General features: G+C 45.6%; 1 protein-coding gene across 1 annotated transcript; it reads right to left on the bottom strand.

The window, feature by feature from the left end:
- Window positions 1–464,757: 464,757 nt before the first annotated feature.
- Window positions 464,758–953,967, bottom strand: SORCS3 (sortilin related VPS10 domain containing receptor 3; the record flags this gene model as incomplete). The annotated part of the gene is made up of 28 exons (XM_084635451.1): window positions 464,758–467,013; window positions 467,276–467,384; window positions 468,053–468,213; window positions 474,988–475,093; window positions 478,770–478,869; window positions 480,490–480,621; window positions 484,617–484,729; window positions 488,738–488,861; window positions 494,020–494,153; window positions 501,726–501,912; window positions 509,727–509,898; window positions 511,638–511,751; window positions 516,864–516,997; window positions 519,275–519,392; window positions 543,896–544,003; window positions 550,789–550,880; window positions 550,992–551,068; window positions 555,804–555,906; window positions 556,667–556,813; window positions 559,988–560,167; window positions 564,334–564,423; window positions 579,918–580,036; window positions 595,898–595,962; window positions 627,711–627,784; window positions 660,384–660,542; window positions 705,564–705,663; window positions 793,928–793,995; window positions 953,146–953,967. The coding sequence occupies 27 exons, from the start codon at window positions 953,965–953,967 to the stop codon at window positions 467,320–467,322; spliced, it is 3,864 nt and encodes a 1,287-aa protein (XP_084491577.1). The 3' UTR covers window positions 464,758–467,013; window positions 467,276–467,319.
- Between the last annotated feature and the right edge of the window lie 171,028 nt (window positions 953,968–1,124,995).

Consider the following 1,124,995-nt stretch of genomic DNA (forward strand, 5'->3'; position numbering starts at 1 on the left):
TACACGTTTTCCCCTTCTGGGGCACCAAAGTCCTTCCCCTGCAATCTGTGTCAGTCCTCCCACTCACCACCTCATAGTGCCACTCCCCCTGTGGCTGGCAGAGGAACTCAGACCCACCCTCTACTCTGGGCTCTGGCTCAAGGACCCTCTAGCCAGCAGTCAAGCTCTGTTCCCTTCTAGGCCTTACTGCCTTTCCCTGAGCCCCGTCCTACCTTCCTGGCTTCCCCACCTCTGTAGGTTTGCCAGCCCAAATACACCTCCCTTCTCCCAGGGAGCAACTGCAGACTTCTCCCAGCAGTCCCTTTCTGCTGCCAATTTCCTGCCCTTATAGTCCCAGGCAAGCCAGTTCCTCCTCAGCTGGTCTTCCTCATTCAATTGGGGGATTGCTTAGCCACTTGAGTCCCCATAGCTGTGGCCTTTTGGGTTAATTAGCCCCCTTCTCAGTCTACCTTAACCATTTCAGGGAAACCGTGGGGGTGAATACACCATCAGTCACCTAATCCAGTCCTCTGCACTAAGGCAGGACTAAGTATCATGCCTGACAGGTGTTTGTCTAACCTGCCCTTAAAAACCTCCAGTGACAGAGATTCCACAACCTCCCTCGGTCTTTTGTTCCAGGGCTTAATGACCCTGACAGCTAGGACATTTTTCCTAACCTAAATCTTCCTTGCTGCAATATAAGCCCATTACTTCTTGTTCTCTTCTCAGTGGCTAAGGAGAAAAATGTATCACCCTCCTCTTTATAACAATCTCTTACACATTTGAAAACTGTGATCCTGCCCCCCTTGGTTGTCTCTTCTCCAGCCTAAACCAGCTCATTTTTTTTTCAGTCTTTCCTCATAGGTCATATTTTCTCGACCTGTAATCATTTTTTGTTGCTCTCCTCTGGACTTTCTCTAATTTGTCCACATCTTTCCCAAAGTATGGTGCCCAAAACTGGACACAGGAGTGCAGATGTAGCCGTATCAGTGCTGAACAGAGCAGAAGAATTATTTCTTGTGTCTTGCTTATAACATGCCTGCTAATACACCCAGGAATTATGTTTGTTGCTTTTTTATTTTTGAAAGAGTATTACACTGTTGACTCATATTTTGCTCTGTATTTGCTCTGTATTTGGAATAGCCTCTCGTTCTGCAGCAAGGATTCGAAACGTGTTCTTCTTTGACCCACCTTAACGTCAACAGGCCCAGCGTAAATATGCCATAAGGCAAACAAACTCTACATTAGTGCATGTGTGGTAGCTGAGATCTTTACGTGTATGAAAGTCAGAAAAATGCAGTTTATCTCCTCAGCAACCAACCCAGTCATTTAAGCATATTCTGCACTGAAACGGGAACTGCATAATCAGTGATACATTAAACCTCTCCAAGCATGAGGTAGTGAACACTTTATGTAAATTCCTGAACACTCTCAGCTCCCATTGACTTCAGTATCCAATAGTCCGTGCTACATGAAGAGTACTTGGAAGGATTTTTGGTTAAGGCCCTGGGCTGGAATTCTGAAAATATACATTCAATACCTGCTTTTTCCATGATGACCTTGGGCAAGTCACTTAGGCTATATCTACACTATTGTGGTAAATTGACCAAAGTTACACAACTCCAGCTACGTGAATATTTTATTTTTTTGCGTTTAACTCCTCTAAAGTCCAATATCTTGCTCCATTTCTCTTGCAGCCTATTGGCAAGGTGCTAACCTCCCTGACGTGAACCACATCTCTCCAGGACTCAGCTGGACTGATCTGGACCATTTTATTCCTTCAGAGTTCTTTCTCCTCATTAGATTCTCATTTCCAGTTGTTAAAAAGTCTGTTTGCAGAATATGTCCTTAGAGTGATCAATTTTAATCCACTCAGATTTATCTTTCCTTATATAAGCAAGTCCTTTTATCCAGGGTGGAAATCATAGTTTAATCATAGTTTTGTTCCCTTACTATAGTGTTAAAAAAAATCCTTTTATCTACGGAGCGTGAAACATCACGCTGTCTAACTCATGCGAAAAAAAAAGACTGCTGAATAACTAGCAAAAGAACCATTGTATTAAAGGCTTTTACAACCTACTCTTTCCAGTCATCCTTTATTTCAGTGCCATCTCCTGAAGCAAGATGTGTGTGATTATTAAAAGTGGGCTAGTACTGGAAGAAAGACTACTTGCCTCTTACTAGGTAGATCAGTCATCTCTATGGGGAAATCACATAATAAAGTTCAGTCACCCAATTCTCTTCTCCAGCCAATCCACATCCCATTTGCTGTGAAAGAAGAGGGACAGACCGGCATTTGACTAAGGTATTCCAAACTACCAAGGACATAAACACTGGTTAATCCTTCCTTATTATCCTGTTCTATCACTCAAGAACAAGAGGCCATGTTTTCCAATGAGAGCAATTAATCTATTACAAACGGAAAGTGATACTTCTTTAAGTAGTGTTTAGTTAACTTATGGAATTTACTGCTGTAGAAGGCCATAGAGTCAAATACTAGTTAGATTTATAAAAGAACCGGGTAATTTCCTGAAAACCCATAATGTCTGTAGCTATGTGCACTAAGATCAAACCAATCCATGCCTATGCTTCAGGGTGTTACTTCAATTTTGGTGGCCAGGAAGGAAATTACCCTGCAACTGGCTAAATGTAAAATGGGGATTTTTTGCTTTCCACTGAAGCATCAGATACTGGATCAGGGAATCAGGATAGATCCATTGGGCCACACTGGATAATTCTTGTGGCTGATCAGAAAAGCAAATCCAATGTGTCTTGTTTATTGAAAATTCCCTTTGGAAGAGATATGGGAAAATCTGTTAACCATTAAAGGGAAGAATTCTAAACTTGGATGGATGCTTCACATCTGATAATGGATGACATGAAATAGCCGTGCCCAGAGAAAACTGAGGTTATGAGAAATGTATATGTGTGAGACAAAGTGTGTTATACATGGAGCTCACACTGATGTCACTAGAAGCAGGATTTGCCCCCATAGCTATAAAGCCCTGAGCCTTCTATAGGTATTTCAAACCTGCGGCTTAGACCCCATAGGAGACGGACTTTGAATAAGTCCAAAATTAAAGAGCAGTCAGGATGACTCTTTGGGGAATGTGGATGCTTATCTGCCAGGTGCTGCTAAGCTCATCAGCTCATCTCACATCAACAGCCATCATTTGGCAATTAATTTTGATCAACAGGAATGCAATCTACCTTCAAACCAGAAATCTATAGGTAACAAGCAATGTAGCCATACAACTCAGACAGAAAAACATAGGAGCGAGAGAAATACCAGCAGATATAGATAGATCAGAGTCCATACATAATCCACTGTTCAAAGTATGTGTATATCTCCTCTGCGCCTGATCCACACAGGCTATAAATCTGTTTCCAGCTAGTGGACTTAGTCCTTGAGGGGCTCATAGTCTCAAGTTCAGTCCCTGGTACTGTGTAGGAGGATGGCCCTTTCACATTTATACCTGAAATTACCTTAAAGTAGGAAAATTACCAAGGGAGTGGGAGGTGACATAAGAAGGAGTAGGAGGGAAGATTGATTTCACAGCCCTTTTAAGTTTTCTCTCCCTTGCTCTTTTTCACCTCCATGAGATCTGTGCTTCAGTAAAAGTCCTAATGATCACAGGTGGCAGTCAATACAATGCAAGAAAAGAAGGCAGCTACCTAGCCATTTGACTGTATCTGAACTGGCTTGGGCTATCTCTCATAACGAATACCCTTTTAACGATGCCATGTGATCAATGATCTTAGCAAATGTGAGAAAAACAGGAATTCTGCAGAGGCATCAATAGCTTAAGTTCTGAGAAGGATCGCATTCTCCCCTGCATTAAGATTGATGGTGCGATTAGCATAATTAAGTCTGTGGACCCTGGAGCTCTGCTCTGCAAAGCAGCAATTACTAATGGTTTTGTTTGTTTGTTTGGTTGGTTGGTTGGTGCCTGCTTATGCTTTTTATGGGGTATCTTCTTTTATGTTGGTTGGTTTAGATAAAGCATTCCCTTTCTTTGTCTCAGGACATTACACAGGATCACAGTAACTGGAGATGGAAGAGACGTATTGGCTCACCCAGTCCCAGAGCTCAGCCAGTGTAGGATTGTTCATGAACAATCCAGTGCCTTGTCCAGGCGAGTTTTCAGTACAATCCCCGGAGCCTTATCCAGGCTAGTTTTAATTGACCCAGTATGACGGGACTTCTACTATTTCCCTTGGGAAACTATTGCACAGTTTTGTGGCTCTACCCAAACATAACTTGCACCCTTGTTCCTCCTCCTCTTATATCCACATTCCCATCTCCTTTAGAAAGACAACAAATACAACAGCTGTCTCAAGAACGGCCGGCAGCCTGCAACAAAAATGGGGGGAATGGTTCTATTGTTTCCCACTTACTTACACCTTTCCAATTGTGGCACCTTGTGCTGGGGTCCATCATGGTGCTGACATATTGACAATGCACCCACCCAAGGTCCCTGTATGGACCCTCTGACCATAATAGCCGAGTGCCTCACAACACCCCTGCTAGGTGTAGGGAACCATTTTACACATGCGGAGCTGGAGGACAGAGAGCCACAAGGTATTTAAGCCTTGCTGCGCTTAGCATGGCAATGCCTAACCGACTTCGGAGCCTACACCACATTTTAAAATGCACTTAGGATCCACAATCTCAGTGACAATCAATGGAATTTAGGCGCTGAAGTGCCTAAATCACTTGTGAAAATGAAATATAGGCTCCTAAATCAGTTGGATGCGGCAAACCTGAGTGCAGCAGTGCTTAAATACTTTTGAAATCTGGAACCAACTGGCTTACCCAAGGTTGCCCGGGAAGCCTGGGATGGAGGAAGAAATTGAACATGGATCTCCTGTTAACACCCTAACTCACTGGACCATCTATCCACTCTTTCTGGATGCTTAGCTCTTGCTTCTGCCTTTTGCCCATCCCGCTCACTCTTCTCACCTCAACACTCCCTTTCTCCATTTAGATCTTCACGCCTGTATTCGTATTGGCCCCTCTATCTAGAACAAACTTCCTCTCCTTGTGCACAGATCATTCTAATTTGACATCTTCTAAACCCTCCTTCAGTCACACTCACTCAGCTGACTCAGACTCTTCTCTACTGCTAGCTATGCCATCCTTTGCCCTTTGTTCACAATATTCTTTAATGCTAAATAGATTCATAGATTCCAAGGCTGGAAGAGACCATTGTGATCATCTGGTATGACCTCCTGCATAACACAGGCCAGAGAACTTCCCCCAAAATAATTCCTTGAGTAGATCTTTTAGAAAAACCTCCAATCCTGATTTTAAAATGGCCAGTGATGGAGAATCCACCACAACACCTGGTAAATTGTCCCTATGGTTAATTACTCTCACCATTAACAATTTATGCCTTATTTTCAGTCTGAAATTGTCTAGCTTCAACCTCCAGCCCTTGGATCCTCTTATACCTTTCTCTAGATTGAAGAGCCCACTTTTAAATATTTGTCCCCTATGTGGATAATTATAGACTGTGATCAAGTCCGCCCTTCACCTTCTTATTGTTAAGCTAAATAGATTGAGCTGCATGAGTCTATCACTATATTTACTTTGCATCATTCTTTATTTGATGCAACCCTCCTCCCTCCCTTTGCCTATTGTCATCAGTCCCTGTGCTTGTCTCATTTAGATCCTAAATGCGTCAGGGAAGAGAAGCGGGGGCAGATTCTTAGTGACTGTAACCCAGCATAGCTCCACAGAAATCCCTGGAGCTTTACCTATTTACAGCTGGCATCATGTCTTTCAGAATGCTGTGATTCTGTCTTTCTAGATATTAATATGGCTCCCATAGCCCGAGTGTGTGAGTGCTGGTGTAACCCACACACCTCCTGGGTGTGGTGCTCTGTCACCCCAGTGGCACCAAGACCCCTTAGAGATTAATGAGTGTGCTACCGCCTTAGCTAAGGGCCACATGGCTTTTAGCTCATGCAGTAGAGGCTCGTGCATTAAGGTCCCAGGTTCGATCCTGCCGACGACCGGGGTCTGCTGGCGTTACGCTGGCAAATGTGTGGTGCTGTATCATTCCTACTGCTAAGATTGAGCCTTTAGCCTCTGCCCTTAGGAAGGGGTGAGATGTAGCTATGCTGCCCCAGGAAGGAACTGTGGCTTAATTCCTTCTGCCTGTGCTGCAAGAAAGGAAATGTTATTGCAGCCCCTGGAAGAATGCATCTTACCCTTTGCACGCAGCCAGCTAAACCAGCGAGAGTCTCGGCCCCCTCTTTTCTCCTTCCTCACCCATTTGAGCTCATGGTCAGTATCCAGAGTGAAGAGTTATGGGGGGGTCTTACTCAGGGGAGCAGGGTCACGATGGCGTCTTATTGCCAGTCGCCCCTGCTTTGGCCAAGTGAGAAAAGGACACACTCCAGCCCTAAGAAATAACAGCAGTTAATAAAGATTTTGGAGCCTTCCCATTACAAGTATTGCTCTCCCTCTGGGCAAAGGGAATTGCATCCAGCTTATAAATATCATCCCCATCTGTCAAAGGCAGGAACAGGGTCTGGACATTCTCATTTGAACCGCATGCAGCGAACCTTCTGCCAAAACGTTAACCTCCGTGTCTCAATATTAACTGCTTACAGGGGTGCTGGAACAATTTGTATAGTGTAATGGTGCTGAGAGCCATTGAACCAAACTGTAAACTTTGTATATAATGGAAACCCCTTCAAGCCAGGAGGTGCGGTACCAGCCCTAGTTCCTCCACCTATGACTACTTAGACACATTGGCTGTGAGATTGGCACTGAGCAAGGCTAACCTGGGGTTAATAGCTCTTTTATGAGTCAGTGTTACGAGTCCGACCTCGGCCCTTTCATTAGCTATTTTTGTCATACAATGTATTTGACTAAGCTCATTCTTAGAGCTAAGAACCAAGGACCAGAACTGTAATGAAGGGGGGAAGCCAAGTTACTTCTGTGACTTAAAAGACCTGATAGAGGATAGGATTTAATCAAGCCCAAATTGCCTTGGATTTGAGATTATAAATCTGTAAAGTGAAGCGAAATGGTTTATCCAGGTATTATTAAGGGAAGAGAGACTGGAGGCTGATTGCAGGGAATGACAGTGCTGAAGGTCTATATTGCTTGCATCCTAACTTATATTGATGGCTTCACTGCGGGGCATTATGGGTTACTGTGATCTGGATTCTTGGCTGGGCAACAATAAAACCACATAAGGGTCAGAGAAGGGGCAAGAGAGTGAAAAATGGATCAGAGAGTGGGCAGAATGAGAAAATATAGAGACGGGGGGCGGGGAGAGGAGAGAAGAAAGGGTAAGAGAGGAAATACAACATATATACAATGGGCCTGCCTCTCTTCTGAGAGGTCTTCTTTATGCTGCTCAGAAGTGTTGTAAAAGGTCCAGATTGTGGCTGCAAATTGCCAGCAGAGAATTCCTCCCGACAGCTAGGAGGAGCTGGATTTTTTGTTTCACCGGAGAATCTGCAGTTTCAGGGTTTTTTTAAATTCTTAACGATAATGAAAACAAAAAATGTGGAGATTCCAATAAATGAATGAAATTCCAATTAATTTTTTGTTCTGGGTCAATCCAAATGTTTTGTTCCAATTTTGACTATTTAAGAAAACTGTGTATTGCATCATGTAATATATCTTTTTAAAAAAAATCGAAACACGGGCATTTTGAAATGGAAAATTGAATCATTCTCTTTTGAGCTCTGGCTTCCCCTGCACTTACCCCCAGTGTAGGAAAGTTCCCTGCTGGTGCATCTGTGCCAGATGTGGGTCTTCCTCCCCGCCCCGGGAGGTGTTGGGCCTGGCCCAGTTCCACACTGCTTCAGGACCCTGTCCCAAAGCCATAAGCTAGAGCTGCACACCTAGTTCTGTAGCTGTCAGAATCATGGAACTGTGACTAATTCCCTGATGCCACCCACCTTTCTGCACTGAGCTCAGTGGATGAGAGAAACTAAGCCAATATCTATATCTAGAAACCGGCACCCATTGGTGCCTGGCAAACTTTTTGTGGTGGGCAGCAGGGCCCATCTATACCTTAACCTTTTATGAAATCACCCTTATGGCAGACAGCACGGCCCAGATTCTTTGCTAGCATAACTCCAGGGGAATGAATGGAGCTACGTTAGTTTATACCAGCTGAGGGTCTGGCTCAATGCGTTCTTGGGCTAGAACTGTCACCTGGTATCTCTCATCATACACCCAGGGTTTAGGTTCTTTAGGGTGCAGACACTGGTTTTTTTCATTATATGTGTGAACGGCATGTAGCACATGGAGTCCCAGTCTTGGCTGGGGCCTCTTGGAGCTGCTGTAATACAAATATTCAATAATTCTAGCACTAATAGGAGCAGTTTTCTGAACTCAAAATTGTGATGTTTCCAAAGCCTCCAGCTCCATGATGTTTATCCATCCCTAGTTTCAGCAGATACACGTTTGTGTGGAAAAATAAATATGAACTCCCTTCCCCCATCTCGTGACCCTTGGCCCATTTCTAGAACAACTCCAGAACAGGAACTATTCCGTGATTAGGAACCTCCAGGTTATTATGTTGAAGCAGAAGTGCTGAAATACCATGAGCGAAGCTGTTTGTGTGTTTCTGGCTACATGTTAACAACAACTGCAGGACATCTCAGCCAGTTTGGGGGATTCTCAGTCAAACTGCCGACTCGAGAGATCTGGATAGTTTGGATATGTATCCCGCCTAAAGGCAAATTCTGAGCCTTTTGACATTCAGCCCTAGCCATTATCCTCTTTAAAGAAAACAGCCACAAAAAGTTATTGTAACTAGAACCCTGGATGTACTCTGTTTTATATCATTGTAACATACACACACAGAGTTCTGAGTCCCCCAGACTTCCACTTGACTCCCAGATACTAAAGTGATGAGCATTGTAACAATGGCTATAAACTAATTAATTGATTAACATTTGGTGAGGGTTGCTGAGCCACTGGCTGGACAGATTTGGAGATAACATCTCTGGTTCTCTTGTGGTTGAAAGCACGGACATTTCAATCCATTGCACTAGGAGGTATAGTTCTGCATCACAAAGATGATTGCTCTGCTCTGCACTGAGTTTACTCTCAATGCAGCTGAGGAGAAGGAAGGGAAAGGTGGGCTCTAGGAGCTACCTTTCCACTCCCCGGACTGCTCCTGGAATGGCAGGCAGCTGTAATGTCCTCTGCTGTACCTAACCTCCAGGGGTCTACAGCACTCTGTGCATTCTGCTTGTCCCCACCTTTAACCCAACACCCGTTCAGAGCATCTTCCCCCCATGGCAGGGAGAAATCCTCAGCTGCAAGGCCTCAGCAGCCAGAGGTAGAGGCCCAGCATTGAGTAGATAGAGCACTGGACTACAACACAAGACCTGGACTCCATTTCCAGGCCAGCCATAGCTGTGTGACCTTGGACAAGCCTCTTCACCTGCCCTGGGACTCAATTCCAAATCTGTACAATGGTCATAATGCTTCCCTTCCTCTCACTGGGCTAGACATTCATGACTTCATAGATTTTAAGGCCAAAAGGGACCATTAGATCATCTAGTCTGATCTCCTGGGTAACCCAGGCCATAGAATTTCACCCAGTTACCTCTGCATGGAGTCCAGCATGATGACTGGGAGGTACGACACGACAGTGAGCAGGACCTAGACATCTGTACAGCACCTTTCACTGCAGGGCGTCAACGTGCTTTGCAAATTTGGTGCAATATACTGACATCCCTATCACAGGAAAGAAAGGGTTAAAGGCACTGTTAGTCACCGTTACTTCAGCTGGGCAGTAACTGGGTAGTTACTTGTCAGCCAGAGAGGGCGGTGCTAAAAGGTTCAGGGGATAACTCAGACACCTGGGCCTTATAAATAGGTTGAGAGCGTTCATTCGGGGAGGAGAAGCCTTAAGGAGCAGACTGGCTTCTGGGAAGGGCTGAAATGCCAGAGACACAAAGGGTCCAGAGGATAGGGTGATTCTTTGGGACTTTGGACTATACCTGGATATCTGGTTATTCTGGAAGAGTTTTGGTCTGGCCACTTCTCAGGTGGAGGGCTGAGTGGTGCACAAAGACAGATGGCTGCCAGGGAGCAGGGGAGATGAAAAACACTGCAGCATTGTACCCTGACACAAGGAGATGCCCTGGTGGTGAATGCGCATCATTACAGAGTATGAAGTTTTTAGTGTCCCTATTGTAAAGTGCAGGAAACTAGGACACTTGAGAGGTTAAGTGACTTGCTCGAGTTCATGCAAGGAAATATCCATGCCAGATCTGGAGGTTAGGACCCAGCTGGAAAAGAAGCGCAAACAAACACACAGCATTTTTGTAATGAGTACTAAATAACTTCCTCACCTTCCTCACATTTTTTTCTTTCTGTATTCCTTCCTATATACCCTTTCACTTTAATGTTAATTTAATCAATGCTGCTACACAGCAATACAAGCATCAGTGAAGCCCAACTAATCCTTCGCCCATCTGTTTGCACTGCATAAATCCTGTGCTCTAACCAGAGAGAGAGACACCATACTCCAGGATAAGTGTCATGCAGTCAGCAGCAGTGTTACAGATGTAAAGTACCATGCATGATCGCCAGTCGAAGAGAGATTCACCTGGAAGGGGATGGGGTTAGGGCAGGGGTCAGGGCTAGGGACTGCTCTAATGCCAGGAATGGAATTAGAAGGCAATGGTGGGAGAAAAGCATCCCCATGTTCTCCCAATCCCAGTACAGCGACTCATTTTGCATGGTAAATGAACAACACAGCTGCTGCAGCAGATCTATAATGGATATGGACTCAGGCCCAGGACAGGGCTCAGGGGCAAACAATAGAGGGATCTATGATCTAAAGGGGACTACTAACCCCTTTATCTGCAGCCGTAAGGGAGATGGGGCACCTGCCAGCATTGAGAGCCTTCCTTAATTCACCAATCTATAGCACCTTCCATTCCTGCATGCAGGCTTTTACCTTCTTAGGTGCTCTCATCCGTTCTCATGCTGTGCCCAGGAGCAGGGATGGCTGGGTAGCACTGCAAGCCTGTCACTTCACACACAGAGTTTCAAAGTAGGGTAGGGGAGATGTTCAGATGTTACAAACCCCCAAGCACCTGAAACTCACCTACCTTGGGACTTGCATCCAGAGTTCAGGATGGTCCCGATCAGAGACTTCCTCTTGACACGTTGGCGAGACACAGGGTATACGTACACTGCAGTTGAACACCCAGGGCTGGCCTGTGTCCTCTGACCCAGGCTCACAGGGCTCAAGCTGTGGGGCTGTAAAATTGCATTGTAGACGCTCGGGCTCAGGTTGGAGCCTGAGCTCTGGGACCCCACGAGGAGGGAGGATCCCAGAGCCCAGGCTCCAGCCCTACCCCAAACATCTACAAAAAGTGACATCCCACCCCATACCAGGTCGCCCTTACTTCTGCCCTGCTGCTGGCGGGAGGGCTACCTTCAGAGCTGGGCGGTTGGAGAGCGGTGGCTACTTGCCCAACTCTGAAGGTAGAATCACCAGAAGCAGCAGTGTAGAAGTAAGGGTAGCACATTATGAGGGCGGCATCCCTTTTTGGGGGGTGGGGGTAATCACAACCTGAAATATTTTCAAGGGAGGGCCCAGCAAAAAAAAGTTCGAGAACCCCAGTCTCTATACTGTAAACATACCCACAGAGTCATGCCTTAACTTTCAGATCAAGATTTCAACTGTCTTAAACTTTGGGGAGGTGTTATGCTTATAAGAAGCACACAGGATCTTTTATATGGGAAAAGGCAATACACTGCATTTATTGAAGATACAACAATTAGCATATGCATTCAATCACACCACACACACACACAGTCCCACCAGTTGATGTTATAGTTACCAGTCCAGAGTCTGGATCAACCTAGTGACCAGCTAGGTTGATCACTGATAGGGAGGAGCCGGGTTCCATTGGTCACGACACGATGCGCCGGGGAAGTCTTGGCAGGACAAACCCAAAGTTTCATGACAAGGCACCCTGGTTATATAGTAATTTTCCGTCATTGGGACCAATGAGTTTTGCAATGTCATGCTGTAATCAATTGTTATGTGATGGTTTTCTTAAATTGTCCTTCTCATTCTTTATCACAGCTATCTCGTCACGATTGATAGGTGCCTCCTGGTGCCCTTGTGTCTGGTTCTGGTTCCTCTGTAGACCATGTGGCTCAGTGATGGCCTTCACACTTATCTCTTAACACACACATTCCTCATTCACACACAAAACAAAATCAATGTACACAGAACATTTTGAACAGGAACATCAAATTGCAGTGCAAAAGAAAACCAATCATGGCATTCTTTTACTTATTTTAAAATGCTAAACCTACAACACACTGGTGACCCTCTAAGGTCTGTCACTGCCTTTGAAATCAGCACAGACACAGATTCTGGCTGACGCATCTTTACCAAATGGCCCATTAGGCTATTCCTTTCTGCCATTCAGAAAGGGTGGCTGACAGAATATGATCAAATCATACACCAATACATTTAATACATGCTACATTATTATCTCATTCTTTATCCTTCATTCTAAATCAGACAAATAAATCTGATAAAATCCTACTGCTACGGGTGGATCTGTGGCCCTGATTCCAACCTCCATTTTATATTTGTAGCTGATGGGCTTGGTAGCGTAGCCTAGTAGATCGAAAGCTAGACTGGGACCCAGGAGAGCTGGGCTTCATTCTTAGCTCTGCCCCTGGCCTGCTGGGTGACCTTGGCCAAGGTCACTTCACTGCTCTGTGCCTTGGTTTCCCCATCTGTAAAAATGGGGAGAATGATACTGACCTTCTTTGTACAGTGTTTTGGTGAAAAGTGCTGTTTAAGAGTCCGGGATTGTTATTATTATTACACTCACTGTGCCCTAGTGTCGATAATTACACATGGTACTGGCTGATGGAAGAATCAGACCCCCTGTATCATCAGCTCTTAGTCACAGCCAGTTGTGGTCCAATGAACTGGACCCATCTCGCATGCTTGCTGGTCTTGCGTTAAGGTGCTCTGTGCTAGACCTGGCTCTTACGTTCTGTGGACAGTGAAATCGACACACCTGGGAAGATAAACTCCTTTACTGTCAGCATTGTCAAACGGGAGGTGTGAAAAGACCTTGCTCAAGCAAAGATTTCAATCTGAATGAAAACAGAAAGGTGGCTGATAAGCCACTGTGCCATATGATTTCTTAATCTGATGCCCTCCAGCCAGCACATCAGCTGTGTTTTAAGACAGAGCCTTTCTGAACACAGGACAATTTCTTGTAACAAATATGTGTTGCCAACATAAATTCATCTACAGAACTTGGCATGCTAAGATAAGGCTGATATTCCTAGCCACTGAGCAGCCATGAGAGGAAAAAATGACGATGCTGTTTTTCAGGCATGCTGGCAGAGATGAGACGAGCTGGTGACCCAGACACTGGCTTCCTGGCTGCTGGAGCTGAATTACCACCAGATGTGTCACTGCGGGAACAACTGGACCAGATTCTGCTCTTGCCTACAGCCCTGTGAATTGGTGCAGTTACTTTAGGTTTACAGCAATGTACGTGAGAGCAGAAGCTGTTGCATTGTGTACAATGTATCCTGCAGGAGTTGTGAACTCCTCTGTTTTCTCTACTGTATATAGTGGGTGAATTTAGACTGGGATTCTCAAAAAGCCTAGGGAATTTAGGTACCCAAATCCAAATGGATTTCAATGGGCACTTAGACTCCTGCCACAGAGAGATGGATTTTAAAGCCAGAAGGGACCCTGGTGAACATCTAGTCTGACCTTCTGCATAACAGAGATCTCAGAATTTCACCCGGTGATTCCTGCATGGAGCCCATATCTTGTAATTGAGCTAGAGCTTTTAGAAAGACATCCAATCTTCATTTAAAGGCTCCAAATGGTGGAAAATCCACACTATACCTTTGTAATTGCCCCAACGGTTAATCACCCTCACAATCAGTGCCTTATCTCTACTCTGAATTAGTCTAGCTTCAGCTTCCAGCCATTAGAGCTCATTATGCCTTTGTCTGATAGACTGAAGAGCCCTCTGCTCTCCAGTCATTCAGAATGTAAACTAGGGAATATAAACTAGGGAGAAAACCACAGCCAGAGTCAGCAAGGCCTTTTCCTTAACAGGGACAGCATGTTAATAGAAATTCTGAGTTACCATACACAGCAGGAAACACATACACACCATACACAGCAGGAAACAGGAAACCTTTGCCCAGCCCTATGATGCTATGTATAGAACCCAGCTTTTCCAAAGGCTTTCACGCCATAAATATGCCTTTCGCCTGCTGAGCGCCTTGAAGAGGAGGAGTACGTTGAGCTGAGGATAACCCCTCAGTCACTTGGGACCAGGTGCTACTGTTTCCCCATTTGACGCTGCCAGTGCATTCCTGCCATTCACCACCCCTGCTTTTCTAACCCAGAGCTGCCCTCCCCGCCCCACTGTTCTGCCATCACTCCGCAGCTGTGAGCTTGCATCTCTTTCCTGTGTCCCTGCCGTTCCACCACACCTGTACCAATGTCTGTAAAGTGCTTAGAGATCTCAGGAGCACAAAGTATTATCATTAAAATCCATCACTCTGTGGAAGGAGTAAAGGGACGGGCCTTACACACTGCATGCTGGAACCACTCATTTTGCTCTTTGTGCATGCATAATAGGCTGGTTCTGGGTAAGCAATGTTCCCCCAGAAAGATAAGAGACTTGTTAAAAACATTAAAGGAGATCTCCACTAGTTCAAGTGGAAGAGGCCTATCTGGAGCTGAATGAGTAGGGTTCTGGCCCAAGACCACAGCAGACTGTATAGTTTCTCTGTCATCTGGTGTACATGGAGGAGGCTGTTCTTCGCTCTTAGATGAGCTTTGTGACTGGAAGGTGACACAGTTCTCCAGGGTAAATGTGAAGACAAACTGAGAAAATCAATACTTCAATAAGGTAAATGTTTCCTTCTGAGTCACCAGCTGAAGGTCATGTAGTCTTTCCCCAGCTCCTGCCAGCAAAGGATAATACCATAGATAGTTAAATAGTTGTTCACTAATTCTGAATTAAAGTATACAGGGAAAGGTCTGACGAATTAAAGCTCTGACAAAGAGTTGCTGTGCTCCAGATGTTTGGGGCAGTTTCTTATGCCACAGGATGGTCTCTTGCACTCCATGCATCTGAAGAAGTGGGTTTTTTATCCATGAAAGCTTCTGCCCAAATAAATCTGTTCATCTTTAAGGTGCCACCAGACTTCTTGTTGTTTTTGTGGCTACAGACTAACATGGCTACCCCTCTGATACTTGATCTCTTACACAGGTTTCTCTTATATTTTAAAAACCTGGGTTCAGATATCTCTCTCATTGTTTCACCAGCCTTGTGACCGTGAGCAGAAGTAGGACTCTGGTCAGCTGCTAGGAGGAGCACAGCTCGTAACTTAATTAACATCCAAGGCCTCAATGCTGCAAGGACTTGCAGATGTGCTTAACTCTGAATACCCCCAAATTTCCATTGAAATCAATAGGACTACTCTACTTGTGTGCTCAAAGTTAAGCACATTTGTAAGTCTCTGCAGGATTGGACCAGAGAAGGCAAATTTTGAGTTGCTATATGACATGCTCTATTATTCTTTAGGTGTAATACTGCTCTAAATGTCTCCGCCTTTATCATGTATTGGAATTAGGGGGCGGGCCTTTCCCAAAACCCTCAATCTAAACACCTTTCAAAATCAGTGAAAATTCAAATACAGTTGTGAATTTCACAGCTGGCCATTACCATGTAAAGTAGACACCAAAACCGAGACCCAAATGTACCTTTCAAACCACCCACCTCCCCAGCCCACTAAATGTAACGTTTAGATCTAAGTCTGAACTTCATGGCCACCGCTTAAATAATTCAAAAGAGCATTGAATTGCCATGTCATAATCCACGTTGATGGAGTATCATGATGGCAGTTTCCACTTTTTTTGTAACAATTAAAGGTAGGATTAGCACTAAAAATGTTTTTAGTGATTTACTCTTCTTTGTTAATTAAATGTCACAACTGGAAAATCTCTCATACCATGGTGAGGTTTCCCTTTAAATCAGGCTGGTTCCATCACCCCTGGCATTGACTGAGATGGTGAGGTCATTCCACATGGTGATTTGCGGCTGGAGAAACCATTTTCAGCAGCACACCTCCATTTTTCTTGGAGCATTTCTCCATTATATTTAGCAGCACGGCCGAGGCAAAGCACCATTTAACTTGTCACATTGCTCACCTCCTTGGTAAGGGGACATCAATAATGAACCTGCACCGGAATTAGTTAGCTCTAAACTCAGTGAGCTCTCTATTAACTAATGCAGCATTATGACAAAAAGTCATCCAGCAACATCATGCAATTCACCATGCTTTTGTGTCAGGTCATTTTTGTGGGAGTTCGTGCACAGTTAGGAAATACATTACAGCATCACTTATTAGGGAATGAGGAAACTCTGGGGCATTGCTTAATATGAGAGCGATAGTGTTGTATTTATTATTATTAATACAATGGTAAAGGTGGCATGTGGCTTTACAGACAAATGAAATACACTGTCCCTTCCCTGAAAGGCTTACAATCTAGAAATAATATAGGGAAACATGGCAACAGCTCTAGAGGAAACTTATGCCCTTAGACTCAAAAAACTACCACTTGAGCTAAAGAACCAGGTGCATTAGCAGACTCAAATGACTACACAGGGTCTAAAAGACACACTGTGTTGGCATAGGCTACACATGAACAACCCTGACCCTTCCTCTGTGTTCTCACTTGCTGAGCTTTGCATCACCTCCCTGGTGGCCCTACACTGCAACCCTCATCTGCTCTTTGTGAGCTTACACAATTGCCCCATCCCTCTTTCTGCACAATCCTCTATGCATAGCACCACCTCCCAGAGATCATCAGCAGAGCCCCTCTCCTGTCTACATTCAAGTCCCTCAAACCCACTTCTGCCATCGAGCTTGACCAGTCTGGAGCAGGCCAGGAACCAAAACCACACAGGCTGGTTCAGATTTGAAGGTTCAGTTCAAAGCACTCTGGAGGCCCTTTAGCGGTACTAGTCAAGTCAGGGATGTGCTGGCCCCATGTGGGTTTGGAATGCTGAAGTCATCCTGGCCTCTCAGGGAAAATTTAGAATCATGCTCAGTTAGGGGGAATAAATACAGGTCATTCACCAGATGGATAAAAAGGACAGTGGGGGATCTGCATTATGGAACAGGATGGCTGGGAAGATGGAGAGGGTGAGGGAAATCAGCATGGGTTGGGTATCTGTGCTCGGGGAATGAAGCTTTATTGACTCTGGCTTGTGCTTGTATCATGGCAAGTGACCAGCCAAGATGGTCCCTTCCCTCTGGTTGTTCTCCTTCTCTCATCTTTCTCCATGGTATTGTAGTTAGTAATGTATCAGAGCAGATACTTTCACTCTGGGGGAGGGGGTAGGGGGCGGGGAGGGTGCGTGTAACTTTGATACAGCAACTATTGAAACCAGGGCATTTCCAATGTGGTGAAATGACTGCAGAAAAAAAGCCACTGCAGGAGAGCTCCAGCTTCAGTGGCATGGCTTCCTGAGGAAACAGTATGCACAATCCACATGCACGGGGAGCATCTCCTTTGCTGGCAGGCCCGGCCCTGCTTAATTTACACAGCTACAAAGATCTAATGAGACGTTTTGGAAAGTCATTAATACTATGGGGCTTTCACATTGTCATAAGGCATTGGATTTGCTAACATGTGATGAGAGTGTGGATTAGCGGATGGTGCATCCCATTAACCATCTCACCGGAATAAGTGAGCCATATCTGGCTGACTGCCAGGGGCCTCTTCTCCCAGCCTGGGCTCTGCCACCCTAATTAATTGCTTTAGACAGGCTCCGAAGCCACAAGGAAGTTTTAACTTCTCTCAGAAGCAACTTAGAGTTTGAATGGCCATGAGAAGTTCAAGTAATGATTCCAAACCAACAAGCAGTAGATAGACCTTTCTCTTTCCCCTTTAGGGTCCTCCCCTTCCAGGCCTATTCTTGCCCCGCTCTTCTCCTGAAGTGACCCTGTCTGAAAAGTCCTCCCATGCCACCCTGCCTCCCCTTCTGCCAAGCAGGCAGAGAGCCCCTTGATTCCTACCCTATTCTCATTGCCTGCCTGCCACACCTGGTTCCATACCTGCCCTTCTTCCACATCCCCCTGTCTGCCATCTTGATGAAGGGATTAGGAGCTAGCCGTGGGAGGTGGGGAAAGATAAATCACTTAGATAGCATAGTCAGGGGTTGAAGGATAGAGCAGAGACAAGTTAGGATTAGCCCCTTTTAAGAGCATCTCCACGCTGCAGTCATGGGGTGTGACTGCAGCTCAGGCAGACATACCCCAACTAGCTTTAATCTAGCTTGCTCGGGTCCCGGAGGAGTGAAGCTGTAGCAGTATGCATGGTATTGTAATTACCCCTCCTCGTAATTACCAGGGTTATAGGTGGGCTTGTACAGCCCGTGCTGCCACAGCTTGACTCCTCTTGTACCTGAGCTAGTTCCTTCATGTACGTGTACCGGAGCTGCAATCACATCCCATGACTGTGGTGTCGACATGCCTTAAGACTCCCAACTTACTCCCACCACTTGAAAGCCAGAAACCTTGCCTTCTGCTCAGAACGATGCATCTATATGTCAGAGACAGACACTCGGGGGATAATTTGACTCTGAACAAAATACCATGATGCAGTCTTCCCTTGTAGAAGTGCAAAGTATTACCGTCTAGCACAGTGCACTGGTGGCTTACCTGCTTCCACTGGGCCTTACGGAGAATAAGGCAACGTTCAACAGTACTGCCTAGGACAGGTGTCCATTCTGACTGCTGCATTAGGGTTTCTAAAGTAAACAGGCTCCTTTGGGACAGGCTTCGTCACAATCACTGGGCTTATAAATGATAACTGACATGTCTCTGTAATACATCACAAATTACTGATTCCTATAGAAACATGTATGCAAACACACACAGCATGTATGCTATAAACATACTAAAGCTGGTTGAAATTTTCCACTGAAGTGTTTTTTGATGAAAAATGGCTCCCCCCCAAAAAAAAAACCAAATAATTTGCTATTTTATTTCTGCATTTTCGACAAAAAATGTTCAGATTGTTATTTGAAAATATTGCCCCCAGTTTTGTCAACTGAAAACAATGTTTTGGTTTTCAGAACAATATTTCTAATGCTGAAACCCCCCCGTCCCCCTGCAAAAAAAAAACGCATCAGTTTTTGGGATGCAGGGGATCTGCCATAAACAAAAATTTAAGAAAATTTTGACAAAAATGCAAATGTTTGTTTTCATTGCATTTTTTTGTGGGTAAAAAATAATCCTACTGACCCGCTCCAAAACACAATACACCTTAATTAATGTTTTCACCACACATATGAGCCGTTGCTGGGACAAAAGGCAGCCACAAATTAATATCATTTAATCTTCATGCCACAACAAAAAGTGAAGACTACTCAACACAAATTCTCCCCCTTAACCATTGAAAATCCAGGGAACTGTAGGAGTTACAGTGTGTCTACATTCCTGCATGGACACTTGATTGGACTCACTTCCCATATCTTTTTTAAAAGTTCCATTTGATCTTTAATGAGCCAAATCTGAAGGATGACCCTTCCAGCAGCCTGCAACTTTGCACCTGGGACATCGGTTCCACAATGGAAGACCACTTACCTTTTGACTCACCAGGATCACTTTGTTTGGTATGCAGGTGTCCCGTTGAGGGCTTCCATCCAGTCTGAGGTGGCCTGATGCTGCTTAACGTGAATGAGGATGGAAAGCAATCAGAGCTCAAGGTGATATATCTACAAGTGAAATTCACCTTCCTAGAGGAAGTGTTGGATGTTCCACTATGTCTTCAAACTTCTTGCCTTCCTTCAAACACCAGGGGCGCAGATATTTCTAGTTACACTCTAAACTCCTTGCTGTGCTGCCTGCTGATTTACAAAGACAAAGCTTGATGTTAGGATTTAAGGAGACATTTGACATAAAGTTTCTAACTTAATTAAGCCATTAAGATTTTTTTAGGGGGTTTTAAGTACAGGCAATTTGAATGTATAATTCAGCTTGCACACTAGCTCGCCTTGTGCTTCGCTCATTCTGTTGTGAAACAGATTGTGAGGGGGGGGAAGACAGCTGCGACGGCACCCTGTAGCGTCTGACTGAGCCTGTTCCTCATTTACATTGTGGCCTTCGAGATGAATTAATGAGGCTTTCCCAGCTTGAAGCTGGCATTAAACTCACAGCCCCATGCTGGGCAGGTGCACCTCCTTTGTCCAAGGACTGGCCCTAGAGGTCATGATCTATCCATAGGCTTGCTCAGGATTGCCCTGATTACAGAGGGATTGGACAATATTGCCTGCAATTAACTGATCCACTGGGACGCGCTATGATGTTTGGGCTGTTTTTTAATTTTTTAACTGAAGTTCTCTTTGTTTAGGAAAAACCAGATCAGCAGAACCTACAGAATGCTTGACTCATCATTACTTTAAGTAAAGGTCAGATGGGAGATTGAATGACTAGGGGATCAAGAACTGAATATGAAGCTTGCATTTTACCATGTCATCAATCTGAAACCAGCCCAGGCTTGCAATGCTCAAAAGTAGGTTTTCCGACGGCTATTTGGTGGCTTTCAATTAACTATGCAAGTGGTCTCAGTGCAGTTGCAGATCCCATAACAACCAGTGAATGCTGACATTCTGCTGAGACTAAGGAGTGGAAGCATATGGGGAAAATTTCCTTTTCACTGCTAGAACCATCTCCTGAAATTAAGAGAGGAGGCAAATGGGTAGTTGGAATTAGACCAAAAATGTACACAGATGTTTTTCCCTTTAAAAAACAAAGGAAACAAAAAAATGTTTTTTGATTAAATGGAATTTTTTGCTGAAATCTCTTGCACTGTTCATTGTCAGAGACAGGCCATTGGGGTTTGGGTCGGGGCCTGTGTTCCTACATAAAACAATCTCCATGTTCAGCTTGCAGAAGAAAAAAAAAAGGAAAACAAAAATTTCAGGTGCTGAAAACGGGTTTTGCTTTGTTTGACAAAAATCACACACATTTAAAATAATACAGGGTGACAATGAATTCTGTTTTGTTTTTGTTGAAAAGGGAAAAAATATATTTGCCCAGTCACTCGTGGGGTGTTGTGATGCCTGAGAAGTTTGTCCATCTGGTGCCTACATTGTGGATAAAGGTGTTTGGTTGTCAGGGCTGTAATGTCGGCACATTTCATCAACACTAAACAACGAAATGCTTTCACTCCTGCTTCAGTGCATCATCAGATGCATTTAAGTAGGTCTAAAAATGATAGTGTCCTTTAAAAGACTAACAGACATTTCTTCAAATCTTTTAAAAACAAGAAGAGATTTGCCAATTCTGTTCTGCTTCCCATCAGTCAAACCCTGACCTGCCTCATCTCTGTCTTCTGTGCCGGCCTCACAAAGTACAGAAATAAGGGCAAATATTCACTCCAAAGTTCGTCTTGCTCACCAAAAGAAGTTGGTCCATTAAAAGATATACCTCACCCACCTTGTCTCTCTAATACACACACATTATTGGGCTCCATGCAGGAGTAAACTGGATGAAATTCTCTGCCCTGTGTTGTACAGGAGGTCAGACTAGATTATCATAATGGTCTTTTCTGGCCTTAAACTCTAAAGCTCTGAGCCAGCATGTCACACAAGGGATGGGCAAACCAGCCTAGATAGAGCAAGCTTCCTAGCTGCTTTCTGCTCCAAACTTCACCATGATCCTTCAGCCAAAGTCAGCATTCCAGTTCTGTGCGGCCAAAAAAGTTTATTTTATTTCATTCTTTCTATTTTTTATTTTTATTTATTATTGGTATTTATTTTATTTTAATTTTATTTTTCTAATGTATTTAATTTATGTATTATTTTTATTTATTTTATTTGTTTCATTTGTTTCATGGCCAGTAACAAAATTAGTTCCTTTTTAAAAGGACACCCTCTACCAATTTTTTGTTCTAAGGTAATTGCTGAACTCATCAGGGGCTTCAACCCTTGGGAAGCGCCCAGGCTGGTGTGCTCAGTGATGGATAGCAACAGCAACTGGTTGTTCTGAGGCATCTGGCCAAATGGTTTCCATTCACAAGCTTAGAGATACTCAACTCTAATTATTTTGCCACACACATCTCTCAGAAATAGCTGTGTGGGTGAGGCATGCGGTGTGTGTGTGTGGGGGGGGGGGGAATATTGAAGGAGAAGAGGTTATAAAGTCAAGCATATTAGATTTCCACTGTTTTCCTTTGAAGAAATCTATGAATGCCAGCAGTTGGACTGGAGCTCAGGGAGCCAGACTGAAGTGGCCTCCTAGGGCATTCTGGTGGCTGGGGAGGTCATTAAGCTTTTAAAGCTTGATGTCCGTTGCCTTGAAGATGTAATGCTAACAGACTCTGGTTGTCGGTGAGCAGCATTGAACCTGCAACTTCTGGAGCTAAGTGCATGAGCCTCTACTGCATGAGCTAAAAGCCATCCGGCTCTTAGCCAAGGCTGCTGCAGACTCATCAATTGCTAGCTGAATTAGATGCCACTAGAAGGGGACATTGCACCACACTGCACAGGCCTGGGTTACAAAAGCAGAATTCAAATGACCAAGCTGCTTGAGATGAAAAGAACATCAGCCTCTTCATTTCCTCCAGTCAGCGCTGTCCAGAAGCTTTGAATATGCTGGATGTAACCAGGTCTCAGCATGAGGGAAGAATTCTGCAGCTCTCAATATAATAAGCTGGCGGGTTCACTATATCTAGGAGAATAGGATCCCAAGGGCAGGGGAAGTTCTTCTGGTTAAAGTATTTGCCATTCCAACCCTGAGCATAACCCTCCAAAACCTCTTCAACCAAAAGGAAAGTGATGTGATCAATGCAATTATTAGTATAAATATATTGCACTTCTGCAGTACAGTTAGTGAGGCAGGATGGGCTTGGCATTAATAACCTAGATCAGGCCTCAGGTGATCTGGGAGTCAATTCCTGGCTCTGCCATGAATGCCATATGTGACCTTGGGCAAGTTACTTCATTTCACCATGCCTGAATACCCATCTGTAAAATGCATAGAATACTTTCTTTCTCATACCCTTTATCTTGTGTATTTAGAATGTAAACTCTCCGAGGAAAGGATTGTCAATGTCTATGTGTCTATACACTGCCTAGGGCCACAGAGTCCTGATCATGGTGGGGTACCTCCAGATGCTGCACTTCTCCTAATGCCAGCTAGTGAATAGACTGTGCTCCTCAGATGAGGACCTTGTGTCAGGAGACGGGCTGTAGGCAGTCACACCTAGTGGTCAGAGCAAGTGTCAGGCCTTGTGGTGGAGTCCGAATGCCAGAGCCCAAGGTCAAGGCAGAGTCAGAACCAGGGATCAGAGCTAAAGGTCCGAACTGAAGACAGCGTCAGAACCAGGAGCCAAGGCTGAGTGGCAGAACCCTCGTCAGAGTCCGAATGCTCCAGCCAAGGGTCAAGACAGAGTCAGAGCAGGAATCAGGGCCAGAGATCAGAACCAGATTACCTGGAGTCAGAGAAGGCAGCAGCAATGCTGGTTCCAAAGCAGGAGCGAGGCTGGCATGGGACTGGAACAAGAGAATCCCTGAATGAGTGCATTGAACAACCACTGATCCACTGCAGCTGCTGCGCTTAAGAGTGAGCTACCTAATTGCTGTAGCCAATCAGGTGGCTCTGCTGTGGCCCAGCTGCACTCATTGGCTGCCTGACGAGTGGGAAGCTGCAGCTGCAGGCCCTCAGTCCTGACACCTTGCCATCTTCACAACCAGACTAGACCCATGAAAGATCTCCTATCTGGGCGTGTGTGAGAGCACCACGCAAAAGCTATAACTTATTCAGCACACACCTGCCTGCTTTTTAAACAAGAGTGAATGTGTATCACGTGTCACTGCTCCAGGCACGCCACTAAATCCCTCTTCACTTCCAGAGGAAATCCAACATCCTGATACTAATCTTCAAGGTCCTAAACAGGTTAGGACCAGACTGTTTTAGAAGATGTATTGCCAGCCATGACTCATCCCCTCTACTCTTCATGAGGGGAGACCATGGTGCATCACAGGAGATGTAGTCTAACTTGGGAGACTAACCAATGAAGGAGCATGGAAGCATAAGGCATGCAAATTGCAACTTCCCAGAGGCGCCGCAATATTTCAGTCTAGTTTTGGGCTGAAATATTTAAGGTTTTCATTTTTTTACCGAAAAGTCAAAACTTTCTATGGGGGAAAAAAAATCCAATTTTCTGATCAGCTCTGTTTTTTAGGCTGGGATTTCCAAAGGCAATGGAGGGAGATGATGAGAAATTCAATAAGATTTGGGGAAATAAAAGCTGTAGGCTCTTTGAAAATCCCACCCAAAATGTCTAAAATTCCCTGATCCTCCTTGTCTGCTTTGTCTTTCTCAACTGCTGCTCCTCCCTCGGGTAGTTAAACCAATTTTAACTCATCTCACTGCTGGGACACTGCATCCAGAGTACAAAACACTCACAGCAAACTGCTCATGCTCAAGTCATAAAACACAAATGCACTAGCAAAAGAAAGAAAGAAATGAATTGTCTACATTTGAAATAAGAAATCTGAGAAAAATGCAATCTGCCCAAGGCTATTTTGAAATCAAGGAAACATATTCGCTGGTTGAAATTGCGAAACATAGCAAGAATTTTTTTTAAGTACAAAAATATTGGTTTTTGACCAGCTCTAGTTAAATTTATTTGCTAAATAACTAGGCTCTATTTAGAAGTCTAGAGGCCAAATTGCATCAGCCACGATTTGAACTTGTATTTCCATTATAGTCCAGCTATTATAAACGTAGAGTGAAATCCTGGCTTTATTAAAATATACAGAAGTTTTGCCATCGGCTTCCATAGGGCCATGATTTCACCCCTGTTGCTTAGTTATGCATAGAAACAGCAACTGTGTGTTAATATAATATTTGTTTTCTTTAACAAGAAAATAAAAAAAAATTCTTTCATGAAGCCGGAGCATGAAATGCCACTTGTTAAATATAACAAATTAGACATAGAAGACCATCCATCATTGTGAAGGCTGCCAGTGGCTTGCTGGGCATAAAGAAACTCTACACTTTTTGGCTTTGTTTGTCTCCATACTTATTGAATTTTATTTTCTTAATAATCAAGTTACAGCTGCTGCAAACAAAGCTCCCCAGTGGCCACTCTGAAGCTATATTGCCACTCAACGACATATTGTACATAAATACTCATCTTCTGAATGATCTTTTATGGAAATGGGAATCTTACTCTGAGCACGAGCCAGGGAGCATGTGGACTCTTGGGAGTTTTTTAAACCAAAGTGTTGCAGGTTAATGATCCAGGGATTTCTGAGGTGGACAGTGCTGCTTTCTTTGAAGTCCCGGGTACGCGGGGATTGCACGCTTCCCCCTGGAGTCATATACCACGACTAGATTGGCCAATGGTCTGATCTAGATATGTGATTACACCTGTCATATGTCAGAATGTGGCCTCCTTAGAAAAGGAGTGAATTCTGGAAGACACTTCACATGGGGTAATATTAACTTTCCAGGGTAAACTGAAATCCTTTAATCATGATTTGAGGACTTCGGTAACTCAGGCAGACGTTAGGGGGTCTATACAGGAGTGGGTAGGGGAGGTTCTGTTGCCTGCAATGTGCAGGAGGTCAGACTAGGTGATCATGGTGATCCTTTCTATCCTTAAAGTCTAAGAGACATTTTACAAAATCAGGGATGGTTTAAAGCCATCAAAAGCAATTCTGGCACATTGCAAAGGAATGTAGTAGATAGCATGTGAGAGGTTCCTCCCAACTTACAGACAGGATTCGGATACTCTTACTCGAGTTGAATAGTATCTTTCTGCACAAGCAGCTCACCAAAGTCAGCGGGCTACTTGGAAAATAAGGTGCAATTCCATCGGAATAAGGAGTTCAGAATCTGGCCCTAAGTGGTCTCATGCTTCATTTCCTTTCTGGTTGATTTTAAATGATCCAACAACAAAGGACAGATGTATTTATTGGAAAGTATAACATGGGGTTTGAACCTTAACCCGATCAAGAAGCATTTAGTTGCTCCAAAATGAATCCTCGGTATGGAGCATGACTCTGGTTGCTGATTGTCCAAAGCCACATTCATAGATTCATAGATATTTAGGTCAGAAGGGACCATTATGATCATCTAGTCTGACCTCCTGAACAATGCAGTCCACCGAATTTCACCCACCACTCCTGGGAAAAACCTCTCACCTATGTCTCACCTAACTTGCTGCTTGGGGGTATTTTGTTGATGGCACATTCATGCACCAACACTTGCTACTGCACACCTGGGACCTCACCACTTACCTAAACATACAAAGTCTCACTGTCATTGTGCCAGGCTCTGATCTCTGGTGCCCTCCCAGCTGTAAATGCAGAATATCACTAGTGTCTTTAACAGAGTTTCCTTGGATTTAAGCCCATGAGACTGAGATCAAAAATTGTCCTGTAACCCTTTATAGGTGTGGGAAAGAGAAAACTCTCTCCATGCTCCCCTTTTTCCTCTGAGCCCTCGACTTCCTCTTTGCCCCCTCCTCTCCTCTCCTCTTTTACTCTTATTCAGTAAGCCTTAAACAGCTCTTAACATACGCCAGATTAAGTCAATGGAAGGACTCCCACTAAGTGTCCTGGGCTTTGGATCAGATCCATAGGGTTGGATCCTGCAAAGTACTGATCGCCCTCAGCTCTCACTGCCTTTGATAGGAATTGCAGATGCTCAGCAGCACCTTGCCGTGTCAGACTCTCATTTGAATCAGAAGGAGCCAAGCTCCTGGAAAGCAGGCTATAGAAAGCAACGGGAGCTAGAGAAAATAAGAGGTGGGTCAGGAGACCTGAGTGCTTGCTACTGAAGACAGAAGCGGCTCAATGCTAGATCATCCTAGTGAATATATCTCTCCAGGCTGTAATGCCTCCAAGGTCTTCAGCAGTTCAGGTATCAGTCATGTAGATTATACCTCCCCAGGACAAGTACGACACTGTGACTTGTACACTTGATGATGCAAATTGTATTATGGGTTCTTTGCCCAGACTGGCTTATTCTTAGCTAGTTTCATTCCGTTTCCTTCATCCCTGGTTCCCATTTGTTTGTAAGTTTCCCCTCCATCTCCACTCTTCATCCTTATCTCAACACTAAAAGAGGAAGGCTGGCCTGGAATTCAGGGCTTTAGTTTAGCACTTGGGAGACCTGCTCCACCCCAGACTTCCTCTCTTATGAAGGGGACTGCAGATAGACTGCCATAGGAGTTGGCTGTACCAACTCTAGTCTCAGTGGAGAACCTCTGAGATGCAGTAAACCGCCAGCAGGGACCATGCATTTTGGAAAGGAGCTTTGTAAAGTTTAAGTAGGGTGCGATAGAGAAATCTGACACAGTTCCAGTTATTTTGGCAGAGGTTCTATGTTGAGCTTCTCAAAAAATGATCCCCATAATAAGGAACTGATTTATGTGGTGCCAGTCTATTGTAAATTAAAGCAAACTCACGAGGAAGCGGTTGCGCTTTGGATAGCTAAGAGAGTTTGCTAAGCCCATAAAACATGTAAATCTTTGCTTAAGTCTTGCGTATGTCCATTAATTAAACATTTTTATTGTGTGGCTGATAAAAATCTTCCATTAAGTTAACATAGCAATAAATAATGAATGGAGCATCCAGTTTCAGTGTGACATCAACAAATCTTCTAGTCAACTCTTACAGAAATACAGTGTATTGTTTTACTGCCTCTCATTAGAGCTACTTGCCAGAAACGGTGCTTTTGCACTGCAGTTTCAGCTTCAACATACTGAAAACAGGCAGGAAGTAATGATTCCAGCAGGTTATGGTAAAGTCAGCTATTGCCTTGGTTTGAGTCTTAGCAGACAGACCCCCAGCTGGGGTAAATCAGTATCACTCCATTGCTTTGTGGTCATGAAAGTGAGGCATTAAAAGCATTTGCTAGAGCACGATCTGAGAGGAAGGTCTTGGGAAAACCTTTCTTTCACACTTATAGCAACACCTGTCAGTCTCCAAACTTCAGCAAACACATATTGCATTTAAAAAAAAACAAACAAGCAACAGAAGCAGGAAGCTTGCCAAACAGGCAGTGGAGCCACTGGCCGATCAAGGCTAAGGGAGCACTCAAGGAAGACAAGGCCATTGCAGAGAAGCTAAATTAATTTTTTGCATTTGTCTCTACTAAAGAAGATGCGGGGGAGATCCTCACACCCCAGCCATACTTGTGAAGTGATATTTTGAGGAACTGTCCCAGGTGAGGTGGCTGTCAAGGAGGTTTTGAAACAAATTGATAAATGAAACAGTAAGAAGTCATCCAAGAGTTATGAAGGAACTCAAATATTCAACTGCAGAATAACTAACTGGTACATAACCTATCCCCTAAATCAGCCTCTGCACCAGAAGACTGGAGGGTAGCTAATGCAACTAAGGTTTTTTTTAAAAAGGCTCCAGAGTCAATCCTGGCAATTACATGCTAGTAAACCTATCCTCAATACTAGGAAAAATGGTTGAAACTATATTGAAGAACAGAATTATCAGACGCATAGATGAACACAATATGTTGGGGAAGAGTCAACACGGCTTTTGTAAAGGAAAATCATGCCTCACCAATCTACTAGAATTCTTTGAGGGTGTCAACAGGCGTGTAGACAAGGGTGATCCAGCTGATGTAGTGTATTTGGAATTTCGGAAGGCCTTTGACAAGATCCCTCACCAAAGGCTCTTAAGCGAAGTAAGCTTAAATAAGAAGGAAGGTCCTCTCCTGGATCTGTAACTGGTTAAAAGATAGGGAAAAAGGGATAGGAATAAATGGTCAGTTTTCACAATGGAGACAACTAAATAGTGGGATTCCCCCAGTAATCTGTACTGGGTCCTGTGCTGTTCAACATATTCATAAATGATCTGGAAAAGGATGTGAACAGAAAGGCAGCAAAATTTGCTGACAATATAAAATTTATCAAAATAGTTAAGTCCAAAGGTGACTGCGAAGAGTTACAAAGTGATCTCACTAAACTGAGTTATTGGGAAAGAAGATGACAGATGAAATTCAATGTTAATAAGTGCAAAGTAATGAACATTGGAAAAAATCATCTCAATTATACATGGGAAATGATGGGATCTAAATTAGCTGCTGCCACTCAAGAAAGAGATCTTGGAGTCCTTGTGGATTGTTCTCTGGAAAAACAAATTAAAAGCCATTAGGAAAAGGATAGATCATAAGACAGAAAATATCATAATGCCACTGTATAAATCCATGGTACGCCCACACTTTGGATACTGTGTGCAGTTCTGGTCAACCCATCTCAAAAAATCTATGTTAGAATTGGAAAAGGTACAGAGAGGGGCCAAAACAATTATTAGGAGTCTGGAGCAGCTTCCAGATGAAGAGAGATTAAAAAGACTAGGACAGTTCAGCTTGGAAAAGCAATAACTAAAGAGAGAGATGATAGAGTCCTGAGCAGCGTGGAGAAAGCGAGTAGGGGAGTGTTATTTACCCCTTTGCATTACACAAGAACGAGAGGGCACCCGATAAAAGTAATAGGCAGCAGATTTCAAACAAACAAAAGGAAGCACTTCTTTATACAATGCACAATCAACCTGTGGAATTCATTTCCATGGGATGTTGTGAAGGCCAAAAATATAACTGGGTTAGAAAAGAATTAGATAAATTCATGGAGAATAGGTTCATCAATGACTATTAGCCAAAATGGTCAGGGACACAACCCCCATGATGCTGGTGTCCCTAAACCTCCACCTGCCAAAAACTGGGACAGGATGATGGGACGGATTACTCAAAATTGCCCTGTTCTGATCATTCCTTCTGAAACATCTGGCACTAGCCACTGCTGGAAGACAGGATACTGGGCTAGATGGACCATTGGTCTGATCCAGTATGGCCGTTCTTATGTGTACGTTTTTATTGGGGAAAATATTTAGCGGTCACAGAATACTTTTGGATATCTGGATACTGTGATGAGTTGTTTATCCCACACAAGTAACCAAAGGGTTAACAGGAGTCAGAAAGTTCAATTGCCTTGTCTGATTGGACCTGGAGGATGTGCCACATCGAATTGATGATGGAACCCAGCTGGGAAAGGGCTGGGTGGTGTTGCAAACAGAGGAAGTTTGGAGCAGAAGCCATCTGCAGGGAGAAGCTCTGTAGCCACTCTTCTAATAGCTGGAGTAAAGGAGCCTGTAGGGAACAGGAAAGCTCTTGCACTGTGAGGAGAAAGCCCAGGAGAAGGGTTTGGTCAGAAGTATTCCAGGGAGGTGGCTGCAAAGAATTGAGTGGAGTGAACCTTGACTGCCTGAGCTAGGGTCCCTGGACTGGAACGCAGTGTAGAGGGTAGGCCTGGGTTCTCCTACCAGCCACTGGAAAGGTGAAGCCCTTTAGAAGGTGACGTGGACCACTAGACACCCTGAGAAAAGGTATGTGAATCTCTGGGCCAAGAACTGAGAGCAGCAGGCTGGCCAGATGCATCAGACATTCGTGGCTGTTGTGTTTTTGGTTACTTCCCCCTGGACTTTCTGTTACCCTGGAAGGGGTGAAGACTAAAACACAGCCTGGCTGGAGGGCTGAGTCATAGGGGAAATGACAAAAGGCAAAACTACCATGGCACTGGAGCAACCATGAGCAGAGGGCACTACACTGGAAAGAACTGCGATGCCCACTCGTAAGGGGGCACTCTAGGCATTCTTCTATAGATGCTATGGTGATAGACACTGTGGAAGTATCTTAGACATACAAATAGACACAACTGTCATAACAAGGGCCTGATCTTGTTCCCATAGAAGCTAATGCCTAACCCCACCATTCCTTTCAGTAGTTACAGGATCAATCTTGAAATGAGCAATGTATATTCGGTGGTGGAGATCCTTATGTATTGTTGGTTCAGTGACTTGCAGATAGAACTGGTTGCAAGAGGAGGTGGTGGTTTTTTTTTTTAATTGTAACAAAATTTCCTTTTTATTTTGCACTGAAATTTTGTTTTTACTGAAATCTTCAACTTGCTTTATTCATAAACTTGCAAAATGCAGCTGTTCTTTTAGCTCTAGGTGAAAATTAACAAAGTTCTTATAGCATTTTGAGTCCCTCCATTCTTCCTGATTCACCTTTGATGTGTTCTGCCATATCTAAAGAATATTTCTCCCTTTAGGGATAGTAGTGATGCTTAATATTATGCAACATTAAACTCATATTGTTTTCCAAACATACCATCTGCAGAATAATAATTTCCTATATGTGAAGCATGGAAGCCGATGCAGTGAGTTAAACAAATTGCTGAGGAAGTAGAATTGAACTGATCTCTTTATGTCTATTTGCTTCTTTCTATTATGGCCCCCCATGACTATTAAAATGTTTACTATATATGAACTGTAGCTGTTCCTCCTTTGACCTTGTTCAAAGTCAAGTGTCTGCAGCTGGACCAGGATGTGTGTGATAAGCTTTGTGATCACAACACAATTGATCTTGCCTCAACCAATATTGTTCTTGTGTAGCTCAAACTCGAATAAAAAAAATCTAAATATTGTAGTACTTCAAGGGCTATGTCTCATTTCTTTTAGAATGTATTAAAAGTAGGGTAGTTGACAGACCAAACTATGAGATCAGGGCCTAGAATGAGGTGAGTTTTCATAGTTTTTACATCTAATATGCAACAATGGCAGGCACCTTAGAAATACTGGACTCCACTAAATTCAGTAGAGTTACCCAGATTTACACCAGATGAAGATCTGATGCTGTAGCTGCATAGAATGGATAAAGTGAACCAGAATCCACATAGTCAAGGCTTATCCTCCGCTCATATGCAGTGTAAGCTGGGTTTGCAATACCTCGGGCCTGATTCTCCTTTCACTTCCCCTGGTGTGAATCAGAAGTCACTCCACTGCAGCTGTCCCAGTGTACCGCCATTGTAAGGTGGAAGAGAATCAGGCTCATTAATAACTTTTAACACTTGTAACAGAACAGAAATAAGTGGAGTTCAGAAAAGACTGACAAACTTTTGTGCCCTGCGTTTGCTGTTGTTCTTAATTCCAGGACAATTTGTCTCTGTCCCTCTACAGGAGTCAGCCGCAAATGTCACTGCTTCAGCAGAACAGCAGGCACTCTGCACGATCCCAATTATCACATCCCAGCTTTGGCTTCTTGGTCCTTGATGCAACTCAATACCAGACTGGTTGGCTTGCAAACAGAGCCCTGGAGACCTTCATGACACCTTGTCAGTAAACCACCTTCTCACTTAAAACTCTTGTGCACCTTGCATTTTTATTGGCTGTTTGCTAATTGCTTCCTTTCCACGTAGCTTCTGACCATAAAATATTGACCCTCAAGTTGTTTTTCCAGTGTGTGTGAAATGACTGATAATGACCTGTTATTGTAAGTTGCACCCAGTGAGCAGCAGGTGTTTTTTGTTCCTGGTGGTGGGTTTTTTTGTTTTTGTTTCTTTGTTTTTTGGGTAGTCTAAAGGTTTAAATTGGTTTTGTCATCTTTAGCCTTGAATGCTGTGTATATTTCCAGGCCTCATGGTTTGCCTTCATATGGACCAAATCTTGCACATATTCTTATGTGAGGAGTCCCAAATGACTTCAGTGGTGTCGGGTTACAAATAAAGTCAGCAGGATTTTGCTCAACAGTGGACCACATCCCCTGCTGGTGTAAATTGGTGTTGTTCTGTGGACTTCACAGAGCTTTAGGAATATCTGTCCCATACTCTTGACAATTTCTGTTTCTTAGGGAAAACTTGAATGTTTTCTCCTTGATCATAAGTGAGATCCAGATTCCCCTCTCACTTCACACGAGTTTTCCACTTTGTAACTCTATTTACTTCAATTCAATTACTCCTGATTTGCAGGGGTATCAGAGGAGAATCGGCAATGAGTAGTTTTCCCTTGAAATAAGAGAACGAACCAAACCAAACTCCAGGGGGGGAAAAACACTCTGACATTGGGAAACCCTTGGATCCAGAGCTGGATTCAAGCTTTGTAGGTTAGGTTTATCCTCCACTAAAATAGCCTGTTGAAGTCTTTTAATTCTTTAGATGAGGCCAATCATGCATAGTTACCAAAAAATCTAGAGAATGAAACATTTAAATCTGGATTTAAACAATCCCAGATATTAAGTGTGGTTTGGGTCTTTTGTGGGTTAAGTGTGGGTTTTTTGGGGGTTAAGTGTGGGGTTTTTTGTTTCAGACCATTCTACAAGCAACACAATACTGTGGCTTTCCTACACAAGCTGTGATGGAGCCTACGGAAGCCACCTCAGTTGTCAAATATACTCCAAGCTGGATGGATACTCCAAAATAATTTCAGTGAATACTTGTGCACATTTAAAAACAACTTTCCATTTCCCCTGTTCATCCCCCTTCTGTGGGGACTTTTTGGGGCGTGTCACTCACATGAATGTTTAGGGTAAGTAGATTTTCAATTTGCTCATTTGAGTAAATGCCCCAGACATGGTATGTTTTTGATACTGGCTGGAACTGCATGATAAGAGTTCCCTTGCCTGAGCCCTCACTCCAGGTGAGGAGGTTTGGGATGTGTGGTTCAGAAATGAAAATCTTTACCATTTTCTAAGATTTCCTACTCAAGGTATCTTTCCCCAATTTTGTACAAGATTCTTGGGGTCAAATCTTCCTACCCTTACGGAGTAGTCCCTTAGTAGTCCCAATAGGCCAGATGTGAAATTTTACTCATCTTGGTGAGCACTTACTCATGAGGCAGTGCCATTGATTTCAGTATGGGAATGATGTTCACTAATGTAAGGATTATTGAGTCCGGCCCATGGATTCAGTGGGGCCGTTTGCAAAGCAAGATACTCTATTGCATGAGCAAGGGTTGCAGAATGTATCCCCAAATGAAGGCAATCCATACCCTGAAAAATGTACAATCAAGTCCCTGATTGTGGGGTCCTTATTCACACTGGCGAGCACCAACTTATGCATGAAGTGCCATTGAAATCAGTGGGACTGGAGTGCACAATCTGTCCCCTTAAGGAATACAAACTGCCAAGACAGGATGCACTGGAAAGCACAGAGGAAGGAGTAACTTGAGTCGTTTCTTGTAGGCAGATATTTTTTGGCTTGTTTTAGTGATATTTGGTTTGGATCAATTAATAACCATATGCACAAACATACTATACCACTGTATTTGTATTCCCTCCACGCCCCCAAAGACGGGCACTACATAACATTCAAAAATACCCAAGATAAAATACAAAACTGTGACTCCACTACCCAGCTCACAGACCCAATAAGGCACACATGAGAATGTATCATCATTTCTTATAGCCAGCATCTGTTTGTTCATGTTTCCCTCTGGATCACACGACACCACTGCTCTTGGGCCTGTCTTCAAATGGATCAGAACCCTTCTTCAGGATTGGCAGCCAAAACAGGTTTGTTCAGCAAAAGGGATTCTTCTCTCTGCTCCAAGAGTTGCAAGGACAAGAACCCATGAGAAGATAGTGATGTCTGACCAGTTCTACAAGTGCTCCACTCAGCTCTTTCTTTAGGCAGCATAAAAGGGTCACTTAGTTATTCTGTCCATTTAAATAAACAAAATGAAACACCTGCATGGCTGCTGTAAGAAAGCTATTTCCTCGGCATTCTCCATTAGCTGGGCAGCTTCTTTAGGATCCTGATCAGCGGCATGGGAGGTACTGAGACTGTAGTTAGCTGGATAGAAGGGGAGAAAAATTGTCCATGTCAAATGTAAGTCTTTCCCAATGTGCCTACTTAGCAGGACTTATATCCTTTAAGATTTATCCACAAGCCCCATCAAAGGAGACACCAGCTTAATAGTTTAAAAGGCCTCATTAGTACCAGCTGTTTACTAGCTGGTTGTGCTTGGCTGACATCCCAGCCCTTCCCCCTTCGCACACAAAAACTGGGATAAAAGATCTGGGTTGATGAAGAATAGCCCTAAACCAGAGACAGACTGTAACTGTTTGGGGAGCATCAATCAAGCACTGACTTAAAAACTATATACAACTAATAGGTAAGCAGTTTTACCCACCCCCTCCCAACAAAAAATAGCAGAAAGAATACAAGGAAGAGACTCCGGGGCAGATATCAGAGCTTCGCTGCCTGAGCTCCCCTCCTTTTGCTACTTTCCTTTCTACATTAACCTTCATGGGCTGCGGTGTTCAGCAGGGAGTATTTAATTGAATGACCTTCCACTGAACTATAGAACAATTTATTAATGAAAGTTGTTTTCCCAAAGACATGCCATATGTAGGAAGACACTACAGTAGTTTAAAGGCAGGAGACACAACCAAGTTGGGATGTGGGTTTTCTTTTTTTCCTTTTTAACTTTCTCTGCTGACATGAAATTAATTTATTATTTAAACAAGGCTTTTTAAAAAATGCCCCCTTTCATCCTCACTAACTGTAATCTTTCCCAGGGATCTGAATGCCTTGTCAATTGCCATTTAGCTCTCTGTAATGACTCCCTGTTTAACAGCAAGGCCCCCTCCTTTGCCAGCAACTTGGTGAACAAAGTACTGTTTCAGAGTAGCAGCCGTGTTAGTCTGTATCCGCAAAAAGAAAAGGCACCTTAGAGACTAATAAATTTATTTGAGCATAAGTTTTCGTGAGCTACAGCTCACTTCATCGGACGCATGCAGTTGAAAATACAGGGAGGAGATTTTATATTCACAGAGAACATGAAACAATGGGTGTTGCCATACACACTGTAAGGAGAGTGATCAGGTAAGGTGAGCTATTACCAGCAGGAGAGAGAAAAAAAAAAAAAACTTTTGTAGTGATAATCAAGGTGGGCCATTTCCAGCAGTTGACAAGAACTTCTGAGGAACAGTGGTGGGAGGAGGAATAAACATGGGGAAATATTTTGTGTAATGACACATCCACTCCCAATCTTTATTCAAGCCTAAGTTAATGGTGTCCAGTTTGCAAATTAATTCCAATTCAGCAGTCTCTCATTGGAGTCTGTTTCTGAAGTTTTTTTTCTTGAAGAATTGCCACTTTCAGGTCTGTAATCGAGTGACCAGAGAGATTGAAGTGTTCTCCGACTGGTTTTTGAATGTTATAATTCTTGACATCTGATTTGTATCCATTTATTCTTTTACGTAGAGACTGTCTGGTTTGGCCAATGTACAGAGGGGCATTGCAGAGGGGCATTGCTGGCACATGATGGCATATAACACATTGGTAGATGTTGAACAAGGTGAACAAGGCTCTGGTGCCCCAAATTCAAACTAAATTTTTCAGGTTGGATTTAAGTAGCTAGATCTCCACCTGTCCTCACCATTTTGCCTCTGGGGCTGATGTGTAACACACAGAGGTTCAATTCTGGACCTGATTCAGATCCCAGTCACTAGGAGAGAAGCGGCAACCAGCCCTTCCTCCTGCCCAACAAGTTCCCCCAAATTCCCCTCTCACTTCCCCAGTGGACAGGCACTAAGGGAAGGTCTACACTTAAAGATGCCGTGCACCACTGTAGTGCTTCAGTGAAGACACTACTATGCTGACGGGAGAGCTTCTCCTGTCAACGTAGTTAATCCACCTCCATGAGAGGCAGTAGCTACATTGACAGGAGAAGCTCCCCCATGGACCTAGCGCTGTCTAAACCGGGGGTTAGGTCGGTATAACTGCATCGCGCACAGGTGTGGATTTTTCACACCCCTGAGAGACGTAGTTATACTGATGTACGTTTGTAGTGTAAACCTAAAAAATCCCCCCAGATCCCTCAGCACCTCTGTTGTTACCCAGAAGAGGACTTCCTTACGGCAACAAGGTGAAGTGTATATATCTGTGACTACTTCGGGAGTCTTGGGCCATGCCTACACTGGAGAGCTTGCAGCGTCACAGCCGCACCGCTGTAAGATCGCTCGTGTAGCCGCTCTATGCCGATGGGAGAGAGCTCTCCCATCGACATAATAAAACCACCTCCATGAGTGGCGGTAGCTCTCCTACCACCATAGCGCTGCCCACACTGGCTCTTGTGTCAGCACACCTTATGTTGCTCAGAGATGTGTGTGTGTGGGGGGTTTACACCCCTGAGTGACATAAGTTATATCAGCAAAAGAGGCAGCATACACATGGCCTGGTGTACAATGTGCCAAAGGGCTAGCACTGAGGCTGAACAAGTTCTCTGGGGCAGCCTGTTGTGCTGGCCTACTTGGGAAAAGTGTTAGACACCTCACTGAAAGACCATAATGGAGAGCAATCAAGACCTTCGTCTGAGGGACTCTGAATGATTGTTAACTACTGGTCCCATCTCCATGGAACAATGGACTCTCTATACACGGGCCTCAGGCCTGCAAGGGAGGGAGAGGCAAGCAGGACCATTTGGGATGGGAAATGACAATGCGGATTTGGCGTTTGAGTACATGGCACAGAGACAGGGGGCGAATTTAGGAGGGGGACCCTGCTTTGTCTGTGCTGAGTTGGCTAACCATTGTAAGAAGCACTTGCAGGAGGGATTCTACCCAGTCTGAAATCCTGACGAAGTTCAGACTGGAGGAAAGGGATGAGCTCAGATGAGGGGAGAGGGTGCCTCAGGTCTTCTGTTATTTTCAATGATCTGTAACTCTCAAGTGCTTGAATGCAAAGCCAGTGCTGTTAAGAATATCCTCTCCTGAGCCTCTGTTCCTTGCTTTCTTGTGTCTCTGAAAGGGTTAAACAAGAAGCCCAGAGTGACCACGGCAGGGATGGAGCTCTGACTGAGTGCGTTTAGAAGGAGGGGTCTCAGACGCTGTTTTCAGGGTCTACGGCAGGTGGATAGCAGCATCCCATGTCCCAAGGAAGGGTGTCAGGCAAGAGGTCTGCACCCAGACATGTACCTAAGGGTACGTCTACTCTGTGATAAAAAATCCATGTCTCTGCGCTTGATCAGTTGACTCAGGCTCATGGGGCTTGGGCTGTGGGGCTATAAAATTGCAGTGTAGATGTGTGGGATCCGGCTGGAGCTCCGGCTCTGGGACCCTTCCTTATCACAGGGTCTCACAGTCATGGCTCCAGCCTGAGCCCAACCATCTACTCTGAAATTCATAGAATCATAGAATCATAGAATATCAGGGTTGGAAGGGACCTCAGGAGGTCATCTAGTCCAACCCCCTGCTCAAAAGCAGGACCCATACCCAATTAAATCATCCCAGCCAGGGCTTTGTCAAGCCTGACCTTAAAAATGTCTAAGGAAGGAGATTCCACCACCTCCCTAGGCAACGCATTCCAGTGTTTCACCACCCTCCTAGTGAAAAAGTTTTTCCTAATATCCAACCTGAACCTCCCCCACTGCAACTTGAGACCATTACTCCTTGTCCTGTCCTCTTCCACCACTGAGAATAGTCTAGAACCATCCTCTCTGGAACCACCTCTCAGGTAGTTGAAAGCAGCTATCAAATCCCCCCTCATTCTTCTCTTCTGCAGACTAAACAATCCCAGTTCCCTCAGCCTCTCCTCATAAGTCATGTGTTCCAGACCCCTAATCATTCTTGTTGCCCTTCGCTGGACTCTCTCCAATTTATCCACATCCTTCTTGTAGTGTGGGGCCCAAAACTGGACACAGTACTCCAGATGAGGCCTCACCAATGTCGTATAGAGGGGGACGATCACGTCCCTCGATCTGCTCGCTATGCCCCTACTTATACATCCCAAAATGCCATTGGCCTTCTTGGCAACAAGGGCACACTGCTGGCTTATATCCAGCTTCTCGTCCACTGTCACCCCTAGGTCCTTTTCCACAGAACTGCTGCCTAGCCATTCGGTCCCTAGTCTGTAGCTGTGCATTGGGTTCTTCCGTCCTAAGTGCAGGACCCTGCACTTATCCTTACTGAACCTCATCAGATTTCTTTTGGCCCAATCCTCCAATTTGTCTAGGTCCCTCTGTATCCTATCCCTGCCCTCCAGTGTATCTACCACTCCTCCCAGTTTAGTATCATCCGCAAATTTGCTGAGAGTGCAATCCACACCATCCTCCAGATCATTTATGAAGATATTGAACAAAACCGGCCCCAGGACCGACCCCTGGGACACTCCACTTGACACCGGCTGCCAACTAGACATGGAGCCATTGATCACTACCCGTTGAGCCCGACAATCTAGCCAACTTTCTACCCACCTTATGGTGCATTCATCCAGCCCATACTTCCTTAACTTGCTGACAAGAATACTGTGGGAGACCGTGTCAAAAGCTTTGCTAAAGTCAAGATACAATACATCCACTGCTTTCCCTTCATCCACAGAACCAGTAATCTCATCATAAAAGGCGATTAGATTAGTCAGGCATGACCTTCCCTTGGTGAATCCATGCTGGCTGTTCCTGATCACTTTCCTCTCATGCAAGTGCTTCAGGATTGATTCTTTGAGGACCTGCTCCATGATTTTTCCAGGGACTGAGGTGAGGCTGACTGGCCTGTAGTTCCCAGGATCTTCCTTCTTCCCTTTTTTAAAGATTGGCACTACATTAGCCTTTTTCCAGTCATCCGGGACTTCCCCGGTTCGCCACGAGTTTTCAAAGATAATGGCCAATGGCTCTGCAATCACAGCCGCCAGTTCCTTTAGCACTCTCGGATGCAACTCATCTGGCCCCATGGACTTGTGCACGTCCAGTTTTTCTAAATTGTATAGCCCCTGCAGCCTGAGCCCTAGTCAGCTGACCCAGGCCAGCCACAGGCCTGTTACTGCAGTGTACGCATACCCACAGAGACCCAGAGCTGCAAACTTTAGACTAGATCAGTGGTGTCCAATACGTTCACCACGAGCCACATGTGCCTAATAGGCTATTGAATTGTGGCTAACGCATGTGGCTTTTTTATAATGTGGCTTAATGTGGCTTTTTTATAATGTGGTTAATAAGAAAAATTCAAAACCACAAGTGTGGCTAGCAGTGTGGCTAGCATCGAATTTCTATTGGACAGCTCTGGACTAGACACTGCCCAAGCTCAGTTGGCTATGTGAGACTCTGCGATTGAGTCTGCTCACATCACACAGGTGACCATACAGAGGGATACCAGCCCAGTTTCCAAGGCTACCACAAAGTGCATTCCTAGCATTCCCCAACCCACCCTGGTTCCCCCTTAGCACTAAGTCCCTAACCCTACAGTATCATCCCCTGGCTCCTCCAACCTCTTTCGACTCCCCATGCTTGTCCAGTCTCTCCAGCTACCCCATGAACCTTGGAGTCCCCTTTTCCCCTAATCACCCCTGACCTGAGCTACATATTTGCACTGCTATCAGCTTTCCCAGTCCTCTTCCTCCCGCTAGCACTGAGGTCCTCACCCCTTAGATCTGTGACATATTCCGCTGGATTAAAGGCTTCATATGACCACAAGGCACCATTATTATTAGGTAACTCCTATTTGTTGAGCCCCATTATGTACAAAGAAGCATGTGGTGCCATCCCTAATGCATGACTTGGCTGCACCCCCAAACTTTCTGGCGCGCCCAAGTTCAGCCCTGGAAAAGTTCCTTAATGGCCTTAAGTGGTGGAGAAACATTCTTTTGTTTACATTTTGTTGTTTCTGTCACCTCCTCCTGCTCCAACAATGCTAAGCAGTTCAGCGTCTTGCCAAGAAATGGAATGGCAATGCTCCTATATTGAATATGCAGAAAATGCCCCGTTCTTACAAATCTCAATGGGAAATAAGATTTATCATGAGCCTTTTTAAGCCCAGTCAGTTTCATCAGCGACGGTCTTTATACAATATTTGTTTCACTGATGCTGTAGAATATGGATTTTCTGAACACTGATGATGCTGGAACTAGGACCCAGGTCAGAGTCCTATCTCACTTTCTGGAGTGCAGTTGATTGTGAAGGTAGAAAATCAATATACAATAAAGGTGGTCCATGTTGAAACTAAATTGGAATGATTGATTTTTTTTTTCCTCAGGATCACTTAGATTCCTCTCCAAAATCTCTGTCTGGTTATAGAGCAATGTTTACTCTTCATTTAAGGTTTTACAGTGTAGTAAAAAGAGATAAAAATCCAAATTTTATCTGAGGGGAAAAAAACAAAATGCATCAAAACACTGCATTTTAGATGCACTTTAAGGGATCATTGCAGATACAATGTAATAAACTAAGGGTATTATTCTCTGCCCTTGTAACAACTAGAAGTCAATGTAAATCTCTAAAGACACTGGGCCAGATCCTCAGCTGGTGTAAATCAGCACAAATCCAGTCTGGCCCACGGAGGCTAAGCAACACAGCAGACTAGTGCAGCAACCTTTGACTTCAGGAAACCTGGGTGAAAATCCTTCCTTGAGTCTGTCAGACTGACCGTCTGGGAGAGTGAGATATTCTCTATACACAGGACAAGTAGAGCACAGGAAGCCACAATGCTGGGGATAAACAGCCTTTGCCACCCTGCCCTACTCATGTGCCTCAACATTCTGGTGGGGGGCCCCTCTTTTGGGGTAGGAGTGTAGTTAAATTTCCCATGATCCATGAGGGCTAGGTTATGAGCTGGACTATTTTCCCTCAATTACAGCGCACATCATCTGCCTGTGTCACAGAATCATAGAATCATAGAATATCAGGGTTGGAAGGGACCTCAGGAGGTCGTCTAGTCCAACCCCCTGCTCAAAGCAGGACCAATCCCCAAGTAAATCATCATTTCCAAGTGTGAATTTAATTTGACTTGTAGTTATAGTATACTTGTTTACCTCAGAAAATTAATCCACTTTGCTGCCTTTTCCTTATCTAGTTTCATACTTGTTTTTCAAGGTACAAAGACATCTGTACAATAACATTCTAAGTGTTAGTGGACCAAAGCGTACAAATAGCATTAGACTGCAGTGACATGAACTGTTCTGTGCTAAAGGTACCCAACAATTCATATCTCACACTCTTAAGAAGAATATACATCTCGTTTCTGACGGTAGCTACATGTGGATGGAACAGGAGTTACCGATAGTTTACCTATTAGTATATATCCACAGTAAAGCACAACATAAGTGCAAGGCATCCTGGGCATATGGTTCATAGTTATACAACTTAACATGCATACAAAGTCTTCAAAAAATATGATAGTGCCTTATGCCTTGATTGCCATAATCTTTGTCCTCTCTGGCCTCCCAGATTTGCCCTTCTTTATTCTATCCAAATCCATGCTCATGAAATCCTTTCTTTCACTAATTAAAACGAATCAGCCACTCTCAAATTAAGATTCCACAGACAACCTTAACTCTGGTCTCATTCAACACCCATCCTCTATCTAGTAAGTAACAATCCCATGGTACCAAAAATAACCCAACTTTCCATGCCTCATTCATTTTTTTCCATATAGGCCCTAAATCATCAACACAATACTGGAAATCAAACAGTCAATATTTTCTTATGACAAGGTTCTAATCATGTGGTTTTAATTTAACTAAAATCTATATGCAATCTTAATATTTTAAGTAACTTACGCTTTCCACCTACAAGTAAAAAAAAGTTACCAAGCCAAAGTCTGTAGTGGGTAAACCCTGTGTCACGCCATTGCAAAAGGTCCCGAGGCAGCCCGCTGATAATCAGAGGCGGTTGAAATTTTACCAACAAAAAGTCTTCTAATCCAAAGACTGCCTTTTAAAAAAACCCAATTTTCAGAAAAGCTTGTTTTTCAAAATGTTTTTGTTTTCAGTGAAGCACACTTCTCTTTCCATTTCTCTCTTTCCCCCCTCCCCTTTCCCTTCCTTTTTCAGTGGTAAAATGTGGAGAGAAGAAGAAATAATTATGGCAGAGAAGTGGCAGCGGGAGTGAAAACTAACTCCCTGCTCAAAAAAAAAATGCCCAAACTAATTCTTGGGGGAGGGGGGATTTGGTATAAAAAAAAGTTGTGGGGGTGGCGGGGGGCAGGAATTAATGAACAAAAGTTTGACCATTTTCAAAACCTGCAGAATGGAAATTATGTTGAAAATGTCAACATTTTTCATGAAAAAGCTTTGATTTTTCCGCCCAGCCATCTCTATAGGTAGCAGCTGTCTTTGAAAACAAAAATGATGGATGGATACATGGATGTTTACCTCTTTTAGTAACTCCGCAAAGAAGTCAGTAGCGTTGCACTGTGGTAACACAGCACAGCTTTCCAGACCACTGCCTCTTTGGCATATGGGAAGATTGAAAATAGAGGTTAGATTATTTTTTTTAAACTCTTTGTGTGTGTATTTCTCTAAAGAAAAAGATGGTCTCACAGTCGGTACGATCACAGCATGACCTGCAAATAGGAAAAAAATGGAACAGGAGATGTTAACCCATTGAGCCAGATCCTTACCTGGTGTAACTCAGCATAGCTCTATTGAAATGCAAGTGAAGTCAACAGAGCTATGCAGATTTACACCAGTGAAGGATCTGGCTGTTGAAATGTAAAATGTTTGGAAATTTTCCATTTTATAGATTGGATGAAGTAAAAGGGCCTTCAAAAGTGCTCAGATGTAGTGTTTTGTTAGAATAACTTCTTGTTTAATGCCCTATAAATCATTTCAAGACAAACTTGACTGAGAATAATAACGTTATTTACTAAACAAAGTCCACCATGGCATCTCTCTTGCTGTGCTCTGTATTCCAAGAGATGTTTCAGGTCAGTGGGGCCCAGTGGTTAGGGTACTAACAGGGGACTCAGAAGACCTGGATTCTATTCCCAGCTGTACATCTAACCTGCCATGTTATACCAGGCAAGTTACTCATTGTCTGTTTTCCTTTTTTCTGTCTTGTACATTAAGATTTGTCAGCTCTTTGGTACAAAATCTGTCTCTTACTATGTTTATACGACGTCTAGCAGAGTAGGGTCCTGATCTTGTTTTGTGATTCTAGCTGTAATTGTAAAATAAATAATATTTGATTCTGACTTCAGTTTGCCTAGAATATCAAGCATCTTTAGACACTGTTGTTTTATATTTGAGCAGTAGGAGGTAGTGTTCTCCAGTGATACTAACCTGGAACTGGGCATTGGTACCCATAGGTTCTCTCTTGGTCTGCCAGTGGCTCAGTGTATGACCCTGTACCAAGTCAGTAATCTCCCTCTGTTTCAGTGTATCCATCTTTGGAATGGGTATTTTAATACCTAACTACATCCTAAGGGTGTTATGATGCTGTGCTAATTAATGGTTGTAAAGTGCTTTCAGATTCCCAGAAGAAAGGAGCTTGATGACTTCCCAGCAGAATGCTAACAACCTACCACTGTGACAAAGCTCCCATGGTGTATGGCTTGGCAGAGAATGTATGATGATTATTTTAAGATAATTAGCTGATCAGATATCTAGCGCAGTTGGTAATTCTTATTTAACATGACCAATTTGCAAACATACACACTTCAGTGCGTGCACAGCTCTAATTGAAACATGTCTAGAAGGAAGACTTCTGAAGCAGGAACACGGTAGTGGTGCTGAGATCGCTATGAAACAAACGCTAATTGATTAGAAATTAAATGATCCTGGGAAATAGAAAATTATCATTTGTTCGGTCCCAGAATGGCCTGACCATGAACCAAGAGAGGCGGGTAAAAACATATGTTCCCAAGAACTATGATCTGGATGTACGAATATGCAGAAAAGCAATAAATAAACAGTCCCATTAATTCTAGAGAATGCCGTCACTCCTTCATGCCTGGTGATCCAGCTATATAGAGCATAGCGTAAGACGCAGTTCAGACAAAATTGGAAGTAACTTCTGCATTAGGGCTTTTTTGAGGCTGTTTTTCTCCCATGAGTAATTATTTCAAATACATCTTTTTCCATTAAAGAGACATTGCCAAGCAGTTAAATAATGTAGTTCTAGTTCTCTTAAACCAAAAACTGGGATTGGGATGTTAAAAAGCCAAATGGGACTAGGAAGACATGATTCAGAAAAATCAGGACCCTACACTTTCAAAAGTCCTGATGGGCTTTGTATGCTCAACCTCCTGCACCGTACAGGCACATGAGTCTCAGAAGGTGTTGTACACCCTCTCTCTGAAAACCAGGCCTCTTTAAGGAGTCTTGAGCTAGGCACCCCAAACTCACTAGTAGCTTTTTTAAAAATTAGGTCAGGGTTTTTTTTATAATTATTGGTATAGTTTAAAACATCCCCATGGAGTTACAGAAAGCAAGGCTCAAAAGGAATCAAGCTAGTACATGAGAATGAGAAAATGAAAGTGACTAGAAATCAAAAGTGAAGCTGATCAATCTGATTTCATTGTGTAAACTGAGTGAAAGGCAAAAATGGTAAACATTAAATTAGATTCTCAAAATTCTTCCAATAACCTAAGGGATAGTTTTGGTAACAGAAAAGAGAAATATTAGTCTATATAAATAAATCACTTTCGTATGGAGAGAATCCCTAATTAAAATAATAGTAAAAATCCCATGGCATTAATGTTGGTGGATGATCCTGGTAGGGGGTCAACGGGGAAACATGTGGTTGCTAACTCAGCTGGACCAGTTTCAAGCAGCCCAACTGGACCAGTGTCCGCTTTCCTTGGGCTGCTTACTACCAGCTCCTGCAGATGTTGTTCTGTCGCAGCTGGGCTCTGGCTCGCAGGCTCGCGGTCAGGTGGCCCTTCCTCCAGCCTCTCCTTGGAGTCTTCTGTTTCCTCAGGCAGTAGATTTTTGATCTTGTCTCTGTGGTGGGTTTCTGGACCTCCATGAGGGCTCAGCTCTCTGGGAGAGACATCTGCCTCCTTCCCCAGTCCACCCACAATGGATTAGCTGGGCCTTACTCTTAAACTTCCTGCCCACCCCTGCGCTTCATGTGAGGTGGGCAGGGTGGGGGTTAGCTGTGTCTCCCAAGGGAAGTTAACCCCCTCTCCACTGGAGGGAGGCCACTTTGCTTTACTACAATGTGACAAATCAAAGGGTAGGAGACTAATTTTTAGTTCCTAGCCCAATATTACCAAACCCAAATGTTCAAAAACCATGAGTCAGACCTGAAAAACTCAAGAGATTTTTCTGGGTAAAAATATAATACATGTGGGGTTCTTTTTATTAGTCTTTGAGTCTTTGGCCCTCATGTTTTCTCTGCAGTCATGAGGCTGGAAATGTCTTTTTGTTTAAATTAAAATTGTGATTCTCATGTAATTACATCATTCCAACAGCAGGGGTTTTAAGAAAACACCAAATATTGAAAGTCACAAGAGTTAGCAACTCTGCTTGCTCCAGCCACATGATATGAATTAGGGTTAAAATACCCCCATCACACTGGAGTTCAGACCATTGTCAGCCCTTCTATTCACCTTTCGGGCAAGGATAACAAACACCTTATCTATCTATCTTAGGTACTTATATGGCCCCGATCACCACAGTATTTGAAGCACCTCATAATAAATAATGTATTTATCCTCCCAACATCCCTGTGAGGAAAGAAAGTGCATTATCCTCATTTTACAGATGGGGAACCAGGGAAGAGGGGGCAATTGTACTGGAGCCCCAAGCTCAGAAGCCCCCCCCCAATGTCTGTGTAAATACAATGAAATGAGCAGGGATGGGGCCCCAGCAAGCATGATGTACTTGACCCTCAAATGTCTCAAGAGGAACACAAAGGTTAAGAGACTCATGCAAGATGTCACATGCAGTCTGTGGTGGAGCAGGGAATTGATGTTGGGTTTCTCAAGTCCTCAGCTAATACACAAACCGCTGGGCCATTCTTCTACTTACAGTCAGTTATGAACTAAACCACATTGTGTTTTTTGCAGTAGGTAAGTCTTGTCTTGTGGCTCAGCTAGAGATTATGGCATATGACCAGGAATTGGAGATTTGGGTTCTGTTTCCAGCTCTACCTCTGATTTCCCTGGAGTCTGTGACAATGTCAGAATGGCTGGGGTCAATGAGATTCCCATCTACTGAGCTAATGCTATGCTTTTAAAAATAGACAGCATATTCGATGATTACCATTTTGACAGTGTCCGTACAAGTACCTTCACAGCGGCGACATACCAGGCTCTTCAATCTTGCAAACAAATGCATAACAAGAACCAATGGCTAGAAATTAAAGCCAGACCAATTCAAATGAGACATGAGGCACAAAGTTCTACCAGTGAGGGTGATTAATCATTGGAACAGGAAGTGGTGGATTCTCCATCTCATGAAGTCTTCATATCAAGGCTAGGTGCCGTTTTGGTTGATATATTTTAGCCAAACTCAAGTTTTGGGGTAAATGGGTGAAATACTCTGGCCTGCATTACACAGGCAGTCAGACTAGATGATCTCATGGTTCCTTTTGGCCTTAGTGCCTCTATGAGATTCATAGATTCTTTATGTGGTAGAGAAAAAATAAATAATTTCTAGACAGTAAATATCCTTGTGGGCTGTGAATCAAAATAACACCTTCCTTTGTTTTCACAAGGGTCCTTCTCATGCAAAACCTTAATCGCGTGAACCCTTTCACTTACCTCAATGCGAGCACTCATGTGAGGAAAACCTGTTTGTATGAATTATGAGGATTAATTATTTAGGACTCTTTCCCCTTTTCGGTGGACAAAGATTATCCCCTTTAAAATGAAAGACGAGTGTTACGTGCTGATTACAAGCCCACATGGCTGCCATGTGTGTGTACTTTGCTGTCCTTAAAAAGAGTTCTGCTTTTGCCATTGAAGGCCCATCTTTATATTCAAGGCATGGACTCAGAAAAGAAACATCATTGCCTGTGATGAAGGACTTCCAAGAACACCAATTCTGTTTTGATTGGTAGAATCTGAGCTGCAATTATTGATCCTACCAAGCCTCAGAGCTCCATCAAGTACAATATGACTAGGATAAATGGAGCCAGAAGTAAGAAATCTTAGCTCTAAAACAATGGTAAGCTCTGTACTGATCAAATGGTCATTTAGCAGAGATTTGCTTGTATCCCCTGTAATGAGTCTGTCTTTAAGGTTCCCTTTCATTGATCTAGGCTATGCCTTTCCTTATCAGAAACACAGCAAGAGGGAGGGCTCACACATATAGCACAATTTATCTAAGGAGGTATTTTTTTTAATACAGGGAAGCAGAACAATCTGATTGATAGCCAGATAGGGCTTCTAATCTTTCTTTTATGTGACCTTGGACAAGTCACTTCACTGCTTGACTAAGAGATGACTAATGGGGGTGGGGATATGATAGAGGTCTATAAAATCAGGAGTGGTGTGGAGAAAGTAAATTAAGGAAGTTACTTCTTCTCATAACACAACAACTAGGGGTCACCAAATGAAATTAATAGGCAGCAGGTTTAAAACAAACAAAAGGAAGTCTTTTTTCATAACGCCAAGTCAATCTGTGGAACTCCTTGCCAGAGGATGTTGTGAAGGCCAAGACTATAACAGGGTTCAAAAAAGAACTAGATAAATTCATGGAGGATAGCTATGGCTATTAGCCAAATGGACAGGGATGGTGTCCCTAGCCTCTGTTTGCCAGAAGCTGGAAATGGGTGAAGGGATGGATCACTTGATGAATACCTGTTCTGTTCATTGCCTCTGGGGCACGAGGCATTGGCCACTGTTGGAAGACAGGATACTGGGCTAGATGGACTTTTGGTCTGACCCAGTATGGCTGTTCTTATGTTCTCTCTCTACCTCTTTCCCCTTCACGCACTGAGTCTGTGCTGTCTATTTAGGCCTGGTCTACGCTCAGAAATTAGGTCAGTATAATCACGTTGCTCAGAGGTGTGAAAAATCCACCACACCTGAATGATGCCGTGAAACCAGCCTAACCGCCAGTGTAGACAGCGGTAGGTCAATGGGAGAATTCCGCTATTGATGTAGCAACTGCTCCTCAAGGAGGTGGATGACCTACGTCGACAGGAGAAATCTTCCTGTTGGCGTAGGTAATGTCGTCACTCAAGACAAGCCCTTACAGCTCTTAGCACAAAAACTCAATCTCAGCTGAGGCTTTTTTTGGTGCTACTACAATACAAATAACAAATATTTCACCCATTTTCATACTATTGTATAGTCACTTGCACCGGTGCAACGTGAGTATAAAGCAGGTGCAAAAGCATAAGCGTTTTGATATAGTGGCATTACCGCCCGCTTTGCACTGGTGTAAATAACACAGGTTATAGAGCAGCAGTGAAACAGTGGCAGAGAAGTTGTCATTTGCCCAAACTCATACAGAAAGGGATGGTAGAACAAGAAATAGAATCCATGTGTTTTGACTAGCGGGGGAGGGGTGTAAATTCTGTGAAATTCTTCAGCTAATAGTTGATTTGATGAAAAATGCAGTTTGCAGCCTGAAGCTATTTGTGAATTTGACAAACATAGTTTTGTCCATTCACAAAACAGAGGAGGAGATGCTGGTGGTTCTTTTTGTCTTCCTACATTTAACCTTTAGCCCAGTGGTTTGGCTATTCAGCTAGGCTATGAAGACCCAGGTTCAAATCACCGTCCTCGAACAGACCCAGAAGGACTTTTTTAATTCACCGAAAATTCAGATTTAGTTCAATCCAAACTATTTCCCCCCACCCCCAAGTTATAGGAACTGCCACTGAACCAAAAAATCAATTATTCATCCAGCTGTAGTCTTGACTTCCATTCTGTTACTTTCTTACCACTAGAATCGACACCCATGTGCCATCTCTAATGGCAGAGTCCTCCAGGTATAGGACATTTTGGAATCTGACCATATGTGCAATCATAACAAGTGATTTAAGGCAGTTGGGAGCCAAACTGGACATGAAAAATGGCGCCTCCAAAGTTTAGAGGCTGCATGTGGAAAGGTGGTCCTTAACCTAGGCTAAACAATTATTTTCAAGATCATTTGACCTTTTTAGGTGCCATTATCCCTCACTGTTCATGGCTTTCATCCTCCTCTGTCCTTTGCTAAACAGCGAAGTGACATCTTATGAATGTTCCAGCAGACCATGAAATATTAACTAACAGGAAAAGACACATGCCTGTAAAAGATGATATGGGAATTCAGCAGCTCCTGGAGAAGAACTAAGCATCGTTTGTCATCTTTTAAAGGCTGCTGAAAATCTCAGGCAGCCACCTGTTATTTTTGGAATTATCAGTGTACATTAGCAGGGCCAATTTTCAGTCTTTTAAAGTCATTTCACAGCTCTGACTTGTAGTGAATATTAATGCACTGACAGTAACTCATGAACATCAATGAGCTCTGAGCGTGGCAATGAAGGGTCAAAATTTGGAGTCCCTTTGAATTGTACCTGTTCCTGGGCTGGCTTTAGAGCATCCAGTGCACCATGAGAGAAAGGATTAATGGAATGAAGGGTGGAAGATGGTTTTTCAATGCGGATTTTCTACCTGAGATGGAAGAATTTGTTCCATCTAACTTTGCACCCATTGGAACATCATGAGCCAGATTGTGTCGCATCTTACAGCTAGCATAGTAGGGGCAGCCTAGGTTGGGGAGAGCAAAGGATGGTTTCTGCCACCATTATGCCCTCCAAATTATGGGTCTTGCCGAGACCTTGTTTACTGTCCAAGTAGAATCTAGAGCAGCCCCACAGGCTCCTTTCCTCTAATCAGCCTTGCCCAATGATCTGGCCCAATGTAGGTAGGCAGAATGCAGAGGGGGAAGCCATGTGATCAACAGGACTTGTCTGGGAAGTATGCGCATGTGCATGGGGGAGACTCGGAGTGAGATTCCTGCATCTTTGCAGCCATGCTCACAAATTGCCCCAAGTGGCTGGGACAACAATGCAGATGTACTTCCTGGAATTTGGCCACCAGCTCATGCATCATATCCCTTCTCTGCTGAAACATGCCCTGTGATCTTGATTAGCCACGCAGGGACAAGACAGCTTCTGCTTCATGCCTCATCCACACAACTGCACCCCAGCAGCCCAGTGCCCCTCAAGACATTATTTGATTCAGTACCAAAAAAAGGGAAAAGTGATATCCCGAGAGCTACCACCACTATTTTCTAAAGTCCCTGGATGTACCCGGTAGAGCTTCTCTCTCAGCACTCAGCTGCCCTGGCCCTATTGGGCTTGTTTCACTATCAGAGGGGTGTCTAGTGACAGGAAAATTAAGTTTGCAGGCTTGACAAGCTGATGGACAAACACCTTGGTGCAAGCACCCCAGCAATGCAAAGTGATCCAATACATGTGGCACATGCTGTCACGACTGAACCAGGAACCCCTAGAACTAAAAGCATGAGCTGCCAATGCTCTATCACTGGACTCCTCCTCTCCAGATCAGCACAGAGGGGAACCCCCTAATGCCCACTTTCCAGTGGGTTACACACTTCCTCTGCTCAAGGGAAGCTCATCTCTAGCATCAGAGGCACACAGCAGTTTGAATTTCAACAGGGGATGGACCACGTGATGATTACCTTTTCTGTGGCAGTCATCTGATCATGGAGAAGCCTTAGGACCTTAATAAATTTTGGACAGCAGCCATATCTGGCCAGCACCCTTCACAGAGCTTCGTGACAAAAGACTTTGTCAAATCGATGAAAGCTATGTACAAGTCCTGATTTTGCTCCCAAGACTTTTCCTGGATTTGGCGGGCAATGAAGATCATGTTGGTTGTTCCGTGGGATGGTCTAAAACTGCACTGAGATTCCGGCATGGTTCTCTGTACACGTTTTTCTGTAATAGCCTTGAGACGGAACCTTTCATCATCAAAACTGAGGTTAAGCAAGGATGCTTTACTGCCCCAACCCTGTTTTCCATCTATTTATCAGTCATTTTGGTCCTTGTTAAAGATCATTTCCCCAGTGGAGTTGACATTCAATATAGAATGGATGAGTGGCTCTTTAATCTTCAACCGTGTCCGCTCAAAGTCAAAAGTCTTCAGGGTGTCCATTACTGATCTTCAGTATGCTGATGATTGTGTCATCCTCGCACACACTGAGAGTGACCTTCAGTCCAAACTGGATTTTCTTGCACAAGCTTACCGAAGCCTAGGACTTTCACTCAATATTGAGAAGACAAAAGTGCTCCAGCAATGTGCTTCCACAAGCCACCACAAATCACCATCAAGTGTCAGTCTTTGGAGATAGTTGAACACTTTTCCTACCTCAGTAGCCAACTTTCTCAAAATGCAAAAATCGACAATGAGATCCAGCAGAGGATTCAGTGTGCAAGTGCTTCCTTTGGGAAATTGCTCTGACACAGTTTCAAGGACTGTGACCTATGGCAGAACACCAAGATCCAGGTCTATAAGACAATTGTTGTTCCTACACTCCTCAATGGATGTGAAAGCTGGGTGACCTATCAACAGCACCGCAAGAGTTTGGAGAGGTATCACCAATGTTGCCTCCGGAAGATCCTTCGCATCAAGTGGCAAGATCACCGCACTAACGCCAGCATCCTCACTGAAGCCAATAACACCAGCATTGAAGCAATGATGCTCATGCACCAACTTCGCTGGGCTGCACATTGTGCATGGATGCCAGAGTTGTGCTATCACAAAACAAGTCCTCTACTCTCAGCTCACCCATGATCAGAGATCCCATGGTGGTCAGAGGAAACGCTACAAAGACAAACTGAAAGCGTATTTTAAGACAACTGATGTGGACATCGCAAGCTGGGAGGAGCAAGCCGTCAACCGCCCCGAATTGCGCCATATCCTCCATCAGGCAGTGGCCCACTTTGAGGAGAAGCGCCTTGCCCTCAAAGCTGAAAAGAGAGAGAGAAGGAAGGAAAAAGAAATAACTTTCTCCCAGCAGGCAGCTGGCCTGCCAAAAAATGTCTGTACCTACTGCAGGTGGATTTGTGGTTCCAGGATCCGACTCATGAGTCATCTCAGGACCCATATGTAAATCTGTGGTAGAGATCATCCTCGAATCGAGGGATCGCCAATCATCAATCACCTGTTCTGTTCATTCCCACTGAAGCACCTGGCACCAGCCACTGTCAGAAGACAGGATACTGAGCTAGATGGACCTTTGGTCTGACCCAGCATGGCTGTTCTTATGTTCCAGACAAGCTCCTGCTTGATGGATGTCTTTTTACCTGCCACACCAGGTATGGAACCAGAGAAGTTAGCAGCTAAAAGGACAAGGTGCTGCAGTTTGAGTTAAAGAGACAAACCTTTATAGGGGAGGTCTGTAACAACTTGTATCAGCTGTGGATTAGCACAGCAGGGGCCATGTCACACACTCCCAGTGGTAGCGTTCAACTCTTCAGGCCTCCTTCTGTCTCTGTGGCATTGGGTTCCTTTAGAATGCGTCCCCATCAAACCACCTGGCATTCTCCAAGGTATGCCCTAACTTCTTATCATTCATAATGTGGATTTATCTCCCGTCTCTTGTTTAATTTAACCTCTTGAAATAAACATAAATTAAAACAATGATGTGCCAGGAAGAGGACATTATTAAGAGATACCATACGTAACTGACTCAGCAGGCTCTTTCCAGTGCTTAGAAAAAAGGCTTGGGGCACCAAAAACCCTCCAGGATAATTATCTCAAGATAATCCTTAGTGCTCAGATGGATTATTACAATTGACAGGAGATGTTAAAATAAATAGACTTCTGAAAACTAAGTAGCCACTTTTCCTGTGCCGCTCTCAACACCTGTGAGGCTTGTACAGGTTTCTTCACTTACACTGGTGAAAAAACGAGGGATGGTAGGTGAGAGGAGACTCAAGCCTGGCGGCTTTTAAAGATCCTGGGACCAGATCCATAAATCGTGCAAACAGGTGTAATTTCACCTATTTTTAAACACAGACTAAGGGGGGCAGATTCTGCTCTGATTTAGCCTGCTTTAAATCAGGAGTAACTCCGCTGAAAGGACTCCTGATTTACAGGGGGTGGCTCCGCTGATTTCAATGGAGCTATGCTGATTTGCACTTGTGGATGATTAAATGCCTAGACAAATCCTGCACTCATTTTCACAGTGGTAACTCTTTAAATCAGCAGGTAAATCAGGAATAAGTTCAGTGGAATTACTCCTGATTTACACCAGTGTAAATGAAAGCAGAATACAGCCCCTTTAGTCTGTTTTAAAAATAAGCAAAACAGCTGTAGTCCCCAAGCTGCATATCAAATCCCCTTCTTTCATTTTTAATCTCTCCTTTTAAAAAAAGAGTAAGAACATTGACAAGTAGTCAAATGTTCAAACACTGCTAGGGGAGAAAGGATCCTTCACTCATGGTGAGCTAACCCTGATAAGCCCTTTTTAATTAGCCTGAGTGCGAACATTGTATAAAGCACGGAGGGGTGCATGTCTCCACGCTGCACATGTGGGGAGGAAATGTAGGAAAGGCAACAGAAAGCAGGACCCCAAACACAGCTTCTTTCTACGGCAGAAGGCAGTATATGATTATGAATTGGCTACATCCACAATAAGTAAAACATAGGCTATGTTCCCCAGCACTTTATGACAATGTCTAAGCGGTAATAAACCGATACGGCAGGCATTTCCTGGCAGGCAATGACAGGGGCATTAGCAGTGATGGCCCTTCCATCAAAGCATTGCCTGACTCAGCAAAAGGAGAAAATAAAATCAGCGTATAACAAATGTACCTTCTTCTTCATTTGAGGTGCCATTCACAGCTGTTAAGTTAACAGAACAGCTCTTCCACAGGAGGGGCTGATGCAGAGAAAGCAGTTCGGGGCACCAAGCTTGTATTTTCCATTGAAGGGTTGCCTTAGTGTTTGGACTACAACAGCACTCACAGTGTGTGTGCAGTTCCCATACTAAGGGAAGGGGAGCCATAGATGTAGCTGGATAGACAGAGAGCCAGCAACTCCTCATGTCTTATCCCTACATTGGGTCACTTCACACATCTGTGGCTCAGTCTAGTTGCTTAATCTCTCTCTGATTCAGTTCCCCTATCACATACAGAGTTTAATTATACCAGTATTGCCACCCCAAAGTGTTCAAAAATAATTAATTATGCCCCCATTCAAATCATAAGATTAGCTTAAAAAACATGCAATTTAAAAAAGAATAATGTATTTGGGGTTTTCATTTTCCTTCTGATTTTTAACCTTTAAGGTTGGCATTTTCAAGCTTTCCTCCACAACCACAAGGACTAAAAGTGTATTTTTAAATGAAAACTGAGATTCTTAGAAAAAATAACATGACTCCAGAAGCTGAAACTTCAGAAAAACTACCAAATATCATGACACTCTTGATAAAATTGTGAGAGGTGGCAACACTGCAAGACCTCTTACACCTCACAGGGGTGGTGTTGTGATAACTGGGCTGACAAATGTACCCTAATTGTCAGCTCAGAGTCCGTAAGATATCAGAACAAATGTTGATGGGAAAAGGTACACAAATAAGACAAACTGAATTAGCCTAAACAAAAAGGTTTACTACTATACCTCCAGGATTGTGTTAATCTCATGCTTGGTAAATGAGAAAATGTGGGTCCAGAAATCCAATATTGGTGTGTTGGAAATAAGGCCCAATGGGTGGACAAAATAATGAGGGGATAGGCTATTTCACCCACCCTTCCATTTGTGGCTCCTTAAAGAGACTTTTGCGGGGAAAGAATGGAAGAACAGACAGAGGCTACTGGAACAAGCTTCATCATCATGGCTGCCACCCTGACTGTCTCCTGGGACCCTGGACCTTCTTTGGTCGAATCCTGAGAGATGCCTTGACCAGCTTGGGCCGGAGAGAGGGATCCAGATGACATTGCCCGGCTCTAGCTGAATCCCGAATAGCACCTGGGATGAAATGGGATTGGACTTTTGCAGCAGCAGCAGCAGCTCCAACCCATCTCAGATATGTCTTCTCTTTCCCTTGAAAGGACACTTACTGCCATCTTTGCTGCCATCTAAGACTGTCAAACAAGGGAGGGTTTCCCTTCTAAATCTCTCTCCATCTAAAGAGAACAAGGGATGTTGTTAAAATGAACACCTTATTTAATACTTTAATTGTTTTCCCTTCTTTTCTGTATCTTTAACAAAAGGTTTAAAAGAGTTTTTAATGGTGTGTTTACCAGGGTACTAAGCAGATTGAGGTTTTGATATACCAAACCCCGAACCTTGTTTAACACTGTTTAATTTTGGACATATTCTGGATTCTGATAACACCTTTGGCCCATATTTGCCGTCTAAATTAATACAAGAGTGGGCATAGGAACTAACAGGAGAAACAGCAGGATTCTTTGCTGGTGTAAATCTGCATAGCTCCATTGACTTTACTGGAGCTCCGCTGATTAACACAGCAGCTAAGGATGTGGCCAAGTTGTGTAATGGTCATAGGCATTGATGATAGGGGATCATGCTGTTTAGAAAGCTTTATCGTTTTTTAACATTAAATCCTTTCTACAGGGGTGAGGACATCAGTTGAATTGGTCCAGTCCATTATCTATCACTGAAGGTGGGACTTAGCATCACATCTTTTGGTTACTAATTAATGGTCTTGGTAGTGTCTTTCATCTCTAAAGAAATCAGTGTGTTTAAGTTCTTCTTATTATTTTATACACAGGTTGTGCCTTCCGGGGGAGGAGGGCAAAGCATTTCACAGCATTTATTTTCTGAGCCTCACTCACAAGCCTGGGAGGATGTTACAGCACATGTTATTAGAGCTGGAATGATACTTCCCAGGAAAGAATAATCTGAGCATTCACCCACATTTTAAAATGGAGGTTCTTTGGGGTGGGCTCATGACCCTTTCATATTTATTCCGTCACATGGTTGAGCTTTGCTCATGCATAGCCATTTTTAAAATGATGTACTTGAGTATTTGTTCCAGAAAGGGTCTATTTTATAGTATTCAGACCAGAGGGATGTTTTTTTTGGAATACTGCATCCAATTCTCATGACCCATGTTCCTGACAGAGGAATTTAAATTGGGACAGGTGCAAAGAAGTGCTGCTAGGGGGCTCAGGGGAACAGAGAGCCTGTCTTCTATGAGGAGATAAAAGAATGTGGGTTGTTTAGCCTAGCAAAATGGTGATCTGATTGCTTTCTGTAAGGACATGGGGTGTGTGTGTGGGGGGGGGGTAAACTCCAGGGAGAAGAGCTAACAAAGCAAAAGGACAGTGTTGGAACAAGGACAAATGGGTGTCAACTGGCCATGAATAAACTCTGGCTGACAATTAGAAGAAAAGCTTCTAATCATTACAGGAAAGAGGTTCTCGAACAACCTCCAGTCGGAGCAGTGCGGGCAAACAATCTAACAAGTTTCAACGTGGAGCTTGGTAAATTTCTGAATGGGATTATATGACGGGTTGCCTGGGTTAGCAGGGGACTGGATTTGATGACCTAGGAGGACCCTTTGTGATGCCTACACTGTGTCCTATCCTTATGCTTTACCATGTCCCAAATTTTATATGGGATGGGAGAAAAGCTTGACACAGCCTAGCAAAGGAATTCTCCAACCCCTTTCTAGAGCCCTGACACACAGGCTGGTAAGCAAGCCAGACAAATAGCTGATTGCACCCTTCACAGACAGGATCAGATGCTTTAACTTTGTGTCAATGACACCAGTGATTACAGACCAGTAAATGCACATGGCACATTTTATATGGGATGGGACACTGATGTCGCAGGAGCATGGGGTTTCCCAAACCTCTCACCAGAAGCCAGGCAAAAAGACATTTACATGAACAAGACAAGGATTGGACTGTACCCTTCTCAGCTAGGACAAAGCACACACATGTGGTTATTTTGTGTGTAGATGTGTCAAGAGAAAAATTTAAACCCTGTACTCAGTCTATGAATCCTACAGGAGCCTAAATTCTTTAGTTGTGATGTCTTTTGCATGGGCCTATATGGCCCTGTAGTGAGGCGGTGTGGCTCCCTGCCACCCCAGAGAGGGACGAGCCCTTCCAGATGCCAGAGTGGGCAGAGCGAGGGAACTCTGAGCCCACCCCTCAGAGGGTCAAGCGGGTCCCCAGAAGTACAAAGGCTCAACCTCCAAACTCACTGGAGAGAGAGCCGCCGGGGAGGCCAGACGCCTCCGTCCTAGCCCGCAACTGAGAAGCCCCTGTGGCCCTAGTTGCACCCAAGGACTGGCCTGACCTGCCCCACGCCAGCTACCCGGAGGAGTTGCCGGGCCTGTCCCGCGCCAGCTACCCGGAGGAACCCGTGGTGCTGGACCCCCCAGAGGACACCACCGGGACCCAGGTACTACCCGAGGGAGAGTTAGGAAGTAGCTCGGGGGCAGCCGACCCTAGTCTGGCTGTAACACGGCCAGTGCCTATGTCAGTGTGTTGCGATCTTCTGCCACTGCTAGGGCCCCGGGCTGGGATGCAGTGGAGTGGGTGGGCCTGCGTCCCCCCTGCCACCCGACTCGTGGGTGGCCATCTCCCCCTCTCCTAGGGCCTTTGGGGGCCTGGGTTTAGGGCTACATTCGCACTGCTGCTACTCACCCCTGCCTGAGGGGCCTGAGGGCTGACCCATTGTTGCCCCGCCCTGACCCAGGGCCTGGGCTTGTTTCTATTGCACTACTACTGCTCAGCCCCTGCCTGAGGGCCTGAGCGCCTGATTCACTGTTGCCCCGCCCCGCCCTGGGGCCCGGGCTTACGGTGCTTATTTCAGTTACCGCAAGGGCTGCCGAGGGAGACTCCCGCGGCCGAACTAATTCCCCAAACCTCAACTGTGTGTAGGGAGTCGGTGTGGCTCCCCGCCGCCCCGGAGAGGGTCGAGCCGCGGCTCGCCCCTTTACAGGCCCAAAAAGGAAAAGCTTTAAAACCTGCTAAAATTCCCTAATCCTTTGTATCCTTTACCTCCCACCGAATGCTTCCTCTCTCTGAGAAAGTCAAATCCACAGTTGTTTGTTCCAGCCTTCCTCCAGTTTATAAATATTAAACCAACCCAGCTCAAATTGTGGCTATGGAGGATCTGGTGCTGTAAACTGTTCACAATGGATCCACACAGCAGAAAACCTGTAACAAAATTCAGGGAATAAATTGTGATCTACACACAAAGAAGAGGCTAATTTTATTGGGCCAAATTATTTGCTGGTGCAAATGGATACACTGACACATTTACACTAGGGGAAAATGTGGCCTATTTCGTGAATTATTCACTCATCTTCGATGATTAAAATATAGTTTGATGACCTGATAAACAGAGAAGTTAAGGACTATAACTGGGACTAGAATCCAACGGTCCTTAGCTTCATGTTGCAACCAGTGGACAACACTTTTCTTCTCACACCTGCAACTGTTAGTTGGAGGAGCTGGTGCTTTTTAACAAAAATCCAAGTTGGTCCATACTTTGAAAATTCAGAAAGAATTACGGATCTGATTCTGAATTAAACTAAGGCTCCTTTACACTTTGGCAGTGTAATGAAATGAATACATGCACTTGATACCCATTACGTATGAGGGAGTAGTTGAAAAAAGAATCAAACCATGTATATCAGGCTGTTAAATGGAATATTTAACAGATATAGTAATGCCCCATGTTTTGAAACTTGACAGTGCTTGAGAAGAAAGAGTTGAAAGAAGATCATTTAATGCTTTTTTATACCTTCACAGCAACTGAGATGTATTTTCTTCCCCCTTCTGGGTCATAACCTATTCTATTATCTTCATGCAGTTACACTTTAAGTTAATGACCTAGTTAATTAACATTGAATCGAAGCTGAAATTCTATAGAAGTACGTTTGACAACTACATGAATAACAGAGTGGTTCATCAGAATTAGTGTTATGACAGTACATACCAAGAAAAAGAACCATGATTAGGTGATTATTCTACATTGTCCCCCATTCTGCATTCAGCTCTTCTAGACAGGAGTATTTCGTGAGGAATAGGTATGTCGTTGCTTCATGACTTAAGATCTCACTGCCTTAGATTCTTTGAATCCCAGAAAACAATAAGGAAATGCTACAAGATAGGACTTAGTTTTCACTCAGACATTTTATCACCACAGAATCAGATGCGAGAGGGTGGTAAAAGATGTCTGGGTACATATATCCCTCATTTCCTTGTCTAACATATTTGTGAAAAGAGCTGAGCGAACAACAGATTTTTCAGTCACCAGCAATTAAAAAAAAAATTATTTGAGTCAAACCAAAAATCAAATTTTTGAACATGGCAGTGACTTAAATAATAATTTTAGTAATAATTTCAGGTGGAAAAAAACATGATTTGCCACAAAATTGTTTAATTTTTTAATGTTTTTTTAAAAAATAAAATGAAAGGAAATTCCCAAATGCATGATTTCAAATAAAAACTTCAAAATCTTTCACTTCCAAAATATCAAAATGAAATATGTCAATTTTCTTCAGAGTGAAACAATGTGGTGAAATCTACATGAATTCACAAAACATTTCAGTGTCGTTGGGTTTGCATTTTTCACCCCCAAAAAAGTTTGGGTCCAAAAGGGTCACCCAGCTCTGTCTGTGAATATTTTGTTATTAATTATTTGTACTATGACAGTGCCTATGGGCTCAAACATGGAGCAAGACCCCAATGTCCTTTGCACTGTACAAACTTATAGTAAGAGAGAGTTTCTGCCTGGAATAGCTCACAGTCTAAATAGACAAAGGGTGGGAGGGAAAACAAAGGCACAAAGACATCAAGTGCGTTGCCCGCAATCACTCAACAGGTAATTCTAGGAATAGAACTTATGTCTTCTGCCTCTTGAGCCAATATTTCATCCGGTGCAGTTTGCTGCCTACTTGTGAGTCCCAATTTTGCCTTGTAGGGACCACCTTGCAGAATGAAAGGAGGACTCCCTGAGTTCTCTGAGTCTGCTAGGAAAAGGAGGCACGTAAAAATGACTGTGTTTTGTGATGTGAATACTGGATACTAGACTAAGGACCTGCGTTTTCTTTGCCAGCATGGTGAAATTTTATCATTTTAGGTGGATTTTTGAGGCAAGGAGGACCGACCCAAGCTTCAAAGTGCCCTAAAGAGATCAGACTGTGGGATCTGACAGACTGAGTGAGATGCAGTTCAGCAGGTCCATAAAATATAAGGACATCCATTAGAATAACCTTCCCCTCAACACATATCAGTGCAACACCACCAGCAAGATGTCTGGAGACATCTTCATCAAAGCAAACTCATGAATTTGTAAATCCTTCTTTCTCCAGGGCAGCTTTGTGAACTTTCTACTCGCACAAAACCAAACACCCTTGCCCTGCCCCTCCTCCGGGGCCCTGCCCCCTGCTCATTCCATCCTCCCTTCCTCTGTCACTTGCTGTCCCCACCCTCACTCACTCGCTTATTTTCACCTGTCTGGCTCAGGGGGTTGGGGAAGTGTGAGAGCTCTGGCTGGGGTGCAGGCTCTGGGGTGGGGCCAGGGATGAGGGGTTTGGGGTGCAGGAGGGGGCTCCAGGCTGGGGCCGAGGGGTTCAGAGCATGGGAGGGGGCTCCAGGCTGAGGCAGGGAGTTGGGGTATGGGAGGGATACGGGCTCTGGGCTGGGGGTGCGGGTTCTGGGATGGGGCCAGAAATGACGGGTCCAGGGTGTGGGGGGGCTCCAGGCTGGGGGAGGGGGTTGGGGTGCAGGGAGTGAGGGCTCTGGCTGGGGGTTGCAGGCTCTGGTGCGGGGCTGTGGATGAGGGATGAGGGATTTGGGGTGCAGGAGGGTGCTCCGGCCTCGGACCAAAGTGTTTGGTGGGCGGGAGGCAGTCAGGGGTGATGGTCTCTGGGCAGTGCTTACCTCAAGCAGCTCCCAGAAGCAGTGGCATGTCCCCCCTTCAGCTACTACACCAAGTCATGTCCAGGTGGCGCTGCGCACTGCCCTGACTGCAGGCCCTGCCCCCGCAGCTCTTATTGGCTGCAGTTCCTGGCCAATGGGAGCTGCAGGGCTGGCACTTGGGGTGGGGGCAGCATGCGGATCCCCAGGTTGCCCCTAAGCGTAGGAGCTAGAGGGGGGACATGCCGCTGCTTCCGGGAGCCACATGGAGCCACAGCAGACAGGAAGCCTGCCTTAGCCCTGCTGTGCCACCGACCAAACTTTTAATGGCATGGTCAGCAATGCTGACTGGAATCACCAGGGTCCTTTTTTGACTGGGTGGTCTGGTCAAAAACCAGATACCTGGCAACCCTATCCCCAGAGCCGCTCACTTGCTGTCCCCCACTTCTCTAGCCTTTATTTAAAGTGTAAGGGCCAGATGGGGCAAGACTACTTATCACAGGGTATACTCACCACTGGGCACCTTCTGTTGGCCCCCTTTGAGGATTAGCTCCACTCAGGTCTGTTGCCCCCCACCCGCAATGGTTGCTCACACTGAACACCCCCCTCCCAGAACTCACCGTGACTCAGCCCTCTGGTCAGCTCACTATGTTGTCTTCCCCTTCTGGGGTATGAAATTCCCACTTGATTGATTTTCCTCATGCTTTTCCAGTCCAAGGCCATGTCCCATGCCATTTTCCCGGAAGCTGGTAGGGAACCTGGGCCCACCCACTACCCCAGGTTCCAGTCCAGGTACCCTATATCCAGCAACTATGATTTGCTTGCTCCCAGATCCTGTGGCTATTTCATTTGACTCCTTACCTTCCTGCTTTATCCCCTGTTCCCCCCCACCTCCTCCCGGCCCTTCTGGATTTTCCTGTCCAGACTCCATCCTCCTAGGGAGTAATTGCAGATGACTTAATTCATAGCCCCAAACACACCTTACTTCTCCCAGGGAGAGACTGCAGATTACTTCTCCTGCAGCCCTCTTTTCTCCTTTTTCTGGCAAAGCAGACTTGATAATAGTCTATCACTGCCACCAGCTATAATTCCTCAATACTTAGTGGTTTATATCCTCACACTCTTCCCTGTGACTTTCAGGTAATGTAACAGCACTATTTAAATAACATTCCATTTCCCTGATGTTTTTACTAGCTAATAATGCAATTTCTTTTTTAGCTTAAGTTGTTTGAATGCCTCAAAAAGCTTTTCTCTTTCTTCATCAAAGCCCTTACATGCCCATAAAAGGTGATGAATTGTTTCTTCCACCTCACAGAGTGCACAAAGTTCATCTTTATGTCTATTTATTCAAAAAAGATATTTGGATATCCAAACAAAAGATATCCAAACAAAACTGCTTCCGTAGTCCTATCCAGGCCTTGAAGTATGTTGTAATCCTCAACTCTAGGGCCCAATTCAGAAAAATCTTCCTCTTTTTTCATTAATCCAAATTTGATGCCCTTCCTCTTTTAAATTCAACCTTTTTCTGTTCTCAGCTTGCTGGCTTTGTACAAGCTCAGCCTATCCCTGCCCAGCTGGGCTTCATCATTACTTCAAGCCCTGGATCTCCCCAAGGTGAAGCCTATTGGGGTAATTGACCAAATTAACCTGCACTTTATCACACTTCATCATATGTAAATCATTGTAGCTCTGGTGGCTTCACTGGAACTATGTAAATTTACCATCACTGAGAACCTGGTCCTTTCAGCACTATACACATAATACATATAATAAAATAATTATAATAAAATAATTGATAGTTAGTGTGATGTTCCCCTCTGGTGTTATATGGACCGGTGATCTGCTAGGTCACTCCAATCCTTGACTCTGGGAGCCAGCCTTACCTTGCTCTGCTGTGAGAACCCCCACTCCTGGGCTGTTCACGCACAGCCTCTGGCAAGTAAGCTGCTCCTTGGACTGTGCAACCAAACAACACTAGCGAATATCTCCGGTCCCAGACACAACCCTAGGAACCTCCGTCTTGCAGTGTCCAGTTGTATCCCAAGCAGGATCTCTGACATGCTTTAAACCAGACGCACTGCTTCAGGTAGAATAAAACAAATTTATTAACTATAAAAGATAGATTTTGAGTGATTATAAGTCAAAGCACAACAAGTCAAATGAAACAAAAGCAAAACACATTCTAAGCTTATCTTAACACTTTCAATGCTCTTACAAACTTAGATGCTTCTAACCACAGGCTGGCTGGTTGCCCTTCAGCCAGGCTCTCCCCTTTGATCAGTGCTTCAGTCGCTTGGTGGTGATGTCTGTAGATGGAGGTGGAAGAGAGAGGAAGAGCATGGCAAACGTCTCTCCCTTTTACCATGTCCTTTCTTCTCTCTTGGTTTTGTCCCCCACCCTTCAGAGTCAAGTGAGCATTACCTCATTACAGTCCCAAACTGACCAAAGAAAGGGGGGCGACTCACTCGAGAGTCCAACAGGTCCTTTGTTGTTGCCTAGGCCAGTGTCCTTTGTTCCTGTGAGGCTGGGCTGGGTTTGTCCTATACATGCCCTGATGAGGTGTGAACTGCCCCAATGCTTCTGGAGAGTTTTTGCCTGGGCTTGCTTTAAGCCATGAGGACACATTTTCAGCCTCATAACTATATACAAGAAGTTACAACCTATAACATTACTATAAGATTACTATAACAACGATTACTATAACATTACCATAACAACAATGCTCAGTACATTACGAGCCTTCCAAAGACACCCAACATAACAAACTTTGCATTAGGTACCACACAAACATATTATAAGGATGAATATGGAGATGTAGGGTGTTCTCCTGAGCTACAGAATATCACAGTTAACACTTACAGGGTGCTTTAAATGTTCAATGTGCATACAAGTATTAATAATTAAGGTACAATTATACACCAAGAGGAAATTAACCAACTAAATATTAGTCCTTAGTGTAAAAACATTGCGAAAAGGCCAGTGTATTTCATCTGTATAACCAAAAAACAAAAAGGCTCTGGTGATCAATACAGCATAGATTTAGCATCACTGGATAAACCAGGTGTCAGGAATCAGGGCCTGTAAGAGAGCTAGTCTCCAGCAAGCCTCCCCTGTATAGCTAGCCTGCAGCCTGATTGGCCATGCCACCGAATTGAATGGAGGGATGAGTTTGACATACCGTGGTACAATCCAGTGCGGGCACTGTGTCACCCCTGCCCTGCAACCTTAGGTGCTTAACAATGCCTTTCTGGTAGGAGTTCCTACATGTGCTCCTCACAAACAGCCTTTCTGAATGCAACCCACACTCTGAGTGTCAGTGTGTAACTGCAATCTGCCAGCCACACTTGGGTTACATGCTGGCTTTTACCAGCCTGGGTTACTTCTGCAGAATGACCCCAGCACACTCCCAGTTCCAGATTTCCACCCTAAAATGTATGTCTTGTACTGCCCAGCCCTCCACACAATGGTTCAAATGTATTAAGTCCTTTAAGGGAATAACATACATGAGCTTGTTATCTCAAATAGTTACCCAGACAGTTTAACTTAAACACACTGGATTAATTAAAACATTAAAACAAGTTTATTAACTACAAAGAGATAGATGTCAAGTGAATCAGAGCCGGGCGCTAGGCATAAGCAGACTAAGCAATTGCTTAGAGCCAGGAGAAGCTCAAGGGGGCCCCCTATTCACTTTTTTAGAATGCCTGGGGCGGGAGCAAAAATATTGCTGCTTAGGGCTCCCACAGGGCTAGTACCAGCAATGAAGTGAGTACAAAGTAATGAGGCATTAAAGTCAGAAACGGTTAAAAGAAAAATAAAGATAAGACACTTTCTAGTGCCTGACTTAAATTAGATTAGATTCAAGCAAAATTTCTCACCACATGTTTCTAGCAGCATTACTGACCAAACTGTTCAGATCAGGCCCCCTCCTCCAGACTCTAACAACTGTTACCTTTGTGTTAGCTGGTGCAGAGAATGAGGTGGGCAGGGAGAAAGAGAGAGGGGTCACTTGAGCTGTTTGCCCCTCCTTTTTATAGTTTCAGTCCCCTTCTTGAGAAGCATTTCCAGCTGAGAACCAGCAAACAGGCAGTCTGCTGAAGGAAGGGTGTTCCCTGCTGCATTTTTTCACCTGTGTGAGCTTTCTTTGTTTTCTCCCTTCCTCTTTTCTGCTTGATGACTTTGTTTACTGCTTAAATGCAAATTAAGACAAGCATACACTCCACTGTTCCAGACCGGTCAGGTTGGTGCTACATGAGTCTGAATCTGAACCTGTATTTTTAACATCATACAGGGGAAATGTAAAACTTTATACATTAAAGTTTCTATGCATGTTTTACCATGATATGATTGATCAGTAAGTTATGAGTTTTCAAATGACACCTCACAAGACATACTTTGTGCAAAGATTATTACAATAGTGTCTAGGGTGTGAGTGTGGGTGTGTTCCGTCACAGCCGCAGGCTGGTTCTTAAGTCAGCAGCAGCAGTTCAGTGACTGCCAAATGCTCATGTCAACCTTTGTGACTGTTCCTGTGTTACCTTGTTCCTGCTGCTCCTGACTTGCACCCAACCTTGCCTTGGTCCTGCCCCTGCCTTGAACCCCTCCTTGCTCCAGTTCCTGACCTCTGGTGTGTCCCTTGGCTCCAGCTACTGACTCTGGCTCTGAGCCTAGTCCCTGATTCCAATGCCTGGTTTCTGATGCCTGCTCTGACCACTAGGACAGACTGCCCTCATCCTGGTTGCCTGACACCAGGGACTTAATAATTCTTCACTAAATAAGATGGACTACACTGAACATTGTACTCAGTTCTGCAAAACAAGGAAGAGCAACGAGAATGGTACAAAGCTTAGAGGAGAAGACACATGAGGAGAGACTGAGGGAGCTAAACCTATATGGTGTGGAGGACTTGAGGAGACATGATCACAGTCTATATATACCTTCATGGCAACAGCATAAATGAAGCAAATGAATTGTTCACAGCTTCAGAAGATGGTGGGAAAAAGAAGCAATGGCCTGGAGCTGAGTAAGGAAAAGTTTAGGCTAGACTATAGGAAAAATTATTTGCACTCAGATATGAGAGGAGAGCGATGAAGGCACGTTCATCGCAGGGATATTAAGGAACTGGATATACACCATGAGCCAGCTTCTCAACAGTAGTAGATTCATGTCATTTCATTGACTTGAATGGAGCTATTCTGACTTACACCACTGGAAGATCTGACGTACAACCTCCACGAAAGTCTATGGAGCTACACTGGTCTACATCAGCTGAGAATCTGGGCCAGTAAGTAAGTCAATGGAGCTTCCCTGACTCACACCAGCTGAGGATTTATCCCGGTAGCTCTACTGAAATCCATGGAACAACCCTGATTTACATCAGCTGAGAATCTGCCCCACCACTGGTGGGTGGTGTAGGATGCAATTATTAAGCCATGAACTTTCCTGTGGTAGCCTGAGGCTGACCTTTTACCATCTTTGCAGAGCAATGTCTCCATTTGTTGTTTTTCCACCAGCAGAAATGGTTGAGGGGAACAGCTTGTCTGGGCTGCCCAATGCTACATTTGTCAATATCCTTCTGGGCTTAATCTGGGAAGCTGGAAGTGTACAGCAAAATACACCCAGGTTTTTGTATTTATGAAAATAAATGCATAGACCATGACACTTTCCCCCATTATCTACTGGAGTGGCATGCAGATGAAAAAAGCTAATGTGTGAACTTACCAGTAATGGCCCTAAAGCCAAACATAACTCTCTAAATACATAACATGGATTAACTCTCTCTTGCCATTGTCCAGTTCAAAATCAAAATAATGTCCTGTCCCTTTGAGGACTTGTCTCTGGCAGTGACTGTTGTTGACTAGTTACAACAAGGAACTAAATTTAGGCTATTTTTAATAAGCAATTGAGTTATACAATGTGGTCCAATGGGTAGTTGATTTAGTTGGGGATTGGTCCTGCTTTGAGCAGGGGGTTGGACAAGATGACCTCCTGAGGTCCCTTCCAACCCTGATATTCTATGATTCTATGTAGGACATTGGACTGGGAGCCAAAAGACCTGTTTTGTCATCCCCACTCTGCCACTCACTCCCTGCGTGACAGTGGCAATTCATTTAACCGGTCCATGCCTCCATTTACCTGTCTATACAATGGGGATTGAAATACTTCTGTATCTCAGAGGGGGAGGAAGAGCTTTGATAAATCATTAACATTCATAAAAAATACTGTAAAATCCTCAAAAAAGAATACTGTCCATTGCAAAACACATTCCTGTGGGTGTCAAATTAATATGCCACAGTAAATGACTATGCTGTACATTTTTGGCATATGTCGTCTGTAAAATGATGTGCAGAGACGAAATATTTTGTGAGGAATCTCTCTTTAGTAACGTCTATTAATTTTTTAAAAATGCTTTTGGGATGGCATACGGAGAAAGCAGCCAATTTGCAGCTCTCCGTTCTAACAATATAATTTCTTTGTCTTTGTTTCTTGCTGGATTGCCAAAGAGAATGGGATCTCGTACTGTGATTTAACCTACAAAAATATGACACTCACCAGGATAGAGAATGGCAAAGTTGTTCCAAGAAATGCAAGATGTATATACACGCCTGTAGAAATACATGTCAAAAATCATCTTCAAATTGCCGGCAGGGCTACCAATATCAAAGTGACCTTTATATCTTAGTAATATGCTAAACCTCATAAATTGTCTGGTTGCCTTAAGAAAGAAAAGAAAAAGGAAAAAAAGGAACATGAGGGAGACTCCTTGTGCTGATTTAAAAAAAAATATTTCAAAAATGGTTAAGAGCCCTATGCTCAGCTGATGTAAATTGGCAGAGCTCCATTGCCTTCAACGGACATTGCCTTCAGTGGAGCTAGCCTAGTTTCCATCAGGTAAATGGTACAATGGACTTTGGCAGCATGTCTCTATCTTTGCACCCTTGCCTTCAGTCATTTCGAGTTTTATCCTGGGAGTAGGCACTCGGCACCCTCACCCTTGAGCTTAGCACCCTGCAGGACTGAGCCCCTAAACACTGAACTGAAATGACAGTGTTAATGTAGGGGGAAAACCCATATAAAAAAGCACATCCAACATTTTCTGCCACTAGCCATGGGTTCAGAATGTTTTTTTGGGGCATATGGAGTTTCCATTGCCTTCAGCCTCACTGCTACAGGGCATGGCAACCCGTGTTTGATAGAAGCCACATCCATGAATGTAAACCAGGCCAAGAGGAGATGAATCCATGTGCTGCGGACAACAGACACCATTACTTTGTACAACAACACCGGGGAGGTCACCCTTGTCCTTTTGCTTTCACATGAATGAAAGGAGAATACTCCTAGTTAAAAGTAGCAGCAGGTCTCTTGTTAACTTCGTTGTCCACCCATCGGGGTGTCAATGTCATACGTATATATGCACCTGGTACAGGGGTGTGGATCAAAGTCTGCTCAGCAAGTGACATTTCAAGTTTCATTAGTGATTGTGGACCTGAGTCAATTGACTTCAACTTGACTTAACAAGACTTTGGGTCACACCCTAGAGAAGCAAAGAAAACATCACTAAAATGGCTTCTATATTTCCAGATTAACGGGTCTGCTACAGCCTTAGCTAAGAGCCATGTGGCTTGTAGCTAATGCAGTAGAGGCTCATGCATTTAGCTCCTCCCAGATTCAATCCCACCCGCCGATACCCAGGGTCTGTCGGCGTTACATATAGAGGTGCACACCCTTTTTTTAGTACAGTGCAGTGCAGCCATGTAATGTTTCATATCACAGTCAGCCTAACTATGAAAGAAATTAGTGTCTAGGAAGACTGTCTAATGCGAGAAAAGTTAATTCTCCAGAGGTAGAAATCAGATAAAGAAATGTAAATTGCTGGTTGGTACGGTATATACAGACTTGCCCTTTAAAAATCTTTCCTGTAAAAAGGGACTATCTTTATTTACAGGAATTCAGTGTTGTTAAATGCAAGACAAAAAGAATTTTGCAAGGTTAAGTCTGTTAGCCTAAGTGACTGTGTCTGTCTTGAAAAGATGTTTCTGCCATGTAAAGAAGTCCTGTAACACACTATTTTGGCTTGAACTGCATAGGAGATTGACCACACGTGATGGAACAGGTGCATCACTTTCCTGAATTTCTCTGATTCCAGGTAGAGCGAATTACAATAGTCCAGTCTGGTGGTGATAGCCAGATGGCCCGCCATAGCCAGGTCACTGTTAGAGGGGAATGGGTGCACCACCATTGACTCCTACTGGATGGAGTCAGAACTGTCATTGGCCCGTTTCTGCTCACAGTTGGGGTGAATCTCCTTCAGTTCAACTGACAGGAGGCCTGTGATTTGGGAGCAGACAGGTCTAAATTCTAACCCCGCTGCTGACACAAAGTTCCGAGTTCCCTTGATGAGTAGTCCTATGTGACTATGGATATGTTAAACCTAATTTTTCTGTTCCCTAGTTCACACATCCATAATGTAGGGATGACGCTTTCCACATAGGGTGTTCGGAGACTTGGTGTTTGTAAGGTTCCACCTGACCTTTGGTGCTATTGAGTTGTTGTTGTTTTAAAAAGTGCTTCTGCAAGTGTAAAAGGGCACTGTCATTCAAATCTCTGAGAAACCTGCCCCTCTGTGTATACTAATATCACGCAACAACCTTCCCAGTGGGTATGCTTCCAGTGTTGTCAGAGTAAGTGTCACTCCAAGAGATCATTGCTTGCTCCTTCTTTTCTAAGGCTTCTCCGGCCTGTCTGAAAATATCTCCAAACTCTCACTCTGAAATCTGGGTCTAGTGAAAGATTTGCTTGTCTCAGCAACAACCAATGTCATTGTGACTCGAACAGCCGCCCCAAGACAATATTATACTGAAATGCCTTTTCCTGCCATGCATCTTGTGAATGAAGCATTTTACTTCTAGATCACTGAGGGGTTTGTAATCTTGCGAAGACAGGGAAGAAGCCCCTGCTGGCTTCAGGAGATGAAACCCTGGATCTGAAGTTATGCACATCATGGTCTTTGGGTTCTTGTATTATTTCCCATGGCTGTTTGGATTGTTAAACTCTGTAAGGGCCTGGATTAGTCTTCCTTGTCAGTCCAGGATCTGGATTGGTGACTAATATGGAAAAGCCAGGACAAGAAGGGGTTGTGTCCTTTGTGAACAAGAGATAAGAGAGGTTGTTATCAACGAAATAGCCAATGGCAGGACCCAGTGCCTCTTAGGGCTGGTGAATAAAGCTGTGTGGGAACTAAATTTTTGGTTTGGAGGGAATTTCTCAGTTCTGAAGTTTTTTCCATTCCGGCACGGAACAAAAACAAAGTTGTGACATTTCTTGCAAAATGAACTTCTGAAAAATGCCAAGCCACTTTGGGTTGATCCATATGTTTCATTCTAATTTTCTTTTAAATTTAAAATGTTATAATATAATAAACAAATTGAATGAAACATTGTGATGGGGTGCCTGCCCCACACTGGGCTCTAAGGGGTTAATAGAGCCCTAGGGAGGCTGTGCAGAAGGCAGCCAGTCAGAGAAGGACTCAGGGGAGCAGCCAATCAGGGCCTGGCAGACCCCTATAAGAAGAGCTGCAGGGCAGAGCAGGTTCATACCCTGAAGCTTGAGGAGGGAGGAGGACTGGCTGCCTTGCAGGCTGAAGGCAGATAGGACCCTGGACAGAGCAGTGCTGCAGGCAGAGACCTAGGGAGCTAAAGGCAGCTCCTGGAGGGCTGCAGGGATTGGCAGGCTGTGGCCCTGCAGCAAGGGCAAAGAGGGTGCCGGGGCCATGAGGAAGTGTTCCAGGGAAATGTACTGAGGAGTCGGAGTGGGGCGCGGCAAGCAGCTGCCTTCTACAGAGTCCCTGGGCTGGGACCCAGAGTAGTGGGCAGGCCTGGAGTCCCATCCTCCACGTGGAAGTGTCTAGACAGTAGACTGCAGTGGCCACTGAGAGAAGTGGCTGGACAGGGATTGCAGAGACGTCCCCTGGAAGGGGGGAGCACCAAGTGTGGCACAGCCGAAGGGATAGGTCACTGAAGAGGACACTGCAGTCCTTGGAGGGGCCTGGGTCCAGGAGCAGAAGAGGTGATGGGCGGAGCACCACCAGAGCAAGGCGCACTGGCTGCCTGAGCTAATTCCCGTATCGACCACGAGAAGGTGCCAGAGTGGTGAGTGAACCCATTTCCACCTTACCAAAGTGCTTTCTTCCCATTTTCGTTTCAAAACAAATTTTTGACACAGGGGACACCTTTTCACAAAGTGTTTTGCTTTCATCAAATTGGCATTTTCCGATGGAAAAATTCTGATCAGCTGTTCTAGTAAGGAAGGATCAAATATGAAAATATGGCCAGCAGTACTAATCCTGCATTATTTGTGGCTCTTCAAGCTGGGGGGCAGGAGGTGACAATGGAAAAGGCACTCTCTCCCCTGTGTAATATGCAGTGTTCTAGTGGCCAGATCATCCAGTAGCTGCAATAGCAGGCAAGAGACTTATGTCTGTAAACGCTACCGCAGATTGAATCAGAGATGGGAATGACCTATAGGGACAACTTGTCCTCCACCCCCACCACTGAAGGACTGTCCCATCCAATGCTTTTTCAGTGACTCGAATGATGGGGCTTCTACCACTTCCTCTGGGAAACTAATAGACCTTTCTGAGCCATTTAATTGAATCATGGAAATTAGTTCATCTAGTCTGTTCCCCTCTCTGGCACAGCATTACCTCCCACAGCAGCTTTCTTAGTGCTCTGTCTCCTCTTGTTTTGTATGTCTCAACCAAAGGTCAACCAACACTTCCCTTTGGAAACTAGGCCATAGGCTAAGAAGTTATGAGTCAAATAGAAGCATGAAGTGGTCAAAATCTTGGCCACACTAAGGACTGAACCAGGGACTTCTAAAGCTGAAATTATGAGCTGCTACATTTTGAGTTTAAAGAGCCAGGCTTTGTCGTGGGTGGCTGCAACAGCCCCACATCCTCTGTGAGCTGGGCACTGTGTGGGGACACGTAATACATACAGGCCAGTGGATTACAATTACCTTGAGCTATCACTCCAAGCTGCAGGATGGAATATTCATTGTTTTGAATCATAGATCTTTATTGCTGACCTAAAGCTTGCTTAGCCTCACACTAACTCAATAAATAACCCATGTCACCACAGTGTCTTAACTCGGGTCTGCTGCTCATTCATGAAGCAGAGTCAAGGCTGGCTCATCCCTTCTTTGAGCATAAGAAAAACTGTTGCCTATTAGATAGAATTAGATAGAAAACTCTGAGAATTCAACTGTGATGCTGGCAGACCAGATGCTAGCTCATACCAAGGTCCCCATATCCTCAACTGAACACTGACAAACACATGACAGAAGACAATCTGGCTCACCTGTGTGTTAGCAGGTATTCGAATGATGAGAATGTGTTTAGACTTTGTTGAATGTCTGTGAGTTGCTACATGCACTGATCTCACTTAGATATCTGTAATCCACATTGTAAGGTCATATTTGAATGTTGGTATTGTAAGCCTCTGTAACTGTGTGTAACCAGAGAGGAGAGAGACATGAACTAGTGTGAAATGCCAATCTCTAACTGAAGGAGTCATGTCCTGTCCAGCAGCAAAGGTCTATCAATATCAGATGGACTATTGTGGAACATTAAAGAGAACAAAAGGCCTTGTTGTTCTACTCTTCCCCCTCATGAAGACAAGTCATGTGTAGCTCCCCCTCCCCTGTTCACTGGCCCCAGTATGAGGCTGTTTCAGAGAGGGGAAGCCTGCCTTGAGACTTTTTACACAACTTTGAGAAACTGGGCGTGAGGCTCCTTTGTGTGCTCTGCGTTGTATGTCAGTGTCTGTTCACCTCAGACCAGATCCTCTCAGACAAACCACCAGGAACAAGGCTTTATTCTGTAAAGAACATAGAACAGGATTACAGTCCAGCAGCTTCCTCTCTGCTTGCCTGCTACAAAAGTATAGGATTGGCTACAAGCCAGTTGTCTTTGGTGTGAGATCTAAAGTGCAATTGACCTGGGGTAAGTGACTGGTTTGTGGGGATTGGGATTAACCTGAATATTGCTGTGATTCTTGGTGTAAGGGACCATCTATCACAAAGATAGGCTCGCCAAGGTGGCAAGACAGATTGGAGTACCCCAAGGGATGTCTGTGAGTCCATGTTAAGGCTGTCCTAGTGCCTCAGGAGTTTTAATTGGTTGGTGAAATCTAAGTATAGAACTCACAACCCATTTTAGGTTTGTGCTCTGTTTCCTAATAGTCTGCCCTGAGGCTAGTACTCACGCTCTTGAGTCGCTGTAGACAGCTTGACATCAACTTTGCACTGTCAATAGTCAGCAGTGACTAGTAGGCCTGTTTCTACATGCCTGGAGACAAGAAACTGAGAAAGATACATTACAAATGCTATAGAAATATGCACCTTCTGGGATAGATATTTCAGTCTAAAAGGCACATCAAATGATTAATTGCAAATCTCAAGCCTCTATGATGAACTTTGCTTAGAATATGGGTGTTATGAACAGAAGAATCCAACTGACAAAGGTGTTAGCTGAGCCATTAGCCATGATAATTGCTTGATTTCATTAGCCAACAGTACAAACAACCAGCAGTAATGTTTGTTTGAAATAAGAACAGGTCTTTAAGAAGTTCTGTTATCTTGAAGGCTGCTGCTTGGCTAATTAAGACCTTTTGACTTCAGCCTGGATGCAAGATGTGTGAGTAACCACTATAATTACACACACAAGTGCTTTGTTCTGTGTCATGTAACCTCGCCTGTTCTCCCCAGCTGGTCATACGCTATCTTATTATGTTTTAGCTAGGGGACATGAGTCTGGGGCTGTGTTTTTGGATGTGAAGAGCACAGTTGGTGCGGTCTACTCCTATAAGCTCTGCACTAAATGATAGTGTCCCAGATGTGTGTGTTCCTGCAATTTAGTGGCCTGAATCTTTTAATTATGGCTTTGGAAATAGACAACTGGAGGGTAAATGAGGCTGAAATTGGTGTGGCCGTAGGGGTCAGTTCTTGGAATGTTTCTTTGTTTGTTCACTTCTGTGTTCTGGGAGCAGTTTTGCAATCAGAGAGCTCTGTCTGTATGGAACACGTCTCTCCTTTGTTCACACAGGTCCCTGCCATGAGGAAGATAAAGTAGCCATAATAATTAGTGGCTTGGTTTTTAAAAGAATTTAAGAAACAAAATAAACAAGCTTAACCCTCAACTCTCTCATGAGACTCTGGTGTCCTGAGGGCCGGATTTACACCTTACAGGGCCCTATGCAGAGCACATTCAGCAACCCTCGGCCTACAGCTGACCTTTATGTTTTCTGTAAAAAAAAATAATAATAATGAAAAGAAATATAAACATACCCTTCCCGGGAAGGCATGAGACCCTCCACCACTCACGGTGCTCCCAGTCCGAGCCAGGACACAGCCCACCTGCCCCAGGTGGGGTGCAAGATGGGGGACTGTACCTCTTCCCATGGCAAGCGGTCCCTGGGTATCTTCCATTCCTTCCACAGCCCTTCCGACTCTGCCCATGCATGTGAATGGGGTGTCAGCCACGTCCCTCCCACTCCCTCCCCAGCATGGGGTGGAGGCAGCAGGGCGGCCAAGATTGGGAAGGGGCTGGGATACTCCCAGCTCCTTCAGCAACCACCCCACCAGGCCGTGGCTCACAGCGCCCCCAGGTGGCCTGACTCAGACGCTCCCCCTGCTCCAGCCACACATGCTGGGCAGCCAACCCACGCCAGGAGCCTGGCTGACCGTAGGGGAGCTGTATGTATTAACTTTTTAACTTTGAACCCACTTTTCACTTTTAGGCAACCCTAGAACACCAGCACCCCTAGGCATGAGCCTACTTGCCTAATTAGAAATCCGGCCCTGGCTGTCTTTAAAGGAGCATTGACCAGTAGTGAGAGCAGAGCAGTGGGACAGGGTTGTGATCCTGATCATGGTTCTGACACTGATTCATTGCGATGGAGCCTCAGCTAGTGTAAACCACCAATGCTTCATTAAGGTCCCTGGAGTGATGACAGTATACACCGGCTGAGCAGACACTGCCCTGGGTCAGCTGCTCGGTGCCCCCCTATAAAACTAGTCTAGTGATACTGATCTGCCTCCTGGGGAGGAATTGTGAGGGTTTAATGTATGTTTGCAAAGCAAAGGTGTAGGTTGGTTTCACTCGTGTCTCACAGAACGGTGCTACCTTGACAGCCCAAGAGAATGTGGTAGAACCCATGGGAGGTGGGCGCCTCCTTTAGCGCCTAAGGAATTGCCCTTCATGTCCTTTGATAGTCACAGAACTAGTGCAGTGTAGGTAAACGTCGGGTGAGCATACCCCACATTGCTCCACCCAACTGCCTCACCAGCATGGTCAAGATTGCCAGCAGGGGAGCTAACTTTGGTGGTGATGAATTCGCAACCTGGATAACTCACATCCACTGGGAACTTAGTTGAGTCCACAAATTCGTTTCATATGAGTCCACGAAAGGACCATCGAAAAGCAATGATTCTTTGCGACTCTTCACCTTCTCTGGGTATGTGAAGTTGCTGGCTTAGGCTTGGCCTTCTCCCTCCTCCGGGTCCCAACTAGTCCATCCCCTGTAACTACATTTCAGAAAATGATCTGGGCATATTTTATGAAAATCGTATCTAGCAACTGAAACCACCATCACATTCAGCATTGACGTGCTTTACTGTGTACTTACCTTGTACAGCGCTGTAACTGGGTTGTCCTGTTACGTGCATTGTGTGATGGTTTCAGGTTCTCCTTGGGAAAAGACTTCATAATTAATAAGCTGTCAAGCTTAACTGGGACATCATGTACATGTATCATTAAAAAATAACAAAGAACTCTTCCTCATGACTTCACTGTACCATGTTATATGAAAGAGGAAGTAATCCAGTGAATTTAGGAGTTGGCTGTATTAGCCTGGCATTTGGAGTTCAAGGCCTGGCTCTCATGAGAATCACAGTAAAACACAGAGCATTGATGCCTCGTGTGTCAGAAGGGCTTATGAGCCCCCAGGAGCGGTGGAACCAGGTGGGGGTGGAGAAGGCCAACAGCACCCTGCCAATGGCAATATCAAGGGGGTGGAACTATGTTTCCAACCCCACAACATCTGGTGAAGGTGAGAGCGGGACCTGGAGAAGAAGCTGGAGCAGCTGCCATAGGATGCAAAATCAGGTCAGCCGCCGGGGAGCAGTTAGGACTGCCCGGCCCAGCCTGATCCCACCTTCCAGTCACTGAGGATTCTGGGAGGGGCAGAAGCACGTGCACCAGCTGGCAGGGTGGGGCGGGGGGACAGAACAGGACACAGGCACTTGAAGCTTAGCACACGGAAGCCATCTGCCAAGGGAAGGGGGAGAGGCTCACAGGTCACCAGCTGCCAAGGAATTGCCATAGGAATGACAGGAGGAACAACTAGGATTTCCCTCCCCAGGCAGGAACTGGTTCCCCCCCCCGAGTCTCAATAGCCCCCCTCCCTCCCCGTCCTATCCCTCCACCCCACATTCACAGGGAGCTTCCGCCCCACCCCACAAGCACAAATGAGCCTGGGGCCACGTTGTGCTTAGTGATATACAAGCACATGGGAAAAGAACGTCCCCGCTCCAAAAAGCGTATAAACACTAGGGCCCGGAAGGAGGAGCCAGTGGTTAAAGGAGCTGACTGAGGTTTCAGAAGATCTGGTTTCAATGCCCAGATTTCATCTCTCTGTGCCTTAGTGAGCCCTCTTTCAAATTCAAGGTGTGGATTAAAGCCAGAAGGGACCATTACATCACCAGGTCTGCTCTCCTGTATGCCGCAGGCCATAGAATAACCCTCAGTTACTCATGCACTGAGCCCAGTGATTTGTGTTTGTTTAATGATACATCTGCCTAGCATCTATTTAGACTATAAGCTTTTGAGGGATCAGATCTGTTGCTTGTTATGTGTTTGTACAGGGCCTAGCACAGTGGGGTCCTGGTCTCAGTTGTGGCCTTTAGCAGCGAGTGTAATAGTACACAATAGTGACAGAGTGTGAGCCCCTCACTCACACTGAGCACCCGTTACTCACGCCCACGGAGTCCCACTGTCTTCATTGATTTACAAGCTGTCCCTCACTATTTTAAGAACCGTCAGACCAGCAGCCCACGTGCATTTCTGCCTGCAGCCGTATTTCCTCGGGCTGTGATCTTCTCTTGTCAAGCTTTCTTACAACTACAATACCCACCTGCAGAAGTAAAGAAACAGATTGATAGAGCCAGAAGAGTTCCCAGAAGTTACCTACTACAGGACAGGCCTAACAAAGAAAATAACAGAACGCCACTAGCTGTCACCTTCAGCCCCCAACTAAAACCCCTCCAACGCATTATTAAGGATCTACAACCAATCCTAAAGGATGACCCAACACTCTCACAAATCTTGGGAGACAGGCCAGTCCTTGCCTACAGACAGCCCCGCAACCTGAAGCAAATACTCACCAACAACCACATACCACACAACAGAACCACTAACCCAGGAACTTATCCTTGCAACAAAGCCCGTTGCCAATTGTGCCCACATATCTATTCAGGGGACACCATCACAGGGCCTAATAACATCAGCCACACTATCAGAGGCTCGTTCACCTGCACATCCACCAATGTGATATATGCCATCATGTGCCAGCAATGCCCCTTTGCCATGTACATTGGTCAAACTGGACAGTCTCTACGTAAAAGAATAAATGGACACAAATCAGATGTCAAGAATTATAACATTCATAAACCAGTCGGAGAACACTTCAATCTCTCTGGTCACGCAATCACAGACATGAAGGTCGCTATCTTAAAACAAAAAAACTTCAAATCCAGACTCCAGCGAGAAACTGCTGAATTGGAATTCATTTGCAAATTGGATACTATTAATTTAGGCTTAAATAGAGACTTGGGGTGGCTAAGTCATTATGCAAGGTAGCCTGTTTCCTCTTGTTTTTTCCTACCCCCCCCCCAGATGTTCTGGTTTAACTTGGATTTAAACTTGAAGAGTGGTCAGTTTGGATGAGCTATTACCAGCAGGAGAGTGAGTTTATGTGTGTATGGGGGTGGGGGGGATGTGAGAACCTGGATTTGTGCAGGAAATAGCCCAACTTGATTGTCATGCACATTGTGTAAAGAGTTGTCACTTTGGATGGGCTATCACCAGCAGGAGAGTGAATTTGTGTGGGGGGGTGGAGGGTGAGAAAACCTGGATTTGTGCTGGAAATGGCCCACCTGATGATCACTTTAGATAAGCTATTACCAGCAGGACAGTGGGGTGGGAGGAGGTATTGGTTCATATTCTCTGTGTGTATATATAACGTCTGCTGCAGTTTCCACGATATGCATCTGATGAAGTGAGCTGTAGCTCACGAAAGCTCATGCTCTAATAAATTGGTTAGTCTCTAAGGTGCCACAAGTACTCCTTTTCTTTTTGCGAATACAGACTAACACGGCTGTTACTCTGAAACCTCTCAGATTTCAGACACCGAGAAAGGTCAGGACTGGGAGAAGAGAACTCCCCGGGAACCCCAGGGTGCTGCCGGAATTGATATGAACTATTCACTCTTGTGAAGCAGGGTGGCAGTGATGCCTCGGCCTGCTGCTCAGGGGCACTCTGCTGGTGGATGGGCTGTCCCTCTGCCGATGGGGAAAAGCACAGGCCTAACTGGTCAAATCCAGTCAAATCCCAGTCTTGTGGTATTTCATTCCCCTGCTGGACATGGTACTCTTCTTCCCTTCTTCTCCTAACCCGTTCTCCAGGTGTGACTTTGGCCCATCTGGAAGAACTCAACCCAGGAGCGCCGGATCTAAAAGCATGAGCCTCGATGGCCAGGGCCGCCTCTAGACACCAGCAAAACAAGCAGGTGCTTGGGGTGGCACATTTCCAGGGCGGTGCTCTGGCGCCGGCCATGCCACCCCTCGAAATGTGCCCCAGCTCGCCTCCGCCTGCTCCCCTGAGCGCGCCGTCCCGCTCCACTTCTCCCCCCTCCCTCCCAGGCACGAAACGCTGATTCGGATGAGAGTTTGGCGGTTGCCTTCAGCGGGGCCAGGCTTTCACCCCATGCAGAAGCAGGCTCGTATCACGGACTAGGCCCTCGGAGGGAGACAAAAAGTGTTAGTGTTCCAGCGTGAGCTATGCAGAGTTTGCTGGCCAGTGTCCAGCAGGTGCTATATTCCATCCCAGAACTAGGTTCCTTTCCCTGGTGGATCAAGTGATCTCTACACAGAGCTCTATATAGAGCTAGGCTGTGACCCTTGGTGCCCTCAGGGGTGCTGAATGGCAGCACCATATTGCAGACAGAGTCCCCAGGAGGAATTCTGCTCAGGCTTCTCCCACAGGTAAGCCACCACCCCACCCCATCCCTTTCAGGTATCTAGCATCCATACAGGTGCTGTGAGGGGACAGGGAGTGAGTTCCCCTACCACACTGAGCATGTCTATACTGCACACTAAGCCCAGGTGTGTGGGACCTGGACTTGTGGGCTTGGTGTTCCCATGCCTGACCTAGAGAGGAAATACAATTGCTGGACCCGGGTCTCACAGCCATGCTAATGTGTCCAGACTGCACCGTGCTGACTTTCTGACTCAGGTCTGTGGCTTGTTCTGTGTCCACACTGCAAAATGACAGGGCTTGGACCTAAGTCTCAATGAGACTTGGGCTCTGACCCATCCGACTTAGCAGGGTCCTGGGTCCTGAGTGCTTGCTGACCCAAGTCAGCCTGATTTGTGTGTGGATGGAAAACAGGGCTTAGGCTCAAACCTGAGTTAGAGCCTAGGCTTACTGTGCGATGTAGACATACCCATTTTGGCTGCTCGCTGTGCAAGGGGCGGGGTTGGAGGGGCCCTTCTTACCTCCCTCTCTTCCTCCCTTTGTGTATTTGCCCAGGGATTGGTCACTGTCAGGGGCAGAGCGCATCATCAGTGCAAAAGCCACTGCTTCAGTCCAGTCAGTCCCTTAGTTACAACCTTGTCAGGTTAGTTCTGAATGCCCAATGAGGCTGCCCTAACAGCAATGGGATGAGGATTTCAAATTCAATGGGCCAAGTGGCAGAAAACCTTGGCTGTCACTGTTGTAAAATTAGAACTTGGGTAAACTGAGTCACCAGTCAAACCCAGTCTTGGGAAACAGCTAAGGATACAAGGCAGAAGATGATGGGTTAAAGCAGAAAAGGGGCAGAGGTCAGCTAGATGATCATAACAGTCCCTCCGGGCCTTAAAATCTGCAAAACTATGAACTTGAGGAGTGGGGCGGGACATACTGAGCCTCATTTTGAGCCCAAAGGTTTGAAAATTGAACTCAAATGTTTCTGGGTTTGCAGCCTGTTTAGGGGTTAATGACACATGACCAGGGCATGGGCTGTCATGACTAGTGGTCAGAACAGGAGTCACGCCTAGTGGTTAGAGCAGGAAATGGTGCCCAGGGTCAGAGCCAGAGCCAAGGGTCAGAAGAAGGTTACCTACAGTGGGGCAGGACTGGGGCTAAGGCAAGCATGAGAGCTATTGCAGATTTGAGTAGGGTGACCAGATGTCCTGATTTTATAGGGATAGCCCCAATTTTGGGGTCTTTTTCTTGTAGAGGCTCCTATCACCCCCACAACCCCGTCCCGATTTCTCACATTTGCTGTCTGGTCACCCAAGTTTTGAGCAGCCACTGAACTGCCGCTACTGCTGGATTTAAGAGCTGGCCTGCTGAGTCTTCCAGCCAATCACATGCCTACTGCTCATTAGATAGCCCAGAGATTGGCTCTGCTGCAGGCTCTGATTCCTGACAGTCAGTGCACTATGGAAAGATACCCAGATAAAACACCAATGGGACTGTGCTAAGAACCAGACTAGAATAGAGGGAGGATGTTCTTTGTACAGCACCTAACACAATGGTGTCATGCTCCATGACAAAAGGTGCTACAGTAATATGAATAATTAGTAATAGTAATTAATAATGTGATTTATCCTATTCCCCTGGTGCAAGAGAGAGGAGAATCAGGCCCAAGAATGCAAATTACAATGAATTTTTGAGCCTGGCTTAGGAGGATTTGCTAAAGCTCCCAGTCTTTGAGGTTCACTTTTCCTTTCCTTTTCAGATCAATTTGAAATTGAGCAGAGCTAGCACAGAAGTTTTAACGTGGGAATGACTCGCTGGGACAGCGGCATCCCGGTGGGGATGGGAGCTGCTGCATTTCTAAATATACTAAAACCCTCCATTAGTAACAGTGAAAGGCCTGAGTGCAATGTGCAAATGCCTAGGACAGTGGGAGCAAAACCAAAAGATCTCAATGTGCAGGGCTTACATTACCTTCAAGCGGTAGAAAAAAAGGGATTTTAATCAGCAAAATATTTCTGTTGTTGCAAAAGAGCCACATAACCATCCCAACTTAGTAAACATAAGGCCTCTTTTATCTCAAGGGCTGGTCTCTGTCAAATAAATGGGTCTGGAAAATTGTCAGGCCTGATCCTCCTCCTGGGGGATTTTGCCATTGATTGCAATGGGAAAAGGCTCAAGTCGTTTATTATTGCTCCTTTAATGCCTGTTTTGCTTCAGACCTCACTAAAAAGGTTAATAGTGACCAGATACTGAACACAATTAAGAACAAGGGCCGGAGCGTGCACAGGACCTGTGGCTGGAGAAGCAGACTCTCCCCAGCGATGGAGGACCTGGTTCTCCCCGGTACAGCTTCAGGGTAGTGGAGTTCACTCTCTCCCAGACAGCCGGAGGAGCTGGATCTCCTCCGTGTGGTCCCATGGCTGGAGGAACTGTCATTTCCCGCCCTGGCTCTCCTCGGCCCAGCCCCAGAGGAGTTCTGTGCCCCCACTGATGGAGGGGGCATGCCCCTGCTTTCCCCCCCCCGCCCCGTGCATGTCCCTGAACAAGGGGAAAGAACACACAAGCCAAAATAAGGTCTAACTCAGGGAAACATACGGCATTTACTGTCTTTATTACTGGGGATGTTGAGCAAGGCAAGAAGAACCAACTTAATTTTAAGATCCCAGGGTGAGTTTCCAGGGCTAGGGGAAGAATAACATCATGTTTCCCTGTAAAATAAGCAAATTTGACCTGGAAACTACTGAGAGACAATCAACATGGAACTTGTAATAGCCTCATTTAAGTGTCATGTTTCAGAGCTTAATATATTGAAAAGGAGAGAGATGCAGGACATGACTGGACCAGGTTCTAAACTGGCATCAGTCAGGGTAGCGCTACTGAATTACACCGGTGGAGAACCTGGCTTCAGTTGTGCATCATGCTTTCACCAGATTGAATCAAGGTTTTCACCCTTACCCCTTAAATCCCCTTCCCCCCAACTCTTTGTAGATGGAATTGATTTCCCCGCTTCATCATGCAGAATATACCATGGTATTAAACCAAACACCCAGTGCATCTGTGATTGGCTAAGCCGCTCCTGCTTTCTCTACCTCTCCGATGTGGCAGTTTCATACAGAGCCAATTCTAGGTTTTCATTTTCTATCTGAAAAAGCTCAATTCACTTAAAATTGAAATAAATAAAACCTCACATAGTGTAAATTGCATTCAAAGAGTCCCCAGTGCCTGGACGGTGGCCAATATTGAGAGATTATTTTATCAACCTTGAAAGGAATATTCATCACCATTTTGGCAGCTTTGTCACTCAAATGGCAGAAGAATGCAGCTTGCCTTCAGTAAGAGGCAATGAAGTGATATCAAATCCTCCGCATGGGGGGGAAAACATACATGCGGCACTTTCTCCCTTAACCTCTTAAATATAAACAATTGAACAGTTCTGACCTGAAAATGTCATGGCCAAGTTGTTATTTTGTGCCCTATAAACATGTGGGTGGTGACTGCATTTTTCCTTCAGGCAGGAGAGGGAAAATATCAGGTCAGAACTGTTAACAAAGTTGGGGACTAGCTGAATTTCTCACTTTAAACTCCCAGACTGCCAGCTCACATCTAGGAAGTTTTGCCCACGTTCCATTCCATTCTCCTGCATCAGCAACTTAGACTCCAACGGCTTTGGGTGTTAGGAGAATGAGACCTCTAAAGGCACATCTACCCTGCAATAAAAACACACACCAAAACGTGGCTCCAAGTCTCAGAGCCAGGTTCGACTGACTCAGGCTTGCAGAGCTCAGGCTGCAGGGCTAAAAACTGCAATTTGGGCAGGCTCTGAGACCCCCAACCCCAGGCACGGTTTCAGAGCCCAGGCTCCCGCCCGAGCCCGTATGTTTACACTGCAATTATTAGCCCCGCAGCCCAAGCTCCCTGAGTCCCCTGCGTCAACCATGACCATCATGCAAGTCTTTATTGCAGTGTAGACATATCCAAAGAGGGACAAGGGTCGAATCTGACATCAAGGAGCATTGACTAAAGTGAGGGAGAATAAGTAGTCTCTTCAAAGGCCTGGCTACTGATGTTTTCATGATGTGCTATGTTCCTGCCTCCCATTAGAAGACCACAGGCATGGGGCATGTTTGCTGGCCAGGAAATCTCTCTGCGTTGGACTTAACAGCATGAGCATTTTGTTCTGAGTTCCAAAACAGTGCTGCCCTTTCAAATTCCTCCTGTGCTGCAGAGTCTCAGACACAGCAAATTCCACAGTGTAACAGGGTGTCTTGCCTCTTTAAGGGTTAGAGGCCTAGGGCCAGCCAACCCTAGTTACTCAGGTGGCATACCTGAGCAGGGATCAGCTGACTCCCCTAGAAAGAGGAGCAGGAAGCTGCAGAAAGAGGATCTCCAGGGAGACCAGAATGGGGGATAGAGCAGGACAGAGAGTCTGCTGGGAGTTTGGAGGCTTCAGGAAAGGCCCGGGAGAGGCCTGGTAAGGAGGTGACCGGATGGACTTGAGAACTCTAGTTTGAATCTTTGTTAATTTACCAACTCAGAACTGGAAAGGGGCTGCGAATAGGCAAAAGGGTTTGTGAGTTATTGAAGAGGCCCCTTGAAGGGGCAAACTGAGGCAGGAGCTGCTTGAAGGGCCACCTGGAGGCCACAAGGGTGTGTTCCAGAGGAGGTCACACTATGACACACTCAAGAATGTGGAGCTTCTATGTGGAAAAGAAAGATACCTGATGTACAGGAAGAATTTGAAAGGGCCTGGTCTGTATCTGTGCCTCAACGTGATACACTGGGTATCTACCCACATCAGATATGGAGATGCACTCCAGGACTCCTAGGATAAGTTAATCCCCTAGCTCCAGAAATATGGGTGGGGAAAGTTTGTAAGCATGAATTAGCAAGTGTTGGGGGATGACAGAGTTAACATGAACCATACCAGCTTTCTGTCTGAGGAAGTATGTAGTACCCTACCAGCAGAGATTCAGAAAGGGCCCATCCAAACTCAGAGCCCCTTACTTATCATGGAGGCTTGACTGATGAACATACCACCTCCTGTTAAATCACCACATCCATGAATGTCATTACCAAAAGCAGCCACTCCATTTTGAACTATGCATGTGTTTGGATGAGTGGAACCCACAAATCTATGAAAGGCCCAACCCCTCCAGTGTGGGAGAGGTCAAAAAGCCCAGAATTTAACACATTACAGAGGACAAAAAAATGAAAAATCAGGGAGTAGGATGCAGGTCACTGGTGGATGGCTCTTGAGACTGAATTTCTCTATGCACAGAACAAGCATGTTTCCTCCATCAAAGAGGCACCTCCATCTGAGTATGCAGATTACTGCTAGGGATGAGAAGATAGCTCAGTCTTCCTTACCCCTTCAGGTCATGGCATCTCTGATGTAACCAACCCACAGCAATTTCTCTCATGAATTTTGCCATTTTTCTGTGATTTCAAATTGCCCATGAAGAGATCCGGAAATTCTCAAATTTGTTTCTCGTTCAAAAATTATTTGAGACTGGTTTTCTGCTAAAAAATACTTGTACCTTGAGATCTTGTAAATTGTGACTATTACAATCAACTGGGTAATCTGCATTGCGCTTGTTAGTTACATAAACCACATGGTATTCTTTCTGTTCCCTGATTAGACAATGTATGTAGCTACCTAAGCAATACATAACAAACCCCAAACTATATCTATTCAGCTGTCAAATTCACAATACACATCCTTTTCACATCTGGAATTTACTAGAACTGATAAGAAATGTGACTTTTTGCTTGCAAAGAGTTCATCAAAATTTTTCCATCAGAATTTTGACAAAAATAGTTTTAAAAAATTGAATGTTGACCGGCTCGAAAGTTTTCTCACAAACGTGCACACACACACACACGTCATGTGCCCCGAACCTTTTAAAAGCACGCGCCAGCCAGTGCAAACACACAGATATTACAGAAAAAGATGCCATCTTTTAGATTTATTAGTAAGGCCCTAGCTCCTCTCTATTGCTCATCCATCTTTGCTGGAAGAGATGCTTTCTGCATCTCTGATTGTTTTTCACGACAACAGAGAGTCAAAGTGACAAAATTGTTCCTGAACTGACTCCCGTACACACACAATGATCTTTCCAGAGGATGACATTCAACAACATAGATTACTTCAGCACAATGAAGAGATGGGGCCAGATTGTCCGCTGATGTAAAATAGCATAGTTTGACTGACGGCGATGGAGCTATACCAGTTTAAACCAGCCACGAATCTGGCCTATGGAAATTAGAGTTGGAGAGCATACCAACAATTTTCCATCTTGGTCATTACTGAGGATGGAGCTGGGGACATCCTGACCTAAAAGAGCAGCGTGAGAGAAAAGAAAATCACCTGCAGCTGGGGCATGTAACAGTCTCCTATCCTTTGTTGGTGGGGCACAGAAGAGGATGCAAAACTCACAGAGATCAATGAGTTCCATACAAACCGCATGTGTGTGTGCTTCCTGGAGTGACTGGAAGCTTATTCACGTGAGTGCTTGGGCAAAGTGAGTTGTAAGTTTTCTTGCTCAAGTATTTGACTTGGGAAGGATAGGACTGGTTTGTTTTTGTATGGGATAATATAGCAGAGGGACAAGATTTCTCTGGCCCAAAGGGATTAAAACATGACAGAAAGGATCTGACTGCACTGGAGTTGTTCACACACAAAGCTCCAATCTGTGTCAATAATGGTGATGACTGAAAACTACAGACTAATGGTTGCTGTGCGTTTGGAATATATTTATATTTATGCTTGACCCAACCCAAGCTCACGGCTCCCAAAGATCCATGCTTAGAACCATGGTACAGTGAGAACGAAGTGAGCCAGACAAATGACCTTACCACTTCCCCATGGGCATGTGCCATATTGAAAGTTTTGCAATTAGTGAACCTTGGGCAAACATGCCATAGTCCTGGCTTCACCAGAAAGGAGTTTGCTGCATCCTGCCAACTTTTAATTTTGTTCCCAAAGCTGGGGCCATCGTTGCTGGTTGCAGATGAGCCCCAGAAGACAAATAGTATTCTGGGTGTCCATGTGCAAATGACTCTCCTTTAACAGAGCAGAGAAAAGCTGGTAAAACAAACAAACAAAAAAAGACTTTAAAATAAACGATGAAAAGTAACTGCTATAAAATTTTAAGGTAGGATCTAAGCCTAAGGCAGATGAGTGTTTAGACTAATAATAGAGGTCTGTTTGTGAACAGACAAGCTCACTGTGGGAATTTCTTTTAACCTGATATTGATCGCTGTGACAAAGTTCTTCCTCTACCTTGGTGGGTCTTGTGCTTATTGGCAGATTTGCTCGCCTCAGAGATTCACAGCAGCCCTCAGTTTGGCCGTTTTCGTGAACCCACAGTCCAGGTCAACTTCTCCTGTGTCTGACCAGGAGTTGGGAGGTTTGGGGGGAACCCGGGCCCATCCTTTACTCCAGGTTCCAGCCCAGGGCCCTGTGGAATGCAGCTGTCTAGGGTGCCTGCTGGAACAGCTGTGTGACAGCTACAACTCCCTGGGCTACTTCCCCATGGCCTCCTCCAAACACCTTTTTTATCCTCACAATAGGAACTTCCTCCTGGTGTCTGATAATGCTTGTACTCCTCAGTCCTCCCACAGTACGCATTCTTACTCTCAGCTCCTAGCGCCTCTTGCTCCCAGCTCCTTACACACGCACCACAAACTGAAGTGAACTCCTTTTTAAACACAGGTGCCTGATTAGCCTGCCTTAATTGATTCTAGCAGCTTCTTGATTGGCTGCAGGTGTTCTAATCAGCCTGTCTATCTTAATTGTTTCCAGAAGGTTCCTGATAGTTCTGGAACCTTCCCTGTTACCTTACCCAGGGAAAGGGGACCTACTTAACCTGGGGCTAATATATCTGCCTTCTATCTCTCTCCTGTAGCCATCTGGCCTGACCCTGTCACATAGCATTATTGATGGGGTTTTTTTAAAGGCATAGGTATGGAATGATTGAGAAACAGAGACACATCTCCCAGAGCTAGCACTTCAAAGCTACTTTCTTGTAAACTTTGCTGAGTAATCTTCAAGATCAGGAGCCATTTTGGATTCTAGAAATTATTAGTTAGATGCAGAAGACCAAATCATCTCTCTCAGCAAGCCATTGGTGATGTGGGACACTGGCTGGGTCAGAAGGTCATTAGACAACATCATTAGGCTTAACCCATTTCAGTCAAATCACATTGCCAATTTAGTCAGCTGGCAGTGCATCTGCAAAGTAGTTCCAGCTGACTAGATCAGGCTACAAAATGCCTTGCAGCATTCTCGTGGTCTTGCAGTCTCAGAGACATTGTGAGTAAATAGATGAAATAAAGCATCTTAAACGTGTTCACTAAAAGATGGCCCATGAAGTAAGGTAAATGGTAAAAACTCCCAGCAGCCATATCAGATGCTTACCAAAAAGGAGAATGGAGGAGAAGAAATTGCAATAATAACTCGAGATATGTGGAGACAGGAGATCCATTTCACAAAGGATTTTGAGATTTCAAAACTTGGCTTCGTTCCAAATATAAAAAAGGAAAATTTAGAAATTCTCTACGAAGGAAACTCAGGGAAAAAAATGTTTGCAGTAATCTAAAATATTTTGCTTTGACATAATCAAAATGTTTCATTACTATTTAGAGGCAGATCAAATCACTTCTTGCAGCAATTTCCTTTCAAATTCAATTTTTGGTATTATATAAAATACAAAAAAATTCAAAACCAAAATGTATTTCTAAATGAAACATTGAAATGTTTTGTTCTGAAAATGTTGAAACAGGATGCTTCAACATTGTCAGATTCCTCCTCCCCCACTCCAGTTTTTCTCTGAAATGAAATTCCAGTGAAATCAACCCAATTTTGTTAAGTGTTCAGTTTCAATGGAACAGCACATTCCGATAGATCTGTCAAAGTTTCTCTGACCAGCTCTGCTAGCCACGCAGCAGTCAGTGGCTGGGATATGTATTGACAGCCATTGTGAATGTTGCTTTTTAAAGAAGATGAAAACTATATTTAGCCATTAATAGAAAGCACCAAATGCAGCTGTACTATAAATAGATGTATTCCTTTTTGTTGCATGTCACAAATATCTGTTACACACAGGTGCTGTCCAATACTAACAAGGCATATGCATAAATTCAGATAAACATTAAGGTGAAAACCAAAAATACGTGGGCCTAATGAAACCTCACGTCTAAAACCCTTTGAATTGTGAGTGGCGGGTTCTAGCACCCGTGATCCAAAAACCACACTATGCTTGTGGTTCAGATTGGGAGACCTGTTCTGCATTTCAGGTTTAAAAAGAGTCAAAATCTAACTAGAATCTCTTTTGCAATTTCAAACTGAAATGGAAAAAATTGTATGAGATGGTTTATATCACATCATGGGTATGCGTGTGGCTTTTTGAACCAAAGGGTTTGTGCCTCAAAGAGTTTACAGTCTAAGGTCCTTTATCCTACACCTATTTGAGAGGTAAGATGGTTTAGTTGGAATCTAGGGTTCAGGTCTCTGCTCTCCTACAGACTGTCAGCAGACTGGGTGATAGGCAGTAAGGCCCAGTGGTTGGAGTGGGAGTAGGCGTAGTGGTTGGACTCTGAGCGCCAGATCCAGGGGTTGAGGAAGAGTCGGACTCAGGAGTCCAAGCTGAGGGTCGGAACTGGATTACAGGGAGTCAGGGAAGGCAGGAGCAAGACTGGAACATGATGGGAACAAGGCCTGCTGCAGGGCAGGATCTGGGCTGGAGCAGTAGAGGAGCAAATTAGGAGCAAAGGTTGGAGAGATGAGCACAGGGAGGCAAAGAGTGCGTGGGCATGGGCACTGAGCAGCCAGCGAGCTGCTGCCGCTGCTAGGTTTAAGAACCGGCCTGCTGGCGTCCTCGGCCAATGAAGCAGGGTGGTCCAGCAGGCAGCCTAACTGGCTTGTTAAGGCACCAGAAGCACTGTGCAGGTGCAGCTGAGGGCCTTACTCCAGACACGGACTCCTGTGATCTTGGGCAAGACACTTCATTTCTCTGAGCCTCAACTCCCTGGTTGGAAAATAGAGATAACAGCACTGCCCTGCCTCACAGGGATAGTGTGAAAATAGATGCATTAGAGAGTGCAAAGTGCTCAGATACTATGGTGACGGAGATCGGATAAATACCTGAAATAAATTGAATTGTCTCCAGTAGTGCAGGTCCTTGCCCCTGTGCAGGGGGAGCCGCTCTGATCGCAGGGTCAGGAACTCAGTTAAGGCAAGAACAACAAACAAAAGGACACCATGACATATCCAGAGGTTAAATAGAAAGCAGTTGTTAAAAAAAGGGGTCATGTTTATGTGGTGCCCCAGGAGATGTAGCCCAGAAGAGGGGAGACAAAGGTAGCTTTACACGACCTTTACGCTGTCTGGGTTTTGGACAGCTGTGGACCAAAATGGCCCTCTGGTCTAAGTCAGAGCAGCGTCGGCTTTAACTCACAGCATCCCACACTACACTGCCTATGGGCTGCAGTGCAGCCCAGAATTCTCATAGTGCTGTGTGCTACTGGCCTGTGCGGGGTCACTTCCTACACTGGGCTTGTGAAGAAAGATGGCCCAAAGCTGTGTCTGCACTGAGGGAGTTGTCCCTCAGTCAGCTGCATCTCAGACCCCTGTATGCCACCAGAGAAGCAAGTAGGGGCCAGAGCAGGCTAAAGCATCTGTCGAAATAGAACCCCTTTGGAAAGTCATTCCCATACCCTGGAGGTTATGTGGATTTGCTTCTATTTATTAGCCTATAGCTATCAGCTTCCTTCAAAATCTCTTCAGATTTTAGAGCTGTTGAATCCAAATCTGCAACCATCCTAGGAACACGAGCCCACATCCCAGACTAAACCTAATCCGGATGCTCCATCTCTGGTTATCATATATTTTTCAGATCCATAGAGCAAAGTTAAAGTCCTCTGTTACTTCAGGTGGTTAATGTAATGTGTTACAACCCTGGCTGAGATCCCCCAGATGGGTACTCACCCAGCTGCTGAAATAAACTCAAACCTTGGTCCCATATGCTCATAGGCTAGCTCAGTTAGGACAGAGTCCAGGCACTGTTTCTGGACCTCTGGGCACAGTTGACACTTAGGGTGCAGACCCTCTATCTTGCATACCTTTCTGAGAGATTAGACTTCACAGTCCAACTGCCTACATCCTGAAATCAGTGCTGGCCCTCCCAAGCCTTCGGAGATGATGACAATTAAAGGGGAAGGCACACTCTAACTTTGTAAAGGAATTTCCAAACCAACTCATAAGCAAAGTACAAGATATATATGGATCTATGGGAAATAATAAAGACCTGCACACAAAATGGTCCCTCTTGTGTCCTAATCGCTCTGAGAGTCCTTTGAGTGTTAGTCCTATCAGGTTCACAGGACTCTCCTTCTTCTTCTGCCCCATTTTGTATTCTTGTTTTTTCTCATCTATATGGCCAATGAGAGAGCCATAATGAGTCAGACCAATGGTCCATCTAGCCAGTATCCTGTCTTCCAACCATGTTCAATGCTAGATGCTTGAAAGGAAATGAACAGAACAGGGAAATTGTCTAGTAATCCATCCCCTGTCATCCAGTCCCAGCATCTGGCATTCAGAGGCTTAGGGACACCCAGAGCATGAGGTTCCATCTCTGATCACCTTGGCTAATAGCCATCGATGGACCTGTCATCCAGGAACTTATTTAATTCTTTATTGAATGCACTTAAAGTTTTGGACTTCACAACATTGCCTAGAAACGAGTTCCACAGGTTCACTGTACTTTATTAATGTTCTGAATGTTCCATTTTCCTCTGTCAGGTGATGTCTCTGAGTAGCTTCAAGACCTTTGTCAGGTGATTCATTGCTTGATTACAGCCCATCTGCAATCCAGAATGGGAAAACTGGTCCCCATCCACCCCCCACCTCCCCACCCCCTGCTGCAACCAGCTCATTATTCTAGGATTTTTCCATTTCAGTGGAAGATCACCCAAATTAATGACTCTTGATTACTCTCCATTGTTCTTCTAGGGCAGGGTTATTCAATTGTTGATAGAAAAGGAGGACTTGTGGCACCTTAGAGACTAACACATTTAGTTGAGCATAAGCTTTCGTGAGCTACAGCTCACTTCATCGGATGCATTCAGATGAAGTGAGCTGTAGCTCCCGAAAGCTTATGCTCAAATAAATGCGTTAGTCTCTAAGGTGCCACAAGTACTCCTTTTCTTTTTGTGAATACAGACTAACATGGCTGCTACTCTGAAACCTGTCAATTGTTGATGTAACTTAATGACTGTTCCATTCACAGACAGATACCCAGCTGCCACTCCTCTTAAGAGGACCCAGGGAAAATGCATCAATCAAGGTATAAACATACAGAGAGTTCATAAAATCAAACTGGAAATCATAAATTCTCATAGACAGGTCCCCAAACTGCACAGCTGACTCTATAGGCTGCAGTAGCATTGGGATTTAACACATCCCTGGTCTAGTCTTGCTGTTCTTACATTTGAATCTGCTTTGTTTGCGTCTCTCAGTCCTTAGAGGTGAAATATTTTTTTTCTTCTCCATCTCTGTGTGGGAGAGAGAGGTCAAATACAAACTCAGCTTTCAGCGGTACTTGCATTGTGACGTATTTATTTTTTTTATGCCTGATACTTATACTTTAAAAACTCCATTGAGATTCCAGTGTCCCATCCATATTACAGACATTTACGTGGCTTTGCTTCTGTTTTCTTTTGGCTAATTAAGGCTCACCAATTTATCCTGGAAATTCTGTACATATGCCTGTGTCAAGAGATAATGGAACAGATGGAAACTGAACCTTCCATCTAATTTCACTCCAGATTTCAAGTAGCGACAAAAGATGGCTCCTACATATGTGTAATGCTCCCATAAGACTTTGGGATTTGGAAAGATCTAAGTATGCAGATATTGGCAATGCGCTTTTGTTAGACTTTTAAGATAACCATTCACCTTTTTTTTTCCCATTTAACTCTGATTTTCCCAGTTCTTTGACCATTATGGTATTATTTTGCCAGCCATTGTAACAAGAATTATAATCCAAAGGAATCATTTGAATGAGAGGTTTAATTAGGGTTACTATACGTCCAGGTTTTCCTGGACATCGTCTCTTTTTTGAGGTCTGTTCTCTGGCCGGGCAGATTTTTCAAATAACAGGAAATGTCCAGGATTTTTGCAGAGCCTACATTGCAGCTCAGAAAAAGCCCTGATTGGTCCGCTTCCCGATTAGTCCCTCCCTTGCATCCACAGGTGATTGGTCCATTCCCCTGCAGCCAAAGCTGCTGGATCCCTCTCACCCAGGCCCCAGCTCCCAACCCTGGGGAAGGGGTCCCACAGGGAGGCACTGACTAGTGGCTGTTGCTGCATCCTGGACTTCCGCCAGCCACCCCGCCGTCATGACAAGGAATAACACTGCTCCACCCCTCCAGTGAGTACCCCCACCGCAGGTACTCCCTCCAGTACCCTCAACTGCACACACTCCCCTCCAGTTCCCCGCCCCCCTCTGGCAGTGTCCTCTTTTGGGGAACCTGAAATATGATAACCCTGGTGTAATTAACCTGTGGCAGTCACTACTGCAGAATAGTATTAAGGCAAATGTGTTGGTGAGGCTAAAAAAAGAAAAGAAAAGATGAGGCTTATATATACAAACTAGACTAGCCTGTACAATTATGCTAGCCCAGGAGAGCAATGGACTAATATGTATCAGAGAGGAAAGCTGGTCCAGTGATTAGGGTACTGGTCAGAGCTGTCGGGAGAACAGACCGTGGTTTCAGAACTGGACTAACAGGGGGACTTCAGTTCTGGACCAGAGATGCATTTGCAGATGTGAGGGGCTCCAAGCTTGGAATAGATGGAAGTGCATTAACAGGTCTGCAGAGGGAGCCAGGACTAGAATAGCACTGGGAGCTAAGGGTAGGAATGAGGCATATTAGCAGGGCTGCAGAAGGGACCAGGTCTGGGATAGTAGTTAGTGTTGTAATTTGGGATTAAAGTCAGCGCTGTCTGGGGGGCCCAGGTCTAGGACCAGAATGGAAAATGTGGATCAGGGTTGGGGTTGCAATGCACAGCTGCAGTGAGATCCAGAACACGGGCAGTTGCAGCTGTTACAGGGCAGGCATGAGCAAGCAGTTAGCCCCTCTTTTCCAGGAGAACTAACACTCACTCTCCAGTGCTTAGAGATGTGGAGAACATCCGATTGTTTTTAGCTTGGGCAAGCGGTTTGATACTGGGTGACAGAGCTCTCTGCTGCTTCTACTCTCAGGCAGTATTTTAGAAATGAGCATTCCCAGGAGTGAATTGCTCAAAGCCCAAGAAGTATAATATTGATCTCTTCTCCTCATTTCTAGTTCCCAAGTTACTCTCAGGTCAAGCGAGTGATGAGGTTGGGTGTTTTATAATGGTCAGAAATTAAACAGACCTGACTCAGTTCCAGGTTTCCCTCCAGATCATTGACGTTATCTGTGCTGTCTCCCAGCATTATCCTCTGCGCTGAACTTCCTGAGGGACCGTGTGAAACAATCTGAACACAACCCAGACACCTTGAGCAGCTCCACACACACACAGCCTGCAGGAGAGCAACCCGAAAGGCAGCTGACAGGGCACGGCTGGCTGAGATTATGCAAGCTCTCCCCAGATCCCAAAAGTAATAGGGCAAAACTGAAGGAAAGGCAGAGTGTCACTTCGTGGGTGGGCTTGATAACATCTTATGGATCAAAAAATGCAATCTGCATTAAACACCTGCAATCTACCTCTGCTCCGGCCTTTTCCTCTCCCCTCTCCCTCAGCCCCGACAGTTCTGAGTGAAAATCCCATTATTTTAAGACAAGAAGGAAACCCAGTCCACATACCAATGACCTGCTTATTTCACCATGCTTTTCTAAGCCCGGCTTCAGCCGAATGTTCAGGTTTCCCCATTACAAAGGTGAAGGGGATGAGCTTTTTCTGCTCTAGTCAGACTCTCAATTGCTGTGATACCTGTGTCCTGTCCAGCCATGGCAACTGGCCCTCTATCTCCCAAAAGGACATGTGGTGCATTATAGCTATCTAAAATACTTACCACAGTATCTGAGCTCCTCACAATATTTCATGCATTTATCCTCACAAGATCCCTGTGAGGTATGGCAGTGCTATAGCCCCCATTTTACAGATGGGGAACGGAGTGCCTAACTGATTTGCCAAGGTCACCCAAGACGTCTGCAGCAAAGCAGTGACTTGAACTCAGGTCTCCGGCTAGCGCTCTAACCACTAGGCCATCCATTCTCTCTAATAGCGTTACACCTCTGCAAGAGGCACTGCAGCCATGTGAAAGCCAGTGCTGTTCTCTTTGCTGTGTTGCCAGATTAATTCATGCTGGTCTCAGCCCAGCTGCCTGCAGCGGAACACGTCTACCTTCTGGGTTGGTACTGGAGTGGTAACTACATTCGTGTGGTGACCACTAGCGCAAATTTCCTCCGTGAAGGCCTGGCCTGAGTTTCTTGACCAGCACCTGTTGGTCTCTGTGGCCTAGATTCTGTTCTCAGTTACACTTGTGTACATCCATTATTATAAATGCTGTTTATTTCTATTATGCTCACAGGTGGAGGTCCCAAGCAAGGCCAGGTGCTCGGGGCTGTACAGACACCAAAGGAGAGACAGTCCCTGCCAAGGAGTTGACAATCCAAGCAGCTTAGAGTGGGAGATGAAAAAGATTCAGGAAACAAAGCACACAGAAATGAAATGATTTGCCCGGCTTCACACAGGGAGCCCGTGACATACCCAGTCATTGAACCCAGCTCACTGGAGTCTTAGCCTAGTGACTTAGCTTCAAGTCTGTCCTTTCCAGAGATGAATACTATTCAAATCAAGTCAATGGAGTTACTCTCTGCATGTACTGGTGTGTACACACTGGCTGGGACTGTGTCTATAGCCTGATGTTGGCGGCAGTATCTTGGCTGTGGTGTAGTGGGGTAGGAAGGGCCAGTTGTACTGCCTGTCTTTATAACGGCAAGAATGACTGTTTTGGGACTGGATCCAGAACCCACCGAAGCCAATGGACATACTCACCTTGACCTGAATGGATTTTGGATCAGGCTCTTAGCAGATACAGAATACCGTCTGCTTGCAAGAAATAAAACATTCATCTCATCCCATTACAGGTAAGCAGCCTTCTCTCTCCCCTCCCACAGTGACGAACGCTTGATTGGTAGAGCCAAACCTGAATACTTTGTGTCTCACCCTGTCACACACCTTGTTTTCATCTCTCAGTAATACCTCAGTAGTTCCACTTGCTCTCCTCGCTAGCATTCGCTTTGGGGGGAAGATCGATATCTACATTTAAATGCCCAGACCCTTAGCATGGACACACACATCTCGTATCATAAATCTCACTTGTGCTAAACAAAATCCTTCTGGGTTTTTCTCGCCACTACTTCTTAGAGGTTTGAGAGTTTCTTGTGGAATTAGTCTTAATGCATTTCTGGAGAAGTGTTACAAATAATTACATTTGACATTTGTCGGCAGAAAGCACAGAACAGGGAGAGTTGAAGTCACTGAATGCAGAGAATATTAGGTGGGTTGTCATTCCCCACCCCTCCCCAGCTCTAAGTACAAACCAAGGTGGGATTTTCCCAAACCCTCTCTCTCTCTCTCTCTCTCTGTTCCTTGTGTCTCATTAAGTGCTGCTGCTCGTCATGTGGATTTGCCACATCTCATCTCAGCAGGTACATTTCACTTATTGAAACATTATTTGAGAACAACTTTATTAAAGATGCAAGAAGCCAATACAATATGACGTGGTGTATAGAGGCTTGTATCCCAGACAGATTTACAGAATTAAATAATACTAGACAGCAGGCAGGGGATGGTGTGAATTACAGAAAGGAGCAGTGTAAAAATCATTCCTTAGTGAATAAATTAAAGCATTCAGTCATAGGGCTAGAAATGCAGGGAGACAGGAGCTGAAAGGCAACAAGCAAAGCAGGAAAGCTGTGTTGGAAAAGAAGTGCAGAGTGGATGGGGCAGAGAGATCCAGGAAAGCTACTTTCAATTGGCAGGATTTGCAGAGAAGAAGGCTCTGATGAATGGAACCCATCACTATGTATGGTCAAATAATTGGTCCCACTTGTGGAGGGGCAAAGTGACTGTAGGTGCAGGGCTTCCCTTGGTAAATGAAGAAGCCATGATGTGGGGTGAAATCTGACAGCTGCTTTATTTTGCTATTATAATTCTTCTAATGAATTATCACCCAGATCCTCAGTGGGTGTAAATTAGTGGAGCTACGTCATACACCAGCTGAGGATCTAGCCCTGACACACTTTTGAGACCTTAATCCAACCAAGCCCTCTAAGCGAGGATATCAACTGGCCATTAATAAATTTAGGCTGGCAATTAGAAGAAGGTTTCTAACCATCAGAGGAGAGAAGTTCTGGATCAGCCTCCCAACAGGTGAAGTGGGGGCAAAATCTTAACTGGTTTTAAGATATAGCTTGATGTTTATGAATGCGATTTTATGACAGGAGGACTGGATTTGATGACTTTCCCAGTCCTATGTTCCCGGGCAGAGTTTGTTGAATAATGAGAAAAATATCCACAAATAATGTAGTTGATGATTAGTGGGGGGAAAATCCTGGATTATATATTTGGTGAAGAATGTAATTCGACTGTCTCCAGAGGTGACTGAATACTGGACAAATTTGTATGCAAAATTGAAAATTGTTTGAAGATTGTTGAGAATAAGTTTGTGCAAAGCACTAGTAACTGGAGCCAGTTGCAATTCTGGATTGCATTTCCCTGGGAAATGTCTATCTTCAAGTAATTTTTTCAAGATTTGGGAAAAAAATATGGAAAATTTTAGGTGGTCAGCAACCAAAAACTGAACTGTCCTGGCTTTTAGCCTTTTTATTTTTTCAATTAAAAAGTTGCAGTTGATTTTCAATGAGAACCCAAACACTCTGAAGAAAAATTTCAATGAAAACAAAATTTGAACAATATTTACATGGGAACAAAAATCATTTCCTAATCAGCTCTATGAATCATGACTATTATTCTAACTAGGGCTGTCGATTAGTCTCAGTTAACTCATGTGATTAACTCAAAAAAATAATTACAATTTAAAAAATTAATCGCGATTAATTGCACTGTTAAACAATAGAATGCCAATTGAAATGTATTAAATATTTTTGAATGTCTTTCTACATTTTCAAATATATTGATTTCTATTACAACACAGAATACAAAGTGTACAGTGCTCACTTTATATTATTATTTTTTATTACAAATATTTGCACTGTAAAAATGATAAACAAAAGAAATAGTATTTTTAATTCACCTCATATAAGTGCTTTATTGTGAAAGTGTAACTTAGAAATGTAGAATTTTTTTGTTACATAACTGCACTCAAAACCCAAACAGTGTAAAACTTTAGAGCCTACAAGTCCACTCAGTCCTACTTCTTGTTCAGCCAATCGCTACGACAATTTTGTTTACATTTACAGGAGATACTGGTACCTGCTTCTTATTTACCAGATCACCAGAAAGTGAGAACAGGCATTCACATGGCACTTTTGTAGCTGGCATTGCAAGGTATTTACATGCCAGATATGCTAAACATTTGTATGCCCCTTCATCCTTCGGCCACCATTCCAGAGGACATGCTTCCATGCTGATGATGCTTGTTAAAAAAAATTAGTGCATTAATTATATTTGTGATTGAACCCCAAGGGGGAGAACTGTATGTCTCCTGTTCTGATTTACCCACATTCTGCCATATGTTTCATGTTATAGCAGTACTCGGACGATGACTCAGCACATGTTCTTCATTTTAAGAACACTTTCACAGCAGATTTGACAAAACGCAAAGAAGGTACCAATCTGAGATTTCTAAAAATAGCTACAGCACTCAACCCAAGATTTAAGAATCTGAAGTGCCTTCCAAAATCTGATCGGGACAGGGTGTGGAGCATCCTTTCAGAAGTCTTAAAAGAGCAACACTCCGCTGCTGAAACTATAGAACCCGAACTATGAAAGAAAAAAAAATCAATCTTCTGTTGGTGGCATCTGACTCATATGACAAAAATGAACATACGTCAGTCCACTCTGCTTTGGATCATTATTGCGCAAACGCTGTCATCAACATGGATGCACGTCCTCTGGAATGGTGGTTGATGCATAAAGGGACACATGAATCTTTAGCACATCTAGCATGTAAATATCTTGTGACCCCAGCTACAACAGTGCCATGCGAATGCCTGTTCTCACTTTCAGGTGACATTTTGTAAACAAGAAGCAGGCAACATTATCTCCTGAAAATTATAACCAAACTTGTTTGTTAGAGCAGTTGGCTGAAGTAGGACTGAGTGGATTTGTAGGCTCTAAAGCTTTACATAGTTTTATTTTTGAATGCAGTTATCTTTTGTACATAATTCTATATTTGTAAGTTTAACTTTCATGATAAAGAGATTGCACTAAACTATTTGTATTAGATACATTGAAAAATACTATTTCTTTTGTTTTTTACTGTGAAAATATTTGTAATCAAAAATAAATATAAAGTGAGCAGTGTACACTTTGTATTCTGTGTTGTGATTGAAATCAATAGATTTGAAAATGTAGAAAACATCCAAAAATATTTCAATAAATAGTATTCTATTATTGTTTAAGAGTGCAATTAATCAAGATTAATTTTTTTAATCACTTGACAGCTCTAATTCTAACAATTCCACTTCTAACTTTTCCATTTCCAGCTGTAGAGGATTTTTAACTGGTTCCTCATAACATGTGGAGCCAGGGCGGGTATCCGAAAATACATTGTAATCATCCTTCTCAGCATAGGCTTTTCCTCTATTTTGAATACTTTTAGGGTTACAGGTGTAAGATTCCCACCCCATTCCATAGGTCTGGGGCATGTGCATAGAGCTGTATGTTCAAAATGCTTTACAGCTATTGATCCATCAATGCTATTAGTAAGTTAGTAACCATCATGCCTCTGGTGTTTAGGGCAGCGACAAGGCTCTTCCACTTCTTCTGTTTCTGGCAAGTCTTTCAATGGTTCCCCAGCTGTGCCCCAGGTTATTCAGCTCAGCTTCCACAGCTCTTCATCATGTTGTTTTCAGGTGGCCACATTTTCACTTGCCTTCAGGTGTCCATCTTATTGCTATTCTGGTAATGGAATCAATTTCCATCCAAAGCATATGGCCAATCCATCTCCAAGGCCACCTGGCAGTGCTGGTGCTCAAATTGGCTGCACTGTGTCAATAGATCTTGGTTTGAGATTGCTCTGGGCCAAAAGATAGGGAGGATTTTTCTGAGGCAGGTTGTATGGAATGAAGACAGTTTGTACCCATCATACTTTGTTACTCCCCAGGATTCTGCACTATAAAGTAGTGTTGAAAGTACACAGCTCTGATAAATCTTCAGTTTGGTGTTGCATTTTGATGATTTCCAGACTGTATTTAAGCTCCTGCAGCTGTTCCTGGCTTTATTGATTCTGTTCTGGATATCCTGGCTTGTTCCACCGTCCTGGCTGATGCTATGAGATACCACAAATTACTCCTCCTTGCACCAGTGGGGCCCGTTGCCTTTCTGCTGGGATTCACCCCAGAGGATGGAGGGTGATGTTTCACCACCACTCCTCTGGGGAGGTGGGCTATGTCACAAGGAAGCAACTTACAAATCGATCAGGGGCTGCGATGGATTCCATCTGGCAAAAGCTGTTGAAGGTGACGTGCCCTCCCACCATGCCCCTCCCAGACTAGCACCAGACATTTCTTGGACATGTGCTGACTAATTGCAGAGCCACTTCCTCGCTGGGGCATAAAGGCACTTGCGGCCACAATCTGCTAATGCGACCTCCCCGTCCCCTAGCGGATTCATCCCACAGGGAATCCTCTGTGCAGGGCCTGAGTGAACATTCCCCAAGCTGCTGGGGGAAACTGTTCTAACCTAGGTGGCCCAGCACACTTGCAGTTTGACTTTGATTTACAGCCTCATTGCCTGTGCAGCGCAGGCTCCTTCTTATCGCTCTTGCTTTTGTTTTCCATCAGTGATGCCCTCTCTGTGCATCTGAATCAAAGAGGAGAGGTCAATGGTCTTTGCCTGGGAAGAGATGGGGAAATAAAGCTTGAGCATTCTCACAGAAAAGAACAACCCTGCTTTAAAGTGGCAGATCGCTGGTGGCACTTCTCTGTCACTCCAGTGTCTCCATCAGTCAGGTAGGCCATTGATGACTGGTTGTTGTTTTTTTATTCGTTTCCTCACTTCATTGCCAAACCTCTCATTCATAGCAAGTCTTTGTGTGTGTGTGTGTGTGAGTGTGGTGTACTGAGGACTGGAATTGCAAGCTATCACTTTAAAAGTGTGGGGGAGGTGGGGAGGTCTGGGTCCCACTTACAGGCTAGGGGGCTCTGAAGGAAACCATGTGGTCTGGGTTGTCTGAGTCAGTCAGCAGATGATCAGTCTGAAAAAAGCCAGGTTAAAGCAAGGTGGGGTGTCTTTTTTCAGAGCAGCCTGTTTTGTCTTGCTCTGTTTTGGGGGATTCTTTGATGTTCTAGATTCTAAGAAATAAGTAGTGTCACATTGCAACCTTCCTGCAAGAGTATGCATGTTTTTATCTAATTTCTGTTTGTATGGTGTGAAACATAACAGGGGGCAGACCAAACCTCACAAACTGCTCTGGAAGTACAAATGGCCTAACCTTAAATAAAGGGCATGACAGAGAAGGTGTTTAAAAAACAAGAAAGATAAATTTAATTGTTCCATTTCCAAGGGAATTACACTTGGGATGGCTGATCGGTTTCAGATAAAATATGAACTGAAGCCAAATTTTAATCCACAGCAACCAAACTGAATCAAACATGATGAATACACAACACCATTTTCAGGCCTCGGCATTCTGATTTGTGCTCAGGTCTACAAGTAATGGTACCAAAACACTATGAAAGAAAGATTTGTTTATGCAGCTTTTCCTATTAAACTGGGATAAGAAAGCACCAGAAATCTGTTTTCTGTCAAATCTGAATCAAATCTGTGAAGATTCCCAAACTGTTTTGGAGACCAAAGGTGGATTCCTTCAATACTGGGCAAGCTTTAAGGAAGTATCTGAACTTTGGGGACCACCAAAGAGTCACCAGTTTGGAGAGTCACCAATCACTTACATTAAAAACAAGAGTCAATACAATCTTGTGTAGATACACACATGTATTTAGATATAAGCTCTTAGGGGCCGTGATCATGCCTTTCTTTATACATACACAGTGTTTGCGGGTGCATTAGATATGGGCACAAGCTCAAGATGACCTGGGCATAAGTAGAGGAGGTGGTCAGCTAGCTTTCCACAGCTCAGGAGACACTATAATAGCTTTGGGAACATGGAGGTCACTGACTGAAGAGTTTCTGCCCACTTGTTTGTCTCTTCACACTGCAAATAACTGACCTAAAAAAGGGACACCCTACTGGAGTGGGAAACGATGCAGATAAAGGACGGGGTGGAACGCTGAGCTGGGTGGGAGAGAGTGCTGTTGGTTCTATCTATTCTCCTGGAGCATAGTTCCTTGGATCTGTCCTGGTTCAAAACAATGTCAAATCCAGACGACACAATACTCTGTCTGCACCTCAAACTGCAATTTATATTACAGTCTTCATTGAAACCCGGAACTGAATAACCACAAATGCTTGGAAAGTTCAGCTCCAGGCCATGACCTTTGTGACTCGGGTCCATCTCTACTTTAACAGCCCTTAGGAGATTCTTCTTTTGCCAGGGAGGTATGGATTGATTACACGTCCCTCCTGTCATGTCTGGATTAGGCTACTTCAGCCGAGACTTGCAGTTCTGAAAGCTGTTTATAGACAGGTGCTTGGCAAAGAGCAGCCCATTAGTTATAGTTCAGTATATTTGAAGGCCAGTTGAACAGGGTAACATCCCAGAGCTTCAACTGAGGATTCATGCATAGCAGACTGTTATGAACTAGAGAGAGTTCTCCTTACGTCCACAAGGTGGCACTGTGCCTGCCATTACTCTACCAAGAGCTCTGTTTATGTTTTGTTTTCAGACCTGTACTGGAGAATATTATTTCCTTAGTTGCAATGGTTTTCACAGACACATTCGTTTTGCACGTCACATAAACGACTCTGAGGAATTGCCCCCAAACAGATGCAGAGAGCTGACAAAGCCCCTAGGAAAATCTTCTCTCCCTAGGCCGAGTTACGGGAGCTGGGCTTCTTCAAAAATTAAGAACAACTTACCCCCCTGCATGAGTTGGTGCTGTAGCCCAAGCCACATTTGAGATTCTGTCTGGGGAAGATGGCGTATTAGAAGCTGTCCTCGATTTTATTATTAGATTGCCTCTTGTTACATAATAGCAAAACAGTGGGCCAGATTCTGATTTCAGTGACACCAGTGTAAATTGCAAGAGCTTTGCTAAAACCAATGGAATCGCTCCCGATTTGCACCGCTGTAGCTAAGTCTATTAGTATGATTTGTACTGTGTAGTGTCTAGGGGCCCCAATCAGGGATCGAGTCCTCACTGTGCCAGGTGCTGCACACGCATACTTCAAAGACCGTGCCTGCCCAAAAGAGCTCCCAATCTAATGGCCAGATCCTCAGCTGCTGTAAACAGAGCTCCACTGAAATCAGTGGAGCTATGCACACCAGCTGAAGATGTGGCCTGAAGTATCTATGTGGTTAGAGTAGGCGGGGCTAATAGTCAGGATCCCAGGTCCTGTGGCCCTGCCATTGGCTAGCTTTGTGATCTTATGCAAACCACGAAATCCCAGCTTACACAGCTGTGAATTATACTGTGACTTCGCAGGTACCGCCCCTCCTGGGCAAGACAAGACACTGCCTTCTCTGATCACTTGACTGGGGGCCTTCACACTGCTGTTCTGCGCTGGGGTTTTGTTTCCCTCTTTTGACAGTGGGAATGTGTGCGAGCGATGGATGTTCAATACTTAAAAAGGAAAAGGTGCAGTATTGCACATGTGACAGCATGTGGCTCAGACCGCTGTTATCTGCTCCCAGGACCCGGAACACCTCCCCCACAGCCCACCATCCACTTGCTAATGTATCCAGTGCTGCAGGATGAACACTGGTACTTTCCTACAGGAAGCAGATCTGGTTTGCACAATGAGCTGCTGCTCCTACCTGAATTTAAAGTCTTTTTTCTGTTTCCTTTACTATTTCACTACCAGCTTGGACCCAGAAGGAAGGGAAGGTCCGGGTCCCTGATCACTCCCTCTGGCCTTACAGACACTCTGTTGCCTACTCCAAACACACACACACACACACACACCCCTCTAGCTGCTCCATGCCACCAAAAAAAAAAAAGAATAATTTTATATTTTGACTCATAAGGAGAGAAATATATTTAGCCTGGCCACATGAAGGCTAACAGGATGTGTAAACGACTGCAAGTATTTGCAGGAGTTGTGGTTGTTCATCAGGCAATGTGATGTGGAGGAATGAGTCAGGATTCTGGGTTTTATTCCTGACTTTACTGACTCACTATGTTCTTGGGCAGCTCACTTCACTTCTGTCTTGGTTTTCCCGTCTGTAAACTGGAAAGGCCCTTATTTGTGTAGTTGGGATTGGTTAGTTACCGTCTGTATGGCACTTTGAACATACCAGGACATTTGGCTCAGCCGGCATATCTTTTCTTTGTGTCCTCCACATTTTGAATGTCTCCTTATCTGCCACTATGTACTATGAGGTCACAGCTTTTATTGAACCAACTTCTGTTGGTGAAGGAGGCAAGCTTCTTCCCAGATCTGAAGAAGAGCTCCATGTAACTCGACCGCTTGATTCTCTCACTAACAGAAGCTGGTCCAATAGAAGATATTACCTCACCCGCCTTGTCTCTAATATCCTGGGACCAACACAGCTACAACACTGCATATTATCTACTATGCTTGTATAAATTGCACAGCTATTAAATCAAGCACTGGGTGGCTTTTCTTGACTCTTACATAAACTGATAGACCACGCTAGGGAAAGGGGTGCAGGGTAGGTGTTTGTTTTTAGTGAATTAAGGTCAGTGATGTCTCTGCTTGTGACTGGAGTGCAGAGATTTATTGCTAGTCAGTTTTTCAACTTTTGTTAGTAGAACCAGGCACAGGAGAACTTCAGAGGCTTTAGCTGATACAAAGACCTGCTGCTTTTACTTATGAATCTCCAGTGAGAGCTATTGCCTGCAGCCAGGCAAAAGATGCACATGCATTTCAGTACTAGAGCGGGTCAAAAATGGTGTGACTTTTGTTTCTCTAGAAATTGGTCAAGAAGCAGTAACAATTCTCCTGATCGATCTAGCTATCTATCATTTTCCTATATATATATAGTGGAGGAAAAAGTCTTCACATTTTTGAAAATTAACAACAGTGGTTGTAAGTCAGTGTGTGGGAGCAGAGAGACCGCTGTCCGGCACAGCGGGGGTTAAAGAAAACCTTTGGGTTCAGCTAGGCCCCACCCCCTACTATACCTGCAGCCAATGCCAGGCCTGGAGGGGAAGAAAAGAAAGGAGCCAGGCTCAGTTAGGGGCTGACTGGCAGAGAGGTAGGAGCTCTCTGCCTGCCTGCCTGAAGGGATGGATCAGTGACCTGCCAGCCAGTGCAGCCACTTGAGGCAAGTAAGGGCTCCCCTGCCAAGGGGAGGCTGCAAATAAACCCCAGCATTCACTGGACTAGCAGGGCCATGCCCCCAAACTGAGGAGACTTGTAGGAAGTAGCCTAGGGAAGTGGGTCTTGAGTCTCTCGTGGGAGGGAGACCCCATCTTCTGTGTTTAGGGGTTGATCTACACAAGGCCCTGGGCTGGGACCTGGTAGAGAGGGAGGGTCTGGGTCCCCCTACAATCCCTTCTGGCATTACAGATTAAAAAACCCAGTGATCTAGCTGCTAAACTGCTCACAGAAGACCCTATCACAGTCAGCATGTGAGAAGCTCCCTGTAGCATTGGCTGACTCTGGAGTCTGATATAATGCAAAGCACTTTGGAAACAGTTAAAACTCTCTTTTGATCACTCTGGAAATGCCTGTTTTCATAAGTTACTTCTGTTCATTTTTGCTGGGATTTTAAAAGTAGCCTATGGAAATCAGGCAACCAAATCCCTTGAATTCCAGTGTAAACTGGGAACCTAACATCTTTAGGTTCCATTGAAAATCCAGCATTAAAATGACTGTTCAAGAGATAGTGTGATAGGTCCGACTAACTGGGACAACGGGCTTGTCTTCATGGGAAAATTAATTTGGTAATAAGGTAAGGTGAGAATTTAAAGTGGAATAGTTACTCCTGAATAACTTCTTGTATGGATGCTTTTATTCCAGAATCAGTGTCCACCCAGGGAGTTAATCCGGGATAGTTATTCTGGAATAACTCTCCGTGTAGACAAGCCCTATGAGAGATCCTGCCCTCCGCTTTTCTTGTCCTCACAGGAAATTAAGCTCATTAAATAGAGATTGGTTTCTCACTGCAGTTCAGTTACTCAGAAACTTCTGCCAACAATTCCCTGGCTGCATGTTCTCTGCCTGCCCTCTGAAGGCTGAACATGGTGGAGTTTTGGAAAAAGCTGCCTTCGTAAAGGCCTTGGGGATTTTTAGACCTTGTAGCCTAGGAACATCTAAAACATGAGAGTGGAAAAGACCCATAGATCCTTCTAGAATTGGATGTACGCAGAAGAAAGTGTATAACCTCGAAACCTGACTTCAGTGTGAAATAGTCTCTCTCCTTCTCCACGCATGCAGTGAGAAACAGCTGTGGCTCCTGGACATATTGACAATACAATGGCATGAGTGTGGGTGCCAACCCAGCCAACACCTGGGATGTTAGCAAACCTGCTGATCGCACTCTGTGCCAGCTACCTTCACTTTAACACATCCAGATGGCTTGGCACATCTGTGCATAATAGTGTCATTACAGAGGAATGGCCTGATTCGGTTGCTCAGGAAAGTGCCAGTGGGCTAATTCCACATAGCTAGGACCCCTCCGGGTGTACTCAAATGCCTGGATGCCATCATAAAGGAGCCTAAGTATTGGTGTACAATAAAACACATTCATGATCCTTTTCCCCTCTCCCTCTCTGCTCGCGCTATGTTTACTCGCAGGACATTTCCTTTTCTTTACGGCCATTTCCAGACTCTCCTCTATTTATTATTCGTTTCAGGCACACTAGCTTAATGAAGATAAACGATTCTGTAGCCCCCCAGAATACAAAGCTGCCTGGCAGCCTGCAGGAAATGGTTTGGTGGGTCTGCGTCCGGTTCCAAGTGGACAGATGTTCACATTGCAAGGGCCGCCACCAGAATTGTCACTCATTGTCACCCTTGTTGACAGCCTCAGCAAACAGGCCAAGGACTGAGTGGACTGAGTGGATCGTGGAAGATGAACGTACTCTTAGAGGTGGTCTTTCGAAGGGGATGCAGACATATGCTGGCAGGGAGTAGGATGAGGGAGGCTTGCAGAACAGCTGCATGTATTGTTCAGTGGATAAACAGAGGACCTTTCTTCAGTGTTATCAATATGACATTTCTCAGGAGCACCAGATCTGCTGTGCAGGGTCCGTCACCGGCTGCTCTTTCAAGAGCATGCTGCTTACTATTACTTGCATGGCTGAAAGGTGCCATGGGTAAAACTCTCCTCCCTTTCAGACTTGACTAGCCTGAGCTCCTGTGGTTTGTAGGGAAAATAGTCTCACGATTCTGGACTGACCATCGTGTGACCTCTCCCAGGTGTTGGAGGCGGCAGTCTGAATTGTCCCAGTACAGAAAAGGTTGAAAAGAAATGCACAGCTCAGAGGAAAGGTGACAAAGGTGTGGGATTATCGGGAGGGAACATTATACCTGTCTATGAATACATAGAAAAATATTGTCAAGTCAGGGGAAGAATAATTTCAGGTGGACAAAAGTGAGCTAGGGAGCCGTGGGTCATGTCTACAAAAGGGAAAATGTATGTTAAAGACTGGGAACCATTTCACAGAATGAGGTCAATGAGCCAGTGGAGGAATTCACTGAGTCAGCCTCTCTAGTGGTGTTAAAACATGTATTGGTTTAATCCATCCTGCACTAATGCAAATGGATGGGCTGGATAACTCAGGTGTATTTTATTGCATTCTATGCAGGGATGAGTGAGTCTCTGGACTTATGCTGGAGGAAGGGATATCGAAAAGATAGTTTAAATCCACAAATTCCCTCGCCCCTCACCTTCTTGTCTAATCTCTGTCTTCCCGAATGTCTCCCCATCCCTCATTGCCATTTCTCCTCCACCAGTCTAAATTCTCTTGCCCAGCCAATCTCAATCTCCCTTCCCCTACAGTTCCCAGTCCCATTCTCTACCTCACAGGCTCCTTTGCCCAAGCCATTCCCACTCCACCACCCCAGTCTGGTTCAGGTCTTATACCATCTGCATTCATGTTGGGCAGCTTTTCCCCCCATGCTGCCTGGACACCAGTTGGGGGATCACTGGCGGCAAAGAGAAGACAGTTTCCCTACTTTCAGTTCCAGTGCCCGGACCTGGACCTGGCATGGACCATGGCAGCTGGGAGGAGCAATTGCCAGGAAAATATTGCTCAGCCCCTGTATCTCTGGGCTGGAGCATGCTCAGTGCAGATCGAGATTTTAGCTGCCATACTAACAAGTCTCTACTGAGCATGTGCAAACTAAGATTTTTCAAAAGTTTACCAGTGGGCCAAATTTGAGCATTTTTCCACAAGAACTTCAAAAGTACATTCCTGACATGAGGGTGACCCACTACCAAATTTCAGACCATTGCTTCAAACTATGAGGGTGCTAGAGGTTCTCAATTAAACAGTTGTAAGATTTTGTTAACGTGGCCCGAACAATGTTGTTTTCAGGAACAACGACACCATTTTTGCTGAAACTTTCCAAAAAGGCTCAGCATGAGGGAGACACACAGAATGGAAAGATCGAGCCAGAATGGGCAAAGTTCTAAGCAACTGAAAGCAGTTATAAGACGACGTGTCAGGCAACCTTAGCTATATACAGAGCTATCAGCTCACCCTATAATATATGCTATATTAATTTTTTACTTTATACTTTTTCTCTCTCCTCTTCTCCACTTCCTTTCCCCCCAACAGTCTCTCTCCATTTTGTTTCAGTCCACCTGTTCCATTTTTGCCCTCTTTTTTTTAATTGGATTTTTTTTTGCTTTGCGTGTCCTTCTTTCTCCTTATCTTTCTCCTAAATCAAAGGTGTTCCCCCGCCCCTTATTATTGAAGTGCAAATCAAGTTTTCCACCCCATGCAGATTGAGTGGATTAAAAAAAAAAGAAAATAAAAAAAGAATTTGTCCATCCCCATTCTATAGTCCACATACCAAAGGAGCTTGGGATCCTCACTGGGAATAACTGGTCTTTAGGGTCAAAGGCACAAATGAATGCAAGCCAGTATACTTCAATGCAGAATCTTGCCTGTATTATTCCCCTCTTTTTACCACACACCTACCACCTACTGAAACGAATGAGTCCAGAAGTGAGTGTTTGTTCAAGGTAAGTAGCTAGTGCAGGGAAGTCATCATAATTATCAATATGTCTGTTGGAAAATAAAGGACTATTCCATACTGGGCTAACTCCCTAGCTTATAAAGATGGCACTTACTATGGCATTGAAGAGAAATGCAGTATGACAAGTGCTTTGTAATGATTTACAGGCTTTTCCTTAATTGAAAAATCAGTTGTTTGTTCTGGCTAATTGAGTTCCCTTCCAGTAATTATCCTTTGGAGTTCTTCATGCCACTGTGTTGCACACTTGACTCTTTTCACAGCTACACTGGCTCTATGACTTCCCTGGACCCTGCAGTCTTGATCAGCTGAAATAGAATCACCTTCCAAATTGCCCTGGAAGAGATGGTGGGTTTTTGCAGCCCGCATTCCACAATCACCAGGTGTCGGGCCCCGGTGAGGTCCTGGGAGTCATCACACTCCACTGTCTGTGAGCTGCCGGGACTGGGGTCCATGAAGCCAACTGGGGCACAAAGCTATGCTCAGATTTGGAGAGCTCCAAGGCTCCTGATTGGGCCGCAGCCCCTATTTAAGCCAGAGGAGGAAACAGGAAGTTGTCTGAACAACTGCGCTTCATCCCACCATGGACTGCTTATCTGGTGTTTATCTGTTCCTGCCTTCTCATCCTGACTCTTGGTAACTGAGTCTTGAACCCTGCCCTCCAGTTTGCCTCTCAATTCTGGCATTCTAGCCCAGCCTGATGCCTGATAATTGGCTCCCAGCCCCATGCCTGACACTAACCCCAAGACTGAGCTGCCCATGCCCCAGCCCTGATACCAACCTTGCAAAGTGCTGAGATTTCTTCTCTACCCAACACCCCTGTTGTGGGGGTACCTCGCAGTAGGAACCCATGCAGGTCTCCATGCTTTTCAGCAAAATCCATCAATGCCTCAGGTTCTTTCAAACCTTGCTGTCCTATTGTTACCTAGGGCTACACAAAACAGGAGAGTGCAATTCTATTTTGCATAGCCTGACACCCTCCTCTCTTTGTAGTACCTTCAAAAGGCCCACTTCTGACATAATACCCACAAGAAATTGACCAATGCTTAATGATGGGACCAAGGGGCAGTTGGGGAAAGTGAATATTTATTTTTTGGATTATAAAACTAAAATTTTTAAGAAAAGTATGAATATAAAAATGCATGTATTTGATTGAAAGAACTATGGTGACTAGGGCGGGAGATTGGATATGAAGACAGATTCAATACCTGTTGCAACTATGTTCCGTGTACTTCCCCATAGCTTGTTACATTTTCAATAGGCTTCTCTTAACCTCTCCATTTTCATCTTGTTCACTGCATCTGCTGGAGTCTTCTGAGGATTAGCCCTTGCCCCACCTCTGCAACCATGGCGGGGGGATCCAGAGTACAATGGAGCCAATTTCAAGGCTACAAGACCCTGGGATCTTCCCCAGGGGGCCTGTGGAACACAGCTTCTTGGGAACTCCCTGAGTCTGAGCAATGCATGGGGGTTTCAGACTTGGACTGAGATGCTTCTGGCTCCTGATTGCTGTCAGTCTGATAACCCAATAGGATGTATAGCAGGAGCATCCATACCAAGAAAACAGGTCCTGACTGTTGAGGGCTTGTGAAAGCACAAGAGAAACCAACACAATGTAAGACAAGGCAGTGTGGGTACAGAGCAGTGTATAGCCATTGGAGCATGGAAGCTTCATGGTGCTTTATTTCGTGCTGAAAAGGAATATTAAATCTGAAAGGAGAGACATAAAAATTGACTCTGCACCAGGTTCCCTTCCAGTAAGTTTAATTCCTTAATTATTTTGGGGGGTTATTCCTTGGAGCTGCCAAGCCGTGACTCATTTCCACTGAAAAAATCACTGAGCTGCCTAAGCAGTCATCATCAATAACCTTCAGCCATCCATTCCTTCCAGCTGAAATTGCGTCCTCTGCAAAGAACTCCATTGCTGTCATAATGGTGACCAGGAAACTCACCCCTGCCATGCCAAGAAAGAGAGACCTTTCCTTTACCCCAGGCCATGAGCTCAGGAGCCTGGATGGGTGACGTCTAGGGATATGTCTGCACCCCATCTGGGAACAAGCTGCCCAGTCTGGGTTGACAGACTCACGCGAGCTGGGCTCAAGTTAGCACTGTGGACATTGCAGCTTGGGCAGCCGTCAGAACGCTCAAGCCCACCTAACTCTCTGGGTCTGAGCTCGGGTGGCGAACCCACGCCTCCACAGAGCCACAATGTCTATGCTGCTACTTTTAGCATGCTCGCTCAAGCCCCACTAGTGCTCGTCTGTTAACCCGGGCTGGGAGGTTCACTCCGAGCCACAGTGTGGACAAAACCTACATAGGAGACCTGCTATGGTGCTTGGGACCACTGCTTCAGAACATACCATCTTTGTGGTAAGACCCAAAACTGGGGACTCTTCAAGTCATAGTCATTTGCGATCTCAGGGTAGTTTTTGCAATAGTAGGAGGTGCTGGCCCTGCTGTCCTGGCCAAATTCCATTCTCCAGTTTCAACTGGACACAGAATCATCCACTTAGCCGAGCCTGTTGTAATATCTGCAGCTAAACAGCTGTCATGTCCCACTCCAAGGGTGATTCCATTTCATTTCAGTGGTGGGTGAAATCATTCCTGTATAAACAGAGGGTTTTTAAAGTACTTTGGGCTAATTCAAGATAAAAGGATGCTTTAGAAATGCAGGATGATTTATTATTAGTCTCTCCATATAGCTTGAGGAAGTACAGAGAGAGACTCTGAGCAATGGCTGATTCAAGAACACTCTTAAGAATTTTAGAGCAATTTGGCCCTGTTCATTAAAGCTATTACATTATAAATTACCACTGAGATACAGTATATAGAATTCTAATGACCTCTGGTAAGGCTGGCACATTTATTTTCAGAGAATAGTTAAGAACATTTGCTTAGTCCTTATTAGCAGCAGCAAGTAAGAATTAACTGTTATGAAAACCCGGTTTGCTCTGTGTGTTTGCTGGGGGGAGACAAATGTGGGGACACAGGCCTTAAATGACGTATAAATATTAGCCAGGAAAACTTCTTGCTGCAACAAATTTCACAGGAAATGCTTCAGTGAATCTGTGCCATGTGTGGACAAATAGTGTTACGGAAGCCCTGGATTCTCAATTCTTACAGCTGCAGTCCTAAGGTCAAGTCTGCATATCGCATCCTAGCTGCAATAGCCACTAAATTGCTCTCACTCTCACAGTTATCAAGGTGTCCTGGCCAAATTCCAGTGCCTTTGCTAAATTCTCACCACTGTTTAAACTGGGCGATGGTGTCTGCTTTATCGCCATCCAGTCCTGCATCAATCAGGGCAACAAAAATGATTAGGGGTCTAGAACACATGACTTATGAGGAGAGGCTGAGGGAGCTGGGATTGTTTAGCCTGCAGAAGAGAAGAAGGAGGGGGGATTTGATAGCTGCTTTCAACTAGCTGAAAGGGGGTTCCAAAGAGGATGGCTCTAGACTGTTCTCAATGGTAGCAGATGACAGAACGAGGAGTAATGGTCTCAAGTTGCAGTGGGGGAGGTTTAGATTGGATATTAGGAAAAACTTTTTCACTAAGAGGGTGGTGAAACACTGGAATGCGTTACCTAGGGAGGTGGTAGAATCTCCTTCCTTAGAGGTTTTTAAGGTCAGGCTTGACAAAGCCCTGGCTGGGATGATTTAACTGGGAATTGGTCCTGCTTCGAGCAGGGGGTTGGACTAGATGACCTTCAGGGGTCCCTTCCAACCCTGATATTCTATGATTCTATGATTCCTCTTGAACACTGCTGCGCACTGTTATATGGCAACTATGTTCCAACTCAGAAGTGGCTGCCACTCTTTGTACATGTGGGGTGTGATCCTTCAGGTATGTTAGTACAGGCATGGTGGGATCTGGGTGGCTTCAGATGAGCTCACAAGAACCAGACAGGTGAATGTAGGAATGATTTTATTAAATAAGTGAAGCTGTCCTGTGACTGTCTTCAACTGTGTGATACGCAGAACATGAAGTGTATGGAGTGGTCCTTCTAGGTGGCTTCTTAAAGATATCCCACACTCTGCTCTGGAGTGGAGCCTCTTTAACCTGCATTGGGGCATATATTTGAAGGCTTAGAAAATAACCTCTCTTCTGCATACTTGAAAAGGGGGTGAGGAGAAGGGGTCTTCTTCCAAAATGTCAGACTGGTCATCAGAAAAACATTCCTATCGACTGGGCTGGGGAATACGCTCCCAAGGGATGCAGTGAAAAAGCTTCAATACGTTCCCCTTGAAGTAGGCTGGCCAGCAATGGTTGTGTGGCTAAAGCATTGGCTTAGAACTCAGGAAATCTGAGGTCAAGTCCCACCCTTGCTACCGATTTACTCTGGGCAAGGGTTTGATTCTCTCCCCTACACCCTAGTAGTCTATAAGCGGGGAGTTGATAACATTTCTCTACCTCACAGGAGTGGTCTGAGGAAAAGTGGGCTCATGTCTGTGAGGTGCTTGGATCCAGCTGTCATGGGGGGTTAGGTAAGTAGATGCTAAAGCACAGAATGAAGAGTAGTTGGGGAATGTTCAAAATGCCAATGGGGAAAAAACAGAAACATTTTTGGGCAGGGAATATGTCAGGACCATCTCCCAGAACAACCCGTTTTATTTTGACTTGTTGGTCACCTTTGTTTCTTATATGGGGAGGCAGGTTTCTGTTCCACTGGGTGTGTCCATACTTTCCCATCAGCAGGGCCTGAGGTGAATTAGAACATCCTAAGCCAGTAAAATCTGCCGCTAGAACTGTGCACTGGCCAGTGTGGAGGGATTAAAACCCCAATATTCTTTACCAATTCTGCAAAAAGTTTTTTTGTTCTGCTTTTAAAGTGCTTGCTTGGTTGCCCCTCCGCCCCCCATTTCTCTCAATGATCATTATAAGACTAATTTAGCTGCACTTAGATTTCATCAAGAAAAGTGCTTCCAAAAAAATCACACCATAACTGCTCATTTAGGCTTCTTTCTATTGCAGAAATAAGCGCTTTGCAGTCTCTGTAGCCTGTGCTTTACTGGAGTCCCTCTGCTTTTTTCTGCGGAGCAACAAAGTTTTTGTGATAACAAAAAGCAGCATAAAGCAGAGATGCAGTGGAGTGGGATGAGAAGCATTAGCAGACCTGCTGCTCAGGTATTCTGACCCTGTGAGAGTGAGCACAGCAGCAAGAGCTGTTAATGAGGCATTCCCTTCCCTTGGCAGGTGGCTTTCCCCTAGAGATTATCCGTACCTGCATTTGATCAGACTCTTGTTCATGGCTTTATACAGAGGCCTGATCGGTGATTACAGTGAGAGCCCTGCTTCCCTGGGTTTCTCCTTTCCGTTGCCCTTACCCACTTCTTTGCAGTGGAAATGTCTGTCTGTTTCAAGATACCACAGGCTGGTCTTGAAAGGAGAATTAGAAATACAGAGTACTGGAGCGTTCTGGCTAGGTTAGAAATTTCTAACCAGGTGATCCTCAAAGATCAAGAGCTCAGGTCCTCAGAGATGTAAAATGGAAAAGTATAAGAAGGCAGGCCAAGAAAGAATTTGAGAAGCAATTGCTAATGATGCAAAATTTTAACAGTATTTTTTTAAAAGTTTATCAGAAGCAGGAAGCCTGCCTAGCAGGTAGTGGGACCACTGGACAACAAAGGTGTTAAAGGAGCATGCCAGGAAGGCAAGGCTGTTGCAGAGAAGCTAAATGAATTCTTTGCATTGGTCTTCACTGCAGAGGATATAGGGGCAATATCCACATCAGAGACAGTCTTTTGGGGGCGACAAATCTGAAGTACTGTACCAAACTGATGTGTCAATGGAGAAAAGGTTTTAGAGTAAATCTAAACAGTAATAAGTCACCAAGACCAGCTGGTATTTACCCAAGAATTCTAAAGGAACTCAAATATGAATTTGCAGAACAACTAACTCTGGTCTGTAACCTATCTCTGAAATCAGCCTCTGTACCAAAAGCCTGGAAAATAGCTAATTTTTAAAAAAGGGCTCCAGAGGAGATCCTGGCAGTTACAGTCCAGTGAGCCAAAGGATCTTAAGCAAAGTAAGCAGTCATGGGGCTCTAACAGGGAAGGTCTCTCATGGATCAGTAACTGGTTGAAAGATAGGAATCAAAGAGCAGGAATAAGTGATCAGTTCTCACAAAAGAGAGGTGAGCACTGGGATCCCACAAGGATCTGTACTTGGAGATGTGCTGCTCAACGTATTCATTAATAATCTGGAAAAGAGGGTGAACAGTGAAGTGGAAAAGTTTGTAAGAAATAAAAAAAAAAATTCAAGATAATTAACTCCAAAGTTGACTATGAGGAGTTGCAGAGAGATCTCACAAAACTGGGTAACAAAATGGCAGATGAAATGCAACATGGATAAATTAAAAGTAATGCACATTTGGGGGGGGGGGAATCCCAATTTTACATATAAAATAATGGGTTCTAAATTAGCTGTTACCACCCAAGAAAGAGATTTGGAGTCACCATAGATAGTTCTCTGATAACTTCAATGGTCAAAAAGGCTAAAAGTATGTTAGGGACTTTTAGGAAAAGGAAAGAAAATAAAACAGAAAATATCATAATGCCACTATATAAATCCATGGTGTGCCCACACCTGGAATATGGTGTTCAGTTATGGTTGCCCAATCTCAAAAATGATCTAGTGGAACTGGAAAAGGACCAGAGAAGGGCAGCAAAGATGATCGAGGGTCTGGAACAGGTTCCATAGGAGGAAAAGCTAAAAAGATTAAGGCTGTTCCGTTTGGAAAAGAGACAATTAAGGGGCAATATGATTGAGGTCTATAAAACCACGAATGGTGTGGAAAAAGTGAATAGAGAGGTGTTGTTTAGCCTTTCACACAACACAACAACCAGGAGTCACTCAATGACATTAATAGGCAGCAGGTTTAATACAAACAAGAGAAAGTGCTTTTTACACAGTGCACAATTAACCCGTGGAACTCATTGCCATAGGATGTTGTGATGGCCAATAGTACAAGTGGGTTCAAAAAAGAACTAGATAAGTTCATGGTCCAGTAGTGTTATTAGCCAAGATGGCAAGGACACAACCCCATTCTCACGGTGACCTTAAGCCTCTGACTGCCAGAAGTCAGGTAGGGAAGACGGATAGGTTATTCCACAATTGCCCTATTCAGTACATTCCTCCTAAAGCTCTGGTATGGGTCACTGTCAGAGACAGGATACTGGGCTAAATGGATGATGGTTTGACCCAGTATGACAGCTGTGATGTCCTTATGTTTAGGCATCTAATTAATTCCTACTGAAGTCAATGGAAGTTAGACCCCTGCCCTGTTGGCACAAAGAGATACAGTTTGCACCTTTCTTGCCCACAATGCCAGCTGTGCCTCAAGCAGTCTTCACTCCCACAGAGGGAAAGCAGCTTTTCCAGCAGGGGAAAGGAGATTTCATTTCCACTGGCAGTGTCCACAGCTGTCCCAACGGCAGAGGCTGGTCTGAACTGGAACACCTGGGCCAGCACAGCCTGCTTTGGCAGGTCTCCTGTAGATGCTGTTAGACTTTCTTCCATGCTGGGAGCTCTCTGCCCCATTTTATATGGAAAGAAACCAGGTGTGCACATGTAGTGAAGAAATCTCTGAGCTGACCTCTAGCTAATTGGGAAACTCTAGGGGAGGAGGGCCTGATCCACAGCCTAGCCATAATCAAGGAAAGAGGGGCCTAGGATGCATCCACAAGGACTAACGCCCAGTGGGGGTGAAGGGAAGGGGCATAGCAGGGGATACAGCTTGAGACAGAAGAAAAGAAAAGAACAAAACACTCTTGCCTGAAATGACTTCAGTTTGAGAAGCAAAAAACCCATCAAAGCAGCTCGCAAGAAAACAACTCATTCCCACCCACTAGGACTCTGCCGGCAGATTGGAGCAATCGCTAGGAAAGTTGGCCGTCTCTCTAGCAAACCATTATCAGCCCATGCAATAATGTATAAATCTTAACTGAGAAGCTGAGTGACTGCCAAAAAAACAGCTGCAGGGGGGAGCGGGGAGGCATAAGATGCTCAGAACTCCTGAATCATTTCCATGGACATGGAGAATGCAGTGGCTTTGTCCTTGGCCTTTCCTGCTTGCCAGCTTCTCCTCTAGCACATGATCTCTTTTCTCCTTCCCCATGGGCCCCATATGTTCTTTCCTAGTAGCCCAGCCCTTAGTCCTGGCCCCTGATCTTTACCAGTCTCCTTCTCTTCCCCACTTAGCCTTTCTTCTCTTCCCCAGACTAGTCCCCCTCATGCCTCCTCCAGTGAGGACTGATCCACAGTTTTCTGTCACAGCTGTTTTTCTGTGGGAAATTTGATTTGTTTGTTTGTTTGTTTGTTTTTCAATCATGCTTTCAATGGAAAATTTCAGTTTTTCATCAAAAAACCCAAACTCCTTTGGCTGAAGACGGAAACATTTAAATTCTGACAGGTTGTCACAGTGCCTCGTGGAACTTCTAGTTCAGTTGTTTATTTGTCACGTCCCAGTTCTCCTCTGTGTGCTGGGCTCCCCAGCTAGACTGCTTCTCCCATGAGGCACTGCCTATCCTCACCAAGAGGGAGGACCGCAGTTGAAGTTCACTTTTTTTTTAACCGTGCTGCCACTGAAGGCCTCTCATCTGATTGAAGTTAAGCAAGTGCCTGCAGGCTCTCCTGAATCAAGGCCTTCATTGAACTCAGTGGCAGCTAGGTGCTTGTATACCTTTGAGGACCTGGGCCTAAGTAACTTGCCAAGGTCACCTGGGAGTCTGCAATAGAATGGGCTATTGCAAAAAAACCCAGGACTTTCCCTTTGAAGACAGGTCATCTAGCAACCCGAGAGGGCGCCCGCTGCCACTGCTGTGGTTGCTTGCGGTGCACAAAGGAACATTCCCTACCTCAGCCATTATTATTAAAATAATTACTTTCTATTGTCAAATAACAAGCCTACTGGAAGGTGTTCATTCTGATTACAGTGGGACATAGCTGATCTATTGTGACAGCATCTAAAACTAAACGACCAATTAACCTTGAGGCGCAGCAGGATGTCTGTAGCTCTGTATTTATTTTTGCTGCACAGAACCTCCTCTTTCCCATCCCTCCCACATCCTCATATGCAGCAATGTCTGAAACCTTGCAAATGCACCACATCACAGTTCATGAAACACCCGATTCCAACCTCAGCTCTTCCAAGGGAAATCCAGAGTAACCCTACAGAAGTCAGCAGAGTCATTTCAGGGTCAGAGTGACCACATATCCCTAAAACTGGAACTGTCTGTTTGATGGTGTCCAGATTGGTTTTTATCAAAACTCATGTTTTATCTTGGTTTTGTGAATCCTGTAGACGCTAGGAGTCAAACAGAGAGCATGTGTCCTGGAGTCAGCCCTCCACTTGCATGTCGAATCAAATCCAGATAGTGGGAGAGACCCATGTTGATACTAGGCAGTGGTGAACTTCTAGCATCTCAGCTGCAATGCCACCATATACAGGTGGATATAGACCTGGGCTTCCACCGTAAGACACCCTTCCCTGCAGCCTCTGCCTCCCAGCCTTTGTCTACTGAAACAACAGAACTCTAGCGGAACCTTGTCTGAGGTTCTGGGAAATTTGACGTTCGTGGCAGGCCAATTTCAAACCCATTCAAACACTGGGGGTTCCAAAATCAACTTGGAAGTGAACATTACTGGGGGGGCTAAGGAGGTGGGGAGTTAAAATACAATAGAGGGAACTGCTCCAGGGCAAGCATGACAGAATGCCCCAGCTTCTAATGGCTGCCTCAGGATATTAAACCACTGAAATCAGATGGGTAGGGGGAGAAACACAAATAGAGCAAATCCCTCTTCCAGAGAAAAGAGACAGCTATCCTAAATGGTCACAACACTGAGAGGGGGAAAAGGGGCCAGATCCCAGCCCTGGCTCAGTCCATTTGGCAATATGTGGGGCAATCCTGAAGTCTCCATGGAGTAGGCAAATTCTCCTTTAACTTGGTAGAAGTCTTGCCTAGAGACCAGAGGGCAGGTACTCCCCCTCCTACTCATGCTCGGTCATCTACCATACTCTGAGTGAATGCTATTGACATCAGTGGATGTCCTTGTGCAAAAAGAGTGGCCCATCCTGCCCCAAAGTGAGGGGTCTGCCGTGGGTCTCCTCTGATGACCAGACAGTTCACTTCCACGGTACAGCATGGTCTTTCCATTCCAAAGGAGAGCAACGGTTGAGAATGTTTGGTATTTGAGTGACAGTTGGCATTCCCATGCTGTTTGAAAAGAAGCGGGCTAAGGTCTCTGGGAAGGGCCTCAAAATGCAGCCCAGTGTGCTGAGTTACCGCAGTCACACTGCATTGTATAGACATAGATGCTCTTTGCAGTCATTGCTTCTGTAAGATACAGGTTCTATATAGAACCTGCTATGGTTTGCAGTGAGGTGAAGATAATGGGCCTCTATAGTGAATCTTCCCATTTCCAGTTAATTCCAAACACAGGGTGCCATTGTGCAGATCTGCGAACCTTTCCTACTCTTTATGATCTCAGTGAAGCATTTTCTATCAATTTCCAGGTAAACGATCTCCACCTTTCAGAGTAGCAGCTGTGTTAGTCTGTATTGAAGTCTATTTTTATACATACACAAAAGGAAGATGCAAGGTGCAAAAAATCCAATCCAGATCCAAAATGTAGAGTTGTTCAAACCAAGGGGGAGTTTGCTTTAGCACCGTCTGGAATAACAATTGCTATGCCCTGATGCAAGCCCCCCCCATAGGGTTTGGATCAGCCCCCCTGTTGCACAAGACTGTGCTTGCGGCTTCATGTGTTACTGCAAAGTCTGATGCATACTGTGCAGAATCCAAGAAGGCATCAAAGTAAGTAAAACTGAAATGAAGGATTGTCCTTATTTATGAAGTCTGCATTCCAGCAAAACAGTGAATAAGGAGCTTCTGCATTGGAAGTCAGTAGGGCTACATGCTGAGCTGAAGTAGGATCTGTTTTTCCCTCACTCTTAGTACTGCTAACATTCTCTTTCAATCACCCAGCTGCGACCCCATAATTGTTTATTGGCTCCCATTCTTGATTCATCCAGGGTGTACCTGCTCTATCATTATCTTTGCTTGTTATATCTTTAGCTTGAGAATTGTTTAAATCGCTGCGCAGGGAAGAAGTGGGAAAGTTAAGGGGAGATGCTGCTGCAAAGGAAGGCTTTGCTGAATATTGCTCTTCCTAACAAAGCAAGGTTCAATGTTCCAAGGTCATACTTAGTAATTATGATGCATGGTAAGTACAGTTAATTAAAGTGTATCTTTTCAATGCCAATCTGAGTTTTTTCTCCCCAAATCAGCCCATTAGCTGTCATGATACTGGGCACTCACGGACTGTTTCAGACCAATAACATATGTCTTGCTTGCAAACTCTTCACTTTGACTATTTATGGTGTGTCATTGGTCCCAGGGTACTGCGTCCACTCCCTGAAAAGAGGATGATGAACAGGAATTAATGAATAGTTGATGCAAACATGGTGCAAGTTCATGAAACTTGTGATTCAGGAACATCAGAACATTTACAAGAGTGCCCAGTAGCTGGTCATTTGAATAGTGTCAGATGCCCAGAATGATCCCATGAGTAGAACTGAATTACAGGTCATCTGTTCATTCACAAATATATTACTGAGTCAGTTTGTTTACTCTTCAGACAGCTTTATTAAGTCTTGCCAGGACTAGGACTCTTTGGACTTGTATTTCCTAATGGCTGCAGCTCCCATAAAGGTTAATCCCTAGCACTTTTATGTTCAAAGCACATCTGAACCCTGTGCAGACATTGATGAACCCTCACAACCCCCCTGCAAAGTAGATCAATGTGTATGATCCGCATTTACAAATTGAGACAGAAAGACACAGTGACTCACCCAAGCCCATGCAGTGAGTTGCAGAACTGGGAACAGAATTCCATGATACTGGCCAGGTATCAGATTCAGAAGATAAGAATTGCCATACTGGATCAGACCAGTGTGCCTATAACTTTGGAACTCAATCCAGATTCTAGCTTGCATCTGAATATTGTGGCTTGGCCCCTGCTCAATAAGGGTGGAACAGAAACATCCATATTCAAAAAAAATTACCTTTGGGCTCAGAAATTGTAACATAACCCCACTGGTGAGTGAGTGTGTATGTGTTCCTCTGTGCCCAACCCTTAGAGAATATGGGTCTATTACAGTTTTGAGATTGAGCCGGCTTCTTTAGCTCAAGCTATAGGGAATCATGCCTAAGGGTGGTTGGTTCAATAATCAGTGTTGGCGTCCATGGCAGTAAATCACAAAGCAAATCATCCTGGGAAGGGAAGAAAGTTTTAAGCTAAAATAAGGGTTTTGAATGCAAGCTCTATCTCAGTGGAGCGGCTACTACTGTCACCCTATAGAATTAATCCAGATCCATACTTCACATACACTGGCTATGTCAATCGTTGCAAGAGATCTATCAGATCTATGGTAAAGGTCTGATTTATTTTCCCCTAAGGCAGATATAACACCCGCCCCCCTGGGCAGAACCAACATTAATATCCTCCAGCTCATCAGATGATGAATTCAGAGACCGTGGGAGACCCCGCTGATGCTTTCAGTTCCGAGCCAGCTGCAAATGCACAAAAAAATAAGATGGGCTTTAAACTTTGCTTTATTCCTTCCCCACCAGGGTCAGACTCTGATTCATCCCCAGCCACTCCCAGCATCTTCTAAAATATGCAGTAGCTAAAACTGGGGGAGAGGGCGAGAGACTTAGTTGCAATGGTACTAACTACTACCAGAACCTTCACATACATCAGAGGTGTTGCCTCTTTAAGACAAAAATGATGCATGTAACTGGTCTTCCGCCCACCACTCTGTGCAAGGTTGCTTAGCAACCGCAAGACACGGAAGAGGGCAGGATGCAAGAGTCAAACGCAGAAAGACGAGAGGAGTCATTAGCTCCAGAGACACTGAGCACAGTGGGTCTGATTCTGATCTCAACCCCGCTGGTACAAATCCAGAGCCACTCAGGGGACTTCATTGTGGATTTATCCAGCCAGCACAAGATCCGTGCACCAGTGGAGTCCCTCGTAAGCCCTGAAAACAGGGACAAAGTGATGCGTAAGGGCCTGGTGTGTATACGGTGAATTACATGCTAAATGAGAGCAGAATTTGGCCCGCTCTCTGGGCCCTTTTCACCTTTTGACTTTGTTGATCTCTCTAGAAAAGACATTTGGGTCTTCAAGGCATTTTGCATCCCAATTCACCTCTCACTGAGGGTACGTCTACACTGCAATAAAACATCTGCAGCTGGCCAGGGTTGGTGACTTGGGCATGCAGGGCTCAGGCTGAGGGGCTATAAAATTGCTATATGTGGAAAGACAGCCCCCCAACCTGAAGCAAATACTCACCAGCAACCACATACCACACAACAGAACCACTAACCCAGGAACTTATCCTTGCAACAAAGCCCGTTGCCAACTGTGTCCACATATCTATTCAGAGGACACCATCACAGGGCCTAATCACATCAGCCACACTATCAGAGGCTCGTTCACCTGCACATCTACCAATGTGATATATGCCATCATGTGCCAGCAATGCCCTCTGCCATGTACATTGGCCGAAGCAGACAGTCTCTACGTAAAAGAATAAATGGACACAAATCAGATGTCAAAAATTATAACATTCAAAAACCAGTTGGAGAACACTTCAATCTCTTTGGTCACTCGATTACAGACCTAAAAGTGACAATTCTTCAACAAAAAAACTTCAAAAACAGACTCCAAGGAGAGACTGCTGAATTGGAATTAATTTGCAAACTGGATACAATTAATTTAGGCTTGAATAGAGACTGAGAGTGGATGGGTCATTACACAAAGTAAAACTATTTCCCCATGTTCATTCCCGCCCTCCACTGTTCCTCAGACGTGCTGGAAATGGCCCACCTTGATTATCACTGCAAAAGTTTCCTCCCACTCCACCCCCGCTCTCCTGCTGGTAATAGCTCACCTTAAGTGATCACTCTCTCGTTACAGTGTCTATGGTAACACCCACTGTTTCATGTTCTCTATGTATATAAATCTCCCCACTGTATTTTCCACTGAATGCATCCGATGAAGTGAGCTGTAGCTCACGAAAGCTTATGCTCAAATAATTTTTTTAGTCTCTCAGGTGCCATAAGTCCTCCTGTTCTTTTTAGTAAAGCTAATGTGATTCTTTCCACAGTCTGCAGTTGGCTCTGGATCACAACCCCAACTGTTTGTGTTCTTCTCCAGAACAAACCTGAACATCTAAGAGGAGTTCACCCCCACTAGCTCTAACTGTGGTTAACAGACCCTTTCTACCTCTGCATTATAATCACGGCAGTTGGACGTGTGCTTCAGAAGCGAGGAGACCCGATTTCTCCAGAAATCCTTGCTGATTTCATTTCCTGCCTCACTTCACTCTATTCCCATCAAAAGAGGAAAGGATAGTTTCAAAAGGTTGGCCTTCGTGAAACCACCAGTGACTTATTCCTTATTATTGGGGACCTCTCTTTCCATTGCTAGTGAGATGCACTGCCAGCAAATAGGAGCTGGGCGTACGACCTCTGGGTGGGGATTGGCTGCTTCAGAATCCTTTCCCTCGGCATAGAAATGAGGAAGGAGTTGATGTCACCCCTTATTTACTGGGGCGACACCGATCGGTCCAAAAGAAATGAAATGTACATTTTCATTCCAACAGTTTCATTAGCTGATCTGATTGTGTCCCAGGTGTATCGCTTGCATCAATCTATGACTGGATGTCTTCGTGATGCAGGCCTGGAACTCAGGAGATCTGGATTCAGTTCCTGGCTCTGCTGAAGGCTTCCTGGGTGACCTTGGCTAAGTCACTTCATATCTATCTGTGCCTCAGTTCCCCATCTGTAAAATGGGGATAATAATATTTCCTTTCTCCCACCTTGTCTCTGTCCTTTCTATTTACACTGCAAGCTCTATAGCTGGAACTATCTCTTCCTACATGTTTGTATAGCTCCTAGCAAAACAGGGCACCAACCTCATCTGAGTCCTCTAGGCACAACTGTAATATTAATGACAATAATCATAATGGGAATATTGTGATAACCAAATTTGCCTACACGGGGCCAGCACTGGAGGGAAACAAAGAATCCCAGAGGTGATTGTCCCTTATTGCACTGAGTTTACCACAAGCCCCCGATCTCTGTGTGTGTTTCCTCCAGCACGTGGTGCCTGTGCCATAGCAAAAGAAGGAGCTCTAATATTCCCTCAGGAGGCATTGGTGTCTGCACACTAGCGCCGTCCCTCGCAGCATGGTCACCTCTGTGCTTTTGCAGTGCAGAAGCAGAAGACCACTGTGTTCTCCCATATCACAAGTGCATGACATTCTAGCTGTCTTTCCTCAGGGTCAGCCCTCTTAGCCTCCGGCAGAGGGGCCATGATTTCATCCTTTTATAGAAATCTGGCTTCAGGCAGAGGAGAACGTCAGTGTATCATTGTATAGGGTGGCAGTTGTACCTCTCTCAAGCACCTTGTAAATATAACTCAACTCAGTGAATCCTTGATACCATTCCTTACCTAAGGGAGACAAAGGAAACCCCATGAATGTCGGTCTCTTTGTCCCAGGGTCTAGAAGCAAGACACAGACAGCTTCTGGAAAGCTCAACTTATTGGTTACATTGTAGGAGCTGGCATGCTGAGGGTTCTTCATGATTCTAACAGGGTTCAAAAGAGAGCTGGATAAGTTCATGGAGGACAGGTCCATCAATGGCTATTAACCAGGATGGGTGGGGACGGTTTCCCTAGCCTCTGTTTGCCAGAAGCTGGCAGTGAGTGACAGGGAATGGATCACTTGATGATTATCTGTTCTGTTCATTCCCTCTGGGGCACCTGGCACTGGCTACTGTTGGAAGACGGGATACTGGGCTAGATGGACCTTTGGTCTGACCCAGTATGGCCATTCTTACGTTCTTAGATGTAGATTGAAGAGCTCTCCTTGCACTTCAATGAACACAATGCAAGGTGACAGCAGCACATTATACATGGACATTGTCCCCTATTGCCTTGTATCTTGAGGTCCCTACACACACAAACTCTCCACAATCAGCAAGCTATATTTGATGAGGGCAAATCCCTTTTCCCCAAGCAGGTAGCTGTTTGTGACAGTGACACAGAGAACTCTCTCTCTTATTGAGGCACAGGTATTCTCCCTGCTTCGCACTAGGTTAGATTCTGATCTTGCTTTCACTGGTGTAAATCCACACTAAATCCACAGTGCTTGAGATCAGAATCTGGCCTTCTGACCAGTGTTCCAGCCTGGTGCTAAGCCCCTGTCTTAACAGAAGTTCCACCTTACAGAAGGAACTGACAATCTGGGCCCCGGTTGTCTTTAAAGACTGCATGCTACATTTGGAAGAGTTTGCCCCAGCGTGCGGACACCCTTCCAGTTTGGGTTATATTTTACCTACTCCAGAAGGTCCCTTCCTGCGTCTGTTGGCTACAAGGTCCTTCTTCACTTACTGCTGTGCAGCATTGCCACACAGTCAAAGAGCTGGTGCCTTTCACCCCCAGAGGAAGCTGACTTCAGCGGTAGTCAGAGCGATTATTATCTAGAGGGCCATATTGCAGCTGGCCTCTGTGTGGGTACAAAAGGAGGGAAGAGGGCACATACAGCTGCAAATGGAGCCACTGCATCACAGCTCTCCTGAGTTCCCTGCTAGCATCCTCTGCATCACTCAGTAAGAGAGAGAGCGGAGACTCAGGGATGTCTCCTGTTCCCCAGGCCCCTTCTCTGCACTAGCTTAAAGGGTAGCCTAAAGAGCACACTCCACATGCATGCTACCGCAGAGCTCCAGCTAGTACCATTCCTGCCTGAGGCAGAGTGCTCCCCAAAGCTCTCCCTGGGGCGATACGGCTCCCCACCCCCCCCGAATCGGCCCTGTGCTTTAATGGTACAATCTAGCCCTTGTGAAAGCTTTCAGGGTGCTCCGGGGCCCTTCTGGTGCTCGTGCAGTGTATAAATCTGCCGTCGTCATTGCTGAGCCCTGGCATATTTTTCCCCCCATCATAAAATCAGATGCTATTTGGCTGGGTGGAATCTATCTACCTGATTTTCAGGTAGTGCCAGGCATGAAGGATGAGGCCCGTCACAGTGGTGCTAAAAGAACAATACATCACCTGTCCTAACTGATATCAACCAGATTAGAAATGGAGCTACCCCGCTCTTCAGCACATCTCTGTCGGGCTGCTGACAGCACTGTATTGTACGGGTGACATAACATCCCCCACAGCAACACGCTGATGCCCTTGACCTCTCTGAATCATCAATCAACCAGGCACCCTTTCTATACCAATGGGAGGGAGCTGATCCTTCTGAGATTTTCCTTTGAATGACTTTTGTGCAGTGGAGGGCAACGGAGTTGAAAGACAGCTGCTGCCAGCTCAGCGTCAAATACCAAAGAGCAAGTATTGCAAAAGCATCAACCAGCCTCTACATACAGTTAATAGTGATTTTTTTGAAAGGCAGCGACCATTCAGAGTGAACAGAAATAGCAATAAAGAGGTTAATGGTAGACAGTTGAGTCAAAACAATAACAGATAAAACATTAGAACGTAAGACTACAATCAACAGGCTGTGTGACTGCTGCCCTCTACAGGACTGAATCAGAACTGCTCAACCATGTGTCGTAAGCCCCAACTGAGCTTGGGCATGTCAATTCTCTCCCTGTGCCTCAGTTTCTCCATCTGTAAAATGGGGATAGTGATCCTGCCCCCTTTTGTAAAATGTTTAGCGATTTGTGGATGAAACGTGCTATAAAAGAGATAGGTAGTATTAGGGATTATTCGACTACTAATAGCTATTCTACGTTAGCCTGACTAAGAGCCTGCACTTCAGGAACAGGTGCCTCTTGGTTCTAGGCTTCATTGTAGTTGTAGAAATTTTGATTACCCCTGGTGTACAGCCCAGTAGATTTCCTAGAGAGCAGTTTGTTTGAGATAATGATTCTTATGCTGTAGGACATCTTTCATTCAATGATCTCAAAGTGCTGTATCATTAATGAATTAAGCCACACAATACACTTGTGTGATAGGTGTTATCCCCCTTTTACAGAAGGGAAAATTTGAAGCACAGAGAGGTGATGTGACTTGCCTAAGATTGTCTAACCCAGCTGTCCCTTCTTCTCCCCTGCATCACGTCACCCACAATCTATGGAGCAGAGGTTGAAAAGTGTCTGTGACTTTGGGTGTCCTCTTTTTACTCCTCAAAGGAGCCTGATCTTCAGAAATTACTGAAAATCAGGCTCCTTTACTGGGTCTCAGGTTGGGCCCCAAAAGCTAAGGTACCCCAAATTACTAGACACTTTTGAAAATATTGGCCCTAGATATTTGCTACTGCAGAGCTGAGGAATGTTCCATTCTCTCTAGTCCATCCTGTGCTTGACAGAGGCCCATTCTGGAGCCTTCAGTGCCATGGGCAATATTCCCCTCAATGAATTATGCAATGTCAGGCTTTGGGGGGGAGGGATAGCTCAGTGGTTTGAACAATGGCCTGCTAAACCCAGGGTTGTGAGTTCAATCCTTGAGGGGGCCATTTCGGGATCTGGGGCAAAAATTGGGGATTGGTCCTGCTTTGAGCAGGGGGTTGGACTAGATGATCTCCTGAGGTCCCTTCCAACTCTGTTATTCTATGAAAATATCTCCTGACCCAATCTGGTGATCAAGTCAGGTCCTGATGTATGAGGATTGACACGTGTTGTCATCTGCATCCTCATTAGTGTCACTGAGGTCATTACTCTTGTCTTAAATTCAGTGCCCTCCTGAGCCTTTTCCTCCAACAATATCCTGCAGCAGTGAGTTTCTTTCTGAAACCAAGCATGAATCTCCCAAATGTCCCTACAGCCATTAGCCCAGGGCACTTCTTGTTATCCCCCATCAACTGCTCCACCATGGTCTTTTGCAGTCCCCATCCGGTCTCCCTGTGTTTTACCTTTCAACAGTTCTAGACACACACAACACCCTAGTGAACTAGGTGTTAGATGTTACTTACCGTAGCAAGTTGCTGTGCGGATTTTAAACCGTGATAGACAGATAACTGCTTTCAATATGGTCCCAGAAGACTCCAGAGTAAATGAAACAGGGATTTCAGACATTTTCCCCCATTCCCACTCGCTGTTTGCAGCCTGTCAACAGACTCCATGTAGTTATTCTTAAATATTAAAGCCGGGAATGTGTCAGCTGGCACTGGCAGCTTGCCAACCTCAGTGTGACTTGGGGTATTTTAAATCAGCAAAGATCTGGGTGAGGTTCTTGCTGCTTTCCGTTGCCAGGCAGAAAACAATGACAGCCTCACGTTTTAACCTGATGCAGATGTTGGTCTTTTGGTGTTAACATCATTTGGTGATATATACCCGGCTGGGGAGAATATTATTAGTCCACAGCTGGACTGGAATATCCTTCCAGATGTCTCAGTGCGAACGCTAGCCCCCACAGCTCCACTCGAAGCTGAAAGGTGTGTGAGCAGTAAAATACCTGAAGCTGCATGCACTGCAAACAAATCTGCTCCTCTCAGGTAATCCGACCGGCAGCAAATTATGTACAAGGCAGTCAAGTGCTCAGTGCATGAATGTAATGCTCATCAAATCTTTCCCCGGAAGGTATAGAGATTTCCATTTATTTCAGCAGCTGGTTTTGATAGAGAGAGAGATCTAGCAAGCCATGGAACTGATCGGGCCCCCTTTTACAGTTGCATCTGAGCACTTCACAGTCTTTCATAAATGTATGCTCACCACAAATCCTGCAGGGTAGGTCCATGCTATTATCCCCATTTCACAGATAGGGAACAAAGGCAAAAAGAGACTACACTGTAAATAATGCTCACCCTCTAATCTGAACAGCATCATTACTAGTGTTATCATTAATTATTACAATCACGCAGTGCAGCTAGAATAAGCATTTCATCATTTACCCATATGCACTACCCCTGCCTCAGTCGTCTTCTGTATTCAATAACTAACAGCAAATAACTATACAAATCGCCTTTTGGCTATCAAAAAAAATACTAATAATCCTGCTATGGTCTACACAGAAAAAGAGAAATCTAAAGAGTCTGCAGATTCATTGTTAAATGAATCCAGGCGTAATCCTTACATGGAGACAGCGGCATAGTTACTTGGGGCTATTTGCAGGGTGTTGTGTTTGTGGTTATTTGCATTTGAATTTGTTTGTGGGCTTTTCGCTGAATGCCTCTGGGAGTTGAAGTGATATATTGTATATTTAAAAGAAATGCAATCAAAACAATTTAATACCTTTTCCCTGCATCTGTGTTTGTTATTTGGCACTCGTAGGAGGGAGTACATTGGAAAAAATATAGATTTTTTTTTTAAATGGCAAAATTGGGACTTGCTGAGCTGGAGGCAAGAACATTGTCCTTCATGGTGAGAATTGTTCTCTCTGAGACAGGATTCACTAAGTTTAATATGGGTTGGGGATTGACTCCTGAAAGTGCGATGATGCTTTATCCCCTTGCAACATCCCCTCACATGCTGTTGCCCCATGAAAATTGCTTCTGCCGTATCTAGGGTTTCCAGGCATCAGGTTTTTGACCGGAATGCCTTGTCAAAAAGGCACTGCTGAGCGGGCCGTTAAAAATCTGGTCAGTGGTGCAGTGGGGCTAAGGCAGGCTCCCTGCCTTCCCTGGCTCCACGTGACACCCAGAAGCGGCCGGCATGTCTCTGGAGCCCCTAGGCGCAGGGGCATCAGGGAAGCTCCGTGTGCTGCCCCTCCCACCCCCAATGCCGGCTCTGCAGCTCCCATTGGCCAGGAACCACAGCCAATGGGAGCTGCAGGGACGGCGCCTGTGGACACGGGCAGCACGCATCATACAGAGCCACATGGCCGCACTTCCACCTAGGGGGCCAGATATGCCATCCACTTCCGGGAGCAGCGCAGAGCCAGGGCAGTCCGGGAGCCTCCCTTAGCCCCACTGTGCTGCCAACTGTGAGCCGCCTCAGGTAAGCGCCGCCTGGCCGGAGCCCGTACCTTGAACCCCTTGCCCTAGGTCGGAACCCATCCCGCACCCTCACTCCCTCCCAGAACCCGTACCCCCAGCCAGATCTTGCACCCCCTGCCTCCTGCACTCCAACCTCCTACCCCAGCCCGGAGCCCCCTCCCACACCCCCAACCCAACCCAGTGAAAGTGAGTGAGGGTGGGGAAGAGCGAGCAACAGAGGGAGGAGGGCTGGAGTGAGTTGGGGCAGGGGTGGAGCTTGGGGGCAGGGGGTGGGCAAGGGTGTTCAGTTTTGTGCAATCAGAAAGTTGGCAACCCTAGCCGTATAGCACAGGAGACTTTCATGGGGTGCAATTGTTGCAGCCACCATCTTGTCCAATACGTCTGGCATTGAACCAGGGACCTCCAGAGCTAAAAGGAGGGGCTGCTAAAGCACTGTAGACGGGGCTGTACCAGATTCATATTCTCTGTGGATTGGGCACTGTCATGGACCTGTAACACACACTCACCCGTGGGTTACACAGTAACCTGACACATCACGAAAATACCACAAGAAGTCCAGGTCCTGTATTATTTCTGTGCTCCCAGCAAAGGCAGTGAAAACAAATCACAATGGTCTTCGGCTTTTGGCTAGGAGTTTAAATGGCACCATTTTTTAATGCCGGTTCCCCAATATAATAACTTGCGGCTTTAGTCATGTTACTCTGGAACCTGAATGCACAACTCTGCATGCGCTACCTTCTTTCCGCTGGAAGTAGGAGAAGCTCCGCTTGTTGAAGTATTTCAGGGAATGGCTCTGCAAAGCAGCAGCCCATTCAGCCCAGCAGAGGGCAGTGTTGTGCAAACATGAACCAGCCTATCACACCACAGATTCCTCACGGGCCCTCTCGATGTACCAGTGCAAACACCCCGCGCACTAGCAGGCTATCATTATGAGCCTGGGAGACAGGAAGGATAGTGGTGCAGATATAGAAAGGAGGGTCGATCATTAGGGTGACCAGACGTCCCGATTTTATAGGGACAGTCCCGATATTTGGGGCTTTTTCTTATAAAGGCGCCTATTCCTCCCCGCCCCCATCCCAATTTTTCACACCTGCTGTCTGGTCAGCCTAGCAATCATTGCAGCTTCTGAATGGGCCATTACTTTTGAATACCCGGGTATATTTTATAGGATACTTACCTGCTTCCTTGAGGGCCTTTCATTTCTGGAGAGCATCAATAGTAGCAGAATAGTCTATATGCGTTTTCTTATAGTTCTCCTAAAGTGGAAGAAAAAGGAAATGCAGAGTTTCCCTTTCTGATTGGCTAACCTGAGTAAACTAAACAGTTGTGTAAAATTATGCTTCTGACCAAAAGTCGATGACCATACAGCTAGACTTCACTTCGTATGCTGGGATCATTGAAATAATAACAGATCTAGATTTCTTGTGGTAATTCCATCATATACCATGTTACTGCACCCTATGAAAAGAACAATTTCAGATGCAATACAAATAATGGGAATAATCACTCTAGAGTGCATAGGCATTATAAACATTAAATTCATGTGTACAGCTGTCTCACTTCCCTAAACCAGGGGTGGCCAAACCATGACTCATAAGCCACATGTGGCTCTTTTACAGTTAAAGTGTGGCTCTTGGAGCCCCCCCATGCCTCCCCCCATTCTCCACCTACCAGACTATCTGGGGGAGCTTGTGGCTTCTGCCCTGCAGCGGGTGTGGGGCTAGGAGCTTCTGCCCAGAAGGCAGGGGTATTGGAACAGTTTTTATAGTGGGGTGCTGAGAGCCATTGAACCAAACTGTAAACCCTGTATATAATGGAAACCACTTCAAGCCAGGGGGTGCGGCAGCACCCTCAGTTCCTCCACCTATGCCAGCAGGGAGGGGGGTCTTGGGGCTTCAGCCCTGCAGGAGGCACCTGCTAGGGCTCGGGGCTTCAGCAGGAGTGGGGCTGAAGCCCTGAGCCGCGGTAGTTTTGCCCCATTAGGCTGAAGCCCTGAGACCCCTCTAGTCACACAGAGCAGAAGTCCCTACCGCACCACCCCATCACAGGGCTGAAACCCTGAGCCCCGGCAGGCACACCCCGGCTCTCGAACGTCTGAAGATTGTCGTGTGAGGCTCGGAGGGTCAGTGAGTTTGGCCACCCCTGCCCTAAACCACTGATTTTTGCTGAGCTCTCTAATTCCAGTCCTCGTAACAGCCTCAGATCTGAGCATCCTGCCTCATATTTCAGTCAGTGTCGGGGAGTAGTGAAATGTTGCCTCTCATAAACTAGCTTGAAGCTGACCAGTGAGAAATGAAATGAAAACGGTGGTTTAGCTGCATCACTTTCAGCCTGTAACATTGACTGATCTAACTGTGCTCAGAATCTATCACTCAGATCAATCTGTTGCCGGGGTGACCTTTTTATCAGCATAGTTTTAAGCCTCTCCAGTTCTCAAATTTAATGGGATTGTTTTAGCTTATCTGAAATTCAGCTCACAGAAATACTGCTGTTAGTCCACAGGACAAAAGGATTGTAGGTCTATATAAGTGAATGATCAGGAGGCTAAAGGAATGTAAATTTCTATAAAGGCATGTAAAGGCATATAAGAAACAATTTGCATAAAGGCATGTTACCCTCGGGTTCCACATTGGTAACAGGTGTTGATCCTGCTTGGAGAGGGTTAAATGGGGTCTGCTAATTCATGGAGGCAGGTGGTTTGTTACATCACCTGACGATAAAGGAGGTGGGAGTGGTTATCTAGAGATGATCTAGACTGTGGTCTGACTAGCATTGAAGGAGGAACCCTAGGACTAGCTAAGCAGAGTAAGAAGACATGCACTGAATTTAATTAATTTCTTTGTTAATAAAGCCAGCTTGCAGGAGGAAGATGAGTTTTGGAATCTAGAAGGAGAAAGTAGTTAAGGACATTGAGGTCAATGGTAAATGGGACAAAATACAACGTGGTTTTACAAAAGGTAGATCGTGCCAAACTAACCTGATCTCCTTCTTTGAGAAAGTAACAGATTTTTTTAGACAAAGGAAATGCAGTGGATCTAATTTACCTAGATTTCAGTAAGGTGTTTGATATGGTGCCACATGGGGAATTATTAGTTAAATTGGAAAAGATGGGGATCAATATGAAAATTGAAAGGTGGATAAGGAATTGGTTAAAGGGGAGACTACAGCGGGTCCTACTGAAAGGTGAACTGTCAGGCTGGAGGGAGGTTACCAGTGGAGTTCCTCAGGGATCAGTTATGGGACCAACTTTGTTTAATCTTTTTATTACTGACCTCGGCACAAAAAGTGGGAGTGTACTAATAAAGTTTGCAGATGACACAAAGCTGGGAAGTATTGCCAATTCAGAGAAGGACTGGGATATCATACAGGAAGATCTGGATGACCTTGTAAACTGGAGTAATAGTAATAGGATGAAATTTAATAGTGAGAAGTGTAAGGTCATGCATTTAGGGATTAGTAACAAGAACTTTAGTTATAAGCTGGGGACACATCATTTGGAAGTAACGAAGGAGGAGAAGGACCTTGGAATATTGGTTGACCACAGGATAACTATGAGCCGCCAATGTGATATGGTCATGAAAAAGCTAATGTGGAATGCATCATGCGAAGGAGGTGTTAGTACCATTGTACAAGGCACTGGTGAGACCTCACCTGGAATACTGTGTGCCGTTCTGGTCTCCCATGTTTAAGAAGGATGCATTCAAACTGGAACAGGTACAGAGAAGGGCTACTAGGAAGATCCGAGGAATGGAAAACCTGTCTTCTGAAAGGAGACTCAAGGAGCTTGGCTTGTTTAGCCTAACCAAAAGAAGGCTGAGGGGAGATATGGTTGCTCTCCATAAATATATCAGAGGGATAAATACCATGGAGGGAGAGGAATTATTTAAGCTCAGTACCAATATGGACACAAGAACAAATGGATATAAACTTGCCATCAGGAAGTTTAGACTTGAAATTCGACGAAGGTTTTTAACCATCAGAGGAGTGAAGTTCTGGAACAGCCTTCCAAGGGAGGCAGTGGGGGCAAAAGACCTATCTGGCTTCAAGATTAAGCTCAATAACTTTATGGAGGAGACGGTATGATGAGATAACATGATTTTGGCAATTAATTGATCTTTGACTATTCGTGGTAAATAGGCCCAATGGCCTGTGATGGGATGTTATATGGGGTGGGATCTGAGTTACTACAGAGCATTCTTTCCTGTGTATCTGGCTGGTGAGTCTTGCCCACATGCTCATGATCACTATATTTGGAGTCGGGAAGGAATTTTTGTCCAGGGCAGATTGGAAGAGGCCCTGGGGGTTTTTCGCCTTCCTCTGCAGCGTGGGGCTCGGGTCACTTGCTGGAAGATTCTCTGCACCTTGAAGTCTTTAAACCATGATTTGAAGTCTTCAATAGCTCAAACATAGGTGAGAGATTTATTGCAGGAGTGAGCGGGTGAAATTCTGTGGCCTGAGTTGTGCACGAGGTCAGACTAGATGATCATAATGGTCCCTTCTGACCTTAAAATCTATCAGTCTATGAGACTCTTATTTGTTGTAGAGGCAAGGGGGGAAAGGCACCCGCTGAGATGGTTCATTGGATTACCCAGCTGCTTTGCCTGCAGTGGGTTGACAAATGTAAGTTTCTTTTGTGTTGGCAGCTGATTTGGCACTAGGATGGCCCTGTTCCAGCATAATTCAGATAGTTCCGCCAAGTGATGTACAGTAAAAGAATGTTACATTTTTATCACCAGGGAAAAAATGCATGAAAGTTGGTAAAGTAATTAAAGTAGAATCTTGCAACAATGGAAAAGAGAAGAAAGAAACCAGAGATCAAATATGAGATCCCAGGCCTGAGATGCCATTGTATGTCCTCTTCTGAGCATATAAAAACCCTTCTCACCAGGCACGTTAATAAGACAATAATATATGCAAGATAATAAGAGAATAATAAGAAGTGATTCAAAACTGGGATGTCAGATCTGAATTTTTTTCTCATTTAAGGAAGGCAGCGTTAGATTTGAATCTCTGGACCTAACCTGACTGGATCAGAACCTGAGCAGAGCCTCTCTACATCCTGTATAAGAACAGCTTCATTATTCAGCCTTTTATTGCCAATATACTTTAAGGTAAAAATCAGATTTGAAACAAAAGTACAACTCACACAAAAAGATCCAAGGCTGCAACAAAGACCTGATCCAAAATCCCCTGCAGGCAATACAAAGTATTCCATTGTCTTTGATGGGCTATGGATCGGGTTTCTAAACAGCCAGTCTTGTCACTCTGGTTTGAAGGTGTAACCCACACTTGAACAGCAGGACACTAGGGCCCCCTCTAGTGGCTGGGTCACACATTGATGTTGACAAGTGTGCTACAGCCTTGCCACTAACAGATCTGGCTCTTCTACCCCATTCAGTAGGGGATTTGCTTTTAGATCCGGTGGTTCAGCATTCAACTCCCCACTGCCAACAACCCATCCAGAGGTGGTGCGTTATAAAAAGTTGTCATTCCTTGGGTTGCTTATCTGATGCAAACTGTCACCTCACTGTGCCTAAGTGGGTCACAGATATGTATCCCAAATTCAGGACAGCCTGTATAAAACAGGGCAGACACATCCCAAACGGGTGGCTATTTTATCATTAGAGTTTACCAAGCCAGTAACAAAGGTGAGCTTCTATATCACCACACTAGTCAACAAGAAGCTAAAAACACCATCCTGTTAGGCATTCCAGCCCTTGGCTTATCACCCAAACAACTGGAATTTATTATGAGAGGTTACTGAAAGCCTGATCCATCAGATATAAGGTTCTTCCAATCCCAAGGGATCAGCCACCTCACCTGGTCAATATATAACTTAGATCTTACTCAAAAAATCATTATGGTAGCCAATACTTTAGTAACTAAAAACTAAAGGTTTATTAATATAAAAATAAAGAAAAGAAGAGAGTTATAAAATGATTAAAAAATCATATACAGTACAATTGATTTTCAGAGATTGCAGGTGAGGATCATAGCAGTGATGTAAATCAGCTAGCTTGTGAAAAGTTGCTCTCTGGGCTCCCAAACTGATGGGGAGTCATTCAGTCCCTTTGTTCAAAGCTTCCTTGTTAGACATCCAGTCCAGAGAAATGAAGAGAAATAAATGATGTCTCAGTCTCCCTTTTATACCTTCAGCCCAGGTGTATGGGAAGTTACTGGCAAAAGATGAAGTGTTAGGTCACATGTCCTTGTCACATGTCCTTACACACCATGAGGCCATTGCCTCAGTGTTTTCTGAAAGGTCTCCAAGAAAGGCTCATTGGGTGTGTTTAGTCTCTTCAATGGCCATTGTGAGAGTTGAGTGTCCTTAATGGGCCATCCATACATAGTTGGCTAGCCCTGACGTAAATCTGTCTGGGGAGCGTCACCCAGAAACACAACACGTGTTTGAGATGCAAATACATAGCCAACATTCATTACTTCAGATACAAAGACGATACATGCATATAGACAGGATTATCATACTTAGCAAACCATAATTTTTCTATTGATATCTTCTATGGCATACTTTGTATCAGACTTAATGCAGTTTTGCAACAGTGCTAACACTAGTGATATGAATGGTCACCTTTCTTTTATACAGCATCACACAAACCAAGGTTCTTCTCCCTCTGGGTACCAGTAAGCCAATCCCTGCTTTTGGCTGTTAGCTCCTGACAGCGTTGTTGGTCAGAGGTCCTACCTCGTCATACCTGTTCTTTCCTAGTCCTTGGGCTTGGGAAGCAGGGAAAAGTAACACTGTGTCTGCATATGCTAAAGCAGGGCCTTGTCCCTGTCACCCAATAGTAAAACTTGAATTCTTTGCAGAGTACGTTAATACAATAGGATGAACTTTGACCTTTGGTATCATTTCCTCGTGCATAATGAGAAGATGTAAGTGAGAAGGGGAATGTAAATAGGCCAGTCAGTGGGGTGGAGAGGTGACAGGGAGTGGACAAGCTTCTGATGGAGTCTCCATAATATTTTGCTTAGACAGATGACTTATTCTCCAGCTACCTACAAAAAGACCCATGGGGTAGAGAATCAGGGATGGAATAGATATGTAATTCTTCCATTAAGACAGGTGAGGAGAGCTTTGTTTCTCAAACCTTCTTACTCAGCTGTTACTTTGGATGTCTACAGCACCTTCCCTCCCATGTGTTCTATTCACTTTGCAAACACTGCCGAATTAGCCTGAGTATTATTATAGAGACAAGGTAATATCTCTCATGGGACCAACTTCTATAGGAGTATTATTATAGACATTTTTCGGAGAGTAAGCTGAGGCACAGTGAAGTATCTCCAAGCTGTTTTTCATACTGCCTCTTTGCCTGGAATTCCCTACTCTGGTTCTCTAATGTACTGCCCTCCCAAAAATTTACCTCATCTGTGTCTCTCATCTAAAAAAAGTTGCTATACAAGTTGGCAGCTAGGTTTGAACCTACCACCTTTAAGTACTACAGGGCAGACTGCAACCACTTGAGCTAAAGGGCTACCTGCTTTCAAGTTACCAAGGACAGCAGCTGTCTACCTGGAGTGACACTATGAGATGTAACTGCAAGACTGGATGGAACTGCGAAGCCTTCACTGGTTATGATACACGTTGGAGTCAATGATATGGTATCACATGAAACTACACAAGTTATTGGAGACTTCAGGAACCTTGGAAGAGAGCTGAAGAAGAAGAAAGTCCGGGTAATCTTCTTTGAGATCCTTCCAGTTCCCTTGGGACACTGGGCAACACCTCAGTGGGAAGGGGGGGTGGGTTGTAAAAATGGGACATCTCATAGGTTGGAGAGGGAGTAATTTTCTGCGTTGGAGACAACACATCATCTCAAGAGGGAGGAGGGGATGAATACATCCCATTTATACACAGAGCTCTGCATCATCTCAGGAGGTGGGTGATGGATATCTGTAACATGCTGCATTTGGGAAATGGTCCACAACTGAAAGTACATAAGATGTAATACTGGGGGACTGTATTAAGGCTGGTGGTACATATTTGAGTGGGGGAATATCGGGAAGGATCTGAGGATTTTCAGTCCTTGGCCTCTTCGTTAACTCATTTCCCTTCTTCTCGTATCTCTTTTTCTTTTGCCTTCTGCTTCACCGGTTTGACAGGGAAGAAGTGAGTTCCAGAACTCACAGGATTACACAAAATGGGCCTGCCACTTACAAACCAAGCCACCAGAGTCACCTCCCACCTTTCTCAGACCCTTTGCTAACCCTTTGATACCAGCAAGTCAACTGGACCAAAGGCCACAGCCACATTAAAGAAGACTTGATCCTTCCCAGTATGGGACCCAGATTAATTTCACTGTGGTCCTTCCAAGCCTCTGGTTTAACCTTTAAATGCTATATTCTTCAACACTTCTAACACTGCGCTAGCCAAGCAGAATGGAAGCCCACTCTTTCCTAGTTGTACCTGAGATGATTTCCATCCCCACACCCTACTCTGAAGAGGTTAGAGTGACTGTCAGTTAGGACCCCTTTTCCATGCTGTCTGCAAGGACATTGTATAGCTCCTGCATCTGCTAACTCCTCCTTTTTGAAGATTCTCTTGCTCAGTTACTCACTATATACCATACAGAGAAGTAGAAGGTTTTTAGATGATCTCTTCAGCTGGCACAGGACCTGGGGACCTTGTCATAATGCTTTGAATTTCTGTAGCACCTTTCAATCTAACATCATCATCACCCCCATGCAGTAGGATAGTATAACTACCCCCTCTCAGCATTAAGAAAATGGAGTTATGGAGCAAGAATTCTGAGTGGCTTGCCCACTTCAGTACCAGCTGGGATGAGAATGTAGGTATCCTGGCTCCCATTCTTCCCCTTTAAGCACTAGAAAACACAATTTTGTGGCATCTTCCCACAGTGGTCACCTATATTTTTAATTAACATTCTTCTTAAAATAAATAAAGTGGCAGACAGTCATATTCATTTTTTTTGTGGAATTGATTAATGATACTCTGTCAGATAAACTGATAACAAATCAAAAGTGTATTAATACTTCCTACCCATGTTCCATTCACAGATTCAAGAAATGAAATAAATGCACACATGATCACCTTTTCTTTGCTTTTCATCAAGTTGCCCTGAATCTCAAGTTCTTACCACAAAATCCATAAAAGGGCAAAAAGTGCAAAGGGAATCTGCATGTTGATGCGTGAATTATTAGCCACACCAGCCAATACCCGCAGACAGAGACAAATGACAAAACAGATAGTTACTTCAGGAGATATATCCCAGGAAAAGCCACTTTCAATACAATATATTACACCATATAAGAAGTGACATGAATATCAAACAAACTACATGTTCAGTGGAAAGTAAGATGGTCAACCAGAGGCAGTCTGGTTTAGACCACTGGGTATCAAGAGTTCTATCCGCAACTCTGCTACTGACTTTCTATGTGGCTGTGGGCAAGTCACTTTATCTCTTTTTCATCTCCCATCCATTGCTTGCTTTATCTATATAGATTATAAACTGTTTGGTGCAGTGTCTGTCTCTCACTATGTGTTTGTACAGCACCTAGCACAATGGAGCCGTGACCTCAGTTGAGATCTTCAGGCACTAATGTAATACAAAATAATAATAATGTCATTTACATGATGAAACAATGCCCAGAGATAAATGGTTCTGCAAGAGAATTCCTTCTGAATAGGTCCAAACACCGTTGCTCAGGCAAAGTGACCACCATAAGTTTTGCCTGGGAAGTAAGAAAGGACTCCAGGATTTTGCCCAATGCCTATTATCATGTGATCTTCCACAGAAAACATGGCCATTCACGGAACAGCTGTTCAGCATGTGACGTCTTCTGTGTAATGCAAAGCCCTGTACATTTTCCATGATTCCCTAGAAGCTATTTCTGGTGAGCAAACTGCTATTTCAGGCTTTCAAAGCATCTCTTTTTAGTTCCTTGACAAAGAATTTATAGCCAGCTTTGATCATTCAAGCCTGAAGTGCTTTATATTTTGGCAAAACTTCACATCCTGCCGTATATGAGCTGTGTAAATAAAAGCACTGATTATACAGTAGGATGCTGTAATGAATGTTCTGATTTATACAGCAGGACAATGGAGTGAATGTTTCTGATTCCCCTGTTATTATTTTACATATCCAATTAATTGTTTTTATTTTAGCACAATGGGCTTTGACATTTTCTTCCCAAAGTAAGTGTGCTCACAAATTTGGTACCTCTCCAATCTACCTATTGGATTTTGTAGTCTACTGTTTTCATGCTGTGAAGCAATTAATTTTGTGAGTCTGTAATTAATGTTGTTGTTTTTCCAGTTTAATCTTTTATGTTCCACTCATTCCATTTTTCAGCACAATTGAAACTGAAACTCTGAGCACTCATTGCTATTAAAGATCACAAGACCATCTTTCTTCACTAAAGATAGCAACCAAACCTTCATCCTTCTTAAATCACACAGATAATGGCGATGGTACAGATGAAAATGTAAATACAATGATAATACTGCTGACTTGTTTCGTTCTCTTGAGATTGACTTTTTCATGTTTCTCTTCATTTGCTTCCTCTTTTGATTTTTGAAATATTCCTCCTCTGTTCCGTTATGGGTATCTGATTCCACAGGCCTGGCACATCTTATCTTTTCCCTTCTTTTCTCCAAATCCAACTCCCTGGTAGGGTGATATAAAATATCAGTTTGCAGGAGTCTTAATAAAATGAGAGAAAGGACTCCCTGATGCAGTTTACTTACATTCTTATTTTCATGTTTGCACAAAATGGAACAGAAATAAAACACATTGCATTTGGCTCCTGCTTCTTCTTACTATAGACAAAGGAATGGAGAACGAAAGTCTTCATTGCTGTCTATCTTTCAGACACATGCAATAAACCTTTCTATATGCAGAGACCCCACAGGTTGGGTTCCCCTTTCTGCTCTTTCTCTGCCAGTCAATGGGAATTACAGGACATGAAGATACTGGAAGTTGTGGGAAGCAATTCATGAGTTTTCCCAACTAGAGTTAGGTGACCTTTTTGCAAACTAAACATTTTTAGGTCAACCAAACCGTTTTGCAAATTCATGTCAAATTCACCAAATAGTCTCAACCAACCCCCTTCCCCCCCAAAAAAACAAAAAAAAACCCCAAAACCATTCCCCAAATGTTTTGATTTTTTTTCAATTCAAGTGACTTTTCTTTTTGAATTTTTCTTAAATTTGTCGTTGGGTGTTTTTTTAAGTAAAAATGTCCCTAAAAAATGAAAGGAAACATTTTGTTTCTGGTTGCGCTCAATGTTTTGTTTGACCCAAATCAATTTTTTTCCAATTTATTTCACTGAAATTTTTTGTTTTGCGTCGACCAGAAACTATTTTTTCCCAATTTTTATCGGCTATTGGCACAGAGCTCTCATCCCAGGTCACCGAAAGCACCCGTGATGGTGTCTGCACCTCTCCGAACTCAAATGCTGGCAAATTTGTGTTCATCAAGCATTTTACAATCTAGAGGAGGAAAACATTTATTATGTTATGATAATGTTTTGTGGTGCAACACAGACCAGTGATGGGTTGTGTCATCACCTGTCCCATAACCCTGGGTAGCTCACGGCCCAAAAACCAACAGCCAACAGACCAGCATGCCATTCCCTGAATATTTGTGTGCTGTGCAGCCGGCACTCTCACCCCAGCAGTCTGCTTACAACACAATAGCCCCATCCTGGTCTCCAGAAGCCTTGCTTACTACTTGCAGGGTGACTCCAACACAGCCCCAGTCTCGAATTTTCCCCAATCCATCTGCCCTAAATTGTCCAGCCTGCTGCTGGAACACTCAGAGAAGTAATAAGGTTCATTGCTCCTTTAAAGAGACAAAAACCTATTACAGCTTATTACTGGATCTGGAGCTAACAATCACTTCAGTTCAAACACAGCACTGGGTTGGTTTCGATTAAAAGTAAGACAAGTGTATCTCATCAAAAGGAGAGAGATTTTAAGTGTGTTCTGTTACAAAGTATAAAGACAAAAATGGTTACAAGAAAATAAAAGTAAAAATATGCTCTCTAATGGCTAAGATTGAATTTAACAGATACAGTCTTTGTCCAAGGTAGGTTTCTTTCCAATCATTCTTTTCTCCAGCCATGGATGACTTTCTCTCTGTCAGGACCTTCCACAGAAGTACAGAGTGCTGGTTTGCTTGTCTTCCTAGGTGAAAGATGCTAAATGACTCCCCACCACTTATATTTCTGAGAGTTCAGCCACCCAGTTCAAGAGACAAGATGACCCCACACTGTCCCTCCCTTCCCGTGGACTTCCCGTCTCCCTGTTGATCCATATATAAATGGGTCTGCCATTGTTTTGATTCTCGGTGCTACCTTCCTTCCTATCTGGGAGAAAACCTGTTTCTCCCTTTGTTTGGTCAGAGACTTTGAAGCATAATATCAATAGGTATCAATAATTTCTCATATAGCGTTAATACATACATTTCACAACTATATTAATCACCAGTGTGTCACAGGCTTTCATACAAGACATTACTCAATACGTTTTGCATACAGTATTACTGTATAATAAATCAGTTGATTGAATTGCTTATTCTTTGGGGTTCAGGCCCCCTGTCTTTATAAACCAGTAAACCCTTGAAAAGTATTTGTAGATAAAGTTATTTTTCTCCTGCTGGGAAGAGACGCCATGCGGTCTGGTGAAGTCTTCATGCTGGTTCCTCCTGCAGTGGTGATAGATTAATTGTTACCTCTTCCCCTTGTTAGCTTGATGGCTTGGTTTACCTTTTATGTAAATGGACTTTCATTGTCTTTGCCTGACAACCAGGCTGGTCAGACATGCAAATATACCCATTGCTTTGCCTAGGGCAGACTGCGCTTATGCATTGCTTCCCAAACCCATTTTAAGAACATAATTCTAGCACATATCCATTGATTACTTCAATATCGAGGTTTCTCCTTCCCATTGAATATCTGCGTTTTGCACAATGAACTGTGACCATTTTCTCCAAGTTGAATTTTGGCCCACATTTTTAACCTCTCTCTGTCCCTTTGTATTATTTCTCTCTATTATTTTTCATACACTCTGATATGGTACAGGCACATTGTGTTAGGACAAGATGAAATACATCTCATTACGGTGGAACACAAATATCTCTATGGGCTGCTGATCAGCTCCCTATTCAGGGACCCCGTCCCTGCCATACAGAGGGTAGTGTTTGCTTATGTTCTCTGATTAGAGCTCAAATGCAGATTTCCTTAGAACCAGCCGATGATGCGGTGTCAACATCACACAAGGCCTGAGGAGATAAAAAGGGCCAATTAACCTTACAGGCTATACCTGGAAGACAGCCAGGGATGGATCAAGCCTAAGTGAAGATGAAGCCCAGCTGGGCAGGACAGTCTGGGCTTATATAAAGCCAAGAAGTTGAGTGCAAGAGGGGGATGAGCTGAGGCTTAGCTGAGGTTTGAGTCGGGCTGAGGTTTGAGTCCGGCTGAGTACTGGTATCTGGCTGAAGAGGGTGGGACTGGGCTGCGACAAGCCCCGGCACCCAGCTGAAAGGAGGCTAAACATTGAAACTGGCAATGGAGGCAGAGACAGATGAAAAGAGAAAGTTGCCTTGGGCTATGAAGGAGAAGCACCAGGAGATGACCAATGGTCTCACTTCAGGAAAAAGTAAAGAACAGACTATCTGTATCAGGGTTTGCGGAAGGAAAAATTAAAAACAAAACCAGGGTAAATTCAACATTTCATAATTGTCCAATCAGTGACAGAAGAGGTAAAACTAGGAGATGTTAACCCCCTGAACTGGTGACATACAAAGAAGTAAAACAATCCAGGGGGAGAACTACTGAGAGCATGTACACATAAGGAGCGAGCTGAAAATCTTCTTAAAACTGTAGCCATAGGGAAAATGAAAGTTACTTGTCCACTGCCTAAATGCCTGACAGAAGCAAGAGGGACTGCCAGTGGGTCTGGGCATATCAGCTGTTGCAGACCTTGGTTCTAGGCCCCACGTCCTTACATGCAAACAGTTATAACTGAACACCCCAGAAGTAAGAGGGATTCGGTATCGGGTGCTGCTAGGATTGTCTGAGGGTCATCTCAAAAAGAGGATAGGTGAAGATAAAGTATTTTTTGTTAAACGGCTACTTAGTAGGAGAGAGGGGAAAATCCAGCTATCTATAACACCTTAAAAGTGGGACATTACCAGATAGGCTTCAAATAGGGTATCAAGCTTTCAGGCTTAAACCATATATTCCCTCTCTTTGAGAAGCTATAATTGTCAAAGGTTTGGACATGCAGCAGCCATTTGTAAGGAGGTGCAGTGAATGTGGAGGAAATCACTCAGATGAGATCTATGTAGAAGGAACAGAACCTAAATGCAGCATATAAATGCAGCAGCAGAATGAGCTAGTGAAATACAAAAATTAAAATAATTCTAAAAGGATTTTATGCGGAGGCTACCAAAAAGTACCAGCTGCAAAAAATAGAAAAACAAATACTCCAGTCAGAGAAAAGATATACACGGGTAGCAGAACACATCTCTGGTCACGGAGGAGAATATGAAAGGAATGAGAGATGATATATTGCTTGTAGGTATGGAGAAGTTTATAGTGTTCATTATAGAAGTTAAGTGTCATTTGCCGACAGGAGAAAAAATGAAAAGATTAAAACCATAGCAAAAGCAGCAGAAAAAAAATCTAAAGATAAACTATCTCTTAGTAGACCAGAATCACACAATTTTAAATGAAGGGAATAATATAGCTTAAATAACATGGTCTTAATGATCCTTAGCTGGAATGCAGATCGCTTAATAATGGATAGACAGGAATTTAAGAAAGCCATCTTTGAAATGGGAAAAAAGTCTGATGTAATATGTTTGCAAGAAACATGGCTAATAAGTAAAACTTGTGTTCAATGTACCGGGATATGATATACTCACGATGGATTGAAGGGCTAGCAGAGGGGGAGTCGTCTATAGTTATAAAAGAGGGGCTTAGTTACGTTGAAATGTAGGGGCAGAAACTAAGTTTTGAATATTATGCTATTGAGATTCCCATGTAGAACAACACCACTTACATATGGATTTATAATCTTTATAACGCAGGTACAAATTAATTATTTTAGAATTAGAAAAAAAACTAGTTAATGTCAAACCCATTCATAATTTGTGAGGAATTTCATAGTCATAATGAGCTATCAGGAAGTAAGAAAAGAGACCTACAGGGTAAACACTTAGAACAATTTATTGATATGCATAACCTGGTAATACTGAATGCATAAGCACTTACTAAATTTAATTCAGTAGATGGATCCTTTTCTGTTTCAGATTTGGTAACTGCAACAAATAATATCACTAGTAAACGCAGCTGGGAAAGTCATAAAGAAGGCAGAATGAGAAGTGATCGCTTCCCTATGGTCAGGGCCAGCTCTAGGTTTTTTGCCACCCCAAGCAAAAGAAAAAAGAAGAAGAAAGAGCCGTGGAAGCAAAAAAAAGAAAAAAGGGGGGGGGGGAGCGGAGTGTCGCCCCCATTGAAAAGTGCCGCCCACAAGCATGTGTTTGGTTTGCTGGTGCCTAGAGCCGGCCCTGCCTATGGTTATTGCGTACCAAGGCTGAGGAAATGTCAAAAACACAAAACAGAGTTCCTAGCTGGAATTTTTGAAAAGCTGACTGGGGCCTTTTCAAGACTAAATGTGGTGAATATTGATGCAGTAACTGTACAAGTGACAACCAAGAAGAATTCTATAACAATGTAATAAAAGGAATTATAGCAACAGCTGATCTGGCCGTCTACAAAACATCAAATTGCTCCCAACCGAGAAATCTGGTTCCTTGGTGGAATGAGGATAGCACTCAAGGAAAGAAATAGAGCATGCAAGTAAGCAGAAGCACACAATAAATAGTAAATTTTTAATGAATTATAAAAGATGTAAGGTGGTATCACAAAGGATTATCAAAAGGACAAAGAAAGTTGGAGGAATTTCTGTGGGAAATTGAACTGACTGAAAGCTTTCAGAAATATATAAGGATAAGTAAAAGTAAATGTGTACCTGGTGTGACAAGGCTCTGTCCTTGCCTCTGTGGGTCCTGCATTTCCTGGCAGATTTCGCTAGCTTCAGAGGCTCATTGTGACCCTCCACGTAACCCTTCTTTCTCTAGAGACAAGGGTCACAGTCTACTGAGCCATTTTCATCATAAGCCAGCAAAGGAGGTGAGGAGAACTTATCCTTCCTTGCACAGACTCTGTTGTCTCCCAGTCTCAGTGATTAATCAGGAGGCAAAGGTCGGGGGGGAGCCCAGGCCCACCCTCTACTCCGGTCTCCAGCCCAGGGACCCTAATAGTATCAGCTATGGTAGCTGACCTTTTAGAAACATGACATGTACAATTCCCTGGGCTACTTCCCCCACAGCAGCTCTCACTTCCTCAAGCTCCACTTCACCCTTACCTCAGGGCCTCCTTCCTTGTGCCTGATATGGTGTGTACTACTCAGCCTCTCCAACAGCACAACTTCCTCCCACAGCTCCTGACATGCACCCCCGCCTGACTAACTGGGAGGCTTTTAATTCGTTTCAGCCAGCCCCTGATTGGCTTCAGGTGTCCCAATCCACCTAGCATTCTCCCTGCCTTCTAGAAAGTTCTTAATTGGCCCCAGGTATCTTAATTGACCTGGAGCAGCTTCCATTTCACTTAACCTGGTACCAGGGATTTGTTTATATCTAATATATAGATATATATAGCTAATATATCTATCTCCCACTACTTTTCTATAGCCATCTGGCCTTGCCCCGTCACACTGGTCTTACTGTAAACAATGACATTGAGGGCTCCAACTTAGGAATGGCAGACATTTTAGGAAAAGAGTTCCAAAAAGTCAGCAGTCATAGGAATCAAAGCAATGAGTTTCATGAAAAAGGGGAGTAATTGAGGAAAACTGTGAACTATTAAGTGGCAGGAGAGAATATACACATGATGTGTTAAAAAAATTTAGTAGGCAAGAGCTAATTGCAGCCGCTAGAAAAAGTAAAAATACAGCTCCAGGTAGAGATGACATAAGTAACGAAATGCCCCAACATTAATCAGAAGAGCGTTTAAAGGTTCTATTTGGTTATATAATAATAGATGGTCGGGAGGTGCGGGGCGGGGGGAGGGAAGGGGGGAGAGGACTGCTGCCAGTAAAATGGAAACAAGCACTGGTGTTACTATTTAGGAAACCAGGCAAGCTACATACAAGACCTGATGCTAATAGGTCTATTGCCCTCCTATCGTGTGTGGGGAAAATCACGAAATAAATGATAAATGTCAGACAGGTAGAATACTGGGAGAAAAATGATATTCAAACTGAGGTACAAAGTGGTTTCAGAAAAGGAAGATGCACAGTTGACCATATAATGAGACTAGAAACAGAGGTACAGAAAAGCATAAAAACTAAGAACGTCATGATAAGTCTTTCTGGACATGGAAAAAGTACAGTAACTCCTCACTTAACGTCCTCTCGCTTAATGTTGTTTCAATGTTATGTCCCTTCTCCAAGACAGAACATGCTCATTTAAAATTGTGCAATGTTCCCCTGTAACGTCATTTGGCCACCTGCTTTGTCCACGGCTGGCCGCTGATTGCCAGAGGCAGGGGAGGGAGGGGGGGAGGCTGGGTGCTGCATCTTCGCTCCTCTCCCCTGCCTCCTGAAAGCCGCAAGACAGCTGATTGCTGTGGGCAGGAGGCAGGGGGAGCAGGGGGAAGGCGTTGATCTGCAGGGTTCGCCGGCGGGCAGGAGGCGCTGAGGGTATGTGTGTGTAGGAGAGCTGATAGGGGGACTGCCAGCCTGTTTAATAGCTGTATTAAATTGCTTGTTTAAAATGCATATAATGCCTTTTTTGTCTCGCAAAAAAAAATTCCCTGGACATGTGCAGACAGGAATAAGTATTTCCCTATTTTAAACGACTTTGCTATATGGACCAAGCATAAAGGACTTTAAGTAGCCATGGAAAAGACTAATGAGGCACTCTAGAGAATTTCCAAGTGGGCAAATTATTGGAGGTTTAAATTCTGACTTGCAAAAACTCAGGGAATGCTTTTAACGCGAAAGAAAATTAGGGGATTTATTTTGTTAGGGTGGAAAAATCAGATAGTTCAAAAGTTTATGTTCCTAGGAGTAGTGTTGGATAATAAATTAATTTGGGATGGTCCTATAGATCAGTGGTTCTCAAAGCCGGTCCGCTGCTTATTCAGGGAAAGCCCCTGGCGAGCCGGACTGGTTTGTTTACCTGCCGCATCCGCGGGTTCGGCCAATCACGGCTCCCACTGGCCACAGTTTGCCGTTCCAGGCCAACGGGGGCTGCGGGAAGGGCGGCCAGTACGTCCCTTGGCCTGCGCCGCTTCCCGCTAGCGGACCGGCTTTGACAATCACTGCTATAGATAATACCATACAAAAGTGTAAAGAGAGGATGAACATGACAGAGTAGCTGGAAACAAAAGGGGTACAGATGAGACTGTATTGAAGATGGACAGAGCATTGATAAGACCAGTTTTAGACCATGGATGCCAAGCTTTTGGTTCAGCCTCAAAAACAGCTCTTAGAAATTTGGAACTGTTCCAGGCCCAGGCTCAGTGATTGGAATGTAGCACAATGAGGATTGGTCCATCAATGACTATTAACCAGGTTGGGCAGATAGTAGCCTCTGTTTGCCAAAAGCTGGGAATAGGCAACAGGGGATGGATCACTTGACAATTACCGGTTCTGTTCATTCCCTCTGGGGCACCTGGCATTGGCCACTGTTAGAAGACAGGATACTGGGCTAGATGGACCATTGGTCTGACCCAGTATGGCCGTTCTTATGTTCTTATGATAACAGGATCATAGAATATCAGGGTTGGAAGGGACCTCAGGAGGTCATCTAGTCCAACCCGCTGCTCAAAGCAGGACCAATCCCCAATTTTTGCCCCAGATCTCTAAATGGCCCCCTCAAGGATTGAACTCATAACCCTGGGTTTAGCAGGCCAATGCTCAAACCACTGAGCTATCCCTCCCCCTACAATAACAGTCTGTGTGCTACAAATAGTCCCTGAAGAAGCACCTATAAATCTAACAATGAAACTATTAGATCTAACATTTTGGGAAAAGGTAAAAGGGAATCATGAAAACAGACATACACAACAGATTTATGAGGCTTGCTGGAAACTTAGTAGACAAAAATATATGGATTGCCACAGACTTCCTCATAGTATTAGGGCCAAATATGGGTAAAGGAGATATGAAAAAACAAAAATTGAGAGAAATAAAAAAATTTAGTCACAGGAAATTATAGCTGGACAGGAATTCCTCCATTTGTGGATCTGGAATTGTATGAAAAAAAAAAAACAAGGGAAGAAAAACTATACATTGTGACCAGTGAAATTTCTGAATGTATGAATGAACAATGAGGCCAGCTTTGCCGAGGCTATACACATGGATCAAAAGACAACAGCATGAATAGAGTGGGAAAGTCTTCTGCATTCTAGTCTTGGGATCCAGAAATCTAAAAAGCTGTCAAATTATTTGACTATTCTGACAGCTGAACTAATGGGGATAATCTTGGCGCTAACTTAAGTAAGAGACATGCAACTGACTACAGCTATAATTTTATCTGTTTCCTTGTCAGGCATTATGACAAGCAGGACAGGGACTTTGGAAAGAGAAATGACATAATAAGTAAAATAATGTCCCTAGCTAGAGAAATAATGCAAGCATGTATCTGTGTAACAATATCATGGATTCATAGAATCATAGAATCATAGAATATCAGGGTTGGAAGGGACCCCAGAAGGTCATCTAGTCCAACCCCCTGCTCGAAGCAGGACCAATTCCCAGTTAAATCATCCCAGCCAGGGCTTTGTCAAGCCTGACCTTAAAAACCTCTAAGGAAGGAGATTCTACCACCTCCCTAGGTAACGCATTCCAGTGTTTCACCACCCTCTTAGTGAAAAAGTTTTTCCTAATATCCAATCTAAACCTCCCCCACTGCAACTTGAGACCATTACTCCTCGTTCTGTCATCTGCTACCATTGAGAACAGTCTAGAGCCATCCTCTTTGGAACCCCCTTTCAGGTAGTTGAAAGCAGCTATCAAATCCCCCCTCATTCTTCTCTTCTGCAGGCTAAACAATCCCAGCTCCCTCAGCCTCTCCTCATAAGTCATGTGTTCTAGACCCCTAATCATTTCTGTTGCCCTTCGCTGGACTCTCTCCAATTTATCAACATCCTTCTTGTAGTGTGGGGCCCAAAACTGGACACAGTACTCCAGATGAGGCCTCACCAATGTCAAATAGAGGGGAACGATCACATCCCTCGATCTGCTCGCTATGCCCCTACTTATACATCCCAAAATGCCATTGGCCTTCTTGGCAACAAGGGCACACTGCTGACTCATATCCAGCTTCTCGTCCACTGTCACCCCTAGGTCCTTTTCCACAGAACTGCTGCCTAGCCATTCGGTCCCTAGTCTATAGCGGTGCATTGGATTCTTCCATCCTAAGTGCAGGACCCTGCACTTATCCTTATTGAACCTCATCAGATTTCTTTTGGCCCAATCCTCCAATTTGTCTAGGTCCTTCTGTATCCTATCCCTCCCCTCCAGCGTATCTACCACTCCTCCCAGTTTAGTATCATCCGCAAATTTGCTGAGAGTGCAATCCACACCATCCTCCAGATCATTTATGAAGATATTGAACAAAACCGGCCCCAGGACCGACCCTTGGGGCACTCCACTTGATACCGGCTGCCAACTAGACATGGAGCCATTGATCACTACCCGTTGAGCCCGACAATCTAGCCAGCTTTCTACCCACCTTATAGTGCATTCATCCAGCCCATACTTCCTTAACTTGCTGACAAGAATACTGTGGGAGACCGTGTCAAAAGCTTTGCTAAAGTCAAGAAACAATACATCCACTGCTTTCCCTTCATCCACAGAACCAGTAATCTCATCATAAAAGGCGATTAGATTAGTCAGGCATGACCTTCCCTTGGTGAATCCATGCTGGCTGTTCCTGATCACTTTCCTCTCATGCAAGTGCTTCAGGATTGATTCTTTGAGGACCTGCTCCATGATTTTTCCAGGGACTGAGGTGAGGCTGACTGGCCTGTAGTTCCCAGGATCCTCCTTCTTCCCTTTTTTAAAGATTGGCACTACATTAGCCTTTTTCCAGTCATCCAGGACTTCCCCGGTTCGCCACGAGTTTTCAAACATAATGGACAATGGCTCTGCAATCACAGCCGCCAATTCCTTCAGCACTCTCAGATGCAACTCGTCCGGCCCCATGGACTTGTGCACGTCCAGCTTTTCTAAATAGTCCCTAACCACCTCTATCTCCACAGAGGGCTGGCCATCTCTTCCCCATTTTGTGATGCCCAGCGCAGCAGTCTGGGAGCTGACCTTGTTAGTGAAAACAGAGGCAAAAAAAGCATTGAGTACATTAGCTTTTTCCACATCCTCTGTCACTAGGTTGCCTCCCTCATTCAGTAAGGGGCCCACACTTTCCTTGGCTTTCTTCTTGTTGCCAACATACCTGAAGAAACCCTTCTTGTTACTCTTGACATCTCTGGCTAGCTGCAGCTCCAGGTGCGATTTGGCCCTCCTGATATCATTCCTACATGCCCGAGCAATATTTTTATACTCTTCCCTGGTCATATGTCCAACCTTCCACTTCTTGTAAGCTTCTTTTTTATGTTTAAGATCCGCTAGGATTTCACCATTAAGCTAAGCTGGTCGCCTGCCATATTTACTATTCTTTCGACTCATTGGGATGGTTTGTCCCTGTAACCTCAACAGGGATTCCTGGAAATACAGCCAGCTCTCCTGGACTCCTTTCCCCTTCAAGTTAGTCCCCCAGGGGATCCTGGCCATCCGTTCCCTGAGGGAGTCGAAGTCTGCTTTCCTGAAGTCCAGGGTCCGTATCCTGCTGCTTACCTTTCTTCCCTGCGTCAGGATCCTGAACTCAACCAACTCATGGTCACTGCCTCCCAGATTCCCATCCACTTTTGCTTCCCCCACTAATTCTACCCGGTTTGTGAGCAGCAGGTCAAGAAAAGCGCCCCCCCTAGTTGGCTCCTCTAGCACTTGCGCCAGTAAATTGTCCCCTACGCTTTCCAAAAACTTCCTGGATTGTCTATGCACCGCTGTATTGCTCTCCCAGCAGATATCAGGAAAATTAAAGTCACCCATGAGAATCAGGGCATGCGATCTAGTAGCTTCCGTGAGCTGCCGGAAGAAAGCCTCATCTACCTCATCCCCCTGGTCCGGTGGTCTATAGCAGACTCCTACCACTACATCACTCTTGTTGCACACACTTCTAAACTTAATCCAGAGACACTCAGGTTTTTCTACAGTTTCGTACCGGAGCTCTGAGCAGTCATACTGCTCCCTTACATACAGTGCTACTCCCCCACCTTTTCTGCCCTGCCTGTCCTTCCTGAACAGTTTATAACCATCCATGACAGTACTCCAGTCATGCGAGTTATCCCACCAAGTCTCTGTTATTCCGATCACGTCATAGTTCCTTGACATCACCAGGACCTCCAGTTCTCCCTGCTTGTTTCCAAGGCTTTGTGCATTTGTATATAAGCACTTGAGATAACCTGTTGATCGCCCCTCATTCCCAGTATGAGGCAGGAGCCCTCCCCTCACAGACATTCCTGCCTGTGTTTCCTCCCGGTATCCCGCTTTCCCACTTACCTCAGGGCTTTGGTCTCCTTCCCCCGGTGAACCTAGTTTAAAGCCCTCCTCACTAGGTTAGCCAGCCTGCTGGCAAAGATGCTCTTCCCTCTCTTCGTAAGATGGAGCCCGTCTCTGCCCAGCACTCCTCCTTCATGGAACACCATCCCATGGTCAAAGAATCCAAAGCCTTCTCTCCAACACCACCTGCGTAGCCATTCGTTGACTTCCACGATTCGACGGTCCCTACCCCGGCCTTTTCCTTCCACGGGGAGGATGGACGAGAACACCACTTGCGCCTCAAACTCCTTTGTCCTTCTTCCCAGAGCCACATAGTCCGCAGTGATCCACTCAGGGTCATTCTTGGCAGTATCATTGGTGCCCACGTGGAGAAGCAGGAAGGGGTAGCGATCCGAGGGCTTGATGAGTCTCGGCAGTCTCTCCATCACATCGCGAATCTTAGCCCCTGGCAAGCAGCAGACTTCTCGGTTTTCCTGGTCAGGGCGGCAGATAGATGACTCAGTCCCCCGGAGGAGAGAGTCCCCGACCACCACCACCCGCCTTCTCCTCTTGGGAGTGGTGGTCGTGGAACCCCCAACCTCAGGACATCGCATCTCATGCCTTCCAACCAGCGGAGTCTCCTTCTGCTTTCCCGCCCCAGACATATCATCTGGTCCACTCTCCGCAACGGTACCTGTGGAGAGAACATGAAAGCGGTTAGTTACCTGTGTCCGTGTTACTGGAACCCAGACATTCCGCTTACCTCTTCTGGAGGTCACGTGTTGCCAAGCTTCTTCACTGGCCTCTTGGCTCCTCTGTGCAACCTGCTCTATATCTTTAGAGCTTTGTGCCCCTAGAAGCCTATCCTGAGTTTTGTCCAGAAAATCCTCAGTTTCTCGTATGCAACGCAGGGTCGTTATCTGTTGCTCCAGACCTTCAATCTTCTCTTCCAATATGGAGACCAGCTTGCACTTTGTACAGACAAAGTCGCTTCTGTCCTGTGGAAGAAAGACAAACATGGCACATCCAATGCAGGTCACAACAGCTGAACCCCCCCCTTCCATATCACCTTCCTACTATGAGCTTCCTCAGAGCAGTTTGCAAGACGTAAGCCTCACTGGGCTCACTCCAGGCGAACTCCCAGGCAAACTCCTGCTGTGAGCTGCTCTGCTGTCCCCCGCTGCTCAGCTGGTTCGCGAAGCTCTGGCTATTTTTAAACAGCCAGGCTTCCCTGACGCAAACAAACAGACACCCTAATGCCCGCCCCCTGCAGGCTAGCAGCCAATCAGACACTCACTCAGGCTCTCACACTGCCCTCCCAGCAAACACACGCTCGGATACTTCCTCAGCAAGCAAACAAACACACACTCGGATACTTACCAGTCCCAGGCAAACTCCTGCTGTGAGCTGCTCTGCTGTCCCCCGCTGCTCAGCTAGTTCGCCGCCGCTCAGCTGGTTCGCGAAGCTCTGGGACTCCTGTGCATATCGGAATATCTGGAAATGAAATGGCTAACAAAGCAGCAAAACAAGCTCTTAAAAAAATGAGGAGGTGGATATTAAGATACATTTATGTTGACAAGAATTTAAAAGTGTGGTCACAAAGGAGTGTGCCCAGGAATGGCAAAAACTGTGGACTAAGGAAACAAAAGGACAGACGTATTATGGGGTATGCTCAAAAATTGAAGATACTACCATATTCCGCAGTCATGACAAAGTTAACGAGTCATTTTTAGCATCTTAGCAGGTCATTGTGCCTTAAATGATAAGCTAAACCTCTTTAAAAGACATAAAAATGGACTGTGTAATGTGTGCAAAACAAAACAAAACAAAAACTGTGATCAAGTTTTATGACATTGTGGGTAATTTTCTGTGGGGAAAAAAGAAAAGGAGTACATGTGGCACCTTAGAGACTGACCAATTTATTTGAGCATGAGCTTTCGTGAGCTACAGCTCACTTCATCGGATGCAGCTGTAGCTCACGAAAGCTTATGCTCTAATAAATTGGTTAGTCTCTAAGGTGCCACAAGTCCTCCTTTTCTTTTTGCGAATACAGACGAACACGGCTGCTACTCTGAAACCTGTGGGGGAAAAGTTTCTTTATGAAAAACGGAGAGAGCTTGGAATCAAAGTTTCTTTCCCTAAGAGGACTAGTGAGAATGCCAGAAAAATGGAATAATGCAAGAAAAGGTCTTGTTTTCTTAAGGATATTCAACTGAGTGAAAGGATATGCTAAAAATGAATGAAGAAACTGGCAGTCATAGTCTCATATGATTAGACTGCTGCACCAAAAAAAACAAAGACAAAGAGGGTTGCAGGAAGGAGGTCACTGTCTGGACAGATTGGGAGATGGCTGGGGACAGGAGCAGTTCTAGGGGCAGAGTAAACCCTGGGATCCTGCTCTGGACAACAGAGTCTGGCAAGACGCCAAGTGGAAGGAGTTGCCACTCGGAGTGGAACAAGCTTGGCCTGGTAAACCCAGACGTGGGCCAGGAACTAGAGAAGTGAGGTAGGAAGGAGACCAGGAAAAACAGCAAGAGGATCTGAGATTAAGCAGACCAGAGTTGCTGGGCATACAGTCCCTGGGCTGAAAATTAGAGTAGTGGGCAGGCCCATGTTTCCCTGCCAGCCACTGTGAAAGCACTGGACCTGGACTTGGCCCGGAAGACTGCCTGACACGGCATGCAGACAGCTTGTCCAGTGGGACTTTGACACCCCCGAATGGGAGGACAAACTAGTGACCTGGCCAGACAGCTGAGTCATGTAGAGAGAGCACCCAAAGTCCCACAGAGAGAGAGAGAGAGAGAGAGAGAGAGAGGCCACAGTATGAGCAACCGGTGGAAAGGGGCACCTGATAAGGTGAGAACTAATCCCCAGACTCAGCCAGAAAGAGGTCCCCCAAGGGTGAGTGTACCCCATTATACACCCACCCCTATTAAAAACAAGGGAGAAGAATATCCAATGTGAGGGTATCAAGTAGTCATATCCACGAAGACCAGTAGTTCTCAACCCGTGGCCCATGGGCCGCTTGCAGTCCAATCAGCACCCAGCTGCAGTTCATGTGACATCCTCAGGACCATACCAGTAGTATATATATTGTGTGGATGCGGCCCCACATAACACAGAGAGAACCACCAACAAGGACACTGCATCAAGATTGGTGGTCATTAGTCAGGGTTATCACCCAAGCAGTGAGGGACCACATGTTGATTCTGATGTTCCTAAAGAAACAAATATATTTGAAGCTTTTTTTGTTTGTTTTTTTAGCAATTTGTAAGCAGCAGAAACCAGAACTATAAAGAGGACAGTTGTCCTGCCAGACTCCTGCAGGAAAAAGTGAGTTAGAGAAATGCTAAGCAGAGAAATCATTAACTAATTAGAGAGCAGGAAGCTACTTAAATGACCACAGTGACAACTTGTTTGCTATCTCCGAGAAAAAAGAAAAGGAGTACTTGTGGCACCTTAGAGACTAACCAATTTATTTGAGCATAAGCTTTCGTGAGCTACAGCTCACTTCATCGGATGCATACTGTGGAAACTGCAGAAAACATTATATACACAGAGACCATGAAACAATACCTCCTCCCACCCCACTCTCTTGCTGGTAATAGCTTATCTAAAGTGATCACTCTCCTTACAATGTGTATGATAATCAAGTTGGGCCATTTCCAGCACAAATCCAGGTTTTCTCACCCTCCGCCCCCCCTCCCCCCCACAAACTCACTCTCCTGCTGGTAATATCCCATCCAAAGTGACCACTCTCTTTACAATGTGTATGATAATCAAGGTGGGCCATTTCCAGCACAAATCCAGGTTTTCTCACCTCCCCCCCTTTTTTCCAAAAACCACACACACAAACTCACTCTCCTGCTGGTAATAACTTATCCAAAGTGACCACTCTCCTTACAATGTGTATGAAAATCAAGGTGGGCCATTTCCAGCACAAATCCAGGTTTTCTCACCCCCCTCCCCCATACACACACAAACACACTCTCCTGCTGGTAATAGTTCATCCAAAGTGACCACTCTCCCTACAATGTGCATGATAATCAAGGTGGGCCATTTCCAGCACAAATCCAGGTTTTCTCACCCACCCACCCCAAACTCACTCTCCTGCTGGTAATAGCTCATCCAAACTCACCACTCTCCTTACAATGTGTATGATAATCAAGGTGGGCCATTTCCAGCATAAATCCAAGTTTAACCGAACGTCTGGGGGTGGGGAAGGGTGTAGGAAAAAACAAGGGGAAATAGGCTACCTTGCATAATGACTTAGCCACTCCCAGTCTCTATTTAAGCCTAAATTAATAGTATCCAATTTGCAAATGAATTCCAATTCAGCAGTTTCTCGCTGGAGTCTGGATTTGAAGTTTTTTTGTTTTAGGATAGCGACCTTCATGTCTGTAATTGCGTGACCAGAGAGATTGAAGTGTTCTCCGACTTCTGGGTGACGGCTAGTAGCGTTCTGTTATTTTCTTTGTTAGGCCTGTCCTGTAGTAGGTGACTTCTGGGAACTCTTCTGGCTCAATCAATCTGTTTCTTCACTTCCGCAGGTGGGTATTGTAGAGCCAGAAGAGTTCCCAGAAGTCACCTACTACAGGACAGGCCTAACAAAGAAAATAACAAAACGCCACTAGCCGTCACCTTCAGCCCCCAACTAAAACCCCTCCAACGCATTATTAAGGATCTACAACCTATCCTGAAGTATGACCCAATACTCTCACAAATCTTGGGAGACAGGCCAGTCCTTGCCTACAGACAGCCCCCCAACCTGAAGCAAATACTCACCAGCAACCACATACCACACAACAAAACCACTAACCCAGGAACCTATCCTTGCAACAAAGCCTGTTGCCAACTGTGCCCACATATCTATTCAGGGGACACCATCACAGGGCCTAATAACATCAGCCACACCATCAGAGGCTCGTTCACCTGCACATCTACCAATGTGATATATGCCGTCATGTGCCAGCAATGCCCTCTGCCATGTACATTGGTCAAACTGGACAGTCTCTACGTAAAAGAATAAATGGACACAAATCAGATGTCAAGAATTATAGCATTCATAAACCAGTTGGAGAACACTTCAATCTCTCTGGTCACGCAATTACAGACATGAAGGTCGCTATCTTAAAACAAAAAAACTTCAAATCCAGACTCCAGCGAGAAACTGCTGAATTGGAATTCATTTGCAAATTGGATACTATTAATTTAGGCTTAAATAGAGACTGGGAGTGGTTAAGTCATTATGCAAGGTAGCCTATTTCCCCTTGTTTTTTCCTACACCCCCCCCACCCCCAGACGTTCTGGTTAAACTTGGATTTATGCTGGAAATGGCCCACCTTGATTATCATACACATTGTAAGGAGAGTGGTGAGTTTGGATGAGCTATTACCAGCAGGAGAGTGAGCTTGTGTGTGTGTGGGGGGGGGGGGGGTGAGAAAACCTGGATTTGTGCTGGAAATGGCCCAACTTGATTATCATACACATTGTAAGGAGAGTGATCACTTTAGATATGCTATTACCAGCAGGAGAGTGGGGTGGGAGGAGGTATTGTTTCATGGTCTCTGTGTATATAATGTCTTCTGCAGTTTCCACAGTATGCGTCCGATGAAGTGAGCTGTAGCTCATGAAAGCTTATGCTCAAATAAATTGGTTAGTCTCTAAGGTGCCACAAGTACTCCTTTTCTTTTTGCAAATACAGACTAACACGGCTGTTACTCTGAAACCTATCTCCGAGAAGTAGCTGTTCTCTGAAGGGAGGCAGGCAGATGTGTGCAGACATTCTAGGACAACTTACAGAGAAAGAACGCCGGAGAGGGAAAGGGGAAACAAGGCCACCATCGGTGGAAGAGGCCCATACCACAGTCACTCCAACAACAGAACCATGTGGTTTCTTCCCCATTGCTCCTTTCCCTGTTGTGTAGAGAACAAATACAATTATTGGAAAGTAGGATGAGTTAAGAACCAATTTTCATAATTTCCCTCTGGCGGGCATGGAGTCTCAGTGGACCAAATTTGTGTAGGAGGTGTGTAAATTGTGTCTGAAAGCAGGACTTGAGTCTGAGGGAGTTGACTTTTATGCAACAGATACTTTGAAGGGCACCAATAAAAGGTACAATGATAACTTGAACTTTCTCTAGAGTCAAGACTAACCTCTGAATTTGGCCCAGTCCCAAGCTTCCCTGCTGCATTTCTATAAACACCAAGTGCAGAACCCTCCGTGTTGGGAGATAAAGAAACACACAGGCTGGTATCATGGTTCTGATCTTGTGTTCATTGAAGTCAATGGGAGTATCTCCGCTAACTTCATTGGGTATTGGACCTGGACTCACCTGTGTAGCAATGATAACCCAAAGCCATGTTTTTGCAAGCTCCCTCCAAGAAGTGTCATACAGCAACTGTTACCCCAGAAAATTCTATACACAGCACTCCATAGCTTCCCAGGAGAGGCAAGAGGGTGATATGTATGCTTACACTGGTGGCTGGCATAGAGCGTTCGATTGAATTGTCCTTGCTATGTGCAGCTCCAACAATAACATTAACTATGTGACATTAACTGTGTGGCACAGAAAATTACAGCATTGTTTTACTGTTGTAGCTGCTTGTTTTCTTACCCCCCATCCCCTATGCATCAGAATTCTAGGGCATCATTGTCCAAGAGCGATTCCTAGACCTCTGCTTTCCTTACGACTCTTGGATTTTATTCTCAACCGTGCCATGGACTCAATTTGATACAGGGCAACTGCCCTCTCTGTGCCTCTGTTTCTCCTATTTTAAAGCTATTAGCTAACTATGGGTGTGTCTCCAGGGTGGGGTAATATACTCTACCAGGGTGTGATTTCTGATGCGCACTAATTCGTCCCTGTAGACCAGGGGTTGGCAACCTATGGCATGTGTGCCAAAGACAGCCTGCGAGCCGATTTTTAATGGCACGCTGCTGCCTGCCAGGTCTCAGCTGCCAGCCCCGCTCAGCCCGCTGCCGAACCAAGGCTGGGACCCTGGCAGGCAGCAGCGTGCTATTAAAACTCCTGCCTGCCCCGGCCCGGCCCAGCCCGGCCTGGCCTGGCCCGACCCGGCCTGGCCCGCTCTTCTCCGCCCCCTCCCAGGCAGGATGAAGAAGCTTGGTCCTTCCAGCTGCTGCTGCAGGGCAGGCGAGGTCCCCCTCCCCAGCTTCTTCCCCCAGTGTGCTGCATTCTGGCACCTCCTCTCCCTGCCGCTGATCAGCTGATGGCCCTTGTGAGGGAGGGGGAGAGGCGGAGCCACAGAGCGCTCGCTGCTCCGGGGAGGAGGCGGAGAAGAGGTGGGGATGGGGTCTTGGGGAAGGGGGGTGGAATCAGGGCATATCCCCTCCAGCCCCCTGCTGTGAGCCGCTCTGAGCAGGGGCATGGGAGCACACCCATGACCCCAGCCCACACCCCCAGCCCCCTGCCCTGACCCCTGCAACCTCCCCCCACACACCCAGCCCTCTGCCCTGATCCCTGCACCCTCCTCGCACACACCCAGCCCTCTGCCCTGACGCCTGCTCCCCTCTCACACACACCCAGCCCTCTGCCCTGACCCCTGCACCCCTCACGACCCCAGCCCTGACTCCTGCATCCCCACACATACCCAGCCCCCTCACACCCCATGTCCTGACTCTTGCACCCCCCACATTCCCACCCCCACCCTAAGCACCAAACACCCTCTCACATTCCCACCTGCACCCCTCGCACCAAATGGGAACTGCCCGGGTAAGCACTCCACACCCAAAGCTCCTGCCCCAACTCTGACCTCCCTCCCTTATTCTAGCTCCTGGCCAGACCCTGCACCTCAACCCCCAGCATGCTCCTTCACCCCCAGCCCTGTGCTCAGCACACTCCCACTCTCAGCTGAGTGCAGAGAGAGAGGAAGAGAATGGCCAGAACCAGGGAGAAGGTAGGTACCCGTTCTATGTGAGCAGGGCTGGGATCCCAGACCGGCAGCAGGCTGAGCGGGTCCGGCAGCCGGGACCCTGGCTGGCAGGACCCGGTGGACTGAACCCCAGACCAGCAGTGGGATGAGTGGCAGCGGGCTGAGCCACTCAGCCCACTGCCGATCTGGGGTCCCGGCCGCCAGCCCCGCTCAGCCCACTGCTGGTCTGGGGTCCTGGCCGCATCCCCCACTCAGCTTGCTGCCGGCCTAGGTGAACAGAACCCCAGGCTGGCAACGGGCTGAGCGGGCCGGCGGCGTAAGATCAGCATTTTAATTTAATTTTAAATGAAGCTTCTTAAACATTTTGAAAACCTTGTTTACTTTACATACGACAATAGTTTAGTTATATAATATATAGACTTATAGAGAGAGACCTTCTAAAAAACGTTAACATGTATGACCGGCACGTGAAACCTTAAATTAAAGTGAATCAATGAAGACTCGGCACATCACTTCTGAAAGGGTGCTGACCCGTGCGAAAGACTCTCCTGGTGCACACTAAAGGTTCCTCATTGCACTTTAATATCGTGCACCAGCCGGATCTACACAGACCAATGAATGAGCAGCAGGCTTAGAGCACTTTAAAATCATGCCCCTGTAGATTGCATTACTTCACCATGTAGACAAGATCTATGTTCTTATCACTCAATTAGCTTGTTTGGAATAAAAAAAGAAGCAATTGTTCTGCTTAACCAGGAGCTGGGGATTGGTTCACATCCACCTCCCAGTCTGCAATCCGACTATAATTCTATTTCGCATGTCCTTAGAACTTCCCATCCAAGGATCCGACAGAGCCCTACACACGGTGATGAATTTAACACCACAACACCTGTGTAAGATGGGGACCTGTTACTATGGCATTGCACAGATGGGAAAAGTGAGCAGTCAAGAGGTTTCGTGCCTCGTCCAAAGTTCACGTAGCAAGGCTGCTGCTGAGCCAGGAACAGGACCCCAGGTTCCCTGTCTTGTGCCTGAACCATAAGATCATCCATCTGTGATGTCAAACACGTGTAAATAATTAACAGCTGTGAGTAAGGTGAAAAAGGCACATTTAGTACAGTGCGTATAAATGATCTAGCAGCAGTCCATGGCAGCGCTTTACAAGTTGCATGCACGACATTCAACTTTCACATATAACATGCTTTCGAATGAAATATGAACCAGTTAGTACACAGTAATTTCTATTAATCTGATTCCCTCAGTAGGTTTTTTTTTTCTCCAATGGTTAAATATTTGTGCCTTATTTCTAAAGCCATTGGTTCTTGTTATGCCCTTCTCCACTACTCAGCCCTTTTCTCAGGAGGTGCTGGGTAGCGGTCTTTCCTCTTCCCTGGCCTGCCCACAAGTGAGCTGCTCTGTTTCCTTTTACCTCATTCTCCAAGATGTGCATCTCTCGCAGGTGTGGTGTGGCGGGGCTGGCTTAGCTCAGATCAGATTGTTGCCGGCACCCAGTGCCGAGAGGCTGAACAACAGCTTGAGTTGGTTCGTTACCCGGTGTGCTACACCCAATAATCACAACAGGGTGGAGAAGCAGAAAAGTTTATTTGCAGCTGCAAAAAGGTACAGGGAGAATAAAATCTCAAATCCTGCACACAGAGCAGGAAGTTACACAGGCTTTTATACATCCTTTTTCCCAGCATACTTATCCAATAGCAAGCTGCCCCAAGTATCCATATAGCCAGCCAATCCAGTTCCCAGCTAGTTCCCTGATTCTCTGTATCATTGTTAAACTATACATAAAGCTGCTTTATTCAGCATTGTTCTTCCATATCTCCCCTGTTTGGCCTTGCTTAGTTTCAGGAAGTCTGACTCTGCAACATACTGTTGCAGATTCTCAGCATAACTGCTGTGTGTGCCTCCAGGCGAGGGGGCCAAGGACACTTGGGCCTAGTATTCAGAGCTGCTGCGAGTGCCTCCAAGCAAGAGGAGGGGCCAAGGACACCTGGGCCTAGTGCGAGGGGGCTTCATCGACACTCGTGGTCTTCCATCCCCTCGAGTTACCTAGTGGCCATGCCCCAATGTCCCCAACAAGATACTTAACTCCTTGTTGCAAAGTGTGGAGTTTGTATACCCCACACAGGCTCATGTTCTCAAGTGATCCAAATGTCTCTGTACAAGTGACCTGTCCTCCTCATTATTTACCACTCTGCCAATCTATGTCATCTGCACACTTTGTAAGTAGGTGATTTTGTATTTTCTTCCAGATCATTGATTAAAAATGCTCAATGTCTGGAATAGTACCAAGCCATGGAGGACCCATTAGAAACTAGAGCTGAGCAGGAAACAGCTTCCCATCCCGTGAAAATTTTCAAGATATATTTTAAAAAATCCCCTCCCAAATCAGGATTAAAAAGTCAAAATCTCAAATTTTCATGAACCAATTTATCTGAAAGGATTTTTTGGATCAGGTAAATCAAAAATTTTGTTTTGATGATTTCTATACATTTCATTTCAATTTTGACTTTTCACATTTTTAAAACTTTTTTTTAGTATAAATTAGCTGAAATGCCAAAATGAAAAGTAATTTTGAACCAAAACATCAAATGTTTTGTTTCAAAAATATTAAACCCCACATCAGCTTTTTCATTGTTTTCCCAGATTTGCGGCCTTACAGCCTATAATTATCTGGGTCTCCTGCTTGCCCTTTTTGAATAATGGCACAACATTATCACTCTTCCAGTGTCCTAGAATTTCTCTGGTATGCCAAGATTTATTAAAAATTAATGTCCGAAGGTTTGACATCTTCTCAGCCAACTCTTTTAGGATTTTCAGGTACAAATCATCCATGCCAGCTGATTTTAAAAATATTTATCCTGCACGGATTCTGATTAATATCTTCCTTAGTTACTCATGAACTGGAAAGTATCTCATTATTATCATATGATATAGGTACATCATACTACATCTTACCAAATATAAAAGAGAAATATTTATTCCACACCTCTATCTTTTCTCCATCATTGTTAACAATTTTACCAGATCCATCTAGAAATGGTCCTGTAACATTGTTAGTATTATTTAGTTCCTAAGATAGTTGGAAAAAAAACCCCTCTTTCTTACTGTCCTTAGCCCTGCCAGCCATAGATTATTTCCTGATTTATTTATTTTTGCTTCCTTTATCAATTTTCTACACTTCACAGCTTCTAATTTATATTCATTGCTACCATCTTCCCCTTATTATATATAGTTTGGGATTTTGAATTATTTTTAACTGCTACTGTCATTTCCCCCATTTAAAGCAGAATGGGCTTTTACCCAAAGTTGTCCTCCTCCTTGATTGTAGAATCATGGCTTTTTGGCCATCTAATACCTAATGAATCACTAACTCTGTTTTCTGGAGCTTTTCATGGTTGTGTCCTATACAAGCACTGACCAAGCCAACTCTGCTTAACTTGTGACAGTTGACAAAAATAGAGTGGGGGGTGGGGAAAGAGAATTTTGGCTAGTAATCATAGGACTGGAAGGGACCTCGAGAGATCATCTAATCCACTGCCCTGCACTCATGGCAGGACTAATTATCATCTAGACCAGTGGTTCTCAACCCACGGCCCACGTGTGGTCCAATTAGCATGCAGCTGCGGCCCAGCTCAGCTGTGTGCTAAAGGCAGCCTGAGTGCCCAGGTTCCTGGCTGCCCAGGGGAAGGCATCCAGGCTGCCCTGCTGCCTACTGCAGCGGGGTTGGGCTCCCAGCTGGCCCTGTGGGATCAGGGGTCCGGGACAGCTGTGCGGTGGGGGACTGGGGCATGGGCAGCTGGCCCATCCCGCATGGCGGGGGCCACGAGCTCTTGGGGCCTGGGCAGCTGTGTGGCAGGGGTCCTGGGGTCCAGGGCAGCCACCCACCCCCATGGGGTCAGTCTGGGGTGGGCAGCCAACTAGCCCTGCATGGCGGGGGTCTGGGTTCCAGGGTCGGGATCCGGGCTGCCACTGCCATGTCACCTGGGCCCTACAGCCCAAGTCAATGTGTAATAAATTGAGAACCACTGATCTCGACAATCCCTGACAGGTGTTTGTCTAACCTGCTTTTAAATCTCCACTGACAGAGATTCCACAACCTCCCTAGGCAATTTATTCCAGTGCTTAACCCCCCTGACAGGAAGCTTTTCCTAATGTCCAACCTAAACCGCCCTTGCTGCAATTTAAGCCCATTGCTTCTTGCCCTATCCTCAGAGGTTAAGGAGAAAAAAAAGTCTCTCTCCTCCTTCTCCTTCTTGTAACAACCTTTTATGTACTTGAAAACTGTTATCGTGTCCCCTCTCAGTCTTCTCTTCTCCAGACTAAACAAACCCAATTTTTTCAGTCTTCCCTCATAGGTCATGGTTTCTAGACCTTTAATCATTTTTGTTGCTCTTCTCTGGACTTTCTCCAATTTGTCCATATCTTTCCTGAAATGTGGCGCCCAGAACTGGACACAAAACTCCAGTTGAGGCCTAATCAGCGCAGAGTAGAGCAGAAAAATTACTTCTCGTGTCTTGTTAACAACTCTCCCGCTAATACATCCCAGAAGGATGTTTTCTTTTTTTGCAACAGTGTTACTCTCTTGACTCATATTCAGCTTGTGATCCACTATGACCCCCAGATCCTTTTCTGCAGCACTCATTACTACACCCCATCACACCAGCTTTCAGAAAGGTTTTAACCCTCGGAACAATACTGGTTTCCAGACTCAAAATGAAGTGGACAAACTAGAGAAATGGTCTGAAGTGAATAGGATGAAATTCAATAAGGACAAAAGGAAACTACTCCACTTAGGAAGGAACAATCAGTTGCACACGTACAAAATAGTGGAGGAGTTTCCTTTTGTCCTTATTGAATTTCATCCTATTCACTTCAGACCATTTCTCTAGCTTGTCCACTTCATTTTGAGTCTGGAAACCAGTATGGTTCCGAGGGTTAAAACCTTTCTGAAAGCTGGTGTGATGGGGTGTAGAAGCACCAACCTGGCAGTGACGGGACTAAGGAGAGCCGGGGAGCCCAGTTAGATCATTCTGTGGCACCTGAGGGGGAGACAGGTCGTTAAGAATTAGACCAAAAACCAGACCGGGTGGTTCCTATAATGGTAGCAGGGTTGGTGCTGTGAAAAGAGGCCACTATCACAGGGCCAGGCAGCTGTCTGGGGCCGGAGGAAACGAAGGCAGAGTCCCTGCAATGCCGCACCTGGTCAGTGCGTTCACTCCAGAACAGCTGACGTATCTCTTTCACCTCTGCACCATGCCAAGCTGGAAAAAAAATCATCCATCTCCTTTTTTTTTTTTTTCAATTCCCTCTTTAGTTCAACCAATTATAAATTTACAAGGGGAAATGCCAACACATTAGCAGTGATGACTGTATGTCACTAATTGGATACCTAACTTTCAGAACAGCAGCTCCGTTTCTAAATCAAACTGATAATTAAGGCTGTTAGCCACTCATCTGTGTGATAGCTGGGAGGAGGAAGGGGTTTATGAGTTTATGCAGCAGTATCTTGGCAAATCCATCCCAGAGACATCTTTCTCACGGACAGGTCAATAAAGCACATGTGTAACTAATTATGGGCTCTTGATGAGCTTTCCACTCGGTACTTCGCACAGTCCTGACATGGCGTACACCAGCCAGGCTTTCAGTAGTCTCTGTTACATCCAGAAAGAGGCTGCTGAGATATCAGGAATATAGTCGCCAAAAACAAGGGGCCACATTCAACCAGGTGGTAATTCTATTGACTTCAATGGAGTTACGCACAGGGTGCTGGCTTCCTCCATGCCCAGGGGGTGCTCAACCCCTGCTTCACCCGAGGCCCCACCCCCACTCCACCCCTTCCCTCAAAGCCTCACCTCTGCCCCACGCCCACCCTGCTCCGCCCCTGGACCGCCTCTTCCCACCCACTTTCGCCCCCCCCCAGCACACCCCGTCCCCGCTCCTTCCCATCCCCCCAGCACCTCTTGCATGCTGCAGAACAGCTGATCGCAGCCGGCAGGAGGCCCTGGGAGGGCGGGGGAAGAGTTGAGGTCAGCGGGGCCGCCGGTGGGTGGGAGGCACTGGTGGGGAGGGGGAGGAGCTGGCTGCTGCTGGGTGCTAAGCACCCACTAATTTTTTTCCATGGGTGCTTCAGCAATGGCACCCATGGAGTCGGCCCCTTTGGCATTATGCCAGAGATGGAATTCTCTCAAGATGAAGAGGAATTACATAGCTAGCGTGGACTGGTCGTGAAGCACCAGCCCTGTGTCTTTAGGTTGCTTGTTTAAATCCAACTAGGATTAATAATGAAACAAAGTCTTTATCAGGAAATAAGTTTTGATAATTTTCCTCCAAATTCGGTTCACGGTGTGCCAGTGTCCACATCCTTGGCATCGGTCTCAGCAGCACTGCGTTAAAGAGATGACTCCGAATACCCCACATATTTCTTGAGTATCCCTTGTGCGATTATTCATTGCAGGGAGGAATTTGCTCTCTGTTAGGATATCACTGTAGCATAAGGTTTTCAATCGATTGCATTCCACACTGAACACTTAAATTCACTGCTAAGCAGAAGACCAGTCAGAAGGTTACGGTTGAATTGTGAACATGAGCCAAAAATTGATGTCCCTATACTGAGACTGTCAATTCTATTGATGCCTGTTAACGCCATATAAATCTTAGTTAATGGGTTTTCTAATTCTTATTCCTTCCCCTCATGCTCCACTGTAAACTCAACCCACCATTAGCACTTTCCTCCATCAAGAGTAAAAAAGCCAATGGAGACATGTGAAGGGAACGGAGGGAAGCAAACCTGTAGTACAAGCAGCCCTATGATTCACATTATATAGCTTCACCAATTGGGTCCATGATGGGTTTGGATGGATAGTTTTTCATTAAGAATCAATAAACAGGTTCCCAAGTCAACACAAAGCACTGCTAGCAAAATTCCCACGTTCCCATTCATCATTGTTACAGCAGGACAAGAAACTCTATTTGTTTCCTCGGAGGCTGACAAATGTAATTTATGGGCTTTAAAGACCTAATCATCTTTTTGTCATACACAATTAAATACAAGTATTTGTTCTGAGGGGCGTGGGAGGAAGCATGAGTTTGGGTTTTTTGGTGCCGCCTACTTTGATGCAGTGTGTGCTTGTGAAAGTGGCTTCCATTTATTTTGGAGATTCTACTTGGCCGTGCAAGTGCACCAGTTCCCCAACACAGAAAACCCGGGGCCTTTGACTATTTCAATGTCTGATTTGAAATCTATCATTCTAGGGGTAGGGAGGGAGATAATCTGATTGGAAACTAACTCTCGATCTTTGAAGTTGCCTTCAATTGACCTTAACAGTGCCAATTAAAATTAACTGAATCGATAATCCTAACCTGCATGTTTTTTTCCATTCTGTAAATTCCTCGTGTTATTTAATTGGGAAGCACTTTACCTTGATTTCTTTTTGATACCAGATCAGCTCTATTGAACAAAGCTGAAGTAACAAATGAGTGTGCTAATTTAAGGTGGCAGGACACTGGAGATTTCATTAGAGGCCAACAGATAGACTCAAGCAAAATCAAACACTCTTCTCCCCCACCTCATCTCCTTTTCTTATCTGTAGAAAATGAGTCTGGTTAAATCCCTCTTTAGTTTTGTGGAATTTAAAAGCAGGTGGCAATGGTACAACATGTCAGATGCAATAATAAAGAGGTGATATATATTTATAGAAACTATAATATTAGAATAGGGGAAAGGAGCATTAGCAGGAAGGATCACTGAATGATTACATTATACTCAGCCAAAAACTACCCCAGAGCTCTCCAGTAAGGAAATTGAACTCTTAGCCTAAGAATATTTTTGCTCTTTTACAAATCTTCGGATAGTTCTGGGAGGGTTTGGTTTAGGCTCATCCCTACCTAGTTTTTCTTTTTAAGGGAAATTTTTGAGAGATCAGTCCCTATTGCCATGCAGGCTTTTCTGTTTTATTTAAATGTTAAAAAGAGAATTTTAAAACAAAAATGTTTAAAATGTTAAAAATTAACAAATGTTAAAATGTTAAAAAGAGACGTTTAAAACAAATAAAAGGAAAAAGAAAAGGAGTACTTGTGACACCTTAGAGACTAACCAATTTATCTGAGCATAAGCTTTCGTGAGCTACAGCTCACTTCATCGGATGCAGTAGCTCACGAAAGCTTATGCTCAAATAAATTGGTTAGTCTCTAAGGTGCCACAAGTACTCCTTTTCTTTTTGCGAATACATACTAACACGGCTGTTACTCTGAAATAAAAGGAAGTTCTTCTTCACTTAGCGCACAGTCAACCTGTGGAACTCCTTGCCTGAGGAGGTTGTGAAGGCTAGGACTATAACAGGGTTTAAAAGAGAACTAAATAAATTCATGGAGGTTAAGTCCATTAATGGCTATTAGCCAGGATGGGTAAGGAATGGTGTCCCTAGCCTCTGTTTGTCAGAGAGTGGAGATGGATGGCAGGAGAGAGATCACTTGATCATTACCTGTTAGGTTCACTCCCTCTGGGGCACCTGGCATTGGCCACTGTCGGTAGACAGGATACTGGGCTGGATGGACCTTTGGTCTGACCCAGTATGGCCATTCTTATGTTATGTTCTTATGTTACGTTCTTATGTTTAAGTCAAGGCGAGCTATTAATTCTTCAAGTCCCTGGAAAATAAGATATTTATGTTACGAAAGGGCTGGCTCAAGATCAGAGAAGGTTTGGAATGCAGAATTAAGGCCGAAATTGGGCTTTAAACGGATCCAGTTGCAATCACTCACTTGGCTTTCTTCAGAGTGGGTGATGTTAGAGCACAGAAGATGCCATCTAAGTCCAGTATGGTGAATGTGACAGAATAAACAATCACATGGCAGGAGGAAAAAAATCCAAGCAGCTGACTTCAATTAACCTATCCTCTCAGAGGCTGCTGGGTAGGAGAGGTCTGGCATATAAATACAAGCCACATCCCACTACTTCCAGAGAGAAGAGGAGAAGTGGTAACACCCAAGAAGATTGGAAGGCTGAAGGAAGGCTGAGGTAAAAAAAACAGCTCCAGAAAGGGGCATGAGATGAGGCAATTACCTTGTCAGGGATGGTGGGAAGGGAAAATATGGAATTTGGAGAAAGTTGGACACCAACTGCGGCTGCCTCCCTAGGAAAGTTGGGACTTGTCTGGGAGGTAAGAAGACTTATGGGGAAATGGGCCTGAAGAGTTTGGGTGCAGATGATGATAAACCGTATGGATACACCCCTTTTATAAGTATTCTTACATTCTCTCTGGAGTCCTTTCTTCTCCCCTTTCTGCAGTAGTTAGGTCATCCTGGCCCACCAGGCAATGGGTTGGTGACATTTGGGACTTACCCACAGGGCCAATTCACCTTTGTGATCATATGCTGGACTCCCTGCAGCTGGTCAGAATCCATCATTCACAGTGAATTAAGGAAAGAGCCTGCAGATAATCTGCTTCAGACTGTATCTTTAAAAGCTAAAGAGGGTCAAACTGGGTCGGTACATGGAAAGGAAAATCCAGTTACTGCTGGGAGTAGTGTTGTTCTTACAATATGTAGCCCTTTCCCCTTTAGTTCTGTATTTAACCACTGCTGGAGGTTTTCTTTCAGATGAGATGTAAAACGGAAGGCCAGAAAACTTTAAAGTCAACGGTGTTGCATCAGTGTAAGTCGGAAGAATATCAGGCCAATTCTTTTTTTCCAAGGGGATGTAGCAGACGTTGCCCCAGTGAGTGTAAACGTTGTTGTCTTCAAGATACATACATCATTCTTCCAGAGCAATATGAGGCACTCAAGGATAAAACGGGTTGAACAGGTTCTATCACTTTTCCTTTTTTTTAATAGAAAATGGCTGTTTGTCTAAAGGGAAAGTTCTGAATCACTGAAAATCTAAAAACCCAAACACTTTTTCCAGTTTCAAAAATTGAAAACTGAAAAAAAAATTCTGGTTTGGGTTGCCAATTATATATACATATATATAAAATGAAAACTTTCAATGACAAAATATTCCTTTTCATTTAATTATTTTTTCTGGGGAAAAAGAAACAAGCAGCTCTACTCATGGAATTTGCTTTGAAGAGTTAGTTAATACGTTAGCCAGAATAGAAGTCTGCTCAAGGATGTCACTGAATATTGTAAAAAGAAAAGGAGGACTTTTGGCACCTTAGAGACTAACACATTTATTTGAGTATAAGCTTTCGTAAGCTACAGCTCACTTCATCGGATGCATGCCGTGGAAAATATAGTGAGGAGATTTATATACACAGAGAACATGAAACAATGGGTGTTCCATACAAGCAGGAAGGAGAGTGATCAGGTAAGGTGAGCTACTACCAGCAGGAGAGCAGGGGTGGGGGAGGACCTTTTGTAGTGATAATCAAGGTGGGCCATTTCCAGCAGTTGACAAGAACGTCTGAGGAACAGCGGGGGTGGCGGGGGGGGGGGGGAGAATAAATCTTATGCTAAATTAATTTGTTAGTCTCTAAGGTGCCACAAGTCCTCCTTTTCTTTTTGCGGATACAGACTAACACGGCTGCTACTCTGAAACTGAATATTGGGGAAGTTCCGTGACCTCTGAATATTACTTTTGCTGCTTATACAGTAAAACCTCAGAGTCCCGAACACCTCGGGGCTGGAGGTTGTTCGTAACTCTGAACAAAACGCTATGGTGGTTCTTTCAAAAGTTTACAACTGAACATTGATTTAATACAGCTTTGAAACTTTACTATGCAGAAGAAAAATGCTTCTTTTAACCATCTTCATTTAAATGAAACAAGTCCAGAAAAAGTTTCTTTACTTTGTGAAATCTTTTTTTTTAAACTTTCCCTTTATTTTTTACTAGTTTGTGTATAACACAGTACTGTACTGTATTTGCTTTCTTGCTTTCTTTTTTATTTTGTCTCTGCTACTGCCTGATTGCATACTTCCTTTAGGGAGCCAGGCTCCCCTCCAAACCAGAGGGTAAAGAGCCACCCTCTGGCCCTGAGTGGGCGGGACCAGGCCAAGCTTCTGCCAATCCCCGGAAGGGGAAGGGTGGGACAGGAAGTACAAAGGGCGGGGCCCTCTGCCCAGTGAGGAGAGCACCAGGGAGGGAGACAGACACAGGCTGCTGGCTGCTCCCTCGCGATCCTGCTGCTGACCCAGGCGAAGCCCTGGGCAAGGAGGAGCCTGACCCGGGGGAAGGCCTGTGGCAACCAGGGCTGCCGGCCGCTGAATACCCAGAGGACCTGGAGGGGCCTGACTGGAGCCCGGGCCAGCATGAGTCCAATACCGAGGGGGGGTGGCCCGTAGCGGAATACCCGGAGGATCCGGAGCTGCCCTCAGCGGAATACCCGGAGGAGATGGAGGATCCGGAGCTGCCCACAGCGGAATACCCGGAGGAGATGGAGGGACCGGAGCTGCCCGCAGCGGAATACCCGGAGGAGATGGAGGGACCGGAGCTGCCCGCAGCGGAATACCCGGAGGAGATGGAGGATCCAGAGCTGCCCGCAGCGGAATACCCGGAGGAGATGGAGGATCCGGAGCTGCCCGCAGCGGAATACCCGGAGGAGATGGAGGGACCGGAGCTGCCCGCAGCGGAATACCCGGAGGAGATGGAGGATCCGGAGCTGCCCGCAGCGGAATACCCGGAGGAGATGGAGGGACCAGAGCGGCCCGCCTGAGAGAGACTGGGTAGGAAGTAACCCAGGGGCCCAACTACACCGTGGGGTGGGTGTGTTTGGTCAGTGGGCGCGGACGGCCCCGCTGACCCAGCAGCGGGACCTTCGCCTCCCACCACTGTCAGGGCCCTGGGCTGGAACGCAGGGGAGTTGGGTGGGCCTGCGTTCCCCTACACCGGCGCTCCCCTGCCCGAGGGGTGCGCTGCGTGCCTCTGTCCGGCACCCCTTCCCGCTAATTCCCCAACGCCCGGGAGGTGGGGCTGAGGCCTGCCATGGAGACCATTGCTCTCCATCGCCCCTAGGGGCTCGGAGGACCGACCGATGCCTGTCACACTTCCAATTCCAAGGTGTGTGGTTGTGACCGGTCAGTTTGTAACTCTGGTGTTCGTAACAGTGAGATTCTATGGTGCTGTGATTTGTTAGTTTTCCTTCTTTTTTGCATCCATTCTAGTTAATGGGGACTATAGCAAAATTTATTGAAAATGTTCATCATTATTGTTACTTTTCCTTTATAAATATATCTCCTCTCTCTACTAACTAAAATGTGTAAAATTACTCTCTGAGCTGAGAGAAAAACCTCCCACAGACCAGCTCAGTACCATGGAAAATACCAGAAAATAGCCTACAATTACAGGCAAATCAAATACATAAGTGATCATGAAGAATTAACCCCATTCCCACATCTACCTCTGAATGGCCTTAATTGCGGACAGTATAAGATCATAAAATGAAGCATCCCTAACAGTCCTGATTCAATAAAGCCTAACCATAAGCACATGGTTAAGTCCCTTCAGAGAATCTTAAGAAACCAGTAGCTTCTTTTTCACCTCTAAAAAGTTACAAGAAATATGGCCACTGTATTCATGAATATATAGTCCCTTTATTAATTCATAGGATTGTTTTGAATGCTGAATAGTAAAATGTGTTTCTACAATGATTTCAGGTAAAAACATGTTCACTTTATTTAACTGATCTGCTTTTTGGTGCATATGCAATGGAGCTGGTTGAATTCTTCATTGTGAGTAAGAGTTATTGTGATTTTAGCTCTTTTTTCTGCTTGTGGAGTGTTCAAAACCCAATCCAGCTTTCTGAGAATATATTGATTATTCCCCATTACTTGCCAAAGAGTTTGGATGAACAGGTTTCAGCCTCTAGGTTCTGAACTGTACACTCCAGCCATTTGATGTTCAATATTGATTGCCCGTGATGGGTTACCTGAATCTTAAACTTTCTGTTCCATGACTGGATAACTTTCAGAGTGAACAAACACTTTCTCAAATGATTTGTGACTTTGATTGAATACTGGTGTGTAAGCAGTTGCATACTGGTGTGTGAGCAGTTGCATAACCCCTGGGAAACAAAAAGCCTTAACATTTTTATTTTTGAAAATTTTCATACGTGAGGGTTTTGTTTAATATTCAGTGAGGTCTAGTATTCAGATTCTCATCTACCTATTTCAGTGGAAAAAAAGCCATATATATTACTTCTGATAGACCTGCTATGGGAGAGTGAGTTGAATTCTATTTTGGCTCACACATTGTTGGATGAATTGTTAACTAAGCACCCACTGCTGGATCTCACATGACCCTCTCTTGAAGAAAACAGTTTCACAAGTGGAATTCGCAAAAAGAAAAGGAGTACTTGTGGCACCTTAGAGACTAACCAATTTATTTGAGCATAAGCTTTCGTGAGCTACAGCTCACTTCATCGGATGAAGCTTACGAAAGCTTATGCTCAGATAAATTGGTTAGTCTCTAAGGTGCCACAAGTCGTCCTGTTCTTTTTGCGGATACAGACTAACACGGCTGCTACTCTGAAACAAGTGGAATTGATAGCAAAATCTGAAGATGGAAGGTTGCACAGCTGTAATTTAGTGGAATTCCCCTGGGCAATCTCTTTCTTCCCAATGGTGTGAAGCATAAGACCCCAGTTCAGCTTTCCAATCCTTGGTGCAGTTTTCAGGGTTAGTAGTTTGGAAAAAAAAAAACCCTTTGTTGTAAATGGAGCAAGTTTGATTTGGAAGCTATTGAGAGTCCATAGATATAGAATCCCATCGTGGTATTTTTTCAGATTAGAACCACACTTAAATGAACTCAGTGCTAGGCAAACCAATCCACTGCTCATTAGAATTCTACTGCTGGATTTTCCTCCCAGAAAAGACGGAGCTGTTTGCCCCTCTATCTGAAAAATAGCTGCAGCTTTCCTCAGGCCCCTTCACAACCCCATTGCCCTCCCCGGGTTCCCTTAGCGTGATAATGCCCAGCCACCTGTTAGCATGAAATTTAACGTCGGGTGGCAAACTTTTATTTCTTTAATTCAGTTTTGAAAGCTCCAAACTTTCCAAATCTGGTGGCAGATGCAGATTATCAAGTGTATGTCTATTTGGCCTGCTGTTCCCCAGTGAGCGGCCTGTATAACACGCTGATTATACATATGCAGCTAATTTGGTCCACAGTTAGGATAAGGTCATTGGTTTCACCACCAACCATAGTTAAAGAGCAGCCTCGGAATTAATATAGTAGGAGGAATTTCCCCACAGTTACACACATTGTTCCTGCCAGCCAACCTGCTGAGGCAGACTGAATATTTCTTCAGCAGTAGACTGCCTTCTAAAATGAAGGAAGCTGCATGGGGAAAAGAATAACACCCTTACGGACAGGAAAGGATGGTTGTTACTGAATGTAAAACCTGCGTCACTGCTTTGTTTGCTTTCCATGAAGTGCAGAAGGCCTCTGGCTCTGTTTTAATGGTCCTTCTGCTGGAAGGAAAACAGCAAACTTTCTGCACATTGAGTAAGTCAGCTCATAGTTTATCAAGGCTCCTGGTCTCTGTGCTAAGTTTACTTAGAGGGAATGATGGGTGAGGTCCTTGTATCAGGAGCCAACTATTGGAACCTCTTTCTAGCCTTTTTGTAGCCGTCTTCTGTAAACTATGTGTGCATTAGTAAGGCAAGCAGCTTAGTAATTAAGGCATTAAAATATAAGGACAGCAGTAGCAATCACACCAGCCAGGACAAAATGTCCAGACTTGTCGGGCCTTTGTAGTAGGGGGACAATAAGCTGACCATCAGTCAGGGGTGAGAAGCCAAGAGGGACCACCAGATCATCTAGTTTGACCTCCTGTGTATCAGAGGCCACCAATACCCCCTCAGCACCCACATACTAAACCCAACAACAGACATTAGACCAAACTATCACAGCCCACAGGAGACTAGAGTGTTACGTACCACAGGCAGAGACTAGGACAGCCCGAGGAGCACCAGTGGCCAAGGCCCCGCAATAGCAGGGAAATGATTAAATGAGATATAGGCAGATAATTCTGGCAAATGACCATCACCCACACACTGCAGAGGAAGGTGGACACCCCTCAAAGTCGCTGCCAATCTGACCAGACTGCACCACTACCCTGTTGCACGGCCTTGAGCAAAGTTACTTCTTAGTTCTGCAAAAAGAAAAGGAGGACTTGTGGCACCTTGGAGACTAACCAATTTATTTGAGCATGAGCTTTCGTGAGCTACAGCTCACTTCATTGGAAGCTTATGCTCAAATAAATTGGTTAGTCTCTAAGGTGCCACAAGTCCTCCTTCTCTTTTTGCGAATAGAGACTAACACGGCTGCTACTCTGAAACCTTTCTTTGTTCTGGAATATGGCGATTAACTGGCCCATCTCACAGAGTGGTTCTGAGAATTAATTAAGCAATGCTTGTAAAGTGCTTGGAGATCCTTGGGTGGAAGAAACTGTAGAAATGCAAAGATTATAATATACATTTCTTTGTTTTAGGGGACTCCAATAATCCACTCTATATTGGGTCTCCACTAACCTGCCTCACTATTTTAGCCAATGGCGTCACACTGCTTAGTCTGGGGATATTATGAAGCTGACTCAGGTAGATGTCTCTAGTAGTCATGTTTCAGAGTAGCAGCCGTGTTAGTCTGTATTCGCAAAAAGAAAAGGAGGACTTGTGGCACCTTAGAGACTAACCAATTGATTTGAGCATAAGCTTTCATGAGCTACAGCTCACTTCGTCGGATGCATAAAAGTGGAAAATGCAGTGAGGATGTTTTTATACACAGAGACCATAAAAAAATGGGTGTTTATCACTTCAAAAGGTTTTCTTTCCCCCCACCCCACTCTCCTGCTGGTAATAGCTTATCTAAAGTGATCACTCTCCTTACAATGTGTATGTGTACAATGATCACTTTAGATAAGTTATTACCAGCAGGAGAGTGGGGTGGGGGGAAAGAAAACCTTTTGAAGTGATAAACACCCATTTTTTTTTATGGTCTGTGTGTATAAAAACATCCTCACTGCATTTTCCACTTTTATGCATCCGACGAAGTGAGCTGTAGCTCACGAAAGCTCATGCTCAAATCAATTGGTTAGTCTCTAAGGTGCCACAAGTCCTCCTTCTCTAGTAGTCAAGGAAAGAGACCCACAGTTTGCGCTGTGTGTTACCCTTTGAATTCTGACCAGTTTGGTATATTTGTGTCTTTTTCCATTTCTATAGCAGCAGTAATAATTTGTGCTGCAGTTGGGCGGTGAAGTGAGGTGAGCACTGGAACAAATGTGATTGATGGCACCACCTTTGTTTCTAACTATACTTCAAGCTGATGCGACACTCTGATGTTGTGTGTATAAAATTAACCCACTTTGCCACTGCCTCTCTTCAGACACTTTCAGCCCCTGGCCCCCTTCACTGCTTTCCATCCCCTTTTGCCCTCCTGCTACAACAAAGCCTGAATGCTTTGGATATATCCTTTAAACATGTGCATTGTGGATGATCAGAACAAACTCCTGCACAGGACTGTAAACCAAATGGGGAGATAAATCAAAGGCCAGTAAGGAATTCTCAAGAAGCTCAGGGCTGTGCAGAGACTGGAGAGCTGAGGTCAGAGGCTGAAAGTTCTGTTCCAGCATCTTTACATTAAGGGAGAAATTTTCTTTACGGCGCTGGCTCCAAGGCTCGTTAGTGAAGATGTAGCTCTGGTGAACTGCCTTTGCCCTTCTATTCATCTCAGATAATTAAACAATCCAAGCAGTTTTGTGTGACACTGCATTCCCTCCCCTCCCCCTCCTCCCATGGTATGTAGTATCTGCAAACCTGAGCAGTTTATTGTCAGGTAGGTGGAAATGCCTACTGGCTGGAGGGGATTGAAGCTGATGGGAAGGGATCACTCTCCAGGGCATGGATTTCCTCATCTTCTGTGATTGCATGGCAGCCACCCCAATGGTTCCTGATCCCACCTGGAGCCTGTGGTTAGTGGTAGCTCATTGGGCAGCCAGTATGTATTTAAAAGGATGCTTTTAAATCACTGCCTGGGCTATTTTATGATCAATAGAGATTTCATTGCTTCTTCACTGAGGTCCTGGTTTGGCGCCCAACTCAGAAAAACATGATAGGGAAGTTCTTAAGCATATGCTTACAGTATGCACTGAAATGCTTTGCCGAATAGGGCCCTCCACAGTGTATTTAAGCATCTGCCTTATTGTTAGCATGTGAGTGGTCCCACTGGAGTCAATGGGACTCCCACTGGCCTCCAGGGACTCCCACTGGAGTTTCATGTGCTTCAAGTCAGGCTCGTGTTTAAGTACATTGCTGAATCAGGGCCCTTAGGTGGAAACCCATTTAAATAAAAAAGTAAAGTAAAGGCTAGTAGTTAGAACAGGGGCCAGAGAGCCAGGACTCCTGGTTTCAAGTTCCCAGCTCTGTTGCTGACTCACTTTGGAAAGTCACCTTAACCTTTCTGTGCTTCACTTTATCCATCTGTACCAGATTTTACGTTTCTTGGAGCAGGGATCCCTGTATTTATCTGTAAAGTGCTGTTTACACCCAGGGGGCTCTAGAGATAATGATCAATAGTAATAAAATAGGCACAATCATAATTACAGTACTTAGTGATTGTGAGGTTTAATTAATTAACATTTTAAAGACTTCTAAAGTTTTAGCTGATACCACTATAAAAACCTCAACAAAGGAGTAGAAACTAGGAAGAGAAAATCACCACTTCAAAAAATTCTCATCTTTTCTCCCATTCAACTTGTTCTCTCTCTAAATCTGTTGAGTGACTGTTTCCTTTTATTAAAGAAGCAAAAGAACTTACTTCCAAAATGTAGGTTTTGTGTTGTAAAAATTCAGCTGGGGGGAGAGAAGAGGATCGAAATGTTTCCAAAACTCCCTCCCTACCTCAGTCACTTAAAACAGTTTGCTGACTGGCTCTTTTTTTCTGGTGAGTTAGTCCACAGTTTTACATCCCACCCAAAGTCTTTTCCTCAAGGGCAAATACTGATAGCAATAGATAAATATACGTAGTAGTGCATGAGAAGCAAAATCTGCGACTGATTAAAGAGACAGGCACTGTCATCAAATCACTAGCAGTGGTGAAAAGCAAACACAATTCCTAGCACTCTTTCAGGTTTTCACAGGCTAGGGCAGTGGTTCTCAAACTTTGTTAGGGCGACCCCTTTCACACAGCAAGCCTCTGAGTGCGACCCCTCCTAATAAATTAAAAAACACATTTTTTATATTTTAACACTATTTTAAAATGATATTTGCATGTTTGTTAATATCACTTATCACAGCAGACTTACTAGTGCAGACTTCACAGCAGACTTACTAGCTTGCTGGGAGGTATGTACTCGTGACCCCCATGTAATAACCTTGACCTCCTGCGGGGCCGTGACCCCAGTTTGAGAATCCTTGGTCTAAGGCCCCAGTCCTGGAAGACACATACATGTGAGAACAGTCTCTCTGACTTCATAGATTTTTAAGGCCAGAAGAGACTGCTATTGTCATCTGCTCTGAGCTCTTGTGCAACACAGGCCAAAGAATTTCATCCAGTGACTTCAGCAGTTTAATTAGGCTACTTATTGGCTCAATCCTGCAAAAGAGCATAAGCTTTACTTTAAACATTAGCCAAGTTGACTCCTGCATAAAATTAAGCACAGACTTGTTGCATTGGCACCTAAGGTGGCCTTGGTAACATAGGGCCCAGTCCTGCATGATAGTAAGCAGCATGCCTAGCTTTATATATGCAGGATTGGGCCCATAGGCAAGGAATTTGAATACACAGACACATGCAGACAAGTATATACACATACTTATTTATATACCTGATCAGAACCTTTTTAACTCAATGCATTTTGTGGAGAAATGCCATTGTGTCAAAACTGAGATGTTTCATGGAGACATATCAATGTCAATGACATTTCCAGTGGAAAGGTTTCTGTATTCCAGGGTAGATCTGGTCAGTTCCAAGGAGGCAGAAGAAAAGGAGGAACTGAATCCTGACCTTTTTGATCTGAAAACGGATGATTTGACACAATTCTATTTCGTGAAAACATGTGAAAGGTGGAATTACCATTCCGACGCAGAACACAAGCAAACATTGAAACATCAAAAGTCTTTGCAAAATGGAATTGTCGGTCTCCGAATCATTGTTCTGACTTTTCTGGTTTGTATCCTTTTTTAAATAGGTCACTGTTTTCACTTTGAATTCTCTGGTACTGTATTCCATATAATGATTGTCATTTTCTTTGGAGCATGTTTACAACAACAAATAAGTCAGAAAGGAAAAATGTTTGTTTTGCTTTAATCCTTCAGTCTAACAGACAAAGTCTCCACTTGGAGGAGTGTCAAACTGCTCTCATCCCCAAAACAAACAGTTTAATTTGCAAATCTTTCATTTTTATTTCAGTGTTTGTTTACTTTGGGTAGGTTAAAAATTCTCAGTACCTATCATATTTAGCATGAAAACACTTTGGCAGGGGAACTTGGAAGCACTTTTGTTGAATCACATTCTTAAACAGTTTTTCTCTGAGATAGAAGGATGATGAACAAAGCCCTCTGTCACTGCTCCATTAGATTTTGTTCATCTCTGGAATGTCTGTGGTGTTTCAAAGGAAGGGAAAGGAAAGCAGTGACTCAAACCGTCTACTGCTACCTTAGGCTCACCTCTGCACTCACATATATGCATTCAGCCCCCATTGGGGTCATTGGAGATTGCAGCCATCTGCCCTACACGGGAGCAGATTTATAAATCACTAGGAATTGTAGGTCTATTCTGAGCAAGGACATGAAACAATGGATGAAGCATGAATTCACCGTAGCCGTGTGAATGTGTAGAGGAGATAGTTAATAGCAAAGAGCTAGTAGAATAGTATGCAATGTGTGATCGCTTGCAGCAGGGGCCTAGCATGTAGTGCAGCATATAAATAGCTCGTGATATAGATGGGGATTGACTACAAAAACAAGTGACCCAATCATAAAGCATGTGACACAATGTATTAGCCAACAGTATTGAGCATAAGTGTGTATATAAGTTGATCCGTGATTGTGCACATTGGATGATTGGTATATCCTGTTCCCAACCTCTACCCTTGAGCTTGATCAACTGAAGTGTACTTTCGTTGTATACCAATAAAGAAACCTCACTGACAAGTTCTGAGTTGAGCGGAGTTTTTGGGAACCAAGTGGATAAGCTCTCAGAAGCCACTCCAACATACTCCTGAGCAGATAAGGTCTCAAAGGCTACCCCAACACGAAGTTATTGTAGTGTCAATGGTCAGCTCCTGGTAGGCACTACCAAGAGAGCACATCAACCACTACTACTCCTGCTCTGCTGCCAGATCTCAACACTGTCTTCCCTTTCATCAGGCAGTAATTTAGAATGACCAAGGAATAGGAGCAGTCTTCCTGGTTCTTAACAAAATGTCTTGGAAGAGACATAAGACCAGATCCTCAGCTGGTATCTGTCGGTTGTAGCTGTCCGAAAAGTTTTCAGCAGAACAGCTTCCTATTGAAAAATGCGGTTTTGTCAACATTGAAACATTTCGTGGGAATATGTTGACTTCGTTTTAATTTTTGACGAGAAACAATCTGAACAAATTGTTTTTACTTTCTCGGTTTATTTCCATAATGTCAATGTTCACTTTCCTAAGGTAATTTTCAATTCATATTGATTTATGTGATGTTATAATATTGATTCAAATGTAATATGTATAGATATACTTAATATTATATACACAGTAAAAGTGTATTTTGTACTGATGTTATCAACACATTTTGATGGATCCAAATCAGAATTTTTGTTCCAGGGGAAATTTTGAAATTTCAGCTATTCCCTTAGGGTTGTTGTTTTTTTCATATCAGAATTTCCCCTGGAATGGAAGTTCTATTTTCTGACCAGCTCTACCGCTGGTCATGTTGTGTTGAGTTAGAGGAGCTATGCAGTCTTATACTAGCTGAGGATCTGGCCCCTTTGGTTTTGTACAAACAGATCTACCGAAGTAGCCCTCCATATATTAATACCAGAGAACTTCCTACTCATCAATGCATTTAACCATGCAACACTCCTGTGAGAGAGGGAAGGATTATCCCCATTTTACAGGTGGGGAACTGAGGAACAGGATAAATAAAATAACTTGCCCCAGATCATCCAGGAAGTGTATGGAAGAGGCAGGCTTTGAACCCATATTTCTGAAGTCCCAGTCGGGTGAAGTAACTATGAGACCATGCTTGCATCACGTAACACAGGTATCCATAGGTGCTGAGTCCACAGGTTATTCCTCATAAGAGCTATTTTCTAATGGTTGCTTAATGGTATGCCCCACCAGCTCTCTTCCCCCACCCCCTCGCTGCGGTTTCCTTTGGCTACAGCTCTGTCTCCCATCACATCTTCAAACGCCATAGGCCCTTTTTAGTCCAGAAACTGAAAGGAACTCAAGAGGCAAGGTCTCAGACAGAAACCACTTTTCCAAGGGTTTGCATCCTCCTCTTGTAGATTTCAGTTGCTCCCCAGAGAGTGAATTTCTGGTCAGGAGCCTGTAGCTTCTTGATATTCTGCTTAACTTGGAAACCAAAAGACCCTTGTCATTCCCCTGAGACTCCGAAATCATTCTTCTCCTCAGTGGCTCATACTGCACTTCAGTAGCGTACGTGGCTCCACACTCAAGCACTTTGACTGGAATAGGTAGTTCGCTCCTGTAACTGTGCAAGAAAAATAGACACTCAGGAGAAGAGAGAGGCAATTCTCACAAGAACTGGGAGCTAGCTCAACTCCCTGCAGCACAGGGACCTGGGAGGGGCTGTGTTGACGGGCTCCAGTCTGAGCCAGGAAGCCATGTTGGTGTCATGGATGGGGCCGCAGTGGTGCTGGCTAGGCCAAGCCAAGCCCCCTCTGCCAATGACACTTTCTGAGGTGCGCTTGACTGCATGAGCCAAGATCTAATGTGATTCGTACTATTGTTACCACACTAGGGAAGGTGGGCATGATTTCACATCAGTTGGAGACTTTTTGACGTTCCCAGGAGATCAAGCTGGGACAAGGGACCTTGCCCCAGAAATTGGCACAATCCTCCAAAATTCAGGTTGGTTTACACCCCGGCAGGGCTACACACTGTTATATGGGATACCACAAATAAGCTCCTCAACATACACCATGTAGCCTGTGGGTCATAGGCTGTCTGGTATGGAGTGTAAATTCGCCACACTGGGCCAGGCCAGAAAGGGGTTAATGGTTCCGGCCTGCAGTCAGCTCTGCCCCCAGAAACGCCATGTCTGGCAGAAGGGACGATCAGCAGTGGAACAGGAGGAAGCAGATTGTAAAGGAGAGTTAGCTTGGTTGGGAGCAGGATTTCAGAGGCAGGGACACTGTGGCCTGCCCAGACTAGGAGCCGGGTTCTCTGAGGGCAGAGAAGCTCAGGGTGCAGACTCATCCTTCGCTCATCTATGGGGGGAATGACCCGGTCTCCCTCAGCTAAGGTGAGCCAGGCTGTGTTTGAGTTTTTGGTTTTCAGGAGGAACATCCGACCCCCTGCCCTCCCACACAAGGCTCACTCCACACCCGATACAGGCTCCCTTGAAACTCTGATCACTGCCCAAGCACTCCAGGGCGCTTGGCACACACCTAAGGCCCCCTGCTGTGGTCCTAGCCACAGCCCAGAGAGGCAGTTGGCAGGAACTACCAGCAGAAGACCAAGAAGGCTTCCAAAACTCCTGCTGTCATGTCACTAATGTTCATGGATTTTCCTGACTTTACTTACCCACACTAGAGCTGTCTGCTGAGCTCAGGGGGCCCTCCTGCCACCATTCCTCTTTGGGCTCCTCTCCTTTCCCAAGCAGCACTGGCCTTTCCTTGCACAAGGAGTGGTATGGGGCCACTTTCTTCCCCCTCAGGAGCAGCAGCAGGGCACCCTATGGGAGCAGAAATGACAGCCCAGAAGTCCCCTCTTCACTGACAAGGCGGGAACAGCAGCAGGGGACTCTGCCAATCCTTTCCCCAGTAGTTGGGGTTTATGTGTTTGTATGGATGGATGGCCCCAATGCACTCTTCTCTTGCTACCCACAGAGTCCACTGCTGGATTGGGTTTGGCAGGAACTCCCAGGGCAGAGGATCTTGGAGTCAACACCTCATTAAGATGGATGAGGCCATTCCTACTTTTAGAGCTATTGTCTCAGGCTCTCTGAGACTCAGGCAGTTGGCACTGAATTCGTTATACTCAGGTCACATTTTCAAACTCTTTGTCAGAGCCACAAAGGCTTTTTAAAATAATAATAATATCTAGCTCTTCTGTAGCACCTTCCCTCAGTAGCTTTAGAGAGGAGGGTGGTATCATTAGGCCCATTTTTCAGACGGAGAAACTGAGGCACAGAAGGGGGAAGTGACTTGTCCAATGTCAGGAATGGAATACAGGTCTGCTGAGTCCTAGTCCAGTGCAAGATACTGATGTAACCCTATCACTCCAGGAGCTGGGTCTCTAGGCACAGATGCCTCTGCCTTAATGTAACCCTGCTGACAAATCCCTCTTGCACCTCAACTCCACAGGGAGCTTCGTTAAGGGTCTGTCTACACAGCCCATGGCAGCCAGCTTCTGAGTCTGGGTTGGCAGATGCGGGCTTGAACTGCAACACTAAAAACAACTGCGTAGACATTGTGGCTCAGGCTCTGAAGCCTGGGATGGGGTTGGGGTTAAAAGTTCCACCTACCAAGCTATTTTTGGCGGTACTGTGGGCCCCGCAACCCCAAATCTGTTGACCTGGGCTCGGAGGCTCACTGCTGCAGGTTGCCACGGACTGTATAGATATTCCCTCCACCCCATTGACTTCAGTGGGACCTCAGCAAATACTTGGGTGGGTGCCGTTCGGCACTGGGGCCTGCAGCACTGGAAACACCCACAAAAAACACAAATACCGGGCCACGCCTCTCCTGGCAGTTATGCACAACAAACCCTACAGCATCAGCAGGTCCCTGGAGCCCTAGGAGAAGTAGCTTCACCTGTTCAGAGTGACCATACTGAAGCAATCTACAGCCTGCCTTCCACCATGCCTGGGTGACTGGGCTCATCTTCAGCTTGTGACAATCACACGGGTGCTGCGCTCCCTGCCAGCACCTGGCAGAGATAATACATCCTGGGTTCAAGATGTTTCTCTTCCCACAGGCACTTCCCACCCACTTGGTAATGAATGGCATTAATTTTGGCTTCAAGGGAGCAGCTTTTGCATATTGTATCTCTGTCAAGGTTCCTCCCCCACTCTGAACTCTAGGGTACAGATGTGGGGACCTGCATGAAAAACCTCCTAAGCTTATCTTTACCAGCTTAGGTCAAAACTTCCCCAAGGTACAAAATATTACCCCCGTTATCCTTGGAATGGCCGCTACCACCACCAAACTAATACTGGTTACTGGGGAAGAGCTGTTTGGACGCGTCCTTCCCCCCAAAATACTTCCCAAAACCTTGCACCCCACTTCCTGGACAAGGTTTGGTAAAAAGCCTCACCAATTTGCCTAGGTGACTACAGACCCAGACCCTTGGATCTTAAGAACAATGAACAATCCTCCCAACACTTGCACTCCCCCTTTCCTGGGAAATGTTGGATAAAAAGCCTCACCAATTTGCATAGGTGACCACAGACCCAAACCCTTGGATCTGAGAACAATGAAAAAGCATTCAGTGTTTTACAAGAAGACTTTTAATAAAAAATAGAAGTAAATAGAAATAAAGAAATTCCCCCTATAAAATCAGGATGGTATATATCTTACAGGGTAATTAGATTCAAAAACATAGAGAACCCCTCTAGGCAAAACCTTAAGTTACAAAAAAGATACACAGACAGAAATAGTTATTCTATTCAGCACAATTCTTTTCTCAGCCATTTAAAGAAATCATAATCTAACACATACCTAGCTAGATTACTTACTAAAAGTTCTAAGACTCCATTCCTAGTCTATCCCCGGCAAAGACCCAGCATACAGACAGACACAGACCCTTTGTTTCTCTCCCTCCTCCCAGCTTTTGAAAGTATCTTGTCTCCTCATTGGTCATTTTGGTCAGGTGCCAGCGAGGTTACCTTTAGCTTCTTAACCCTTTACAGGTGAGAGGAGCTTTCCCCTGGCCAGGAGGGATTTCAAAGGGGTTTACCCTTCCCTTTATATTTATGACAATCTCATAAGGCTTTAAATGAAGAATGAATGGGATAGGTGCTGTAGAGTGAGCATACGCAAGTAAATAAGGCAGATCTTATGCATGAAGGGAAAGCCCATACGGAACTGGGAATTTGCACTAATGCTGGTTAATCTCTGGGGGGGTTTATTCACTGCAAAAGAACGGGGGGGGGGCATTTGATCACGTGTCCCAGCTGGTGGTGTAAGCTTTGCTTTGTGTACATATGAGCCTACGCGCAGACCTGATTTTGAGCATCCCATTCATCCCATTGAAGTTAATGTGCACGGCAGGTGCTGGAAATCTTTGACCATCAAGCCTGCCCGTGCTTATACTTGCATATAACCGTGTTTGTGTTCACTCTGAAACATTTCATTCTAGTTGTGCTTTCAGGTACAAAATGTTTGCCGGAAATTATCTGTGCCCATGTAATTGTGGTGCAGAAAGGGAGACCAGGTTGCAGTTCCTAAAAGTGCTGGACCATTGAATAGGTGTATCTGTGCGTGTATATATACACACACACACACAGGGCTTTAAAACAACCCCAGCCTCTATCTGTGTGTTGAAAACACAGAAGAAAAGGCACACAAAGAGCTATTTAAAATAGAGATTTTTTTTTACAGCCTCTTCATGTCTCTTCCAAATAGCTGTTGAACATTACCCTGTCAACTCTTCAAGTATTTAACTACAAAATACACTTTGTAAATAATGTAGGCAGATTAACTAAATGGTACATAATTAGTGAAAATGTAGAGTCCCATCACAGAATTTGTTTTATCCATGATTACAGTGCTGAGAGACTTTCCAAACACACTTGCATATATTTGACAGTAAGCCACGGGAAAATTTCAGCAGCTGACAACTTCAATTCAGAATCTATAATAACCTAGATTAACATGTTATTAAAGACTTTGATTCAGGAAACACCTAATGTTTTCCTCCCTTTTCCTTCCATCAAAAGTTGTTGTTTTTTTAAAAAATTGCTTGAGCTTGAGCTTGCAAACTGATAGTTTTCAAAGTTGATTGTAGGTTCACAGCTCTGTAACAAGGTACATCTCTTCTGGCATGGACTCGAACAAGACAATTAAGAGGAGCAATGAAGCAATACAAGGAGTGAGGAGGGTGGGTTTTTTCCTTCTTTTTTTAATTGGCACTAGGGAAAGGCAAGGTCCCCTCTAGGCCGAAAAGAACGGAGCCTTTGGAGTAATTGCCCGAGTGTTTCTGTAAAAAGGCTTTGAAATACCAGTGAAGCAAAATCTTGATCTTGGCATAGAAAGTGACTGAACGGCAAAGTTGTGATTCCTCAGCAGAAGCCCATGAGGGTTTACATTGATTTTAAACTGGTTATTAAAAGGGACTGAAATAAATGGCCAAAGCGGAGCTAAGCTAGGGGTTTGATACTGCTCCTTGTTAAGGCTATGGGAAAATCCCCTTTCACTTCAATGAGAGCAGGATCTAGCTCTCTTAGGTACTTACATGGCCCCCCATTACTGTAGACTGTTTGTTGCTCCGACACCTTCATTTATTTCTCCTCCCATCACTGCTGCTATAGAGCCCTATTTTGCAGGCAGAACTGAGGCGCAGAGAGGCTAAGGGACTTGCCCAAGGTCACAGAAGAAGCCTTTTTCAGAGCAAGAAATTGAACCAGTTTCCAGAATCGCAGGTTCCTACCCTCATCTCTGGACCTCCTTTTTCCTTCAACTTTGTCCCATTTGGCTTAAATTCTGTGTTCCTGCAATGCTCCCACTGGCTTGAAGGGGACTCGGGCCTAGAGAAGAGCCAAGGGCTAGATCCACTCAGGGACCTGGGTGTTGCCGTGCCTCACATTAAGGTGCCCTGCGGCCTCGTGGGCTTCTCAGCCTCAAGGCAGGCACCCGGGCTCCTGGTGCAATGCAGAAGGAGAGTTAAATGCCGAAGAATGCGATTTACAGAAGCCAGCAAGCTGAGTGAGGAGCTGCCTAATCGAGCCAATAGGAAATGCAGAGGTTTAGACCCCACTCCTATCAGGGAGTTAAGCACCTTCCTCCACTCTGGGTTCACAGACATGAATCCTCCCCTGGAGTTATGCACCCAAGCGAGGTCAGCCCTTTCTTGCAAGAAACCCATGGTACAGCCACACTTCTGTATACTAGTGGTTAGCACACTCAGCTGGGCGATGAGAAAACCCAGCTTCAAATCCCCACTTGACCTGATCTGGAGCAGAGACTTGAATCCAGGTTTCCCTCTTTCTCCCAGCTGAGTGCACCAGGCTACAGGGTGCTTCTGGAGTGAGTCTTTCTCAGTCGCTCCTGCTGAAGCTGTTCCGCTTTGTATAAACAATCATATTCACTGGAGCAGGGCCTGGGACTCGGAGCTCCCCAGTGACTGCCCTAACCACTAGTCTATAGAGTCACTCTGTCTCTGTCCCAATGAATATTTAAGTATATTATACAAAATAGACTGGATCCAAATCCCATTGAAGTCAATGGGCTTTAAATGAGGCTTGCTGGGAGTAACTCTTCATCTTCTATTCACAGTTAAGCTTCATAGGCTTCTTACCATAATAAAAACCAACCAAACAAACCCTGGAACATGGCGGATTGACATGAGGGCACAAGCTAGACCATGTCTGTCACATAAATTAATTCAAGGCTAAGTGTTTATTAAAAGACATCAGGCTCTGAAAGATAAGTCGTTTGCATTTTGCTGAAAATGCTACCCCTACAGTTCCTGGGGCAGCCTCTCTGATGTACTGCAGGAGATTTATTTTATTTTATTTTATTTTTTGAGGCACGTTGAGGGAAGATTTAGCCTGAAATTGGAATTTCACCCTCTGCTTGAGAGCAATCCAGTTACAGCACGTAACAAAATTAATTGTGTGTTCACTATAGGGTCTGGTGTCTCTAAGGGTATGGCTACATGTTGAACTGAAGGTGTAAACCCCAGCTCAAGTAGACACACTCACATTGGCTCTGAGTCAGCTAGCATACTAAAAATAGCAGGGTAGATACAGCAACGGGAACAGCGGCAGCTACCCCGAATACGTACCCGGGGTTCTCAGGACCAATTTTCTGGTGGCCTCAGAGTGCGGCCATCAGCTCTTTCTGGTAGCCGTGCTCACGCTTTTCCCTAAAATACTTAATTAGCTTTAGGAAAAACAAATACATATGCACATAGACACGTCCAAATCATTATAATTTATTTATTGATAGCGAGTAAGTCTGTTGTGAAAAGTGATATTAACAAACACGCATGTATCACTTTTCACAGCAGACTTGCTCAGCCTTGCCAAACCTGGGGACAAATTAAACCCCGGAAGGGGGGTCGGGGGAGGCAGCGGGGGCCTGGAGCAATGGGGGTTGGTGGGAGAGGGGCCGGGGGAGGCAGCAGGGGCTGGAGTCTGAAGCCGCGTGACTGGAGTCTGGGGCTGGCCGCCCCACAGCCAGAGCCCAGAGCTGGAGCCTGAAGTCCCTCTGCCAGAACCTGCTGCTCCACCACTCCGGAGCTGAGGCCCAAAGCCTGAGCCTCACTGCCGCGGGAAGGTGTGTAATTCACTGGCTGCCTTCTCCTCCAGCACTGTACCCCAGGTGTCTCCAGAGTGGGGCAGATCCCAACCCCTGCTGGCGATCCCAGCAATCAACACCAAGGTGACGCATCCAGGAACAACAGAGAGAGGGAGGGGCCATTATTTTTCCTCCCATCCCCACCCCATCACAGCCCAGAAGGCTGTGGCTGCAAGAAAAGCCCCTGGTGGCTGCATTTGAGAAACTCTGACCTAGGATCTAGGATGGGATTGTACTCGGGGCAGCTAGCCCTTCCCTCTGCTGGCACTACCGAGGCTACACTGCTATTTTTAGCACACTAGCTCACTCACAGCTAGGGTAAGTATGTCTGCTTGAGTTGGAAATTACGCCTTCCAGCTCCAGGCTAGGCATATCCTATGTATTTATACAGCGCCTAGCACAGTGGATCCCAGATCTCAATTGGGGGGCCTTTAGGTGCTACCATAAAACAAATAAGAATAATACCACAACGGAACCCCGTCCTGCTGCTGTCAAACTCTTTAATTTAACTCCCCCATTGAATTCAGCAGGTGCCAGCTTCGTTTCTCCTTGACAAATATCCAGAAACTGATCATAGCGTCTGGTAATAAAAGCAACAATATCGAAGGCAATCACTCCCTTTATTTTAGCTGTGCCGTACATTTCACTTGCACTGACAACTCTAAATAACAAGTGATAATCTGAGCACTATATGTATTAAAATAGTTAGACCAGATCCACCCCTACACAATGTTTAAGAAAACATCTTTTGCCCTTTGAGCATGGGCCTATGATAATTTCCTTTTTCCTTTTTGTTAGTGGTGAGTGGGTAGGGGAACTGCAGGGAAATAACTTTTAAAGTGCACCGGACCTTTAAAGTCAAAACAACGTTCTGCCATCAAAAGAGAGCAGGTTGGCTCTGCTTTGAGAGAGTCCCAAATTTCAAGCATGAATAATTATCGGGGGATGGTGGGAGCTGAACATCACAGTTCTACTGTGCTGCATTTTTCATTCCAATTTCTCCTCTATTGTAAATCAGAAAGGGTGTGCAATACATCCGGTCCACACACTGACCTGTGTCTGGGTTGAGTCTTAATAGCTGTCCAAAAATAATAATGCATGAAGGTATTAATTTTCTGACAGTGACATACCTTGGGGCTTCCTCATCTGCTGCATTGTAATAATTTGCTCTTTCAGGTAGAAGTTTTAGCTCATTTTATCCCACAGGATTTTAAAGAAGGAATGAATTACATAAGTACTGGAAAGTAAGCACATGCATGCAGACCTTCTGCCTGTAGTGATATCCCTCAGGAACTGCAAATTTTCCACTGATGCCAATTAATCACTCAGGTTATTGGCCAAAAAAGAATGGTGGGGGTGAAGCAGGAGAGAGAGCTAATCACCCATCCCAGCTTGGTCTTGGTTTTATAATCTTTGTTTTATGTTCCATAAAACCCCCAAAGCCTAGCCTGGAAAATGTCCCATCTCACTTTTTTTTACACTTCATCCAACACTCAGGTGAATTCCTACAGACTAGGGACCGAGCGGCTAGGCAGCATTCTGCAGAAAAGGACCTAGGTGTTACAGTGGACAAGAAGCTGGATATGAGTCAACAGTGTTGTCTTGTTGTCAAGAAGGCTAACAGCATTTTGGGCTAAGTATAAGTAGGAGCATTGCCAGCAGATCGAGGGACATGATCAGTCTTGACAAAGCCCTGGCTGGGATGATTTAGTTGGGGATTGGTCCTGCTTTGAGAAGGGGGTTGGACTAGATGACCTCCTGAGGTCCCTTCCAACCCTGATATTCTATTATTCTATGATTCCCCTCTATTCGGCATTGGTGAGGCCTCATCTGGAGTACTGTGTCCAGTTTTGGGCCCCACACTACAAGAAGGATGTGGAAAAACTGGAAAGAGTCCAGCGGAGGGCAACAAAAATGATTATGGGGCTGGAGCACATGACTTATGAGGAGAGGCTGTGGGAACTGGGATTACTTAGTCTGCAGAAGAGAAGAATGAGGGGGGATTTGATAGCTGCTTTCAACTACCTGAAAGGGGGTTCCAAAGAGGATGGATCTAAACTGTTCTCAGTGGTAGCAGACAACAGAACAAGGAGTAATGGTCTCAAGTTGCTGTGAGGGAGGTTTAGGTTGGATATTAGGAAAAACTTTTTCACTAGGAGGGTGGTGAAGCACTGGAATGCATTACCTAGGGAGGTGGTGGAATCTCCTTCCTTAGAGGTTTTTAAGGTCAGGCTTGACAAAGCCCTGGCTGGGATGATTTAGTTGGGGTTGGTCCTGCTTCGAGCAGGGGGTTGGACTAGATGACCTCCTGAGGTCCCTTCCAACCCTGATATTCTATGAGTCTATGAACCCACTGGAGTTTGTTTCCATAGGAATATCGGGTTTCACCCTATTTGTTTCAGTGCTTTCATTAGGGTACATTTTCCTGAGCTATCGAGACTGCCAATTCCTCCTTCTTGCCTTCAAATCCCTGCACACCTCTGCCTTGGGTTTATGTCATAGAAATCATAGCAATGTAGGCTGGAAGGGACCTCAAGGGGTCTAGTCCATCCCCCTGCACTGATGCAGTATTAAGCTTTCTTAGACCATCCCTGTCAGATATTTGTCTAACCTTCTCTTAAAAACTGACAGTATCCTATAGTATCTCTGATCTCATTCCCTGTTGGGTCTCCTCACTTCCTCTTTGCTCCATCAATGAGACCAGTCTTACAACTCTGTTCATTTCCATCTCCTTCTCTAACACCTACCTCCATGCTCTCTGTCATGCATTCAAACCCCACAACACCAAACCCCATTTCTACCACCCCGACCAAAGGCTCCCTTCCTCCATGTGGTCTAGCAAACATTAACTCATGTCAGTCAAACAGCCCTTGCACCCTAGAATGTTATTAGTGGAGGGTTAGAGAAGGCATCAAACTAACAAAAGTTTCTAAGTTAAAATCTTCCTCTGGTTCTCCTTATCCCATGGGCCAACCCCTCGACCTGCATCAACCTATTCCTGGGAGTATGCTAATAGTGGAATTCCAGTCTGAAAGACCTCTCTCCATTACTGATAAGAGGAGCAGCAGTTACAAATTAAAGCTGTTTTGATGTTTATTACCACGCTATAAGATTTCTGTGTTGGTGTCAATAACAAAACTGTGGCTTAGAACAATATCAGATTAACAACAAATGACTTTTCTATGACAGTGGTCTTCAGTTCCCACAATCCTCTTTTGCAAAAAATGTAAAGTTAAATTGAGTATTTTTCTTTTCTGGGATCAGTGTTGACCAGTTAATAATCTTTTATCAGCCAGGGCAAAAACCTACTTCTATTAAAGTCTATCTATCTCTGCTGCTCATGGATCTCTCATTACTGTAGCATCTAAGAGCATCGCAATCTTTTATTTAGCAGTACAAAATCCCTCTGAACTCCCATTTTACAGATAGGGGACAGAGGCACAGAGACTGTGATTTGCAAGCGCTCACACAGGAAGTATGTAGTGGCATTGAATGTTAGTATCCCACTGCTCCGCTGGCATTCTCTCCATTGGATTAGCCTTCCCACATTTCCACAGCTATCTCCTGCACTAACTGGCTTGCTTGTCGGCAATCTCGGCAGAGGTTGCCAGGGACTGAAAAGGCATAGGGAGTAAACTCCTAAGGTAGACATGGTCCCTTTCTGTCTCTGTTGAGGCACTTGTGTTTGAATCTTGTGCTGCTGATGCCACTATGGAGACAATCATGGACATAAATATAAGAAGTCAATAGCTGGAACTGAGCCCTCTGGCAAGGGGTGTGAAGGGTTCTTTACCTTTGTCTGTGTGACAGAAACAGAAGTCCTAAAGAAAGGGGGTAGTGTAAACAGGACTATACATTCTGTAGCCCAAATTGCATAGTTAATCCTGATGTTTACTAAGTGGCTTGTTATCAAAAAGACCCCATGACTGGTCAAATGTGACTATTTGTAATTGGTCAAAGATTGGAATTTCTGTCTTGCGGGAAATTCTGGTATTTCAATATTTGTTTGCATTCCAAATCAGGGCAAAAAGCCTAAGTACCACAATTTCCCCCAGAAATGGAAAGATCTGACACTTCAAAATCAAATTTTTCAGAACACTTCAGCTTGGTGTGACACTGAACTGTGTCTGCCTGAGTCCTGGTGGTGTCTTATGGGAGTTGTAACTCAGATGTTTCATGCCCACATTGTCTTCTATGGAGTAGGTGCCCAGACTGGACTACCTTGCCCATGAAGTGCCATGGAGGTTCAATTATAGGAGAGACTGTGGTGCATCATGGAAGGTGTAGTCCAGCTAAAGGGCTCATACCATAGAGGAGAAGGTGGGCACAAGGCATCTGAACTACGGTTCCCATGAGGCACCATAGTAGCTCAGGCAAACACATATGCATGTCAAAGTGCTCTGATGTTTTATTTTGGTTCAACAAACCAAAATGTTTTGATTCGGATCATCTTAATCCCCAATTAAAATATTTTTGTTCTGATTTTCCCAGGGAAAGTTTGACTTAATGGAAACAGCAGCTTCTGTAGAAAATCCCCTGGTAACAGAAAATTCCCACCCAGTTCCAGTATTTATACACACACACACTTAGCCCTACAGGTCCCACTGCATTTCCTCATGAATTGCAGTCACTGAGGGGTCAATTTTGCCTCACAGGCATAGCCCTGAGTTGGATTCAGCAGATTCCTGGTTGACACGGGTGAAGTGAGACCAGAATTTGGCCTTAGAATGAAAAGGTTCCATATCTATTACCAATCCACTTCTGTTCTAACGTAACACTTGTCCCACTAACTTCCTTCAGCTGTTGACTTCAGATTTTCTGTGGTTCAAATGAAAAATCTTTAACCAGTGTAATTTATTTTAATTATTTAAAAGTCGTACTGTCACCTGTCCATCTGTGGTTGTCATGTTAATTGTTCTTACACTGCTCCACCCTTTAAAAGTTTGTTATATAAACCAATAAACAATAATACTGAAAACAATGGGAACTGGGAGAGGTGACTCTTTTTCTTTGAAAGCTTTGGGCACAGTGGGAAACAGAAAACAAGCAGACTGTGCAATAACTCACTGGTCATTCAGTCACTCATATACAGCACAGGACCAATTGGTTCTTAATGATGAGTGTTTTGCTGGCTGTTAGGGGGCTTATTCGTTCACCCACATACTTCCCTGGTCCTTCTCGCATGAACAGAGAGCAACAATACTCGAAGTCCAAAGGTGCAAACAATTCAATGTTTATTGGGGTGAACTTCCAGCAAGCATGATTCCAGTTTCCTTCCTTAGTGTCCCCCTTCCCAGCTCTGACACCACAGAGCCTTACACCTGTGTCCTGTTCCCATTCCTGCCCTTAGCCAAACATGATTCCAATTTCCCCACCCCCATTCCCTGTTCCCATTTCCCCCCCACCCACTTCCTGGTTGACTGCAGACTACATAGTAAAACTTGAGTTCTGCTTAGCTATACCTTAACCAATCATTTTACTGAAATTTAACTAACCAATCCTAACATATTGTCACATGATTATTTAACCAATTATATCCCACCACCTTAATTAGTTTACACCCAGCAAAATTAATTATTCAGCAGACAGAAACAATCACAGAACCAGACAGAGATTATGCAGATAAACAATAGAGAAATGGGGACTACAGTGATAGAACAACAAAGAAATGAGGATTTCACATCCCAGCTATTGATAAGTGAGTTCTTGCCAGACAGGATGCTATCAAACTAAGTTTCCTTTTACATCTTCTGGCTCTTCCCTTTCTCTGGAGGTGATCGGCATGATCAGGACAGGATTGTATTCCTAACAGCCCAATAGCACCTTCTTTCAGAGTGACTGGTGAGGACGTGACCATTCGCTTCCCAGCTTATGGCTGCCTCTGCTGCTTAATCAAAGGCCTTAGCCTAAGAACAAGGCCTCAGACTGTCACAGTAAGAGAAGAACCTTACACCGGCAGACAGTGAATTTGATTCTTTTATACCTCTAGAACTCACTAAGTGATAAGAATACACCTAAATTCTTAGAGTATAGGCCTTTACAGACAGGCCTGAATATCTATATCCTAGCACGGGCACAGAAGGGAAACAGCTGCCTATTGGGAAAGTCAAAAGGAGAGCAACAGCTCAGAGTGATTAAGTGCCATGGCTATTAAGCTGCAATGAAAGAGGGCAAACGCTGGTTTTTTTTCCTCTTGTGCACTTTATTTCAAAGCACCAGGAAGCATAATCTTTAGATTAATGTTCTCTTCCATAAAAACTAGTGTTTGGTTCTAATACGGTGCATTTCTGTTACTGCAGAAACCTTTTGAAATCGCTTTACCAAAACTGTAGCTTAAAACAAAAATAGTACATACAACAAAAGCCACTGAGTTACCCAGAGGCAAGCTGTCTGCAGCCAGACTGAGATCAAGCCAACGAGGGTAGCTTTAGCATGGGTTTATGGGCTCAGTTTACTCGCAGGAATCATGAAACTAGAGTGAGAGTGAGCCCACTAGATGCTGTAATCTGGCACACAGGGTTGTAGGGCCACACAGGTTTGGCCCTGTTGCCAGGGCTGCAGTGCCAGGGAGAGGCTGGTGTCCCCTCAGCCGTTTCATATAGTGCAGCCGTTGAATCAGTAGGGTGCACCTGCCTCTGTGAGATGCGCTGCACACATCCGATGAAGTGAGCTGTAGCTCATGAAAGCTTATGCTCAAATACACGTGTTAGTCTCTAGGGTGCCACAAGTCCTCCTGTCCTTTTTGCGGATACAGACTGACACGGCTGCTACTCTGACGCTAATCCTTTTGGTCATTAAATATCTCTGGAGTCTTTTCGTCAGAGAAGATGTGCTACCACCGGTGTCCCGGCCAAATTCTAACTTGTGCACTTCTATTGTGACAACCTGCAGTTTCCCTCTCCAGTTTGATACGTCTCCAGGAGACTTTTTCTGGACTTTCCTGGGGAATCCTATTCATTGTCGCTCCCAGCTTATGGACTCAGTTCTGCATGATGCTGAGCATCCTTTGCTCCCCACAGACATCACTGTGAGTTGAAGATGTTCACTGCGTTGCCTTTACTGTGGTGAATTCATTCCCACAGGTGGGTCTGGGCTGTGATCTTGCTGGCATCCTACCCCTTGAGTTGAGACTCTTGCTTCCCTGGTAGGTCAGTTGGCTGTAGACATGTGCTCTCTTGCAGTTTTGGCCGCAATCAGTAAAAAGGTCCCATCTCCTTATAACCATATTCTGGAGGACTCTAGGAACCTTCATATCCCCCGGACAATACCACAAAAGTAGATGGGGAGACAAGACATGGCTCTTCCCAAAAGGAGCAGGCAAAGAGATGGTCTCTCACTTCTAGCTCATTGCTGCCTCTGAGTTGATATCCACATGAGGACTGTACCCAGCTGAGTGAACAAAGGACAGAAAATAAGTGTTTGTTGGCTAAAGCTAACAGCAGAAATGGCAGAAATGATGAAAGCTCAGCTCCTGTAACATGGGAAAGGAGTCCTTCCGAGACCTGCCCTTCCATCCACCAACTAGAGCTGTCTGGGAATTTTCTGGCTAAACATTTATTCATCTGAATAAGCTGATTTCTCAAAACCAAAACTTTTGGTGGGAACATACGCGCGGGAAGGGGAGAGCAATCAAGAGTGAGTGCATACATTCCCTCTCAGATTAACCAACTGCCCAATGCTTAAGGTACTCCCTCAGGATTTGAGAAACCCAGGTTCAAGTCCCTCTTCTGGATCCTGAGGTAAGTTGATCTCTTGCCCTGCAACATTTCAAAAGATCTCGAGTTTGTCCCAAAGTGGAACAGGAATTTATTTATTTATTTATTTTGAAATCTCAGATTGTCACGAGACCAGGAAAACAGTTTCCTGTCCAGATCCACAACCAACAATCCGCCACCACCTTCCGGCCCCCTGAAGCCTCTACTTACCCCCCTCCCAGACCCCTTCCCCCTTATCACTCATGGTACCCTTGAAAAACCAGAAAAAAACTCAGAATCAAAAAGGGTTGTGGATACTGAAGCCCCCTCACTTTTGCCCTAAGAGTCTCTAGCACTTAATTTACCAATGGATAATAATCAATTCCCACCTCCAGCCCCTCCCCCTACAGTGGTCTCAAAGTCTGGTTCCTTGAAAGCTAATGGGCATTTTATTTATAGACATGCAATATTTCTGTACCAACAATTCAACTCCTTAGCAAGGTCTGTTGACTGTGGTTCTCGTTATCAGCGAATGATATTCTGATGGCTGCAACCATCTAACCCGCTGAACTTACACGGCAGGTGTTTATGACTCCAGCTGATAGTTCTACTTCTTCTTTTATTCCGCCAAATGAAAACGTCATAGTTTGTGATTCAGCTCCAACTTTTCCCAGGAGATAGTTTATTAAACTGTTTGCCACGCCAGACACTTCTGGGCTTGAAGCAGAGCTTGTGGGAAAAGACAATGGATGGATGGGGTCTGATTGCTGGAAATGCTGAATGGCTCAGTGAGGTTGATATTGGGGAATGGGACCTTTCATGCCTAATTCACTGGTTTGACTCTAGCTCAGATCTGTAGTGACAAACTATAAATGAATTTGAAGAGGTTTGGGTCAGTTTAGACAAGCAATCAGGATGATTGCTTTAGGCTGCAGATCTCTTCAGGAAAAGGGCTTTTTCATGAGATTTCAGTGTTCCCAAGTTATGCCTGTCTATTGTATTTATATGCCCCATTGTCTTAGAATCTGAACACCTCACAGACTTTGGTACGTTTAGAGTCACAACACTCCTGCAAGGTAGGGCAGTGTTATTAACCCCACGATACGGATGGGGAACTGAGGCACAGAGAGGCTAAGTGACTTGCTAGCGGTGACACAGGAAATCTGTAGCAGAGCAGAAAATTGTATCTGTCTCTCCTGGGCCCCGAAATCTCAAGGCAGCTTTTCTTTCTGTATTTCAGCCCCAAGGGTCTCATTGCTGGTTACCACCAGAAATGCATAAATGTTTAAAAAGTGAAGCAAACCCTTCTTTACCTTGAAAAAGATTCACTTTGGCATCAGGAGACAATTTAGGTGGTTTCTGATCATATCTCAATTGGTCACCCATGCCTACCGATATTCATCCACCACTACTTTCCTCACTCCCCTCCTCATCTATGGAACCCCCCCCCCCCACATCATCTACTTTAGCCTCATGATAAATCTACAAACCAGTCTGGGGATGAGTAACATTTTTTCATGACTGGGCAAGTCTATCGTTCTTTCTGGGCTTGGTAAAGGTTCAGGGTTTTTTGAAAAGCTTGTGTGTGTGTGTGAAAGAGAGAGACTTGGATTTAAATATAAACCTGTTGTTGTTTTGCATTCAGAAAGGTATCCGACAAGCAGTATAATTATTTGAACAAGCCACATCTCACTGAAGATTCCCTGTATTCTTTTCAGAGTAACAGCCGTGTTAGTCTGTATTCTCAAAAAGAAAAGGAGTACTTGTGGCACCTTAGAGACTAACCAATTTATTTGAGTATAAGCTTTCGTGAGTTACGGCTCTGTAGCTCATGAAAGCTTATGCTCAAATAAATTGGTTAGCCTCTATTCTTTGCCCATTCCAAGTGACAGAGCCCTCACGAAGAGGGATGTTCAAAGCCATCACCTCTAGAACCTTTGCCAGAGGCGCACACAGTCGTTTGAAAGAAGGTTTTTATTTTCCCGGTCAGCTTTAATGTTGGACACACCCACTGAAAGCTGAATCCTGAGTATAAGGTCACTGCTCGGGAGCTTTCTAGCGACAGAGCTTGAAAAGAAATCGTCCCTGAATTTCATTTTCAGCTTTTCCTGACAATGTAGTGATACGCTGTATTCACTAATTGCAGACCTCCTCTTATGCAGTAAGGGTCCTGGTCTCATTTGCACTGTTCCCCCGGTTTCATCTGTGCATTCTCCACTACAAACCTCCGAAGTTTAGTTTCTAGCTTAATTAGCACAACAGAGAGTCTCCTGGTTCACAATTTGGTAAAGTAGCATTTTGCCTGCTGAAAAATCACTCTTGGACCACTGGTAACTATGGACAGTCAATCAAAGGCATGTGAATCAGCTATAGATAGGTGTAACTTACCCACCTAAGCCAGATATACTTATTATTTATTTGTACTGCAGTAGCACCTGGGAGTAGGGTGACCAGATAGCAAGTGTGAAAAATCAGGGAGCGGGGGAATAATAAATGCCTATATAAGAAAAAAAACCCAAAATCGGGACTGTCCCTATAAAATCAGGACATCTGGTCACCCTACCTGGGAGCTCCAGTCTTAGAATCATAGAATCATAGAATATCAGGGTTGGAAGGGACCCCAGAAGGTCATCTAGTCCAACCCCCTGCTCAAAGCAGGACCAATTCCCAGTTAGATCAGGGCCCCCTTGTTCCAGGCGCTGTACAACCACACATCACAGAGACTGCCCCTGTCCCACAGAGTTTGCAAGCCAAGTATAAGGGCGTGTCTACACTGCAAATGCTACAGCAGCACAACGGTGCTACTGGGGCTGAGCCACTGTAGCGCTGCAGTGTAGACACTCCCTATGCCAAGGGAAGGGTTCTCCCTTTGGCATACGTAATCCACCTTCCCAAGAGGCATTAAAATTCTTCCACTGACCTAGCCGTGTCTACAACGGAGACTTATGTCAGTTTAACTACTCCACTCGGAGATGGATTTTTCACACCCCTAAGTAATGTACTTATGCTGACCTAATTTTCTAGTAAAAAGAAAAGGAGTACTTGTGGTACCTTAGAGACTAACCAATTTATTTGAGCATAAGCTTTCGTGGGTACTCCTTTTCTTTTTGCGAATACAGACTAACACGGCTGTTACTCTGAAACCTAATTTTCTAGTGTAGACCTAAATTGAGGCACAACAGAGGGATGCAAGAAGCAGACAGTACAATGCAAAGTAATAATGAAACAATTATAGCACTTGACTTGAATGTTCTACCTAAAGGTGGGGGGGGGGAGGTGGCGGCGTTGGCTGGCTTTTCAGACAAATTCCACCTTAATTAGATTCGACCTGTTTGAGGGTCGGCTCTAAAGCTCTTTAGAATTAACGGAAAGACCCCCATGGACTCCAATCAGCCTTAGATTAGGCCCTAAATTCCCTCTGCAGTCGCAAATGTAGGAGGTATTTCTTCACTTCCTGTCCAAAACTATTGTGTGTTGCATTTCTGGGGACTGTTGTATAGCTTTTGCATTCTGCTCCAAAGGTTGCTGCATTTCAGTGGTGATTAAAGCGAATCTTGCTTACAATTTGGGTTGACAAGTGTCATATCAATGTAAAATATTTGTTTTCTTTTTCTTTCATCCATTATTGCACCAAGCCGGGTCTGTGTGGTGAGATCCTCAGGTCCTGGAAAGAGCTGTGAAGCTCTATAGCTTTGAAACAACAACAACAATTACATGTGTACCGTTCTTTAAAATATATCTGTGAATAAAATAGAAATGCCCCAGTTCGTGATGCTTAGCGTACTAGTCCAGATCCTCAGAAGTATTTAGGCACCTGCTCTGATAGATTTCATGCATAAAAAATGCCAGCCAGTCATTCTACTGTTCCTTCCATCTCAGAATCGGAAACTCAGGGTACAACTTTCAAGAGTGTCTAAGCGGCTTAGGCACCTAAATCTTACTTTCAAAAGAAAAGTCATTTTCATTGATGGAACTTCTTTTTCTAAAGTCACAAAGGCTGGATAGGAATATTGGATAGGATATTAGATAGGAAAAGGGGAAGCAGATTTTTCAAATTATTACCAGTTAATAATTTTTAAAAAATCATAAAAAAGGACAGTTGTTTTAAGACAAAGTTGTACTTATGATTAAATTATTGATTGAATAATTCTTATAATGCCATGCTGTCTCCTTAAAACTCCTTGTCCTGAACAAAATAAATATTTTTTACAAATATTCAGTGTAAATCAGTACCGAATGGTAAACATTTTTAAAGGCCAGAAATGTACATGTTCCCACCAAAAGAATCTGAAATGAAAATGTGTCATTAAGGTGGATCATGCTTATATATAACCAATACTTGACTTGAGAATATATACTACAATGTACAATGTAAATTCTACATTTCTGTGCCATGTTGCATGTTGTCAATATTAGCTCTATTTTTAAATAAAATAATAATAATAATAGTATCTATGGCATAATTTCAATTTTGGGCTATGAGATTTTTCCTGACTATAGATATTGTTAAAATGCGACCTGCCCCTTTAAAAAAAAAAGGTGTTATCAATTACGCTTATGCAATTTGTCACTAAAAGAAAACCAGAAAAATGTCACTCTCTAATAAGTGTGCTGAAGATGCTTAAGCACAACCCTACAACAGCAAAACCCCAAAGGAAACTTCTTTCACTTGAGCACTTCCAAGACTCACAAGGAGGAAAATAGCTTGGCCAGGACCTTTGAAGACCAGCACCAGGAATAAAATTCCCATTTCCCTTTGATTTGATTTGCACAATCCTTGCCTTCAAAAGCTGGCTCTATTGCATTGTGACAGAGTGCTGGGCCTGCACCCTGGTCACTGTTTCACCAGTTATGCCGCCACAGAGGGCCTGTTTGAGGAGACGAGTTCCTGCTTACCAGAGGAGATTGGGGCAGCCAATAAGCTAATTAGTCCATTAGCAAGGAGCCTGGATGAAAAACAGGAAGGACAGAAGCAGGAGAGAGAAAAGCCTAACAGGGCCTGACAAAAGGAGGTTCTCCGAGAGGAAACATCTCTCCCCCTCCATGGAGAAAGGGTAATAAAGCTTGATAATAATGTGACTGCACTAGTATGTAAAAGCTAATGGAGCAAAACACCGTCAATAAACTACACACAGCTATCTACAGGGGGGAAGGTGTCTGAGTAGTCTGTGAGAAGCACAAAAGGGATGGGAGCGGTGGGACACCATCAGATGGACCATGAGGATTTTGAGTGGAATCCTAACCCCATTGAAGTTAACAGGAGTTAGGTGCATAACAGGCTTAGGTGCCTTTGGAAATCCCACTGGGCCCATATCAATGACCTTAGGTGCTTAAACAGCTCTGAAAATCTGGCCTTCAGTCCTTATTCAAGCAGCTAGGAAGTGGCCCAATCCATCTATGCTGGGAAGCAGTGACTCTGAAAAAAGACTTGAAAGATATGCTAGAAAATCAGCTGACAATGATCTCCCAGTGCAGCATGTGACGGGGGCAGGACCCACCCCTGCGGCATCTCCTGCTGGTTCCTGGGGATTAGCTTTGTGTCCAGCTCCGGAGCACCCTCTGCAGGCCCATGTCCCGCTTGCCGCTGGCCCCATGTCCCTCCTGGACCCCAGTGCCCCTTTTACCCAGGGTGCTGCCCCTGGCAGTACCCCCACAGTCTCTGGGTCTCCCCTCCCCAGGGACTCCCCACCCACTATCCCCACCTTGCCTCAGTATAGGGCGACTGCCAGTCACTATCTAGCCCCCATTCACTGGAACGGACTGCAGTATAATTGCCACTCATCACAGCCAAGAGGGGTTTGGACCTGCTGCCTTTGCCTACCCGTGGGCTGCCCCCCGCAACCGTAGTACCTATTTGCCTTACTCTAGGCCTGCAGCCTGGGGGGGTTTCCAGGCCAGAGCTCCCCAGTTCCTCTGGCCTTCTCCCAGCCTTGTTCCACCTCAGGTACTCGGGTACGTTCCCCAGCAGCCAGGCCCTTCTCCCTCTAAAGGCAGAGAGAGAGTATCCTTTTTGGTTTCTGGCCCACTGCCCTCCTATAAGGGCCAGGTGGGCCTTAGTTAAGATGGCCACAGCTGTGGTCAGCTACTCACTCAGCTTTCCCAGATGTTCTTAATCCCCTTATTTCCAGCCACAGCCCTCTCCAGGGCTGCTTTAACCCCTTTCTCCAGAAATGGGACAATCACCCCACTACACAGCACTGTGGCCAAAACAGCTAATACGATCCTTGCATGTATAAACAGGGGAATCTCAAGCAGAAGTAGAGAAGTTATATTACCTGTGCATCTGGCACTGGTGTGACTGCTACTAGCATAGTGTCCAGTTCTGGTACCCATAATTCAAGAAGGATGTTGATAAATTGGAGATAGTTCAGAGAAGAGCTACGGGAATGACTGAAGGATTGGAAAACATGCCTATGGTGACAGATTCAAAGAGCTCAATCTATTCAGTTTAACAAAGAGAAGGTTAAGGGGTGACTTGATCACAGTCTATAGGTATCTCCACGGGGAGCAAAAATTTGATAATTGGCTCTTGGGCTAGCTGACAATGTTATAATAAGATCCAATGGCTGAAGTTGAAGCTAGAAAAATTCTGACTGGAAATAAAATGTAAATTTTTGAGAGTGAGGGTAATTAGCTATTCGAACAATTTACCAATGGTTTTGATGAAGTCATCATCATCTGGCAATTTTTAAATCAAGTTTGGAGGTTTTTCTAAAGTATATGGATAATCTCTAATTCAAACAGCTGTTAATTCATGGAAGTCAAATATTCATAGATCCCAAGGCCAGAAGGGACCATTGTGATCATATAGTGTGACCTCCTGTATAACACAGGCTGTAGAATTTCCCCAAAACAATTCCTAGAGCAAATCTTTCAGAAGATCTGCTGGCCATTAATTTCTTCTTGTGTCCCTTGGCTTCCCTTATCAATTTTCTACTATTCCTAACTTCTACTTTTATATTCATTACTATCAACTTCCCCTTTCTTCCATTTGTTATATATTATTTTTTTATAACTGCCTTCATTTCTCCTCTAACCCAGGTCAGTTTTTTAACTAGCACAGCCTTCTTCCTCAATTGTGGCATTGTGGCTTTTTGAGCATCTATTAAGGTATTCTTAAATTATTCTGAATGATCATTCACACTGTTCTGATTACATTCTTCCTCCCAGCTGATTTGGTTCATAATTGTTTTTAGCTTTGTGAAGTTGGCCCTATTAAAGCACCAAGTGTACATATGTATATGTATCTATATATTCGTGGTCTGGACTTTATTGTGCTTTCACATTTATAATATGAAAGCAGAATAAAGTCATGATCATTTGTACCTAAGCTACCATTAATTTTGTAATTCTGTGATCAGTTCCTCTTTGTCTGTTAAATTAAGGTCTAATATAGAATTCCCCCATGTTAGCTGCAACTCTTTTTGAGTTAGGAAATTGTCATCTGTAATATTTAGAAAATCCAAGGATGTTTTAGTGCTGGCAGAATGACACCTCCAGTATATATCACTCAAATTGAAGTCCCCCATGATTACACAGTGTTGTTTTTTTCTACACATTATAGACAGATGCATAAGGAGCTTGCCATATAGTTCTGTAGTGTGATTTGGTGGTCTGTAGCAGACATCAACTAATACCCCATCTTGTGCTTTATCTATTAGGACATTGATCCATAAACATTCCACATAATTTCCTTCTGAGTTATCTGTGATTCATAAACAGGTAATTAAATTTTTTACATAGAGTGCCACCCCCCCGCCCCTTTTGACTACTCCATCCTTCCTAAGACCCATGTTATACAGGAGGTCAGACTAGATGATCCCAGTCGTCCCTTCTGGCCTTATAACTAGGGCCCTACCAAGTTCACAGCCATGAAAAATGTGTCATGGACCATGAAATCTGGTCTCCCCCCATTGAAATCTGGTCTTTTGTGTGCTTTTACCCTATACTATACCAATTTCACAGGGGAGACCAGTGTTTCTCAAATTGAGGGGCCTGACTCAAAAGGGAGTTGCAGGGGGGTCACAGGGTTATTTTAGAGGGGTCACACTTCCTTACTCCCACACTTACTTCTGCGCTATCTTCAGATCTGGGCAGCTGGAGAACAGCGGCTGATAGCCAGGCGCCCAGCTCTGAAGGCAGCGCCCCGCCAGCACCAATGGAGAAGTAAGTGTGGCAATACCATACCATACCATGCCACCCTTACTTCTGCACTGCTGCCTTCAGAGCTGGGCGGCCAGATAGTGGCGGCTGCTGACTGAAGGCCCAGTTCCGCAGGCAGCAGAACAGAAGTAAGAGTGGCAACACCATACCATGCCACCCTTACTTCTGCGCTGCTGCTGGCGACGGCTCTGCCTTCAGAGCTGGGCTCCCGGCCAGCAGCCGCCGCTCTCCAGCTGCCCAGCTCTGAAGGCAGCGCCGCCGTCAGCAGCAGAGCACAAGTAAGGGTAGCAGTACCGCAGCCCCGGTACAATAACCTTGCGACCCCCTCCCCGCCCCGTCGACAACTCCTTTATGGGTCAGGACCCCTACAATTACAACACTGTGCAATTTCAGATTTAAAAAGCTGCAATAATGAAATTTACGATTTTTAAAATCTTAGGACCATGAAATTGACCAAAATGGACTGTGAATTTGGTAGGGCCCTACTTGTAAATGATGACTGTGCTATCCTTGCTTAGACCAGTCCTCTGCAAGGACTGCAGGATTTGGCTCATATGTAACAAGCAGTTGATTGTGATCTATATCTCTGCAGAGCAGGATCCCAGAGACAGAAATGTGCTACCTGCAACTCCCTTGGCTGCCACCACGTCTTTATGCTATAGCATGATACCTGCATAATTCACATTGTCAAATGTATGCATGAAATGGGTATTAAAATATATCATCGCTCCAGTAGCTTTGTGCCTGTACTGCTGCCGACGGCATGCAGAGCAGGCGTTTCATTTGTTTTCGCTGAAGAATGATTTGGGGTTTTATATGTGAGCGTTACAAGAAAGTACCGGGTAGCTATGAGGTTAAAGCCCCAGTCCCGTAGCGATGATGGATTATACTGTGTGTGTCTGGGGATCATTTTTACAGGCTTATGAGTGTATTTTGACATTCATTGACCAGGGAAAGCACAGGAGGGAAACAGAGGCACTGAAAAGGTAGTGAGGATACGTGCTACATAAATGTGGATAGACAAAGATATAAGGTAGGAAGGCAAGGTTTTACCCCAGGCGCAATGTGCATCCACCAAAATCACGTCTACATTTTTTGTGCGTGTGCCTTCAGTTTACTGGCAGATACCGGAAGGATCGTGTAGATTGCTCAGTATCTGTATGTGGACACCAGTAAAGTACATTGCCATCTAAGTCCGGGGTTTTCAGTCAGGTGCGTGTGCTAGTGAGCATTCTGCCCTTCCCATGGAAGGAGAGTCCTAGCTAGGTCTGGACTAGATGAGAGAGGGTTCTGGTATGAAAGAAGTTGAGAAGCACTGATCTAAGTGATTGGGTTGGAACCCACAAAATGGGAGGCCGCTCTCTAACAATCCAGCCCATTATTAGAAAGTAGGGTGTAACAGACCTGTGGATTTGTTTAGCTAAAGGTTGAAGTTGGCTCCCTTTCCGCAACAGCATCTAGCCATCAAGTTTATGCCTCACTCTGTTACTTTTGCCAACTCTGCCTTCTCTCTTCACAGCACCAATAATGGCCACTGAAACCAAATCACTTTCTGAATCATGAACGTTGCACTGAATGACTGGTTTGGGGGAAACTTCTGTTTTTCCTGGATCGCCTGTCATGTGGATCATGCCCAATTGTGTTGTTCTGAGTTTGAGCTTGTTCCTGTGCTTAGCACCTGGTCCTCTGGCATTCAAGAAGTTTTGCCGTTGCGTTCAGTGGAAGCAAGTTCAGTCCGCATTGGGCCAGATTCCATTCTTGGTCCATCAAATTACTCTGGTGTAAGTGAGGTTAGAACCGGGAACTACATATCCATCTGAACTTTCCTGTCTGCCACAGCGAAGGACTCAGACTTTATTCCCTGAATACAGTGCATACGAGCCCGGATCCTGTGAAATGTAAGAGTAAAATATGAATACATCTTACTGTATCCTACTTGGTAGAAACGTACACCATCATTACACTCACCATAAGCACTATAGGACCTCTTTTGTAAGAAACACTCAGACATAACAGCCTGCCACAAAAGCATGTAATTGTGCTGGGCTTCTTAAGCAATGCAATCCTCTGAAATGATTAAGGGAGAACTTGTTTCATGTTATCTTTCTCCTTTTTGTGTGTTGGAGATTAGCAAACACCAATTCAAATGACGGTAGTATCTGAAATACAAATTACTGATAATTTCTTGATGAGGGTTTTTTTTTAAGCAAGTGCTAATGAAGCCAGCACTGAGTTCTTTATCACCAAGCTCCAGGTTGTATGTGTTTTTAATATGAGGAAAAATTAGAAGACACAAATTCATAAATACATGGATCTTCGGGACATGATTGCTCACTTAATAGAATATCAAATTATCTCCAAGAAAGGTTAGTTGGAGAATGAACATGCTCAGTTGTACTATTTTGGGTCTTTTCCCATAGTTGTAGAAGCATTAGTAGTAGACTAGCCAGGCTGATCAGCAGATTTGGATGGAGCATGGTCTTTAGGAAAAAGCAAGTAGCTAGGACTCCTGGGTTTTAATTCTAGCTCTGCTACTAATTCAGGGTTTGTCTACCTTGAAACATTACAGCACCCCAGCTGCACTGCTGCCAAGGGGAGGAATTCTCCCACTGGCCTCTCTCCAAGAAGCAGTAGCTAGGCCGATGGAAGAATTCTTCCATCGGCCTAGCCCTGTTTACACCAGGGGTTACGTCGGCTTAACTTTGCCACTTAGGGGTGTGTATGTTTCAGACCCCTGCGCAATGTAGCTGACTCGACCTAACTTTTTAGTCTAGACCAGGCATCCCTCAGTGAGCCTGAGTAAGTCACGTAATATTCTCGGACCTCATTTGCCACAGAAAGTGGCTACAATAATACCTACCTCACAGAGGAATTCTGAGTCTGAATTTTTATGAACAACTCTGAGCTCCCTGGATAAAATATTTTTCTGCCCCTCCGTCGAGCAGTAGCAGATGTTGAGGCTTTGCAAGTTGGCATGCTGTGGAAGAAGAAATATTAGTGATGCAGAGGAATGGGTATAGTCTCAATGCAACTTGATTTGTTTGTTTTTTGTTTGTTTTTTTACACTAAATACACCAGTCTTTGACTAGAGGTGAGCCTAAATGCCCAGTTCTCAGGAAGCAACTCTGCCTAAGGAATTGCCTCTCATTAGAGATTAAGGCAGATAGCAAACTCCCTAGCTATTTGCAACAGCTCCCCTAAAAAGAAATCAGCCTTGCAAAAACTCCTACAAAAACTTCTTCAAAGACTGAATAGTGTTGCACATCAAGAAAAGCAACTAGTAAGACTACATGAAACAATCACACTCAGTGGCTCCTGTTAGAACAATATTCAGTGAGTCCAAGCTATCAGATTGTTAATATTGGCCTCTGAACTTTGAAGCACCCAATCCTCTATGAATTAGATGCTCATTTCCAAACTTGCATGGACAGTATGGTGAGGATTCACCTGGAAACAATGGCAACTTCAACCAAGAAGGAATCAAGTGTTGTCCCATTGGGCAAAAAAATGTGTGGGAAATGTACTGCCTTATTTTGCTTAGAAAGGAGATACATGCTCAGGCATTTGGGCATTAAACCAAACTAACTGACGGGGAGCACTTCCCCTATAGCAGATTATTTCATAATTCTCCACTAAGAAAGCAGCTGGCACTGGCCATTTTCTGAGGCAGGATACTGGACTACATGGACCATTGATATGATTTGGTATCCATGCTCCTAAAGCCAAAGGACCTTTCTTTACACAATGGCCTACAAGGCAGAGCATGCATGGTTCCTTCTCAATTAGTATTTCTTGGCGTGTGTATGTGCTTATATGGATATCTAGGTAGGTGTGTATGTATATAAGGAACAAAGGGCCAAATAGCCTTCAGATATACTTGGCCCCAGGTCTCCAAAGATATTTAGGTTCCTAATTCCCATTGATTTCAATGGGAGTTAGGCACCTAAATAAGTCTGAGGGCCTGGGCCTTGATACATAGCAATTAGAAAAGCATTCAGACGCACAGAGCCCATAAAGACTGGGAGGGAAAACATGTTAGTGAAAATAGACACACAGCTAAAGCTCAAAGCTAAGTTGCAAAGTCTTTTAATAGCTGGGCTCTGATCAGGGGGTGGGGGAAGGCTTATTTCTGAAATGCTGCATTTCCTGTAAAGACCTGCAAAGCAACTTCAAATGGTTCAACCGCTGAGTCTGTACAGCTTGAGAGGAACTGCTGCTCTAGTCTCTGCCATTCTGCAGGGACCTGGAGTCTTTTAAGCATGCAAAAATTGCAAGAGAGAATACCAAACGCCCACATGTACACGCTCATCATTACTATGGGCTATGAATTCCCTCTGCATCTATCTCTAGGGTCTACATATGACATGGCAAATTCTCAGCTTGTATAATTTGGTGCAGCACTCAATGTGGCCCTAAGGATCAAATATTGCACTAACTTAGAGATGCAGGGCAAGGCTAAAGAGCTCCCCTAGGGATGAATTTGGCCCATGATGAGTTCTTTCTTCTTCACCAATTGAGGAGGATCAAACATGTCAGATATATTTCTATTCCTAGCAGTCACTGAGAAGAATGGTAAGTACAACCGTACACCCAGTCCTGTACAGCTCAAGCAGTTAATCGTACAAAGCAGATACAAAAAAGGGCCATAAACATACATGAATTGCCTGTATTTCTCGGAAGAAGCAGGGGGAGGAGAAAAAAACCCAGATAATCAAGGGAACATGTTTTCTGTGTCTCTGAGCTTGACAAATAAAGATGATTTGTGTAAGTGATTTCAGCAACTAGAAACCTTTCTCGTGTTTGCTTTGCATGTTTACATGCCGGAGCGATGTGGGACTACGTGTAAAGCAATACCCTTGCTTGGTTCTTTAAGAGGTGATTCAGAGGTTGATCTTGCTTAAGCATGGAAAAGCACCTGCCACATTATGCATCTGTGATTTCAACACTCAAATGCTATTGGTGTGCAAGATGATAAGAATTCATCTAGGAATGCAGGCTATGCCAAGCATCAGTCTGACATCCTGCTGCTGCAGACCAGCAGAAGGTAACTCCCCACATCCACACCCACACACAGCCCCCTGCTAAGTAACTGACCAATTGTCTCACATTGTACCTGAGGGACATCCTTCCTTCCTGACCCCTGCAGTTATCACCTCCTGCCCTGAAGCATGAGGGTTAATTATCCAAACTGAGTAGCAATGAAGACAGGACCTACACTATGAAAGACCTTATGCAAAGTCAAACATCCAGTTATCACCCCCACCCCACAGCTTCTTCTCTGCAGAACAGAGGTGTATGTTGGTGAACTGTTTAGAGCCTGCATACCTTTACAAACCTGGGTATAAATGACTTGACCATGGTCACACAGGAAATCAGAAGCAGATGTGGGGACGGAACCCAAGTTTCCTAATGCTTAAGCCTGCACCTTAGTCACAAGATCTTTCCTCCTTCCTATCTACAATTACAGCAGTCCAGATTTTCAGCAACAGCCTTCATTGTGAAGGGTGCGTAGTTGCTGTGTAGACATACCCTTAATACTTATATGAATTGTGGATAAAAAAATACTGGCACATAAAAGAGACCCAGGTTGCAGCCTAGTTGAAAATCTAGCTTTTTTACATATATACCTTTGTGTACAGAAATGTATTTGTCATCTCTCTCCACACTGATTTATGGCACTAAGAGATACACAGATGGCTTGCTATAACCTGGCTGCACCTCTTGGAGAGTGGAAATACATCCCAGGTGTCCTTTCTTGGAGGGCAATGGATTACCATGGTTTTTGCTTCAGCGCCTTCCAAATGTATAATTCTTCTGAGAATGGGTGATCCAGTTCAGATAAAATGAGAAGGATTCCAGACCTTTTTAAAGTTTAAGTGAACTGTCCAGTGGAAGTGGTTTTAAGTGAAAGACTGCAGTTCTTGGAGATCTCTGCAGTAGTTGTCTTGCTTCAGAAGAACACTGTCAAAGTTCATCATCCATCCAGCAAAGAGGGTTATAAAGCCCTGGTAGATCTGGCCCCAGAGATCCAGTGACTGATCTGTAATTATCTCTTAACTTCAGTTATTTTAATGCTACAAAAGATAAATGAATCAAGTTAATTAGAAACAATTTGGATCAACTTCACGTCTGGGATCCTTGGGAGAAGGGGGTGAAGGTACTGTAATTAGCTGTCTATCTCATCATAGCACCTACAGACCTCAGCCAAGATTGGAGTCCCATGGTTCACAACCAGAGAGTCCCTGCTTTGAAGATTTTACCCCTGAACAAAAAGTGACAATTAAATGGCGAGAGAAAGGAAGTGCTACTATCCCCATTTTACAGACAGGGAATTGAGGTGCAGAGAGGCTTGCTAAGGTCATAGAGGTAGAGCCAGCAATTTTACCCGCATCTCCTGAGTCCTGCACTATTGCCATAACCACAAGCTCATTCTTCCACTCCTCTCTAAGTTGTTTCCCAAGAAGGAAAAAAATAGATTTTTTTTAAGGCTTTAATCTTTCCTAATGAGCTCAATATCCTTCCTCTGTCACCCTTCCACCTAATCTTCTTTCCAGTTGAACTTTAGGAGTTGAACTGCCGGAGTTGAACTGCCCAGACTCATCTGGTAGTCAGAGGTGGAAGTAAGCCGGTCCGGTCTGGCGTACCGGCAAGAGCTGGTACACAGCCGACCGTACTGGCAGGGGGCAGCTTCCCTAGGGTGTCGATTTTAAAGGGCCCGGGGCTCCCAGCCGCAGCCGGAGCCCCAGGCCCTTTAAATCACCGCCAGAGCCCCGTTGCTGGAACCCCCGGGTAGCAGCAGCACTTGTGTAGTGGTGGTGGCTGGGAGCCCCGGGGCTCCGGTGGTGATTTAAAGGCCCCAATTCTTCAGGTTGAGGCCCTGCCCCTTTCTGGTTGAGGCCCCACCCCCCCTGCTCAGGACTCCGGGGTACCAGTAAGTCCTTTAAGTTACTTTCACCCTGCCGGTAGTACCATGAAAAGCACACTTTGTAGTCTGAACAATTGTTTTATTGTTCTACAGTGGATCGGATGGGATTGTGATACAAATGTATTGTTGTTTGTCAGTTGTCTGGCATCTGTTATCAACATCTGTCAACAGTGATGATAAAAGACACGCATGCTTGCCTGGAATGTGCCTTCACCCCTCCAAGAGTTGCCTTGCAATGACCAAGCAACGACTTCTATCACAGCTTCATAGCAATCCCCCTTCTCCATTAGACAACTTCTGTGTGGCATGTCTCCATTCCTCCTCCTGGCTACAAACAGAGACACATTTCTTTATAGGCTGGCCTTGGGCTTCAGACACCTTCGTGCTATAGAAATGATCACAGACTGATGGACCTTGTTGTCACATCCTGCTGTGCTTCACAAAACTACAGGTTTCAGAGTAACAGCCGTGTTAGTCTGTATTTGCAAAAAGAAAAGGAGGACTTGTGGCACCTTAGAGACTAACCAATTTATTTGAGCATAAGCTTTCGTGAGCTACAGCTCACTTCATCGGATGCATACTGTGGAAAATACAGACAATGTTTTTATACACACAAACCATGAAAAAATAGGTGATTATCACTACAAAAGGTTTTCTCTCCCCCCACCCCACTCTCCTGCTGGCAATAGCTTATGTAAAAGTGATCACTCTCCTTACAATAAGAAAAGGAGTACTTGTGGCACCTTAGAGACTAACCAATTTATCTGAGCATAAGCTCAAATAAGCATCCGATGAAGTGAGCTGTAGCTCACGAAAGCTTATGCTCAAATAAATTGGTTAGTCTCTAAGGTGCCACAAGTCCTCCTTTTCTTTTTGCGAATACAGACTAACACAGTTGTTACTCTGAAATCTGCCTCCTTACAATGTGTATGATAATCAAGATGGGCCATTTCCAGCACTAATCCAGGTTTTCTCCCCCCCCCCAAACACGCCCCCCCAACAAACCCACTCTCCTGTTGGTAATAGCTTACCTAAAGTGATCACTCTCCTTACAATGTGTATGATAATTAAGGTGGGCCATTTCCAGCACAAATCCAGGGTTTAACAAGAACGTCTGGCGGGGGGGGGGGGGGGGGTTGTAGGAAAAAACAAGGGGAAGTAGGTTACCTTGCATAATGACTTATCCACTCCCAGTCTCTATTCAAGCCTAAGTTAATTGTATCCAATTTGCAAATGAATTCCAATTCAGCAGTCTCTCGCCGGAGTCTGGATTTGAAGTTTTTCTGTTGTAATATCGCAACTTTCATGTCTGTAATTGCGTGACCAGAGAGATTGAAGTGTTCTCCAACTGGTTTATGAATGTTATAATTCTTGACGTCTGATTTGTGTCCATTTATTCTTTTACGTAGAGACTGTCCAGTTTGACCAATGTACATGGCAGAGGGGCATTGCTGGCACGTGGTGGCATATATCACATTGGTAGATGTGCAGGTGAACGAGCCTCTGATAGTGTGGCTGATGTTATTAGGCCCTGTGATGGTGTCCCCTGAATAGATATGTAGGCACAGTTGGCAACGGGCTTTGTTGCAAGGATAGGTTCCTGGGTTAGTGGTTCTGTTGTGTGGTATGTGGTTGCTGGTGAGTATTCGCTTCAGGTTGGGGGGCTGTCTGTAGGCAAGGATTGGCCTGTCTCCCAAGATTTGTGAGAGTGTTGGGTCATCCTTCAGGAAAGGTTGTAAATCCTTGATGATGCGTTGGAGGGGTTTTAGTTGGGGGCTGAAGGTGACGGCTAGTGGCGTTCTGTTATTTTCTTTGTTGGGTCTGTCCTATAGTAGGTGACTTCTGGGCCCTCTTCTGGCTCTATCAATCTGTTTCTTCACTTCTGCAGGTGGGTATTGTAATTGTAAGAATGCTTGATAGAGCTCTTGTAGGTGTTTGTCTCTGTCTGAGGGGTTGGAGCAAATGCGGTTGTATCGCAGAGCTTGGCTATAGACAATGGATCGTGTGGTCAGAGTGAAAGCTGGAGGCATGTAGGTAGGAATAGCGGTTAGTAGGTTTCCGGTATAGGGTGGTGTTTATGTGACCATCATATATTAGCACTGTAGTGTCCAGGAAGTGGATCTCTTGTGTGGACTGGACCAGGCTGAGGTTGATGGTGGGATGGAAATTGTTGAAATCATAGTGGAATTCCTCAAGGGCTTCTTTTCCATGGGTCCAGATGATGAAGATGTCATCAATATAGCGCAAGTAGAGTAGGGGTGTTGGGGAGGAGAGCTGAGGAAGCATTGTTCTAAGTCATCCATAAAAATGTTGGCATACTGTGGGACCATGCGGGTACCCATAGCAGTGCCGCTGATTTGAAGGTATACATTGTCCCCAAATGTAAAATAGTTATGGGTAAGGACAAAGTCACAAAGTTCAGCCACCAGGTTAGCCCTGACATTATCGTGGATAGTGTTCTTGACAGCTTGTAGTCCATCTTTGTGTGGAATGTTGGTGTAGAGGGCTTCTACATCCATAGTGGCCAGGATGGTGTTATCAGGAAGATCACCGATGGACTGTAGTTTCCTCAGGAAGTCAATGGTGTCTCGAAGGTAGCTGGGAGTGCTGGTAGCGTAGGGCCTGAGGAGGGAGTCTACATAGCTAGACAGTCCTGCTGTCAGGGTGCCAATGCCTGAGATGATGGGGCGCCCAGGATTTCCAGGTTTATGGATCTTGGGTAGTAGATAGAATATCCCTGGTCGGGGTTCCAGGGGTGTGTCTGTGCCGATTTGATCTTGTGCTTTTTCAGGGAGTTTCTTGAGCAAATGCTCTAGTTTCTTTTGGTAACTCTCAGTGGGATCAGAGGGTAATGGCTTGTAGAAAGTGATGTTGGAGAGCTGCCGAGCAGCCTCTTGTTCATATTCCAACCTATTCATGATGACAACAGTACCTCCTATGTCAGCCTTTTTGATTATGATGTCAGAGTTGTTTCTGAGGCTGTGGATGGCATTGCGTTCCGCACGGCTGAGGTTATGGGGCAAGTGATGCTGCTTTTCCACAATTTCAGCCCGTGCACGTCGGCGGAAGCACTCTGTGTAGAAGTCCAGTCTGCTGTCTCGACCTTCAGGAGGAGTCCACCTAGAATCCTTCTTTTTGTAGTGTTGGTAGGGAGGTCTCTGTGGATTAGTATGTTGTTCAGAGGTGTGTTGGAAATATTCCTTGAGTTGGAGACGTCAAAAATAGGATTCTAGGTCACCACAGAACTGTATCATATTCGTGTGGGTGGAGGGGCAGAAGGAGAGGCCCCGAGATAGGACAGCTGCTTCTGCTGGGCTATGAGTATAGTTGGATAGGTTAACAATATTGCTGGGTGGGTTGAGGGAACCATTGCTGTGGCCCCTTGTGGCGTGTAGTAGTTTAGAAAGTTTAGTGTCCTTTTTCTTTTGTAGAGAAGCAAAGTGTGTGTTGTAAATGGCTTGTCTAGTTTTAGTAAAGTCCAGCCACGAGGAAGTTTGTGTGGAAGGTTGGTTTTTTATGAGAGTATCCATTTTTGAGAGCTCATTCTTTATTTTTCCCTGTTTGCTGTAGAGGATGTTGATCAGGTGGTTCCGCAGTTTCTTTGAGAGCGTGTGGCACAAGCTGTCAGCATAGTCTGTGTGGTATGTAGATTGTAATGGATATTTTACCTTCAGTCCTTTTGGTACGATGTCCATCTGTTTGCATTTGGAAAGGAAAATGATGTCTGTCTGTATCTGTACAAGTTTTTTCATGTAGTTGATGGATTTGTGCTGGAAATGGCCCACCTTGATTATCATACACATTGTAAGGAGAGTGATCACTTTGCATAAGCTATTACCAGCAGGAGAGTGGGGGGGGGGGTGGAAAGAAAACCTTTTGTAGTGATAATCACCCATTTTTTCATGGTTTGTGTGTATAAAAACATTGTCTGTATTTTCCACAGTATGCATCCGATGAAGTGAGCTGTAGCTCACGAAAGCTTATGCTCAAATAAATTGGTTAGTCTCTAAGGTGCCACAAGTACTCCTTTTCTTTTTACAAAACTAAAGGATCTTGCTGAAAACAATCATGTTCATTATATAGTTCATTGCTAAGCCCCAGCCCCAGCCCCAGCCTGGGGTCATGCCAGCTTCTACCAGGACAAACCCAGAAAAGGGATCCTCAAGGAATAGCTCCTGAGGAATGGCAGATTTCAGAAGCAAAAAACAGCTGTCACTTCCCAAATGACAGGAACGCTCTAGGGGATCATCACAGCCCACAAAGTTGGCACTTACTAGCTGGGAAAGGGCATGGCCAGGAAAGCGTTGAGACAGTGCATCCATTCAGCAAAGGGCTTCCACCTACCACCCCTGGATGTAACTTATAGCCCAGCAACGATACCTCCAGGGGAATGAGAGATCAGACTTCCTGCCCTTTCAGGGGGCGATCTGCCCTGGGGTTCAGTGGCTTAGTGGAGACTTTTGAAGAAATAATGTGGCACAAGTAACCAGCTGTAGAAGTGCTGAGATGAAAAAGTGGTGTGTGTCTCTAAGTGCTTTGCCCTGGTTTAGATTTAGCTTAGGTGTAATGGCATGTATTATAAACACCATCCAGGGCTTTGGCAAGGAAAAGGTTAACCCTTTCTTCCAGATTGAAGGCTACCCCAGTGTGACCCAAATGTAGGAATGGTCAGGGCTCAGACAGTTTCCTCAGCACGTTAGAATTCCGGTATTTGGGCTATACAGTGTTATTGTAGCCATGTCGATCCAAGGATATTAGAGAGACAAGCTGGCTGAGATAATATCTTTGATTGGACCAAATTCTGTTGGTGAGAAAGAGAGAAGTTGGACAGAAGTTGTTCCAATATTAACTCAACCACCTTGTCTCTATTTAGGCTGACCGCTGGCATTACAAATTCAGGAAAGGAGAAAGGGAGGCATTGGTTTTGATTGATTCATCCCTGGGTTGAAAGAAGCCATGCTTTTTAATCAAGTTCATTTAGGGCCAAATTTTCAGAAGTGCTTAGCACGCAACAGCACTGAGAACCAAGGGAGCGTTTTTGAAAATCCAGTCCCAGGCTGGAAAAGGCCTCTTAAGCCCTAAAAGCTAAATCTCTGGTTGACCTCACCAGCCTCCCAATGAGGGGGAATCAGGAATCAGGAACATTGAGTCCGTACATGAATGCAGCTTACCTAACCTGTCCAGCTTGGATTTGAGACCACATTAAGGGTTAAAGTTTGGATTTGCTGCTGCTACAATCTCCCTAACTGGCCCCAGGAAGGGAGAGGAAAAACCTCTCAAAGTCTCTGGCATTTTGATTGGTGCAAATCTTGCATAATCAATCATTCTTGGGAGATTTCAGCTTTGTCGAAAACAGAAAATGACACGCTTCCAATTCTGGAGCCCATCACAACTGCTTGGCGTCTAATCTGACCCCCAAATTTGAAAGAGTTTGGGTCTGAAATGCTGGTGTTTGACCCATCACTAGCGGAAAGCCTGAGAAACAAATACATTGGCTATAGGATAAATTGCTAAACAAAGGAATCATAGAATCATAGAATATCAGGGTTGGAAGGGACCTCGGGAGGTCATCTAGTCCAACCCCCTGCTCAAAGCAGGACCAATCCCCAATTACATCATCCCAGCCAGGGCTTTGTCAAGCATGACCTTAAAAACTTCTAAGGAAGGAGATTCTCCCACCTCCCTAGGTAACGCATTCCAGTGTTTCACCACCCTCCTAGTGAAAAAGTTTTTCCTAATATCCAACCTAAACCTCCCCCACTGCAACTTGAGACCATTCCTCCTTGTCCTGTCCTCTTCTACCACTGAGAATAGTCTAGAACCATCCTCTCTGGAACCACCTCTCAGGTAGTTGAAGCAGCTATCAAATCACCCCTCATTCTTCTCTTCTGCAGACTAAACAATCCCAGTTCCCTCAGCCTCTCCTCATAACTCATGTGTTCCAGACCCCTAATCATTTTTGTTGCCCTTCGCTGGACTCTCTCCAATTTATCCACATCCTTCTTGTAGTGTGGGGCCCCAAACTGTACACAATACTCCAGATGAGGCCTCACCAATGTCGAATAGAGGGGGATGATCACGTCCCTCTATCTGCTCGCTATGCCCCTACTTATACATCCCAAAATGCCATTGGCCTTCTTGGCAACAAGGGCACACTGCTGACTCATATCCAGCTTCTCGTCCACTGTCACCCCTAGGTCCTTTTCCGCAGAAAAGGAGTCTTCAGATCAAGACTGGATGCCTTTCTTGAAGATATGCTTTAGTCAAAACCAAGTTGTTGGGCTCAGGCAGGGGTAGCTGGGTGAATTTTTATGGCCTGTGATATGCAGAAGGACAAACTAGATGATCTAATGGCCCCTTCTCACCTTAAGATCTATGATGACCAAAGGCTGCTAGTCCAAGAATAGTTCCACAGTAAATCATTAATTCCAATGCATGTTCTGTGGAGGTAAAGCTGAGTCTCCTCCTGTTTTCATTCCAAGCTTTGACTGGAGCTCAATTAGGAGAACAGAAATAGGAAACTCAATTTTGCAGGAAGATTTGTTTCTAATCAGGCTAGAGGATCCTGTAAGTGGAGAGGAAGGGGGCTGCTTTATCAGCTCAGCTGGGGGACTCTGGAGGCCTATCAAAGACTTTAATTTATTTGTATTTATTTTATATTTGTGCTCAGTGGGCTCAGCCTCTGGAGGGTAGCATCAAGTTTCCTGCATACTAAATCTCAGTCAAACGGATCCAGCCCACATTTGTCTCAGTTAGAAAACTTCTATGTGTACGCAATAAATGTGAAACCGCAAAAATGCATTAAATTAAAACATTATTAGTTAAAGCAGTTTGTGGGGACTGCTTATAAATAATCATCACGGCCTTACTCCAGGGAGGCCGCCATGAATATCTCAGGCAATTTGTTCCATGCAGCCCAGGGAACAGGCAAGCTTCATACACATACATTGTCTCATTTGTGTGTGTCTGTTCTAATAAGTGAAACTCCTGATTGTCTCGCAGTGCCAGAGCTGTGATTTGTTCCCTGTCTCATAGATCTCTCATTTCCCTAACTTTGGAGACATCTAAGCAGATCTACTAGGTCATCTTATCCTACACACCCATCCCTATCCCAGGCTTTGGGTAATTCAAGAAGCTGTGCAAGTATGAGACTTACTGCACAGGTTGGAGACTTAGGGCAGGTCTACACTACAGCCCGGATCGACACTCTGAGATCGGTCCACCGGCAGTCGATTTAGCGGGTCTAGTGAAGACCCGCCAATCGACAGCAGATCGCGTTCCAGTTGATCTCTGTACTCTTCTCCGATGAGAAGAGTAAGGTAAGTCGACAGGAGAGTTTCTCCCATCGACCTCCCCACGGTGTAGACCCCGTCATTCGCGTAGCTGGAGTTGTGTAGTGTAGGTCGACTTACCGCGGTAGTGTAGACATAGCCAAAGGAACCAAGCGATCTGGTCTCTGTGTTGGGTCTCTGGCCAGTAAAGGCTGGAAAAGAGGCAGGGGTGGGGGAGAGAAACCATCTTGAACTCAGACTGCATCTTGCTCGATTAAGTTTTAGACTTTTAGATGTTTGTTTTCACTCTTGTTTGCTTGTAACCATCTCTGCCTTTATCCTTTACTTGGCATCACTTAATCTGTGCTCTTGTTTTTACTTTTACTATAACCCAATTCAGAGCTGTGTTCGAAGGGAAGGGGGTATTTACCTTAGTATGATAAATAAGCTGTGATGTACTGACTCCAACACAGCGAGACCTTTAAGTCTTTTGTGGCTGCACAGTGACAGGGACTGTGCATTGCAGAGAAACATCTCTGAGGAGCACAGGGGCTGGAATTCATTGATGGTTACCTGCTCGGTGAGGTGTGCTGGGACAGTCCTAAGGAGTTTGCCAGTTAAGAAGACAGACTGGTGCGGCAGGGAGCTGACACATAGTCTAATCACCAGCAAAATCACTCTTGCTGAGGCAGAGTGGTGACACAGAGTCTTACCGCTCTGAGTATGCCCAGCAGTACGCTACAGTATTAGTCTGAGATTTGGAAACTGCAGTTCTATTGCCTTTTCTGCCACACATTTCCTGTGTGAACCTTAGATAATCACGTAGTTTCACTAGTCTAGATGTGCAAAGGTATTTAGGTTCCTAACATCCACTGAAATTATGGATCTATGAGTCAGATCCCCCTCTGTAAAATGTGGCCAGTTCCACTTTCCTCCCTAGTAGGGGTGTTATGAAGATAAATATGTTCATGATTGTGCAACATTCAGATACAATGGTGATAGGGCCCACATAAGTACCATAGACAGATTCCTCCTATATCTTTCACCTCCAGTGAGGATGGATATTGTCTGAACGGCAACAGAGCACACCGTAAAAGACCTGAAGGAGGATATTTATTACAAGAACATCCTTTCCTAACCTTCCAGTGTTTCGTTCCTTAACCTATCCCCAAGAGGATGGAAATTGTGTGTATGCCAATGAAGGAAGATAAGACTTAAATTATATATCTATGAAAATCAAGATACAACCTTAACTGTGGTGCTTCTGGCATTTCCCCACATTGTTTATTCGCAGATATGTGTTAATCCTGATCTTCTTTCACTTGAGATATTTCCCCTGCTGCCAGCTACTATTATGAATAGAACCGGTTGGTACTTTTCGTTAAAACATTATTTTTTTAATTAAAAATTTCACTGTTTTCTGAAATATTCAGTTTTTTCGACAAAATGAAAAAAAAATCATTTTTTGGTTGTTCAGGGTATTGCTTTCCGCTCTTCTTTTTTTCTTTTTTTCCCTTCTCCTTTTTAACTGGCAGAATGGAGGAAAGGGAGAAAAGGATGAAAACAGAAAGAAAGGGTGAAATGCTGCAAACCCGCACAACTGAAAAATGTTGCTTTTGAAAATTTGTGAAGCCCAAGATTCTTGATAAAACATTTTTGTGAACATTTTCAAATAAAGGACAAATCATTCCTTTGGCTACGTGTGGACTAAAATTATTTTATTTTCAGAAAATATTTCCCATTTTCCAACCAGCTGCAATATTAAAGTCCTTAGATTGTGAGTTCTCTAGAACACAGATTGTCAATGTCTCTAGATTTGCCCAGCACCTTCCACAATGGGACCCCAATATCTGTTAGGGGCCCCTGGGTGCTTCTGCAATTTGAATATTAATAATAATTCCTAACTCTTAGACAATGCTTTTCATCAATAGACCTCAAAGCACTTTTAGTCAGTTACCTGTGACTGATGTGGATCAGATCAGTGGTCCATCTACTCCCATGTCCTATATCCAACACTGGCCAGGACCGGCTGCTCCCAGAAATGATGTAAGAAACTCCATGCAGTAGGCAGTTATGGAATAACCTGCCTAGAAGGAACATTCTTTTTTAACCCTTGTGATTAGTTATAAAGATCATAAAGAGCACATAACAAAGAACAGTCCCAATGGCTCTAAGATGGTTGCATAATAAAAGGTCTCATTTACGCAGCTCTCAGTGATCCGTGTTTGAGTGGAAGTGTTCAGTTAAATATCAGGACATGCTGTAGAACTGACCATAACACATTGTACACTATCAGACAGCATGGTGGCTTCCCTTCCCATAAAGTCCTCACGAGCTTTGAGCAGGGGGTTGGACTGGATGACTTCCTGAGGTCCCTTCCAACCCTGATAGTCTAGGATTCTATGAGTAACTCTGAACAGCTATGGTGTGTTGAAAGCAGAGAGTCATTTTATAGTCATCCAAGGGTTTCTATCTATTATGTTATATTTGGGGTCTCATATTTCACCTATCACCTAGGTACTGAGCACTTAGAATTCTTTGATATCTAGGATTAATGGGACTGATAATCAGCAAAGGGAATATTTTAAGCTATCATGAGAATTTGTCGAACAGTGAGATTCATTAGACTGTGGAATAGTCTCCCAAAGAGTTAGAAGCCTCAATCAAATGCATCATTTAAAGGTAGGCTGGACAAATCATTGAACTGGGCAAAACCTCCATTTGTAAGAGAATAGACTACATGATCTCTAGGTCAGTACTATTATAGACATTTCAAACAGAGATGAGATGATCCCAGAAACTACATAGCAATCCTTGAGTGAGAGCTCTCGGGAGAAGGAGCTGACTGCTTCTTTCATTTGTAGAATGCCTCGCCCAATGTTGCCTACCCTTGATTCAGGTCTCTACGTGCTATAGCAATACAAATTACATATGATTTTTACATATGGTCTCTACTCTCATTCCCTGCTGGAATTGCTGGATCCCACTCTTTCCCATCCCAGGCCATGCGGAAGCTGCTGGGTGTAATACATCTTTAACCTTAGCAAATGATCGTGCATAGCAAGAATGCTGGGCTGGCACAAATGTCATAGTTAGGGTCCTACCAAATTCAGGGTCCATTTTGGTCAATTTCACGGTCACAGGATTTTTAAAATCGTAAATTTCATGATTTCAAATATTTAAATGTGGAATTTCAAAGTGTTATAACTTCAGGGGTCCTGACCCAAAAGGAGGTGGGGGGGGGTTGCAAGGTTATTGTAGGGGGGGTCACGGTATTGCCACCCTTATTTCTGTGCTCCTGCTGGGGGCGGTGCTGCCTTCAGAGCTGGGCATCCAGAAAGAGGCAGCTGCCGGCTGGGGGACCAGCTGTGAAGGCAGCAGCAGCTCAGAAGTAAGGATGGCCTGGTATTGCTACCCTTACTTCTGCACCGCTGCCTTCAGAGCTGGGCGCCCGGTCAGCAGCCGCCACTCTCCAGCCACCCAGCTCTGAAAGCAGTGCAGAAGTAAGGGTGGCAATACCACACTCCCCCTCCCCCTACAATAACCTTGCAACCCTCCCACAACCCTCTTTTGAGTTGGGACCCCCAGTTTGAGAAATGCAGGTCTCCCCTCATGAAGTTTGTATAGAACAAGGTAAAAATATACAAAAGACCAGATTTCATGGGGGAGACCAGATTTCACAGTCCGTGTCTCGTTTTTCACGGCCGTGAATTTGGTAGGGCTAGTTTTCACTGCTGACCTGTGATCTTTATGAACACAGTCTCAGCTCATTTGTAGCGATATGGGCTCTGGTGAAAACAAATAAACATTACAAAGAGGCTGATGAAGGTCACTAGCTCACTCCCACTGGCCCATCTTTGACCCACCTCCCACTTTGTAGGTCAAATGTCTGAAGGTAGCTCATGACGGTAGTGTTTGAAAGTTGTTGCAGTTGGACTATTAAGTAACTTGATTTCACTCTGAAGGGCCCAGGATCTTATAGGGAATCCCTCCAGATCAAGGCTAATATAAATTAAGGTCCCAGTACAAAGCCTATTGAAGTCAATGGAAGGAATCCCACAAACTTCAAAAGGCTTTGAGTCAGGTCCCAAGGGAGCAGTATTGGCGACCCTACTGATTCCCTAGATGAGCCATGTCCATTCCATGGTTCAGGAAATGGTTTTGTTCTCCAAGCCTATGAACCTAGTACTTTTCACCAGCACTGAATTCATCTTCTGGGAAGAAATGCACTTTTGGAAATGGATCAGAATGTTGGAACGCTACAGATTCCCACTGTAATTACTTCTGAAAGGTCATAAAAACCACAGCAGGGCAACATAACTCCAGAGTGACTCACCACTGGAGCAGAAAGAGGCGCAGGAAGATGTGAGTGTAACTCATTATTTTCAGTGAAAGAAGCATAAAATACAGTACATAATTTTGGAAAAAAAATCAGTTTCCTATTAGCAATAAATGACTTACTTCTTGTTCTTTCCAAGCTAGGTACTGTTTAGTTACCAAGGTGATAGATGCTTTAGAAATACCATAAATAGAGAGGCAATATCTAACCAGAGCATTAAGTGACCTTGGCTGTATCTTCACATCTGGGTCTTCAATATCGTAATTAGTTCTTTCTTATATATATATATATATATATATATATACACAGAGAGAGACAGGATTATGAGAAAGGAAAGTAAGGAATTCAGTACATAGCTTATCTGAAAACCAATCACATGTTTGTAATATCTGGGGATGCCAATCAGGGACTTATCTGTCCATCAAAGCATTTAACTTATCTGTTCTGGCAATTACACACGCCTCCTCCTCCCAGGAGGGAAGTTGGGAATCTGTATCCTGCCAATTAGGTGCTGCAGGGAATGGGCAAGTGGTGATGGCTATCAGTGATGGTCAAAGTAGCCACTAAACAGGCCACCGCTCTGCTTGTAGTAATAAAACTTTCCATTGATAAAGCAGTAACACAGTGTCACCCTTACACTCTGCGACACCTTGCTCTGCAACTAATCTTACTGAAATCCATAGGAGTCCTCGTAGAGTGGAAGGATCTCGCCCTCAACAAGGACAATTTCCAGACATGTCACTAAACCCCACAGTTCCCTAATTCAGTTGTAAAATGCAAACAGGACCCCTTTTACAGGTAGCCGAGGGATGTGCTATTTCCATGAATGCTACTTTTTCTACAAGGTGGCCTCATGCGATATTCTTCAATGGAAGTTTTTCATCAGCGGAATAGAGCTATAAACATGCATGTGCGTTACATATCTAAAAAAATTCTAATGATGGCTTTGAAAGGAAAGAGTAAGAACTTTGATTTGTTGCCAAACATGTCTGGCGTATTATGGATACTGGACGGTATTTCTTCATAGCAAATTGCATCATTTTATTGACTCTCAAGAAAAGAATTCAAATTTTAGGACCTCTCTTTGCTTCTTTCTATTCCTTTTCAGCCTCCTCTTTATCTGTGGCACTAAAATACATTCTCTTTCCAGAGCCATTATTCTGTTAATGCACTCCTATTCTGGTGCTACAGTGCTTGCCCTGCTTCTGACGCAATACCTTTCTTCAAGTCTCTTTCCCACATTTTGAAATTACAATACAAAAATGAAATAGAACAGATCTTGTATTTTTTTTTAAATATAAAGAGGTGAGACAAAAAGTGTATGCGGGTATTTCTGTTTGAAACAATTGATATCATTATACAAAAGGAAATGGAATGAGATGAGTTTTATCCAGTTCCTTAGGGAAATCATTCACTATGCACTCTTATCAAGTCTTATAATGGCCCGACTGTTCCTTGTTTGCATTGATGAAGCTGATAATAACAGAAATTTACAGTTATTTGCATTTTGTCCTCTAGAATTCACTGACACGTCTCTGAATATTTAAAGTATTAATTTAACATGTGTAGGGCTGTGAGTAGCACAAAATATTAAATAACAAGCGGTCAGGTAGAAACTAGCAAGACGGGGTTAGGTTTGGTGTGATGCTTAACCTCGCCTGACTTTATTATTTACTTGCGGCTAGAAGCCCCAGACGAAATCATGGCCTCATTGTGCTCAATGATGTACAAATGCATAGTAAGAGACAGTCTCTGCCCCCAAAGGATTTACAGTCTAAATAGATATGACAGAGGGTGGGAAGAAGATGAAGTGACTCTCAAGTTTATACAACGAGGAGTCCTTGTGGCACCTTAGAGACTAACAAATTTATTTGGGCATAAGCTTTTGTGGGCTAGAACCCACTTCATCAGATGCATGGAGTGGAAAATACAGTAGCAGGTATAAATAGGCAGCATATGAAAAGATGGGAGTTTGCCTTACCCAGTGGGAGGTCAGTCTAATGAGACAATTTAGTTAACAGTAGGCTACCAAGGGAGGAAAAATCACTTCTGTAGTGGTAATGACAGTGGCCCATTTCAAACAGTTGACAAGAAGGTGTGAGTAACAGTAAGGGGAAATTAGGTTTTGTAATGACCCAACCACTCCCAGTCTTTATTCAGGTCATTGGCAGAGCCCATATCTCCGGAGTCCCAGGACGTTGCTCAATCCATTGGACCACAGCATCTCCTCTCACAAGGCATCTTCTTGAGGCTTTGCCCTTGATGTGTCCATTAAATTGCCTTCATATCACTGTCACTTCCCTTCTCTTGCAGCATTCTTCTACTGCCTGGGAAGCATAACTTCTCTTCCGCTAAACTGGCTTTATTCTGTACGCTGCCCCATGAAAAACACTAGTAAAATGAAATGTGATCTCCTTCATTAGAGCCAGGCAGAGGAGCTCCAAATTGACCTTGAACTCTACCAAGCTGGGTTTCCAGTTACTCAAAGCCCACTTTTAAGTAGTAAGAGTGTCTTTAAGTTGCCTGTTTGGATGAACTGGAGTTATGTATGAGTCAGGAAGTTCCGACCCAGATCTAATTCCAAGCTTCCTAAAGTTATGTGGAGAGGGAACATGGGTCTGGTTAATTTGGAAAAATGTTTCAGGCCCATGCCTGAACCACACAGTTCAGATTTGCTATCTGACACTCCCTCGCAGCTCTGGCATCAAACTTTGGAAGAGCTTAAATTCAGATTTCAGTGCTGATCCAGGCCCATTTCTACTAACAACTGACCTGAACCTTTGCAAAATCCCTAAAAAAACCTGAAGTAAATATTTATCCTCTTATCTTTCCCCCCACTCTTCATATACCTCTGAATCAACTTGTTTGGAAATGGAGGTACCTAAATATTGCAGTAAAACCTGATTTCATGTTATAACTGTCCTGACCCAAAAGATTAAATACCAGAAATCTCTTGAAAGATCATATCCGCACCAGATTTCTAAGAGGTTTGAATAGTTCCAATAGGATCTGGAAAAGCATTCAAGCCTCTTAAGGCTCACCCATACTGAACCTTGGAGCCTGTAAAAGTATATGCATCTCTAGTACTTTGGAGCCCACGGATATGTCATACCAATGCATTGCTCTTTCCAAAGGAACAAATATATCCTCTTTGCTCAGGTCCATGTACTGTGATTGTTGAGTCTTTCTTACATGTCTACTTTTCCTTCACTTACAACAAACCTTCACGAACCTCTCAGCTACTGCTGCTGCATGCAGCCAAAAGATGCTAATCGCAACTCAACCTGTTTTCTGTCGCCAGCCCAATAAGGGCCCTGTATTGACTTAGATCTGTCTCTCACAGGAGCAATAGGCAGCTTAATGTCCCCAGTGTGCCCATAATCTGAATCAGGGCCTGTGAAGCAAAACTGAAAATGAGCTCCCCAGGCTTTAGCTCCAGGCTGTTATCCGTAACAGGAGTTCTTTTTTATGCTCTTACTATTTACTAACATATGCACCAGTTTTAAAAGCTGAGCTTCTGAGTTTGAACCTGCAAATTGCAAGCTTGCATAGTGTGTCCACAATTCTTTGCAGGTACAACCAATGTCACTTTGTTAGCTAGGGCGTGAACTCCATGGGTGCTCAGGGACTCAAACACCCATGGAGAAAAAATAAGGGGTGCTCAGCACCCACAGGACTGGCCGAGGCTGCTACTCTGGTGGCCCTGGGGCTAGCCACCAATCAGCTGTTCAGCGGCTGGCTCTAAGCTCCCAGCAGCTCTTCCGTGGCTGTCCCCATCAACTGCTGAGCAGGGCTGACCCACCACTCACTCCTCTCTGCCCCCTCCCACACTCACTGCCCTGAAGGCAGGAGGGGGCAGAAAGAAGTGAAGGAGGGAATGGGAGGTGCTCAAGGGAGGGGGTCTCAGGAGAGGGTGTCGAGCAGGGTGGGAAGAGGTGGAGTGGGGGTGAGGGTCCAGGGACGGAGCCTTGGGGGAGGGGGTGGAGCCGGTGTGTGGCACCCACCAGCAAAACGAAAAGTCAACGCCGATGGCTGAACATAAGCATTCATCAAGGACTTAGGTGCGCTAGAGGATGATGGTTCTAAACATATGAAATGACTTTGGATGGTATAATTTGTATGGCATAAATATAGCAGATGGGAATAGCAGCTGGTAGGGTGAGCAAGCTTCCCCAGACAGAGAGAAAGTTTGCCTGATTAGTTGCATGTGGTGTAAAAAACAATACATACAGTTTTATGGCCTTATCAAGGTGTTTTCCAATAACATTATACTAGTCACAGTTAATCCATCAGCCAGAGCTAATGAAATCAGTTAGAAGCCGGTGAAGACAAATATATCTTAAGCTCATAAACAAAGCAAAGACGTTGGGCCAAAATCTGCTTTCAGTTACAGCCATGTAAGTCTGGAGTAAATTCACGGCCATCCATGAAGTCACTCCCTTAAACTGCATATGCAATCAGGCCACTCCAAGCGCTTTGCCAGAGATTGATCTGGGCAGCGCTCAATTTGCACAGAGGTCATATCCCTTTGGGATTTGCCATGATGGTGATGATAATGATGAATGGAGTTACTCCCGATTTACACAGAGATAGCTGAGCCAACCGGGTGTGGCCTGGGCTCATTCACGCTCTGCATTATTATTTAGTAATATTACTCCTTGATTTATATAGGGCTCAGTTTTGCCATTGCCGGCCTCAGGAACAGCCCAGGAACCATACCGTGACCCAGACCATCGGTCTAGTGCCTGGTTTCATCTCTTTCTCCAGTGCTGGCAGAGGGGAAGTAATTGGCACTATGCCTATGCTTAGTCCAGATTGCTTCCCTCTCCCATGCCGGCTCAGCTGCATTAGCCAGCACATTGGGAATACAGAGCACAAAGAGAAGGCTCTGCCCACCTGTGTACAATGAAGATAAGCCACCCTACGCCCCCAATACAGATAGCCAGTGCAGGGGAGTAAGGGACACCTGATGCAGCTTTAATTCTCCATGTTGTCATGTGGAACAAGTTAGTAGCTCACCCTTATTTATTTAATGGCTGTTTGGTGACCCTTACATGAAAATAGTCATTTGTCTCAATCCAGTGGCTGGTGGGCAGGTGTCCACACAAACCACTATCACAGCTGGGAACGAACTAGAAACCTTAATAATCAATTGTCAGCAGAAAGGCCGACAACTGAAAGGACCACATTATTGTTAATTAATAATTGAATAATTTGCCATTCATCACTAACCAATTAATTGATAATACTTCATACATTTTAAAATTGAGACTATGTGTTTGTTGAGAAGGGTTTCCTAGATTAGTTTAATAACAACAACCTTGGATCAGTCAGCTTGATTGGATTTGTTGATTAATAGTTAGTAAAGACAGCGCATTGCAAAGAGAGGCATATAACTACACACAGAGCTACGGAAGACCTTTGCATGTAGTTGTCTCTGACAGACTGCATGAAAGCTGCACGTGGTCTCCTTCCCCTTCATATATGCTTAGGGTGACCAGATGTCTCAATTTTATAGGGACGGTCCCAATATTTGGGGCTTTATCTTCTATAGGTGCCTATTACCCCCACGCCCTCTCCCGATTTTTCACACTTGCTGTTTAGTCATCCTACAAATGCTTAGAGACATTATATCTTTGTTTCCCCCTTTTGTTACCAAGGCAACCCTTATGTACTTCCTCCTTTTTGGTCCATACTTCTTCTTGTCCTAGGTTATGTTCTAACCCCTCTGTTCCCTTACAACCTTCCAATTGTCTCAACACCTCGTGGTTAGTGATTATTCCTTTACCTGGGAGCTTTTAGCCATTCTGCGTTTTGCTCCAATTTTGGAGCGAGTACAGGAACCAAAGGTTACAGCTTTCAGTAAAATTCCACTCTTTAAAGTTAGCTTACCTGCAAAGCATCATGGGACTTTTGCTCCCAGGCAAACCTTAGACACTTTATTCGACCTGTTAAAAGTCAGCAATATAGACCAAAACACCTTTTCACTGCCAGAGACTGTCTCTCCAATGTAGGGCTCACATTTATGACTGGATGGTAATATGAGAAAAGCCTTTCAGCGTCATTTCTGTACATCAAGACAACACTCCAACAGCATTAAAGTCGTGAAAACACTCTAACATTTTCTGGGTAAAGGAAGAACTTTTTTTTTAAAAATGTGTTGTAGTCATAGTAAATGGCAAATTCACTCAGAACAGCAAAGAACCATTAAAAATCAATAGGCCAAATTCATGTCTGATGTAATTCTTGCAGTGAATGGACTTAAAATAAGATGAAGGAGGAGGATGCCTGTCTGTCTGTCTGTCTCATAAAGGGTTTCAGTGGAAAAAAATCACAGTTATGTATTCTGTTTGGATTTTGTACTTCTCTATGAGTCAAGGAAAATCTCTAAAGCCATGTGCTCTTTGCCTGAGATCTACTATAACAAAGGTAAGTATGGAACGAATGTTATGGCTCAGATATAAATAGTTGAAGGAACTTAGTGATAGAAACAAAGAACAGAGAGGGTGTTGCCAGCTCCAGACAGAGCCACTAATAAATTTTTCAGTGGTTGGAGTTATTCATATTTAAAGGAAAGAGATTTAACAGCAACCAGAAATAGCCACACAGCACATCTTTGATTTCACTCTAGGCAGAATGTTAATGGAAATGTACACTGACTGTAATTTTGCTGCAGAAGTACGACAGCGGGAGATGAGGGGTTATATCAGTGATCCACAACAGACCTTTAGGGGAACTCAAAAGTACTGTCATCCCTACTTGTTGACACACATTATGTTCTTTTGCATTCATTTTTTCTAACTTCTCCTTCATTTCCCACTCAGATCACTCTAGGAAATATTTATGGGAATGTATAAACATTCTAGTTATTAAGGACATCATTATGAACCTAATGAAACATTGAATGAAGTCCTGCTTTACAATATTGGTTAATGTACCCACATGGGCTTACTAGGGAAAGTCTGCAAAAGGAATCTCTATTCCTGGACAGGAGTACACCGTTTAGCCCGCAACTCTCCAGCAAATAAAATAAGATTGAGCTGGATAAGAATCAAACCCCAACATCTGAACACCCCCATACTTCCCATCCTAATCCAGATTAAATATCTCAGGCTCATTTTAAGAGTGGGTGGAACCAAAACCCCTGGTCCCAACACCCCAAAACTCTATGGTGTGGCCTTTCCCTTATAAAAAGTTAGTTACTTAATTATTTTTTCTTTATTGTCATGATGTATAATAGCAAGAAAGGCAATTAATTGCTGACTGGGTCAAGGGCTTTGCCTCAGGTCCTCCAGCCAATCAGGAAATGGCAGGGAATATCCTTCATATTGTACTGCTTAAATGAGTTTGAAGAGGCCCAACATGAATACCCATTACCTTTACTGGAGTGAAAGGTGCAGGGGAGGGGATCTTCACATGCATGGGCACATTTTGCTTTGAAACTGCCTCCGTCTGAGGGAAGAATCTGACCTACCAAATTCTCAGAGTCCTAGGGAACTCCGAAACACCATCCCCTCACTTAGCAGAATCTTTCTATACCGAAAGGTCATCACTTAATAAAGGGGGCCCCATTCTCACTCCCTTTTTAGAGGAGAGGATAGTTCTGTCTTCATGGCCTGTCAATAATATAGAGCCATTTGTGGATACCAACCCACCAAAAACTTCTCTGAAACCTTCAGACCATTGGGAAGCTGTGGTGCTTGACTGAGCAGTGAAACCTAAGCTCTACTCCTGATCAGTTCTGGAACCTTGGGCAAGTGACGTAATCTCTTAATCATCTGTAAAATGGGGATCAGAATGTCTGCTTAGTGTTTGTAAAGCTTTCTGAGATCCATGGAGGGCAAGTACAAGGATAAGCACCCTATGAATGCTGGGAATTTTCCGATTCTATCACAAATACTGAGACACCTGTGCTTACTATGGATCACCTCCTGAAACCACTGCTCACATTGGTGAGTTGTTACACCAAAGAGTAGCCCCGTCGATTTCATTTGGACTCCTCGTATTCCTATGTACTCCTCAATAGCATTGGTTGGAAAACATTTTTGGAGGGTTGTTTTGTTTTGTTTTCTCCCATAACAAATGTTGACTTTGGATCAAACAGCCAGAAACTGAAGAAAAAAAATCAGCTGAAAAAAAAAAAAACCATAATGTTCAGGTTTGGGGTTTCCAGTGAAGAAGCAAATATTTTGGTGGCAATTTTCCAAGCAATTTTTAATTTTGTCAAAAAGCCCAATTTTCCATTGAAAAGTTGAGAGGAATAATTGTTACCCAAAGTGAGTAAGTGGCTTGAAACCAGTCCCTAAAGTTGCACTCAGAGTTTCTCAACTTCTTACCTGTGATGGGCAGTCAAGAGACTGCAGTATCAAGGATTTAGGAACTCTGGATCATAGGCATTATAAAGGGAATGTTTGCCTGCTAGACTTTATGTGCTTTGTGGTTTTTTTCCCCTCCATTAGACCCAATATGCTCAATTGCCTTTAAAAAAAAAAAAACAACCCAAGTGGCTCTACCTCTTGATCATCTTCCATCAACACTTCAATTAAAAGACTTATAGACTTTAAGGTCAGAAGGGGCCATCCAGAGGTGAAAGTAAGCCGGTCCGGTCTGGTACGGCGTACCAGTAAGAAAGTGGCTGCCAGGACACAGCCAGCTGTACCGGCAGGGCGGCTGATGTGGGGGGGCAAAAGGGGCAGCTTCCCCGGGATCGGAAATTTAAAAGGGCCTGGGGCTCTGGCCACCGCAGCAATTTAAAGGGCCCGGGGCTCCCGGTGGCCGCTGCTGCTACCACGTCCTGGTAGCGGCCAGAGCCCCATGCCCTTTAAATTGCTGCCGGAGCCCCAGGCAGCGTGGGACGGGCAGTGCTGAAGGGATGGCTGGGGGAGTCCGGCCCCAGCTCTCCCCTTCCGCCCATGGCCCTACGTTTTCCAGGGACCCAGAGCCACCCCCATACCTGACCCAGGACCCCGACTGCCCTGCACACCAGTAAGTCTGTTAAATTACTTTCACCTCTGGGACCATCATGATCATCTAGTCCAGCGGTCTCAAAGTCCCGGCCCGCGGGCCAGCTGCAACCCAAGAACCTCCCCACTGCGGCCCGCGGAGGAGAGACGCATGCAGACATGCTGCTGGCTCTGTCTGCTGCAGGCACCGGCCCCCGCAGCGCCCATTGGCTGGGGGAGAGGGACAGAGATACCATCACTAGTCACCGGGCAGAGTCAGCCATGGAGACAGAGTCACTTTTTCCCACAATGAATATAAACAAGTCAAAATACCAACTCTCTGACACCCACCTCGCTGCAATCCTGAAGGTTTCAACCGCTCAGTCACTGAGGCCAAACATCAACAAACCGACAGAACTGAAGCGTTGCCAGGTGCCTGGCAAACACTCAAAACTCTCTGGCCGGTGAAGAATTTTCTAAAGTTGTGTGACAGTTTTATTATTTCTAAGAAATTCAAAATAAAAAATGCGATGTGAACATTTTCTTTTCTGAACACCAACTTCAGTGATGTTATTGGCCCACTGGCAGGGTTTGAGGACTGGCACTGGCCATAAGGTCAATTGAGTTTGAGACCGCTGATCTAATCTGACATCTTGCACATTGCAGGCCACAGACCCTCACCCACCCAGCCACCCCTGTAATAGACCCCAACCTCTGGCTGAGTTACTGACATCCTCAAATCATGATTTAAAGACTTCAAATTAAAGAAAATCCTCTATTTACACTGGTTTAAACCAGCAAGTGACCCATGCCCCACCCTGCAGAGGAAGGCAAAAATCTGCCAATCTAACCCGAGTGGGAGGGGTGATTCCTTCCCGACCCCAAATATGGCAATCACTTAGACCCTGGGCATCTGGTAAAGACATACCAGCCGGATGCCTGGGAAAAAATCTCTGTAGTAACTCAGAGCCCTGTTGGTAAAGGCTTAGAAATCAATTTAACCATTTTCAGGTGCTATAGAGTTAAAAAGATACATACTTCCAGTCATAATGAAGTCTCTGTCTGTAATCACCTGCCTTCCTTTGGGGGCTGGAGGCAATGTGCTATCATACAGTACTGAAAAGTAATTTTTTTTTATTTGTATTGATTCGTCTCTTCTAAATCTGGCTTCCATTGCATATGGGTTAGCATGTCTCAACAGCCTTTGTCTGGCTTGGATATAAAGGTCTGATTGCTGCTTCAGCATTCTTTGGGCCAGATAGTCAGCTGGCATAAATTGGCCTCGCTCCATTGACTGCAGTGAAGCTATGCTGATGTTCACAAGCTGAGGATCTAAGCTTCTAAGTTTTGGACGTGGACCCATTTTTTTAAAAAAAGAAAAGGAGCAGAAACCAAGACAGGAGAAAATCACCTTTCTGAAAACCCGTTTACAAGGACAAACAGAAGAACAGTGATTGACTTATTCCCACAGAATCACTGGCTGGGGTAGATAAGATGTATTGAATTTTTAATTGTGTTCCATCATGAATACAGGTGTTTTGCATCAGCCACAATGTAACAGTCATTTAACAATTCTCTGCTAGTTTCCCGACAAGAGGAACCTCAAATTTAATTAGAATTGTGAGATGTAGCCAAGAGCTTGAAAACTAAGGGCCATTCTGATGGAACTAAAAACACCAAGAAGTTGGACAGCAAGAGATAAGATTTGTTTTAAAGAGACACAGTGAATGCATTTCAACCTTCAGGTCCCACAGAGGCAAAGGTAATAGAACCTTTACACACAATCCCCAGGTTAGGTTGCACAGGGGCAATACAGTGTCAGCTGTCTTATTGCCGTTTTTCTTCAAATGATTGACACATCAGAGAACCAGCTCTATTTGGATAGGTGAGTAAAGTATCAGCGGGCTGGATCTCACCAGGCACAGATACTCAGTGCTCTTAACACATTCAAAACCTGAAAAGCCTTAAATAAAACACAGATGCCCACCTAGTAGTGTTTATACTGACGGATCATGCTGCACAGATGTGGAGGATGGTGAAGGGGAGCATGGAATGGGAAAGTGTAGTGAAAAAGCTAGCAAAATAGTCAAAAGTGCATAGCTCTTATGTGAGATAACAAACCACTTTCAAAAATGTAATTAATTTCTGACCACGGTAATAAATATTTGTAACAACTGCGATCACAATAGCAAAAAAGTCTTAGTCAGTGGTTAGTTTAAGTGCACTGGGAAGTATGTACGAAAAGAACACCTCTTTATGGTGCTTAAGTTGGGACTCGCTCATGGAGGCAATTTACACCACCAGTGCCTTTTGAAAATGTCGGTCAAAAGATGGGCAGTAGTGTAGAGGTGTTATCCTCACAGTTGAGTGATATTGCCGTCATAACTCAGTGGCGATGAAGAGAGAACTGCCCCTGCCTACGTACATGGGCTATAAATAAATGCCATCTACTTTAGTGTAAGTTAACACCTCTGATTTCTTTGATCCCTTTACCACTACAAAGCCCGCAGAAAGAACAGGAGGACTTGTGGCACCTTAGAGACTAACCAATTTATTTGAGCATAAGCTTCCGTGAGCTACAGCACACTTCATCGGATGCATAGAATGGAACATATAGTAATCAAGATGGCTCATTTCAGACAGTTGACAAGAGGCATGAGGATGCTTAACATGGGGAAATAGATTCAATTTGTGTAATGACCCAGCCAATCCCAGTCTCTATTCAAGCCTGAGTTAATGGGATCTAGTTTGCAAATCAATTCAAGTTCAGCAGTTTCTCACTGGAGTCTGTTTCTGATGTTTTTCTGTTGCATCTTGATTATCACTACAAAAGTGTTTTTCTCCTGCTGATAATAGCTCATCTTAATTAATTAGCTTCTTAGAGTTGGTCTGGCAACTTCCACCTTTTCATATTCTCTGCACGTCTCCTCTTACTATATGTTCCATTCTGTGCATCCGATGAAGTGAACTGTAGCTCACGAAAGCTTATGCTCAAATAAATGTGTTAGTCTCTAAGGTGCCACAAGTCCTCCTTTTCTTTTTGCGGATACAGACTAACACGGCTGCTACTCTAAAGCCCACAGAGTGCATGTAAGCTACCGTATGCTACATTTCTGAACTGACAGGGTCATTAATCTGAGTGGTATGCACCTTTTTTCCCTGATTATAACCCCAATAACCCCAGGATCATTAATGTATAACCTTAGGGTTTTAGAAACCTTTTTTCCCTTGTTTTTAATTCCTATCTAACACGCCCAACCACCATGCAGCTAACATTGTGAGCAGCTCTGTTAAAGTTTGGTTATGCAACAATGCCCGCCAGCCATCTGTACCACTGTCCAAGTTGACATGTCTTAATAGCCTTTTTGCCAGAAGCACTTCATACTGTAGGTGCTGCTTGAACTCTTCGAATGCCTCCTTCCTGCCTAGATGAGAATGCGAACTCCCTATTGTTTTAGGTAATAATGTTAGAGTGGCTTATTCCATAGCATCTGACAAATAAATAGGGGGTGCAGTTTGAGTGATGCATCCTTTTGCTTTTATACCTTCAGCAGATGCCTCAGGCCAAGTGACCATTCATCTGTAGCTCTTTTCATTGCACTGTTATTCCTAATGAATTCTTTTCTACTGGATGTGGATATAAATACATTACAGTAACACAGACCTCTGCAGCTTTTTGCTAGGCACCATTACTATTGAAGGTTCTCTCTTTCCCATGGCCAAAAAAACACATACAAAGTTACCCAGTCGGCTTTGTTTCAAAGAATGGTTGGTAGGAAAATAAAACCCCCAGAGTGAATACCACTTTTTATCATGGATTTTCATAAAGGCAGTACCCCTGAGGGCAGAAACGAGAGGGAGACTGAGAAAGTGGAAGAAATAATAACATTTGGGGAGTTGCAATTAAGATTCTTAGACAAAAGAAATGGCTTTTTATGCTGGTGGATGGCATGATAACTCTTGATAGCCAAGGTGGGCCAGAGCTGGAACCAACTCAGAGTTGTGTGTGTGTGCAAGTGTTGTTACTGGTAGTTAGGATAAGGAAGGGGGACAAATAATTGCACTTCAGTCCCCAGCTCCAAAACATCTCCTATGTTTTTTCCAAGTTGAATCCAAAACTGGAAAGGGACTTTTTTCTTGATCTGATTTGCCATGAGGCCCAAAATCGCTAAAGTCTCATGAGAACAGCTGATTTTGTAAGGCTTGAACTATTTAAAAATGCCTGTTGCGGCCCGTTTCTGACACAAACAACTGGTAAAGTTGAGGCACGGTTGAATCTGAAAACTGAACCCCAGCCTTGATCTAACTGAGATCCAGAAAACTGCCTTTTCAATCTATCTTCATTACAAATACATTGGGCCCAGGTCAGCCTCGGCTTAGAAACAGCTGTGTCCCTGGACAGTTGTAGAACATTGGATGGATGTCGGTGAGGTAAAGATATGATGGCACGTTTGAAATTTACTTGGAGAATATGTGGTCATCAACAAAACAGCGTTCACATTTCTCAATGAATAACAAAACCAAGCATTCAGTGTGCTCAACTGATGACTCAAATGGCTAAGAATACTGAAGGGCAGATTTGGAAGGATTTCTAGATATATTTTTGATGTAAAAAAGATGCCTAACAGGAATACGTTTTTTATACCCATATATTTAACCGATAACCTTTATTTGATCTGAATGATGAGTTTAGATGACCTTTAGAGTAAGAACATGCCAGCTGGGTTTTGAGGCAATCTCAGCCATATTCCTGAAAAGAACCAATTCCAATCCAGAACATGGGACTGTTTCCATCACATCAGGAGGGCACAAATATCTTAAAGTTATCTGCTGAACTGGACTTGCAGTGATTTGGTTGGGAGAGATTCAAACATGGTTGGGTTGGGCAAGATCAGTGTTCTTTCCCAAATAATTCACCCGCACAATATGCACCTCATTGTTTATATCTATATTTGTTCAAGAGCAACAGCTGTGTCTCAGAAACAACATAGAAATCAGGGGACAAATTCAGCTATGGTATAAGGGATTCATATTACATGAGAACTGAATTTTACCCACAGACTTTCACATCGAGGAAGTGGATCCAAATTTTTCTCTGGCTGTTATTGACCAACAATTATTATATTCTTACTTCAGTAAAGCACTTAATCACGTGTTTAAGTGCTTTGCTGAATCAGGACCTATGATCCAATGCCTCTTCAATAATCTGCTTTATTTAGAATGAGTTGCTGGTTCCTAGTGGGAAAGTGTCTATCCCAAAACCAGCAGCTGGTTTACTGTCCACTTGGCCACACTGCCTCCCTCCTAAGTATGGAAATTTATTCCACTAGGCTGTCTGTCCAGCACCTGTCACCAGAGCTGTATTACTTTGCTAAGAAATATCAACTCGGGCATGTAGATGTTTATCAGTGTGGGATACATTGCCATACTTACCCATGCTTTTCCATGTGGCTTCCTCTGACACAGTGGTGGATGGCATGCACAATACAGAAGCAAATCATTCTTCCAAGAAGCATGTTCCTTGCTGACTTCCTTTTCCCTATACACTGTTCCCAGGACAGAGTTGCCCTCTTTTTTCCCCAGCATGCCTTTCTGAGGCTCAACTTTTAAATATGGCAGATCCGTGAAGCTATAGCCCCGAAAATGACCATTTCCAGGCTGCATTTCCCTCTCTTCCAGCTAATATATTTCCCTCAGCCTGATATACTGGTTTTTTCCAAACTCCTGTGTGGTCTATTCATATGGTTCCCTTTTCACCTCACCCACAATAACATAGTCCTAGCAGGTGCTAATCAATATATAATCTCAAGTTCATGTCACCTAACAAATGTAACTCTGGGATGATGCACTGAAACCTGCTTCTTTCCCGATGGATGGAGGATATTTCTTTACAAAGCAGCCCAGTGTTTTCCATTTGAAAGTTAGTTGAACACATCAGCCGAATGCACTTCTGTTACTACATCTTGACACAGAGATGTGTGACATGCATTGCTAATATGTTCTGTCTGCTGCTGAAAGAATAAAATAGCGTGGGAATAAAGAGCATCTCAATAGGATGGCGTAGTTTTTGCACACGCAAAGGCGTGCATTTCCATTAGTGTTGTTGCTGCGTGTGTTATGGTAACACTTAGGGCACACCTCCATCGCAAGAAGAAACCTGCGGCATCGAATCTCAGAGCCTGGGTCAATTGACGCCTTCTCACAGGGCTTGGGCTGTGGCGCTGAAAATACCAGTGTAGAATTTTGGGGTAGGTCTGTACTGTAATTTAAAATCCACAGCTGGCCCATGCCAGCGGACTCAGGCTTATGGGGCTGGGGATCAGGGACTGTTTAATTGTGGTGTAGATGTTTGGGCTGGGGCTGGAGCCCAGGATCTAGGTCTCTGCAAGGGGGGGAGAGTCCCAAAGCTCAGGCTGCAGCCCAAGCCCAAATGTCTACACGGCAATTAAACCGCCCCTTAGCTCAAGCCCAAGTCAGTTGTGATGGGCCAGCTGCAGGTATCTAATCACAGTGTAGACATGCTCTGGGATTTGGGCTGGAGCCCGGGGTCTCAGAGCCTGGGCTCCAGCCTGAGCCAGAATGTCTACACTGCTACATTTAGCCCGTAAGCCCGAGACCCATGAGCCCAAATCAGCTGACCCAGGCCAGCCATAGCTGTGCCATGGATCTTTTATTGCAGTATAGATTTACTTTTAGAGACCCCACGCAAAATCAGGGCTCCATTGTGCTAGGGACTGTACAAACACACTCTGCCCTGTAAAGCTCACAGTTGAAAAGAGACAATAAGTGGGAGGGGAAACAGAGGCAAAAACAAATGGAAATGAGTTACCCAAGGTCCCAGAGCTGGTTTGTGGAAGAGACAAAAACAGAAAACGGAGTCTCCTGACTCTCAGTCCAGGGACCTGTCCATTAGATTGCACTGCAGTCGAAAACAATTCCACCCACAAAACAAGCTCCTTTGCACATTCAGAAGGCATGTGGGTGCACAGCCACCTGGGCCTTGCGTTCAAAGGACCATTTTCCTGGTGAGTGTTGTTGCAAATACAAGAGGCATCCATTCATTTCCCAACCTCTGCCCCCTTGAAAACTTGGCCCAGCATGTCAGCATTAAGTGTCTGCTTTCGAAGGCTCAATTTCACCCTTCACTGGCATCAGTCTAAGGAGGGTTGAGCTGTGCTTTCAGAGAAGGATTCGATTGGAGCTCTTGGGTCAGGTCTGGTGCATTTTGATATATTCCACCTAGTAAACAACTCTGTTATGAGAAGCACTGGGCAACGTTTGCATTGGAGAAAATAGAAGCATTTCTACTTAATTAGTCCTTTTAAAACCTTGCTGTTTGGTTGTCAAATAACTCTCAATGCAAGGAGCTTTTAGATACAATCTCATTGGTTTCAATTATCCTTTACCCCCTGGAAGAAGTAATTGTAAGAGACTGTTCTCTCTCCTTTTCTGATCTTCACATTGTGACTTGTTTCTGAGGCTCTTTTTGTTTGTATTATTTGGTTGTTTGAAAAGTTGCTCTTTTGCTAAACTGAGATTGCATTCAAGCTCAATAGCTTTGAACTAAAATGAACCTTTCTGCTTTGATGTTGGGGCTAATAGGCTCTGGGTAGGATTTTGAAACCTTTCAGGATGGTTCACCGCAGCATTATAGTGACAGACCCTGTGACATAAAACCTCCTAAACCATCAGGAAGTATATTTCAGAGCCTTTGCATGCCTGGTTGGACAGCTGGTTGGTTTACAGCACTATATCTCAGCTGCAGTCTACTCTTCCTCCCCATATTCCAACCCCAGTACCCTCCCCTGAATCATGTACAGGTCCCTAATCATCCAAGCCAGAAGAGGTAGATATAAGTCTTCTTAATAGTCATCTGGATGATCCTCTTCTGATGGATTGGGACATGCATAGTGTCTGCTAAGCACTCAGAAGTCAGGTGTTTAGGGAAAGAAGGTGCAGTAATTTATTAATTACACAGGTATTCAGCTCAGCCTGAGTCTGCTCAGGCTTCTGCAAACATTTCATTCACACTGGGCATCTTCAGAGGCTGACTGGACATTACCCTTGCAATTCCCATTATGATGTTACATCCTTTCATTCCCATACTCACTCAGATACTTTTCTTTACAAGAGGCCAGGATGAGCTTGCTGCATGATATAAGAGTGGCTTCCTTAATCCTGAAAACAAGACAAAGCCAAGGAACTTTGGGCTTTAGTGGATGCTGTGCTTACATGTGGGAACCACAGTTAGCTTGGCACCTCCCCATTCCGTCTTTTAAGAAATATTGCTTCTTTGGGGTCTGATCTCCTGTGATTCTGAACTACAAGAAGCCTGTAGGAAACACTTGATCTGATTAAAAGTAGTGTGCTTTCAAGCAGTAGTTACACACAGGATCGTCTGTGTTATTTTGTACCAAGGTGGGTGCAGGTCCTTTACAATTATGTTCTGTCCTGTATTTTTCATCCAGTTGATCTTTATCTGTCATACAGTTTTCTTGTAGGATATCTCCATAGCAGATGGGTCACTGTCATAACCACTGCCCTCTATTGGCAGGAATGTGTCAGTCACAGTCAAGCTATTTGCAACTGGCTCATCAACTGGTCTGAAAACAGGACATAAAATCCTATTCTATCAAAGAGGGTCATTAAATTTGATACCCTTAAGTCACATTGAATAGCACCCGTAATCACATAAATCCCCATTCATTTGTGGAGTAATGTGCTACAGTATGCAACCACAGTCACAGCTCACCTTCAGGGAATAGGCAGCTGCTATCAGAGAATGTCATGTGGGGTGAACTGGAGAGAAAATCCTGTCCTTTCCTCATGTTTTATCTGCTGTCCAGTGGATTTTCTGTGAAGAAAGTAACCCTACCCTTGCAGAAATACAAGCCCACCTTACATTCAGCCTGTGCCCATGTAACACCAGAATAAGGAGCTCTCCCATTTGTAGTCCAGTCAGGTTCAGAATTAGTAAAATAGACACCATGACCTCCATTCTGTATCTGGCCACCTGGGAAGAAAACATTAAAGTTGCTATGACACATTTCCCCAATTCAAATACAGACACCTACCGTTTTATTCTGGGACCATTCATCTTCCACCCAGGCACCGTAGCTTCCGTCGCTCCAGCTGTTGCCACGTTCCCATTCTGAAGCAACCCAGCCAACAGGAGGCAAGACATTTGGGTGCGGGGGACTGTGAACACCTCTAGCTTTCAAATGGAGTTGTGTGGTGTTTAGCCCAGGGCATCTCACATTGGGCACGAAAAATTAGGGGACTCTTTTGAAAAATCCTAGCCTGAGTGACTTGTCCAAGATCACACGGCAAGTCCATAGCAGAGCTGGGATCAGAACCCGGCAGATTTGCCTCACCTCTTTTAACCACTATATTGTCTCAATATGCTTTAGAGGCCTGTCCAGCATGGATTCTCCTGAGGCTCTCAAACCATACTGGTATCCATGAGGGCTGACCTTCTGTTTTGTCATTAGCCTCCTCTCCCCAGACAGTAGCTTTCAGAGACATAAGGGATTCCCTAGTGGCTGTCTGCAATGTTTACTCTCAGCAGAAGCTTTCACGGGGTTGTCAGGTTAGGACCCTCATTTGGTAATGCTAGATATCACTCTGGGGAGGCTTCTCTGGAGATGCAAGCTAGAGGAAGCAGAAGGTGCAGCATCCATATGAAGATTCACACAGTTCTATGCCCAAAACAATCAGGACTTCGGGCCAGTTCCCCAGCTGGTGCAAGCCAATATTGTTCCATTCATGTCAGTGCCGCCATATCAATTTATACCAGCTGAGGATCTGCCCTTCATCCCTGAGTTTCCAGGTTTTTTTCATTGGATTATCACAGGGAAAAGAGACTGCTACTCTTTGAGAGGAAAGATGGCACGGATAGAAACCGCCCCCCTCCCAGTCTCTGGTTATGTCTACACTTCAATTGGAGATGTGATTCCAGCACATGTAGACATACCTGAGCGAGCATAAATTTTTAACAGTGAGAGTAAATAAACACTGGAACAATTTACCCAGGGTCTTGGTGGATTCTCCAACACTGACCATTGAAAAATGTTTTTCTAAAAGATCTGCTCTCGGAATTATTCGGGGACAGTTCTATATCTATATACAAGTGGTCAGATGACCACAGTGGTCCCTTCTGGCCTTGGACTCTATGACTCAAGCTACAGGGTGTAGAGAGTAGTGAAGCTGCAGCTGCTGGGATTTCAGCATGGGCTCCTGAATAGTTACCCAGCCTCCTGTGCAGGCCTGCACAGCCCACACTTCTGTGGCTTCCCTGCTGTCTGTACTCATGCTAGTCAGATTAAAGCTAGCTCACGTACATGTACATATGCTGCAATCACACCTGGGATTGCTGTGTAGACATCCTCAGTGTCTGAGCTCCTAAGCCACTGTGCTTCTGTCATCTTGCTCTGTTTTCTCCGCATTGCACTTTACACACTGGTGTGACAGGTTGCTGAGAGCAGTGGTTGATCAGAGGAAACTATTCTGCAGGCAGGAGTGAAATTATAACACCTGTGCTTTAGTTTATAAATAAAAGTGTCCCAGGTATCCTGCCCCTTTAAGACCCAAATGTAAATACAACAGAGCTTCCATGCGCTCAGTAAAAAAGGTTTAACTATGACACCCAAAGCCACCTTCCAGAACAAAAGAGCCTTCGTTTTTGCACTGCCTTCCCTGTGAGTTTATATCTCCTCCCCGGAAGCAGATACTGTAATTCCTCACTTAACATCATCTGGTTAACGTTGTTTCCTTGTTGATCAATTAGGGAACATGCTCCTTGAAAGTTGCGCAATGCTCCCTTACAACGTTGTTTGGCAGCCGCCTGCTTTGTCCACTGCTTGCAGGAAGAGCAGCCCGTTGGAGCTGGCTGGTGGGGGCTTGGAACCAGGGTGGGCCGGCAGCCCCCCTTATCAGCTCCTCTAAGTTCCCTGTGCAGCAGCGGCCCAGCAGGCTACCAATTACCGGGCAGTTGAGCTGTCCCTCCCCCACTGCCATGTTCTGCTCCTGCCCTCTGCCTCGGAGCTGCTCCCGGGAGCCTCCTGCTTCCTGTGCACAGGGGGAGGGAAGAGGAGTGCTAATGTCAGGGTGTCCCCCTCCCCCTGCTCCTGCCCCCCGTTCCTGTACCCCTTCTCCACAGAGCAGGGGGAGACAGGACATGGCTCAGGATGGAGGGAGTTTGCTAGCAGCAGCTGCTGTCTCAACTTGCTGATCTACTTTAAAAGGCAGTGTACTTAGAGTGGGGCAGCGTACTTAAAGGGGCAATGTGCATCTCTCTCTCACACACACGGTGTGTGTCTCTCTCTCTCACACACACACACACACGGTGTGTGTCTTTTTCTCTCTCTCACACACACACACACGGTGTGTGTGTCTCTCTCTCTCTCACACACACACACACGGTGTGTGTGTCTCTCTCTCACACACACACACACACACGGTGTGTGTGTCTCTCTCTCTCTCACACACACACACGGTGTGTGTGTCTCTCTCTCTCTCTCACACACACACACGGTGTGTGTGTCTCTCTCTCTCTCACACACACACGGTGTGTGTGTGTCTCTCTCTCTCACACACACACACACGGTGTGTGTCTCTCTCTCTTTCACACACACACACACACGGTGTGTGTCTTTTTTTCTCTCTGCCATGCTGTGTCTCCTCCCTCCATTTGTGCTGCCTTGTAGAGTGTGAGGCTACATTAACAACAATGTGTTAATCCTTAAGGTCTCGGCCAAGTGCTAGTTCATCATTTAGCAGCACGGCATTCCCTGGGAAATATCCCACCCTCTGACTCCACCTCAACCAAGCTTCACAATCACCATCGCTGTGTACAGTATTAAATTGTTTGTTTAAAACTTATACTGTGTATGTGTGTGTATCTAATCTATCTATCTATCAAATATAGTCTTTTGTCTGGTGAAAAAAATTTCCCTCGAACCTAACCCCCCCCATTTACATGAATTCTTATGGGGAAATTGGATTTGCTTAACATAGTTTCACTTAAAGTAGCATTTTTCAGGAACATAACTACAACAATAAGCAAGGAGTTACTGTATGAGCTGCCAGCATCTAATCACCCTCGTCATGATATGTACTGTACATAAAAAGACACATTTGGGGAGCGGATGCACATGGCAATTGGAGAGCAATGGGGACTGGCCACAGTTGCGGTCTTTGCCCTCTCTGAGTGCAACTATAGCTGACCCACTTGAGTCAGCAACAGGGTTTGAACTTGGAACCTTCAACACTAAAAGCATGAAACTCTGCTGGAGCCAAAGGACTGAAACCAGAAACAGCCTTATAAACCTCTTATGTGGATCAACCACGAGAGGAGACAAAGACTTCCCTAATGTGGGTAATACAAGGATTTCTTCCAGCTAGCAACACTGAATACATCTATGCTCACATCCCTACCTGCACCCCAAAAACATAGCTTCTGAAATCATCTTTTAAACAGTGCACAGTTAAGAGCATGAGACAGAAAGTCAAGATTCTTACCCAGCTAAAACTACAAGGGGACTTTATTGTTGATCAAACAAAATCCAGTTATCTGATTGGGATCTGGCCAGGACACGGCTAATTCCAAAAGCTGAGAAGTAGAGGGGCAAGAATATTTTTTGGGTTTCATACTTTTCTGGCATCCTTGAAAAGGCATTTACATAGCAGTTAGTGCTCCAAAAGCTCTGACCCTCCTGTGACAAATGTTATTTAGCCCTTTTAAGGGCTGTGAATTTGGATTTCTACAGCAAGTGTTCTCTCTGCTTCTGAAATAAGGATGCTGGAGTTTCTCCTCTCTTAAGATGCCCCTCAGAATTATTGTCATGCCATTGATCTGATGTCAGAAATCTACTAATGCTGATAATCCGACGCCAGAGGAGTCTGACTAACACCGTGATCAGATAGACTGTTAGATCTAAAATGTGTTCTGGATTACTCGGATTGTTGGCATTGGTATGAGGGGCTCAATTGTCAGGAATTCTGATGTCCAAGGGAAACAGGAAGTCCACAAGAGGGTATGGTGGCAAGGCAATATGGATGAGGGGCCAGCTCTTAGCTTAGCTCTCAAAAGACTTGGTTTCTATTGTCAGGTCATCTGCTATGTGACCTGAGGTACTTCTGTTCTAGAATGTAAGCTCTTCCTTGTGCATTATAGTTAATACAACTGGTCCATGATCTAGGAGCCATTGGGTGCTACTGTGGTATAAATAAAATAATAGGCAGCTTTATTCAGTGATAGGTGAACCAGTAGGTGCAGGACAACTGAGAGCCCAGACGTCTTGCAAAGCTTTTTGGAACTGGAAATACCAGCTGTTGACTTTTTCCCGATGCTTCTATTGGGGAGGAGCCAAACTGCAGATTTTTTTCTTCCATTTCTTCCCCCTGAAATGTTTCACAGCATTTTCCACAATTTCTTTCCACCTGGTTTGGCAGCCCTTGAACTTTGACAAAATCATTTGAACAAAATCATTGGGCAAGGCACGGCAGAATGACACGTTTTCTTTGAGAAAACCGACATTGCTGAGAAATAGGCCGATTTCATTCCGATTTCAGGAAAAGTGGGTGAAAGGTGGAGACGATTTCAAATTTGCAATGAAATGTGGAAATTATCAATTTTTCAGTTTCATTGTAAATACTTGTCCCATTGTTGTTACATGTCTACAAGCCCAAACCAAATCAGGCACACACTGGGACAGGTACTGTACAGTCATAGAGTGAGAAACAATCCCTGCCCCTGAAAGTTCACGGTCTATATAAACAAGACAAATAAATGATGGGAGGGGAAATAAAGGCATAGAAAGGTGAAGTGACTTACCCAAGAACACCCAGCAGGTCAGTGGTAGAGCATAGATAGGAACCCAGGGGTCCTGAATAGAGCTGGAAGGGAAATGGGTTTCCCATCCCACCAGTATTTTTCCCCGTATTGAATTGGGATGAAATGTCAAAATATTGAAATATTCGAGGCCCGAAACCCCCACAATTTTTTGTTTGCTTGTTTTGGGTCGACCAAAATGTTTCTGTAACCCATGTGCCTAATAGGGAGATATCTCTTTAAGACACCCATTGGCGGGAGATAGGAGTGTGTTGTATCTGGGTCATTGTTGCTAGGCGGATTTAGCACTCCACATCCAAAAGCTTCTGGGATTGGGTGTGATAGTTTTGGGTCTGCTCCAAGAGGTTCCCTCTTGTTAGAGTCAGACTCCATGAGGGCGAGCAGTCACGGCAGCTGCTTTGCAGAAGGTCATGTGCCCTGTGTGAGTTGGGAGAAGCTGAGCCCAGGAGCAGAAAGCAGGTTGTTGTCCCAGACTCTGAAGCATTTTGCAGCAGGTTATGATATTGTTAACCCTCTGACAGGGAAGCCTAGGCAATGCTAATTATAGCCAGGGGAAATTGGGAGGGAAAAATAACTTCTATTTTAATTGTATGCGTTGAATGTTGTTTTGATTTTAGCCAAACTGTTCTAGTTAAATTGTCTCAACTGCTGCGGTTCACCAACTTTTCTTTCAATGTAGCAGTGGGGGAAAAGTCATTTCTATTTTGCTATTCTCAGTTTTGTATTTTCTTGTAACAGGGTTTTCTTTAAATCTATGCACTTGTGACTTAACTGAGTGATTGGTTAATCAGTCAGCTGACTGGCTAGTATATGTCACTGGGAGGTCAGATTTTCAACCTCCAAGAAAGTTTTTGGTTGGCGATTTGGATGAAGGTTCAGGACAGTTCTTCTTTTGTTAGAACCGGTTCACCCACCTCTTGTTTTATCCTGATGTTTGAACTGAGATGAGGGATTATCTAGCTGCAATAGTTCTCTTTCTCCTTTTCTTATTCACTTTGGGTTGGTAAAATTGGCGCCAAACCAGAGCTCCACTATGGTGAACATTCAGAAGACTTGGAATGCTCAGGCATTCAAGTGCTTTGGGCAGGCTAAACACTCCTTAGTTCTTTAGATGCTACGCTGACTAAATTTGTCTAGCTGGCTTTTCCCTTTCTGTGTGAATTGCTCCATTCACAATAAGCCACTCCACTGTCCCCACTGGTTGCTTTGGTGTCAGGTGGTCAATACATACTCCATCTTCTTTGCATATTAACAGAGTTCAAGCAACAACGTATAACTTTGCAGTGCTCCACAGACCCACACTTCCCAACAACGCTCTATACCAAAACCTGGAACAGCCACACATCCTGGTTTAACTAACTGTCTTCTCACCCTAGTGACTGGATTTTTATAGACATTATAACAGGTGCCCAATGTGTAGAATACCAGCATCCAGTTTGAGATTGGCTCTGTTGTGACGGCTCATTGCTGCCTGCCATTCTACATTCTGTGCAAAGGGACAGAGACCTTGGGACATTTTCCAGGAGCCTTTTTAAGAAAGAGCGTCACTAAATATTTCTAGTAATGACTATTGTTCCCCAGGCCAGGCCAGTAGCAGTAAATCCATGCACTCCTAGTGAATGCTAGTTACAGACAATAATCAGGTAGCAAGAGGATGGCAATTTCCCTTCTTATATTTTGGCTTGCCTGACTCTTCCCTCGCTCACCAGGGTCAACCACATTCACTTCACTGGAATTGCTCCTGATCTGTGCCGGTGCATGAGATCAAAACCAGGTGCTGTCTCTTAAATGCCTAGTTGAATGCTGCAACCCTGGAAATACACTCCTGGAGACAGATCCGAGATGCAATGCAGAGCAGCAGTATTTCTGAGCATGAGGCAAATCCACAGCCTCCCTAGCCACATTACTTCCTATCATACTGTGTTCCACATGAACTTTACAAGTAACATTAAGAGAGCGTTATTTTACATAGACACACCTTTGCAGGACTACAAAATAGCCAGGGCAAATGGAATTAGTTTAGGTGTTGTCATGGAGGCCCAGATCCTCCAAGGTATTTCGGCACCCAACTCCCACTGAAATCAATGTGGGTTAGGCACCTAGGTTCCTTTGATTACCTGGGCTTGCGTATTAGCAGAATCATGATCACGGTTAACATAAGCACTTGCCATTAGAGCAGCTGCTTTTAACAGCAGCTTCAGCAGAACCTTCTGGAATTTTCCCATTTATGTTAAGATTGTGAAAAGTCAAAGGGCATGACTGTCTAACTCTGTAGAGGAGTCAGGTCTTCGAAGGGTATGTCTACTCTGCAAAGAACCCTCCCTTCCCAGAGGCAGCGAGTCTCAGAACCCGGGTCAGCTGACTCCGACTCACGAGGCTCATGCTAAAAACAGTGCAGACATTCCCACGTGGACTGGAGCCATGGTTCTGAGACCCTCCCCTGTTGCCAGCCAAAGTGGAACGTCTATGCTGATATTCTTAGCTGCATAGCGCAAGCCCCTCGACCCAAGTCAATTGAGCCAGGCTCTGAGACTTGCTGCCATGGTTGTTTTTTGGCCGTGTTGTGTAGATGTACCCACAGATCACAGGTTTCAAGACCAGAAGGGACTACTGGCTCACCTAACCTGACTTCCTGTCAGCTAGTCTGACCTCCTCAATGGGTTCATTGATTGAAGGCTTGGACAACTAGTCCTTTATCACTAGAAAGTGGATGTGGACACTGTAGTGTATAGGACTAGGGTATTATACCTTTAGCGGCATGCACTGTGTTCTGTATTTCAGATGCCAGCCAGAGCAGCAGCATGTCTATGTAATGAGGCTTTGCATGTCATGAATATTCACTAAACTTGGTTATTTGGACCCCTCTGTGCCTATGTGGTCCCTTCATATTATGTTTGTTGTATAAAGGGGTGTGGGGGGCACACATAACAAGCACCAACTCATTTCACATAGACCATCTGTCAGAGAGTAGCTGGCTCTTTAAGGGGAGTTGGACCTAGCCCCATATGTGACTTATCAGCTGCCTCCCAGCTGATGTTGTGAAGCCAGGGATTAAGTGATAGCTTGAAGATCACCTGGTCCTCATAAGAGCCAGCAAATAGTTCAGTTGCTGGGGACAACAGCAGGTGTATGTCCCTGGGTCTGGGTAGAGAACCCAGTTTGTATATCACACTCAGATGAATGGCCTGCAAGAGCAAGTTAGGAAAGAAAAGGGAGTGAAGGGGATTGCCTCGACTCCCAGGCTGTTGGTGTGTGTAACGTAATCTTGTAGGGAGTACACAGGCCCCTGTAGGACAGCCAGGGAACAGACATGAGTGATGTATTGAATGTGAGGCATTTGAAGAAATAAAGCTGATGCCCTAAAGGGAAAGGAACTGAAATCCTGTGTCTGGAGAATTCTTTGGTGCGCGAGCCCGTGAGTTAGCCCACTTACTTACACCACTAAACAGCCATCGGATGGAGAAATTATTGACCTGAGCTGGAATTCAATCAGCCACCTACACCTCTGCTGCTCGGCGCTCAAATTGCTAGAGGAGAAAAATCTAGTGCATTAGCCCTACCAGGGCTCTTGTTCAAACGTTTTTGAATCTTTTATATCTTCAATATTGGGAAGAAAGGGAATTAAAAACAACACTACTGCAGCACTGTTGAACTGAAGGCTCTGTAGAAATCTCCTTTGATGCAGCACTTACTGCCTTCTTGGCCAGAATCTTCCATGTGTAAAATGGATCACAAAATGCATTAGGAGATATTATGCCATACACTCCAATTAACATCAGTGCCATCCCGTTTTGGTAGCTGACTGTCCAAAAAATTAATTTTATTGCTTTCAAAACTTTGAACAAACTTAGATGATCTTTCAAGCAGATGTATGAGCCATTAAAAACCACAATTACATTACTTTGAAGCCATAATTAAAAAATTTGGTACCGGTTCCAGTACTTAGCCATTGATTTGTAAGGGAAACACATTTTAGTCGTGATGTAAATCCCAATAAATCTGGGCTATGAGGGAAAAAATAAAGTTTAGCTTTCACCATAAAAAATATAATGCAGTTTTATTGGGGGGGGGGGAAGAAGACTAAATCATTGTAAATTTGTATTGCTTTTTTATAACTGCTTGTATTTGAAGTCAAGTATAATTTGACATTTTATTGATATTTCCAGTATTTAAAGCTGACAAGCAGTACATTAAATTTTACCATGTAAATCTGATGACAATAAAAAGCCTTTCGCACTCTGCATTGGAACTGTTGCAGTAAAATAAAATAAGAAGTGCCATGCGGGAAATGATTTTTTTTCTTCTTCTGCCCAGTAATCCTTCTGAGCCCTCTACAGCACTTGCTAGTAGCTGCTATGACCCTCTAACAAAATATATAGGAATGACAGAGTAGGTCACACTGTGAAAACTAACCATTTTTTCCTGCTCTTTGACCTTTTAACCAGTTACTGATCCTTGAGAGGACCTTCCCTCTTATCCCATGACAGCCTACTTTGCTTAAGAGTCTTTGGTGAGGGACCATGTCAAAGGCTGTCTGAAAATCCAAGTACACTATATCAGCTGGATCACCCTTATCCACATGCTTGTTGACCCCCCTCAAAGAATTCTAATAGATTGATGAGGCATGAGCTCCCTTTACAAAAGCTGTGTTGATTCTTCCCCAACATATGTTTATCTACGTGTCGGATAAGTCTGTTCTTTACTATAGTTTCAACCAATTTTGTCTGGTCTTGAATTTATGCTTACTGGCCTGTAACTGTGGGGATTGCCTCTGGAGCCTTTTTTAAAAAATGGTGTCACATAAGCTATCCTCCAGCCACCTGGTACAGAGGCTGATGTAAGCACTAGGTTACTTACCGCAGTTAGTAGTTCTGCAATTTCACATTTGAGTTCCTTCAGAACTCTTGGGTGAATCCCATCTGGCCCTGGTCACTTGTTACTGTTTAATTTATAAATTTGTTCCAAAACCTTCCCTACTGACATCTCAATCTGGGACAGTTCTTCAGATTTGTCACCTCAAGAGAATGGCTCAGGTGTGGGAATCTCCCTCACATCCTCTGCAGTGAAGAGCAATGCAAAGAATTCATTTAGCTTCTCTATAATGCCCTCACCTTCCTGGAGTGCTCCGTTGTCCAGTGGCCCCACTGATTGTTGGCAGGCTTCCTGCTTCTAATGTACTTTAAATTGCTGTTAGTTTTTGTGAGTTTTGCTAGTTGTTCTTCAAATACTTTTACACTTGGCTTGCCAGAGTTTATGCTCCTTTCTATTTTCCTTAGTAGGATTGGACTTCCAACTTTTAAAAGATGCCTTTTTGTCTCTAACAGCCTCCATTAGGCCATGTTTAGCCATGATGGCATTTTGTGGTACTCTTACTGTTGTTTTTCTTAATTTGAGGTATACATTAAGTCTAAGCCTCTATTAAGGTGGGTTTTTTAAATAGTTTCCAGCAGCTTGCAGACATTTCATCCTTGTGACTCTTACTTCTAATTTCTGTTTAACGAGCTTCCTCATTATTTTGTAGTTCCCCTTTTTGAAGTTAAATACTACTGTGGTGGGTTTCTTTGGAATTCCTCCCCCCCATTATGTTAAATTTAATAACTTATTTATGGTCGCTAATTATTAATGCTAATAAACCTATTACCAAGCAGCGCAGCTATATCCACCTCTTGAACCAGATCCTGTGCTCCACTTAGGACTAAAATCAAGGATTGCCTCTCACCTTGTGAGTTTCAGAACTAGCTGCTCCAAGAAGCAGTCAAAATTTGTAGACACCATTAATATCCCTGCATTTCTTCTGACATGCACCCAGTCAATAAGGGAATAGCTGAAATCCCCCATTATTTATTGGGTTTTCTGGTTTTGTAATTTCTTTAATCTCCCTGAGCCACTCCCCACCAGTGTGACCTACTCTATCATTCCTATATATTTTGTACTCTCCTGGGTGGGGGGAGGTATTTTTTCATGCTTTGTGTGTATAAAAAGATCTTCTACACTTTCCACAGTATGCATCCGATGAAGTGAGCTGTAGCTCACGAAAGCTTATGCTCAAATAAATTGGTTAGTCTCTAAGGTGCCACAAGTACTCCTTTCCTTTTAGCTTATCTAAAGTGATCACTCTCCTTACACTCCAGCCAGAGACTGCTGAATTGGAATTCATTTGCAAATTGGATGCAATTAATTTAGGCTTGAATAGAGACTGGGAGTGACTAAGTCGTTATGCAAGGTAACCTATTTCCCCTTGTCTTTTCCTACCCCCGCCCCAGACGTTCTTGTTAAACCCTGGATTTGTGCTGGAAATGGCCCACCTTGATTATCATACACATTGTAAGGAGAGTGGTCACTTTAGATAAGCTATTACTAGCAGGAGAGTGGGGTGGGGGGAGGTATTTTTTCATGCTTTGTGTGTATAAAAAGATCTTCTACACTTTCCACAGTATGCATCCGATGAAGTGAGCTGTAGCTCACGAAAGCTTATGCTCAAATAAATTGGTTAGTCTCTAAGGTCCCACAAGTACTCCTTTTCTTTTTGCAAAAAAAAGCAAACATCATTCTGGGAAGTATTAGCAGGAGTGTTGTAAGCAAGACATGAGAAGTAATTTTTCTGCTCTACTCCACACTGATTAGGCCTCAACTGGAGTATTGTATCCAGTTCTGGGCACCACATTTCAGGAAGGATGTGGACAAATTGGAGAGAGTCCAGAGAAGAGCAACAAAAATGATTAAAGGTCTAGAAAACATGACCTAAGAGGGAAGATTGGACAAATTGAGTTTGTTTAGTCTGGAAAAGAGAAGACTGAGAGGGGGACACAATCACAATTTTCAAGTATGCAAAAGGTTGTTACAAGGAGGAGGAAGAAAATTTGTTTTTCTTAACCTCTGAGGATAGGACAAGAAGCAATGGGCTTAAATTGCAGCAAGGGAGGTTTAGGTTGGCATTAGGAAAAACTTCCTAACTGTCAGGGTGGTTAAGCACTGGAATAAATTGCCTAGGGAGGTTGTGGAATCTTCATCATTGGAGACTTTTAAGAGCAGGATAGACAAACACCTGTCAGGAATGGTCTCGATAAATTAGTCCTGCATGAGTGCAGGGGACTGGACTAGATGACCTCTCAAGGTCCCTTCCAGTTCTATGATTCTATAGTCCCAACTACACATACAAAATGATGAGGCCTAAATTACCTGTTACCATTCAAGAAAGAGATTTTAGAGTCATCAGGGATAGGTCTCTGAAAACATCCTTGCAGCAGCAGCAGCAGTCAAAAAAGCTAATAATGTTAGGAACCATTACTAAAGAGATAGATAATATCATGCCACTATATAAATCCATGGTATGCTCACATCTTGAATACTGCCTGCAGTTCTGGCTGTCCCATCTGTAGTGGGGTGCCTGCCCGACTCCAGTAAAACAGGGGATAAAAGCAGCCCTGGAAAGGGCTGCGGCTGGGGAAAAGAGTAAAAGCAGCTGAGGGAGTAGCTGACCACAGCTGTGGGCAGCTTAATTAGGGCCCAGCTGGCCCTGATAAGAGGGTTGGGGGCCAGGAGCTGAAGGAGTCTCACTCCAGCCTTAGAGTGGGAAGGGCTAGCTGCCTGGGAGCAAGGTACTGTTACCGGCACCCAGTGCCAAGAGGCTAAACAACAGCCGGAGTTGGTTCGCTACCCGTTGTGCTCCACCCAATAATCACAACGGGGTGGAGAAGCAGAAAAGTTTATTTGCAGCTGCAAAAAGGTACAGGGAGAATAAAATCTCAAATCCTGCACACAGAACAGGAAGTTACACAGGCTTTTATACATCCTTTTCCCCAGCATACTTATCCAATAGCAAGCTGTCCTAAGTATCCATATAGCCAGCCAATCCAGTTCCCAGCTAGTTCCCTTGTTCTCTGTATCATTTGTTAAACCATACATAAAGCTGCTTTATTCAGCATTGTTCTTCCATATCTGCCCTGTTTGGCCTTGCTTAGTTTCAGGCAGTCTGACTCTGCAACATATTGTTGCAGATCCTCAGCATAACTGCTGCGAGTGCCTCGAGGCGGGGGGGCCAAGGACACTTGGGCCTAGTACGCAGAGCTGCTGCGAGTGCCTCCAGGCAGGGGGGCCAAGGACACCTGGGCCTAGTGCGAGGGGGCTTCATTGACACTCGTGGTCTTCCATCCCCTTGAGTTACCTAGTGGCCATGCCCCAGTGTCCCCAACAGTGCCTAGAGTAGAGCAGTGCTGGGGAATAGGGCAAGGGAGCTGGGGAGCTCCAGCCTGGTAAACCCCCAGGCTGCAGGCCTTGAGGAAAGCCTATGAAAAGGTACTGGTGCTGCAGAGGGGCAGCTGAAGGATAAGCAAAGGGAGCAGATCCTAACACCTTGCCAGTGATGAGTGGCCATTACAGACTGCAGTCTGCCCCAGTGAGAGGGGGCTAGATGATGACTGGCAGTAGCCACTGAGGCAAGGTGGGTTTAGAGAGTTGGGGGTTCCCCTGGGAGGGGAGATCCAGAGTGTGGGGGCACTTCCAGGGGGCAGAACCCCAAGGAAAAGGACACTGGTGTCTGGGAGGGACACAGGGCCAGTGGCAGGTGAGACACCAGCCTGCAGAGGGCGCTCCGAAGGCTGGAAAGAGGATTTGGTCATTCTAACCTCTCTGTTTTTAACTAACTTTACACCCGAGGTTTAGAAATAAACAAACAAAACTTGGCTGTAAAATTTTGCTGTGCTGGAATAGAATACCTATTCTCTGATAGTGATTGTCAGCCTACAGAAAAAGACAATTCCCTTGTCTCTGCTCTGGGCCCAAATTAAAGCAAAAAACCTCCAACTACTTGGAAACCTGCTTACCCAGCCCAAAGAAAAAGCAAATGGGTAGAACACACACCCCCTATTTACTTTTAGGAAGAAAAGAAAAAAAAACTCTGGGTTGGAAGACTGTGAATTTCCCTGCAGGAGTTAAGTACCCTGCCTCCAGGCAAAGAAAACCTGCAATTCACAAGATAATCCCCTTTTGGCTCTGCTTGGCCACAAAGCAGAGAAAAAACAATCTGCTTTCAGTTTCAACTGCTTTCTGGACTTCCTTTCCAAAGGAAAAAAAAATTTCTTTTTAAAATTTGTATTTCTAGTTCAAAAAAATCTCAACTGGATCTCAAAATGGTTTCAGGTTAATCCCACCGCTGTGCCACCATGTCAAGGTTCCTCCCCCACTCTGAACTCTAGGGTACAGATGTGGGGACCTGCATGAAAAAACCTCCTAAGCTTATCTTTACCAGCTTAGGTCAAAACTTCCCCAAGGTACAAAATATTACCCCCGTTGTCCTTGGACTGGCCGCTACCACCACCAAACTAATACTGGTTACTGGGGAAGAGCTGTTTGGACGCGTCTTTCCCCCCAAAATACTTCCCAAAACCCTGCACCCCACTTCCTGGACAAGCTTTGGTAAAAAGCCTCACCAATTTGCCTAGGTGACTACAGACCCAGACCTTTGGATCTTAAGAACAATGAACAATCCTCCCAACACTTGCACCCCCCCTTTCCTGGGAAATGTTGGATAAAAAGCCTCACCAACTTGCATAGGTGACCACAGACCCAAACCCTTGGATCCGAGAACAATGAACAAGCATTCAGTTTTTTACAAGAAGACTTTTAATAAAAAATAGAAGTAAATAGAAATAAAGAAATCCCCCCTGTAAAATCAGGATGGTAGATATCTTACAGGGTAATTAGATTCAAAAACATAGAGAACCCCTCTAGGCAAAACCTTAAGTTACAAAACAGATACACAGACAGAAATAGTTATTCTATTCAGCACAATTCTTTTCTCAGCCATTTAAAGAAATCATAATCTAACACATACCTAGCTAGATTACTTACTAAAAGTTCTAAGACTCCATTCCTGTTCTGTCCCTGGCAAGAGCAGCATACAGACAGACACAGACCCTTTGTTTCTCTCCCTCCTCCCAGCTTTTGAAAGTATCTTGTCTCCTCATTGGTCATTTTGGTCAGATGCCAGCAAGGTTACTTTTAGCTTCTTAACCCTTTACAGGTGAGAGGAGCTTTCCCCTGGCCAGGAGGGATTTCAAAGGGGTTTACCCTTCCCTTTATATTTATGACAAATGGTGTGGAGAAAGTGAATAAGGAAGTATTATTTACCCCTTAACATAACACAAAAAACAGGAGTTTCCCAATTAAATTAATAGGCAGTAAGTTTAAAACAAGCATAAGGAAATACTTCTGCATACAACTCAGAGTCAACCTGTAGAACTCATTCCCAGGGGATGTTGTGAAGTCCATAAGTATAACTGGGTTAAAAAAAGAATCAGATAAATTCATGGAAGATAAGTCCATCAATGGCTATTAGTCAAGATGGTCAGAGACACAAACCCATGCTTTGGGTGTCCTTAAACGTCTGACTACCAGAAGCTGGGACTGGACGACAGGGGATGGATCACTCAGTAATTGCTCTGTTCTGTTCATTCTCTCTGAAGCACCTGGCATTGGCCACAGTCAGAAGACAAGATACTGGGCTAGATGGACCATTGGTCTGACCCAGTATGGCCATTCTTATGTTGCATAAATAGTAACAAGGGGGGCAGACACTTAGGGGCATTGTGCAGATAGGGAAAGGGAGGGATGTAGGACATGATGGGTCTTCATCTTTCCCTCAGTATGCAAAGCAATTCCAATCTCAGTCCCTGCCCCACAATTTGGCTCTTCCCAAATACAGAAACAGTGGCCATGAACTGAAGGTGAGAAGTCACAAGTCATGCACTGAGAGGAACTTCCTATTCCAGCCTCAGAAACACGAGTGTCAAGAAGGAGATTCGCTCCGATCATTGGGAATTGTCAGAGGCATCTCACCAAAAAGCCATGAGGAAGAACTGCAACTGACCCTAGGGAGGGCAAAGATGGCACTGCACTAGCTAACCACCAGCCAGCAGCTCAGGAATGGATACGGAACCACACCCAGTGTGTAGCCTTATCCTGGGTCCATCATGGACACCTGTCTCCTGTTTACACTTTGGCAGGGCTTGTCAAGTCAACAAAGTCTCATTGAATGGTACCGAATTGAATCCCAGTCTGAGACAGTCTCTCCAGCGTGGTGGTGAGGCTGTGTTCCTGCCCCCTAAGTAGAGCTGTGTCCTAAGGGGCACAATCTAGCCCACCAGTTATCCCCATGAGTGGTCCCATTTCATTTACCTATGCATGAGTAAATACTGCCACTGAACTGAAGGGGAATCTTGCCCATTGATTTCAAAGGAAGGTGGACTGGGCCGTCACTGTTCTTTCCATTTTTCTATCGCCATCTGTAACAGGCAAACCCACTGACTATTTAAAGCTACATGCACTTTTACTTTTCTTGCTATACTACTGACCTTTTTCGAGCTCTAATGGGGAAATGCACTGGGCTGGCTCAGTGCGTATGGGCAGTGGAGGTGAATAGAACAGCACCGTACAGCTGAGCAGCACATCTCTGCAAGTTAACTTCGCCTTTGGGTAACTGGTGACTCAGTTCCTGGGGGATGCACTATGAAGTCTCCCACTGCTTTGCCCCCAGTGCTATTAAATGGGCTCAGATAGTTACATCAATCCAGTGGCAGCCCCATGTGAAAACATAAAGGCGATGTCAAAGAAAGAGACCCTGAGTTCTCAACCCACTGCTCCATTCTCCCCTCCCCGACACACCACTAGTTCCTATCAGCACTATTGTGGCTGCCTGGCCTATTTATTTGGCATGTGCAATCTGCTCAAGCCAAGCCACAACGTTCTTATCAACAATGTTCACGGCACGAAGCCTTCCAGGAAGTTGAGTCATTTTGCAGTCCTTGATCATCTGTGTCATGGTTTTGTGGCTGCCCACATTGACATAGTGGACTGTCTCTAGAACGCCACTGAAATTCTGCTGCAGCACAAATTCCATGTCTGGTATGAAAGCGGTTGAGAAGGCTCCATTGCCTTCATGGTAAATCAAACCCAGGTTGACGCTGAGTGGGGTCCGAGATAAGATAATTATTTGTCACTTCGTCTGCAGACCATGAAGCTAGCAACGTGTCCTCTACCGTGAATCCCTCGCCTGATAAACTTATCCACAATGGGCACCATGAGGGCAGATGACCATATGGTGGATTAAATAAGTCTTTAGTTAATGGAAGTTGTGGCATATCATGCAATTTCATTTTGACTTTTGCTATGCTTTCCTCTCTTTGAACACTTGGTGGAGCAATATTGCCGAGAACCAGTAACCATGGCAGAGGAGTAGATTTAAGGATGCCGGAAATAATAACGCGTGGTGAAATTAAGTTGTATGTCAGTCATCTTTGTGTGAGATGAGCAAGCCCATGCTGGAGCGTAGTACTCCACTGCTGAGTAACAGAGTGCCAAGGCCGAAGTGCATAACGCTTGGACGTTGGTGACCTATGTTGTTTCGGCCAATTTTCCAAGCAGGTTTTTGCATGTTTTGATCTTAGTCGCTGTCTTTGTAAGATGGTCACGATATGTGAGAGTTCTATCCAACGTGACACCTAGATAGACAAAGTGTGAATCATGTTTTATTTGCTGACCATTGAGAACTCTCTGCCCACTTGTGCACAATGTAAGTGGAAGACACTTGACATGCTCTTACTTCCATTTGGTATCAGGAGCCACCAATGACAATAATCAGCCAGAGCCGCCATATCTGCATTCAAAACACTCTCAAAAAGTATGTCAAAGGAATGTGACTGAGTGCAGAGTCATATGTCGTCTGCATAATCAAACTTGCAAGACCCAGTATACAGTAGGTCAGTCAAATATAAGTTGAATAACTTTGGAGATAATACTGATCCTTGCAGGAGGCCATTCTCGTGCCTCCAAGCATTTGTTCTGTCACCAATATGCACACAGAAATGATTTCTCAAAAACAGAGCCATTGCTGAAGCAAACCAATTTGGCATACTTCTAGACAATTTCACCAAAAGGCTCATATGCCAACCTGTATCGTATGCCATGGGCAGGTCATGAAAAAACTGAACCAGTCTTCAGCTTATGTTGGAATGCCTGAAAGAACCTATGTTTCCTTTGCAAAATTCCAAGCATTCCCATGCATGGATTTCTATTTCAGGAAGTTTGGGTGACTCTGACCCTGGGTGCAATGTCATTTTTGTCTGCAGATATGGGATGGCTTTTTTTTTTTTTCAGAGTGATGAATGGAACTGCAATGGGCTGATGGAGAGAATACTGCAATGCAGGACGGCAAAGCGCTCTTCCCAACTCTGCCATTATCTGCTTGTGTGGACTCAAGCACATCATTTGACCGTTCAGTGCCTCAGTTTCCCCATCTGTAAAGTGAAGATAATGATACACGTACCCTCTTTTTATAAAGTGCTTTGGGATCGTCAGTATAGTTCCTCCTATTTCACTTCTCCATGTCTTTAAAAAGAGCTAGTTTCCTGGTGGTATCTACCTTAGAAATGACATGTTTCCTAAGGGTTAAAAGAATAGCTCCATTGACAACATTTTTCCTGTACTAGGTTTCAAAAAATCATATTTATGGAAATTCAGACAAGTCCTTTAGAAATGAATATCTGATGAAAGAATAAACTTGAAAAGACTCTAAACACCCAGCGGACCAAAAGATCGTATGCAACAGAAAACTGAACTGCTTAAAAGACTAAATCTGTTTAAATGAGGACATTTTTTCTCTAGCATCATATCAAAATACATTTCATAAAACAGCCGAGCCCTTTTAAATGAAGTCCTGTTAAAGGAAATTGAGAAATAAACCAGGAACAAGTCATATTGGCATGTCCAGGAGAGAGGAAAAATGCTTATCTTAACATCTAGTGATCTGTCTGGGATAAACCTCCTGAGAGCAGGGTTCACAAGCAGAGATCAGAAAAATGCCTTAGCTTCCCCAAAGATTGTCTGTTCTTAGCCCTCAGTTCATCTGTGTTACCAGGCTCTTACGAGAATGACACATTGCTGCAACAAGGCAGTCTGTTTAGCCAGTTTCCACTGAGTTAAGAAATCTTGCTCTTTACTAGGTGTGCTAGAGAGAGCCTCAATGGTTGACAAATGCATCACAGCCTCCTCTGGCCCATGCTGGAAAGGGACCATCTCACAAGATCATTTGAATACTTTCACTCTTGGTGGAGAGAGCCAGAGGGAGATGTCTGCCCAGTGGTTAGAGCACTACCCGGGGACTCGGCAGCCTCTGATTTAGTTCTCTGCTTCATCCCACAGAGTTCCTCTGTGAGGTTGGGCAAATCACTTAGGCCCAGCTCTTCAAAGGTATTTAGGATTCTAACTTGCATTGAAATCAATGGACCTTAGTAGCCTACGTACTTCTGAGACTGTGGGCCCTAGTTTCAGTTCCCCGTCTGTATGATAGGGATCATTGCACTTCCCTACCTCCCAGGAGTGATATGAGGATAAATACCTTAAGAGTGTGAGGTGCTCAGATGCTGTGGTAATGGAGGTCATATAAGTGTCTAATCTAGATGGATAAACAGGATCTTTTCTGGTGCTCAGCAAAGTATGCTGGCAAATATAGGATGGCAAATATAGGACAGTTGCAAATTTCAGCAGCACATCTGCAGTAGGCTTGCAGTGCTACTTTCTTGCAATGAGTGCCTTACTGGGCTGGATCAGTACTTGTGCTAGGGATCAGCCAGCTGCTGCAGGAGGCAGGGGCAGTGCTGGGGGGGAGCTTTCAGGGATGATAGCCACCCCAAAATTTACCTTAGCATCCCACCCTGCCCCTTTGCAGCCACCACTCTCCAGCCACCCAGCTCTGGAGGCAGTCCAGAGACGGCGGTAGCTACTCGCTGGCCAGGTGCCCAGATCTGAAGGTGTCAGCAGGAGCAACGCAAGAGTAAGCCCAGGCGGGCACTGGGGGGCCCGAGAGCAGTCCCCAGCCCATGTCCCTGCCCACCAGATGACACCACCCAGGGCAGGTGGAGAGTCCAGGGCTCCTCACAGCTGCCTGGACTCTCCCACTCCAGGCTGGGCTCCAGCGCCCCACCTCCTGCCCCCCAGCCACAGTTGCTGCTTCCCAAGGGCTCTGTCAGCCTCAGAGGTTAGGTAGCCCCACCTTAGAGGCTGTTACCAGCTGCGAGCGGTCAAAGGGCAGTGGGGAGCTGAGGAGCAGCAGCAGCTCTGGCCAGCAGGCAGGGCCTTAGAGGAGGAGGCAGGGCTGGAACTTATCTGAGGTAGAGCGGAGGCAGGGCCATGAAGAGGGGCGGGGTCTTGTGGCGAAAGTGGGAATGCCTCATCTGGTGTACTGTGTCCAGTTTTGGGCCTGCCCCCCCCCACTACAGAAGGGATGTGGACAAATTGGAGAGAGTCCCGTGGAGGGCGATGAAAATGATTAGGGGCTGGGGCACATGACTTATGAGGACAGGCTGAGGGAACTGGGCTTATTTAGTCTGCAGAAGAGAAGAATGAGGGGGGATTTGATAGCTGATTTTGATAGTCCTGGAGTTTGAGTTTGATACCTAGAGAGGTGGTGGAATCTCCTTCCTTAGAGGTTTTTAAGGTCAGGCTTGACAAAGCCCTGGCTGGGATCATTTAGTTGGGGATTGGTCCTGCTTTAAGCAGGGGGGTGGACTAGATGACCTCCTGAGGTCCCTTCCAACCCTGATATTCTATGATTCTATGAACAGCCCACCTAATCCTCTGTCTAGCCCACCTCAGCCCCCCGCTGGGAAGAAACTGGCACCACCACTGGCAGGAGGTGACACTGGTGTCACAGCAAATAGAAATTTTCCGCTCTCACTGGAAGAGGATTCGGTAGGTGCGGCTGGGAGCTGCATCTTTATCATGACCCACAAAACCAAAGTCCTGATTCATAGCAGTAGTTCAAGATCCCATTGAACTGTCTTTGGGACAAGATGCAGTTAGTCCTGGAGTCCAGGCTAGATTCCATCCGGGGTAATTACATCACAGATCTCTAAATACAAAGGTTATTTGCTCATTAGAAATTCATAAATAAATTATTTTTGAAATCTCAACTGGAATACAGAATTCTTCACTTTCTGTCCTAAACAGTAGTATGTAAGTATTGCAGTCCATTGTTAAAGAATTACCCCATTCCACCCCAGAGATTGGTGGGTGAAGCATATTCATTGGTGGGTGAAGCATGTTATTTTCTAGGGGTAAGATTTTCAACAGTGCCTGCAGGAGTTCAGTGCCAAAATCCTATTGATTTTCAAGTCAGTCCCACCCTAAAGCATTTTAGGATCCTTGAAAAGGTGTTGCTTTTGCATATATGTAAGTAGCTGGTATTACCATGATTATTAAGCCCAAAACAATGATTGTATGAGGGAAAAAAACAAGAACAGGCTTAGACTTGTGGCGATATTGAAGTTATGAAATTCCAAATATCATATCAGCCTTGCATGTAAAGTTAACAAATACAAAGGTAAATCAAGCCTTGGAGAAATGTCAGGACCCAGCTGTGACGGGTTGGATCACAGAAACCCCTTTGGGACTGCCACCTGATGTGCCTAGACTACCTTTGAGCCCATTTTCCCTGCCAGCTTGGGACTTCAGTACCTTGCCTTGTTTGAGCCAGACACATTTGCCTGCTACAAACACAGATCCAAGTCTGAACCACGTCCCCCACAAGCTGCAGGCTTAACGGAAAACAGGTTAAGAAGTGCTCCTGTCTCCAGCACTCAGATATCCATCTCCCAATGGGGTCCAAACCCCAAATAAATCCGATTTACCCTGTATAAAGCTTATACAGGGTAAACTCATAAATTGTTCGCCCTCTATAACACTGATAGAGAGATATGTACAGCTGTTTCTCCCCCCCCCCCAGTATTAATACTTAATCTGCATTAATTAATAAGTAGAAAGTGATTTTATTAAATACAAAAAGTAGGATTTAAGTGGTTCCAAGTAATGACAGACAGAACAAAGTGAATTACCAAGCAAAATAAAATAAGACTTGCAAGTCTAAGCCTAATACAGTAAGAAAGTGATTACAGATGAAATCTCACCCTCAGAGATGTTCCAATAAGCTTCTTTGACAGACTAGACTCCTTTGTAGTCTGGGCCCAATCCTTTCCTCTGGTACAGTCCTTGTTCCAGCTCAGGTGGTAGCTAGGGGCTTTCTCATGACTGCAGCCTCCTTTGTTCTGTTACCCCCCTCACCCTTATATATCTTTTCCACAAGGTGAGAATCCTTTGTCCCTCTCTGGGTTCCCACCTCTCCTTCTAAATGGAAAAGCACCAGGTTTAAGATGGATTCCAGTACCAGGTTACATGGTCACATGTCCTGTGAGACCCCAAGCCTTCATTCTTCCCAGCCTGACTCACAGGAAGGCTTGCAAGTAAACAGAGCCATCCACAGTCAATTGTCCTGGTTGATGGGAGCCATCAAGATTCCAAACCACCGTTAATAGCCCACACTTTGCATAATTACAACAGAACCTCAGAGTTATATTTCATATTTCTAGTGTCAGATACAAGAATGATACACTTATACAAATAGGATGACCACACTCAGTAGATTATAAGCTTTGTAATGATACCTTACAAAAGACCTTTTGCATGAAGTATATTCCAGTTACATAATATTCACACTCATTAGCATATTTTCATAAAATCATATGGAGTGCAACATCACACCAATACCTTGCAGTATTTGCCTTTAGCTCGATTCAATGGCAGCTAATGGAGGGCATCAATTAGTGGTGCCTAAATGAGTCTGATTTTCAAAGCTTCTGCTGAGCCTGTGTCGAACTTCATCTGAAATTAGGGGTTTTGCAAATCAAGCCATCTTGTCTCAAGCTGGGTTCCCAGAAAACTGAGTACCTAAGTACTATGGCATTCATTCATTGAAGGGCTGGCCAAAAAGTTTCGAATGAAACATTTTCCCATTGAAACATGAGATTTTGTCAAAACTGAAATGTTCTGTGGGAAACGCTTGATTTCAGCAAAACTTTTCATTGGAGGAATTGAAACAAATTGAGCTATTTCTGCATTGAAATGTTTTGGAGGTTTTCATTCTGTATGAAGTTCAGCTATTCCTGACGAAATGTCAAAATATCAGAATTCCCCTCAGAACGGAAATTCCGTTTTTTGATTGGCTCTAATGAACAGGTTAGTGAAAAGAGACAGTTTTATTTATTGATTTTAGTATAATGAAAAGTGTAAAGTTAATATAAATGAGGGTATAAATCTAGTAAATACTGTCCCAATTGAGTGTCACTGTACTTACAGTACCAACACAGTATGTGTTTGATTCACTTTTAATTTCAATAGGAGTCTTGTCCTCCAAAAGCAGTTATACATGGGAAAGTGCCTGGATATGAAAACTAATTAAAATTTGGTGGTCTAATTAGTCATGCCATAGCTGAGCTCTATAACCCTTGCTTGATCTCTGCTCTGTAGGGAATTATATAAATAGAGCTTTGTGCTTCTCCATGTATAGTTAGATTTATAAAATAACATTCAAATCAGCTTTGCTAAGGGTGGCTTCTGTTTGATCATGGGCTACTACAATGCTCAGTACACAGACTGCAAAATCGATTTGGAATGTCCCTCTTTGCTGGTAATGAAGTTAGATGGAAAAGCCATCTTCAGAGGGGGTAGGCAGCAAATCTCCCCCAGATATTAAAGAGACAGGACTCAGAAACTGTAGTACTTTTCATTACATGCCTGTTGTCTGTTTGGTTTATATTCAACAAATCAAGTCAAATCCTACTGAGGCATACATAATGCTCTCAGTAACAGATGCAGACGAGTGCATTAATAAATCATCACCATCATTAGAATTCTTAAACCAATTTTCTGCAGTCAGGCATGCTGTTTATTGCCAGCCTTGTATTGTTGGGGGTAGGATGGGGAGGGGGGATTATTATTTAGTTAGCTATAAGATTTTTTTTCTTTTCATATTAAATTAATAAAATGGCAGGAGCAGATTCATTTACAAAGGTCACTAACAACACAATGAAGGTGTGGAGCAGATGGTTGACGTAGTGACATGCAAGATGAATGTCAGGACCCTGGAGGTGATGATGATAAGGGTTACTGGTGAGATGCTGCCCATTGGCAGTTTAGCATCAAGCGCAAACATAGACAGGATCTAGGCTGAGATAGCCCTGAGAGATCTGGCTGAAATGGGCAGGAAGAATGGAATTAGGAATGAACCCAGGAGAAATTAGCGCATCTCGGAAAGTTAATTTGGCTTCAGTGTTCTACACTGGGCAGCAGGGGCCAAAGATTTCTGTTCCTCTGCTGGTGTTCCTCCCATCCCTAAATAGTCCCTCTCCACTGACATAGGAGTCCTCCCTCCAGCCCAGCCTGCATCATGCAAACTGGTCTGAGGCCACCCTTTTCTGGATAAAATGATGGCAACAAAGGTACCTTGCACTGAGCGGCCACCACTGGCCAACACGTGATTGGGGTTAGGAAGTGTAAGTGGTGGGCTCCCGGGACTCAAGCCATGTGCGTTGTCTCCTGAATATCCTTCATTGTCTCACGTCCTTGCAAGCCCCGTTCAATGAGAGGAGGTTGGAAGCAGCCTTCACAGATAAATCACCACCAGCAGTGGTCTTGGAAAGGCTTCCATTTGCCTGATCCCCAGCGGCAGAAGAATGGGCTTGAGGCGTGGCCCTCATGGTCCAAGCCCATTCAAGTGGCTGAAGAAACAGGCCATCACCTCTTGCAGCTGTAGTAGAAAGAGAACCTGAGACAAGAGGCCTGGTATGAGGCCCTGTTCTTTCCAGGTTCTGTGAGCCTGCAAGCAGGCAGAGCCTGACATCTGCTTACAGCCTGAGTTTTGCTAACTTTGTTTTATATCAGCAAAACTTGCCCACTACTTTACCTCAGGCGTCAGGCCTCATACCAGGCCTCTTCTCTCAGGCTCTCTTTCTGCTACAACGGCCACCCCTATTAGTGATGGAGCCACCGCGGAGGGGACAGCCGCCACTGGCAGCACAGAGCATTCTGCCTCAGCAAAGTTGCAATCTACTTAAGGCTCAGTCATGGGTCTGCTTATGAGCTTGCACATGGAAGTGAGCGGGCATTGATGGTCAGTATGCTGGGAAAGAAGCCGCACCACCACACTGCCTGTTCCTCAGGGGATCTGACCTTCTGGGTATCACACGCCACTAAACATCAGCCTGCCACCCCCCACACCAAGCCGAACAACCAGACTCAAGGAGCTCAGTCTAAGCAGCTTAACAAAGAGAAGGTTCAGGGGAGACGTGGACACAGTCTGTAAGTACCTACTTGAGGACCATACATTTGATAACACAGAGCTCTTCGATCTAGCAGACAAAAGTATAGCAAATTCCAATGGCTGGAAGATGACACTAAGCAAATTCAGACTGGAAATAAGACATACATTTTTAACGGTGAGGGTAATAAACCATCAGAACAATTGATCCCGGGTTGCGGTACATTCCACCCCACTGTCAATTTTTAAATAAAAATAGGTGTTTTTTTAAAAGAACTGCTCTTGCTCAAGCAGAAGTTAATTCGTGGAAGTCCTATGGCCTGTGTTATAGAGGAGCTGAGACTAGGTGATCACAGTGGTCCCTTCCGGCCTTAAAATCTGTTGAAACTCCACCCAAAGCTCCGAGTGCCTTTGGCACATGCTTGCAAATACCGGAACTCCGTAGAAGTTGACTAGGGCGACCACATTTCTTCTTCCCCCAACCTTGTAACAAGGCTTGCAGCTCCTGGCACCTGTGAAAAGAAGACTGGTATTTCAAGTGCTGGTGTATTATCCCTCCAGAAAAAGGCAGGCTATAAATGGGCAAAGTTGAAACACTTCCCTGAGCTCTCCCTATTGTGCCCAGACTTTGCTGTTCATCTGATTTTTATGGGATGCTGCACGGTAAAGCAGCACAGCAGAAGGGAGGGGAAGATCCTTTCACCCGCTGGATTAAGCGAATATACGACATATTCCAGCAGTGTTTCCTCCTCATAACGCACATTTCTGAAATTATCTAAATATGCATATGTCTGACTAGGCTGGAAAGGCTCCATCTGGCTGGTGGAGATGCAGCTGAGGATGTCTTAGTACTTTTTTTTTTAACCTGATGGCCCTTATGGTCTGTCAAATAAATATGTATTTTGACCAACGTTGCAGCATGCATTATTTACTCTACTGACATTAACAGCTTTCTGGAGCTGCTCTGGGAGCTGTGACATGGCACCACTGTCATTTAGAGCAGTAGGAAAATTAGCAAATGGATCCTTGACGTGATACCTCATAACAGCTTCCTTGTGTCAGCTCGTGGCATGGAGTCTGGAGTGCATGGATAATAAGCAGGGTCTGATTTTCCAACGTACTTATAAAACTCTGTGATGCATGGAGCACTTGCCTCACTGTTGAAGACAATCAGAAGCTGCTGTTGTGTCGTGACTGAATAGCTAAATGGAGCATGTCCTAGAAATAATTCCTTTTGAACAGCAAGCCTTGTGTGTTAGATTTTGATATACATAAGAGGCCAGAGGTTCAAAAGGGCTCAGCGCCAATCAGAACTACCCAACAGACAAGGAACTGAATGCTTCTAAAAGCCTGGCCCTAAATGAACTTACTTACCAGGATGGCTTTCTGAAACCTAAGTCTGAGTCCATCAAGAGAGAACTTCTCCAGCTAGTCTTCTCTGGCCTTTTCCATAGAGTTCAGTTTCTACTCCCAAGCAGCAACCCACTAGAATCCACAACCCATTGTGGGTACTGAGCACTTCTGAAAACTCTGGCCCAATGCTTTTACTGGACAATACGATACACTATGCACTTCTCTGCATGGTAGAATTGCCCCAGACTCATCCACAAGGCCCTCTGCTGTGCTGGCTCTGGGGAATCTGTATGTAAAATCTGTTTTGTTGTTTCCCCATCCCTGATCTCTGTCTGGCTGTCCATCCATTCAACATGAGCTACTCAAGGCAAGGACTTCTTGGGTGCCACTGCCAATAATAATAATAAATATAATAGATTGCTGAGGTTGGTACAGTGTACAAGGTGCACACTACACAGCTAAAAGTCAGTGTGGTCTAGTGGATCGTTCCAGCCCAGTGCTCTTAGGAGAGGTGTGGTCTAATCCCAGTTCTCCAAGTGGCCTGCTGGGGGACCTTGGGCAAGTCACTCTCTGCGCTCAATTTCCCCATCTGTAAAATAGGGATAATAATACTGCCCTCCTTTGTAGAATGCTCTGAAATCTACTGATGAAAAGTGCCGTGGAAGGGCGAGGGATTATAATCAAGATGTGTGGCAGTGGTTGGTCAGCGTCAGGCTGATCAGCTCCACTTGCAGAGCGATTCCACTGTAACGGAGTCATCCCTCTGTTTTACTTTGCAAGTGACGCCCGGGGCCCTTGCCTTTTCATGGCATGACCCACAGCCAGAATCATCTGCAGAACTGGCCGGCGGCTCGTGCTAAAGGGTGTTTCCGCAACCTAAAAAGCCAAGTTTATGTTGTAAAAGCGAAAAAAAGATGCTGATTTTGTGCAGCATCTATTATTTTTAGGGTGAGATTGGCTCTGGCCCTTCAAGGATGGCCAAGGGAGCACAAAAGTGTCCTATCCTTGCCCTTCCAGCAGTCACCACTGCATTCCCCCCGAGTACAGGCAGTGCTTTTTCCTAACCCCTGGGAGGCAGTAGCCACCTCAGTAGGGTTGAGGGGTAGTAATGAGGACTAGATACGCTAGAGAGCACCTGACACCCTACTAATGGGTGACGTAGCGTGCAAATTTCCAACTCCAAGCACTGAAAAATGGTGAGTTGAGCCCTCTACCCAAAAAATCATGAGATTTGGCTTAAAATCTCAAAGACTTTACAAAAAATAAGATTTATGGGGGTTGTGTTTTGTTTTGTTTTTGCTATCTGGTATTGTAGCCCCATGGGGGAGTGTCATATTTTCAAGTTTTCCCCTGAAACCACAAGTGCTAGAAACTGACCTTTAAAACAAAAAGGACAGCTGAGTCTCATATCATCACATGACTCCAGGAGTTGGGGCTTTAAGAAAAGTAAGAAATATTACAAGTCTCCCCATAAACTCATGAGAGCTGGCATCCCTGATGCTTCCCTGCCTTTGTAAAATTGGACTGGATTAGAAAATACACTGTTAGACAACCCAGTCCTGCTTTGACCCCTCAAACGATGGACAAACTGCTTTAACAGCAAAGACCCATTTCTACTGTGTTTGACTCCATAAAGGAATGACGGCCCAGTAGTCAGCAGCCCTAGTCTAGGACATGGGTCCCCATGCTAGGATAGACTTCCTGTGTGACGTTTAGTTTCTCTGTGCCTCGGTTTCTCCATCTATAAAATGGGGATAATAGCACTTCCCTACCCCAGATAGTGGTGTTGTGAGGATAAATACATTAAAGATTGTGGGGTGCTTACATACTATGATGATGGCGGTCATACAGGGACCAAAGGTTCTGAAAGGTTACATTCATTTAGGAATAAACTTGGCCTCTCTACCCACAGGATAAGGAGTAAGAACCCTGCTTATATACCCATGTGGGCTACTTAGACCTTGAATGCAGAACCATGCACCTGCTTACTCCCTCAGTGGAGAAGATGGACAGCAATTGGGTGACAGATGGTGGGGTATTGGCTCCAACCCCTCTACTTGCTGGTTGGTCTGGGGGCAGTAGTAATTTTTGCTGATTCATAGATTCATAGACATTTAGGTCAGAAGGGACCATTATGATCATCTAGTCTGACCTCCTGCACAACGCAGGCCACAGAATTTCACCCACCACTCCTGCAAAAAAACTCACACCTATATCTGTACTATTGAAGTCCTCAAATCATAGTTTAAAGACTTCAAGGAGCAGAGAATCCTCCAGCAAGTGACCCGTGCCCCATGCTACAGAGGAAGGCGAAAAACCTCCAGGGCCTCTTCCAATCTGCCCTGGAGAAAAATTCCTTCCCGACCCCAAATATGGCGATCAGCTAAACCCTGAGCATATGGGCAAGATTCATCAACCAGATACTACAGAAAATTCTTTCCTGGGTAACTTGGATCCCGCCCCATCTAATATCCCATCACAGGCCATTGGGCCTATTTACCATGAATATTTAATTTCCAAAACCATGTTATTCCATCATACCATCTCCTCCATAAACTTATCGAGTTTAATCTTAAAGCCCGATAGATCTTTTGCCCCCACTGCTTCCCTTGGAAGGCTATTCCAAAACTTTACTCCTCTGATGGTTAGAAACCTTCATCTAATTTCTAGTCTAAATTTCCTGGTGGCCAGTTTATATCCATTTGTTCTTGTGTCCACACTGGTACTGAGCTTAAATAATTCCTCTCCCTCTCCAGTATTTATCCCTCTGATATATTTATAGAGAGCAATCATATCTCCCCTCAACCTTCTTTTAGTTAGGCTAAACAAGCCAAGCTCCTTGAGTCTCCTTTCAGAAGACAAATTTTCTATTCCTCGGATCATCCTAGTAGCCCTTCTCTGTACCTGTTCCAGTTTGAATTCATCCTTCTTAAACATGGGAGACCAGAACTGCACACAGTATTCCAGGTGAGGTATCACCAGTGCCTTGTATAACGGTACTAAAACCTCCTTATTCCTACTGGAAATACCTCACCTGATGCATCCCAAGACCGCATTAGCTTTTTTCACGGCCATATTACATTGGCAGCTCATAGTCATCCTATGATCAACCAATACTCCAAGGTCCTTTTCCTCCTCCGTTACTTCTAATTGATGCGTCCCTAGCTTATAACTAAAATTCTTGTTATTAATCCCAAAATGCATGACCTTACACTTCTCACTATTAAATTTCATCCTGTTACTATTACTTCAGTTTACAAGGTCATCCAGATCTTCCTGTAGGATATCCCTGTCCTTCTCTAAATTGGCAATACCTCCCAGCTTTGTATCATCCACAAACTTTATTAGCACACTCCCACTTTTTGTGCCAAGGTCAGTAATAAAAAGATTAAATGAGATTGGTCCCAAAACGGATCCTTGAGGAACTCCACTGGTAACCTCCCTCCAGCCTGACAGTTCACCTTTCAGTAGGACCCGTTGTAGTCTCCCCTTTAACCAATTCCTTATCCACCTTTCAATTTTCCTATTGATCCCCATCTTACCCAATTTAACTAATAATTCCCCATGTGGCACGGTATCAAACGCCTTACTAAAATCTAGGTAAATTAGATCCACTGCGTTTCCTTTGTCTAAAAAATCTGTTACTTTCTCAAAGAAGGAGATCAGGTTGGTTTGGCACGATCTACCTTTTGTAAAAGCAGGTTGTATTTTGTCCCATTTACCATTGACTTCAATGTCCTTAACTACCTTCTCCTTCAAAATTTTTTCCAAGTCTGTGCATACTACGGGAGTCAAAATAACAGGCCTATAATTACCCGGATCACTTTTTTTCCCTTTCTTAAAAATAGGAACTATGTTAGTACATGCAGTACATTTCCACCCAATTGTGACTCTGAAATGTGTGTCTGAGATGGGGCTGTGTCCGGAGTGGTGGTGTTTACGTATCATTCTTTGCTGAGGATTGTGATTAAAGTGACAATCAAGTCCTTACCCAGAAATCTGGAAAACGCTAGCACACAAAGAGGGTTTGTTTCTTCTGCCGTAAATCAACACAATGTTTTCTTTTCTTTTTCTTTTCAGTTTATTAAAACATTTAAAATAGAATTCTAGGCAAATTTGAACAGAAATGATTTGACTCAGATCTACCTTCCATGGGTTCAAGAAAGAATGAATAAATGTTTTGGGTATGGGTGCAGTTGTCTCGTTGAACTGTGAATAATTTCACACAATCCAGTTTTGTCAAGAGCGGGGATGAAAAAAGGAAGACATTTATATTGGCATTTATATATGCTACATGTTTGGCAACAGCTAAAACAGTTTCTATTTCACAAAGGGCTCTCTTTGTACATTGCCATATTTATAGCTTTAAAAAATACTTAGAAGGCTGGAATTGATACCGATTGCCTTAAATTTCTACTTATTTTTGTGTCTTTATCCCAGCAAATCTCTCTCTAATTCATTTTAAGATTTGGATGATGGTCAAAATCAGTGAATGAGGTGAGTTTAAGCTTAGGCTGGTGTCACAAGCTGGGTCTTTAAGGGAAGATGGGTTCAGCCCCATGTCCGACATACTTTGCTCACCTGCCCAGGTGGTGAGAATGAGTAGTGTCATGTGACAGGTGGCTAAAATCAGGCCTCTGGACTGTAGATAAGAGAGGCTGTTGGAGAGTCAGGAGAGGTTCCAGGCTGGAAGTCCTGGGAGCTGTTGTTTGCTTGGGAGTGGCGTGAACACTTCTATACAAATAATCTTCTCAGCTCCAAGCCGCAGGGGTGCAGAGAGCCAACACCTGCTAGAAATGCAAGAGTGTAGGGAGCTGGTAGGCTAAACGAAAACCATCATCTGGAAGCTTTGTTTTTTCCTTTTGAACTTTACGTTAATAAACCAGACCCCAAGCCTGGGTGTTATTGGACATGCGAAAGTCTTTGTGAGTTATTGAGGAGCCCAAGAGGGGAAACTGAGACATCAGTGAGATTGGACTCAGACCAGGTAAGGCAACATGGTGACATCTGGTTTGGATCCAAGTCCCACTTTATCTGACCTCCAAATGCTTTTTTTAAAATGTGAGTAAGTTATTATTAATTATCTGCATGCCAGTAGTGCCTCCAACAAAAATCAGGGCCACGTCATATTACAAACACATAATAAGGGAGAGTCTCTGCTCCAATGAGTTTACGATCTAAATAGACAAGACAGAGTAAATGGCAGTTTGATTGTCCCCACTTTACAGATGGGTAATAGAGAAATCGGTTACATAAACTGCCCATGGTTGTGCAGGAAGTCAGTGTCAGACGTGGGAACCGAATAGCAGTCACATATGTCCCACTTCAGTGCATTAATCACAAGACCATTCTTTTTTGTTAAGAGGAAGGATGGTTCAGTGGTTAGGACACTAATGGGGCCTTGTGAAATGAGTGTCACTTCCCTTATCTGCCACAGACCTCCTGTGTGAGCTTGTACAAGTCACTTAAGGCTTGTCTACACCGGGGGCATGGCGGGTGTTAAACCAGATTGAATTCATGTGCATTATTTAACTTTTGAGACGTAACCCTCAGTAACAGCGTGCACACGAGATGCTGTTTCTTCTTTCAGTTCACCTCATCGTGTAGGCATGGCAGTGACTCGCTGCCTATGAAGAGTGGGGCATTCCTGAAGGGTATCAATCGTCCTTTCCTCTGCTGCTCAGCAGAGTGCATTCTGCGATTTTTGTTTCCACTTTGCATTTTGGGATGCACAGCAGAAGCAAGGCGGGGTGACATATTTTAAAAATCCCATGGTTCCTTCCCAGGCCTGCTAGCACCCTAGTCAAATTGCGTCAGCCAGCATGGACCCAGGAATGCTGTACGCTGCTGTGCTAGCAACTGTGGATACGTACAGGCTGCTTGGGCTGTATTTCAGCACGCAAAGTCGGAAGAATTCAGCGTTGGACGTCACAGGCACTGACTTACTTCTTTCCGGAGGGGTGGTGCACCCCTGCTCCGCCTCATGGCCACACCCTTGCTCCACCTCTTCCCGCCCCCATTGCACCCTCTCCCCTGGGGTCCCGCCCATGCCTCTACCTGCCCCCACCCCGCCCCCTTCCTTGAGTGCCCCCCAGCCTCGCTCCACCTCTTCCTGCCTCCACTCTGCACCCTTCCCCTAGTGCCTCCCACCCGCCACTGAACAGCTGATCGGTGGCGCTCACCGAACAACGGATTGGTAGGGATCGGCCTGGGTGGCTGGTGGGTGCTGAGCATCCACTATTCTTTTGTCCATGGGTGCTGCAGCCCCAGAACACCCACGGAGTCGGTGCCTATGTTGGACTTCACCCACCATATCTCCAAGTAGATGTTGTGGCAACAACTGCAGTAGCTCCACCAGCAGAGAAGGAGGAAGTGGGAGAAGCATGAGGAAAAGACGAGGCTACTGAGCAACTGATACCAGAGGAGCAGGCTCTGCCACCGCTTCCCCCCCGTGCCGTGTTGTTTCTGGGTTCCGGACACCAGTGTGGATTGGTGGGAAAGGCTCGTTTCCAGGATGGCAAAGGCAAATGTTTGGAGAGATGTGGGGAGCTAGCCCCGTGGAGGAGCTAGCAGGCCTGTGGAGGAGTGGGTTGCCATGGCCATCTGGCCATGGCTGCGTTAATTTCGATGAAATACGTGGGCCCAAAGTGTCAAAGGTGCTAACATAACCATGAAACTGTCCAACATTAAATAGTTTTAAAGAAGGTTTTGTATACAGAGACTTCAACCTGCTGAGTACTATGACAAACGCACCATTAAACAGCACTTTAAGCTTTTCTTAAAAATACGGAATGAGAAGCAAAAACAGTTTTAAAGCGTTTGAAATGTAAAAGTACTAAGCAAGGCTTTCATTTTAACCACATCTCTTGTTCCCTTTCCCTGTAGCTGTAGAGAGGTTTTATAAGGAAAAACTCCTTGCTGGACCGTCTTTTAGACGGTAATAACTGTCTTTTGTTGGGAGAAAAGAGAAGATGGTTAGTTGAGATGTGTTGGATTGTTGTTATTGCTACTGGAGTTCAGTCCTCTTTGCTAGAAGATGAGACAAGACAAACACACACAAAAGGGGAGAGAAAAGAACAGCAAAGATAGAACATCCAGCTTCTGTCTCTGTGGTTGACTCTCACTAGCAATCTCATTGCTGGAAAAACACAGGCCCACCACGTGGTCTTAGCAGCTACTCTGAAACCTGGCAAACTTGTACTAGCACCCGGTGGTTTAAGGGCGTTGCATTTAGCTGCCTCTTTCTGGTCAGAGGCTCACAGCAGTGTTGCAAAACATGAAGTCTTGGCCGGCTAAGCCAGAGTCTTATTAGACGGAATGAAAAAGGAGACAGATAAGGAGAGAGGAGAAATAAGGTGGGGAAGGAAAAGCAAACAAGGGACAGGAGTGGGTTGGGGGCGACAAAATATTCAGGATTTAGCTGGAGACAATAAAAGTGGCGATGTCATTTGGATCCTTCTTCCTGGTCCGGTCTGGTCAAGGTCACCACAAAGGCACATTTGTCTCACTTGATTCTAGGGCGCCAGGGGATGGTGGGGGTGGCATCTACAATGGGCACCCAGAACAGAAGCTAGGGCAGCAGAAGAGCACAATAATAATAATTAGGGCTGTCAATTAATCACAGTTAACTCAGACAATTAACTCAAAAAAATTAATCACGATTAGAAAAAATAATCATGATTAATTGCACTGTTAAACAATACAATACCAATTGGAATTTATTACATATTTTGCATGTTTTTCTACATTTTCAAATATATCTATTTCAATTACAACACAAAATACAAAATGTACAGTGCTCGTTTTATATTATTTTTTATTACAAATATTTGCACTGTAAAAATGATAAAAGAAATAGTATTTTTCAATTTACCTCATACAAGTACTGTAGTGCAATCTCATCATCATGAAATTCAACTTACAAATGTAGGGTTTTTTTGTTACATAACTGCACTCAAAAACAAAACAATGGAAAACTTTAGAGCCTACAAGTCCACTCAGTCCTACTTCTTGTTCAGCCAATTGCTAAGATAAACAAGTTTGTTTACATTTACGGGAGTTAATGCTGCCCGCTTCTGAATTACAATGTCACCTGAAAGTGAGAACAGGCATTTGCATGGCACTTTTGTAGCTGGCATCGCAAGATATTTATGTGCCAGATGTGCTAAAGATTTGTATGTCTCTTCATGCTTCGGCCTTCATTCCAGAGGACATGCTTCCATGCTGATGATGCTCGTTAAAAAAATGTGTTAATTAAATTTGTGACTGAACTCCTTGGGGGAGAATTGTATGTCTCCTGCTCTGTTTTACCCACATTCTGCCATACATTTCATGTTATAGTAGTCTCGGATGATGACCCAGCACACATTTGTTTTAAGAACACTTTCACTGCAAATTTGACAAAATGCAAAGAAGATACCAATGTGAAATTTTTAAAGATAGTTACAGCACTTAACCCAAGATTTAAGAATCTGAAATGCCTTCCAAAATCTGAGGGGGACGAGGTGTGGAGCATGTTTTCAGAAGTCTTAAAAGAGCAACATTCTGATGCGGAAACTACAGAACCCAAACCACCAAAAAAGAAAATCAACCTTCTGCTGGTAGCATCTGACTCAGATGATGAAAAATGAAAAGGCATCAGCCCGCACTGCTTTGGATCATTATCAAGCAGACCCATCATCAGAATGGAAGCATGTCCTCTGGAATGGTGGTTGAAGCATCAAAGAACATATGAATCTTTAGTGTATCTGGCATGTAAATATCTTGCGATGCCAGCTACAACAATGCTATGCAAACACCTGTTCTCACTTTCAGGTAACATTGTAAACAAGAAGCAGGCAGCATTATCTTCTGCAAATGTAAACAAAATTGTTTGTCTGAGCAACTGGCTGAACAAGAAGTAGGACTGATTGGATTTGTAGGCTCTAAAGTTTTACACTGTTTTATTTTTGAATGCAGGGGGGGATTTTGTACATAATTCTACATTTGTAAGTTCAACTTTCATGATAAAAAGATTGCACCACAGTACTTGTATTAGGTGAATTGAAAAATACTATTTCGTTTGTTTTTTACAGTGCGAATATTTGTAATAAAAATAAATATAAAGTGAGCACTGTACACTTTGTATTCTGTGTTGTAATTGAAATCAATATATTTGAAAATGTGGAAAACAAAAAATATTTACATAAATGGTATTCTGTTATTGTTTAACAGCTCGATTAATTGTGATTAATTTTTTTAATTGTGTGGCAGCCCTAATAATAATACTAAATTGTAAAGATAGATCCTTACATGCCAAAATCCCCTCAAGAGAATCTGCCTCCTCAGTCCCAGCCTGGGTTTCTGGCTGGGAATCAAGCTTGGCTGCTGCATAGTGGGAATTGGGCTCGCCTCCTATCTGACTTTCTGCGGTCAACTCTTCCCTCTTCGTGCTCATCCTCCTTGCGGTCATCCTCTGAGTCTTGCTGAATGTCCTCAAGGTTCTATGAAATTCTGGCCCCAGGCCAGTTCTTAAATGGGGTAGGAGACATCTGGGCAACTTGACACGAGAGAAGTGGAGGACTCACAGGTAAACAGACCAGTCAGTCATGGTCACCCACAAAGTAATATGGAATAGCAGCTAGAGGACCAACAAAGTAGCATGCAGCCGCATTATGAGCACTCAAAAAACAACCAAACTAATTCTATTTGCAGCAAACTTAGTTCACTCTGAAAGCAGACTCCAGAGTTCCCGATTAAATATGGAGTTTGTGCACGGCAACCAATTTTGTCTTGTTTACATAAGTGTTTTTCAAACTGGTTTCACTCCACTTAAGCCTCCCCTTCACCCCCATGTAGACAAGCCCTTAGTCTTTCTGTGTCTCAGTTTCCTACCTGTAAAATGGAGCTAATAGCACTGCGCTACTTCACAGTGGTGTAAGGATGAATACATTAAAGGCAATGAGGGGCTCAGATACTATGGTGATGGCGGGGCGGGGGTGGTGGGGGGAGATCAGTGCCTTAGATAGATGGAAGGGGAGTAGTTGGATGAAATGGTCTCACTTTTGGTCAATTTCTAACCCAGCCCTGGAGACCCAAGACAGTATCCACAAAGTTCAGCAGCTGTGCAGGCTTCCCTCAAGTTGCTTCCACCTTAGCCTGGAAGGTGAGGGATGTGGCAGTTGAGCCTCCATCCCATTCGGTGCTTAGATTCTTTACTAAGAATCAGACCTCACTGTGATGACAAATGATTAACTTTCACTGCGTCTTCAGTATTCTGTCCACACATTACAATGTAAGGAAGCACTTCCAGTAGCCACAGAAACCTGACGGGTGGTTAGTAATGATATTTCGGTAAGGCAATGCTTTCTCTGTGATTATGTATTATATTAGCTCCTGTGCCCTGCTGAGAAAGAGTATTAAGTTTAGCATATGGCGAAAACAAATAGGTGGGCAAGTCGTAGCCTGAGGGTTAGAGGAGCTCTTAATTCCTTCCATTTCCTCCGGTCTTATTGATACCTGAGTTGGTTAGGGTGCACATGGGAGAACTGATATAAGATAAAGGGTGGCCAAAAGAAATGAACTTCTCAATTTCTGGATGGTGCAGTATTTCTATGTTTCTAGTATATTAAGAACAGCTATGCTAGGAGACACCAGTGGTCCTTCTAGCCTTGAATGGTGTATGCCCACTGGGAAGGGGTTGAAAATGTTCAGCCATAGCATGAGCAGTAGCGGGAGCCCTCTCCACGCTGCCCCACCAGCATTCCTCAGCCCTGATATGGAGGAACCATCTCTAGGAGTCACAGGGAGTCCAATCCCAAAGGTCCATTTAGTCAACGTCCCTGCTACGCCTGCCATCAAGGGGCTGTGCTGTGTTTGGTGGTGCTGGTGACAGGGAGGCTCGTACCTGAGCAAGCCCCATTATCTATTCTTCTGTTACACTGTAATATCTCCTTCTCTCCTGCCCTTGTCTTGTGGCTTTTCCCAGCCTTACAGCTGTTCCACCTTGTGCTTTGATACTGCAGGACTGGGCTGGGTTGAATAGTTGAATAGGCGACTATAGAAATGCAAAGTATCCTTAGTCCCTTGAATACTATTTGCTGTTTTACTGAAGACCCTGGTTCAAGAGAGGCTTTGTGGTCCACTGGACAGGGTACTGGACATGGGGACCCGGGTTCTACTCCTGATTCAGCCATTGACCTGCTGTGTGATGTTGGGTATATGACCGCCCCTCTTTGTGCCTGTTTCCTGTCCCAGCCTTTGTCTGTCCTGTCCATCTAGACAGGACAGGAGCTCTCTCTCACAAGACGTATTCAAATGCCTATCACAATGCAGACCTGATCTAGAGGCCCCAGCCAAGGTACTCCTGTAATATAATTCAAAATATTTCCATCTATACGCTAGCTGCACACAAGAGGTGGGTCTTACTCCTTAACAACACAGGGCATTAATAGGGACTCTAACCAAGACATCAGTTATCATGACATGGGAGAGCTGGCAACACTGAGAACCCTCTGGGGGTGCTAAGTGGTGGGGTGGAGGCTACTCCTGCCCTCTGCTCCCCCGTGTTTTGTGTTTTGCAGCCAGACAGGCTTCGACGGCATTCTAGATTGAAGAAACATAACTGAGGGGGAGCCCCAGATGAATGAGGCAAGTTAGCTTGTTTGCCTGGTTGCTTCAGTGATTAAGGGTTTCAGACGGCTCACTACTGAGCCAGGTAATTATAATGCATAAAACAACCCAGCTAGAACGCAGCCGGTGCCAAGAAGGAACTGACTCGCAGCTCCTGCAAGTATCTCCGCTGCGTTATTCCAGGCATTTGAGGAGGCGTCAGCTGTCTGGGAGTGTTTCTTAAAATGGTGATAGGAGAATCTTTCCTTTTGCAAATGGCCTCCAAATGCATCAGGACAGCTGCCTGGGATACACCTCATTTAGCTGCAATTGTCTCTGCTATGTTTATGACCCTCCCAACACCGTGCAAGGTACAGCCATCACTTATAGTCTCATTTGCCTAACACGGTGTTAAGATGCCCTTCCAGTGCTTCGCTGTGTTTCCTTCCCCTTCCTCTCTGCTGGGGTTGTCATCATATCTGCTAAAACCTATCTCTGAACAAGCTAAGCATCTGTGTCAAAGATTGCTTGCTGAAGGATGCTCTGTCTGCTGTTTACCCAGCAGCTTTCCCATCCTATGTAATGACACTGTTGGGATACTGGGTGTAATCTATAATGCCTGATTCATTATATTTAATAGCTGCAGATTTTGGACTCTGGAAAACTGGCCAAGCATATGGAGCACATTAATTTGCTAGTGCGACCTGCCCTTCTTAAATCATGAACACCACAGTCTGCTCAGCCAGAGGTGTGTTCAAAGCCCTAATCTGGAGATTTGTTCAGCAGTTGGGACTATCTCTGCAATGCATGCTGGGAGTCCCATGCCTGTGGTGCATCATGGGAGATGTAGGCTAGCCAAGGAATGCAGCCCATAGGGGAGAATGGGAACATGAGGTACTTGAACTCCAACTCCCATGAGGCACTGCAGCAGCTCAGAGAGGCAGAGATGGATGTTGAACTGACCCAAATTGAAATGTTTTGATTCAATTTTCCTGTTTTATCTCTAATGACATCCAAGTATGACCAACTTAATGGTTTCAAATTAATTTCTCCTTGAGCCGCTGTGCCTTTGATGTTCAAATGAACTCACCCTGAAGGGTTAAAAACCGATGTGATGCCAGGAGACAAATTTTCACGGAGCCGTGCAAATGGAGGACTCTGGAATATATATATCTCTAGAAATGGGCTGATTATTCATATTTCATAGTGGTCCTGAATGCTGTTTAAAGAGTTTTTTGTACTGTCATGGTTTGTGTTTTAATGGATATGTTGATTATGTCGTTAGAGAAATCAGAGCTTTGAAAATAGGTTGAGGGCACTTGGAGTGGGCCCATAAGTAGGTTTGGGTTGCTTTGCTGAGATCTGTCGGCACTTGGCATTGGGTGCCTGAAAGAAGCTCCTGAGAAAGGGTGCAAACTCAAACCCAGTTATCATCCATGAAACGAAAGCCTGATTAGTGAAGCTGTGAGACAGCTGAGCACCCCCTCCCCACCCAGCCCTCATTTACAAACCCCTGGAAGAAGACAATTCAAATGGAAAGTGATGACAATCCTATATATCCAGCTGGGAAACCTGCTGCTACTAAACACGAATCTCTTGTGGAAAGAGAAGCCTGCTTTGTTATCACAGGACACAGCTGATAATGACTTTTGGATCAATAGCTGGTGTACCTGTCTGTAACTTCCTCCTAGGCCAGAGGTGGGCAAACTACGGCCCGCGGGCCACATCCACTCCGCGGGACTGTCCTGCCTGGCCCCTGAGCTCCCGGCCGGGGAGGCTAGCCCCTGGCCCCTCCCCTGCTGTCCCCTCTCCCCCTCAGCCTCAGCTCGCCGTGCTGCCAGCGCTCTGGGCCGCAGGGCTGTAAGCTCCTGCCAGGCAGCGCGGCAGCGTGTCTGGCTCTGGCTGGGTGGCGCGGCTGCCAGTCCTGCTGCTCTGAGCAGCATGGTAAGGGGGTGGGGAGTGGGGTGGTTGGATAAGGGGCAGGAGGTCCTGGGGGGCAGTCAGGGGACAGGGAGCAGGGGAGGTTGGATAGGTGTGGGAGTCCCAGAGGGTGGGGAGTGGATAGGGATTGGGGCAGTCAGGGGACAGGGAAGAGGGGGGTTTGGATAGGCGTGGGAGTCCCGGGCGGCTTGTCAGGGGGCGGGGGTGTAGATAGGGGTCGGGGCAGTCAGGGGACAGGGAGCAGGTGGGGTTGCATAGGGGATGGGATTCTGGGGGGAGGGCGGTTAGGGGCAGAGGGGGTCCTGGGACAGAGAGCAGGCCAGGTTGGAAGGGTCGGAAGTTCTGAGGGGGGCAGTCAGGGGGCAGGAAGTGAGAGAGGGTGGATAAGGGGCAGGAGCCAAGCTATTTGGGGAGGCACAGCCTTCCCTACCTGGCCCTCCATACAGTTTAGGAACCCCGATGCAGCCCTCAGGCCAAAAAGTTTGCCCACCCCTGACCTAGACGGACAGACTCATTCAATCTAGATTCTTTATTGAGGGATTGATGGCCACTATGCAACTAACACTTTTGCTTGTTGTTTTCAGCTACATTCAGCTACTGGCCCCATGCTGTAGGTAACATTTTGTTCCTAGGCAAATACACTTATACTAAAACAAATTGTGGTATCGGAAATTATACACTTGGAGGTGGTTACCTATTATTTCTCTGTGTGTGTGTGTATGTAAGAGAGAGAGTTTGGGGGTATTTTCATGACTTTGTGGTGCCTAAGTGATTGCTGAGCCAAAGAAAGGCGAAGGGCAACGAAATAATCAAATGCTTCTTTATTATGACGGTGTCTTCATTACAGAGTGCTCTACTGTAACTGCTGTTGGCTAGAGCTCCTCAGCATAAGTGCTTTACTGCTGTATGTCAAAAGGCTGTCTGCTGCTGAAAGGGTGGAGTTGCAGCCCATCTGAATCTCTTGCCTGCAGCAAGGTGTGGAAGGTGGGAAAACTGCAGAGCCTGTAAACTATACCACAGTGCAACAGTGTTAGGTGCGTTATTTGTACGGACAGACATCTCATTTTGAGCTGTTTATGGGGATAGCACATAAAGGGTCTGATGGAAAATGCTCTTAATTCAGTCAAGACACCCATTGACTGAAAGAGGCTTTAGATCAGGCCCAAAATGAGAGACATCTGTGACTGTCAGTTGATAAAGCTCTGTGCTGGAGGTCTAACTGCGAAGAAGCTAGGACACTTAGTACAATCGCAGAAATAAAGTGGGCAGGGCTGAAACAATGGCGAATTGAGAGATTATAATGGTTAATTCCCGATCATAATGGTTTGTGGCTGACCATCAACTCCATGGTTTTAATAGAACCGGTCACAATCTTTTGTTTGAAAAAAAAAATCTGTGAAAAATAACCGTTTTGGGAAACTTGTGGTTGTTTTTGGCTTTAAAGGTTTTCATTTTTGATTTCTGATTTTTTTTTCATTGGAAAATTGGATCACTCTGTAGGGGGGGAAGCAATTTTAATTAACTTTTTGTTCCTCTCCAGACTTATCACAGGAAATACTGTTTTCCACCCAGCTGTGACACATAAGCGGTAGGAGGAAGGTTGGTGTTCGGGGTTAGCAGGGCTAACTTTGGATTCATGAGACCTTGGTTCAATTCTAAGGAATTCCTATGTAAGTTTGTGCAAGACGCCTAGTCTCTTTGTGTCTCAGATCCCCATCTGTAAAAATAATAATAGATGTGTCCCATCTTACAGGGTGTGGTGAGGATAGATGTATTAAAGATTGTGGGGCTCACAGATACCCTAGTAATGGGGGGCTATATAAATGGATAGATAGAAGTGGCAGAATCATGGCACCACGTCATGAGATGCTGCAGATTATTTGGTGGGCTGAGCTAATGGAATGTAGAACAGGATACCCACATTTCCTGACAACAGAGTTGAACTCAACCCTAAAGGACTTCAGTAGGATTTAGACACATACACAGAATGAGCCGCCAAGAGATGCGTACCATTCGATGTGTCAAAATGGGAGGTTACGCTCGGCCCAGAACACAAGAAGCAATCTGTCCGGGGAAGGGGAGCCATTTCAACAGGCCGCATTCCGCAGGACTTTCTCAAGAGAAGGCTGCTGATTGCTGAAAGTCAAGCAGGCTCTTTCCAAAGAGGCCAGTAGGCCAAAGTAGAGCCATTATTTTTAAGTCTAGAGAAATGGTAAGAAAACGTAACAGTGCTTTTTGGGAGAGTGCACTTAAAGTATTGCACTGAAAGACATGGGAAATGGAGGAGGATAAGAGGAGGGAGGAGGGAAAAGGAAGATATTAGCCCTTAAAAGGATGAGAAGGCTAAAGGGTAGATTTTCGCTGGTTAAGGAATAGAAAAGGGGCTCTTTAATCTCACAAAGAAGAAAAAGTGATAATCAGAGCCGGCGCTAGGCATAGGCAGACTAGACAATTTCTTAGGGTCCCAAGCAGCCCAAAGGGGCCCCCTATTTGATTTTTATTATGAGAACTTGCCTGTTTTTGTATTGGGGGAGCAAAAATATTCCTGCTTAGTGCCCCCAATGGGATAGCACTGGCGCTGGATATTGAGAGAAAAGACGTTTTTAATATCCACAAATAACTGATGATGAAAGGGTGGGAAGGAAGCAGGGATGGGAGTCATAAAATCTGGGGGGTTGGTGAGAATAGACACCCAGAAATTAGGGGCTAGATCCCCTGGGGAGATGCAGCTGCTCTGCTCTGATCTGCAAGTGTCATCTGGCTGCAAACCTGGTTTACCTGAGACCGGGAGGATTGTCCCAGCGTAGGACTGATGTACCAGTTGTGTGGAACCCGTGTAAGGGCTCTTGTACCACACATTCTTGCTGCTGCTGGAGGAGCAGGGAAAAGGGGACATGGGTGGGTTTCCCTTGGTCCACGCTGAATGGTGGACCACAGTTTCAGCTCTTTGGGCTCCCAGCCGCTGGTATCTACTAGAGCAGCCCTCAGGCTGCTCTCTCTTGTCATAGGATGGGATGCGCCAATTTTACAAGCCTACACTTTGGTGGGTTTGTCTGCTGTCGTGGTGAGTCAGGGACTGGCTGACTTCAGCTGTCGCCCATTCTAAAGCACTAAGCCGTGAAAGCAGGGCTGGTCTTTTTGTCTAGTTTCACAACTGTCTGACCAACAGTGGTGTTAGGATATAGATATTCAGGCCTGTCTGTAAAGGCCTATACTCTAAGAATTTAGGTGTATTCTTATCACTTGGCTAGTTCTAGAGGTATAAAAGAGAGAATCAAAATCACTGTCTGACTGTATAAGGCCTTTTCTCACTGTGACAGTCTGAGGCCCTATTCTTAGGCTAAGGCCTCTGGCTAAGCAGCAGAGGCAGCCATAAACTGGGAAGCGACCGGTCACCTCCTCACATTCCAAACTAGCCACATTGAAAGAAGGTGCTACTGGGCTTTTAGGAATACAATCCTGTCCTGATAATGCCTATCGCCTCCAGAGAAAGGGAAGTAAAAGGAAACTTAGTTTGATAGCATCCTGTCTGGCAAGAACTCACTTATCAATAGCTGGGATGTGAAATCCTCATTTCAGTGTTGTTCTGTCACTGTAGTCCCCATTTCCCTATTTGTCTGCATAATCTCTGTCTGGTTCTGTGATTGTGTCTGTTGTACAATTAATTTTGCTGGGTGTAAACTAATTAAGGTGGTGGGATAGAATTGGTTACATAATCATGTTACAATATGTTATGATTGGTTAGTTAAATTTCAGGACAATGATTGGTTACAATATAGCTAAGCAGAAGTCAAGTTTTACTATATAGTCTGCAGTCAATCAGGAAGTGTGTGTGTGGGTGGGGGAGATGGGAACAGGGAATGGGGGTGGGGAAATTGGAATCATATTTTGCTAAAGGGGGAAATGGGAACAGGGAATGAGGGTGGCAAAATTGGAATCATGTTTGGCTAAGGGCAGGAATGGGAACAGGGACACAGGTGTAAGGCTCTGTGGTGTCAGAGCTGGGAAGGGGGACACTAAGGAAGGAAACTGGAATCATGCTTGCTGGAAGTTCACCCCAATAAACATCAAATTGTTTGCACCTTTGGACTTCGGGTATTGTTGCTCTCTGTTCATGCGAAAAGGACCAGGGAAGTATGTGGGTGAAGGAATAAGCCCCCTAACAAGTGGTATTGGCCGCAGTGCATCAGCTGAATTTAGGGTGACCAGATAGCAAAGGCAAAAAATCAGGGGGGAGGGGATAATAGGTACCTATAGAAGACAAAGCCTCAAATATTGGGACTGTCCTAGCACCGTCTGATCACCCTCGCTGAATGACGTTTACAAATGAATTTCAGTTTTTGGACTTTTATCCATCCAGCAGCCTGCTCCTGCAAACACTTAGATATGTTTTGCTCAATGAGGACCAGTTGCATCCATGAAGTTACTCACATGAGTGTTTGCAGCCTCAGAGCCTGGGTTCTCCAAACGGCACCCATCACCCTAGTATCTGAGCATCTTCTAAGAGTTACGACCATTAAAAGCCACTCAATAAATCACTGAATAAAGAAAAGGAGTACTTGTGGCACCTTAGAGACTAACCAATCCATCTGAGCACAAGCCTTCGTGAGCTACAGCCCACTCCATCGGATGCACACTGTGGAAACTGCAGAAGACACCACACACACAGAGACCACGAAACAACACCTCCTCCCACCCCACTCCCCTGCTGGCAATAGCCCATCCAAAGCGATCACCCTCCTCACAATGTGCATGACAATCAAGTTGGGCCATTTCCAGCACAAATCCAGGTTTTCTCACCCCCAACCCCCATACACACACAAACGCACTCTCCTGCTGGTAATAGTTCATTCAAAGTGACCACTCTCCTTACAATGTGTATGATAATCAAGGTGGGCCATTTCCAGCATAAATCCAAGTTTAACCAGAACGTCTGGGGGTGGGGGGGGTAGGAAAAAACAAGGGGAAATAGGCTACCTTGCATAATGACTTAGCCACTCCCAGTCTCTATTTAAGCCTAAATTAATAGTATCCAATTTGCAAATGAATTCCAATTCAGCAGTTTCTCGCTGGAGTCTGGATTTGAAGTTTTTTTTGTTTTAAGATAGCGACCTTCATGTCTGTAATTGCGTGACCAGAGAGATTGAAGTGTTCTCCGACTGGTTTATGAATGTTATAATTCTTGACATCTGATTGCGAATACAGACTAACACGGCTGTTACTCTGAAACCTGTCACTGAATAAAGAGATTGTTCTTAATGCCATTTTGCCAAACTCATCTTAGTTTCCTAGGCTTGTATAGCCTCACAATCTCACTTAGTCTTGCTTATGACTTGGTAACCTAAAAGTTAGGTGAATCCAGGATTAGGAATCCTACAGGTTCAATATTTTAAAGTAATTTTAATGAATAAATAACGTGTTCTTTTTAAAAAAACTGGGAATTCTACTGTCTGGTAATCCCAAAGTGGAAGATGAATCCCACTTGGAAGATGACAGGTTTCAGAGTAGCAGCCGTGTTAGTCTGTATTTGCAAAAAGAACAGGAGTACTTGTGGCACCTTAGAGACTAACAAATTTATTTGAGGATAAGCTTTCGTGAGCTGCAGCTCACTTCATCGGAAGATGGTATCTGAAAGCCTTCGCAAGGCTTGCAGTTCAGAATTTCAATGAAGCTGTGCAATCCACTTCATCTAATGGAAATCTTGTGCAAGCGAAAGTTCCCAGAGATCCTGCTTAAAAGTGAATCCAATATTCTTAGGAAATTATCTTCCTAGGCAGTTATGTATATGAGAGGACTGCTGAGCACAGCAGGGGCTGGTTTGATGGCTGGTATATTATACAGGAGAAAGAGGAGGAGAAGAAAATAATGTATTTCATCAGTTGCCAGTTGCTGGGATTTCATACACAGCAACTTAAAGATGCTTCCCTGGTTTCCCTCATTTTTACCTTCAGAATGGGTTCACCGTGCCTTAACAAAAGCCTGGTCAGTGTTCAGGAAGCTACAGATTTAAATATACACTTCTGTCTCCAGGAATGATCTGTGCCCTATGGACTCATCTCGTATGAATTATTTATCTTTCAGTTTCAACTTTTCAGCGTGACTCAGTGTTGGTTGGCTGTTCTCTTGTTTATCTTTTTTTCTGGTTGTTTTTGGCTGATGGCTGGGATGGCCCAAGCAACTGCACCAGCCTTCATCTTGGTCATTGCCTGAGATTCAACCTGGGATCTCTAGTGATACGGCGTGAACTACCGCAGCTTGAGTGAAGGACTAGGAGCTGCAGCCAATGCTCACGTGTTCAGTGGGTCAGACATAGGGGGAGAGTGTGCAATACAAGCTGAACAGAGGGTTACAGAAGAGTCAGGTCTTTGTTTATTGAGATACAAATTGTGACCTGAATAGTTTTAAGATGAACTGCAGATTTTACTGGACTCCCCTGTACAAGGTCTGTGCAGCAGTTGAGCCCTCAAAATAGAAATTAAGTGGGGCTTAAGTGGCTGATAAGCCTTGTGAAGATTCTCTATACATGGGTGAATTTCACCCTTGCTGAATATGGTTTGGGAATTCCAAGAAATGGGGTGAAGAGAGTAAAATAATGTACCACTTATCAAAGGGTTGCTGAAAGATGATACAGAGCCTTGATGCTGCAGTGACTTGAACTATATGGATACCTTGACCCTGCAGAGTCACACTTCTTGTACAAGAAACTCTCTCTAATGCAAACTCAACTCACAGTCAGTTCAGGACTTGATCTAAAGTTCATTGGAGTCAATGGGAGTTTTTCAATGGGCTTTGGATCAAGGTCTTACTGAACTGCGTGTTGTGGCAAAGACACAGTCTGAAACTTCTTGATATATTACTAGGAGTTATAGTTGATATAGCCTGGAAAGAATCACTACAGCTTGGCTTAGCCCAATACCATGAGCAGGTGCTTATATGCCCCCAATTCAGCAAAACACGTAAGTGCGTACTTTAGCATTAAGAATGTAAGTAATCCTATCCCCATTCAGCAAAGCATGTAGCCATGTCAATGGGACTTAAACACAAACACAAGCAGGACCTTTGTGAAGAATTTAGGCAACCAACTTCCCCTGGTCTCCACTGAGAGGGAGCTACCAGAGCCGACTTACGCTGTGGTTCCCACCACTCCTAACACTGGTTCCATACTGCTGGGTACATACTTTCTTCCTCCCTTGATTATCCCTTTTATTCTTTCCTTCCTTTTCCCCACTCCCTGACCTTACTTCCCAGTACCTATTACTCCCCCTTTGTCCCATCACCACGCTTAAGAAAAACACCAGCTGTGGCACTAAAAGCCACATGTGCTATTCTGCCCTGATCACTGTTTGTATGTGCAGCCCGTTCCCCCCTCTTTGGCTGTTTCAGACCGTGAGCTCCTCTGGGCAGGGACTGGGCTTTCCTCCGTGCTTGGGAAGTGCACAAGGGGCGACATGATCACATCTGCTTGGGGAACAAATATTTGATAATGGACACTGCAGTCTAGAAGACAAAGGTCTTAACAAGATCCAGCGGCTGGAAACTGAAGCTAAATAAATTCAGCGTGGGAATAGGGGACAAACTTTTAACAGTGAGGGCCATTAACCCTTGGAGCCATCTGCCAAGGGTCATGGTGGATTCCTCAGCACTGAATTTTCAAATCACAATTAGATTGAAAAAATGCTCTAGTTCAAACAGGATTTATCTGGGGGAGGTTCTGTGGCCTGAGTTACACAGGAGCTCAGACTAGATGATTATAGTGGGCTTTACTTCACTATAGAACAGGGGTGGGCAAACTTTTTGGCCCTAGGGCCACATCTGGGTGGGGAAATTGTATGCAGGGCCGTGAATGTAGGGCTGCAGCAGGGGGTTGGGGTACGGGAGGGAGTGTGGGGTGTGGGAGGGGGTGCTGTGTGCAGGAAGGGGCTCAGGGCAAGGGGTTGGGGTACAGGGTGCAGGAGGGGTTCAACGTGTGGACTCCAGCCCAGCGCTGCTTACCTTGAGCAACTCCAGTGTGGCAGCGGCATGCAGCGGGGCTAAGGCAGGCTCCCTGCCTGCCCTGGCCCTGCGCTGCTCCCGGAAGTGGCCAGCATGTCCGGCAGTGGCTCCTGGGGAAGGGGTGGGGCAGGCAGCTCCGCTGCGTGCTGCCCTCATCTGCAGAATCCACCCCCAGAAGCTCCCAATGGCCGCGGTTCCCTGTTCCCAGCCAATGGGAGCTGCAGGGGGTGGTGCCTGCAGGGGAGGGCAGCACCACAGGGCTGGCAATCCCACAGGCCTGACTGAAAGTCCTGATGGGCCGGATCTGGCCCACGGGCCGTAGTTTGCCCTCCCCTGCTGTAGAAAATAATAACTAATAATAAAAGGTTCAGGGATGGATACTTTCAGCTTTGGCTAAAGATTCAAGCTGGTCCTTATTGCACCCAAGTCAAGTCTTCTGTCTGACTTCAAAACCCATCACCGCACCCCCCTGGGATCACCAAACAGAGACAGAAGTCAATGGGGACCTCCTTGAGAATGAACACATGTATTTTAAGAGCTTTTCCTAGGACAATGGCTCTTCCCCTTATCGGCAAACATCCCAGACACCTTTTCACTGCTGCACAGATCCCATGGCCTTTCCTGTCTATCTGCTGAGTCTAACGATGTGCTTACCTGGTGTCAATCATCGTAACAGAGTCTTCTCTGTGACAGCTTGGGAGGCAGGTGGTACTGCAGCTACCTAGCAAGCAACACTGCACACAAAAGCACTCTAAAATCAACCAACCAGGAGTAAAACACGAAACAACTTACATTCAGACCTGAATGACATTCCTCAGCAAGGAACAATCATGCAAACATTAAACCAGAGGCCCACACAGTCCTGGTTATTGTTTTACTTTAAATGAGTTGTGGGAGCAAAGGAAAGCTTCAAAAATGTCTGCTGTTGTAATGTTGGGGACAGCAACAAAGAAGGCTTACTTCGTGGAGGCGGCGGGAGTATTTAAAGAGACACAGTTTGGAGATGTTAGAGAGCTAAAGGGACCACTGCTGCATGCCGTCAGCAATCAAGAGAAAAATGTTTTCATGATCATTTTGTGAGTCATTCATAAATTATTGACTCTAGAAATGGGGAAAGTCTGATTGAAATAAAATGCTTATGTCTGTCTGTCTATGTACGGGTTTTCGATAGTATCCTTTACTAAGTGTAACGCTGACAGACCCCGGTCATCAGCGGGCAGGATTGAACCGGGGATCTCAGTGCATAAGCCTCTATTGCATGAGCTAAAAGCCAGCTGATTATTAGCTCAGGCTGAAGAGCAGACTCATTTAACTCTCTCTCAGTGCCACTAGACGGGACACAACACCACCCAAAAGGTGTGTGGGTTACATAAGCACTTCCCAAGTAGATTAACTATGCACAAGGGGGTCCCTAGTGTGACTTCTTGTAGCTTTTTTTTTTTGTCTGCTACTGGTTAGAGGAGGCTGTGGTTTGGGGGGAGAATTATAGAGAGTCAGGAAATGTTTTTTATTCCTGGAAAATGTTTCATTTTCAGGTTATCTTTGAAAAACTAAAACCAAAAATTAATTTGTTTTTGGCAACTGAAAATTGAAGTATCTTTGATTTTCAGGTGTGTGTTTGGACAAAAACCTGACAAGTTTAGTCAAAATTGGACAGTTTCTGCAGATTTTTTTTGTCCAAAGAATGTAGAATGAAAAATGTCAGTTAGCTCTAGGGTATCCATAGCTAGGTGATATGTCATTGTTGTGCTGGCTATGGTGGAAATGCTTTGTCAAAGGGGAAGGGGACTTAAAGATGCCCTGAAGGTGGTCAGAATGTATTAGTCTGGTGCCATCTATAAACCCATTCCACAGCTGAGCCTTTCAACCAAGAACGTTTTCCTCCAGCTCTGCTGGGCTGCATCCTGGGGTTTGTAAGCAGCATAGTTGCAGAGGGACAGAACTAGGCTAGGTGGTTATGGATGGAGATGAGATCACTGATGGCACTAGGCTTTGACCCACTGACAACATCTCAGGCCCTGTAATCTCCTTAAAAAGTGACTCTCACTCCGTTATCTTCATTCCGCTGAACGACCAAGGAGATCCCCCCTTGAACCACACATTGGTGATACTAATGGGACTGTCCAACCTGCTATTCCATCCCAGAATGCGCTCTGATCAAACTGTAAACTTGTCTGATGGTTTGCCATACACTTGTTGTTGTTATTTATTATTGTAGATAGCTTGAAAGCCACTGTGGTTTACGTGCAAGCAGGAGGAGATCATAGCTTCCAGATGGTGGTTGGACAGAATTGAAAGATTTCATTTGTGCAAAGACTGTCAAGGGATGTGCACTAATTTTTAATGGGAGTTATCTGCTGTTCATGTCAAAGTAACAGTAATGACTGGTAGTTTCTTTAAGACAGAAGTAAGTTTGCAAGGGGAAAAAAACCAAATTATATGATGCTGTTCCCTTCTATATCTCTAGCAGAATATACTCCAGGTGGGCACAGAATTAGATTTCTGGTTACATTTCCCTTCATGCCACTAAAGTGCAGAAGCACTTTTAGTTTGGTAGCAAGTCAATTCTTGGTCAGACAATATCTGCTCCAAAGCTCACTGCCATCAATGAAAGTTTTTAATGGGCTTTGGATCAGGCCCCTGGTGAAAATAATCCAACAGAGAAGAAGAGCGGTCATTGGTTAGAATAGGGCATCAGGACTCCTAGATCCTATTCCCATCTCAACACTTTCTTTGTGGCCAAGGATTAAGTCATAACCACATTGTGCCTATTCATCTCTACCTGCCTTGCAAGGAAGCCATTAGCGCTCCTAAAATACTTTGAGATTCTCAAATAAAGACACTATCATAAATTCATACATATTAATATCAGAAGAGACTGTTACACTAATTTAGACTGACCTCCTGCTTAACACAAGTCCAGATTTCATTCAGTAGTTCCCTCATCAAGCATAAAAACTTTTGGTTGAACTAGAGCACATGTTTTAGAAAGATGTTTGGCCTTGCTGTAAGGACTCCAAGTGGTGCAACTTTTGCCACCTCCTGTGGCAATTAGTTCCAATAGTTAATTACTCCCCTTGTTAAAAATTTGTATCTTATTTCCCATTGGAACTTTGTTGGCTTCCGGGTCCAGCCATTGGATCTTTAAATGATTAAATATTATGCTGATTCACCTGGACATTTTGCAGGTAAATTTGCCTAGATGTTAGGGAAGGCATGTTTCTGAACACCCATTCACAATTATCACAGTTCCACAAGCACACTGACTGTATCTGCATGCCTAAGCAGTCAAAAATCTACCCTGCTAGGTTCTGCCCTGTACCAAGAGGCAATTAAATTTTATTTGTAATACACTGACTTAGTGTGTGGGGTCATGTCTTCCTCTACTGGCTGGGCCCAGTGACTTTACCAGTCTATTACTTACAGCTAGTAAGGTTGTTGTTTTTTTCAGATCAAGCATTTGATAGGTGCTTTTGAGGCAGAAAATCTTGGGGTTGGCGCCTATCAGTGATGATAGTGCCTGTATGTATGAACCCACGGTTCATTACATTAAAAAAAAAAAAGGATCAGAAGTGTGCGATTAATTATTTTTCTGCTTACACTGAAAGAAGATTTTTTTTTTTACTAGATTTGTTTTCCCATCATATGTATCTGGGGGCGTATAAGAATGTACTGTCTGCAAGGGTTGCCATAATTTCCACTGCACGGGAAGCAGCATTTCAGTTCATTCTGCTAACTCTCAGCTAAGTATCACATTGTGCATAACACATTCAACCATGGCAGAAAAAGGGAAACAACACCATCAGACATGCCCACCCCAATCTGTTCTTCCTGTTCAGTTCACTGCGGTACAGATAAATACAGGCTGAGGAGTGTGGCCTTTCCTAGTACATGGATTTGTATGGATAAGGTGGCCATGGACTCATCCCCAGAGTCCAGGACTTCCCCATAGTCGTCCCTACCCCCACCTGCATGACCCTGCCCCCAACAGTGTGCCCTCTCACACACAGGGCATGCAAGATCATGGTGCACAGAGGATACCATTTTGCAGAGTATGCCACCACGTTCCCACGGGCGTGACCTCACACGCTCTATGCGGGAAAAGTCGAACCGGTGGTGTGGGGGAGGAGGGAGCAGCATGCTCTGCAAAATCATGTCCTCGGTGCATCCATGACAATACCAGATTAAACTACGTCCAGTTTTACATCACTACCAGACAGGGGCACACCTTACCAAACCAGGAGTGCCTATCTTAAAACCAGACGAATGGCATGCCTTGGTATGGCAGATCTCAATCTGGAAAAAACATAGAAATTTCCTTTCTGAATCAGAAGCCCATTTGGTCCAGTATCCTGTTTCTGACAATGGCCATTAGATGGAAGGTATAAGCAACCCTACAGCAGGCTCAGAGGGAGTTGTTGCCTAAATCTCATCTTAAACCCTGAATTGTGTAAGTTCATATCCCTTCCAAAACTCTTGGCCTAATTTAATCCACACTATTGCAACTTTGGCTATTCTTTTTATCCAGAGAAAGTTCCCATCCGGTTTTGAATCTTGCCAGACTCTAAGAACAAAAACATTTTGCTTTCCCCCCAGACTATTAACATATTTTGGTTTTTTGCCGTTGAAGAAGGATTTTTTTTCACATCACTTTACAAGTCATGCAAAATAAAATCCATCAAAGACCACCCACATTTGTTCAAAGACTCTGCCATTGCGATGCATGCTGATCAAGAGCAGACATTTCATGCTGGAAAAAGTGCTTAACAAGTAAACATGAATAATTCATGAACTGGGATTAAAAACAACAATAAAACTAACAATGTGGGTGTCAAATAATGTTTGTTATTGTGAGTTTTATTATTATTTGTAACCCCAGTTCAGTTGCTGGGTTTAGCATCAGGGTGTCTAGTTGTGTGGGTGGCCTGTGATACACAGGTCAGACTAGATGATCAGGTCTTAAATTCCATGACTCTGCTATGACTCTGTTTGTGGACATACGTTTCCTCACGTCATGTCACAGACTAAAGATGTATATAAAGACTGCACCATGTATATATATATAAGCCTTTTGAGCCTGGCCTATAGAACATGGTTAGGAATTTAGCTTTAAGCAGGGCTGGATTAGATATAAGATAATTAGCTTATCTGCCTTCCCAATGGCATCTCTGAAATACTTGCCTTTCTGTAGTCACCATACACTGGGTATCTGAGGCTGTAATGTCCCGGCTGGAAGTATCACCCTTAATAGTACTAGTTTCTGAGTGAGACAAGGTGAGTGAAGTAAAAACAGTTATTGGACCAACTTCTGTTGGTGAAAGAGGCAAGCACAGATTCTTTGGGTCTGGAAAAGCTCGGAGTGTCAAAACTAAATACAAGGTGGAACAGATTATTAAGTGTAAGGAGTTAACGCATGTTGCAAGAAACCATTCAAAATGAAATGGGCAATTAGCAGCTATGCAGTCATCAGAAAAAGGAGGGTTAGTGGGTTACAGGTTGTTGTAATGAGACATCAAACCAGTGTCTCTATTGAGCCCATGTTTTTGGTATTAAGTCAAGAGTTATGAATTTAAGCTCCCAAGCTCATCTTTTGAAGGAGTTCTGTGCAGGTTTCCTTTGATGATGAAGACTGAGAGATCAGATATAGAGGGATCCCTTTATGAAAAGTGGTCACCCACTGTCGATACAGTGGTTTTGTCTTTTATCGTTTTTCTGTGTGAATTCATTTGAGGGCATAGTGATTGTCTGGTTTCACTCACATTATTGTTGGGACATTTGATGCACTGGATGAGGTACACCACATCTTATAATGATCACGCGTAGGACCGATAGATCTTGAAAGGTGTGTTGGGGGAGGAGGGTATGGGCCAGTGTAGCACTGGAGATACATCTGCCGGTTTTGCATGTGTTGGGATGGCACAGTCTGGTGCTGCTTTGAGTTGGTGTGTGCTGGTGTGTGCTGAGTGACATTTATGCGCCTACCTGCAAATATATGGGACTTGTGGCCCCATATTTACAGTTGGTTGAACTGCTTCAATCCACCTCTGCCATTAAATAGCTCCAGCCATGCCCCACTTTGCTGCAGGTCCAGGGAGTCATTCCTTAACCTTTAAGAGGGAAAGTTCCCACTGACCTCAATGGAAGTAAGGTGAGGTTAATGCTGTTTGCTTTAGAAAATCCCTCCCTTAAGTGACATCAGCAAGTAGGTAATATCATTGCAGACCCAGGGGATCTTTATTTGCTGTTTCTCCTGGCTAAAGATGTCCATCAACATATGTTCAGGTTTCAGATCTCTGCCCCGACAACCCCATCACCCTCCTTCATTAAAAAGAATTGGGGACATCACCGAGGGGGAACTGTTTTTCCAGATTGCTTCCATCTAAGGTGTTTCATTGAAACGCCCACCTGCAGAAGTCAATATCAGGACCTGATGACAGTTCATCTTTTAACAATGCATCTGGTAATGAAATCCTAAGAATCACAAACACACAGAGAGAGAGAGAGAGAGAGAGAGAGAGAGAGAGAGAGAGAGATCACTTGCACAATCTCTGAATGATACTGTCTGCAGCAGACTGAGATAAAAGGAGTATGCAGAGGTGAATGGACAGCAATATGGTGCAATCAATCCCCCGTAATATGCTTCAAAGATCCTAATGTGTCCAAGCATACCCTGTGTGATTTGTTGTGGCTGGGGCTGCTTTGTCATAAATCCAGTGCAGAAAAGAAGCAAAGAAACCAAACAAATTGCTACACTTCAGAGAACCAGCATAACTGGAAACTGTTATACCCGATAGATTTCCTACCATGTGCTTGGTCAGTTCCCATGGTATTAACATTGCCTTTTCACTTACTTGCTACCTTGTGATTTAACAACAAAAATACCCCTCTAAGCTATCCTTTTATCGTTCAGACACAATAAAGAGTGTCCTTATCTAGCTTGTAACACACCACAGTTTCCAGCTTTCTTTATACATCTAGGGCATAGTGAACATGCTGAATCAGCCACGCATGCTGTACTTTCCTGGTCACCTGTTCATACTCCCAATTCTCTCGGCAAACCAATGCACAACATTGTCAAAAGCTGAACTCCCTGCCTGGTGCTCTCAGACACCAATTAATTTTAAAGGGATGCTGTCCAGAGTGATGGGTTGAAACATGCAATGGTGTCCATCACCAGATGTCCTGTTTCTTTTAATGCAAATGCACTTCTCATGGGATGTTAAGAGTAACAAGAAGGGTTTCTTCAGGTATGTTAGCAACAAGAAGGAAGTCAAGGGAAGTGTGGGCCCCTTACTGAATGAGGGAGGCAAACTAGTGACAGAGGATGTGGAAAAAGCTATTGTACTCAATGCTTTTTTTGCCTCTGTCTTCACGAACAAAGTCAGCTCCCAGACTACTGCACTGGGCAGCACAGCATGGGGAGGAGGTGACCAGCCCTCTGTGGAGAAAGAAGTGGTTCGGGACTATTTAGAAAAGCTGGACAAGCACAAGTCCATGGGGCCAGATGCGCTGCATCTGAGAGTGCCAAAGGAGTTGGCGGATGTGATTGCAGATCCATTGGCCATTATCTTTGAAAACTCATGGCAATCGGGGAAGGTCCTGGATGACTGGAAAAAGGCTAATGTAGTCCCCATCTTTAAAAAAGGGAAGAAGGAGGACCCTGGGAACTACAGGCCAGTCAGACTCACCTCAGTCCCTGGAAAAATCATGGAGCAGGTCCTCAAGGAATCAATTCTGAAGCACTTAGAGGAGAGGAAAGTGATCAGGAACAGTCAGCTTGGATTCATCAAGGGCAAGTCATGCCTGACTAATCTAATTGCCTTGTATGACAAGACAACTCACTCTGTGGATGAGGGAAAAACAGTGGACGTGTTGTTCCTTGACTTTAGCAAAGCTTTTGACACGATCTCCCACAGTATTCTTGCCAGCAAGATAAAGAAGTAAGGGCTGGATGAATGGACTATAAGGTGGATAGCAAGCTGGCTAGATTGTCGGGCTCAACAGGTAGTGATCAATGGCTCCATATCTAGTTGGCAGCTGGTATCAAGTGGAGTGCCCCAAGGGTCGGTCCTTGGGCCAGTTTTGTTCAATATCTTTATTAATGATCTGAAGGATGGTGTTGATTGCACCCTCAGCAAGTTTGCAGATGGCACTAAACTGGGAGGAGAGGCAGATACGCTGGAGGGTAGGAATAGGATACAGAGGGACCTAGACAAATTAGAGGATTGGGCCAAAAGAAATCTGATGAGGTTCAACAAGGACAAGTGCAGGGTCCTACATTTAGGACGGAAGAATCCCACGCACCGCTACAGACTAGGGACCGAATGGCTAGGCAGCAGTTCTGCAGAAAAGGACCTAGGGGTTACAGTGGACGAGAAGCTGGATATGAGTCAACAGTGTGCCCTTGTTGCCAAGAAGGCCAATGGCATTTTGGGCTGTAGAAGTAGGGGCATTGCCAGCAGATCGAGGGACGTGATCATTCCCCTCTATTCAACATTGGTGAGGCCTCATCTGGAGTACTGTGTCCAGTTTTGGGCCCCGCACTATAAGAAGGATGTGGAAAAACTGGAAAGCGTCCAGCGGAGGGCAACAAAAATTATTAGGAGGCTGGGGCACATGACTTATGAGGAGAGGCTGAGGGAATTGGGATTGTTTAGTCTGCAGAAGATAAGAATGAGGGGGGATTTGATAGCTGCTTTCATCTACCTGAAGGGGGGTTCCAAAGAGGATGGATCTAGACTGTTCTCAGTGGTAGAAGAGGACAGAACGAGGAGTAATGGTCTCAAGTTGCAGTGTGGGAGGTTTAGGCTGGATATTAGGAAAAGCTTTTTCACTAAGAGGGTGGTGAAACACTGGAATGGGTTACCTAGGGACGTGGTGGAATTTCCTTCCTTAGAAGTTTTTAAGGTCAGGCTTGACAAAGCCCTGGCTGGGATAATTTAGTTGGGGATTGGTCCTGCTTTGAACAGGGGGTTGGACTAGGTGACCTCCTGAGGTCTCTTCCAACCCTGATAGTCTATGATTCTATGAAAAGGAGACAATGGAGTATGAAGCTGTGTACTTAGTCAGGGTGCTTTAGCTGTGAGTTTCCATACTTGCAACTGTTTTTTTTCCAAGTTAGTCTTCACTCTCAGTTTCCTGGTTTCCTAATGGTGACACTTTTTTATAGTTACAACATTCTTCCAAGCTTCTTTTTTTACGCTTCTGTTACTAATATGTCCTCAACTTAACAAAGCCTTTTTGGGGGGTGGGTCTGGGAATTTCCTTTGGTTTTTTGTTTGTTTGTTTTTTAAATGTTAGAAATGTTTAAGGCCCCAGGTGTGGAGCAGAGCAGGGGCCATAAACATTCTTCACTGCCCTGTGACACCTGCATGGGACCTGGGGAGCTACAGGATGTGGCAGGGAGAGCGGGGCAATGGGTTTGTAATTCCCAGGGAACCTATTCTCCTCCCACAACCTCAACAAACCTTCTGGCTACTCAGCCACCCAGTGAGCCTAACTAGGAACATCAGCCATTTATGCTCAACCAGCATCTGAGGAGCCCACAAAAGATTGTGTTGGAGGTGAGGGATCAGAAAGGCAGAGTCTCATGGGGATACGCAAGGGAAGTAGGGAAGGGAATCTTCTCTCCCCTGACATCCTCTGTAGGGTCTTGGGGAGCAACTACAAGAGGACAGCATGAGCAGAGAGGGTTTCCCTCACCATTCCCCATCTTCTCCTTCCCTTATGCTCCCCTACCCAGAGTTCCACTCTCCAGTCCCCTTTTCTTTTTCTTCCCCTGCTTCTCCCCAGATTCCCCTCTTTTGTTTCCCCTTGCTCAGACCTTCTGCTCTTCCACAGTCCCCCATCTCCAGTACCACCTCCTCCTCCTTCCACCTCAAGTCCTTTCCTTCAGTCTTCACCTTCTCCCTATCATGCTCCCACTGCCTACCTTCCCACCTCTCCCTCCTGGTGTCCCTTTCTCCAACACTCACTATCCCCTCCCATCTCCAAGATCACCAAAAGATATAAATATCTGCCAGAGGTTTTCCAGAGGGATCTGGCATGCATTAGGGCAGAAGTGAGGGAGGTGCTCAGATACCATGCAGATGAAGGCCAGATAAGCAGTGCGTTCATCAGATAGACGTGAGAGATGGAGACACTTCTCCAACTGTTGACAGAAAACCTGAAATACATAGGGATCCAGCTGAGATTGCTTTATTTACTTTTTGTGACTGAAAAGGAGTCGTGATGAGATACAAAATATTGTCTGATTTAGAAGCAGTTGAAGCATGTCATAGTGCCTCTAATTCTGTGGTCATACAGACAGTGTCAGATAAGTTGAAAGAGTTGGGAAAATATTATTTACTTCTGTAAGGGCCTCGTGTCCTCTACACACAAAAAATATTTGCAAAGACTTTGGAATCAAGCTACACCAGGGCTTAAAGCTATTGCAATTTCCAAATCTGTGGCATTTTCTAGAATTACACTTAATAGGGTCTGCAATGTTCAAACACGTGGTTGATTTCAGACATACAGTCATGGGACATTATTCAAATAAGCAAGCAAATTAAAGCACAGGTGCTTTGCTGTTCGCTGGGGTCTAAATGGAATTCCAAAAGTGACTCCTGCTGTGACTCAAAGTTGGTGGCACTCAATTATTGAAGCAAATGATGGGCTTTTTGGCTGTCCAGTGCCCCCTTCAATATGTTGTTGCTTCACAAGAAACCTACTGGGGCAAATGTTAATCAGAACAGAGAAAAAAATAACATGATTTATTTGTATTGCCAACTGAAATTTATGGTGGATTTTTCTTTTTGGTCATGTTTTATACAAAGGTTCCATTTCTGAATAATCTATAAAGATTTAATAAATGATTAATGATTAATTGTTATAGAGGCCACTACATCAATAGGTTGCTCATAACCATGGCCTACTGTCATCTATAACACCTTCTACTGATGTGCATATAACATAATGTGCAATATGCAAGCCTGTAACATATTTATAACTAGAGCTACTTGGAGTTGTGATTTCATCTGCCTCATGCTCCCAGTCTTCTTTATAGGCCAGGTTTCCTGGTCAAACTACATCTCCCATAGTGCACCGTGATCTCCCGTCTTGGAGAGGGGAGAGAATGTATAATGGGAATCCCTGGCCATGGTGCATCAGGGGAGTCATAGTGAAGGAGAGGAGCACAAACAATACATGTGAGTGGAGATATGAGGCAAAGAAACTTCTACTCCCATAAAGCACTCTGGCAGCATATAAAAATCAAAATATTTTGCTTTTCTGGTCTTTTCAATTAAACATCTAAATTTTTGTAGACTTTTTATGAAAAATTGTGTTTTGTTGATAACCTGTTTTCCATCATAAAACAGGTTGGATGGAAAATTTACCTGCTTATAAAAACTATGAATAATCTTTATAAACTAGTTATAAATGGAGCCTTAATATAAAGAGTGACTAAAAATAATCTCAGAAATTGATTAAATAAAAGAGTGGGAATCTGAAAAAGATCTGTATCCACCAGCTGATTTTGCCAAATAAGGAATGGACTTGAGCATATGCTTAAATGCTTCGCTTAATCAGGGCCTAGAAGACAAGTAGTTGCAGGCGGGTGAAGCAAACAAACAGATGGGTGATAACAGTAACAGTAACAGTGGGAGGTTTTAGCATAGACTAGCTGTGTGCACAATGTGCAGTCACTCAGAAGCAGCAACAATCACATAACCATCCCTTCTGGATGACAAAGGAGCACTGGTTGGCTTCAAAGGGGTATGCCATGCATATGCATTTGATCTTCGCCCACCACCACCTCTCTGCTGTAACTCCATATCCTCTCCGGGGGGGTGGGTTCTTTTAACTGCTGCTGTTCAGTGTTTCAGGAAGGAAAAAGTTCAGTTTCTCAAATGGTTTCACTGTTATGAATTTTGTATAAAAGCTAAAACGGGTGCATTTTCAATAGCGAAAACCCCAAAGGGAGAAGCTAAAGTTTGTATTATGTCTCTGAACTATTTCTTTCTGCTTGACCAAGAAACAGGCTCAGTGGAGCATGCAGGCTATAAGTAGGAAATTTCAATACTGGCCTCCCAAAGGACATCTCTAAAATAAACTGTCTCTGGCCTGCGTTCACCACAGGCTCTGGAGGGAGTGTTGAACTCTTCAGTCATCTCCGTGGATGGCGCCGGAGATTCTGAAGCCCGTGTTCTGTTGCCTTTCCCTTCTGAGCACTCATGATCTGTTCTTTTGCTGGTAGAACGCACATGCAAGTGATTGGAGGGAGAGCACGTGCTGCAACCCTCGTCAGGCCTTCTGTACAAGCAGCAGTCTCATCTCAAGAGTGCTCACTGTGTTGTGCAAAGTGTTGTCACATAGGACAAGTCTGAGAATTGGTTTGAGACATTCAAGCAAATCGCTAAGCTACCTGCGTTGCGTTTTTTTTTTCATAAATGGTTAGATTCCTCGAGTGACATTTCCAGGAATTTGAAGGATCTGGCCATTCTGTAAAACGCTCTTCACCCTCCACTGAGCAGAGCTACGTCCCAAATAAAAATAAATTAATTAAGCTTAACAAAAACTACTGAGCAATTGGTTTGTATTTTTATCCCCATTTTAAAGCTGGGGAATCTTGGCACATAGAAGTGAAGAGATTTTATTTGTGGTTGGAAAATAGATCAATGGCAGAACTAGATATAGAGACCAAGAGTCCTGACTTCCGTTCATTATTCAGGGTGTGTGATTGGTAGAATAATTAGCTGTTATGTCTTAAGTCTTGGATCTCAGCTCTGGTCCAGTTGTTGGTTGATTTGTCCATAGGCATTTCGTTGACCTCTGTGTCTGTGAGGCTTCCTCCCCCTTCTATAGGAAAAGGCCGTTCTTCCCTGCTCCTCTTCCAGCAATCTAAATAGACAGGCGTCTACCACCCACACCAATTGTGGGTGCTTAGCACTTGAAAATCTGGCCCTAAATGCACTACGTTCTTTAAGGTGGAAAAATAATTCTTCTAGAGAATCTTCAAGTTTCCTGGAGTAGGATTTTCTCTGCGGAACATGGCTAACTCGTTGCTATTTATTGTCCCGAGTGCCTGTTTTTGTGCAGAATCTCCAAGAGTGGCAAAGTCACGTATTAAAAAAAAAAAAAAAAAAGGAGAGAGACACAAATTATGGCTCTCAGCAGATCAAGCAGCCTGGAGAACAGCTTACAGGAGGGCGACTGTCACTGAAGCCCAGCCGGTGTCGTACAAATTCAGATATATCAATATTTTCCTTCATGGAGACACTGGTGGGAGTGTTTAGGGAAAAAAAGGCAGTAAACAGGCTGTGCTAGTTTGTGTGGCTGCCCGTGAAGAGCTAAATTGCTCAGATACTGTAGCAGGGTCCCCTTCTTGACACAGGGCCCTTGGGAGCCCATTCAGCCTGTCTGTCTCCCTCTCTGTGTATGGATATGATACATTTTCATAAACGCAGTATTGCCAAGCATAAGTGTACCAAAAATATGAATCAGCCCCCACTTCCAAATCATGTGACTGGCTTAAAAATCATGCAATTTTTCTTTTTAATGATAAATTTTGAGTTCTTTTTGTCTCCTGTTTCATGACCCTTTAGGGTAGACTTGTTCTAGCTTTTCTCCACAGCCATAAAGGGGGTAGAAACTTACTCCCCCTGCCCCCTGTAAAAGCTGAGATTCTCTCCAGGAACGTGAGACTCGTGATACAACTGCAAGAGCTGGCAACACAGGATATGTATTTTACTGTTGAACATCAATAAATTATATCATTGATAGTTATTTGAGTAACAGTCTGCTTTGGAGTTTATTAGCATTCGTAACAGTCTCAGCTTTTTGTTCTGTGGTAGCAGAACATGACGTAAAGCAGATGTAAAGGCTGCAAAAAGGGATCAAGACCCGATTTATGGATTTTAAAACCAATAGGATGCATTGCGATTATCTAGTCTGACCCAATGTATAACCCAGGCCATAAAATTTCAATCAGTGTTTCCTTCATCAAACCCAATGGCTCTTGGTTGAACTAGACCATTTCTCTTTCGAGAAATATTTCCTGAGCTTTACTACTGTTAATAATTTGATGTATCAAACTTTTTTTCCCACTTTGCTATTTCTTGGTATTTGAGAGGGAAAACACCTGGTGCAATATGATGGGTGGATGATGGAAAGATATGTAGGCTGACCGATAGAATTGCACTTTCATTCTTTAAGGAGGAAAAGAAGATAAAATACCACCTAAGGAGGGAAATGCAATCAGAACGAGTATTTCTGTTAATATCAGATTGCACAGACTGTGTGGTGTATTTTATTCTTAAAACTGTACCTGTGAAAAATCGTTCAGCGCCTTCCTCTCAAGGAGAGAACAGGATGTGTCACAGGCTGTGTAAATGAAGGCAATATTTGCTTTCATTAGGGTTTATTTTACATTATGCTTTGTTTCACATTATGCTTTTTTTGTCACACAACTTGTTAAAATGACAGGGACAGTGTTGGGTTTTTTTTTTCCCCCCTAACATAAAATATTTTTACTGCTTGTGTTTCATAAAACTCGGCAGGGAAATGCAAGGTGCTATTTCTGCACTAATCAGAGTGCACCTATGAAACTTAAACTCCAGGAAGAATGTTTAATTTTCTTGATTTTAACCTATTAATCTAACAAGCATAAACAGGCCATACCAATCAAATCTAGCTCCTAAACTGAATTATTGTCTGTCATGTAGCAATGGTAAAGTGTCGCTGTCTTCCAACACTGAACAGGGAACTTTATTATTCATTTCCCTAGAATAAGGAAAACACTGTTATCCCTAAAGTTACTCTGTCTCTCTGCTTTCATTGCAGTGTCTGGTCAGAAATTCCCAGCTCCCAAAATGTTCTCATAAAAAAAAAAGTGTTTTTGCTTAACACCAAAAAAGTATAAGGGTCCTGTGCTAGACTGAGGTGAAATGCCATATATTTATAGGGATCATATTTTAAAATTAAAAATAGAGAAATATTTGGGACATTTTTAGGGTAGAGAAATACACAAAAGATAAAAGTACACTCTTAAACTCTGTGGGTTGATGTTGCTACTGCCAGCTTTTGACTCAACATCAATACATAGATATTTTTCAGAGTGGAAGATTTTTTCCAGTTTCTTAGTGTTCTGAATGAGTTTATCATGAAATACTGAACAAGTGCCCTTCATGTTCATTCTGAGCAAAAAGGACAGGGTTGTTAGCATCAGCTCTGATTCAACTTTTCACTCCAAATGTCGTTCATTCCCGTGAACACTCCTTCTACTAGAGTTCTTGGTTGTTTTGTCTTTGGTCAGACTGCTCAGAGGAATGGCAATCCACGCAGGGTAGTTAAATCTAAACAGAGTTTTTATGAACAAGACTTTTCCAGTACACACTCTGCTGTCAGCAGCACAACTCAACACAGAGCCAGAGTGAGTGAGAGAGAGAGACAGAGAGAGTATATCCGAATCACTTCCTCTCTTAAAAGGGCAAGTGCTCCAGTTACATAGGTAACCCTTCTGCCAGGTGGAGCCAGCAGCAACAAGGGCCGGGTTCAGTATTTAGGGGTTCCTTTTCAACAATACAACACAAAACCAGCTCAAGCCCCCATCCGGTGAATTACACACCACTCCCTTGGCACCTCTAAGAGGCAATACTTCCCCTCTCGCAAGCACAGAGTCTGAGTGTAGCAAACACTTTTAATAAAAGGAGGGAAGTAACAGCATTAATTTGGGAAAACACTGCAACTAGGGTTCATAAACATAAACATAAACCATAAACAAAAGACCCATCCTCAAGTAAGTTGGGCAGTGTCCTTTTCCCTTCAGGTTCTTAAGTCCCACACCCCTAAAGTCCCTTTAACGTGCCAGTCTCTTCCCTGCACCCCACTCACAGTTGCTGTCCTTGGCCAGTGCAGCCCCAGAGTTCAGAGGTTCAATCGCAGAGTTCACCTCCCACCCTGAGTGGATTGGGGGGTAAGGAGGCACCTTACATTGCTGCTCAGGCACTCGCTTGTTGCCCCAACAGCCAATTGCCACACCTCTCTGCGGGTCTCTGCTCTGGCCCTCCACCCTGCTGGTCACTCACCGCCCCTCTCCGCCAGCCTCCCCGCTGGCCACTTGCCAAGCTTCTCTTCCAGCTGCCTGCTGGCTGCTTGCCACGCCTATCTGCCAGCCACTCTGCTGGCCGCTGGCCACGTCTCTCTACCAGCCACCTGGCTGGCCACTCACCAAGATGTCTTCAGGGCCCCCCACTTAACACAGCTCTCAGTGATTTCAGCTGTTAGTGGGGGGGAGCCTCGCTGCTGGTGCACACTGGGCAGTCTTTTGCAATAGAGACATTGTCCCAAAGTAGGTGTAATACTTAGACCTACATATCAGTGATTTCAAATCTTTAGCATGTAACAAGACTTTCAACTGAGTCTAAATTAGCTATTTTATTATACCATGCAGAAAGCAGGGTCAGATGTTGTCTAGGACCCTTAAACTGGACCCACACCAGCAAGTGCAAGTACCTGTCCCCACCCCCTCTCAACTCATTGGGCTTTGAAACCCATGTCCCCTGCCTAGTGAGTGCCTTTCAGTTATGGGTGAGTCCCTCCATCGGGGCATGCCAGGTACAGTTCTGCTGCCCTCCATTCACACAAGAAGGATAACAACCCTTTATTGCTCCTGCCTCAATAACAAGGAGACTGGGCATCCAACACCAGCCACAAGTGACCGTTTGGGCAAGCAATAATCTTTGATTAGAACATACAGAGCTGCTCTACCCACATGCTGTGTTATGTCCCCCCATGCACAAAAAGCAACCCTGTTTTTCCCGTCTTCCATTTTCAATTAAGGGAAACAATAAGTCAAGAAAGGACAAAAGTAAAGTCTCCATGACACAGCACGTACATCTATTCTGTAACATGCTTTGCCTCACAAAATGGCAGCTGCCCCCATGGACAGAAAGACTCCTTCGAAATTTTAAGATGCAGTACAGAGAAAACAACCCCATAACAGCGACATGGCTACAGAAAAATGTGGCTGTGAGAAAATATTGCACAAGTAGGTCAATTATGGGGAGTCTCCGGGGCTGGTTATGCCTTCCTTGGAAGCATCTTGCCTGAATCACTGCCAGAGAAAGAATTAAATTGTCCATTGGTTTGATCCTCTACAGAAATTCCAATGAGAACACAAAGTGAGCATGAAGCCCAGTTGTGAACCAATATCTCTTTAACATCCAGCAGTTAAAGAGGGAGGGGGAGGAGAGAGCCCCTAAAAGCAGTGGGGAGATCCCTCTCTGCTTGGCTTGGGAAAGCAGTTGAACCTCACAGCCCCCCATTTACTTGGTGAAGTCTGCCCCTTACTGTTTCAGGCTACTCTAAGCGCCATTAACATATACGCATGGGATTTGAGGCAATTTTATTTTTTCCAAGTTTGCCTTCTTTTTATGGAGCATATTTGGGTCCCTTGGTAAGAACCTGGGGTTGATTCACAGTTATTCTATGTGGGAATGCCCCCCTGAGAATATCCCCCCTGCCCCCACTGATGCAGGAAGCCTCCCTGCCCACTGTAGAATTGCTCTACATTGGCTCTCAGCCCCTCAGCACAGAGCCCTGCAGAATGGCTATTCAGTGGTTCCCATGGCCTCAGGCCAGAGACCGTATGTTAGAGCAGCCCTAAGGGCTGCTGTAGCTTACACTAGGGGTTGAATGGTCCTTCTGCACAGCCCCCTATGCAGGGAGCAGAATGCTGTCTTAAAACTTCCTTTTAGTTTCACCCCCCTCCATCCTTGCCCTAAGCACACAAACAGAATAATGGAAAATCAAACCCTATGAGTCTAATTCCCCACCCCGCATCCTCCATTCTAATTGGCTGCTCCAGATTATCTGGCTGTGTTTATCTAACTCATTCATTAATGTGGTCTGAATGTAGCATTCGTGTCTTACATTAGTTACTTTGCCTTCATTAGGATCATGGCCAAAGCTTCCTCCATTTTCTAGAGAGAGATACCCCATCTCTTGCATCCCCTTCAAGTGGTACGAAACATGCTCTCCCAAAGGATAACAAAGATTTAGATTCTTCCTCCCCTAGACATATTATTTGCCTTAACGATTCCCCAGAGCAAGCAAACATATATATATATATATATATATATATATATATTTGTTTGCTTAATTTCTAATAACACTTTCCACTATGATTTTATTTTGTTAGCCTCTTGTTACATTTTATTTGGCTCTGGCCCAGTTGAAACGCTGCCCTGTTTATGCTTTTCAGCAAGTGGCTCTAGCTTTGAATACTTAACATTTAATTTGTGGTTATTTGTTCTTGCATTTAGTACACATCCATCTTGTCAGCTGTGTAATTTCCTAATGAGAATATTATAGATGCCGGGAGGCTCGTTAAATGTTGGGCTTTTCCCCCTCTCTTTTTTAATTCAAATGCGAGATGCTTTTTTAATATTTAATATTTCATCCATTTGAGTCAATGAGTTACCCACACACATTATGGCTAATGAACTGCAAATATCTCCTCTCCATTAGGATCTTGGTGTGGGGGGAGGATGGGAGAGGGTGCAGGTTCTCCAAGCGCTGTCATTTTAAATAGCGGACTGGTATTGTCACAGGCACCCCTGGAGTAAACCGCTCCAGCTGAGAAGCTGCAGCTCTCCAAGAACAGGATATGCTGAATTCATTCACAGTGGGCCACAATAAGCTATGGGCTTGTTGCAAAAACTGGAGTGAAAGTCTATGGCCTGTGTTATTCAGTAGCTGAAACTATATGGTTATGGAGGTCCTCTCTGTCCTCAAATTCCATTAATCTATTAAATCTGGCACCCTCGCTAACATGGAGCTGTACACGTGTCCACCAGGAGTTCCATTAGCTTCATTAAGGTACTAACCAACATGAGCAGCAGTGGAAGAACCAAGCCCAAAGTGTCGAAGATTTGATTCTGCCACCCTTTCTCACCGTGAGTAGGACTGTACTCTGAGAACATCCCTGTTGTAATAGGAGAAGTTGAAGAGTGGGGTTCTACTTGACATTACTTGGGTAATAAAGGAGCTGTTACTGGGGTAATTCAGAGAGTAAAAAATGTCTAACTGCTTTAGTTATCCAGCCCTTCCTTGGGTCAGTGAGGGGAAGATGTGGCAAATGGCCACGTCTCCGCAGACAAATTGCCACTTAATGCTAAAAAATCCTAGGAGTGCTGCTGAGGATGGTTGTATATTTTTGTACCGTGCAATCCCAGGGATTAGATATATTAAGGTCATCTCTCCCTTTGTATCCAGCACTGGTGAGAATAATGCTGGAATACTGTGGACAGTGCTGGTGCCCAGAGTTAAAAAGGATGTTAAAAAATTGGAGAGGACGCCCACCAAAATGGGCTGGAGACAATGCCCTAGAGTGAGAGATTTAAACAGCTCAGTCAGGTTTGTTTATCAAAAAGTTCAATAGGCGACTTAATCATTGTGTGTAAGTATGAGGGAAAAACACTGGATACTCAAGCCCTCCGTAATCTAGCAGAGAAAAGTATAACAAGAACCAACGGCTGGAAGCTGTAGCCAGACAAATTCAGATGAGAAAATCATCGGAACAAGCTACCAAAGGAAGTGGTGGATTCTCCGTCCATTGGTGTCTTCAAATAAAAACTGGATGCCTTTCTGGAAGATATGCTGAGCCAAACACCAGTGCTGGTTTTTTTACAGGGGTAGCTGGGTGAAATGTAATAGCCTGTGATATTCAGGAGTTCAGACTAGATGATCTAATAATCCCTTCTGCCTTCAAATCTAGGAAGTTTACCTAACTCCTTCCTCCACTCCCAGTCAATGCAATCTTAGTCCTTACAGCATATTTCCCAGCCCTTTGTGCTGATTAGTTTTATATGTCTCTAGTGTTGAGGTCTCCAACAATACCTGTGAAAATCTATTCAGCTGTCGAATAGACTTGATTGGAGGGAAAAAATTCCTATAGAGCTTAGGGGAAAAAACAAAAACAGGAAAACAACTTCATAAACTTTCAAAATTGTTCGTATTTCCCAGGGTCCAAAATGGAGCCATTTTAGGTGATGTTTCCCATAATATTTTTTTACCCAAATGCCTATTGAAACCGTTCTCAAAATCATTATTGAAACGTTTGTTTTATTGAAAACCCAGTTTTTGGAAAGATAAAAATGGTGTCCATGACATGAAAAATTACAAGAAAATTGCCAAAATGATTTCAATAAATTTCTGAAACAGCTTGGCAAGAAACAGTGTGGGAAATTTTGCAAAACCTGGAAAAATTCAATAAAGTTGACAATTTGTCATGGCCAGTTTTGTTTTTCGAAAAAAGTCATTTTTCATTGAAAAACCTTGCTATGCAAAAGTTCCAAACCCCTCTAGTTTCATCCCCTTCTTAGCAATCACCTTCCACACTTCCTCTACCTCCTTGCTACTCCAAATAGTTGTAGACAGTCACCATTTCCCCTTTCACCACCGTGTAGCCAAGCCACAAGAAACAAGTTCAGCTCTTTGAATCTTCCCTAAAGTCCATCATTCATGCCCCTTAATCATTTGTACTGATCACTTTTGAAGTCTGATATATGGGTCTGATCCTGCAAAAGGAGCAGTGTGGCTGGAGGCTTATGCAAGGGCAGGGGCGTGTGGCAGGACTGGGGAGTACGGTAGCAAACCACTCTAGGGTTAAGATGCTTGTTGCACAATACTCTAGGTGAGTTTCATCAGGTCCATACAGGAAGAGAGGCATCCGCTTTCTGTTCTGTGATATGATATAGCTTAACATGCAGTCCAATACCGCATTCGGCCACCGAATTTTATCTGCAAGCTGTTGTCATGTCTTTGGAAGCTCCTTCACAGCTTCCTGACAATCCACCTTGGAGGCACTGAGAAGTCTCCTGCAATCGTTTTCTGCACTAATAAACCAGCAGGGTGTTTCTATTTTGACAGGAGAGTCAATGGTTTTGACTTACTTTGTTAACTGCAAATAAATCAATACAAATATTAATTTTCTTATTGGGTAATCAATGTGATGGATATAGTTCACTAACTGTATCGTGCGGTTAGATCTCATGGTGCCTTTCACAAGAGCTGGTATCTGAGGGTACATCTACATTAGAGCTGGGAGGTATGATTCCCAGCTCGCATAGACATACCCATGCTAGATCTAGCATGCTAAAAATAGTGTATCCAGGGTAGCATGGGTGAAGTTGCCAGAGTACCTACCCAGGAGGTCCAGGTAGACATGCATTGGGCAGTTAGCCTGAGCTATTGCTTATGCTATCCTGGCTACACTTCTGTGTTTAGCACACTTGTGCAGGTACCTCTATCCAACCTGGAAATCACACCTGCCAGCTCAAATGTAGAGGTACCCTTAGTCCCATTGTTCTGGGTCAGTTTCATTTTCGGTAATTTATATTGTGCTTTCTTAAAATCCCTCTGCAATTAGAAATACCCCCCGTCCTAACCTGTCATGCCCTGATGACGTCAAAGTTTGCTGTTAACAACTATCTCTTTCCAACTTGTCTGTGTTTGCACTAGAGGTGGTCAGGAAATTTTTGATGAAACATTTTATCATAGAAAAATATCACTTTGTCAAAACCAAAACTGTTGGCGAAACAGGTTTGGATTAGACAAATCTCCCAACTCAAAAAAATGTAAAAAAAAAACCCAAGTTTTGAAATTGTCAGAATGTTGTGTTTTGATATTTTCATAACAAAAAAAATTGGTTTTCTGCTTTAAAATGACCTTTAATTTAGAAATGTAAGTTAATTAAGGTAAAAAAAGAATAAATGAAATAAATGAAACATTTTGATGGGCCTATACTAAAATTTGTTTTTGATTTTTCAGTTCATGAATATTTTCAAGATTTTGACTTTTCCTCTCAATTCGAGATGGGAGGTCCAGGGCAAAAAAGCTGCATGGTCAATGCCCAACTGGGGAACAAGCTCTATTCAGTGATGGAAAGCTCATTCTCTTGGTTTCTACACCGGATGTTTGAAGAACAGGGAGCACCAGAGTTTTATGACTTTTCAAAATTTACTTTTGAAAATAAGTAAGATGGGAAAACCATTTCCTGAAGAGCTGTAAATTGCACATAAACAACATCTGGAATTCTTTCTGAATCTACACGGCACGTCAAGATTTTGTATTTGTTGTTTCTGGTTTTGTAGGTTTCTGGAAACCTAAAGCATTCATGATGACGGGGCATATTGCCCTATTAGCTGAAGCAACATTATACAGGAAACAATTGTTTGCAGTGGGCAAATATGAGGTCTCCAGGATACATATGGCAACCTAAAAGTCTTTTCCCATCTCAGATGTCTTTGGTCATTTAAAAATGTTGCTGTGAGAAGCAGAAGTTTTGCTCTGGTGTATGACTTTGAAAGCCTTTTAAAAATTCACTGGTGTTGATTCAGTAGAGATTCCAAACACACCAGCTACTTCCTTTCAGGTCCAGTGGTAGCCACTTCAGTGCACAATGTCAAAAGTCATAAAACTCTGGTGCTCCCTGTTCTTCAAACATCTGGTGTAGAAACCAAGAGAATGAGCTTTCCATCACTGAATAGAGCTTGTTCCCCAGTTGGGCATTGACCATGCAGCTTTTTTGCCCTGGACCCATGACATAGAAACTAAGCAACAAAGAGGAGGTTTTCCAAAATGGTTGACAAATACATGGCACAATAAAGAGGCATTAAACAAAGATCCACAGGCTGGACATCTGTTTTGACTTGTCCAGCTGGGACCACTGCCCCAAAACAACCCAATATTCAATGCTTGGATGTGGTCTCTGGCCTGCTAATGCTCATGCCCATCTGCTTGGAGGGCAAGGTGCCCACTTGTAAGTTGCTCAGATGGTTGGCAGTGCTCTTGGGCAGCTGAAGGTTTGTGAGGGCAGCCTACACAGCCCAGCTAAATTGCATCTGTTCTGCCAGATGTCCCACCCCTGTGTCTATTGGCTATGCCAGCGTGGCTGCTGCATATCTCTTATTTACATCACATCTGCCTACACTACCTGCCAAGTCAACTCAACAACACTTAGACAGGCTCAGTGCCAGGAGGGGCAAACTAAACTGCATTATGCTGAGTCCCCATGCACTGGGCACTGAGGCAGAGATAAACTTGACAACAAATGCGGCCTGTATATAGCGCAAAGGTAGCATGGGAACGCTAGACCTGAGGAAACCCTCCGAACCTCCGTTCAAAGCAGACTCACCCAGCATTGATGCTCATGTGGATTTGTAGGCCCTGCTGTTCAGGAAGTTTAGGATGTTGGTTTCCAGTTCAAAGTGCTGGCTTTAATCTACAAAGACCTAAATGGTTTAGCACAGGGATAGGCAACCTATGGCACGCGTGTCAAAGGTGGCACACAAGCCGATTTTCAGTGGCACTCACACGACCCGGGTCCTGGCCGCCGGTTTGAGGGCTCTACATTTTAATTTAATTTTAAATGAAGCTTCTTAAACATTTTAAAACCCTTATTTACTTTACATACAGCAATAGTTTAGTTATATATTATAGACTTATAGAAAGAGACCTTCTAAAAACGTTAAAATGTATTACCGGCATGCAAAAACTTAAATTAGAGTGAATAAATGAAGACTCGGCACACCGCTTCTGAAAGGTTGCCGGCCCCTGGTTTAGGACTTGGTTAACTGAGGGATCATCCTTCTCCATTATATATGATTGAGATTGTAGTAGTACTTACGGGCCTGAGCCCTGGACCAGGACCCCATTGGGGTAGGTGCTGTACAAGCACAGAAGAAAATGACTGTTCCTGCCCCTAAGAGTTTACAATGTATTATTATTTGGATTACACTAGCACCTCGAAGTTTCATCTGGTCAACGCTGTACATGCATCTCAGCCCCTGCACCAAGGAGCTTCCATGCAATGTAGAAAAGACCAGTGAAGGATTTATTATTTCTATTTTATGGATGGAAAACTGAGGTCTAGAGATTTTAAGTGACTTGCCCAAGGTCACACAAAGCCTGTGATGGTACCAGGAATTGAAACCAGATCTCCCCTATCCCAGTCTATCAAGCCCATCCTACCTGAGGCAGATGTGACTAATGAAGAAGGAACTTAAGAACGAGGCTTGTCGGGAGCATAGGAGAAGAGGGGAGACAGCAAGAGAAGTGTGTGTTTTGTACAAGACGGAGATGAGGACAAGGAACTTCAACTTGATGTGGATAAAGACAGAAAACCACTGAATGCATTTGATGTCAGAAGGGTGACAAAGGAAGATGACTTTGGTAACACCATTTTGGATAGACTGGATGGAGAGCAAGAGGTAGAGGCCAAAAAAGAGGATACAGCAATTCCCTACTGACCTCTGCCAGTGATGTTCTTCTGCCCTGAAGCATGAGGATTTGGTAACCTTCGGTGAAAACAGAGCCACGCTAATTAACTTAATCATCATGAATGATCCCAAAATAGAGAAACCAATTAAGAAACAGGGAGAGGAAGAAAAAGACTCCAAACTTGTATAAGCATTGCCATCTAGAGAGATCGGTGACCATTTGCATGGAGAAGAAGTCTTTGGAGTGGCTCAACACGCTATGGGGTTCCTCCAGCAGATAAAACAAACTGATCCCTGCATGGATATTGTGGGCCCCTTAGCCAGTCTCCTGTGTTTCTCAGTAGCAGAGCCATAAACAGATGTCTGAACTCCTAAACTAAAAGAGAAGGGGGAAGAATCACAGACTTACCTGCAAAGCAGTTTTTCCCCTCATGTTTCACGCCCTGATGTATTTTCACCTCTGTTATTGTATCAACCACGTTCCAAAGTCTCTTTCCTGTCAACATGGCCAAGATATATTCAGCCTCCCAGCTTCTTATGACAAAACTAGTTTGGTAGTGAAAGAAAAAATAGCTCTTGTTTGTTTGTTTTTGTTTTCCTCCCTCTGAACAATTTATCTTATGGATCTTACTCAAATTACCCTCTAACTGCAATTTCATTTTCAGTGTTGACTTTTTAGACAGGCCTTCAATTCCACCCACTGGACCAGTAAATGAAAGCTGGGACTCAGGACTGGAATTGGCAGGCACAGTTTGGCTGAGACCCATTGCTCCTGCCAAATAGCAGCCCTTTGCGAATGCTAAACTTTGCTTACGAGTAAAAGACTCACAATAATCTAGCCTAAAGAAAATTACTGTACAATAAATGAAATAGACTGAAAAGTGTCTGGGGGGAGTTGGGCCTTACCTTGCCGGGGTTCTGTTCTACTGTGGAAGGACTGATCTCCCATCATGTTATTGGTGGACACATTTCTTTTTCAGTCTCTTAGCAAGCTGTTTCTGTTGTTATTATCTGTATTAAAGTAGCACATAGAGGCCCACCTGAAATCAGAACTAGGCAATTTCGAAACACATAGTGAGAGAAAGTCCCTGACTCAAAGAGCTTACAATCCAAATAGACAAAGCAGACGAAGATTGGGAGGGGGAAACACAGCAGGAAGAGCTGAAGCAACTTGCCCAAGGTCATAGAGAAGATCAGTGGCACAGGTAAGTGGGCTAGTCTGCTACTTTAAGCACCAAGAAGCCCTGGAGGCTGGCTCAGCCTGTTTAATTAGACCCATCTACCACACCTGAGCTGGGGGTAGAGCTTAAAAAGAGTGGAAGCCCAGCAGTTAGGGGCTAGGTTTTTGCTGGAGAGCTAAGCCCCCTGAGTGGAGCTAACTGCTGTGGTGGGCCTCTGGAACAACTGGCCCGGCTGCAGGGAGGCAGTCTGGGGACTAGTGTTTCACAAGAGGAAGAGGGAGCTGAAGAGTTGAGCCCAGGAGAGGTGTAAAAGTAACCCACACATCTCCTGGGGATGGTGCTCAGTCCCATCTAGTGGCACCAAGACCACTTAGAAAGATATTAATGAGTCTGCTCTACAGCCTTAGCTAAGACGCATATGGCTTTTAGCTCATGCAGTAGAGGCTAATGCATTAAGCTCCAGAGGTCCCAGGTTCGATCCCCCCCGCTGACGACCAGGGTCTGTCGGTGTCACACAAGACCTTTCATTTATTTTAACTTGAAACTCTTGTTGATTTGGGGACTTCGAATATCCCGGAAGGGGGTTGAACTTTTAAGTGATCTGGCCATACCTGGGCCACAGAAGACCCAGATGGAGGTGACCAATAGGTGGAGGTGACCAAAGGAAAGGCCCAGCAACCCTGCACCCAGCCACAATGGGGTGGCAGCTGATAAGTTGCTTCTGTGAACATGGGGCTCACTTGGGGGTGTGACCCCCTAATTGAGAACCAGGAACAGAACTGAGGTCTCTGGACACCAGTGCTTTGCCCCATCCAATAGAGAGGCACCATGAAATTCTGCAGAAGGGATGTTCTGAATCTGAAATAATGAGATCTGAAATAATGTCCTATCCTCTGTGTGTGGGCAAGAGATAGAGAAATAGCCCTAACAGATGGGAAGTGACCTGTAACTACCACTGCCATCTAGGTAGCCACCTTTAACTGAGGTGCTAACGCATGCATTTAGCGTAGGGATTGGTCCTGCTTTGAGCAGGGGGTTGGGCTAGATGACCTCCTGAGGTTCCTTCCAACCCTGATAGTCTATGATTCTATGCACTTTTGGAGTCAAAAACCCAGCACTCTAGTCCCAGCTCCCAAGTGGTGTGTGTACCTATGAATATCTAGCGATTGTGTGTCTCTTTGCCTGGAACACACTGATTCACTACGGTAATGGACTCTTTAATAATAATTCTCTAGGACATTAAGGCAATGGAGCAGCAGATGACTGGGAAATTCTAGGCCCTTATTCCACCAGCTCTTACTGTGAATGGTGACATGGAAAGAACCGGAAAAGACCATTGTGGCATATATGAGTGTATCATGTGCCGTGTAGAGCTGGTCAACATTTTTTACCACTAATCATTTTTTATCGAAAAATGCCAATTCATCAGTGTGCCGAACCTGTTCGTGGAATGGGGTCAGGTTTGCTGAATAGCCTGATTCGAAAAAAATGTAAAAGGGGAAAAAAAGATTCAGATTATGGAAACATTTCATGTGGGCAGTTTCAAAATGAACGTGTTCCAATTTTCCTGTTCAAAATGACTCTGCGTTTTGAAATTTCAGCTAAGTAGACAGAAAAAAATCAGTGGGAAAAAAAATCTGCGGAAACAAAATGTTTCAACTGAGCTGACCCCAAACCATGGTTTGGTTTTTCGGTTCATTAAGAGTTTTACTTTTTTGTCTTGATTCAAGACAGGGAAAGAATTCAAACTCTCAGACCTATTTGAAGTGTGGAAAAGAATTTCCTGGCCCGCTCTAGTACTGTGATTGTGAAGTCTCTGGTGTAGTAGAGCAAATCCACCTCGACCTTAACAGTTCTTTTAGTGATGAATCTCCAGCACTGCTTTACGGAGCACTTACAGCCCACAGATGCGACACATTGAGCCAGAGAATCAAATCTGGGTGGCATGTAAGGCAATACAGAGTACTCTAAGGCATTGCTAACCCCAACCCCTTGCTAAAAGAATCCAGGTCTAATACAGGGCGGTGGGGAGTACAACACAATCCCAACATTGCTCTTTGGCATTCTTATTGCCTTTGTGCATTCCTCACAGCTGACCATTTTCTAAAAGTTTGCTTAAGATAGAAATTAAAGATCTAAGAACAGCAGATAAAGAGATTGAGCCTCCCGGGACCGTTAATAATTAGACGACTGAGGTTTTTTTAAAAAAAGAGGAAGCAAGCACTAGATTTGAATGGGACAGTCTTGCTGAGACACCTGCCCAGTTGTTGGGTTTCAAATGCCAGCAACATCTGAAGTGCACCAAGACCCCTTTTCTGCAAGGGAAGGGGACTAGAACATTTTTCTGGCACATTTCCCCCTGATGGTTCATATTCTGCACCAGAGGCTCCCCAGTCATTCAAATTACAGCACCATTGTTTATTTATTTATTTATTTTATGTTCCATTTCCCTCTCCTCCTCCCCACCCCTTCTTTGAATGATCTCATAAAGTTTGCACTATGCTCTGGGGGGAGAAAAAGAAACACCCAGAAGCATGCAAACAACAGACACAGGCAGCACAAAAACAATCCAGACAAAGAGGAATTCTTCTTTTTTTAACTGGGGGGGGGGGGGGGGAATATATTGTATTAAGGTTTCCAAATAGGAATCCAAAAAACCAAGAAGAAATAATAATATTTTAAAAATGCAATTATGTTCTATTTTCCCAGGAACAGAGTAAGCAATTTCAGTACTGCACAGATTAAATTCTCTTATGGGGTTGCTCAGAAATGTCAGAGATTTAACTAAGGACACTGCAGGAAAAGTCCATTATAACACAGTGGGTGGCAGAGACTGTCTTTTGCATTTTTGCCCTATTTTTCCAAGTTTGTTGTTATTAGATAAAGGGGAGTGTGTCCATAGGTGAAGATCGGAGCTGAGCAAAGGTAATTTACCCAGTGAAAGTTGACTCTTTTACTCTTAGATAAATTTCCCCCAAATGATTGCAGTTTTATTGGATTTATCCATCATTCAAAATTATCTGCCAATTGATTTCTGTGAATAATTCAAGCTGTTCATTGATAATAAGAATACTCGAAATGTGAACTGATTTGACTGGACACATGGGTCATGTGGTTTGTTTCTGCTGTCTGCCTGGAGAAGCATCAGCTCTCTAGAGAAAATACTGATAATGATGAATATGCGATTCTCTTTCTGGAAATATTCTGCAGTGTTTATTCAAAACTGGCTGGTTGGGTGCTCTTTTGAGATAGAAAAATCATTTGATAGAATATTAGCAGAAAGCTGGAGCCATCATAAGCAGGACAAAGGGGCTCACACTCAGACCTCTGGCTTGGCACTCAGTAGATCTTGGTTTGATTCCCAGCTCTGCCACAATCCTCCTATGGTACTTGAGGCCTGATTTTTTAAAGGGATTTAGGCACACAATTCCTATTGAAATCAATGGTCGTTAGGTACCTAAATACCTTTAAAAATCTGGCCCTTAACTTCTTTGGGCCTCAATTTTCCCATCCGTGAAATGTGGGAAATAAGGTAATGAGCATGCGGTGATGACAACTCCATTATTGTGGGTGAGCTGCTTGTTTTGTTAGCAATGGGTGATTTTCTCATGGAAAATTAAAACATTGCTAAAAGTGACTTTTCCACTGGAAAATTATTCTGATGTAAAATTCCCAATCAGCTCTAGTTATAAGGCACGAGGCTGTATTAAACGTCCCAAGAGGCCAGTGTTACATGCTGAGGCTTTGCTGTTTGTACATCAGCAGCCAGCTACTGGCTTGCATTCTCGACTCTCTAGTCCCTCACCCATCTGGATCTCTCCTGAAACCTGATTGTCTTTCTCCAGTTCCATTCATCACACTAGTGACGCAGGGCCAATACAAGAGTTGGAGAATGAGAGCAGACTCCAAGGGATACGAAATGGGAATGTGTGGGTTTATTTTATTTTACTGGAGCAGATGAAGTCTCCAACACTGTGCTTTTCATAATGGGTTTTGACTATCAGACTTATGGGCTGTCAGGGCTGCAATAAGCAAAATGCTTTGATCATCTGTTTGATAAAATTGAGCAGCTCTAAGGTGCAGTTAAAAGCACAAAAGAAGGCATTGTCTGAATCACTGACAGTAAACAGAGATAGGCTGAGGTTCTTGCTCTGGCCTATTCTCGCATCTTTTGTTTTAAATGAGCACGTTTGGCAGGGTTTTTGCTGTACAGTTTCCACTCTGCTTGCATTCCCAGCAGCTTGCATTAGGTATTAGTTGGAAAGAGAATGGGGTCTCATGGTCAGAGTGAGGCATAGGAGTCTGGATTTCTACAGTCTCTTCCCATTTCTGCTGCTCACTCACTATTGCCTACCCCTTCTGTTCATCAACATTCCCAAATAAAACCTGGCGTCTGGCCCGCCCCCCGCCAATTCTGAAGGAGCAGGTCAGACTCAGATCTGAATGTATTATTTGAGCACACCTATCATAATGTATTAACCTATGTGAGACACGAGGAAAGCACACGGGGTGGGTTGGAGGCAGGGGTGCAAGAGAAAGGGTTTGGGGTGCATCAGACACAGGGATACATGGGACCATACATAGGGTGCATCGTGCATTGGAAATGAGAGTATGTGTATTATAGCAGGCATAGGAAAGAACATGGGACGGTGGAGCCAGAAGCCTCTGGGTTCTCAACCCAGTTCTCATTCCCTCTGTGGCCGGTGGAAAGCGGAATAACTAAAGATGGACCCGAGCTGTAAAACTTCCCCCAAATTTGTGTGCTGGGGATTGGACCTAAAGTTTTGCTTTGATTCCAGCTCTACACTTAATCTCCCAGGGTCTCAGTGTCCACCTATGTAATATGGGGCTAATAGCCTTTACCCGCCTCACAGAGATGTTGAGAAGCTTAATGTGTGTCGTATGCTTTGAAAGTAGAAGGTGTTATGAATTATTATCATTTGGGAGCATCAGGATTAGGATGTTGTGGGAGACTGGATACCATACTAGAATGCATCCGATGAAGTGAGCTGTAGCTCACAAAAGCTTATGCTCAAATAAATTTGTTAGTCTCTAAGGTGCCACAAGTCCTCCTTTTCTTTTTGCGAATATAGACTAACACGGCTGCTATTCTGAAACCATACTAGAAGGGCCATTGATCTTCTCTGACAGGACAGTTCCTCTGCTCCCAGGTACATGAAGATAAAAAAAAATAAAAACATGTTTATCCATGTTAGAGATAGACCAGTTGACCCATATCTATGTGGCTCTATAGCAAACTTAATAGTTTGTGAAAATGAGAAAGTGTCACCACCAAATGTTAAATGATGGTTGCTTGAGATACATAGAGAGGAACACAAAACCACTCATGATGTGTTGCAGGTATCAAGCTGCCTATCCAAATGCCAAGTACAGCTGAGTTAGTGCTGTACATGGAAACAAGACACACATAAAGCTGTATGGGAAGCTAAGCAGGGTAGCTGGGGGTGATACTTCAGTGTCAGACCTCACAATCTGAAATCTAAACCCCAAATGTCCTGTCTCATTATTATTATTTCCCTTGATGGGCTAATGATGGAAAGAATTAGGGAAGTGGGGGGGGGCGGGGCATTCAGATTAGAAGCATTGTCGAAATCAAACTCTGCTTGTTTAAAACAATGCATAACAACTGTGAGTGATTCTCTGCCCCCCCGCCCCCTGCCTCCCTCTTACAGGCTGCATGGATTTATTGACTATTTTCCTTTTGAATGTCAAGGCTATATTCAATTTTGCCAACAACAATGTATTGTGATTGGATTGAATTGAATTTTCTTTTCCATTCAAAAATGATTAGATGTGTACTGTAGAGCTGAATAAATAAGCAACTGGCCATAAATGTTACGCGCATGGTTATATTGTATCCTATGCCTTCAAGGTTACTATACATGGAAGATGACATATAAGAAATAAATTGTATTGACCAAATGGTCATTTCTGATCAGTTGTATCAAATCCTACATCAATTCTGTGATCCTAGGGTAAAATTCCTTTTCTGCTCCCTAATAAGAGTTCCTAAAGAGTAGAATGCTACTATTCACATTTGCAAAATGGATTAAGATTACACTGGGATTTGGTCCCTGTAGTGGGGCAGCTGGCTTCTAGCGTGGAAGGGGTTACAGCAAGCCAGAGAGGCTGCACAGAGCTCCAGCCAATCCTGGAAGGGCTTATTGGGAGCCAATCAAGTGGAGGCTTGAAAGCAGCCAATCAGGGCCAGGCTGGGCCCTATAAGAAGGCCGCAGGTCGAAGGGAGAAGAACTGGCTCTTAGAGAGAGAAGCACCTAAGATGTAGCAGGGCTGGGCATGGTCAACAGAGGCTGGGGGAGCTCTAGCCTGATGACTGCCGGGCTGGGCCCTGACACAAAGGGGCAGAGAAGTGCTGGGGCTACAGGGAAGTGGCCCAGGGACGCAGGCAGTAGAGGAGAGTTGGAAGAGGGCAATAAGTGGCTGCCGCTAGAGGGTCCCTGGGTTGGGGCCCAGAGTAGCGGGTGGGCCTGGGTGCTCCTCTCCTTCCCCCCAGTTGCCAGTGATGAGAGTAGCTAAGCCAGACTGCAGTTTGCCCTTGGAGGACGGGGCCAGACTGAGGATGGCAGTGAGCCACCGAGGAGAATGATAGAACCAGAAGCTGCCAGTCCCCCAGAAGTGGGGGAGAGCCAGCGGAGCGGGCACAGCCGGAGGGCAGTGTCCAGAAGTGGACACCGCGGTGTGTGTGACGGGGGTCCAACGGTCGGGACAGTGGAGACCGAAAAAGTAAAGGAAAGCGAGACACCACTAGCAAAGGCATGCTGCTGAAAGAGCTAATTCCCTAACCAACCAGCAGGAGGCGCCGTTGTGGTGAGTCTGGTACTGTTACAGTCCCATCCCAGTACTCTATTTCCCCAGCCCTACAAAGACATAGGTGGACATGTTCAAATGTAGGAGGCCAACATTAAGCTCCAAAATCTATAGTTAGGCATGAAGGAACTGATTGGAAACTTGCTGAAGTCAATGGAAGCCTATTGACTTTAGTGGGTTTTAGATTCAGTCCCTAAATGAGTGTCCTGATTTTCAAAGGCACCAAGCACTTTTCAGCATCAGACCAGTGATTTAGGTGCTGAACTATAGAAATCCAAATCTGAACATTTTTGCCACAGCTCCCACCCCAGGCAGACATTAGGGTGTGCCAAAAAAGCCAGCATATCCTATTTCTACATTGCAATTAAAGAGCTGTCTCTAGGACCTTGCAATGTGTGAGGATCCCTGGCAGTCTACATTAAAATTAAATATCCCCTTAGCCCAAGCCCTGTGAGCCCAAGTCAGCTACCACAGGCCAGCCCCGGGTATCTAATTGTAGCATAGGCATACCCTGAGTTAGAGACATATGACTTCCAGATGCTGCTGATCCTCTTCCATCTTGTTATGGTGACAACCTAGCAAGAAGTGAGTACTCAGTGGGTATCTCCTCCTTCTTCAGGTGCTGCTCAAGGAGCAGGTGGCCTTCCAGTAGCCATCAGCTGACCCACCTGCTGCTCACTGATTCACTGCTGCATTGTGCACCTCTTCTCATTGTGAGGTTTTGATCCCAAGGATGTTGGCCTAACCTGCCCCTCACATGTAGAATCTCTGTGTGGCCTAGGCACACTTAGTCTTCTGACACTTCTGAGACTGGGCCCTTAGGTTTGGGTGATGGTTGGAATCAGCCGATTTTCCCTTAGTGAACCCGAAATCAGCTGTAAGTTTTGATAGAGGAGAGTGGAAAAACATTCCGTTGATTCTCAGGGCTTCTGCACAATTCTAATGATTTTGGTACCATTCTCATTACAAAAGTGACAAAAAGAACCTAATCACACTTAGCATGGCCAGAGTCCTCGGGAAAGCATGTTACCTTAGCTGGCTAGGAGAAGTCAGTGTTTGACACCAGTGTACCAGCTCCAGTCATGCCTCTGGCACACAGAGACGTCTGCTCAGATCCAGCTGCAGGGTTGGGGCCAAAGTGAGTCACCATCTCTTTAAAAACTTAGGATGTTTGTCCTGCATCTGTGTGCAACGATGCATGTTTAAGAGCAGTGCAAAAATAATCCTATGGGGGCAAACCCGGGGCTATGGGAACCTTGATATTATCATCTCTGGATATTTTGGTGTGTTTGTGGCATTACATTCTCCATCTTGACATTTCATTCACATGATGTGGCAGGGGGCGGGGGTTAGGAGCCGCATTGACTGACATTTTAAAAGTAGTAATGTAACCCCGCGGCCAGTTAATTCCGCTCCTTCTCTGCCCCCCCTTCCCCCGCCAGTTCAAAGTAGTGTAGAAGCTGTGCATCCAAGTGGTCTGGATTGGGATTAGGACCCAGAACTCCACAGTTCTGTTTACAGCCATGCCCCTGACTTGTTGCATAAACTCAGGCAATTCCCTTCATGTTTATGCGCCTCAATTTCCCCAGCTGCAAAATGGGTATAGTAATATTTACTGATGTCACAGGGGTACTGTAAGGACTAATGCACTTAAACTGCTGTGTGCTCCTAAAGGGCTATATGCATGCAAAGTACGATAGTGCTCCCTAGATGGGAGAGGTTGAAATTCTCCCTAGAAGTGCAGTGAAACAATGTTATTCTTCATTTTGACACTCCCTGCTGTCAAACTTCCTTTAAATCACCGTGTAATCAGCTGGGAGCAAAGAAATACAAAAGCAGTAAATCCGAGATGTTTGAAGAGGAAATTAGGCTGTTCACTTTATTATTCTTGATTAACAGCAAATTATTCCCCTAACATTTACTGTTCTTTTCATTTATTTGAGAGTGATTAGATACAACTAGTGGTTAAAAACATCGGAGCTTTTTAATAATAGTTTTATTTATGGTTGTAATTGCTTCTGTTGCTCCTCTGCAGTCAGACACACCTCCTCCTGACACGCACACACTTAAACAGACAGCCCCCACTGCTTTCTGTCTCACTCACACACTCACACAATATGTCTACGTGGAAGCTGGCAATGCAGACATACCTGCGGCGGCTAAAAAGAGCAGTGTCGCCAGAGCGGCGGGGGAGCTGGATGATCCTGTCCAAGACTGTAGCCCCATACTTGGGTGGCTAGCCTCTCCCGCTGCTCCTGCCACTGTTGAGCACGCTAGCTCGATCAGAATTAGCCATGGGTACGTCTATATACAGGGCCGGCTCCAAGCACCAGCGTTCCAAGCAGGTGCCTGGGGTGGCAATCTGAAAGGGGCAGCAGTCCGCGCGTCGTTAGGGTGGCATGGGTTTTTTCGCCGCGGCGGCAATTTGGCATCAGCTTGTATCTTCACAGTCCCGTGGCGGCAATTCGGCGGCAGCCCCCTTCTTCAGGCAGCAATTCGGCGCGCTGCTTGGGGTGGCAAAAAGTGTAGAGCCGGCCCTGTCTATATAAGCTGGAAATTACACCTCTGGCTCCAGACATAGCCACAGTCTCATTCAGAAGACACGCTAAAGGGCAGCTCATGGACCCACTGAAAGCAAGAGCAAAATACCCATTGACTTCAATAGGATCAAGATTTGCCTGGGTGGATGAGGTATCCACTTATCCCAACTTCCCCTTCCATTACACAGCAAAGAAACCCCCTCCCAAGGGGATGTCTGCACAGCAGTCGGGAGGCATAACTGCAGCACACACAGATGCACCCCGGCTAGCTTTGATCGCTAGGAACAGTGATGAAGCCACAGTGGCCCAGGCAAGCCAGCCTGGGAAGGAGAGTATGTATTCATGGGGCTAGGCCATGCTGCTGCCTGCACCATCACTGCTAACTAGATCGCGGCTAGCTTGGGCATGCCTGCATGTGCTGTAATCAGACCTCCCAATTGCTAGCTAGCCATACCCTTAGACAAACATCACACATGCTTTTTAGAGACACACACTCCACTTCCAAAAAAACATCACTCACTAAGGGCCGGACTGTGAACCCCTGACTCCAACTGGGGAGCAGTTACATAAGTACTAAAGTAAATGGGATGAGTCATGTGAGTAACTCAGTGTTCACCAATGGGAGTGTTATTTTTTACTCCACTCGGAGGCCCGTTACGCTAGGTGCTGTACAATCATATAGCCCTTAAGATCTTAGGGCCAGATTTGTAAAGGGATTTAGGTGTTACTTGGCTGAGCAGATCAATGCCTAACCCCGAGGTTACCCATCACCTAGGGGGATTTTCAGGCCTGAGTTAGCCAGCTCCCTTCTGCATAGGCTTCCTATAAAGTGCAGGGGAATAGCTAAACCCCAAAGAAAGGGATTCTCATAAGCTTGCCAGTTGGGCAGGGAATCAGCTAACCTCACCAAGAGGAAGGTGAGACCCATACACGGCAACCTGGAAGCAAAGATGACACAGGGCAGCTCCAAGCATGGTGGCTGGCAGAGACAAGTGCCCCAGTCAAGCTCAGCTCTGAGAAGTTGCTGTTGTTGCAAGTACAAGGACATATTGCCATCTAGTGAAATGCTGAGAGAAACCTGCGGGGTGAAGTGGGGGGAAGGAGAGGAGAGAGACTTAGGTGCCTAAGGAGCTGACCTGGTGCAACCTGACTGATAAGCCAATGATAAACAGTTCCTCTTGCTGTGGACGCTTCAGCCACAAACCCTCTCCTGGAGTTAGGCACTGAAGCCAGGTCAGCTCATGACTTGTCTCTCTGCTGACTCCCCCAAACCATCTCTCTCCTCTCTCAGTCTCTCTGTCAGGCTCATCCTGCATTTCCCTGTGCCCCTGACTGGTTTGAGAGGCAGGGGGTTGTGCTGTCCCTGCTCCTATCTGTGGCCTGCATCTAGCCCCATTGCTGCGGGGTCTGGCAGGTGTTCGACCTACAAAAAGAGGCTGGATAGTCATCTGCCTTGGACAGGTTAGACACAACAAATCCTGCCACTTGGCAGGGGGTTAGACTAGATCCTTGTGATCCGTTTTAACCCTATGGTTCTGTGATTCTATACTCAGAGGACTCCTACAGGATTGAGCCCTGCTGGTGAGGTAGGGCTTGCCAGAGACCCCAAAGTGGAATTTTTAGACTATAGGGGGGGATTTGGCTTAAGCTAGGGCTTAGAGCATCTCATTACTAGTGGGGTGGGTGCAGGACTTAGGCAGATTAGAACATGCTCACTGGTGGAAACTTGAGCATCTGAGGACTCAAGCCTTTGTGGGGTTAAGTGGCAGGTTTGGAAATGTCCATGGTGCCTGAGATTACACAAAGTGAAATAGATTCAGCAGGAGAGATTGAGCAAGCTGCTCCAGAACACCCGACAGCCCAGGGGTTTGAGGCCTCACCTGTAGGGTAGAAGACCTGGGTTCCGGTCCCTGCACTGAGTCAGGTGGAGTGGGGGCTTGAACCTGGATGTCCCAAGCCTGGGTGAGTGCTCTAACCATTGGGCTATTGGGTATAAGGAGGCTACTGCCACCACCCCCACCTTGTTGGCTGTGATTAGGGGGGTGGCAAGCAGGTCAATGTGGTCTTAGGCAGCCTCTGAGAACACCTACTAAATTGGGCCCCACAGGTAAAATAGGCCTAGTTTTAGAATCCTGCAAGCGCTTAGGCATTGAGCGTATTGGCGATGTCAGGACATGGGCAGCTGTACGCATGCCCACTAGCAGAAATTTAGATGCCCAGGGGACTTTACTGACAGAAACTTAGGCACCTAGGGACTTACAGGTTTAGGTGGCAGCTGAGCAGGAGTTTTGAAGATCTAAATTTTGGTCTTAAATGCCTAAAGTTGCACGTACACATCTAAATCCCTTTGTGGATTTTGTCCAAAGTGTCTGTTGTCTCTTAGATCAAATTTTGTTCCATGTAGAATTTATTTGCTTCTAACTGCCAGTTCTGCAAATCTCCCAGGATATCAGGGTCTGTTTAGACTACATAGGCCTCCAACAGAACTTTCCTTTCCTTTGCACAAGCAACGTGCACCCCCACACACATTTTCTCCCATTTATGCTTTTCTGGACATCCCTCAGTGCAAGTTCTCCTACTTGCTTTCTGATATAAATTTACATCAGTGGAAGCTTCATCATCATAGTGGCAAGCTAGACACCACCCACTTCCAGAGTAACACAACTGATACAAATGGTCTTTTTATTCTGGGAGTCGAACTGAGGACTTTCTGTCTTGTGCATCATTCCCAGAAAGGCTTCTGCAGCTGAAATTCTGCTCTGTGTGTACGTCTGTGCAACCTCATGGTCTCCAAAGGTCTAAACGAGGAATTTCTCCCTGCAACTGGAACTCATTTAATAGTCCTGTTGACAAAAAGGATTGAATTTACAAAGAGCAGTAAAAAGCAATGAAAATGTCTTAAAGCAAATGGTGGGCCGCTGAGGGTGCCCAGGGAGTAGATGTGTTCAATAAGAAGGTGCTAGTTTTATAGAGTCACTTTCTGGTTTAGAACCTTACTTTTAAACAAACTTAATTAAAATTCAGATCCAGTTATGGAGAGGTACAGTGCTCCCTTAACAAGCACAGCCTGGCTGGAGGCAGTGAATCTGTCTTTGTTGCTAATGATGTTTGGATTATTTTACCATAACAGATTTAAGAGATTTTGGCATACGAAACCAGACTACACGTTTTTGAAACCACTTTTTGCAGTCAGTTCTCTGTCAGGAATTACAGCAGGCATGGACTTTTAGGCTGCGTGCATCAAGAGGGCTAAAAAACACCTAAAACTTTAGGACAATGAAATCCTCCAGGTAAGGAGTCTGGGGAGTTTAACAAAATAGTAAATTATTTTAATAGCTGGAAAACACGGTGTTTTACACTTCAGCTGCCGTAACCCAGTTTATTTTAAAAATAATAGTCTCTGACAACCAGATTGTTAAGTAACCTGCATCTTTTCACTCTAATATGTGACATACAGAAGGATAGCTTTATAACACCCTCACTCGAGATATGATTTTTAATTGCAAAGTTGACGGCAATGCTTTTGAAAGTGAAGGATTCATAACACAGGTTAGATCCAGGCAGAGAGAGAGCACATGCACTGGGAAAACTTCCCCTATATGTAGCTCAAACAGTTCCCCTAAAGCCTTTCTTTTCTTTTTTAGTGAATTAAGCCCCTGTCTAATGTCCCAGATTTTATCCACTGAGTACTAAGGGGCAGAGACCATGTGAGCTTTTCCCCACAGTGCTCTGCCAGTAGGTCTCAACCCTGACCTGTGTAGACCATCTCTAGGGATGAATTAGCCTTTTTGCTACCTACGATGCACACCAGTACTGCAGTGGGCATTAAAAGGTAGGGAGGCTTCTTGGAAGACTATTGTACCTTGTCATTGTGATATAGTACAGGGATATTGCCTAATCAGCTGTCCTCATCCTCTCGCCCTCATAATCAGGGGGATGGTTCTAAGAGTGGCTGCTTGGGAGACAGAGTAGGGAGCGAATGCCTGGAGAAGGAATCCTAGGACTGGTCTGAACCCTTTGTTGAATGGAGGGAGTTCCACTTGCTTGGTGACTAAGCTTACTTGAGATAGGACCAGATTGTAAGATCCTTACACTGGATATTGAAAGGTATGTGCTGTTTAGGAAAGACAGAAATAACCACAAACGTGGTGGAGTAGCATTGCATATCAATGATGAAGTAGAATGTAAAGAAATAAGAAGCGATGGAATGGATAAGACAGAGTCCGTCTGGGCAAAAATTACATTGGGGAAGAAAACTACTAGAGCCTCCCCTGGGATGGTGCTTGGGGTGTGCTATAGACCGCCAAGATCTAATTTGGATATGGATAGAGCCCTCTGTAGTGTTTTTAATGAAGTAAATATTAATGGAAACTGTGTGATCGTGGGAGACTTTAACTTCCCAGATATAGATTGGAGGACAAGTGCTAGTAATAATAATAGGGCTCAGATTTTCCTAGATGCGATAGCTGATGGATTCCTTCATCAAGTAGTTGCTGAACCGACAAGAGAGGATGCCATTTTAGATTTGGTTTTGGTGAGTAGTGAGGACCTCATAGAAGAAATGGTTGTCGGGGACAACCTTGGTTTGAGTGATCATGAGCTAATTCAGTTAAAACTGAATGGAAGGATAAACAAAAATAAATCTGCAACTAGGGTTTTTGATTTCAAAAGGGCTGACTTTAAAAAAATAAGGAAATTAGTTAGGGAAGTGGATGGGACTGAAGAATTTATGGATCTAAAGGCAGAGGAGGCCTGGGATTACTTTAAATCAAAGCTGCAGAAGCTATTGGAAGCTTGCATCCCAAGAAAGGGGAAAAAATTCATAGGCAGGAGTTGTAGACCAAGCTGGATGAGCAAGCATCTCAGAGAGGTGATTAAGAAAAAGCAGAAAGCATACAGGGAGTGGAAGATGGGAGGGATCAGCAAGGAAAGCTACCTTATTGAGGTCAGAACATGTAGGGATAAAGTGAGACACACTAAAAGTCAAGTAGAGTTGGACCTTGCAAAGGGAATTGAAACCAATAGTAAAAGGTTCTATAGCCATATAAATAAGAAGAAAACAAAGAAAGAAGTGGGACCGCTAAACACTGAGGATGGAGTGGAGGTCAAGGATAATCTAGGAAAGGCCCAATATCTAAACAGATACTTTGCCTCAGTCTTTAATAAGTCTAAAGAGGATCTTAGGGATAATGGTAGCATGACAAATGGGACTGAGGATATGGAGGTAGATATTACCATATCTGAGGTAGAAGCGAAACTTGAACAGCTTAATGGGACTAAATCGGGGGGTCCAGATAATCTTCATCCAAGAATATTAAAGGAATTGGCACATGAAATTGCAAGCCCATTACCAAGAATTTTTAATGAATCGGTAAACTCAGGGGTTGTACCGTATGATTGGAGAATTGCTAACATAGTTCCTATTTTTAAGAAAGGAAAAAAAGGTGATCCGGGTGACTATAGGCCTGTTAGTTTGACATGTGTAGTATGCAAGGTCCTGGAAAAAATTTTGAAGGAGAAAGTAGTTAAGGACATTGAGGTCAATGGTAAATGGGACAAAATACAACATGCTTTTACAAAAGGTAGATCATGCCAAACCAACCTGATCTCCTTCTTTGAGAAAGTAACAGATTTTTTAGACAAAGGAAACGCAATGGATCTAATTTACCTAGATTTCAGTAAGGCGTTTGATACCATGCCACATGGGGAATTATTAGTTAAATTGGAAAAGGTGGGGATCAATATAAAAATTGAAAGGTGGATAAAGAATTGGTTAACAGGGAGACTACAGCGGGTCCTACTGAAAGGTGAACTTTCAGGCTGGAGGGAGGTTACCAGTGGAGTTCCTCAAGGATCGGTTTTGGGACCAATCTTATTTCATCTTTTTATTAATGACCTTGGCACAAAAAGTGGGAGTGTGCTAATAAAGGTTGCGGATGATACAAAACTGGGAGGTATTGCCAATTTAGAGAGAGACCGGGAAATCATACAGGAAGATCTGGATGACCTTGTAAACTGGAGTATTAGTAATAGGATGAAATTTAATAGTGAGAAGTGTAAGGTCATGCATTTAGGGATTAATAACAAGAATTTTAGTTATAAACTGGGGACACATCAATTAGAAGTAATGGAGGAGGAGAAGGACCTTGAAATATTGGTTGATCATAGGATGACTATGAGCCGTCAATGTGATATGGCCATGAAAAAAGCTAATGTGGTCTTGGGATGCATCAGGTGAGGTATTTCCAGTAGAGATGAGGTTTTAGTACCATTATACAAGGCACTGGTGAGACCTCACCTGGAATACTGTGTGCAGTTCTGGTCTCCCAGGTTTAAGAACGATGAATTCAAACTGGAACAGGTACAGAGAAGGGCTACTAGGATGATCCGAGGAATGGAAAACCTGTCTTCTGAAAGGAGACTCAAGGAGCTTGGCTTGTTTAGCCTAACTAAAAGAAGGTTGAGGGGAGATATGATTGCTCTCTATAAATATATCAGAGGGATAAATACCGGAGAGGGAGAGGAATGATTTAAGTTCAGTACCAATGTGGACACAAGAACAAATGGATATAAACTGGTCATTGGGAAGTGTAGACTTGAAATTAGATGAAGGTTTCTAACCATCAAAGGAGTGAAGTTTTGGAATAGCCTTCCAAGGGAAGCAGTGGGGGCAAAAGATCTATCTGGCTTTAAGATTAAACTTGTAAGTTTATGGAGGAGATGGGATGATGGGATAACATGATTTTGGTAATTAATTGATCTTTAAATATTCATGGTAAATAGGTCCAATGGCCTGTGATGGGATGTTAGATGGGGTGGGATCTGAGTTACTACAGAAAATTCTTTTCTGGGTATCTGGCTGGTGAATCTTGCCCATATGCTCAGGGTATAGTTGATCACCATATTTGGGGTCAGGAAGGAATTTTCCTCCAGGGCAGATTGGAAGAGGCCCTGGAGGTTTTTCGCCTTCCTCTGTGGCATGGGGCACGGGTCACTTGCTGGAGGATTCTCTGCTCCTTGAAGTCTTTAAACCATGATTTGAGGACTTGAATAGCTCAGACATAGGTGAGAGGTTTTTCGCAGGAGTGGGTGAGTGAGATTCTGTGGCCTGTGTTGTGCAGGAGGTCGGACTAGATGATCGGAATGGTCCTTTCTGACCTTAGTATCTATGAATTTGAGAGCATCTACCCAAGTAGTCCCACAGGGCAGAACTAGAAATAGAACTCTGAACTCCCAACTGCCAATGGGAACTTCAGTGGGACAACTCTCATGAGGAAGTGCTACCAGACTTGCCTATAAATACAAAGCTTTAAGGAAAAGATCTTGCTGACCAAACCTGTGGTGTATTCACTGCTGAATAACTTCATCGGCTTTCTCTAATAAACATTACCACTAGGAAACCGGTCCAGATATCTAGCCTCAAAAGTCAACAGCTAGTGTTCCCAAGGTATTCTTCAGTCCACACCAGTGCTTAATTTGTGCCAAGGCTTGCCAGGCATAGCTCCAGCACCTCTGGGCTTGCTGCATCCATTATGAATGTAAAAAAAAAAAATCGCTTGAGCCCCAGCCCCTCTTTCATTACAAATTAAACGGTGGTCCACACGTGAATTGAGCCTTGCAGTATCTGTGCCTATGTTGGAAGAAACAATCTCATTTATCTTCAGAGAGGAAATTATTTCATCCTTTTAATCCCGAAGTCAAAATGTCATCATTATCACCTTATCATTATCAGCGATTAATTAAGGTGCTTATCTAAAACTTCAAGTACAGATTAAAAATAATCCCATTTGAGGATTGAATGGGAAAGACATGAAGGAGGGGGCCCTAAATCTTTCACAGGTGACTACTGAATTTGGGCGTCCTGGTGAAGTTTGATTGTCAGAAATTGCTGAGCACCCACCCTCTGGAAATCAAGCCCATTTAAGATGACTCCGGTTGGCATCCAACATCAGAAATCACAGGTGAAAATTTAGGCCAGAGTATCTGCTCCATTCTAAGGCTCTGAACCTGTAGCTGTGTGTGCAGAACAGTCAATGGAGAATCCACCACTTCCCTTGGTAGTTTGTTCCAGGGATAAATCACCCTCACTGTTAAAAATTTGAGTCTAATTTCCAATTTGACTTTTTCTGGCTACAGCTTCCAGCCATTGGTGCCTGGTCTGCCTTTCTCTGCTAGATTAAAGAGTGCTTTAGTACCTAGTATTTTCTCCCCATGAAGGTACTTAGACACTGTAATCAAGTCACCTCTGTCTTGTTTTTGATAAGCTAAACAGATTGAGTTGTGTAGGCCTTTCACTGTGCCATTTTCGCCAGTCCCTGAATCGCTTTTGGGGCTCTTTCTGCGCTCTCTTCACTTTTTCAATGTCCCTTTTAAGATGTGGACACCAGAGCTGTACACAGCATTCTAGTAGCGACCCCACCAATACTGCATACAGAGCTTAGCTCGCCTCCAGACTTGACTGCTGCAGCACACTGTACTTGAGAATGAATCCACCGACCTATCCGTGCGTGCAAAGTGCTGCAACCCACCTGCAGAGTAACAGACTTATAAGAGCACCTCACTTCAGAGCATGGATCACTGCACCCATTAACTAGCCAACAAATACAGGGGCAGCTTACTGTAGTGGCTTCGCTCTTCAAAGCTTTCAATGGGATGGGCCCTGCCTCTTTCCAGGGCTACAACTCGCACCACAACCAGAAGCTACTGTGGTAGCTGTGGTCCTCAGGAATAATGGACTTTTCAGTGAAACCAGTAGGAGCTAGAGCTGGAATTCTTTTGGCAGCCGATCCATAGCTGTGGAACCTCCTTCAGTTAAGAATGGCCATAATTTGGCTGACAACAGGACAAAATGCAAGACCCATGTCTTTGCTGCAGCTCCCCCAAACAACTTCCTCCTGCCCTTGGAAAGGAGGCAAGCAGAGAATACTTAAGTCCCTGTATAACCCATTGACTTGGGCCAATGTAAATTGGTAAGGGATTCATATACCACAGCAGGGAGTGTGTTAGAAATGCCTGAGTCAATGCAGAGACAGATAGATGAATGCTACTAAAGGTCACGTTTCAGAGTAGCAGCCGTGTTAATCTGTATTCGCAAAAAGAAAAGGAGGACTTGTGGCACCTTAGAGACTACCAAATTTATTTGAGCATAAGCTCACAAAAACTTATGCTCAAATAAATTTGTTAGTCTCTAAGGTGCCACAAGTACTCCTTTTCTTTTTGCAAATACAGACTAACACGGCTGCTACTCTGAAACCTGTCATTATGCAAGGCACTGAATTTAGCTGTATGGAGTGGAAATCTGTCAAAGCCACTGAGTGCATCCAATGAAGTGAGCTGTAGCTCACGAAAACTTATGCTCAAATAAATGTGTTAGTCTCTAAGGTGCCACAAATACTCCTTTTCTTTTTACTAAAGGTCATGAAATTATTCCGTCCTTGTCTTGCTGCCTTCCTTCACCAGTGAACTATAGAGGTTGATTCTCTATTGTGTGAAGAAATATTTCTTTATATTGGTTGCCCTCCTTTAAAATGTAGCGGTGAGAGGGGAGGGAATTATTCACAATAAAAACCAGAGGCACTGTAGATTTAACAGATGGTCTTCTCTTGTGCTTCATGAAACATTAACTGATGGCGCAGTATGTAGTATTATCCCAGATCCCAGTGAATTTGAATGGCACAAATGCAGCTTTAATAGACAAATCTGATTTATCTTGTGGGAACCGTTAGAGGGGTTTTCTGAGCTATGCTCTGATTTCCTTTCCCAGCCAAAGGATGGGCTTGTTGTCCGAATGACATGGCTATCTGGACCCCATTCCTGGCTCTGTGTGACTAGCCGGTGGTTCATTAGCAGTAAGTGATATCGCAGGCAGGCAGAGTTGTAAGAAAAAGATCATTGTGGAGTATGTTGAGAGGCCAGGGTTACTTGTTGAGTAGAGGTTGTGAGGTAGCAAGCAGGCCCCAGCTTAAATTCCTAGGGCCACATCTAACTGGGTCCCTGCTGAAACTTGACCCTCTTTCTCCAGTTCCACTCATCACATGACAGCCAAGTTATGTAATCTGTCAGTAACTCACTTTTCCATCTGCAGGAAGCCTGCTAAACAACCAGTGGGGCCCCTGGACGATCAAGATACAAAAAGAGCACTTAAAGACAATAAAGTAATCGCAGAGAAACTAAATGAATTCTTTGTTTCAGTCTTCACAGCTGAGGATGTTAGGGAGATTCCCAAACCTGAGCCATCTTTTGTAGTTGACAAATCTGAGGAATTGTCACAGATTGAAGTGTCACTAGAGGAGATTTTGGAATTAATTGAGAAACTTAACAGTAACAAGTCACCGGGACCAGATGGCATTCACCCAAGAGCTCTGAAAGAACTCCAATGTGAAATTGTGGAACTATTAACTATGGTTTGTAACCTGTCCTTTAAATCAGCTACTGTACTCAATGACTGGAAGATAGCTAATGTAACGCCAATATTTAAGAAGGACTCTAGAGGTAATTTCGGCAATTACAGACCATTAAGTTTAATGTCAGCACCGGGCAAATTAGTTGAAACAATAGTAAAGAATAAAATTGTCAGACACATAGAAGAACATACATTGTTGCGCAAAAGTCAACATGGTTTCTGTAAAGGGAGATCACGTCTTACTAATTTATTAGTTCTTTGAGTGGGTCAACAAACATGTGGACAAGGGGGATCCAGTTGACATAGTGTACTTAGACTTCCAGAAAGCCTTTGACAAGGTCCCTCACCAAAGGCTCTTACGTAAATTAAGTTGTCATGGGATAAGAGGGAAGATCCTTTCATGGATTGAGAACTGGTTAAAAGACAGAGAACAAAGGGTAGGAATAAATGGTAAATTTTCAGAATGGAGAGGGATAACTAGTGGTGTTCCCCAAGGGTCAGTGCTAGGACCAATCCTATTCAACTTATGCATAAATGATCTGAAGAAAGTGAGGACCCTGGACTTCAGGAAAGCAGACTTCGACTCCCTCAGGGAACGGATGGGTAGGATCCCCTGGGGGACTAACATGAAGGGGAAAGGAGTCCAGGAGAGCTGGCTGTATTTCAAGGAATCCCTGTTGAGGTTACAGGGACAGACCATCCCGATGTGTCGAAAGAATAGTAAGTATGGCAGGCAACCAGCTTGTCTTAACGGTGAAATCCTAGCAGATCTTAAGCATAAAAAAGAAGCTTACAAGAAGTGGAAGGTTGGACATATGACCAGGGAAGAGTATAAAAATATTGCTCGGGCATGTAGGAAAGAAATTAGGAGGGCCAAATCGCACCTGGAGCTGCAGCTAGCGAGAGATGTTAAGAGTAACAAGAAGGGTTTCTTCAGGTATGTTGGCAACAAGAAGAAAGCCAAGGAAAGTGTGGGCCCCTTAATGAATGAGGGAGGCAACCTAGTGACGGAGGATGTGGAAAAAGCTAATGTACTCAATGCTTTTTTTTGCCTCTGTCTTCACGAACAAGGTCAGCTCCCAGACTGCTGTGCTGGGCATCACAACATGGGGAATAGAAGGCCAGCCCTCTGTGGAGAAAGAGGTGGTTAGGGACTATTTAGAAAAACTGGACGTGCACAAGTCCATGGGGCCAGATGAGTTGCATCCGAGAGTGCTAAAGGAACTGGCGGCTGTGATTGCAGAGCCATTGGCCATTATCTTTGAAAACTCGTGGCGAACGGGCAAAGTCCCAGATGACTGGAAAAAGGCTAATGTAGTGCCAATCTTTAAAAAAGGGAAGAAGGAGGATCCTGGGAACTACAGGCCAGTAAGCCTCACTTCAGTCCCTGGAAAAATCATGGAGCAGGTCCTCAAAGAATCAATCCTGAAGCACTTACATGAGAGGAAAGTGATCAGGAACAGTCAGCATGGATTCACCAAGGGAAGGTCATGCCTGACTAATCTAATTGCCTTCTATGATGAGATTACTGGTTCTGTGGATGAAGGGAAAGCAGTGGATGTATTGTATCTTGACTTTAGCAAAGCTTTTGACACGGTCTCCCACAGTATCCTTGTCAGCAAGTTAAGGAAGTATGGGCTGGATGAATGCACTATAAGGTGGGTAGAAAGTTGGCTAGATTGTCGGGCTCAACAGGTAGTGATCAATGGCTCTATGTCTAGTTGGCAGCCGGTGTCAAGTGGAGTGCCCCAAGGGTCGGTCCTGGGGCCGGTTTTGTTCAATATCTTCATAAATGATCTGGAGGATGGTGTGGATTGCACTCTCAGCAAATTTGCGGATGATACTAAACTGGGAGGAGTGGTAGATACGCTGGAGGGCAGGGATAGGATACAGAGGGACTTAGACAAATTGGAGGATTGGGCCAAAAGAAATCTGATGAGGTTCAATAAGGATAAGTGCAGGGTCCTGCACTTCGGACGGAAGAACCCAATGCACAGCTACAGACTAGGGACCGAATGGCTAGGCAGCAGTTCTGCGGAAAAGGACCTAGGGGTGACAGTGGACGAGAAGCTGGATATGAGCCAGCAGTGTGCCCTTGTTGCCAAGAAGGCCAATGGCATTTTGGGATATATAAGTAGGGGCATAGCGAGCAGATCGAGGGATGTGATCGTCCCCCTCTATTCGACATTGGTGAGGTCTCATCTGGAGTACTGTGTCCAGTTTTGGGCCCCACACTACAAGAAGGATGTGGATAAATTGGAGAGAGTCCAGCGAAGGGCAACAAGAATGATGAGGGGTCTGGAACACATGAGTTATGAGGAGAGGCTGAGGGAACTGGGATTGTTTAGTCTGCAGAAGAGAAGAATGAGGGGGGATTTGATAGCTGCTTTCAACTACCTGAGAGGTAGTTCCAGAGAGGATGGTTCTAGACTATTCTCAGTGGTGGAAGAGGACAGGACAAGGAGTAATGGTCTCAAGTTGCAGTGGGGGAGATTTAGGCTGGATATTAGGAAAAACTTTTTCACTAGAAGGGTGGTGAAACACTGGAATGCGTTGCCTAGGGAGGTGGTGGAATCTCCTTCCTTAGAAGTTTTCAAGGTAAGGCTTGACAAAGCCCTTGCTGGGATGATTTAATTAGGTATGGGTCCTGCTTTTGAGCAGAGGGTTGGACTAGATGACCTCCTGAGGTCCCTTCCAATCCTGATATTCTATGATTCTATGATTCTATGATAGGTGGCAAAGTTTGTAGATGATACTAAACTGCTGAGGTAGTTAAGACCAAAGCAGACTGTGAAGAACTTCAAAAAGGTCTCACAAAATAAGTGATTCGGCAACAAAATGGCATATGAAATTTAATGTGGATAAATGTAAAGTAATGCACATTGGAAAAAATAACCCCAACTATACATACAATATGATGTGGGCTAATTTAGCTATAACTAATCAGGAGAAAGATCATGGAGTCATCATGGATAGTTTTCTGAAGACATCCATGCAGTGTGGAGCAGCAATCATAAAGCAAATGGGATGTTAGGAATCATTAAAAAAGAATAAGACAGAGAATATCTTATTGCCCTTATAAATCCATGGTACGCCCACATCTTGAATACTGTGTAAAGATGTGGCCCCCTCAGCTCAAAAATGATATACTGGCATTAGAAAAGGTTCAGAAAAGGGCAACTAAAATGATTAGCGTTTTGGAATGGGTCCCATATGAGGAGACATTAAAGAGGCTAGGCCTTTTCATCTTGGAAAAGAGGAGACTAAGGGGAGGGTATGATAGAGGTCTATAAAATCATGAGTGATGTGGAGAAAGTGAATAAGGAAAAGTTATTTACTTGTTCCCATAATATAAGAACTAGGGGCCACCCAAATGAAATTAATGGGTTGCAGGTTTAAAACAAATAAAAGGAAGTTCTTCTTCACTCAGCGCACAGTCAACCTGTGGAACTCCTTGCCTGAGGAGGTTGTGAAGGCTAGGACTATAACAGGGTTTAAAAGAGAACAGGATAAATTCATGAGGAGGTTAAGTCCATTAATGGCTATTAGCCAGGATGGGTAAGGAATGGTGTCCCTAGCCTCTGCTTTTCAGGTGGTGGAGATGGATGGAAGGAGAGAGATCACTAGATCATTACCTGTTAGGTTCACTCCCTCTGGGGCACCTGGCATTGGCCACTGTTGGTAGACAGGATACTGGGCTGGATGGACCTTCAGTCTGACCCAGTATGGCCATTCTTATGACCATAAAGTAAACCTCATCTACCTCTCAAGAATGGGAGGCTGAATTCATTATAACCCCCCTGCATGGAAGGTACAATAGAGATGCACTGTATTGCTGGTGACAGATACATGCTGAGGTCTGGTCCCCGGGTTTCTGGTAATAGGTATGCATTAACTGGTTAGGAAGTTTTGCCTGCAGCAGGCCATTTCTCCATCTTTGTGTAGCATTGCTTTTTCCTGCTCTCTTAGGTACTCATATGCCCCCCACTACTGTAATATGCAAGTGCCTCACAGTCATTTGTGCATGTGTCCTGCTTAGGGTTACCATCTTTGAAATACAAAAAAATAGCAACTCCCCCCCCCCCACCGCCACATAAGGCAAACCTGCTGCAATCCCAACCACAAGACAACTCTGAAACCACCACCACCCTGAACAGCTACTCACAGTATCTAGAGAGAGAAAACATTATAGGTAAGATTGCTAACATCATTAAAACAAATGCTAGTTTGTTATCATCAGCACATTTTGCCAGCTAGTCCTTGTAGTCTCTTTTGTTTAGCCACTTGTCATTGAATGTGTAGTTTCTAATGAAAGCTTTTTCCCCCCCCAGCGGTGTAGTAGGATCACTCACACCATCACCCTGATCTTCCATTATCTAATATGCCTCGCACTTCTCCTCACTCATGCATGACAAGCCTTTCACACACACGCACGCGTGTTGGTGGGCAAACAGCTGCTGTATTTTCATAGAATCATAGACTATCAGGGTTGGAAGGGACCTCAGGAGGTCATCTAGTCCAACCCCCTGCTCAAAGCAGGACCAATCCCCAACTAAATCATCCCAGCCAGGGTTTTGTCAAGCCTGACAGTAAAAACTTCTAAGGAAGGAGATTCCACCACCTCCCTAGGTAACGCATTCCAATGTTTCACCACCCTCCTAATGAAAAAGTTTTTTCCCAATATCCAACCTAAACATCCTCCACTGCAACTTGAGACCAGTACTCCTTGTTCTGTCATCTGCTACCACTGAGAACAGTCGAGATCCATCCTCTTTGGAAACCCCTTTCACGTAGTTGAAAGCAGCTATCAAATCCCCCTTCATTCTTCTCTTCCGCAGACTAAACAATCCCAGTTCCCTCAGCCTCTCCTCAAAAGTCATGTGCCCCAGCATCCTAATTATTTTTGTTGCCCTCCGCTGCACGTTTTCCAATTTCTCCACATCCTTCTTATAGTGCAGGGCCCAAAACTGGACACAGTACTCCAGATGAGGCCTCACCAATGTTGAATAGAGGGGAATGATCACTTCCCTCGATCTGCTGGCAATGCCCCTCCTTATACATCCCAAAATGCCATTGGCCTTCTTGGCAACAAGGGCACACTGTTGACTCATATCCAGCTTCTCGTCCACTGTAACCCTTAGGTCCTTTTCTGCAGAGCTGCTGCCAAGCCATTCGGTCCCTAGTCTGTAGCGGTGCATGGGATTCTTCCATCAGAAGTGCAGGACTCTGCACTTATACTTGTTGAACCTCATCAGATTTCTTTTGGCCCAATCCTCTAATTTGTGTAGGGCCCTCTGTATCCTATCTCTGCCCTCCAGCGTATCTACCACTCCTCCCAGTTTAGTGTCCTCTGCAAACTTGCTGAGGATGCAAGCCACACCATCCTCCAAATCATATATGAAGATACTGAACAAAACCGGCCCGAGGGCTCAAATACAGCACCACTAGGGCACTCCACTTGATACCGGCTGCCAACTAGACATGGAGCCATTGATCACTACCCGTTGAGCCCGACAATCTAGCCAACTTTCTACCCACCTTATAGTCCATTCATCCAGCCCGTACTACTTTAACTTGCTGGCAAGAATACTGTGGGAGACCGTGTCAAAAGTTTTGCTAAAGTCAAGGAACAATACGTCCACTGCTTTCCCCTCATCCACAGAGCCAGTTATCTCATCATCGAAGGCAATTAGATTCGTCAGGCATGACTTGCCCTTGGTGAATCCATGCTGACTGTTTCTGATCACTTTCCTCTCGTCTAAGTGCTTCAGAATTGACTCCTTGAGGACCTGCTCCATGATTTTTCCAGGGACTGAGGTGAGTCTGACTGGCCTGTAGCTCCCAGGATCGTCCTTCCCTTTTTTAAAGATGGGCACTACATTAGCCTTTTTCCAGTCATCCAGGACCTTCCCCGATCGCCATGAGTTTTCAAAGATAATGGCCAATGGATCTGCAATCACATCCGCCAACTCCTTTGGCACTCTCAGATGCAACGCATCTGGCCCCATGGACTTGTGCTCGTCCAGCTTTTCTAAATAGTCCCGAACCACTTCTTTCTCCACATTTTCAGCAGTTTTGATCTGTTACCACTTAAACTGCAGAAGTGGGAACACTGTAGCATTTTTAGCTGGACAGAGAAACTTTTGACATTAAGTATCCCAGTGTATTGTGATAGTCATGCAAATCTTTAGACCCATTGGGAAAAAAATGGCAGATTACATTATTTTTCTGGCAACTGGCAAATCCATAAAAAAATCCAGCTACACCGGTCAAATACCAGGCAGGTGGTAACTGTAGTCCTGTTTGGAAGTGAAGTGCTCTTATCCTCATTTTAGCAGTTGGGGATCTGAGGCTAAGTGACTTGCCTTAGTTCATGCAAGAAAATTGTGGCAGAGCAGGGACTCAAACTCAGGTATCTACCCACTGGATCATGTGCATTGCTAGATGTAGGGTCCACTCTCTGTCATGCCAGATCTGGCACAGTAATTCACTCTCCATTGTAATAGTTACTATATGTATCTTCCCCAAAGGTTTGAGTGCTAGTCACTGAGCAGTGTTAATGTTAATCAGCCATTAGACTTGCTGTAGGGCTGGGGGGCTCTCTGAAGAAAGGGAGAGGTTTGATGGATAATTTTAGACTGACTCAGAAAGGAACTACAGCACCTCAGGTTATGGGACTGCCACATCTCATAAGTTAAACTGTTTCGTTTGGGGAGGACAGTCCCAAAAGAAAACCCACAGGGAGTGGCGTGTGCTGGTGATTCAATAAATGGCAGTGGTCCCTCTATGCTAATGATGCAATGGTGCTGTATTTCACATAGGATGGAAACCTTCTGAACTCTTGTCCCTTTCACTTTTCTTCCCTAGTGTCAGAGCCAAAATCCACCTAGAGTAGCTCATTCTACCTATCCAAAATTCCTCTCTCTCTCTCTTTCATACAAAGCGGGTATCTCTCTTCACTTCCTGTCCTAAACTCTTGAGTTGTTTCTGTGCATTGTTTAACAGCTGCTGTGTTCCACTTCAGAGGCTATTTCATGTTAGGGATGAGTTGGTGACACATCCGACCTGAGACTGAGTATTGCCACATCAGGCTGTGGAGTGATTGGCTCTCACACCGTCGCTGATGCTAGCTCTGACTTACTTTGGTAGTCTCTCCTGGGCTGCTGGAGGGACAGAGAGTAGGAGACCATGGTCATGATTATACCCTTTCAATCCCCATTACCAATTGATGTTGCTGGGGAACGGATTATGAAAATGGAGGAGAATTTAAAGCCTTTTTTGCCATGGTCTGCCTGCTCTACCATTGGCTTCAGCAGGGGGCAAGATCAGGGCCTTCCAATAGAAGTGATCCAGAAAGCTAGATCATGTGGCCATCACTCCCTGGAGGAGGTTTGCCACACTGGGCTCCAAATCCCACACAGAGAGCCATGCCCTCTCTTGAACTCTAGCAGCAAAGAGCTGAGAGCTGCCATCTGGTAGACCGCAGCTTGTGTCCCCTGATCCACACTGAGAGGAGGGGTGCCTGGAGCAATTAATTTTTATTTTGATTATAAAAGCTGTTTTGTTTCATGGCCAGATGACAAAAGGCACTTAAAACCTGGGCTTTGTTAGGAAATGTTTCTCAGCAGACATGGATCTGCTAGGTTTAGACAATGGGCTGGCCACCTGCTTGTACTTAACATCCTATAGAAATTAAAGAGCCAGTTCCAACCATCATGACTATACTTTGGAACCTGAGAAATATGGCAAATGGCTAATATGAAAAATGGCCCGTGTCTTGTTCCATGAGCTATGCTGCAATCTGTGAGCAAGGAGAGAAGTGTAAACTAACCCAGGATAAAGGAGCAAAGAAACTACCTGACTTATGAATTCTCCTAGCACTTATCGCTTAAAACATTTTCCGATCCATAAAGTTAATAACAAATATATTACCCAGGAACAGCTTCAGCACTTGAGATAAAACTTCACAGCTTTGGAAAAGGAAAGAGAGAGGGGAAAAAATTCGCTCTCGCAGACCATTAATGTGGGGGTTTTTTTGTTGCAATTAAATAAATTGAACGTAACGAAATTTCTTCGTGTCAGAATCGCAAGGCTGTGTGCAGTTCTGCTGCCCTGGGTGTGGGAATAAGGGGTCCCTGGGGCATTCGCAACTATCCCAGACTCTCCTCGGAACCAGGAACTGTCAAATTGTCCCCCTTTGCTTGTCCTTACTGCAACAGCTAGCTCCACTCCAGCTGTGGGCCACGCTGCGAAACAACACTCAAGCTAGGTAGAGTGACTTGATGAGCAGCCCAGGAGTTGTAACTTGAGCTGCTGCATCCCCTTGCATTACAAGATGGAGGACATGTCTGCACTGTAAGGAGAGGTGTGACTGCAGCTTGAGCTGACATTCCAGAGCTAGCTTTAGTCTAGCTAGCTTGGGCCCCAGAGCAGTGAAGCCACAGCAGCAGGCACTTCCGCATAGGCTAGCGCAGAGGTGGGCAAAACATCTGGCCCGCGAGACCATCCTGCCCGGCCCCTGAGCTCCTGGCCCAGGAGGCTAGCCCCCAGCCCCTCCCCCGCAGCCATGCGGGCAGCGCTCTGGGCGGTGGGGCTGCGTGCTCCCGCAGGGCAGCCCAGCAGCGTGTCTGGCTTTGGCCAGGCGGCGCAGGTGCCAGACATGCTGCTCTGAGCAGCATGGTAAGGGGATGGGGCATTGGATAAGGGGCAGGGAGTCCCAGGGGGCAGTCAGGGGACAGGGAACAGGGGGCAGTTGGATGGGGCAGAGGTTCTGGGGGGGCAGTCAGGAGACAGGGAGCGGTTGGATAGGTGTGGGAGTCCTGGGGGGCCTATCAGGGGGTGGGGGTGTGGATAGGAGTCGGGGCAGTCAGGGGACAGGGAGCCGGGGGGGGGCTTGGATAGGGGGTGGGGTCTCGGGGGGCAGTTAGGGGCACGGGGTCCCGGGAGGGGATGGTCAGGGGACAAGGAGCAGCGGGGGTTGGATGGGTCAGGGGTTCTGAGGTGGGCAGTCAGGGGGTGAAAAGTGGGACAGGGCGGATAGGGGACGGGGGCCAGGCTGTTTGGGGAGGCACAGCCTTCCCTACCCAGCCCTCCACAGAGTTTTGGAACCCCGATGTGGCCCTTGGGCCAAAAAGTTTGCCCACCCCTGGGCTAGCGGCTAGTCTCACAAGTCATTACCCAGGGTTCTGGGCAGGTACGCTGCTGCAGGTTCTCTCCTCAAGTACTCAGGGTAGCTGAGGTGTGTCTGCTCCAGCTACAATCACACACAGTGACTGATGTCTAGACATCCCCTAGGTGTCAGTTGCACTTGAGCGTCAGTCCCCACACACCCACGCAGTGGGCCAGCTAGCTCAAGTTTAAATCGCCACTTAACTTGCGCTAGAGAATTGTGTGTGCGGAGTGGGGGTCAGGTTAGGGGTAACACTCGAGGTGTAGTTTGAGCTCACACTGCAGTGAAGACAAGCCCTGGAGAGGTTTGCAGAGGGGTTTGAAATAACACCCAAAGCAGCTTTGGATCCACACAGATGCATCCTTGATTTCTGCACAAGCCTGTTGTCTTCAGGAGGCTCTGTGTAGGTATGGGGGGTCCTCCCACAATGCATTCCTGCTCAAGCTGATGGGAGGCCGGGTGTGCTCCTTCAGAGCGGGTTGCAGGATTTGAGCCCAGATCTGGCTGGACAGTTGAGCTGGGCAAATAGCAAGAATGATTTTTTTGTGGCTAACTACAAACCAAATTTCCATCCAACTATGGTCACACCCTTTCATGATCATCTTGGTGTGATGTTCTCCCCCCCCACCCCCCGTGCAGAGAGCCATCCCAAACCCCATGCATCACTTGAATGTGATAAAAGAAAAGTCCTTTTAACTCTCACCCCATCCTTTGCTATTACAAGTATTCATTCTTGTAGTCGAGGCCTCAAGCAAAACCAGCCTCAAATGACCCAGAAACAACAAGGTTTAAGACCCAAATCCTCTCATCTTAGCTCCTTCTAATTCCACAAGCTGCCCCCAACTTCACCCCAAGAAAATCAAAGGACATAGGGTCTTGATGATGATTTTTATTTCAATTCCTCTGGAAGTAGATCCAATGCTGTGTGAGTAAGGTAACCAAGCACACCTCATAGTTAAAGCGTAGTGAATGCACATCACAAATCTCACTCTCGAGCAATCAATGGACTGACATTGATTTGCACCAAACATTATTTGAATTACTTGCAGAGTGATAGCACCCACAAATACTATTGAACTTGGTGGTGTACAAACACATGGTCCCTGGTCCAAAGAGCTTAAGAAAAAATGCAATAAGCTACCGTGACACAAGAACAGGAAGAGATGATGATAACAGTAATGATATCACAGTTACATAGGACTGCAGTGCTAAGAGCACACAGTTATATAGGATAGCAGGGCAAATGATTGAAATAGTCTGTTTGGAAGTGGTTGGCTATGAAAATTGATCTGTTATTGTGGGCTCCTTATACTGTGCTGTATACACTAGTTTGCAGCATTGCTAATGGAAATTTTTCCTCTTCAAAAAACAAAAACAAAAAGGGTGACTTTATTTAAACAGACACAATATTTATCTGGAGTTTAACAGATAGAGGATTAAAAAATAGATCCAATTTCCCAACCAACTGTCCCATTTTTTAATTGAATCCATATTGTATAGCTAGACTTTTTAATTACTTTCCCATTATTTAATGAGTGGCTGCAGTCCACAGCAAGCAGAGATTTCCCCTGAGATTGTTCCAGCTTCCCTACTGGTTATACTAGAAAGGCTGGCTCTAGCGTCTAACTCAAAGGCTGAGCATCAAACAACATAAAAGCCTGTTCCTGACAATGAAGCCTGCAGAAGCAAAGGGCTTGTATCATTACAGCTATGGCTGGCCCAGCAGCACTTCCACAGGCTCAGCCTGGTCAGGGGGAAAGAAGTCTCAGAGTATGCTGGAACTTCCAGGCCAGTCTTTGGCTGCAGACTTCCTTCTCTCTGACCAGAGACTCATTCCTGTAAAAGGAAAATATTCAAAAGCTGGTTTGGCCAAACCATTCAGATGTTCCGCTTTTTACCCACTTATTGCTGTGACCTCCTTGCTATCAATGATGGCCAATGAGGAGCTTTGATGCTTCTCCCAATGACCAAAACACCCGTGGATTTCAGGGGAAGTAGGATTGGGCCTTAAGAAGCCAGAGCCCTGTTTATAGTAGGCCTCATCCTGTGAGGTGCGAAGCTTCTTCAAATCAGATTGGCCTCATTGGGAGCATGATCGGGGTGTGAGGTGCCAGAGCCCTTTCCATACAGGACCCACTGTGATGCACTCAACATAAGGATCTAGACAAAGATTTCAAACAGCCAGACTGTGTTGGTGGGCAGGGGAGAGGAGATGCTCTGATTTAGTGGGTCCCACTAAAAAGATGAAGTCCATCTGCACAGTTCAAATGCTGGTTCAGATTTCAAATAGACATCAGAGAAGACTGAAATCAGGTTTGCTTGGCGGTTTTTTTAATACAGGCTTTTTGTTGGCTCTCACCTCCATAGTATCTGAGCCCATTGCATACATAAATTAATTAACCCTTGGAGGTAGGGAAGGATTGATATCCATTTGATATAGAGGAAACTGAGGCACAAGGAGACTCCCTTGGTCACAAGGGAAGTTCATGGCAGAGCTAGGACTAGAACCCCCATCTCTCGACTCCTGCTCCAGAGCCTTCGTGAGAATCCAGTCCAATCTTTGGTCTGTCTTTTCTCTGGGTATACACACGCACACTAAACTATGTCTTTGATACTCAACACTGAGCTTTTGTCTGGAAATCTGACACAGTGGGAGCTCAAGTTTACCACTTGCTTGGTTTCACTTGTCATTTGCAGATGTAGAATAGGCTATAACAATTGGCAAATGTTGAAATTTCAAGTTTACTTATAGGCTCCATTAAGCTCTCCTTGTCTATTTCGAGAATGATAAGGTAAAAGCTATAAGACTTTTACATTTCTTTATTATGCCTTGATGTTTATTGCTACAGGACAGCCAAAAAAATCCCACTCCTGAAATGCTTCTATCTCCGAAAAGCCCTCTGGCCTATTAGTTACATTACAATTAGCCAGGCCATCTTAACTGTGAATCATTGTCTAAACACAGGCTAAAAAGAATTAATCGGCAATGCACAAGCCTAGGGAAATTAAATCCACCAGTAAAATTAAAATCAAAGCTGAGGCATCTGTACTCAAAATGGGAGAACAGAGGAGAAAAGGAGGAAGTGAAAGGGGAAGAAAGGGGGAGAGAGAAGCAAATAGGTAGCAGCCCAGAAAATGAAAGAACTGTAGAAACCAGGACAAGAGCAAGAGTGCAAGAAAGATAAATAAAATACAGAAGGATAAAAAACGAACGAGAGGTGCAGGTGGGAGAGACGGAGAGAAGCTCTGAAGGAATATAGATGCAAGAAACAACAGGTGGAAATAAGGATGGTAACGGGAGGAAGTGTAAATAACTGATTTCAAATTATCCACTGGGCAAAGCAGGATTCTGTGTTTATGAGCTAACTCCTGCCTCCCGTACTCAGTCCATTGACGGCAATAGGAGATTTGCTGAAGTGAAGATTGAGGGCTCAGTTGTGGTGCTTCACCCACAGCCAGGGTTGCACCGTACCAGCCGAAGATCTGAGAACCATTGTGGCTCAGGTAGCGCAATTCTCAAGGATGCCTCAGTCACACCCTTGTGCACTGGGCTAGCTCTGCCATGACCTTCCCTGCCCCCAGTGGGCTGTGAAACATGAGGACTCTGTCCAGCCCATATGCAGGAGAACAATAGATTGGGCAGGTTCCTTGCGTCCTCTAGCCCAGGAATAACCAAGCCCTGATCTAGGCTGCAGTGCCACAAATCACTGACCTTAAGCATGTCCTTAAGTTCCATTGAGGTCAATGGGACTTAAGCGCTTCTTTAAAGTTAAGTACGTGATTAAGGGTATGTCTACACTACGAAATTAGGTTGAATTTATAGAAGTTGGTTTTTTAGAAATCGTTTTTTATATAGTCGATTGTGTGTGTCCCCACACAAAATGCTCTAAGTGCGTTAACTTGGCCTCCACAGTACTGCGGCTAGCGTCGACTTTCGGAGCGTTGCACTGTGGGTAGCTATCCCACAGTTCCTGCAGTCTCCGCTGCCCATTGGAATTCTGGGTTGAGATCCCAATGCCTGATGGGGCAAAAAACATTGTTGCGGCTGGTTCTGGGTACATATCATCAGGCCCTCCCTCCGTGAAAGCAACGGCAGACAATCGTTTCGCACCTTTTTTCCTGAGTTACCTGTGCAGACGCCATACCACGGCAAGCATGGAGCCCGCTCAGCTCACTGTCACTGTATGTCTCTGGGTTCTGGCAGACGCGGTTCTGCATTGCTACACAGCAGCAGCAACCCATTGCCTTGTGGAAGCAGATAGTGCAATAGGGCTGAAAACCATCATCATCGTGTTTGAGGTGCTCCTGGCCACCTTGGTAAGGCCGGTCAGGAGCGCCTGGGCAGATATGGGTGCAGGGACTAAATTAGGAGTGACTCGACCGGTCATTCTCCTTAGTTCCTGCAAGCAGCCCTATTGTACCATCTTATGGTCAGCAGGCAGGAGATGAGGATGGCTAGCAGTCCTATTGCACCATCTTCTGCCAGCCAAAGATGTAAAAGATAGATGGAGTGGATCAAAACAAGAAATAGACCAGGTTTGTTTTGTATTCATTTTCCATGAAATCATAGAATCATAGAATATGAGGCTTGGAAGGGACCTCAGGAGGTCATCTAGTCCAACCCCCTGCTCAAAGCAGGACAAATCCCCAACTAAATAATCACAGCCAGGGCTTTGTCAAGCCTGACTTTAAAAATATCTAAGGAAGGAGATTCCACCACCTCCCTAGGTAACCCATTCCAGTGTTTCACCACCCTCTTAGTGAAAAAGTTTTTCCTAATATCCAGCCTAAACCTCCCACACTGCAACTTGAGACCATTACTCCTCGTTCTGTCCTCTTCTACCACTGAGAAGAGTCTAGATCCATACCTCTCCTTTCAGGTAGTTGAAAACAGCTATCAAATCTCCCCTCATTCTTCTCTTCCGCAGACTAAACAATACCAGTTCCCTCAGCCTCTCCACATAAGTCATGTGTTCCAGTCCCCTAATCGTTTTTGTTGCCCTCCGCTGGAATCTTTCCAATTTTTCCACATCCTTCTTGTAGTGTGGGGCCCAAAACTGGACACAGTACTCCAGATAAAGTCTCATCAATGTCGAATAGAGGGAAACGATCACGTCCCTCGATCTGCTTGCAATGCCCCTACCTATACATCCCAAAATGCCATTGGCCTTCTTGGCAACAACGGCACACTGTTGACTCATATCCAGTTTCTCGTCCACTGGAACCCCTAGGTCCTTTTCTGCAGAACTGCTGCCAAGCCATTCGGTCCCTAGTCTGTAGCAGTGCATGGGATTCTTCCATCCGAAGTGCAGGACTCTGCACTTGTACTTCTTGAACCTCCTCAGATTTCTTTTGGCCCAATCATCTAATTTGTCTAGAGCCCTCTGTATCCTATCCCTACCCTCCAGCGTATCTACCTCTCCTCCCAGTTTAGTGTCATCTGCAAACTTGCTTAGGGTACAATCCACACCATCCTCCAGATCATTTATGGAGATATTGAACAAAACCGGCCCCAGGACCGACCCTTGAGGCACTCCACTTGATACCGGCTGCCAACTAGACATGGAGCCATTGATCACTACCCGTTGAGCCCAACAATCTAGCCAGCTTTCTATCCACCTTATAGTCCATTCATCCAGCCCATACTTCTTTAACTTGCTGGCAAGAATACTGTGGGAGACCGTTTCAAAAGCTTTGCTGAAGTCAAGGAACAACACGTCCACCACTTTTCCCTCATCCACAGAGCCAGTTATCTCGTCATAGAAGGCAATTAAATTAGTCAGGCATGACTTGCCCTTGGTGAATCCATGCTGACTGTTCCTGATCACTTTCCTCTCCTCTAAGTGCTTCAGAATTGATTCCTTGAGGACCTGCTCCATGATTTTTCCAGGGACTGAGGTGATTCTGACTGGCCTATAGTTCCCAGGATTCTCCTTCTTCCCTTTTTTAAAGATGGGCACTACATTAGCCTTTTTCCAGTCGTCCGGGACTTCCCCGGATCGCCATGAGTTTTCAAAGATAATGGCCAATGGATCTGCAATCACATCCGCCAACTCCTTTAGCTCTCTCAGATGCAGCGCATCTGGCCCCATGGACTTGTGCTCGTCAAGCTTTTCTAAATAGTCCCGAACCACTTCTTTCTCCACAGAGGGCTGGTCACCTCCTCCCCATGCTGTGCTGCCCAGTGCAGTAGTCTGGGAACTGACCTTGATAATCGTTTTGGTGAGGTCTGTCAGGGGCACCTTGAAAACTTTAATGGAGATTCAGTCCTGTCTGAAATGGCAGAGGGAGGGATAGCTTAGTGGGTTGAGCATTGGCCTGCTAAACCCAGGGTTCTGAGTTCAGTCCTTGAGGGGGTCATTCTGTGTGACAGTTGATTTTGTTTCTCTTTGATGTAAAGCCACCCCCTTTGTTGATTTTAATTCCCTGTAAGTCATGTCATCAGTCGCCCCTTCCTCCGTCAGAGCAATGGCAGACAATCGTTCCACGCCTATTTTCTGTGCAGACACCATACCACAGCAAGCATGGAGCCCGCTCAGATCACTTTGGTAATTAGAAGCACATTAAACACCACACCCATTATCCAGCAGTATATGCAGCACCAGAACCTGGCAAAGCGAAACCGGGCAAGTAGGCGACGTCAGCGAGGTGACAAGAGTGATGAGGACAAGGACACAGACTTCTCTCAAAGCACGGGCCCTGGAATTGTGGGCATCATGGTGCTAATGGGGCAAGTACATGTGGTGAAATGCCACTTCTGGGCCTGGGAAACAAGCACAGGCTGGTGGGACCACATAGTGTTGCAGGTCTGGGATGATTCCCAGTGGCTGTGAAACTTTCGCAGACCTAAGGGCACTTTCATGGAACTTTGTGACTTGCTTTCCCCTGCCCTGAGGCGCAAGAATACCAAGATGAGAGCAGCCCTCACAGTTGAGAAGTGAGTGGCAATAGCCCTGTGGAAGCTTGCAATGCCAGACAGCTACTGGTCAGTCAGGAATCAATTTGGAGTGGGCAAATCTACTGTGGGGGCTGCTGTGATGCAAGTAGCCAACGCAATCAAAGATCTGCTGATATCAAGGGTAGTGACCCTGGGAAATGTGCAGGTCATAGTGGATGGCTTTGCTGCAATGGGATTCCCTAACTGTGGTGGGGCCATAGATGGAACCCATATCCCTATCGTGGCACCGGAGCACCAAGCCGCCGAGTACATAAACCGCAAGGGGTACTTTTCAATAGTTCTGCAAGCACTGGTGGATCACCAGGGACGTTTCACCAACATCAACGTGGGATGGCCGGGAAAGGTACCTGACGCTTGCATCTTCAGGAACTCTGGTCTGTTTCAAAAGCTGCAGGAAGGGACTTTATTCCCAGATGAGAAAATAACCATTGGGGATGTTGAAATGCCTATAGTTATCCTTGAGGACCCAGCCTACCCCTTAATGCCATGGCTCATGAAGCCATACACAGGCAGCCTGGACAGTAGACAGGAGCTGTTCAACTACAGGCTAAGCAAGTGCAGAATGGTGGTAGAATGTGCATATGGACGTTTAAAAGCGCGCTGGTGCAGTGTACTGACTCGCTTAGACCTCAGCGAAACCAATATTCCCACTGTTATTACTGCTTGTTGTGCGCTCCACAATATCTGTGAGAGTAAGGGGGAGATGTTTATGGTGGGGTGGGAGGTTGAGGCAAATTGCCTGGCTGCTGGTTATGCACAACCAGACACCAGCGCGGTTAGAAGAGCACAGGAGGGTGTGGTGCACATCAGAGAAGCTTTGAAAAACAGTTTCATGACTGGCTAGGCTACGGTGTGAAAGTTCTGTTTGTTTCTCCTTGATGAAACCCCCCGCCCTTGGTTCACTCTACTTCCTGTAAGCTAACCACCCTCCCCTCCTCCCTTTGATCACCGCTTGCAGAGGCAATAAAGTCATTGTTGCTTCACATTCATGCATTCTTTATTAATTCATCACACAAATAGGGGGATAACGGCCAAGGTAGCCCGGGAGGGGTGGTGGAGGAGAGAAGCACCGGGAGGGGTGGTGGAGGAGGGAAGGACAAGGGCACACAGCACTTTAAAATTTTAAAACTTTAAAACTTATTGAATGCCAGCCTTCTGTTGCTTGGGCAATCCTCTGGGGTGGAGTGGCTGGGTGGCCGGAGGCCCCCCCACCGCGTTCTTGGGCGTCTGGGTGAGGAGGCTGTGGAACTTGGGGAGGAGGGCAGTGGGTTACAAAGGGGCTGTAGAGGTGGTCTGTGCTCCAGCTGCCTTTCCTGCAGCTCAACCATATGCTGGAGCATATTAGTTTGATCCTCCAGGAGCCTCAGCATTGAATCCTGCCTCCTCTCATCACGCTGCCACCACCTTTCAGCTTCAGCCCTCTCTTCACCCGCCACTTACTCTCTTCAGCCTGCCACTTACTCTCTTCAGCCCGCCACCTCTCCTCCCAGTCATTTTGTGCTTTTCTGCTCTCTGACATTCTCTGCCTCCATGCATTCGTCTGTGCTCTGTCAGTGTGGGAGGACAGCATGAGCTCGGAGAACATTTCATCATGAGTGCGTTTTTTTCGCCTTCTAATCTTCACCAGCCTCTGGGAAGGAGAAGATCCTGTGATCCTTGAAACACATGCAGCTGGTGGAGGAGAAAAAAGGGACAGTGGTATTTAAAAAGACACATTTTATAGAACAATGGGTACACTCTTTCACGCTAAACCTTGCTATTAACATTACATACATAGCACATGTGCTTTCATTCCAAGGTCGCATTTTGCCTCCCCATACCGCGCGGCTAGCCCCTCACACCTCCCCATGGCTAACAGCGGGGAACATTTCTGTTCAGCCACAGGCAAACAGCCCAGCAGAAACAGGCACCGCTGAATGTCCCCTTAAGAAAAGCACCCTATTTCAACCAGGTGACCATGAATGATATCTCACTCTCCTGAGGATAACACAGAGAGATAAACAACGGCTGTTGTTTGAACGCCAGCAAACATACACTGCAATGCTTTGTTGTACAATCATTCCCGAGTACGTGTTACTGGCCTGGAGTGGTAAAGTGTCCTACCATGAAGGACGCAATAAGGCTGCCCTCCCCAGAAACCTTTTGCAAAGGCTTTGAGAGTACATCCAGGACAGCCGTGAATGCCAGGGCAAATTAATCATTAAACATGCTTGCTTTTAAACCATGTATACTATTTTAAAAGGTACACTCCCCAGAGGTCCCTTCTCCACCTGGAGGGTCTGGGAGGCAGCCTTGGGTGGGTTCGGGGGATACTGGCTCCAGGTCCAGGGCGAGAAACAGTTCCTGGCTGTCGGGAAAGCTGGTTTCTCTGCTTGCTTGCTGTGAGCTATCTTCCTCGTCCCCAAAACCTGCTTCCATGTTGCCTCCATCTCCATCGAAGGAGTCAAACAACACAGCTGGGGTAGTGGTGGCTGAACCCTCTAAAATGGCATGCAGCTCATCATAGAAGTGGCATGTTTGGGGCTCTGACCCAGAGCGGCTGTTTGCCTCTCTGGTTTTCTGGTAGGCTTGCCTCAGCTCCTTAAGTTTCATGCGGCACTGCTTTGGGTCCCTGCTATGGCCTCTGTTCTTCATGCCATGGGAGATTTTGACAAAGGTTTTGGCATTTCGAAAACTGGAATGTAGTTCTGATAGCATGGATTCCTCTCCCCATACAGCGATCAGATCCCGTACCTCCCATTCGGTCCATGCTGGAGCTCTTTTGCGATTCTGGGACTCCACCATGGTCACCTCTGCTGATGAGCTCTGCACTCACCTGCAGCTTGCCACGCTGGCCAAACAGGAAATTGACATTCAAAAGTTGGCGGGCCTTTTCCTGTCTACCTGGCCAGTGCATCCAGAGTGCTGCCCAGAGCAGTCACAATGGAGCACTCTGGGATAGCTCCTGGAGGCCAATACCATCTAATTGCATCCACAGTACTCCATATTCAACCAGGCAAGGCTGATTTCAGCGCTAATCCCCTTGTCTTGGGTGGAGTAAGGAAATCGATTTTAAGAGCCCTTTAAGTCGAAAAAAAGGGCTTCATCGTGTGGATGGGTGCAGGGTTAAATCGATTTAACGCTGCTAAATTCGATCTCAACTCCTAGTGTAGACCAAGGCTAAGTGCTGTTAGGATATAGATATTCAGGCCTGTCTGTAAAGGCCTATACTCTAAGAATTTAGGTGTATTCTTATCGCTTGGCTAGTTCTAGAGGTATAAAAGAAAGAAATCATTGTCTGCCGGTGTAAGGGCCTTCTCTTACTGTGACAGTTTGTGGCCCTGTGCTTAGGCTCAGGCCTTTGGCTAAGCAGCAGAGGCAGCCATAAGCTGGGAAGCGAACAGTCACATCCTCACATTCCAAACTAGTCACATTGAAATAAGGTGCTATTGGGCTGTTAGGCACTATCAGGACAGGATTGTGTTCCTATCACCTCCAGAGAAAGGGAAGTGCCTAGAAAACGTAAAAGGAAACTTAGTTTGATCGCATCCTGTCTGGCAAGAACTCATTTATCAATAGCTGGGATGTGAAATCCTCACTTCTGTGTTGTCTTGTCAGTGTAGTTCCCACTTCGCTATTGTTTGTCTGTATAATCTCTGTCTGGTTCTGTGATTGTTCCTGTCTGCTGTATAATTAATTTTGCTGGGTGTAAACTAATTAAGGTGGTGGGATATAACTGGTTACATAATCATGTTACAATATGTTAGGATTGGTTAGTTAAATTTCAGGAAAATGATTGGTTAAGGTATAGCTAAGCAGAACTCAAGTTTTACTATATAATCTGTAGTCAATGAGGAAGTGTGGGTGTGGGTGGGGGTGGGCATGTGGGTGTGTGAGATGGGAACAGGGAATGGGGGTAAGAAAATTGGAATCATGTTTTGCTAAAGGGGGAGATGGGAACAGGGAATGGGAGTAAGGAAGTTGGAATCATGTTTGGCTAAGGGTAGGAATGGGAACAGGGACACAGGTGTAAGGCTCTGTGGTGTCAGAGCTGGGAAGGAGGATACTAAGGAAGGAAACTGGAATCATGCTTGCTGGAAGTTCACCCCAATAAACATCGAATTGTTTGCACCTTTGGACTTCGGGTATTGTTGCTCTCTGTTCATGCGAGAAGGACCAGGGAAGTAAGTGGGTGAAGGAATAAGCCCCCTAACAAGTGCTTTCCTGAATCTGGGCCTACGCCTTTCTGTTTACGACGTAAACTGGAAATGTTTGATGTCTCCAGAACTAATCAGGAGCCCAGCCACAGGGGAAAGATCCAAACCCCTGTTAACCTGGCCGCTGCTAAAATGTCAGCGGGTATAATTCATGAGGTGGGAGAAATCACAAACTCCGTTGTCACTGGCTAAGGGGAACCTTTTATTAGTAATATTCTTATTTTATCATTAAAGATGGAAATTTACCCACACAGCAGGAAATTCACTGCTCTAATACAGACACAGCCAGCATCTGAAAATAATCCTGTTCCATTAACTATCTCCACTCATGCTGCTATTGCTCATATCACTCCATTTAACAAGATTAACAAACGAACAGCCATTTATATTTATTTTCCCCTCTCTTTTTAACATGTTTGAAGGGGGCATTTCTCTTTCCTCTCTTTCTCTTTTTTCCAGATTATGAAAGGGTTTTACGATCCTTTGTGTTTCAGAACCTTCTCTTCCAAAACTGTCTGAGGCCGTCGTTCTGGGTTAGTGACATCACCACGACTCAGAGTAATCCTTCTGGAGATATTAGCCCCGATCATGATGTTTAAATCTGGATCCAAACTCCCTCTAGCTTCGGGGGTGTGCAAAATCCAGGGGAGGGGGGGTCGTTCCCAGGCACTCAATCAAGTCAGCAGCAGTTCTCATCCCGACTGCACCAGCGGCAAAGTTGTGGGTTGGGAGAGCTCCTGCAGCGCCCACAAGAAATGAGCCATCTCCCATTCCCAAACCTTTAATTGCGTGAAGGAAGCTTCATTGGTGCCTCGGCTTCTTGGGCACCATCTAGAGGTTGGGCTGATGTGAACAGAGAAAACCTGGGTTACATAGGTAATCACGGAATCTTCTTAATGCCGCCTCATCCATCTCTACTGTTTGCTCCCCCTGCTACTCCAAAGAGCTGGTAAGCTCTCCAGGGCAGTGACCATATTTATGCTAATAAAGCATCCCGCACAATTTGAGGCTCAAATAATAATGTTCAGATGTATGGTGCAGCCCACCCTCCCACCCCCTCTCCTCTACCCATTCCTAACATGTCTCTCTGGCTCTAGAATCTGATCTCTGCATTCCTAAAGTGCCATCCTCCCAAGTTCTCTAGGCTCCAGAGAGCCAGTTTGGAATTGCATTAAAATGGCAGATTTGGGCAACAAAACCAGAGGTTCCAGTGAGCAGGGAGGAGAGTTTATATTTTCCAAGCCAATTCGGCTGCATCAACTTTCATGAGCACAATTTTCTCTTCTCACTTAGTTGAAATTTGCCAGAGGAAATCCACAATTAAAAACAAAAAAAATCCCTTTTGCAGTGCATCTCTTATTGAGATTTCCTCTACTCTGTTTACAGAACGGAAAACCACATTTACAGCTTGAATGGGCAAAATCTCCTTCCAGTCATTGCACCATGCAATCAAAGCCATGTTATCTCCCAGAAACAAAAGCAAGCACTCTTTGCTTCCATCCTCTCCAGAATGAAAAGCACAAGAAAATAAGGTTGAGGGTAGCTGGGCATGTCAGAGGCTGCTAGATTTCAGACAGCATATGCTGGTAAGCGCTTAATTGGCTCACCTGTTCTGTTACTCATCAGATCTATACACTGTTTGGAGCAAAGAGCCAGCATTCCTGTCTCCTGGACACCAACATCAGCCTTGCAAATGCAATTAAACTGAGTTTTGACATGTTCTGTGCCATAACTACACTGTATTTACTAGACTTTTCTGCAGCTGGAGCGTGAACTAAATCTACATACTCTTGCAACAATTCTGTTTTTGACAAAAGAAATCAGATGTGGCCGATCAATAATAAACATTTTACCACAGGTCTATTCACAAGAGAATGATGATATTCAGGCCAAATCATAGCTCTGCAATTCAGGTACTGTGAGTTCAAACCCTGGCTTTGCCATGGACACATTCTGTAAACAGGGACACGTCACTTAATCTTCTTGCCTCTGTTCTGCCATCCATAAAATGGAAACAACACTTCTTGCCTATTGTCCTTACATCTTGTGAGGCCACACCGGTGTTTGCAAAGTGCTTAGCGATCCCTGGGTGGAAGTCGCTGTAGCTGTGCAAAATCCACTTCCTGGACACTACGGTGCTAATAAGCGATGGTCACATAAACACCACCCTATACCGGAAACCTACTGACCACTATTCCTACCTACATGCCTCCAGCTTTCACCCTGACCACACCACACGATCCATTGTCGACAGCCAAGCTCTACGATACAACCGCATTTGCTCCAACGCCTCAGACAGAGACAAACACCTACAAGATCTCTATCAAGCATTCTTACAACTACAATATCCACATGCTGAAGTGAAGAAACAGATTGACAGAGCCAGAGGAGTACCCAGAAGTCACCTACTACAGGACAGGCCTAACAAAGAAAATAACAGAACGCCACTGGCCATCACCTTCAGCCCCCAACTAAAACCTCTCCAACGCATTATTAAGGATCTACAACCTCTCCTGAAGGACGATCCATCACTCTCACAAATCTTGGAAGGCAGGCCAGCCCTTGCTTACAGAGAAGCTCCCCAGCCTGAAGGAAATACTCACCAGCAACCACACACCACACAACACAATCACTAACCCAGGAACCTATCCTTGCAACAAAGCCCGTTGCCAACTGTGTCCACACATCTATTCAGGGGACACCATCATAGGGCCTAATCACATCAGCCACACTATCAGAGGCTCATTCACCTGCACATCTACCAATGTGATGCATGTCATCATGTGCCAGCAATGCCCCTCTGCCATGTACATTGGTCAAACTGGACAGTCTCTATGTAAAAGAATAAATGGACACAAATCCGATGTCAAGAATTATAACATTCAAACACCAATCGGAGAACACTTCAATCTCTTTGGTCACTCGATTACAGACCTAAAAGTTGCAATTCTTCAACAAAAAACTTCAAAAGCAGACTCCAAGGAGAGACTGCTGAACTGGAATTAATTTGCAAACTGGATACAATTAATTTAGGCTTGAATAGAGACTGGGAGTGGATGGGTCATTACACAAAGTAAAACTATTTCCCCATGTTTATTCCCCCCTCCACCCTCCACTGTTCCTCAGACATTCTTGTCAACTGCTGGAAATGGCCCACCTTGATTATCACTACAAAAGGCCCCCCCCCCACCCCGCCCCCAGCTCTCCTGCTGGTAATAGCTCACCTTAAGTGATTATTCTCTTGTTACAGTGTGTATGGTAACACCCATTGTTTCATGTTCTCTATGTATATAAATCTCCCCACTGTATTTTCCACTGCATGCATCCAATGAAGTGAGCTGTAGTTCACAAAAGCTTATGCTCAAATAAATTTGTTAGTCTCTAAGGTGCCACAAGTCCTCCTTTTCTTTTTGCGAATACAGACTAACACGGGTGCTACTCTGTAACCAGAAAGAGTTTCAAGATTTTTTTTTAAGTTTAAAGAATGAAGAAAAGTTTGAAAGAGAAAGTTATTTCAAATAGAAAAATCAAAACATTTTGTTTAGAATGTGACAATGTTTTGATTTTTTTGTTGTTGCAAAATTGACCCCCAATTCACAAAATGTTTTATTCTACCCAAATCTGCATTTTTAGCTTAAAAAAAAGTTCCGTCCAAAAAATTCACCAGCTCTAAATGCAAACTATATTTAGGGCTCCCTTCTTCCAATCCTGCCTCTTCTAAGGCAGCAGCTGCTTAAAAGTTTTCAGGAGCCCAGCACAGTCTAGGACAAGACATGAGGAAGAATACTGGAGACAACTGAAACTGCAGGGGAATTTAGATAGGCGAAATGTAATCACCCAAACTGGAATTTGGCTAGGATATGGCAGCTTATTCTACTGCTGAAGCAAATGGCCTGGGACAGAGGTTCTGCCGCACCCCTGGTTTGAAGTGGTTTCCATTACATACAGAGTTTATAGTTTGGTTCAATGGCTCTCAGCACCTGGGCCTGGGATTTTTAACTGTTTCACGTGATCAGGGCTTCAGTTTTAGTCATAGATTCTCAGAAGGGAACATTCTGATCACTGTACTCTGTATACAGGGTATACAATTTCACCCAGTAAGCCCTACATTAAGCCCATAATTGGGCTTGTGCTATGGCATGTCTTTTAGATAGACAGCCAGTCTTAATTTCAAGTCTCTAAGGATCTAGAATCCACTATATTCCTAGGTAAATTGTTCCAATAATTGATTACCCTCGCTGTTAAAAACTTGTGCCTTATTTCTAGTCTGAACTTGTTTAGCTTCAGCTTCCTGCCATCAGCTCTAGTGCTGCCTTGGTCTGCCAGATTAAAGACCCGTCTGCTGTCAGCAGTCTTCTCTGCATGGAGGTACTTATGTCTCTTCAGAAATCAACAGAAGCTCCAGCAGCACGTTGGCTCAGAGCTGGCTGTGAAAGACAAATGCCCCATCCCAAGAGACCAGCATCACTTCTCACAGTTCCTTGAAGGGGCCCCATCTGAATTTTGAACAAGCCCAGGGCTGCTTAGCAGTTGAGATCTGATGCATAGGGTGTGAGGAATATCATCGTCCCAAGACCTCTCTTCTAAGAGGCTCTGCAGCGTTCGAATGGGAACCCTCAGACAGTTGGCTCTCTGAATACTTGACTACACCCACTCTTTCTTGTATGCAAACGTTTCTATTTTTTAAAAAAAATTTTTAGCAAAGGATCATTGTCTCATCAAGCAGACGGTAATTGCAATTATTCACCAAGTATTGTGAATGGCAAGTGAGGATTGCAAAGTCAATTGGGAAACAATTTGTCTATAAATACATGGATTAGAAAGCCTAATGAAATCCGCCTTGCTTTAGAAACTTCCACCCTTGTTTTCATCAAGGGTTCTGTAGCAGTACAAATCTTGATAAATTATCCCTGTCTCTGCAACATGGAGACAAAAGGAGTGCTGTACCATACCTAACAATGTTCCATTGGCTGCTGAGGATTTATATTGGTGGTGGGGGGGGGGTGTCATGTCTCCCTCAGTACACAAAACAGCGACCTCCCGCTTTTCTGGCACTTCAGAACCTCTGAGCCTACATGCTTGGCGCTACCATTCAAGTTAGGCTATGAATGCTTAAGAATTGGAGAATGATCAGAAGGGGAGGTGCAGGGGAAGGCATCTGCGAGGAACAAGAGCTTACCTTCCCTGGAAAAGCAAAGGAGTAAATCGTATTGATCCTGGCTTATCTTGCTCTGGTAGGTACGGTTTGGCATCATGGCATCGGATTCTGCTTTAACAGCCTCTTCTGGGGTTGTAACTCCACTGACTTGAATGAAGCTGCTCCTGATTTGCATCCATGTGAGATCAGCTTCAGCTGGCTGGGCCCTGTGTCTCCCCAGCTTTGCATTTCGTGTATTCTGGCCCACCTGTGCCAAATGGGTGTGAATGCTCCCACCGGTGGGAGGGAACGTGGAATTCTGCAGTGGTAACATTTCACACTCGTGGGACACAGGTGTATGTGAGGGCATCAGGTGCAGGGCCATGGAGAATCTCACTTAGGCCACTCAGAAGACCACATGCTTTTCATGGAGTCTTTGATGGGGAATGAAACCATAGAGATTCCATTTGGTGTGTGGGCAACACCCTAGCTAGCAGCAACCCTCCCATCTGTGTAGGGCCAGACCTGGATATGTGCTGGAGGGGTGACCCAAGCACATGCCCTGACAGCACACCCGACTCAGATACCTACATCCTCCCTCACTCTTTCTCTGCCCTGCTAGGACCAACTCCCTGCCTCCCCCCGCCACAAGTACCTCAGGCTAGCCCTCTGTGGTGAATTTGGAGCTGCTCTGTTATAACTTGTTAACACTGTAGTTTGGCCTGAGTCTGACCTGGTGATTTCTGTATCAATATTTTGGTTTAAGTGTTTCTCAACAGAGGATTGTCTGAGATGGGACCAGTGGGAAAGAGGAGATGGCTGAAGGTGGTCACCCATCAAAAAACCTAAACCAAGGTTGAAAAGTGTGGGATCTTTTAAGTCAAACTTTGAAAACTTTCAAGGAAAGTAGATGCTCTCAGGGGAAAATCTTCATTTTCTCAACCGCCCAGTTTTCAATTTGGGGAAAAGAGATGTTTTGATGGAAAATTTTTGACCAGACTTAGGACGTATTTTAGGTAGGCTGATAAATGGGATTATTTTCTCGTGGGGGTTCTGTGAAGAGGAGAGGATCTATTCTGCCTACATGTGTTTGATTACTGTAAACAAAAAGGATGCTTGCAAGCAGCAGCCATTGCCACCTGGGCGGTCAACATTTATGTTCTGGATGCTACAGGAAGCCTGTCTTAGCCTGAGGAGATGGTAGGAGGCAGAGCTCGGGGGCTATGGATCTATTCTGCAATGGCATCTAGTAGATGTCAGTAGATACTAGTAGAACCCATAAACACATACAATAAGAACAGTTATCGGGGGGTGGGGGAGGAAGAGGAATGGAAGCCCTAGCCTATATCTGAAGTCCATGGATCCACACAATGTGTTTGAGAGAGAAGACGACAAACTGTGGTGTACAAATAAGAATGCTCCATCTAATGAGGGATGTAGGACAGCTGACCGTTTCCTCTTCAGAATCAAACAGAGGCTATGAACTTCATTCTGAGGCAGTCACTAGTGAGGGAGGTTAGCTCAGGGCGCTGGTAGTCAGGACTTCTAGGTTGTCTTCTCAGCTCTTCCCCTAAATTGCTTCATGATCTTGGGGAAATTGCTCAGCTTCCCTGTGTAGCAGTTTCCTTCTTTGCTCAATGGATGGAATTATATGAATGTGCCTCAATGGGGTGTTGAGAGGGTTAATGTGGGGAGGTTTGCAGAGTGCTTGGAGATCCGTGGGTGCAAGGTGGTATGATGGGCAAAGTCTGAAGAAAAAGCGAGCTCGTTAAATGGATCTTCAAATGACTGGCTGCCTCAGGGAAGGGATCGCTCACCTCAGCTTCATTTAAAGGATTTTTTCTGATGCGTAGGGAGTCTTATTCTTTCAAATGTGTGTGCACTTCTAATGCATAGAAATGAAGTTAAATGTGGAGCACTTTGCAACTGACGAGAAAATATTAAACATAAACTAGTTGCATTGCGTTTGGAAGGAAAGCAAATCAGTGCTGCTAACCGCAGGGTTGAACAGAAACGTGTGGCTCAAGCTGCCGTTAATATGCTAGGAAGATGTAAAATATAGAGATGGGAATCAGTATGAGGTAAAAGATGCCATTAAACTATCAGAGAGAAAATGGGGATAGAGAAGCAGTGGAGGGGAAAACTACCTATGTCTCTTGGCTGGAAGTGTTAGATGCATAATATGACCATCGAGCTACGTCAGAGGATGGTGCTCCAGTGGCTACGGCGCTTGGGTTTTAGTCCCTGACCTGCTGTGTGGCCTTGGACATGTCACTCGTCTCTCTGACTCTGTTTCCCCTCACAGCATTTGTCTGTCTTCCCAAGTGAGATTGTAAACTCTTTGAGGTGGGAAATGTCTCTTGCCGTGTGTCTATACAGCATCTAGCAGAATGTGGCCCTAATCTCAGCTGGAATAGCTGTTTGGAACTGGAATCTAAATCATAATGACATAAAAGAACACCAAAATTACAAATGCAAGCCCTCAACAGGTAGGAAATGCCAGGAGTAAGGTTGCCCCTAGTGCGGGAACGTTATGGTTAGAGCGGGGTGAATAACCGATTTTTTATTTTTATTTTTTTGGTTTGGCCAGCAAACCAATACATCAGAAAAAAGTATTTGGTTTGATTCTGAAAATCTTGAGCATTTGTCAGCCAATTAGAAAAGGCCGGATAAAACATTTCATTTTGGTCTGCTTAGAAAAGTGTATGTCCCTTATAAGGTTTACCCCAGTGGTTAGCACACTTGCCTGGGACATAGGAGATCAGGTATGAATCTCCCCTCTGAAATGGGGCTGGAGCGTGGATTTCAACTCAGATCCTTCCTAAGGGAGTGCTCTAACCCCCAGCCCCTTCTAGGGTGAGTTACCCTCAGTCTCTCCCACTGAAGCCGTTCCACTTTGTATAAATATTCAGTAGGCCAAAGAGAGCGTGAAAGCAACTCTATAGCATGGTGATCACCTGAGAGATAGGAGATGTGATTTCAAATTTTCCCTCTGCCTGATTCAGAGGAGCATTAACATGTAATCTGTTCTCATCTAATTCAAACAAAGTAATAACACTTTTGTCTGGCTCATTTCATGGCACTTGTGCCAGGTCTCTGGCTGGAGGTTTTGGGAGAACCCTACTCCTTCTATTTCAAGCAGGGGCCAGTCCACTGCAGTCCAGGTGCATTGAAGCCATGTAACTGCAATATATCATTACTATACTCATGGACACAAAGTAACTGCATGTGCAGATGAAGTCCTAGAGGCCAAAGCTGCAGTAATGTGTTTTGTTCCCCAGGGTGCTAGGGTCTTACGAAGGGATTTAAGAGACCCGTTCCCCTTCTTCACTAGGCAATACCAACATCAGTGCAAATGTGTGTGTACAAGCCTCAACCTTGTCCTGGTAGGACCATCTTTACAGGTATCCGGTCATTTTACCGGTTTCAGAGTAGCAGCTGTGTTAGTCAGTATTTGCAAAAAGAAGAGAAGGACTTGTGGCACCTTAGAGACTAACAAATTTATTTGAGCATAAGCTTTCATGAGCTACGGCTCACTTCATCAGATGCATTCAGTGGAAAATACAGTGGGGAGATTTATATACACAGAGAACATGAAACAATGGGTGTTACCATACACACTGTAAGGAGAGTGATCAGATAAGGTGAGCTATTACCAGCAGGAGAGTGGGTGGGTGGGGGAGACCTTTTGTAGTGATAATCAAGGTGGGCCATTTCCAGCAGTTGACAAGAATGTCTGAGGAACAGTGGAGGGGGGAATAAACATGGGGAAATAGTTTTACTTTGTGTAATGACCCATCCACTCCCAGTCTCTATTCAAGCCTAAGTTAATTGTATCCAGTTTGCAAATTAATTCCAGTTCAGCAGTCTCTCCTTGGAGTGTGCTTTTGAAGTTTTTTTGTTGAAGAATTGCAACTTTTAGGTCTGTAACCAAGTGACCAAAGAGATTGAAGTGTTCTCTGACTGGTGTTTGAATGTTATAATTCTTGACATCGGATTTGTGTCCATTTATTCTTTTATGTAGAGACTGTCCAGTTTGATCAATGTACATGGCAGAGGGGCATTGCTGGCACATGTCATATATCACATTGGCAGATGTGCAGGTGAACGAGCCTCTGATAGTGTGGCTGATGTGATTAGGCCCTATGATGGTGTCCCCTGAATAGATATGTGGACACAGTTGGCAACGGGCTTTGTTGCAAGGATAGGTTCCTGGGTTAGTGGTTCTGTTATGTGGTGTGTGGTTGCTGGTGAGTATTTGCTTCAGGCTGGGGAGCTGTCTGTAAGCAAGGACTGGCCTGTCTTCCAAGATCTGTGAGAGTGATGGATCGTCCTTCAGGAGAGGTTGTAGATCCTTGATGATGCGTTGGAGGGGTTTTAGTTGGGGGCTGAAGGTGATGGCTAGTGGCGTTCTGTTATTTTCTTTGTTGGGCCTGTCCTGTAGTAGGAGACTTCTGGGTACTCTTCTGGCTCTGTCAATATGTTTCTTCACTTCAGCAGGTAGGTATTGTAGTTGTAAGAATTCTTGATAGAGATCTTGTAGGTGTTTGTCTCTGTCTGAGGGGTTGGAGCAAATGTGGTTGTATCGTAGAGCTTGGCTGTCGACAATGGATCGTGTGGTGTGGTCAGGGTGAAAGCTGGAGGCATGTAGGTAGGAATAGCGGTCAGTAGGTTTCTGGTATAGGGTGGTGTTTATGTGACCATCGCTTATTAGCACCGTAGTGTCCAGGAAGTGGATCTCTTGTGTGGACTGGTCCGGGCTGAGGTTGATGGTGGGATGGAAATTGTTTAAATCGTGGTGGAATTCCTCAAGGGCTTCTTTTCCATGGGTCCAGATGATGATGATGTCATCAATGTAGCAAAAGGAGAGGAGGGGCGCTAAGGGACGAGAGCTGAGGAAGTGTTGTTCTAAGTCAGCCATAAAAGTTTTGGCTCATCCAGTGTTTACTGTTCATGGCTCATCCAGTGCTTGGTCTCTCTGTTGAGACTGTCAGCCAGCGAGTCAGTTGTGAAGGTCGGTTTTATGATGTGGATAAATTCAGCTGTGGTGTAGGCATGCATAACTTCATGGATTTGCCCCAGGGCTAGGGATTGGATCTGATGCTCATTCAAGCCAATGGAGAAACTTCTGTCAACTTAAGTAGGCTTTGGATCCAGTCCTGCGTTTGGTCTTGATGTCCACAAGGAACTGGAGACAGACATCATCTCTCTCCCCAGGCAGTAGGGCACTGATTGTTGTCAGAAGGTAATGGCTTTGGTCCCTATGGGGTTCCCGACCCCACTACCCTAGTTGTGAGGCAAACCTGCAACCAGACTAGCCACTAAGCCTCACCCCTCCTGCAGAGCCTGCAGTGACCCAGCCTTCAGGCCTGCTGCAGCAGCCTGTCCTGTGCAGGGCCCGTGGCAGATGAACCGCAGGCAGAGGTATTTCATGGATCCTGTCCAAGCTGCAGATTAGTCTGAGCAACAGCACAACACAGCCAGGAACCCTTCTGCTGCCTCGCAGGGTTACAAACTGCCTAGGCTCGCAGCCTGCTCTTGATCCAGTTCCTGTTCTTGTCCCAGCGCTCTTCAGTCTTCTCTGTGCCCTACCCTGACCCTGCCATCTCCCTCCTGGGCCCCAGACCCTGGGGCTGACTCCAGCCCTGCTTCAACTTGCTTCCTTACTCTGACTACAATCCTGAGTTGGCTCATCCATGGACCCTGACCCTGGCTCTGACCCAGGGCCTGTGTCCAGATCCCAGTTTCGGCACTGCCCTCCGCCTGAGCCCGACCCTACATCTGGCTTCAACCACCACTTCAACCATCAGGCTTGACCACCTAGAATCCAGTGCCTGACACCAGTCCCTTTCCAATCTTCCAAGCACAGTGTCCTTTGGCAGGTGAATACGGCCAGGAGTGGGCTATCAGTGGAGCACTGGGCATCACTTCTGGGTTAGCCAAGAAATCCTCCATTCATCGCACAATGGCAGCATGTTGGAGAATTGTTGAGTTGGAAAATGTTAGCTTCATTTCGTGATTGTTTATAAACTCTTGCTGAGAGAGGAGACGGCTAGTTCACATTCCAGGCCTATTTTGGGAAACAATTAGCGATTAATTGGGCTGTTTTTGCTTTGAGCTCTCAGGGTTTCTCTCTTATGCCAACTGCCTTGGATCACCAAACAAGCAACTGAACCTCACGTGGAATCGCAGAGCCTGGCTCAACAATCGAGTGGTTATATAAAGAACGACTGTGCGAGGCTGGGGGAATCTAGGTTCACCTGTGAACATCCTGTCGTGCTCAGCTCAGGCCTTAAAGTCAATTTTTCAAAAAATGGCTACTGATTCTGTCTGCCGCTGTGTTTTGGCCTATCCTGAAGTGCTTTGGTCCTGACTTTTCAGATGTGCTGACCACCCACCACTCTCAGGGAAGTCAGGGGGAGCGGTGGGTGCTCAGCACCTCTCAAAATCAGCCCCCAGATGGCTCAAGTTGGGGACCCCAAAAGCAATGGCAACTTCTAAGCTAATTTTAGCTGAACTCACAGCCCTTCCCCAGGCTGACAGGTTGAGTGGCACTGAGGGAAAGCTGGTCCCAGCTCTCCTTACCCGAAGAATGGGTTGCCTGAAAGGTGGTTTCCCTATAAGTTCCCCAGGCAGCTTCAAGTTGAGAAATTATTCTCCAGTCCCCCTCCTAAAAGCCCTGTCACATAACTGCAAGCAGGCCTGCAGATTATGATCATCTCTGTTAGGTGCTCAGCTATATTGATGAGCATCGTATAAACACTTCTATTTATCTATCTGTACAAAGACTCGAGAGAGGCAGTTTTGCTGATGTAGTCATGGCTGCATTTTAGTACTGGGTATGTATTCTGACTCCTAGAAATGCTTAGCCACTCTCTGGTGCAGATAACCTGGCACCACCACCTGCACTGTTGCTGCAATGAGTGCTCATTGATGCATGTTCTTCCCAAGTGAATTAAAAAGATAGGTCCTCTTTTTCCCCCCCACAAGACTGTTTAAGTGCCCCAAGTCCACCTGGAATTGAACTGGCCTCAAGGATTCACTGCAACACGTGTGTTAATCTAGCAACCCTTTTTGAGAGAGATCATGTCCCTGTTCCTATCATCACTGTTCGGTCCTATCCCGATGCCCCTTACTATAAAACATGGTTGTATTGCCTAGTGACTGGAGTCAGTCTCCCTTCCACACAGGGCTGCGTGGCCCAATGGCTAGAGTCAATAGAGTAGCCCTTCCACGCTGCCCTGGGTGGCCTAATGGCCAGAGTCAATAAAGGCACCCACTGCTGGGGTACCGTGTGGCCTACTGGCTCTTTGGGGAAGTGGAGCATCACCTAGGGGTATATGGCACCTAGGGTAGGGGGATTCAGGCCCTCCCTCCCTGTTCCTTCGAGTCCCTGCCCAGAGCCCTGGCAATGATGGGGGTGCTCACCACTGAATCAGCAGGGATCCTCCCAAAACACCCTGACTGGTTCCCCAGTTCACTCACCGGAGAAAGTCTAAGTCCCCTGGGCTGCTTTCTACCTTTTCTCCCTTGGTGGTGCTCCACGGTTCCCCGGGTCTTTGAGGTCCTCAAGTGGCCTAGCCCTTGCCAGCGTGGTTTCTTCTCCGGGCTCATCAGGCGGTCTGCAGTCCATCTGGAGCTCTGCATGCCATGGCTCTGTAGTCAGGGCCTGTAGCCGCTCCCTGGAGAGAGCCTGCATCCTCCTGCTTCAGCAGCCTGCCCAGAATGAGATGGGCTGCTTCATTTTATACTCTGCCTCCGGGGTGAGCATGCCCAACAGAGTCGGAGGGGCGGGGCTTCCTCAGCCTGCAAAGCTCAGTTAACTCTTTTGGGACTGGTGCAAGGTAGGTGCACCCCATCACACAGAGTCAGAACAGAATTAGGACATGTAGCAAATTATGAGCAGAATCTAGAGCACTAGATGCTGCTATGAGCACTAGACTGCACTTCCTCTGAGTTTTCCTCCCCAACAGAGGTAGTGTAACATTAATACAACCAGAGGACTACAACGAAATGGCCCCGGGGGGAGAGGGGGCTCATTTGCCATGATTTCTGAAAGAAACCTGTTACTTTAATTTCCCCCTACAGTCAAGATCTTGGTTCTCCCTTAAAGATGTTTATAGAGAGCAATCCCTTTGATTTCTCAGGAAAAAAGTGAACCTATTCAACAATGAAGTATGTAAATTGGAAAGGTAGAAAAGCCTATTTCATAGATTGATATCTGAAAAGCATCTTCTTGGATAACCAGCTGAGATATGTCTTCTCCCTCCACCTGCCCATCCGCCTATCCTCCCCGCTCCCACTACAATAGCATGAAATATTGCAGTGTAGAAACTGAAAGCTCACTGATGAGGACTGAAGAGATTTAAGAGCCATTAAATTGGTATACTAATGGGTACTGCAAGTGGTTCTAGGGAAACAAATAGACTACAAGAGGCAGGAGAAAGGGAAAGCCGTCTGAATGAAGTTAGGTTAAACCAGGAAATGTACCTTGGCCCTGGCAGAAATATAAGGTACTGGAAATAACAAGCAGTGAGGGATTGAATGGGTCCAGGGAATATGGAGCCTTTCACCTCTAGGGGGCCTGAATCTGATCTTACTTAATGGTATAAAGCGCAAATAACTGCACTGAGTTAAACAGATACACCAGCATTTGGGCAGAGTAATTGGTCTCAGAATCAGATCCTCAGCTGGTGTAAATCAGTGTAGCTGCACTGAAATCAACAGGGTTACACAGATTTACACCAACTGAGGATCTGTTCCTGGATATGTGTGTTATTTCCTAAAGGTCTTTACAACCTTATGTAGGTTTAGCATTTCTAGAGTGATTTGGTGGGATCAATAAGGTTCCTAGTGGAGAGGTGTCCTGGGGACGGGGGAGGGGTTCGCCTTCTTCGGCAGCATGGGGCACAGGACACTTGCAGGTTTAAACTAGAATAAATGGTGGATTCTTTGTAACTTGAAGTTTTTAAACCGTGATTTGAGGATGTCAGTAACTCAGCCAGAGGTTAGGGGGTCTATTACAGGAGCGGATAGGTGAGGTTCTGTGGCCTGCGAGATGCAGGAGGTCAGACTAGAAGATCATGATGGTCCCTTCTGGCCTTCAACTCTGAGTCTGCAAGTCTATGAATCATCCCTATTGGTCCCCTTGTTCTCAGATTTATCAGAGATGTCAATGAGCATCTGGATTATGGAACTTAAACATCTTTCTCATTGCTAGGGAATGTTCTTTAATGTCAGAGACGATGCACAGTGATGGGTTATAGATGGCTTGACCCCTCCCAGGGGGTCTATCAACTGGCAACTTTCAACAGGAGAACATTCCTTCCAGATCTTAATCCTCATTGTTCACTTAATCTTGCCCATTTTCCCTTCCAGTTTGATACTGCACTGCAGTCATCCTGCCAGTGTTGTGACCATGTAACCCATGGCACTAGAGACAAGGACAATGACTTCACTGCCTCCTCTGAAGCTCACACAGAAATTCCTTACTCTAGAGAAGGGCGTAAAGAGTCTGATCATTTCCCACATTAACTGTGTACTTTGCCTACCCACTTCTGTTTTGTTCTCTCAGTCCATCCACGTATTGGGTATTGGTGGTTTCTTACCCTGTTTATCTGTGACCTGCCCTCAGGTCAAAGGGACCTATTCTGTGCCCATACCCCATTTGGAATTTAGCGAGAACATGAAGTAACTCAGGGAAAGCCCAGTACAACTCAAATAGTCTCAACACAATTGGTCTTCCTTTTTCCTTCCTGCTACATTTTATTTACATAAGTTCTTTTTCCTTTTCCTTCTCCCAATACTTTTTCACCCTGAACCATCTAATGTTTCCCACTCACTTCAATGGGAGCAGCTTGGACTGGGTTCTTTATTACTCCCAGTTGCTATTTCTCCAAGAAAGTGAAGAGTGTTAAAAGCAATAAGATTAAACGCACTTTCAGTGTTGCCTATTGTTGTGATTTTATCAGGAGTCTTGTGATATTTTTCTTGTTTTTTGTTTTCCCTTAAAGCCCCAGTTCCTGGGTTTATGTGATTATGAGAATCTATGCTTTATAAATAATGTAAGTTTCTAGTCCTCATGGTTGCTTGAAAATGTGAACCCTAATGGCTCAAAGCCAAAGGCGTGTGTGTGTATATGTGTATATATTGGCCAATCTCTTCATTTGGAGGGGGCGTCCTGACTCATGGTTTTTGAGCATTTGGGGTTAGCAATATCACTTTCATTTGCCACCAGCCCCCACTGCCAGAAAGCAGGTAGCTATAAAATACCTCTTCTGCTTGGAACTGGTTGAAATGCCGCAGATCTCTTTAAAAGGAGCTGCACAGAGACAGCTCTAGCATGGTGATAATCCATTTAGCAGGGATTTTATGCAACTTTTAAATATTGATATGAGAAACCTCCTTACCTCCTTGAGCTAGCTTATGTCAGCAGATACTGAACACCTTGTTAGACATGCGATTACCAATAAGTAATGTGTAATTCCACTGCTCTTGAAAACCACAAGGCATGTTACGTGACAGAATGGGATTTGATTTAACCCCTTCTCCGCCTCCTGCCCCTCCAATATGTCTAGGCAAATTTGTTTCTTATGCAAATCCCCTTCCTTTTTCTTTGAACTAGTTTCCCAAACTCTAACACATTTTATGGTATATCACCAAAGAGAGAGAGGATAGCATCAGTGTCTAGGAGGAGAAAGGGGTAGGGAGGACAGCTGATTTATGTGCTTCTTAGGGTATGTCTACACTATGAAATTAGGTCGAATTTATAGAAGTCATTTTTTTAGAAATCGGTTTTATATATTCGAGTGTGTGTGTCCCCACAGAAAATGCTCTAAATGCATTAAGTGAATTAACTCGGTGGAGCGTTTCCACAGTACCGAGGCTAGAGTCGACTTCCAGAGCATTGCAGTATGGGTAGCTATCCCACAGTTCCCGCAGTCTCCGCTGCCCATTGGAATTCTGGGTTGAGATCCCAATGCCTGATGGGGCTAAAACATTGTCGCGGGTGGTTCTGCATACATATTGTCAGGCTCCCGTTCCCTCCCTCCCTTCCTCCGTGAAGCAAGGGCAGACAATCATTTCGCGCCTTTTTTCCTGAGTTACCTGTGCAGACGCCATACCACAGCAAGCATGGAGCCCGCTCAGGTAACCATCACCGTATGTCTCCTGGGTGCTGGCAGACACGGTTCTGCATTGCTACACAGTAGCAGCAACCCATTGCCTTGTGGCAGCAGATGGTGCAATAGGACTGGTAGCCGTCATCGTCATGTCCGAGGTGCTCCTGGCCACATCGGCCAGGAGTGCCTGGGCAGACATGGGCGCAGGGACTAAATTTGGAGTGACTTGATCAAGTCATTTTCTTTAGTCCTGCAGTCAGTCCTATTGAACCATCTTATGGTGAGCAGGCAGGCAATATGGATTGCTAGCAGTCGTATTGTACCCTCTTCTGCCAGGTAAGCAAGAGATGAGGATGGCTAGCAGTCGTATTGTACCATCTTCTGCCGAGCAGCCCTGAGATGTGGATGGCATGCAGTCCTTCTGCACCATCTGCTGCCAGCCAAAGATGTAAAAGATAGATGGAGTGTATCAAAACAAGAAATAGACCAGATTTGTTTTGTACTCATTTGCTTCTCCCACCCCCCACCCCCCCACCCCCGTCTAGGGGACTCATTCCTCTAGGTCACACTGCAGTCACTCACAGAGAAGGTGCAGCGAGGTAAATCTAGCCATGTATCAATCAGAGGCCAGACTAACCTCCTTGTTCAAATAAGAACAATAACTTAGGTGCACCATTTCTTATTGGAACCCTCCGTGAAGTCCTGCCTGAAATACTCCTTGATGTAAAGCCACCCCCTTTGTTGATTTTAGCTCCCTGAAGCCAACCCTGTAAGCCATGTCATCAGTCGCCCCTCCCTCCCTCAGAGCAACGGCAGACAATCATTTCGCGCCTTTTTTCTGAGCAGATGCCATACCAAGGCAAGCATGGAGGCAGCTCAGCTCACTTTGGCAATTAGGAGCACATTAAACACCACACACATTATCCAGCAGTATATGCAGCACCAGAACCTGGCAGAGCGATACCGAGCGAGTAGGCGATGTCAGCGCGGTCGCGTGAGTGATCAGGACATAGACACAGATTTCTCTGAAAGCATGGGCCCTGCCAATGCATGCATCATGGTGCTAATGGGGCAGGTTCATGCTGTGGAACACCGATTCTGGGCTTGGGAAACAAGCACAGACTGCTGGGACCGCACAGTGTTGCAGGTCTAGGACGATTCCCAGTGGCTGCGAAACTTTCGCATGCGTAAGGGCACTTTCATGGAACTTTGTGACTTGCTTTCCCCTGCCCTGAAGCGCATGAATAGCAAGATGAGAGCAGCCCTCACAGTTGAGAAGTGAGTGGTGATAGCCCTGTGGAAGCTTGCAACGCCAGACAGCTACCGGTCAGTTGGGAATCAATTTGGAGTGGGCAAATCTACTGTGGGGGCTGCTGTGATGCAAGTAGCCCACGCAATCAAAGATCTGCTGATATCAAGGGTAGTGACCCTGGGAAATGTGCAGGTCATAGTGGATGGCTTTGCTGCAATGGGATTCCCTAACTGTGGTGGGGCCATAGACGGAACCCATATCCCTATCTTGGCACCGGAGCACCAAGCTGGCGAGTACATAAACCGCAAGGGGTACTTTTCAATAGTGCTGCAAGCTCTGGTGGATCACCAGGGACGTTTCACCAACATCAACGTGGGATGGCCGGGAAAGGTACATGATGCTCGCATCTTCAGGAACTCTGGTCTGTTTCAAAAGCTGCAGGAAGGGACTTTATTCCCAGACCAGAAAATAACTGTTGGGGACGTTGAAATGCCTATATGTATCCTTGGGGACCCAGCCTACCCCTTAATGCCATGGCTCATGAAGCCGTACACAGGCAGCCTGGACAGTAGTCAGGAGCTGTTCAACTACAGACTGAGCAAGTGCAGAATGGTGGTAGAATGTGCATTTGGATGTTTAAAGGTGCGCTGGCGCAGTTTACTGACTCGCTTAGACCTCGGCGAAACCAATATTCCCACTGTTATTACTGCTTGCTGTGTGCTCCACAATATCTGTGAGAGTAAGGGGGAGACGTTTATGGCGGGGTGGGAGGTTGAGGCAAATCGCCTGGCTGCTGGTTACATGCAGCCAGACACCAGGGCAGTTAGAAGAGCACAGGAGGGCACGGTACGCATCAGAGAAGCTTTGAAAACCAGTTTCATGACTAGCCAGGCTACGGTGTGAAAGTTCTGTTTGTTTCTCCTTGATGAAACCCCCCGCCCTTGGCTCACTCTACTTCCCTGTAAGCTAATCACCCTGCCCTCCTCCCTTTGATCACCGCTTCCAGAGGCAATAAAGTCATTGTTGCTTCACATTCATGCATTCTTTATTCATTCATCACACAAATAGGGGGATGACTACCAAGGTAGCCCAGGAGGGGTGGTGGAGGAGGGAAGGAAAATGCCACACAGCACTTTAAAAGTTTACAACTTTAAAATTTATTGAATGCCAGCCTTCTTTTTTTTGGGCAATCCTCTGTGGCGGAGTGGCTGGTTGGCCGGTGGCCCCCCCACCACATTCTTGGGCGTCTGGGTGTGGAGGCTATGGAACTTGGGGAGGAGGGCGGTTGGTTACACAGGGGCTGTAGTGGCAGTCTGTGCTCCAGCTGCCTTTGCTGCAGCTCAACCATACGCTGGAGCATACTGGTTTGATCCTCCAGCAGCCTCAGCATTGAATCCTGCCTCCTCTCCTCATGCTGCCGCCACATTTGAGCTTCAGCCCTGTCTTCAGCCCGCCACTTACTCTCTTCAGCCCACCACCTCTCCTCTCGGTCATTTTGTGCTTTCCTGCACTCTGACATTATTTGCCTCCATGCATTCGTCTGCGCTCTGTCAGTGTGGGAGGACAGCATGAGCTCAGAGAACATTTCATCACGAGTGTGTTTTTTTTTCTTTCTAATCTTCACTAGCCTCTGGGAAGGAGAAGATCCTGTGATCATTGAAACACATGCAGCTGGTGGAGAAAAAAAAAGGGACAGCGGTATTTAAAAAGACACATTTTATAAAACAGTGGCTACACTCTTTCAGGGTAAACCTTGCGGTTAACATTACATACGTAGCGCATGTGCTTTCATTACAAGGTCGCATTTTGCCTCCCCCCACCACGTGGCTACCCCCTCAACCCTCCCCCCTCCCCGTGGCTAACAACAGGGAACATTTCTGTTCAGCCGCAAGCAAACAGCCCAGCAGGAACGGGCTCCTCTGAGTGTCCCCTGAAGAAAAGCACCCTATTTCAACCAGGTGACCATGAATGATATCTCACTCTCCTGAGGATAACACAGAGAGATAAAGAACGGCTGTTGTTTGAACGCCAGCAAACATACACTGCAATGCTTTGTTGTACAATCATTCCCGAGTACGTGTTACTGGCCTGGAGTGGTAAAGTGTCCTACCATGAAGGACGCAATAAGGCTGCCCTCCCCAGAAACCTTTTGCAAAGGCTTTGGGAGTACATCCAGGAGAATGCCAGGGCAAATTAATCCTTTCACATGCTTGCTTTTAAACCATGTATTGTATTTTAAAAGGTACACTCACCAGAGGTCCCTTCTCCGCCTGCCGGGTCCAGGAGGCGGCCTTGGGTGGGTTCGGGGGGTACTGGCTCCAGGTCCAGGGTGAGAAACAGTTCCTGGCTGTCGGGAAAGCCGGTTTCTCCGCTTACTTGCTGTGCGCTATCTACAACCTCATCATCATCTTCTTCGTCCCCAAAACCTGCTTCCATGTTGCCTCCATCTCCATCGAAGAAGTCAAACAACACGGCTGAGGTAGTGGTGGCTGAACCCCCTAAAATGGCATGCAGCTCATCATAGAAGCGGCATGTTTGGGGCTCTGACCCGGAGCGGCCGTTCACCCCTCTGGTTTTCTGGTAGGCTTGCCTCAGCTCCTTAAGTTTCACGCGGCACTGCTTCAGGTCCCTGTTATGGCCTCTGTCCTTCATGCCCTGGGAGATTTTGACAAGGTTTTGGCATTTCGAAAACTGGAACGGAGTTCTGATAGCACAGATTCCTCTCCCCATACAGCGATCAGATCCCGAACCTCCTGTTCAGTCCATGCTGGAATTCTTTTGCGATTCTGGGACTCCATCATGGTCACCTCTGCTGATGAGCTCTGCATGGTCACCTGCAGCTTGCCACGCTGGCCAAACAGGAAATGAGATTCAAAAGTTCGCGGGCCTTTTCCTGTCTACCTGGCCAGTGCATCTGAGTTGAGAGTGCTGTCCAGAGCGGTCACAATGGAGCACTCTGGGATAGCTCCCAGAGGCCAATACCGTTGAATTGTGTCCACAGTACCCCAAATTCGACCCGGCAAGGCCAATTTAAGCGCTAATCCACTTGTCAGGGGTGGAGTAAGGAAATCGATTTTAAGAGCCCTTTAGGTTGAAATAAAGGGCTTTATCGTGTGGACGGGTGCAGGTTTACATCGATTTAATGCTGCTAAATTCGACCTAAAGTCCTAGTGTAGACCAGGGCTTAGTCATTAGAGAGGTGCAAAGGACATAGGTAGATAAGGCCTCTTGGCCACATTCACAGTTCATGTCAATGGGCACAGCCCCATCGGTTCCAGTATATCTGCACCCACCGACACCAGCTGAGGATCTTTTTCTATTAAGTCAAATAGTCCATACCTCTACCGCAGAGTCAGAATGTAACTCGCTGATGAGTAGCTCTGCCCCTGATAAAGCAGGGGGACTTACCGTTGCTCAGGAACACTGGAGTATAGAGGAGGCTAAGTCTGTGATATGGCATGCTTTGGTTTGACTAACTGGTTCAGACATGGTTACCTAACTGCTCCCCTGACTTCATTCCTAAGGGGAAACTCAGTCCGTAAGATTAAATGAATCCTGGGCTTTGGAAAAGTCAAGCAGTTATGCATGCAGCACGGGAGAGCCTTGTATCTAGTCTCTTTGAGTTGAAAACAAAATCTGAGTGAGAAATACATGCCTAATGATGGCTGGAGATTGAGCAAACAATGGAGTTAGAAAGCCTAAAACTTCCCTATGTTCTTAGGAATAGGGATGATCTTCTCAAAGGAAGTGATTGCAGGAAAGAACACCCATTCTTCTAATCATGCTGTCTAATGCATCATGCTTATGTCTTATCTCTCATTCAGATGACCAAATTTCAAAGGCCTTTATACATTGCAGGTCAGATTTTCAAGAAGTTATTTGTTATTAAAGTATATTTAATCCTGCCTCAGTACCGGGGACAGACTAGAAGAACTCTTGACGTTGCTTCCAGCCCTACATTTCTATGATTCCTTGAGTCTGTGATTATCCCCACCCAGGATTAGAGACCCATTGTGCAATGCTTTGGCCAACGGGGCTAATGCAATCCTCGGATGCATAAACAGGGGAACCTCAAGTAGGAAGAGAGAGGTTATTTTACTGATGTATTTGCAACTGGTGCAACCGCTGCTAGAATACTGTGTTCTGGTGTCCACAGTTCAAGAAGGATGTTGACAAATTGGAGAGGGTTCAGAGAAGAGCCTCTAGAATGATTAAAGAATTAGAAAACCTGCCTTATAGTGATAGACTTAAGGAGATTACTCAGTTTAGCTTAACCAAGAGAATGTTAAGCAGTGGCTTGATTGCAGTCTATAAGTACCTACATGGGGAAGAAATATTTAATATTGGGCTCTTCGTTCGAGCAGCAAAAGGCACAACCCGGTGGCTGGAGGTTGAAGCTAGACAATTCAGACTAGAAATAAGGTGTAAATTTTTAACGGTGAGAGTAATTAGCCATTGGAACAATTTACCCAGGGTTGTGATGGATTCTCCATCCCTGACCATTTTTAAATCAAGATGGGATGTTTTTCTAAAAGCTCTGCTCTAGAAATTATTCTGTTGAAGTTCTGTGTCCTGGAGGTTGGACTATGATCACAATGGCCCCTTCTGGCCTTGGAATCTATGAATTGATATATTAGGTGCTGTACAAACGCATAGTAAGATTTTCTGCCCCAAGGAGCTTACAATGTAGGTACACAAAGGGTGGGAAGGGGAAACATGTGAAATGACTTGCCCAAGGTCATGCAGAAGGCCAGTGGCAGATCCAGGAGCAGGGTTAGGGCTGCCAAGAAAACGAGAATTCCGTTTCATGAGAAAATGTCAAGGTTTGGACATGTGTTGCCATTCCAGTGTGGAACGACACCAAGACCATTTGAAATTATTCACAAAAACAAAACAAACCATGAGAGAGAGACCTGATTGCCCACTGTAGACTGGCGAACAGCTCAGTGGTTCGGGCACTGCTGCGGGAAATCCCTGCTCTGGCTAATTTAGAGTCACTCTGGCCCAATGAACTTTAAATGACTTACGGACAGTGGAACAGTTTCAGAAGGAGAGATTGGTGAGGGATACTGAGTCTATAGCCGGACCATTAGGGCTCTTGGTGTGCACTCAAGTAATAAGGAGGATTGTGGTTTCACAATTCATCTGAAGTAATAGCAGAATCTTTCCTCGTGCCATGTTGGCACTATCTCTGAGGGAAGATTAGTATCACCTGAATCAAAAAACCCATTCCTCCAGCTCTTCAGTCAGAGCCTCAGATGATGTGAACCAACATAGCTCCACTGACATCAATGGGGCTATGCTGATTTACACCCAATGGGGAGCTGTCTCCTGGAGTTTTCCTTGGTGACTTCTCTCTGACCGGACCTGATTAACATAGGAAGTGTGATACGTCCACAGTTCAAGGTGTCATGGCTACAAGTTCTCCAGTTTGCTAGCACTGTATTATCATGCCATGCATAAATATTTTACTGCTACCTATCAAATTATATGAGTTTTTATAATATGCTTTATAATAACTAAAATCATGCATGAAAGAGGCATTTAAATTGTTATAACAATATCTACCTCCTATAATCTACTTTATGGCAGCATGTTATGGCTTTATCTGCTAAAAATGTGTTAGCTTTTTTTAACAGGAGGATTTACAGTATAGCACTTTAGCAACAGAAGTCACTGCCCATTTGGCTGACAAACAGTTCTGTGGCAAGACAGTTGACTGTAGGATATTCATCCCAAGGTCAATTCTTCCATCCAAGAGCATCTATCAAAAGGAAGGGTGGTAACCCCATTGGTCTGCAGGGGATTTTTAATGTTCTTTTAAGGGGAATAGCTTGGACCAAACAATAATCAACACTTTTATGCTCTTTGGACTAAACTCTGCCGTGAAGTGCCTCGGTGGACTAGATGGGAAAGAGGGTGTGGTGTGTTCCTGAGCAGAAACCAAAATCTCTTGTGGAGCTGGATACAAACATTGTCGTGTGTGTGTGTGTGTGCCTGTGTGTGTAATCAGGTCCATCTTTTTGTTCTGTGTTTTTACAGCACCTAGCACAATGAAGTCCTAGTCTGGCTAGGACACCTAGGCGTTACCACAGTACAAACTCTACATAAAATAGTGAATAACATGTCAGCAATGGGTCATATGCTCAGACCCCTACTTTGGCTGAAAGCTTCAACAACTAGAGTTGAGTAGAGAATTGATTGATTGCCCTTCTGGCTAGGGTTGCCAATTTTAGTTGGGATATAATCTTTAATTGAAAATCAATCTTTAATTCCTGGAGACTCCAGGATAATCCTGGAGGGTTGGCAACCCTGCTTCTGGCTGGTCGCATTGTGTCTTTTCTAAGGTTTCGAAAATGCTTAGACACTACAGACAGAGGATCTGTAGGAAGACAGACAGATGGCTTGGTGTACCCTGTGCTGCATGCCATTGCTACTCGGAACTGCCTGGAGAAAGCAGGGACAAACCATAGAGCCTTTTGCTTCAAAACAATACGCTCCTACCTTTTGAATCTGTTAGCAGTACAGGGTCTAAGACCCATAGTTGAGGAATTCTAAACCTATCCAGCAGTGGGCAGCAACATGTATATGTAGCTACATGTACACATGGGATAACATTTGCAAACATGCCTAAGTCACTAGGAACCTAAGTAGACTAAGGGTACACCTATGCTTCAAGCTGGGGTGTCTCTACTGCTCGAGGAGCCAGACCTGTTCTAGCTCTGATCAAGCTACCAAGCTAGAAATGGAACTGCTGCATTGTGACCTGCGGAAGCAGCTAGCTGCCTGAGAACCTACCAAACATCTCAGATGGGACTCTATGAAGGTGGTTAGGCTCTCCTGCTGCTTGCACCACTGTGACTACACTCCTCTTTTAAGCATGCAAGCCCACCCAGATCTAGTGTTGGTATGTCTCCTCAAGCTGGACTTTACACCTCTGGCTCCAAGTGTAGACGTAGGCTCCCGAGGGACTTAAGTGGTGTTGAAAACTTTATCCCCACACTCTCCAATTCATTAGAGCATCTCTATTCATACGGATATTTGGTTCTTCTTTGAAACTTGCTCAATTAATTTTAACAGACAATGGAGCTGTGTACTATCAGTATTGAATACGTGTTAGTAAAACACATTTATAAACAGTTTTTTTTCTATCAAGGGGCTTTCTCTAGCTTCCCAAGCACACAGCCACAGTCCCATTCAAAATCTTTCACTGTTGGCTTTTCAAAATACTTTTGTTTGTATTTCTTTGAACAGGCCTTTTACTGAGATTAGAAATACTTCTCTGGGTTACTCCCAAAAGGCGAGCCCAGACACCTGAAAGAGTTTCAGTGATAGAAACCCTGACTCTTTTGTTACAGCATCTTTGATTGTACTCTGTGCCAAGTTTCCAGAAGCTTTCAGAGAAGGTGCTTGCAGCAGATAAGAATGACAGAGGCACCAAACGTGGCCATGACAGTTTCCACAGTTGTACACTGGGAGATGTACCTTTTGGGTGATTTTTCCAATGCATGTTTTTGTATGGAATGAAACAACAGTTAGGAAGGAGCGGGGGAAAATACCAGGCATCATTCTTGCTTTATTATACCGAAAGCCGGAGCAACACAAATTAATGAGCAGTAACAACAACACACATCGGTGATATTCCGCCAACACAAAGGGTTTCCTCCAGGGCCAATGTGAGACGCGTGTTTGGGATGATAAAAATGAATGCAAGCAGGTTCGCACAAGGATTGCTCTGTTGGGTTTGTAACTGGAAGTGGTCTTTCCAATCTGGGGGGGTCATGTGCTAAATCGGAGCCAAACAAAAAGCATTTGATTTCGGTTTAACAGGATGACTGTAGGTTAAATGAATGGAATAGGAAAGCAAATGTATTGCCCTGATAGTACTCATGGGCCTGATCCTCAACTGGTGTCAGTCGGTGTAATTCCATTAACGTCAAGGGAGCTACACCAGTTTTCAGCAGCTGGGGATCTGTACTTATTTCCCCAGGTGTTTTATTAAACCTATCGTCATGGTTCAGAACTAACTGTACCTCTGTTCCCTCTTCTTGTCCCGCTGAGAGCTCTTCCCCCCACACCCCCCGCCTACCCCCTTTACCCCTCACTTGCAGGCATTAGGCCTTCTGGCTTCACCAGCCCTGGAGAGGGGAGGGATCCCATGATTCTCCTGCTCTCAGCATACCTTTACATGGGAATTAGGGTCTGAGCGTAGTGCGATTAGACATACCTGCACTAGCTTTCATTTAATATGTGCCAAGGGACCCGGCACGCTTGTATAGGGATAGCTAGCTCATGCTGAAGACCACTCAGCCACGTCTTCACTATTACTGTTGCCTGTACTAGCTAGATTAAAGATCATGCAGGTATGCCTGCCTGCCCATGCCACCATTATACCTTAATTTGTGGTGTAGACATACCCTTAGACTGGGTCACTGGGCTACAGCCCCCTGGGTACCAACCGTGATTGCTCAGCAGGTCTGGCTGTGATTCTTCCCTTCTCCTGCAGTGAGCACGGTGCCCCAAACCAGCCTTTCCCAAATGAAGCATTGTTTAATCTCAATGGTAGAGATGGGTTTTTAACACAGAAAAGGTCTACTCACCTATCTGCCTTACCTAAAGCTCAGGTAGGCCTCGCTTTTCCCAGCTACCCCCGCCTCTGGAGGCTAAGGGCCAGTCTGTTCCCCCACAGTCATCTCTGCCACTCCCTCAGACTTCCTCCCTTAGGGAGTGCGTCCCTATATAAAACCCGTCAATTCCTTTGTCTTCTTCTCTGCCCCTGGAGTGTGGTCCCACAGGGTTGAGGATAGACAGCAAAGCAGCTGGTTTTCTGCGCTGTCCCTTAAGTATTGGTCTATGGTGTGATCTAAAGCTGCTGTCTCTTCCTGTGACCCTGCAAGTCATCCCCTGCTGGAAATGAGCCCTCACAGGTAATCATCTAGCAAATACTAAGCATCAGGCAAATGGACAGAACGTGTAATCAGAAAATATAACAGGCAGCTCCCACACCCTTCACATCCACGTTCATGTACTAAAACTGATTTTGCAGGCTTTTTGCATTTCCCTGTTGAAAATTAAACTAGATAGTGCAGATTGCTTGTTGTTTCTAGTCACTTTCACATCCTGTTCTCCTGCTCTTCAGGGCCTGATCAGTGGAAGGGGAAGCATCTTGTGTGCTTCCCTGACTCTTTGGTGCATGCCCCTTATGGTGGGAGACTCTTGTTTGCACTGACAACACAATCTGCGCCTGCAGGGACACAGTTTAACATCAGACTGATCCACAACAAAACATTTAGACATTTGCAAACAAAAAAAAAATGTCAGAAAATCTGTTCTGTGAACAATATGAATCTCTTTGTCCTGGGTTGGGATGAAAAATTTTGGAACAAAGGGATTTCCTGAAAATCTGACTTTCAACCAGCTCTAGTTTTCATGGACATCTAAGGAAAAATGTTGGAAAATATTTCTGTTCTTCCAAGATAAGACAGTTTCTCTTTTGTTTTTATAGAATCTCTATATATTTTATATAGGGGTTTTCCAAAATACCTAAGTCCCATTTTCAAAAGTTACTTAGGCGGCTAGGTCTCATTGACTTTCAGTTGAACTTAGGCTCCTAAGTCACTTAGGTCCAGATCCTCAAAGGCATTTAGGCACCTGATTCCCATTGAAATCAATGGGTGTCAAGAACCTAAATATCTTTGAGAATCTGGGCTTTAGGTACTTTTGAAAATGTTACCTCTGGACAGCTTGTCCCTTGTTATACACTAGCTAATTTGTAGATACCAAACCTCACTAAAGACATGTCTGGTAATTAGGTGCTATTTATTAGGAGATGAAGGAGTCAGTCTCGAAAGGTGTTGAGCATTCTCTCTCCCTGATTCAGCAAAGCACTAGAAAATGTGCTTAACCTCAAGCACATCAACACTCCCAATGAAGGCAACACTCATGCTAAAAGTTAAGCATGTACTTCACTGCTGTCCTGGGTCAGAGATGGAGTGCCAGAGTACTTCGCAGGACTGAGCTCTAATTTGCTTATGAAATTTAACCCTTCAGATTTAATAGTCCAGTTATTATTATGCACCAGAATAAACATCTGACAGCTGGTCTTTAATTAGATGGAGCCAGATCACTCCTTCTAGACCAGCATCTGGAGGGGAGAGACAGTGTTAGGCTTAAGGTCAGGGTGATGAGCATCATGTCCAGGCCACAAGTGTTAAATCTGTTGATGTTTTTCAGTTTCAGGGTGCATTAACCTTGTCGCACCTGCCTGCAGCTCTTCCCCAAGCTGCAGGCATTAGCTAAGAACTGACAAACTCACAGCTGAAGACCAGACTAGTTCACTTATGTCCTAGTGTTGCTCAAAATAGGTATTAGTTTTTGTCACTGTACCTCAGTGGGTGAATGTCAGATTCAGGACAAACAGCCGAGAAATAGAGCAGACTCACCCCACACTGGTGGTAATTCTATCATTCGAGTATACCAAGCTGGTAACAAAAGTAAACTTCTGTCTCACCACACTGGTTACCAAGAAGTCAAAAATGCCGTCCCCTTAGGCATTCCAGCTCTTGTCTCACCCCCAGACACTGGACTGTAGGATAAGTAGTTACTGAAATATACTATTTAGTCCTGCCATGAGTGCAGGGGACTGGACTAGATGACCTCTCGAGGTCCCTTCCAGGCCTATGATTCTATGAAAACCAATTTAATCAAATATAGGGCCCTTCCAATCTCAAGAGATCAGCCACTTAGCCTGGGCTAAATATAACTCAGATCTTACGCAATAATCAAGCTGTTGCCAATCCTTAGGAACTAAAATCTAAAGGTTTATTAATAAAAGAAAAGAAGAAGAGAGTTAAAATGGTTAATAGATCATATACATACAATAATTGCAATATCCTTATACCAGGTTTGTAGCAGTGAATTTACAGATGGCTGGCTTGTAAAGTCTCTCTGGTAACTTCCAAAAGATTGGAAGGTCCTCGGTTCATAGTTCAATATGCTCCTTTTAGTTGTAAATCCACAGTCCAGAGAATCAGGGCAAGAAAGAAGCAAAATGGAGTCATTCCAGCCATCTTTTATACCCTTTGTCATGTGCCTGGAAATTTTCTCTTTCAAGCAAAGCTCAGTCCTGTTGGTGGAAAGTTACAGACCCAAGATGGAGTCCAGGGTCACATGAACATATCACATGTTCTTACATGGTTTGATTACTCACAGGAGGTCGCCATTGGCCGCTTGGAGCCTGAGGTATCCGCCAGAAGATCTGTCTGGGCAGAATGAGTTTCTTCTCTGGCCCATTGTGACAGCTAAGTGTCTTTGATGGGCCATCAAGCTTGAATAGTCCATTCACAATGACTGGCTAGACTGGATATAAACTACCTTGTGGGTGTTACACCAGGAGTAAACACATCTGAGGTACAGAAACATAGCCAGTATTCATTACTTCACATACTGTGATGGTACATTTAATCTTATTTAGCAAATCATAATTTTTCCATTGACACCTTACATGACATACTTTGTGAAAGATTTGTTGCCATTGTCTAACAGTGGCAATATCAATGATATACATGGTCATATTTCCGTCATAAAGCATCACCGTTTTATTAAAATGTGGGTGAATGCCTGAAAGCTTATGCTCCAATATGTCTGTTAGTCTATAAGGTGCCACAGAACTCTTTGCCGCTCTTATAGATCCAGACTAACACGACTACCCCTCTGATATTTAATTCAAAGGCTTTTATGAGGATTAATTGATGAATGTTTGCAACGTGTTTTGAGGTAGTAAGATGGAAGATGCTCCTGGGTGCATATTATTATTGTATCATAATCTTCTCTGTGCTGTGTGTGTCAGCAACAGGCCTTTTTCCCTAAGATTTGTAGCCTTGTGTTCTTCAGATTCAGCAAGCAAAAGCCTGCCTTGTGCTGCTGAATTTCAGCACCTGTGCTTTCACTTTAGCAAGGAACTGCAGTAACAGGTGAAATTTCACATTAACCACACTTCTTTGAGCCTCCATACAGAATGAGAGCCAATTTCTCCGCTGAAGCCACAGAGATGTTCACCACTTTACATCAGCTGCAGATCTGACTCTCAGCAGGTTGATCTAGCCTTGAGTTCAAAGAAAGGCAAGAGTTTGAACATGAAAAACAGGGATGAGGGTGGGTGGTGATGAGATGGTGGGGGAATCTGCTACTTTTAATCCACTGTGCCAGACTTTCAGCTGGTGGAAATCAGCGTAGCGTAAGGTTCACAAGGGTTCAGATTTTCAGCCAATGTGGCATGCTCCAACTCTGCATCAGTTTTATTATTTCTTTAAGCCAGCCCCATGTATTCACACCAGTTCAAAGCTCAAAGCCTCAATGGGATCCATAGGTCTGAAGCCAAATTTTTGCTTTTAAAAATCCAGCCTTCTGGATTCTTCCATGGTCGGTTTAAATCTAAGCCACTGCCGCACTGGGGCAAAGACACAGAGAATCCCTAAAATAATCTACTGGGAAGATACCAGTCTTCCACCCTCACTTAACCTCCCTTGTTAGACTCCATTATCCTCCCGTGCCCTTCTTGACTCCAATCGCCCAGGCCCAGAAAAGAGACGGGGAGACAGTGGTGACCTTGCCATCTATAATAACCGTCCGCTCTCATGGTGGTTTTAATCATCAGCTATTGCGTGATGTCAAGATGAAAGAGATGTGACATTTGATTTGTTGGGGTTATGAAGAATCCCTGAACAAAGGATCACCAATTAAACTGCAAATTGCAACCCTGGCATGAAGCGTAATGAACTTGTGTTGCTCTCTGTGATCTGATTCGAAGCCATCACAGCTCTTCGGGATGACTTGATTTGACATCAATTAGTTGGTGTTCACAAGGGAAAGTCCCTTTTTACCAGTAGCCCACCCTCATCAATGGGATTTTCCTCCTAAAACATGACCAGGAACACACATCTTGCTGCCTGGGTTGAAACTCATCACTGTTGGCGTTTAGAATAGGGTGAGTGGCGGGGAGCAGAAAACCTTCACAGGAGAGGGTTGAAGGGCCAAAATTAGGCTTGCAAGCCCCACCTCCCGTGCACCATTCTCCCATTTATCAAATTCCAATTGAAATAATGAGAAATGTGTGGAGTGATTTAACTTCCCAAAAATTAACACTAAAATTAAAAACCCAGTCCTGTCCTCCCAGACTGTGCTCTTTCACAGTGGGCTTGCCTACCTTATTGTCATGCTACATGGAGTCAGTGTTCACCTTAAACATGTGGTGTTCACTGAAAAAAGCAACTATGGGTACAGGCACAAGAAGGGCAGCTTCCACACGGCACAAGTCCCAGCTCTGTCTCCTTTGTTTACCATCTCCTGCCTTGAGTTCTGCACAGCACACAGAACCACCTAGTGGCTGTATAATAAAGTGCAGGTAAATATATCATCACATTCAAAACATTCTGGCTCAGGGCACTAGGGTGCTGCACTCCCAAGAAAGTAGACATGAGGGGGCAGATTACCAGCTTCCAGGGGTTAAAGCAGATCACAATAAAAAGTAGCAAGGATGCTACCAATTTTGATTTTTTTCCATTGAAAAGTGAAATATTTCAATTCTGAAATGCTACAATGGTGCCTCATGGGAGTTGTAGTTCGGGTGCCTCTTTCCAGGTTCTCAAACTGGGGGTCGTGACCCCTCAGGGTGTCATGAGGTTATTATGTGGGGGTCGTGAGCTGTCAGCCTCCACTCTCAAACGCCTCTTTGCCTCCAGCATTTATAATAGTGTTAAATATTTTTAAATGTGGTTTTCATTTATAAGCAGGGCCAGATTTACATCTTACGCGCCCCTAGATACAGCATCTTCAGCACCGCCCTGCCTACAGCTGACCTTCATGTTTTCCGTAAAAAATGAAACTTTTAACCCAGTTTTAACTATTAGGTGCTCCTAGAATGCTGGTGCCTGATGGCACGTTGTCATAAATATAAAGGGAAGGGTAAACCCCTTTGAAATCCCTCCTGGCCAGGGGAAAGCTCCTCTCACCTGTAAAGGGTTAAGAAGCTAAAGGTAACCTCGCTGGCACCTGACCAAAATGACCAATGAGGAGACAAGATACTTTCAAAAGCTGGGAAGAGGGAGAGAAACAAAGGGTCTGTGGGTCTGTCTGTAGTCTGTCTTTGCCGGGGATAGACCAGGAATGGAGTCTTAGAACTTTTAGTAAGTAATCTAGCTAGGTATGTGTTAGATTATGATTTCTTTAAATGGCTGAGAAAAGAACTGTGCTGAATAGAATAACTATTTCTGTCTGTGTATCTTTTTTGTAACTTAAGGTTTTGCCTAGAGGGGTTCTCTATGTTTTTGAATCTAATTACCCTGTAAGATATCTACCATCCTGATTTTACAGGGGGGATTTCTTCATTTCTATTTACTTCTATTTTTATTAAAAGTCTTCTTGTAAGAAACTGAATGCTTTTTCATTGTTCTCAGATCCAAGGGTTTGGGTCTGTGGTCACCTATGCAAATTGGTGAGGCTTTTTATCCAACATTTCCCAGGAAAGGGGGGGTGCAAGTGTTGGGAGGATTGTTCATTGTTCTTAAGATCCAAGGGTCTGGGTCTGTAGTCACCTAGGCAAATTGGTGAGGCTTTTTACCAAACCTTGTCCAGGAAGTGGGGTGCAAGGATTTGGGAAGTATTTTGGGGGGAAGGACGCATCCAAACAGCTCTTCCCCAGTAACCAGTATTAGTTTGGTGGTGGTAGCGGCCAGTCCAAGGACAACGGGTGGAATATTTTGTACCTTGGGGAAGTTTTGACCTAAGCTGGTAAAGATAAGCTTAGGAGGTTTTTCATGCAGGTCCCCACATCTGTACCCTAGAGTTCAGAGTGGGGGAGGAACCTTGACACACGTGCTTACTTTGCCTAATTGGAAATCCAGCTCTGTTTACAGGGGGGTCGCACTCAGAGACTAGCTGTGTGAAAGGGGTCATCAATACGAAAGTTTGAGAACCACTGCTCTTGTCTATGTGCCAAACTCCCCAGCTGGACTGATCTCCTATTAGAGCACTATGGCATATGAGCATATGACTGCCATGATGCCTTACCTCCCTCTTCTAAGAGGGGAGACCATGGTGCATCATGGGAGATGTAGTCGGACCAGGGAGCTTGGCCTATAGAGGAAAATGAGAACATGAGGCCCTGGAACTACAACTCCCATGAGGTACTGCTGTAACATTTCCAAATCATTTCCAAACATTTTTGTGCCAAAAACTCAAAATTTTCCACAGAATCACCCCACCCTCCCCGCTTTTTCCAACCAGCTATAGTAGCAAGCTGTTATTTAAGCTATTAGAGCAGAGGAGCATACTGTGATGTGCAATTGATATCTATGATATTGGGATACATAAGAAAATAGGGACTAAGGGATAAGCAGGGGCATTAAAGTAAATGAAATGTTACATTCTTTTCATAAAAAGAAAAGGAGGACTTGTGGCACCTTAGAGACTAACAAATTTATTTGAGCATAAGCTTTCATGAGCTACAGCTCACTTCATGGGATGCATTCAGTGGAAAATACAGTGGGGAGATTTATATACATACAGAACATGACAATGTATACCTTCAAATCAGCGGCACTGCTATGGGTACCCGCATGGCCCCACAGTATGCCAACATTTTTATGGCTGACTTAGAACAACGCTTCCTCAGTTCTCGTCCCCTAATGCCCCTACTCTACCTGCACTACACTGACGACATCTTCATCATCTGGACCCATGGAAAAGAAGCCCTTGAGGAATTCCACCACGATTTCAACAATTTCCATCCCACCATCAACCTCAGCCTGGACCAGTCCACACAAGAGATCCACTTCCTGGACATTACGGTGCTAATAAGCGATGGTCACATAAACACCACCCTATACCGGAAACCTACTGACCGCTATTCCTACCTACATGCCTCCAGCTTTCATCCAGACCACACCACACGATCCATCGTCTACAGCCAAGCTCTGCGATACAACCGCATTTGCTCCAAACCCTCAGACAGAGACAGACACCTACAAGATCTCTATCAAGCATTCTTACAACTACAATACCCACCTGCTGAAGTGAAGAAACAGACTGAGAGAGCCAGAAGAGTACCCAGAAGTCACCTACTACAGGACAGGCCCAACAAAGAAAATAACAGAATGCCACTAGCCATCACCTTTAGCCCCCAACTAAAACCTCTCCAACGCATCATCAAGGATCTACAACCTCTCTTGAAGGACGACCCATCACTCTCACAGATCTTGGGAGACAGGCCAGTCCTTGCTTACAGACAGCCCCCCCAACCTGAAGCAAATACTCACCAGCAACCACACAACAGAACCACTAACCCAGGAACAAAGCCCGTTGCCACAAAGCCCGTTGCCAACTGTGTCCACATATCTATTCAGGGGACACCATCATAGGGCCTAATCACATCAGCCACACTATCAGAGGCTCGTTCACCTGCACATCTACCAATGTGATATATGCCATCATGTGCCAGGAATGCCCCTCTGTCATGTACATTGGTCAAACTGGACAGTCTCTACGTAAAAGTATAAATGGACACAAATCAGACGTCAAGAATTATAACATTCAAAAACCAGTCAGAGAATACTTCAATCTCTCTGGTCACTTGATTAGAGACCTAAAAGTGACAATTCTTCAACAGAAAAACTTCAAAAACAGACTCCAACAAGAGACTGCTGAATTGGAATTAATTTGCAAACTGTATACAATTAACTTAGGCTTGAATAGAGACTGGGAGTGGATGGGTCATTACACAAAGTAAAACTATTTCCCCATGTTTATTCCCCCCCTCCACCCTCCACTGTTCCTCAGATGTTCTTATCAACTGCTGGAAATGGCCCACCTAGATTATCACTACAAAAGGTCCCCGCCCCCCGCTCTTCTGCTAGTAATAGCTCACCTTAAGTGATCACTCTCTTGTTACAGTGTCTATGGTAACACCCACTGTTTCATGTTCTCTATGTATATAAATCTCCCCACTGTATTTTCCACAGAATGCATCCGATGAAGTGAGCTGTAGCTCACGAAAGCTTATGCTCAAATAAATTTGTTAGTTTCTAAGGTGCCACAAGTCCTCCTTTTCTTTTTGCGAATACAGACTAATATGGCTGCTGCTCTGAAACCATTCTTTTCACAGGGATTTATTCTGGCATCCAAGCTGGATCTTTATATACTGTAGAGAGAAAGGGAAGTATTGCAAAGTACAGCCTTCTGGCTATAACGTCACAATGTGTCTCATCAGCCCCCACACTCATCACTAGTATCTGGGGAACATACCTGCAAGCCCCAGGAGGCAGAGAGTAATTTGATTTTGAATCCTTGTCTAGGAACCTGAATAACCCAGCTACAGACTGCTTTAGGACTCCCACGTCTTTGGCAATAGCATGCATGTCCATAGCCAATACAGAACGTTTTAAATGGAGCTGGCTGGGAATTGTCCTCTGAAATGTTTTGTGTGTTGGAAAATGCAAATTCGTCCACACCAAAACGTTTCATGGTCAGCTTTTGCCAAATGTTTTCAATATGAAAAAAGTTTTGGAAAAAAAAATGAGTGGAAACGTTTCAACGTGCTATGCCTGAAATGGAAAATTCTGTTTTTCTGGCTTTAAACAATGTTTTCTTTCACAACGTAAGCTAATTAGAGTACCAAAAAGCCCCATTCAAAATCCAGACGATCAGAATTGAAATGAAATATTTTGAAATGATCAGAAATGAAAGATTTTAATGAACCTGAAGTGATTTTTTTTTCCAGATTTTTAGTTCATGAACATTTTCAGGATTTTATATTTTCTTCCTGATTTAGGATGAAAAGCATTTTCAGCAACTCAAAGGTGGTCAGAGGTCGGGAAAACCATTTCCAGCCCATGTCTAGTTTTAGAGGCGGGGGAGGAGAAGGTTTCCATCTTGATGATGGACCATTTAATCGGCAAGCCCATTGAAACAAACCAAACCCTCTGAGTAGAGGTACAACCACCTACTGGCCTGCCACAAATGACCAATGTGTTCTCAAAATGGTACCCAGGTATGCTCCACGAAGACAAGAGGAAGCCATTGCTGCCTAAGGGGTTGACAATTCATTGATTCTAAGGTCAGAAGGGACCACGCTGAACATCTAATCTGATGGGCTGCATAACACGGGCACATAGAACATTCCCAAAATAATTCCTGTTGAATTAGAACATATCTACAGTGAGGACACTAGTCATGGGAAGAGGAGTTTGCTGCAGTCCAAGCGACAACTATCCATCAAATAAGAGGAGGGTTGGAGCAGCAGGGTGCATATCTCCACCAGTGGGAGGTGTTGTGGCTTCCTGAACACCCAGTTTATCTGGAGAATTGTCCTGGGCAGGGAGATGTTTAATAGTGGCATGTTCCATATGAAGTTCAGATCTGGATCTAAAACTCACAGCAAGCCCCGGCAGTATTTCTATGTTCTGGGCTGAGCCAAAGCCCCATCCCTGAACAGCAGGAAAGTTTGGATGAGGATCCGGAGCTGAGCTGTCAATCACAGACCTATTTTTCAGCACCACCTGGAAGCAGAAGAGTTTCATGTGGTTGCGGGATCTGTGGTGATGATTTCACGTCTCTGTCTAATAGGTCTTTTCCATCCCTAATGTCTGTGATTGGACTCTGCATATAAGTAATGTGCTAAGCATGTACTAGCAGTTAATAAAAATAGATCTCTTAAAGCATTTTGCCTGCTGTTAAAGGTTCGACTGAGTGGACAGGCCTGTACAGTGTGATCCCAACCTGGTATTTCTAAGAGAAATAGCATCTCTTTGCTAATAATAAAGGAGCTGCAATATAAAGTAAATGGTTAGAATGAGACTCTTCTAATAACCGTGATTCAGTGAAATGCACAAAAATATCCACGTGATTGTCGAGGCTGTACAGCCGACCCGGGTCCCACTGATAGGGACCATAGCACCAGAGTTTCTCGTGGTGCAGCAGCATCCATGTAGAATCTCTATATGAAAATGAGCCTGGATTTGATTCAGGTAATGATACTCTCTACATACGGCCCACTCCTAACCTCGACCAGTCAATTATCACACAGTGCATTGGGTGTAAGGCAATTTGTCAGGAGGCCACTCCATGATCGATAGATAAGTAAAAGATGGTTAATGTAAATTGCATTTCCAAAATCCATTACACCAAGTGACAGGCAGCCAGGTCCTTGAGATTGCAATTGAAAGACTGCAGTGAGAGCAGGGAAAGTTTGGGCCATTTTCCACTTTTCTTAACGTTTTCTTCCTGAGAACACATTTAATGTGTCCTACTTACTCTTCTCATTACCATTGCCACTGAAAAGCATTGTGGGAATTTGCCCACTGTATTCTGCGCCCACATTATTACTGGTAGATGATCCCCAATTTTGAATGCTGTCATTATAATGTCACTGCCACCTGAGCTCTCAGTTTTTCTGGTGATCCTCGGAGGAGTGGCATAGCACGGGGCAGTTTTCTAGTTCTAGTACATAATTCCCAGTGATCCCAGTATTAAAGATATTTCCTGGAATTGTCTATCCATCCAGCTTTGGGTTTTATACTGGCACTCAGCACCACCGTGTCTCTAACTTTAGAAGAAGAGGGTTCAATGTACATTGACAACATGGTATTATTATTCCCATTTTACAGATGGACAACCGACATACAGAGAGACGAAGGGATTTGCAAGGTCACAGAGGAAACCTGTGGCAAAATCCAGAGCCTTAACCACAAAACCATCCTTTGTCCATGGGATTTTAGTGGGATCCTAACCACGGAGCTGGGGAACAGCAACATCAGCATTAACAAAAAAGGAAATTAAGTAGCAAGTCGTAAACCCTGGTGGTGCACCAGCAATAACATTAGCATGATACAGCTTTACAAGGTAAAAATACTGTCCCATCAAGAGGATAAATGGCTGAGTCTTAAGCTTCATCTTGCCCACTCAGGGACTGGATGAGTGCCTTGCCGTAAAACGAAGCCACCATCCCATCCCTGCAGGGTTGGGTTTTTTTTTTTTCTGCCTGATGTAGTCATTCCTCTTAATAAATTCTTGTTTATTGCATGTTATATCTGGAGTATTCCTGGCTGGTTGATATGCTGCATGGTTTGTGGTGTACATCAAACAGGCAGAGGTGCTAAATAAACTAGTCCAGGACCGTCTTCTTCATTACCCCTGAAATTTTCACTGTCCTGACTTTGCTCTTTTTTTATCGGGTGTTACCACTGGAGATTAATAATGGGCTTGGGGGTCTTTTACCACTGGCTCCCCTGTACATGTGCCATCTGATTGTTTGTGACAATGAGCTTTGCCATGGGATGACTCTTTGATGGGCTATATATTCGCAGCTTCCAGGCAGTCTCTAGGACCTGATCCAAAGTTCACTGAAGTCAGTGGGAGCTTTTCCTCTGTGGGGTCTAGAAGAGGATCCCAGCAAACATTACTGATGTTCACTGGCCCCCTGGTTGGCAATGTGGGCAGCACGGCCATACACGGCTTGAGAATGAGGTCCATCTGGGGCAGCTTTGAGATACGCTGCTGAGACAGTGTCAGGAAACTTTCCCTGCCTGTGCGGTTCCTATTTGGGGGCTGCAGGGAGAAAGAGATGGAGTGCCACCAATTTACACCCACTGAGGATTTGCCTCACAGCCCCACTGGTCCTATAGCAGCTATTAAGTAAAACATTCAAACAAGATAAAATTAATGGGGCACTTTTTAAATCTCATTTGCACTGATGTAAATCCAGAGAAACTCCAGTGCAGGAAGGGACTGTACTGGTAGTGGAGGATCACCTCCAACTATCAGCTTTCCATCCCCATTCCCTACACTGAAGAGCAGGAAGCTGGGGGCACATAGGAGCCACTACACATCCCTATAGACTTTGTGGATTTCCCTACCCCACGGGTGTTAAGCATGAGTTGCTCCTGGACATACGGCAAGCAGGGAATGAAAGGCAGGAGTCCTGACTCACTCCACGCCTCTGACCATTGGACCACACTCCCTCCAATGAAACAAGCCTACTGTTAAGGGGCTTATTCCTTCACCCACTTACTTCTCTGGTCCTTCTCGCATGAACAGAGAGCAACAATACCTGAAGTCCAAAGGTGCAAACAATTCAATGTTTATTGGGGTGAACTTCCAGCAAGCATGATTCCAGTTTCCTTCCTTAGTATCCTCCTTCCCAGCTCTGACACCACAGAGCCTTACACCTGTGTCCCTGTTCCTGTTCCCCTCTTAGCAAAACATGATTCCAATTTCCTTACCCCATTCCCTGTTCCCATCTCCCCCACCCACACGCCCACCCCCTCACTTCCTGATTGACTGCAGACTATGTAGTAAAACTTGAGTTCCGCTTAGCTATACTGTAACCAATCATTGTCCTGAAATTTAACTAACCAATCCTAACATATTGTAACATGATTATGTAACCAATTATATCCCACCATCTGAATTAGTTTACACCCAGCAAAATTAATTATACAGCAGACAGGAACAATTACAGACCCAGACAGAGATTACACAGACAAACAATAGCAAAGTGGGAACTATAATGACAAAACAATACAGAAGTGAGGATTTCACATCCCAGCTATTGATAAGTGAGTTCTTGCCAGACAGGATGCTATCAACTGAGTTTCCTTTTACATTTTCTAGGCACTTCCCTTTCTCCGGAGGTGATAGGCACTATCAGGACAGGATTGTATTCCTAACAGCCCAATAGCACCTTCTTTCAATGTGGCTAGTTTGGAATGTGAGGAGGTGACAGGTCGCTTCCCAGCTTATGGCTGCCTCTGCTGCTTAGCCAGAGGCCTTAGCCTAAGAACAGGGCCTCAGACTGTCACAGTATCATAGAATCATAGAATCATACAATATCAGGGTTGGAAGGGACCCCAGAAGGTCATCTAGTCCAACCCCCTGCTTGAAGCAGGACCAATTCCCAGTTAAATCATCCCAGCCAGGGCTTTGTCAAGCCTGACCTTAAAAACCTCTAAGGAAGGAGATTCTACCACCTCCCTAGGTAACGCATTCCAGTGTTTCACCACCCTCTTAGTGAAAAAGTTTTTCCTAATATCCAATCTAAACCTCCCCCACTGCAACTTGAGACCATTACTCCTCGTTCTGTCATCTGCTACCATTGAGAACAGTCTAGAGCCATCCTCTTTGCAACCCCCTTTCAGGTAGTTGAAAGCAGCTGTCAAATCCCCCCTCATTCTTCTCTTCTGCAGGCTAAACAATCCCAGCTTCCTCAGCCTCTCCTCATAACTCATGTGTTCCAGTCCCCTAATCATTTTTGTTGCCCTTCGCTGGACTCTCTCCAATTTATCCACATCCTTCTTGAAGTGTGGGGCCCAAAACTGGACACAGTACTCCAGATGAGGCCTCACCAATGTCGAATAGAGGGGGACGATCACGTCCCTCGATCTGCTCGCTATGCCCCTACTTATACATCCCAAAATGCCATTGGCCTTCTTGGCAACAAGGGCACACTACTGGCTCATATCCAGCTTCTCGTCCACTGTCACCCCTAGGTCCTTTTCCGCAGAACTGCTGCCTAGCCATTCAGTCCCTAGTCTGTAGCTGTGCATTGGGTTCTTCCGTCCTAAGTGCAGGACCCTGCACTTATCCTTATTGAACCTCATCAGATTTCTTTTGGCCCAATCCTCCAATTTGTCTAGGTCCTTCTGTATCCTATCCCTCCCCTCCAGCGTATCTACCACTCCTCCCAGTTTAGTATCATCCGCAAATTTGCTGAGAGTGCAGCAAATTTGCTGAGAGTGCAGTAGGAGAAGGCCCTTACACTGTCAGACAGTGATTTTGATTCTTTCTTTTATACCTCTGGAACTAGCCAAGTGATAAGAATACATCTAAATTCTTAGAGTACAGGCCTTTACCGACAGGCCTGAATATATATATCCTAACACCTACCTTCAGTCCGGATGTTGTCGTTGCCCTCGGAGCTCTGGCTGTGGGAGAATAAAAGAGCCATCACCTTGTTTGTCAATTAAGAAAAGCAAATAAGAAGCGCATGCATTGCATCTAGCTCTACTCTTGCTGAATGTACTTTGGCTCCGGGGAAGCAGTTCCCACTTCAGTCCTCCCCCCTCCTCCACCTCTTCCCACGCCATCCTATTTGAACCGCAGCAGCTGGCTAATAAGAAAAAGGCTTATTAGACTTTGTTTCTCCCATGTAACTCGTGTCTTGGAAATAATATTGAAGATTACAAGATGCCAACATGCTCTACAAATATTTGCATTTTATAATTGTTTCTCCAAAGAGTGGAGCAGGCAGGACCACGCTGGAGGGACGGTGACTTCCCACCCACCAGCCTGGGAGATGCGGTGGAATTTTAACAAACATCACTTCCACTCCCTCAGCAGCTAATTTAGTACTTTGCTTTCTCTTTGCGTCTCTCCCAGCACATTGCCTGCTTCCAAATAAATTGCTCAGAACACACACCAGGAAATCACTGGAGGGAGGTGATTGCACACACCAGGAAATCACTGGAGGGAGGTGATTGCAAAGACGAGCAATGTAAATGGGAGGTGCACAGAAGGCAGGAGCAGAGAGGGCGAATCTGCCCAGAGAAGGGGAAGAGTATATGAATCTTTTTGCTGATGGGCCTGAACCAAAACAATGGATCTGCCCCCACACTTGGGGAAATTCACTTTCTAAGCTGAACTTTGGATCCCACTGAGCTGCCCTTGGGGTACAAGATGAGGGGATCCAATTCTGGAGCCAGCTGGGAGCCACAATATAGAGCAACCTCAAGGCTGCTGTAAGCTGCAAGAGTCCCCTATAAATGTTATACCAGACAGGGAATACTGGATTGCAAGGTATTCTGGCCATGCCTGTGCAGTCCCCAGAGAGCCACCAAAATGCTGCCTATGCCAGGTAGTAGCCAGGAGAAGTGGCTGGAGGAGAGGGAATCCCTAGGTGCCACCTTAGAACAACTTTATGGCTGCACTGCACTGTCTGAGCAGTGCAAGGTAGCAGGAAAGAGGGATGGGGAAAAGAGGATCTCACCTGTCCTGTAAACACCTGACCTGACCCATCACCATTAAAATACCATTGTAGGGCAAGTTTCAGGGTCTCATACTTACCAATTATCAGTGGCTCCCAGAGCAAAATGGCTCTGCTTTGCAAGTTAAAAGCAGATGGTGTTTCTAACTAACTGTAAAGCTGAAAATCAAGCTGGGTGCTTGCTAGCTTAGCAGTTGAGACATGTGTTGAATTCTCTGCCCAACTCCCTGTGTGACTTTGAGCAAGTCACTTTGCCATCCTGTGCCTCAGTTTCCCCATATGTACAAAAATGGGGTTAACAGCACTGCCCTGCCTCACAGAGGTGTTGTGAGGATGAGTACGTTGAAGATTGTGAGGGGCTCAGGTATCACAGTAATGGGGGCCATATAAGTATCTGAGATAGATTTGATAATGAAACCTTGGCTGCACTGTATTGTTGGCGTGATAGAATCCAGCTCCCACCCTGAGCTGCGTTGGCTCTGCAGAGCTAACAGGACCATGAGAAGATTTGTCTCGGAGACACACAGGGAGCAGAGTCGTTAAGTGATCATTTGCCATTTTTAGACAGGGACTGGGAAGAGTCACATGACTGGGGAATCACATGATTCAGCTAGTGCTCAAGAGGCAGCAGATCTTAGCCAGAGGGGCCGCCGTCTGCTTGACAGGTTCTTCCACTGAGCAGAGGCATTGGCTGGAGGAACTTGCCAGAGGCTTCTCCATGGAGATGAAGCCTGAAAAGAGCCTGGCTAGAGAGGTCTAGGAGGAGATGGCCTGTGTAGGAAGTGGCCCAGGGAAGACTGAAGTAGGGTGGGGATTTTAGTGAAAGAGGCAGGTACCTCACAGCTTTGGGGTATCTGGGGTAGAGGGAGGCTCCTTCTCTTCTCAGCTGCCCCTGTTAGAGGAGGGTAAGCTGACACCCCTGTCAATAGTAGCCAAGGGCTACTGAGCTGCAGAGGGCTGGGAAAGGAGGCATGAGGTCAGAAAGGGAGCAGAAAGGCTGTTGTTTAGTGGGCTGTTTGCCATAAGGGAGGACTCTTACTGATGTTTGGCCCAAGGGCTAACCCTCAAGTCCACCAAATGCCCATGGAACCGTGGGGAAACTGAGGCAGCGGATGTCTTTCCATGATAGGGAGAGGTGAGCTGCTGAGTCAGGGTCTCTGGGCACTATTGCACTACAAGATTCCCTGATCTCCAGCCCTGAGTTCAGTTCACCACAGTTCACAGCTGCCCTCCGTGAATGGGAGCTCGGCACTTTCATTTTAGACCACCCTGGCTCAAGCCACCAAATTTGGGTCTGGATGCTGCTGATTGCATCCTACACCCTCTCTGCATTCATGATGACTCCAGGTGCAGGGCAGTGGAGAATGGAGCCATGAGGCACAAAAGGTGAATACCCAACACTCCTCCAGCTTCTATTTGGATCCCTCATGCTGGCCTTCCAAATGTTTTTTTTTTTAAAGGTATCTTGGTGTATTTCAGAATTTCCCCCCGAGTTGCAGAATCTACTTTCCGTGGGTGCTGGGATCCCGTACACTGAACACAGACAAATATAGGCTAAACGATATGAGAAATGTCACATGGCTAGTAGGGAGATCCAATCAGGATCCCTCTGAAGAATATAAAAAGAGGCCACTGCACAAAGATAAAGAATAGTAGTTGTGGAGGAGGGTGGTAATGGGGAATCTGTATTGGTTAGAAGAGAGCTGATGAGTAAGAAGCATCCAGAAGTGGCAAAGGTAGCCAGAGCTGGGCAGTCAGGTACAGCAGTTGCCATCTTGGACTGTCTGTGGGAAGAGTTTACATTGTAGAGCATTCCTTGGCTCTTGATTTCAGCTTTAAGTAGGAAGCTAGGCCAAAATAGAGCCTGGATCCCTAGGTGGGAGATTCTGAGGCAGGGATAGAAAAATTCTTGTCTATACAACTTCATGGCCCTGCAGACAGAACATCTAAGAAAGCTAATCAACCTACAGCCCTATGCTGAAAACCTAGATGCTCTCTAGGGAGTTTATGGTTCTCCATATATAGGGCATTTCTGCACAGTGCTCATACATTCTGGGTAACAGGTTGCAGCCCAAGGCTAATAAGGACATTGCTACCAACAGAGACGCTAAACCCACTAGTGATTTTCAGCATGCATAGGTGACTAGCAACAAAGGGGAATCTGACTAACTGGAAATTTGCCTCGTCCAGGTGCAGAAGGGAAATTGATGGTTTGAGAGTAGAATTTTTTTGGTGGAGGTTTAGCTCTTTAAGCAGGCAAAAAGATGGCAAACGGTGCTTGGAGGAGCATCCTCAAACCTTTGGCACACATACCATGAGTAGAGGGATTATTTGTGATGTCCCATGCCGCTGACAATAGAATTTGGCCCTGTATGTTTTCATCTTTTCACCCCAGAGCTTCCAAGTGCCCAGTTGTAAGTGCACGTTAAGGTTCCTGAAAAGCTTGACAGCTCCGAATGCAGAAGTCCTCTGTTTGCCCACAGAAAAGGTGCAGCGCAGGGAGTGACAGCTCAAGCTTCTCCTTGCTGCCAAGTGCATCGGCCCTAACCCAGAGGTGACATAGGGAGTCCGTTCTCTCTGTGGCCATCATGGGCTTGTCCGCACGGTGCGTGCGTTTGTACTAGAAGGGTGTGAATTCTAGTGCGCACTAGTGTGCTTTGCACTAACTGGCCCATATGGACCCTGCTGGCATGCACCGAAAGTTCCTTAGAGCTCATTAATGAAGCCCCGTTTCGAACAGTACAACTTGAATGAGCTAGGTAACTCTTAGGGTGCACCAGCAGGGTCCCTGTGAGCCAGTTAGTGCACAACACACTAGCGTGCACTAGAATTTACCCCCCTCTAGTGCAGACCAACATGCTGTGTAGACAAGCCCTCGGTTTCTATCTTGATGGCCATTGTAGGACCTGAAGCTACTCTTAAACTCACACTCTGAAACTGACCAGTCTTCAGGTTCCTGGTGTCCCTCTAAATTGCAGCTTATGTGTTTTATGTGGCACCACTAGTAGGCCGGTTGTTTTACAGACTATCTGGGATGCTGGATCTCCTTGTCTTGAGGCGCTTACAATATAAGGCCCTGATCCTGCTGTGACGCTGTGTAGAAGAAAGATGACCATTTGTGTCATTGTTGCTACCAGTGTTATACAATTGCAACAAATCTTGTACAAAGCATGTCATGTGAGGAGTCAGTGGAAAAGTTATGATTTTCTACCTGTGATGAACATGTTTATATGCATGCATCATCTTTGCATCTGAAGTTATGAATATTGGCTATGTACTTGTACTGTGAACATGGGTTGTATTCCTGGGTGACACCCGTCAGAAAGGATTAACACGAGGGCTAGACAGCTGTGTGTTGATGGCCTATCAAAGACACTCCGCTCTCACAGCGGGTCCCTCTCTCTCTCCCACTCCCCGTTGCCTCTTTCCTGCTCTAATTCTTTGGACTGTAGGTTTACAAGTTGCATCTTGAACTAAGGATCAAGGACCCTCCAATCTTTTGGAAGTTAATAGAGAGACAGTACAAGCCAGCCGTCTGTAGCATCACGGCTGCAAACCTGATATAAGGACTTTGCAATCATATGTATGTATATGAGCTATTAATCATTTATAACTCCCTTCTTTTCTTTCATTAATAAATCTTTAGTTGGTTTACTAAGGATTGCCTAACAGTGGGTATTTGGGTAAGAGCTGAGATTCATATTGAGCTGGGGATATATGTCTGGTCCTTTGGGATTAGAAAAAACCTCACATATGGTGAAATGGGTTTTCAGTAATCTCCCACTATATTAGCCTTGGTTGCTGGGTGGGAGCCGAGGGCTGGGATGCCTAACGGGGACAGTGTTTGGTATCCGGTTAACCAGTGTGATACTGCAGAAGCTCTTGCCTTACTGATTTGGTGGATCTAATTATAGAGTAAATCACCAGCTTTGGGGATTGTCTGCCCTATTTCGTGCAGCCTGCCTCGAGTGTGGCATTATCAGTGTGGTCTATCCCAGGCACCTGGTCACACCGGGTGCCTGGGAATCTGCAAACCTACAAAGTCTCCCTGCCTCAAAGGTATCCAAAAGGTAAAGGATAGCAGTCAGGAGGCTGGTTCTGGGTGGAGTGGGAGGATTTGATGTTACAGCAGTGGAAGATCTCTAGATGGAAGACTGGGGTGCTGGTGGAAAGATCTTGCCTGTTTTACTCTTGGGTAAAACTCACCCCTGTGGAGAAACACAGCATAAAATTTATGCAGCTGTTTAGAACTGACCTATGAGAACTGAGCAAAATAAGCTGATGAACTTAGTCCCTTTTTCTGTTTGTGGAGATTTCCTCAGACATATGCGTCATTCCAAACTCAGACCATTTGGGGAATCATTTTAAATGGCTGGATCGCAAAGAAATCTTGGTGTTTGAGCTTCAGTCAGCAGTTGTGATTGGTCGGACAATGTAAGTCACGTGGTATTGCATCTGCCCACTGACTGGATGAATGTGCAAGCGGTTCTCATGCAAATGTTTGGTTTTTGTGTGAAACTTGCCTGCCAGAGAAACTCAAATCTTCATGGAAATTGTCCCAAAGGGTCAGGATGTGAATTCATTTAACACTTCAGGTAAACATTTGCTGAGTTTTTCTTACACTAGTCACCTAGCAGTGCTCATTAATCCAATCTGTTTCCAACACTCTCTGTTTCCTCAGACAAATTTTGTCTTTTTTGCTACAAAGTATCTTTTAATCTGTCAAAAATCCTCATCTGTTACATAGCTCACACTATAAACTGCCGTCTAGTGAAGCAGCTCTGATTGTCTGATATATCAAAGCAACAGGATGATCCCACAAGGACTTGTTTAGAGTGTGTGCAAAAGAGATTTATAATGAAGGGACGAGTGCAGAGAAGTGCTAGGATTCAGATTTCTCCTTGGGGAATGATGTCCACAAATTAAATTGACCGCTGCGGTGGATTATTAATTGCTGAAGAGCGCATTCTTGAGCATGATGCAGGTTGAATATACCACCTGGATCCATGCACAAATGGAAAGACATTAGGGATTCGCTTGTAGATACAGCGTGTTACATATACTGCAAAGGGACCAGAGGTAATTCAGCCGCTTTTCGCATTGTTTGCCTTTGGGATGTGGATTTAAACCCAGTGCTCTGAGACACTCTTAAAATCCAGGCACGCTTGGAAGTCTCAAACATTTCAGACAGCTTGCCTGGATTTTAATTCTGTTGCAGCGAGAACTCTAACCATGAGTTGATGCTAGCCCAGCCGTCTCCTGAAGCCACCCAGCAAAAGCACTGCACCAGCGGGGCCAGCTGCTTCATCAAAGTGGGTTAAAATGATTTAGCATCAAGATATCATCTTAGTGAGGTTTTGCTCTAAGATTCATTACACTGTGAACTGGTTGCTATAGCACTGCATTAAATGCATTAGACTACTGTTAAGAAGTAAAGACCCTCAGGTTTTCTACAGAACAATAAAGCAACACTAGAAACGGCAAATGGAGCTCCTTTTGTCTTTCATTTGTGCGGGGCCATTCCTTCATTCCTATAGTACATATTGCCAGTACATCATATATCCATATAATACATTTATAATAGAGCAGCTTGCGTCCCTAAGCTGTCTTTCCAAAGTACTTCACAAATTCTGAGCCAGATCAACTCACGCAATCACAGTGATCTTCACTGAAATTGTGAAGGGTATAAATAGAATATGGCACTTCCAAGTTTACGGCTATGTTATTTTCCATACCACCACCACTGAAGTGCAGGCTAACTTGGATGGAATGTTCACCCCTTTCCACTGGCTCATATCAACACTAAGGAATACTTTAAGATCAGAGCTGGCTTACAAAAGAGATTGCAATCTCTTTGGAGCAGGCACTGCTCTTCGTCCTGCGTTTGTACAGCACCTACCACCATGGCCTTGTGGTCCATGATTTGGGGCATCTAGGCTCCCCTGTATGACAAAAAATAGTAATAAAAAGAGAAAAATTAAAAATTGTTTCAGTTTCCCCTGGTTTGAAGGAGAACCACTTCAGTTTGGGGGGTTGAAAACTATTTTTGATAAACATTTTGTGGTTGAAAATAATAATAAAAAAATATTCATCAAAAGCTGAGATTTTGGTAAATGGGACATTTTGCTTTTGATAAAAATGATGCCAAAATCAAAATTTTGAAAAAGTGAACAGTTGGAGGGGAGGGGTTGTTCCACAATGTGTCTTTTTAAAAGATGGCTTTTCAGTAGAAACCACTTCATTTAAAGAATTCTTAGTGGCCCTATTTAAGATGGGAAGAACATCTCTTTCAACTGAAATGACAAGGAGAATTTCAACTCAATCCAACCTCTAGCATGAGAAATTAAAAATAAAGTTGGCCACCACGAAGGGCAATTTTTTTTTTTGTGGGGGGTGCTTTTGTTTTGACACCATGGTGGGTCTGAGTGTTAACACAATTTAGTTGGGGCTAGGTCCTGCTCAAAGCAGGAGGTTGGACTAGATGACCTCCTGAGGACGCTTCCAACCCTGATATTCTATGATTCTTTGAATTGTCCCCCACTCTCCTGTGAAAAGCATTATTTCCTGGCATTGTTCTGTTACTTGCATGGAAGGACAATATGGGAGTTGTGGGAATGGATATTTGTGTCTGCTTCTGTCAGGCACGCTCAGTGGTACCTTGCTGCATTGAAACCAGCAGGGCTATTTGCAGAATAGAGCACTGCTCAGTGTGAGGCTGGAAGAATCAAGTCCACAATGAGTGAAAACTGTGGAGAGGGTCCTCTCCCCCCCAACCTCCACTAAGGATTTTTAAATCCACTCAAGTGCAATGTTGCTAATTTCCGGGGAAAATTTTGACAGTCACTCTTTCGCGGGGAGGGAGACAGGAATTCTAGAAAAGCTTAATTCAACTATTTCCTGGGCAACTGTATCAAACGTCATCAAAAAGTGTATGAATTTCCAACAGGAAAAAATAGTGTCTCTCCATACTGAAAAAACTTCATTTCTCTTGTGGTGCTGTTCCACCCCACAGGCCCTGCTATGAAACAAATGGCCAGAGGAACTGCAGTCAGAAAGAGAACTGCTTTTTACTTTCTTGCCCACAAGGGGAATTAAGCAAAATTTCCAAGGCCCACACATTCCTGCTGTTCTCTTCACCTGCCAAACAGCTGTTTTCACACAAGTCCAACTGCTTCTTGGGATTGGGGGAGGGGGTTTGTTTTCAAAATGTCTGATGGGACAGTCAGGACTCCTATCCACTTCCTTCCAAAAAGTGGGGAAGAGAGGGGATGCTCCTAGCTGGGAATCCTTGTGACACTGTGGGGTCCACCCAGACTGGTAATGGGTTCTGTCTCTGCCTGCTCTTTAACATTGGGGGCCTTTGTTCTGTGCAGCTATGGTACATTTCCCTGATGCCAGTAGCCTGCCCACAAGCATAAGTTCTCCCCCTGGCTCTTACCAGCCTAGTTACACTTTGCAGGGTGATGCCAAAGGCCCTTTCATTCCCAGGTCTCCCCAAATACATCTTCCCCAATTTCTGAAATACCCGACACTTGGACTGTTCTTCTCTGGTTTGTCATGCCCGAAGGCATGAAACCAGCCTCCCCTCCCAGTTACCGCCTTACTTCAGTATACGCACGTCACACAGTTTGCCCATCAGAGACTTGCTTGGGCTAAAGATAAACAATGTTTATGTAATAGGAAAGCCACAGTAAGGGGAAACAAACATATGCAAGTTGCAAAGAAAATAACCAAGAAGACGTAACCTCAGGCTTTATGCTTTCACATTAGCTAAAATTCCTTTTCTAAGAAGAGTTACATATTGTCTTTTATAACAGCTTCCCATCAGACTCCTGCCCCGGCTAAGAGGCGGGGGGTCCAGTGTTCCCAGACAGCTTCCTGTCTCTAGATTGTCCCCCAAGTTTTGGATGATCTTCAGTTCAAACCCCTTCCATTTTAAAAGGGTTTGCAGGATATATTCCTCCTTTCAGTCCCCATAGATATTCCAAGTGAGGAAAACTCCCTTCTTCCTTAGTTTTAAAAGATGGGGTTTCTTGTCAGTTTCAAGCTGTTCACATTTGCTTTGATTCGATTTCCTGGGCTGGATAACTGCTATGTGCCTGAAGTCAGGCTCCTCTGATTGAGCAGGTCGCCCCTCTCTGCCTGATTGCTTCACTGCTTTGTTATGAGATGATGCTGAAGTCAAACCATAGTACAATTCAATTTCCTATAGCTACACATACATCCGTTTAACCTGTATCCATATCTCATCATAACTCCTGAGTTCAGTGTATTACACGCTTTCATAATTGTTAGGGTATAGATAGTCAGGCCTGTCTGCAAAGGCCTGTACTCTAAGAATTTAGGTGTATTCTTATCACTTGGCTAGTGATAGAGGTATAAAAGAAAGAATCAAAATCACTGTCTGCTGGAGTAAGGGCCTTCTCTTACTGTGACAGTCTGAGGCCCTGTTCTTAGGCTCAGGCCTTTGGCTAAGCAGCAGAGGCAGCCATAAGCTGGGAAGCGACCGGTCACATCCTCACATTCCAAACTAGTCACATTGAAATAAGGTGCTATTGGGCTGTTAGGCACTATCAGGACAGGATTGTATTCCTATCACCTCCAGAGAAAGGGAAGTGCCTAGAAAATGTAAAAGGAAACTTAGTGTGATAGCCTCCTGTCTGGCAAGAACTCACTTATCAATAGCTGGGATGTGAAATCCTCACTTCTGGATTGTTTTGTCATTATAGTTCCCACTTTGCTGTTGTTTGTCTGTATAATCTCTGTCTGGTTCTGTGATTGTTCCTGTCTGCTGTATAATTAATTTTGCTGGGTGTAAACTAATTGAGGTGGTGGGATATAATTGGTTACATAATCATGTTACAATATGTTAGGATTGGTTAGTTAAATTTCAGGAAAATGATTGGTTAAGGTATACCTAAGCAGAACTCAAGTTTTACTATATAATCTGTAGTCAATGAGGAAGTGACGGGGGTGTGGATGGGCATGGGCATGGGGGTGTGTGAGATGGGAACAGGGAATGGGGGTAAGAAAATTGGAATCATGTTTTGCTAAAGGGGGAAATGGGAACAGGGAATGGGAGTAAGGAAGTTGGAATCATGTTTGGCTAAGGGTAGGAATGGGAACAGGGACACAGGTGTAAGGCTCTGTGGTGTCAGAGCTGGGAAGGAGGATACTAAGGAAGGAAACTGGAATCATGCTTGCTGGAAGTTCACCCCAATAAACATCGAATTGTTTGCACCTTTGGACTTCGGGTATTGTTGCTCTCTGTTCATGCGAGAAGGACCAGGGAAGTAAGTGGGTGAAGGAATAAGCCCCCTAACATCTTGGTGCCAGTGACTCGGATGCATCGCATTGGATAGGTGAGTGGCAGCCTGTAAGTCCCCCTCCCCAACAGTCCGCACAGCTGCTTGGAGGGGGTATCGTGAACTCTCGTGATGGTAGTTGCGGGTTCTGGCAAGCCAGGGTAAAGGATTTTTTGGATAAATGGATAAGGGAGGACCAGGGCCCATACCAGGTACAGGGGTCAACCTGGGATAAGATTAAAAAGGAAATGGAGGAAGTGTTAGGGGACCCAGAGGTATGGGGGGTGGCTGAGGAGCCCACCCTCCTTGGTATATGGGTAGGGGAAGAAGGTCCCTGCCCATGGGGACTGAATGCCTCCCAGGGAAAAGAGGCACTTCAGTCTGCTTGAGAGGTTTGAAGTAAGGGCAGCATTATGGGAAGCTGCCAGTAATCTTTCAAGTTTGGTGCTGCTTCAGCAAGGGCTGCTGAAGGGTTGTAAATTAGTTAGGGGTAGTGAAAGATGATTTGGCACAAAAGGGTTTAAGGTCAAAAGCAGAGTTAACAGACCACCTTTAGAGACTGGATCTGAGACTTGGTCCTGGGGGAGTAGAGGAAAAAAAAAATAAAAGTTTCAAAGTGCAACCTGCCTTTCCACACTCTTTTGTTTTTCTGAAGTTTTAATGGAGGGTACTTTGGATACTTATGTGAGATGTCAAGAAGGAAGTTTTTGTTTAATGATAAAACCCAGTTATATAAATGTAACTGTATGTGCAACTCTGTGCAGTCACATTGGATGGAAGCTTGGTCATTAAATTTTCCAAGGGGGTCAGGTAGAGTGGCTACGATCACCACTACGCTTCTGTCCCCAGAAGCCTTTATGGCTATTCTGAGGGAAAATGGGCCCTTTTCCCACAGAACTGGTCTATAGGGGACTGCTGCAGGCAGGAGGCAGAGAGAGAATCTGAGCAAAATTATTTGACTATTGGGTAATGTAATCAAAATCACTAAAGGATGGAAGAGGTTTCTTTTGGAACTTAACTTGGCTGCCCCTAGTTGTGTCTAGTTGTACAAGATGGAAGTGTAATCGGGGTACAGTTGTGTAAAAAGAGTAATTACAGTGCAAGGGATGTTAGGCAAAACAGAATTTTGTGTGTGTGTGTGCACAGGTAAAAGAAAAGGAAAAGGGGAGGAATGATGGGAACACTGAGCCTTGGGATTGCTCTGGGGGATCAGATTGTTGCTTTGGTGGGTTCTGCATGAAAACTCTGTAGGCATGGGGGAGGCAGTTATACCTTGTGTAAAATTAATTTGGCTAATATGATGTTATGGAGGTTAAACTATATGGAAGGAATTTGCATTTTCCCAGGACATGTGCAGTGTATATTGGAAAAGGAGTAAAAGAAATGCAAATAAAACATGGTACTTCATTAAAATCCTAATAGGGCTCCAAAAGGAGCCACAATAGGTTGTGCTTTCTTTTTCAGATCGCTGTGTTTTGGAGCAGGAGATGAAAGTGGAAAGTAATCAGAACTCTGGTGGAAGTAAAATGCTTCCCTTTTAAGACAGTGTCTGAGCTGCTAACAGCTTTGGATCCAAAAGCAAGCTAGTAAGCCTCTGTGTGTAAATGCAAATTACCTAGCTGATGGGCACAAAGGAGCTGCAAATAACAAATACATCTGGTCAGCAAACAAGCTACTAGAAGACTCAGATTATGGCCCTTCAGGAAAGGGAGGTGAAAAAAACAAGTCAAGCCTGAAAATAAGGGGGACAGGTTAACCTTAAGGGGTGTGTGTGTGTGTGTGTGTGTACAGTGCTAAAATCTGAAGCTGTGTCTCAGCTATTACCTGAGAATAAACTTAAAGCTTGGTACAGCAGAGAAACTATTGCAAACTTGGTCTGTTGTACAAGAGGGGAAACTGAGGTACACCATCTCATAAATTTCATAAATGACCAGTGAGTGAGGTAATTCACTAGCCTGACTATAGAACAAAATAAGGACAGTCTGGAGGTAATTCTTCTGTTTTTCCTGCAAGTAGCAAGGACATTTGTAAAAGAAAGTGGTATTATTATTAAGCAATAATCTGTCCCCACCATGGGGAAGGAAATTGTTTCTTTTGTTTTTCAGACACTCTACAAGCAAGCTGGCGCCAGCGGGAAAAATAACCCAGAATACCATGGATCTATGTTTTGTGTTGTTTGTCTGTGGTGTTTGTCTTGTTGCTAGCATTGTTGTGTTTTAATGAACAGAAAACCTCATGATGTGGGTGGGGGATGGCTTCCAAAGGCTGGCCTTTGGGGGGAAGATGTGTATGGGAATGCAAATTCTCAACTAGGAGGCCAGCACCTGTGTAATAGCTACCGTGATACCTGGAAATGGAATGGCAACTAAGGTGGCCCCCACAAGCCCTATGGAAATAATGAAAAGGGGAGGAGCTCACTGGGAATTAATGGAGGTGTGTATAAAATAGTGTAAATCAATAGAAGATGTTTGGATGTGCCCCTCTCCTATGACTATAGAGGAGCGGGATCAATGGCCTATGCAAGGGGTGGACAATTGGGTGTACTGTGTATAAGGTGTTTTGCTGGGAATGTACATATTACTGGGGACACAATTACACCAGCCCATAACCAAACTACACCCATCTACATGCTGCTATATGGACTTTGGTGCACAAATGGATCTGTGAATCTTATTGCTGTGAATAAGCCAGGGCTTACTGCCTGATTCCATACCAAGTGGTCAAGCTGGTTTGGACAATATCCCATTTCTCTGTGAACATTCAATGGACTTGTGATATGGACAAAAGCATACAAAACTTGAAGGAGCAGCTTGTTGCAACTGCCAGTAACTGGACACAAGATCGTGACCCCATCGAAGGAGGAGAGGCAGTATTTTGGGGGTGTCTCGGATGTTGGACCATACTGCAGTGGTCAGAACTCAGTGTTGCTGTGGATTTTGTATTGTTAACTGTACTTGTGTTACGTTGCATAGGGAGATAACCTATTAGGAATGTAATAAGCTCTCCAAACCCTGCAGTGTTCTAGACAACCCGGACCCAACCTTCTCAGGCCCACTCTAATGGGAAGTCTGGAACACTAATTGGAATAGGTGTGGTATGCCCGTATGAGAGAAGGTGCAGGGCACAATACTACACAAGGGGCAGTGGGACAAATGGAATATCGACACCTTCCACCTTGATGCCTGGCCCTATCAGGAAATGTGTCGCCATATGTCCTATGCTTTTCCAGGGATACCTGGGCAGGAGGATCCCAAAAGAAAAAGAAAAAATAAGGGGTGGAGTGTTAGGATATAGATATTCAGGCCTGTCTGCAAAGGCCTGTACTCTAAGAATTTAGGTGTATTCTTATCACTTGGCTAGTGATAGAGGTATAAAAGAAAGAATCAAAATCTCTGTCTGCTGGTGTAAGGGCCTTCTCTTACTGTGACAGTCTGAGGCCCTGTGCTTAGGCTCAGGCCTTTGGCTAAGCAGCAGAGGCAGCCATAAGCTGGGAAGCGACCGGTCACATCCTCACATTCCAAACTAGTCACATTGAAATAAGGTGCTATTGGGATGTTAGGCACTATCAGGACAGGATTGTGTTCCTATCACCTCCAGAGAAAGGGAAGTGCCTAGAAAATGTAAAAGGAAACTTAGTTTGATAGCATCCTGTCTGGCAAGAACTCACTTATCAATAGCTGGGATGTGAAATCCTCACTTCTGGATTGTTTTGTCATTATAGTTCCCACTTTGCTGTTGTTTGTCTGTATAATCTCTGTCTGGTTCTGTGATTGTTCCTGTCTGCTGTATAATTAATTTTGCTGGGTGTAAACTAATTGAGGTGGTGGGATATAATTGGTTACATAATCATGTTACAATATGTTAGGATTGGTTAGTTAAATTTCAGGAAAATGATTGGTTAAGGTATAGCTAAGCAGAACTCAAGTTTTACTATATAATCTGTAGTCAATGAGGAAGTGACGGGGGTGTGGATGGGCATGGGCATGGGCATGTGGGTGTGTGAGATGGGAACAGGGAATGGGGGTAAGAAAATTGGAATCATGTTTTGCTAAAGGGGGAGATGGGAACAGGGAATGGGGGTAAGAAAATTGGAATCATGTTTTGCTAAAGGGGGAGATGGGAACAGGGAATGGGGATAAGAAAATTGGAATCATGTTTTGCTAAAGGGGGAAATGGGAACAGGGAATGGGAGTAAGGAAGTTGGAATCATGTTTGGCTAAGGGTAGGAATGGGAACAGGGACACAGGTGTAAGGCTCTGTGGTGTCAGAGCTGGGAAGGAGGATACTAAGGAAGGAAACTGGAATCATGCTTGCTGGAAGTTCACCCCAATAAACATCGAATTGTTTGCACCTTTGGACTTCGGGTATTGTTGCTCTCTGTTCATGCGAGAAGGACCAGGGAAGTAAGTGGGTGAAGGAATAAGCCCCCTAACAATAATGTGTTGCTGGAAATATTCTTATGGTAAAATAACATAGTATGTAATCTGTTGGTGGTTTAGCTGAGGGGGGGAGGGGGGGTTAAACTTTCTGTTCTCCCCTTGGAGCATCTGGACTCTTGTTGGCACAGTCTTTATGGGAGATCTGCTTCCTTCTGGCTGGAGACTCTTCTCAAGGAGGTGAATTTACAGGCTCCCTTTCCAAAGAGTTGTTTCCACTTGTATTTTGCCATGTCAATTGGCATGGTAGTCCCATGAAAGCTGAGAGCAATGTTCTTTCCTAACAGTTAATACTGTGCCCTGTTCCATCTCCCTGCCTGGGTTGGCCAGGTGATGCAATGGTGGCGGTTAGCTTCCTTCTGAAAGTTAAGGTCTCAAGGGAACAAAGAAAAGGCCTTTGGAATCCAGGTCTAATCACGACCTCACCCTCTACAAATATTTGAAGGGGATGCTCATCGAGAAGGGAGAGGGCTGAGGGTTTGAAATCGCTGCTGCAAGGATCTCAGGGCTTGCTGAATGTGCTGAACCCTGTGGAAGTATGCTCAGTACCTGTAGTGCAGCCTGTGATCTTAAGCCCCTCCATGTACAGGGATCCACCCCATGCAGCAGAAGACAGGCCCCCATAGTGATGTAGCCAAGCAGCACAGGGTTTTTCAACAGTACAGGGAGGAAGATTATTAGGGTTCACCTCTCACATGAGTTGAGGTGGGGCACCATAGGCTGGTGCCTTCACACGTGCCCCAGCTCCAGCAGGGCTGCCTGTCTTTAGGATCCTGGTGCCGCTGCCAGGTCCCTGAAGTTCATGGTCTAATCCCTGTCTGCGTGGATGGCTGCTGTGCTTGGGTGGTGTGCTGGGTATAGGGGTGTGCATGCATGCTTGTGCATGTGCACATCCATAGATTGCATGTCCGCAGGGGGTGTAGTGCCTTCCCCTCCCTCATGCATGGCCCTGGCCTTTCTGCCCTCTGCACACTCCTGCAGAGCTGGGGGCACACAGACATCCTGTGTTACGGGGCACCCATGTCAGGTAATAGGACCTGTCAACATTTCGTTGTTGTTGCGGCAACTGGTTTTTTTTTAATGGGAAACTTGGGTTTTCCACCAAACTTTTTTTTAAGTGTCTGGTTCCCATGGAAACTGTTCCCTTAAATCTTGCAATTGTATTTGCGAGGGAAACAACCCCATCTCCATAACCACCTCTTTCTGATCAGCCTCAGTGCATCTCTCTGTGTGTCAGCTGCAATGAAAGATACACACCAGGAGGTTGCCATGCTATGCACTGAGTAGCCTACCTGCACAATAGTGCTAATCTGTGTGCCCCCGAAAAGACACTGTGCTTATCTAAAGTGGTGCAAGGAGACTTAACTCGGTGTCTCTAAATCACAAGGGAGTGCCTCTATGGAAGGTATACTGTAGTCAAGCACAAGTTATGGAGTTCAATACTGGAGTAACTAGATGAAAGTTTACAGCCTGTGTTAGACAGGAGGTCAGATTAGAAGATCTAATGGTTCCTTCAGCGCTTAAAACCTGTGAATACAAGATGAGAAAATTAGGGTGAACTGAAGGAAAAATTTCATAGTATGTACAGTGTGATAATAGGGTCCTAGTGGAACTAATGGAGGTTGCAATTCATTAATCATCTATAAGAGGGCAAGTTATAGCAGTGGAGAACTTAGGGAGCAATCTTGCTGTGCTAGCAGGAAGGTCTAAAGTTGGGTTTGGGGGGGTTTGGTTTTTTTCCCCATCTTTGATTTCTAGAAGTCAGTCAATTCCATCCACCACTTGTGGTAGGAAACTGACCTTTTTGGCAGCTCTTGGCTGGAGAAAGCAACTGGGGTACAGAGCTGGCCTGCCCTTTGATGAGTTAACATAACAAATTTCATTCGATCCCTCCACCTTTGCTAAAGCTGTGCTGTGCAAAATAAAACATAATAAAAAACAAACAAACAGAAGCCTGCAATAGAGAGAGATGGAAACCTAGTGTATTTAAAGAATGAAGGTATTGACTTTGACAAAGCTGATTTGTAATGTATCATCCTCGACAGAATACTATTGAATAGGAGCACTTTAATGGGAGGCCAGGACTGTGACCTTTTTTAATAGTCTATTTGCCAATTCATGATTTGTTTAAAATCATATGCTTCAGTTATTTTGCAAAGAAGAAACGTAGGTCTCATACATTCCCCATAAGCAATGCCGACGAGCAACCCTGCAATCAACAGGAAACAGCTGCAGAGGTTCTTTCACCTGAGTACCAATGTCAGGAAGTTTCATGTTGCGTCACTCTTTCACATAGCTCTCGACAGCAGAGAACAATTCCATGCAAGCTGTTAATGACTTGTACTATAATTGCCATCACCTTTTAATTTAAAGAAATGTTTTAGCCAGTTTCCAAGAAAGTGAGAGAAGGGAGGAGGTACACTTTTCATAAGGACCGGTTTCAGAGTAGCAGCCATGTTAGTCCGTATCCGCAAAAAGCAAAGGAGGTGGCATCTGATTAAGTGAGCTGTAGCTCCCGAAAGCTTATGCTCAGATAAATGTGTTAGTCTGTAAGGTGCCACAAGTCCTCCTGTTCTTTTTGCAGATACAGACTAACCCGGCTGCTACTCTGAAACCTGTAAATAAACAAGTTGCACTTCGAAAACACCCAGACTCCATGTCATTGATTTTCTCTTTCAATCAGAAAATGACGTGCAAGGCCCTGAAATCTCCCTCCATACAGCACCGGAGTGACACTGATTATAGCATGGGATAATGTGGTGGGTTTTTTGCTTCCTAATTGCCTTTTATTCTGCCCGTATCATCAAGCTGAGGCAACTGAGCCGGGTAGGCTTTTTGAGAGAAGAAACAGGAATTGTGCCTAGCCATGGCTTCCCTTTCCCACCCACAAGTTCTCTCTGCTCAGATAAATGAAACTCTTGCAACGGACAGTATCACATTTTCCATCTTTTCTTGTTCCTTTCCACTTCACTGATTTCCATGGAAATTTCTTGATCCTCTTTTTATTTCTGCTGGGACTAATTCTACATACCAGTTCATTGCTATAATTATGGTAAATTACTACGCTGGTTTATCTTTTTGATCCTTTAAATAAAGTACCATTTATTGCCATGGGATAAAACCATCATATCTGTATTTATGGCTGAAATGAATGAGTGTCTTTATTATAGCTTTGTCTTTGTCTTTGTCTTATAGCTATGTCTTTATTATGAGCTCACGAAAGCTCATGCTCAAATAAATTGGTTAGTCTCTAAGGTGCCACAAGTACTCCTTTTCTTTTTTTTATTATAGACAGTGATAAAATGAAAGGTGAAAAGGAGGCATAATCCAGTTGGAAAGTGACAAAGGCAAATAAATTGTGGCCCATTTAGAAATGTTCAAAAAAGTGTCAGTGTTTCTTAAAGAGACTAGTTTCAAGAAGTAATTTCTCACCCTACATGTTATTTTAGGCAAGTTGCAGAGTTTCTGTAACTTAGAGTTCCAGTTATTTCTTCTTACAGCCTGGACCCTTATCTCAGTCTGGACTCACCCTTGCCTTTCCCTTCAGGTTAGTTCCTTTGTCCTGCCAGGTACTTTCAGCAGTCTTTCTTCTTGGGTATGCAATGGAGGAGAGTACAGATTAACCCACTCCCCAGCCTTAAAAAGGATTCACCTAAGGTGGCAAACCTTTGTTTGATCCCCATCTCCCTACAGAGGAAAAGTATCAGCATGTCCAAGGTGATGTTTTGTGTCAGGTTTCAGAGTAACAGCCGTGTTAGTCTGTATTCGCAAAAAGAAAAGGAGTACTTGTGGCACCTTAGAGACTAACCAATTTATTTGAGCATGAGCTTTTGTGAGCTACAGCTCACTTCATCGGATGCATACCGTGGAAACTGCAGCAGACTTTATATACACACAGAGATCTCTGTGTGTATATAAAGTCTGCTGCAGTTTCCACGGTATGCATCCGATGAAGTGAGCTGTAGCTCACGAAAGCTCATGCTCAAATAAATTGGTTAGTATTTGTGCTGGAAATGGCCCAACTTGATGATCACTTTAGATAAGCTATTACCAGCAGGACAGTGGGGTGGGAGGAGGTATTGTTTTATGATCTCTGTGTGTATATAAAGTCTGCTGCAGTTTCCACGGTATGCATCCGATGAAGTGAGCTGTAGCTCACGAAAGCTTATGCTCAGATAAATTGGTTAGTCTCTAAGGTGCCACAAGTACTCCTTTCCTTTCGTTTTGTGTCAGGTGATCTTATCACATGACCTTGCAGTGTCAATACAGAATCCCAGGAAACTCCTCAGGAAGGCAGGAGATTAGTATCTTCAGAATTCTATTATCCTTAGATGCTCATTCAGGATGACTGCCTACTGTCTGGTGGGTGTTTCCCCAAGTACACACACAGCTGTAATTGTTACATAGTCAATATTCCTATAACTCCTGCCCAGCAAGCTAAGATCAGAGGGGTGCTGCATCCGTACCGACAGCTGGACTCACTAATCTGACTGTCCACTGGGTGCAGAAAGGATCACATCCGCCGATAAGATGCTCCCCCTTCCGAGTCACAGGGAAAACTGCTCAGGACCTGGAAAGGCAGGGTCAGAAACTCATAGAGCCCCAGAGGGGTGATAAAGGCCGATTTCAGCCGGGCATCTGCATCCAGCGGCACTTGCCAGTATTCCTTTGTAAGATCCATGGTGGTAAGGTATCGAGCTCCTCCCAATTTGTCTACAAGCTCATCAGGCCTGGGCATGGGGTAGGCATCAGATACAGTGATGGCAATGAACTTCCGATAGTCCACACAGAACCGGATCCTTTTTGGGGACTAGCACCACCGGTGAGGCCCCAGGGCTGGCAGATGGCTGGATCACCCCCAAAGACAGGCTTATGCTCAAATAAATTGGTTAGTCTCTAAGGTGCCACAAGTACTCCTTTTCTTTTTGCGAATACAGACTAACACGGCTGCTACTCTGAAACCAGAAATGATACATGCATACATATTGGATAATCACAATCCAGTAAATCATAGCCTTTCCAATGATATCTTATATGAGCCATCTTGCATAAAGTATATCTTAGTTATGCCCTATTCATATTATAACCATATTTCTATGAAGAATATGTGGTGTAATGTCACATCTTGGTCATTAGTACTTTGAAGCATCTTTCCTCCCAAATTTCCAAATTCTTTACAAATGCATCTTTTCTAAACCCTGTTGCACCATTATGATGGAAGTATGATAAACATGTACAGATGGAGACAGAGACGTTAAGTGAGTTACCACAGTCACACAACCAGTTCATTTCATGGGTGAGAACAGAACCCGTGACTCTGCTGTCCAATTCCCTTGTTAAAATCCAGCCACGCCAACTCAGTGAGTTGTTTTAGAACACTTTCATAGCATTTAAGGCCAGAAGCACCCATCAGATCATCTAGTCTGACCGATATCACAGGTCACTAAATGAAAAGGAGGACTTGTGGCACCTTAGAGACTAACAAATTTATTTGAGCTACAGCTGTAGCTCACGAAAGCTTATGCTCAGATAAATTGGTTAGTCTCTAAGGTGCCACGAGTCCTCCTTTTCTTTTTGCGAATACAGACTAACACGGCTGCTACTCTGAAACAGGTCACTAAATTTCACCCAGCTACCCCTGTATTGAGCTCAATAATTTGTGTTTGGCATCTCTTCCAGAAAGGCAGCCAGTCTTCATATGAAGACTTCAGGAGATGGAGACTTCACCACCGCCCTTGGTCCAGTGCCTAGTCACCCTTATTGTTTCAAAACTTGCACCTTTATTTCCAATTTTGAATTTGTCTGGCTTCAACTTCCAGTCACTGATTCTTCTTCTTCTGCCTTTCTCAGTTAGATTTAAAGAGACCCGTAATACCTGGCATTTTCTCTCCATGAAGGTACTAATGTACCTTGTCATATGATACTAATGTCTTCAATGAATGCTGTGCCCTGGGCTGGGAGGTGGAGGTAGCTGATCATTGATGAAAACTTCTCTCATGGAGCTCTGCTTTTATACATCCAGCTCCTTCGCGAGTGTAGTTTGTTCGTTATACTCACTTATCATCCTGAGAGTTTCCTTGCAGACACCCTCACCTGGGAATACTATTTTGCTTAATTTAAACAATTTCTTTCTTAAATGCACCATCTTTTACACCCTTCAAGGAAGACTTAATTAATACTAACCTCTGGTCACTCCTAGCTAGAGGCTTTTTACTGAATCTATGGATTTTCCTTCTTAGTAGTCCAAGCACGACCTCTTGCCTGTTAATCTAGCCTATTCGCCTTGGGTAACATCTGCATCTTTACTGACGTTGCAGAGGATGCAGTGGTGTAAACAGAAAACATTTAGCACTGGGCAACACACTGATCATTGATCTGAGGAATTTACGCCTCTTTTCTGTTTGCAACCAGACTTTGTTTTCTGAAATCAGTTTTAATTATTTGATCTACCCACTGGATGCTGTGGATTGAGAGGACATTTTCCAAGAGTCTAGACACCAGCAGTTCTTCAGACCTGTCAAGCAGTACAATACTATTTTTTTAAATGAAGGGGGTTTTTTGTTTTTGTTTTTTACTGCCTAGCTGCACAGGACTGGAAGATTCACATGCTGTCTGCGTACAAGTGATACATGTGATTTGCTGATCACTTGTTCTTCTAGATTCATGGATTCCAAGGCCAAAAGGGACCATTATGATTATCTAGTCTGTCCTCCTGCATAAAACATGCCGAAGGACTTCTCCAGAATAATTCCCAGAGCAGATCTTCTAGAAAAAACACTCATTCTTGATTTTTAAACTCATCAGAGGTGGAGAATCCACCATAACCCTTGATAAATTGTTCCAATGGTTTATTTCTCTCACTGTTAAAAATGATGCCTTATTTGTAGTCAGAATTTGTCTAGCTTCAACTTCCAGCTGTGGGACTGTGTTAGACCTTTCTCTGTCAGAGGATCCCATGATTAAATATTTGTTCCCCGGGTAGGTACTGAGACTGTGATCAAATCACCCTGAACCTTCTCTTTGTTAAGATAAATAGATTGAGCTTCTTGTGTCTGCCACTATACAGCATGTTGTCTAATCCTTTAATTGTTCTCACGGCTCTTCTCTGAACACTCTCCAATTTTTCAACATCCTTCTTGATTTTTGGGCACCAGAACTGGACACAGGGATCCAGCAGTTGTCGCACCAGTGCCAAATACAGAGAGAAAATAAACTCTCTATTCCTGCTCGAAATTCCCCTGTTCATGCATCCCAGGATCACAGTAGCTCTCTTGGACACAGTGTCGCACTGGGAGCTCATGTTCCGTTGACTATTCATCGCAAACCTCAAATCTTTTTTTCACAGTGATCTGGACCTGCTGATTTTCAAAATGTCTAACTTCAGTAGCTCCTGTTAGCATGCTCCAGGGATACTAATGGAATGGAAAGAGTGTTTGTTTGAAGTCTTCTGTCCCCGAGTAGATGACAAATAAGAATCAAGTCACTCATTTCCAAAGAATAGAATAGCCACCGATGAACACTTCTTTCCATGCACAAAGGCCTTTGTCCCTGTGTGAATACAGACAGAAGCAACATTACTTATACAGGTGTTTGTCATCTGACCATTTATGGAAAAAGAAAGTGGTACCAGGGCAGTCAAATGGTCCTACAGGAGTAGGTCCCAGCCGAGTAGGATAGCAGGCATTTCTCATTGCTGTTACCTGTGTCTTGGAACAGTAATTAATCTAACGGCACTATTAGACTGAACTATACAGGTGAAGGGAGGTAGGCTGCCCATGATGGAGGCTAGTGTCAGTTTGTATGGGTTTGGCTTTGCTCATCTGCATGACTATCTCTTCCAAGAGCTGAGTCATCCACATGGCAGCATTTGTTGCATTGCATTAGTGAGAAGACTGTATCAAGCTGGTGTCATCTCTGCAATGGTGACAATTGAGCCATGGAGTTTTAGAGACTCTCCCAAAGGCTTAATGTGTCTGGAGGAGAAGTGCTGTGTACACATCACTGAAGCCAGGAACTTTCACTTGTGAGTCTATTCTGTTCTATATAAGGTCTGATACCAGCTTCACGCTATAATATCTGAGCACCTTCCAGTAGGGCATTAAAACACATGACCAACATTGGTTACATCTGTCTCTCTCTCATCTCTTCTCCAAGGGGAGAATTGTGTGTGTAGTGTAGTGTGATCTACAGCACTGAATGCAACATTTGCCTCCTCCAGGGTTCTCCTATTTCAAATATAGGCAGACACTTCTCTTCATGCAAGAACCAGAGAGGGTGACCTCTGAAATTCTTATGATCTCCACTGCAGATACATTGCAAGTCTCAAACTGAAAGGCACCAACGCCTTCAATTGGAGCTCAGATATACATTTCTTCTATGGCAGTTAAAGTGTCCAGGCAGGTGTCTATGCAGCACCCAGCAAGCTGGAGCTCTGATCCTGACTGGGGTCTTTGAATTATTATGATAGTGTCCATTCATAGTTCCTCTCCTCACTATGGGAGCGGAGCTGGTTTTGAGAGGGAAAAACTTCAGGAGTAACCCATTCTGTCATGCTGGTGGAGAGCCCCCACCCCTCCAGCTGTGCTTTTCTCAAAGATCCATTTATTCCTGGTTTATTCCTGGTTTTCACTTGCCCAGAAAATGATGATGGTATGGGATGCTAATGATCATGTTAGTAAAATAGCTTTGGGTTTTCAAGCAGAACTACAAACTCTTAAACATGCACCGTCAACCACAATGCTGTCTCTTAACATGAATTATAAAGATCTATTATTTATAAAGCTTTGTGGGGTCAAAGAGAGATTCCTTGTGCAATTACATCTGATCATAAAAGGTCACTGGGATTGTATGTTTACTTAGGTGGGGTGGCTTTTGTGTCTTGCTGTTCATCATAACCCTCTGAATGCTTGAAATGGAAACTGTTTCCTTTCTTAATTGTATTTCCTCCATTGTGCCTGGAGTGGTTTGCTGAAGGGATGCTCGCTGGGCCAGATTTGCAGGTGGTGTAAATCATTGTGGCTCCATTATGGAGCAATTCTGTTCTCCGCCAGGGGAAAATCTGGCCCACTGCCTCACTGTAAAGTTGCTCAGGTGAGGAGCACTAGGAAAGTCTGCTGGTATGCTGAGTTTTTGAGGAAGCCTGAGTTCCTATTTAAAATCAAAAGGTTTAACAGGTCTCATTGAAGACAGAATTTGGCCAGATTAATCTAGTATCTCAGTTATAAATGGCTTCATACGACACAGTATTTGGAGCTGAGTTTCTCAAAGGTTTAGCGGTGTCTGGAAGTCTTGGTTCAGGCCCATCTCTGCTGTCAGTTGAAGGGTAGTGGCTAGTTCCCTTGCACCTAATACTGAATAGTATTCAGTCTTTGCTACCTTACACTGATTGTACAGGGCTAGATCCTAAATGCCTGCTCTGTTTCTGCGTGCAGTCCTTGATGTGCAAATAGGCCTGGGCCCGTGAATGCCGGCTTGCGCACCGAGCCCCGGGTGCTTCAAACGCAAATTTTGTTTCCTGATTGAATTTATGTCCTCCATCATGCCAGAGCTGTTTCATTGTCGAGCTGCTCCTGTATGCATAGCTCAAGTCATGTGCCCGCAGAACTGCAAGCCTAGCCGTGTGCGTGTGCGTGTGTGCACACTTAAACATCTGCCCCCATTCTTCTTCCTTAAGCCAATTTCAGGGCTCTCGCTTTCCAGTGTGCATCACCACTGCTACTTGGGACCTTCTTCTGTCTACACTACAGAATAAGGTCGAATTTATAGAAGTCGGTTTTTTTAGAAATCGGTTTTATATATTCGAGTGTGTGTGTCCCCACAGAAAATGCTCTAAGTGCATTAAGTGCATTCACTCGGCGGAGCGCTTCCACAGTACCGAGGCTAGAGTCGACTTCCGGAGCGTTGCACTGTGGGTAGCTATCCCACAGTTCCCGCAGTCTCCGCTGCCCATTGGAATTCTGGGTTGAGATCCCAATGCCTGATGGGGCTAAAACATTGTTGCGGGTGGTTCTGGGTACATACTGTCAGGCCCCCGTTCCCTCCCTCCCTCCGTGAAAGCAAGGGCAGACAATCGTTTCGCGCCTTTTTTCCTGTGTTACCTGTGCAGATGCCATACCACGGCAAGCATGGAGCCCGCTCAGGTAACCATCACCCTATGTCTCCTGGGTGCTGGCAGACGCGGTACGGCTTTGCTACACAGCAGCAGCAACCCCTTGCCTTCTGGCAGCAGACGGTACAGTACGACTGGTAGCCGTCATCGTCATGTCCGAGGTGCTCCTGGCCACGTCGGCTGGGAGCGCCTGGACAGACATGGGCGCAGGGACTTAATTTAGAGTGACTTGACCAGGTCATTCTCTTTAGTCCTGCAGTCAGTCCTATTGAACCATCTTATGGTGAGCAGGCAGGCGATATGGATTGCTAGCAGTCGTACTGTACCATCTTCTGCCGGGCAGGCAAGAGATGAGGATGGCTAGCAGTTGTACTGTACCATCTTCTGCCGAGCAGCCATGAGATGTGGATGGCATGCAGTCCTTCTGCACCATCTGCTGCCAGCCAAAGATGTAAAAAATAGATGGAGTGGATCAAAACAAGAAATAGACCAGATTTGTTCTGTATTCATTTGCTTCCCCTCCCCACCCAGGGGACTCATTCTTCTAGGTCACACTGCAGTCACTCACAGAGAAGGTGCAGCGAGGTAAATCTAGCCATGTATCAATCAGAGGCCAGGCTAACCTCATTTTTCCAATAAGAACAATAACTTAGGTGCACCATTTCTTATTGGAACCCTCCGTGAAGTCCTGCCTGAAATACTCCTTGATGTAAAGGCACCCCCTTTGTTGATTTTAGCTCCCTGAAGCCAACCCTGTAAGCCGTGTCTTCAGTCGCCCCTCCCTGCGTCAGAGCAACGGCAAACAATCGGGCATCTAAGAGTGCTGTCCAGAGCAGTCACAATGGAGCACTCTGATGGGGCTAAAACACTGTCGCGGGTGGTTCTGGGTACATATCGTCAGGCCCCCGTTCCCTCCCTCCCTCCGTGAAAGCAAGGGCAGACAATCATTTTGCGCCTTTTTTCCTGAGTTACCTGTGCAGACGCCATACCACGGCAAGCATGGAGCCCGCTCAGGTAACCGTCACCGTATGTCTCCTGGGTGCTGGCGGATGCAGTACGGCTTTGCTACACGGTAGCAGCAACCCCTTGCCTTCTGGCAGCAGACGGTGCAATAGGACTGGTAGCTGTCATCGTCGTGTCCGAGGTGCTCCTGGCCACGTCGGCTGGGAGCGCCTGGGCAGACATGGGCGCAGGGACTAAATTTGGAGTGACTTGACCAGGTCATTCTCTTTAGTCCTGCAGTCAGTCCTATTGAACCGTCTTATGGTGAACAGGCAGGCGATACGGATTGCTAGCAGTCGTACTGTACCATCTTCTGCCGAGCAGGCAAGAGATGAGGATTGCTAGCAGTCATATTGTACCATCTTCTGCCAGGCAGGCAAGAGATGAGGATGGCTAGCAGTCGTACTGTACCATCTTCTGCTGGGCAGCCATGTGGATGGCATGCAGTCCTTCTGCACCGTCTGCTGCCAGCCAAAGATGTAAAAGATAGATGGAGTGGATCAAAACAAGAAATAGACCAGATTTGTTTTGTACTCATTTGCCTCCTCCCCTGTCTAGGGGACTCATTCCTCTAGGTCACACTGCAGTCACTCACAGAGAAGGTGCAGCGAGGTAAATCTAGCCATGTATCAATCAGAGGCCAGGCTAACCTCATTTTTCCAAAAAGAACAATAACTTAGGTGCACCATTTCTTATTGGAACCCTTCGTGAAGTCCTGCCTGAAATACTCCTTGATGTAAAGGCACCCCCTTTGTTGATTTTAGCTCCCTGAAGCCAACCCTGTAAGCCGTGTCGTCAGTCGCCCCTCCCTCCGTCAGAGCAACGGCAGACAATCGTTCCGCGCCGTTTTTCTGTGCGGACGCCATACCAAGGCAAGCATGGAGGCCGCTCAGCTCACTTTGGCAATTGAGAGCACATTAAACACCAAACGCATTATCCAGCAGTATATGCAGCACCAGAACCTGGCAAAGCGATACCGGGCGAGGAGGCGACGTCAGCGCGGTCACGTGAGTGATCAGGACATGGACACAGATTTCTCTGAAAGCATGGGCCCTGCCAATGCATGCATCATGGTGCTAATGGGGCAGGTTCATGCTGTGGAACGCCGATTCTGGGCTCGGAAAACAAGCACAGACTGGTGGGACCGCATAGTGTTGCAGGTCTGGGACGATTCCCAGTGGCTGCGAAACTTTCGCATGCGTAAGGGCACTTTCATGGAACTTTGTGACTTGCTTTCCCCTGCCCTGAGGCGCATGAATACCAAGATGATAGCAGCCCTCACAGTTGAGAAGCGAGTGGCGATAGCTCTGTGGAAGCTTGCAACGCCAGACAGCTACCGGTCAGTTGGGAATCAATTTGGAATGGGCAAATCTACTGTGGGGGCTGCTATGATGCAAGTAGCCCACGCAATCAAAGATCTGCTGATATCAAGGGTAGTGACCCTGGGAAATGTGCAGGTCATAGTGGATGGCTTTGCTGCAATGGGATTCCCTAACTGTGGTGGGGCCATAGACGGAACCCATATCCCTATCTTGGCACCGGAGCACCAAGCCGCCGAATACATAAACAGCAAGGGGTACTTTTCGATAGTGCTGCAAGCTCTGGTGGATCACAAGGGACGTTTCACCAACATCAACGTGGGATGGCCGGGAAAGGTACATGACGCTCGCATCTTCAGGAACTCTAGTCTGTTTCAAAAGCTGCAGGAAGGGACTTTATTCCCAGACCAGAAAATAACTGTTGGGGATGTTGAAATGCCTATATGTATCCTTGGGGACCCAGCCTACCCCTTAATGCCATGGCTCATGAAGCCGTACACAGGCAGCCTGGACAGTAGTCAGGAGCTGTTCAACTACAGGCTGAGCAAGTGCAGAATGGTGGTAGAATGTGCATTTGGACGTTTAAAGGCGCGCTGGTGCAGTTTACTGACTCGCTTAGACCTCAGCGAAACCAATATTCCCACTGTTATTACTGCTTGCTGTGTGCTCCACAATATCTGTGAGAGTAAGGGGGAGACGTTTATGGCGGGGTGGGAGGTTGAGGGAAATCGCCTGGCTGCTGGTTACGCGCAGCCAGACACCAGGGCGGTTAGAAGAGCACAGGAGGGCGTGGTACGCATAAGAGAAGCTTTGAAAACCAGTTTCATGACTGGCCAGGCTACGGTGTGAAAGTTCTGTTTGTTTCTCCTTGATGAAACCCCCCACCCCTTGGTTCACTCTACTTCCCTGTAAGCTAACCACCCGCCCCTCCTCCCTTCAATCACCGCTTGCAGAGGCAATAAAGTCATTGTTGCTTCACATTCATGCATTCTTTATTCATTCATCACACAAATAGGGGGATGACTACCAAGGTAGCCCAGGAGGGGTGGTGGAGTAGGGAAGGAAAATGCCACACAGCACTTTAAGCACAGCACTTTAAAAGTTTACCACTTTAAAATTTATTGAATTACAGCCTTCTTTTTTTTGGGCAATCCTCTGTGGTGGAGTGGCTGGTTGGCCGGAGGCCCCCCCCACCGCATTCTTGGGCGTCTGGGTGTGGAGGCTATGGAACTTGGGGAGGAGGGTGGTTGGTTACAGAGAGGCAGCAGTGGCAGTCTGTGCTCCAGCTGCCTTTGCTGCAGCTCAACCATACACTGGAGCATACTGGTTTGGTCCTCCAGCAGCCTCAGCATTGAATCCTGCCTCCTCTCATCACGCTGCCGCCACATTTGAGCTTCAGCCCTCTCTTCAGCCCGCCACCTCTCCTCCCGGTCATTTTGTGCTTTTCTGCACTCTGACATTATTTGCCTCCACGCATTCATCTGTGCTCTGTCAGTGTGGGAGGACAGCATGAGCTTGGAGAACATTTCATCGCGAGTGCGTTTTTTTTTCTTTCTAAGCTTCACTAGCCTCTGGGAAGGAGAAGATCCTGTGATCATTGAAACACATGCAGCTGGTGGAGAAAAAAAAAGGGACAGCGGTATTTAAAAAGACACATTTTATAAAACAGTGGCTACACTCTTTCAGGGTAAACCTTGCTGTTAACATTACATACATAGCACATGTGCTTTCGTTACAAGGTCGCATTTTGCCTCCCCCCACCGCGTGGCTACCCCCTCAACCTTCCCCCCTCCCTGTGGCTAACAGCGGGGAACATTTCTGTTTAGTCACAGGCAAACAGCCCAGCAGGAATGGGCTCCTCTGAGTGTCCCCTGAAGTAAAGCACTCTATTTCAACCAGGTGACCATGAATTATATCTCACTCTCCTGAGGATAACACAGAGAGATAAAGAACGGATGTTGTTTGAATGCCAGCAAACATACACTGCAATGCTTTGTTCTACAATGATTCCCGAGTACGTGTTACTGGCCTGGAGTGGTAAAGTGTCCTACCATGAAGGACGCAATAAGGCTGCCCTCCCCAGAAACCTTTTGCAAAGGCTGTAGGAGTACATCTAGGAGAACCGCGAATGGCAGGGCAAAGTAATCCTTTCACATGCTTGCTTTTAAACCATGTATAGTATTTTAAAAGGTACACTCACCAGAGGTCCCTTTTCTGCCTGCTGGGTCCAGGAGGCAGCCTTGGGTGGGTTCGGGGGGTACTGGCTCCAGGTCCAGGGTGAGAAACAGTTCCTGGCTGTCAGGAAAACCGGTTTCTCCACTTGCTTGCTATGAGCTATCTACTTCATCATCATCATCATCTTCTTCGTCCCCAAAACCTGCTTCCGTATTGCCTCCATCTCCATTGAAGGAGTCAAACAAGACGGCTGGGGTAGGCCGATTTAAGCACTAATCCACTTGTCAGGGGTGGAGTAAGGAAATCGATTTTAAGAGCCCTTTAAGTCGAAATAAAGGGCTTCATCGTGTGGACGGGTGCAGGTTTACATCGATTTAATGCTGCAAAATTCGACCTAAAGTCCTAGTGTAGACCGGGGCAGAGGCCGCTTATCCCTTGCAACGAGGCTGTTAGGAAACATGGCTGCTGTCAGGCCTGTGATGAGATACAGATGTTCTGTCAGCAGCATCCAGCCAACTATCCATATTGCGAGGGGAGGGGAATGCAATAAATAAATACATAAGCTGGTGCCATTGAGGTTAATGGGAAGTTTGCCATGGCCTTTAATAGGTAAAAAATCCTGGTCCCGTTGAAACTGAAAGGAGATTTGATAGTAACCTCAATGGGACCAGGATTTGACTCTGTGGTGAATCTCACCTAGCTTATGTCGCATTTAGAGATGCTTGAGCAAAAGAATTCTCTCACATGGCCCCCTTAGAACTCACATCCTAGCTAATATAATCTCAGACACACTTGTATTTCAGTAGAAGGATGGTTCTGTGGTTAAGGTGGTAGCCTTGGGAGCTGGTGACCCTGGTTTAAATCTCAGCTCTACCAGGCTTTGTGTATGACCTTGGCCAAGTTATATGGCCTCTCTGTGCTTTGGTTCCTCATGCTTAATAGCACTGCCCCATCTCGTGGGTGTGTTGAGAGGCTAAGTATGTTGACAACTAAAGATGGTGCAGTGTTCAGATACTGTGGGGGTATTGTAAGTACCTGAAATACATATTTTTATCTATGCCTTGCTCAGCTGTCCACTCCCAAAAACGCTGTTACAGTGTATGTCTTGCCCTCCTGCCAGCTCCATTAAGAATCTGCTCGCTGAAGGAATGATCCCACAGGTCACTGCATCTTCATTTATGAGGAGAAAAGCATGTCCTTATTTCAGCATCCTATGGCCAAAACATAAACATCAAATGATATAGATCAGAATTTTGCACTCTGGGCCCCATCTCTAATAGACTGATTCATTTTATTGGCCATTGCATCCTCTCTAGGCCCAGTTCTCTTACACCATTTAAAAAAAAAATATTGAAGTCAATTTCATCCAGGAAGTCTTACACTGAAAGAATATTTAAAATAAAGAATCCTATCAAAACCAAGCCAACCTTCAAAAGCATCCTCTACCTGCCAGAAAGAGATGCAGGGAGGTCTGTCCACAGATTATGTACACCGAGGGAGAAAGCCTGACATTTTGCCTTAGGCTCTGGCTGCACGTATTTGGGAGTTGGTGATACTCGTGTCATTCTGATAAACAAGTGAGCACCATCTCTCGAGCGGCAGGAATGCTAACCTTTCTGCGCTGTCAGCTTGTTGCTTCTAAAGAGCCGGCACCACCTCCTTCCTCATCCCTGACCTTTCCTCAGTGTCTCTCCGTTTCTTGCCGCTGTCCTTTTTAAAAAGCTCCTTATTGATGTTTTAAAGTAATGGGGGAACATAAACAAGCAATAAAGAAAGGTTAACAATACCGAATCGATACTGTGGCAAGGGATGGCAGCGAGGGGAGTGGGGCATAAAGCAAAAGGCCAAATTGAATCACAGTTCTATTGGCAGTCAGATTGCATGTAGACTTTTTTTCTTTTCTTTTAAAGCAAGTACTAATAAAAGGTCTGTCTGGCATTGGGCTGTTTTCTTAAGATGAAGCCTGATGCCTGAATGGAAACTCCGGCAAATGTTGTCTCCCGTCTTTTTTTTAGAAAGAGTGGAATTTGTCCAGATTCCTTTTTCTGAGTTGGGAAGGAAGGAGGTTGATGTTAAAGCAGGGGATTGGGAGATCTGTCCTTGGATAAATCACCTTTGCAGAGACTCACTGTGTCCTTGGGAAGGGTGCTGCCTCAGTTTCCCATCCTGTAAATTGAGGGTGGTATTTTCTTCCTTCATGAGGGTTTAGTGTTCGGAGGTCCCTGGCTGGCAGGTGCTGGGGAAGAGCAAAGGGTATTATGAAAGGTTTTAATTCAAAGTCTGAGGCCATGATTTTCAAAAGTGACTTTTAATAAATGTCCCAACTTGAGTCATCTTTAAAGCATCCTGATGTGTGTGTCTGTGTATGTTAGAAAGTGCTAAGCTCTGACCGCCCTGGAAATCAGATCATTTTAAGACCTCTCAAGTTAGGGACTGAAGAGCTGAGGTTCTTCTTGAAAATCTTAGCCAGAAAAATCTCTCAATGTGGAGTTGGGACATCTCTGCACCTGAGTTTAATGTGACGTCTGAGGAATCCATGCAGCTCATTGACCTCAAATGTGCATCTCTCGGGCTTTGTGTGCAGTCCCATAGCGTGTTGTACCCCAATGAAAGACATGGGTACCTAAATGCATTCACATCTGCAGTAAGGTGTTCAAATTGACAGATGGTTACATAAGAACATAAGTACGGCCATACTGGGTCAGACCAATGGTCCGTCTAGCCCAGTACCCTGTCTTCCAACTGTGCCCAATGCCAGGTGCCCTAGAGGGAATGAACAGAACAGGTAATCATCAAGTGATCCATCCCCTGTCACCCATTACCCAGCTTCTGGCAAACAGAGGCTAGGGACACCATCCCTACCCATCCTGGCTAATAGCCATGGATGGCTCTATCCTCCATGAACTTATCTAGTTCTTTTTTGAACCCTGTTTTAATCTTGGCCTTCACAACATCCTCTGGCAAAGAGTTCCACAGGTTGACTGTACATTGTGTGAAGAAATACTTCCTTTTGTTTGTTTTAAACCTGCTGCCTATGAATTTCATTTGGTGACCCCTAGTTCTTGTGTTGTGAGAAGGAGCAAATAACACTTCCTTATTTACTTTCTCCACACCAGTCATGATTTTGTAGACCTCTATCCTATCTCCCCTTCGTTGCCTCTTTTCCAAGCTGAAGAGTCCCAGTCTTCTTAATCTCTCCTCATATGGCAGCCATTCCATACCCCTAATCATTATTGTTGCCCTTTTCTGAACCTTTTCCAATTCCGATATATCTTTTTTCAGATGTGGCGACCACATCTGCACGCAGTATTCAAGATGTGGCATACCATGGATTTCTATAGAGGCAATATGATATTTTCTGTCTTATTATCTATCCCTTTCTTAATGATTCCCAGCATTCTGTTCAATTTTTTGATTGCTACTGCACATTGAGTGGATGTTTTCAGAGAACTATCCACAGTGACTCTAAGATCTCTTTCTTGAATGGTAACAGCTAATTTAGACCCCCCTCATTTTATATGTATAGTTGGGATTATGTTTTCCAATGTGCATTACTTTGCATTTATCAACGCTGAATTTCATCTGCCATTTTGTTACCCAGTCACCCAGTTTTGTGAGATCCCTTTGTAACTCTTCAGAGTGTGCTTTGGACTTAACTAGCTTGGGTAGTTTTGCATCATCTGCAAACTTTGCCATCTCACTGTTTACTCCTTTTTCCAGATCTTTTATGAATATGTTGAATAGGACTGGGACCAGGACAGACCCCTGTGGGACACCACTATTTACCTCTCTCCATTCTGAAAACTGGCCATTTATTCCTACCCTTTTTTTGACGAAGGGCTGGTCTATGGGGTGCTTTAGTCTGCACCAGGGAGGCGTAAATTCTAGTGCACATCAGTCTGTCCTGTGTGTGCAGAGTTTGCTGCCATGCACTAAACATTCCCTAGTGTGCATTAACATAATCCCCTTCCGACAGTACTGCGTTAAAGTGCACTAAGAGCCTTTCAGCGCACGTCATAGAATCATAGAATCATAGAATATCAGAGTTGGAAGGGACCCCAGAAGGTCATCTAGTCCAACCCCCTGCTCGAAGCAGGACCAATTCCCAGTTAAATCATCCCAGCCAGGGCTTTGTCAAGCCTGACCTTAAAAACCTCTAAGGAAGGAGATTCTACCACCTCCCTAGGTAACGCATTCCAGTGTTTCACCACCCTCTTAGTGAAAAAGTTTTTCCTAATATCCAATCTAAACCTCCCCCACTGCAACTTGAGACCATTACTCCTCGTTCTGTCATCTGCTACCATTGAGAACAGTCTAGAGCCATCCTCTTTGGAACCCCCTTTCAGGTAGTTGAAAGCAGCTATCAAATCCCCCCTCATTCTTCTCTTCTGCAGGCTAAACAATCCCAGCTCCCTCAGCCTCTCCTCATAAGTCATGTGTTCCAGTCCCCTAATCATTTTTGTTGCCCTTCGCTGGACTCTCTCCAATTTATCCACATCCTTCTTGAAGTGTGGGACCCAAAACTGGACACAGTACTCCAGATGAGGCCTCACCAATGTCGAATAGAGGGGAACGATCACGTCCCTCGATCTGCTCGCTATGCCCCTACTTATACATCCCAAAATGCCATTGGCCTTCTTGGCAACAAGGGCACACTGCTGACTCATATCCAGCTTCTCGTCCACTGTCACCCCTAGGTCCTTTTCCGCAGAACTGCTGCCTAGCCATTCGGTCCCTAGTCTGTAGCTGTGCATTGGGTTCTTCCGTCCTAAGTGCAGGACCCTGCACTTATCCTTATTGAACCTCATCAGATTCCTTTTGGCCCAATCTTCCAATTGGTCTAGGTCCTTCTGTATCCTATCCCTCCCCTCCAGCGTATCTACCACTCCTCCCAGTTTAGTATCATCCGCAAATTTGCTGAGAGTGCAATCCACACCATCCTCCAGATCATTTATGAAGATATTGAATAAAACCGGCCCCAGGACCGACCCTTGGGGCACTCCACTTGATACCAGCTGCCAACTAGACATGGAGCCATTGATCACTACCCGTTGAGCCCGACAATCTAGCCAGCTTTCTACCCACCTTATAGTGCATTCATCCAGCCCATACTTCCTTAACTTGCTGACAAGAATACTATGGGAGACCGTGTCAAAAGCTTTGCTAAAGTCAAGAAACAATACATCCACTGCTTTCCCTTCATCCACAGAACCAGTAATCTCATCATAAAAGGCGATTAGATTAGTCAGGCATGACCTTCCCTTGGTGAATCCATGCTGGCTGTTCCTGATCACTTTCCTCTCATGCAAGTGCTTCAGGATTGATTCTTTGAGGACCTGCTCCATGATTTTTCCAGGGACTGAGGTGAGGCTGACTGGCCTGTAGTTCCCAGGATCTTCCTTCTTCCCTTTTTTAAAGATTGGCACTACATTAGCCTTTTTCCAGTCATCCGGGACTTCCCCGGTTCGCCACGAGTTTTCAAAGATAATGGCCAGTGGCTCTGCAATCACAGCCGCCAATTCCTTCAGCACTCTCGGATGCAACTCGTCCGGCCCCATGGACTTGTGCATGTCAGCAGGAGCCGCACTGGCCAGTTAGTATGCCACATGCTAGTGTAGACTAAAACTTCCAGCCTTGTGGTGCGGACTAAAGCACCATGGAGACAAGTCCTTAAGATATGTTTACACAGCCAGAAAATCTTGTGGCTGCTGGCCTGTGCACAGGGCTGTTTTATTGCTGTGGAACTTGGATATGAAATTGTCACTCAGGGCATATCTACACAATTAAAAAAAATACCCTGGGCTGGCCCGTGCCAGCTGGCTTGGGCGCGCAGGGCCGTTTCATTGTGAGGTGGGAGGAGCCTGGAAGTCTACACAGCAATAAAACAGCCCTGCAACCCTGAGTCAACTGACATAGGTCAGCCGCAGGCTTTTCTTTGTCGTAAGGACAGACCTTGAGTGACCATTTCACATCCAAGTTGCTTAAGCACATGCGTAAGTCTACTAGTATTACCAACTCCAAGGCTTCCAAAATCATGAGTGAGGCCGCAAGAAATTACGAGACTGGCTTAAAAATCATGAAACTTAAATTTGAGAGGTTCATATTTTCAAGCTTTTCTCCATAGTCGTGAGAACTAGACATTTTTATCTAATGCAAGCTGAGATTCTCATATAGTTGGCTGACTGCAGTAGGTGGGATTTCATGGAAAAACCCACCATTATTCACAAGACGTGTAGTAAAATCACAAGAGTTGGCATACCTGTTGAGTTCAGTGGGACTAACCATGTGCTTGAAGTTGGGCTGGTGTAACAATATCTTAATTAATCAGGGCTTAATGGTGGAATTCAGATCTCCTTTGAAAACTGAATGGCGTGAAGAGAAATTAGGGATGAACTTCACGCACGGTGTAAAAACTCCATCAGAAAAACACAGCCCATAACTGGCAATACTTGGGAAGATTGGCTTGGTCTTTATTCTTTATTTTAAATGTTCTTTCAGTGTAAGACTTCCTGGGTGAAATTTGACTTTATTTGTTTTCTAACAGTGTAAGAGAACTGGGCCTAGAGAGGATACAATGGCCAATAAAATAAAGCAGTCTATTAAGAGATGAGGCCCACACTGCAAAATTTGTATCTATATCATTTGGTGTTTTGGCCACAGTGTTTTGGTTCAGGCCCTCCCCTGCATTATATACCCATGCACAAATGCAAAAAACATCTTGTGTATTAGGCTGCATACTTAGACTGAAAGTGGGACCCTGGCCTCTTTTTTCATGGAGTCACAATTTAGCAGGCCTCTCTTCACGATACCTGCTAGTTATATATGCACCATTCCTGTTTCAGGAAACACGGTTTCATATGATGGTTAATGTGGCAAAAAATAACCCAAGGGTGACTGATATTGCTTTCGCTTGTACCTTTCATCCCAAAAGATTGTATTCTACATAGGCCCCTACACTGCCCTCATCACCAAAGTAACTGAGTCTTCTAGTTGTGTATAAAGCAGCCCTGATAAGCGATGAATTATTCTCTGACCAACAGCCAATGTTGGCCTTAAGAAATGCAAAAGAGGCACAGAACCACTTTTGAACCTCACCCCCTTGAATTCAGTGGTGTGGTTTTTAATGTCTCAGCTAAAGTACTCTCTTATAGGAAGAGCTTCCTTGGTAATCAATCTTTCCCTTGTTTTAAGAATGAAAAGCTGGGTTGACTGTGATGGGATTTAATCCTGTGGTAGTTCATACCTGTGGTTTAGGAAACAAAGTAATATGATGGTGTTTAAATTCATACCTGATATAGGGAGTTTGGCTCTATCTGTACAGAGGGGATGGGTCTATCCATCTGGCTGCTGTATCATGAAGTTGTGCCTATCTACACCAGCAGATAGATGATACTCAGCTGGTGTAAACTGGCGTAACTTCATTAACCTCATTAGAGCTATGTTGCTTTACATCAGCTGAGAGTCTTGTGTGTGTGTCCCCACAGAGTATTGTTATAGCTGACATTTTGCTTCTGTTTTCAGCCATACACTTGATTTAGGTTTCTAGCCATCCAGTTTAGATTTCATTATTGTTGAGGGACAGGGGGTTTTTTGGTTTGATTTTTGTTTTCTTTTGTTTTTTACTTTTTCACGAGTTTAGGAAGACTTCTCCCACAGTGCCACCTGGGGGCTCCAGGGTGTATAATGACCGTCATGGATTGGTCACTATCTGAGAAAGGAGACCAGACCATTGGACCTGGTGGATCACTGCTTCAGAAGAAATCACATCACCATTGAGCTTAAGCTAGAACTGAGAGCAGACATACGTTGCCAGTACTTTAGCAATGCTTGGCTTTATAGGCACGCCACTTGACTCCTGGTGCATGCTACAGCCACTCTATTTCCTACCAGAGTAGGGTAATCTACTAGACACACATAGATCATAAACCAAATGCTACTGCTGGGTCTGATGCTGTTTTATGGCAAAGGAGGTGCTCACATACTCCATTGAGTACCTAGGCAGTGATAGGCAGGGGCGATGAGGGGGGAGGATGCTTTTATGTTTGGTCTGTTTCCAAAGGAAAATGTTCCATTCCCATGACAGACATCAGCCTTCACCAACTCCTGCCTCTGTTACAGGGTAGATGTATGCAACTCCTTTAAATATTTAATCACCATAATCCATGCCATAATGACGCATTATTACTTTTTAACCACCATTAAAATTTAAAAACGGAATAAAAGCTTTGCTTTGTGCCAGAAGCAATTGTCCTTCAGAGAGACATATCACTTGTTTAAAAGAACCTTAAAGTTTCACTTACCGAAAATAAGATTAAGGCCCTCTTTGCAGGGTTCACTTTAATTTCAAATCAGGGCTTTTCTTTTAGCTTTGGAAATCTTTTCTCTTGTTTCTGCTGGTGGGTTTGGTTATTAATGGAGAGCTTGGACCACCTGTCTGTGCAAGGAAGCAAAACTCCTCCCCTGTCCCCTGACATGCCTGTATGGGCTACTCAGACTCCTTGCTTGCTTGCTTGTTGCCCAGAGCAGGTAGATGGGCTCCATCTCCCTGCATGCTAGCCAATATAGCTGATACAGCATGGTCAAGGGATGGGTCAGTAATTTATCACTGGTGTAGATCTCCAGCAATAAGGAAGAAGCAGTGCAGGTATTCTGACTCAGCAGAGTGTCTCTGGATTACAGTGTCTCCTGGGCCAGTGTTACTAAATGCCGTATGATCAGGGCTGGGCCTAATGTCACAATCTAGCCCTTGGGCTGGGACAGAATGAAGCTGCTTAGCCCAAAGTAGTGCTACTAATAATACAGTGTCTTTAGCTGGTCCTCTCAAGTGATCCCCAAATACTTTATAAACTGAAAACAGAGGAGATATGTCACCCGCCATTGCACTGCAACCAGTTCTGGGGTGGATTAAGGCAGATGTTTGTCTTAGAACAGTAACATTACAAAACAATTTAGGGTAAGATGAAGATTAGCATCGCCAAGTGAAACTGTCTCCAGGCAGAATATTGTTACTGCAGCCTGTTGAAAAGCAAAATGGTTTAATAAATGACAGCACCAGGTTTGTTTTCTTTGATCATGTTCACGAATATTCCGGGATTTGTAATCAGAGATTCACGAAAACATTTGCAAGTCACAGGTTTCACCAACTGAAAGGCATGCTGTCTTGGTAGATAATTCATCCCATAAAGGTGCCATTTGCTCCTTCTCGTTCTCCTGTGTTGCCCAACTAAGGAGCACAAAGTCCTGTGACTGACCACACACCATGCATGGTAAATCGAGAATTGGAAACTGCCAAAGCCAACAGTCCAGATCGGTACTTTACCCACCACTGGGGCTGCTCTGCCACAGTTCCTTTCTCTTCAATAGCACTATGCCAATTCACACCAGCTGAGGACCTTGCCCGTGGTTTGCACTGGACGGTTCAAACTCCTCTAATTACGCAAACAGGAATCTTTCTGGGCTACTGGGAATAATGCCATCTGTCTTTAATATTCACAGTTGTTGGTCAGAACCTGGGTTTTATATGTTGTCTGGACAACAAAGGCCTCAGCGAGCAGTATGTGCAACACACACCACCTCCTGAAGTGTGTGGGTTCTACTCATACAAGTGTGTACTAAGCCCTACTCTAATTTAGCTCATGAAATGGGATGAGAGAATGATTCCAGCTCAATAATAAAGTCTTTTCCCCTTCCTGTGAAAATTTTCAAAGGTTTGAACATTTTTCCTGAGGTGAAAAATTGAAATCTTGATCAAACTTCACAAACTGAAGAATTTTCTCCTTATGCCCGACCCCGCCCCCCGCCCCAGTTCAGGTCAATTGAAACCTTCTGGTTTGATTTTTGACTCTTTCAACTTTTTTTTTAGTCTAATGAGCTTAAATTTCTAAACCAAGTTGTTTCATGCAGTTTCCACTTTTTTTAAAATGTTCTTCCAATGTCAAAAACTAAACATCTTATAATTTTGAAACTTTTTTCAGTACTGCTTTGAGATTCAGCAAAGCACCCCTGGTTTGCAAACTCTTTTGGGTTTGACAAATGTTTTTTTCAGTGGAAAAAATATTTTATCAAAAAATTTCCAACCAGATCTAAGCATGACCCACAGTGGATAAATGTTGTCGAACGGTTGTCACTGGAGTCGTACTGCCCCAGATGGAGAAGGTCCTGTGAAAGTGGCACCTCCAACTTTATATTCGAAATCATTTGGATTTTGCTTATGCTCAGAGTGGCATTCTGTCTCTCCAGAGCTTCCTGCATTGCATGGTTGTTTCTCCACATCAGTACAAGGACAGTGGTTTCCAATGTGGATTCTGTTTATCTGACACTGATAGGGAAAGTAAGAATGGCTCATTTTAAATCAATTCTATGGAATAAGCTGACAGCGCTTGGCAATGTCACTGGCTAAAATGAATGGATCATTCAAATACGTTGTGGTCACTATCCATATGTGATTGAGTTAGGGCATGCCTAGGGTTGGGTTTTTTTGTTTTGCATCATTTTTAAGAAGTGTTTTTTTTATTGTGGCTGCCGTTAAAATTTGAAGCATTGTCCTAGTGTAAAAGAAAAGAAAGCAACGCCTGCTGGTCCCAAGGCTCAGTGTAATTCAATATGAAGAAGCAGTACCGTTCTACTGATGGCTTTTCACACTTCTGCGATCCATACGATCTTGTGGGGTAGGGGAAAAAATGGAATTTCCCTACTTTTGAAATTTTGGATTCTTCAAAAAAAAATCTCATCACAGGTTGGAGAAGAGTTGAGCCACCCAGGGAACATGGGACCTTCCATTGCCTGATGGCAAATCAGCATTGCCAACAAAATTGGAATTTTCCCACAGAAAATTTTAGTTTTGTGGAAACTTCACTTTTCGTTGTTTCTAATGGAAAACTCCTGACCAGATCCTGTGTTGAGTGAATATCTAATAAGACACCAGTCCAGGCATCATCCTTTGCTGAAGACCTTATGGCTCCTCTTGGTTCCAGTTGTTGGATTTGTAATTTAACTACCGCAAAACTGTATCCTTTCCGCCCAGAAAATTAATTCTGATCTAATATCTAGAAGTCACTAAAGTCAAACATCTCACCAGGACTAGACCCACCAGACTAGAAATAGATACTTTGCTAATTAAGGATTTGAGCACCCCCCACACAAGCAAAAGGTTGGCTTCAAATTTAAAAGCACATACTAGTACATTTCTGGCTTGTGTTTGGATATGATCAAGGAGTCGATGGCCCACATTTATAAAGGGAGATGGTGTGCTTTGATTGATACTCATTATACCACACTCAGGCATATCACTATTTCCTTGTCCTCTCCTGTTTGTTACTATTCTTCACCTCTTACCTCTTCTCATATGCTTAGGGCCATCATTTCTTTATATGTGTGTATAACACTTATCACAACAGGGTCCTCCTCATCCCTGAATGGGTCTTCTAGGCATTGGTAGAAAAGTAATAACAGGTATTTGTTTCTCGCGCTGGGGAGACATGCAATATCAGGTTACCCCGATGTAAAGGAATAACTTGTAGATATCTATTTTAAGAGGATTTTTAAATTATTCCAATAGTTCTGTCCTCTGAGGCCTGTGTGTAGTGCGAAAGGTTATTAAGGCAGAGTGAGAAGGACTATGAGAAATGGTCACAATAAAATGTTTCTGAAAAATGATTGGAAATAGCTTTGCTCTATAATATGGCATCAGGAAAATACATGATGCTGTGGCATAAAGATTTTATTGGCAGGCGTTTGGGATGAGCCGCATAAGTCACTCGTTATTTCACTGCACATGAGTTATGCAACCTTCGCGAATGCCAGCACAGCCCAGCATCAGAAATCCAAATCTTTCTCCTTCCAAAGGGGAACAGCCTCCTCTGTCTTAGGAAAACAACCATGGACGTGTGGAAAAGGCTCTGGGCTGGGACTCAGGAGACTGGGGTTTACTTCCCCGTTTGACGACAACCTTCCTATGTGAGTCCAGGCAAATCACTTAATCTCTGTGCCTAGAGCTTCTGCTATTTAGACGCTAAGCTCTTTGGCCTAGGCACTGTGTCTCACTGTGGGTATAAAGTGCCTAGCACAATGGGATCCGATCTCAGCTGTGATACAAATAAACAATAACCGTGGTGCCCATCTGAACACTTTCCAGTGCCTATTCTGTAACCCTAAACTGCTCCTCCTCATGTGAGGACTCTGATTATTCAGCACGGGTAAGGTGTATAGAATGTTGCAGGATCATTTCAAATGTGAGTGATCACTTTTATTCTGCTGTCGCCAATGGCAGCCTACCAGCTCTTTATCTTCCTCTACGGGTAATTAATCAGCAAGCAAATTTCCATGCGCTGTCTAACTCCAATGGAGGATTTATGGTAGTGACAGAATAAGTGTAACAAAAACACACTTGCGGTTTCCTATATCTACTATGTCAGTGTTAACAGCAGTATAATGGGAGATTTGTAATTTCTGCAGCAGAAGCTTGTTTTCTTAAAAGAAAAACCCATAAAACCCACCAACACAGGCATTCAAGCTGCCATTTCGATTGGACACCTGACACAATACTGACGCTATAATTGTCCTGCAGTGCAATAAAAATATGTTTATAGGAAACTGATTCGAATTGCCAGAGTAAACGAGGCTTTTAGAAAAACGGCTGGGAAACCATCAGGCTTCAGATGAACAGCGGAGGTTTATTGCTTCTGGGGGTAAGGCGGGGGGAAAATTGGAGAGCACGCAGCTTAGAGGAAGGATGTTCATATATTCTCAGGAAACTAGTGCAGAGATGTAGACAAGGGATGAGCTGGGCTATTGGACAGTTTTTCAAGAGAGCTAAGGTGTTTGGACACCCAGACTAAAGGTCTTGTCTGCATAGGTGCCGGCTCCGTGGGTGCTCCGGGACTCAAGCAACCACCTAAAAGAAATCGGGGGTGCTCAGCATCCACAAGCCACCAGTAGGTGGCAGGAGTTTGTACATGGTGCACAGTGAAAGCGGAAGCCAGAAAGCACCCACCCGCAAAAACGCACGTCAGTGCGTGCGCTTGTCTGCCTGGAGACTTTGTGTCCAGCATGTTTGTGCACTGTGCGTTCACAGCCTGGATTTCTGCACACGAAGTCGCCGCGTGGACTCTACTCCTGCGCAGTAAATGTTCCATAGAGCCCATTGATCTGCTGCCGTTTGAAATGGGAGTATGCCGAAGAGCACGGTGGAACATCTCGGGCATGTCTTTGCTGCGTTTGATAACCCACCGCAGCAAGTCTGAGCCCAGGTCTACAGACTCGGGCTCATAGTGCGTGTGTGCTACCGTGCTCAGAAGGGCTGTGTAGACAGGGGGACGGGGACGGGAGGCACTTACCGTAACTGCAGTAGTTGAGTATCAACACAATTAGTTCATTAACATGTGTGTGTCCTGACGGAGTAATTAAGAGTGGCGACGTACATTTGGTTTCTGTTCTGATTTGGTTTTTTCCTCCACGTGTCAAATACTGACTCAGAGGATGGAGTTCAAGGGAGCCGTCATTTTAGCTTGGCTTGGCTGGGGCTGTACTGCTTGGAAAGCATTCAGAGACGGACCTGGTTGGATCGGCCGACTGAGTAGCTGCAGGCTGCTGGTTTGAACCTTAGTCGAGGTTAGAAGGAAGTGACGCTCTTACTGGCCATGGGAGTTCGAGTTCCCCACCCACGTCATAACTTTCCATTTGAGCCACAGCTAGCACTCTGGCATGGGGTAGGGTGACCAGATGTCCTGATATTATCGGGACCATCCCAATATTAGAGGCTTTGTCTTATATAGGACCCTGTGATTCCCCTCCCCCCGCCCCCATGTTTTCACATTTGCTATCTGGTCACCCTAGCTGTGGGGGCGGAACACGCTACCAATTTTCCTTTACTGCTGGTTCATTTACACATTTGATTCCGCAAGCCAGGAACCGCTGGTTACACTTTACAATGAAAGCCACTTGCTCTTTGGGGCAGGGCCTGATTCAGCTCTTGCTTTCGGGGATGTTACAACAGTGCTACCCCAGTGGAGTCCCTGGATTGAGTGAGAACAGAGTGTGGCCCTGCATATTCTGCGATTAAAAACGGGGCTAGATGCTCACCACTCCTCTGCCCCCTTGGTGGTGCAAGCAAGAGGGAGAGTTGCTCTGTCAGGACAGCTAGGATGTCTGGTCATCCCCTGCATAGTGTAAAGCTGGTGTAGCTGACTCTATGCTACCAGGGTCCATCTCAGGCTCTCCTTGGAGGGTCAGCGGTGTGGCTGGGGATAAGCATGTGCCTACCTTATTTGGAGCCTCGCATGCACATAAGCAAGTTGAAAGGCCAGAAGGATACATAATATGTAAGTGCTCAGCGGCAGCATGGACCAATAGATAGAGCACTGGTGTGGGCAGCAGGAGGTCTAGGTTGTGTCCCAGTTTTGCCTGCTCTGTGACCTTGAGCAAGTCTGTTCACTTCTATTTCCTCTTCTCTGCCCTTGTCTAGTGAGACTGTAATCTCTGCCGTGCAGGGGCTTTATCCTGCTGTATGTATGTGCAGCATCTGTCACAATGAGACCCTAATCGTGGGTTGGGGCTCTGGGTGATGCCCTAATTCTGGCCATTCCTACGCACATATTTTAATGTGTCGCAATATGCGTACTAGAGCTGGGTGAAGATTTTTAATCAAAAAAGCACTTTGGGGGTCCCCAAAACTATGTTGAATTTCAACAACTCTGAAACATTTCAATGTTTTGATTCAAAACAGGGTTTCAAATTGACATTTGGGTGGGGAAGAAGGAAATGCCCCAAAAGGGGGGGAAACACCCACAAACCTTGATGTCCCTTCTAGTCCTACCATTCTCAGTCATCATGTTTAGCCCCTAAACTGTTACAGGGCCTAGTAAACCAAGACCATCCCTGCCAGGTGTTTACCCAACCTGTTCTTGAAAGCTTCCAGTAATGGAATTCCACAACCTTCCTTGGAAGCCTATTCCAGAGCTTAATTACTCATAAATAGCTATGAGGAAAAACTGTCTAACCAACATCTCCCTTGCTGCAGATTAAGCCCATGCCTTCTTGTTCTACCTTCAGTGGACATGGAGAACAATTGATCACCACCTTCTTTATAACAGCCCTTAACATATTTCGAGACTGTTATCAGGTCCCCCCTCAGTCTTCTTCCCTCAAGGTTGAACATACCTGGGTGTTTTTTTTTAACCTTTCCTTATAGGTGAGGTTTTCTAAACCTTTTATCATTTCTGTTCTCTTCTCTGGACTCTCTCCAATTTGTCCGCAGCTTGTCTAAAGTGTGTCGCCCAGAACTGCACACAGTAGTCCAGCTGAGGCCTTATCAGTGCTGAGTAGAACAGGACAATTACCGCCCATGGCTTCAGTACAACACTTCTGTTGACACACCCCAGAATGATATTAGCCTTTGTGGCAGCTGCATCACTGTTGACCCATATAAGCCAGAGATCCTTTTCAGCAGTTTTACCACCCAGCCAGATTTCCCCATGGTGTAGTTTGCACATTTGATTTTTTTTTCTTCCCAAATGAAGCACTTTGCACTTGAATTTCATCTTGTTGAATTCAGACCAGTTCTCCAAAATTTGCCAAGGTCCCTTTGCGTGCTGATCCTGACCTCCAAAGCACTTGCGATCCCTCTGTCATCTGCACATTTTATAACCATACACTCCACTCCATTATCCAACTCCTTAATGAAAATATTGAATGGTACCAGACCCAGGACTGAACCCTGCAGGACCCTGCCTGCTCGACAGTGAACCATTGGTAACTACGCTTTGAGTATGGTCTTTCAGCCAGTTGTGCACCCACCTTTCACAGTCATGTCATGTAGAGCATACTTCCCTAGTTGGCTTATGAGAATGTCACGTGGGACTGTGTTAGAAGCATGACTCAAATCAAGTTATAGCCCATCTACAGTAAAAGCTGTTTTATCTGGCATGTTGGGGGAATAGGGAGGTGCCAGTAAGTGAAACATGCCAGTTAACTAAGAGGGAGGGGGTTGGGGTGCAGGGCGCAGGCGCTGGGAGGGAGTTTGGGTGTGGGAGGTGGCTTGGGGCAGCGGGTTGGGGCACAGGAGGAGGTGCAGGGGTCTGGATCTGGGAGGCGCTCACCTTGGGCTGCTCCCCACAAGTGGCGACCTGTCCCGTCTGCTTCTAGGTAGACGTGCGGCAGGTGGCTCTGCGCACTGCTTCTGCCTGCAGGCGCCGCCTCCGCAGCTCCCATTGGCCGCGGTTCCCAGCCAATGGAAGCTGCGTTGTTAATGCCTGGGGTGGGATGCGGGGGCAGCATGCAGAGCCGCCTGCTACCCCTCCGCCTAGGAGCAGTGGGGACAGGTCACCACTTGCAAGGGAGCCGCCCAAGATGAGTGGCTCCCAGATCCAGCACCCCGCACCACTTCCCATACCCCAAGTCCCCTCCAGCACCCAAACTCCCTCCTAGAGCCTGCGCTCCACACCCCCTCCTGGCCCCACGCCAACCGGACTATAAACTGGCATTTCAATGAGGATCAGAAATGCCGGTTTATAGAGCTTTCCAGTTGATGAAATGCCGCATAAAATGGCTTTTACTACTCCTTTTCCCCATCCATTAGGCCAGTGACCCTGTCAAGGAAGGAAGTTAGGATGGTTTGGCTTGATTTGTTCTTGACAAATCCATGCCGGTTATTCTTATAACCCTATTGTCCTTCAGATGCTTACAAGTTCATTGTTTAGTAATTTGTTCCAGTATCTTTCCTGGTACCAAAGTTAGGCTGACTGGTCTCTACTTTCTTGGGTCCTCATTGCTCCCCTTTTTAATGGCCACTTAAAATGAAAACCCAGAAGAAATTCATTTAGAGTTGACTTGATCGATTTTTTTTTTCCATTTTGACAAAAAACTTTTTTTTGGTGGGGTTGGTTCTAATCAAACTGGAATATTTTTTCTTTATTTTAACCGAAAAATCCATTATTCACTCAGTCCTGATGTGTACATGATGATATGAATGCCCTTAAAAATGGTACCTAGAGTGCGACCATTGGACTAAATTTCCCATAATCCTTAGCATACATCTGAGTATGCTTGCATATGGAAGGTGCAAAATAAAGCATGGCTAGATTGTCACCATCAGTCTCCGCTTCTCCTTCCAAACCCCAGTAACAGGGCCAACCTGTGGATTTATGGAGCCCTATGCAGTATTATTAAACTGGTGCCCCTATGCCCAACGGCTCTCATGTGTATTTTAGATAAGGGTGGTCTTTTGAAGGATTTATTTAAAAAACTATATGTCTGAAGGTCCAAGCATTTCAGGCTAAAGATGAATACTCAGACTGTCAAGTATCGGGGGATATCCATGTTAGTCTTTAAGGTGCCACCGGACTCCTTGTTGTTTTTGTGGATACAGACTAACAGATTTATTTGGGCATAAGCTTTCGGGGGTAAAAAACCCCACTTCTTCAGATGCAGGCATTATTATACTGACACATGAAGAGAATGGAGTTACCTCCCAAGTGGAGAGCCAGTTTGTGCATCTAAACATCCATGCAAGGATTTTTTAGAGATGTGATTTTATAATATTCAGCAACACACTAATGAAATATTTTTAAAGAAAAGTTTAAACTAAGATCCTGTAGACTAACATGTTCGGAGAAAATATTACAGTAATGCACAACTGGTTTTGTCAGTAAATTCAGAAACTGACAGTATATACCTGAGGGTTGGCAAATGCCTGTTAAATGGCTCCATTACCACTTGAATGGCTCTTTAACAGTTTCAGTGTTGTGCTAATAGGTCTGACAGGCTGGGAGGCTTTTTCACTTTTAAGTACTAGATCCCTGCAGGAGGAAGACTCACCAGGCTGCAGCAGCCAGCCAGGGTGGGAGCCAGAACAGGGATAGGAAGAGGCAGGAGGGTGGACACTAAGACCCAGGGGTGCCCCAAATTTTCGGGTGCCCTACACAGCTGCATATGCCTAAGGACCCGCTGCCCAGTGTGACAAAGTTCCTCCTCTGCCTTGGTGGGTCCTGCGCTTATTGGCAGATTTGCTCACCTCAGAGGTTCATGGCAGTCCTCAGTTGGGCCACTTTTGCTAGTGGCTCAAACCTGCTGTTCACTCTGCTAACCTCATCACTGACCAGCATGGGGGAAACGGAGAACAATCCCTGCAGTCTCTGTGTCCCACCTAGTGCGTTGGGGGACAGGCCAGGGACCTTCCCCTCTGGTGGGACCCACAGTCCAGGTCAACTCCTCCTGTATACAATAGGGAGTTGGGGGGGTGTGACGTTATTGACTTGAACTGGGACTGTATAGAACATTGTTGCAACCAAGGTCCTGTAGTGGCACCAAATCTTGTATAAAGGGGGTCAAATAAGGTGTCTAAGGCAAGGTTATGGTTTGCTGTTTAGGATTATGCTTTCTGTTTGCATGTATCATTTTTGTATTCAAAGACATAAGTATTGGCTTTATACTGTCTGTATTCCAAACTTATGCTGTGCTTCTTGGTGACACCCCAGACAAGTTGGTGTCAGCTCTGCCTAGCCTGCTTGATGGCCCATTAAGGACCATCAGCTCTACAACTGACCCACTGAGAGAAGGCAGACACGCCTCATGACTCAGCAAGGTATGCAGGGACCAGCCTATGGACAGAACTCTGAGGTTTTTCCAGGCCATGTGGTGGACAGCGTGTCTTTGGGACAAAGACAGACCGACCACACGGCAAGAGAATATAAAAAGCTGCTGCAGCTCCTCCATCTTGTCTTCAATCCTGCTTCTTATCTCTGGAGGGACTTTGCTACCCTGAAGCTTTGAACAAAGGACTGAAAGACCCATCCCAGCTGTGGATGTTCTCCAGAGACTTGATTTGAACCTGCAGTTTATTCTGTCACTGCTGCAAGCCTGAACCAAGAACTTTGCCGTTACTGTATGTCATTGATTCCATTTAACCAATTCTTGCTCTCATCTATATTTCTTTCCTTTTATGAATAAACCTTTAGCTTTTAGATTCTAAAGGATTGGCAACAGCGTGATTTGTGGGTAAGATCTGATTTGTATATTGACCTGGGTCTGGGGCTTGGTCCTTTGGGATCGAGAGAACCTTTTTTCTTTTACTGGGGTATTGGTTTTCATAACCACTTGTTTCCATAACAAGTGGCACTGGTGGGGATCCTGGAAAACTGGAGTGGCTAAGGGAATTGCTTGTGTGACTTGTGATTAGCCAGTGGGGTAAAACCAAAGTCTTCTCTGTTTGGCTGGTTTGGTTTGCCTTGATGTGCATAGAAACCCCAGCCTTGGGCTGTAACTGCCCTGCTTTAAGCAATTTGTCCGGAATTGGCATTCTCAGTTGGGTCCCGCCAGAACCAGCGCCATTACAGGAGGATGGGGGGAACCTGGGCTCGCCCTCTACTCTGGGTTCCAGCCCAGGGCCCTGTGGATTGCAGCTGTCTACAGTCGCTCCTGTAACAGCTGCGGGACAACTACAACTCCCTGGGCTACTTCCCCATGGCCTCCTCCCAACACCTTCTGTATCCTCACCACAGGACCTTCCTCCTGATGCCAGATAGTGTTTGTACTCCTCAGTCCTCCAGCAGCACGCCCTCTCACTGCCCACTCCTTGCACGCCCCTCACTGACTGAAGTAAGGTCCTTTTTAAACCAGGTGCCCTGATTAGCCTGCCTGTCTTGATGGATTTTAGCAGCTTCTTAATTGGCTCCAGGTGTCCTAATTAGCCTGCCTTCCTTAATTGGTTCCAGCAAGTTCCTGATTGTTCTGGAACTGCCCCTGTTACTTTACCCAGGGAAAGGGACCTGCTTAATCTGGGGCTAATATATCTGCCTCCTATCACTCTCCTGTAGCCATCTGGCCTGACCCTGTCACATCACTAACATCTCTTGTTAAAAAGCCAGCTCCTCTGGTATTTCACTTGAAACTATCTCTCCTATTAACACTGAGTACTGTTAGGAGATGCTTAGCCAGGAAACCATGCACAGCACATAACAACTTTACTGGACAATGTGGTCTTGCTATTATCTATCTACCTGTACAGGTGTTTGTTTTTTCCCATTGCATTCCCAGAATGAATAAGAACAGGTGAATAGATAAAACGTAACGGAGACAGCGAAAGCACGCAAAACAAAAAAGCTTCACAGAACAAAAAAATAGCAGGCTAATGGGATGAAAATGTGGTCGATAATACCTAGCTCCATAGACTGTTTCAATCTATTCTTTAATTTTAACATGTGTTTAACACCCAGCTATTAGCTACAGTAGCAAGCAAAGTCAATATTTTTGTCCTTATTAAAAGGAGCCACGTTGCTATTTAATTGCATGGGATGCTGTGTGCAAGTACCATCTAATTAACACTAGCTGAACAATGTTGCATTTTAAGTAGGTGAACAGGAGTCTAGACACCCAGAGCACTTTTCATCAGTTGATTTCAAAGCTCTTTACAAAGGAGGTTAATATCATTATCCCCATTTTACAGATGGGGAAACTGAGGTATAAAGAGGCAGTGACTTGGCCACGTTCACCAGCAGGTTAGTGGTAGAGGTGGGAATAAAACCCAGGCCTCCTAAGTCACTGGCCAGGGCCTTTATCCACTAGGTGACATACACTTCTCATTACAGAAAAGGCTCTCATGGCATGGTTTGTAGGTTAAATCCTTGCTCGCTCCAAAGAGCGCAGTTTGTACTATCAGGTAGTGATCTTCAAATATACAATGCGAATGCACCAGAGGGAAAAGGAGAAACAGGGATTCCATTCCCGCTGCCAATCTTCCCATTAAACAGCCATTTCCAAGAACATGCCGCTCATGCGGAACAAGAGTCTCTGCATTCAGAGGGGAATGAGAACACAAGTCAACTTGTAAAACAAGGGCAGCTGCTAAAGGACTTGCTCACTGTTGGCCTGGGATAAGTTGCTTTGAGACTCCAGGGGCCAGATCCCCAGCTGGAGTAAATCTGTGCAGCTCCATTGAAGTCAAAGGAGCTCCTGACTTACACCTGCTGTAGATCTGGCCCCACTTCGCTTGTAACTCAACAGATGACTTTTGCAACCCTTTGTTGCTGCCAGTGACCTTCCAAGATACATGCCCCCTGAGCCCTTAGAGCCTTCCATATCTCCTATAAGTTAAGTGGCTTACTCTGAATTTTCTGGGCATTTACCATACTGTTTACGGTCCCACTAACATGCCTTTATTGTGCCTCAACCCCATTGTTGAGGACAGTGGTTCAGAAACTAGATGGACCTCGACCTTATTTACATTGGAGCCCAGGTCTGATAATCATAGAATCATAGGAATGGAAGGGATCTTGAGAGGTCATCTGCTCCTGTCCCCTGCACTCATGGCAGGACTAAATATTATCTAGACCATCCCTGACAGGTGTTTGTCTAACCCACTCTTAAAAACCTTCAATGATGGAGATTCCACAACCTCCCTAGGCAATTGATTCCAGTGCTTAACCATCCTGATAGTTCGGAAGTCGGTCTGCTTGCAGGATTCTACCATTTTGCCCTTATTCACTAGACATCTGTCAGGTTTAGACCCATTGCAAAATCAACCATTCCCCCCTGCCCCCATGATTCTCACCAGAAAGCTGCCTTTTATGAACGGAGTTGGGGGGTCACCCAGTGGGTAGAGTGTTGCCATCACAGGAACCATCATCACAGTTGTCTCCAGTTATCTGCTGAAACAGGCAATGGGGATGGCTAAGCCAAGGACTGGATAGGCCATGTAGACTGAATTCTCTTTGTATCCTTGCAAGTGGCCCCTTGGGGTCAGAGTAGAGATGCATTAGTGGCGATGAAACTCACTCTGTTCTTCAGCCTTCAGCTTTCACCAAGCAAACCAGGTCCCTGTTCTCACCATGGATGGGATGTTTCTGAGTGTAAGGCACTGGATTTGTATTGTAATGTAGCCTCTACAAAGTGATCATATTAAGTATCCGGTGCACTGGGCAAAAGATCTCGGATCAATCTGGTGTATGGGAAAGCTACCGTCTTTCCTTCCTGATGTGTGGTTATGCTCTAAAACAACTGCCAATAGCTGGGAGTTGAAGCCCAGGCAAATGCAAATGGAGAATAAGGCTTGCGTGCTTTTAACAGTGAGGGTGATTAATCAGTGGAGCAAGTTACCAAAGGGAGTGATGTATTCTCCCTCTCTTCTTGACTTCAGATCAAAGCTGGATGCCTTTCTGGAAGAGATGCATTAGCCACACAAAAGTTACTGGGCTCCATCCAGGCATAACTGAATGAAATAGAATGGCTTGTGTTGTACAGAAGGTCAGACCAGCTGACCTAGCTGCCCCCTTCTGCCCTTAATCTCTATGAAGCTATGAAAAAAATTGAAAACACATTAGAAAAAATTAATCACTGACACAAATCCTGCCTCTGGGCAATGGGTTAGACTAGATGACTGTTGCAGTCCCTCCTAACCCTATGGTTCTATGATCTCAGTGGAGTTACACCACAGATGAATATGGCTCTCTGTTAGGATGTAACTCCACAGAGCCAAGTCTCAATCTCAAAAGCTTGAGTATATCAACGACCCTTACATTGAGCCCTGGGCATCACACCTGGGCTGGGTCAGACTGTTGCAAATCCTGGTGCAAATCTTAATCCACGACACCATGGTGGCAAACTTACTTTAATATAAATGAAAAGAAAGGCATTGGTACCATATGCCATAGGTTTATAGCCCCTCAGGGTGAAGAACACATCTTTTTTTTTATTGAGTCACTCTGTTCCTCAGGTCTCCTTCGGTAATAAGGGGATACTAACATTGGCCCATCTTCTGGGGACGTTGAGGATAAATGCATTAAAAGATCGTGAGGTGCTCATGTGGTATAGAAATGGTGGGCCATATAAGTAATAGATAGGTAGGCATAGCTCTTCATTGGTCACTTGGTCCATTGGTGAAGCAGGGATAATACTACCTGCCTTTGCTGTAAGATGTAAGCCGTTAACAATTTTGATGCCTTCAAACAGAAGGTGCAAAAAGACGGTAACAGCACCATACAACAGTGAGCTGAAAGTGCAAAAAAGACAGCAGCCCCATTTAAAACTACAGGGGCGATTTAATTCGGCAGAATATGACTACCAAACAATTACAGACTACAGCCACAACACGAGTAAAGAAAAGACTGAAGTTATGTGGGTGACTCGCATGGAACCAAAACAGATGACAACCAACAGTAAGAGCCGGTGCACAAAACAGGTTTCTGCACTGAAGGGATGGTTAGCAGCAAATAGAAAAAGTGACAACAAGCAAGGCCGCTGAGCCGTGGGGTGTCTGGCGCAAGGCACGTGGAGTAATTTATGGCTTCCCAGACTACTTTAGGGACAACTCGATAAAACCATGGGAAGACCAGCTCTTCTGCATGGAGCAGAGACATGGGAGCCCAAAGAGAGGCACTTGAGAAGACCTGAAGCCATTGATAGGAGATGTTTGAGGACAGTGAGAGGGGAGACATTGTCAGACCACATGTGGAATGATTTCATCAGAAGTGAGACAAAGTCTGTGGCATCAGAGAAAAGCTGCAAGAGAGGAGGCTGCGGTGGTATGGGCACGTACAAAGTATGCCTTGAGGGAGGCATTTGAGATGAGAGTTTGTGCATGGAGGACAAGAAGATGGGAAAGAAAATGGCAGATAGACTGCTTAGGGGACGACAGAGGGGATAAGGAGTGAACATTGGACTGGCAAGCCTGGAAAAGACTGCTCAAGTGACCCAACTCCAGCTAGATGGAGAAAAGGGGAAGAAGAATATTGCTCCCCAAATGGGTTTGCACAGGACAATGAGCCATCAGGGTAAGATCATCAGTTCATCTGAACTGGTGTATCTCCATTGATTTCCCTCTTACTCGCTTAGAGAGTACAATGAGAGCTTGGCGGTTTCAAAGCCCAGTTTTCCTTTTTGGACTTAAAAATAAACACAGGGACAAATTTGCAGGCACTGTTGATTGTGGGCCCCGTCCTGTCGTTCCTCATTTGCATTTGCAAACATGTAAAGGACGTCTGGGTTAAGGCCCCTTTAAAAAAAGGCCTCCAAAATAGAGTCCAGTTCATACCATTTGAAATGAAAACAACTTCAATTTTTGTTGGTCAGCCAATGCTAAAACCTTTTGTTAACCAGCATGAATGAGTCTAACGAATTACGGTTTTAGTCTTAGCTCGCCTCATTTCAGATTCATGCCACATGGCCTTGGCAAGTCATTGCTTAGCCCTGCTCAAACGTTTACCTTTCCGTTTTTCCCATCAAACCCATGTTGATGCAGAGTGATGGGCAGCTCAGGGCTGACTATCTAACATGTCCCCTCTCCCGGTGTGGAAACCAGGCTGACGGGTGCCCCAAACACCTGCCGTAATGCTGCAAAGAGCAATGAACTTGTGGAGGATTATTAATGACGCTGCTGTGACAACTGGGTGCAATATATGAGGAAGTCCACTTGAAAAATGGGTACATTATAGCGCTTAGTTTAAGTGATGATGAAATAATCTCTGTTAATCCCTTTTCACTCACAAAGCAGTCTGTATCCATGGAGCTGAAAGTACTTTACACAGCTGGAGGAAATGTATCCCTCTTGTTTAGAAAAAACAAAACAACCTCCCCCCGCCGCCCCGAATCTTGGGCTGAGATGCTGTGCTGGGCCTTTAGGAGGTGCAGGACTTGAACTCAGCTCTTGGCAGCAAGGTCTAAGGTGCTGCTCCAGATCCCTCAGCATAATTTATCCCTGAGGCCCTGTCGACATTCAGCCAGGCTCCCCAGAGTTGCCTTGTGGCCCTCAGCACTTCCTGGAATCTCTGCAGTACCACATGCTGCCATTCCCAGCATCCCGATAGGACACGGCTGGCAAAAGGGTTGTTGGAAGGTAGCCTTAAAGCAGTCTTCGAACATGTCTGCACAGGAAAAATACTCCCCCAGTTGTTCTGGGGCTTTTAGGGCCTGTTTATACCAGTCTGGTCCTCTTACACACCTTAGAGGGGTTGAAGTGGGCATGAAGATCTCATCCATGGATTTTAAGGTCGGAAGGGACCATTATGATCATCTTCTCTGGCCTCCTACATATCTCAGGCTGGAGAATTCCACCTATTGGTTTCTGCACGTCTAAAACCCAGTTTGATTGGGGCAACTGAGATGCAGTGTGATTGAGTGGCCCAATCCAAGTTCACCCAGCATGCCAATGGAAGAGTCAGGAAGGCACCCCAGTTACAGATCAGGGCATCACGGTGTGAGAAGCTGTACAGAGCATTATCAGTGAATTTCTGCTGTAGGCGTCAGGCAGCAGGTGACAGGTGCAGGTCACAGCTAAAGAGGGATTGGGAAGCACTTGGGGGGAAGGAGGTAACAAACAAACAGTTTGGAAAAGAGCAAAAGTCTCCATTCCCCACTTGCCTAACCAGTGCCAAATGGGGGTGATGTGTAGCTTTACTTAGATGGTAAGCTCTATGGGGCAGGGAGCCACCTTTTTAATTTGTACAGCACCTAGCGCAAGGGAGCCCCAGGCCATGACTGGGGTCCCCAGGTGCTGAGGTGGTACACATAATAAATCATGATAGCTTGTGAGCGTCCCAGCAAAGCCAGGTTTTACAGAGGGCTCTGAAAAAGGCCAAGTCTCTGTCTTTAGAGCTCTAGCAATAGCAGCCAATTGTCCTGACACCCAACAATTGACTCAGTCCATACCCGGCCCTGCGGCACTGAGGACACCTGGCTTCTGTTTTCCAGCATCTTTATCCTTTGCATCAACGACGTTTGTAGCTGTGGGTTGAATCACAGTCTCACTAGTGTGGCAGTGCAGGGGCCCAAGGCATCCCTTTTTGCCCAGCACCAGCTAAATGCATGACAGCTGGCAGGGCAGGGTGGACTAAAGGCACTGCAGCACCATTATAGTACACTGCTAATCGTGTCGTTCTGCACCTCCCCACATGCTCAGTTCCACAGCAGCACCAGCGCACTGGGCAGTGTCCACTGCACCAGGAATAGGCGGGTCATAGTCTACTCTCTCACTGGAGTAGCGGAGAGATTGAGCGGGAGAGTAGGCCTACTTCCTGTCACACACACACCCCTTGGCGTTTACCTGGCCCTGGCATGCCAGGCTGAGCCTAGGGGGTCCTACACAAGGGACTACAATTGTAATGACTGTCAGAGCCCCCTGCCACCAGCGTGGCTGGAGTTAGGCAAGAGGACAGACTGGACTAGAAATGCCTGCTGAGGCCAGTATGGAGGCTTCTGTGTGGAATGCTCTGCTCAGCCCCGCCATGGGAGAGCACAGCCGGCCAGAGACAAGGTTTTGTTTCAGGGTTGAGTCTGGGAGCTGAGAGAGAAGCCGAGCGGCTCAGGGAGTCTCTGATTAATGCCCCCCTCCCCACAATTGAGCCTTTGAACTGCTGTGGGGGGGGTCTAGTGCCTAGATCAGACAGTTCCTGCCCTTCAAAGAATGGCCTCCAGAGTTGCGGAGACGCCACCCAGTGCTGGCTACCAAGAGCCAGCCAAGACCACAGCGGAACTGCAGACCAGGGAGCTAGCAAGCCTGGTAGGAGCCAGGAGAGGACCCTGCCCCACTCAGGGGCGAAAGCACAGTCAGGTGGCCAACATTCTCAGTGCTGCAGGATTCATTCTCCACGTACCGCCTGCCTGAGAAGGAGCTGGGGGTTGGGAAGAGTTGTGAGTGGAGAATTGGTTGATTTCTTACTGTTTAGTACTTATTAGTTAACCCTTTCCTTCCTCAGATCCTCCCCCTGCAGCCCCGTTATATTGTTGTTCTTGGGTGTGTCAGTCCACTGCTAGGATTTGTGCTGATTGACTTTGTTTCTTGTGCCCTGGGTCTTATACTCCTCGCCTGTGGTAGCACTATACCCTTCTGGCTCGGGCACAGTGAGGGGTCACCTTGGGTGGAGGCACCAGCCATCAGAAAAATAACCTGGGGCCCAATTCATGACAGGAGAGGGGAGAAGCTGCTCCAAGTAGGAAGCACCAGGAAGGAGGCATATGCCACACCTTGCGGGCAGGAGGAGCTACATTTCCACGGTGCTCAGGGGCGGCACACCACCAACCTGCCCCTTACACAGTGCAGACGTTATGCCTCTAACCTTCAGTCTCTGTCTATCATGTGCAATTCTCTTCTCCCACGCAAGGCACTCAGTCACAGGCGCTGGAGAATGTTCTGTTTTTTTAGGGAGGAAAAAAGGGCTGCCGGAACTTTTACTCTCAAGTAGGTCTCTCAATCCCCAAGGGTAACGTTCTCAAATGACAAAGCTGCTCTCTCTTTTTGGCAAAGGTCTTTTATCAAGTGATACAGGAGCACATTTTCAATCATCTCCATATCACAATGAAGAGACAAACCCTGTTAGGGCTGTTCTCCGAAAATCATAAAATGCACTGGTTCAGTACACCTAGGGACAAGATGGGGCTTTGAGCATCCATGAATCTTAGCAGCAGTGGGAGAAGTGTAATTCAATCTTTTTAACTTGGTGATATATATTCATGTCAGTGGCTTTAAGATAAGGAAAAGACTTTAACTGAAGAATGAAACTTTTGATGAATAACCCAGAGTCCGATGAATAATGTACACATATTCCTTTCCTCTCAGTCAAAATGATTTCAGATCCTTTCTCATTCTAAGCCCTGTCATATTCTTAATTTTTTTTTCCTTAAAGAAAGGAGGGGAAATATTTTTTGTGTGTGAAGCGTGTTGCAGTCTAAATACAAGAAACCTATTTAAAAAAAACCTTCCCCCAGAACTCCTCCACACTCAAAGACTGGTGTGATAATGAGGGGCTATCTCACAAAACCCTCAGCCTGTCTGTGTAACTTGTTGTTATAAAGAAAATGAGGGATTCATCCAAGAAGAATTGTTACATTTAGCTGCCAGGCATTCCTCACTAAAGAAAAAATGGATCTGTATGCGGAGCGTCTCTCTCCATCGCAATTTCATTCCTAATTCTGTCCTTGTAAAAGTGATTGGTATGGGTGCTTGCTAAAGAGAGGCAACAAAAGAAACAGGTGTAAACATCAGGTTTTGTTTGTTTCCCGAGGGAGGGAGAGAGACTGAATTAAATGAGAGCCCTGAGATATTAAAATGCAGGGAGGGTGGGGAGAGGTGTTGCAGAAGCATAGACAGGAGGCTGAAATTGACATGCCTGATTAAATGATGTGGAGACATGTTTGTCAGCCCACTTAGTATGGGGAGATTCACCTTAAGAGCACATTGGTAGATACTGGTATCATGAATAATGTTAAAGCCAGACAAATTCAAATACGAAATAAGGCACACTGGTTTTTTTTAAACAGTGAGGGCGATTACACATTGGAACACGCTACGACAGGAAGTGGTGGGTTCTCCATGTGGTGATCAGGCTTCAGCTCAAGGCTGGATGCCTTTCTAGAAGAAAAGCTTTAGCCAAAACACAAGTTGTTGGGCTCAATGCAGGGGCAACTACATTAAATTCTCTAGCCTGTGTTACACAGGAGGTCAGACTGGGGAGGGGGGGATCTAATGGTCCCTTCTGGCCATAAAATCTCTGAACACTCCGATTTAGTGCTGCTGGGTAACAAAATATGACCGTTCTCTGTGTTCCAGTAACATGTAGTGTCTCCCCTCCCGTCCTGTCAAATCAACAAGGGTGGATTTTATCTCTAGGCCGCAGCCAAAAGCAAACATATTCCTGAGATGGAATATAAGAGGTGAATTTCAATCTAAAAGTATAACCAAGGGAAGGGGCTGCATTTTCAAGGTACGTTGGAACAAATACAACAGGTAGAAGGCAGAGCCATGGCTTCGGGTGGCGCAAGGGAGAATAGGGTGAGGTGGAGCAAAGGGATTTTTTTTTTTTAAGGCTGAAAATCAGGAAAAGCTGAGCTCTGTTACTATGGCAACGTGTTGCCAGGAATGCGGCGGAAGCTCGGTAGCATAAGCCATTTAAAAAAAAACAACGCTAAAATACTGTCCTAGAGAACTCCCCTGAGGATCTGTGCTTAGGAAAAGTGGTGGAATGAAGTGCTGGCGGAGATGGAACATGCTCGTTCGGCTGGATTGACACTCAGCCCTGTTCCCAGCGGAGATGCAGGGTCACAGCAGGTATCTCAGGATTGAGCTCACCGCATCCGAGGCACAAACCCACCAGCCGTGAGCTGTCACCCTGCAGCTACGCTGGGAAAAGGTTGAGTTTAACTAGCACATTAGCTCAGTGCCATCTAGAGGCCAGCACTTTTCCTGGGCAAAACCAAGCCTGTAACATCCGGGCCACACCGTTCAGGCTCTGCACTGTCCGAACGCTCAAGCGTGTTGCATCCAGTCCCTTCTCGCCCTGATAAATCTCCTCTTTCTCTGACTTGGGTGGCTTGGGAGGGCAGCGGGATTATGGGGGCTGATCGATTAAGCAGAAAATGAGCACCAGTAGAAATGGGCTGAAGTGACCTGCTGGGAACATACATAACACTGGCTGAGTACCGTATGGTTTTCTCCAAACATTCCAGTGGTTGAAGTTAGCCCCTGGGGGTGAAAGTCACTCATTAAAATTGAAGGACTCCAACCCAATGCTGGGGAAATGCATTTTGCATAGGAGGATCCAAAGAGGTGACATCACACTTTCAGGCCTTGTAAGGATAGACTGGGGCACTGGGGCCTTTGAATCCTAAAGTAAATGTAAAGAGGGTAGAAGAGGTTACCATTCTGCTCTGGCATTAGATGACAGATGTCCCTTCCACACAATGCAGGGCAATGGAGAAGCAGGGTGGACATACATGTCCAAAATGAACTGGAGAGAGACAAGCAACATAGTTCACACAGACACCGCAAAAGGTTTCAGAGAGTGAGGACATTCGGTCTCAAATGATCTGGGACACACTCGCTGGTCCGGAGGTAAAAGGTGAAGGCCACAGAATCATAGGACTGGAAGGGACCTCAAGAGGTCATCCAGTCCAGTCCCCTGCACTCATGGCAGGACTAAATATTATGCCTCATTGCCAACCGATTAAGCCATCCAATCTCCCTGGGAGGTTTCCAACGTAGCAGCACAAGGCATAGCAGAGGGAGCTTATCGTGTGATGCACACACTGGCTGGCGTCTCTCTGTTACTGTCACTGGAGGCCTGGTGATGTGTTCTCCTAAACCGTGCGGGAGCTGACATTGGCCATCAAAAATGATCAACGTGTCAAGCAGAACCATGCCACTGACAGAGACCAATTTATCCCCCATCCCGCCCGCCCTTTTAAGGACCGGTGCAGGCACAGCAGGGGAGAACCCAACCCATCCATAATAGAGCGCTGAGCCTTAGGAAGGGCACCGCGAGTTAGTGCTTCCGTGAAAGGAGCAGGTGGTGTTGGCTGAGGAATTCACTGGTTGTCCAGCCGAGGCAGCTGCAAGATAGGAGAATTAGCAAGGAAAACTGGCCCAACACCCAGTGAGCCTCTTATGAGCAGGCTACACCCGCTCAACAGCTCTACCTGGCCCCAAACAACCCCGCCTACAGCCGCACGGGGGTGTGAAGAGCACAGGCTACTGGCTGCATAAAGGCTGACAACAAGTTTGGGTCTGAAAATAGCCCCTTCGAACGTGTGCACTAGCCGGACGGGGTCAGGCTCCACTGGTCTCTGTCTGTGGTACGATTCAGCGGGGTGGGATTGCTCTGGAAATGGGATTGCACAACTGAAAGGTGGTTGCAGGCCAGCACCAGAGAAGTAGCAGCAGAGCAACCGTTCGTTGGGAGCGGGGACGCCAGAGATCATAGAATCATAGAATATCAGGGTTGGAAGGGACCTCAGGAGGCCATCCAGTCCAACCCCCTGCTCAAAGCAGGACCAATCCCCAATTAAATCATCCCAGCCAGGGCTTTGTCAAGCCTGACCTTAAAAACTTCTAAAGAAGGAGATTCTACCACCTCCCTAGGTAACACATTCCAGTGTTTCACCACCCTCCTAGTGAAAAAGTTTTTCCTAATATCCAACCTAAACCACCCGCACTGCAACTTGAGACCATTACTCCTTGTCCTGTCCTCTTCTACCACTGAGAATAGTCTAGAACCATCCTCTCTGGAACCACCTCTCAGGTTGTTGAAAGCAGCTATCAAATCCCCCCTCATTCTTCTCTTCTGCAAACTAAACAATCCCAGTTCCCTCAGCCTCTCCTCATAAGTCATGTGTTCCAGACCCCTAATCATTTTTGTTGCCCTTCGGCATTCCACTGGTGCTGGGGGCGTAGCGATTAGCACCTAGCTGGCGACTGCCTTAGAGCCTTGGGGGTGGCTGCTTTAGAAATACAGAGAGGGAGAAAAGTCAGAGTTTTGAGGTTCTCAGCGGGAACGATGGATCTCCAGCACCCCTGAAACTCAGGCCAAGGGTTGTCTCTCAAGTTGGGCACCAAACGCAATGGCCACGCTTGCAAATTTGTACCTTAAGCTCTCCGGGCCATATTCTGCTTTTATTTGCACCAGAGGATGGCACATCCATTGAGGTCTTTTCTATCTGCTCTACCCCATCAGCACAAAGGCTGAAGCAAAATCCTGGTGGGACATGTACCCAGGAAGATCAGTGCTCGAGGATAACAGTTCAACTGTCTGAGTCCTCCTACCTCCATCCCGTTCAGGTCTAGGGTTGCCCATTTTGGCTGGATGCATTCCTGGAGGGGTCATCCCATGACATAATCTTTAATTAATCTTTAATTCCTGGAGACTCCAGGACAAGCCTGGAGGGTTGGCAAACCCTATCCAGGTCATCAGGTGAGCAGTGACTGAACAAGCCGGCTCCCACACAGCATCATTTTGTGTGTCTGTTTAAAAGCGAGACAGAACAAGCCAGCCACAATGACATGGCCGTTCCCTTGAGCTCTATTTCATGCCACGCACCAGATAACAAAGCACAAGATGAGAAGAGGGTGATTGCTAAGCTTTCTAGCTGCCTGAAAAAGCGAAGCAAAGAGGACAGGTGTTTTAATTGGCTCATTTACTAGTCCACAACGGTCATGTTCCCCTTAATCGAGACTGAAAGAAGAAGTGAGGCGGTGGCAGGGCAACAGAAGGAATAAACATAAACAAGCAATCCGGGCCCAGGCAAGCCACAGGCAGCTGCTGAAAAAAATTGAAATGCAAGAATTCTTTGCTTGCATCCTAACACGTCAGTAAAGTCTCATTACATGTTAGAGAGGTGTGTGAGGGGGCGGGGCTTCTGGGCCAGCTGTGCTGAATACTTTAAAGCTGCATTGACTCCCTCCTCTGTCTACACTGCTGAGCATCTTGCATGTATAAGTCTATATGAGACCCTGATATTGCCTCTCTCCCCAAGACTATGGGTCCCTGAGCGTAGATGAAGGGCTCATACAGCTGTGAATGGCTGTTCCAAGCATCTGAACGGGGCATGAGAAACCTTGTGGGCCGGCCACAATGTTCACACCTCTGCGAAAAATACAGCCATCTCCCAGGGCTTTGTAATTGGTGGGGGGAGGGGGTGTCAAAATAAGGAGTTTCAGCAGCTAGACCAATGTTTTTCCTCTGCCACCAAAACAACAGAGCCATTGCAAGGTCCGAAATGGCAATATTCTGGGCTAGGGTAATTGTGAATTTGCAGTGAGTAATGTTAGTGTCATGCATACAGGCTCAGAGCAAGGATGGGGGCCCCAGTGTAACACCAACAGACCCTGGCCATGGGATCGAACCTGGGGCCCCTGCAGCTTAGAGCAGGAGCCTCTATCACATGAGCTAAAAGCCAACTTTTTGGCCTGAGAGCCACACCGGGGAATAGAACTTGTATGGTGGGCCACGAATGCTCTCAAAATTGGGGTTGGGGTGTGGGAGGGGGTGAGGGCTCCGTCTGGGGGGTGCAGGCTCTGGGGTGGGGCTGGGGATGAGGAGATTGGGGTGTAGGAGGGTGCTCCGGGCTGGGACCGAGGGGTTGGGGGGGATCACAGTGGGGGCAGGGGTTTGTGGGGAGGCTCAGGAGTGCAGGCTCCAACCGGCGCTTACCTCAAGTGGCTCCGGAAACAGTGGCATGTCCCGTCTCTGGCTTCTATGCGGAGGCGCCCAGGCAAACTGCCCTGTACACAGGCACCGCCCCTGCAGCTCCCATTGACTGCGGTTCCCGGCTAATGGGAGCTGTGGGGGCAGCACTTGGGGCGGGGGCAGTGTGCAGAGCAGAGCCCCCTGGCTGCCCCTACGTGTAGGAGCTGGAGAAGAGCCATGCCGCTGCTTCTGGGAGCCCTTTGTCCCCGCCCCGAACAGCTGATGCTCTATATAAACAAGCTAGGAGGAGAAACTGAGGCACTGAGCGGTGACTTGCCCCAGTGGCAAAGCTGGGTTCTATTGCAAGTGTCCTGGCCACTAGCCCATCCTGCAGTACCGGAAACCTTCCAAGACAACGTGTGTTCTGGCCCAGATGGAGCCGTTCAAATAACTACCTAAACTCCTTGCTGGTGGTTTGACCCAAACCTCTGCGCCTTTTGGGCTTTTTTTGCATGTCACGACTCTGCCCAGCTTTGGAAGGTGAGGGAGCAAGAAACCAATTAAGTGATCTGACTGGCTGAACAGCTGTGAAGCCTTAATAACTGTTATAGCTGCTGTTCCTGAACAGACATTAATTCTGATTAAAAACGAGAGACAGGATAATACCAGAACTACTGAGCCCTGGCTTGGCCTCAGTTCCAAATCCCAGCCTACCTAAAATCTGGATCCCAGCCCACAGACCCTGGCCTCCTGCAGACTTCAGGGTTATCTTAGGCGGCTCCAGCATGCGAGGCTGGACGTTAAAGGGGTGATGACCGGGAGGGAGGTGGCAATCCAGTGAGCTGCACCCAGAAGCCAGAGTTAGCAACTGAGAAGCTGCGCCCCTAAATGCTAGTGCTGGGACCGTGGGCAAATCATTTAAGCCCAGCTCCTCAGAGGTGTTTAGGCTCCTAACACCCATTGATTTCAGTTGGAGTTTAGCACCTATATACCTGCGAGGACCCTAGGCTTTAATGGCTGATTCTGACTGCAATTAAAAATCTGCACTGGAGGAGTTAAGCTGTCGCTATACAGAATGCAACGCTGTGTGTCAGAATCCCTACCATCAAACCTGGGACGGATCAAATGTAGGATTAGGTGTATTATTCCCAGGGGAGTTTACCTTGCACCCTGGAGGGTGCACGAAGGGTTAATTTGTTGTGTGCAATATTGTGATAAAGAAGCCCTGAGGCCCAGCCCCTTAAAGGGATTTTGGTGCCTAACTCCCACTGAAATCACCAGGACTTAGCTGGCTAAATACCTTTAAGGATTTGAGCCTCAGTTACAAAAGCGACCTCCACTGATCCTGGCTATGAGCATTTAAATAAACATGGCACCCAACCCCGTGTCTCAGGAACCCAGTGGGTGAGTAGGGCCAGGGCTGGCTGTAACATGGCACTAATGAGATGCCCGGCACTGAACGGTTTGGCTCCATGTGCTGTGTTAGCTCCCACTGGCAGAGCAGCATGCTGCGGTCCCAAATGCAGTGATTTGCTGCAAGGTTTGTGTCACGCCCGCCAGCAGTGGGGCCCAGTTAGCCACATCCCCCTGCATGCATATAATTGTGTAACAGGCTACAAAAATGCAAGCGGCACTTTAATGACTCGGAAGGTGGAGGGAGAAGCGGCTCCCCCTCCCCAAGAAATAGCCCCATTTTGATAACGGTGGCGTATTCCGCTGGTGTCAAGAGGCATAGGGCCATCGGCGTCAATGGAGCTGCCCTGATTTACACGAACTGCAGGGCTGGCCCGGTGACACCTATGTCCTAGGGAGTTGGCCATATGACCCCAGTCTGCTGCCCGAGGGGAAAGCCCAGCCCCTGTGTAAGAACCAGAAAACAAGGGAAATCCGCCTCACGCCCCAAGGGTAGCAGTACCCTTGCCATCATCACGACTCCAGCTGCCGCTGCACAGTTACATTAGTCCTGCCCTACAAGGCGTTCTGAGCCGGGCAACTCGCTCCACGCGCACACCCCTGGTCTATGCATCAGTGTCTCGTCTGGCTTAGCCCCACGCCCTTGCTCAAGACTGGGATGGACTGTATGGAGGCAGCCATTTGCAGGGTATGGCAGCCACAGGCTACTTGAGCTGTGTATTCATGAGTGCCATCAACTGGCTTTTTATCTTTTAACTCACAATTTGTATGTGTGCGGACATCGAGCACTCTCCCCATGCCTGATATTCAGTGGTATTATAATACTAATGCTCTCGTTCTCTTTACCCAGCATGCATCAGCAGTAGAGCACAAAGCCTGTGAGTAACATTAATCCCCATTTTACAGATGGGGACACTGAGGCGCAGGGTAGTTCACTGACTTACCCAAGGTCACCCAGCAGCACAGTAACAGAGCTAGAAACAGGACACACACACCCCCGTCCCAATCCAGTCCTATATCCACGAGGCCATACTATGAGAGAAAAAGGAGGACCTCACTGGTGAGACTACATGGATTATAACTGATCGGGTAACGCCCCATACACGTCTCTGCTCACATGTAATTAAACAACCCCTGTGCTTAAAGACACACGCAGCACCAGCCATGAGTGAACATCCCCAAGACCCGGGGTCAGCGTGGATTCTGGGCGAAACTGCAGTTCCTATTTCATCCAAACCAGTTCACTGGGCCCTAATTGGTTTAGTCCCTCTGGTTATTCAACATGTTCCTCACTGAAAGAGCTACATTCTCAGCTCCATCCCCACAATCTATTAACACTCAGAGCCTGACATAAATGCCCAGAATGGCGGTCACGCCCATTGCCCCTGAACTCACCCTGCAGTCGTGCCGGGTGACGGTGAGCCCCCGTGCCGAATGTGCTGCAATGCCTAGGGACCGAGAAGGAGGCCAGCAGATTTAACCCGGGCTAGCTTTGCGTTCGTGGAGTCCAGTGAATATCTCGGGGCAGAGGGAGGTTGCATCCTTTTCATTATTTTTTTTAAAATATCGGGACCAATCCTGCATTACACCCCAAGTGGTGGGCAGAGAGAAGTGATGGTCAGAGCAGGAATTTGGCCCGTAGTCAAGGAAGGGAAGCGAAGATGATGAAAGTCCCACAACATCTTTTAATCGGGTTCAGAGCTGTTGGAACCAGTAGACTGTCAGTTATAGAGCCACTGTCAAGGTAAAGAATCAGGTGGTTAAACATGGCCTCACTTGTATTCCTAGCACTATGCAGGCTCATTGCAAGGGAAGGGAATAGTGCTCTCGGGGGCTGGGAAAGGCTTTCCATGCTCTGGGTGAAGTTGCCAGTTGCCAGTAAAATGGGGCCACCGGCATCAGTTTCACATTTTGGTTGCAAATCAGTTTTGCTTTCTGGTAACAGGGGTACCTGAACAAGTTGCCGTTGTGGCTTTCGTGACCAACACAGATTTATCATGACAGTTTAAAAAGCATGTGACATGAAAATGTTTCTAGCCTGGTTCATAACCAGCCACCTCCGTCTTTTCCCCTCACCCTGGTTTTTATTGAATTTCATTTGTTTGGTTACAAACTGCTCCAAATGTTGACCCTACAACGCCTTGCAATGCCCAGCTAGCACTAAAGGGGACTGAGTCTTGCCTTGAAGTGGGCACGTAAACGACTCACATGGTGCTCATGCTCGTGTAAATCAGGAGTAACTTCACTGAAGATGCACAAGTGCAACTGGCATAAGCAAACAGTGAATCAGACCCTTTTGTATTTATTAAGGGCAACCCCACCCCCCGCCATCTCCCTGCCCCTGCCCCTGCCCCTGCCCCTTCCCCTCCCTGATAGGTTTCTACACACATTTGCAAAATGTAGCTGGCCCAAGACACAATGAAGCATCTGAAATTGGGCAGGATTGTAATTGACACTGGCAAATCTGGGGAGCACTTTTTCTGCCTCTCTCTCACATAAACACTGCACCGATAGTTGTGTGCCAAATAGCAGCTGAATAAGCTTGAGTGAAGGGCTAACTCCCCTTCCACCCCTACCCACGGGTTTCTGATGGAAACATCGGCAGCCCTGTTAATTATAACACCAGAGCCAACCTCATACATAATCTAGATTTAAAGGCTTTGAAAACTCAATGGCAGCTCTCCAGCACTGCCCTCCTTGTGTTCTTTACTTTCCACCTGCCAAACTAACCTCTCTCCTTAAAGGCAAAGCAGCGCTGGAAAACGTCCCAGCTGCGATCCGTCACTGGAACGTGGGTGCTTGTCAGCTGCCAGTCTGCTGATGTAGGAGTACCATGATACATGACAAGAGAATAGCACTCAGATGCTGTATTACAATAATATGTCAGCGGTGGAATGGGGCTTTGATAGGGCTTAATAACCATAGTACTTCGCTGGGGAGAGGGAAAAAGAAGAGAGAGCATGAGGGAAACCCAACAGAAGTCCCGACGCTCATTCTTTCCATTGCCAGCTCGCAGGTCCCAGGAAGATTCCTGTCTGCATTGGTGCTTTGTGCATGTGACGTGTAAATTCCACAGCGCCTCACTAGAACAACGATGTGGCAGGAAAGCTGGTTTGAAAGGCAGATGGTGAACTGGATGGCGGATCTGTGGGTTCTGCCTTCTCAAAATAAACGAGGAGCCTGGAACTGACCAACACACGGCATTTCTATTACACAGGAACTATTTGGATATTTGGTTTTGTCCCAAATTGGGATGAAATTTGAACTATCCAAACACAAAAATAAAAGTTCGCAACAATTTCAGTTTGGGACTTTCAAAAGATTTCATTTATGGTCAACATTAATGGCTCTGTTTGAGCAGCCGGGGTACCTTATGAAAGTTGTATTTCTGGGTCTCTTTCCCCACCCTCCCCGCTATGGGTCCTGTTTTCTAGCCTGACTATCTCCCATGATGCACTGTGGCCTCAGTTTGTGGCTGAGCTACTGTAATGGCTCATGGGAGTGGAAACCACGACTCCCAGGAGGTACCCATAAGACAGAGATTAACATTAATTTGATTTGGGTCACCCCCCAAACAAAACATTTCATTTTGCTTTTTCCCAATGGACAAGTAGATGAATCGTAGAATCACAGAAATGTAGGCCTGTAAGGGCACACGATAGGTCATCTAGTCCAGCCCCCTGCACTGAGTATTAGAAATAAATCTTTCCTCATAGCAAATGTTGATGGTAACACGACGCCAAAGGGCAAATGTGTCATTTCAAATTTTAATCAGCTTTACCAATGGCACAGACAGGATACTACAAAGAGCCTTTGTCAGGGCAGCATGTGGCTTTATGGAGAGTTAGCTTAATAAAGCACGGCTAACGGCATAGCAGCAGCAGATAGGCAAGGCAAATAGCAAGAGCCAAGATTCAGCACTACTGGGAACAAAAGCTAGCTGCCTGGCCCCGAGTGGGCTATTAAGCAGATCAGTAATTGGCGAGGAGGGCTGTTTTTTGGTGACGTTCTGATCTGGTCCCTTGCCCCACTGTGGGAAGGATACCTCTTTTGTTTAATTCATATTTTTCCACCCTAACTGATTTAAAGGCCTCCTCTCCCAATGGACACACACAGCACTTCCCCCATGTGGCTTTACATGCCACGCTAGTACACTGCTGATGTTATGGTTAACAAGTCAGATACATATAAAGGGGCCTCATTCCCATACGGTGCCATTCAACCAAAAACTAAGAATTGCAGCCAAACTGATAAGGTGCGGCTAAGGGCTAGATTTTTTTTTCTTTGCTTTAGAGTGCAACATTTTCAAAGCCTCATAACTTGCCCCCGTGCAGGGGTGACGACCAACCCATTTAGAAACGCTGTCCTAGGGCAAGCAAACACTCTGGCAGCTCAGCAGAGGGAGAAGAGCAGAAGCAGCCAGGGCTGCACTGGAAGAGTGAACGACAAGGACGAGCAGTGAAAGAGCAGCCATGGGTAGATCTGATGTACAAAAATACATTTATTTTCAACAATTTCAAAACCACTGCCTTTTTTACAGTAGAAATATTCAAATGGAACAAGAAAACCAAGAACAGTATTTATATATATATGTATATATATATGACATGCATTTGTATTACCGTGTTTAATAGAAGTATTGCAATTGTCTGCCCCATTTAATCCTTACAATATAAAAGGAGGGATTTTTTTTAACTCTTCAAAAGAAACCAGAGTTTCTGACCTTGCTCCTCAAGTGTGATACAGGCAGGCGCCAAAGGGAAGCATGAGGATTTGTGCCACCTTTGCGCTCCCCCCCCCACCATCCCCAGGACTAAGCAGGGGCTGGTGGGGCTCCTGGAGCAATTTAGAGCGGCCTCAGGGCTGCTTAACTGATGGTGGCTGCAACCAGGGATTCGCGGAGTACAAGTGTGCTCTGGCCATGCCCCTTAACACAGCCACACCCCCTTCCACAGCAGCTGTGAGGAAGGGTAGTATGGAGCTGCTAGTTTCAGCCAGCATTATGGCCCAGATGGGCCACAGGGCTTCAAATTTCTTGGCGTTCTTTCTCCATTGTTCTATTATTTTAATAAAAAGCACTTGGGACAGGCTGAACTGAGAGCCCAATCCCACCCACGCTGCTATATTTAGGCGCTTGCCTGAGCAGAGCTAGCATGTGTATGTCTACCCAAGCGGAGAGTTACACCTCCCAGAGCCTGGGCGATGGACTCTAAGAGAGGGAGAGTGCGAGCATGCAGTCTCAGGGACTGATCCAAAGCTCACGGAAGTCAGTGGCAAAACTCCCATTGGTTTCAGCAGGCTCCGGATCAAACCCCCGGTTCCTGCTGAGTCCCACGGAAGCTGAGTTTTGCTCAGGATTAGAGATGGGTGAAACGTTCCCTCAACACAAACATGGCTTTGTGACTGATACAGCATTTTTGGTGCCAAATCTTTGCATCATTCAAAAAGGGTCCTATTTTCCAGCTCTCCCCATGAGCAAAACTACTCATTTTTTGTGGGTTCCCCTCCCTTCTCATGATCCCCCACCCCCCCCACCCACAATGTGCATGGGAAAAAGGCAGAAAAAGGCAAAGGGGGGAGGAACCCCACGAGATTTTTTTTTTTTTTGGTACTGAATCAATTCCAAATTTAATTTCACTGGGAAAAAAATCCCTGTAAAATTCTCTGAAAATGTTCAAAGTGAAAATCATTTGGTACAATGTTTTGGTAGGAACCAAGTGCCATTTCTCTGCTCAGCAGCTCACAAAGCCTTCGCCTAAAGTCTGAGTAGGGCAAATCACATACACGCACGCACATACCCCCATATAAATGGGATGCTATTTGAAAATAATGGCCCTGCTGTGACAGTATTATCAGCAGATTGGCCCATTACTGTAAAACATTTGGGGTTTCAGTAGCAAGGATAGCGTAACAGAACGAGGGTATGCACATGTGATGGATGGAAGCACAAGGTCAGAGAGGAAAGCATAGCCATCAGTCTCCTGTTTGTATCAGGAACTAGAGCAGAAGTGACAGGGTGAGGGAAATTATTTTTAAACCGATGGAAAGGACCTCAAGCGTGTTAAGTGGCAGATTAGACTGGGAGCAGCAGTGGTTTGAGGTTGTTTTGCTTTAATGTTTCACACAATGCCATTTCCCTAAATTTGCCTGGTTTGATTGAATCTTGACATAGGGGCCGCTTTTTTCTTTGCACAAGGATCTTCCCAGCCTTTCTCCCTGTAAAGATCTTTGAACCACCTTCCATCTGATGAACAGAGCCCCAGGCATGTGATACTAGTAACACTTCCAGTGAGCTTTAAAGCCTAGCCTCCTGCTCAGCTCTGCGGGCAGATGACCTGGAACACTGAATCCAAACACCCCAAACTTCGGGGAGTCTTGGAGCTGGCGTCAACTTGGAACCCATCTCCGCTTTCTATAATCCTGCAAGAGGCTGAGCAGCTCCTAAAGGTGCCCCAGCCAGGCACTCTCCGCTCCCTTTGGACCCTTGCAGGACTGGGCCCATTTTTAGCATCTTCCCCATTTCCTCCTGCTCGGATAACTCCCCCAGTTTGGAACCGGAACGGAAGAGGTCAGAAGGCTCTAAAACCTTCAGAGAACTTCGCATCCTCTGATCCTGTTTTCATGCTGCCTTTCCTGAGGCCACGTTTTGACCAGGCAGCACCAACCATCAAAAGGTATTCTTGCAGCACTTCCAGCCAGGCCTACAAGCAGTTGCCCTGCAAGGCTGGTAAGGAAGCCTTGGAGAATCCCAGCTCAGTTTTGCACACTCAAGAGGTTTGGAGAAAATGCCGATTCAGCTTTGCACCAGACTTGAGACTGCAACCCTTATTCCCCCACACAGTCCCTAAATACATGCGTCAGGCCCCATTCCGATACCTTTACTTACACAGAAGTGCCCTTTACTCTGGAGCATGACTTCAGAGAGACTACTCAAAGGTACTCCGCAGTGCGAATAAGGATATCAGAATCTGGCCCATTACGAGCAGGGGTTGTAGGGATCAGGACCGGCTTTAGGAAGCCTGTTCAAAGCCTACTACTTTGAGGTTTGCCCGTCATTGAGAACAAGATCCTTTCTCCTCGCTTCCATCATGTTCTCTACTCAGTGTCACCAGATTCTGCACTGGAAGTCTACGAGCATTGGCTTAGCTCTAGAACTGGGGTGAAAAACCAATGCGCATTGTTAAAGTGTGTTACGAAATCCTCACTCCTGCCTCTTAAAATCACTCCCCCCGCTAAAAAAAATCCTTCCCGTTATGCAAAAAGAAAAACCACCATGTAACACAGACAGAGCTGAAAGAGTTAAATACGACAGACAACTGGAATATATTGAGAACCCATGTGTTGCACAAGAACTTCACATGGGGTCCTTGGTGGCCTGGTTGGTGTGTTTGTGTGGGGTTGGTTTTTTTTAAACTTTTCTTTTACTAAACATTACATTATTTCCCAAGAAATAAAAAGCTATTTACACTGGAATTATCTACAGTATGCCATCGGTATCCTCGCTAGTCAGATGCACAGGTTGGAGCCTCATTCATAAACTTGTGCACGCTTCTTGGTAGCTACTTGTGCATCCCGCCCGCCAGCTTTGGAGCCCAAATGGTTAACGCCACTCGGTTTCCCCATCAAAGGACAAGGAGAGTCAATTGAGTGGGCACGATCCGGCTAAGACCTGCAAGTCATTGGGAGCTGAGGGCACTCAGCACATTGCAGAGTCAGCTCCAGTGTCTTAGGCTGTTGATTTGCTGCGGGGTGTGGAGACGGGAAGTGGATCATTTGCCTGCAACAGTTCTGCTGAGACGTTCAGATCCACCTAGGAGATTTAGACACATGGTTCCCAGTCATTTTAATGCAAACCGGGCACTCAAATCGCTTAGCCCTGTAGTCTCGGCCTACAATCGTTATTTGTAACCAATGGGAATTTTCCAAATGCTGAGCATCTATCTGCCGTTTATGAAAGTGGCCCTGGTAAACAAAACACCTCTCCCCAGCCCCCCACAAATGATGATAATGACGTATCATTTTCTTTTTTTAATAATAATAATAATAATAATAACAATAATAATAATAATTACAAATAAAAAGCCAGAAATGCTGTAGACCAAGTGGATTCTCGCTATTAAACACTAGTGCAGTTGGGGATTTCCTTTGTGCTTTCGCTGTTAGCAATTGTCGAGATGCTTCCTGCAGAAGATAAGAGGGAGAAAAGGGAAGCTCATGAAACAGCCCAGCCTGTCGCCTCTCGCCCACGGGCAATGGGTACAGATGAGCCACAGTGCAGCAGGACACAGGCCGAGTCTAGGGAGAGAAGTCGGGTGGTGGTGGGGGGATGTACCCCATATTTCTTGCAATAGCAGGAAACGGATCACATGGGATAAGCCCTCCTGAACCTACCTGGGCCTTGCTCTAGGGTTCCCAAGCTTGGGCTGCATCCCCCAGCCAAACATCATGGGAGTCAAGATCACACACATGTGGAAGGCTAACACCACACACACACACAGAGCCATCACACATTGATAAATGGCAGTGGGGTCCCAGCTAGCTGGGAAGGGGGAATCCCAGTATGGAAAAGGCCAAGAACAGAGGAAAGTGCAACATAACCCAAGCTCCCCACTCTGGAGGGGAAATTCTTCCTGACCCAAGATGTGGCTATCAGTTCAACTCTGTGCATGTGAATACAACCCCTCCGCAGTGAGGTGTCCCATCCCATTCACACCCTGAGATGTCTTTGTTACCCAGGCCAGTGTCCATTTGTTTTCCTGAACCCTGGTAACATGGACTCTGCCAGTATCTCCAGGGCCAGTGTGCTCTCCGGGTTGATGACTGCTCGCCAAGAGGGAGTCATGCCTTACCTATAACCCGAGTATCCAGTTCTTTCTCCATAAGCTCCTCAGGGTCAGTGAACTCGCTCAGCGTGATCTTGGGGGCACTTTCACTTTGGCTCACGGAACCGATCATCTCCTGTTCCTTGTCGTGCTGGACTTGAGCGTAGATGTTAACCCACGGGATTTTCCTGCCCAAGGAAGGAAAGCAAGAGGCCTTTTTCAGGCAGTGGCCTTTGGCATTGCAGAACTGAGCTCATTAGAGCAATTAAACCATAAGAACATAAGAATGGCCATACTGGGTCTGGAGGCTGCTTTCCCAACCAATACAGGCCAGAGTCTCCACCGCCACCACCAGTGACAGCTTAGGGTCTGGAGAATGAAACAACAGCCACCAACTATAACCAAGAATTTTTGCCAATAGTAATGGACAGAGAATGTACCAAGCAGGGTAAACAGGCAGGGCAGGGGAAGAATCGAACAGACCCAACCAGGTGTATGGGGTGCAAGGAAGTCCAGCAAAGGATGAAGGGGAAGAGTACACCAGGAAGATGGTGCAAAACTCTCCAGCAATGGATAAGGGGTAGGAGAAGGCTCTGTCCACCAGGTGAAGGGAACCAGACCCTAAAAGGGGCCTGAACAGTCCAATCAAGGTTTGAGAGTGAACAGGAAAGCTCCAGTTAGGATCAAAGGGCCCAGAACTGTCCAGATGAGCCTGTAGATCAAGGGAATCTCAGCTCTGTTTTCAGAAGAAGCAGCAGTAGGAAAGTTACTGTCTTAAGCTGTGAGCAGTGTGTGTGGGGGTGGGGGAAAGGGGGGAATGAAAAAGAGTTCTCTGATGCTGTGTGGAACAGAGCCTCCAGTTGTCTCTGGGAACCAGAGAGAAAACAAATCCACACACACAAACACACACACACCCCGCATTATCCCATCACACATCTGTCCTCGGAGTCCCCCAAAGGTGCAAATATAGTGCCAATCTATAAGAAAAGGACAACCCAGGGAATCACAGACCAGTCAGCTTAACTTCAGTACCCAGAAAGATAATGGATCAAATAATGAAGCAATAAATTTGCAAACACCTAGAAGATAATAAGGTGATAAATAAGAGTCGGCATGGATTTGTCAAGAACAAAATGATGTCAAAGCAACCTGATGGCTTTCTTTGACAGGGTAACAAGCCTTGTGGATACAGTCTCGCTTAACCTTCTCATAAATAAAATAGGGAAATACAACCTAGATGGATCTACTATACAGTGGGTGCATAACTGGTTGGAAAACCGTTCCCAGAGAGTACTTATCAATGGTTCACAGTCATGCTGGAAGGACATAACGAGTGGGGTCCCGCAGGGATCAGTTCTGGGTCTGTTCAATATCTTCATCAGTGATTTAGATAATGGCATACAGAGTACACTTATAAAGTTTGCTGACGATACCAAGCTGGGAGGGGTTGCAAGTGCTTTGGAGGATAGGATTAAAATTCAAAATGATCTGGACAAACTGGAGAAATGGTCTGAAGTAAATAGGATGAAATTCAATAAGGACTAATGCAAAGTACTGCACTTAGGAAGGAACAATCAAATGCACACATACAAAATGGGAAATGACTGCCTAGGAAGGAACAGCGCAAAAAGGGATCTGGGGGTCACAGTGGATCACAAGCTAAATATGAGTCAACAGTGTAACACTGTTGCAAAAAAAGTGAACATCATTCTGGGATGTATTAGCAGGAGTGTTGTAAGCAAGACACAAGAAGTAATTCTTCTGCGCTGATATGGCCTCGACTGGAGTATTGGAGCAGGTCCTCAAAGAATCAATCCTGAAGCACTTACATGAGAGGAAAGTGATCAGGAACAGTCAGCATGGATTCACCAAGGGAAGGTCATGCCTGACTAATCTAATCGCCTTCTATGATGAGATTACTGGTTCTGTGGATGAAGGGAAAGCAGTGGATGTATTGTTTCTTGACTTTAGCAAAGCTTTTGACACGGTCTCCCACAGTATTCTTGTCAGCAAGTTAAAGAAGTATGGGCTGGATGAATGCACTATAAGGTGGGTAGAAAGTTGGTTAGATTGTCAGGCTCAACGGGTAGTGATCAATGGCTCCATGTCTAGTTGGCAGCCGGTGTCAAGTGGAGTGCCCCAGGGGTCGGTCCTGGGGCCGGTTTTGTTCAATATCTTCATAAATGATCTGGAGGATGGTGTGGATTGCACTCTCAGCAAATTTGCGGATGATACTAAACTGGGAGGAGTGGTAGATACGCTGGAGGGCAGGGATAGGATACAGAGGGACCTAGACAAATTGGAGGATTGGGCCAAAAGAAATCTGATGAGGTTCAATAAGGATAAGTGCAGGGTCCTGCACTTAGGACGGAAGAACCCAATGCACCGCTACAGACTAGGGACCGAATGGCTAGGCAGCAGTTCTGCGGAAAAGGACCTAGGGGTGACAGTGGACGAGAAGCTGGATATGAGTCAGCAGCGTGCCCTTGTTGCCAAGAAGGCCAATGGCATTTTGGGATGTATAAGTAGGGGCAGAGCGAGCAGATCGAGGGATGTGATCGTCCCCCTCTATTTGACATTGGTGAGGCCTCATCTGGAGTACTGTGTCCAGTTTTGGGCCCCACACTACAAGAAGGATGTGGATAAATTGGAGAGAATCCAGCGAAGGGCAACAAAAATGATTAGGGGTCTGGAACACGTGACTTATGAGGAGAGGCTGAGGGAACTGGGATTGTTTAGTCTGCAGAAGAGAAGAATGAGGGGGGATATGATAGCTGCTTTCAACTACCTGAGAGGTGGTTCCAGAGGGGATGGTTCTAGAATATTCTCAGTGGTAGAAGAGGACAGGACAAGGAGTAATGGTCTCAAGTTGCAGTGGGGGAGGTTTAGGTTGGATATTAGGAAAAACTTTTTCACTAGGAGGGTGGTGAAACACTGGAATGCGTTACCTAGGGAGGTGGTAGAATCTCCTTCCTTAGAAGTTTTTAAGGTCAGGCTTGACAAAGCCCTGGCTGGGATGATTTAATTGGGGATTGGTCCTGCTTTGAGCAGGGGGTTGGACTAGATGACCTCCTGAGGTCCCTTCCAACCCTGATATTCTATGATTCTATGATTCTATTGTGTCCAGTTCTGTTAGCCACATTTCAGGCAAGATGTGGACAAAGTGGAGAACAGAAGAGCAACAAAAATGATTAAAGGTCTAGAAAACATGACCTATGAGGGAAGACTGAAAAAATTGGATTTGTTTAGTCTAGAGAAGAGCAGACTGAGAGGGGCCATGATAACAGTTTTCACCTTCATAAAAGATGGTTACAAGGAGGAGGGGAAAAATTGTTCTCCTTAACCTCTGAGAATAGGACAAGAACCAAGGGGCTTAAATTGCAGCAAGGGCAGTTTAGGTTGGATATTAGGAAAAGTTCCCAACTGTCAGAGTGGTTAAGCATTGGAATAAATTGCCCAGGGAGGTTGTGGAATCTCCATCATTGGAGATTTTTAAGAGCAGGTTAGACAAACACCTGTCAGTGATGGTCTGATAATACCTTAGTCCTGCCTTGAGTGCAGGGGACTGGACTAGACGACCTCTTGAGGTCCCTTCCAGTCCTATGATTCTCTGATCCCTGTAATGAGTGACCTCCACATACACACACTTCTTTCACAGCCAGAGGGGTTCCAAGCTGGGAGAACAGGTTGCAGCAGGGATCTCTAACACATCGGCTGAGTCTCTTACATACAGACTCATAATAAGGAGGCTGTGTGGAAGCCAGCAGCATGCCAATTCTATAAATTTGCAGAATTAAACATTTATGCAGCCACATGCTCCCCCTTTCTCTAAACAGAAACTTGGTATTCAGACAGTGATTCTAGCTAATCATAAAAGTACACACTGCCAGTGGACCGACAGCTTGGAGGAAGTGGGAGATGAGCGTTTACTTTATGCCCATTTCTCTATTGAGAGCTGTTGCATGCTATAATTTCTAATCCAAAGAGGCAGCAGGCTTGGGGTTTAAGCATGTTTTCTGCTCCGTGACCCTGCCGTTAGGCATTTGGGGTTCCGGATTTCACCCCAACCTTTGTCATTTGCAGTGGCGTGTGTTGGTTTGGACAAAGCAGCTAAGAATGTAGTCCTCTACAGCCCAGAGCTGTCCTGCCCCACATCTTTGGAGAGAGTGTAGGGTCTGGGCTCCCCATCCCTGGGTCACAGCAAAGTCATACCAGGCACCTGTAATGATCCCGCCTGGGGAGGTGGGAGGGGTGCATAAGGTGGGGAGCACTTTTCGGGGGGTTGCGAGGTTCAGAGAGGCTGCATTTAGGATGCCGTCGATGCTGCAGCATAGGGGCTATCTTTCAAGGGGCTGCACACACTGGTTTGCCAAGCTGCCTGGTACCGACTTTCCTCTTTCTAGGTGGGTACTCCACACCTGCTCTGCTTCGAGGCCCCAGCCCCACTCCACCCCTTTTCCCCAAGGCCCTGCCCACCTCTTCCACCCCTGCTCTGCCCCCTCCTCCCAGTGCCTCCCACCCACCGAGGAACAGTTGATCAGTGGGACCCACCAAACAGCTGATCGGCAGGCGGCTGGTGGGTGCTGAGTACCCACTCTTTTTTTCCAGGGGTGCTCCAGCCCTGAAGCACTGACTCCTCTTTACTAGCCCATTCCCCTTGTACCAAGCCCCAGACACAACTCGATTAGAAAGCCTCATGTGGGGCCACGGGCAAGGGAGGAAAGATTTGGGATTTTGCATCACTCCAAAAGGAAGGTTCCTATAGAAGTCCAGCCTCTGGTCCCCACATTCTAGGGCAGAGGTGTCTTCTCCATCTCACTGGGCCTCCTGTCCTTGGAATGGCATCCCATGCTCAGGAGCAGGGCCGGCACTCCTTTGGCAAGCTGCATTTCATCACAGCGCGGGAGCAGAGAGCAACAGTGAAGTGGCTTTGTGCTATCGACCTGACAAGCGTAGGAGGCTGAAACGCTGCATCTGAGCCGATGAAAATCCTGGGCACTAAGGGCTTGATCCTATTCTCCTGAAACCAATGGAAGCTTTCCCACTCACTTCAGTGGCCGCAGGATCAGAGCACTCAATTCCCACTGACTTCAGTGGGCTTCGGATCAAGCCCTTAGGCAATGGTACCAGCCAATTTCAATTTAAAAAGTTCAGAAATGAGCGGCCTTTCCTTTTTATAAGTACAATGATATTGATTTCAACTTGGAGCATAGAGCCCAGGCCCCTCTGAGTGACTGCTTTCGACTCTCGAGACCCCAGGCTGTCTGCAACCCAAGAATGCCTTAGGAGGCACAGCCTTACATCCTCCTGAAGAAGAGTCAGAGAGAGACGCGTACGGCTGGGACTTGTCGGGGAAAGGCTCTGATTTGGGAGTTAGAAACTTAAAACGTATTCATGCCTAGAATCAAAAATCAGATCCAATCTGTATTTCCAGTACAGTACAATACAGCTGCGGGGCTGGATCTGGGCATGCAGCCCATTTAACACGGCAGGAACCTTACTGGATGCAAAGATTACACTAAGAAGAGTTCTGTCTGCCTAAGAAGCATGCCCATTAGGCAGCCATTCAGCAAACAAAGCACACTTGTCCCATAGTTTTCTTTGACAACTTGAGGCAGCAGAGTATAATGGACACAATGCACGTCCTGACCGCTGCTCGGGAACGGGGTGTTTATATTAAAGTCTGGTAATGGCACCTTCGCACTTAACATGGAAGTATCTGTTCTCTGCATGTCAGACACAGACAAGCTCCCTGTCGGGTCACAACAGCCGCAGGTTCCATGATATGTATGGATACCGAACGCTCTGCTGAATTTGGATTTTGAACAGCCCCCTCTACACTTTGACTCAGGTCCTGGTTCAAGCCGATCTCTAGCGCTGTTGCAAGACACAGCTTGATTTTTCAGGTCCCAGGGAGCATTCACAACGAGTTACGTGGGGAAAAAAATCGTCTGTTGATTTGAGAGCAGGGCAGACGTGATGGGGAAGTAACAGAGAATGATTAACACTGGCTCCTACGACATCATTTGTACACTGCTCAATGGAGGGCTTCTGCGTTCTGATGCTAGCACTCAGCAGTCTGAGTACAGGGTTTACCTGTGGTGAGCAACACGTGGAGACAAAACTCATCTCCTGGGACCAGGCAGCAACAGGAATCAAATATCGAGGGCCTGATTCTCCTGTGCCCCACCTGTGCAAAGCGGCTGTAAAACGCTACCCCTTGGGAGATGCTTGCTTTACCCTTGCTTTTTGTAAGTGTAAACGACAATGCAAAGTGCAAAGCAGTGCAGAACTGAGCTGGCCAAACCTCAGGTGATCCTTTGCCCCCTCCCTTCCCCCGTTATGTAAATCATTGTCCATCGTAGCTAAGGTAAGAAAACGCCACTAGGTCCCAGCTGTCCAAACACAGCAGAACACTGCAGGTCCGTAACCCTAATGGGCGGCCACATTTTGGATGTACTGTACGTGCACCTTGTACCCGTGTAACACACGGTCCACTTGGCAGTATCTTCGACTGCCTGGCCGCCTGGAAACGTGGCAGCCAGTCCAGTGTCTGTCACAGCCCTTACAGGCAAGCACATTTCATCGTTTTGGCTAGGGAAGAGTAATTACATTACTGACATCCTAAATCAGTCCAAAGCAAGGACTAGCTTCTCAGCTGGGATAAGAAGTGGAGCACCACTGAACGTAGTGGATCACGTACTCGGTTGATCTAAATCAGGATAGCTGTATTGAAGCCAAGAGGCTGGATTTGCAGCTGATGGAAACTGGCACAGCTCCACAGAAGACAAGGGAACTATATAAGTCAAGGGAGGTTCTGGCCGCAAATCCCTTATGTCATTCAATCCTAGACCCCCCATATCAGGGAGCGCGGCTCTCCTGCTCTAAACTCTGGATTTTCAGCATCCCTTTGCCAGGCTTCCTTGGAAAGAGCCACCTCTCCGGCTAGCTTCTCAACATACCTTTTAAATTTGTAGATTAAAAAAACAGCCAAGCCGACAAAGACCACAGACAACAACATCAACATCGCTGAACTGCTGTGTCCGGTGCTGGAGTCCACGAGAGGCGCTGCAAAGAGAAAGGGCAAACAGTTATATTGGGAAGCCATTAACCAGGGGGGTCTGGGCACCAGGCAGCCGAACCTGGTTCTCTTTTTGCAGCATCTGCTTTCCTATCATCGCTGTGTGGGACATGCTGTTTGAGCAGAGCCAGCTGGTATGAGACAAATCAATTCCCCTGCCTTTGAAAGAGAAGCTCCTATTTGAGTTGGCGATGCCCTGTAACAGCTCCTGATAAAAACGCAGAATCAGGCTGTGCTGAGACGAACTCACTGTTCCCTTGTTAACTCTTCGGGCTGTCTCGTTTGAAGCTTTCACTGGAGCTGGAGCAGAAGCATAAAGGATTTGAAGGGTGATTCGATAAGACTGGTGCCGAGATGTTTTTATTTTGTTAGCTTATGCTGGAGATAAGCCCAAAGCAAAACCCTCCAACCAAACAGCCCCCTGCTGCTTCCCAAATTCCACAGCAGTTTGCAGCGCCGACCCACCTCTATTGATATGGTTTGGGTGGTTTATAATAGAGTGTATGCAGTGCCTTGTGTGGGTAGCTGCTCCCACCGCTGGTCTGGGGCAGAATTCTCATGGCCTAGTGGTCAGTGTGCAAGACTGGGACTGAGAACTCAGAACTCCTGAGTTTAATCCAAGCACTGACCCTCTAGCTTCTTGCAAATGATTTTAAGTAGCAGCTGAACTTTCCTGAACCTGCAAAGAACATTTGATCCAGGTTCATTATTACAACTCTCCATTGCTTATATAGCACAGTAGACATGGAGGAGTCTACACCAACCAAGCCACTCCTGGTCCCTGCCCTGATTCTTGCAATCCAAGAGGCGGAGACTGCCAGCACCCTGTTCTCAGAACTCCCACGGAAGCACCCAGCCTGCAGAAAGCTTGGCTCAGACTCTCATTGCTGGAAAGGGCTGGACCTCCTGAATCTAAACACTGTAGAGGGAAGGACCTGAAGCAAAAGCTCAGACCCAAACTGCCCTAGACTGTGGGAGGCCGGAAGGCTGTCCAGAATCTTCACCTGGATCTGAATTTTGGCAGTTGCAGTATTTATAACAAATACTGAGTCCTGAACTTGGAGATCTGGGTACAGATTTGACACTTTAATTCTAATCGGCTGTCCACCCCTGACCATCAGGGTCTATCATTCTCCCCCAGAGGTAACAGTCTGTGAGGGGCTTTTTGTTATTGTGGAGCCTGATGTTTATACCACCGGTAAGGAATTTGCTTCCTAATAAAAGCAATCTCAACGACTTAAATTAACCAGCGTCAGGCTGCCCCTGCCACCTATGGCCTGAGCAAAGGCAGTAGCTGGGAGAGAGGTCAGGAGCCATGGTCTAAGCTAGTTCTTGGCTCTGAATGTTTCACGAATGAGGAATGTGAATCCCATTATTCTATGAGACAAACTCAACGGGAACCAGAACCCCCATTTCCTTTAATGGGATCATTGAAATATTGCACGGCGGACCTGGCCAGGTACTTGCAAGGGGTGGTCAGCAAGAGCAAAAGCTAAAAGCTCTCCGGCCTCTCATCTCTCGCTAAGAGCACCACGTCAGGGTGGGTTGCAGGGCTGCCAAAGATTGGAGGGGATGTATTATGATGAGTGAAGATGGAGATGGAGAGCTGGTGCTTAATCTTAGTCAGGGCTCATTTGTAGAGATGGGTCACTCTCAGGCAAGTGTTCCTCCGGCAGATGCCTACATTTCCCTCTCATAAGTTCCATGCTCACTGAAAGAGCAGCAGCTGCCTGTATAGGACTGTTATAGCGACAATGGAGACGGCTGGGAATTTTGGGGGGGAAATGTTTTCTTGTCGGAAAATAAGGATTCATCGCAGTCTCAACTTTTCACGCAAATGTATCAGCCTCGATGGAACTTCCATTGGGAAGGTTTCTCAGGTCCAGGATGGAATTTCTGGACAAAGCCAAAAAGTGAGACTCCAATTGTTAGAGCACTCGTTTGGGGCATGGGAGCCCCATGTTGAAGTCCCTGGTCTGAATCAAGCAGAGCAGGGACTGGAACCTGAATCTCTCACACCCTACACAAGTGCCCCGAACCACAGAGTCTATGGGCTATTCTTGGGTGGCTTGGTCTCTCTCCCCCTCCCCAGTGCCCCCACTTCTAATTAGCAATAAGGGCTTGATCCTCACCCAGCTCTAATTAGCAATAAGGGTTTGATTCAATGCCCATGGAAGTCAATGTAAATGCTCCCACTGATTTCCCTGGGCACTGGATCAGGGCCTTATAAAAGATCTTTCATCTGAGTGTCTCAAAAAACTTTACAGATATTAATGCATTAACTAAGCCTTACAATGATGGTATTTTTATAAATGGGTAAACTTTGGGGGTTGGACTAGATGACCTTCTGGGGTCCCTTCCAACCCTGATATTCTATGAGGCACAGAGCAGCTACGTCTCACATTTTCAAAAGCGGCAGCAGACTTCGTGTGTCTCAGATTTTGGGCACCCAACTGAAGATACCTTGGGGCTGATTTTCAGAAGCACAGAACACTCCAGCTCCTACTGGCTATGATTGAAGTTGTCGGTGTTCAGCGCTTCTGGAAATCAGACCCAAAAGGTGTCCAGTTAGGGGTGCAAAAGTTTTGGCCAAGGTGACCCGCCCATGGTCATGCAGAGAGTCAGTGACAGAGCTAAGATTACAGCCCAGGAGGAACCCAGGCCTCTGTTCCATCCACCAGACTACGCTGTTTCCCTGACCGATGTCAATAAGTGGTGCAGATGCTTCAAGAACGGAAAGTGGGCAAATACCTTCCAATCTGACAAAAGAACAAGGGCCAGTGAACCATCTGCAGAAGGTTAAATTCAGGATCTAACCACAAAGACCAGGGAACCATTCCTTGAGCCCCAGCAGCTTCTTGTCACAGAGTGGGGTTTCTTCACCTAACCAAGCCATTTGCCTAAAGCGAGGTTTAATCAGCCCTTTCTCTTCTTCAGCTGAGCTACCTAGAGACATGGGAGAGGGTTGGGCTGGTGGAAGCAAGCTCTGAAGCTGGTCAGGCACCTCTGAAGAACATCCCCCTTCCAAAGCTGAATGCCTCTCCTTTAAACCATCTCCCCCCTCAAAGCTTAAGCGAACACACTTCCGGCCAAGGAGTGAGAGCTTCACTGATCTAGCCCCTCCTTTGGCTGGGACGGTATTAGCTTATCGTGGGAAGCTTTGAGAAAGGAACCAATTTAAAAGGGGGGGGATAAACGTTACAAAGGGGATGTTTTTTGGAGGTTCTGATTAGATGTGGGCCTGAACCCATGATCCCACATTGCAGCACCCCAAACTCTCCGACAATTCGAGTCCCAATCTGGAGCCAAATGGTGTGGATCTGGCCCTTCTCCAGGGCTGACTGGCTAGTGGAGGGTCCCGTGCAGGGAGGGAGAATGCCGGGTAACGGGGAGCATACCTTTGAATTAGGAAACAGACCCCAGTGCCACCCAATTTCGATTGGGTTCTTTTGCTCACAGTGTGGGCTCCTCCTTAAATTCTGGGATGGAGCTAGGATGCAATTGCCAGCCTCTGTTCTCCCTCTGCCACAGCTTGAATGACTAAGAGACTCTCCGCTTTCCCCAGGGTCCATCTATCTATATGCCAGTAGCATGCTGGGGTGTGTCCCTGCTCCTGTGAGAAGTAACGGGGGAAGCACAACTTACGTGGGACTCCACACCTACCTAACGTCAGCTGCGTGACGTACACGATGACTTCGACGCCGGGCTTCAGCTCAAACTGGACCAGGTTCTGGTTGAGAGCATTGAAGAGGATTTCAACGACCTGGTGAACCAATCAGAGATATGTGGGGTCAAAATGGACAATAGTACCAGCAACACAGAACCTCTTGGGACGCATGCAGTCTCTGAAAGCTAAAAGCTAACCCGTCCTGCAGCAGGGGGAGTGGGTGTAAGAGCGGTGGGAGGCATTTGCAGGAACTCAGTGTCGTTCCATGTGATTCTCCTGGCACAAAAGGTGAAATTTTAAGACCCCAGGAGTGTGCTATGATGTTTTTACTGGAAGGGAAACCAAGACCTGTAGAGGCCCAGAGTTTAAGACCAGAAGGGAACTCCAGATTATCTGATCTGCTCTCCTATGTATCACAAGAAAGCTAGACTTGGGTAGGAAGAAGATCCTTTGGGATCCCCCTCATTTTCTCCCAATCAACACTCTTGGGGCCTGATCCAGTGCCCGATGGAGTCATTGGGAACCTTCCCACTGAGCTCAATGGAGGTTGGATCAGACCATGGGTCAATAGACCAGTGGGCCAGCCTGGAGACACTCCTTCCCCTGCCGTTTCCAGGCCTGCAGCTCCTGTTAAAATAGGGGTGGAATCTAGTCCTGAAGGCTGTTTAACTCCCAGCCCACTCCCTCTGCTCAAATGATGGGGGACCTGGAGGGCAGGCTCCTTGTGGGCTGGCAGTCCAGCATGCTGCACAGTGACGTTTCCATGGCGGGGTCACAGCGCACAGATCATTGTGTTGCAATGGAAGCAGAACTCACAGAAACCTGGGATCGCTGCAGCATTGCACTTGTCCCTACCCTCTATGATAAAATTCAACCGAAGTCAGAAGGATCCCCACACACGGCCTTCCAAACCCGCCTTCGTGGATCCCTTAGGGACACTGAGCTACACACTTAAGAGACCGACCTTGCTGGCTTTCAATCGGCTAGTGTCATCTCAAGGGGATGACTTTGCTTAGCAGGTAACAAGAGCTTCTAAAGATTCTCTGTGGTCCTCCACCTTTCTTAATGCCTAGTTGCACCAGAGAGAGAAAGCTGTGGGATGCCTCCCACGAAGCTTGTGCTGTGTATCTCGTACACCAGTGGTGCACCAGAGAACACTAGCCAGAGCTAAGCTGCTTTCTCCTGCAGCATTTCACTCCGGGTGCTTTTGTAAAGCTGATTTAATCACTTAGAAATCCTGGTGTGAACATTGTAGCAGCCTGGTGCTGCTGTTTCTAACTCTCCTCTTGCCTGAACATTGCAGTCCCTATTCATCACCGTAATTACCTATTTATCTAAATGGATGGATATTGTAACTTCCAAATATAGTTTGCATGCGCTGATTGCTATTGCAGAATAAAGAGGTCTCCTACCAGTCGTACACAAGCAGAAGAGCCTGATTTATTTGTAGTGAGCCTCAGCTCGTTATCTCATTTCTCTGTCCTCTCTCCTTCCATTACTGTCAGGCGTGTAGGGTATTGTCCTCAGGCCACAATGGAGAGGGTACGACCCGGCGGCAGGCACTACTGTAACAGGGTCTCGCCACTGGGGGCGCTATGGACCATGGCATGAGAAAGGTTACGCAGAAGCCCCAGGAGGATTCTGCATGCAGTGAGTGTCCACGCAAGGTGTTCTTTGAGCGTAGTTGCATTCTGTGCTGTGACCCCCGCTGCTTACCTGCTCCAGATCGCCTTCGTGGCCTTTCCTCCTCTCCGTCGTGTTTTTGCGGGGTAGGATGAAGAGCTCAGCGGAGGTAGGCAGGCCAGGAAATACCGCCACCAAAATCTGCTCGTCGGGGATACCAGTCGCCTAGGAAGAAGAGACGGCAGCGGCATTCGAAGGTCACTCAGTGCCTTTTGGTCCTGCCCTTTGTTCTTTCAACCTGTTCCCTTCCGAAGAGCTAATTAAGTGGGGGACAGCGAGCTGCTACCCATTGTCTGGGGAGCTCAGGTTCTGTTACAGGTAACATAGCTCTAGTGAGCTGCGATGTCCACTCAGTAGGACCTGTGACGGAAGCTCTTGTACAGAACCACTCCTCCTCCTTAACCTGTAGAGCAAAGGAGGGGCCTGACCATACCCACGGATCCAAAGAACCCAACCTCTGCGAGGTTTAAATACAGACCTATAGTAAAGCCCGATTTTTGTACATCTCCTATCTTTATAAAAAGCTGACTCAAAACCCCAGATCCCAGCAGCCTGTTTCAGCACACCCACTGCTGCACACACAATTGATGGTACCTGAAAAGGAGGGTATGAACCCCTTATGCACTTACGGATCAGGTTTCTGGCCACCCCGATGCCTACTTTTCATGCATAGATGGCTGTCTAGCTGTGTCAGCTGGGTGCGCCCTCACTTTTGTAGGCACCACCAGTTGCATGAGTGTAGCTCAGAGGTTGTAGCTGAATATTTGGTCCCAAGAGGACGCAGAGACAAGTATTCTTAGATTATTTCTATTTTACTTTGCGCCTTCTGGTGCTTGCGATACCAGAAAACAGTCAGACGGTCTTTTTTTTTTTTTTTTTTTTTTGCAAAGTGACTCTAAATTTGGTAAAGGGGTAAAATGTTCCTGTTTCGTCAGATGAACCACGTTTTCTCACAGTGTGAAAATTAAATTTCTGAAATTCCACCAATGGCCAATTTTCCATGTAGTTTTGCTGCCTGCGAGAACCGGCAAATAGGAATGTTAAAATGTAAAAAAAATCACATTCTGTTTCCAAGAACAGCAGAAAATAAATGTGAAGGAAAAGTACACGACGTTTCTCTTGCTTCGAGCCCATTACAATCAGGAATTTTTGCTTTGATCTATCACCTGATGCGACATAAAAACAGAGTCCCTGGCAGCTTGATAGCATTAATTATTCCATGCCACTTTTATTGTTTTTGCAAGAATTCATGAGTGTTAGCTCAGAATGTCCTGGTAAAATCCAAATGAGGGTTAGTTACATGCTGTCTCAATGAGGTCCCTCCACCTCCTGCTGTTTTAATAGGATGAGATATTCTTCACTTCCTGTCTCAACCAGTTATGTAGGGTTGATATGTGCTCCACTCCACAGGAGGCTAAATATCAGTTGAAAAGACATCTCTCTCATTCCAGTACAGATATAAGATAGATAAGATCAGTGGTGAGCTGGAACCAGTTAAATTTAGAAGCCCTTTTAGAACCAGTTGTTCCGCAAGGGACAACCGGTTCTAAAAGGGCTTCAAATTTAACAACCGGCCAAAAGTGGCGCCTTAGACGCTGACTCCCTGGGTGCTCCGGGGCTGGAGCCCCCATGGGGAGAATTTGGTGTGTGCGGAGCCCCCACCGGCAGCTCCTCGCCCCGCGCCCGGCCCCAGCTCACCTCCGCCCCGCCTCCTCCCCTGAACACGCTGCCCTGCTCTGCTTCTCCGCCCCCACCCCCCGGATTCCCGGGGGGGGGGCGCAAGGAGGGCCACCTGCACTGCAGCAGGTAACCCTGGGGTAGGGGGCGCGCAGGGGAACCGTTCCCTGCCCCAGCTCACCTCCGCCTTCCTGGGCCTGAGCGCGAAGCCACTGCCTGCTTCTCAGCTGCTGAACAGCTGATTCACGGGAAGCCGGGGGGTGGGGCGCGGAGAAGCAGGACAGGGCGGCGCGTTCAGGGGAGGAGGCGGAGGCGGAGCAGAGGTGAGCTGGGGTCGGGCGCGGGGCGGGAAGCTGCCAGTGGGGGCTCTGCACCCACCAAATTCTCCCCATTGGGGCTCCAGCCCCAGAGCACCCAGGGAGTCGGAGCCTAAGGTGCCACTTTTGATGTGATCAGTGGGGGGAGCGGTCACTCCCCCGCTCCCCCCTAGCTACGCTCCCCCGCCCCTAGGAGCCAGAGGTGCTAGGAGCTGCCCCAGGTAAGCACCACCAGGACTCCCCACCTCACCCCCCGGCAGGTCCCTCTGGCTCTTAGGGGTGGGGTGGGCACCCACTACGGTGGCCCACGAGACCCTCCTGCCCGGTTCTGGGGGCAGTCAGGGGATGGGAGTGGGGCAGGGGTCCCGGGTGGGGCGGGGCGTCAAGGACTGCAGGTGGTCGGATGGGGCAGGAGTCCCAGGGGGTGGGAGTGAGCAACGACCCCCTCGTCGGGTGAGGAGGGAATCCGTTGTTAAAATTTTGGCAGCTCATCACTGGATAAGATAGGTCTTTTGACCTAGCACTGATACGCAGCTTCCTGTGGAGTGGAACACAACAGCACATAGCAACATTACACAACTGTATGGGACTTGCTGTGATAGCCAGGCCTATCAATTTACCCTAAGTATGAGCTCAGCTGTAAAAGTGAGTGTAAGTTCATAAAGTGTCACAAGAACCTATAACAACAAACGTTGAGGGGAACAGGTGCAAAGGCAAGGCAGGCTGAATTAGTGCGAACTAAAAGGCCTACTCTTGTAACCCAAGGATTGTGCTAAGATCATGCTTGGTAAACAGGAAAAGTGTTGAGCCAGGAATCAATGAACCAACATTGGTCTGTTGGAAAGTAGGCCTAATAAGTGGAAAAAATAATGAGGGGATGGGACTAGTCCACCCACCGCTTCCCCTTGGCGTCCTCAGAGATTGGCTACTGGAGCAAGCTTTGCCATCACGGTTGCCACCCCCACCATCCCCTGGGACTGTGGGCCTTCATCATCCTAAGAGCCGTCTTAACCAGACCAGGCCAGAGAGAGAGACCCAGATGATCACCTCCGCCAGCTTCAGCTGAATCCTAAATGCCACCTAAAATATGAGCTTTTGTGCCCCTACCTCCCCAGGTCTCCTTTTCTTTGCCTACCTTATTTCTTCCCTTTCCTCTGTCTTTCCCTCTTCCTTCTCGCTAATAAGAGTCTGGTTTAACCCACCAAGCGTGCATATTTTGCAACACTGCTGTAAGCTTGTGACCAGAAAGAGGCAGCTAAAAGTAATGCCCTACGCAGCCTGATGCTGGTACAAGTTTGTCAGGTCTCAGAGCGGCTGACAAGACCATGTGCTGGGCTTGTGTTTTTCCAGCAGTGAGCTTGCAAGTCAGAGTCAACACCGGAGACAGAAGCTGCTTTTGCTATCTTTGGTGTTCTTTGCTCTCCCACTTTTGCGCGTTTGTCTTGTTTTATCTTCTAGGAAACGGGATCGGACTTTAACAACAACAGCTTCAGCCCATCACAACTATCTTCCTTTTTCCTCGACAGGACAGCTACTACCCTCTTTAATACCATCTAAGAGACTGTCAGACATGTTTTTTTTTTCCTTCCAAAGATTTTCTCCAACTAAAGGGAAGTAGAGCCAGAGACATTGTTAAAATAACAGCCTTATTTAATACTTCACATTTCCAACGCTTTTAAGTGTTTTTCCTTCTTTTCTGTGTCTTCAATAAAAGGTGAAAGGGCTTTTTAATGGTGTGTTTGCCAAGCAGCTTGAGGTCTCTGTATGCCAGTCCCCGAACCTTGTTTAAAACAATTTTATGTTGGACAGGGTCTGGGTCATGTTAACATCTTTGATTCTTTGGGCCCATATATCCCACCTAAATTAATACAACAGACAGGAAATAAGGAATATCTTATTCTATTAGCCACTTTACAAATACATTGGGTTTGTAAAGTGCTTTGGGATACTTAAGGTTGAAAAATGCTGAGTACAAATCCCCTAATGAATTTGTTTTACAATTGCTCAGCGCATTAACAGCCTGCTGGTGACAACTCCAGAACGATGGCTTCATTATGTCTGTTCTTTCCCATCCTTTGTTTTTTTTTAGCTATTCTGCTATGAAACTCTCTGCATTTTAATTGCCTTTCCATAGTTTAGGAAGGAGAATGGGAACCAGGCACTCACCTGCACTAAAGCTCGCTTGACCACTTTGCTAATGTCTTGTCTCCACTCAGGGATGTCAGGATTGTGGTAATCCAGATTGGGGGAAAATGACAAGAGCTGAGACTGGAAATACTCTGTGGATATAGAGAGAATAATAATAATATTTGGACAATACATAGGGCCTCATCCAACGCCCAGAGAAGTCAGTAAAAGACTCCCATTGTCATCAATGGCTTTGGATTAGGACCACAGTTCCTTTAGTCAAAGGATCTTAAAGCCAAAGAGACAGACCAACACACTGCAGGACAGAGATACACAGACAGAAGAACACACTGCACTTATAGAGGACCTTTCATCCCAGTAGCATCCCATGGCACTTTACAGAGGAAAGGGAAAAGGAAAGAAAGGAGAACAGAAAGCGCTAAGAGAGGGGGGTCCATGCTCCCTTCATCGTGCTTTGGGTTTGCAGTTTGAACATCTAACCCTATGGCTTGCCACTTGCAAAGCTGCCGCCCAGTAAATAAAGCAGCGTCAGGATGAAATTTGGAGCCAGTGCCTCAAAATGGGTTTGTTCGCTTGCACTTGTCATGCAATGTGCTCTGCAGAGCAAACACTGACTGTCAGAAACGCTCTTTTCCAAACGCAGGCATGAGCTGTTTGGTCTCCTGGAAGGTTGCCAGGAATGGTTAATACCCCAGTAAATCAGATACCAATAGTGCTAATGACACACAAATCCAGGGAAGGCTATTCACAAGACGCTGCCAAATTACCTCCCAATTAATTGATAGCTAAAGTGGGGGCATCCCAGGCTGGTTTCAGGGACAATTTTTTTTTAAAGTACCCAAGCCCAGACCAGTCCTCTGGCCTGCATTGTAATCTCCCCACTGTTGGCACAATCGCCTGCCTCTGGACCTGCCTCCCTGTATCTCTCTGACTCATCCTCTCTTTTTAAGTCTCGTCTAAGGTGTATTGCTCCTTCCTTTCCCACAACCCCCTAATGCCTCCCTCAGTGTGCTATCACGTGGCTCTGTAATTCTGATGCAGCACCACAAAGTCTAACAGGTTGTACTCTGATGCCATCATTTTGGCTTTCCACCATCAACAGCAGAGCTCCCTCAGTTGCAGATGTAATGACTCCCTGGATGTGTTTGGACTTGGGGCCTTCTCCATCACAGCCTAGATGTCTACCACTTGAGCTAAAGGGATAACTCCACTGGGTGGTAGCAGCAGTAGGTTGTTATCCTCTAGAGGACCAGCCACTGCCAGAGGACACAACGCAAGCTCTTCCAGTACGTTAGGGAGTCAGGTTTCCACCATACCTAGAGCTTGTGCCCCTGAGGCCAGCGTCGGAGGAACCGTTAGCCATGCTGCAAGGCATTCCTCAGTGTGAATTTTTAGGGGGCTATTTTGTTTTCTTTTGAGGTTTTGGTTTCCAGGTTGGCTTGTTGACTCTGGGCATTTCAGATCAGCGTTCTTATGGAGGGTGGGATGGTTTTGAGCCATTATGATGTCTGGAGGTTTCAATAATTAGCATACAGAACCCAGGTGAAGCGGCCAACATTAAACATAAACTCTTTCTGGAGCAGGAATTTCTGGTGTATTTTGTGATTCATGTGTGTACTGTGAGAGCATCACGGAGTCCTGAGCTCTGGTCAGCAACTCTAGGCACTGCCGCAATACAAGTAAAAGAATGCCAATAATAATTTCCCAGGGTGGCCTCAGGGCTTGGACATGGACTGGGACTTGGAAGACATGCATTCTATTCCTTGCTCTGCCACTGGACTGCTGGGTGACCTTGGGCAAGTCACATCCCTGTTCTGTGTCATCCCTCAGTTTCCCCCTTGGTAAAATGGGGACAATTATGTTGACCTCCTCTGTAAAATGCTTTGAGATGTACAGATGCAAAGCCTATAAAAGAGCTAGGTATTATAATAGGCAGGTAAAATTAACTTGACAATAGCATCAATGAGGAATGCCATAAATGTTGCCATAAAAACCACAGGTCTTGTCGTGCTTTTAATGGCAAGGGCTGTCCTTTCTTTTTAGGTGCCATAGCATTATTAAATAAAACACACGTGATAGAAAAACAAAAGGCAAACAAAGGCCAGGCCTGCACTACAAACCTCGGTATGACTACATCGCTCAAGGGTGTGAAAAATCTACACCCCTGAGAGATGCAGTTATACCGACCTAAGCCCTGGTGTAGACACCACTCTGCTGACGGGAGAGCTTCTCCTGCTGACATAGCAGCATCTTCACTAGCATGCTATAGTGGTGCAGCTGGGCTGCTGCAGCTTTTTAAGTGTAGACCTACCCAAAATGAAACCGACTTTTGTATGGTGAACTCAATCCAGCCTCCAAGTCTTCTGTGCTTAACCCTGCACCAACGTGCATAGTGTAGCGTTTCCAACCATCCATCCGAAACCAGACAGCAGGTTCATATATGACATCTTCCACCGTGGCTCACAGACAAGGGATCAAACTGGTGATCGCCAGCACTAAACGTATGGGCTACTACACTTGACTTTAGGAGCTCCACTTTGCTAGATACTGCTCTACAAGACTCATATTTTGTGTATTGGGCACAGAGGAGCACCTCTAACATATTCTCCCCAGTGGGTTGCAGATACTCAGCATGTGTTCAAGCTCTGTTGGATTCGTTTCCTGAAGAAACTTATTTCCCAGTTCCAAAGACAACCATTTCCCAGAAATTTACAATGCCTCTGACCACACTTGAAATGAGGCTGATTAAATACAGATTTACTTACATAGGCTAATAGTAACTGTGTGCTATTAAATCATGTTAGCAGATTATTAAAATCCACTGCATTTCCCCAGCTACACAGTTGATAAATACATATTTATCTGCTTGTTAAATCTCAGCAGCTAGCTTTCTAGTATCCACATGAGCATTTATTCAACAGGTACTCGCTGGAACGAGACAAACCTTCAGTGCAACCTCCATCATCTGACGCGCACATATAGCAAAACCTTGCTGTTCGAGCAGGGCCATGTTCCTCACATTAGCTGGTGAGAACTGGATAATGGAAGCAGAGGGCGGCACAGGGAGAGAAGTCTATGATGTTCTGGGGGTATCGCCTCCATATGCCTGACCAGGACTCTGGAATGGCCCCGCTGTGAATCCAGTCCAGGATTTGTATTGTGCCCAGTCCAAGCAGGAACTGCCGAGGTCCAGTAAGTGCTGTGTGGATTCCCACGCAGTGCAGATATGAGCTATAAAGCTCAGAGTTATGTATCTTACTGTGAAGTCCTAGGCCCAGATCCTCATAAGAACATAAGAACAGCCATACTGGGTCAGACCAAAGGTCCATCAAGCCCAGTATCCTGTCCTCTGACAGTGGCCAATGGCAGGTGCCCCAAAGGGAATGAACAGACAGTTTATCATGAAGTGATCCATGCCCTGTCACCCAATCCCAGCTTCTGGCAAACAGAGGCTAGGGACACCATTCCTGCCATTGATGGACCTATCTTCCATGAATCTATCTAGCTCCCTTTTGAACCCCGTTATAGTATTGGCCTTCACAATACCCTCTAGCAAGTAGTTCCAGAGGTTGACAGTGCATTGCCTGAAAAAATACTTTCTTGTGTTTGTTTTAAACCTGCTACCTATTAATTTCATTTGGTGGTCATTTCAAAGGTAGTAAGGTACCTAACTCCCATTGATTTCAAATACCCCCTTGATTACAATGGGAATTAGAGGATCTGGAGCTCAGTGCCTTGTTTTTTTTGAAGTTCCCAGTAACCTGGGAAATAACAGAGGCCAGGGCGGAGTCCCAGACCCAGAGGAAGCAGTATAGCAATTTAACTAAAGAGCTTTGCTAGATGGATTTTGTTACTGTGCTTTAACCAGATCGCTCTCTCTTGGGATCCTCGCTCAATCAAACCTGCTCTCTGGTCTCATTTACAATTGGGGAAGCTGGCCAACGGGCCCCGGAGTCAGAGGATCCTCCAAACAGTTCAAGCCCTGATAATCCAGGACCCTGTCCCTGGGGTAATCAGGCTTATCCTGTACTGAGATTCAATAGGGAAGCCACTGCCCGCTGTCTTCCGCTGGACTCTGGAAGACGCTTGGGTTCTGCCTGCCCCCTGCTTGAGCTTTGCTTGCAACTGGTGGAGCATACCATGCACTGCGATGTCCTTGGTGTCCTGGAGGAGGGCACTCCCAGCAGAGACTTGCACCGTGATGGTGTTCGTCCCCTCGGTGGCGAAGGTATAGGAGACGCTGCTTTCTAGGGTGATGAGGGGCTGCAAAAGCCAAACACAAGCAATGATGACAGAACCGCATTCTAGGACTGGGGTTACAGTCTCTTCTTGGACTCGCAGAAATGACACATGGAACTGCCCTGTGGAGCCATTTTATCCATCCCACCACCAGCTAATACAGCATTGCTCCTCAGGGCTTTCTGCGTTGATACATGCCTCAAGTCACGGCCCTTCCCAAACTTCCCTTATGGAGACTCTCCTGCAGCCAGGTACATCTCTGACTATTGCAAATGGTTCCTGAAATTCAGCCTAAAAGTTTCCTTTTGCTGAGCTGCATCCCCTTCCTCTTAGTTATACCCAAGTAGAGCACAATGAGCAACTCCCCAGTTGGAGTGACAATATCTGCAGAATGCAGTATTCCTCCCTCCCGCCCCACAGCTCTTGGTTAGCCAAGCGATATACAGAGATGGCCTTGAACGAGAGTTTGGAGCCAGGTCGGACCCCCGCATACTTCCCCCAAAATATCCAGACCCAAGCTATGGCAGTCATGCCTAACTCAGGCTAGATGTTTAACTCTGTCTATCTATCTCAGTAGCTCTGTGGCCCTCATCACTGTCATTCCCGAGGACTTGACATTAATACATGGATCATCACAGCATCCCTGTGAGGGAGCCAGGGTGGTGCAGTGGCTGGAGTGCAGTAGTGGGCCTCAGGAGACTTGCATTCTACTCCCTGCTCCGCTAGTGGGTGACCTCGGGCAGGCTGCTTTGCCTCTGTGCCTCAGTTTCCCCAACTGTAAAATGGGACTAATGACACTGATCTCCTTTGTGAAGTGCTTTACGATCTACTGATGAAAAGTGTGAGGCATTATTATTATCCTAAATAGAGATGAGAGCTGAATCACAGAGAGGTTAAGTGACAGCCAAAGTCACAAGGGGAATCTGTGGCAGAGCCAGGAATCTGAACCCTTTGTCCCACTCCAGTGCCTTGGCCACAAAACCAGCCCCTTCCTCGTAAATAAATCACCCAGACCCTTACCCCTTTCCTTCACATCCCTCACATTTTATTCCCATCAGAGGGTCAGTTTGCCTGCGTGGGATGAGGTTAATCCTTTATTTCACAGCAGTGGATGAGTCATGCCATTTGACTAGTCAAATCTGAGTTTTACTTGGCATGGCTCAGGCTAGCAGTGTTTGCTCTCCTTGGGGAACGCAACCTTCCTTTGCTCAAGACACCTGGGCATCACCAAGCAACGGCAGGCAGATCCCCTTAGCCCAGATGTTCTGGTCATACGGGACTCAGAGATCGAGTGAGTGAACTTGTCTGGTCACTCTAGCCCTATAGTGTTTATGCCTAGTGAGCTATACACTCACTACATGGGAGCAGAAGAACAGGGTGCTTCTAAACCGCGGGGAACATTAGCAATTGTCCGACAGGTTACCAGCCATGATTCCATTCCAAAATAACAGCAGCGAATGTTGTCTTCAAAACTGCCTTTTTCGTGTGTGTGCCTTCGTGGATGTTGTATTATTAAGGCTGATTTCACCTGCATCATGGTGTTTTAACATTCAGCCAATTCCTTCCATTTAATTCAAGCGTCAAGGCCTGGGAACTAACTCTAAATTAAATCAAGTCGTTTAAGGTTCATTTGCACAAACATATTATTAGATAGCCGGACACATTTATTAAACCGAACCTGTGTTAATCCAAGCAAACTGGCCTTTGGTTATATTGCAAAAGCAATAGACCAGCAATTCACTACAGTGGCTCTGTCTGGTGTTGGGGGGTGGGGGGAAGAATGTGCCTTGTCCAGGGTGTGCTTAATACGGAAGTTGCTCTGCCGTGGGTCTCTTTAAAGAATGGTTTGCGTGTGGGGCAAAGTTTGCCGTGCACTGATGGGATTGCAAAGCTGCATGAGAGGTGTTAGGTGCTGTGACACCTTGGGGCCTAGATTCACCCTTAGATCTTCTCGAAATGGCAGGTGGCCCGAGCAGGGAAGGGATGTGCGAGTTTGCGCGCACAGGGGTGTCTCTGGAACTCCCAGCAGAATCCCTGGGTAGCGCAACCCGTCCTTCCTTGGCTTTCGCCTCCAGCCCCAACAGGGAGCAGCTGGTACACGGACGGATAAATTACCCCCAACTCTAAGACAGCAGGCGTGTATCCCAGGTGCAGCCCGCAGCTGTACTTTGAGCCAATTTGTTCCTAAGAAAAGCAGCCCTTTTGCCTTGAATTAGCTGCAGATCCCTGACCCACAGCTGTGCACATTAAGCAAGGACTGGAGCAGGATCCCACATGCCCCGTGACATGACTTGGTGTAACCCACACACCTCCTGGGTGTGGTGTTCTGTCCCATCCAGTGGCAGCGAGACCACTTAAGAGAGAGATCTAAAATGAATCTGCTTTATAGCCTTAGCTAACAGCCAGTTGGCTTTTGGCTCACGTGGTAGAGGCTCATGCACTAAGCTCCCAAGGTCCCAGGTTCGATCCTGCCTGCCGATGACCGGGGTCTGTTGGCATTACATTAGCATAACCCTGCAGTGGCAGGCACTAATGAGACGGAGGCTGGAAAGCCTGTAGGCAGGAGGTGTTTTACCCAGAGAGTGCAGCAGGAGCTCGAAGCCAGCACGGCCGTGGTGTTGCAGCAGAGCCGAAGGGCTGCGCTGGAGGGCAGAGGGCAGTTCTGGAGCGTGCCAGGATTTGCATATCTGGGAGCCAAATGGGCTCAGCAATGCAAAATGGCTCGTGCTGCCATTGGCTGCCTCCCTCTTGGTAGCATTCACGAGAGGATCCAGATAATGCTGCTCAAGCTTGAATATCCATGGAGCTAGAAGGGATTGGTGCTGCAGAGAGGCGCTAAACCCCATGCTCCTCTCCCTTCTGCCCCCACCCCTCCGAGAGCCCCTTCCCATGCAAAGGTTGCTAAAGAGGGGGGGATACTGCTGCAGAGAGGCAGATTCCCCCTTCTGAAGGAGAGGGGCCCCAAGCTTTGATCCCAGGAAGAAATGGATGGTAATAGGGTCAGCTGCCCCCCCACCATCCAGACCCTCCCGCCAGGAGTCTGTCCTTCTGCATAGGCCTGGTGGCTTCCCCCCTGCTGACTCTGGCCCTGCAGGAGTCTTGCACGCCCTCTGCAGTCTCTCTACAATCTCCTGAGCTTCCCCTCTCCATCACATCCTCCTGGGGCTCTCTGTAGGGCCATCGCCCTGATCTCTGCCAGGTGTGCCTCATTCTGTCATCAGGATTGGCGACCTCCAGCCCCTAATGACCGAGCCACCCTGGTACAAGGACATAGAGAAGAATAAAAAGATGAGTTATCCTTGTAAAACATTCACCATTTCCGTCAGGAAGAGTCAGCAAATGCATGATCCCTGAGTGCGAAAATCCATTGTGCAACCATGATCAGTTCTTTGCATTCTCCCCGGTAACACCCTATTATTACCCCTGTAGCTGTTGTCGCGCAAGACCTAAACAAACACACAGGGGTTGTGCTAAGGCTGCAATTCTCCGAGTCACCCCTCGGCATGCAGAGTGCCCCTCATTTACTATCACACGTCAGAGTTTGGGAGAGAGAGCGAGCCAGTGCCACATCCCTGTATTCCCGTTGCCATCCGTAAGCCGAGTGCTGTGAAGCAACAGGGCACGATTCTGGGGCGTGGGTATATTTGTACCATATCCTGCTTTCAGGGTGAGGATGTAGGCAACAGCTGGCAATGGATTAAAGTCTACAGGCAATTCTGGATCCCTGGGTTGACACAGGTGAAAATGACACAAAATGACACCTTCTTCAGAAAGCCAACCCCAATTTCCTTAACAGAATCTGATGAGACTAGAGAGATGACTGATCATCTTGCTGTATTGCTAGCATTAACTATTTTTACTCCGTGCATTTCTAAAGTATTCCTTGCCATGGCATCTATATCGGCCTATACTGTCTATGGATTCGAGGTTACACCGAATGGCACAGGATTCCACTGGAAACCAGTCGCTTACAGATCTGAGACTCTGCAAACAAACTGCAGAACTGTTAGAGCTGAGAAGAGATCTTCAGCCACTTAACTCCACTTTCCCATCCTTATCTGATTTTTAAAGGCTCAAATGTTCATACCCCATTCTTAACATGCCCTCCAGTTTTGCAGGCACAAATGACTACAGGTACAATTTTCCACCTGCAATTTATACTGCTTTGATGTCTAAGGTTATGTCTTCCCAGCAAAAATAGGTGTATTTTTACATCAAGATAGCTAACTTGAGCACTTGCCTTGATGTAGCTAGTCAAGATCAATCCCAGTTGGGGAGTATAGCTATCTCAAAGTAAAAACCACACTTTCTTTGCCGTGAAAACATAGGCTTAGTTCCTGACTGCACTTGTGAATCAGGGATGCAGATAGTGAAGTGACCAAAAACACCTTCATATGTACTGGTGGACACAAAATTGCAACAACATTATTTCTCTTTGCAGTTTACACCTGCATAAAAGGAGGGCAGTGTCTGAAACTGTAGCCCACAGGTCTCTCAAACAATGGAACCTGCATTAAAGAGCATCTCCAGTCGGCAGTCTCCTGACTTATTCCTTTAGAAACATCTCCAAAATCTCCTGTAGAATTCATTCCAACTTTTCAAAAAGAGATCCTTTGTAGTAGACAACTGATTTTTGCCAATCCCTTTGCTTAAGAGAGGTTTCGCTTTTATCTTTAATTGTGCTCATGGCTCTGAATAATAGGCATGGTCAGGCAGGAACAGTTCACTGGGAGCCTCGTTTGACTTTCTAGACAGCGATAGTTATTTGAATACCAGCGGCTTTAAAGTACTGTGTTGGAATCCAGCATTATACACGGTATACTGGTGTATAATGGAAACACCGATGGTTACTTGAACACCAGCAGCTGTTAAATGCTGTGTTGAAACCCAGCATTATCCAGTATATAGTGGTATATAATTTTGTTAAGTTGCAAGCAAACTCTGGTAATAACAATGGTCTGCCAAGCACAATAATAAGCAGCGGCAAAAATGTAATGACTCCTGCAACACCCCCACAAGGGGAAAAATAAATCACAATGGGCAAAGTTCAGATACCGAACAAACTTTTTTAGATCCAGGGGAAAAAACCCAGCAAGAGCAGCATGTTTTCATTGCTGCTCAAACAATATTCTGCCCTGCCAAGCCACTGAAGTAAGTACAATATAATAAAAAGGGACCGTACCTTGGTGCTGTTACCAAACCACCAGAAGTAGGTAAGGGTGCCCGATTGACTCGGCCATACCACCGCAGTAAGGTTGACTTCCTTATTCCTAATGGCAACGAAGGGTACGTTCAGATGGACATGCTCCACTGGACCTGCAGGAGGTGATCTCATTATTACAGGCATCTCAGTAAGTCCTCCCTGAGCAACGTTCTACAATGACGTAAAGCAAAATGCTCTCCTTTTTGAAGTGAATGGAGTTCCACCAGCATAAATGTGGTGCAATGGAGAAGATTACTTAATGACAGAAGATGGTACCAGATTAACAGCCCTGTAGACTCAAATTCTTTGTTGAGCTTTTATAGGGTTGCATCATAGGAGGCAGGTGTGCAAGCTTCCCCCATGCAGCCTAACCACTGTGTCTCAGACTTGGAGCTGGCATGCACAAGCTGTTAGGGTTTTACAGAGTGGTTTAGACTCTCTACCCATTAAAACCTTAGCCTGTTGGAGCCAGCTGGAATGATGCTTTTTATAACGTGGACATCTGTCTGCTAGGAACCAAACTGAAACCTAGCAACTCATTGCACAGGTCACCAAACAGCTCTCAAATAGCTAAGGATTTCAATCTCCCCAGCTAAGCTGGGTACTGTAGGTGAAAGGGCCCATAACCCATTACCAACCATCCAAGCCATGTTGGATGGACAAATTTCCACCCTTGATTAAACAAACCTACATACCAGGGATGTGCAAAATCAGTCCAGCTAGGGTTTTATATGGTTGTTCATCATCTTTGTATCTGAGCACCAAGACACATCAGAAAAGATCTTCCAGACACTCTTTAAACTGAAAACAGCCCTCTTTCTTCATGATTTGAAACCAAAACCCCAAACGTTTTCAATATTATTAATAATAGTATTCCAGAAGTGGCCAATATCCACAGTTATGGTCCAACGCCACCTTGTGCTAGGCACTGTACAAACAGAACAGAAAGATGGGCCCACCCCAAAGAGCTTACAATCTAAGACAAGACAAGAGGTAACAGGTAGCTACAGACAGATAGACAAAGGAGCACAAGGAAACTATGATACAGTACTGGTCAGCATAATAGCCAGTGGTCAGAGTTTTTTGTGGGTGTCACAGCAAAGGATGGTTTTAAGGAGGGATTTGAAGGAAGAGAATGAGGTAGTTTTGCAGAGATCTATGGGGAGCTTTTCCCAAGTGCAAGGGGCAGAAAGCACAAAGATACTAATTTGAAAAACTAGTGAGTGATTAATATTAATAATATTCGACAAGCCTCTGAACTTGGTATTAACTGCTTCATGAAGCAGAAATACCAAAACGTTCCAAGAACATTTATGCTTGAGGTATTCATGACCTGATCAAAGCCAGGTACTAATAAGAGTCTTCTGAGAGTGTTTGGTCTCATGAGATTTCCAGAGCAAAGAAGTTTGAATAAGTCTGGCCAAGCATCTAAACTTCTTGCTCCTTTTTGATCAAGAGCTACAGCTGGGAACTTTTGGGGGTCAGCTGTCATTGGTAGTATTTTCTTCTCTACTTTTGGTAATTGGGCCATCTTTATCTTTCTATAGTAAGGGTTCTGAGAAGAAGCAAGAGCCGAGAGTTAACCAGATAACCTCCCTTGCTTCTGGAATGGTCGAAAAGGTGACGATGCAGCAGGAAGTCTTGTCACAGCAGCAAACGGCCAGAAATAACTCTAGTGATCCCTCCCAGTGCATGACAATTGAGAATTCAGTTCCTCGCCACAGAAATAAAAAGAACAAGAGGAAAAAAACAGATGAAGAAAACGCTAACGTTATTGGTTGGAACTTCAGCTTTTTCTCCATCTGTCCGTCCCCCCCCCCGCCTCTTGCTTTATTTTTTTGTGGGGGATTGAATTTAAATTGATAATTGAGATGCACTAGGCATGCTGGCATGTTGCTGATTATGTCTTATAGGTGATGCTCAGATCTGGTAGTCAGATGGACCACTACTGTTAGAGAAGAAAGGTGGGTTTGTAGATTACGCTTGGCGTGGGGCTATATAGAGCTAGGTCTGATTCCCAGTTCTGCCACAGACTCCCTATGTGACCCTGGGCAAATCACTATATCTCTCTGCCTCACTTTCTCCTCTCTCCTTCATCTACTTGGCCTGTAAACTCTTTGCAGGGCAGGGACTGACTCCTACTATGTGTACGTACACACCTAACACAATGGGACCCCAGGCTTGGTTGAGGCCTTGGGTGCTGCAGTTCTCTCGTTTTGAGAGGGAAAACAAGGTAGCCAGACATCAGACACATGCACTAGCTTTCCAGGAGTGAAGGAGTTGCCCCAGTCTCTCAGATGCTCAGAGAACACAGGTTTCAGGCCTCAATATACCCCGAGCTGGGGTGGAGTGAGGAGGTGAGTGGCAGGTGGGGGTGACAAAGGGGGGCCTGGCAGAGGAGTAAGGAGGTGAGCGGCGAGCCAGCTGCAGGATGAGGAGGGCAGGTGCGGGTCTGGCTCTGAGTGGGGGAGTGAGGAGGCAAGCAGGGGTGTGTGTGATGAGGCGGGAGGCGAGTGCGGGGGGCGAGGAGGCGGGAAGCAAGCGAGGGTGGGGAGAGGAGGTGGACGGGGGGGAAGGGGGTGAGCAGCGAGGCGAGTGGGGGAGGAGCCCTGGCGGAGGAGTAAGGAGGTGAGCAGTGAGTGGGGGAGAGAGGAGGGACACAGGAGGCGGGCGGGGGCTGAGGAGGTGAGCGGTGGGTGCATGGGCAGCAGGTAGAGCCCCCCCTTTGTGGAGGCTAGCCCCCGACCCCACCCCTTCTGCCCACGCTCCCCTGCAAAAAAACCCAAAACCTTACATAAAAATAAAAAATTTTGGAAAAAAGTGACAGTGCGGCCTCCAGCCAGAGTTGGTGGCTGCACTCTGAGGCCACCAAAAAAATCGTTGCAAGAATGCCGGGTCTAAAGTGTCTTTCAGCCAGTGGGTCGTGACCCCGGAGCTTATGAAAGGCAATCGGGGGGTCGTGAGGCAGTGAAAATTGTATTGTAATCTTAGGCAAAGAAAATCTCATTCCCCCACACCCCATCCTCAAGATCAAGTGCTCTTTGTCAATCTCTTAAAACATACACACACACACACAAGTTGTATAGGTTTAACATTAATAGCGTTGATACATTTTTTGTCTTACTTTGATAGCAAACATAAAGGGGTTATGCTAGCTTGAGAAACGCTGGTCTGTAACCCATAGGGCTAGCTTTAGCCTTTATTTTATTCAGCTGTAATGCAAGTAACCTACAGGCCCGTATCCTATAAGACACTAGCTTCTGCAGTTAGCATAAGGCTTGAGGCCTATAAACTTTGGCACAGATAAATGGCCTAATGGTCACCCCTAAGTTTTGGGGAACTGGAAATAGTGTGTGTAAGAGGAAATTTTGTCCATAACAACACCATAACAGCCAACCACAGGAACATGAGCTAACATTGGCTTACACTGACGTTTAACCTTTCCAGACTACTGTACCCCTTTCACGAGTCTGATTTGTCTTGTGTACCCCCAAGTTTCACCTCACATAAAAACTACTAGCTTAAAAAATCAGACACAAAAATGAAAAAAATATACACTATTCTTGAAAATTTGCTTACTTTCTCATTTTTTCCATATAATTATAAAATAAATCAATTTGAATACAAATATTGAACTTACTTTTCAGTGTATAGTATATAGGGAAGTATAAACAAGTCATTGTCTGTATGAAATTGTAGTTTGCACGGATTTTGCTAGTGCTTTTTATTTAGCCTATTGTCAAACGAGGCAAATATCGACGTGAGTTGATGTACCCTCTGGAAGACCTCTGTGTACGCACAGGGGTACGTGTACCCCTGGTTGGGAACCACTGGGATATGACATCTGCAGATATCTTGACCACAAGAGTGCCATGAGAACAAACTGACGTATATCATAATAAGTTGAGATCATGAATATACTGACCTATAGGAGAAGACCACCCCAACATTAGTAGGGTGAGGAAATACAAAAAAGGAAGAGGGGAGAAGTTGCTACTGAATATGCATTAGACATAGTGGCATCAGCGTAACATGTTATAAAAAGTTCTATCCCAGCCTGCGGGCTGGAGGAGAGAGAGATGTAACCCTTGGGAGGTGCCAGAATGGTGCCCACTGGTGATGAGCAGGAAGGTGATGGTGATGGAGAAGATAATGGCTAACATTTCAGGTTGCTCTGCAAGGGATGGCGTGAGTATATGGATGTTCAGATGTATGTTTTGTATTGTCTCTACCTACCTTGCTGGGTGAGAGTATTTGTGACTTTGCTAAAGGTAATAATAAACTATTATAAGTACAGAAGGGTTCCTAAAGTGTGAGTGTTGCAACTGTGCACATAGGGGTTCCCAACTGAACAGTAATTTTAATAATACTGGGCCTGATCTTGGGACAAGAACCTGTCAATCCTCAAAGTGATAACTGGGAATTTTAAGTAATCAATATAATTAACGCATAATCTTTAGATCAAGCTACATGTCTTAAGGCACAGTGATGGGGTCTAAGAGGACAAGGGAGAAGAAGAAGACAGAGTGGCTCAACAGGGCTACATGAGTCCCCGGCTTTAGAATCTCAATATCGAACAGCAAATCCAATAATAAAATTAAATAATCCCTGAGCAATGGGTTGCTATTACTGGCTAACAACTACTTTTGTTAGCTAATGGCCCAAGGTGATGCCAAGAGCAGTTAACGCTCCAATAACTGGATGTTAAATGCAGTTGTGCTTGATTTTGAGGGAATTACAAGCATGATACGAGATTCGAGGGACATTTTTCTCTTTCACACACCTAGCTCGGAGTTTAAAATCGACCCTCTCCACAGGCTCTTGGCCATTTGGAAACTTTAGATAAGGGTACCCCTCGGGGAGCACAGCAGGAGGGAGAGAAGGTGTATTTGCAGGCTGAGGGTGAAGATAATGGAGTTTTATGAACTTCCGTCAGGAACTTGGATTGAAGGGTATAGCAGTGACTGCAGTAGGAGCTCTCAGACTAGGTGGTCTAATGGTCCAAGCACAGGGCAGAACGCTCCGATCTCCTGAATTCTTATCCTGGGTGCTACACTCATTAACTCTCTTCTGTGGCATTAAGAAAGTCACTGAACTACTCTGGATCTTGACTCCCCAATGTGTAAAATGGGGTTAATGATTGTGACCTCCTTCACTCGCATTTGAGAGGATAAAATAGCTAATGTTTGTCAAATACATTAAATATGGGAAGCGCTATACAAGTACTCCCATATTATTAATGCCCCAGAAAATGTTACAGGCCTAATGGCTTTGTGATATTTAAGCAACATTGCCAATCCCAAACAGTCAAAAATCATGGCACAGACCCAAAAATCAGGATAATAAAAAAGAACAATATATTTGGAGTTCGTTTTATTTTTCTTCTGATTTCTGAGCCTTTAGAATATACTTGGATCCCATTTTCAAGCTTTTCTTGAAGCCATGAGGCCTAGAAATTTACTTGGTTTCAAAATGAAAGCTGAGATTTTAACATAGTCACGTGACCTTAGGAACTGGGGCTTTCAGAAAAGAGCAAATATCAAGAGCAGAGGTTCATAGAAATCAGGATTTCTATCCCACTGAAAAGTCCAATATTTCTGTATTTGTTTTCGTCCCATATTGAGACATACTAAAATAACAAAACTTTTTCTAACGTGAAAAGTTCCAAACAATTTTGATTCAGAAATGTTGAAATGCTTTGTTTCGAGTCAGTTCAACTTTAAACTGTATCTGCCTCTTTATCTGTTAAATCAGTTTTTAAACCAGTTCAGTTAAACTGTTGCAAACCCCTGTTAGTTTGGTCTCAGGGGGTATGTTTTCACTGAACAACTAACCCTGGTGATCCGCACCTGGGTCTGAGCAGCCAGGTTAGCGTAGCTCAGGTGTGAACATGCCCACCAAAAAAGCCCTACCCATATTACTGCATCCTCACTGTTTCTACACTCACCCATGTGTGTCTGGGGGGACATATCCCATGGTTCTTTGTGCTGAGAGGCTCTAGGATTTCTTCCCAGACAACAGTGTCAATTGTGGGAGAACTTGTGTGCCCTTTGGGAGGAACTGTGGGAAAGGGCATTGGAGGACTATCAGCATTCAATTGATTTTGCCTCATTCTTCTCTCAGTGCCAGGCACCCTGGGTGGACCACATATCCCATGGCTCAATGAAGTGAGACTGAGGTGCATCATGGGAGATGCAGATCAGTGAAGGAGTCCACAGGAGAGAATGGAGGCACGAAGCACCCGAACTGCAACTCCCATAGGCACCACAACATCGTATGTTGATGCAGTTTAATGTTGAATTGACTTGAAACCAAATGTTTTAGTGCAGTTTAACAAACTGAAAGGTTTCAACTCATGTTGAAGGAATTCGTATCAACATATTTCATTTTGATTTGCCTGATGGAAAATCAAAAAATGTTGTCCACGGAACATTTTGAGTTTGTGGAAACCACATTTTCTGTCGAAAAATCATTCTGATGGAAATTTTCCAACTAGCTCTAATCCTGAGATTTGCAATAAAATCACGAGAGGTGGTAACATTATTTAATTATTTCCTGCAGTGTTTTTTTATGGATCTGTTTCATAACAGCAATAAGCCAAGCCAAGGCAGTGTGTATTTCTGGGCATTTATATTGCTCCTTCAGAAGCTTGTCTGCCTCTCTTTGGTCTAGAAACTGATGGAAAGACTGGTGAGACCAGGTTCACTTGTGAGCTATGTAGCATTTTCTGCAAAGTTGGAAATACTGATGGAATAAACCAATCCTGAGGTGTTTTATCATTTTCAGAGCTGTCCAGAACCACAAAGTGAAGCAGCACATGAGAATGAAATATAAACATCACAAACAGCAGCTGAAACGACCTCAAGTTTTTCAAACCCTAAGGAAACGTTTGTCGAAAAACTGGACAGCGTCCAGCGGAGGGCAACAAAAATGATTAGGGGGCTGGAGCACATGACTTATGAGGAGAGGCTGAGGGAACTGGGATTGTTTAGTTGCAGAAGAGAAGAATGAGGGGGGATTTGATAGCTGCTTTCAACTACCTGAAAGGGGGTTACAAAGAGGATGGACCTAGACTGCTCTCAGTGGTAGCAGATGACAGAACGAGGAGTAATGGTCTCAAGTTGCAGTGGGGGCGGTTTAGGTTGGATATTAGGAAAAACGTTTGCACTGGGAAGGTGGTGAAGCACTGGAACGGGTTACCTAGGGAGTTGGTGGAATCTCCTTCCTTAGAGGTTTTTAAGGTCAGGCTTGACAAAGCCCTGGCTGGGATGATTTAGTTGGGGATTGGCCCTGCCTTTGAGCAGGGGGTGGGACTAGATGACCTCCTGAGGTCCCTCCCAACCCAGATAGTCTATGATTCTATGAAAGTTTGAGTTGTGTTTTGCGGGATTGATTCATGCTGTCTGAAGTATGTTCACCAATCCCCTGCATGCAGAGCTGGCCCTTTAAAACCCCTCATTGCATGTATGGAAGGAGAATCTTCTTTGACAAGGCAGTGAAATTCACCCTGCAGGTCAGGAGGCTGCTTAAAGGGCCAGGAGTGCATGAGCTCCGAGCCATGTATACAGGCCGGGATGAGATAAATCCTCGGGTGACCATCCTCACTGAAGTAAATGGGAGTTTTTCTATTGGCCTCAGTGAGGCCAGAATTTCACCCCTAGAGTTTAGCGCCCACATCTACTTACAGACCACGTGCAGGAAGAGGACGGCAGTGTCAGAGCCCAGGCTGTTTTCGGCGTAGGCCGTCACCTGAAAAATCCCAGCGCTCTTATAAACGTGCCTGATGCCCTCCTCTATGGGGCTGAAATTAGCATAAGACATGGCAATACCATCTCCGAAATCCAGCTGGATGTTTGTCCTCTGGAGATCGCCCTGCAACGGAGAGCACAGTGGTTAGGAACTCAGCTGAGAGGGGTGATTGATGTTCCACTCCATCCCGCTGCTCAGCTTCACTTTGTTGGTGCGAAGACAACCCCGGCACATGGCAAAACGATCTCCGCCAAGTGCTGCAATGCCCCAAACACAACCAGCACCAGCTCCAGCTCGTACATTATATCTATTATATATCAGAATGCCCAGAACAACCTGGACATTAAGAGGTCTGAGCAGGTGCTATCCTCCTACCCCTGATCCAGTGGTTCAAGGGGGGAGAATGCCACTACAGTGCTGCTTATGTGTCGCCTGATATGTGTCTATATTGGGGGCAGTTGAGATGGGAGAAGCTGCGTAGATGACAGGTTATGTCTCTGCTGGAGGATTAGCTAGGAGCGCCTTCCAGGTGCTGCTGGAGTGCACTGCATACATGAAGAAGAGGGCGTATAAATGAGCGAATAGTTGCAGACAAGAAATCCCAGAGGCTTAGGCCTTGTCTACTTGCAGAAGCTGCAATGGTTTCATTTAAATCAGTTTTTAAACCAGTTCAGTTAAACAATTATATCAGAGGATATGTTTTCACTGAACAGTTAACCCAGGTGATCAGCACCTGGGGCTGAGAAGCCAGGTTAGCCTAACCCAGGCAGGATGCGGTCACAGCAAAGCCCTTTCCATGTTACTACATCCTCACTGTTCCTGCACTCGCCCGTGTGTATCTGGGGAGGCATATCCCATGGTTCTTTGGGCTGAGATACTCTAGGATTCTTTCCCAGTCAACTGTGTCAGTTGTGGGAGAACCTGTCTGCCCTTTGCAGGGAATTGTAGGGAGGGCATTGGAGGACTGTCAGCCCTTGAGTGACCTAGCCTGCATTCTCGCTGCAAAGTGGGCAGGTTCCAGCCTCAGTTAAACCAGGGCCCCGGGCTCTAACCTATGCCCCCAGTGGGGTGAGCTTGCCTGAAATTAGAGCACCTCCAAACCCAGGTCAAAGGTTTTGCTGTGTGGATGGTAGGGAGGTTTGGGCTAAAACGCAGGTAAGCGCCCGAGTTAACTGCAGTGAAGACAGGCCCAAAGTGGTTTATTTTTACATTTGTTTCCAATTGGCTAAATCAAAATAAGTCTGCTTTAAACCAAAATAAAAGCGTCCACGTGGCCTTCTTCACTGATTTAAGTAAGTCAGTTTAAAATCACCCCTTACTTTAAATCTGTGTAGCTCTCTGTGCAGATAAGCACTCACAACCCAAAATCCTTTCTTTAAGGTGATAAGGATTCCAATCACATCCAGTTTGGACTGGGAAAGTGGGTAAAAGAGAGAGAATGTTTGAGTACATCCCTGGGATGCTCCACTCCAGAAATCAAACAGATTCTATCTCTATGTATATTCAGAGAGAGGAGAGAAATTCCAGCTCAAGACCAACCACTGCTCCTGAGTTTAACATGCTCTCATGAGCTGCTGTGAACAGCCTGCTCCCATGCAAGACAACAGCAAAACTCCCACAAGCTACAATTTGCAGGCTCAGGATCAAGGCGAATGATGGCGATCCACTACATGCTGGTCTAACTAGTGGAGGGAAACTACCATGCAGCTCAGACCCAGTGAATGCTTCTCCACCTCCCTCCCTCGGACTTCACTGGAATAAACTACCATACTCACAGGGCTGCATTAAACCCCAAAGGGGCCAGGTGATTAAAAGCACCATTTTGCCTTTGCTATGCAAAACAGGGATAGCTTCCCACAATAACAACCAGATTTAGGGGTAGATTCTCTGCTCTGATCTGCTCTCTCTGCACAGGTCAAGTGGCACAAAGGGAACAGAAGCCTTCTATAATTCCATGCTTGGGATGCCCCCCAATAGGATAGCATCCTCAACAGCCTTAAAGCTGAGAGAGCTGGCTCCCTCCCTGCAACCCTCAAGGTACGTTGAGGGCAGAGAAGAGGATTGGCTGGAGGTTGTAGGTGGTCCTTTGGAGACCATAACTACCTGAATTTACAAGCAACAGCCAATCAACTGGAAAGTGGCTTAGGAAACGCAACAGAATTTCCAAAGGTGGACAAAGCCGATGACACAGCAGCATGTCCACTCAGGCTCCGGGACAAATCTTTCCCTCCCTTTACAACTTACTTCTGCTTAGTGACTTTCAGAGCTGGACTGACAGCGCCGGGGAGTGGAATCTCTTCTTCCACAGCTCAGAGAGTGACTGTGTTAGCTTCTTCCCTGCCAATGTATCTTTGCCTTGAGCCATAGGGATTGTATCACTTAACCCCCAGGTCCATTCCATCCATGGCCTCTCTGCTGGGACTACGAGCCAGGGTGCTGTGCATGCATGTAGCTTTTGTGAGGACGACACTTGGGTGAAATCCTGGCGCCATTGAAATCAAAGGGGAGTTTTGCCATTGACTTCAATGGGGCTTGCATTTCGCCTTTGTTCTCTTGGAATATGGAAAAGTTCTATAGAATTTGACAGGGAGGAAGCCAACAGGCTTCTATAGAAATGTAACCGAGTGCTATAAAACCCAGAGGATTTAGTAGAGGGTGAAGACACTTTTTAACCATCCTATAGAATTCTTTAGCAAGGACCAAATGCTCTACTGTACTCTCCTGGACAGTTCAAACATTGGATAGAAAGGTTACTAATGGAAGGTTTTGAATCAAGGTTGGATTGCTTTTCTAAACAATCTGCTCTAGGAATTATTCTGGGGAAGTTCTCCGGCCTCCTATACAGGAGGTCAGACTAGATGATCGCAGTGTCCCCTTATGGACCTGGGAATCTATGAATTCACTACTGCCTGTTAAATGCCACAGGACTTTTCTGTGAGGGCCTGCACTGAGCCCACAAACTCATTCTATTGGGAGGCCGCTGAACATATGGTAAAAACACAGCTGGTCTGGATTCAGTCCTGGTGACCTCAGGGTGAAAACTCCATCTCTGGAGTTCCAAGCTCGTGCCATGTCATTTTCTTTTTGTTTTCCTTATTGTTTGGTGGCCGGGTTTTCGGTTTGTTGGTTGGTTTTTTCCCCTCCCCTTTATATAAAGGGAAGGTTTTGACATGGAGATTAGGGAACAGATTTCTAATAGCTAAACAGTAGCAGATGATCCTTCCACCCAATTACTGGCTCTTTAATGCAGACCCAGCAATAGTGCTAATCCGCCATTCCCCATTTCCTTAGCTGCGGACTGGTATTTGAAATATCGAAAGGTGGCTGCTTGCCCCATGTACAATGGGTTTATGAATATAAATTAAAGTGGAAACAAAGAGGAAGCATTTCAAACGGATAAAAATCATTGCTCTCCAGATTTATTCAAGAGGCACTTTCTACAGCTTTGGTCCTGTAAACAACTCAATGGGAATGTGGTAGAGGCCTGCCGTAAAGCTTGCAGCTCTGTCAATGGAATGCTAGGGGCAGCTGATGGGCAGCGGGAATCGGTGGAGATGGGTGTTACCTATAGGATACCTTGGCAGCTCTTCCCCATTGGAGCTCAGCTGGGAAAGTTTTCCAAACCGAGGGCTGCACTGGCAATTTGTCAGAAGCCCACAAGGGTGAAAGAGAATGGGTGAAATCTTGGCCTCACTGAAATCAATACTAAACTCCCATTGATTTCAACTGGGCCAGGATTTCCACCCATATCTTTATATATTTACATATTTTTACCACCTAGGAATAAATATGCAGAGTCCTAAGATTTGCTCAGGCTTGTTCTTGTTTTTTCAGTTCGCTAGCAATAAAATCCTGCTGTTGAGCAGCTTTGTCCTCGCCTTGCAGTACCAGAGTGAAGGCTGCAATGTTAGGGACCTGATTTCAGCGGTGCAGCTCCCACCTGGTGCAGAGTGGCAGAGGGAGCCAGGGGCTCACTTACTCCATTCCCACCTACTTCAGCAAAACAATAAAGAGACTCATACCTATGCTTCCTTGTGTCTGCCCGGACCCTACGTCCAGGGAGCTCATGTGAGAGTGCATTCTTATTCCTTCTTACTCCATTGCTTAACTGCACAATCTAAGTCACAATCCAGAGCTAAATTAATGAAATTATAACAAAGCTATATATACCTTCAATATATAAAACCCACCACCATGTGCTTATTGTAGGATTACCAGCATGGAGATCTTTTAACAGCCAGCTACGCCATATGGTAAAATCCAAGATCCACCATAAATCTAGGGGAAATTACCTTTCTGAAGAACATATGGCACAACCTTCAGCTCCTCATGGATGAGCTCAGGTTCAGCCATTCATACTTGTGTGTTCAGGACACCCAGAAATAGACAAAATAACAGTTACTTGTAACTGTGCACAGAGACGTTGGACCAGATCATCAGCTTGTGTCGTCCACCAACTTGAACAGAGCTACACACTAATCCCATCTCAGGGTCTGGCACACTGTTAGAATGCTATGAAGCCAAGCACATAACTAACACACACACAACCACACACACACACACACACAGAGGTGCATTAGTATTTTTTTAAAGCCCGGTCAGACATAGTTCTGGCACGAAAACTAGAGGGAAGCAGGGATTTTACTATATTTCCTCAAGTTTTGTAATAATCAGAGCTGAGGCAAATGAACATTTCTTTGTTTTCTCTGAATTTTTTTCCTAAGGTTTTCAGGTTTGTTTCAAAAAAGCAATTCCCTCTCTTGTCTGAAAATTGATTTTGTTTGTTTAAAACTGAAAACTTTTTGATTTTACCTCAAAAAAACCACCAAAAATTCTCCATAACAGAATTTTTGTCATGAAAATTTCCATTTAATTGAAAAATCCATTTTCTATTATTAAAATGCTTCAATGGACACATTTTGACCACCTCTAGTAACAATAGATAACATTTTAGGCACAGGGCACTGCAGCTATCATATCTGATCCCCTTTCAACATCTTAACCCTGCCTATCCGTTTATTCACCGGAGCCTTCAATTCCTGAAACCTTGTGCCAACACAACTCTTCAACTACCTTGCTTGCAACCTTATTCCTGTCTGTTTATCATTCTTTGTCTACAGCTGTTCCGCTTGAGTTCCCTAATACATTACTACTAGATTCCTAATTTTTAGATTGTCTGTTCTTTTCTGAACTCCCACTCAATAATGTCTCTACAAATCTTTATACCTTGTCAAATCTAAACAGATAAAAGAATCAGCCAGGTAGACGAGAAATTCCCATTGTGCAGAAACAGGAGGAATATGAACCTATGCAAAGAGACACCATCATCTCAGACTGGTTACAATGAACCATTTCATTGCATTATATTTTTAATGAAAAATATGTGGATGCTTAAAAAAACCCTCAGGTTAGAGAAAAGTATTAGAAGACAGCATGATACCATAGCTAGGTCACTAAACTATGAGTCAGGAGAGATGGCTTCTGGTCCCAGATCTCACAGTGACACCAGCTTTGTGACTTTGGGCAAATCATTTCACCTCCCTAATACTGTTTCCCCTCCTACCCCTCCTCTGCCTTTTCTGTGAAGACTGTGAATGATTTGGGGCCAGGATGGTCTCTTTTTGTGTGTTTGTCCAGCACCTAGCTCAATGGGTCCTGATCTTGGTTGGGGTCTTTAGAAGATACCATAATGCACATAATTCATAATCATGGTATTTAGGTTAAAAGAAATCAATGACAAAAGTTTTACTTTTAAAAATATTAAAGCATCCCTCTGTCCTTTGGGAACCTAAACACACCTCCATTGAATTAGAGTAGGAAAGCAAAATAGACCAGAAACAGACAATGAAGCTGACCAACGTGGTTTTATTGTCTGAGCTGACTGAAATGCACAAAGATAAACAAACAGAACACAGAATGCCAAGTAAACCTGATTTCTCAAATTCTCTCTTTCTTTTTACCATGGATGATTTAACACTTCTATTCTGATCCCATCTACACAATCTGCCCTGTTTATTGTGACCCAGGGAAGGCAATTGATAATTTCCCATGTTTCTTTCTTGCGTGCACATTCAGTGTCTGCCGGGAGATTTTTAACAAGGAAATTATGTTTTATTAAAGGTATCCACAAAATGGCAGTGTCCAAAATGGATACAGCTGGGATTTTTAAAGAAGCCTGATGGATTTAGGCCCCTAAATACCATTTACGTGGGATTTGGGTGCCTGATGTCCTTACACATGCCTTTGAAAATCGTCCTGAGAGCGTACCAAGAATCAGCGATCTGTTAAGGCTTTATGTCAATCCACTGCATGGTGGTGAAGTTTTCTGGACAAATGCACCCCAAACGTAGGCCTCCTTGCTGAATACAGAGAGGTATTAGAGGGAAAGCCACAGCAATCGATTATCCATGGGAGGTTGGCAAAGGGGATCAGAACAAAGGTCTGTGATTTCCAAGAGATCCTGACAAATCATGTGCCAAAGGCTCATGGCAACTACACGGTGGTTCAAGATGCCGCTCTGAGTGCCCTGGGGCCTGGATCACTCAGGCATAATCCTCAGCCACATCAAGCTCTCCCTGGGTGCATCTGAATGAGGGAGGTGAAAGTGGTGCTAAGTCGCACATCAACCTTCCCTGATCCCAAGGGCCAGCCCATTAGGGGCTTTATACTGATGGGGACTGGCTAGGGGGCAGTGATCTCTGGCCCTGCCCCCTCTTACCCCCAGTCATGACCCCAAGCCCAGGCGTGTTGGGGGCAGATTGGATGGCGCACAGCCAGCTGCAGTGGCTTTACCCCAGACCAGAGGAGTCCCAGCTGCCCCTGTGTAGCTGCCTGAGCAGTGTAACCACCCAGAAACAGGGCAGTGACCTGGCCCCTCTACTTTGCCACAGATCATGAGCAGTGAAACCCACCCAGACACAGATTTCTCCATTGTGTCCTCAACTCTGACCTCCAGGGAGCTCCTCTGGGGGGAGAGAGTTGCTGAGCCTCTTGTGTTCTATTCGGCCATTGCCCTCTAAGCTGAGACTGTCAGACAGGGAACTAGGTAGTTGAAACCATAATGGGGATTTTTGCAACATGGTGAATTATCTCTCTAGGGTCCTCAATAGAGGCCATCAGGCAAAAGGTCCTTTTATTGCAACTGCTGTCAAGGACCCAGAAAAAGGCCTTATCCAGCAGATGTGGGGTTGGCCACAGAATCCGCCACCAGCTGCAGAACTGTGCAGCAAGACCTAAGCTAGCATTGTCCATTGATCTCTTGCACAGCACCTAGCACCATGGTCCATGACTAAGGCTCCTCAGCACTATTGCAATACAATACATGGCCATCATCACTTCCTATAGTATCAGAGGGGACTAGCAGCTAGCCAGAGGTATACTTCCTTATTCAGGGCTTGCATCAATAGTGTAGGGGTCTAGAAGGGGAGTACCAGCATCACTCTGGCTTGGGACTTCCTTATGACCGTGACAGACAGAAGTGTTGCCTGGTGCTATCTGTACTAACCTCAAACTGGGCTAGTGTTTCAGAAGAAGGAAGAGGAGGGAGATGGTCTCAGCTGGATTTCTAAGCCCATCTGAAACGGCTGGATTTTCAAAGAGGCATACAGAAGTAAGGAGCCCAATTCCCATTGAAAGAATCAATGAGATTTGGGCATCTCACTGCTCTTTGTGTCTCCGAAAATCTTCCCCTACAATTATGCCCTATCCTGGAGTGACTTTCTACAGGCTTGGGCTAGCCAGTGCCGAGGCTGCTCCAGCCTTTTCATGATCCTTGCAGAGCTTTGCAGCCCTCCATGCATTAGGACATTCATCATTCCACCCACCTTCTGTGAAAGGCTTGAAGTGTGGCCACCTGAATGCCATTCTCCTAATGAAGCCAGTAAATTAAAGGAAGGGGCAGCCCACACTTCAGCGGTCCAATGAGCCCAGAGACCTACCTCTTCCATAAGGATGATGAAGGTGGTGTTGTGCCCTTGCTGGGCAAGCAGCTTGCCGTCGGTGGTGAGGACGTGCAGCCCACGCGGGGCTTTGCCCGGGCATTGCTCTGCTTTGGCCACATATTTCTCCCGCAGCCCGTCCGTGCAATTGTTAGAGACAATCCTCCGATACCTGGGGAACATGGACAATTCGGGTGGGGCTCGGGAGAGTAGGTTTTATTTTTATAATGTACGCATTTCAAAGAGCTGCCCCAGGCTAACAGCCCACACACTCCTGCTAGTGCTCCCCTCACATCAAAGAAAATCAAAGGCTTTATTAATTCGCAGAAGCCAAACAAATCACGATCCAGCCTTCTCTGGAGACCCCGGCTCCACCCATGAGAACAGATTCGTATTGTTGAGCCGAATCTCTACGTACCACTGAAAGCTGGAGAAGGCCTATTCAACTCCCTGTTCTGTCTCCTGCATTATAGCATTTCATTATGGTTTTGTTACACTGTGTCTGCTCCTATTCTGCTCCAAGGCACCCTGAATGATTTGGCAGGAGTTTTGTCCAGCTCAGTTTTAAATGATTCAAGGAGCAGGTTTCTCTTGGCTCCATTCAGAAGCAAAGCAAAGAGATTAGCTGCCTGTGAGGACACTTGGCAATTTGTTGCCTTGTTCCGGGAGATTAACCCTCCTAGTCATTGCCTCATAGAACTGGGGAAGGTGGGCAGGACTTCAGCAGCTCTTCCCACTCCAGTGCAGCCCTGATGTCAGGGGCTCCCCCGGCTGCAGCCAGCCCACTTTAATTATAATCTTTCACCACGGAGTGGTTTCCTGAGAACTGTGAAGACGGCCTTACAGTAGCCCAATTTTCATTGGCAACCCTTCAGTAAACAGCCAGCACTTGTGAGCAAATTGGTGAGCAGGGCATGGCACTCATAAGCAACCCTACAACCGACCTCCAAGTAAACATCTTCTGAGGCACACAAAGAATGTAAAAATGACAAACCAGCGTCTTCAGCCCACTATTCCAGAGCGACCCTACCAAAACAAACCAGCATCTGCAGCCCAGCATGCCGGAGCGACCCTACCAAAACAAACCAGCATCTTGCAGCCCAACGTGCCGGAGCGACCCTACCAAAACAAACCAGCATCTGCAGCCCAGCGTTCCAGAGCGACCCTACCAAAACAAACCAGCATCTGCAGCCCAGCGTTCCAGAGCGACCCTACCAAAACAAACCAGCATCTGCAGCCCAGCGTTCCAGAAAAACCCTATCAAAACAAACCAGCATTTTCAGCCTAACATTCTGGAGCCACCGTATCAAAACGAACCATTGGGCAGAGCCTGGTACTCATAAGCAACCTTGCGTCAGCCCTCAAAGCACACACAGTCTAAGAATATGAGGAATGTCATAGTAACAAATCAGTATGTGCAGACCTAGTGCTATAGGAACCCTACAATAACAAACTACTAAATACACACAGTGAAGGCGGGAAAAATTGGTTAAGAATGCACAGCATAAATCCAAACTTCCTTAGGAGTTGTTATAAATACAAACAGTAAAAAAGAAACAAATTATATGAAAAATCACGGAAAACACCCTGAGCGTGTCCATTTACATGTTCTGCAGCTGCTCAGGTGGATATTTTGATTCGTACTTTAATTTTGCAGCAGTGGTGGCCTGAAGTGTGGGCTCCCAGGATCATATATCACTAGATAGCAATGTAATATCTACATGTCACTTATGTTAATGGACTTCTCTCAGTGGCTGAGGCGTGAGGCACAGTTCCATATAGATGATGCTGCAAAAAAGCAACTCGCAAATAAGGCTGGAAAACCGCCAGGCAGGGTAGAGATAACGCTAATGGTCCAGACTTACTGTAAATACAAAAAGGTCACCAAAAGCGAGAGCCAGCTGGACTTACCCAGTGCTGTTCAGGTAGCGGTGGCCGAGACTGCAGTCTTTTGGCAAGGAGGACGGGTTGAACCAGAAAGCTGGGATGCACTGGTTGTTACTGTGCCTTTCATAGCCATAGTCACTATGGAAACAGAAAGGTAACGAGGAGCATAATCAGATCATAATAGTTAAGCCCTGGAACAGGTTACCTGAGGAGGCTGTGGAATCCCCAACATTGGTGGTTAAGAACAGATCAGACAAGCACTTGTCAGGGATGGTCCAGGTACACTTAATCATGCCCTCGTGCAATGGGATGGACTAGATGACCTCTTGAGGTCCCAGCCAGCCCTACAAGTTCTAAGATTCTATGTGCCATGGGTAACCACAATCTCCGGGAATCACTTATTTACTAGAGCTGGCTAGGAAATTTGAGCTAACTTCCTTTTCCCCAATAAAAACAAGCTTTACTTTTAATTATGATAACTTTTGTGGAAGAGAAAATGCAGGGGTTTTGACAAGCCATGCTATTTATTGGGGAACAGGCTGTTCTTTCTACTCATGCTGCCTTATAGTCCATCAATAGGTATCCAAACTTGGAGTCCTTGTTCCGATTTCACTGTGTCCTTTCTTGATCAAAACTCCCAGGGGTGTCAGAAGGCGTCTTGACTCACAGCAAAGTAAAACCAGAGTAACTGATTCAGCAAAGCTCTTAAATATATCCTTAACTTTAAATGCATGCTTAAGTCCATCCAGATTCAGCAGCACACATGCTTAAGCCCCATTGACTTTGTTTTGGGCATTAAGCATATTGGAATGGATTTAAACACATGATTAAGTGATTTGCTGATCTGGACCCCAGTGAGTGCCCAAATTAGGGAGGCTAATACTATGCTAAGCAGCACTGAACACTGAACCTGGAAGCATGGAACACCCAGTCGATGGGCTTTGCTACAGAATGTGGAAGAATGTAGCCCCAGAAAGCTTTGCTGAATGGCAAGCATTGCAGAACTTTGGAAGATTGTTGTTCCATGTGGTGGCAAGAGAGGAAGAAAATCTGATTCACTTCTAGCTTTCTTTAAAATAAGTAAACCTATAGCCATTTAATTTTTTGCATTTTCTTTGGTTCCATGAACCAAACCACATTCCAGGATCTCGCCACATTCACGACAGGGAAGCGTTTCACAAGGCACAAAATGCCAGGAGCTGATCTTGAATGATTAGCAGAGGGATAAAGATTAACAGCATGCCTGAACAGTGACAGGTTAACTCAGCAAACAAGGACATGATTGATGCCTGTCCAAAACAGCACTTACAACAAACAGTGGAGCTGCCCTAGTAATCTAATGGTTACACAACAGAAGGTTCCCTGCAGCTGGGAGCGTACCCCCAGAGCTCAGACTCCCAGGGTCAGGCAAGCTTGAACTCTGGTGACTGGCTTGAGAGCTGCCACATCCACACTGCTATTTTTACCATGCTAGCTTGAGCCCTGCTACAGTGAGTCTGTCTACCCAGGCTGGGAGGTTCACTCCCAGCTCCAGTGTAGACATACCTTTACTGTCATGCACAGGGGGAGGAATCCAGCTCACCGATCCCTCCCTGTGTATGACAGTAAAGGGGATGGAAACACACCCAGCTGTCCTCCCAAATGATGAAGTCACAGGGCTGATCAGAAGCAGAATGAAGTCAATGGGAGTCTTTTCATTAGTTTTGGTGGGCTTTGGATCAGATCCTCTGGGCCTCCCTCTGTGGCTAGCTGCAGCTAACATGGGGATTTTTAGATAAAGATGAGGAATAAAAAAAAATGATCACGAAGTTCATCTCACAACAAGGCAACCAACTCCAGCACTATGGGAACCACAGACGTCACGAAATCTCCACATGCCCTGTTATGCTCTTGGTTTTATCCAGGAGCATGCTAGAGTCAGAACGGAAAGCTTCAGAGAAGGGTTTTAGTAAGATAAATTCACTGTGCAGCCTCACGGTTGCCAGTATTCTTTGGAGGACAGAGATTTCCGAGCTGCATAAAAAGGTTCAGAAATTCCCTAATGCTCTTTGTCGCAACGTTCCATTTAATCATTCTCAGAGGGTCAGCCTGGCACAGTAAAGAATGCCTGGCAGTGACTGCGTAATTAAAGATGTTCAGGAGGAGCCGTACTTTGCCCAAAAGACTAAAAGAGCTGCATAAATATTTAATAAAATTAAAGACAACATTGCTGTATGCCCCGAAGACTGTGGGCTCATTCATTAACTTCTGGTAATTGTATATTAAAATCTCACATGCTGCCCACCTTCCCTCTTGCAAGCCCCAGGGTTTGCATAAGTTAGGGAAATAATCACATCCAGCTGCTTCTCTGTCTTTCCTTTCTTGACAGAGTAAGTAAAGAACGGGGAGGGGGGGGAATACCAGCACATATTTTAATAACATTTCTCAGTTCCATTGTTTCTGCACAAGGCAAGAGTTTGATTTTTAAAATGATTATGTCTGTGTGTGTCTGCAGCCACAGCTATGCCCTCACTGTATCTATCCACACGCTTCGCACCAGGTTAGCAAACCCATGTGGTTTCATCTATAATTGGGGTCTTGCCCTGAAAAGTGACTAAGCCATAAGGACACGGTGGAGTTCCACGTGTCTTGCCCTTCAATGACTCCCAATGAGAGCTCTTCAGCTTACTTGTTAAATAAGGACTGGCCAAGATTTCCAAAACGGACTGGTGACTTTGGGTGCCCAACTTGAGATGTCCGGAAGGACCATGGTTTTCAGAATGTGTTCAGTGCCATCCTATGAAAATCAGGCCCCTTAAAATATCGCCGGTTGGGCATCCAAAATGGAGGTGCCCCAAATCACTAGCCACTGTTGAAACTCTTTGCTGCATTCTCCCCCCCCCCCCCCGCCTCCCCCCGTAACTGTCAGCCCTACAAACTCAACCTAGGATTGGAACGTGAACTGGTTCTTTCTGGCCCGTGCGTCACCATCAATGAAGATTCAGCACTCAGAACCCAGTTATGGATTCTGTTGAGGCTGTACAAGCTGGACTAGAATCCAGCTGTCTCCACTATAGTTAAGTTGGCTCTGCAGGGTAACAGGAGAATAAGGCAGTAAAACCTTATTTTAGGGTGTAAGGTAAGTGGAAATCTCACTGACTAGATACAGGAAGTGGGTCCAATAAGAAGGTGCCATTTTTACGGTCACTTTCCCAGGTACAACTGCATTTTAAGGCCAAATAATCTAGAGTAGCTTTGCACTTCAGCCTTAAAAATACACCAGGCTGAACTCTGGAATGAGAAAGCAGGAACGCTTCAAAGCAGTAACCAACCAGACAAACACAAAAGCATCTGTGCAGATCAGTGACAGGCTGAGCACAGTGGCGGAAGCAAATTATGTGGTATGGGTAAATGATGCAGGGACGTTCGGTGCTTATTGTAAAATGTTAGCTTTTCTCGTTAAGAGTGAGAACAGAACCCAACGTGCCACATCTCTCGGGATAATCCAGAAGAGTCTTAGATTTCATTGCTGCATTAGGAATAAGTGAACAATTGGTTCAGCAAAAATGAAAAAAAATCTACCTGATGTCCCTGAACCTTTGTTCAGACCAACCACCACTGATATTCAGAAAAAGGCAGCTACCTTTCTTCACATTATTTCTCATTTTGGTCGCACCTGGTGCATGTCCAGATCCCAGCCAAGGCTGTACCAGGAAGTCTTGAAAAAAAACTATGGATCAGATCCTCAGCTAGCGTATATTGGCATAGCTGCACAGATGTCATGCAGGAGACATGAATGGAATCCAGCCTAAGAAGTCATCAGTGAATTTAGTTGACTTTCACCAGCTGAGGATTTGGTCCTGCCTACTTAACTGGAAGCAGGAAATGAAAACACCTTCCCAAGACAACCTCTTCTTGTTGCATTCTCAGCCCAGTTTAGCTGTCCAAGAGGTGCAGGCAGTTAGGTGTGACAAAGTTCCTGCTCTACCTTGGTGGGTCTTGCACTTATTGGCGGATTTGCTTGCCTTGGAGCTTCATGGCAGCCCTCAGCTTGTCCGTTTTTCTGAATTCACAGTCCAGGTCGACTCCTCCTGTGTCTGACCAGGAGTTGGGAGGATTTGGGGGGAACCCAGGCCTGCCCTCTACTCCGGGTTCCAGCCCAGGGCCCTGTGGAATGCAGCTGTCTAGAGTGCCTCCTGGAACAGCTGTGTGACAGCTACAACTCCCTGGGTTACTTCCCCATGGCCTCCTCCCAACACCTTCTTTATCCTCACCATAGGACCTTTCTCCTGGTGTCTGATAATGCTTGTACACCTCAGTCCTCCAACAGTATGTGTTCTCACTCTCAGCTCCTAGTGCCTCTTGCTCCCAGCTCTTTACACGCACACCACAAACTGAAGTGAGCTCCTTTTTAAAACCCAGGTACCCTGATTAGCCTGCCTTAATTGGTTCTAGCAGCTTCTTGATTGGCTGCAGGTGTTCTAATCAGCCTGTCTTAATTGTCTCCAGAAGGTTCCTGATTGTTCTGGAACCTTCCTGGTTACCTTACCCAGGGAAAAGGGACCTACTTAGCCTGGGGCTAATATATCTGCCTTCTATTACTCTTCTATAGCCATCTGGCCTGACCCTGTCACATAGGGCATTCATCTGAACTGCTGGGTATTTGTGCCTGCCCCCCGAAACCTTGTGTGTACCCCCACCCTTTTGAGAATCATCTGTTGTTAGTCACCCCTTAGCATCCTCCTGCAGAAATTCCAGACACGGACACTTTCCCAAAATTTAAGAGCAACATCAGGGTTTTTTTAAAAACCTCAAAGCAGTTTGGAATTTTACAATGCCATTAACTCGAAACATCAGTATTTATGCAAAGCAGCCTGTGACTTCTGACAGGCCCACGCTGCACGGGGGTGTGAAAGAAGCCGATCTGGCTTTTGCTGTTGACATTTCTTAATAAAGTCTCGCTGAAAAGCAATAACAATTTCCCAGGCTAAAATGAAAAACATTGCCCTGTTTTGCACGATGCGGCTTCAAGTGGCTACAGAAGTTAAGTGAGGCTGAAATTCCTTCCCTGTAGGGGCACCCTTTGGAGGGGAAACTCTCCCTTCAAGGTACAACTCATGCAGTCCTTTGTTAGAATGATCTGCAAAAAAATGTCCCTTAGCACCTTACAGCCCACTCTTGGAATTCCATATACATCGAGCCAACTGGTTTGGAACAGGCAAAGAACCAGCAGCAGCAGGAGCACTAGTTATAACGGGTCAGAATACTTACCACTCGAAGTCCCATTCAGAACAGATGCAAGGCTCCGATACAACAGTTCTGGAGTAGTCTCGACCCAGGGCACACTGGGCTCCAGGCTTGCGTTTCTTATAGATCTTCCTCTCTCCCATGACACAAGGCTCAACCTTTGGCAGCGAAACCATCATGGATTAGAAAGAGAAGAACATGGAGGATTTCTAGTCTTTGCCCAACCACTGTTACTATACAGCAGGATATCAAAGCATCGTGGGGGATGATTTCCAAAGGGCAGTTAAGCACTCTTTGAAAATTAGGAGGGGTTCGTGCTTAATTCCCATTTACACCTTTAAAAAGTTCCTCTGTACAAACTTCAGATCAAGTCTCCCAGACTCCTAACTCCCATTTACACCTTCGTGAACCTCCCCCTACACTAACTTCATCAAACTCTCCCACCGTCTGCCCCCTTGTGCCTCACCCGTTATTGAAACAGAACCAATTATTTCTCTTTTGCGTATGGCAAAAGTCATGCATCATCGAGTGCATCGTCTAAGGTCAAGCAGAGTCAGCGACAAAGCTCAGAGTAGAACCCAGGAGTCCTGACTCCTCCTCCTCTTCCCAGTACCCCTTACTGCCTTGTAGCACTCGGTCATTTTCTTCTAGCGCTATGTAGGGGCTTAAGGCTGAGGTTTTCTAAAGCACTACGAGAGGAAGTTTGAAGGAAAGTTTGACCAGATACAGATTATTTAAGTGAATTACCATAAATCATCTTTTCTCTTAAGTTGAAACAACTTGTTTGGGCCCCCCCACCCCAAAAACCGAATCAACCCAAACCAAAATGCACAATTACATTCCTTATCTTTCTCATGATTATAGATTGCCAAGATGATCCCATGGTATGAAGAATGAGGGAGTTATTATACGCATTACTTTTTATAAAGATCAAGTTTTACCTGTTTGCTATTATCCTGCCTGACTGCACAGAGCTAAATTAAAGGAGGCTGTTGCTGGAGATGAAGCTCAGGCAGAAAGATACAGAAACTGCAGCAAGCCAGCCATCTCTCCCAAGTTACAGAGGAGGTAACCAGGCTGAATGGAACTTACAAGAATTTGCAAGGGAAGATTGCGGTGTAGGTCAGACCCACGCATATAGACTTTCTCTGTCGTCTCCCTTTGCACTGCGTGCTACGTTCCTTTGGGTGAATACATAATGCTTTGTATTGAAGAAGCTGGGTTCGAGACACTTTGATCAGAAGCTGTCACAGGAACCCAGAGGAAAAGGGCTTCCAGGTACCAAACACAGTTGACCCTGTCATGTTAAGGCGGCGGGTAAGAAGACAAGAGGAGGGGGGCAGCCCAGAGATGCAGTCTAAGAAAGGTAGGATGAAGATAGTGAAACCTGAGGTGAACCTCAGAGGGACTAGAAGGGGTCCAAGTAGTTTGCCCAGACAGATTAGCAGATGCTTTCCCCTTACTTCATTTTATTTGTTCTGTGTTGTGGCTCTATCCACCTGGTATATTCCAGGTTCCATGATGCTCATTTCTAATGCATCTTCTCTTGCTGATTTCGTTCAGTGACATCACAGTTTCAGTGTTTGTAATGTCACTTCATCACCATGGAAAGGACTGTGACATCACAGTGTAGTCATTTTGCCAAGGACCCCAACCCTACAAACAACTCCCCGAAGGACAGGACTGCATTAACTCCCAGTGGCTTCCCAAGGCCCCAAATGAACCTAATGTGATAATAAGCCAGGTGATTACAGAAGAGAAAGTTTATATACATATAATACAATAATAATTTGGTCTTCTCTGTCCTCTTCCAGTAAAGGGCTCCCGAGAATTTTCCAAACTTCTGTGAGATAAGTAGATACTTTTATATCCATTTTACAGATTGGGAAACTGAGGCACGGAGACAGGAAATGACTTGCCTGAGTCAGTGGTAGAGCCAAAAATAGACTCCAGATCTCTTAGATTTAACTCCAAGACCTTACTTTAAATCAGCAATGAGGAACAGCACATGCTAGTGGAAGGGAACTTTTAAACATTGTTACATGTTTAAAAGTACACTGGCATGGAGCTGAAGTTCTTTACCCTTTTTTCTGGGTTCAAAACTATCAGGTGACAGAATTCCTCTGTTGGAGTCTCCCTAGTGACTGACCCAATGATTTTAGGTTAGTTTATCTAAGTGGGCCAGATTCCTGTTTACACTAAGGCCCCTTTATACTTCTCTGGCAGTGTCAAGGGGCCGTAACATGGGAGTCCATTACATTACAGGCCCCTCTTACACTGTGAGAGTGGTGGAAAGGGACCTTAGGGCAAATGAGACTCTAGCTCAGTGTGTTTCGCTATGATCTCCTTGCATGACAGGCTCCTACCCACGAACACTCTGCGCTTGAAAGGCAGTGTTGTGCCCCATAAAAGACTGCGTAGAGAGTCAATAGTACCTGATCGTGCAGGTGCCAGGTCTGGTAGTCCTCTTTGTTGCACCTCCTGCTGAAGATGGATTTGTAGTCCACTTTGACCAGCTGCCATTCAGAGCGGAGACTGAAGTGGCCAAAAATTCTGAACATTGGAAAAGAGAGAAAGGCATACACACCGTCAGCCATGGAAATACAGAGCCTCCATACAAAAGTGAACCCAAGGGTGGAAACCGACACAGAATCCTAGAACTCATTACAAGAAAAGAACATAAGACCAGCCATACTGGATCAGACCAAAGGTCCATCTAGCCCAGTATCCTTCCGACAGTGGCCAATGCCAGATGCCCCAGAGGGAATGAACAGAACAGGTAACCGTAAAGTGATCCATTCCCTGTCACCCATTCACAGCTCCTGGCAAACAGAGGCCAGGGACACCATCCCTGCCCAACCTGGCTAATAGCTATTGATGAATCTGTCCTCCATGAATTTATCTAGTTCTTTTTGGAACCCTGAGCCTTAACCTTCCTGTGCCTCAGTTTCCAATCATCTGTTTGTACGTGGCATCCTGTTCTCGGTTCCTTTGTGTATCCTGTCTTATTAGAGTGTAATGGATACACAATGGACATACTCCTCCTGTATATCTGTATAGCACCTGGCATAATGGGGTCCTGATGTGAGCTGTGGCTTTTAGACACTCCTGTCATACATATAATTATAATAAGGAGTAGCCCTATTAAAGCCAATGGAATTACTCAGCTGAATACAGTTATACATGTATTTATAGGATCAGGTCCTTTCTGAGTTGACACGTTCTCACTGGTGTTAAATATTCTGATTCTACAAAAAGGAGAGAAAACCCAAATGTTAAAAAAATCACTATGCAGCGAAGAATCAAATGAAAACAGAGACCAACGTGATGAAGGTGCTTAGAACATAAGAACAGCCATACTGGATCAGACTAATGGTCCATCCAGCCCAGTATGCTGTCTTCCACCAGTGGCTATTGCCAGATTCTTCAAAGGGAATGAACAGAACAGGGAAATCATCAAGTGATCCATCCCCTGTCGTTCAATCCCAGCTTCTGGCAGTCGGGCTTGGTAAACATGATGCAAGATGAGGGCCTGCAAAGACTGCAAACTACCATCTCCTAATTAGTTCAACTTTGCTGGAGTGAGGTCATGTCATGTGACAATTGTTTTCCACCACAGGGCAGGAACTTCCTTTTTTGGCAATTCTTTTGAGCAGGCTGATCATTGCCAATAATTCAGTGACCCATGTGTATGGCCCATCTGGACAAGTAAGGAGATGTCTCTTCCATGATATGCCCCCAAGCCAGTGGATTGCTGCTAGAGGCCCCAACCAACACTGGGGCCTGTTTGTGCCAGATGCTATACAGGCCCAGGCACATGGAAGGAGCAGAAGAGCTTGCATTCTAGATAGACAGGACAGACAATGGGATACAGCAGGATTGGGGACTGAGGCACAGGGATGTGAGGGCTGGGATTGTCAGGAAGTCCAATGAACATTAAACCCCAGACTAAGCGCTTTGCCCAAGGCAATACCAGATGTCTGTAGGCGGCTTGAATTGGAAGACAGGTTTCTTGAAGCCCAGTGCAGTAACTTCCCCACACGGCCATCCTTCCTCATGCCCATAAAATCTTGCACATGCCTAAGTGTTTGCAAGACTAGGGCCTATGTGAAGCCGACCGTCTTGATGTTACACATTCCGTGCTTTCATCTCATGTGATAAACACTAAGAGAGTTTACTTGGCAGATGCTCACATCTTTTACAAAGAAATAACTCACAACAAAACTGCCTTTAATTAATAAATAACATCAGGTATCTACACAAAAGGCTCCGTTCATCTGGAATCATTCAGCTAGCTGCAGGGAACCTGCTTTTCAATCAAGCAACTACTTCTTATTCCTCACGCCAATGGTTCTTTTCTCCGTAAGAAGCGGCTTTTCAATCAGCTGGAGCCATATTTCCAAAGGGGTGCATGGTGCAAGGAGACAGGGGCGTAGACATTGGCTGACCACTTTAAAAGCCATAAACAAAGCTACAGTCTCACAGAGGGGAGGCGAAATAAAATGAAATAAACATGATGGAACAAATCAATGCATCATCAGAACAAGCCAATATGAGCAGCTTGTTTTCCCCAAAGTTGAGAGTCTCAGATGAAGAAGAAAAAAGATCTTAAAAATCAGCAAAATAATTCTTTAACGGAGGTTTTTAAATACATATTGTGACAGTCAGGCCAGATGACTACAAGAGAGTGGTCGAAGGTAGATACATTAGTTCCAGGTTAAGCAGGTCCCTTTTCCCTGGGTAAAATAACAGGGACTATTCCAGAACACTCAGGAACTTTCTAGAACTAATTAAGGCAGGCAGGCTAATTAGGACACCTGTAGCCAATTGGGAAGCTGCTAGAATTAATTAAGGCTAATCAGGACACCTGGTTTAAAAAGGCTGTCACTCCAGTTAATGAGGTGTGCGGGTAAGGAGCTGGGAGTGAGAGGACGTGCTGCTGGAGGACTGAGGAGTACAAGTGTTAACAGACATCAGGAGGAAGGTCCTGTGGTGAGGACAAAGAAGGTGTTGGGAGGAGACCAAGGAGACCAAAACCAAAGAAACCCAGGGTAGAGGGTGGCCTGGGTTCCCCACAAACCTCCCAACTCCTGACCCAACACAGGAGCTTCCACCAGAGGGGAAGGTCTCTGAGCTGGTCCCCGACCCACATCCGCAGAAACTGCAGGGATTGTTCTTACTCTTTTTTCCCCATGCTGGCCAGTGATGAGGTTATCTGAGTGAACGGCAGATTTGAGCCACGAAAGTGGCCAAACTGAGGGTGACTCTGAATCTCTGAGGTGAGCAAAATCCACCAGTAAGCGCAGGACCCATCAAGGTAGAGGAGGAACTTTGTCACAATATATATATATATGATTTGTTAAATCTACATCATTTCCAACGTTCAACGAGAAGCAGGTGTCACTGTATCACCTTAGCTAGAGGGTTGATAGGTATTTTTCCAACACACCACACTTTTCGCCAACCTAAAATTCAACCAGGTTATTCATGAGCTTAGGGAGTTTTAAAATTCTTTTAGATACAAAAAAGTGGGGGAATTGCAAGATGGTTTGCAAGCCTCACAGTGAGAGGGGAAGAAAAACAAAGATCAAGAGAGTGCAACCCTCAAGACACAAACATCTCTAACCTACACAGCACTGTAACCTTATAGCTGTAACCCTCATCCCAACCTCTCCAGCGTTTGCCAACATCCCTTGCTCTGCCTCATCTTACCCTAGATTGTAAACTGCTAAAGGCTCAAGGCTTTGCCTCTCCTCTGACTGCAAAGTACTATGCAAGCTTACAGTGCTGTGGAAATGCAAATGTAGGGAGCGGTGCAAGACACAGGATTAGTGGCATTGATGAAGGGCCAGATAGGGACAGAGACCCCTATAACAGGGAGGGAGGAGCTGCACTGCCCCGGGGGCAGCTTCGGAAGGGACTGCACCATTGGATATATACAATCCTCCCCCCAGTACCTCGACATGCAGGGCAAGTGTGTGTGCTGTACCTGCCCTTTGGGTGGTGCCTTCCTACTCCCACCTGCTCAGTTCTGCAGACCTGTGTGGCGTCTCGATGAATGTGGGGCAATGATCTCCCCTCATTCACCTCCGCTTTGGTGACGTGGGCTAGAGTCAGGCACAGCCGGAGCCTGAGGCAGGCGGGGGAGCCCCTAGGCTCTGGGGAACTCTCACCTTTTTAAGCTGACTGCATTTTGACGCCCAGCGGGTTAGTTTTATTTCCCTCACTGGATGCCGTAAAACCAGCTTCACGCCCATGAATGGCAACATCGGACGCATACTCAGTAGCTCCGGCAGCAACAGCTTCATACCCACCAGCTCTGCATTCAGTAACCGCGTCCTCTGTATGTGCCTAGCTAGTGGCTAAGATGTTCCACTGAGTCACGGTGTCGCTTCTCCTCGAAACCTGGGTCCTGCTGGATTTGAATCAGGTGATTTAAACGAGGGCAAAGGGAGGTTAGATGACGTGAATGTCACTCCGTTTAGTGAGCCAGGTGGTATAAAGCGGCCTAGTCCCATTGACTCCAACAAAGCAATGCTGATTTAGATCAGCTGAGGGTCTGGCCCAGGGTGTCTATTTAATCGAATTGTAGCTCCCCCCCCCCCCAGGAGCTTACCTTGGTTCCTGGGTCTCTGTGTGCTAGGAACTCAGGGAGAGGCATGCTGCCCCTAGGAGGAAGGGGGACCAAGGGCAGGCTCAGAGGCTGCTAGGTAACGAAGTGGGGGAGAGAGGGGAGTCATTATTTCGAGTGATAGGGCCCCAGAGCTCAGGGGCGTGACAGCCAGGCGCCTGGATGGCCACCAGTGTGCCTGTTCAGAGGAGGAGCAGTGTCGGAGAGAAAGGAGGGGGTTGGAGTCAAGTGATTGACAAGCAAAAGCCCGAGAGCACCGTGAGAGGGCAAAAGCTATTTTGAAAGGCTTGGGAGCCAGTCACTGAAAGAGCAGGGCCATAAGCGCTGACTGGATGGGCTCGAGGAAGGGGATGGGAAGAAGAGGGGTGGAGGTGGGGCCTTGGAGGAAGGGGTGGAGCAGGAGCAGGGGTGGAGCCGGGGCACGAAAAGGCGGGGTGGGGGCAAGGCCTGGGGCGGAGTGGGGGTTGAGCACCCCCAGGCGGAAATGAGAAGCTGGCAGCTGGGAGGGCTTGCTGTGGGTGAGTCCGAGGCCTGCATGCAGGGTCTCCATGAGAACTGGCTTCTGGGAACATGGTAGCAATATCCCTAAACTTCTTCCTTTCCCTCTTCCAGGCAACTCCCAGTTTAGAGAGTTTTGTTGGGAAAACGCCGTACCCAGGCAGGCTGAGTTAGTCTTTCAGCTCCCTTGATAAAATCAGTTACCACAAGGCAGGTACTGCTCGTGCGGCTAGTTCAGGGCTGCCCACCTGCTGCGATTGTATCTGAGCTCTGTAGGAGGAGATCAGGAGTTAGGATTTTCAGGATAGTTATAATCTGCACCTGATCCCTGCATCCCTTTATGGTGAGGGAAATCTTGGGAACAGAAGCAGCCTGATTCCTGTATGAAGAGGACACCTGCCAACTGTGATTGCCAGCTGCTATGTAGTTGCTGAGGAGTCTGGATTCATCTCTGAACCTGTGGATCATTTGTGGAGTGGTGAATGCACCATATTTTAGTTAGACCATCAGGGAAACTGTCTGGAGTCCCCCTATTCCTTGAACTGTGTCCTCAAGCCAGGGAATAAGGGTTTGGTGATTTTATTACCTGCTGCCTATTTAACCCGTAGAGGGACTTACCATCTTATCCAACATGCACATCTTTGGGGCCAGATTGAACCCAGGCAGCCAAGTTGCTTATTGCTGCTACAGGAGATACAGTGTCACAGGTCCTCAAGGGCCACCGCCAACCAACAGGACCACACATTTTTCTCTTGCTATATCAGGTCACGTGACTGGAGAAGGTCATGGGTATTATCAGCATGGGCACTGGTGACCCTGAAATTCGTGTTTTACCTTGTTCTGTTCTATTTGTTTCCCGTTTAATACAATTACTCTGTTGACTATATTGTGTGTATGTGTTATTTCTTGGGAGTTGCCAACTATCTGGCACATAAGTGGGGGTTGCCCTGTGCTTAGAATTTTCCTTCCAAGCTGCCCTGGAAGGAGCAAGGGAGGGGGAGACACCACCAAATAAATTCATATGGGAAGAAAATAAGGGAAGTTACATTACACCCTGTTGAGCTAGAGGTGGTTTCCAGATGAATCCAGGCCTGTCCATCACAACCTGTAAGGAGACTAGCATTAAAGGAGTTAGCCGGGTCAACAGGATGCTACAACATCATCAACAGAGAAATAAACATTTTCTTGAACCCAACAGACAACACGGCTAGAGAAACCAAGAAATAGCGACTGACCAGGACAGGGGCGTAAGAGTCGTCTCAAGATGAGCCACCAGGGTCTCCCTCTGCACTAACATTAGCGGACTATACAGCAGGGAAAGCAGAAAGCTGCATTGACCTTTCATCAGCAACAAAACTCACCAGAGCCACTTGCTTTTTGAACAAAAAGAAAAACATTGAAATGCTTGCATGGTAATGACAATTAATGGGAAAAACAAGGTTTCCTAAGTGGAAGGGAATATATTAGCATTCCAAAAGCACGAAGTGTTAGCTACTCTTTAATTAAATGATTTCAAAGAAGATCTTTGTATATAATTGCTGTAATTTAGATGGAAACAATACTATGCTAAATGCAATTAGAGCAATATGAACTGTAAGGGATGTTTCCCTCTGTGCTGCTGACATGGTTCTGGGTCACCTGATTCTTATAAGAAGTGTTTTGGATTTTTTTTAATAAAAAATTTCTTAATGCTGATAAGCTATCATGATCCAGCCTTCGGTGCTAAGAGCTGCAAGCAGGCAAGCAAAGCTATTGTATCTCCACTCTGGATATACAGTCACCAATAATCTGCCCCACCAAGATACCTATAGCCCTTTTCTGATGTACAAACTCATCAACCCAGTGAAGGCTGCATTTCTAGATACACGTGGTCCTGCCTCAGCATGGGGGAATGGACTAGGTGACCTCTCGAAGTCCCATCCAGCCCTACATTTCTGTGATTCATTTGAAGGTAGAGGGCATGGACTTTTTAAGAGTAATTAAGGAAAAGGAATGGTAGGAGACTATTAAAAGAATATATTCCCAAGGGAAGTGGAGAAAGCCCCATCCAAGTTGGACGTGTGAAAGTAAGCTCAAGAGAACATTGTAGGGAACAGACCCTGCTCTGACAGGGGATGCAGGGGGTGACCACCCCTACCAGGTACTCTAGCGTGTGAGGTTCTGTAGTGGGGTCATAAAATAGCTCAATTTGGGATCAGAAAGGCTAAGCGTTTATTTTAAAGTATGGTTATGGCCAGTAAAGCAACCATGGTACTGGGACAGCATTTAACGATGCTGTGGTACGTAATGGGTTACCATGTACCTGTCTATCATGTGGCTGATCTAAGTGGGGTTATGAAAGGAAGGTAATCAGAGGTGAATGGGAGGTTATCATTAGGGAAGGGGCATGTCCTCTCCTCTCCCAGTTGTCTGACACTGGAAAGGTCCCAGTCATTGGAGTTGACTTGTTATTGTTCTGAGTTTGTATTTTTTGAAATAAAGCTAGGCCTCAGGAAAGGGATATGAAAAGACGTAGCTGGGGGGTTATTTTTCTGTCTCCAGCGTGGGCGTCTGTACACTGACATGCCTCAGGGCATGTCTACACTACAAACTTAAGTCAACCTCTATTAGGTCGAATTACAGCCACAGCAGTTACTACAGTGGCTCATGTCCACGCTACCCCTCTTTCTGTCACTGGTGCACATCCTCACCAAGAGCGCTTCTAGCAACTTACGAGGAGCAGTGTGGGGGGCTGAAAGCCCAGGCTCTCAGCTCCACACGCAGCTCCCTGCTGGGAGCCCAGCTGCCCTGCACCCCCAGCTCTCGGCTCCCTGCTGCCCCCCTGGGTTCCTGGTGGGGAGCTTCACTGCCGGAGTCCTGGTGGCTGCCAGGTTCCCAGTGAAGAGCCTGGAGCCTGGGTGGTAGGCCAGCTCGAAGCCGGGAGCTGGGAGCATGGGCAGCAGCCCAGCTCAGAGCAGGAAGCCAGGACCCTGCAGGGCATCCCAGCTGGGAGCGGGGATCCCGGGCCGCAGCCCAGATGGGAGCCAGGCGCCCAGGCAGCAGCCCAGCTGGGAGTGAGGAGCTGGGAGTCTGAGCGGCAGCCTGGCTCAGAGCAGGGAGCAGGGAGCCAGGAGCCTGGGTGGAGTGGGGAGCTGGGAACAGCTGGGCTGTAGCTGGAGCCCCTATCCCCTTTCCCCCTTTCCCGGGATGACAGCCTTAGCTGTGCGCCTGGCCTGGAAGCCTACCAACCTTTGTTCTCAATTTCATGGCTCCAGCAGGGAGCTGTGAAATTGACAAGAATGACAACCAACAGCCAATGTAAGTAATGCAGTGTCTACCTGGACATAAGCCCCATGCCTCTCGAGGGCATGCAGTTATTATGTTGGTGTAGCAGGGCACTTACATTTGTGGGAGTAAGGCTGTGGTAGACACTGATATAATTAGGTTGACGTAAGATACCTTATGTCGACCTAATAGACCAGACCTGAGTTACCTGTACCTTTCCATTCAGCAGAGCAGCTCCATGAGTGTGGACTTGTCTACACTACAGGGGAAATTTGATCTCAGCTACGCAATTTGACTTACATGAATAGCATAACTCAAATCGATGTAGCTTAGATCTACTTACCGTGGGGTCCACACTATGTGATGTCAATGGGATACGCTCTCCCATTGACTCCCCTTACTCTTTTCGATCAGGTGGAGTACAGGAGTCGACGGGAGAGCGATCGGCAGTCAGTTTAGTGGGTCTTCACTAGACCCGCTAAATTGACCACCGATGCATCGATTGCCGCTTGTCGATCGCCCAGTAAGCGTAGACAAGCCCTGAGTCTGTCTTGTATCTGGTTACTTTACTCACTAATTTAGGGAATTCCCCCCCCCCAATAATGCTAACTGTCTGGAAGCAATACAGATAAAGCAGAACAAGGTGAACTCTTAATTCTGTCTCACACAACGTCAGTAACATTGTCAATCAGGATGTAACTGCAGCACCTTAACTGCTAGCTGTGTTGGAAGAAGATGAAAGATGAGCGCTTGGTTTTCAAGAGCCTACTTTGGAAAGTCAATACGAAAAGCCATCTTTAGATTTCCCATCTGAGCAGGTCTTATCTGGATGTCATTGCGAAGCAATAAATATGGGAGGGCAGATGGCATTGAGACAGAGACACTTTTCTGACTAAGTACACTTTAACAAGTATTTTCCATTCTGGGCCATAAAACGATAATTTACTGTCCATAGACATGACAGATTTAATTTTCATTCCTCAAAGTAAACAGTTAAAATTCGTGTGAATTCCCAGCGAACACAAGAGCGTCGACTCAACCACCTTCATTCTCAGCTCTCAATTAAGCCATTGCTAAGGAACCACAAATCCCATCCCAATCCCTTCAGTTACAAAAATTAGGTTATGCTTTTATTGCAGGGCTGAATATCATTAATTTGCAAGCAAATTATTAGAAACCCAGAAAACAGTTCTGAAACGCCTGCAGATTTACGATGAAGTCATTTCGGAAAAGGTCAGTGGCAACACTGCTATAATTAAATCTTTCATTAATTTTTTAAATACACAACAACTTACAAATGCAGTATAAATTGACCAGATGACCTTGCTGGAAATTATTACAGCACTCTTTCATGTTGTACAATAATCTAGCTGTCCAAAGATTGCATTTCCTCTCCTTCCTTGTTTTAATTGACGATGGAATTTCATGTTTGTTGCGTAGCAATATTTAGTAGTGGTGGGTCGGGATGGCTTGGGGGTTATGAAACACCAACTTTTTGCCCTCCATCGCTTCAAAACCCACTCCAGCTTGGTAAGTGAGAAAAAGTTCTAACATTGTCACAGCCAATGAGTTCCCTAGACAAAAGGTCTTAGTGGTAACAGTCTGGGTCCATTGCTGCTGGTGGCTGGGGATGACACTAGATAGGGAGGACTCTGAGTTACAACAGAGTGTTCTTTCCCAGGTGTCTGGCTGGTGGGTCTTGCTCACATGCTCAGGATCTAACTGATTGCCATATTTGGGGTCAGGAAGGAATTTTCCTCCAGGTCAGATTAGCAGAGATGCTGGGGGGGCAGAGGGGTTCACCTTTCTCTGCAGCATAGGACATGGGTCACTTGCAGGTTTAAACTAGTGTAAATAGCAAATTCTCTGCAACTTGAAGCCTTTAAACCATGGTTTGAGGACCTCAGTAACTCAGCCAGAGGTTAGGGGTTTATGACAGGAGTGGGTGGGTGACGTTTTGTGGCCTGCAATGTGCAGAAGGTCGGATCATGATAGCTCCTTCTGACCTTTAAGTCTATGAGTTTAAGAAAAGCCAATGGCTAACGAGGCATGGAAATGCAAGTGCCTCCTCAGTCCTAAATCAAGCCCCTTTATATCATGTTTGAAATAACCTGACAATATACCGGGCAAACATGCGGGGCTGCTGTCTGTATTTGGTTGGACCTGTTCTCTGGATATATAAAGGCCTTTGATCTCCAGAGTTGCCCATCTAACTCGTAATGGAAGCTAGAGCACTGGGGCATTTGCAATGCATCATATTGTTGACTGAGTCTTACAAACCCCTCATTGATAATACAAGATTTGACGGAGCCTGAAGATGTCAAGCGGAAAGTGAGCACTAAGAACATCGTGCAGAGACCCTGATCTCACAGAGACAGCAAGCATCTTCATTCGTTCCGCAAATATTAGTACTTTCCTTCAATTGCTAACATCAAGGTTGGTGAGATAACAATTTGGCTCACTTTGTTTCTTGTACAGGCCACAACACAATCCCCTTTGAAGTTAGATATTGTCAGAATTCGGCCCAATACAATATATGGTTTATTTACAAAATACTTTAAAGTTTATTTTTCTTCTATAAATACATTAACTAATTCATTAAAATCCTAGCAATCTAGCCCCTTTGTAATGTACCCTGTGGCGTGACACTCCATATTCTTCATAGAAATATTTCAGAGTAACAGCCGTGTTAGTCTGTATTCGCAAAAAGAAAAGGAGTACTTGTGGCACCTTAGAGACTAACCAATTTATTTGAGCATAAGCTTTCATGAGCTACAGCTCACTTCATCCGGATCAAGTGAGCTGTATTCATTGGATGAAGTGAGCTGTAGCTCACGAAAGCTCATGCTCAAATAAATTGGTTAGTCTCTAAGGTGCCACAAGTACTCCTTTTCCTTTTTCATAGAAATATTGTTATTATATGAATATGGCCTAACTAAGATATAGATTTATGCAAGATGGGTCTTGTAAGGTACCAGTGGAAAGGATATAATTTACTAAATGTGATTATCCAATTTGTATGCATGTATCCTTTCTGTATCTAAAGTTAGGAATATGGACTATGTAACAATTACAACTGGGTGTATATTTGGGAGACACCCACCAGACAACCGGCCATCACACCCTTGATGGGCCATTAGGAAGAAACAATAAGACTTTAAAGATACTAATCTCTCTCCTTCCTGAGAGGCATCCTGGGACATAGCTATGACACCACCAGGTCAGGTGGTCCTGTCACCTGGTACTAAGCACCATCTTGGACTTCTAGTAATTTTCCACTAAAAGGAGGGGGAGGTCAAGACTGGGAAACAAACGATTCCTGCCTTATGTAAATCTTAAAGGCTGGGCAGTAAGGCAAACAGGACTCTCCTCCATTGCCTACCCAAGAAGAAAGACTGCTGAAAGTACCCGGAGGGACAAAGGAACTAACCTGAGGGAAAAGGCAGGAGTGAGTCCAGACTGAGACAGGGGTCCAGTCTCTAAGAAGAAATAACTGGAACTCTAAGCTACAGAAACTCTGCAACTTGCCTAAAATAACATTAAGTGTGATAAATTACTTCTTGAAACCAGTCTCTTTACGATCTTAAACTTAGTATGCGTGTTTTGTTTTATTTGCTCGTAATCTGCTTTGTTCTCTTTGCTATCCCTTATAATCACTTAAAATCTGCCTTTTATAGTTAATACATTTGTTTTGTTTATTATTAAATCCAGTTTGTGCAATTTATGACTGGCAAGAAGTTGTGCATATCTCTCTTCACATTGAGGGAGAGGGAAAATTTTTATGAGCTTGCACTGTGTAGATCTTTCTATACAGTGCAAGACAGTATTGTTTTGTGTTTATTCCCCAAAGGGGGTATGCATGTAAGTGCTGGGTGAATCCTCTCACATAGAGCTGACTTCAGTCTGTGTTTGCAGCTGGGTGTGGCCCTACCTGTGTGTGTGTGTGTGTGTGTATGTACTGCAAGAGGCCAGAGAGCCTAATTCAGCAAAACAGGGAGAGGGAATCCAGGCTGGTGGAGTAGGTGGGCTCAGTGAAATCCCAGAAAATCAGGTGGCATCCCAGAAAGGGGGTCCAACCCATCACTTACTCAAGCAATGTGAATGTGTCCACACAACACTGAGACATTTATCGATAGGGGAACCTATTTTACATTCAGGTTCCAAAGGTGGAAACATGATTATAAACAGTGAATATTAAATAAATAAATTAAATAAATGAACGATGGATGAGTGACTCCATCTTAATTTGTAGGATAGCGTTCACAAAGCCTTGGGCATGTCTCTGAAGCAAATGCCTCCTACAACTTGGGTGGTCTAGCCACTGGTATTTAATGGAAGGGTCAGAGAACTATTGCAGCTTTGAAGAAAAACCTAGGGGCATGTGGACACATTCTCCCCTATTAGCAAAGAGTGGGGAGTATTCTATGTCCGTCGATCAAAATTCCAGAAGCATGGGATGTAAAATCCACTGTAATTGTGTGATCAACTCAAATTTGCTATAAAATAATTACAATGTTCACTTCTGCAGCATCGATTTCAAAGTTCTTCCTGAGAGTTAATTAAGCACTGCAGCATCCCTGTGAGTTAGACAAGTATTATCGTTTCCATTTCCAAGATGGGTGAAATGAGGCAGAGAGGGGAAGGGGTGTGGTCAATGCTACCAAGGAGTCAGTAGCTCTGCACACATTGGAACCAAGCAGTAAAAGTGTCTCCCAGTCCTGTCTTCTAACCACTATACTGCTGGTTCCAGCCCTTTCACTAAAGATGTCTCTGTAGCATAGTCTCAACAGAAATATATGTGGATCCCCACCAGCTATGGAAGGAGGTAGGAGATCCTCTGTAATGCGCAGATAGACTTAATAGATTTTAAGGCCAGAAGAGACCATTTGGTCACTTAGTCTGACCTCCTGCATAGCACAGGCCAGAGAATTTCACCCAGTTACCCCTGCAAATAGCCCAATGACTTCCGAGCAAATATTTCAAAATACCAACAACTGCACCCAGAATGCTGTGTGTGTTCATGCTACAAAAATCTGGACCTGGTGTGTCTAAAATGGCTGCAGCAAAGGGGCACTGGCTCCCGAACGCAGGCTTAGCATTTAGGGCTCCATACATATAAGCAATGGTGGAACAATTACAAACTGAGCCAGTGGGGTGAGCGGTTATTAATGAAGAGCCAGAGCCAGGCCGTTCCCCATGAATTAAACATAAATTATGACTTTGAAGACAAGCTAATGGGCTGTGTAACCTTCTGATTATTTTTTATTAGGGTTTAGATGGAATTGGGGTGAAAGGAGGTCACTGGTTACACAGAAACTGGATGGAATGAGAGTGAGACAAAGAACCAGAACCTAATTGAGAGAGACACAGACCAGCAATTAGGGAGAGTGGAAGAGGAGCCCGAGTGATATTATCTAATGATTGGCAAGATGATGCACGCAGCGAGAGACTGGAAAGGAAGTATAAAAGATGAAAGATGACAGTTTAAAGGAGGGCAATCACCGATGAAAAACATTCTATAATTTTTCTCCAAACAATAAATAGGGTCTTTAAAAGCCACTTTGAAGCTTTTAATTCAGTTCATTTCACCTGACCGCTGGGTCAGAAACGGCTGCTTCGGGGCAACTGGATGACATAAGTCAAAGCTGCCTGCACTTCTCTCTGTGGGTGGGAAAAGATGAGATGAAATGGCAATCCTTTTTGGAAAGGGGGAGACAAGATCTGGAAGGGGTGAGAAGACAGAAACCTTTTATTACCCAATCAAACATATGGTCCATTCAGAAAGGAATGGGGCCAAATCCTCTGCTGGACTAGATCAGCACAGCTCCATCAGGTTCAATAAAGCTATCCCGATTTACCCCTGCTGTGGATCTGGCCCGTGGTGTCAAGAACAGTCTGACAACCTGAACCCAATTTTTATGATTGTCGCCGAGCTCTGACCTTGTCCCCATGGTCCCGTGCTTCCAGGCGGTGCAGAAGTAAGGATGGCCTGGTATGGTGTTGCCACCCTTACTTCTGCGCTGCTGCCTGCAGAGCTGGGCCCTCAGTCAGCCGCCGCCGCTCTCTGGCTTCCCAGCTCTGAAGGCAGCAATGCAGAAGTAAGGGTGGCATGGTATGGTATTGCCACCTTTACTTCTGCGCTGCTGGTAGCGAGGCGCTGCCTTCAGAACTGGGCGTCTGGACAGCAGCCGCCGCCCTCTGGCCACCCAGCTCTGAAGGCTGAATTGGATTACCCTGTAAGGTATTTACCATCCTGATTTTACAGAGGTGATTCTTTTACTTTTTCTTTAATTACAATTCTTCTTTTAAGAACCTGATTGCTTTTTCATTGTTCTTAAGATCCAACGGTTTGGGTCTGTGTTCACCTATGCAAATTGGTGAGGATTTTTTTATCAAGCCTTCCCCAGGAAAGGGGGTGTAGGGCTTGGGGGGATTTGGGGGGGAAAGACGTTTCCAAGTAGGCTCTTTCCCTGTCATATTTTTAGACGCTTGGTGATGGCAGCAATAAGGTCCAGGGACAAAAGGTAAAATAGTTTGTACCTTGGGGAAGTTTTAACCTAAGCTGGTAAAAATAAGCCTAGGGGGTTTTTCATGCAGGTCCCCACATCTGTACCCTAGAGTTCAGAGTGGGGAAGGAACCTTGACAACTGGTCTTCCCCGTGAAATCTGTACAGTATAGGGTAAAAGCTCACAAAAGGCCAGATTTCATGGTCCATGATGTGCTTTTCATGGCTGTGAATTTGGTAGGCCCTATGTATAGTAAAGTCAGGCACTGATATTGGCTGGGGCCTTTAGGATCTGCCATCTACAAACAACAAGATGGCTTCCTTATCGGCAAGCTCCATAGACAGCGCTTGACCAAATGTTCTTGGAGGGGGACGCCACTACCGCAATAGGTCAGAAGTGGGGTATGGTGGAGGTGATGGAGTGAGAGGGGAAGTCCCACCATCCAATGCCGTAGACTTTCCGTGATGATAGAGAAGATCCAAGCACCCAACGCTGTCAGTATATCCCCTTTCACCCGTGCTATGGTCTCTTTAAAAAATGGCCACACATTTACTTATCCATTCAATGGGCATGTTCTTTACAGTGTTGCGATGAGAGTGAAACCCCTGCCAATTAGACAGTGAGATGCGATCCTCAAGTTAGCAAGCGACGCCAAGTGCAATTAGCAAGTAATCTGCAGAACACAAAGACAAAGTGGCTCTACGGCTCGAGCTGGATTTATGAATTAGTCGCACGGCTCCACATGCGAAAGGGGACGGGGGGGGACAAAAAAATTAAGCGATATCAAAATAAGAGTTTACTGAACAACAAATCCAGGCTTTTGAAACTTACGAAATTTATTTCCGATGTTTCCAAACCACTTTACATGACAACTGCCTCAAAAGAGATCCCAGACACATGAAAGGGAGCCTGAGAAACAGGGAGTGTGAATTTTTAATGCTGGTTTTCATAAGCGCTTTCTTTCTTTTCTCCTTTGTGGTGCTCATGAAAGGCAACTGGCCTGACAGCTTAGGGGACTTGAGTCTTCATTCTTCCCCAGACCAGGTACTGCATATACAGCAGCGGCGGGAGTTTCCCCACACCACACCACGACTGGGTCTGCAGGCACTGTCCACCGGGGAAAGCAGCGCAACTCAATCTCTTTAGCCCACTCTTCCCTTATTGTCGCTTCAGAGACGCCTGCCAGTGTGTGCCATCTCTTGTGGGGGAAGGCACTGGTCTGAGACCCCTCCACTATGCATCTCACACAGGCCAGCAAACAGGTATAAATTATTATTCTTATTATTTGTACTGTGGTAGCACCTCGGGGCTCCTATCTGGGATTAGGCCCTCTTCGTGCTACGTCCTGTGCAACAAAAAGACGGAGCCTGCCGCGGAGGGCTTGGGTACTGCCAGTGAGCGCTGCTGGACAATGGACCGACTGTCAGCTGGCATGCACAGGGTGAACCTGTGCCCTGCAAAACGCTGCTGAGCACACTCCTCAGAGGGGCTAGAACTCCACAAACGCTCAGCTGAGAGTTCAGGGCATACCGCACTCAGCGCTGCACAGGGACAGGCCCTGCGGACGCAGACAGGCTGCTGCTGTGGAAGCTGGTGGCCAGACCCACCCACTGGGGGGAAGTGAAATCATCCTCCTGACAACATTCCAGTTCCTTTGCTCAGGGCTTTTCTTTAGCCACTTGGAAACAATGACTGAGAACAACACAACTTAGAACTGTCTTCTCCACCCCTGGGCCTTGCCCTAGCTCCTCTTCACGAGGACTTCACAGCCCTTCTCCGCTCAGGCCCCTTCCTTCTCAGGCCTTCTTGCTTGAGAGGTGCAGCAAGCTCCCCTTCCCTAGACCTCCCCCATCTGAGTCTGTGCCTAAAGTGGCAGGAAGACAAGTGACTAAATACTAGACTAGGACTCTGGTAGACCTCGGTTCTATTCCCTGCTCAGCCAGGGGGTGACCTTAGGCAAATCATTTCACTGCTTTGTGCCTCAGTTTTCCCACCTGTAAAATGGGGCTCATGCGCTTGACCTCCTTTGTGAAGTGTTTTGAGAGCTGCTGATGACGAATGCTGTAGAAAAGGTAGGGATTATTATATATGATTTTCCTGTAGGCCACATGACTAGGAATGAACACATGACCTCAACTACAGCTCCCACCTTTAAAGGGCCAGAACAGGTGCACTGGGACATGCTGCAAGGCCCAGTGCCCTCTGTTAGGGGGTTGTCAAGTTCTCTAGGAACTCCTGTAGGCTCGCACACACGCTCTTTCCTTCTCTCCTTTCCTGAGACGCAATAAATAAATGCTTTATGGCATGAGACTCACCTGATTGGCCTATTCAAATGACCTAGAAGGGCAGCATGCACCACTGGCATAATCAATGCAATGCTCTTTCAGTCCAACCAGCTGAATTCATGCAGCAAGCCACAGGTTTAACAATTATACAGCTGCTGGAGAAGAAAACAGATGGGGGTAGGATACTGGTTACATTAATGACCACTAGTAATATTTGTGGTTATTGAAAGCTAAGAAAATGACACAGCCAATCAAATGTCATGGTTCCAGGTATAGGCTGATCGGGAACAGGGATAGACCAGGAATCCCTATACGCACACCCATTTTCTAGCATGGCATAAAATTGACTATCAGTATTAGCGGGATGCTCATTTTCCATGGAAGCATCCAGTACAGGCTATTTCCAGAGATGGTTTGAACCCAGATCAGATGAGCCAATGGCTTGGCTCACTATGATAAAGGCTAATATCTCAAAAAAATCTTTGCTTCCCAAACTCAATATTCTTATTTTCAGTCTTTGTTCTCCAGCCAAGTTACATAATCTTGATGCAGGATTTTTCGTTTGTTGGTTTGTTTCCCTTTCTTTCGTTCAAAGATGACTTCTCTGTTTTCCCACGACTCATTTTGATTCCACATCAGCTAGCTGAAGAGGAGTCCATATAGCGATACATTTTAAGTTAAAGACCTTTGCTTCTCTCCTCTTGAAGGCTTCCACTGTATTTTCCATTATGCCCTCAAAGCAGTCCACAGTTGCTGCTGCAGTTTTCACAGTTTCATAACCGCAGGATTGTGCAGTGAATCAGAAGGACAGAGGTCATAATACTGCCGGTAAAACCCACTTTAGAAACTAGTCCACCACCAATAATAAAGCCAGTTGCATTTCAAACAGATAATGCAGTTGTAAAGCAGACTCCAAGTAAGATAGGAAGGAAAACTTCATGGCAGGATAAAACTAGTCTAAGGGGAAAAAAACCCAGAGCCGTTTCTGGATAACACCACTAGACAAGTTGGATAAAACAGGGGTTTGAGACAATCCAACAATCTCTACAGTGCATTCTCCCCCCAGAATAATGACATTTTTATGAGACTTGAGAGCTTATGGCAATCTGCCTACTGGATGAGCTCTACACCCCCCCGAAAGCAATGGATGGGAGTAATAGCAGAGCTCAGAGTTCCCTAAGCCCGCAAGCCCCCCCCCCCCCCTCCCTTCTACAGATCTAGGGTAGACGTCTAGAACCAGGGCTCCTTTCCCCTGGATTCCCTCTCCCTTTTCATTGCTCTCCTCAGCTTACTAGCAGCAGTGGCTGAATATCTTCGTAAGAGACAGATGAGGTGGGGGAGGGAATATCTTTTATTGGTCCAAAGGCTGTTGGTGAGAGTGGTCCCATAAAAGACAGTACCTCACCCACCTGGTCTCGAATGCCCTGGGACCAACATGGTTACAACACCACTGCCTACGTCTTCATAAAAGGCTTTTTCAGGAAGTTTGGCCCAGATCCTCAAAGGTATTTAGGCTCCTAACCTCCACTGCAATCAGGGCTGGAGCTCAAGCTCTCAAGCCCACCCGACCTACTAGGGCCTGAGATGTTCTGCTATTTTTAGCATGCTAGCTTGAGTCCCTCCAGCACAGGTCTGATTACCTGGCTCCCAGCTGCAATGCAGACAGACCTTTGCGGGTATTTCAGTCTCCATCTCCCACTGAGATCCCATTTCCCAATCAGCAACAAGAGGGCCAATTAGTGCCAGCTGTGCTGGATTTGGGGCTCTGGATTCTTGTCCACTAGGAAGCGACCAAGAGCAGCAACCCCTTTCACATGGCCCACGGGGCAGGAACTGTTCAGTGTCACCTCAGGGCTTTCAGCCACCGGTGCTGGGTTCAAGTCTGGAACGAGAGATAGCAGGCAGCTCCAACCCCACAAGCCACCCAATACTCCGTGAACGGTCTCTTTATAGGCTTGATCTTCACCCAGGCCGCCATCATACCTTACCACTGTCCGCCGCTATCTACTCTCCCCCCATGACACCCTGTGAGGTGCTACTGAGATTTTAACCCGGGGTTCCTGCATAACATGCCTGTGTCACCCCAGATTTTCCACGTGTGCATGGAAAAAAAGATGATAGCATGGGATCTGTCCATTGGCTTTCCCATGTAAACAGAGCTGCCTTCTGATATCTGTAACTAAGCAGGGAGGGAGCAGCAACGTACTTGCTGGAAAGATTGGTACTTAATGCTCCTACAAAGCGTGCTGAAGTCCAGCGTAGTGGCATCTAAAAGCTGCAGTTTCAATGGGAGGCTCGTGTAGGGGAAGGTTTGCAGAACTCTTAGCCCAAGAAGTGAACGAGCAGCAATGACAGTCATAATGCTAACAAGAAAAAAAACCCTTCTCTGGTCTCATGTGTGACCACTGTAGATTGGAATCACTTTGGGGAAGGGACAGACTTTCCTTTTGTGGAAATTTAAGCACAGCAGGGTAAGGGAGGCAGTCCAGTCCAGTGGATAGGGACCTGGCTTAGAACTCAGAAGATGTGGGTTCTACGCCCAGGTATGTGATCTTCAGCAAGTCACTTTATCACTCAGAGCCTCAGTTTCCCCATCTGGCTTGTCAATACAAAATTTTTGTCCTGCTATAACTACAGATTAGAAATCGATACAACCCTCTAGTGGAGACTCAGAGTAGCATGAAAGGGCTTATACTGGTATAGTTTATTCCCATATTGTTATATCAGTATAACTGTGCACACTGGGGCTTTTACTGGTTTAAATATATTGCCATAAAAATCACAACCCCAAGGAAATAATTAAATCAGTATAAAATCCGTGTATAGACTCGGCTTTATGTTGTAAATTCTTTGGGGGCAAGGACTGTCTCCTCACGTGTATGAATTTAACACTGAGCAGAAAGCTCCCAACTCAGAGGAGCCCTCAGGGCACTACAGTAATACAAATAAATAATAATAGTCAGCATAAAAACAAGTAATAAATTATGAATTCCCCCAGGAAATTAGCCGTGGCGCCATGCAATCTGGTGCATGTCAATGGCAACAGGGTTACTTTTCTGAAGTCCCAGGCACTGGCTGTGATTTCTGGCAGGAACGTTCTAGCAGTTTCCAGGAAGGGGCAGGGGACTCCAGAAAACCAACTCAACCCTTGTTTTGGTTTCATGGCATTTGAATACTGGGCCCATGGGAGCCCCTCCAGCATACCACTGCCCCTGCCTGGCAGCCTCAGATTCCCCAGCAGCCCTACGCACCACTGAGGAATGGAAGCTCCCCGTCCTGCAAGCTGTTCTTTGTTGGAGGATCCCTGAAATCCATGGAAGTGCTGCATGGCCACACAGGTCCGACCTGCTTGCAGCAGGTTGCAGGATTGAGCCCTAAAATGGCTCAGATCACAGCCAACAGAGTTAAAGACTCACAAAGGCATTTAGTTCTTCTGACTCGGGGTCCCCATAAGCCCAGAATGACCCGACTTTGCCCTTATGGATCAGTTCTCTACAATTCCTCTTCAGCGAAATACTTAGCAAAGCTGCATGAGAACCATTTTCTAGATAGGTTATAAATGAGTTCTTTTACCATTCAGCACCTGTGAAAGTGTGGGTAGGAGTCTCTATACACATTTCTGGCAAGCAAGGGGCAAAATTTCTTTTACAGCTTTTATAAACTCCTATGAACATTATTATACTGGCCTCAATAATTAAAAAAAAATGCCTATGAAGATTTCAAAAGGAAAACAAACCAATTCTCAGTAAAGCTGGCATTGAATGGCCAGCAGCACTGGCTTCCTACATTCTCCATGGAAATACTGGAAGGATAAATAATAATACTCTTAGATTTGAAAAGCATGTTTCATCTCAAAGGAAACCACACTGTACCTGGGCCACATCCTTGGCTAGTGTAAACTGGTTTAGCTCCATTGACTACAGTGGAGATACCGATGTACTGATTTACACAAGTGAAGGATCTGGCTGTCCATTTGGGTCTGAGTGAATGCAATGGCTTCACCCACTACTGTATTTGGAAAACAGCAGATGCATAACAACAGTGCACAATATAACAATGCAGAGAAACCACTATATTGACCAGGACCCATTGAGGAAAATGTGGTAACCAGAATTGGTTACCCAGAGTGAACAGCTAAGGATCCAGCTCTTCATTCAGAGCTGCCTACATACCGCCGACCCCCAAAATGACATTTACACCATTTTCATGAAATGTTAAGTATTTACCCACATTACTTCTTATTGTGTTTTGCTCTTTTCAGGTAGTATTTGCACATGACAAACGAGCACGCACACACACGCTCCACAAAAGCTGGTTTCCCTGCAAAGATGGCAAACTGTCCCATTGATCAAAATATCAAATTCTCATGGAAACTCACAAAACTCACAGTTATTGCCTATGAAGCAAAAAAAAAGAAAAAAAGAAAAAAAAAAGGAGAGTTTTGCGAGGGTGCATCCTTGTTGCCAGTTGGAACATCACTATCTGATAGACAAACTACGAGACACCATCACCAACAATGTAGTTCAGAGATTGAGCGATTATAAAGCTAGACGTGACCATCGTGATAAGCTAAACTGACCTCCTGTGTAACACAAGCCATAGGACTTCCCTGCATTTACTCCTGTTGGAACGAGAAAAACATGCAACCTTGACTTAAAATAAGAAGGAAGCTAAGTGCATTGCTCTCTCTCAAATGTGAAGTAGCCCTACCAGAATAAAGTTTCATGGATAGGCTCTTCTGGGCCAGATTCTGAAGCTGGGTTATGACTCTTTGCCCCAGCTAAGTGGCCTAAAGCAGCCATCATCCAACTGCACATGCCTAGAAGAGAATGCCACTTGTGTAGGAGAACACTTTGCTGGTGCAACTGCACTGCAGCTCAGCCTGGTGCCCTTCCCAGCACAGGGGACATGTGGGGAGGTCTGGCACATAGAGAATCAAGCCCCTTATTGAATACCCTGGACTAGATCTCCTGCAGTGAGTTCCCTTTGGCACAGGAGAATTGAAGGAAGGGCTGTCAGGGAGTCAGTGACACCTCCTGATTCTCAAGCTGCCAAGGCCCCAGCCCTGACACACCCCATATGCCAAGCCAGGAGGTGTGGTTGGCATAGAAGCTGGCTCCACTGACTTTCTGCCAGCTGAGAGATTCAGCCCCCTCCCTGGGAATTCTCAGCTTGGCAGCTAAATTCTCAGCTAATTCTCAGCTTGGCAGATTCCAGTCCCTTGGGTAAGAAATTGATAGGCTCTATGTACTAGAGACCTCTAATACCTTGGGACCCGTACGGCTACAACACCACTGCATAGGCTCTCCGTCCAGTACTCTCCCTACAGTACGGTTATTACGCTCGGCGTAAGATTGCTGTATCTGCATTATTTTTGGAGGAGACACCATGGTGAATCACAAAATCCAATTCCAACGAAATCACATTCCAACTCCCAAAGCCCTTATCCGATTCCAAACTTCTCAAGAAATGGGTGGCTTTCCTGTCTCGTATTCCACTCCAGATTGACGATTAATAGCAACGCTACCAGTGAGCTACACCCACCCCTTCCTGAAATACAAGATTGAAGGAATGATGGAGATTAGAGCAAAAGATAGTGGGCCTGATCCGCCTCCCTCTTGGAATGGGCGTAAATCCGGAGTAACCCCACTGCTCAGGGTGCAGTCACACTGGTGTCAAAGGGGCCAGCGACAGCAGAATCAGACCCCTTACAAAGTGAAATTGAGAGCAGCAGTAACAGCCAGAGCCGCAGGAGGCTTCTGTGTTTGCAATGAAGTGTTACTGCAGCATAATCTCCTTCCTGTTGTGATTAATGGAGGGCACTTACTCACATCACAGGAACACTCCTGAAGCAGCACTACACAGCTGTATCACACGGTAAGTGCAGAGTGTGTGGATAGTACACTGTTAACTGTACAGCTCTCTGGGAACCTGATCTCTTACCCAGAGCCAGACTTTCCTCTTGCGGCACCCGGCCCCTGGAGGAAGAGTAGATAATGAAGTGGTCACTGGAAGCCACTACCTCTGTGTCTATGGGCAATTGCAACCCACTGGTGAGTCCACTTCCTGGACACTACAGTGCTATAAGCGATGGTCACATAAACACCACCCTATACCGGAAACCTACTGACCGCTATACTTACCTACATGCCTCCAGCTTTCACCCAGACCACACCACACACCACACCACACAATCCATTGTATACAGCCAAGCTCTAAGACACAACCGCATTTGCTCCGATCCCTCAGACAGAGAGAAACACCTACAGGATCTCTATCAGGCATTCTGAAAACTGCAATACCGACCTGGGGAAGTGAAGAAACAGACTGACAGAGCCAGAAGGGTACCGAGAAGTCACCTACGACAAGACAGGCCCAACAAAGAAAGTAACAGAATGACACTAGCCGTCACCTTCAGCCCCCAACTAAAACCTCTCCAGCGCATCCTCAAGGATCTACAATCTATCTTGAAAGACGACCCCTCACTCTCACAGACCTTGGGAGACAGGCCAGTCCTCGCTTACAGACAGCCCCCAAACCTGAAGCAAATACTCACCAGCAACTACACACCACACAACAAAAACACCAACCCAGGGACCAAACCCTGCTACAAGCCCTGGTGCCAACTGTGCCCACATATCTATTCAAGGGACACCATCACAGGGCCTAATCACATCTGCCACACTATCAGAGGCTCTTTCACCTGCACATCTACTAATGTGATATATACCATCATGTGCCAGCAATGCCCCTCTGCCATGTACACTGGCCAAACCGGACAGTCTCTAGGCAAAAGAATAAATGGACACAAATCTGATGTCAGAAATCATAACATTCAAAAACCAGTAGGAGAACACTTCAACCTCTCTGGTCTCTCAGTAACAGACCTCAAAGTGACAATTCTTCAACAAAAAAACTTCAGAAACAGACTCCAACATGAAGCTGCAGAACTGGAATTAATTTGCAAACTAGATACCATCAGATTAGGCCTGAATAAAGACTGGGAGTGGTTGCGTCATTACAAAACCTAAACTTAATTTGCTCAATACTAATTTTTCCCTACTGTTACTCACACCTTCTTGTCAACTGTCTATAAAGGGCCACTCTCTTACAATTTCAAAAGTGATTTCTCCTCCCTTGGTATCCTGCTGTTAATTGATTTATCTCGTTAGACTGACCTAACACTTGGTAAAGCAATCCACATCCTTTCATGTATTTATACCTACTGCTATATCTTTTACTTCATACATCTGATGAAGTGGGTTCTAGTCCACGAAAGCTTATGCCCAAATAAGTGTGTTAGTCTCTAGGGTGCCACAAGTACTCCTCGGGTTTTTTTTTTTTTCTGATACAGACTAACACGGCGACCACTGAAACCTGCCCCTGGTGAGTGTGTTTCAAGCCACCAGCTGTGTCAATCCAGAAGATATAAGTGGTTACAGCAAGCAGGTATCAAGGATTGGCTCTTTAGCTCAAGCTGTAGCAAAGCCTACATTTAGTTCTGGGGGTCCACGGTTCAATCCCCAGTGTGTCAGTCAAGAGGGTGCCTATTGCTTAGTTCTAAACACCTGCAGCTTATTGCAACATTCTACAGCTTGTTTATTCTCTCGCCGACGTTGGACAGACGGTCTAATAGTCCCTTCTGACCTTAAAATCTACAAATAGTCCAAAAGCTCTGTAAATCCTAAAAGGTACCTGAGAGAACTGTCTCCTGGATCAGAGCTTCTAGGCGGCCCTCCAGCCTCTACAGAGTAACGTATTCACACACAGTGGAGCAGGTCTGACGGTTACACCTGGCAGAGGGCTGAAGTGACTGACATACACATATAGCGCCGTACGCTTGATCTCAACACAGCTCGTTTGGGACTTACGTCATTAGCTGTGTCTCTATGCCTGGCTCCACAAGGGACCCATCCACAAAAAGCGGTGTCGATGTGAAGGCATATTTACTCCAGGATCTTCCTTCATCAAAACTCACCCTGGAATTGAAACAGACAAAATAAATAAATGTAAACGCATGGCTCTGGAACAATTACCTAGGCAATTAAACAACTTCTAAGGCTTGCGAGCCACAGCTGCTGGATTTGTAAACAAGCGTCAATCTTTGCCATCTCCTCATATTATTAATTAATGTTCTCAGAGTGCTCTGAAGTAGCAAAGCAGCAAGTATTATTATCAAAGTCATTAAGGGCCTGTGTTAGGGTTGTCAACCCTCCAGAAGTGTCCTGGAGCCGCCAGGAATTAAATATTAATCTTTAATTAAAGTTTATGTCTTGTGAGGACACATCCAGGAATACATCCAACTAACATTGGCAACCCAAGTCTGTGTTTGCTATGTCAATCAACAGGTCAGATCCAAGACAGCAGGCGGTATTGCTAACACCTAAGACAGGACATGTAGTCCCTCAGTTCGTGTCTATGTTCAAGACATTAATTTCAGCAGAGGAAACTACACAGCCTCAAATATGGTGCAGTGCTTAGGGGGACTTGGAGTCAGGAGAGCTGGGTTCTTTCACCAGCTCTGCCACAGACCCATGGTGAATCACAGCCTTTCTGTGCCTCAGTTTCCCCCTCAATAAAATGAGGCTCTGAATACTTATCCCTCTCACAGGGCCTTTTGGGAATTTAATTCATTAATATTAGCAATGTGCTTTGAGATGAGCAGAATAAGTGGGCTAAACGCTGAACAAAATTCTCTGCTACATCCTCTCAACTCCACTCACGTCAATGGGGCTGCATGGGAGTACCTGAGAGCAGAATCTGACCTTTATCCACTAGAAAATGGAATGTGCCTAACTAATTTCAACCAACAGCCAGCATGGACAGCAATCACATTCAGTCACTGCTGCCGTGGGACGCAACACGTCCGTGGCTCTGTAGCCTATATCAAATTGCGTGAGCCATGGAGTGGCATGGAGTAGTGTGGTGATGTTCAGCTTACAAACAGTTCAGGAAACCAGACAGTTTTCTGTTGCTCCTGGAGTCTTTACACAACCGTTCCAGGAGGCTTTCTGCTTGGAGAGTTACCCCAGAATCCTGTCTGCAAAGAACAACAAACAGGGGAACCCAAGGGCTTACTGGCCCCTGAATGATGAGGTCCCATTCCAACTGGGTCATTTCAGCACTCGTGCTCTGTAATTGCGGCAGGTGCCTGAGCTGTGAAAGCTGATAGATAACCCCCTTTGGCAGGACAGGTGATTAACGATTTATATTCCAGTCACTCCTCGGAGCCCAGTCACAGGCCGGGATCCCATCATGTGCAGCTGCATCGACAAGCAGGTGGACTTCACTCAGGCCTCCCCTTCTTACATGTAAGCCCAGGGCTGGGGAATCCCACCACATCCCAAATCCCTGCCCTGAAGATGGCACGTTGGGCCTGATCCAAAGCCAATGGGTCTTTCCATTGATTCCAAAAGGCTGGGGGTGAGACCGACAGGCCCCCACCCTCAGGAACCATAGCCTCACAGTACACAGAGCTCCCAACTTGAGCGCCTCAGCTCCCGCCCCCCCCCTCCCAACGTACAGTGGAACCACACTGGTCCCAAGGAAACCAGGACCCTGTGCAAACATGGAGGAATGGACTGGATTTACCCCCATGAGGCGTACTACTGAGATCTTCCCCTTAGCGCAGTGGCCTCCAAACTGTGGGGTGCAGCCCCATAGGGGAATGCGGAGGAATGTTCAGGGGGTGCGTGGTGGACCCAGGACAGCCTCCACAGGGGGCAAGGAGGGAGCAGCACCCAGCCCTGCTCCACCCCCAGCTCTGCTCTGGTCCCTCCCGCAGCCACGGCCCCAGTCCCACCCCCAGGTGCAGCTCCCGGCTGGGGCTTCACTCCTGGCCCCGGCCCCAGACCTGGCCCCAGCCTCAGCCCCTGGCCCCAGCTCCGTTCTCGGCCCCAGCCCCAGCTCTGCCCTCAGCTATGGCCCCAGCCTCAGACTCCTTATCCCTCTCCGGGGGGGGGGGCAGAGGCACGGCCAGGAGTAAGGGGGGCATGACCCTGAAAAGTTTGGGGACCATTGCCTTAGCGCTACCGATTCTGTTTTGTGTACAGCTGCCATTTTGTGTGTCTGGCACAGGAGAAAGCGCTGCAGACCAAAGAGAAAATGTTGTGGGAGAATTACATGCAAAGAGCTTATCCTTCGAAATCTATTTATTTAAAAGGTATGTATCTCCCCATACCCCTGTGCATTTGTATGCTGTTCAGTCTGCATGCTTATCTAACTAGCATTTCAATTTCGGGGGAACAGCAGGCCTCATTAAAGTTCTCTCAGCTTTTCAATTATCAAACCCTCTTTTCTCCGGGATGAAACTTATTGTACTCTGTCCCAGCTTGAGAACTAACAGATTTCCATGTATTCTTTAATCAAGATGGCTCTTTTCTTGCAGCAGGTGCCTATTGAGACAAGACGATGCAAGTTCAAAAGCCCCTAAAGGTATAATTTGGAAGGACCGGTGTGAGTTTATCAGCGACAACCCTAAATAACTATGCAATAGATTGGGCCAGATGTTCACAGGCAGTTGCACGAACCAAACGTCAATATGGAAATGCTTGTGGGGGGAATTTTCAAAGGCAGAAAGGGCATTTTGGCAGGCAGACCCTCTGGATCCCCAGCGTGTGCCCCAAACTCCTTTGATGAATCTGTGCACAAAGCAAATGTTTGCCCACGCGCACAGCCATAGGAAGGCAGGACTGGAAGGGACTTCCTGGGTCATCAAGTCCTGTCCCCTGCTATGGCATATCATCCAGTTCAGGCAGGATGATACACACTCCATCTTAAAATTAGTGAGGTTGTTTCCACCACTCTTCCTGGTGGGAGGCTGTTCCAGAACCTCACTCCTCCTACGGTTAGAAACCTTCTTCTAATTTCCAGCCGAAATTTATTCATGGCCGGTTCATCCCCATTTGTTCTTGTGCCAGCATTGTCCTTTAGTCTCCACAGCTCTTCTCCCAGTAGCCTAGGGCCAGAATCTGATCGCGTCTCTCTCACTGAGTAGCACCTCCCTCAGCAAGTCAAAAGGAGCGTTCGTGGAGTTAGGTGCCGTTCAGCTTGAGGGTTACGCTGTCTAGGAAGGGGTTAACAGATTTATAAGGGGTTAACAAATTACTAGCAGAAGCATAGGCATGGGAACTTGGGGTGAGGGGAAGCGCTGAAGCACCCCCAGGTTTTACGTAGGGCTCCGCTCCTGGCCCCCCCCCCCACGTGGGGTCCTGGCTGTTGGCCCAGCTCCTGGGGTCCTGGCTGTCGGCCCCACACCCGCTGCCGGGGTCCCCACTGCCATCCCAGCACCCGGGACTCCACTCCTGGCCCTGCACCCCAAACCTGGCCCCGCCCCTAGCCTCAGCCCCGGCCCCGGCCCTGTTCCTGGCCCCAGACCTGCCCCCAGCTGTGGCCCCAGCCTTGGCCCCTTACCCCTGTCTGGGTCACCCCCTCCCGGAGACACGGCCCTGCTCCCAGCCCCAGCTTGGGGGCGGAGGTGCAGACAGGAGTAAGGGGGCTGGCTTTCAGCACCCCCTCTATTAAAAGTGTTCCAGCACCACTGAGCAGAAGTTTCATAAAGAGCCAGCCACTAAGTATAGATTGTCATTGAATCCAGCAGCTCAACAGGTCCCGTAGAACCATCTACTGGTGTCCTTAGAACCTTCCAGAACACAGGCTGCTCCTGCCTGTGGCTTGTAATGGCAATCGCTCACTGAGGAATCCTTTATCAACCACCCTTTATGGAAAGCGTGGCCAGCGTGAGCGAGCATGTCAGAATCTGGCCTCTAACGGGCCATGAGCACATGCAAATGCTCCGGCCCCGATCCTGCAGCGAGCCCTGCGTCCACATGGCGCTCCACTGCCTTCACAGGGGTTCTGTGCAGACAGATTGGAGCTCACGGGTATGGCAGCACCCTGGCTGTTTGACTGCATAATGTATTCCTCATCTAGTGCTGTCACAAAGCACCTGTGAGAGGCTGAGGGAGCACTGGGTGTGAGTTAGGGTGACCAGATGTCCCAATTTTATAGGGACAGTCCCGATTTTGGGGTCTTTGTCTCACATAGGCACCTATTACTCGCCACCCCCATCCTGATTTTTGACACTTGCTATCTGGTCAGCCTAGTGTGAGTGAACAAGAGATTAACTCCAGCTCAGCTCCCCCAGCCCTGCCTCATATACAGGTGCTCCAGGGAGGGCAATAAAAGTGGCAGATGGGGAGGGAAAAGCTGGGCTGCACAGAGAAGGTAAGTGTATTGGGTCATAAGCCTGGTCATTTATTTTACTTTCTGGTCACAAACACCAACCCCAGAAGGAACGGCCTTGCTTGCTGCAGCCATTTTTGTGTCGATGCGGTATTCCAGCTGTTTACAGCGCATTACAAAGGAGGGCAATGTTCAGCGTCCCCCATTTTACAAATGGGAAAACCAAGGCACAACCAGATTAAATGACTCGCTCGTGGTCACACACTGAGTCGGTGGCAAAACCTGGATTAGGACCTGGTAGGGGCGGGTAGATTTCGGCTTAACCCACTGGACCATCCTACTCCTTATGCTAACAAGATCTTAGACAAATTCTAGCGCCTTCAGAATATTTTGCTTGGTACTAGCCAGAAAGAAAAGGAAAAACGGAATTGAATCTGAGCCAATTGCATCCTGTCTTCTCTGTGTGGTAGAAATTTAACTTGCTTGTAAAGTGTGTGTTGCATCCATCTCTTGTGGCTAACTCACAGTGACAAAAACAGTCTGCTACTGCTGTGAAGCTAATGGAGTTACTCCTTTAATTCAAGCGGTAGAAGTGTGTGCTTTGATGGAGAAGGTTCAAACCCTACTGGAAACCCCTAGTGGAAGTTATTATAGAGCCATTTGCCTGGCTGTGGCAAGGAAGGATGTAAGGCTTTGAGGTGAAGAGGCAACCATCAATGATCTTAATAAAGTGCATTCCTAAAACATCATGGTATGAAGGACAACAGCTTAGCCTGAGCCTTGAATCCCCTGGCTTCTGCCTGGATGTTACTTAACTGAAGGATTCTGTGTATTAATGAATCAAGTGGGAGAGACCTTAGCATCTCATTACTGTGGCCAAACACCATTACTTTCTTCTTTTATTTGACTGAAAGCTCTATTTCCTTTTACGTTTGTGTTGCGTGTGGAGACAAGAGTGCTGGTCAGCGATCAGAAGAGAGGGGTCTCTCATTCACAGAAGAATATGAACCTCAGCTCTGAAGATGATTTCTGTTAAATTTCCTCCGTAACAACTTCAAAAGTTGGGCAGGTCAGTTCATTAGCCGTGCTCCGACGTCACCCAAGATACAAGACTGAAGGTGATGCTAATTTAGGCATCTGTCAGCAATTCCACTTATCTACTGCAGACACTGAGCCTGCTGCCCCCACACATCTATACAGCAAGTGCACTCTGTAATGTGTAATGCATGTAATTATTGCATGTTTGTTCAATTAAAAGTTCAGGAGGGCTCCAGCTTCAAAAGGAGACATTCAGGCTCATGGCTTGAAAATACATCAACTCTGACATCTCTTTGTCATCTCTTTGGTTGAAAAATAGGGCGGCTTTGAAGTTCCGAACCATATCCCACTCACCCAAATTCTGGTGGAGGTTCTGCGCCAGAGGTCTGGTTTGCCTCACCGTAGGTTCCATGCACTGAGATGCTCAGCGCCGTGAACTCCTGTTAATCTCAGCGGAAGCGGAGAAAGCTCAGCCCATAACAGCGTGAAGTCCTGTAGTCATGAGGGCCAACTGTGAAGTTTAGACCTACATCCCAACTCCCGCAAAGTTCAGCAGGTGGAGGAGATGGTTTGGGCAGTGTTTCGAGTGCACAGGCTTCTCAAACGACTTCAGAGTAAGAACTACATCTTGAACAAAGCGAGCATCTCAAAACCCACCCTGAGCTCCCGATCCCATTTGTGCTCACCAATCTCTCTCTGGCAAACTGCAGCGGGATCTTAAATGGGGCAAGTAACATTAGCAAAGTATCTCTGTATTTCTGTCAGTCTTTTGTGAGATGAATGTGTTGTCCTTTTTGCATCCAGTCAATCACCCTGTCTCCTTCTGTTCTTCACTCCATCTCCTTGTCCCATCTGGTCCCCTCCCGCTTTGCTCCTCCACCATCTGGTAATCCTTCCTTTCCTCCCTTGCTCCCATACACATTTTATCCATCCTCTTGCTCCTCTTTATTATCACCCGCAAATCCCTCTTCCTGACTCCAGTGCCAACACACACTCACACCAATAAAAAGGTATCCTTTTCAGTAATCCCCTGCAACTGCTGGCCAAATGATGCGTGGACTTTGCAACCAACACTCGTTGTAATCAACGAGGCTGTGCAGGATGTCACTCAGGGAAGAACGTTCATAAGAGCCTGGCTTTGTTTTTTTAAAATCTGGTCACTGACTTTGCTACCTAATGGAGAGCCAAACTTGTCGGAAAATCTGACCCAAAGTGTGTAACTCAGGAGGCCTCAACCTTAAACACCTGTGGAAAGCAGCTAGTGACAAGATGAAGGACCAGAATCATGTGATTTCCCCAGACTTCTGTGGGCCACCACAAAGTGCTCTGCAGATGATCACAGTTGGAGAATTACTTCTCTAGTAGCTGAGTAAGAGATTATTTGATCTGCTCCTTAGTGTTCTGGGTACCTATATTGCATAACCAGCAGGAGGGAGAAGGATCCACTCCAGAACTAGGAGATCTTAATTATATTTAGGACAATTCCAGTTTAGACCCCTCCCCCCACCAGAGAACATTCTCAAAGCAAGGGAAACAGCCTTACCACAAATGCCGGATGGGCATTGACGTGTGCTTCATGGCCACAAGTGCACCACCCCAGTCGAGATACCACACATTGTATTCTTCCTCAAAGATCTGGAAACAAGTCAGGTATAGTGTGAGCTTTTCAAGCCATTTGAGGCCCAGAGAGCAGCTGGAAAAGTTTGCAAAAGGCCCACAGCTCCCTTTCCCCACATATGACTGTACCTGTCTCCACGAGTTTCCGGCATCAGAAGATATAAACGTGCTGATATCGGTATATGAGAGTTCAGAGCCAATGTTGCCTGAAACACAAGTGGATTCCGTAAGTTCTTGTGTGGCAGGAGGGGGGAAATCACATTTTTGCAGGAAATCAGCGGTAACTGGTTTAACCAAAGTTTTTTGTTGTCTTAATTCCAGGATTATATGACAACACCCTGGGACAGGTGGGAGGATTAAGATAGGAGAATGTTGCAAACATGAGATACACATGATTGGACTGCTCTGTGTTAAGGCCTACATTTTCAGGAAAGCACAAATACAACCACATGTCTATTGTATGCCATGGTTGCAATCATGACAACTGTGTATGCAAATCAGTAATTTTTTCTGAAAATTTTGCACCAAAGCGTGTCTCTGCATTCACCTAGTGTTTGCAGTATTTTGTCATGAAAACATTTAATTCTTCCTATCACCATATCTCATGCAAATTCAAGCAAAAAGACAAATTCACACGACCCAAATCAAATTATTCATACTGTCTTCACTTCATCAGAGCTGGAGTTCAAGGGTGAAATCCTGGTCCCACTGGAGTCAATGATGAAACACTCAATGATTTCAGTGAGGATCAGATTTCACCGCAGGATTCTTCCAAAAAACAAATGGACCAACGTACTGATCTCAGAAGCAGTGCACCTAGCAAACAGCACCTCCTGCTGCGTTCACTTGTGGCTTGCAGTGAAGCCTAACAGATGAGGCTTATGGTGAAATTACCAATGTCTCTCTGTCAAGGGTTGGCCTGTTTCTCATATGAACTACATCTTGGTGGAGCTAGGGTGTAAAGAATGACCCAGGACCAAATGAGCTGGCAATAAAAGCGATAAAGAGGGAGAGATAGCTCAGTGGTTTGAGCGTTAGTCCTGGAGACTGAAGTCTTCTGCTTGTGCAAAGTAGCAGTGTGTAAGTCACCCTACCTCCCCATTACCCTGGAGGAGCCATCTTCCAGAGTAAACTTTCTATTCGGACTCCACGCAGTTAACTGGTTTTCCTGACAAGTCTGCCAACAAGATTGCTAATCTGTGCCAGTTGGGGGGTTCTATAGCATGGATGTCTGTACCCTACAAAGTAGACTAAGGGAACTAACTCAGTCACATATACCACTGAAAGGCCCTCAAATGGTAATGACTCACAGACAATATGAACACTGTTGGGGGTTGAACCAATGGATGAAAGACTCCACAGCACATTCCATATCCACTGATCCATAAAATTCCCTCTCCCGACAGCTAAGATATTTTTAAACTAGGGTATAATTTTCCTGATATTTTTCCTCTAAAAACAGTAAGAAGGGAAGATTCACTCCTACACATCTGTAGACTCAATAGGAGCACAATAAAAACAGATTAATGAAAATGTTAATTGCGCTCCTGACATTTAACGATGGAAAATGAGGAATTAAAGCCCAGATGCATCTTGACAAGCTCCCATCAGGATCAGAGATGATAAAACTAGCCAAGTTGTTGTGACACTCCTGTTTCCAAAAATAAAACCTGAGGAACAGGGTGGCGCCTGCTATGAGGTGATTCAAGAAAGGTTTTGGTATCAGTATCAGGAACACAGGTATTACCACACTCCCTTAGTCCTTTGGTCCATCTACTCCAGGGGTTCTCAAACTTCATTGCTCTGCGACCCCCTTCTGACAACAAAAATTACTACTTGATCCCAGGACGGGGGATGGAAGCCAGAGCCTGCCCAAGCCCTGCCAAAGCCCAAGCCCCACTACCTCAGGCAAGGGGACAAAGCCAACGCCCAAGAGTTTCATCCTCAGGTGAGGGGGCCTGTAACCTGTCCCCATTACCCGGGGTTGAAGCCCTGGGGCTTCGGCTTCAGCCCTGGGCCGTGGGGCTCAGGCTTCAGCTTCTGCCCCAGCAAGTCTAATGCCACCCCTGGTGACCCCATTAAAATGGGGTCACAGCCCACAGTTTGAGAACACTGATCTACTCCATTGTCCTGTGACCACCAAGCGTGGCCAGTGCTAGCTGCTTCAGCTGAAAGTAGAAGAAACCCTGCAACAGGCAGTTTTGGGTTGACCTGCCCGTAGGGGAAAGTTTCCTCTTCACCCCAAAGAGTCAGAGGTTGGCTTATGCCCTGAAGCTTGACTTTCAGATGCCTTCTTTATAGGAACTGCCATACTGAATCAGGTTTTCCTTTGGATATTTTCGTCTCTAAGCCTCAAGGTCTGGAAACCAACTGTCCAACTGGGGTTTATGGCTGGTAGCAAAGAGAAGCGAGTTCTTGCTTGCTGGAACTCCACCACTACCATTTCCAGATGTTTTTGTCTCTATAGCCCTGATTTATGAATCCCTTCCTTTCTCTCTTTTAGCCTCATTTGGACCACTGAAGTCAACTGAAAGACTTCCATTGACTTTAATACGATTTGGATCAGGTCCTTGGTCCTGACAAGCGTGGATCGAGAGGCTGATATGTGCCTCTTCTCTGCTAAAGAGTCAGGCCAGCGATCTTCTATCTAGGCTACCGCTCCCACCATTATTACTCCTGGCGGAGCTGTCGCACTGGCCGTGAAAAAGTGGAAACTTTCCCAGGGAAGCAGAGCAAAGACAAGACCTATGAGAATAAGTTTGTGATGGGTAATTTGGATTGTCTGTGCTGATGCAGTGCAGCTGTTGACCGTGGTTAACAGAAACAGATGTGACAATTCCCACCAGGTTAAGCCTTTTATTGCACAAGGCAGCAACACAGAAATGATGGTTCTGCCTTTTAAAGGTTAATTGTTAAACAAATGAAGCTTTCATCCCGTGCAGTGACAGCTTGAAAAGAAACTTATTGTCTAATAATCTAGACCATTGCCTAGGACCTCATTCTCTTGCTGCCTCTGGCATCTTATCTGCTTCCTAGAGAATTCAGTAAGAATAAAGGCCACTGTAAGAACTGTATCATGAGCCATGACTGTTTATACACACTCGCTGTGGGGAGGAGTGGGCTGCCAGCACCTGACAGTTTAGTTTGGATAAACTTTGCAAAGTTGGGACGTTTAACCCAAATAACCTGAACCTCTTCGATCTGGAACATTGAGCTAGAACTCTTGAGGAGAGGATCTTTTGCAAAACATACAGTACCTTCCTTGCTAAAAGCCAGGCCATAAATATTGCAAGAGCATGCTCTCTCTCAGGATTTTGGTTCAATTTCCAGTGCCGGCTGGAATACAGAAGCACAGAAGTGCATGAGAATGGAAACAAACCGTAGAAAGAGAAGAGATGGATCTGAGCTAGCATCCTGCAACTGAACTTCCTGGAATTTTGGGGTGTTTAGATGAAATTGTGAATTGTATGGATTGACCCAATCTAACTAAAGGTCAGTTCAGTTTGAATTTGGACTAATGTTTGAGTACAATAAGGCTCTGATTTTATCCAACAGCTGGTGTCCACAACCCTCGTCTGCCCGAGCTCCCACCAACAGATTGAATGGGAAACCCCAAGGGTAAAACAAGAGCCCAGACACACTTTCTTGGATTACCATTAATAGGAAAAATACGCCCTTGATAGAAAGAGATGGGGGCAAATTGTGAAAGCAGCCACAGATCTCCATGGTTGTAGTGCTGGGGAGGGAGTGAGTAGGACACACTGCTTACCCCAGTGCAAATTCACACTGATGACGTGTGAAAATGAAACAACTGCAAGCTAAAGCTACAATTAACAACATAAAACCTGCTCAGCGTGTAACTGCCAGAAACAACTAGGACTCAACTACATTATGAACAGAATGTTTCAGCTATTGCAATTCACTGTAGTATGACTGCTTTGGGTCTTTACTCCCTTACTCATCTAAGCAATCCCATCACAGGCAACAGGACTACTCAAGTGAGTAAGTATTGGCCAGAAGAGGGAGGGTTCCGCTATGGGTCCCTAGGTAAAAAAAAAAAAGGATATTAAACTGCTAGCATGTGTGTGAAATTACACATTTCTACTGCATTTGCAAGCTCTCCCCAGTGACAGTCATTCCGAAAGCGCTTTGTTACCCCCAAACAGTTCCCACAGGGCTAAGCATTGTGGGAGCTTCAAGTCACGCCAAGTTACTATGTCCATCCTGATTAGGCTGCCTACTGTGAGCAGGCAAATGAAGCAAAACAGGGCTGCGATGGTTGTCAGATTAATTACAATGGATCGGCCTATCGGTGGCATTCAAGATTCCAACAGGCTGTCATGAAAGCATTGCAACCTGCCAAAGCAAGGCGTCACAGACCGGCCCAGAGCAACCACACATAATGCACCGTCCAGGGCCAAGGTGGTTCATTAAGTGAAAAGAAAGCTAGAAAGTCACTGTAAACCTCTAACTTGATAAAAATAGCCTCTCAGTTACACTGGGCCAGATCCTCTGGCCCAGCGTGCGAGCCTGATTCCCCTCTCGCCCACCTGGGCGTAAATGAAGAACAACTCCTCTAAAGCCAGTGGAGTGGCATCAGTGTAAAACTGGTGCAAACAAGAGAAGAATGAGGCCCGGTGTACATATTTATACACTCACACAAGCACACATACACATCACACATGGACAGACATATGCATGTCACACATAGGACGCCGATACCCACCTGGAAAACGTCACAGCTCTGTGACAAATACATTTGTCAGGTTTCCTTGTCAGCCTCACCCTCTGCTCACTAATCCACACCGCTCACCCAGCCAAGATAAGCTTTGACATTGCAAACCACTGAACAGCTAAAAGAAGCAGCAGTTTTGTAGTTCCCCTGAAGGAGTCTAGGTAAGGCATGGCTGAACAGGGTGAAAGCACAAACAAAATTGATACCTGTAGCCACCACAAGCCCGGGAGCTGTCTCCTTGCTGGAGATACTTCCTGATGTATATGGATTCTCTGAGATTTGCAAATGCAGGTGCAAAGAACAAAAAGGCTGCCAAGGGGAGGAAGTGGAGAGAATAATCTTTAATACACAAAAACCATGATCAGAGAAACAGCAAGCGATCCGCTTCTGAGTGCTGGCTAGTTATGCCGAGATCCTTCCAAAAATGTTCCCCTCAGCCATGAGAGGTCTAATAGTCTTACAGAATAGTGTGTATGTTGTGTTATATTTTCCCACTCCCCACCCTTAAAAATGAATTGCATGAAAAAGAGGAACAGTTCTGCTGAATCATGGGAAGGGGAGTTCAGGCTTGGGTTTTGTTGCTGTTGTTTTTTAAAATCAATATGGTGGTCTCATGCAGTTCCCTGTCAGATCTTTTCAGATATCAAATTTTCCAGCCTGTGTGATCCAGGAGGTCAGACAACAGGCTAATGATGATCCTGTCTGGCTTTAAAATCTATGTATTTATAAGAACAGAAACGGACTTAACTTCCTCAGTACCCAGCAGTCCAAAACCGGACAGGAAACAAACAGGGAAACATTGGGACCCGATTCCTTTTAAATATGTAGGGCCAGATCCTCAGCTTGTGCAAAGCGATGTAGGTTCACTGACTGCAGTGGAGCGACATCAGTTTACACCAGTTGAGGATGCAGCTCACAAACTGGGTTCTATTTCGGAGCACTTGATCCTGCAGTCCTCATGCTGGCCAGAAGGCCACTGGCTTCATTAGGGGCTTAGCCTGCATGAGGGCTAAAGGATGAAGCCCTGAATGGTTTGTCAATTCCACATTGGAAAAGTTCTGCCACTGACCAGCTGGCAGTGCAGAGGACCCCCTCTCAGATCGGTGTCAGGAGCCTGCAGCAAGCGCCAGTCTCTGCCCTTGTTGTAGGTGATGTAGGTCTTTATCTGGTCCTCTATCTTCTTGTTAGCCAGGAATATGCCTTTGATCCCTGCTACCTAGGAAAAATGGAGAGAGATGGAAAAGCACATCGGGCGAACAGGCAAGAACAAGGCTCCATTCGGGACCCTCAGGAGGGCGAGCTCTCTGCAACAGAGTCCGTGCAACCCATGCAGCCACTAGAGGAACAAGGGGGCGGGGGAGGGAACCACTTGCATTATTTCTAATGAGGGCAAGTCTGGAAGGTGTCTACATGGCTGATAAGGGACTGTTGCAATCTCAGTATGCAAGAGGAAGGCGGGGTTAGGGATGCTGAGGAGGTACACGCCCCTTGCAAGCTGCCCATTTCTGTTGGATCTCCCTGCATGGCAGCAGAGAGGGTGGCAGGATGGGCAGGCTATAGAGGAAGATGAGCAGGCTTGGGGGTCTGCGGGTATGTCCGCAGATGTGCTGATGCGAGGGATGGAGTGAGGGGGAATACACCTCCCAGACCACACTGCTAACAGCTGGGGGAGCCTGCAGGGCCCCTTACACAGGATACGTCTACATGGTAAAAGCTGTGCCCCAACTCACATAGCTGAGCTAGTTTGACTCCAGCTTAGCAGCGGCAAAAATAGCGCAGCACTGGCTAGTGAGTCCAGCACCTCAGCTGTGCACCAACAAATGTAGCTGAGTCCAGCACATTCCCAAGGGCCGTGCTGCGCTTACACGACCCACGCTGAAACCTGCTCCGTGCAGTCTTCGCTGCTATCGTTACCAGGGCTAGCGGGAGTCAAGCCACCTCGTCTACGCGAGCCCATACAGAGCATTAGGTATGTAGAAAGGGGACACAATGGCTATTCCAGCCGCTAGTTCTGTGTCCTGGGAGCTGTATTCCATTACTTTGCTTGTCAGCCCCCTGGGGACTAGGGCTGTCTTTGTTCTGTGTTTGTACAGCGCCTGGCACAATGGGCTCCTGGTCTGTTCCCGGGGCTCCTGGGTGCTCTGGCAATACAAATAATACACAAGAACAGCAGCACTCCACCCCCCGCACCAGCACCTGGGCAGGTTTTGGAATTCCCCTCCAATATAAAGGAAACAATTCTTCTGATTAGACAGGCTTGGGAGCGGATGTCCCCTCTGTATTCACAGGGCAGTTACGGCACAAGCAGCAGCCATGCAAGATTCCCCGCACGGCACTGCCAACGTGCCTCACAGCGGTACTGACCATCGTGAGTGGGGAAAGGATCTTTGAGAGTGAGATTGGGACCATAGGCTCAGCCTTGCACAAGGTACGGTGTGCAGGCTGCAAACAGGGCAAGGCTGTTGGGGGGAGGACTTCTTAGAAAAAACCTCTCTCCAGGAACTTTCCACCAACAGGAATGCGAAGGTAGCACACCAATGTAATTTACACTGCTATCAGATGACTGAATTCCTTATAAACAGCGTCTCTTCTATGAATGAGGAGGAGAAATATATCTCTCACAAGGAAAAATATCTCAATGAAACCTAGAAGAGTGACTGCCTGGCAGAGCGGCCAACATCATCTGATGAAAGATAGAGACCTGTTTTGAAAATCCACAGGGGAATTCAATACTATCCTATCAAATCCTATACAAAATTGATGCTTGCAAGACTCCTCACTGAATTTTTATCTCATCTCCTGAGGAATGCTTCCTCAGCAGATGAATTTAGGATCTTTTTTTTTTAATCATAGTAATTTAAAAGCCTGAGATTTTGCCACTTTTGCTCATATGGAGTGGTCCCTTTCTCTGGCTCCAATTCAGGAAAGCCTTCCTGGTCACAAAGGTGCTTAAGCACATCCTCAACTTTAAGGACATGCTTAAATCCCATCAAAGTTGCAATGCTCAAATACGTGCTGAAGTGTTTTCCTGCACCAAGGCTTCTGTGGGCAGGCCAAAGGGATTGCTCAAGAGAGTAAAGTTAGGCATGTGTGCAAGTGTCTGAAGGATCAAGCCCTTGTCTTGCACGGTACCAAGGAGAATGATTCTGATTGGAGCCTCTGGGCACTGCTGCAATCCTTTGTCGTGAGGCTTACCAACAACTTGAGAACGGTCAGGCAGTTGGTGCACTGAGAACTGCTTATCACGCTGGCCGGCACTGCCATATTGCTGCCTTATTCTCTCCTCTGTCTCTCATCTTCGCTCTGCCGCCTCATGCTCCCAGTATCCACCTGCCGCCTCTCATCGAATACTGAGACTGCCAGTTTTCGGGGGCAGAGACCATCTTTTTGTTATGTGTTTCTACCTAGCAGCAGGAGCGGCGGACATGCCCTAAAAGTGTGGGGGGAAGGGGCTTGGACTGTGGCCCTGCACTGCACTGCCCCCGAGGCTCCCCCTCCCCCGCACCACCCCTTCTCCCTGAGCCTCCGCCCTCATGACGCCCATTCCTCCAGAGGGCCCACCCTCCCACTGCCTCTTCCCCCAAGACCCCACTGCCTTTTCCCCTGAGACTCCGCTCCTGTGCTGCCTCTTCCTCCCCCAAGACCCCGCCTCCCACTCGCTCCTCTCCACCCCCTCTTCCGGTAAAAAGTGGGAGGGCCATGACCTCCTGGTCTCCCCAGTCCAGCACCCCTGCCTAGCACAATGGGATCCCGGTCACAGACAATGCAAGTAATAAACAGAAATAACAGCTACTAATAACACCGTGTGATTTGACAAGATTAAAAGAAAAAGTGCCTCTTGCTGCCCATCCTGAGTTAAATTCAGATTTCAGAATCTTTTGGGCAGGATTTTCCAAGGTGCTCAGGGTTGGCCTAACTCTGCTCCCATTGTAGTCAAAGGGAGCTCAAGTTAGGCCAAGGCTAAGTACTTACGAAAATATAGCCTTTTATTTTAGACGTCGAATCTGTGCTTGACGGGACAGAGAATCGGGGGGAAATATGAACCTTGTACTTCACATGAATAAACTGTTTTCTTCCTCATTTGCAACGTAACATGATTGAGGAAGCAACAAACTCCTAAAATTCCCTGCCCACATCTATCCCAGCATGCATTTAATCTATCCCAGCATGCACTGGTCCAGCATAAAACACTGATTTCTTCAGGGACCAGCTCCATTTTAGTACACAAGGAGGATCTTGTGAGGGTAGAACATGTGTTCATTCTGGGGGATATTCCCAAAATAACTGAAGGTCCTGGAAGGATGCTAAGAGGTTTACACACTCATCTGTACTGGCAGATGGCTCCTGTCTTATGCAGGGGTGGTGCTACAAGGTGACCTTGACTACATACCTCATAAAGGTCTATGATGATGTTTCCCTCCAGTCCCCGGCTGCTCTTCACATTCTCCAAGGCCAGCGTGAAGTAGACACCTCGGGTGTCAGATATATAAAGGTTGTACGTATCGTTCTGGTTCCACTCCTGCACAGCTGCAAACACCTGATTCTCATCCGTGCTAATAATATGCATGTCCTGTTAGAGGAAGACAAAAGGCCTATTACCGTGGATCTTTATATGTCTTTGCCCTTTGGGACACACAGTAATTACTGTGACTTATGAAAGAGTCGAGAAGGAGCATGAGTTATAGAAGACGTTAAACAATTTTCTGTTAGACCAAGCCAATAAATTACCACCAACGTGACTTTGCTGGGGGGTTTTCAATGGCCACAGGGTGGGTTAAGGGTCTCTGCAGTCCTTGTTCTCAGTAGCTTCAAGGAGTTCCATCCAGCTTCATTTTTTATTTATGAATTTGAAAGTCAATTTTATCATGCCTGAAAGATTCATGAGCTGGAGCCTGAAATCCTATCTTTGTCCACCGAGTAAGGTATAGTAAGAGTAGTAGGAGTGCTAGCTTCCCTCACACTACAGAAGCCTGAGTCCTGAGCAGGAGGAAAACCACTTGCAGGAGGATGGAACGAGCTCAAATCTCCACCACATCTCTCCTGAGACTGCCAACCTTGGTAGCGCTTTTTGCTAATGGCCAGGATGAATTTAGCAACCGGACACTTGTCTGCTGAGAACTGGATTGGGATCCACTAGCTTACTTACCGTGGGCCACCAACCAGCTGTCATCTGAGCTGGATTGCAGCTGGTGGCCAAGACCTTAACAGCTTCATGGCCCAACATCAGTCTCCCTCTTTTAGTTTAATACTAAGACATTTTCCAAACACCACTAATGTTGCTTAATATTCTCTTGGAGAGGGCTCGTTTCCACATTTCAGAGGGCAGATCAGGCTCTAGGCCCATTGAACCCTTGCCATCTCTGGTGACTCAGCCAAAGTTGGGGTCACTTAGGGTTCATCTAAACAAACAGTGTGGGGCAAGCTGGGATGTAAATCTACAGCACATTAGTGTGCCATGCACTAATTGTCCATGTGGACTCAGGTACCATGCACGACATTTTCCCAGTGCACACTGATCTACTCCCATTTCAAAGCAGGCAAATTAAAGTACACCAGGGAAATTCTAGTGCATGGCATTTGGGTCCACAGGGAAAGGGTGTGGCACATTAGTGCACTGTAGGTTTACACCCCAGCTTGCCACAAACTCAACTGGTGGTCTAGACAAAGCCTTAGCAATGACGGTGTTTTTCGGTTGCCAACAGCATTTTGGCAAAGTAAGGCTCCTAATGTATCTATTTTAAATCTCTGGGAAGTGAATTCCCCAGGATCCCAAGGAATCTCAATTAATCCCTTTTCTAATTCTGCACCAAGGAACTTTTAAGACCGGCTCGTCCACAGATATTGTGGGACTTTATCTTTGTCCACAAACAAACTATTTAACCGATGCCCAAAGAGGCGGGAGAGACTATAAGGTAATTTATCTGAGTGAATGTCTACACTGCAGTCAAATGTGAGAGTGCAGCTCAGGTCAGCACACCTGTGCTAGCATCCCAGATGGCTTATCGTAAAATAAGGTTGGGGAGAGTGTTTGGGGGAAACTGTCAATCCAACGTACCCTTCCTATACAGAATGCACCTGAATCTTCTGTGCTATCCTACATGGATCGTTTAGGAAGATTAGATAGAGCTGTTTCAGGGTAACCTCAGACAGCCCCTCAAAGTGACACCAGGAGGGAACCTTTCAGAGCCTCTGCCCTAACAGGTCTGAGCCTGCACCTGTGAAATTGATGGGAGCTTTGCCACTGACCTCAATGGGGGCAAGATCTGAATCAGGATGCCTGGTTCATCCCGAACCTTTTTTTTTTTAATTCCTTGAACCCTAAAAATGTATTAAATTCACTCTGGCAATGGACTGATGAAGAAATGTAAGAATAAAGCAAATCACCCCAGCAACTCAATCTACTTGACCAGTGAAAGTGGAGATGTTGCATTATCCATAGTGCTAGCCTAACAAATATCCAACTCTGGCAGGGTTCATTAATCAACAGCTGACAGGACAGTTATTACTGCAAGAGATGATTGTACTGGCGACCAAAGGCAGAGTAAACAAGGATCCTTTATGCTTCTAAAAAGACTTCACTATGACACCTTGCTTACAAGCAGTTTCCATTTTTAAAATGACAAAAAGCAGTCATGGTTTTATACGGCATATCAGAACTAGAGGGCTGCCCCACACCCCTTTCCACAGAGGCCAACAATCCATGATAACATCAGCCAATAAAGGGCATTGATAGCGATGCAGCTACTGTCTCCTGCCTCCTGTCATAGCATGGGGCATCTTCTGACGGCAATCCATGAAGTGGCCGCCTAGACGCTGCTGCTTTAGGATAGAGAGCTGGATGGTTCCCAGTTTTTAATGGGGCATCCCAGTGATGGGACAGCTGTCTCCAGAAACTGTTTGTTCCAATCTACTGAAGAACAGCCACGAGAAAATACGTTTGCATGGTGATGGCAGCCAAACACAGCGCCCCGTGGTTGGATCTAGTGTGGAGTCCAGTGTGGGTTTGTTCCGATTCAGTATGCGGCAGACAAGGAGCAAATCCTCCACTGCTGCTGAGATGAGGCATCTTTCTGCCCCAGGACCAAGAGTGCACTTCCTAATCTGTCAGCCCGTCCCAGCAAGTGGTGCACAAAAGAATCCTATTACACCCCGAGGACTGATTGGATGCATTTAGTGCTGGTGAAAGAGCTGGCAAGGCCCATCCAGGAACAGTGCTGCTACCAGAACCACCAGCTTCCCTGACATACAATGCCACCCCTAACTCTTCAGTTCTAGGCATCTCCAGAGCAGTGACTATCAGCCATGCAGCAGTTTTGTGTGCTCTAAGCATTCCAAGGGCGAGATTATCTTATACACAGCTTCCTTTGTAGAGGGGCTGGAGGCTCTTAGGGAGCCAATCATACCTCCTTGAGTCCTTGCCCCGTTCCAGGCACAGATAAAAAGGGGACTAAGGGAACGTCTACACTACAAAGTAGGGGCGTGACTCCTCAGCTTGCACACAGAGCGTTAAGTATAAACAGTAGCGTAGCCACGGTAGAATGCGCCGTGACAGCAAGTAGGTACCCAGTCGTTCCAAGAACAGTTGTACTCTACGCAGCTAAGCCATGCCACTGCTGGCTATCCTGTCACAGCGACACCCCTCTTTACACTCATGCTAGTTCTCATCGAGTTTCTATGAGAAGTGAATGTGAGCTGATCACAGCCCTGCCTTGTAGGGTAGACATAACCTAAGGGTGCTCTACATTGCACTAGATGGCTATGTTCCCTCAGGGACCACACACCTGCTGGGGATTGCCGAAGTACATGGTATTCTGGCCTTTCCCCCTCTCCCTCTCTGTTCTTATGTTATAGAATCATAGAAATGAATGTAGGGCTGGAAGGGACCCCAGGAGGTCATCTAGTCCCTCCCCCCATGCTGAGGCAGGACGAAAACCATCCCTGACCAGTGTTTGTCGAGCCTGTTCTTAACACCCTCTAATAATGGGGATTCCACAACCTCCCTAGGTAACCTGTTCCAGGCCTTAACTACCCTTAGACGTAGGAAGTTTGTCCTATCTAACCTAAATCTCCCTTGCTGCAGATCAAGCTGATTACTTCTTGCCATACCTTCAGCAGACATGGAAAACAATCGATCACCATCCTCTTTATAATAACTTCTTACATATTTGAAGCCTGTTTCCCCTCAGACTTCTCTTTTCAAGACTAAATATGCCCCATTCTCTCCTCATGGGTCATGCTTTCTAAATGTCTTAGGTACGGCCCATGAAACACAGAGCTTCATAAGGCATGTGCAAGAGGCAAAATCTCCACCTTAGGAGAACAGAGCAAGACTTGTGAGAGGTGTTAGATGCAGGCTGGTCAGGTTATAATTGGCTCTAACTGGCACTCACCACTAGCTGTAACATTCTCTGAGTTCAGGTGGGTGAATTCACTTCAGTGTATTCCTCCCTGCCTTTCTAAGTATCACCGAAAGGCAAGAAAATGTTCACAACCTGTTCCTTTTTTTCCCAGAGCCCTATCGGTCAATGTAAGTGAGGGGCAAACACACCAGCATGTACTTTTGGGGACTAGCTTTTGGGTCGATCCTCAAAACCTGAGTGACCACAGCAAATGGCAATCAGCAGAAGTGAATTCCCCTGTAGCTCTGGTCCATGTCACAAACAAACCACAGCTCCTCCACTGCGCTGTTTAAGATGCTGCACATCTCAAGACTATGTTGATAACAGGTTCATTTACCTTTGGTAGTGAGTATTTGGGCAATTTAATTTGAGCGAAGGGTTCCCTTTTGTACGACACATAGTAATTCGCTCTTCCACCAGCTGTCACCTGTGTAAAGACAAAAGACAGACACTGAATACCCCTCTGAATACACACCATGCTGACACCCCCCAGCAGGGCTCAGTCGCTTGTCTTTCAGCTCAGAGATGCCTATTGGGGCTGCAAAAATTTGGATAGCATTTCCAGACCTGGAAGGCCTGAGATCTGACTTACTAAAATCATGTTATTCCAAATTTCATCTAGTTTCCCCACACTTCAATTCTGACATGATTTTAACAACGGATATGTGGCCGGCCATGGATGAGGGGCAGGAGAGTTTGGTAGTGAAGGACTTGGCCCAAGGACATAATCCAGGTTCTCTACCACAGACTCCTGTGTGACCTTGGACATATCACTTAATCTCTCCGTGCCTCAGTTCCCCCGGTAAAGTGGAGGTAGTAATACCTGCTGCTCTTGTCTATTTGCACGGTAAGCTCTTTGAGACACGGACTCTCTTCTAAGGCTACATCTACACTGCAAGTGCCCCGCAGCAGCTGTGCCCCGGGAGCACGTCTGGTGAAGACGGTCTAAGCCTACAGGAGAGAGCTCTCCTCTAGAGTTAATCACGCCACTTCCCATGAGAGGCGGTCGCTATGTCAGCAGGAGACGCTCACCCACCAACATAGCGCTGTCTACACCAGCGTTTAGGTCGGTATAATTTACGTCACTCGGGGCGGGTGGAGGGATTATTCACACCCCTGAGTGACGAAAGTTATACCGAAGTAAGTTCTCGTGTAGACAAGGTCTTACTATAGGCATGCCTACATTGTAATCAAGAGGCACAATGGCAGCACATGGAGACCTAACTGAGCTAGCTTTGATCTAGGTAGAGCAAGTATTTACCCAGCGTTCTGGACAGGCAGGGCGAGCAGCCCATGCAGCCACCCTACCGCCACAGCTTCGCTGCTCTTGTTACTCGAGCTAGCTCCGGTATGTCTACTTGTGCTGCAATCACACCTCCAGAAAACATCCTGTGAATCTGGGCAGTGCCTAGCAGAATAGCTCCATGATCTTGGAGCAATCTGCAGTGCTGCCAGAGGGCACTGCTATCATGCAAATAATAAACAAGACGCATGAATTCTTTTACCATCTGGAAACTGGGTTCAAAGCTTACAGATGCTTGATATAGCTAAAAGAGTGGTTTCTCAGAAATAGCATTGCCTTTGAGATAGGCCGGGGGGTGGGGGAGAGATGAAAGTAATCAGAATGATGTGATCTTATGGACTGAATGCTCACTATCTGTCAAGGCTAGGTATAAATGCCATACACTGATGAGAAGTAAGAGTCTCAGCTTTCCAATCTTATGTTACATTTGTGCCTAGCCCCTGATCATTTGTGAGATACTGGATTTTATACTGTCATTAATCCCTCAGTCTTCCGGGGAAGGTTCTTTTTGGCATTAGTCCAGGGCTGACGATGCCACGTCTCTGACTGGTGCAATTTCCATTCTCTGATGCTTTGGCAAGCTTACAGATTTTCAGATAATACAATACACAACACTCCTTTTATTACACAAAACATGATTTACTGGCTTTTTAAGCTTCCAGTAAGCAAACAGAAAGGACACAGATTCTCCCACAGGTAATTTTTCTTCATATCTGGCAGTGATATTTCAGAATAGACTTATAGAGTACATTGCTATAGCATCAATTATAATCTCAGCAATGATATCATCTGTAGACTGTGGCATTTTCCCCTAGAAGAGCTGCCACTCAAAGGTCCTGGTAATACAGGTTGCATGCATCATGAATTTGTTATCTGATCACCTCAGGACGAGGCGTTTCCATTGACAACTTAAGAAAATAAGTTGGAAATACAGCAAAACACAGCTAAGTAGAATTCTTCCCTTTAAGTGTTTGTTGTTGTTATTAATAATAGCCTCGTACCTAGAGGCCCAAACCAAGACAAAAGAATGATCACTGTGCAAACACATAGTGAGAGACAGACAAGAGACAGAAGATATGGGAGGGTAAACACAGACACAGAGCAGTAAAGTGATGTGGGCACTGGTGCACCTCAGTGGCACCTGTTCTCTGCCTGTAGCACTTAATAGTTTAATCTCCTGGGGGTATGTTGGTCTAATTCTGGCTGCTGGGCTTGGTATGGGGGTGACTGGCTGGTGTTTAATGGCCTGGGAGAGAGAGAAGGTCAGACTCGACAGTCTTTGTCCCTTCTGGTCGTAAATTCTATGAATTCCCCAAGGCCATTGGCAGATTTAGTAATAGACACTGGCCATTCCAGATAAACTCAAGAGTGGTCAAGTAACATCTCCAGGGCATAACCTCCTGATGTGATGATGGTGCAAATGCTGTGAGGGTTATTTCAGGAGGACAACCTTGCTGTCTGGCCATCACCCCATCACAACAAGGATTACCCTGGAGAAAGCAGGGTGGGTGTTCACTCAACTCTCAATTTGTATTTTAGAAGCAAAATTCAGACCTATACTAACTATAAGCTCATCTTGTATCAACTACATACAGCCAACCTAATACAGTCTTTCTCATTATTCCTCAGGCCACAGTAGACTTTCTCCTCCTATCCTTTCTCGTGCTGTTGCCTTCTACTGCGTGAGCCAGATCCCCAACTGGTGTAAATCAGCATAGTCCCACTGAAGTAAATCAAGTTACACCATCTGAGGGTCTGGCCTAGGATTATAACACCAGCTAGTGACCACGGAGCACAGAACAAAGGGAATGAATGCATTCCGAAACAGGGGGACCACTAGTCAGGACTTCTGGGTTCAATTCCCAGCTCTTCTGAACAGCTGTGACACAGCATAAGCAAGTAATTAAAGTGTTTTGAAGTGAGGATAACAATATGTATGTACCTCACAGGGGGGTTGTGAGGCTCAATCAGCGCTTGTGAGCACTTTAAGGTCTTCAGATCAATGCTATACAGGTGCAAAATATAATAATAATTATTCACTAGGGTATCTGCCACAATAATTGATGACCAGATGCAAAACTGGGGCTTGAACAACTAGGGTAGTTCCCTCTGCATTAGCTAGACTCCTTTTGAATTTTGTATCTGATGCTTCATTTTGGTGAAAACTTGAACTAGAGCCCACTGTGGTCTGTAGGTAGCAGCCCTACAAAGACAACTAATGGGAAGTCTCCCGCCATCTCCACCGGCAAGAGCTATATAAAGCTTATCTCAGCTGGGACCTGATTTTTGCATGATTTATACCCATGCTAATAGAGTCCCAAAAATGATCAGCATTCATGAAGTCTGGTAGGGTGGGAGGGAATGAATTTAGGGAGGCCCCTTTCCATAGACTGATAGAACTGAAAGGGACCTCGAGAGGTCGTCTAGTCCAGTCCCCTGCACTCATGGCAGGACTAAGTATTATCTAGACCATCCCGGACAGGTGTTTGTCTAACCTGTTCTTAAAAATCTCCAATGATGGAGATTCCACAACCTCCCTAGGCAATTTATTCCAGTGCTTAACCACCCTCAAAGTTAGAAGTTTTTCCTAATGTCCAACCTAAACCTCCCTTGCTGCAATTTAAGCCCATTGGTTCTTGTTCTGTCCCCAGAGGTTAAGAAAAACAAATTTTCTTCCTCCTCCTTGTAACAGCCTTTTACATACTTGAAAACTGTTATCATGTCCCCTCTCAGTCTTCTCTTTTCTAGACTAAACAAACCCAATTTTTTTCAATCTTCCTTCATAGGTCATGTTTTCTAGACCTTTAATTATTTTTGTTGCTCTTCTCAGAACTCTCTCCAATTTGTCCACATCCTTCCTGAAACGTGGCACCCAGAACTGGACACAATATGCCAGTTGAGGCCTAATCAGTGCAGAGTACAGCGGAAGAATTACTTCTTGTGTCTTGCTTACAACACTCTGGCTAATACATCCCAGAAGGATGTTCACTTTTTTTGCCACAGCGTTACACTGTGGACTCATATTAAGCTTGTCGTCAACTATGACTCCCAGATCCCTTTCTGCAGTACTCCTTCCTAGGCAGTCATTTCCCATTTTGTATGTGTGCAACTGATTGTTCCTTCCTAAGTGCAGTACTTTGCATTAGTCTTTATTGAATATCATCCTATTTACTTCAGACCATTTCTCCAGTTTGTCCAGATCACTTTGAATTTTAATCCTATCCTCCAAAGCGCTTTCAACCCCTCCCAGCTTGGTATCGTCCACAAACTTGATAAGTGTACTCTCTATGCCAGTATCTAAATCATTGATGAAGATATTGAACAGAACCAGACCTACAAATTTTTCCTAGAAACAAACTTGCTGGCATTGTAAATCCAGGAGATTATTATACCTTTTCCCACCAACACTGCTTTTTACTTCACATTTGATGAATGTCACCCAATTATTTGCTCTATGCTCATCAGTCATGCTCAGCACAGAATTAGCTGGGTTTGTCTTTTTCCTTCTCCTTTGCTAATGACTGGCTCATTAATCTAATTTTCTGGATTTCTATTTTACAGGTTTAATTGTGATGCTGGCCAGTGGAAAGGATTCCTTCGAAGAAATGTGTTTGCTATTAAACACCACAGTCTTTCCTGACTTGTGTTCTCTTTCCAGGGCTGGCTCTACCTCCTCTTCAAATCTGTTCTCACTTGTGTTTCTAGAGTAGGCTGGGTTTGCTCTTGGTTTTATTTACTTTGGTAGCCACATGAGAACATGGGAAACTTCCATAGAAACAAGAAATTACATATGCTGGCCCATCACACATCATGACTCACTTGATAATTCTATAGCCTCTATCAGAAATGGATGACAACTGGCAGGCTTTCATGCACGTAAACAGAATTATGCAATAATTACTACGGAATCCAATCAGCTCCGAATTTTCTGTGGTGTGAAAAGAACAACGCTCAACTCCTGCACCCTAATGCTCTATTGAAGGAAATGGTTTTTCATCCCTTTTTCTTAAGCCTAAGGCAGAAGAAACTTTGCTTAACTAAAAATTACATAGGCCATTTGACAGGAGCCTAGGGACTGAAAAAAAATATGCCACTGCCTTTGGTATCCAGAGTCCCACTGTGATCCAAGCAGCCAGAAGTGGCCCTCAAAGACTAGAGATCCCAGCATGCAGTGCTCTATTTTTTTCTCAACTGTAGTCTTTAGTAGCCACCCCTCTTTGTGGTCACAAGTGGCGTTTTAGAACAACCTGAGGTCCATAGCGCTAAGCTGGCTTGTAACCACTGTCCTAAGGAGTATCTATCCTCTTCCCGATGCTCAGATAATTTGCAGAAATGCTGAAGGAACACACACGTGCTAGTAGCCAAGCAATGGTTGGAGCTGGGCATAGAACAGGCAAAGGAACGGTCACACTGCTTTGCCAAGGGCCTGTTTCCTGAGCTTAAGGCATGTAAGGAGCTGCAGGACTAGATTCCAGGTCTGCAGGACTCTGAATGACTGATGCTTCCACACTGCCAAACTGCAGCGACAGCAGAGCTGTGATACATCCCCTATAAACCGTGTTGGGGGACGAAGCACCACAGGAAATGCCAACCACAGAAGATCCAATTGACAGCACTCCCCAAAAACTCTGATTGGCCCCAGCACACTACTTAAGCATGGAGGGAGTTCCAGGAAGCTATCTGGGCAACCTGGAAGTACTTGGCCTGTTACTGGAACAGACCCTGCGGTCGTTCCCTGCTTCGGACTCTGTCTCTGTTCTTTAGCTCCGATTCCTGACTTGACTCCACTTTGACCCTTGGCTTGACTCCTGATCCCTGACTCGGGCTTGAACCCCTGACTCGACTTCTGGCTCCTACTCCTGCTTTGACCTCTAGGCCTGACTCCTGGTCTCGTCTACTAAGCCAGACCTTCCACATGCCAATCGTGACAGGGCAGCCCCAGTACTCTATACTCTGGCCTCCCTTCTGCACAGATCATGGAGTTGAATGGTTCATGACAATGGGGAAGGGACACGTGTCTAGTAGAGAAGCGGGACTGAAGTGACCAACGGATGGTGTGTTCGGAAGGACAAAGAATCTAGTCCAGACATGGCATTGGCCAGCAGGCTAAGCATTTAGGTATTTAGGTATTTAAGATTTCACTGGGAGTTAGGCAGTGGAATAGCTTTGAGGATTTGTGTCTAAGGTACTACTCCTCTGACTAAACATAACACAAAACTAGTATTTTACCAGCCAAAATGGGATAGTTTCCTATGGCCCAACTTTTTCATCGTTTCTTTTTCTTCAGTGCAGTGAATGGGGACAACTGCTATATTATAAAAGTAAACTCCCAGCTTCCTTCTGTCAGTCATTCTTTGGATAGTAGTTTAGAATAAGGCACTGGGCACCTGTTTACTGAGAATTATTGCCTTCAGCGAACCCCCTTGCTTTTTGATCACAGGGAGCCAGCCCTTCCCAGTAATGAAATTACGCTATAATGAGAGGGCAGAAGCCCAAAGCGCAGAAGCAGTGGTAGAATGCCACAGCATTCTCTGTATTGAATTTGGAAATGTAGCATAGTAGGATCATGCCCTATTAAGCCTATAGGTTGTTATGTTGCCTACTTTAGTATGGAATTGTGTTTTCATGGCATGTAGGTGTCTATATATGCTATACATTAGCTATGTATCTGTCTAGGTTTTTGAGGCCTGGCCTGACAAAGCCCTGGCTGGGATGATTTAGTTGGGGTTGGTCCTGTTTTGAGCAGGAGGTTGGACCAGATGACTTCCTGAGGTCTTCTTCCAACCTTGATATCCTATGATTCTATAGGGTAGACACATAAAGGGCTTAATGTTTCTAGGTTCTGAGCAGCCTACTACAGCAGTCAGTCAGGTAAATGAAGTTAGCACACAGTCACATTACCCGAGATGCTGTCCTCTCTGCTTTGAATAAGATACACTGTGGTAGCTCAGATACATCTATGCAGTATATAGGGGTAAAATACTCGACTTTTTAATGACAACTCGTGTAGTAAACGTGCACAGAGTTACACCCAAGACATCAAACAGACAACACAGGCAGCATTACAGCTGGAAACCATACAATTTCCCTGCCCAGAAACTGACTCGAAACGCACATGATTGTACACATTAAATCTCTTTTTGAAGGATTTTCAGAGGAAACATTTTTCAGTCTGCCAAGCACTTTACATCTCCTGCTGCAAATGCAGCTGATGTCTCAGACAACGTGTCGAGGGAGGAGTAGGGAGGGGACAAAGAGAGAAATAAAAGAAACGATGGAATAAAAGCCTCCTAGAAACAAAATAAAAGACCAAAAAAAAGGGAAAAGTTCATCAATTTTTACCAACAGCTGTTGAGCTTTGAGTTCCAAATTCAATAATATTTGCCATGGTAAAGATGAAATAGTTCCAGGAATGGGGAAAGTAGTCGGGCCACCAAATAAGAAAGCACCTAACTACACATTCCTTTATGGCACTGCCTTATAAAAGGTTTTAACTAGCATGTCTCTAGGATTCTTGTCTCCCCCATTGGAGCTTCGTTTTGTATTTTAAATGGGTGTAGCAGAAGATCAGCTGTGGCAGGCATTATTCACCAGTAAAACAGGAGTAAACATGTCAATCATTTAAAAGTCTTCATCCTATTATTTTCAGAATCAGTTTTTAATAATGTCTTCAATAGAAGTCTCAAGGACCAGCAGACCCAATAAGTCAAAGAGAACTCCACTGTCCCACCAAGCCACTCTCTTTGCCATTGATTGTGAAGATAAAAATCAATCCCAGCTAAGGAGGGAGAAGTTAAAAATAAATTGTGTGGATTGATTTCTGTTAAGACCTTTTGTCTCTTAGTTAAAAAAAAATGGAGGAAAAAAGTATATCTATTTGAACATGGTGTATTTAACTTCCATGAAAATAGAGAGAATGATCCAAGCTGGGGAAATCAAAAGTTTAACCCTCACCATATCTAGTTTCATTGCTGTGAGATTTCATGGTCAAAATAATCCCTCTCTCTCCTAGGTGGAAGGCTAGTCCTGTTGGTCTTCAAGTGAATTCGTTGCTTGTTGAAGTTGTTACATTGACAGTCCTAGGAGATGACATCAAGTAGCCACATAACAGGTGCAGCCTGTGTCAATTATACTTGGGACCAACGTCTGCTCACCTGACAACACTGGCTTAGATTCAGAAAAGCATACCTATTCAGCAGAGTATTAAGCACATGCTTAACTTGAAGCACATGCTTAAGTCCTGTTGAAGTCATGTGATGAAGTGCTTTCCTGAATTGAAGTCAGAGCCTGTAAGACACACAATGATATTAATAGGCCAGTTTTATTAGTTATTTTTGATATGTTAAATTTATAGGGCAAGTTGAGAAACGGTCATTTTCCCCTCATGAAAAGGTTTCAGCATGCATTCTTCTTGTTTTTGTTGAAAGACTGTCCACATTTTTTAGGTTTTCATTGTACATCTGACAAACAAAATTGTTTTGGTTTTCAATAGAAACCCCCAAATTTTGGACAAAAATTGGAATTTTTCACTAAAATTTCCATTTAGTCAAACAAGCCCTTTTCCAAGGAAAAAACATTTCAACTGAAAGTTTATGACCAGCTCTATTAATTTGATTCCTATGCTGGTAGTCATTAAAAAGCCAATATTTATGCCAGAAGGAGCTATCAGAGGTCCCACCGTGCATGAGCCACATTCATTTGGGGGCAGGAATAATTCCATGGAATTTCAGCTGTGGAATTTCTAGGGCTAACTGCTCTCACTGATACCAATGGAAGTAACTCCACGTAAGTCAATGGAATTGCAATCGTATAAAACTATTTTAAGTAAGTCAGGCCTTTTGCTTGCAAAATAAGTTCAGGTCTCAAAGCACTTCACAATCTTCTTTAACGGGTTTATGCTTACAGTGCCTCTGTGAGACAGGGAAGTGCTATTAATCCCCCAAGATAGGGAACTGAGACAGAGAGAGAGACTAAGTGACTTCCCCACTTAGTATGTGCAGGAAGTATGGGCAGGGATGGTGTCCCTAGCCTCTGTTTGTCATAAGATGGGAATGGACGACAGGGATGGATCGCTTGATGATTACCTGTTCTGTTAAGTCTCTCTGAAGCATCTGGCATTGGCCACTGTCAGAAGACAGGATACTGGGCTAGGTGGACCTTTGATCTGACCCAGCATAGCTGTTCTTATGTGGCAGAGCAGAGAATTGAACCCAGGTCTCTCAAATCCTAGGCTAGGACCCTAACCACCATCCTTCTAGACAAGTGACTGGTGGTGCAGATAGGGGAGGAGAATTTTGCCCTAAATTTCCCAGAATCCAGTCATCTAGAAGAACGCCAGTTGACAGAGCACTTTGCTCTCACACCACCTTACAGCCAGCCTGCTAATGACAAAGTGACTGCTCCCTGCTCACACATGATAATCCCACAGACACAGCCTGAATCAGGAAGAATGCAAGCCACAGTCATATTGCCCCCCTGCCCCTAACATCTCTGTCTTAACTCCCTTATCATCACCATCTGCAACAAGAGCGGGCAATACAGCAGCGGTTCTCAAGTCACGCTGCTATCACAGCAACAGCGATTGATTAGAGGGAGTCACTGATCCGGTAGGTGAACACAGGTGCTCAGAGCAGCCACTGATCCGAGAATCACTTGATTTGCAGGAAACCGGAGTCGAGAGAGAAAAGCCCAGTTTTAAAGGTGCTCAGGAAACTGAATAACAAATGGAATACCATAGAAGGTGCCCAGATATGAGGAGGAATGGCAAGAGAGACAGAGTGATAGATATTAACAATTAACTAGGCAGTGTCTGTGCACTTCGGGGCTAGCCACACAGCCCTCATTAGAATTACATCCTGAATGCTCCTGAGCAGCTGAATAAATATGCCACATGGGCTGCAGGAGGAAAGGGAGTCTATGGTCCAGCTCTTTAAAAAGAACTGGGATAATGATTATTTATTGGTCTCCATCATGTGTCCCTTTGGTTAATGGTGCAGGGAGCTTCCAATTTGAAGTGGAAATGAAGCACATCCTGAGGCAAACAGCAATCCCTACTGATCGAAGATTGAGGAGGGAGGGTCGCTACCACATTCAGATCCAAGTTCTTCTCACGGTGGAAGGGATTCAGCTCCAAAGGGCTGGTTTGGCCCACTGGAGAGAACGGAAACCAGCCACAAAGTTCAGATCAGGAGCCAAGCTTCCCCAAGGTTCACAGAGGGTTGGATCTGGGGATTTGGTATGGATTCATCTCTAGTTTTTAATCCAAAATAACACCCACCTATTTGCTCACTCTGCTGCCCTGTAGAACCCTGTCTAAACTAGAGTTCAGACCATGTTAGCCTGCATTGTGTTTGGGGCTATCCAACCCACACCACGCCCTACCATCCTAAAACGACCCAATTCGCATGCAGTTGCCTTGCCCCATCTCTGTCCTTCAACGCTCACGGATTACAGTTGGTTCAAAGAGAATGGCCAAGTTCTGGTCCAAAGTTCTAAATAGACCCCGCCCCCTCCAGGCTCCTGCAGATCTTCATAGACGTGGGAGCATAGGGGTATTAACTAGATGATGAGCTAAACTAGCAGCCCATCTGATATGCCAGCAGCACTTCATCAAGGAAAACTAGAATCTTCAGGCTACACATCCCGGAATACTTTAATATTATTGTTTTTATAGCGGGTAGGTGATTTTTCATTGAGGGTTTTTTTTTGGGAGGGAGGAACGAGAGGGGGGCCAAAATGCCTCTTCAGCCAAGTGGACATTGTCATGAGAAAAATCTCCATTTTAAAGTCTTTTGGGGCTTTACTGAAAGAACAAACATGTTTCAGTTTTTGGAAAACTGAAAACTTTGGTTCTTGACCACCTGAAAAAGTCTCTGAAAAACAGAGAGGAAAATGAATAGCTACCTTCAAAATGTTTCCCTGGAAATAAAACACATTTCCAACCAGCTCTGTAATGTGGAAATCCCCAGAGATCTGAAACAGGGATCAGGACCCCATTCTGCTAGGCACTGTGCACAGGTATAACAAAAAGACTGTCCCCGCCCAAAAGAGTTTACAATGTAAACTTTACCCAAGAGAATACAGCAGCAGCTCAAGTAATTATCAGCAATCCACATCTGATAGGCAGCTGTGGATCAGCTCCAAGGCTGGATTCAGAAAGTGAAACCATTTTGGTCACAAGTAGACCCACGCAGGATGGGCAGTGCACTACAGCTACAGAGAAAACTATGGGCCATCCTGTTTATCACTACAAAAGCTTTTTTTTCTCCTGCTGATAATAGCCCACCTTAATCAATTAGTCTCATTAGAGTTGGTATGGCAACACCCATTTTTTCATGTTCTCTCTCTCTCTTTATATATATATCTTCCTACTGTGTTTTCCACTGCATGCATCTGATGAAGTGGGCTTTAGCTCATGAAAGCTTATGGTCAAATAGATTGGTTCATCTCTAAGGTGCCACAAGGACTCCTCGGTTTTTTTGCTGATACTGACTAACACGGCTACCACTCTGAAACCAGAGAAAACTACTTGATGAAAATGTAGTGGAAAAAATTACACTGATTTTAATGGTGATGTTGCAGCTGAATGACTCACAGACCCTCTTGAAAGTAGTTATTCGAAAGCATATTAAAATAATAATATATTTTGGGGTTATTTTTGCAAATGGCATTTTTTTGCAAAGGGCAATTTTTAGATGATGTTCGCAGTCATACAATACAGACCCAGTTCCGGCTTCAGCAACAGCACAGTAAACTCATTAATTTAAATGAGATTCGACAGGTGTAACTGAGGGTGGGATTTTGTCTTAAATATGTAACTTATGCATTATTGTCCAAGCTCAGACATGACTGTGCTAGGCACCTTAGAAATAACAGATCAATCTGATAGCTATTCAATGTGTGATGAGTTTAATTCATAGAATCATAGGTCTCGAAGGGACCTCGAGAGGTCATCTAGTCCAGTCCCTTGCACTCATGGCAGGACTAAGTATTACCTAGTATTATCATTCATATGAATGACAACCGGAATGTGGCCATTCCTTCTTTAATTGAGTCAATCATAATATATGTTTATTGTGTCCTCTCTTATTCATCTTCTTGCCATGTGAAACAATCCCAAATATTTCAATCTCTCCTCATATTAAAATTTTCCAAACCTCTAATCATTCTCATCCCCCTTCTCTGCACCTCTTCTAATTCTGCAAAAACTTTTTAAGGTGGTCACTACTGCACGCAGCATTCCAGAGGAGGGCTAGGGAAGGTCATGCCTGACTAATCTAATTGCCTTTTATGATGAGATTACTGGTTGTATTGGATGTATTGTTTCTTGACTTTAGCAAAGCTTTTGACATGGTCTCCCACAGTATTCTTGTCAGCAAGTTAAGGAAGTATGGGCTGGATGAATGCACTATAAGGTGGGCAGAAAGCTGGCTAGATTGTTGGGCTCAACGGGTAGTGATCAATGGCTCCATGTCCAGTTGGCAGCCGGTGTCAAGTGGAGTGCCCCAGGGGTCAGTCCTGGGGCCGGTTTTGTTCAATATCTTCATAAATGATCTGGAGGATGGTGTAGATTGCACTCTCAGCAAATTTGCAGATGATACTAAACTGGGAGGAGTGGTAGATACGCTGGAGGGGAGGGATAGGATACAGAAGGACCTAGACAAATTGGAGGATTGGGCCAAAAGAAATCTGATGAGGTTCAATAAGGATAAGTGCAGGGTCCTGCACTTAGGATGGAAGAATCCAATGCACCGCTACAGACTAGGGGCCGAATGGCTAGGCAGCAGTTCTGCAGAAAAGGACCTAGGGGTGACAGTGGATGAGAAGCTGGATATGAGTCAGCAGTGTGCCCTTGTTGCCAAGAAGGCCAATGGCCTTTTGGGATGTATAAGTAGGGGCATAGCGAGCAGATCGAGGGACGTGATCGTTCCCCTCTATTCGACATTGGTGAGGCCTCATCTGGAGTACTGTGTCCAGTTTTGGGCCCCACACTACAAGAAGGATGTAGATAAATTGGAGAGAGTCCAGCGAAGGGCAACAAAAATGATTAGGGGTCTAGAACACATGACTTATGAGGAGAGGCTGAGGGAGCTGGGATTGTTTAGTCTGCAGAAGAGAAGAATGAGGGGGGATTTGATAGCTGCTTTCAACTACCTGAAAGGGGGTTCCAAAGAGGATGGCTCTAGACTGTTCTCAATGGTAGCAGATGACAGAACGAGGAGTAATGTTCTCAAGTTGCAGTGGGGGAGGTTTAGATTGGATATTAGGAAAAACTTTTTCACTAAGAGGGTGGTGAAACACTGGAATGCATTACCTAGGGAGGTGGTAGAATCTCCTTCCTTAGAGGTTTTTAAGGTCAGGCTTGACAAAGCCCTGGCTGGGATGATTTAACTGGGAATTGGTTCTGCTTTGAGCAGGGAGTTCGACTAGATGACCTTCTGGGGTCCCTTCCAACCCTGATATTCTATGATTCTATGATTCATTGTAATATTTCCCCATATTATTCTCCTTATTATGCACCCTAACATCTGATTAGCTTTGTTTGGAGGTAAACTGAGCCACACAGCTTAACTCCTGCTGCAGATCTGACCTTGTTAGCCTCATGATGAACTCAGTTAAACTGGATATACACTGGTGGATATCTAGATAGAAGTACACACTAGCTGACATCTATATCTCCAGATTCATTCTGGGGGTAGAGTGAGATCAGAATCAAAGCCTGTGCACAGATCTCTAATGCAGCTGTTAAAGCTCAACACGGTCTTAAACGGTAATTTGTAAGTTATTTAACGTTCAAAATAATATTAAAAAAATCTGCAAATTAAGTCTAAATGAAATGCAGAGTGAAGTACTTTAAGACACCTCATTTAAAGTGTTGCCAAATATTTTTACTTGGAGTATTTAGTGACTATTAATTTGAGCCCCAAGCACTCCATTTCCATTGGTTGCCAATTTAAGGCAGACATATGCTCACACCACGCAGGGTTCCCCAACACCCATACAAACAGTTCAACATCCCATGCCTTGTTCTAGTGCAGTGGAGAGCTATGGAATGATAAACTCTTATCAGACGTGCTGTAAGCCATAAAGGGACACAAAAGCCTGGGAAGTCTCTAGGCTGCCGAGATAAAAAGCCAATTTAATGCAGGCTCTCTCAGAGGTCTGGTGTACAGTAGATGTTTACCAAAATATGTATGGGTGTCTCCAGTTGCAGACACATAGGTTACTAAGATTCGCTAGTATATTTTCTAGAGGCAGAAGTGCTAATTACATCAAAGGACCTCTACCCCACCCCTGGCATGGAGCTAGTGATCTTCCCAGTTAAACAGTCACCTAGAAAAGCATTTTTTTTCCCAATGGAAGAAGCGATTTTGCATAATTTTTCTGTGGAAAGAAAACAAAAGAACAAAAAGCAAAAATAGAGAGCTCTTGAAGGGCTGAGCCTCTTTCTTTGTTATCCACTCCCATTCCCGCCCCCCCCCCCCCAACATCAGCATCATCTCTGTCAAGACTTGCTTGGATCATCTGGGTCCATCTCTCACCAAATCATTTCTCTGCCATTGCAGGGCTCTCGGGTGCTGCTGCACCTGGGTACCTCCTGTTCTCTGCTTGTGGCACATCATAGTTGAGCCTCCCGAGGGCTGTAGTACTATGGTCTAATTCTGGTTGGTGGCATGGGTGTGAGAGTGGCTGCATGGTGATGAAGGCCTGCATTATGCCGGAGATCAGCCAGATGATCTGGTCATCCCTTTTGGCTTTGAACTCTAAGATCACCACCATCCTCAATGTCTTCATTGCTCAATCCTCTCCCATTCACAAAAACCTGGATCCTGGTCTCCTCCTGGGTGAAACTTTCTCTGCAGCTTCTCTCTCATAGGTTGGCCATTTTCTCACAAACACCCTTGATTTGTCCCCAAGGAATATGATGGGGAGTGGTTGGGCTGTTCCATCCAGCCCCTCGCCTTCTCGGGCAGTTTCCTCCTTCATATTCTCCCCTCCCCATCCACAGAGTGGTCATCCGTCCCCCACCTCCCACAACCTCCTTTCCCTTTGATTCTGCCTTATATCTTCCTCTCTTCCCAAATCCCCCTGCCTTCCTCTCTAGTAACTTTGCCTTCCAAGCTGATCTCCTGTCTGACCCATTAGCTTTCTGCCTCCTTGTTTGACTGTCAAGCCTGGATCAACTCTTCTATTTTCCTCAACGGCCGCTCACTCAACATTGTCTTCACTGGACACTGCTTCTCTGCTCTCGTGATCAAGGCTATGGTTTGCTAACAGGTGCTCCGTGGCATTTTCCAGACAACCATAACAACAATCTGCACCTCCACAGTGGCTTCCATTTGAGGAATTACAATCTGCCCTGTAAGGTGGGTAAGAATCATCATATCAGATAAGGAAGCTAAAGCACTGAGAGATCAGTCAACTTACCCAAGGCCAGGCAGTAAGTCTGTGGCAGTCAGGTATTGTTTCCAGGCCTTTTGACTTCCAGTCCCGTGCCTTACCTCAAAACTATCCTTCCTCCCTCCGGGAAGAAGAAAACATGCCCTATAGCGCAGCATCTACCTAGCCCCAGCCTGCCACGCCACGCCCCACCTCCCCCAGATAGTGTGTCGATGTACCTGAATAAAGACATATTCATCCTGGACAACAAGTGAGTTGGTGTCGATGGAGCGCAAAAATGGTCCGCTTCTGGTAGTCTCCGAGCACTCCTGGATCCGACAGGTTATATAGTGGGCGTCTGTAACAGGAGCATAGGCACACATGAGAAATTCCTGCCCAGGAGCTCGTGGTCCAAAAACTTTATAAGCAGCTCAAAAGAAGGGCACAGAATGGAAATGTCAGCCTAGGCTACGGTATTCTGGATATTAAAGTTAAATGGGTTTGCCATCCTCATCAGATGATCACCTGATTAGGTCAGGAAGGAATTCCACCCCCTATGTAAACCACTGCACCCATTTCTATCCAGGGTCTAAACTCTGTGTACTCCTTATAAACACATCAAAAATTTATTAGGCCCCCAAGGCGTAGAAAAAGATTTCCCACCCGCCCAGACTGCTCTCCTTCTATCCACTACATACGCCTATTCAAACCCACTCCCAAAATCATCCAAGCTCTGGGGAGATAGATGAGCCCTGCAGCATACCCCAAATGTCAGCAGATCTGGCCCATGATGGCCGAGGAAGGAAATCAGTTCCAGGGTCTAGCCTCTCCTATGAAATGTGCTACCACCTTCTGTTCAACCCAGGAAGTCATTAGCCTTAAGCCTCTTGGCTGACCCCAGCTTTTGTGGTATCCCACGGACAGAGAAAGCCAGCAGCCAATCGGGATCAGATTTGGTCATGACAAATCTTACAAATTCCTCCAGAAGTTAATCGACAGCTAGCGCAGATCACAGAGCTCATGCAAGACATGCCCTTGGCAGGAAGTACCATGGTATTCTACGCCAGCTGGAGTGTCCCAGGAGCTTTAGGACACAGCATCTTGTGCACTGACTGCAGGGGTTGAATGCCAAGATGACAAGGACACGGGAAACTATCGGACAAAACAAAAGGCTGCCACACCTTTTTGGCAAGGACACTTGATACAAAGCGCTACCTGGGCACCTGCGAGTGGCTGGGGGTCTAAGAAGACCCTCATGCTGCTACTCCAAGGAGATCAATTCATTAAGTCCTTTGGGTGACTGTGTCCAAAGAACAAATGTAATTGTGATTTGGGAAGTGCTGATGATTCATTTAATGCTGCATAGTATATGCATATAGAGACAATCCTTCCCCAGAGAGCATACAGTCTAGAAGACATAAGACTAGATCCACAGAAAGGAGTTGTTTTAGGTAAAGGCCCCAAATCTATCTCTCCTCACCCCCGCCCCCGCAAACACACACTTTCACTTCTGTGTACCTCATTGAGTAATCACTTTAGCTCTATTGACTTCAACAGAGCTATCCTGATTAACTAGCTCGGGATCTGTCCAGAGCCTTTAGGAGGCAGCTCTAGGAGAAGGTGGTGGGGCCATCACACTGGGGCCGGAACACCATTCCATGACTTGGGGGCTGCTTCTGAGAAGGCCTGGGAGCAGGAGGAGGACATGAATAAGTATTATAGGGAAGGACCCAGCTCAGCAGGTAGATTAATAACCAGGCACTACGGTGGGGAGAGGGGGGAGAATCCAAAGGAGACTGACCCAAGATGTAGGCAAGTCAATATGGAGCCATGCAGGGCATGGTAGTTATGGACAAGATTCTTAAACTTGTTGCAAGTAGAACTGGGTCAGTCAATTAAGAGAAGGCAACAATGTGGTCTGGTCAGTGGCACTCTGCCTACTTTCTATTACTTCAAAACTATTCATAGACATTAAGCCTCCCAACACCCTCATGATGTGGGTAAGTATATTACATCAGTGTGTCACATGGGGAAACTGAGGCCCGGTCCAAGGTTGCACAGCAGGTCAAGCAGCAGCGCTGGAAATATAGGGCAGGAGGCCACAGTCTCTTCCTCAACAGCAAGACTTCAAAAGGAAAGCTCTTCATAAGCTACCTGTTTTGTCCTACGAACGCTGTGGAGAGCTAAGTTGATGGCCCCTAGCCATTAGTATTCAGGCACAGCCCAGCCAGTGCAATGGAAAAGGAAAAAATCAAGTAATGATTAATGCTGTAGGAAACCTTCCAGGCCACACAAACCATTACTCTGATCCCTTGACAGCTCTGCTCTCGCCCCTGAAGATCACATTTACCAGCTTGCTAAGCTTGGGAGGAACAGGGGAGGGAAAAGAAAGGAACATGAGGTCAAACAAGAAGGGTTTTCATCTTGGACCCAGAAACTGTATTCACATTCCATGATCGAAATGCTTGCTCAAGACAGCGGAAAATGCTGACACGCAGGGATGCTCAAAAAAGCATCACAACTTTGTTGATTGAGGCACTCAGCAATCCAGAGCACACGAGGTGAGGAAAAAACAAACTTGCTAACCTTTCATTGGAGCTGCTGCTGCGAATGGGCCTGCCCGCCAGTAGGGTCAGACCAACGACTCCCTTGAGAGCTGGCTGCATTAATGCAGCACCATGGCTCTCTCAACGACGTGCTGCCCGTAACACGGGTCTGCCCTGCAAAGTGAGTTGGGCAAAGTCATCGCAATTTTGACCAAAGAAGAAATGGAACTCAACAGGTAATTGAAACAAAATGGCTGCATCAGGATACTAGTCAGACGGAGGATAGCCTTCTCCAGGGTACTGCTATGAGTTGCTGTGCTATTAGTTATGTGCTATTGTGTTGTTATGAGTAGTCTAAAAGAGAAATTGCTGCTGGGACAGAATGAGATTCTTCCTCTGCGGAAGCATGTGGTTGAGAGGAAGGATGGTCTCATGTTGAAGTCACAAGACTGGCAGGCGGGGGTTTTCTTCAAGACTCTGACACAAGGGTACAGAGAAGGGCAATACATGTGATTAGGGGTATGGAACAACTTCCATATGAGGAGAGATTAAACAGACTGGGCCTGTTAGGAGAGAGATAGTTAAGGGAGGTCTACAAAATCATGAAGTGTGGAGAAAGTGAGATTAGGGAAAGTGATTAGGGAAGTGTTATTTACCCTTTCACATAACCACAAGAACCAAGGGTCACCTGATGAAATTAATAGGCAGCAGGTTTAAGACAAATATAAAGAAGCATTTCTTCACACAACACACAGCCAACCTGTGGAAACTCTTGCAATGGGATATTGTGAAGGCCAAAAGTATAACTTGGTTCAAAAAAGAACGAGATAAGTTCATGGAGGATAGATCCATCAATGGCTATTAGCAAAGATGGTCATGGATGCAACCCCGTGCCCCCAGTGTCCCTAAACATCCACCTGCCAGAAGCTGGGGCTGGTCTACAGGGGATGGAGCACTCAGAATTGCCCTGTTCTGTTCATTCCTTCTGAAGCATCTGGCACTAGCCACTGTCGGAACACAGGATACTGGGCTAGATGTACCATTGGTCTGACCCAGTATGGCCGTTCTTATCTTTGTGTCACTTTGGGTAATTCACTTAACCTCTTTTTGCTTCCGTTTCTCAACATGTAAAAAAGTGGCCAAGCAGGGAGACAGATGAGGCTGAATTCTTTAGTAGGATTTGAGATCCTTGGCTAGAAAGTGTCCTAGAAAGGCACAGTGTTCTTTATGTCATGTGTGTCTAAATGGGTGTGTATCAGATAGGACAGAATTTGATTATACACAGTGTCATTGTAGTCGGAGCACTAGAGAGGGTTTTACAAAGCAAGAATTGCACCAGCCATGTAAGTAAACTTGACAGTCAGGTAGCCAGTCAGTGGTGCTGGGACTAGGGGTGCTGCCACGCCCCCTGGCTTTAAATAGGAATAACAATAGGAATAACAAACACCAAATACGTGGTTTCCATCATCAGCACTCCCACAAAAACAATTATTCCAGCACCTCTGCCCCCAGCGACCCTCACCTGCCAGGGACCAAACCTGGAACGCTGGCCTTTACACCGCTTTACCAAAACCCCAGTTGAGGGACAAAATGAAAACAGCACTGGGAGGACACCTGCCATGATGGCACATTTCTTCTTGACAGAGACGTTTTCTGCACCCTCAAGTTTCAAGTACTTGTAGACTTCTCTACAAAATGCCAGGACACTTAAAATGGGAGAAAACAGAGAGTTTCCAAGGAGTGAGGTGAACAAGATGCCATGATTTTGGTTCACACCACGTGAAGCCACTTCACAGCCCTTAAGATTCATTCGGAAAGTCCAGCTGGCTAGAACCCAAAACGGCAAAGGGGAAGCTCAAATAAAACCATAACATTGGGTTAAGCTCCAAATATTGCACATAGGATCTTTTGGCCCTGAAAGCCTGCTTCCAGCCTCAGAATCTGGGCCTCTCCAGAGTCAGCAAAAGGTTTTGCTCTGTGTTTCGATGGAAGATTCTTGGGACCCCACTAATGTTTCTATTAAACTTAGCTAATTGTGTTTCCATGCTCAAGCCCAAGACTGGACGGGTTTTGCAAGGTTCCAGGTTCTATAGTACAGCTCTACTGAAAGCATCTGGCAGGAAGGAAAGGAGCCCCTGGGAAATGAAAGGGAGAATATAAAGCAGCATTGCCTACAAAAGATGAAAAATGGGCCCTGAAGGTAGCAGAAATTCCTCTATTAGAGGTTCGTTCTGGGAAGCGTCGCTAAAGGCTTTAGAGTAACAGGCTCTAGCATGGGTTTTGGGCAGAGGTATTTCAAGAGAATTTCAAGGTGGCGGAGACTACAATGCTGGTTCTGAGCAGTTGCACCGGGAATTTAAGTGCAATGGGAACCGCATGGTTAGTTCCGGGCAGTGCCGCTGATAAATAAACTGTAACAGAAACTACAACACTCACTCCAGGCCCAGCACGGAGAATTTCATCGTAATAAAGCATGTCGCGCTACATTTCCACTCCAGCAATGTGCATTCATCGCAAGTGCGCGTCCCTCCTGTCTAGACCCGGAAAACTAGCTCTAGCCGCATTAGGAGCTCCCTTCTGCTCTCTGCTCCCTTTGCGCTAGTCTCTTTCGGTAACGTGCTTGTTTCTGGGTTTCCCACAGGAGCCTCCACTCTACTCCCCATGGCTACTTCACCCGCTCTCGTCTCTTGCTAGACTCCTTACTCCAGGGCAGGATCTCAGGGCTTATTCTCCCGCTGGACTTCTGTCATAAATATAAAGGGAAGGGTAACCACCTTTCTGTATACAGTGCTATAAAATCCCTCCTGGCCAGAGGCAAAACCCTTTCACCTGTAAAGGGTTAAGAAGCTAAGGTAACCTTGCTGGCACCTGACCCAAAATGACCAATGAGAAGACAAGATACTTTCAGATCTGGAGGGGGGAAAAAGGTTTTTTCTGTCTGTGTGATACCTTTGCCAGGAACAGATCAAGGATGCAAGCCCTCCAACTCCTGTAAAGTTAGTAAGTAATCCAACTAGAAAATATATTAGATTTTCTTTGTTTTGGCTTGTGAAATTCACTGTGCTGGAGGAAATGTGTATTACTGTTTTTGTGTCTTTTGTAACTTAAGGTTTTGCCTAGAGGGATTCTCTATGTTTTGAATCTGACTGCCTGTAAGATTATCTTCCATTCTGATCTTACAGAGTTGTTCTCTTATCTTTTTTTGTTCTTCTAATAAAGTTCTGTTTTTTAAGAATCTGATTGGGTTTTTTGGGTCTTAAAAATCCAAGGCTGGTTTGTGCTCATCTTGTTTATTCTCAATCCTCCCCAGGAAAGGGGGTGTAAGGGCATGGGGGGATATTTTGGGGAAATAGGAACTCCAAGTGGTCCTTTTTCTGTTCTTTGCCTAAATCACTTTGTGGTGGCAGCATACTGTTTAAGGACAAGATGAAATTTGTGCCTTGGGAAAGTTTTTAACCTAAGCTGGCAAAAATAAGCTTGGGGGTCTTTCATGCAGGTCCCCACGTCTGTACCCTAGAGTTCAGAGTGGGGAGGGAACCTTGACAACTTCCTTCTTCTCCTTGATAACCTACGTTATCCCAGGAAGTGACTGCCGCCCCCTTTTGGCTTTCCGTCTCCTGGCTTTATAGTGCTTTCCCAGCCCTTCCCCAGCTGGGCTTCACTGTTAATGAACCCTGGCCCTCTTGCTCACAGGTGATGCCTGGTAATCTAATTGGCCTCTCAGGCCCTCACTAACTTTAGCAGGGCTGGAGTGGCACACACCCTCCTGCTCAAGACTGTCCCCCATGTGGGCATGGATGCCTTCCGCCCTGGAGTTGCTGGAGCTGGGCCTTCTCCAGGCTACCCAGCAGGAGCACCAGTCGGCCCTTTTCTTCCATACCATCCCGGTTCTTCTCCCCCAGGAACTCTTGGTCCTCTGCAGCTGCTCACAAGCCCAGCTCTGCAGCTACTTAGCATCTCCTGTATTATTTTTGCTTGCTCCAGCAAATCCCACAGCGCCCTTCCCGTCATGGTCTGTGTTCCTGTCGGGGACTATTTCCTTTCTGGGTTTGTCCCTGTTTCTCTCTGGTTCTTCTCCCTGCCAATCTTTTAACTCTGTGCAACCCCCTACCAAGTGCATGGATTCAATGTCTGCAACGTTCACAGTCACCACCACTTCTACTTTGCCTGCCTCCTGCATACTCCAGATACAGGACACACTCGCCTTTTTTTCTACATTACTGGGGCCGACGCCTTCCTTTTTGCTACCCTACAATTTCCTGAGAGGGCAGTGCCTTTTTATATGGTCAGCTTCTCAGGACCCAAAACAAATCCTCATCCTTGCCTTGTCAGTAGGCCATGCTTCTGCATCTTTCTGTCGAGCCCCTCCTCTCCTGGGATAACCTTCTCCTCACAGTTCATATAAGGGTTTGCTCTTCTTATGTGCCCTTGTCGGCCACAGGCAAAACATACCCCAGGTTGTGCCTCTGGTCTCCTGGCCCCGGTATACCTTTCCCTTCCCTGCTTCCTCTGACCCCTAGTGGTTTCCTTTCTCAGGATTTCTATAAGCTACCTCTGTTACCACACCAAGGTCACCAGCTGCCTTCTCAGTTCAGCTTGCTCCTCCTTCTGCGTTGGTTGGGTCTCCCAAAGTTGCTGGAGGACTGCCTCCACAGCCCCTGGAGCTCCCAAGGGAACTCGGGTAACCACGTCTGCCCCTCCATATGCCAGCTTGGGAGTATAGACCTGAAGGGTTCCACGCACTGTGGTTCCATTTTCTTACCTGAACGACCCCATCTTCCCCTTGTGTCTAGGGGGGATAGTCTGTCTGCATTTCCCCGCCAATTGTAACAGGTTCCCCACTCACTGCTAGTGTGTCTCCTTGTGTCTAGATCTGGGTGGTATTGCATGTCGTCATCGTCCCCATTCCCCTCCCTCCCCCCCGCAGGTGTCTCTTTTCTGGTAACTTGCCTGTTTCTGGGTTTACCACAGAAGCCTACTCTATTCCCCATGGCGACTTCCCCCCTGCCTAGACTCCTTACTCCAGGGCACAATCTCAGGGCTTACTTTCCCCCTGGACTTCCTCTTTGTCCCTGACAACTGCCCTCACCCCAGGGAACGACTGTCGTCTCCTTCTCCTGAAGCCCTCTTATCGTTTTCAGCCTCCTGGCTTTATAGTGTTGGCCTTCCCCAGCTGGGCTTCACTCTTAATGAACCTGGCCCTCGCTCTTGCAGTTGATGCCAGGTAACCTAATTGGCCTCTCAGGCCCTCGTTAACCTATCAGGGCTGGTGTGCAGTGCACACCCCAACACAGGTGGATAAAAACAACCTTCGAAGGTACATCTAGTCACCACAGATGGTAACATCCCAGCGTGCATGGCACGACTCTCTGCAGATCTTTTCTGCACCGAGCATGGGAAGAGCAATGGGAATGGTGGTATTTTTAGAAGCCCTTTACCACAGTACAGTCACCCACACAGTCGGTTGGATATTCTTATCCCCACACACACTGGGTAATTTGCTGATGATAAGTCACAAAAAAGAAGGAAGGGAAGGGGGAAAGCTCAAGTGTTGACATGACAACCAGCTTTCTGCCTACTGGGAAATGTGTCATTTTGAGTGTGTTACACTAGTAATCAAATTTATACAAAGAAGGGCACCTGCTTAACATTCACAGAAAGGTAGGGTTTTTTTTCCCCCTCTGCCTATGTTCCATTTTGTTTCTTATTTAGTTTTTATTTAACACAATGAAGTGCATGAAATAAAACAAATCTTCAAATCTGACAGATGCTGGATACAATAATGAGCTCGTCTCCCTTCCTGGGGCAGACATTCTATCCCATGGCCTGACAGGAAATGAAAAGATAATTTACTAAATATTGAGGATTAAACATGACTGGCTATACTAAGAAATAGCCCCATTCAAGCAGGAGGTAAAATGATGACATTCACTGCAATAAGGCCGGAAAGACATATTTCACAATGCAAAAGGATCAGATTAAAGACACACCTGAACCAAAAGCTCAGATCTGAACGTGCTCAGACTTTGGGGAAGTCCAGTATCCAAGAACTCCAAGGCCAGATGGGACCGTTATAATGGTGTAGGCTAACCTCCTGCCTACCACAGGCCAAAGAGTCTGGGAGCAGGACTCCAACCTGGGTGTCCCACCTAGCAGGGCAGAGCACGAACCACTAAGCTGTTGGGCGAAAGGAGGAGTCTGGAGCTATCTGAGGATGGTTTTGACCCTCTGATCTCTGGGTTTGGGGCCTTGCACATGCCTGCTTCACTCACCTCTCTATTTCTGGGGATATTTGCAGACTGGGCTCACCTCTGTATCAGAAAGTGCATGAAATGTAAATACAGTGGGACAGGGTTGGTGGAAGGTCAAACTGTAAACCTCCCATGGGATTTGGGGGTGAAAGGGTTCAAAAGGTTTCCAGCAGCTTCGGGGCTCAGCGAGTCTCATCTCTAGTCTGAAAGAATACCTCTCCACACTGACTCCATGTTGCTAGAAGACCTCTCCATGCAACTGGTTCTCAACCCTCACCTCAAGGCAAAGTTAGGAGGCTTTCTGGGGACAGGCAGGGAGGAAGGCAGCCTGGAGAGGGCCAGCCCTCTTGTCAGGGAGAAGGAAGGATCGGAAGTTAATGGAAGGTTTGAATGGCTTGGGGCAGGTTTGCCACACTCTGGTCTGACACTGTCCTAATTCTTTCTGCGTGCTTGCAGTAGGTGCTTTCATTGCAACCCGAGAGAGGAGGAGAACTGGCACAGACCACAGATGTGGGTCCCGTTCTGCAAAATCTGGCTCTGGACTTTGTCTAAGGGTATGTCTATACTGCAAACTCGGGGTATGATTGCAGCTCGTGTAGATAGACCTGAGCTGGCTTTAATCCTGCTAGCTCAGGTCCCAGAGCAGTGCAGACATGGCAACCGGGACTGGACAAGCTCACCTGGAACCCTGGGTAATCATTCGTGGCACTAGTTCACACTGAAACCGACGCTGCTGCAGCACCCGAGCTACCTCTATTCAAGTTAGCCCATGCTGCAATCACACCCCACACCGGCACTGCAGACATCCCCTTAGTCTCGGCTGCTGTGGTTTGCATCGAGGCTTATCTCTACCCATTCATTTTAAAACTAGGTTAATAAACAGGCTTGTTCTAGGGCTGCGACAAGAGCCAGAAAGGACAGCTGAGACACTGACCCCTTTCTTGTCCTGGAGGTAGGATATACACAAATCTCAGGAGATTTCCAGTCCAGTTTTGCAAAGCCAAGAGGCTAGGAGACATTTGGATACACATACGGGTGCTTGTGCTCAAGCTATATCACAGAACCTTTAAGATTCGGCGGTCATTAGTTGTGATGTGCTTGTGTTAACAGGAGGTTAACTCCTGGGGTCCGGTTTCGTTACATCATTGCTCTAGGTGACACATCTCACTACAAATGGGACACAAGAACTGCAGCTGCAAATAACATTGCAAAAAAAGGTTTCACCCAGCCCCAACTGGAAGACTGAGCCAATCAAGGATTTGGGCAAAATGTTTCACCCAGCCCCAACTGGAAGACTGAGCCAATCAAGGATTTGGGCAAAATGTTTCACCCAGCCCCAACTGGAAGACTGAGCCAATCAAGGATTTGGGCTGCCTTAAAATGTGCATGGCCTTTATAATGCACTACACTGCTACTTTCTCAGTTCATTTGTCTGTGAAGCAACGTGGACACCTAGTGGCTTGGAGGGATTGTGACAGCCTTGCATTTTCTATTTTCATTGCCTTGTGAAAAAATTCTCCTACCAACTTTCCTTACTTAGGATTCCAGAGGACCCATGCACCTTATGGGTACAGGATAGCAGGACTCCTTGTAAATGCCTGCTAAGCATATGTAGCATCTTACAATGGAGGATCTCAAAGCACTTTACAGACATTAATTAATATGGCTTCACAATACACTTGGGAAGTGGGTAGGTTTTCACCCCATTTGACAGATGGAAAGATAGGTACAGAGAAGTGAAGCGATTTCCCCTGAGCCAGTGGCAGAGCTAGGGAAGGAGTCCTGCCTCACTGCTCCTTGCGCTAACAGCCTAGAAGATGCGTAGAGGCTTGCAGGGGAAATAAACAGGAGGAGATAAACTGAAGATCTTTCTCCAGTAGGTGGGTCCCCCTCGGATGGGAGGGATGATCAATTGAACCTGTCAATGCACAGAAAGCTGAATAGGTCAGACCCACGTGGCAGGTGAACATCAGTCATGAGAGATACTTGACATCAAGACTCCTAGTGACTTCCACTGCAAACCAAAGGGAAAAGGGAGGAAAAGATTCAGTCTCTCCCCTGCGAGAATATGAAGTGAGAAAGAAAGCAGAGTTCTTCTCAAAAGGCCCCAGAGCCCCCTTTGATAGCTTTAGTTAGATATCCTGAGGGCTCTGTTCAGAGACTTTCGTGAACCCAGTTTATCCCCAGGCCTGACACATTTTGGAAAAGCCTCACCAGCACCTTACTGTCTGCATCTGTCTCAGGATCCCACCCATGCCAAACACTGTCTGCACCTTATTGGAAGGCAGCAGAATTGCTGCACTAAAGAAGATATTACCAGTCTAAAGCCAACCCACGAGAAAGGGGAGCCCACAGGGGCAGCACTGAACAGTCTGTGCGGGGTCTACGAAGTGCCACCATGCATTGTACTCCTGCAGCTGGTTAGAAAACCTTATGCTATTGGGACAGGTAACTGGTCCCTGCTTTTTTGAATGTAGGCAATGTACCCACAATGCATTTCTCCAGCAGGGCCCCATTGGCTCAGCAGGGCCATTGCCAGAATAATGGACCAGGCCCTGCATAGCAGCACCAGGAGCCAGACCCTCTCTCTATATATGCCTCTGCTCAGGGGATAACTAGCATCCCAGTGGAGATCTGAGTCCCTGCTCCCTCAGAGACTGAGCACTTGGTGAGGGAAGAGAGGGGCTTGGGGAGGTCAAGGATATGGCTCTCCCTAGGAGACAGAAGAATTGGCTGGACACAGAGGGAAGTATACTGCAGCCTCTTCAAGGCTGGTGCAGCAGCCCTGCCATTGTGTGCTGCCCGGTTGCCTCACTCGTGTTAATACACCCAGAATGATATTAGCCTTTTTTGCAACCATATCATTGTAACAGGGTTCTCACTCCCTGCTAGTGCCCCACCTCGTGTCTAGGTCTGACACCGTAGCTCTCGCTGCATCGGGTGCCCCTTGCTGCCTATTGCTTGCTCTGTGATAGTCTTTCTTCTGGCCAGGCCACCATTTAGTCCCACTGGACAAGCTCTCTGTATGCGGTCTCAGGCAATTTTCAGTTCCAACTCCAGGTCCTGTGCCACCTTGCCAGTGGCTACTACGGGAACCCAGCCCCACCTGCTACTCCAGGTTTCAGCCCAGGGACCCTATGGCTAGCAACCTAGGTCTGCTCAGTCTCAGACCCTGTTGCTGTTTCTCTGAGCTCCTTACTACCACATCCCTCTATCTCCTTGCCTATTTCTGGGTTTTACCACGGGAGCATCCTCTGCTGTGTAGCTCCCAGTAGCTCCCTGTGGCTACTTCACCCCTCTCAACCTCTTGTAAGACTCCCTAGCTCAGGGCAGGACCCCAGGGCCTATCTCCCCTTAGCTTTCCTCCTTGTCCCCGCCAGCGCTCTTTTTCTCTAGGAACTGACTGCAGACCCGCTCCCTGCAGCCTCTTCCTGCTCTCACTTCCTGGCTTATACTCCTACCCCAATTCTTCCCCCAGCTGGGTTTCATCTGCCATTAGTATTTACCAATCTCTGACTTCCCTCCAGGTGCCACATATAAGGTTAATTGGCCCCTTCTGGCCCACATGAACCTGGTCAGGGCTTGTGTGGAGTGGACACCCCATCACAATCCCATTGTTGACTCCTAGTCAGTTTGTGATCACCCATAACCCCCAGACCCTCTTCAGCAGTGCTGCCGCCCCACCTTACTCCCCATTTTGTAGATGTGCGTTCGATTCTCCCTCCCTATGTGTAGTACTTTGCACTTGTCTTTATTGAATTCAACCTTGCTAAGCAATTCTCCAATTTGCCAAAGCCGCTCTGAATTCTAATCCTGTCTCCAAAGTGCTAACAAACCCCGTCCAATTTAATGTCATTGGCAAATCTCATGCCCATACTCTCCACTCCATTAACCAAATCATGAATGAAAATACTGAATGGCACTGGACCCAGGACAGACCCCTGCCGGATCCCAGTAAATACACCCCCCCGCCCGTTTAACAGCAAACCATTGACAACTACTCTCTGAGCAGGGTCTTTCAACCCCATTTGCACCCACCTCACAGTAATTTCATCTATCCCACAGTTTCCTAGTTCGCTTATGAGAATGTCATGTGGGACTGTGTTAAAAGCCTGAGTAAAATCAAGATGATTATATCAAGTCCACTTCTCCCCCCTACCCACTAGACCAGTAGTTGTGTCAAAGAAGAAAATTAGAGTGCTTTGGCATGATTTGTTCTTGACAAATCCACTCTGGCTCTTATTTATAATCCTATGATCCTCGAGGGGCTTACAAATTGATTGTTTAATAATTTGTTCCAGTATCTTTCCTGGTACAAATTTAGAAGGGCTGGTCTGTAATTCCCTGGGTCCTCTTTGTTCCCTCTTTTTTAAGGATCGGTACCATGTTTGCCCTTCCCCAGTTCTCTGCAACCTCACCCATCCTCCATGAGTTCTCAAAGATCATTGCTAACAGGTCAGAGGTTGCTTCAGCTTGTTCCATACCTGCCCTAGCATGAATTTCGTCAGGCCCTGATTTCATCAAGGAGTCGGTCTAGCAGAACTGGGGTGCTATACACAGAAGTACAGCAAGGAGGTCTCACCGAAACTCATCCCCCCCACCCTGCTTCAGTTCCTTGGGGCAGGGACTGCCTTTTCATTCTGTATTTGTACAGCGCCTAGCGCAAAGAGATCCCAATCCGGGACTTGGACACCTGGGTACTATGGTAATACACATAACATCTCCTATGGGTTTGTCTCTCAGAAGAGGATCCCTGAACCACTCCGCATCTACAAGAAGCTCTACAAAGGTCTCCTTAGAGAAAGCGTTCTTGCACGGTGCTCTAGAGATGGAAAGGCTTGGAATCAACCAGGCCTATCATTCACAGAACCTCATGAACATTTACAGAGACTGAACACGGTGATAGACAGTCCTTGTGTCATAGGTCTGACACTTTACATAGACAAGAGAGACAAAAGGTGGGAGCGGAAACAGCAGGAAGATGTCTTGACCCAGGTCACACAGCAGATCAGTGGCAGAGTCACAGACAGACCCTAGATCTCTCATCTCCATCATAACACCATCCTCGGCAGATGTCCCGTGTCTCATTTCCATGGGAAGAATGCAGGAGATCTTAGCCACGTTCCTAGAACCACTCCCGTCCACATTACACATTTAACCAGGCTGTAGCTGGGTCAGGACACAACTGTATTTTCACTCACTCGGTTGCGGCTCTAGCATTAGATCGGCACCTGGTGCATATCAGTGTATCCCCACTGTCTTCACAGAAGGGAACACGGGGATCACCTAACCTGCCTTCTGCATCATGCTGGATGGGGAATGTCACCCAGACATTCCAGGATAAGTGGCGCTAAGCCAGCTCACACCAACAGAGGCTCTGCCATGTAGTCTAGATGGGGATTGTATTGTTTCCCTGGAGTGCAATTGCTGGGAAGTCCATGGCTATTAAACACACAAGCTAACATTAAAAATCACACTTACAGCAACACAGCCGCCTTTGTAATGGGCTCCGCTGGGGGAGAACACGGCTTAGGTAGCCTTACGCACCATCCCCCATTGGGACCCAAGAGAAGAACTCCCATCATAACCCATTCTCTCCTGATAACGCCTGCAGTTCTTGGGGACTACTGTTTGCCATGACCCCATTTTGCTGGCTCTGCTGTTCAAGCCTGTCTCGCTGGAGAGTATTCAATACCATCGATGGCCAAGCTCAAAATGCTGAATTTCTACATTACATATAAAGCAAGAAAGCAAGACGTGGAGGAAGATCACTGTCTACAGCGCAACAGAGACATGAGGACACCTACTTCCCCAACACGCGGTGTCCGAATCGCTGGGGAAGCAAGCTTAGAGTGAGTTTGAATCCATGCTCCATTAGCAGTTTGATTCCCCACACAAACACACTTCTATCTGTGTGTGCAATAGAAAATGCACGAAAGAGAGAACCTGGCTGCTTCACCAGCTTGCTGCCCCCTTTTACTGTATTGTTGATGTGGAGCTTTTATTGCCCGGTGATTTTTTCAGAAGGGGATGGTACCGATCTCCTTGCTGAAGGGCAGAGCGACGCCGACGGGAAGTTTCAGAAGAAGTGTCACTTTAAGGAAATCACAGTGGATTTAAACAGCATGAGACCTGTAGTGTAGCACATTCAAATGTAAGAGGGTCTGCATCCAACAAAATGTAACTCCCGTTCCCCCTGAAAAAACCTGCCCAAATCAACCACTTCCAAAGGAACCCTCTCTGAGTGGACCTTGGGGGCTCAATTCCCCATCCACCACCCCACAGTAACTGCTGCAAAAGGTGTGTGTTGTCCCCACGTGCCCCCTTGTGGCCTGGAGCACTGCTGGTCTGTCCATCTTAATTTCTCCATGTGGGGTGTCAGTAAGTTGACTGTAAAAGGATCTGGACCAGAGGAAGCCAAAACCAAACTAACAAAAAGTCTGTCCCCTTTAGCAAAGTGTTGGGAAAGGCACAAGGTAACAAGAGTTCATGAAGCCATCACTCAGGACTCTGTTTCAGGGCTCCCAGACTTAAAGTCCACAAACCAAGTCTCGAAGCATGGTCAGGCTAGTCTCTGGAGCCTGAGATAGCCCATTACAGCCTACACAGCGTCTAGTCCCCCATCCAGCTTCCTGCTCCAGTTTAAATATGCCAGCCCTAGGGCACCGCATGGAGCCTCTTTGATTATACCCAAGCTGTTTCACTTGTGAGCTCCTGGCTGTCCCAAAAAGGGGTAGTACACTCCTTCCTATGCAGTCTGCCTTTCTAATCCCTCCCCCGCCAAAGGGACACAGCATTCTATTTGTTGCATAGCATTGCACTGAGCTGTTAAGCAGCTGCCAAGCTCCACCCCAGAGGTGGTTGCATTGCAGCACTGTGATTCCTGGACATGATTTGTAAAGCCTCTGGGAGATCCTTACGAAAGAAAAATGCTATGGAAATGTAACTTTACTTGTTTGCAATACAGCCTCTCCAGCTGGTTAGCAACTAATTATGCACGAATCCAGTCCACTCCAGAAGCGGCTGGATGCATTTCAGCGACGGAGGTAAGTGATTATTGTTTTCCTCTTTAAGTCAGAGTGCCAGGACTGCAGCTGCTGAGGCTTGCAAGGAAGTGCCCGTCACCATGTGCTGCACAAACAGAAAAGAGCCACTGAGTGAGAGTGTGTTTTGGTGGGGGGAAGGGTTCCTTTGTGAATGTATATGGGGATCCAGTTCTCAGAGACAAGTAGGATTATAAGCAATTTGTAACATGTTGTTATCCATTATGAGCCAGATTTACCGACACAGTCCAGCTGCTTTGTGCCACTCTGCAGATGCAAAGAAGCCATCCAGCATGATGCTGGTGAATTTTCCCCTATGTTATTCATGGAACGTAATTGATAATGACACTTATTATCAGCAGTGGGCTCAAGCACTCACGTCCATCAGCTGTCCGGGCTTCCATGTGCACAAGGTCAGGCTCCTTATCCAAACCCATTACGGACCTGGGGAAGAGAAGGAAAGAGAAGGCGACCAGTGAGATTAAAAGCTGTGACTGCATGTGAAGAGGGCCGGTAATGCCAAAGCAGCTGCCATTGCCCCCATTATAACAGGCCGCCTTGGAGCACAAGTAGATTGAACACATGAAGACTCCGCATAAGCAGCAAGCTGCAGGAACCATGTCGAGTCTGTCTGCATAGGAGCTGGAAGGCACAGTTCCCAGCTCACTGAGACTCACATGAGCGAACCCGCAAAAAACAGAAGTGTAGCAGAGATGGCACAAGTGTTGGGAGGAGCTAGCTGTCCCAAGGATGATCCCATCGAGACTCTGGGTACATACTCAGGTGGCGAGCCCTGCCTGCCGCTCGCACCACCATGGCTACACATCTGGTTTTAGCACACTAGCTCGATCACCCTGAGCTGGAAATTACACCAGCCAGCTCCAGTGCAGACATTCCCTTAGAGTCTAAGACAAGGGTGATCATCTCTCATCCTTTGGAGTGCGCACTGATCACCACAAAAGTCAGAGAGGACCTTCCTCTGGAGTGCAAAGCACTCACAATTGGTTACGTGCCTCAGGGTTTTCTTGCCTTCATCTGAGGCAGAAGGATGCTGGCTACTGCTGGAGGCCAGGGCACCCACCTGCATGGACCTTCATTCTGACCCATTATATCAAAGCCTCCACTTCACACAGGGATGGGCCCAAGATGGCCACAGCCTCCTGCAGCTCCCATTAGCCGGGAATGGCGAACCACAGCCACTGGGACCTGCAGGCGGCCGTGTAAATGTAAAGAACTGTCTGGCGGCCCGCATGCGGCCCATGGGCAACAGGTTGCCCACCACTGCTGTAAACCCTGCATATGATGGAAACCACTTCAAGCCAGGGGTTATGGCAGCACCCCCAGTTCCAGCACCTATGAACTCACATATTCCCACAGTTGGTTAGATGCTGATCAGTGCTGGTGGTGCAGAAGCAATTATGTTATAAGACCTAATATGGAGCTGCAATAGATGAATTTGTCATTGTTTGTAAACAAAAGCAGCCATGTCAATTTCAGCTCCATTCAGAACATGTGGTCTTGAGGCAAACTATATATATATATATATATATATAAGCAGAGTCAGGATGAGCTCCACCCTGACATCTGGTGGTGAGTTGTGGCAAGTTGTGGAAAAGAACTTTAGGGGCTGATCTCATTTGCATAGGCACACCCACCCCGCCTATCATGAGCCCATAGCTGCCCAAATGGTCACTTTGGTTGTTGTGGGATCCCCAGTGTCTCTGTTATTGGGGAAGGAAGAATAAATTGTTATTACCCTGATTATGGGAATCAAGGACAGTGGAATTGTACTTGGCCTTTTGTTATGATGGAGGGACTCTCCATCAACTAAGTAGCACTCGCTAGGCAAGGGACATGGGTTCCAAAACTCACTGAATGGACAGAGAGTGGGTACAGGTATTAGTATCTGGGGGTATGGACCTCCTAGTGAGGGCCTTACATGCTAATTGCACTGTCTCCTCTCTCCACTGTGGAATATCAGAGCTAATTTTTATTCCATGGGCCAATAGTGCACCAGCACTGAGGTTCCCCTACTATAAGCTGAAATCACAAAACAGTTAAACTTACAAAGAGCTGAAATCACTGAGTGTTGTGTTAAGTAGTGGGGGGAGCCTGAAAATATATTGAGGAGCAGTTTGCGGGATGCCTGGAGCAGCTCATGGGGGCAGCTGGCAGAATGGAGTGATTCGTGGGACAGCTGGTGGAGCGGACCAGAGCCCCATGGAGAGGTGGGGCACTTGGCTTTGGACCATGTAAGGAGCCCCTTAACCCCCCCTCCCCCCGCCATCTCCACCCAGGTTGGGAGGTAAAACTCTGCAGATAAACTTTCGAACTCTGGTGCTGCACTGACCAGGGACAGAGGCTTTTGGGTTGTTGGACTTGTGGGACGTTGGGTGACTTTGGGTTGCTGGACTCAAGAACCAAAGGGAAAGGATGTACCCCAATTTGCTTGGGGTGGGTTTTTTGCTCATGGGTTGTGTTATGAATCCTGTTGGTGGTGTTTCCCCAACATAATGCCACATTGTTTCTCTCTGTTATTAAAAGGTTTTTGCGACACTCAGACTCCGTGCTTGCGAGAGGGGAAGTACTGCCTCTTAGAAGCGCCCATCGGGGGTGGTATATATTTGTCCCAGGTCATTGGGTGGGGGCTCGAGCCGGTTTTGCATTGTGTTATTGGAATGGAACTAGATACTGAACCTGGCCCTTGTTGCTGCCAACTCTGACGGGCAGAAGGGTTACATATATATAGAGAGAAAAGATTTTCACCACCCTCCTCACATTAATTATTTTCTCAAGCAGCACCACTGATTTCAATAGGACTATTTGAGAAGTAAGGTACTAAGTGTACCTATCAGATTTTAGCCTTGTGTGATCATATAATTAAGCACTGTATCAAAATGCAACACACATTGGTGCAGAGTTAAGGTTACACTAGAGATGGTGGGAAAAAATTGAAATTTTAACCCCCAAAATGTGATTTTTTCTTTTTTTGCAAAAATCTGGGGTTTTTTAGACAAACTTAGAGTGGTTGAAATCTGTCAAGACATCAGCAAAAGAACTTTCAAAACTTTTCTGCACCTTTCTCTCTAGCTGGCACATGCAACCTTAGCAGTGTCATTTCCTGACCACCGATTGCTCCACTTAGCTACCTTGATGTTCTTGTATTGTAGTTTTTGATCTGGAATGTGCTTATGGTTTAGGGAACAAAGTCATGAGCAGTCAGACTTGAACGCCTTCTAGACAATGAAGGGCCAGATCCCGCAGCTGGTGTAAGGCTTGCGCATCTCCATTTACTTCAGTGGCACTATGCTGACTTACAGCAGCTGAGTATCTGGCCCCAAGAGCTGACGATTGTGCTATATATCATTCAAGTGGTAATTTCACATAGGTTTGCAATAACATCTCAAATTTTATCTGCGGCATGGAGGTCAAGAGCTACTGTAGCAGGAGTCAGTGAATTCAGCCCCTGATCTCATAACAGAGGGTAGCAAGCTTCTGTAACCCTCCCCTATAGCATGTCACTATGGCCAAGAAATAAAGATAATGCTTTTCCCAATATACCTGTGCATCACACCTTTACCCAAGGTATTAGTGATTATAGAAGCACTTACCTTATCTGGCATCAGACCCTGCCTCAGTTTCCCCTTAATAATAGATCTTCCTTCAGGCTAACAATCCTTTATCAGGGCTTCTCATCCAACAGCTTCCTGCTCCCTGCAGGTCACTCTCCCTGGCCATCTGCCTGGAAGGTCTGGAGAGCTGTCAACTTCCTGCCTCCCAGCTGGCCTCCTCTCTGAACTCCAGCCTTCTTAGCTGGCTGCTGTATTCTTCAGGCCTTCCGCCTGGGAGCTAAGAATAGCGTCTCTAGTCACAGAGCCCTCCTACTCCTCTGAGACATTCCCTGAGTGAACTCAGGCTGCCGTCCCTTCCTCCCAACAGGTTTGGTTCTGAGTCTCCAGCTTCTACCACATGACTCATTCCCTTCACCTGGGGAGGTGGGCTGAGCCTGACCCAGGTGCAGCCGAGCCCACCCCTTTAAAGGGCCGGCTCACCTATGACTCTGATCTCTGTACAGAAAACATAGGGCTAATTTCTGCAGGCTCACTAGAATTTTATGTATTTTAAAAGGATAAAACCTGATTTAGTAGAATCTGATCATTCCTAAAACATAACACTGATTATACCCACTGACAGCTGGGGAGTGCCCCAATTGGAGTTATAATGCACATTACACTAGGGCCGGAGAAGAACAAGTTTTCTGAAACATGCCAGTCTCTCCTGGATTTGCTATTATATGGGATCTAGTTGTTTCCTTAATTAGCTTTGACATCTCTGATGGTTCTATTCATAACAACAAAAAAGAGCAGTTGGTATAGCAGCTCCTAATTATCCATCCATTCCTTTAATGCCATGCTGCAAACTCAAACGCTCCCGAAGCGATGCCAGGCAACCCTGAAATTGTGAGACACGCCCCCCCCCCACACACACACACAGTGTCTGCAAGAGGGTAACAAAAACTGAATAGGAGAGCCGCGCTCCCTTGGGAAATCATCCCTATCCGCCCACCCCGAACCCAAGTCCTCCTCTTGCCTCAAAACCGCTGATGGCAGCAAAAGTTGACAGAGTCCATACCATTTTGCTGGTTTCCCTGAGTGTGTTCCCAATGGCAAGGCAGCTGTTACAGCTCTGCCATGGTGCCAGTTCATGAGTGCTGGTATTTCCACCAAATGGTCTCCACTCATTTTTTTGGAGAAGCTTTAAGCCAACAGTGTAGCAAATTCGTCACAAACCCATGGACTGTTGAGCTTGGCAGTTGTCACCTGTACTGCGTAGCTTGGACGCTCAGAACTCCACGGACACAGCAGGGATAGAACCCACATCCTCCGGCTCCGAAAATACTAGCTGCTGACAAGAGGGGAATCACCACTAGCTGAGAGCAATGTAGGACCTATGACACACCACCAAGCAGTTCTAATTCCACCCAGTAGGGAGCAGTAGATACTCTCTCTCTCTCTCTCACCCACCCCCACCCACCCCGAGCTGTTCATCACAACATTTTCCTTTTTCGGCATGTATAAAATGGCTCCCCTGCTCCCCTCCCATGCCCTGGTCTGTCTGAAGGAGAGGCTCGGGTCTGGCAATGAAAGAAATGCCACATCAACAGCATCTGCAGGCACCTGTTCGTTTCCCTTATCGTCCATTTCTTTTCTCTCTACCTGTCATACCTGGGCTGGGGAACTAGAGCCTAGACAGGTTTCCGTATCCCGTGACCTACCTTCTACCAGTGTAGTTCTGTGGAACCTGGTGTGACCCACAATGCAGGGTTTCCAATGCTCTTGAGCCAATGGCCTTCTGCCTTTCAGATGCATACAGAGAGGAGGAGGATTTAATTAAACTCAAAAGCAAGAGCCTGGCTTGGAAGAATGATTGCGTACCCCACCTCTGTATTCCTGGCAAGCGTTTCCACATCCTGGTCTAGGCGTAGCTCCGGTCCATGCCTTGTGCACAAAGAGAATTGGTGCTACAGGTTAAGAACCAGCAATGCCCTATAACCCCAGAGGGGCACTTCCACCAGGGCTAGTCGCCCTACCCTGCTTTGCTCATTTATCGCAACCCATCTGAAAAAGAGCTGGGGAAAGAGGCTGTAGCCAGAAATGATGGTAAAGTCACATTCCTGACTGCCGCTGACGCAGGCTTCAGAACTGGGAGCCCGCAGCTAGTATTGCAGATGGATCAGGATGATTAGCCAATTAATAACTCAAACTGACTTAAAATCCCATTAGAAGGGACATGGTGGTTGCTTTTTTTCTTTTCAGCCCTGACAGCTCATGGCTTTCCAGAGTCTTCACTCCCCTGTAGTTTCCTTTGGGTATTGAATTAAGTGTTCTTGACGGCTGAAGGACTGATAGTACCCAAAGCCATCTCCCTATCAGTATCTAGAGGGCAGAGCACTGTGCTTGGATGCACATTTACTAGGTTATTTGCTAACATTTCAACCCTGACCGGAAGGGACAGGGAGTGAGGGTGGGCCACAGCTGTTAAACCTCTTAGTTTCACACTTTTCTCTAAACTTCTGCTCCCAAGAAGCTTCCAAATGAACCGTGCTCAGAGCACGTACAACATGGTTCAGACCAGAATGTGAAACAAGTCATATATATGACACACGGAATGAAGAAACAGAGGACCAAATCCTCAAATGTGCCTGAGGAGAACTTGCCTTCTTGGCCTATATCTATTTAAAAGGCCACATGTCCGTCAGGCGAAATGCCATGGAAGTTATCAGTGTGGTATGTATCATTATACCCATTTTACAGACATGAGGCACATGAGGGTTAAGAGACCTATCTACAGTGACACAAGGAGTCAGAATCAAGAACAGAACTCAAGACTTCTCAATGTCCAGTGCTACCGTGCAGCTACTATATCATTGGCCATACTAATAAGATTTGGAGACATTTGGCTGAGGAACCACGCTCATAGCTAATACCTTCTGGACTCCAGAAAAGGACAGCACCTGCTAATAGCGGAGAATGAAGCAGGTGGGAAATCCAGTTCCTCATTGGCCTCCTACAGTTACAGTACACAGAACACTTTTAGGTAGTTGGTGGGGTTGGGCAAGCAGCTCAGGTGAGTACACAATCACATTCTGAACCCAAACTTTTCAAAGTTATTATTCTGCAGACATGTCATGTCACAAAATGCCATGAGAGGGCCTTGTACCCAGGTGATCCACTGCACTCAGAGATGCTAGAGGATTTGTCACTGGCTGGACAAACTTTGGGTTTAGAAGCTCAAGGTGGACTTCTTTAAGGTCAACCTCCCATCGTCTTTATTTTGCCTGCTAGCTAACTAAAAAGGGTCACATCAGAAAATGTTTTCTCAGGTAGGAAGGCACAGAGGCAGCTAAAAGGTAGGTCAAGCACACAAATCGAAGAAGCAGGAAGAGAGATTGGAACGATGCCCTTTCCACTTTTGAATCCACAAGGAAAAATCTAACACAGACCAGCACAAATCTCTCCACTGTCACTGGGCAGGGGTTTGCATGAATATTTCCTCCGGCTGCAGTCTCTGGGAGTCTGCTCTCCCCTTAAGTTTCATGGGTATCTCAGGGTCAACAGAAACTCATCAAGAGTCAAAAACAAATTTCACCTCAGTTTGCATCAGTTCCATAAATCAGGCCGTGAGCGCTTGGAATGGTGGCCCAGGCCAGCAAACCTCAGAGACCCACCTGGTTAGGAGTCAGGTGCCAGGTGAGAGTTTTACCAGTTATCTGCCTGGTATCTGAACCATTGAGGTTCCTTGGCACAGCACTAGTCTAAAAAGAAATAGATTGTGAAAATGGTAATGAGCCTTCGACAAGATGCAGCCTTAGAAACTCAGCCAGCGTAGGCTGTGATGTCAGAGTGGAGGAACTAATCACCGATAATGGAAAGGGACACGAGGAGTGGATGTGGACTACTCAGATGGATGTTTTGCAGTAGATTAGGACTACAAAGGAAAAGGAAAAATGTACATGTATAGTGCAACCATCTGTGGGGTGGAGGGGAGAAACATATCCCATTTTTTAGGCAATCCCAATCAAATTAATGGCTGTTGGCAATTGGTCTGCTGATATTGGAACAATACGCTGCCACAGAAGCGAGTAAACACTCAGACATTTGCAGGTGGTACAAGGCAGACAGCATGTGTGTCTAATCCAACCAAGATACGGACCAGACACACGGACACAGCCAGGCATGGGTGAAGCTGCATGCTAGAAACTGAGGATTTTCTGGACAAAAGTCAGGATATGCTTCTATGGGCACAAAGCTCTAAAGATTTAGAGCAGGTTGCACAGTGGAGCCAAGAGGCCAGTGAAGAAGCTTGGCAACATGTGACCTCCAGAAGAAGAAGGGGGAATGTCCGGGTTCCAGCAACACGGACACAGGTAACTAACCGCTTTCATGTTCTCTCCACAGGTACCTTTGCAGAGAGTGGACCAGATGATATGTCTGGGGGGAGAAAGCAGAAGGAGACTCCGCTGGTTGGAAGGCATGAGATGCACTGTCCTGAGATGGGGGGTTCCACGACCACCACTCCCAAGAAAAGGAGGTGGGTGGTGGTGGTCGGGGACTCTCTCCTCCAGGGGACTGAGTCATCTATCTGCCACCCTGACCGGGAAAACCGAGAAGTCTGCTGCTTGCCAGGGGCTAAGATTCGCGATGTGACGGAGAGACTGCCGAGACTCATCAAGCCCTCAAATCGCTACCCCTTCCTGCTTCTCCACGTGGGCACCAATGATACTGCCAAGAATGACCTTGAGCGGATCACTGCGGACTACGTGGCTCTGGGAAGAAGGATAAAGGAGTTTGAGGCGCAAGGGGTGTTCTCGTCCATCCTCCCCGTGGAAGGAAAAGGCCGGGGCAGGGACCGTCGAATCGTGGAAGTCAACGAATGGCTACGCAGGTGGTGTTGGAGAGAAGGCTTTGGATTCTTTGACCATGGGATGGTGTTCCATGAAGGAGGAGTGCTGGGCAGAGACGGGCTCCATCTTACGAAGAGAGAGAAGAGCATCTTTGCGAGCAGGCTGGCTAACCTAGTGAGGACGGCTTTAAACTAGGTTCACCGGGGGAAGGAGACCAAAGCCCTGAGGTAAGTGGGAAAGCGGGATACTGGGTGGAAGCACAGGCAGGAATGTGTGGGAGGGGAGGGCTCCTGCCTCATACTGAGAATGAGGGGCGATCAGCAGGTTATCTCAAGTGCTTATATACGAATGCACAAAGCCTTGGAAACAAGCAGGGAGAACTGGAGGTCCTAGTGATGTCAAAGAATTATGACGTGATTGGAATAACAGAGACTTGGTGGGATAACTCACATGACTGGAGTACTGTCATGGATGGTTATAAACTGTTCAGGAAGGACAGACAGGGCAGAAAAGGTGGGGGAGTAGCACTGTATGTAAGGGAGCAGTATGACTGCTCAGAGCTCCGGTACGAAACTGCAGAAAAACCTGAGTGTCTCTGGATTAAGTTTAGAAGTATGAGCAACAAGAGTGATGTAGTGGTGGGAGTCTGCTATAGACCACCGGACCAGGGGGATGAGGTGGACGAGGCTTTCTTCCGGCAACTCGCAGAAGCTACTAGATCGCACGCCCTGGTTCTCATGGGTGACTTTAATCTTCCTGATATCTGCTGGGAGAGCAATACAGCGGTGCATAGACAATCCAGGAAGTTTTTGGAAAGCATAGGGGACAATTTCCTGGTGTAAGTGCTAGAGGAGCCAACTGGGGGGGGGGAGCTCTTCTTGACCTGCTGCTCACAAACCAGGAAGAATTAGTGGGGGAAGCAAAAGTGGACAGGAATCTGGGAGGCAGTGACCATGAGTTGGTTGAGTTCAGGATCCTGACACAGGGAAGAAAGGTAAGCAGCAGGATACGGACCCTGGACTTCAGAAAAGCAGACTTTGACTCCATCAGGGAACGGATGGGTAGGATCCCCTGGGGGACTAACATGAAGGGGAAAGGAGTCCAGGAGAGCTGGCTGTATTTCAAGGAATCTCTGTTGAGGTTACAGGGACAAACCATCCCTGTGAGTCGAAAGAATAGTAAATATGGCAGGCGACCAGCTTGGCTTAACGGTGAAATCCTAGCGGATCTTAAACATAAAAAAGAAGCTTACAAGAAGTGGAAGGTTGGACATATGACCAGGGAAGAGTATAAAAATATTGCTCGGGCATGTAGGAATGAAATCAGGAGGGCCAAATCGCACCTGGAGCTACAGCTAGCGAGAGATGTCAAGAGTAACAAGAAGGGTTTCTTCAGGTATGTTGGCAACAAGAAGAAAGCCAAGGAAAGTGTGGGCCCCTTACTGAATGAGGGAGGCAACCTAGTGACAGAGGATGTGGAAAAAGCTAATGTGCTCAATGCTTTTTTTGCCTCTGTCTTCACTAACAAGGACAGCTCCCAGACTGCTGCGCTGGGCATCACAACATGGGGAGTAGCATGGCCAGCCCTCTGTGGAGAAAGAGGTGGTTAGGGACTATTTAGAAAAGCTGGACGTGCACAAATCCATGGGGCCGGACGAGTTGCATCCGAGAGTGCTAAAGGAATTGGCGGCTGTGATTGCAGAGCCATTGGCCATTATCTTTGAAAACTCGTGGCGAACGGGGGAAGTCCCGGATGACTGGAAAAAGGCTAATGTAGTGCCAATCTTTAAAAAAGGGAATAAGGAGGATCCTGGGAACTACAGGCCAGTCAGCCTCACCTCAGTCCCCGGAAAAATCATGGAGCAGGTCCTCAAGGAATCAATCCTGAAGCACTTACATTAGAGGAAAGTGATCAGGAACAGTCAGCATGGATTCACCAAGGGAAGGTCATGCCTGACTAATCTAATCTCCTTCTATGATGAGATTACTGGTTCTGTGGATGACGGGAAAGCAGTGGATGTATTGTTTCTTGACTTTAGCAAAGCTTTTGACACGGTCTCCCACAGTATACTTGTCAACAAGTTAAAGAAGTGTGGGCTGGATGAATGCACTATAAGGTGGGTAGAAAGTTGTCTAGATTGTCGGGCTCAACGGGTAGTGATCAATGGCTCCATGTCTAGTTGGCAGCCGCTGTCAAGTGGAGTGCCCCAGGGGTCGGTCCTGGGGCCGGTTGTGTTCAATATCTTCATAAATGATCTGGAGGATGGTGTGGATTGCACTCTCAGCAAATTTGCGGATGATACTAAACTAGGAGGAGTGGTAGATATGCTGGAGGGGAGGGATAGGATACAGAGGGCCCTAGACAAACTGGAGGATTGGGCCAAAAGAAATCTGATGAGGTTCAATAAGGATAAGTGCAGGGTCCTGCACTTAGGACGGAAGAACCCAATGCACAGCTACAGACTAGGGACCGAATGGCTAGGCAGCAGTTCTGCGGAAAAGGACCTAGGGGTGACAGTGGACGAGAAGCTGGATATGAGTCAGCAGTGTGCCCTTGTTGCCAAGAAGGCCAATGGCATTTTGGGATGTATAAGTAGGGGCATAGCGAGCAGATCAAGGGATGTGATCGTTCCCCTCTATTCGACATTGGTGAGGCCTCATCTGGAGTACTGTGTCCAGTTTTGGGCCCCGCACTTCAAGAAGGATGTGGATAAATTGGAGAGAGTCCCGCGAAGGGCAACAAAAATGATTAGGGGTCTGGAACACATGACTTATGAGGAGAGGCTGAGGGAGCTGGGATTGTTTAGCCTGCAGAAGAGAAGAATGAGGGGGGATTTGATAGCTGCTTTCAACTACCTGAGAGGTGGTTCCAGAGAGGATGGTTCTAGACTATTCTCAGTGGTGGAAGAGGACAGGACAAGGAGCAATGGTCTCAAGTTGCAGTGGGAGAGGTTTAGATTGGATATTAGGAAAAACTTCTTCACTAGGAGGGTGGTGAAGCACTGGAACGGGTTACCTAGGGAGGTGGTAGAATCTCTTTCCTTAGAAGTTTTTAAGGTCAGGCTTGACAAAGCCCTGGCTGGGATGATTTAACTGGGAATTGGTCCTGCTTCGAGCAGGGGGTGGGACTAGATGACCTTCAGGGGTCCCTTCCAACCCGGATAGTCTGTGATTCTATGATTCTAAGCTGCTGCACATGCTAATCCAAACACTTCCTGCTATGTTAGACGACACAGATCGTATGGCAGGCCAGCTGGTGAACTGTACCTCCAACCCCAGCACAGACTGGGCCACTTCCTCCACACCACCTTGTGTCGCCACCTACGCATCTGCACAGTGGCTGCACGGTGCCACCATTTTGATTTAGCAGCATGTTTTGCATAAGGGCAAATAACTTCATCCGTGGCAAGGCCATGTCAAATCGGACCTTCGGTATGTTTTACTAGTATTAACTTCAGTCAGATCCATAACAGGCTCTAGCCTACAGAAAACAGGACATTACCCTCTGCGGCTGAATAACAGGAGACATTCTCGTAACAGTGTGAGACTGTGGTATGGTCTCCCAAAGGATAAGGCAGAAGCCCCATTACTTGGTGCATTTCAAATCAAGCTTGAAAAAAGCACATGGGAACGTGCTGGAAGGAGCTATCTTGCATTCGTCTCCAGGGAATGGGTTTATAGTTTTCTTCAAGCTCTAATTTCTAAGATTCTACAATTCTGGACGTCTGCAGGAATAATCACTAGGACGGTGAATCTGCAAGATAAGGCAGGGAGTTGTCAGGTGTCTACACTCAGCTAATTTTTTCTCATCTGAACAGAGCCAACACGAGCTTGCTTGTTCAAAGCTTCCAAGGAATCTGGGTTTTTCTCTCCCCATAGTATTAATGAAAAAGGCACTGTACTTCGCAGAAACTAAACAGCAATTTAAAGGACTGTAGACGATTCGAAGAAATCTCTGAGAAGTGTTCTCTTACCAAACAAATCTGCTGATGTGTTTTTCCTCAGTTTCCTAATTCTTTATTACCAGGGAACTAAGAAACTGCATGAAAATATTCATAATGATTTATCTGCTTATTTCCCATCTGCAGTCACCAGGATAGATTACAGTCTTCACCCTTTCAAATTCCTCCTGCCTACATTGCATTTATATTTCTTAACCTGCAGGGTGAATTCTGACGAATATCACCGAGTTCTTGTAAAAAAAGGAAGGGGAAAAATCCCTTCTTCCAACACAGGAGGTATTTTAAAGGACCAGGTTTGTAGATGTAGCCTCATAATTTCCCAGCTGTAGTATGGACTGAGATGATTGCAGGTGAGGAGTAAGAACTGCAAACACACAAGCATTTTAAAACTATGATGAGAGCTAATAAAAAGTTCACTAAGGACTTTGCTATTGCACTTCAATTTTGCATGGAAGCCGCAAAATCCAGATCCTCTAAGGCACCTGACACCAATTGCTTTCATAGAGAGTTAGAAGCTTAAATATGTTTGAGGGTCTGGTCCTCTGACATTACAGTGATGGATGACAGTAACAGATAGATTAGAGAGATCAAGATTTTTGTGAAAAAATTTTCACTTTTCCCTTGAAAAAATTGTAAAAGTCAAAGTTTTCTGACCAGCTCTATATTTGGCCAAAATATGGGCAATTTTTAACAAAACTTTTTGTGAAAAATGTGACCCTTTTTTGTCAAAAATGTTCATTTTTTAATGAGCTCTAGTGCTAAGGGAACATGGCAGACTCTTAAAGGACAGATCTGCTCGCTGTGTGAATTCACAAAAAGAAAAGGAGTACCTGTGGCACCTTAGAGACTAACAAATTTATAAAGCTTACTTTACAGACAAGCTAATCTGTTTTTTCACTCCCATTTGGTCTGCTGCTCCTAGGTGTTGAGGGAAAGGTTGGACTGAGGTCATTTAAAAGCCAACCCAGATGGATTCATCCACTAGAACAAGGAAGCCTCAGCGGGTATATCTACACTGCAATTAAAAACCCACAGCTGGCCCAGACTCGGGCTAAGGAGATGTTTAAATGTGGTGGAGACATTCAGGCTCAGGCCAGAGAAAGGAAAGGGGAATTTTTGCAGAAAATTTGTGTTGCCGTCTAAATTTTCAATACATTAAAATGTTGGTTTCAGTTCACTTTTTGAAAAATGAAAATGAATGGTTTTCATTCTTCATTTCTCCTCAACCCCCTTTTCTCTCCCTTTGGGGAAAAAAAACAAACAAAAAAAAACCTGAGAGGGCTTTTGGATGAATTGGAATTCATTTGCAAATTGGATACTATTAATTTAGGCTTAAATAGAGACTGGGAGTGGCTAAGTCATTATGCAAGGTAGCCTATTTTCCCTTGTTTTTTCCTACCCCTCCCCCGACGTTCTGGTTAAACTTGGATTTGTGCTGGAAATGGCCCACCTTGATTATCATACACGTTGTAAGGAGAGTGGTCAGTTTGGATGAGCTATTGCCAGCAGAAGTGTGAGTTTGTGTGTGTTGGGGGAGCGGGGGGTGAGAAAACCTGGATTTGTGCTGGAAATGGTCCACCTTGATTATCATGCACATTGTAAGGAGAGTGGTCACTTTGGATGAACTATTACCAGCAGAAGAGTGAGTTTGTGTGTGTATGGGGGTGGGGGGGTGAGAAAACCTGGATTTGTGCTGGAAATGCCCACCTTGATTATCATGCACATTGTAGGGAGAGTGGTCACTTTGGATAAGCTATTACCAGCAGGAGAGTGAGTTTGTGTGTGTGCGTGTTTTTTTGGGGGGGGGGGAGTGAGAAAACCTGGATTTGTGCTGGAAATGGCCCACCTTGTTTTTCATACGCATTGTAAGGAGAGTGGTCACTTTGGATGGGCTATTACCAGCAGGAGAGTGAGTTTGTGTGTGTGGTTTTTGGGGAAAAAAAAGGGGGGGGGGTGAGAAAACCTGGATTTGTGCTGGAAATGGCCCACCTTGATTATCATACACATTGTAAAGAGAATGGTCACTTTGGATGGGCTATTACCAGCAGGAGAGTGAGTTTGTGTATGGGGGGGCAGAGGGTGAGAAAACCTGGATTTGTGCTGGAAATGGCCCAACTTGATTGTCATGCACATTGTGAGGAGGGTGATCGCTTTGGATGGGCTATTGCCAGCAGGGGAGTGGGGTGGGAGGAGGTGTTGTTTCCTGGTCTCTGTGTGTGTGGTGTCTTCTGCAGTTTCCACAGTGTGCATCCGATGGAGTGGGCTGTAGCTCACGAAGGCTTGTGCTCAGATGGATTGGTTGGTCGCTGGGGTGCCACAAGTACTCCTTTTCACTTTGCTATTGTTCGTCTGTATAATCTCTGTCTGGTTCTGTGATTGTTTCTGTCTGCTGTATAAATAATTTTGCTGGGTGTAAACTAATTAAGGTGGCAGGATATAATTGGTTATATAATCATGTTACAATATGTTAGGATTGGTTAGCTAAATTTCAGGAAAATGATTGGTTAAGGTATAGCTAAGTAGAACTCAAGTTTTACTATGTAGTCTGCAGTCAGTCAGGAAGTGAGTGGGTGGGAGTGGGAGTGGGGAAATGGGAACAGGGAATGGGGTAAGGAAATTGGAATCATGTTTTGCTAAGGGCAGGAATGGGAACAGGGACACAGGTGTAAGGCTCTGGTGTCAGAGCTGGGAAGGGGGACACTAAGGAAGGAAACTGGAATCATGCTTGCTGGAAGTTCACCCCAATAAACATTGAATTGTTTGCACCTTTGAACTTTGGGTATTGTTGCTCTCTGTTCATGCGAGAAGGACCAGGGAAGTAAGTGGGTGAAGGAATAAGCCCTCTAACAGCAAGGATAGGTTCCTCAATTAGTGTTTTTGTTGTGTGGTTGCTGTTGAGTATTTGCTTCAGGTTAAGGGGCTGTCTATAAGTGAGGAGTGGCTTGTTTCCCCAAGATCAGGCCAGTCCTCACTTATAGACAGCCCCCCCAACACCCCACATGTCAGGTATGCCTACACTAGAATTCATGAGCATTAACCAAATAAGTCAGTCACGATCAGTAAAAGGTGAAGTGCAGAATATGTTTAATGCTCTTTCTTGTAGGACAGAAGTTGAGAAAGATAAACATTGATCATGCTTTTCTGCAAGAGTATAGGCAATCTTAAAAATACAGTAGGTAGAAAATTGGTCTCTTGCTCACTGTTAGACTAACATGAGTAGATCCAGCTGGAGTCACTCAGTTAGCAAAGGTTTCAGAGTAACAGCCGTGTTAGTCTGTATTCGCAAAAAGAAAAGGAGTACTTGTGGCACCTTAGAGACTAGCCAGTTTATTTGAGCGTAGGCTTTCGTGGGCTACGGCTCACTTCGTCGGATGCGTGCTGTGGAGGCTGAGGAGGACATTGTATACACAGAGACCATGGGGCAGTGCCTCCTCCCACCCCACTCTCCTGCTGGTGGTGGCTTGTCTGGAGTGATTGCTCTCCTTGCAATGTGTATGATGATCAAGTTGGGCCATTTCCAGCTTTCAGTTAGCAAAGCACTTAAGGGTGGTGTCAAGGTTCCTCCCCCACTCTGAACTCTAGGGTACAGATGTGGGGACCTGCATGAAAAACCTCCTAAGCTTATCTTTACCAGCTTAGGTCAAAACTTCCCCAAGGTACAAAATATTACCCCTTGGACAGGCCGCTACCACCACCAAACTAATACTGGTTACTGGGGAAGAGCTGTTTGGACGCGTCCTTCCCCCCAAAATACTTCCCAAAACCTTGCACCCCACTTCCTGGACAAGGTTTGGTAAAAAGCCTCACCAATTTGCCTAGGTGACTACAGACCCAGACCCTTGGATCTTAAGAACAATGAACAATCCTCCCAACACTTGCACCCCCCCCCTTTCCTGGGAAATGTTGGATAAAAAGCCTCACCAATTTGCATAGGTGACCACAAACCCAAACCCTTGGATCTGAGAACAATGAAAAAGCATTCAGTGTTTTACAAGAAGACTTTTAATAAAAAATAGAAGTAAATAGAAATAAAGAAATCCCCCCTGTAAAATCAGGATGGTATATATCTTACAGGGTAATTAGATTCAAAAACATAGAGAACCCCTCTAGGCAAAACCTTAAGTTACAAAAAAGATACACAGACAGAAATAGTTATTCTATTCAGCACAATTCTTTTCTCAGCCATTTAAAGAAATCATAATCTAACACATACCTAGCTAGATTACTTACTAAAAGTTCTAAGACTCCATTCCTGTTCTGTCCCCGGCCAAGACGACTACAGACAGACCCTTTGTTCCTCTCCCTCCTCCCAGCTTTTGAAAGTATCTTGTCTCCTCATTGGTCATTTTGGTCAGGTGCCAGCGAGGTTACCTTTAGCTTCTTAACCCTTTACAGGTGAGAGGAGCTTTCCCCTGGCCAGGAGGGATTTCAAAGGGGTTTACCCTTCCCTTTATATTTATGACAGGTGGTCTTCACAAGGATATTTACTAGTATCATTATAGCACAATAGTTATACCAGAACAATTTCCTTTGTAGAAATGGCCTCCCCCCCACAAAGTTTAGCTTATGTTCCACCCAAGGAGTTATACCTGTATAATTATACTACTATAGTTATACCAGGTGAGTTATACCTTTTGTTCCCCCCGCCCCCCCGCTCTCCTGCTGGTGGTGGCTCGTCTTAAGTGATCACTCTCCTTACAGTGTGTATGATAACACCCATTTTCTCATGTTCTGTGTGTATATAAATCTCCTCACTGTATTTTCCACTGAATGCATCCGATGAAGTGAGCTGTAGCTCACGAAAGCTTATGCTCAAAGAAATTGGTTAGTCTCTAAGGTGCCACAAGTACTCCTTTTCTTTTTGCGAATACAGACTAACACGGCTGTTATTCTGAAACCTGTCAAAATGAAACAGACAAACAAACTAAACCATTTCAAAATTGAACTCATATTTGTTTTGTTTCATAGAAAAACTGGACATTTCCATGGAAAATTTCAAAGAAAACAGAAATATTTGATTTTTGTTGTTGTTGAGGAAATACCGTTTTTCAACCAACTTTACCTTGCAGTCAACAGCAGAGCTCAAGCCCAGATTTTTGGATCCATTACCAGCTACAGCATGGATTTATTGAGGGACTGTAGGCCACCTCTCTGTGGCTCAGCTGGTCCATCACTAAAACGAGCATAATGCTTAATGTACTGTTATGAGGCCCATTTAGTTAACGTTTGTAAAGCTCGTGGAATCCCCATTTCAAAGGCCCTGTAGAAGTGGAATTGCTGTTGCATTACTACCCTGGCTATTCAGGAACCATAAGCAACCCTTGTTTCAGAACAGTTTAGAATAGTGCAGCAAATGTTGTGTGCTCTAAGTACATAACTATAATTCCATCTGTCCTCGCTCCACATCCAGGGATTCAACTCAGTCTCTACTTTCTCTCCATGCAAAGGAATATTTGGAAAGCTCATTAAATCCAACAGGTTTTTTAGTTTGGCACAAAGCATTCCAAATCGGATCCACTGCACTTTAGAATACAGTCATCTAAAGATGCTCCCTTGCCTGTGTGTTTAATTCCCTTCATTTGTTGGAACATTTTCTGATTGCAAATAGAACATGGCTGATACGCTAAGGCTCAGTGATCCAGCTACTAACCGAGTCCAAGACAGAGCAGGGTGTCCCTGAAAAGCTTTGGAGTGGGAACATCATTTAATAAATTAGTGCAGTGGTATAGGAATAAAAATAAAGCTTAAATTGTCCAAAGAGGGGATGCCAGCATGCCACTTGGCACAGATGGAATGTATAGGATAAGTTGCAAGATGAGCCCATATGCTTATGGGTAAAGCGTTGTACTTTATTAATTAAGGAAGGATGGCTTGCCACATTCCCTGGTGCAGAATATCACAGAGAATCAGCCTGGGACAATGTCAAACCAGCTGGAAATTAATTCACACATCAATTTATGCATTTCAGAGCGAGGCAATATGAAGTCAGATTTGTGACTCGTCTCTTCTGGTGGCTGTTTCTCTGAGCTTCAGCCACTAACCCTAAAAGAACAATAGATTATTTCATTGTTTAAACCTTTAATCAGCAACCAAGTGAAAGAGAGAGAATAAACTACTCTGCTCCAAGATGTGCCAGAAAGTGTAAATGCATCAATGTGTCTCCTTGCCCCAAATCACGCTCAATTACCAGTTTATGCCAAGTTAAGAGTGAGACACTCATTTGTCCTGACAGCCTTAAGAGGAAAGGCAAAGGAGCCATAAACAAACAAAAAGTATTCTGGCAGTGAAGAGGGTACAGCAGAGACAGGGTCTCTTCTTAGAAACAGCTAATCAGTGCAGCAGTGATGGGTAAGAGTAAATATTACTGGGGGGAGGGGTTGCAGAGCATCACACATCCTACAGCAAGAAGGTTGATCAATCAAGGCAGGAGACAAACCCCCAAATATCGGTGATGGACATGGGATGGAAACATGCACAGCCTGGCTTAAGCCATCTCTTCCTGAGATGGACAATGATAGGAGCAAGGAGCTTGCTGAAGGAGAGATGCAAGGCATAGAATCATAGACTATCAGGGTTGGAAGGGACCTCAGGAGGTCATCTGGTCCAATGCCCCGCTCAAAGCAGGACCAATCTCAACTAAATCATCCCAGCCAGGGCTTTGTCAAGCTGGACCTTAAAAACCTCAAAGGATGGAGATTCCACCACCTCCCTAGGTAACCCATCCAGTGCTTCACCACCCTCCCAGTGAAACAGTGTTCCCTAATATCCAACCTAGACCTCCCCCACTGCAACTTGAGACCATTACTCCTTGTTCTGTCATCTGCCACCACTGAGAACAGCCTAACTCCATCCTCTTTGGAACCCCCCTTCAGGTAATTGAAGGCTGCTATCAAATCCCCCCTCACTCTTCTCTTCTGCAGACTAAATAACCCCAGTTCCCTCAGCCTCTCCTCGTAAGTCATGTGCTCCAGCCCCCTAATCATTTTCATGACTCTCCACTGGACTCTCTCCAGTTTGTCCACATCCCTTCTGCAGTGGGGGGGGGACCAAAACTGGACGCAGTACGTAAGTGCACCTGTGTACGTAGTTGCGGTGCAAGCAAGCGGTGAAAAAGACATTGGTTCAGGCTGTGTGGGAGGCCAGCAGTAGGCAGACCACCATGCACGGGGATCTGAGATCAAAGACACACTCCTCAGTTCTGCATGGCTGGCAGAGGCCAGCATTCTTTGGAGGCAAGCAGCTGCTTGGACAGAGAGCAGAGGGAAATCACCTGTCAGCATTCAGTAGTAACCTCACCTGCGAGCTCGTTCAGGAGAAGTGTTACTAGGCCTACAAGCGAGCTTCATCCAGTGTGCCTCAAGCCAAGAGGGAGGACATTGCCCTACAGCCTGGGTAGGTGCAAGGAGAGTAATAGATGACACACACAGGATTTGTGGGGCTGCAGAGCACCCTGGTGGAGAGAGCAGCAGACTGGGTGTATATCTACACTGCAATTAGACACCCGCCACTGGCCCGTGCCAGCTGACTCAGGGTTGTTTAATTGTGGAGTAGATTTTGGGCTCAGGCTGCAGCCTGAGCTCTGGGACCCTCGAATCCAGACTCTAGCCTGAGCACGAATGTCTACACTGCAGTTAAACAGCCCCTTGGCCCAAACCCAGCTAGCATGGCCAGATGTGGGTTTTTAATTACAGTGTAGACTGTCCAGTCTATCTAGGAGCTTACATGCCCCTCCTTAATGTAGGATCTCACAAGCATTAACCAATTTTATCAACACAACACCCATGTGAAGTATTATCCCAGTCACACACAAATGGGGAATGGAAGCACAGCAAAGATGAAAGGTCCATTAAAGTCTAGGGGAGTTTTTCCTTGCCCAAGGTCATACAAGGAGTCTGCAGTTAAGCTAAGAGTTGAACCCAGGTCTGCTGGAATCCTAGGCTAGTACCCTATCCACTAAGCCATCCTCCCAACCTGAGCAGGCCCATGGCCTATGTGCTATGAGTTGGGGAGCTCAATGCCATGATTACAGCTTATCTAAACTGCCTACAAGCCTAGGCCATGAACCTTGTCAGAAGCAGGTCTTTGGTTCCATGCTACAGATTTCCTTAAACTCAGTTACATGCATTCAGCTTCACCTCTGAACATAACCCAAGCCATACAGGGCACATGTTTGCCTAGTGCCTATAAACCCATGGCTCATTATCTCCTACCCATACTACAGCTTCTATGGTATAATTAAATAGCTCTGATGATCCACCATCTGCTAATCCAATTACTGCTGTACAATCATGCGGGCACAATAGCAAAAGCCACTGGCTTCCCCACCTTGTTCTAAATAACAACCTGCTAAGGGGAATAATTGAAGGAAACTCATCTAACCTAAATTACTTAAAGGAACCTGCAGTGTAGCTAATAGGATACTCCTTCCTCGTCTTAAATTCTCATGTAGTTTCATGCAGGCTACACTTAACAGTGGAAGGATTAAACTAAGCTCATTCTATAGAGGAGGCTCTGGGGAATAGCAAGGGAATGAAAGGACGGGAGTTTCAATTTCTTCTCTTGGTGAGAATGAATTCTGCCACATATCGCTTCTGATGAATCGTCATTTTAGAGAGTTTGTTAATTTCCAACAGGCAGAATTCATAAAGAAGGATCTCCTTATCTTTCACGGCCGTTACTGAATGACACAAATGGATTGCATCTAAATGAGTTTAGGGACATTTTGTCTGTTTGGCCCTGATAAGAAACTGCTTACTACACAGCATGGGTCCAACTCGGTCTGTTAAATAGAAGAACTGTTGTCTAACTTAGTGATGGGCAAACTTCAGTGAGTTCAGAAAAGCTAATCAAAATCTATCTGAACCTTCTTGGTCTAGAAATCTCGTATGGGAAATGTCTCTTGTGATATTCTGGCCACTTCCTAGTTATAGTCAAACTGGAAACATCGCAAGAAGAGTCATGGCTTGTGGTTATGACTGAGGCTCTGATTTCAACCTAAAATCACCTCTGGGGTATTTATATGTTCTGATTATTAAGGGCTGATTCTCCATTACCACCAGTGCAAAATGAGTGTAACAAAGCTATCGGGCCAGAACTTCTGCAAGGAAAAGAATTGCCAGGAGAACACTGAAAAGGGAATTTGTTTACAAAACTAAGCACATGTTCTGGGATGGGGTTGGTGGGGGTAATGTTTGCCCAGTTCCAGTAAAAAGTAAGCCAAGATTTCCAAAAAATAGGAGCCTACAGTTAGAACTCTAAATCCTTATTTTATGTTGGATGTTCAAAAGTTCTCGGTAGCGGCCTAGCTCTGCTCCGATTGAAGTTGAAGGGAGTTTTACCAGTTGGAGCAACACTGCGCACTTATGAAAATTCCACTCCTAAAACAAATGAAAAGAACTGAGAATCCAGGAACTCCCCTGGAAGTCAACTGGAAGCTACAGGGTGTTCACCGCTTGTGAAAATCGGCCCACTTGGGGCTTGTCAACACTGCATTACTCTGCACTAGAGAGGTTAAATTCTAGTGCTCGCCAGCATGTTGCACACTGACTGGCTCATGTGGACCTTGCTGGCATACATTAAAAGTTCCCCGGTGCGTGTTAATGGAGAACTGTTTGAAATGGGACCACATTAATATGCACTAGAGAACTTTTAATGTGTGCCAGCAAGGTCTACATGGGCCAGCTAGTGCACAACACACTACTGTGCACTAAAATCTACTCCCTTCTAGTGCAAAGGCACCATGCAGACAAGCCCTTATTTAGGAGCCTAAATGGGCATTTTGGAGACTCTCTTTAGACTCCATTTTTGAAAATCTTGGCCATAAACCTACCACACAATGACACGTATGAGAAACACACCAAAGCCAGTGCTCTGGGCCCGGTCTCCATGGGGCCAGCTGGCCTGTGTGTTTCTAAACTGCATCACGTCTCCTGCTCAGAATGCACACTCCCAGGTAGCAGCTGACATGCGTCCCCCTTTGCCCGTGCAGACCTCAACGAGGTCATCCATCAAACAAGAGTAGTGGGACATGCTTGGACCACTTGGACTCAGAAACAGAGCAATTAACAGAGTGCAGCACAAAGTAAAATAAAGCGAAATCAGGCAAAACAAGGAATACGCCTAGATCTTGCCACCCAATGGAAGGTGTGGACTGTGCTGCTATAGACACTCCAGCAGAACGGCCTTTGCTTTGCTCCGTCAAGCTCTGATGATCTCCATCTGCCTGAGGCAGAGGCATTAATCAATGTATTAATTAAGGAGGGTCGGCTCTCCGTGCCTCCTACTACAAAATATCACCAAAGATCATCCTGGGACAGTAACTGACACACTGGAAATTAATTTGTGCTTGAGTTTGTGTGCGTCGGAGAGAGGCCAAGTGGAGTCAAACACTGCAGGGAATGGGGGGAAAGGGCCTCAGCCCAGCAGGTGCAATTTTCAGGCTCCAGGCTCTAAATTTTGGGCCCTGATGATGCCAGTGTGATCCGACGTGGAGGGGACCCTCCACAGCCAAATCGTTGTCTCTCATGTAGAAGCTGCCTCCATGCCAATATTTACCGCTGACCCAGCACTCTGTGGTCTACAGAGCTACCCAGGGAAAAGGATTGGCGGGGGAAGGGGCATAGATCAGCCTCCCACTGCTCCCGCATGGCTCAGGGCAGAAGGGCTCCCTCTAGGGCAGTGAGCTGCCCCTCCCCGTGCAGCAGCTGCAGACAGGAGAATCCCTGGCCCATGCAGCTATTGGGCCTGCACTGCCCAATCTCTCCCAAGGAGAACCCCTTGGAGATTTCCTCCCCAGGGTCTTCCCACAGGACGGGCTCATCAGGCCCTCTGTTTTCAGACACATGGGTGTCCACACAGAGAGGATCTTCTATGGGTGAGCAGAGTTACTCCAGGTTACCACAGGGGCGAATAGAGCAGAACCTGGCCCCAGGAGCATGAAGGCCTGTAACAGATATGAGAACGTAATGCATTTCTGGGGCCACAATTCTTAGCCAGGGCAGAACCTGGGTCATTCAACGGAAGGCAGCAAATTTAAAACCAATAAAAGGAAATATTTCCCACCCCCACCCACCACACCACAGACTATCAACCTGTGGAACTCAATGCCACAATATACCTCAACCAAGAGTTTAGCCGAATTATAAACCAAGGATTGGATGTCTATATGGATGAGAAGATCCAGAGTTACGTTAGTATGGATTTAATAGAAAGGATATAAACGCTCATGCTTCAAGAAATAAGTGAGGATTTAGGAAGAAAATTTCCTTATGGGGAAGTTAGTCCAAAATCTCCCACTTCAGGTTTTATTGCATCTTCCTCTGAAGTAGCTGGTACTAGCCATTTTTGGAGACAGGATATTGGAGGAAATGGACCACAGAGCTGATACCATATTGCCATCCCTATGTTCCTTTTAGGAATTACATATGATTTGTACCATGGAGACTTATTTAAATGTATTTCCCCTAGCAATCACACTTGTTTCTTGTGGCCATTCTGCTTTCTTTGGTAAAACATCTTTAAAACAAAAAACCTATAACACTTCCAACGGTGTGGAGTACATGAGACCTTGTGAAAAAAAAGTTCTAAATGGGATTTAAAACACACAATATTTATCCCAGAGACCTCGCATAATGCATTTAAGAAGAACATCATAAAACTACATATTCATGCAACGAAAACCTTTGAGTACTTTTTCAGTGCATCAGCTGCTACTCAGAGCTTGAACTGTTAGTGACTAACTCACATACCAAATTCCTTTTATTCTTAGGTTCTTATGTTCCTTTTATAAATGGAAGCTGCTATTCATCTGAGGGGATAAAAATGCACCAGAAACCAGCAAACATCTTTTATTTTGGCCCCTTCATAAACTGCAAACAACTTTGGTGTATTATCCAACCAATGTTGTTGAGTTGTTGTGGATTGGTAGCTGGTTTTTGGTTTGTTTTGGCGGGAGGGAGGAAGGTTTTTTTGTTTGTTTTTGTCTGTTTTTTTCCAGGCTTCCCAGATGAAACTATTTCTGTCAAGATTCTGCCCTGGGCCAAATTGGTTACAAAACCCTGGACCACATTTGCAAAATGGGAAATGTAGCAAAGACATAATCTTAACTGAAACTGACAACTTGACGTTCATGTCCAAGCGGTCTCTCCATAGCAGCCCCTGGATGGTTTCTCAGGCACAAAAAGTGAAGTTGTTTCCTTTTCAGAGAAGCATGGAGTTCTCTTGGGTTATCTCCTGCTGCTCTCCCTCAACTGCTGATTCATCATTACAGCAGTCACATGCCCTGACAGTCTAGACCCTACGTAAACAGGGGGCAGCCCCTCAGCTTGAGTAAACTGGCATAGCTGCATTGATGGAGCTATGCTGATTTACACCGTCTAGAGGATCTGCCCCAGGGCTTCTGCCACATCCCAAGCTTTTCTGGAAAGGGTGTCTCTCTTTCAGTGTTTGGCTATATAGCGGATTATTAATGAGGGCACGCCTCCCATCAACAAACGCAGATGTCCACCATTTCCCAGCATGCTCGCATCGGACTCAGTAATATCAATGTTTGTAATCCTATCACGCTTTACCAAGAACAACCCTTACAAGTTGGGAGGAGTGGGGGCGGGGGGAAGCAGGAGGAGGAAAATGTCAAGTCTGTGAAAAAATGTGTATGGCCAAAAGGAAAATATAAAATAAATCTTCCTCCAAGGTTACCCCAAATATGCCAGGCACCATCATAAACATCTGATCAAAATAATGCAAGAGTATTGGTTATGCTGTCTATACTGTATATCATATAAACCAGAGACTGGGAGGCAATGTTTGCCCTGTGCTGACTATGGCAGAGCAAGAGAATTAGGAGTCTGAATACGTTGGTTTGATTCCCGCCTCCGCCACTGACATACAAGACAACTTTAGACAAGTCTGTTTGGGCCAGATTCTCTGAGACACTAAGTCAAATAAGCTCTGAAAATCAGGCCCCAACTCTCAGTGACTCAGTTTTCCCACCTTTAAAATGGGAAGAATAATTCGAAAGCTTTCTGCTGTGAGGTTTAATTCATTCCTGTGTCCTTAGAAGTAATCATAGGAACAGAGAAATGTAGGACTGGAAGGGACCCCAAGAGGTCATCTAGTCCAACCCTCCTCCCCATGCTGAAGCAGGATTAAGTATACCTAGACCATCCCTCTCAGTACATGCCAGGTGCTGTTAAGGAAACACTGCAATAAATGCAGGTAGAGTTAAAAATATCTCCCCAAACCCAGAGCTACCTTTGCAGAAACTAAGGACAACTTAGGCTAAAAATTTCACATTAGGGCTCTAGTGGGTTGAACCCAGCACTTCAGGTTTATGATAGCACCCGTCCTGTGATGGAAACACAGCCATACTATGCATAAATGCAGTGATGGAATTATTCCATTTATCATGTAGCATGAGGACAAAGTTATTTTAACCCAGAAATTTCTAATGCAGGATTATTTAGTAGTCAATTGACATTTATAAAACTATGTTTTCTTAACGCTAGAATTGGCTGTAAAAACTCAAGTGATGTTTTCCCAGCACTATATAACGACACCATCTGGTAGTTAGCGATTAGTGGGTTTGTAAGAGACACACAATTTTGAAATGATCATTTTATTGCCGGCTAACGTATCAGGCATGCCAAGAAAAGCTCACCTTTGGTATGTTCAATAGGCCCTCCTTGGACAATAAAACTGACACATTCCCAGGGCTGTCCTCCTTGGAGCTGGGACATTTCCAAGCCCCTTTGGACACTACAGAGAGAACTGAGAAGTGATCCACCAACATTTGCTTATTTCTAGATCCGAACCAAGATCATAAATTTTAGAAGCATTCAGGTAATGCTCCCCCGCCCCCCAGTTATCTTCCTCATTCACACTACTCAGTCAGTATTTTCCTGATGGACTCGGGCTACAAGCTCAAAAATACAGCAAAAAGGGCCCTTGCCACTATTCCTGCCTCAGCACAAGCAAAACAAGGACTGAAAATCTCACAATAAAGCCAGTTCTCATGAGACCATCTGACAAGCATCCACACTCTTGGGCGTTTGTCTCAAACAACCGTGAACTCCCAATCTCGGGAACCTCTGCACAGCCTCTGGCCAACCACAGTTCCCTTCTTCTCACCCCAGAGGCCATGTTAACACCACAATGAGCTGGCCTGTGTATTTGTGCACTGCTTCCCTCTGCTGGATGGGCTCAGAGCTGCTCATCTGTGTGTCACAGACCCTACACTGCCCAGAGATTCTCCTTTAGCTCAAGCGGCAGGGGCCAGTTTCACCCCTGCTGCGGAGTTAAAAATGACTGTGGGGTGGGGTGAGTGAGTGACAACCACAAAGTTCCAAGGTGGCTCGAGATTTATTTCAATGCCACAGAAAGAAGAGAAAGTAAAATCCGACGGAGGGAGAATGAGCAAAACAGCTGGTGCCTTTAGCACCATTTGTTATAAATTCAATACCGTTTCCCCTACTGCTTGTTAAAAACAAAGCGAAATCTAAGATAAGCGAGATCTGAAATGTTGCTCTTCGAAAAGAGAAGCGTGTCCTATTTTCCTCCTCTCCCCATCCCTCCCCCCTCTTCCCTGCTGGCCTTTTCCATTCAGTTCCTTTGTCATGAGTGTACACTTCAGTGTCCTTTACAGACTGGGCGTGTTCCACCTTCTCAGTGCTTCAAATCTCCCTGTATCCATCGGAAATGCTGCACATGCTAAATCCAGTCCCCCCCACCATCCCCCCGGAGCCTCTTCCGGTAGTTCCTGGCTCCAATTTGACAGTTTCACCCAAATTATTTGATGGCATCTCTTAAGACCGCAGAACAGAGGGAGGGTGGCAAATGACTAAATATGACAGGTGAAGGGGGGAAGGAATCCCTGCAACAGCCTCCTATTCCTTGCTGTTCCCCGAGGTGGAGAGTGGCAGAAACGAATGGGCCCACAGGTGAAGCGAACGCTGGGGCAGTGCCGAGAAAGTTTGCTACTTCAGACATAGACTGTGCCTTCCACAAAGAGTGTTTACTGCTCTGTGTGTGCTCTGAAAATATAAGCAGGCCCTCCAGGGATGGCTGGATGGGAAAACAATACGTACAACTGTTCAGCTGACCAGCCAGTAAATGCAGGATACCATAAGGAATTCCCTCTTTTAGGGACTTAAGTGCCAACAGGATGAAGGAATTTATAATCCACTGAAATGTCTCTTAACCCTTTACTGACTGATTTGTTTTTAGTCTCGCTGATGTCCCAGTATGGCCCCATTATTGTAGTGTTTGAGCACCACACCACCTTGAATGTATTTTTATCTCACAAAACCCCTCTGAGTCAGGGCAGAGCTATTGGCCCCATTGTGCAGATGGAAACAGGAGGCCCAGAGAGGCTAAGTGACTTGCCAGAGGTCACACGGGAAGGCTGTGGTCACGCACAGACTTGAAGCCAGGCCTCCCAAGTCCTAGGCTAGTGGACAACCATCGGACAATCTGGCTTCGCCACCTTTTTGGTACCAAGGCCCCAATTCAGCACAGCACTTAAGCAGGCACTTACTTTTAAGCACAGGTTTAAGTCCCATTGACTTCAAGTGCTCAGCTGACTAGGGATGGGATTACTTAGTACTGTATAAACCACATGTTTTACTGAAGAAACTATTTCCCCAATATTTTACAGTGTACAAAACATAATGTGGGAATGTTTTTTTGTATCCCTCCATCTGGAAAGGCAGGTGCCTTAGTTACCATGAATTCAACAGAACAAGGCTCAGAAGTAGCCATGAAAACTTATAAAACTGAACTCAAATAGTCTCTCTTTACCTAAAAATGGCACAGATTTAAAGGTGATTATCTTGGGCTGTTCCAGGGATAGGGCCACAATGGAATATGGGAAACTCTGCTACCCATTGCTACCAGCTCCCATTTTTAGCCCCATTGGGGTCCTGAGACATTAAAGACTTTCAAGCCATAAGGACATATGGAGGTCACATGTGGATACCTTTCCTCATGCTGAGGACCACCTTCCTTCCCAAGTTGTGCTAATCAATTCAATGAGACAACACGTATGATAAATTGCTACTACATGAGTTAGGGTATCAAAATCTAGTCCTTTATAACGCAATAGCCCAGACCTGAACTCAGCCCCAAACCTATGGGCTTGTGAAATTCTAGAGCTTGTGTTACACAGGAAGCCAATTCAGATCATCAAAATAGTCCCTTCTGGCCTTAAAATCTATCAATATGGAAACTCCTGGGCATGGCACAGGTGTAATTATTTGGGAAGATATCACACAGTAGATGGGAGAAAGATGAAACCTCTCTGGGTTAGGGTGATTTATTCTATACAACAGCAGGTTATAGTTTTGCAAATGTGCGGTGGCTCTGGACAGTTGAAAGTGTCTTGACAAAGCTGCTGAAGATTTCACCATCTGATGTAAGAGGCTTATCCAAGCCCTGTTAATAAAAGATTCTGAGGAACCCAAATTTGCAACTACTGCTAAGGACTAACTTAGGCATCTCTTTGTTGCTGTTATTTCACGTCTCCTGGAAGCTTCAAGTAACACAATCTGGTGACTTGGCTTTTTACCCGACAGTGGAACCCAAAGAGCCGCGGCTTATGTTCCTCTGAAACTTAAAAGGTCCTTTATATTCATGTTCTACCCACTGCATGTAGTAATAAAAAAACCGCACAAGCTCCCAAAGCTCCTTTCGTTTTTTCTTCTTCCGCACACACAGCTTACAAGCTCAGAACAACAATCACAGCTTGCAGCATAATAAAAAAGAACTCAAACAGCCAAGAGGAGTTATTATATTGCAGGGTTTCAATATCCCTGACCCTGGCATTACGATAAGGTGGTTCAAATCTTGCCCACTGTGCAAACAACTTAATTTGTTCTCTTGGAAAGTTTATCGTCACTGGGATTCTGCTGCCTGTGAGTGGAAAAAAGCTTTCTCGACACTCTTTCCAGTAACCAGTGACCCTCTGTATTTCTGAAAAAGGAGGAGACATCTGAAATGGGAATCCCATATAATGCACCTGCTCACGTTTTGGGGTTAGGTGCTTTTTATTGCTCCGATAAGGTTGTCACCTTTATCTATAATGCTGCCACTAATTAGGGTGGTGGACTTTACCTGGTCCTCTCTAATAAAACTCATAGTGCAGCTACACTTTTATGAAGGTGATGGCTTCCTCTTTGATGAGAGACACCCACAACTCGCTCCTATCCAGAACCAAGCCAAAAAGCAAACCCTATTCCCTCTAAACTGTCTGTACACACTCCCCGTCCCGACCTTTCTTGTCAGCCTCCAACTCCCATGGTCCTTCTGGACTACAAGTCCCAAGATCCCCTTCGGGTAGGCTGAACAAGGCCATGATGTAAAAGGACAGTACACCCTATCACAGACAGTATTTATTAAAGATGATTAAAAATTAAGATAAAAACATGTTTTGTTTTGTTTTTAATTTCAAAGTTATTTCCAATTGGCAGGGTTTCAACTGGAATGGTTTTAAAAAATTTGAAAAGCAAAATCTAACCAAAAATGTTATTGATAGGGCTGATCAAAAATTATCCCGCTGAACTGTTTTTTTATTTTAAAAAAAATGGGGTTTTCACCAAAATGAAAATCTTTCTGGAAAGTGTCTGCTTCCTACAGAAAATGTTGACTTCTGTTTGAAAAAAAACCAAGACTTTTTGGCTGAATAATTTTCAATTTTTTGGTTTTTCAACAAAAAAGTAGACCCTTTCTGTGGAAACTTTTAACAAAAATAAATGTTTTTGTTTTCATTTTTTGAAATATTCTCCACAGCAAAATAACGGTTCTCAACCACCTCTAGTTATTGAAACATTTCAGTTACTGGCTATAACCGAGAGATATCCACTATCTTGGCCAACACTGGGAATTGAACCAGTGACTCCAGAGATAAAAGCCTGAACCTCTTCATTTTAAGATTAAAAGCTAGCCTCTGCACTTGGGGGCTGTCAGAGTCACATCCTCAGGAGCGTAACCCATACACTGGCCGGTAGGTTACATAAACATCAACAGAACAGAGCAGGAGTGGAGGAGATGAAGTGGAATTTTGAAACTGAAGCAGTTAAGATATAGGCTTACGTGAAGGTTAATTCGGGCAGGGTGAAGGCAGGAGAACCCCCAGGTTGCCAAATAAATGGAGACAAGGAGCTGTTTTCAACTAGAGATCATTACATTAAATTGAAAGGGTTTCTTCCTTTGGTCCTGGGGCCAGTCTTGTTCCCAGATCAGCTTCAAAAAGCCTCTCAACAGCTTAATCCTCCCTTGATGGAAATACTAGACTCAGGGAGTAAGATGGCACCCCGTCCACCATCATCCCAAGGCAGGTAACCTTGAGAAAAAGGGATATTTTTCAAGAGAGTCTATGTGATTTAGAAGCCTAAATCTCATTTTCAAAAGTGACATAGGGCCAGATAGCATTTAGGCACCTAAAGATGCCAATATGTGCTTAGTGGATTTTTCAAAAGCTCCCAAATGCCTATCTGCATCTTTAGGCACCCAAATACCATTAAAAACTGATCCAGCTAGTTCCACTGGGAATTCAGCACCTAACCTGCATAAGTGCTTTTGAAATTCCCAATAGACACCTATCTGCATCTTTGGAAACCTAAATACAGTACCTCTGAAATGGTACTTCGGCAGCTCGGTCCCATTGATTTTCAGTGAGACTCAGGCTTTGATGTACATAATTCTCTTTTGAAACTGGGACTTAAGCTCCTAGGTCACCTAATGACAGGTTTCAGAGTAGCAGCCATGTTAGTCTGTATCCGCAAAAAGAAAAGGAGGACTAGTGGCACCTTAAAGACTAACACATTTATTTGAGCATAAGCGTTCGTGAGCTACAGCTCACTTCATTCGGATGCTCACAAAAGCTTATGCTCAAATAAATGTGTTAGTCTCTAAGGTGCCACAAGTCCTCCTTTATTTAGGTCACCTAAGTGCTTTTAAATTTTTTTACCCCTCACCACCAAACCCCTCAGCCACTTAGGGTTTGTCTACACTGCAAAGAAAAAACCCATGGCACTGAGTCTCAGAGCTAAGGTCAGCTGACTCGGGCTCCTGGGCCTCGAGCTGTGGGGCTAAAAATAGCTGTGTAGACATTTCCTCTTGGGCTGGAGCCCCAGCTCTGAAACCTGGAGATGGGGGAGTCTCCCAGAGCCCAGGCTCCCGCATGTCTACACTGATATTTTTAGCCCTGCAACCTGAACCCCATGAGCCAGAGTCAATCAACCCAGGCTCTGAGACTAGGTGACATGGGTTTTAATTTGCGGTGTAGATGTATCCTTATTCCCCAGTTATATGATGATAAAAATACATTCTAACACACAATAAAAACCTAGCATGCTCTTTAATTAGCACATTGATTCTGTTTAAAACCCCTTCCCCCCAGTCACCCAGCACACAACAGAATGGAAAGACTCAATAACAGCGTTATTCACAAGTTTCACTAGAATTGGTGTTTTTTTCATTGAAGCACCAGCTCCTGGAGTCAGGTGATTATGTGAGACTCTCAGCACTCTTTTTTTTTTAAAATAATTCTCTAACTCTCGAAGTTGTGGCTTTAAAGGCTTGAAAATGTGATCCTTCCCCCATGCTAAGGCTATGACACCAGAAGATGCATTAAAAACTCCAAACTTTTAAAAAAGAAACACCTAAGTCAATCTCAGGATTTTTAGGACCAAACTTATGAATTTTGATACCTGGGTTTGGCAGAACAGCAATAATTCTCGATCCTGGGCCCCTCAGAGCCTTCTTCAGTGTGTGATGAACACAAACATGCGATATTGTCTGCACAACACAAGAGGAGCTTGATGGACCACTCACCAGTAAAACCTGTTTGGAGTGATCCGCTCATGCATTAGCTGCCAGCGTCTTCCAAAATCCAGAGAGCTATACATCTGAAAGACAAAATGAAAGGAACAAGAGTATAAATAGCAGGAAAAGGAGAGTGATTGTTGCCCCAACAGGGATTAAAATCGTCTCCGAGCTCCCCAAGGTCACAGGATAGCTAGATTGATAATGCAGGGCTACATCGTTAACTAAGGAGTACTGCAGAAAGGGATCTGGGGTTTACAGTGGATCAAAAACTAAATATGAGTCAACAATGTAATACAGTTGCAAACAAAAGAGAACATCATTCTGGGATGTATTAGCAGGAGCATTGTTAGCAAGACACAAGTAATAATTCTTCCACTCTACGCAGCACTGACAAGGCCTCAACTGCAGTACTGTGTCCAATTCTTGGCACCACACTTCAGGAAAGTGGACAAATTGGAGAGCAACAAAAAATGACTGACAGTTTAGAAAACATGATCTATGAGGAAAGATTGAAAAAACCTGTGTGTGTTTAGTTTGGAGAAGAGAAGACTGATGGGAGACATGATAACAGTCTTCAAGTGCACAAAAGATTGTTATAAAAAGGAGTGTGATAAATTGTTCTCCTTAACCGCTGAGGACAGGACAAGAAGCAATGGGCTTAAATTGCAGCAAAGGCAATTTAGGTTAAACATTAGGAAAAATGTCCTAACTATTAGGGTAGTTAAGCCCTAGAACAAATTACCTAGGGAGGTTGCAGTTGTTGGAGGTTTCTAAAAACAGGTTAGTCAGGGATGGTCTAGCTAATACTTAGTCCTGCCTCAGTGCAGGGGACTAGACTAGATGATCTATCAAGATCCCTTCCAGTCCTATATTTCTATTAACTGCACGGCTAGAGACAAATTAAGACACTATGCCCTCTTCTCAAATTTTACCTTTGAGGTTCACAACCAGTGTTAACTTTCTTCCTCCCTTTAGTCCCCGCAACACCCTCTTCACACATCTCTGTGCTTCCTGATTTCAGCTGTCAACACACTCACTCATATTGCAATACCAAAAAGCAGGTGGTTCCCATGTTTTTTTCAGCCTACAGAAAGCATCTGAAATCTCACCCCAAAATGCCTATTCTTTAAAGATTTCCAGCTGGATTTTGCCTACTCCTCAGGGACAGGTTAGGAGCGTGAAAAGCCCATTTATTTTTGCATGGAGCAATATACTTTTTTGTTTTATATACAGCCTGAAATACTACGGTGACTGATTACATATAAATTCCTAAAATTAAATTAGATTAAAAATAGATTAGATAGCTCAACTCTGGAGGCATAGGTAGCAATGAAAGCTGAAGTCACATTGTGAGTTGTATATAGGTAGGAATTCAGTCCTTTCCTTATGTATGAAATACAACGTGTAATAGCCCCAAATTTACAACTCTTAGGGCAAGGCCTACATCTTTAGAAAAGCTAGAAGTCAATCTAGTCAGTAGTTTACGTCTTAGAGGCAGCTAACAATGGCTCCTTTTAAAATTTAAACTTGCAGTCTAATGTTTCTTTGGTTTATCACAGCTAACAAATGGCTGAGTTGTAATAAGTCCAAAGTTTCTATCTAGCTCTAGACTAAATGTCAGATGTAGGTTAGTTTTATAAACATCCTACCCACCATCACAATCTATTCCCTTTCTATACAAGTCTACAACCACCCACCATCCAATTACTTAAAACTTACAGAACACAGGCAAGCTTTACTCCAGCCTTAAATTACTCAGGTTTGTAGGAGATACATCTGATTTTAAGAACTATCTATTAGCTTTAGTGTAAAGTAGACAAGTAAGAAACAGCAGACTCTTTTGAACAGGGAGAAAATAATAAATTCTGTTTGAATAGAACACAACTATGTTGAACTTTGATTACAGAGAACGTGTGCACGGATAAGAAGTGTTAGGGAATTGTTTGTATGACAGGCGGAAGAGGGAAATATTATAGAGATGGAGAGACTATATGTTGGTAATCTCGAAATTGTAGATCCTTAATGGAAAAATTATATGGTTGGAGTTAAGGTTGTGTGTCTGAGCTCTGTTTTTGAGTAATTGGATTTGTGGACTGGAGGCAGGTCCAGCTTCATAGCGGAAGGAATTACATCCCGGTGATGGGTAGGACAGAACTGTTAGGGTGACAAGATAGCAAGTGCGAAAAATCGGGATGGGGTGGGGGGTAATAGGCACCTATATAAGAAAAAGCCCCCAAAATCAGGACTGTCCCTATAAAATTGGGACATCTGCTCACCCTAAGAATTGTTACTATGTATTGTTATATATGATTGTGACGATAAGTAATATGCAGGAGCAGCAAAAGGTCCCTAAAAGTGGGGAGGCCATCGGAGTGGGAAGAGGCGGGCGGAGCAGGTTGAGAGAAGGGGTTGAGTGGGGGCAGGGCCTGGGGTGGAGTATGGGTCGAGCACCCCCCTGGAACTCAGGAAGTTGGCACCTCTGGAGGTTTGGCAAACACATTGATTCCCTTGGAGTCTCTATTTTCCTTTTTGTCCACAAGCACTTCTTTTCTTGCACGGTCCCATCCCAGCCTGGCTACGGACAGCTCAGTGGCAATAAGCACCTCTCATTGGCACTATTCATCTGCCCTACAGTGACTCCGTCAAAGAGCTTCTTTCTGTCTATTAACCCAAGAGCCACAGACCAGCTGCTGAGTATTTTCTCGTCCTTTGAATTAGATCTCAGATTGACTGGTGGTAGAAGGATTACATTGAATTTGTAGCCTTGAGGCTGATTCAGATAAGAGATCAGAAGGATACTATTCATTTGGGGCTCTTTGGATTATTTACTTCTCTCTTTATGTTTAGGGTCCACCATGAATGTTAACCAAGAGTAAATCATTGAGACGAGGGACTGTCTAATAGTGGAAGAGACACAGCAAGCCACCAAAAGGTCTCTTTGATCCACTTCGCTTCCTCACAGCTTGTGTGCCATTATTTATTGATGCAAATATAAAGGTTAATGTTGAATTACTGAATAAAACACAGTAAAATAAAGGGTTTTTGCAAGCATAAAAAAAAATCACGCAGGCTTGTGTCTTCTGTTCACCTTGTTTTGGGAGATCAGAGGTGCACTTTAGAAGGGATGAGAAATTAAGTGGCAATGACAATAGATTACAATAGAGATTAATTTGCCCTGAGGTTTTATGCAGGGTAATGAAAGAAAATCAGGTCTGTTTGGTGCAAACGTCTGTATATACACATTTGCCCACGTCCCTTTAACAACTAATAATAGTTGACACTTGCATCACCCCTTTCATCCAAAGAGCTTGGGTCATTTTAAAGACAATGATTAAACCTCAAAGCATTGTGGCCCAGATGCTCAAAGCTACTGAGGCACCTACCTGCCATTGAGCCCCCATCCATCCATCCAACCCATGCTGAACCTTAAGTGCTTTGTTGAATAGGGATAGACCTGAGCACGGGTCTACACGGTTCTCCGAACTGGGACCTTTGTGAGGTAGGGCAGTACCATTCTCCCAGTTTTACACACTGGTTTTGACTCATCTGACACAGGGGCTCAGAGCGGTTAAATGACTTGACCAAGGTCCCACACTGACTCAGGGTGAGACCCTGAAACAGAAGGCAGGAGTCCTGATTCCCAGTCATGTGATCTAAGGCTCAGATTTTAAAAACAAACCAACTCAGCACTGAGCAGCCAGCATTCCGAGCAAAATGTTCGGTGTCGGCCAATATGGCCCCTCAGCGGGCCACCTCCTCAGCTGGTGTCGATTTACTCATCTGGTACCAATTCTACTCAATTAAGTATATTTGGTACACCAACAGTCAGACGGGTATTCTACTCCCTGGGAGTAGGGAGTTTTGGCTGGTATACCCAGAGAAGGGGGAGAGCCAGGAAGGTAGGAAAGACTTGGGAGAAAAGCCGCAAGGGATAGGATAGGGCAGACCTTGGCTGATGTGTAGAGGGTCCCTGAGCTGGAGCCCGAGTAGAAGGTGGACCCTGGTTCCCCAACAGCCACTGGGGAAGTGGCACAGACCAGATAGTAGAGAGCAGACTGCCTGGGACAGTTTGCCCTGAAAGACTATACCACAGAAGGGGAGGACCATAGTGACCTGGTCAGAAGGCCAAGTCACAAAAAAAGGAAGCTGAAACTCCTGGAGCAAGTAGGGCCACAGGGCGAGGCAGGACAGGTGAAGAGGCCACAAGAGGAGGGTGCAGGAGATAATTCCCAGAGCGGCCAGGAGGAGGCTCCACTTGCGGTGAGTGAACCCCACGACAAGGGGGCGTTATCCTCTGTGTTTTGTAGCACACCTTGCACACTGGCGGTGCTCTGTAAATAACCATGTCAGCCGTTTCAAAGGAAGGAGGGATTGCTGTTTTCCTCCAGCCAAATTCCACCTGAAAAGTGTCACCAGCACAATTTAACAAAGCTGAGTTTCAGGGCACAAGTCGTTTCCTTTTTGTTTTGTTTTTGTTTTCCCCATTAAATCATGCAAAATTACGAGAAGCTGATTTTGTTCATAATGGGCTCACCAGCTTCAGAGCGGAAGTGGGATGCTCAGACACTTTGGAAATTCTTCTCCTGGAGAGACGATGGAAGAGTGAACAATGAGAAAAAAACCATATGTACCTGCGTATGTGCCTCCTTCCCCTATAGACACATATGTTCTTTGTGTGCTGGGAAGAGGAGGAGAGCAGAATAGCAAAATGGAGGCTGCAGATGTAACTGAAGATGGAGGAAAGAAAAGCAAAGAAGCCATGGCTTAGATGTACTTTACCTTGGTTATCACAGTACAAGATGCATTGGAAATGCCATAGATAGAGTTAATAGGAGTGGCGTTTTCAGCATCCTACTAAATACACAGGATGTGGGAATAAAGATAGCTATGGTATATGTAGGCATTCTTGCCCAAACACAAGGGTAGAATCAGGATCAGAAAGCCTAAGCACATGGGAGGAATATGTTTCCAAATAAAATCGGATGTTCTTTCATACTAGGAAACCAGGTGATGAAGTGGCCAGTGCAAACATCTGGAGAGAATCCATTCAAAAGTGTTCTGGACAGCTGCCAACTCTGGAGCACAATCAGATCTGGCAACTCCTGATATCAGATAAAGCATGCAAGAACAGCAGGACTATGTGTACTTCAAGTAATAATTTATGTATTATACACATAATTAGGCTTCCCACTAGATGTAAATACAATCAGCTGATTGCAGAAAGCTGAGCTCATATCAGTCCACTAGGTTCTTTCTAGAAGGAGTCGGCTTTACAATTAACATCAGAGCAAGGGAGAGAGTACTGGAGGCTGGGGATAAAAATAGAAGAGGAGGGACGTCTTTGCTGACAATGAAAAGACTGGAACAATGTTTTGCTGATACTATTTTTGAACCTTATACTGCTGTGGTGTTCCTCCTGCAAGTGACTGTGCAGCATGTCCCATTAAGATGCAGGTTTGAGTTCTCTAGCTTCGCTCCTGGTAGCATTAGGGGCTGCCACTTTTCTGACTCTGTCCACCTCTGTCAAAGTAATTATGCCATAATGGGATGCCATTGGTATCATGATCTTGAGATGGTGTAAAACAAATTTGCACCATGTTTTAATAACTGAGGCCTAGAAGGCCTACTTTAGTTGGTTCGCCTAACTGGTAACAAAGTGGGTAAAGGTTCATGGATTGTTACAGGGTTTGTTATATAAAACATATAGAGAAGATATGAGGCGAGACAGAAAGCTTGAATTAATTTGAACGGAAAGGATTTGCTGGTACGCCTCTTGTTAAGATTATGACCGGTCAATAAGAGGAGTAAAGGATCAGAAACCAAGTGAACCGAAATTGGTATCTCAGAAATTAGGGCTAATTGAAGGACAAAATAACAGGAGGATGGATTATTCCACCCATTGCCTTTGTGGGCCCCTTAAAAAAGAGACTTTGAAAAGAAAAAAAAAAGTTTGCCAGCACTGTGAGGGCAACAGAAGGATTGTTGCCGTGACACCAGAGCTTGATGCTCCAGCGGAGAGGTAACCCACACACTGCCTGGGTGTGGTGTTCTGTCCCCTCGAGTGGCACTGAGACCACTGAGAGGGAGAGAGAGATATTAAGGAGTTTGTTCTACAGCCTTAGCTAAATATGGCTTTTTGCTCCTGCAGTAGAGGCTCATGCATTTAGCTCCAGAGGTCCCAGGTTCAAACCCATCTGCTGGCAACCAGGGTCTGTTGATGTTACAGAGACACTTGACCATCATCGCTGCACTAGCAAGGACCCCAACATGATACAGGTGAAATCTTGCTCAGTCTTCCCCTCCCTTGTTTGCTCCTTTCTGCCCCTCCTATTCTCCTTCTCTCTCTCTCAGCTCTTCACCTAATCCTGAAATCACCTGTACTGCACATGGTGAGATGAGATGACCCATCCAGCTCTGGCTAGCCTCAGAATCAGGGAAGGAGAGGGACCTGACCAGACCAACCAGATGATGTCTCTGGACCAGCGAGGTGAGCCAGGTTCCAGAGCACCAGTTAGCGGGGCTGGTTAGTCAGTGCAAAGCATCCATCTGTGACTGACCAGCCACCCTGTGTCCTGAGAACATCAACAAAAGCCATATTTCCCCCATCTTTACTATCCTCTCTTCTGTGCCTGTCTATTTTGTCTAAAGCAGGAAAGTGACAGTTATTCCCGATTCAGAATTGAACACCAGAATTAACCCTTTCTTCCCCACCAAGAAGGACTGTTTCACTGAATAAGAGATGTTAACCAATATCCACTGTATCCAAAAAGTGACTTTGATAGGTTTTGATTACGCTTGTTTTGCACAATCAGTTTCAGTTTCAATGCTCTTGCCTCATTTTGATTCTTTTCCTGTAGTGTGTTTCAATCAATACATTTCTAACCTTTGGCATGAATTTTATAGTGTGTTTGCCATGGTACTAAGCAGGCTGAGGACTCCATATACCAGATCCCAGACCTTGCTTAACACTGTTTAATGCTGGACAGTGACTGGGTTATGTTAACACCTTTAGCACATATATTACGTCTAAATTAATACCACTATACTTAATTTTCCTACAAATTAGGATATGAGACAGAGCATTGGAAAACAAGAGCCATAGGTATGCAGCCATCTTAGATAGGGTGTACCAAGGGAGAATCCTTTGAGATTAATGCCTGGAAATGCACTTCTATGGTTTCTTTTCAACCAAATAGCATGAGATGAAGAGAGTGTCACCAAGCAAAGGACAACATAGGCCAAAGCTCAGCATTTAGCAGTACTTTTCACTTCTATTCCATGTTCTATCCAAGAACTACTAGTCCCCTATAAGGAAGAGTATTACTATCCCCGTTTACAGGCGGTAATTATATGATTGCCCAAGCCTACATAATAATTCAGTGGATGTCACCAGTGTGGCATTCCACCTCTTGATAGCCTATGTCTCATTTCAACACACAAACACTGAAATTCAAGGTAATCTAGGCAAGTAAAAATACTTGTTTTCCACTGTAAAGCTCCCCCATAATATCTGCATCAACCTAGGGGGGGCTGTATCGATATAGTGGAGAAAATCTCAGAATAACACAAAAACAAACTAATTCATTTGTAGCCAGAACTGGTGGGAGCAAAAAAAATCAAAATTTAGGGGTTTGGTGTGATTTTTTTGTTTTGTTTTTTAACCAAAGTTTCAAATTCTGATGAAGAAAATAGGTCAACATTTCCTTGGAGCTTTCCCTTTCCTTTCCTTGGAAACTTGCAAAAGTTTCGCCCTGTTTCTGGGTTAATAGCTAAAAGGATGAAATTAGGAAAGTGGAGGGACCGAGGCTGTCTGCTAACACACTATAAAGTCCATCCCTGGAAAGCATCTGAAAACCCAAATGTTATGAGCATCAAAAAAATCACAAACACTTTGTAAGTGTGAGAATACAGAGTACAGACATCTGTGTAATGTAACTGCAGGAGGCAACATGGTATCTGGAGGGAAAGGAGCATTGCATGATAAATTCAAATCGCAGTGAAAAGGGTTCAATAGATGACAGAGAGGAGCTGCCGCGAAAGGCAGATGCACCTGTTGGATACCACAATAGAAGCATTTTGCAGTGTCTTAGAACTCTATTCTATGCATTGATAAATGGAAGTTCCCTGCTCTGTCCACTGCAAAGGCAGAGTGGATTTTTTTTCCATAAAAACTAGACATAGAAAAGCTCTATTAAAGTCTCCATTCGTCAAGAAATTTAGGACTGGGTAAAACATAGCAGAATATACTGCAGGAAATAACTGTGCTCTAGCAGGTAGATGGATGTAATGAACCAACTGGGTTTCTTTTTCCATCTTTGATTTCTACCATGTGGTTATAACATAATATCTATCCCATCCCCTGCCGGTGCAGGATTGCTTCCCAGAGACTGGTTTTCCCTGCAATTCCCCAGCCACTGAATCCACTGCTAGTTTACCATCATTGCCAGCTTCCAAAGAATCCTTTTCTCTCTTTTCTGCATTTCCAATACCAACAGTGCTCCCCTCCAAGACAGAAGCTCCTGTGACCCAGGGACAAAAGGACTAAGCAGAGAAGGGAAGAGGGAAGGAATTGAAACTCTGCTGCTTAGGGAGAGACCTGCTCACACCTGAGAGGACCAAGAGAGCTATTTCTCTCTCACAGCGTTTTAATAAACTAGACTCTTAAGAGAGGGAATGTTACCCAAAACACATGTATGTGTACATTCATCAGCAGGTCAGAAGGGACACTGAGGCCCAGATACCATAGACCAACCTTCTTCCAGGCAGTAGCAACTGATTATTGACTTGTCTCACAAACTAGCATATTGTCCAGGCATGTTCCTTCCAGTCCCACTCATGGAAATATTTGTTCACGCTATCCTGCCTTGTTGATTCTAGATCTGAAATTTTAACATGCCTCCTGACCTGATGAGGAGCAAGATGAAAGCTCCCAGCTCCGCTAATATCTTCTCTAGCCTCGTTGCCACTGCAAATTACTGTTTAGGTAGAGCTTCTTTGATTGGCTTCCCTGCTTAAGAACAAACAAAGCCCATAAAAAAATCCTACTTCCAAAGAATTCAAGTCAAGAGATTCTTGTGACAGCAGCTGGCAGAGATGAAAGTTGAGAATAAGCAAATCTACAAGTGTCCTACTTATGGTCTTTGTTTACATGGAATGATTAAAAAAACTAGTAACTGTGATGAAAACAAGTGGACCAATTTCTCTCTCCACTTTGAATTGTTTTTCAGTTGATTAAGGACAATGTCAAGAGTCTTTGTTATAGCCAAAGTTGTCTCCCCTTATTGCAGAGCAGCCAGCTTGCTTTAGGAAGGGACTTTCAAAGGAGAGAGAAGGTTTGTACAGGCTAGATCATGTTGGAGTGCCATCTACTTCCTGGGTTTGTTACACACTTGAGAGTCAGAGTCTCTTTGCTGAAAAGGGTTTTACAAACTTTCTGAGCAGAGATTGGCACAGATGGAACAAGTGGATGAAATTCTATGTCCTGTGTTATACAGGAGGTCAGGCTTGATGATCAAATGGTCTCTTCTGGCCTTAAAAAGCTATGATTTGAATATCCCTAACTTGGGGGGAGGATGTTTTGATTTGAATCCAGCTCTGAGCTCGACAGCTCTGGACCAATCTCTGTTAAAGCCTGAAGCCTTAGAAGATCCCCGATACCCTCACCAGAACTTTAGGGGAGTTTGTTCCATATTTGAATTGCAGGGATCAAACCCAGCTCTACTTTCCAGGGAAAAGGGATTGGTTTAAGGTGATGCATTGATGTGTCTGTGAAAGAAAGAAAGAAAGAAAGAAAGAAAGAAAGAAAGAAAGAAAGAAAGAAAGAAAGAAAGAAAGAAAGAAAGAAAGAAAGAAAGAAAGAAAGAAAAGATTTGGAGTTTGTTTGAACCTGAAAATTCAAAGCAACACCTGGTCAGGAAGCAGAGACAGGAAGAATGGATTCAGGACTCATGTGGATTCAGGCTGGAGAGAAATGTTCATACAAATGCCTGCAAACCTCAATATCTCTTAACTCTAACTAGGACTGAGTATAACACCCAGCCAGAAATCTGCTGTGTTTCTCTTGACTTGATTGTAATGTCTTTGTCTTTCTACAAATGGATCCATTTTTGTTGGAATAAGAGATGTAGCCTCACCAAGCCCCTCGCTCTGCCTGAATCCTGCAGCGATATCAGACTTACAATGCTACAATGATGTGTGCTATAGAAAACCCTATGTGGAGATGGATGGATAAACAGAGCATTCCTCCAGGTGACCCTTCGCAGTCTTGCCTTACACCAGCAGATTGGCCCAGGAACCTTCACTGTAGCTGGCTGTGTTCCATGCAGCCTTTCCTTGCACTATGAGCTCTCAATCTGGACCCCTCACTGCCACCCCCGAGGCTGTGAGTGTCATGAACAGGCCCAAGAGTTTGCAGATGAAACCATTCTCCCTTGCTTAATAGCTGGACAGGAGTTGGGGTCCTGAACATTTTTTTCTGGTGCAACACAGGGTGGGTCAGAATATGGAAAAGGTCAAAAATCACTGACGCCCAGTTTAGCAAGGGTAGTTGTTTGTTCTGAAGCAGTCACAAACTTAAGGGTGATACTGCTGTGTCCAATCGCATGAAAACCCATATTTAACACCTCGCCATCCCCGTGAAGGTCAGGCTCTCCTGATTCCACACGTCGGATCAATGTAAGTGCATTTGAGAGGCTCCTTCAGCAGACACATTGTTATCCCCCTGCGGTACAGCACAGAAGTTGTATTCTGCCAGAATCAGGCGGCCATATAGCCTTCCACAAAGATTGGGGCTGCTGCTCCCATTCCCAAAGCAAAAAAAAGAAAAATCTCTCTTTGTCGGATTTCAGGGCACAGCTACATTGCGATCAGAGGTGGGACTGCAGCACACGTAGACATACTCGAGGTAGAGCTAGCGGCTCAAGTACGTACCCCGTGTCCCAGGAAGGCTTGTACAGTCTGGGCTGCTGCAGCTTCACGGCTATTGTTACAGATCAAAGCTAGCTCCTGTACACCCACAGGGGCTGCAGTCACACCTCTGATTGCTGTGCATGCATTCCACTGACTCCCATCCAGGGAGAATTCACCATCAGCACCATCGCTGTCCGACAGAAAAGGATGGCGTCTAGCACATATGTACCCACACATCCACGCACTCACATAGGATCAACAAAACTAGTAAAGGGAGAACCTTAAATATTTCAGTCATTCTGTTCAGATGACAATCCAAACATCTGGACACTTCTCCAAAGCTTATCTGAGCCTTTTGGCATTGAAATTTGGACTGGAAAGCGCCCAGGGTTTCCAGTATTTCTTGGTCCCGATCAAGGGGAGTTTACCGAAGAAAGGAAGAATGGTTCAGTGTTTAAGGCACTAGTCTCAGGTGATTCGGGTTCAAGTCCGTGCTCTACTGCAAGTTCTCCATGTGATCTTAAGCAAGTCATTTAGCCTCTCTTGTGGGTTGGTTCCTCATCAATAAACTGGATAATAGCAGTGCTCCACCTCACAGGGGTGTTGTGACAATAAATACATTAACAATTGAGGCACTGTGGTAAAAGGAGCCACATAAATACCATTGAGCGAGACCACAAAACTAGCCTCTCTCACTGATATTTTGTTGCTTTTACTTCTGTCTGAAACTAGAGATTGTATGGAAACTAAAAAAAAAAAAAAAAAAAACCCAGACCCATCAATAACAAAATGAATGTACTTGAGTTTTTAAGTTGCCATTATAAAAGCTTTGGGCCATTTTGAGTTGTGGGCAAAGCTTTAGATTGGACTCTGCTCCTACTTTACCATAACTGATACGCCCATCCCTCAGTGGCACTAACTGGCGCAAGGCGTTTCATACCACACACAAAACTTGTGGGTCTACAGGTGTGCACGAATGTTTCTCCAGAATGACTCCCAGTTAGTATAGCAGATTGCAGCATGGGAGATCGGTATGTTCATCCCATCTCATTCTTCAGGTCTTCATTGACAGAAAGTACCACATCCTTTACCTGCTTCAGCATCTGGAGACAACTGGATGCTGGGTATTCACAGCAGGATCATTACTGCATGACAATGTCTATAGCGGAAAAAGTGAACAAATTTCAGCAGATGTTTATGGAGGCCCTGCCCCAGTTTCCAGGAGGGTTGTTTGAGAGAGAAAAGAACCTCACAAATTCCCTGATGATGGTGGCAAGGCAAAGCCAGCAAAGAACAAGAAAAGGTAAAGCCAGATGATTTCCATGGCTGACATGAGCAAAGCCCGGGAACACGGAGTAATTCCAGCTGCAGGCAACACCACACAGAGCTTCCCACATCCAGAACAGGGAGTGAGGTGTCAACCCAGCAAAGAGCTTCTGCGATCCAGAATCTAGAAAAGGGAGTGAGCTGACAAGACACAGAACTTCAGGGATCGAGAACAGCAATGCACAGAAGGTCAGGGATCCAGAATACAGAGTGAGATAGCAGTATGTAGCACCTTCCAGATCAAGGATCCAGGAGAAAGGGAAGTAAAAACAACTGTTAGTAAAACTTCACCCTTTGACAGGCCAGAACTCCTGGAACAACACATCCAGTTACACGTAGCAAAGAGCAGTGTCACGCTGCTATCCCCCACAGCAACCGCTTCAGTTTCTCTTTTCTGCACAATCAGCATGTTAAACGAGAGGCCAAGGACTGAATCGTCTTTGAAGGCTGCTAATTCTTCTCCCCCTCCCCCCCCGCCACGAACCAGCTCTTCCCAGTTTACACTACCAGGAGGCAGAGTTTGGGGCAAGGGCTATGTTAATCAATTTCAGTGACTGTTCATCAGCCTGCCAAAAAACGCACGCTCTCCAAGCCAGGCAGAAGGGCCCTAAGATTTCCCTTGGGGATCTGCCCCCTTGCCTCCTTCCATTGCCCTCTCCTGTTTAAACATCCAAAAGCTTAACAAAGACAGGAAAGAAATAGAAATATATATCTAATGGTAAGATTGTCCATTTAAATGTGCTTTATTCTATGATGTATTCTTTTAATTAAAGTGTGAGCATCTGGGTGCATTGGTTACCATTATAGAGCCATTCTTCATGTTTATTGAGAGTAAGTCTGGATGGAGCAGAGCAAGGTGAGCTTACGCATTAGCCGGAGTGGGACATAAAGCTAAAGTAGTGTAGCTTGGGAGTATCACACCATTTTTCACTCCGCTGGTGGGATCATCAGCAGGGTAACCACTGTACACGCTGGGCTAAGGTTCACCTGGCATGAACTGGCCCACGGGGACTGGAAAATGTTCCGGGGTGGGGGAGGGAGGTGTTGTGGGTGCTCAACGCTGTCAAAACCTCCCCTCTGCCAAGGATCCTCCTATGTGAGCAGCACAGCATGGAAACTGTGTATTGCTGGCCTGCAAGTGGTCGTGACCAAGGCCATCAGAGATGCACTGATTCCACATGTCCAGTCCGCAGTGTCCATGGTAGGGATGCTGTGGAGAACCCAGCAGAAAGTAGAGCTGCTCTCAGACAACGTAACCCCAGAGGCAGGGTACGGTCCCCTCCCTGGGAGGCAAATCTCGTGCAACCTATTTCAGTGGTATATACATTAACTTACGGCAGCAGCTGCTTACAAGCCGTAACACTTAATACTATGGCCAACCCCTCTCATACATCTAACATCCCCTACACTGGGGGCTGACGGGGTGAGGGGGCAGTGTCTAGATATGTCTGCTGCACAGCTCTTGCGTTTTCTAATGAATTCTTCTTGGACTACTGTGGCCCCTTATGGTCCCTGTACGCAATCAGAATGGCGATTAGCATCTGAGGTAGAGGCCAGGAACTGAATCAGCAGTTTTAAGGAGAAGATCCAAGGCCCCTTGACGTTAATGGGAGTCTTGTGCTGGCCACGGTAGACCAGGCGGATTTGCTAGGAGGCAGTTTGTGCTAGTGAAATAACTTCCTTTGTACTCAGTGAAGATAGTTAAAAAAAAAAAAAAGACCTTGGCTAATTAATCAGCTATTTGGCTTCCCATGAAACTGATGAAAATGGGTCTTTATATCAGCTGCAGTGATTGGCCTCAGAAAATAGCCCTGGCACCATCTTCTAAAATTCATTCCTTTAGCTCTTTATCTTAACTTTGCCATGTCCCTTCCATTAACATCAGAGAAGCTAAAGATTAAAGAGAATCTCCCTTACTCGCAAAATTTGGATTCAATGGACAGGTCCACTCACCAAAGCAAACTGCCTTCTTCAGCTCAAATTCTCCCTTCGTTCCAGGTTGAGTCCGGCCTCCAGCAGGGACTATACAAACTGAAAAAGAGGTTCTCCAAAGCTCTCCTTATTACTGTCCTTGTTTATCCTCCTAATGGGGCAATTCAATCAGTAAGCTCAGCCAAATTGCCCCTTTGCAAGATTCCTTGGCAATCCATGCATTGATGATAGACGCCTATGGAAGGCAAACGCTCTTGTCTACACGTAGTCTCTCATTCGCACACATGTGCAAAGCCAGGCCAGATCTCACATTTAGGACGGATATGCAGCTCTGGGAAAGCTAGTGAAGATGTCATTTCCTGAGCCCTGGTCGCTGCCTAGTATCCCGGAGGGCAAGAGTTGGTGTTATCGTCATAGGTGTGGCACATTTTTATAACTATTCTGGTTATCAGAAACCAGCTATGCACCGGAGACTGACACCACCCTTTGTAAGCGGTGTTTACACAAGGAACCCAAATGAGCAGTGTAAGGCTGCAAGGGCCAGACACTACCAGAAACAATTTAGGTTGACAGCTGGAGCAGGAACTGTCACTGCATGGAGGCATCATTGCCAGAAAAATCACCAGCTGAGAAACTAACTTGTTTCAAGGATCCCCTTGGGCTACCTCTAAACACCATTTACACTGTCATCCTGGATTCATCCATCAGCAGCTCCCTGCAACCAAACAATGGGACGTCACACCTTCAGAGTAAATCTCGACCATGCAGATCATGCAAGTAAAATGAGGCTCCCGTCTAAGTTCACACTGCGTCTCTCCAGGCATTTATTCTGTGCGCGTGACTGGGGTGTCTAAATTTAAACTGGTCTGCTCCATCAAGTTCAATTTCTAACCCCAAATCCTACACAACATCTATGGCAAGGACTATTATAGACTATGTCGCCAAACCCGATATAATGTAACCCTCGCAGGTTGAAGTTAATCAGTGCACATGTTCCTGTACATGTAGGTGTTAAAAGAGAAGGCAGCACAGGGAGAATAAGTAGGTCTGGTCATACTGCCTTTAGAGACGTAGTCTATTATGTTTCATAGGGCGTGCTGGGGCTAATCTGGGAGTGGTCAGTCTTTCAGGCTTGCCAGATTCTGCCCTTACATATACATGTGCAACTCTCATGGACTTACGCCCATATCTGAGCTATGGATCTGGTCCCATGCCAATGCCCTGTTATGCCAGTTCAGAGGGAATTGAGAGAAAGACGACAAAAATGACTGAAAAAGGAAGATTCTGAGAGTTGAATGCATGTAGGACCAGAGTCCTGATCGTCTACAGAAACTTCTTGTGACGCTGCTGTGATTCCACCAACTGGGAGAAGAGAGATATCCTGGATGCACTGTTACTAGAGGAGACCAGCGTTACGATTCTTCACTGATGGTTGTCATCTATGCCTGTGCCCAGCATGTCTAAAATGCTACCAGATCAGGTTACGGTGACCACCCGTCCCTAATTGGGCAGGACAATCCTGAAATGTACATTTCAAGTCCTGGTCCGGGGGTTAATGACTCCAGGACAGCATTTGTCCCAGATTCCCTGCAGTACCCCTCCATGCCTGCCTGAGGCTCAGGGGTGGTGCCAGCCTCTTCTGGGGGGGGGCAAAAGTGAACCTTATCCCCCCCCCACCATGAGACCCTGCCCCCTGTTCCTCCTCATGCCCGCAAGGCCCCACCCCTGTCCACGCCAGAAGCTGGGCAGTAGTAAGAGCCGCCCAAGGAGCCTGGGCCGCTGTGGGGTGCCCCAGCTGCTGTGGGGAGCCCCCGAGTCCTGGACTCTCCACCTGCCCTGGGTGGCACACCCTGGGAGACAGGGACAAGGGACAAGGTCTGCTCTTGGGCACTCCGGCTCCCCACCCAGGGCAGGTGGGGGGGTCCAGGGCTCCCCACAGCAGCCCGAGTTCCCTGGGCAGCTCTTTCCATTATCTAGCTCCCCACAGCAGCCCGAGTTCCCTGGGCAGCTCTTTCTATTATCTAGCTCCGGTTTCCAGCCAGGCCAGGGAGCAGGGCCTCAGGGAGAAGAGGAGGAGTAGGGGGCAGGGCCACAGAGGCGGGCGGGGCTCCTGCATATGCCCTGTTTTTGCATTTTGAAAAGATGGACAGCCTAGATCAGGATGGTGACATATTGTGTCCACTTTGCACAGATGGAAACGACTGCACAAGGTACAGGGCAGTGGAGAATCAGCTCCCCCAAAAGTCCCTCCCGTTGCTGTAACAAAACCTGAGGATTTTACAGAGCACTCAAAGGAAGTTCTCAGTGATTTTTTAAAATTGTCCCTGTTGTAAATAAGCTCTTCCCTCAGAATCACCATGGCTTCAGCTTCTGTAGCTTTTCCTTTTGTGCATGCCCATGACAGTTCAGATGTGCTGAAAGCTTACTGCACATGCCCTAACTTTCATTTTACAGCTGTCCACAGTCCTATAAAAATCAGCTGAATGCAAACCCAGGGAATGTTATTGCACTGGGAAAACTTATTTTAACTGCCACAAAAGCATTAATGACGCTTACACTCTGAACGACTGCCTGGGAAATTTGGTTGCGATATGGGTGGAAATGACGATGCCGTGTAACCCTCTGATTTACACGCAGATTTCTTGGGTGGGTAAATGTTTCTGTCGCCCCAGCGGACAGGTGCCTGGTGTAGACAGCAGAGTGCTGCTTTATCAGGCTCTAATCCTACAAACAGGTGTATTAGTCCATTAGCCCTGCCCAAGTAGAGCTAGTCAGGGATTATTCAACCACACACTTTTCCATTGGAAAATGCTGATACATGAAAATCCTTTGAGGGGGAAGGGTCAGTTTTGACCATTTTTTTCACTTGATGTTTTTTTGGAAGGAAAAAAAAAAGATTCCAAGTCGTTATGTGTTGACATTTTCAAAACAAAAAATTGTGACTTTCAGGTTTGAACTGACCTTTCATTTTGTATTTTAATTATACTGTTAACAGAATGAGAAAGAAAGGGGGGTCAAACCAGGAACAAAACATGCCCTGATTATCAAAACATCATATCCTGATGATCCTAAACTGATCTTTTTTTTTCAGATTTTTGGTTCACAAAAATTGTTGAGATTTCACCTTTTCATCCTGATTTTTAGACAGGGAAAATGATTGGTATCTCAAAAACTTTCACAGGAAGGGAAAACCTTTTTCGGCCCTGCTCTAGCCCCATGTGCATTCCTACTGAAGAGATGAATCGGAATTAAAGCAGGATGGAGATTAATTTACATACAGTCTCATATAAAGGGGCAGGGTTCCATACAGATGTGGATATTAACCTTCATTTTCTGCAAGATGGATCTACACCAATTTATACCAGCTGGACATCTGGCACCATGTGGCTTTTGTATACTAGCTTGGGTGTGCTGTTAGATTAGAACAGTGTTTATTTGGCTGCCATAACTTCCTTCATGGGAGCAAGAACCACTGGACATAGGAATTACCTGAATAGAACCCAAAAGAGCAAAAATAGGCCTATTTTGCATGCAAAGGTGGGTTTGCAACACAAATACACCAAATACCGGTTTTCAGTGGAAAAATTCCATTTTGCAAAATAGAAAGATCTTGCAACCACCTGCAACAAAAGTCCCAAAAGTTTCACAATGTTCCACAGCCCTAAAATATACACACGTTACAATTTTCTAACTGCAATGTGCATCGATAGAACATATTCTGCATTTGAACCACAAGTGGAATTTCCATTGGCCCCAGCAGAAGTTCCTTAAGCAGAACATATGAGATTGACAGAGTAGATGGGAAAGAAGTTTACTCGTGGCTGAAGATCCTGCAATGTGGTGTGCACAAGTGGATTTTGGAAGGTTAGGAAACTAACAAGGAGTTGAGATATCTGAGCAAAATCCCAGGCTCTGCCAATAGCCTACTGTGTGAATTTGAGCAAATTACTTCTCCTTTCTGGGCCTCTATTTCCCTTATAGATTCATATATTCCAAGGCCAGAAGGGACCACTGTGATCATCTAGTCTCAGCTCTTGTATAACACAGGTCATAGAACTTCCCCTAGACTATATCTTTCCAGTCTTGATTTTAAAATTGCCCGTGGTAGACAATTCACTACAACCCTTGGTAAATTGTCCCAGTGGTTAATTACTTTCACTCCCATCACACCCTTTGTTTGTCTTGTCTATTCAAACTGTGAGTTCTGTGGGTCATGGACTATGTATCATAGAAATCAAAGAAATGTAGGACGGGAAGGAACCTAAGGCAGGACTAAGTATTACCTAGACCATCCCTGACAGGTGTTTGTTCAACCGGCTTTTAAAAACCTCCAGTGACAGAGATTCCAAAAGCTCTCTAGGTTATTTGTTCCAATGCTTAACTACCCTGACAGTTAGGAAGTTTTTCTTAATATCCAACCTAAACTGCCCTTGCTCCAATATAAGCCTATTACTTCTTGTCCTGTCTTCAGTGGATGAGGAGAACAATTTATCACACTCCTCTTTATAACATCCTTTTGCGTACTTGTAGACTGTTATCATGTTCCCTCTCAGTCTTCTCTTCACCAGACTAAACAAATTTTTTGGATCTTTCCTTGTAGGTCATGTTTTCTAGACCTTTAATCATTTTTGTTGATCTCCTCTGAACTTTCTTCAATCTGTCCACATCTTTCCCACAGTTTGGTGCCCAGAACTGGACACGGTACTCCAGCTGAGGCCTTATCAGTGCTGAGTAGTCTTCCCGTGTCTTGCTTACAACGCTCCTGCTAATAGATACCAGAATGATATTCACTTTATTTGCAACAGTATTACACTGTTGACTCATCTTTAATTTGTGACCCATTATAAACCCCCCGATCCTTTTCTGCAGTGCTCCTTCCTAGGCACTCGTTTCCCATTTTGTATATGTACAGTTGATTATTCATGCCTAAGTGTAGTACTTTGCACTTGTACTGCTCCTACCACAACTAGGCCTCTCGATTCTACTCGAATAATAATGGAGCCTCACTGAAATCCATTTCCCTCCATATAGGCACAGGAGGTGGCCCATATGGATCCCATTGCAGGATTGTGCCAATAGTCTGTAAAGTGCTTTGGAAGTCTTTGGGGTGGAAGAGTTATAGAAATGGTTATATGGAAACTACATATATTTAAAGATCTTTGCCATTTGTATTGCTGAATAGGCTTCGTCTGACCCCTGGAAAATGCATTCTCTTAAGAAATATTTTTGCTCTGCTGGATCTTGGGTGCTCAAGTGGTTCCAGGTGTGCAAGTCATCCCTGCTAATATTTTAATTTTTAAGGTGTTTGGTTAACCCAAAACCAACACAGCTAGGAAATTGCTTGGCTTCTTGTAGTTTAATGTGAGTGTGTGTGTGCGATATCACAGAATCATAGACTATCAGGGTTGGAAGGGACCTCAGGAGGTCATCTAGTCCAACCCCCTGCTCAAAGCAGGACCAATCCCCAATTAAATCATCCCAGCCAGGGCTTTGTCAAGCCTGACCTTAAAAACCTCAAAGGAAGGATATTCCACCACCTCCCTAGGTAACCCATTCCAGTGCTTCACCACTCTCCTAATGAAAAAGTTTTTCCTAATATCCAACCTAAACCTCTCCCACTGCAACTTGAGACCATTACTCCTTGTTTTGTCATCTGCTACCACTGAGAACAGTCTAGATCCATCCTCTTTGGAATCCCCTCTCAGATAGTTGAAAGCAGCTATCAAATCCCCCCTCACTCTCCTCTTCTGCAGACTAAATAATCCCAGTTCCCTCAGTCTCTCCTCATAAATCATGTGTTCCAGTCCCCTAATCATTTTTGTTGCTCTCCGCTAGACGCTTTCCAATTTTTCCACATCCTTCTTGTCACGTGGGGCCCAAAACTGGACACGTACTCCAGATGAGTAGAATAGAGGGGAACAATCACATCCCTCGATCTGCTGGCAATGCCCCTACTTATACAGCCCAAAATGCCATTAGCCTTCTTAGCGACAAGGGCACACTGTTGACTCACATCCAGCTTCTCGTCCACTGTAACCCCTAGGTTTTCTTTTCTCCTTAATCTCTTTCAGGAACTGTCTACCTTCCAGAAATGCCTGCATCAAAGCCACCGGTCTTCTATTCAATCATCTTTGATGGGATTAAGGTATTGCTGTACAGAACTGGCCTGCTGCCATATAGCAGCAGAATAAATGTGCAGTGGTACTATACAGCAGGGTTTTATATTTACAAAGTGATGTGCAAATGTTAATTAACACCAGACATTATTATTCAGGAAAGGTTGTCCCCATGGGGCAGATCTTCACAAGATCTCAGCCCCCAGAGGTCCCCATTGATCTGAATGATGCCGGCTGCTAAGCCATTTTGAAAACCTGGCCCTATGTGTTAGCAAAGCACAAGGCAATTTCTCAGCTGCATCCCTCCAAAAAGCTCTCTTGGACCAATGGAATTAAATGGGGCCTCCCTCTATTCCTGTATGTCCTTGGTTATAACTTTCAGATGTCAGTGGGTACTTCTTCCCTCTGGCTGTGCCTAAAGCCTGATGCTTCAGTGAAAGAATCAAAAAAGCCTCCTATGGAACTATCTAAAGCCCCAATCCTGAAAGCCGTTCTGCACATGCTTTTCTCCCATTATGCGAGTTCCATGTTTGCAGGAGTAAGGCCTGGCAGTGCAATACTGTGAATGGAGAGGGGAGGAAGAGGGGGAGAGGGGAGGTTATTTTCTGTCATTCTTGTCCATATTTGATCATTTTGCACCCTGAAGCATAGGACTGGATCTGTTTAATGCCCTAATTCAGCAGAGCATTTAAGCTCGGGCTTAAAATTAAGCCTGTGCTTAACTGTTTAGCTGGATCAAGGGCAGGATTATCCCACCTATAGTGAATATTGTATTTTATAGGCAGGGCAATTTGATGACAAGTTTCTATGACAATGAATATTATTTTTAGTTATAGATTTACTGTAACACTCTCCCTTTCTCCTGCCCCGTCCCTGCAGTGGCTGGTAAATTTGCAGAATTAATCCTGTTCTTTGTTCCATTTGGGCCAGTGATAATCAATCAGCAGATTTCTAAACCCTAACACCGAGTCAAGTCCATTGAACGCCAGCAGCAAGGGCAAAAGCCTCTGAAACTCCGAGTGGTCAGCATCAATAGGCACCACAGAGCAGAGTCAGCAGCTGAACTGTGCTCTTCCTCACTGTGGTGAAGGTGACCGTGTGTGTAACATTGCACGGTGGGTTTCAGAGAACACAGTCAATGGTGCCATCAGGCCAAGCAAGACTCAGTGCAGAGCATGGAATCCAATGAGCAGGACAATGAAAAATAAATAAAACAAGAGGGGACAGCAGAAAACATATGGGATTCATTTTGTAATCCGGAAGCAGCCTGGAAACTGACCCATCTGCTTAGGGGATGAATTCTGTTGGGGATTATAAACATTCTTCTAACTCGGCAGAATCCTGCTTACAGGAAAGCAAGGAACAAACAGACTATTACGGCAGCTGGAAAACACCACCGGGATGAGACATTTAACCCTGCTGATATTTATTCACATGCAGTCGTTGAACTGTTCACCAGAGTCGGGAATGCCTGTTCCTCCAGGGCACTCTGACAACAACCTGAGCTCTTTTGTGCCCTCTGTGTTGCGCTGATCATATTAGGACCACCACCCAAATTATCTGTTTTCCACAGCTCCAGTCATCTGGGAACATCATGGACCTCATTCCTTCCCTCCTTCTGTTGCTTTCTATCGTACTTGTAATTTGCCCAGCACCCTAACATCTGGGTACCAAATAAACCAGTCACTGGGAATCATTTATTACGGTCCATGAATAAACTGGTATCTCCACTCCAACCACTGGTGGAAAAGAACTTAATGGAACATGTTTAACTAACTAATTAACTGTTTAGTTAGTGGCAGAGGGTGGTTAAGTCTTAAATGAGTTACATTGGATATACCTCTACGTTGTCCTTTACAGAACAAAAGCCTGCGGATCAAGGTACTACATAATAAATAAATAAGCAGGAGGAAAGACAATATATTCTATCTAATTCAAGTTTCACAGTCAGTTACTTTAGTTTTCAATCACAGACTATCACTCAACCTGAACTTCACTATTTGCCAGGGCAAAAGGCATCAGGGTGCTTCTACAGTTGAGTCAGTGTTGCGTAATTCAAGTTCTCATCTCCTATTTAAATTGCCATCCTAACCACAATCCGAAAGATAAATGCAGACCCATCGTTCTTCTTCCCAACATTAATATCCATCAGTGCTCCAAACGCAAACAATTGTGACGTTCAACTTTATACAAATCACCAGTGCCCCAACTCCGCTTAATTAAACTATTTTAAAGTTGTTTTTGTTACACATAATGAATGATACATTAAACTGCAGTGAAACATGCAGCAAACAAATATTCCACAATGCTAACAATTAAGACTCACTTCACTTATGGCAATTGACAACACAAGTGCTCCACACTTCATTCAGCTTGTGCATTCTAAATGAACTGGTTAGTGAGAAGGGTGCTTCTTTCCTAATGAGTTTTGTAATCAAGGCATCTATTTTAATTTCAGATTGGCTAGATTGGGGGAAATTGCTAGACTAAATGACTGGTGCTAATTAGGATTATAAAAATATTCATCATGCCACAAAAGTAATGTAGGGTCTTGATTTCCCTACATTTGCATATGGCTTTAGTTTAAGGGCAGGGGGAACTCTTGATAAATTATCTCCTTTTTAATTAATTGAACAAACACTAGTCATCCTTTCATTTAAAGGGCCTGATAGATATTCATGGTTTGTAAATGAAGTTAAGTGATTTCAAATCCGCACTTGATTACTATATTGAAGAAGAGGCTTCGGTAAGGTGTCTTTAAATATTCTGGATCTCTGGGGTTTCTTTTTACACAACGAACAGTTTGATTTGTCTGTTTTATTAACTCCGTGGGCTAAGCCCCGGAAGAGCTGGTGGCAAGTACCATGTGCAGCCAAGGACACACATTGTTGTCATAGAACATGATGTTCTCAGAAGAGTACAACGCATAGAGAGGAAGGATAGTCTTGCAGTTAAGGCGGAGGAAGTCAACTCATATCTGGGATCAATTCCTGGATTTAACACAGCTTTCCCATGCAGTCTTGGGTAAATCACTTAATCTCTCTGTGCTTCCACACCTCATTTGCACTGCGGGGATGATACTTCTTTGTGTCCATTTTGATTGTAAGCTCTCTGGGGCCAAGGCTACTTCTTACTAGGTACAGCGCCTATCACAATGGGGCCCTGATCCTGGCTGGGGTCTCGAGGTGTTGTAATCTAAACAATACTAAGAGGGCAATTCTTACTGTTCCTCTTAGCAAAGAAATATGCATATGTTATTTTACTCTAGACAGGATGGTGACTACAGGATTGATTATGGAGGCTGAAAGTCAATACATCTCCTCCATTTTTCCCCTTGACAGCTAAAATCTATTCCCCCCCCCCCACATACATAAATGTGGAAACTCTAGCAGTGAGATGTGTTTTCTCCCCTTACCTGACACACTCTTCCATACCATTTTCTTCATGTGCCAGACTCCCCAGAGGCCTGCAGAACTTTACAGATGACATGATTCAAATCCACTTCCCTACCTACCTGGGTGTTCTCCAAACATAAACATCTGGCTGTGATGATCCTGTTTAAATACAAACCATCTGTCGCCGCCCACATTTTGTGAAGACCCCCTGGGATAATCTGAGATATGGCTGCACTCTTACGTTTCTCGTAAACTCATTAACTTTCCCTTTTAAGATGCCTTTAACTTAACTATGCCTTCCTATTGACATCAATGGGAGTTGGACAGGGCCCTAAATTTAGACACAAGGTGTACTGTGTAGCAACATTGGGGAAAGCCACAAAAACAGGGGCAGAGAGAGAGGAAGAGGTTGTCAACTTCCAGGGAAGCAATGGGCATGTAGCACCTTTAAAATTAGGCCATTTTTATATAGTTTTAAGTGCCTAATTCTAGGAACCCACATCTAAAAATATTGGCCTTCAAGTGTTTAAAATGAAAGTTGGCAGACTGAAACTGCAAAATATAACTGGGGCACCAGAGCAGGGCTGATAGTGCTCATTGGGCTGGCCTGACTCAATCCGACTCCAAATGGCTCCTTGTGTGAATGAAAGTGGCCACCATCAAAAGAAGCGTGTGCTCCATCCCTTCTGATGCCAGAGTTCTGGAGACAATTGATATCCAAGAATTTAAAACAAGATTGACAGGGCCAGATCTTCAGCTGGAGCAAACTGACTTAACTCTGTGGAAGTAAGCGAAATTACACTGACTTGCACCACTATTTCCTTCTCCGGAGGGAACAAAACACCAACCACTTCCATTGACCCAACTTCCAAATGGCTCCAGCAATCGTTCACGAGGAAGGTACTACTCATAATGGGTGCTACTGCCATCCTTGAGATTGGGAAGGGAGAGAAGAGTGCAGAGGATGTGGTTTATTTGTCTTCTCTGGAAGGTGCTCAGAGGCTATGGGTGATGGGCATAGTATAAACCTTGGACTAGGCTAGGCTAGGCTATTTATCTGTAAGGCCAGGAACCAAGAGTACAATGGTCCTCTGGATGTCAATGAACTATGATTAAAACGAGCCCTGGTGCATACCACCTCCCCACACACTACTTCCCGGGGGACTCCAACACTACTGAGATGAATTACAAAAGAATCAGCACTTGTCTCCCCACCGGTTGGCTCACCCCACCATACAATCAATAATTCCGCTGTTGGGATCCATGCAGAGGCAGAAAGAGCTTCTTATCTTTCTTATTAACTAAACAACACACACAACTAATTATGATGAAATGAGTTTGACTTCAGCTGCTACTTTGCCCCACAGGGCAACCTTCTGTCTGTCTCCTGAATGTCCCCAGGGCTGTATTGCTGATGTAAGGGGCTGGGGCAGGGGGCGGGGTTCTTGTTTACCCTCCGGTGACTTTGTGTTTAGATTATTAAAAGTATCCCACTGTACCGCTGTCCTTTTAAATGAATTCAGCCCTGTCTAACCTAGGGAGCCAGGATCCTGCCATGCGCTGTGTTAGACTTGTGGATCGTAGTCTGAGGTTACGGGGAACTCCTAACTCAGTTGGAAATTGACTGCCAGGTGCATCTTGATGACACGGCAGTGTATTAGCTTGATCATCTAATTGAGCTGCTCGTACGTGATGATATGAAGATACCCACTTTGTTGTTTTGCTTCATGATGAAGATTAAGGCCTGTGGAGGCAGCAGCACTTGATTACGGAGCTCTTTATTTATAAAATTCTCTCACATTAATAATGCAGTGACAGGTGAATTTGAGATGGGCTGTTATCGAACCATTCTCACTAACTATTTATCATCTGCTTTTCTCTCCAGCTTTTCCTGTCGGGCTCATCACTGGATATGTAAGGACCTTATATGTTTAAAGTTTCTTTTTTCTAGCAATTATGATTTTAAATCTTTTAAGTGTCTCTCCCTGCTTCCCTACAGGGCAGTGGGGAGAGATTGGCGCTCGGTGCTTCCCCCTCTCCACACAGGTGACATAGCTAAGGTCTGCCCACACTGCAGCTGGAGGTGTGTTTGCCAGCAGGCGTAACTTTGATCCAGTTAGCAAGCTAAAAATAGCAGCGTAGCCACAGCAGCCTGGGCTAGCGGCCAGCGCAGAAGCCTGGCTGAGTCCCTCAGGTGGCTAGCCCATGCCGCCGCAGCTCCACGGCTATTTTCAGCGCTCTGCTCGATCACAGCTAGCGCGTGTACGTCTCCCCAAACCGGAAGTTACCCCTCCAACTGCAGTGTCGACGTACTCATGGACTGTAAGCTCTTTGGTGCTGGACTGGTTTTCTAGTCCGTGTTTGTACAGCGCCTAGTACCCTGGGATCCCCTACAGCTGCATTTGTACAGCGCCTCCTACCCCAGGATCCTCGGTGCTACATTAGAACAAAGAATTGATAAACACTAAATAGTAACGATAGGTGCCTTGACTCAGCCCCACGTAATGTATTAGTCAGCACAGCTGAGCCAATGTGGCAGAGGGTAGCAATGGGCTATAAGGAGGGGCTAGTGGCAAACTGCAGTGCCTTGGGAGCAAGTGGTGCAAGGGGGTGGGCGGAAAGGAACCGTGCCTCTTAAAGACACAATTACTTCCCTGGGCTCTTTGTGGGTTGGAGCCTCTGTACACTGCCCCGTATTCTGGGCTAGAGGGGATAATCTAGCCCACAGACTGCTGGGGCCATTGGCCCAGTTCCTCAGATGTATTGAGGTGTGTTAGCCAATACATATATGCTAGCCATAGTATTAACATAAGTATTGGGAAGTTATGTTAACTGAATGTACTATAGTCTCCCGACAATTGTGTCAACGCTTGTCAAATATCCCATAATACCGTGCAGGAGCTGAAGTAAACTTTGGCTTAAGTAGTTAGGAAATTTGTCAAGATCAGGACATAGGAGTGTTTTACCCTAGAGCCGGTAGGGAGTTACTCTCACAGGCTAATACTGGAAGGCTCCAAAGGAAAAGGACAAGGTATATGAATGTTCTACCCTGGTACAAGCCGAGGCCCTACACGCCCTTTGGTACCTGGAATGCCTGTGTTCAGACCAAAGATGAGAAGCACACCACAGTACCAGATATGGTAGAAAACTGATTGGTTAAATCTAGTTTCAACTGACGTGCACGCTACCTGGTAAACAGGTAGGGTGCAAAAAGATGGTTTTAGAGGTGTGACTTTGGGAACACACCTTCTGCATAAGGTGAAAGTAACAACGCTGCACAGGACGGCATCCCGGAGACCGGTATCATATTGAACCTCTTCCCTGCACTATATTATTATTGCTTTTTAGCAATAAATCTGACTGATATTGGTTATTAGGTTTCTTTCATAACAAACCAAAGAGTAGTCAGGCAACTGCATATACAATTTATCAACAGGTGCCTAACTCCCACTGAAATCAAATCCCTTTGAAGACTTGGGTCACGATGCTTGTTGTTTCATCTGGCCCTTGGAGGGGGACTGGGGTACAGACTGTCCTATGGGGGTGTTAATATTTGATTGAAAATTCTGCTTGGTAGAAGGCTTAGCTGATTGCACTACGTTTTTGGATTTGTCACTGACTAATTTTCAGGGTTCTCAGAGCCAGCATCCAGCACCTTGTTTTTATGCTAAACCGAAAGAAAATTAAAAAAATAAAATATTAATCTGAATGGGGTTTAAAATGGAATTTGCAGACTCATTGACATGTGCCCAGTTCTAAGCGGTTGGATTAAATCTCCCCTTTGCAGCTCCTGCTGCTGGGAGTCAGATTGCATGCATTTGGTTTGTTTTCCAATGACCATCTAATGCATCTTTAATCCGCCACTGATACTCAGTCATTGCAAATAAATCTGCAAAGGTCAAACACGCTTTGACAGCCTAGAGAGAGGGTTGAGGATTAAGGACTCAAACTGAGAGTGTAGGTATCCCCCGTGTGTGCAACAGGCCGCCGAGTTCTTATCCATGGCTTCCTTCTTGTGTTAGCTACAGATGAATAGTCGTAGGAGGATGCATGTTAACAACAAGCTCACCAGTTCACCAGCCCTCATACATTTAAACCAAAGGGCCCCTGGATAACTGTAAGAGATGAGCAACCAGCACAAAGGCCAAATGTTCAATTCAGACCTAGCTCACCCAGGGTCTGGTTGCGTATTTGAACCTGATAAACTGGTTTGTGATCCTGCAGCACCCAGATGGAGGCCTTGGGAAAGGCACAAACCTCCCCATTTTCCTCACACACAAGAGGTGTTTGCAGCCTGCACCCTCACTTGGCTACTCTCCAGTGCATGCCTGGGCCACAGAGCGGGCTAGTGCAGCGGGTCTGGTTAGCCATGGTCCCATCTCCTCCCTGGCTCTCTCAAAGCAATTTACACCATGGGGGTGTAAGGAAGAGGCAGGGACTGAGTCCAGGGACTGTGATTGCTCCTGGTTGTTGCATGGGATTTCCACTTAGAATCATAGAAACGTAGGGCTGGAAGGGATTTCGAGAGGTCACTTAGTCCATTCACCTGCGCTGAGGTAGGAGCAAGTAAACCTAGACCATCTCTGGCTGGTGTTTGTTCTTAAAAACAGGGATTCCACAGCATCCCTAAAGTAACCTGTTCCAGAGCTTCCCTATCCAGAGCATTAGAAAGTTTTTCCTAATACCCTACCTAAATCTCCCTTGCTCCGAACTAAGCCAATTTTTCTTGTCCTATCCTCGGTGGACATGGAGAACAATTGATTACTATCCTCTTTATAACAACTTTTTACACATTTGAAGACTGCTACTATGTCCCTCCCCCAGCCTTCTCTTCTCTAGCCTTAAAGGTGCTCTGTTTTTCCAACCTTTCCTCATGGGTGGGAGGCTCCTTGACCCCAGCACCTCCACACAAGGGGGTGGCAAAATCTGGACCTAAAGAAATCCAGATTCCTTTCCACCTGATTTGGGGCCCAGTCCTATTCCCATTGCAGTCAATGGCTGAATGCCAATTTCCTTTCATTCTTTGGAAGATTTAGTGGGAAGCTTTCCCCACTTTGTTTCCAAAGTTGCTTGGAATGAATTTCCGGTTTTATTTGTTGGGGCGGAGGAGGTTCCTTCCACCTTGAGGTTTTCCATAGCATGCACCCCATAGTATCCCATCAGTGCCTCTCCATTTGTACTGTCCAAGGTGTCACCACTGGACACAGGTGTCTACACTGCAGTTAGACATCCGCAGCTGGCCTGTGCCAGCTGACTCAGGCTCGCGGGGCTCACGGTAAGAGGCTGTTTAATTGCAGTGTAGACATATTGGCATGGGCTGGAGCCCAGGCTCCAGGACCCTGCAAGGTGGGAGGGTCCCAGAACTTGGGGTGCAGCCCCAGGCTGAACATCTACACCACAATTAAACAACCTCTTAGCCCAAGACCTGCAAGCCCAAGTCAGCTGGCATGGGCCAGCCACAGGTGTCTACTTACAGTATAGACATCCCCTCGGAGTAGAATCTGATTGTTAACTGCTGCTGCAATGATCCCAGGGAGAGCACTGGAGAACTTGATGTTATTTTTCCCTATAGCTACCCAATTTTGGGCTCTTTTAAAATGCTTTTTTAAAACCAGGATGTGGTAGATTTCATAGTTAATGCAATATACGTGTTAAGAAATAAAGATATATTAACTATTTATCTCAGATAATCTAGAAAAAAATTCCCCAGCGGATAGTAATATATTTTAGGATAATCAAATCTCTGATTTTTAGTAACTTGAGAAATTCCCTTTAAATATCATAACAATGGGACCATCTGCAAATGCCCTTTGTTTTTAAGATTGCTAAACGTCTATTTCAGATACAGTGTGTGCTGTGCATTCCACGAAAGGTAATCTGTGTTTCTCCCTGGGTGGTTAACCCCTCTCTTGGATTATACAACTGTATTTTTACTAAAAACGGTCCTGGACCAAATTCATAGAACCAAAATCATTAGTCTGAGCCAAATGCACGATCCCACTCCCACAGCTCCCACTGCCTGCAGAAATTAGAGGACGTTCACCTCCAGGGGGTCAGATTCAGCCCAAAGTCTATGGCAGCTTCTGCAGATTTAGGGCCAGTGCATTCATTCAGGGTCTTTCCACCGACTGCCCACAGGAGTTGGATCAGGCCCACAGAGATTCGCAGCAGCAAATCTGCTGCAGAAAGGTGGAGGCAGCAGACAGCAAGTGCAACCTCCCATCCACTGTGGAGCCTGTAAGAGGCAACCCTGGCCACAATTGCAGGCACTGCTGGCCAGGAAGAAGGCAGGGCCAGGTCTGATGGGGAATGCACTGAGCAGAATCTGCCAGCCAGGCTCCCCTGGAGTCCTGACTGCAATTCAAAGCTACCTTTCCCCAGAAGAAAACTCTCATGGAGCAATACCAACCTGAGTTAACCATGGCCTAGGATACAGGCGACCAAACTGGCTCAAGGAGGAGTAAATGTACCTGTCCCTCTGCTGGTTTGGGAGAATCTGGTTTATGAAGTTTGCACAGTCTGATTTGATCCACTTTCATTTTTCCTTAAAGAAAGGTAGTGCATGTTTGCTCGGTCAGATCTTCAGCAGGTGTGAACTGGCATAGCTTCCCTGGATTATCTGGCCTTCCATCTTTAATCTGATTCCAACAATACAACCATCAGTTGCCCAGATGATGACTCTTGCATTTCAAACCTCAAACTGTATATATATTTTGCTCTGTGCAAGTCAATCTTTACACATAAAGAGGTGAAAATTGTGCACATGGTAGCTGAAAAATTCAGTTCTGGCCATTAGCAGCCTCCTTGGCGAGATGCCCGTACAAGGCTTAGTCGAGTTGACAACTCTCTGTCGCCAGGCTAGTTTATGCCAAGTTGTCAACAAAAAAAGAGTGCCGAGGAACAGTGGCTCCTCCGAAGGTCTGCTTTCTGATTAGGAAAAGCCCTCGGTGCTCAGTGCTATAATTCCTAATGCTTTACACTAAGCAAAATGTAATCCCCAAGTGGAGACATATGCGACATATATCTTGCAAATACACAGAGCCTGATTCTCAGTGACCCCTCTCCTGAACTTAGGGCAAGCTGGGAGGTCGGGGATGGAGGGAGGTGGCATTTAGTCAGCTTTACACTACTTGTATTCTGGGGCTGTGCAGAGATCTGCTCAGCCCCCGAGGTAAATTAGAGCAACCTCAGGAATGCTCTAACCCATATTCAGCTTCCAGTGGTTCCCAGTGAGCCGTGGGAAGTGGAGACTAGCTGTAGTGCTGTACACTCCGACCACACCACTTAAGGCAGGTGGTGAGAGCAGGGATGGCATTGAGCCCATGTGCCAGTTCTACACCAGCTGGAAAAGCCCCATGCACAGAACATATTCTAGGGGGCCTTTTTCACCTATTTTGAGCCCCTTTACTCTGCTAGCGTGGCACAAAGGAGCCTTACTGAAAGAGAAAAGCGGGCCCCCTGTGTGAACCAAGGAGCAAATGGTTCCCTGGTTTCATAGTTGAGCCTCCGTGCAGACACACGCCTGACACATTAAATTCAGTTTATCCCATCCTGTGTACCTCATCAGCTGTCTCTTTCTTACAGGGCTGTCTCTGTGTGAAAAGAAGCGCCGTTTAACAACCTTTACCTCTAGCTTAAAAGCGGCATCAAACCATGCAGGGACATCAAACGAGTCTATTGGTCTTTCAATCCAGCTTCAACGTTTCTGGTTACGTTGAACGTCTGAGCTCACAAGATATTTGACATTTGGCTAAGTCTTCCATACAATAACACTCTGGTACTATGAAAGAAGTCTATTTACAATGGCTTTGAGCCTGTAAATGTCACTCAGGCCACTCAGAGGAGAAACAACATACACCTGGCAACGGCCATTGCATTCTGCTAACAAGGGGATATAGAGGTTATGTTCTAGTTACTGTTTGAAGGTGCTGCTGTGGTAGGGTATGTGACTTATTACAGTGTATACTAAATAGCTCCCAGGGCAAGCTGATTGGGAGGAAGAGACTAGAAAGAGCTGACGCACCAGTATTTGAAAAGAAATGCTGCCAAATAGCTTTGGCCCAGTATCTAGTATTGGCCCCTAGCGCGAGAACCCAGGAACTGAAACAAACGAGCAGAGTGAACTGCACAGCAGCTGAGTGAATGGTAAAAATTAAATGCCATAAGGAGGGGAAAGTAAAGTGGATCTTTAAAGTTCTTTCCATTTCAACAATCTATCATTAGACATTGACGGTAGCAAAGGTAAGGATTTTGTTTTCATTGCAGTTCCACTCTGAAAAGCGACCGTAAGAAGGGCATGATGGGGTTTCAAGTGTATTGCTGCTGAGTGATTTCCAGACCAAACGTGTTTGGTTTCCAAACAGAAAGAATCCCCCACCCTCCCAAAAAAACAGCCCTTGCAAATGCAATTCGGGCTCCAAGTGCCAGATTTTCAGAAGAGCTCAGGAACCATTTAGGCCCCTAAATAAGTGGCTAGATCTTTAGCACATCCTGTCAAATCTGGCTCTAGGATTCCTTTCATCTCTCTTATCAGCACCATTAATAACCTTCCACAGGCAAAACTGTGTTCTCAATAAGAACGGCGCAACATCCCTGCCTTTGGTGGGTTTGCACAGGAGTGACTGGTTGGAATCACAGAATCATAGACTATCAGGGTTGGGAGGAACCTCAGGAGGTCATCTAGTCCAACCCCCTGCTCAAAGCGGGACCAATCCCCAACTAAATCATCCCTTAGCAAGCGATTCGGGTGAGGATGCCCAAGGAGGAACAGAATACAGCTTTGCTGCCATGGAGCTATTTTGGCTCTGAAAGGCTAATGCAGCAAAAACTAAACTATGTCACCGAAGTCAGCAGATCTGCCTCAGAATCAACCCAGAAAGCAGGTCTGCTGAGTGTAATGGTGCCACATAGTCACTTTCTAAATATATGGTTGTTCTTCTTGACAATGTCTTTGTCACCGGACTCTGGGAAATAATCACTTGAATCTGAAATGAGTTGCTCACCTTTTGATCGAGACTATAGGCCAGAATCCAGTCCTCCTGCTTGGGATGGAACAGCAGGCTCTGGATGTAAAAGTTCAGACGGTACTTTTGATAGGTGGCCCCTTCATCGGAGCTGATCAATATGCTGCTCTCAATCTCCGGGTCACCCAGGAGCATTATCTAAATAGGACAATTGGAGAGAGAGAGAAGGAAACAGAACAGGGTTAATGGGAAAGTCAGAATCCATGTAACCTGAAACATATTTATATAAGAATGAACTGGCAACACTGCCTTAAATAAGATGGAATCAGAAACTGCTCAGCATTTCATTATCGGCCTTAGACTGCAAACAGCTCATCAGGATTCCCTAGGGTTTTTGTTTGAAAAATTGGAAAATTTTGACTAAAATGAACGTTTTTGTTTTGATCCAAAAGCCAATTTTGGTTGAATTATTTTTCCAGTGAAAAATTTTTGACCAGCTGTAGTTAATGTAACATATATGGCATATACAGAATATCTTATACTGAGATGGGCTATAAAAGATTCACTGGCACTCACTGGAGATGATCTGGATAGCTTACTTGTGGCTTCATCACCTAGGAGGACTCTGCTCATTTCAAACTCCAGCTGACAAAACCATTATACCACAGCACACTATATTTTACACACCTCCACCATGTATATAGAGAAAATAGAATAAATCAGAACCATGAGACACGTATAGTCTAAAAGAGTTGTGAAGTTTAACATGGACTTCTGACTTCCCTCACCTGCTCTTCGCCCACTAATCCATCTCTAGCAGGACTACTTCCAATATCCCAAACCTCTGAGTTGCTTCAAACAGCCACCAGGTTTATTTGTTTCCAACCTGCCACTGAAGTGTCCCCCACTTTCTCCCCAAATGTCAAATTCGCTTTCCAAATGTACAGTCTCAAGTTCCAAGATGGGCAGCATTTGGATTTAAGGTCCCATATCTTGCTACCTTGCGGAGCTAGAAGTGAAAGTTTTATGCCATTGGAAAGGGGAGATTTCCCAGCCTGGCTGTCTGTGTCAGCTGTGCGGTCAGAATTTAGGCACCAGTTTGTGCGTGCGTCATACTTACCATCCCTACTACAGTGATTGTTCACATAACATTTAATGAAGCCATTTTTCCCCAGTGCAGGACAATGAAATTGTTCTATTTCTGCAAGTAGGGAGATAATTCATGCCTCTGGATTTAATTAGAACGTAAGATGAGTATCATAAAATGTCTTTCTTCTATATTATCTTTTACCATTCCCTATGTCAAAGTAACCAAGAAAACCCTTTGGAAAACCTTAACTCAGCTTGCCATCTTACTAACATCTTGAGAAAAACAAAGCACATTACAGCCAATGTAATACAATGAAATAAAACAAACAGTGGGGGCTAAACTACATATATGCTAAACACAGCAGGTTATTGATACAGTAGAAGATTCAAAAAACACTACTTCCTTGTCCATTGGAAATCAAACCTAGGATCCACCTCTTAGCTGCAGACCTGAGACTCAATACAACTTTGTTCTGTATAGTGTCTCCATATAAACATTGCTCCAGAAAGCTTTACCGAGTTAAACAATACAAGACAATTTAGGGACACAGACGAACATCTAACCAGCGACCATTTAATCATACAAGTTCCATTAGAAAGACCGGCAAGAATCTGTATTAGGCCCCAATCAAGCATAGCACTTGAGCAGGCCTTTAATTTTAAACATGCAATAAATCGCACCTGAAACATAAAGTGAAACTGACTTGAAATCAGAAGTGTAATTGCATAGCGTCCCTTTTCACTGCATAGAGCTCTGTGAGATGCAGAAAGGGGGTAATCAGGATTAAATGATTAAAATTAAACTATTTTTTTTAATTCATTCTGATTTAATTAACCAATTTTGATTAACAGAGGAAAGGACTTTTCTGCGGAAGGGTTGTTGTTGTTTTTAAATAAGTATATGATCTTTAATCTGAAAGTTTCCATTTTAAAGGCAGTTTTTAAAACTACTATCCATCATCAGCCAATTTGAATGGAAAACAAGTGCTCTGCAGAAAAGTCCCTCACCAAGCTCAGAAATCCACTATCCTGAGATGCTGTTGACCTTCATGGCACATCTCTTTTGGGATCCACAGAAGAATATTCTACTTGCACAACATCATAAAGCAATCTTTACCTACTGATACTTTGCTGGCAACAGAAGGGTACTTAGTACTGTGATCTGCTTGCCACCATGGGCAGCTGGCTAACAGAAGACATCAATAAATTGGTAATGGAAGCTCAAGAACCTGAGGCCACCAACCAGGAAAAGGAACAGGTCAGCTCTTAATCTTGGATTTTCCCCCTTTCTAATCAAATTAAAACACATGCCTCCTTTCCTCTGGACAAGAAAGGCTTTGCTCTGGACAAGAAAGGTTTATTCCCCATTTTGGAAAAAAAGCTTTTGCTATCACGTATAGCTTCCGCTGGGAAGTACTGTGCTCCAAGCTATATCTCTTTGCATTCAAAGGGTATTGCATGTGTAAGAAAGATATTTGTAGTGTGCATTAGTAACATTTGCTTGCATCTGCAGACTGGTAAGCGAGCAAGGTACTCCAGGTGGACCTTACATTTAAAGGCAGGATACTTGGGGAATAAAGAGATATTCCATAATGATGTCACTAAAGGTTACCAAGCTAACAAAGCCATATATTAAAAGTTCACTTGCAAAGTCTTGTCCTGAGCTCTCGAGATAGAAAGCTCAGGGCAGCTAGATATAGTCTGGACGAGATTTTTCAACATGGTAGACATACAACAGGATGCACAGGGGTCCTGATCCTGTTATTTATAAGTGCTGTCACAGTGATGTCAATGGGGCTATTCATGGGCGCCAGGGCTGCAGAACGGGGTCCGAAATGCAGTTACAATTGTGGATTTGATTTGCATGTGCCTTTGCCATGATTGCACATATAGCAGCATTATCATAATGGCATAACCAGAATAGCCAAAGCAACAACGGAGATATTGAGACGGGCTTTGCCGTAACATAAACCTCAAAGTTCTCGGGAGATCAGTGGGACTCTTTCTCCTGATATCAATGGACTTTGGATCAGGAAAACAGAATGTGGGAGGAACAAGGAAAAGAACTGTGTGCATCCACAAGAAACACCTCTGTCCTTCAAATTCACCCTCAGCTCAAGTCCTAGTTCCACTCTCTCAGTTCCTAGCAGTTTGTAGGCAGCACCTGAACACTGGGAACATACAGAAGGATTATTTGTGGCCTGTGTATTCCCTCTTTGCCCTACCACATTGTGGAATGTCTCCGGAACGGTAACTCTTCTCCTGGCTCACTGTGCTGGCTTGAGCAAGCTCCTTAATCTCCCTGCCACATCGAAGATAATAAAAATGAGCCCATTGTCACTCATTGGCAGGTGACAAGATCGCATTGCTTCCTAATGAAAACAGCAGGGCTTGAGATTTTGTCTGGAGATAAACCAAATGCTGTCTCAAAACATGCACAATCTCAACCGCTCCTACGTTTTCGTGCAAACCACGTCATCTTAGATAAAGGAAAATTTCTGGAGTGCAAAATGGCCAGCACAAAATTACAAACCATGTCTCCCTAAGCACAGATGCTCAATAGTCACACAGGGGGGTTAAACCTTGGACCTACAATACAAAACGCATCACCTCCTACCACTTGAGCTGAAGGAGACATGTTTACTATGGGTAAGTATGGTCCCTGGGACCAGGTACTAGACGGAGACGAGATCATATCCACTCCCCCACTGGGTCACACATCAAATCCTTCCCTATCCAATCCTTCACCAATCCAATGCCCACTGAAGTCAAACACTCTTATAATCGTCAGTTTGTTCGGATGAGGTCCCAAATCCCCACTGTCTCCACATTCAAGCCCCATCTGAAGTCTCACTTCCTCCCACAAGAAATGAATTATAAAAATAAACCATCCAAAGACTGTTCTCCTCCTCTGGGTTTCCCAGTGCACCTTGCTCCCCCCTCCACCCCCAAGCCTCCTTGACTCCAAGCTCTTTGGTCAGAGACCGTCTTCATTTGTACAGCCCCAAGCATATTGCCAGCACTTAATTGTCAGCAGGGGAGGAGAGACAGCTTGCTTACATTGGAGGGGGCACAAATCAATGCTCTGAGCACCCCACGTCTTGCAGCAGGGGACATAACAAAGCCACCAAAGAGTGGAAACTTAACTGGCAACCTTAGTGAGAAAGAGGAGGCAAATAAGAGCTGCAAGAGAGACTGCTGACAGCTGGCCTTGCTAAGGGCTCGTTACATCGGCTGCTCTCTCCCCTCCTTCACCCTCCTGCTTCTGCAAAAGACTATATCATCCTTTCTATTAAAAGGGGTGGGGATCGCACTGAAGTATCAATATTACTACTGAGGGTACCGTCATTATAATCCATCATTCCATGCAACACTGGCCACAAACAAAGCAGCTCAGAAGAAATAGGAAGTGTGATAATGGTCGCAAATAAAAGGCCGTTCTGTGTTTTTGCAGCTGGGGCTGGTTCAGTTTGATGGTGCTTTAACTGGGGGCGGGGGGAGGTGGGCTGATAAGGAGGAAACAGTGAGTGGGTGATTTGGGGTTTATTTTATTAGTATTTTTCCACCGCAAACAAAAACAAAACAAAACAAAAAACAACCCACAAAATAAAAACACTTTTGTTAGAGGGAAATAGCAGCACATTTGTCAAAGGGCAAAACTGCCACTTCTCATTATGGGGCCCTGACAAAGGATCCACCCCACTAGCGATTTAGATTAATCGCTTTTCATTAAGAGCCAATAAACAAACTCCAGCCAGAACCAACTCCTCTGTCACTTCCTGGTGTTGCCATTTATACTTGCTATAAGGAACGGCAAAGGAGCACCAGCGAGTTGTCAGATGTAATTTATAGGTTTTTAAGATCTAATCATTTTCTATAATATTAGATTAAATGGCACCCTTTATTAAAGAGGAAATTACGTTTCACCTTGCTGCATTCTAGAGTATATATTTTTGTGCCTTCTGTGGCTTTGAAATGGGACTGGACGGGAGGAGTTGATTACTGTGAAGGGGAAGTCCTTGAAAAAGTACTTGAGCCGAGGATTGCTACGACATGGCATTCCTCCCGATGCTGCAGCTCCAAAGCTTATCCTCGCCTGAACGGCGAAGTCCCGGTCTCAGGGGCTGCAGCGGGAAGGCAGGTGCAATAAGCACAGAGGTTACTGGTATGGAGGGGGTCCTCTCTTGTGAACCCCTTCAGCTGGATGATCATATATGGGTGAAATTCGAGACCCTACAGCACGCGAGTCCCCTTCAGGGGTTAACTGGGCTTCAGATACTGTTTAGGGTCCTGTGCTGGCCCTGTGCCCAGTGTGAATTTCACCCACGTAACACTCCAACAGATCTGGAAGACAGTCAAGTCCTAACTGCCTGGTTCATTTTGGACAGCAGTGCTTGTTTACAAGCCTGGAGAGCTCGTGAATAAAGCCAGCCAAAGCTGGAGCAGTGGGTGGGTGTGATTATTCTGTTCAGAGCATCTCTGCATAAACACCAGATGAGAAAGGCTCATGCTTTCAGAGCAGGAACCAAAGAACAGGGAGTCTCATCCGGGGCCACAGGATCCCTTCCAAGGGCAATGTTGGGCTTATGCCTGTGGGCTGAGATTTTCAGAGCCCATCAGTAGAGTTAGCCGCACAACTTCTACAGAAGTTAATGGGAGTCATAGGGCTAACTCCTCATGTCGGCAACAAAAACCCAACCGAGGGGCTATATTGTTCAAAGTAACCGCTGGGTTGCATGGGAAGCAGGGAGGCACTCTACACCTGGCATGGAGGATGGAGCTTCCTCCATGGGCAATGGGGGAAGCTACAGCTGCTGCACCTTTTACAAGGGCGAGCCCAGGAATCTCCCTACTGAGCCACAGTGGGCTTGGAAGTGGGAGGCAGTCACATCATGTCACCAGGGCCACTGAAATATTGAGTGTCAAGTATCAGGGGTAGCGGTGTTAGTCTGTATCCATAAAAACAACAAGGAGTCTGGTGGCACCTTAAAGACTAACAGATTTATTTGGGCATAAGCTTTCGTGGATAAAACCCCCACTTCTTCAGATGAAATACTGAGTGCCACTGATGACACTAATGTAATAATACCCTTAGGTGGGACTGGAACCTACGGAGCTGAGGGTCTGAAAGCATGAGCCTCTAACACTTGAGCTCAAAGCCTAGCTGCAGTGGGAGACTCATAAACCTCTTTACAAGCGCTAACCACTAGACGGGGACAAAGCGTCACACGGCATTAGTACGGCTTTCACTAATACTCCACTACGCCTAGCATTCGGAGTCCCCATTGGCTCCCATCACCTTCCACGGTGCAGGAGTGAACCCTCGGTGCATGGAAGCGCCAAACTGTGGCTCCCTCTCACCTGCCCTGCACATAAATCCAGCTCCGTATCTCTCTTAAACCGTATTATCCGTGTCACTCATCGCACAGCAGAGCATTCAGACTGAAAGCCTTACCGTCCCCTCTTCATCCGGCTCTCCCTCCCTATAGAAGGCAATGAGTCTGCTTTGCACACAGTGGAATCTTTGATTGAAATGCCTTTTGACTGCAATTGAAACAACCTGCCATAAAAGGCATTTTTATTAATATCAGGTTTTGTGAAACCCTTTTATTTTATTTCCCAACCAAACATACATTTTGACTGTAAATTACCAGATCACGTCTCTTTAAATGGGCACAGAGAAGTTTTATAGGTGCAATATCTTCAGCAATAGCACCACTGAGTTACATTAGCAGGAAGCATCCTACTAAATGAATAAAGAAGACAGGCTCAAAATAAATGCCTTTTGTTCCCAGAAATAAATACATGGCACTAAACTATTATTTAGAGCCTTCTGATTTTCCTGTTCACTTGTAATATGCTTTTCATGAACTGTGTCTATTTCAGAATCTCCAGCCTCACTTTTATTTCCCAACATAAAATGGTGTTGAAAAAAAAAAACCCCACAACCCTTCCAAACCTGCTGAGCTAAAGAAGAGCTTTGTTCCTTGGCATAACGTCAGTAACTTCATCATTAGCTGTGCATTGCACTGGTTTGTGATTAAAATTAGGTTTGTTTTGAGAAGTGACTGTAAAAATAGCACCCTGTTTATTGCCTCTGATATTTCCATATCAAATGTGCTCATCTTACGAGTGAAAAGATGATTTTCTACCTGCTAAACCTTCAGGCTCAAAGTCAAGCCTGGCTCTTTCTGGAGCTTGCTGGAATTTTTCATGCAGACAGTTTTACTGCTGAAAAAAATGTGGTTTTATCGGAGGTGAAAATGGGGAAATGTCCATTCCAATTGAAAGGTTTGTTTAATTTTGGCTTAAAATGCAGTTTTGTTTCAGCTTCTCAGTTAAGAAAAACAAACAAGATCAAATGATGTTTTAATGTCAAAACGTTAATTCAAACCAAAGATTAGTTTTGTTGCAATATTAAAAAAATCATTTTTGTTTATAGAAACCAAAACAAAACAGAATGGAACAACATTGTAAGTCAAAGCGATACAAACAATGTTGTTTTTTCTTTCACAATGTTCATTCAAACCAAAAATTTTCAGTTCTCATCCCTTCAAAACCTCCTAAGGAAAACCAACATCTTTCAGCCAAAACATTTCAAATGACGATTAGTCTATTGAAAATGTTGGTTTTCCGACCAGTTCTTCCCTTCCTTTCCCTCCAGCATCACCGGTATATAAAGATCCTGCAAGCCAATGTCTTCAGTTATACCATGGCAACCTTCCTGTCTTTGGAACTGCCTTCAATAGGGGTTGCACAGATGTAACACATTGCACCTGAGGTCGCATCTGTACAAACATTTTGAATCAGGGTTAGGGTTAGGGTTCTAAATCAGTTCTATTTAAAAAACAATTTTAGTCCATTTAAATAAACCAGTACAAAGCCCCGAGGAGGCGCACACATTGGTTTAAATGGGTCTGTAAATTTACGACACAAGCTACCTCAACAGAAACCAGCTTCTTTAATTGAATTGAGAGAGTCAACACAGGCTTTCTGCACCATTTAAAAGCACCCTTTCACTCAAGCTGGTGAACGTCCGTGTTGAGACCAGCCCTTAGTTAAAACATCTATTGAAGTTGTCCAAGAAGAAATAGACTCCTGCAGGAGTAACAGGAGAATAAAGTAGCAACAGCTTACAGTTCTTTAATGCCTAAAATCAGCAGATCTGATGCTGAATACACACAGGGAGCCAATCTGCCAAGTAAGAAAGCACCATAGTTACAAGATAACTTTCCAAAGAAGACCCGCACGGTGTTTGTGAAAAGGGCGACATTGCACCAAAGTGCTGTTTATCCCAGGTCAGGTAAAGGGCTAATAAACCTTCGCTTGTAGCCCTGGCAGTGTTATCCCAACCCTGGCTAGGAATGGGTGAGAAGGTATTTCGGAAATTCCATCTCTTTGTCCGTTCAGTCTTTGCCTCTTCCCTGAGGATAACAACCGTAGCAATGTGTTTGACATAGGCCACCAAACAGGACAGCCTTCAGATAGTAACAGCTTCTACTCAGCTACTAACCTGGGCTGGACTCCAAGCAGCAATCTAGAGGTAATAGAGTGGGGATTTTGCAAATCGGAAGGGTAAACACCAGGGAGGGAGAAGAGCTAAAGCTAAAGGACTATGTTGGCACCAGAACAAATGAATATAAATTGGTTGTGAATAAATTTAGGCTGAAAATTAGGAGATTTCTAACCATCAGAGGAATGAGGTTCTGGAGCAGCCTCCCAGCAGGAATAGTGGAAGCAAAAGCTTGGCACTAGACTCAGTGATCCAGGAAGTCTTTTCCAGTCCTCTGTTCCTAGATGAATCATTATTGAAATTTGTGATGCTATTTTCTTTATCATGAGACAGCCCCAGCCCCATTTCTTGGGCTCAATATCTTGCTTGAAGTTGAGACAGGGATTTCCCCAACAACTTGTGGACATCAATCTCCTGGTACAGATTTGCTGAGGTTTCCGGAGAGCTAATGATTCTGGACCTACGCTAGTCTAGCTTCTTGTAGCTTCACTTCTTATTGCTTGAACATTACCATTAATAAGAGATTTAATTAATGAGAATAGCATCAGATCACTAGCTCTCCGAACTATAACACTGGAACCTGAAAGGATGAAGTGCACTTCACTCACTTTATAAGGTTTTATGGAGCATGTGTTATAAAAGTACCTCAACCGTAAGGCTTTTTTATACCTTGGCACTCACTTCGATACAATCCCATAAAATCCAAGCAATCTTTAAGTGTTAAAGGTGACTTTCACCACTGTATTTATTATTGAAAAATGAAAAATGGGACAGACACACGTACAAATTGAGCAATGAAACACAGTGAAACCAGTTTCCAAGGCTTCAGCAAGGGGTTTACGCTATACGAACCATGAAGAAACAGCCAAACAAGCCTCTCAAAATCCATTTAGGTCTCCAGACGAAGCTCTCACCAGAAGCCTCCTTTCCATGCAGGCTTTTTGTTTTAATTGCACACCAGCAAACTCTGCAGGATCACACAGCTCTGGGGTTCAATGCCGTACCTCAAGTGTATCAGGGTATCTGTCCCAATGGGTCTCACACCACCGACTGAGCTTGAAGCCTTTCACAATCGGGGCTTCAGTATGGGCATTCGGGCAGAGCCCACGGCTCTCCACCTATGCTAACGGCAAAAGGGAGCCCATACACACACAGAGTCTCCTTTCCTTGGCTTGGGTAAGCAGTTCTAACCTGGGGGGAGTGGTGAGAGCAACCCCTGCTGTTCACACTCCTTGGGCAACTGCCCATAATCCAGTCTCCACATCTTCCCTGTGGCAATTAAGGCGCTTGAATCTATGAGAGAGGGGAACACTGGGACAGTGCGATCGCAGTTGTGTGTCCCCCCTGACCTCCCTGGTAAATAGGTGTTTCCCCAACCCTCGGTGCCAACCATGGCTCTGCAGAGACCTATCTCGGTTTCCCTTTCTCTCCAAGCACCCACACAGGCTTTCTCCAGGCTCACACCATTTCATGCCCGGGGCTGGCTGAATAACAAACAGTTCAAAACAATCCTCAAAAGTCCCAAAGTAAATTCTGTCACCACAGCATCTGAGTTCATAATCAGCTCTGGCATCTTCAGCCAGTCCTGGAGCACTTCTGTCCGGTCTGCTCTTCGCCCACCAGGCACTCAGCCTCCTTCGGCTCTCTTGCTCTCATTCTTGAGGCAAACAAATCCCTCCTGCTGCTCTCCTGGCCCTACCCTGGTTACTTGGGATCTCCTGCTCTCTGCAGCCTCTGCCACAGCTCCCACTACCAGCACCCTTACCTCCCTGAGTTGAGAGAGGTCGGTGAGTAGCCTTCCTTCCCCAGTGGCTGTCTCCCCCTTTATAAGGCCCAGGTGCCTTCCCTTAAGCCCAACTGGGCACTGGGTAATCAATCACAAGAGCACCAGACCCCGCTTCCTCTTAAATGGGCCAGTCACTCTGTGACACCCTCCTTTGTTCTATGGCCATAAACCTCTTATAAGGCCTGACCACTGGATAGGGACAAAGACCCATGTTCTCCTAGCATGTGTTACCCAGAGTTGGGGCACACCTGGGTATTCTGAGACCATGGCAGCTCACTTTTCATGTGTTTGGTGCAGATATTCAATAGGATGGAGGAGTGGGCAGAGCCTTTTGGGATTCCAGGGGTGACAGGTTTGCTGGCAAAAGAGCCATCGCCCATCACCCTTCTGTGGGAGTGGTTTCAGGGGAAGGAGTGATACCATCTCAATGCTTTTCCCCTGAATCCTGTTACTTGTCTGAGGAGAGCTCAGTCAAGGCTAGTCAAACGAAGATGGATGCCTTCCCACTATCCAGTGGCTAGGAGGCCATCCGTCAGCCCAATCCTTGTTCCCATTCATGTGCTGAATTAAGCCTTGCAATACCCTTGTAAAGTAGGTCACCATGGTGGCCTCCCTTTTCTTTCTGGTTATTTGTTTAGATGTGTACAGAAGCAATAGGGGGCCTGTCCAAGGCTCCAGGCACCCAACCCATAAATTAAAAAAAAGAATCAAAAGTAAGCTGCCCACACAACACAAACCTCACCCCCTCACACACCCATCAGACCTAACGCCTGGCAAAACCCCATTAAACCTCACCCCCTGCAGCAGTGCATACACAAAGATGCACCTTGTGGCATGCCCTGAAGATCAGCAAATCAAAGCTAGTTTGGGCCAAATGAGAGCGCCGGACCCCCATGGAAGGCATGATACCTCCTCTATGCAGATGGGGAAACTGAGGCATAAGATACCATGGCTTAGGTGAGATCAGAGGCAGGAATAGAACCGAGGGATTTCAGGTCCCTCTTCCAACCTTCACATGAAGCCAAATCCCACACTAGATCTAATTTGTACAATATAAACATTTGGGGAAAAGACTCAAACTAGACATGCTGCAAACCAGAAACCTTCGGTATTGTTTTATCGTTAGGCAGGTCAGAACGACATGTCTCCCTGCTTTCTCTTGTCTTCTTGGCACTGGACACGTGTACTTTTCCTGTTTAATTACAAGGCACAGCAAGCATTTGCTTGTTAAATTTCGGGTGCCGGTGGGGATGGAAGTCATCCAAGAAGCATGTATCTGACCTGGCAAAGAGTCACTTATTGGCACTGGGCATGTGATTGGTTGTAAAACCTTTTTACTGCTAGCCACATAACAGATCCTACCCAACATCAATTGCTCTCATTTTATATTAATCCAAGTCACCCATCCCTCCACCTGAAAAAGAATAGTGACAAATAGGAATTTTCTCCATGTGTTCATAGAGCATCATAGAAAGGAACTTTTCTGTTACACAACTTGATCTTTCTTCTCTTTTTCCCCACCTTTAGTGGTCATACGGTTCTGGGGTGCTTAGAAATAGGGATCCTTCTTCTCCACAAACAAAGTCCCTTTTCACAATCCCGAAAGGCTGTGCCCAGTAACTGGTTGTATTTGGCAGGTCCTCTCTAGAAACTGAGGCACTGGTTGCTGGGGATGACAGCCTACTGCTGCAGTGTAACTCAACAGCCCCTTCCATGACTGTGCTGAGGTCCAGCCAGGATATAGAGGGAGACCCTGTGTGATGACATTACACGGCACAGGTTGTGTTTGGATGTGGGAGCTAGACAGCCAGAGAGAATCCCAGGGTCTGTTTGTGTCCAGCAGCCTCACTAAAGAATCCCTTTAGAGCTGAGTCCAGTGTCTTCTCCACTATAGCATGACCCAAAAGTTGAGAAGTCCCTTCTGAGTTCAGCGTGAGAGATGACCGGAAAGTAAAGATGTCAGAACTCACAGATGTTCAGCGATTCCATTTAAATGAGCAACCTAACATCCTAAACTATCCAGCCCTCTAGTCTGCATGAAACTGGGCTGGAATTTCATGACATTAGCATCTGCCTGTGTATACCACGCATACAGTCTAGCTTATGGTATTTTAGCTCTTCTGGTCTTTGCTGAATTAGGAAGAGCAGAGAAAATGAAAATCAATTCCTCCAAAAGAAAATTAATTGGAACCTTGGAGAAAAGATTCAGTTCAAGTTTTGGGCAGACTTTGATGCTTGTTGTCTCCAACCTGGGCCAGCTTTTGCATACAAATTAACATGTGGACACCCTCATTCCTGCTCAGAGACGCCTTCTAATCAATGGGAAGCAGCCATTAAGACAGACGGGGAGAGCTGAAAATCTAGAAGGAGCTATGCTAGACCTTTCTTCTTTTTACTTTTCCATTTAGCATCAAATCATTTAGCACTGAACTATTGGTAAAGTAAAACCACTGCATGAAGTGCTGTATAAAGACAGACATTTACATTTGCCAAAAGTGATTTCCAGGTGATACGTCTTCCCTGGTCCCAGCTCAGAGGATGAACTCTTTCAAAGCACTGGCATCCAGCCTATTCTTTTAGTTACCAGATGTTTTGTGTCATTGAATGTGTCTCCTCTGAAAGCCCTGTGGATGACAGGTTTTCCCTGATAATGGCAATGAGATGCCCAGGAGCGGCTAACCTCATGGACTGGGCTTGCACTTTAGCAAGTGAGTGATACTTAAACAACCACGTGTGCTTACGTGTAACTGTGCATTAGCCAGAAGAAGCGATTTCTAAAGTTTCTAATCAATGTTTTGCCTTGATCTGCAGACTGGTGCGTTGCACGAGCTAGATCAGTGGGGTTCTTTTGTCACTCTCTGCGCTTTTACGGGCAGAAGCCTTAATTGCTGTAAAATCCCAAATATGGTTTTGCATAATGCAGAATCACCAGCCTTCTCTAACAGTAGCATTGTTTCCATGCTGTGGGTATAAGGGAATAAGTAGCTTTTGTAGTTATAACATATATATTATTTGAATCAATGCACATTTGTGCTATTCTCCACAGAACACGAGAGCAATTATCGTTGTTGCAGTAACTTACCAAGGAAAGCAGAGAAGCTTGTAGAAAATATGGGGTAAGCAAAGCCTATGTGCACTAAAATTCATGGACGGGAAGGTACATTGAAAACAACATTTATATAACAAAACTTCTGTGGCTACAGGCCTGGATCTTGCAAACACTTATGCATGTGAATAACTTTACTCATGCTAGGTGCTCCATTAAAGTCAAAGCTATTTGTGTGAATAAAACTACTCCTGCGTGTAGGTGTCTGTAAGATGGGGCTCATATATAGTAGAGTATTTCATTTGAGGATTGCATAATGTTTCACAACCATTAAATTGATATATTTTAAGAAAATAAAGATTGCATTACGGGTCATCCCAGAAACTATTAAACCTGAATATATCTGTAAATACCGCCATGCTTTTCACTGTTTATTTCCTTTTTGCATTTTATTCAGTTTGGAGAGTGAACATAAACAGTAGTATGTGTCATCTGCGGTCACCGATTATTAGAACCTGACTATCTGTCTTCGGGCATGTCTCCCAATATGGGCAGAGACACATGCTAGTTCTGCTCAGGCCAACAGGCTATAGAGTGGACGCGGCAGGGCAAGCTAGCCACCCAAGTGCAATCCCATCTGATCCTTTGGGTTCAAACGTAGGTGGATGGCCTGAGCCACCTGCAGCACCACTGAGGCCGCACTGCAAAAACACACTGGCTTGAACAGAGCTAGAACGTGTCTGTCTAGCCATGCTGGGAAACCCCCTCCTAGCTGCTGCACAGACATAGCCCTAGACTCTTATATGGAATCTATTATCTGAGTGTCACCCAATCTCTGATGCGTTTATGCTCGCACCACCACCACTGTGCAGTAGTAGGGAAGTGTTATTATCCCCATATCACAGATGAGGAACTGAGGCACAGAGAGGCTAAGACTCACATCCTCAAAGGTATTTAGACACCTAACTCCATCTGAAGTCAATGGTAGTTAAGCACCTAAGTACCTTTGAGGATCTCAGCCTACATGCCGTGCCCAAGGTCACGCAGCAAGTCTGTGATGGAGCAGAGGGTCAAACACAGATCTCCCGTGTTCTAAGCTAGTGTCTTAGCACCTTCCTCTCGGGAATTAACAGGATGCTGTTATGTTTTGGTTGCAAACACTGAAGGAAAATGTTATTTATTTAAAGAATATGGAAATATTTCTATTAACCTTAGGCCTTGTAAAATCTTTTAACCCAATCTATGTTTTAAGTCAATCTTGACCTGACATTGTCGAAGTCAGTCAGGCTACGCAACATCCTAGTGAGGTAAATATGAAACCCATTTTTTTACAGATAGGTAAATCAGAGATAAAGAAAGGAAGTAAAGTGACTTGACCAAGGTTACAAAAAGAGTCAATGACAGCATTGGAAATAGGACATAAGAGACCTAACTTCGAGTCCCTTACTGTAATCCCACCACATCTCTCCCATATTCTAGTGTATTAACAAATTATATATTGGCTAGAGTCCAAAATCTACTGACTTTGGCGGCAAAACCTTGAAAGCCAAGCAGATACAATTCTGCCTATATGAATACACCATATATTTTCTGTTTCTCCAATTCTTGCATTGTTTAACTAATAAGGGACACATGCACAGAAACATACTGTTTGGATTTTCATAATGTTCCCTTTCCTCCATTAGTCACACCATTGTGGTGTTTGTGTTTATTCTTCAACACTGGAGTAGGGGCTATGTTATAGAGCAACTTGGAAAATTATTTCATGAACATTTTCAAAACTGATTAGATTTCTCAGTGTTTCCTCTGGACCCACATTTCATTTCTTGTAAAATTTTGGGTGATAATTTGTGGTCAAATTTTAATGGACGTTGTTTCCCAAATGTTTTGTTTACTGAAAAGCAAATTTTCTTACTGAAACTGGATTTTTGGTAAAGGAAAAATTTAGAAAGTGATTTAGACAAATTTCACTTAAAAGAGCATGGGAGAAAATTTCACAAACAAAGGAAAACTTAAATCATTTCCACAAAGTTTTATTTCTGACAAAAATACCCTTTTTTAAACCAAAAAACGCCTTTTTCTTGTGAAAAATATTGACCAGTTCTGCCATGTTGTTGTGACATACTCTTCGTGTTCCGCATTTTCAGTTTTTACCAATTTTCACCAATAAATTACCAGTTTTTCTTAATTAAAGGAGTTAGCTTTTTACTAATTTACACCCTTTTATCAATCTACTCAATATTTTTTCAGGCACTTGTTTTTGTAAAACTCAACGCTTTACACGATTGTTGTGTCCTGAAGCCCTGAGACTGAAGCAGCTGCATAGTGTAAAACACAGCACACACACCCGGCGGAGGTCGGAAAATCAAATGATAGTTAATATCGTGCTATGATTGGCTCACCAGGAGATGCTGCCCACCTATTCCTTTGCGTCTGTTTAGTGCGGTGCTGAATTGAAAAGATCAATCCTCCATAGATAAAGATAAGGCAAACCGGGGGCGAAAACGCAAATCTATGCCTGAATACCAACAAGAAAACCAGTGCTTAGAAACTCTGAAGTACAATAAAGACAGGAGTGAAGAGGATCCGTTGTGTTGTAAGTACTGCAGCATTGAGGTCAGTGCTCGCGCTCAGGCTGGCAGAATAAAGGAGCACGTCGAAAGCAAATGACGCAAGGAGCTTAAAGAAGAAAGTGAGCTTCAGGATAAACGGTCAATATCAGGAGCTTTCACCAGGACTTTAACCACCGAGAGGACACAGCACAACTGTGTCAATGAATTTGTGCGCGCTCTTTGTTTTGCCGGACAATTGCTGTTAATTGCAGAGGGGCCTACTCGTGACTTTGTGCGACAACCCCGTCCAGCAGCAAAACCCCTTCCTAATTCAGACAACCTCACTCGTACGTATCTGAAAGCCAATGACGATGCTTTAGTATCTAAACAGACGGAACGAATTGATGGAAATGTGGTGTCTAGTCTGATTTTTGACAAGTCTCCTTTTTGGACCGTCCAATTCTTTTTCGTTTTTTGATTTCAAAGCAAATAAACCCGCATTGTTTTGGGCTGATGTGACATTCATCCCCTCTGCTGACAGCCCTTCTGTCGATGCAGCAATAATGGACATGTCTGAGATGTACCAACTCGCTTGGGAAGATGTGGCCACAGCGAACACAGATTCTGCTTCCTACCTGGCTACATTTGCACAGGAGACTAAACTCAATCAGAAACTGGAGCTGTCCCTGTTCATCTGATTAATGTTGTGCTGTTAGCAGCTACTGCTACAGAAGCAATGAAAGACATGATCTCTTGCATCGTTGGATTCGGAGCCATTTTCAAGCATGTGAACAAGTTGCAGGCTTTGTTTTGCACAGTGTGAGGCAAGTGCAGCGCCGACTGCTGATTACCTAGCCCTGTTGTGCCACATCGGTGGACGAGCTTGGGCTTCGCTGCCTGTCATGTAAATCAGTCGCTCTCAACTAGGGGTCCGCGGCCCTCTGGGGGTCTGCAAGCCCTTTCAAGGGGGCCATGGAGCCCCGCAGCTGAAATCCGGTGCCCCAAACCCCAAGCCCTCCCCCCCGGGACTGAAGCTGAGAGTCCCAAACCCTGGCGTCCCCCCACTGAAGCCAGGAGCAGCGGTGATGAAGCCAGCCCCAACACAGACAGAAGCCCTGGGCCCATGGGCAGAGTTGATGGGGCACGAAGGTGTTGCCCCCCCAACTGCAGTGCCTTACCCAGAGTGGGGCAGTCCCGGGGACAGCTCAACCCCCAACCTCTTCCCTTCGCTCAGCTCCCTCAGGCCCCACCCTCTGGCCAGGTCATAGACAGAGGGGAAGCCGGAGCCAGGCAGTGCAGGGCAGCTGCTCCTCTGGCGGGTGGTGCCATGGAGTGGGCAGCTGTGGCATTTCCCCATCTGCTGCTGATGCCCAGGGTTGCAGCTGCTCCTCAGCTCCCAGCCCCCTTTGGCTGCTCACGCAGCTGGTCAGAGCAGCCTGGGCGGGGGACCCGGCTCCAGGGCCAACAGAGCCCTCGGGGTGTAGCCACCGGCAGGAGAGCCCTCCCGGCACACAGCCCCTAGCCACACCTTTCCCTGCACCTTGAGCTCCCTCCTGCCCGGACACAGCCCCTAGCTACCCCGTCCCTGCACCTTGAGCTCCCTGCTGCCCGGACACAGCCCCTAGCTACCCCGTCCCTGCACCCTATGCTGTTTTCAGACTTTTTGAGCTGAGTCCCCCCTTTGAGTTATATTTTTTGGTTGCATCCCCCCACGACCCAGACAGGTTGGGTGGCCTGCTGACGTATGTCAGGGCGGGAAGGTGGCATTTCCTCTCTGGACCCTGCCTGCCCTTAGTCCCCCAAAATAGAAGTCAAACTGCACCTATACCCAGGGGCCTCACTCCTGGCCCAGAGCCCCGAGTGCCCCCCTCCCCACCAGGCCCCAGAGTTTTGATAGCATGTTGGGGGGGCGTCTCAGAAGGAAAAAGGTTGAGACCCCCCCGATGTAAATAATGCCTGGACTGTGCTAATGCATCTCCTGGTTTGTTGGTTCAAAGCAGAAACTCTGACAAGGCTGGCAAATAATCAAAATGACCGCCAGATTCTGTGCACCAAGGTAATGTCCATTGTTGAAAACCTGGAGACCCTATGGGACCCACAAAAAACACTGGCGTTTTCTTCAGCTGCTGCCAACACGTTTGCCTATAGAGATGTTTACCGGACCCTGACAACCAAAATCTCTGCTGAACTGAGCACAAAAGCTACAGGAGAAACATAGGGTGAGAAATCAGCCGCTTCCAGAAATCCCTTCAACCCCAGAACACCAGAGAATCAACAAAGCATTCAAAACTTTCATCACAAGACTCCGCGAGGAATAGGAGTCTACTGTGGCCCGTAATTGGAATCCCCAAGTGTTTGGTGCCGAAGATTGTTTTTGGAATGTCATCCAAGTATGGCACCCCTTCCTCAAGGTGATTTTTTCTGCAGACTACAAAAAGAAAAGGAGGACTTGTGGCACCTTAGAGACTAACCAATTTATTTGAGCATGAGCTTTCGTGAGCTACAGCTCACTTCATCAGATGCATACCATTATGCCAGATTGTTTCAACCATTTGCCAGTAAAAATGAAATTTCCACTCAGAAAGGGGGATTCGCTATTTACATGAACATGCCTAACCCTGACGATTAGAGCCCTGCGTGGATACAAATTTATATCCACGGATAGAAATCTGTATCTGTTGAACCGCAGGGCTCTCCCGGGAACCGCTGCAGTGAAAGGAGCAGAACATGGGGCCGCTGCTCCCAGGAGCCTGTGCCCCAGGCCGGCAGCTCCTCCTGTGCGGCTGTACTGCCCCCAGCCCCTGCCCCAGTTGCTCGTTACCGAAGATATCGGAGTTGAAAACGAGAGGTGTGGCCTCCCATTCCATCTGATCCCTCCCCAAGGTTGCGGCACTGAGTCTGTGGGATTGCATACCTGCTCAGAAGCATCAGTCCATAAACACAGGCTCATGACGTCACTGCAGGCACTCAGGAACCGATGGGCCAGGAGAAGGCCAGCTGGCATCACTGCTCTCTGCTTCTGAATTTGCTATAGCCTGGCCCAGTTCACACACCACAACCCTAGGGAGGCAACCAGTGCTATTTTCCTAGCTGACTCTTCATGTGTGGTGCCACATGGAGTGGGAAAGAAGTTGCTTTTTGCTGACAAAAACCCAAGCCAAGCATAAGATTGATGCCTTTCTTCATTTTATTTTTCTTCCGCTGGGAAATGTGGCGGCTTTCCGCACCTCCCGCTGTTTAACTGGAAATCTTATTGATTAATTACTTACAGTACAGTAATGCCTAATATTTCCCAGTCAAGAATCAGGGCCCCATTTGGTAGGCACTGTACAGACAAGTAACACGCCATCCCTCATTCATAGAGCTCACGGGCTAAGCGGATGGAACTGATCAAAGGGGTAGGAATGGATTAGGAGGAGAAGGTAACGACTGCAATACACCAAACAGAGGTTGGCAGAAAAGCAGATGACCTAGCTCGCCATTTGCCTACCTGGAGCCGGAGGGGAGTGAACTGGAGGGGTGACAGTAGAGAGAAGTCTGAAGGGAGGTGGCAGCTTTAAAAATTGTGAAGTGGTGATTCCCTCCATGCAGAGGGGATGACATGGGAGAAAGTGCCATGATGGTGGAAGGAGGAGAAGACAGGCAAGCAAAGGGGACTGGCACTAGACCAGGTCAGGAAATATTTTTCCCCGTGTGAAAAATGTTGATGAAAATGAAAGTGTCTTTGTTTTCCTCCATGTGAAAATCTCCATTTTGATGGAAAACATCTGACCAGCTTTCGCGGGCCTCGTTGGCAGAGTGAAGGCAGGGGGAGGTGAGTGAGGTAGCTCGGTAGGTTCGCAGATCTGAGAGCCAGGTTAGGCGAAACGGTGAAGGCCTTATCGGCAAAGACAAAAATGTGGTGGAGGAAGGGGAGCCTCTGGAGGCACATAAAGGGATAACGAGGGTCATGGGGTCAGATTCCCTTAACTCCCTCTATAAACACAACCCATTTCTGGATATATTTCTCCCTGCTACTCCCAAGGGCACTGAGCCCACCAAACCTACCTGGCATAGGGGCAGATTAGGGGGAGTGGGGAGGAAGGAAAGGGTCACAGCAGATCTTGTAAAGCCTCAGTCCCAAACGAATGGTTTTGCAGGAAGTCCCAGATGTCACACCAAACCCTGGTGTGATGTTCCCCTCTGATGATCTGCTAAGTAACTACAATCCTTGACTCTGGGAGCTAGCCTTACCCTGCTCTGCGGTGAGAACCCCTGTACGGGGAGACTTTGGCAAACCAGTAAAGTGCCTGAAACCACTATGGCTTATTGCTAAAAGCAGCCAAGTCAGCAAGCTGTAAATTGGCCATTCAGCAGTCTCAATTTAACCAAGGCAGGAGGGGAGGGAGGTCTTTGGGTGCCACAGAGAGGGCAGCTTGACCCCACATCCTTCCTGATAAGAATTGTATTGAAGCTGCTGATACATGCATCTTAGAAGAGCAGGATGTGCCCCAGGAATGTCTATTGGGGCCTCAAAGCTGCAAACTCTGGAAAAACCCACACCTGGTTAATCAATAATCAGAATAAAGCCCTCTTGCTTGACCACTGAAACTGCCTGCTTAAGGGTTTTCTTTAGGGGACATGTCATTCTATTACTAATGTATAAATAACGGGGGAAAGTTTGAGGTTGGGGGGGACTCTGCAGGACTGGACTCTCCCCGTGGATGCAGCTTGTGTTCCCCACCAGCAGATGGGCTGCCGCTGTGCCACTCGAGAGCCACACTCAGCTTTGGTAATTATCAAGGGTTGGGGGTGTTTTACTAACCTGTTGCAGATGTGTGTGTAAGTGCTTGAGACTAAGTAAAATTTAGCTTTAAGTGAAAGCACCCTTGTGTTGTCCTGTTTGTGCCAGCCATCTATCGGTCGGATGGCCGTGTCTCCCCTGATTTATTTCCTGACACCACCTCGCACAGAGTAAAAGTTACCAAGAGCTTTGGGTTGAAAGAACCCCGGGTAACACTCCCACTCCTGGGTTGTTCACACACAGCCTCTAGCATGTAAACTGCTTCTTGGATTGTGCAACTGAATGACGCTAGCCAATATCTCCAGTCCCAGACACAACCCTAGGAACCTCCGTCTTGCAGCGTCCAGTTGTGCCCGTTTCTCCTGGCTCTATCCATGCATCACTTGAAAAATAATCTCTCTCCTCCTCTGGATGCAGTAATGTCCATTTGTGTACAGAGGAGCGGGGCATTTCAAGACAGATGGTGCTCACGGAGCTCTGACTAGTGCAAAAAGAAACAAAGCAGGTTTCTAAGTCCTGGAAAGGTTCTTCTCTGAGATCCAAACCAGGATTTTGGAACAAAATCAAATAGAGCCTGCCCCCAACACATCCATCTCAGGTATTCCAGGAGACCCAATGCATGCTGGGATAGAGCATTTTCGAACAATTAAAGGGCTGATAATAGCCGTGCTGATGTAAAACGACTGCAGCTGCATCTTAAAAAGGTGGCAGGCGCACAGGTGAGGTGGAAGGGGAATAGCTTGTCAAGTGCGCATCAATTGCTCAGTAACAGCTCTTTAAGACACACTGCCCCTTTATTAATATTGCTGTAGCTATCAATTTAACTCCGAGAGGATCCCGCTGAGATCTGGGACCCAGTGTGCTAGACTCTGTTTATACAAATGGTAAGACACATTCCCCACCCCGACACACAAAGCTCTGTCTGCATTTTAAAGAGGGGGAACTGAGGCACAGAGACTAAGCAAATTGCTCAAGGTCACACAGGAAGCCTGTGTCAGAGATGGGGGACATAGTCCAGACCTCCTGAATCCCAGCCCAGTTCCTTATCCTCCCAGGCCATCCTTCCTCCCTTATGCTGCAGTCTTTGCTACACTCCGCACTTTTAGTTAATTCCAGGAGGCCATCTAGCAAGAGTGAATGTGTTTCATTAAACATGAGAATTTTCCATATGAACAATACTGAGTTTCTCTGGTTTATTGCATTGTTTCTGAAAAAGAATTAAATAGAAAGATGGTTTTGGGGGGTTGTTGTTTTTTTAAGAAACATAATTGTGCCCTAGTGTATTAATTTCAATCTTCAGAAATCTAGGGCACAACAGTGCTCAAATCCCCCAAGGACCGACATCCCTGTTCCCAGAGCTGCTCTCCCCCCTTACCCCCCCCCAGTCTGCTATTTTTCCCTCCTTTTTAATAACAGAACATGCTGACTCGTTATTATTGATTGATTACTCTGCTGACTGCAAAGCACCACTTCCCCTCCTGGTTAATTCAAAACTACCTCATTTTTCAGACTTCATAAATTAATACAGTATTGGAGCTGAAGCAGTAAAGGAGAAAGCTGCATTTCAGGGGGAAACAGAAGGTGGGGGAGGAAATCTTCTAAACCTGCCCTGCGTTAAGAATCTGCCTCTGAGTTAGACCCCACTAATAAGCTGGGTAATAAAGCACAGCCACACTGGTATTTACTGGCATTTCAGCTTTGTCACTGTAACTATGATAACTCTTAAGCCTCAATCAAGGCAGCTCTGGCCCATCTCAATCATCAAAGCAACGGCCAGACTAAGTGTCAAGTTGCATCTTTCTTGACTCCTGCAACAAATGTGGGAAGTTTCTCCAAGAGCTTTATGAACCATATGCCTCTCATCATCACGCTTTGTGTTGTTATGCGTCAGAGGCAGAGGGGTTAAAGTGTTTCTCCTGGAACAGAGCCGGAGGCATTAGGTGTATGGGTCAAGGTGGCCATCTGGGGTGGTATTAATGCGCCATCAAAAGCTGGGCTGGGATCAACACATTTGAATGGAAAACCCTACGGAGACAACGGGAACCCCAAGGAACGAAGATTAACACCTAGGTGCAGATGGGAAAGAGAGCTCTGTGTGACTCGAAAGCTTGCTTCTCTCCCTCACTGAAGTGGGTCCAATAAAAGAGATCACCTCACCTGCTTTGTCTCTCTACCTAGCTGCAGAGCCAGCGGAATGTGTGGACGCAGCAGGGCTGTGCCTGGAGAACAATGATGCAAGATGTCGGGGGCTGCATTAAGAACTGGACTCCCAGAGCTGTCACCTGGGGCTCAGAGGCAAAGGGACAGAGAAAGAGAGAGCCAAGGATGGATTCGAGAGCAGACCGGCTTGGTGGAGTCCTGGCTTCGGCCCCAATGAATGGTCTTAACCTTTGCTTCACTGCGCTACCCTAAGGGCTTCCCAGTGCTGCATTCCAGTCGGCCATTTGTTTTTGAAGAGGCTGCTTGGTGTCACTGCAGATATTTACTGAAGAGCTCTGCACCTCGAAGGAGGGAAAAGGTCTCTTGAAGGAGTCTGGCTTGGCTGGACTAGCTGCAGGGAACCATGGACAGAGACAGGGCCTGCTGAAGCCCAAAGGCCCTGTTTTTAAGTGGTGGAGGCCACGGGTCTACCTTGCAGCACAGTGGGAATCCTTGGGGTCTAGCACAATGGGGTACTCCCAGGAGACTGGTAAAAGGCCAGGGCACAAACCAGACCAAGTCATTTGACCTGGGCTCTGAGACTCGGTGCCATGGGATTTTTATTGCAGTGTGGACGTATCACCAGAGTCCGATAAACAAGAAAGGATGTCTGACCAGGGCTGCCAGGAATACGTAGCGCAGTTGCCCCGGACACAATGGCTGCAACAGCCCTAAAATCAGAGAGAGAAACCCAGCACACCCAGGGCCCAGCGCAGCTCCGACGGGCAGTCCTGCGTGGCAGCATGAAGGTGGGGGTCCTGAGGCCAAAGTGCAAGCCTTGCAGCTGTCTTGGTCAGACCCATCCCCGTGGCCCCTCTGGGGGCTGGCCACTCCCAAGACTCCACCTGCTGCAGCTACCACCGGCCCCCTTGCCAGCACCAGGCTGCTTCCCAGCCCAGCTCTCGGCCTTTCAGTCCCAGCTGCCAAGCTCCCCAGCCTTTCCTCCACAGCCGGCTCTGAGCCAGGGGCCCTCTGATCTTTAGCCGTTCTTCCCTTGCCTGAGCTGGAGGGATTCTGGTGCCTTTGACTGGCTGGTAACACAGTGCTCAGCAATGAGCCGATGATTTGCTGACAATAAATACCTACCTCACAGGAGTGTAGAGAGGATGAAAATCCCTGAATGACTATGAAGTGCTTCAATGCGACAGTCACAAATGCAGTATAATTAGCTATCTAGAACACAACAGCAAGAACCATCACTCTCCTCTGCCTCTCCGACCCAGGGGTGACCCATTTGTGGTTGGCTATCACGAGTTGTCCCACTGACATCAAGTTACTTGGGTGTGTAAGTGGTTGCAGGATTGGGCCCTAAACCATGCTCCTCTGCACTTGGGGCGAAATCCACCCCTGTGCACCACTCACACCCTCAAAACAGCTCACCAGGTATTTAATTTTTGCTGCTAAACGGGTGATTCTTTTGCATCAAGCGCTCCCAGTGCATTTCATTGTCATCTGCAACTTTGCCAACCTCTCGCACTTCCCAGGGAGCTGCCAGTTTTCCGCTCTCATTTGGGTTTGATCTTTATGGAATTATTTTTATTTCCTTTGGCATTTTTTGCACAGAAAGAAAATTCTGTGGAAGAGGCGGGAGTTGTGTGTAAAACAGAAGGAGGGGGCAAATCTCTGTAACCTTGCAGAGTGCAAGCTGACACAGAGGGAGCATGAATGTGTCTCACCTGTGCCATTTATTACAGGAATAGATACATTTCAAATCACCATTTTAGAGGCTGGCTCTACATTTGATTCCCTCTTTCAAGAGGAATCAAATGGAAGAAAACAGAACGAAAGGAACAGGTATAGGAAGATGTAGACAGAGCAGAGAGGCAGGGTGGCCCAGTGGCTTGGGACTCAGAAGACCTGGGTTCTATTCTTGCTTCTGATCTATTGTGTCACTTCACCTCTTCTTTGTGCGTCTTTCCCCCCACCCTTTGACTGTCTTGTCTACTTGGTCTGTCAGCTCTTTGGGGCAGGGAATGTCTCTTGCTACGTGTTTGTACAGCACAGTAGGGCTCTGATTGCAGGTGGAGCCTCTAGGACCTACTGTGGTGTAAATAATATTAGAGCTACACAGGTGAGAAGTGACCCTGGTTTTAATGGGACTACTCATGGCCATTATAGTGCAATTGTATTACTGCATATTGAATCCTGAACAAAAATTCCAGATCCAAACAACTCCAAATGCCGAGCTGATGTTTGGATCAGGGCTCTAGCCGGCCTCTGATTTTTATTAACATGTATTGTAAACTATAGCAGGGGTCTCTGGATCTAAAAGCATGAACTTTTACTGCCTGGGCAGACAGACTTGGATGTATTAGCTCAAGACTATAATAGACCCATAAGCTTCAAGGCATGGCTCAAAAGAAGAGGGGGACAGAGCCTCATATTGTAAATCACCTGGCCAGGGAAGCTCATCTTGAACTTCCGAGGTCCACTCAGCTCAAATCTCCACATGGACTACTACATGGCACCTCTGGGGAAGTCCTCGCCAGCAAGGATACAAACATTGACCTCTAGCTCTAAAAGCATGACACTATGCTGCCTGAGCTAAAGGATCATCAGTCAAGGCTGCAGCAGGCTCATAACTGCTACCTGGCCCAGCCACAAGACGGGGACAGAAAACTACACGGTATCAGCATGGGTTAACATGCACTGATCGTCTGAGCCTTAGGCGCATGGGACCCCAGTAACAAGCGAGTGCTGAGAGAAAGTGGAATCAGTCAACATCACGCTCGGCTGATGTGGTAACTCATGGTGTCGGACACCATCAGGTGGTCAAGGGACATCTACATCGAACACATCACTGGACATCGGCAATACCAGGAGGGATGAGCTGGAATGCCAATGAGAAACTCAGTCAGGAAAGTAACTGAAATACTTTCCTCGTGGATTGTATTTTCTAAATGGACAACAACCTAATTCTCAATCACTGAGGGACAATCTCCACTCATTGATATATTTTGCTTTCCACAACCAAATCACAGTACAACTTTTCATGAGAGATGTACCCGAGTATTCGGATTCTAATATCTAAACTGCATTGTTAAATCTATTCACCTAAATTTGGGTTACTGCTGATTATGCACTATATTTATCTTACGACTTTAAAAAGAAACTTTGTATTTGTGAATAATCTAAGCACTATACCCAGATGTACAGACACTCTTTTCTCAACCTGTGTATTATATAATTTTTCTAACATTAGCTTTAATAAAATTTTACATGCATATCAAATGAAGTACTTAAGTTCAACCTATACAGTTTGTTAAACACACACACAAAAACTACACTGAAAGAATATTAAAGTTGGAAAGTCCAGCCCTCCTTAGGAGTTGGAAAATGCCAGAATTAAGAGCATTCCTTGCTCCTAGATGTATACCTTTGCATTGGCTCTATTAAAAAGCATTTTATTTGAATGAGATCAGCTCACCAAGCGATCCACATTGCTCTGTACAGCTGCCCTGTCCTCATCATTATTTACCACTTCACCAATCTTGGCATCACCAAAAAATTTGAATCAGCAGAGATTTTATATTTACTTCCAGATCATTGATAAAAATATTGATCAGTGTCGGGCCTACTACCAGTCCCTGCAGAATCCCCTAGAAACACTCCAATTCAATGAGGATTCCCCGTTGATGACTAGTTTTTGAGAGCTGTCAGTTAGCCATTTAATGTGTGCTTAATTGTCACTTCATAGTGCTACTTTTCTTAATCAGAATGTTGTAAAGCATAAGGCAAACACCTTGCAAAAGTCTAAATATAATATGTCTACCTTTTAGTATATTATAGTTACCTTTATCAAACAAACTTGTAATCTACTCAAAGAATGAAATCAGGTTTGCTTGACAAGACCTGTTTTCCATAAAACCATGTTGATTGGCATTGATTATATTCCTATCCTTAAATTCTTTAGCAATTAAAACCATATCAGCTTTTCCATGATTTTCCCCAGGATTTATATCAGGCTAACTGACCTATAGTTACCTGGATCATCCCGTTTGTCCTTTTTGAATATTGGCACAACATTCCAGTCTTCTTGAATTTCCCAGTATTCCAAGATTTATTAAAAATGAATATCAGTAGGCCAGAAAACTCCTCAGCCAGCTCTTTTAGGACCCTTGGTGCAAGTTATTCAGGCCTGCTGATTTAAAAATATTTATACATACCAGATGTTTAACATCCAGCATGGTTACAGTTGGACTGGAAAGTACTTCAACATTCTCAATTAATACAACCACTCATCCTACTCTTTTCCAAATATAGAACAGAAATACTTACTGAACACTTCTGCCTTTTCTGCATCATTATTAAAAAACGTTACCATCTCCATCTAATAATGGGACTATACCATTGCTAGAATTTCTTTTGCTTCTCATGTACTTAAACTCCTCATTGTCCTTAGTCCTGCCAGCCATGGATTTTTTCCCTAATGCCTTTAGGTTTCCTTATCTATTTTGTACACTTCATAGTCAAGGCTGTTTAGTAAATGTGGCTGCCTCTAGGATCCCCTGCCTCACTTGTGGCAGAAGTTTGAAAGCACATAGTGACTGAGACAGAGGATGGCAGGAAGAGAAAGGATGATCTCCTGATTAATGTAGTAGAATGCTACACTGTGAAACTGGATTCTACCCCTGCCTTTGCCACAGAGTTCCCATGTGATTCTGGGCAAGTCACTTATACCAGGATTTTCAGAGGTGGTTATCAATTTTGTGTTCCTCATTTTCTGAGTACCAAAATTGAGCCTCCAGGACTCAGCACTCACAGCTGCAACTAAAGTCTGTTGTTGTGCAGCTATGCTTTGAACACAAAGTAGCATAAAATCTAAGTATTCCAAAAACTTAAATCAGTTCCTAAATATCTCAACTTGGGCACCCAAGATTAGAGGACACTTTTGAACGTAATCTCTCTGGGCATCTGTTCCTCATCTGTACAATGTGGATCATATCCTCTCATCTCAAAGGAGCATTACACAGGTAACTTCATTAAGGTTAGTAAAGCATTTGGATGCTAAAATAATGAATGCCACAGAAGTGCCTATGAAAAAATTAAAAATTCTGTCTTCAGAGCAGGGTTTGGGCTAGTGGGGTCACTGTATAATCGAGGTGCTAAAGGAGCACTCAAGGAAGATAAAGCCATTGCAGAGAAACTAAATGAATTATTTGCTTCAGTCTTCACTGCAGAAGATGTGAGACAGATTCCCACACCTGAGACATTCTTTTTAGGTGACAAATCTGATGAACTGTCCCAGACTGAGGTGTCATTACAGGAGGTTTTGGAACAAATTGATAAGTTAAACAGTAATAAATTACCAGGACCAGATGGGATTCACCCAAGAGTACTGAAGGAACTCAAATGTGAAATTGCAGAACTACTAACTGTGGTATGTAACCTATCATTTAAATCAGCTTCTGTCCCAGATGACGGGAAGAGAGCTAATATGGCACCATTTTTTAAAAAAAGGCTTCAGAGTTTATCCTGGCAATTACGGGCCAGTAAGCATAACTTCAGTGCCATGCAAATTGGTTGAAATTATAATAAATAACAAAATTATCAGACACATAGAAGAACACAATTAGTTGGGGAAGAGTCAACATGGTTTTTGTAAAGGGAAATCATGCCTCACCAATCTACTGGAATTCTTTGAGGGGGTCAACAAACATGTGGATAAGGGTGATCCAGTGGATATAATGTACTTAGACTTTCAGAAAGCCTTTGACAAGGTCCCTCACCAAAGGCTCTTAAGCAAAGTAAGCCATCATGGGATAAGAGGGAAGGTCCTCTCATGGGTCAGTAACTGGTTAAAGACAAGAAACAAAGGGTTACAATAAATGGTCAGTTTTTAGAATGGAGAGAGGTAAACAGTGGTGTCCCCCAATTGTCTTTACCGGAACCAGAGTTATTCAACATATTCATAAATGATCTGGAAAAAGAGGTAGACAGTGAAGTGGCAAAATTTGCAGACAATACAAAATTACTCAAGATAGTGAAGTCCAAAGCAGACTGTGAAGAGTTACAAAGGGATCTCACAAAACTAGGTGACTGGGCAAAAAAATGTCAGATGAAATTCAATGTTGATAAATACAAAGTAATGCACATTGGAAAACATAATCCCAACTATACATACAAAATGATGGGGTCTAAATTAGCTGTTACCACTCAAGAAAGAGATCTTGGAGTCATTTAAATAGTTTCTCTGAAAACATCCACTCAATGTGCAGCAGCAGTCAAAAAAGCTAACAGTGTGAGGAACCATTAGAAAAGAGATAGATAACAAGGCAGAAAATACCATAATGCCTCTATATAAATCCATGGTATGCCCACATCTTGAATACTGTATGCAGATCTGGTCACCCCATCTCAAGAAAAAAAGATATATTGGAATTGGAAAAGGTACAGAAAAGGGAAACTAAAATGAGTAGGAGTATGGAACAGCTTCTATATGAGGAGAGATTAAAAAGACTCAGTTTTTTCATCTTGGAAAAGAAACAACTAAAAGGGGATGTGATAGAGGTCTATAAAATCATGACTAGTGTAGAGAAAGTGAATAAGGAAATGTTATTTACTCCTTCACATAAGAACTAAGGGTCACCAAATGAAATTAATAGGCAGCAGGTTTAAAACACACAAAAGGAAGTATTTCTTCACACAACACACAGTCAATCTGTGGAACTCTTTGCCAAGGGACGTAGTGAAGGCCAAAACTATAACAGGGTTCAAAAAGGAACTAGATAAATTCATGGAGGATAGGTCCATCAATGGCTATTAGCCAGGATGGGCAAGGGTGCAACACCATGTGGACACATGTGGACTGAGGGCTTGTCTCCACTACCAGGGAGATCCACACTGTTGCAATCGATGCAGCAGGGATCGATTTAGCAGGTCTAGTGAAGACCTGCTAGATCGATGGCAGAGCACTCTCCAGTCAACCCTGGTACTCTAGCTCTCCGAGAAGAGTAAGAGAAGGCGACCGGAGAGCATCTCCCGTCATCTCAGTGCAGTGAAGACACCCGGGTAAGTCGACCTAAGCTACGTCGACTCCAGCTAAGTTATTCACGTAGCTGGAGTAGCGTAACTTAGGTTGACTTACCCTGGTAATGAAAACAAGCCCTGCGCATCCCTAGCCTCTGTTTGCCAGAAGCTGGGAATGGGCGACAGGGGATGGATCACTCGATGATTCCCTGTTCTGTCCATTCCCTCTGGGGCACCTGGCATTGGCCACTGTCATCAGACAGGATACTGGGTTAAATGGACCATTGGTCTGATCCAGTGTGGCCATTCTTATGTTCTTGAATAGTGTACAGTAAATCAGGTCTGGTGCACACACTGAACAAAGAGGATAAGAAAAAGATATTGAATAGCTTCTCATTCAGTGAGCACCCCCATCCTGTGCACTGAATGAGGCAGGGGTCCTGTGGAAAAAATAGTATGTGATCATGTAATTAAAAATGATCATAATACATATGCACAAGGAGGCTGAATTAAGGTTGTACCAACAACCTTAATTCTGGATTTTCCTAACTACCAAGGGTTGCAACCATAAATGTTCTTTTAATGTAATTTTGTGGATGTACCTGCAAATACACACACTTCTTCTGTCTCTCTCTAGAGATAGATAGATAGATAGATATGAGAGAGAGACACACACACACAACATAATTAACAAAACTTTCACATATGGCACCATGTAAAAGGGAGATGATTATATATATATATATATATATATATATATATATGCTTTTTCAACTCCCGCTTTTACATGGTGTCATATGTTAATTATGTTTAAAAATAAATACAGAAGAGATAAGTGACTGACTTGTTTAACACTGTTTGTTCTTTCAAAGAAAGATGCTATGAGAATCTGTGTTCTTCCATGTTTAATGTACACCAAGTAATACCTCACTCTGGCACCTCTCTCAGCTCTGGGGTTACAATGACCAGTTTGGAGAGGATGGAAATTTGGGGTTAAGGTGTAACATTAACATGGGTCCCAATCCTGCACTGAGAGCTGTGTGAGTGGTGCCCAGTCAGGTGTATAGGATGATTGAAGCCAAAGCGGGACCTCTCAGGGGCAGGGATCCACCTTCACAGCTCTCAGTGCAGGATCAGGGAGTAAATGGCAATAAAATTAAAGGTTTCAGAGTAACAGCCGTGTTAGTCTGTCGCTATCTTAAAACAAAAAAAACTTCAAATCCAGACTCCAGCGAGAAACTGCTGAATTGGAATTCATTTGCAAATTGGATACTATTAATTTAGGCTTAAATAGAGACTGGGAGTGGCTAAGTCATTATGCAAGGTAGCCTATTTCCTCTTGTTTTTTCCTACCCCCCCCCCCCCAGATGTTCTGGTTTAACTTGGATTTAAACTTGGAGAGTGGTCTGTTTGGATGAGCTATTACCAGCAGGAGAGTGAGTTTGTGTGTGTATGGGGGTGGGGGGGATATGAGAAAACCTGGATTTGTGCTGGAAATGGCCCACCTTAATTATGCACATTGTAGGGAGAATGGTCACTTTGGATGAGCTATTACCAGCAGGATAGTGAGTTTGTGTGTGTGGTTTTTGGGAGGGGGGTGAGGGGGTGAGAGAACCTGGATTTGTGCAGGAAATGGCCCAACTTTATTATCATGCACATTGTGTAAAGAGTTGTCACTTTGGATGGGCTATCACCAGCAGGAGAGTGAATTTGTGTGGGGGGGTGGAGGGTGAGAAAACCTGGATTTGTGCTGGAAATGGCCCACCTGATGATCACTTTAGATAAGCTATTACCAGCTGGACAGTGGGGTGGGAGGAGTTATTTTTTCATATTCTCTGTGTATATATAAAGTCTGCTGCAGTTTCCACAGCATGCATCCGATGAAGTGAGCTGTAGCTCACGAAAGCTCATGCTCAAATAAATTGGTTAGTCTCTAAGGTGCCACAAGTACTCCTTTTCTTTTTGCTAATAAAATTAAAATCTGCCTCAGAGACAGAAAGGATGCCAGAAATCACAAATCAAGGAGGTGCCTAGAAACCACAGCGATGGAATAAAATAGAACAGATGAGACAATAGAAAAACAGATGTTATTTAAATAATAATAAACAGTCCTTAGCATTTCTAACATATTATTCTTACTTATTTATTGGTTGTGTATGCCTTCCAGCCAAGGATCTCAAAAGAGCTTTACAATCATTAATGAATTTAATCTCCAAGGCTTAATTTACACACAAAAAAATGTTTAAAGCATTCATTAATATAACATAACAATAAAAACAAAGCGATTTAAGGCGTACCAAAAATAAATCCATATTTTAAGAGAGTGTTCTAATAACTTTACTGCTTTGTTTTTACACAGCAACTTCCACATGAGGGTCTCAAAGCATTTTACAAACTCTAAAGAATTAAGGCTACCAACATCCTGGTCAGACAAAGAAGTTATATCTCCTGTTTCTAGATGGTCAAACTGAGGCAGAGAGAGTGACGGTCCAGATCCGAAAGGGATTTAGGTACCTAACTTCCCTGTGAGGATCTGGGCTGAAAGTGACTTGCCCAAGCTCACAAAGCAAGAGGCTGAGAAGAGAACTCAGGAGTCCTAGATTCCTTCCAGTTTCCTGCTCCAGCTACTACTTTACAATTACATTGCCAAAAAGCCTCAGGGCCTCATTCCTCAAGCATATAAGACCAGGTTTACACTAAATCATTAGGTGAACCCAACTATATCGCTCAGTGGTGTGAAAAATCCACCCCCCTAAGCGACATAATTAAGCCAACCTAACCCCGGATGACACAGTGCAAGTTTGACAGAACCTACTCATATGAGTAAAGTGACCTACTCCTATGGGGACCTACTCATATGAGTAAAGCAAGTCTTAAGCTTAAGTGGTTGCAGGGTTGGCCCTTAAGAGACCTTGAAGAAAGAAGGATGTTCTTGTGGTTAAGGCCCAACATACCTAAATTTAATCCCCAGTTCTGCCATAGACTCCTTATGTGACTTGGGGCACGTCACTTTGTTTCTCTTTCCTCAGTTCCCCATCTGTAAAGAGCGGGTAACACCGCTTCCTTCCTCCCGATCTTGGGGCTTGTCTAAACAAAGAATTAGTGCGAGGCAAGCTGGGGTGTAAAACGACCCTGCACCAGCCTGTCATGCACTACCCGGCCGGGGGGGCCTTGCTGCCGCGTACTAAAGCTTCCATGGTGTACTTTGATCCAACCTGCTTTGAGACGGGAGTAGGGCAATACGCACTGGGGAACTTTTTGTGCATGGCAGCAGGATCCATTCAGACAACACACAAGGGGGCCCTGATCACAGTCCAGGCTTCTGGCGTTGCACTCAGCTGACCGTATTAAGGCTACAATTTCAATCCTACAGCAAAAGACAGACTCTCCCCATTGGAGGCTCTTACTGGAGACGCACTTTTTTCAGAGCGCTGCCGCACGAAGAAACGTTCCAAGGGGTGTAATGGGTGCAGCAAAGGAGTGCACAGAGGGAGGACGACAACTCAATTTGGATCCCAGGTAATGTAACCTCCCTGCACACCCACAGGCCATTCAGTAAATATATTTCACTCGGCCAAAGGAAAAGATTAGAAATAAAAGACAGTGAAAGAAATGGTTCTATTTCTTCCCTGTGGCTCCAACGTACCCATTGCCTTTCTGTTATAAATACGTTCTCTTCAAGATCACAACAGTGCGTGTCAGTCACGGCACACACACGGTTCATCACAGTGTCAATATAATAAGGAAAAAGGGTCCAAGGAAACCTCCCATCTGCCAAATGGTTTTAGGACTCTGCAGAGCTCAGCTCTCCACCAACTGCTCAGGAAGCAAACGTCAGAAAAACGAACAGGTCATACATGACTAATGGGCGCGCTGGCAGGGGATGGCAGCAAACCTCGGGCTGGGTTAGTGAGCACAGAACCCGCATTTGGAACCACAGCCTTGGCATCCTATCGACCAGCTAGGACGCTGGGAGCAGGGGGAGAGGAAATAAGGCAGCCCATGGAATTTCCACTGGGGACAGAGTGGGGGAACAGAGCCAAGATTCAAAAGCAAAAGTGTGATGTTGTTATTTATTATTTGTATGGCAGTCGCACCTAGATGCTCCAGTCAGCGATCCAGAATCCACGGTGCTAGGGGCTGTACATGCACCAACAGAAAGATGGGGCCTTCTCCAAAGAGCTTACAATGTAAGAATGTAATGAGCAATAAAACTGAGGTCCAGCTCTCCGCCATTCAAGGTCTCTTGCCACTGCTAAAAGAGGAGAGTTGTTAGCCCTGGACAAATCCCAGTTGGGTACCTATTTATTCTACCTCCCTAAATTTCTTTCTGAAGTTTTCATCACATACAGTAACAGTATTCTGCTTCACTGATTACCCTGAACTGCTGTATTCAATGTTGTTGTGTGCTAGCTGTTAAAAAACATACCTTATTCCACCCGAGAGGGCTGCTTTTCAGTGGTGGGTTAAAAAAATATAGCCCACAGGCTTTTAGTCAGTGATAACTTTCTGGGCTTCTGTCTTCCTAAATACAAGTGAACATTTCGAGGTCTGATAAGATGGGGCTGTGGGACCCAGACATTTACAGGGGCACTGCCCCAGTGCTGTGGGTTACTTTGCCAGAGAGGCTTAGTATCACTCTCTCACACTGGAGTTCTGTTATAAGAATCACTTTGGGACAACCCTCATTTTGATCATTGTGGCTGAATACTTTCTGCAGGTGAAATTCCCCAGGGTGCTGTCCAAGGCCTATGTGCCACTTAAATCCTCAGGACAGAGCTAAGAGCTGTGTCCAACTGAAACTGCCAGGAGCATTCAAGGAGGCAGAATCTAGTTACTGAAGTGGAATCCAGCCAGAGCACTAGGATTATCACCCCCACTTTTAATAGGGCGCAGTGGACTATTAAATGGCCCTGAGTAATCAAGACCTCAGGTTTATTCCCTTTTTATCTGAACAATATCTATGGTTGGTTTGTTTTTTACTGTTTTCTCCTTCTATCCAATCTCATCTGAAGCCCAAGGGTCAGTGCTGGTGGAAAGTTTTCCATCTCAGCTTTTTCAGTGGAAAACTGGGTTTTCAGCTAAAGGAAATCTCTCACAAGAACAGTCCGCTTTCCAAGGGAAATGTTATTTTGTTGAAAAAAGGAACACTTGAAAAGCCAAAGTATTCTGATTCAAAATGGCACCAGGATGCCTTATGGGAGCTGTAGTTCAGGCACCTTAGGCTCCAACTCTCCCTGTGAGCTGGGTTTTCTGGACAGACTATATCTCCCATAATGCACCACAATGAGGAACTCCTCTGATGTACTCCTTGCACCAAGAGGGGTGAAAGCCAAGAGCTCAATGATCCCTCCAGTGCCAATCACTAAGGATGCCTATTAGGGGTTACATTGCCACACAGCCCCAAGGGATTCACTAGCTACAACTCAAGCAATTTATTGTAATGTTTCTTGCAGTCCATCCCTCCTTCTATGCCCATCCACATAACAACGGTGTTTGAATCCCTCCATTCCTTCCTTGTGCATGTTCTCGCTTACACATAAATGCTTCTCAATATTCAGCCTTACAACAGTCTCTAACACTAGCTGTAGATCCCCACACAAGGAAAATCCCTGCAAGCTGCCAAAAATGCCTGGTTAAAAAAAACAAACAAACCAAGTACAATTTTTATTTGGAAACAGATGATTGAATTCTAAACTCCACAACAATTCTGCCCCAGCACAGACCAATTCATCCCGCTTCCCGCACCACTCACCACAACCCAGTCATGTCTACTTTCCAACAACAATTGTCCCAGCCACAAACCCCCTGCACCCCAGCCCTTGATTCTTCCACACACATCCATGCACATAAAAGAGCGGGTGGCATAAAGTGATGGAACCCCACTGAAGTCATCAGAGCTATTCCAGTTTACTCCAGCTAAGGGTCTGGCCCTAAGTCTCATGCTGAGATGCAACAGTGTCAAGGTCCGTAACACAGCTGACAATTTCCCCCCCTGTGCATTGCATTGGAAAGAGCAAACAACTGCAACCCCTGTTCCCACAACTGCAGTAATTATCCGCCTATAATAACGCGTAACTACAGCCCAGAATCCATCACACACACAAAAAGAAAAGGAGGACTTGTGGCACCTTAGAGACTAACCAATTTATTTGAGTATAAGCTTTCATGAGCTACTGTAGCTCATGAACCTTAGCTCACTTAGCTACTGTAGGTCACCCAGCAAACTTATCCCCACAGATGGGCCCATGGAACAGAAAATCCAAGGAAGGCAATGCCTATTTGAGGGAAAACCTTTGGTTTTTCACAGTGCGGGCCTGTGTTTCCTTTGAATCATATTCATCTGCAGCAAAGGCTTCTGTGAGATAATTCTCGAGTCTTTTGGAAAATTATCAGAGAGTCGTAAGGCCCGTTTCAACCTGTATGTAATTGATGCTGAGCCAGGTGCCTCCTATTGTGGGCTCTCCTGCAAATAACGGGGTGGGTGTACATATTGGAGTGAAGGATGTGTCCTAGAATACGCTCTGCTAATTACAGCCTCTTAACGGGGGTGGAAATCTCACAGCAACAGGCATTGTGGCTTCCCATCATGACTGGAAATAATAATTATGTAAGAAAACCATAGCTACTGAGGACTTCACAGCTGTCCATGGGCTGTGCATCACGACCACCTGGAATTCCGCGGTGACAAAGGGAACAGATCTCATTGCAAATGCACAGGACGCGACCACTTGAGCAAACGGAGAAATCGCCTGAGTTCTGACCAATACAGGGACTATGATACAACAGCCAAGCAGTTCTGACTCCAGCCAGGGGAGGGCAGCGGTGCATGCATACCAGCCAATTGTTGATATCATTTCTCAGCTTCAAAGCACCATGAAAACATGTATCAATCCATCCCCACAACTCCTCCCTAAGCAGGGTAAGTAGCAGTATTCCCACTTCACAGGTGAGGCAAAGAGAGAGTCATTGCTCAAGGTGGGATTAGAATTTAGTAGCTCCTGGTTTCCAGTCCTGCGCTCAGACCACTACCTCTACCCTCTAGTTTTATTTAACACTGGCTGTCTGTTCGTCTGTGACACTACTAAGCAATGGTAGGGTGTATTTTCCAAATACCCATTTCAGTTTCTAGAAAACGTCCCCCCCCAAAACACTGCCGCATCCCACTCCTTTGAAGTACGAGACACAGCAGCAAGCAGCACTGTGGTCCAGAAGACAGAGCACGGGACTCGTGGATTCTAACCCGATTGCCAATGACTGAGTGTATAGACTTGGGCAAGTCACTTAACCCCTCTGGTGCCTTCGATTTCCGATCTGTAAAACAAAACTGTCCTAAATTTACAGAAATTTAGTTGGAAAACTGAGGCATTGTCAACTGTACACTTACCTGAGTGTGCCCAAGATCACACACTCAGGTAAGTGTATAGTAGACAATGCTGTAAGGTGGTAGTGGATCCAGGGCCTTGGGAAAGTCACTTAACCTCTCTATGCCTAAGTTTAGGCATCTGTGGATACAATTTAGGTATACAATTACAGAGGGCGCCATTTAGAGATTAACAACAGACAAATGAATATAGAGTATCTTCTTCTACTTAGAAACACCCTGATACAGCAATCACTGGAAAGCAGCAAATGTGGAGAGTTTAAACAGTTATGGGCCATTGATAAAACACCAGTAAGTTAACTTCCACACTCCCCCAGTAAATTAGGTACAGTAAGGATCACTATTCACCACTTTACCAATGAGGGAAACTGAGGAGGAGAAGCCAAGTCCTAATTCACAGTGACACTGGGAATTATTTGTCACATTCTGAGTCAAGGTCTACTAGCCATTTAGTGGCTACATTTTGAGTCAATGACAGAGCCAGGAATAGGACTCACGTCTTCTAAGATACATAACTGCTTGATCATTCTTCCCTCACACACCAGCTCCTGCTGGCACCATCCGTTGTACACTTAGGTGTTTAAATACCTTTGAGGATCATAGCCTACCTCCCACTGAAATCAATGGGCATCAGATGTCTTATTAGCTTTGAGGATCTGGGCCTTACTCACTTGTGTGACCTTGGGCAAGTCATTTCCCCTCTCTGTGCCTCAGTTTCCCTACCTGCAAAATGGAGATAATGTTATTTACCTACCTTTAAGCTTTACGGATGAAAAATGCTACATGGCTGCAAAGCAGAGTTGGCTGAAATTATCTGACAATTTGAAATTTTTGGACATTTTTTTTGTGATGAAAAATATTCACAATTGTTCAACTGGGTCTAGAAGAAAATGTTACTCTGGGATAATGCAAATCGCAAAGCAGGTAAGAGCTGAAGACAAAACATTCTCAGTCAGGGATCTCCCTAGGGTATGAACTTGCAAAGGACGAGAGCTGAATCCAGAGTCTGACTCTCTTTAGGAAATACTGCAAAACCTTCCTCTTCAGAAAGCCCCTCCCAGCACAAGAATGACGCTCACAACATTGGTACTCCCCTCTACCCCAAAAAACCCAATCAACCAAAAGCCCCTGAAATGAATCAACCTAAACAAAAGGAAATTAATATGCATATAATAAATATATAATTATATTTACAAATAATTAAAAGCAAAATTCCTACCCCAAGCAGACATTTTACCCCAAAAGGGGAGAAGTGCCAAAGACCCCATGAAGTTCATTAGGGACTTTGCGATTGGTTTTACGTGGAAGGTGCTGAGATGTTATGGTAATGGGTGACAGGATAAAATCCTAGGATAGATAGATAGAATTTTTAAGGGCAGGAAAGACCGTTACACCATCTGGTTTGATCGCCTGTATAGCACAGGCCAGAGAATTCCACCCAATTACTCCTATACTGAGCCCCATAACTTGTGATTGACTAAAGAATATTTTCCCAAAAAAAAAATGGCATCCAATCTTAATGAATGGATGGATGGATGGATGGATGGATAGAAAGCATAATTGATTATTGCACGTAAAGCTCTTGGAGGTTGAAAGGTGCCATGTAGTTGCGAAGTATTGCTAATATTAATCATTAGTATGGGAGATAGGGGGAAGCCTGATATTAGGAGACCAGCACCTCCTATGGCCTGTCAGCATAACAGTTCTAGACACTATGGAATAATGCAGCTGAATTCAATAACTTGCCATGAACATCACCAAAACTGGGGACAAGAGCTCTGCTTTAAAATAAAAAGAGGGGGTTTGATCTTCTTGCCTTGTACTTTAGTTAAGCCCAGGGATACGTTGCTGATTCAGGTAAATGATGTTTATATACCTGGCATTCAGCTGAATGCATAATTCCTATTTAGCAGTTGAACAGAAGTATTTTTAGGCTTCAAAGGAATCTGACAGGTAATTCCCACTCTAGTTCTACAGGGCAGCCGAGAAGTGATTATCCTTCTCCCTAGTAAATCAATTAGGAATGAATGTAGGTAGCAGGGTTCTCCTCCTCCAAGTAACTATTAATCGTCTAAGCACTAATGAGCAGACAGCATTAGCAGCAGCGTGCAAGCTAATCAATAATCGACAGAAAGTGTGAGTATCAACTCAGGGAGAAACTGATATACACTGTAAAAACATTTCACCTGGGAATGGAGAGAGAGAGAGAGAGAGACACAGAGAGAGAGTGTGAGTGTTCATGTTGCCCTCTTGAGACAGGTAAACAAAGAGGTTGTAAGATTTACATCCAATGCACATGGGAAGCCATTGCCTATAGCTCAAATGGTTACGGTTGTGTTTTCATATTGCAGTAGTGCCTACTGGCCCCAGTCAGAGACAAGTTCACCATTGTGCTAGGTATTGTATGAACATCTAACAACAACAAAAATGCTCCCTGCGCAGAAAAAAATACAGTCTAAGTACTTGGGACTGCTTCCTATAACATACATGGTGCTGTCGTCATCATGAATAAGTTGGAATATGAACAAGAGGCTGCTCGGCAGCTCTCTAACTCCACATTCTACAGGCCATTATCCTCTGATCCCACTGAGGATTACCAAAAGAAACTACACCATCTGCTCAAGAAACTCCCTGAAAAAGCACAGGAACAGATCTGTGCAGACACATGCCTAGAACCCCGACCAGGGGTATTCTGTCTGCTTCCCAAGATCCATAAACCTGGAAATCCTGGACGCCCCATCATCTCAGGCATTGGCACCCTGACAGCAGGATTGTCTGGCTATGTGGACTCTCTCCTCAGGCCCTATGCTACCAGCACTCCCAGCTTTCTTCGAGACACCACTGACTTCCTGAGGAAGCTACAATCCATCGGTGATCTTCCAGAAAACACCATCTTGGCCACTATGGATGCAGAAGCCCTCTACACCAACATTCCACACAAAGATGGACTACAAGCTATCAGGAACAGTATCCCCAATAATGTCAAGGCAAACCTGGTGGCTGAACTTTGTGACTTTGTCCTCACCCACAACTATTTCACATTTGGGGACAATGTATACCTTCAAGTCAGCGGCACTGCTATGGGTACCCACATGGCCCCACAGCATGCCAACACTTTTATGGCTGACTTAGAACAACGCTTTCTCAGCTCTCGTCCCCTAATGCCCCTACTCTACTTGCGCTACATTGATGACATCTTCATCATCTGGACCCATGGAAAAGAAGCCCTTGAGGAATTCCACCATGATTTCAACAATTTCCATCCCACCATCAACCTCAGCCTGGACCAGTGTTTCCCAAACTTGGGACGCCGCTTGTTCATGGAAAGACCCTGGCGGGCCGGGCCGGTTTGTTTATCTGCCGCATCCACAGGTTTGGCCGATCGCGGCTCCCACTGGCTGCGGTTCGCCGCTGCAGGCCAATGGGGGCTGCGGGAAGTGGCGCGGGCTGAGGGACAGACCAATCCACACAAGCGGACCATTTCCTGGACACTACAGTGCTAATAAGCGATGGTCACATAAACTCCACCCTATACCGGAAACCTACTGACCACTATGCTTACCTCCATGCCTCCAGCTTTCATCCAGACCACACCACATTGTCTACAGCCAACCTCTACGATACAACCATATTTGCTCCAACCCCTCAGACAGAGACAAACACCTACAAGATCTCTATCAAGCATTCTTACAACTACAGTACCCACCTGCTGAAGTGAAAAAACAGACTGACAGAGCCAGAAAAGTACCCAGAAGTCACCTACTACAGGACAGGCCCAACAAAGAAAATAACTTCATGCCACTAGCTGTCGCCTTCAGCCCCCAACTAAACCCTCTCCAGTGCATCATTAAAGATCTACAACCTATCCTGAAAAATGATCCCTCACTCTCACAGATCTTGGGAGACAGACCAGTCCTCGCTTACAGACAATGCCCCCAACCAGAAGCAAATACTCTCCAGCAACCACACACCACACAAGAAACACACTAACCCAGGAACCTATCCTTGCAACAAAGCCCGATGCCAACTCTGTCCACATATTTATTCAAGTGACACCATCATAGGACCTAATCACATTAGCCATGCCATCAGGGGCTTGTTCACCTGCACATCTACCAATGAGATATATGCCACCATGTGCCAGCAATGCCCCTCTGCCATGTACATTGGCCAAACCGGACAGTCTCTATGCAAAAGAATAAATGGACACAAAATCTGACATCAGGAAACATAACATTCAAAAACCAGAAGGAGAACACTTCAACCTCTCTGGCCACTCAGTAACTGACTTAAAGGTGGCAATTTTGCAACAGAAAAGCTTCAAAAACAGACTCCAATGAGAAACTGCTGAGCTTGAGTTAATATACAAACTGGATACCATTAACTTGGGTTTGAATAAAGACTGGGAGAGGTTGGGTCATTACACATATTGAATCTATTTCCCCATGTTAAGTATCCTCACACCTTCTTGTCAACTGTCTAAATGGGCCATCTTGATTGTTATTACAAAAGTTTTTTTCTCCTGCTGATAATAGCTCATCTTAATTAATTAGCCTCTTACTCTACTTTTTCATGTTCTCTGTCTATATATATATATCTTCTTACTATATGTTCCATTCTATGATTCCGATGAAGTGGGCTGTAGCCCACAAAAGCTTATGCTCAAATAAATTTGTTAGTCTCTAAGGTGCCACAAGTACTCCTGTTCTTTTTGCGGATACAGACTAACACGGCTGCTACTCTGAAACCTTACATTCATCTGTCTCTCATTCTTAGACAATGCAAAGGAGAGAGTGTCTCATGGTGACATGATCCTGGGAAATGACAAATCCAAGACAGTCTAATACAGCAACTGAGATTCTCAGAGCACTTTACAAATTCTGTACATAGAAATCACTTTGTCTTCCACTGATGTGGAGAGAATTGGGTTGACACAAGGCAGCTGTTTAACCTTGTGCAGCAACAATGCACTACCATTTAGAACAGGATTTAACTGAAACAGCAAAGAGTGAGTGACTGGATGGTGGGGTATAAATGTCACCAAGGAAGGACTACCAGGGGTGGCCATCCTGTGGCTCCGGAGCCGCAAGCGGCTCTTCAGAGGTTAATATGTGGCTCCTTGTATAGGTGCTGACTCCGAAGTGGAGCTACAGATGCTAACTTTCCAATGCTCACTGCTCAACCCCCTGCTCTGCCCCAGGTCCTGCCACCACTCCACCCCTTCCCCCAAGGCCCCTGTCCCTTCCCCCGAGCCTGCCGTGCCCTTGCTCCTTCCCCCTCCCCACCAGAGCCTCCTGCACACTGCAAAACAGCTGACTATGGCAGGCGGGAGGTGCTGATTGGTGGGGCTGCCGGTGGGCGGGAGGCACTGGGGGCTGGAGGGGGATAGTGGATTGGGGTGCTGCTGACATATTACTGTGGCTCTTTGGCAATGTTCATTGGTAAATTCTGGCTCCTTCTCAGGCTGGCCACCCCTGTGCTAAGCTGTAAATCCAGAAGGGTTTCCAAAGTTGTTAGAAAACGGTGTATCCCAAGGCTGTGATTAGCCAATGAGATAACTCTGATGATGTAATACAGTAGATTCTGCTTAATAGCAACCCCAGTATTAACAACTTTTGCTTACTCGCAACATTTTACCGGTAAATGATCCTGTCCCATGGACTTTGATATTAATGGGATATGGATATTGGCAACAGGCATGCCAGGCTGCCTGTGAACTTTATTAGAAGAGAGGTCCTACCTGTAATCAGTTTGCTGGCTCCAAACATGTGCATCCAAGTACTTCTGTTACATGTCATGGTTTCCAAACATGTTGACCATCTCTCACTGCCAAAGTTAGGGCTCTGGGGGTCCTACATGGGCCAGGAGCTAAGCAAATGCAAGTAGCTGAGAAGTTGGGTGTCTCGAGAGCCGTTGTTTGGTGCATTAAGAATAGTGGTAACATTTCACAGGATCATGTGCTCAGCACAACCCAGGGCGACAAGCAGCAGTGTGCTGGCAAGGATGGCTTTTTATATATCAACACTATCGTCAAATTGTGCGCAGCTGCACTGGGTGTCCCACAGGTGGAGCATCCACTCTAAGGACATACCGCACAGCAGGCTAAGATCTAAAATCGCTCTCCTCGTTACAGTGGACCAATTATGGCAGGTTTTGACGGGGCCTTTTTTTCATCTTATTTTTCAACATTGCATCAAGCAGATTGAATAAACAGTCGCTCATCGCTGCGATGCACTAACACACCTGAAAACACAGGAATCCGCTTCCTGGAAACTGCCAGATAATGGCACCATTTTGCTGGGAAACAAGCGGTTGCTAATAATAAGCAAAGTGTACTGTATCTGCAACCTGATATCTTGCTTCAGATCTTCGGTGGGTGACGTTGCTCTGGAAACAGAACGAACTGGAATCAGCTCTCCAGCTTGCTTCATAGAGCCATCGCTTTTAAGGCCAAAAGAGATCATTGTGATCCTCTAGTCTGAACTTGCTGTATAGCACAGGCCAGAGAATTTCACCCAGTACCAACAGACTGCCTCCATATCAATCCCGTGCACTAGATCTCGCCAACCAATTTTGAATCAACCTTATCTGATGCTTGTGTGGTTTCAATTACACTCAGTTGAATTAAGTCTCTTAATGAGGCCGGTTGTCATTTTTCTGACTTGCCTTTGGACTCTCAAGAACCTACTCCTCCGAGGACAACAAATGGGACCTTGTGGGGGCAAGCAGCGATAAAAATCTATCCAGCAAAACGCAACCAACTTTATCCCATTTCACTCAGAACATTGACCAGGTGAAGACAATTTTCAGGAGAATTCAGCCTCTGCTTTGGAAAAAAATTAAAAAGCTGCCATATACATATCGGTACGGTAGTTCTGGCTGATTGCTATAGAAATGTGCCTGCCATAAAGATTCCAGACAGAGAAATAAACATCAGTCCTGAAACCTCTGTGGCCTGACCAGTGATGGAAAAACAATAGTAAATAATAATAACAACAAAATACAACTCTGGAAAGCTATAGAGAGAGACATGATCAAATGTAATAGTCTCCGAGCCTGCCTAACGTGCAGTACAGATACAAGCATTTAGCTAGAGCAATCTTGGTCTGACTTCCAGGGACAGCTAAAAGTGCCAAAGCTCTGCTAGCTCCTTGAACCACCACAACCACGACTTCAAATCAAAAAGCACCCAGCCGTCACTCTCGTCACTCTCGGTCTGTGTTCTGTGAGTCAGCTGCAGTTCTAATTGCATCACGTGGGAAGCCTGGGCAGAGGGCTTGAAAGCGATGACATCGTGTTCTCTCCCACGAGTTCCACCCAAACCTTAGGTCCCGGCCCCCAGCCCCACACGCACGCATATCAGCCCTCTGACGTGACGTAACCAGCCGCAGGTGTCAGTTACATCGTTTCCTCCAACTCTTTTTGCTAAATTAAGGAAACATAAAAGGAAGCAGCATCCAATGCAAGGAAGGGATGTCTTTTACCTGGTGTTTCCAATACTAAGTGGCTGATTATAAGGCAAGGAGAGGTGTATTAGTTGAAATCAGCAGAGGCAAGGGTCTCACAAACATGTGTGTGAATTCAGCTTATTTGGAGGTAGAACAATCAGCAACAAGTGAATTTATCTCCCTTATTTCTCTAACAACAGACTAGACACTTTCTGCGTGAGATTAAAGGCTTGATTCTGCTGTGTAAATCAAGAGTAATTCCACTGAACTTCACGGAGTTACACCAGTGTAAATAAGGCCAGATTCACGTCCTTGAGTGTATGGCTGGATTTTGCTGGATTTTGGCTGGATTTACTGCTGGCTTTTGCTTTAGGATCAGAATTCTTTTTAAAATGAAGAGAGCATGGTAATTTTGTTTCTATGGCTACCAGATCAACGGCTCTCCCTTACCTTCCTCTTGTTCGTAGGACTCACATAAAGGTAGCTCAGCACAGTCTTCAGGCCCACTTTGTCATTTAGCTTTTCATAGGTAGTGCCATAGTCCGTGGACCTGCAGGGAAGAAGAGACAAGAAGAAAACATACGGTTATTCAAATGTCGAGGAGGAAAATTAGCAAATGAACAGATGCCTGAGGCTGCAGCCTGCACATTCTTGTTCTTAAACCTGAGGTTTCATGTTTCATTCCAGGGGGAGGATGGACAGGAGAGGAGAAAGTCCTTGAGCCCTTTGGGACAGAGACTGTGTCTACATCTGCTTCCCATTCTGCATTGAGAATCACACAGGCAAACCTCTGTGCCCAGGCAGAGCCCCACTGATTCCGGTGCACCCAGGTGGTTTTCAATGGAGGACCAGGACTGTTTGTAGGTTCCTAAGCATTTAATGATACCCTGATCCCATGCAGCACCCCAGGCACTCCTGTATGGCATGTATTTAAAACAAATAGAACAGATGAGTCCACTGGAGAAACCTTGACCACGTTTTTTTTTTTCTCCCAAGAGATTGGGATCAAAATCCATATCCAAACTGTAGCAATTGAGCTCATGTCTAAATCAAATGTATCCATACTGCCAGTTCTAAAACTCTGTTACCCCCGTGCTAATCTGTGCCAGGTGTTTTATTTTTTCTGTGTTAGGTAGAGAGATTCAGGCAGATCCCACAAGAGACAGCAGATGATCTGGGGGCGACGCTGCCCGTTCGTGACTGGCAAAAAGCACTGTTTCCTTCACTGCAGCTTTCTCCTCCTCCTCTCTGGGGGCATTTGGAATCGTTTCCCCTTCTTTGTTGCTTCTCTGTGTTTTCACCCCACCCCACCCCACCCCCGCCCCAAACCAATGTCCATGTAGTCTGCTATCCTCTCTCCAACAGCGACCAATGCCAGATGCTTCAAGGGAAGATGTAAAATCCTCACTATGCACCTAACTGTTTAACAGTAATGGCTTGGGGAGAAATTGCCTCCTGACCCTTTATGGTGATCACTGCTCAGTTTATGCCCTGAAGCATGAGGATTTGTGGCCTTGGGATGTTCTCCTGTCCCTTTCCTCCCCCTTCTTCCCCTTCATCCTCCTCATTATACATTTGAATAGAAAATATTTAGGAACTGTAGTGGGGCGGCTACCCCAGTCCCGCAGAACAGGGGTTGAAAGTAGCCCCGGAGAGGGATGCGGCTGGAAAAAAAAGAGTGAAAGGCTAGGCTGATTGGGGAAGCAGCCACAGCTGGGGCCACACCCAATCAGGGCCCAGCTGGCCTGATAAGAGGGCTGGGGGCCAGGAGCTGAGGGAGTCTCACCTGGGAGCAAGGTACCCGAGGCAGAGCAGTGCTGGGGAAGGGCAAAGGGAGCTGGGGAGCTCCAGCCTGGTAAACCCCCAGGCTGCAGGCCTTGTTGAAGGCCTACAAAAGGTACAGGGGCTGCAAAGGCAGCAGGTCTGACCCCTTGCCAATGATGAGCAGCCATTATCAACTGAATTTTGCCCCAGTGAGAGGGGGCTAGATGACGACTGGCAGTAGCCACTGAGGCGAGGTGGAGATAGAGGGTTGGGGGTTCCCCTGGGAGGGGAGACCCAGAGCGAGGGGGTACTGCAGGAGCAGAACCCTGAGGTAAAGGGCACTGGGGTCTGGGAGGGGCCAGCAGCAGGCAAGACACTGGCCTGCGGAGGGCGCTCGGTACACTGGAAAAGAGCTAATTCCCAGACGACCAGGAGGAGGCGCCACACCGGTGAGTCTTTGCTTTGCTACAGGAATGCCATGCACTTGCTAGATGTACGCTCCCTCTGATACCAGCTGTAACATAGGTGTTCGTTGTCATGGTTTTAGTGTGACTGGTTTTGAAGTGTCAGGGGGGTGCTGTGATCAGTACTCTGATCCCTAAGCATCTGCTGCAGGAATTGGCCATGCTCCTCTCCCAATGCCAAAGTGAACAGCATTGCTCCCCTAAAGGGTATAATAGAGCTGCTACAGATTCCCTCCCAACTGGCTGTGGAGTCTGATTCCACAGTCTGTCCTCAGCCTGCCTTTTTTACTGCTTCACTGTGGATAATACACCCCAGCATCTCATAGAAAGAGTCCAGTGTTGGTGTTCATAGAATCATAGAATATCAGGGTTGGACGGGACCTCAGGAGGTCATCCAGTCCAACCCCCTGCTCAAAGCAGGACCGATCCCCGATTAAATCATCCCAGCCAGGGCTTTGTCAAGCCTGACCTTAAAAACCTCTAAGGAAGAAGACTCCACCACCTCCCTAGGTAATGTATTCCAGTGTTTCACCACCCTCCTAGTGAAAAAGTTTTTCCTAATAGCCAACCTAAATCTCCCCCACTGCAACTTGAGACCATTACTCCTTGTCCTGTCATCCACTACCACTGAGAATAGTCTAGATCCATCCTCTTTGGAACCACCTTTCAGGTAGTTGAAAGCACATGTTGTCCACTGCAAAGCATCAAAACAGGATGTCTGGGGCCAGACTCCAAAATAAATCGATGGTGGAATCCATAAGGTGGGAAGCCCAGTTACAGCCCCATTGGTAACAATGACATCTCATCATGCCTTTGTTTCCAATTTTTGCAGTTGGTCCCATCTTAAAATGAGCTAAACCAACCCTCATAACTTGAACACCCACAGCTCATGGGATGTTTGGAAGCTTAATCAGATTCCAGTTTGTATGGCTTGAGCTCACCTGTACTAAATCTACCAAGATATCACTACCCAGATCATCACCGAAGTAGCTGACTGACTTCTCTCTCCCAGCAAAGGTTGAAACTAAAGGAGTCTGATGGATAAAACTAAATAATCCAAGAGCAATTAGTTGAGCTGTATGGGGCACCCAGTACATGCACATTCACTGGTCAGGAATCTTCACCCTATGCTAAAGCTTTGTAATGGGAATAGGATGAACACTGATGTATCTCTTTGGTCTAGCCCCCGCCAGCAGGGCTGAAGCTCTGAACAAGCCAGATCCATAATTATGAAAGGGAAATATACAATATCTCATGTAGTGGAAACCTGACGATGGAAGAAATTACTATTTGCATTCTATTTGAACACTGATTGAAAATAGTAGTTTAATATTCCCACAGGGCCAGTTTGGTTTTGTTCCCATCGTGACTTGCAGGTCTCCCAAAACGCTTTGCACTTGTAAAGATGTCCTAATGACCCTTTTTCATTTCCCCAGTATCAGTCACTTGACTTGCCCTTTCAAAGAATAGATAGAGAGAAAGTATGACTCTCTCCCCCCCCTTGTCCCAGCTTGTCCTCCCTTGCCCATTTGCCCCTCCTTGCCCAGAGCTGATTAAAAAAAAAAAAAAAAAAAGCAACAAGCTACAAGCCAAAAACTAGCCAACAAGCAACCCACAAGCCAATTAAGCCAAACACAAACCCAATTTCTGCATTTTTCCCCAAGGGTTTGGCATGTCTGCTCAGAACACCTCATGATCAGTTTGCACTGCCGTGGCCAGTTTATCCACTCGCAACACAATGCTGTTGGGGAGAGCACCAGCGACAAAGCAAAATGGTGCCGGAGGTAAGAGAGAAGACGGACAACCAGGCCCTCGCACATGTGCATGCTACAGTTCAGGTTGGGATATGCTACCAAAGCAGAGCTTTATATAACCTCCAGAGAGGGAAAGGCCGGGGTCTCCATGGAGTCCATTTGGCTCTTATTAACCTATTTTATATGGAAGATGCTCAGATACTATGACGACGAGCAGCAGTACAAAACCCTAAGACAGACAGACAGACTGATCTGTGGGGAGCAGCTGTCATTGTCATATAAGGATGGGGAGGGGGGCCTGACGAGAACAAAGGTCAACCTCCATTTTGGAAGATGGAGTCTGGCCTGCAAGGGGCAGTATTGGCTGCAAGCTCCAACAGGCTCTTATTGCTGTATTATGGGAAGCCGACATAAAAATAAGTGACTTGTTCAATACAAGCCCTTGTGTTGCTTTAGCGTGTAACCCCTTGGGGTTTAGAGAGCATGGCCCCTTTAAATCTTTTTCCTAGGGGGGAGAGGGAGCAGTGAGGGAAAGGAGGGAAACTTGGGGGTGTGGGTCTGGAGCCCGGGGAGAGAAGGGCAGCAGCAGGGCGGCCCTGGACAAAGTGAAGGAGAGAGAACCTGCCTGAAGCCTGGGAAGGACATGGCGGCCGATTGGGGAAACCCCAGGACAGGAGGCAGCAGGAGCACTGTGCCAGGGAGGAATCGCCCGAGAAGGACAGGCCGGAGCTGGACCCAGTATCATTGCTGCCCAGAGCTGCATGGGGCTGTCAGTACTGGGGCTTGTGCCTCTGCATTGGGAATAAGGAGGGAGGCTGTAGCTAGTTAAGTGGGGAGGTTGTCTCTCTCTGGCTTTGCAGAGAGCGGCAGAATAGGGTTTGTTGGGGAAAGTTCACTGGCGCCGAAGACAACCAGGAGCACCCAAGACTCAGCACTGGACTGGAACTTTGCTCAGGACTCCAGAACTCTGTGTGCAGACACATTGCTCAGTCTCTGCCCTTTCAGACTGTTCTACCACTGGGCCTGTGGGGCCTTGGTTTGATGCAACCCTGTTCTACTGCTCCCCCTCCATTTCCCCTTGTTGTTTTCTCCTCTCATCCCTCTGTAAATAAATATCTCCCTTTATTATATCCATGATACTTTTCCTGGGGGTGGGTGTGTCCACTCTGGGGGGGTTGGAACAGGTGCCCCTGGGGTGGAGGGAATTTTTCCTGCTGCATTCCTGCGCGCGCCGTCTCTTGACCAGAGCTGCCTGCAGAGCAGACTCCATCTTGGCCACGAGGGTGCTAAAGTTACAAATGCAAAGCACAGTGTGTCCATTCACCCTTGTATACACCATGCCCTATGCCACCTGTCTAGCTGAAGCAAATTACATTGAAGGAAGAATATTGACTGCTTTCAAGGGACGACGATTGCATTGATCCAGTCCAAGAGAGGCATATGATCCCTCTATTCAAATCAATCAAAGCTTTCCTTGAAGCTACAGGGGCACTGAAACTACTTTACTCCCCCTGGAAAAAGCAGATTTATAAGGTAAGTCACTTATTTGGAGCTTGTGGATTCTCCTGTAACCACATGGTAGTCAAAATGCAAGAGAGAGAAAATTACTGGCTTGATTCAACTGCCCTGACAAGCTATTAAGCATTTAAACCATGATGCACCTGCTCCCAAACTGTGTTAGAGCAGGGCTTGTGGACCTAACATGGAATGAGAAAGTTCCCTCTGGCAAACCCCGTCATAACTCAGTGTAACAAGCACCTAAGGAAATCAATCCAATTCCCACATTTATAGGAGCCTGGGCTTCCTCACAAACCCTACTGACAAATGGGCCTGAGCCAGCACCTTCTAATATTGCAATAACAAGCACTCATCCTGGGGAAATGAAATGGAGGTGGGGAGAGAATATTAGAGCAGACAATGACCCACCTGGGACAGCCAGGAAGGAGCCGTGTGATATGAGCCTGTCTTCAGAAAGGACACGGTTACGCCAGCTGACTCTTGTCAGCAGAGCTGTCCCAGCAGCTGGGTCTCCCAGCAGCTGGGTCTCCCACCCCACCCCGCCCCGCCTATGCTCTGGCAGGGAGAGAAAAGGAAAACAGAGGGGTTTCATTTGTTTGCATCTTGAACCATTCGGCGGAGGAAACCGGCTATAAAATATGGATCAGCCCCTTGGGGATGGATGAGTTACAAACACTGTGACTTGTTTAGCTGGGCGTGTGCGTGTGTCTGAGTCTCCCCGTAAACAGAGGCCTTCTCTCTCCCTCGGGGTGAGTCACAGTGTACTTGTGCATTTTCTGTCTCCCATTCCCTTACTGTCCCCTCTGAATGTGCCTCTGTCTCTGTCTGAAATGAAGGAATGTCTGGGGCCATGGTGAAATGTGGAACGATCCCTGCAGAGCTTGACTCCAACACTCGGGGATAGCCCCAGTTCGCCCATCGGGGGCCGTGCAATCCCTGTAGCTACACCAGCATGGCCCTCGAAGCACAGAGAAGAACAGGAGCAATGCAAACCCTGCTGTCTCTTGTCTATATGCAGGGATCAGCAATGGTTTGCACCCATTGCCAGCCTTCAGTGGCTAAATCGGGGTTACACCAGAGCATAGTCCAGGCCTTAATTTCAGAGAACATGAGGGATGGAAACGCTGGCTCCAGACTTACAAGTCATAGAAACCCTCTGTGAGAGTCACCAGCTTCCCATCCAGTTGGGGAGGCTGAGACGCTGAGGGCTGCATGTAAACTTGTGCATTTAAAATGAAGAGTAAATGCGCAGAACCTGGTGCTTTAGACAGCTGGCCCACTGCCCCATTTCACAATGCTGCTTGTTCCCACCAGCCCTTGTATGTCCCTCCTGCTCTCTCTCACAGTGGCTGTGGGCTATTGGCACTCTACTTGTCCTACCCTGGTGATATTTCCCCCTGCACTGCTTAAGACTCACTTGGGATTGGAGAGGTGCATATTCCTCGTGCTGCTCCACTGCCCAGAGGTGAATTTCACCCTGCTCAAGCCCTCTGGGTCACTGTTACTGCAGGGGAGAGAATTTGTTCAATGTCCTAATCAATGCTCTGTGACTTGGCAGTCAATAGGACCCAGGCCACTTTGGATTGTGGAGTGCAATGGTTCACTCTGCTTCGTCCTTGATGCCGCTTGGTTTGTTCCTCTGATGTTCCAGTGTGTCCTGTGATGTGCTGCTGAGCATCCCTATGCAGGTGGCATGCAAATTAGGGGAGTGGTAAATATTCAAGAGAACATATCACTGATTCAGGGCAGTCTGGATCGCTAGGTAAACTGGGCACAAGCAAACCCTTTTAATACAGCTAATTGTAAATTTATACATCTAGGAATAAAGAATGCAGGCCATACTTATGGGATGGAGGACTCTATCCTGGGAAAGAGGTGACTCTGAAAAAGATTTGGGGTTGTGGTGGATTATCAGCTGAACATGAGCTCCCAATGTGGCCAGAAGAGTTAATGCCATCCTAGGATGACCAAACAGGGGAATCTCAAGTATGAGAAGAGAGGTTATTTTACCTCTGTATTTGGCACTCATTTGACCGCTGCTGGAATCCTGTGTCCAGTTCTGATGCCCACAATTCAAGAAGGATGTTGATAAATTGGAGAGGTCAGAGAAGAACCAAAAGAATGATTAAAGTTTTAGAAAACATGTCTTACTGTCCTAGATTCAAAGAGCTCAATCTATTTACCTTAACAAAGACAGGGCACAGTCTACCAGTATCTACAAGGGGAACAAATACTTAATAATGGGCTCTTCAGTCTAGCGGAAAAATCTAAACACGATCCATTGGCTGGAAGTTGAAGCTAGACAATTTCAGACTGGAAATAAGGCGTAAATTTTTAACAGCTAGAGTAATGAACTATTGGAACAGTTTACCAAGGGCTGTGGTGGATTCTCCATCACTGACATTTTAAAATCAAGATTGGGTGGTTTTCTAAAAGATCTGCTCTAGGAATTATCTTGGGGAAGTTCTATGGCCTGACAGGAAGTCAGACTAGATGATTCCAATGGTCCCTTATGGCCTTGGAAACTATGAATCCCCCGGAACCACGGGGACCTGGGAGTTCTTTTCCCCACTTCAACATATCAAGGATGCCACATGTTGCCTCTCCTCCTTCTGTTGGATGACTTCTTGGATGACCCAGTCATGTGTAATGGGAACTTTTTCAGCCCTTAGCTGCAGCAGGTACATGGAGCCAACTCCTTAGCAGGGAGAGCTTTCCCCCAAAGCATTTTAGCTAAATAGGTGTTATTCGGAAAAAAAAATCAGTGAGTCGAACTGTCTGAATAAAACCCATTTCCCTCTCGATTCATCCGGTTTCACTTCCTTGGTATCTCAGATATCACAATTCTACCAGTTCTCACAATACTTTCCAGGGTGGGCAAGACCTGAATTTCTAATGTCAAAAACCAAACAGGTCACCTTTAAGTCTTTTGGTGAGCTCTTATTTGTCCTCAATGCCATTGATTTAAAATTTTTCACTTTAATGTGCATGGTCTCCAACCAAAACCCTGCAACAATTTCCTCCCAAGCAACTGGTTCATGATACCAAAGCAATTTTTTTCCCTTAATGACAGCTTCAATCACCAAAGGTTTGCAAGATTTGAAGATGACCTCTGCTGATAAGCTTCAATTTATACAGTGCAGCGGAGATCGGTAAGGCAAAACTGGCTGTCATTGTGTATTAGTCATTATGATTCACAGTTCAAACTGAAGAAGATATGAGCCGTCTGGGAGCACTGGGTTTTTGTTTTGTTCTGGGGGTTTTTTTTTTGACAGCAAAGGTATCCTCTGTGCTCCTTCAGTCTGTATCTTTGCAAGGAGACTAGATGGCTCATGGGATTGGCAATAGGTTACAGAGCCTTCTACCACTAGGCTAATGATTAAAGCCGTACCACAAGCTAGCAGTGACCAAAATTTGTTCTGTTTGATGGTTCTTCGGGGTTGGTTGTGACAACTAGGCCGATGAATTTACCTGAACTGCAAACTCAACTGTATTATCCTGATGCTTAGAGGTGACCTGACGAGAATGAGGCAGAGAGAGAAACCCAGATAACCTCACCCCTCACCACCCCCCCGGCTCCACATGAGTCCCAGACTCCATCTGGAAAGACAGTTATTACCGTCTTTGGTACCATCTAAGAGACCATCAAACAAGGGGGCTTTTCCTAATGTAAGCAGTGTCAGGATGAGCTCCACCCTGACATCTGGTGGTGAGGTGTGGCAAGTTGTGGAAAAGAACTTCAGGGGCCGATCTCATTTGCATAGGCACACCCACCCCACCTATCATGAGGCCATGGCTGCCCAAATGGTCACTTTGGCTGCTGTGGGATCCCCACTGTCTCTGTTATTGGGGCAGGAAGAATAACTTGCTATTACCCTGATTATGGGAACTGTGCTTGGAACTGTACGTGGCCTTTTGTTATGATGGAGGGATTCACCATCAACTAAGTAGCACTCGCTAGGCAAGGGTCATGGGTTCCAAAACTCTGTGAATTAAGAGAGGCTGGGGACAAGTATTAATACTTGGTGGCATGGGCCCCTGGGTGAGGGCCTTACATGCTAATTGCACTTCCTCCTCTCTCCACTGTAGAATATCAAGAGCTAATTTTGATTCTATTAGGAGTCTAGTTACAGGCTGCTGAGCTCACTTTGGGCTAATGGTGCACCAGCACTGAGGCTTCCCTACTACAAGCTGAATTCACCAAAGAGCTGAACTGACTAAGAGCTGAAATCACTGAGCGTTGTGTTAAGTAGCGGGGGAGCCTGAAGATCTATTGTGGAGCAGTTTGCAGGACGGCCGGAGTGCCTTGTGGACAGGCTGGCGGAGCAGTGCGTAGGACGGCGGGAGCTGCTGGTGGGACACGGAGCAGTTTGTGGACCGGCTGGCGGAGCATTTCGTGGGACGGCGGGAGCTGCTTGTGGGCCGTGAAGCGGAGCGGAGCTGAGCGAAGGAGTTCGTGGGGCGGCTGGCAGAGTGGAGCGAAGCGAAGGCCTATGGAGCTGTGGGGCGGTCAGCTTCAGATCATGTAAGGTGCCTCTTACCCCCGTCCCGTCTCCACCCAGGTTGGGAGGTAAAGCTCCGCAGATAAACTTTTGAACTCTGGGGCTGCCCTGACCAGGGACAGAGACTTTTGGGTCATTGGACTTTTGGGATTTTGGGTGATTTGGGGTTGCTGGACTCAAGAACCAAAGGGAAAGGGGCATGCCCCAATTTGCTTGGGGTGGGTTTTTTGCTCATGGGTTGTGTTATGAATCCTGTTGGTGGTGTTTCCCCAACCTAATGCCACATTGTTTCTCTCTGTTATTAAAAGGCTTTTTGCTACACTCAGACTATGTGCTTGCGAGAGGGGAAGTATTGCCTCTTGGAGGCGCCCAGCGGGGGTGGTATATATTTGTCCCAGGTCACTGGGTGGGGGCTCGAGCCGGTTTGCATTGTGTTATTGGAATGGATCCCCTAGATATTGAACCCGGCCCTTGTTGCTGCCAACTCTGACAGGCAGAAGGGTTACACTAATAAGACTGGACTTTAACAATGTTCCCTCTAATTTTTTACATACATGTGCGGAATGAATTTTGTTATGTGCACCAATGATGTGTGATGGGGGTGGGGCCAAGAGGTTCAGAATGTGGGCAGGGGCACCGGGGGTGAGGGCTCTGGCTGGGATGTGGGCTCCAGGGTGAGGCCAGAGATGCGGGGTTTGGGTTGAGAGAGGGGGCTCAGGGCAAGGGCAGAGGGTTGGGGTGCAGGAGGGTGAGGCCTCTGGCTGGGGGTGCAGGCTCTGGGGTGGGGCCAGGGATGAGGGGTTTGGGGTGTGGGAGGGGGCTTAGGCCTAGTGCAGAGTGTTAATGCTGGACAGTGACAGTGGTATATTAACACCTGTAGCTCATTTATTTCCTCTAAATTAATACAACAGGTCTCCGTGGTCACAATTCTGATCCCATTTGACAACTGTCCACATCACAGTGGGCACTAATTGGCAACCTTAGTTTGATCAAATTGCCAAGGAGTCTGACTCTGAGAAGTTTCAGGGTGGTAGCTGTGTTAGTCTGTATCAGCAAAAACAATGAGGAGTCCTTGTGGCACCTTAGAGACTAACAAATTTATTGGCCAAACCGGATAGTCTCTATGCAAAAGAATAAATGGACACAAATATGACATCAGAAATTATAACATTCAAAAACCAGTAGGAGAACACTTCCATCTCCCTGGTCGCTCAATAACAGACTTAAAAGTGGCAATTCTTCAACAACAAAAAACTTCAAAACAGACTCCAATGAGAAACTGCAGAACTGGAATTAATTTGAAAACTGGACACCATCAAATTAGGTCTGAATAGAGACAGGGAGTGGATGGGTCATTACAAAAACTAATTTCCCCCTACTGTTACTCACACCTTCTTGTCAACTGTTTGAAATGGGCCACCCTCACTACCACTACAAAAGTGATTTTTTTCCTCCCCTGGTATTCTACTGTTAATTGAATTGTCTCGTTAGCACTGACCCCCCACTTGGTAAGGCAACTCCCATCTTTTCATGTACTGTGTTTATATACCTGCTACTGTATTTTCCACTCCATGCATCTGATGAAGTGAGTTTTAGCCCACAAAAGCTTATGCCCAAATACATTTGTTAGTCTCTAAGGTGGCACAAGGACCCCTTGTTGCTTTTGCTGAGAAGTGGTCTCTACAGGCCAGGGTTGAGCAGTGTCGCTTGTACCGCCCTGTGTCTTCTTGTCCTCTGGGAAAATAGGGGACCCTCTGGATAAATCCAGTGATGTGATTATTCAGAACGTCCCTCAGCAATGGGCTGCCTGAATGGCTTTGGACCCACCCTCTGTAAGTGGCTCAGAAGCTGTGCTCAGCTTTGTCCCAGAAAAGGAACTGCAACATTTCCCATGTCCCATCTGAAGCAGAGATGGGCATGAACTGAAAGTCCAGCTCTAAACACATCAGATCTTGAGGAAAGTTTGAATCCTGAGCTGGATCTGAGCTATGAAGCTTCAGCGTGGCCCCAGAAGTAAGGGTGGTTTAACTTTTACAGAAGCTGTTGCTGATGCTTAAGAGAAAACCATGACCGCCTGGAGTCTGTGTATATCCTGCCAGAAGAATATCTCCATGCTTTCATTCATCTGCAGTAGGCCATTATCTGGAAAACGACCCGAGCCAGAGGCAGCAAAGAATACAGGTGACACTCTACTCTTCCTAAGAGTATGATGCTGTTCACTGGTTGTGACCAAAGCAGGAGCTAGAGGAGACATTTTCTCTCCATTCCACTCAGGTTTATCTCTGTGCCACCTACGGTCTACAGAGAAGAGATGGGGATGTCAGAGGAACAAAGTGGTGACAGCTTCCCAAGTGATCTTTTTGGTAGAATTTTGTATGAAGGTATTTTCCTGATGTCCTCCACGTGCTACTTTGAGAAAATAAAGTCATGAAAATAAATACATGCCCTTCCCATCCAAGGTTATCAATCCACTCTACAAACATAAATTAATTAAGCCTCATGCCACCCCTGAGAGGTAGGTGATATTATACACCCATTTTACACCTGGGGAAACTGAGGCACAGAAAGATTAAGAGCTGGATTTTAAAAGATATTTAGGAGCCTAAGGTGAAAGATGAGTGCCTTGTGAGGTTTTTAAAAATGCCTCGGTATGTAACTCCCATTGATCTCAATGCAGGTTAAGCATCTTTCTTCATCTTTAGGTGTGTAAATGCCTTTAAAAATCTGGCCCTAAGTGACTTACCCAAGGTTGCGCTGTGGTAAAGTGAGGCATAGAAACTCAGGTCCCCTGACTCCCAGTGCTGAGTGTTAACACAAGATCGTCCTTTCTTGGAATTTACTGATGCTCTAATGTAGGTAAAGATGTTACACTTAAAATTAGTCTCCATTCCAAGCAATGTGCTGGAAGTGTGCTTGAATGCAAGAGATAAAGATGACCCCACTGCATTATTGTTATTAGAGTAGCACCCAGAGGCCACAGTTGAAATCAGGACTCCATTGTGCTAGGCGCTGTACGCACACATGCTGATAGATTGTCCTTACCTCCAAAGAGTTTACAGTGTAAACAGAGGCAGACAGAAGTGAAGTGATTCTCCTCGCGTCACAAAACAAGTTAGTGACAGAATTTGGATTAGAACTAAGGTCTCCAGAGCCACAGTCCATCACCATATCCACTAGGCCACATTGCCTCTCCGTTCAGAGTATGCTGGCTTTCCACATGAGATAGCCTGGGTTCTAAGCTCCTTTGAACTTCCGCCCCTACAAAAGGCCTGAATGGATTCACCAGGAGGGGGAAAAAATCAGTATGCCCCAGGAAAAACACCTCCAGCCAAGATGGCTACTAAAGAGAGAGCAACTTATTTCCCCTGCATTGTGCAGTAAAGAGCGAGAGAATCTGCCCGGTTATAAAACTGAATTGATCTGAGTGTGTAAAACAAACTGGAAGAAAAGCTGGAGGTGGGGAATGGAAGGTAGAGTGCACAGAAGTTCATGGCAACCACCATGGAAATGGCTCGGTGCATGAGCAGCAGGAATAATGAAAAGACAGAGACAATGGGGTTTTGAAGAGACAAAGGCAAAGGAAGTGTATCACTGGGAAGGTAGGCACCACAAAGGGATGAAATAAATTTGTCACCTTGATATGTTCACAGAGATGAGGACAGAGAACCGATGCTGAGGAGAGAAAGAAATTTCCTCAAGAGTGAAGGGGAGCAGAAGAGGAGGAAATATGGGAAGAAAATCTGAGGCTCACACTCCAACACAGCCGAGTAGGAAACTAGAGCATTTCGGACAAGCCCAGGGGCAGTGCTCGCTTCCCTCACTCTTCTCCCAATGGACAATCAGAGTAGTAAGGTTTCAGAGTAGCAGCCGTGTTAGTCTGTATCTGCAAAAAGAAAAGGAGGACTTGTGGCACCTTAGAGACTAACCAATTTATTTGAGCATAAGCTTTTGTGAGCTACAGCTCACTTCATCAGATGCACGCAGTGGAAAATACAGTGGGGAGATTTTATATACACAAAGAACATGAAACAATGGGTGTTACTAGACACACTGTAACAAGAGTGATCAGGTCAGGTGAGCTATTACCAGCAGGAGGGCGGGGGGGAAAAAAACGTTTTGTAGTGATAATCAAGGGTGGGCCATTTCCAGCAGTTGACAAGAACGTGTGAGGAACAATGGAGGTGGGGGGGGGGAATAAACATGGGGAAATAGTTTTACTTTGTGTAATGACACATCCACTCCCAGTCTTTATTCAAGCCTAAGTTAATTGTATCCAGTTTGCAAATGAATTCCAATTCAGCAGTCTCTCGTTGGAGTCTGTTTTTGAAGTTTTTTCATTGAAGAATTGCCACTTTTAGGTCTGTAATCGAGTGACCAAAGAGATTGAAGTGTTCTCCGACTAGTTTTTGAATGTAGTAAGAGCAACCCGGGGCCCAATGTTAGAGCAAAAGAGATTTGGCTTTGGCTTCTCTGCTGAGCCTGCTGGGTAGCACATTTGGCATAGAGAGGCTGCTCGATTAGGAGTTGGACTGAGACCTTATCCTCACTGGGCATTTGCCCCATGGCAGCCATTGGTGACCGGCTGCAAATCCCTAGTGTGGCCATGCAAGGCTGCCCCATGCATCAGTGGAGCTTACACCTTCCCTGAAACTTCTGCATGCTGCAGCTGTGCTCTCTTCTGGCGGTCTGCTCTGACTACACTGGGGCTTTGAGCCTGTCAACCCCATGGAAAAGAACAGCCAGACTGGGTCAGACCAATGGTCCATCTAGCCCAGTATCCTGTCTTCCAACCTGTGGCCTGAGCCAGGTGCTTCAGAGCGAATGAACAGAACAGATAATCATCAAGTGATCCATCCCCAATGGCTGTAATCAGTGCAAATTCTCACTCAGACAACACAGGAGACATCCGCTCATTTCCCACTAGCCACAGAAACACTGCTGGATGGTAATGACTGTCATTCTCTACAGACTGGTGGCATGGGGTATTTGAACCAAAGACCTAGAGTTAAGAAGTTCCAAATCCTATTGCTATTATGGTAGGATCCTTTCCTCCGTTTCTTCTGGCCAATATTATTACTCAGATATGAACGACGACAGTTCATCATTATTCACTCCCTGTCTATTTGGTTTTAAAAGTTTGATATGTTTATGCTCCTTGCAATTCAGATGTGTTTTAATTTTTGAGGGCATGTGTTGCGCATCCTTGGGAAGACAGCATTAGTGATTTGATTCCAAACACACTATTGATTTCAGCACATAAGTGACATGATGGCACACTAAGGATATTTGTTCTAGAGGATGCTTTATAATTGAATAATCCTGCAGCATAAAAGGAAACTTTCATGACAACCATCTATTAATTAATCAGATATTAATTAGGTAATTAATTAGAAGCATTGTCCCTCCAAGGGCTTTTTCCCCTCTTTTTATCACTACTGTATTTTTGAAAATGCTGCTCTAACTATTCCCTTAGCTAATTTATCATTTAAATCTGAAATATTTTGGCGTGAGAGAATTGCTTTAAATGTGGTCATGGAAGGAGACTCCATTGTAGCACCAATGAAAGACCATCAGATAAAGGGTATCTAAATCCAAATTCCCTGAAAGTGGGGCTGAGAAAGGAGGGACAGGGGCATAGCGATAGGCACAACCTCAGGCATTCTGTAGGTTCAGAGCTGAGAAATTGCAAGATAAGGAAATTTAGTGCTGGTGAAACATGATTCAGTCACCACCCTAGAAGCTAGAGATCTCCATTTATCCCCAGGACAGGTAGAGTCCAAGCAACAGCAGTGCAAGCTGCCCTGACAATGTGCTACAGACCTAGAGAGATCACCAGCTAGAGAAGATAGTTCATTCAAACTTTGGCTTCCCTGCAGAGGCTGCTAATGGGTGTCAATTACTTCCACTGCTGAAGTAGCTTTGGTGAGGAGGACACTAGGGACTTGTACCATGTGACTGTGGCTCACTGGGCATACAACTTGGACCTGAGTTTCTTCTAGGTGGCGTTGAGCTCCCTCTGCTGATCTCAATACCATGGAGACAGGAACATTAGAAATACCTGGCATTAGATGAGGTTAGGTTCCAGGATGAGGGGAGGGTGAGGTATTCTGTCACCCAAGTTTTTGATGCTCATCAGCAAACTGACACGGACATACGTATCACAGACTTTGGGCAAGTCTCTTCATCTCTCTGTACCTCAGTTCCCCATCTATAAAATGGGGATCATAATCCTTCCTTTGACTATTTTATCTATTTAGATTATTAGCTTTCTGGGGCAGGGACCCTCTTTTACTCCATTTATGTATATCTCCTAGCACAACTAGGCCCTGATCTCAGTTGGGGCCTCTATGTGCCACTGTATTCCAACAAACAATAAAGACCCAGATTGCCAGTTGATTTAAGTCAGAGTAGCTCCACCGAATTCAAGGGAATGGCACCAGTGAACCTATTGCAATTTACGCCAGCAGAGTTTCTGTCCCATTACACCCTGGGGCAACACGCGTTTGCAGAGAGTCCTACGTTCACAAGGGACTGTCCGGACTTTGTGAACGTTCTGAAACACATATAACACTTTGCAGAAGTTTAAGCCTACAAGTGAAGGAGGAGGCCCAACTTTTGAATCTGGAGCTGTGAACACCCATAGATGCATCCCAGGCCAGTGTAGCCCCAAGCAGGGTGCAATTCATAAATTTTCCACACAATGTTTTTCCAGTGAAACAGAGTCTCTGGCAAAAGACCTGTCTTGGTACGAAAAAACGTATGTATAAAATTGGCCCGTCTCTGAATCCCTCAGAGTCACCAGTTGCAATTACTGCTGAAGAGCATGTGTCCATTTATCCTGTCATGGAAGCTTGGGGCCCAGTGTGTCTATCTACCCCACCATGGGAGTTTGAGGCAGAGCTATCTCAGACTGAATTTCCCTCTTGTAAAGCTTTCCCTGTCATCTTTCACGCACAGCACTCGGAGACTCATCTAACACAAAATGCCTCGTCCGGGAGAATAAACTTGTTGGATTTTTTTTCCCCAGACAGAAGATCAATAAGTGGGAACAGCTTGAAAAGTCAATCAGGCTCGGGAGGGTCCCCAAGGAGACAGCTGGAGACTTGTCATTGTAATGAAGGAATCACAAGAGGCACATAAGGATATGTAAGAGCCTTTCCCTGCTCATTAGGGAGGGAAGCCGAGGCTTAGTAGCACCAAGACAGGAAATGCTAGACAGGAACAGCCTGATATCCTATCTCCAGCAGTGGTCAATTCTGGGTACTGGAGGGGATGGTTTAAAACTCCCAGAATTGAATTAACGACAATGCTGCACTATGGGGAGAAATGACTCCCTGTCACTCTCTGAAGCATGAGGACCGATAACCCAGGATTTTTTTAGGCTAGCTAGTGTATCTACAAACAATTCCTCTTCTTAGTCATGCCCGAGCTCAGCCGAAGCAGGATCAATCTTCTTGGGGACAGACTGGTTAGAATAGTCAGGAGGGAGTTAAACTAATAACACAAGGGGAGGCAAAAAGAGGGAAGATATGAGCACTCAGCACAAAACTGAGATGCCAAGAACAAAATTAATCAAGGAACCAAAGGACATGAAAAGAAGAAATTCTTTAACTGCCTATACACAATTCTAGGAGCGTGGGTAAAAAACAAGAGGAGTTGAAATTGCTCATTATGAGCATGAATTTGATCGAGTTGGTATTACTGAAACCTGGGACGACATGATTCCTGTGACTGGAATTTTAAAATCAATGGTTATAACCCATTTAAGAAGGCTCAAGTGGGTAAAAGAGGTGGCACTCTATGTCAAAAATTACCTCTTTCTGAGCCTCAGACAATTCAGAAGAAAGTGATCTGGAATGCCTGCAGATCCATGTCCTAACAGATAAAGTGCAAGATGGGGTATTAGTTGGGGTCTGCTACAGATCACCAACGCCAGGGAAGAGCCACAATCCCACAACTGAGGAAAAAGGCCATATTGGTTAAAAAAAAACAACCCTGACCTGGTTTAGAGGGGAAGTGAAGGCAGCTATAACAAATTAATTAATTAATTAATTAAATGGAAGAAAAGGGATGTTGATAGTAATATCTATACATCAAAAGCTAGCGATTGAAGAAAACTGATAAGTGAAGCAAAGGGACACAGGGAAAAATCTATGGCCAGCAGAGGTAAGGAAAAGAAGATTTTTTTAAAGTATATTAGGAACAAAAAGATTCCATTACTAGATGGAAACTGTAGCATTATCAGTAATAATGAAGAAAAGGTAGATATGTTTAATAAATATTTCTGTTCTGTATCTGGGAAAAAACAGATGATGTAGTAATATCATATGATATTTTTTTTTCCATTTCAGCTCAGGAGGATGTTAAACAGAAGCTACTAGAATTAGAAATTAAATGAGCAGGTTTAGATAACCTGCATCCAAAAGTTTTAAAAGCATACGCTATGGAGCTCGCTGTACCATTAATGGTATTTTCAATAAGTCTTGGAACACGGAAGTTCCAGAAGACCGGAAGAAAGCTAATGTTGTGCCAATATTTAAAAAGAGTAAACGGGGTGACTTATAGGCCTGTCAGTCTGACACAGATCCCAGGCAAGATAATGGAGTAACTAATCTGGGACTTGATTAATAAATAATTAAATGAGTGTACTATAATCAATGCCAGTCAATATGGGTTTATGGAAAATAGATCCTATCAAACTAACTTAATATCTTTTTTGATGTTATGGCAAGTTTGGTTGATAGAGGTCATCGTGTTGGTGTAATATACTTAAACTTCTGTAAGGCATTTGACTTGGTATTGGAAGACATTTTGATTAAAAAACTAGAAAAATATAAAATTAACACAGCACACCTTAAATGGGTTAAAAGGTGGCTAACTGATAGGTCTCAGAATTTAACTGTCAGTGGGGAATCATCATTACAGGTGGGTTTCTAGTGGGGTCCACAGGGATCTGTTCTTAGCCTTATGCTATTTATCAATGAGCTGGAAAAAACAAAGTCATCACTGATGAAGTTTGCAGATGACACAAAAATTGGGGGAGTGGTAAATAATGAAGAGCACAGGTCACTGATTCATAGCTCTCTGGATTGCTTGGTAAGCTGGAATCAAGCAAAGAATATGTGTGGTAATACGGCTAACTGTAAATCTAGGAAGAAAGAATGTAGGGTATACTTACACAATGGAGGACACTATGATTCTGAAAAAGATTTGGTGGGGCGTGATGGATAATCATCTGAACATGAGCTCCCAGTGTGGTGCTGTGGCTAAAAAGGCTAATGTGATCCTTTAATAATAGGGGAATCTCAATTAGGAGTAGAGAGGTTATTTTACCTCTGTATTTGGCACAGGTGCGACCACTGCTGGAATCCTGTATCCCGTTCTGGTGTCCACAATTCAAAAAGGATGTTGATAAATTGAACAAGAGAAGAGTCACAGAAGAGTCACAAGAATGATTAAAGGATTAGAAAATGTGATGTATAGTGATAAGCTAAATAGACTGAGCTCTTTGAGTCTAACAAAGCGAAGGTAAATGGGTTACTTTAATACAGTCTATAGGTATCTATATGGGAAACAAATATTTAATACTGGGCTCTTCAATCTTGCCGACAAAAGTCTAACACGATCCAATGGCTGAAAGCTGAAGCTAGACAGATTTAGACTAGAAATAAGGTGTAATTTTTTAGAGGGAGTGTAATTAACCATTGGAACAATTTACCAGAGGTCATGCTGGATTCTCCATCACTGACCATTTAAAATCAAGATTGGATGTTTTTGAAAAGATCTGCTGTAGGAATTATTTTGGAAATTCTATGGCTTTTGTCATAGAGGAGGTCAAACTAGATGATCACAATGGTCCCTTCTGGAAATGGTATGAATCTATGAATGTGATCTTGAACTAGTTATTTAGTTATTCCATGCCTCAATTTACCCATCTGTAAAATGTACCTTCCTCAATGTGGGGATGGGGAGGATTAAAGGAATGGACTTGTATTTAAAACACGGGACCCTGGGATCTGGGTTAAATCCCTGGCTTTGCTACAGACTTCCTGTGTGACGTCTGGCAAATCCCTTAATCTACTTTATGCCTCAATTCCCCACCTGTACAATGGATGTAATCATTCGCCGCATCTCCAACCCTTTAGCCCCAGTGCTGCAAGGATTTACGCCTGTGCTTAATTTTCAGCATGTGAGTAGTACCATTCAGGCCAACAAGACTACTCGGGACTCTAGCTCAATTCCAAGGTATGGACAGGAATCCCTAGGGGAGATTCTCTCACCGCTTTTATGTTGGAGGTCAGACTACATGATTGTAATAGTTTTTTCCAGCGATAAAACCTGAGAATCTTTGCACGAGTCGAGCGTTTGTCTACGTGGTCTCTTTAGACTGTAAGGTTTTTGGTGGAGGGTCTCTCCTACTAGGAGTGTGTACAGCACCTAGATTAATCTCACTTGGGACATCTAGGTGCTATTGAAATAGAATAATTAATAGTGTCATTTGGTTCTGGCAGAGAACCACTGGAGAGCAAGTTTAAGAATTAGTACCTTTCCTGAAATAGCGGTTTAATCTTATTTCAACCCAGCATGATTCGGTCACAGCCTCTTGATAGGTTTAACACCGAGTCAAGTCAAGTTCCCCCACTGATTTTACTCTGCATGAAAAAGAGGGAATTTAATTTATCCAGTCCAGCCCAGGCCATCGTAAGCAATCAAGACAATGAGACTGTATGAAGCGTCTTGCTACACTCCCACAAGGTGCCATTAAGAACCATGGAGTAGTGCCTGCATCAGGAGGTTGACTGACTGTCCCTTTGCAAGCGGGATGCAATGGCCTGTGATTCATTTGGAAAAAAGTGGCAGCTCATCCATTTCCTTCTCCTCATAGGATCATAGAATATCAGGGTTTGAAGGAACCTCAGGAGGTCATCTAGTCCAACCCCCTGCTCAAAGCAGGACCAATCCCCAATTGTTGCCCTAGATTCCTAAATGGCCTACTCATGGATTGAACTTGCAACCCTGAGTTTAGCAGACCACTGCGCAAACCACTGAGCTATCCCTCCCCCCTCCTCGTTACCTGCCTTACCAGAAGGCATGAGTCTCGTTTTTAAGTTAGCTTTCAAATGCAGGGAATGAATTTTCCTTCTTCTTCTTCTTCAGGTTGGATTGCAGTGCAAGTAGATGAGCCTGGCGCCCTCTCTGTCAGGCAGTCCAAGGCATGGTGCAGCAGGATGCCTTGCTTTTCATGTATTCACCCCGTGGGCTGGGTTGAGGAATGGGGAGAAAAAGAAGGGCAGACATGCAAGGAGAGGGAAGGAATTGCACACTGCAATGCCTTCTAAGGAACCTACGTAGGGATGGGTCCAAGGAGGTGTTACTAATCAAAGGTAAGAGGATAGCACGAGACAGGGGAACTTTCTCAGCCCAATCCCACCCCCACTCAGTGGATGTAGTAGGGAAAAATGATGTACAGGGAGGTCAATGCAATATAGACCACCTAGAGAGGGAGCATTGGGTTTCCATGGCTCGACGTGGAGGAGGAGGGGAAATGAGGACTGCCCAATGGGTCCATGCACACAGTAGATCCACTGGGCCACAAATGGTGGGGGAGAGGGTGCAACAGGCAATGCTTGTTCCTCTTCGTTGATGGCTGGAACAGTGGCTGTAGGGCAGCTGCGTGGGCACCCAGAGGGTGAGGATCCCTGCATACTGGCCCTTTAAACCAGTGTTCTGTTCGTTATGCACTGCCCGTGGCTCGTTCACACACCGTACTCCAGGAAGCAGACTTAACCGCCCTGAACTAGCAGGGTAACTGCATCAGCAAGCGTATTTACCCTAAATGAAGGGCAGGCACCACTCCCCTCCCCCAGGGGTTCTTCCCCAGGAAAGCAGTCCAACTGCAGTGAGCCTCCCCTCCCCTTGCTGGTGACGCGGTGACAGCTGTGTTTCTGTATAGCTTCACAGAGAGGCCCACAATCGCACTGGTCCTTTTATGGCTCCCAGATGACACTGCAAACTCTGGTCCAATTTGCCGCCGGCTATCACCCCGAGGTCCCTTCTCAGAGCCGAAGTCTTGTCTTCAGAAATGGCGGTGTCCTTTTTCCAGCCTGCACCCCAGTGAGGAAAGGTTTCAGTTGCTTCCTTGAGCAACATATGGCATTTCTTCAGGTCGCAGGTCATTTATTTCTGCCTGACAGCTGTCCAGTGGCTTTCACAAGACAAAGCATCCGTCTCAGTCCAGTGCTGTGTGGCCATGTAGCCACATCACAATAGCCAGCACAGCCCTGAGCCGTATTGTCAGCCTCTTCAGAGAAGCCCACAACTGAATGAGCCACGAATAACACCATTCACGTCCTCAAGAACGCTGGCAGAGAGGTCCACGTGGAGGAATCCTGATGGGCTCCACGGAGAAAGCTTACACTGCTGCTGCTACCTTTGGGCCAGTTTGGTGGAATAACCGAGGTCTTCAAGGCTGCCAGTCGAGTACTAAAGTCACTTTAGCTCGTTATTCAGGAAAAGCAAACAAAGCACAAGCAGTTTTGGTCACCAGGCTAGATCTTCAGCTTGTGTAAATCGATGCCACAAAAGAGCTCCATTAACTTAGACCAGCTGAGGCTCCAACCCATGAAAATCGTAGAGAGTCTGTTAACAGTATTGACAGTGTGACTTCTCAGCTTTTAGCCGATGGTTCCACTTCACCCTCCACCTCCAGCCCCTCTGGATTTTGTCTCTGTGGCTGATTTTAATCACTAAGTTAAATTTTCCACTGGGTCAATCAAATATCAGCCTTCCTATCACAAACTAGAGCTCCATACAATCAAAAGCATCTTTCCCAAGAATGCTTTAAAAAGGTCCCTCTCCCAGAGGTGCGAGATTCAGACATCAAGGGGCACTTGCATATTAATAGCTACAATTATTGATCAATAAAATAGGTATTGCGATTGAACTGCTGTGTGTACAGACAAAGAGAAAGGAGAAGAGATATTACAAAATGTTTACATGTCTATTACACAGCTGCTAAACTTCAAACAATGTGTTTGTACTAATCAGTGTGGTGAAATAACAGCTGTCCTCTTAAGCGCACGCTAAATGCGTGCTAGAGAGTGTTATCTGAAAAAGTTTTTTCTTCTCTTGGGTTTTACTGCATAACTGACTTTGAAGATGGAGCAAATAAATAATGATGGGTTTTCACGACAAGTCATTCTTTTGCAGCGATTACACATTAATAATGCGAGCACATGGTATTTTCAGGTATTTCAGGTAGTAATCTCCCTTCCCCCTGCGCATGAGGGCAAACGATAAACATGTTGCTTTTGTAATCCCATTGTGCCACCACTTATCGGCATCCCTGCAGCCAAAAAAAAAAAAATGGATTGCTGGAAATGGGATCTCAACCTTAATGACACCATCAATAATTGCTGTCACTGCCTAATATCCATGTTGCAACCTTACAGGGAAGATAAAGAGGCAGAGTTCTCCATAATGTGGCTTCCAGACAGTCCCCCAAAGTGATTTCTTAACATGCTCTTAAAGACTACCTGCATATCTCATTGATGGGGAGTGACTAAAAGCCATCAGAGCAGGCAAGGATCACTGGGCTATGATTTCCCCCTGACCATCACAGGTAAACAGTCTCAGATGCAGACACCAGAATAGAAAGCAAAAGAGAAGAGAGCTCCCTGCAGCATCTTATTCTGTTTGAATATTTCATTGAGCTACTGGGTTAGCCCATATTGCTGCAGCTTCATGCATCAAATGGATCGAGTTATTCCCCTGACTCATCGATGCAAAATGTCCTGAGGTGTCTTTGGTCTTTCCCAAGACGAGGGTGTATTCTAAAACACCTCAGAATAGTTACGGTACATCTGAGACAGTCTAGACATTGTTAGCAGAATTTATACCTACAGCATCTTCTAAAAAGAGCCCATGCTATACATCGCCTTGATCCTGACCCAATTTGTACCTGTGCCTGGATACTCAGGATTTATAGTCCCCGAAACATAGTTGCATATTATCTGGGAGGCTGGATGCAAACAGTATCCTGGAAGAACTTGCTCCCGTATTAATGAAGTGAAGTAACCTATTGGACTTCAAGGTCCTGGGAACTTTTAACTGATCCCCTAAAAGCCAACTTAGCACCATTGGTATGTATTTGTACAAGACCAGCAGCGTGTTCAGAGTTGTATAGCCAAGGCCCCTGCCCATAAGAACTTCCAACCCAGACGAGTTCTGCCTTCATCTGCACAGTGGGAGCAATGCCAGTATTTTGCCCCTAATTCACAGTGGGTTCACTGACCGCATCCGCTCTTGGCATCGCATCACTAAAATGAACAAAACCTGCTGAAGTATTGAGTCTCACCATTTGTATTACAGCAATGCCTACGACTATGTCTACACAGCCCAGAGCAATGAGCCTCCCAGCTCGGTCAACAGACTTGGGCTAGCACTGTAAAAATCGCTGTGTAGACAGTGCTTTAAAGTCATGGCAGGGGCTCTGAAACCCACCCCCTGCCCTAGGCTTCAGAGCCTGAGCTCCAGCCCGAGTTGCAACTTCTGAGTGCTGTGTACACAGTTATTTTTTGAGATCTATCCGTAGTCCCGCAAGCCCGCGTCTGTCGACCTGGGCTGCGAGGCTCGCTGCTGCAGGCTGTGTAGAATATACCTCCTCGGGCCTGATCAAGATCGGAGCCTGTCATAAATATAAAGGGAAGGGTAAACACCTTTAAATCCCTCCTGGCCAGAGGAAAAACCCTTTCACCTGTAAAAGGTTAAGAAGCCAAAGATAACCTCCCTGGCACCTGACCAAAATGACCAATGAGGAGACAAGATACTTTCAAAGCTGGAGGGGGGGAAACAAAGGGTTCTCTCTGTCTCTGTGTTGTTTTTGCCAGGACCAGAGCAGGAATGCAGGTTAGAACTCCTGTAAAGGGCTAATAAGCAATCTAGTTAGATATGCGTTAGATTCTGTTTTGATTAAATGGCTGATGAAATAAATTGTGCTGAATGGAATGTATATTCCTGTTTTATGTCTTTTTGTAACTTAAGGTTTAGCCTAGAGGGATTCTCTATGTTTTGAATCGGATTACCCTGTAATGTATTTACCATCCTGATTTTACAGAGGTGATTCTTTTACTTTTTCTTCTATTAAAATTCTTCTTTTAAGAACCTGATTGCTTTTTCATTTTTCTTAAGATCCAAGGGTTTGGGTCTGTGTTCACCTATGCAAACTGGTGAGGATTTTTATCAAGCCTTCCCCAGGAAAGGGGATGTAGTGCTTGGGGGAATTTTGGGGGGAAAAGACGTTTCCAAGTGGGCTCTTTCCCTGTTATATTTGTTAGACGCTTGGTGGTGGCAGCAATAAAGTCCAGGGACAAAAGGTAAAATAGTTTGGTAAGAATAAGCTTAGGGGGGTTTTCATGCAGGTCCCCACATCTGTACCCTAGAGTTCAGAGTGGGGAAGGAACCTTGGCATGGTGGCAAAGCGGTGGGTGAACACAGAATAAGAGACCATCTCTGCCTTGAGGAAGCGAGGTGAAGGTGGAGGAAAGGAAGTGTTATTAGTCCCATTTATTACAGGTAAGGAGTTGAGGCACAGAAAGGCTAAGGCCCAGATTATGAGTTAGGCATTGCTGTGTTCAGCGTCGCAAGTCCTATCTGATCTAGGAGTCTCAGTTTAATTTCAAAAAGGGATTAATCCTAAATCCCACTGACTGTCAATAGGATATAGGCTCCTAAGTGCCTAAATGCCTTTGGAAAATGAGACTTAGGCTTTTAAATCAGGTGTTGCTGCACTCAGCGTTGCATCAACACTTCTGAATCAGGCATTGCGACACTGAGCACAGCAACGCCTTAAATACCTTTAACAACCTGGGCCTAGGGAGCCTGTGGCAGACCTGGGAAATGAGCCCAAATCTCTTGAGTCCCAGGCCAGTGCCCCACCCCTAAGACCATCCTCCTTCTCCAACCTGTAAGACAACGTTGAGGAGCAGTTGTATTGATTCCAAACTGCTGTCCCGTCCATCTGTGGACATAACCGCAAATGGGCTTTTGTTTTCACGGATGTTTAGGAAACAGCTGCTCTTCCTACCACCCCCCCATATTCTCCTGAGTGCAAGGTGCTTTGCACACCAACCACACAACCCAGCAGACACTATGCTCCTGGTTAATTAGCATCGGCCCTACCATCAGAGAGCAGAAACAATAGTGACTGCTGACATGTCTAGGGCTCTCGGGTGACTGCTCCTTTGCCACCTGACTATTTCACAGGATCAGAACCTTGAGTTGTATTAAAAGCAACCAAGCAGCCTAGGGTAACTGACCCGCCAATACTTCACTCAGACAAAGGAAAAAGTGTAAACTGTTCTCCTTTAATTTCACATTTTCATGTTTCCATGTCTGAAAGGGAGGAAGTTCCCTGTTAAATTTCCTATATCAGCCTCTCACTTACAGAGAGCCCCTTTCCAGCAAGGAGCTGAAAGCACCTTACAGACATTAATTCACTTAAGACTCCAGATCTGCCTGGGAGAGAGGCAAGTATTATTACACCAGCTGGGAACAGAAGCCAGAAATCCTGACTTCCTGTGCCCTGCTCTAACCATTAGACCGCACCATCTCCTTCCACAAACACTCTTGATTTTGCACCAGCACTGGATAAACTCTTGGGTGGGATACCAAGGAATGAGGGACCCTTTCTCAGTACTGCAGATTGAGGCCTGGTCTACCCTGAAAAATGAGATCGACCGACCTACATCGCTCAGGTCTGTGAAAAATGTGCACTCTGAGGGAGGTGGTTAAGTAACCCTGACCCCCAGTGTAGGCGCGGTCAGGTCTATGCAAGATTTCCTCCATTAAGCTAGCTACCACCTCTCACAGAGATGGCTTGACGACATCGACAGAAAACCCCTTCCCGTCATTGGAGGAAGCATCTGTATATTATGATGCTACAGTGACACAGCTGCAACACCACACCTGTGCCATTGTATCATCTGGAATGTAGACGTGTCCTCAAGAGTCACTCCCTGGGTGAATTGAGGTCTGAGGGTCCTGATGTGTCACCACACCCCGTTGTCACCGGTATCGCCCCATCCATCCAGATCACGCTCAGCAAACACACTGCACCCTCGATGCACTATCCTCTCCTGAGCGGCACGAGCAAGACCAATCTTCCCACTTCCACAGGAAAACGGAGAGGGGGAAAAAAAAAGCAGTCCAGATAAGCCCGGCACACTTTCAAGGATTCCTTTGCTCGTGTATACACAAGGTAAAGCTTCCCACACAGCGTTAACCCCACCACGGCTGCGAATTTCCAATGCAAATCAGCCATCAAGCGACATTTGTATTACAATAACAACTTGGAAGAACTTGTTTCATATCAGAAGACTTAGTGAAGCAGATGAATAGCTCCGACATGATATCCATGGGATAGAAATTCAATTAAAAACTGCAAGCAGCCCAGGAGTGGTAGTTATTGTTCAACAGATACCATGGGGCCTTTGCTGAAATTCAGCCATTAGCGGCGCTGGTTGAAAAATTCTGTTTTCCTTTATAGCAATCTGTTAGCTTGTATAAAAGTTCAATTAATAAAAACACAGAGCTGCTCTCGCACTCAGGAAACATAATGAAGCCAAGGGCTAGTTGCATATTTTATAATTATGGATTGAGTGCGTGGAGCAGCGGAAATTAGAGAGATGCCACAATCAGAATAAAAATGACAGAACACTCTTTGCTAAATACTGAGGGTGCAACTATTGCATCCAAAACGCAGAGCCTGGACCACGCCTCGTCCACGTCACTGCTCGAGGGGATGTTTAAAACAATTCCGTATGCCGTGAGCTAAATCCATCCCGGTGTAAGCCTTTGGTGGAGAAGCACCGACCTGGAAGGGACACCAGGGGAAGAGATTGCAGCAGCAGAAAGCAGTCGTGACCTCTCTCTACGGCCATGGAGGTTGGTGCTGACCCAAAATTGGTTAACGCTGGTGGGAGGGAGGGGCCTGGGAGGGAGCGTGGCCAGGAGTGCAATAGGTTGATTTCATCACACCCTCCTCAGCGGCTACTGGAACTCCCCGTGGTAGACCCTCCCCAGAAGAAGCCCCAAGGGAGCGTAGGCTTTTTGCCCTGCCTGAACCTCCATTGACAGCGCGCAGGGCCAGAAGCAGTTAATCTGGCCCTGTGTTTAGGTCCAGTGGTGCACCAGGGATGCAGCGAAAGCAGGATGACATTTGCGTACAGCTTGGGCCCACCTCTCAGTGACCTCCACCTCCCCAACCACATACCACAGTTGCTAATGCCGGTGGGAGCCAGTCAATCAGAGAGGTCCAGCTGCATGTGGACAAAAGGCCTGAGGGAAAATAAATAACCCTGCCAGAACCCTAAGGAAAGCTGCCCCCTGGGAATTCAACACAACACATGGAGGCGTATGCCTCTGGCCTTCTCCCCGTGGCACTCTTACTAACTGTTCCCTGGCCTTAGAGGATATTTGCCAAACTGATCACCTGCAGGGATTAGGAAGGCATTTGAATAAGTCACAGAAACAAAAAGATGGCTGGCTTGGAAGAACTGGTGCATGCCCTAGGCATCACCGTTCTTTTCGGGCTTTCTAAGATTCCCAGGAGCCCAGTGAAATTGCATTTGGGATTGCTCCTGCTGCTGGGATTCAATTCACTGAGAGTAAGATGAAGTTGAAATGGGGGTCAGTGATGGGACAGGGCCTATTTCACTGCTCCTGGAGGTTGACAGTTCTCATGCAGTCCAGCACAGCAGTGAACCAAAGCTTGTTCCCAGCTAATGACTTTTGGTGGACAGTGGGAAACAAGGGGCTGGAACTTAGCCCAGGTCCCAGCTGACATCGACAGAGTAGTTGTAGCCATGTCAGTCCCAGCATATTAGACCTCAAGAAGAGCTCTGTGTGGCTCAAAAGCTCGTCTCTCTCACCAACAGAAGTTGGCCCAACGAAATATTACACCCCCTTCCCGCCAGCATGTCTCAGTCATAGCCATAGGGTATGTCTACACTCTACCTGGGAGCATGTTTCCCAGCCTGGGCAGACAGATGTGCCCATTCCACTCAAGCTAGTGTGCTAAAACTAGCAGTGCAGCTGGGGGTAACATGGGGGGCAGGTTGGGCAACTGAGTACAAAGCCAGCTGGACCCAAAGCTAGCTGCAACGAAGACAAACCCACACTGGATAAGGCCAACCTCACAGCACCTCACGGGTGTCCATGTGACAGAAAACACTGCCATAGTTGGCAGAGCCGTCTCAGCAGGAAAGTGAAGGAGTGAACGGGCCCAAGAGACCGAACTTGCTCTCTGAGAGGTGGCTGCTCCAGGTGAGGGTGGAAGCATAGGACACGAACTCAGTCATTCCACCAGCACTACATTGACACACGCAAGAAACCATTTTCTTTCATCTCCTCCTCACACTTCAGTGTAGACAGCAAAGACTTTTGGGGACAGAATGGCCCAATATTTCTCCCAGCCCGAAATCACTGACCTCTGACTTCTGCTGTAGATTGGCCTAATGTGCCCATCTGACCCCAAAATACGAAGACTCTGCCCACAAAATGTCTTGTTCTGAGCCCCCATCTGTATGACCTTTCTCAGAGATCATCCCCTCTACTCTTCACGAGACCATGGTCCAGATTTCTGATCTGGCAGACTGGGGATGATGAGAATTCCTGCTAGAGGGAAGAGAATAGGTCTGGATCAAAGGATAACTGACCAAACACTTTTCCCAAATCTTGAAGTGAACTTCATTTACAATGCACTTTGCCATTTTTTCATGGTTCTGAGATCCGTGGGTCCGCGTGGAAGAAAGAAATACTCCTGCATCCCTTATGTAACACCAACAGACCCCATTTGTCGGTGGGTGGGATCAAGCCTGGGACCTTTGAAATTTAGTATCTGAGCCACTACTGCATGGGCTAAAAGCCACATGGCTCTTAGCCAAGGTGTAGCAGACTCATCAATCTCTAGGTGGTCTAAGTCGCCACTAGAGGGGGACTGAGTGTCACCCAAAACAGGCCTGGGTTACATTTACTCAGGCAGAACTCCCACTGAAGTCAGCAGAAGTTTTGCCCAAGTAAGGGCTGAGTAAGGGTCTCAGGGTTTGGCCCCTCTGGAAGAAAGTCTGCTCTCACAAGACTTGTGGCTCAATTTCTCCGACTCAAACAATCGGTAGAAGAATCCAAGCGGTTGACTGTTCAGATTCCCCCCCTTACCATCTAAGCCCTGCACCATCTCCAGCGTGCCTCACCACACAGCTGCAAGGCAGGGGAGAGACAATCCAAGTGTTATATGGCCACAGCACTTTTCTGAAGAGGCGGCGGAAACAGACTTTAAATAAGTCTACACTTGAAGTTGGAGGCGTAAACTCCAGTTCAAGGAGACATACTCACGCTAACTCTGATCTGGCCCAGGTGCTAAAAATAGCAGTGCAGCTGCAGTGGAACAAGTAGCAGGATGGGCTCTCTGCCTTGAGTACCGATTTAGCCTCTGGGATGGGATCCTGTCGCTCATACGGCTGCGGCTCCCTTTCTCTTTTTAGTGCGCTAGCTCAAGCAGACTCGTGTGGGTACGTCTCCCTGAGGTGGAATTTACACTCCCGCTCAAAGGGTAGCTGTACCTGGACTAACCCAGGCCTCTGGAAAAGCAGGGAACCGAATTCAGACCCCCCTAACCGCTGAACCACCCTTCCTGCGTATGTCCACCAAACTTTTTGATCTACCCAGCTGAGCTGCTGCATTTTTCCGACTGCCACTCTCCTCTCATCCCTTCCCCAGATTTTCCCCATTGGGTCTTCCACAGACACAAAGGCTGCTCGGATCTGAGTGTTCTCCCATTGTATAGGCAGCCATCACAACCACCTCAGCTCTGAGCCACGAGAAGTGTTGTCAATATTGTGGCACAGATGCTGAGAAAGCAGAACATCGTGATCCCCACCAGCTGCCGGAGAGAGTCTCTGGGATCTATTTGCCTTTTTAATTTCTAATAGGCAGCTGAGGAGCAGAGGAAATGTCAGAGTTTATGGAGTAAACTTCAAACCGCAGGCAGTTGCAACGTTTCCTCGGTATTTATCAGCACCATTTCTGAAGTTTTTCAGAGGGATGATCTGGGTTTTTGTTTGTTTGACCTTAAGTATAAATGAGTGAAATCGCCCATTTGGAAGTCTTATAACCAGAATCCATCAGATCCTTCTCCCAGTACCTTCTGCTTCAAGGACTGCCTGCAACTCAGACAGAACCATGGTCCAAAGCACAACAGAGGGGTTTTGCTGTACCTGTGGTGGGGACCCTAGATAAGAGATATGGACCCAACAGGTTGCCTTCTATACATAGGACCACAAGCAAGTCATGGACTCTTTAGGGCTGAGTTTCTCTGAAAGAGGGTGAATTGTTTTCAAACTTTTCAGGAGAGTTTGGATACCAGGTTGAGGAACGCCTCAATTTACCCATAGAACACACATCTATCTAAATTAGTCCCCCATTACCTGAGCACCTCAGGCTCCTTTAATGTGCTCAGCCCCGCATTACCCCGTGAAGCAGGGAAGAGCAGCTACCCACGATTTACAGATGGGGAAACTGAGGCATATAGATGCTAAGGATTTGCCCAGGAAGTCTGAGCAAGGAATTGAACTGGGGTCTTCCATATACCAGGCTAGTACCCTAACCACTAGACCAGCCATGCCTTACTGTTATAGAACAGGGTGAACAAGCTGCCCCCCCCAGCTGCCCCAACCCACACCACAAGACCCCTCCTCAATGGGTTTCAGACCCATTCACTCCTCACCCTCTGTGCCGAGACTACCAGCAAGGGATAATTGGCACTTAGGGCCAATTGCACTGGAGGTTTTTTGTGACAGGACACCTTGGGAGTGGCAACTGGGCTGAGATCCACCAACCCATCTCACATGTTGGGCAACACCTAGTCAGAGAGGCGAGGCTTGGAGCTTGGCTGGCTTCTCAGTGGGGCCCCATGTCACATGTCGCCATTTTGTAATGATCTGTTTTTGTTCCTCTGTGCAGGGGTAGTGCAGACTGCAGGGAGTCCTGGACCGCTCCGTGCTGAGGATCTGTGCTCCATGAGGGACCCGTCTGCCCCATGGACTTAATTGTCAATATCTGTGCAGGGATAGGGGTGCGGCTAATGCAGAAATTACTACAGCTTTCCAAAGCCAGAGGGGAGGATTCCTCCACCACCATCACCCCAATCTTCCGGTGTACAGGCCATGCACATTTAACTCAATTAAGATTGAAGTGAACTGGTGAGAGTTGCCCAGCTCACTACTCTGAGCCTGCCCCCCACAGACTCAATATAGCATGGGCAGCATCAGTAGGAAAACTCTCCCGCCCCATCCCACCATCGTGTCTTGGCCTTGTTCTGAATGGGGCCATCTCCAGTTCAGTCTACAGGACCTGTTCAACTCTTTGGCATCTCTGCAGAAGCTTCTAGTACATGGAGGGTTTCATGAGATAGATCTCCCCCGGTCAAAGATAATGTGACCCCCTTTTGAGCTCTACCCTGTCAATGGCAAAACTCCCAAAGGCAGCAAAAATCATGCCTTCTAACTCAATCCTTCCAATGTTGCATTGTGCTATGGTTATCTAGTAGGCCAACGGTCTCTCCCCTACATTCCTGACTTCATGACCATCCTCCCATATCATGTCCAGCAAAGTTCAGGGCAGATCTGCATCTTCCTTTCCTCTGCAGCTCAGAAAGCATGAATTGTTAATCTCCCTCTGTGCTCTTTTCTTCACATAGTTGCTGGTGTGTGCGTGAGACAGAGAGTGGAATTATGAAATTTCTGTCTGCAAATGGAATATAAGCCTGGCAGCCATAACCTTTCATAGAATCCTAGAACTGGAAGGGACCTCGAGAGGTCATCTAGTCCAGTCCCCTGCACTCATGGCAGGGCTAAGTATTATCTATTCTAGACCATCCCTGGCAGGCGTTTGTCTAACCTGCACTTAAAAATCTCCAATGATGGAGATTCCACAACCTCCCTAGGTGCTCCAGTGCTTGACCACCCTGATAGTTAGGAAGTTTTTCCTAATGTCCAACCTAAACCTCGCTTGCTACAATTTAGGTCCATTGCTTTTTGCCCTATCCTCAGAGGTTAGGGAGAACAATTTTTCTCCCTCCTCCTTGTAACAACCTTTTATGTACTTGAAAACTGTTATCATGTCCCCTCTCAGTCTTCTCTTTTCCAGACTAAACAAACCCAATTTCTTCAATCTTCCCTCATAGGTCATGTTTTCTAGAGCCTTAATTATTTTTGTTGCTCTTCTCTGGACTCTCTCCAATTTGTCCACATCCTTCCTGAAATGTGTTGCCCAGAACTGGACACAATTCTCCAGTTGAGGACTAATCAGAGCAGAAGAATCACTTCTCATGTCTTGCTTACAACACTCCTGCTAATACAGCGCAGACTGATGTTCACTTTTTTTGCAACAGCGTTCCACTGTTGACTCATATTTAGCTTGTGGTCCATTATGACCCCCAGATCCCTTTCCGCAGTGCACCTTCCTAGGCAGTCATTTCCCATTTTGTACATGTCATGGATGGCAAAGAACCATGGCTCAATAGCACAACACAATTTTCTCCCTGCCACATGTTGGGCATATTGTGCCTCAAGGAAAAAATAAAAAATCTTCTCTGCCCATGTTTGCAATATCATGTGACAAGAATGACGGCCACCATCCTGGCCAGCAACAGACTGAACCTGGGACCTCCAGAGGTAAGTACATGAGTCTTCACAACGTGAGCTCACAGGCTGAGAGATATAACAGACTCGCACCTTCTGTGGATCAGGCACAGCAGGGGACAAGTTCAGAGGAATGGAGAGCTTATTTTCTGAGAGCAGACTCAGTCTATGTCTACGCTACAATCTAGGGTTGTGATTCCCCAAATCATGTATATGTTCTCACCCGAGTTTTCATCAAGCTTCCACGAGTATAAATAGCAATGTCAACACAGTAGCACTGGCAGCAGCTGGGTAAACACCAGGGAGGAAGAAGAGCTATTTAAGCCAACGGACAACATAGGCACAACAACAAATGGGACTAAACTGGTCATGAGTAGGGAGGTCCCTTCTAGTCCTCTGCTCTTAACTTTCACACACTGACCAGTGGGTCACCTGAACAAAGGCAGCAGAAAACAACCAGAGCTGATGGGAGAGGAAGAGCTGCTGATCTCTAGGAGCCAGCTGTGCTGCAAGATTATAATTGTTTTGTTTTTTCTTTGTTCTTTTTCACATTTTTCTTCTTTGTTCTTTTTCACATTCAGCCCAGAAACTTGTCCAGATTGCACCCAGGGTCATGAAATAAACAAGGAAGTGGAAATGGTAGGCCTTCATCTCATGGGAGCAGCTGGAATGAGTTCCTCCAGCACCAGGATCACTGGAGTCTAGAGCGGCTACTGCTTCTAGATTCCCCAGAGGGAGTAGGGAGGGGGCAGGGTTTTACACCCATTTGCCCTTCCAAGCAGACCAGCGGAGCTGGCCCCACACCAAAGGGTGAGGGAGAAGCACATTGTTACAGGATTGCTCTACAAAAGAGTTGTTTGTATCTAGTTAGTTAATAAACAGCATGCCAGGAAATGGTGCTCAAGAACGTGCAGCACAGTGCATAGGCAATGGAGGTCCTATAAAGGTCATGGTGGTTGTGCCCTGCAAATGGCTCCGTTCATGCACACTGAGCCCAAAACCCCATAATGTTGTAGCAATTGAAGGAACTCCCCTCCTCCTGCTTAGGTAGGTATTGTCCGTGGCTGGCGCTCTCACCAGGGCCGTGCAGCAATTTCACCCTCAGCCTCTCCACTTCAGTCTCCCCATGTAACAAGAGGAGGGGACCTTCTAGTAATTAACCTTTGCAGAAATCATAGAATCATAGAATATCAGGGTTGGAAGTGTTAGGTGAGAAAAGCTAAACAGGAAGCAGTTATGCCAACCAAACCAAAGTCAGGCTCAGAGAGGCTGCTGGGAAAGTCTCTGAAAGTAGAATGAAGAAATATTTGTTCAAGTTACAAAGAGTGAAAAAAAAGGGGAGGGTTGCATTCCTGCATTTTTGTACCAGATGTGCTGAGAACAGTCCTTGAAATACAGAGGCGCTGTTTTCCACTCCCTGCTCTTGTGTTATGTCTGTTTTAACTCCTCGTCTCCTGGTTGACACCCATACCAATAAAAAGTTAGTGAAGCACTACGATTTGCTAAAAGTTATCTACAGCAAGGGGCGTAAATGTGCATGCATATAGAGAAAGACGATTTTAACTAATATAGGGGAGGGGTGGGCTGCTTTATGAATAAATCTGTGATGCAATGGGACTGTCTATAAAAACCTATGAGTTTTACTTAGAGGCTGGCTGGTTCTCTTTGGAGATGGGCTGCTCTCTATTGTTGTGTGCACTCTTCAATAAAGAGCTTTGTGTTCGGACCTTGCTGGTGTTGCCTGTCTCTCTCCGGTCAGACAACGAACCGTTCCGTTTGGGGTTCGAATCCTTGACAGAAGAGACCTCAGGAGGTCATCTAGTCCAACCCCCTGCTCAAAGCAGGACCAATCCCCAACTAAATCATCCCAGCCACGGCTTTGTCAAGCCTGACCTTAAAAACCTCAAAGGAAGGAGATTCCAATACCTCCCTAGGTAACGCATTCCAGTGTTTCACCACCCTCCTAGTGAAAAAGTTTTCCCTAATATCCAACCTAAACCTCCCCCTCTGCAACTTGAGACCATTACTCCTTGTTCTGTCATCTGCTACCACTGAGAACAGTCCAGATCCATCCTCTTTGGAATCCCCTTTCAGGTAGTTGAAAGCAGCTATCAGATCCCCCCATCATTCTTCTCTTCTGCAGACTAAACAATCCCAGTTCCCTCAGCCTCTCCTCATAAGTCATGTGTTCCAGTCCCCTAATCATTTTTGTTGCCCTCCGCTGGACGCTTTCCAATTTTTCCACATCCTTCTTGTAGTGTGGGGTCCAAAACTGGACACAGTACTCCAGATGAGGCCTCACCAATGTCGAATAGAGGGGAACGATCATGTCCCTCGATCTGCTGGCAATGCCCCTACTTATACAGCCCAAAATGCCCTTAGCCTTCTTGGCAACAAGGGCACACTGTTGACTCATATCCAGCTTCTCGTCCACTGTCACCCCTAGGTCCTTTTCTGCAGAACTGCTGCCTAGCCATTCGGTCCCTAGTCTGTAGCAGTGCATGGGATTCTTCTGTCCTAAGTGCAGGCCTCTGCACTTGTCCTTGTTGAACCTCATCCGATTTCTTTTCGCCCAATCCTCTAATTTGCTATACAGAATTATTCGTATTTAATAAGACTCCCTTCTGGAGCAAAAGATAGGACTGAAAAAAAAAAAAAAAGCAGAGGAGAGAGATATGTGGAATTCAAGCTATTTCCCAAGACCAGAGCTCTAAAGTGAGCTTTGGTTGACATTCTCCCATCTTCCAATGCTAGCAACAGCGGGAGCCTAGCAGAGATCAGCTGCTGACATTTTCACCCCCCGTGTTGGCTAGACATGCTCAAGAGCAATGTGAATAAAGAATGATATAGCAACTGCTCTTGTCATCCTCTCCACTCGCCAGCCATCCACACCCCCGAGGCTCTCCACGCAGGCTCGACGGCACCCTAACAGGGGGAAATAAAAGAAACCTTGAGCTCTGTTTCAATCGCTTGCCCATCTCTCCTTCAATCCCCAAACATTGATAGAAAGGATTAAAGAAAGGGTTGCTAAAATAAAATGAATCCAGGATTCAAAACCAATTACCAAAGCATAATCTTGCTCAGATGGGCATGCTAAGAATAATTACTATCCACAAGATGAATGCCTGTTCTAGACACATTACAGAAGACTGCATAATTAAATATAGCAACTGATCCTCATTTATCTCCCAAGCAATTCACATTTAAAGGTTCACCTGCATGGGCTGGCAAGACACAGCATTTGTGCAAAGCCACATGGGAATTTGGAGGCAGTGCAAAGTTTGTGAAATAGCAAAAAAAAAAAAAAAAAATCCCCCTAGCAAAGGGGAAAAACATTGGGGAAACAAACATGGGGAAAAACATTGAGCATTACGTGTCCTTTAAAATAATAACTGTCCTCAGAGAGGCAAAACGGGGCTTCAATGACAGCTTACACTTGGTCCAAATAAGGATTATTTCAAGGAAGAAAAACTGATGCTAAAGCAAAAGGGGGCACCGTGCCAGATCTGTCTGTGGAAATCTGCCATCCACAGCATCCAAAGTCAGGATGAAAACAGCTGTTGGGGAAAAAATTGGACTGGCAATTGCCACACGTCAGCACCCCTTATTCCCTCTTAACAACGTTTCCATATGGGTTCGACTGATCGTTGGCCGATACAGCATAGATCTGAGGAGTGGTAGATACAGTGAGGACAATAAGACACCTTTGTTTCTGTGCACCTCCCTGCTAAACTCCTAAAAGCGCTGCCTGTTTGTAGATACAGCAGCTATGTTGTTGTCAGAGGCTGTGCACCCGCTGCCCTTTCTCATGGAGACATTACTTTTGTTCTTTCTTCTTGGACTCTTCCGTAATCTAAGTTTCACATTGAAACTACCCAGTTGGCTTTTGTGTATGGAAAAGCATGACATGCGAACCCAGGCCCCACGTGCCTACAGGCTAGAGAGGCCGCCTGGATTTAAAGAAAACAAAACACTACTCCTGCTTCTACATGCCACTCTGACAACACAGAGCATCCACAGAGCCAAATTAACCAGATCCCTGGCAAATCCCCAGTTGGAAATCCCCTCTAGGGTAGCAGGTCCTATGTCTCCTCCTCCCACTCTCGGCCCCTGGGGAAGAGGGCTGGTAGCTGAGGAGCTGGCATGTTCAGCTGTGTACTGGCTGCTGCCATGGTCCCATTGGCGCCATAGAAGCCAGCACATCATAGACCTCTAAGGCGCACCAGCCAAGCAGCCCCAGGATCGAGGAAGAATAAAGCCAATCTTTGTGCCTTCCACTCCTTGCAGAAGAGCTGGACCTGAGGATTTGGCCCATACATTTTATCTGAGCCAGTGCTACTCAGGAGCTCCATGTCGGGAGGGGCATTATATGCCAAATAAGGGACATCCCTGACAGGATAGGTGGTCACTTTGCCACAGGTCAAAGCATTTGCAACATGGCACATCTATATGCCTGGCAAATCCAGAGGGAGTTTTAGCAAGGGCAATTCTGGCCCTAATCGTTGAAGTCAATCAAGTTTTACAGAAGGGCGATCCCTCATCTGAGGTCTGGAGCCAAATGAATAATGATGGAAATGATTTGCGAACTTGCTTGTGAAATTGCTTGTTTCAGTTTTCTCTGGTGAGGCCCGTTCCAGTTGCCTTTCCACAGACATTTGTGAGACATTAGTGTGAATGTCTGTTTAGGCACCTATATCTATGAGAACACAGATGTCTTGGTTTGCAAATGAGAATATTTGTGTGACAAGGGCTCACCTGGCCTCCTGTTATATGCAAACAATTACTGGTGTGAATATGACAAGGGGAAATTGATTGCAAAATCTGCTAGATAACAAATAAACCTGGTTTATATCTGTCTCTCTCTGTCAAGAAGGAACCCAGTTATTGTTTAATTTGGAGCCTGTGTGTGTAGCTAAGTATAAAGCTCTTTCTTGTGCGAAAGAGGAAAGAAAAAGATTTAAAGGTTGAGATTTTCAAAGCCACCTAAGTAATTTGGATGCCCAATTAAATTTAATGGGAAGCAGGTCTCCAGCCTCCCTTCAGCTTTGAAAAATGCAAACTGTCCTCAGATTTCCTAGGCTTGTTTATGTCCTGAAACATCTCTCTTCTTAAAGGTTTCAGAGTAACAGCCGTGTTAGTCTGTATTCGCAAAAAGAAAAGGAGTACTAATAAATTGGTTAGTCTCTAAGGTGCCACAAGTACTCCTTTTCTCTTCTTAAAATGCACCTCCCCAACTCCAGAAGCGATTCAATGTCCCAATGGCACCTTTAAGAAACTCCTCTTGAGTACTGAGCACCATGTGACTAAAGTGACCGATCGTGCAGCTTGAGGGCAAACTCTGACTATCAATCACATTCAAAGGAGCTCTCACCATTGACAGTGGTGAAAAACCCCCAGGCTCTTTTGTGAAAACTCTTTGTCATGCAATTGTATGTTAAAAACAAAAACAAAAGCAGAAATCATGATCAGTTTGCGGACAATTCACAAATAGAATAAACGCCTAGCCCAATCAATGAATTATTTGCAACAAAGACTTTGACCAGCTCAATGTTTAAAGATGCTATCCAGAAAAATACGCGCATGGAGAAGTCTTGCTAATAAGAGAGCTTTGATGCTTGAAGTAATAATACAGTACTTTGGCACTTACATAATACTTTGCATACAATGATCAACCAGAGCTTTGCAAAGGCGAGTGAACATTATGATTGCTATGTTACCAATGAGAAAACCAAAGTATAGAAATACTGGCTTGTATTTCCAGCTGTGCCGCTGACCTGCAAAGGCAGACAACATATTTCTACTATAATGTGTGCACATTTAGGCTCAAATTTTAAAATGTTCACTCATTTTAGGTGCTTCAGACTTGATTGTCCAACTTGATACAGCTGGATAGAGACACCAACACTTAAGGCAACCCAGAATTCGTAGAAAACTTTCAGAATCTGGGTCGTAACTTCTTTCAGTCTCAGTTTCCCAACCACATATAGACTCGAGGAAGAAACACTTATCTACCTCATGGGGTTAATTCAAAAGTGTGCGTACAGGGCCTCTGAGATCCATTGCTGAATTGCCCTACAGAGACACAGATTATTTTCATGTTGGGCTTGCTCTTACAATCAATGGCAGACTCCACAGACCTTCAAATAGAAGCAGGATATGGACTATTATAATATCACATGGAAATCATTGACAGAGAAAAAGCACAGATCCGTGAGAACATGGTCTACAGTTTCATCGATTCGAAGGCCAGATGGGACCACTGTGATCATCTAGTCTGACCTCCTGTATAGCACAGGCCAGAGAACTTCCCCAAAATAATTCCTAGAGCACATCTTTTAGAAAAACATCCCATCTTGATTTAAAAATAGCCAGTGATGGAGAATCCACCATGACCCTTGGTAAGTTGTTCCAATGGTTACTTACTCTCACTGTAAAACTGTTTGCCTTTATTTCCAATCTGAATTTGTCTAGCTTCAACTTCCAGCCAGTGGATTGTGTTATACCTTTCTCTGAGAGATGAAAGAGCCCATTATTAAGTATTTGTTCCCTATGTAGGTACTGATAGACTAACCAAGTCACCCCTTAACCTTTTCTTTGTTAAGCTAAATAAAGTGAGCTCCTTGAACCTGTCATCTTTAAGCTGTTTTCTAATCCTTTAGTCATTCTCATGGCTCTTCTCTGAACCTTTTCTAATTTATCAACATCTTTCTTGAATTGTAGGCACGAGAACTGGACACAGTATTCCAGCAGTGGTCATGCCAGTGCCAAATATAGAGGTAAAATAATCTCTCTACTACGGCTTGAGATACCCCTGTTTATGCTTCCCAGGATCGCATTAGCTCCTTTGGCCACAGCGTCACACTGGGAGCTCATGTTCAGCTGATTATCCATCATAGCCCCCAAATCTTATTCAGAAACACTATTTCCCAGAATACACTCCCGTCCCCCTATCCCCCATCCTGTAAGTATGGCCTACATTCATTGTTCCTGAATGTTTCAATAGACTGGTGGTAATATTTGGCAGGACACCTGTATTCTAACCAAAAGAATGAAATCAGAAGGGATAAAAACATACTGGCAACTCAAGACTCCATTTAACCTTCTTTAAATACATTGTCAGAAACCATACATGAACTGCGAATAGAATTACTTCTTTTCATGATGGACACAACCTCTCTTTGTGATGCAAGGTAGCAGAGGTCACCTACTTCCGCAAGAGGCCCCCTCAAGATCTAGGTTATCAATTTTTTAGCATGAAGTAAACTGAAAACATTTAAGCAACATCTTGGAAGTCTCCATCACTCCACCCTTCACTTAACAGGCAAGTTCTTAAGCAGTAAATCTTAAAAGCAAATGGTCTTTATATTTGATAGAGGGCCTCTCTAGTCAGCACTAGTGAAATCACAGCTAGAAGACTGACTCTGATTCTGATCTTAATTACACCAGGTTAGCAATCTGAAGTGACTTCAGTAGAGTTATTCCCAATGTACAGAGGAGAATCAGGGCCACCGTGTTTAGTTCTCTGTACCTCTGTACCAGGAAGGTGTCAACAAGTTAGAGGGAAATTAAAGAACAGCAACAAAAATGTTTATACATTGGGAAGGAAGGGGGAATTTGTGTGGAAAAAGTAAAAGAACTGAGTGCATATTTGGCAAAACAATGAGTGAAGAGATGGAATAATAGCCTATAGGTGCATGAAAGTTCTAAGGAGTGTGATCCACTCCTACTGAGATCAGAAAGACTTCTATTGGCCTCCACAGGAGATGAATCCAGGAACTGGAAAGTTTGATTGAATGTCTTGGAGGGTTTTAATGCCTTGGAGGATTATTAGTAGAACTGGTCAGAAAATGTCTGTCAAAATATTTTTTCCAGTGGAAAATGTAGTTCCTACTAAATCAAAATTTTCAACAAGAAAATTTAGATTTTAATGAATTATTTTTTTATTTTCCATTGGGAAATATATACATATTTTATTTCAGGTCAGTGTGACCCAAAGAGAAGATATTTTGGTTTGTCAAACTAAATCTAAACATTTCAGTTTGGATCAGTCTGGCAGTAATCCAGTTGAGCTTCCACAATGTCTCATGGGAGATAAATTAGTGTGCCTCGGGCCCACATCCTCTTCTATGGCTCCCTGGCTGGACTACATCTCCCAGGATTAATAGTGATCTCCCCTCTGGTTGAACTATCATAACGTAAAAATTTTTGAGGGTGTCAACAAATGTGGCCAAGGGTGATTCAGTGGATATGGTGTATTTGAACTTTCCCTCATCAAAGGCTGTTAAGCAAAGTGAGCAGTCATGGGATAAGAGGGAAGGTCCTCTCATGGATCAGCAACTGATTAAAAGATAGGAAGCAAAGGTAGCAGTAAATGGTCGGTTTTCAGAATGGAGAGAGGTAAATGGCTGGGTCCCCCACAGATCGGTACTGGGACCAATGCTGTTCAACATATTCCTCAATGATCGGGAAAAAGGGGTAAATGGAGAGATGGCAAAGTGTGCAGATGATTCAAAATTACTCAAAATAGTTAAGTCCAAAGCAGACTGCAAGAAGTTACAAAAGGATCTCATAAAACTGGATGACTGGGGGGAAAAAATGGCAGATGAAATTCAGTGCTGATAAATACAAAGTAATGCACATTGGAAAACATAATCCCAACTACACATATAAAATGATGGGATCTAGATTAACTGTTACCACTCAAGAAAGAGACCTTGGAGTCATTGTGGACAGTTTTCTGAAAACATCTGCTCAATGTGCAGCAGCAATCAAAAAAAGCTAACAGAAAGTTAGGAATCATTAGGAAAGGGACAGATAACAAGACAGAAAATATCACAGTGTCACTATATAGATCCATGGTACACCCACACCTTGAATACCACAGGCAGTTCTGGTGGCCCCATCTCAAAAAAGATATATTAGAATTGGAAAAAGCACAGAGAAGAGCAACAAAAATGATTAGCGGAGGGAATATCTTTTATATGAGGAAAGATTAAAAAGACGGGGATTGTTCAGCTTGGAAAAGAGATGACTGAAAGGGGTATGGCAGAGGTCTATAAAATCATGACTGGTGTGGAGAAAGTGAATAAGGAAGTGTTATTTACCGCTTCACATATACACAAGAACCAGGATCACCCAATGAAATTAAGAAGCAGCAGCAGGTTTAAAACAAACATAAGAAAATACTTCTTCACACAACACACAGTCAAACTGTGTAACTCATTGCCAGGGGATGCTGTGAAGACCACAAGTATAACGGGGTTCACAAAAGAATGAGATAAGTTTATGGAGGCTAGGTCCATCAATGGCTAGTAGCCACGATGGTCAGAGTTGCAACCCCATGCACTGGGTGTCCCTAAACCTATGAGTACTTGAAGCGGGGACCAGATGATGCGGGATGGATTACTCAGTAAACTGCCCTGTTCTGGTCACTCCCTCTGAAGCAGCTGGCACTGGCCACTGTCAGGATTCTGGGCTAGATGGACCATTGGTCTGACCAAGTATGGCTGTTCTTACATTCTTATCATGTCAGTTGTAGTCCAGTCGGGAAGCCCAACGACAGAGGAGAATGGGGGAAGGAGGCACCAAACTACAGCTCCCATGAGGCACTGCAGGAGCTCAGGGGGACACAAATTGATGTTGCACTGGCCCAAAATGAAAGTTTTAGATCCACCAATCTGAAAACAAAACGTTTAAATTAAAAATATGGAACATTTCAACACTTCCAAAGCAAGACATTTTGAGAACATTCCCTATTGTGAAAAAATTGTTAGATATTTCAACCTTTTGTCATCATTCAGGATGAAAACAAGTGTTGAAATATCAGAATTTCCTGCAAGATGGACATTCTGATTTTTCAACTCACTCTAATGATTAGACCATGGAATTCTCTCCCACAAGATGTGGTGGAAGCCCAATTACTTGAGTGAACCAGAACTGGACAGGACAAATTTGACTTCTTCTTTAGCACAAAGAGAGCAGGCATATGCAGGGGAAATGGCTATATTTATGTAGTAACTTTTCAGATTATAACCCGCTCTGGAACATCCCCTAGTGTGCAACCTAGAGATGCTAACCCACAACATCAAATCTAGCTCATGCGGCAGGAGCACTCACATACAGGCATAATACCATTATTTCAAGGAAATAAATGGAAATCAGTGACCTCTTACATTTACTTAATAAAAAGGCTCATGCAGAATAGAGATGTTTGCAGAATATAAACATATTTCATAGCACCAAGTCTTTATGTTTATCACATTGGGTAGCTTTTCTTTTCTAAAGGGAACGCAGAGAAAGGAAAACTATGGGTTGCAAGAGTTACTACAGCGTTGGGTTTATGACCGCAAACCATTTTTTAAACTACTTGCAACAAAATGTTGCAAGCAGACAGAAGCCAATAAAAAACACTTGTAAATGCCCTACTGAGAGACAGAGACAGAAGGAGAGACAGAGAGAGTCTGGTACTGGAAGTGATATATGGGAGCTGGATTTTTAAAACCCCAGAAATGACATAACCAGTTTTTAACAGCGGTGAATTAAAGGTGGTCTTTTCAGCTTAATGCTTTGTGGCAGGGCAGGGGCGGGGGTTTACAATCCAGTACAAATACAATCCAAATACCTTATTGTGTATGGTGGGCAGCATTTTAGGGTGCCACCTGCACCCTAAAATGCATTACAGAAGCAAAATAAAACAGTTACAAAACTAAAATAAAATATAAGAGCCAGGTAAAAGACATTAAGACCTACAGACAAAGGGAGAAGAGAGCAGTTTTCAGAACTAATCAATAAGGCCAGGATATACATGCAGACTGTTCCAGACCGTAGGAACAGCAAAGAAGGGTCTTGTGCCAAAAGCAGCAAGATTGGCCTTGAGCATGCATTTAAAATATGGAATTTGGGGTTTTGGCTTATGCAGTTGCCTGGTCTCTGCACTGGAGGAAAAAACAACAACTGTCTCCCATGTAAATCTATTGCTCTCAGCAGTTTGCAGAGTCCCCGTTCACGCAAGGGTTGAGGGGCAAACACGAGAGGTTTGTGAATTTTGATCCTGCGTCCACTGAAGACAATAGGATTCTTTCCATTAACATCACTGGGCCAGGATTAGGCAATGAAGGATGATTGTGGGCCATTCTGGTCACCGAATTTTAATGAACACGGCAGCTCCTCTAGGCCTTATCCTATCCCACTGAAATCAATCGGAGATTTGCCATCTGTTTCACCAGCAGCAAAAAAGGTCCTTCTCATTGCTGCACTCATGCAACTCACTGAGGATCTGGTTTTCAGGGTGTTGAATTCCCTCAACTTCAGCAGACATCGACGGGAGCTGAGAGCACACAGCACAACTTCTCATTTCACAATAGCTCGCTCTTTCCTAGCATGTCCCATGGGAGTGCTTTACAGACATTAAGGAACTGTGTGTGGGGAAGCCACTGTGAAGTTGGTCAGTGTTGTTATCTCTGATTTACAGATGGGGAAACAAATATAGAGCGGTTAAGTGTCTTCTGTTGGTACTACTGAGGACCTCAGATCTTCTTAAATACATAGACATACAGACTAAGGTCAGCAAAGAAGTTTGTGGCAGAGATAAGAAGAAGGATGGGGTTTTCAGACCTGTTGGACAATTTTGTGGGGTCCTTTAGAGAGGGAGAGAAGCCCAGAAAAAGAGGCCCAGTCAAGATTTATTCCATCCCTCAACTCTGTGCTATCAGCTCCTTCCCTGACATTCTTTATGCAAATCTTTTTTAATGCCATTGAGAGGAAAGAGAAATAAAAGGGAGAGAGAAGAGAGTCTAGACTTCCTTTTACAATCAGCTGAACTGCAGCTGCAATTAGAGACTTAAAAAGAAAAGGAGTACTTGTGGCACCTTAGAGAGGAACCAATTTATTTGAGCATGAGCTTTCGTGAGCTACAGCTCACTTCATCGGATGCATACCGTGGAAACTGCAGCAGACTTTATATACACACAGAGAATATGAAACAATACCTCCTCCCACCCCACTGTCCTGCTGGTAATAGCTTATCTAAAGTGATCATCAGGTTGGGCCATTTCCAGCACAAATCCAGGTTTTCTCACCCTCCACCCCCCCACACAAATTCACTCTCCTGCTGGTGATAGCCCATCCAAAGTGACAACTCTTTACACAATGTGCATGATAATCAAGTTGGGCCATTTCCTGCACAAATCCAGGTTCTCTCACCCCCTCACCCCCCTCCCAAAAACCACACACGCAAACTCACTATCCTGCTGGCAATAGCTCATCCAAAGTGACCATTCTCCCTACAATGTGCATGATAATCAAGGTGGGCCATTTCCAGCACAAATCCAGGTTTTCTCACACACCCCCCACCCCCATACACACACAAACTCACTCTCCTGCTGGTAATAGCTCATCCAAACTGACCACTCTCCAAGTTTAAATCCAAGTTAAACCGGAACATCTGGGGGGGGGAGGGTAGGAAAAAACAAGAGGAAATAGGCTACCTTGCATAATGACTTAGCCACTCCCAGTCTCTATTTAAGACTAAATTAATAGTATCCAATTTGCAAATGAATTCCAATTCAGCAGTTTCTCGCTGGAGTCTGGATTTGAAGTTTTTTTGTTTTAAGATAGTGACCTTCATGTCTGTGATTGCGTGACCAGAGAGATTGAAGTGTTCTCCGACTGGTTTATAAATGTTATAATTCTTGACATCTGATTTGTGTCCATTTATTCTTTTACGTAGAGACTGTCCAGTTTGACCAATGTACATGGCAGAGGGGCATTGCTGGCACATGATGGCATATATCACATTGGTGGATGTGCAGGTGAATGAGCCTCTGATAGTGTGGCTGATGTTATTAGGCCCTGTGATGGTGTCCCCTGAATTAGAGACTTAGTGGGTGTTAGGGATTGTCTTGCAAGTTATCATGAACAATTAGCGAACAGGGGACCGCAAACAGGGGAATTTGGGAGGGAGTTGTAATATACCCATCGCCAGTGCTGCTCCTGTCTCCTCCGCCTGCACCTACATCCAGAGAGACAACCTGGATGCCTTTACCCAGATCCTGGTGTGGAATTGCAGAGACTGTGGCCTGCATTTCCCACTCACAGAAAGCCAGGCTGTGGGGACCATCCCGTGTGAGAGATGCCTGCTGGTGGAATCTCTCAGGAAGCAGGTGGGAGAGCTACAGGAGGTGTCCAGGCTGAGGAGCATCCATACCCATGAGGAATTCCTCGAGCGTATTCACATGGAGACATCCAAGGCTGAGGACACTATCCAGCTACAGAGGACTGCTGTCACACCACCGGGGGAGGAGGATATGGCTCTGTCACAGGGAGGACACTGACTGCTGGTTACTTCTGGCAGCAGGCAGTGCTCCACCCCTACTCCCAACCCACCCACAATGGTGATAGAAAACCGTTATGCTGCCCTGTCAACGAGCGATGAGGAATCACCCCCAAAGGAGGAGGAGGAGGAACCATGTACCCCCAAGGCTGGGAGGATCACAGCCACCATTCCCAGGAGGAATCTTAGGTTAGTGGTAGTTGGTGACTCTCCTCTGAGGGGGACGGAGACAACCATTTGTCACCCTGACATGGCATCCCAGGAGGCATAGGCACTGACTTCCCCGCTTTCCCCAGGTGCTCAACCTCCCCCTTCTGCCCCCGGCCCCACCCCACCTCTTCCCATCCCTACCCCGCCCTCATTCCAACCCCTTCCCCCAAAGTCCCCGCCCCAACTCTGCCCCCTTCCTGCCCCTATTCCAACTCCTTCCCCGTCTCTTCCCCTGAGCATGCCACATTCCCGCTCCTCCCCCTCCCTCCCAGCATGCTGCCAAACAGCTGTTTGGTGGCAGCCAGGGGGAAGCACTGGGAGGTAGGCGGAGAAGTGGGGACGCAGCGTGCTTGTGGGGGAGGAGAGCAGGAAGAGATGGTGGGGCAGGGAGGGAGGGGAGGTTGACTGCCGGTGGGTGCAGAGCACCGACTAATTTTTCCCCGTGGGTGCTCCAGCCCCGGAGCACCCACAAAGTCAGCACCTATGCCAGAAGATATGCTGCCTAACAGGGGCCCATATCCACAACGTTACAGAGGGATTGTTGAGGATCATCCAGCCCCCCTCTGTACTACCCCATGTTACTCATCTATGTGGGAACGAATGATACTGCGAGGTATGACCCTCAGCAGATCACAAGTGACTACAGGGCTCTTGGAATATAGGTGAAGGAGTTCAGAGTGCAAGTGGTGTTCGCTTTGATCCTTCCAGTCAACATTAGGGGCCCAGGCAGAGACACATGCATATTGGAGGTGTATGCCTGGCTGCGAGGATGGTGTCGCCAGAAGGGCCTCGGCTCCCTTGACCATGGGATGCTGTTCCAGGAAGAAGGACTGGTAAGCAAAGATGTGATCCACCTATCGAGAAAGGGGAAGAGCGTATGGATACAGACCGGCTAACCTAGTGAGGAGGGCTTTAAACTAGGTTCGAAGGGGGCAGGTGACCAAAGCCCACAGGTAAGTCAAGAACATGGAGACCTGGGAGAAGGGTCAGAATTTGGGGGGAGCGTGGGCTGTTATAGCAGGGATAAAGGAGAGACAAGACAGAACTGGGGGGAGAAGGGAATCAAATCAGTATCTTAGATGTCTGTATACTAATGCGAGAAGTATGGGGAATAAGCAGGAAGAACTGAAAATGCTAGTAAATAAACACAACTATGACATAGTTGGCATCATGGAGACTTGGTGGGATAATACACATGACTGGAATATTGGTAGAGAAGGATACAGCTTGCTGAGGAAGGACAGGCAGGGAAAAAAGGGAGGAGGTGTTGCCTTACATATTAAAAAAGTATAGAGTTGGACTGAGGTTGAGATGGAAATAGGAGACAGACTTGTTGAAAGTCTCTGGGTAAGGATAAAAGGGGTAGAAAACAAGGGTGATGTCATGGCAGGGGTCTACTACAGACCACCTAACCAGGAAGAAGAGGGTGGATGAGGCTTTTTTAAACAGCTAACAAAATCATCCAAAGCACAGGAATTGGTGATGTTGGGGGACTTCAGCTACCCTGACATCTGTTGGGAAAACAACACAGCAGGGCACAGATTTTCAGACAAGTTCTTGGAATGTATTGGAGACCATTTTTTATTTCAGAAGCTGGAGAAAGCTACTAGGGGAGAGGCTGTTCTAGATTTGATTTTGACAAATAGGGATGAACTGGTTGAGAATTTGAAAGTGGAAGGCAGCTTGAGTGAAAGTGATCATGAAATGTTAGAGTTCATGACTCGAGGGAATGGTAGGAGGGAGAAAAGCACAATAAAGATAATGGATTTCAAGAAATCAGATTTTAGCAAACTCAGTGAGTTGGTAGGTAAAATCTCATGGGAAGCAAGTCTATGGGGAAAAACAATAGAAGAGAGCTGGCAGTTTTTCAAAGAGACATTATTAAGGGCACAAGAGCAAACTATCCCACTGCATAGGAAAGATAGGAAGTCTGGCAAGAGACCACCTTGGCTTAACCAGGAGATCTTCCGTGATCAAAAAATCAAAAAAGAGTCCTACAAAAAGTGGTTAAATTACAAAGGATGAATATAAACAAATAACACAAGTATGTAGGGACAAAATTAGAAAGGCCAAGGCACAAAATGAGATCAAACTAGCTAGAGACATAAAGGGTAACAAGAAAATATTCTACAAATACATTCGAAGCAAGAGGAAGACCAAGGACAGAGTAGGCCCGTTACTCAATGAGGGGAGAAAAATAACAACAGAAAATGTGGAAATGGCAGAAGTGCTTAATGACTTATTTGTTTCGGTTTTCACTAAGAAGGTTGGTGATCGGACGTCTAACATAGTGAATGCCAGTGAAAATGAGGTAGGATCAGAAGAGGCTAAAATAGGGAAAGAACAAGTTAAAAATTACTTGGACAAATTAGATGTCTTCAAGTCATCAGGGCCTGATGAAATGCATCCTGGAATACTCAAGGAGCTATCTGAGCCATTAGCGATTATCTTTGAAAAGTCATGGAAGATGGGAGAGATTCCAAAAGACTGGAAAAGAGCAAATATAGTGCCAATCTAGAAAAAGGGAAATAAGGACAATCCAGGAAATTACAGACCAGTCAGCTTAAATTCTCTACCGGGAAAGATAATGGAGCAAATAATTAAGCAATCAATTTGCAAACATCTAGAAAATAATAAGGTGATAAGTAACAGTCAGCATGGATTTGTCAAAAACAAATCATGTCAAACCAACCTGATAGCTTTCTTTGACAGGGTAACACGCCTTGTGGATAGGGGAGAAGCAGTAGGACGTGGTATATCTGGACTTCATTAAAGCTTTTGATACTGTCTCACATGACCTTCCCATAAACAAACTAGGCAAATGCAACCTAGATGGAGCTACTATAAGGTGGGTGCAAAACTGGTTGGGAAACCATTCCCAAAGAGTAGTTATCAGTGGTTCACAGTCGTGCTAGAAGGGCATAACGAGTGGGGTCACGCAGTGATCAGTTCTGGGTCTGGTTCTGTTCAATATCTTCATCAATGATTTAGATAATGGCATACAGAGTACACTTATAAAGTTTGCAGGTGATATCAAGCTGGGAGGGGTTGCAAGTGTTTTGGAGGATAGGATTAAAATTCAGAATGATTTGGACAAACTGGAGAAGTAAATAGGATGAAATTCAATAAGGACAAATGCAAAGTACTCCACTTAGGAAGGAACAATCAGTTGCACACATACAAAATGGGGAATTACTGCCTAGGAAGGAGTACTGCAGAAAGGGATCTGGGGATCACAGTGGATCACAAGCTAAATATGAGTCAAACATGTAACACTGTTGAAAAAAAAGCAAACATCTTTCTGGGATGTATTAGCAGGAGTGATTTAATTGGGGATTGGTCCTGCTTTGAGCAGGGGGTTGGACTAGATGACGTCCTGAGGTCCCTTTCAACCCTGATAGTCTATGATTCTATGAGTGTTGTAAGCAAGACACATGAAGTAATTCTTCTGGTCTACTCTGCACTGATTAGGCCTCAACTGGAGTATCGTGTCCAGTTCTGGGCGCCACGTTTCAGGAAGGATATGGACACGTTGGAGAGAGTCCAGGGAAGAGCGACAAAAATGATTAAAGGTCTAGAAAACATGACCTATGAGGGAAGATTGAAAAACAATTGGGTTTGTTTAGTCTGGAAAAGAAAAGACTATGAGGGGACATGATAACAGTTTTCAAGTATGTAAAAGGTTGTTACAAGGAAGAGGGAGAAAAATTGTTTTTCTTAACCTCTGAGCATAGGACAAGAAGCCATGGGCTTAAATTGCAGCAAGGGAGATTTAGGTTGGACATTAGGAAAAACTTCCTGTCAGGGTGGTGAAGCACTGGAATAAATTGCCTAGGGAGATTGTGGAATCTCCGTCATTGGAGATTTTTAAGAGCAGGTTAGAAAACACCTGTCCAGGATGGTCTAGATAATACTTAGTCCTGCCCTGAGTGCAGGGGACTGGACTAGACGACCTCTCGAGGTCCCTTCCGGTTCTATGAGTCTATGATGAAGGCAGCAAACCTGCTTGTACTCTAGTGATGTCATATTCAGCTAATCCAGCCAAGAATCCCTCTGGTACATGGGTGAGATGAAAGATGAGTCAATTCTAGCAAAAACTGCTGACATTACCATCACTTGCAGTCTTTAAGTCAGGTGAGATATCTTTATAAATGATATGCAGTAGTTCAAACAGATGTTATGTGCTTGATGCAGAAATTATTGTGTGAGGCTCTCTGGTCTATGTTACATAGGAGGTCAGACTAGATGATCACACTTGTCCCTTCTGGCCTTTAAACAGGATGTTTAGAGGATTTAAACCTCTGTTCCTCTATTTCAAACAGGAACACAGGAACTGCCATTGTGGGATCAGTTCATTATTATTGAGTGGTTCATCTACAGTTGCTTCTTGAACCAAATCCCGTGTGTTAACTAGGATTAAACTGATAGTCACCTCACTTCGTGGATTCTCTAAACCAGCTGTTCCAAAAAGCATTCCTGCAAAAGGTGTCAAGAAACTGCTTCTCCAAACCTTGTCCCATTGTGGCATTTGCCCAGTTTACATGCAAGTACCTAAAGCCATGCACACTTTTACTATTTTATTAGACTTAGTGGTTATAGATGTATTATATTCTAGTCAACCAGGACACCACAAGTGTTCCCGTTGCAGCATAACCCCTCCATCTCCCAACAACGTGGGCTAATTAAAACCACATTCTGGCCCCACACCATCCCTTTTTCCATTCTGTTTATGCTTCATCATCAAATATTCCATTGTCCATTGTTTACATAAAAAAACACAGAGTTTGGGATGGAGTTCTGATCTTAGCAGAGCTTTTTGCTTCCCAAAGAAACTAAACCCCAGAACCCCGAACTGCTCTGGACTGGCTACATTTCATACTCACCCTTTTTATCCCCAAGAGTGGTTCAGTTAACATGATGCTGGCCTTAAATCAGCAGCTCTGACATCAGCATGTTTCTTGCACTGTTCTGACATCAGCTGGCTTAATTCTGCCCTATGCAGTCTCATATTTAGCCCGGAAACGGGTCAGAAATGTCAGATGACCACATTTCACACTCTCAAGCCATTAGACTCACCCATTCCACCCAAATGGAAAGCGCATTTCTGCAATACCAGATGTTTGCTGATGGGCTCTAAATGGAGTTAATGCACTCCAGAGATTACGTGAACCCAGTCTCAGGTCAAAACTCATTATGCTGCACAATCACGCAGCACAATCAGTTACCAAGTTGGCTTCTACATTGCATTTGCATAATATACTAACATGCATATACCAAAAAGATGTAAGACAGGGCCTCAACCAGCAAGGTTATGAGCATCCTCAGTAGAGAGTTCCATTAACTTTCAGGAAGTGCTCAACTTCCACAATCAACTTCAGACATGGAGACAGCTGTGCTGTCCCATCTTCAGCGTATGGCTGGCCTGCCCTTCATTTTCAGTTTTTATTTTAATTTTCCTGGGAATTTATCAGTGTTTACTACCGCAACAACAAAAACAGGTGAAAATCAGTGCAAAAAACTATTAATTTTTCTGGGTAAATATCGGGTTTATTTTGGTGGACGGAAAGACGGGGGAGGGGGGGAAGTATTCAGTAGATTAATGGTTTGATGAATGGAATTCAATGTGGTTTGCTGCAGAACTGAACCAGAACTCAAACTACAATGCCATCTCTGAGTTTTTAAAAAAAAGTATCTCTCTCTAATCCCCAAATAAAGAACTTTTCATTTGAATAAACAGTTTACTGTTGTAGACAGAGAACTATTAGCCTATAAATATCTACATTTAATAATAATTGCCAGCTACGGCCCATATGAGATGTCTCCAAGAAAGTCACCCCCATCATCACATTTGGCCAGTTGTGGAATACTGTAATTGGGGAAAAGTCCCTTCCTGACCCCTGCAGCACACAGCCCATGCCCAGACACAGGAGATATGGCCACCCCTGTCCTAGCACAAATGATCCAACAACGGCTTTTAACCATGCCCTCTTATGGCAGTGAATTCCACAGATCCAGCTATTGTCTTTGCATCAGTGGATTTCTCAGGCTGCATACTGGATGCACAAAGAGATATTTCCTTTTGTTGCTTGCACGAGGCCTGATCCAAAAACTACAGAAGCCATGCAAAGACTCCCATTGATTTTAGTGGACTTTGGATTTGGCCCACAGTTATATCATCGCATTATGTCCCTGTTCTCCTCTTAGGGGATGACCTCTTCAGACCCTTATACAACTCAATGGCATCCTCTGTCTCTCTCTCTCTCTCTTCTGCCTTCCAGGTTGCAATAATTTGCTGTGCGCAAGTCCTGCCGAGATCCTCTAAATAACTTTGTTTGCCCTTCTCAGGACCATTTCCAGCTCAGCTGTACCTTCATAGAATCATAGAATATCAGGGTTGGAAGGGACCTCAGGAGGTCATCTAGTCCAACCCCCTACTCAAAGCAGGACCAATCCCCAACTAAATCATCCCAGCCACGGCTTTGTCAAGCCTGACCTTAAAAACTTCTAGGGAAGGAGATTCCACCACCTCCCTAAGTAACGCATTCCAGTGTTTCACCACCCTCCTAGTGAAAAAGTTTTTCCTAATATCCAACCTAAATCTCCCCCACTGCAACTTGAGACCATTACTCCTTGTTCTGTCATCTGCTACCACTGAGAACAGTCTAGATCCATCCTCTTTGGAACCCCCTTTCAGGTAGCTGAAAGCAGCTATCAAATCCCCCCTCATTCTTCTCTTCTGAAGACTAAACATCCCCAGTTCCCTCAGCCTCTCCTCATAAGTCATGTGTTCCAGTCCCCTAATCATTTTTGTTGCCCTCCGCTGGACGCTTTCCAATTTTTCCACATCCTTCTTGTAGTGTGGGGCCCAAAACTGGACACAGTACTCCAGATGAGGCCTCACCAATGTCAAATAGAGGGGAACGATCATGTCCCTCGATCTGCTGGCAATGTCCCTACTTATACATCCCAAAATGCCCTTAGCCTTCTTGGCAACAAGGGCACACTATTGACTCATATCCAACTTCTCGTCCACTGTAACCCCTAGGTTCTTTTCTGCAGAACTGCTGCCGAGCCATTCGGTCCCTAGTCTGTAGCGGTGCATGGGATTCTTCCATCAGAAGTGCAGGACTCTGCACTTGTCCTTGTTGAACCTCATCAGATTTCTTTTGGCCCAATCCTCCAATTTGTCTAGGGCCCTCTGTATCCTATCCCTACCCTTCAGCGTATCTACCACTCCTCCCAGTTTAATGTCATCTGCAAACTTGCTGAGGGTGCAATCCGCACCATCCTCCAGATCATTCATGAAGATATTGAACAAAACCGGCCCCAGGACCAACCCCTGGGGCACTCCACTTGATACCGGCTGCCAACTAGACATGGAGCCATTGATCACTACCCATTGAGCCCAACAGTCTAGCCAGCTTTCTATCCACCTTTTAGTCCATTCATCCAGCCCATACTTCTTTAACTTGCTGGCAAGAATACCGTGGGAGACCATGTCAAAAGTTTTTCTAAAGTCAAGGAATAACACGTCCACTGCTTTCCCTTCATCCACAGAGCCAGTTATCTCATCATAGAAGGCAATTAGATTAGTCAGGCATGACTTGCCCTTGGTGAATCCATGCTGACTGTTCCTGATCACTTTCCTCTCCTCTAAGTGCTTCAGAATTGATTCCTTCAGGACCTGCTCCATGATTTTTCCAGGGACTGAGGTGAGGCTGACTGGCCTGTAGTTCCCAGGATCCTCCTTCTTCCCTTTTTTAAAGATGGGCACTTCATTAGCCTTTTTCCAGTCATCTGGGACCTTCCCTGATCGCCATGAGTTTTCAAAGATAATGGCCAATGGCTTTACAATCACATCCGCCAACTCCTTTAGCACTCTCGGATGCAATGCATCCGGCCCTGTAGGATTCATACAAGGTTCATGCGCTTGGCAACATTCAGGGCACACCCGGAGTGTTGTATAGGAGCTGTGCACACACAGCTCTTCTCAAGGACATGAACCTTGAAATCTCGCCCAGATGACATGAACCATGGGAAGCCTCCCAGGACTGGGCTCAAGGCCCGAGAGCAAGGAATGCGGTAGATAGAAATTGGTAAATAAGAATGTTAAACAAAGCCAGTGTATTCCTTTAATCTGTTGGAGAATGTAATGCGCGGGGGGAGAGAAAGAATAAAGGGGAAGGTGGAAAGCTGACAGGCAGAAGTCGGTTGGCAGACCAGCTCGCCTGCTTGCTAAAAGCTCTGTGCTGTCTTATATTTGAACAGCCACATGGTCCCATGAACTTGTGCTCGTCCAGCTTTTCTAAATGGTCCCGAACCACTTCTTTCTCCACAGAGGGCTGGTCACCGTCTCCCCATGCTGTGCTGCCCAGTTCAGTAGTCTGGGAGCTGACCTTGTTCGTGAAGACAGAGGCAAAAAAAGCATTGAGTACATTAGCTTTTTCCACATCCTCTGTCACTAGGTTGCCTCTCTCATTCAGTAAGGAGCCCACACTTGATTTTCTTCTTGTTGCTAACATACCTGAAGAAACCCTTCCTGTTACTCTTAACGTCTCTTGCTAGCTGCAACTCAAGGTGTGATTTGGCCTTCCTGATTTCACTCCTGCAAGCCCAAGCAATATTTTTATACTCATCCCTGGTCATTTGTCCAATCTTCCACTTCTTGTAAGCTTCTTTTTTGTATTTAAGAGCAGCAAGGATTTCACTGTTAAGCCAAGCTGGTCGCCTGCCATATTTACTATTCTTTCTACACATCGGGATGGTTTGTCCCTGTAACCTCAATAAGGATTCTTTAAAATACAGCCAGCTCTCCTGGACTCCTTTCCCCCTCATGTTATTCTCCCAGGGGATCTTGCCCATCAGTTCCCTGAGGGAGTCAAAGTCTGCTTTTCTGAAGTCCAGGGTCTGTATTCTGCTCCTCTCTTTTCTTTCTTGTGTTAGGATCTTGAACTCGACCATTTCATGGTCACTGCATCCCAGATTCCCATCCACTTTTGCTTCCCCTACTAATTCTTCCCAGTTTGTGAGCAGCAGGCCAAGAAAAGCGCCCCCCCAGTTGGCTCCTCTAGCACTTGCACCAGGAAATTGTCCCCTACATTTTCCAAAAACTTCCTGAATTGCCTGTGCACCGCTGTATTGCTCTCCCAGCAGATATCAGGGTGATTGAAGTCTCCCATGAGAACCAGGGCCTGTGATCTAGTAACTTCTGCAAGTTGCCGGAAGAAAGCCTCATCCACCTCATCCCCCTGGTCTGGTGGTCTATAGTAGACTCCCACCACGACATCCACCCTTGTTGCTCACACTTCTAAACTTAATCCAGAGACTCTCAGGTTTTTCTGCAGTTTCATACTTGAGCTCTGAGCAGTCATACTGCTCTCTTACATACAGTGCAACTCCCCCACCTTTTCTGCCCTTCCTGTCCTTCCTGAACAGCTTATATCCATTATCTTATCCAGCCTGCTCATTGATGGGCATCAAATACCAAGGCATTAACCTTACAATACCAGCATTCTCCAGACTGTCAGCCAAGGACCTGATCCAAAGCTCATGGAAGCCAACAAAATGATTCTTTGTCTCAGCCCTCTGATGAACACATATGAAGACGTGCACAATATATATCTGCACTTCTGAAGGGATTAACATGAAAAATACATGCAGCCCTGTCTGCATTCCCTTCATGCACCACGAGGCTACATTGGTCAGAGTCAGGGTGTCTATTTGCAGCATCACTGGGCCAAGCTGCATTTGCTCTCACAGCTAAGTTCCAGGGGAGCAGAGGAAAAAACTCTGGGCTCATGCCTAAGCCTGGATCCCCGTGCATATAAGCTGTTCCTGTAGCCAACTGCATTAGGGGCAGGGAATGAAGGCAAGTAACTTTTTTAATGGAAACAGGTCTACTGGCCCAAAGTTTTGCAAGGAGTTGGGGCCAAAGTTGACCTTATAACATTTTTTTCCCTGGGATCCTCTCTGCTTGCAGATTCCAGCCAACAGCAGAGGTACAGACACGTGGACAGAAAGACTATCAATGTATTTCTAGCTGCAGTCGGCAGAAAAAGTATTCTCTCTGGAGATTTCCATTGCATAGAGGTAAAGATGCATTTGGAAGCATCCAGGCTTTGGGATCCTTATCTGACCATTTTCAACATAATGCCCATCAGTAATTTGTTCCCCAAAATAAGCAGCAGGAATGAAAGTGAGATTAAAAAAAAGTAACAAAATAATCATGGTGCTTCATTCATCCTCACACTTGATGGCTGGAGACAGCAGGCCAAATTCTATAGGGATCAAAGAAGGTGCAATTCACAGTCTTCAGGCCCCTCCAGTGGGTATAAACACAGACTCCCTTTGACTTTCTCACAATTGTGTGGGCTGATGCTCACTTTTCAATGTGCAACTGAAAACATTCCCATTCTCTCTCTCTCTCACACACACACACACTCCTTACGCATCATCTCTGAATTTGATTTTAAATAAATTTATGGAGGCGCAAACCAGTCGTTAACAGGCTAGAGGAGAGGACTGCAGCAGGAAAAGCAACTACCAGGCACACGTAAGGTGTAAGTTACAACAGCCCCCACACTACACTAATTTACACCTTCTACGAGCTCCTAGATTCGTTACCTATCCCAGCTCAGTCTCATTTTGGAAAGTAGTCACCAATGGGTTTAAGGGCGTTCACATGAGCATAAGAGACTCTAAGCCTGATTCTCCATTGCACTTTGTGCCATCGTTTAAATGGCTGCAAAGGAAAGTGCAGAGCAAACCAAAAGTTACCCATCAGGAAAAACAGGGGTTTACACCCATTTTGCACTGCTGGGAATGTCCAAGGTTCAAGGCTCTGGAGAGTGATTGTATGAGATTCTGAAGTTAGTGTAAGGGACTCATCAGATTTACACCACCACCTCCAATCGTAGCCCTCTGTATCCATGACTTGCTTGTGGCTTGCTGACATTGTGGGTTGTTGATCTCTGATTCTATGCAAGGAATAAAAAGTAAAAGCTGTCCATTGGGAAGTGTCAAACTGCCATATTAACTGGGATTCAATGGGGCCATTAAGTTAACATGCTTCCCAAAGCCAGTCTTTGCCTTAGACCTTTCCCCATGTTTCAGTGACAGAGAGAGTCAATAAAACACCACAGAAGCTTGTTGTCAGAAGAATTACAGCTGTGCACCTGGGAGAAGCTATTTGTTCTGAAAAGGGGGATAGGGCTTTCGGTCAAGACCAATTTAAGTGCCTGCTTCAACAGCAATTTTGTAGCATCCCTCCATTGTGATCAGGAGCCAGACGCTGGCTCCTGGAAACAATGGCCACCATTGTCTTCTCAAGCCTACCCCTTGCAAAGGCTCCTTATGCTAACTTTAGAGCAGCATTTTCTGAGCTCAGTGGTAATTGGCTGATTAAGTAGCCTAATGCTGCCAGTGTGAAAGCTGATTGCATAATGGTGCTAATTAGTAACTGCCAGAGCTCATTCCAGTTATCAGCCTTTATGAACGTCATTTATAAAGGTAAGAGGCCCCACCACTGCTTTCTGCAGCATTAATAATGGCTTCTGTCACCCCGAGCAAGAAGCAGCCAGCCTCCCACTAGGGCTGTGCAAAGGGTAGCACAAAGGAAGCCCAAGTGGCGGAGACCTTTTCATCTTTCACTCCCTGCGCTCGTAAAATGTCTCAGCTGGGGTGTGGTGTTGCTCACGGTGAGAACTGAGTTATGCAGTGAGATTGCACCTAGTCATTCTGGAAAAGAAAGGAGCTCCAATAGCCCTTTCCGCCAATGCTGAAATGAAAGTGAGTGTGTACCTTCAGCTGGGGGTCTTCTCACAATACACCCTCTCTCAGCCAAGCTCTGGAGGGGAACAGAGAAGAGGTAGACATCTTCCAGACGGCTGAAGCATTGCACTGGGTAGCAGAGGGAGAGCAAAGTGCCCAATGTCCACTCTGACTCAGGCCTATTGTCACCTCAGTCGCTTCTCTAGGTTGTGCCAGTCCACGGTGCATTTTTCAGACATATTCTCACTCTTCGGACGTTTACGATGGGTTGCACTGTTGCGGTCCTTTGAGTCCAGTCTGACTATGTTTACCATACGTGGCACATTTGCACATAGCTGACCCTGTGCATGCGGTGTGCACGAATGTGCAAGACTGGCGTTGCTGTGTTAACTTTAGTTTGTATTCCTTGTAGGCATTACTTTTCCTTTGCCGGTTATAGCTGATAGAACTGATGGTACCTTAATTTTTCCTGGGACATTTATTCTCTACGCTACTGGAGGCATGCTGAATGATGTAACATGGTCCTCTGTGGCTTACTCTGTAGCTTTAACTATTGTGTGGCAATAAATCATTGTAGCTTAAGCCTTCCATTTCACTGGTAGAGCCTGTCTCATCTTAGCCATACTGCAGTTGGCAATATACTGAGGGAAAGACAACAAGCCCCAGTGCACGGTCCTCGCGGTGTCCTATACAAGGCATTCTGGAAATGTAATGCTTGTAGGAAGAGCGCGCAGATTCGCAGCGTATGGCTTCCGAAATATTTTCTTGATGCCCATGTCACAGTTACCAGGCAAACTGCACCTCTGGCCCTTCCTGGTCCCAGGCCTCAAACCCTCACCTTTCTTGGGCTGGAATCATGTGATTCTCCCACTCTCAGACCAGGCCCTGGGCTGGAATCCCCTATATACCAACTGTGATCATATCAGCAGGCCTGACTTACGTTCAGTCCCTTCTGGTCACTTCCCTCTGGCAGCAAGGAGTCTCCAGAGACCAGACAGCCTTCATCAAGTAAATTTGCTTATTTAGAACTAAGGCATTTCAGAGAAAACGATCTTCAAACAATAAACAGGCTATACACTGTGACAAAGTTCCTCCTCTGCCTTGGTGGGTCCTGCGCTTTCTGGTGGATTTGCTTGCCTCCGAGGTTCACGGTAGCCCTCAGTATGGCCACGTTTGCCACTGGCTCAAACCTGCCGTTCACTCAGCTAACCTCATCACTGGCCAGCATGGGGGAAATGGAGAACAATCCCCGCAGTCTCTGTTGTCCCACCTAGTGGGTCAGGGACAGGCCAGAGACCTTCCCCTCTGATATGACTCACAATCCAGGTCAACTTCTCTTGTGTCAAATAGGGAGTTGGGGGGATGGGGGGAACCCGGGCCCGCCCTCTGCTCTGGGTTCCAGCCCAGGGCCCTGTGCATCGCAGCTGTCTACAATGTCTCCTGTAACAACTGTGTGATAACTACAACTCCCTGGGCCACTTCCTCATGACCTCCCACCAGCACCTTCTTTGTCCTCACCGCAGGACCTTCTTTCTGATGGCGTTTGTATTCCTCAGTCCTCCAGCAGCACGTCCTCTCACTCCCAGCTCCTTACGGGTCTCTCCCTAACTGAAGGGAGCTGTTCCATTTTAATCAGGTGCCCTGATTAGCCTACCTGCCTTAATTGGTTCTAGTAGCTTCCTAATTGGCTCCAGGTGTCCTAATTAGCCTGCCTGCCTTAATTGGTTCTAACAGGTTCCTGATTGTTCTGGAATAGTCCCTGTTATTTTACCCAGGGAAAGGGGACCTGCTTAACCTGGAGCTAATGTATCTACCTTCCATCACTTTCCTGTAGCCATCTGGCCTGACCCTGTCACAACACATTCAAATCTTTCCCTTGAGAGATGGGGAAGGCCCTAACTGTTTAGACCTTTTCACATGACCTGTACCTGTGCCCCACGTCAGTCTGGTCTTCCCCCAACCATCCCTGAGAGTTTTGGAACCATTCAGTGTCCCTTTGTTCTCTAGGCTCCTGGCCTTGGCTAACCAGCTGTCTGACTTCAGGCTGGAGCCTGGAAGTAGCATCCTCACTGGTAGCAGCTCGGCCACTGTCTTGTAATCGCCCCACAATTGGCAGGTTGTTTACCTAGTACCATTGTGTTACCTTCCTCCTTGTTCTTCCAACCATCCTGTATCAAGCTAGATATTCATACGGAAAGTCTAATAACCCAACATAGCTATAATAGTGACTCTACCTCCACAAATACAGAACCTGCAGTATTCATACAATTATTCTAATTCCTTATTCTTACATTATTACTTAGCAGCTTTACATCTACCACTCCCAATCATGTAGGTGTGCAGCACTTTCAACTTCTGCTGGAATCACTTGGCAGCATTCAGGCCCGAGGGCCGTAAACATCAGGCATGTTTGGGTGATAATAACTGTTCACATTTACAGACGCTGTTCTGCAAAGTAATTAGTCATCAAAGGCCCAGAAACAAGCTGTGATAGCCTGCCTATAAAAGAGCTGCTCTAATCTTTACAATCTTTACATATAAGCAGGCATCCTGAATGTAAAAATATATTATCCTCCTATTATCTGGGCATTTTATGGGAGATAGCTTGCTTCTTTTTTTCCCCCTCTTAGTTAGGAACACATTCAAAAAGGACAACCAGCCATATTTTGCAGAGGAGAACATCTGGCAGATAAATAAACCAAGGGCTACCTTCAAAGCTGGGGGAATACAAGCTGTCTGTAAATATTATTTGGAGAAGTGACCATTTGAAGCTGTTCAGTTATTTACTTCATTAGGAGCACTAATGAAAGTACTGCAGAGAAAATGACAGAGACCAGAATGAGAGAAAGGTGGAAGGATTTAAAAAAAAATAACATTTCTCCATTCTCCATATTATTTACTATCATTATAAATGGCAGTGCACTTGAGGAAAAAAATAACCACAATGTAATAAAACACAAATGTAAGCAGACATAATCCATGTTAAAGCCCTAGATTCTACTGAACAAAGAAACAAAGTTTTACAATTTTGGGCCCAGCCTAATTGGGAGGGAAGAAAAAAAGAAGTTAGGACCAGAAAAAGGACTCTCTCTCTCTCAAAAAAAAATCATATAGTCTATGAGCCATAGTCCTGGTCAGGGCCCCTGGTTATTCCATGGAATTTTGACTCATTTTTAAAAATACCTTTCTAAGGGGTTGGCTACACTTGCAAGTTAGAGCTCATTAAATCAGCCCCGGGCACCCTAATTCCTGAGGTGTCCACACTGACAAGGCACTTAAAGCGCCTGGACTCTGCAGCTGGAGCGCTCCTGGTAATCCACCTCCACGACAATCATAATGCTTGCTGCACCCCAGTTGACACGCCTGGATGTCAAGTGTGGACGACGTGTTGCATTACTGCGCTGTGATTGGCCTCCAGAAACGTCCCATAATCCCCTAAAGTCAAGTGGCCATTCTTGTCATTGTTTTGAACTCAGCTGCAGGCATGCGGCTATCCCTTTCAAAGCCCCATTTCTGACAGCCGGCATGCTTATCTGCTCCAGGGCAAAGCAAACCATTACTGTGGAATGCTGCTGCTTTGAGTGTGTATGAGAGAGAGGCGGAGGGGAGGGGGGGTCTGCTGCTGTCTGAACTTACAAGACATGCTGACACACTCTCTGTCCCCCAAAACACCCTGTCTCTCCCCCCACATACACACAACACACTCCCTGTCACACTCCACCACCCCGCATTTGAAAAGCACGCTGCAGCCACTTAGACACTGGGATAGCTACCACAATGCACTGCTCTCTGTGGCATTGCAAGAGCTGCTAATCTGGCCACGCCAGTGCACTTGCAGCTGACAGTGTAAACACACGGTAGCATTTTCCCTGCTGCGGTCTCTGAAGGCTGGTTTAACTCCCAGCGCTCTACATCTGCAAGTGTAGCCAAGCCCTAAATCTTATGGCAGTGTAAACCAATACAGAGCTGAGTGCCTGAGTCTGCAGACAGCCCGAAATAATAGCACTGAGAGGTGTGAACTACACCATTCATCTCAGTTAGGCCCCCCCCTTGGATTGCTGTAGAATATGGCATTTTTCTGCAGCTCAGTGTGGAATTTTGTTTTCAGCATCTACACTGTAAAGTGAGTATCAAGAGACTGAAGGACCAGGGAGTGGAACCAGGCCACCCTGACAGCAGAGAGAAAAAACACATCCTCAAAAATTCATGGATCCATAGATTATAAAGCCAGAAGGGACCATTCTGATAATCTAGTCTGACCTCCTGTACAACACAGGCCATAGGACTTCCCTGTATTAATTAATTAAAATCAACTAGAGAATATATTTCAGAAAAACATCTAATCTTGATTTTAAAGTGTTCAGTGATGTAGACTCTGTCACAATCCTTGTCAAATTGTTCCAGTGGTTAATTACACTGACATTTAAAAATTTGGACCTTATTTCCAGTCTGAATTTGCCTTGCTTCAACTTCCAGCCATTGGATCAGGTTGCACCTTTGTCTGCTGGATTGAAGAGCCCTCTATTATCAAATTTCTGTGCTCCATGTAGGTACTTTTAGACACTGACCAAATCCTTCCTTACCCTTCTCTTTGATAAGCTAAATAGATTGAGCTTCTTGAGTCTATGCTCGGAGGCATTCCAATCCTTTAATCGCTCTCATGGCTCTTTTCTGTACCCCACTCTAATTTATCTTTCTTGAATTGCAGATATCAGAACTGGCCACAGTATTTCAGCAATGGTCACACCAGTGCCCAAAACAGAGGTAAAATAACCGATCTACTCCTACCTGAGATTCCCCAGTTTACACATCGGAGAATCATATTAGCTCTTTAGGCCACAGGGTCACACTATGAGCTCATGTTCAGCTGATTAATCACCATGACCCCCGACTCGTGTTCAGGTTCACTGTTTCCCAGGATAGAGTCCCTCAGCCAGTAAGTATGGCCTTCATTCTTTTTGCCTATGACTTTACATTTGGCTGTATTAAATCACATATTGTTCGCTTGCAACCAGTCATCAGCTCTGGGCCAAAGATCTGTCCTCTTCATTATTTAACACTCCCCCAATGTTTGTATGATCCATATATTTAATCGATACTGATTTTATGTTTTCTTCCAGGTCATTGATAAAAATATTAAATAGCATAAGGCTAAGAACCAAATCCTGAAGGACCTCACTAGAAACACACTCACTCCATGGAGATTCCCCATTTAACAATTACATTTTGAGACCTATCAGTTAGCCAGTTTTGAATCCATTAAAGGTGTCAAATTGATTTTTATCATTCTAGCCTCTTAATCAAAATGTAGTGGGGTACAAAGTCAAATGCCTTACGAATCCCTATGTTCCTGTTTGTAATATGGGAACAGATATCTAAAGATTTTCATAGGCACACGACACTGAAAGTTCATAGATTCATAGATCTGAAGAACAGAAGGAACCATCCTGGTCCTAGAATCATACGATCAGGAGAGACTGCAAGGGTCATCTGGTGCACTCCCTGCCAAGATGCAGGATTTGTTGTGTCTAAACCATCCAAGACAGATGGTTCCAGCCTCCTTTTGAAAACCTCCAGTGAAGAAGCTTCCACAACCTCCCTAGGCAGTCTGTTCCTTTGTCCTACTGTTCTTACAGTTAGGACATTTTTCCTGAGATTTAATCTGTATCTGCTACGCTGCAGTTTGAACCCATTGCCTCTTGTCCTGGCCTCTGTAGCAAAAGACAACAACTTTTCTCCATCTTTTTATAGCAGTCTTTCAAGTATCTGAAAACCACTATCATATCCCCCCTTTGTCTCCTCTTTTCCAAACTAAACATACCCAGTTCCTTCAGCCTTTACTCACATGGCTTGCTTTCCATCCCTTTCATCATCTTTGTCACTCACCTCTGGATCCTTTCCAGTTGCTGCACATCCTTTCTATACATTGGTGACCAAAACTGGACACAGTTCTCCAGCTGAGGCCTACCCAGCGCCGAGTAGAGCGGTACAATTGCATCACATGACTTGCATCCTATGCCTCAGTTAATGCAACCTAAAACTGCATTTGCTTCTTTTGCAACAGCATCGCATTGCTGACTCAGGTTGAAGCTGTGATCCACCACAACTCCCAGTTTTCCCCCATTCTGTATTTGTGCATATGGTTTTTCTTCCCTAAATATAGCACCTTACATTTCTTTTTTGGATTTCATTGTGTTGTCTATAGCCCGGTTTTCCAATTTATCAAGTTCCCTGTGGATTTTAACTCTATCCTCCAAAGTATTGGCAACCCCCCTAGCTTTGTGTCATCTGCAAACTCGATGAGTAGGCTCTCTCTACTGTCATCCAGGTCATTAACAAAGATGTTAAACAATATCAGACCCAGAACAGATCCCGGTGGAACTCTACTTGAGACCTCCCTCCAATCCAACATCATTCCATTAATAGTTAGTCTTTGTTTGGGCTTGGTTAACCCCTTCAGCTCCTTTTCTTCCTAACTGGTCTTTCCATGGGCCCTTGCATACTATTTCTCAGAGTTGGTTGAAATCGTGTCCTTTTCTCAGAGTTGCTTTTTTGAAGTCATGTCCTTGTTTTGCTGTTCTCGTGTCCTCCTTTTCATAGGATCTTGAATTCTATCAGATCACAATCACTTCCTCCCAAGTTTCCAACCACCTTCATGTTCGCAACAAATTTCATCCCTGTTGGTCAAAATGAGATCCAAAATGGGAGACCCTCTAGTTGTTTCCACAACTTTCTGAATCGGAAAGCTGTCCCCTACACACACTAAGAATTTGCAGGATGTATTATGTTTTGCTGCAAGTCTTTCAACAGATATCAGGGAAGTTAAAATCCCCCATTAATACTAGCTCATGTGTGTTAGCTAATCTTGTTACCTAACTGTAGAATGACTCATCCACTTCCTTTTCCTGATTTCGATTTCCTGATTTCCCTCACCATAACATTACTATTGTTCTTTTCCTTTGGTATCCTCACCCAAAGTAGGTCTGTTGCTCACTTCCTCTTGGACCTCGGAGCAAGTGGATAAATTCTTGACATACATCCCAATATCTTCTCCTTTTTTCCCAAACCTATACTTTTGGAACATCCCTCAGTGCTGTTTCACCAATCATGGGAGTTGTCCCACCAAGTCTCTATGATGCCAATTATGTCATAATTTTCTTCATCTACCATGACTTCCAGTTCATCCTGCTTGTTCCCCATACTCCTTGCATTTGTATACAGGCATCGAAGATATTTGGCAAACTGCCCCGTTGCTTTTCTTCTTGCCTTTTTAATGAAGTTGTTATTTCTAGACCTTTCTCAAGAAATGAGCCCCTTTCCCTTGTCTTCTTTATTTGAGCCTAGATGCGCATTGGCCAGATTTTTGTCACCACCCCCCACAGGACCTAGTTTAAAACTCTCTTTATCAGGTTAGCCAGACTATGTCCAAAGATGCTCTGCCCAGTATTTGGTAGATGGAGCCCATCCCAGCACAGTAATCCTCTTTTCTGGAACATCAACTCATTGTCAAAGAAGCCAAAGCCCTCTCACTGACACTACCTGCATAGAGTTGCATTTACTTCCATGACTTGATGGTCCCTGCCCGGGCCTTTTCCTTCAACAGGGAGGATGGACGAGAACACCACTTGTGCTCCAAACTCTTTTATCCTTCTTCCCAGAGACACCGTCTACAGTGATCCACTCAAGTTCATTCTTGGCATTATCCCTGGTGCCCATGTGGATAAATAGGAAGGGGTAGTGGTCTGAGAGCTTGATGAGTCTTGACAGACTCTCAGTCATGTACTGAATTCTAGCTCCAGGCAAGCACACTTCTCGGGATTTCCAATCTGAACGGCAGATGGATGACTCTGCCTCCTCGGAGAGAGTCCCCACCACTACCACCCTTCTCCTTCTCTTGGGACTGGTGGTCGTGTTACCCCCATCCTTAGGACAATGCATTCCATGCCTTCTGGTCAGTGGGATCTCCTTCTGATCCCTTCCCTCAGATGACCCTTCCAAGGCATTCTCAGTTGTAGTACCTGTGCAGAGAGCATGAAAGCAGTTGCTTACCTCCATCTGTGTTGGGGGTATATTGGTTTTCCTCCTCCTTCTTCTGGAGGACACATGCTGCCAAATTTCTTCCATGTTCTTCAGTCCCCCCTGCACTGCCCTCTCCAATTCTTAGGCATGCTGTGCCCTCAGTACCAAATCCTGACTTCTATCCAGGAAGTCTTCATTTTCTCTGATGCAACACAGGGTCGTTACTTGGGTCTCTCGTCTTCATTTTCTCTAGTGCAATGCGGGGTCATTACTTGAGCCTCTAGTCCTTTAACCTTTTCTTCCAGTATGGAGACCAACTTGCACTTTGTACAGAAAAAGTCACTTCTATCCTCTGGGAGAAAGACAAACACGGCACATCCTATGCAGGTCATGACAGATGATCATTCACTATCCACATTCTCTATTCATATGCACTATCCATATTATCCCTCACTATCATCTATTCTAACTCTTGCATAACACAGGCCAGAGAACCTCACTTAATAATTTTTGCATCAAGCCCATAATATCTATGTGAGCTATTTCACAGCTTTTAGGAAGATATCCAGTCTTGACCATAAGTGATGGTAATGTCAGCACATTTGTGTCACTTCTAGAACTAACTCACCTTTCCCCTTGCCCATGTAGCAAACAGAGGGATTCTTGGCTGGATTGCCCAAATGCAACGTTGCTAGAATACAGGCAGGTTTGCTGCCTGCATGATAATTTACAAAGGCAATCCCCAACACCCATTAAGCTTCTAATTTTAGCTGCAATTCAGCTGATTACAAAAGGAAACTTAGAAGCTATTCTCTCTCCATTTTATATCTCTTTCCCCTCAATGGCATTAAAAGGATTTGCAAAAGACTGTCAGGGAAGGAGTTGATAGCACAGAGTTGAGCAATGGAATAAATCTTGACTGAATCACGTGTGTGAGTGTGTGTCTCTCTCTCTCTCTCTCTCTCTCTCTCTCTCAAGGACCCTATAAGAGAGGAAGAACTGTTTAAAAGGACAGAGAATCAGGAGGCCTCATCTCTCTTCCTAACTCTGCCAAAGACTTCTTGGCTGACCTTAGTCTGACTGCCTATGTACTTATATGGGCCTCCATCATCACCATGGTATCCAAGAGCCTTCATAGCATCTTATAGAAGATACTTAACCCCTCTGTGTCTGTTTCCCTGTCTGTAAATCAGAGAAAACAACACTGACCAACTTCACAGTGGCTTCCCCACACACAGGTTCATTAATGTCTGTAAAGCACTCCCATGGAAAGCGCTAGGGAAGAGCATGCTAATACACAGTCAGGAGCGGTGTTGAGTGCTCTCAGCTCCTCTATATGCCAGCTGCAGTGGAGGGCCCTTAGCACCTTGAGAACCAGGTCCTCAGCAAATTGCACGAGCGCAGCAATGAAAACATCCAATCTCACCACTGATTAAATGGATGGCAAACCTCCAACAGACTTCAATAGGCAAGATCAGATCCAGAATAAGGAGCCGCAGCGCTCATGAAAATCCAGCGACCAAAACATCCTGCCTCCCTCCTTCATTGCCTAATCCTGCCCCACTGAAGTTAATGGCAAAAATTCTATTGTCTTCAGTGGGAGCTGGATCAAAATTCACAAACCTCTTGTGTTTGCCCCTCAACACTGGCATGAACTGGGAGTCTGCTGCTGAGAGCAATAGATTTATATCGGAGTTGGTTGTATTTTTCTGGGAATGCAGTGACCTGGCAGGAGGAAAGCGAGCAGCTTTATAAGCCAAGAACCAAAATGCCACATTTTAAATGCATGCTTAAGGCCAATTTTTGGCACAAGATCCTTCTCCTCTGCTCCCCCTGTTGTCTGGAACATTGTGCTTGGATCTCCCCACCATACCGATTTGCTCTGAAAACAGCTCCCTTTTCCCTTTTCCTGTATGTCTTAATGTCTCTTCCCCTGCTATTATATTTTATTTTAGCTTTGCAACTGTTTTATTTGCTTCTGTAATACATTTTAGGGTGCCACTATACATAATAAGGCCTTGAATTGTATTTGTACTGGATTGCAGAGCCCCATGCATTAACATGAAAAGATCTTCTTCGATTCCCTGCTGTTAAAATCTAGCTATGTCATTTTTGGGTGGTTAAAATCCAAGCTCCACATCTTCTTGCTGGCATTGGACAAGATGAGGAGTCCCAGTCACAATAACATGTTGGGACCCATCAGTTAGGCAGTTTTTAATCTATTTAATGTGGGGCATGTTGTATTTATATATGTTTAGTTTCTTAAGCAATATGTTGTGTGGTACCAAGTCAAATGTGTTACAGAAGTTGAGGTATATCATATTGACACCAGATTTGGGGTTCAGGAGGAATTTTCCCAAGGTCACATTGGCTGGAACCTCCTCCTTCCTCTGCAGCATGGGGTGTAGATGGCTTCTGGGATCATCCAAACATATCTAATCAATTACCAACCATTGCAGGGGCTTCAGACTCTGACCATCTCAGTCTCTCCAATTATCTGCCTGTGGCACATAAAAGTTTAGACTCCTGAGTATTGAAATGCTTTAGTTTATCTCAATACAGGGGTATCTGGGTGAAATTTAATGGCCTGTGTTATACCAGATGATCTAATGGCACCTTAGAGACTAACAAATTTATTTGAGCATAAGCTTTCATGAGCTACAGCTCACTTCATCGGATGCTCACGAAAGCTTATGCTCAAATAAACTGATTAGTCTCTAAAGTGCCACAAGTCCTCCTTTTCTTTTTACGGATACAGACTAACACGGCTGCTGCTCTGAAACCTAGAAGATCTAATGCTTCCTTATCTCCCTAAACTCTATGAAGCAGTTTAACAACAAAACTTGTAATCTCATTAAAAAAAATAGATATCAAGTAGGTTGACAAGATCCATTTTTCATAACCCCCTGTTGATTGGCATTAATTTTATTACCCTAATCGTGGTTCATGAATTTTATGTCAATTCTCATTTCCAGCCACAAGCCACATAGGTATGTGTGTGTGAGGGGATAGAAGGATCAGAAAGAAGGCTATTTTATGATGACTGAATGAGGATAATTAGCCACTGGAACAAATTACCATAGGACACAGAAAATTCTCTGTCATTCAGTCTTTAAATCATGATTGGACGTCTTCCTAATGACGCCACCAGTTGAAGAGTTTCATGCAGCAACTACTGGGGAATGTCCTAGGGCAGTGGCTCTCAACCTTTCCAGACTACTGTACCCCTTTCAGGAGTCTAATTTGCCTTGCGTACCTCCAACTTTCACCTCCCTTAACTTATTGCTTACAAAACCAGACATACAAATTAAAAAAAGTATCACAGCACACTATTACTGAAAAATTGCTTCCTTTCTCACGGTTTCCATATAATTATAAATCAATTGGAATATAATCTTGTACTTATGTTTCAGTGTATAGTACATAGAGCGGTACAGACAAGTCATTGTCTGCATGAAATTTTAGTTTGCACTGACTTCGCTACTGCTTTTTACGTAGCCTTTTGTAAAATTAGGCCAATATTGACGTGAGCGGACGTACCCCCCAGAAGACTTCTGTGTACAGTGACGCTTTGGGGCCTTAAAATGGACACAACAGAATTAAGTTTAACACTGCCATGGGATTTAGGGGTCGTTGCCATGGTATTTGGTGCCCTACGTAGTATATAGAGTCTTGGTCTATCTGCACATACAGCCTGGTGATGGGTGTCAGAAGAAAACCCTGCCCTGATAGAGTAACCAAACCAGAGTTCTTACGACAAACAAGAAGCCAGATAAGGAAATGCATAAACATTGTTTTTTTTAAAAAAGCAGGGTTATTAACAAATCTGTCTCCAGTATACTGGCTTAGCGTGTCTGGTCTATTCTAGGCTATAGAAGTTTGTGTACCACCCTCATCACTATAGCATCTGAGAGGCTCCTAGTTGTACACTGAGCAACGCGAGTAATATCTGTCATGTGTGGCTAATTCTCTGTCTTTGAGCCTTTTTCCAGGGGAAGCAGTGTGTTCTCAGCAGCATGTTTGGTTTAGGTAGGAGTTGGTTTATGTACACACTGAATATTACATTAGAGAAGGAAGAGTCGGGAAGTGCACTTAGAGCAGAAGGTACGGGGTTTTGTGATGGCCCTGCGTTCCTGGGGGAGTTTGTTCCACAGTCTCAGCCCAGCCGCAGAGAAAGCTCTGTCTCCCGCAAAGACGAGCTTTAGCCTTCTCGTAAACAGCTCCATTATGCCCGAGGAGCAGAACTGTGGATCACAGTCCTCACACCAGTCCTTTAGACTCCTTTAAGTTATCCTTGGTGCAGACTATTAAGCCCCTTGAAGATAAGGACAGGGGCCTTCACCATGACTAAATATTCTATGAGAAGCCAGTGGTGGAAGTAGAGGACAGGTATGATGTGTTGCAAGTAGCCTGTGTCGCTGAGGAGAAATAATAGTGTTCTGTACTAACTAGAGTTTCCCAAGAGCTGATGGCTTCATGGCTATGTATGCTGCATTGTTACAGATGGGAGGTTACCAAAATACGTATAACCTAGACCAGGTCATCATCCATGAGGATGGGATGGAGTCTCCTGTCTGACAAGAGATGGCAGAAAGTGTTATTTGCAGATGCTGCTATGTGAAAGCTTACAGTCTGTGAGAAATTCAGGAACACTCCTCAACTATGGACTGGATTGACCGAGTGTGGGTGTGTACCTCAAATCGAAGGACAGGGCACTGTACATGCAAACTCTCCAAAGTACTTTCCCATGCCCATCAGCATAAGCTCTATCTTGCTTGGGTTCAGCTTCAACCAGCTGTTCTTCATCCATGAGCTCATCCTGTCCAATCACCAGGCCATCAGTCCTCTTTCTACTGACTGAGCCCAGTAAGGGTAAGAACCTGCAACTTACATACACCTAACGGAGTTGCTGCTATAGCACCATTAGATGTGACGCTCCTGTATTCAGACAACTGTGGTATCTCTACATATGTAGCCACAATTTGTGACGCAGATCTACACAACAGTTCTACCAGTCCATGCAGAAATGCTTTCTTATAACTTGCATTTAGTCTGCCTCTCTAAATTCCTCTTGCTGTTTCAGTTGGATACAATATTTTTCTCCAAGGAATTCTTTATTCCCCCCTCTAAGCTTGTGCACAGCATTGCTGTGTGTGCTGTTAAGAAGTCACTTTCCACCCCAGACAGGGTGACCAGAGGTTCCGTCGGGACAGTCCCGATTTTGGGGGCTTTTCCTTATATAGGCACCTATTCCCCCCCCCCCACTCACATCCCAATTTTTTACACTTGCTATCTGGTCACCCTAAACCCAGCTGTGGCTCCAGTAACTAAAGAGTCACTGATCAAGCTGTATTTAGTTGGGATTGTTCAGATCAGTCACATGGTATTATTTACACTGTGCATGCACTCCCTTCCAGGACACTTGCATATGTGAATTTAACATGGGGTTTGCATAACTACTTGTACGTATACCTTTGCCACACACTCTCTGCAAACACTAATGCTGATGCAATTCCACTGCACACAAAGGACATCAGCATGGTCAAAACAAATGCATCTTAAAATGTGTCTATTTGCAGAAAGTTTTGCAGTCTCTGTTCAGCTCTAATGATCATGTAAGATGAGGCAACTCGAAGCAGAGCGCTCTAAAGGCAGCAATGGAATTACCGTTCCAAAGGATAAAAAAAAAAGAGAGAGAGAGATGGGCCTAGCCAACTCCTGTTAACAGATTCAGCACTGCTGAAACAGCAACAGTAGCAACACCCAAAGGATCTGCAACAGCAGGTTTCTGGCTGCAAATTCCCTTCTGAATGCATCTTGCTGCTTCTTTTCAGAAACAAGCGGACAAAGCACGACACACATGCCGTACCTGAAATATCTGGCAAGGGGAATTCAGAGGGGGTGGGATGCTTCAAAATATACCATCTTTTGCCATAATGTTGGGAAGTTCTGGGGACTGCAAACTGGGGACTAAGTCAAACTTTAGATATCCACAAGGGGCTCCCAGTGACCTGTTTGGGAGTTGTGAAGTTACAACCAAGAGTACCCATGCTAGAGTCTATTAATAAAAACAGAACATTGCATTAAATGTAGCACATTTCATAGCATGGTTTAAAAGCTCTGGCCTTCCACTGTCCTAGCTGTAAAATGAGGATAACAATGCCATTCTGGACCTTTAAAATAGAGCTGAGTGAATAACTGATTTTCCAATTCAGCCCCCAACTCACTATATCTGGGGGGAAGGGAGGGAAATTGATTAGTTTCAAACCAAAACTTATTTTTTTTCAGTTTTTTTCCCCACCGAATTTATTTTTTGATTATTAATTAATTTAGGGTCCAAAGAAACACAAAATGAAAGGGAAAAAATCAACACAAAAATGAACTTTTTCAGGCTTTTGCTTTCATTTCATTTGGAGCTGTATTTTGATGCAAAGAGAATTTTTTCCATTTTTTGTTTAATTTATGGGTGTTTTGAACCTTTTAAAAATAAATATAGCTAAATTTCTAAATAAAACATTTTGAAATGAAAAGTCAAAACATTTCATTTCAAAGTGAACAAGCCATTTTGACTTTGCTGACAAAAATCCATTTTTTTAATACAAAACTATTCACCAAATCAACCTAAATTTACGAATAGTTTTGGTGTCCTGGAAAATGCATTTTTCAATTAATTTACCATTCGCTGAAAAAGACCATTGAGCTCTATTTCAAAATTACATCTTGTCAGGGGGCATTCCGTTCTTTGCAGAGCAAATTCTGGTGAAGAGCATTGAGATCTTATAAGACAGGACTCTCTCTCTTCCTACAGGGCAGGAGGAATGTTAAAGGTTGAGGGCTACTTTTACTAACTTTTGACAAATATGTTGAGATTCCCAGGTGAAACTTATTTTGGCACTGAGTCCCTCACATCGGTCACTTCCTCCTGTCATACGGAGTGGGTATATGAATAGGAAAGCTGAATATTTACCTTCACAGTTTGAGACCCAGATTTTCTAAATTGTGCAGGCACTTTGCATGCCTGATATGCGCACACAAACAACCCTATTATACATGTACTTGTGATTAACACATGTACAACTGGCCATTTGCATGTCCATTTTATGTGTAAATTAGTCAAGAAAAATGTATGTATAATACCCATCACCTGAAACTGAAGTCGGGTTTTCCAGGCCTGAAAGCTCCAGGATCAACAGCTTGACCTAAAGAGACAGGTTCACAAGTGGAGGGCTGTAACTGACCCACATTGTTTGGGGTTCAGGCACAGAGCGGGACACGTAACACCCACTGACCAGCAAGTTACACATACATGCACATAGGGGCTGAGTGTATTAGGAACAAAATAACCCAAGCATACTGTGACACCTCTATACCCCAAAGCAACACCCTGGCACCCCCATACTTACCATGGTGAAAGAATTATGATATGTTTTGTACAAAGTATGCCTTGTGAGGTATCATTCTACAAGTCTTGACCTGTTGAACGTTAATATCCTGTTGGACTGTACATGTTGCCATAGTATGTGAAGGCATGAGGTTTTGCTATATGTGTGTTACTGAAATATGTTGTGAAGTTGGAAAGACCCACAACTAGCATTTCAGGTACAACAATGGAGAGGCCAGACAGTGTTGATGGTCCATTAAGGGGAATACACACACTCACAAGGATTACCCCAGAAACTGTGTACAATGGAAACCTCTCAGAGAGATCACGTACACAATGGAGACTGTTTGACTCACATCACAGCAAAAGATCTTTCCAGCAAGCTGGAAGAAGCTATTAAAGGGGGAAGTGACATCATAATTTGGCCTTACTCCCCCCACAACTCAACACCTGGAAGCATGTCCAGAGGACAAAGACTGAACAGGGGAGGTGGTCCCAGGTGGAAGGGATTTCTAGCCTATGTATGGAAGATCTGTTACCTGCCTGTACTGTCTATCAGGGTGAGATTTCTCTTAATGCAAATCCTGTCTAGTCTGTGGAACTCAGATTGCAGTTTTACTTTTTATTTCTTAGGTAACCAACTTTGATCTGTATGCTTACTACTTATAATCACTTAAAATCTATCTTTCTGCAGTTAATAAATCTGTTTTATATTTTACCTAAAACAGTGTGTTGCTTAAAGTGCAAGGGAAATCTGCTCAGGAACAAGGGTTGGTGCATGTGCTCTCCACATTGATGGAAGGTTGGACTGGATGATAAACTTACACTGGTCAGGCTTCTGACCAGGGCAAGACGGTACAGTTCTGGTATTCTAGGCTGGGGAGCTGGGGAGAATTGCTGGAGCCTCTCTATCATTGGTTCATGAGTGGCTGGCAAAAGCATTCATGTCATCAGCTGGGTGTGTCCCTGTCTGTAGATGGCTGTGTGAGTGCAGGACCTGGAGGGATTTGCAGCTTGTCACAGCATCACAGTGTGATAGGGAGCCCAGGCTGGTATGCCAGAGGGCTCAGCAGTACCCCAGTTCCAGGATGCACCCCAGGGAACCCGTCACACATACCCTTACTATATTGAGATTCTCATGCAGAACTTGCTTGCAGCCCAGACCCACCTGTCTTCAGAGACTAACAGATACAAAAAAAGCAGAGTGAATAGGAGCGGAAAGCTTTTAATTAACAGCTTAACTAAAATGCCATTACAATACGCAGTTTTGTTTTTATTAATTCGCTCGGATTCAGCAGGAATTCCACCAAGGAATAGAAATGAGCAGATGCAAAGGGAAGCACATTAATAAATCATGAGTGTCATTAAAATTTGTAAACTAATATCTTCTGGGAAGTCTTGGCAATTAGTCTCGAAGCTTTCTTGGCAAACAAAATATTAATAAATCCAAAAGGTCCATGTTTTATAAAGCCACCATCCTGTGGAAAGGTCACTGATAGAACAATTAGGCGACAAAACAAATGGACCAGCCGGCAGCTTGACTTGTGGAAGACAAAGGAGTTTCCTGGAACGGGATGGCTGAGGTAGCCTAACAGAGGAAGGAGGCCAGTGTTGGAATGCAGGTCTGTGTGCCAGCACTTTACAACATGCAGATGGGAATGATGTAATTAGCATGTCCACTGGGTCACCTTTTCTTGAGTGATAAAACAACTGCTGAGTTTGCACTGTGTCATTGTGCCCCTCCATCCAGCTGTGACACAACATTAGCCTTACTGCTTGCTGAAAGAAGAAAGCTCCAGAGAGGATAGGTATGAGCCTGCCTGTTCCCTTATAGAATGTCATAGGGAGAGAACCAATAGAACTCCATAGAAGTCTATCTAAATCCTAGAGAACACAACAGAAAATGCGATGATTAATTATTATTATTATTATTATTAGTGTTTCAGTATCATCTAGAGACCCCAACACAGTATTGGTACTGTATGCACAAATAGTCTGAGTGGGTCTCTGCCCCAAAAAGTATGCCAACTAAATAGGCAAGACAGATGAATGGTGGGAGGGAAACAGAGGCATGCAGGAAGAAACCGACTTTCCCAAGTGATGGCAGTGGCAGAGCTGCAAATAGAATCCAGGTTTCCTGGCTTCTAGTTGAATGAATGATCTATCCACTAGCCCATGCTACCTTTCTATAGATATTTTTAAACCATCCTTGAGAATTTTACTGTAGCGGTAGAATTCCCTATTACATTCAATAGGATGGGTCCAAAAACCCATAGAAAGGTTTTCTATTAAACTTGGTCACACTTTATATTAAGGTTACATTTATGCACAGTATACAAAGGGTTAATAAATGATTCATAGACGTTATAAGCATGTGACAGACAGGACTGGTATATGTTATGGATAGTATAAGCATCCTATTGACCTGTTGGACTCTATAATAATCGATTCACCATTTAGTAAAACATTGATTCATCACTTATTAACCCTTTATAAACGGAACCTTAATATAACGCATGATTTACATATGATAGTCAACACTATGGAAAAATCCTAATGAGGAAACAGCAAAAGAGCTAAATATGTCCAGCATGGCTAGAAGATGGGGAGACAAAGCGGGGGTGCAAGTACATCCTTCAAAGCTTCCCAGGATGATAACACCAAGGAGGGAGAGGAAATATTCGGCATGACACATAATAGGGGGGTATGTTGTAAGTAGAAATAATAGTACAAAATGGAGAAAAGAAATATTGAGGCTGAATGCCAGGAGAGTGGGATGTGCTATGTAGCCTGTGGCATAGTCTGTCCAGAAAAGTGGTAGAAGTTCCATCTCTTAGGACTCAAACTAGACTGGCAAAAGCATGAAAAATCGTCTTGTGCAGAATCATCCTGTCCTGACAAAGAGATGGATTGGGTGGTGTCAAAGTTCCTTCCCCACTCTGAACTCTAGGGTACAGATGTGGGGACCTGCATGAAAACCTCCTAAGTTTACTTTTACCAGCTTAGGTTAAAACTTCCCCAATGTACAAACTATTTTACCTTTTGCCCTTGTACTTTATCGCTGCCACCACCAAACGTCTAACGGGTATATAACTGGGAAAGAGCCCGTTTGGAAATGTCTTTCCCCCCCAAAATCCTCCCAAACCTTACACCCCCTTTCCTGGGGAAGGTTTGATAAAAATCCTCACCAATTTGCATAGGTGAACACAGAGCCAAACCTTTGGATCTTAAGAACAATGAAAAAGCATTCAGATTCTTAAAAGAAGAATTTTAATACAAGAAAATGTAAAAGAATCACCTCTGTAAAATCACCTCTGTAAAATTACCTCTGTAAAATACCTTACAGGGTAATCCGATTCAAAACATAGAGAATCCCTCTAGGCAAAACCTTAAGTTACAAAAAGACACAAAAACAGGAATCTACATTCCATTCAGCACAGCTTATTTTCTCAGGCATTTAAAGAAAACAGAATCTAACGCATAACTAGCTAGATTACTTACTAAGTTCTAAGACTCCATTCCTGTTCTGTCCCCGGCAAAAGCATCACACAGACCGAGAGAGCCTTTGTTTCTCCCCCTCTCCAGCTTTTGAAAGTATCTTATCTCCTCATTGGTCATTTTGGTCAGGTGCCAGCAAGCTTCTTCACCCTAGCTTCTTAACCCTTTACAGATGAAAGGGTTTTTCCTCTGGCCAGGAGGGATTTTAAAGGTGTTTACCCTTCCCTTTATATTTATGACAGGTGGTCTAATAGATCTTTGCTCTGGCATATGTCTGTGGACTCATAAGATATAGCACTAGACTTCTTGGGTCAATAGCTAACTGAAAGCTCGTTCTCCCAGCCAAAGATAACCTGATGGTAGCCAGTCAGATGAGGAATGAGAGATCTCAGAAGCTGAGAGTCAAATTACTTTACAAGTATGCAATCTTTACCCAGATGTGAGGGGTTAGCACTACAGTGCAGGAAGGTGATGGGGGCTTTGAAGGGAGACAGCAGTGATCATCCTTGCACGAACTGTCACAGTCCTCCAAATGCCCATCCTCTTGGTTAGAGCTTTCACCCAGCTAGTCTGTTCCCTAGTGTAATACTCAGCACTCTTCTCTCCAATCTTTGCTGGTGCAGCTGTCCCCTTCCGCTCCACCTTCTTGATGAGGAACCAAATTTCTGATACATACTGTAACAAATCCATGGTCAAATAAACACAGATGCTAATGGTCATCACCTAAACTGACCGCATGTAGCATGGGGAATAGAACTTGACCCTTTGTCCCCAAACCAGGTTTTGAACGACTAGAACTAAAAGAGGACCCCAACTGGCTAGTAGCAGTATTAGAACACTTTGCTGAACTGGCTGCCAGAAGGCGACTCATAGCCTTTAAGGCCAGAAGGGACTGTCATGATCATCTAGTCTGACCTCCTGCACATCGCAGGCCATGGACTCTCACTCTTATACTAGGCACCTAATCTCTGGCTGAGTTACTGAAGTCCGCAAATCTTGATTTTAAAGACTGCAAGTTACAGAGAATCCACCATTTACTCTAATTCAAACCAGGAAGTGACCCATGCCCCAGGCTGCAGAGGAAGGCAAAAAAAAACTCTCTGCCAATCTGACCTGGGGGAAAATTACTTCTGATCCCAAATATGGTGACGAGTTAGACCCTGAGCATGTGGGTGAAACCCACCAGCCAGACACCATGGAAAGAATTCTCTGAAGTCACTCAAACCCCTCTCCATCTAGTTTTCCATCTCCGGCTGTTGGAGATATTTGCTAACAGAGTCGTGGATGGGCCATATGCCATTGTACGAAATTTCATCATACCATCCCCTTCATAAACTAATCAAGTTCTGTCTTAAAACCAGTTAGGTTTTTTGCCCCCACTACTCCCTTTGGGGTGCTGTTCACAACTTCGTTTCTCTGATTGTTAGAAACCTTCATCTAATTCCAAGCCTAGATGTATCGATGGCTAAAATTGGCCCTTAACTTAAATCTCTCTTCTCCCTCCCTGGTATTATCCCACTGAAGTATTTATAGAGAGAAACCATATGTCCCCTCATCCATTGTTCTGTTAAGGAGCTTGGCTTGTTTAGCCTAAGTCTCCTCTTGTGCGGTAGGCTCTCCATGCCGATCATCCTAGTTGCCCTTTTCTGCATCTGTTCCAGTCTGAGTTCATCGTTCTTAAACAAGGATGAAGCCACATTATTTGATGTGTGAATATAATCCTCTGGAAAACGATGTGTATTGGAAAGTGGCAACGTAATATACGTTATGAGTTTGATAATAAAAAAGTATATAACATTACATCCCCTGGCATTATTATAATCTTGTCATGACTTCAGTCCACAAGTTTCATTTCAATACAGCAAATTAAAGCAAAACTGCAATATTGTAGTCAGAAATATGTAAGCATTATGTGCTATACTTCATAGCCTAAAAGAGGGAGGGAGAGAGATTGAGATCCATCTTTTTCTGCGTTTTATATTAAGGCCCAATTCTGCCATCGTTGCATGAGCTAAGTAGCACCTTACTGCCACAAGGACAGCTGGCCCTTTAAGGGAGCTGAGGGCTCAGCCTCACCTGGGTCAAGTTTAATCTACTTCCCAGATAATAGGGATGAAAATCCAGGGTTTAGGTGGCAATCACGTGATCAGCCTCCTGATCCTTGGACTCTTATTCCCAACATACCAGCTCGCCTTATGACACCTTGCAAGCAGTCCTACTGAAATCACGCTGTGTATTTAGTATATTTATTAATGATCTGGAAAAGGGTGTGAGCAGTGAGGTGGCAACATTTGCAGAAGAAACAAAATTACTCTTATTCTGAAAGGACCTAATGACTGCCATTCGGCGGAGGCCTCTATGAACCAAAGACAACCGCAGACCTTGCTAAAACCAATGAATGTGCCGTGCATTCTCTTTTAGACTCAGTGGAAGGAACAGTTAAGCCCCTTTCTGTGGTAAAAAGGGATACAAACAACGGAAGAACTGCCCAAGACACTTGGCAGGTCAGAGCTAAGCCATGAGGGCTGAATGTTTCCTGTTTATTGGTTTTATAGCCCATAGGCTTCTCTATACTATGGAGACTATACTGGTATAGTTACATTGCCATAGCTACGCTGGGATAACCTGGTGGTGTAGACACGGCCTACACCTACAGTCTTCCATCAACACTGTGGCATCCACACAGGGGCGTTGGGTCAGCATACTATGTCGGGCATGGATGTGGGTTTTTCACTCCCATCACCACGTAGTTATGAGGACCCTACCTTTAAATTAGCCTTTGTGCATTATGGGACAGAAAGCCTGTAGAACCAGTTATGAGCATGACCTTGAGAATAAGCAGACAGACAGGGCTTCTTGGGCACAAAGCTCACCAGAGTGGTAGACACTCTAAGTCCAAAGCAGACTGCGAAGAGTTCCAAAGGGATCTCACAAAACTGGGTGACTGGGCCAAAAAAAAAAAAAAAAAGGCAGATGAGATTCAATGTTGATAAGTACAAACCAATGCACATTAGAAAACATAATCCCTACTACCCATACAAAACGATGGGGTCTAAATTAGCTGTTACCGTTCAAGAAAGAGATAGTATATAGTTCTCTGAAAACACCTGCTCAATGTGCAGCAGAAGTCAAACATGCTAAACAGAATGTTAAGAACCATTAGGAAAGGGATAGATAATAAGACAGAAAACATCATAACGCCACTGTAAAAATCCACGCCCACACCTTGAATACTGTGCATAGTTCTGGTCACCCCATATCAAAAAAAGATACATTAGAACTGGGAAAAGTACAGAGAAGGGCAACCAAAATTATTAGGAGATATAGAACAGCTTCCATATGAGGAGGGATTAAGACGACTGGGTCATTCAGCTTGGAAAACAAATGACTGAAGGGAATCGAGCTCTATAAAATCACCAATGATGTGGAGATAGTGACCAAGGAACTGTTATTTACCCTTTCATGGACCACAAAAACCAGGGGTCACCCAATGTAATTAATCGGCACAGGTTTAAAACAAAAGGAAGTGCTTCTTCACCCAATGCACAGTCACCCCATGGAACCCGTTGCCAGGCCAAAAGTATAACTGGGTTCAAAAAAAGAATGAAATACGTTCATGTAGGATAGGTCCATCAATGGCTATTAGTCAAGATGGTCAGGGATGCACCTCCATGCTCTGGGTGTTCCTAAACCTCTGACTGCATGAAACTGGAAGAGGGTGACGGGGGAAATCACTGCATAAAGTGCCCTGTTCTGCTCACTCCCTCTGAAGCATCTGGCACCAGTCACTGTCGGAAGACAGGATAGTGGGCTAGATGGACCATTGGTCTGACCCAGTTCGGCCATTCTAATGTAGATGTGAGGATTTCTCAGAGAGGAAGCTGCTGTTTGTTTCTAACATGTTCATGAAAACAGAATTTGATGGACTTCTTTTTGGAAACAAACAAGGTTATACCAAAGAATATACCCAACTTGTATCATTAATTTCTCCTTGTAATGGAAATAACCCTACAAAGCCCCAAATACAAGCTAGCTACATGGGTCAAAGGGACAACATTATTTATATTAATCATGACCAAAGAAGGATGTGAAGAACTCCGGGAGGACCTAAACAAGCTAAGTAACAAGCAACATGACAGCAGATGAAATTCAGTTTTGACATATGCAAAATCATGCTTATTGTAAGGAAGAATCTGAGCTACTCCCTCTGGCTTAATAAAGCTGGTGTGTTGTGGTCACTGCTTATCATGCTGATCATATATATCTCAGTGCTACCTTGTGATTCCCAGGTCTGTTCTCTGTTCTTGTATCACACGGATGTCTCTTGTCTTATATTTGGATTGTAAACTTTTTGGGTCAGGAACTGTCTTTTTCTCTACCACTGTACAAAGAACTCCTAGGTTCTAAAGTAACAATTCAGAACAGAGACATGGCTGACATTACAGCAAACTCAATAGACATCTCTGTTTAATCTGTAGCCTTAGACCGAAAAAATGGGAGGCTGTATAAAGAATGGGATAGAAAATACTGAAATTAGCATCATGACCCTGGTACACCCTCATCTGGAATGTTATGTTCACCTCTAGTCACCCTATCTCAAAAATAATCTAGCAGAAATAGAACAGGCCCATAAATGAGCAATGAATGTGGCTAGAAGATTAGAAGCTTCTATATAAAGAAGAACGGGAAAGACAGAGTGTTTAGTTGAGAGAGGAGACAAATAAAAAAGGGGACATGATAGAGTTATAGAATATAACTAATGGAATCGGGTACTCCTGTTTACCCAATCTCTCAGTACAAGAACAAGGGCATATGCAGTGAAACTGAAAGGCAACAGACTTAAAACTGATGAAAGGATTTCTTTTTTCCATAATACATAGTTAACCTGTGGAACTCCATGCCATAAGATATATCTGAGGCCAAGATTAACAAAAAAAGAGAGACATTCATGTAGATAATCTAAATTCCCACCTTTGTACTAGACAGAGGGGGAAAAAACTAGAAGTGAAAACTAGAAGTGAAGTGCTATGAACCACCAGGCTTAAAGATATAAATCAACCACCGGTCAGATTCTCCCTACCCTTGACAGAAAAGTACAAATTTCCAAAGAGAAACAGAAAAGCAAAATGTTTTGATTCTGAAAAGTTGCTGCAATGCTCCCTGGGTGTTGTAGTTTATGCACCTCATGCTTCCATACTCCTCCGTGGGCCAGGCTCCCTGATTGGACTCCATCTCCCATCATCACTGTTTCCCCTTCTAGTAAGGGGAGGTGGTGCATTCTGACAGTGGCATGGCCACAGTGTATCATGGGAGCTGAAGTCTGACTAGCAGCCTCGCCCGTAGGGGAGAATGGGAGCATGAGGTTCTACAGCAGCTGTCATAAATATAAAGGGAAGGCGAACCACCTTTAGATCCCTCCTGGCCAGAGGAAAAACCCTTTCCGTTGTAAAGGGTTAAGAAGCTAAAGGTAACCTCGCTGGCACCTGACCCAAATGACCAATGAGGAGACAAGATACTTTCAAAGCTTGGGGAGGGGGGAAACAAAGGGTCCTCTCTGTCTGTGTGATGTGTTTGCCGGGACCAGAGCAGGAATGCAGGTCAGAACTCCTGTAAAAAGTCAGTAAGCAATCTAGTTAGATATGCGTTAGATTCTGTTTTGTTTAAATGGCTGTTGAAATAAGTTGTGCTGAATGGAATGTATAGTCCTGTTTTTGTGTCTTTTTGTAACTTAAGGTTTTGCCTAGAGGGATTCTCTATGTTTTGAATCGGATTACCCTGTAAGGTGTTTCCCTTCCTGATTTTACAGAGGTGATTCTTTTACTTTTTCTTTAATTAAAATTCTACTTTTAAGAACCTGATTGCTTTTCATTGTTCTTAAGATCCAAGGGTTTGGGTCTGTGTTCACCTATGCAAATTGGTGAGGATTTTTATCAAGCCTTCCCCAGGAAAGGGGGTGGAGGGCTTGGGGGAATTTTTGGGGGGAAAGACATTTCCAAGCGGGCTCTTTCCCTGTTCTTTGTGTAACACTTTGGTGGTGGCAGCTTTTTTAAGCTAAGCTGGTAAGAATAAGCTTAGGGGGTCTTTCATGCAGGTCCCCACATCTGTACCCTAGAGTTCAGAGTGGGGAAGGAACCCTGACAGCAGCATTTCAGAGTAAATTTTTGATTAAGTTTTTTGAGTTTTTTTGTGAAAAAAAAATCCATGGAAAGCAAAAACTTTCCATGAGGAAAGGAGTGAGGACGCGCTCGGGAGAGGGCTGGGAAAAGGCGGGGCGGGGGTGGAGTGGGGGCAGGAAGAGGCAGGGCGGGGGTGGGGCCTGGGAGTCGAGCACCCCCCAGCACTTTGGAAAGTCGGCACCTGTGCTTGAAATGCTGCTGTCGCGTTTGAGTGTGGACACTACCTTTGCCAATGGGAGGGGTTCTCAACGTAAGCTAGCCACCTCTCCAAGAGGCAGTGGCTATGTCAAAGGAAGAATTCTTCCATCGACCTAGCCTATCTACATGGGGACTTAGCTGGCTTAACTGTGTTGCTCAGGGGATGGATTTTTCACACTCTTGAGCAACACCGCTGGGTCGATCTAATTTTCTAGTGTAGACCAATCCTGAGAGGGTTAGGTCCAGGGTGGTGTTTTCTTGCACTTTCCTCTGAAGTAATTGGTACTGGCCAGAGAACCAGATGTTGGAGTAGGGGACCCCTAGACCAATCTGTTATAGCAAGGCCAAGAGCCCAGTGTTTTTCACAAATACAATATAACACAACATAAAACCAGAAACAACATATAAAACAAAATTTAAAAAAACCCTCACCCTGCAGCAGCAGCTCCTCTGGCTACTGTCCCGCAGGGCTAGGTCCGGCTCCCCGCTCTAGGTGGTGCAGCCTAGCATATAGGGGCACAGTGTCGTTCAGGTTTGGCCATCCCTCCGTCGTGAAGTGGGGGAGTAGGAGTGACCAGGCCAAATCTGAGTTCGTGGCATTGCAACCTGGCACACAGGGTCACAGTACCACTCACTCAAATTTGGCCTCGCACCCCTACGTCATCATGATGAGGAAGCAGCCAGGCCAAAGCTCAGTGTGCTGCAACCCCATGCGCTTGATCACAACACCCAGAGCAGAGGCCTGGGCCCAGCCTTGCGGGACAGGATCAGCCACTGCAGGGCGAATGAGGGGCAGGCTCGCTCTGCATCACACCTCCCCCAGCACAGTCCTCCCAGGACCTGACCCGACCCCTTTCAACTCCCTTCTGCATTGCTAAAATCGCTAAGATGGATAAAACTTTTAAAAAAAAAAAAAGCCACACCACCATTTTCCCAAAATAATATGAAAAATGACATAAGAAAATAAAAACATTCACAGGGCTTCAGCAATGCCTCTATGCCTTCATTTGAATGCTGAGTAGCATTTCCTCTGACTTAACCGACATCAGACAGTTAGCAGAGCAGCATCCAATATGGCTGTTAATTCTTTTTTTTTTTCTTTTTAATTACACTCAGGACATTTTCCTATTGATTTACTTGTCTTTGTATTTAGATGCAGGGTTCAGAATAGCTTTTCTATTGCCGTGCAGTTTTTCATTAAAAGCAGCCTCTCGTTTTAGTCTCCCAAGGACCACGAGGGAATTCAGTGGCAGTTTCTGATGCGTGAGGAATGAAGGATGAAGCCCAAATTTGGAGACAATACTGCATGGTTTCCTATTCCCACCTCCTCTGAAGCTTTAGTACATGGTTTACTGCTGTCTGCCATAAGAGTCCTTCTCTTCTGGAAACCGACCTGTTTGCTGACTATTCGGAGCCAGGATCAAGAAGTGCTATTGTTTAGGAGAGCAGAACTATTGTGTAGTTGCAAGAACATGCCTTAACCCCAGAAAACAGAAAAATCCAGGAGTCCCTGTACATACTTGTGATTATTTTAAACCACATAGGAGCTCAGATATCATGTTGTATGTGAGTATTTATCAGCTCATTCTTACCATTGAATATGGCATTATTAATAAAGATCATGCATTACTGTAACACCTTCCATTAGAGGAACTCAAAGCACTTTACAAGCCTTCATGAAACCTTTTTATTCTGCATTTTTCAGATGAGAAAACTGAGGCACAGGGGCTTACCCAGGATCATCAGGCAAATCAACTGGTATTAGAACCCAGGAGTCTTGACTCCCAGTCCCCTGCTCTAATCACTAGAGTTCACTCCTGACCAGAACTTGGAACAGAACCCATGACTCCTAATCCCTTGATCTAGCCACAAGAACCCACTCCATGTCATTTTTTATCCGCAAAAAGAAAAGGAGGACTTGTGGTACCTTAGAGACTAACAAATTTATTTGAGCATAAGCTTTCGTGAGCTACAGCTCACTTCATCGGATTCATTCAGTGGAAATGAATCCACTGAATGCATCCGATGAAGTGAGCTGTAGCTCAGGAAAGCTTATGCTCAAATAAATTTGTTAGTCTCTAAGGTGCCACAAGTATTCCTTTTCTTTTTCCATGTCATTATTTACCACTCTGTAATCTCTGCTGCAAACTAGATGGACTGTCCAGGACAATACTAAAATGGGTTTCACAAAGCTGTCTACGTTTTTAGCATATCTTCTTTATGAGCTATAAGACATTCTTGGAAACATTTAGTTTGAGCTGATGGCTAATCTCCACTTTCCTCTCTCTGAAAAAGAAAAAACTCCAAGAAGAATGTCACTATCACCTTTTTGCACAGCTCAAATGCTGCTGCAATTTCTTGGCATTAAGACAGGATTTGCTGGCTCGTTACATTATTTATGCAGAGCAGATTGCGTGGTAATTATGCTTAAAGTATAATTACTGTGTCATTTGTACTTGTTAGGTGCAAGGCAAAAGTTGTCAAGGCTTAAAGACCCTGAAAAGTACGAGGTAAGTGAAAACGGCTGTGTTCCTTCTTAGTTTCATGATTATTTATACATTTGCAGATTACCATGGTATAGTGCAATTAGGCTTTAGAGTTGCCAGGCAAGTCAAGAAGTTTCAAGAGCTATTATGAACAATTAACTCCTAATGCATTAACTGACTCTGCTGCATGGTTAGCCCCCATCCGGTAATGCTCCTGAAACTGTCTTGCAAAAGCGACTTTCAAGTTAATAGGAGAACAAAGACATCAAAAAGTCTGGGTGGAAAGCAGGGCAACAGAGTGTCTATGCAGAAGTGACACAGCCAGTAACAGAGTTTTACCACGGACTGACTGGCAGACTCACTAATAATTCTTGCTGCAAGTTAACAATAAACGCACTATAATAGGTATAACAGTGAAGTATAGTCCCAGCCCTGGAAAATTTATTTTGCCCTGTATGGTGCATACCATTGAAAAACCATTTCGCTCGGTTTAAGACTCTGCCTTTCTGCAGAACAGGCGGAAATACAAAGGTCAAGATCCCCAGCTGGTGTAAATTGTCTTGAATGGAGCTAAGCAAATTTACACGAGCTAAGGATATGGCCCACATATTTATATGCTGTCTGTAAACCTGTGTATATATGTTATTAACACACACTTATAATTGTGTGACACACATACACACCCACCCATTTGTACATGGCATATATATAAAACATCCACGTTGTAGTTCCATGAGCCGAAATATATTGTGTGCCTATTTAAATCCCCCTGTAATTTCGTAGCAGGACTGCAGCTCAGTCTCTGCAATTTGAATCTGTTGAGAGAATTCAAATGCTTGCATAAAACACAGTCATTAAATGGCCATAGAAGAAACAAAGTACAACCAAAAGCAGTAAACTCACTGTATATTGGCTAATCTATCCAAGTCAGTAATGGCACAACACATGGGAAGTGTGAACTGAGCCTGGAACTCCTGATTCTAATTCCGATTTGGATACTGATTCCCCTGTGAGACTTCAGACACGCCTCTGCTCACCTCCACCTATGTGCCGAATCGTGATACCACCTGCCTGCCTTCCAGAGGGGCTCAAAGGTGGAGGAGAGGATTGGTTGGGATGGTAAGTTAGCTGTTTGTACTGTAAACATGCTTTGCAAATAAAAGTTCTCCACCTGTAACAAGAATTCCTGAGCCCAATCCTAATCAATGGAAGTTTTGCTGTAAGTATCCGTGGGTCCAGGATTTGGGCCACTATATGAGAAATACAGAACAGGATTGGATGCAAGGGGAAAGCTTGTTGGGTCAGGGACCACCTTTTAGTTTTGTGTCTGTACAGCGCCTAGCACAGTGAGGCCCCAATCCATGTCTAGGGCTCCTATGGTAAGACAAATAATAATACAACAGCTGTATGCAGAAGTTAGGTGGGCTCTTTCACTTAGCCAAGACCAGTCTCTTTGCCATCAAGTTTTTACTGGTCTGAATTGGTTTTCTTTTTTTTTTTTTTAAATGTCATTCCCCGATGTACTCTCTCTAACAGACTTTTCTTCTGGCCATCTTTATTATTTGCATTACATCAGTGCCTAGAGTTCCTAGCTCATATCAGACCCCATTGTGCTAGGCACTGTACACAAGCAGAATAAGAGACAATCCCTGCCCTGAAGAGTTAGTGATCTAAATAACGTAAGGCAGCCAAAAAAAAAAAAAAAGAGGATTATTGTCCCCATTTAACCGATGGGTAACTGAGGGTCAGCCAGGTGCGTGAAGGCCTACGGTGAATTTATGGCAGACGTAGGACCAACACCCAGATCTCTTAGGTCCCAGTCAGGTATCTTAATCAGAACACCACCTATCCATCCACCTCTTACTGGCGTACAATTAGTGAGCTCACAAACAAAGACTGTTTTCCCAGAGTAGCTCACAAGCTCGTTCTGATTCCCTGCACCTTTCCCTGATCATCCAATTCAGGTTCTCTTGGTCTCTGCAGCCCATTTGACATGAGGCCCAGCAAACCGCTCCCTGCCATTCACTGTGATTTCCGCAAACCACTTACCTCCACAGCGAGCTTTCAGTAACGCTCCCCAAGTTGAAGTCGTAGAGCTTTGTTAGAATGAGAATCACCTGCAGGGGAGAAAGAAAAAGAAAAGAATCTTCCTTTAAGATTTTGTAACTATGTACTTAATGCATCTGAAATCACCCAAAGGAGAGCTTAGCATTTATCCATTAAATTTGGGTTATTATAGGATCAAGTAGGTAAAAAGAAAATCATTAGCTCAATGCATCCATGTAACTAGTAACATTTATTTTAATCCGCGGGATGTTTTGCATTTGAAATAAAACATGCCAACAAGAATTCCTTTAACATTGTTAGCTAGCTTCTCCACAGCTGTAGCTATTCAAGGTCAGGGATGGAACGAGATGGGCCTTGTTATCCTTGTAGTCCGACCAGAAATCACACTCGACTACTCCTCTCTTTATTCCCCAAGGTGCTTGACAACGAAAGTCCTCAGACACAATGAAGATCCATGGAGAAAGGATTCATGCGCAGGCCCTGAACCAGTCTGCACACCTGTGCTAAGCACCATTCTTTTTTATGAGACTTTCCCTAGGCATAAGAGTTCACACTCCCAACTAGGAGTTGGGATCAGACTGCTGGACTGGAGTCAAAATCTGCCTTGCTCGCATACAAAGGGCTTCACAATCAATCATGGGCAAAACCTCAGCGTTTCAGGTAAAGAAACATTACCTGAACCATACATAAAAGAAACAAAGCCAAAGCTTTATCCCAACCCTTGGGAAAATGGGACGGCCATAATCCCGAGCAATTTCCAGGACTATTTACCTTTAGCAGAGATGTGTTCAAAGCACAAAATGCAGATTCAGATTTTGAACATGCCAAAATTCAAGCTAAGGATATGTTTCACCCCCTTTTATAGTCAGTACGTAGGGCCCATGAAAGTTAATGGGACTTACATAGAATCATAGGACTGGAAGGGACCTGAGAGGTCATCTAGTCCAGAGTCCTGCTCTCATGGCAGGACTAAGTATTATCAGACCATCCCTGACAGGTGTTTGTCTAACCTGCTTTTAAAAATCTCCAGCGATGGAGATTCCACAACCTCCCTAGGCAATTTATTCCAGAGACAGTTAGGAAGTTTTTACTAATGTCCAAGCTAAACCTCCCTTGCTGCAATTTAAGCCCCTTGCTTCTTGTCCTATCCTCAGAGGTTAAGAAGAACAATTCTTCTCCCTCCTCCTTGTAACAACCTTTTATGTACTTGAAAACTGTTATCATGTCCCCCCTCAGTCTTCTCTTCTGCAGACTAAACAAACCCAGTTTTTTCAATCTTCCCTCATAGGTCATGTTTTCTAGACCTTTAATCATTGTTGTTGCTCTTCTCTGGAAGAGAAGCATGCTTAAAGTTAAGCACATGCTTGAGTACTTGGCTGAATCAAGGCCTTGGTCAGCTGTGCTGGAAGGGAAGTTAAAAGGTGTAACGGGTTGCTGGTGAGCTCACACCCCTCAGCACACCTAGAGATATTATGCCAGCTGTACTCGCCCCCTCCCATAAGACCTCCACATAACATTACTCAGAGTGCCAATAACTACGCCTTCTCCCACTTCTTCTTTCCCCTGCACACGTAGCTCTACAGGTAGGACACTCCTGCCAACATCAGATTATGAAAGGTATCTAGGCATTGCTTGGCTCACCACGGCGACACTTAACTAATTTAAAAGGTAACACCATACACTCCAGGGAGAGATGGTAGCAATGTTGAAGGAAGAATTTTTCCACCAATCCAGAGGCTTCTACCCTGGGGCTTACGCTGGCTTAACTACGTCTCAGGAGTGTGATATTTTCACATCCCTAGGTGACGTAGCTATGCCGTCTTAAGTTTTAGGTGTAGACCAAGTCTTGGGCTCCTAAGTCTTGTAGGTGTTGAAATGCTGAACAGAGCCTAAATACCTTTACAAATCTAGGCTTTGCAGCCTAATACAGTGCTTACAATGTGATACATCCAACTGACGTTAATGGGACCCAACAGGGGAAAGTCTACACTACAGAGCTACATCTCCCGCTTTGAGCAGGGGGTTGGACTAGATGACCTCCTGAGGTCCCTTCCAACCCTGATATTCTATGATTCTATTCTATGACACATCAGCGCAGCATCTGGTGAAGACACTCTGTGCCAACAGGAGAGCACTCTCCTGTCAGCATAATTACTCCACCTTAGTGAGAGGCGGAAGCTATGTCAGCAGAAGAGCGTCTCCCACCGATAAAGTGCCTGTTTGGACAGTGCAAAATTTGCATCACTCAGGGGTTTTCCACGCCCCAGAGCGACGTAACTTAGATTGACTGAAGTGACAGTGTAGACCTGCCCCATGCCCTTATTGGGGTTTTGGGTTTTTTTTCAATTTTGCAAAATTTTGAAATCTCACCCTTGTTTCTATGTTTTCCAGGGCTCAAAATAGGCCCTTTTTAAAAAAAAAAATTGGCATTTTTTTAAAAAATGAAAATATTTAGACCATTTTTCAAAAACCTGGTTGGTGCACTACACTCCATGGCATTTGCAGGGCCAGGCCTTTAATTTGGCCTTTCCCTGCTTAACAGCCACCTGGGACAACGAGTTAAAGGCTGAAGGTAGGGTGACCAGATGTCCCACTTTTATAGGGACAGTCCCGATATTTGGGGCTTTTTTTTTTTTTTAATATGGGCTCCTATTACCCCCCACCCCCGTCCCGATTTTTCACACTTGCTATCTGGTCATCCTAGCTGAAGGGAAAAGTGCAAATGTGTTAATCACTGTCACAAAACCCAGGTTGCAGTACCGTCTTATTGACAGCATATCAGAGGGAAGAGATCTATGGGAACTATAAAAGACCCTGGGGCACCTGCTTCTGCCTAGGTTAATAGATGGGATGTCTGTTTCAAGCATTCATTCATCTTTATACTGTGGTTACTGTTCTCTCTCTTGCTCTTGTTTGGCTCCATTATTTCCTCCAGGGTAGAACTTAAGTGGGGGAGGGGGGAAATATAAGTTAAGCAGCTTTTGGCAGGGAACGTGAAGGAACAGTTGCTGGACAGATTTGAGTCAGGGTAGGTCACTCTATAAATCAACGTGATGCAGGAGGGAAATAAGAAAAATACCTTCATGCTATAAATTAAAAGCTTCTACACAGCCTTCCGCACAAGATGAGGAACTATCAGCAAGAAATGGTGACCCAGTCACCTGGCTGCTGCACAAGTTTGCCTTTTCTGATTAACATCCCACAATCCATCACTACATGCTGGGTGATGGATGCAATGGGGCTGGATTCCCACTGTCTCAAGGATACCCTGGTTAGAGTGGCTTAGTTTTAGGATGCTTCCTATTGCCCCGCGGCAATGCTCTTGTCAGATCTGAGAAGCAACGCCACCAGTACCCTTCAAGGGTAGTGCTCTTAGTCACTCAGGAGGTGGCGCTCTTCCCTCTGACTCCTGAATCAATGCCCCACAGAAATCTAGGGGGCGCTGTGGTACTGGAAGGGTAATCTTTCGCCTGAGACGTAAAGCCACTCGAAGGTTTGATTTTTCTTATAGTGACATGGTGCTTGTTTTCCAGTTTAGGAACCCAATCCAGCTTCCATTGAAGTCAATGGGAGCTGGATCAGATCTTAGATGTATGAGATATATTGGGTCCCAGCATCCTGGACAGATTCCAACAGGGTAATTACATTCTGCCCATTTAATTTCCCCTGTAATTTCCAGTGGATGCTGTGTTCATATTCTCTCTGTAAGGCCTCGGTTCCTTACACAGCCCTTGCTGCGTTTCATGCTCATTGTCATTGTACCTTACAGCATGTAATTTATCATTAGCAAAACTTGCGAATACTAGGCCAATGCTGACTATGCACTAATGGGCCAAATCCAGCTCTGTCATCCTGGTTTAAATCTGGAGTAAAGCCATCAACTTTGGTGGAGCTCTTCTGGATTGACACCAGCATAACAAAGCAGAATCCAGGCCTACTACTGCCTTTAGTGTCTGGAAACCATGCTGAAAATGAGAGCAAAGCAGAAATGTAAGCAGCCCTTAGCAGATAAACCTCACAAAGGGTCCTAGAAAATAACAGGAGTTGCTTGAAGCATTAGTGATCTACAACAGAGTCCCTACAACGTATCACACATACAAATCACACACACACACACGCCCAATGCTGGAGGCATGCTCATACTACAACCACAAACGGAGTGGCTTCCGCCAGCACAAAACACAGCTCTCGCTTATGAAACAAGCCACTTCAGAGTCAATACGTGTAACATGTACAATAGGTTGGGGAGTTTAAAAACCAGGGAGGATTGCAGGGAGTCTTAATATCAAACCTTTGTGAATAAAGCTGTGAAAGTCCCTTTCTTCATGACATTGCCTTGTGATACTAAGGGAGCAAACGAAACTACCAAAGCAATGTCATACATACAGCCAAGACATACATCACAGACTGAAAGAAACAGCCAAGGTCCCAGTTTGTTTTCAGACAGGCTTTTAAATGGCACGGTACTTAGCAGTTATCTTCAAGAAACTTCAGGGCCTGTTTAAGATTTTGCACAGCCACTACTGTCCTAGGCAAAGAGGGCTGGACAACACATTTCTGAAATAACTTATCTGCCAGGAAAGTTACCATAAGAATGGCCATACTGGGTCAGGCCAAAGGCCCATCTAGCCCAGTATCCTGTCTTCTGACAGTGGCCACTGCCAGGTGCCCCAGAGGGAATTTACAGAACAGGTAATCATCAAGTGATCCATCCCCTGTTGCCCATTCCCAGCTTCTGGCAAACAGAGGCTAGGGACACCATTCCTGTCCATCCTGGCTAATCACCATTGATGGACCTATCCTCCATGAACTTATCTAGTTCTTTTTTTGAACCCTTTTATAGACTTGGCCTTCACAACATCCTCTGGCAAGGAGTGCCACAGGTTGACTGTGCATTAATTTGAAAAAAATACTTCCTTTTGTTTGTGTTAAATGTGCTGCCTATTAATTTAATTTGGTGACCCCTAATTCTTGTGTTATGAGAAGGAGTAAATAATACTTCCTTATTTACTTTCTCCACACCAGTCATGATTTTATAGACCTCTATCATGTCCCCCCTCAGTCATCCCTTTTCCAAGCTAAAAAGTTAGCGTTTGGCAATAAGGCATTTCCAACCCTGCTTTGGGAGGAATTCCATGTACTACCCCAACACTATGCTCAACAGTACCCAACAACCTGAGAAGCAGAAGGCAACAGAGAGAGTTTCCACCGGGGTCTCCCAGAGAGTGCTGTGACCAAAGGATGTTTGGTGCCCTATGCAAGATACAGTTGGCACACTTAATCCATTCGCTACCGGGTAAGTGTTGGAGCTGAGCAAAAATGGGAACTTCCATCCTGCGCAAAATTTTGATATTGAAATTATATATATTTTTTGATGAAAAGTTGAAATATCAAAATTTTTCACCAAACACAATTCTCCAAGTAATATTGGGTTGGAAATGGAGAGACATTTCATTCTGGCATTTTCAATCAAAATGAAAAATTTCTATATGCCTGAATTGAAAGGTTTAATTTCTGTTTATTGAACTGGGTGTTGGCGTTCATTTACTTGATGCCCCCATTCTCCCCTGGGGGCTGGGCTCTGTGGCCAAAGTAATTTCCCATGATGCCCCCTAGTCATGTGACTTCCATGAGGCACCAGGCAGCTCAGTCAGAGGGGAGACCACATTGCATCATAGGAGATTGTAGTCCAGGCAGGGAGCCCAGCCCATAGGACAGAACAGGGACACGAGACAGCCAAACTACAACTCCCATGAGGCAATGCAATCTCATGTGAAACGCAGTTTAACGTTGAATTAACTCAAAATTAAATTATCTGAAGTGAAATCGTTCATTTCGGTTTTCCTAATGGAAAATTTGAAAAAAATTCAGCAAAATCATTTTTTTTTCCAGAAACTGCATTATCTTTTGAAAAATCATTTTGAAGAAAAAAATCCCAACTGGCTCTAGCAAGCAGCCACACCACAAAAAACTCCTACCACTATAGTTAATTATCTGTAGTGCAGTAGCATCTAGGGGCCTCAATCATGGACCAGGACCCTGTTGTCCAAACACAGAACCAAAACGACAGTTCCTGATCCAAAGAGTTTCCATTCTAAGGGCATGTCTACCCTACAGCTGCTATTGCGCCACAGCAAAGATGCTTCCTGCCTCGATGGAAGGGGTTTTTCCATCAGTGCAGTTCATTTACCTCTCCGAGAGGTGAAAGCTTGGTCAACGGAAGAATTCTTCCATCAGCCTAGCTGCATCTACAGTAGGGATTATGTCGACCTAACTACAGAGCTCAGGTCACAATATTTTTCACAGCCCTGGGAGACATAGCTAAGTCAACCTAACTTTTAAGTGTAGACCAGGCCTAAGTATCAGCCTCTGCTTTTGTCCACTAGAGGTGGCTCCTCCAGGTCAGGGTGAAAGCGTGGGGAGAGCAGGGACAGCATGAGGAAGCTAGTACTGCTGCATACATGGCAAGCATAATGCACTTCTCCTCAAGACAGAGGCTTTCAGTCTCCAAGACCAGTCGATCTGGCAGCTTTTACTTTGAGCAAAAAGAAAAAGAACACACAGAGAAAGAACCTGCAAATGGACCTAGATCTGCCACAGCCGCCTCAGTTTTGGTCCATATGGAAAACACCAAGCACAGGGGAATTCCTGTTGTATGGAAGAAATATTAGGAATCCTTGAAAACATAAATTACAGAAGGGCTCACAAGCCCCTGAGCACCTTCAGGGGCGTAAGAACCTTTCCTGGCCACACAATTTTACTATGAAGGAAAATAACTTTAGTTCATTAAATCTTTCCCCAGATCTTGCCACCTCTAAATTGGTGAAGTGCTTTGCATATACCCCCACATAGAAGTATGGCTCTTTACAGTGTAAATGCATTTGATTCCTTCAGCAGCTTGATAAAGAACTTCCAAACAACTGAGAAGTGTCAAGTCAAAGGCAGTTACTCTCATGTATCAAGGAGACATCCTCATTAGAGAGAGATGTGTGATCACTTTAGGTAGAGAAGCTGAGAAGCCAGCCTTGAACCGCAGCATGCAATTCATCCCTATCCTCAGCAATCGGCTTTATCAGCAGAGAGATTAACATAGCTCATCAGTAGCCCTGTCCACATATTTGCAGAGTGTAATTAATAAGGAGCAAAGGAAGGCATGTTGTGCAGGCAGTGTCTTGTTGTAAAAAAGAGAGAGAAGGGATAGCTTTAGCTATGAAAAATGAGAGCTCTCCCTCTCACACTCTTAAACGCTGGAGTGCATTTTTTCATTTCCAAGCTAAATACTCATTTTCCATCACATTTGTAACCTTTTCCCTCAATGCTAGCTGAGGAAAGCTTGTCCACTATTGGAATTTGCATTTCCTGGACTCTGATGAAAGCAGCTGCACTGATGGGGCTGATGAAAACATGGGCCAACGGGCAGTGCTCCCCATGGACCTTCTGCAATTGAGGGGAGACCAGCACCAGTGTTTCTGAGAGCCAACAAAAAAGGGCAGATGCAGTTCCTGGCTGTTTGATTGCTTGCACTATAGTCTTAAAGAAAAAAAAAAGTCAAGCCAATTTATCCACTGGACTTCAATGTAGTTTCATCGGGAATTAATTTGGTCATTAAGCCAGTCTCTACCACCAACAGGAAACTGCACAGTATATGGTCCACAGCCTGATCTAGCAAGACACAAACATCTGCTTAACTTTAGTCCTATTAATGTCAATTACTTCCATGGGACTCCTCACACACTCAAAGTTAAGGTTGTGCAAAAGAGTTTTGCTAAATCAGGGCCCCAGCATGGAGAAAAGCATTCAGAGTCCAATCCCACACCACACAAATCTCATCTGTTGTTGGGTCACTTAACAGACTCCAAATTAAGGGCTGCAGAGCTTTGAAATGAATTTGATCTCATTTTATGGGTTTGCATCAAGATCAAGGGAAATTCATGTTTTTTTTTTAGGGGGGTGGGCAGGGTTATGCAAAAACAGCTGAAATGGGGAGGCTCCCGCTGAGATTTGATTTGTGATTTTTTTTCTTCCTTCCTCAAAAATAATGTTCACACAACCCCTTCTAGACAGGACCATGACATTCCTCCTAGCCCCACACATATCCCCAGTCATATACACCTGCCATATGCAATGACACTGCACTTGCTTATCCCAGCTGCTTGGGTGTAGTGGTTAACATCTTAACAATACAGTTTCCTCCTGGGAAGAGAGGACAGAGGTGCTAAATATAATGATGGTACCTTCCACCTGAGGAATTCAAAGCACTTTGCACAACATTAATTGGGGCACAGCCCATACCACCACTGTAAGAAAGACAAGAAATAGCCTTGTTTCACTGATGAGGAAAACTGAGGTGGAGAAAGATTAAGTTATAATTTGCTCAGAGTAACTGACACAGCAAGTCTGGGCACAACGGGCAAGAGAAACGGAATCTCTCAGAACACCAGCCCAATGCTCTCACCACAAACCAACCCTCCCTCACTGGCTTCGGTGAGCCTACTCGCAGAAGCTGGTGTCTGAGAACTCTATTGGTTGAGGGGTTTCATTTCACAAGAACGAAAGGCACTGATAACACCTGAGGAGCCAGTTCCTTTCCTGGTGTAAATCACCCTGGCTCCAGTTGACCAAACCAATCTACAGCCGCAGAGGATCTGCTCCTATAAAAATATGTAAGAAAAAAAATCAGAATATGGCTTCAGGCAGGGCTGGCAAAAGAAACCCCTGAAAATGAAAGAAACGAGTCCAGAGATCAGACACAAAAGCTAAATAGGTTCAAGAGCCCCTGCGATCACCAAATTGCTGAGACTGTCAAATGTGTCCTCAAAACAAAAATGAAGAAAAGAACTGAAGAAAAATGCCCTCTTTTAATCCTCTTTGGCCTGGGCTGCTTTTCATTTTTTGGTTGGAAAACAAGTACTTGGGGCTGGATCCAACGCCCACTGAAGCCAATGGGAGTCTTTTCACTGTCAATGGAGACTTCTGGGTGGAAAATGTAGCTTGAAATTCCCGTTTCTGAAATGCAGAACAAACGAGCAAAATTTGCTGTTGTAAACAAGGAGAGAGAGAGCATGTTTTTTTAAACTTCTCCTGAAAAGCGCCAACTCTGTGGAGTGCAGTGCCCATCTGCATCCACAGGACAGGTACATTAATGATCTGGAGGATGGCATGGACTGCACCCTCAGCAAGTTTGCAGATGACACTAAACTGGGAGGCGTGGTAGATACACTGAAGGGTAGGGATAAGATACAGAGGGACCTAGGCAAATTGGAGGATTGGGCCAAAAGAAATTGGATGAGGTTCAACAAGGACAAGTGCAGAGGCCTGCACTTAGGATGGAAGAATCCCATGCACTGCTACAGACTAGGGACCGAATGACTAGGCAGCAGTTCTGCAGAAAAGGACCTAGAGGTTACAGTGGACGAGAAGCTGGATATGAGTCAACAGTGTGCCCTTGTTGCCAAGAAGGCCAATGGCATTTTGGGCTGTATAAGTAGGGGCATTGCCAGCAGATCGAGGGACGTGATCGTTCCCATCTATTCAACATTGGTGAGGCCTCATCTGGAGTACTGTGTCCAGTTTTGGGCCCCACCCTACAAGAAGGATGTGGAAAAATTGGAAAGCATCCAACAAAAATGATTAGGGGACTGGAACACATGACTTAGGAGGAGAGGCTGAGGGAACTGGGATTGTTTAGTCTGCGGAAGAGAAGAATGAGGGGGGATTTGATAGCTGCTTTCAACTACCTGAAAGGGGGTTCCAAAGAGGATGGATCTAGACTGTTCTCAGTGGTAGCAGATGACAGAACGAGGAGTAATGGTCTCAAGTTGCAGTGGGGGAGGTTTAGGTTGGATATTAGGAAAAACTTTTTCACTAGGAGGGTGGTGAAGCACTGGAATGGGTTACCTAGGGAGATGGTGGAATCTCCTTCCTTTGAGGTTTTTAAGGTCAGGCTTGACAAAGCCCTGGCTGGGATGATTTAACTGGGGATTGGTCCTGCTTTGAGCAGGGGGTTGGACTAGATGACCTTCTGAGGTTTTCTATGGTTCTAAGGTTTTCACACATCTATTCGCACCTCTAGGGCGTTAGAGGGCGTTTGTCAGGCCTATCCATCCAGGCCCTGTAAGCAGACAACAAAGGTGTTCGCTAGTGCAACTGTGATATGGACCAGTCTCAACTTCAAAAAGAAAAGGAGGACTTGTGGCACCTTAGAGAATAACAAATTTATTTGAGCATAAGCTTTCGTGAGCTACAGCTCATTTAATCAGATTGCATTCAGTGGACTATTCACTGACCTATTCGCTTTTGTCCTATAGGCTAAACACTCCAGTAGTCATAACTGCAGTCACTTTTGACCAGGGCTGGTGACCCAGATGTGAAATGCTCTGTTGCCTGTCATTCTGTATGCTCTTTGGGACTGTCATTTATTAGGTGTTTGTACAATGCCTAGCACAAGTGGGCCATGACCTGGTTGTGGTCTTTAGGCTCTAATGCAATATAAATGTTAAATAATAATGAAACCATTACTCACGCCTTGAGGACCTGACAATAGTCCTTATGGCTGGATGTCATAGGCCCTGAGACATTCACCACAGTATGGGGAGAGAAGTCAGATTCTCCTGCTTCGGAAGCACAGGGCCCTTAGGTTACTCTGTTAGCAGTACAGAGTCATTCACACAGTGTTAACCGCTGTGATTCTCCCTAGCCCAGACTAGTGGTGCACAATATCTGATTTAATACGGCATGAGCACAGTGAGCTAGCTGGGTTTGTTGCCTCCTTAGCAAGAGGTCTCTGGCTTTCCTGTTTACTCCGGTTCCAATACCATGCCTAGTTCTGTGGAAGCTTTTGCAACCATTTGGGGGTCTTTTTCTGCTACTAATATCTTGATGCCAAAGAGCATAAACCCTTTCAATTTCTTCTACACAGAAGGGTACTGTGAGAAAGCTCCTCCACATCATTTGGCCTGCTGATGCACCAACAGGGGTTTGTGATTACAAAGGTGAGGCAGGGCCAGGCCTGGTCAGTGATGACTGGCAAATAGGCCAAAAGTCAAAGGTTGAGGTCTTAATAGTCAGACTCTATAATGGCGTTCCCCGCTAGTATCCCTCCTCGTGCCTAGATCTGGGAAAGAAGCTCTTGTGACATTGGGTGACTCTTCTGCTCTCTGCTTGGTCTGTGACAGTCTCTCTTCCGGCCAAACTGCCACCAGGTCCCCATTTAGTCCACCCCTGCCAGGGGTACAAAGTCCAAAATTGTCCAAATGCCTTCTCCTTACAATGTTCAGCCCCAGCTCAGGGCTCTGTGCCCCTATACAAGTGGCTGTCAGGCTACACCAGGTTCTGGCCCAGGGACCCTATAAGCAGCAGTTCAGGTCTGCTTAGTTCCCATCCCTGTTTGGCTGGGCTCCTTCCTACCAGCCTCTCTCTTCCCTTGCTTGTTTCTGAGTTTGCCACAGGAGACTGCTCTACTCCCCATGGCTACTTCACCCCCTCCAAGCCTCTTGCTAGCCTCCTTCCTCTAGGGCAGCATCTGAGGGCTTATCTCCCCCAGACTTCCTCATTCTCCCTCACGACTTCCTACATCCCTGGGAGTGGCTGCAGCCTCCTTCCCCTCCAGCCCGCTTTCAGCTTTCAACTTCCTGGCTTTATAGTGCTGTCCCAGCCCTTCCGCAGCGAACCCTGGCCCTTCTGCTCCCAGGTGGCACCAGGTAATCTAATTGGACTGTCAGGCCCTCATTCACCCTATCAGGGTGCACACCCCACCACAGACCCCCCCACCCCCATCCAATTCTGAATATCACCCTCAGCTGCCCCCTTATTACTCTGGGCTCCCCTTGCCCATCTGACCTGGAGCTCCCTTCCACTTAACCAGAGCACCCCACTCTGTACAGGAGCATCCTGTGGCCTTTTCCACCTCTTAGTGTTTTTGTGAATGGCCAGCTGCCCTCTTCACTTCGCGGTGGGCTTACCTGGCCCCCTCCTTCAGCAAGCAGTCTGCTAGCCCTCTCTCCCAGTCATTATTCATCAGGGACTGGTATCGTCACCCAGTTCTTCCCCAATGCACCGCTAAGTGTCCGCAGAGAGCAAAACAGCCTGTCCTCCACCAATTCTGCAGCAGCAGGACTGGGAAACCCTCCTCCACCAGCCCTTAATGCTGCAAGGCAGAAGCAACCCAGAATATATTTGGCTATTGGAGTATGGCCCAAAAGCCAAAACATTAAAGGGTCAGTACAACAGAGCTGGTAGGAGGGTCACCCAAATCTGCTGCTGAGGTAGGATATTTGCTCCTGCATGATGTCAGGATGCACCATGCTATCTTTGGGGCAGGATATTGGGGCGGGGGGGGGGGAGAAAAAGAGGCCCTTATTCTTTCTAGTCATTAAAGGGTCCATAGCATTATTTGTAAGAAGATTATTAATTAATACTGGTATCCTGATCAAATTGCAGAAGCATATCCTGCCTACCGCCCTGTAGCTTCAATGGCTGCTATTGCCCACCATTAACTAGCTGTTGCGTTAACACCCCAGAGGCTGGGCTGGATCCCTGAGCATAGCTGGTAGGTTGGTTTGTAAAGGATTTTGGCATCCCTCTAGATGAAAAACACTCCATAAAAGCTAAATATTATTCTAATTGTTGGGCATGAGTCAGGGTAAGCTCGTCTTTGGGGAAGGCATGGTGTATTAATCAGTCTTTTAAAGCTACCAGCAAAACACGGGGGATAGTTGGGCAGGATCCCAAACCAATATAAACAAACACACGGGGGGGGGGGGGAAGGGGGAGGGAACACAACAGCTCACAAGTAGCACAAATCACAGAAGTCAGAGATGGAAAAGACCTATTAGGTTATCTAAGCCATTTCTCTGACAAGGCATGATTTTCACCCATAGCATCTTTGCTGCTGCTTCTAGATGGCCTGGCTGTGAGCAAACAAGCATTCCCACAAGAAAAGACATCTAGATGGCTTAAAATAACAGAAGCCCGTGCTTTATCTTTGTGTAACTCAGTTAAACATAAATACAATCTCTACTGGCTGGTGGAGATATGATTTAAGGGTCCTCTGTCACGCATAAAAGGAGGCAATGGCAAAGAACTCATAATTTATTTTTATTGATTCAGCAGCCCACACTGGATCATCTGTCCCCTCTGCTAAGATATCATGGCCAAAGTCTTGGGCACCTTAATTTTTTTTTTTTACTTCTTTTTCTTCTTCCCAAAGCTGTGATATGTATCTCACTCCCTAAGTTCAAGCAGGAAACCTGACAGGAAAAAAAAGGGGCTCTTATTCCAATTATCTTTCAATACCCTCTGTGAGCAGGCAGAGCTTGTGCTCCAATTTCACTCTGTGGAACCACATCTCAGCTCGAAGGGTAATTTAACAGTTCCCAGTGCCAGGACCTGAGCTGGGAGATGGGCTGAACTCAAAGTTTGGGGACACAAGCTTCAGAGTAGAGCTCTCGTTAAAAAGAAAAATGGTTGATACAAGGCGAGAGAGCAAGCGGCACTTGAGATGTGATGATGAACTGCCAGGGCAAGTAAGGGTCTGAAGACCAGCCTCATTTCAAAGCAGCAACCAAAGCTTGTTGGGAATTTTCCATCTAAGTGATTTTTTGATGAAAATATGTAGTTTCCCCTAAATTGATTTTTCAAAAAAATAAGAAAAAATTGCTTTCTGTCAGGAAAATCTATGCGAAATATTTTGTTCTGGATAATTTAGAACTGAATTGAAATATTTCATTATGTTGAACTAAACTGAAAGATTTTGTTCCAAATCAGTTCAACATTAAACAGTATCTGCCTATGGTGCCACAATGCTTCATGGAAATTGTAGTTTGAATGTTTCCTGCCCCCATCCTCCCCCAGGGGCGGGACTCCTTAATTGGACTACATCTCCCATGATCCACTGTGGTCTCCCCTTTGACTAAGCCACACAGTGCATCATGGGAGATGTAGTCTGGCCAGGGAGCCTGTCCCATACAGAGGAATGAGGGCATGACCAGCTGAACTAAAATTCCTAAGAGGCACCATGGCATCATAGATACATGCAGTGCAATGTGAAACTAATTCAAAGCAAAATGTTTCTATTCACTTCAGCGAACCAAAACAAAAAATGTGTTTTGACATTGCTGAATAGAAATGTTTCTGAACTTTTTGTTATGCAAAAATGATTTGGTATTTCAACATTTCATCCCAATTCGAGATGAAAACAAATGTCTAAATATCAGAACTTCCAGTGAGATGGAAATACTGAGTTTTGCTCAGCTCTAACTGTAAGTCCTCATTGTCCTGATCTGATTTAAGTCAGTTTAGGCCTTTAAAAAAAGAAGGAAAAAAACCTGCTTCACTAGAACCACCAAGGAAGCCAGTGCCCTCTTCCTAACTGAGTTGCTGAGTTTATACTCCATCCTCAACCTCTCCTGTGCCTTCCACCACCCACTAGTTATTCCCCCTTCCTCAACACCTTCTTCCCCCTATGGTTTTCTGTCTGTCTGTCTGTCTTTGTGGCTGCTCTTTCAGCATTTCCTTCAATAGTTCTTTCTACCGCTTTTGCTATCTGCAGGAATCTCACAGAGCACAGTCCATTGGTCTCCTCTTCCATCTTTGCATTAGAGCTGGTCAGGCAACGCTTTTGGTTCCCATGAAAAATACATATGAAAACAGAAAAGTTGGCTGTCCTCAACATTTTTCCTTCAAAGATTTTAGGTTGTCCTTAAAAAAAAAAATGAAAACCTTTTCCCGCACCCCCTCTCATTTTTGGCAACTGAGAATCTAAAAATTTCAGCCAAAACACGGAACACGTTTTTCAGTTGGTCAATGGAAAAAAGAAAATCCAAATTTCTTTTTGTCAAAATTGGACATGACCCATGGAAATCTCCATTTTGATGCAAGAGCCATTTTTTGTCAAAAAAATGTTTTAAATGAAAAATTTACACCAGCTCTACACCTTATCTTTGGTGGCCTCATGCACTTTCGTGGCTTCAGTTGCCATATCTGCACTGACTACTCAAATATTTCTCCACATCCAGCCTGTTGTATTTCTGACAGCTCCTTTTGGGTGCCTCACAATCAGCTCAAGCTCAACAAGCTCAACACTTTCAACTACCCCGGTCCTTTACTGTCATCATATTTCCTGTCATCCAGACTCTCAACCCAAGAGTCATCCTTGTATTCCTCTCTCTCTTTAGGTTCTCACATCCAGAGATTTACCAGATTTTATGGTTCCCTCTTCCACAACATCTCAAAATGTGACCTTTCCTCAGAAAGGGTGAGTGAAAGAGAAAGGGGAAAGAATGGGGCTTTCGGTTTTTCACAACAGCATCATTTCAAACCTGTTCTGTCCCCACACACTGAAGTATGGAAGCAAATCCTGGCATCCTTACTCAGGCAAAAGTCTTGCCAGTTTAAATGGGAATGTAACAGATTGTTAGGTGGTGGGACCCTGCATAAAATTTACACATTCTTGCATTTATTCATGCCAGCAGCCAGAACAGACATGCTCTGTTAACTCCAATTCGGTACTTGAATGGGTTTGTGTGTTTCCATCTGGTGCAGCAGGAATTAGGGGCAGGGTCAGAGGGTTCCTGCACATAGCAACAACCCTAGAACAGGCAAACTCTGGCAGCAAGTGGATGTTTGTTGTTGAAGTTAACAAAAAAGGATCCCTACTTTGGATGGGTGGGTGGCAGGAGTCTGTTAGGAGCAACATGGGATGCCACCTGCTCATGGGGAGGTTAGCCAGAGTAAGGACTACTTCAAGCTCCAGTTTTGAATAATGTGGCAGCTTTGTTCAAATTCCCCAGTGTTTATTCCCTGATCTACCTTGGGGAAAACAGGCCCCATGTATTTCTAAGCAGCTCTTTACCTCAACAGCAAAACTCATCTGATGAAGAGCTGGGATCAGTACAGAAAACACAATACTTCATGCAATTTGAGGGTGAAGTATCTGGATTAGGGACCTATTTACAGCTCTCTGGAGGCTCAAATTAACATCAGCCACAGTCTGCAGGCACCAGCTGTGCTGCACAATGCCATTCAGTTTTATTTTTCATAACATCTATTATAAAAAAGTGTCCCAAAATGCATTTACAATGTTACTATAAATAACACAATTACCAAGTTAAATAATAAACAGCAGCAGAGAGAGGTAGAGGCAGGAGAAAGAAGGGCCGTTCACAGACAAGATTGGACGTGAAATGGAGAGCTGATGAGGCAGAGAGACACAGAAAGGCTCCTGAAGCCTCTGACTGCCAGGCGCTGGGACTAGACAACAGGAGGTGGATCACTTGATAATTGCCCTATTCTGTTCATTTCCTTTGAAGCATCTGGCACCGGCCACTGATGGAAGACAGGATACGGAGGTAGGTGGACCATTGGTCTGACCCAGTGTGGCCCTTCTTATGATCAGAGAAGGCTCTGCCACTTACAGTGGCTGCACTGTGTGACGTCACAGAGAAGAGACCAGTGCTAGGTAAGCAGAGGTAGTGGGAGCAGAAGGAAAGGTCAGATGTGTGATGTAGGCTGGAGCAAGTCCATGGAGGGACTGAACACCAAAGAGGGCAATTTGGAAACACATTCTGAGATATGGGTGATGAGGTTGGGCAGCTTACCCCCATATGGGTCATTAGCCTGGTGGGAAACCTGGGTCTTCAGCACTAGAGGGCCTGACTCCAAGCCCACTGAAGTCAATGGAAAGACTTCCATGGACTGCATTGGTTCAGACCCTAAAAGCAGGGGCATTTACAGGTTGAGCTAAAAAAAAAAAAACCAGTCTGGATTTTCAAAGATATTTAGGTGCCTAAAGATGCAGATAGACGTCTAGTGGGGATTTATAAATGCATCTAAGCAGGCCAAACATCTCTCTCCCATTGACTGATTGATTTTGTAAATTCCACTGAATGCCTGTCCACATCTCTAGGAGCCTAACAACCTTTGCAAATCGGGCCCTAACACTATTAGCAACTAGCAGTAGTAGGTTGTTATCCTCTAACTGCTCAGCCACTAGAGCAGGACAACACAATTTTCCAGGATGTTATATATTGCCCCTGTTAGAAGGTGCTCATTCTGAGTGTCCGAAGCCTTCCACAGTTCTAATGTTATGTTAGGTGCCACTTTTACAATGACCTCCTGCAAGGGTTATCAGCAAGGTTTGAGCTCAGGACCTTCAGCTCTGAAAGCACTTGAGCTAGAAGGAGCAAATCCATTAGCTGACAGCAAAAGGAGGCTGTTATCTAATAGGCCAACCAGTAGAGGGGGACACTACACACACGGTCAGTTGCACTTCTCTATACATGAGAGAGAGGCAGAGAGTCTGATTGGCACATTCTAGCACTTTGACAGCTAGCACTTGAAGCCAGAAAGAAAGATGTTGCAATACTCAAATCACACATCTCTATCAAATTGGATGGAGATAGCCATTTGGCCACTGGTGTACAACTGACATCATAACTCAGATTTTAAAAGAATGCCTCTTTATTACACAAGAGCATAGAATGGCTATATTGGGTCAGATCAATGGTCCACCTAGTCCAGTATCCTATCTTCAGACAGTGGCCAGTGCCAGATGCTTGAGAAGGAATGAACAGTGATCAATTTTCAAGTGATCCATCCCCTGTCATCCAGTCCCAGCAACTGCAGTCAGAGTCTTAGGAACACCTAGATCATGGGGTTGCATTTCTGACCATCTTGACTAAAAGCTATTGATGGACCTGCCCTCCATGAACTTATCTAATTCTGTGATATTTTGGCCTTCACAACATCCCATGGCTATGAGTTCCACAGGTTGACAGTGTGTTGTGTGTAGAAGTACTTCCTTATGCTTGTATTAAACCCGCTGCCTGTTAATTTAATTGGGTGGCCCCTGGTTCTTGTGTTACATAAAGGAGTAAATAACACTTCCCTATTCACTTTCTCCACACCAGTCATGATTTTATAGACCTCTATCTTTACCCTCCCCGTCTTAGTGGTCTCTTTTCTAAGATGACCAGTCCCAGTCATTTTAATCTCTCCTCCTCCTTTAATCTCCCATTTTAATCTCTCTAGGGGTATGGAAGTTGTTCCATACCCCTAATAATTTTTGTTGTCCTTCTCTGTACATTATATTGTTGATAGCATCTGAGAAGATCTCACTTAGATATCATAATTACCAAGGAGAGCTGTTTAATTGAAAAGAACTCTTCCTACTCACCACTGAATCATCTCCAGAAGTAGGACCAATGAGAGGCAGGGATAGTTCAGTAATAATTTTAGACCTGATTCATTTAAGTAACTTTGGTGACCGAAAAAACATTCTGATACAAAAAAAATCAAATACCCCATGTCATAAATATAAAGGGTAAACCCCTTTAAAATCCCTACTGGCCAGAGGAAAAACCCTCTCACCTGTAAGGGGTTAAGAAGCTAGGATAACCTCACTGGCACATGACCAAAATGACCAATGAGGAGACAAGATACTTTTAAAGCTGGAGGGGGGAGAAACAAAGGCTCTGTCTGTCTGTGTGATGCTTTTGCCGGGAACAGAACAGGAATGGAGTCTTAGAACTTAGTAAGTAATCTAGCTAGATATGCGTTAGATTCTGTTCTGTTTAAATGGCTGATAAAATAGCTGTGCTGAATGGAATGGATATTCCTGTTTTTGTGTCTTTTTGTAACTTAAGGTTTTGCCTAGAGGGATTCTCTATGTTTTGAATCGGTTTACCCTGTAAGGTATTTACCATCCTGATTTTACAGAGGTGATTCTTTTACTTTTTCTTCTATTAAAATTCTTCTTTTAAGAATCTGATTGCTTTTTCATTGTTCTTAAGATCCAAGGGTTTGGGTCTGTGTTCACCTATGCAGATTGGTGAGGATTTTTATCAAACCTTCCCCAGGAAAGGAGGTGTAGGGTTTGGCGGGGATTTTGGGGGGAAAGACGTTTCCAAGCGGGCTCTTTCCCGGTTATATATCTGTTAGACACTTGGTGGTGGCAGCAATAAAGTCCAAGGGAAAAAGGAAAATAGTTTGTACCTTGGGAAAGTTTTAACCTAAGCTGGTAAAAATAAGCTTAGGAGGTTTTCATGCAGGTCCCCACATCTGTGCCCTAGAGTTCAGAGTGGAGAAGGAACTTTGACACCCCATATATGATTTCAGCTGCTTTTTGCTTGGTGGCTCCCTTGCCTCATCCACAGAAAAGGTGCTTACACAATCGGGGGCTAAATTAAACAGCGAACGCCTCGGGTACTCACACCAACTCCAAGCAATGACAATCATCACAGACGAAAACGTGAATGTAACTCGAAAGCCAGAGATTGAAATCCAGCTCTCACAGGAGTTTTTTAATGCTCCAGTCACTGTCAAGCGTGAAATGAGAAGCCTATTTATATTTTAAGAAGTCATTCTTCTGATTAACTGCTCAAGCCAGTGGCGGTGAGTACAGCGTGTACAAATGGCATCCGCTCATTTTCCGGGGCTTCGCTTTGTCCATGTGGCACTGTATCACTTCTACCCCAATAGGCCAAAGTGGAATAGCTGCATTGTAATTCATCATGAAACTCATCTTTATTATACTCCCCCGAAAGCAGAGTCCTGCATTTAATGGCAAGAAGTACAACATGAGATATGGGGGAGTCCCAATTTTCAGAGAAGCAAGCTGGGTAAAAGTCTAACAACCAGAGTAGAGGAGTGGGAATTGAGGCTCCTGGCTTCTATTACCTGCTCCAATGCAGACTCACTGTGTGCCTCAGTTTACACACCCACTGGGATATTAATTTATGTTTGTGAAGACATATAAAAGCAAAAATGTTATTCTAAGGAAATGTCATTACCCCTCCACCACAGCCAGTCAGAGCTGGGAACTCACAGAGGTTATGCAGAAAGAAGAGACATACCTGTTGGAAATAAACCGCTTGCAGTTGCTTTGACTGCCTGGTTAAAGAGATCTCAGTTTCCACTCTCAGTGTTGTCTGTACGGCCCCGTTGCCATAGTGTCTGAGTGCCTTAGTCTTTAACGTATTTTTCCTCACAACACACCACTGCGAAGCGGGCATTACCTCCATTCCACAGATGGGGATCTGGGGCACAGAAAGACACAGCCCGTGTTTACACTTGGCGCCGGGGGTGCGATTCTCAACTCGAGTGCCATACTGGCCCGGCTGCTCATCACGCGAATGTGCTAAAAAGAGTCGTTTAGCTATGATAGCACAGGCCGTGGCAGTTCAGACTAGCTGCCCCAAGTATGTGCCCACAGGATCCGGAGAGTTTGTACTCATGCCGCTGATCTCCACTGCCCGGGCTACCATGACTGCACTACTCATTGAGCTAGTGCAGCCCACGCAGCTCCTGGGCGTGGTGCTCTGGCCTATCTAGTGGCACTGAGAGCACTTAAAGAGAGATGTAGGAGTCTGCTACTGCCTTAGTAAATAGCCATATGGCTTTTAGCTCATGCAGAAGAGGCTCATGCATTTCGCTCCAGAGGTCCTGGGTTTGATCCCGCCGGCCGACGACTGGGGTCTGTTGGTATTACTCTAGCTCCAAGTGTTGATATAACCCAAGTGACTTGACCAGAGTCTCAGTGGTTGACCAGAGAATTGAATGTGGGTCTCCCCAAGTGCCAGACTAGCATCCAAACCAGTACCCCATCTTTCCTCTCCTCTCTAAACATCCAACTGCCCGTTCCTCATGGGACAAGCAAGCGGTGCTTCTGGAAGGACAGAGACAGTACAGTGTACTGGCAGAGGTTCCGGCTGGATGTTGTCTGCCAGAAATTACTAGACGCTGTGTAGAACGACCAATTTTTTACTTGAGTACTTGCTAAAGGAAAGGGAGGGGAAAAAAAGATACTTGCATAACTACATGCAAATCTGACCTTGCGTGAAAGACACGCTTTCATAGATTTGTTCTCAGAAGGAAATGCAGCATTTTCTCAGGAAAAATGAGATTTTTTTTCTTTTTTTTTTTGCAACAAAATGATAGATTTTGGTCTCAGCTCAAAGTTGCATTTTGGGAGGGGAGGGGGCAAATTTGAGCAAAATTCATTCATCAGTTTCTAAGCTCAGTAAGACGAAAAATAAATTTTTCCCCATTTTGAAAATCTCTTGTGTTAATATCTGTGCCGGGAGATGTGGAACGGCACAGTTAAAGCTGTCAAGGGCAATTTTTCTTACAGACTTAAGTACGCTGTTATTTAAAAATAAAATGGTGAGAAAAAACAGAAGAAGTTGAATTCCAGTCTGCATTAATGCAACATTATGGCTGAGACTTTCAAAGTCGTAAAAGTCAGGAAATTCTAGAAGTGCAGGCTCCCATGCTATGCACACGGATTGCAGAAAGGGACACTGGAGAAGACACATCACAGGATAAAGTCAAATGATGGCGCAGGCCAGATTCACTGCTGTCCTGCAGCCTTATAGTCCCAGCTGGGCTGGTTCAAAGGAGCAGTCGGATCATAGGAACATAGGAACGGATGGGACCTCCTGAGTCATTGAGACCAGTCCCTGGGTGCAACACGCAAACACATCATATAATTCCATTCATAAACTTAACAAGCTCCAACTTCAAACTAGTTAGATTGTTTGCCCCCCTTATGCCTGTTGCGAGGCTGTTCCAGAACCTCACTCCTCTGATGGTTAGAAGCTTTCTTCTAGTTCCCAGCCTAAATTCATTCATCGCCAGTTTATCCCCATTCGATCTGGCGTCAACACTGTTCTTTAGCTTAAGTTGCTCTTCTCCCTCCCTGGTGTTTACCTCCTCCCCCAGGAGCAATCAGATCCCCTCTCAAAAGGCTCATTTTACTAAGCTAACCAAGCCAAGCTCATTTAGTCTCCTCTCTAGGGTAGGCTCTCCATTTCCCTGATCATCCCAATAGCCCCTTTCAGCTCCTGTGGAATTTTTATTCTTTCCCAGGTATAAACAAAGCCCTCACCCCATTGTTGCAGACCTGCTCAAGCCTGAAAGCACCGGAGACAGGGGTGAAAGTCGGCCGGTACGGTGCACTAGCAAGAATCCGGTACCAGCCCGTACTCAGCTGATGTTTAAGGACTGCTGCTTTTGCCGCTGCCCTGTTTGCTGACCCTACTGGAAGGGCCGCCGCCGGGGGAGGGGGGGGCCCACAAAAGGGGCAGCTGCCCCAGGGCCGTCGATTTAAAAGGGCCTGGGGCTCCTGGCTGCTGCCACGGAAGCAGCCAGAGCCCTGGGCCCTTTTAAATTGCCACCAGAGCCCTGGGCGACTGGGGGAGGCTGACCCCCGAGCCCTGCCCCTTCCGCCCGAGGCCCCGCCCCTTCTGGGGGCCCAGAGTCAGGCCCCCGTACTGGTAAGTGTTTAATATTACTTTCACCCCTGACCAGAGAACTTGCAAGAGTTCATGATCTCGTGACATTTTTTTCTCCAGACCTAATAGATCCTGATCTTGCAAACCAATTCATTGGTTCAATTCAGCAAAGTGCATAAGCACAGGCTTAACTTTAAGCAAGTGCCTAAGTCCATCCTCATTCAGCAAAGCACTCAACCATGTATTTAACTTTAAGAATGGGCCTAAGTCCCTCTGGGACTCAAACACATGCTCAACCCAAAATAAATAATGAATAAAGATGGACATAGGCACCTGCTGAAATGTTTTGCTGTGCCAGGACCTACGTGGGTGGCCTCTTTCATCCACGGGCATGGACAGGACCCCACACAGATGTAAGGATATAGCCATACAGTTCACACTGCAAGAGAAAGGCCACTGCTTTGGATGAACCAATTGGAAGGACAGGTTTTCAGTCCCTAGGGCTGGCAAGCTGGCTCCACTGATCCATCCCACTTATAAAATAGACTAGGACCTTTCACCATAACCAAACTGCCTTTAAAAAAAAAAAAATAGAAAGTTATAAGTTTAAGGCCAGGAGGTACCATTTGCTCAGCTAGTCTGCCTACCTGTATAACACACGCCATAGAATTTCACCCAATGACCCCTGTACTGAGCCTAGCAGCTTGTCCCACACTGAAGCATATCTTTCAGGAAGGCATCCAGGCTGGATTTGAAGACTAAGCTCACAAAGTGAGGCACTGAGAAGAAGATCACGTGAACTCGTTGATCTCTGGTGCTGCAGGCCCATGGCCCACTCCCCATGTGATAGGATTTGCAGATCCTCAGGGATGACCAGATTCCACGGGACATTTAAAAAACCACTAACGTTTGTATTTTAAAGACAAGAACCCATTATCTCCTAGAAGTACTTGACACATGCCTAGTCTTTCATGCACACATTCTAAAGAACTTTATGAAATGAGGTCACTGTCATCACCCCCCAGTTTAGAGAGTAGAAGATGAAGGAAAAGAGCAAATCAGCAGCTGGCAGGACTAGAACCCAGGTCTCCTCATTAGCAAGCCTCAGCTTAACCCACTAGAGCCCAGCTATCCCTCCCTGAAAGCCAGCTGTTAGGATGCATCTGAAATTTGCTAACAATTAGCAGCTCAGTTCTCCATGGTAAGTATACGGCAATGGGGGCAGACACAGGGCACCGTCTTGTCTCATTATCTCTAATGGAAACCTGCACTGACAGCTAAATCAGCAAACTCCATGCATACCAACAACGCCTTTTGCATCGAAAAAGGGAGGGGATGGCCAGCTCAGAGCTGTCAGGGGTCCAGAATCGAAGCAGCTGCTCTCCATGCAGACAGGTGGAAGCGGTCTATAAAGTGAACAATCCATCTCCCCTTTAACCCTTTTACTGCCGGCCCTACCTCGCGTCTCCTCCGACGCCGTTGCCATCGTGTCGGCACAAGGCGGCAACATGACGAGTGGTTGTGGGGTGTGTGGGCCCTTCGGCGTTTCCTGGGCAGACCTGGCACGCTCAATGGTGCGGTGGCACCTAGTACATTCGCAGGACTGCAGGTACGTACCACACGGGCTAAGCAGCAGCAGACAGAAAGCCCAAAAGGCTGACACACCAACATCTGACCTACTTTGAGGAAATGGCCAGCAGCCTGCAGCCAGGGGCAGTGAAGAGGCACCTGCAGAACTGCCTTCCTACCCACCCGTGGGTCTCTTCTTTATCCTTCAAAAAGCAAAGGCAGTAGCCCCCTTATGCTGGCACCACCTAGAAGCTCACCTGTCCATGTTATGCTACTGAACAGCAATGTGTTGCTGGCAAAGGAGGTAGTCTGGTCTAGGGGTTAAAACGAGTGGTGGGGCTTCAGGACTCCTGGCTCTCCAATTCTGGCTCTACCAGCTGCCTGACTTCCATCTCTCTGCTTCCCAATCTGTAACACTGGGGTACCACCTACCTCCTGGATTCAATCAAGGCTTATAAAGTTCTTGAGGATGAAAGGCCCTTGTGATGTGCAAAACCCAGTCCAGGCTCTGCTTCAGCCTCACAGTATCCCATCCTAGAGAAATAAACCAGCTAGCTCCCGCAATTTCAACTTTTACCCCAAGAGTAGGGTGACCTTACATCTCATTTTGGCCAGGACAGCCCCTTCTTTGAGCCCTGTCCTGGCGATGCCAACATTTTTGGCAAAAGTGGGTGTTTGGGCCTGCCGATTTGATTAGTTGGCAAGAGCAAACGGGACAAATGCCCACTTTTGTCAAAAATAGTGGGGTGCAGGACAGAGGGGGCTGCAGTGCCAGCCTCTTGCAGAGAGGGAGGCGGGGTTCGGGGAGGGGGGAGAGGGAAGGACAGGCAGGGTTCCAGAGACCAGCGACCCCATCCTCACGGGGCCTGGGGACTCAGGCAAGTGGCCCTGTGCAGCGGTGCAGGAGGACTCAGGCCAGCCCCGCATGGTGTCCCATTTTCCCTTTGGGAAATATGGTCACCCTACCCAAGAGCTGGTCTCCAGAGTACCATCTGGATCACGCTGGCCAAGGCCATTAACACGTCCCCACTCACCATGGGGCCTTTTCTCCTTCCCTCCCTCAGATAACCCTACCATGGCTGTGGACACAATAGCTTTCAAACATGAAGCACCGGTGGAGTCCGTTAAGTCCTAGCACAGCTTCAGGAGCTTCTCCGTGACAGCTGTGAGATACATGCCGGTGCCATTAACAGGAGACCTGCCAAGGTAGTGCCAGATTTGAAGCGAGAAATCAGCAAGGGCACATCAGAGACCCTGTAGATGTACTAGGCAAACAATTCGCTATCAAAGGTGCATAAGCCTGGATGGGACAAGGTTGTCTGTGAGGGGGTCTGGCTGGGAATCAGTCACACCCTTTTATTTAAGGACCTAATTTTGACACTTTGGATGCACAATCTGGCTGTGGAACTCATTCCCACAATGTACCTCTGAGGCCAAGGTCTTAGTCAGATGCCAAACAAGTGTGCGCATTTAGATGAGCAATGAGACTATCCAGAGTTCTAACTGGAAAAACCAAACGAGAGCCTTTGGAAGCAATATAAACCCTCATGCCTCAGGGCTTAAACCAACCTCTAACTATTGGGAGACCCCCTTAGAAGGCCCTATTATCCCACATCTGCCTGCAGTGTGGTTTCTTGCATCTTCCTCTAAAGCAGCTGATGCTGTCTGCTGCTGGAGACAGGATACAGATTGAGATTGACCACACTGACCCACTCTGGCAACTCTTCTGTTCCAGACAGAATCCAGCAAACCATTTGCTTTCTCTAGAGAGCACAGAAGGGAATGGACGTGCAGCGAGACGAGTTGCGGGGAAGCATACTAGCTAAGCAGAGAGTCTTGCCTGCTTCCTATTAAAACCAATAGAAGCCCTGATAGCTTCACCCGTCTCCTGCCCGTTACCGGCATAGGTAATGAACAGCTGGACACAAGGGATGCTGCTAATAGCCATAAGTTGCAGTTCACAGTCAGGTGTCTTGAAGGCACCAACATAAAAAGGCAGCAACCTCCCTGACGATGACGACAATGCTGATGAAAATATCAGAGAGCGAGAGGCAGGAATCAAACTCAGAGGAGGCTATGTGCATTTGTTAGGGATGGCTGTAAGCACCGTTTCCAAGCCACAGATATATCCATGTACCTTGCCCAGATCTGTAGAGAAAGTCACTCTCAAGAGTTAACATCCCCTCACTATTGTAGCTCACCTAATCTGGCATTTCTAAAGCACCATACAGGCTCGCACGAAGGGTTACTGCACTTGTTCTATATTCCACTGGAACTAGTGAGCAGTGGGCAAAGGGTCTACAGGAGGGTGTGGCAGAGGTCTATAAAAATCACAAATGGTGTGGAATAAAGTATTATTTACCCTTCCACACAATGCAAAAAACAGGGGTTACCCAATGAAATGAATAGGCAGCAGGTTAATACAAACAAAAGGGAGTACTTTTTCATAGACACACAATTAGCTGTGGAACTCATTGCCCTGGGATGCTGTGATGGTCAAAAGTATAACTGGGTTCAAAAAAGAATTGGATAAGCTCATGGAAGATAGGTCCATCAATGGCTATTAGCCAAGAGGGTCAGGGTTGCCACCCCATGCTTGGGGCAACCCTAAACCTCTGACTACCAGAAGCGGATCACTCCATAATTGCCATTCTGTACACTCTCCCTGAAGCTCTGGTACACTGTCAAAGACAGGATAAACCACAATAAACCACAGTCTGATCCCGTCTGGCAACTCTTACGTTCTTATTTCTAATACAGAGCATTTTGAAGCACAATCCTTTCCCCAAATCAAACTCATTCTTTCTTTGGCTGAATTTCCTCCCACCAACTTTTTGATAAAACAACCATAGGCTAGTCACTGCTCCAGGTTCTCTATAAGACCCAAACTAGTTTATTTATCACCCTACGTCTTACCCTAAAGGGGTGAGAAGTCTACAAGACTGAGTTTGCAAAGGGAACCCTGCAATCTGTTTTCTGAAGGGCTTGTGATGGACACAAACTTCCAAGGATGAAATCTCCTTTCCACAAATCACCAGCCACCACTGCAGGGCTCTCCAAAGACTTGGTGGTGTTGGCTGAAGTGGATGGAGCAGGTATTTTATTGCCTAATATAATCCAGTGCAATACAGACTCCCTAGCTTCTGGAAGTTCTCCATCAAAGCTGCACAATGCACGGTGAGGTGTCATGAGTGGGGAAGCTGAAGGGTGGCACTGGATTTGAAATGAAAATCTAGTCTGTGTATCTGCTGGGTCTGCAAATTCTTGTTCAAAGGAGCCTGGACTGGATAGAAAGAGCGGTTATCTCCAGGTCAGTCCAGATGGCAGTGGGGACAGACCTAGGTTACAAGATTTGTCTGGCGATGACGGTTCAATACAGCTTCCCACATCATGTTGTGTGAGCAGAAAGACTCCAGGTGCTTAAGCAGAGAACTAGAAAACGGCCTCCTAGTAGGAAGTTCCTTGCTTTTCTAAGGCCATGTCTACACTGCCACTTAGGGTGCTCAGGGTGTGAAAAAACACCCCCCTAAGCAACATAAGTTTCCCCAGCACAAGTGGAAGCAGGCACAGCGTGAGGTCAGCGGGAGAGCTGCCGCTGCTCATTGGGGGTGGTTCGATTATGTCAACGGGAGAGCTCTCGCCCGTCGGCATCGAGCGGCTCCACGGGAGATCTCACAGCGGCACAGCTGCAAGAGCACAGCTATGGTGCTGTAAAGTCTCTAGTGTAGACATAACCTTAGTTCCTCCTACAGCACTTCTCGGTGCCCTCTGGGAACTGAGCGACCAAGAACTCAACTCCACCGGCGGCCATTCAGAGTCTACAAGTTGGGGTGCTTTATTGAACCTCCTAAGCTTTTGAAGTCCAGCTAGCAGTCGGAATAACCCCGCCACTCATGAAAGCTCCCAGGAGATCGGTCTCTAGCACGAGCCCCCCCCAGGTCATCCTCTGCCTTACAATCGGCTTTAATGGTTGCTGTGTAACCTCTGTGCAACATGGGTGGATTGGCCAAAATGAAATGGAGATCAAAGGCAAATGGGAGCAAAGAGCAGCTCCCCTTTTTAAAGTCAACTTTGCCCTGAGGAAGGAAAGGCGCCACCATGCCTCACGGGCCAAAGCCTTGTCTTTATCCACAGACAAGATACAGGAAGGGCAGTGGCAACCCAGACCTCCAGCTCTCCCCATAGCGTGCCCCAGGCCTAATCAGGTGGGATCCCTCTAAAGCAGCAAACTATGCGGCATGTCTCCCCAGGGAGGTGTGGGAACGTATCAAGGGAGGTACAAGTTGTGTGCTGCTTTTAAAAAAAATTTTAAAAAAGCCCTCTGGCTGTCAGTCCCGGGAGGCTGGGGCTCATGCAGAAGGGCTGTGCAAACCTGGAAGGCAGGGATAAAAGGGACAGCTGGGCCCCACCACCCGGGCTTCAGGTCTCCTTCCCCCACCCCCATTCCTTTACTGGGAGGCAGTCCAGGCTCAGGCTCTCCTTCTCTCACAGGGAGGTGGTGGGGCTCCGGCTGTCAGCCCTGGGGCAGCACCCACTGCTGCTCTCTGCTCTGCCCTCAGAGCTCGGTGACAGTAGATGTACTTGGGGGAGGGGGGGAAGACGCAAAGAAGGGGGGCCCGCTCAAATATGTTTGTGAGCCACTGCTCTAAAGCAGTACCATGTGCTTGCTCATAGACAGTGTCGGTCATGGGGGCGCTTCCTCGAATACCGTGGCTCTCAGCGTCCTTCTGCCTGTGCTACGTATTGTGATGCAAATGTTCCTACAGTCTTTCTGCAGCTGAAATGAGCTGAACCGTGCATTCAAATACCAGTGTTGCCATCGTGTCCCTTAGCTGTTTTATAAAACTCTCCTCTCCTGGGGTGTTTTAAGAAGGAGACCAAAAGACTGAATTAGTTTAAAACAGAGAGGGCCTACTGTGTTAAGGTTATGATGGGTAAACAAGAGGGGTAGGGGAATCAGAAATTAATGAACCAAAATTGGTGTGTTGGAAGTTAGGCTTAGCTGGTGGGCAAAAAAAACAACAGGGTGGGTCCCTTAAAAAGAAGCTTGGTGGAGAAAAGAGGAACTTAGACCACCACCACAGCCCTGCAGAAGAAGGAATTTTACTGCGATACTCCAGTGGGGCCGCTTGACCATCAGCGCGGCACCAGCAAGGACCCCAGCCTGATACTTGTCAGAGCCTGCTCGGCACCCGCACAGTGAGATCAGATGGTCCATCCAGTTCTGTTTGGTCTGAGAAGGACTACTGAAGGAGAGAGACCTGACCAGGACAGACAATGATGTCCCTGACCAGGGAGGCAAGCCGGGATCCAGAGAAACAGCTGCCAGCCTAAGGCTTCTGTCCATGACTGACACGTAGGATTGCCAACCCTCCCGGTTTTGCCGGGAGTCTCCTTGAATCGCCTTCATCTCCCGGATGCTACTGAAGCTCTGATTGAGCTAGGGGGCTACAAAACAAAATTGAACCTGGAGCTGTGTTAGGGGCTAGCTGCCCCGAGTATGTGCCCAGGGTTTCAGACAGGATCATACTCCAGCTGGCTGGCCCCTCCTGCCACTCACACCGCTGAGGGTACACTTCTTTTGAAGTGTGCTAGGTCAGGCAGAGTTGGCCCAGGTATGTCTACATGAGCTGGAAACGTCTCCTTTCAGCTCCAGCGCAGACAGACCCTGATCAGCTGCACCTAACTCTTGCAGGTGCTTCACATTCAAGAACACTGGATTTACATGATAATGTGAAGAGAAAAAAAACCCAAGTCGACTCAAGAGTGCTACAGCCCCAGAAGGGCGCGGGATATTTTTAGGTCCATGGCTTAGCAGTCGCATTCCATAGGCGAGGCGGATCGGATTAAATGAGAGATCCTCGTGAACATCAGAAACCCGTCATTTTATTGGCTGAGCTCTACGAACAATGTAAAATACACAGACAGCAGTGCTAAGCAAACCACGGTCCATGTGCAATGCTCGTGAATTACAGGGACTTGGCAAAGAGCTTAGTTGCTTGCCACAGCTTTTTAATCATCATCAGCAGCAGCAGCAGCATCCTCACAGCACAATAGATATTAGAGATGCAAAAGGCCAATTAGTTCACCCTGAAAATGCCGGGTTCTTTCCTAGAGGGCAGTTTGTAAACTAGCTTTCAAAGGCCTGAGTGCCGGGGCTCCCACCAATTCCCTCAAGTCTACTCCGGAGCCTAACACAGTCGTATTCTCTCTGGACATGTCTCCGGCTGTTCAGTCTAAATGCCCCCTTTCTTAGTTTCTTCTAAATGTGGTTCTCAATAGCAATACCCCCAAGGATCACAACAGACCATCTCTTCTGTCAACAGCGGTTGCAGCCTTCAGATATTTGTAGATTTCTGTCCCCATGTCTCCTTACAAGTCACTTGGCCTGATATGTATTTAGCTCTTCAACTATCTCCACATTAAATCACACTTCCCAGCCCCCTGTGCATTTCTGCTGCTCGTCCCTGAACTCCCTGCAGTTTGTATCTTCTCAGTGATGCAATGCCCAGCATTTGACACAATATAGCAGGTGCACAATTATACCTGGCACTTCTATAGTGCCATCTGAGGATGAGAAAGTAGATTACAGAGCTGAGGATCTGCCACTTTTGCCATCAATTAAGCCTCACAAGATCCCTGGGTGGAAGGAATTACTAGGGGGACAGAATTTACAAATAGGGAAACTGAAGCACAGAGCACTTAAGAAACATTCTCAAGGTCCCACAAGAAATCAGTGGTGGAGCCAGGAATAGAAGACAGATTTCCTGACTCCCACAACTATGCCTACACAGCATCATCTTCTTCCCCTCTTTCTCAGAGTAGCTAGAGGAGCTGAAGTTGGGAATCACATTGCTGGCAAGGAGAAACTGTGGGAGCGGAAGCTGTTCCGGCAATTGTGGGAGAAGAGCAGAGGATGTAGCCGCTCAGCTGGAGCCATCTGAGTATGAGGGGCAACGGGAAGATAGCTGTGGGCTGAAGATAGATGCTCGGACGGAATTTCTGCTAGCTCGTGGATCTGGCCAGGCGGGGAATAAGCCTCGACTGTTATTTTAGTACTTCAGCTCCTAGTTAACCCGAGGGAGTAGACAGCCACCGAAAAATGGAGAAAGGACGAACCAAAAACAATTAACCAAACTTCATAAAAACCTCAGAAAAGTTTTGGGTGGATTCTTTGTTTATCCAAACCAGTTCTTCCAGCAAGACTCTTATTGTGTTGGAGGGATTTTAAAGTGTAATGACAGCTTCCGCAAGAGCCACTTGTGACTAGAGAAAGCTTTTCCAAATGCCAGCGTCTCCGTTTCCAGTAGCGAATGCCTCATAAAAAGAAGAGCATCTCTGGCCTGTATTTGCACTGAAGCATCAGGATGTGGTTGATCAACTAAACTCCACCTAGATGCGCATGTTTTTGTGTCTCCCTGTCTGATAAATGCTGTAGCGTGGTCAGTCTGGCCCACACTGAGCTGCTGGATATAATTGGAGAGCTCCATCTCAGACAGAGTTAAGTGGAGCCATAAAATTAAAAGTGAACACTGGGTATAACATACTCCCACTTTACGAGGGATCCCTGCTTTCCTGGTACCTCTGTCTCCAGGGAGCAAATCAGGAAGGGCCAAACAGGTGAATTTGGAGGTGGTTACTAGGCAAAGACCACAGCTGGGCTAGGCTTTGATTAAGCCTGCAACTTCAGTGAGCCCCCAACAGCTCCATGAGAGATAATAGTCTCCCTTAAAATGCAGTTGTACGTGGGGTGTGCTTACACAACACCTGAATCTTAGGAGAGTAAGGTGTCCAAGAAACCCAGTCAACACTGAATCTGCAAGTAGCCAATGGTATGTCTCTCTCATTTGAGGTATCAGCTATTCATCACAGACAGAATGGAAAGGTTGGCAAGGCGTAGAAGGGGAGCTGAGTCCCATGGGAGTTTTGCCTGAGCGAGGAGTGGAGGATCTGCCCCATTCATTGGTGCCACAGTGAGACCGTTACATATTTTATATTGTTTTGTGCTTTAAAAATAAAACACTAGGGTCCGTCTTTTAAATGCCATTATAGAGCTAAATGTATCCAAATGGACCAAAAAGAACAGAACCGTCCCTAATGAAACAGAGATGCCAGGTAGGGTGACCAGATGTCCCGATTTTATAGGGACAGTTCCAATTTTGGGGTCTTTTTCTTATATAGGCTCCTATTACACCCCACCCCATCCCGATTTTTCACATTTGCTGTCAGGGTGTGTCAGAGAAGCCAGCAATGAAAAACCTGCTCCGACACTCTGAAACTGAAGCATTAAGATGCAGCTCGTGGCAGCGGGCTGATTCCGCGCTGATTGACTCTCATTCGGCTCGAGAAGGAGACAAACAGAACTAGAGGCAATGAGCAGTAATACATTTAGCCTTTGTTTCTATGGCATCCCGCAGTGACACCCTCCTGACCGTGCCCCCCAGGGACAATCTTTCCAAGCCCAGCCTATGTTGTTAAACACCCTTGATACACAGAATGCCAGACACAGCTTTGGATGCCAAGCTATATTTAGGTTTCAAAGTAGCAGCCATGTTAGTCTGTATCTCGAAGCTATATTTAGTTTGTTTATTAAAACTCCACTCGCTGCATTAGCCCTTTGGAGCTGCTGAAATCAGCTGGCGTGCAAGGAGAGCTCAGATTTGTGCATGGAGGGAGGAAGGACTGGGAGATTTGCAGGCACGTGCCAGAAACATATAGAGGGGACCAATGCAACCCACAATGAAAGCAAGATTCCAGGACAGGTGTATGTACAGCTCCTGCCACAGCAGGGCCCAGTTCTCTAGGTGCTGTCTCTTGGTGCTACCTCGGTAAATAATAATCAGAAGAACAACAACAACTTCCTCTTGTGTCAGGCTTTTCATCACTAGGTCTCTAACTGCTTTACAAACAAGATCAGTATGATAGTCTTCATTTCACAGATGTGGAAACTGAGGCACAGGGAGGGGAAGTGACTTATCAGGCTAGCGACAGAGCCAGGAATGGAACATAATCCTGAGTCCCAGTCCAGTGCACTATCCACTAAGCCACACTGCCTCCCTCGGTAAGTAATTACAACTGTGTATAGCAGCTATATTGGCAACCTTTAGCACTGCCAACCCTCAGAGCAATGCCACAAAATGTTAGCTAATACATCCATAGCACACACCTACTGAGTCAGTGAATAGAGTTACCCACATTGTATAAGTGGGGAAACAGAGGCAGGGAGAGGTAAAGTGACTTCTTAAAACGCCACACATGCAGTGAGTTAGACCTGGGATTAGAACTCAGGAAAGCCTGGCTGCCAGACCTAACCACGAGACAACACCCTCTTGCCAGTTGTGTCTGGATCCTGATTTCTATGAATGTCTCCAACATGTGTAAGTATTTGCCTAATAGTTATGTGAACAGACTTTCAGACAATCATTTACTTACATACTGCTCACTTCAGCTATGCATTATTCAGAGTGTGTGAGAAAAATCACATGGTATTGTTTCTGTTCTGTGGCTAGACGGGATTTTTTTTTAAAATAGGAGAAAGAATGCTAAACACATTTCCTAATATGAAATTTTCATGCTATAGTCTGAAAATTTGGGATTTTGTGAACATTTTCTTGTATGAGCTACAGGCATCCAAATACACACAACAAATAAGGAGACCCCCCTGAACAGCTGAACTAACTATGCTCCTCCCCAGAAGTGACTTCACTTCCAGGAACCTACTCTATCCAGTATGGTTCTATAAGATTCCCTTTGGAAGAAAACTTACTGTATAGAAGTGAGAGGTTATTTTGGTACTAGAAAGACCATGAAGAAAGTTCTTTTTGACCTGACTCCTTTCCTTCTGGGAAAAATGAACCACCAATAAATACAGAGGAAATTCTTTGGGGGCAGTCGTAGCAAAAGTCATTACAGATGACAGCTGCCATGTCAGGGGCACTATGCTGCAGGGAAAAAGGAAGAATGGGCAGATAATGAAATTACAGGGCACTGAAAAGGGCAAAGAATGACAGTACACGGCCATCATTCACCAATTAGATGAGGCATTAACATGCTGATATCCCATTCCAATGACAAAGATGGCAACAAGAACAGTAAATAGTCCAAAAGGAATCTGTGCATGAGATCAGGGGCTTAATGAAACTGGCGGAAAATTAACCCCACTCATGGTGTAATCTTAAAACCAAAAACTGCTGGGCCTTTTGCAGGGATAGAAATTGCTTAGGTTCTTTATTTCACCTCCCTTTGCTGTGATACACTACAGACATGTCCTGTAATGGCAAAAGGCCATTTTGAGCATAGCCATCATCAAGGAATCTCATCACCACCACCCAGGAGTGCATTTTTCAGCCAGCAACAAAGAGGCAGGAATAATGACTACTGGCAAAGCCACACAAGGGATAAAGCTGATCATAACATGACCCACTTGACCGGTTTCTCCCCATCATCTGCCCCTGGGTCTGCAGAACCCGGTGGGAGTTGTCCAAACTGCATAAAGGAATCAGACTCCATAATGTATTTGCTATGAAAAGAGACAACTTGGCTAACTGGCTAGGACATTGCAGATCCAATATCCGGTCTGCATGGGTTCCCTTTGTCATCGACTATGGCTCTCTCTCTCTGAACCAGGTCAGCACAACTAAAAGTTATGAGCACTGGATGGCGGCTCAGCAGCCTGTGTGAAAGAGGTGGTTTCAATCCAGTTCCTCCTGGAGAAGAATTTTCCACTTCAAGAAACTCAGCACAACTGACATGAATTGCCAACCTCGCTGGCAGGCTCATGTGAAAGAACAAGGGCTGAATGAGCCACATGGACTCACTCTCTAGCTGGACTTTGGAGGGATGATTTCTTCAAGCCCCTTTTGGAGAACATCATAGGGTAAAGGAAGAAAGACCTCTTTAACAAACATGTAAGGCAAAATTCAAACCTCAGGTGGGCAGAGGCAGTTCCACTGGAAATCCCATAGTTGGCCAGATCAGTGTATTTCAGGCCACAAATTGCTCCCATCTCTGAAGCACTAATCTCTATCGCACCTACTTTGCTACGGAAGGTGAGCATAGGTGAGGGATGCTTAGAATAGACTATACACATGCAAATACCGATGAGAAAGGAAATCAGGCAGCAGTGAAATCCATGCATGATTATAGCCTGATTTAATCAAACCTGTCTGTCTCTTCCATACACAATGGGGGGTTGGGGTTTTTTTGTTTTCCTTTAAGCTAAAACCTAGCAAACTGGAAGCACAAGGAGGACCAGCTGAAGAGCAAGTGCTGTGAAAGAGACAATGTACTGGTCACCAAGTCTTCTTATACCCACTCTGGGTTCGCAAAAAGAGTACTTGTGGCACCTTAGAGACTAACCAATTTATTTGAGCATAAGCTTTCATGAGCTACAGCTCACTTCATTGGATGCATTCAGTGGAAAATACAGTGGAGAGATTTATATACACAGAGAATATGAAACCATGGGTGTTACCATACACACTGAAAGGAGAGTGATCACTTAAGATGAGCTAATACCAGCAGGAGAGCAGGGGGCCACGGGGAGAAAACCTTTTGTAGTGATAATCAAGGTGGGCCATTTCCAGCAGTTAACAAGAACGTCTGAGGAACAGTGTGGGGGGGGTGGGAAAATAAACATGGGGAAATAGTTTTACTTTGTGTAATGATGCATCCACTCCCAGTCTCTATTCAAGCCTAAATTAATTGTATCCAGTTTGCAAATTAATTCCAATTCAGCAGTCTCTCGTTGGAGTCTGTTTTTGAAGTTTTTTTGTTGAAGAATTGGTCACTTTTAGGTCTCTAATCAAGTGACCAGAGAGATTGAAGTGTTCGCTCACTAGTTTTTGAATGTTCTAATTCTTGACGTCTGATTTGTGTCCATTTACACGATCCATTGTCTACAGCCAAACTCTGCGATACAACCGCATTTGCTCCAACCCCTCAGACAGAGACAAACACCTACAAGATCTCTATCAAGCATTCTTACAACTACAATACCCACCTGTTGAAGTGAAGAAACAGACTGACAGAGCCAGAAGAGTACCCAGAAGTTACCTACTACAGGACAGGCCCAACAAAGAAAATAACAGAACGCCACTAGCCATCACCTTCAGCCCCCAACTAAAACCTCTCCAACGCATTATTAAGGATCTACAACCTATCCTGAAGGACGACCCATCACTCTCACAAATCTTGGGAGACAGGCCAGCCCTTGCTTACAGACAGCCCCCAAACCTGAAGCAAATACTCACCAGCAACCACACACCACGCAACAAAACCACTAACCCAGGAACCTATCCTTGCAACAAAGCCCGTTGCCAACTGTGTCCACATATCTATTCAGGGGAAACCATCATAGGGCCTAATTACATCAGCCACACTATCAGAGGCTCATTCACCTGCACATCTACCAGTGTGATATATACCATCATGTGCCAGCAATGCCCCTCTGCCATGTACATTGGTCAAACTGGACAGTCTCTACATAAAAGAATACATGGACACAAATCAGACATCAAGAATTATAACATTCAAAAACCAGTTGGAGAACACTTCAATCTCTCTGGTCATTCGATTACAGACCTAAAAGTGGCAATTCTTCAAGAAAAAAACTTCAAACAGACTCCAATGAGAGACTGCTGAATTGGAATTAATTTGCAAACTGGATTCAATTAACTTAGGCTTGAATAGAGACGGGGAGTGGATGGGTCATTACACAAAGTAAAACTATTTCCCCATGTTTATTTCCCCCACACACACACCCCACTGTTCCTCAGACATTCTTGTCAACTGCTGGAAATGGCCCACCTTGATTATCACTACAAAAGGTTTTCTCCCCGCCCTGCTCTCCTGCTGGTATTAGCTCATCTTAAGTGATCACTCTCCTTACAGTGTGGATGGTAACACCCATTGTTTCATGTTCTCTGTGTATATAAATATCCCCCCTGTATTTTCCACTGAATGCCTCCAATGACGTGAGCTGTAGCTCACGAAAGCTTATGCTCAAATAAATTGGTTAGTCTCTAAGGTGCCACAAGTCCTCCTTTTCTTACTGTATACTATGTTTAGAAGCTGCCACAATCTAACAAGAGCAGCAGTGTGTATATGTAGCTAAGCACTGCATGTTGTGTTTGTTCACTAAATAATGGACTATTTGGTCACCACAATCCACATGTGGTTCCTTCATATTATGTTTGTCATGAAATGATAAAAAGACAAACACTGCCATTAACTTCAGTGGGGTCAGAATTTCACCCCAGGTCTTTGCCAGTCACCCTGATTATAAGCAGGGTAACAATTTACCTTATCCAGCCAACAAATCAAAGCAATAGAAAAGTCTCTTTCACCTGCAACCCTGGGATGGACCTTCAACCTTTCCCCAAAGCCTGCCCAACAAATGGCTTTTGCAGCACCCAGAATCATGACAATATAGGAAAGGACCTCAACAGATCATCAAGCCCAGCTCCCTGTGCTGAGGCAGGACCAATTAGACCTAGATCATCCCTGACAGGTGTTTGTCCAGCCAACATATTCCCGAGCTTAACCACCCTAAGAGATAGAAAGTTTCTCCTAATAACTAACCTAAATCTCCCTTGCTGAAGATTTAGCTCTTTTCTTGTTCTCCCATCAGTGGACACAGAGAACAATTGATCACCCTTCTGTTAATAAAAGCCCTTAACGTATCTGAAGATTATTATCAGGTCCCCTCTCAGAAGGTCATTAAGTTTGGCCTATATCATACCAAGGCTGGCAGCAAAATCCAGAATCCTGGGACATTCACAGAGAACAAACAGCCACTATCTTTCATAACCAGGGGAATCAAGCTCTGGTGTCTCTGCTGACCAGAGCTGTGGCAGGGATCACTGGGACCACAGGCAGCTGTCTCTCAGGTTGGCAGATCTCAAGCCATGTAGGGCTGCATTGGTCGTGGCCAACACTTTGAACTCCACCTGGAGACCAATGGGCAGGTAGTGCAGATCCTGAAGCTCCTCTTTGGTCCCAAAGCCCCACCACCTTGGTAGATTTCAGAGTAACAGCCGTGTTAGTCTGTATTCGCAAAAAGAAAAGGAGTACTTGTGGCACCTTAGAGACTAACCAAGCTTATGCTCTAATAAATTGGTTAGTCTCTAAGGTGCCACAAGTACTCCTTTTCACCTTGGTAGAGTGAATCAATGATGGATGGCTGGTCTGAAGCTGCTGCCCATGTTCCCAATTAAGTCTGAGGGGCTTCCTTTGTCAGGATCAGAGAGGGGCTGAGATCGCGCTTCCCTACCAAAAGGCACATACACTGTACCTGGCACACAGGCTCTGACACCTCAGTGCAATCACATCTCCCCCCTCTGCCACAGACCTGGGAACTTCCTCTGAACAGGAACTGCCTCTGTCTCTAGAAAGAGAACACAGTGATTTGTGTGCGTGCTGTTTTTGCAAAGTACATGGACAGATTACCCAGACTGAATAATGCATGAGGAACAGGATCTTTATCAGGGTGGAATAAGCTAAATTACTTCACTTTCGAGAGTCAAATCAAGCCCATTCCATCAGTCTGTGTGTAGATAATCAAAGAGCTGCACAGTGCGTAGCTTGCTCTGGTGCGGTCTCTTTGGGAATGCAACATCTGGCGCTGAAGACTTGCAGTTTTCAAATGCTTGCATAAAAAAAAGGGAATGGAATAGAGGGTGGGCACCCATGTAGCTCACACAGCTCCAACATTACAAGTGGGGGCACAAAGTCAGCTGTGCCACAAGACCTAACCCCCGCTCTCAATACGATGGACATGCCATGGTGGATGATTTTTAAAACGGACGTTTTTCTAAAGGTTATATTCTAGGAATTATTCTGGGGAAGCTCTCTGGCCTGTGTTATCCAGGAGGTCAGACCAGATGATCACAATGGCCCCTTCTGGCCTTGGAATCTATGAAGCTCACCAGGATATAAAGGGAGATGGGAGCTAGGGTCTAGAATAGAGAGGGCTTTTCAGGGAAACCTTGGGAACACCAGTCTGGGCAGAAGGCTGAGACTATTGGGTGAGGTTATTGTTATTTCAACTTCCACTAAAACTAAACCTCAGGAAAGAGCTAAGGCCCAGACCCTTGACAGGCACCTGACTCCCACTGATTTCAATGGAAGGCAGGTGCCTAAATACCTTTGAGGATCTGGGCCTAAATTTGGACTATACGCTGACTGAGCATATTGTGGTGAGAGCAGGGTGGGAACCCCAGCTGCTCACCTTTGGGGTCATAGGAATTATCCTGCCCCCAAAGGAACTAACCACCAGTACAGTGAGGTTGCTGCATCAGATATATACCCATCTGGTCTCATCCCTCAGATCTCTGCTCAGAGTGAGCGTTGTGCTCAGTTCAGTGTCACTGAACAACTGGCTTGGGCTCTGCTCCACAGCGCAGCCTCAGAAATAAAAGGAGCTTTCCTGCTCTCCCATTTCTGCACACTGGTGTCGCCTTACCCTGCAGCCTTACACAATAGCAATTCCTGGTTCCCCACACTCTTGGAGAAGGCACCTCGTTCCAATTTGCACTGCTGCTCTCCCAGCCCAGCCCACCTGTTTGCCTCCTCATTCTTCCACCGTCTGAAGAACAGATGTAATCACTGTCATCTCAGTGTTATCCTCTAGAAATTAACTTGGTCATGAAAAGAAGTGTAAAAATACAATCATCAGCGTTAGCTACACTGATTTAGAGGTGCCCAGTCATGAAAGAGATTTGTATATTCTGGGGAAAGCCTGAAAACACACACCTATAAACATGTATGGCTCTGTGAAAGCGGCGGGGTTGTTACTTAAAGAACAGCTGTGAAATGGAGACTAGCGCTTATCTGCCAGAACTATACAGCACATCTGTCTCCAAAGCCGACATGCCTGTGTGTCAGAAATAAGTCACAAATGACCACGCAGACTCCTGTTACTTGACCAAGCGTGAAGGGAAGGATTGAAGGAATCATGAGCTGACACCCACATGCATAGTGCCACAAATCGGGATGCCACTGAAATATTTGAGCAAATGCACCTGGCATTGGGGAAAAGAAAACCCCATCATTAGTGCAACCAGCAATGGGTGAACATCAACAGGTCTGGAGGTTCAGTTTGGTTTGGAATAAGCACCCGGGGATTTGCTTGTCTAAAACCCTCTGCACCTACAAAACCCATTGTCCCCAATGCACAAGGGAGATTATTAAGAAAGAGCAGGGACATGTTGAAGGACAGCACAATGGGAGCAAAAGAGGAAAGGGCTGGAGCAGAGATTCATTAAGAGTTAGTGCGCAGAGCTCTTCCTGGAGGTCTGCACAACACAATATAGGGGTTTTGGGCTGCTGGGAAGGGAGGTGGTTCCATGTAAGGATCTCTTATGATGTGGTTCCTAGAGTGAATGTGGCCGGGGGGGGAGGGCGGGGAGAGGCAGGAGAACCTCTGAGTTAGGACAAAAGAATACACCATAAGAGACAGGGGCAGAAAAAGAAAAATCCACCTCAAAAGGGAAGTGAGCGCCAAGGCAGGTCACTGAGCCGGGCCTGATTCTGCTGTAAGTTACACAGGTGTCATTCAGGAATAACTCCACCAGCTGCATCCCATATGAAGCAGCTATAAGGAAGGGGGAAAATTAAGCCCAGTGAGTCTATAATGCAGAAGGGCCGAGCCATACGTTACAGTGTATCTGCCACACTTCCCTCGTGCTCAGTGCTATTGGGATCTGAGGTTCTGCTTCTGACCCATCCCTAATACAAAGAGACTGAACTGATGCCTGTCCTGTGCTTAATCCAAAGAAATGAGCCAAAGTCTGTTCTCATTTTTTTAAATCCAGAGTAACACCACTGAACGTAGGGCTCTTATTACTGGGTTTGCATTGGGGTGGCTGAGAGCAGAGCTGAGCCCCATATTGCTCCTCTCCGCTCTGCCTAGGAGCATACTCTTGTCCTCAAGACAGTAATTAGCTAGATCTTAGTAAGCAGTAAATAGGTTTGTGGGTGACATGAACTGGGCATTCTGATAGCGTGGGGTGGAGAGAGGGAATCCCAACTACCAATGTCGGATGCTCTTACAGAGCAGAAGAGAGGACCATGCAAGGGGACCAGCAGCAGGAGACAAAAGGTGGAAACGTGGCCAAACACAAAAAAACCACCAAACCCTGTAAGAATGGGGCTCGGGCCCACAAGAGGGTGAGCAAGGCAATGAGCAGAGAAAAAGGTGGGATTGTGGTCCAATGAGCCATGCCCGCTTCACAGCTAGGATTGGGCTGAGGCAATTCTGTCATTAGCAGAGAAGTCAGGGCTTTCTGATATACAGCACCTAACAAACTGGTGGCGAATAAATGCAATTTATGGGGATTATAATGTAGTCAATTTATCCCCATAAATGAAGGCGACACAGTAACTCACCAGACAGGTTCTGGTTCTTACTGTCACTTGCCATGATAAATGTAACGATATAGCACAAGTTCCTGTACATGACATTTCATTTCTGGGTAGCTTAGGCTAGTCAGACGCAAACCACAAGGCAAAAGTCTCCTTGGCGATCCAGAAATGACACATTTCCAATCACTTCTATTTGTATTGCTGCTATTCTTCATTTTTCTGTGTTTGTACGTGGTGCACATGAAAAGTAAACAACTGACAGCCATAGAGACTGAACCGTCTGGTTGCCATCAGAACCCATGCACACAACGTGTGGGCAGCTTTCCTCAACATCCGGCCCTGCCAATATGCATCATCCCAGCCCTAGAGGGACCTATCTCCAGGGGGTAGAGCATAATTCACTCGTGCCAACTATGGGGATGTGTTCTGCCGTAGGAATACCTATCCTCTGGGAAACGATCTAAGACCATCCAACTCAGCTGATCTAAGGTTGCCTCAAATTTGGTGTTCCATAAAACTCTCCTGGAGAGCTGGCATTTGCTCCTCCTGCTTGGGGGCTCTCTGTCTCACCTTAGGCCCAATGGCTGGGATAATCCAAGGCACACAAGGGAGGGAGGCACCCAACTCCTACCTTATTTCAATGACATTTGGAAACCTATCTCCCTGAGGCTCGTTTGAAAAATCCAACCTACTTACCTTGGAATTCTGGATGCCTCTTTTGGGCATGGTCCAGCTCCCATGGAGGCTGGAAGAAATAAACGCAGTGACTTGAATGAAAACTGGATCCTTCCTGCCCCGTCCAGTTTCTATGGTTCCCCCTATGTCTGGGGCATCTCTTCTCAACTCCGACCTGCCAAGCCTCCTCCCTCAAGTACCTTATCAAAACCCAGGTGGCTTAGCAAATAAATTAAAATAAAACAAACAAGAAAACCAGCTTTTGTTCCCTTGCAGACATATGGATTAGCCTCCCTTCAACTTTGCTTCTCTGTGCTCAATGACCCCTTGTTATCTCTGCAGTCCCTAAATAACCAAAACTCCCTCTGACTTCCAAAGGGCCTGATTCCATGCCCACCAAAGCCATGAGGTGACATCCTAACCCCACCAAAGCCAACAGGTGCCTTGTCATTGACTTCATTGAGTAAAATCCTGGTCCCACTGGAGTGTCTTTCCCTGGACTCCAGTGGGCAAGGAATCAGACCCTTGGACTGTAAGTATCTGCCTTTGGGACAGACAATCCAGTGTAATCAGGCACTTTAGGGTTCATCTGTATGGAAGACGCTGCACCACAGCGGTTGCACGGTGTTGTATTTTCTGGACTAGCCATCCATTTGCACACGCCCCTTGGCTGGCAAGCCCTGGCCATGGAGAGGAAAGTCATGCTGATGGAATTACAGAACCTGGGAGAAGAGGGCAGGGGAAAAATTTAAAAAATCAAAAGGAGTAGTTTGCAGTTATCTTTTTCTGGGATACAGGTGGCATTAAAGTCTTGACAAAAGATTATAACCTTTTTAATGAAAAAGGTTATAACGAACCTAGGGAATGGCATCCTACAGATCCATCATTGTGACAAGCCTGAAAAAAATGCAACCTGTTCTTATTACATATGTAAGAGTAATTCTGTGATTTCTCTCTCTCTTTCCTTGTGTTGTAACTTCCCCGGAGGCATAGGATGGAAGAAGAGGTGGTCGAGCAACCACTTCTGCCTCTGATCAGCCAGCTTACTTTTACCTTGTACAGAATCCTTTTTAAGGTTAAAGACTGACCTTATCAGAGCTGAAAAACACAGGCAAGATCCTCAGCTGGCACAAATCAAATGCACAGTTATCTATCATTTGTATTACAGCTAAAGGACCTAATTGAGATGGGGAGCCCATTGTGTTAGGAGCTGTATGCGCAAGCCGTGAAAGACAGTCCATGCCCCCCATCTAAATAGAGAAGAGTGACAAAAGCTGAGAAGAGAAACAATTTGCCCAAGCTTATATTGGCTGTCAAAGCTCAGAAGAGAATCCACATCTCCTGACTCCCAGTCCAACGCCCATTCCATTAAACCACACATTTTCCATTGGGCTCAGTGGACCACATGTATTTATACCAGCTGAAGATCTCACCCATGTTATAAAAAGGTGAATGGGAACAGGAGATAAGGCAAGAAATAGAAGATGTGGATGGGTTAAGTGGATCATTTAAGACGATAAGGTAAATGAGGTAATATCTTTTATTGGACCAACTTCTGTCGGTGGAAGGGACACCAGAAGAAGTTGGTCCAATAGAAGATATTACCTTATCTAACCTGTCTCATATCCTGGAACAAACATGGCTACACCACTACGAACATTTACAATAATAGACTGTTTACTTCCCTGCTGTTCACAAAATATTTTCGGTAGACCCTTCATTTCCCTTCATAGATAAAGGGCTACATTCTGCTCTCTGATACATCAGTGTAAATCTGAAGGAACTCCACTGCCTTCCTTTACCTCTTTCCAAGAATAGAGGCCTAAATCTTTACTCCCATTAGACCTTGCAGGACCAATATTGCCATAGGAAAGCAAACTGAATTCTATTCTCCTTTGTGCATCATCAACAGAATTTGTTTTGTTGCAGAATCTTTATTCCTGGGGACGATGTAAAGTAATGGACAGGAAGAACACAACTTTCTGATCAGATCAGAGATTGATTTTGTAGTCCTGACTACTAGGGGGGAAATGTTTGGTTTACAAAGTGAACAAATTTAGTGCATCAGATTAGATAAGGACGGGTGGAGGGAGGGAGAGAAGTAGAACATACAAGGTGGTACTTGATCATACACTGACCAGAGAAAATCATCTACATTCATAGAGTCAGCAGCAGAAGAGGGTCTTGGGGAAAGGGTACAGGTTTTTGTGGATGAGCTCAGGGAGGTCATAGCATGCTGCAGGGATAGCACAGAACCATGGAGACAATTATGGGAGAAGCTGACCACTGGATGGATGAGGCTGGTAGTATTAATGGAGTCAGTGAGGTGGCAGGCAAGACAAGGTCACACAAGTATGGAGATGCAGAGCTACGTAGGGCATTGAAAGTAGTGAAAAGAAGCATGAGTGTGATGCCATAGAAGGAGAGCCGGTAGATAATTTCAGAGTGATGGCAAGATGACTGGAGTGATAGGCAAGAAGAATAATTTTTGTACAGACTGGAGCAGGATGGAGGGAGATAATGTGAGGCCAGGAAGAGGAAGTTGAAGCAGCTGAGTCAGGCACCAATGAGGGAAGAAGAGAAAACAGACAGCTCCGAGATGTTGTGCAGGAAGAAATGGCAAAATTTGGACACGGTTTGAGTGTGTGGGTCAAGGGCAAGGAAGGAGTCTAGGTTAACCCCAGCTCACAGTCCAGAGTGAGGAAGGATGACAGCATTGTCAGCTGCAGTAGGGAAAGGGAGGGGGGAAGGAGAAGGCTGGGGAGGGAAGATACGAAGTTGGGTTTTGACTACACTAACTTAAGTTGATGGTGGGTCCAGAGAGATGGGTGTCTGGTAGAGAGATGACAAGCAGGATGGGATTTTTACAATCACATTCGAGACTGCAGCCACGCTTTGTAACATAGACACACCGATTGAATGAGAATAGGAGAGGCTTCCACTTTTTCCTCCCTTTCTGGAAAGTTTCTGACAGGAAAAGCACAGCTGAATCTTTCACATGCAGCAAAAGACCTGACATTCTCCAATTTCATTTACTGCAAGAATCCATGGGGAAGTGTAGACTAGTAGATCAGCCAGTGGCCTGAGAGTCAGAGATCTTAGGTTCTTTGCCCAGTTCTGTCACTGACCCACTATGTGACCTTGGCCAAGTCATAGAATATCAGGGTTGGAAGGGACCTCAGGAGGTCATCTAGTCCAACCCCCTGCTCAAAGCAGGACCAATCCCCAGCTAAATTATCCCAGCCAGGGCTTTGGCAAGCCTGACCTTAAAAACTTCAAAGGAAGGAGATTCCACCACCTCCCTAGTAATGCATTCCAGTGCTTCACCACCCTTCTAGTGAAAAAGTTTTTCCTAATATCCAACCTAAACCTCCCCCACTGCAACTTGAGACCATTATTCCTCATTCTGTCATCTGCTACGACTGAGACTAGTCTGGATCCATCCTCTTTGGAACCCCCTTTCAAGTAACTGAAAGCAGCTATCAAATCCCCCCCTCATTCTTCTCTTCTGCAGACTAAACAATCGCAGTTCCCTCAGCCTCTCCTCCTAAGTCATGTGTTCCAGTCCCCTAATCATTTTTGTTGCCCTCCGCTGGACGCTTTCCAATTTTTCCACATCCTTCTTGTAGTGTGGGGCCCAAAACTGAACACAGTACTCCAGATGAGGCCTCACCAATGTCGAATAGAGGGGAACGATCACGTCCCTCAATCTGCTGGCAATGCCCCTACTTATACAGCCCAAAATGCCATGGGCCTTCTTGGCAACAAGGGCACACTGTTGACTCATATCCGGCTTCTCGTCCACTGTAACCCCTAGGTCCTTTTCTGCAGAACTGCTGCCTAGCCATTCGGTCCCTAGTCTGTAGCAGTGCATGGGATTCTTCCATCCTAAGTGCAGGACTCTGCACTTGTCCTTGTTGACCTCATCAGATTTCTTTTGGCCCAATCCTCCAATTTGTCTAGGGCCCTCTGTATCCTATCCCTACCCTCCAGCGTATCTGCCTCTCCTCCCAGTTTAGTGTGATCTGCAAACTTGCTGAGGGTGCAATCCACGCCATCCTCCAGATCATTAATGAAGATATTGAACAAAACCGGCCCCAGGACTGACCCTTGGGGCACTCCGCTTGATACCAGCTGCCAACTAGACATCGAGCCATTGATCACTACCCGTTGAGCCCGACAATTTAGCCAGCTTTCTATCCACCTTACAGTCCATTCATCCAGCCCATACTTCTTGCAAGTTAAAGAATACTGTGGGAGACCATGTCAAAAGCTTTGCTAAAGTCACTTTCTATGCCTCTGTAAAATAGGGATGATGATACATTGTCTGTCTTTTCTACTTAGACTGTAAGCTCTTCAAATCAAGGATGGTCTCTCACTATGCGTCTGTGCAGCTACTAGGACTGGGGCCTTAGAGCAACAACAAACACAAATAATTGTAACTAGCGCTGGGCAAATAATGGATTTTCTCTCTTCACTGGCAATTCTGGAAAAATAATAAATAAAATTGTTTCAGATCAAACCAAAACACACACGTTTGGCAAATCCAAAAGAAAAATAGTAATTTGGGGTTGACCTAAACTTGATGGACCATTGATGGACCCATCCTCCACTTCTGAAAGCCCCCGCACCCCCACGCCACCGCACTTGCTTCCACTGTGCCCTGTCTGCACAGGATCTTGCCAATTTCTTCCACAAGAAAAAAAAATGGACAGACCGTGATGTGACTTTCTGCATCCACTCAGCTTGCATTCCCTTTCCTCTCTGTAACTCCTACGACTATGGCTGGGGAGAAGGCGGCAGAAGTTTCTTGTCTCCTCTCCTCCCTGCACTTGCCCCAGTGGCCCTGTCCCATCTCCTTGTCCGCCTCCTGTCCACTCTCATGCCCCTCCATTACTCTTCTCCTTAACCACTCGCTCTCCTCTGGCACTTTCCCTTATTGATAAAAGCATGCTCTCTGATCTGAAACAATTCATGCTTGGCCACACTTCCCTCACCAGCTACTGCGCCATCTCCCCTCCCATTTTCCTATCCTGTCATTTTGACCACGTCACCTCTCTCTTTGCATCCCTCCACTGGCTCCCACCTCTGCACTGCATCAACTATAAGTTGCTCGCCTTCACTTTCAAGGTCCTGCCTGGCCTCTCTTTCATTTACTGATCACTGACAAAACGTCAGCTCCCACCTCTGATCAGCTAATAACTCCAGCCTCCTAACGACCACTTGCTACATTTTCAGACAAGTGCCTTTGTGTGGGTTCTGGCTCCCCAGAACTATCCACAAAACCAACTCATTACTTCAAATCCCACCTTAAAACTCCCCTTTGCCATGATACCTACCCAAAAATTGAGAACAATTAGACCGCTAGTGTACGAAGATCACTGCCTGTCATGGTGACCAATATTATTTCTTTGTTTCCTTATACTCCCCTGTCTGTCTCTATTTGCTGTCTTGTCTTACATGGAGATTGTAAGCTCTTTGGGGCAGGGACCACCTTTTTGCTCTGTGTTTGTACAGTGCCTAGCACAATGGGATCCTAGGTGCGATGGGAATACAGATCATATACAAGTCATATCCATCACAGGACTCTATAACCCATGTGATGACAAAACAGGGAGAAGCTGATGAGGAGCCAATTGCTACAATAAATCTCAGGGCTTTTTTTTTTTTTTTGAAGGGGAAGCTCATTGTTCGCCAAATGGGTGCATTACTTTGATTGAGTCTATCGGGGGCAGATAGCCTGTTGCCTCTGAGCAGCTTATATGCTGCACCTTCACTTGGGGAACTTTAAAACCATTGGCCCATGACAATAATCATACCACCTCTCACATAGCGCTTTCTGTCCATAGATCAAAAAGTGCCTTACAAAGGAACTCAGCAGCACCCCCATTTTACAGGTGAGGAAATTGAGGCACAGGGAGGTGAAGTAACCTGCCCAAGGTCACAGAGTCCTCACCACCACTTTGAAGCTACTTTAGACAGGTCCCCAATTGCAAAGAGACCATTAACTTAGCAATCCAAGCAATAGCAGATTCCCTTCTACAGGAAACTTTGGGGCCCACTTCTTCCCAGTCCCCAGCACAGTGATGTGGCCAGAGTGCCATTGCATAGACAAAGGCAAGCCACCCAGACTTTTGGATCAGCACTGGTTTCACTCCTGGTTCTGTTGGAGTCCATGGCAAAACTCCCACGGACTTAAATGGGGCCAGGATTTCACTAGGGGTATGTAAATTAACACACTGCGTGCGACACTCCTGAGCAGCTGGACAGTGACGACAAAAAGATTGTAACAAAAAATGAGCTCACCTGAACCCTTCCTGATTTATGAGCATCTGCTCACGCTTCACTTTATGGAGAGAGAGAGAGAGAGAAATAATAATAAACTTAAAAACCAGGTTGCCCAGGAAAACAGCTGGTTTTTGACAACAAGAGAGTTTGCGCAGCTCCAGGGCTGGCAAGGTAACAAGCAGAACTGTGACAATGCCTGCTCGTGAAGAATACCGTGCAGTAGATTAAGGAAATAAAGGCAGATTCTCTGCCTACTGTGAAATTTAACCAACATTGGAGTCTTCAGTTCCAGAATATGAAATGGAGAAATGCCAGTGGTTCAAAGAGCTACTGGCCCCAGCTGCCTACATGCTCCTGACTGGAATTGCACGGAAAGTGGAGGTGCAGGGACCAAATGCTGAGGACTCTGCCACAGTCTTCACAATTAGCTGGATTCTGAAGGCACTTCTGAGACTACGCTCTTACTTCTGGGCTGGTGTGTTTTCCCCCCTAGATAAAGTGGGCTGGCAGTTCCTGGTTAACAGGTGTGTCAATCTTCATCTCACTGTCCTTCCCTTTGTCTCTTGAAGCAGAAAGGAAAAATAAAACCCTTTTCTTCCAGATGGCTGCCTCTATGAGACTAACTCCCCTCCATTCCTGTGTAAAGGATAAATATATATTCCACCTTCATACGTTTCAGGGATTTGGAGAGCATTAGTTTCCTGAAGTGTTCAGCCGTACCCAAGACATCTGATTGTCTTCGGTCAGTCGTTTAAAATTTGCCCAGAATGAGGAAAGATTTTCTAGCAAGTCCTACTCAGACTCTAGGGCTCCTATTTGTTTCTAGCATTCATGATCTGTATTAGAGTCCTTCCATTTGTTAAACATGTCTCTCTTTCCCTTTCCATATTCTTCAGGCACTCAGCAGCTTGACAACGCAACATTCCTTCTAGCAGTTAAAATAATCCATCTCTGGAAAAGCTTTAGGCTTAACTGGCATTGGCACATGAACATGGATTTACCGTGCTGCCAACTCTTACAATTTTATCAGGGGTCTTGTAATATCTGGGGGTGGGGGGTAGCAAAGCCCCAGCTCCTGGACTCATGTGGCCATGTACGAATTGAACTTTAAAAAAAGTAGGTTTCCAGACTTCATGGTTCCAGAGAAGAACCCTGAAGGTTAAAAATCCAGCAAGTAGATAAAGAGAACCCCATACGTATTATTTTTTTAAATCTCATGATTTAATCCAATCTCATTATTTTTGAATGCTCAGAGGTGGCAATATTAGATCCAGGAGAGATCAGACATGCAAATTTAAAGCAACAGCACACTGTGCAAACAAGAACCCCCATATATGCTGTAGCAAGACAGACCAAATTCTATGGCAAGGTCCCTGGATTCTGTGGCAGCTTCATTTACATAATTTAAATAAGTTGTGATTTAATTATATATGTAAGTGAGCAATACAATCCGTGCAGCAGAAGCCCGTGTGATGTTTATTTTGATTGCATGTTACGTTTGTTTTACTCTCCTGCCACATTTTCTGGTTTCCATATCCGACCAATTTTTGTGTAAGCAGTGTCAGGATGAGCTCCACCCTGACATCTGGTGGTGAGGTGTGGCAAGTTGTGGAAAAGAACTTCAGGGGCCGATCTCATTTGCATAGGCACACCCACCACGCCTAGAATGAGACCATAGCTGCCCAAATGGTCACTTTGGCTGCTGCGGGATCCCCAGTGTCTCTGTTATTGGGGCAGGAAGAATAAATTGTTATTACCCTGATTATGGGAACTGTGCTTGGAACTGTACGTGGCCTTTTGTTATGATGGAGGGATTCACCATCAACTAAGTAGCACTCGCTAGGCAAGGGTCATGGGTTCCAAAACTGTGTGAATGGAGAGAGGCTGGGGACAAGTAGTAGTACTTGGTGGCATGGGCCCCTTGGTGAGGGCCTTACATGCTGATTGCACTTCCTCCTCTCTCCACTGTGGAATATCAGAGCTAATTTTGATTTCATTAGAAGTCTAGTTATAGGCTGCTGAGCTCACTTTGGGCTGACAGTGCACCAGCACTGGGGCTCCCCTACTATAAGCTGAATTCACCTAAGAGCTGAAATCACTGAGTGTTGTGTTAAGTAGTGGGGGAGCCTGAAGATATATTGTGGAGCAGTTTGCGGGACGGCTGGTGAAGCAGTTCGACGCGGAGCAGTGTGTGGATGGCAGGAGCTGCTTGTGGGCCGTGGAGCTGAGTTCGTGGGGCAGCTGAGCGAAGGAGTTCGTGGGGCGGCTGGCGGAGCGGAGCGCAGCTGAGCGAAGGAGTTTGTGGGGCGGCTGGCGGAGCGGAGCGCAGCTGAGCGAAGGAGTTCGTGGGGCGGCTGGCGGAGCGGAGCGCAGCTGAGCGAAGGAGTTTGTGGGGCGGCTGGCGGAGCGCCGCTATGGAGCTATGGGGCGGTCAGCTTCAGATCACGTAAGGTGCCTCTTACCCCCGTCCCATTTCCACCCAGGTTGGGAGGTAAAGCTCCGCCGATAAACTTTCGAACTCTGGGGCTGCCCTGACCAGGGACAGAGACTTTTGGGGCATTGGACTTTTGGGACTTTGGGTGATTTGGGGTTGCTGGACTCAAGAACCAAAGGGAAAAGGGCATGCCCCAATTTGCCTGGGGTGGGGTTGTTTTTGCTCATGGGTTGTGTTATGAATCCTGTTGGTGGTGTTTCCCCAACATAATGCCACATTGTTTCTCTCTGTTATTAAAAGACTTTTGCTACACTCAGACTATGTGCTTGCGAGAGGGGAAGTATTGCCTCTTGGAGGCGCCCAGCGGGGGTGGTATATATTTTCCCAGGTCACTGGGTGGGGGCTCGAGCCGGTTTGCATTGTGTTATTGGAATGGAACCCCTAGATATTGAACCCGGCCCTTGTTGCTGCCAACTCTGACGGGCAGAAGGGTTACATTTTTGGGGGCTCGTCCGGGATCGCCTGGGTCAGTACCCCTCGCAAGCACCTGTTGAGTGATCCACTACATTGGGAAACAATTTATATTTTTTTTTGTTTGTGCTTATATTTTGAGGAAATTACTGTTTGTATAATGGCTAATATGTCAGGTTTGTTGGGCCCTGGCTCAGCAGCTTCTAGCTCGGAGGCTGCAGCCTCGGCTGATGATTGGACAAAAGCTCTGGGGCAAATATTGGAAAAGGTTGTGCTGCCCCATGCTGAGTCAGACTCTTGTCGTAAGTTAAGATTATTTGCTGGGGAGGAGGAGTTTGAACCCTGGTTAGAGCATACCACTGAAATGCTGCAAGAGTGGGCCGTACCAGATGCAGAAAAGCGAAGATGCCTTATAGAGAGCCTTGGCGGCCCAGCATTAGATGTGATTCGCACCCTGAAGCTCATTGACCCTGGGGTCAGTGTGAAGGACTGCCTAGAGGCCCTTGAACACAACTTTGGGAGCGTAGAGGGCCCTGAAGACAGCTACTGTAAGTTCCTTAATTCCCGACAACAAAAGGGCGAGAAGGCTTCAGCCTACATACAGAGACTGGAGAGACTGCTTCAGAGAGCTGTCATGAGGGGAGCAGTGACTGCTGAGCAGATGGATCAGACCAGACTGGCTCAAATTGTAAGAGGAACTCAGTATCAGAACCCGATTCTACTTCATCTCCGGCTAAGAGAACGACGGGAACATCCCCCAAGTTACTCCCAGCTGATAAAAGAGGTCAGAGAGGAGGAAGAAAGGCAGGCTGCCAGTGAGTTTTGGGAAGCCCAAACATCGGAGCCAGCCAGCACAACACCACTGCAAATGGCCAGTGTACTGATGGTGAGCACCAGAGAGGAACTTGCCCAACAAATGCAGGTCCTGACGGAACGGATAGCTGAGCTGCAAAGTACCGTTGACCGAGTTAAGACTTCTAGGAATAAGAAGCCTCAAACTGTGGCGATTGAGAAGCCCGCACTTAGAGCCACCATCCCCCCCAGGCGAAGGGGGAAAGGTCAATTCTTCTGCTACCGATGTGGTCAGGATGGACACAGTGCTGCCAAGTGCCGTAATGAAGAAAACCCCTCCTTAGTGTATGGAAAGCTGAGGATCAGTTGGGAGAGATCCGGTAGCTGCCAGAGGGTCTGGGGACGGGGACCCCCCAGGTCTGCAGGATTTGAAGATTCCCCCAGAAAAGACTGTCCAGCTGGGATCCCTGCAGGACTGATAGGGCCTCGAGCAGAGGTCATGGTGAGGATCGAAGGGGTGGAGTGTAAAGCAGTGCTTGACACTGGATCTCAAGTGACTATTATATTTCAGTCATTCTACCAACAGATGCTTAGGCACCTGCCTATACAGCCACTGACTGGCCTTGGCCTATGTGGCCTCAGCATGGATGAATACCCCTATCAAGGGTATGTCATAGTGCACCTGGAATTCCCAGAGGAGGTTGCTGGGGTAAGAGAAGAGGTAGACACAGCTGCCTTAATATGCCCTGACCCTAAAGGGACTTCCGATGTGTCTGTGCTGATAGGGACCAACTCCAGTCTCTTCAAGGTACTCGCGGATTACTGCAGAAGGCGGGCTGGGGACCAGTACCTGAATACCCTGATGATCCATACGCTTTGTGCTGAAGCCTATAGGAAAATTGAGAGCGCTAAAAGGGACACATCTGAGCTACCGCTTGGGGCACTGAAGTACGCGGGCACAACCCCCTTAGTAGTGCCTGCAAGGACGGAGCAAGAAGTGCTTGTCATGAGTACCTGTCTGAAAGGCAGTAAAGGGACGTTAGCAATGATAGAGCAGCCGATGGGAGGAGAGCTCCCTGAAGGAGTGCTGGTCCCCAGTGGAGTCATAACCCTACCTGCTGAAGCCCAGGAAAGGGTGACTATACTGATTGCTAATGAAACGAGTCGTGATATTTTTGTGAAGCAAGGACAAAAGATAGCAGACCTCTTTGAGCCTGAGTCGATTGTAAAACCCCAGTATGAAACTCCAGTTTCGGCAATAGACCCAGCAAAGTTTGACTTTGGAGATTCACCAGTGTCCGAGGACTGGAAAGATCGCCTGAGGAAGAAACTTTGTGAAAGATCCAAGGTGTTCTCACTGCATGAGTGGGATGTGGGATGTGCAAAAGGAGTAGAGCACAATATCAGACTACATGACTCTCGACCTTTCAGGGAGAGATCTAGGAAGATTGCTCTCTCTGAGATGGAAGATGTGCGACATCATCTTCAGGAGCTGGCTGCGAATGGCATCATTACAGAGTCCCGCAGCCCATACGCCTCACCCATTGTGGTAGTCCGCAAAAAGAATGGGAAAATCCGGATGTGTATTGACTACCGCACCCTAAACAGCCGTACTGTGGTCGACCAGTACACTATGCCTCGAGTGCAAGACGCCTTAGACTGTTTGCTGGGAAGCCAGTGGTTCTCTGTGTTGGATCTTCGAAGTGGATACTACCAGATCCCTCTGGGAGAAGAAGATAAGGAGAAGACAGCCTTCATCTGCCCATTAGGGTTTTATCAGTTCGAACGCATGCCCCAAGGGATTTCTGGAGCACCTGCCACCTTTCAACGTCTCATGGAGAAAGTTGTGGGAGACATGAATTTACTGCAAGTGTTAGTTTATTTGGATGACCTGATTGTGTTTGGAAGAACCTTAGAGGAGCATGAAGAAAGACTTCTTAAAGTGCTTGATAGGTTGGAGGATTATGGTCTGAAGCTTTCAATTGACAAATGCCAGTTCTGCAGAACCTCAGTGAAGTATGTGGGTCACATTGTGTCCCAAGAAGGTGTGAGTACCGATCCTGATAAAATAGAAGCACTCACTACATGGCCACGTCCAAGTAACTACAGAGAACTCAAGACCTTCCTTGGATTTAGTGGCTACTACCGCAGATTTGTGAAAAACTATGCTACGATTGTAAAGCCTCTGAATGATCTTACCAGGGGACATCAGTCCAGCAAGAACAAATCTAAGTCCAAGAATAAGGGGAGGTCCCCAAAGCCTCCTGTGCAGAGACACAATGGCCCCTTTGCACCATTTGGGCCACGGTGGGATGAGAGATGTGAAAGGGCTTTTCGAGAAATCATTACTTGCCTAACTCATGCTCCAGTCCTAGTTTTTGCTGACCCAAGCAAACCATTTATCCTGCATACTGATGCCAGTTTGGAGGGTCTGGGAGCAGTCCTGTACCAGGAAGTGGAAGGCAAATGTAAACCGGTAGCCTTTGCCAGCCGAGGATTGTCTGATAGTGAAACTCGCTATCCCACCCACAAGCTGGAGTTTTTGGCCTTGAAATGGGCCATCACTGAGAAATTTCGAGACTACTTGTATGGTGCTCAGTTCCAGGTGTGGACAGACAACAATCCACTGACTTATGTGTTAACAAGTGCTAAGCTGGATGCTACAGGGCAGAGATGGGTGGCCGCCTTGGCTAGCTATGAGTTCAGCATTCAGTACCGATCAGGGAGAAGCAATGTAGATGCAGATGCATTGTCCAGGCGTCCGCAGGCTCCAGAAGTTGCTGTGATACCTACAGATGGAGTGAGAGCTATTTGCAGTGTGAGTCGCCGAGAGCCAGAGGCCCGTGAAGACTTTCAGGGATGTGTTGCAGAAGCTTTGGGCCTGCCCCCTGAATGCATGCCTTCTGCTTCGGTGAACTATATTGCATTAGACCAATCTCCTTTGCCCATGCTCAATGCGGCTGACTGGCAAGAAGCCCAGCGGCAAGATATTGACATTCGTGATACACTACTTGCCAAAAGGGAGGGGCGAAGCCCAGCTGCGGTTGTCCCACCTAACCCGGAGGGTAAACTACTATTGAGAGAATGGACCAAACTAAAACTGATTCAGGGAGTGCTACACCGAATGACCACTGACCCTTTACAAAAACAACGAGCACAACTAGTACTGCCAAAAAAGTACAGAGCCCTGGCCATGAGGGCCCTGCATGATGACTTTGGGCATTTAGGGATGGAGAGGACCCTGGAACTTATTCGTAGTAGGTTCTATTGGCCCCGAATGGCTGAAGATGTTCGCAGGAAATGTGAGACTTGCGCTCGATGTGTTCAAAGGAAAACTCTGCCCACGAGGGCTGCATATCTCAAGAACATCACCAGCAACAAACCTTTGGAGTTGGTATGCATTGATTTCTTGTCTGTGGAGGTAGACAAGAGGAATGTTGGAAACATTCTAGTAGTGACTGACCATTTTACACGGTATGCACAAGCATATCCCACACGTGATCAGAGGGCCACCACCGTTGCTCGAGTATTGTGGGACAAATATTTCTCAGTCTATGGATTCCCGGCTCGGATACACTCTGATCAGGGGCGGGATTTTGAGAGTCACCTTCTGAAGGAGGTGCTGAAGATAGCAGGAATTAAAAAGTCTAGGACAACGCCTTATCACCCCCAAGGTGATCCTCAGCCCGAGAGGTTCAATCGAACCCTATTAGATATGTTGGGAACTTTGCGACCAGAGCAGAAGGCAACCTGGAGCCAGCATGTCGCATTTCTGGTGCATGCCTACAATGCCACAAAGAACGATGCTACGGGAGTCACCCCATATCTCTTGATGTTTGGGCGAGAACCAAGATTACCCATAGACTTGTGCTTTGGTGTATCAGAGGATGGAGATAGCTATGAAACTCATCAGCAGTATGTATCCCGACTAAGAGAAAAGCTGCGGGATGCTTATCGCTTAGCTACCGCTGCGGCTCGGAAGAACGCAGACCGCAACAAACATCGATATGATGCTAGAGTGCGTTCGCAGGAGCTCCAGCCGGGGGACAGAGTCCTGCTGCGAAATTTGGGTATTGCTGGCAAACACAAGATAGCTGACAGATGGAAGGCAATACCTTACCTGGTGATGGAAAAGCTGGGAGATCTGCCAGTCTACAAGATCAAACCTGAAGACGGTCCAGGGCAAATAAAGACGGTGCATAGAAACCTTTTGCTCCCTGTGGGGGAATTGGTAAGCACCCCTTGTGAGATGGGCCACGGCAGGGCCGCCGGGCAGAACAGAGGTGCTAGACCAAAGCCGCCATCCAACACAGACAGTGGGCCCCCTGCAGCTAACTTACCCCTATTCTGCACATCTGAGAGTGAGTCTGAGGAGGAAGACACAACCCTGGTGTATCCTGGGATGGAGACAAGATTTCAGTCTCGATCAGCTGAACCAAACGAGAGTTTTCCCTCTTCCGCCCTAAACCCAATGGCGGAACTATTTAGGCCCATTTCTGATACCCCGGTGCTGCTGATGAGACCCCCCTGTGATGACACACACAGGTTATTGGACAATGGGGACAGACAGGTAGAGGATGTCCTGGGCACCTTGGACCCTCCAGCGTTAGAACTAGGAGTGCAGGGGCCTACGCCAGTAGCCGAGGGACCCTCCAGGGAAGCCTCTCCATCCGTCACTCAAGAGGATGTTCCCCCTACCTCGGCAACAGAGATTCTCAATAGACGAGACAGGGTGATAAGACCAGTGAAACGGTTAACTTATGATGCACCTGGGGTGACTAGTGAGGAGCCAATACATTTAGCACACAGGCTTGTGGAAGCTAAAGTGGGCTTCCTGAGGCCCTTTGGAGGAAACCAATGAGTTGGTATAAAGGGAGTGTGATTTGTCGGGACGACAAAGTCTCGGCTGGGGGGAGGATGTAAGCAGTGTCAGGATGAGCTCCACCCTGACATCTGGTGGTGAGGTGTGGCAAGTTGTGGAAAAGAACTTCAGGGGCCGATCTCATTTGCATAGGCACACCCACCACGCCTAGAATGAGACCATAGCTGCCCAAATGGTCACTTTGGCTGCTGCGGGATCCCCAGTGTCTCTGTTATTGGGGCAGGAAGAATAAATTGTTATTACCCTGATTATGGGAACTGTGCTTGGAACTGTACGTGGCCTTTTGTTATGATGGAGGGATTCACCATCAACTAAGTAGCACTCGCTAGGCAAGGGTCATGGGTTCCAAAACTGTGTGAATGGAGAGAGGCTGGGGACAAGTAGTAGTACTTGGTGGCATGGGCCCCTTGGTGAGGGCCTTACATGCTGATTGCACTTCCTCCTCTCTCCACTGTGGAATATCAGAGCTAATTTTGATTTCATTAGAAGTCTAGTTATAGGCTGCTGAGCTCACTTTGGGCTGACAGTGCACCAGCACTGGGGCTCCCCTACTATAAGCTGAATTCACCTAAGAGCTGAAATCACTGAGTGTTGTGTTAAGTAGTGGGGGAGCCTGAAGATATATTGTGGAGCAGTTTGCGGGACGGCTGGTGAAGCAGTTCGACGCGGAGCAGTGTGTGGATGGCAGGAGCTGCTTGTGGGCCGTGGAGCTGAGTTCGTGGGGCAGCTGAGCGAAGGAGTTCGTGGGGCGGCTGGCGGAGCGGAGCGCAGCTGAGCGAAGGAGTTTGTGGGGCGGCTGGCGGAGCGGAGCGCAGCTGAGCGAAGGAGTTCGTGGGGCGGCTGGCGGAGCGGAGCGCAGCTGAGCGAAGGAGTTCGTGGGGCGGCTGGCGGAGCGGAGCGCAGCTGAGCGAAGGAGTTTGTGGGGCGGCTGGCGGAGCGCCGCTATGGAGCTATGGGGCGGTCAGCTTCAGATCACGTAAGGTGCCTCTTACCCCCGTCCCATTTCCACCCAGGTTGGGAGGTAAAGCTCCGCCGATAAACTTTCGAACTCTGGGGCTGCCCTGACCAGGGACAGAGACTTTTGGGGCATTGGACTTTTGGGACTTTGGGTGATTTGGGGTTGCTGGACTCAAGAACCAAAGGGAAAAGGGCATGCCCCAATTTGCCTGGGGTGGGGTTGTTTTTGCTCATGGGTTGTGTTATGAATCCTGTTGGTGGTGTTTCCCCAACATAATGCCACATTGTTTCTCTCTGTTATTAAAAGACTTTTGCTACACTCAGACTATGTGCTTGCGAGAGGGGAAGTATTGCCTCTTGGAGGCGCCCAGCGGGGGTGGTATATATTTTCCCAGGTCACTGGGTGGGGGCTCGAGCCGGTTTGCATTGTGTTATTGGAATGGAACCCCTAGATATTGAACCCGGCCCTTGTTGCTGCCAACTCTGACGGGCAGAAGGGTTACATTTGTATTGATGTAGAAGTTGATGGGAGAAGCTGGAACCTCAAGGAGCTGGGAAGGCATGAGAGGCAGTTTGGGATAAGCACATAGAATCATAGAATCATAGAATATCAGGGTTGGAAGGGACCCCAGAAGGTCATCTAGTCCAACCCCCTGCTCAAAGCAGGACCAATTCCCAGTTAAATCATCCCAGCCAGGGCTTTGTCAAGCCTGACCTTAAAAACCTCTAAGGAAGGAGATTCTACCACCTCCCTAGGTAACGCATTCCAGTGTTTCACCACCCTCTTAGTGAAAAAGTTTTTCCTAATATCCAATCTAAACCTCCCCCACTGCAACATGAGACCATTACTCCTCGTACTGTCATCTGCTACCATTGAGAACAGTCTAGAGCCATCCTCTTTGGAACCCCCTTTCAGGTAGTTGAAAGCAGCTATCAAATCCCCCCTCATTCTTCTCTTCTGCAGGCTAAACAATCCCAGCTCCCTCAGCCTCTCCTCATAACTCATGTGTTCCAGTCCCCTAATCATTTTTGTTGCCCTTCGCTGGACTCTCTACAATTTATCCACATCCTTCTTGAAGTGTGGGGCCCAAAACTGGACACAGTACTCCAGATGAGGCCTCACCAATGTCGAATAGAGGGGAACGATCACGTCCCTCGATCTGCTCGCTATGCCCCTACTTATACATCCCAAAATGCCATTGGCCTTCTTGGCAACAAGGGCACACTGCTGACTCATATCCAGCTTCTCGTCCACTGTCACCCCTAGGTCCTTTTCTGCAGAACTGCTGCCTAGCCATTCGGTCCCTAGTCTGTAGCTGTGCATTGGGTTCTTCCGTCCTAAGTGCAGGACCCTGCACTTATCCTTATTGAACCTCATCAGATTCCTTTTGGCCCAATCCTCCAATTTGTCTAGGTCCTTCTGTATCCTATCCCTCCCCTCCAGTGTATCTACCACTCCTCCCAGTTTAGTATCATCCGCAAATTTGCTGAGAGTGCAATCCACACCATCCTCCAGATCATTTATGAAGATATTGAATAAAACCGGCCCCAGGACCGACCCTTGGGGCACTCCACTTGATACCGGCTGCCAACTAGACATGGAGCCATTGATCACTACCCGTTGAGCCCGACAATTTAGCCAGCTTTCCAACCACCTTATAGTGCATTCATCCAGCCCATACTTCCTTAACTTGCTGACAAGAATACTATGGGAGACCGTGTCAAAAGCTTTGCTAAAGTCAAGAAACAATACATCCACTGCTTTCCCTTCATCCACAGAACCAGTAATCTCATCATAAAAGGCGATTAGATTAGTCAGGCATGACCTTCCCTTGGTGAATCCATGCTGGCTGTTCCTGATCACTTTCCTCTCATGCAAGTGCTTCAGGATTGATTCTTTGAGGACCTGCTCCATGATTTTTCCAGGGACTGAGGTGAGGCTGACTGGCCTGTAGTTCCCAGGATCTTCCTTCTTCCCTTTTTTAAAGATTGGCACTACATTAGCCTTTTTCCAGTCATCCGGGACTTCCCCGGTTCGCCACGAGTTTTCAAAGATAACGGCCAGTGGCTCTGCAATCACAGCCGCCAATTCCTTCAGCACTCTCGGATGCAACTCGTCCGGCCCCATGGACTTGTGCACGTCCAGCTTTTCTAAATAGTCCCAGCTTTTCTAAACATTGGCGGGGTGTTTCCACTAAAACTATCGCAGTGAAACAGTTAACCTTTTGGTGTTTAAATGGTCATCTATAGGTTTTAAGGTTAACGTCTTATTGAAATAAATGGAGCAGATCAGACATCTTATAACTAATATTTCAGGCTGCCTGTATTCTCAGACGCAGTTTATTCTCAGTTCACATTCTGAAGTTATCTTCACCACCAATAAGGGCTGGAATTTTTTTTTTTTTTTAAAGACGAAGCTTGGATTCTGGAACACCAATTGATGGCAATGGATTCTGCGGATCCAGTGGAATGGATAGATACTTGAGGCCTTGATTATTACGTCAACTCTATACCTAAGGCAAAGAAATTCTTGTCAATCATTCCCCCTAAATAAAGTCTACCACCACCCTGACGCATGCCCGAAAGAAGTATCTGCTATTACTACACAGGCCATACACAAGACACAGGGGACCCAATTGTTGTGGTCCAGTCATTCTGCCAAGTCCCTTCAGAGAGCCTCATACTGAATACGTTCTGCAAGACATACGTACACACAGACACCAGCCCTTCTGATGTCAGCCTCCACGAATGTATGACAAGAGCAGCGTTGTATTGTCAATCTGTACCATGTAGCAACTCGAGCGTTTGCTCTTGCATGTGTAGAACGCCTGCCCAGAGCATGCTCAGTCCAGGCCTGCAGCATTAACAAGTCCACTGCACTTCTGGGTCTGATCGGAAGCTCCTGAGGCACCTGCTATGGCCTTTCCATGGAGGTTCAAAGTATGGATTTTTTCCCATCCTTCTTCCCTTCCTCCAGGTTTTTGATTCCCTTTCGCAGTCGAGCTTCTTGGGAAAAGCCAGCTCCCCATCCCTCCCGGAGAACGTCACCACCTCCACAGCAGAGAGCCGCAAACCATCAGGGACGATCAAGGAGGCTGGCCAGGATATTAAATCCCAAAGTAAAAGGGGCTTGCCAGTTCCTGACAGAGGCCCCTTTGGAAACAGGTGGAGGAATGAAATAGTTCCATTCCAACATTAGGGATGACGGCAGAAAGATCGTACTATCATCAAGAAGGATGCAACTTAAAAGGCTTTTCTTCTGGAGACAGAACATTCACACTCACCAGCTCTACAGACAAGAGGAAGGATGGTCCAGTCAGTAAAGCAGCAGGGGTAGGTCAATTCCCAGCTCTGCCACTTGTGACCTTGGGCAAGTCACTCGGGACCAGATGTTCACAAGGTATTCAGGCACCTCAAGATGTCTAGTGGGATTTGTTTCAAAATCATCTAATGGCCACTGATTTCAACTGCAGCTAGGTACCTAACCCACATAGACTGGTTTCCAAACCCCCTAGATCCCCAAAGGTATTCAGGCACCTAACTTTCTAAATACCTTTAAGGATCTGGGCCTAGGTGCCTGTAGGCACCTAAATAGCTTTAAAACTCTAGCCCCTCATCCTCTCTGTGCCTTAGGTCCCCATCCATGCAAGGAGGATAGTATCACTGGCCTGCCTCACAGGGGTGCTGCAGATAAATCTATTAAGGAACGTGAGGTGCCCAGACACTATGGTGACGGGGGCAATATAAATAGATGTCTAGAAAGGAAAAGCATTTACATGACACAATGAGACCAGGGTAAATCCCAACGCTGACAATCCCTGCTGGTGGCCTGCAGCGCTTATGAAAAGGCACCTTGTTCCAAAGCCTTTAATCTCATGGCAGGGATGTGGACGGTGGATTCATAGCACATCTTACGTCCATTCAGCAGGACTCCTCAACGATGCATCAATGCTGCACGCATGGCGTAATAAGAGCTTGGATTGTTCAGCGATGCGGAGCCATGCAGCTCCTGAGACTTCAAGCTCGTGTTAATGGCTGCTCAGTGTCTCTAGAAATCAGGCCTTGGTATTGATCGTAAGAACCACCTCACAGCCAAATTGCACATCAGAGGCAGATGTCTAATAATTAGACAGAGACCAAAACACTCTATAGTTGGAGCTCTGCATTTATGACAGTCATAACCTGGTTTGTTTGCATATGGAGACGAAAATGTAGTCCTAGTCATACGTAAAGGGCCGGGTGGGGAGAGAGGGATCTAATTTATCATCCTCCTACCTAGCTTCTCCTTCCTTCCTCTTTCTGCTTCTGTAGACCTCAGGGCAATCTCTGAAACGGAGATGGTTTCAGGAACATTTATAATAATAATAATAATAAACAGGCTTGCTCACAAATTCTCCAGATGCCTTCTTGGTTCAGCATGGGTGCCACTCATCCTACAGTTACCCTAGTGCCAACTTCTCCTGTGCTGCTCCTAGATTTGTTCAGTTTCAAGCCCGTTTTCCCTACGCCAATTCCCCGATCACTTGCCAAACCCTCCCCAATCCTGCAGCAAACGGCAGCATGACTGAGGTTAACACACCTGTCCAACTCGACCGTGATGAATGACACATTAATGATGTGCCTGTCTGTTTAAATAATTCAAAATTCTAATAGTGATGTGCCTCGGCGCTTGCCCTAACTGCATTAGCCAGCGCGAAGAGAACTCGGCATTCCTGGAGTCACTCTTGTATAGGTCACTCGCGCTCTAATCAGATGCCAATGGAGAAGAAGAGCTTAGACCCAGCCAGTGCTAAGAAAGTAAAGAGGATGGCTGAGCTCTGGCTCTTCCCACTCTTGCACTGAGATCAGACAAGGAGTACGGAGGCTGGTGTTCCTCAAGAGAGATCAGTGAGGGACGTTACTGGGACCTCGCGGATGTGTGCAAACAAGACATCAGTCTGATAGGCATTGCATCAAAATGTTGGACTCCAAAGGAGAAGCAGAGTTATGCCCACTGAAGATTAGTTCCTACTACAGTTCAAAAGACATTTGGCGTGAAGGAGCAAGCTAGCATCCCACATCCCAGAAGTTCTAAATATTGTTCACTTCTGGGTGGACCTAACTAGCTGTTTCTCTCTCTGACCCATAGCGTGCTCAGCTTTGGGAGAAGCACCTCTGCAGAGACGGCTGCTTCCCCCACAGCTGTGGCAGCCATTTGAATTTATTTGATGGATGTTTTGTGCCACCCAATTTCAGCCTCTATGCTGCTCATGAACTGCTGGTTGTGAATATTCAAATGACATGCAGGGTCTCCTCAAGCCATATGGTGGTGTTTCTATTCCCTGACTGGATGACTACACATGTTATAAACTGGGTGATAGCCTAGACAAGTCACTGTGCTTAGATTTGCTCTAGGAATGGGAGATCAGTATGTGCTGGGAATTTTATACCTTATCTTTCCACAAGAGCATTATATTCTGGCCTCCTACCCACAGTTACTTATACGTTCTTCTCTCTCTAAGTTATGTGCATGGCCTCCATTGCCATCCTATCTGAGCACCTCACAATCTTTAGTGTATTCATCCTCACAACACCCCTGTGAGGCAGGGCAATGCTGTTGTCCCCATTGTAAAGATGGGCAACTATGGCACAGAAGGGCTAAGTGACTTGCCCAGGGTTACACAGGAAGTCTGTACCAGAACAGGGAATGGAACCCACATCTCCGAGGTCACGAGTTTTGTCCTAACCACTCAAGGAGAGGACTTGAGTAACAACTGCATGATCACTTCTTTTAGCACTAATACAGGTCTCAGTGTAAACAGGAGCTTCCCCCTACCCCGAACACCCATGTGAACAAAACCTCAAATTACATGAAAGGTCATTGACAGGAGTTTCACCCAGTTCGATCAAACGTGATACAGAATTCAATGCAATTCCCTCTGAACTCGTTTCCCCACCACTCTTCATCCAACTCACCTTCCTCTCTAGCCAGCCACCACTGGGTACTGCACAAGGCTACTGAAAACTGTTCCCCTTGGGGCAGGAGCGAGGAAGGCATCTGCGGATGCCAACTAAAACTCAGGCAGGTCATGAAGCTGATCCATCCAGGTATTTCTAATGAAGCTTCATGTTAGTGTCTGAGCACCTGTCCCCAGCAGGAGGATTTTTTTTGGAAGATCAGCATAGGTCCTTCTTAGGTGGACCATATTAGGATGGAAGACCAAGGAACTATGAACCATCTCTACCAAGGAATGCCACTGCAGTCAGTGTTCATTTGGGCACCAAAAACTTCAGTGGCACAATAAGACTGCCAGTGATGGACACAGGCTAAATATCCAGCCAGGCCATCTTAAGGCCCCAGCTAGATATCAGTTACTCACTCAATCTGCATGGAGACTATGTCCTTTTGGGATTCGCCTTGACAATGATAAAGATGATCGGCCTCACCTGACCAAAGGAGACTCATTAATTTCATTGGGGGCTTCCAATGGAACCTGCTGGGGTGGTGTTGGCAGGATGGGAAAAAAAAAAATTTCAGGCTCTTCTAAACCATAGTTGGCTCCTTTCACATTGAGACGCAGATCATTTATTCATTTCTACTAAGGAAGAAGTCTGGGGTTGCTCCTACTTGGACCCCACCGTTGTATCAGGACACAGATGAAAAGTTATCCTTCAAAGCGGTCACGTTACTCTGCTGCAATCATAAGAACAGCCATACTGGGTCAGATCAAAGGTCCATCTAGCCCAGTATCCTGTCCTCTGACAGTGGCCAATGGCAGATGCCCCAAAGGGAATGAACAGACGGGTTATCATCAAGTGATCCATGCCCTGTCACCCAATCCCAGCTTCTGGCAAAACAGAGGCTAGGGACACCAATCAAAGCAAGCCCATCAGACCAAAGGGCACAGTGCTCGTGAGCTCTGAAGTTGTTTGCTCCCATTGCAAGGGAGCTCTCAGGTCTTGATTTCACTGTGTCGCAAAGGCTGTAAAATGGTTTTCACTATGGATTATGACATGAGTTATTATAGCGTCGGGTTTCAGAAGGTTTACATTGCTGCCTTGCAGCAATCGCGGCAAAGGGAAAAAAAGCAATGCATGTAAGTGCTCGGGGAATGGCATTATTGATTCAGTGTGGCAACAGTAGATAGGCAGGTCTGACAGACAGAAACGGGGGCCTTTCAAAGCTATTCTGTTATCATGGCCCTTCATAATGCTATTTCAAACAGCCATATCCTGCAGTACGTTCTAGGATCCCCCTCAGTTGTTGTTTCAGAAAGTTAGCTTTGTTTGATTCATTGGTGCAATAAATCCTCTCAGCAGACAGTCAACAGGAAGGTTGGTTTTTAGACATCTAACTATTATTGACCACTTAGCCTCATAGCTGCTAAATACACCATCCTGATTATTGTTTATGGTCCTCTATCCAGAGAATATGCAACATCAATACAACCTGTCCTTCTGCCTCAATGTATCTCAACCCTGACCTGTAGGAACCATATCTAGACCTAGTTCCCTTATCAGTTCATAGATGGTCATTCAGTTCCCACTGTCCCTGAGTTCTGCTGAGAATGGCTTCAAGGGTGCCAATTACATGACATGGTGCTGATGATTTGGGCATTATGGATGCCTAGGAACATGAGAGGTTCAACCACCTGGTCTCTAACCAATCCTGACCATTCCACCCAGAGACACAGTTTGCCCTAGAGCGTGAAGCCGGCTGTTTAATGCTGCCGCATACCAGTTGCTGCCTTCCACCCTAGAGACCGCCGCCGCCCTTTAAAAGGTTGTGCTAATGCAGAAACCCTCCCAAGAGACGAATCAAACTCAGTCCCTAGCAGAGATGGTCTCCAAAGGTCAAAGTAAGTCATAACTACTTCATTAATAATTCATCACCAGCGTAGGCACAGTGTAGTGGAAATGAGAGGCGTACGTTAAAGTCAGTGCTTGGCACAGGGGAGCTGGGTCTGAGCTGGTTGCTAGCACAGCGTTCTCTGCATGAAGTCTGTAAAGCATTTTTTTCAGATCCAGCTGGAAGGATCAGTCTTCCCACCCTCGCTCAGCCCTGTGCAGAGAGCCAGTAGAAGACCTCAGTCCCACTTAAGTCCTTAAGATAGGGCTTAAGCCGTGTGTCAGGCCCTGGGGCTAGCCATCTGCACTCGGAGGAATTTCAACCAGGAGTAGTTGAACGGATTTCAGAAGAACACCTTGCACACGTAATTGCAATGGCCACCCTCTTAGCTGATGCCTCAGAGATTGAGCCAGGGACCTCCAGAGCCAATGGCATTAGCTGCTACAGCCTGAGCTAAACCTCTCTAGCAGAACACTGTAACAAGTTCTGTCCCCTAGGAATCAAGCACACAGCCACTAAGACACACTCAGCAGGTTACATGGAGTGAGCAGGATTTAGTTCTCAATTTACTACTCCACTCAGAATACTAAATTATTTTGGTTCAGAGCAAAAACTAAGATCTGTTTGTTTTTTTAAAGCGGGCATCTCCCCAAGCTCCCCTGACACACTCCATCCTCCCAAATCAGGGGCAGCGGCCAAGCGACTGGCATGATACTGCGCCTGAGGGCCAGGGCCCAGGCCCGGCTGGGTAAGCTACGTAAGAGTTGCTTTTTCACGTCACCTTACAAGGAAGAAACAGGAGAAGGTCTTAGTGCTGAATAAAGAGGATAACAAAAAAGGAAAAAACGAACCACTGCCTTCATTTCAAGGCTCATCCAAAAAGGTTTCTCCAGCCCTGAGTCACGATGATATTGAGATCATCTCCTACACTACAAGTTTTGAGAGATGGCTTACCTGGTGATTCAGCCCTCCTCCCCCACTTTGCCAGCATAAGGACAGTGAGGGGGTCGTGTAGGCAAGAGTGCTTGTTCATGTGGGCTTTTAAAAGCAATTCTTAGTAACTTGGCAAGCTAGTAAACGGAGCTGATGACAAATGCAGGAAGCATCAAGCTCCAGCTTCACATGAAACTGACTATTGTGAATTATATGGCAAGAATGTCGAGCAAAACCCAGGAGAAAAAAATCACGTGATTTTCAGGCTTGTGATGCTGAAATCTTTATTGACCGTATGGGCCATGATGTCAAAAATTGGTATCTACCCTGGCGCCCATAATATTCATGCTTGTGCAAAAAAGTAACTGGGCAAGCTAGTACTTTGTTCACACACGTGTGTGCAATGCCATGTTTGCACATGAGCATGCTTCACGGGTGCGTAGTTATCACACACTAATGGCTGAGAAAGTGCAGCTATTTCCAATTCCAAGGATAGGATGATGGGGTGATCTGTCAGTATCTATCTAGGCACTTATACCATCCTCATTCACCATCACCTCTGAACCCCTGCCACGTGGGTATGCACTTATCCTCACAACAACCCTGGGAGGTACAAAAGTATCAGAGTCCCTGTTTTAAGGTGGGAAACTGAAGCACAGAAGGACTAACACTGGTGTTATCAAAGGAGCCTACAGGGTTTAGGTGCCCCACTCCCTCTAAATGTTGATTGCATTTCAGTGCCTAGCTCCCTTAGGCTCCTTTGAACAGCCTGGCCAAGTGACTTTTCCAACGAGACCCAGGAAGTCAGCAGCAGAGCAGAACGTCAGGCCCTTGTGAGCAAGGCAAGAGAAATGCTTTAGGTTGGAGCTCGTTAAATCTCCCCCTCTGTGGAGGGTCCAAGCCTGCAAGATGCCCAGGGAGTAGATGGAAGTTGGGGAATGCTCAGCTGTTGGCAGGACTGAACCCTGAACCAGCCACAGAATCCACTTTGCTTCATGTTCTGCATTCCCAGGAACCTTACCCCATAAAAGTCGGCAGCTTGCAGGTCTTTGCGCAGCATTTGAAATGCAGCGCTTGCTTCCTGCTAGCAAAGAAAGCCCCTGCCAGCCAACAGATCAGCCACAACTTCGGACTGTGTGGTAACATTGCCGCTTCTACTTTGCATCTTAACTGTGTAGAATAATTCTATTATTCTACATTATTATTCCATAGAATAATCCTGAAACACAGTACAGGGAAGGGGTTGTGCCCCAGACTTGAAGGTTGTGAGCCTCAATTGCTATTTGGTCTCCAGGGCTGGCTTTAATTGAGTCTGGTAAGCCATCCCCTCAGAGAACACAATGCAAGGAAAAACACTTTGCCAGTATTGGCAGTTCAATTGCAGAATTTTTGCAGAGGAGCAGTAGATAGGTAGCTGCGAGGGATTCTCAGAAACTTTAATTTTCTTCCCGTTCCCTTTTGGATATTAAGGTTAAAAGACGCTTGTGGTTTCTGGGCCTTTGTATTTGCTCTATTTTTTTTTTAAAACAAACATTGGCCTTAACTAGAGAAAGTCCATGCTCAGACGCCGACCTTAACTAGAGAAAGCCCATGTACTGTCACTCTGCCAATACACCGGGAAGGACTGGAGCATGGTCTTGTTATCCCCCTTCAGTGACTCAGACTGACCCATATCGCTAGAGCCCAGCAGTTAGAGCAGAGACGTTGGAGCTTATTGTTATTATTTGCCTTGTTGCAAGAGCAGCTAAAGGCCTCAACCAAGATCAAGACCTCCCTGTGCTAGGTACTATAGAAACACATAGCAAGACCCTGCCCTGAAGAGCTTACAGTGTAAACAGAAAAGATACACAGTGGGAGCTTTGTTATTCCCAGTTGAGGGGTGGGGCTCCAAGGCACAGAAAGAGATTGAGGAGAAATTGACCAGCATAACTATTCTGGAATAACGCCCTATGTGGACACTTGTATTCTGGGATAGCTCTAGCATTTTAAATCCACACCCTACCTTACTCCAGAATACCTTTTCCATGCAGACATGCCCTAAGGGACTAGCCCACAGTTACACAGGAAGTCTGTAGCAGGGCCTGAAATTGAACCCAGATCTCTTATAACCCAGTCCAGTGCCTTAACCAAAAGGCCCTTCTTGTCTGGGGCTTGCATTTGCATTTCCTTGCTAAATCTTTACACTGGTATCCATGCCTGGACAGTTTGCATTCCCCATAAATGTGCAAAGGAACCCTTGATTGAAAAGTTAATTGACTTTTGGTAACAATGTTATATCGACATCTCTTTCATCCTGAGCATTTTATAAACTCCAATTGATGTGCAAACTGTATGCAGGGGTTCAATTCATCTGCCACTGAAATGCAGCTATCTCTAGGGTGAAATGTGGCAGCTGTTTAACAGAGCACAGCATTCCTACAAAACAGTTTAAAACAGGGAGTGAAGAAGAATAATGACACCCAATTGAGACTGTAGAGGAAATTTAGACAGGCCCATGTTGGAATCTGGCCAGAACACCAGCGCGAAGAGTCCCACTAGTCAATGCCAGAGTCTCTTTAATGATTGCCTGTCTAGCTAGGTTTTCAGGCAGAACTCTTCACATTTGCACCTGAGTGCCCCTGAGGAACACACAAAGATTTATTCAGCTTTCTCTTCCCTAGAGTCAGCAGGGTCTGGACCTTGTTTATTTCTTAGTTTCTTCAGTTTTTCTGTGATGGGAAGGCGCGACAGAAGAATGGATTTTACACAAGTGGTCAGGGCCTTGGTTTAGCATCAAACCCAAAAGATGCAGTCCAGTAGCACCCTTTACTGCTGACTCAGAAAGGCACCTGTGTGACGGAACAACAATATCCTATATGAGCCTTATGGAATTAAGATAAACATTGGGGAATTACCTTTCGTTTCTTTGGGGTCCATTATATTAAAAATTCAACTGGATGTGTGTTGTGGAAGTGTTTGCATGTACCTTCTCTAGGAGAGTGACTGATGCAATTTTGGGATGGTCAATGAACTTTTTGGAGCAATACTTGTAAAATGGATATCCTAGGGGAATACCTGGGGAATGCAAATGACCCACTTGGAATCCACCCTTTCAAAGCTGTGCTCTGGGAAGGAAAACCCATTGTCTACCAATTACTTGCTCCTGGAAACTCCAGATCAAAGACCCCTGAACTGTATAAAGGATGGACTAAACATGTTATGTGTGTGCTTGTCCTGAACTGAAGCTGTGATGAATGTGTGACCACAAGGAACCCCCCTTGGGTGGGGATTTGAAGGACTGCTCCTGCCAGAGCCCATGAGGGAGGGGGATTAATACTGGTAAGCTTCTTAGTGTCTGTGTAGGTTCTTTTATTGTTTTTAATAGGTTCTCTCTCATGCTTTTTACCTTAGGAACAAACTAAGCTTACATAGGAAGTGCACCAAGGTACCTTATAACCATTGACAAATCACTCTATCAGTCTCTGAAGAGAAAGCTAGCAGGTGTCTTTGGGCAACCTGGCTGTGCTGGGAAAGGCAGGGAACAGTGCAGCTTAGAAATAATCCACTTAGCACAAGTCTGAGGGGAATATGGGTGCAACTGCCCTGAACTATGACAGTCCCACCTACTGAAACACCAGCACCTCTTCCTATCACATCCTGGGATTTCCTCAGTATCCTCCCATGCAAGAATTAGCCTCACCCTCCTTAACTGGTGGAATCCACTGGGAATGGATTTCCAGAAGGTTGTTCCTCCAACTGGTGAGAGATTTGAAGGGCCTGATTTTCAAAGCTGCAGGCACATGCTTAAATTTGTGCATGCCATTACTATGGCTTCACGCACAAGCAAGGCAACTGCACGTGCAAATGACTAGGTAGGCATCTAACTGGTCCTCTGTGCATACAAGTGCCCACTTTTGCACACACAAGCATGGCAACCACTCATGCAACTTTGGTGCTCAGTAGTGGAAAGTTTTGAAATTCAAACCCAGCTTACTCTCAGCAGCATAGATTTGCTGCTGAATATTCTAATGGAAATAGAACAGTCCCTCCTTTTGATGAAAGAGGAGTATTAGAGGTACCTTAGAGACTAACCAATTTATTTGAGCATAAGCTTTCATGGGCTACAGCCCACTTCATTGGATGCATGCAGTGGAAAATACAATAGGAAGATTTTATATACACAGAGAATATGAAACAATGGGTGTTACCATACACACTATAACGAGAGTGATGGTAACACCCATTGTTTCGTGTTCTCTGTGTATATAAAAATCTTCCTATTGTATTTTCCACTGCATGCATCCGATGAAGTGAGCTGTAGCCCACAAAAGCTTATGCTCAAATAAATTGATTAGTCTCTAAGGTACCACAAGTACTGCTGTTCTTTTTGCAGATACAGAGTAACACGGCTGCTACTCTGAAACCTGTCCTTTTGAGGAGGTCATGGAACAAAAAGAACTAGGGGTGACCCCATGAAATTAATGGCTGGTAAATTTATAAGAAGGAGGCGGCTTTAAAAAGAGCTGGTTAATTTTATTGCCAATAAATATTTGCAGTTGCTAAGATAAGGGTAATCAAATCTCATGTTTCAGGATGTGAGCTAATTTCCAGAAGAATCAGAAATAAGTCTCTACCCCTCCCCGCCATGAACAGCACTGCACAACCACTACAGAGGATTACTGGGTTGAAGTGACACCGTCTCCGATTGTTGATCAGTGCCACAGGCAGGATACTGGATTTCAAGGACAAGTACAATGAACCAGTATAGCTAATGCTCTGTCCCTAGCCATTTTTTTTTTTGCATGTATTTCCATTATTTCTTTCTCCCCACCCACCTTCCTTATAGCCTGATTTTGCTCCTCAGAAGGTCAAGTTTTGTTTTCCTAGCTATAATCCAACAAAGTTGCACTGAATTATCTAAGGGCACTTCAAACACACTTTGATAATTTTGGTTTTAATTAGCCTGGCTAGCTATTATCGATGCTAATGCAGAGAGACTACTGAAAACTACAGCTAAAATGTTGATTTAGCTGTTATACTGGCTCTTAATTCCCTAGGAATAGCCAAGAGAGCAGAAATTTCCTTTAAACCCAACCTTCCCGCTATGCCCTGAAGCCACAGTAGAGCCAGGCAAGGGGAAATTAGGAATTAATTGGGTCTTTTTAAAAAATAAAATTGTGAGTAAATTATTTAATCCATGTGCAAATTAATCACCCCAGCTAGAGACCAGCAGAGGGTACGTGGTGTCTGCTTTGTCATGCAGCTCTCTAGGGCTCCCTGGTGTTCCACTCCAGGGCTGCCCGCACAGCTTCAAACTTCTGTCCCCATCCTGCTTTAGTCCAGAGGCCCCGCCCCCCCTCACAAATTGCACTTCCAAAGTAGCACAGTCCTGACTCTTAACATCAACTCCCCCGTGGGGAGCGCTGATTACCAATCTCACTGAAACCTGCCAGTGTTTTTGTCAGGTTTCAATTATGTGCTCAAAAGCGGGGGGCGGGGGACAAAAACCATAAATTATTGGACATGTGGGAACTTAGCCAGGTTTGAACTCCTGACATAAGAGGTTTCCTCTGAAATTAATGCCCAAAGGAGGAAGGGTTGGCCACTGATTAGGATGCTAGCCTCGGACTCAGGAGACCTGAGCCAACAGCAAGTGACTGGACTTAATGACCTAGGAAATCACATCCAGTTTTAAATTCTTATACGCTTAATTCCCTGCTCTGTCACAGGCTCTCTCTGAACATGGAGAAGTCACCTAGCCTCTCCGGGTACGTCTACACTGCAAAATACCTCACGTCAGCGAGTCTCAGAGCCCAAGTCTATAGCCTCGAGCTTGCAGGGCTTGTGCTGTGTGTAGCAAAGTGAAGACTCACTGGCACAGTGCCTCCTGCTGGTCATCTTGGGAATTAGCTTAACTCCAGTTCTGGAGTGCCCTCTGCTGGCCGGTGTCTCACCTGCCTCAGGCCCCGTGTCCCTCCCGGTGACCCTTTACCTCGGGGTTCTGCCCCAGCAGTACCCCCCCCACGCTGGGTCTCCCCTCCCAGGGGAGCCCCCAACCCTCTAAGCCCACCTTGCCTCAGTGGCTACTGCCAGTCATCATCTAGCCCCTTTTCACTGGGGCAGACTGCAGTCTGTAATGGCCACTCATCAGCAAGGGGGTTGGACCAGCTGCCTTTGCCTATCCCCAGGCTGCCCCTCTCCAGCCCCAGTACCTTTGTAGGCCTTCAGCAAGGCCTAAGCCTGGGGAGTTGCCAGGCTGGAGCTCCCCAACTCCTCCTGCCCTTTTCCCCAGTACTGCTCTGCTTCAGGCACCCTGTGCTCCCAGGCAGCTAGGTCCTTCCCACTCCAAGACTGGAGTGAGACTCTTTCAGCTCCTGGCCCCCAACCCTCTTATCAGGGCCAGCTAGGCCCTGACTGGGCATGGCCCCAGCTGTGGTTGCTTTTAAGCCCTGTTCTCCAGGAGTGGGGGCAGCCACCCCACTACACTAGGGCACTGAAAATAGCTATGTGGAAGTTCCCATTCAGGCTGGAGCTGGGCTCTGAAACCAATTCTCCTTCCCAGGCTTCAGTGCCCGAGCATCTACATAGCTTTTTTAGCTCCATAGCGTGAACCCAAAGTCTCTAGACCCAGGCTGAGAGAGTCGCTACGGTGTTTTTTCTTTTTGGCCATGTAGACAAAATCTCTGTGCCTCGGGTCCCCCATCTGTAAGAGCACTGCCCTGGCTCACAGGGGTGTTGTGGTGTTAAATACATTAAAGATTATGAGGTGCTAGAATACGATGGGGTCTATATAAAGTATCTAAGAGATAGAAACCCTGCCCCACTTCATATCCAGAAACCAGGAATGTGGTAATCCCACTCTGTATTGGGCAGATGTCTACTACGAGCTACATTTTCCCTTTGGCTACAGAGTCAGTGAAGTCCTGGTTATCCAGTAATGATACGTACTAATGGGATGTTTTATGCAGAGCATAAAAGTCTCCTTCCAGACACAGAGGTGTCGAAGTACAGGGGACAGCTCAACCAGCTGGATGGCCCCTAGCATCTCCAAGACTCTCCTTGGCCTTAGAAGGGCAGATGTAGAACGGTCTGCCCCATTTGAACACATTAAACCAATGCTGAACACTGCTACGATATCTGCTCGGCTACTGCGGGGCAGCTTGCTCTGCCCAGACCAAGCACATCCCAGCAGACCGGGCTGGGTGACCTGGGGTCCACTGCCAATCTGCCACTGACCCACTGGGCATCTGTTAACTGCTCCACTCCACATCTTTCCCAGATGTAATATGGGCAGAATGACACAGGCCAGCTCTTGTCAAGGGCTTTGAGATCTACAGATGGAAGGCAGTGGACAAGAGACAATTGCTACTATGGTAATACTGCGAGCGGCTGCGGTTTTCCCCTGGCCGGGCCAGAGACAGGAGGAAGGTTGGTCTAGAGGATAGGACGCTGGCCTGTGAGTCATGAGAGACTTGTGTTCAGTTGCAGACTCCGGGTGTGACCTTGAGCAAGTCAGTCACTTACCTTACCCTGTCCCGAGGACCCCCACCTATAAAATGGTGATAGTACATACTGGCCTCAGAGAGGTTGTGAGGGTAAAACCCATTCATGATTGACTGTGGTGATGAGAGCGCCATCTAGAGACAGAACAAGAATTGTAATTCAAGTCCATAGAGAGCTCATGAGGCTGCAGCCAAACATGCCAAGCTAGGAACCTGACCATGGAGAGCATTCTTCAGCCCTGCCTAAAGGAGGATCCAAGCTAACCTCTGGCTTCATACACACCATTAACTCAACAGGCTGAGCTCCAATTGCAAATACTGCCCACCTCCACCAAGACAGCCAGGTCAGGGGCTCTTGCTGGATGCCAGCTCTCACTCTCTGCTAAGGGCGTAGGCAGGGATAAAAAACATTAGGGAGCAGAGGAGAATGAAGAAGTCAAACTAGTGGTCATGATATTACCCTGAAAGATGGCACAGCAAGATTGCTCTCACCTCAGTAAATCACTCTGGATTCAGTTTGCACAGTCGCTAAAAACCATCACCAACCCACCTTATGGGGCATGATCTTCCCCAAGCACCTCACCCCCACCCTCCCACAAATGGTGTACGCCTTCCCAGGTTGGATCTGCTAGAGAGCCAATTATAACTCTGAGTGCTTCCAGTTAGACAAAGACAACATACCCCTTTTGCACTCCAATTCCTCTTGGAAGAGGCTGAGCACATACTTGAATTACGGTAGATTCCAACATTTCTTATAAATGGCAAATTCCTTTCACTTCTTGGAATGTACTTGACTGTATAAGAAGGGGATGGAGGAACAACCAGGCTTCTCACCCCCTCCGTTAGAATTTAACTCGCCAGCCACAGGAAGAAGGTTCTTGGGGCTTTACAGAAGCTCTCTAATTCAGGCTGCCAAAACTTATGGGGGTAGGCTGGAACCAGGCTATTAGTGAAGGGTACACATGAGAGTGTTTCACAAAATTAGGAGGCAGTTAAAGATTGCAACGCTTTTTCAGATCTGTGCTGGGAAATCTAAATTCTCCTCTAGAGAAGGAGGGATGGTCAGTTAGGGCTCCTAGCTTCTATTCCTGGCCACTGGCTTCCTATGGGACCTTGGCCAAGAAATTTTTAGAAGTGAGTGCCTGATGCTAGGCTCTTGGATCCATATTTATACACCTTTGCCTGATTTTCAGAAGTGCGAAGCACCCAAGAGATCCCACGGGAGCCAATCCTTGGAAGATGGGGGCTACATAACAAGACTTGTGTTATAAATCTGCACACGCTCCTTACAGTGTACGCAACTTTCCCCAACTCTCACCTCTGCGAATGCCCATTAGTCTTGGCCTGCTGCGGCTCCTGCTGCGGCAGTTGGCGTTGTGCGATATAGGAAGACACCCATCTGGAGGGATGAGATCATCAGATTCATTCACCCTCTTGGCCTCTCGTCAAGCTTGGCACTAAGGCGGTGGGAGAGGACTGCTCTAATCCCATCACAGGCTTTCCCATGGGCACTCGCAATGGGACTGCGGAAACGCTACAAGCCACTTCTCCCACCACTGGAGTCAATGCTTTGTGGCTGAGATGACGCACGGCATGCCAGAGGCAAGCTCTGGTAGCAGGAGTGAGTCCTTCCTCCAGTCACTGCTGCAGACAGCTCATCAGCATCACCCCACCCCCGGAGCGATGTTAATGTTCTGAACAACAGAAGTGCAACTTCGAGTGCATCCTCCTGCTTGTTATTTCTTAAAACAGAACCAGAGCCCTTCTAAAAAATAAAAGGGCACTGACTCCGCTCAGTGACTTCTGACATGATCTGCTCGGCATCTCTCTCTCTGCTTTATTGCTGGACCTAGAGCTAGCCCTGTGTGATTTACTGCCATGCTTTCATTTGTACAATGCACAGTAGCACAGTCGCTTGTCTGCTCCCCATCACCCACCCCCACGGTTGCCCACCAACAAGGAAAGCGATCACTGTAATTATACACACTTAACCAAACTTCAGACCTGTCAGGCACAATCCTAATGAACTGTGCTCAGGGCTGATCACAAAGGAATACTATTTAAGCTAATGAAAAGTGAGCTTCCCCCTCCGCCCCCCCACCTACCTCCTTCACACTACTATGAAAAGCAATAACAGGCACCGGTTTACTTTGAAACATGAGTAACAGCACGCAGAGTGCAAAAAGACATATTCCGAGGGATAGCAATCTGGTCAGAGGATTAATGACTCATGTCTGGATAATCAGATTCTGTAACAATAAAGCACCAGAGTCTTTGATACAAGCAAAATAGCTGCTACTTCGGATTCAGGCAGTCAGTCGCTACATTCAGTTACTTTGCTTTTTCCTGGAGTGGAAACATGCATGAAATTAAAGAAACCACCCGAAATTGAGTGTGTGAGGAATGCATTCCTTGAAAGTTACAACTCATCCCCCCACCCCGTCCCTCTAGAGTAGGTCACATTCTGCTGTTTGTAAATCCATTGTAAATCTTGAATAATTCTATCAACTTCAGTCAAATCATCCGGTTTTAATACTGGTGGCCCTCACAGCAGAACTTGGTCAGGCGGGTTCAAACACAGAGAACTGAGTCTGTTGGGAGCTCAAGTCCTAGGGTGACCAGATGATTTGGAAGAGGAGTTATGGAGTCATTTACTTAGTCACTAAACAAAAGACCTGGTTAAAAAAAAAATCCTATGTTATTGTTGCAAAAAATATTTGATTAAAAGAATTTCATTCGAAATTTCACAGGAAAAAAAAATTATGAACGTTTCTAAATAAAAGTTGTAGCCATGTTGGGCCCCAGGTGATGAGAGACACAAGGTGAGTTTAGTATCTTTTATTGGAACAGCTTCTCTTGGGGGAAGAGACACGTTATCTAACCATACAGAGCTCTTCGTCAGGTCTGGGGAAAAAAAAAAACCCTGAAAAAAAGAGCTTTTTGTGTAGCTCGAAAACTCATCTCTTCCACCAAACAGAAGTTGATTAAATAAAAGTTTTCACTTGAAAACCAAAAACAAAAAACATATACGTTTCATTTCAAATGGAAATTTTTGTTTCAAATATTTTTCATCGGGAAAAAAAAAAATCAGCCAAGTTGTCTTTGAGAAACATTTAATGTTTGCTGAAACTGCATTTTTCTATTAAAAGAATTTCAGATGAACAATTTCAACCAGCTCACCTCAACAACATGAGCCCTGCTATGGTAGAAGTCTGGGATGGAAGAGACCTAATAGATAGGGCCCTCCAAATTCAGAGTCCATTTTGGTCAATTTCAGTGTTATAGGATTTTTTTTAAATCCTAAATTTCATGATTTCAGCTATTTAAATCTGAAATTTCACGGTCTTGTAACTTTAGGGGTCCTGACTCATAAAGGAGTTGTGTGGGGGGTTGCAAGGTTATTGCAGGGGGAGTTGCGGTACTGCGACCCTTACTTCTGCGCTGCTGCTGGCCATGGCGCTGCCTTCGGAGCTGGGCGGCTGGAGAGCGGCGGCTCCTGGCCTGGAGCCCAGCTCTGAAGGCAGAGCCGGCGGCAGCAGCAGAGAAATAAGGGTGGCCTGGTAGGATATTGCCACTCTTATTTCTGCGCTGCTGCTGGTGGGGCGCTGCCTTCAGAGCTGGGCTCCCGGCCAGCAGCCGCCGCTCTCCAGCCACCCAGAGCTGAAAGCAGTGCAGGAGTAAGGGTGGCAATCCCACAACCCCCACCCCCAAAATAACCTTGTGACTCCCCCTGCAACTCCTTGTGAAATCTGTATAGTATAGTATAGGGTAAAAGCACACAAAAGACCAAAATTTCACTGGGGGAGGGACCAGATTTCCATGAATTTGGCCATGAATTTGGTAGGGCCCTACTAATAGATGATATAGGAATCACACTGTATTGTCAAGTGCTTTTTTCTGTTCTGTTTTAAGGACTCCAGTGATGGGGCATCTACAGGTCCGTCATTAATGCTCCCATCACGCTGGCATCTGAGCTCTGTATGGCTCCTTTCAGAAGCTATCCCACTGTCTAATAGGATTCACCATTCCCAATACTCAGCCTCAATATCCCTTTGTTTAAATCTCCACGCACTGCTCCTAGTTATGCACCTCCTGGGGCACCCTAAACAGTTATACCTCCTTATTAAGTGCTTCTTCCAATGCGTGGAGAGACGCAGACCAGCTGGAGACTGGGTTTCCTATGCAGGACGCAGGGACAGTATGCATCCGATGAAGTAAGCTGTAACGCACGAAAGCTTATGCTCAAATAAATTGGTTAGTATTTAAGGTGCCACAAATCCTCTTTTTCTTTTTGCTTATGCACTGTGATCCTTTCTTGCCTGGTTTCAGAGTAGCGGCCGTGTTAGTCTGTATTCGCAAAAAGAAAAGGAGTACTTTAAGGTGCCACAAGTACTCCTTTTCTTTTTTCTTGCCAGTACAGACCAGCTCCTTCCAAGCTGCTGCACTGCCAAGGCCAGAGGTGGGATGGTAGTAGAGAGTGGGCACATGCACCAAGCTCAATCACAGTGACAGAGATTAATAAGAACTGTGGGACTATTAGCACCAGAACTGCTGAGTGTGTGAATCCCAAGGAGAAGCTGCAAGCGAGATTCCCCCGCAGAATATCCATAAGCAGCAGCAACAACACTGAGCTCAGCAGCAGCCTCTCCTCCATTCCCTCACCCAGGAAAAATGTCAGCAATGAGACCAAAGGTGTAACTCTTTATTAGATGCATTAAAATTAATTAGCTGCATTGGCCTCTGCAGCAGCAGCTTTCCACACTCACGAGCGCGGCAACGGTTGGATTCCATCTGATGCCCATTCCCTTCCTCCCCCACACACTTTGTTTTCTTCTTTATTTCTCTTGAGGTAGTTCAGGTTTACTTGACCACGGATGGGGCAGGGTGGGAGACTGAGCCTGCGCCTTTCTGAGAACGTTGCCATTGCAAGAAAGGCACTAAAAAAAAAAAGGGGGGGGGGATACCTAGACTTTCCCCATTTCTTAAGGGTCTTATGATGAAATCTAGAGACCAAAAAAAGGTCTCAAGGGCAAAACAAAGGTGGAGGTGGAAGGACATGATAGGAAAAAATGAGATGTAGGAAAAAATGAGATGTAGGAAAAAAAATATCAAAGATGGTAGAGTGGATGGCTCAAAGGACAGGTAAGGGAATATGGAGCTTTTCACCTCCCTGTTGGTAGTGACCAAAAGCACTCACCCTCTGAAGGTCATCTGGTGGCCAGAGTGGAATGAAGCAATGGGGTTCAGTCTGTTTTTTCCTGGACAGATGAATATATCACTGGGAGTCTACCAAAACTGGTCCCTGCCTTAGCAGGGCCAGCAGGAAAGCCAAGAAGTGAATAGGCTATGGGGGCTAAATTCCCATCTCATGCCATGCTGAGGGGGAGGGATAACTCAGTGGTTTGAGCATAGGCCTGCTAAACCCAGGGTTGTGAGTTCAATCCTTGAGGGGGCCATCTGGGGCACAAATTAGGGATTGGTCCTGCTTTGAGCAGTGGGGTGGATGAGATGATCTCGAGGTCCCTTCCAACCCTTATATTCTATGATCTGGAGCCATCACCTATTGGATTCACAGTGGCCACATTGCCACGTGCTGCATCCACTCAATGGTCAGAGTAGGGACTTCAGCCTCCAGGGCTGTCCGTCTGGCAGGTTTCACCAGCATTAGCTGTTTGAACGTGTAATAGCTGATAATGCATCGTATTATCCTGGAGGAGATCCAGCATCATAAACAACCTTTGGTCTCTCACTCCCAGGTAGGGGACAATCAGTTATACCACAGAGGTGCCCTTCTTAACATCTAGGACTTGTGGTGCCACCAACAATGTCACATCCCCATTGACTTACCTATGGAATGGCGCATACTTGTACCTACATATCATACCACACAGCACAAAGCATCCCCATATGAGGCTTGTAGTTTATAGGAATTGGGTGGTATCCCTATAAACAGCTTGTGCGCCCTCTGGTGGCCCTCATTATTCATACTATGTTTGTTGTGTAAAAAGCAAAATGCACAAGATGGCACACAGGCCGAGACACGACCATAGCTAGAGAGTAGCCCACAACATGCAGGACACAGAACAAAATCGGGCTCTCTGGTTCCAAAAACAAAAGGCTCTGAGTTCCAGTGATCGAGTTAAACATAGACAGTAGAAGGAATCTTAAACATGTCTGATATCCCATCCAGTAGAGAATAGTGGAGCAAATACCACAGACATACAGTAACCAGCTCACATTGCAATACTAAGATGCTAATTTAGCATCCTGTGCAGCCTTCGTTCCCCATTTATGCAAGTTAAAGACGTCTGGCCAAATTCTGCTCTGTTACTCTTGGGCAACCGGAGTAAGTCCTACCCTGAAAAGTGACAGTTAAAACAGGATTTTAAGGTCCCATATTTATCGACTCCCAGCGAGCCTCTGATCTGCTCAGTTCAGCTCACAAGTAAAAGGTGGGAAGTTTTCCAGTTGCCAGGCCTGCAAGTTGCACCTGGCATCTGAGAGTCAAACTGGTTTCTTTGCTTCTCATGTATCTTTAATGAAGGGTATGAAGGCCAAATTCTGCTCTTGCTTGCACGTGTGTAACCCCATTGTCCACAGATTATACCCTCAGGGGAAACCATGCAGCCCTGGTGCGTTCAGTAGGGCTTCCATAGGTGAAGCTGACTGGAATTTGATAAAATTCTGATGTTACACAGGAAGGCCTAGAATCCCAGTTCACTCCTTGAGCTGGGTCAGCCCTGCAGGGCTAATAAGTGTGTACTGAATAGTCACCTATCATCGACTCAGACGGGAGCATCATGATCATTTAGTCTTCCCCCCTGCACATCACAGGCCACAGAACCTCACCCACTCCAGTAACTCAGCTGTAGGTTATGGCTCTATTACAGAAGTCCTCAAATCTTGAATTAAAGACTGCAAGTTACAGAGAATCCACCATTTATTCAAGTTCAAGCTAGCATGTGACATATACCCCAGGCTTCAGAGGAAGGCGAAAACCCTACAGGGTTTCGGTCAATCTGACCTAGCGGAAAATAACCTTCAAGACTCCAAATGCAGTGTGGTGACACCCACCAGCCAGACATCTGAGAAAGAATTCTCTGTACTAACTCAGAGCCCTCCCCTTCTAGTGCCCCATCACCAGCCATTGGAGAGATTTGCTAACAGCAGTCACAGATGAGCCACATGCCATTATATGCAATCTCCTCATACCATCCCCTCCATAAACATACAAGCTCAGTCTTAAAACAAGTTAGGCTTTTTGCCCCCACTGCTCCCCTTGGAAGGCTGTTCCAGAACTTACTTCTCTGATGGTCAGGAACCTTTTTCTAATTTCAAGCCTAAATTTACTGATGGCCAGTTTATATCCATTTGTCCTTGTGCTAACATTGGCTCTTAATTTAAATAACTCCTCTCCCTGCCTGGCATTTATCCCTCTGATGTATTACAGAGAGCAATCATCTCTCCCCTCAGCCTTCCTTTGGTTAGGCTAAACAAGCCAAGCCCTCGGAGTCTCCTCTCCTAATGCAGTGTCTTCTTTCCTCCGATCATCTTAGTCCCTCTCTGCACCTGTTCCAGTTTGAATTCATCCTTCTTAAACATGGGAGACCAGAACTGCGCACAGTATTCCAGTTGAGGTCTCACCAGTGCCTAGTATAATGGTAACACCACTTCCTTAGCTCTCTATTGGAAATAACCAGCCTGATGCATCCTAGGATTGCATTAGCCTTTTTCACAGCCCTATCACATTGGCAGCTCATAGTTGTCCTGTGACTGACCAGTCCACCCAAACCCCTCTCATCCTCTGTTGCTTCCAACAGATATGTCCCCATCTTACAGCAAAACCTGTTGCTGTTAGTCACTAAGCATATGTCTTTGCACTATTCAATTTCATCCCATTTATATTAGTCCAGTACTCAAGGTCATCCAAATCATCTTAGGATATTTCAGTCCTCCTCCCCATTGGCAGTACCTCCCGACTGTGTGTCATCTGCAAATCTGATGAGCATACTCCCACTTTTTGTGCCAAGATCATTAATGAAAATGTTAAATAAGATTTGTCCCAAGACTGAGCCTTGAGGAACTCTAGTAGTAACTTCCCTCCAGCCTGACAGTTCACCTTTCAGCATGACCTGTTGTAGTCTCCCCGTTAACTAGTTTCTTACCCACTTTTCAATTCTCCGAGTAATCACCATCGTCTCCAATTTAACTAATAATTTCCCCATGTGGAACTGTATCAAATGCTTTATTGAAATCCAGGTAGATTAGATCTACTGCATTTCCCTTGTCTAAAATCTCTTATTTTCTCAAAGAACACATCAGGCTGGTCTGGCACAATCTCCCTTTTGTAAATCCATATGGTATTTTATCCCAATTACTGTCTAACACTATGTCTTTAATTACTCTCTTTCTAAATGTTTTAGGACCTTGCATACAAATGAGGTCAAACTAACGGGCCTGTAGTTTCCTTGATCATATTTTTTCCCCTTTCTTAAATATAGGTACCATATTTGCAATTCTCCAGTCAGAATACAGCCTCCAAGTTTATGGATTCATAAAGAATCCTTGCTGTTGTTCTTGCAATTTCCTATAATATTCTTGGATGGAGATTACCAGGCTTTGGTCCCATTAAGCTGTTTGAATTTGGCTTCAGCCTCAGATATGGTAATTTTTACTTCCATATCCTTGTTCCCATTAGTCACCCCGACCCAAACTCCTTCTTACCCTTAATAATTGAGGCAAAGTAATCCTTTAGGTGTTGGGCCAGACTTAGATTATGTTTAATCTCCACCCCATCAGTAGTGTTTAATGGTCCCACCTCTTCTTTCCTTGTTTTCTTCTAGTTTATGTGGCTAAAGAACCTATTACTATTGGTTTTAATTCCCTGTGCAAGGTCCAATTGTTCTTGGCTTTTAGCAGTTCACTTTTCCCCCTACAGTTCCTGTCCTCCAAGCAGTAGATCTCCTTGTCGAGCCATCTCTTCTTCCATACCCTGCAGGGAGATGCAGGCTTCCTCTGTCGACAACATCCTGACCTCAGGTGTCTGAGCTTAACATATGGATGGTCAAATACTGCTCGCTTGCAGCAGCAGGTGTGTCATAAATATAAAGGGAAGGGTAAACCCCTTTGAAATCCCTCCTGGCCAGGGGAAAGCTCTTCTCACCTGTAAAGGGTTAAGAAGCTAAAGGTAACCTCGCTGGCACCTGACCAAAGTGACCAATGAGGAGACAAGATACTTTCAAAAGCTGGGAGGAGGGAGAGAAACAAAGGGTCTGTGTCTGTCTATATGCTGCTCTTGCCAGGGACAGAACAGGAATGGAGTCTTAGAACTTTTAGTAAGTAATCTAGCTAGGTATGTGTTAGATTATGATTTCTTTAAATGGCTGAGAAAAGAATTGTGCTGAATAGAATAACTATTTCTGTCTGTGTATCTTTTTTGTAACTTAAGGTTTTGCCTAGAGGGGTTCTCTATGTTTTTGAATCTAATTACCCTGTAAGATATCTACCATCCTGATTTTACAGGGGGATTTCTTTATTTCTATTTACTTCTATTTTTTATTAAAAGTCTTCCTGTAAAAAACTGAATGCTTTTTCATTGTTCTCAGATCCAAGGGTTTGGGTCTGGTCACCTATGCAAATTGGTGAGGCTTTTTATCCAACATTTCCCAGGAAACGGGGGGTGCAAGTGTTGGGAGGATTGTTCATTGTTCTTAAGATCCAAGGGTCTGGGTCTGTAGTCACCTAGGCAAATTGGTGAGGTTTTTTACCAAACCTTGTCCAGGAAGTGGGGTGCAAGGTTTTGGGAAGTATTTTGGGGGGAAGGATGCGTCCAAACAGCTCTTCCCCAGTAACCAGTATTAGTTTGGTGGTGGTAGCGGCTAGTCCAAGGACAACGGGTGTAATATTTTGTACCTTGGGGAAGTTTTGACCTAAGCTGGTAAAGAGAAGCTTAGGAGGTTTTTCATGCAGGTCCCCACATCTGTACCCTGGAGTTCAGAGTGGGGGAGGAACCTTGACAAGGTGCATCTTGTTAATAACAGCCAGGGGCTGGAACAGAGGCGGTCCTGCAGGGAAAACTGTGGGAAGAACAGTTAGGGACACAAGATGGGTGAGGTAATCTCTTTTAATGGACCAACTTCTATTGGCAAGAGACACACGCTTTCAAGCTTATACAGAGCCCTAGAAGATCAAACACCTGAGGTCAGGACGACTTCTGGAGCTCTGTGTAAGCTCAAAAGCTTGTCTTGAGTGCCAACAGAAATGGGTGCATTAAAAGGAGATTACCTCACCAACCTTCTCTCTCTAATATCTTAGACTAGCATGGCTACAATACCACTGCATACAACAGGAAGAAAAATTAGGGGGAGGTATAGGGTTTTTTTTTTTGTTCTGAGTTATCAGCCCCCCAGAAGGGAGTAAGCGTGGGTTATGTACAAAGAGTCTATATTGTTTTCAGAGAAGGATAGGAGCTCTTCCTGTTTAGAAGTCAATGGGGTTGCAAAGGAATGTAGAATGTGGTCTTTGATATATTCAGTTCCAAGGAATCCAGTGTTGCAATACTCATTTCTACCTACAGTCTCCTGGGTGCTTAGGGAGAAGCACTGCAAACCTCAGCCTTTCCTGCAACTTTCGGGGGTGGAGGGAAGATAGAAGGTGGATAGAAAGCTGGCTAGATATCGGGCTCAAAGGGTAGTGATCAATGGCTCCATGTCTAGTTGGCAGCTGGTATCAAGCGGAGTGCCCCAAGGGTTGGTCCTCGGGCCAGTTTTGTTCAATAATTTCATTAATGATCTGGAGGATGGCATGGATTGCACCCTCAGCAAGTTTGCAGATCACACTAAATTGGGAGGAGAAGAAGATACACTGGAGGGTAGGGATAGGATACAGAGGGACCTAGACAAATTAGAGGATTGGGCCAAAAGAAATCTGATGAGGTTCAACAAGGACAAGTGCAGAGTCCTGCACTTCTGATGGAAGAATCCCATGCACCGCTACAGACTAGGGACCAAATGACTAGGCAGCAGTTCTGCAGAAAAGGACCTAGGGGTTACAGTGGACGAGAAGCTGGATATGAGTCAGCGTGCCCTTGTTGCCAAGAAGGCCAATGGCATTTTGGACTGTATAAGTAGGGGCATTGCCAGCAGATTGAGGGACGTGATCGTTCCCCTCTATTCAACATTGGTGAGGCCTCATCTGGAGTACTGTGTCCAGTTTTGGGCCCCACACTACAAGAAGGATATGGAAAAATTGGAAAGCGTCCAGCGGAGGGCAACAAAAATTATTAGGGGACTGGAAACATGACTTATGAGGAGAGGCTGAGGGAACTGGGATTGTTTAGTCTGCAGAAGAGAAGAATGAGGTGGGGGATTTGATAGCTGCTTTCAACTACTTGAAAGGGGGTTCCAAAGAGGATGGATCTAGACTGTTCTCAGTGGTAGCAGATGACAGAACGAGGAGTAATGGTCTCAAGTTGCAGTGGGGGAGGTTTAGGGTGGATATTAGGAAAAACTTTCACTAGGAGGGTGATGAAACACTGGAATGTGTTATCTAGGGAGGTGGTGGAATCTCCTTCCTTAGAGGTTTTTAAGGTCAGGCTTGACAAAGCCATGGCTGGGATGATTTAGTTGGGGATTGGTCCTGCTTTGAGCAGGGGGTTGGACTAGATGACCTCCTGAGGTCCCTTCCAACCCTGATATTCTATGATTCTATGAAGAGACTTTGCATCAAAAGACTCATTCTGCATTCAGATAAGGAGGATGCACTGCACACCATTACTGTTTGAGACCTAGACAACTGCAGACACAGGATAGAACGCGGACCAGGATAAAAAAAGGATAAAAGGAAAGCAGGAATATCTTGTTACTCTCTCCAAAAAAGGTCAAAGTTAGTCCCGCTGGCAAAGTTACAGGTGCTATTTCCATATGCTTCATGTAGCCTGAGGACCAGCTATGGAAGCTTTCAACCATTTGTATGAGAAAAGGGGAGGGGGGGGGGGAGAGACAGAATTCATGAATATTTCATGTGTTGCCTGAGCTTACTTGCAAGTTTCTGGAAAACTATTAAAGTTCAAACATAATATTGTCCTTGTTCACTTGTCATCTTCCACCTCGCTGGCTGTGAAGAGAAGGAAAAATGAGACTATCTAGGCTCCGATCCCACAGTCAGAAGAAACCCGATGCCCATTGTTTTAATAAAGACATCAAGAGATGTCACAACAGAGTTTGGAGAAAGTCTGTCCGGAGGCTGATGAAGAATGAAATTTGGGGCATTTATTTTATTTCCAAGGAGCTTTTCTGCTCCTCACAGCCTACCGCAAAAGAGAGAGTTTTGTGCCATCAACAAATTTTGCTCGGCATGGGTGGAAAGGTGGGGCCTCCTCAGCTCAGAGCTGCTCCTTCACCAGTGAGAGGTTTATACACCCCCCTCCACCTAGGATAGAATTTCTGATCTGGAAAGAGACTCCAGGGACTTCAATGGGGGTTGCACTGGGCCCAGACGGAAGTCAATAGCCTAGCTCTCCTTGATTTCAACAGGAAACTGGACAGGATCATACTTGGTGACTGCTACTCACAGTGGCTCAACCACATTTACTCCTTGCACTACTTAGGATCTTTTCAAGAGGCTGAGCACCCTTAACTCCAAGGCAGCAAGAGGGCACAGCAACTCAGGAGGGGTTTTGCACTTTACAGGATCAGTCCAGGTTAGCCTGCCCTCTAGTATGCCCCAGAGCCAGTTTTCCCAAGAAGCAGTCACTGACGATACAGAGAAACTGTTTCTCCAAACTATACCGTCATACAACAATTCAAACTTCAGATGCTCCAACCACTGCAGGAGTAAATGAGACAACCACAGCCAAGCAGCTGAAATAAAGAGCTAATATAACCTAGAAGCTCAATCCATCTCTAAAGTGCATTCACCAACATCAATATTCAACAAGAAGAATTCAAGAGATGGAGGAATCAGACACATAACAGAGATTTGATTCAAGAGTCAGACTTCTCTCACAGCAAATTATTACACTGACTTCACACTGACATAATTTGAGACTGAGAAATCTCCTTAGAAATCAGAGATTGAAAATAAAATACTCCCAACCCTAAGTCCCAAAAACAGGAGGGGAAGAAAATTAAAGAAGAAAAGATCCAGCCGAGAAGCAGGATTTAAAAACAAAAAAAACCACAACCTTGATTCCACCGACGATAAAGCTTCAAGTCCACATCAGAGAAGTTTGGTATGAACAACAACAAAACCCAAGGGATTTTATCTCAAACTAGTATTTGTTTGACAAGGGCCACGAGGAGTCTCAAGGGACAGAGTCAAACTGTGCTGGCCCCATGATCAAACCCTTTTCTTAGTCTCCGCCGATATGGACAACTTGCTGGCTACTTGCCAAGGAGGTGGCTATTGACAGTGGTGCTGGAACACTTTTAATAATGGAGGTGCTGAAAGCCAGCCCCCTTACCCCTGTCTGCACCCCATCCCCGGAGTTGAGGCCAGGAGCAGGGCCGTGTCTCCAGGAGGGGAGGACCCGGACAAGAGAAAGGGGGCCAAGGCTAGGGCCACAGCTGGGGGTGGGTGCGGGGCCAGGAGTGGAGCCCCACATAAAACCAGGGGGTGCCGCAGCACCCCCTGCACCCTTAGTTCTTGCAGCTATGGCTACTGGAGCTACTTCACCCAGCTGAATGGGAAGAGGGAGAGGAAGCAGTTAATATTAGAGGGGGGAAACAAACATTCTAGCCGAGCGAGTGAATTCAACTCTTGCCAGGTGAGTGAGGACCACAACCAGTTCGCAAACTCTAATTGAGCAGCGGGCTTGTCGGCACAGAGACCTAGTGCGCGGTAAGCCAAGGTGGGAACGTGCAGTCCACTAACTTGGTACGTGGACCCTGCGGCCATGAGATGAAAGTTCTGCTGTAGCACGTGTCAGCAGGCTCCACGCAGAAATTGTGGCATGCTAGCGTGCTGTAGATTTGTACCCCAGCTTCCATGCACTAAGTCATCACATAGACAAGCCCTGAGGCACCGATATGGCCCTCATTACGTTGCGTCTGAGCATCACACAATACTACGGGGAGGCAAAGGAATGCTATTATCCCCTTGTTTGACAGATGGGGAACGTGGTCCAAAGGGCTAGATTTTTAAAGGGAGTTAAGCACCTAAATGCCCAAGGTCACGCTGTGGCAAATGGGGGAACAGAGCCCTGGACCATCCTTCCTCTTAACAGGGAAGCGAGCTCTGCAGATGCTATTTCTCTCCCTTCTTGGTGTTTACACAGGTCAATAAGAAATTATTTAATACTTTGCACCTTCACACTGTCCCAAACATTAAGTAAGGCTCACATCAGCCCTGCACAGTAGTTACCGGTAGGTGATGTTGTATCCGTAATTAAAGGCCCGGAAAGGGTAAATAAAACATCCAAAAAGTTTCACATCGAGGCAGTAGCAACACCAGGAATCCTGCCTCCTGCTAACTATTACAGTAGGGGTTCTCAAACTGGGGGTCGGGACACCTCAGGGGGTCGCAAGGTTATTACATGGGGGGTTGCGAGCAGTCAGCCTCCACCCCAAGCCCCACTTTGCCTCCAGCATTTATAATGGTGTAAAATATATAAACAAGTGTTTTTAATTTATGGGGGGGGGGTCGCACCCAGAGGCTTGCTGTGTGAAAGGGGTCACTAGTACAATAATTTGAGAACCACTGTATTGCAAGATTAGAAGCACCCTTCTGTTCCCAGTTGGGACCAAGGCCCCATTGGGCTAGGGAGCAAACATACACCATCTCTTCCATGAACTTACAATCTGATAGAACAGGAAAGGGAAACAGGCAAAGAAAAGGGAAGCAACCTGCCTAAGGTCCCTGAGAAGACCAGTAATAGAGATGGGGCTAGAACCCAAGTCCGAGTCCCAGCTGAGCAGCCCACCCACCAGATCAAGCTGCCTCTGTAGGCAGCTTCCCTTATTTGACGTAACTGGGGTATCTACATAATCTATGGCACTGCAGGTCTTACAAAGCCTCTGTTTGTTTTCCAGCTGTTCTAGATGAATCGAGACAGAGACATAGGTGTGCCTTTATTCTCGTCTCTTTCCAGGCGACAGCAGTAAATTAAACTGGGTGAGCATTAAGCACTGATCTCATCCACAAGAGAGCTAGTTTCCCAGCATACCTTCTGTAATTTAACAGTTGTTCTGCCCTCCCCCCCCACACACACACACACCACACACACCACACACACCGCTCCTGTTCTCCACCTGGATTATTTCAGCGTGTGGGGAAGATACACATTAAGACCACAGTTGGCAAGGCTGGAGGGAAATGCCAGGTCTGAAATCGCCTCATTTAAAAGGGAAGGAATACATCTTTATTAATGTTAATAAACACCATGCTAATGCTTGCGTATCAAGTTACTTTGTGCTGCTTTGGCAGGGCGAGCAAAGGGAGAAAGATTTCTATAATCAGGTCCAATGCCCAATGCAATTTCACAAGGAAATTTCCATCTACTGGTACAGAGGGGAAGGAATCATAGAATATCAGGGTTGGGAGGGACCCTCAGGAGATCATCTAGTCCAACCCCCTGCTCAAAGCAGGACCAGTCCCCAATTTTTGCCCTAGATCCCTAAATGGCCCCCTCAAAGATTGAACCCACAACCCTGGGTCTAAGAGGTCAATGCTCAAACCACTGAGCTATCCCTCCCACCTTGAAGAAGTGCTCAGACCACTGAGGTATCCCTCCCCCCTTGAAGGAAGAGATGCCACAGCCCTGGACAATGTTAGAGGGCTATCTCCTAAGGGGCTATGCCCCAATTATGGTTGCCCCCGCATAGTGCACCAGAGGGTAGGTAGGGCATAAAGAACAGACAATTTGGCATCAAGGAGTGGTATCTTGCTAGCATTGCTCGACAGGTAGGCACAGCCATAGAGGCCACAGCTCCACCCACTCCTCCACACATCAAAAATGGAACCAATCAACAATTACCCACAGAAACGTTTGTTTCAATAGAAAATGGCTTTTGGCCTCACCGGAGATTTTCCTGAAAATCATCCGTTTTTAGTTGACAGTTTGGTGGTTTACATTGAAAGTGAGAAACAAACAAAACAAAAACACACATTTATCAGACTTTCGCAAGTGACAGCCAAAAAATATGTAGGGTTTGGGTTTTCAGATTTTGGACTAAAAACTTGAAAAATTTCAACAAGACATTTTTCATAGGGGCAAGGAGGAAAAAACCCCATTTCCTGACCAGCTCTAGCAGCTCAGATGGGGCTGGAGAAGGGCAGTTTCCTAGGGCCCTCCATGCACCGTCAGCAGAGGAACCATGCCTTCTAACCCTCAGGCAACACTGCTCATGGGGTTGTTACTGTGTTGTGATAAGGTCCAGGAGCCTGGGCATGGAGCAAGACCCATGCTGCCAGACACTGTACAAAAAACAAACAGTACCTGCCCCCCAAGAGAGCTTACAATCCAAATCAAGACTGAACTCTGTTCCCATAGGGTAGCACTACACTGCATACTAAGCCCGGCTCAGACTCAGGTTTGAGCCCAAGCCCCACTTCTGTCCACATACAAATCAGACAGACTTGGGTCAGCAAGCCCTCAGGTCCTACAACCCAGCTCCAGTGGGGAGGTGGGGGTTAGAGCCAGAGTCTCACTGTGACTCGGGTGCAAGCCCTGTCATCTTGCAGTATAAATGCAGCTCAGACCAAATCAGGAAGTCTGCATAGTGCAGTATGGACCTGTTAGCGTGGCTGTAAGACCAGGGTCCAGCAATTGTAAAACCCAGGTTTACATTACAATGCAGTATGGATGCTCAAGCACCCCCTTGCAAGCACTGAGTTCACAAGCCCAGGTCCCACAGATCTGGATTTCCATTTAGTGTAGATATACCTTAAGAGGCATCATTTTGCCATTGGTTTTCTGGAGGGAGGCAAGAATATGCCAACTTTCCAGCCATTTTGAATTCCGAGAGGAGAAAAACTTCTCTCAAACTCACATATTAGCACTTCAGGGCTTAGAATCATAGAAGATTAGGGTTGGAAGAGACCTCAGGAGGTCATCTAGTCGAATTCCCTGCTCAAAGCAGGGCCAACCCCCAACTAAATCATCCCAGCCAGGGCTTTGTTACAATTTTTCACTCCTGTATTTCCTCAGCAAAGGAAAAGGGCTCGAGGCCACATATGGGGAGCATGTGTGTTGAATAAGAAGGTGCAGTTTACAAGGTCAGTTAGCAGGCTAGAGCCAAAACTAAATTATGTGAGAAAGCTAGAAATCTCATGGAATGGGCATTGGGTAGGGAATCAGGAGACCTGGGTTCAATTCCCAGCTCTGACACTGATGTGCTGTGTAAACTCAGACAAGTCACTTCACCTTTCTCTGCTGCTATTTCCTTTCCCACCCTCCATCTTGTCTGTCTAGATTGTAAACTCTCCAGGGCAGGGATGGTCTCTTACTATGCGGTAATACAGTGTAGCTAGAACAATGGGGCCCTGATCTGGTAATGCAAATACCACCATTGTACAAATAACTTGACACAGGGTCCTCTGCAGACTTCGCAATATAAGAAAAGATAAGATGAACAGAGTCAGCATGGATGCCCACAGCCAGATCAAACAAACTGCTAAAAATAAAGAACCAGACAAACTCAAGAGGGAAAAAAAGCTAAACACATCTGGAGTGATTTCTCTGGAGTGACCTGAGCCCATGCCAGATTAGTAAACAAGATCTGTCCAGGTGCTGCACCTAATTAGAAACAGCCCCATCGATGAGAGCAGCAGATACACTTCGGTACAATTGTCTAATTACTGCAGGGAGTTTAATGAAGTTTCAGAAGGCCTAACCCCTTGTTCCTATTAATTAGGAGATAGGTCCGTTACATGCTCACATTATTCAATTAGGGGAACTGCTGACACGGCTACTTTTGGTGGCACCTTAATTCACGGCGGAACAACCCGGGCTATTTGCATCTTAGACATAAAATGGCCCTTCAGCTCTTAAGAAGAAAGAGTTGAATTAGTCCCAAATGCTGCCACAGCACTATTACTGCTGTATCATCTCGGCACAGTTCTGTAGACTGCCGCGGTCCGGTTTTAGACGGGGAAGCTCGATGTTATATGTTGGATCGCTTTCTTTCCTTTTTAACAAAACAAGTTTAATGAATTTAGTGCTGGTGGAAGGAGACCGGTTTCTAGAGCTATCAATCTCTGTCCTCAATTCACGGCCATGAAAAACACGTCATAGACCGTGAAACCGGGTCTCTCTCATGAATTCGGGTCTTGTGTACTTTTACCCCATGCTATTCAGACTTTACGGGACAGAGCCAGCGTTTCTCAAACTGGGGGTCCTGACCCACGGGGGGGGGGGGGGGTCGTCTCAGAGGTGTCACTAGGTTATTGTAGGGGGGGGGCGTGGTATTGCCACCCTTACTTTTGCGCTGCCTTCAGAGCTGGGTGCCTGAAGACTGGTAGCTGCTGGCGGAGCGTCCAGCTCTGCAGACGGCAGCATAGCAGTTAGGGTAGCAACACCATGCCAGGCCACTCTTACTTCTGGGCTGCTGCTGACAATGGGCTCCTGGCCAGCAGCTGCCACTCTCCAGACCCATACAGTGACAACGCTGAAATTTCAGATGTAAATATCTGAAATCATGAAATTTAAGATTTTTAAAATCCTACGACCATGAATTTGGTAGGGCCCTAACTATAGCATTAGCAGCAGCATCGGGCCCTGTGAATGTGCCTCAAGCCAGACCTAGAGGGACAATCTTTAAGGGTAAGAGGGTTGCTCAATACCTTGAGCATCTTCCCAGCCCCACCTCTGAGCAAGTTTGCATTTGACTCAGACTCCTTTCCCTCCCACTTCCTTTTCCACCAGGATGAAATATTCAAATCAATGCATAATCTGTCTTTCACCCACACAAACGCACACCGGAAGCCACACTCATGTAATTATAGCAGCTCCCCTTAGCATCATAAGAGAGAAGAATCCAGTCATAGCGTTTCCATTGTAAACCTCTATTCCTCCCCACCCCCAAGACTTTATACTTTAGTCAGATAATTTGCTTCAGGAGAAATTTGGTTTCACAAGCTTTCAGCCCAACAATGAAAAATGTGGTTTTTTTTTAAAGTTGATTTAGATCTGTTCAGTCCCATCAGCTTAGAAATGTAAATGAATGCATCAGAACCTAGAACTCAGACTCAATTCACAATCCAGACTGATGCTTTTGGAAACTGACAAAAAAAAAGTGTGAAACCAAATAATTTTCTGCATTTAAAATCTCTTTAGCATGTAGCACTAGCATATGTTGATTGTATAGGGCACTGATGGTTAAATACATAGTTTCAGTTCACATTGCATGCCGTTTTGATCCCACTTACGGTCCAACATATGAAAGTTCTAGGAGTACTGGATACATTAAAAGTTCTAGGATCCAGAAAAGTCTGACACATTTTCTTTGTGAACTGAAAAAAAAAAAAATCTTACATTCCCTTTCCTTTGATCCTGAAGTTACTCACATTTTACTTGCTGTGCAGCTACTTCTGGGATAGAACAAGGAAGCTGTTTAGCCACACACAGCAACAATACACAAGCAATGGGAAAAGGTGAAGAAAATGAAAATAAAAACTTTTTCCATATAGAATACAACAAAACCTGGTAGGGAAAGAAATGTTCTTCTCAAGCCCTCAACAGCCTATTGCAGAGAGAAAGAAAGAAATTAAAAGCAATAAATATGTCCATTTAAACCTTAAAAGGCAGGCCTCATATATCCAACGTGAACATTAACTACGGCTGCATTACCTGGGCTGCTATTAAACAACCGGCCCCCGGGAGCCTGCCTATCACGCCGTATTAGCCTTGTGACAAAACGTTGTTGCAGAGCTGAGGTTACCCACCAGGACATTAAGAAAAGTCTGGCAGAAGCAGACGGGACACAATTTCAGGTTCCCTCCTGGAAAATTATGAATTACGCAAGATGCCATTATTATTTCCAAGATAGAAACTATAAGCCACAAAGCACTTTTTGCTGGGAGCCCTTGGTCACCCAGTGATTGGGCCCAGGACTGGGAGTTGAGAGAGACAGATCTTGCATTATGCAGCTTAGTTCTTTTTATTTAGACTTTACACAGCACAGCAATGGGAGCCTACTGTAAGCTGCAGCCAGCCCTGTGTGCTCCCCTCTCCAGTGTGAGCCCCAACATCTAAAACCAGAGGGTGAGCTTTGCCAAACCCCACATCCTCCCACCAGAATGGCACATGGGTTCTGTTCCTGACTCTGCCGCTGACCAGCTGTGTGACACCGAGCTAGTCAATGCCCCATGCCTCAGTTTCCCTCTCTGTAAAATGCAGATCCCTTCCTTTGTAAAGCACTTTGAGATCCACAGATGAAAGTAGCAACAGCAGTGGTATTGCTGGCTGCTTCTTTCCTCATTTCTCAGCCGTAAGGGCTGAGGCCTGGGCTCCCCTGTTGCACCTGCAGTTTTGCAATCGCAAAAGGAGTCGCAAGTGCAATCCAGAGTAGTTGCTGTGACAGTTCTCAGTTGAGTTCCCAGACAGTTCCCAGGACTGAGTGTCTTCCTGTTACACCTTCCTTCTGCAAGAAGGTGTCTTGCCTGTGGTAGCTGGCTGTTTGCTTGAATGGCTAACAGGTGCCTTCTCCTCCGGCCTAGGAATCACCCAGGGGCAGCATGCTCCAGCCATGCCCCCTGCTTTCCCAGCACTCCTGGGAGGTGGGGGTAGAAAGACAGCTATGCCCACTAACTACCACTGCCTCCTAAACCCAGGGAATCCCTAGTTTACTTGGGGCAGCTTTAATGTGGTTTTGCACTGATAGATTAGGACTAAGCTGTGGGACCCCTGGATGGTGAGTTGAGTAGGTCTCAGTTCCACCCAGAAAGCCAACAGTTAAAGGATACCATGTAGGGTGACCAGATGTCCCGATTTTATAGGGACAGTCCCGATATTTGGGGCTTTTTCCTACATAAGCGCCTATTACCCCCCACTCCTTGTCCTGATTTGTCACACTTGCTATCTGGTCACCCTAATGCCATGAGTCTGAGTGCTGAGGTAGGAGAACAGCCCATCACCGGGGAAGGAAAATGTCTTGATGTGCAAAAAAGAAGATTTTGAATATTCACTGTTTTGTGACAGCATAATATGGTCATTCACGGATTGAGTCCCAGCACATTTAACCAGCTTTTAGCAGTCAATGCCCCAGTGCTCAGCCATTATGTGCAAGGACCTTCCATCATTAGAAAACCCATCCCGGTCAGCAAGTCCGTCGTGTTCACGGAGCTGGATGTGTACGACAAGCAAGCTCGCAGCAAGATCCAAGGTGTATCCCAGGGACAGACACACACTACTGTGAGATCAGGAAAACCACCAACCTCATGAAGCCACTGCAAAATTACTGCATTTTAACCAAATAGCCCAATACTGCTGTGTTGGACGCATGCAGGAATCACTGGGTGAGATTCTATGGCTTGTGTGTATAGATCACAAGAGACAATCCCGATGGTTTGAAAATCAACCTACTGTAGATCCAGGCTGTTTTTGTCCATTTCCCTCTTTCCCCCCACTGTTTTCAATGGGCAGCAGAGAAAAGGAGAACATGATGTAAGCACACCTGATATGAGCGCCAACTTAAATGACATCTTCGCGGGGCTTTCCTTCTCACACGTTAACATTACCCTGTGCTAAATGAACTGCAGGCTTGGAAACCATCTGGGGTGATTAGCCCAGGGTACAGTTATTACTGATTTCACAGAGCTCGCCCTCAAGTTATTCATTACTCTATTTTTTTCACCCTCTCTGCTAAATAAAACCCTTCTCCTCACTGCCAGCTAGGAAATCCATGAACAGGGGCACTTAGGGATGCATTGCTGATCATTTTTGGAAATGCACTGGGAGAGCCCTTTGGAAGGGCAGAGTGACCGCGATCTTGCTAAATAACAGGGACCGGCTGCTATCTGGAGAACTCTCCATGTACATGTTAAAACAGGCACGTGTGTGCACCCCTAGTGCAAGTCTTTCCTCTACTGCCTCACTGCTTCTCCTTGTCCCTTGAGCAAGGCCTGGTCCATGTGCACAATTGTATCTAGCTGCTAGAGCACTAGCCTGGGACTCAGGAGACCTGGGTTGTATTACTGGCTCAACCACGGGCCTTCTGCATGACCGCGGACAAGTGACTTCACTGTGGTAGGCCTCAGTTTCCCCATCTGCAAAATGGGGATAATGGTACTAACCTCCTTAGTTTAGTGCTTTGAGATTTACTGATGAAAAGAGCTGTGTGGTGGTGGTGTTGTAGCAGTGTTGGTCCCAGAATATTAGGGAGTGAAGGAATCTCTTATTGGACGAACTTCTTTTGAGCTCTGTGCAAGCTAGAAAGCTGGTCTCTTCCATTGTCTGTCCAGCGTACTACCTCACCCACCTCGTCTCATGCATGGTTATTACAATCCTGTTGGTCAGGGGTGGAGTTTTCCCCTCTATGTCGTTACACCAGCATAAAGGCGACATATTTAAGTGGGCTACTTAAATAGCTGTGCATTAATGCCCTTTCTAGATCATCAATCGCTGTGGTGGTCAGAGGGCGCTGATCTGATCACCAGTGGGAGACCATCTCGCTATTCAGATGCGGTCCGAGCTATGAAAAAGTTGGGGAACCCCTGCTCTGGAGGCAATCTTTAGTGAGCTGCTATTGCCAGGCACCTCAAATCCCCATCACTCCCCAACATTTTGGTTTTCTAATTTTAAGCTGAACTTTCTAAACAAACTGTAACCAATCCTAATTGAGGTTAATCATTTCCTGATTCCTTTGGCATTCATTGTAATAGCACTAATTACAATAAACACGTTTGAAATTAATGTGCATGTCACATGCATATATCAATTCCATTCTAATTTACCACTGATTAACGTCCACAGGCTGAACGTGTTTTCAATAATAAAACGTGCCTACGTGACTTACCCACCTTTGCCGGCAAGGCTGTTCCCACTGAAGGGTGGAAAGATTAGACAGATATGGAGGAAAAGCAAGCAAAGAACAACCACCACCCAGGGTTGGAAGATGAAAGCACTATCAGAGACTGGGGCATGTTCTAGTGATGAAAGACAGGGCATCCCATCTATCTTCAGGTTTCTATAGTATTCATCACAAGTGCTTAGCATAATAATACTGTGCATACTGATTTAAGAGCTTCAAATGGAAAAATACTGTAGAAGTGTGGACAGGAATGCTCTAAGCTTCACAATGAGATCTGAGCAAATCTCAACTAATTTTGTGAATGGCTGTTAAAAATAATCTGAAGACCAAGCCTTCTCTGCTAGTGTATATTTGCCCAGCTGAAAATGTGGCCCTGAATTTGCTTGGTTTATTTGTTCACCTTTGAGTTCCCTTTCTGCAAATATTCCAGCAAACCAGTTTAGTGGCAGGAAGTTAACAAACAGCATATTTCAAGAGAGTATTAGAGAATATTCATGGAAAAGCTCATTTGAACTCAATGTGAGGAACCAGATTCTAAAGAACTACAGTCATCCAATCAGGGAACAAAAGCCTTGTGATTTATGCATCCAATCAAAACTAACCAGCATGGCTCCAATATTGAATGGCTCAAAAATCATTTGCAGACCAAGAATTGTCCTTAGAAATTATTCTGAGAATAATTTTGAAGAACGAGTAAATCTGAGAAAATCCCAAGCTACGAACGAACAACATGCGAGTAGAAAGGCAGGCTAAATTTGTGGAATAAATTTATCGCTATGAACTAGCTGCTCAGCTCTATTCACATACACCTTATGTATGGTAGGTAGCAGTTATGATACCCATTTTACAGATGGGCAAACTGAGTCAGAGAGCCTAAAGCTTCTTCTGACCTAAGTGATCTGTGCAGGCAATTTGTTGCAATAAAGCTGCTTAGCCAACACAGCAGAACCCCAGAGGTAAAGTCCATAGCATCAAAGATTAAGCTACACATGTTATGCTATATCAGACTCTTCTGTACAAAAGATCATTTCATCCTGAGCAACTGTACAAAAGATCATTTCATCCTGAGCAACTTGCCACAGCCACACAAAGTCAACAGCAGAGCCTAAAACAGAACCAATGAGTCCTGCTTCCCAGATTCTCCTCTCTAACCACCAACTCTTTTACCACAGGAAGAGACTAAAAGCAACAAGGCCACTATAGTGTATGCAAGACCATCTCAGTTCCTCCATCAGATGGGCTGAATTAGAAACCCTCGGATCCTAATGTTTCTGGGAAATTCTGATCCAGATTCAAGCTTTACTGCTCCTTCCCATTTCTGCTTTCAGCATGTGATGGGGGTGGACTAGGCCCAGAGACCCCCTGTTGGAGGCTTCAAGGTGCTGCTACACCCCATCCCAGAGAGGAGCAGAAGAGAAGTCCTCCAAGCGACCTAGAATGGCTGCAGGGAAAAAAACAGCCAAACAGAAGGGCTGCAGGAGCAGCCAGTCAGGGGCTAGGAAGGCCATATAAAAAGGAGCAGCAAAGATAAAGTCAGTCAGTTGCTATCTGGAGCTGGAAGAGGGAGAATTGTGTTCCTGGATGGCTGAAAGAGCAGCAGGACCACAGACAGCTGAATGTGGGCAGGGACTGAGGGAGCTAAGGAGGAGATCCTGGCTGGCTGCTGGGATTGAGTAAGGATTGAACCCAGGGAGGGCTCCAGGAAGACAGTGTCTCTAGGAAGGAAACCCTGGGGATACAGTCCCATACCAGGGCTGGGTGAAGGTAAGGACTGTGTACCCCAGGAGAGGTTTGTTCCGTTCTACCTACAGACAGTGTCCGAGAGTTGGCCAGAGGGCTGAGTCACTTAAGACCTACTGAAGAAGCCATCTGCCGGTGGGAGGGGGTGCTCATGAGAGGCAGGTGCTGACCCTGTTACACAAAACAGAAAAAACAGGTGAAACTGGGAATGAGGTTCACCGAGGTGTTGGATATGTTCCACTGAGAAAGGTTTCAGAGTAACAGCTGTGTTAGTCCGTATTCGCAAAAAGAAAAGGAGTACTTGTGGCACCTTAGAGACTAACCCATTTATTTGAGCATGAGCTTTCGTGAGCTCATGATCCAGCTTGAGCTATGCCTCTGTGTTCCGTTCACACACAGTGTATATGTGAAAGAGAAAAATGGACGATAGGGCAGGCTGGCTGCTATAATGCAGCTGCTGCATTCAAAGCTACCAGTATCCTCTGGGAGCATTGCTTTGTGCTTATCAACACCCAGAAGATGCACAAGGCATTGTAATAATCCCACAAAGCGGACATACTGTGCCATCAAACCCAGGCTCAGTATGTGGAGGAGAGAACTGAACTGCGACTGCTACCCGCAGCTTTGGCTGCCCTGAGGGCATTAGTGCTAAGACTGGCTGCTCCCATTCAGTCACGTAGGGTCTATTATTAATGGTATTTTTCCTTCATTAAGATTTCTACTTCAGCAGGAAGGGAAAGCCTTTTAGAAAGACCATAAATTACTCTGTCCTTTAAGGCTCTACGCTAGCTCCAGTAAAAACAGAAGAGGTTTTCTCGGCACGTGACTGAGAGCCTAGGAAGAACCAAGAAGGGTGTATATGAAAACTGATTTTTTTTAAAAAAAAAGATAAAGTGGTTAAATACATAAAAGACGACCAGGGAAACTTGTACCTTAAAACCACAATAGAATCCAGGTTCCAGCATATTCCTATCTTACCTTCAGCAGTGCCTGAGTGCTACTGAACTATCCTGGCTGTCCACTCTATAGATGAGGAGATTACCCACAATTCCCCTCCACCTGCCAGAACTAAAATCTTCCTCTGCATTTTTAAGAAACCCCTAATTAACTGTCATGTGACTCAACCAGCCACCACCATCTTGTAATGCAACAAATGATTCTTAAACCACGTTCCTTAACTTAACTACATCACAGAGGAACAAGTCTGCCACTCAGATCCTGAAGGAGATTTCCCTGAATGCCCCAAGACTAACGTCACAGCTCATCCTGCCTTAGGTAGCAAACACCCTGACATGCCTCAAACAGAAGTTTGTAAGTACATAGAGGGGAATCAACTAACAGCATCTCACTGGCATCCTGTTGTATAAGCACACACCCACACCAGTTCACAATAAAATAAGGTATCTTTTAACAATCAGCACATACCTGTAACTTACCTCCTCCCAGGAGGGTGCTAAGAAGTCTGCGATATGGGTGGTTAGACTCAGGCCACAGACACTGATACCCCAGATTGGGACCAACGGTTCAACAATTCCTAACCTGGGGTTATAAATGAGTGTAGATGCTCAATCCCTAGGTTAACACAGCTGGGGTCTAACTCAAGTTCTACTAACCATACACTTTCATTGCAGTGTAGATGCACACTGGGTCTTTAAACATCCCTGTTACTCCCCCAATATAAATCCTGTCAGAGTAAAATGTGCATATTTTGTGGATTCCTGCAGGTCTCAAAGCAAAACAGAAAAAAAAAAAATCTCCTGTCCAGGAAATGAAAGAGAAATAAAACCACTCACACTAACACTTTCACACACAGCAGCAGTGACCTATGTCTCCTGTACAAGTCATCTAAACCGCCAGTTATTGGGCACAATATTTATAGCAAACTTTTAAATCCCAGGTGAATACCAAGCCAAATAGCTACAGGTTCCCATAATTCACAAGTACAAAATGTAGTCTGAAGCCAAATATACTATATCTATGAACCAGCATAATAGGTTATGCAAAATGGATCAGATTTCATGGGGCTATTTTAATGCAAGCATTTAACTAATCAGTACTGTCAAGGCCTATGCTGCACACCCAGCCCCAAGGAACTTCTTACGGCCAGCAGGAAAAGAACTTCCTTGTTCCTGAGCCAGCTGCCCACGTCCTCTACCATTTGAGGTAGAGCGGACTCTTTAGGTTGTTGGTTGTCGAGTTGTTGTGGGTGTGTCAGTCCCACCATATGACAGACAGACAAGGTGGGTGAGGCAATTTTTTTTCACTGGACCAACTTATGTTGGTGAGAGGGACAAGCTTTTGAACTTCACAGAGCTCTTCCTCAAGTTTGGAGAAGGTAACCAGAGAGTCTAGGTAGGTATGCTATGTGGGACAGATTTTAAGCATAAGGGGTTCACATGTTGTAGGAGACCACTTAACAGAGTGGGCAATTTTAGCTGGTGGCAGTGCAAAGGCCATGATACATCATTATGAGCCAGCCAGGACAGTGGTAGTCAGCCAGCTGGACGTGGGTCATGAGGGGGCATGAGGTGCATTGCTGTGAAAGCAAAATCCCTGGGTCACCGGGAACCAGTGGAAGCTAAGGCAGGGGAAAGAGCAGCTCACTCCCCCTCCATCAAAGGGGACAAAAAGAGCAGACTCAAACAAATTACCCAACTATAAATGCAGACAAACTATAGGAGTCAAGGGAGATACTCCACATTTGTAGCGGACGTTGGAATCAGGCCCCTAGACTGCAAACTTAGAACAACTGCTACCATAAGTAAACGTACACCCTAGGGAAAGCCAGTCCTACAATGGAACAGTAGATTAGAGTTCTGGGGCTTGTTTAAACAGCAATTCTCAAACGCCACCTATGGTGTCCTGAATCCCAAGGAATAACTTCCAGTCTCTTTGTAGACCAATTTTCACCAGTACCAAACGCTCGGAGTAAATGCCTGTGACCATACAACAGCATGGCTTCTGCTGGAGAGAAGCCAGCTCCTACCAGCCACTCTCCAGAACTGCAGGAGTTAAAAGCAGTCGGAAAAACTTTCCGCTTTTTGTTTAGGGCTTTGGATCCCAGCAGCTCTTGACCAGTTCTGAATTTGCCTGTTGCTGACTCAAAACAGTTCGACCTCAAGAGAGAAAAAAAAAAACCACCACAACAAACATCACTGAGTTTTTCCTTCAATTGATGTTTTATAACAGGCTTCTGTGGTGCCGAGAAGTTGAATCACAGCATATCCCCAAACGCTGGAAATTATGGTAAAATTACAGAATGCACCAGCTAAGCCGTTTGATGGGATGATCAGTATGAAAATAAACTTGATTTTCCTTTTTAAAAAAATTCCTTCCCCTTATGGAATCTTGTATCCCTGCATGGTTTGCCAAGAACATCACAGAATGCATCACTAAGATTGCAGTTATTATCCACATGCAACCAATAGGCGTAGAGATGATCTCAGACCAAAACCCAGGATTCTCAGTGTCCCCAAGCTTTGATGAAAGCTCAGGACTGGGTAAGAACTTTGTGGCTCGGGTTCATCTCCAAATGCAATGGGGTGTGAGGATACAAAACAATTTATTTGGTCATCATGTCCTTCACACAGTGCTTTATGGACACAATTTGATCATAACCCAAGAAGAGAGGTTTTAAATAGAGAATTTCAAAACAAAGGCAGTGGATTTGCATTGCAAGATACACAGAAGTGATCAGCTTGGATAAAGCACAAGCAATCCACAACAGTGAAAAGTCATGGAGCAGGAGGTACTTGAGCTACTAAGGTGCTTAAATATTAGAGGTGGTCAAAAAAATTCCATCCAAACACCTTTTCTAGTGGAAAGTGCCATTTTGACCAAAATGAAAAAGCTTCTCTGTTCTTTTGACCCAAAGCTTTCATCCCTTTTCCAGTGGAGAAAAGCAAAAAGTGGGACAAAAGTGATCTTTTCCCACTAAAACTGGAGGGAAAGGATTTTTTTTTTTTTTGGAGGAGGGGAGAGGGGGAATCTTGAATTTTTTTTGCAAAATACATTTCCATTTCCCCCACCACCACCAGTTCTCCCCAATTATGGAGAGAGGCAGAGACAAAAGCCAAAGATGTAGGAACAGTGAGTGGGTAGACAAATGGGTAGATAAACCAATCCAGCCCTTTGAATTTCCTCCTGTGCTGCAGGATAAGAATTTTTTTCTCCATACATTTTAAGGCCAGGAACTCAGTGGAATTCACCAAGCAAGGCAGAAAAGCAGCTGCAGGACAGGACAAACAGTAACAAATCAGGGGCTAGAGCATCACAAGTGTAACATGATACAATCATAAAAGCTTCCCATCAAGGACTTTGTGCTTCTTGGAATGATATGCCAGGATCACTCCTGGCTGACTGTACATGGATGCTGTTCAAACACACAGTTCTTCCTACTGGCTAGCTTACATGATCCTTTTTATTTCTTCCTTTGCAAAGGGGAAGCTGGGTGGAAGGAAGAGACCTGCTCTTTGTTGCAATGTGTGCACTGAAGACCAAGGTTTCCCAGCAGTGCCAAGGTGATATGCAAAACAAATGAATCTTCCCAAGTATTAAAGAACTAGCTCAGGTCCCCCGCTGCTGCCATTCCAGGTCAGTGCATGCCGTTGAGACTATGCAGAGGGTAGCTATATAAACATCCTTTCCCCAGGAGCTTCGTACATGGAGTCCTCCTGACACCAAGTAGAGTTCTCACATGACTGGTTCCTTGAATCAGTATCTGGGGCATGCTACACAGCCAGCTTCTCCGCTCCATTCGGAATAGTACAAATTTGTACAACAGCCTTATCGCTCTGACTGCACACGGTTTGTTCAAAATGTGATATCTGAGCTGGGACCAAACCAATCTGCAGGTGATAATACCCATGGCTGAGAGCCCCTTTTATAGCCTGCTAGTTCCTGCAAGAGATCAGTATTCCCATCTCATAGACAGAGTCACTTCGCTTCAGGTTTGTTGTTTTCCTAAAGACTCTCCCCTCCCTGCTATACACTGAGAGGCTAGGATTATAGTTTTCAGAGTAGCAGCCGTGTTAGTCTATATTTGCAAAAAGTACTTGCGGCACCTTAGAGACTAACCAATTTATTTGAGCATAAGCTTTCATGAGCTACAGCTCACTTCATTGGATGCAACTGTAACTCATGAAAGCTTATGCTCAAATAAATTGGTTAGTCTCCAAGGTGCCACAAGTCCTCCTTTTCTTTTTGGGATTATAGTGTCCTCCAACAGACAACCATGGAGTCTGTCTAGTGGAGTGCAATCTCAGTGATTTCATTTTTCTGCCATCACTCCATGGGACAGGGATGATTTAGCCCCACAGCCTTACCTCCCTGATAAAGGATAAAACTCAGCTGTGTAAATGAAGAACCAGGATAATGAAGAATGATCAGTTCTAGTCCCTAACTGGCATGTGCCCAAGAATACACTGAGAAGGTCATTGGTATTCCCCACAACTGTCTAGTATGGAGACCCAAAGCAGAGAATCCAGCCTCTCTTTAAACCCATACTCAGTATAGTGGGAGGGAAGCTGTAAATCATACGGTGCCATTAAGGTGTGGGAGTTATTCATCCCATTAAGAAGTATGGATTTTATCTGAAAAAGAGGGACAGTGGTAAGTCCCCAAAGCGGCGTCTTCCAGAGGAAAGCTATGTGATTTGGTACATGAAAGACAACATTTTCAAATGCAGACAACTAAAGTTAGGTGCCTAAGTCCCTATTTAACCACCTACCTAGCTGAAAGTGATGTCCAACTCAAGAGATCTAGGTTCAAAGGCTGCTTAGATCACAGGAGAAAGGAGTGTGGTGACCTCATTCTCGTCCCCAGTGTTCAGATGTCTGAATCAGAGTCCCTGCTGCAGATCAGGTAGTCTCTGCTTATGGGAGAGCTAGCCCAGGAATGGCTAAAGGGCACATCACAGTGTGCCCAGCTCAAACCTGGGCTTCCAATCTCTCATTCTAAGGAGAATCAAATTTGCCCTTCAGGGGAAAGAAAAAAGAAAAAAAAAAAGAGAGAGAGAGAGAGAGAGACCTCTCAACACTACATGGACCTGAATGTAAAGTGTGTATGCAGAGAATAAAGGGAGATCAAAAAATAAAAATCAGAGGAGAGGAGAAGGGATCTGAGTAAGACTGTCATGTTCTTTTTCCCAGCAAAACCAAAAGGAGAGAGAACCACAAAAGCCAAGAACATTCAGCTCAGAGAAGTGAGAAGAAAGTCTTTTCACCACTATTGCAGTCACTGTGCAGAGACTGAAGGAGTTTGAAAACTCAAGCTCAGCTTCCACTGCCCCACGCTGTCTTCTCCTCCTGGTACAACATTCGGAACAAGGAAATCTATGCTGCCTGAATAGAACACTTGGTCTTCAGTCCTGGAATCATACAGGTCAGAAAGTCTGAAGCCTGGTTCTCAATTGCCCTGCAACTTGTGCACCCGAGCAAAGCAAATGCACAGCTTGGAGGAGAGGGGGACTTTGGTATGTGGAGCAAGAGCGAGTGTAGAATTTGTGAAATCCCAGGCAATCTACATGGGTCACAACGAATAAGCATCTCATTATGGTTTTAAGAATCACTAATCCCGATGAAAGACAAGGCCAACAAGGTTCCTGTCAATACCAGTCGTTTGGCAAACAGGAGCTCAGTCACAGCAAATTCACCAAGATCAGCAATCTCAAGACGTGCCTGGGAAAACTGGTGCTCCTGTTAGAATGCCTGCCTGCTTTCCTGTTCCTTCCCCTGGATAGTGCAGAAGGGATTACAATACATTTTAACTACATTACTGCGGGGCTATAGTCCTGATCCACAGCCCATTGAAATGAATGGAAAGATTTCCACTGAATTCAGGCAGCTTTGGATCAGACCCTGCACGAGAGACCATTTGATGCAGATTCTTCCACCCATATTTGAAATTAAATGCTTCTCATCAGCTCAGGCTGAGTGCCCTAATGAGCTGCTCATGGGACATGCAGCCAGAACTCACGCATTCTAAGCCCGGCTCTGCCACTCACGTGCTGGGAGGCCTTCTTGGGCAAATCCTTCCGTGACTCAGTTTCACCAGCTGCAAAATGGGGCTCTGATCTCCCAACCTCACCTGGACGTTGGAGGAGTGTGGACCTGGTTGAAAGCCTGTTGAAGTTAATGGGCAGTCCTGGGTCTAGCTGCGACTAACATTTCTATAGCACTTTGAAGCCATCAAGATTAGGGCTCAATTCCCTGTCCCCACCTGTCACCCCAGGCTCCATATGTGACCTGGACAAGTCACTTGCCTCTGTGCTTCAGCTCCCCACCTGTAAAATAGGAACAATACCAGTGCCCTTCTTCACAGATGACTATATTAAAGACGGAAGTGCTCAGATACTCCAGGGATGGAGGCCATATTATAAGTACCTCAGATAAACAGGAATTTCTCAAGAAGGACTAATTATTATTATTATTATTGCATTGATCTGCTACCTCTTTGTGCAACGGGAACAAACAGCAACATCATCAGGGATTTCGTAACAGTTCCCAGGGAGAAAAAAAGTCCCCCTCACTTTTGCCCTCCCCCCAGTTTTTATTAAAGGAATGATCGTCCCGCTCATGAAAGGTCTCGCAACTGAGAGCCTTAGAGACTCCGCCATCTTCAGCATGGTTACACCAGGGATGCTGTTGGTCCTCTGGGGAGCAAGGAAGAGCTGCATCTCCTACACCCTCAGTAACGAAAGCAAGACGACATTAAAAGAAAGCGTCTTTCGCCAACAGAAGTTGGTTCAATAAAAGGGGCTCCTCAGCCACCTTGTCTCCCTCCTCAAGAGGAGCACAGAAGCATTTCTGATACCGCAGTAGCATTATTCCTAAAATGAAGTTTTCCCAGCATTCCCTGCCCCCTCCAGGCAGTTAGTTTAATGGTGACATGTGTCAATACCTACTCCGGCTTTTGGAATTCCAGGCCACCAGGCTCTCTGGGAGAGGTCTTCGGCAGCTTTAATTGTGAACCTGTTGGCTGCCATAGCCTCTAGGAAAAGACTGTGGCTCTATCACACCCCAAAGGGGAAAAGGAATCACTTTTTTTTTTTTTTTTTTTTTTTTTGCTAAGGACAGCTTCTTCCCATGCCTACTCAGCCTGGTAATGTCTGAGCTCAGCTAAAGTCTTCCCAGCTCTCAGCTTTATCTTCACTAGGATTTTACCCTGAGTTAGCTAACTCGAATTGGGAACACATCTCTTTTCCTAATGAAAATAAAGCCTCAGTCTCCCAGATTTAGACAAATTCTTTGCCTATCCGGAACTAAGCAAGTTATCCTGTCCCTGGGAAACTATTACAATAAAACTGGCTACGGTGTATGTGTGTCAATGCCCTTCACTGGATGGAATCAGAACCACGCAGTGGGGCGTCAGGGCTGTTAGTAGGGTTGCCAATTTTGGTTTGACGTATTCCTGGAGGTTTCATCACATGACAATCTTTCATTCCTGGAGACTCCAGGACAATCAGGAGGGTTGGCAATCCTAGCTATTACATGGACTCTGGAGATTTTTCATTAGTTCAAGTGGCAGGCACCTCTCCTTTTTACAGCCATTTGATCCCTGTGGTTGCAATTGAGTCACAGCAGTGCATGATATAATGTAATCATAGATGCTGCAACAAATTGGTGACCGTTAACATGTACGACTCATTACCTGCAAGAAGATGAAAAATACAGCCGCATTCTGCACATTTTGCTATTTTTAATTGCAGCAGCAACAGGGTCACATGGTCAGGCTGGCACTAGCCTTTAGGAGAGTGATAGAACCTGGCTTGACACCAACGCCTTAAACAGAGCAATTAAGGAACATTTTGAAAAACCAGGAAAATAAGATTAGTGCCTTGGAGAATCAATCTTCAAACAGCAGCAAGACAGATACATCAGAATAATGAACTGACATCACAGCCCTATATATCAAAGGCATCCTGGCACAGGGACTAATCGCACAGGCAGACAAGGGTTTAGATCATTCTCTCTCACACACACGGCTGGGGGAGGGGAGGGAGGTGGCCACCCCAGCAAGAGCCATGGAACGGGTTGGCGTAGGAGAAGAGGACCTATCAAACTCTTCCCCCTGGAATGGACATCTGAGCCCTGGGTGAGGTCCCTCAGCATTTAGCAAATTTTCTCTCATCTCAGAGAAGCAGGCCAATGCTACGGTGATGTGGGCTATACAAATACTTAGACGAGTGGGTTGGATAGGAAGGATGGATGCTGGGCTAAAGCCTGAGCCACCTAAACCACCCTTGCACTAACAGCTCTGCAGTCCAGTGCACAAAAATGGACCCTACCTACCACCTTATAATGGTGCCCATCCCCATAGTACTGGGCCTTCGGATGGCTCTCTTCCTTTCAGTGCCGGCACAGAGCAGTGGGCCTTTATGACAAGATGCTGGGCACCTAGATATAGACTGGATCAGGCCAGAGCTACAGGAGTGTAGTTATTCTACAATGGGAGAGCATTTCTCCAAGGGTTAGGAGTCGGATTGAACAGCCTTATTCTGTTCCCACCTCTCAGTTGGTCAGAGGGGCACTGCGGTGCCTTACCAGGAAAGGAAGGTAAAAATAATTCCTGTCCTAGCCCCTGTGCATAAAAATAACTCATGGGCAGCAAAGTGTGCACCACTGACAACTTTCAGTGACCAGCACAAAACAGGCTGGGAGCACAACTGTGGAAAGAATCACAAAACTCCCTTTCCTAGAAAGCGGACGCACTAGCCTATAGCACCCAGAATCCACCTCCCCTTCCCCGTAAGGACAATCCCTAGGTGTGTTCCCCTTTGCTATGCTAACCACATTATAGCCTATTCTTTTGCACACATCACCTTCACTTTGCACACCATTCATAACCTGGATGGGATGCTCATATCCTGAGAAAGCTGTTTCCTAGGCCACACCAGTCACACTGTTTTAGCCTGGCGAGTTACCCAGGAGGCAGAGCCACGAGAAGCCAGCCATCCCAGACCCAGTTCTGGGCCACATTTATGGCTTGGATTCGATTCTGCCTGTCAAGCAGGTTCAGCCACATTTCATCTCTCCATAAAAACATTAAAAAGAGTTGCAACAAAATTAATTTGTTCATCACAGGGGAAATTAAGATGCTTGTTGAACTACATTTCTACCTGCAGCTCCACTGGAGCTGGGAAACAAAGCAGATGCTGCCAACAGGAGAACTCAGAGTGGGAAGATTTCACAAACAGTTTGGAGAAGGGGAAGGCGTTGGGTTTTTTCCTTCAGGTAAAAAAGAAAAAAGCATTTCATCAAACTAACCATACTGCTTTAATACTGGGATCTACAGCCCCAGAGAATGAAGGCCTCTATGCACAGAGTGGCAGACAAGCTGCTTCTTCCTTCTCCCCCTGTCCTCCTGCAGAGCATTGCCCATGTGTCTCACTAGCGGTGGTTCCTCCAGGGCAGGTCGGATGGGTAGACAGTTCAGTCCTTCACAGTCCGATCAGTCCTTCAATTCTCTGCCCACCATCAAAAGGTATGTTTTGGTGGTGTGCACTAGAAAGCGGAACGAGACCATTTGATATGGTAGTATTCCACATTTTCAATTTTTATTTGTTTAAAAAAAAAAAAACACACATCAGGGGAATTTCAGTGTTTATTTTCCATACATTAAAACCAGGATGAAAAAAAAAATCGGGTTAAATAAATTAGGGGAAAAAAACACTTTCATAATATACACATTGTACTACAGTATCATAACTTTATGTACAAAGGTATTTTTTCATCTCTTAGTAATTCTTCCGGAAACCCTGCTTTGTGGATGCTTGCATAATTTTCTTCAAAGTATCCTCACTCATGCTGAGCCTCTTGCTATCTTGGAGATATTTTCAAAGTTGGACTAAGGGCTCTGCATCAATAGATGTAGGGGGTACACTCAAAGCTCACCGTGCCACTGTGCTCAAGTTCAGAAGTGGTGTCTTGAGGACTGTTCCAAAAAGCCAGCACATTCAGTTTCACATGGTAAGGATTAGGCATGTTCATGTAAATAAGAAATTCCCCTTTCAGATTTGGGATTTCATTTGTAGTGGCAAATGGTTGAAACAGTCCAGCATATGTAGTCTGTGGATAAATTCACCTTAAGGAAGGGGTGCAACACCTGGACGACATTCCCAAAAGAATCTTCGGCACCAAACACTTTGGTTTCAGCTTATGGGCCTCAGTAGTCTATTTCTTGCATTGTGTTGAAGGTTTTAACACTTTGTTTTTTGCAGGGGGTGGAAGGGTTTCCTCTCATGTTCTGGGGTCTGAAAGATTTCCAGAAACAGCTGGGTCTTCTTGCCGTATGTTTCTACTGCAGCTTGTGTGTTCAATTCAGCTGAGATTTTGGTTGTCAGGATCCAGTAAACATCTCTATTGGCAAATGTGTTGGCAGTAGCTGGAGAAAACTCCACTGTTTTCCGTGTGTCATACAGGGACTCCAAGTTTTCAACAATGAACATTACCTTGGTGTGTAGAATCAGGCAGTCATTTTGGTTATTTGCCAGTCTCAGAGTTTCTACTTTAGAACCAATGAACTCAGGGATGATCTAGGAGGTGCATTAGCACACTCCACATGTTATTTATATGACAGGCAGCAAAGTACAAGCTCATCCAGTGATGTGGCACAACAGGGCTAGGTAATCAGCAGTCGGCGCTGCACTGGCCTCGCACCGTGCAAAACAAAGCCTTCAACTTGTTCACATGCTTGAAAACAGCTCCGAATCCAATGATGCAAGATGTCATGTCTTTAAGATGAGCAGGACAGGCAATATATAGCAGCTCCAGTTTCTGATTGGGTTTAAGCTCCCATGCAAACTTAGCCATGTATAAGCAGAATCTGTGTTCGCTGTGGCCACATCTTCCCAAAGCAAGTTGGTACATCTCAAACATTTTGGTTATTGCTGCATCAACGAAAGGGCTGTCAGCAGAGGGGATGAATTTCACATCAGCACAAAACAATCTGGGTTTATTTGCTTTGAAAAATCAAAAAAACAAAAGGCTAAGAATCAGACTGTCCAAAGCATCAGGAGACTCGTCAAAAATTAAACTAGACACCACATTTCCATCAATTTGTTCCATCCATTTAGATACTAGAGCATCGTCATTTGCTTTCAGATACGTACGAGTGAGGTTGTCTGAATTAGGAAGGGGTTTTGCTGCTGGACAGGGTTGTTGCACAAAGTCACGAGTAGGCCCCTCTGCAATTAACAGCAATTGTCTGGCAAAACAAAGAGCGCGCACAAATTCATTGACACAGTTGTGCTTGTCCTCTCGGTGGTTAAAGTCCTGGTGAAAGCTCCTGATATTGACCGTTTATCCTGAAGCTCACTTTCTTCTTTAAGCTCCTTGCGTCATTTGCTTTCGTGCTCCTTTATTCTGCCAGCCCGAGCGCGAGCGCTGACCTCAATGCTGCAGTACTTACAACACAACGGATCCTCTTCACTCCTGTCTTTACTGTACTTCAGAGTTTCTAAGCACTGGTTTCCTTGTTGGTATTCAGGCATAGATTTGCGTTTTCACCCCAGGTTTGCCTTGCCTTATCTACCTTCATCTGTGGAGGGCTCATTGTTTCAATTCAGCACCGCACTAAACAGAAAAAAAAAAAAAACACAGGAGGGCAACGTCTCCTTGTGAGCCAATCATAGTGAGATATTAAAGTTGTCTGGTTTTCTGACCTCTGCTGTGTTTGTGTGTTCTGTGTTTTACACTATGCAACTGCTTCACTCTCAGAGCTTCAGGACACAATCACATACGGAGGGTTGCTCGGTGGTTTGAGCATTGGCCTACTAAACCCAGGGTTGTGAGCTCAATCCTTGAGGGGGCCATTTAGGGATCTGGGGCAAAAATTGGGGATTGGTCCTGCTTTGAGTAGGGGGTTGGACTAGGTGACCTCCTGAGGTCCCTTCCAACCCTGATAGTCAATGCATTAGTGTTGAACAAAATAAGTACACTAAAAAATATTGAGTTGATTGATAAATAGGTGTAAATTAGTAAAAACCAAACCCCTTTGATTAAAAAAAACTGGTAGTTTATTGGTGAAATTGGTAAAAGCTGAAAAAGGCAGAACACTAGATCAGCGGCATCTGACAGTCCCTAACATGGGAACCATTTTCAGCCACTAGAGACTTAGGCTAGATTTGAACTAGTGACTCCAAGATGAAAGACTTTGGCTCCCATTTTCAATCCCTTAGGACGGCCAGAGAAAGATGCTTCTCAAGTAAGGAGACAAGTTGAGTTAGGTAATATCTTGTATTGAACCAACTTCTGTTGGTGAAACAGACCAGCTTTTGAGCTACACTGAGCTCTCCTTTGGGTCTCAAGTGAAGAAATTAAGATGAAGGGGCACCTAAAGCCATCAGGTACACTCTCCAATTCTAGAATTTTCCTCCCAGTCCAGCTCTCAGGCCCATTGGTTCCTGGCCTTCTGCTCTTCCATCATCTCCCAATGGCAGCAGCCCCACCCACCCAGCAGGCAGCTATCACACAGCGATCAGCACTTCTGCTGCAGCCTGCCTTTGACTCACTATTCCAAACAGACCCAATATACAAAGGATGCTCACTGAGAAGTGTTGAAATGTACATGGACTGCACAGCATTGCTTTGAAAAAATCCCACTTGTCTCTCCTGGTTCTGTTCCCAAATGCCTTTGTTAGCCAAACACAGGGGCGGAGGCAGATCTTTCCTCATTTGTCATCTCCTACCAAGATGTACAATGGAGAAGTCGGAATTCAGACAGAACTGGCAATCACTGAACATGGACCACGGCTGACCGTCCCCTTTCTCTGAGCTGTGCTATCAAACCACTCCCCTCCTGCCCTGTGAATTTTGGGGTCGGGGAGAGGTTCCACGTTACATGGCCAGATTCCGAGCTCTGTGACATTGGCACCTCCAGTGGAGTGACTCTGGATTTATGCCGGCGTCACTGCCATCAGAATCTGGCCCACAACACCTCCGAGTTCAGTGGATTTCTAGGGCAGAATCAATGCATTCCAGTAAAAGTAACTGGGAGTTCAGGCTCCCGGAAGCCTGCTGTGAGCCAGGGGTTGGACTAGATGACCTCCTGAGGTCCCTTCCAACCCTGATATTCTATGATTCTAAGCCTAGTGACCGATTGCACCATGACAAAAGGCAGGAATGACAGTATCTGCTATGGACAAGGTTTGACGGTTTCCAGTGACAGGTATAAAAAATGGAATCCAGATCTTGGGTATAAACATGCAGTGGGGACTGGAGAAGACAGGAGCCAGGGCTCAGACAAGGGATGAGGCTATGGCTCTGCAGTGTGCCAGGTGGCCAGCTATCCTGGTGCTAGAATGAACGGCTCTGCTGGAAGCACAGAAATAAGGGCAATGCTGGAGGGGGTAACTGGTTTAGGCACCAGGTCAGCCAGGTAAATAAGCCTGGCAATAGCCCCAGTGAAGTCAATAGGATTTCGCATGTGCTTAACATCAGAAGTGTACCGAAGCGCCTCTCTGAATCAGGGCTGTAAGCATTCAGTTTGAAACACCCAGGCTCCTTGGGCCTCAGTTTTGCCAATCAGATCCACATGGAGAAGGGAACCCTCTGCTCATGGCTCTCGTTACCCCTTCAGAAACGGATCATTCATCTTTGCTGACTTATCCTGCATGGCCAGGGATCCATATAAGGACACAGTGGGGGCAGTGCTGGGTGTGCTATACACAACCTGAACAAAGTGGGGAATCCACTGGCGGAAAAAAAAAAAAAAAATCAATGCACCTCTGGAAGGCAGAAACCCCAGTTAGCAAGAATTCTAGGACCAGCAAAAGCTAGGGGAGCCCCTGGTACCATGGTGAAAATAGAGGAGAACACCATAGGGTGGTGCACCAGAGCCAGTGACTTAGCTCTAAAAATAGATTTCATGGGATTATCCCAAAGCCCCTTCCAAGAAAATAAGCAAAAAAAAAAATAATAATAATCAAGGCCTCCCACTGAGCTCTCAAGTCCCCCAGCATTGCCTGTGCGTATGCGGATAAATCCAAGTTACTATTTTCTCTCTGCCTGCGTAAGACAGCATCTCAACTTGCATCCTCCTACACAGCTATTTTTGCCTGCTACTAATCAACATGTTTTCCAATACCCAGAGACTTGGCGACAAAGGGTTCAATTCCTTGTGAACGTGGCCCACTATGGCAGGAATAAACTACGCTGCCTAATGTCTTTGCGGCAGCCCTCCCCCGCATCCACCTTGGCACACTGTGACCTCTGACCGCCCTGGGAATGGCTCCAGAGGGCTCTCTGCTCCAGAGGATCTTTGCAGGGTGTCTTATTGCTCCCGTGGTTTAGAATTCAACTGTCAGCTCTTTGGGGCAGGGACCATCTGTTCATTGTGTGTTTGTACAGCGCCTAGCGCAACAGAATCCTGGGTCCATGACTGGGGCTCCTATGTGCTACTGCAAGATTATTAATATAAAGAGTGCAACAACCACTGTGTAACTGGGAGAGCTGGTCAATGTTTTTCCATTAAAAAACTGGTTTTCCCTGATGAAAAGCACCATTTTGTCAAAAAAGTTTCCATGGGAAATGTCCAATTTCAACATTTTGGGTTTTTGTAAAAGAAAAAAAGTTGCTGAAAATTGGGGGGAAAATTTTTTGATCAAAACCTTTGGAAAAAAATTTGATGAGAACATAAAAGTGTAATTGCTTTCATTGGTTCCCCCTGTCCAGCAATGAAAAGCATGTCCCCACTAATCTGCAGTTTCCTTTGAAGGCCCATCCAGTCACCAGCGGTCAAATGCCATTGCAGAAGGAGCTGCTCTTTACTCTCTCTGCATCTGAGGGCACAAAGCTGGATCTGAACCAGGATCCTCATTTCCATCTATTTTGTATTAAAGTAACACAGCAATGGAGATCAGGGCCGCATGGTGCTAGGCATTGAACATACACATAGTAAGAGATGTTCCCTGCCCCGAAGAGTTTATGATCCAATCAGACAAAACAGCCAAAGGGAGGAGACAAGCAGTATTATTAGTTCCATTTTACAAATGGAGAACATAATCTCTCTGCCTAGTGACTTGCCCCATTCACACAAGCAGTTTGTGGAACCAGTCTGACTACTTCAGTACAAAAGCATCCTTCTCTTCCTCTTCCAGCATCTTCCTCTCCCAGTTCCAGGACTGGAGCAGACACAATCAGGGGGTCCAATTCCAGCTCATCCCTACTGTAGAGCCCGAGAAAAGAGCCCTCAAGTACAGGCACGATCAGTGGTCAGGATTCTGCAGCCTGGGTTTGACGTTAATAGATTGAAAATGTTCTCCGCATAAAACCTTTATAGTATTTAAGAGGGTAACTGAGGTCCAAACGACTGCCTGCCTGCTCTGTGCTGTTCTTCCCACAGACTGGATTCCCTGCAAACAGACCCTAGAGATTTCAACCATGCATGTGTGTAGGAGTCTGTTGGAAATTTGCATTGACAAGAGCAAGAGAGTCTGCTGGAAGTCTGTGTTGACAACAACACTTTCCCCCCCTGCAAAAAAAATATTAAAAAACCTCCAAATGGCTGAAGAGCTGGAATTTGCATTTACTTCCCATAACTTGCAAAGTCACCTCTCACTATGAGCATATCCAGCACCTGTCCCAGTAGCACACCAGTCCTGATTTGAATGTCAGGGTGCTCCAGACCATAATTAATAGTTACACAGTACTGAAAGTCACACCTGAATCTTTACTGGATACTCATGCAATAAAGTCATTCAAGTGCCCCTACTGTCAAACACGGCTGATTTCAGGATTATAAATCTGGAGAAAATTCTTCAGCATTCTGAACTTTAAAGAGTTCTAGCAACAGAAGCAGAGTATAGCTACCTCAAATGAAAGCTTTCATGAGCTGGTAAAGGCTCTAGATCTTGTGAAGGGATTTGATTTTACAGTGAGAGGAGATTTAGAAATCCTGACTGGATTATATTAAATCCTGCTCCGAGTGAAGTCAGTGGCCAAACTCTCATTGACATTGATGGGATTCTTCTCACAGCCACAATCCTTTTGGTTCACCTGTGCACCTAAATCAACTGTCCAATAAAAAGAACAGGAGGACTTGTGGCACCTTAGAGACTAACAAATTTATTAGAGCATAAACTTTCGTGGGCTACGGCCCACTTCATCGGATGCATAGAATGGAACATATAGTAAAAACAATATACATATACATACAGAGAACATGTAAAGGTGAAGTAAGAGGCTAATTAATTAAGATGAGCTATTATCAGCAGGAGAAAAAAAAATTTGCAGTGATAATCAAGATGGCCCATTTGGACAGTTGACAAGAAGGTGTGAGGATACTTAACATGGGGAAATAGATTCAATATGTGTAATGACCCAGCCACTCCCAGTCTCTATTCAAACCCAAGTTAATGGTATCTAGTTTGCATATTAATTCAAGCTCAGCAGTTTCTCATTGGAGTCTGTTTTTGAAGCTTTTCTGTTGCAAAATTGCCACCTTTAAAGCTTATGCTCTAATAAATTGGTTAGTCTCTAAGGTGCCACAAGTACTCCTTTTCTTTTTGCGAATACAGACTAACACGGCTGTTACTCTGAAACCTTTAAATCTGTTACTAAGTGTTCTCCTACCGGTTTTTGAATGTTATGATTCCTGATGTCAGATTTGTGTCCATTTATTCTTTTGCATTGAGACTATCCGGTTTGGCCAGTGTACACGGCAGACGGGCATTGCTGGCACAAGATGGCATATATCTCATTGGTAGATGTGTAGGTGAACGAGCCGCTGATGGCGTGGCTAATGTGATTAGCTCCTATGATGGTGTCACTTGAATAGATATGTGGACAGAGTTGGCATCGGGCTTGCAAGGATAGGTTCCTGGGTTAGTATTTTTGTTGTGTGGTTGCTGGAGAGTATTTGCTTCAGGTTGGCTGTCTGTAAGCGAGGACTGGTCCGTCTCCCAAGATCTGTGAGACAGGGATCATTTTTCAGGATAGGTTGTAGATCTTGGATGATGCGCTGGAGAAGTTTTAGTTGGGGGCTGACGGTGATGGTTAGTGGCATTCTGTTATTTTCCTTGTTGGGCCTGTCCTGTAGTAGCTGACTTCTGGGTACTCTTCTTGCTCCAATGACACCAACTCTAATGAACATTCAAGCAATCTGGGTGAAAAGACTTGTGGGCATGGGTTTAAAAATTGATTTTCCAATGAAATATTTGTGCTCCTGGTTGAAGTTTGTTCTTTGTGAATGATTAAGCCAGTGACAAACACAAACAGGGCACAAGCACAGCCCAGGCAAACTCATTTCAGTAAATACTCATAAAAGTCATTTTTCAGGATTTTCCCAGCTCAGATTGAACGTTGGCTTTAGTCAAAAGGAACCCTGCCTTTATACAAATGACTTTTCTGCATGAGCTCACTTTTTCCTGCACCGAAATGTGCATGTATTTAGAGATCCCTTTGTAATGCTATTAAATTACCTTTGGCATAACTCATGGCAGGTTGACATCATTGAAATGGGATGCTTAGTTTCCCTAGCACAATAGATCAGGTGGGGGGGGTGTCACTCCCAGATCCTTGGTCATATTTTCAGATTTACTGTTCACATTGAACCATTCTCCAACCTCTGCATTTACACATTTGTAACCTAGGTTCCTAAACATTAACTAACGAGTACCACTTATTCATTAATCCATTCATGCCCTGTGTGTATTTTTAATATATATATTAAATGTACACATTCACATACACACAAATAAGCTGTTCTTTAGAAACTGCAGATGAACTCAGTGATGCCTCTATCAATCAGCTGATAAACACACAGCTCCTAAGTCTACCATAAGAATGCAGAGGGGGGAGAGAGGGGGGGGGACAGACCAACTTGTCACCCTTATTTATATTTTTAATAAACAGGGCTTTAGAAAAAGCCTTCAGCTGGCTCCAGTTACAACTGAGCCTCTTGCACTGATAACAATCCATTTCCCAGCAAATAGAAAGGGTGTCAGAATCGGACAGTAAAAAAAAAAAAAAACAAACAAAACGAACAAGTACTGGATAAACATCACAAAAACATCACCCAGCTTCAGAAGAGGGGCAATTAGAAGTGATCGGAGAAGATGCATTTCCTCAACATCTTTCCTCCAAACAGGAGCCTTTGATTTTAGTCCAGATTTGTTAATTGAATTTAAACTTAGGTATTTTAAACAACTTATTTATTGCTAGCCATTCTCTCTCACACACACACACACCCTCCCCATGGCAATCACAGGTGCACTCCCACAGGTTTTGTTATCACAGTAAAGCATATGTTATGCTGCTTTGTATTAAAAAGATTTTCTTCCTATGTATAAGAAAAATGTCACAGTACAAGTATACGGATTAATCACCACTTCACCTTCTGTACTGTTGGCTGGGTGGAAATTCTTGAACTCAGGGCCACGTTCACTGGTCTTCATAGCACAGCAGCTTGCCTGGAATGACAGCTCTATCTTGGACATGGAATTAGGACCAGGTAGGACACATGTCCCAGTGGCAGGCGCACACTGGCAACGGGCAGGGCTGCTGTTCCTCCACCTCTTTCACCTGCTTTCAAATTAGAAGAGGGCATCACTTTGTTAGTAGAATGAAACTGACACACAGGGCTGTTCACAAGTTTTCTGGGATCCCCACTAAATGAAGTTTTTTGTGATCAGTTGACGTTTTAAGCAGAGTGAAGACACTTCTCAATCAAAAATCTGAATGCCCAATCTTTGAAACGTTTCTGGGTTTTGGACAAGACAAGTACCTGGTTCAGAAACGTCACCACAGTGCCCCATGGGAGTTGTGGTTCAGCTGCCTTATATTCCCACTCCCCTCTTACGGGCCAGGCTCGTCAGCTGGACTTCTCCCAGGATGTGCTACAGTCTTGAGGCACTGCTTCCCGTAACCAAAAGGGGAGATGGTGGTGCCTTGTGGGAGACGTAACCCAACTAGGAAGCCCGGACTAGAGAGAAGAATGGGAGCATAAAGTAACTAAACTACGATGCTCACAAGCCACTGGGGCAGCATTTCCAAGTTAAAATATTTCAGTTGCAATTCTTCACCATAGAACTGATGCCACTGATGATTGCCAAAGCCCTCATCCTTGCCAATAGCAGATGTCCCGCAGATCCAACTTCCAGGGACTTGAGAGCATGACCTACCCTGCCCATGAGCAGAACTGCAGAGGTGGGCTGACTAGTTAGAGAGGAAAATTTACAACCCAACTTCTCCATGTGCCACAAAGAAGGCTCCAGTTCAGCTTTGGGAAGACATGGTTGGGTTTGTTTCAGCCAAGAGAGGGCTCCATCTGAATGCTACAGAAAGGCCTCATTGCCAAGCAGGAGCTGCACAGAAGACATGGGATCCAGCCAGTCCCTCAGCTCCTGTCAATGTGCAGCTAGTAACTAAGTCTCTCAACCTTAATACACCACCTTCCCAAGAGTTCCCAGATAGGAAGACAAGGATGCCTGTGCCTGAAGCCAGACTGGGTGGGAGAGTAGCTTTCAGATCCTGAGCACTGCATTTACCTGAATAGCAAGGTCCATCTTGCTTTTCATAAATAGTTAATATGATGATCACTGTATTTATAAAGCCCTCCCCTCAGCCTCAGAACGGGACCTTCTACAAAATAATCACAGGTTATAGCATAGGGCTGGCAATCAGGAGAACTCCACTCTGCCACAGACTTGCTGTGTGACCTTGGGCAAGTCACTTCATCTCAGTTCCTCAGTCCCACAACCCATGTGGCGTTAATGGGTTAAATTCAAAGGTCCTTTCTTAGTGGTCCCTCTAGCCAGCCCCAAGCCAACAGGGATACCTCGGAGTAGGAACTAGAGCATGAATTTCAAGATTCATTTGTTATTGATAGGAAAGCAAAGCAAGCTCCCAGGCTCTGTGGTAATGCTTGCTTTAGAGATGTCCATTAGACAGGTCAGAGAGACAGATAAAAGAACAGTGAAAACACCAGCCCCTTCAGCAGATGAGTGGCTCCAACTCACAAAGGGGAGAGGGAATGATAAATACTCGTCATCATTGTTTATATTGCCGTAGCGCCTAGAAGCCCCAAAACCAAGGTTGTGCCCCTATTGTGTCAGGTGCTGTACAAACATACAGGGTCACAACCATCGAACTGCTGCTGCATCGAGTTCCTTGATGCATCTTTTTCAACCCTAGGAGTGCAGCATGCTGCCCATTCATCCTGTACTCCCTGTTGGCTAGAGGCAGATAAAGTCCTCTACAAAAAGGATTCAGACAGCCCATTCTGCAATGTTGCTCCTTGCACTCTGCTGGAAAAACCCACACACCATTGCTGTATTCTCCAGTTGGCTATGAAAGCCATTTCTCCCAGGACAAACAGCCCGGTATCCTCTCCACAACTTGAGTGCAGCTGGGTAGCCAGTGAGCAAGCACCACCTACTCCTTCAATTTCAGTTTTACAAAGCAACCTGCAATTATTGTTCTTTTGCAAATGGTCGAAAGCACAGGGGCTGTGCCAGAACGTGCAACAGACAGGCTGGCTTTCAGAAGGGGGCTCAGCAAAGGAGCCAGACTCCACTTCCCATAAGCCCCTAATGACCATAGCTAAGGAATAGGTAATGTCCTACAGCTGTGCCAATAATGGATTTTTCAATTCACTGGGAGTTTTAAAAAAATGGAAAAAATTCATATCCAATTGAACCAAAAATGAAACTTTTTGGCAAATCAAAAAAATTTAAATAAAATCATTTTGGGTCAAACAGAAATGTTTTGAGAAAAATCAAAAAACCCTTTCATTTCAGTTTTGACCATTTTTTTTTAATTTTGAAACAAAGCTGTCTCGAACTGAAAAAAGAAATCAAAGCAGTTCATTTTGAAAGTGTCAGAATTTTTTTTAGGTTTCTTTCAGACAAAGAAATTTGGCAAAACAGATAGGAATTCACAAAATGCAAATCCACATTTTTCACTTTAAAAAGATCCAGAGGGGAAATGGGGGTGGGGGGGAAACAAAAAACTTTGCCCGGTTCTAACATGGTCTATCCAAGAGCTCTTAGCTCTGCATCCAAGTTGGATTTGCACTCTTTCCCCTCCATCTGTCCATTTTCCGGTGTATTTCTCCATGCACCCCAATTACCCTTATATGTGAAGGCCTCAATATCTTTCGTCGACCTGTGAGACATGGAAGAATTATTCCCATGAGGAACTGAGGCACAGAGAAGCTAAGTGACTAGTTCAAGTTCACAGAAGGAGTATGTGGCAGAGCAAGGAGTTAAACCCAGTTCTCCTAACTCCCTAGCCACTATACCATCCTTCCAGTTTGGTCACAACACTCTCCTGCCAAGCTCTGGTCCTGGGGGTGAGAAGAGGGCAGATTAATTATATGAAGGGCCTCAGAGCCTCTAAGAAGGAATAACAAAAAACTTAAGGGAACTATGTAGCCCCTGCAGCTTGATTTGAACCAGCAACCTAGAGGCAAATGACTAATCCCACCATCCCTCAGAAATCCTCAGACTGACACCATGAGTCCCCAGGTGGCAGCAGCTGCACCAGCCCCAGGAAAGACTACACAGTATCTAGCAGGTGGAATGATAGCTGGGGTTTATTCCCCATCAAGCCTTTAAGTAAACCAGGGCCTTTGCAATCTGCTGCATTTGGATCCTTTGCCGTCTGCTCCCCTCACCTCCAGCTGCAGCTTCCAAACAGCCTCATTCCCCTTGACTGGAACCCGTCCCGCAGGCAGAGGAAGAGAAGTGGACGGTAAGCTGACACAAACTGCATTTCCGAACCATTCACAATTCCCCTCAGTGGCTCATCCCGGAGGAGATGAGCCATTTTCCCTTTGTGTTTTCACTACACGAGAGGGGCTGTCTAAGCTGAGGCCTAAAGGTTAAATAAAAAAGATTGGATTTTCTTCAAGCCATTTTCTTCAATGGAATGGTTCTCATTCCACACTGTTCTTCCCTCCCCCTTGCTCCACCTGGGAGCGGAGACAGGCACATCTCAAAATGTCAAGCAAGAATTTCCAGCCAGTTCCATTGCTTTGGCGAGGCCTAGCACGCTGCTGTCCCGCACACCCACAGTTCTCAGTGACACCCGTGTAAATCAGGAGCAATACAGTTGATACCAGTGGGGTTACTCCAGATTTACAGTAGCATCACAAGCATTACACTTTCCCAGGAGGCAAGTAAAACATAGGTGGGATTTTCATCCCAGAGAATAAAAATAAAAATAAATAAATAAGTTTATGGTTCCCAATTGTGCGGGGCCATTTGCACAGAAGCCGCTACACCAGAAACTGTGGAAGCACTCACTTAGAAAAGAAATACCATGCTGTTTCATGATCCTTTATTTTCCAATAGCCATAGAAAATCACTCAGACTTGTGCAATGGCAGGAAGAGTGTCTAGGTTCTTATCCTGTGCCCATCACTGTGGTTTAGGGGCACAGCCAGCAGGGCTGTGCAAAATATGTGTAATGAAATCCCAAAGCCTCAAAAATGGAGATTTCTACATTTCATTTTAATTTCCTCAGACTGGCTCAGGTTCACTCAAAACCACGACCCGTTTCTTCAAAGCTTGGCCTTGTTTGAGGGGACTCCCGGGCTTTATTGAAACTCAAAATTCTGTGGTAGCACAGATCACTTTGCACCATGAAATGTCCCTCACCTGTCTGCGAAAAGCACAATTCTGGAGAAACCAGAGAGCTCTGAAGGAAGCTGGAAATATTTTTTCCATGAAATTTCATCAACAACATTCCCCTTTTCTCCAAAGCCCTAATTGTTCATTTCGTTTCATGGTAGCAAGTCTGCCAAAGTAGTACCCTGACATAGCACTTGTGATCATGTCTCCCTCTCAGGGTTGATCCCACTGACTACAACAGCCTACTGCTAATTAACAGTTAGTGGAGCTGCTCTTTTGGGTAAGGAGCTGTGTGTTTTGTGCTGAAGGCTGCCAGTTCAAACCCTACCAACAGCTGTGGTCTGCGTGTAGTAGCCAGGATTTCTCACACACATACACGAGGGTGAACTTTAATCTCTATGCATTTGGGATTCAGGCTCCCTTCTTGCAGACTCCATTTATCATTAGCACATCTCCTTCAAGCTGCTGGGGGAGTGGGGGGGGGGGGTGGAGATATTAAGGTGCTTCATTCCCATGAAGTGAAGGTAACTCCAGCTGCATTCCCTGGGGGCCTGCTAGGATTCACTGCACTGGGATTTGCCTGTAACTGAGAAATCTGTCCTAGGTGGAAGGTGCTAACTAATTAACTAGAGCGGAAGACAGGCCTGGAATAACCTCAGCCTCCGAATTCATCTGGAAAGAGTCACAAAGTAACAAGCTTGCAATAACAAATTGCTCTCTCACCAACCCTGCCATCCCCAACAGGCTCTGGGGTTGCCCCAGAGTGCTCCTGAAATCTGTATACTTCCCAAGCTAAGGAAGCCAACTAATGTTCCTGAGGACTATATGCAGGCCACGTGACAGACAGACAAGCACGGTATCAATTTTCCACTGGGCCTGTGGCTCAGAAATGATGAGAGCATCTGGGAGCCCAATGACAGGTTTCAGAGTAGCAGCCGTGTTAGTCTGTATTTGCAAAAAGAAAAGGAGTACTTGTGGCACCTTAGAGACTAACCAATTTATTTAAGCATAAGTTTTCATGAGCTACAGCTCACTTCATCAGATGGGCTCAGAAAATGTAGCAAATTTGGGATGAAATTGAATGCAACACATAGCCCGTATGAAAGAGCAAGCAGAGGGCCATTTGCTGTTTGGGAAAACGCATACCTGGATTCTCATTGTTAAGCACAAGAGGTTGCAGGTTCAGACTCCAGAAATTGGGTCTCTTGAAAGCTGTAGGGTGGGAAGCCTTTGGGAAAGTCCTGATTCAGGGCTCGTCATCACACGCCCTTCTCTGGCCTACTTCAGTTTCCCAGTGACACCACAATTTAGTCTCTCCAGCATCACCAATGCAATAAGCTGTGGCATCTCCAGAACTGATGAAGATGTCATTGTTTGACTAAGACAACTCATGCGCAGGCTCCTCAGGAAGGGGAAATCCTCCTGCATACATAAACCTAACATAGGACAACAGGCTTTGCTCAGGCAAAACTCCCACTACAGTAATTAGGAGCTGCAGCTCCTAGTTAAGCTAACCTTAGGCACCCAGATTTGAAAACGTTAGCCTTAACCTTTGTCACAGCTTCCCCACCTACAAATGGAGACTGTAATAATGTGCTTAATTGCAATGCGTTATTTAGCCACTAGATGTCTGTATGCTGTCCACAGTTCCAGAGCCTGGCCCCTGGTAAACAAAGTAGAGTGAGCCGGAACTCAAGCTATGTAGAAGCCTCATTGTTTGTGCCTGTAGCTGTGTTTCTTTACAAGCGCCTCTTGTTTCAGAAGACCTGTGATTCCATAGAGCATGGCAGGGTCAATACAATGCCCTCCCAGAGGGGCTGAATAAATGAATGCTTGTACAGTGCTCTGAGTATGCAATTTCATCTTTCCAGCACAATGTATGGGACATACATATAGCAAGGCACATCTTGGGGCTGGCACAGCAAACTATAGCCTGGAAAAGGAGGCTTAAAAGGGTATCAAACCTTAGTCTCTGTAGATCAGCTCTATTTCCTGCTGAATTTTGGACAGAGGACAAGATCGTTTGGATTTAATGAGGAGAATCGGGCGAAGGATTTCTTTTCATCCAGATTACATGGAATAAGGGGTTATCTGCAGGCGAAGGAGGAAGACTGAGGAGTCATTCCCACCTGAACAGGTTTCAACTGTAGCTTTACTATAATTATTATTGCTATAGCTGGGTACAGATATGTGGAACACTCAGTTCCAAAGCTAGTATAAAACCGGCTCCATACCAGTTTAGGATCTATGTGCCAAAAGGTCAGGAGAAGGGATGTTATTGCTTTCCTTTTTCAAGCCTGAAATGAAGGGAAAGGAATAAGTGATCATTCTTCTTTCCTAGGATTTATTTACACCTGCAAAGATCCAGTTCTGTCCTCAGTTACACTGGGGTGATGCTAGGGTAACTCCATTGCTTTCAACAGTTACTCCTGATTTACATCTAGAGGCCCACTCACCCTGATATCTAGATGGCTTTGTGATTGTAACTGATTTTTGGGGGAATGTCCCTAATGCATTCACTCCCAGTTGGGTCACCCTTAAATCCTTCCCATTCTGAGATCATAGAATCATAGACTTTAAGGTCAGAAGGGACCATTATGATCTAGTCTGACCTCCTGCACAATGCAGGCCATGGAATCTCACCCATCAACTCCTGTAACAAGCCTCTCACCTATGTCTGAGCTAGTGAAGTCCTCAAATCATGGTTTAAAGACTTGAAGGTGCAGAGAATCCTCCAGCAAGTGACCCGTGCCCCACGCTGCAGAGGAAGGTGAAAATCCCCCAGGGCCTCCGTCAATCTGCCCTGGGGAAAAATTCCTTCCCGACCCCAAATATGGCAATCAGCTGAACCCTGAACATGTGGGCAAGACTCACCAGCCAGACACCCAGGAAAGAATTCTCTGTAGTAACTCAGATCCCACCACAGGCCATATCTACCGCTAGTAGTCAAAGATCAATTAATTGCCAAAATTAGGCTATCATATCATCTCCTCCATATCAAGCTTTGTCTTGAAGCCAGATATTCCAAACACTGGAATGCGTTACCTAGGGAGGTGGTAGAATCTCCTTCCTTAGAGGTTTTTAAGGTCAGGCTTGACAAAGCCCTGGCTGGGATGATTTAACTGGGAATTGGTCCTGCTTCGAGCAGGGGGTTGGACTAGATGACCTTCAGGGGTCCCTTCCAACCCTGATATTCTATGATATGTCATTTGCCCCCACTGCTTCCCTTGGAAGGCTGTTCCAGAACTTCACTCCTCTGATGGTTAGAAACCTTTGTCTAATTTCAAGTCTAAACTTCCTGATGGCCAATTTATATCCATTTGTTCTTGTGTTCACATTGGTATGGAGCTTAAATAATTCTTCTCCCTCCATGGTATTTATCCCTCTGATATATTTATAGATAGCAATATGTCCTCTCAGCCTTCTTTTGGTTAGGCTAAACAAGCCAAGCTCATTGAGTCTCCTTTCATAAGGCAGGTTTTCCATTCCTCGGATCATCCTAGTAGCCCCTCTCTGTACCTTTTCCGGTTTGAATTCATCCTTCTTAAACATGGGAGACCAGAACTGCACACAGTATTCCAGATGAGGTCTCACCAGTGCCTTGTATAATGGTACTAACACCTCCTTATCTCTACTGGAAATACCTCGCCTGATGCATCCCAAGACCGCATTCGCTTTTTTGACGGCCATATCACATTGGCGGCTCATAGTCATCCTGTGATCGACCAGTACTCCAAGGTCCTTCTCCTCCTCTGTTACTTCCACGTAATGCGTTCCCAGTTTATAACAGAACTTGTTGTTATTAATCCCTAAATGCATAACCTTGCACTTTTCACTATTAAATTTCATCCTATTACTATTACTCCAGTTTACAAGGTCATCCAGATATTCCTGTATGATATCCCGGTCCTTCTCTGTACTGGCAATACCTCCCAGCTGTGTGTCATCCGCAAACTTTATTCGCACATTCCCACTTTTTGTGCCCAGGTCAGTAATAAAAAGATTAAATAAGATTGGTCCCAAAACTGATCCCTGAGGAACTCCACTAGTAACCTTCTTCCAGTCTGACAGTTCACCTGGAAGTGCGACCTGCCATAGTCTCCCCTTTAACCAGTTCCTTATCCACCTTTCAATTTTCATATTGACCCCCCATCTTTTCCAATTTAGCTAATAATTCTCCATGTAGAACCGTATCAAATGCCTTACTGAAATTGAGGCAAATTAGATCTACTGCATTCCCTTTGTCTAAAAAAAATCTGTTACCTTCTCAAAGAAGGAGATCAGGTTGGTTTGACACGATCTACCTTTTGTATAGCCATGTTTTATTTTGTCCCAATTACCATTGACCTCAAGGTCCTTAACTACTTTCTCCTTCAAAAATTTTTCCAAGACCTTGCACACTACAGATGTCAAACTAACAGGCCTGTAGTTACCCGGATCGCTTTTCCAGTCTTAAAAATGGGGACTATGTTAACAATTCTCCAGTCATACAGTATAAACCCTGAGTTTACAGATTCATTAAAAATTCTTGCTAATGGGCTTGCAATTTCATGTGCCAGTTCCTTGAATATTCTTGGATGAAGATTATCCGGGCCCCCCAGTTTAGTCCCATTAAGCTGTTCAAGTTTGGCTTCTACCTTGAATGTGGTAATATCTACCTCCATATCCCCATTCCCATTTGTTGTTCTACCATTATCCCCAAGGTCCTCATTAAAGACTAAGGCAAAGTATTTGTTTAGATATTGGGCCATGCCTAGATTATCCTTCACCTCCACTCCATCCGCAGTGTTAAGCGGTCCCAGTTCTTCTTTCTTTGTTTTCTTCTTATTATTTATATGGCTATAGAATGTTTTACTATTGCTTTTAATGCCCTTCGCAAGGTCCAACTCTACATGGCTTTTGGCCTCTCACTTTATCCCTGCATGTTCTTACCTCAGTAAGGTAGCTTTCCTTGCTAATCCCTCCCATCTTCCACTCCTTGTAGACTTTCTGCTTTTTCTTAATCACCTCTCTGAGATGCTTGCTCATCCAGCTTGGTCTACAACTCCTGCCTATGAATTTTTTCCCCTTTCTTGGGATGCAGGCTTCTGATAGCTTCTGCAACTTTGACTTGAAGTAGTTCCAGGCCTCCTCTGCCTTTAGATCCACAAGTTTTTCAATCCAATCCACTTCCCTGACTAATTTCCTAATTTTTTAAAGTTAGCCTTTTTGAAATCAAAAACCCCTAGTCACAGATTTATTTTTGTTTATCCTTTCATTTAGTTTGAACTGAATTAGCTCATGATCGCTGAACCAAGGTTGTCCCCTACAATCATTTCTTCTATGAGGTCCTCACTGCTCACCAAAACCAAATCTAAAATGGCATCCTCTCTTGTCGGTTCAGCAACTACTTGGTGAAGGACTCCATCAGCTACCGTATCCAGGAAAATCTGAGCCCTATTATTAGTACTAGCACTTGTCCCCCAGTCTATATCTGGGAAGTTAAAGTCTCCCATGATCACAGAATTCCCATTAGTATTTACTTCTTTAAAAACATTACAGAGGTCTCTATCCATATCCGCATCGGATCCTGGCAGTCTATAGCATACCCCAAGCACTATCCCAGGGCAGGATCTAGTAGCTTTCTTCCCCTATGTGATTTTTGCCCAGATAGACTGTGTTATTCATTCCATCACTTCTTATTTCTTTACACTCTGCCTCATCATTGATATGCAATGCTACTCCACCATGTTTGCGGTTATTTCTGTCTTTCCTAAAGAGCACATACCCTTCATTACCCGTACTCCAGTCATGAGTACTATAATAACAGGTTTCAGAGTAGCAGCCGTGTTAGTCTGTATCCGCAAAAAGAACAGGAGGACTTGTGGCACCTTAGAGACTAAAATCTATTCGAGAATAAGTTTTCATGAGCTACAGCTCACTTCATCAGATACACAGAATGGAACATACGGTGTGAGAGAGAGAGAGATACACACACACATACAGATAAGTTGGAAGTTACCCTACAGACTGTGAGAGGCTAATTAGTTAAGATGAGCTATTATCAGCAGGAGAAAAAAAAATTTGCAGTGATAATCAAGATGGCCCATTTGGACAGTTGACAAGAAGGTGTGAGGATACTTAACATGGGGAAATAGATTCAATGTGTAATGACCCAGCCACTCCCAGTCTCTATTCAAACCCAAGTTAATGGTATCCAGTTTGCATATTAATTCAAGCTCAGCAGTTTCTCTTTGGAGTCTGTTTTTGAAGCTTTTCTGTTGCAAAATTGCAGCCCTCACAGTTTGTATGATAACTTCCAACTTATCTGTATATATCTTACTATATGTTCCATTCTATGCATCCGATGAAGTGGGCCGTGGCCCACGAAAGCTTATGCTCTAAGCAATTTGTTAGTCTCTACGGTGTCACAAATCCTCCTGTTCTTATTTCACCCTGTTTCTGTTCTCCCTAGAATAGCTGGTTTCACTTCCTGCACCAGTAGCTCTAGTTCCTCCATTTTATTACCTAGGCTCCTCCATTAGAAGCCTGGTTAGAGATTTTTAACCCTTGTCCAAGACACTCCGATGATGGTTTTTCCTTCCTACTCAGTCATCCTTATAGGGCTCTTAATTTATCAGGCAGCATGGGTGTGCATCCAAACAACTCAAACACCAGGGAAAAAAAACAGAAGAGACTCTTTGGACTTTGGGTTGATCATCTTAATTGTAAAATTAACTAAAGCAGGAAAGGAGAAAGCAGAAGAAAGAAAACAGTGGTTGCTAATAACAAATATGCCCACCTAGCAATCCTTTCCCAGTTGCCTGGCAACCCACAGAAGGCCTACCAGAAAGCAAGGGGGTAATTGGACAAGTGCATTAATTGGGGGCTCCAGAGCAATGTCATTAGATGACTGAGGGGAGAGTCGATAGCTCACCCACTGCCACCATCCTGTACTGATATGACAAATCAAGAATTAGGGGGCTTCTCATAAGCTTACTACTTCATTTGAAAGGGTTGGGGGGGAAGGAATCACTGGAATCAAAAGATACTTTTTCCTTAGTGTTGCTTTATCTCTGCATTAGCCATTCACATGGGTAGTCTTGTTGGGAGGGTGCAGACCTGGGCATCAGGAGAGCTGGTTCTTATGTGCCCTAGCGAACTCCTTAGAAGTCTCTGAGACTAGACCGCAAGAGAAGAAGCTGAGCTTTACTGATCTCACATATGCACTGCATGAACATTTGCCTAGTCCCGCCTAAGTGCCTAAAGTCCCATCCCAGTATCTGTGGGGCTCCATGTACAATTTGAGATGGATTCTCTAGGGACAGGCCCTTGGGGCATTCCAAAACCCTGGTCAGGTGACCGAGATGATGTCCCCATGAGATTGCAGGTTCTAGCTCCCACTCTGCCCAGGCTTCCTGGACAAGCTACCGAGGACAAAAGTGGCCACTGACTTTGGGTGACTCATTTTTTAAGGTGTCCAACTTTAGACACTTAAGGCCCCACAATTCCAGCTAAAGGCAATGAGAGCCATGGGGGCTCAGGAGAATTAGCTCAAGTTGGGCACCCAAAACCTGTAGCTGCCCAAATCTCTGGCTACTTTTGAAAACGTAGCTGCAGAGTCCCTCGTGCCTCAGTTTCCTCTTCTGTAAAATGGGAGGGAGATACCACCAACCTAGCTCTGAGCACTGTGGTGAGGCTCGATGGACAGCTCCATAGAATTATTTAGAATGAACAAAAATCACAGGGTCTTGACTGAGTCCATAGGATACTGTAGCATGCAATTTTGAAGGTCACGTTTTAATTGGTTTTAAAAGATCATTATTTTCCTTACTCCTGTGCAGGGAAAGTGTCAGAACCACCTCCTGATGGGCACACCCACCAGCTGCAAAAGTAGCATTTCTGTGAGCTGGCATCCTCCCTGACCTACGCACAGCCCCCAGCCAGAAGCAGAAACAATCTGCACTGCAGGCCTGGCTCAGAACTCGGACACAACCCCACCCTCGTCTCGCGATTTCCCCCACAGCAGCACCTCTCTCACATAGGGCTTGTAGCCTGGGTTTCCAGGGGACAAGAACAGGATGTGCCTGTCAGAATTTGGCTGACAATCTCTACCTGCTGCAGCAGCTTTTATTATTTATGTGGGTGGTATTTCGGTACAATCATCGAGCGTATTCAGGTACAATGTAAGTGCACATTAATGAATGAATAGAAAGCAAAACCAGACATCACCCCTCTCCCCCCACAAAAAGCCCAGCTGATCTAAGTCACCAGAATGGGGCACAAAGAGACTGGCAGCCTCCAAAGTTACCAGGATCTACACCAACTAATGCCCCACAAATCCAGCCCCTAGGATTGACCAGCTAGAAGCTAGTGCAGGTTGCAGAGCACAGGTGCAACAGGCTCCAGGAGGGAAACACCACAGAGCAGGTGGGGGCTCTGTTCTTCACTGAGCACAGTCACATTAACTCAGCAAGGCTCTGGGGAGCTGGGCAAAAGCAAAGCAGTGAGTTACCCTCCCTCCTGGTCCTGGTCCACAGAGCTGGAGCTAACTAAGCTTCTCCATAGCTGCTACTCCAACCTGTCTGGGTTTCCCCTGGCAACCCTTACCACGGCATCTAACCCTTAGGACTGGAGTAAACCTTATGGCCCAAGTACCTGCCTCCAGCCACACCTGCTGCCTGTACCATCCTCCCTAGAGCTGCACCCCCCTGCTCCACCAAGAGCTGAGATGCACCAGGCACAAGGGATCTCCCCCCAGTGTACAGCAGAACCCTGCTGGTTCCTGTGGGTTGGGACCAACCACAGTCATGGAAGGCAGCGGGGGGGAGGGAGCATAATTTGGAACTAAGGGACTGATCTGGAGATATGATGTGAAACCCACTACAACTCCCACTGCCGTTAGGGGCAGGCACAAGGAGAAAATTCCACTCCATAGGGCACGCTCTGGCCTAGCTCATTGCTCATGCTCCCTGCCAGGTTACCCACCCACTGCACGGAACACCGCAGGGCAATTCATTGAGATGCCATCATACCATGACGCCTCGCCCCACTTTATGGTTTTGCTCCGGCACCAGTCTCAGTAGTGTCTGAGCATCCTTCCCACTCAGGCTGGCAATGTCGGGTCTCTAGTGGACTTAGGTGACCCAGCACAGCTCATTCTGTGCTAGGTCTTAAATCCTAAGAAACAAAGATCCCATTTATGTAGATACAATTGTAGAAATGTAGGGAAGGGACCTCAAGAAGTCATCTCGTCCTTCCCTCCTGTGCTGGGGGAGTCTGGACTAGGAAAAAACCGGGAAATGAGAGTTGCCGCTGGAAATGAGAGGATGTAGGGCCAAACTCTCCCAGCTGCCCCTGTGAAATCCTGCTAAGATCAATGGAGTCATTCATTTTCACCAGTGTAAATCAGAGCAAGAGAGTTGGCCCATCTTGAGCCCCCAGTGCTTTACAGTGTTTTGAGGTCTCAGCTGCCTTTTAAAGCCACTGCATCCCTCTTATTACTTCTTTCCTGCTAAAAAGTGAGGCACATCACCACAACACACCTTCTTTCCCCAAAACTTACACACCTGCATCATGCAGCCATGAATGGGGGAGGAGGAGGCAGAGCTGTTGTAAGCCCTGTGGGCAGGGACCATGTTTTTGTTCTGTGTTTGTACAGCACCTAGCACAATTGGGTCCTGGTTCACCACTGGCCTGTAGGTGCTCCAGGAATACAAATAAATTTAATAAATAAAATAATAATGTTCCTCCTGAGGATGTGACTCAGTTTTAATACTGGAATCAGAGGGCCAGATTCTGATACCTTTTGCTCATGGTGAATAGCACTTAACTCCACAAGTGGCCCCATCAAATTCAGAAGGGCCTCTCAGAGTAAGGTACTTCCATGGTGAGTAATAGTGTCAGAATCACAGATTCTGAGATTCCCAGGCCAGAAGGCACCATCGTGATCATAGGGTCTGACCTCCTGTATAACACAGGCCAAAGAACTTCCCCAAAGTAATTCCTAGAGAAAATCTTGTAAACAACCAGTCTAGGTTCAGAAGTTGTCAGCGATGCACGATCTACCATAATCCTCAGTAAATTGTTCCACTGGTTAATTACTCTTGCTGTTAATCCAGGCTAAATTAGTCTAGCTTTAACTTCCACCCATTGGCCAGTGTTCTACCTCTCTCTGCTAGCTTGAGGAGTGCATTATTAAATATTTATCCTCCATGTAGAGATACTAGTAGACTGTAACCAAGTCATTGACCTCTTTGTCAACAGATTGAGCTTCCCGAGTCTATCACTCTGAGACAGGTTGTCTAATCCTTTAATCATTCTCGTGGCTCTTCTCTGAACCCACTCCAGTTTACATCCAAGTTCCAGCTCTAGAATGAAGGCAACCTTGCCCTTTCTCAGAATTGTTCCCTACAATATAGCTGGCGCCCGTCTCTAAATGACCCGAGTGATGGGACGTCTGCTCCCAGTAGCAACCAAGGGTTCCCAATCAAGGGTCAGGTTCCCATTAGGTTTCACACTGGTCAAAAAAGTCATAAAAAGACAGTCCTTCTCCCAGAAAGCCCCAACTCTCTTTTGATGGCACAAAGCCACAGGTGAAGATCAGCCACAGGAGTACAAGCTAACAACAAAACAATCAGCGTTTTGTTTAATTAGCTGTAGTCTCTGCTAGCCTATGCTGTACCATTGCACCACCGTGTCACAGACTGGAACGCACACACAGCAGCACAGACCCCACACACTGCCTCTTTGTAACGTAGCAGTAGCCTCACCACTGAGCAAGGAAGATAGAGGAGCGTGGGGGGGGTAGGGTTGCCAATTTTGGCGGGATGTATTCCTGGAGGTTTCATCATAGGACAATCTTTATACTCCAGGACATTCCGGGAGGGTTGGCAAACCTAGTGCGAGGGGACGGGGACGCGGACTGCTCCTTCGGAGTATTACCGATTCTTGTTTTGCAATCAGATTTAGCTGCAGTAGAGAAAGAGGAATAGCATTGCGGCAAGCAGCCCCTTTTAATTGTATCTTAGGCCTTTTTAGGGTGGCGGAAGGGAGAAGGCAGGTGAAAAAAAAAAAACAAAAAAAAACACAATATCAGGTTGCCAGCACTTATTTTGTCCTTGCTTTAAAACAAAGCAACAAAAACCACCCACACAACAAACCCCGACAGAACACCACGTTCCCCTCCCAAAACAAAAAGCAATTTTGAAATCCGTCACCTATGTACTGCTGCCGGCACGACGCCCATTAATAATTCATCAAAATATTACAGTCATTACTACATTTTGCAACAGCACAACAGAACACACTTCTGCAGAGCTCCCCGCAAATCCCCTTGCAAAGCCATTAATAAATAAAATGCAATTCACCATATATTCAATTTGCTGTTTAAAGGCTAAATATTTCATCAGAGCTAATTCATTTTAAACAACCAGAGAGGACTCCCCCTCCAAAAAAATCCCCAGTCCTGCACTTTGCCCAGGCTTGAGATTAAATTACACTTTAAATATTGTATCAGAAATTGAGTTCTCACTGTAATGTTTATGTAGCAGCTATTAGACCACGAATCCCTGTGGGCTGAGTAGCCACTGACTGGCTAGGGACATTCAGAACTTTGTTATGCTGCGGTGACCAGACCTGGGGAAAGATTAGGAATGTAGAATCTAAGAACAGATCACAGCATTGCCTGCATCCAACAGTGGCCAAGTCCTGATTCACCATGGAAGGATGACAAAGAAAAAGCATCTTAGTACAAGATGTAACATCAACACCGACCTCTTATAGAGTGTTTTTCCATCAGGAGGTAACCAGCATTATCCCCAGGTAAAGGTGTGCGTACTGTCCCCAATGAGGTCCGCCCTGGGAGTTCTCCTGCTCTGTTTTTCCAAGGGCTCTTTCCCTGAGAAGCCTCCTCTCTCCAGGAGCATTCTCCCCTGAAATCTGGGAACAGATTATTGGGCTCAGGTGCTCATTAATTAGTTAACTGCCAAACAGCAGTCTAAGCAGTTAACTTACAGGTGGGCCAAAATGGGCTCATTCTCCTTAAAGAAGCCCATCATGTGTAAATGGGGCCCTGTCAAGGTTCCTCCCCCACTCTGAATGCTAGGGTACAGATGTGGGGACCTGCATGAAAACCTCCTAAACTTATCTTTACCAGCTTAGGTCAAAACTTCCCCAAGGTACAAAATATTTCACCCTTTGTCTTTGGATTGGCTGCTACCACCAAACAAATACTGGTTACTGGGGAAGAGCTGTTTGGAAACGTCTTTCCCCCCAAATACTTCCCAAAACCTTGCACCCCACTTCCTGGACAAGGGTTGGTAAAAAGCCTCACCAATTTGCCTAGGTGACTACAGACCAAGACCCTTGGATCTTAAGAACAATGAACAATCCTCCCAACACTTGCACACACACCCCTTTCCTGGGAAATGTTGGATAAAAAGCCTCACCAATTTGCATAGGTGACCACAGACCCAAACCCTTGGATCTGAGAACAATGAAAAAGCATTCAGTTTTCTTACAAGAAGACTTTTAATAGAAATAGGAGTAAATAGAAGTAAAGAAATCCCCTCTGTAAAATCAGGATGGTAGATACCTTACAGGGTAATTAGATTCAAAACATAGAGAATCCCTCTAGGCAAAACCTTAAGTTACAAAAAAGATACACAGATAGAAATAGTTATTCTATTCAGCACAATTCTTTTCTCAGCCATTTAAAAAAATCATAATCTAACACATACCTAGCTAGATTACTTACTAAAAGTTCTAAGACTCCATTCCTGGTCTATCCCCGACAAAAGCAGTATATAGACAGAGACCCTTTGTTTCTCTCCCTCCTCCCAGCTTTTGAAAGTATCTTGTCTCCTCATTGGTCATTTTGGTCAGGTGCCAGCGAGGTTACCTTTAGCTTCTTAACCCTTTACAGGTGAGAGGAGTTTTCCTCTGGCCAGGAGGGATTTTAAAGGGGTTTACCCTTCCCTTTATATTTATGACAGGCCCTGACTCACCTTACAGGTGGGCCAATTGCACCATGATGCCCCATTTTACAGATAGAGAAACTGAGGCATAGTACGGTCAGGTGACTTGCCCTAGGTCACCCAGCAAGCCACTCACAAAGACAGAAATAGAACCCAAATCTGCTGTGTCCCAGGCCAGTGGTCTATCTATTATGCCACACAGCCTCCTCTGCACAGTGATCCAATGCCCATTGAAGACAATGGTAGGACTCCCTCTGATTTCAAAGGACCTTCCGGCCCCATTTTAACAAGGTTATTTAACACAACTGGTTGACCGTTTTTCACTGAAATTTATTTTGGGGTGAAAAATGGCTTTGAGGAAAAAAAATTTACAGAATTTGTTTTCATCAAAATTTTCCCATTTCAAAGTGAAAAAGTGAATTTTGCTAAAAATAGTCTGTTTACATTTTTAAAAATTTCACTTTTCAAACCCTGAACATTTTTACAGAAAAAAAAAATGTTGAAAAGAACTTGGGTTTTCAGAACCGGTTTTCAGTTTACGTTTAGTTTTGGCTTTTCATAAAAACTGAAAAATTTTCAAAATTTCTTGTAAAAAAATGAATTGGCAATTTTTTCCCAGGCCTAGTACTTAAGCCCATGGCGAACTTTAAGTGACTAAACAGATCCATTGAAGTCAATGAGAACTCACGTACTTAACGCCAAGCCTGCATGATCGTGCTAATTTTGGCCCTGCATCAGGCCCTATATATTGCTTTCTCCCCATAGATCTCAGTGCCCTGAAACAAGAGTATGTAAACATTTTCAACCCCATTATACAGACAAGGAAACTGAGGCACAGAGTGATGAATGGACTCATTCGCTGTCACACAGGGAAGTCTATGGTAGAGATAAGGAATAGATTCCCTGTCCATTCCCCCAGCTCGACTACCTATCCAAATATGCATTGCAACTACCCCATCACCACCACCAAAAGTGGAAAAAACAATATTTCCTGACACCCTCACTACCACCCACTGATCAGTGTGGACTCTGAAGCGTGAGACTTGATAATGGACTCATTTGGGAGCAAAGCCAGTCATGTAGTGATGTACTCTCTTACGTGTTTTATTGTGCAGTCTGCATTACACTATATACCTGTAATTGAACTATATGGGCCTGAATCCAAAACCCACGGAAGTCAATGTAAAGACTCCCATAGATTTAACTGGGCTTTGGATCAGACCCTAGATGACAAGCAGTAGCATAAAGTAGGGATACTTAAAGAGGAAGGAGAAGAATTAAAAGGGATTCACAATAAGACACACACACCTTAACAGCACCTTCTAGCCAGGGATCTCTGTGCGCTCCACTCACTTTAGCTCATTCACACTCAGTAGCTAAGGATACTAAATCCATTCAGGATCAAAGCCCATTGAAATCAATGGAGAAACTCCCATTGTGAAGGCTGACCAAAGCCCATGGAATTCAAAGGTGTAGCGGGAGCAGGATTTGCTGCTCAGGGAAGCAAGCAGATGGGTAGTTGGGCTGGGGTTGGGAAAGGAGTGTCCTACCAGCCCAGCTATGACCAGATGCCAGGATGAGCATAGCCAGAGCCAATCAGTGCTGCAGTCAAATCCCAGCAAACAAGATGCTGTTCAGAGCCAAGGAAGCCACTTGACACCACCAGTCAGCATCATAGCCTCAGACCATCATAGAGATGCAGGGCTGCAAGAGACCTCAAGAGGTCATCCACTTACTCCATCCCCCTGCGGTGAGGCAGGACCAAGTAAACCTAAACCATCCGACAGGTGTTTGTCACTGGAGTTTTTAAAGAACAGATTAGACAGAGATTCCACCATCTCCCTAGGTAACCTGATCCCACCTTTAACTATCCTTATAGTAAAAAGGATTTTCATAATATCTAACCTAGCTCTCCCTTGCTGCAGATTAAGCGGATGACTTCTCATCCTACCTTCAGTGGACATGGAGAACGACTGACCACTATCATCTCTAAAACAGCCCGTAACATGTTTGAAGATTGTTCCCAGCCCACCCCACTCAGGTTTCTTTTCTCAAGACTAAATATGCCCAGTTTAACCTTTCCTCAGAGGTCAGGTTTTGATGACAGCATAAAGTGAGGCCCAAGAGCCATTTTTGCCTTCCACGCTGTCTGGACACTGCCCAGCTGAAGCACTGGTTCTCAGAACTCTGAATGCCGTTTAAACAATTGCTGTCTCCTTGGATTGCTAAGTCCCTTTCAGGAGACAGTTTTCTGATGTACAGGCACCTCAGTAGACTGTAATGTTTACTCTGGTTAATTTAAAGTGACCAGATGTCCCGATATTAGGGGCTTTGTCTTATATAGGCAACTATTACCCACTCCCAGTCCCGATTGGTCACACTTGCTATCTGGTCACCCGAGCTTACCAGTGTCTTTTTTTCTGACTCTTGCCAACTTTTAGAGCTGTTCGGAAACATTTTGTCTAAACAGTGTTCCACTGGAAAATGCCGTTCTGACAAAATGAAAATTTTTCAAACAGAAGGTAGTCAAAATTGATACGGTTTTGTGGAAGACATCTGGAAAGAGGATTTTGATTTCCCATTTCGAAACAACTTTTCATTTCAAATTTTTATATACAAAGTTTAACAAAGAAGGGTCAAAAATTAAAATGTAATGTTCTGAATGAATTTTGTTTTGAATTTCATCTCACCAAAAAAACCCTTTCAAAATGTTGGTATTTTGGCTCAATTTTAGGTTGAATTTTTTTTTTTAAATCTCAGTTTTTTGTGGGATGGAAAATTTTGTTTTCTAATCAGCTCTACCTACTATGAAACACTGAGATTCAACCAGCAACCGAATGATGGGGAGCAGCTCATTCAGTCCCCAGCCTACCTGAGCCATCTAGCATGCCTGAAAAAGACCCTAGGGATCTCACCAGCTTTTCATTGTCACTGACTGGAGGAATTATTTCGAGTTTACCCTGGTGTCAATGTTTCAGAGTAACAGCCGTGTTAGTCTGTATTCGCAAAAAGAAAAGGAGTACTTGTGGCACCTTAGAGACTAACCAATTTATTTGAGCATGAGCTTTCGTGAGCTACAGCTCACTTCATCAGATGCATGCCATGGAAACTGCAGCAGACTTTATATATACACAGAGAATATGAAAAAATACCTCCTCCCACCCCATTGTCCAGCTGGTAATAGCTTATCTAAAGTGATCATCAGGTGGGCCATTTCAAGCACAAATCCAGCACTGGTGTCAATGAGATCACAACCAAGCTCCTGGATCTTGGCTTCACCAAATTATGGTTCTGTCTAGGCAAATTTTCGAGGACAACACTGAGGAGATAGTACAGGTGCTGCAGTTTCATAATGAAGAACGAACTCCAAAAAATTGGCAAGGCAAGCCCTAGACCATCAGCAACTTTAGTGCTTCAGAACAATTATCCCCATGTATAGAACCGTGAGGGTGCTGGTCGCACTATCCTACGAGGGGAAGAAGATTTAGAGGGAGTGCCCCGATAGGGCTCACAGGGCCTGGGTTAGCCCTGAGGGAAGGGCTAGGCCGAAAACAAGCAGTCTTAGGGCCGTGGCAGCAGGAAGCCACCAGGAGTGCTTCCACTGCCACACCAAGGGCCGCATAAGGAGGCACGGGCCCCTGAGGCAGAAAGAGGGAGTGCCAGAAAAACAGGCTCAGTCGGGGACTAGCCACCAGAAAGGGGTAGTGCAGGCCAAGGTCCCCAGAGAGAAGGGGGCTGGGGCAGAGAGGCCCCACCTTAACCAGGGAACCCACCCTAGTGCCAGGCGGGCTATGGTGGGAACCCAAACTGAGAAGCAAACACACATAGGACTGGAGCAGTATACAGTGGGGATCAAGACCATGGAAGAGGGAAGTAGGTTGCTCCAGTTGGTGGAGAGCCTGCGATAGGAAAGAAATTCCCTGAGGGCCCAGCTGCGAGGAGTACAAGGGCGATAGGGGATTTCTCCCTCCCCGCCCCTCGAGAGCGTTCTTAAGGGGGAGGGTGTGTAGTGGGGTGGCTGCCCCACTCCTATACTAGATGGGGCTTCAGCAGGCCAGAGAGGTTGTGCGGATGGGCAGCCAATCAGAGAAGGCCTGCTAGGGAGCCAATCAGAGGCTGAGTAAGAGGCAGCCAATCAGGGCCAGGCTCAGCCCTATATAAAGGCTGCCCAGGAAGGGAGCTGGAGTCTCTTCCAGGCCTTCAGAGGGTGAAGGTCTGTCTCCTGTGTGAGGGGACTAACACCAGGGACAGGCGAGGGGAGCAGAAGGGAACTCCAGACCGGTATCTGCCAGGCTGCAGGCCCTGAGGGAAGGGCCTAGGCGATGCAAAGGGGCTGAAGGGGAAGTGGCCCAGGGAGGAGAGGTGGATAAGGGGAGAGAAGGAGGGCAGGAAGGCTGCCGCCAAAGTATACCCAGAGTAGAGGGCGGGCCTAAGTCCCCCCCCCCTTGCACATACATGCAGCCACTGGATGTGGTAATAGTGGACTGCACCAGAACCCTGGCACAAGGGGTTAGACTTTGGGGAGCAGGTGGCCGCTGTGGCTGGGTGAAGTGGAAGACTGCTGATAACCCCCCCCCCCCCAGAAGGGGGTGAGCAAGGACTAAGGGGCACTGCTATAGGGCAGTATCTTAAAGAGGATGCCACAAGAAGGGAGCAATGTGGGTCCAGGTGCCAAGGGAGGGTGAGAGATGGATGGGACACCACCAGTGGAGGGCACTCCACACTGGACTGAGCTAATTCCCTGGTGAGCCAGCAGGGGGCACAACCCCATCACAGTGCTGAACAGAAATCCTGAGACAATGCTTTTCCCATCCCCGGCTCCAAGAAATCCACCATTAGCAATAGTATATGTGTTAACAGCCTCCACTCAAGGCCAGCATGATGAATGATTTTTAAAAGGAATGATTTTTTTAAAAATCTGCCTGTTTTTTTTTTTAAGAACCCCAGGAATAATACTCTAATTTCTTATTAGGCACCTGGTGAGCAAAGGTGGCATCCTCAAGAACCCTTCCCTGTGAATCTAGGTGTGTCTGGAGGCCCTTGACTGGCACTGTGTACAGGAGGAAACTCTGCCTGTCTCCACACAGACCACTGACCTACACGGTGACTTTGAGGCAGCTTTTCAACATTTAAGGTTTTGCTTTAACAAAGGAACGGTTTTGACACAACCCGCTAGGAAAAAGACATCTGGCAGCAAAGCAGCTCCTAAACCATGGTGCCTGGAGAGCTGAATGGTCACCTGGGGCTGACCGTGCTTGTTTTCAGCTAGCTAAGCAGAACCCCTGGGCAGGGGGAGGTGCAATGGAGAGCAACCCTGCCTAGCACAGTTGCAATTTATCCATGGGATAAAAACCACTTATTAAAGCACAATTACATATAGATGAGCTGCTTGCCTAATCTGACGTGGCCACGTAAGCAATGGCCGTAGCTGTCAATGGGCTGTTAATCTGTTGTAGATGGAGGGGGGGGGGTCCACACAACAATCTCATTTTATGCTTGACACTATAAAAAGTTTTCGCAAAACGAAAAGGAGGACTTGTGGCACCTCAGAGACTAACAAATTTAGGTGCCACAAGTCCTCCTTTTCTTTTTGCGAATATAGACTAACATGACTGCTACTCTGAAATGTATAAAAAGTTTGACAACCTCCAGCAGACTCTACATTACATGCTGGCTCGACGGGCAGCAATCAAGCCAGCGGGGGTCGATTTATTGCATCTAGTCTAGATGCAATGGATCAACTGCCAAGCACTCGCCCGTTGACTCCGGTACTCCACCAGGGCGAGAGGTGCAGGTGGAATTGATGGGAGAGTGTCAGCCATCGACTTACTGCAGTGAAGACATTGCGGTAAGTAGATCTAAGTATGTAGACTTCAGCTACGTTATTCACGCCCCCAGTGTAGACCAGGCCTCAGATGAGCACAGGTTTAGGAGCCAGGAACTTCTGAAGTTTAAGCCCAGCTCTGACAATAACTGGCTGCATGGCTTGGGACAAATTGCTTAGGCCTCAGTTCTGCAACGCGTTTAAGCACATATTTATTTCCCCTAATAAAGCACTTAAGCACATGCTTAAGCCCCATTAAAGCCAATGGACTAAAATGTGGCCTTAAATGCTTGGCTGAATCAGGGCCTTAAACCTATTCACGCTTCAATTTCCCCTGTGTAAAATGGGAACAACGCTCACTTACATTATAGCCCTGTGTACAGCATAATCCAGTTGGATTTAGAGTGCAGCACAATATTTGTACTTCAAAAATATGGAGAAACAGGTAATATTATAAATGTGACACTGGCAGTCCAGCTCACCTGTGGGTTGGTATAGTTAAAATACATATTGGTGTTAAGAATAGGTCGTGTTTAGACTCTATGGAATGCTTGTAGGATGCAGCATGTGTGCACCATGAGTGCAGGGGACTGGACTAGATGACCTCTTGAGGTCCCTTCTAGTCCTATGATTCTATGTATTAATCCTACTTATATCTGTATCCCACGCTAGAAAGGAAATACTTAAGTGTTTGTTCTGAATTTATGTAACTCAAAACCCGGTGGGGGGGGGGCACCAAAACTTCACCAAATGCTAGATGCCTACAGAAGGTGTTATCTCCTGCCCATTAGGAAGGGCTATTGAATCCAAATGGGCCATTGTGGAACACAGACTTTGTCAGTTGCTCTCCACACTCACCCACAAAGAATTTACATGCAAAAGGCTTGTCCCCTCTCCTTGGGCTCTAGGGAGGAGAGGATAAAAATCCTTGACCAGAAGGATTTGGGGTCCTTCAATGTTGTTTGGACTCTAAGAGGCAAATATTCCTAAACGGAAGCAGGAGAATAGAGCTGGTATATTTCAGAAGCTCTGTCACCCTCTGAAGCATAAGACTGCAACTCATTTGGGTGTGGATGTTTATTAGTTTTAACCTTGGAAATAACTCTTCTTTTTCCTGGTTAATAAGCCTTTACTTGGTTTATTACAGCATTGACTTCACGTGTGGTCTTTGGTGTGAGATCTAAGGTGCAAAATGATCTGTGACAACACTTTTTTAAAATGTTTATTAGACACTTTTGAGGAACAGGGCTGAAAGGAAGAGGAGAGCAAAACCTGCTCCAGTTTTAAGTTAAACCCAACCACGTACCATTCTGCTAGTGGATGCAATGTGGCAGTGAAACGGACCAGTCTAGTTTCAGTGGCCCAGGCTCATTATCAGTGAAATGCAAAAAACCTAAATAGCATGACCAGTGCAAAGTAAAAAAGGCTTTTAAAATATGGCCACTCTTTCAAACCTAAGGTGCTATTAGTGGCGAGGAGGTGAAGTTATTTAGATTACATATGGTGAGTCATTAGGATACAATTTACACCAGGGTGGATTGGGATCCAGTGGAGCAATACCAGGGCAAAACCATTACAAGAGACACTGGATTCTGGCCCGTGAGTCTCATCCTGACAGCATCCCTTTAAAGGGAAATGCAGCTGTGCTGGCATCCATTTCCCCTCTGTCTACAGTTCATGGCAGGATCGATTACTTAACCAGCGGTCTAAAACTTTAGTTAATCCAGCAGGAATTTATGCAGCCTGGCAGGTACAGATGACCCGTTCAACTCCATTGATCCAAATAAGTAGGATAGAATTCTCCTAATACCACCATGCCCAATCTTTGCATGGGAGAGCTCTCCTGAATGGAGCATGCCCCAGACTTCAGCACTGCTGACCCCACCGTCACATTCCTCCACCTCGGCACCTGGAGTTGAATCCCAGCCAGGAGCTCAAGGAACTGATGTGAAATGTTACCCAGGAATAAGGAGCGTCAGATTCCCTGGTGGTTGTCGCCACCTTGATTTGGGGTTGGGATTTGTTTGATTAAACGCATTCATCATTTGCTACCTAGTCCCTTCCCCACCCCTGGTAGGAGCTGGCAAAGCCCAAGTGCTCAAGGAAAATGAGCCAGTACAAGTCAAGCTCAAGCATCACCCTGGAGGGAGACTGTTTAAATACATTAACCTGAAATCTCTGTCAGCTTCCTCACGGCCTCTCCATGAGAATTTCCAACCCACTGAGGAGCTTCTGGAAGGGAAACTGCCACCGGTCCTGTGCCCACCAAGGAGAAAATGAGCAAACTTGACTGGTACCCTGCCCAGTGGAGACTCAGACACACCCCAATATCAGAGAAACAGAAAATACCAGAGGGGAAGTGTGAAACTACACCCCATATTCTTCATAGAAATATTGTTAGAATGTGATTATAGCGTAACTATGATATGTTTTATGCAAGATAAGGCATGTGAGATATCATTGGAAAGGTTATGATTTGCTGAATAGTTATCCTATTTGTAAGCATATATCATTTTTGTATCTAAAGTTAAGAATATTGACTATACAACTGTGTTACAAAAGTGTTTGCACCTGGGGAAAACCCACCAGACCGAATGCTATCAGTCTGGCTGGCTGGCAACAAGTCAATAGACCATTAGGGAGAACAACAGGTCTTTGAAGAGGCTAATCTCCCACTTTCCTGGGATGCTACACACGGCCTTTGACTCATGGCTGCTTTGATACTGCAGGGTCATGTGATATGTCACCTGGTATTGGACTCTATGATAGAATACCAGTATTTTTCCGGGGGGCGAGGGGGGAAGAAGAGGGAGGAGGAACCCTACTGGAAAACAAAGGATTCCTACCATATCTAAAACCTATTTAAGACAGGGAAGTGACATAATGAGCGGTCATTCCTCACTGAATCCCCACCCAGGATGGCTGCTTGGAACTTCTGAGAAACAAAGACAAATATGGGGAGAAGGATTGAGCCCAGGCTGGGAAGATGTCTGGACTGTGAAAAATACCTGGAGTTTTAAGCGGCAAGCAAGAGCAGCTTGCCTTTAAGAACCTCTGCAATCTGCCTAAAACAACATTTAGGATGAGAAATTGCTAGTTATAACCACTTCTTTAGTGTATTAAGACTAGCTTATGTCAAATATAAAGGGAAGGGTAAACTCCTTTAAATCCCTCCTGGCCAGAGCAAAAACCCTTTCACCTGCAAAGGGTTAAGAAGCTAAGACAAACTCACTGGCACCTGACCAAAATGACCAATGAGGAGACAAGATACTTTCAAAGCTGGGGGGGACAAAGCCTCTCTCTGTCTGTTGCTTTTTGCTGGGACCAGCACAGGAATGCAGGTCAGAACTCCTGTAAAAAGTCAGTAAGCAATCTAGTTAGATATGCGTTAGATTCTGTTTTGTTTAAATGGCTGATAAAATAGCTGTGCTGAATGGAATGGATATTCCTGTTTGTGTCTTTTTGTAACTTAAGGTTTTGCCTAGAGGGATTCTCTATGTTTTGAATCTGATTACCTTGTAAGGTATTTCCCTTCCTGATTTTACAGAGGTGATTCTTTTACTTTTTCTTCAATTAAAATTCTTAAGAACCTGATTGCTTTTTCATTGTTCTTAAGATCCAAGGGTTTGGGTCTGTGTTCACCTATGCAAATTGGTGAGAATTTTATCAAGCCTTCCCAAGGAAAGGGGGTTTGTGGGGATTTTGGGGGGGAAAGAAGTTTCCAAGCAGACTCTTTCCCTCTTATTTTTGTTAGATGCTTGGTGGTGGCAGCAATAAAATCCAGGGACAAAAATAGTTTGTCCCTTGGGGAAGTTTTAGCCTCAGCTGGTAAAAATAAGCTTAAGGGGTTTTTCATGCAGGTCCCCACATCTGTACCCTAGATTTCAGAGTGGGAAAGGAACCTTGACAGCTTGTGTTTGTTTCATTTGCTAGGTAATTGTTTGCTATCCCTTATATTCACTTAAAGTCAATGACCTTGTTTGTTTTCTCTAAAATCAGTTTCTTGAATTCATAACTGGGGGGACAAAAGGCTGTGCAGTTCTTCCTCCACATTGAGGGAGGGAGCGAATTTCACGAGCTTATGCTGCACAGTTCTCTGTACAAGTCTAGAGAATTGTGGGTTTGCACTCCAGAGGGGTGTGTGCATTCAAGTACTGGGTAGCTCCCTAGCTGAGTCTTCCCATGCAGGGCTGACTTCAGTGTCTGTGTGTTTCTGCAGCTGGGTGTGTCCCTACCAGTGTGTGCTGGAGGCGGTTTGAGGGCCTGGCTCAGCAGGACAGTGTAAGGGAGCCCAGGCTGGTGGAACAGGCAGGCTCAGTGGTACCCTGTTATCAGGTGGTGCCCGAGAGTGAGGGGAAACCCATCACAGGAAGGATCCCAGCCATCTGATCCTAACAGATCTCTCTGATCTTTGATCCATGGGAGAGTGTGGGGGGAGTGGGGACTGTGCAGTGTTGCTGGTAATGTGCTGCCTTCAAACTCAGTGCATGTGAGCTGCAGAGTGCCTTCAAACTCAGTGCATGTGAACAAGAATCTCCACAGTTACATGGTGATTATTATTTGCCGAGCTGGTGCTAAGTGTAAGCATACTAAACAATTGCTTAGGGCTCCAAGCAGCTCAAAGGGGCCCTCATTCGCTTTTTATTATGTGGGGGGGGGAAATATTCCTCCCCCCCCAATGGGCTAGCACTGTCTCTGATTATTTGTAATTCAGTAGCACTTAAGAGGTCCCCACCAGGGATCTGAGTTAAGCACTGCACACACATATAAAGAAACGACAAGCCCTGCCCTAAAGAGCTTACAATTAGTTATTTCCTTCTACTTATAGCCTTAAATGCCAATGCTATCCAGAGACCTGCTCCCACTGGCCATCCCCAGGCAAGCCTTTGGCTCACATGAGCCAAGGCTGTGGCATCAGACCCCAGCTAATCACCAAATTATTTTGCACTTCTCTACCCTCTTTGCTCCCTCTCCTCCCCCCCATTTCTTGTCATCTTTCTTGGTTCAACTGCATATTGTATTCCCGTTGGCCGAAACTTAAATGAGTTAGCCAAGGAGCTAGAAGATAGAGGAGCTAGAGAGACACAGGGACCAGATTCTTCTCAGCTGCATGGGTATCACTAGGGGTAAAAGTTAGCCTACTAGCGGTCACTATTATATAGCCTAGAACTAGCCATATATTTTATAATGGATTTCTACACATCTTTAAAATAAACACACACATAGTGACTTTATTGCTGATAAGCTGCTTAACTTCTAGTAGTCACCAAAACATCACCCTTCTTACCACCTGAAAAGGCAGGTTTCTCCACTTGTGTCAACACAAGAATGACCAACGACAATCTTAAATTAAGATAGACCAGAGTAAATTTGGGGCCAGGAACAAAGAGATCCATAGTACATGAAAATTGAAAGTGTGACATTGGCAGCTATCGTGACTTGACTAAAGCAGCAGAGTGTCCAATGAAGGCTGATGAAAATACAGCCTTGAAAACAATCAAGTCAACTGGGTCCTGCTCCATGCTGGTTTTTTAATGGTATTTATTTATATCAATCTTTTGGAGGCTGGGTGGACATTTTGGGACAGATCATCAAGTGCTCCACACCAAACAGTCGGGAGAGAGTTTCAGAACAGCTCAGCAGCCCCTACTGTAAAAGCGTGGCCAGAACTGTTACAAAAGTTCAGCACCCAATGTCTGAGCTCTTCTGCAACTATGGACTTATCTACACAGGAAAGTTATACTAGTCTAACTGGTATAATTATACCGGTATCGTTAAGCTGTTCTAGTTATACTGGTATAACTCTATGTGTTGACACTCTTATTTCAGAGCCAGAGTGGCTTTTGGGGGGTTAACCTAAACCCCTTCAAAAGTGACATGAATTAATCAGAATAAGAGTGTCCAGATGGGGAGTGTCACAGGCATGGGTGGGGAGTATAATAGGGCAGGGGAGGCTAAGCCGCCTCAATCCCAGACCATAGCACCACCCAAACTCTGCCCCAAGGCCCCACCCTCACTCCCCCAAAGCCGGCAGAAGCTCAGCTGGAGTGGGCAGGCCGGTGCTTTGGCTAGCCAGGGCAGGCTCCTCCAGCCGTGGGCAGGGGGCCCCCCTCAGGGCTCCAGCAGGCAAAGGGGGAGGTAGAAGGAGCAGGGCCAGGGGCTAGCCTCATCAAAGTGGGGGGGGGGTTCATGCACTGCCCCTGGTCATAGGGTGCTCTACTCACCACTGGGCGGCACCACCTTCTGGCCACATTCAGGAATTAGCTCTGCCAGGTGAATACCTCTTCCTGTGGTTGAACTCCATCAGTGAGAACTCAACTGCTCCTGCTTTGTGCCTTGGCTCTCCAGGCAGGCCCTGTATTCCTCCCCTTCCGGGGTATCAAAGTTTTTCCTTACCAGTAAGCTCAGGCAGTCTTCTCATTCACTGCCCCAACAGTGCTACTTCCCCAGCGGCTGGTAGGGGAACTCAGGTGGGACTTCTGCTCCCGGCTCCAGCTCAGGAACCCTCTAATCAGGAGCCAGATCTGCACCATCCTAACCCTTAGTGCTGCATCCCTGGGCTACTTTGTCTTCTCTCATTCTGAGAGCGATTGCAGCCTCATTCTCTGAAGCCCTTAGCTACTGACCTTTACACAAACCCCTCCTGTTCCTGCCCAGCTAAACCTCATCCCTAATTAGTCCTTGCTCCCTGGCTCATCCTCCAGGTGCAGTCCAGGCAGTTAATTGGCCCACATGGCCACCTTAACCCCTTCAGGCCTTGGGTGGGGTGCACAACCCATCACAGGGAGTTATACCGGTATAACTAGAGTGGTTTAAATTCACACCTTAGCTCACAGCAGCATAACGTTCCCTTGTAGACAAGTCCTTTGAGTTCTTTTGAAAAACTGGCCCCAACACTGAGTGGTGAAGCTTGTGGCCTGCCGCTCAATCTAAGGCCTGGTCTACTTTAGGAAATTAGGTGACTATAACTATGTCGCTCAGGGGTGTGAAAAATCCACACCCCTGAGTGATGCTGTTAAACAAACCTAGCGCCCTGTGTAGACAGCACCCATCAACAGGAGAATTCTCCTGTTGACCTAGCTACTGCAGAGTACCTCCCGTTAGCATAGGTAGCGTCTTCACAGAAGCACTACAGCATTTTAGGTGCAGACAAGCCCTAAGTGCTCATAGGGCCTTCACCAGCACAGCACTCCTGAGAGGTAGGGAAGGATCTGTAAAATGGGGATAACGCAGGGAAGGTGTCGCTGAGCTAGAAAGTGAACTCAGGTCTTCCCAAGTCTCAGGCCAGTGCCCTATTCGCTTGTACACCCTTCCAATCCTATAGATGGGGTGGGGGGATTATTAGGCCAGGGCACTGGGAAGCAGACCTTAGGTGATCTATTCCTGCCATCGACTTGCTGTATGTCCGTGGGCAAACCACTTACAGCCAGAGTCTGCCCTGCATGCTGGGTGTGAAGTCAGTCCACATTCCTCTGGGGATGAAAAAGCCAGCGCAGCAGCTCCATCACCTTTGGAGAGGGTCCAGTCTGTCAGCCAGATGGTGGGGAGGGGACAGAGTCCCCCACACCTTCCCTTTGCAGACAGCAGGCACACAGAGAGGGGCATGCTAGAAGGGAGCAGGTACAGTGCTCCCCAGTGGATTCTGTCCAGCCCCGGCACAAAGATACAAGAAATAAGGAAGTTCTTCACACTGCCTCCCCAGCCCTTGTGCCCAGAGACAATCTGACCTTTGAGCCCCGCATTGCCTCAGTTGGCCAGTCACATGCGTGCAATGATACCTCCCTACGTCAAAGGACTGTTGTGAGGCTGGATCAGTTGACATTCACCCAGCACCTGGAGTGGAAACACACGCACTGCCTGTGGGAAAAGCCTCACAAATTATTTTGTGGGCTCACAAAACCAGTTTGAGTCCATTCAACTTTATTTCCTGTAACTTAATCCCCTGGGATTTCCATGTGCCCACGGAATTTCCATTACTTTCAAAATCACTAGCTAACAAACATCCTGTTTAGAGGAACCTCCTATAGGCTCAGTTCTCATACAAGTAGATGACCCCTCTACTGTGAGTATGTTTCCTCGATGCTCTGCTTTCTACCTACCTGCTCCCTTTTCCACAGTCTCTCTGCATATGTTTCTTAGGCCTTGTCCAAACCAGAAAATGGCACCCATTTAACTAACTTGATTTGAAAAGTGATTTAGCTGAAAGGATGCCAGCCTCTGACGCAGATGCACTTACATCAGTTTTAAGTCAGGGGTTCGCACCAATTTAACTGGATCAATTTTAAAATTATTTTAGTTGAAGCAGTGCAACTTTCTAGTACAGACAGTCTTATTCTGCCCACTCTTGGTTCCACTTTTCATCCTAGTTTTCCCCTCCTTCCTTCTCCACTTTTCACTCAATCTCTTGTAAGTGGAACACAAGCTCAACACTTGAGTGAGTTTAAAACTGTATTAGAATAAGCTATATTTTTCTGGGAAGTAGTGAGGTCCAGTGGGTAAGGAACTGGTGTGGGAGACCTGGGTTCTGTTGCTGGCTCTGCCATTGGCCAGCGAGGTGAGGCTTGAGCAAGTCACTTTGCCACAGTGTGCCTGTTTCCCCATCTGTAAAATGCGGGAAAATGCCACTGACTTTCCTTTGTAACGAGTTTTGAGATCTGTGGATGAAAAGGACCATAAAAGAGCTAAATTTTATTTCTGCAGTATTTTCTATCACCTCTAAAGTGCTGGACTGGCAGCCAAGACCAACCGGGAGTGGTTCAAAGGGACCTCACCCCCGCATCAGAGGCACCCTTTGTGAAGTGTGCCTTTAAATGTTTATCTTTGTGTTCAAGGAGCCCCACAAAAACCCCTTCGGTGCATGTGGCAAGCATGGGTACAAATGACAATGGTTCTCGGTGCTTTCACTATTGCTTAAAGCCCTGCTGGAGCCTCCCTTCAGACACAGCTGATGTCAAGTGGCCAGTTCCATCCGTTGCTTTCTTTTCCCTTAGGCAATGAGATGTTCCAAGGGCTCCACCATGTATGAGCATTAGCGACCGCGCAGCACTGTTTCCAAGAGTAATACGATAATGCTTTATATTCATACAGCCCCTTCCATCTGACACTCTCACGTTGCTTTACAGACAATAGGAAACTAATTCATTTCAGTCTGGCAAGAGCCCTGTGCGGGAGGGAATTAGCATCCTTTTGCAGAGGGGGAACTGGGCCACCAGAGACGGAGTGACTGGAATTGAACGCAGATCTCCCACCGCCCACACCAGTGTTTTAACCACAAGGCCCAGCCTGAGTTAGTAGTAGTATTCCCCTGGTTGAATTACGATGAGGTAATGAGCTTCTGCCTCCCCGGATTCCCTCTGCAGTTTCAAGTGGATGTGAGTAATTCCAGTCTTAGTCCTTGATCCCATCCCAACCCCCACCCTGGCCTGGTCTACACTGGCAATGGCATGTAGGGTATGGGTAGCTACATGCCACAGTGAAAGGCAGGCTGTGTCCACACTGCTGCATGTAATCACATGTGCCAGTGAATGGCAGCAGGGAAAGGCTCTGGCAGCAAGAGCAGCTGGAGTCTCTCCCCCTGGTGGTCAAAGGCTTCGGCAGCAAGGAAGCAGCGGGAAACTACCCTGCTAAAAATAGCGGTGTGAATGGGAGATGAACCACTTGGGTGCACAGTGAGCCATGTAAGGTACGTATCCTATGGACCTACGCAGTGCCTTACCATCTACGCTGCTATTTATACCCGTGCTAGGGGGGCGGGCAGCATCCGTACTCAACATGCCGCTGCCAGTGTAGACCTGCCCTCAGAGGGAAGGGGAGCGGAATGCTACAGACAGGAGAGGCTTGTGTAATGACCCCATCTTGGCCAGCACACTGGGGATTGAACCAGAGTCCTCCAGAGCTAAAAGCGTGAGTAGCTACAGCGTGAGCTGAAGTCCCCTGACTCCTAGGCTGTGTGGACCAGGAACAGAGGCAGACCTATAACACACACTCACCAGTGGGTTACACTTGCACAGAAGAGGGGCTAGACCAGGAGTGATGGGAAGTGCAGAGGAAGTGACCAGCAGTGACACTCAGCAAAGAAGCGAGGGTGAAGGTTAAGAATCTTTCTGCCTGCCGGGAAGAGACAAAGGAGTACATTTCAGGGAGCCAGGAGAGTATGTGGGTCAGAGGGTCCTCACTTGATTGATAGCAGGGGGAGGAGGGTTACAGGCTGGCATGAAGGAGTGAGAATGAGCTGACTTCACTGCTCCAGTCTAGGACTGGGAGATTTGCCTCCCCTGCTCCAAGAGTTAACTGCATCCCTTTTCCAATCCAATCACAGGCAGCTGCTGTGGAGATGCTAGGGATTTTGCAGGCAGAGGGTTCAGGCTAGAGGTGAGGGTTGTGGTCAGCAGCAACAGATGAGCCTCCCAAGCAACCAACATCCTATCTCCAGGCTCAGGCAGTAATTAAAGAGAAACCAAAGGGGAAAAGAGAGCAGAAGCAACAGTAGAATGGGTCCTAGATGGAAGCATAAAGCATTCGATTATGGCATGGGCTAAGACTATTCACCTCACTGTGTAAAGGAAGCCTCTTACAGCTGGAGTTGCACTGAGTCAACGATGCCAAGTGAATTTCCAATATTAATATTTTAGCAACATCCATCTTCCATAATGTATTTTACAGCCCCCTCTGCCCCCCTCCCCATTTGTGCAGCATTTCACTTTATTTTATTAAATGTCCACACTCCCTCTAGTGTTAGACTCCCCACTGGATGTGCTTTCAAGCTGCAGAACCCGAGATCTCTCATTTCCAAAGCTTTTGCCCCGAGGTTATATGGGGTCATGTTAGAGCTAATTAAAAGCAATGCTATTTTGGGCAACGAAGCCCCATGATGCTTTTAAGAGCTGTCTGGCTGGTGTTTCTGTTTCATATCAAGGGATAAAGGAGAAAACACCCGCAACACTCTTTGGATGTCACTGACCAGGATCATGCTCCAGTTGATTTCAATGGGAGAAGTATCGTGTCCTCAGCCATTTCCGACTAAAAAATTACAAGTGCTGCAATTATTTAACTTCTGCTTTTCTTGGATTCCTTTGTATTCTGGAAGTTTGTTGGCCTATTAAACGGGGAATTGCCCCTAACTTTAGCGTGAACCATTCATCATAGTCATATTTAGCACCCACAGCACCCTTTGGACCCGTGTTACAAACATTAGCCAATTAATTAATCCTCACATTATCCCTGACTATAATATTAATATCCCCCTTTTTCTAGATGGGGAAACTGAAGCAGAAAGAAAGGCTGGGATTTTCAAAAGAACCGAAGGGAGTTAGGGTTTGGGTACTTATGTCCCTGGAATATCCTCAGAAAATCCCAGATTCAAAGTCAGTGCCTGCATTAGATCCCAGCGACCGGGTTCCCAGTTCTCTGATCAAGCCACTATAATTTCATTATTCCCTGGTAGACTAGTGCATTAAGGTAAAGTGTGGTTCAGTATTTTATTAAAGGGATGCTATCAAACCTTTAAAAGCAAATGTTAAAACAGGGCCCTGACATGCTATGATCCCACACACGACCCTGTTGTGACACTGCAGGAGAATCAAAAAGTAAAAGGGACTATAAACTAAACGTGAGACTGACCAGGCTAGTTTCACCATCCCAGCTGAAAAAGTAATCAATCGGATAAAATCATGACAAGTAAAATAGGACAACATAGACAAGGATTATTTTAAAATCACAGTTATGTAATCACATCCTCTTTGTACAGGTTCTCTGCATGTATTTTTCTTCCCAATTGCACTGTTTGTTTCTGCAACACTAAAGCCATAAAGCAAAACAAAATCTAACTACTGTGAGAGGATTTTCTTTTTATTAAAATCATCTCTCTGATGCATCCAGTTGTTATTTGGTTGATCTGTGTCAGCGACAGGGAACCTAATGCCAGATGATGCTGAACCAGCTGTCAGTTTGGGACCTCGAGTGGCGATTTGGACTTTGTGAAAGTCAGAGTCAGCTCTGGTGGGATGGGGGCATATTAGAACAGAGATCCTGGACAGGGAAGAGGAGTAAAAGGGGAGAATGCCATACACCCTTACAGTGCTGTACATCAGCTGGTTACCTGACATGGGAGTTGAGCACACTCCGTACTCGCGGGATCGGGGCTCTAAGTAATTAATAACGTAGGGCCAAATTCTCCAGCAAAGCTAAATGTCTCCAGCAAAGCTAAAGTTAAAGGAAAGTGCCGTGCTTGGAAGGGAACAGAATCCTTCCCTACCCACAATATAGGGCACAGGACACCTGTGCAATTTGACCTCAGCTACCACTACTGATACATCCTCTTGCATTCAACCCCTCTGTGGAGTTGCAATCCAGTGGACCTGGAAAGTTCACAAACCCACTGGCCATGTGTCCCTTCCCCTGCCCACCCAGGAACCCCTGCAGAGAAAGCCACTGCAGAACTCAGCTGCACAGCCTCCAGTGATCCTCGGGTTCTCTCCCTCATCTTCAGCTTCACTGCTAGGAACTATCCCAGGCCAGATCCTCAGCCGGTGTAAACTGGCCTAGCTCCAACAACTTCAATGGAGGTATTTCTGCCACACTGTAGATCTGCTACAGTCACAGGATTTGACCCATAATGCTTTCCGACCCACAATCACTGCGAGTTAACTAATCCTGACAACTCAAGGCAGGCCTAACCTGGATCTTTAAACCCAAACACGACTAATTTTAAACCTGACCAGATCCCAACCTGCCCCTACAATTTGGGCTTAGATCTAAAACCAGAACTGGCCTGGTATCAGTTTGAGATCCTTATGCACTTTCTTGTCATTTTACCACCCCCATACCAGAAGCCAACCTCTAGCTTGGCTTCAAACCCAAACCTACTCCAGATCTACTTCCACATGCTACCTCCACTTACAACAGACACTTCCATCCCCCATTTTACAGATAAGTCAGCTGAGGCACAAAGATCTTACATGGCCTGATCCTGCAAATCTCCCACTGACTGCCAGATTGGGTCCCATGTACTTTACTCAAAGTCATACAATAAGTAACTGGGTAGAGCCAGGATTAGAACTCAGGATCCTTTGTTCCTCATGCTGCATTCTAACCGTTAGATTTCAACGCTTCCCAGATGTTACTGCAGTATTATTACCCAAAATCTCTACCTATTAATCCAGTTATAATCCTGATCACTTGATCTGATTTATTTTCCCGTTGCCTAGAATATGGGATATACCTGCCTCCACCTCACTGCCTGGGGAGAACTCCCCTGCCTACCATCCATTCTCTACCCAACTTAAACCAACTTCCAAGTCTTCTTTTCTTGCAAGTAGATGACTCTTCTCCTTAAACACACAGTTGGTTTGGTTTCCATTTAAATTGGTGCAAAATCTTGGGTACAAATCATAGTCCCCATCCTGCATTCCTTGTGCACCCAAAACTTTTGGGCTATACCCTGAAACTTACTGCAACCAGAAAACTGAAAACGATCGCGGTTCACTCTTCAACCGTGAGCTGTGATAGCAGCTGTGGCCTGTGACTTTTAGCAGGGTTGTGGGGCAAGAGCATCTGCAGTCTTGAATGGGTTCAGAGGCAACACATAAGGAATGCAGCAGCAAACCCCTTAAAGTTTCTTTCCATGAGATATCAATCCAATTTTTCAATGAAACCAGCCTGGAGATAAGTAATTGGAAGGAAGTATCCTCAGGCTCTTTTCTCATGCCCTGGCAACATAACACAAACCTCAAAAACAATTACACCATGTCAGCATTCCATTTTTAGTTCTCCACCCCCCTTGAAATATTAATTAAAAACTTATTTTTTTCTGGCAAAGTCCCAGAGAATGATTTTTGTGCCAGACTTCATTATTAGGCATGGTAGGGAAGGGAAATGCATTAAGATATTGTGACACAGAAGCTGATTCCAGTTGTGATGAGACTACCATCTATAGCCAAAAACTATTTGAAAAAAAAATCTGGGTAGCACAGCAATTAAAATATCTCCCAAGTGCAGTACAATTAATCTGGCCACTCCGTCACTATCTTGCATGTTATAAGTAAATATTTTAGAATGCAACCCAAGTGGAGCACTTGCCAGCCAAAGCCTGCATTTCCTGACTAAAAATCCTTTCTCAGCAGAGCTATCCATTTGGAATTATAAATATTTCTCTCTCATGTTCTCCCCACCACATAATGCATTGTTAGGCACCTTAATTAAAAGCCACCTGGCACATATTACAGCCACCAGGCTCCCCCTGCTTGTAATTCACCATTGTGAAGGTGAGCAATATCTCGATGACAAACAATTTGTATGTTAGCAGTTTGGCAATCTCATCAGATTATTGCCAAAGGCATTTGTTAGAGTCACTCCCGAGAAAGGGCTGACAGCAATGCAAGTTTTTATACCACTTTCCTTTCACTGAGTCATTTGTCAGCCCACTGAGCAGGAGGCTTCATTTGCACAAGGAGAGGGAAAGAATTCTGGTGCTTCTGTGTATACACATGATCCAAAGGGGTCTGTTCTCCCCCTGCCTCCAGATCTTTTTGTGGAACTTGCATCTACATGAGCCAGAGAAGACAAAGAATTAAAAGGACTTCTGGGCCATTTACTCCAATCACTTGCAGTAGTTTCCGCTACACTAACCCCCCAAACAGGGCCTGCTACCAGTAAGGACAGCTATATTTTGTGTTATAGCATGAAGTCAGGGTATCTCAATGGATAATTGATATTTGTAATGTTTTCTGAGAAAAAAAAGAAAAAATACTTTAAAATATTAAGTTTCCAATTCTTCTGTTTGTGAAGAAAACCCCTTCTGAACATGAACTGCTGCAGTGCAGTCTTTGTTAGTCCGCAAACGAAATGAAAAAGTAACTCTAAAGGAGGTGTAAACTGCCACATTCATCTCAGACTGGGTGTTAACTCTGAAACCTAGTGGTGGAAGTCCCAGCAACTATTTCAATTGTGATAATTTCAGGAGAGACATCCACTGAGGTTTATTTTATTCAGCATGGCCGGTTGGAATAATCTCAAAGGCTCCTCTATAGAACTAAGGTGGCAAGGTTTAAAGACTCAAATCATCAAACTTTCTGTGGAACAGTTGAGCTCCCCAGAATAGAACTCTGGGTGGGGCGAGGAGAGTTAGAAAAATCCAGCAGATAAAGTGATTTCCACAGGTAGGAGGAAGTTTGTAGGGAGTGGAAACTCTGGAGCAATGAAAACTCTCAGGCAGATGGGGAGTAGTTTAAAAAAAAGAGAGAGAGAGAAAAGATGGAGCGACATAATGAGTTTAAAGGATACAAATACTCAACTAACAACATATCCGTGTCCTGTGTATGTTCCCAGTGGATTTCCTTTAAAATAAAAAGCCTGTGGATTTTCCAAAAACGATCCCAACAGATTTTAGCAAAATTTCTCCTGAGTTTCCAAAAGCCTTTCCAATGAGCTTTTTCTTCCGGTCTACAGCTGCATTACTCATCCCTTCAGTGAGGCAGCCTCAGTAACTTCTCTCAATAAATTGTTCTCTAGGGTAACCCAATTTACCGATAGAAGTGTCTGCCTTATGTCCAATATAAAATCCTCCCTTTTTTTAAGTTCAGTCACTTATGTCACGCCAAGCCACTCTTAATGGATGTGCGTAGAGAGTCTGCAAACCCCCCTTTGCATCAATAATGTTTTGCATTTCCACAGCAATTGCCATCAAAGGATCTCTGTGTTTTATAAACAGAAATTAATTCTACTCCACAACACCTCTTTTGTGGGAGGTAAGTAGCATGACCCGGATTCTACAGGGAAGGTGAGTCAGAGAAATGTTAATAGTCTTGCCTAAGATCACACGAGGCAGGGGCAAGAACAAAAGCCAGATCTCCTGACTCCCAGCCCTTTACTTCTATCTCAAGGCCACCCTTTCTGAATCATATACATATGCCCTCCTCACTGCCCCAAGACTTCCAGCATAATGATGGGACATGAGTTAATATCCTCCATGTATTCCTAATTTCCTTTCCTGCGGTTCTACCTCTACTGCCAGTTAAGAAAATATGTGATTCAAGGTTTTAGATTGGGCATCATTGTAGTCTTGGTGATCAGAGATATCATAACCCTTAGCCCTAATCTCAGCCAAACCACTGTTTCATTGTGTGACCTTGGGAAAATTGCTTGACCTCCTCGTACCAGATTCAACCCAACTGGAAAATTGGGTAAACGCAGGACTGCAGTACAATATCAGGCACGGCATCTGCCTCTCCCAGATAATACATGAAAGTACCTCCATACACTGTCAAGTTCAAGCATGTAACTTTGCCTGTAGACTCGCACAATACACTGCCTTAAAAACAAATCATAATGAATGACAAACTACAGTATGTATTCTCCAAAAGGGACAGTGAAGAAAACCGAGTCTCTAAGTACCAAACCTCAGATTTGACAAATCATGGCATGAGAACACTATTATTTATTAGCATGCTTGCTTGTCACTCCCACATATACCACTCAGTTATTCTCTTCAATAAATACAGCCACAAAAGTAGCCAAAAGGTTTCCATACACAGTGTCATGACAGAGGCAAAACCTTAGTGAAAAGCCCTGAACAATCTGACAGTCTTTAATTTATTAGCCTTATCAGTGACCTGAATTTAAAACATAAATAAAGCTGCTTTTTTAAATGACACATTTCTACAAAAGAGAGATATAAGCAAAGGAGATTTTTAAAATCCCTTTCTGAAATGCACCTTGAAAAAACCTTTATTACCAGAGTGTCTGGAGAATGAGTCCCCTTTGCTAGTTTAATAAGAATTACAAATAACTATTAGGAATCCATATGCTAGCTCCTTTTCCTGAGTCTCCTTCAATTCAGCACTGAAATGAAAACAAGAAACAGGGCTTATAGGCTCTTTTTTTTTCACTACATTCCTCCATACATTTTTAAAGAAACATACGGACAGTGTAATGCTAAAATATACCATATGTAGCTTTCAATTAATATTTGTTTTCATCTTAAGTGATTGTGGAATTCATGTCTAGCAAACACAGCTACCTTTAAAAACTGAATAAATCTAGGTAACATCTAGATAGCTGTCAGCATGATTAGGTAAGTAAAAATAAATAACAATGAGATAAAACTTCCATTCAGAAAAGCATAGAGAGATGGCTGAATTGTACATTGCCTAGATAGGCAGGCCCCAAATGATCATTCAACCCCAGGTGTAATACAATTTTCAGATCTGGACATTCCACTTTATACTTCTAATTGCGTCGTGCACATTTCCAATATAGGCAAAACAGTACAAGAGGTATTTTCAAGGCAGCGAGGAGCTGTAATAATCAGAATAATGGGCACATTGTCACCCTATATCAGGGTTTCCTGAACCCTTGAAATTATGCCCGCTTTCAGGCTTTATGGTGCAGTGGAAATAGTATGTCTTATATCAGGTTAAAATAAAATTGAAATTCCCTTATGGCTGTCCTGGGAGTATAATAAAGCATGGAGCTAGATAGGGTAGCAGTTGCTAACATAACAATGTTCCTTTCACCGCTCTATCCAGCAGGCAGACGCTGGGCACAGATGCTCTTCAAGAGCGCCGCCTTTTGACACAAACCGGGCCCAGCAAGTCTCCAGCACAAACTTTCACTGGTGCCTGAACTAATTTTTAAATTGGTCGTTTATTGACTTGGGGGAAGGAATGATATGCAATTGATTTTTTTTTTAATTCTGCTTCACCTTCTTTGCTCCTCTTTCGAACCCATTAAGCAGCGTGTGTTTCTACTGCTTAATGAATGAATATGAGCTGCCTTGCCTCTAACAGGCAGAGCACACAACCTCAGAGGTTTTGTTTTGGGGGTTGTTGTTTTTTACTGCACATCATTCATTTTCCCGCACAGACCCATTGAGGCATTTCAAGGTACATATTATATATATAAAGAGAAACAGCAGAAGGAGAATCAATGGACAGATGCCGGGGAAGCCACGCAAAGGAGGAGTCTCTCTCTCCTCCCTGTGGAGAGGGGAGGGAAATTGGGTTCAAAACAAATCCTCCGGTCTAACTTCCCGGAGCTCAGACCCGGTGCTCTTCGTGCTGTCTAGTCAGGATGAACACTGGGTGTCTCTCTTTTCTCCCCACTCCCTTGTGCGAGGGAGGCCGCAGCTTTTTCACACAAACTCCCCGGGACGCGCCTGAACCCAGAGCAGAGCCGGAGCAGCCGAGCTCTGTGCACACAGACACATTCCCCTGCCCGGCCCCGCATCGCCCCCGCGTACTCACGCTGCTGTTGTGGCCCGACCAGTGCACCATGGCTTGGTTGTGCGCCGAGTCCCCGGTCAGGGCGAAGGTGGTGCTGGTCAATTGCAGCTCCTCGCCTGCGCGCATCTTGGTCACTTTCCCTTCCTCCTTGGAGCCTCTGGCTTGAGCCCGAGTCACTTTCTGTCCGTCCGCCCAAGGGCTGCCCCCTCCTGCCTGGCCAGGGCCAGGGGCGAAAAGTTGGGGGGCCCCGCTGCTCCTCCTCGCCCTGGGCAGCAGGGGGTGGGAGCTCGTCACTTTGCCCACCGAGCCGCCTGCCTCCTGGGCATCTCCGGGCGGCAGCAGGAGCGTCTCCTCCCGGCCATAGGCTCCGCTCCCCTTCGCCATCCCCAAGCGCTGCGGAGCCGGGGGATTCCCGGGCGCCTCCCCAGCCCAGCCATCCCCCATCGCCCCGCTCCGGCGAGCCTCCCCGGCGCCCCGCGACCCCTCCGCCGCTCCCGCTGCCGGCTGGCCCCTTCCCCAGCCCCGGTCCTCTTCCAGCACCACAACCGGCGCCTCGTCCTCTTCGTCCGCGGCCCCCCATCCTCCGCCGGGCTGCCCCTCCGGCCGGGCTGCTTCCCTGGCGAGTCCCCCGTCCCTGCCCCCCGGCCAGCGCAATAATCCCCGCGGCGGCAGCTCCGGCTGCTGTTCCAGCCGCGAGGAGGGCGAAGAAGGAGCAGAGGATGAGGAGGAGCAGGACCTGCAAGTTATTTCGGCGTCGGTGAGACAGCAAGCGAAGAGCAAAAGCCATGTCCAGGCGAGCAGCGCGATGGAGCAGGCTGGGTACCAGCCAGTGCCCCTCTCCATGCCTCGCCGACGGAGTTGGGGAGTTTGGGGCGGGGGGGGGGTTTCTTAAGGGGAGGGGGACTGGGTTAGCCGTAGTAGGATTTGTAAAGGCTCCTCTCTTTCCCCTTCTCAGCCTCGGAAACGGTGACCAGGAGGGAGGGGAAAAAAAACCCCAACTCTCTCCCCGGTAGTTGGATCTTGTTCTTTACTGTTGGTGGGATTTTTTTTTTTTTTTTTTTTTTTTGAAAAGTGCTTTTCAGTGAAACTGTTCACGTTCAAGGATTTGATCAAGTGAGAGGGTTACACCACACGGGGGAGGAGCCGAGGCGCCCTCGCCAAGTGCCGCGGCTGAAATATACTAGCCATTCACCAACCACGCTGCTGCGTTTCCACGGGAATGGGGGGGCGCAGAATATTGGGGCGGGGGGGGGAGACGCCTAGAATAAAATAACTAGAGAAGGACTGCCTAGCAGTTCTCCGTGTGTGTGTGTCGGTGTGCGTAAAACACACAAACACTCACAGGTCAGGAGAAATGCTGGGAGATCCTTCCCTAGCTATTCTGTACGTACACCCACAGACAACCAACAGTGTTATAGAAGGATCACCCAATATAGCTCCACGGACAGGCAGACAGACATCGGGACACAGGGACAGACCGAGAGCGAGCGAACCTGTGTATCGGCACAACACAAAAGCGCTACAGAAGGATCCCTCCGGATTGCTCCTGACGTGAGTGTGTGTGTCTATCTCCACACACACAAAATAGTTACAGAAAGATCGCCCGGTATTTTTCCATGGATAGACCCACAGACTGTGTGTGTGAGAGAGAGACAGACAGACACACATCAGGTCACACACACACGGTCTGTCAGTCTACCTATGGAGAAATATACAGCAGAATACCTGGGGGCACAACGCAACACATCTGTCGGGGGATCACCCCAGTTTAGTATTTCCCCAAACCTCTGTGTCTGTGCGTGTAAGAAAAAGCCATAGGAAGATCAACCCAAGTATTTCTCCTGACATACAACAGAGGGTGAAACAAAATACCTTTGTCTGCGTGTGTCCAGGATAACCTGATGTGTGCGTGCCAGAACACCTCTGTGTGGACACGAAGATCAGCCAGTGTCGCTTCTGAGGCGTGAGTGAGAGAGAGAGCCGGTATTTCTTGAGAAAGGTACGGACCCTGTGTGTGTAAAGCAAAAACAGCTTTGGGAAGATAAGCCAGCCTTACTCCTGAAATACTGGGGCGGCAGGGAGCAGGGGAGGGAATTATTTTGATCAGAAAGCAAGAGAGCCGCAGAAAGCCCAGAGTCGCATTCCCCTCGGCTTGTGCCGGGCAGGCCGGGGGAAGACAAAACCTCGGCCCTAGCCAGGACGCCCACTTTCTGTGTCTCTCTCCGGGAATTCAAAGCGATGGCTCACGGCAGCAGCCTCGCAAACTGGGCACCGCGTGCGCCCTTGGGGCCTGCTGTGGGGGGGGGGTTGGTTTTCGTTTCCCCCCCATCCCCAAGTCAACTCAGGTGGCAGGGTGGGGTGCTACAGGGGGTCCGGCCCGATCGGCTGGGCTTCTGCGAGAGTGTGGTGGGAAGGGAAGCCGAGGGAGGGACGTCTCGGCTGTCCACACGCATTTGCGGGTCACTACGGTCACATTCACACGTCTCCAGGTCCGCTCGGGGCAGTTAAGAACACGACGGACTCCAAAGACAGGTGGACACTTTCCGCTCCGATTTCCTCCCTGATCTCCCCCTCCCGCTTTTCTCTGTATTTACTAGGACGGTGTCAATCCGTTTTGTGATAATCACTGCATCCCGCTGCAGATCGGAGCCTTCCTTTGCCCATCCCTCTCTCTCTTTTGATCCCGGGATCGCTTATTCCGCATGTCGCTGCTGTCTGCCCCCGTACACGGGGCAGGCAGCCACCGGCAGCCGCTGTCCCGCCGCAAGGAGGGGAAGCATAAGTTTTCTTTTGATCGCCTGACATCTGGAGTCAAACAGGAGAGTGGACGGGGCCGAGAGGAAGGGAGGGGAATTGTGGGGAAGGGGGAATCTGGGGAGGAAGAAGGATCTGGGGAAGGCTCTGTGGTTGCTGGATTTTGACTAACTGAAAAGGGCTTGGAGCTGGGAGGGGGATTTGGGGGTCTCCCTCGGGCTGACACCAACACAGGAAAGAGACAGGGAAGCCAAGCAACTAATCTGGATGCCACCGGTTTCTAATGGCAGTGTAGACAAACCCTCAGGCTCTGGAGCTGCGGATGGGGGGGGGGTTGCTTTCCCCCCTCCCCGCCCCCCTTGCTTTGCAATTTCCAGGAGAACTACTCCGGCCGGGGAGCGGGGGCAGAGGGAGAGAACCATTAACTTTTGCAATAGAAAAAGAAAAGGACTTGTGGCACCTTAGAGACTAACAAATTTATCTGAGCATAAGCTTTCGTGAGCTGCAGCTCACTGCATGCATCCGATGAAGTGAGCTGTAGCCCACAAAAGCTCATGCTCAAATAAATGGGTTCGTCTCTAAGGTGCCACGAGTCCTCCTGTTCTTTTCGCGAATACAGGCTGCTACTCTGAAACCTGTCAACAGAAAAAGAGAGACATTAAGGTCTGGCTCCTGCCAATGGGGATGCAGGACTGTGCCTCTAGTGGTTAAAATCACACGACACAACTCCCTACCTCCCCTAGCCAGTCCCATTACCCGGGCTGCCCGCCGCAGTCGTGTAACACAACGACTCCTCTTGGACAGGGTAGCAACATGCCCCTACTGGGAGCAAGGAGGGAAAGGCTCCGTGACTGTGGATTTCCCTGTTTGCAGCGTTGGCGGAGCCACCTTGTCTCTCCGAACATTTCCCCTGCCAGAGACGTGTAATCTGTGGAGGAAGAGGAAACCTGGCAACGCTAATGAGATTATTTCACTGTTGCCACTCTCTGGCCTCTGGAACTGGCCACCGGGGTGAAGAGGGAAACTCGTGGGGCAAGGGTGAAATTGACAGTTGTACCCACTGGTTACCCAGCCTGGTTAGTCTCTAAGGTGCCACAAGTCCTCCTTTTCTTCCAGCCTATTAAGACTCCCTGCTGTCAGCCTTGGAAACAACAACTCTGGAAACATTATATATATATTTGTAAACACAGTGACAGTTATTTTAATTAATGTGGAATCCCAATAAGTGGGAGTTGGGGGTGAGGCGGTAGTCAAACAAATCAACTTCCAACCCTGCTATTTTGGGTTTGGGTTCTATTAGGTTTCAAAGCTCAGAGCCAAAATGTTTAGGAGCTGACACTTTACTTGAGTGGGAGCAGAGAGATACCAAAGCAATAGGTGCCTTAGATGGAATTTATATATAAGCACACACAGGACATTGTATATGTGGGATCACATATCTATACACTCTCTACACACTCTTTTGTGAGATCTCAAAAGATGCTACAGCAGGAGGAAAAGGAGCTCTCTAAAAATCAATCCATCATTTCCAGGTGCAGTGGGTGAGTAGTATATCAGCAGTCTGTTCCATGTGGTATCATAGAATATCAGGGTTGGAAGGGACCTCAGGAGGTCATCTAGTCCAACCCCCTGCTCAAAGCAGGACCAATCCCCAAGACATCCGTACACATGATTATGTGAATTTCCCTGTTCTCCCGTTCCTCCCATTTCTGGTAGAAATTAACTGTACCATTCACATTAGTTCCAAACCAAAAAGGAACAATGCAGGGAACCATCACCACCACAAAGGGAAATGGGGCTAACACCCTGAAATGGGGACACAGATCAGTCATGCAGTCAGAGAATCAGGATTGCCTCGGGGTTTTGCAAATTCTTTTGGGCCAATGCTTGCTTCTTCCTCTCTGCTTCTTTTGCATTGTGCACTAAATTAAAGACCCCTGTCAACCTAAATATCTTCCTTCCAGAGACTATGAACAGAACATTCAAAAGCCACCATTAGAGTTTGGTTAGCTACTTACAGCCCATAGATCATCCCTTTTACCCTGTTCGAGAATTATCCAGGAACAGATTTTGATTTAATTTATTACAGACTTGCTCATCATTTTAAACTGTTAAACAAAATGGTCATAAAATCTATTCCTCATTCATGTTATGACTGATCTGACATGGGCCCAGATGCTCAAAGGTATTTAGCTACCTAATTCCCATTGAACTGCATGGGCCTTGGGTGCCTAAATACCTTTGAAGATCTGGGCCCAACTGCTCCCTAACTTGATGATGAACATGCATAAACCGGAGGGAAAGGTGTTCAGAACCTGAGACAAGTAGATGGTTCCGACACAAAACCTTGTGAAAAGGTGTTTCCTCAAGTATCCAAGAGATCTTCACTGTCTAGGAGCATTCTTGCAGATTAAAATGTTACTTGTACAAATGTTGTGAGACATGAATTAGACGGGATGTGAACACCGTCAAGGTGAATCTGTAGTTTTCATTCAAATAAGTGCTCAAATACTTTTTTTTTTTTTTTGCACATTCTCCCAGCTCTGGTAACCGTTCTCTGTTACTGCTCGAGCCCCAGTGAGGTTAATTAAATAGAAACCACAGCTCACATAAGGCTAGATTTTCAGAGCTCAGAGCCCGATTTTTCAAGTGGTCAGAGCTCATCAGTTGGTAGAGTTTCAAGAGAGCTCAACTCCCATTTAGGCACCTAGATAAGGACCAGATTTTCGAAATAAAATCTGGAAAATGTGGTCTCTAGTGTCTCTTCTGCCGCTGTTAAATCACACTCATTGACACAGGGATGCTCTGTTGGGGACCTTGTGACTATACAGAACCTCATTAAAATCACCTCTTTGTCAACTCCCTAATCCCTTGACTCTGAAGAAGAGCGTAATAATAACTCCACTGTGAGAGTAAGAAAAAGTGATTGCGTGCTCTTGAGTTTTAGGACTGTATGAACAAGGGAGAGTATGTGTGGGACATTGCTCTCTACTGGGTGGATTGAGAACTGCTTAATTGTGTACTTCCGTACTGCTAAGAAAGATTCTCTGTTAGCTCAAGTGGCAGAATTTTGCTTTAGGAGCAAGAGTATCTGGATTCTAACCCTGCTGTTGTTGGAAGTTCTGAGTGGCCATAGAGCACAGCATCGCAACTACGAAGATTTGTCCTAATATATTTCCAAGAATAGAAACTGAATAATCCTACCCAATATCCATTACTATCTTATTTAATCCCTGGAATAATCCATTATAATGTGGTTTAATCCCCAACCAGCTGCAAATATCCATTCAAAGAAGCAGGAGCTGGTGCTAAGATTCTGTTAGCCCATGTTGATTTTTAATTGATCGCTTAGCGTTGTAAGGCTCCCAGATGCTGTGGCAACAGGCACCAACGCTGATTTCTAAGTGTGCGTGTGTTCTGAAAGGCAAATGAAAAGCCCACATTCATGAGAGTGGAACATGCTTATAAACAAGTGGGATCTGAGTTCCGTTAAGGAAATCCTGAAGAAAGTTGCAGGTTTTTGTTTTTTTGGTGAGGGGAGTTTCAGGAAAGGAAAGGGAGATTCGAGTGATGCCTCCTGGTTCAAAGTAAGTAATAAATAAAGAGACACCTATGCTGCGTCATGACCTAGCCCTAATCAACCATATTCCATGACTTCACTGTATTGCTTGTGTCTGAAGTAGGGTCAGATTCTACTGCAGTCAGGTCACTAAAAGTTTTGCCATTTCTTCAATAGAAGCAGCAGCATATACTTGGACTGTAAAATGTGTGGAGAAAGGATTATATATGCCCCTCTGCTTCACAGAGCACAGCACATGCTCAAAGGCCAGATATTTTCAAGTATTCAGCATCAACAGTTTGGGACAGATTATTTATTTATTTGTTTGTTTATTTATTTATTAGAAAGAAAACTCAGCTCCTAATTAGGAACCCAAAGCAATGGGGCCACATTTTCAAGAGCTCACCATGGTTTTGTAAACCTAGCCCTGAGGGTCACCAAGGAAGCTGCTGAGTTCTGAGTGTTCCAAGATCCAGGCCGTATTTAGGTCCCTAAATGGGAGCAGAGCTCCTTTGAAAAGTTGGCACCAAGTGTGCCAGGTATAATGGAGAGAGACATAATCATGGCTTAAAATTTATAATATCCAGGAATATGACAAGTAATGAAATGTTCCCTCTGGAGAAAAATCGGATTGCCTATCTAGTATGAATTTTCATTTAACACTGGGCGTGAAGCACTTCTGCAGTATTTAGGTGGACTGTATCATTTTATGGATAATTTAAGATTAAAAGCCTGACATTCAAAGGGTCCACTCATAGCTGACTGTGGGAATGGGACTGAGTGGTTTAGTAAATACGTCATGTTCTATTAAATCACCTACATGTTTCTGATCACTTAAAGTCAGATTCTGCTACTCTGACATATGGCCAGCAGTACCTTACTATGCAGGAAGTTCTAGTGAAACCGAGCTCTTGAAACCAGTGTGCCATTCATTACACTACTTCCCCACAGAACAGAGAGTCACATTCAAGGTTTCAGTCCCTGTCTTCAAGGTGCTCAATGGTAGGAGCCAAGAGTACCTAAAAGGTCACCCGACCCTCAGGAAAAGGATTGTGGCACAGCCCATCTCCAGGGTAAAATTCATCGGGACAGGAGATAGAACTTTCTCAGGGTCCAGTCCCAGACTGTGGAATGAACTCCCCTAGGAGCTAAGGACCATCCAAAACCTCAGCACCTTCAGAGCTAAGTGGACTTCTTCAACTTGAAGTTCTTATATCAAGACTGGATGTCTCTGTCTAAAAACGATACTCTAACTCAGCCAGAAGTTATGGGCTTGATACAGAAATCACTGGGTGAAGTTTTATGGCCTGTGTTATGCAGAATATCAGATTTTTCTGGCTTGAAAATCTATCTATCCATGGTGGCCTTAAATGGTTTCATAATGTGGACCACATTTTAATGGATAATCTCAGAGGTCCATCTCCCCTCCCATTCACAATCACACAACAGCTCTGTGGCAAGCAAACTCAGTACTTATATGGCAAAGTCATAGGAGGAAGGTAATGTCATTTTAGCTGTCTTTTAATGCAACTTCACACCTGCCGACAAGATATTACAAGGATAACAGAAACATGGTGGAAGAGTAGTCATGACTGGAGTATAGTATTGAAGGGTATGTGCTGTTCAGGACAGACAGAAATAAAGGCAAAGGTGGTGGAGTAACTTTGTATATTAATGATGAGGAAGACTAAAGAAATTAGAAGTGACAGAATGTATAAGACAGAGTCTGTTTGGGCCAAAATCACTTTGGGGAAGAAAGCTACTAGAGGCTCCCCTGGGATAGTGCTTGGGGTGTGCTACAGACCACCAGGATCCAATTTGAATAGGGATAGAGACCACCCTAATGTTTTTAAAGAAATAAATACTACTGGGAATTGTGTAATTATGAGAGACTTTAACTTCCCAGATATGGATTGGAGGACAAATGCTACTAATAATAGTAGTGCCCAGATTTTTCTGGGTGGGATAGCTGACAGATTTCTTCACCAAATAGTTGCAGAAGCAACAAGAGGTAAGGCCATTTTAGATTTGGTATTAGTGAGTAGTGAGGACCCCATAAAAGAACTGGTTGTAGAGAACAACCTTGGTTCGAGCGATCATGAGCTATTTCAGTTAAACTAAATGGAAGGATAAACAAAACTAGATCTTCAACCAGGGTCCTTGATTTCAAAAGCGTTAACTTTAACTTTAAAAAAACTAAAGGAATTAGTTGGGGAAGTGGACTGGACTGAAGAACTCAAGGATCTGAATGTGGAGGAGGCTTGGAGTTACTTTAAGTCAAAGATGCAGAAGCTCTCTGAAGCCTGCATCCCAAGCAAGGGGGAAAAATCCCAAACTGGAGGAGCAACATCTCGAACAGGTGATTAATAGAAAGCAGAACGCCTACAAGGGATAAAGTGAGAACTGCCAAAAGCCAAGCCAAGTTGGACCTTGCAAAGGGAATTACAATCAATAGTAAAAGGTTCTCTAGCCATATAAATAAGGAGAAAACAAGGAAAGAAGAAGTGGGACCGCAAAACACTGAGGATGGGGTGGAGATTAAAGATTATCTAGGCATGGCCCAACACCTAAACAAATACTTTGCCTCAGTTTTAAACGAGGCTAATGAAGAGCTTAGGGGTAGTGGCAGGGTGGCTAATGGAAACAAGGATATGGAGACAGAAATTACCACATCTGAAGTGGAAGTCAGATGTGGTACCACAGTTGAGTTGGAAGTCAAACTCAAACATCTTAATAGGACTAAATCAGGGGTCCCAGATAATCTCCATCCAAGAATATTAAAGGAAATAGCACATGAAATTGCACATTCAAATAGCAAGGATTTTTAATGAAGCTGTAAACTCAGGGGTTGTACCCTATGATTGGAGAATTGCTAATATAGTTCCTATTTTTAAAAAAAGGGAAAAAACGTGATCTGGGAAACTACAGGCCTGTTAGTTCGACCTCAATTGTATGCAAGGTCTTGGAACAAATTTTGAAAGAGAAAGTAGTTAAGGACATAGAGGTGAATGGTAATTGGGATAAAATACAACATGGTTTTACAAAAGGTATATCATGCAAGACCAACCTGATCTCCTTCTTTAAGAAGATAACTGATTTTTTAGACAAAAGAAATGCAGTAGATCTAATTTACCTGGACTTCAGTAAGGTATTTTATACAGTTCCACATGGGAAATTATTTGTTAAATTGGAGAAGGTGGGGTTTAATAAGAAAATTGAAAGGTGGATAAGGAACTGGTTAAAGGGGAGACTACAACAGGTCATACTGAAAGGTGAACTGTCAGGCTGGAGGGAGGTTACTAGTGGAGTTCCTCAGGGATCTATCTTGGGGTCAATCTTATTAAACATTTTTATTACTGACCTTGGCACAAAAAGTACAAAAGCACAAAAAAGTAGGAGTGCGCTAATAAAATTTGCAGATGACCCAAAGTTGGGAGGTATTGCCAATATGGAGGAAGACAGGAATATCATACGAGAAGATCTGGGTGACCTTGTAAACTGGAGTAATAGAAATTGGGTGAAATGTAATAGTGGAAAGTACAAGGTCATGCATTTAGGGACTAACAACAAGAATTTTTGCTATAAACTGGGGATTTATCTGTTGGAGTGACAGAGGAGGAGAAAGACCTCGCTGTATTGGTTGATCACAGAATGTTTATGAGCCATCAGTGTGATGCAGCCGTGAAAAAAAGGTTATTGCAATCCTAGGATGCATCAAGCCAATTATTTCCAGTAGAGATAGGGAAGTGTTAGTACCATTATGCAAGGCACTGGTGAGACCTCAGCTGGAATACTGTGTGCAATTCTGCTCTCCCATGTTTAAGAAAGATGACTTCAAACTGGAACAGATGCAGAGAAGGGCTACTAGGATGATCTGAGGAATGGAAAACCTACCTTATGAGAGGAGACTCAAAGAGCTTGGCTTGTTTAGCCTAACCAAAAGAAGGCTGAGGGGAAGTATGATTGCTCTCTATAAATATATCAGAGGGATAAATACCCAGGAGGGAGAGGAGTTATTTAAGTTAAGCGCCTATGTGGACACCAGAACAAATGGCTATAAACTGGTCATCAACAAGTTTAAGCTTGAAATTAGGCGAAGCTTTCTAGCCATCTGAGGAGTGAAGCTCTGGAGCAGCCTTCCAAGGGGATCAGTGGGGGCAAAAAACTTAACTGGCTTCAAGATGAGTTTAATACATTTATGGAGGGAATGGTATGATGGGACTGCCTATGACGGCATGTGGCCCATCGGTGACCGCCAGTAGAAAAAATCCCCAGTGGCCGGTGATGGGACATTAGATGGGACTCTGAGTTACTACAGAGAATTCTTTCCCAGGTGTCTGCCTAGTGGGTCTTGCCCACATGCTCAGGGGCGCTATGGCTAAAGGGGGTGCTGTGTGGCAGCACAGAGGGGTGCACTGCTGGTATAGAGTGAGAAACTGTTCCCAGCTGGCGAGAGAGTGCTGCATGGGGGGCGCCCCGATTTCACCCTGCTTCCTCCCGGTGGAGGAATATGGGGCAGGGGGACAAGTGGTGACTCACAGATACTGCTCACACACACCCCCATGTTCCTCCATGCCCCCTAGGGGGCTATAAGGAGGGGAACAATGGGGGAGCAAGGAGCAACACCAAGCGCTCCATGCATCCAGGTCACTTTCCCCACCTGGGCTGTGCTGTGAGGTGAGCATCAGGAGCTGCTGCTCTGCTGCACTCCCCTTATGCAGCCCAGGTGGGGAACGTGACCCAGATGCAGGGAGCCCTGACATCGCTCCTCGCTCCTCCTCTCACATCCCCCTGAGGGGGGAGGAGCAGCGTTCGAAGGGTGGAGTGAGCAGCAATGCCAGCTGCTCCATGCATCCAGGCCAGTGTCCCCACGTGGGTGCAGGAGGGAGGTGCAGGGGTTAGGGGTGCAGGAGCACGGCACAGAGGTTAGGGGTGCAGGGGTTGGGTGGCAGGGGTTAGAGGCACAGAGGGCACAGTGCAGCGGTTGGAGCAAAGTGGAGTGGGGAGCCTGGGGAGGCACCCACAGGGGCCAGGGTCAATGCGGACAGTGCCATCCTCATGGGGGCCAGAGGCACCAAAATACAAATTCACTCAGGGTTCCATTTTCCCTCGGGCCAGCCCTGGTCTAACTCATCACCATGTTTGGGCTCAGGAAGGAATTTCCCCCTGGGTCAGATTGGCAGAAACCTTGGAGGTTTTTCACCTTCTCTGCAGCATGGGGCAGGGGTCACTTGCAGGTTTAAACTAGTATAAATGTGAATTCTTTGTAACTTGCAGCCTTTAAACCATGATTTGAGGACCTCAGTAACTCAGCCAGAGGTTAGCACGTACTACGGGAGTGGGAGGGTGAAACTCTGTTGCCTGTGATGTGCAGGAGATCCGACTAGATGATCACGATTGTCCCGTCTGACAAAGCCTCTGAGGAAGAGCCCGCTGTTCACAGTCCACCCCAAGTGGAATGCTAGTGACCCACAGATCACAGGGAACCTCTTCTCTGATCCATCTGTCAGGCAACAAGACACCACAGTAGACAGAGAGAAAAGGAGCCAAAGACAGGAAAGGAAGGAAAAACCCCCCATGAGATGCATTTTTCAAGTCCACAGCCACCATGCACAACCAGAAAGATGGTTTTGAGAGGATGGAGCTGCTGTGACCACTGAAGCACCTCATTACAGGTGAGTAAAGCATTTTCACGGCTCCAAATCCTCATCCACTTTCCCCGCCTCATTGTCCCCACTGAAGAAAGTCTTTCCCCTGCCCCCACACAACCTAAGATGGGCTTAAAAGGGAAACAACAAGTTGTTTTGTTTCCTAGTCTCTAGTGCAGCTAAATTCAAAGCAACGGTTCTCTGTGAAAGCAGAATTACTTAATAAATTAGAGAGAAACACATCCAGCTGGGACCCCTGCTTGTGATGGTGGAGTCTGCCAAGCAACCGCACTCGGCCTGCCACTGCTCTGTGCTCTTTTGTCTCATGCAATAAACACAGCCTTTTAAGACTCTCACCTAAAGTTATTTCTTTTCTGGATCTTAAGAATAGCACCATAGAAAAGACACGTTGCACTCCAGCAGGTCAGGACTTTGTACCTGTCAGTTAGAGCAGCGGGGAGCATGTTTACTGGGGAGAAAGAAAAGAAAAGGAATTAATTAAAAAAACATAGCAACAGGCTGCTGACCGGAGGCAGGAGTCATGTCCCCTGCCCAACCCTGATAATCCCCATTGCTCCCGGGGTCAGATTCGATAGCAACAAAACCAATAAAGTCTCAGACATGCTCCTCACAGGGGTCTGGTTTAATTAAGCCCCACACAAATGGTTTTCAAACAATTCTAGAGGAAACTCTTCCCATTCCAACTAGTAGAGAGGGTCGGGAATTTTTTGACAACTTTTTTGTGGTAACATGGACATCACAGAGCACTGCAACCCCAGTGGATGCAGATTGCTTGAGCTCTGGAGAGGCCCATGGGGAAACCTTAAACATTGTCCCTTAAACCCCAACATCCAACACCAAGAAATACTGCAGCTGATTACTGAAACCCCCATGTTGCCCTCTAGCTCACATCTTACTCTCCAAATCCAAAACCATCAACAAAACAGAGGAGATCTGCCTCCCCCACCTCTACAACAAACCGGTGCTTGAGCCTGATGGAACACAGCTGTCGGCTGTACTACAGGTCATAGATACTGCTGAAATTAAATCTACCGTTCCCAGCCTACAGACCACCACGATTGAGATTCAGAGCACACTACAGGCTCTACCCGGACGGCTGGGTGAAGCAGAACACAGCATTTCTGAGGTGGAAGATGATTTCAAAGAAAGCGAAGTACAGGTTATGAAGAACTGTAATGATATCAAGACTATGAAGGCCAACCTAATTGATCTAGAAAGCCACTCACGATGATCAGGACGCAGACAGTCTGGTTTTTGGCTTCTGTGACCCGGTGCCATTTAGGCTTGCCAGGTGCCTGGTTTTTGACCAGAAAGTCTGGTTGAAAAGGGGACCTGGCAACCCTATACGATACCCGAACCAAAAGTCCAGTTACCACTGCGTGGGAGGAGGCATTGGGTCATTAACCTGGGCCAGCACCAGTTCAGCGGGGCTGCCTCCTACCTGCAGGCAAGTTCTTTGAGACAATGCAGCAAGTGACAGAGAAAGAAGGAGAGAGGAGCGAGTGATGGGGACGGGGTCTTGGGGGAAAGAGGTGGAGAAGGGGTGGGGCCTCAAGCGAAGCGTTAGAACAGGGACAAGGCTTTAGGGAGAAGAAGCAGGCCCGGGGGTGGGGCCTTGAGGGAAGAGGTGGGGTGGGGTGGGGCTTTGGAGTCCAGTTACAAGCAATTAGAAAGGTGGCAGCCTTGACAATGTAACATCAGGATTGTGGGTATCTCTGAGGGAATAGAGAAAGGGAAACCCTCTGAATTTGTCCCTAAACTGCTAAGTTGTTGGATCTGCCAGTAGATTTTTGTTTTGATATAGAACGGGCAGTCCAGGCCCTTGCCCCCACACCCAGCTGCAGGAGTTGGGCCTAGAGCCTTGATTGTGAAGTTCCTGAAGTTTACCACCTAAGGAGCTTATGCTGCAGAAGTCCAGAAAGAAAGAAGGAGCAGTTATGGGGAGACTTAGCAATTAAAATACTGCTTTTAAGATTATGCCTGTGATGTGGTTGCACTGAGGTTGCAACCAAGCAAAGCAATTGGCCAGGAAGACAGACTTGGAGTATTTTATTAAACACCCAGCAAGGCTTCATATAAAGAATAGTGATAAGATATAATAATTCGGCTCCCTGCCGAAGGCAGAAAAATACTTCAAAAATCTGCAAACTCCTTCCTTGCAAGAGGAGACACCTATGGAATGATCGGACCGTATGGCTTTTATGTACTGCTCTCAAAGATCTGACATGGCTGCTCTAAACAAGTTGATGGGTGCTAGCTGATAATGACATGTTAGTTCCTTTTGTTTTTGTTTGTTTCCCTCTCTCTCTCTCTTTCTCATTGGGATTGAAAGGTTAAAAGGTTATTATCAATTTATTTCCGATTGTCTTAATTCATGGTAAAGGAGCATCAATGTCAACTCTTTCAATTAGTAATATTTATCTCATTGCTTTATTAGATGATGCTTCCTTATGGATTAGGGTTGCAAACTGTCTAATCACACAAACTCAAACACTGTTGCCCTGCCCCCACCAGCCCCTTCTCCAAGGCCCCACCCTGCTCCCTCCATCCCCCCTCCCTCCATCGCTTGCTCTCCCCAACCCTCACTCACTTTCACCAGGCTGGGGCAGGGGGTTGGGGTGCAGGCTCTGGGCTGGGGTTAAGGGGTTCAGGGTGTGGGAGGGGGCTCTGGGCTGGGCCTGGGGCAGGGTGTCGGGGTGCAGGAGGGGTTGTGGGGTAAAAGCTCTGGGAGGAAGTTTGGGTGCAGGAGGGGGCTCTGGGCTGGGGTAGGGGGTTGCAATGCAGGAGGGTGTGAGGGGTGTGGGCTCTGGGAGGGAGTTTGGGTGCAGGAGGGGGTGCAATCTTTGGGAGGGAGTTTGGGTGTGTGAGGGGGCTCAGGGCTGGGGCAGTGGGTTGGGCTGCAGAAGGTGTTTGGGCTCCAGCCCGGAGGCACTTACCTCAGACTGTACATGGAGATGTCAGCAAACCAATAAAGTGCCTGAAACCACTATGGCTTATTGCTAAAAGCAGCCAAGTCAGCAGGCCGTAAAGTGCCATGCAGCAAACTCAGCTTGACCAAGGAAGGGGGGGAGGGGGTTTTGAGTGCCACAGAAAGGGCAGCTTGACCCCACGTCCTTCCTGATAAGAATTGTGTTGAAGTGACTGATACACGCATTTTAGAAGAGCAGGATGTGCCCCAGGGGGGCCTCAAGGCTGCAAACTCTGGAAAAACACTAATCAGAAGAAAGCCTCTTGCTTGACCATTGGAATTGCTTGCTTAACAAGTTTTCTTTAAGGGACATGTCATTCTATTATTAAATGTAATGTGTAAATAAGGGGGGAAAGTTTGAGGTTGGGGGGACTCTTCAGGACTGGACTCTCCCCCTGGATGCAGCTTGTGTTCCCCACCAGCAGACGGGCTGCCGCTCTGCCACTCGAGAGCCACACTCAGCTTTGGTAATTGTCAAGGGTTGGGGGTGTTTTACTAACCTGTTGTGGACGTGTGTATAAGTGCTTGAGACTAAGTAAAGTTTAGCTTTAAATGAAAGCACTCGTGTGTTGTCCTGTTTGTGCCAGCCATCTATGGTCCGACGACCATGTCTCCCCTGATTTATTTCCTGACACCGCCTCTCACAGAGTAAACGTTACTGAGAGCTTTGGGTTGAAAGAACCCCGGGTAACAAGGTGGCTCCCGAGCAGCAGCGCAGCAGGGCTAAAGCAGGCTCCCTGCCTACCATGGCCCCGTGCCACTCCCGGAAGCGGCCGGCATGTCCCTGCAGCTCCATGGGAGGCCAGAGGGCTCCGCACGCTGCCTGCACCCACAGGCACCACCCCCAGAGCTCCCATTGGCTGCAGTTCCTGGCCAATGGGAGCTGCAGAGTTGGTGCTCTGGGCAGGGGCCGCATGCAGAGACCCCCATGCCCCTCTTAGGGGCCACAGGGACGTTCTGGCCGCTTCCAGGAGCGGCGTGGAGCCAGGTCAGGCAGGGAGCCTGCTTTTGCCCTGCTGCACCGCCGGACTTTCAGCGACCTAAAATCTCCCACTTGGGCTTCAGTAGCCTCCGGGAGACAGGGTCTGATTCCAGGAAACTCTTGGCAAAACCGGGAGCATTGGCAACCCTATTATGGACTAATGTATCAAGGTTCTGTTAGGAATAGTTGATTACTGTAGTTGTAATGTTTGGGGTCTCAGGGGCTGAGGATCTCCAAGTTTCACCTGATCCGGCTGCCCTCTCTGGGTGTCAATTGTGTATTTTTTTGACAGTTGAAACAGATTCCTCTTTTTAATTGTATGGTACTAATGTGTATTTCTCTCTCCACTATCTTTTGCATTTTGTTTTATCACTTATTTAATTCCTCCTTCTGCCCCCCTCCTCTTACCTTCCCGTGATGAGAATTTCTTTCTCACTCCTGTAGAATACACACTGGGAAGCAACACACTACCCCCGGCTTATATAACTTTTGCTGCTTAGATATGCAAGAACTGTATGCTGCTCAGGAAAATTTGCTATTTCTCATTTATTCACAAAGCAACTTTATAGTTTATCCAGTGTATTTTAACAATGATGGCTCCGATAATTAAATGTGTCTCCTGGAATTGAAAGAGTCTTAATAACCTTATTAAAAGAAAAAAAGATTTAAAAAAAACAGAAAAACAAACCAAAAAAAACAGTTGACATTGTAATGCTCCAGCAGACACATCTGACAGACCTTGAAGCTTGTAAACTGAATAGAGCTTGGGTAGGCCTCTCAATTTCTAGCTGCTTTAATTCTAGAGTGAGGGATGGTACGATACTAATACATAAAAAGTTCAATGTGAATATTCTGAGCACAAAGGATGACAAGACAGATTTACTGTCTTCAAGGCTGAAACTTGCAATTCTATAATCATCTTTGCCAATCTCTACAGGCCAAATCAGGATGATCCCGAATTTTTAATAAGTGTAAATGACATGGGACACCACCCTATGGCTGGAGACTTTAACAAAGCTGTAGACCCCGTCCTTGATAAATCTTCGCCTCCATACAAACCCAGCTGATCTAGATTTACAAGATGCATGAAGTAATCCTATGCCCAGAGACTATAGACTTTTTTTCTGCAACTCATTCAATATATTTAAGATTCGACCAGGGGTGCGGGAACAATTTGTAGAGTGGGGGTGCTGAGAGCTATTGAACCAAACTATAAACCCAGTATATAATGGAATCCACTTCAAGCCAGGGGCTGAGGAAGCACCTCCAGAACCCCTGGTTCCAGCACCTCTGGATTGGACTATTTCTTAGTGTCACAATACTCGATCAGTTCTGTCACTGATTATAGTATTGATATTATTGTTATCTCTGACCATGCACCTACACATATATCTTTTAGGCCCGCAGTATGCACCCCCCACTAAAATGTGGAGATTAAATACCTCGCTACTGTTTGATACATCACTATTAACTCTACCCAGCAGGAGTTAGAACTTTGTTAAAGAACAAATGCCTCCACCGCTTCATCAGCTGCCACACTTTGGGAATCCTTTAAATCCTTCATCAGAGGCCGTATCATCTCTTATGCCAGAAATAGAGAGAACCTAGAATTGATACCCTTGCGAAGGAACTTAAGACCTTGGAGGTAGACTATGTTTCTCTCCCTACCCCAGAGAAACTCAGAACCCTCATCAATCTCAGATATGAAATCAACAAACTTCTGTCCCAGAAGGCTGAGTGTGCTTCAAACAGAATAAAGCAAAATGACTGGGAATCTGGCGAGAAAGCTGGCAAGCTGTTGGCATAGAGACTTAAGCAAAAGGCTAACAGAACTAAGTCTGCTACTGTATGTGATAGAAGCAATAAATTATATACAACACAGTCTGATATTAATAAACAATTGCAACAGCTTTATTCAAAAACTATATTTAGCTGAAGAGGGAATCAGTAAAGATGGCCTAGATAACTTTTTTAGTGGATTGTCTCTACCACAGATCTCTGACTCTCAGAAGGAACTTTTAGGTGCCCCTTTAGAAATCGCAGAACTGACTCAGACTATAAAAGATATGAAGGTTGGCAAGACGCCTGGCGCAGATGGATTCCCCACTGAATTTTAAAAATAGTTCTCTGAAACTTTAATACTAGATTACCGAATATGTTTAATGAGGCCAAGAATGAGCAAATTCCCACCTACTCTAAGAGAAGCTATCAACGCCCCACACTGACAGTTCAATTGGTGCAAGGATGCACACCACCGACAGGAACACAGCATGGACACACAAAACCGATTTAATTACTGCAGTGGCTGTACGCTGACGTAACTTAAGTCGACTTAATTTTGTAGTGTAGATTTGCCCTTCATTGTATTTTGTTAAATTTTTGTGTTTCTAAATCTCTCTTCCCTCTGTATTCCAGCTACCTGGATTCCCGCTCAGTGCTGCATATGTAAGAACATAACATTGTGTGTTTGAATTTAATAACTATTTGAGATTGTCAAATAACAGGCTCAAATGGAATTATTTAATCCAAGATTATCAATCACAGATTAGTACAGCACTATACAGAGTACAAAAAGAACAAATGCATTACCATCCTTGGTGTAAGGTAAAGAGCTGGCCACTGTCGCTCTCTTTTCTGTAGCTGGTGTGACACCAGCAGTTTGCACACCCGATCTAATTCCCAAAACTGCTGTCTTTTTATGGGGTATGAGACCAAAAAAACCCTTCTTGGAAGGAAAAATACTTTTGCACGATGAATTTCACTATATGTCCTGTTTTGACAGCTTCCTCTTACCTCATTACTGATGGAATTTCTTTAATGGTATCTTTAGTTTATGTGATCAATAAGCTAAAGGGAATTTTAATCCGGTCATTATTATTTGTTTCATTCCTTATAGAACCATCTGCACTAACAATTACCCCTTATCGACCACCCAGTCCATTACAGAAAACACATAACACATATTCCTTATCCATCATCCAACTTTGTTTATACTTTTCCTAGTTTGAGGGTTCTTTTCCCTGGACATCTACACACCCACAGACTTGAAGGCACCAGCCATAAAGAAGTACAGTTCAATATTTGAATTACATAAAGTTTCTGAACACAGATCACTCACAGGTTAAAAACCAACACTCTGGGCCTTAGAATTCAAACACACACTTTGCTAATACCATGAAGATTTGGGGAGAACAGTTCATATGTAAATAAGTTTAATATACAAGAAAAACTGAAAGGGTTAATATTTCCTAACAGGTACTAACAATAAGAACAGCCATATTGGCTCAGACCAATGGTCCATCTAGCCCACTATCCTGTCTTCTGACAGCAGCCAGTGCCAGATGCTTCAGAGGGAGTGAACAGAACAGGGCAATTTCAAGTGATACATCCTCTGTCATCCAGTCCCAACTTCTGGCAGCTGATGGTTTAGGGACACATTGTGCATGGAATTGTGTCCCTGACCATCTTGGGCTAACAGCCATTGATAGACCTGTCCCCCATGAACTTAGCTAAATCTTTTTTGAACCGAGTTATACTTTCAGCCTTCACAACATCCTCTGGCAAAGAGTTCCACAGTTTGACTGTGTGTTGTGTGAAGCAATACTTCCTTATGTTTGTTTTAAACCTGCTGCCTATTAATGTCATTGGGTGACCATTGTGTATTGTAAAGGGGCAAATAACATTTTCCTATTCGCTTTCTCCACACCATTCATGATTTGTCATTTCTTTTCAAAGCTCTTTTCATTTGCTTTTATAGATTGATTAGGCTCATTGTCATTTTACTTCTAGTAGGTGGCCTGATGACAGTCCCCAAGGGTTAAAATGAGGGAAAGTGAAATCTTAATACGCCTGCTCTGTAAAAATCCTTGAGCTTTTAAAGCAATCAGCAATGCTGAACATTCTTCCTGCGTGTACTGTACTCGATTACTGCAATAATGAATCGTAATGCACTTTGCAATGATTCACCACAAGGTACATGTACTACATCTGCAAGCTACGAGGGAAAATGATGGAGGCTCTCTCTTTGAAAGGCCACAATTGCTTAATTGTCTAAGAAAACAGCCACACACGTTTACCAGTGTGAAGAGGGGACAGGGCTGACCCACCTAGTTTCATAGTTCAAGCAGACCAACACTCCTGGACTACATTACATTAATGCAAAGCTGGTTCTCCCACTTTGTTGTTATTAATTACCCTGGCTCCTTGCACCACGGCTTAGAGGCACCCGTAGCTATCCTCACTATTAATAAATTATTTGGACGGAACATGCCAGCTGCAGGAGAAAACAACCTCTGTAAATAAATGGCAGCTCTTCAAAAGGGCTGCAGTTTTGTGCAGAGTCAAACAGAACAAAACGTCGGCATCACTGCAGAGTAAATGGAGATCTAGAGCAATAAACTGATAGCGGCCAAAACACAGCATGTAGGAAAAGAAAAAAAGATCAAATCAGACAGACAAGGTAAAGGGGAGCATAGGGCTCAGAGGATCAGTATTGGAAGACCGGCCTTTCCCTCTCCGACCAGTGGGTCAAATCCAGACCAGGTTGATAATAGCCAAAGGAGGTTCGTATGACCAGGTGATGACTGGCTATGGTCTGAACATAGCACTGGGACACAACAACTCCACAGGTCTAATCCCAGCTCTGAAAATTCCTGCTGTAACTTTGAGCAAATCGCTTCCCATCTTCCTCGGCGCTGCGACAGACTTCCCATGTGAACTAGGGCAGGTCACTGAGCCACGCTACGACTCAGTGCCTCGTCTGTAAAATAGGGACAGTCCTACTTAGCTACCTCACAGGTGTGTTGTGCAATGTTCGTAAAGCACTTTAGCTGTTCCTGTTTTATACGTCCCATTTGTATGATAATGTACCTTGCCGTGAAAGTCCAATCCAATACTCCTTACAACAGTCATAGCTCGACTATTACTGTAAAACACGCTCTCATTTTTCCTTTGTAGGGAAGTGCTCAGTATTATTGTGCCTGATCCCAGCCCAGTTCATAGTGGACAAGTGACCAGGCCCACAAACAGGCAGCCCTAACTTGCATTGTGCATGGCACGCCCAGCCAAGCATGGGGGTGGGGAAAACACATAGGCGCCAACTCTGGGGATGCTCTGGGACTGGAGCACCCATGGGGGAAAAAAATGGTAGGTGCTGAGCACCCACCGTCATCCCCCCTATCAGCTCCCCCCCAGGGCCTCCCCCTCCCTCCCAGCACCTCCTGCCAGCCATGATCAGCTGTTTTGTAGCATGCAGGTAGGAGGTTCTGGGGGGGGGAAGGGGCGGAGCAAGGATGCAGCACGCTCAGGGGAGGGGGCAGAACTGGGTGGGAAGAGACAGGGCGGGGGTATAGCAGGGGCAAGAAGAGGCGGGACAGGGGTGGGACCTTGGGGGAAGGGGTGGAGTGGGGGTGGGGCCTGGGGCAGAGCTGGGGGTCGAGCACCCCCTGGCACTTTGGAAAGTCGGTGCCTATGGGGGAAAACAGTCTTTTGGGGGGAAAAAACATGGAACCCCTTTTTACTCTGAAATGCAACCATTTTAGATATCCTGAATTTTTTCACAAAACTTTTCCTGAAAAATTTCAAACTAAACAAAATTGCACATTTTAATGTCGGGGGGGGGGGGTTCGTTGTTCCACTTTTCCTTCCTCTTCTCTCTCACCCCACTCCCAGCCCCTCACATACTTTCTATCATTTTTGCCATGCATCTGAATGCTGTCCAGGGTTTTGCTACACTGAGCCTATTTAAAACTTCCCCATCTTTTGCAATGGAAATGCATAGCAAAAGTGACAATGAAAAAGGGCAGGTGGGGGGGGGAATGTGGTTCTCATTCATTCTATTGTAGCAGTGGCAGAAAGATTAAAGCAAAAAAAGGACGAGAAAGGGCTTAAAAACAGAATTTTTGGCATTCTGAAAAACTATAATCTCTCGGTTTGGTGAAAAACTGGAAAATTCCAAAAAACAGACATTTTGTCACCACAATCTCTCCTTGCACAATTGTTTCTTAATTTAAAAACATTTCCTCAGAAAAATATTTCAAGCTAAAAATGTTGAACTGCTGTAGCCTGAATGGGCTGTGGAGAACTAACTCCTTCTATTCTACAGATTCATGAGATTTCAAGGCAGAAGAGACAATTGTGATCATCTTCCGACCTCCTGCAAAATGCAGACCATAGAACTTCCCCAAAATAACTTCTGGTGCAGATCTTTTAGAAAAAAATCCAATCTTGATTTTAAAATTGTCAATGATGGTGACTCTAAGTTGTTCCAGCGGTTAATTATTCTCACTATTAAAAATTTACACCTTCTTTCCAGTCTGAATTTGTCTAGCTTCAATTTCCAGCCATTGGAATATGTTGTATCTTTCTCTGCTAGAGTGAAGAGCCTATTATTGAATAGTTGTTCCCCATCATGTAGGTACTTACAGACTGTGATCAAATCACCCTGTAACCTTCTCTTTGTTGAGCTAAATCAATTGAGATGTTTAAGTATCACTATGAGACAGGCTTTCTATCCTGCAATCAGTCTTCTGGCTCTTCTCTGAACCCTCTGCAATTTGGCAACATCCTTCTTGAATCAGGGGCATCCGAACCAGACTAAAAGAACTGGTAGGGGGTAGAGCCCTGCAGCAGGACTGGGATCCCATGGGTCCTAAGCACCCGCTGCCATAATAGCAGGAGCAAAGAAAAAATTCTACAAACAATGCGGGAGCAGGTGAGAGTGGGTATTGCGGGGTGGGACAGGAATGGGATTAGACAAATTTTAAAAATAATCCCCCGCAGGGCTCTAATAGGGGGTACAAATATACTCGCTTGCCCTATGCACTAAAATGCCTAGTTACAGCACTGGCATCTAATAAAGGGTTCTTAAACTAAACCCAATCATCACTCACATTTTTCTATTACATTTTTCCTCCCAGCTGATCTGGCTCATTATTGTTTTCAGCTTTGTGAAATTGGCCCTTTTAAAACATCAACTATATGTAGTATAGGTCTGGGCTTTGTTCTTTTGCACATTATGATACCATTAATTTTTGGTTCTGTGATCAGTTCCTCTCTATCTGTCAAGGCAAGGTCTGATATAGAATCCCCCTGTGCTGGGTGCTACACTTTTTGAGTTAGCAAATTGCCATCTATAATATTTAGAAATTCTAAGGATGTTTTAATATGAGATCATTCTAACTGAAGTCCCACATGATCATGGCAGATTTGCACTACACATAGGAGTATGTACTGTGCCTTCAAGAGCAGAGAACATATTAAAGAGAAGGGGATTTGTCTAGGAAGAACCCGCTGGAATCAATCCAGAGTCAGCTTCGCCAGTTGCACTGCCCGAAGCACATAAGAATGGCCACACTGGGTCAGACCAAAGGTCCCTCTAGCCCAGTGTCCTGTCTTCCAACAGTGGCTAATGCCAGGTGCCCCAGAGGGAATAAACAGAACAGGGAATCCTCAAGTGATCCATCCCCTGTCACCCATTCTCAGCTTCTGGCAAACAGAGGCTAGGGACACCATCCCTGCTAATAGCCTTTGATGGATCTATCCTCCATGGCTCCCCTTTGTCTTATGTAACTCTCTTTTAGTTCTACTACAGCCTAACTGCTCAGAGTCTTGACTGTGCCTCCTCCTTATCAATCCACAAAACAACACAAGGTACCAGAGTGAGGTGGAAGTGAGGGCAGAGCAAAGACCACTGTGGTGAAGGAGCAGAGGAGTCATCTTGGAGATGGAGCAACTAAAAGCCCCCAAGCAGTCGAAACTCTCAGGTAATGCAGCAGACCATGGGCACCAAAACACCGGGGGGCAGGGGGGGAACGACAGGAGGTCATGGCCCCATCACTTTTGAAAGTGAGAAGGCTATGCCTGGCAGCTTTTTACTGGCCGTAAGGGTAAGCAACAAGGGGTATTGGGGATGGAAAGGAGCGAACAGCGGGGTGGGGTTTTGGGAAGGAAGAGACAGCATGGGAGCAGGGCCTCAGGGGAAGAGGAGGCATGAGGGCAGGGCCTCAGGGGGAATGGACGGGGCCACAGGGGAAGGGGCGGGTCAAGGCCATCATTCAGGTGCTCATAGCCCCCCGCCCCCCCCTGCAAACACACACTTTTAGGAAGCTTCGTCACTCCTCCAGCCAACTCCTGGAAGACTTTCAAACAGAGTTTTGATAGATTAGATAGATAGATATGCAAGCAGCTGGCTTTGGTGAGAAAGACCAGCAGAAAACAGCAATCTTCTTAAACATCGCAGGTCTTGAGGCAGTGGATGTCTGTAATAGCATGCAGCTAAGTCGGGTAGAAAGAGCAAGTTATGACACAATTTTGCAGAAATTTGGAAGGTACTGCACACCTAAGAAGGGTGAAACGTTAGAGGTATAAGTTTCACTTTAGAAGACAAAAGGAAGGCAAGTCCTTTGAAGAATTCCTAACATAGCTGAAGCTAATGAGCCAAACCTGCAGCTATGGACAATTAACATATTCAGTTATAAGCAATCAAACAGTAACTGGAGTCAGAGATCCAAAGCTGCAAAAAGGATGATTGGAAAACATGAACTTACTGCTTTATCCAACGTGAAATCCATGTCAGGCAGCAGAAAACACTCTGAACAAAATAAAAATAGTGGAAGGAAAACAGGACACTGCCACTCTGGATAGAGCAGTGGTCCCCAAACTTTTTTGTTCATGTCCCCCCTTACTGGGTCCGAGCGTCCCCGGGAGCCATGGTCGGGAGCCAGGGCTGTGAGCAGGGCCACGGTTGGGGCCAGGATCTGTGGTTGGGAGTGGGGCCAGGGTCAGAGCTGGGAGCTAAGGGCTGTGGCAGGCAGTAGAGCTGTGGCCAGGAACCGGGCCGAGAGCAAGTGGCCAAGGCTGGGACCGGACCTACAGCTGCAGCTGGGGGCCTTGGTGAGGCCAGAGTGGAGATGGTCAAGATGGCCACCCACCAGTCCAGAAGAAGGAAGCTGAATGGGCAGCGAGAAGGGATTCTCTGAAACTTCGTGACCTTTTTCTGTTCCTTTGTCCATGCATGTATGTGGCACAGAGTATCTCTAGACGTCATCTACTGACTCCTGGGACTCCTGCTCAAAGCAGTAGGAATTATCCAGGGTTCTCTAGCTTCCTATCATAGAATATCAGGGTTGGCCGGGACCTCAGGAGGTCTTCTAGTCCAACCCCCTGCTCAAAGCAGGACCAATCCCCAACTAAATCATCCCAGTCAGGGCTTTGTCAAGCCTGACCCTAAAAACCTCAAAGGAAGGAGATTCCACCACCTCCCTAGGTAACCCGTTCCAGTGCTTCACCACCCTCCTAGTGAAAATTTTTTTCCTAATATCCAACCTAAACCTCCCTCACTGCAACTTGAGACCATTACTCCTCATTCTGTCATCTGCTACCACTGAGAGCAGTCTAGATCCATCCTCTTTGGAACCCCCTTTCAGGTAATTAAAAGTAGCTATCAAATCCCCCCTCATTCTTCTCTTCCGCAGTCTAAACAATCCCAGTTCCCTCAGCCTCTCCTCATAAGTCATGTGTTCCAGTCCCCTAATCATTTTTGTTGCCCTCCGCTGGACGCTTTCCAATTTCTCCACATCCTTAATTAATGAAGATATTGAACAAAACCGGCCCCAGGACCGACCCTTGGGGCACTCCGCTTGATACTGGCTACCAACTAGACATGAAGCCATTGATCACTACCCGTTGAGCCTGACGATTTAGCCAGCTTTCTATCCACCTTATAGTCTATTCATCCAATCCATACTTTTTTAACTTGTGGCAAGAATACTGTGGGAGACCGTATCAAAAGCATTGCTAAAGTCAAGGAATAACACCTCCACTGCTTTCCCCTCATCCATAAAGCCAGTTATCTCGTCATAGAAAGCAATTAGATAAGTCAGGCATGATTTGCCCTTGGTGAATCCATGCTGACTGTTCCTGATGACTTTCCTCTCCTCTAAGTGCTTCAGAATGGATTCCCTGCTCCATGATTTTTCCAGGGACTGAGGTGAGTCTGACTGGACCGGATCCTCCTTCTTCCCTTTTTTAAAGATGGGCACTACATTAGCCTTTTTCCAGTTGTCCGGGACCTCCCCCGATCGCCATGAGTTTTCAAAGATAATGGCCAATGGCTCTGCAATCATATCCTCCAACTCCTTTAGCACTCTCGGATGCAGCACATCCGGCCCCATGGACTTGTGCTTGTCCAGCTTTTCTAAATAGTCCCGAACCACTTCTTTCTCCACAGAGGGCTGGTCACCTCCTCCCCATGCTGTGCTACCCAGTGCAGCAGTCTGGGAGCTGACCTTGTTCGTGAAGACAGAGGCAAAAAAAGCATTGAGTACATTAGCTTTTTCCACATCCTCTGTCACTAGGTTGCCTCCCTCATTCAGTAAGGGGCCCACACTTTCCTTGACTTTCTTCTTGTTGCCAACATACCTGAAGAAACCCTTCTTGTTGCTCTTAACATCTCTTGCTAGCTGCAACTCCAAGTGTGATTTGACCTTCCTGATTTCACTCCTGCATGCTTTAGAAATATTTTTATACTCCTTCCTGGTCATTTGTCCAAACTTCCACTTCTTGTAAGCTTCTTTTTTGTGTTTAAGATCAGCAAGGATTTTACTGTTAAGCCAAGCTGGTCACCTGCCATATTTACTATTCTTTCTACACATCGGGATGGTTTGTCCCTGTAACCTCAATAAGGATTCTTTAAAATACAGCCAGCTCTCCTGGACTCCTTTCCCCCTCATGTTATTCTCCCAAGGGATCCTGCCCATCAGTTCCCTGAGGGAGTCAAAGTCTGCTTTTCTGAAGTCCAGGATCCATATTCTGCTGCTCTCCTTTCTTCCTTGTGTCAGGATCCTGAACTCGACCATCTCATGGTCACTGCCTCCCAGGTTCCCATCCACTTTGCTTCCCCTACTAATTCTTCCCGGTTTGTGAGCAGCAGGTCAAGAAGAGCTCCGCCCCTAGTTGGTTCCTCCGGCACTTGCACCAGGAAATTGTCCCCTACAGTTTCCAAAAACTTCTTGGATTGTCTGTGCCCCACTGTATTGCTCTCCCAACAGATATCAGGGTGACATGGACAAAGGAACAGAAAAAGATCACAAAGTTTCAGAGAATCCCTTCTCACTGCCCATCCAGCTTCCTCCTTCTGGACTGGTGGGTGGCCATCTTGGCCATCTCCATTCTGGCCTCACCAAGGCCCCCAGCTGCAGCTGCAGGTCCGGCCCCAGCCTCAGCCCCTTGCTCAGGGGAGTACCAGGGACTACGTAACTTCTGTTTGTTGCCGGAAGAAAGCCTTGTCCACTTCATCCCCCTGGTCTGGTGGTCTATAGCAGACTCCCACCATGACATCATCCTTGTTGCTCACACTTCTAAACTTAATGCAGAGACTCAGGTTTTTCTGCAGTTTCATACCGGAGCTCTAAGCAGTCATACTGCTCTCTTACATACAATGCAACTCCCCCACCTTTTCTGCCCTGTCTGTCCTTCCTGAACATTTTATATCCATCCATGACAGTACTCCAGTCATGTGAGTTATCCCACCAAGTCTCTGTTATTCCAATCACATCATAATTCCTTGACTGTGCCAGGACTTCCAGTTCTCCCTGCTTGTTTCCCAGGCTTCTTGCATTTGTGTATAGGCACTTAAGATAACTCGCTGATCGTCCGGCTTTCTCAGTATGAAGCAGGAGCCCTCCCCTCTTGCGCTCTCCTGCTAGTGCTTCCTCCCGGTATCCCACTTCCCCACTTACCTCAGGGCTTTGGTCTCCTTCACCCGGTGAACCTAGTTTAAAGCCTTCCTCACTAGGTTAGCCAGCCTGCTTGCGAAGATGCTCTTCCCTCTCTTCGTTAGGTGAAGCCCATCTCTGCCTAGCACTCCTCCTTCTTGGAGCACCATCCCATGGTCAAAGAATCCAAAGCCTTCTCTCCCACACCACCTGCGTAGCCATTCGTTGACTTCCACGATTCGACAGTCTCTACCCAGGCCTTTTCCTTCCACAGGGAGGATGAACAAGAACACCACTTGCGCCTCAAACTCCTTTATCCTTCTTCACAGAGCCACTTTATCCCTTTCTGATTCTCTCAATTTGACCCTATACTCTCTGCACACCAATCCCAATCCAATACACTAGGACATTTCACAAGCAGTAACTTCTCCCGCCACTTTCACCCCTTAAAGATAGCTTTGAAACCTGCAAAAGGACAGGTTTGTTGATCTGTTGGTTGCTTACACCGCTGCGAACCGTAATGCACTTCAACTGAAATTGGCAAGAATTCTGAGAAATAGAAAGATGGTCCGGGTTATCCCCTCCCTGCTTGAGAATTAACATTTCTTTGTTGAGATGGATGGTCAGAAAAGGCATTGGCACATCCAACAGAAAGGATTGCCCCAAGGGTCAGTGCTATCACTCTTGCTGTTTAATATCTACACGAATGATCATCCAGGATTTCCCAATGTGCAGATTCATTTATGCAGATGATCTTTGCATTGCCACTCAATCAGAAAGATTTGAGAACACGGAGCCCGTTTTAACTGGCTCCTGCGTGTACTTGGAAAATATTATCACACATGGTTCCTGAATGCCAATTCTAGTAAGACACAAGCGTGCACCTTCCACTTCAAACACCACCATCAAGCCCAGCATATACTCCATGTATCGTGGGATGGTACAATCCTTGAGCATTCTAAACATCTGGTGTACCTTGGGTCACATTAGAACAAACGCTGACATTCAAAGAGCACGGGAACTTTAAAACTGACTCCCACACGGTCACTTTAGTATCTCAGGGGACTGCAGCACCATCCATGAGGCTGGATGCCTTCCATAAAAAGGAGACACAAAAACAGGTGCATGATCTAAGACATCCACCGTGTAGACTCATTCCACCACGTAAGAGGCTGAAGTCCAGAAAGAGTTTTGCCTGTGAAAATCCCTTACCTCACCATATCAACGCCAGGCTACAGAATAACAAAATGGTGGGAAATGCCGATGACCTTGGAGAATCTGGTTCCTTGAGAATAACTCCCTCCAGTCACTGACCTCAAATGAAAACACAGGAATACTCTAAGTCGAGTGAGAGCTAGGTTAGCAAAGACTGGTGACAGTCTGACCAAGTGGAAGCTGGAGATGTGGATGTGGAGAGTGTAGGCAAACACCTGAACATTGCCTCATCCAGAGCCCATGTCAAACTACTGAACTCCTGAGGAACTATTTGAGAGTCATAACACCAGGTCTTGGCTGCAGTTCTGGAGTGACATGCTTTGAGAACCTCTCTAAGCCCTGGTCTACATTAGGACTTTAGGTCGAATTTAGCAGCGTTAAATCGATGTAAACCTGCACCCGTCCACACGATGAAGCCCTTTATTTCTACTTAAAGGGCTCTTAAAATCGATTTCCATACTCCACCCCTGACAAGTGGATTAGCAATTAAATCGGCCTTGCCGGGTCGAATTTGGGGTACTGTGGACACAGTTCGACGGTATTGGCCTCCGGGAGCTATCCCAGAGTGCTCCATTGTGACAGCTCTGGACAGCACTCTCAACTCAGATGCACTGGCCAGGTAGACAGGAAAAGAACTGCGAACTTTTGAATCTCGTTTCCTGTTTGGCCAGCGTGGCAAACTGCAGGTGACCATGCAGAGCTCATCAGCAGAGGTGACCATGATGGAGTCCCAGAATCGCAAAAGAGCTCCAGCATGGACTGAAAGGGAGGTACAGGATCTGATCGCTGTATGGGGAGAGGAATCCATGCTATCAGAACTCCGTTCCAGTTTTCAAAATGCCAAAACCTTTGTCAAAATCTCCCAGGGCATGAAGGACAGAGGCCATAACAGGGATCCGAAGCAGTGCCGCGTGAAACTTAAGGAGCTGAGGCAAGCCTACCAGAAAACCAGAGGGGCGAACGGCCGCTCCAGGTCAGAGCCCCAAACATGCCGCTTCTATGAAGAGCTGTATGCCATTTTAGGGGGTTCAGCCACCACTACCCCAGCCGTGTTGTTTGACTCCTTCAATGGAGATGGAGGCAACATGGAAGCAGGTTTTGAGGAGGAAGAAGAAGAAGAAGAAGAAGGAGAAGGAGAAGAAGTTGTAGATAGCTCACAGCAAGCAAGCGGAGAAACCGGTTTTCCCGACAGCCAGGAACTGTTTCTCACCCTGGACCTGGAGCCAGTACCCCCCAAACCCACCCAAGGCTGCCTCCTGGACCCGGCAGGCGGAGAAGGGACCTCCGGTGAGTGTACCTTTTAAAATACTATACATGGTTTAAAAGCAAGCATGTGAAAGGATTAATTTGCCCTGGCATTCGCGGCTCTCCTGGATGTACTCCCAAAGCCTTTGCAAAAGGTTTCTGGGGAGGGCAGCCTTACTGCGTCCTTCATGGTAGGACACTTTACCACTCCAGGCCAGTAACACGTACTCGGGAATCATTGTAGAACAAAACATTGCAGTGTATGTTTGCTGGCGTTCAAACAACATCTGTTCTTTATCTCTCTGTGTTATCCTCAGGAGAGTGAGATATCATTCATGGTCACCTGGTTGAAATAGGGTGCTTTTCTTCAGGGAACACTTAGAGGAGCCCGTTCCTGCTGGGCTGTTTGCCTGCGGCTGAACAGAAATGTTCCCTGCTGTTAGCCACGGGGAGGGTTGAGGGGGTAGCCACGCAGTGGGGGGAGGCAAAATGCGACCTTGTAACGAAAGCACATGTGCTATGTATGTAATGTTAACAGCAAGGTTTACCCTGAAAGAGTGTAGCCACTGTTTTATAAAATGTGTCTTTTTAAATACCGCTGTCCCTTTTTTTTTTCTCCACCAGCTGCATGTGTTTCAATGATCACAGGATCTTCTCCTTCCCAGAGGCTAGTGAAGATTAGAAAGAAAAAAAAAACGCACTCGTGATGAAATGTTCTCTGAGCTCATGCTGTCCTCCCACACTGACAGAGCACAAAATGACCGGGAGGAGAGATGGCTGGCTGAAGAGAGTAAGTGGCGGGCTGAAGAGAGTAAGTGGCGGGCTGAAGAGAGGGCTGAAGCTCAAATGTGGCGGCAGTGTGATGAGAGGAGGCAGGATTCAATGCTGAGGCTGCTGGAGGACCAAACCAGTATGCTCCAGTGTATGGCTGAGCTGCAGCAAAGGCAGCTGGAGCACAGACTGCCACTACAGCCCCTGTGTAACCAACCGCCCTCCTCCCCAAGTTCCATAGCCTCCACACCCAGACGCCCAAGAACATGGTGCGGGGGCCACCGACCAACCAGCCACTCCGCCACAGAGGATTGCCCAAAAAAAAGAAGGCTGGCATTCAATAAATTTTAAAGTTGTAAACTTTTAAAGTGCTGTGTGGCATTTTCCTTTCCTCCTCCACCACCCCTCCTGGGCTACCTTGGTAGTCATCCCCCATTTGTGTGATGAATGAATAAAGAATGCATGAATGTGAAGCAACAATGACTTTATTGCCTCTGCAAGCAATGATTGAAGGGAGGAGGGGAGGGTGGTTAGCTTACAGGGAAGTAGAGTGAACCAAGGGGCAGGGGGTTTCATCAAGGAGAAACAAACAGAACTTTCACACCGTAGCCTGGCCAGTCATGAAACTGGTTTTCAAAGTTTCTCTGATGCGTACCGCACCCTCCTGTGCTCTTCTAACCGCACTGGTGTCTGGCTGCGCGTAACCAGCAGCCAGGCGACTTGCCTCAACCTCCCCCCCGCCATAAACGTCTCCCACTTATTCTCACAGATATTGTGGAGCACACAGCAAGCAGTAATAACAGTGGGAATATTGGTTTCACTGAGGTCTAAGCAAGTCAGTAAACTGCGCCAGCGCGCCTTTAAACGTCCAAATGCACATTCTACCACCATTCTGCACTTGCTCAGCCTGTAGTTGAACAGCTCCTGACTACTGTCCAGGCTGCCTTTGTACGGCTTCATGAGCCATGGCATTAAGGGGTAGGCTGGGTCCCCAAGGATACATATAGGCATTTCAACGTCCCCAACAGTTATTTTCTGGTCTGGGAATAAAGTCCCTTCCTGCAGCTTTTGAAACAGACCAGAGTTCCTGAAGATGCGAGCGTCATGTACCTTTCCCGGCCATCCCATGTTGATGTTGGTGAAACGTCCCTTGTGATCCACCAGAGCTTGCAGCACTATTGAAAAGTACCCCTTGCGGTTTATGTACTTGCCGGCTTGGTGCTCGGTGCCAAGATAGGGATATGGGTTCCGTCTATGGCCCCACCACAGTTAGGGAATCCCTTTGCAGCAAAGCCATCCACTATGACCTGCACATTTCCCAGGGTCACTACCCTTGATATCAGCAGATCTTTGATTGCGTGGGCTACTTGCATCATAGCAGCCCCCACAGTAGATTTGCCCATTCCAAATTGATTCCCAACTGACCGGTAGCTGTCTGGCGTTGCAAGCTTCCACAGGGCTATCACCACTCGCTTCTCAACTGTGAGGGCTGCTCTCATCTTGGTATTCATGCGCTTCAGGGCAGGGGAAAGCAAGTCACAAAGTTCCATGAAAGTGCCCTTACGCATGCGAAAGTTTCGCAGCCTCTGGAAATCGTCCCAGACCTGCAACACCATGCGGTCCCACCAGTCTGTGCTTGTTTCCCGAGCCCAGAATCGGTGTTCCACAGCATGAACCTGCCCCATTAGCACCATGATGCATGCATTGGCAGGGCCCATGCTTTCAGAGAAATCTGTGTCCATGTCCTGATCACTCACGCGACCGCGCTGACGTCGCCTCCTCGCCCGGTATCGCTCTGCCAGGTTCCGGTGCTGCATATACTGCTGGATAATGCGTGTGGTGTTTAATGTGCTCCTAATTGCCAAAGTGAGCTGAGCGGCCTCCGTGTTTGCCTTGGTATGGCATCCGCACAGAAAAAAGGCGCGGAACAATTGTATGCCGTTGCTCTGACGGAGGGAGGGGCGACTGACGACACGGCTTACAGGGTTGGCTTCAGGGAGCTAAAATCAACAAAGGGGGTGGCTTTACATCAAGGAGTATTTCAGGCAGGACTTCACGGAGGGTTCCAATAAGAAATGGTGCACCTAAGTTATCGTTCTTATTGGAACAAGGAGGTTAGTCTGGCCTCTGATTGATACATGGCTAGATTTACCTCGCTGCACCTTCTCTATGAGTGACTGCAGTGTGACCTAGAGGAATGAGTCCCCTAGACAGGGGAGGGGGGGAAGCAAATGAGTACAAAACAAATCTGGTCTATTTCTTGTTTTGATCCACTCCATCTATCTTTTACATCTTTGGCTGGCAGCAGATGGTGCAGAAGGACTGCATGCCATCCACATCTCATGGCTGCTCGGCAGAAGATGGTACAGTACGACTGTTAGCCATCCTCATCTCTTGCCTGCCCGGCAAAAGATGGTACAATACGACTGCTAGCCATCCTCATCTCTTGCCTGCCTGGCAGAAGATGGTACAGTAGGACTGCTAGCAATCCGTATCGCCTGCCTGCTCACCATAAGATGGTTCAATAGGACTGAGTGCAGGACTAAAGAGAATGACCTGGTCAAGTCACTCCAAATTTAGTCCCTGCGCCCATGTCTGCCCAGGCACTCCCGGCCGATGTGGCCAGGAGCACCTCGGACATGACGATGACGGCTACCAGTCGTATTGCACCGTCTGCTGCCAGAAGGCAAGGGGTTGATGCTGCTGTGTAGCAATGCAGTACTGCGTCCGCCAGCACCCAGGAGACATACGGTGACGGTTACCTGAGCGGGCTCCATGCTTGCCGTGGTATGGCGTCTGCACAGGTAACTCAGGAAAAAAGGCGCGAAACGATTGTCTGCCCTTGCTTTCACGGACGGAGGGAGGGAGGGAACGGGGGCCTGACGATATGTACTCAGAACCACCCGCGACAATGTTTTAGCCCCATCAGGCATTGGGATCTCAACCCAGAATTCCAATGGGCAGCGGAGACTGCGGGAACTGTGGGATAGCTACCCACAGTGCAACGCTCCGGAAGTCGAAGCTTGCCTCGGTACTGTGGAAGCACTCCGCCGAGTTAATGCACTTAATGCACTTAGAGCATTTTCTGTGGGGACACACACACTCGAATATATAAAACCGATTTCTAAAAAACCGACTTCTATAAATTCGACCTAATTCCGTAGTGCAGACATACCCTCAGGGGTCACATCTAAACCCTATAAATTCATCCAAGTTTACTATCATTGTTAAGACTAATGCAAACCAGTGCTCTATTCACAGACCATCAGTATGCACTAATGATTCTTAGGGACACGACGTGGCATGGGATACAGTTTAGAATTAAATTCTGGTCATATGTTGGAAGAGGTTTCTCCTCAGTAATGCCTCAATATCCCATGGAAAATAGAGGCCCCAATTCTTAGAATCAACGTTATTCAGAACAGCGTTCAAGCAAGTGCTTATCTTTTAGTGCTGAAACCAGTAAGCCTTAAGCACACACATAAGTTAAGCATTTTCATAAGTGCTTTGCTGAACTGGGGCCTGAGAGAGCAGCTCCCTGGACTCCTAAAGATACATTAAGTAAAACTGAGGGAGGCTTGTAATCTGATCCACGAGGTCAGGGGTTGTTGTTTTTTCCAATGCTGTTCATTAAACTTGGATGGATGAAACAAAAGGGTTTTTACTGGAATGGTTGGCAAGAGCTCTTTGGGGCAGGGACAATCATTTGTTATGTTTGTACAGCCCCTAGCACAATGAGGCCCAATCTATTTGTGACCTTTCAGCACTATTCCAGCTTAAATACTACATCACAAGAGAGATCGGGGTGTGCTTTGAATTTTCAGCAGAAGCTTGTGTCCCGCAGGAGGACTTAATTAAACACAATGAAGATTTCAGTCTGTCAAGTCTCCTCTTTCCTGTTCTAATTTCCAGTGCACATGACTGGCATATGAATTCATTTATTAGTGGCCATCTTGCAGAACAGCACCAATTTGCCTGGATGTCCTTTTTCCAATGAAGTCCACAGAGGAACCTCAGACTGGTGTAACATCTTGCAAACTGAATATGATTTGCATTGAGGCTGGTGAATTTAACCTTTACTTGAGAGTTTAAAATCTGTTGGTTTTTTTTTTCTGTTTTGTATTTATTTATTGAGGTCATTTCTACCAGTAGCTGTCACTCATGAAATTTAGTTGCCCGAGTTACAACCCTGGAGACTGAAGGTTTGTTTGTTTTTTTAAATACCCGCAAAACAGACACAACATATGCCTCCAGACTGCAGATTTCTCACACAGAAAGTCCACTACTTTGCCTCATTCCTGATACCCAACAGAGGGTAGGTCAGTCTCCATGATCATTCAGTCCCTGGTCTCTCAGCTGAGGCAGTTGACGCAAGAGCTAGTTGCCTTCCATTGCACTTATCTCATGCCTTCCAGGGGATCTCAAAGTGCTTCACAAGCATGAATGAATGAAAACCCATCACCCCAAATGGTGATTTTGGAGAAGGGTTAATGAGGCACAGATAGATTAGGCTGAGCTACAAGAGCTCAGTCAGCCAGTGGCAGAGCCAAGAATATAAACCAAGAGTCCTGACCGTCAATGCTCCAGCTACTGAAGATACTCACACCCGTGTGTCTGTGTGATTATTTTTTGTGATGCTGACACCCATCCACCGCACTAAGACCCACCAACTCCTTCCATTCATTACACCAAACAGCAGTCAGACATCCAGGACTTTCCATTCACTACCACCCAGGACTGCATTTGAACTAGGTGAGTAGGGTGAGTAGCTTCATTCAAGGGTGAGTAGCTCCTTATCAACCTATTCTACTCCCCACTTCAGAAGAGGAGCCTGCAAGCTTCCAAAGGTGGGCAAAGGCCACTCGTTCATTCTTAGTCCCGCATATTCATTCCTTGGAATTCACCCAGTGAAATGAATAGGCAGCAGGTTTAAAACAAACACTCAGAAGTACATCTTCATACAGTGCACAGTCAGTCCCTGGAACTCATTGCCAGAAAATGGTGTGAAGGCCAAAAGTATAACTGGGTTAAAAAAAAATGAGGTAAGATCATGGAGGATAGGTCCATCCGTGGCTATTAGCCAAGATGGTTAGGGATGCAACCCCATTCTCTGGGTGTCCCTAAACCTCTGACTGCTGGAAGCTGGGACTGGACGACAAAGTAGATCACTTGATAAAGTGTGCTGTTCTGTTCACTCCCCTGGCATCAGTCACTGTCAGAAGACAGGAAACTGGGCTAGACAGACCATTGGTCTGACCTAGTATGGCCATTGTTATGTTCTTAGTCTTCCACAACCTGTCTCATCTTGCCTGGTGCATTGAGCTCTTCCTTGCCAGAACCGCAGGGCACAAAGTCCTCCACCATTAATGCAGTTCTGAGTATCAGCCCATTACAGGGGCTGCTCAGAGGGATGCATAATCAACAGCCTCCCCCTCAACACCTCCCAAAAGATGGCACGTTAAAGCCTGCACGAGCAGCAGTGGAAAGGGCTGCTGTTTTACTAGCGTGCTTGCTAATAAGAGGGCCTGATCCTGCAAGCTACTGAGGCCCTGCTTTAAAAGGCTCAGACCATCAACTCCCATTGAAATCAGCAAGAGTGACCACAGGTCCAGGTTTATGGTCTGCCTGTAAGATGTACCGTGCTGGTGTAGAGACAGAAGCAACAGGCAATAAATAGGCAATACCCCTCACTGGGCCAACAAAAAGCCAGCGAGACGAGCTTTGGAAAACCACAAATTGACTGATTCCCCATTTATCCCACTCCCTGTCTATTTATTTATGCCCCTGCAAGGTGGATACAAAATGGCGGGGTAGCATTTCACAATCACTGTGCTGTGGCATAAATGACTGCCCAAGGAGCAGGGCAATGAAGAATCAGGCCTCCTACCTTCCTCAGGAGTGCGGAATTACAGACAGAAAGAGCGACCTGTGGGAGAATCGCCATAAAAGGGCAGGCTCCCTCTAGTCTAATGTCCTGATGCCAATAGCGGCCCATTCACGATGCTGCCGAGGAACCTCCATCAAGCAGTTATGCCCGGAGCCGAGAGTACTTGGTCAGGCAAAACTGCCATTGGCTTCCTCCTGCGCCCACCTCCTAGGAGAGTGGATTTGATGCATGGACATCAAAACACTCCGTCTCAGCGTGACTACCAGGAGGAAAGATTATGTATTTCAGATTCAATTTCACACAAACTCCACCGCAACAGGCTCCCATTCATAGCTCCAGGTGCCCTTGACACACATTTAGAGACACAAGCACACAGAAGATGCAGAGTAAAAATCCAGCAAAGTGGCAGGAAGAAGTGCTTATCATCTTACCACTCCGCGTTTGTCACACGGACATTACAGCTGAGTCACTCCCCTCCACGTACTTCACCACCAAACCCACCCTGCACTCATCTGCCTCAGCCCTTTGCCAAGGCTCACTCCCAGATGAACTTTGCAGCATGCCTAAAGGGACAAGAAATTCAGGCTGTTTCAGACCTTGGGATGTGGAGGTAGAGCTGTCCAGAGGAAAGGAGGCTTCCCATAGAACACTTTGCCAAGAGTAGTTTCAAATGCAAATTCAGCTAAAAAAGCTTTGCCCCAGACACCTTCACCCTTGGAAGAGAAAAGAAAATCAAACAGATTCACCTCTAGGAAACACCGAGCTCTCGGATAGGAAAGAAACCGTGGTGGGCGACAGTAAGGAGGAATTCTGGCTGACAGACCAGCTTTCTTGGGGACTTGTCCTGCTGCTGGCACTAACATGGGACAGCAGCTCCAATGCCCCAGATTGTGACTGCCCCACAAGGAAGTGAATTGTCCTTGCATCCTCTTCCCCACCCATTATAACCCGAGCAGAGACAGACCATTCATTTCCTCAGTGTAAGTTCAGTGAGGTCCCTGCATTTGCTTATATATTATTAGGTGTTTGCATAGCACCATCAAAGCTTAAGAGGATCACAATGGCTGTCATCTCATTTTTACAGCTAATCACAGCATATCTCCTGCCTTGGGCTTGACTGGTTTCTGCTTGTGGGGTGCAGGTGATGTGAAGGGGCTCCAGGATTGCGGTAGGTGGAAAGAGACGTTTTACAGCTTGCTTTGTCTTCTCGTTTTGCATTTGGTTACGCGGGCCAATTGCACCTTAATCACGTTGGTAACTAGGCCTGGTCCAAAAGTGATCCATCAAAACTTTTACCTCCTGTGACCAAATGCATCCCTGTATTCAGACTCTCGACACTCGTGTAATAAGGTGACGCCTCCCCAACAGAAAGTCAGGTTTTGGACCAAATGAAAATGTGCACAGAAAGTATCTCCTTTTTTCCCTCAATTTTCCCTTTTTCCCTCAATTTTCCCTTTTTTTTTCTTTTTTTTTTTTTATAAACTAAACATCTTAAAACTGAAAAATTTAATCAAAATAATGAGCATTTTTCAGGTTTTGGACAAAAAAGGTTGTCAATGAAAGTTGAGATTTTCCATTGGTGGGGGGAGAGGTGACATTTTCTGACCAGCTGTTTGTGAAAAGCCTTCATGGCAAGCCGGCACACTAAGTCTGCAACTGCATCAGAGACTTAAAGGGTACAAATTTAAGATCTAATCCTAAAGCCCTTAACATGAGCAGTTCCATTAAAGGCCAAATAAATTTAAATCTCTCATAGATTTATATTAGTCATCAATGTAAGCAAACAAATCCAGAAGACATATTAAGCCAAGTTCTGCTCCCAGAGACAACAAGGTACAGTCAAAGTAATTCTCCAGGAGTCAAAGGAGCTGCATCTAAGTTACACCAGTCACTGAGAACACAATCAGTACGAAGGTGCCATTTTTACACACCAACTTCTCTGACTGTAATATCATATTTTAAAGACAAAAAGCAGGATACCCCTTCCACCCACCTTCTGATGAGTGCAATTGAGATAGCTGGACTCTCCCTTCATTAGCTGCTGGGGCTCAAACAAAACGCTTCTCAAACCAACTCCATCTGAATGTTGCATTTTGTAATCCCTGCATCTCCATGATGTGTCCACGCAAGCACACCATGGCAATGATTGATCGATTCTCAATATTCCATCACTTATGATATTTCCAAGGTAAACAACTTCCTTCTCCATTGGGAAATAATATCCAAGCTAAATCAGATTGCAGGGTACTAAAGTCAGAACCAAGAAAGTTCGCCTCCCCTGTATTAATCTTAAACTGTTTACGATAGATCGAGATATTGATTCTCTGAATCTAATGAGAATAGTGTGGTCTGAATAACTTTAATTGATAAGGGAGGAGATAAAAGAACCAGCCCCTTGGAGATTTGTATTTTATAAAGGAACAAAATACTCAGCAGTAACGCATTTCAAACCCATGTTGGGGTGGAAGAAATCTTGGCTCGTACTCTGAATGTTAAGGAGCATATATGGGGGCTCTGCCCCATTTTGACACCAAGATAAGCAGCTGGGTTTTAAAAACCAAAACCCACAACCTCTGCACATTGAGAGCATTGTGGAAAGCCCAGCCATGAATGAGATGCAATGGGAGATGTTGAGCCTGACAAACCACTCTGGCCATGTAAAGGGGCTTTAATGGGTAGTGAGTTCCGGTTACACTGTAACTGCCAGAGCAGTCTATAGGGACCTGTTGGGTGCTCGGCTCTTTTGAAACTCTGACCTTTAGAAACAATAAAGAGGTGACAGGCCGAAGAACTGGATGGCTCAGGAACTGGTAACGGAGCTACACAGCCACTCAGTCTAGGATACAAGAATGAATACAGCCCATGGGACCATAAGTTGTAACCGATCTGTTGACCTGCCTGAAGCAAGTTTATAGCCTCCTTCCAGTTTCCAGTGGATGGTGGCCCACACCAAAGAGGCATTAACCAGTCCCTTCTCAGCATCCTCAGCTGGAGGTCAAGGAACAAACGGAGTTGGAAATGCCATTATGTCCGCTCCTCCTAAATGTGACCCATGCAGATCAGGATGGGAGCTCTGCATGGCTGCTGCATGCACTATGCACAAGTGAACGATTTCCAGCCTCCTCCAGGGCTGTCACTCTGGCACCACTGCTAACGTGCAGTTTGTTGGGGACCAACTCCCCCTTTGGGTTGAGGGCAAGGTGCATTCTCCACACATCTGCTTCTATTCCTCCTCCTGCGAAGGCTCTGTCTGTAGAACGATGAGTGGAACTAGAAACAGGTTCAGAAGGGGACCTAAACTTGGTGGGACACCACAGGCTCAGAAATGCAAGTTGGGGCCAGGGGTTTCTATCACACAAACTCTAGAACCTCAACATGTAACCCTAGCCTCTCAGCATGCACCATAAGGATCTGCCTCCTGCAACTCTGCCTGCTATGGCACTCCCAGTCCAGAAACACGTACCGCGGCCACCATACCTCCAACCTGAGGGAAGTCTCACCTGAGCCCATTGTAATGTGGGTGGCAGGACAGAGAAGTGGTTTGCTTCTTCCGCATTCCCTTCCCATCCCCGTGCTGTGAGCAGGAAAGCAGGGCTGAGAATTCAGTTCTCCTAGATACTAGACTACATGGTCCATTTCTGTCCCTGCTTGGACACGGTCTAGCTGACTCCACAAACCTTGCATCTCTACTCCACTCCACTCCCTTCAGGTTAGCACTCTCCATTTAAAACTACATTTGAAAACACCTCTCTCTGCCTTGCCAATATTGCAATTTCCCTCCCCCTTATTCGTCCCAATCCTGCACCAGTGAATGGCAATGTTCCCTTTGACTTAACCTCAAGCAGCATAGGATCTAGTGCCCTCTGGATTTTCAAGAATTTCAAAAGCCAAATTCTGCTCCCACTGAAGTCAGCGGTAAAACTCCCACGGACATCCGTTGTATGGAGTATTGTTCTGGCCATATAGGTCCCGGGATATGAGAGAGACAAGGTGGGTGAGGTAATAACTTTAATCCAATAAATTAATATCCTGGGACCAAGATACCTACAATGCTTCATACAACAATGGAAGATATCAAATTTTGCCATCTGAAATGGAAACTCCATAACATGAAGAAAAAGGAATCAAAACCTAACAGCAACACCGACTTCCAAAGCAAATTCAAGAAACAAAATATCATCCCCAGATGCTTCACCATCTATAGCCCTGACTACTGACATACAACCCCTCTGACTACTACATACAACTCTAAATATGCTGAACAACCCTGCAGAAGGACTTCAGGAAAAAAAAACTGAGGAACCACTTACTGCACCTAAGATAAGAACATAAGAATGGCCACACTGGATCAGACCAAAGATCAATCTAGCCTAGTATCCTGTCTTCTAACAGTGGTCAATGTCAGGTGCCCCAGAGGGAATGAACAGAACAGGTAATCGTCAAGTGATCCATCCTCTGTCGCCCATTCCCAGCTTCTGGCAAACATAGGCTAGGGACACCTGGCTAATAGCCATTGATGGACCTGTCTTCCATGAATTTATCTAGTTCTTTTTGAACCCTATTATAGTCTTGGTACTCCAAGTATTCCAGAAGGGACCATCTCAAACAAGAAATGACCAGGAAACCTACCTGGAAATCATGCAAGAAACCCAAAACAACTGTCAAAGCGGAAGTTGGTCCAATACAATATATTACCTCACCCACCTTGCCCACCCACACATAGACATCCGTGAGAGCTGAGTTAGGTTAAGACCAAAGTGCTTTAGAATATCCCAGCCTGAATCTTTAATTACATTATTTCACCCTGCATTGCTTTTCTCAATGCTCTTGGCAGAAAAGATGCTACGTAGATTATTGGTCATAGCAAGGCATGAGTTCCAAAAAAATCCCTTTGAAAAAACCAAGGCAGTTGAATTATATGGAAGACATTAATTCACCTAGAAAGAACAGTGATGCTTTTTTGACTAGCTATGGCTTGCTCATGAACTCTGATTAATTCCTGTCCTTTTAAGTCACAATCTTCTAAATCTGCTCCCTCTTGCCTTCCTCCATCCCTCAACCACAAAAAAAATTGTTGCTCAAAGGTTTTCGGATTTTTTAAAAAAAAGATCAGTGAGGAAAAACTGTTTCTCAGTGGTTGGGAGAAAGGCGCATGTTTCGTTGGAGACAAGAGAGATAACAAGGTTCTCATAATGTTTGCTGACCTGAAAAGAAAACACTGCATTTACAGTAGTGTGAAGGGAATCTGTTCAACTAATTCATTTTCATTTTATTCCCCTGTAACGTTAAGAATATACCCCTTTATGTGTCCCAGATCAGATGCCATTCCACATAAGAGACATGCTGAGGCACAAAGGGCATTGTCACGCCCCATTAAGTGTTAGTGGACTTTTCTCAACCAATTCAAGTATTTAAAAACTCCATGGAAAACACATTAATCAAGCAGATCCTCAGTTGTATAAAATGATGACATTTTTAAATGTACCATATTTAATATGAAATGGGCTGTCAAGCAGCCCAGACATGCTAGATTGGCATAGTCCATTGAACTTCTAGCCTTATGAATAATAGCTGAAAGCACTGACTTTTATGTGTGAGTGTGTATACACACACACATTCCTGTCTCTATAAAAAAATTAAAAGATAAGACTTAAATATAGCACCGATTGCTGAATTCAGCATAGATTGTAATCCGAGCAACCTCATAAAGCCTGTTTCAGAACAGAATAAGACTGATTTGCCTATGTGAGAAAGCCAATATATATATTTACACGCTTCATAAAATTTATGGTGCATATTTTAAAATAGATGTGACAAAGGCATTTGCAATTTACAAAGGGGCTACTTTTCATGATCTTGCAAAGATATAAGCGGCAGGAGGTGTTTCAGTTATGAATTAAACAGCACAGATCCACTGGCGGACGGGAATGGGGAATGATTCGCTTTGAACGTCGGGTCCATGCGGGGATGGATAATGTGAAACAACACAGTGCCACAAACATCTTTCAAGTGTGTATAAATAATCAAGATTGAGGTGGAAGGCATTAGGTGCAAATTAATGACTAGCCTAAAACTTAACTGTCCTTTTCTGTGCCGTGCTCTATCATCCTCTCCCTGCTGGTCATTAATCCCTACAGAAGCTCCCTTCTCTTCCTTGATTGCTACTGCTGGAAGCTAATATGGAAATCAGTTATTTCTGGACGATCCTCAGTATGTGTTAGATATATGCACACATCAGGATCCCAGGGGAACCCCCCCCCCAAGTCTGATCTCCTCAGAGCTCAGATGGGAAACACGGATAGGAAACTAGTAAGGAATATCCTGAAGCCGCACAAAGTTGTGCTGGTTTTTTCATAGTGGGGGACTCTCCCTTCCAAGTTAGGACCTCAGTGTGTGTATGCACACAAGGTCAGATTCTGATCTCAGTTATACAGGTGTAAATCCATTGCACTGACTCCACATTTACACCCACATAACAAAGCAGAATTTGGCCCATCCTCTGCCCAGGGAAGTTCTAAAGCTAATGATATGCCTTCCAGTTTATGACTCACACACGCCAGGGTAACAGGTAACTCCCTGCAGGGCATCAACGGAGTTAGCCGTGCAAAAATTCTCCCCACTGAAGTCAAGGCAATTATTCCAGATGTACACCAGCGGGAGTTCAGAATCTGGATCCAGCAAGACAAGGCTAGCTTGTATGCTAGGCTAGGAAGGAGTGAGCTTAGCTGAGGGGAAGGTAAATAAGGAAAAGTCAGCAACTGGAGGGTTCAAGATAAAGCAGCCCCTCAAGCTTATCTGACCCCCTCCTGCCGCCAGGGTGGGCACATTAAGCTCCTTTTGCACACCAGCTGACAGTGACGCTGCTTTCCATGTCCGCCCGTTATTATACCAGCTTCCATCCAACAGCGATCTCGTGCACCACCACTGCTGAGCAAAGCATTTCACAAAACCAACATGTGAAACCAGCATTTCTTTTCATGGGGCTTGCAGGCCCTTCAGCGTTTCAAACCCCTCGGGGTGCTCTCATTTTAAAGGTACAGAACAGACGCTGACTACGAGGAAGCTTGTCTGGTGAGCCCAACTTGCTGCAAAGATAAAATACATGTAGGCTTTCGGGAAAGTAGTGGCACTTTCAGACTGCTCAGGGATGGAGGGAACATGATGGAATATCTGCTCTTCTCTCCCTTCACTACAGCTGAATACCAGATCAGCCTGCGGCCCAGCTACCAACCTGGCCAACACATCCCAGACGAAGAGATCTTGCAGAAGCGTGAAGCTATTAAGAGCAGCAGACGAAACACATAGGTACTGTACCAGAGCAGTAGCTCAGTGAAGGCCTCTCAGGCACGAGAGACATCGCTCGATGGATTGACGAGCTGAGCAGAGACAGAAAGAACGTTTGGAGGCTACCAAGGTCTGCGTCTCTCCACACTGGCATCACAGGAGCATGGGATTTGCCATGTGAGATCAAGACAGTTGGGCTATCAACATCACTACCTTGCCCCCAGTAATGGCCAATGCCAGATGCGTTAGAAGATGATGAGCCCCGTCTCGTAATGCAGCAAATCAGTTGTGCAATGCTGTATAAGGAAAAGAATATTTCTTCAGGTCCCCGTGACAATCAGCTAACACCAGATTCCCCCTATGTTAGCCTGCCTGATTATAAATGTCCTGGGTTGTAGAAGGATGCAACCATTTGAAGTCCAGATGCAGTGTTTCCCCCCCCCCCAGTGTCCTGCCCCAGTGAATTCTGCAAGCTGAGAACACACCCTCTCTTCTCACAGACAGTGGTGAAGATCATGAGTGATGCCTGTGAAATCAAGGGAGCTACACTGGTGTAAAACCCAGGGACTGATTCTCTCTTGCTCTGCACCTTGTGTATTCATTGACACCAGTGCAAAGTGAGTGTGACATGCCACTCTTCTGATCAAGTGGCGTTTTCCACTCAGTGGTATAAATGACTGCACAACCAAAGAACCATTCCCCACGTGGATAGAAGAGGAGAATTAGGCCACCGTCGGAAGGAGAAGTGATTTGCCTACAGTTTCACTGGATGATACTTATTCTATTCTGGGACAGAGTCAACAGGATAAAAAACTAAGAGATCATCCTCTCTGACCAGACCACAGCCTCCCAAAAAGCCAGTCCCCATGAAATCAAACCAGGCTCCAGCCTGATGTTTATTTCTGTTTAGGCTTTTTTTTTTTAGGCTCCCTTCCCTGGGGAGCAGTGTTGTGGGGTGCTCCAGTTGCCCCTGTTACCCTTCTAAGGGGCTCAGACTGGCCGGCTCCCCCATACACCCTTCCCGCAGGTCTGCCTGCTTTGGGCTCTGTTGTCTAGGAGTCTCCTCTTTGCTATTTCTGGGACTTGGCTTGTCTTCCCCATTTGGGACCCTCAGTTTAGGGATATCTGCCCCCTCCTTCGGGGCACCCCTCTGCTTTCTTCTAGGTAGTGGGCCCCAGTCCCTACCTAACACGACCGGGTATGGTAGTCCCTCTAGTACCCCAACCCACTTCCATTTGAAACGGCCCCTTACTTCAAGGGGTACCTGGGCCACCAGGCAAAACCTCTTGTCCCCATGAATACATTTTAGGGCCATCCTTGCCCCTGCGATCAGCCAGTGCGGCTTCATCATCCCCCTCGGTACCAGCGAACAGGCTGATGCAGTATCTATCAGGCCTTTTTGGGGGTTCCTCCCAATCCTCACTGGGATGGTGGACAGTTTCTGCCCCCCTTTCTACCCCCCAACTTGAGTCCGGCCACAAAACTCTGCCCTGATAATGGAGCGTGGGTGGACTATCACATTTTGTGTGTCCAGGTCTCCCACGCTACCAGCAAACAAGCTTGGCGGGCCTCTTGGGTGCTCTTCAGGGCTCCCCCTTTCTCTCTAGGCCTTTCCCAGGAAAAGGTTCTGCCAGTCTCTTCCCCGACTTCTTGTCTTTCCGGGGTCGGTCCTCCCTCCGGGGACCCTCTGCCTCGATATACTCCTCGGTCAGCCTGACAGCTGCCTCGACAGTGCCAGGCTGGTGACGCCTCACCCAGACGCAGATGTTCTCGGGGAGGCTTTGCAGCGACTGTTCTAGGACCAATGTGTCTATTGTTTCTCCCACTGTGCGCGTCTCCGGCCTCAGCCAGTGGGTGGCCCAGTCCATTAGTCTCTGGGCGTATGCCCGGGGCCACACCCCCACCATCCATCGGGCCGCCCAGAACTTTTGGTGGTACCACTCCATCGACAGGCCCGCCCGGTCTAGAATGGCCGCCCTCACCGCCTCTTAGTTCTGGGCTTGCTCGTCGCTCAAGGCCACACAGGCCGCTTGAGCCTCTCCCATCGGGTATGGAGCCAGTCGGAGGGCCCAGATTGCCCTCTCCCACCCAGCGCCAGTGGCTACCCACTCAAAGGGTCCCGAGAAAGGCATCCAGATCATGTGCCAGGCTCACTTTACAGAGTCCCCGGTCTGGCGGCCGGTTGCTTCCCCTGTCACAGGATTCACCACTCGTTGCTGGAGCTGCTGTTGCATGCCGGTCTGCTCCCATATGAAGTCCTGCAGACTCTTCTGTTGCTCGGCTTGCCAGGTCAGTAAGGCCTGTCTCTCAGCCTGGGGGGACTGCTGAAAACTTTGCAGGGCCTTCTGCCTCTGCTCCTGCTGTTTGACCAGCCATTGCAGGGTCTCCTCCATGACCGGGCCGCCAACCACATTCGCTGGCTCTTGGATCCCAGACGAGCCCCCACTTGTAACGAGGCCTTCGCTTGCCCTCGCACCAATCAGAGACCTCCTCCAAGTGCAATCAGGAGTGCTTCTTTTATTAACCATGTCAGCTCCCATCACTTTCCATTTACAGACAGGTGTAAACCAGCAACCTGGGGGACAGCTAGTTTCTCCAGCCAGCAGGGATGCACAGCCTCTGACCCAACCCTTTCCTGCCTGTCTGCTAGCTTTATATAGCCCCCTGGATAATAAGACCCACAGGGGCTCCTCTTTCACCAATTAGGCATGGCATACTCAGCCAGCCCCAATTAATCCTCCTTAACTGGAGCTAGGTTAACAGGGGCCTGGTTCAGGGCCTTCTGGCCAGGACCCTGTTACACCCTATCTCAAGGCAAAGTCAAGCAACCAGTCGTGAGTGGCAAACTGGCTTGTGGGGGAGGTATAAAACACAAAGACCAAAGAAATGCCCATCCCTAACCGCAGCATAACCTCACCCCTCTCACGGAGTACAAAAGGGGTGGGATGAAGACCCCAGACCCAAAATAGAACATGACCCTAAATTGTAAGGGGTGGGGCTGTGGGTGTGCATTGCAGGTATATTTGCTAAGAAGGAGGAGGGAGGAATGGGGAAAATGGGAAATGAGAATGGGGAAGGAGGAAGAGGGACATAGGCAAGGCTCTGCAGCATCAGAGTTGGGAAGGGGGACATGGAGTAAATGCTCTGTGGTGTCAGAGCTGGGAAGGGAACACTGGGAAACAGATTCTGCCGGTGTGTAGAACTCTGGATATGCTTGTTTGGAACTAACCCCAATAAACTTTGCCTTGCCTGCACTTCAGACTTGCTGTTAATGTCACCCTACAGGTATTATGGATGCCAAGCTGGAAAAATCCTGATCTAAGCTGGCCACAGCCTGGAGCCAGGAATATCCCCTGATGGGCGAACATGTGGTAGCCACTGTGGGAGCAGGTGCAATCAGCGCTTTTCAATGTGTCCTTTCAGTCCATTACAGGGGTGGTAGACCCCAGAGAATGGTGGGTGGACCAGCTACACCCCAATTGCGGTACAAACATAGAAGGGCTGAAGCAACAATTTAGTTAGTGGGTGAGGGGACATGCATGGAATTGTCGCTGGAAAAGGGATTTGTGGGGAGCAGGAACCCCACAGGGTTGGGAGAACGGAACCTGGGGGGCAGTTGGGTAACCAAGCAATTGATAAGCCAAAATGTGAAATTGCAGCAGCAAATCAATGAGCTCCTGGCACAACAGCTGTCTGCAATTGCGACGGGGTGGAAGAGGACAGCAGAGGTGAGCCTGCGGCTAACGCAATGGACAGGGAACCTCATGATGTGGGTGGGGGATGGCTTCAGAAGGCTAACTTTGGGGGGGGGGGAAAGAAGGTGTGTATGGGAATGCAAAATGCTTAACTGTGGGGCTAGCATGAGTGTAATAGATACTGTGGTACCTTGGAACAGGATGGCAACTAAGGTGGTCCCCATAAATCCTGTGAGAATAATGAGACAGGGAAGGGCTTGCTGGGAACCACCAGGGGATAGATGGGGAGGATGGAATGGTGTAATTTGGAAAATAATTCAGTTAAATAATTGTTTATCCAGAGAAAATATTTGAATGTGTCCCTCCTCAATGTCCATGGAGGAGCAGAATTAATGGCCTGTTGCAAAGGGGGGCTATTAGCGGTGATCTATATATGGGGTATAGGGTGTTTTCTGGGAGCATACACAACACTTGGAGTACAAGTACATCAGCATCTGGCAGTTACACCTATCTACACGCTGCCAGCAGGACTCTGGTGCATGAATGGATCTGTGGAACTCATTGCTGTGGACAATCAAACCACTGCCTACTATCTGATTCCATACCAAGTGGTCGAGCTGGTTTGTACAATACCCCATTTCTCGGTGGACGCTCAATAGACTCATGATGTAGACAAAAGCATGCAAAACCTGCAGGAGCAGCTAGATGCAACTGCCAACAATTGGACACATTTAAAGTATATTCTCCAGAATGGCGTTAAAAGGATCTTAACCCTGTCAAAAGAGGAGAAGTAGCGTTTCCAGATGTTGGACTATATTACATTGGTCAGGGCTGACTATTACTGTGGATTATTTTGTATGGACTTAGGCATGCTCAGACCACATCTACAGGATCAGGCCCACCCATCTTCCCCCAATTTGAGGGTTCTGCTGGGGCTTAGGGCAGGGATTGGCACTGGGGTGCCTGCGTAGGGCAGCACACGTGACCAGAGGCAGAAACTTAAACAGCTTGGGGACGTTTAGAGGAAAAATGGAGGCCCCAAGTGAATTTAGGCACCTACAGGGTTAGACAGCAGCTGAGTGGTGCTTTGTGGATCACAGTGGTGCCTAAAATTGGGACTTAGGGCCCAGCTCCACGAAGGGATTTGGCATCTAAGTCTCACTGAAAGTCAATGGAATTTCAGCTCCGTAGGCCTTGGCTGCATACAATTGCTCGGTTTTCATGACACTGGCTTAGCTAAAGCAGTTTAACACCCCCTCCCCTCCATCCGTGGACACAGTTATACCACTATAAAGGTCCTTACAGGAGTACAGCTTATTCCCATAAAGCCCGGGGAACAAGATACACCAACATAAAGCGCCTTTAATCCAACCTAACTGCATCCATACTAGGGCCATGTCTACATTAGGAGCTAGCCTACATCAGAAAGGCTCTGAGGGTACAGCTCTACTGGTCGAGGCCCCAGTGGAGCTGCAGCTTATATCAGCATAAGGAGACTTTTGTCAGTATAATTAAATCACCCCTCTGAACAACAAAAATTGTACCAGCAAGAGTTTTTATGCCTGAATAAACTGTCTCTCCACTTGGGGGTTCTGCAGGTATAGGGGCAGCTACATGGCAGGGCAGGGTTTGCCGGCCTAGCTATGTCAGGCAAGGGTGTGATATTTTTCATACCCCGACCGACATAGCTAGGCCAGCAAAATATTGTATGCAGACCTGTAAGAGCACTTTGCTGGTATACCTGTATCAATATACTGTAGAGTTTGAGAGGTTGTGCCCTCCCCCCACCACCACTTTTCTTATTATTTTTAACAATAACTATGGCTGGTTGAAAAACATAATTCCATTTTCAACAACAACAAAAATTCAAATGCAACATTTTTTATTTTCCTTCAAAATTTGTCATGGTTGTTTGTTTATTTCATAAAAACTCAAAACTAAAAATTTGGAAAAAAAGTTTCAGATTATTTTTGTTTGGTGTGAATATTTATTTATCTATTTTTCAAGTTTTGTGAAGATTTTGGTTTATTTCCCCCCTCACTTTCTCTCGTTTATTTCTATGTATTCCAGTAGGAAAAATAATTAAAACTGGGAAAATGCAAAACCCCAAACCTTACAAGTAAAAACCAAAAGATTGAAAGTTTTTCAAAATAAAACCAAAACTTCATTCGAACTTTTGTTGAAAAGATTAAAAACTTTCGACCAACACAAAACGATCACAAATTTTCTCATTTTAGTCAAAAAAGCCCTTTTATTTTGGTCAAAAACACTTTTCAACAAAACGATTTCAATCAACGCTAGTACAACGGTCAAGATGCTTTTTGCATACTGGCTGCTTCTTATGTTTAAAGAAATGTGAGCTCGTCACCAGGCTAGTTATTGCCGTCGCGCTGGGCTACACTCAGCTCACTGCACAGGAACTGAGAGCCGCATGTAAGGTAACTTGGCTATAAATATGACTTATTCTTAGAAGTTTTTATTGCACTTACAAGACACAATATGGGGAAAAATTACCCATCAGTGTCAATCTTCTCCAGCAACTGCTGCGAGATTTTTTTTTTTTTTTTAAATTTGCACTATAAGAAAAGCCCATTGACTGGTTACTGGTTTCCTTGTAACAAAGTCCTGTCTGCATCAACCAGTTCTCTGCAGTGTGACTGTGGCATGAGCCAGGGGAAGAGGAAGGCTATATTTAAATTAACCCGAGTCCTGACACAGATTTTTTAATTCCGTGCGGAGCAAGGTTTATAACTCTGCGGTACTCCTAGAAAGGGAAGTGAGAGATGACTTCAAACGAAGGGCAAGATTTCCTGGGTGCTTTTCAACAATCAGACTGTGTATATTGTCTGGTTCTCTGATGGCTTGTCTACACTACAGGTTGTGTCAGTATAACTTATGTCACCCACGGGTGTGAACAAGCCACCCCCGGAGCGACGTAAGTTACAGTCACGTAAGCGCCGGTGTGGACGGTGCTACGTTGGCGGGAGAGCTTCTGCCGACACAGCTATCGCCTCTCGCAGACGTGGTGTCCTGCCGATGGGAGAGCACTCAGCCAGAGAGCGTCTTCACCCGATGTGCTACAGCAACAAAGCTGCATCAGCACAGCGGTGCCGCTTCTAGTGTAGACTAGCCCTACATCTTCCTCCGGTGCAGGTCAGACCCCACATCGCCTCCCTCCCCAAATCCCTGTGCTAGGAGCTTGTCTCCTTCCACACCAAGATCAAGCTCTCTGCCCCTGCCTTCCACCACTCTCCACCTTTTCACTGCTGTCTACATCTCCCCGCAGTCATCCCTTCCTCTCTTTGCTTCATGCTGTTCTCTCTCCATAAAACCGCCTCCCAAAGCTGATCCATCGTACACGCTGCTCTGTCCTCCTCCTAAGAACTCGCTCCTTTGGTAAAGCCTAGCACTGATGGCCATGCAGACATTATTCAGCCACCCGTGTGTGCGTGACTTGTTCATCTGCATATTCCATTTGCCCACCCAGATAGACCGTAAGCTTCTGCAACCAGAGACCCTGTGTGTGTGTGTTTGGAAAGCACTGTGAACACTTACAGTATCCCTCAGATAATACAGGATTAGCTGAGGGCTTAAACACATGGCAAGAGGTAATCAGTAAAGCATGGGCCAGTTGTGGTTAGTCAGTATGTTAACTCATTCCTATTCAGGACATTTCAAGAGTCCTGACCATTTGTGTGCGTTGGAGCCTTCCACCTGCATGGTGTGAATTTTATCATGAGCGGAGAACAACCATATTTAAGGAAAAAAAGGTTCGTCTGTTTCTTCCAGCAGTAGGGACAGGTATGGAGGAAGAACAGATCTCTGGCTTTGCTAAGGAAACTCTGGTATGTCGTATAAAGTAAGCAAACAGCCACCCCAGCGAGCATCCACGTATAATACCTAGCTCTTACACAGCATTTTTCATTGGTAGACCACAAAGCCCTTTACCAAGGACAGAAGTAATATTATCCCTATTTTACACATGGGGGAAACTGAGGCACAGAGCAGTGACTTGCTTGAGCTCACCCAGCAGCAGAGCCAGGAACAGAACCTAGGACTCCTGTGGCTAAGGCTAATGTGTTATCCGCTAGGCCTAGCTGCCTCCCCAGCTGTAGGGTGGACTCTTTTACTTACATAGTGGAGGAGAATAATTCCCTCCCCTAGTGAAAGTCTATTCTGGAGGTCTGAGTAGCTGATCATACCAATCCCTTCTGGTCTTAGAAAAACTATTTCCCCTTTGTGGTTGACTTCTGCACTTCAGGGTTCAGGCTAGACGAGCCAAACCACTGTAAGAAGCATCAAGGGAAGAGAGGAAGGCAGTGGCCAGTGGCTTCAGAAGGTAAAGCGAGGAGTGATGGGTTACAAGGAGTAAAGAGGAAATGCTTAACCTGGAGGTTTGCAAATCTAGAATAGCCTTCCAGATAAATCATCCAGGAGACATGGCTCTGCCGCTTTGAGAGTAGATGCCACAAAACCTTTGGTCGATCGTGCAGGGGACAATCCTGCAGTGGACAGAGGAAGGAGCTCATAGCTCATTTACTGCTCCAGGTTCCATGATCGGCCAATGGTGCTGTTGGCCCTGTAGGCAGAGTTCTGCACTCATATCAGAGCAGTGACGTGTGACCTCCTAGTATCATTCTCTGGCTTGAGGGGCCATCCTCATCCCTCGCGCCGGGAAAGGGACTTGAATGGTGCTCGAGGGAATGTGTCGAAACAACCACACAATTTCCCTGAAAGGAAGCCAAAAGCTGAGCTAGAGGGAGCCCTATACATGGGCTCCTCCGGAGCTCGCACCACTTCCTCTCATAGATGTTGCAAGAGCATCATAGCTCTCAGCTGCGTGATTCACCAGTGAAGTGTGAACTTCCGGGCAGAATTTTCCATCTGGTTGGCATTTGTCAAGCTCCTGCGCAGCGTGACAAATGGAGCCAGATGGGCAATCTTCCACAGGCAAGTCATTCCTAGTGGGCGACACACACATGGATAAATTAGGAGGATGAGCCGTCTGCAAATGAAAGGAGCCAAATTAGTGATGCTGGCAGCGTCTAACATTTTCTTCCAGGTGTCTGCGACTGATGCTGTGGAATTCAGCTGATGGGTACTTAGAAAATTAGAGCCGCTTTTTTTTTTAATCCACTGGCGGCAGGGGAATCAGGGGATACAGTCTGAGTCTCTCTTTTGCCAACCCTGCCATGCAGAAAACAAGCCAGAGTTGCAGCCTCAATCCAGGCTCTTTTTTAAAACAAAACTTAATAATACCATGGTTTAACACCCTACGTAAATGTCAAAGAGAATGAATTTAAAATAATTTAAACCTACCTCAGTGCTTTAGTGCAGGGGAGTCAGACAGAGAGAGGTAATCAACATACATGAGATTGACCAGTCGAGGCCCTGAATCTGCAAACACTCACACATGTGAATAACTTTACCCATCCATGTAGTCCTGTGGAACTCCTTGGGACCGCTCACATGAGTAAGCGTTTGCTGAGTCAAGGCCATCCTTTCAACAGCTAAGCCAGTGTTTTCCTAATGTTGAAAGTTGAGGGTCCCTCCCACCACTCCACAAACCTAGAAGAAGAAATTAGCTACAGCCCCCAGCAACATCCACCATGTGGTGTTAAAGGCCCACCCAGAATGATTAGTCACTCCAAATCCATTGTGCAGATCTTCATGATGTAAGCAGTGTCAGGATGAGCTCCACCCTGACATCTGGTGGTGAGGTGTGGCAAGTTGTGGAAAAGAACTTCAGGGGCCGATCTCATTTGCATAGGCACACCCACCACGCCTAGAATGAGACCATAGCTGCCCAAATGGTCACTTTGGCTGCTGTGGGATCCCCAGTGTGTCTGTTATTGGGGCAGGAAGAATAAATTGCTATTACCCTGATTATGGGAACTGTGCTTGGAACTGTACGTGGCCTTTTGTTATGATGGAGGGATTCACCATCAACTAAGTAGCACTCGCTAGGCAAGGGTCATGGGTTCCAAAACTGTGTGAATGGAGAGAGGCTGGGGACAAGTATTAATACTTGGTGGCATGGGCCCCTTGGTGAGGGCCTTACATGCTGATTGCACTTCCTCCTCTCTCCACTGTGGAATATCAGAGCTAATTTTGATTTCATTAGAAGTCTAGTTATAGGCTGCTGAGCTCACTTTGGGCTGACAGTGCACCAGCACTGGGGCTCCCCTACTATAAGCTGAATTCACCTAAGAGCTGAAATCACTGAGTGTTGTGTTAAGTAGTGGGGGAGCCTGAAGATATATTGTGGAGCAATTTGCGGGACGGCTGGTGAAGCAGTTCGACGCGGAGCAGTGTGTGGATGGCAGGAGCTGCTTGTGGGCCGTGGAGCTGAGTGAAGGAGTTCGTGGGGCGGCTGGCGGAGCGGAGCGCAGCTGAGTGAAGGAGTTCGTGGGGCGGCTGGCGGAGCGGAGCGCAGCTGAGCGAAGGAGTTCGTGGGGCGGCTGGCGGAGCGGAGCGCCGCTATGGAGCTATGGGGCGGTCAGCTTCAGATCACGTAAGGTGCCTCTTACCCCTGTCCCATTTCCACCCAGATTGGGAGGTAAAGCTCCGCCGATAAACTTTCGAACTCTGGGGCTGCCCTGACCAGGGACAGAGACTTTTGGGGCATTGGACTTTTGGGACTTTGGGTGATTTGGGGTTGCTGGACTCAAGAACCAAAGGGAAAAGGGCATGCCCCAATTTGCCTGGGGTGGGGTTGTTTTTGCTCATGGGTTGTGTTATGAATCCTGTTGGTGGTGTTTCCCCAACATAATGCCACATTGTTTCTCTCTGTTATTAAAAGACTTTTGCTACACTCAGACTATGTGCTTGCGAGAGGGGAAGTATTGCCTCTTGGAGGCGCCCAGCGGGGGTGGTATATATTGGTCCCAGGTCACTGGGTGGGGGCTCGAGCCGATTTGCATTGTGTTATTGGAATGGAACCCCTAGATATTGAACCCGGCCCTTGTTGCTGCCAACTCTGACGGGCAGAAGGGTTACAATGATATGCCCTCTCCTTTGTTACATGTTTGGATGAGCAGTGAAGGAGTTAACAATGTTGCAGTTTAAAGTATCACCATTGGTATTTTTATGGCATGCACTGAAAGGAATGAGTCAAGTCAGTTCACACTTCGGTGCTATTGTTTCAGGCTCTCTGCAAACTCAGACACCCAACACTGCATCCATCAGTGACACTTTAATCATGTTTTTAAGTTTTTCTTTGCAACCACAACAACTAGAGACTTAGGCCTTGTCTACATCCAGGTTTGGTCCATATAACTATTTTGATTAAGAGTGTGATTTTTCTACTGAAATAGTTAAATTGGTACAACCCCAAGTGTGGATGCAGTTATTTATTCATAAATTATAAGGCCAGAAGGGACCATTGTGATCACCCAGTCTGACCTCCTACTCTGACTTCTAGGAATTGTTTTGAAGATGTTCTATGGCCTGTGTTATACAGGAAGTCAGACTAGATGATCACAATGGTCTCTTCTGGCCTTGGAATCTACGATGGGCTAAACGGCTTAACTGAATTAATTACTGTTGGAACTAGAGCAGGGGTTCCCAAACTTGGTTCATGGCTTGTTCAGGTTAAGCCTCTGGTGGGCCGCGAGATGCTTTGTTTACCTGAGCGTCCGCAGGTACGGCTGCTCACAGCTCCCAGTGGTCCCGGTTCGCCGTTCCCGGCCAATGGGAGCTGCGGGAAGTGATGCGGGCCGGGCCACCGCTTCCCGCAGCTCCCACTGGCCAGGAACAGTGAACCAGGTCCACAGGGAGCTGCGAGCGGCAGTCTCTGCGAACGCTCAAAGCCGTGAACCAAGTTTGGGAACCCCTGAACTAGAGTGCATCTTTTAGAAAAACATCCAACCTTCTTTAAAAATTCAAGGGATGAAGAATCCACCGCAGCTCCTGGTAACATTGTTCAATGGTTAATTACCCTTTCGGTTAAAAATGTGTGCCTTATTTCTAATCTGAGTTTGTCCGGCTTTAATTTCCAGACATTGGATCTTTTTATACCTTTGTCTGCTATACTGAAGTGCCCATTGTTAAATATTGGTTCCCCGTTATTATCTGTGATCAAGGCACCCCTTAACCTTGTCTTTGTTAAATTAGGCCGCGTGAGCTCTTTTAGCCTTTCATTATAACACATGTTTTCCAATCCTTTAATCGTTCTCACGTCTTCTCTCCATGTTATCAACATCCTTCTTGAATTGTGGACACTAGACCTGGACACAGTATTCCAGCAGCATTTGTGTACAGGGAGACTTTGGCAAACCAGTAAAGTGCCTGAAACCACTATGGCTTATTGTTAAAAGCAGCCAAGTCAGCAGGCTGTAAATTAGCCAAGGCAGCAGGCTTAGCTTAACCAAGACAGGAGGGGAGGGGGGGGCTTTGGGTGCCACAGAGAGGACAGCTTGACCCCACGTCCTTCCTGATAAGAATTGTGTTGAAGTGGCTCGTGCATGCATTTTAGAAGAGCAGGATGTGCCCCAGGAATGTCTATTGGGGGCCTCAAGGCTGCAAACTCTGGAAAAACCCACACCTGGTTAATCACTAATCAGAAGGAACCTTTTGATGGACCACTGAAACTGCTTGTAACAAGTTTTGTTTAAGGGACATGTCTAATGTGTAAATAAGGGGGGAAAGTTGGAGGTAGTTGGACTCTTTTTGGACTCTCTCTCTGTATACATCTTGCAGTCCCCCCCGGCAGACGGAAGATTTGGCCACCAGAAGCCTGCCGCTGTGCCACTCCAGAGCCACACTCAGCTTTGGTAATTATCAAGGGTTGGGGGTGTTTTACTAACCTTTTGCGGACATGTGTAAGTGCTTGAGACTAAGTAAAATTTAGCTTTAAGTGAAAGCACCCTTGTGTTGTCCTGTTTGTGCCAGCCATCTATGGTCGGACAGCCGTGTCTCCCCTGATTTATTTCCTGACACCACCTCGCACAGAGTAAAAGTTACCAAGAGCTTTGGGTTGAAAGAACCCCGGGTAACAGTTGCACTAGTGCCAAATACAGAGGTAAAATAACCTACTTACTCAAGATTCTCCTAATTATATATCCAAGGATCACATTAGCCCTTTAGACCACAGCATTACACTGGAGGTCATGTTCAGCTGATTATCCACCTCAACCCCAAGTCCCTTTCAGAGTCATTGCTTCCCACAATAGAGTTCCCTGTCCTGTAAGTATGGCCTGCAGTCTTTGCTTCTAGATGTATGACTTTACATTTGGCCATACTAAAAACGCATGTTTGCTTGTGCACAGCTTGCCAAGCGATCCAGATCGCTATGTATAAGTGACCTGTCCTCTTCATTATTTACCACTCCCCCAATCTTTGTATCATCTGCCAACTTCATGAGTAATAATTTTATGATTTCTTCCAGGTAATTGATAAAAATGTTAACTCGTATCGGGCCAAGAACTGGTCCCTGTGGGATCTCACTAGAAACACACCCATGCAGTGATGATTCTCAGTTTACAATTACATTTTGAGACCTATCAGCCAGTTTTTAATCCATTTAATAGATGCCATGTTGATTTTGTATCATTCTAGCTTCTTAATCAAAACAGCATGCAGTGCCAAATCAAATGCCTTACAGAAATCTATTACATCAATAACCTTTATGAAGCAAACTTGTAATCTCATCAAAAAAGATATCAAGTTAATTTGACAAGATCTATTTTCCATAAACCCACACTGATTGGCATTAATTATATTTCCCCCCCTTTAATTCTTTATTAATCAAGTCTCATGTCAGCCATTTCATTGTGCCCAGGATTGATGTCAGGCTGACAAGCCTGTAACTACCCAGGTCATCCTGTTAACCCTTTAAATATATCGACACACATTAGCTTTCTTCCAGTCCTCTGGAACTTCCCCAGTTTTCCCTGACTTCCTGGAAGTTAATATTAACAGTCGAGAGAGCTCTTCAGCCAGCTTGGATGCAAGCTATCTAGACTGCCTTACACCAGTATAGTTTATTTACCTTCCCTACAGGTATATAAAGCACCGTTTTTACCAGCATAACTGCATCCACACTGCAGGGTTCTACCTCTTTAACTATACTGCTCTTGTTAAAAGCAGTAAAATTTTTGGGTGCAGACAAGGCCTTTCATTTTAAAAAGTAAAAAGAAAAAAAAAGTAAGCTGAAACTCTGAAGAATGATTGGGAAGTCTGTCCAGGCACCCTCCCACTATGGGTCAGGCCCCACACTTTAAGACAAGCTGATCTAAGCTCAGTTGCCAACTTTCACATGGAAAATAAGCACACCAACTTTCACAATAAACCAGAAATCAAGCTAATCCCATTTGAAAACAAGGCCAAAACAAGCCAATCCCTAAGAACCCCAATACTCTGTGACTAGATCCCCCTGCGTGTAATCTGGGACTGTGGTGGGCACGCAGTGCACCCCTGACTCTCTCCCCCCTTTTGCCCCTGCTTGCCAGGAGCCAATCAAAAAAAAAAAAAAAAGAAGCAACAAGCTACAAGCCAAACAAACAAACAAGCTACAAGCCAAAAACTAGCCAACGAGCAACTCACAAGCCAATTAAGCCAAAATCAAGCCCAATTTCTGTGTTTTTTTCCACAGGTTTGGCATGTTTTTTCCCCCCACAGTTTTTCTAAACTGAGAAACCCAGAAGGAAACCAGCATCAGTGGCACAAAAGAAGGGGGGTTTTTTAAGGTTCATTTTTAAATGAACTCAGGTTTTATTAGTAACACAGGTAAGGCCGTTTTAAATATCATTTTCCAAACAGTGATTTTATTTATGAAGTAAATTCCTCTTCCCCCAGAGCAACTCCCTTCCCCTCCTCCCCCCCACAGTCACCTGGGGACGCAGGACAAGTTACAGATCCATTAAAGTATCATCAAGACAGAATTCTGCTTTTATGTTTTATCCCTTTTCCCTTACCCCCAGCCTGTCCTATCTATTTAGACTGTAAGCTGTTCAAGGCAGGGACTGTCTGTTGGCCCTGGCACACTGGGGGCTCAATCCCGACTGGTCCCTAGGCACAACTGTAATTACTCTGCAAGTCCTTATAAATAAAAAAACTTTACACAGCCAGCACTAAAGCTGGTTGAGTATAACACCTTTCTTCCCCTTAGTCATGAGTGGACTGCTATTTGCAAAAGTTTTCATTCCTTTTAACTTTTCAAGGAGTTCATGCAGAGACAATTTCAGCCTCTGGGTTGTTCATGAATTGTTTGCTTAGACTATTTGCTATCTATGGTGCATGATTGGTCATCTAAATCACTTTTGGGTAGATGGGTCTTCCGTTATGTCTACTCTGACACATAGAGGCTATTACAGCCCTTAGCTCTAGCATTTGCTCTTTAGCTCAAGTGCTATCAACTCGTGCTTTTTTGTTCTGAAGGTTCCTGGTTCAACGCCTGGTGTGTTAACCATGATGGTAGCCATCACACAAACATGATCAAACCAAATACCCATTGAGAATTCAAATAAGCTTGGACCCAGACTAGTTAGGTGCTGTTAGACCAGATAGAGATGATTCTCAGTGGAGAATGAGGCCCCTAGTCTGCTGACTTCCAGGTTCCCCCCTGGTTTAATGCTGAATTAACCGAGTATAACCCTTTAACGCAGAAATTGGGAAGGACTGAGGTTCCTCATTTCCTGTCCCTGGCCTGCACCCACAGCAAATGGAATGTGTTTCGGGGGAGCCCCACCCTTTCACTCCTAGAGCAAAACGAAACAGAAAGAACTTCTCACAACAAGCAGGAAGTCAGGGGGAAGTTTACGAGAAATCAAGACTCTACAGTGATCCTGGTACATTGCCATAGGGAAGCTAGCAGGGAAACGCAATACATATTTCCTTACATTCATGACTTTAGACAGCTCATCTCTCTCCTCAAATATTTATCTCCTCCTCGACCTTTCTTGGCCCATAAAGGCCCTCTCTGGCAGTAGTGGAGTTGACATTCTTCTGAAAAATGTCTCCCGCCATTGTTATGCTGAAGCTGGCATTAGCAGGAGGCGGTAGGGACTGCAAGGCTCTGCCTTTGAAACATCACAGAACAGACCTCTGTTTTAAGTGCTGAATCTCCCAGCTTCCCATTCATTTTTGTCTACTGATGTAGCTAGGTCTGCGCAAACTCCTCCTCAGACAAGGGGAAACTTTTTATGCCTGTGCAAAGTACCTTCAGCAGGTCTTTTCATTGGTGCACGCACAACGGCATAGCTAAACCTGTGACTAAAACCCCGGTACAAATATGCGTCAACACTGTGCACATTTCATGCAACTACAGTCCAGGAAGTATCAAAAGGAGGTGCCTTTCCCCTAAGCGACTACATAATTCAGACTCATTTCCTGTGTCTCTGCACTAGTTTGAAATGCATGTTCGGGAATGGTATTTTTGTGATGTTCAGCATTGTTATCTAGTCATTAAGCACCAAATATATGCTTATTGTTGTACCAAAGGAAGATCATCCTTCGTTCTATCTAAATAGAAAGCCCTTTGTTCTTTAATAAAGCCTCCTTCGTCCAAAAGGATCCCAACACACTTAACCATACCAAAAAAGTTTAACAGTCGGACATGCAGCTGCTTGGGGGGTGGAATGCAACAGCTCTTTAGAATATACTCCCTACTGAAACTGCATATGGGACCTTTACACTACTCCTTGGAGTGGAACTTGACTAAGCCTGCAGTATTAACACTCTTACTAATACCATCATGAGATTACGACTTGCCTAGCCTCACATAGGGCATCTACAGGAGAGCAGGAAATTGAACGTGGGTCTCTCAAGTCACACACTAGCACCCTAACCACTGGACCAGGCTTCCTTTTATGACAAAAAGATTGGTGCTGGAATACATTGCAATGGCACCAGGTGGCCCAGTATGGCATCACTAGTGTGGTTCCCTAATTTCTTTAACTTTAAGGAAGGATTCAGTGTGGGAAAATTCACTCCACCCCCTCCCTTTTCTCTCTCTCTCTCTTCTCTCCTTCCTCATATCTTCCCCCTCTATTGTCCCCCATTCCTGTCTTGTCTTCAAAAACCCCACGGCTTTGCACTCAAAAACGTTATAATTCACGGGTGACACATCCCAGCCTGAGTTATGGCAGCTGAGTCATCTCACAGCTCTGAGCGAGGTGCTATGGTGACAGGCACCTTCGAACTGCAAGCTCCTTTTTTGGCCACGACAGCGCGTTATCTGTGTTCTGTCGAAAGGCAGGGGTGGGAGGGCAGGGTGGAGGTGTGCATTAAAGAGATTGACAGGGAAAATAGGTAGCCTCAGAGACTAAATTACATCTGAAAATGCTGTCAAGCACTCAAGGATACCTGGAGAGCCATAAATGCAGGCTGAAGCAGGGGGCGGGGGGAGAGGCAAAGGACATGATGAGCCAGATCCTCACTTGCTGTAAATTAGTTAAAGCCAGTGGAGCGCTGTTGAATTACTCCAGCTGAAGATCTGGCCCAGTAGTTGCCCACAGGTACCGACCCTCTTGCTTATGAGAAGAGGGTAAAATCAGAAGGACGCTGCCTCAGACACTACGGTCGAATCTCCCATGTGGCGCGATCACGCAGACAGAGGCATAAGCACTGAATAGTTGTAGTAAGTGTTGTAAGCAAGGCACATGAAGTAATTCTTCCGCTCTACTCCGCGCTGATTAAGCCTCAACTGGAGTATGGTGTCCAGTTCTGGGGGGCCACGTTTCAGGAAAGATCTGGACAAATTGGAGCGAGTCCAGAGAAGAGCAACAATAATGATTAATTTCAGAGTAACAGCCGTGTTAGTCTGTCTTCGCAAAAAGAAAAGGAGTACTTGTGGCACCTTAGAGACTAATAAATTGGTTAGTCTCTAAGGTGCCACAAGTACTCCTTTTCTTTTTAATAATGATTAAAGGTCTAGAAAACATGACCTATGAGGGAAGATTGAAAAAATTGGATTTGTTTAGTCTGGAGAAGAGAAGACTGAGAGGGGACATGATAACAGTTTTCAAGTACATAAAGGTTGTTACATGGTGGAGGGAGAAAAATTGTTCTAGTTAACCTCTGAGCATAGGACAAGAAGCAATGGGCTTAAACTGCAGCATGGGCGGTTTAGGTTGGACATTAGGAAAAACTTCCTGTCAGGGTGGTTAAGCACTGGAATGAATTGCCTAGGGAGGTTGTGGAATCTCCATCAGAGATTTTTAAGAACAGGTTAGACAAACACCTGTCAGGGATGGTCTGGATAATACTTAATGCTGCCCTGAGTGCAGGGGACTGGACTAGATGACCTCTCGAGGTCCCTTCCAGTCCTATGATTCCATGATTCTAATATCAGTGCAGTTGAGGCCATGTAACATGGAAGGAGAGCTAAGGTATGTGACTGCAGCACGTGGACATATACCTATAGAGTCCAATGGAACCTATGATATTGGGGACAGAGTACAATGGTATTTATGATCAAGACTATTTCTCCCCGAGACCAGTGTGTGATGGGCAAAGCTCACGTGGTGGAGGTGCATGGGATAAGCACGCAAAATTCACAAGCTTTTGTGCCTGCAAAACAGGGAGGGAAATATCACAAGATAAGGCTGGCCCGTCAGCTCCCTAGTACATCCTACTTCCTTTCAGACCACGACAGCGGCCTCTGATGGAATCTTCACCCTTCTTCCAGCCCAAGCTGTGACCCAGAAGTTCAGAGACTTTTCAAAGAAAGACATTGAAAAATGAAGCAGTTACCTGGAATTTTCTAAATCTCCCAAACAGTGTGGGCCTAACTGGAAAGGGTAATTCCTTCCTACACAGATAGTCCCACTGCAGCCAAGATTTTCGCCCTCAGCTAAGGGATTACTGAGTATTAGGACCACAAAATCAGGCTCTCTGTATTAAGCCAGACTCCGAGGAGTGGGTGGAAGGTGGAGGAATGTTTATTTTACCCAAAATGGTTTGTTCACACCTACAGGTGTCCATCACCCCCCACCCCTTCTGCTTTTTTGCAGACGCAAGCATTATGCTTATCTGAAACAAACCTCCAGCACATCCGCTTCACCAATCTCTGTTAAGTCTCTTTGCAAGAAATTGCCTTGATCATAAACATATGCTTCCAGGTCCCACTGCACTCCAGCCCCTTTCATGTCTGTGGGGACTCAAAGTAGGTGCATCTGCACTGGGGGAATGTCATCCCCACCCTAAGGCTCCCTCTCCCCTTCCTTTGGGGACCACAGAAGTTCCTCTGCTACCATGCCAAGGGTCCAGGGTTCTGCTGGTAATTGGTGGATGAAGCCAAGGGCATGAATCTGAGGAGCAGTCATTCTCTGCACAGCCCTACCCTCCAGACTGCACAGACACCCCCCTCCATGGATCTTAGGGGATATCCAGCATCTTAGAGGGAGGACTCCCCATGCTGTACCAGGGGCAGGGGAGGGCAAACCTCACCCCCTTTCCAAAGGGATCCCCATTGTCATGCTTGGGGGGTCAGGACCGCTGCCAGAGTCATGGGGCCTCGGTCCGGGGTCAGAACTGGAGCTGGAGCCTATGAGCAGTAGTCTGAATTCAGGACCAGGGTCAGAGTCCTGGTACGGACGCCGGGACGCAGGAATGGAGCCAGGTTTCAAGGGGCAAAGCCAGGGCCCCCAGCCAGAGACAGAGTCCCAATATCAAAGTCAGGGGGTCAAAGCCGATGCCAGAGGTGAAGCCAGGGCCTGGAACAGGGAGTCCAAGTTCAAGGATGGAAAATGAGGGTCCAAGCAGGGTTGGGTGTCCAAAAGCCAGCCAAGACACAGGTCTATCACTACAGCTATCAGGGGAGGCCACCTCACTGGACAGACACTTCCTAGAACAGCTCCGGCGCTTAAACAGGGTGCCGGGAGCAATCAAGGGCAGTTGGCTGTCCAGCCTTCTGAGGCAATACTTCCTGGGATGTTTATCTCCGAGAACAGCATGGAGGCGTCAGCCACCCCACGGCTCTGCGTTCGAGTCTTGGCCCTGCAGAACCTCACACCTGCAACCAGACACTCCATTTCCTGGCTCCTGTGGGAGGTTTCCCCGCACAGGGGAGACTTCCCTTTCCCCAGCCTCAGGATAAATACAGCTATCATTCAGTTCACAGACTGGCATGAGCAGGGGCGAAGGGCAAGTGGCTCAAGGCAATGGGCCATAGCCTGTATTTTTGCTGGAAATGTTGCTGCCTAAGCACACAAACAAATAGAAAAGGGATGGAGGAAGCAGCCAGAAGCAGCTTACACCAGAAGCTTGATTCTCCATCTGAAGTCTCCCGGCCAAGAGCGGTCTCACACGAAATGGGTACGTCTACACTGCAGTTGGGAGGTGTCTCTGCAGCACGGGTAGCCAGATCCAAGCCGCTTTTGATCTAGGTAGTTACACGGGCCAGCCACTCACCGGCAATCACACAGCCCGATCGCAGTTCTGACACTTCCGAGCCCTGTCTCTCCCCAAACAGCCTCAAGCAGCAAATGCCATCAGACCTGCTGGTGCAAGCTTTGCTACTGAGTGTCTATTACCTGGGCTAATATCCTGCACTGCTGCTCCTGCGTGACATTCCCGCAGGCCTGGAATAGGAAAGACCCCGCCGCATGGCTGTTTACTCATTAGCTCCTTCTTTTGCTTGAGAGGCTGCCAATTACCCCATTGATCAACTCTGATTGAGAAGCTCAGTGACAAGCCTCTCGTCTGAGCAGGTGAGGCGAGGATTAAATCCGCTACCCAGCCACTTCGCTGGTGCTTTCACATACCTGGGCCTGCAAGGACTGATGCAATTTCAAGGCGTATGCAGCAAAGCATAGGATTGCTTTTATCCCCTCCATTGCAATAACCCCTGGGCTCGAGTCTTCATTGCATTTGCACCTGTGTAAAGGGGACGTAAAACATTCTCATTCTGACATGGTAGCGTTTTGCACTCACTTTGCACAGGTGTAAATGATCGTGCAAGGAGAAGGGCGATGAGAAAACAACCCTGTGCATGTAACTTGCAGGCCGCTCATTTAATGAAGAGCCACTGGGCTAGTATAACCCCCACACCTGCTTCATGTGGCACTCGGTCCCCCTCTAGGGGTGATTGGGTCACGCTGAGAGGTTCACAGGCCTGCTCAGCCTTATGTAACAGAGCTGGGCCTTCTGGCTCGGGCAATATTGGCTCGTGTTGGGGTCCGAAGTTTAATCCCTGTTGCTCTCAACCCACACGATGGCATTACACTGCAGAAAGCTCATTTAACCAAGAGCTGGTGTGCTTCTATGATGTTTGGATTCAACATACACACCACATCATACCTGGCTTTCAGATATCACAGCTATGGGCATGTTAGACTTGCCCCATTGTTCCCGTACATGTGAAGCCTATTAACCTATTCTGTTAATAACCAAGAGAATTAGCATGTCCAACTTCTCCTGTCCTAACACCATGAACAGAAACATTCAGATAGATCAATTTTCAAGAGTTGGCCTAAGAACAAAGTGCAACCAGTTATTACTCCCTCCTCCTTCTTAATTTCATAATTACCATTTTGCAAGGTTTAGAATTCTAGCAGCTAGGCTTCCTGGTGATTTTAACGGTTTACATGGAGTATATTATTCAGCCACTAGTTGTGTCCGTTTTCCAGGCTGGTTAACAAAGGAGACACAGCTGGAACTCAAACTGTGTGGAAACCTGTTTTTGCATATAGTTGTAGCTTTTTTCCTTTAAATAAGGATGCACTTAAGGAGAACAGTTAATCCTATATAGATGGTATCATGACCAGTCCCAAGATATCTGTCCTCTGAACACGGCTGAGGTTTTCTTAGGGCAGGTGAAGACTTAAAATGCTGCATCGGTGCAGCTGCACCAGTGAGCTGTGCTGCTGTAGGGCATTAATGAAGATGCTCTATGCCGACGCAAGAGAGTTCTCCCGTCAGCTTAGTTAATTTACTTCCACAAGAGGCGGCAGCTACATCAGTGGGAGAAGCTCTCCTCCCAACATCGCGCTGTCTACACCAGCACTGAGGTCAATAAAACTATGTCACTCAGGGGTGTGGATTATTCACACCTCTGAGTGACATAGTTCTAGCACAGTAATTCTCTAGTGCAGACTAGGGCTTAGCCTGTGCATTGAAAGATGTATTTCTCCCCCACCCCCAGCACTGCACTCACCAAGTGACCTGCACTTCTTTTAATCTCATAGTTACAACTGCCTAATGGACAGAGGGACCACTAGCAAGTCTAGTGCTGCTCAAAGAGACATGACACAAAAAGCCTAGAAGTTCTTTAGTGTTTACTATTTAATTATAGGTAATTTACCATGCCATGATGGTCAGAAAAATCACTCACCATGAGAAATTAAATGCATGATTATTTCAGTCTTCTTCACCGTGGTGCCAGTTACCTAGAAATCAATTCTGCGTGCTTCAAGAGATAAATTCTCCATGTGGATCGGATTGTGGCTCTGGAGGATAAGGCAGTTGCTTAGCACTTCTGGTAGACAAATCTTACTCCACAGCCTATTCTAATGTACGCATGACCTACCTGGCCCATATGCACCCTCTCTCTTCTACCGCACGCATTAGGTGAAAAATGAACAGGATAGAGAGTGTTTAGGCTTCAATGCCTCCATCTAGAAGTGCCGTGACTGCATACAAGGGAAGTCATCCTATAAAGAGATCCCATTTCCAGGCCAGTGTACCTTCCAGTAGCATAAGAAGAGCTGATACATCATCATTCATACACCACGGTGCCTTCCACACCTTTGGCTGATGGCATGAGGAAGTGCTCAGTGAGAAATATAAAGCCTGAAAAGCTAGACGAGTATTCCTACAAGGTTAAAGTTACACTGTATTCATATTAAAATGTCTCCTAAGCCTCGATAAATTTTAACAATGGGTCAATACAGATAGCGGCAGAGTGATAGCTGGAGGGGCCTTGAATATCAGAACCAGGAAGACGGATTGGCAGGACACTAAGTACAGTGATACAATGCCAGGTAAGTGAGGAAAAAAAAAAATCTATGGCAAGGTAATTGCCTCTCTGAAGCACACTGCCAGCCACATGGCTTTCTACTCTGCAGCTTGTACTGCTCTAAGCCATCTTTAATAGGGGTCTGCCCCTTTAAGGGCCAGGGAGCCAGGCAGCAGCCAGCCCTGTTCTGGAGCAAAGCCCAGTGGCAGGTACCGGGAATCACTGTGATCCATCTGGATAGCACCTAGTGACTGGGTCTGATGACTCCCAGGTAGGGGATGTCTAGGAGGCCCCCAGCATGTGTGTAAAAATAAACAGAGCCCCCCGAGGAAAGGGCTACAAACTGAACTGGGTGTGTCCAACTTTTTGTCCCAGCCAGGTTATTAGCTCCACCAGCCTGCACGGCCTAAAGCAGCCACTTTATTTTGCGTGGATCAGTGTACGTGGAGGGCGGGCTGGGATGCTTTGGGGGAGCTGCAGTTGCAGCAGCCACGTTCCCATGAAGGCAGTTTCGCGGCACTGGAGACTTGCCCGAGTGTTGCTGCACCGTATGTGTTGCTGACACAAATTACTCCAGAGACGCATAACAAAATACGCAACAGCTTCTCCCAGCTGGTACTCATGAGTTACACGCGAAAACCACTGAAGCCTCGCCGTGACTGCTGCCATCACCAAATAACCATAAGATGTCGCAGCCATAGTGATGTCAGCCTATGTCACCCACCAATGTCACATGTACTGTCTGTGGCAGGAGCTGAAGAGGCAGATTCATGCCCTAACAGTCAGCTGAGTCCCATGCAGGGGTCCATCTCAAGCCCAAAAGTGCCTACCGCGTTGGCACATGTGCTATATTGCCGTACTCACATGTCTCTGCAAATTAAGGGCTCACATCTGCCTTGATGCTGCTCCAGAATGGGATTGGACCATGCCGCTACATGGAGCAGCCATTTGAAGCCAGCCTTCAAAGCTCAGGCAAAGAACATCAAGCTAGCAGGTGCACTAGAGAATCGCACCGTTGCAGCACATCCACGCGAGTTAGCCTTTTGGGGTACACCCAATGCACCGCACTGCCACGCAGCACCACCTGCAGGACCTGTGGATTGGTGCACTTCCCCCACAATGCAATGCAGTAGAGACATCATGGCAGTGAAGTAGAGTATAGGATCCAGGACTTAGCATCCGGCCATGTACTGTAAGGGGCAGAGGCTGAACCCTTCAACATCCTTGCACTGATCAAAGTCACGGAAGAGAGTCACCAACCTCCACCACACCAGCTGCCAGACTGACTGTGGGCCTGGAGTCATTGCAGGGCAGGCAGCGCTGCTCCCAGAGATAAGGAAATGGAGTTCAGGATTTTTTATGATTTTGTCTTTAAGGGTTTGGTTTTGGTAGGTTTCCCAATCTTCTTTTATAGCAGGACTCTGATTATTACAAATCTCTTGACTTTTTTGTGAGGCTTTTTCGGCCCACACAGGGGTTTCCCTCCCCCTGAATTTTTAAAAGAACAGTTTTCCTCTCTGTAGAGCTGATCCTCTGCCATTGCACTCAATGGGATTTTTACTACCGACACCGAGGGAAACAGGATCAGGCCCCGAGACAGTTCCCTGGCTAATCTCACAGAAAAGGTGAAACAGTAACAGTCCTAAGCAACTGATAAGTAGTTTTGGCACACGAGGGCTACGTTTGGGTGTGTGATGGAGCACCAGAAATATGTAAATACTCGTGGGTTGGGGCGGCTCTTTCACTCTGCAGAGTTCCATAGCAGCCTAGGCTTTTGTCAGGGCTGTTGTGGAAGCAGACCATGCAGCTAGGAGAGGGATTAAAACATTAGTCCTGTTTCCGTTCTTTAATCCCTGTCCCTGCTTTTTGCACAGACATTACATGTGGAAATTGAGTATCAACGCAACATTAGCATTATACTCTTCGTAGAGTCTGGGCCAGATCGGCTATTGCTGTAAAGAGATTAAATCAGTGGAACCATCCCCATTTACACCAGCTGAGGACCCGGTGCGGCTTTCCACTGCCTTGCCCCTTCTGTAAGTGGTTACCCTGAGAAAAGGAGGTGTAGCGTGGCAGTGATTGACGTGCCTTTTGCTGAGGGGCAAATGCCTACAGAAGGGGCAACGCAGTGAAGAGTTGAATTTTGAAGGCCAGGTCCTCAGCTGTTACAAATCAGGACAGAGCAAGGCAGTGGAGCCTATTCACTAACCTGGGTTTCAAACGTAAACCGTTCTAGCATACCCAAGCGTCCTGCTTTCATAAACTGGAACGTGTATTGTGCTGAACGTGGTATTAGCGTGTGTGTGCACTACCGCCCTCTGTTGACGGGAATGATCATGGCTCTAGGCTTTCTGCTGCTGCCGCCAAGTTCTCTTTGGGTTCAAGTGATGGCAGGCTGTGGCCTTCAGAGCAGGGAGAACTGATTTCCTTCCCTACTGCTGCTAGGATGTTCTAAGAGGCCTTGGTGTGCAGAGTGAATGACAAACATGACATTCTAACGTGGCTACAGATTTGCTACTGACATTACATCCGTCTTGCAGCTGTAACCATCTGCAGCAAGGGCTTGGTCACAAAGGACTTGCTAGTTAAAAAAAAACAAAAGTGACCATGTTGATATAAGGGGCAGTGTAGTAACAAAGAACAATATTGATATAGCTGCACCACTCCAAAGCCCTCAGACGTCTGTACAAAAACCACCAGATACCAAGGATCCATTTACCAAACATGACACACAGTCTTAAAGCTGACCTGAAGTGGGGAGCAGGGAGGAGGAAATGGTCTGGAGCCCTTTTCCTTTTATTTAGGATGGATAAAGAAAGCCCATAAACTGGCAGATACTAGTCATATCACTTAATGCTCTCCTGGAAGGAGCTCAGATACTATGTTGATGAGGGCAGTATAACAACCTACGTAGAACAGAGTAACATTTTCCCCTGTTTAAATAAAATGCATTAGAAGTTAGGTCTTGTCTACCCTGGATGATTCTGTGATGACTAAAGATCTAAGGACATGACATCACAAGAGTGAAAGCTGAGCAACTGAGAGGGGGCAGATTTATTTTCAAGTCACAATTTTTAAAATGGGCTCCAGAGATGACCCCAGCAATTACAAGCCGGTAAACCTGACTTCAGTACCGGGCAAACTGGTTGAAACTATAGTAAAGAACAAAATTGTCAGACACATAGATGAACATAATTTGTTGGTGAATAATCAACATGGGTTTTTGTAAAAAGAAATCATGCCTCACCAATCTACTAGAAATCTTTTAGGGGGTCAACAAGCATGTGGACAAGGGGGTTGGGGGGGTCCAGTGGATATAGTGTATTTAGATTTTCAGAAAGCCTTTGACAAGGTCCCTCACCAAAGGCTCTTAAGCAAAGTAAGCAGTCATGGGATAAGAGGGAAGGTTCTCTATGGATTGGTAACTGGTTAAGAGATAGGAAACAAAGAGTAGGAATAAATGGTCAGTTTTCAGAATGGAGAGAGGTAAACAGTGGTGTCCCCCAGGGGTCTATTTTGGGACCAGTACTATTTAACATATTCATAAATGATCTGGGAAAAGGGGTAAACAATGAGGTGGCGAAATTTGCAGATGATACAAAACTACTCAAGATAGTTAAGTCCCAGGCAGACTGTGAATTGTTACAAAGGGATCTCACAAAACTGGGTGACTAGGCAACAAAATGGCAGATGAAATTCAATGTTGATAAATACAAAGTAATGCACACTGGAAAACATAATCCAAACTATACATCTAAAACAATGGGGTCTAAATTAGCTGTTACCACTCAAGAAAGAGATCTTGGAGTCATTGTGGATAGTTCTCTGAAATCATCCACTCAATGTGCAGAGGCAGACATAAAAGCTAACAGAATGTTGGGAATCATTAAAAAGGGATAGATAATAACACAGAAAATATCATATTACCTAAATATAAATCCATGGTATGCCCACATCTTGAATACAGTGTGCAGATGTGGTCACCCCATCTCAAAAAAAAAAGATATTGAAAAGATTCAGAAAAGGAAAACAAAAATTATTAGGAGTATGGAATGGCTGCCATATGAGGAGAGATTAATAAGACTGGGACTTTTCAGCTTGGAAAAGAGATAACTAAAGGGTGATATGATAGAGGTCTATAAAATCATGACTGGTGTAAAGAAGTAAATAAGGAAGTGTTATTTACTCCTTCTCATAACACAAGAGAAGGGGCCACCAAATGAAATTAATAGGCAGTAGGTTTTAACTAACAAAAGGAAGTATTTTTTCACATAATGCACAGTCAACCTGTGGAACTCCTTGCCAGAGGATGTTGTGAAGGCCAAGACTATAACAGGGTTCAAAAAAGAACTAGATACATTAATGGAGGATAGGTCCATGAATTGTCATTAGCCAGGATGCTAGCGTCCTAGCCTCTGTTTGCCAGAAGCTGGGCATGGGTAACAGGGGATGGATCACTTAATGATTACCTGTTCTGTTCATTCCCTCTGGGGCACCTGGCATTGGCCACTGTCGGAAGACAGGATACTGGGCTAGATGGACCTTTGGTCTGACCCAGTACAGCTGTACTTATGTTCACATTGCATACAACTATTTGTTTTGGTCAGTGCTAGCTAGGCACTTATATGGCACTTATATGGCCCACTGTCAACTGAGCCCTTCATAACAATTAATGAACCTATTCTCCCCTAAATAAAGTCTTTGCTAAATATTTTAACCCCTCTCCCTTTAAGTAGTGGGTGAGCACTCCCAATGCACTTTCTCCAATGGTCTCTTCAGCAAAACCGGGACATCCAGACTGGATATTCCGGATATTTCTAAGATAAAAGTCAAGCAAAAAGAGCCGACCACCCCCTTTTACTAAAGGAGGAGAACCCTTCCCCTTGTGCACCACCTGACATATTTCAGACCCTCTTTATACAGCCCAAAGAAGGGCACACGCCCAGTTTTTCGCAGCCCCTTGGAAGCCACTTGTAAAGCACAAAGACTTGGAAGCAAGCAAGGTGATTGCTCCATATGCCTGTCCTTTAGGGTGACCAGATGTCCTGATTTTATAGGGACAGTCCCAATTTTGGAGTCTTTTTCTTATATAGGCGCCTATTCCCCCCCCCCACCCCATCCCAATTTTTCACATTTGCTGTCTGGTCACCCTATTGCCTCTAGATCAGTTCAGCTGGCTAGCGGCAGGAAAAGTTTTCACCGACCTTTTTAAAAGGTGTCTCAGTTCAGTTTCCAGAGTAGACTGTCACAAACTATCCTCAGGCCACATTTAAGAGCATGACTAATGCCACCCATCTTGCTCTTTGCTTCCCCCTTTAAAATTCACAGGGGCAAGGCGGAAAGGGATAATCTCTAACTTGGGATCTCCCTCAAGTGTTCCAGTAGCACCAGACACCTTGCTCTCTCCTTTCCTCCCTGTCCATTTTAGAGGCCCAGTTGTCCTCTTCCTCACACAAGCAGAGTCACTCCTGACTTTGGGCCTGAACCAAAACAGAGACGGTTATTGATGGCAACTGGCTTTGAAGCAGGCTGTCATGGCAGGTGGGAGTGAGTCAGAATCAGGCCATGGCTTCCAAGAGCAGGAGTTGAGTGGAAGTGAAACAATGGATTTTGATCATCTGACTCAGCACTTCTATCCTCCACTCAGACACAAGGGCTGCTTTTGGTTTGCTCTTGTTGCTGCTTCAGGCTCACCAGTCACTGATCAACTTTATGTATTTTTTTCCTCTTCAAAGTAATAGGAAACTCTTTGGTGCTCCCTTGTGTTCATGTTTAGTTAGCAAGCTGGGAAGGAGAGGAAAAGAAGTGAGAAAGACAGTCAGGTCACGAGAAGCTACTGAAAGTGGTTTTCAGGAAGACGTCACATAAAGGCGCACACGTCACACTCCCAGATAGCGGCAACAAGATCTGGGAAGGAGAAGAATGAACGGTGGAATGAGGGAAGGGTAAGAAGAGGTTCCACCAGAAACAGAACTAAAGTCCACCACTGGTGGGTACAGAAATCCACTCCAGGTTATTTTTCCTCATTCCATTTGATTTGCTGGGCCAAGGCAATCTTCGTTTTCATCCAGCATATGGTTATGTAAAGGGGGACAGTTGAAAGGAAGATCATAGCCTAAAAAAAATTTTATCTTCCTCTCTGGCTTATTAAAAAAAAACAGTGTTTGTAAAAATGGAATGGTCTTTGCCCCATTTGTGCTGGTCACTTTCCTGCTGCTCTTCACTCAGTTTGCGTAGCCCATGGATGAACAGGTGTTACAGGTTCCACTTCATGCCCGACCCACAGAGGATATGAATGCGTCACCACAGCAGCTAAAGAACTTTGGCTCCAGGGGTGGCAGCTCATGAGTTTAGCTCTGCCAGTCCCCAGTTCAATCTCTGGTGTGTCATTCAAAATGGCAGCAGTCACACTTGGAGAGTGGACCTGGATGGGTTTCCTGTCCAAGATCAGAGGCGTTGCACTGGAGAGTTCTAGCTCTATACATCATTAGGAGGGTGCAAGTTACACACGGAGGGGGCAGCCGTAACAATAAAGCAAGACCATGAAAACCCTTCCTCTTAAATCCTCATGTTGGCTGCATTTCCCATTACAACCCCTCCTGCTCAACCACTTGGTGGGCGATTTACATCCACTTACCAGTGGGCAGGTTAGTAAGTTGTAGCTGAATCTAGATTTCAATTTCCTGTCTGTTTCGCTTTGGATTTGATGCACTCGCACCATGCTGTCTGTAATTCCGGTACTGTAGGCAAATGTTTAAATATTTAAACAAAAGAAACCCTGCTGCCAATGAATTTTTAACTCAAAATGAAACATTTACATTGCTGTTTGTTTTGAAGAGCTTTACATATAAAAAATCCTAAATGTGGCTCTTTAATTCCACTTGACACAGGGGGATCCACAATTGGATACCCATGGTCAAGAGATTCTGGCTACAGCAAAATCACTTAGTTGAAAACTGTTTGCCATTACACTGACACTTTACTAGCGGCTTTCACAGACTTGTTTCTGCCTCAGATCTGAACCACCTGAGAGGGCCAGGCAATGTGTGTGTTAACAGGGTGTCTTGCAAGGAAGACTTGTGTGGAAGGCTCTCTTCTCATTAGACCTCAGATCCCGGAGTATGAGATTTCCCAACGTGCAGCCACTGGAGTATTCATTTTCCTAATATACACATACCAATTAATTACAAATGAAACTCTAGATTGGGGATGAGGAATAAATTCGAGAAATTGAATGAAGCTGCCGGTTTCTCCTTCTGTATGAACCAGTAAAGCAACAGGAAAGCTGCTGGTCCAGCCACAGTTCTATGAACTATCTGGAATATCCCAGCTAAGGACTTGCTCCTAAAGCCTTTTGAAGTAAATGAACGGACTCCCACTGATGACAGGCCCTAGGTCTTTCCTAGCTTCACTCTTAGCCTCTTTCCCTAACTCCTTCCCAGAGAGGATCTGATACGCGAGTCAGCAACAAGATCAGGGAGGCATTTTCTGCAGGCATTGTGCATCCATTTTCACAGACAAACCAAGACATTAGCTTGCTGCAAAACTCTATCCCTGCTGCTGAAATCACTGCTGCCTTAGAAAACCAAGTTGGCACAGGGCAATTTCGATGATTTTGTTTGTTTTGCACGTCCCTGCAAAAGCTGCAATCGATCACATCTAGAAACCATCAAATTGTAATGCACCAGGATTATTGAACAGCACGTCATTAGCGGATCAATAGTGGTTGACTGGGCCATGGGCGTGTAAATGTTGCATTGATTTCTTAAATGCTGTATTGGTGCAAGTGACCTGCTTAGCAGCCTTCTCGTCAGATCCATCTATGGAAGGGTTCCAGTGACTTTCCCATTCTACTTTTGACAACAGCTTTATGTCCAAGTCTTATATGTGCGTCCCCGTCCCGTTCCCCTATCGCCCTCCACACACACTCTCCACATCTTGTTGATCTCCATCCACTGTAGAGGAAATAGGGCTGGTAAGAGGGTAGAGCAGTGGTTCCCAAACTGGGGTTCGTGAACACCTGGGGGTTCGTGAAATGTTACAGGGAGTTCTCGGGAAAAAATTCCCTGATGGTGGACAGAGCTGTCCCTAGGGACTCCGGGCAGCATGGGGCCAGCAGCCCAGAGACCCTGGACTTCCAAGAGCTAAGTAGATCAAAGCAAGCCTATCTATCACACTGAGGAGATTTAAACTTCAAGACTCCTTATAAGAAATGGAAAGGGAGGTGGATATTTTTTGCTGTTTTTAAATAGGCAGCTAGTATTGTTTTTAAAATTATTATGAAGTACAAGTTTAAGCTTTGTTGGAACGTGCATTGTTTGCCTGGACTGCTCAACATCTGAATGTTTGTGTAGGAGGAACTCCAAGTTGGCTTTTCAAATCAGTTCATGCTGTTTCACCTCTGATACTCCTTGATGAAACCTAGGAGCCTTGTCTTATAACAGGCTTATTCAAAGTGATACAAGCTATGAAACTGAGATCTTGGAAGAGTAATAGTAATAGTATTGGAAGAGTGATGCTGTTTTCGTAATGTAATAAAAATACTGTAATGATAAATAATTAATAATACATAGTGTGTAATAAGCTTGTCATAAAAACAAATTTTATATTTCCAAGATCACTGCTTTTATAATTTATACTCAGGTAAAGGAGAAAATCCCTGAAAATATTCATTTTTAGGAGGGGTTCACGAGACTTGACATTTTAGTGAAAGGGGTTCACAGATCATTAAAGTTTGGGAATCACTGGGGTAGAGGAAGGCAGATGTTTGGGGAAGTATAGAGAAATCTTGAACCAGATCAGCAAAGGAAGGCAAAAATGCTAGGATTTATTCTCATATCAGGTAGAGCCAAAAAGGCTCAAGTAAAGACAAGGGTGGGGAAAAGAGGGAAAGCAGTGACCAGAAGTGAGCTCATTAGTAGCACTGAGTGAACCTCTCTGGCAAGAATCCCATGGCTTTCCACTGGAGCAAGATCAGAGCTGCAGTTTGAAGGTCTGGTTTGAGTAGGTACCAGGTAGTTTGAGTGTTTATTCAAACATCTTGTTTCTGCAAAACTATGTTGGAAGAATCACAAGAAAATGCTTTAGTGAGATCAAGTGGAGAAATATCATCCTACAAGAGCTGCTTGTAGGTATTTAAGCACTTACAAATTCTGTCCTGAATAGGACCTGGAAGAAGAGAGGCATAGGGGACAGTGAATTACAGTAGAATGAAGAGTTACTGAGCACTTTTCAGAAGTTTGAGCTAAGTTCCAACTGGTTATTTTAGCCCAGTTCGTTTACCCATTCCTATGGGGTAGCCAGACATGGGACATGATGAACCTAAGATAATTTGGATATATTTATCACATTTCATACTCAACGTATCTTGTAGCACAATGTGTTAGATGCTTGCAGTGAGTATGTACAGCGAACTAACAACCACCATGATGCTCCAACACAAACATCAGAAACTAAGTCAGATGCTTATTTCCAGACATCCCTGGGAAGCTTCTGCTTCCACTGAGAAAGCTTATAGAGATGTACAAAGGAGATCTTGCTTAACATCTCCTCTGAAGGATGGCACCCTACCCAGTATATTGCAAGTCCCCGTATGGGAGTGAGACTATTACTATTAGGAGTAGGAAGGAGGGTCTAGTGGATCAGATACTGGTCTGGGACTCAGTTGATTTGTTGGGATTTTTCTCAACCAGCTCTATCGAAGGGCTTATAAGTGCAGAGCTCATTGGAAGTTTTCCAGAGATATTGTTTCCCCTCTCCCCTGTTACTCCACCCACCTACCAAAAATGCAGTTTCTGGAAATTTTCAATTTTTCATGGAAAAGTTTCTATTTACTGAAAGTTTTTTTTTTATTTTCTATTGGGAAAACTGAAATGAGATATTTTGTTTCAGATCAGGTCTGCATTAATCTGTGTTCCCCTGAGCTGCTGCAGTGCTCCAATGAAGTTGTAGGTTAAATGCCTTATACTTCTATTCTCCTCTCTCAGCCAAGGTCTCTTGCTGGTCTATATCTCCCATGATAGGTCATGATCTCCTCACTCGCTGAACAGGTGCAGTGCATCGTGGGAGTCACATGGCCATGGTGCATCATAGGAGATGTAGTCTAGTTGGGAAGCACTGGTTTGTAGAGAAGAATGGAGGCCTGAGGCACCCAAACTACAGCTCCCATGAGGCACTGCAGCAGCTCAGGGGGACACAGATCAGGGTCCACTCATACATGTCTACTCATACATGGAGCCATTGAGTATTGCAGCCCCAGGATGCAACCATTATGGTTTGCCACCATGAGGGTTTGCTAATTCTCGGCTGTGTCCATGTTGAGCCAGAATATAAAGGTCCAGGACCGATCAGATGTTGTTGGAGCTGCTCATCACTGGGATTAAATCCCTTTTATTTTCCACCACGGCAAGATTAAAGGAGCTTTTCCACTGAAACTTTTGCAGCGTGCAGCTCGTAAAATGAACCAAAGAAGGAAAAACAAAACAATAGCACAGCAGATATCAGTATGCAGAATAATAAGAAGAGAGTCCAGTATATAAACAGATCTGGCTATTAAGATGCAGCATGCAGATAGGGAGCATGACAGCAAAAAGCAGCCATGGCAAGGTCCGGAAATAAAGGCCAATTCATGCAGGAAAGTTATGTCACCAGCCCAAGAGTGGCATCAGATATTCCAGTGGTACCACTTCAAATTGGACCCCTGGGTCATATCAGAGTGCTTATCAGGAGTGGTATTGTTGTTTCTAGGCAGAGCACGGGCCTGGGGCAAGCAGGAGAACCATATGTGCCAGGAAAGCAAAACCACCTTGCCAACTCTCTCTGCTCTGCAAGGAGGATTGTGTTGCCATTCTGCTGCTTGGGACTTCTTTTTTTTAAACACAAATACCCTCCATAATTTGGGGATAGAGCAGCTCAATCCTTAGAGCAGCTAATAAAAGAACCTTTAAAAAAAAAAAAGAGCAGTTGCACTTGTAGGTAAAAAAGCAGCCGCAGTTGGACGAGTGGGAATCCTGCTGGCTGGGAGGAATCCCAGATAAATGAATTTTACCTCACCAAACTCAGGATCCAGGATATCTTAGGCAAACTGGTTCATTTCTCCCCTCTCCTCCAACTAAACCTTCCAGTAAGCACTGTATCAATACAAGGCTAGGCTAATGAGCTAACAGCCATAAGCACTACAAAATACAGTGAAGCTCCACTAGTGGATCTTGTCCAAGCACGGAGCCATCCTGGTGGTACTGATATGGTTGCATGTGGTGAAGGATAAGGTTTTTAAAATGCTGCCCATCAGTGTAATGTGAGCACCTCCCAAAGGTTCAAGCAGGAATACTTACCTGGACAAGGTGCAAGTTTCACTGCACCCAGTAAGCAATGCAAATATTCTTCAGATCTCACCTGAAGTAACGTTCTTGCTATACACACTGGAAATCAGTTGCATCAGCCCATCAGTCATGCTCTGTGCTGCCCAGATGGGAAACTTCATCCCACTGACATAGCTAGCAGAGCTGTTGAGCTCCTGAGTGAGGAATGGCAGCGTCCTGTCAGACCGGTGAAGGAGCTGTATTGATACCCTCTGCAGACTCCCCCAGGCCTTGGACAAGCGAATGGCATTTCCTACACAGAAGCTTTGCGGATGAAGAGAGTAGAGATGCAAAAGCCCAGCCCGTAACTGTCCAGTTAATTAATGTTGGAAAAGGTGAAATGTCATCATAAGGGCAAAGAAAACAAGCTTTGCAACTAGCTGGGAAATCAACAAGGGTTCGGTATATTGCTTGTCACTAAGGAGAGATTTCTTAGTGCAGTGGGATGGTAGCAGCATAGCAGCTGTTGGAACCAGCAACAACCCCAGGGTCCAGGATAACATTAAACTAAAAGCAAGAATGAGGCGGAGCATTGGTCTTCAGGAGAAAATACAGTGGGAGAAGGGTTCAGTGTCACAGCCCACACTGTTTGAGCCTGGCTTCCCCACTCGCAAACCATCAATAAACCTTCTTGCATCCAAAGGGAAGATTCCAAGATTAGCTCTCGTGCATATTAAACACATTGCCTCACATTCCCCTCCCTCCTTTACCTGCAACTTTGTTTTCAAAACAGAACCAGTTGCCGTCTGGCGAGATTGCTGCTGGGATAAAAAGGATCATAATGGTACAATAATGAGGAACCCGCAGGAGTCTGGCTGCTGGAGAGCACAGTGTAAAAAATGGTACTGTCAAGGCTGGTGGGCCCTACCATTAACCTGCTTTGAGAGCTGTCCCATTTTTTAGCTCTTACCTTAAAGCGCCACCACCATGAGTTTTGTTTTGCTAAACGGAGCTATTTTTCAGTGCTGAATTCAAAATCAACTCACCACGCACAGAACCCACCTGCATACTCACCTACCTGTACCACAATCACTGCTGACTTTCATGTCATCACATCATGCGTGTGCTTAAGGGGCTTCAGTTTAAAAAAATATTGTAACACATCTGTAGCATACACATTTCAGCCACTTATGCCTCCACAGTGACCACAAAGGGTAGACCCTGACAGTCCTGCTCTAAAAGTGCAGGCCTCTACCACTCAAGCTACAGGAGAATCTTTTCTTGTTTTAAGTAGTATAGGGTCTATGACACAGTTGAACAGTTCTCATTCCATCCAGTAGAGGGTAGTGGTATCTGTACATACCCACTAGCTAGTTCATTTTTAAAAATGCAGGGATGTATTTTGTAAAGGTAAGAATGCTCAGGGCAGGGAAGTGTTCAAAGATGCCTCAAGCTGGTCTCTGACCTCCTGATCGGGACCTGGATCTCCAGCTACAATTTGACATGCCCAGTAAGGGCCACAACTTTAATGTTAATGTCAAACTGCCTGATCAGTGAGTTGAAAAAATAGGCAGACATCACACTCTTATTGTTTCTGATAGTGTTTGCAGAATTGCAGGCATGAATTTACAGCCTGGTTTTCAAAATGTTGCCCTCAAAATAGGGCAGCTGTCACGGTAGATCAGCTGAACAATTTGTAACGTCTCTCGAGAGTGGTTAAAGGAGAGGGCTGGGTGTAATGCAGACAGATAGGTAGATGTGTGATATGCTCACAACAAGCAGCTGTTCACTCATCCTACTACATGCAACTAGGTAATACCTACCCTGAGAAGCCTCCACTGACTAGTAGTCAGTGCTTGTAGGGTGTCATATCAGCTCTGCCTCCGACTTTCTGTGTGACCATGGGCAAATCACTTCGCCGCTGTGTGCCTCAGTTTCTCCAAGCTGCAAAATGGAGATAAGAAGCCAATATTAATTGTTGACACAAGTACCAAAGGGCATTAGAGAGGAGGGAAGATCCAGTGATTCGGGCACTACCTCAGGACTTGGGAGACCTGGTCCCTGCTCGGTCACAGTGCTCCTAAGCATATCACTTAGTTTCTCTGTGCCTCAGCTCCCCATCTGTGCTGTGGGGATAATACCCTGCCACCGAGGGGTGTTGTGAGCATAAACACATTACTGCAGTAATGGGGAGGGCCACATATACATAAGTTAGGCCCATGAAATAAATATTGACGGAGGAACATTTATATAAAGGCATAATGCTGTGGTCACTGCAATCGTTTCATATATTGCTGCATGCACAACAAAAATTCTTCATTAGGAAAACCTCAGAATCTCTCCTCTGTGGCCAGCAATTTCACAAGTGTTAGTTTCCCTCTGAACTAGGATTAAAAGCAATAATGTTGTACAGAATTTACTTTCAAGAACCTCAAATGATCGAATATTGAGGCTCCATGTATAAGTAGTCTATAAAGGGTTAATAAATGATTAATGGATGTTATAAGCACCTTACAGACAAGAGTGGTAGGTGTTAGAGATGGGTACCATATAAACACATCAGTAGAAGGTATGATACATGGTTATAAGCGTGGTTATAGACTACTGACCTGACAGACGCTAACAATTTGATAACCATTTTATTAAAACATAAATGATTTATAAACTATTTATAAGTAGAACCACAACATAAAGTGTGACTGAATAATGGAGAATGAAATCCCTTCTCTCGAATTCTCGAGCACAGCTTTACAGTAAATTCTATAGGATAGTTTAAAAAAAAACAACACACACAGTAGGGATCATTTCATTCTCTATTAAATTCCATGGGTACGTAGAATTTATTATTTCCACAGCACCCTATTGTTTTAATCCCTATTTGGATTTGTTAGGACTTTTCCATTAAGGAGATGGACTAAAGTTACAGAAAACTATTTCTGTAGTCTTCTGGGAGCATTCCTAGGATGCACTCCTTTGTAAAATGCCATGTCATTGGTTAATGCCATTTCAATGGTTTCTAGCCTCTGATGAGGTCAACGATCAAAACCAGATGGCTATATAGGCATGATTGTTTTCAGACAATCCAAGATTTTTGTCCTGTACAATCCAGGATTTTTGTCCTGTACATGACAACAACATTTATGCCCCTCTCAGGGCTGGGAGAGGCGATTAATGGGTGTATAGTGCTTTGAGATCCCTGGAAAGTTAAATCAATTAAACCCAGTAAGTCATGAATGAAATCAATTCCATCGCTTAGCTACTTAGCCACAAAGCAAGTGAGACGCAGAAGCTACATAAGAATAGAGCCCAGGAGATGCTCTGCTCTAGACTCTATTCCTTCTAACTGAGCAGGATCCACAACTAAAAGACCACACTCCCCCTTCTCTATAATGAAAAGTGAGCTATTAACTAGTGAGCACCTACCACTTCTCACTGAAGTCAATGGCAAGTGAAGGGGCTCATTTATAATGCAAGGGGTGTTTATTTTCTCCCAGGATTAGGCCCTATGCTGTTGGGGATGTGACAGATACAGACCCCTGTCCAGTGTTGGCCTTTCTTTCTTAGCAATACCAGCTGAGTGGAAACAACAGTGCACTGGATTTCCCTGTGCCCTTGCCACTTATTTATCACAGATCTTCTCAATTAGACCAAATATTTCATTGCTGATGGAGAGAATATTCATCAAAATTCCATCTTCCCTTTGATGCCTTTCTATCGCTGCCATTAAAAAAAAATCCCCATGTGAAGAATTTCGTATTAGAGGGGAAAAGTCCACTTTAACTCCTAACAACAGCAAGCCTGTTAATAATTGAAGGATTTCCAATAGGATACTCTCTCATTGCTCCAGAGCTACTTGATTGACTGTCTTCTGAAGGTGGCAGGGAATTTGCTGCACTAAGATCTCGTCCTTGTGGCCCAGAGGGTTACTCTCGCACATGCTCAGAGGAAAAAAGGTGAATCCTGCCTCAAGGGAAGGTCATGCAAGTCTTGAAATAGGCCAATTATGCTGCAGAGAGTTGTCTCCTTTGGGGAGGGGCTGAATGGAATGTCCTGAGAGCAGAAGCGTGGCTCCTTATATTGGCCCCGTCAGCATAAGACGTGCAAGGTTTCTTCTTAATGGGGTTATGTAACTGGAGATCACTAGTGAACCAGCTTGGGGCTTTTGTGAGCCGTTCCCATGTTATAAATGCTTCCCAGCCACTACTGCCCCTGCAGACACAGCTGGGCTAGGTCCTCAGCTGGTATAAATCAGCATAGCTACATTGACTTCCATGGAGCTACACCAGCTGAGGACACAGTTCAAAGAAGTCTGTGAGCAGTTAAGTCCTCCATATTATTCACCATGCGACAATGCTGCTATGAACTTCCAAACAGCAAAAAGGACAGAATTCAGATCCTCCCTTTCCAAAAGCACTAACCCCTAGCATTTGAGGTACTGTATGAGGGAATCTCCTTTTTATGAGACACAGTCAAGCAGTTCTAACTCTATCCAGTGGAGGGCAGTGATAAACGCACACTAGCCGGTTCCCTATGTGATGTTAAAACTGCAAGCCCCTTCCTTTTTAGAAGGCTGTCTTCCACCAGCTGCAGGAGGATTGTCCATTTAAAGAAGAGTGGAAGGGTGGTGAGAAGAGTTTTAATATGTCCAAATAAGTTTATTACTTTCCTGAGCAAACTGCCAGAAATCAGCCACACAGTTCCCTATATCTCTGGCCCACACTGTATAATTTACTCTCAGGACTCTTTGGCAACTCGTATGACAGCAAAGCTCTGCCTTTCTTGCATTCTGCTGGGGACCATGTATTATTCAGTGCATTTCTACAAGAGAGGAACACAGTGAAAATGGAAGAAAGAAACTATATTCTTAGTTGGGGGTGGGGCGGGAAGAGGTACTTTTGATTTAGTACCTAAATAAAACTTTCAGAAACAGCTACACTTTCTAAATGCCAGGGCCCAAATATATATAATTATTTATTGGTTGGGTGGGCCCCGGAAAGCTTGTCTGTGATCTGTGGGCAATCAAACCACCTCATTGAAGCTGTTGAGTATGCTAGCCATCTTCCATTCAGGCTAAAGGAGGGAACAATTAAGTGCCTGTGTTTAGTGATAGCTGAAACAATGGAAGCCACAGCCCAAAGACTATAGATGGGGGATTAATCTTTTATTTTAGGGTGTGAGCAAGAGACAGAATGCCTAAGCCAGCTAAAGAGCAGACAGTGAAAGAAGCAAAAAGCCAAGGAGACAGCAAGAGAAGCACTGGTGATGTGGCTCTGATAAACAGCCAAGAGAACACTTTTTGGCCAGAATGGTGGCTGGAAAGAGGCTTGGAATTGCGAGTGAAGAAACTGCCTCCTGTCTTTTGATTTCTATTGCGTTCAGGGAAGCAGGACTTAGTGTGAATTCTTTGTATGTAAACAGGATTGCCAAAGAAACAACTGACTATCATCAGTTTCTCCTAACAGAAACAACCCGCAAGATTGCAAACATTGGCTGACTGCTCAGGCCAAGAAGAGGTAACACTATATGCAGGCCAATAAGAAACATACAAACCCCAAACAACTAAAAAATAAGCACAAAATATCCCTCCTCACATACAAAATAGTCTGTCTGGGTCTTCCTTTATATCTGCATTTTCATGCCAAGAGTAATAAATGAAACAAACTAATTTTATAAATGAAGCTCCATCACTCAAGGAAAATATTTAATTAAGTCACTGGTGGTCAAGTCTCCTTTGTGTGCAAGTTACACACACATTTTATTTCTATATGATGGGAGTCTGGTTTATTTAAAATAACGGGGAAGACCGTAGAGAATGATGGTAATGGCCTATTCGGTCATTTAGGCTGGGATTTTCAAAGGAGTCTAAGGTATTTAGGTGCCTAAATACCAGGGGAGTTGGGGCATCTTTGGATTATTTTGAAGATTCCAGCCAGAAAAAACCTATTAGGTCATCTAGTTGTTACCTCTGATAACTCAGGACTGTTCTCTGTAGTACGGTAATGAACTGACTAGTTCATTAAGTGCCAGGCAATTCACAGGGACTATTCATGTGAGTAACTGCTCACCGACGGGAGTTAGGGGTTCAGAATCTGGCTGTTCGGTTGGCAGGCATTAGCCCCGTTTTACAGATAAGTAAACTGAGGCACACTGTGGTTGGGCAAAGTTCACCTGACAAGACAGTGACACCTGGCAACCTAGACTCTGGGTCCTGGGCTTTAACCAGGCTCGCTCGCTCTCTCTCTCTCTGTCAGCAGCAACACAAAGCACCAAACACTTGATTATTCCCTTTTAAATTTTTAGTTCAAACTCCAAACTCCTTAGATGCAGAGAAAATTCAGAGGCCTCATCATCTCCCCCCCAACAGCCTTCACCATAGCCACAGGGGAGGAACCACATCACTGAAGGTGACTGAGAATAAGCCACCTGTTGGCAAGAGGGACATCTGCAAAGTGTCAAAACCAAGAGATTTGTGTTTTGTTTTGCTTCATTTGAAGTCTGGGATTTGATGTCAGTGCTTTGAAAAAATGTCTCTTCTCCCCCAGCAGCTAGTGCCAGCTTGATAAGGGTCTCATCAGCTAAGAAAGTCTAGATATAGTTCACTGGCTAAGATGCTCTGAAAGAGGAGGGGAAGGAAAGGGAGTTTTAAAGGATGCTCTGCGGAAGCAGTAAGTAACTGGAAGAAAAACAGAGTTCTGTGTATGGATAACTGACTTTAGACTGGTCTGATCTGTGTTTTGTGAGCATCATCCAGCCCTTTAAATGTCAAAATAAAACACGCTGCACTATTAAAATAGAAACATACCACACAGACCATTATGAACTGAGTGAATCAATACATAGAACAGGCCATGGGGAAATTAAATTTTCTTCAAAACATAGAAGCGACTGGTTCCCAGTCACTAGAAAAAAACCTGCCTGTCCTTTGTGCTTTAATTCAGACAACCCCAAAGACGCAGGGCAAAGACCTTTACCACGAATTTTTCACTCCCCCACCATTCTGCTCACCTGCTATTTCACAGGTCAAAGTCTCACCACCCACTGACGAGGGTCACAGCCTAATGGAGCTGCTTGAAGATTTTCAGTCAAAATTTTTTGGACAGGCGGTAGCCCTTACCAGCTTGAGGCACCAGGGATGCAGCTCCCGCAGGAAGCAGCAATCAAGCAAAGATGGTAACTGTCCCGGAGACCGCCTTCCCGCCTGTGCTTGAGGGACACATCCAGGAACTTGATTGGCATGGTGGGCTGGCTCCTGAGGGGCTCTATCAGTGGGACCACCGGGCCAGGGAGACAGCACTTAAGGGGAAGGAGGTTGGTGGGTTGTTCTCCTCAGCAGCAAAGGAACCATCTTTGGCTCTCCAGACTATAGGGCCTAAGACTGACCTAGACCCCACTGGTTCTAAGGGAGGCTGAAGAGCAGGATTGCCAGGCCTCCCGTTTTCAACCAGAACACCCGGTCGAAAAGGGACCCTGGTGCTGACCAGGCCATTAAAAGTCCGGTTGGTGGCACAGTGGGGCTAGGGCAGGGTCCCTGCCTACCCTGGTTCCGCTTGGTTCCTGTAAGCGGCTGGCATCTCCCTGCAGCCCAGAGGTGCAGGAGCAGCCAGGAATGCTCCATGCACTGTCCCCGCCCTGTGCACCAGCTCTGCAGCTCCCATTGGCTGGGAACGGCCCCTGTCCCTAGGGTCCAAAGGGAGGTAAGCGCCGCCTGGAGCCCGCACCCCTTCCTGCACCCCAAACCCACACCCCCACCCTCAGCTACCTCCTGCACCCAAACTCCCTCCCAGCGCCCGCACCCCCTCCTGCACTCCAAATCTCTCATCCCCAGCCCCACCCCAGAGCCTGCACCCCGAGCCGGAGCCCTCACCCCCTCCTGCACCTCAACCCCCTGCCCCAGCCTGTTGAAAATGAGTGAGTGATGGAGGAAGGGGGGATGGAATGAGCAAGGGGCCGGGGCGGGGCAAGGATGTTCTGCAATCAGAAAGTTGGCAACCTTATTGGAGAGTCCCTCAGGAGGAAAGAACAAGAGATTTCAGCCACCCTTGGGACTGGGGTGCCCCAGGAGGAGACTACATAAAAAACTGAGTTTTTGACTAAATGAACAGTTTCCCAGCCAACAAGTGATTTCCTAAATATATATATGTAACCCTTCTGCCCGTCAGAGTTGGCAGCAACAAGGGCCGGGTTCAATATCTAGGGGTTCCATTCCAATAACACAATGCAAACCGGCTCGAGCCCCCACCCAGTGACCTGGGACAAATATATACCACCCCCCGCTGGGCGCCTCCAAGAGGCAATACTTCCCCTCTCGCAAGCACATAGTCTGAGTGTAGCAAAAGTCTTTTAATAACAGAGAGAAACAATGTGGCATTATGTTGGGGAAACACCACCAACCGGATTCATAACACAACCCATGAGCAAAAACAACCCCACCCCAGGCAAATTGGGGCATGCCCTTTTCCCTTTGGTTCTTGAGTCCAGCAACCCCAAAAGTCCAATGCCCCAAAAGTCTCTGTCCCTGGTCAGGGCAGCCCCAGAGTTCGAAAGTTTATCGGTGGAGCTTTACCTCCCAACCTGGGTGGAAATGGGACGGGGGTAAGAGGCACCTTACGTGATCTGAAGCTGACCGCCCCATAGCTCCATAGCGGCGCTCCGCTCCGCTCCGCCAGCCGCCCCACGAACTCCTTCGCTCAGCTGCCCTCCGCTCCGCCAGCCGCCCCACGAACTCCTTCGCTCAGCTGCCCTCCGCTCCGCCAGCCGCCCCACGAACTCCTTCGCTCAGCTGCCCTCCGCTCCGCCAGCCGCCCCACGAACTCCTTCGCTCAGCTGCCCTCCGCTCCGCCAGCCGCCCCACGAACTCCTTCGCTCAGCTGCCCTCCGCTCCGCCAGCCGCCCCACGAACTCCTTCGCTCAGCTGCCCTCCGCTCCGCCAGCCGCCCCACGAACTCCTTCGCTCAGCTGCGCTCCGCTCCGCCAGCCGCCCCACGAACTCCTTCGCTCAGCTGCGCTCCGCTCCGCCAGCCGCCCCACGAACTCCTTCGCTCAGCTGCGCTCCGCTCCGCCAGCCGCCCCACGAACTCCTTCGCTCAGCTGCCCTCCGCTCCGCCAGCCGCCCCACGAACTCCTTCGCTCAGCTGCCCTCCGCTCCGCCAGCCGCCCCACGAACTCCTTCGCTCAGCTGCCCTCCGCTCCGCCAGCCGCCCCACGAACTCCTTCGCTCAGCTGCCCTCCGCTCCGCCAGCCGCCCCACGAACTCCTTCGCTCAGCTGCGCTCCGCTCCGCCAGCCGCCCCACGAACTCCTTCGCTCAGCTGCGCTCCGCTCCGCCAGCCGCCCCACGAACTCCTTCGCTCAGCTGCGCTCCGCTCCGCCAGCCGCCCCACGAACTCCTTCGCTCAGCTGCGCTCCGCTCCGCCAGCCGCCCCACGAACTCCTTCGCTCAGCTCCACGGCCCACAAGCAGCTCCTGCCATCCACACACTGCTCCGTGTTGAACTGCTTCACCAGCCGTCCCGCAAACTGCTCCACAATATATCTTCAGGCTCCCCCACTACTTAACACAACACTCAGTGATTTCAGCGCTTAGGTGAATTCAGCTTATAGTAGGGGAGCCCCAGTGCTGGTGCACTGTCAGCCCAAAGTGAGCTCAGCAGCCTATAACTAGACTTCTAATGAAATCAAAATTAGCTCTGATATTCCACAGTGGAGAGAGGAGGAAGTGCAATCAGCATGTAAGGCCCTCACCAAGGGGCCCATGCCACCAAGTATTAATACTTGTCCCCAGCCTCTCTCCATTCACACAGTTTTGGAACCCATGACCCTTGCCTAGCGAGTGCTACTTAGATGATGGTGAATCCCTCCATCGTAACAAAAGGCCACGTACAGTTCCAAGCACAGTTCCCATAATCAGGGTAATAACAATTTATTCTTCCTGCCCCAATAACAGAGACACTGGGGATCCCACAGCAGCCAAAGTGACCATTTGGGCAGCTATGGTCTCATTCTAGGCGTGGTGGGTGTGCCTATGCAAATGAGATCGGCCCCTGAAGTTCTTTTCCACAACTTGCCACACCTCACCACCAGATGTCAGGGTGGAGCTCATCCTGACACTGCTTACATATATATATATATATATATTGTTTTTTGTCACACACAAAAAATGACATTTTTTCAGTTTTCAACCAAATTTTTTTCCTTTTTTGAACATTTTTTGTTGTCAACAAATACTGGTTTTTCAACCCATTTCTGACTAGCTCTGTTGTGTAGTTCTATGGCCCAATAATGTGTGTGCCCAACTACAACAAAAAATGTTCCCAGTCATTTTTAAAACTGGGTCTCCACCCCACAAAGGAAACATTTCCAAGATGGCCCCTGTATCACTTCTGCAGTCAAATGACTGGCAAGTGCAGGATTTCAGGCTCAACTGGCTCACAGCGATCCTTCTCAGTGCCAATCTATAGGTAAGAAATAACCTGGGAAGAAACTGCTGAAAAGTAGGGAAGTACATAAAAAAAATTCAATTTATTTATTTTTGCAAACTACCAGTCTTGAGGCAACTCAGTTCAGCTCTTTCCCAGGGCTTTTCTTGTAGGGCAAATGTCATTCTGTTGCGATGCCGAAATGAGAAAGTTCCTACTTCAGCTTGCACCTTCCGTTGTGTAGCTCTTGATGCAGTGCCTACGTGCCCAGTTTGTGCCTCTGAGGAGGTCAGGCAGCGAAGACCCTTATCAGTAAAATGCTGTGTTGGCAAACAGCAGAGGCTACAGACATGATGCATTTTATGATCTGTTGCTAGTTCCTCCATAGGAACGTGTACAAAGATTCATATTCTGTGACCGGGGCATTGGATTAGATTCATCTAACACCTCAGAGCTCTCAGCTTGCTCTCCTTGGGGGGGGAGGGGGGCGGCTCATTTTTAAAGACAGCCTAGTTTGAGCTGACAGGAAATTATTCTGGTTTTATGAGGCCTTTAATCCTCACAGGTGATCTTTCACTTACTGCCAGCACCAAGATCCCAGAGCTGGAGTAGGAGGGGAAGGAGTTATAAGGGGAATTAATTATGGCCACCGCAGACCAAGCTCAGATAAAGCCTCCCTGAATCCAGACAGATAAGGGGAGTGGGAAACAAAGAAGCACAACTGGATTTTCTTCCAGTAAGGAAATGAGCTGCAGCAGCACAGAGCCTATGAAGTACACTGTATCACACACTCAAAAACACACGCTGTAGAAACCAGCCAAGCAGGGGCAACAATGGGAAGAAATCCTCGCTCTCTCTCAGTCTGCACAGACAGCAGTCTGCAAAAGGCCAGGCCGTTGGGACCCAATTTTGATCTCATAAATAAGTAGTTACTCCACTGAAGTCAATGGAGTTACACCAGCATAATAGAGACCGGAATCAGCAGCCCCTGATCAGAATGCTCAGCCAGGCCTGTCCTAGCTGCTCCAGATAATGCTGCGCTCTTCAGTGCCCTGACATTTCTCTCCAGGCAGTTTATATTTCCATACGGATTCCTCCTACAGTGCCGTCGGCTCCCACCTGCTCCTGACCCTTTTCAGGACACACAGCCTCATCCTCTCCACACGCTTGGAGAGGCCACCTTTTTCCAATCAAACTCTTAAGGTTTTCTCTTAACAAAAAAGAATGGAATGAATGTAGTATTTGATCCAGGGAGATCAAACGGGAGGCTTCCTCTTTGCCTCTCCTCTCCTCTGCCTATGCCATCGCAATCAGGACAAAGTCAGACTGGAAATAAGGTGTAAATTTTTAACGGTAAGTGTAATCAACCATTGGAACGACTTACCAAGGATTCCCCAGTACTTTTAAATCAAGACTGGATATTTTTCTAAAAGCTCTGCTCTAGGAATTATTCTGGGGAAGTTCTATGTCCTGCATTATACGGGAGGGCCAACCAGATGATCACAACAGTCCCCTCTGACCTTGAAATCTGTGAATGACTTGCAACACATTCATCTACTCCATCAAGGCTTGTTCCTTCACATTTGAAGACAAGTGGAGTTTTGTTACTGACTCAAATGTGATCAGAGTTTTTACAAGGCCTTTGTTGACAGAGATAAGTTACTCTGTGGTTTTGTGCTATTCACAAATAGAAAGTAGGGTAATAAACCCTGTGGTCCTGATTCTCCTCTCACACTACCATAACTCTGACTGAAGGGGATTGACACGAGTGAATCAGGAGCACAATCAGCTGGTTAGCACTTTCCACCTCAAGGATCAAAGCATGATGACCTCCATTTTCCAAATGGGGAAAACCAGACAGAGGTTAAATGACATGGGAAACTTCACATGGGGAAGGTCATTAGCAAAGTTACTTAAACGCATTTTCATCTACACGAGGGCTTGAACCCAGGTCTTCACCCACACTGACTCACTGAGATGCACAATATCCAGATTTTTGAGTGTCTTCTTGAGCAGCTTTTTACCAGTTTTCATTTCCTTCACTGTTACATTGCTTATGGTTTGACTCGACATCATAGTCCCAGAATGAAGTCCTTGCAGGTCCAGAGTTTTTTTCAACAGAAGTCAAAACAACGTAAGAACAGCTATACTGGGTCAGACCAAAGGTCCATCTAGCCCAGTATCCTGTCTTCCGACAGTGGCTGATGCCAGGTGCCCCAGAGGGAATGAACAGAACAGGCAATCGTCAAGTGATCCATCCCTTGTCGCCCATTCCCAGCTTCTGGCAAACAGAGACTAGGGACACCATCCCTGCCCATCCTGGCTAATAGCCATTGGTGGACCTATCCTCCATGAAGTTATCTAGTTCTTTTTTAACCCTCTTATAGTCTTGGTCTTCACAACATCCTCTGGCAAGGAGTTCCACAGGCTGACTGTGTATTGTGTGAAAAAATACTTTTCCTTTTGTTTTAAACTTGCTGCCTATTAATTTCATTTGGTGACCCCTAGTTCTTGTGTTATGAGGCGTAAATAACACTTCCTTATTTACTTTCTTCATACCAGTCATGATTTTATTGACCTCTATCATACCCCCCCTTAGTCATCTCTTTTCCGAGCTAAAAAGTCCCAATTTGATTAATCTCTCCTCATACGGAAGCTGTTCCTTACCAACTAATCATTTTTCTTGCCCTTTTCTGAACCTTTTTCAATTCTAATATTTCTTTTTTGAGAGGGGGCGACCCATCTGCACGAAGTATTCAAGATGTGGGCATACCAGGGATTTATATAGGGGCAATATGATATTTTCTGTCTTATTATCTATCCCTTTCTTAATGATTCCCAACATCTGTTAGCTTTTTTGCCTGCCACTGCACATTGAGTGGCTGTTTTCAGAGAACTATCCACAGTGACTCTAAGATCTCTTTCTTGAATGGTAACAGCTAATTTAGACCCCATCATTTCATATGTATAGTTGGGATTATGTTTTCCAATGTGCATTACTTTGCATTTATCAACATTGAATTTCATCTGCCATTTTGTTGCCCAGTCACCCAGTTTTGTGAGATCCCTTTGTAACAATTTGCAGTCTGCTTTGGACTTAACTATGTTGAGTAGTTTTGTACCATCTGCAAACGTTGCCACCTGTTTACCCCTTTTTCCAGATCATTTATGAATATGTTGAATAGGACTGTCCCAGTACAGACCCCTGGGGGACACCATTATTTACCTCTCTCCGTTCTGAAAACTGACCATTTATTCCTACCCTCCGTTTCCTAGCTTTTAACAAGTTACCAATCCATCAGAGGACCTTTCCTCTTATCCCATGACAGAAATAGAAGTAATTGCTTGATTTTCTCCATATTAAAACAGTCCCATGTTAAGGGGTCTTCTCCCCAGGAGTCAGAATTGGTTCCCTAGTGGTAGAAGTCTCCACAAGTGAATCCAGAACAGACTGCTAGTAGGTTAGAGGTGCTGTAATCAAAATGGTTGGAAGGAAAGAACCCTAGTTGCAAATGGGAGCCAGAGTTAGAAGCGCATTGAGCTCTCTTAGCTATTCTTTAATGTGCTAACACATGCATACATTCTCAGCCATGCTCAAATAGCCTAGAGGTGCCATTCCATGTCTCTTTAGATCACGATATACTTTAACATATTCTAAGTGGGTCAATTTAAAGCTTAGGATTCAACTCAACCAGTGTCATGCATATTAGCTTATACAGCACTTGGTCTGCACTAGACTTTTAGATCTAGTTAGGCAGCATGTTCCAACAGCATACCTTTAAATACTAATCTAGACAAAGGTTCTGTGATGAGCATCACTTTAGCAGGATCCTATTTTAGCAGGGCTTCTCTATGAACAGTGTAGGTAGGGGGTCGCATAGGCGTTAGTTAGAGGGCTGCCAAAGTTGATGCAAACTCCAAAAGATCAACAGTGCAAGGGTGCAAGACCAAGCCCTGATTTCATTTCCTGTCTCAGGGCTCCACTGTGCCTGAGTCTGGATGAGGTTGGACGAAGGAGATGCCACTCGCAGAGTTTACTTCCTTTGTGCCATGATAGGACAGGAGCAGCAATGCAATAAGTGCATAGCTACAACACTGGAAAGGTTCATTACTCTATAAACAGTCCCACTAAAAATCAGTGAGACTACTGAGGAAGTAAGATACTACTCAATGTGAGTGGGACCCCGTACTCACATCCTACACACTACTGCAATAATATCTATACAAAATATGCCTTGTGAGGTATCATATGAAAGGTAATAACACACTGGTAATCCAAATCATTGCAGAATGCGTATGTTAATCTTATAAGTGAAGTTATGAAGTCCCTCTGTACGATGTTATTAGAACACGTTTAAGACCAGACAGGCTAGCCTCGGTAAAGGTGATGAACAGGTCTGTCCTGGACAAAGTAATACGGGTTTACTTCCATTTACATCTTAGTAGTAAACAAAACTATTGCGCTAAGCCCGTGGGGGTTATCCTGATCTGAACTTGAGACACAGAGAATTAGTGTGGTTTCTGCAACCCAGAGAGAGACAGGGGACTGAATCCCTAAGGGGCCTTCCTGACTTGTCAGACAAAGACGTCCCTTTGGGGATATAAGGAACGGAGAGAGACTCCATTCACCTTAGGAGACAAAGAAACCAAGCGATCTGATCTCTGTGATGGATCCTGGCCAGGCCAGCCAGTAAAGGCTGGAAAGAAGGCTGTGGGTGAGAGAAACCATCTTGAACAAAGACTGTATCTTGCTAGATTAAGTTTTAGACTCTCAGATGCGTGTTTTCATTTTTCTTGGCTTGTAAACATCTCTGCCTTTATCCTTTTACTTGGTATCACTTAATCCCTGCTCTTTCGTTAATAAAACTGTTTTACTTTCATTAGAAGTCTCCAGTGATGTGTAAGTTCAGTAAAAGTGTGCTTCAAGAAAGAGGAGAGTGGAGTGTTTGACTGCCTCTGTAAAGTCAGCAAATTTAACACTTTCTCTGGGGGGGTCTAGTGGGAGGGACTGGTCCCTGCAGCAGGACAATTTTGGGGGAAATTTAAGGTTGGAAGAGTACGAAGGTTAGCCTACAAGGAGTGACCAAGATGAGGCTTGGGGACTGCTTCAGTCAGAGCTCTGGACCAAATCTGCACACCCACAAGAAACCCAGGATTACAAGGCAGACAGTGATCTAACCCCTTACTGGCCTGGGTGAACCTCAGAACGTCACAGTGACTAAGGGTGGTAGAATCAGGCCTTTCATGATAAACAAACTTGGAATGGTTCAGTTCAGACGAACCCCAAAAGGTTAGGTCCTCCCCCACAGCTCTTGGACCTGCAGAGTTAGGCTGGAACCCCAGGGGTACTGGCTCTCTGGGGAGAGTCCTAGCACATCCCAGTTCCAAAGCAGTCAAGAGTCTTCAGCTAACAACCTCCATCACAACCATGAACCAGAGTGCATGGGTTCTGTTCTCAGCTTGGCCACTTACTTGCTATGTGACCTTGGGCAAGTAACCTTCCTGATGCTGCACTTTCTTTTTTTTCTCCTGCAATCTGTAAAATAAGCCCTATAGCTCAGAGATTTTTGGGAGCTCTGACTGATGTTTGTCAAGCACTTTGCAAACCTCATATGAAAGGATATAAGAGCAAATTATTACTAATTCCATTATCCCCATGCATTTCTCCTTGTTTCTTCAGTGAGGGCCATTCGGGTACCTTTTTTCAAGCTCTCTCGACTACCCCATGCCCTTCTTGCCCAGATGAACAGAGCTCACCTGCCCTGCAAGGCTTTCCCAGAAGAGATAATACCCTCAAGAGCACTGTTGCCTTTTCCACTCCCACACCCTGACGTCAGCTGTGGCAAGAGAAGTCCCTGGTAGCACAGCTCTATTGACGTATAGTTGCCTATATGAGACAAAACCCCTAATATGGGATGGTCCCAATAATATCAGGACTTCAAGTCACCCTATGCTACCAGGACCAAGGTGCCAATTAGAAGCACAGAGCTTCCATATGGGTTCTCATGGCCTCTCACAGATCTCTGGGGATCGTCTAGCTTCAGAGATAATGCCATTGCAGCTTGTTCCACCTCCTGGAACTGGTCACATCTTACAAGCAGGATCAGAACTATATCCAGTGCTGCCAGTGATTCAGGATGAGACGTCTGCCTCTGAACCAATACCCCAACATTTTGGTATGGGGCATTAATTCCACTGAAGCTTCTGTCCACCAAATAATATGTAAACCTAAAATCATGATCACTGATGGTTATCAAAGACCTCACAGTATTTTTTGCAAGAGTACAAGAGTTTGATTGGAATTTGGCCAGAATATTGAGTCTAAGGGCATGTCTACACTTACTTCCGAAGCGATCGATCCAGCAGGGGTTGATTTATCGTGTCTAGTGAAGACGTGATAAATCGACCGCCAAGCCCTCTCCCGTCGACTCCGGTACTCCACCAGAGCAAGAGGCACAGACGGACTCAACGGGGGAGCAGCAGCAGTCGACTCACCGCAGTGAAGACACCATGGTAAGTCGATCTAAGTACGTTGACTTCAGCTACGTTATTCACGTAGCTGAAGTTGCATAACTTAGGCCTGGCCTACACTGGGGGGGATCGATCTAAGTTACGCAACTTCGGCTACGTGAACAACATAGCTGAAGTTGACGTACTTAGATCGACTTACCACGGTGAGTCGACTTCACTGCGGTGAGTCGACTGCTGCTGCTCCCCCGTCGACTCCGTCTGCGCCTCTCGTGGAGCTGGAGTACAGGAGTCAACAGAAGAGCGCTCAGGGTTCGATTTATCGCATCTAGACTAGACGCGATAAAATCGATCCCTGCTGGATCGATCGCTGCCCGCCGATCCGGCGGGTAGTATAGGCATACGCTTAGATCAGAGGTGGGAAAACTACAGCCCACGGGACCCTCCTGCCAGGCCCCTGAGCTCCTGGCCCAGAGGGCTAGCCCCCGGCCCCTCCCCCACTGCCCCCCCTTCCCCGCAGCCTCAGCTCACTGCGCCGCTCTGGGCGGGGGGGCTGCGAGCTCCTTCGGGCAGCTGCAGAGCCTGGCCTGACCCAGGGCTCTGTGCTGCACGGTGGCAGGGTGGCACGGCTGTAGAACTGCCAGCCACCCGTGCTCCAGGCAGCGCGGTAAGGGGGGGAAGGGAGCAGGGGGGGTTGGATAGAGGGCTGGGGAGTTCGGGGTGTGGAATACCATTAACTTGGGTTTGAATAGAGACTGGGAGTGGCTGGGTCATTACACACATTGAATCTATTTCCTTAAGTTAAGTATCCTCACACCTTCTTGTCAACTGTCTAAATGGGCCATCTTGATTATCACTGCAAAAGGTTTTTTCTCCTGCTGGTAATAGCTCATCTTAACTCATGAGTCTCTCTCAGTTTGTAGGATAACTTCCAACTTATCTGTGTATATCTATCTATATCTCTTCTTACTATATGTTCCATTCTATGCATCCGATGAAGTGGGCCATAGCCCACGAAAGCTTATGCTCCAATAAATTTGTTAGTCTCTAAGGTGCCACAAGTCCTCCTGTTCTTTCTCCTAGAGAGGCAAATTCTAAACTCACTGGCAGCACATCTCAGTGCTATAACTTGTCTGTAGGAGACAAGTTAGCCTAATGGTATGAACGATCAGTGCTGTTCTGTGTTCATGAATCACAGAGTGTATATTCCAACTTTTAAAACATACATTACTTAACTTGAAGTGTTATTTTTAGATTTTAATTGTAAGTTAAAAAAAATAAACAGAGCTGCGTCCGTGAGGAATGGGTGAACTGGTTTGGAAAATCTAAGCATCCCCTCTTATTACCACCGCCTCCTCATTAACCGTCATGATATATGGAATCATAGAACTTCTAAAAAATCATTTAAAACCACCAGATACAGACATACAAAGAGGCTTCTGCAAAGCTTGAGTTCCAGCTTCCTTGTTTACCAGGTAGTGACTAAATAATATACCGCAAGCAAATATATCATTACATTAACCCCCTACCAAAAGAGGACCTCTAGACAGTTGCAGCACCAAACTTACACCAAATAGTTTATTAAGAATCTGAAATATTCAGGTATGTTAATACTTTTCTACTGTTGGTGCCTGATCTAAACACTCCTGAACTTCAGGGGTATTTGGAGCCAGATCTGAATTTGGAGGCTTGGGATATATTCTATTTTGTTTCTTTCCTATATTTCAAATGGACCCAGAACTGCTCAATTGCATCACTTCACAGAACTCAATAGAGCAGCATCAATTTACACCAGCTGAGGATCAACATCTAATCTTTAGGTCACCTAACTGAACTCAAATCTTGTGGACATTCACACGCCACTAGTACCAGTTTCCCCTTTATCAGATCACGTGTGCCAGGTCTCCAGAGTGGTGGAAAATGCCTTACTTTTGCTTCATACTCCTCGGAACCCAAGTGTGGGAATATGACCCAGGCTATGCGAAACAACAAAATTTACAACAGATGTCCATCTGCTCAGAGACACGAAGCTCATTGGCTGGTATGTAAAGCAGGGAACCCCAAGGCCAGAGGAGAAACTTAGACGCTCATCACAACATCCAAAACAGAACAACTGGAATCCTAATCAGATGCACCATTTACACAGTGCTCTTCCCAAAGAGGAGAGGAAACACTGAGCAAGACTAACATCTCCCCTTCCACGAGTCTTTCATGTGCTGGGTAATTATTCATTTGTAGTTTATCAGCTAATTATACATGTGACTTGGCATTTGAAGAAGTAGGATCACTCCTTTTTTTTCCCATGACTAGTAATTATACTGGCCTCTTCTGATCCCTCTGCTTTAACAGGAGGGCTCATTGTTTACGCCAGCACGCTGTCATCTCCAGAGGTTAAACAGCATTGGATTATTGGTTGTTATCTTGTTTAATACAGAGGGCAGGCATCTGTAGCCATGGCAATACAGGGCTCTCTAGTAACCAAAGCTGGCCAAATACTACCTGCTATTTTCCTAAATGTTAAATATTTAAAGCAATTTGCTTTGAGCATGTGCATGGTTCTTCCTGGGTGAAATTCACCCCAGTGCAACAAGGACTATAAGAAGGTCGATGCACCACTTGCATCCCACTGGATGTAAAAGGGAAATAAATGGATGCATAATCCTTGCACTTAGTTTTACCGTCTACTGGTGGAGCTTGCTGGCAGGAACAAATATTGAGAAATTGCTTCTTGGTTCAGCTATTTACAATGGCTCTTAACACCAGGGTGCAAAACAGAGCTGTGTGAAGGACAGAAGTTCCATTTCATGACAGATTTTGAGATTTCAAAATTTGGCTTCATTACAAAACTGAAAATTTTGAAATTCGATGTGAAGGAAAATTCAAAACATTTTTGTTTCACATGAAAGGCTTTCATTTTGATTTTGCCTTTATTTTCTATATTATATTACAACCTTTTAAAAATTTCAAAGTGAAAAGTTGTTCCAAAATGAAAAATCTGCACATTTCGCTCAAAAATCTCAAAATGGGACTCTGACAGTGTCAGAACATTTGGTTGTTTTTGGTTTTTCTTCAGAACAAACTTTTTAGCAAATCAACCCAATTTTGAAAATCATTTCAATTTCAACAGAACCACATACTTGTCGGAATATGGTTCCATTAAGTTTTCTCTGATCAGCTGCAGTTCAAACCATACTGATGACCTGTAATGTGTGCTGTTATATAAATCTGCTCTTTAACCTCACCATGGCACATGTCTTAACATAAGACCAGTCAAGCATGCAAATATGCCCTCATTGGGAATGAGAGACTCACTGGCTCCATTCTCATGGAAAGTCAAAAGTAATGTCAGCAGCGGGAGCAGGGAGAGAGCAGACAAATGAGAACTGATGAAGTCTGGATTCCTGGAGTTATCAGACCAGGTTGCTGAGCTATGGAGGTGTGAGTTTCCCCAGAAGCCTCAAACTGCATATTAAATCTATCCCTTGGTGCGATGTGTTAGGAAGGGGAGGGAGAAGAGAGTGTTAAAGTAAAGCTGTAATAGGTCTGCAATAAAAGTTTACCAGCTTTTATATCAGTTCCCAATAATGAGTAGAGACGTTTCAGTAGCTTAAAGCTCACTGTGATGGGAAAAGCAATTTGTGGGGATAGGTTATTAAGGGTCCTATTCTGCCCTCACTTACATGGCTCGTAACTCTGAATCGTCTCTGTACTTGAAACGACGCTGTCAAGACTGAGCTCGTATATTAAATATTAACACACACACAAAATGCCATGCATAGCAAATCCCTTCCATTATTAAAAATGAAAGAGCTTAAGGAAATCCAGTTTACTTTACACCATTTATGAGGCTTATCCAAGAGGAGTGAAGTTCAGAGTGTAAATACTTAATCAAGACCGGTCAGTTTCATTTTCTTTTACTAGTCCATTTCATTTTCTGTTACTACTACATTTCACTTGCTGGCTCTCACTCACTCACCTGAGGATATTGATTCAACATTCCCACTGCTGCAGTATAACGTTTAACTCAACCAAAACTGTTTGAATTGATCTTTTTTTTTCTTTCTTTCTTAAAGGCAAGAAAACATTTCTAGTCCGATTCATTTTTTTTTTATAACCATCCTCCTTCCCGCTCATTCTTTTGGCTTGCTTTAATAGCCAATTGTGGCCTGACCTCAGGAGCGGGGCATAGTGCTAATGGCAGCTATGGAGGACACTAGAGGGAAAAGGGTCCGTTTTTATCCTGTTGACTTTGACAGCACTGCTGAGAGCCAGTTTTCTAACTCAGGGCCAAACCTTGACGTCTTTAATCAGGGGAAAGGGTGGAGTGAGGAATTCCGAAGCAAGGCCCACAGCAGGGAGCCTGATTACCAATGTTACAGTTATGGCAGGTTTGACCCACCAAAGAAACAATCCGAGGGACCTATGATTACTATAGTATCTGAGCACCTCACAATCTTTCGTGCATTTATCCACACCAAAGCCCTGGGAGGTAGGGCAGTGCTATTCTCCCACTGCAGCTAGTAGCGTGCCTCCCAGTCCAGGTAGACAGAAATGCACAAGCACCCTGAGAGTACCAGTGTGGACATTCTAGCACAAGCTAGCCACCTGAGTACGGACCCAGGGGGCCAGCCAGGCTTGTGCTTGGGCAGCTTGCCTGTGCAGCAACCTTCACACAACTATTTTGATCACGCTAGCTCACACAGAGCTAGCACATGCCTGTCTCCTCTAGATGGGAGGCACGCTCCCAGCTGCAGTGTAGACATACGCTAAGTGACTGGCCCGAGGATTGAATCCCCAAGTCCCAGCCTGCTTCCCTAACCACCTTCCTCCCTGGGGAATGGCTACCCAAGCAACTCTCTCTGTAAATCTTTCATTTCCCTTCCCCCACCGCCCCCTCACACACACTTAAGGGGCTCCCCAGCATTCATGCAGCTGTGTTACGTTTTGTACACACTCCCATGGGCTTTGCGGATGGGGAAACAACTCATGAGCTACCCAATTGCTGGTGGATCTGGAAGAGCAGTCAAAATGATGTCCATGGGGTCAAATCACCTCTCGTCAGACGGAAAGGGAGACAATTCTGTCACGGACCCACAAGATCAGTGCTGTGATCCCAACTTTGGGCCAGTCTCTAGGAGGAGCCCCTCACTGAGCCAGATCCCCTAGGGGTCTCTCTCTTCCCCTCCAGGGCAAGCCATGCAGCTTCACCGCCTCCTTCAGCTGGACATCTGGTCCTCCAGCACCCCTGCTTCACACCATGAGCTCCGTTCAGCGAGTTCTGGTGAAGCAGACCCCTGAGGGAGACATGTACAATCTTAGGGAGTGGCACACCTCATCGGTCAGCAACTGCAGGGACACTCAGCCAGCACGGTCAAACAGAAGAGTTTGTCAGTCGACTGGAACACGGCATAGGAAGTCCTTGGTTAGCCTAGAGAAAGGAAAGTTACAGTACTATCCATCTCGGTCAGCACAGAGCCCAAAGCCCTGTCCCTCTGACCTCTCTCTCTTTCTCCCAGCTCAGGTGTGCCTCCATTGCTTCCAGGGGCCAGCTCTTAACTTCCAACTCACCCCCCCCCACCCCCGCCCAGTCCTTTGTTCTCCATCTGGGGCGATGGTGGCTCAAGGTTGGTAGGTAGCCACATCCCGGTGATTGGATTTGCCATTGTCTTTTCAGAGGCCACAGCAATATGGAGACCAAGATCCACTTAGTCTGAGCCATCCCCACCTGCATCTCTGAGCCTCTGCAGACAGAAAACAGACTCTCCCCCACACTCACACTTTGTAACTATGCAGCATACAGGGGAAACTGAGGCACACACAAGTTTCCCAGAAATATTACAGAAAATCCCCACTTTGTGACAAGTTCTACTTGGCAAGGGTGTCTGGATGCCAACAATGCTGCCACTACAAAGGGGTCCAGCACACGTGGCACACATCTTGGATTTGCATAGACCACTGTCTAACTAACCGCTTGGTTTGAATTGGAACAGAATCTTTGGAGACACGAGAAGCTGCCAGGGGGACTGATGAGTGAATCCAAGATGGGGGTACGGATTTGGCAGATGCTAAAGGACTCTGGAAAACGCATCTAAGGTTGTTATGTGGGTTCATTTGATAGCACTATCCATGTACAATTTACACAGGCACCTTCTTCTTTCTGGATACCGGGCTGCCTTCCATCGCCTCCACTGTGATTCCAGTTGCCATGCAGCGATCAGCGTTAGCATTTCGACACAGATGGGCAATGCAGGTATTGCCTTAGTATCTTCATGTAGCACTGGCTCAGCCCTTCGGCACATGTGAGCTCCCATGATCAGAACACAGCCTCAGCTCATGACAGGTCATTGAGCCGAGGTGCATTACAGTGACAATGCCCTCAACAGGGTGGGAGGTGGATGCAAGCCAGCGGCCAGCTCATCCTTAGAGCCCGTTCCTCTCTCTACCCGCTTGTCTAGAATGTGACACTGACAGCAGTCCCAGGGAGTCAGAAAACAGCTGGAGCACACCAGTCCCTCTGGCCCCTAGGACTCCAAGGTTTATCTGCCTCCCCTTAATGATACAGCTTCTTCTCTCCACTACACAAAGTGACCCCACAGTGTTTTCTGGTAAGGGAAATTATAGCTCGGCATCTGTTCTTCTCCCGCCAGAATCAGATTGCTCATCTTGTTATATCTTACAAAATTGCTCCAGACCAGCAAGGAGGAAATTGATTTTCAATATGGCCTTTTCTTTCTAATAGGCACTCTTACGTTCGTGCGAAGCTGTAATTCCTGTTTCACGCACCCTAGCTATTGCAAGAACATTTGGAGTAAGGCTGGGATACCTCTAAGTATAGACCTATAGATGCTAACACTGGAGATCTGCAAGGATTTCTTCCCCATTATCCTTCCAGTTTTCTACACTGGGTTATCCAGTCTCCGTTCAACTGAGAACATTTCCACTACCTACCTGGAGAGGAGCATTGCTGATTAAGTGAACTGATCATGACCAGCCCAGTAAGTACCACCCCTCAAAGCCAGACAAGCTTCCAGCACAGTGGGTGCACAGGTTCAGATCAGGAAGTATTTACAGGCAGATGTTGCCAATTGGTTTCTGATCCCATGCTCCTGCGACCTAGCCTCTGGGCCCACCCCACCCCCAGAAGCAATTCAGAAAGCCAGGGATGCCTGGGCTCAGAAGAAAAGGCCTTCGCTGGAAACCAGCTTCCTCTTCCCCATTTATTTTTTATCTACGGTGTTTTGTTTTTTTTAAAACAGATTCCAGTCAAAGGAGGGAAAAAACACGCAATCTGGAACCAGACAGCAAATCTGAATTAAGACAAGTCATGCATATTTTATTTCCCTCCTTCAAATGCAAATGCATGTCTAATGTATTTAAAGTTTCATCTATTGCCATGCTGTTTTGCCAGCAGAGGTACAAAGGGAAAGGGACAGCGGAAGGCTACGACAACACAGCCACCCCAGCACGTGAGACCCTGGATAAAGCAGAATCATAACTGCATGTACGCTATCGGTATCCCAGATGGTATAGAAAAGGGAGCCAGAAAGGGGGAGGGGAAACAACCACTGCTTCATCATTACTGGACAAAAATCAGAAAGTCAGATTCTCTGGTCCTGTCTGGCTACACTTGAACCAAAACCAGATTTGGGGCTGTCAAGGTTCCTCCCCCACTCTGAACTCTAGGGTACAGATGTGGGGACCTGCATGAAAAACCTCCTAAGCTTATCTTTACCAGCTTAGGTCAAAACTTCCCCAAGGTACAAAATATTCCACCCTTTGTCCTTGGATTGGCTGCTACCACCACCAAACTAATACTGGTTACTGGGGAAGAGCTGTTTGGACACGTCTTTCCCCGCTAAATACTTCCCAAAACCTTGCACCCCACTTCCTGGACAGGGTTTGGTAAAAAGCCTCACCAATTTGCCTAGGTGACCACAGACCCAAACCCTTGGATCTGAGAACAATGAAAAAGCATTCAGTTTTCTTACAAGAAGACTTTTAATAAAAATAGAAGTAAATAGAAATAAAGAAATCCCCCCTGTAAAATCAGGATGGTAGATACCTTACAGGGTAATTAGATTCAAAACATAGAGAACCCCTCTAGGCAAAACCTTAAGTTACAAAAAAGATACACAGACAGAAATAGTTATTCTATTCAGCACAGTTCTTTTCTCAGCCATTTAAAGAAATCATAATCTAACACATACCTAGCTAGATTACTTACTAAAAGTTCTAAGACTCCATTCCTGGTCTATCCCCGGCCAAGACAGACTATAGACAGACACACAGACCCTTTGTTTCTCTCCCTCCTCCCAGCTTTTGAAAGTATCTTGTCTCCTCATTGGTCATTTTGGTCAGGTGCCAGCGAGGTTACCTTTAGCTTCTTAACCCTTTACAGGTGAGAGGAGCTTTCCCCTGGCCAGGAGGTATTTCAAAGGGGTTTACCCTTCCCTTTATATTTATGACAGGGGCAAAAGTGGCTTTAAGCATCCCCAATTCTGGGTCTGGTCTGGTGTCTCCGGTACACTTTGAACAGCCAGAAGGCTCCTCTAAGGAACGCCAGCTTCCCACAGTGACAAGGAGGCTTTTCCAACAGCTACGGGTTGCCAGGGCATTGGGGCATCACCGCCCTGTCCCCTTCCCCACACCATGCTGCTTGAACCAGGTGGGTGCGGGAGGGGGTTGCTGGTAGAGCCAAAGCAGAGGAGCCACTCGATGCTGCCTCTGCCGGGAGAACCCTGACGGGGCCAGATCCACAAGCTTTGCACCATCGGGGGACATAAGCGGCTAGAGCAGAGCCCAGGCCCTGCCAGAGCGACTGCATTGTGCCTCCTGCCGTGTGCAGCATTGGGCGACAGGGCAGTAGAGCGGCTAGAACCAGCCAATGTCTGGAACTAGTGGTGAAAAATGGAACTGCAGCCAAGTAAAGCCCCGCTCTGCCGTGTGGCTTGGGATCATGACTCCCAGATTTGCACCTTGTGATGGATCCCTGGATTAAAACAATCCTTTGCACAGAATCTTGTGGAAATTAGAATGGGAAGAGACCTTGCCCACTGCAGGGTGCCGGCCAGGCCAGCCCAGCCCAGCTGTCATTCTGCACTGGTGCTTTCCCCTTCATTGGGGCTCACAGGAACTAGATGGCTAACTCTGGACAGATCAGTGCAACGCTAATGAGAGTTTCTGCTAGGGTTTTCCTTTCATCTTAGCTGATGAAATCATCCCTGATGCATCCCTGATGACAAGAAGCTGCTGCTGTCAGAACCATAGGCAGTCGCGAGCAAGAGGACCTATTAGACCATTAATCCTTCGCTTGCCAGAAATACACTCTAAAAGTGTATTTTCTACTCACTCGTCCAGTATACTTTTAAACAACTCAAGCAATGGAGCTTCTGCCGCTTCCTTGGGGAGATTAGTCCAATTTAGTAAAGATCACACTCCCAGGAAGATTTCAAGTCTCTTCTGCCTACGTTTTCCCCTCTTCATTTTATCCTTTCCTTCTTCATTATAACCCTACATTTGGCATGTTCTCTTGATGGTTACCAGGCTGCCCACTCTACACACACAGTCCTCATCTTACCTGGGCCATGGTTAGTTCTTTCATCCTTTATCTTTCTATCCCATCAGTTATTTTTGTGGCTCTTCTCTGAACTTCCCTCCAATTTGTCTACCCATTCTGCTGCTCTGTTTTACATGAAAGCAGCACACTGACTAGGGCACTGATCTACCAAAAGGAAAAGAATAATGTGACACATCACCCTCTTGAATGATATAAATTGCTCCAAATTTCCCCTCTGGGATGAATTCAAGTTTGCCCTTCTTTGAAGAAGTTTCACAAGATTTTCTCTCTCTCCTCTGCAATGGCTGCCCTCCGAATGCACCTTCCCAAGCTCACCAAGTGGTGTGGGGGGAGGGTTGGAATAACCGCGGATAAAGAAAAAGAAGATGAACGTGCTACTGATTGCTACTGCATGTAGCAAAGAAAAGCACTCCAGACATTTCTCCAGGCTGGATATTCTGCCCTACCCCAAGTGTCAGGGTTTTTCTCGGAACATCCAAACACAATTCCAGGCAGCGGGCCAAATTCTGATCAGTCACACCAGTATAAACCCCGAGTAAGTGAATTGTTCATTTGTATTGCAGTAGCCCCTGGAGGCAGGAGTTATGGATCAAGGCCTCCTGGTGCTAAACACTGAACAAGCATAACAAAAAGACAATCCCAGCCCTCAAGAGTTTACTGTCCAAGATGTCAGTGGAATTACTCTGGAGTAACTGCTCATGCTCCAGTCCAGAGGGTGGGGCTAAGGGAGATTGGCGAGGTAACATATGATAATAATACTTGGCATTTACATAGTGCTTTTCATCAGACGATCTCAAAGCCCTTCACAATCTTTAATGTATTTATCCTTATGACACCTCTGAAGTGCTAAGATTCCCATTGTACAGATGGGAAACCGAGGCCCAGAGACGCTAAGTGACTTGCCCAAAGACACCCAGGAAGTCTGTGCCGGAGCAGGGAATTGAACCCAATGCTACAAAGTCCTAGGACAGCATCCCTACATGCTGCAGAGGAAGGTGAAAAAAACCCCTAAAATGAAATAACCTGCCCTGAGAGGAGTTTTATTTCTCATTAATACATCTTTAAAATGGTCCCTTTATGGTCACTTTGACTGGTGCACTCTTTTGATAACAGCCTGAACTTCGCCTGCCCCTCTAATTAAAGAAGGGGGAATGTGAGTGAATAGACAGTATTACAGGACCTCTGGATGTTCATCGAGAGTCAAATCCTGAAGTTCTTACCCAGGCAGATCCACCTCCCACTAACTTCAAAGGGAGTCATTTGCTTAAGGGCCAGACCCTCAGCTGGACTAAACGCAAATATAGCCTCATTGAAGTCAGTGAAGCTACACTGACTTACACCAGCTGAGGATCTGGCCCAAGGATTCCCAACTGTGCAGCCTTTTACTCACCTGGTCGAGCACGTACCGTTGCAGTTCCATTGACTTCACTCAGTGCTCAGCAAGGTGAGCAAGGACCGCACAGCGAATGCACAACTGAAATTAAGTTCCCGTGTCTGTCTGCTGGAGGCAAGTTTGTTCAACTGAAAAAACCTCCAAGCAGCTGGAAGCACATTTATCGGGAGAGAGATCCTGCGGCTTTCCAAAAGCAGGAGTCCAGTTGTGGCCCTCTCTCAGCTTGCGCTTTTTGCAGAGGGAACTGGAAATAGAGTAACTGCTGCCTCATCGCTGCACTAGTTGGATGGAGTTTGTGACGATCGTGGGCAGGAAAAATCTTCCCCACACGACTCTGTCTCTGTGAGGGCTGGAAAAATCTTCCTCATTAACACACTATTTTCACACTGCACTATCTTAATCTTTCTTGACTTTCAACTGCTTTCAGCTACAGCCACACACCTTGAAGAGCCAAGCTTTTGGCATGCATGATAAACTCAACTTTAAACTGATTATTAAAATATACAAATTGTTAATCTAATGACTGCCAACTGAAGCCACATTCTCTCCACTGTTTAATCTTCACTTACAATGTCAGAATTCATTTGTTCTTTCCCACTGCACTCATTGCTCCCTATTGTGTGTTCCCTAGACGTCTCACACACACACACTCCAATTATACATATCTGAAAACAGATAATTCTGGGAAGGGCTTCTTGAAGGTTTGTTTCAGACAATAAGCTACAGCAACCAAAAGGAACTGCTCAATCACTATGAACTTAAGGACAAAAAGGCAACACATATTCACTCTTTATTAGGTACTTTTTGTGAATTGGAATAAGGATTTTCTAGTGGATGCAAGGGTCTTCTTCATTTCCTGCTCTCAAATGTTATGTAACGTTGCTATTCGGTGTCAATCAGCTGCTGCGTTCCACCTCAGAGGTAGTTGCATTGTAATAGTGGGTTGTGACACAGGAATCCATATGGAGAGGGTAATTATCACAGAGCTCAGAAGATACAAGATATGTAGGCTAGCTAACAGAGTCCTAGTCCCTCTACAGCCAAACAAACCAGCTTTCCCACCCTGTAGTTCCAAGCAACATGTGGCTTCCCTCAACTGAGATCCCATGGAGAGATTGAGTGCTTCTAAGATCTCAGTCATGTCAGGGGTGCAAAGAAATGTTTAGCTCCCTTCAGGCAAGTTCTTAAGGAAAGCAAATGAAGAACCACTCCTACCAGGCAGCCTCCTGGTTTCCATGCTCAGCCCACCTGAGAGCACTAGCACCTGTTCTAATTCAGAGCTCCCAATCAGGAGCACCCCTCACCTGCCCCCAGCAACTTCCTCCTAAGGTGCAAAGAGAAGGGTCTTTCCCTCTCCACAGTTGTCTGTACTCCCTTCTGGGTAGCCTTTTACTGCAGGCAGGTAGCTATGGCCTTTCTAAAGGAAAGAGTTATTTGCTTCCCCGCCATGCAAGGAATGAGGTCCAGCTCCCTCTATCACGCAAGAGAAGCTATTCTCCTGTCTGTGTGATATTTGCATCATGCTTTGGAAGTGACCAATGTAAATATGGGGCTAGAAACAGATTAGCTACATTAAAGTCAATGGCGCTACATCACTTTACACCAGCTGATGATCTGGCCCCATTTTATATTAATAATTAGAGATGAGCACCAGAGACATGAAGCAAGTTGCCCAAGGTCACGCAGGGTGTCTGTGGCATTGAAGCAAGCTCTCCCGAGTGCACATCCAGGGTCTTAACCACAAGACCATCCTTCTGCTCACACAGCAAAGATCTCCCATGTAAACGCAGTTTAAGGTACTTTCTGATTTTATGCTGCCATTGCAATAGCTGGAAAATTGGCCAACCTGTTAAACCGTGTGTGAGATCTTTGCAGATGGGTCAGATATACAGAACAGGATGTACAGCAAGGGCCAAACGCCACTTTCAAATAAGCATGTGGTGCAAGCATTGAGGCCAATAGGAGCTGTGAAGGCAGATGCCCCCCAAGGCAGAATTTGGCCAAAGTTGCCTCTTTTCCTACTTTGCTTCCACTGCTCCAACAGAACAATACATTTCCAAGATCATAAGGTTTTCCCATACAAAGCGCTGTGTCTGGCATGCTACCTTATTTTCTGCAGCATTAAACATTTAGGGTCTGATCTGCAACCCTCACGTACATGAGTAGCTTATTGAACACAGTGGGACTACTCCCATGGGAGTTGCGGATGATATCTTATATCTTATACCTGATACCTTATATCTGTAGTGTGAAGTTACAGAGCGTAAAGGGAGAATGAATGGGGAAAATGAGTAATTTTAAAACAAAAAGAGACCTTGATTATCCAGTCTGCCTTCTTGCATAACACAAGCCAAAGAACTTCACCCAGTGATGCCTGCAGTGAGCCTATCACCTTATGGCTGAAGGAGGACATATTTTGGGACGAATTCCAGGCTTGATTTAAAGACCACAAGTAAACGAGAATTTGACACACCCCTGGGTAATTCCAATGGTACCTTCACTGTTAAAAACTTCCAGTTGGAATTGATGTAACTCCAATTTCTAGCCATTGTATTTTTATATCTTTGTCTGTTAGATTAAAAAGCCCTCTAGTGTCTAATATTTCCTTTCATAGACTGCAATCAAGTAGCCTAAATAGTTTTACCTTTATCAATAAATATCCCAGTAATCCCCCAATACCCTGCAGGATCACTAGTGCAAGCTGGAGCATGGTGGGGCAATGAATGTAGAACACACCAATCCTTTTCAGCTAAGAGTTTCCATGTGGGTTTCTGTTCAGTGACTCCATTGCCTCGTTTAATGGCCTGCCAGCATTTTTCAAAAGCTCTGCCCTCCTCATCAATGATTCACACAGACTCTTAGAACTATGCAGAGATTAAAGAGGCCGCTGTGCCCCCATCTCACTTCAAACCAAAGCGTTTTTAAATATTTCATCTCGCCGCAGAACTGTTCTGCACACATCTTGAGGGCCTTTGGAACAGCTCTCGCTGGGGCTGAGCTTTATCTACAGCGGATGTGGTGTTGCTGGCACAGCAGCTGATGTCACAAGCCCTGCCTGTCTGTATTTACCTTATTTAATGAGTTCAGCGGTAGCAACCTAGTGTGAGGTCAAGAGTGGCTGGAACTGCTGATGGCCCCTCTAACAAGAGGGGTCCTAACTGCTCTGAGAGGAGGAAGTTGAGAGAGTGTTCAGAAGCTGCAGCCTACAAGGAGTAACAACCTGATCCAAAGCCCATTGAGGGTTTTGACTAGGAAAGCAGTGTTGTCTAGTAGGAAGTACACTAGACTGGGACTCAGGGAAGCTGGGTTCAAGTCCTACTCGGTGATGTTGGACAAGTAACGTCCCTCCCTGTGCCTCAGCTTCCCAATCTGTCAAATGACCTCCTTTGGAAAACATCGAGATCTGCTGATGAAGAGTGCTGTACATGTGCCAGGTATTATTACTGGTTCTTGTTCATGTCCTAAACGACAAACATAGCAGGGAAACAGGAAGAACATTGAAATGCAGCTGGATTTTCAAAGGTGCTGAGCCCTGTCAGCACCTGTTGACTTCAGTGGGATCTGTGGATGCTCGGCACTACTGAAAATTAGGCTAGGAATTCACACTTCCTAGGAAAGACCAGGTGCCTTCAACTTTCCTGGGTGCCCACCTCCTCTGGGACACGCAAAATAAAGTCTCTGTAAAGCTGAATTGACCAGTGCCAACACATTAACGCTCTTGTAGCAAGATGTTTCTGGTCCTCTATGAAAAGATTTCACAGAGTCATAGAAAATGGAGATGGAAGAACCAATCACGGAATCTATTATCCCCCAGCAAAGACAGGATTGTGGCCTGTGGTGCAGTCTGGGCTGTTTTGTACAGCTCCAATATAAATACTTGCAGAGGAGAGTGGCCCAATGGACCAGCCCCAGCCTGTAAGTCTAGAAATCATGGTCCTGACCTCAGCGTCGCCACTGTGGTAAATCACTTAACCTTGGTGTGCCTCAGTTTCTCCATCTGTGAAACAGGAATGATAATTCTTCCCTATCTGCGCAAAGCACTTTGAAATCTACATGTCTATAAGGGCTGAGCACTATTATTAAAAAGCACATGACTATCTCGTCTACATCTCCACACATGACTCTCATTCTCTGAAGAAGGATTAGAGTTAGAACTACCACTAGAGAGCATGCAAAACACTACGGGACAAAACTTTTCACTCTGTTCTTGATGCAACTTCCACTGAAGCTGGCTAGCACATATTCCTGCATTTTTTTAAATTGAAATTTCCCCTGCCACCCCTTCCCCCATCAAATGTAAGGTGGGGGACGGGGGGAGAGACAGAAGAAAAGGAAGATGAGCGGAAGGAAAGGAGAGTGAAATCTCAGTTTCCATCTGCTAGGAATGAATCAAAGTTTTCTAAAAAGTTACATTCCTGCATTCTAATCTAAGTTCTTCCTAATAGAGTCATTTTATGTGTCTGGTAGCTTGGGTTTCTATTTTAAATAAAACAAAACGTAACTGAAAAAAACCCAATACAATATGTTGATCAGAGAAATGTAATACAGAGCCATTTTTACCACAGCAGACTCCAAGGCAATACAGCTAGCTAAAGAACAGAGGGCTAGACCTAGCTCTTTGCGTGGTACAGCTACAGAGTGCAGGATCAGACTCAGAGCGTGTTATCATCTCTTGCACTAACCTTTCTGTTCGCTATCCTCACTACTATAGCTGGCCAGCTGATGTTTACAAATACTGTCTTAAAACTCCCATCAACGGGTGACTAATTCACTGATGAATCTATTTTCTAGTGATTTGGCCAGTCCTACAGGCAGTCGAACAACATTCTTCAGATAAACAATGATTTTTGTCCCCTCTGATCCACAAATTTTTTTTCAGCTGATTGACCTGCTCTGAACACAGAGATAAAGACATACGCAAATAGACACACACAGAGTTTTCTTTGCAGCTGTTGTAGCTTTTAAACCCTTTGCAAAGATGGATTTCACCCTCCTGGGGTTTTTTTTCCCCCCTTACGTTTCTTTTGTCCTGTATTTGCAGAGTTACCCACCGGGCTGCCTTGGAACAGGTGAGGAGCAAAGGCATGTCACAGCCACCTGAGCACTTGTGCCTTCGCTTCCCTTCAGCGAGGAGTCATTTGATTTCACAGCCTGTAGGAAGTGGCAGACAGCCAACATTTCCCAGCCTTTTGCAAAGCGAATTCACTGCTGGCGAAAGATGCCGAGCGAAACGCTAGGAATCGAAGCCCTCGAACGCAGCCCAGGTACGGCACGGGCAGCAGCTAGGCAAGCTTAGCCCACGCTGCCCCTCAGCTCTGACCTGGAGGGACAAGCATCAGCGCCCATGGCCCTGTCCTTCCCAGATTGCTCTGCCAAGCGCGCCCGCCAGGGAGCCCATTAGTGGGTTATAGACACTCACCCCAAGGATTTGCAATGGGGCCACAATGGCTGCACAACCACCGTTAGAGCATTCTGACTTTTGGTCCCTAACAACCCAGACTAGATACGAACCAGCGATCCAAGGGGTCTGTAGCTCATTACCAACCTGCGGCATCCATTGTCCCATCATGTCTCCACTACACAGCAGCTCCCAGTCTTCAGCTTCTGGGGCAGCATTTATCCCCCTCATGGTACTCAGACACAATATGTGCACATGGCTGAGTGTTGGCCTTTGGCTTCTGCTGCCCTTATAGTTACACAGGGCCCCGACCATCCAGAGGCGAGTGCAGACAGACACGCATGCACCGGGTCAGATTCTGTGCAGTGACAGGCGCCCCCCCTTTGCACCACTTTGAATCCGGGCTGCTGCAGGGGCTGCAATTGCCCCCGGTGTAAGTTAGAGCAGCCCCCAGGACTGATCTACCTTACAGGCCCTCCCCATGACTGCCCATTAACTATTGTCCGGCCCAGAATACCCACAGCACTGAGCACTAAGGTACGCTCCCCTCCTGCCGTGATCCACTCTAAACCCCGCCTCCAGCATGCCCCCACACTGGGACTGATGTGGAAGTGCGGTATCAGGATTCTTACATCAACCCTACACTGCCCCTGAGCCCGGGGGAATTCTCTCCCAGCCCTTACGGCTACTTACAGCTACAGCTGTCTGGAAATTCTCCAGCTGAATATTTTTCCAGTGGAGAATGCCTATTCTTCGAGAGCCAAATATTTCACAGAGACAGTTCAGTTTTGACTACGTTGTCAAAACCTACTTGGTTTCCTGCTGGCTTACCTGCCTAGCTTCCCGGCAGTTCGCCGGGCAGACTGATGGAAAGCCACGCACCTGGAAGCGCTGGAGACTCCAGCTCACACGCTCCTCAGCTCCCAGGCTCTTCGGCGGCTCGCCTGATGGGCTTCCCTGGAGTGGAGCTCCCTGGGCTTCCAGCTCTTCTTCAGCTCACCTGGCAGGGAGCTTGGAAGCCATGAATCTCCCGTTGATGACAGCTCCTGAGCTGAGGACCCCAAGGCTTCCAGGCTGCACAGATCCAGGAAGGCCTACCGGACAGCCTGTCTCAGTCAGAGATCGCAGAGCTTCTAGGATCCATTGCTCCAGAGTGGCCTGCCATGTGGACTGGCTGGGATGCCCTGGCTTCTGGGCTCCGCAGGGAGGGGGCTGCCCATCAGGCAGACTGTCCTGGGGCTGGGGCTCCGTTCCCTTTCATGGAGAATTTTGAAATGTTTGAGTTTTGTTCCAAATTAGAACGAAACCAATTTTCAAAACAGCAAAATCCTCAATGAAGCGGCATTACATTCCTCCGCTCAGCTCTGTTTACAGCCCTCGTACAGAGCCTTGTGCAGGAGCCACGCCAGGGACCAAAAATCCTCTCCCTAGCTCCCCAGTGACAATGCAACTACCAGCACATGGTCACCTCTAGCTGTTCTCTTCTCTTCTTCCCACAGGCAGAGGTCAGCAGAGGCCATCAATCACTTCTAGCAGGGGAGGGGTGGGGCTGCAACAGGCCATGACAGATGTCCTCAAATTTTATTTTTGTTTTTTGTTTTAATAAAGCCTGAGATTCTCCTTTGCACTTCAAGCTCTCCTCAATCAGAAGGAGCAGGAGCCAGAGCAAAGAGCTCCATGGGCCTGCAAAGGCTGGCTCTCCCTGGAGGAGTCTTCAGGGATTGCTTTAGTTAGTGCAAAATCAAATAGAAAGCAAGCAATAAAGCAGGTCAAAAAATGAGTAGGCAAGTACCTACATTTTATCCTCAGTCAATACCTTTTCAGCATGGCTGACTGCTGCAATCGGATTTAATGTCATACTATAGAACACCGAGGGAAAACCCCAGACACCTTGGAGTGGTTGCATGTCATACACAGTATTCCTGAGCATAGACCTTCAGATCATCTGCCCAGGAAGCTATAATGTGCCCATCATAATGGTAGCTGGGCAAGATTAAATAAAAGCATAATTAGTCTTCAGAGGATAGCTAGGCTCCACTAATCCATTTTACCTGCTGTTGCCCGTTATTTTCTGGGATTTGTTTTGTTCCGTGACATATGTCACCATTCTATTTCCATTCACCAATAAAGAGAGGCTGTGCATTAAAAGGGTCTTGCACTGCACCTCATAGACTCATCCCGATGTTACTCATCATGATCCCTCAGGCTTATCCTGCTCTCTTGCCAGAATGAGAAGGTCCATATTAGAGGGCCCTTTGCCAAAGCCACCCCACCAGCCACAGAGAGAGTCCCCACCATTCCTCATCATCCCCGTAGGACAAAGCTGTCACAATGGGTTGGAGAAGGAGGGGTCACCTCTAGCTTACATGCTAAAAAATGTGAAGCAGGACCTTGAGGTGGACCCAGCAATCAAATGGTGAGACAATGAAACATCCACAGCACTGGTGCGCTCTCATGTCAGTCTTCCTGGCCTGTGATGCCATGGTTCAAGGCATTCAAGAATAATCCAAACAGTTCAATGCAGCTCAGCTTCCACAGACAAAATTCTTGAGCTTCCCCCTTTCGCTTGTCCCAAAGACACATGTGCCAAGAGGTAATAATCATAATAATTTACTTGTAGAGTATACAGCACCATTTACACAGCAGGCTCCAAAAGCACTTCAGAAGCAAGTGTGGGTACACACACACGCAATTGTGCAGTTGCTCGTGGCCATTATGGGACTGTGAATGGGATGGAAAGTGGGTCCATGAGAACCCCTATGTTAAAATGGGGTAAACACCGTGAGAAAATTTGAGAACTTTAAAGATACACTGTAAGTCAGCCTGGCCTTTGTACTTTGCAGGGGGGGTGTAACCTATGGTACTTCGCAATGCCATGGCAATGACCCCTCCAGGAATGCCATGCAGCCCTCTCGGATCTAGTAAAACTCTGTGATGGAACAGAATGAAAACATGCAACTTTGCGTTACTGCCTCATAGTGTGCACCATGCAGTCTGAAAATGAGTGAAACCTCTCCATTTCCTCTGTAAGCGCGGAGAGTGGAGGGGACAAGGACACACAACTTCACTGGAAGAGGTGGGGTCCCGCTGCATGACCAGGATTAGCCTGGAGACTACGCAACAATGATGCTGGAATGGACAGATGGGGGGGAAATATCAATGTCTTCTAAAACGATTAACCACAAGTCCTCACTCAAGAACTGCAGTCGCAGGTGTCCTTGTTAATGCCCAAGGAAATACGCAGTTACTAAAATCTTAAACACACAGTGTATTTGATGCCTATGAGTTTATTTGTTGGCAAACATGGAGGAACAGATGAATCCCTGGTGTGACTGTATTGATTTCAGAGAAATTACCCCAGGGAAGAATTTGCGTGGCCGTGTTTAAAATCAATATGAAAGCATCATCCATTAGATAGGATAGTGTTGTGCTACCTCTTAGTTAATTACATTTACACATTAAAGTTCGTAGTACAGATTCTGGGCTGCTGTCAATCACCTTAGCCCCACTGGAGCCAGGGCTAGCTACACTGTTTTACATCAATTGAGTAGCTGGCCTAGGAACTTAGGGGACGACTATAAAAGGAATCAAATTTAGAAGCAGCAAAAGCACAATTTTCCTTAGCAGAGGTAGATCTTCATTTACAAGTGTGGATTTCTCCATGGATTTTCGTGCTTAGAGGTGCCCTACTGGCTGATAGAGTCATAAAGTCTAAGGCCATAACGGACCATCCGATCAGCTAGTGGGACCTCCTTTATATCCCAGGCCACCAGCACCCCCACGCTAAACTCAACAACCAAAATTAGACCAAAGTGTTACAGCCCACAGGAGACTGGACTGTTCTGTGCCACAGGCAGAGAATAGGAGGGACCGAGGTGCACCAGTGCCCAAGGCCCCTGCAATAGCAGGGAAAGGATTGAGATAATCCTGGTAAGTGACCCGCACTCAGACTCTGCAGAGGAAAGTGAAAACCCCCCAAAGTCTTTGCCAATCTGACCTGGAGGAAAATTCCTTCCTGATATGGCAATCAGTTAGACCCTGAGCATGTGAGCAAGAACCAGCCAGCCAGCCATCTCAGAGACAGAATGCTCAGTGCCACCTCAGAGCCCAATGTAACATCTCCAGCCACAGCCATCCCTGATGCTTCAGAGGAAGGAGACAAAAAAAAAAAACCACACTCAGAATACGTGTGCGTGGGCGTTGTGTGCGTGGGCGTGGAGAGTCTCTTCCTGACCCCTACAGGCGGCCAGCTAACACCCTGAAGCATGAGCTTTAGGAAAATAAGATATAAACCAGGGCTGCTGAGCCCTGCCCCCTACCATCACAACCAACCCTGTCACACATACATACCCCATCTGAGGAGAAGCATAGACCATAAAGAGACAGGGAAACATGGGCACTAGAAGATTATTCTAGTGGGCAGTTCCCCCACTGTAGCTGCCCCACTAGGGTACATCAAACACAATCTAAATACAGATGGATCCAGAGCCCTCACCTCCATAGCCCTTTGTTTAATATTTTTTTTAATTTTTTCCTCATATGAAAAGCAGCATTGTCTAGTGGCTATAGCACTGGATGGGACTTGGGTTGATCACAGCTGCCCTTGGGCAAGGCACTTACTCTCTGTGTGCCTTGGTTCCCCAGCTGTAAAATGGGGATAACAATCTTTATTCCCCGTCTCGCCATCCTGTGTCTGACTTAAACTATTTAAATTATCAGCTCTTAGGGACAAAGATGGATTCGTACTCTGTGTTTGTACAATGCCTAGCACAGAGGTCCCCAGGCTGTGGTGCGCGGCCCCCTAGGGGGGCATGGAGGAACGTCCGGAGGGGGCCATGGAGGGGCCCCCACCAGCCCCCACGAGGGGGGAGGGAGCACCACCCAGCCCCTCCCCCCCCCCAGCTCTGCTCTGGTCCCACCCCCAGTCCTGTCCCCGGCTCCAGACCTGTCCCTGTCCCCAGCCTCGGCATGACTCCGCTCCCGGCCCTGTGCCAGCCCCCAGCCTCGGCCGCAGCTCCATTCCTGGCCTGGGTATGAGGCCGGGAGCAGGGCCACACCTAGTGGTGGGGGCCCAGCTGCCAGTCCCCACCACAGCCCTGCTGCAGCTCCATACCCACTCCCGCACGCAGCCTCGGCCCCCAGCTGCGGCCTCAGCCCCCGTACCTCTGTCCGCATCCCAACCCCCGTGAGCCGCGTCCCTGCTCCAGGCCCCAGCTCCGGAGGGACTGGGAGGCATGGACAAAGGTAAGGGGGGGAACGTGACCCTCAAACGTTTGGGGGCCACTGGCCTAGCACAACAAAGCCCTGGTCTTTGTCAGTGCCACTAGATGCTAATGCTAGTGCCACCGGAATGCTAATGAGAACAATAGCAACTTTTTCCAAAATGAATTTTCCTAAAGCCCCGGGGTACTATCCATTAGCCCATGCCCCCAGCGAGGGATGGACGGCTCCCTATCGCTCACTCCCTCGTGCCTTCTCCAGCTCGGCTTTAAACAATTCAAGCTATCGGGTCTTCCACCATTTCCCTTGGGGCACCCTTGCACTTTGCAACGGAGCTCTTGCAGCAAGGTGGGATACTTGGATGGACCTGCCTCACATTGCTGGGCTCTTGCTTTCTGCCGCTGATCGGATTTGCATATTAATCCAATCGCCCTTCACAATTAAATAAGACGGTGGGCAGGGGAGAGGAATAAGACAAAGCCTTCTGCAGATGTTGCCTTTCCCATATGGCCACGACTCACTGCTGCTCTGGTTTACAGGAGCTTTCTCTCCTCAGATGGCAACTCCAGCCCTTTCTGTGCCCCAGCCAAGTGATTGATTAGGAAACAGCTAATTTTGCAAGGTGCTCTGTCATTTCGGATAGAAATGCTGAGCAGCCATTGGTAAATTACGGATATCAGTCTCCCAGGCTATGCATAGACACCGTCATTATTTCTTTCCTTCTCCATACAGACAGATACTTCCTGTTTTCTCAGCACACGCTGTGGGGATCATGAAGCCAGCCTGGCATCTTTGCGACTGTTTTAATGTCTTTATTACTCAGCTGTCATCTTTCTATTTCTAATAACCTCTGCAGGGAGGCAATACTTCTACTTAGCGCTTACGCTCTGTTGGGCTTTTCATCCTCCCAAATTAGTTCATTTACCCTCAAAGCCTGCTGTGAAGTTGGTATGTATTATCCCCATTTTACAGTGGGGGACCTGTGGCACCGAGGAGTGACATGATTTGCGAATGAGAACGTAGATAGCCAGTGGCAGAGGGAGGAACATGTAGATTCCATTGTGATGGGTGCTATAGAAACCCCTAAGGTAGATCGAACCTAGCTCCCGGACCTGCGTGCAGACACTGTGCCAAAGCCATTTCAAATCAACAAGAGTCGTGGGCTTTGGATCAGGCCCAGGTTGCTTCCCCCCACTCCCCAATGTTTGAAGTTAACTGGAGGAGGATCCAGAGAGTGTGTGATTGTACGTGGAGAGGATGAATCTGTTCATGCTGTACGGTGCCCTAAATAAGTAATGTGTTATGTGCTAATTATGAATATAATAAATAAGAAGAACGAACAACAATAAATGAACCTGAGCCACTTGCCTCCAGAGGGGATCTGAATAGCTACAGAAAGCCCATCAGTGTGGGTACTGGCCACCCAAGCACTCTCTAGGTTACCTGGGGCTCTGTGGCTACCAGGTAAATGAAAGAAGACTGATCAGTTATGGAGATTTTCCATCAAAAACGCTTCCTGTAGGGTCCAACATCCTGGTAGAAAAGTACCTGGAGATGTGACCGTCCATTGGCTATACAGATGCTTTTTTCTATCTATCCACTTCTCCAGGCAGAGCAGAATGGGCAGTTTACAATAACATTTTCCTTTTATGTCCCAATTCCACTTCATTATACCAATAAGATCTTCTATCTGGAGGGTGTACTTCTCGGGTGATTAAGGACAAGAGCCTTGGCCCTTGTGCCTTATCAGCACTGCCCCAGACACACCAAAACCACCCAGATACGATCTGTCTGTGCTCTCTCATTACTTAAGAACTTTGCCAGCCGACGTACTGCAACAGAATTATGAAGTAAAATGATTGCATTCAGTTCAGTAAATCTGGGGGCAAAGTCTGTTTAAACAAAAAATCTAATTGCAGAAACACAGAGTGTTATGAAGAGATCCTGTCGGTTCAGCCAGAGTGTATAACCCGCGGGGGCTCACTGGTTCTAACATCAAGTGGAGTGAGCTAGGGTCAGAGCACTATGGGAAGGAATGTAAGGGGAGGGAGGGGTGGAGTTAGTCCTGAGCACATATACCGTGTCGGGAATTTGGCAGGGTCAGTTATGGTGGTTGTGAACAGCAGAGTAGCTGGCCTTAGGTGTTCAGCAGGATACTTTAGCTCAGGATTCAGGTGAACTGGCAGAGCAGTATGGATGAAGCTAGCCCAGCACTTGTCTACGTTAAGCCAGGCAACAGCCAGCTCCCTCAGCCCCTGGCTTTCCAGAGCTTTAGACTTACTCAGAGAAAGAAAAGCCATACCCAGCGGTCACGGAGGATGGATGATTATTTATTCGGCACTAGTGTCCATAATGGGCTAGGTGTTTCCCAGGCATGCAGGAGAATACAATCCCTCCCACCCAGGAGCTCACACACGACCGCAGGCGAGAGCCACAAGTGACAGGTGGAGTTGGGCGGGGGTACGGTCTTCCAGTACATCACTGTTAGGGTCTTGTGAACACACGCATCCCCTGAGCTGTACAAAACTCCCCCCCAGCACTATATACCCATTCTAGAGCACAGCGCTTCTTGACGGACACCCCCCTTCCTCCCTAGGCAACCTCCCCCAGATTTCCCAGCCTTCTTCCCCTCCCCAGCCAATGCCCTGGCTCAACGTTATCCAGCCTCGTATCTCTCCCTTCATCCTCCCTCCAACTGCAGCCACCCACCATCCTCATTCTGCACAGCAACCCCCGGCAACTCATGCTGTGAACACTCCATCCTTTCCTCCAACAAGCAGCTTCCTCCAAATCACCCCATCCCAGCCACCCACCCACCTGTGTCAAGCTGTCTTCCTGAACAGACCCCTGGCTAGGTGTCACAGGCAGAGCCAGTCCACAGGGGACCGCGTGTGATGCCAGCGGGCTGCTTCTGCCACTTGACCCAGCCCCTGAGGAGGTCATACACTCATAGATATTAAGGTCAGAAGGGACTATTATGATCATCTAGTCTGACCTCCTGCACAATGCAAGCCACCAAATCTCACCCACCCGCTCCTGCAATAAACCTCTCACCTATGTCAAAGTCCTCAAATCATGGTTTAAAGACTTCAAGGTGCAGAGAATCCTCCAGCAAGCGACCCGTGCCCCATGCTGCAGAGGAAGGTGAAAACCCCACAGGGCCTCTTCCAATTTGCCCTGGAGGAAAATTCCTTCCCAACCCCCAAACATGGTGATCAGCTGATCCCGGAGCATGTGGGCAAGACTCACCAGCCAGACACCCAGGAAAGAATTCTCTGTCATGAAAGGCTGACCAAGCATCAGGTGCCAGGGACATCACAGGGAGCCAGAGGTTCCAGCAGAGCTACTCTCCCCCCTGCTGCGGCAGTCATGGCCGCTGCTGGAACAGCATCTGACTCCCCGGGGGCTGGCCCACCGCTGAGAAGTTCTGGCTGCCTCAGCCCATGTGGCTGAAGGAAGACAGAGGCCCTTGTGCCCCAGGAGAATCTTTTCCCAAATCCCCGAAGCATCCCCCAAACAGACATGGAACTAGGAGAAGAGGGTCCACCAGGGAGAGAGCAGCTGATGGTGTTTTCAAAGTTTGCATCAGAGCAAGAGATTACAACATGTGGCACCTTCAAAAAAAAGGCTCTTGGTTCGTTTTGGAAGTTCTCCCATTTACAATCTCCAAAGTCCTCCTTTGCCCCAGGAGGCACTGGTGTTGTTGCTCTGATCCTGCTCTCAGGCCTTGCTGCAATGGGAAGACACCCCAATTCCAGCCACTGGTGGCCCAACCACTGTGCAAACCCCCTGCCATAGACAGAGTGAACCAGTATAATCAGTGATTTGTTCAATTCTTTGAATTCACCCCAGTTTCCTGCAGAGGTTAGCTCTACTGGTGCAAATTGTGTCTACACGAGGGGGTCTGCATTGGGGCACATACACCAGTAGCTGTAACTGGAGGAAACACCCAGTAGAGACAAGGACTCCATGACGCTGGCCTGAGTCGGGAATTACCTTGGTATAGTCAATGGAGTCACTCTGGATTTAGACTGTATAAAAGGGGGATCATAGTCTGGTCCTGGATCTCTGTAGAGAGCTTATTTCACTGTATGTGTGTCTGTCGAAGCATCTGCAAACCAAACTTCAACCAGTGTTTAATTTATCCTGAAGATTCCTTATGGTTAAGGCAAGCAATGGCACGCAGCCAGCAATATCTGCACCATGGGGAAAGGTCTCCCTCTCTTTGTCTAACGCCTGCTCCCTCTCCCCTTTCCGCATTCAGATTGGGGAACGGTTTGTTTCTCCTTTAAGAAAATAACTTCGGCTCCTCCATGTTTGTGGTTTACATGAGTGGGAAACAGAAGAGGATTGCCATGGTTACAGGCCTCATTCAAGGACTTGGGGGACATGGAGGCAAGCACAGAGTGAAAGTTCAAAAGCTTCTTGTATACATCAGGCGGCCGTAATCAGAGAAGTATTTACATCGGAAGGGAACAAATATTTCTCCAATGGCAGGAGAAAAAAAAAAAAAAACGAGGTTTGGTCAGATAGAAACAGCACCTTGGGTATTCAAGGTTTCATTAAAATCAGGATTTTGAGAACACAGGACCAAAATTTCTCCTGGAAATGGTCCACAGTGGCCCTGGACTAGCGTGGACAAAAGGTTGCTATCTATAAAACTTTCTCCTTTGGGTCAAAGGTAGATCACTCTTTTATAAGCATAAACTCCTTCAGGAAAATGACTTCCTCCTTGTTTTGTACAGACCCAAGCACTGCACCAATGCCAGGCAGTCATGCAATAGTAAAACGTAATATAGAAACACTTCAGTCACGACATCTTGGCTCACTGCAGTCCAAAGGTAGCCACAAGCAGAATCCATGATACAATGAAGATAGCCTGAAATGCTTTTGGGGCTAGCCTATTTTCTTTCACCGTCCTATATCCTGCAAGCGTGGAAGAGCACCATCACTATGGCAGGTTGGATATGCTCAGTGTCCTCATCATGGGTTTAGCAATAAGAGGCACCATGGTCCAATATGCAGAGTATGGGCCTAGGAGATAGGAAGCCAGTTCTGCTTTCAGACGGGTCATTGGCTCACTGTGTTACCTGTGGCAAGTCACTTCTTTTCTCTGGGCATCATTCATTGTTGCCTTGTACCCTGCATAGTCATTTACACCAATGCAAGTTCACATGTGTCTGAGGGCCAAATTCAGCTTACAGTCATATTTCCACTAGCGTCAATGACTATACGAGGTATGAAGGCAACAATGAATTAGGCCTTCTATGACTCAGCTACATTCATAACCTATCCACACTTTGAAAGCCACAGTTAAAAAGCACTAGATACGCGTAACACTGAGCGTCAGGCATGTCTATTGCCGTAGGGATTGAACCTGTGGCCTTTAAAGCATGAGGTTCTACTACCTGAGCAACAAGACCCACCTCTGTTAACGAATTATGTAGCAAGCTCCTCAGCCTCTCTGTGGCCTACCCACCAGTAGCTAGGGAGAGAGCATCATGCTGATCAGGTGCTGATTACATAAGCCCTTCTTTTTAAAAAAAACTTACATGGATTATTTTTAATTTGTAATAAAAAAAATAGCTTCCTCCTGACTCTGACATACCTGAGACTCTAAGTTAGAAGTTGAGATGGGCAGGAAACAGTTTTACCATCCTGGGAAAATTTTCAAGATTGAAAAATGCTCCCAGTCCAAATCAGAACAAAAAAAAGTTAAAATCTCAAAAAAATCATGCACTGAAAAATCTGGGGGGAAAAAAAGTCAGGCCAGGTCAATTGAAATGTTTAATTTCAATAATTCCGAAATGCTTTGCTTTGATTTCAAGCATTATTTTTAAAAAGTTTCATTACTGTAATTAAATTTCAAAATGAAAAATCATTTTGGATTGGAGCAGCAGATTGTTGTTTGTTTTGAGATCAAAACATGTTACAGCAATTAAAACTTTTTTTTTCCAGGTTTGTTTGTTTGTTTTTGAGTAAAAAATTTGTCAAAACTGAGCCTTTCCTGCAAAAAGTTTCAGTTTCAATGAATCAGTAATTTTTGACACAAAAAAAGTTTAATCAAAAAATTCCTAACTGGCTCTGGTTAGAAGCCTCCAGGTTCTCAATCATTATAAGATCACACAAGTTAAGAACAAGGGAATGATTTTACTGATTAACACTGTAACTTACAAAGTGTCTTACATTGTAGACCTGTACTATTACTGACTCTGCTAGAGGTTGAAACACATAACTGTTTACCCCTCCTGCTTCCTAAAATACAGGATAGAAAAAAAAGAGGGTCCCTTGCTTATGTCTCAGTAGGAGACAAACAAGTCTAAATACATGTGAACCAAATCATCATACCGTGTAAATTGACATAGCTCAAAGTCAAAGTCAGTGGGCCAGATCCTCAGCAGATGTAATTCAGTTTATTTCCACAGAAGTCAATGGATCAGATCTTCAGCTGGCATAAGTCAGCATAGCTCCTTTGACTTCAATTCTTAGGATCTTGGCTGAACTGTGGATCTGGCCCAAGACACAAACAATGCTAATGGTACAACAACCTAGATGCTCATTGCCAGATCTTCAGATGGTGTCAATTGGTGTAGCTCCATTGAAGTCAATGGATTTACAGTGCTAATCTATACCTGCTCAGGATCTGGCCCCAGGACCATATTGCTATAAGAATATTTGTGTTATCATAACATGGCACAGTTAGTGGAAAAACATTTTTATAGCAATTATCTGAATCCTTTAAAAGCCGCTTATGGCCTTGAGCAAACAAGCACAAAATTTAATTGATGCTCCCTTGCTCAAGACGGGTAAATCCATTTTGTGATTTCCCTATTTTGCACTACATTTTATATATTTATATCCATTCTGTACAACCATACATAACATTCCCAAGCTGGCCCCTTGCATGGAACTCACTGGTCACTTACAACTCCTGAGCAACTGGGGGCCTGGACTATAATGTACACCAATGCAATAGCCAAACCCCATTGAAGTCAATAGGAGTGTTTCCGTGGACTTCAGTGGATGCTGGATCAGGCCCTGAATGCTGAATAACTGCACTGAAGTCGTCAATGGAGTTACTGCAGATTGACACTGGTGTATCCAAGTTCAGAATCTGGCCATAGGGGTTTATGTAATCTGCATGCTTAAACGTTACATTTACACAAGCAGCGTCAACACATAAGAGTGACAAAGGGGCCTCTCTGGCCAATGAGGTGCACTACTGGATTTTGAATGTCCCGGTGTCGCACTGAGAACAAGCGTCATGGGACAGAAGAGGTCACGCAACCTGCTCCAGGGCTATATCTTGGACTGGAGAATTCCAGCCTCATTCCTCTCTCTTTCTCCCTCCCACAAGAACTCCAAAGTCCACCCTGAATTTCCTTCCACACCACCCGCCCCTCTCCTTCTCTTCCTCTTAATTAGGCCATAGAGGCTTGTTTTCAAAACTGTCTGGATCCCAACAGAAGCTTTTAAGTCTCAGACATCAAATGGCAGGCATTTTACTATGGTTAATTATGGTAATTCTTGCTCAGTAGTATCCAGTCCCCAAAGAGTTGAAGCTATTTAGAAAAAGCCCCAGCCCTGGGCATGAATTTCTGAGGACGTATTTCTTGTGATTTATTATTTCTCAGAGTTAAGCAGTAGAATAAAAATAAACCCAGAAGGAAAAGCTGCCAGTGCTGTTCTGAGATGAAGTGTCATCGGGCCTCGTCCTTGACTTAGCCAAACGTCAGCCACGGCTCGTCCAAGAAACATTGCGAGAGGCACCCAACCACTTTGGAGTCATGGAACTGTGGCTTACCATGCCCTATGGCCCAGAACCAGAGCCTGAAGATGCTTGAACTCACACCAGGAGGCAAGCAAGCCTCCAGCTCACTCCACCACAGAGGAAGCTCAAAGGTACCTTAAAACCTCCATGCCCCCAGCTCCTGGGCCAAGCACACCTTGGGACAAATGGAGAATCTAATGTAGAATGTGTCTATTTATATACCTCTCCAGCCAGCACTAGTCCAGTGTTTAACCTTATTTGGGGGGGTCTGGTTTCCTTTGGCTGAGAGACAGTATATAACGCAATGGGTTAAACACCTTAATCCCTAGATTCAGGCTTCAAGAGAGTGCAGCAGGTCAGTCTGACAGCCAGCCGGCGTAGTGGCCAGGCAGTTCTCTTCAGCTTGCTTATTCTGGAGGGGACCCTGCCATGTCATACCTGATGGGCCTTAGTCCCTAGCCTGTACCCCTTCTACTCACCTCAGGGTTCTGTCACAACAGAGGGTCTTGGGAGCAGCCGCCCCCACTCCAGAGGATCCCAACCCAGGGCCCTAAAGGGGTGTGGCAGCATCTGGCAGCGCTTGTCAGTCCACCCCAAGATATAGTCTCGCCGTTCATTTCCTATGGGGCAATGGTGCCTTCATTTGGGGCGTGGTCACATGGTCTGTCAGCGAGACATCCTCCTATTCTTTGGGGCCTCTCATGGGTTTCTAAGTCCAAAAGGAGGAGGAGATATGGATCACCACTTCTAGATGGCCTTACTAATGCTGTGGTTACTCTTCCCACGGTTCCAGGTGCAGCCTGTAACTCCTTTCCCACCAGCCTCTGGTGTTCTTTTAAACTGTCCTTCCACCTGGAACATGCCCAGTAGCTGCTGACGGGCAGTGCCTGCCTAGCTCAGGATTGCCTGATGCCTTGCTCTGGTTTAGTGTGGAGTCTGTGAACCCTGTCATGGGGACATACTGTGCTACCTGTATGTTTAGAGACGAGAAGAGAAAGAAGATAAGGTAAAACCCTGCTGAGCAGATAGGACCTAGAGTAAGAACCTGAAGTAGCTTGCAAGTGGGCCATTTCCAAAGGACAGCACTGATTTCAAAAACAGCCAAGATCTGTTTTGAATTTAATATAGTAAGTGGCTGAGCAAGACCACCACTCACTCTGAAATTTAAAAAAAAGGCCAGAGTAAATTACACCCAGAGTAATGGCTGGATTGCTGACTATCCCAGGTCACAGATCTCCTGGGACTCTGATTTGTTTTCCCTTTCACATACAGTGAGAAATAATCAGTGGCCCCACTCTGCAGTTCTGCTCTGGGTTCATGTGCTTTGTCCGATGGTGGGTCAATGCTTTCTAGTGCCAAACCACATCTGATCCCCTACCCATGTATTTGTGCTATGCAAATCTTCCATCCAAGCTGCAGCCCTGCATGGGTCAACATGTTGGAGGAGTCATAACAGACATCTCAGTTTGGGTACTTCCAAAAATGATTTTGCTTTTAAGGGAAGGGGGGGATTCGTACATGGGAACAAACATCTTGCACAGCGAAAAGAGAGGCCGTATGTAATTATGTCTTAATGAAATGACAAGCTTGGTGGAGGTGGAGTTAAGTGAAGGAGGAAGAGCTACTCCCCCTGAGTCTGAGGGTTATGTTCTTAGCTCTGCCACCAAGTAACTTATTTGGACTTGGGCAAAACACTTGGCAAGGTAACAGAGGCAAAAGGCAGGCTTAGACAAACGGAGGGTTATTAATATTTACCTGCTTCACAGGCTCCGTTCCAGTAAGTGCTGCCAGTCTTGTAATGAGAGGCTCCCACAAAAATACTTCCCTTGAGCCAGAGATGAGCCCAGCATCCCAGAGGTGTGGGGGATACAGGGGGAAATGTTTCGCCATTGATTTCATTGGCTGCAGAATCAGCCCAGATGATCTGAGCTTTAATATTCTCTCACAGGTAGAGTCTTAGCTCTGAAGAGTCTAAGAATGTGGTGCTTTTATGAATTATTGCAATATTTAATGTTCAGTCTGTCTTTGCTGCTGCAGAGCTCATTTCATCTTCAGGGCTCCTCTTTTCTTAGGCAATTTTGTGATTCGCTTGGGAATCTATAAACCATTTGGAGCAGTTTGAATAAAACTTTAAAATATTTATTACAAGGTGGGTTCAGAGGTGAGCATGAGAATTTGAAAGGCAACTTCAAACCCTCCCACGTTCCACCAACTTGAAGCTGGAAGAAGAAAAAATTCTGTATTTCTAATTTAATCAAAGACAAGTGTCTAAATCCTTTCCGGAAGCTCTCATACTTAGGCTGATGTAGCTGTTTGTTTGCAGAGTAGTTTGAACAACTTACAAGCATTGTTTTGTGTAAAAGAAAATAATTGATTTTTGAAAGTTGACAAAGAACCATCCAGGTGGGATTTTTCAGTGTTGAGAAAGCCATGTGCATTTGTGAGAACGCCTACTTTAAATGCAGTTTACTTACCTTCGACTAAACAGATTCATGTCTTTGGACCCTTGTTTGGCTCTCAAGTGTTATATTTCCTCTACCCAACTTTTAGCAGGGTTGTCTACACACAAGAGCGTGTCAATACGAGTGCTGAGGGAAGCTGTTAATACAAAGAAAGGGAGGTTAGGAAAAAAAAAAGTATTTGGCTACTCCACAGGAGTTTGAAGGCCAGCAAAAGAGTGAAAGGCACAAATTGGTGTTGAGGCACTGATCCAGCAATGCACTTAAGCACATGAGTAACTTTAAGTGCATGGGTAGTCTCAATGAATCACGTGCAAAACTTTGAGCAGTCGCTGAAGTCAGTGGGATTGCTCATATGCTAAAAATTACACATGTGACTAAGTGCTTTGCTGAATCAGGGCCATATAGCAGAGGCAAAAGAAGAAGGTTGCTGACAAGCAGGACCCAAACAACAATTATTCAATTACCCACAGGCAGTTTCATTGATTTTAAGGCCACATGGGACCATTAGATCATCTAGCCTGACCTCCTGTATATCACAGGCCAGAGAATTTCACTCTGTTACTCCAGTATTGAGCCCAGTAAAGCATGACTAACGATCATATGGCTTTGGAGCAAAACACATTTCAGTACATGTTTGTACAGTGCCTAGAACAATGAGGCCTTACTGTTGACTAGGACCCCTAGGCACTTCCACAATGTGGAGGACGACGGACCAGCAAGAGGGTATTTTAGCCCCAATCATTCAAAGCAGGGTGTTGCTGACCAGCAAATATGTCCTGCTGGCAGCGCGCTTGATTCCATGTCTATTGAAGTCAATGAAAGGACATCAGTTCAGTTTAGATATCCGCCAAGAACAGCATGTTCACGGTGACCTGGTCCTTTACTGAGTGAAAGACCATGCAGCGTCAACGGCGGTTTGCACTGAGATTCTAAAAGTACAAGGCTCAAGCTCAGACTGATCTGCAGAAGCAGGGCTATTCCATAGCCAGGGGATGTCCACTAAAAGTCTCTTGCTCCTGGGGGTTGCACCTTGGATTCTCTCAGTCACAATGTCCGTAGCATTTTTGGTGGAGTGCAGAGATGAAGGCGGGGGAACCCCTGAGGCAGCTAAGCCCTAGTCTATTAAAGGTTTTGAAGAGGATCAGAACTGGATGGGGTAGGGGGCTGAGGAGCACAGAACAAAGATGCAAGCTATATGCTTTTGCTATGCCATGCCCCTGGGTGCAGAGATCAAGCTGGGACCTCTGGATCTAAATGCATAAGCCTCTACTGCCTGAGCTAAATTACCTAGCTCTGTCAGCTGCAGCAGGCTCCTCAGCCTATCTGTAGCCCAATCACCACTAAAGGGAGACAGAGGTCCTCACTGAGGGGCTGTAGGTTACACTTGCATCAACCTGTCCCCTTAAGAAGGCAAGATGTGGAATAATCTTGGAACAATATTAATAGCAGTGAGGTCAGTTTACCCAAAGCCATAATGACTGCTTCCCCTGACTGCAGTCCCACACAGAACAATGCTCAATCCAGGCATAAACTGACCACAGGCTTGTATTTCCAATACAGAGTAAGCAGAGCCCTGAGAGGACGGCCATCTGAACTCCTTCTGATGTCACACCAGTCTGCTGCAGCTCATGCTGTGTTTTGGCTACATTTTATTCAGGTTCACTGGGAAGCATGTTGACCAAAATTGGAAGTAAAAGAAAACCAGTTTATAGCAGAGCGGCCCAGAGTGAGAGAGAGTCTGCGCGCGCGTGCATGGACACATACATATGGACAAACACTTAGGAACCGGCATTCAGAAATGTACTCCTGCCCCATCTCTGCCTGCTGTTCTCTCATGTGACCAAGCTAAGCCAGGGATAAAAGCTGTATCAGCTAAACCATCATATCTATCATAACATCATAACCATCATATCCTAGACAAATTGGAGGATTGGGCCAAAAGAAATCTGATGAGGTTCAATAAGGATAAGTGCAGAGTCCTGCACTTAGGACGGAAGAACCCAATGCACAGCTACAGACTAGGGACCGAATGGCTAGGCAGCAGTTCTGCGGAAAAGGACCTAGGGGTGACAGTGGACGAGAAGCTGGATATGAGTCAGCAGTGTGCCCTTGTTGCCAAGGCGGCCAATGGCATTTTGGGCTGTATAAGTAGGGGCATAGCGAGCAGATCGAGGGACATGATCGTTCCCCTCTATTCGACATTGGTGAGGCCTCATCTGGAGTACTGTGTCCAGTTTTGGGCCCCACACTTCAAGAAGGATGTGGATAAATTGGAGAGAGTCCAGCGAAGGGCAACAAAAATGATTAGGGGACTGGAACACATGAGTTATGAGGAGAGGCTGAGGGAGCTGGGATTGTTTAGCCTGCAGAAGAGAAGAATGAGGGGGGATTTGATAGCTGCTTTCAACTACCTGAAAGGGGGTTCCAAAGAAGATGGCTCTAGACTGTTCTCAATGGTAGCAGATGACAGAATGAGGAGTAATGGTCTCAAGTTGCAGTGGGGGAGGTTTAGATTGGATATTAGGAAAAACTTTTTCACTAAGAGGGTGGTGAAACACTGGAATGCGTTACCTAGGGAGGTGGTAGAATCTCCTTCCTTAGAGGTATTTAAGGTCAGGCTTGACAAAGCCCTGGCTGGGATGATTTAACTGGGAATTGGTCCTGCTTCGAGCAGGGGGTTGGACTAGATGACCTTCTGGGGTCTCTTCCAACCCTGATATTCTATGATTCTATGATCTGCAGGTGCCAGGAGGCCATGGTGCAGCAGCTGGAGATATTCGCTAAACACCATCTTCCCACTTTATTACTCATAGAAACTCAGGCAACACTTACCTGATGAAATAAGCCCAAGCATAAATGAGCCCCTGGAAATGTGATAAACTTGTATTGCATGAAGTGGATTCTTTTTGTGAAGAGACCAGAACAAAAGGCAGGCTGATGACACACCACCACCAATTCTAGGGCTGCCCATTTCCCACCTGCACAAGTGGGATTGTTATGGCAACTATGTGTCCAAGATCCAGGGCAGCTATTTGAAATGGTGGCGCTAAATGCCACAACTCATGCCACTCCCTGCATCAGCAACCGTTGTTCAAGGACGACATGGCCAGAAGCGAAGCTCTCCACTACCCCATGGCAGATCTTGGATGTTACAGCATTCCTATGTCCCACAATGGCATCCAGGGGTTTTGCACAGATATCATCTCTGGAATGGAATAATTCACACCAGGTGTCCTCAGCAAGTTAATAAAGCCACATGGCAAGCCTTGTGTGTATAAGTACAGCTGAGAGCATCAGTGAAAGATTAGCTACTAACCACAGCCCTATGGTAACCAGTGATGGGGGAACCTTGGAAGGCCTGTAAGTTCACGCCAGGGTAAACATCTTGAAGTCCATACATCTTCTGAACCTCCTGGGCTTGCAGAACAAGGCTCTAATTCCTGCAATACAGCCTCTCTCTTGGCTTTTCAAACCTTCCACATCAGAGCTAGAAGATCAAGGTGGGCAAAAATGACTGAAATGGAGCCACAACCCCGCTTTGGATGGTCCTTATAGTCAGCAGACAAATCTGAGTACTACAGCCAGATTCTTACTCTATCGGGTGCAGCTCTCCCATGTTCAGTTCATGTTCCAATTTCCAGTTCCCAGGGGTTCAGCAGCCAATGTTTAAGCATGGCTGGATCAGGATAAGATGACGGACACTGCTTGCAAGTTTAACTTTTAAACTTTTAAAGAGTTTAACTTTCTGTAGAATCCACCCCAGAGCTCCAAATGGCTTCATAATCAAAATACACAAGGAATGACAGAGTTAGCCCTCTTCTTCTGGGTTGGCATCAACAGCCTCTCTCTCTACCTCACCACAGTCAGGGCTTCCCTCTGTGTCACAGCCCAGCGAAGCAAACCACCAATATAGTATGATGAAACAGAACATTCTTCTCTTCCCATGTATCAGCCTGATCTAAAGGGACTCCTCTCCACTCTGCAGCTGAGACAACACCCAGCCAAGAAAGGGAAAAGTTTCTCTTCCCGTGAGTTCAACAGAGGATATTTCCCTCCTTTTGGGCAAACACTGCCCCACATGCCCCTTGCGACAAAGTAGGGAGGATCTCCACAAGCCCTAGCATATGAGGGGTTAACCGGTCACACGGGTGATAGAGGATGTGGTTATAAAGGATAAAGGATATCCCCCTTTCCCTCCCACCTGCCCAGGTCTCTGCCAATCGGAATCTACTGCTCTGGGGGTGGGGAGTCGTCTGGAAACCTTGGTTCATAAATCAGGGACTAAAAGCCCTGCGGAAAGGGACTGAAATTCTGCTGCTGGTGAGAATGCTGTTCATCTCCCCGTCGTTCTGCACCCAGCCTACCCCTGCTTGCAGGCCTGTGCGATATTCAGAGATCTGGTGGTAGTACAGGATGGCCATTAGTTAGGAACACATGACCTCCGTTTTCTCCTGCTCCTGCCCACCCCGAGCAGTTCCAGCAGCAGCTGAAAGCTCTCCTTATATTGAGTCTTGGAATGATAAATGACAACCAGGCAATTGCTAAACGTATTCACACTTCCTAGGCTGGGGGGGGGGTTAGTTTTACTATGCGAAATTCTATTAGCTTGCCAAACTCCAGTGAATTATAGCCATTGGTTTCACCATCTATGTTAGTATTACTGCCTTTATATCAGTCTCCGTAACTATTTTCAGCATTGCATTCTTTTTTTTCCCCCCTCTTGCAGGCAGGCAGTAAGAAACTCAGCTCTGGGCATAAAAGCTAGCGACTGTAGTTCCTGAGGAGTGTTTGTATACCGAACCATAGGCCATGTGAGTCAATTGACAGCACTTATGCCAATGCCGTGCCCTCCTTCAGCTTGTTAGGAACTCGAGTTAGGAAGAGCTCCCAACTGCCAAGAATTCAACTGGAGTAGGCAATGGATGTAGAAAACACCAAAGGGATCGACTTCAGTTGATTGTTAAGTTGGGGTAGGGGCCCTGGGAGCTGCTGCCCCATTGTAACAGGGTAACTCAGAGCTGGTGGGAAAATGGAATTTCTGTTCCATGGGAAACTCCGATATTTTGAAATGTGTTTTTGTTCTGAACTGGAAATGACCCAGAGTTTAGTATATGAAATGTCCTAGGGTTTGGTATATGAACAGCACTCACTCACCTATGGACATAATATAATGGCAAAAATATTAGAATATAAAAGTTTAAGCAAAATTAAATGAAATGATAAAAACATTTTGCCTTGACTTTATCTGACCGAAAGGTTTCAGCGTTATCAAAACAAAACAATGGTTTCCCGAAAGCCTGACCAGCAGGCAGGCTTCCCACCCCAGACATTTTCATAACATCTCATTCCACAGAAAATTTCACATTTCCAAGTTCTCAACCCAATTCAGAACGGTGAGAGAAAAAAACCCTCAGAAATGCAAACATTTCCATGGGATAGAAATTCCAGTTCCCTCACAGCTCTAGTTCTAACCCCAGTTCTGCTGCCAACTTCCTGTACATGATCAGTCAAGTCACTTGACCTCTCTGTACCTCAATTAACAATCTGTCAAATGAGGATAATATCTTGCTGGGTTGCAGTGAGGCTTAATTAATTATTCGAAAGCACTTGAGGATTCTTGCAAGGAAAGGTGTTATATATGTGTGTGTGCAAAACATTAATATTTCAGTGGGTGTTAGGTTTGAGAATGAGCATGTGTAGGAGGCCTTAGCAGTGGACAGGTGGTTAGCAAGTAGTAAAATACCAGAACTATTAGTGGACAGACGGCAAATCTCCATCTTCACCAGTACCCTCCCTCTATTTTGGAAATAGTTTGCCCATCTTTAATCAGTAGCCATCTGGCCTACAAGTGAAAGCTTATTCTGTCAATGCCAAAAGATAGTTCTCCTGCACAATATAAATTAACCAATTACGCTGTTGCAACAACATATTCCCTTTTATGTGCATCTCTAAATGATTATTGCTGCTGCATGCAGAATGGGTTCTAGTTAAATGGGATTTTTATTTAGTTCGTGTTTGGTTAGAATGCTTGTCCATGAAGAAAATGCAGAAAGCTCTAGGTAGTTATTGTCAAAAATACAGTTTGCAAGGAGAAAGGTATTTGCGGCTGGGGAAAGAAGCCTAATTTGAATAACAAAAAAAACCCCACTTTGTTATGAGCTATTTATTCATTCCCTGGAGGAAAGGGGGGGAAAAGAAGAATTTGTCAGTTAAACGTATTTTAAACAGATGATAATATCGACGAGAAAAGTTCCATTTTAGCAAGGTACAATGAGAAGCACATCAGGATATTTCTGGCTAGGAAATTATAAGACAATTTAATGAGGCATAAAAATATGGTGAAAAATGGTTTGTAACTTTTTTTTTTTTGTAAATAAATGTTACATTTCAACCCACTTCCAACATTAATATAAAACCCTTTGACTTTATTCAGCCAAACACCGGTGGCTGTTAGAAAGAAGAAAGATGTGGAAAATTAGATACTGTTTATCCACTTTTACCAAGGCCTGGGCTACACTTAAAACTCATACTGGCATAGCAAGGTTGGCTAAGGGGTGATTATTTTTACCAACACAGCTATGTTAGTGTAAGCCCTAGCATAGGTGCATTTATACCTGCATAACAGTGCTATTTTCAGTATAGCTTGTGTCTCAGGGAACTGGTGTGAGCACGTTTATGTTATGTCTTCACATTTATGTTTGTGTAGACAAAGCTTAAGAATTCCAGGGAATTAAAGTCCTAATCTGGCAAATATGCTTCACTTTAAGTATGGGAGTAGCTCCATTGAAATCAGGGGGTCTTATTCTCATTTACACTGATTATTATTGTACTGGAGTAGAGCGTACATGGCAGGGCCCCAGCCTGCTAGGTGCTGTATAAACGTAACAAAGAGATGGTTCCTGCCCTATAAAATTTACAAATATAAGGTAAGAGAAAATGGGTTGGTACCACAAACAGAGGAGGGGAACACAAAAAACAATGAGACATGACTGGTCAGCATGCTAAGTGGCTGCCACCTTTACAGTACACTGGCTGTGTAAAGGCACCTTACAGGGGCGTACCTGCAGTTTATTTCCACTTTAAGGCCCCTTTACATTGCCAAAGCAGCACAAAGAGATCAGAGTAAGTGAGACTAAGGCTGATAGATCTCAGTGAAAAGGAGACTGAGTTCTATGTGTGGCTCTCCCGCAGATCCATGTGTCCTTGTCACTAAATCTCTGTGCCTCAGTTTCCTACCTCTGGGGGTAATACTTCCCTACCTGACAGGGATATTGTGAGGATAAATTCAGCCATGTTTATGAGGTGCTCAGATATTACATGATTGGGTTCCATAGAAAGAGATAGGCAGAGATGACTGAAAAGCATGAATCCTGTGAGCAGACATTACAATCTTGTGCATTTCAGCCTGGGTTCCATCTTGTTGATCCAATTCAAGACAGCTCATATAAATTACAACAGCTGAACAGTCTGAACTGCCATCTACTATAAATTTTGGAGTTAAAAATAAAAAAGGCAAACTTTTTTCATAAAGAAAACACACCCACCAGAAGGTAATTTATTTGCAAATGAGTGTTATAAACAAATCAGTGTTTTTTCCCCAAAGTTGAAATCTGTTAATTATCAACATGCTAATCCCTTACAAAGGCTGCTGCATTCAACAGCAGGATGTTAAGTCATCTACCTTTGCAATTTCTCTTAGTTGATAAAGACTGCATCGGGACTGGGAAGCTGGGATGGAGAACAGCCTGTCCTGTCCTCTTTGCAAACTATCAAATCTTTGCTACAGTCATCTTCCCTGCCCATCTCTCTTACCTCTCTCTTTGGATCCCTCCACTGGCTGTCATCACATCAGGCTTCATCTTATCTTCACCTTCTAGGCCCTTCCCAGCTCTGCTTGCCACACCCCACCCACCACTTATTGTGTCTGTTGCTTTTTACTCCTGGGGGAATTCTGCACCACTGCACACATGCATAATTAATAAGCCAAGCATATTTATATTTTTGTGCAGAAAAAAAGCTTCTGCTGGAAAGTTGCTGCAGTTCTGCCTTTTGCCCACCAGGGGGTACTAGACCAGAGCAGCAGCTCCAGGCCAGCTCGGGAAGAGAAAGAGCCTGGCTTTTTCACAGTGCCTGCTGAGCCAGGTCAGGAAACAGGAGCTAAAGGGAGACAGACAGCGTGGGACTACTGGGGAAGTCAGACAGGGGCTCATAAGGGCTCGTTGGGGAGGATAGACTGGGACAGGGGCTGAATGGGAATGGAGATGCAGGATCAGGCTGAGTGGGGTCACAGACACATGGAGACAGTGGGAGGGGTGCAGGGCCACATGGGGATGGGAGAGTGTCCCTCCACCCCCACATGTGGACAGGGCATGCAAGGTCATCAGGGGTAAAGACAGATATGCTGACTGAATGGGAGAGGCAAGCCAGGATCTGCATGGGGGAAGCCCCTAACAATCCCTCCCCATCCCCCCAAAAAATCCTGCTCCATGCTTTTCCCACCCATACCCAACAACCCTCCAAGTTCACACCTGGCTCCTTCCCAGCAATTACTTCCCTCTCCCTCAGCTTCCCCATAACCCCAACTCCTCCAAGCTTTTGCACTGCTTCTGAGGGGTGCAGGAAATATGGTTCTGGAGTGTACTTTAAAATTAATTACTCAGACTTCTGTATTAATATGTCAAGTAAGCAATCCATTTGTCAAAAAACATTTCCTGAATATTGTTTGTTGTCTGTATTGTTACAGATGTACTTGCTGACAGGTATTTTGAAATAAATGATCAAAAATAACTGAAACTGGTATGATGATATTGTGTTATTTTGACAACTAAAATATGCAGAATTTTACAGAATTTGAAAATTTTGCACGCAGAATTTTTAATTTTTTTGTTGCAGAATTCCCCCAGGAGTACCTCTTTTATACAATGATAACCACCATTCAGTTGGACTCCAAGTAACCATGTTTACTAACTATCCACAAACATGTAAGACCTTGCTATATACAGCCAGCTGCTTTGGCTGGTTAATGGTGGCTTCTAAAACACAGGACTCAGTTAGCACCACTACATGGCTCACAAACTAATTAAAGGGACCACAACCACACTCATCTCATGTTGCCTCACCTCCACTCCACCACCAGTAATTGCATCCTTAGCAGTCTGTCGGTTTCTCCCACAATTATCCTTGTGCTTTCTTCCATTACTTCCTATTGCACATAGGATGACATCATTGAATTGTTCTGCCCTCTCCTTCAGATCCCTCCTCAAGATCCACTTCTACCCTGATGCCTACAGAAAATTAGCCAACTAACGATTACTGGGTAGAGGGGCAGATAGAGAGAGTGAATACTTATTTAATTGTTGTGCATGTATATGAGCTGGTAGAAAAACAAGTATTTTACATGAAACATTTTTAAATTGATTTTATTAACTAATTTTCATGGAAGTTTCCAATGAAATGAAAATAAAAAATTTATTTTGTTTCAGTTTTCAAAAGCCAGTACATTTTCTGTTTTCAATTATTGATTTTCTTTTCCCTTTTCTTTCCCTTTTTTCTTCTTCTTCCAGTGGGAAAAAAGGAGATTAAAAAGAACCTGCAAAACTGAAAAGCAAAAATATCTGCTTGGTTGGTTTTTTTTGTTCTGTTTTTGAAAACTGAAAGGAAACACATTTCCTATTTGAAATTAAATGAAAATATTTTGAATCACTGGGGGTGGTCAGAAAATGTCACTGGAAACAAAAGTTTGTTGTGAACATTTTCATTCTCTTCTTAAAGACTTTCATCAAAAAAGTGTTCAGAGAAGAAAAGTTTTGACCACATCTAGTTTGTGCTTTTCTCCCACCGCCCTCCTTCATCTGTTGCTGGTCTTTTGAGTTTGTGAGCTCAATGGAGCAGGAACTGCATCTTCCTTTCTGTGCGCAAAACTCCGAAATCCTTGCAGGCACTTCTGTAACCTGTATAATAATGATATTAACATAAAAGGTGGTTCTTGAGAGATCCCCATAGTCCCAGACTGGCTATACCAATTTATATGTGGAGCAGTTGCTATTATGTAATGATGTGGAGTGTGGCTACAAAACCATCCTCCATTTTTGTATAATTGTAGGGCCTAAAAATCCCAGTCATGGACCAGGACCCCAATGCACTAGACGCTGTACAAGCACAGAACAAAGATAGTCCCTGCCCCCAAAGAACTCACAAGACTTCTAAGAAGGCAGGACTCTATCAATCTAGGGTACATAGATAGCCCCCAGTACCAGAGCACCTCACACAGTCTCTAACACCCTTATGAGGTAGGGATAAGGTATTATCCCCATTTTTCAGATCAGGAACTGAGGCACAGAGAGGTTAAGTGACATGCCCAAGGTCACACAGGAAGTCCCCGGGATAGAGCAGGGATTTGAACTCATGTCTCCCAAATCATAGGCTATTGCCTTAATCCCCTCCTTCCTCTCCAGCCTCCAGTGGCACATCAAGCAGTGGCAAGCCACAGCTTACATCAGGCTCTTGTGTGTTATGTAATGCTGGAATAAAAGACAGTATCCATGTTAAATACAAGCGCTCATTGTTTTAGTGCTCAGAACAGCATGTCACGTCTTGTGCTCCATTCTCAATCCCAAGGTCAAAGAGGACTGGGGAAGGAAGAGGTTTAAAGTGATAAGGTTGAACTCAAGGACCTGGCACAAAATGTGACAATCCAGCAATGCCGGGACTTTAAGAGATAAAGAATAAACTGCCGAGGTGTCAATCAGACTCTGTGCCCACTTAATCAAAAAGCAATATAAAGCCTTAGCTCATCCATCTTGCTGTTTTATATAAAGACTTCAGAGTTATAATTAGAATACGGATGAAAAGTTAAGAAAAATTTCTAGACTCAAACTTCTACAGTGACCTCTCCCCCCTCCAGAGCATGTTCCCTGCCACAAGGAACAGCTATCTTGTGATTAATTCCCCAGACTGGGACTCAGGAGGACAGCTGGGTGAATTTTGACCGAAACCTTTTTGGGGTGAAAAATGCAGGTTCAGGTCAACCAAAAAGTTTCATAAAATTTGTGTCGATTTCAGCAAATTGTTTCAGTAAAAAACAAAACAAAAAAAACCCCAAAAAAACCCAACACTAATAAAATTCCCCCCAAAAGTCAATACATTTCATGACCTTTTCTAAACAAAAACTAATTTTTAGAAATGTCCTTGATTTTATTAAAGAGGAAATCATAATGAGAATGCTCAAAATATAAACAACACATTTCTTTTGGGCCCCAAATTAGTTTTTATTCAACTCTTCAATTCCCCAAAAATTTTTTAAAAATTTATATTCAGGGCAACCCGAAGTGATTTTTTTTGTGGGGGGAGGGGGGCAGGGAGGGCAGAATTGCCAGCAAACTAGAAGACCAATTATTCCCCCAGCTTGTGTTCAGGATAGCTAACTGCATTTCCAGTTCTGCCTCAAGCCTACTATGTGATTTTGGGCCAGTCAACTCCTCTCTAGCCCCACGCTTAAGCACCCACTTAAATCCATACCTATTTAGCACAACCTTCAAGCACGTGCTTAACTTTAGGTCCATTGACGATAATGGGGCCTGAACATGGACTTAAGCACTTTGCTGAATATAGAAGGGACTGCAGCGTCGGTGAACTGAGGTATGCAGGCTCTGTCTGTACAATCAGGAGACTACTACAACCTGACAGGGATGGGTATCTTGTCTACCCAGGACATTAGTGCCTGGCAAGCCGGGGTGTGAATCTACAGCGCACTAGCTTCCTGCACACTAAACATCCCATGTGGACACTGCTAAGTGCACTGCAGAACTTTTAGTGCACTGTAGAGCAATGTCCATGTGGAACACCACTCCACGGCAAGCTAGCGTGCAGTAGATTCACACCCTGGCTTGCTGTGGACCAACGTCCTGTGTAGGGAAGCCCTAAAATACGTGGGCTGTAATGCTAACCCCATTGAAGTCATTGGAAGTTTTACCATTGACATAATTAGGGCCAGGATTTCACCCAAGGTATTGTTTGTTTATCAGCTAAAGAAAGACTTTAATAATTGATCTCTGGGGCAAGGACAATCTTGGTGTTACATGTTTATATAATGCACAGCACAATGGGACCCTGATCCAGGACTGGGGCTCCTAAGCTAGGTAATAAACAATCATTTTTGTAGCTGTCCTCTACCCCGGGGTGCGTGTGCTTGCTTTGTTCTCCCCCAATAAGACACATTATTGCAATAGCAACAGCTGGTGTACGTCACCAAGAGGATTAAATAAACTTCATATAGAAACTACAGGACATATTCCACCTCATCACCCGAAAGTGGCCTGTGCATCCGGCCCTCTGGGTGGTACCAGCTCTGCTTTTGCACGATTGTAAATCTGGAGCAATCTGGAAACAGATCAGGGCTAATCACGAAATGTTACAGCTCCCACATTATTACCGTTAAAAATGAGGTGTCCTGATGCGGATCATTTCAGGAGGTGGGGGGGGGAGAGGGGTAAGGAAGGGGGTTAAGAAGAAAGCCGTATGCCATTATAGGTTATTTTTATCTGACATTTCCTTGCAGCTGTCATTAGTTAATTGATGACACAGCCTGTTATTATTATGTCTGTCTTAAATATTTATAGTTCGTCAATTACCGTGGTATCAAAGTGCTAACGGATGAAGCTAGGCTTGAGGGCCAGATCCTTAACTGCTGTGAATCCCCGTGTAAGTCCACTGAAGTCAACAGTTACATCGTTTTACCCCAGCTCAGGATCTGCCCACAAGCTCTCAACTTTACTGGTGATGAAGCCTGATGCCCCAGTTCATCATATCTCTGGATGCAACAAGAGGATGAAGAAAATAAATCGATCTGCAATGCAACTCCAGCCAGTTTTCTGTCGATCTGAGATGTTTCTACTATGCCCGTCACTATTAAGATCTATAGTCATGTTGTATAGTACAAATACCCCTGCTGGGGGAAATCCTGGCTCTGCTGAAATCAATACGCATTTTGCCATTTGGGGCCAGGATTTCACCCTATGAGACTCCCTATGCAGCACAGGTGAATCGAAGCAGAAGGGTCCAATTGCAGATTCCTTGTCTGAAACAGAAGAGGAATTTCCTTATCCTCCTGTCAATGCACAGAGGAAATGTTAGGGATCTATCTACAGCAGCCGGCGCCTTTCTTTAAAGTGGGGGAAATTCAAAAGCAGGCAGCCCCAACCCATCTAGTTTTTTGCTAGATGTGTTCCCATAGCGCCTCCCATCCCAGGGATGTTGAAATGCTTTGCAAACCGTAGAGATTGCTTTTAATTGCATTGTTACAGTGTTTGTACCCTTCTGCCTACAAGGCCAGCTACCTCAGCACCAAAAGTCCAACCCTCCTGGGCTCAGAGGTTGAGGAAGGAACATAGAGCAGGCATTTTTTTCATAAACTTAAATGTGACCTTAGAGGACTTTAGTGTTGACAATCTCACTGCTTTGGCACAATGGAACTCTCTGCAATGAGGGTCAAACTCGTCTGTCCAGCAGACGGACCTTTTCAGGGGGCTGGTCCCAGACTGTGGAATGAACTCCAGGAACTAAGGACCATCAAAAACTCACCACGTTCTGCTCCAAGTGCCAGGTGCATTTGCCTTCTCCAACATAACTACATAGCAACAGGTACATTTACAAAAACCTGAACAAAATAAGACTCAAATGCACACACTTCTTGCCCTAGCGAGAGGATGAGACCCCAAATCACACATGTAGACATGTTGCTCAATGCACTACTGGAAAGCACTCAGATACCATGGGGATGAGCATGGTATAAGAACCTATATGGAACAGAACAGAATAGATTTAATATGCAACCCTTTCAGCATGCTCTGGTGCTCTGTGTTGCATTGGAAGCTGGGGATCTAGAAAGGATTAAAAAGTCTCACCCTTTGGCCTGAGAAGAGATTCTCAAAAACACAAACCAGTCTAGGGTTGAAAGGAAAAAGCAGCAAAGCTTTATCTTCCTTATTTAAGGACTGATCACTGGAAAGAAAAGCTTGTGGACAAAGATCTAGGGCCCATCTCCCCTCCTTTTCTGATTTTCCTCCTCCTTAGAAGGCTCACCACAAATACAGCTGGGCAAAGAATCTCTGGCCACAGAGTTGAAGCAAGCACATGAAGATAGGGATTAAAGAAATACAGAAGGTCCAACCTCATTTACACTCCCAGCAATGGCATTTCACTGCACAGAAGGGGTTATGTATGAAGGGGAAATATTTCCCCACCACTCTTAAAGTTTAATGCTGGAGTGAGCCAGCGCCGTGTTGCACTGTATCAGCTCCCCTCCGCTGGCCATGTGCATTCCTGCAGAGGCTTCTGGGAGAGAAGGTCTCATGGTGAATGTGACCCAGTGCAGCACTGAGTTATTCTGCCTGGGTGCAAAAGACAGACCCAAGAATTTCTGAAGTGAGTGTCTAAAGTTAGGGAGCAGAGATGCAACTAGCAGCCTATCCCATCTCTGTGAGAACATCCCTAAAGGTGTTTGGCCTCTTGCCCTTACCTGTCTCAGAGTAGAATCTCACGATTCTCCTACTCTTAAGCCAGGGCCAGAGTATGCCATCCTGTGTGCCAACTGCTATCACCCAGGCACCTGGTCCACAGCAGGTAGCCTGATAGGCCTCCTGGCTGAACCAAGGACAGGAAGTCCAAGATCCTTAGCAGCCCACCAGGCTGGGCCCATGATTTGTTCAAACCCAAACCATTTCCATGAAACATTTCTGATTCTATGAACTGGCATTTTCATTGGGGGGGGGAAGGAGAAAGAGAGAGAGAGAGAGAGAGCACGCATGCCTCCAACCAGCTCTACTCAGGAGATCTGGGTTCAAACCCTGACTTTGCCACAGACTTCCTCTGTGACCTTGGGCCAGTCACTTATGGCATGTCCCTCTCTGCAGAGTTGACTTGGGTGAGTAGCTACATTGCAAAGTCCTATCCAAACTACCGTGCCTCACTGGTGCTGCACTATCCTGCATGTGTCGCTTGGATTGCTGGGGGCCGAGTCCAGGGTTTTCAGCTTTATAGTAAGCTGAGCCACCCTAACATTCTTTCCCAGCAAATAACGGGAGAATTTCAGTCCTTCTGGGCACGTGGGTGGAGGAGACAATGGGAAGGCCCTGGTGGACGATCAACACTCAGGTGGGCGTGGCTGCATTCTCCGGAAAAGTCGGCAGGTTACCAGCCTGAGTGAAAGCAGCATCTGGACTCAAACTCACACCCCCAAACAGGCCATCTGGCCTGAGGTTAAACACGGGAGAAAGGGTTTGTGTGCGGTGAGACAGGACTTGGGGACAACACCTGAGTTAATGCTGCGGTAAAGACAACCTTAGGAACTGAGTTTTCTGGAAATCTGTCCCCAACTGCGGGTGCTGAGCACTTCTTAAAATCTAGCCATTAATGTCTCCGCACTTTAGTCCTCTATCTGGGAACCCTAATAATCCCTGTACCCCACCTGTATCTGTTTTGTCTATATAGATTAAGAACCTTTTGGAAAGGGGACTATTTCTTAGTATGTGTCTGTACAGCATCCAGTACAATGGGGCCCTGATCTCATCAGAGGCATGTCCGTGCCACTGGAATACAAACGATAACGAATAGCCTATCACCCCTATTTCATGCAGCACTGGTTAGCGATAGAGGCTACAATACTGATGTGCCAGTAAACACCCAGGACATCTGAATGTCAAGTTAACGGATGACGATGATGGATCTGTGCCGTACGACTCAGGCTAGAACTTATCACTCCTGAGCTGTGGTCCCAGCCAAAACCTATGCTCGTCTGCATGCTAATTTCTCCCTCCCCTTTGCCATTGAGTCAGAATAGTGAGTACAAGTGCTCAACATCAGTTCATCCCTAGGTTTCCTAATGACGCTGCAGTTTCCACGGTATGCATCCGATGAAGCGAGCTGTAGCTCACGAAAGCTCATGCTCAAATAAATTGGTTAGTCTCTAAGGTGCCACTAGTACTTCTTTTCTTTTTGCAAATACAGACTAACACGGCTGCTACTCTGAACTCCTGTTGAGGAGCCCACTGTCTATTGGAGTTGATGGTGCTCAGCACCCTGGTCAGGGTCTCTCTGAACCTAGCAGGATCAGGCCTCTGGAGAAGCAGCATCTACTCCCAGCTGATCTTGGTGCTGTTGAATAGGTTGGGTGATCAACAAATAAAAGGGCAATTTTCTTCTAATTGTAAACAGCCGATGGCCATGGATTTAATTCCTGCCTTTGCTGTGTAAACCAAAGAAAAAAAGGGAACCCCTGGAGAACACTTGAACTTTTATGGTAGAGGTTAAATGCTCTATATAATGTTAACAAATCAAAAAACATTACTTACTGGGCAGCAAATGCCAGGCCATTTACTTTAGCCATGCTCAGATTCCTGCTGTGATTAGTGTGTAATTGTCCACAAGCAAAGAACACTCTCAAAATTACAGGTTTCAGAGTAACAGCCGTGTTAGTCTGTATTCGCAAAAAGAAAGGAGGACTTGTGGCACCTTAGAGACTAACCAATTTATTTGAGCATAAGCTTTCGTGAGCTACAGCTCACTTCATCGGATGCATACCGTTCAAAGTGTAGAAGATCTTTTTATACAAACAAAGCATGAAAAAATGTGTCTTCTACACTTTCCACAGTATGCATCCGATGAAGTGAGTGGTAGCTCATGAAAGCTTATGCTCAAATAAATTGGTTAGTCTCTAAGGTGCCACAAGTACTCCTTTTCTTCTCTCAAAATTAGTGCGTGTCACCGAGCTCCAGACTGCCAAGAGTAGCACCTATCAGGGCTGAGAGTGGTGTTGTACTGAAATCCAGTACTGACCCAAATCAAAGAATCACCCTTCTTCCACAAATGGACTCATTTTGGCCTTCAGTGTTATAGAAGCTGGAAAATTAAACTACCACTAGCAATGGTCTGCTGTGTGTTGTCCACCCGCAAGCCCTAGGTTCCAGGGATTAATAGCAGGAGGATGTAATATTACCCTAGGACAGGAATAGTATGGAATAAACAGAAAGCACCAGCCAGGATTGAAGATCGATTCAGTTTTCGGTGGAAAATTCTTACATTTGTGAAGCATTTTAGTTAGGTGGAATGTGACCACCGAGAAGAGTTCATTTGCATCCAGACGGCAATTCTTCATCAGCAGCTTCTAGGCCAGAAAAACAATAGCCTATGTTTTAAAAAGGTAGAGGAAGACTTTTTAAAAAGATAGAGGAAGTCACAACATAGAAGCCTCTGGGGGATGGGGAGAAAGCCAGCACAGCTGGGTCCTGCGCAGACACAGGTGCAATCAGTTTAAAAAAAAAAAAAAAAAACACACAGTACACATACCCGCCTCCCCCCCCCCCCCCCCCCAACTGAGCTGCTCCAAAAAAGATATTTAACATTAGGGAAATTTTGGCCTTCTTTGGACCCAGGTTCATTGGTTGTTTCCGTAACATGTATAAGAAAAGACGACTATAAAGGCTGACAGTGCACTCAATTCAGGCTGACACCTCCAGCTGGAGTGGGCGGGGGGAACTGACCTGCAAATCAGGATCCAAGCTTTAGGCCAGGGGTTCTCCAACTGGGGGTCATGACCCCCTTAGGGGATCACCAGGTTATTACGTGGAGGGTTGCAAGTTGTGAGCCTCCACCCCCAAACCCCACTTTGCCTCCTGCATTTATAATAGTGTTAAGTATTTTTTAAAAGTGTTTAATTTATATGGGGGGAGGGGGAAATCGGACTCAGAGACTTGCTATGTGAGAGGGGCCACTAGTACAAAAAAAAGTTTGAGAACCACTACTTTAGGCTGAGTAAGGCGCAGGCGCAATCAAAGGGGAGTTTGTAATGCTACGTCTCAGGAGAGCGAACTGGGAAATAACTCCAGAGGTAGATGGGTAGTGGGGACAACAGCTGTTGTATGGAGGAGAGAGACCACTTTGCTTCCTTACCCATGTGACTCACCTCAAACATTACACAGCTGAAATGCAGATGTAGCCTTGATCCACGCACCATAATGAATTCTGTCACACATTTAACATCAAAAGGACTATAGAGGACTTGGATTTCAAGGAGCAGGAAGATTGATACTGGTCTTGAGATTAGAGGCAGTTCGTCACATTCTCCATGGCTTGGCACCTTGTTGTAGGTTTTTTTGTTTGTTTGTTTTTTTAATAGCTTTCCAAGGTCAGTATGAACTGGAGTAAAATAGAGCATCCTTGAGGCTGCTTTAACTTGCATCTTGCTCCCTGTGGCCGTAAGAGAGTTGTTGCACTAAGTGTATGTCTACACTGCAGTTAAACACCCACAGTTGTCCGGCATCAGCTAACTTAGGCTGATGGGGCTCAGAATACGGGTCTATTTAATTGCCATGTAGATGTTTGGGCTCGAGCTGAAGCCTGGACTCTGGGACCCTCCCCCATCTTGGGGTCCCAGAGCCCAAACGTCTACACCGCAAATAAACAGTCCCCCATAGCCTAAGCCCCACAAACCTGAGTCTGCTGACATGGGCCAGCTGACTGTGTTTTACTGCAGTGTAGACATACCCAAAGATGCTCTGGCCAGACCCACTTTTGTTTGGGAACATCCACCCAGAACTGTGAGGCTGGGAAAGTGAGGAGGAGGAGCTAAGATGCACAGGGAATTCCCCAAGAGCCAGATTGGTTGGGTTTATGACCCCTTGGCTGAGGCAGGGATGGAACAAAGGCATCTCCTTGCCTGTACTCAGGTGTAAATGATTCACAGATTTATTTATTTTTTTAAGGATCATCTGGTCTGACCTCCTGCATACCAAAGCCAGAGAACCTCAACCTGTAGTTTCTGCATCAAGCCCACAACTTCTGTTGGAGTGAGAGCATCTCTTTTACAAAGAGTCACTCAGCCTGGATTGAGAGATTAAAATGATTTACTACCCAAGGTGCCAGGCAATGGAGGATCAAGCCCTGTGGCTGACAGACTGCCCAAGGTCCGAAGAAAAGGGAGAGAGATAAGGGGAAGCCACGGAGAAATGTAAGATAATTATTTCCTTAGGGTATGTCTACACTACGGAATAAGGTCGAATTTATAGAAGTCGGTTTTTTAGAAATCGGTTTTATATATTCGAGTGTGTGTCCCCACAGAAAATGCTCTAAGTGCATTAAGTGCATTAACTCGGCGGAGCGCTTCCACAGTACCGAGGCTAGAGTCGACTTCCGGAGCGTTGCACTGTGGGTAGCTATCCCACAGTTCCCGCAGTCTCCGCTGCCCATTGGAATTCTGGGTTGAGATCCCAATGCCTGATGGGGCTAAAACATTGTCGCGGGTGGTTCTGGGTACATATCGTCAGGCCCCCGTTCCCTCCCTCCCTCCGTGAAAGCAAGGGCAGACAATCATTTCGTGCCTTTTTTCCTGAGTTACCTGTGCAGACGCCATACCACGGCAAGCATGGAGCCCGCTCAGGTAACCGTCACCCTATGTCTCCTGGGTGCTGGCAGACGCGGTACGGCATTGCTACACAGTAGCAGCAACCCCTTGCCTTGTGGCAGCAGACGGTACAGTATGACTAGTAGCCGTCATCGTCATGTCCGAGGTGCTCCTGGTCACCTCTGTGAGGTCGATCAGGAGCGCCTGGGCAGACATGGGCGCAGGGACTAAATTTGGAGTGACTTGACCAGGTCATTCTCTTTAGTCCTGCAGTCAGTCCTATTGAACCGTCTTATGGTGAGCGGGCAGGCGATACGGACTGCTAGCAGTCCTATTGCACCATCTTCTGCCGAGCAGCCATGAGATGTGGATGGCATGCAATCCTTCTGCACCGTCTGCTGCCAGCCAAAGATGTAAAAGATAGATGGAGTGGATCAAAACAAGAAATAGACCAGATTTGTTTTGTACTCATTTGCTTCCCCCCCTCCCCTGTCTAGGGGACTCATTCTTCTAGGTCACACTGCAGTCACTTACAGAGAAGGTGCAGCGAGGTAAATCTAGCCATGTATCAATCAGAGGCCAGGCTAACCTCCTTGTTCCAATAAGAACGATAACCTAGATGCACCATTTCTTATTGGAACCCCCCCGTGAAGTCCTGCCTGAAATACTCCTTGATGTAAAGCCACCCCCTTTGTTGATTTTAGCTCCCTGAAGCCAACCCTGTAAGCGCCCCTCCCGGCGTCAGAGCAATGGCAAACAATCAGGCATCTGAGAGTGCTGTCCAGAGCAGTCACAATGGAGCACTCTGATGGGGCTAAAACATTGTCGCGGGTGGTTCTGGGTACATATCGTCAGGCCCCCGTTCCCTCCCTCCCTCCGTGAAAGCAAGGGCAGACAATCATTTCGCGCCTTTTTTCCTGAGTTACCTGTGCAGACGCCATACCACGGCAAGCATGGAGCCCGCTCAGGTAACCATCACCCTATGTCTCCTGGGTGCTGGCAAACGTGGTATGGCTTTGCTGCACAGTAGCAGCAACCCATTGCCTTCTGGCAGCAGACGGTGCAATACGATTGGTAGTCGTCCTCGTCGTGTCCGAAGTGCTCCTGGCCACGTCGGCTGGGAGCGCCTGGGCAGCCATGGGCGCAGGGACTAAATTTGGAGTGACTTGACCAGGTCATTCTCTTTAGTCCTGCAGTCAGTCCTATTGAACTGTCTTATGGTGAGCGGGCAGGCGATACGGACTGCTAGCAGTCGTACTGTACCATCTTCTGCCAGGCAGGCAAGAGATGAGGATTGCTAGTAGTCGTATTGTACCATCTTCTGCCAGGCAGGCAAGAGATGAGGATGGCTAGCAGTCGTACTGTACCATCTTCTGCCGAGCAGCCATGAGATGTGGATGGCATGTAGTCCTTCTGCACCGTCTGCTGCCAGCCAAAGATGTAAAAGATAGATGGAGTGGGTCAAAACAAGAAATAGACCAGATTTGTTTTGTACTCATTTGCCTCCTCCCCTGTCTAGGGGACTCATTCCTCTAGGTCACACTGCAGTCACTCACAGAGAAGGTGCAGCGAGGTAAATCTAGCCATGTATCAATCAGAGGCCAGGCTAACCTCCTTGTTCCAATAAGAACGATAACCTAGATGCACCATTTCTTATTGGAACCCCCCCGTGAAGTCCTGCCTGAAATACTCCTTGATGTAAAGACACCCACTTTGTTGATTTTAGCTCACTGAAGCCAACCCTGAAAGCCGTGTCGTCAGTCGCCCCTCCCTCTGTCAGAGCAACGGCAGACAATCGTTCCGCGCCTTTTTTCTGTGCGGACGCCATACCAAGGCAAGCATGGAGGCCACTCAGCTCACTTTGGCAATTAGGAGCACATTAAACACCACACGCATTATCCAGCAGTATATGCAGCACTAGAACCTGGAAAAGCGATACCGGGTGAGGAGGCGACGTCAGCGCGGTCGCGTGAGTGATCAGGACATGGACACAGATTTCTCTGAAAGCATGGGCCCTGCCAATGCATGCATCATGGTGCTAATGGGGCAGGTTCATGCTGTGGAACGCCGATTCTGGGCTCGGGAAACAAGCACAGACTGGTGGGACCGCATAGTGTTGCGGGTCTGGGACGATTCCCAGTGGCTGTGAAACTTTCGCATGCGTAATGGCACTTTCATGGAACTTTGTGACTTGCTTTCCCCTGCCCTGAGGCGCATGAATACCAAGATGAGAGCAGCCCTCACAGTTGAGAAGCGAGTGGTGATAGCCCTGTGGAAGCTTGCAACGCCAGACAGCTACCGGTCAGTTGGGAATCAATTTGGAGTGGGCAAATCTACTGTGGGGGCTGCTGTGATGCAAGTAGCCCACGCAATCAAAGATCTGCTGATATCAAGGGTAGTGACCCTGGGAAATGTGCAGGTCATAGTGGATGGCTTTGCTGCAATGGGATTCCCTAACTGTGGTGGGGCTATAGACGGAACCCATATCCCTATCTTGGCACCGGAGCACCAAGCCGCCGAGTACATAAACCGCAAGGGGTACTTTTCGATAGTGCTGCAAGCTCTGGTGGATCACAAGGGACGTTTCACCAACATCAACGTGGGATGGCCGGGAAAGGTGCATGATGCTCGCATCTTCAGGAACTCTGGTCTGTTTCAAAAGCTGCAGGAAGGGACTTTATTCCCAGACCAGAAAATAACTGTTGGGGATGTTGAAATGCCTATATGTATCCTTGGGGACCCAGCCTACCCCTTAATGCCATGGCTCATGAAGCCGTACACAGGCAGCCTGGACAGTAGTCAGGAGCTGTTCAACTACAGGCTGAGCAAGTGCAGAATGGTGGTAGAATGTGCATTTGGACGTTTAAAGGCGCGCTGGCGCAGTTTACTGACTCGCTTAGACCTCAGCGAAACCAATATTCCCACTGTTATTACTGCTTGCTGTGTGCTCCACAATATCTGTGAGAGTAAGGAGGAGACGTTTATGGCGGGGTGGGAGGTTGAGGCAAATCGCCTGGCTGCTGGTTACGCACAGCCAGACACCAGGGCGGTTAGAAGAGCACAGGAGGGCGCGGTACGCATCAGAGAAGCTTTGAAAACCAGTTTCATGACTGGCCAGGCTACGGTGTGAAAGTTCTGTTTGTTTCTCCTTGATGAAACCCCCCGCCCCTTGGTTCACTCTACTTCCCTGTAAGCTAACCACCCGCCCCTCCTCCCTTCAATCACCGCTTGCAGAGGCAATAAAGTCATTGTTGCTTCACATTCATGCATTCGTTATTCATTCATCACACAAATAGGGGGATGACTATCAAGGTAGCCCAGGAGGGGTGGTGGAGGAGGGAAGGAAAATGCCACACAGCACTTTAAGCACAGCACTTTAAAAGTTCACAACTTTAAAATTTATTGAATGCCAGCCTTCTTTTTTTTGGGCAATCCTCTGTGGTGGAGTGGCTGGTTGGCCGGAGACCCCCCCCCACCGCGTTCTTGGGCGTCTGGGTGTGGAGGCTATGGAACTTGGGGAGGAGGGCGGTTGGTTACAGAGGGGCAGCAGTGGCAGTCTGTGCTCCAGCTGCCTTTGCTGCAGCTCAACCATACACTGGAGCATACTGGTTTGGTCCTGCAGCAGCCTCAGCATTGAATCCTGCCTCCTCTCATCACGCTGCCGCCACATTTGAGCTTCAGCCCTGTCTTCAGCCCGCCACCTCTCCTCCCGGTCATTTTGTGCTTTCCTGCACTCTGACATTATTTGCCTCCACGCATTCGTCTGTGCTCTGTCAGTGTGGGAGGACAGCATGAGCTCGGAGAACATTTCATCGCGAGTGCGTTTTTTTTCTTTCTAAGCTTCACTAGCCTCTGGGAAGGAGAAGATCCTGTGATCATTGAAACACATGCAGCTGGTGGAGAAAAAAAAAGGGACAGTGGTATTTAAAAAGACATTTTATAAAACAGTGGCTACACTCTTTCAGGGTAAACCTTGCTGTTAACATTACATACATAGCACATGTGCTTTTGTTACAAGGTCGCATTTTGCCTCCTCCCACCGCGTGACTACCCCCTCAACCTTCCCCCCTCCCTGTGGCTAACAGCGGGGAACATTTCTGTTTAGCCACAGGCAAACAGCCCAGCAGGAATGGGCTCCTCTGAGTGTCCCCTGAAGAAAAGCACTCTATTTCAACCAGGTGACCATGAATTGTATCTCACTCTCCTGAGGATAACACAGAGAGATAAAGAACGGATGTTGTTTGAATGCCAGCAAACATACACTGCAATGCTTTGTTCTACAGTGATTCCCGAGTACGTGTTACTGGCCTGGAGTGGTAAAGTGTCCTACCATGAAGGACGCAATAAGGCTGCCCTCCCCAGAAACCTTTTGCAAAGGCTTTAGGAGTACATCTAGGAGAACCGCGAATGCCAGGGCAAAGTAATCCTTTCACATGCTTGCTTTTAAACCATGTATAGTATTTTAAAAGGTACACTCACCAGAGGTCCCTTCTCCGCCTGCTGGGTCCAGGAGGCAGCCTTGGGTGGGTTCGGGGGGTACTGGCTCCAGGTCTAGGGTGAGAAACAGTTCCTGGCTGTCGGGAAAACCGGTTTCTCCGCTTGCTTGCTGTGAGCTATCATCTTCTTCGTCCCCAAAACCTGCTTCCGTATTGCCTCCATCTCCATTGAAGGAGTCAAACAACACGGCTGGGGTAGTGGTGGCTGAACCCCCTAAAATGGCATGCAGCTTATCATAGAAGCGGCATGTTTGGGGCTCTGACCCAGAGCGGCTGTTCGCCTCTCTGGTTTTCTGGTAGGCTTCCCTCAGCTCCTTCAGTTTCACGCGGCACTGCTTCGGGTCCCTGTTATGGCCTCTGTCCTTCATGCCCTGGGAGATTTTCACAAAGGTTTTGGCATTTCGAAAACTGGAACGGAGTTCTGATAGCACGGATTCCTCTCCCCAAACAGCGATCAGATCCCGTACCTCCCGTTCGGTCCATGCTGGAGCTCTTTTGCGATTCTGGGACTCCATCATGGTCACCTGTGCTGATGAGCTCTGCATGGTCACCTGCAGCTTGCCACGCTGGCCAAACAGGAAATGAGATTCAAAAGTTCGCGGTTCTTTTCCTGTCTACCTGGCCAGTGCATCTGAGTTGAGAGTGCTGTCCAGAGCGGTCATAATGGAGCACTCTGGGATAGCTCCCGGAGGCCAATACCATCGAATTGTGTCCACAGTACCCCAAATTCGAGCCGGCAACGTCGATTTAAGCGCTAATCCACTTGTCGGGGTGGAGTAAGGAAATTGATTTTAAGAGCCCTTTAAGTCGAAATAAAGGGCTTCATTGTGTGGACAGGTGCAGGTTTACATCGATTTAACGCTGCTAAATTCGACCTAACGTCCTAGTGTAGACCAGGGCTTAGTGACATGGATTGCACCGATCTGGACTGGCTTTCACAGTTTGTCAGTGAAGATATGTACTGAGAAGCATCTCTTTCCTCAGATTTCACCTCCTCACAGTTCATTCCTTTTTCCAGATCATGAATAAGTATCTCAAATAAACCCTGCCCTAATATGCGTCCGTGGAGCAGCCCACTATTAACTACGTTCCATGTGGAAAGAAGAAAACACAGAGCAGGGGTGATTAGTCAATCTCTGATCCATGACAGTTCTTTGGGGTTCCCCATGATTACTTGCATTTGATTAAAACAGATCTTCCGGCAGGACATCCAGTCTTGATCTCAAGACACTAGGAGAGGAGGAATCCACCATTGGCCTTGGTAGTTTGTTCCAATGGTTAAGCAGCCTCACTGGTAAAATGTAGGCCTTATTTCTAGCTTGAATGTGTCTGACTAACTTCTAGACATTGGCTCTTGTTATGCTTTTCTCCACTAAACTGAACAGCCCCTTAGTATCCCACATTTCCTGTGAAGATGCTTATACACCATAACCCTATCACTGCATGATCTTTTTGCTAAAGCTAATCTAATTGACCTCCTTAAATTTCTCACTGTAAGACACTTTCTCCAGCCTTTGATCATTTTTGTGGCTCTTCTCTGCACCTTCTCCAATTTTTTGGACATCCTTCTTAAAATGTTGACACGAGTTCTGGACTTAGTATTCTAGTATCAGTCTCACCAATGCCATATATTTGGACTCACTACTCCCCTCTTTATACATCCAAGGGCTGTGCAGATCTCAGACCTTCAAAAGCCTTGAGCCTTTGCATTACTTTTTGACTTGACCTTGGCTTCCAGGACACACATCTTTGGTCCATATCTGCAAGGCTACCCTGGAGTCAGCTAGGCCAGATCTGAGAGCGGGGGCTATTGTGCTTATGACTTGAACAGGAGGTCCTTTCTCAGAGCAGGCCTCAGCAATGTCATTCTGCAAAGACTTCAGCCTGCTAGTAAAAAAAGCTATGCACATACATTACACCTCCTCTCTCCCCCCCCCGCACACCCTGTGTGGGTGAAATAATTACTTTCCTCATTCGTGCCTTTTTTCATCTCAGGAGTAAAAAAAAATAGGTTGGAAGTTAACTGAGAACTACTAGAAGCTGGAACCTTGGTGATGAACCAGAGTCTTATCAACAGAATCACACTGGTTAGCAAATCTGCCACTGGAATCAGCAGAAAAATTATTAAGAGGGACAGCGAGAAAAAATAAGGGAAGACTTCAATGCGAAGCAGTTTAACCCAGCAAAGAAGGCAGCTTCCTTTTGGGAAGCCTCGGATAAAAGTAAAAGGAGCCAGGGCTTGTATCTCAGAGGGGCTGAACATCTGCAGCTGGTGTTCACCCCAGTGGAATTGTGGGTGCTTCACCCCCTTCAAAATCAAGCCTTCTGTGTTTAAAGTAAAAACCATGTGACTTTCAGTGTTGCTGAAAGATGCTGGTTGGAGTAATTTCTATTCCCCTCCCATGGGTGGAATTCTCATTGGGCCTGATCCAAAGCCCACTGAGGTCAACAGAAGTCCAGTGGGTTTTAGGGTAGATCTTTCTCAAGCTAGACACAGCAGCCATGAGCCACCACCCTGTTCTGGAGTGAACCACCTCTAGGGCTCAGACAGGAGCCCGGAACACTCAGACCTTGGTCTCTCTCCTGAGACTGCAAACAAGTGTGTGTGTGTGGGGGGGGGGTTAAGGTCAGTGGGGTGGTGAAGTGAATGCCTGCGTTATGGGGCCTAGATGAAGCCCTCGAAGCTCATCTCACACAAAGAATGCAAACAACTTTCAGTGAGAACCAAGCTGGGTTAGAGTCACACCAGTGACCTCGAGGTAAGCAGCTCCATCACCAATTCCCTGAACCATCCAGGCCCCAAGAAGAGCGGTTTCCTTTTGATGAAAAATGCTATACATTAAAGTACTATACAAGAGAGTTGTAACTTAAAAGGAATGTTAACTAAAAGGAAAAAGCGAGTGGTGAGGCTGTATCAGTTCATTAAACTAAGACATTGAATTAGCAGCTTAGGATGCTCTATGCTTAGACAGTAGAAATGCTACATACATGTGAACTGACAATCTAGAGTCCCACCTGAGTTGTCTGAGGACACAAGCCCCTGTCCTGCAATCAGATGTGTGCACTGGGACACCACAGGCACCCACGGCATTGCAGGACCGGGGCTACAACGTGTCGCGCCCAAGTGAGCCAGCTGTGTCTACAGAACTAAGCAGCAGGCTGAGTCATGAGACTGTGATCCTATCACCAGCTCTGCCACAGACTCCCTCTGCTACTTTGGGAAAGTCACCTCACCTTTCCCCATGCCTCAGTTTCCCCCATCTATAAAATTATGGCATCAAGACCTGACTAATCCTCCTTATCGCTAGTTTGGATAGCGAGAGATAGAAAGCACTATAAAAGCAAAGTGTGACGGATTTCCTTCTGCTGCGAGCATGGAGTGGGAAGAACAAGGCTTCTTTCTAGCCCTGCTTAAATGAGGAGACAAAATCATTTCTTAAATCCTTCTCTCCCCACTTCCCCTTTCATCTTCATTCCCTCTCTTTCACCCCTGCTGTTTCCCCCTTCAGCTCTTCCTGTTCTCCCTTCCCCCCCGCCCCATCTTATCCCCCTGCCCTTCACTCCTCTCTTGCCCTCTGTCCCGTCCCCGGACTCTTTCCTCCCTGGCTGGTGCCTTTTCAGCAGTGCCAACACAGCTAACCAGGCTTTATTGTACATTAAAAATGCGGAGCCGTCCAAGTACGAAGTGCTGAGCCCTGCTCCAAAATGAAGGAATAAAAGCAACCTCTCTCGAATAAAGGGAAAGCAGACAGACCACACATAATGCTGACAGTGATGCTTTCCCTCTGAGTTATGCGGTGTAATATCGTGAAAGCTACATTGACTAAAAGCTGCTCGATGTTTATTATTAGAAGGAATGATCACTACCGTAGGCCAAGTTTGTCTCATCACAAATCAGATGTTAATAACAGCACAGCGGCTATATGCATGGATCCGTAGATTCCCAGCATCTGTCAAGATAATGGCACTTGAGCACTGGCATGGAGATCCCAATGTCTGATCTCAGTTTATGACCCTGCAGCCAGAGCTTTAGGCCTTTGCCCTAATAGAAATCTATTCTTGATGAGCTACAGAAAAATGACCCAGGCAATGCTAAAATGTCATTAGCTTTAGCAGCCAACTCAGGTCTGGTTTTCTCTCTTTCACTCAAAATCAAGGGGCTAGTTTTCTGGGGAGGGAAAGGTGAAAATGGCAGGTCTGCAGTGATGCAAGCCAGCTGGCACAATTCAATTAAGTCTTTGCTGGGGATCAGAAAAGTACAGGGAAGTGGGAATCCTGAACTTAGCTTTTTGTAGCTGAGGTGACTTGGTTCAGGACCAACACAAGGTTGTACATGGGAGGGACTCGGTATCTGTCTGAACATTCAACTCATCTCACACAGTAACATATCATCTGAGTACCTCCTCCAGGACACAGGATGTCCTCCTGGGCTCTTCTCCACATAATCTATATTGTCATGTGTAGGCTGCTTCTTTGTCACATAGCGTGACAGGGTGCATGTCTTGCCAGCGATGGCATGGAGAGGTAAAGGGGATTATCACACACTTTACCTAGCAAAGGATGGCAGACAGATGCTGCCACTTTCAGGCTGTGGCTGGAAATAGCCCAGCATCTATGCACAGTGAGTCAACAGGAGCCACAGAGAAGGACATGGATGGATTTAAAAGACAGCAAAGGCCTGTTCCTTTGGGGGTGGATATGCAGCAGAAGGGGAAGTCTTGGGAGAACAAACAGGCATCTTTCTGATTATGCTCTCATCTGGGCTTCAGAGCTTCTTCCTAGATCTCGGGCTTTTGCTTCAGGAAATCTTTGCCTTGTATGTTTGGGACTCTGGCTTCAGGAAGCTGTTTTACACTTTCCTGTAGGCTGCAGGAATCCTGTTCTAGTTCTCTTCAGAATGTGATTACCAAAGGGTAAACCGTGCTTCCTCCTTCTGACAGTGCCCTCTACTCACCCCAGGAGGACACCTCCTCCTGGCTGTTCGGGGGCTACCTCTGCCAAGCCAACACCCCTGCCAGCAGTTACACTCTGCCACCCTCTCAGCCTGTGGCCCCTCTCTCGCTCCAGGAACTGCAGCATCTTCTTAGTGACTCGGCCCTCCGGCCAGGTCACTGTGTGATTTCCCTTTTGCAGGGAAGGAAGTGTAACAAAATCCCTGCTCACCAGCAATCTCAGGCAGTCCTCCCATTCACTGCCCCAGGTGCCACTCCCTCAGTGGCTCAGATCCCTCAGGGGATCCCAGGCCCAACCTCTACTCTGGGTTCCAGCTCCGAGACCCTCTAATCAGCAGCCCTGGTGTGGTTTTCTCCTGCACTTGAGTCTCTTCCTTACCTCCTGGCCCTCTGCACTCCTCTGGGTTTGCCAGCCCCACAACTCCCTCCTCTCAGGAAGTAACCGTTGGCTACTTGTCTCCATAGCCCCCCAAATGCACTTCTCCGCTCGCAGAGAGTGTCCACAGACTACCTCCCTGAAGTCTTCGCTGCCTCCAATTTCCTGGATTTATATAAACCCCGCTTGTTCCCACACAGGTGAACTTCCCCTAGTTAGGGCTTTCCTCCCAGGCTTAATTCTCCCACATACTGGCTCAATTCATCTCTTGCAGGGCCAGTGTGGGGAGTACACCCCATCACACAAATCAAATTCCATACGTGGATGAGCGGTTTTTACCTCTAGCAGCCAATCGCTTCAACAATGTAGCGCTGGGTACAGGCAAACAGCAAGGGCTTTGGTGTGGCACTGAAATGTGTGGAAACAAAGCAGAGTCCCGCCCATCTTGCATGTAGCTTAAAACACAATCCCTGCCCCAGACACCCACAATAGCCCTGCGATCTTCCTATAGCATGGAATGAATGAGAGAGAAGGATGAATGGGTGGATGGAGGAATACACAAGATGAGGGAGGGGAAAGAATAAAATGGAAGAGGTTTTGCTCATGTGTTTTAAACTTGAACTCTGGCATTTGTTCCACACATTGTGTGTGTGGGGGGGGGGGAGTGGGGAATGACAGGGGACATTGGCATTTGTTGCACACATTGTGTGTGTGGGGGGGGGGGGGGAGAATGACAGGGGACATTGGAACAAATATGCATAATGAGGCTCTGGTTCTGTGCCTTTTTGTTGCCTAGTCCTAGCTCATTGTTTCTCAATGACCAGTCCATGGACCAGCGCCGGTCCCAGAGATCTCCCTGACACAGTCTAGGAAGGCAGCAAGCCAGTCCCTGGTATCAAAAATGTTGAGAAGCACTGTGGCTGATTTGCTAACTACGCACAATGTATTGCAACAAACTGGCCCATGTTTAACCTGTTCACAAACAGACTGTGAGCTTTATTATTTTGTTCACTATTCTTCCTAAGTGTTTGTACAGCACTGAGCATAATGGGGCCCTGACTGGGAGAGGGCCTCTGTGCTACTATGATAGAAATGTTACATAAATAAAAATATTCACAACTTTTCAACAAACATGAAGTTCAGCTTTGGGGTTACTGGCCAGCTGTTCTTTCCCAGATTTATTCAATAGGTTTTCTTCAATCTGTGTGATCCAAGACATGGGGTAGTTTTTCTGCTCACTGACTGGAACTCACAGATCAGTGGTTCCCAAACTTTAACAACCTGTGAACCCCTTTCACTAAAATGTCAAGTCTCACAAACCCCCTCCTAAAAATGAATATTTCCAGGGATTTTCTCCTTTACCCAAGTATAAAAGCAGTGATCTTCAAAATATAAAATTTGTTTTTATGCCGTGCTTTACACACTAATTATTAATTACAGTATTTTTATTACATTATGAAAACGGCAACACTCTTCCAAGATCTCACTTTCGTAGCTTGTATCACTTTGAATAAGCCTGTTCTAAGACAAGGCTCCTAGGTTTCATCAAGGAGTATCAGATGTGAAACAGCAGGAAGATATTTAAGAAGCCAACTCAGAGAGTTCCTCCTACACAAGCATTCAGGTCTTGAGCAGTCCAGGCAAACAACGCACGTTCCAACAAAGCTTAAACTTGTTCTTCATAATAATTTTAAAAAACACTAGCTGCCTATTTACGTTTAAAACCAGCAAAAAATATCCACCTCCCTTTCCATATAAGGAGTTTTGAAGTTTAAATTTCCACACTGTGATAGATATGCTTGCTTTGATCTGCTTAGCTCTTGGAATTCTAGGGGCTCTGGGCTGCTGGCCCCGTGCTGCCCGGTATCCCTAGACAGAGCTCGGTCGACCATTAGGGAATTCCGCCCCCCGCCTCCCCCCCCCAAGAACCCCCTCCCTGTAACATTTCACGAACCCCAGGTTGGGAACCACAGTCACAGAAGCAAATATGGGGCTTCTCATGAAGATTCTCATTTGTTTGCCAGCAAATATGTCTGCCAGTAAAATCTCCCCCTGACTTTGAATGAACAAAACCTGGCCTACGCAAATGATCACAGACAGTGAACAAAATGGACTCATTAATTCACTGGTTTTTATATGCATAGAAGTGCTTGGATAATTCTGCAGCATTTGCCTAGCTCTATGGTGGAGTTTTAGCACTTGGATTTAAGGAGCTCTCAGTTACCTGGGACAACACCTGCACAAACACACAGCTTCCGATACCCTAAATCATGCCGAGTGGCACCTTACTCCACTGACTTCATTAGAAGTACTTCTGCAGTAAGGAACTATTCAGTGTGAAGCAAAATAATCAGAATCTGGCCCTGGGGCCCTGTTCCAAAGCCTATTGACAACAACAGGCTTTGGATCGAGCCCCTATAGAGCTAAATATGGGCTCATAGAGGCCCCAGCTCTCCAGACCATTTAAGCACATACCTCAGCCCGTGCCTATTTAGAAAAGCACTTAAGCACATGCTTAAGTCCCTATGAAAAGTAACTGAGGAGAAGAAGGATGGTCCTGTGGTTAGGGCCCTCACCTAGCAGTTGAGAGAGCTGTGTTCAAGTCCTAGCTTCACCACAAAACTTCCCACATGACTGTGGGTAAATCCAAGTATCTCTGTAACTCAGTTCCACAGCTATCATAATGGGACGATAGCACAGCCCTACCCTACAGGCAGCAGGCAGATCCCAGGGCGATGTAAAATCCATCGATTTCAATGGGACTGATGTACGCACATTTTGCTGACTCGGGATGCATTACTGAACTGGGGCCAGCAAGTCAATATGCTCTACCCCCGACATAGGTTTCACCAGTAGGCCCTTATATACAGCAAGCCTTGGCTGCAGCGCATCTCTAGCCTTTCAAGGCTATAGGTGGCCTCTTCAATATGTACCACACATACCTGTGCTGTACGTCCACCAGAAATGGCAAAAGTGCTTAAAAGTTAATCACTTAACGCCATTTACTGCAGGCCTCAAAAATAAATCACACTGCAGTACCTGCGTCAAGTCGTAAGGGAAGATGGTTCTATATGGTAAAGCAGCACTTTTGAAATTGCTTATGCCGGCAGTATTAAAAAGAAAAAAAGAAAAAAAAAACCTACATCGTATTTCAAAATAGTCATGGGTTTGTTTTTTAAAATGAACGGGATATATAGCCCCCGAGGGGATAATCGCAAAACAGAGCAAAATAAAAAAAAAATTTTAAAAAAGTGTAACTCCAGCTTCATCATTCTGGGGGTATTTCCCATTCCAAACATGAAACAATGCTGACAAGCCATTTGCCTGGAACAGCTGTGCTGTTTTTCTTAGCATCTTGGTGCCACTTTCGGCTTAAAGAAAGGAGGACGTCTGGAGTAAATGGCAGGTTTCAGAGTAGCGGCCGTGTTAGTCTGTCTTTGCAAAAAGAAAAGGAGGACTTGTGGCACCTTAGAGACTAACCAATTTATTTGAGCATGAGCTTTCGTGAGCTACAGCTCACTTCATCGGATGCATACCGTGGAAACTGCAGTAGACATTATATACACACAGAGACCATGAAACAATACCCCCTCCCACCCCACTGTCCTGCTGGTAATAGCTTATCTAAAGTGATCATCAAGTTGGGCCATTTCCAGCACAAATCCAGGTTTTCTCGCCCTCAGCCGCCCCACACCAGCAGGAGAGTGAGTTTGGGGGGGGGGGGGGACGGAGGGTGAGAGAACCTGGATTTGTGCAGGAAATGGCCCACCTTGATTATCATACACATTGTGAAGAGAGTGGTCACTTTGGATGGGCTATTACCAGCAGGAGAGTGAGTTTGTGTGTGTGGGGGGGGGCGGAGGGTGAGAAAACCTGGATTTGTGCTGGAAATGGCCCAACTTGATGATCACTTTAGATAAGCTATTACCAGCAGGACAGTGGGGTGGGAGGGGGTATTGTTTCATGGTCTCTGTGTGTATATAATGTCTACTGCAGTTTCCACGGTATGCATCCGATGAAGTGAGCTGTAGCTCACGAAAGCTCATGCTCAAATAAATTGGTTAGTCTCTAAGGTGCCACAAGTACTCCTTTTCTTTTTGGAGTAAATGGCATTCTTCACACCTGCATGAGATCCTTGGGATGGGGATCCCCTTGGGTTGTTAAAGATGAGAAGAGATGTAATAATGTAACAAGTCCTTGGGTACCATGTAACCCCCACCAAGAACATATAAGGGTGGGGGGAATAGAACTTGTCACTTTCTGCTCCTATGGTACAGGTCCCTGCCACCTGAGCTAAAGGTATGTTGCTAGTAAGCCTGATGGTAAAGGCTGATGCTATTCTTCCCTCCCCAAAGAGTAGACAAGTGGCTTTTATGTTCCCCTAACCTATCATCTGATTTATCCAGAGTGTGAGGCAACCTGTAGAGGACAATCATGGACTTGCCAAGTGATACTGGCACATTGATCCTCAGCTACAGCAGAATGCAGGATCATCTCCGAGAGCACAGACCCTACCATGCAAACAAGGAGACTTCCCTCATGCTACTCGCTCTCCGGGGTATATGAAACACAACAGAGCAGTTCTGATTCCATCCAGTAGGGAGCAGTACTTCATGTGCAAGTTTATTGCAATAAATAGCTCCAAACTTACTACAGAAACGAGACCCAGTTTTTGAGCTTACCGCTTCTAGCTTAGCTATTTACACAGCTCCCACTACTATAGCATCTAAGCCCCTCACAATCTTTAATATATGTATCCAGCCTATTTTCCCCATTTTGCAGATGGGGAATGGACACATACAGTCTATGCATCTCATCCAAGGTCACACAGCATACCTGACTTTCCCAAAGCTGAGCCTTGCACCAAACCACCAAACCAGCCTTCCTCTCCGCTTTTGAAGAGCATTTTTTCCTGTACAGGCAGGCACAGCAATCTTATACCCCAGCCAGCCAAAGCAGAGCTAGATGGAGGAGGCCAGTGCAGCAATGTGCTGATGGGGAGTTTGGGACCCTCCCAAAGGTCCCCTGGTTAAAACCAAAGGGAAGGTTGGGGGAATTTCACAGCCTCTGATTAACTCCCCCCATCTCTGAATAGTGAGAACTCACCCTGGACAGAGGGGACAGATCCCTGGGGCCTGTATAAATAGTTCTTCAGAAGTCTACAAACACTTGACAATGTTTAGACAGCAGGTGTGATGTGAGGTCTGCTTATTCCACCCTTCACACCTGTATCACTGTTCCCTTGCTCCCGCAGCTGCTGGTCATATCCCCCGGTTGTCTCTCCTCCTAAACATAGATAGTCCCCACACTGAAGAGCATACACTCTCCTTCTTATGGGTTTGTACAGCACCCAGCTCAATGTGGCTGGATCTCTAGGCACTACCGTAATAGCGAGCATAAAAAAAATGATTCTGTCTTTGCAATGGTACAGCTCACCACACATGGCAGGGACTGTCAACAAATCTCCCAGGGCAGGGCAGGATCTTCACCCCCTGCATACTCCATATTATACATGAGACCTGGCGCTCTATTAGAAACACACTCAGCATATTCTTCAACAATGAGGCTGGCTTGGTAAGGGCTCAGAGCACCTCCTCCATCCTTGGCTGCACTTCACACACACGCGCGCGCGCATTTTGGATGCCATAGGGCGATAAATAGATTCCTCAGTCCCTCGGCCATCTCCTCCACAACGCCCATGTCCTGGGTACAGATGGCTTATCACAGCTAACCAGGGGGGCGGGGAGGGGCAATGCTATTGTGGCAGCCCATCACTGTATGAGGGAGAGCCAAGTCCGTTTACTAGGCATCTAGAACCCAGGCTTGGCACACCACGGGACCTTTCCTGGGGCAGGAGCATTTTGTTTCTGGCTCTGGGGCCAGAGCCCTTTCGCTCCAGGGGAGAAGGGCTCCTCTTTGGCCAGCTGTCAGGCAGCCAGGCCAGCCCCTTGGCACGGTGAGCCAAGGACACAGAAGAGAGGCTTGGAGGTGGCAGCCAGTGTCTTGGGAGACAGGCCCCTTTTGTTCTCCCTCAGGAACACCAGTGCCCGTGCGAATGAGACTGAGCTCCTGATTGAAACAGCCCACTCTGCGCAGTTCTGGAAGGGCGGCACGGAGCCTGTGCGGTAGCACACGAGACACAAACTGCTCGTCCGTCCCTTGGGCCTGTGGAGCTGGCTGCCACCCCTACGTGGATGGGAGATGCTCCAGAATGGGCTGGGGATAGAGTTCACATCTGCTTTTACCCTTCACAGCTCCCCAGCCAGTGCCCCGAAAAGTCCTTGGCATTTAGCCCAGCAGCACTTGTCAGCTTGTGTAACTTCCCCCTGCTTCCAAGCCCAGTCACTAGTATAGATGCCAGGTAGCCAAGTTCATGGGATGGGGGACTAGCAAGCAAACTGCCACTACAGGAATCTCCTCTCCATCCAGTTGTACCAGACTCCTCAGCAGAGCATCTGAGAGTCATTTGTGTATTTTCTCCTCACATCACCCCCAGGAGCTAGGCAGGTATTATTCCTATTCTACAGACGGAAACTGAGGCACATGGTAGATGAAGTGACACACAGGGAATCCCAGTTGACAGCCCTATCCACTAGGCAGGCATGCGTACACACACAAATATCTAATGCCCTTTACAAGGTATTGTTGAATCCTGATCTACCACTGGGGCTTCTGGTATAACAATTCCATCAGTTCTGTTGACCAGCCACTACGGGAGAAAAGGTAACTCACACTGGACAGCATGTTACACCCTTCCCCTACTTGGGGAAGCTTGTCCTGTGTATCCGAGGCCCACACCAGTTCAAATCCTAGAGAAGTCCCTGCCTGTTACAAGCTACTTCATGGGTCGGCACTGGGCTGAAACTAGACTTAATTGATGCGTAGGCCACCCGCTGGCTGTTTGCACAGGGGTGAAAATGCCACTTTCTGCAGACACAGGCAGACAGGAATAAACGGCGCAGTAACTGGCTGAGGTGGGAGGTTTGTTCTGAAGAAGAGCAGGAACAGATGCATAATGTTAACAAGCCCATGCCTGCAATTGACTCTAGCTTGCGTCCGGAGGTAAAGCTGTGTCAGGCTCAGCGCTTCAGCCCACGGCACCCGCTTCCTGCGGCACTTCAACGGTCTGATTCCCCAAGAGTGCTGTGAACCAGAGCCATAGTAATTAGCAGCAGGGAATGACCTGGGCACACCCCACTGGATCAATGGCTGGGGCGGTGCTGTCTGGACAGCTGCAATCATGCCATGGTTGCACTAGACCTGGAAAGGCAGCAGAAAGCAGCCAATTCCCTTATACAAGCCTGGTGTTACTTCACTATGGGAATGCTAACAAAGGAAACTGCACACATGCGATATGGGGGGTGGGGGAGGGGGAAGCATTGTGATTTATTGCAGTGTTTAGAGAAAGGAATCTGAGAAGGTTTTAAGAGGGAGACTACAGCGATTCAGGCAGAAGGAAGATGTTAAGATTACACAAAATGCTCCCAAGAACCTCCCAAATTCTTCCTCTAACAAGGTCCTCCCCATTAGTATAGCTCTATCCTCTCTCTCAACAAGCAAACCTAGACATCATCTTACTTTCTAAGTCTGAGCCACCCCACAGAGGGAAAAAAGCAGGTTCCCGTCTCTCAGCACAAGCGGCTCACTCTCTCTTTCCCTGCCAGTGAGACGGATGGCAGATTTGCCCCTCTCATTTCCTAGTTTAGTTTCCCTTCTTTGCATTGTTTGATAGGTTTTCTTATTCCCATCGTTACTTCTCAAATGTGCATGAGCCGCGTCCTCACCACAAATCCTACTAGCCAGTACTCTGGGTTAGTACTCACCACACACCAACATTGCGAGTACTCTGAATGAGTACTTGCACAGAAGATATGCTGAACAGTACTCTGAATAAATCCTCCTCTCAAAAACCTGCTGGACAACTTTCCAGATGAGTACTCACTAGAAAAAGCTTGCTGGACAGTACACGGAGGGCCACATCCTGCTCTCAGAAATGCCAATGGCAAGATTCCCTCTCATTGGGATGCTCCACTCACCAATGGTCTGGCGCCTCCTGCTGGTCACCCTGGGGATTAGCTCCTGAGTTAAACAACCCCGTCCACCGTTTGCACACCGTCGCTCCAACTCTGGTCTGCAGCTCCTCTCGCTCCAGAGCCCCCAGCATCTCCTGTGTGATTTAGTCCTCCAGTAAGGTCGCTCAGCGTTCCCCCTTCCGGGGTACAGTCCCTCCACAGGCCTAGGCAGTCTGCCCATTAGCTCAGTTCTACACCAAGCCCTCAGTAGCTGGTAGGGGAAACCCAGGCCACCCTTTGCTCTGGGCTCTAGCCTACAGACCCTCAGCTCAACAGTTCGGGGCTTCCTCTCTCTGCTCCTTCCCCAGATTGCTTCCTACTCTCTGGATCCCCTTCTCTCTCTGTGTGTACCAGCTCCAAAAACCCTCTTCCCAGGGAATGACTGCTACCTGCCTTCCAGCAGCCCCCAAACACTCCTCCCTCTTCCCAGGGAATGACTGTCCTTTCTCAGCAGCAGCCCAGGCCTGCTTCAGAGGCCCCACCTGTTCCAGCACAGGTGAACTTGTTCCTAATCATCCTCCTGCTCCCTGGCTCCTGGTCCAGGTGCAGCCTGTGGAGTTAATTGACCTACCCGGCCACCTTAACCCCCCAGTCCTGTGTGGGGTGGACACCCCATCACACTCCTGTTGACTTCAATGGACTAAGATTTGGCCCTGAATAAGTACTCATCACCACACAAACACATGCTGGACAGTACTCCAGATTAGTACTCACCACACAAAAACATACCGGACTAATCTAAATCACAGAGACGTGAGTATTTCCAATTATTCCACCTTCGCTCTCCCTTCCTTTGTTCCATACCAAACTCCTAGTCACTGAATCCCAAGTACCTGGGACCACGTCATGGCCCACAGCTGGACAGCAAATGAGAACACAAACAAACAAACTGCCCCCTACCCTCCCGCAGGCCTGGGCCAGCCCACAGCAGTCAATGGCAGTGCCGGTGTATGCCTGAGCAGAATTTTGCCCCTGGTCTTTCATTTTCTCATGTCTCCTTCATTCCCCCTTTTTCTCTCTAATCACTTTCCTTCTGCTAGCCTCCCTGTGGCTCTCTCCCCACTCTGGCTAACTTCCTGCCCCGTTTCTCTCCCTCCCTCCCTCCAACCCACATGGCATGCTTGGCCCCCTCCCTCTCTTTCTCCCATTTGGCTCCCAATTGTCTTTTCCCCTTCTCCTTCCCAGTTCACCAAGCCCTCTTCTCCCATCCCAAGAGATCGGGGGGTGTAGGCAGGAGGCGTGCTGGGCAGGATGACCAGAACTGAGAACTAAGGAGAGGGAACTTCCCCCCCACCCACCGTGAGGGTGCCGGGCAGAAGGCCAAAGCTGTTCACGGTGGAGGCCCAGTGCCCCCTGTTCTCTATGTGCTGGCTCCAATGCACACCCCCCGTCAGCCCTACGATCACACTGGACTGCTCCCTCTGCATTCTGGAGGACTCCACATTGCACCAGGGACACGAGGGCCCCTAGCCCATGGCAAGCTGCACTAGTCCGTTGCAGGGCTGGTGGGTGTTGGCAACACACTGGATCCTGGCATGGCCATAGGTGAGACCTGAATTCCTCATGCAGGTTGGGAGAGGGGCACCAGAACCTCCTGCTCTGCACTTAGCAACCTTCCTCCACCCTCTCCCTGTGAGAGGCAAGAGCTCCCACATCGGCCACTGACATGGCAGCTCACAAGAGTCCAGGACCATAGGTGCCTTAATGTTCTCATTACACTGTATAAATCAAGCCTACAGTGCTCCTCCTGAGGCATTGCTCTTCTAAATAAAGAGTGTAGAGGGGAAGGAGCAGAGCAACTGTGACCAAGAAACACAGACAGACTTCTCTTCAAGCCTTCAGGATGCCTTTCAAGAAGAGATCCACTTTAATGGGCTCCATATAGGCATAACTAGGTGAAATTCTATGGCCTGTGTTACACAGGAGGTCAGACCACATGATCTAATGGTCCCTTCTCATCTTAAAATCTAAGAAAGAAAAAGAAAACAAACCCTCTTTCTGACAAGCTCTGCACAGTACAGTAGTTTTCAGCCAGTGGTGTGCAGACTATGTCTAAGATTGCAAAGGCGTCCTCAGCTCTATTTGACAGTTTTTCGGGGTCCACAAATGAAAAAAGGTTGAAAACCACTGGCCTAGTATATAAGAAAAAGAGAGAGAGCACAGATGTAAGCAGAGTCAGGATGGGCTCCACCCTGACATCTGGTGGTGAGGTGTGGCAAGTTGTGGAAAAGAACTTCAGGGGCTGATCTCATTTGCATAGGCACACCCACCCTGCCTAGAATGAGGCCATAACTGCCCAAATGGTCACTTTGGCTGTTGTGGGATCCCCAGTGTCTCTGTTATTGGGGCAGGAAGAATAAATTGTTATTACCCTGATTATGGGAACTGTGCTTGGAACTGTACTTGGCCTTTTTTTATGATGGAGGGACTCACCATCAACTGAGTAGCACTCGCTAGGCAAGGGACTTGGGTTCCAAAACTCTGTGAATGGAGAGAGACTTGAAACAGGTATTAGTACCTGGTGGTGTGGGTCCCGAAGCACCAATTGCACCTCTGTCTCTCTCCACTGTGGAATGTCAGAGCTAATTTTGGGTCTATTAAGAGTCTTGCTACAGGTACTGTGCTGCATTCACTTTGGCCTTGTGGTGCACCAGCACTAAGGCTCCCACTACTATGAGCTGAAATCACTGAGAGCTGTGTCAAGTAGTGGGGAGCCGGAAGATCTAGAGTGCAGCGGTGCTGTTCGTGGATAGGCTGGCGGAGTGTTCGTGAGACGGCGAGCTGTGCAGAGCTGTGCAGACGGCTTGGTCGTGGTGGAGCGGAGCTGTTCATGAGACAGCGGTGTGTTCGTGAGACGGCGAGCTGAGCAGAGCTGTTCATGAGACAGCGAGCTGAGCGGAGCCATTTGTGAGACAGCGGTGTGTTCATGAGATGGCGAGCTGTGCAGAGCGGAGCCGGTCGTGAGACAGTGTAGCAGAGCAGAGCCCTGTGGGGCAGTCAGCTTCAGGACACGTAAGGTGCCCCTTACCTCTTTCCGCCACACACAGGCACATTTTAGCCAGACTGGGGAGTAACACTCTGCAGATGAACTTTTAAACTCTGGGGCTGGACTTTTTTGGACTTTGAGTGATTTGTGGATTGCTGGACTCCAGACATTTGGGTTCTGGGACTCAAGAACCCGAGGGAAAGGATGTGGCCCAATTTTCTGGGGTGGGTCTTTGCTCATGGTTTGGTTAATGAACACTAGTTGTGGTGTTTCCCCAATTTAATGCTGATGTTGTTTACCTCATGTTATTAAAGATTCTCTACTACACCGAGACTCTGTGCTTGCAAGAGGGGAAGTATTGCCTCTTTGAGGCACCCAGGGGACGTGTAAGATTTTCCCAGGTCACTGGGTGGGGGCTCGAGCCAGTTTTGCATTTGCTTTGATGAGAGGGAGCCCCTGTGTACTGAACCCGGCCCTTGCTGCTATCAACTTGGCCTGGCAGAAGGGTTACACATGAAACAGCTATAAATCCAATGCAATGATTTATATGTCCTTCCCCCCACCCCTCCCAGCTCTGCGCTGCAGGAACAACCATGTGACTAGGCTGGTGCCATTTATTATACTGGCCTCTGCAAAATTAGGCTTCGACCCGGTGAACCACTTTCTCAGATTACTCCGTGTGTTTCTAGGATCGTTGCCTTTCCATCCCGTCCGGGGAGGGGAAGACTCCCCGGCTCTGTTTGACTCCGCTGAATAGGTGGGATGTTCAATCTTGTCGTCTGCGTGACTTGTGGGTTGTTTTTAAGATGCACATTTTAGAAGAGATTTTAAAACAGCATGGCGCCGGCTGGAGCGGGTCTGAATGGGCTCGCTCTGCTACCACAGCCCCTATGTCCACTCCGCCTTATAAGCAGACTCCTAAGATGTTCTGGCCTTGGAGCCTTCTTCAAAAAAAAGGTTCCAGCGTGTGAGGAGCACAGAACAAATGGCAAAAGAAGTCTCTTAGGTACAACAGGACACCTAATGCAGATTGAGCTCCTCAGGACCAGAGTCAGGCTGTGCTTCTGTTTCCCCTCCACCCTTTATCTGTCTTGCCTATTTAGAATATGCTCTCCTCGAAGCAGGGACTGTCTCTTACTAGGTATTTGTGCTGCACCACGTACAATGGGGCCTTTGGGCGCTACTGTAATACAAATAAAATAATAAACTCCAGCAGTAATAATAAACAATTGCTCTTTGACCTGGATGTCAGATCCCCCCAGCAGAAAGGGACAGATGGTTTGCTGAATGTCAAGCAGAAAAAGGAACTTTGGCCCAGGTCCATAAAGGTATTTAGGCTCCTAACTTCCACTGAAATCGCTAAATATGGTGGGCTTTTGAATGCACGAACTATGCTGATATGTGGTGTTCAGTAATCACTCAGAACAAGGTATTTGTCAGATCTGCTTCCTTCAGTGTCTCGGCTCGACTGTCTCTGCATAACACAACCCAGGCTTCTGCAGTGCCGCTTCCCAGACTTCCCGTCTCCCAAGCTAAGCCACTTAAAGGTACAGTTTCCCACAACATGTAACCACACAAGGGGTGCCAGTTTTGGTTGGACTTATTCCAGGAGGTTTCATCACATAACATAATCTTTAAATTTTCATTAATCTTTAATTCCTGGAGACTCCAGGACAATCCTGGAAGGCTGGCAACCCTAAACCACATGCCTAGGTCTAGTTGAACCTGGAGCACCATGTTTGTGGAGCGTGGGTATGCAGACCCCTCCCAGAGTGAGATCAGCACCTTGGGAATAGACGTCTTTGGTATGAAATGTTTTGATCACAGGTGTGCAGCCTTCACACCACTTATGAGACCAGCAGCAAAGCTGGAAAATGTGTAAAATCTAATTAATTAATAATACTGAACCAGATTCTCAACTCACAGGCAAACCAGTGTAAATCCATTGAGTTAAATGGAACCCCTCTAGTTTTATGGGATCAGTAAGTGGGATCAGAATTGGACCAATATGTTTGCTGAGGAATCCATTTACTAAGGACACCCCAGTAGGCAGTCTATTTTCCTGCTTAAGTCAGTGTCTTGATTGAAAGAAAAACAAAACAAAAAATATATAAAACAGCACTGAATAAAAATACAAGAATGAGATTGATACTCACTGTGTTTCAGCTTTATTTCTTCTTCCTTTCCACCTCCGTATGACAGCCTCCAAATGAAGAGGCTGGAACACGAAATTTCATGTGTTTAAGTAACTGCTTAAGCATATGGATCCACGGATATGTGTCCCTTTCATAAAATAATCAGAGCTACCCCTGACTCAATCAGGCAGTGTAGTCCAGTAGTAGGTACCTGGCCTGGAAGTCAGGGGATCTGCACTCTAACATTATTGGGCATTACTAGGTTGTCACTATTACAGATGGCATCGCAGATACCCTTTTTAAAAAAATCTGAATGTGAGGCCATTTGAAAAAAATGCCAATAGTCAGCTGTGGTGCAGTTTCTTTTAGAAACTGAGCATGTGCCCAGTAAAGGAATCCAATTTTAGAAGGGGCTCAGGACATGCCAATAACAATGTCACGCGATGAAACCTCCAGAAATATGTCCAACCAAAACTGGCAACCCTGGTTGAGAGGGCCGCAGGCAGGGATAGCAAACTATGGTTCTAGCAGCAGGTGCTGCTTTAGGGACTCCTGATGGGAGCCTAGGAGCCAAAGAGGGTCAGGAAAATAAGAAGAGGGCTGCAGAACTTGGCGCAATTCTGTTGCAAGTTGTTGAAGCTAAGCAGAAATCAAGAGGCTGCAGGGAGAGGGAGAGGCATGTATCGTTTGGCACAGGGCTTGCTTAGCTTGCTGCCAGCTGATGATAAAGGCTGACAGAAAACCAGTTATCCCTCAGCACTGAAGTAAATTACGAGACACATCCCTGGAGAGCACAAGGTGAAGCCCTTGGGCAGACAAGCGAAGCTGGAGCGTAATTCCCTTTGATATTGCCTGATTTGAATGCGAGTGCTTGTGAAGGGTGCAGGATTGACAGCTCTGGAATCTGCAGAGAGCATGCAGGCCTTGCCAGTACCCACTTCCCCCAACCTGGCCCCACCAATGCCACATCTCAACTGTCTTATGAAGGAGCTACTGCTGGGGGAGAAGGTTGAATGGCACATCTGGCACTTGGGTTCTCTGCTGGCGTGGACAACACAGAGGTCAGCTGGTGCCAGCCGTACTGGTGGGTTTTGTGGGTGTGGACACCTGGCAGTTAAAGTGACAGAGAATGATAGTGTCACATGGGCCACTGAATCTCTTGAAGTTTACAGATCACATTAACCTGAGGCTCATTTGACAGTGTAAAACAAACTGACCGTCAAACATTTTCTTCACCTAGAAGTTCTTTCTTGCAAAGGCTCAGCCAGAGAGGTACAAAGGAAGGGTAGGACCTAATGAACAGGGAATCTGATCTGTGACTCCTCTGCACAAGCCAGAAATTATCACCTGTTTATATTATATGCCATGTTGTTGTAGCCTTTTTGGTCCAAGTTCTATCAGAGAGACAAGGTCGGGGAGGTAATATCTTCTATGGGACCCATTTCTGTTGGCAAGAAAGAGAAGCTTCTGAGCTTACGCAGAGCCCTTCATCAGGTCTGGGAAAGGCACTCCAAGTGTCCCAGCTAGACACAAGGTGGAACAGATGGTTTAGCAGAAGGAGTTAACATATTTCAAGGGAAAGTTCAAGGTGAAGCGGCTGCAGCACCCAAAGGCTTTGGCCACTGTCAGGGCCCCATTGTGCTACATGCTGCACTAATATCCAGGGAGACAAGGCCAAATCCTCAGCTGGAGTAAATGGATGGGGGTCCATTGATGTCAACGGAGGGTAACTGACACCAGCTGAGGGGCTGACCCCATCATTGCCCCTACCCGACAGTCATTTTCATCTGAGCAGCTCGAAGAACTTTCCAAGCATTAAATACAGCTTCCAGCACTGCTGTGTGGAGGCAGATCATGCCTGTTTTACTGAAGGGGAAACTGAGGCACACCCAGATGAAAAGCAAGCTGACAGCAGAGCTGGGGCTGGGACTTGGATCTCCTGACTCCCAATGCTCACCAAAGCCAGTTTTCTTTCCTAAGATCTGATATTGCTCTTTCATTTGTTACCCTATTGACATGGCTCCACCTATCAGCGCTCACCGTATCTGCACGGCCAAAGAAGGGGTAACATTTTCAAAAATGCCGGCGCAACTTAGGAGCCTACTTCACATTTTCCAAAGTGACTTCAACACCGATGAGCTCAGTCCCATTGAGACATAAATTCCCAGGTCGCTTTCGAAAATAGGAGACAGGGTCAAAAAACACCCGTGTGCTTCTGAAAATGTTACCATGGTCCCCATCCCGAAGACAGGAACTAATATCTAGCTTGCATAATGAGACAATGGCTTGAAACGCCAAGGTGAGAAAAAGACAGCTGAAGTTTATGTATCATATATGTTTTTGACATTAACAATGAAGATGACCCACCGGAAATGGCAAATTTGAACTAACATCCAGTGTACAGACACCATATTAGGAACAAATTTGGAACGCCATCTAATTAGATCTAAACACTATAGACCTGGTCATCAGCTGATGTAAATTGGTACAGCTGTGCTGGACATAGATCCACGGACATCACCAGAGCGGCGCCCGTGTAGACCAGCTGAGGATCTAGCCCCATGCATATCTATTCGTAATGTGCATGCTGCATTGTCTAAAGATTGAAATACTCTACTTCAAAACAATGTACAACACAATCAGTAAACAGGTTGTTTTAACGAATTTAGGAGGTAATTTTTGGGCAGCGAAATGTTATGCTCTTGATACTGAGCCAGTTTCAGGCGTGGTACAAACGTGGATTTATCCAAGAGCGCCCAACTAAACAAATAAAGAAACGCAGCACCAATCCAGAAGGGTGGAATTAAATGCATTTCAA

The sequence above is a fragment of the Lepidochelys olivacea genome (assembly GCF_965140295.1).
Source record: "Lepidochelys olivacea isolate rLepOli2 genome assembly, chromosome: 7".
NCBI classification, from domain to species: domain Eukaryota; kingdom Metazoa; phylum Chordata; order Testudines; family Cheloniidae; genus Lepidochelys; species Lepidochelys olivacea.